Source organism: Geotrypetes seraphini, chromosome 4 (genome assembly GCF_902459505.1).
Source record: "Geotrypetes seraphini chromosome 4, aGeoSer1.1, whole genome shotgun sequence".
Taxonomy (NCBI): Eukaryota; Metazoa; Chordata; class Amphibia; order Gymnophiona; family Dermophiidae; genus Geotrypetes; species Geotrypetes seraphini.
In genome coordinates, this window is record NC_047087.1 from 224,218,171 (window position 1) to 225,095,306 (window position 877,136).

An 877,136-nucleotide genomic window follows, 5' to 3' on the forward strand; every position below is an offset into this window, starting at 1 on the left:
AGAAAAGAAATAGAAATTTATTTTTCTACCTTTGTTGTCTGGTTTCTGCTTTCCTCATCTTATCATTCAATTCCTTCCATCCACTGTCTGTCTTCTCTCTGCGTCTTCCATTTGCCCTTCACCCCCCCCCCCAATTGGTCTGGAACCCATCTTCTTCCCTCCACTACCCCCATAGTCTAGCATCTCTGTCTTCTTCCCTTCCAGCGTCTTCTCCCCACTCTCTGTTCCCCATTTCCCTTTAGCGCCTTCTCCCCACTCTCTGTTCCCCATTTCCCTTTAGAGTCTTCTCCCCATTCTGTCTTCCACATTTCCCTTCAGCGTCTGTTCCTCTCCACCCTCCTTCAGCATTTGTTCTATTCCTTTCCACCACCACCCTTCCCTCTTGCCACCCCTTCAGCTTCTGTTCCTTTCTACCACCCTTCAGCACTCCTCGCACGGTCCAACCATATCCTTCCCTCCCTCTTACCTACATGGTGCGTTACAATGTAATTTGTGCAAGCCACTTGGTCCCCATCCCATCCCCACAAACCATCTCACTTCTATGTTCCTAATTTCCCCATTTCTAATATCTCCTCTATATATCTAGCATTGCACCCACCCCCCGTGTCCATATACAATCCCCATGTATGTCCCCTTTATGTCTCTGTCCCTATACCCCCATGCACATAATTTCCCCTCTGTTTCTGTTACCTTCCTGTGTCCAGATTCCCCTCTTTTCCTTTTCCACACCAATGTGTCTCTTCTCTGCAAACCCATCTAGCCCCCCACACACACACACACACACACTGCTTCCAGCATCTGGCTCACCTGCTTGTCCTCCAGCTTCTTTCCTGCTACGGGTTTCTTTCTCTCCCTCTTCATCCCCTTGGCCAGCATCTCTTTCCCTTTCACTCCCTCCTTACTAGTTGGGAGAAGAATTAAAGTCGGCACCTAAGGTGAGGTGGAGGGAGGGAGATGGCAGGATGCGGGATGTAATGATTGGGTGGGGATGCTAGACACGCAATCCGTGATTGTTTCACTGTGGAGAAAAGACCATTCACCGCTCCACAGGGCGGTGAATGGCCTTGTCCCCATCCCCGCAATGACAACTATTTTTTCTCTCCCCGTTTCAGGCTCGGGGAGGGAATCAATAGGAACTCCACTAACTTGGAACATGAGGATGTTATTGGCCAGACTTTATGGTAGATATTCTGCAAACAGGATGGTTGGATAGGCTGGTGGACTTTACAGTCTATGAACCAGAAATATCAAAGAAGAGACAAGTTAGTTTAATTATGTATTCATGTATTTAATCATGTAATCATATATTCATGTAATCATTTAATCATGTATTCATGTATTTAGACATGTATACCCATTTTTAAAGGGTATAGCTAATGGACAGACTGGATGGACCGTTCAGGTCTTTATCTGCCGTCATTTACTATGTTACATTGGCCCTCTTTTACAATGGTGCGCTAAGCGTTTTAGCGCGTGCTAAATCAATGCATGCACCAACTGCTAACACGTCCATAGGACAACATGCACGCATTAGCATTTAGCGTGTGTTTAGCATGCGCTAAAAAGTTTAGCACACCTTTGTTAAAGAGAGGGATTGTCTTTTATTTAAATTTATCAGTCTTTTTTCCATGATGCCCTCCATATCTGCCTTAAGCATTTCCATATTCTATTACAGTATTAGTTAGATTGCCGTAGTCTTCATTGTTGGGTTAAAGCAAGAGGAAGAACTTTGTACGTTTTGTCAGATCCCCTGAATTCCATAACTGCATGCGTTTGAAGAGAATGCCTCTGACCCACCCACGCCCCTCCTATGGCCTGTTCCTTTGTAAATCTGTGTGGAAACATGCATTATTCTATAAATAGGCAAGTGCCATTTCTGCCCCATTTCAGCACCTTGCATTCGTTAGAACACTTTTTCACACCCAAAATTCAACACAGAAGTAGCATCTAACATTTGGCACCATATATAGAATTTCCCCCCAATGTTCTAGGCAAGACAAACTGGAAACAAAAAATGAAAATATACAAAAATCTGATCAAAGAAAAACGCACAAAGCACTATGCACAAAAAAATAGGTACTACAAAAATAAACAGTAAAGAATTGTACAAACTAGTAAAAACGTTAACAGATACAACACGAATCCTGAAAAAGGACAATGAGTGCAAGCCATCTGCCTAAATCCTAGCCAACTTTTTAAAAAATAAAATCACAGACTCTACCCACACCCACAACAAATACACTTCACTACCTCGAACCCCACGACCAAGACTTCAGAGCAGACATGATCTGGGACCACTTCAAGTTCCCAAACTGGCATCAGTTCCTAAATTTATTCAACAAATACACCAAATCAAACTGTCTACTTGACGCATGTCCCCCCCAAATCATGACAGTTGCCCCACCAGACTTCAAGAAGGAACTATTTACATGGCTAACAACTGCCCTTACAAACGGAACATTAAACAAGGACATGGGACACATACTGATCACTCCTATCCCCAAAGATCAGAAAACCTCTACAGCGCTGACATCCAATTACAGACCCATAGCAAGTATTCCCCTTTTCACAAAGATACAGGAAGGATTGGTCAATCTACAACTAGTAAACTACCTAGACAAATTTAACATCCTTAGTGAACACCAATCAGGATTCAAGAAAGAATACAACACAGAAACGGTCATAGCCTCCATACTAAACCACCTTTATAATCTTTTTAGCAAAGGTAAAAGCGCACTGATCCTACAACTAGACCTCAGCAATGCGTTCGACCTGATATACCATGAGATCATGCTACTGTGCCTTGATGCAATGGGAATTTCGGGAAAGGTAAAGAAATGGTTCCAAGAATTCCTAACAAACAGATCCTACTGAGTAACCAGCAATGGACATTACTCCAACCCATGGAAAAACCCATTGGACATGCCCCAAGGCTCCCCCCCCCCTATCGCCCACACTGTTCAACATCTACATCGCATCCTTAGGTCACCTACTACAAAAATAAACTTAATATACACAGACAACATATCTATTTTATTCCCTTTAACTGACATCACAAATGAAATTATAGACAACCTCTCAAACACAATGACAGAAATCGAAAAATGGACCACCACCTTCAAACTGAAACTAAACAAAGAGAAACAAAAGTCTTTTTGGCAAGCCCCAATGACAAAATTACGAGAACATCGTTAAAAATAAACAACCACGAATATCCAATATCCAATACCATAAAAATACTGGGTATCACTCTAGATACACACCTAACCATGGCTGACCATACAAACTTACTGGTGAAAAAATGTTTTTACACGCTGTGGAAGCTAAGAACCATTAAAAAATACTTCAACCCAACATCCTTCAGGTTGCTGGTGCAATCGCTAATCCTATCCATCCTTGACTACTGCAACATCATCTACCTGGGTATCCCACAAAAAACTGTAAAAAAATTGAGATTAGTACAAACACCGCTGTTAGCTTAATCTTCGGACTGAGAAAAAAAGACCACATTAGCCCCTACTATAAAAAACTGCACTGGCTACCAATAGAAGCACGAATACTATTCAAATTTGCATGTATCTGTTTCAAACAAGTCTGGGGACTAGCACCTTCCTACCTGCAAACTCACTTCATTCTGCACAACCCCACACGAACAACCAGAAACAAAAATATCTTTGCATACCCAAAGATCACAGGCTGCAGATACAAATCCTTCCTGGATAGAACCTTCATGTTCCAAGTGAATAGACAGCAAGTCTGGCTGAGAAACTGCATAAATGAACCCAAACTGACTTACAATGCATTCCAAAAATCAATTAAAACCTCCCTATTCGACAAATTCATTGACTAAAACAGGCCACCCACTCTCACTATGATATTCCCCTCTGTAAACGCTATTTCAATCTCTCAGGAAGCTCCAATTTTCATGTATTCTTTACCCATGGAACTCCAATTAGTATGTAACTTTCCTATTTTAGGCTTCTTGTTATTCGCTGACTATCCAGCCTTCTTTCAATGTGAACCGCCTAGAAGTCACTTGACTATGGCAGTATAGAAAAATAAAGTTATTATTATTATTATATAGTGATACAAAGGCACTATAATATTGTCTATTTTATTATCCATTCCTTTCCTAATAATTCCTAACATTCTGTTTGCTTTCTTAGTCACACTGCACGCTTAGCAGAGGATCACACCTATATCCTTTTCCTGAGTGGTGGCTCCTAATGTGGAACCTTCAATCTTGTAGCCATAGTTTAGGTTCCTCTTCCTTATGTGAACCTCTTTGCATTTGCTCACATTACATTTCTTCTTTCATTTGGATGTCTGGTTTTAAAAATCCTCTTGCAATTTCTAACAATCCTTCTGTGATTTAACAACTTCGTGTTGTCAGTAAATTTGATCACCTCCCACATTATTCCTGTTTTCAGGTCATTTATAAATATGTTAAAAAGCAGTGGTCCCAGCACATAGAGCCCTGAGGAATCCCACTATTTATCCTTCTTCATTGAGAATATTGATCATTTAACTTTATCCTCCAATTTTTAATGTACAATTCTTAAGACACAATAGAATACTGCCTCCTATCCTATGATTTATACATTTCTACAGGCATGGTTCTAAAAATCCAGATACACAATATCAATTGGCATGTCATTATTCACATATTTATTTACCCCATCAAAGAAATATATCAAATTAGTAAGGCGAGATTTCCCTTGGCTAAATCAATGTTGACTTTGCCCATTAAACCATAGTGATGTATATGTTCAATAATATTGTTCTGTATAATAGTCTATTATTTTGCTTGGCACCAATGCCAAGCTCACCAGTCTATAATTCCCCTGGTCACTTCTGGAACCATTATTAAAAACTGATGTTATATTTGGTCACCCTCCAATCATCAGGTACCATGCTTGATTTGTTTTTACATTTTAAAGATATTTCAAATTACTAATAATAGATCTGCAATTTCTTTTTTTTTTTTTAGATCTACAAAATTTTAGGATATATAGCTTTGGGTTCAAGTAATTTACTCTCTTTAGTTTGTCAGTTTGCCCCATTACACCTTCCTGTTTTACAGAGATTTGCTTCAATCCCAGTATTTCAATCCTTGGTAATTTGGTGGGCTAATGGCAACCTCAAGCCCACCCACACATAACCCATAAGTGTGTTAAAATATAGCTTGATAGCAGTCCTTCTCACTTCATTTATTTTGGTATTTTGACCATCCTATTGGAGACAGTCAGGGTCTGATTCTATAAACTTGCTGTTCAGTGTAGTTGTCAATCAACTGCTAGGCATCTTTTATAGAATCATGCCTAGCGGCACCTAACTCAACTTAGACACCAGTAGAAGTCATAATGTTAGGACTGGTATATGAGGCCAGGGTTTTCCAGGTTTAATTTACCAGTCCCTAACATAGACACCTACCCATGCCTAAGACATATTATGACTATTCTCTACCCCTAACCATACCTACTTTTTGGGTAGGCATGGGTAGGTACTGGTAAGTGCCTCCTCTCTCCTTTTCTTTTCAACCTCTATGCAGAAGTAATCATGAGGAAGCTGGTCTTAGATGATTCAAGTGTTGGGCTGAAAATAGGCACAAGAACCATTAGCAATCTGACATACGCAGATGATACTACCTTGCTGGCAGAGAGTGAGAAGGACCTCAAGAAGTTGATCCTGAAGCTGAAAGAAGAAAGCAAGAAGATGGGACTTTACCTGATCATCAAGAAGACCAAAATCATGACTACCAGCAACAAGAAAGTCTACATAAAGATCAACAATGACGAAATAGAAGTGATTGATGGATTCATTTTCCTTGGGTCCCTCATTGATCATAGTTGTGGTTCTACAGCAGAGATCAAACATCGATTAGCACTGGTGTGTGCAGCCATAGTGAGCAAGGACCAAATATGGAATTGCAAGGATGTCTCAGTCACCATCAAAGACTGATCACTGCCACTGTGTTCCCAATCACAACATATGGCTGCAAGACATGGACACTCACAAAAACAGAAGAAAAATTGATGCCTTCAAGCTGTGGTGCTAGAGAAGACTTCTATGAATTTCATGGACAGCTAGGATCACCAACAAAGACGTTCGTGATCATATAAACCCAGAGTTGTCCCTGGAAGGCAAGATTACCAGACAGAAACTGATCTATTTTGGACATGTGATGAGGGAGAATTCACTAGAAAAGGAGGTGCTACTTGCAGTGGTCAATGGGGCTCTGACGTGAATTCAGCATTTCACATTCTTTGCTTTTTCAAGGATAGTTCCCTTGCAATGTTATAATACAATATTCAGTATACCGATCAAATCTATTTTTTTCAAGTTTTTTTCAAGTTTTATTAGAATTTTATATACCGCCTATCAAGGTTATCTAAGCGGTTTTTACAATCAGATACTCAAGCATTTTCCCTGTCTGTCCCAGTGGGCTCACAATCTATCTAACGTACCTGGGGCTATGGAGGATTAAGTGACTTGCCTGGGGTCACAAGGAGCAGCGCGGGGTTTGAACCCACAACCCCAGGGTGCTGAGGCTATCTCTATAAAGTCATAAATTATATGTACTTCTACATATTTAAAGTTCATAGAGAACATAAACTCACACTATCTCTGTGTATGTCTAAAATGGCCGCAGGGTTTCTAATTCCTTTCTTATTACCCATTCGTTACTCAGTCATCCAATCACAGAGCTCACCCACAGACACTCCTCCTTTCAAATCAATGTCATCCATTCTAATTCAGCATTCAATCCAGCTGGTATAACTGTATTTAATGTAATTTAGTAACTTTATAAGGTCACCACACTCCCACCCGACCTCAATCTGATCTATTACTCACCATTTTAAGTCTGCTAGGGTATGCTGTTTTTCTAGCCAGTGTTCCACAACTGGGGCTTGCTCATTCTTAGTTGTTATACGTGATTTATGCTCATTTACAGACGGATCCTAATGGGTCTGCTAGTTCTACCCATGTAGATTTTATTACAGGGACATTGCAAAATGTAAATAACATTACTGCTATTACTTTTTTAGAAAAGATCTTACGCCCAGACCCCGGGCAGGCAGGAGAAAGTCGGGAGGCATAGTAACATAGTAACATAGTAGATGACGGCAGATAAAGACCCGAATGGTCCATCCAGTCTGCCCAACCTGATTCAATTTAAATTTTTATTTTTTTTTCTTCTTAGCTATTTCTGGGTGAGAATCCAAAGCTTTACCCGGTACTGTGCTTGGGTTCCAACTGCCGAAATCTCTGTTAAGACTTACTCCAGCCCATCTACACCCTCCCAGCCATTGAAGCCCTCCCCTGCCCATCCTCCGCCAAACGGCCATACACAGACGCAGACCGTACAAGTCTGCCCAGTAACTGGCCTAGTTCAATCTTTAATATTATTTTCTGATTCTAAATCTTCTGTGTTCATCCCACGTTTCTTTGAACTCAGTCACAGTTTTACTCTCCACCACCTCTCTCGGGAGCGCATTCCAGGCATCCACCACCCTCTCCGTAAAGTAGAATTTCCTAACATTGCCCCTGAATCTACCATCCCTCAACCTCAAATTATGTCCTCTGGTTTTACCATTTTCCTTTCTCTGGAAAAGATTTTGTTCTACGTTAATACCCTTTAAGTATTTGAACGTCTGAATCATATCTCCCCTATCTCTCCTTTCCTCTAGGGTATACATATTCAGGGCTTCCAGTCTCTCCTCATACGTCTTCTGGCGCAAGCCTCCTATCATTTTCGTCGCCCTCCTCTGGACCGCCTCAAGTCTTCTTACGTCTTTCGCCAGATACGGTCTCCAAAACTGAACACAATACTCCAAGTGGGGCCTCACCAATGACCTGTACAGGGGCATCAACACCTTCTTCCTTCTACTGACTACGCCTCTCTTTATACAGCCCAGAATCCTTCTGGCAGCAGCCACTGCCTTGTCACACTGTTTTTTCGCCTTTAGATCTTCGGACACTATCACCCCAAGGTCCCTCTCCCCGTCCGTGCATATCAGCTTCTCTCCTCCCAGCATATACGGTTCCTTCCTATTATTAATCCCCAAATGCATTACTCTGCATTTCTTTGCATTGAATTTTAGTTGCCAGGCATTAGACCATTCCTCTAACTTTTGCAGATCCTTTTTCATATTTTCCACTCCCTCTTCGGTGTCTACTCTGTTACAAATCTTGGTATCATCTGCAAAAAGGCACACTTTTCCTTCTAACCCTTCAGCAATGTCACTTACATACATATTGAACAGGATTGGCCCCAGCACCGAACCCTGAGGGACTCCACTAGTCACCTTTCCTTCCTTCGAGCGACTTCCATTAACCACCACCCTCTGGCGTCTGTCCGATAGCCAGTTTCTGACCCAGTTCACCACTTTGGGTCCTAACTTCAGCCCTTCAAGTTTGTTCAACAGCCTCCTATGAGGAACTGTATCAAAGGCTTTGCTGAAATCCAAGTAAATTACATCTAGCATATGTCCTCGATCCAGCTCTCTGGTCACCCAATCAAAAAATTCAATCAGGTTCGTTTGGCACGATTTACCTTTTGTAAAGCCATGTTGCCTCGGATCCTGTAACCCATTAGATTCAAGGAAATACACTATCCTTTCTTTCAGCAACACTTCCATTATTTTTCCAACAACTGAAGTGAGGCTCACCGGCCTGTAGTTTCCTGCTTCATCCCTGTGACCACTTTTATGAATAGGGACCACATCCGCTCTCCTCCAATCCCCAGGAATCACTCCCGTCTCCAGAGATTTGTTGAACAAGTCTTTAATAGGACTCGCCAGAACCTCTCTGAGCTCCCTTAGTATCCTGGGATGGATTCCGTCTGGTCCCATCGCTTTGTCCACCTTCAGTTTTTCAAGTTGCTCATAAACACCCTCCTCCGTGAACGGCGCAGAATCTACTCCATTTTCTCATGTAACTTTGCCAGACAATCTCGGTCCTTCTCCAGGATTTTCTTCTGTGAACACAGAACAGAAGTATTTGTTTAGCACATTTGCTTTCTCCTCATCATTCTCCACATATTTGTTCCCAGCATCTTTTAGCCTAGCAATTCCATTTTTTATCTTCCTCCTTTCACTAATATATCTGAAAAAATTTTTATCTCCCTTTTTTACATTTTTTAGCCATTTGTTCTTCCGCCTGTGCCTTCGCCAAACGTATCTCTCTCTTGGCTTCTTTCAGTTTCACCCTGTAGTCCTTTCTGCTCTCCTCTTCTTGGGTTTTTTTATATTTCATGAACGCCAACTCTTTCACCTTTATTTTCTCAGCCACTAGGTTGGAGAACCATATCGGCTTCCTTTTTCTCTTGTTTTTATTGATTTTCTTCACATAAAGGTCCGTAGCCATTTTTATCACTCCTTTCAGCTTAGACCACTGTCTTTCCACTTCTCTTATGTCCTCCCATCCTAACAGCTCTTTCTTCAGGTACTTTCCCATTGCATTAAAGTCCGTACGTTTGAAATCTAGGACTTTAAGTATCGTGCGGCCGCTCTCCACTTTAGCCGTTATATCCAACCAAACCGTTTGATGATCGCTACTACCCAGGTGAGCACCCACTCGAACATTAGAGATACTCTCTCCATTTGTGAGGACCAGATCCAATATCGCTTTTTCCCTTGTGGGTTCCGTCACCATTTGTCTGAGCAGAGCCTCTTGAAAGGCATCCACAATCTCCCTACTTCTTTCCGATTCCGCAGACGGAACATTCCAGTCCGCATCCGGCAGGTTGAAATCTCCCAACAGCAGAACCTCCTCTTTCCTTCCAAACTTTTGGATATCCACAATCAGATCCTTATCAATTTGCTGCGATTGAGTCGGAGGTCTGTAGACTACACCCACGTAGATAGAAGTTCCATCTTCTCTTTTCAGAGCAATCCATATCGCTTCTTCCTCTCCCCAGGTCCCTTGCATTTCGGTCGCTTGGATATTGATCTTTACATAGAGAGCTACTCCTCCACCTTTATGACCATCTCTGTCCTTCCTAAAAAGATTCTATCCCGGTATGTTTGCATCCCATCCATGTGATTCACTGAACCATGTCTCTGTGATAGCAACAATATCTAGATCTGCCTCTAATATCAGGGCTTGCAGATCATGAACTTTGTTGCTTAGACTGCGAGCATTTGTGGTCATCGCTTTCCAGCTATTTTTCAGCGATAATCTCCTTTTTCGTATGGATTTTTGTGTCGTTTCACTTTCCGTTGCAATACTAAGAAATGAGTTGCTGATATTGCTTATGTTGCAGCCTTTACTACTATCACATCTTTTCTTTTGCCGGGGGTGGTCTCTATAATTGTCCTTCGTACACACACCACCCCCACCTTCTAGTTTAAATGCCTAGAAAAATATTGTCTAAATTTCTCTGCAAGGTTTCTTTTTCCTGCTGTAGTAATATGTAGCCCATCAGTGCAATATAGCTTCTTGTCCTTCCATGTATTTCCCCATCCTCCTATGTACCTGAAGCCTTCTTGATGACACCAGGCTCTGAGCCATCTATTAAAGTCCTCTGTGTTTTTCACTCTTTGCTCTCCTTTTCCATATGCAGGCAGTATTTCAGAAAAAGCTAAAGTCTTTACAAAAGGTTTCACGCCCTCACCAAGCTCCCGAAAAGCTTTCTGTGCTGCAAGTGTGGAGTTGTTGGCCAGGTCATTTGTTCCCAGATGGATAACAACATCAGTGTTAAAATCCTTAGTTTCTTCCTTAATTATAGTCAGTATTTGCCTGGAACTCCTGGTAGCTGAGGATCCTGGAAGACATTTCACTATTTTGGTCTCCTCACCCTGTGTTCCAAGGTTAATGCCTACGATGATGGAATCCCCCAACAGTAATAGTTTTCTGTTTTTGGCTTTTTTATTTGTACTTAGGGTGCTCTTGTTCTCTTGAGTTTCCTTCATTGGTTCAAGTCCCACCTCCCTTCTGTTTTCCTGAGTATCGCAGTGCACTAGTGGAGCGAAGGAATTCTGTAAAGGTAATATTAGTGAAGGTGGATGTTTCTGTGTTATATGTCGCAGTCTTCCTGAGCCTACTGTGACCCATTTATTCCTGGGCTGTTTTATTCTTTGAGGTAGAGGTGGTAAGTTGGTATGATTTTGTGGAGTGATGGAAGCTGCTTTAATTGTATTCAATTCCTGTTTAAGTTTGCAGAGCTCCTCCTTAATACTGGCAAGTTGAAGACAGATGGGGCAAGCCTTAAGCCTCCAAATAGTATGTCTTGGAATTAAAGCACCACAGTGATTGCATAGAATAAAGGCAGGCGAAGAGGAGCTGAGAGAGGGGAGCAAGAAGGGAATCAGAGAAGCAGGGCAGGCAAGACTGAGGGGCAGCGGCGAGAGATAGCTCCGCCCATCCCTATGACATCAGCCAGGCACCGATCCGAAGCTCCCCCTTCAACCTGGACATGGGGGTGAAACAACGATCCAGAACGATGGCCACAGCGCTGAACTCCGAAAAGGGAATTACGAAGGGATGAGACTCATGGTATATGAGTCATAAGCACATAAGCATTGCCTCTGCCGAGTCAGACCATAGGTCCATCATGCCCAGCAGTCCGCTCCCACGGCTGCCCCCCAGGTCAATGACCTGTAGTGATCTATTACCGTATTTTCACGTAGATAACGCGCACCCGTGTAAAACGCGCACACGGGTATAGCGTGCGAAAAACACAAATTTATGTACAGAAATTTTTATATACCGCGCACACCCATATACCGCGCATGCTGCCCGACTCTCCCGTCGCCGCCCGACTCTCCTCTGGCCACCCCGACTCTCCTTTCGCCCGCCCCGACTCTCCTCTCCCCCTTGAAGTCCTGTCCCCACCCTGAAAGCCTGATGCCCCCCCGACATCTGATTCACCCCCCCCGCAGGACCGCTCGCACCCCCACCCCGAAGGACCGCTCGCATGCACCCGCACCCCCACCCCGAAGGACTGCTCGCACGCACTCGCACCCGCACACCCACCCTGAAGGACCGCTCACACCCCCACAGCCTCCCGACCCCCCCCCATTATGTAGAAGCTCCTACCGGTGTCCTGCTGCTTCCTCCTGACGGTCCCGACTCCCCGACATGATCGGGGCAAGAGGGAGCTCAAGCCCTCTTGCCCCAGCCTACCACAGCACCCCCGACATGATCGGGGCAAGAGGGAGCTCAAGCCCTCTTGCCCCCCCCGACTCCCCGACACGATCGAGGCAAAAGGGAGCCCAAGCCCTCTTGCCCCGCCGACTCCCCAACTCCCCGACAATATCGAGCCAGGAGGGAGCCCAAGACCTCCTGGCCCTGGCGACCCCCCCGCTAGTTGTTCGGGCCAGGAGGGAGCCCAAACCCTCCTGGCCACGGTGACCCCCTACCCCCACCCCGCACTATATTACGGGCAGGAGGGATCCCAGGCCCTCCTGCCCTCGACGCAAACCCCCCCTCCCCCCAACGACCGCCTCCCCAAGAACCTCCGACCGCCCCCCCAGCCGACCCACGACCCCCCTGGCCGACCCCCCACAACACCCCCACCACCCTTCCCCGTACCTTTGTGTAGTTGGCCGGACAGACGGGAGCCAAACCCGCCTGTCCGGCAGGCAGCCAATGACGGAATTAAGTTTAACGTGGACAAGTGTAAGGTGATGCATATTGGTAACAAAAGTCTTGTACACCAATACAGGATGTCTGGTGCAGAACTCGGAGAGACAACTCAAGAAAGAGACTTGGGAGTACTGGTCGACAAGTCGATGAAGCCATCCTCGCAATGTGCGGCAGCAGCGAAAAGGGCAAACAGAATGCATGGAATAATTAAGAAGGGGGATCACGAACAGATCGGAGAAAGTTATCATGCTGCTGTACCGGGCCATGGTACGCCCCAACCTGGAATACTGCGTCCAGCACTGGTCCCCGTACTTGAAGAAGGACACAGTACTATTCGAAAGGGTCCAGAGAAGAGTGACTAAAATGGTTAAGGGGCTGGAGGAGTTGTCATACAGTGAGAGATTAGAGAAACTGGGCCTCTTCTCCCTTGAAAAGAGGAGACTGAGAGGGGACATTCTGAAACGTTCAAGTTAGAGAGAACGAGAGGGCACTCTCTAAAGTTAAAAGGGGATAGATTCCGTACAAACTTAAGGAAGTTCTTTTTCACCCAGAGGGTGGTGGAAAACTAGAATGCTTTTCTGGAGGCTGTCGTAGGGGAAAACACCATCCAGGGATTCAAGACAAAGTTAGACAAGTTCCTGTTGAACTAGAACGTACGCAGGTAGGGCTGGTCTCGATTAGGGCGCTGGTCTTTGACCTGGGGGCCACCGTGGGAGCGGACTGCTGGGCACAATGGACCACTGGTCTGACCCAGCAGCGGCAGTTCTTATGTTCTTATGACTCACACCACTGGCAACCAGTACAACTAGTGTGTGTGCCATAAATCAGCGTATCATCAGCTTTTACCTCTTTTTTAATCTTTCGGATCAATTCACCTATATTTCTAGATCTCTTATAGGCAAAAATAGGAAGTTCTTTTAAAATCGGGTGCAATTGCACCATATGCCAATGTTGCTTAATGGATGTCACAAATTCCTTAGCCAGAGTAAAAAAAGGAAGCACACATACTGTACGATCTAATTCTTCAGTGTTCCTATATTGCAATAATAGCTACCGCTGAGCATACCTAGCTCTTAAATAGGCTTTTCTAACTGAACTCTTAGTATACCCCCGAGAGATGAATTTTTCTTCCAAAATTTTTGATTCTTTCTTAAAATCTTGAAGGGAGGTACAGATTCTCCTAAACCAGATGAATTGACTAATTGGAAGGTTGTATTTTAGATGATGAGGATGGAAACTATGGTAAGCCAACAGTGTGTTTCTCTCTATTGATTTATGGTATAGAGTCGTATTCGGTTTATTATGATTTTTCATAATCAGTAAATCCAGAAATTCAATAGATAAAAGATCGAATTTAATCTCAAATTTCAAATTATTGTTCTGTTCATTAATCCATTTAGAGAAATCCAATAATTCATCCATAGTTCCAATCCACAAATTAAAATCTCTCGTAAATAGTATATATTAAAAGCCATTTTATTTTAATTAGTTTGTGCATGCATCTTGGGAGCATGTCCACAGTTTGGCATGCAAATCCACACACCATATATTGAATCCAGGGGTAAATGTGCAATTTCCAACACATTGATAGGTTTAAAGCAAGAAAAAGCCAACAATCATTGAAATCTAAAGACCACTCTTGTCAAATCTAAAGACCACTCTTGTCAAATCTAAAGACCACTCTTGTCAAACTAAACTTAGAAGAAGCACCTACCAAAGGAAGACAGAGGAGAAAAGCCTGCAACACAGATTACACAGACACAGTAAAATATATAGCTTTATACAATGACTTTCTTTATGAGAAGGAAAAATATAATCAATGCTCAAGCCTCCAGCTTTGAAGAGAGAAAGCACAAAACAGCTCACACATGTGCAAATTTGCAGCTCTATTTCTTGATAAATGAGGGCTTACACGTTTGACTTATTTATAAGTAGGCTTTTGCCTTGGTGTTACTACATTGTAAAAAGAAAATCTGCATTCAGACTACTGGCAGCTGGGGCATGCAGTCAAATGCTGTAAATTAAACAAAATCAAGTTTGCATATTAAATGTTTCAGTTAGAAATAGGTTTTTTTAAACAGTAAGTAGCAGTTTATAAAACAATAAATAATGGCTCAACTTAATGGAGCAGCAACAGACACTTAGGCAGTCAGTAGTGTATAATTGTTAAAATTGTTCCTTTTAACAACAAACAGCAGTTAAACTGGAATAGGAAAGCAAACGAGGAGATTGTCCTTAATGGTAAATGTAGTGCTATAACAATTAGTTTTAGTGCTAGACTCATTTCAAATTGGTATAATTTATTGTGTATCAGTGAAAAGAGAACTGTTTCTCAAAGAAGACTGGATTGGTCGATGTACTGACAAAAAAAAATGTTTCTTTTTTAAGCAAATGCTTCAAACATTCTTACCGATCCAAACCAATTGGCATCTGTGACAATTACTCCAAATCATGGTATTTCCAGCTTATTTTGATACACTATGGGGGTCATTTTCAATATATAGAGATGTCCCAAAATGGCTTAAAGAAGCATTTCGATGTTTGGATTGCCAAAATGTCTAAATTGCCATTTTGAAATCTACTTTCTAGACTTTTTTTTTAGTGTGTTCTTTTCCAGTGCTTCTAAATCTCAAGAGGGCATGTTAGAGGAGTGTTTAGGGCAGGAATAGGATGGGCTTAGGACTTGGACTTTTTGCAGCGATAATTAACATTTCACAAAATGTCCAGGGCACTATTTAGACATATGGGTCCCGATTCTGCAAACTGCGCCTAACATTAGGCGTGCTTTAGACATCTGCCGCATGCAGGTCGTGCTCAGCATCACTTAGGCGTCCACTGCACGTCTCCAATAATACATTTTTTTCACTTGTAGACACCAGGTAGACGTCCCTACAATGTATTTAATTATATGTAAAAATATGTTTTTTACTGATTTTTTTCATTATTTCAGGATTGTAAGCTTTAACATAATAAAAATACAGTATACCATCTTTAGTGTTAAATATTTTTATTGGTGTTTATAACAAATCATAACAGTACCATGAGCATGAAAAACATTGCTCCAATCAGCTCATTCCTTTAAAGCAAACAAAACCCATAACTTCATTTGGCAAAGCTTAAAAACAGAATAAAACACATAACAGACCTGAATGTGGCTTCTAGTTTATTGAAAAGGGAAGTTGCAGCTGCACAATGCTGACCTCATTGTGAGATCATCAAGATGAACCTGCAAGGTACAATGCCACCATTAAAAGATGAGCTGAGAGTTGAATTCACAACCTCTGCAAGATCAGCACAGAGCTTTTACTCATTGAGCTACACCACCTTCCACTCCAGTGTCTCTGACCAATCAGCAAGCAAGGCTTTCATCTGTGTACGTGCTGAGCTCACTGCTCAGCATGGCTATTTCCCGCCGCGACGCCGGACTTGTAAGCTGCACGCCTGAAAAAGAAATCATCCTGGCCGGGGTCGGTGTCATGCTCCGGAGCTTCTACAGCCTTCCTATCTCCCTCTCCCTTCTACCTGCTTCCGGCCACACCCCCTGCTCCGCGGCTCTCTTTGGCAACTCAGCAGCAGCAATCGACACAAGCTTCTGATGTCGGGGCCTACCCTCTGCGAGTCCCGCTTGTTTCAACTTCCTTTTTCCACAAAGACGGGACTCGTAGAGGGAAGGCCTCGATGTCGGCAGCTTGTCTTGATCACCGCTGCTGACGAGTTGCTGAAGAGAGCAGCGGAGTAGGGGGGTGTTGCCAGGTGCAGGTAGAAGGGAGAGGGCCAAATGCAGGACTCGTGGGTGAGGGAGGAGAAGAGAGAGAGAAAGAGAGAGGGGAGGGAAACAAAAGGAAATATTTCATACTGGGCTGGGCCGGAGTGGAGGGAGGGTGGAAAGATTCTGGCTACCGGGTGCAGTAACAAAAGAAAAGGGGGGAAAGCTGAAAATGGAGATAGTGACACAAAGAAGAGAAAGAGTAAGCAGGACCTACTGAATAAGGATAGAGATACAGAGGGGACATGAAGAGGAGGTGAAATAGAGACATAGAAGTAATGCTGAAAAAGTGGGGGGGGGGGAGATAAAGACATTGAAAGGGCAAATGGTGAACATGGGGTAAAGACAAGGACAGAGACAAATGAAGATTCTGAAAAAGTGGTGAGATATAGGTGAGATGGACACAAAGAAGGGTGATGCTGGAAAATAGGTGGAATGGTAATTCTGACAAACACAGAAGGGAAATGCTGGATCAAGGAGAGATGGGGCTCAGGCTGGATGGAATGAGGAGAAATGCCTTGTTGGCCCAGAACTTCCTCTCCTACGTCAGAATTGACATCAGGGAGCGGAATGCTGGTCAGCGCGTCGCTTCTGCAGGGAAAGCTTGGGACAGCAGTGGCTTGGGGGCTATTCCTCGATGGCAGTGGCAGCAAACCGAGTGGCTTGGGGGAGGGCACGGAGAAAGAAAGAAAGGGGGCAGACAGGGAGACAGAAAGAAAAAGTTGGGGGAGAGAATGAGGTCTGGAGGAGAGGAAACATACAGGAGGCTGAAAGAAAGGAAGAAAGATTGGATGCACAGTCAGAAGAAGAAAGTGCAACCAGAGACTCATGAAATCACCAAACAGCAAAGGTAGGAAAAATGATTTTATTTTCAATTTAGTGATCAAAATGTGTCTGTTTTGAGAATTTATATCTGCTGTCTATATTTTGCACTATGGCTCCCTTTTACTAAACCGCAATATCGTTTTTTAGCGCAGGAAGCCTATGAGCATTGAGAGCAGCGCGAGGCATTCAGCGTAACTCCCTGTGCTAAAACCTACTATTGTGGTTTAGTAAAAAGGGAGGGGGTGTATTTGTCTATTTTTGTATTTTGTTACCGAGGTGACATTGCATAGAGTCATCTGCCGTGACCTCTTTGAAAAAACCCGGAATATGAATAATTAACATTTTCTCTGCCTTTCATTGTGCTTTGTGTTTTTTTTAAATTTTATTGTTGGTAGATCATTTTGACTTAGTCTTTATAAAGTAGCTCGCAAGCCCATAAAGTGTGGGCACCCCTGCTCTTACTCTGGGGCACCAGACCTCCCTCACGGCACACACACGGCAAATGGAAGAAAGAGGATAATTTTTGGTCGTAGGGAGGAAGGTACAGAATGTGATAGGGAAGAAAAAGATGAGAGTGAGAAATGTGGCAAGGGAACAATGGGACAGATTGAAAGGGATGCAAGAGGGAGGAATATTGGACAGTGGTGAAGGGAATGGAGGGAGAGATGTGGCATAGTGTTGGAGAGGGGTGATAGAAGGAGAAATGTTGGGCATGGGGCTGGTGGGCAGGCATGAAAGATGAGAAAGAGATAAATGCTGGACCATGGTAGGGGAAATCAATGGACAGCAACAGAAGAATTTAGAGAAGATGGGAAAGCGGAAAAAAGAAACTGGGACCAACTTTATGGAAAAATAAGTCTCCAGACAACGAAGGTAAAAAATGGAATTTATTGACTAAAATATGTTAGCTTTGGGAAATGTATATGGCAGATATCTTTGTTTTGTGTTCAAAAGAAAAGGAAATGCATTTCTGGTTTTATTTCTACAGTGTTGAAGTACTTGTTGACCCTTGCTGTGACTGGTGGGGATCCCCAAGCACCGCCAGCAGAGGACCTCCTCTAGAGATGGCCAGAACTCCCCTCCACCAAACGCAGCAGTCGCTGGCAGCATCCATGAGCCACTGAGGTGCCAGCATCTGTGACTCAGGGACGCTACTGCTGCCTGCTAAGCTTGGCAAAAGGGACCCCCGGCCAACTGCAAAGGAAGTCCTCAGCTGACAGTTTGTGGGTTCTCATCAGCTGAGTATTTATATTTTATATTTACATTAGAGGTTCTGGTAGAAACCCATTTACAAAGTATGTATTCTTCCCAATTAATATTTCCAAATTAATAAAGTCTCTTTGCTTATTTGTAAATGGGTCTCTACCAGAGCCTTTAATTCAGTAGCATAATTAAATAAAATAACTATTTCTGAAGTTTATAGGGAAGGATGGTGACGGAGGGGATTCCTCGCGGGGATGGGTGGGGACCAGTGTTCCCGCTAAGGTGCGTTGGCCTGCGCGCGCGCACAAAATATTACATCGCAGCGCAAAGTTTCTCTTCACAGCGCACACACGCGTCGCAAAGGTAAGGGGAGGTAAGGTAAGGGGACGCATTGGGGGGATTGCACTTCCCCACAATTGCCATGCTTCGGTTCCTCTTCTTCCTTCCTTCCTCCCCCCCCCCCCCCCCGCGGGACCCTGCGGCACCATCAACTCTTACTCCCTCTAATGTCGGCCCTGCAGCTCCAGACTTCCTCGCACCTTCTCCCCTCCCCCTTTGGATCGCTATTATTTTAAATGTTATAGCCGCGGAGCTGTATCCATCAGTGGAGATGTCTAACCTCGGCCTGCCCCGGAACTCTTACTGCAGCAGCCGCCCGTCTAGGCAGGAACAGGAAGTCACTGTTGCAGTAAGAGTTCCGGGGCAGGCCGAGGTTAGACATCTCCACTGATGGATACAGCTCCGCGGCTATAACATTTAAAATAATAGCGATCCAAAGGGGGAGGGGAGAAGGTGCGAGGAAGTCTGGAGCTGCAGGGCCGACATTAGAGGGAGTAAGAGTTGATGGTGCCGCAGGGTCCCGCGGGGGGGGGGGGAGGAAGGAAGGAAGAAGAGGAACCGAAGCATGGCAATTGTGGGGAAGTGCAGAGCTGCAGGGAAGAGTGTTGCGGTACCCAGCTGGAGGGAGAAGGAAGATGAGGGAGGGAATTAAAGGAGATGCCAGGGCTTGGAGCATAGGAGGAAGGTATGCCAGTCTAAGGGAAAAGGAAGGGGGAGATGTGAGAGCATGGAGGGGGAACGAAAGATGGAAGAAAAGGAAAGGAGAGAGATGCCAGAGAATCAGGGAAGGGGAGATACCAGACTATGAGGAGAGGTGTGGGAGAGGGAAGGCGAGGAGAGAGATGCCAGACCAATGGGGTGAAAGGAGAGATGGAAGGGGGAGGCATACAGTTTCTGGAAGGGGCATAGAAGGAGAGAAGATGCCATATAGGGGAAGAGAGACGGCAGACAGTGAATGGAAGGAAGAGAGTTACAAGAAGATGAGGAAAGGAGAAACCACAGAAGACAAAGGTAGAAAAAAATTTCTATTTATTTATTGCTTTAGGAGACATGTGTCACTGTTTCTGTGAAGCATTGTATGCAGAGTCCAGCTTCTTGCTGGTTCAATTTAACCTTTGTCTATGTATTTTTATTTTATCCCCCCTTTTACAAAACTGTGAAGCGTTTTTAGCACCAGCCTTGGTGGTAGCAGCTCTGATGCTCAGAATTTTATGAGCATCAGAGCTGTTACCTCCGTAGCTAAAATCCACACTACAGTTTTGTAAAAGAGGGAGGGGTTAGTTTGTGATTACATATTCCTTACTAGGCGAAGGTGTTTTCTGTGTTCTGTGTGTTCGAAAGACATGGTTTTCTGTTAGGATTGACGGTGTAGGATTGATCTGTGCTGGTCTGGCTTGTTTAGTTTTACAATGGGTGTATTGATGTACTGCTCACTGCAATATGTAAGATGCTGCCTTTTCCTAGGTACTCATGTGTGACGTGTGGTTTGTTACTAAAAATCATGTTTTTCTTACAGATGGGGGGGGGGTGCCAAAAAATGATGGGCCCCGGATGTTACATATGCTAGGTACGCCACTGTATGTAAAGATACCAGAAAGCTGGCGTAGCAAAAACTTCTAAGTTTTGAGTATTTAACCCTCCCACAATCTCACGGGCACTCGTTTCAAGTTTATTGAGATTTTGATTTAAACGCAATATCAAATATTTTCAATGCGTATAACAAAAATAAATTTGGGGAAATAAATAAAACCATTTGAACCAGTGTTCCCGCTAAGCTGCGCTGGCGTGCGCTGGCGCACAAAATATTACATCGCAGCGCACACGTTTCTCGTCACAGCGCACGATCGGAAGAGGCGTACGGCAGATGGCAGGGCGGCGAGAGGAGAATCGGGCGAGTTGGCTCATAACTTGCTGGCGCCCGATATTTTTGGCTCACGGTGAAAAAAGTTTGCTCACAACACCCGCCCGCTTAGAGGGAACACTGGTGGGGACGGAGGGGATTTCTCGCGGGGACGGGTGGGGACAGAGGGGATTCCTCGCGGGGACGGGTGGGGACGTAGGGATTCCTCACGGGGACGGGTGGGGACGGAGGGATTCCTCACGGGGACGGGTGGGGACGGGTGGGATTTTGGCGGGGACGGGTGGGATTTCTGTCCCCGCGCAACTCTCTAAGGTATTGATGTAATGTCCTCCTTCGTAAAGACAGACGCAAAGAAGGAGTTTAGTCTGTCTGCAATTTGTTTGTCTTCTTTGATGCACCCTTTTCTTCCCTGGTCGTCCAGTGGCCTCTTTTGCAGGTTTTCTCCCTTTTACGTATCTAAAAAAGGGCTTGAAGTTTTTGGCTTCTAGCGTTTTTTCTCCTCATAAACCTTTTTGGCATCCCTCACCGCCTTGTGACATTTCTTCTGATCGTCTTTGTGGCTGTTCCAGGCTTCGGTAGTTCTTTCACGCTTCCATTTTTTAAAGGAGTTCTTCTTTTCTCTAAAGGTTTTCCAATTTTTTAAAGGAGCTCTTCTTTTCTCTTACGGCATCCTTCACCTCTTTAGTAAGCCATGCTGGTTCTCCTTTGCTTTTATTTTTCCATCCTTTGGCTATCTGCAAAATGTAGAGATTTTGTGCATTTAGCATTTATATACAAGTTTTTGTATTTATATTTTAATTGTCAGTGACTCCTCGTGAGGAAAAGTGCAAAACTCGAGTCGGGGGGGGGGGGCAGTATACTCAACATGGCTTTCAGCTGTATTCACTTATGACCACCAGCACTTTCATGTATTCCAGTCTATGGCTACCGACAGAATAATCAACAATCCTTCCATTCAACATTCAAGATAAGTTTGTTTCAGTTATTCTTATCTTATTTGAATCTACTTTTGATATCTGTGTGGTAATAGGGTCACAATGGGACAGTAAAGGCAATGATGATCCCAACGGCAGCCATAGTTTAGTGACATCACTAAACAATTTGGTTGATGGGTCTGAGCACTTTACATTTATTTATTTAATTATCATTTTTATTAGAGGGTAACTGATGATAAACGTGTCATCATGTTTAGAAAGACGTACAAGCTATTGGGGCTGTAAAGCTGATCAACAAAAGTTGTTTAAGTACTTTAAAAGTAAGGTGTGAGCTTCCTGCTTTATCCAGAAGACTGGTGTAAGGAGGTATTTGTGGATGGTCTGCTTAAAAGGAGCAACCTCTGGGAAGTACTTTCTCACACACCTCAGTAGGCTCTTCTTTCATACTAATTGGGTTTTATGGAAGTTTGGGAGCCATTGGCTAAATTTTGTAAGGAGGAATAAATGAGTTTTATTTTATAGACATGTAAACATATACATCCAGGGAGGGGGGAGGAAATGGAATGGGAGCTTGATTTAGGGATTTCATGAATAGTTTTATTAAGGTTTTTATTTTACTTGTATATCAGGTGGGAGGGTGGGGATAATATAATTGTACGTTGAAGTCTGTAAGTTCCATTGTGCTTGTTTTTAATTATCCATATTTGTGAATCATTTGTTGCACAATTGTAGTTGAAAAACTTAATAAAGAATTAAAAAAAAAAACTGGAAGGATTCCCACGGGAATCTTGGTTTTCTGACACATGGCCACTGAATTGATCAGATAGAGCAACACGACAGGGAGGGCAACTACAGTTTCCAAAACCATCCAGGCAGGGCCGCCATCAGGGCAGTACTACCAGTCCTGCATTCAGGGGCCCGGAGCTGACAGGGGGCCCGGGCTCCCCCAGGGTCCTAAGCAGTGTTCCCTCTAAGGTGAGCACATGAGCGATCGCTCACTATTTTCAGTGGCGTTGCTCATACACTTTCCTCTGTCGCTCACTCGAGGGCGGGAAGAGGTGAGAGGAAGCGGCGGCGGCGGCGGCGGCCTGTATTTTAAAGTTAAAAGATGCAGCGGCGGCTCCTCTCAAGATCCCCGACTACATCGGACTTCCGACGCAGGTGGGGATTCGTGAGAGGAGCCGCTGCCACGTCTTCAGAGTCCTACCAAGGGGGGGGGGGGGCGGTCCGCCCCGGCTATGCACCCGCCCTAAGGCTGCAGTCAGAGAGGAAGTTCGGGCCAGCCAATCGCTGCCTGGCTAGGCGGAACTTCCTCTCCAAAGGCAGAATTGACATCGGGGGATTGCTGGTTGGCCCGGTGGGAAGCAGAGAGAGCTTGGGGCAGCCGCGGCGGCGGTGGCTTTGGGGCCTGTTTCCCCGATGGTTGCAGCGGTGGCTTTGGGGCTTATTTCCTCCGATGGTGGCAGCAGTGGCTTTGTGGAGGGTAGGGAGCAAGAAAGGGGGTAGGCAGGGAGACAGAAGGGAAACAGAAAAAAAGAAAGGGGGCATCAAGAGGAAAAAAAAGAAAGAAAGGGCAAGAAGAGAGGAAGAAAAAGTTAGGGGAGGGAATGAGGTCTGGAGAAGAGGAAGCATACAGGCTGAAAGAAGGGAAGAAAGATTGGATGCACAGTCAGAAGATGAAAGTGCAACCAAAGACTCATGAAATCACCAGACAAGGTAGGAAAAATGATTTTATTTTAAATTTAGTGATCAAAATGTGTCTGAATTTATATATGCTGTCTATATTTTGCACTATGGCCCCCTTTTACTAAATCGCAATAGTGTTTTTTAGCGCAGGGAGCCTATGAGCGTCGAGAGCAGCACTGGGCATTAGCGCAGTTCCCTGCGCTAAAAACTTCTATTATGGTTTAATAAAAAGGAAGGGGGGTATATTTTTCTATTTTTGTATGGTTGTTACTGAGGTGACAATGCATAGAGTCATCTGCCTTGACCTCTTTGAAAAAAACCCAGAATAGGAATGATAATTAACATTTTCTCAGCCTATAGTGTGCTTTATGTTTTTTAATTTTATTGTTGGTAGATCATTTTGACTTGGTCATTTTAAAGTAGCTCGCAAGCCCCAAAAGTTTCGGCACCCCTGAGCTAGAGCGTTGAAGCTGTGTATTTCTATTTTATCCTCCCTTTTACAAAACTGTGGAGCGTTTTTTAGCGCCAGCCTTTGTGGTAGCAGCTCTGATGCTAAAATCCACACTACAGTTTTGTAAAAGGATGAGGGGTTAGTTTGTGATGACATATTCCATACTAGGCGAAGGTGTTTTCTGTCTTCTGTGTGTTCGAAAGACATGGTTTTCTGTTAGGATTGATGGTGTAGGATTGATCTGTGCTGGTCTGGCTTGTTTAGTTTTACAATGGGTGTATTGATGTACTGCTCACTGCAATATGTAAGATGCTGCCTTTTCCTAGGTACTCATGTGTGACGTGTGGTTTGTTACTAAAAATCATGTTTTTCTTACAGACGGGGGTGGAGGGTGCTAAAAAATGATGGGCCCCGGGTGTTACATATGCTAGGTATGCCACTGTATGTAAAGACACCAGAAAGCTGGCGTAGCAAAAACTTTAAGAAAATTGTTATTCTTCTAAGCTTTGAGTACTTAACCCTCCCACAATCTCACGGGCACTCGTTTCAAGTTTCAAGTTTATTGAGATTTTGATTTAAACGCAATATCAAATATTTTCAATGCGTATAACAAAAATAAATTTGGGGAAATAAATAAAACCATTTGAACAATAAACATACAAACATATCCATAGATGATTAAAATTACATAAGGAGTACAAGGATAAACTACATTTGTATAAAAATGCGTCCTTCGCGTCTGCTCATAAATTTGTGGAGTATGTAACTTGTCGCTCATGTATATTTTTTTTTTTGCACACACCTCATCAATCCTTAGAGGAAACATTGGTCCTAGGCCACCATAGCACAAATTCCTGTATTATGATTCTGCTGTGCACAACAATAAACAATAAACACTGCTGTCATACTTTTTTTTGTCCCCTGCCTATTTCCAGATAGCACCCCCCTGGACAAAAGTGGGGGGGAAGGGGTGCGTGGGGGGGCCCAATAGGATTGCTCAGTAAGGAGCCCAGAAATTTCTGATGGCAGCCCTGCATCCAGGCAAAACTTTCTGTCCTTCATAATACTATTCTTCTTTCACAAAAGTAAAAGAAGAAAAATAATCCAAAATCTTCCAATGGCTTCCTTCTGCCAAAGGGCAGGCAACACAAAAATGGTAACCCAGAGAGGCTGAGGTTTTCATCCTAAACCTAAGAAATTTTTTCCCAAATCAAAACCCAACCCAGTAAAAGGAAATAAATAGCCTTCTTCAGTATTTCAGTGTTGATATTGGCCAAGAGCGTTGCAGTTTTGGCAACATAGTCAGCTGAGATCTTGCAAATCTGGTTCAAGCAATCAAATAGGGACCTCTCAATCTGGGAAAACAAAACCTATAGTTCTAAATGGGAGATCCGCTGGGAGTAGTTGATGGTAACTCAATTTCCTCTTTCGCCCTACCTTTGAAGGGAACCAGATGCAGCTCAGACATTTTGGCCTTATAAAACTGTCTCACTGACCCCCATCAGATGAAGAGCTCCCTCAATCTGAGGTATCACATTTAAAACCATTTATTTTCCTTTCCTTGTAATGCTAAATCCCATGAGCAGCTTTTCTCCTACCTCCTGTAGGCAGGGAGAAAAAATACATATGTCCACAATATGGTAAGGGTGAAGAACAAATGCTTAGGACTTAATAGAACATTAAATTGAAACCCCAATACCATTTATTCAATAGAGGGGCATTCCCTCCCTCAAAACAAAACAAACAAAAAAAAACCCACACTCTGACATAAGTATGTAAGGTATAAAAAAAGGTATCTTTCAAAATTAAGATCACTGCAATAGGTTGTGCATATAATATGCATGCATTATACACAAATTTCTCTGGTTTTAACAGCCTAAAACACAAATATGGCTTCTAAAGCTGCTGCTTCTGGTGTCCCCTGACAACTGATTAATAGCAACCTTTTCAACAGCTGAAAGCTTAACAACCCAAGTTAGAGAATTTAATCTTATTTTAATAAAGATGGGGAAAGAGTAAGAAACAGAGCTATTAATAAAACAAGCTGGAATCATCTCCTTAACACCATACCCATTTTCTTCTGACTTCTTAACTCCAGTGTGATTTTCACATTAAGCAAGATGGTGCGCAGTGACAGGCAAGATTTCCTAGGTAGTGTGTTAAATGTGCAATATGAGTAATTACTCTCACCCCTGGAATTGAGACCGCAGCTCTTTTAAATTGGGGGGGGGGGGGTTTCAAAGGATGAACAAAATTAGAAATTAGTAAATGATATGCAGACTCTAATCATAGGCTTGCCACAATATCTTTTAATTCTCTACAACAAAATAGATTTATGTAGCAATTTCAAAACTGGTACCTTTGTCACTAAACTAAAGATCAGATTTACGGTTTCCTACTTCCAATTCTAGTTTAAATTGAGTAATTAAAACATTTTATAAACAGAGTTCTTCATCATCTATCAAACTATAGAAGAGCTACAGGTAAGATAAGTGTTATAAGAACCTTGTCACAAAGGAGCTTATCTATAATTGGGCATCACAAGTTAGGTACACCAATGTTACGCAGTGATGGCCAATTCTATAAAGGCATCTACAAGCCAATATGATGTTATAGGGCAGTGTTTCCCAACTTCTTCAAACCAAGTACTCCGGCCTAGATCGAAAAATTTTCAACCGAGTACCTCCAACCTCTGAGCAGCAAAGATTTTGAAATGGACATTTTATTATTAAACAATAACTAAATAGGCAACATAATAACAAATACAGATCACTGCAACTGCCAAACAGACCAAGGCATACATATGTGGCATGATTAATGCGACCATACGTACTGTTTTGAATGGGACCGCCCCGTTTTTAGATTCCCCTGTCCCGTTGTCCCCATGCAGAGCTTCGGGACACCAAAATGTCCTGTTTTCAGAGAGAGCGTCCTGAAGCTGTGCATGGGGACAACGGGACAGGCAATCACGGAGCCTGGGCTCTCTCCCTGCTTTCCTGTCACCAACACAGCAACAGGGCCAGGCGAGGCAAGTGCAGCGACTGCACAACGGCCGGCCCAGAAGCCTTCTCCCCGACATCAATTCTGACATCGGAGAAGAAGTTCCGAGCCAGCCAGGCAGCAATTGGCTGGCCCAAAACTTCCTCTCCGACGTTAAAATTGATGTCAGGGGAAAGCTTCTGTACTCACCTCGCCTGGTTCTGTTGCTGCGTTTGCGGCAGAGGCAGGAAAGCAGGGAGAAATTGTCATCATTGGCGGTGGCATGGTGGGGGAGGTAGGGAGAGAGAAAGAAAAAGTTAGGGGAGTGTGGCAGCGGTGGCTTGGGGGGCAGGGAGGCAGCAGTGGCTTGGGGGCAGGGAGAGAGAAAGAAAGAAAGAAAGAAGGGGGCAGAGAGAGAGAAAGAAAGAAAGGATGTACAGTGAGAAGGAAATGTAACCAGAGACTCATGAAATCACCAGACAACAAAGGTAGGAAAAATGATTTTATTTTCAATTTAGTGATCAAAATGTGTCAGTTGTGTGAATTTATATCTAGTGTTTATATTTTGCACTATTCAGCTCCCCCTCCCAATTCGCAGTTTCCCCACTCGCGAATTTGGTTATACGCAATTTTTCCCCTTGTTTTTTAATGGCGAAACGCTGCCCCGGACATCTCCCAAACCTTATCTGTTAGTCTAGTGGTGGCACGGGGCAGAAGCAATCTTCCAATGCTCTTGCCCTGTGCAGAGCCATCATCAAAATGGCTGCCGTAAGTTCCCGTTGTAGTCTCGAGACTATAATGGGAACTCACGGCAGCCATTTTGATGATGGCTCTGCACGGGGTAGGAGCGTAGGAAGATCACTTCTGCCCCGCGTCACTGCTAGACCACCAGGTAAGGTTAGGGACTGAAGGAGGGAGGCAGGAAGGAAGCGGGGGTGGATCAGAGCCGGCCCCCCAAAATTATTTGTGATTTTTCCCTATTCGCGGGCCGGCTCTGCCCCTAACCCCCGTGAACATTGAGGGTCTGCTGTATTTGTCTATTTTTCTATAGTTGTTACTGAGGTGATATTGCATATTTTAAAGTCATCTGTCTTGACCTCTTTGAAAAAACCCCAAATATAAATGATAATTAACATTTTCTCTGCATACAGTGTGCTTTGTGGTTTTTTAAAAAAATTTTATGGTTACCATTATAAATTAATAAGATATTGTGTGTACATGAAAAATGAATGGAAGAAATTTGGAGCAGGACTAAAAATCAGTAATGTCCCATTTTCATAAAAAAAAATAAATGGTCATGTTAGACATGATCTTTTATATTTCAGTCTCAAATAAACTGATAGGCGGTGTGTCATTCAGTACAATCAGAGTGAAACTGAACAATGACACTTAGATGAGGCTTATTTATAAGAGCAGGAAAAAAGGAAGATCTCTGCATAGGTTGCCATTAGTGACCCATACAATTTCATCATTTCTCTGAGAAATAATTCACAAAACTAGGGAGATTGCCAATGTGAATCTGTGATGAATATATCAAATCACTTAGCTGAATCACAGCTCTTGATATAACTAAATAAAAATAAATATTTAAATATTTGTAAAGTGCTCAGACCATATAACCAATAATTTAGTGGTAAAACGAAACTGTGGCTATTATAGGGACTATCATCGCCTTTACAGTCCCTGACCCAACCATTAGAAATTATTAATGATAATAGGTTAAAAAAAAACACTTATCTGAAATGGCTGGATAGTTGGATACTCGATATCCACAGCTGTTGGGTCAGGGACTTCTACAGGCGATGATGGTCCCCATAATAGCCACAATTTGGTGTTACCACTAAATTATTGGTTATATGGTCTGAGCACTTTACAAATATTTATTTTTATTTAGTTATATCAAGAGCTGTGATTCAGTTAAGTGATCATTTCTCTGAGAAAATGAAACATGAAATCTCATTGGTCACTATGGGCAAGTTCTCTCACACACATCCTACCTGCCCTCAACCACTCTGCCCCTCTCTCTCTCTCTCTCTCTCTCTCTCTCAAACACACACACACATCCCACCTGCCCTCAGCCACTCCTCTCTCTCTCTCTCTCTCTCTCTCTCTCTCTCTCTCTCTCTCTCTCTCTCTCATACACATCTAATCTAAATCTTGGATTTATATACCGTGTCATCTCCTCAAAAGGAGCTCAACTCGGTTCACATAAAAATTGATAATTGAAGTGAAAGTAGTTAGATTAGAGAAAAAATAACTTATTAATGAAGACCCTCATCCGACATCTTAGAGAAAAGATAACTAATTTTCCTTTGAACTATTGAAATAACAGTGTTTTCATGTCCTCAGCCACTCTGCTCTTCTCTCTCTCAGAGATCGTGTTGATTTTGCTATCTTATGAGATTGGGAGTTACAAGATCAACAGGCTATTCTTGCACCTCAGCACATATCAGTTACTGCAAAATGTCTAAAGCCCTTTATGATGTTATCACAAACTTTATTTAAAAAGTTTTGATATCACCTCAGTAAGGCTAATAGACAATCCTGCCACTGCAAAACACTATGCACAAACTTGTGCAAATGAAAAGATTTGGAATCTTACCATATCATAACAGCACTAACTCCCAGGACTCAAACAGCAACAGCCTTATGTGTGGAAAAAATGCACTGTAAATGTCATGCCAGGTCCTAAAACACTAATGCAACTAGTAAGAAAACAGAACAAAGGGGCTGCTGTAAGATTACTACACAGAGACATTCCAATTAATAAATTCAGAATGAAATACTTTTTTCTGCTTTAGTTGTCTATTTTATTTTCCATTCGTTCACTTTGGTTGTAGTGTCTCTTTCGGTTTTTCTCTTTTCTTCTATCTTTGCAGGGTGTCCTGTCCATTTGACATATCTTCTTTCTCCATATCCACCTTCCATCTTCTATCTGCATCCCTATCTATCTAGCATCTACCCTCTGTATCCTTTGCTAGACCAAGACACTCTGATAATGCGTCTTTCTCTTTCCTCAGAGACTGGCCTGGCCTGGCCTAGCAAAGGACCTGAGGCTGCCTGAGGAAACCCTGAGCTAAAGCTATGGCAGCTATGCAGACAAAAACTGCTGCTGCTAGTTCGGGGGGGAGAGGGAAAGTAGGGGAAGCAAAATGATGGCAGCGGGCAGTGGCAACAGAAGGGTGGGAGATGTTGGCGCTATGTACCCCCTGGAGTTTGTATGCTGCATGTTAGGAACCACTGTTATAGAATACTATATGGCACTTTGGCACATAACTTAAAGTACCGTATTTGCCGGCGTATAAGATGACTTTTTAGTACCTTAAAATCCTCCCCAAAGTCGGGGGTCGTCTTATACGCCGGGTACAGTTTACATGCCCTTACTTGCGGGGCTGGATGTACTCAGTCGCGCGGCTCTTCTTCTCCCTACCTTCTCTGCTTGCAGCACAGAGCCGAACGGAAGTCTTCCCGACGTCAGCGCTGACGTCGGAGGGGAGGGAGGGCTTAAACAAAGCTTAAACAAAGCCCTCCCTCCCTCCGACGTCAGCGCTGACGTCGGGAAGACTTCCGTTCGGCTCTGCTGCAGGCATGGCAGGTAAGGAGAGAGAGAGTACCAAGAGAGAGGGGCGGCCGCCCCGCCCCGGTTGCAGCACAGCCGGCCAGGTCCCCTTACTTTTGTGGCACTTCCCCGACCGACCGATAACAGCCCGGGTCCGACAATCCTCCCTGCCCTGTAGCCGCGAATCTAAATTACCTTCTTACAGCAGCTGTAAGAAGGTAATTTAGATTCGCGGTTAAGGGCAGGGAAGTTTGTCGGACCCGGGCTGTTGTCGGTCGGTCGGGGAAGTGCCACAAAAGTAAGGGGACCTGGCTGGCTGTGCTGCACCCGGGGCGGTAGAGAAGGGGGGGGGGGAAGGACTCTGAAAGCACTTGAAGACAGAGGAGGGAGAAGAACGCTGAAAGCACATGGGGGAATACAAAGGGGTGGAGAAGGAAGAAGGGGTCGTCTTATACGGCGAGTATAACACAAAACTCTATTTTTTAACTAAAAGTTGGGGGGTCGTCTTATACGCCCAGTCGTCCTATACGCCGGCAAATACGGTAATGGTCTTTATTGTCTTGTCTCTGCTACCTTGTTTCTCTGAAAATAAGACAGTATCATATTAATTTTGGGCCCAAAAAAAGGCACTAGGTCTTATTTTCAGGGATGTCTTATTTTTTTCATGTACAATGATCATCTCTCCCTTCCTTTCCTCCACCCCAATTCTTCCTATTTCCTTTCTCTCCCCCACATGTGCAACATCTTTCCTCCTCGCTCAATCATCCCCTTGTGCATTTTCTTTCTATCCCTCCCTCCCATCCCCTCATGTAGACAGTGAGGAACAGACACATCAAGCTTAAGGCTGTGAGCAAAGTGAGTGGTGTTCTGAGGTTCTTGTAAATCTATAAGCTTTAGATAATATATGTATGTTTTCACTGGATATACATGAGAAAGTGATTGTGTACTTAGAAACATGATGGCAGATAAAGGCCAAATGGTCCATCCAGTCTGCCCATCCACAGTATCCACTGTCTCTTCCTCTTCCTAAGAGATCTCACATGCCTATTTCATGCTTTCTTGAATTCAGATACAGTCTTTGTCTCCACCACCTCTACTGGGAAACTATTCATATCTCTACCAGCCTTTCTGTTAAAAACTATGGGCTAGATTCACTAAAGATGGTGACTCAATCGCTGTTGGCCGATTCTCCAACAGCAATTGATTCACTATCAAGTTTGCATGCAAATGTTGCACAGATCGCTGACTTTAGTGAATATAGCCCTATTTCCTTAGATTACTCCTAAACCTAACACCACTTAAATTCATCCTATGATCTCTCATACCATAGCTTCCTTTCAAATGAAAAGAAACTCGCCTCATGTGCATTTATGGTATGTAGGTATTTAAATGTCTCTATCATATCTCCCGTCTCCCGCCTTTCCTCCAAAGTATACATATTGAGATCTTTAAGTCTGACCCCATATTTTCCTTTCCTGCTGGTCTCTTTTGATGTTGTGTCATTATATACGTCCATCCCCCAGGATGAAGCTTTATCTGTCATTCAAAATATCTTTGAAGCCCGCAGTCGTCCCCATTCAATTCCTTCAGATTTTCTTTGTTTCCTTACTAGGACAGCAATGAAAGAGAATTTTTTTCTATTTGACAATTGTTTTTTCAAACAAAAGAAGGGTGTGGCTATGGGGGCAACCTTTGCTCCCTCTGTAGCGAATTTGTTCATGGATGGTTTTGAAACCATATGGATCAAGCAGTCACCATTTGATGTCCACATTTTTAAATGGTATCGTTATATTGATGATGTCATTATGTTATGGACTGGATCAGAACAAAATCTTTTGCAGTTTAAAAGTTGGCTCAATGGATGTGATTCAAATATTCAATTCACAATGACTTATGCCATGGATAAAATTATTTTTCTGGACTTAATCATTACACAAGAATTCGATCATTTTGAGTTTGATGTCCATTTGAAACCTACAGATAGAAACACCTTGTTAGACTATAAGAGTTGCCACCCTATTGCTTTGAAAAAGAACTTGCCATTTTCTCAGTTTCTCAGATTGAGGAGAAACTGTTCTTCTTTAAGGAATTTTAAATCACAAGCAAAGAAATTGAAAATCAAATTAATTGAAAGAGGGTACCCGTTAATGGTTTTAAAACATGCCTACAAAAGAGCGAGATATTACAACAGAGAAGCTCTTTTAGAGAACAAAGTGACCAAGGTTCAACAGGAAGCAATACAGACCTGTGTTATGAGGTTTTCCACCAGAGCAAACATTCCTGCCACTATTCTCAAGAACAATTGGAGTATCATACAAACTCATCCGTTGTTCCAGCAAGATCAATTAAGAATAGCGTTTGCAAGAGACATAAATTTAATAGATATGTTATGTCCAGCGCTTTTAAATTCTACAACTGATAGCACTTCTAGTCTACTGCCTAAAGGTTTTTTTAGATGTGGCAAGTGTGCATTTTGTGAAATGGCGCTTCCGACCAAGTCTTTTATTAATCCAACGAATGGAAGGGAAGTGAAGATCAGGCATTTTTTGACATGTTCTTCGGATCACATCATCTATACAATCATTTGCCCTTGCAAACTATGGTATATAGGTATGTCAACTAGACCCTTTAAAAAGAGACTTTCAGAACACAAATCTAATTTAAAACACATGAAGACATCGGCTCCGTTGGTTGAACACTGTTTAGAAAAAAACCACAGGTTTAAAGATCTCAAATGTTTTTGCTTTGATACGATTGAACCAACATCAAGGGGAGGCAACAAACAAACAAAAGAGGCTCCATCAGGCAGAATGTAAATGGATTTTCATGCTAAACACTTTGAAACCTCACGGTTTAAATAGTACCATTGATTGGTACGCTTTCCTGTAAAAAACAAAATATCTTTAAATAACAAAAAATAAAAAATAAAAAATGGAAGTTACAATAGATATATGACGTCACAGCCAGTTTTGAATAAAGGACATGCGCACTAGTATGTGTTTGCTGACGCCATTTTTTCGAACCTGATAAACCGGGTATAGCTTTGAGCGGTGAGTACCGACAGTAAAGTTTAAGTAAGGTCAAAAAGTTTTGTAATGTATTATAAGACTGTTAAAATTGACAGATTACAATTGAGTTTTAATGTTGCAGCTCGACTATTCAGACCCCAGAAGAAGCCAGTGTGGCGAAACGGGTCCCGTCGGGCCGATAGTCTGAGCACAGCTGACAAGCGACTAGCCAAAAGATAAGTGTCGCTTTTTTGTTTGCATAGATAACTTGAGCAAACTATTAAGTTTTACATAAAGTTGAAAATAAATAAGTTTTATAAGCATTGAAAAACAATCAAAAAAAACACGGTTTGAAGCCCGATGAAAGAAAAAGTACCTACCTGTTGTGGAGATGAATTTCTAACACACAGGTCACTGAGGGCTTCATTCCATGACCTAAGTTTATCCCAGTCCAGTGTTTGCATTTGACTTTCTGTATTTAAGGGACTGGTTACCATTTTTTCCAGTAGTGACTCCAGACTTGTACACAATATTCTAAATGAGGTCTCACCAGAGTCTTATATAGGGGCATCAATGCCTCCCTTTTCCTAGTGGCTATACTTCTGCCTATGCACTCTAGCAACCTTCCAGTTTTTGCTGTTGACTTCAACCTGTTTGGCCACCTTAAGAACAGAAACATACAAAGTTTTTTTTTAAGAAAAAATGTAATAAATAATTTATTACATTAGCAAACAGAACATACAAGAACATAAAATAATGGCCGGTTTGCATGTATGTGTGCGCATACGAGAGAATGTATGCCAAAAACATGCTTAGGCACTTTTCTGTAGCTATGCACATATCTTACAAAGCACAGAATTTGCAGATAGGCTTATACCTGGATGGATTCTGAGCAGGATGCACATTTTACACACATAAACCTTTAGAACATAATACATTACACATGTATCACCAGCACTTGGCACTTAGGTGCATACACATGCCAACTCTGTGGCACCTACCTTTTTATATAGAATATGTGCCTATCATACTCCCTCTGGGAACTTGTATATACTGTGTTTCCCCGAAAATAAGACAGTGTCATATATTAATTTTGGGTCCAAAAACACACTAGGGCTTATTTTCGGGGATATCTTATTTTTTGCATGTACAACAATCATCTCTTCCTTCCTCTCCTCTACCCCAATTCTTCCTCTTCCCCCTCCCCCCCATGTGCTGCATAATTCCTCCCCTCTCACCCATCCCCTTGTGCAGCAAAACTCCCCTGACCCTCCCACCGTGAGATTGACATACCTCCACTCCAAGGCCTCCTAAAGCAGCAGGGGTGGGAGTTGCTGAATTGACAAGTCCGATTTTTTTCAGCAAATCAGGCAGCACTAGTGTCAGGGATAGAGTCTGGGTGTGTCAGGGACATTTGGGGGGGCTTCAGGGGTCGATATTAACTAGGACTTATTTTTGGGGTAGGCCTTATATTAGAAGCATGCTTTAAAAATCATGCTAGGGCTTATTTTTGAGATAGGTCTTATTTTCGGGGAAACAGGGTAGTCACACAGTTATAGAATTACCCCCTTAGTTCTCTGTGTACTAAGAAGTAGTACTGTATTAGATCATGGCAATGCCATTAACATGCATTATTTTACAACAGGTCCCATTTTATGTCGTTGAACCTAGTTACTAATAATATGGTTAAAATGGTCATTCACATTAGTAACTCTAGCTGTTGATGCATCTCATACTAACTCTCGGATTCTATAAAGGGGCATTACGTTTTCCACAATTTTACTTTTTATACTTGTTTCTACCATTTTGCCCGGCACTGAAGTAAAGCTTACCGGTCTGTAATTTCCCAGATCTCCCCTGGAGCCCTTTTTAAAAATCAGTGTAACATTGGCCATTCTCCAGTCTTCAGGTACTACAGATGATTTTAGCACCCACAATAATTAGTTAATGGACTCTAATGATTTATTAGAGTTAATCATCACTTAATTGGCACTAATTATGATTTGTGTGCAGATTTGCCTGCATGCTATTCTGTAATAGTGGAAGCCTAAATTGGATCATGCACGATTCAAGAGGGTGTGGCCAGGGGAAAGGCATGGCTGGGTCAATGGTGCTCACAAAAGAGGTGCGTAGTGTTATAGAATAGCGGGGATTTACGCCCAACTTGTGCAACAGGATTTATACTAGGTTGCAGATGGCATAAGTCCTAAAAACCAAAGTTAAACGTGGAATTCAGCTCTCAGTGCTATTCTATAAAGAGAGAACTTTATAGAGAAACGTTGAATGCCAATTTTTATTGATGACTAATTTTTGGCACCATTTATAGAATTTCTCCACTAAGTGTTATGATGAATGCATAAAATTCTTTTCTCGCACTTGTAGTTTTCTAAAAACTTGTAGTGCAAGTTGTGGTGCTTAGGCCCCTTTAAGAGCAAAGTTGTGGATCACAGTTTTCAGAATGATTATACATGAAGCCAAAAATGAGAGTTCTGCTCACTTCTAGGGCTTCTATGATAAATTGGACTTGCTGTTCTAAATGGCAGGTGCTGGGTGGCCTAACAGTCCCTGGAGATCACTAATTGACATCACATGTACTCTCATCATAGAGTAATTCCACACACCTTGGCACAGCTAATATTAACAGCAGTCAGGTCAAAGAAAAAAAGTGAGTCTGATGATATGTAAATTCATGGAACAGCTTGTCAGAGAACCGACGAGAGGGAATGCCACTCTGGACCTAATCCTTAATGGGCTAAGAGGACCTGCAAAGGAAGTGGAAGTAGTGGGACCGTTGGGAAACAGCGATCACAATATGATCAAGTTCAAGGTTGAAGTAGGAATATCGAAGGGGAAGAGAACCACAGCGACAACTTTGAACTTCAAGAAAGGAAACTACGAAGCGATGAGAGTAATGGTAAGAAAGAAACTTAGGAACAGCTCAAGGAAATCACAGACTGTAGAGCAAGCCTGGTCATTATTCAAGGACACGGTGAGCGAGGCGCAAAATCTGTATATCCTCAGATTTAGAAAAGGATGCAAAATGAACCGAACAAAAGACTCGGCATGGATAACTAAAGAAGTGAAGAAAGCGATAAGAGACAAGAAATATTCATTCCGGATATGGAAAAAGGACAAAACCGGGGAGAACTGGAAAGAGCACAGGAAGCATCAAAAAGAATGTCACCTCGTAGTAAGAAGAGCAAAAAGAGAATATGAAGAGAAGCTAGCCAGGGAAGTGTGAACTTTCAAACCATTCTTCAGATATGTTAAAGGGAAGCAGCCGGCAAGGGAGGAGGTGGGACCGCTGGATGATGGAGATAGGAAAGGAGTGGTGAAGGAAGAAAAAGAAGTGGCGGATAAACATGTTCTTTTCATCAGTATTTACAAAAGAGGATATATCCAACGTGCCGGAACCTGAAAAAATCTTCACAGGAGATCAAGCAGAAAAATTAACATCAATGGAGGTAAGCCTCGAGGACATACATAAGCAGATAGATAGATTAAAAAGTGACAAATCTCCGGGCCCGGAAAGAATCCACCCTAGGGTTTTGAAGGAACTAAAGGAGGAAATACTACAGCGGGTTTGTAACCTATCCCTGAAAACAGGCGTGATCCTGGAGGATTGGAGGATAACTAATGTTATGCCCATCTTTAAAAAAGGATCGAGAGGTGACCCGGGGAACTACAGACCGGTAAGTCTGACCTCGGTTCCGGGGAAGATGGCGGAAGCACTAATAAAAGACAGCATCGATGAACATCTAGATAGAAACAAACTGATGAAAACAAGACAGCACGGCTTCTGCAAGGGAAGATCATGCCTAACGAACTTATTGCACTTCGAAGGAATTAACAAACAAATGGACAAAGGGGACTCATAGACATTGTATACTTGGATTTCAAAAGGCCTTTGACAAGGTACCCCATGAACGCCTATTGCAGAAACTGAAGAACCATGGGGTGGAAGGAGACGATCATAGATAGATCAAGAATTGGTTGGCGGGTAGGAAGCAAAGGGTTGGAGTAAACGGCCACTACTCTGACTGGAGGAGGGTCACGAGTGGTGTTCCGCAGGGGTCGGTACTCAGACCGCTGCTGTTCAATATATTTATAAACGATCTAGAAACAGGGACGAAGCACGAAGTAATAAAATTCGCAGACGACACCAAACTATTTAGTGGAGTTGGGACTAAAGAGGACTGCGAGGAATTACAAAAGGACCTGAATAAGCTAGAAGAGTGGGCGATAAGATGACAGATGAAGTTTAATGTAGAGAAATGTAAAGTCTTGCATGTAGGGAACAGAAACCCGAAGTACAGCTATATGATGGGAGGGCTGGTAATGGGTGAAAGTGCCCAAGAAAAGGACTTGGGGATAATAGTGGACAACACAATTAAGCCGTCAGCATAATGCGCAACGGCCTCTAAGAGGGTGAATAGAATGTTGGGTATTATCAAAAAAGGCATTACAACAAGATCGAAAGAGGTCATCCTGCCATTGTATCGGACAATAATGCGCCCGCATCTGGAGTACTGCGTCCAATATTGGTCGCCATACCTTAAGAAGGATATGGCGATACTCGAGAGGGTTCAGAAAAGAGCAATGTGATTGATAAGAGGTATGGAAAACCTTTCATATGCTGAAAGATTAGAGAAACTAGGGCTCTTTTCCCTGGAAAAGCGGAGACTTAGAGGGAACATGATAGAGACTTACAAGATCATGAAGGGCATAGAGAAAGTGGAGAGGGACATATTCTTTAAACTTTCAAAAACTACAAGAACGAGAGGCCATACAGAAAAATTAAGAGGGGACAGATTCAGAACCAATGCTAGGAAGTTCTTCTTCACCCAAAGGATGGTGGATGCCTGGAATGCGCTTCCAGAGAATGTGATCAGTATCAGGGTACAGTACAGTATCAGGGTTTAAGAAGGGTTTGGATGAATTCCTGAAGAAAAAAGGGATAGAAGGGTATAGTTAGAGATCACTGGACCTGATGGGCCGCTGCGTGAGCGGACTGCTGGGCAGGATGGACCCCTGGTCTGACCCAGCAGAGGCACTGCTTATGTTCTTATGTTCAGTGACAATGAAATGTAGGAATAAATTTATCTTTTGGCCTCAGACCCACCACTCCACCACCTAATAAAATTTTTTTTTTAGCAGGGAGAATTACATGGATCTTCATTATTGGCCCATCAAATCATTTTTGATAACGTAACTTTTACTTCATCTAAATTTATTTATGATTTATAATATAGTCAATAATTTAGCTGATAATTTAATTGGTAATACTTTATAATACTTCTAAAAACTTAGCTCAATATATGTGGCCCGGGAGGGAATGACCCAACATGTTTCGCACTATTGTGCTTTATCCCTGCAAAAAAAGGAAAAACCAGTAAATAACCTCCATTAAACCTGTTTATCCCATTAACTTTTATTCATATGTATTTACCCTACAATCAAAATTTTAAACTGACTCACCGCAGCCGCTGTTGTGATCCGACTCATACATTTCTTAAAGAGCAAGACGGCTGCGGCGTCCTATCTTAATTCTTAAATACACTCCCTCTACTCAGCTGATAACCCCTGTCTCCCATTGGACAGACCTTTATCCTATCAATGACACCCATTCCACCTCCATATTCAAACCCCGTGGCTCCACAGTGTCCAGTCAATAAATCAGCCACTGGTCTCTTTCATTCAAAACTTTCTCCATATTTCCTCCCCTCCACCTTTATTGAATACTATCAATAATACACCACTGTATCTTCTCCACCTTATGTCCTTTATTGATCTAATGTTGGACCATCGGGGTTTGAAGGCATTTGTATATCAACCCAGGAACTTACAATGGACAGTTTGACATAGACATGCAATTTGGTTGCTAGTACTGGTAGATCAGTACAACTATTAATGCAGTTAGGTTGTAGTTACAAATACATAATTACAAGTACAAGTAGATCAACATTGGCTCTTTGTTTTGTCCCAGAAGTTGCATTAGACAGTTTAGAAATGGGCTTTTACAGTTACTTCAGGGTTGGCTCCTTGTCTTGGTACAGAAATGCTTTTAAAAGTTTTATGAACCTGAGACAGTGGTCACAAGATCGTAGTGTAAGAGGTAGTTGGTTCCAGCATTTTGCTAATTGATATTGGATGGATAAGGTAATTTGCCTCGTAGAGTTTATATTGTTGCATGCTGGGAATTTTAAGTTGAAAAGATTTCTGGTGGAATATCTGTTGGAGGCGCCCTGGAGTAGGATGGCCAACTCTGTTAGATAGGCAGGGTATATGGGTATATGGAATAGTTAGTGAATTTAAATATTTCTGAATGCCTGTTCTAAGGCTTTAAAGGGGAGGAGGAAAATTTTAAATTTAACACAAAACGTCGGACATAAACCAGGTTGCATGGGCAGACAATTGTGTAAACCACTTGACAATTGGTGGTTGCCTTAGATCTCAATACAGTATTCCTCCCCAGGACCTGCTAACGATCACCCTCAATGGTCATACTGTACTGTACTGAACAATATATCCTATTTTAAATAAGGCTCAATTTAATATTCTTAACATCTCAACCCAATATTTACAAGAATTTATACTAATGCATTGAGCTGGCGTTAGATCTAGCTGCGTAGCGCGGGTTTAGCATATAGCAATTCTGCGCTCACTAAAAATGCTATTGCCCTTAGATACACAAAGCAGTACCTTCTATCTATTCCTTCATTGAAAATTATAAATACAAGACGTGCTGAAATTTTTTCAATTACCACTCCCCAAACATGGAATTATTTGCCACTTTACCTTAGAGAAGAAACCATACTGGAGAGATTTAAAGGCTTCCTCCAAAGCTTTCTCTATATAGAGGCTTTTGAAAATTAACAAGAATAATTTGATTGATCAGTCCACCTCCTCTCAATCTTTGTCCTGCCATGAATAAATACAGTCATATTTTAGATTCCCTTCCCTAATGTTCTTCTCCATTTATGTGCTTTTCTAAAAAAATTATAGTTCTTCCTTTTATCCTCCCCTAACAAGTTTCACATGTGTACTGCCTGTGGTTTATATGTTTCAAGATGCCTATTTTTACATTGTAAATCGCTTAGAAATTTCTTATAAGCATTTTAATCAAATTGTAATGAAACTTATCTTTTTGAATGTTTATTGACTTCTTCAGTAAAAAAAGATTTCAAATAAATTGCTTGTTGGGGGCCAAACAGCAATATTCAGCAGTACTAAACCAGATAGTGTCACTGAATATTGCCTCTTAGTGGTCACCCCCTAATCAGTAAGGTTAGGGGCCGGCCAGGGGGAATTTAGACAAAGCAGCCACCTAACTGGTTAGTGATGATATTCAACACTCTAAGGCCCATATTCTACAAATCGTGCACTCAGCACTTGGTGCTCTACTCCCCCCCCCTCCCCCCGAGATCTGTCCTGAAAGCAAAGATGATACACAAGCATTTTCAACTAGTGTGGAATTTTATTAGGCCGCAGCCATAACAGCACTATTACATCACAACTGTCATCAACTGAGCAGAATAACCAATCAGGTATAACCACCACATGATCAGGTGCACAGCATATGCCTCTCCATCCTCTCCGAATGTGGGGTGCCGTAACAGCTTCCCCTGCTCGCTGGACCTTTCCCGTTCAAGGATGTGTCCTCTCATCAGCAGTACTTTGCTGTGAAGATCATGGCCTGGCCTCCCTGCCGTCCAAGCAAGGTGACATGCCCCATTTCATAAGCAATGTAAAGGTGTATGTCGTTGAATCATATGCTGTGCTTACCCTCTCCAGTCTGGCTGCGACAATAGTAGAGGGTGGGCGGGAGGGAGGCTGCGTCCGCCTCGTGTGATGCCGGATCGAGAGGGGCAACCTCCCCTCCGCTCACCCCTAATCTATCCTACCCCTCCCCCCCCTACACCTAGCCGATTGGCCCCAAGGCTTTGGCCGATTTGTCTTCGCTCCTCCCTATGTGGCTCGGAGCTTGTTTTTAAACGGTGCTTTAAGTTAGGCGCTGGTAGGCACCCTATTGGCGCCTAACTTAAGTAGCAAAGCCATTTTAAAATGATTTTAAAATCATTTAAAAACGAAAATGTAGGTGTCTAGAGGTCAAAGCAGGCATAGCTAATGCCGGAAACAACCTTAGACCAACTCTTGCATGTTTGTTTTACAGCGCTACATGCATTTGGTAGCAATTTAGAAATAATAAATAGTAGTAGTAGGCATCCTTAGGTGCTTCCATAGACGTAATTCACATCAAACATAGGCACCGGAAATGTATGCCTTGAAAACCCTGGCTTACATTTCTGGTGCCTATGTTTTATGTAACTGTGATTCTACAAATGGCGCTGATGCGTGATTGACACAAGATCAATGGCCGTTTTTTAGGCAGTCATCAATACTGGCACCATTTGTAGAATCCGGCCCTAAATGGCTAGGAACCACATAAAGTTAGGACAGAAAAAAGCCTGTCCTAACTTTATGTGGTGAATGTAACCAGGTACTAGGTCTGAATATCAGCCAGTGCTTGGTTATCTTCCAGGTAATGGGTCCAGCTGCACACACACACCCCTTCCCGATCCCCCTTCACAATCCCAAAATCCCACTCACCCCTAAAGATACAGCAAGTAGGACAGGGCCTCTCTGGGCCTACTTTAAAAAATCCCTAGTGTTTCAATGGTAAATGGGCAGGAGCTATCACTACTCATTTCTGCTATTTTCTTAGGCTGCTTCAAAATGGTTGCCACACCTCTGATGGGCAACCTCACAATATTTTAAAAACATTCTGCACCTTTGGAATGGAGTGAGTAGGAGAGGGATAGGTGCAAGGGGAATATTTTCACTCAATGGGGGAGGGGGATTGGGGCAGAGGGGGAGGATTCTTTTCATTTAACAAGTTCGGGAGGGGAATCAAGATGGGGCATTGAGATCTGGGCAACAAATTCTATGTATTTCTCAGCAGTCAAGGCTTTGTGGATTAGGCAAGAATATCCAGTGCCAGGTCTAATTTAGCTTGTGATAGAATTTTTTTTTTAAAAATGCTGCTGCTACCAGCTGAATATTGGCCCTTGTATGTTCTTGATTTCCATAAAAGCCTATTCCTAAAAAATTCACCTTTGAATTTTGGCCAGATATCAAGGATACGCAACAGTGATTCTGTCTACACAAATCATGAAGATAGTCAATGTAGAGACCATGCAAGTAGGCAAGCCAGGAGATATAAGATCTGGAGGGGGGGGGGTCTTTATGTCTGTGTTTATATAAATCCTTAATCAAATTCATACTGTGCTAGAGTTGCACACATGCTTTTTGCATGACACCTGGAGCCGTAAGAAAAATAAATACGGCCAAAGAGATTGTATTATGCATTAAAATTATTCTTTATTATTTGACAAATCTATCTGAAGAACTGTAGTAGTGATGGTTTCAGAGTTTGCAGCAGTCACAGGATGCTCATTTCAGCTGTCGTGTACATCTCAAGCATGGTCTATTAAAGGAGTGAATAAAAATCTCAGCAGTACGTGGAGTTCCTGCAGAGTTTGGCAGGATTTTAACAACATTTTGTCAGATTTCTTTCCTTGAATAGATCTGTAACTCACTGCTAACCACAGGGTATTGTACCCACAATACATAGCTTTTAGGATGAGTCATTACCTTCAGATCTGCAGCAAAATTCGTCAAGCTCCATAAACAGATCAGTGTGGAGGAAAACTTTAGCCTGCCCATTACAATTCTTAGAATACGATTATGTTTTATTAAGTTAGTTTCAGGGGTATTTTTTATTTTTTTTATTGTTCCCGTCAGCTTGATTCGCTCCAAAGTCATGAACTGAGAAATATTCGGCTTTTGGTAAAGAGCAACTGACAGAATTAGATATGCAGGTGATATTCAGCACGTAAAAATACTTTGGCCTGAAAATGTTAGGGATGTTCAGGAGAAGAAGCCTTTAACACACTCTATTCCAAAACCCTATTAACTCAAATATCACAACTTTTATTCACCCTAAGGATTCCTCAGGTATGAATACTTGTTCTCCAAACTGGCTTAAGTCTACAGAACTCACAGGGCCAGATATTTGAAGGCATTTATCTAGAAAGCAGCACTTGCTATCTGGAATATTGCTACCAATAAGGATTATCCATCAATTTTCTGCAGCACTGTCTAGGTTATGCCAATGAAAATCATTCCTGACCACCCTCGCACTATAGTACTAGGGCAAAGTGTGAACAGGCCCAAGAATTATCCAGATAGCAGCAACATTCAGTTTGCTATCCAGATAATGTATCTGGATCACTTAGGACACCAAAAAAGCTCTCTTATGTTTTCTGAACTGCAGATTGAATATTGACCCTATCTGGATAATCCTATTTTAACTACCACAGCCAGCATTTTTTTTTTTTTTTTTTTTTAATGCTAACTACAGTGGCTGAATAGTGACCAGACATTATTTTCGGTGGGAGCAGTTGTAACAAGTTTAAAACTTTTACCATTGTGAAAAATTAAGAAAGCTGCCTGCAACAAACCTGATCCTTGGGCTATATAATATTACCACCCAAAAAATATTAGCACACTTCCCAAAGTTTTAACACTTGTCAATTTTTCTACTAGACATTTCAATATTTAACTTTTAAAAATGTCTTTAACCTACCCTAAAAACTAGAATTCCTTTTACAAAATGCACAAATTCTCAACTTTCAACCAAATCTAATCTTAATTTTCTCTCTCATTTTCTGACACCCTTTTAGTCATATACATTTCACAGCTCCTCAGACAAGCAGCATATAGCTCTGCTGTTTAATTGGTTTCCACAGCTCTACAGTATATTAAAAAAAAGTTTGTACGTGCATTTTTCATTTGTAAATTAAAGGGATAGTAATGGAAACTGAAATCCTGATGCTGTCAATTTGTATGTAGCTGTATTTGAACAGTTATAGCTTGATCAATCTATGGCAAGCAGAGTTTTGCAGATAGATTTACTAAAGTGTTAGATGGTGTTTGCATAAAATGGGACCTATGATAAAATAGCAAGCATTTACCTGTATATATGTTGGTGCATGGTAATGTGATCATTCCTTTTAGAAAATCTAGACCTTGGTTTGTAAAAGATTCATTAAAGATATCTTTATGATATAGATATGGAACTCCATGAGGAGGGGATCATTTTGTAAGAGCCCACATAATGGAATAGAGACAGCTGAGGGGAGATATGATAGAGGTCTTTAAAATAATGAATGGCATGAATTAGGTAGATGTGACTTGTTGGTCTACTTTCCAAAAGTTTAAGGACAAGGTAGCAGGCAATGAGGTTGCTAGGCAGTACATTTAGAATAAATTGGAGAAAATACTTCTTCACTTACCACCCCCTTCCCCCGCCATGGTAGAAATTTCTACTGTAGTCCGGAGCACTAAATGCTCCAACACTGCTCCGATACTCATAGGAATTCTATCATGACTTAATAAAAGGGGGGAGGTCTAAGTCACAAAAATCTATATAAAGTGACCAGATAAGCACTGCAAACACATAGTATAGGCCCCCACACACTACCCCAGTGATCACCGACCCCCCCACCCCCATGAAAATCATAATCACAACTTTAAATATCTGCCTCCAGAACATCAACACCTGGCAGCCATAGGAAAGCCTAGTAGAGCTGTACAGAGGCAGCTTAAGTACCCATGGAGAGGAGAACCCAGGTCCATAAGCCACTGTAATCACTGCATTCATGGTGAAACATGAGCACTTCCCAAAGAAACCCAAAACCCTTTTGTACTGCCATATAAGTGGCTCCTGCAGCCATAAGGGCTATTGGGGTTGTAGACAGGTGGGTATAGTACGTTTTGGGAGTGTTTTGGGGGGTTCACCATGACCTTTAGGGGAGCTGTAGTGAGATGTTTATGGGGCACCTTTTTGTGAAGTTCACAGCAGTGCTCTGTAAGGTACCCCACTATTCAGGTGTTATGTCTGGGTGTCCAGTCCATCACTTTGCTGACCCCTCCCACGTCCAACAGGGCTTGTTCTAGGCGTTTTTGACTTGGACAAATATTTGGACGAAAATGTGGTATAAAAATGGACAATTTAGCAGTTTGGACAATCTGACAGCTGGACATATAATTAGACAATTTTCGTGGGAAAAAATTTTTGGACGTATATTTCAAAAATGTGTCTTAAGCTGTGTCTGACTGTGGGCGACTTGCGACTTAGGCGATAACAGATTTAGACGTTTCTTTCCATTATGCCCCTCCACATTTTTTCAGTTGTAACTCTCCAATTGTGGAATTCCTTGCCAATTTATTTGAGGGAAGGAAGAAATATTGATAGATTTAAGAGCCAGTTGAAATGCTTTCTTTTTAAAGATGCTTTTGACTGTTAGACATCGTAAAACCCTGTTGAAGATTCAACTACTTTTTTTTTTTACACCCCAAAAACACATCCTTTTGTAGTTTTCCTTGATTGTCTCATTTGTCTTCAATTATTGTATTTTCATCCCTACACTCCATATTGGTCCTGTTTGTCCTGTAAGTCATGTATTTGGTATATGAATTTTTGTCATAAACTGATTTTAGAATTGTACATTGCCTTGAATATATGATTAGACGATCAATCAAATTTTAAATAAACTTGAAACTGTTCATTTCTTTCCTGACCTTCTTTCTGTCTTATTTATGACTGTGCTTCCTTTCCATTCTTCATATTTTGTTAAAATTGTAAACAGCTTTGATTATTCCTATTGAAAAGCAGTATATCAAGACGTATTAAACATGAAACATTAAACATCAGAGATTCTGGATAAATAATGGTTTATTTTTACCATTAACAGCAATAAAGCATGAAGCAATTTCCTAGAAGTAGTTCCATTACAAATCCTATCAGTAATAGTTGTGTCTTAGATAAATAAAAACCAATTATTCTGTAATAAATTTAAGCAAATTACCAAATTTGTTCAACTCACACAGTATAAACAAATATTAATTATCTGTCCCATATTCTCTGGGAGTTTGCATACTCAGATTATACAACTTTTTGGTGGAAGCTCTGAACGCAGGAACATCACCGGTCCTTTAATGGTTGCTGGAATGTTTTTCCTTACCGGCTCCAGCTGAACTGATATTAATCAAACCAAAAAACCCAGAGAAATACCTCTACGAAATATCACACTCAATCCACAAAAGTAGAGATGAAAGAGATGCTTCAACTAGGACTTTATTGCATTAAAACAAACATCAGACTCAATGCAGCCTGTGTTTCGGCACCTTAGTGCCTTCTTCAGGAGTCTATAAATAAAAAATAAAAACATCTATATGAACATCAATAATTAATTGAAAAAATATAAAAAGTATTTAAAGAGCTGCACACTAGTATCAAAGGAGTCTACATTATCAATTTATATTTTTATTGTTATATACATACTAATGTCAATTGATTTATAAGTTAGTATTTAAGTGTAATATTGTTGATTGAAAACCATAGGATTGATATTGTGGTGTTTGGGCTGTTTTGTGTACCAAACAACAGAATATATCAATATAAAAACATAATGGCAGATAAAGGCCAAATGGCCAATCTAGTCTGCCCATCTGCAGTAACCATTATCTCTTCCTCTCTCTGAGAGATCCCATGTCCCTATCCCATGCCTTCTTGAATTCAGACACAGTCTCTGTCTCTACCACTTCTTCTAGGAGACTATTCTACACATCTAACACCCTTTCTGTAAAAAAAGTATTTGTTTAGATTACTCCTGGGCCTATCACCTCTTAACTTCATCCTATGCCCTCTCATTCAAGAGCTTCCTTTCAAATGAAAGAGGCTCAACTCATGTGCATTACACCAAGTAGGTATTTAAACATCTCTATCATATCTCCCCTCTCCTGCCTTTCCTCTAAAGTATGCCCCACCTTCAAAAAGAAATAAACAGGATGGAGTCAGCTCAAAGGAAGGCTACTAAAATGGTCTTTATCATAAGGCACATGGGGACATACTTTAAAGATCTCAATATGTATACTTTGGAGGAAAGGCGGAAGAGGGGAGATATGACTTTCTGTATTGCTGATGCTAAATGTGGAATGCTCTGGTGGACCAATTGCAACTGTGTGTAAACCGATTTCAATTTAAGAAGCAATTAAAAACTCAGTTGTTTGTTACTGCATTTTTTGTGATTCATTAGCTGGCATTTGGAGAAAATAATCTGGTTAATCGTTGTTTCCAGTTATATTCTTGTAACTTATTAGCTGACACTTGAAGAGAAGAAATTATTTAACTATAGAGTTTATGATCTGGTTTGTTCTTTATTTTATGTATGGTTTTACTAAACCATTTAGTTTTTTGTAAACGGTATATGAAAGTTTTAAATAAATAAAATATATGAATACCTATATGGCATAAATGTGCATGAGGCAAGTCTCTTTCAATTTAAAGGAATCTCCGGCATGAGAGGGCAATGGATGAAGTTAAGAGGTGATAGGCTCAGGAGTAATCTAATGAAATACTTTTATACAGAAAGGGTAATAGATGCATGGAATAGTCTTCTAGTAGAGATGGTGGAGACAAAGACTGTGTCTGAGTTCATGAAATCATTGGACAGGCACGTGAGATCTCTTAGGGAGAGGAGAAAATAGTGGATGCTGTGGATGGGCAGCCTGGATGGGCCATTTGGCCTTTATCTGCTAAATTGCAAACTGCTGTGTCAGGAGCCCATTGTTGTGCAAACATCAGCATCTGTATTGTTTGTTGCCGCTTGATTTTGAACCAAAGGGAAAGAGAATGGGACTTGTATACTGTCTTTTTGTGGTTACACATACAAAGTGGTTTATATATATATACAAATACTTATTTTGTACCAAAATGGTGGTCCAGGCCATATGCTCCCTCAGTTGGCAGCTCAAGAATCTTAGTAGCAGAAGCAATCCCCACTCACCACTGCTCCACAGGCTTCTAAGAATATAATGGTGCTTTGCAAATTATGTATGTATTTTTTCTTCTGTTGTCTGCTTAGGCAAATAGATGGAATATAAATTAATAAACTAAGGGCCCCTTTTATAAAGCCACATTAGTGATGCTGACATGGTAAATGCACCAAAGCCCATTCAATTCCTATGGGCTTCGGTACATTTACCGCAGCTGCATCACTACTGTGGCTTTCTAAATGGATCCCTAAACTAATCTGATGTTCTTTTTCACCACTCTTGCATCTGTTTTTTGCATAGACTGAGACATTTGAAGGCCTGTAAAGGGCAGGTTAAAATATTCTAGATGGCAGGTAAATAAAGATTTTTAAGAAACTTGGTAATTTATTTATTTTCACAAATTTACCGTATATACTCAAATATAAACCGATCCAAATATGAACCGAGGTATCCTGTTTCCCTCCAAAAAGAGAGGAAAAAGGTTGACTCGAATATAAACCGGAGGCTAGAAATTTGGATTATCATGGTGAGCCAATCTATAAACACTGCTCATCTTCCCTTCCCATCAACTATCTCCTATTCACTAAACATAATTCAGATATCATTGATGCATATATCCCAAAGCTAACATATTCACAAGGCCCCTACATAGTAAAACACAACTACAAGCAACCACAAATTTAAATAAATGTAGACAAAAATCAAACATAAACCTCAAGAAGCCATAAGTAGTTCAACACTCTGAAAAATAAAAAGAAAGCAGTGTAAATTTACAGTAAAACTGCATTTTCCGTTCATGAAATTAAAAATAAAATTATTTTTTTCTACCTTTCTTGTCTGGCTATTTTATTCCAGTTTATCCCAGTTTCTGCTTTCTTCTGTCTTTTCTTAATTTTCCTTCAGGGTCTTCAGTCTATCTGCCTTTTCTCTCCTTCACTTCCTCTCCTACATCCATCTCTGACTTTAACCTTTTCCTTTCAGTTTTCCTCCATTTATTTTTCTGCATCTCTATCTGATTCTATTTACAGCTTTCCATCTCCCTCATCCTATTATTCTCCAGTTTGTTTGTTTGTTGTTTGCTAACTCTTCCCTCTCTCCTTCTTCCAGCATCTTCTCTTTATCTTTCTTTCCCCCTTTATTTTTACTCTTCTAACCAGTATCTGTTGTCTTGCCTCCTCCATCCAGCATATCCTCTCCCCTCTTTCCTCCAACACCTCATCTCTCTCCCTCCACCTCCATCTAAGATCTCTCCCCCATCACCCTTTCCCTTTGCCACTTCCAACACAATCTACCTGGGGCTCTAGTTGTGGGAAATGGATTCACGGGTCCAGGGCATGCCCAAAATGTGAGGCAGGCCCCCCCTCGGCAGCGGCCATGGTGGTCGTCCATGTTGTCTGCTGGCCACCGGGAGGAGGTGGGAGTGAGGAGTCAGTGGCGCATCTGGATTGTGTTGAGCCCTGCCTTTAGTCCCAGTCCCGCTAAACTGACTGGCAATGAAGAAGCCAGATACTGCATGAGCCTTCCCTCTTGCCAAATCACTTTAGGCTTTGCCGGTCTCGATTCCACCCCACCCCACCCCTACCCCATCCCCTCTGGTTACTTCCTGATTCTGAGGTGTAGGGAAGGGATGAGAATTTTATCAATGGTAACAAAGAAACAGAGAGTAGAAAAGGGTGGAGTATGGTCAAGAGGAAGGATAAGTTACATCTTAGCCATATACATGCTGATATTCTAAAACACTTAAGTGGCCAGTAATATTTCCAGTATCACCTCTATGATGAGAACTCTCAGATCTACGTCTCCACACCAAATATCTCTACCAAAACCCATACCCGAGTCTCAGCCTGCCTGTCCAACATTGTCACTTGGATGCTCCACCGCCATCTAAGATTGAATATGGCTAAAATGGAGCTGCTCATCTTCTCATCTAAACCCACCTCCCGTTTCTCCCATTCTTTCTCTGTGGACAACAAGCTAATCTTCCCTGTTTTGTTAGCTCATAATCTTGGGGTCATCTTTGACTCCTCTCTCTCCTTCTCCACCCAGATACAACATATCACTAAAATGTGCTGCTGCTTCTTCCTCTGTAATATTACCAAAATTCAATCCTTACTCTCCGAGCACACTACCAAAATCCTCATCCATGCCATCATCACCTCGCGCTTAGATTACTGCAACTCACTACTCTCAGGTCTTCCGCTCAGCCATCTTTCTCCCCTTCAATCTGTCCAGAATTCGGCTGAGCAAGTACCGTCTTTTAAATGTCAAAATGTACAGCGCTGCATACACCTTTCAGTGCTATAGAAATGATAAGTAGTAGTAGTAATGCGCACATAACTGTTTGCCGCAAATTATCAATTTAAGTATATGTGAAGGATTGTGCAGTTATCTGCTGAGAGGATGACAGTTATTTGAAGATTTTTCCCTGATGCAGCAACCTAGTTGTTGCGAAACACTGGCAGCGTCTTCACAATTATTTTGAAAAATTTGATGAGGACTATTGAACTAATAATGGCTCAGAGGAGAGGTTTTTAAACCTATGACTGAAAAGAGGAACTATAAAGAGATACAAGTTTTTTCTGTGAGACTCCCATACACTTCTGAGGCTTTTCCTACCCTCTGTGGAGCATATTATTGGTGATGAATAATTAAGTAATAAGTGAACATTTAAAAATCAGGACAAATATCCATTAGACAGAATTATGGATAAAGGAGAGTAAGTTCGAGCATCAAGAAAACATTTCACAAAAAATTAATTTTCATCTTGAAGTAGATAAACAAGTCCACCAAGAGAAGAAAAATAGGCAACATGATTTGGAGAGAGGAGTGCAAGCAAAATTAAAGAAAAGAAATAACAACAAAAAAAATTATATCTAATTAAAGTTTGTTAAAGCACAATGTAACTACAGAACAGTATTATACTTTACTCTCCAGGAAGACGAAAAGAACTCTAAAACAGAGCTGATTCTTGCTTTCATAAAGAAATGTAACTGCAGTAGCTCTGTAGAAACATAAGGCTAAATTTTCAGCCAGACCAGTAACTATATTAATTTAAGCACCAGTACCAGCACTTGTCATGGTACATGGGCTTGTTGTGCCACTGGGGCTTGCGGGCATCCGAGAAGCCGAAAGCTATACTGTCGGTAGTTTCTTGTCTTGGGAGGTAGGGCCTCCCAAGACAGACAGGTTTCAGCGGAGATAAGAACATAAGAACATAAGAAGTTGCCTCCGCTGAGGCAGACCATAGGTCCATCCTGCCCAGCGGTCCGCTCCCGCGGCGGCCCATCAGGCCCATCGCCTGAGTAGTGGTCTATACCTATCTATACCCTTCAATCCCTTTTTCTTCTAGGAATCTATCCAAACTTTCTTTGAAACCATTTAATGTTTTCTTGTCTACAACAGCCTCTGGAAGCACGTTCCATGTATCCACCACCCTCTGAGTGAAAAAGAACTTCCTAGCGTTTGTTCTAAACCTGTCCCCTTTCAATTTCTCTGAGTGCCCCCTTGTACATGTGGTGGTCCTTAATTTGAAAAATCTGTCCCTGTCTACTTTTTCTATGCCCTTCAGGATCTTGAAGGTTTCTATCATGTCTCCTCTAAGTCTCCGCTTTTCCAGTGAGAAAAGTCCCAACCGCTTCAACCTGTCGGTATATGGGAGATTTTCCATTCCCTTTATCAGTTTAGTTGCTCTTCTCTGTACTCCCTCAAGTACTGCCATGTCCTTCTTGAGGTACGGCGACCAGTACTGGACACAGTACTCCAGATGCGGCCGCACCATTGCACGATACAGCGGCATGATGACTTCCTTCGTCCTGGTCGTAATACCCTTCTTAATGATACCCAACATTCTGTTAGCTTTCTTTGAGGCTGTAGCGCACTGCGCTGATGCCTTCAGTGTTGCGTCTACCATCACTCCCAGGTCTCTCTCCAGGTTACTGACCCCTAGCGGTGTTCCCCCCATTCTGTATGTGAACATCGGGTTCTTTTTCCCCACGTGCATGACCTTGCATTTCCCTACGTTGAAGCTCATTTGCCATTTTTCGGCCCACTTTTCCAGCTGCGTTAGATCCTTTTGGAGATTTTCGCAGTCTCCCCTGGTTTGAGCCCTGCTGTATAGTTTGGTGTCATCTGCAAATTTAATAACCTCACACTTGGTTCCCGCCTCTAGGTCGTTTATGTAGATATTGAACAGGAGCGGTCCCAGCACCGACCCCTGCGGAACTCCGCTCGTGACCCCTTTCCAGTCTGAGTAATGGCCCTTTACGCCAACCCTCTGTTCCCTGTTCGCCAGCCAGTTTTTGATCCATCGGTGGATCACCCCTTGTACCCCGTGGTTCCATATCTTCTTAAGCAGCCTTTCGTGTGGTACCTTGTCGAAGGCTTTTTGGAAGTCAAGGTAAATGATGTCTATAGATTCCCCTTTATCCACCTGGCTGTTTACCCCCTCGAAGAAGTGCAATAAGTTTGTGAGGCATGACCTACCCTTGCAGAAGCCATGCTGACTCGGTTTTAGCTGCTCATTGTTTTCGATGTGTTCACAGATGCTGTCCTTAATCAGTGCCTCCATCATCTTTCCTGGGACTGAGGTCAGGCTCACTGGCCTGTAGTTTCCTGGGTCTCCCCTTGAGCCCTTCTTGAAGATGGGCGTGACATTTGCTATTTTCCAGTCTTTCGGGATCTCTCCGGTTTTTAAGGATAGGCTGTATATTTGTCGAAGTGGCTCCGCTATTTCGTTTTTTAGTTCCTTGAGTACCCTTGGGTGAATGCCGTCCGGACCTGGAGATTTGTCGCTCTTTAGTCTGTCTATCTGCTTGAGTACATCTTCTTGGCTTACCTCTAAATTGACCAGTTTTACATCTTGGTCTCCTTTTACGCTCTCTTCAGGTTCTGGGATGTCAGACTAACGATGTACCACCCAGCTGTGCAGCAGATGATGGGCAGCGTTGGAGGCAGAGGATCATGTTTGATATGATAACAGCGACAACATTGAATTTGTACTGCACAGAAGGCCCAGCTATCTACTTCTCTATTCTGCCATGAAAGCTTGATGTTCATCAAGTCGCTAGGGCTCGAACACGAGACAATGGCACCTAACAACCAGCACTTAGGTTAACATGCATATTCAGCAGCACTGAATATACACATAGCAGTGTTTGTTCAGATTAGGCTTGCTATTTAGCAGGCCTAAACAAAACATAAAAATAATCCACATAATACCTGGATATCTCAGGTATCTAGTTGCCCTGTCCAAAACTAAGTTCATTCTTATATAGATAATATCAGGTTGTACATGCTAGCAGTATATGTTCTAAAACTACATGGATAGTAAAGTTATGTGCTTTCCAGCAGTCTGTGAACCTATAATTTAAATATCAAGCCACAAAGGTTTAGGGAGGAATTCATCAAGGTATTGTAAAAGTTCACCCTTTACCAGACCTTGAGTCCCCATGGGATTCAGCAACTTGCAGGATCCTGGTATCAAAGGTTACTGAATTCCAGGCCAACAGACCCGAGTCCTCTCTCCAGCCTAAATCACTCCCACCCCCACCCCATCATCTTAGGTCTCCTTTGGCTTCATATTCCCTTTCCTGGCTTCAAGGTTCCCCTGCTCCCACCCCTCACAATGGCTGCCTTTATAATCTATGATAGTCAGAGGGTCTGAGAATCATCTGAAGAGATCTTTGGGGGTCTGGGTAGATCCTCCTGGGTTTTCAGGCAGGAAATATAACCTCTAGCCATAGTCACAGACATTAGTGCATTAACTGTGGTTATTAAATAGTTCCCTAAGGCATAGGATTGGACAGAATGACTAGGCATTGCTCCTGTCTGAAGACCCCCAGAAGACCCCTTCAGGATCACCTGGACCCTTCTAAACCACCAATGATTGTACAAGTAGCCCTGGGGAGTGATAGCAGAGGGCTTAAGACTAGAGGGGCCTAAGACCGAGGGATTCTTGGGGCCAAAGGAAGGACCTAGTTCTGTCAGCCTGAGTTTTGGTTATTTTACCATGATTTTTGGTGGTGTTTCACAAATTGGTGGCGTGCCGTATCTTTTCTAAGATTGTGTCCTTCACAGCTCCTGAAGAAGAGTATTTACCTGAAACTGGACCAGTTGAGCTAAGTTATAACTTGGCGTCTTTGTTATGCCTTGTTTGGAAACCGAAAAAACTTCTTGAGAATAACGGACATGAATATACTGAGCAGCTACCGCAGATAAGTTCACTCAACTCGCTGGTTTTGATCTTTAAACTTGAAACGTTGATAGCACTGCAACCTTTTGCCTTAAATTAAAAAAATATTATTTTTGCACTAGCATTTTATATATTATTAAGATTATCATTAGCTGTGCATAAGTGAGGTCCATGATGGTGCACAGCGTGACTTGAGAAAGAGTCCCGCTCCATTATGTTAAGCCAGGAGCACTGGTTTCCAGCGCACCATAGCTTTGACTGTCGCACTGAGGCCTCACTATTATATATTATACATATTTATTGAATTATGTTATTCCCTTCAGTTGTGGGGTTGTGGGCATTTGGTTGTAGTGCTGTCCACCTTTCTTGGGTTATATTTAGGGATTGTGTTAGTAGTGATACCACCTTGAGTTAGGCATCTACTCCGAGGCACCTACCAGCAAGGAGGCATGGATAGGGGAGGATTCAGGGCATATTTGGGGTGTGGTTTGACTTAGGCGCACTCATTTAAGCCAAGAAAACACTGGCCCAAATGGGACTGTGCCTAAAGTTTCAATGTGTACTGGTGCTTAAGACCGCTTAAGCACCACAAGGTACGATTCTAGAAGACGACTGACAACTGCGTTCAATGACACCTAGGAGTTAGGCGCCGTTTATAGAATCAGGGCCTGACTGTCTATATAATAGGTGTTGGAACATGCTAACACAGTACATTATTTTAATAGCCACATGGTAATGGCAGTAGTGCTGCAAAAAAAGTAAAAATCAGCCATTTTACTCCCTTACTACACAGGAAAATCCTGCATAAGGGTGCCCTTAGGGCAAGTTCTACCGCAGATTAGAAAAGGACCCATATGTTAATCTTTTTTAAAATGTCTCAAAACTAACCCTTTATCAAATATGAAAACATACACCTCCCCCCCCCCTTTTTTTACAAAACCGCACTAGCATTTTTTAGCGCCGGCCATGGCGGTAACAGCTCCAACGCTCATATGAATTCTATGAGCATCAGAGCTGTTACTGCCATGACCAGCAATAAAAAACGTTAGCGCAATTTTGTAAAAGGGGGGGATAATTAGTCACATGAATAACCAGAAAGATCACCTTTTCCTGCAAGCTTTCTAAAATTCCAAGAAATCTGGTTTCATTGCCTTTATTTATACAACACTAAAGTACTCTACTTAAAGGCTAGAAATAAGGAAAAGTTTCCTCTTGGTTATGCATTTTTTCTTGTAAAATGTTCTTCTGCATGACTAAGGGGCTAAACCAGCCTTGCGAGGGAAATTAATAATGTCAGGTTATTTTTCCTCATTATATTCTCTAAGTTTTCTGCTCTCCTTCACAAGCCAGTATCAAATTTAATAATATTCCTATTTAAGTCCTATTCATTGATATATCTGCTTACAAATTTTCCACATGATTTAACCTGCATCTTATTAAATCCTAGTCTGTGATCTAACATAGTAATATTCTGTAGTAAATGATGGTCCATCCAGTCTGCCCAACAGTCACACACATTATCAATTCATGAGTAAACCAACAATGAATGTGATATAAAATACTTGATCATGGTCTTTCTTTGGCATTTCTGGGACATAGACCATAGAAGTTCATCCGGCATTGTGTTTAGTTTCCAACTACTGGAGTTGCTGTTGAAGCCTACTCCAGCCTATCTAAATCTGTCATGTAATTTGCAGGACACAATGTCTGCCCAGCATTGTCCTTACATTTCAGTTACTGGGAATGTCATTGAAGCCTTCTTCAAGTTATCCTAAACCAGTTTGCCTTATACAGGACACAATAGTTCATTATAAGAAATAACAAAATGTTGAAGTCTGAAAATTTCTTACCAAATGTCTTCTAGAGTAACATGTTGGACTAGGGTTACCAGACGTCCAGAAGACTGTCCAGGCTCCTGGATGGACTTTCCAAAACCCACCATTTGTCTGGGTTTTGGAAAGCCCCAATGAGATCCGACAGCATCTGGAGGGCTTCTGAGCATGCGCGGATGATGTCACACTCATCCATGCATTCTCCAGGTCCTCCAGACGTGGCTGGAGCTCGTCAGGGAAGAGAGGAGGCTGTGTGGGTTTGGAGCCGGGCCGGGGCAGAACTGGGCAGAGCTGACAGTGGAATTAGGCGGGCCTGGAGGCAGAATGGGGCAGTGTCATTTGTCTGGAGTTTTGTGGAAGAAAATATGATAACCCTATGTTGGACCATAGGAACAATCACAACCTGTACCTCTTCATTCACCCTTTTTGTTGAACTTTCAGGCTCCAAGGCTTCTCAGTGAACATCTTAGACAAAAATTTCGATAGCACTGAAAGATGTCCAGGAATGTATTTACACTGCCAGTAGGAATTGGGGAGAATCTTATTCATATCCTGTCTTCTGTAGCACACAGTACAAGTTCATGCAGGTTAATGGAACATCTTACTGTTTCCCCTCCCCCTAGCAGCTTAAAATTTGGACCTGGATTTTGGTTGAATATTCTGGTGCAGGGAGTTCAGAGATTTGTATCATCAGCAAAAGGATGGTGCTGAAAGCTACATTTGGAAAGAAGATCACCAAAGGAATGTATGTAGAAACAGAAAAGGACCCAGTGGAAGAAGCTCTAAAGCAAGCTCTAAAGCAACCTGCAGCCCCGTGAAATATTTTGTGCGGCCCCGGTCGAGGGTGATGCAGTGTTTTCCTCTGCTGCCCCCAGGTGTTTACCATCTTGCTGGCTCCCTCCTCTGTCTTGCTGCAGTGTTTACGCATTTGTGCGGCCCCAGAAACATTTTTTTCAGTCAATGCGGCCCAGGGAAGCCAAAAAGTTGGACACCCCTGCTCTAAAGAATGCTCTAATAGAATGATGACAGTGGGGAAAATCTCAAAATCACAGTGCATACAGAGTGTCAATGAGTAGCTAAACTTGTTTAATCGATTTATAACCTAAGACCTCTTAAGCCTTATCTCTTCCACATTAACCAAATTGTTTCCCATTTTTCTCTTATGCCTTATCTGCTTCCCGCCCACCGTATGTTGATTGACTTTACATGGTACCTATATTCGATGATTGTCCAGCTCTTCTTTATTGTAAACCGCCTCAAACTACTACGGCTTTGGCGGTATATAAGAATAAAATTATTATTATTAATGTAATCAATGGTGTCAAAGAAGGCTGATAAGTTAAAGAGGAGGATGATTTAATAAGGAGCTGATTTTTTTTTTTTTAAAGAAAAAGTCCAAAGAGTAGCATAAGAGGGCAGATAAACATTTTTCTCACCAAACACTTCTGATTCACTATTTTTGAAACTCATTTTCTATGATGGTTGTCTACAGTGCATCTAAATTCGAAGGAGGCATGTTGGCGGTGTGGTTTGGGCAGGACTATGGTGGGCTTGCGATTTGGACATTTTCTGTAATAATCAAACATTTTAGAAAACATCCAGGACACAATGTGGACATTTGGGGCTAAATCTGTTTTAATAACAAGTGCCAAAAAGGTGGCCAAAATGATCAAATGACCACTGAAGGGATGAAGGCATGACTCTCATACTCCTCCAGTGGTCACTTCCCCCCCACACACTTCCCCCACCATGTGAATGAAATAATACATACCTGACAGTTTCAGATGTTATGGTCAATCCTAGTACAGCAGCAAGCAGGTTCTTGGAGTAGCCTAGTGAGCAAAGTAGTCATCCATAGAGATGGGGACTAAGGCCCATATCCTACTCTAACTAATACACTTATAATAGAACATGAGCCTTCCAAAATCTACCCAAATCTCACTGTACCTATATATAGGTGACACCTGTAGGCATAAGGGCTAATGATGTAGCATACAGTTGTGTCCAGTAGGTTTTTGGGTGGGTTTTGGAGAGCATATTATACACTACAAGGGGGTTATGATAAGAAGTGTACCTGGGCCATTTTATGTGAAGTTCACTGCAGTACCCCCTAGAGTGCCCCACTGCTCTGCTGGGATGTTTGTATAGCCAGTCTACTACAAATGCTGGCCCCCTCCTACATCCCAGTGTTTCTTATCTGCAATATTGTTTATATGGGTATACCCAAAAAAACTGTAAGGAAACTTAGGATTGTCCAAAACACAGCGGTCTGCTTGATATTTGGATTAAAAAAGAGCGACCATGTTAGCCCCTACTACAAACTGCTTCACTGGCTACCAATGGAGGCAGAATAATTTTCAAGTTCTCTTGCATATGTTTCAAGCTGGTTTGGGGACTAGCTCCTACATACCTGCTACCTCACTTCATTCTATACAGCCCTACAAGACAAACCAGAAACAGCAACCTATTTGCATACCCAAGCATTACCGGCTGCAAATACAAAATCTTCCTGGATAGAACTTTTAAGTACCAAGCAAACAAACAACAACACTGGTTAGACAGCTACATAAATGGAGCAAGACTGACATATAATGCCTTTAGAAAAGCCATAAAAACTGCCTTATTCAATAAAATCATCACCTAAAAAAGTATCTACACCTAACACTACATATGTCCACTTCTGCTTTAAGTCTGAAATGTCTAACATTATATTTTGCTGCCTTTTTAAGATTCTGTTTGCTGTATTTCACTGCCTTTTGTAAGATTCTATATGTTGTATCTCTCTACCTTTTTGTAAGACTCTATATGCTCTTTGTAAGATTCTATATGCTGTATCCCAGACCTTTGTAAGATTCTATATGCTTTTTGTAAGTTTCTATATACTGTATCCCAGACTTCAACATATTGTAACTCACTCTCTTCAGTGTGAACCGCCTAGAAGTCTCACGACTATGGCGGTATAGAAGAATAAAGTTATTATTATTATTATTATCTGTTCCCTCTCTACGTGATATAGTCTACAACACTACTCATAAGTCTATATTCTCTGTGGTTGCACCAACATTATGGCATGCCCTGCCAATATCCCTCAGAAAGCAGGATACTTTGCAGAAATGTAAATCGGAACTCATAACATTTTAATGAAAATGTAGACAAGTGTTTTACTACATAGTTTACAAACTTAACTTCATTTATTTACCATAGTTTTCTTCATATTGGACCTCTGGGTTTTGATTGTTTTGATCCTTTTGATCTTTTGATTTTAACTTTTTGATCTTTTTCGTTCTTTTTATTATTTTTCACCTGTGTGATATATGTCATTATGTTTCTTCAGTGCGTTGCCATGGGCGGGGCTCTTGGATGTTTTGAGTTCCACGGATGTGATTGTGCCGTTGTAGTAGAGCGGGGCTTGTTGTATTTTCACTCCCAGCTCCAGGACCAGATGATTCACCATCTCTCCATTAATTCTCTCTCCTGAAGAAGATATCGAAACGGTGCCTTGCCGAGTGGAGACATGGTGGTGACATGAATTTGAATTTATGGAATTGAAGATTCAGCTAAGTGTATTAATTGACTGATTGATTTTCTAAGTGTTCCGTCATGATATTTTACTATCCATTTTCCATTAATTGATGAACAGAGACATAATGGTGATATGATATGAATTTTTGAACTCTTTAAACTGATGAATTTAGGAATTTTTGAATTTATTAATTTACAAACTCTTGAATTCTATTGACTGTTTTCTTCACTGATTTTTGAAGATTTTTTGTTAGTTTCTCAAACACACCTTCCCCTCCTTTTTATTCCCACGTTTGCACTTTATATTTATTTAATGTTATTAATCAAATGTTTTAAAACAAGGGTTACTATGATGTACAGGGCAGGGTTTATTTAGACCAGTGATTCCCAAACCTGTCCTGAGGGACCCCCAGCTAGTCAGGTTTTCAAGATATCCCTAATGAATATGCATGAGAGAGATTTGCATATAATGGAAGTGACAGGTATGCAAATCTCTCTCATGCATATTCATTAGGGATATCATGAAAACCTGACTGGCTGGGGGTCCCCCAGGACAGGTTTGGGAACCACTGATTTAGACCTTCGTGTCTGGTGCTAGTCACCTATGAATACCTGCCTGGGGCTTCTGGTCATTCGTAGGGATAATTAAGCCCGTACTGAAACCCCTTTATTCAATCATTGAAATATTAGTACAACTGTTATCCCTATGTTGGGTTCAAAAGGAGAGTTGTACCAATTTTTTTATAGTGTAGAGTTTTTGAAGTATTGGTATTTATAGTTTTTGGTTTTTTGAAGCCTATTCGGTATACAATAAGAATGTCATCTGTGTAAAGATAGGTACTAAGAGACCAAGGGCCGGATTTTGTATAGGACACCTGGTTTCAGAAGCCGCCTAAGCGGCTTTTGAGAATCGCACATAGGCATCCTACATAAAATTGCATCTGTCCTCACAGACAGATGCCTAAGCCTGCCTAACACCATGATTATCTAAACAGTGTCCATGTTACAGGTGCCGGTTAGAGAATCAGGTTGCTGTTGAGCTGATCCCTCCTGCCGATGATCTGGGGGGGGGATTCCAGCAGGAGTGACTGGGCGTCCTTTCTGCTGGTGGATGTGTTGGCGGGGTGGCGGCAGGAGGAATTGGACACTCCTTCTGCCGCAGACATTCAGAGGGAGGGGTGGCTTCAGGGGGGGTACAGGTTCCCTGCCATGGCTGCTAAACTGATTGCATGGGAGATTCCTTTGCTGCGATCAGTTCAGCGGCCACCTCTATTGGTGCCCTAGGGAGACGCCTAGGGCCATCCAAGCTCGCCTAAGGCCACTTCCAGGTGAAACTACACCCATGCCTAGCCTTGGGCAAACTTAGGTGGCCCTACGCGCCTCCCTAGGCTCACAAAGATGCCTACAATGTAGGCAGCCTGCCTTGGGGTGTTTTATTTTAAAAAATGTGCATCCTGATTGGCTGGTTAGATAGTGGTAGAATGCCTTCCACCGCCTATAATTGGGACGCCATTTATAGAATTTGACCCCCAAATCGCTATTTCAGTATTGCTACTGGACTAAGATGAAGGTTGAATAAAATTAGAGACAAAATTGATTCTTTAGGAATTCTACTACAAAGAGTATAGGAAGTGGATGGATTTTCTAATACAGTTTCCTTTCATCGCACATTTTCAAGCTTAGAGGAAAACTAGTTGAATATTCTTCCTTCTATGTTAATAGATTTGAGTCTGTCTAGTAAAAGTTTGTAGTTGACAAAATCAAAAGTGGCAAAGAGATCAAAGTGACACAGTTAATGCTATTAAGCCCTCATTGAGTTTACTGTAAATTTTGCATGAGAGATTTATAAGTTTCAGTACTATAACCATTTCTAAAACTAGATTGCCTCAAATGAAGTATTAAAACTGACTAAGTGAGAATGTAGTTGATAAAAGATTGTCTTTTCGATGGATTTAAATATACATGGGAGATTGGAGATAGGATAGTAGTTTGCCAGAATAGAAGTATAAGATCTGGGTTTCTTGAGAATAGAACAAATTATTACAAGCTTCATGGACTAAGCCAGCAGTTGAACTGTGCACAATAATACAATATACTAGTGGTAAGATCAGGTATTTTGATTCAAGATGGTAGGATTGGATCCAATAAACAGTAGTAAAACTCATACTAGAAAGTGACCTATGAAATTCATTGTAGGATGGTATATTGAAATTCAACATGAGCTGTAAGAAGGTGCTGTATGGAGGGAGCTGGTATCATCTGCAATTGCTGGTAAGGACAACAAAAAAACTTATTTTAGACTGAAAAAATTGAGCTAGAATGTCAGCAATTGGAAGAGAATTTGAGTCCAAAGTTTGGTATGGTTGAGTAAGTTATTAGAAAACAAAAAATAATGTTTGATTAATAATATCGATTTTGGTCTCTTATCCCATTTTTTTACCTGGTGATCTTTGCCTCTGTCTTTCATTAGGCAGGACAACCATTGCCAGCCTGAGAACAGTAAGGCTACTGCACATTGACCTGTAGGGGCTGCCAGAGAAGAATGTCATCATTTTCCCTACCTATCCCTAAGTATTCCACTTCCATGGACCCACACATGGATTCCACCACCACCACCACCACGACCAAAATAAATATGCTTTGGACAGCATGAGCCCTGATAAATTTATGACAACTAACGGTAGTTCCAGAATTATCTGAAGCTATAGAATCATAATTGATAGAAACTCGTGGACCTACCTGTTAAATCACATATACATAAAATCATGTTTTCATAATGACATTTCTCATTACAAACCCTCCTGAACATGATATAAGACCATAATATATTCAACTTTGACCTTTGTGTCTGATGACTTCACTTGGGGATGGGTTGTCATACATTTATAGCTTAGCATGTACATTTAGCACCGATACTTAGGTGCTAAATTAATTTATTCTGAGCTTGTTCTAATATCTGATGTTGCATCTATACAGCAGCTCTTTGACTGTGTAAGCACAATATGCATATTTTAGCTCCCAAAAAAACCTGTGTTAATGATACTTTTACTGTTTCTCACTCATTCTGAACGGCAATGCAGAACCCAGTTTTCTTTATAAGTCTTGATCTTCTCTAATTAGAGTTAGCTGTCTGAATGATTTCACTCTTGGGTTCAATGTATTTGGAAACTTTGACTTAACCCTTTGCTTCTAAGTTATTGCCCAGACTATTGCTGTCACTGTTACATAGCAACATACTAGATGAAAAGCAGATAAAGTTCAAAATGGCTCCTAGGAAAATCCTGAAAAATTTCATCTATACTGTTTCAGGAAGAGTGGGCAGATAGAGGAAATCTACATAGGATGCAATCTGCTGCTTGCTTGTGTTTTAATGGTGCACCTGACGGTGACAGTCTTAGTGAAGCAAGTGTTCCCAGTACATTTGGAAACTGCATAGTCAGCATATAAAATTAAAACATGAGATTTTACTGGGAGTAAATTAATCAAGAGAGCAACATGGCACCGGTATAGTATCATGATATTTAAAGTAGGGGTGGACAGAAGGAACTGTTTGCCAAAATAAAGCCTTTTATACTGCACAAGATATACTATACGTGTTCTTTCTTCTCTTCCCCTGGCTCACTTTCCTTGACCTGTCTGTCAAGTCATTCTTCACAGTCTGGTTGGTGGCATGTCAAAAGAAGCAAGAAAAATAAATCCTGGTGACTGATCAGAGCTTACAGCCTAAAGAGTACATCGTATCCTTAAAAGACGTCCAACTTTATTTTCTTGACAAAGAGGGCTCCTGCCCTCATTACAGCTCTCTGTCACACGGAGGGACTGCTATTTTGGCATGCTAGTCACATCCAGACCTCCATTCATCCAGGGACTGCAATCAGGTGCCTGATAACAATGCAAGTCACATCAGCTGAACTGCTGCCGCAGTGAACTGATTCATGCTGGTGCCTCGATGCAAATAACAAGGACACTGGGGCCAGAAGATGTAGGAGCCTGTCATGATTAGAGGGAGGCTGTTTCCAGGCTGGAATATGCTGGCTCTCACCTTTTCTTGCAGCTACGCAGTGTTGCCTTGCTCTCCGTCTTTCGCCTTTAGGCTGATTGACTTGCCCTGTAATGCAGAATGAAAATGCCTAAGGTTAGAGTTATGGAACAGATGACTGCATTTTGCAGGTTCGTTCCTCTATGTCTTAATACAAAGGATGCATGCAGTATATGCTGCCTTAACTAGCTGAAGACTTGCAAGAGAGAACGGGGGGAAAGGCTAAACTGTAAAAAGTATTAAACATAGCAAAATTAATGTGCAGTGAGGGTGAGAATAATATTGATGTATCCTTGAGTGCCCCATTTATGCTACAGAATTTTCCTTACAATTTCCTTAGCCTTAACCTTCTACTGATTTATTTTTTTTTATCTTTTCTACAAACTGTACTCGCTTGTAAAAATGAATTGCAGTTTGACAATTAGCTCCTTATTACAATATTCATTTTAGGGTCAATTTTGAAACCCAAGAGTTTGAAGGGAGGTTTCCCATGGAGCTTTCCTTTGAAAATTTGAAGATAATGGGAACCCTGGGTCTAAAAGTACTGATGGATTTTGTACTTAATTTTCAATAGGTACAAGCAGTCTGATTCTGGAAATGGTGTCTGCCACGGTATGTGCTTTTGAAATAGGCGCCTGCCCTGTGTCAATCACTGGTATGCACTGTGTCCAAAATCACGTCTATTTTATGTACAGATGCCTTAAATGTAGGCCAGCATTTTACAGGCTTACATTTAAGGCATCTGACTCATGCCTACGGAAGTACCTAGGTATGCCTATGGACACCTAAGGCCACTTCCTGCATAAGCCAGGCCTACACTGTAGGTATGTCTAGACGCCTCTGTACATGCACAAATGATGCCTAAATTGTATCTGTTTGCCACATCGATTTTTTTTTTTTAAGTGTGTCTCGATTGGTCTGTTAGATGGCAGTAGGATGCCTACTGTCACCTACAATTAGGACGTTGTTTTGAGAATCAGGCCCAAAGTACACAATGAAAGTATTTGTAGGAATTTCATAAATTAAATTCCAGTGCATACTTTGCCTGTCCCACTTCCTTTTCCAACAAAAATCTGTGCACTAGAGATGTATATTCTTTTTTTTTATTATTTTAAACAATTCTCAGTCATTGCATTCATTTATGGCAGCAAAAAGCACTGTTAAAGGGGTAAGCAGACAAACCAGAGGCACTTGGGAAGGCAAAAGAAAGCATAAACATGAGACATTTTATCAATCATGTAGAAAATTTGTGACAAGCTACCAAATAAGTATATCCCTGTCACTCTTCAACCAATTTGTATGACTGATTAGGAAAGTAAAAGAAAGTGCCATATTCCTTCTTGCAAAGAGAATCAAAGAAAAAGGTGCTGGGTAGAAAAAAATGTTTGCTAAGGTACAAAATTAACATTTTTAAAAACTACCGTAGGCTCTTAACAGCACAGACAGAGCCATGAGAGAGAGAGAGAGAGAGACTGAAGCAGCTTCAGTCTCACCAGAAAATAAAGGGCATGGCCAAGATGGTTGCATTAATTCTGGTGGCAATCTCTTTGTCTTGTGTTTATGCTAGAATTTCTTTTTTCTTGCTTCCTTTCCTTTTCTACCCAATGCCACACACAAAAATAAAAAGGGTTGTCAAGGCTGTGCCCTAACCTGCCAGAACTTCATCCCCCATTCAATAGAAGATAGACCAGTACACCACCAGAACTTCACAGTTTAAATCTGGAGATTTATGACTTGCCTTAAACTTGGATGAAGAAGCATCTGAATCTTTGGGGCTTAATACAACATTGTCTCTTCCAGTTGCAACCCTCCACCATGTTTGGCAGACTCACTGGTTGTAAGCATGGGAATACTTGCTGCAGAAGTTACTGCACAGTAAATTCCTGGCCAGGGTGTCATGCCCAGTGAAAGGCCTAGAATGTGTACATAAGCTCCTATATTGATTATCTTGGAGAATATATGGAAAGTTCTCAAAAATCCACAGAAGAAGTGGTTACTCTTGTGGCCTCATATTTGTTACTTGGGACCTGGCTTGGCTACTGTTGGAAACAGGATACTGGGCTTGATGGACCTTCTTCAGTCTGTCCCAATATGGCAATTCTTATGTTCTTACATTTAGTCCGATTTCCTTCATCCTCTTTCTTGGTCTGACCACTGGTATAATGACAAATTACGTCAACTCAAGCATGAACTTCACTACTTGGTGTGCCTTTGGTATAAACATCACTCTCCAGACCTGTGCGAGCATTGCAAGACTGCAAACTGACATCACAATTTACTACTTAAAGAAGCCAAAGACTCTTATTTTTCCAAACTGATGGATTCTTCTAACAATCTGGCTCACTGCCTTTCTTGCTTTGTTTTAATGACTACTAAACATCCTAGCAAACTCATAGATCTCTGCCCTTCACCATTGGCAGATAGGTTAGCTGAAGTCTATTCTCAGAAAATTCCTACTGTATGAGATGCTCTGCCTTTTATCCACTATTCTCAGCTCTCATCCTCAACAATCCATTACTAAACCCAATACAATCACTGACACTGAAAATCTTACAGGCTCTTACATCACATGAGACCAACTTTTTGCCTGCTTGATCAGCTACCAGTTTCTTGGTTAAAATCTTCTCCTCAAGGCCTCATCCTGTTTATTCTATCTATAATTCAAGATAGTCTATCTTCAGGAATAGTCCTCTCCAAGTGGAAAAAGGACTCATAACTCTGTTTCTCAAAAAAACCATCATTGGATGCCACTCTACCAATCATCCACCGGTTTCTAATCTCAATTTCATTTCTAAAATTCTGGAACATGTCCTTCAACAACTCAAGCCTTATTTCAAACATTCATTAATTCTGCACCCAAATCAAGCAGGATTCCATTCATCACACTTCATCACACAGTACTAAGACTGTCATTTCCACACTGGTAAGCGACTTACATATCACTCTTGATGCCACAAAATTTTTTCGTTTGTTTTGCTAGATTTGGCAGATGCCTTCAACTTGGTGGACCATCATTTAATCCTTGCCCGACTTGCAGAAATAGGAATTGCTGGCAAGGTTTGAGCCTCTTTCTCATCATTTCTATCCAGATGCTCATGCACAGTTTATTACCATCATGAACTTTCAAAAAGCCATGGTTTTGTCTGTGAGGTTCTACAAGGTTCACTTCTCTTTCTGCTACTTTTCAACATTTTCAGTCTCCTAGCAAATCTCAGCCAATATCATATTTTTCATCTATGCTGACAATATGTTATTAGTTTACTCTTGCTCTCCTTTTCATACAGCTCTAGCTCCCCTTCAGTCCTGTCTGTCTGCTCTGTCGAGATGGTAAACCAACCAATGCCTTGTGCTTAACCCTGCCAAAACAATAGCCTGCTGAATCACTGGACTCCTACCCACTCCTTCCATAATTCCATTTCTATTTGATCAACTAATTTCTGCCTTTCATTCTCTTGGTATCATCATAGACTCATAACTGTCTTTTCAGGAACATATCTCCGCCACCATCCACTCAGGTTTTTATTCCCTACGTCAGCTTCATTCAATGTGTTCCTTTCTCGACTTTAAGTCATTTCACACCCTTGTTCATGCTGTAATTATATCCAAACTCGCTGATTGCATCTCTATCTATGCAGGTATATCAACTGAAACGTCTATAGGCCCTCCAAAATACTTTATGTTTTCTTTGCCATGCGTATTGCTTTGATAAGTTAACTCCATTATTCTTATAGTTGCATTGGTTACCCGTATAGTTCCATCCCATCTTTAAGATTCTCTGTCAAACTCATAAAACATTGCACTCTGGCCATCTTCAGTGTCTCTCTAAAACTCCCCTTTTACTAAGCTCCAGTAGAGGTTTCTACCACAGCCTGGGGCACTAAATGCTCCGACACTGCTCTGATGCTCATAGAGTCTATGAGCTTCAGAGCATTTAGCACCATGGGCCGTGGTAGAAACCTCTACTGTGGTTTAGTAATAGGGGGATAAATCAATAATTCCTCATTCCTCTTCACATCATTTGCAGCCCATTGATGTGAACCATCTGGTCCTTCCAGCTCCTCGCCAAGCCCATTTTGAGACCATTAGAAAAGCTGCTTTTTTCTTCATAGCACCAAAACTATGGAATGACCTCCCTCCATACATCTGCCTTGAAACAAGCTTTCCAAACTTTAAGGTCTTATTAAAGACTCTACACTTTGAAAAAGCATTTAACCTCACTCTACCTTGATGTTTTTTGTCGTTTCCTGGATCTGGTACACTTGTTGGGGAACTCAGGAGATTAACAATTTGATAGTTAAAATATGGCTATTTTTATGTCGTTATTATGTTTTTATTAATTTTAGCTCTTGTTTCTTGAATGGATGAATATATTTTTTGGTATCTTTGTTTGGGGTTCCTTTCCTATATCTCATTTTTTTTTTTTGGTATTGTATATTTTTTTAGAATTGTACACGGAATACACTTCTGGAATTCTCAATCTTTATTTTATGGCCAAAAAATTTAGATATATCCAAAAGTAGCTAAGACCATTAAAAAAAAAAAAAAAATGAAAGCTTTTTTGGACATGAGACAGGAAACTAGAAATTTGGGAGCATCTTTTTTGTTGTTATCCATGTTTGGTTCGATGTGCAGGAATTAAATCTGTTTTCTTTGCCCCGGAACAACTGAAAGCTTTTTAGACTTAAAGAATATCTTGTGTGTAAATATTTGATTGCATTTTCATAGGCTATTTATATAATTGTGATGTGGATTTGTTTCATGTAAAGCCTTATGGTTCTAGTCTATAATTTACTTTGTTGGATTTCCTTATCTTTTTTCTACTCCCCTACTGGGTAGTGGTCTAATGAAGGGTAAATGATTGTTTCCTTTCATTTTTTTTTTCTCCTCTGTCTTCTTTAATAAGTGTATACTTGTGTTAATGTTACTAAAATTAAAAAACCAACCTAAAGTTAAAAAAAATTTTCTAAAAAATCTCAAAGGCTTTGTCTGTGTGCAATTAACCACACTCAACTCTGAGTTGTAATAATTACATTCTAATCAACAAATAGTGCATGAGTGCACCTGCCGTGCATTACAGGTGATACTTTAAGTATTCTAAACTTACTTCCCTTTTTATCAAGCCACACTGCTGAGCAGTGCAAGCTGAATGCCAAGTTGCCCATTCTAATCCTATGGATTCCGATGTTGGAATAGGCTTCCAGTATACTGTATATTGTCACCGTGTGTCACCAGGCCGAGCTGTGCCTAAGCGGGTATGGCCAAAAAAACCCAGAGCACACGGCACTGACCAAGCAGCTAATCAGTTCCCAATTGGAGTGGTGCATCAAGTAATAAAAACTTCTGGATTGATTCAAACTCAGCGTACTTTTTTCCTTCATGAACTCCAATTTTCAGGAAAAAAAAACAAAATAATATACATGGTTCAAAAAGGAAACTGGCTTTCAAAAATATAGTCCAAAATGGCCTCCCTTGGGCCTGTGTCCCTCTTGGTCCACTCAAACTTCTTACACCAAGGAATGCTTGCAACTCCAGTACTATATTCAACTGGTTCAAAATGCTTTCACACAGTTTCTATTCAAAATTGTCACTGGCAGCATCATACTGGATCTTGCCTCTGAGCTCGTCTGACCTTGAAAGAGATCTGGGAGTGATGGTAGACACATCATTGAAGGCGTCGGCGCAGTGCGCCACAGCCTCAAGGAAGGCAAACAGAATGTTGAGCATCATTAAGAAGGGTATCACGACCAGGACGAAGGAAGTCATCTTGCCACTGTATTGTGCAATGGTGTGCCCACACCTGGAGTACTGTGTCCAGTATTGGTCGCTGTACCTCAAGAAGGACATGGCGGTACTTGATAGAGTCCAGAGAAGAGCAACTAAGCTAATAAAGGGTATGGAGGACCTCTCATATACTGACAGACTGAAGAAGCTGGGGCTTTTCTCCCTGGAAAAGCGGAGACTTAGAGGAGACATGGTAGAAACCTTCAAGATCATGAAGGGCATAGAAAGAGTAGACAGGGACAGATTTTTCAAATTACGGGGAACCACAAGTACAAGGGGGCACTCAGAGAAATTGAAAGGGGAAAGGTTTAGAACAAACGCCAGGAAGTTCTTTTTCACTCAGAGGGTGGTGGATACATGGAACGCGCTACCAGAGGATGTGATAAGCAGAAGCACACTACAGGGCTTCAAAGATGGTCTGGACAGGTACCTGGAGGACAAAGGGATTGAGGGGTACAGATAGGAGTAGAGGTAGGTAATAGGGACAGGATTAGAGGATTAGAGGCAGTTACAAAATTAGTCAAGGACACTGTTCAGGCAATTAGGCCTGATGGGCCTCCGCGGGAGGGGACCGCTGGGCAGGATGGACCTCTGGTCTGCCTCAGCGGAGGCAACTTCTTATGTTCTTATGTTCAGAGCTCTTGGCAGAAGGGACCTCCTCCCGCAGTGACCTTTGGTTGTGGTCCTTCCCCAACAGGACCCACAATCTAGTCAAAAAGAAACCATAAAAGACAAAATATCCCAAAAAAAACACTGCCACTAAATACTCTTCATTCTCAGAAGTTTCACTCATAAAATCTTCTAACATTTCAGAATCAATAGGATTAGATCTGACCTGTGTGTTCTGTTGAGATATGCTTCTTTGAGTCCTAGGAACTGATCTTCCTTCAATACACCGTTTCCTCTCCAGCTCGGGTTGGTTCAGTGGCTGCCTCCTTTCTGAGCACTGCTGCTGGCCCTTATAAGCCTCAGGATAATGAGCTGCAGGTATTGCTTGTTCCTGGCTAAAGTGGAGACTAGAAGGTTCTTGGTGTTGCCTTGAACTGAGTCCCCAATGAATGTTGTGAGTTGCCTTGTAAACATTCCCTTTAGGAACACTATTCCCAACGCTACTAGTTCCACCTGCACATTGTTCCCCCTTTCTTAATTCAGGTGAAAACAAATAGGTATTTCCCTGCTCATGACTAAACCTTCCCTGCCTGGTTCTAGTTCTGGGTTGAGGTGGTGGTAGTGTTCTTCCACTTTGGGACAGTATTTTCCCTTGCCTAACCCTGGGCACAGGCGTTTTCTTACCACCCTTCTCAGTCATAGGGTCTACCATATGACAATATTAGACAATAAAAAGATCTGTGTAAGTTCAAACAGTTGTTAAAGTGTCTCTTGTTTTGAAAAATTAAGTATCAAGATTGATGTTTTATATGAATTTATTCAATTTGATGTTTTTTGACATGCCTGCTTTGTCATGTTATTTTAATTATGTATGTATGTTTTACTCTGCCATTAAAAGGTGGAATATAACTAATAAAAGGGAGGTTAATTATTTCAAGCACTTACCAATGTGTATCACATAAACACTTATAGAAAATGTTCCAGTTCTGTTATATTGGAGACCCTGAAAACAAAAGCAGGGCCAGATTCTCTAAATGGTGCTTAATGTTAGGTGCCTTTTAGTTGTCTAACTTAATTGGCAAAATCAGCTTAATATCTTCAAAAATTTTAAAAAGAAAAATAATTGGGTGATAAGTATCTACCCTATTCTATAAAAGGTAGGCACCTATCACATGGTGCTTAGCCATATGGCTTAGGGCCAGATTTTCTGCAGATGATCTGTGGATTGTGTGGGGACCTTTATTGGAGAATATGGACTCTGTAAATGATAGAATGCTGGGTTGTTGGTTTGAAACCTTGAAGAATTCTGTGGGTACAGTAACACCTGAGATATTAGACAGTACACGTTTATAGCGTGACAAAAAAACATGGTTTAGCATGAATGACAGAACAAAAGAGATACTGATACAAAAAATTCATACATGATAAAATTGAATAAAAAGGTTACGTTAAGTCATTTCATGGCCAAAGAGTTTACTGTGTTTTTTTATGCCAAGATTCAGAATATCCTGGCAGGTATTCCATTGCTCAACAGATGAATGAGTTTAAGGTAGATGATACATTGCCTTGGGAGGAATTTTTGGAAGCTGATCAAAAGCAGATTTCTACTGTTTTGTCATCATGTCGGCCTTTGATTTCCTCTGTGGACATTTATTTGTTCATCAGTGATTTTTAGAGAGCTAGGGACAAGAGTTGTGCCTGTGATTACGATGATTGTTAATTTAATGTTGAAAGAGGGGATATTGTCACAGTTGTTTATTTATTCAATTTTCTATACTGTTCTCCTCAGGGAGCTCATAATGGTTTACATGAATTTATTCTGGTACTCAAGCATTTTTCCCTCTATGTCCTGATGGACTCACACTATGTCTAATACACCTAAGGCAGGGGTAGGCAATTCCGGTTCTCGAGAGCCAGAGCCAGGTCAGGTTTTCAGGATATCCACAATGAATATATATGAGATGGATTTGCATGCACTGCCTCCTTGAGATGCAAATCTATTCCATGCATATTTATTGTGGATATCCTGAAAACCTGACCTGGCTCCGGCTCTCGAGGACCGGAATTGCCTACCCCTGACCTAGGGTAATGAGGGGGATTAAGTGACTTGCCCAGAGTCACAAGGAACAGCATGGATTTGAACCAACAACCTCTGGGTGTTGAGGCTGTAGCTTTAACCACTGCACCAACTGTGCAACCGGTGATTAAAAATCCAAAACTAGGGGTTGATCAAATTACAAATTTTAGGCCTGTTTCCGTTTTACCAACTCTGGCTAAGATTGTTGAAAAAATTGTATACCAGGGGTGCCCACACTTTTTGGGCTTGCGAGCTACTTTTAAAATGGCCAAGTCAAAATTATCTTCCAACAATAAAATTTTTAAAAACACAAAGCACACTGTACGCAGAGAAAATGTTAATTATCATTTATATTCCGGGGGGTTTTCAAAGAGGTCAAGGCAGATGACTTTATGCAATGTCACCTCAGTAACAACTATAGAAAAATAGACAAATATACCCCCTCCATTTTTACTAAACTGCGATAGTTTTTTTTTAGCGCATGGAGCTACGCTGAATGCCCCACGCTGCTCTCGACGTTCATAGGCTCCCTACGCTAAAAACCTCTATTGCGGTTTAGTAAAAGGAGGCCATAGTGCAAAATATAGACAGCAAATATAAATTCTTAAAACGGACACATTTTGATCACTAAGGGCCTGTTTTACAAATCAGCGCTAGCGGCTGCGGTGCGGCAACAGCCCTGAAGTCCTTTAAATCTCTTTGGGCTTCGGGGCCATTACCACGCTGCAGCCGCTAGCGCAGTTTTGTAAAACAGACCCTAAATTGAAAATAAAATCATTTCTCCTACCTTTGTTGTCTGGTGATTTCATAAGTCTCTAGTTGCACTTTCTTCTTCTGACTGTGCATCCAATATTTCTTCAATTCTTTCAGCCTCCTGTATGCTTCCTCTCCTCCAGACCTCATTTCCACCCCCAACTTTTTCTTCCTCTCTCCCTGCCCTTTCTTTCTTTCTCCCTGCCTCCTTCTATCTTTCTGTCTTTCTTTCTGTCTTCCTGCCCCCTTTCTATCTGTCTTTCTCTCTCCATGCACCCTTTCTTTCTTTCCGTCTCCCTGTCCCTCCTTTCTTTCTTTCTGTTTCCCTTCTTTGTCTCCCTGCCCCCATTTCTTTCTTTGTCTTTCTTTCTCCCTGCCCTCCCCCAAGCTACCACCGCAATACGGAAACAAGTCCCCAAACCACCACTGCCGAGTTCTGAACTCTCCCTGCTTCCCAACGCGGTAAACAGGACGCAGAAGCGCCGGGCCGACCAGCATTCCCCCCTCCCCCCCTCCAACATCAATTCCGATGTCAGAGAGGAAGTTCCGGGCCAGCCAGGCAGCAATTGGCTGGCCCGGAACTTCCTCTCTGACATCAGAATTGACGTCAGGAGGGGTGGGGAGGCTGGTCGGCCCGGTGCTTCTGCATCCTGTTTACCACGTCGGGAAGCAGATAGAACGTGAAGGCAACGCGAGTCTATCACGGAGCCCAGGATGGGCTTCATGTTCAATTCACATTGCCTTCACGAGCTACTGGTCGATCGCGATCAACCTTTTGGGCACCCCTGTTGTATACTATCAATTCAATGATCATTTGGAGCAATGTAATACATTAGATGAACATCAATATAGTTTCTGTATGGCACAAAGCACTAAGTCTTTATTGACAAGAACAGTGGCGTACCTAGGATATGTGGCACCCGGGGCCCATAATTTTTTGACACCCCCCACATGTAAAAAAATATTTTTTATAATAACCATGAAACTGAATAAATGGTCATAATAGAAACAGGCAGTGAAAATTTTCTTTTATTGAACCTCATATATGTAACCATTATTCCAAACATACCATAACATAACATAAATTATTTCTGAATTGTCATGACATCAGAAGTACATATGGAGTAGTTGCAGGTGATGCTTGGGACAGTTCTGATTGTGTTAGTTCGGTTTTATGTGTTTTTTGAATAGAAGGGTTTTTATTTCTTTTTGAAGGTTTTGCAGTCTGTGGTCGATGTCAATTGGTTGTAAAGTTGGGGGTCGAGTGTTAGGAGGTTGTCGAACAGTTTTTTTCTTTTGACGTTTTTGGTTGGAGGGTGTGTGAATGGTGCGTGAGTTCTCCTATGTCTGTTTGAAGTGGATTGAATTATTTAGCTGAAGAAATTAGTTACCCCCTCATCCCACACACATTAATTCTCTTCCATTTTTGTTCCCATTATAAAAAACATTGATAAGTTCTCAGAAAAAAAATACATTAAAATAAGAAGTGAAAACAAAGGCCCCTACAGATGAGAACATAACATAAGAATAGCCTAACTGGGTCAGACCAATGGTCCATCATGCCCAGTAACCCATTCTCATGGAAGCCAATCCAGGTCACTAGTACCTGGTCAAAATCCAAAGAGTAGCAACATTCCATGCTACCGATCCAGGGCAAGCAGATGTTTCCCCCATGTCTTAATAACAGACTATGGACTTTTCCTCCAGGAATTTGTCCAAACCTTTCTTAAAACCAGCTACGCTATCTGCTTTTACCATAACTTCTGGCCACTTCATTTTTAAGCTGAGATCTTTCCTTCCAAACAGAGACTTTGCTAGATGTCAAATACAGCACAAGGTAACTTCACACGGACTTAGCTGTTCAGGAAATGTGAATCTCCTCATACACCCACCATACAGTGCAAAAATGTGCAAAGGTCTGGTTTTTTCTTTCGATCACTACATAGACTAATGCCACACAAGCAGCGCTGTTACAAACATATTCTGTAGGTCAGTGCTAAGGTTAACAAAGTTTCCTTCCTTGGACCAGAAGGAGATACTGACAAACCACTGGAAGAGATCCCAAAACAACTACCCAGGAACAACACCCAAAGACCCACTCAGTGTGTGAACCAGTTGAGTGGAGTGGACTAACTGGGGGGTGGAAATGGGCCCGGAGTTTGCTCAGCAGAATTTCCCAGATCACCTCTTCCTCTCAGCACATTGACACGCTGCCGCCACCACCACTAGGAACACCTCACCGGGTAGGCCAGCAATGCTATAAACTTTATAAAACACATTATTATATTTTCTTATAAAGCACATATTTTAACTGAACTCTCTGACATCCTCAGCCTTTCCATTCACAAAAATAGAAGGAAGAAAAGTTCCCATTTCCTGCTGTCTTATGTCCCTGGCCTATACAATATTTTTCTTCTGCAGAGTGCAGACCCTTCAAAAATCTGACCAAATCCTCATTTCACTTGCATTATAAAGTACTGAGGATGCCATCTCTCCCCAATCCCAGGTCCTAAAGTCTAAGACAGTAGCGCAAACTAGTGCTGCCAGATTCAGGAAAAAAAATTTCGATTCGATTCAGCCTATTGAATTGGTTTATCGATTCGATTTTCCTGCCCAATTGGGTGTTTTTTTCAAACATCCTGGTGGGTTTATTTTATAGCTTTTTCACCCCCCTTTGGCTTCTCCTAACCACACTGGCGCTGTGGTGTAAATAAAATAAAGAAACAAAAGGACTTTTCCTCTCTCTGTTAAATCCTAGCTCACGTTTGCGGTCTAACACCAGCTCTGCCAGGATACACATTTCAAATCTGACATATTGTAATCACAAAACAGAAAATAAAATTAGTTTTTCTACCTTTTTGTTGTCTGGTTATTTTTCAAATCTTGTGGGTTCAAGGCTCTGGTTGTCTTCTGATAACTTCCTTGCCAGGGTCTCCTTCTTTCTTCTTTCTCCGTGCTAACCATCCATCTGCCATCTCTGTCCTCTCCTTCCGTTTCCCTCCCCTCCCCTGGATGTCTGGCATCTTTCCTTTTTTGTCTCCTTCCACAGATCCACCTTTTCTTAACTACCCTTTCATCCAGCAGCTCTCCCTCCTTCCCCACCACCCCAGGGTCCACCATCTCTCCCTTTCTTTTCCCAACTACCCTCCTAACCAGTATCTCTATCCCCCCCCTCCACACCATCCCTTGTGTCCAACTTCTCTCCCTTTCTGTTCCTTCCCTCCCTAAAACCCATGTCCATCATCTCTCTCTCTCTCTCTCCTCTATTTTCAGACCCATTATTTCTTCCCACCCAAAGTCCGGCATATGCACGTCTCTTTGAACCCCTCCCCCTTCCCTCCGTGTACTTTCTACACCAGGGCCCCCCCACCCCTGAAGGCCTGTCCCCCCCTTAAAGATCTGCATCCCACCCCTGAAGGCCTGTCCCCCCCTTGAAGGCCTGCCTGCCTGCTCCCCTTGAAGGCCTGCCCCCCCTGAAGGCCTGCCCCCCCCCTTGAAGGCCTGCACCCCCCTGAAGGCCTGCACCCCCCCTTGAAGGCCTGCCTGCCTGTTCCCCTTGAAGTCCTGCCCCCCCTGAAGGCCTGTCACCCCCCCCTTGAAGGCCTGCACCCACCCGAAGGCCTACACCCCCCTCGAAGGCCTGTCCCCCCTTGAAGGCCTGTCCCCCCTTGAAGGCCTGCCTGCCTGTTCCCCTTGAAGGCCTGCCCCCCCTGAAGGCCTGTCCTCCCCTTGAAGGCCTGCACCCCCCCGAAGGCCTACACCCCCCTCAAAGGCCTGCCCCCCCTTGAAGGCCTGCACCCCCCCGAAGGCCTTCACCCCCCCTGAAGGCCTACACCCCCCTCGAAGGCCTGTCCCCCCCTTGAAGGCCTGCCTGCCTGTCCCCCCCTTGAAGGCCTGTGCCCTCCCTGGAAGTCCCGTCCCCCCCTAAGGCCTGAGCCCCCCCTGACGGCCTGTCACCTCCCCCCGAAGGCCTGCCTGTCCCCCTTGAAGGCCTGTCCCCCCCAAAGGCCTACCCCCCGAAGGCTTGTCCCCCCCTTTGAAGGCTTGCCTGCCTGTTCTCCATGAAGGCCTGTCCCCCTGAAGGCCTGTCTCCCCCCCTCCACAAGATCTGCCTGCCCGCCCCACCCTGAAGGCCTGCTGCCCCCCCTCCCCCACTACCTCGAAGGAACGCTCGGCACCACCACCACCACCACGAAGCACTGCTCATTCCCCCGGCCTCCCCGCTTCATTTCCCTGGGGAAACAGCCTGCAGCAAGATCGCGCGATGCCAGCGATCTTTGCTTGCTTCGGCTGTTTCCTCCGCTGCGGTCCCGGAAACAGCCGAAGCAGGCAAAGATCGCTGGCATCGCGATCTTGCTGCAGGCTGTTTCCAAACACGACACCCGGCGCAGGGGGTGGAGAACCGGACCGGACCAGGAGCACCCCCTCAGGGCTTGGCACCCGGGGCGGACCGCCCCCCACGCGCCCCCCCCCCCCTTGGTACGCCACTGGACAAGAATGTAGATGAAATCAGACACAGCTTTGAAAAGGGAACAAGATATTTGATGTGTTCCTAGATATCTCTGCTGCTTTTGCTATCTTAAACCTTAACATCTTATTGAAAAGGCTCGCAGATTATGGATTGAGGGGGAACGTAATGTGTTGGTTTGAGTCATATTTGCAGGACAGAGAACAGGAGGTTTATGTACAGGGAAATTTCTCTCAGAGTAGAATAATGGTGTTAGCAGCTATTTTGTTTAATCTGTACTTGCTTCCCCTTTGCAAACAGATGAAACAGCATGGTTTATCATATAGGATATATGCAGATGATATCCAATTTTTTTCCAGTAGAGGATACTTTATCACAAGCAGAAGTCAGGTTAAACAAAATTTGAGAATACAGCAAAAATTGATTGATGTTAAATGTTGCTAAGACCAAAATCATGTTGATGGCTAGGGAGCAAGCCAATGATGTTGCTCAGACAATTAATGTGTTTGATACTCAGCTTAGTTTTCACTTACATGTACAGAATGTAATTTTAAAAACTTATTTCAAACAATGAATGATAAGCAATTTTCTAGGACATTTGTCTAGATACGAGTTCAAGAAAGTTGTCCAGACTGTAGTACTCGCAGGTTTGGATTATTGTAACATTGTCCCCCTCTTTTACTAAGGTGCGCTATGCTTTTTAGCGCATGTTAAAGATTAGCACATGCTAATCACATGCTAAACACTAATGCGTGCATGTTATCCTATGGACGCATTCACGGTTAGTGCACATATTGATTTAGCGTGCACTAAAGGTCCATTAGAGTGGAATAAGCTGCCTGTGTATGTAAGGCATTTGTCAAACTTGCAAGAGTTTAAATGAATGTTAAAAAAAAAAAAAAAACATCTCTTTTGTAACATGAAATATGGTGCTTAATAATGCTGGGTTTAAATGACAGCAGATTCTGTTTTGTGAAGGTTGGTATGTACAATAACTGTTTTTATTATGTTTGTGTTTTGTAATCCATCTTGGACAAATGTGGAGTAAAAATAATTGAAATTGAAAATTGAAATTAAGGTCTAAGTGGGTGTTTTATGGGCAGACCATGACTTAGGAGCCACTAAGTGCAATTCTACAGCAGATAAAAATGCTGTTGCTTAAAGTGGGAGAGTATGGTGCAGTGGTTAGAGCTACAGCCTCAGCACCCTTAACTTAAGAACATATGAACATAAGAATTGCCGCTGCTGGGTCAGACCAGTGGTCCATCATGCCCATCAGTCCGCTCACGCGGTGGCCCCCAGGTCAAAGACCAGTGCTCTAAATGAGTCCAGCCTCACCTACGTACGTTCCAGTTTAGCAGGAACTTGTCTAACTTTGTCTTGAATCCCCTATAACAGAGCGTTCCAGTTTTCCACCACTCTCTGGGTGAAGAATAACTTCCTTACGTTTATACAGAATCTATCCCCTTTTAACTTTAGAGAGTGCCCTCTCATTCTCCCTACCTTGGAGAGGGTGAACAATCTGTCTTTATCTGCTAAGTCTATTCCCTTCAGTATTTTGAATGTTTCGATCATGTCTCCTCTTTTCAAGGGAGAAGAGGCCCAGTTTCTCCAATCTTTCACTGTACGGCAACTCCTCCAGCCCCTTAACCTTTTTAGTCGCTCTTCTCGGGACTTCTTCATGTATGGCGACCAGTGCTGGACACAGTACTCCAGGTGAGGGCGCACCAAGGCCCGGTACAGCAGCATGATAATCTTCTCCGATCTGTTTGTGATCCCCTTCTTAACCATTCCTAGCATTCTGTTCACCCTTTTCACCACCGCGGCGCATTGCGTGGACGGCTTCATCGACTTGTCAATCAGAACTCCCAAGGCTTTTTCTCTCCAAGTGCCACCCCAGACATCCTGTATTCGTGCATGAGATTTTTGTTACCGACATGCATCACTTTACACTTATCCACGTTGAACCTCATTTGCCATGTCGATACCTATTTCTCAAGCTTGATTTTGTCACGTTGCAGATCTTGGAAATCCCCCTGTGTCTTCACTACTCTGAATAACTTCGTATCATCCACAAATTTAATCACCTCACTCATCGTATCAATGTCCAGATCGTTTATAAACATGTTGAAGAGCACGGGTTTAAGCACCGAGCCCTGCGGCACCCCACTGGTGACGCTCTTCCAGTCCGAGTATTGTCCATTTACCCCCACTCTCTGTTTCCTATGCTCCAGCCAGTTTTTAATCCACGTGAGTATTTCACCCTCAATTCCATGGCTTGCAATTTTTCAAAGTAGTCGTTCATGCTGTAGGCGATTGCTGTAGGCTCAAACCCATGCTGTTTTAGCTCAAACCCATGCTGCTCCTTGTGACCTTGGGCAAGTCATCTAATTCCCCCCTCCAATTGCCCCATGTACATTAGATAGATTGTGAAAACCCACCCTACCCCCCATGCCCCATGTACATAAGATAGATTGTGAACCCATTGGGACAGACAGAGAAAAAAGCTTGAATATTTGAATAAATTCATGTAAACTGTTCTGAGCTCCCATGGAATAATGGTATAGAAAAATGAATAACTAAATAAAGTTAGGCATGGTAAACTGCTCTAAACAGTATTTTATAAAGATCACTTTGCGTGAAGCACTTTTATAGAATACTAGTTTGGCACAGGTCTTTCTGGTGCTGATTTTTAGGTATCATTTACTGAATTTAGCCCAAATGACTTAGTTTATAGCTTGCCAAAAAATTTATTGAGGCTTTTGTCATTCATTTATTCTTCTCAGGGCTATAAATTCTATATAATGTTTTAGATGTTAACAAGCAAGCTTTTATAAAACGGTAACAAGTAAGTTTTTTCATACCTAAATGGGAACAAGCACAAGCTTTTTATTCATTCATTTAGCAATATTTTCTATTTTTAAACAGTTTTACCAATGCACATATATGCACATGTCCTTCTTAGAGCACTTACAAGACATCATTGCTACCACCAATTAGTATTTCCAAGATCTACTCCCTTTTGCTTACAATATCAAGTTGATTCACCACTTACCTGTTAAAATGGTACCTTGTGCAGTATGTATAGAGCGATCTTTTTATTGGGTGTGCCTAAACAGAAAGTGAGTGGTCACAAGAATCCATATATACCACATATAACTGGTATATAACCCCTCCCCCCCACCCCCCGCGGTACCTTTTAAAGTTTTTATTTTTTGCATCAGAGTTGTCATGAGCAGCAGGTATGAGTCGTTACTTGCTGCCGACAAAGAAATGAAAGTTTTAAAAGGTGCAAGGGCAGTTCGAGTAGAGTTGAGAAATCAGACCCCTGCAGGGAAGAAGAGGGAAAGATAGCAGGAACCTTCAGCTGGTGGGACTTGGGTAGTCCCGCTAGCCATATCAGAGAGGCACCATGACTGGTGGGCCTGAGCACACTTCCATTTTAAAAAATTACCATGTGAGCACTTACGCCAACCCATTACATAGGTGGTAAGAGCTCGAGCAGTATCCCTTCACTAATCAATTACCATGACACACCTCCTCAAAAAATTAGAAATATTTTTTAGGACATGGTTAACGTGTACATTTTGAAGTTATTGTAGGATATATGAATGTATCCCGCAGTATGCCATTTTTAGCTGTGTTATGCACGTGTTAACTTAGTACAAAAGCCCCAGAGTTTGTTGGCTATACCTCTGTGCCCTGGTGATCCATAGTCACTCCTACCCTTCGGATGCCACCTATGAAAATGACATCTCTAATGTTAATCTCACAATACTACAGTTAAGGGATCGTATTTCCATATAAGCTTGCCTTTTACGTTTCCTTGATAACTATCCCAACCCCCAATTTCATAAGAACATAAGAATTGCCACTGCTGGGTCAGACCAGTGGTCCATCATGCCCAGCAGTCCAATCACGCGGCAGGCCTCTGGTCAAAGACCAGCACCCTATCTGAGACTAGTCCTACCAGCATACATCCTTGTTCATTATGAACTTGTCCAACCTTGTCTTGAATCCCTGGAGTGTGTTTTCCCTTATAACAGACTCCGGGACAGCATTCCAGTTCTCCATCACTCTCTGGGTGAAGAAGAACTTCCTTACATTTGTACGGAATCTATCCCCTTTTAACTTCAGAGTGCCCTCTCATTCTCCCTACCTTGGAGAGGGTGAACAACCTGGCCTTATCTACTAAGTCTATTCCCTTCAGTACCTTGAATATTTCTATCATGTCCCCTCTCAATCTCCTCTGTTCTAGGGAGAAAAGGCCCAGTTTCTCTAATCTATCACTGTACAGCAACTCCTCCAGCCCCTTAACCACCTTAGTTGCTCTTCGCTGGACCCTTTTGAGTAGTACCGTGTCCTTCTTCATTTTTCATTCTGTTAGGTGCCTGTTAGTACCTATTGCAGCTTAGTAAAAGGACCAACTAGAAAAGCCCTTCTAAATAACCTCAAGAACATTTTATCTTCTCCGTTATTATCTCTGCATACTAGCAGATCAAAAGCATGAGATCATTTCTTTATGGATTTTTGCAATAGGCAAAATGTTAAAAAGATCCAGAAATCCAATTGTTTTGACGATTCTCTTATTTTGTATGAGAAAAAAAATTAAATATTCATTCTCTAAAAGGGCTCTCTTACAGGATTTTTTAAATAAATAATTTCCTACCAGTCCATTGAAGATCCTCCAGTTTTTTTTAATGCTCATGGGACTGTTGTCTCTATGCTGCAGCAAGAACTCTCTCTTTCCAATTACTAATTTCACCAATGTATAAGTAGGGTTTAATTTTAGAACAGTTGTTGATATTAATTAGGATTTGCAGGTTTGATGTGCATGTCACGGTTCCTATGGGCTTTCAAGGAAACAGAAGGAGATAACTAGAAGACCAGTTCTCACAGCTTCCTAGTTATTCATTATAGTGTTCGCAAATACAATGGTGATTATTTTAAATTTAAATTTAAATCTTTTTATTAAACAGTGGCAACAGCAGGAACAACAAAAGCGTAAGACAAGGTTTACAATAGAAACTAGCTACCGCGGAGGATTAGACTCTTATGTCCTCCACGGTCATGATCAAACACCAAACCATTCCTACCCCTCAGAAAGAACCCCGCCCACCCCCCTTCCCTTCCTCCCCCACCAACAGAAATACTACATTACACAGACGGGGGTTAGATTTCACACAGGTATGCCAGAATACAATTGGAGTCTATTCAGGATACGGCTACGACTCGCAGGGGACAAAATGTTCAAATATGGAGTCCAAGGGCTCCTTTTATCAAGCCGCACTAGCGGGGTTAGCGCACGTGACTTTTAATCATGTGCTAACCCCCGTGCTGGCCAAAAAACTACCACCTGCTCAAAGCAGGCATTAGTGGCTAGTGCGGCTGGTGGTTTAACGTGCGCTATTACGTGCATTAAACCGCTAGCGCGGCTTGATAAAAGAAGCCCCAGGTGTTGACAAAATCTCTGCTCCGGCGACGAGAAGAACAGGCCAAGCGGGCCTACCAGCCCATAAGCTCATGTAGCCGATTCCTCCATTGCCAAAAGGAGGGGGGTTCAGAAGATAGCCAACAACATAACATACATTTTTTCCCCAAAATGAAACATTTACTAAGAAATAGTTTTTCTGAAGATTTTAAAAGGCGCATTTGCAATTTGAATGTGGAAATAGCATCCATGTGTAATAGCAATTTTACAAAGGACTCAGCTTACACGTGGATCTCTATATGCTCTTAACAAAATTGGAAGTTTTATGTTGAATTCTGCTTGTTGTGCACCACCTTGGGTGAATCTCTTCATAGAGGCAGTTAATAAATCCTAATAAATAAATAAAATACAATAAAACCTTGTTGTGCGAGCATAATTCGTTCTGAAACCATGCTTGTAATCCAAAACACTCGTATATCAAAACGAATTTCCCCATAAGATATAATGTAAACTCAGACGATTCGTTCCACAACCCAAAAACTTTAATACAAAATACTGTATGTACTCGTATTGCAAGACCTTGCTCGTTTAGAACAGTCACTACACTCCTGCAGTGTCAGAGAGAGAAGAACCATCGGCTCAATTGTGATGATGTGACGCATGTATACTGTATGTACTTGTATTGCAAGACATTGCTTGTTTATCAAGTTAAAATTTAATAAAATGTTTTGCTTGTCTTGCAAAACGCTTGCATACCAAGTTACTTGTAATCCAAGGTTTTAGTGTAATATGCAAGGGAGCATGGGAGCATGGAGGCAAACATAGTTTAGGTATGGCCTAGAGATGAACCAAAATCTACTTGTGTGCTTCCAGTACTCATGTAGTTCATTATTGATCACAACATTACATACATCATAAAATACAAAACCAAATGGCATCCAAAACGTGTTACAAAGTAATCGATGGCATGCGGACATCAACAAAGACTGTAGGATTTAATAGTTCAATGTTGGAATTTACAGCTGTTCCCTGTCACATACAAGTTTTTAAAAAGTGTTCACTTTGGCCAGCCTTTTACTAGAGCGATTAAGGGAAATATCCTCCTTAATCCAATTATTTATCCCCCCCCCCTTCCAAACTGAAACTAAATAAAGATTGTAGCCTCCATAATTAATTAGGAGCATTCACTCACATATGTTTGCAAAATGGCTGACAATCGTATAAGTGCTGACACACATGTAAGTTACAAAATACGTACAGTACTTACATGTATAGATGTCTGCACTTAAAGGGTCAATATTCAAGGCAATTTAGCCTGGACAGAAATGGGTCCTGGCCAGTTAAAGCAACTGTTCAGGGCTGACCACTAAATTTTCAGCAGCACTTAACCGGTTATTGCTGCTGAAAATAACCGGTTATTATCAAGCTGAAAACCAGACATCTTAGGCATTCTGGTGGCAGAGTTGGCACTTGGCCAGTTAAGTGCCAATATTCAGCACTTCCCCCCCCCCCCCACCCCTTTTTACAAAACCGTGAAAACGTTTTTTAGCACTGGCTGGTGCGCTGAATGCTCTATGATGCTTCTGACACTCATAGAGTTTCTATGAGTGTCGGGAGCAGCGCAGAGCATTCAGTGTGCCGGTCTGCACTATAAACTACTTTCATGGTTTTATAAAAGGGAGGGGGGTTTAGTCAGCCAAGGTCACCACATAAAAGTCAGTCCTGTCTTTATGCAGAACTCTATAGCCAGTTAAGTACTGAATATCGCACTTATCTGGCTATGATGTTGCTGGCTCTAGAAACCTAGAAATTCAATTCTGGAGCCCAGACATGGCCCAGCATTGAATTTCCAGGCATAATACCAGTAGTGGTCAGCAAAACACTGAGGGCTCCTTTTACAAAGCCACGTTAGCGGCTTTATCGCACGCACCTTTTTAGCACGCACTAACCCCTGCACTAGCTGAAAAACTACTGCCTGCTCAAGAGGAGGCGGTAGCGGCTAGCACGGCCAACAAATTAGCGCACGCTATTACGCGTGTTAAACCGCTAATGTGGCTTTGTAAAAGGAGTCCTGAGTGTTGCTGGCTGGATAACAACCCCCAATGCATCTATGTTTTTTGTTTTGGGTTTGGGTTTTTTTAAATAAATCTTTATTGATTTTTACACCTTGACAGTGCAATACAATTACTTGAACATAAATATTTCATAAAACGCACTATTAAATACACAATTTATACATAAAACAATAATTTTCTCCCCCCCTCCTCCCAATTATTAATACTAGAAGACAATTACGTGTTTACAAAATTATAATTAAGTAATTTTAATAATCAAAATACATTTCCCTCCCCCCACCCTCCCCTGGATGTATAAGGAAAACCAACAACAAAAAAATAAATACATAAATACATAACAATTATTACGATGTAACAAATACAGTCAATGGGCTCCACATTCTATTAAATGTACTACTAAACCCCAAACACTCCGCATTCATTCTCTCAACCCCTATGCATATATGTTACCGCGTTTCATTTGTTGATTTTTTTACACATATACTGTTTGTAAAATGGATGCTCCAGCTGCCCCCCACCAACAAGCAGTTGTACATTCCTACAGGTATTTTATAAAAGGCTCTACATCTGCTAATCATTTTCTAGAATACCACTGGAATTGAGCATGACCTGACTTGGATGTATGAGTTTCAATCTGTACATTCTATTTAAAATGGGGCTCACGGGTGGTACATGACTTTCTTCACCAAAATAGTTTCTGGGTGTTTTTATTATCTCTCAACTTTTGTCACTGTGCATAAACAGAAACATTACTTTGTTCTGTCTGAACCTACTGTGGATGTACCATGCACAAAGATCTACAAAGCGTTGGACTTCATCTTCAAGCATCTCTGCACCTAATCATCTTCAAATCAAGACCAAAAACTAATATTTTTAATGTGCCCTTTTACTGTTTCACTTTTTCAACCATAAATTTTACCATTGTTCATAAACATATAATTATTGTAAGGCATCCTGGAATAGGACTCCATCTAAATGGAAATGCTTCTAATAATAAATCTGGATGACAGGATGCTTGTATTCAAAAGTAGAAAAGTCTTTAGGCAAAGTAAATTGCCTGGTTATTTACAGACTCAATGATATTCCCCTCTTCCTCCATCTATTTATTGTTTCAATCCCCTTATTTAGTCAGTGTTTTATTATATAGTATGAATGCCGGTATTGTATTTCTCAAGCTGTTGCAAGAATAAGAAATAATAAACATGTGATTGTATGATCTCTAATTATATTCTCACTAGTAAAAGTCGACATATTTAAATGTTTGCTGGGCACAATATATGTTTCAACGACTTGAACGGCTCTATATTTTAAATTTGCTTTCTCTTTTTGGACTTTCTCTGTATCTTCAAAGCCTGTGTAATTGGTTTAGCTAATCTTCTATATGTTCTTTATTAACTTGCTTTCCAAAGGAAAGAAGATCTGCAAGATCACCATGGAGATCATTTTATTAATAATAATAACTTTATTTTTGTATACCGCAATACCACAAGCAGTTCAGAGCGGTATACAGAGGAAGAGAATGTACATAGACAGCGATGTTACAGAAGAAAAAAACTTTCAAATTGCATTGGTAAGCCAAGAGTAGTTAAGTATATCCGGAAATGTTTCAGAGATATTACAAGGCAGGAAGGAGTCAGAGAAATTTATCAAAGAGATAAGTTTTAATTGATTTCCTGAAGGATTGGTAGGAGGGTGAATTGGAAATGAGGGTGGTTAGACATTTATTCTATTTGCCTGCTTGAAATGACAGTGATCTATCAAGGAATCTCTTGTAGGTACAGCCCTTCAGGGAGGGGAAGGCGAACAGATAGGCATTACGTGTGCAAGTGGTGTCTGGAAATTCAAAATGGTATGACAGGTAGATTGGGGATGAACCAGTTATGTTTTTGAAGCAGAGGCAGGCAAACTTGAAGATGACCCTTGCCTCCATCGGCAAACAGTGTAGTTTTCTATAATATGGGCTTACATGATCAGATTTTTTGAGACCATAGATGAGACGGACGGCAGTATTCTGAATGATTCCCAGTCGTTTGATGGTTTTAAAGGAACCCAATTATATGATATTGTAATAGTCTAAGGTGTTTAAGATTAATATGATTACTCGACATTTGCAGAGGTAAATAGTGAGTTTGCACACGTAAATGGCCCTACCTGCATAAGTAGCATGTTTGGAAAACTACAACTTACGTGTGTATGTCTACAGCATGCACAGTTTTCAGAGGGCGTGATCTGGGTGGACCTGAAAAGTTCAACATAAACATAAAAATCCATTTCTATACCCCAAAACCATTAAGTTCAATGCAGTTTACAAAAAAGAATGGACATACAATTAGATGAATTACGTTAATTGCCTAAAAATCTAACAAACAAATAAGTTTTCAATTGTTTCCTAAAATGTTGCACTGGCTACCTGTTGAAGCCAGGATCACCTTTAAATTTGGACTATTAAGTTATAAGGTATTATTCGATCTTATGGCAATTATCTGATTTCCCTTGCATCTCTGTTTCCCTCCACAACCAGCCATCTCTTTTCTCCTTACATTCCCTTTGTCGCCATATGTTTCTCGTGTGTTTATGTGAGATTTGTCCATCAATATATATATATATGGATGGATGGATGGATGTTCCAGCAAAACTCTTAAACGCATGGACAGATTTCAACCAAACTTGGCATACTTATCACTTACTATCTGGGAACAAACACTGTGGGGGTGGGAAAGGGGTAACATGTAAAAATTATCAAAATCAATAGATTTTAGTGTCTACCCCATAATTTTCATAGTTTTCGGACTCGCAGAGAATACTCAGCATAATTCTGAAACGCACAGACAGATTTTAACCAAACAGTATACATATCACTTACTATGTGAGGAAAACTACTGTGGAGGTGGGAAGGGGGTGACTTGTAAAAATTATCAAAAACAACAGATTTTACTGTCTACCCCATAGTGTTTTGGGGCTCGCTGAGATGAATAATCAACATAACACTGAAATGCATGGAGAGATTTCAGCCAAACAATACATATCACTTACTATCTGGAGAAAAATACTGTGGGGGTGGGAAGGGGGTGACATGTAAAATTATCAAAAATGACATTAGTGCCTAATCCATAAACGCATGGACACATTTCAACCAAACTTGGTATACATATAACTTACTATCTGGGAAAAAGTACTGTGGAGGTGAGAAAGGGTGACATAAAAATGATCAAAGATGACAGATTTTAGTGTCTACCCCATAGTTTTCGGGCTCACTGAGATGAATACATAAGAACATAAGAAGTTGCCTCCGCTGAGGCAGACCATAGGTCCATCCTGCCCAGAGGTTCGCTCCCGCGGCGGCCCATCAGGCCCATTGCCTGAGTAATGGTCTATACCTATCTATACCCCTCTATCCCTTTTTTTTCTAGGAATCTATCCAAACCTTCTTTGAAACCATTTAATGTTTTCTTGTCTACAACAGCCTCTGGAAGCGCGTTCCATGTATCCACCACCCTCTGAGTGAAAAAGAACTTCCTAGCGTTTGTTCTAAACCTGTCCCCTTTCAATTTCTTCGAGTGCCCCCTTGTACTTGTGGTGCCCCATAATTTGAAAACTCTGTCCCTGTCTACTTTTTCTATGCCTTTCAGGATCTTGAAGATTTCTATCATGTCTCCTCTAAGTCTCCGCTTTTCCAGGGAGAAAAGTCCCAACTGCTTCAATCTGTTGGTATAAGGGAGATTTTCCATTCCCTTTATCAGTTTAGTTGCTCTTCTTTGTACTCCCTCAAGTACCGCCATGTCTTTCTTGAGGTACGGCGACCAGTACTGGACACAGTACTCCAGATGTGGCCGCACCATTGCACGATACAGCGGCATGATGACTTCCTTCGTCCTGGTCGTAATACCCTTCTTAATGATACCCAACATTCTGTTTGCTTTCCTTGAGGCCGTGGCGTATTGCGCCGATGCCTTCAGTGTTGCGTTTACCATCACTCCCAGGTCTCTCTCCAGGTTACTGACCCCTAGTGGTGTTCCCCCCATTTTGTATGTGAACATCGGGTTTTTTTTCCCCATGTGCATGACCTTGCATTTCCCTATGTTGAAGCTCATTTGCCATTTTTCAGCCCACTTTTCCAGCTGCGTTAGATCCTTTTGGAGATCTTCGCAGTCTTCCCTGGTTTGAGCCCTGCTGTATAGTTTGGTGTCATCTGCAAATTTAATGACTTCACACTTGGTTCCCGCCTCTAGGTCGTTTATGTAGATATTGAACAGGAGCGGTCCCAGCATCGATCCCTGCGGAACTCCGCTCGTGACCCCTTTCCAGTCTGAGTAGTGGCCATTTACGCCAACCCTCTGTTTCCTGTTTGCCAGCCAGTTTTTGATCCATCGGTGGACTTCCCCTTGTACCCCGTGGTTCCATATCTTTTTAAGCAGTCTCTCGTGTGGTACCTTGTTGAAGGCTTTTTGGAAGTCAAGGTAAATGATGTCTATAGATTCCCCTTTATCCACCTGGCTGTTCACCCCCTCAAAGAAGTACAATAAGTTTGTGAGGCATGACCTACCCTTGCAGAAGCCATGTTGACTCGGTTTTAGCTGCTCATTTTTTTCGATGTGTTCACAGATGCTGTCTTTAATCAGTGCCTCCATCATCTTTCCCGGGACTGAGGTCAGGCTCACTGGCCTGTAGTTTCCTGGGTCTCCCCTTGCGCCCTTCTTGAAGATGGGTGTGACATTTGCTATTTTCCAATCCTCCGGGATCTCTCCGGTTTTTAAGGATAGGTTGCATATCTGTCGAAGTGGCTCCGCTATTTCGTCTTTTAGTTCCTTGAGTACCCTTGGGTGAATGCCGTCTGGACCTGGCGATTTGTCGCTCTTTAGTCTGTCGATCTGCTTGAGTACATCCTCTTGGCTTATCTCTAAATTGACCAGCTTATCATCTTGGGTTCCGGAATGTTGGTTGTATTCTCCATCGTGAAGACTGACGTGAAGAACTCATTTAACCTGTCAGCTATCTCTTTCTCTTCTTTTACTACTCCCTTTCTGTCTCCATCATCCAATGGTCCCACTTCTTCTCTCGCCGGTTGTTTCCCCTTGACGTATCTGAAGAACGACTTGAAGTTTGTTGCTTCCTCTGCCAGTCTCTCTTCGTATTCTCTTTTTGCTTTTCTAACCACTCGGTGACACTCCTTCTGGTGTTCTTTGTGCACTTTTTGGTTCTCCTCTGTTTGGTCTTTTTTCCATTTTCTGAACGATGCTTTCTTGTCGCTTATCGCCTTCTTCACTGCATTTGTTATCCACACTGGGTTTTTTGTTCTATTTTTTTTGCACCCTTTCCTGAACTTGGGGATGCATAGGTTTTGCGCTTCGTGCACAGTCCCCTTGAGTAAGGTCCAGGCTTTTTCTACGGATTCCGTCCTCCCTATGTTGCCATTTCCCTCATGGCAGCTTAATTTCCTTTTTTGAAGTTGAGTGCCGTCGTTGTGGTTCTTTTCCCCTTTGATGATCCAATTTCAAGCCTGCACTGGATCGTGTTGTGATCGCTGTTACTTAGCGGGGCTAATACCGCCACCTCCTTTGCTGGCCCCCCTAGTCCGTTGAAGATTAGGTCAAGAGTGGTATCGCCCCATGTTGGTTCCGTGACCAGTTGCTCCATGAAACAGTCCCTCGTGACCTCTATGAATTTGGTCTCCCTTGCGCAGTTTGAGTGCCCAATACTCCAGTCTATCCCAGGATAGTTGAAGTCCCCCATCACCACCACATTTCCGCTTCTGCATACCTGCCTCAGTTCAGCCTCCAGCTCCTGGTCGATTTCTTCCGGTTGTCCAGGTGGGCAGTAGTACAGACCCAATTTAATGTCTGCCCCTGTTCCTCCCTGTAGCTTAACCCATAGTGATTCCAGGCCATCTGCCCGTACTGTTGTTTCCGTCCTGGCTGATGGTATGGAGTCTTTTATGTACAGCGCTATTCCTCCACCCTTTTTATGTGTCCTGTCTCTCCTGTATAGTTTGTACCCTGGTATGGCCACATCCCATTGATTGTCCTCAGTCCACCACGTTTCTGTGATTCCAATTATGTCTAGGTCCTTTTTGCTGGCAGTGATTTCTAGTTCTCCCATTTTGGCCCTCAGGCTCCTAGCATTTGTGTATAGGCAGTTTAAGACCCAGTTTTTTGCCCTCTCTTTTTGTTTTCCTCATGTTTTGGTACTCCTGCAGTTCTCCTCATGGTTTGCCAGCCCCTGAGCTTCATCCTCCTCCTGCTGTGTGTGTGTGACGTCCTCAGCCTGTTTCCCCTGCGCCTCCTGCTCCCTTAATTCCCACTCAGTCCTGGGCTCTTTTTCACAATGGCTTTGCCCGTCTGGCTCCTGTTGTTCTGTGTTGGTGCCGCTTACCAGTTCCATTTGTGCCCTCGATCCCTGCAATGCGTCCTTAAGTCCTTTTTCAAAACATACACACTCAGTCCCGAGTCCTCCTTTACAATGTCCCAGTTCAGTATCCTTGTCAGGTACTGATGTCCGATGTGTCGAGGTCAGGTTGACTATCGGCTTTCCCCTTCTCCTCAGTTTAAAGCCAAGTCTATGACGTTCTGGACATTGCGTGCCAGCATCCTCGTCCCAGCTGTGCTAAGGTGCAGTCCATCTCTTCTGTAGAGCTTGTTCTTCCCCAAGAAAGTAGTCCAGTTCCTAACAAAGTGGAAACCCTCCTTCTCGCACCATCGCTCTGTCTCTTTGTGTCCGCTCTCGGTACTGGCAGGATCTCTGAGAAGGCTATCTTCCTTGCCCTTAGTCTCAGTTTCCTCCCCAGGATCCTGAACTGGTCAGTTAGTATAGTCCTGTTGAAGTTTCTCCTGCTGATGTCGTTGGTTCCGATGTGGTTCACTACTGCTGTCTCCTCCGTCTCGGCTCCCTCCAGGATCCTCTCGATATTGTTGATGATGTCCTTTGTTCTTGCCCCCGAGAGGCATGTTACCAGGCTGTCCTCTCTCCCTCCGGCTATGTGACTGTCTACTCCTCTCAGGATTGAGTCTCCAACCACGATAGCCGATCTCCCCTTCCTCAACTGTCTCTCTGGTCTCAGATCTGTGTCATATGTGCAGTCCATTTGTCCGTCCTCTGGGTTCTGCTGTGTCTCCGCCCCTGGTCTCAGGTCTGTGTCATCTGCGCAGTCCGCTAGTCCTTTCTCCTGGCTCTGATGGATCTCCTCCTCCTCTGCCTGCCCAGGTCCTCCGCAAGGTCCTAGTCCCATGGTGTCTGGTGGTTCCTGTCGTCCAACTGTCAGTTCTCTCCTGGTGTGTTGGTAGTCCTGTGCCTCCACCATCCTGCAGGCCTCCTCAATGAATTTCTCGAGCTCCCTAACTTGTTCCGCGATGTGGCTCTCTCTGGTGGTGTCTTCTGTTGCCCAGCATTGCTCCTCAATGGTGCAGAGTCCCTCCAGCTCCTGGACTCTAACCTGCAGTCTCCCGACCTCCTGTTTCAGGCTATCCAGTTCCTGGCATCGACCGCACATGTACGCCTGTCTCCCGGAGGGGAGGTAGTCATACATAAGGCACCCGATGCAGTATACTGGGTAGCTCTGCTGGGTTCCCACAGCCTCCATTGCTCCTTTCTCGTTCCTATGTCCCACGGTGTGTATGAGTGGTGCCCGGCACTCAGCTAGCTGAAGAAAAAGAGAAAGAAGAGAGAGATGAGTACAGAGAGAGTACCTTTAGCTGTTTAGATGTTAGATGTTGCTGCTGAGCTGACTGGGCTCCTTCTCAAGGCTCCTTCGCAAAGGCGCTCTTGCTAAGGCGGGGGGGTCGGTGATTGCTGTGGGGGGGGTCGGTGATTGCTGTGGGGGTCTGTTTTATGTGTTTGCAGTGCTTATCTGGTGACTTTAGGTGGGTTTTTGTGACTTAGACCATGTTTTACATGGTCTAAGTCACAACGTCCAAGTTCCGTCGATCCTGGTCTGTACGACTAAGTCTAAGCCAGCCCATGTCCCGCCCAACTCCTGCCCTTGACACTCCTCCTGAAATGCCCCATTTAGCTTTGGTCGTTCAGCGGCACTATGAAGGCCTAGGTCGTTTAGAAATAAGTCCAAAACCCGTTTTTATTATCGGCACTTGAACGTATGTGGACATTGTTCATCCAAGTAACATAACATACATAGTAACATAGTAGATGACGGCAGATAAAGACCCGAATAGTCCATCCAGTCTGCCCAACCTGATTCAATTTAAATTTTTTTAATTTTTTCTTCTTAGCTATTTCTGGGCAAGAATCCACCCTGTACTGTGCTTGTGCCAACTAAGGCTGGTTTTTGGACGTTTTTCTCTTTCGATTATGATCCCCGATTAAAGTTCATTGCAGGCTTTTAAATTTTGCCTCTTAGGTTCCAGGCTTGGCTGTGTTCTGCCCTGGACTTGTGTATGTGGCTTTTCTCCTTTCTTAAAAGTAAACTGCCACTATTCTGAATTGCAAGGCATTCCTGTGCTTTGCTAATTACTAACTCTCATCATTAACTATGCACTGAGCTCAATTATCTATCCAAACACTCATGATTCAGTTCTCTCCTGAGCCTTTAATGGTAGCTGCTGGCTCGGGAAAAAAGGAGTGAACTTCCATGGATATTTTGTCCCTCCCGTTTGACAAAACCCCTCTAAAGATCATTGGATCAAGAGCAGGTTTTGAGATCATAAGTAGTAGCACTACAACAGTATCTGGAAACTGGACAGGCAAGAGTTAACAGTTCCCTTCCCCACTATGCAGCATGGGTTAGCCTTACTCATTATAATACAGCACTCAATCTCCTACAAACACTCTTATTAAGTTTTTGGCTCCCATTGCATTTCCTCACTTATTTGAGAATTAACATAAGCACACTCATCCTCATGCATACAAACATCAAGTTCTGATTCAGCTATATTTTCCTCAGAAGCAGAGACCATGTCTACCTCTGGGCCATTTAGCATTTGGTTTAAACCTGCCTGTCTGTATTTGGAAAGTCCCTCTGCCAGACTTCTGGGTTCAGCTTTTCTCCTTTCAGTAGCTAAAGATTTCAAAGACATTAAGCGTGTGCCTTCCTTTTTCTGAGGTGTGCTGTGCAGGGAGCACTGCTTGGGAATGGAGCCACTCCTCCCTAGCTTCAGGTGTGCCTGTTTTACAGCTCCCGGAGCAGCTAAGGCTCTCATTGGCTGTCTCTCAGGCAGCTATTAGAACCTGTCCTTTTGTGTTTGTAGGTGCTGTTTTCTCAACCCCACCCCTTCTCTATGCTCTGCCTAGAGCAGGCAATGCGAGACCAAGAGATGGATTCTAGCTAACAGGGTTCATACCTAAGGGCAAATAAGATTTCTGCTCAGGAACATTTTTTACTCCTATAGCCTTTTTCTTACTCTTAGTGACACCACTGCTGGGTTTCTTCTCAGTGACAGGGCATGGCTAAGACTGAAACTGGGTCTTTTTGTCAATTTCTGGTTTCTCCCCGTCACATTATATATCACACATGTAAAGCAAAATTTTAAAACCCATTTATTTTTAAAGGCATATAGTTTGTGCTAAATGAATGCTGTGTGAACGAGAGGATTGCAGCAATCACTGCATTTAGGCTTTTTCCTCCCTCCTCCTTCCTGAATGTATGGTAGTTTATTTCCTGTTTTAAATGGACTTCCTTTCTGAAGCTTTCATAGAATTTTTGGTTTTGTAAATTACTGAGACTTGGCTAGTCCAAAATCACATGACTTATCAAGGGGCTCATTTTCAAAACAGATACACAAAGTATCTATGGTATCTAAGTACTTTGAAAATAAGCCCCTAGTTTAATAAATAAGCATAAACATGCAATTGCATGCACCAATGGAGGAAGCATTCCCATAGATGAACTGAAGTAGATGATTAACTCACATGTATAATTTTGAATTTCCAAATTAATACATATAAGTTTTCATTAAAAAAGTATCCACATTCCACAAATATATTTAAGTACAGTACATACTTTATTATGTACTATACTTGAAGTTACAGGGAAATACTTTTAAAACCAATAAGAGGAAATTTTTTTTCACTCAGAGAATAGTTAAGCTCTGGAACGCATTGCTAGAGGTTGTGGTAAGAGAAGATAGCGTAGCTGGTTTTAAGAAGGTTTGGACAAGTTTCTGGAGGAAAAGTCCATAGTCTGTTATTGAGAAAGACATGGGGGAAGCCACTGCTCGCCCTGGATCGGTAGCATGGAATATTGCTGCTCCTTGGGTTTTGGCTTAGGTACAAGTGACCTGGACTGGCCACCGTAAGAATGGGCTACTGAGCTTGATGGACCATTGGTCTGACCCAGTAAGGCTATTCTTCTGTTCTTATGTTTATGATGCTTGTAACTTTTCTTTTTTTGTATTACACAATTATCACAGATTATTCTGATATAACTTATATGGGAGGAAAATATGTCATATACAGTTCATTGATATTTTCATGTTCACTTACATATTTTCTCATAAACTCAGTATAATTATATGTAATTATATGCAGTTATTCCCATGTCAACTTTTAAATTGAAGTAAATTCTGCAATAAAATGTACCCCCAGACTTTATGCAGACACAAATTGTTTAAAGGTTGCCTCACCAAATGTTTAGGACCTATCAGAACTTTGATAGATGCATCATACTTCTACTATTAATTATTTCTAGAGCGCTACCAGACATGCACAGCACTGTACAAAGTCACAAAGGAGGCAGTCCCTGCTCGAATGAGCTTACAATCTAAACCAGTGGTCCCCAACCCTGTCCTGGAGGACCACTAGCCAGTCGGGTTTTCAGAATAGCCCTAATGATATGCATGGGGCAGATCTGCATTCCTATCATCTTCATTATATGTAAATCTCTTTCATGCATATTCATTAGGGCTATCCTGAAAACCTGACTGACAGGTGGTCCTCCAGGACAGGGTTGGGAACCACTGATCTAAACAATCAAGACAGATAAACAGGATGCCAGGACAGGGGGTTACAGTTAGTGGGGGATGGTTAAACTGCTGGCTAGGGTGGTGAACATAGGACAGAGGGGATTAGGGTTATGAGTTGAAGGCCATCTCAAAAAGGTGGGTTTTCAGCCTACTTTTAAACAAGGGAAGGGGCGTGGCGGATGGACTCAGTTTATTCCAGGCATACAGGGAAATGAGATGAAAGGTGCGAAGTCTGGAACTGGCAGTGAGGGAGAAGGGTACAGATAAAAGCAGCTTATCTAAGGAACAAAGTTCTTGGGAGGTGTATAAGGAGAGATAAAATAGATACTGAGGGCTTTAGAATCACATACAATACATGTACACAAGAAAGAAAGTAGGTTCCTTTAATTCAGGTTAGAACTTCTTGTTGAGTTCAAGAAATGCTCTCTTTCACAGTACATTTATTTATAGTTTTTATTGGACAGACATGGTGTTTATAGTTGTTGTCCGCAGAACATTAGCAGAATCTGACATTTCCAAGAGAAAGAACAGTTGCTGCTTGTGAATTAGCACAAATTCAGTACAGTGAGGATAAAAACAAAGAAACCAAGCAGTAGTTAGCTGCTCCATGATGCATGAAATTGAAGATTGACTGATACTGTTGATCCCGACTTGGTGCTGAGTGGCGTGTGGCATTTAAAATCAGGTTCATCTAGAACAGATGAGTGCAGTGCTAGCCCTTAAAGCTAAAGTTCTAAAGATCACAGAAGAGCTTCAGCAGACTATCATTAAAAAAAAGGAAAAATCCAGAACAGGAAAGTCCAAATTAACATCAGGCAAGAGATAGCATTACTACATTATGCTCTCTGCATCTTGGAATGCAGGAGATATAACTTTATTCCATTTTTTTTAGAAGCTTGCTTCTTTCTTATATGAAGGGAATCTAATCCAGATGGGACAATGATCATTTTGGCCCCTTTTTATCAAGCCTCATTAGGATTTTTTATCGCCAGCCGCTGTGGTAAAAACTCCAATGCTCATAGGAATTCTATGAGCATCGGAGCTTTTACCACAGCGGTTGATGATTTTAAAAAACACCCCAAGGCAGCTTGATAAAAGGGGTCTTTATTTTTTTATTTATAAAGGGACAGATTTTGAACTGATATGGGAACTAGTTTAACTTAAACCTGGCCACTGGTGTTTAACTTAAATAGGATATTCAGCATCTCTGGGGTTAGTTCTATAAAGTGGACATTAACATTTACATATATGACTATGGGCTCCTTTTACGAAGGTGCACTAGCGTTTTTAGTGAACGCACACAATTAGCGCACACTAGCAGAAAAACTACTGCCTGCTTATAAGGAAGCGGTAGCGGCTAGTGCGCGTGCTACAACCGCTAGCGCACCTTTTTAAAAGGAGCCCTATATCTGTGCGCATTAAGCACTATTGTGTAAATAAGTATATATCATAGTAACATAGTAGATGACGGCAGATAAAGACCCGAATGGTCCATCCAGTCTGCCCAACCTAATTCAATCTCAAAATTTGTTGGGGGGGGGGGTTCTTCTTCTTAGCTATTTCTGGGCAAGAATCCAAAGCTCTGCCCAGTACTGTTTTTAGGTTCCAACTACTGAACTCTCCATCAAAGCTCACTCCAGTCCATCTCTACACCATCCCAGCCATTGAAGCCCTCCACAGCCCATCTTCCACCAAACGGCCTATACAGACACAGACTGTGCAAGTCTGCCCAGTACTGGCCTTAGTTCTTCAATATTTACTATTATTTTCTGATTCTAGATCCTCTGTGTTCATCTCACTTTTTTTTAAACTCCGTCACTGTTTTCATCTCCACCACCTCTCTCGTGAGCACATTCCAGGCATCCACCACCCTCTCCGTAAAGAAGAATTTCCGTACATTGCTCTTGAGTCTACTACCCCTCAACCTCAAATTATGTCCTCTGGTTTTACCATTTTCCTTTCTCTGGAAAAGATTTTGTTCTATGTTAATACCTTTCAAGTACCTGAATGTCTGAAACATATCTCCCCTGTCCCTCCTTTACTCTAAGGTATACATATTCAGGTCTTCCAGTCTCTCCTCATACGTCTTTTGGCGCAAACCTCCTATCATTTTTGTCACCCTCCTCTAGATTGCTTCAAGTCTTTTTGTGTCCTTCGCCAGATACGGTCTCCAAAATTGAACACAATACTCCAAGTAGGGCCTCACCAATGACCTGCACAGGGGCATCAACACATTCATTCTTCTACTGGTTACACCTCTCTTTATACAGCTCAGCATCCTTCTGGCAGCAGTCACCGCCTTGTCACACTGTTTTTTTCGCCTTTAGATCTTTGGACACTATCACCCCCAAGGTCCCTCTCTCTATCTGTGCATATCAGCCACTCACCTCCCATCATATATGACTCCTTCCGATTATTATGCATTACTCTGCATTTCTTTGCATTGAATTTTAGTTGCCAGATATTAGACCATTCCTCTAACTTTTATAGATCATTTTTCATGTTTTCCACTCCCTCCTTGGTGTCTACTCTGTTACAAATCTTGGTATCATCAGCAAAAGGGCAAACCTTTCCTTTTAACCCTTCAGCAACGTCACTCACAAACATTTTGAACAGGATCGGCCCCAGCACCGAACCCTGAGAGACTCCACTACTCACTTTTCCTTCCTCCGAGTGACTTCCATTAACCACCACCCTCTGGCGGCTGTCCATCAACCAGTTTCTAATCCAGTGGGAGACTCAAGAGCAATGTAAAGAAATTCTTCTTTACGGAGAGGGTGGTGGATGCCTGGAATGTGCTCCCGAGAGAGGTGGTGGAGATGAAAACAGTGACGGAGTTCAAAAAAGCGTGGGATGAACACAGAGGATCTAGAATCAGAAAATAATCTAATATAATAAAATGCTAGGCCGCGCATGCGCACTAAAAAAAACGTGTTCCCTGATCCGTCCCGTTTTTTTTTACTGCGCATGCGCGGGTTTACGTCACCAAACTCGGCAACTTGGACAACAATGGCGCTTATGCTCAAGCCGCCGCCACGAATCCTCTCTCGAACCGCACCAGGATCGAGAGAGGAGCTGCGGCGGGGGCTTGAGCATAAGCGCCATTGTTGTCCCCCTACCTAGCTGTGAGGCTGCGGCGGCCTTCCTCACGGTTTCACGGTGCTTGGTCCACCAAACAATTCCTGCCGTTGACCAAATTTGCCCCACCGTTCCTTCCCTTCCTCCATCAGGTACAGTTCAGCTCCGCCTATGTTAAAAGCAGCTGCTTTGAAATTGGAGCCCTGCCGCCACCGTAACATGTTCCCTCTGCCGCGGTCCCATATGTCAGAGAAGGGGCGGGACCAAGGCAGAGAGGAAAGTGCTACGGCAGTGGCAGGGCTCCGATTTCGACGCGGCTGCTTTTAACATTGGTGGAACTGCACTGCACCTGATGGAGGGAGGGAAGGAAAGGTGGTTGTGCGCTGTTGAGCCCCTCTGCACGGACCCAAACCAAAAAAGGAGCCAGGACTCTTCTCAACCCGGCGCCGCCAGACCCGACAAAACGGCCCTACACTCACAGACCCGCGAGCAGGGTTGCCATGGAAACCTAACCGGAATTACATGCAGTCGCGCAAGGGTCAGTGAGAGGGGATCAGGAGCTAAAGAGAGATTGAAAAAAACAAACAAACAACAGTGCACAAGTAGAGAGAGACACACAGACAGTCACAGAAGGACAGGGGGCTAAAGACACAGATTGAAAAAATAACAAAACACAGAGGACAAGGAGAGAGAGTGACACAGACACTCACAGAAGGACAGGGGGCTAAAGAGACAGATTGAAAAAATAACAAAACACAGAGGACAAGGAGAGAGAGACACAGGAAAAAAAATGACAAACAGACATACAGCAGCCAAGGAGACAGACATACTTACATACAGCGTCCAAGTAGACAGACAGAGAGACAGCAAAAAAATACAAACAGCCAAGGAGACAAACAGAAAAAAATAAAAATTACAATGCCCAAGGATAAATTCAGGAAAAAAAACCTTCCAGACATACAGTGGCCAAGGAGTTAGACTGAAAAAAAGGCATACAGACATACAACAGCCAATGAGACAGACAGACTGACAGCGACCAAGTAGACAATCAGCAAAAAAACACAAACAAACACACAAAGCAAAAAATTAGAAACATACAGCGGCCAAGGAGACAGGCATGCAACAAATAGGAAAAATAAAAAAACTTTTAATAAATCAACCATACATGAAAAAGGAATAAAAAAAAAAAAAAAGGGAAAAGACACCTACAGGGAAACACAGGATCAAGAGCATACAGAGAAAACAGAAGTTTGCAGGAATCAGGAACATATAGAGAAAGGAGAGCAGAGACCCCTGCAAGAAGAGAAAAATAGCAAAGAGACTGGGGATGAGAAAGAGAGCAGAGATGCTTGCAGGGAGAAAAAGCTAAGCAGTAATGTTACAGCTTGACAGTGCAGACTGAGGAAGAAAGCAGAGACAGCGCTACACAGGGAAATGGAGGGAGGAAAGAGACAGAAAGAAAAATACAGACAGACATAAATTCTAGCACCCGTTAATGTAACGGGCTTAACGACTAGTAGTTAATATTGAAGAACTAAGGCCAGTACTGGGCAGACTTGCACAATCTGTGTCTGTATAGGCCGTTTGGTGGAGGGTGGGCTGGGGAGGGCTTCAATGGCTGGGATGGTGTAGAGATGGACTGGAGTGAGCTTTGATGGAGAGTTCAGTAGTTGGAACCTAAGAACAGTACCGGGCAGAGCTTTGGATTCTTGCCCAGAAATAGCTAAGAAGAAGAACCCCCCCTTCAACAAATTTTTAGATTGAATCAGGTTGGGCAGACTGGATGGATCATTCGGGTCTTTATCTGCCGTCTTCTACTATGTTTCAATGTTACTATGTAAATTTTTCTGTATGAATTTTTACTATCAATGTTCACATCTGAGAAGTCCTTAAAAAGAGCACTTAAGTTGATATAGTAGGATATACTTGTGTTTGTGGCTAAACTCACCAGGGTACTCTGGATATTTTGTATATACCTTATTACTTATAAGCAAGGGGGCGAGCAGAAGCCAGCCTTGGACTCATCAGAGTAGCTTTGTGTAGCAGTGAGCTATGTTAAAAAAGGGAAAAAAGTGTTTGGATTTTGTCAGCATGCACTGTGTGAAATCAGCTGGAAGTTTAAATTCTCAGCAGAGAATGCCACCGCCATCTTACGCCAAGCAACAGGACAATGAGTTTGGGTAAGCGTGTATAGTAAGTGGATATAGTATGAGATGTAATATGGAGATATTCTCCTGTCAGCATTTGAAATGTTCTCACATGTATGGGCAGTTGGAAATGTGAATACTGAGCTGAATATAATTTGCTTGTTTCATGTATTGAGCGATAACACCTCAACCCTGAAGAAAGAATTGAAACATGCATGTCAGCAGATACTTACCATACCATACAGATTAATACCATACTGGAGGCATCAATTCCATTGACCTAAGAGGTAGTTATATGTGGAACATTATTGCATATTAAGCCCCCCATGGACCGCTATAAATGCCGGCTTTTCCTAATTATGACCAGGATAGCCATGCAAATGATTACTCGCAATTGGAAGAATTGGGATCACCTTAGTTTTCCTTTCTGGTGGGTGAGCTTATGCTTAACTTATAAGTATGAGAAAATGAATGCTGACTTGCTGGGGCATAATAAGATATTCAAATTGGTTCGGGGTCCATTGAAGTCTTTTGTAGATTTGTTATAGTTGCCCTTTATCTTTATCTTAATTTTCTGTTGTTTTGTACCCACACATCCGGGGGAGGGGAGCGGGAGGGTGTATATCTTTTGTTTTGGTATTATTCCTAATGGTAATGATGGATGGGGAAGGGAATTTTTATCTTTTGTATAGATTCTGATTGTTTATAAGTGCTTATTTGATTATTATTATTATTTGTATGTAAATTGTATTGCACTTTTTGTTGGCATTAAATACTAAATAAAAGTTAAAAAAAAAAAAAAAAAGAAACATGCATGTCGGCAGAGGTGGTGAATTTTTCTTTAATACCAGATAAGAAGTTTTCCTCAACACCAGATAAGTTTTGGGGGATTATTTTTTTAAAAAAATAACATGTATAAAAAAAGGGGTTAGAAAATATTATTACAAATATGAAAATTGGATTGATTGGTGCTGTTGGGAGTTACTGACTCTGATAGCTTTCTGGTGATCCATTACAACTTGCTATCTGTATATTATTTGAAATTTTAAATGCATATGCCCATATATGTGCTGAAGGAGAACCACCAAATATATTCCCATTTGAGACTGTAACACTACTGTCCAGGGTGTGTGAATGACATCTACCCTACCAGCCTCTCTTCAAACATTTTATTGTGTGTATCCTGAAGGAGCTAGGCATTTCCAAATGTATTCTCTTCTATCTACTGACAAATGTTTTCTCCTTCGAGCATATGGCATTTCCTCCCATCCACTTTCTCCTGTGTATCATGAGCTTGGCTAGAGAGGCAAAGAGTAGCAGAAAAACAGCCAGAATAATGAGGAGGGTTGCCCTAGGGGTGTCCAACCTGCGGCCCAAGGGCCGCATGCAGCCCCGTGAAGTATTTTGTGCGGCCCCGGTCGAGGGCGATGCAGTGTTTTCTTCTGCTGCCCCCAGGTGTTTACCGTCTTGCCGGCTCCCTCCTCTGTCTTGCTGCAGTGTTTGCACATTTGTGCGGCCCCAGAAACATTTTTATCGGCCAATGCGGCCCAGGGAAGCCAAAAGGTTGGACATCCCTGCGAGGTTTCCAGGGGCCACCATTGGCTCCCAAGACTTGCCTTAAAGAACACTGTTCTAGTCATTTATGTACCAATGACTATTTTATAGCTAAGAAGAAAAGCTAAGAGGGAATGTTACATACTTTGTGAGTAATCATTCACATGGGTGGAGTGAAGAATTATGTGAATTTGTGTATGTTTGTCATCTTGTTGTGCATATATTCACCATCTTGATGCCCAATATAAGTGAATGAGCTAAAATTCTTAGGCCCCCTTTTATCCAGCCACATTGGGGGGGGGGGGGGTTATCGCTGGCCACTGTGGTAAAAGCTCTGATGCTCTTAGAAATTCTATGAGCATTGGATCTTTTACCGCAGTGGCCAGCGATTTAAAAAATCCCTAATGTAGCTTGATAAAAGGGGTCCTTAGTCCCTTAAACTAGTATGCTATAAAGAAAATTAGGTGCTTACTTTTTTTTATAGAACAGGTTCCAAATAAGCACATTTATGGTTCATAAGTCTAGTCACTCACTTATAGAATTACCTTCTTTGGCCCAAATTGTATAAATGGCACCTTAACTTAGGCGTCGGGAGATGCCCTACCAGCACCTAAGTTAAGAGGGAAATAACCATTTAAAAGTTCTTTTAAAAGACATTTTCAGGTGCCTACCAGTGCCTTAAAAAACAGCACTGGAATCGCACCTAAGGAGGTGCTTACTGGTGCCTAATGCCACTGAAGGGTGGCTAACACTAGAACTGGTGTTATGTGCTGGTTACCAGATGTCCGAATTCCCCCAGACAGGTCCTCCTTTTCAAGGACATGTCCAGGGATCAGGACGGCTTTTCAAAACCCAGCACTTTGTTTGAATTTTGAAAAGCTTCCTCGAAATTGCGTCAGGCAGGAGGGCATCTGTGCATGCGAGCATGCCACGTGATGACAGCACACGCGCATGCATGTGATGTCATCGTTTTGCAACCGCGCATGTGCGGATGCCTTCCTGTCCAAGGAGAGCAGGCAGCGGGGGTGGGGCTGGGGTGGCGCTAGGGTGGGATTGGGGGCAGGACTGGGGCATATTGGGATGGTGATGGGTAGAACTGGGCGGGCCTGAGGGGCATGTCTAGGGGGGTCTGGATTTTACTAAAGTAAAATCTGGTAACCCTACGCCTTCCTAGGTGTGATTCACGTTAAAGGTAACATAGAAACATAGAAATAGATGGCAGATAAGGGCCACGGCCCATCTAGTCTGCCAACCCCAATGGCCCTCCCCTACCTGTCACTGTGAATAGATCCCACATGTCTATCCCATTTGGCACTAGAAATGCAGGTCTTGAAAACCCTGGCCTACATTTGTAGCTCCTACCTTTGCCGGAGGCCCGATTCTCTAAACGACGCCATTTAGAGAATCTGGGCATTTGTGCATCATAGCTGTATGTAGGTAGAAATTTTTCATTTTGTTTTGCTATATTTTGACTTTGATTTCCATTTAGTGTAAATCATGTTTTATTGATGCACAATCAGCAAATACACAATACAAAACAAGAGCACAACAAGGTCGAGATCACCAAAAGTACAAAACAATTTTTCAAATAAGCCCCCGTCCCAACCCTCACCCACTCCCAAGTGCAAACACACCCCCACCCCAGAAACTCCCCCCTAACCCATACACATACCCCCAATTGATTTCCATTTAATTTTATGTTTTAATTGGGGTTTTCGTTTTGTGTTGTTATATTATAGTCTGTGCTACTTGTTTTTAGTATGCAATAAAATGAAACCGTGCACTAAGGCCCCTATTCTATAAACGGTGCCTAAAAGTTAGGCGCTGCGTAATGTGGCATTGTGATTCTATAAAAGTTAAGCGCACTTTATAAAATCATGCTTAGTGGTGCCTAAAGTGGGCTTAACACTAATCAAAGGCAGAGATCTGCCACCAAATATGCACAAATCATAGAGCAGTTCAGTTCCAATAGAATTAATCTGATTTATTAATAACAAACACCCGACGTGGCCACGTTTCGTCCACAGGTTGCGTCAGGGGTAACAACTGCAGGGAATATGTTAGCACAAACTCAGCTAGTTCGCACTTCCAAACCGCACAGCAAATCCAATTACCTTCGTTCTCACTGGCAGCTCATCCATACTATTGCGATCAGGCACAGTAAATTTAATGAGCACCAAAAGTTTTAGTTTGGACCAGTGGCATAGCGAGGGTGAGTGGCGCCCCTCCCCCACCCTCTTCTCCGCCCCCACTCCTGCCATGCACACGACCCCCCCTTCCCTTCCCCGTACCTCTTTTATTGTCCAGGCACGAGCAACCTCACGAACCTGCTGCCCATGTCGTGTCGGCTATCCCTTTGATGCCACTTCCTAGACGCGAGGCCCAGAAGTGATGTCAGAGTGAGAGGCAACACTGAGTTTGTAACGCTGCTCGCACAGGGAAAATTTAAGAAGTATGAGGGAAGGGGCGCCGGCGCACGGCAGGGGGGTTTGAATGGAGCAGGGGAGTGGAAAGGAGGACAGGTGCCGGCGCCCCTACAAAGTCCGTGCCTGGGGCAGACCACCACCCCCCCTTACTATGCCACTGGTATGGACTAATGATATGCATTCTGATGTGATGTGCTCTCAGTCTCTGAGTCAGACAGTTGCATCTCTCTTTTATCTTCATATTGTCTTAAATCACTCTTTATGTTCTGCTGTGCGCACACACCCCACAGTTCTTCTGGATTTAGTCCTGCATGTGATGTGTTGTAATGTCACTAATGTCAGCCTTTATTCCGCTTGACTTTACTAGTGTTTCTGTGCTTGATGAGTGTAAGATTAATGAGGCATTCCTTCTTAATCAAGAAGCTATCGAAGATTGTGTTTTTAGATCCAATGAGTTTCACAGATTAATTAATCCCGTTTGATCTTTGTGTTTAAGTAAGAAAGATTTGTGGTTATTTTCTCATATATTTTGTCCTAGTAACAATTTAAAAGGGATCTAAAGCATAATAGTTACCAGCTTTCTATTGCTTGAAGCAAAAAGATAGCTAATCTGTAAATCAGACTGTTCAAACTCTAAGATGATTTTGATTTTGCAATTATTCTAAACTAACTGTATCAGGTCTTGCAGGAGACAAAGGGGCTTCAGTATATTATCTTTGTTTACCTAGAAATAGAAGGCAAAGAGAAATCTTGGGAGGATTAGAAAAGATAATATAAACATCTGTGTAAGTAATATTAATTATGGGTGTTCTGTCAAAAAAGGGGAATGGAGGAGTAGCCTAATGGTTAGTGCAGCAGACCTTGATCCTAGGAAACCAGGTTCAGTTCCCACTGCACATCCTTGTGATCCCGAGTAAGTCACAATACTCCATTGCCCCAGATTTAAAAAAAACAGATTGTGAGCCCACTAGGGACAGAGAAAGTACCTGCATACAATGAAGGAGGAAGCTCAAATCTCTAAGATCAGTAAAAAGTCCCTCTTCACCAAGAGGCAATTGAGACTCATCAGACCATACTTTCATCAGCATCACTTTGCTCTGATTGTACAGTCGATGATCCTACCACAGCTGGACTACTGTAACTCTGCCTACATGGGAATCAACACCGCACTGATCCATAAAATATAACTCAAACAAAACACAGCTGTAAGACTAATTTTCAACCTGAAAAAATATGACTCGATATCACCCTTCATCAAGCAACTACACTGGTTATCCATTCCATCGTGAATATAATTTAAAACTTCATGCATCATATACCAAATAATACACGGAAACTCAGCAGCTCCACTCATCCAGCTCTTCTCAAAGGCATGGTCTACCTCCCCACAGAACCCTTAACAGGATAGTACTAAACCTTCCTTCAACAAAGAATCTCCAATGCAAGCAAATTTTTCACTCCATGCTTTTCTTCCTAGGGGTGAAAACCTGGAATGACCTCACTGAAATGACCAGAACGGAACCCACATTCCGGAAAATACTGAAAACCTACCTCTTTGACACTTGAACATCTCAGATCTTCCCTGGGCCCCCCATGTCTCCTCCCCTTCTCTCCCTGCCTCTCTCTACTTTCTCTCACTTCTCTTTGTAAGTCACCTTGAGCCTGCTTAGGTATGTGCGAACCAGAAATAGATTAGATTAGAGAGGCATTTTCAATAGGACATTTTGGAAAAAACATCCAGAAATCCAGTAGAGAAAATGTCCATTTTCAAAATAGTCAGATATCTATCTTTTATTTTTGAAAATGACCTATGTAGACATTTTGGTCCTTAGTACATCTATCTTTTTGGGCCATTTTCAAAAATAAAAATGTTTACATGAAAAACGTACAAAAGCAAGTTTTGTAAAAGTACCCAACTTCCTTGTTTGATCATGGCAAGGGAATCCCCAACAGCTGAGCCAGTTTTGGCAATTTCTGCCTGCTCAGCTGATGGGGATTTTTCCTGCCAGGATCAACTGAACTGGCAGGGAGATTCCTCCCTCCCTCCCTCACAGGCACCAAAACCCCTCCAGTATACCTCCAAACCAACCAAATAAAAAAAGAGCCACCGATCCATACACTACTCCCCCAAATCTTCCCAACATCCCTGATTCCCCTGATATCCCTGAACCCCCTGAAATTCCTCCATATCCCCCAATATTCCTGGAACCCCATAACATCCCCCAACACCCCCGTATCTTTGGATGACAAATTGTTAGGAGGAAAGCCTACTCCCTCCTGACTATATGGCCACATGCTCAGAATGATGGGCCTTTCCCTCCCAATGAAACTTGTGATGCAGTGGTAGGGGCCTAAGGCCCTGATTGACTCAAAATTTACATGTACACTTACAACTTATAAGCTTGGATATTTATACCTGCTCTAGGACAGGTGTAATTGTCCATGCCTGCAATCAGTGGTGTACCAAGGGGGGGCACGGTCCGCCCCGGGTGCAGCCTTAGGGGGGTGCACAGCTGGCCAGGTCCGGAAAATTCAGCGGTGAATGGTGTTGAACAGCGTCCTTCTTCCCCCTCTGTTTTACCCATTTCCCTTAAGCGTCTTTTCCTCTCCACTCCACCTTTCCTCCCTTTCTCCCTCCCTGCCCCTTACCTTCGTGGCGCTTCCCCCGCCCGCCCGCCCGACCAACCGACCGACCGACAACAGGCCCGGTCCGACAAACCTCCCTGCCCTGTGGCCGCGAGACTAAATTACCTTCTTACAGCAGCTGAAGCAAAGGTCACCCCAGGCCTGTTGTCGGGCGGGCAGGGGGGGAAGCGTCACGAAGGTAAGGGATAGGGAGGGAGAAAGGGAGGAAAGATGAAGTGGAGAGGAAAAGACGCTTAAGGGAAATGGGTAAAACAGAGGGGGAAGAAGGACGCTGAAAGCACATGGGGAAGACAGAGGGGTGGAGAAGGACGCTGAAAGGACATATGGAAGATGGGGAGAAGGACGCTGAAAGCACATGGGGAAGACAGAGGGGGAGAAGGACGTTGACAGGACATGGGGAAGACGGGGGGAGAAAGACGCTGAAAGGACATGGGGAAGACAGAGGGGGAGAAGGACGCTGAAAGGAAATGGGGAAGAGAGAGTGGGGAGAAGATGCTGAAGGGAAATGGGGAAGAGAGAGTGGGGAGAAAACGCTGGCAGGAAAGAAGACAGAGATGCCAGACTATGGGGAGAGCGGAGGGAAGAAGATGGGTGCCAGACCAATTTGGAAGGGGGGAGAAAGGGAGAGGCACAGTAACACAGCAAATGGAAGATGCAGAGAGGAGACAGTGGAAGGAAGGAATTGAATGAGAACATGAGGAAAGCAGAAACCAGGCAACAATGGTAGAAAAAAAATTATATTTCTTTTTTTTGCTTCAGGATAAAGTAGTATATTAGTTGTGTTGATAAAAATTTATAAACAAAGCCCTGCCAGCTGAACATCTCTTTCTCCAGTTCAGCAGCCAGAACTTTGATTTATAAGGAAGGAATAAGCTAAATATTGCAGTACTGAGGCTTGTATGGATGCTGCGGGGACGGTGACGGGGCGGTGAATGGGATGGCGGTGACAGGGCAGTGAAGGGGACGGTGCAGTGATGGGAACAGATTTTTTTCCTGTCTCATTCTCTAGTGCTCACGTCAACAGCTTCCCTCTGACTCAGCTTCCTGTTTCCGCTTTTGACTGAGCACCGCGTTGCTGATCTGAAGTTCTGTTGATGCCAGGGGTAGAAGGAGGCCCGTTGCCGATCTTAAGTGTCATCGGGAGGGGGGGGTGTTTCAGATCTTGTTACCAAAATCGGAAAGGTGAGGAAGGGAGAAAGATGGGCCTGTGGTGGATGGAGAGATTGAGAGAAGGGGGCAGATGATGGAAGTGGGGAGAAAGGGGAGAGAGAAGAGGGCAGATGATGGAAGTAGGGAGAAGGGGCAGATGATGGAAGTGGGGAGAGAGAAGAGGGCAGATGATGGGGGAAAAGGATTAAGTTAGGGAAATACTGGAGGGGGTGAGGGAAAGAGGTGGTGAGCTGCAGGTAGACTGTAAAAAAGGAAATTGATGAAAGGGTAGTAAGAACGTATTCTAGATAGATGCAGAAAATAAATTGAAAAGGAAAATGAGGGAAGAAAGGGATTGCAGAAGAGAGGTGTGAGAGAGGGAAGGAGAGGAGAGAGATGCCAGACCAATGGGGGTGAAAGGAAAGATGGAAGGGGGAGGCATACAGTTTATGGAAGGGGCATAGAAGGAGAGAGGGAGAATGTGGTGCAGTGGTTAAAGCTACAGCCTCAGCAATCTGAGGTTGTGGGTTCAAACCCATGCTGCTCCTTGTGACCCTGGGCAAGTCACCATTGCCCATGGTACATTAGATAGATTGTAGCCCACCAGGACAGACAGGGAAAATGCTTGAGTACCTAAATTAATTCATGTAAACTGTTCTAAACTCCCCTGGGAGAATGGTATAGAAAATTGACTAAATAAATAGAGGTAGTGGAGACAAAAATTGTGAATTCAAGAAAGCATGGGATCTCTTAGGGAGAGGAGGAGATAGAGGGTGCTGCATATGGGTGAACTGAATGGACCATTTGGCCTTTATCTGCCTTTCAGAGGTCAGTTCGTGTACTGAGCATGTGCAAACTTTTGCACATGCTCACAGCTTCCCAGCAGCTCCAAAGAACCCCATAACAGACAGGAGCCCAAAAGCCCCTCCCCCCAAAGGAGGTAAGAATTAATTTTAACCCCTGGTTATATGCTGGGTAATTGTGAGCACTCTACTGTCTTACAAACTTCGATATCTTTGGTAAAGCCCGCAGTGGTAACCTTAGAATCTTTATGGGATTTAATTGCTGGCTTTGCGGAGTCCACTACTCCTAAATTTCAATACTTGGAAAGTAAAATTATAAAACAAACAAAACAATTGAATGATTTGAGAGAAGAATTGACTGACTCAAAAGCATCTATACAGAAAATTGAAAAGGAAATCTCCATATCTAAACAACTTCAAGAGACTCTGGTCAATGATAATACCAACTTGAGAAGGAAAGTTGAAATGCTTGAGAATAATTCTCGTAGTAATAATTTAAGGTTAATTAATTTTCCTAAACTTGAGATGGTAAATCCTAGAGAAATGCTTAGGAGATATTTAGTGGAAATATTAGAAGTATCAGAGGAAATGTTACCACCATTCTCACATGTCTATTATTTGCCGATGAAAGCTTTTGTAGAACAACAAAAAGAACTGGACAAACGAACTTTAAATGTTTCAGAAATATTAGAGACATCTGATAAGGACTTAGCATTGCCAGCAACTCTGATTATAACTGTGGCGCTCCCGTTAGATAAACCATGGCTATTAAGACTTTACTTTAAAAATAGACAGAAAGTTTTTCTTGGTTGTAAAGTACAGATGTTTCCTGATCTTACAAGGGAAACACAGAAGTATCGTCGGGAATTTCTTCTTTTGAAACCTGGGGTTACATCTCTGGGGGCTACCTTTTATTTGAGACACCCATGTAAATGAATAGTGTGTTACCGCTCTGTTAAGTATGTGTTCTTCGAACCATCTCAATTGACAACTTTTGTAACAATGTCTCGTCTGGATCGATAGTGATATTTGAGTATCTTAAACCCTATATATAAATATGAGATCTCAATTTCAGTGCTATAGTTTTTTAGCATCTTGCTATAAATTTTTATTTTTCTTGCTTTATATTATTCGCTATTTCTAAATCTTGGATCTAAGGAGGACTTGAGCAAAATAGTTAAATAATATTTTTCTTATTGGACGTAAATTTGTTTCTTGTTCTTATGTTATTATGACTAATGCTTTCTGTACAAGTGTTAAACTTGAATTTAAATTGAAAATTAATAAAGATATATAAACATATTGACAAAATTTATTTGGCTAGGGAAGAAAGCAAGAATTGCTTTAGTATCTCTACAAAATCCAATTGCGGAGGGTGGGATAAATTTTCCCAATTTTTATAGGTATCATCAAGCCTATATAATGCGTCTAGGTATGTATTGGATCCTCTCTGAGCTCTTAGAACATTACGCAGACTGGCTATATCTTGAGTGGAAAATCATGTCCCTGATGAGACTGTCTCATATATTAAGTATTAAAATACCTAGGTACGCTAAGGATAATGTGATTTTATTGGACACATGGAAAACAATTAAATTTATTGATAAGTTAACATATGTTCCCATAATAAAGTCTACTTTGCAGTCTTTATGGTTAAACTCCAAGATTCAAATAGGCGGTGCTGGGATCACTTGGAAGAATTGGATGCAGGCAGGTATTCAGACATTAGATGATGTTATGTCTAATGGAAATCTGCTTGATTTTTCACAACTGCAGCAGTCATTTGGACTTTTAAAATCTCAGCAATATAGGTGGTTGCAGTTGAAGCAGGCTATTCAGAGTGGGTTCCCTGAATGGAAAAATTTTAAAACATATTTTAGCCTGCAAATCCTTTGCTACCAAACTGATTTAGTAGGTCATCAGGCTGCTCAGTGGTACAAATTGATTTCTGGATTTTTGAATAAAAAGCCAAAAAATAGTCTTAGAGACATCTGGAGCATCGAGATAAAACAGTATATTTCTGTGTCTCGTTGGCCACAAATTTGGACTTGGAGATTGAAATGTACAGCGTCAGCATCTATGAGACAACATGGTTATTTTTGTTACATAGGATTTTCTGGACCCCAGTTCGATTAAATAAAATAGATAGTTCTAAGTCTAATAGATGCTAGCATTGTCATACTGGTATAGGGACTTTGGATCATCTGTTGTATTTTTGTCCGTTTATATTAATATATTGGAAGTCAATTTGGGAACAAATAAATTTAGTACTAGATTCAAATGTTCCAATGTCATATGAGGTATAATTTGTGGAACAATTTTACATGTGAAACCCACTCTAGATAAATATAAGAGTCGTCTATTTATGATCCTAACAGGTATAGCCATTCAATTGATTACAAGTAATTGGAAAAACCATGATAGAATTAATTATACATTTTGGTGGGTGAATGTTTGTACCATATACATATACGAACGAATTAGCGCAGAATGTAGGGGTTTTAGTGAGGTATTTAATAAAATTTGGAGCCCATTGACTAAATTTGTAAAAACATAATAATGTATTTTCATATCTCTTCTTTTCTTTGGTTTATTTATCTTTACACATCCAAGGAGGTGGGGGCTTGGAGGGAGGAGGATAAATATTGATAGTGATATTTGGATAACTTTATTCTTTATTTGTATTGTATATTAGGATATATTATGATATTATTATATGCAGGAAAATGAAATTATTGAATGATATTTATGTTTCCTGTATAGATAATAGTGGAATATGTGGAATATCTTTTGTTCTTTCATTTGTATGACACTGTTTTTGATTAAAAATCAATAAAGAATTAAAAAAGAACATAAGAATTGCCGCTGCTGGGTCAGACCAGTGGTCCATCGTGCCCAGCAATCCGCTCACTCAGCGGCCCCCAGGTCATAAACCAGTGCTCTAAATGAGTCCAGCCTCACCTGCGTAGGTTCCAGTTTAGCAGGAACTTGTCCAACTTTGTCTTGAATCCCTGGAGGGCATTTTCCCCTATAACAGCCTCCGGAAGAGCGTTCCAGTTTTCCACCACTCTCTGGGTGAAGAATAACTTCCTTACGTTTATACAGAATCTATCCCCTTTTAACTTTAGAGAGTGCCCTCTCATTCTCCTTATCTTGGAGAGGGTGAACAATCTGTCTTTATCTACTAAGTCTATTCCCTTCAGTATTTTGAATGTTTCGATCATGTCCCCTCTCAGTCTCCTCTTTTCAATGGAGAAGAGGCCCAGTTTCTCTAATCTCTCACTGTACGGCAACTCCTCCAGCCCCTTAACCATTTTAGTCGCTCTTCTCTGGACCCTTTCGAGTAGTACCTTGTCCTTCTTCATGTACGGCGCCCAGAACTGGACGCAGTACTCCAGGTGAGGGCGTACCATGGCCCTGTACAGTGGCATGATAACCTTCTCCAATCTGTTCGTGATCCCCTTCTTTATCATTCCTAGAATTCTGTTCACCCTTTTCTCCGCCGCCGCACATTACACAGACAGCTTCATCGACTTGTCGTTCAGAACTCTCAAGTCTCTTTCCTGGAAGGTATCTCCAAGTACCGTACCGGACATCCTGTATTCATGCATGAGATTTTTGTTACCGACATGCATAACTTTACACTTATCCACGTTGAACCTCATTTGCCACGTTGATGCCCATTTCAAGAGCATGATTATGTCACGTTGCAAATCTTCACAATCCCCCTGTATCTTCACTACTCTGAATAACTTTGTATCATCTGCAAATTTAATCACCTCACTCATCGTGCCAATGTCCAGATTATTTATAAAGATGTTGAAGAGCCCGGGTCCAAGCACCGAGCCCTGCGGCACCCCACTGGTGATGCTCTTCCAGTCAGAATATTGTCCATTTACCCCCATTCTCTGTTTCCTAGGCTCCAGCCAGTTTTTAATCCACGTGAGTATTTCACCCTTGATTCCATGTCATGCAATTGTCCAAAGTAATCGTTCATGGGGAACCTTGTCGAACACTTTCTGAAAATCCAGATATACAATGTCGACCAGGTCGCCCTTGTCTGTCTGCCTGTTTACTTTCTCGAAGAAGTGCAGCAAGTTTGTCAGACAAGATCTGCCTTTGCTGAAACTGCTGGCTGGTCCTCATCAGACCATGTCCATCAAGGTGATCAATGATGCAGTCCTTTATCAGCGTCTCTACCATCTTTCCCGGTACCAAGGTCAGACTCACAGGTCTGTAGTTTCCCAAATCTCCCCTTGAACCTTTTTTGAAGATCGGCGTAACATTTGCCACCTTCCAGTCACTGGTAATTTTTGTGCATCTTCAAAAAATACACCCCTTCAAAAAATACACATATACCTACTGTATATGCAAGTCAATTAACCTCCATTGCCCAGGGACAAAATAAATACATGTACATATGTAAACTGCTTTGATTGTAATCACAGAGAGGTGTTATATCAAGTCCCAATCCCTTTTCCCTTATAAAATGGGCCCAAAATAGGTGCTTTCTCACCCTCTTAAACTAAGGAATGTGTTACAAGATTACCCCCTCTGAATGTATTTCATTAGGCTTTCCACCTACCTATTGCCTTTCTTAATGTTTTATTATATGTGCACTGCAGCTGCTCTTTTCATGTTGTTTCCTGTGGAGCCAGTGAGTGAATATTTCAGAGCATATTTAAATAAGATTGAGTAGCGATTCACGTATTATTCATGTGTATTCAAGTGATTCGGGCTTCTTTCTCATACTTTGGACACCATAAGCATGCTCCAATGCACCTCTTTCACTGACTTCCAGGTGTTGGTATCGTCAGCAGAATGTCTTTGCATATCCAGAAAAGCATAATGAATATCCTGCAATTTGTAATGAACTGGATTATTTAGTGTGCTCCAGAGAGTAGGGACAAGTCTTAAAAGTAGCATACAAGGGATTTGTGTGCAGTTGCTAGGATGCGGAGGGCTTCTTGTCTGCTTTTAGTAAATCTGGGGATGATTATTCTTATTCCCCAAAAGCAGTGAACACATTTGAACAAATGTATCAAAGCACTCAAGTGGTCGACAGAGGCACTGACCTCATTAAAGGTTTCTTTGCAAAACTGATGGCACTTGTACATATAATTTTGGATGTGTAAGTCACTATATTCCCAAAACTATGCAAATACTGTAGAATCAGGGTGGGCCAAGGGCAGGCCAAAATGTTACATAGAGAGGGGTGAAATTGAGCTGATTTTCATGCAGCTTAGCCTCAATAAAAAAGCTCACCAATAAATAATGCAATGCCAGGAGACATTTAGGGGCATTTTCAAAACACAAAAACATCCAAAAAATTGCTACATGGATGTTTTTCTCTGTAAAAACATTTAGGTATTTGAGTTTTAAAAAATTTAAAAATATTATCCCCCCCCCCCTTTTACAAAGCCATAGTGTGGGCTATAGTGCTGGCCACAGCGGTAACGGCTCTGAAACTCATAGGAATTACCACCAAGGCCAGTGCTAAAAACTGCGCTATGGTTTTATAAGAGTTTAGGTATTTGAGTTTAATTATTATTTGATTAGTTAGTTTTAAATTATGTATATGATTTTGTAAACCACCTAGAATTATAGATAGTGTGGATTATAAATCCTCCTGCAGCCTTAAATGAAAGGGTGCCCCGTAGAGGTTATACAATAAGACCATTGCTAGAGGTAATTGGTGTCATTTTTTTATCCTGATGCGGTCCTGGGCAGGAACAGAGAGGGACCAACCTGGGCCCACTAGGATTACCAATAGTGACCCCCAAGTAAGTCTGTGCTGAGGAGAAGGACATGTTCCAAGGTGGTGTTTATGGGCAAGGGCAAGGGGTTTGGGAATTCAGCAGGTGCAGATTGGGGGAAGGGATCCGAGTATAGGACTTTGACATTTGGGAGACTGGATCGGAGGGAGAGATGTTAGTGGGTATGCCACTGCAGCAGGTTTATTTAAATTATTTCTTTTTCACTGGGACTGACCCATGTTACATTCAATGGCAGATATTGTGGGAGCACTCATACTAACTGCCATTTAATGTAATGTGGTACCTGTTCACTAACTCTGTGTCCCATGTGGCAAATGCAGGACAGATGCTGAAGAAGTCCCATGCATTTACTACACTGTCTTTGCACTTACATAGTAACATAGTAGATGACAGCAGATAAAGACCCATATGGTCCATCCAGTCTGCCCAACCTGATTCAATTTAAATTTTTTAATTTTTTCTTCTTAACTATTTCTGGGCAAGAATCCAAAGCTCTACCTGGTACTGTGCTTGGGTTCCTACTGCCGAAATCTCTTTTAAAACCTACTCCAGCCCATCTACACCCTCCCAGCCATTGAAGCTCTCCCCAGCCCATCCTCCACCAAATGGCCATATACAGACACAAGGGCCTCTTCAATTAAACTGCGCTAGCAGTTTTTAGCACGGTGAGCTGCACCAAATGGCCCGTGCTGCTCTCGATGCTCATAGAGTTCCTATGAGCGTCGGGAGCAGCGCGGGCCATTCAGCGCGGCTCTCTGCACTAAAAACTGCTCGCGCAGTTTAATAGAAGGGGTAAGTTTTGCTATTAACATACAGTAAATTCAAAATCCATCATGCTTTAGTAAAATAGCCCCTAAATTAGGAGAACTGAGACAAATTAAGGGCTCCTTTTACAAAGGTGAGCTAGCGGTTTTAGCGCACGCTTAGCGTGCGCTAAAATGCCAAACGCACTAGCCACTACCACCGCCTTTTAAGCAGGCGGTAATTTTTCAGCTAGCGCGTGCTATAGTGCGCGCTAATCTTGTTGCGTGCGCTAAAAACACTAGCGCACCTTTGTAAAAGGAGCCTTAAATGTATCACCACCACCATAACCCTAACCTCAAAAACTGTTCAAATTGAATCACTACTGGCTTCTCTATCCCCTTCAAGAGGATCATCACAGCTAGGAAAACAAATACCAAGAATTCAGCACGCCTCCTTTGTGCTGTCAATTTCCTTTTTTTTTATTTCCTGTTGTTATTATTTCTCAAATTGTTACCTGATCCTGGTGTAATCATGAATTATTCATTCGTTGAATTATTAAATATTGCATTTTTAACCCAAAATAAAGAGAAGCGTGATGCCCTCAGTGGCCAATTAGTAAGAAGACCACGACCCCTTTCTCCTCTCCTTCGGCAGCATGCTATATTAAAAATAATGGGTGATTATTCAACATGTAGTTTTTGCTAGAAGAAGCCTCTAGGCATCAAAGTAAACTGTATGTGGGCAACATTACCAGGAGGCTGCTATATTTTCTTGATCTGCTTCCTCAGTTTCCTGGCCAGCTGTTGCTAGAACGTGTAGGGAAATAAGCCTGGCTTATGTCGAAAAACAAGGCTTACAGTGACACATATAAACTATCAGCCTTTTCCTGTATCTTCCATTTCACTATTGCACCCTCTTAATATATACTCACTGATAAATATTTTACCACTGTTAGAAAATCAATGTACACTTCAAATCAACCAACCTAATATACCAGAAATGGCTAATCAAGTTTCTAGGAGATTGTTAAATGAGATCAGAAAATCACTCAAGTATTCTACATATTTAAGGCACTCCCTACAGTAAAGAAATGTAGGAAGGTCTTTTGTACCTAAGGTGTGACAACTTGTGTAATTTTTCAGCTGCACAAAAGAAATGCATTTGATTTGTATAATTATCACAAGGTTTTTTGGGCAACGGGAAAGTTTGTGTGCCATGAGTTTCTCTAAATACCTGGACATCATCTACAGGAGAGTTAAAATAGGGGGTGATGGTAAGCTGATCAGTCTGGAGAAGAGGAGAGTGAATTGAGAGGAGTGAGGAACACAGGAGAATGAGGAGAGAGGAGGGGAGGAAGGAGAGGGAGCATTGGATTTGTAGGAGGTAAAAGAGAGAGAACTATATAGAGGTTAGGTGGGGGTGTATGCAGTTAGTAGAAAAGAAATACACTTACTATGTACTCCTGCCTCCCACTCAATCTGAAATTATTATTTGGGGGAACAGACCACATGACTTCTTTTCATTCCCAGTTAGTAAGTGCTCAAGCTATAGAACACATTTGGAAATGTTGCATACTGCATTGATATAGCTATCCAATCTTGTCTAATAAGTCTATCCTCCCCCCTCCCCCCAAAGAATTCTAAGGTTTATAGTATCACACATTCAGGAAAGACTGAGGCTAAAATTAACTAGTCCAAATCCATTGATGAATATGAATTTCTCTGTCTTACCCAACAGCCAACATCAAAGGCATCTTGGTACCTCTCCATTAATTAAATGGCATGGGAGTTAATTAAATTGTACTGCGGAAGGTATTCTTGCAAGCCAAAGAAATCATTATCATGTGAACCTAGAAAAATACATCCCCAAGGAGCATAATATGGCATTGATTGTTTCTCTATTTCTTTTAAATCAAATATGTGACAATATACAGTGCATATTAATATTTTCAGAGTTACAATGAAGATCAATTTTGGATATAAAAGGGAATCCTGCTTTAATTCCATCATTTAACACTTTGAATTGGATTATTTTTCAAATTTCCTGAGCAGAAAAATAGCTTAAATGTTGGCTATAAACAAAGACCTCATGGCTCATCTAGTTCAACCATTTTTACTTCCTATTGGAATAATAGATCCTAGTGACCAGTTTTACTCTCGTCTTTGCATTTACAGGGGTCTTTCTGTGCATACTGTATGCTTTCTTGAATTTGGATACAGGTTTTTGCCTCTGTTGCTTTTATCCTTCTCTCTCTCATCTCTTTGACCACCCTGCCTGAGATTCTGTCTCCATTTCCTTCTTCTGAGATCCCCCACCCTCTCTATGAGGTCCTTTCACTAAGCTGTGGTGAGCACTAACACATGCTTACTGTTTATTGCAACTTAAAAACAGTTACTGGGGGGTGCGGTAAGGCATCCCTTGGTAAATTTGTTAATTTTTGTTTTCTGGGAAGGGGGCTTTTGGTACGGTTGCCAGATTTTCCTTTCGGAAAATCCAGACATCCCTAGCCCCCAGGCCCGCCCTAGCCCCACCCCCATGCTTCCTGCTCTTGTCGGGCAGGAAGGAAGTCCGTGCATGCGCGGCCATCACATGTGCATGATGTCATCGCGGGATGGCCGTGCATGCGCAGACTTCCTCCCTATTTGACACAGCTTTTCAAAACCTGGACAAAGTGCCGGGTTTTGAAAAGCCATCCGGGGAAATCCGGACGACTAGTAACCCTAGCTTATGGGGTGGAGAGTGGTTATAACAGTGCAAATCAGTATGTGGGGCAGTGCCACATGCTAACTGATTAGTACTGGGTTAGCATGTGAGCCTTTACAGCAGGGCTGTCCAACCCACGGCCCATGGGCCGCATGCTGCCCCGTGAGGTATTTTGTGTGGCCCCGCTTGAGGACGATGCGGTATTTTCCTCTGCCACCCCCAGGTGTTTACCGTCTTGCCGGCTCCCTCCTCCGTCTTGCTGCAGCGTTCGCTCAAAGCCACGGGCAGCGGCTCCTATGTGCCTCCTGCGGCTGACCAGGAAGCCAGTGTTCTCCCTAGCGCCCAGCTGTCTTCCTCGAATGACGCGCTTCCCCCTCAGCATCTTCCGGATTCCCCCTAGTCAGTGTCTCACCTTTAAAATGCTTCCCCCTCAGCATCTTCCCTTCGGTCACGCTGTACCTACTCCACCACCCACACGCTGCATCCCTGCTGCCCATGCCTGCAACTCATGCATCACCTGCCTGCAGTACCACCGCAGCCTGATTCTGGACGAGCGGGGGCTGCATGGCTTCACTAACACTACCAGCAGAGCAAGGCGGCGGCGCTCAAGTGCTAGCTCTGCGCAAAGATCCCCAAGGAGGCTACGGTGATGTGCAAGCAGTGCAATTTCTACTGCGAGCCCTGCCGCCTGCCTCGTGGTCCCCTGGCTAAGCACCATCTGGTGCTCCCTGCTCAGAGCCAGGTGAATCGCAGGCTGAACCCCCACAAGATCACTATCTGCACTGACTACGAGCTGGAGAACCACAGCATGTACTGTGTGCAGTGCAAGATGCCTGTCTGCTACCAGTGCCTGGAGTTGGGCAAACATTCCAGGGGTCATGTGGAAGCTGCACAAGGTGAGTGCACGTAATTAGTGCCAGAGGAGAGGGAGGGGTGCGGCAGCAACCAACACAATCCATGCACTGGTACGCCACACGGGTGGGCAACCTTGAGGAATGGCAGGATGGGCAAGCTGCAAGCATAGAGAGGCTAAATAAATAGCTTAGCCCGCGCTGAAAGGATGATTGGGCCACCCTGTGTTCAGTCGGTTGATTTTGTGGGTACGGTGGGGGCAGAGAGCAGTGCTGCATGCTGAAAGCTTCCCTGAATACTGATCAGCTTGCGAGGTTGTGTGCTCTCACTGCTGTTCCTTTCTCAGAGTGCATTGCCAAAATCCAGGCTTCCTTTTCTGCAGTGCAAAGGATTTTATGCAGAAAGGGGATTAGAGTTGTTGTGGATGTGGTTACTGAGGGGAAAGGCAATACCTATAATGTAAACAAGCTTAAACTAATCTGACCTTTCAGGAGGGGCCTAGTTACTAAAGATTTTATCCCGTTTGGTGCCTATAGGAATGGAAAAAATATGAGTGCTTAGTAAATAGGGCTCTCATTTTAGATTTTTATTTTACTGACCTTTTCCTTCCAAATCTTTGCTGAAAGCCAGTTATATTCAGGTGCACTGTTAGTCTCTGTGCAAGTGGACTTAGCAATTAAGTCTGTATGCATTTTAGCTGGATATAAATCTAAATTACGCAAAATTGATGTTTGAAAGGTTTAAATTTAGGGAACTCAGTTTGCTAATTGAACTATCAATAGGATTAGTTTTACTTTAATACAATTTTACAGTGTTCCCCTTCAGCATTCTCCGGATTCCCCCCTAGTCTCACTGTCTTACCTTTAAAGCTAATTATAGCAGCCTGCAGAGCGAACCTAGCAGGCTGCCGTTGGCCTCCGTTCCCTTTGCTGCTGTCCCGCCCCTGAGTTTTGGCCAGGTACCAGTGATCTCGATTGGCCATCATGAGAATGGGCTACTGGACTTGATGAACCATTGGTCTGACCCAGTAAGGCTATTCTTATGTTCTTAACATGCTGCAGAGGCCAACAGCAGTCTACTAGGTTCACTCTGCAGGCTGCCATAATTAGAGTTAAAGATTGGTCCTCGATAAGCGAAGAAATGATGGACCTGGAGAAGGGAGGCAGGCAGGCAGGGGAAGAGATGGGATGGGGGCAGTTGGGAAGAGAAAGGGAGAGAAGTTGTATTTAGGGATGGGAGGGAGGGAGAAATGTTAGGCCTGTAAATGGAAGGCAGAAAGATGCAGCAACTCTCTTTTTTTTTCTCCATTTCATTGTTCATCATCAAGGGGGGAAGAGAAGAAGAAAAACAGAAAAGAGAGGGAGCAAAATGTTGGACCATGGAGATAGAGGACGAGAGATGGAACCATGTGAGGGCAAGAGGGAAGAGAGCTGGGATAAGATGATGCTAGGGGATGGAAAGAAAGGGACAGGGAATTATAGCCTGACCAGTGGAGAGAGGGACAGGGAGTTATAGCCTAACCAGTGGAGAGAGGGAGGGGGATTCTGAAAGTGGTGAGCCATATGGATGAGGTCAAAAGGGAGATGACAAGATGAGTGAGAGAGTAGTGAGTACAGTGGTAGAAATGTGGTAATGGGGAGTAGATAGAAGGGAATAGGAGGCTGGGAAAGGAGTGAGATGGGAAATGGGAGAGCTAGGGATTGAGAGAAGATGGAGAATTGAGAGGTAGCTGAACATTTAAAAAGAAGAAGGGTGAGAAGGCATGATATGAGTGGACAGAGGCAGAAAAGAAAAAGTTAAGAAAGCTGAAAGGGAAAAATCAATACGTTGGAGATATGCATAAGAAGGAAATGGAATGACAGAAGAGGAGAAAAAAATGGACAGCAGACACTGGAAAGAGAATTAGTTGAAGATAGACAAAAAGCAGAAAGAGAAACTGGTACCAAAATGATGGAAAAACAAAACATCTAGACAACAAGGTAGAAAAAATTGTTTTATTTTGAATTTAATAACTGGAATATGTTAGCTTTTTGGATATGTGCATCACAATTATTTTTGTATTCAGTGGTGTAGTCATATACAGCTGATTTGGGGGAGGGACTGGAGCCCAAAATTAGTGGATATGCACCAAAGTTTCTCCCTGCCTGAGTGCAATCTATAAATTCTTGAGCTAGTGGGGATTCCCAAGCCCTGCCAACTGAAGACATCTTCCTCCAATCTGGCAACTCAAAATCTCCAAGCTTTGCAGCCAATGGCAATATCCCCAAGATGCCACTGCTTTCATGCATGCATGAAAGCCAAGGGGGGGAGGGGGAAGGGAGGAGGGAAGGCAGCAGCTCTGAAATATTGCTGTCAGCTGCAGAACTTGGGAAGTTGGAGGGGGAGGAGGTGGCTGTCAGTTGGTGAGGCTTGGGGATCCCTACTAGCTACAGCAGGGGAGATATTCATTTTGAGGGAGCCTAAGCTCAAAGTGGGAGGCCCAAAAAAGCAGTAATATTTACCCTGATTAAATGATCCTCCACGTGCGCTGCTGACAGCTGATTCAGCATCCCCGCTCTGATGAGGCTCACCTCTGAAGAGGCTCACCGTAGCTGTAATAGAAGTGAATGGGAGAACCAGGAGCACGCATCCATGCATCCCTGCTCATCAGAATGGGGATGCGGAAGCCTGTGGTTGCTCCCACTGTCAGCGGTACACGTGGAGGGATCACTCAGTCAGGGTAAGTATTACTGCTTTTTTGGGTTCCTCTCCACAGTGTTCCTTTAACGAAGGTTTATTATTAGATACGTACATCTTCTATATTTGTGATTGCAAATTGGGGACCTGCTGAACCTTTTTTTTGCTCATCAGCTAGTGTTAGTGTTTGTGTGGCCCCAGAAAAAAATTTTTTGACCAATGTGGCCCAGGGAAGACAAAAGGTTGGACACCCCTGCTTTACAGGGAAATACTATAAAAGGCACTTAAAGATAAATACCACAAAGGCACCTAAGTTAGGTGCCTGACTTATACCCCCCCCCCTTTTTTTTTTTTTTTTTTTTTTACAAAACCATAGTGTGGTTTTTGGCACCAGCCAAAGCGGTAACAGTTCCGATGCTCTTAAAATTCCTATGAGCATTGGAGATGTTACCACTGTGGCCGGCACTATAAACCACGCTACTGTTTTGTAAAAGGAGAGGGGAATTAGTATATTGGCTTCAATTATGAGAGCAGCTGCCTCTGTATCCAGAGGTTGTGAGATCAAATCCCAGTGCCGCTCCTTGTGACCATGGGCAAGTCCCTCAATCCTCCAGGGTCCACCACTTTGAACATAAGCTTTGAAATACCAAAGCCACAAAAAGGCAGTATACAAGTCCCCATTCCTTTAATAAGCTCATAATCCTTAAAAAAAAAAAAAAAATATTTAATTGAGTGATAGGTACCTATCTTCTTAGTCACAATTCTACATAAGATAGCCACCAAACAGTGCCTAACTCCAAGGTAGGCGTGTTTAGGGGCAGAGAAAGAATTAGGTGCCTACGTTGTATATGCCTAATAGGTGACTAACTCCTCCTTTTACAAAACTGTAGCACAATATTTTAGTGCCGATCATGGCAGTAATAGCTTTGACGCTCATAGGAATTCTATGAGCATCAGAGCTGTTACTGCCTTAGCTAGCACTAAAAAACGCACTACGGTTTTGTAAAAAGGGAGGAGGGATAGTTAGGCATGATTCTATCAATGGGTGCCTAAGTGTAATTGCCATGGAATAGGTGCCTAACTATAAGCGTCTTATCTTTTTAGGCACCCAATGGCAGAATCTGTCCCTTTATGCCTACAAAATGAGTGGTGGTAAGGGCTCACGCGGTAATATTGTTAATGGCCGCACACTAATTGCGCAATTAGCACATGGCCATTAATTCCAGAAATAGGAAAACTGGCCAATTACTGGCCATGGCACAAACGGCCTTGGTGCATGGGAAAGACCCACACTAAGGGCGTGCTAAAATCATTTTGCCACAGGTTTAGTAAAAGGGCCTCAGTCTGTCAGTTGCCTTTCCTTATTCATTATATGCAGTTTCTCTTCCCAGCACCAATCGCTAAGATCCATTTCGCCTAAAAAGAGAGCCAAATAGATACATTGGGCATATAAATGCTCCAAAATGACATTTTATAATGTTATTAAACTGCTACAGAATTGCCACAGAAGTTGCAAACTCTTACAACAAATTCTTGAAACATCTGCCACATTAAACTAGACACTGCTGACAATAGTCTTTAAACCAGTCAGTGTATCGGTAATATTTATTTGGCAAATGATTAATGGAGGCCACATTGTGGCCCATTTTACTAAGCCACAGTTGAAGTTTCTACCACAGTCCAGGGTGCTAAATTCTGTGAGCGCAGAGCAGCGTCAGAGCATTTAGCGCTCCAGGCCGCGGTAGAAAACTTTACTGCGGCTTAGTAAAAGGAGGGGGGTTATGATTGATTGATTTTAATATTTTTATACCACATAATCTAAAAATCTTAGTCGTTTTCAAGTTATACATAGATAATTAAAATCAGTAATACATTTGCCAAAAGCACAAGACAATCCACAATCCTCAAAAAACCCATCAATAACTCATAAAGCAGAAAACAAAAAATCACTTCTAAGTCTTCAAACACCTCCACCAGTATCTGACTAACATTAGCCATAGGCCTACTGGAAAAGTATAGTATGAGGCTTTTTTTAAACACCTACCGTATTTTTCGCTCCATAAGATGCACCTAACCATAAAACGCACCCTAGATTTACAGGAGGAAAAACCAAGAAAAAAATATTCTGAACCAAATTGTGCCTCTGAACCCAGCCCCCTAGAAAAATAAGCAAATACACTGCAGCAGACAGATTTTGATCACTAAATAGAAATCCTACCTTTGTTGTCTGGTGATTTCTGCTTGCACTAGATAGTTCTTTCTTTCTTTCTTTCCTTCCTTACTTCCTCAGGCCCAACAATTGTCTCTTTCTATTCCCTCCCTCCTTCCTTTCTATGTCCTGAGTTCTTGCCCCCTCCCCCTCACTGCCTTCCAGCCTTTGTGCTTCCTCCCTCCCATACTGAAGCCTGTCTGCCTTCCTCCTTCCCTCCCTTTCTGCTGCACCGAAGTCTGCCTCCCTCCCGCACCGAAGCCTGTCTGGCTTCCTCCCTCCCTCCCTCCCTGCCGCACCGAAGTCTGCCTCCCACCCACATCGAAGGCTGCCTGACTTCCTCCATACCACTCCAATTCCTCCTCCCTGGTCCGCCGCTTGCCCACTGCTGCCGCAAATCCACGAAGCCTGCCTTCCTCCCTGCCACACCAATTCCTCCTCCCTGGTCTGCCGCTTGCCCACTGCTGCCGCAATTCTACAAAGGTAAAGGCCGGCAGCGTGCAATCGGGCCCATAAGCCTTCCCCCGATATCAATTCTGACATCGGAGATAAGGTCCAGGCCAGATATCAGAATCGATGTCGGGCTAAGGCTTGTTTTTCTAGAAGCAAGTCCTATGAGCCAAATCTAATTACTTTCTTTGACTGGATAACCAGAGAACTGGATCAAGGGAGACTGCTAGACGTGGTATACTTAGATTTTAGCAAAGCATTTGACACAGTTCTGTAAATAAACTGAATGTCATACATTTAGGTCTTCAAGTCTCTTCTCATAAGTGTTGTGCCTCAAATGAGTGGTGTACGTGGAGGGCTTTCAGGGGATTCAGTGAATCCACAGCTCTACAGCCCAGCTTTTTTGTTTTGTTTACTTTTTGCTTGATGCAGTTTGATTTGTTGAGTAGGCAGCCTGCTCAACCAGTCAAACAGCATCAAACAAAAAGTAACCCCCCCCCCCAAAAAAAAAAAAAAAAAAAGCAAGCAGGGCTCTTGGGCTGGGGATTCTCTGAACCCCCTGAAGGCCCTGACAGTACTGATCTGAATTTAATAAGTTGAGCATCTGCCTGTTGCCTGCTCAACCAATCAAATTCAGAGCAGTGCTCTCAAGGCCTTCTTCAGAACTGCTTCAAGTCTTTTTATATCCTTACCATGATACATGTTCCAAAACTAAACACAATTCTCCAAAGACTTTAAAGACTCCAAATGCTTTAAAGACTTGCACAGGAGCATTTACACTTCCTTCCTTCTGCAGGTTATACCTCTTTCTATGCAGCCTAGCTTCTTTCTATCTACAGCCACTGCCTTATAACATTGTTTCACCACTTTGACCCCAAGGTCCCTCTCTCAGTCTGTGCATATCAGTTTCTTGCCTCTTATCACATACAGCTCCGTTGGATTTCTATTACTCTCCAAGTGCATCACTCTGCACTTCTTCACATTAAATTTTAATTGCCAAGCATTAGACCATTCTTCAAATTTTTGTAGATTGCTATCAGGTTGTTCAATCCCTTCAGGGTGTCCATTCTTTTGCAAGTCTTTATATCATCCACACAAAGACATATTTTCCTTCTAAACCATTGACGATATTGCTCACAAATATATTTCCTCAGATGAATTCCATTTATCTCCACCCTCTGCCAGTTTCTAATCCATTTTGTCACTTTGGATCCTAACATCAGTTCGCTGAGTTTATTCATGAGTCTCCTCTGAGGAAGCATGTCAAAAGCTTTTTGAAAACCAAGCAGATTACGGTACATCCAATGTATGATAATTTGATAATGGGACATCTACGTCAGTATTACCAAAAGATGACTATATTTTATGCAATCAACAAAGCTGCCAATGTTGTTCACAGTATTTATTCAAATTGCATAAGTAAAAATAAAAATAAATGTATGTATAATACGTAAGTAAAAGTGCAGTGAAGAACACTTAAAAAAATTACTTAAGTGAAAGTAAAAAAGTTATTATCTAATATATAACACTTTTCGAGTTAACAAGTAAAAGTATCACAACTACAATGAATGTAGAGCAACGTTATTGCTCTACAATTCAATCCATTTTGCTTTTACTAAAACTACATTTTGAAAACGACTGTCACTCATGTAAGTCTGCTTGTGGGTCTTTATTAAAACAGCACAGATTTAAAAAGTGTTCAACAACTACTGGATTAGCCATGCAAATGGTTACTTAAAAATTGGAAAAATTGGAATAGACTTAGGGCTCCTTTTATAAAGCTGCGGCAGGCGGTTAACGCACGGAATACCTTGCGTTCAACTGCCTGCCGCGCTAGTCACTAACGCCTCCATTGACAATGCGTTAGTTTTTTGGTGTGCCGCGGGGGTTACCGTGTGATGAAATGTCTGACGCGCTAACCCCCGTAGCGCACCTTGATAAAAGGAGCCCTTAATTTCTCCTTTTGATGGAATTCGTTATGTCTATGCTATAAATATAAAAAAAATGAATGCAGAAATTTTGGATAATAATAAGACATTTAAATTAACGTGGGGTCCATTGACAAATTTTGTTAACAATGATTAGCTGGATTTCCCTATTCGATTTGCACATCCAGGGAAGGGGGGTATTATATTTTGTTGTATTAATTGACCAAATGAAAGAGTTGGGTTCTTGAATAGGGTGGGAGGGAGGGAATGTTTGGTAGTATTTCTTTGAACGATTGTAAGTGCTGTCTTGAACTCAATTGTATATATATAACTCAATGCACTTTTTTTGTATGGAAAATTAATAAAGATTTATTAAAAAAAGAAAAAGTGCTCAACAACTGCACTGGCAGAAAACATGGATTGTTTAGTCTGATTAAGAAGTTCCTTCAAATCAAGCCAGGCTGCAGTATTACTGTCATCTTTTGACTGGGTCTGCAGGTATTTATCAAGAGAATCTCTGAAAACTTGACTTCCGTATATCAAAGAATACTTTATCATCGTCATTGTCATTATCATCTACATTAGAAGCAGTGTGGCCTAATTCTTCCCTTGTATCTTCATATTTGTAATCACCCTGATGCTGGCCAATTACAAAGGAAGGGTTTCACAAAGTTGGAATCATTGTCTGTTGTTCTAACAACTTTTCATCTGATGGCAAACTCTGAATATCTTCAAGAACGGATGCAAAAATGTCAAATGTGTGGGAACTCTTCAGTCTTGAGGCCAGAGAAGCAGACTTCCTTTCTAAAGACTATCAATCTAGTGGACAGTCGTCCTAATGTATAATTTTCCATCAGATGGCCAGCAGTGTGTTGCAGCAGAGACTTATCTTTTACCAAGAATTGCAATCAGTTTAAGCTCTATCTTACTTCATAGTAACCCAACTCATCACTGGTCAGTTTGGCTGGAGAACAGTAACCATTCAACAAACACAGGCAACTCCTCTGTTCTCAGACTTTATTCTCAGAACAGCAAAAATTTTAAATGGCACGATCCAATGTTTGAGTGTTGAGGTTGCAAGAGAAAAATCCTGTTCAAGGTTTTGCTGTTTCATTTGCTTCCACTTTTTTTACTTTTAACTTCAACCATCAGATGTAACTAGGTAAACATATTACTTCAGCAATAGTAAAAGATGTTATCCTGTACAGTGGTACCTTGGTTTGCGAGAATAATTCGTTCCAGAAGCATGCTCGTAATCCAAAGCGCTCATATATCAAAGCAACTTTCCCCATAGGAGATAATGGAAACTCAGTTGATTCGTTCTACATTGTTCCTCACTCTTGCTTTAATGGCGCGTCCTGGGTACGTCCAATTTCACCCCCCAGCTTAGAATTATACTCAGTTCCAGTAAAACAAAACAGGGAGCATCCCTGTCGGGATTTTTGAATATGATTGTTACTTTGTTGAACTAGGACAGGACAATAAAGCGGCATGGGAACGGCGCAGATCACCTCATTTACTTACTTTACTAGACATTCTCTCACGCACCGTTTCAGTCCTGCATTCCCTCTCCTTCAGAGCAGGATCCATTCGCCGCCAGTGGCTGGGGAACAAGCCAGCACAAGTCAGCCTTCTTCCCGGCTCGAAGGTACAGTAGGTTGGTCCGGCGCCCCCTTCCTGGATCCCTGAGCTGATTGAGTGTCACTTTCAATCCTCGTCGGCTTGGGATTGGCTGCTGGCTTTTTTTGGGTTGGCCCCGTGCGGGGCTTGGTTGAACGGGATTGGCTGTTGCTCGCTGCTGGCTTCTCTTGGGTTGGGTGCGCGCGGAGCTTGGTTTAACAGTATGGTGGAGGAGCAGAACAGGCCTCACTTCAGCTCTGAGCATATCGCCGAGATCGTGGGGCGGCAGGGTTGGATAATCAACTTAAGCTGAAGGTAAATTTTGCTCGTTTTGCAAGACAGCGCTCAGTTTGCGAGTTACAAATTGCTGGAGTGTTTTGCTTGTCTTGCAAAACACTCGCAAACTGAGGTACCAGTGTACTTCTTTAGAAGTAAAAGTAGCAAAACCTTTACTTAAGTATAATGACTAGTTATATTTACAGACCCTCTTCCCCCCCCCCCTTTTTATCGAGTAGCACAAGCTAAATGCCAAGAGGTCTATAGGATTAGAATGAGTGGCTCAGCATAAAAAAGGGGAGGGGGTTACAACACCAAAAGCTGCCTATGTGCCTTTATATAATAAGGTAAACAGAATTAATCCAGTAGCAAAACAAATCTTATACACAAATTTAATTCTGTTCCAACACTGTATGTGTATAGTTTCAGTCTAAGTTAAATACTAAACAAGACTTTCCTCAGCAGCTATCTATGCCCTAATCTGATCCTATCTTATGCTCTGAAATTCAACCTAAAATGCTAAGCTGTTCTAATTGAGATATGGATTGGTCCTGAGGACTCAGCTGCAGCTGCTGCCCTCTTCCAAGGTGGCTACCACTTCTCCCATACAGAATGCCCTACAGGTTGAGGAAGAGATGTTGGACTTCTCTCTCCTTCTTGCAGATTGCAACCTCTTCTCCCACCTCAATCACATAGCCTTTCCTTATTCAAAGTGCACTCTGTCTGCCTCTACCTCTCCAAATAGCGGTCATTTATTGCCGTTCCCCCCCCCCCCCCAACAATTCGCCTTCCTCCTTTCACAACAAATTTGACTCCTGACTTTCCAGTTTCCTCAATTCATTTTCTCCTTTCCTCCTTCATGGGGATTTTAATATTAATGTTGACGATCCCTCTGACACTTATGCCTCTAAGTTTCTTGCCTTAACCTCCTCATTCGACCTCCAGCTGTGCTCCACTACCCCCACTCAACGGTATGGTCGCTGTCTTCATCTTGTCTTCTTCTCCAACTGCTCTCTCTCTCTAACTTCTCTACCTCCCTGCTCCCCATCCCCGATCATCATCTGATCATGGCCAACAAAAAAAAACAATTTTTTCTTTGTGCTGTGGGTTTTTTTTAACCTGTTCCTGGGGTTATTTGGGGTACTGATTCAGAAAATTACATTGGATAGACTGCATCAGCTCTAGCTTCTTAGATATGGTTAATTTATTAATAGTAGAGCCAAAAATGAACATTGGGCAAAAAAAGATTGGCCTCCGAGGAAGTATATGGTGGCTGGAGGACAAAAATTAATCAATGAATCTTTGGTAGCACATGCAGCTAGCTGTGTCTAGAGCTAGCATATTTTCGTGTGTGGGTCCTTGGGAGTGGAATAAGCTTCTGGGATATTTATGACAGCAAACATGTTTGAATAGTTTTAAGAAAATGTTGAAGAAACACCTCTTCTGCAAGATGAAATATGGGACTTGATTTATAGTTTTTTGATGCGAGGCACTGGTAGCCTCTTTGTAATTTTAGGAGGCTTTACATTATCACTGTTATGTTTTATTCATGTTCGATTTGTTGTACTGGATGTGATTCTGATTGTGTATGTATTCTATTGTGACCCACCTTGGGAAAGGCGGAGTATAAATAAATAAATACAAATAAAGTCACCACTACATATAAAACTAGGCGTGATGAAACAATTTGTAAAGGCTTTGAATAAAGACGGTTCATGCATTGAATACATGGAGAGGCATAATCAAAACATACATCTAAGTCCGATTTGGGCATAAGTCGCTAGACACCCAAAGTTGGCAGTGGGAAAATGCCCATTTTCAAAAAGTACATCCAGAATATTTTATCTTTCAAAAATCATCTATCTTAACATCCAAGCTATTGTTCATCCAAGTCCCAAACACCCAGAACAAGACTATTTGGACATGGGAAGGGCCAATCTTATAATGGACTGGCCACCCAGACAGGCAACAGAGCAGTGGGGCACCTTACCTTTTGGCTGTAGGTGGTACCTACATGGCAGTAGAGTAATATTTGTTTGGTTGGGTTTTTGTATTTTTTTGGGGGGGGGGTTTGATGGGCACACATGTTCTATCATAAATGTAGTGGTTAGAGTAGCTTATGGGCCTGGGTCCCCCTTTCTATGCTACACTAACCCACCCACCCCCAGGCTATTTAAGATACCTGTATGCAGCTCTACTAGGCTTTCCTATACCAGGTGCTGATGTACAGGTATGTACTTTTTTATTCTGAACTTGAGGGAGTGTGAGGGGGTCAGTGAACACTGGGGGAGTGAGTAGGGGTCTTTGTCTCTACAGTGGTTATCTGGTCACTTTGGATACATTTTTTTGGCACTTATTACTGTTTTTACTTCGTCTAACTCACAATGTTCAAGTTTCATCCAGGATGTCTAGTAAAACATTTGATTATCCCTGCAGGACGACTAAGTCTAGATCAGCCCCTACCCTGCCTACATGAAACATAGAAACATATAGAAACATAGAAACATAGAAGATGACGGCAGAAAAGGGCTACAGCCCATCAAGTCTGCCCACTCTGCTTACCCACCCCCTGTCTATGCCCTAATGACCCAATTTCCTTATCTTGACCCTCGTAGGGATCCCACATGGGTATCCCATTTATTCTTAAAGTCTGGCATGCTGTCTGCCTCGATCACCTGCACTGGAAGTTGTTCCAATGATCAACCACTCTCTCTGTGAAGAAGTACTTTCTGGTGTCGCCATGAAATTTTCCGCCCCTGAGTTTGAGCGGGTACCCTCTTGTGGCCGAGGGTCCCTTGAGAAAGAAAATATCATCTTCCACTTCGACACGTCCCGTGAGGTACTTAAATGTTTCGATCATGTCTCCCCTCTCCCTATGTTCCTCGAGAGTGTAGAGCTGCAATTTGTTCAGTCTCTCTTCGTACGAGAGACCCTTGAGCCCCGAGATCATCCTGGTGGCCGTCCGCTGAACCGATTCAATTCTGCGCACATCTTTACTGTAATGTGGCCTCCAGAATTGCACACAGTACTCCAGATGAGGTCTCACCATGGCCCTGTACAACGGCATTATGACTTCAGGCTTTAGGCTGACGAAACTTCTATTAATACAACCCAATATCTGCCTTGCCTTAGATGAAGCCTTCTCCACTTGATTGGCAGTTTTCAAGTCTGCACTGATGATTACTCCTAAATCTCGCTCTGCTGCGGTCCTAGTTAAAGTTTCTCCGTTCAAGAAGTACGTCCTGCATGGATTTCCGCTTCCGAGGTGCATGACCTTACATTTCTTAGCATTGAAGCCTAGCTGCCAGGTTGAGGACCAACTTTCCAATGTAAGCAGGTCCTGTACCATATAATTCTGTAAACTGCATTCACTTACTATATTACATAGTTTGGCGTCATCGGTGAATAGTGTTATTTTACCTTGAAGCCCTTGAGTCAGATCCCCTATGAATATGTTGAAAAGGAGTGGACCCAGGACCGAGCCCTGCGGCACTCCACTGGTCACCTCCAATGTTTTAGAGAGGGTACCATTAACCACCACCCTCTGAAGTCTGCCACTCAGCCAATCATTGACCCATGCAATTAGTGTCTCTCCTAACCCCATCGATTCCATCTTGCTTAGCAGCCTGCGGTGTGGGACACTGTCAAAAGCTTTACTGAAGTCCAGGTACACGACATCCAAAGACTCTCCCAAGTCCAACTTTCTTGTTACCCAGTCAAAGAAGCTGATGAGATTGGATTGGCAGGACCTACTCTTGGTGAATCCATGCTGACTGGGATCCCGAAGATTCCCTTCATTCAAGATCGTGTCCAATTTGCTTTTAATTAGTGTTTCCATGAGTTTGCACACTATTGATGTGAGACTCACCGGTCTATAATTCGCAGCCTCTGCCCTGCAACCCTTTTTATGCAGAGGAACGACATTAGCTAATTTCCAGTCCAGGGGAACTTTCCCCTTACTTAGGGAGAGAGTGAATAGCTCAGCCAATGGTTTCACCAGGACATCACTCAATTCTCTGAGCACTCTTGGGTGCAAACTTTTAATTCCATATGCATCTTGCAGAACCCTTCGATCTAGTAATCAAAACCTGCTCACTATTCCTCCAATAAGAGAACTCTTTTACAACACAACACGCAAATCCATCTTCTCTGTCACAGCTCCCACACTGTGGAATGCTCTTCCCACTGATCTTCGTCTAGAAAACTCTTTAGATAAATTCAAATCCAAACTTAAAATGTTCCTCTTTAAAGACGCCTTTACCTTGTAAATACTATTTCCTTTGAAATGTGATTATCCTTTACAGAAATCTTTAAGATAACCAAAACGATTTTCTTTAGAAGCGACCTCCCCAGCCTAATTGTATCTTCCTCTCCCATTTCCCTCTTTTATTTTTATTTTCATTTTCATCTCGATGTATTTATTACTTTTTCCTTCCCATCCTTTCCTAATGTATCATGTATGTTCATGCGTAAATGTTTCCCCTTTTTTTTAGCTTAGACAAGTTTTTATTCTTTTTTTTAACTTTTACTACATATTATTGTAAACCGTTTAGATACCTGTATGATAAATGGCATATCAAAATAAAAAAAATGCCCCAAGGGCTTTTGAGTACAAGTTGTCTTCATACCTCTTGCAGTTTTATGATACTATTATTTAAAAGAAAAAATTCACATGCATAATTTTATTATTTCCTAAAAATAAACATTTAGGGCTCCTTTTACAAAGGTACGCTAGCGTTTTTAACGCACGCACTGGATTAGCGTGTGCTATAGCGCATGCTAGCCAAAAATCTACCGCCTGATTTTAAGGCCAAATGGGATAGACTCGTGGGATCTATTCACAGAGAAAGGTAGGGGAGGGTCATTGGGGTGGGCAGACTAGATGGGCCGTGGCCCTTATCTGCCGTCTATTTCTATGTTTCTATGTTTTAGTGGCTAACGCACTTGGCAATTTAGTGCACGCTATTCCGTGCGTTAAGGCCCTAGCGCACCTTTGTAAAAGGAACCCTTAGATATTTTTCCAAGAAGACAAGAGATTTATCTGAGATGTCAACAAATATAATTTTTATAGCCACATCGGTTCCCTGCCACCTGTAGGTATTGCTGCTTTTTTGTATCAGAACCATGTTCAACAGCAGAAAGATAGTGGAAGTTCTAATTAAAACTCCATTCAAGTAAACGTGCTGTTTTCATGTCTGAAAGAATTGGGAAGTTCATCAATTTCATTATCAAGCTGATAAAATCAGAGGAGCTAAAAAGAAACCTTTTAAATATGTAAAGAAGAAAGATATATTTAAATTCTCATGGACCTTGCACACTAAGGCACAGCTCCTGGAGGAAGGCAAACACGGAGGACCATCTGTTATTTTTGTCTGTGGTGTAGCGACTTCCCCTCGAGACTCTTTGACAGGAGCCAAACATTGGCAACTGCTACATTGAGAACTGTCAGCTAGCAGCCCAGGCTCCATTTCTCTTCTTACTCATTCTGCATGCTAAGTGGCTGTTGCAGACCCAGAAGTGGCTCTATACATATTAAAATAAGCTATGCTTTTTCCTATCCTAGCGTTTAAATTACAGTGAAATGAAGAGAAGCATCCAGGAATACATGAAAAGGAAAGAAAGAGAGTCAGTGAGGAAAAATATAGTGATAGGGGAGGAGAAAGCTGGAAGAATTTTTACTGGAACAGAGTGAAATCAGAGATTCAGCTCCAAACAACATTTGTCAGGTACTTTATTTGGGACGGGTATTTTTCCAATGTTTATCTTAACTTGCTTCGAAAAATGTAATTCAGGGATAGCTCTAGAGCTAATGGTATACTCAGCTTTTCTACTCTGAGGTGTGCTGAAGTAACAGTTTACACCAGTGGTCTTCGCTAATTTTTAAGCGAGGGCCATTTTGGGTCTAAAAGGGCTGAAGGAGAACCAACAAATATCTTCCAATAATGCTTCAGGACATTCATTCCTACCAGAACACCTGACCTCACACATGCAGAACACAGATAAACCTTATGCAAATACAGGATCATAGAAACATGATGGCAGATAAAGGCCAAATGGCCCATCCACAGCATCCACTGTCTCCTAAAACTAAAAGTCCTAATATACACAAACAAAATCCTAGGATGTCAGACTTTGCATGCAGTATACCAGAGAAATAGAAACAAATGTAATTCTTCCTGAACAGTGCAAAATGTAGACAAAACAGATGTAAATTCTCAAAATTGACATATTTCAATCACTAAATTGAAAATAAAATCATTTTTCCTACCTTTGTTGTCTAGTGATTTTATTTTTCTAATCATCTTTTACCCAGACTCTGGTTGTACTTCCTGCCTTTGCTTTTAACTCTGTTTCCAAAGCTTTCTTATACATATGGCCTTTTTCTCTTCTTCTCTTTCTACCCTATATCCATCTTTTCTTAAATTTTTCTGCAAATCTATCTACTTTTCCATGTCTTCCCTTTCCATCTATCCATGTGTACCATCTCTTCCCTCTCTGCCCTTCCTCTCCCCTCCATCCATATTTACCTTACCTCCCTCTTCTCCATTTCCATCTTTTCTTAAACAGCATTTCTTTCATCTCTCTTCCCTTCACCCCCCCTCCATCCCTGTGCACCATCTCATCCCTCTCTCTCCCCTTCCTCTCCATTGCCCCTCTGGTGGTCTAATATCTTTTTTCTCTCCCTCCCATCGTATGGCATCTCTCTATCCTCCTTCCCTTCCCTCCTACCCCTTTATAGTCTGACATCACTCTGTCCTTCCTTCCCTCTCCCCCTTACTCTAGTCTGGAATCTCATTCTCCTTCTTCCCTTCCCTGGTCTGGCATCTCTCTCTCCTTCCCTTTCCCCTCCATCTTCTTTTTCCTCCTTCCTGTGGTCTGGCATCTCTCTCCTCTCTTTCTCTTCCCTCTTCCTCCCTACCATGGTCTGGCATCTCTCTGTCCTTTCCTCCCCCCTACTTTAGTCTGGACTCTCTCTTTCCTCCTTTCCTTCCCCCTCCAATAGTCTGACTTCTCTCTCTTTCCCTTTCCCACTTCCTATGGTCTGGTATCTCTCTCCTCTCCTTCTCGTCCCTCCTCTTCCTCCTTACCATGGTCTGACATCTTTGTCCTCCCAATCCCTTCCCTCCTCCCCCTCCCTATCATTGTCTGGCATGAAATGGGATGAGTTATCATAGCTGTTTCATCATGAGATGTTTCAGCACAGCTGTGATGAAACGGCTGCGATGAATCATCCCATTCTAGACAGAGACCCCTCAGCCATGCAATGAACCGGTAGCAGCTTCTACCCTCAGGGCCTAGGCTCTCTGTCAGCCATTGCCACAGAGAGCTGAAGGGCACAGCAGCTCCGGTGGCAGCCACTCCAGGGCTGATGCTTGGAGATCTAATTTTAGGGGTGTGGGGGTATCACCCCCCAAATGCTCAATCGGATTCATTGCGGTCAGTTCATCACACTGAAATGGCCGCAATGAACTGGCTGTGAAGAAACAGCCAAAATTAATCATCCTAGACCCAGTCTGGCATCCCCCCTTACCTTTCCCTTCCCTCACCCAGAGGTCTGGCATCTCTCTTTCTTTCCTCCCCATCCCTGCAGTCCAGCATCTCTCTAATAACCCTCCTCCCACAATCCCTCCCTGCAGGATCTGGTACTTGCTCACCCTTATCCTCCCCAGCAGCTACTCTTTCACTCTTCGGGCCACCAACTGTGTGAGTGAAGTAAACATGCTACCTTAGGCAGCCTGGAAGCTTTTCCTCTGCTACTGCTTCCCACCTATGTAGGACTAGGACTAGGCATGTGATGAAACTACTAAGTAGTAGATTTAAAACAAATGAGACAAAATATTTCTTCACACAACGTGTAATTAAACTCTGGAATTCATTGCCGGAAAATGTGGTGAAATCAGTTAGCTTAGCAGGGTTTTAAAAGGTTTGGATAATTTTCTAAAAGAGAAGTCCATAGGTCATTATTGAGATGGCTTAGGGAAATCCACTGCTTATTCCTAGGATAAGCATAATGGGTTGGCCATTGTTGGAAACAGGATACTGGGCTTTGGTCTGTCCAAGTATGGCAATTCTTATGTTCTTATCAGAGGGAAAGCTTCTGGACCACCAAAGACAGACTGTTTAGTTCACTCATGCTGCTGGTGGCCTGAAGAGTGGCTACCCAGAAGAAGTGTGAAGAAAGGTCCCCCAGAAGGTCTCCATGGGCCATCATTGGTTCATGGGCCTTGCATTGAAGACCACTTATTTACACTGTTCACTTCCAACTCTTTTTCTATTGTTTCTTTAACTTGAAAACTAATAGAGATGTGCTTTGCCTCCCAAAATTTGATTTCTTGGGTATAGCTTTTTTCAATTTGGTTCACATACTAATTTTTTATGTCCTCATAAATATATAAGCTAACCAAAACTGAAACTGACACCATTAAAAGCTTATCTGGTTGTGTGAATGTAGATCAGTGAGGGCTGCTATGGATTGTCAAAGCTAGCAGTCTATATTCAAGCCAGAATATAGCAATTTAAATAATGAATGATCATAATTTACTTCCAAGCAAAATAGCTTCCACAAACATGAAACACAGCTAATAAAAACTGAAAGTAAAAGCCACAGTGGCTATAAAATGGCTGACTTTGCGCCACATATGTTGTGACAACTGATGTCATAATGCAACAGAGCAGCTCTATGTTCCCCTTGCAAAACCAAAATTGAACAAAGGTAGAAATAATCCCCCTCCCCCCCTCACACACACACCTTCACTAAACCACGATTGCGGTTATTAGCACAGGGAACTGCGCTGAATGCTCCGCACTGCTCCCAACGCTCAAAGGAACTCTATGAGCATTGGGAGAAGTGCGGAGCATTCAGCGCGCTACCCTGCACTAATAACCGCTATCGCGGTTTAGTTAAAGGGGGGTAAATTAGCAAAACTGGCAATGAACAAGAATGAAATGAACAAGATAAGCAAAAAAGAACAGATGACAAAAGAGGTATATAAAATGAGGAAAAAGGTGGGAAGACAGGCCCAGAAGTCAAGAAAAAAAATTTAAGAAAAGAGTTATATTTTACTCTTAATTTACTTTTCTTTCTAGATTAAATTTAAAAAGTTATATAAACAAGTCTTTGTTTTGTTTATACATTTATTTAACTAACCCCCTCTTCTATTAAACTGCGCTAGCAGTTTTTAGCACAGAGAGCCATGCTGAATGGCCCGCGCTGCTCCCGACACTCATAGAAATTCTATGAGCGTCAGGAACAGCACGGGCCATTCAGCGTGGCTCCCCGTGCTAGAAAACTGCTAGCACAGTTTAATAGAAGAGGCCCTAAGTATCTGTATGCAAATGCTAGAAACCTAAAAAATAAAGTAGGAGCATTAGAGTATATAGCACTGAATAATGAGATAAATATAATATGTATCTTGGAGACCTGGTGGAAGGAGGACAATCAATGGGACACTGTTATCTGGGTACAAATTATATCGCAAGGATAGAGTGGATCAAATTGGAGGGGGGGTGTTTGCGCCATATGTTAAAGAGGGAATTGAATCAAATAAAATAAACATTCTGCATGGCATAGATAGCAGTGTAGAATCCTTATGGATAGAAATTCCATATGTGAAGGGATGGAATATAAAGGTTGGGTTATACTACCATCCCCCGGGACAAAATGAGCAGACAGATGAAGAAATGTTTTCAGAGATTAGAAAAGCTGGAGAAATGGGCAATACTATAATAATGGGTGATTTCAATTACCAAAGAAAAAGCAAAAATTATGCTTGACACAGTAATGATCACTCCACTGACCACTATGTAGTACAATATAGGGTGAGAGAGAAATGCAGTATTTTGCATTAGGCTAAACATAGCGCATAAATATGTGGAGAAAAAGCCTTAGTTAATGCTTCAGGGGCTCAAAAAAACTCCACAGCAGTGTTTACTGCAATTCTTTAAATATGTGGAGAAAAAAGCCTCAGTTAATGCTTCATGGGCTCAAAAAAAACTCCACAGCAGTGTTTACTACAGTTTCATTACAATGTCCATATAGTGTTTCATTCGCAGGATCAGTCAGCATCAAAATCAGAAAGCTAACGCTACAGTGTACTAACACCAAGCACTGTTGAAACAAAGCAGGAAAAACTTATCTGTAATTTCATTCAGGCACAATGCTGCTGCTTGCTTCTTCCACACACCAATACCCCAACAGGGAGTCCCCGTTTCGCCGGTCAGGGCTGCGTCAGGAGATAACAACACTCCAGCTGCAACGCTCACACACGCTGCAGCAAGCTTGAGCTAATCCACACCCGGTTTCAGTGGTCAGTGGAGTGATCATTACTGTGTCAAGCATAATTTTTGCTTTTTCTTTGATAATTGAATTATGCTCTATTGATTTCAATTACCCCAACATTGACTGGTTAAACGTTACATCGGGGAGTATTAGGCAAGTAAAATTCCTAGATGTCATAAATAACTGCTTCTTGAAGCAACTGAGCTGGGAACCAACAAGAGGGGGTGCTATTTTAGATTTGGTCCTTAGTGGAATGCAAGACATAGTACGGGAGTTAACTGTGTTGGATCCTCTGGGAAACAGTGATCAAAACGTGATCGAATTTGAGCTGATACCAGGAGTAATGTCGCAAAAGAATTTTACTGTAGAGGCGTTTAATTTTCGAAAGGGCGACTATGATAAAATAAGGAAAATGGTTAAAAAGAAGCTAAAATGATCAGTTGCAAAGGTTAGGACTGTAAACCAGGCGTGGATGTTATTTAAAAATGCTGTTGGGGAAGCCTAGACCAGATGTATTCCATGTATCAGCAAAGGTGGAAACAAGAGCCAGCGTGGTTAAAAGGTGAAGTGAAAGAGGCTATCAGAGCCAAAAAAAATCCTTTAAAGAATGGAAAAAGGATCCAAATGAAGAAAATAAGAAGAAATACTGGCAAGTTAGATGCAAAGCATTGATAAAGACAGCTAAGAAAGAATATGAAGAGAAACTTGCAAAAGAGGCAAAAATGCATAGCAATTTTTATAGGTACATCAGAAGCAGAAAACCTGTGAGGGAATCTGTGAGACCGTTGGATGACCGAGGAGCGAAAGGGGTGCTCAGGGAGGATAAGGCCATAGCGGAAAGACTGAATGAATTCTTTGCTTAGGTCTTTACAGAAAAAGTTGTAAGAGTTCTCCCTGAACCAGAAATGGTTTTCAAGGGTGATGATGCAGAGGAACTGTAAGAAATCTCGGTGAATCTGGGAGATGTACTGCGCCAAATCGACAAGTTAAAAAGTGATAAATCGCAAGGACCTGATGGTATACATCTCATGGTACTAAAAGAACTCAAACATGAAATTACTGACCAGCTGTTAGTGATCTGTAACTTGTCACTAAAATCGTCTGTAGTACCTGAAGATTGAAGGGTGGCCAATGTTATGCCAATTTTTAAAAAGGGCTCCAGGGGAGATCTGGGAAATTACAGACCAGTAAGCCTCACTTTAGTGCCGGGCAGAATGGTAGAAACAATTATGAAAAATAAAATTGTGGAACACGTAGCATGAGACACAGTCAGCATGGGTTCAGCCGAGGGAGATCTTGCCTCACAAATTTGCTTGACTTCTTTGAAGGTGTGAATAAACATGTGGATAAAGGCAAGCCGGTTGATATAGTGTATTTAGATTTTTAGAAAGCTTTTGATAAAGTTCCTCATGAGAGGCTCCTGAAAAAATTAGAGAGTCATGGGATAGATGGCAGAGTTCAGTTGTGGATTAGAAATTGGTTATCGGATAGAAAACAGAGGGTAGGGTTAAATGGTCATTTTTCTCAATGGAGGCGAGTAAACAGTAGAATGCCGCAGGGGTCTGTACGGAAACCGGTCCTATTTAACTTATGTATAAATGATCTGGAAATTGGAACGACAAGTGATGTGATTAAATTTGTAGATGACACTAAACTATTCAAAGTTGTTAAAATGCATGTGGATTGTAAAAAATTGCAGGCAGACCTTAGGAAATTGGAAGACTGGACATCCAAGTGGCAGATGAAATTTAATGTGGACAAATGCAAAGTGATGCACATTGAGACGAATAACCCAAATCACAGTTACCAGATGCTAGGGTCCACTTTGGAGGTTAGCTCCCAAAAATCGGATCTGGGTGTCATTGTAGACAATACAATGAACCCTTCCACCCAATGTGCGGCAGTGGCCAAAAAAGCAAACAAGATGCTAGGAATTATTTTAAAAAGGGATGGTTAACAAGACTAAGAATGTTACAGTGACTCTGTATCACTCCATGGTGCGACCTCACCTGGAGTGCTGCGCTCAGTTCTGTTCCTTATCTCAAGAAAAATATAGCGACACTAGAAAAGGTTCAAAGAAGAGCAACCAAGATGATAAAGAGATGGAACTCCTCTCTTATGAGGAAAGACTAAAAAGGTTAGGGCTCTTCAGCTTGGAAAAGAGACAGCCGAGGGGAAATATGATTGAAGTCTACAAAATCCTGAGTGGAGTAGAATGGGCACAAGTGGATCGATTTTTCGCTCCATCAAAAATTATAAAGACTAGGGGACACTCGATGAAGTTACACTGAATTACTTTTAAAACCAATAGGAGGACATTTTTTTTTCACTCAGAGAATAGTTAATCTCTGGAACGCGTTGAGAAAGGATGTGGTAAGAGTGGATAGCGTAGCTGGTTTTAAGAAAGGTTTGGACAAGTTCCTAGAGGAAAAGTCCATAGTATGTTATTGAGAAAGACAAGGAGGAAGCCACTGCTTGCCCTGTATTGGTAGCATGGAATATTGCTACACCTTGGGTTTTGACCAGGTACTAGTGACCTGGATTGGCCACTGTGAGAACGAGCTACTGGGCTTCATGGACCATTGGTCTGACCCAGTAAGGCTATTCTTATGTTCTTATTGCCTTTGCAGTGGTACTTAATGATGAGTTATATTCAGGTATACTCTTGTAATAAGCACTGGCAAATACATATATTTGGCTAGCATTCTAAAATAGAACTCTTTCACATGACTGCCAGTTTACCAAGTTCCAGAAGGGAGACTTTTGGCCATGCCTCATTTTAAAATTAATCACAAAACAGTGTGGTGTGTACAGTCCCTATTCTACCCATTAGAATCAGCACTAAAGATCCCATAATGTATCAAAATAAGGTTATCCGGAATCCATGACTATCCAAAAATATCCCTCCTGGAACTGAGTAACTTAGCAGCTCTGCTTTCCACTTTGAAGATGTTAGAGAAAGCGGCATTAAAAAAAGTAGCTAACCCTGAAATTATACAGAAAATATGAACTGACAATCTAATAAGCTTTGTATGTAGGCTAAGCACATATGCCTTGAAAGAAATGGAGTAAATGTTGAAAACATTAAGAAATTATCTCTGACAAGGTCAAAATATATATCAAGGACACAGATGTTTGCAAGAATCCAGTAGGATATCCTATAAATCTTCAGACACACGCCCTTCCCCCCTGTTAGAGGAAAGGAATGCAGTTTGAGATGTAAAAGCATTCATCTGAAAAGAGCAGGTGGGTTGTCACAAAACAGCTGTGAAAGAGGAAAAATATATGCTTGAAAGCTGAAGCAAAGAACAAGGGGGGATGTGACAAACATCTCTACCTCAGAAAGAAAACCACAAGGATATAAACTCCTTATTAATCCTCTGCTTCTTGTTGTGCCCCAAATGATAGAATGTCAGTCACTCATTTGTAACAAAATAAACTTTGCAGGTTCCCAAAACTAGTATACAGTAGATGACTAAAATTGTTGGCACTGCAGAAGAATTAAGAAGAAAGCATTTGCGGTCAGTGATGTCAGTACTCAGCACACCTGTGAGACCTGGCACCAAGCATTGCAATGGAGGAAGGAGGGAGGGCAACAGTGTCAGAAAATTAGTTCACATTGGCTTGAATCATGAGAGATGAAGAAAGGAGCTAGATTGGGTGTTAGAACTCAGGGAAAGAAGAGGCCTGTGATAGAGAGATTCAGGAAGCCAGGATTAGATGTGAGGCAAGTAGGCATGAATTTCTTTTCTTTTTTCCCATAAAATTTAATTGAAAATTTTAAAACATTAGTACAAGAAAAGCTAAACATGGTCCATAACATAATTATTAAATAAGCACATATTGAAAAAAATAAAATAACAAAAATGGAAGCACAGTACATACATATACAATATCTGGAAAAATAATAATAGTTTCAAGTTTCAAGTTTATTGGTTTTTAATATCCCGATCATAAAACAAATATCTGACCGGTTAACAATAAAATTTGAAATAGGAAAGGAAGAATAGTTTAATGGTGTATTAGAAAGATTAGTAAGAAAAATAAAAAAAAAAGAAAAAACATATAAAACATACGGACAAACCTGACAATGAGGATGAGTGGGGAGGAAGGGAAAAGTTACATAATCTTAGAAGAAATGGGATAGAGGGAAGGGATATAACACGAGGGGTAAGGGTGCGTGGTATGAGAGATATGCGCTGAAGAGAAGGTTAGTTTTGAGAAAGAGATCAACAAGTGAACCAAGAAAAGATTAGGATTTGGCAAAGGCATCATGAAATAGATAAGTTTTAAGATTAGTCTTAAATTTTGGTAATTGGATTTCATCCCGAAGAAATTGAGGGAGAGAATTCCATAATGTGGGGGCAGTTATAGCAAAGTTAGTATTTCTAGTGTAGTAGGATTCTTTTAAAGAAGGAATGAAAAGCAGTTTTTGATCAGTTGATCTTAAGGAACGGGAAGAACTTTGGGGGATTAATAGTTTATCTAGAAATAAGGGCAGGTGAGAATGTTTAATTTTAAAAGTAAGCAGTATGATTTTATAAATTATCCGATGGGTGACTGGGAGCCAATGAGCCTCTTTAAGAAGAGGAGTGACGTGTTCGAACTTACCAATTCTGTAAATAAGTTTGATTGCGGTATTTTGAATGAGTTGTAACCGTCAAAGTTCTTTTTGGGGGAGTCCATTTAAAAGAGAGTTACAGTAGTCTAAGTGGGAGATGACTAAGGAATGAATTAAGGTATTAATCGAGTCAGTAGTTAAAATAGATCTGAGGGAACGAATGATACGTAATTTGAAGAAACAAGTTTTTACAACAGAACTTATGTGGTCATGAAATGTGAGTTCGCTGTCTATAGTGACGCCTAATGTAATGTAATGTAATGTATTGTAATAATTTTATTTTAGTATCCATGCGTATAGGTGTGGATTTGATGTAAATTGTTCCTGGTAATATTTCAGATTTTTTAATGGGGAGAAGGAGACCGCAGGATTTGTCGACGTTGAGTGAGAGTTTGTTGGAGAAGAGCCAATCACTTAAGATATCCAGTTTAGTGTTTAGATCAGTAATATCTAAAGGGTTTCAAGTGTTAATCGGGTAGAGCAGCTGTATATCGTCAGCGTAGGCGAAAATAGAGAATCCTAAAGATTGAGCAAGAGAGAGAAGAGGGGATAGAAAGATATTGAATAATAGCGGAGATAAGATGGAGCCCTGAGGAACTCCAAAATAAACTTCTAAGTATCCATAAAGGGCTCAATACATTGAGGAAGAAAACATTGTAATATTAACAATCATGAGAATTAGAGTCACAGTAAGATAGAAGAGACCAGGTTTTTTGATAGGGACTCTAGAGGTCCCTATCCTGTCTGCCAAAGCAAGTTAACAAAGGGACATTCATACAACATATGTATCAATGAGCCTGGAAGTTGCTTACAATTCCAACATATATTAGATGGTACCAATCCCATTACCGAGAGTAGGCATGAATTTCTTCCAAAAGATAGTAAATGAATCGTAAAATAATTTTTAAAAAACCCAAGAAAATGATAGATGAGAAGGCCAAAGAGAAGCTCAAGAAGAGATACACAGTTACAATGTGGAGCAAGTTTAAGGGGGAGGAAGCTATAAAACTACATTAGGTAGCATTACCATATTTTGAGAGACAAAACCCCAGATACATGGCCCCGGCCTCTTTCACCTCCAATCCTGTCCTGTTCTACCCTAGCCCCACCCCCCACAAAGCCTCCTCTCTTCTTCCCTGATGAGCTCCGGCCACGTCTGGAGGGCCTGAGCATGCGCAGATGGGTGTGACATCATTTGCGCATGGTCAGAGACCCTCCAGATGCGACCGGAGCTTACCAGGGCTTTCCAAAACCCAGACAAACTGCTGGTTTTGAAAAGTCCATCCAGGCACCTGGACAGTCCTCTATAAAGAGGACATGTCTGGGTTTTCCCAGACATCTAATAACCCTAACATTAGGGCCTAAAGTCACATTTGCCCCTTGTCTTACAATGATATTTAGGTCACCACAGGTTACATAATAACGAGATGCAAAATATTCAAATGCATATAAAGTAGTTCATTACTATGTAAAAAATAGAATGCAATATGTGGCATAGAAACATGACTCCTAGTGATAGCAGTGCAAGACTACTTCTAGAGACACCATTTTGGAGATGGCAGCTACAGGGCAGGAGAAACTATGAATTGCTCCTGCCTGAAGACCACTGGACCACCAGGGAAAATGTGATAGGGCCCACAGGGATGGGGAGTGAGAGATATGATCAGGAGAGGGGAAGCAGCACCAATCCTTTTAGCTATGGACTGGGAGTTTTGGGCCAGGGCTTTGAGGACTGATAATCTTGGAACAGACCACTGCAACTTGTTCATTACAGGTCTCCTACTACAATCTGTTCAAAATTATTCACGACTTAAGTGAGTCTCACAACACTGATAGAAGATAGCCGGATGTTAAGGTCCACCTTGGGGGTTAGGGCCCAAGAAAAGGATCTGGATGTTGTTGTAGACAATGCAATGAAACCTTCTGCCCCAGAACTCCATTTATTAGGTATAATACTCTTATCTGTATCCTTCTCCTCCATTACCAACTTCAAACTCTGTTCTTTCCAAATTGCTATACTGTATACCTGGAAAAGACTTCCTAATTTGGTACATCATGCTCCATCTTTGGCCCTATTCAAATCCAAACTGGGTTGCTTTTAACACTTAACCCCTTATTTACCTGTTTAATACCCATTATAAATATAACCCCCTAATCTAGGTTCTTTAATGCAAGGTCCAGAGGCTGACGGTAGCCCCCATGTTTTCTGCTTTTTCCCTACTCTTCTACCATTCTGCCAGGCTCAAGACAGAAAGAGGACAGTGTGAGTGGGGGGGAGGGGGAGCCACATGCATGAAGGAAAAGGCATTTCTCAATAGACAAAAGAGAATTAATTTGAAAATGTTCACAACCTTGATGATATCTCCCAATTCATTTTGAAGGTAGGCCAGTGGAGATAGATGTAATTGACAATCTAGGGCTATACCAAATATCCGTATTCAATTCATATTCCTCCAAATAGTAATTTAAATTTGAATTCAAATATTCAGGGTTCTATGATGCTAAATCCTACTGAAATAAACACAATCTCTGATTTCACATTGTGTCTTTTATTATTTGTTATGTTAGAGCTCAATGACTATTATTCGTATTTGGTCGAATAATATTTTTCATTATTCATATTCAGCCAAATAGTAAAATACGCTTTTGCTACAGCTCTCATAAGCCAAGTTGACACACAGGGGTCAGCGGACCCCGCATGGCAAGATATTTAGCTGCTCTCCTTCAGCTTAGTACAATCCAAAGTGGCCTCAACTTAAAATTTAATGAATTCCACTGCCCTAAAAGGGCTGCCTCTTTAATTAATTTCAGGAAATTGATTAAAACGGTACTGTTTGAGCGATATTATTCATGCAACGAGGAGAGGCGAGTTGCTGTACTGTTGAAAAGGATTGTTGTACTTGATTCTAAGTACTGTACTCATTTGATAGTGGCCTGTTTTTAGAAAGTTTAGTGTTTTTGTAGGTTTTAAATTATGAGTGTATTTTGTAACTCGCTCAGAATTGCAGGATGTGGCGATTAAGAAATGTTTAAAATAAATAAATAATCCCTTATTTGTCCTGTTTGACTGCCTTGAATAGATGGTCAGCTTTGTCATAGAAACATAGAAGATGACGGCAGAAAAGGGCTAGAGCCCATCAAGTCTGCCCACTCTGCTTACCCACCCCCTGTCTATGCCCTAATTTCTTTATCTTGACCCTCATAGGGATCCCACATAGGTATCCCATTTATTCTTAACGTCTGGCACGCTGTCTGCCTCGATCACCTGCACTGGAAGCTTGTTCCAATGATCAACCACTCTCTCTGTGAAGAAATACTTTTTGGTGTCGCCATGAAATTTTCCGCCCCTGAATTTGAGCGGGTGCCCTCTTGTGGCCGAGGGTCCCTTGAGAAAGAAAATATCATCTTCCACTTCAACACGTCCCGTTATGTACTTAAATGTTTTGATCATGTCTCCCCTCTCCCTACGTTCCTCGAGAGTGTAGAGCTGCAATTTGTTCAGTCTCTCTTCATACGAGAGACCCTTGAGCCCCGAGATCATCCTGGTGGCCGTCCGCTGAACCAATTCAATTCTGCGTACATCTTTACTGTAATGTGGCCTCCAGAATTGCACACAGTACTCCAGATGAGGTCTCACCATGGCCCTGTACAACGGCATTATGACTTCAGGCTTTCGGCTGACGAAGCAGGAACTGTCGCTTACATGTTAGTGTACAGCACCACATACATTTATTTATGCTTTTTATTTATCTATAATAATAAAACGCTAAGCGCGCATGCGCAATCTCACCGCGTGCTTCCCTGATCCCTGTTCTGTTGCGCTGTGCCGGCATGAGAACGTATGCGCGCTTACTACGTCACACATGGCAACTCGACGTTTAAGATCAGGAAAAGCGAATGGCCTGACACGCTGGAAGAACAGCATTAGCCCCCGAAGCTCCTCACCAGTCCAAACCCTCTCCAACCTCTGCTTCCTCACCGACACCGAAAAGCTGCAGTTGGGGCAGTCGGGGCCTCCCCCTGTGCCACTGTGCCCAACCCGCCTAGGCCCCGCTCCCTCTCGCGGCGCTGGCGGCGGCTGCCGGGAGGAGGGCTCCGAGCCGCTGAAGACTGTCCCCAAAACACCAGTGGAGAGTCAGGCGCTGCCCCTGCACAGGGCTGGCGACCTGAACATGTTCCGGATGGCGGCTGGAACCTTCACCGATGCCGAAGAAGCTGCAGCTGGGGCAGTCGGGGCCTCCCCCACCGCGTCCAACACGCCCAGGGCCCGCTCCCTCTTGTGCTCCAAGCACTCACTCCAGGTAGCTTAGAGCAGTGGTTCCCAACCCTGTCCTGGAGGAACACCAGGCCAACGGGTTTTCAGGCTAGCCCTAATGAATATGCATGAAGCAAATTTGCATGCCTATCACTTCCATCATATGCAAATCTCTCTCATGCATATTCATTAGGGCTAGCCTGAAAACCCGATTGGCCTGGTGTTCCTCCAGGACAGGGTTGGGAATCACTGGCTTAGAGGAATGGCTGGAGGGTGTCGTCCAGTGCTGCAGGTGAAAGGGGACTGCTTTTGTTGGAGAGGTATGCTGGGGGGCAGACAGCTTTGTTTGGGGGGGAAGACAGAAGGGGGACATGGAAAAACAGTCAGGGAGAGGGAAAGAGGATTGCTTTGGAGGGAGGGGTGTGCTGGGGGCAGACAGCTTTGCTCGGGGGGAAGACAGAAGGGGGTCACGGATAAACAGTCAGGGAGACAGAACGGGGCCACGGAAAAACAGACAGCGTCCAAGGATAGAGAAACAAATAAAAATAGACAGACAGACAGCGGCTAAGGGGAGAGAGAGAAAGAAAGAAAGACAGACACACATCTATTCTTAAAGACTAGTTTACCATATTTATATGCCACTTTTATCAAAGTGACACACGAAGTATATATAACAAAATAACAGTTACTTCAAAAAATAGTTCCATCCAATAACCCCCAAACACATACCCTTACATCCACTGTATTCACTCCAACCTACAATGCAACTGAGCCATGCAATCAGTCACCAGGAAAGGTGCATCTATTTCTGCACTGCAGAAATAAGTAATAGTAGTCTTTTGGAAATTTAGAATGTACTATAGAGTAATACTGAATAATTTTAAAATTCAAAAAATATAGTATGTGTGCCAGTGCTATATTTTTTTAAACCCTGTTGTAAAGACTAGACTAGTGTTTATTCATTTTTCTGTGGCCACAACCCCATTCACACACCCATAGAATACATGATCCCTAAACAGTATAGATCAGTGATATTTTATGAATGGCCTACACGGATCACAGTGGCATGCGGTCAGAGCCTTCAGTGAATACCCTACCTTTCAGCTAAAGTTTTTTTGTTTTGTTTACTTTTTGCTTGATGCAATTTGATTGGTTCAACAGGCTGCCAATTAAACTGCAACAGCAAAAAGTAAGCAAAAATAAAGCACAGCTGTCTGGGAATTCACCCAGTTCCCTGATGGCACTATTCTGATTGGTTGAAGAGGCAGCCTCTCCTGCTACCTGATCAACCAATCAAGTTCCATCAAGCAAAAATGGCCCACCCTCAGGGGATTCAGGGGGAAGTTATGAATCTTCTCAATGCTTTGATGGCAGTGAGAACAGACCTCAAGTGATCCCAGTCCAGCCCCACTTCTGACTGGGGCAGAACAGGATGCTACCTCTCCTCGGAGATGTGGAAAAAAGATACTGCCAGCAAGAGTTTGTTTAGCTTTGTGATTATTCTTGAAATCACTTTTTACCTGTGTGTAACAGAACATGCAGCTACTTCACCTGAGGGCAGCTATGTGGCTTTTGCTGCTTTCCCACATTGTACAAGGTAAGCATTAATATTCCAATATTACAAGTCATTACATAAAGAGTTGTAGCTTGTACAAAAAATGCATTCAAAAATAGGCAATGGTTTAAAATACATATTTAGTCCTTTTCCTGGGACAAGAAACACCAGTTGTTTTCCTGGCATTTGCTGCACAGTGTTAATTGCATCCATTCCAGACTGCATTCTCATAAAGCATGAGTATTAATTTCTGTATGCTAAAACTAGAGATATTTTCATATGAAATTGTGTGTTTTAAAGATCAGTCTACTAGTTCACTGCCTCTGATTTTGTTTTTCTTGCAAAATAACAGATCCCCCCTCTTTTGACGCTCCTCTGGTCAAACTGATCAGAAGTAAAGTGGGGAACAATGTGGCTGTGTGTACATATAGGCGATTCTCCTGGTACTGTAATAATCATGCATGCTGTTGAGAATAAGTATAAACTGGGACAGAACCTATTTATTAACAACACCCTATTCTCCTACTTTATGGTCTCCTTCCCCACCCCCACCCCCTCAAGTTCATTGTTGACTGGAAAATTCATTAATCTTGGTTGGCATATGTATATATCTATTCAACAAGCCTAAACATTATTTAAAGTAGTTACTGGTTGCCAGTTAGGGTATGATAAATCCACATGAATTAATAAGGAAATTTCCAATTAAAGCCTAAGAGGGCACTTGTAGAGAAGCATGCAGTAGTCTTTATTAATTTTTAAGCTGGAGCCACTTTGGATCCAACTGAGCTGAAGGAGAGCCACCAACTATCTTCCCATGTGAGGCTGTGACACTGCTGACCAGTGTAGGTCAATGACATCTACCCCACCAGCCTGTCTTCAGACTTTTTCTTGTGTGTATTCTGAAGAAGTTAGGCATTTCCATGTACATTTTCTTCATCTACTGAGAAATAACTTCTCTTTCAAGCATGTGCTTTTTCCTCCCATTCACTTTCCTCTTTGAGTCATGAGCTTGGATAGAGAGGCAAGGGGCTTCTTTTACAAAGGTGCGCTTAGCGCACGCTAAAATGCCGCACGCGATAGCTGCCTCCTTGTAAGCAGGTGGTAATTTTTCGGCTGGCGCACGCTAATCTTGTGCATGCGCTAAAAACGCTAGCGCACCTTTGTAAAAGGAGCCAAAGAGTAGCATAGAAACAGCCAGAATGATGGGGGCGTGCCACCCCAGAGGGCTTCAGGGGCCATCATTGGCCCCCTGGCCTTGCATTGAAGAACATTGGCCTAGAGGCTGTTCCTCTTTATGACTTACATCCTATCTTTACCTGTACATAAATATGTCTTTGTTTGTTTCTTTGATGTGCAAATGCTCTGTTATTCGGTTACCTTGAATACTTTGCCTATGTTTGCAAATGTGTTTGCAGCAAAGTCAGACTCTTATGATATGCAGGCCCGTAGGTTTTCTTGAGATTCTCACACATAGACTGTGCGGCAAAGGCAGAGAATTTTACAGTAGGTGTCTTTTATAATCCTGTGGCAGTTTGGTAGCACTGTTTCCTACATGTCATTTCACATTGCTGTGTGTGAACAAAAGATAATTTGGTTGAACATTAAACTAAACTAAACTAAACCTTAAGTTTATATACCGCATCATCTCCACGGAAGTAGAGCTCGTTTACAAGAACTTAAAAATGAGAAAGGGTAGGAAAAGGTTTACATAAGTTTATAAGTTGAGTGGAAAAGTAAGGGAAAAAAGAAATTACATGTTAGAGAAGAGCCAGGTTTTTTCTATGTTTCTATGTTTTATTTTTTTTTATTAGAATTTCTAAATTTGTTGCAGATACTAGTAACAATAAAAAGGAATATATCTTATAAAGAAAAGAAATACAAACCCAAATTACCACATAATTTCCTACAAGCCCACATCCAGGAGAACATAGGAGGTTTGATATACACACCAAAGAAATAAATGAATACATAAATCAAAACAGAGCAGGCAAAATTTTCTATCTAACCCTTTCAAACATTAATGTTTCAAAATGATCTGCTTCCTTTAACTTCAGAAAAGGCAGTGACTTTGCATTACAATTCTGGCCAAATATTAGGGCCTGATCTGGTGCAGATGTGCCTGCAAAACAAATACAAAAAATATAACTGGCTTCAAGAAGTAACCACTGTCATCAAAAGGAGCAAATTTATTATAGGTTCCATAATTTTTTAAAAAGTACATTCTTTAGCTTAAAATAAGCGAAGGAGGAGCCACCGGTTACAGAATCCATCCCCCCCCCCCCAACGACATTGGGGCAAGAGGGAGTCCAAGCCCTCTTGCACCGTGGCACCCCCGACCTCCCCGAAGACATCGGGGTAAGAGGGAGTCCAAGCCCTCTTGCCTCGCAATCCCCCCCCCCCCCGCCAAGTCCGATGGGGCCAGGAGGGAGCCCAAGCCCTCCTGCCCTGTGGCCCACGTTAGATAGATTGTGAGCCCACCGGGACAGATAAGGAAAATGCTTGAGTACCTGATTGTAAAACTGCTTAGATAACCTTGATAGGCAGTATATAAAATCCTAATAAAACTTAAACTTATCCCCATGGCCTAAGGCTCCTGAGCCTATTCTGGTTGGCCCAGGCACCTCAGGCCCCACCTGTGGGCGTGGTTTAAGCCGCCTGGTCCAATCCTGCCCCATTCCGGAGCCGGCTGGCCTCCCGGATGGGCGGGCTTGGCACCCGTCCGTCCAGCCAACATTGACAAGGTATGGAGGGTGGGATTGGGGGAAGGAGGGTCGAGGGGTCTGCGGGGGGGTCACGGGTTCGGCCGGGGGGCCAATCGGGGGTTCGGACGGGGGGGGGGGCAATTCGAGGGCAGGAGGGCCTGGGATCCCTCCTGCCTTTATTTTAGTGGGGGGGGGGGGGTAGGGGGTCCACCTGGGCAGGAGGGGTTGGACTCCCTCCTGGCCCCATCGGACTCAGGGGAATTAGAGATCGCAGGGCAGGAGGGCTTGGTCTCCCTCCTGCCCCGAACATAATCGGGGGGACCGCCGGGCAAGAGGGCTTGGGCTCCCTCCTGCCCCGATAGTGTGTGTGTGTGTGGGGGGGGTGATGTATCGCAGCAGGAGAGATTGGCCATCTCCCCTGCCCCGATGCGATCACTCCTCTACCCAAACAGCCACAACCTGCGGCAGGAGAGATTGGGCATCTCTCCTGCCACGAGTCGCGGCAGTTCAGGTAGAGGGGTGATCGCATCGCGGTATGGGAGATGAGGCATCTCTCCTGCCACGATGGTTGCGGTGGGAGGGGCCTAGGTTGCCGGGCCACTGAACTGATCGCGCCAGCCACGATCAGCTCAGTGGCCCCTTTTCGGAACTTATACCTGTTTTGACTTGGTCTAAGTCAAAACGTATAAGTGCCGACTAGGCAACCTGCCTAAAGTTTTGGTTATACCTGCTGCACGCCTAGGTCTAGGTCGGCCCACCTCCCCTCCTCTAAAATTGCCTCTTTTCTCTCTGTGCATTTAGAGGCAGGGGAAAGGCCTAAGCTGGTTTTAGATACTTCTAAAACCAGCTTTGATTATGGGTACTTGGATGATCAGGCTTTTTGATCATCCAAGTAGCCATTTAAGCCATTTAAGCACTTTTTAGATGTTGTTTTCTTTTGATTATGAGCCCCTGAGGCTAATAATGTAGTACTTACAGTATTTTGATATTGTCCTGGGACTCTTGGAGAAAGAGTAGCTCATGGCACAGAATCCCAGCGCTTTTCCGACCAAGAAAGGAGCAATGAGCAGGTCAAAGCACTGGTGATTTCAGCTATATGGTGACTGAATCTCCATTCACGCCACACCTGGAATAGTTTGCTAGACAGTGCTTCTCTCCAGTTTCAGAGAGAATCTTCAGTTCTACACCACATAATGAGAGGGCATAGGATGAAGTTAAGAAGCGATAGGCTCAGGAGCAGTGGCGTACCTAGGGTATGTGGCACCCGGGGCCCATAATTTTTTGACACCCCCCCCCCTTATGTAAAAAATATTTTTTGTAATAACCATGAAATTGAATAAATGGTCATAATAGAAACAGGCAGTGAAAATTTTCTTTTATTGAACCATTATTCCAAACATACCATAACATAACATAAATTATGTCTGAATTGTCATGACATCAGAAGTACATATGGAGTAGTTGCAGGTGATGCTTGGGACAGTTCTGATTGTGTTAGTTCGGTTTTATGTGTTTTTGAATAGAAGGGTTTTTATTTCTTTTTTGAAGGTTTTGTAGTTTGTGGTCGAGGTCAATAGATTGTAGAGTTGGGGGTCGAGTGTTGCAGCTCGAATGGCTAGGAAGTTGTCGAACTGTTTTTTTCTTTTGACGTTTTTGGATGGAGGGTGTGTGAATGGTGCGTGAGTTCTATGTCTGGTTGAGGTGGATTATTAATGCCAAAAACACATTCCTCCGAGACACCCGATTAGCCCTGTTTGAATTGGATTGTCCTTTTCTCTTTTTATCAAAAGTATTTTGAGGTCCCCAGTCCCCCCGATCTCCAAACTGTCGGACCGCTTCTAAGGCTTCCAAAATAGTCCTGTCTATTTGATTGATCAACAAAGTTATCATTACCTGTTTGTATGCCGGTGCAGCATACTTGATAATTTTATTTCTCATGGACACTGTAAAAGGTAATGACATATATGTGTCAGCATGACCTATTACTAAGGCTACCTTCATAGCCTCCTCCTTAATTCTCATTTGAGCATCTTTTAATGTATACCAAATTTTATCATTTGAGGGCCAATCAGATTCAAGTGGATATCGCCTCATGACACCCCTACTAATTATCTCTAGTAAAGACCATTGGGCATATTTTGCAGGATAAGGATCCTCCCGCAACGCATTTTGCACTGCTACTTCTTGACTAATTTGAACAAATTTAGGGGCATCTGTGGCATCCAACATAATCCCTGCTGCGCCCAGCTCATGCACCCGAACTACCCATTGTATCAGTGGTTCCTCAGGCCGCTGTGTAAAGCGTGCCATCGTATCCATGACTTTCTGTGGAGTAACATCCTCCATAACATTATTTCTAGTCAGATTTTCTCCTGTCTGCAGATTTCCCTATAATCTTTGTCTCCTCACAGGCTTTGCTTCTAAACTTTCTACCTGTTCTCCTTCAACACATATATCCTCCTCACTGTTATTAGAATTTGAATCCCAAATATCCCCATCCCGTTTGTTTGGATTCCAATCATCCGGCAGATAATAAATTAAGATTTTAACTTTTCTGTAACTCACTTTCCGCCTCCGTTTCTTGTATTTATATCGTGCACATCGCACAGCTGCCTTTTCTGTTACATTTTGATAGGTGTCCACCTTATCCATTAACAACTTATTCTGACATTGTAGCATTTTAATGGCATGCTGTTGATTACACCTTTTCTTTTCCAGCTCTCCTAATTTCAATTGTAATTCATGTTTAGCTTCATGCAAATTCCTCCAGTCTGACAAAATCATCCTTCCTTGTCTAGAAATTCCTTCTTGCTCTTCTCCTTTTGAGATTTTCACCTTTTGTAAGGAGGCACATAATTCATGTGGATCCCCATTTCCAAAAGTACAGGATTCACACAATCCTGCTTCTACAGACCACTCAGTGGCCATTAATTTACCTATACTGTCATTCCAATCGGGAATGGAGGGATTGGGAGCCTGCTCCTCAACCCCTTGTTTTTTAGGTAGCTTTTCTGACCACATTGATCACCCCACTTCTGGTACCAATATGTTCCGCCACTTATTTCTGTCAAATGGGATGATCAGTGACACTCAGAAAAGCACACAGACAATATAAAAGCATAAACAATAACCCTTTAATATATATATTTATATGAATATAAGAATAAAATAGCATCACCGTAATCCCAGGCAACGACCAGCAATGACCAGCCTTCACAATTGGGAATCCCTGCAATTGATAGGTGGATGGACACGGGAGACTGTCCCTTTAGACGTCTTGGATTCTAATGTTAGGGGCAGAATTCCGTCCTTATATAGGACGAAAACTGCTGAGTTCATAGTAAAAACAATTGGTCCTGCAGTAATCAGCGTCTTTTATTACGATTCAGGCACACCCGGTCCTGGTCTTTTGTTCTTTGTTTTGGCAACAGCCAGGTCAAGGAGGTCAAGATAGCAGATACTTGTTGTGGAAACCAGCTTCCCATCTGGTTTTACTGTCCTTTTGATGTTGTTTTGTCAACACCCAGGTCAAGGAGGTCAAGATAGCAGATACTTGTTGCGGAAACCAGCTTCCCATCTGGTTTTACTGTCCTTTTGATGTTGTTTTGTCAACACCCAGGTCAAGGAGGTCAAGATAGCAGATACTTGTTGCGGAAACCAGCTTCCTATATGGTTTTACTGTCCTTTTGATGTTGTTTGGGCAACCCCCAGTTCAAGGAGGTCAGGATATCAGATAAGCAGACTTGTGGATACATGTCAGTAGTATGCTGAGTTTCAGTTACCCCCCTGGCCATAGGCATAACACAGGGCAAGCAGATGTTTCCCCCATGTCTTAATAACAGACTATGGACTTTTCCTCCAGGAATTTGTCCAAATCTTTCTTAAAACCAGCTAAGCTATCTGCTTTTACCATAACTTCTGGCCACTTCATTTTTAAGCTGAGATCTTTCCTTCCAAACAGAGACTTTGCTAGATGTCAAATACAGCACAAGGTAACTTCACACGGACTTAGCTGTTCAGGAAATGTGAATCTCCTCATACACCCACCATATAGTGCAAAAATGTGCAAAGGTCTGGTTTTTTCTTTCGATCACTACATAGACTAATGCCACACAAGCAGCGCTGTTACAAACATATTCTGTAGGTCAGTGCTAAGGTTAACAAAGTTTCCTTCCTTGGATCAGAAGGAGATACTGACAAACCACTGGAAGAGATCCGAAAACAACTACCCAGGAACAACACCCAAAGACCCACTCAGTGTGTGAACCAGTTGAGTGGAGTGGACTAACTGGGGGGTGGAAATGGGCCCGGAGTTTGCTCAGCAGAATTTTCCAGATCACCTCTTCCTCTCAACACATTGACACGCTGCCACCACCACCACCACTAGGAACACCTCACCGGGTAGGCCAGCAATGTTATAAACTTTATAAAACACATTATTATATTTTCTTATAAAGCACATATTTTAACTGAACTCTCTGACATCCTCAGCCTTGCCATTCACAAAAATAGAAGGAAGAAAAGTTCCCATTTCCTGCTGTCTCATGTCCCCGGCCTATACAATATTTTTCTTCTGCAGAGTGCAGATCCTTCAAAAATCTGACCAAATCCTCATTTCACTTGCATTATAAAGTACTGAGGATGCCATCTCTCCCCAATCCCAGGTCCTAAAGTCTAAGACAGTAGCGCAAACTAGTGCTGCCAGATTCAGGAAAAAAAATTTTGATTCGATTCAGCCTATTGAATTGATTTATCGATTCGATTTTCCTGCCCAATTGGGTGTTTTTTTCAAACATCCTGGTAGGTTTATTTTATAGCTTTTTCACCCCCCCCGCCCCCCCTTTGGCTTCTCCTAACCACACTGGCGCTGTGGTGTAAATAAAATAAAGAAACAAAAGGACTTTTCCTCTCTCTGTTAAATCCTAGCTCACGTTTGTGGTCTAACACCAGCTCTGGCAGGATACACATTTCAAATCTGACATATTGTAATCACAAAACAGAAAATAAAATTAGTTTTTCTACCTTTTTGTTGTCTGGTTATTTTTCAAATCTTGTTGGTCCAAGGCTCTGGTTGTCTTCTGATAACTTGCTTGCCAGGGTCTCCTTCTTTCTTCTTTCTCCGTGCTAACCATCCATCTGCCATCTCTGCCATATGCACGTCTCTTTGAACCCCTCCTCCTTCCCTCCATGTACTTCTACACCAGGGCCCCCCCCCTTCCCTGAAGGCTTGTCCCCCCCTTAAAGGTCTGCATCCCACCCCTGAAGGCCTGTCCCCCCCTTGAAGGCCTGCATGCCTGCTCCCCTTGAAGGCCTGCCCCCCTGAAGGCCTGGCCCCCCCCTTGAAGGCCTGCACCCCCCTGAAGGCCTGCACCCCCCCCAAAGGCCTACACCCCCCTCGAAGGCCTGCCCCCCTTGAAGGCCTGCACCCCCCCAAAGGCCTGCACCCCCACCGAAGACCTACACCCCCCTCGAAGGCCTGCCTGCCTGCCCCCCCCTTGAAGGCCTGTCCCCCCCCCAAAGGCCTGCACATACACCCCCGACGGTCTGTCACCCCCCCTGAAGGCCTGCCTGTCCCTCTTGAAGGCCTGTCCCCCTGAAGGCCTGTCTCCCCCCCTCCACAAGGTCTACCTGCCCGCCCCACCCTGAAGGCCTGCTACCCCCTCCCCCCAATACCTCGAAGGACCGCTCGGCCCCACCACCACCACCATGAAGCACTGCTCATTCCCCCGGCCTCCCCGCTTCATTTCCCTGGGGAAACAGCCTACAGCAAGATCGCGCGATGCCAGCGATCTTTGCTTGCTTCGGCTGTTCCTCCGCTGCGGTCCCGCCCCTCCTCTGATGTCAGAGGAGGGGCGGGACCGTGACGGAGGAAACAGCCGAAGCAGGCAAAGATCGCTGGCATCGCAATCTTGCTGCAGGCTGTTTCCAGACGCGACACCCAGCGCAGGGGGGTGAGGAACCGGACTGGACCAGGAGCACCCCCTCAGGGCTTGGCACCCGGGGCAGACTGCCCCCCATGCCCCCCCCCCTTGGTACGCCACTGCTCAGGAGTAATCTAAGAGAATACTTTTTTACAGAAAGGGCAGTAGATGCGTGGAACAGTTTCCCGGAAGAGGTGGTGGAGGCAGAGACTTTGTCTGATTTCAAGAAAGCCTGGGATAGACACATGGGATCTCTTAGAGAGAGGAAGAGATAATGGTTACTGCAGATGGACAGACTGGATGGGCCATTTAGCCTTTATCTGCGATCATGTTTCTATGTGTATAACTCTGAAGGACAGATTTTGGAAAGGTGGTAGCAACACAGAAGTCAAAAGGAGAAGTAGCAAATGTTATGTAACTCTCTGAAAGAGACCAAGATGTGACATCATTCAGCCCAAATAGTGAGCACTTTAACCTTGGTTAAGGATAGGGTTATCATATGGCTCTAGAAAAAGGAGGAAGGATTAAGACATCCGGGTTTTACTTTCATTGAAAGCAATGAAGATAGAATTGTTATTAGAATTATTATTATGGAGATGTTAACTGTTTAGTATTTTAGAAAAAAATTTTTTTAAAACTTTTGCTTTTATTCTTTTCTATCCAATTTTTAAATGGAGTTCCTTTCTTAATGAATGTGTATTATATATTGTACACCGCTTGGATCCTTTTTTAGGCTGTTATGCGGTATAGAAAGTTTTTAATAAACATAGAGACATCTGGGTTTTACGTCTATTGATAGCAATGGAAGTAAAACCCGGATGACTCAATCCATCCTCCTTTTTCTGGAGCCATATGGTAACCCTAGTTACTCAGTCCTCAAGAGCCTCAATCCAGTTGGGTTTTCAGGATTTCTCCAATGAGTATGCATGAGATTATTTGCCTCCATTGTAGGCAATTAGATCTCATGCATATTTTTTTGTGGAAATCCAGAAAGCCTGACATAGTGTGTGACACGAACAGGATCCGTTTCTTGGTCCCGAAACTGCCCTGCAAAACACTCTGTCATCTGGAGGCAATTCCCCTTAGAAAGAAAGATAGGTAGCCAGTATTCTAAAGAGATTTTGCCTGATTTATTATGAGTGTGCATTCATTTATATATCTGTTACATGGGTCAGTGGTAACCATCACAGGAAAAGGGGGATGGATAAGAGAGGGGAGGGGGTGCGTGAGCAGGATATGTACATGGCAGGGGGTTTGAGCATGTATTGTCTTAAAGACGAAACTTCATTAACATGATTAAATGACCTCTTCCCAAACCATCGAGTGAGTAAACACAAACATTCTGCATCTGATTACCTCCAGCACAGGCAGGAACAAAAGACATCCTTTTAGACAGAGACAGAAAACTTATCCATTAAAATGTGTCCTTTCAGTGTGGACTGTGGTTGTTCAACCCTGGTTTAGCTCATATACTGAATCCAGTACCATAAATGTAGGGTCACCAGATGCCCAGGGAAACCTGGACATGTCCTCTTTGTAGAGGACTGTCCGGATGCCTGGATTAATTTCCAAAACCTGGCAGTTTGTCTGGGTTTTGGAAGGCCCCGAGTTCAGGGCCTCGTCTGGAGAGCCACCAAGCATGCATGGATGCAACGCAATGATTCAGATGCAGCCCAGACTCGGGGGAAGAAGAGACGAGATTTGTGTAGGGGCAGGGCTAGGGTGAAATGGGGAGGAACTGGAGGTGGAATGGTCAAGATGCCATATGTCCTCTTTTTTTGCATGACCTACACATCAATGTCACTGCATGCCACTGCCAGCTAATGACCCCCAAATGTGGGTTTCACAACTCCATGTGGGGACGTGACCTATAGGTTTGGGAAATCTGGACTAGGGTGTCAGTTTGGATGGATAGACTGTTTCATAGGAAAAAGAAAGAGTAAGATTGTTTGAATGGAAATGTTTCTCATCTCCTTTATCTTAGCAGTATTAGCTGGATGTCCTTCATTATCATAAGGGGAAATTTAACTTCTAGACTTCTACCAGTGTAGGCATGAATCTTAGTCAGCACATGAACAGTTGTTGATCCAAGGAAATCATTTACTCAAACATAAAAGCAAAGTTAGTTGGGAGAACCTGGCATGATTCACAATAATTTTCAGAAACAGTTTCTTTTAATCCAATATCCACATTCAGAAAGAGAGAGGGAGTGGCATTTTGAGTCTGACTCTTTATTTTTCAGTCCCTATTGCTAATCTGGAGCAGCTGCTTGTATTTATTTTGTCCCTGTGGGAACAAATTTATGTTGTTTTTATGACTGAAGAATGATTGTTTCTTTACTTTAAATAAAAAAAATTGTAGTTTTTTTTCTTATATTCTTTGTTATTTTTAGAATGTAAACTGCTATGCTCTGTTTCTATACAGTTAATAGTGGTATAGTAAGTTCAAAATAAATAAGCATTCTAGGCAGTGCAGAAAGTTACTATGGACAGAAGTGTGAGGAGTTGACTAAAGCCAGGCTGCCTGCCCTTCTGTATGACTCCTTCACCGTGGGCAAGTAAGGTACACTCCCCCCTCCATATTCACGGGTTTGGCACTTGCGACTTTCATTATTTGTGGTTTTTAAACATCCCCACACACATACACTGGATCTCACTACTACTTACTTAGGGCTGACTCTGATCCACCCCACCTCCCTCCTGGACTCCTCCACAACTTACATTTTAAAGCGGTGAAGTGGGGCAGGAGCTATCTTCCTACATTCCTGCATCGTGTAGAGCCGCAAATATAAATGGCTGCTGTGAGTTCCTGCGAGACTAGCAGGAACTCATGGCAGCCATTTATGTTTGCGGCTCTGCATGGGGCAGGAGCATAGGAAGATCTCTCACCCCCACTTTACCCCTAGACCACCAGGCTTTAAAATGTAAGTTGTGGAGGGGTCCATGGCGCAGGAGTGGGTCAGAGTCAGCCCTAAAGTTATTCATGATTTTTTTTTTTTTTTTTTTGTATTTGTAGGCTGGCTTTGCTCATAACCCCCACAAATATGGAGGGAGGAGTGTAGATGTTTTGAAAAAGTCTTTTATTAATAAATCTCAGCATCCATACTTTTGGCAAACTACTAGTTCAATATTCCAACCCAGCAGCACTCTGTTTTGGTGGCAGCCACAGAAAACAAACATTCTCTTCAGCAAGTTTCACTAACTGGCAGCATAAATTCTCATAGTTCACATATTGACAACAAAAGGATTTTAGGCTTGGGAACCCTTAGTACTCCTGAGATTCTCACTCCTTTTCCTTCTTCCACTCTGTTAAACTCTAGTCTTCCCAGCTTCTGAAGCTCAGCTGCTACAGCTGCCTTAATTAGCTGCTTCTGTCCAGGGAAGCTCAAGATAAAAACACACTGAAGCTTTTAACTTCTAGGCTGTTTGCCTTGTCTCTGGTGGTCTTCTCCCACTCCAATTCCTCAGAGCAGTATCTTGTCTAATTAGATTTTACACCAAGCAGAGCATGTACAAGATTTAACTTCCAGACTGTGGAGCAGATGCAGCAAGCCTCATGGTTCAGCCACAGTTCTACCACAAAAAAATACCACAGCATTCTATAATCATGAACATGCAAATTACTGATGCACTAAAATCAAAGCAATAATGTGCAGTTCTTTGATGATAATCACCTTTCTTGTCAGTGCATGAATAGTAATTGCTCAGGAAAGATGACATTTTTTAAAAAAAACCTGCAGATAAGCATGACACAGCATTTCTCTTATGCTATCCCAACACCTGGACAACTATGGCATCTATTGGCACCCCACCCCTTCCCAAGCAATCCCTGGTGTCTAGGGCACTCCTCAACTGTTCCCCCTCCATCCCCTGACTGAAAAAAATTCCTGATGTCTACTGGTACCCTTCCCTCCCACCCCCATCCAACTTGTCATCAAAAAAGTCTCCCACCTGACCCTCTCTCACTCAGACGCCCCTCCACACACACACACAAATACATACTCCAGACCCTGTACTTCAATGAGGCAGGAGTAATGACCACTTGTTCCTGCCTCTGGCATTGTTATTCTCAAAATGGCTGCACCTCATTCTGGAATGCACCAGGAGGGTCAGGATGCCAAATAAGAATCCCACTAATTTCATAAATAGAGGAGCTAGGCCACTCTGACACATGTCCCAGACCTGGGAAGAGGGGTGTGGCCCAAGACTCTACATGAGCGCAACTGGAGAATATAATAGGAAGTTTGAGACAGAGTGTTCCATGGAAACAGAGCCAATGGGAATCTCGTGGAATCCGTGGGGTTCCCCCCTAAATCTGAAGAAAAACAATGAGGATGGAAGTACCTTTAGCAGAGTTCCCATGGGCATGTATCTGCCTCTGGGACAGCTCCAAGATATCTAAACACCACCTCCTCCTTCCTGCTTCATAATCCAGGCAGCTGCCAAAGGTATCAATGTACTTTTATAAAATTGATTGTCTTTTTGACCTCCAATCCAGGTAACCAGTTAAAAATTACCTCCAGAATGACTAATCAACACAGGTATTAATGCATCATAAGTAGTTGTTCCTACCAGTGTTACACAATGCAATAATTATCATGGCTAATCATGGGCACATTAGTGTGTAAACACCAATTTGTACAGGTCCGGAAATATATATGAAAGAAGGGATGCTGAAAAGTTCTCAGCCCAACCAACCAACTTCCTAAATTCTGAGTGTTATTTTTCCACTGTAGTTGAAAAGAGTGTAATCGTATTTCATTAAGTGCCAATTTGCAGAAACAAAATTCTATGTTTTGACATTGTTTCAGATCATTGATTGAACCATATCCACATCATTCTCTGCTTGGTTGAGCTGAGAACTTTTCAACACCCCCTCATGGGTGCACAGAGAGGGCCTTTCAAACTTCTCAAAAAAGGCACCTTGTTTATATCTCATTTTATAAAGGCAACTTAGCCTCCTATGTGCTTTACAAAACAGCCCCTACAATAATGCCCAATAGCACACAAATACTCTTGAACAACTTTTCATCTGCTGAAGGGCAGGAGCAGATATGCATGTGACCTCTAGACACACATGTGTACAATGTAAATGTGTACAGTGTAATTCCTTCCCTGCACTATCCACACCATGCCCCAGGGAATGGCTATGAAAAGGAAGCATGTTCCTGTTGGAACATGTACTTATGAACACTTATAATGCAAAGTAATTTTATTGTTTTTAAAACCGTTTCAACATGTTAAACCTGCTTTACAAGTATAAAATTCTTTACAAAATTGTCCCCTGAAAGCACCTACGCAAGCATTTTGCAATTTCACAGTCGATTGGAAAATTGCCCCATTACAACTAAATTTTATTCAAGAATTTTACTTGCTCCCAATATATTTTGATTCATAGGAGTATGATGAGCAGCTGCCTTCTAATACATGCTTGCTAAAGATCTTTAGTCTGGCCTTATTAGACATATTTCAATCAATTTTCTGGAGACCTGCTGATAGGACTGACAGGTCAGACAAAGCATGTGGATTTTCACAGACTGAAAAGGCAGGAGATTCCAGAAAAACATAGAGCTATGAGTTAGAGAATGATAGGAGAACTCATTTTCCCGTCCCATCCCCACGTGTTCTTTTCCTGTCGCTGCCCCATTCCTGCAAGCTCCATCCTTGTCTGCACCAGCCTCAAACATTTTAAAATCATAAGTGTTTGAGGCATGTGCGGTTAAGGCAGAGCTTACAGGAATAGGGCAGAGACAGGGACAGTGACAAAACTCACGGGGACAGGACAGGGAAATTGAGTTCCTGCGGGAATGGGGACAAATTTGTCCCCATGTCATTCTCTACTATGAGTTTTCGGACGATGTGGATCTTTCTCAATGTCAATTCCTGACACAACAAGGGGTGAGAGAAACTAAGCAGAGTAAAGCACTATAGACAATCACATGTAAGCTGTATCATTTTCTCCCATCTCTTCATAATGGCAGGCCTTCTCCTTCCTGGTGCACCTTGTGATGCACTTAGAGAGGTCTAAGACCCTAATTGGCCCAGGCACCTAAGGCCCCTCCTGGGTCTATCATAGCCTTAGTCCCCTTACCTATACACCCTGTAATGCACCAGAAAGGTGAATTCCCACCATTCCTCTTGCTGGTCTTCTGTTCCACTCAAGCCTTGGGGGGGGGGGGGGGGTGAGAGAGAGTGCGAGTCATGGTCGTTCGAGCAGGGGGAATTATTCAGGCAGGGGGGGTGTCATTCAGGCAGAAGGCAGTGGGTGTCCCTCTTGCCTGTTTTCTATTCCAGTCAAGGGGTGGGGGGTCATTCAGGCAGGAGGCAGTGGGCATCCTTCCTGCCAATTTTGGGTGTGCAAAGAGGTATTGGGGGTGTTCGCAGGCAAGAAGGAGTGAGCATCCCTCCTGCTGATTGGCGGGGCTCTTTGCACCAGCTGAGCTAATCGCAGGGGAATCCCCAATCAGCTGAGCTGGCAGGACTTCCCAAAGCTGCCAGCTCCGGGGCTTCCCTTGCCGGCTGAGCTGTTTGGAGCTTCCACTGCAATCAGTATTACAATAGTTAAAAACACTTGAAGAATGATTTGGATCCTCACCAAAGTTCAGACCTTCTATACTCTTAAGGTATGGAGATGCATCATCATAGTCTAACTTGGAGAGTTAGTTAACCAAGTTAGACTATGATGATGTATCTCCATACCTAAATATACTAAATCAGTATTAAACCCTAGGGAGTTTCAGCAGCAGAGTAAAGAGCAGCTGTGAACATGAAAGCCAAACTAGGATAGATGGAATGAAAGAGGAGTTAGACCAATCTACTAGTAGTGTTGTCAAAAGAATCTCAGACTTCAAACTGTAGCATGGGCTAACTCCGCTTTCATTCCATTTATCCTTCCTTAATTTTATTTTTTACTGATAGAACTTTTGCTCCTGAAGTCAAGGTGTGCATTAGCATGCTGGGAAAATCCAGTACTGCATTGCTGTGGTGTTGACATATGCACTGTCAAAGCTCCAGGGCATAAAGGTCTCGCATTTACAGATTCCATTTTCCAAGGCAGTTAAATGTGGGAACTATAGTGACCTACATTTGTGCCTTGGCATCTGTAAATGTAGACTTTTCTATGCCCTATAGCTTCATTTTAACTGTTTTGAAAATAAGAGATTTTCCCTTTTCACTACTTTGCATATATATATTCATAAAGCATTTTTATACGTGAGGCTTGTATGGATGATGCTGCGGTGACGGGGCTGGAGCTCACAGGGACGGGGATAGAGCTCATGGGGATGGGGCAGTGGGACAAATTTTTTCCCCGCGTCATTCTCTGCGCTATAGCATTTATCAAACTCTTGTTAGATCATTCCTCACGATACCCACACCTCGGCTGTTGCAGATTTTTGCATCATCCACAAAGAGGCAAAACTTTTCAGTCGTTCAGCAATATTATTTACAAAAATATTGAAAAGAGTTAGACAAAGTGATCCCTGTAACACACCACTGATATTTCCCCCATCTTCAAAGTGAACTCAGTTTATCACTTCCTTTTGTCATCTCCCAATCAACTAGTTTCTTACTCAGCCACTTAAGGGCACATACCAAGGCAGTCAGTTTATTTATGTTCCGACCAACTCTCTGCTTACCTGGTCAAAAAAGTGATCATATTTCCTCCAGTAAAGCCATGCTACCTTGGATCCTGTAATCCCTTGGATTTATCTTTAATTTACTCACCACCCAGGTCAGGCTGTAGCTACCAGTCTCTTATTTATTTTTTATTTTAAAATGTTTAGTCTGCATACACCTATGTGGAGTGCAATAAAAACACAAATAATCAGTGGCATAATAAGGGTAGGAGGCCCCCCCGCACCCCAGGGCCGCCATCAGAAATTTCTGGGCCCCTTACTGAGCAATCCTATTGGGTCCCCCACGCACCCCTTCCTCCCTGACCCCCCCCTTCTTCCATGGGCCGAATACACACATACTTTTCTCTGTCACCACACTCTTTGACCAAAAGATTTGTAAGCCTGCAACCACATCAAGGTAGACTCTTTCAGCAAGGCCCTAACCTAACCTAAACTAAACTAATCTATACCTATCTATTCTAAACTAACATATGTCTAGCGCGCATAAACCCCTGCTCTACGTGGGAAAAATAACACCAGCTCAATGCTAGCGTTCGCATCTAGCGCGCGTGGCATATCCTAAAGCCACTATCGTAACTTAGTAAAAGGAGCCCTATTTTTATTAGTTAATTATTATTATTATTTTCCAATGCTCAATATGACTTCCTTTTTTAAGGTTTGACACTTGTGCCAGAATATTTTACTAAATTTAAAAAGTATTTGCCCTCTTTCAAATGGTATAGAAGTTAAAAAAAGGGACAGGCGTTAATGAAGTCATTAGGTTCAATCTAGCCATTTATTTCTGCATGAATTTAAACAACTAAAAAAAAAAAGATAAATATAGCTCATCCAGTCATACAAGAAATGGCTCTACAGCAGGGGTGCCCACACTTTTTGGGCTTGCGAGCTACTTTTAAAATGACCAAGTCAAAATGATCTACCAACAATAAAATTAAAAAAAAACCACAAAGCACACTGTATGCAGAGAAAATGTTAATTATCATTTATATTCCGCGGGTTTTCAAAGAGGTCAAGTCAGACGATTCTATGCAATGTCACCTCAGGAACAACTATACAAAAATAGACAAATATACCCCCTCCCTTTTTACTAAATCGCAATAGCGGTTTTTAGAGCAGGGAGATGAACTGAATGCCCTGTGCTGCTCTCGATGCTCATAGGCTCCCTGCGCTAAAAACCGCTATTGCAGATATAAATTCTCTAAACAGACACATTTTGATCACTAAACTGAAAATAAAATCATTTTTCCTACCTTTTTGTCTGGTGATTTCATGAGTCTCTGTTTGCACTTCCTTCTTCTGACTATAAATCCAATATTTTTTCTTTCTGCCCCTCCCCTTTTCTTTCTGTCTCTCTTTTTTTCTCTCTCCCCCTGCCCCCCAAGCCATCACGCCAATTTCTCCACTTCCCCGATTCTTTCCCTACCCCCTAAGCCACCATGCCGATTTATCCCTGCTTCCACGAGCCAGGTCAGGAATGTACAAGCGCCGGACTCACAAGACTTCACTTCTGATGTCAATTCTAACGACGGAGAGGAAGTTCCAGGCCAGCCAGGCAGCGATTGGCTGGCCCAGAACTTCCTCTCTGACGTCAGAATTGATGTCGGAAGTAAAGTCTTGTGAGTCCAGCACTTCTACGCGCCTTGCCTGGCTCAGGGAGGCAGGAAGAAAAAGATTGCCAAGGCAACGCGATCGACTCACATTGCCTTTGCGATCTAATGGTCGATCGCGCTCGACCATTTGGGCACCCTTGCTGTTATGGTATCCTGTCCTGACCTGAGGAAAGGGGTTTAGTCCCCAAAAAATTGCCTTATTTCCATTTCCTATTTATAAACTTTAATCAATAGATACAATACTACTTGATTCTACGTAAAGCAACAAAACAATTTTTTCTACCTTTTGTCGTGATTGCTTTAATCATCTTGTCTTCACTCTTCTTTCTAACCAGCATCTGTCCGCTCTATCTTCCATACAGCATCAACCCCTTCCATCCACTGTCCGCCCTCTCCCCATTCCATATGGCATCTTCCCTCTTTTTATGCTCCTTCAATAAACTGTCTATCCTGTGCCCCTTCTCTTCTCCTTTGTACATGATTGATTTCAGCTCTGCCACCTCTCCATTTTTCTCTCTCTGTCACCACCCCGTCCCCTATGCTCTGGCATCTCTCTCTTCTCCTTTCTTTCCTTCGCACCCCACAGTCTGGTATCTTCCCTTCCCTGATTCTCTAGCATCTCACTCCTTTCCTTTTATTCCATCTCTCCCTCCCCCTCCATGCTCTGACATCTCCTCCTTCCTTTCCCCTTGGTCTGACATACTTTCCTCCTTCCCTCCATGCCCTGGCATCTCTTCCTCCCTCCCTTCCCTCCAATCCCTGGCATCTCATTTCATTCCCTCCCTCATCTTCTTTCTCCCTCCAGTTGGAGCAAGTCTCTCCCCCTCTGCTCCCTTTCCTCCTTCTGTCACCCATGACCTGGCATCATGAACTTCTTCAGGCAGCAGCATTCACAATTCGCTGCTGTTGCCAGCTTCGGGCCTTCTTCTCTGTCGGGTCCTGCCTTCATGGAAACAGAAGAAGGCAGGATCCGGCAGAGAGGAAGGCCTGGAGCTGGCAACAGCAGTGAATTGTAAATGCTGATGCTAGCCAAAGAAGTTCATGATGCCAGGTCGAACACCCGGGGCAGACTGCTACTCTCCCCCCCCCACGACCCTCCTATCTCTCCCTCCCTCCCATCACGAGACTCTAAACAGCACTGCTCTACTCTAAGCAGGCTGCTTCAGGGCTTTCTCCTGCCGTGATTCCCTCTGGCACATCACTGATGAGGGAAGGAGGGAGAGATAGAAGGGTCGGATCGGGTTGGGGGTCACCCAGGATGATGATGAGGCTGCTGCTGCTGCCAGAGAAACCAGCAAGGGTGAGGCCCCAAAGCACAGCACTGGCAGGCCCCCCTGACTATTTTGGGTCCTAGGCCTGTGCCTACTGGGCCTATCCTTTAATCTGGCCCTGCTTCCCCCCCCCCCATATGCCCTGACATTTCTCTCTTCCACTCCATGGTATGGTATCTCCTTTCCCTCCCTCCCATGGTCTTTGCATCTCTTTCCTCCTTTTCCTGATCTTCCTTCTCCCTCCTTCCCTCTCTCTCCCCAAATGGGTATAGCAGTATTTCTCTTCCCCCTCCCCCCACTGGGTACAGCAGTATCATCAGCATTTCTCTTTCTCCCCCCAATTGGGTACAGCAGAAGCAGCATTTCTCTTCCCCCTCCCCCCTAATTGGGTGCAGCAGCATTACTCCTCCCATTCCCCCCATCCCTGTCTCACACACCCGGCAGATTCACTACAGACAAAGGCAAGTTGCAAGTTTCCCTTGGTCGCTGACCTATCTCCCAAAGGGCAGCGACAGAGGGAAGTTTACAACTTGCTGCTCTTACTTACTTCGGGCCTTTCTCGTTGCCGGGTCCTGCCTTCACGGAAACAGAAAGTAGGCAGGACCCGGCAGCGAGAAAGGCCCAAAGTAAGCAAGAGCAAGTAAGCTTCCCTCCGTGGCTGGCCTATCTCCCGCATGCTCTGGGGCTCTAATGGTCGGTGCCGGCTTCTCTTCTCTACCCCCATCCCACATTCTCTAACTCCCATTCCAATGCAATCTGGTCCATATACCCCTGATTTTGCACACATACTAGACCTTAGTAGTTCATTGAAATTAATGAACCCTTCTGTTAATTATCTGCTATCCAGTCTACATTTTGGCAATTTTCGTTGCCTCAGATCGCCTCTGAAAACATCATTTCACAACCTGTGCCATAAAACAGAAACCAAAATACAACAATAACAACAAGCCAAGCCACTATCCCCTTGCTAGATATAAAGGGCTCCTTTTATCAAGCCGCGCTAGCGGGGTTAACGCACGTGACTTTTCATCACGCGCTGGCTAAGAACTACCGCTTGATCAAGGAGGCGGTAGTGGTTAGCACGGCCGGCGGTTTAAAGCGCGCTATTACGCTCATTAAACCACTAGCGCGGCTTGATAAAAGGAGCCTAAGCCTATGAGAACAAAAGTAGGATAAGGAATGAGAACATGTTAGAGGAAGTCAAGTAGGTCCAGCTAATCCCTGAACCACTGAGACCCAATGCACCATTGCATTACGTCTCTGTCATTACATTCATCACAGTCTCAAATGGCAGTGCTAAAAGAATAAAAGCTTTACTGATAATGCTTCTCCTGAAGAAGATTACATTTGCTTACTGATAAATCTTTTACAGCTGCTCACGTATCGTGTAATTTCTAAAGCAAAAATATACTATGCTGTGTATTATTGACAACATCTTCACATACTGTACCCACAATGTCATTCAGGATAATTATTTCACAACAGATTTTCAGGGCCCCTGATCCCTGCTGGTATTTGCTGTTGCATATATTACAGCAGAAACATTAAATCAACTTCCCCATTAGAACCCTATGGCTTATACTTTAGGGGGATAGAGCGAAAGAGAGAGAGAGGGAGAAACTGGTGTATGACATGAAGAAAAGGAGAGCAAGGGACTGGAAAAATTAGTATTTGTATTCTTGCAGCATGAATACATTTTCTCTTCTCTGTTTTCTAAAGTGCAGCAGACCAGAATGTTACCCTGGAGCATCTTGGGCTCTTTTTTTTTTTTTTAAAGAAATGAACATAAGCATTCATCTTTTGACTGCATTAAATTAAATATTAATATTAACTGATCACATAATGCGAAGTTAAGAAAACAATTAACATTTAAACTGGAGTCTCTATGATTGTTCCATGAAATGAATTATCGCCTCAGTCTTTACCAATAAACTGTGAGAATGAAAATAGCATAAAGCCAAAGATTACAAAAAAAAAAAAGCACCTAATAAAAACAAAAGAAATTCACTCTAAAACTTGCATTTAAGCACACTTATCAATGGAGGTCGCTTCTCTAATAACACAGTCTGTTATATATCCCAAGTACATTTATAGCACACATTCATTTGTGTAACAACATTAACTGTGCACGAAGACCAGAAATAACATGGGTCAAATGTACAATGACTTTAACTAATAGATTCCATTAATCTGGGTCGCGAACAGAGTATAGAGTCATTTCATCTGACCTTTAGAGGACAATTTTCAAAGCCAGTTAACTATGTAAATTACTCTCTTCTGCTCGGCTAAAAGAATGTACAGGCTTCTATTGCACACATACAGTTAGCTGGGTTAAAAAGAGGCATGCCTAAGGGACCACTGAAGTTGGGATAGTAATATAGCACACAAGTGTTCAATTTTCAAATGGATGGGTGCTATTTTGGCACAACTCGGTTGCCTGAATAGATAACACTGTCTACCATGCTTCAATCCCTCATGCCACGTCTGCCACACAATGTTTGCTGTTCCATGTCTTCTAGGCTGTATTTCATCACGCATGCATGCCTTACCGATTTTGCCAAGTCATGTCATATTATGCTACCCATGCTTTGTAATACTATTTCTTACCATCGTATTATGGTTTTTACCATGCTTTGTTAACTATGTTTTGCCATCCCTGTCAGATAATGTTTGACCTGCTATCTCCTACCATCCTACACCTGAGAGTGTGGTGCAGGGGTTGGAGCAGCAGTCTTGGCACCCTGAGGTTGTGGGTTCTGACACACGCTGCTCCTTGTGACCCTGAGCAGGTCACTCGGTCTCCTAATGCCCCAGGTATATTAGATTATGAGCCCACTAGGACAGACAGGGAAAAATGCTTGAATACTTGAATACATTCATGTAAACCGTTCTAAGCTCCCCTGGGAGAACGGTACGGAAAATTGAATAAATAAACAAGGACAAAGCACATGGACACGTCTAACATAGGGACCCTATTGCCAAACTGTAGTTTTTAAAAAAAAATGGCGGATCATTCCCGCAAGCTAAGGCCATTTTTACCACCAGGGTAAAATGGCTGATTATTTCTATTTTCTATATTAATGGCTATGTGCTCATTTTCCCATTAGCACATAGCCATTAGCGTTAAATCCCCTACTGCCACCTATTTTGTAGATGGTAAGGGCTCACATGCTATCCACTGCTAATTGATTAGCATGCAGCAATGTAGTTGTGCTAACAGATTAGCACAGAACATGTCCCAGACCCACCACAGAGTACTAAAAAATACATCTCCTTTGTAGTGTGTGGGTAGCATGCACTGAACCCCAAAGTACCATGGGATGCCTGAGCATGCCCCATGAAAAGGCATTTTTAATTGCAATAAGCACACATTAGTGCTTACTGCACCATAGTTAAAGGATCCCATGGCATTTTGCAGCCACTAAAGTTAAACAGAAACATAGAAAAATGAAGGCAGATAAAGACCATATGGCCTATCTAGTCTGCCAATCCATCCAATCTACTATCCCTTCCTCTCCCTTAGAGTTCCAATGCAGTTCTTGAATTTAGATACATTTTTCATTTCTACCAGCTCCACTGGGAGGCCTTTCCACACATTTACCACCCTTTCCATGAAAAAGTATTTTCTGAGGTTACTTCTGAGTCTGTCTCCTTTTTCTTTCATCCAGTGCCCCCTCATGTGCATTTATACCATAAAGGTATTTAAACATCTCTATCATATCTCCCCTCTCTTCCAAAGTATCGAGATCTTTAAGTCTGTCTCATATGCTTTATGACAAAAGACCTCTGACCATGTTAGTAGCCTTCCTTTGGACCGACTTCATCCTGTTCATATCTTTTTGAAAGTGTTGTCTCCAGAACTATATATAGTATTCTAAATGAAGTCTCACCAGAGTCTTATAAAAGGGCATCATTACCTCCTTTCTCCTGCTAGCCATTCCTCTCCCTATTTACTTAAGTGTCACCTTTTCTAACTGTTTGGCCACCCTCTAAATTTCCTGCACAGCAAAAGGAGCTTGTTTTTTCCTCTTCCACATCTTTGCCTGTCCTACACTGAAATGCCACCCAGTCAACTCACCTATGTCACTTAATTTCACCAGATGCTACTTAGTACATATGTTTTATTGTTATGTCTATATTGTAATTTATGTAAACTGTCATCTATATTGTAATTTATGTAAAATGTCATCTCTGCTCTGTCTGGATTATTATGGATGTACTTTGTAACCCGTTCTGGGCTCTTTTGGGAGGACGGGCTAAAAATCTAATAAATAAATAAATAAATAAGTGCGTACTTATAAGTACATATTTACAAGTGCGTACTTATAAGTACGTATTTACAAGTGCGTATTTACAAGTGCATACTTATAAATACGTATTTACAAGTGCGTACTTACAAGTACGTATTTACAAGTGCGTACTAAACCACGATAGCGGTTTTTAGTGGAAGGAGTTGTGCTGAATGCCCACGCTGCTCTCGACGCTCATAGGCTCCCTGCGCTAAAAACTGCTATTGCAGTTTAGTAAAAGGGGCCCATAGTGCAAAATATAGACAGCATATATAAATTCTCAAAACGGACACATTTTGATCACTAAATTGAAAATAAAATTATTTTTCCTACCTTTGGTAATTTCATCAGTCTCTGGTTGCACTTTATTCTTCTGACTGTGCAACCAATATTTCTTCCCTTCTTTCAGCCTCCTGTATGCTTCCTCTCCTCCAGACCTCATTCCCTCCCCCATCTTTTTCTTTCTTTCATCCTGCCCCCTTCTTTCTTTCTCTCTCCATGCCCCCTTTCTTTCTGTATGTCTGTCTTTCTCTCTCTCTCTCTATGTGCCCCATTTTTTTTTTCTTTCTTTCACCCTGTCCCCTTTCTTTCTTTCTGGATCCCTGTCCCCTTCCCCCTTTCTTTCCTTCTGGCTCCCTGTCTCCCCCCCTTTCTTTCTTTCTCCCTGCCCTCCCTATGCCACCGCCGCCACCACCACCATGCTGCCACCACCGCCAGGGAAAGGCTTCCACTAGCCATCGGAAACAGGCCGGCGCCGAAATCGCCCTGCTTCATTTCCTGCGGACCGACCAACTTTGGCTGTCCAACATCAATTCTAACTTCGGAGAGGATGTTCCGGGCCAGCCAGGCAGCGATTGGCTGGCTCAGAACGTCTTCTCCGACGTCAGAATTGACATCGGACGGCTATAGTTGGTCGGCCCGTGGGAAAAGAAGCAGGGCGAATTTAGAGGGAGGGAGAGAGAACTGGCGCCGGCTTCTTTCAGATGATTGCAATGGCATCCTTTCCCCGATGGCAGGCCAGTTGTGCACCCCCTTGGGCCCGTGCACCTGGGGCAGACCTTCCCCCTCGCCCCCTTCTAGGTACGCCAGTGCTATAGATTTTTCTGTCTTGAACATTTTTGGAGTGGGGGATGAGTTGTTCTTCCACTGCATTGATTCCATTTTGGTCTCAGGATCTCTGTGATAGATCCAAGTCTCATCTCCAATCACCAAACAATGAAAAAATTACCCAGTCTTCATGGAGCATCTCCAAGCTCTCCTGCCAGCACTGGAGCCTCATGGCCTTCTAAAATGCAGTCAGCATTCTTGGAAACCATCTTACACTAACCTTGGATATGCCCAACTTTTCATGAATATTTTCCAAACTGTATCTGCTGAGATGCCCATTTCTTCAGGTATTCAGGAAACCTTAATTCATCTGCCTAACAAATTTAAATCCCCGACTTTCATGCACATTTATGTGAAAGTTGCTTCCACAGGCCATCCAGTGTGAGGGTCATCTTCAATGGACTCTCTACCCTACTTAAACTGCTTGCTCCAAAATATTTCTATGTAGGATGATGGGACAGACTCACCATAAACTGCAATCATGTGTTCATAGATCTCCTTTGGCTTTTTCCCTTCTTTTGTGAGAAATTTTATCAGTGAACAATGCTCCAAATCCATCAGTTTCTTACTTGATTTGCACAAGGACTCTCCTGACATCCTGTCTGTTGGAATGTTAGACTTACACTGAGTCGCAATTGTGCATGAGTCACAACATGCACAGACTTGTTTCAACATGCTTGCTACTTTCTTTCATACTCCAGTAGAAAAATTATTGAACACTCCTTGTATGTCTGGAATGAGACTTTTTTTGGTAGGATTTGCTTATTTCCAAAATATTTGCTAGAGGACAAATTGAATTGCTGCTATTAAGTTAACTTTAGAGTTTGTATATTTATTAAGCAGTGGCATACCAAGGGTGGGGCAGTGGGGGTGGTCCACCTCAGATTCAGTTCAAAACGGATGTTCCGGTTCTTTCCCAACACTGCAGCCTGCAATCTTCTGGCCACCAGCAGCATCAGGGAGTTAAACACACTGCCTCCAGAGGTCCAGAAGTTTTCCTTCTGCAGTATCTTGCCTCTTCAGGGACAGGAAGTTGAAACAGAGAAAAAGCTTCCAGGGCCACTGAAGGCAGCTTGTTTTAAGCTAACGCAGCTGGCAGTCTGAAGATTGCAAGTGGTAGCCTGCAGGGAGGAGACATAGAGAGAAGTACCCAACCCATGGGGGAGTAGGGGAGGGGGAGCGAGAAATGCCACACCTGATTGGGAGGATAGAAGGGTAAGGGAGAAAGCCACCAAGTTGGGGGAGAGGGAGGGAGAAGGAAAACCAGGGAAGGGAAGAAAAGAAAAGTGAAGGGAGACAAGATAAGATGAGAGATGCCAGACCAAGGAGGAGGGAGGGGATGCCAGACCAAGGAGGAGGGAGGGGATGAAGGGAAAGGGAAGGATATAAGAGAGATGCCAGAGCATGGAGATGGAAGAAGAGGGGGAGAGATGTAATTGAAGATGACAGAGACACCAGACCCTGGGGGATAAGAGAAAAGAGATGCCAAACCAGTCCTTGTGACAAAATGATGAATTTTGAAACGTCTGCATTTATTCACTGATGTAGTTTTTCAAGAGCCTTATAACACCTGGCATCTCATCACTCTCTTTGAGAAATAATTTGAGACCATATAATAGAAACATGTTGAAAATAGCAGTGAATTAAAAATAAATCATGCTTCATTTGTCGAATCAAGTTGACAGTTTTTTTTATAATGAATGTCATTACCTCCAAAATTAATAATACACTGAAGATTAGATGAACTCTAAGGGGTATATCTACTAAAGAGTGTTAAGTCCTAAAGTAAGCATACGTGAAAAGCTTACTGCAAAGCATTTTTTGATAAGTAGCCTTTTTGTGTGCACTATTAACATTTTTTAGGAGGGGCTATGTCAGGGGCAGAGAATGGGCAAAGTTGCACTACTCAGCTAGCCTGTAGACATATGTGTGTACTAAGGGAAAAAGGAATGGGATTTGTTTATATCAAAAAAGTTCATATATTATATACAGGTACTTTATTTTGTACCCGAGACGATGGAGGATTAAGTGACTTGCCCAGAATCACAATGAGCTGCAGTGACCAATAGGCTCTCCTCCACTCCATTGGTTAGCACATCCGCAACATGAGAGCCCATATCGCCTTCTAAATAGGAGGTGGTAAGTGCTCTAGTGTCAATTTTTTTTTTTAAGTTACACAGATCAATGCAAACAGCACATGCCCAGAATACATGGGAGTGTCTACACCAGGATGGTCTCGGGGCTAAAGGGTCTCCCGTACGAAGAAAGACTGAGCAAATTGCAGCTCTACCTCTCGAAGAGCGTATGGAGAGGGGAGACATGATTGAGACATTTAAATACATCACAGGACGGGTCGAGGTGGAAGATGATGTCTTTCTTCTCAAGGGACCCTCGACCACAAGAGGACATCCGCTCAAACTCAGGGGAGGGAAGTTTCGTGGAGACGCCAGGAAGTACTTCTTCACGGTGTGACAGAGCCGGTACCTGTGGTTACCGGAGGTCCGGTCTCTGCTCACTTTAGCGCAACTCCGGCGTGCTTCCTGTGAAGGAAGGAAGTCCTGCTGGCTCACATTCACATTCCAGGCATGTAATCAAAAAGGCAAAAAAAAGTCAATTTTACTGTTCATACAATATCCACTTTATTCAGTGATATGTTAGTGGGAGTTACTCCCCACTTAGTCCAACCTTTAAACAACCAAAAATCAATCTCTTCAAAGTAAATGGAGAAGGAGAAAAGAAAGAACAAAAAATATAGAGTTGGTCCCACAGGATTGGGTTCCAACTCCTACCTTCAGTCAGGCAATCCAGGTAAGTAAAAAAAAACACGAAACAGAACTAAAGTGCTGCTGCCTTTACCTTTAGCTAGGTAAAGAAACCTATTAGCACTCTCACTAGTTCTGGGCACAAGCCCTGCAGTTATTATGGCTTGGCTCCAACCAACTCAGAAGTTGTTGGTGGGGGAGGGGAGTAAATGAATCCACTACTTAATTTTCTGATTCTCAGAATGCCACTAACGGCCCCACTAACCCAACCTGGATGGTCAGTGAATTCTCCCCCTTGTTTACTTCCCTCACTCACATTTCCGTGAGTCCCAATCAAGGCCAGTTTAACTTAACTGTAATTTTTGATAATAAACTCAATTATCATGATCACATTAGTAGTATTGTTAAAACCACCTTCTATAGATTGCGGAAAATTCGATCCATTTCTAAATTCCTCTGTCCTAGAGCACTTAATATTCTTATTCACTCTCTGGTGATGTCTAAAATCGATTACTGCAATTCATTATTTACAGGAATTACGTTACAAGAAATTAAACGTTTACAAATTATTCAAAATGCTTCTATTAAATTAATAACAAAATCTAAAAAATTCGATCATGTGACACCACTCCTTAAAAAGGCTCATTGGCTTCCAGTCATACACAGAATTACACACAAATTATGTACTATTATCTTTAAAACATTAGAAAATAAGACTCCAGCATTTTTATTCAGACTACTTATTCCATATTCTGTTAAAAGAACTTTAAGATCTAGTGAACGGAATCTTTTATCAATTCCTACGTTAAAAGTAATCGGCACAAGAAGACAATTTATCTTCTCATGTACAGCTCCCCAGATCTGGAATGCGCTTCCTATGTTTTTACGGGAGGAGAAAGTGTTTGGGAAATTTAAAAGCGAATTAAAAACCTTCTTGTTTAAAGACGCATTTGCAAATTAATTAAATTTTATTATACAGTGTTACTCTAGTTAATTATTTTTCACTCATTTTTTTTAATTTCCTTATGTGTTTTCCCTGTATGTTCTTTCTTTACTATAAAAAATGTATTTCTCCCCCTCTTTCCCTTTGTTTTTGTTATAATTGATAAATTGTATGTAATGTTTTCGTTTTCTTATGTGTATATTTTATTGTACATCGCTTAGAAATCTGATTAAGCGATTCAACAAGCAACCTAATAAACTTGAAACTGCAAACAAAGATTTAAAAAAAAAAACGTTTTTTTTTTTCCTTATTAAAGCAGCACAGGTCCCATTCAACTTCCAATAGACAGCACATTTTCTTAGCAAGAAACTATCACACAGAGTATGCTAACGAATCCCAAACTTCCCAGCCCTGCCACTTAGCTTTACTCCATTAGAATATCTTCAGGCAGGCTAGGAGTTTCCACACAGTCCATGGGTTCTGGAAGTGCTAGCTGGTTGGCAAAAGGGTCAGCGTCTGCTTCCTGCATTTCGATGTCCTCACACCCAGGAGCACAATCAGGGGAGACCCTTTCCTGATCTGGCCCAGGACAAACTGAACTCCTTCTCCTCAGGGCAGCCTCAAAAGTATTCCAACGACCACGCCCTGCTTTCTGAGGGGGAGGAGTTGCTTGCAAAGTTTGCCTAGCTTGTCTCGGCTTCCTCGTTATTTGTTTCAGCTGGGAGTATACAGAGGGAGGGCGGTTCCTCTGGGGCTCTTCTGAGCTGTTCTGCTCCCCCTCCTCTACTCCCTGCAGATCAGACAGATCTGAGTTAAAGGGGAATACATATTTTTCCCTGTGACTGGTCACAATCCTATCCCCGTGGTTAGCTCGCTGAATGGCTGGACAGGGTTTAGTCACAGGCATATCTGGTATGAGCGGAGCTACAGGGGTAGGATTGTGACAACGGAGAGAGTGATTGAGCATTGGAACAAGCTTCCAGTGCAGGTGGTCGAGGCACACAGCATCCCAGACTTCAAGAACAAATGGGATACCTATGTGGGATCCCTACGAGGGTCATGCCAAGGGATAGGGTCACTAGGGTATGGACTTGAATGAGCAGGTCAGTAGAGTGACAGTATAATTACAATTATACTTTAGGGGGTCAGTAGACTTAAGAGGGTGGGTAAATGGTGTGGGCAGACTTGATGGGCTGTAGCCCTTATCTGCCGTCATCGTTCTATGTTTCTATGTTTCTATCCCTAAAATGAATTCTGTGGGAGGCAAACGAGGAATATCTGAAAAACAAGAACACACAAAACATACAAGTCCAAAATGCTTTAGATTGCTAGTGCACTGACTTTTGAACAGCTTGCACAGCAAAACCACAAGTTGCTGAAAAGGTTACTACCCCCCAATCCAAAATGAATGTGTACCAAAAGAATTTGGATTAAAACCTGCAAGAGATAACCCCCATTTGAAAATTGCCCCAATTTAGTAAGTGGGGAAGCATCCCCATGACATAACCAAAATAAAACCTCCATATGGACGCAAGCATAAGAATGCTTGTGACCAATGCACTGGACAAGTACATTGTCCCAGGTAGAGAGTAAGCCCACTGTGACAGATAGGGAAAAATGCATGAGTACCTGAATGTAAACTACTTATGCTATATGTGGTATATAACCCCCTTTTCTACTTAATCTGGTCTTAAATGCTAAATTTTCAAAACAACACCCCCTTCATAGGCCGCACCTTCAAAAAGATATTAAAAGGATGGAGTCGGTCCAGAGGAAGGCTACTAAAATGGTATGTGGTCATCATAAGGCGTGTGGGGACAGACTTAAAGATCTCAATCTGTATACTTTGGAGGAAAGGTGGGAGAGGGGAGATATGATAGAAATGTTTAAATACCTACATAATGTAAAGGCGCATGAATCAAGTCTCGTTCATTTGAAAGGAAACTCTGCAATGAGAGAGCATAGGATGAAGTTAAGAGGTGATAGGCTCTGGAATAATCTAAGGAAATACTTTTTTTTACCCAAAGGGTGGTAGATGCATAGAACAGTATCCCGGAAGAGGTAGTGGAGACAGAGACTGTCTGAATTCAAGAGGGCCTGGGATAGGCACGTGGGATCTCTCGGAGATCTGTAGATGGGCTGACTAGATGGGCCATTTGGCCTTTATCTGCCATCATGTTTCTACGTTTCTATAACAGACCCTTAGGACCTTCAGATAACTGCCACTCCCACAAGCTCATGCACTCAAAGCTGCAAATGCGGCAAATGAAAAAGCAACTTAAACAAACAATTTCAAATGAAGAGGTACAAACCTGAGGTAACACATTGATTAGCTTAAATAATATGTCATGCAAAATTGGCTGCCATGAAGGGCATGAACTTTTTTGCTTATCAAGGGGCTCATTTTCAAAAGAAAAAAACATTAAAAAATACCATAAAGTGTCATTTGGACATTTTGTTTGCTAAAACATCTAAATTGCCATTTTCAAAACACTTTTTTAGACAGCTTTCTATGCTGCTTATCTGCAGTGTGTCTAAATCTAAAGAGGGTGTGTTTTGGGTGGAATTACGGCGGACTTATGATTTAGATCTTTTTCTGCAATAAAGGAACATTTCAGAAAACCTACAGGGCAAAACTTGGACATTTGAGGCTAGACCTGTTTTAAGAATGAATAAGTACCAAAAAGGTAGCCAAACTGACCAGATGACCACTGGAGGCATGAAGGTATGATCCCCCCCAAACACATACACACACACACACACACACACACACCTTACTCCCCCAATGGTCAATGACACCCTCCTACCCCACCAAAGATGTGAATGAAAATTACATACCTTGTTGTATGACAGGTTAACATGTTATGACCAGACCTCTTAGAGTAGCAAGCAGATCTCTGGATTAGCCTAATGTTCAATACAGTAGACTGCATAGAAGGAGACCCAGGCCCATATCCCACTCTGACAAGTACAGTTGTGGTAGAAAATGTGAGCTCTCCAAAACCTACCCAAAATCTACTGTAACTGACAAATGTATCTGTCGTTTGTTTACTAATTTGTTTGTGTGTACATTGTAACCCATATAGATTAGTGTGATATGCTAAGAAATGAAAACCAAACAAGAGAAATGATTCAGGATGAATGGGCAGCATTGGCAACCAAAAAGCTAATTCAATATCCACCTTAGCCATCAAAATACCCTGTCCAGAATGTTGAAGTAGATCAGTGGCTGAACCATACAAAGCATATTGTACCAAAGAGCCAGATCAATAAAATAATTCATACTTTTCCTAATGGATACGTTATAAATCAATCCACGTTTTCCCAGCTCCTTGTTCAGACTGATACCTAGTGGAGAAATAACTGACTTATGTAAAGGAGGGTAGACAAAAGGGCCAGCTATTCTTTCTAAATCTATTTCCTTTAGGAATTTGCTGCTACAATATTTCTCAATCCACTGACTGATAATGTGTTCATTGCTTTATGATCCAAAACAGGACCTTTAAATGGAATTTGAAAACCAAATTCAAAATCTTCTAATAACAGTAATGCAGCTTCTTGATTTGGAAAGCCAAGACACCAAAACTGTACAAGCACTGATATTATGAGGGGCTGCTGAAACATTTTCAGCCCAACCAAGAAGAGAATGATATGGAGCCATGAAACTTACAAGTTATTCCACACTTTTCTTGACACTTTGGACCTCTTCTATTAAACTGCGCTAGCAGTTTCTAGCGCAGGGAGCTGCGCTGAATGGCCCACGCTGCTCCCGATGCTCATAGAGTTCCTATGAGCGTTGGGAGCAGCGCGGGCCATTCAGCATGGCTCTCTGCACTAAAAACTGCTAGCACAGTTTAATAGAAGAGGGGGGGATTGTTTCTTTTCATTTCATTGAAGTGAAGTGTCACGAAAAGAGTGGAATAATTTGTAAGTTCCATGGCTCCACATCATTCTTTTGGTTGTGCTGAGAACTTTTCAGGGGCCCCTCGTAGTTGAGGAAGAGGTTTTGAACAAGGCCCAGCACAGATACCACCAGAACTTCCTGACTTCTTTCCACACACCAAATTCACTTCCCAGACTGCACACTACAATTAATTTAAAGAAAAATGAAGGGGCATACCAACTACCCTCATCAAACTGACACATCTCAGAGTCCTCTACACTGCAGCAGAAAACCAGGCAACAAAAGTAATAAATCACTTTAAGACCAGGGAGCCTCTAAAGGGAGGAGGGAAGGAGAAAGAAAGAAAGACTACTCCAAATAAAAAAAACTAAAAAAAACGTCAGCACAACTGAAATGTCAATCTTTTCCTAGATACTTGATCTTCCCAAGTTGACTGAAAATTCACCTCACAGCTTCCTGCACTCCTCTCAACCACCTCCCCCTCCCACCTCTCAAACTTTTCACTGAATGCCACCATACTCTATGGGGGATGAGCCTTTCTCCCAATTTAGAGTGAAGAGTTATTTCTTTTGTTCACTGTACTTCATCTGCGAACGTGTAATTGCATGGTTCTGTTTTTGTACATGCTATATAGGTCACCTGGGTGGTGGAAATGAATTTCATAGAGGTACATTTGTTATGTCAAATGTTGTGCAATAATAGTCAAAGCGGGACAGTGGTAAATGAGCATATGCTAATGGGGTTTTTGCCCCTTTTAAAATGACCTAGTCATATTATTCTTTGCACCTGCCCTGCCCCACCCATGCCCCTCCCTACTCTGTCCCTCTGCTTCAGCCTCCCCAGTCAAATGAGTCACCCAAAGCCTAAGTCCAGAAGCACAACCTGAATTTAGCTGAACACTGCTGATATTTAGCACTGTCCAGCTAAAGTTAAGCAGACGAGTCTGTCTGTGTATGCTTGTTGTCCTAAAATTGACTACATGTGTTTCTCCAATTATATTCAGCAGTATACCGTATATTTAATTAACTTCAGTGCTTACTCAATGTTTTGGCATATGTATTAAGAGCATGTTTTTCCATTAAAAAGCATGCCCAAGCCTAAATTATTAGATTTTATAGAGAGCCTACTAGTGAAGATCACATGAGACCTGAATGATTAAGGACATTATGCCTAAGTGTAGTGTTTCCTGGGTCATGCATGGTCGATGATTCATCCCTGGGGTAAAGGGGTCTGGGAGAGAGGTGAATGTGGGGAAAGAACGAGAAGATGGGATGAGATGATCTGTTTATTCTTCTTCTTCCAATACTTGATCCTGTTGGGGGGGGGGGGGGGAGGTTCTTGTTGTGTTGGTGTTTTGTTGAAAATTAATAGATATAAATTTGATAAAAGTATGCCCAAACTAAAATTAGATTACATTAGACATCCCTTCCTTAATCAAGAAGGATTATCTTTTAGGTTCTGAAATTCAGTTTAAAATGCTTCTGTTGCTAAATATTTTGAACTCATTTTTTAAACAGAGATGCACAGAAGTGCTCAAAATAGGATGTGTTACACCCTTGATTGAAACCCTTGCCATTTTAACCTTCTTTTTCCAGTCCTGCTGTCTGATTCACAGCAGGAGCAGAAGAGAAAATGAATTCTGCCAGATGGGAAACAAATTCATTTGAAGTTGCTGATTTTGTTCTTTCCTGAGTGCATATGGAGGCTGTGTTGAGAGCACTGGCTACAGCCACTCATATCAGTTGGCCCAGTGGGACTAATTACTACATTTACAGTAAAACATGCAAGAAAATGTATTTCACTATTTCCATACAGTCAAGTGTACTGAAGGATAATCTACTACTTTACACAGATTAATACTCCAGTGAGTAAATTAATCTCCTGAATTTCACTCACTATTTCTGACTTATACATTTTAATTGGCTGTAAATTGCCACATGAGTTTATGTGAATGCATACTGATGAAATGTCTTTGAGAATTCATAAAAGCTTCTACCTGAAGCTGCTGAACAAGATCTAGAAGATATACTGAAACTAACTTACATACACATACGAAAATAAATCTGTCTCGCTCAGAATTCAATGCCATTTATTCTCCAAAAGTGACCCCCTAGCTCTGCAATATGGTATAGAGTAGACCCAAGCAACTGTGACTTTCCTTACCCTGATCAGAATTTTCCACCCTTGCAAGTATTATTTTTGTGCCACAGAATTGAGGTATGGTTCTGCTATATTATGATTCAATAGTACAGTCGTCAGATAGGCTTTCCCAAGCTCAATCTTAATACATAGGAACCTCTTCTGATTCCATATCATAATGTATAGTACAGCCCTTTGTTACAGAACATCATTATGGGGGTAATTATATTAGGGCCTCTTTTACTAAAGATACCATGCTTAAAAGTGCCTCCTAAATAGGAGGTGGTATTTGTTCCTGTGTAAAATTTTAGTATATGGGCTGCAAAAGTTTAAAAAAGCCCTAAAAAATGCTACATTAAATCCAGGGTTAGCGCACAGGAAAGTCCCACGTTACAAACATTAAGCCTAGATTTTACTGCGCTGTAGTAAAAGGACCCTTTAAGAAGGTTCCTACGTTTATGCACTAGATACACACCTAAACCCCTAAAATGTCAGCACCCCTCCCCTTCATGCTCCTTCCCTGTCCCCCCTCCCCCACTGCCACACGCTTGCCCTCTCCCGTAACTCTGTAACGTTCCTGGCACAAACAACAACCCCCCAACCTGCTTTCGCGCCTGTGTGGGCTCTCCCTCTGATGTCATCTCCTAGGAACGGGTTCAGGAAGTGATGTCAGAAGAAGAGCTGATGCAGGTACAACAACAGGTTGGGGGTTGCTGCTCTTGTCAGGAACGTTCCAGAGGTACGGGGGAGGGAAGCAGTGCGCATGAACAGAAGTGGGGGGGGGGGAGGAGTAGAGGGCAGAGAGGAGGACAGGTGCTGCGCCCCTATGATGATGGCACCCGGGTGGACTGTCCCCTGCACCCCTTTACTACGCCATTGCCCTGAATTCTGTATAGGTCACCAAAATTTGGGGACATGCAAACTAATTCATTACTGAGCCATTAACAATCAAAAATTGGTATTAATTGGTACTCATTTGGGTTTATGTGCAGAACGACTCTACTCCTAAATTTTATAGGGGGCCCTTTTGCTAAGGTGCACTAATGGATTTAGCATGTGCTTATACATTATTGTGCGTTAAGTGCCATATCATCCACAGGTAAAGCATTTAATGCATGCTAATTATTAGCATGCACTAAATCTGTTAGCGCACCTTAGTAGAAGAACCCCGTGGTGTGCAACTCAAAAGGGGTGTGGTCATGAGAGAAATATGGGCAGGTCATAGGTGTTCTCAGAAATTACAGTAGGTGCAATGTTACATTTACAGTAGGTTTCAGCAGGCGTAAGTGCAATCTCCAAAGTTAGGCATGAGATCCATTCTAAACTAGTATTTGATAAAGAGCACTCCATACAGAGTGTCATCTGCAGAATACTAGTTTATTAGGATCTTCCTACTGCCTAAATTTGGGTGCCATTTATAGAATTTTCCCCAATGTGTATAATTTCACATGTGCCAAAAACACACAAAGGGCCCATTGCCCACCAGAGTACAGTAATAGGTCCACTTTAACTGCCTCAGCTGATATTTATATGTATCTCAGCATTGTCATCTCTACTGATTCCTAGGTGACAGTCCCTTGCCCGATAAAAATTATAGACTAGAATCTGCTCACTCTCTCTTTTGAAGACCTGGATTAAATCTACCCATTGATCTATCCCTTCTCTCCAGCACTCTGCTTCAGGTAATAGATAAGGATCAGACTGGCAGCCCCTGATCAAATGTACCCTAAAGTGGCATAACTTACCAACTGCAGTTCTATATCTCTTCTTGCTGGCACCCTTCTGGGGAAGGAGGACTCTTTTTGTTGGACTCCCTTTGGGGGAGGAAGATAAGATTCCTCACTAAACTCGGTTTTATGCTTCCCTCCAGAAGCTAAAGCTTCAATTCTATTGGACTGCTTCCTCAGAAAAGACCATCCCTGTTCAGATTTGATTGGTACATTTCTGGATCAGGGGCCCAGAATGTTTCTGCAACTACATGGGATGGAATATTTTGGCAGCTGCTACATGTCAGTCAGCATTTTCAGTTGGTCTAACCAACATCAGCAAAGGCCTATGGGATATTATATCATTCTGACTCTGGAATGTTGGTGCAGATAGACCCTAAATGCTCCTGCACAGAATTCACATACATTAAGCATCCAGCCAGACTGGATTGTTTATCAAGAAGATAGGCTACTTCAATGGGACAAAGAGGCCAGAGACTAATCCCATCTACCATGACTGCAAGTATCACATCTTCCTTATCAATTAAACTAACCATTGTTTCAAACAGTTTACAAATTATAAACAGAAAGATACTGGGAAATACAATAGTTTATATATTTATAATAAGATTCCAACTTATAAAAGCCTCCTCTCTGCAACACCCCCACTCTCTCTCTCTTGAACCTGAAGCTTGGAACATCACACCATACCCCCCCCCCCCTTCTCTCTACCTCTCTCTCTCTCTCTCTCTCTTTCTTTGTCATTACAGCACCTATTCATAAGGTGACCATACGTCCCGTTTTCAATGGGACAGTCCCGTTTTCAGACCAACTGTCCCGTTGTCCTGACCCAGCGCTTCAGGACACTGAAATGTCCCGTTTTCAGGGACAGCGTCCCGAAGCTGTGCGCAGGGACACCGGGACAGGCGATCACTTTTCCTCCCTGCTGGGCCGATTCAAACCCGGTCCACCACTGCTGCTTCTTGCCTTCTTCCCAACGTCAATTCTGACGTCAGAGAGGAAGTTCCAGGCCAGCCAGGCAGGCAGGCAGTGGTGGGCGGGAGTGGGTGGGGTGTTTGAAGAATCAGGCACTGGAGGAAGGGAAGGAGGTAGGCAGGCAGGCTGGCTGGGGGGGAGGGGGAGGGACAAAGGCTGGAAAGCAAGACATAGGAAGGAGGCACTGGGGGCACTAAGGACACAGGACGGAGGCACTGGGGGCACTAAGGACACAGGATGGAGGCACTGGGGGGCACTAAGGACATGGGAAGGGGTACTAAGGATATAGGAAGGAGTCATTGAGGGCACTAAGGACATAGGAAGGAAGGAGGGAGGGAATAGAAAGGGACAATTGTTGGGCCTGAGTGCAGAAAGAAAGAAATGAAAGAAAGGATACATGGTCAGAAGGAAACGCAACCAGAGACTCATGAAATCACCAGACAGCAAAGGTAGGAAAATGATTATATTTTCAATTTAGTGATCAAAATGTGTCAGTTTTGAGACTTTATATCTACGGTATATATTTTGCACTATATTTGTCTATTTTTCTATAGTTACTGAGGTGACATTGCATATTTTAAAGTCATCTGCCTTGACATCTTTGAAAACCCCCCAAATATAAATGATAATTAACATTTTCTCTGCGTATAGTGTGCTTTCTAGTTTTTTATAAATGATATGGTTACCATTATGAATTAATAAGATATTATGTGTACATGAAAAATGAATGGAAGAAATTGGGGGCAGGATTGGGGGCAGGGCTAGGGTGGGATTGGGGCAGGGCTAGGGTGGGATTGGGGGTGGGACTGACAATTAATAGATGTCCCCTGTTGATGAAAAAAATAAATGGTCACGTTAACTTTTCAGGAAACTGTCTTTTCTCTCTCATTCACAAGAGCACAGAAGAAGTCTCTGTATTTGTAAAGCTTATTTCTATTTCTGTATGTTTGTAACCCAGTAAAGCTTATGTATCTTTCTAAAGATTGCTTTTCTGTAATGTTAAGCCTATTTCTACATTATATTCTTTAAGCAATCACTTCTGGCTGTCATTGTCCATAATTTTACTTCCTACTGAATCTTCAATGAGGGTATTGAACCCGGGGTCTGGTGGATTGTAAGGCCGCTACAATATATCATTGTGGCTTATTTGCTTCAACATTACCCCTCCAAAACCTTACATTTGGGAGGCTAAACCTTACACTATACATCGTCAGAAAACAGATTATAAAACTGATTATGTACTGTGCAATTAGAAGAGGCCAGCTTATGGATATAAGAACATAAGCAATGCCTCCGCTGGGTCAGACCTGAGGTCCATCATGCCCAGCAGTCCGGACATACAGCAGCCCAACAGGTCCAGGACCTGTGCAGTAATCCTCTATCTATACCCCTCTATCCCCTTTTCCAGCAGGAAATTGTCCAATCCTTTCTTGAACCCCAGTACCGTACTCTGCCCTATTACGCCCTCTGGAAGCGCATTCCAGGTGTCCACCACACGTTGGGTAAAGATGTTTTCTGAGATATGCTGAGTATCTCTTTTTTTTTTTTCCCCCTATGCTTTCTAACTCAGCATACAATTATTGCTCTGTGCTAGGCTGACTGAATATTTTCTGCTGGAAATTTCCCTAAGTCACAAGTTTGAGTGAATTAAACCCTAAATGCCAGCACCGAACATATGTTTTCCCTACTGCACCTGTATATAACTCACCTCAAACTATTAAGAAAGGCATGATCTAGATCAGTGGTTCCCAACCTTGTCCTGGAGGACCACCAGCCAGTCAGGTTAGCTCTAATGAACTTCCAAGAGAGAGATTTGCATATAATGGAGGTGACAGGCATGCAAATCTGCTCCCTGCATATTCATTAGAGATATCCGGAAAACCTGCCTGGCTGGTGGTCCTCCAGGACAGGATTGGGAACCACTGATCTAGATCTGCTTCTGCACTGAGAGGTGCGTCCATTGACAGACAGGGTCCCCTATACTTCCAGCACTGCTAGCCAATATGCCAGTTCATTTCTAGAGCACACTTTGTTTATGTAGTATTGTCCGGTTCCACTAAATAGTGTGAAGGTGGAATACCTCTTTGTCCTCGCAAGTCATAATATTTCATCTGTATGTTTTAAAATAAGGTCTGAAATATGTACCCTTCCATATGTCAAAATAATGGGACTCTCACCTGAATAATACATGGCAAATTCCAACACTCATCACAGGGACGGTCTCTGTTCTGATAGTAAAGGCAAACTGTGTTGAAAAATAAATTTCAATGCAATTTATTGCAGATGCCCTTCAAGCTTCTACCAGTACAATCATTTATCAAGCCAATGAAAATATGTCACTGGATAAGGAGCTCTGAGCCTTATCCTAAATTGCATTTTATATATGCATTAATGAATAGAGCAATAAATCAGGTAGGATTGTTCCTCAAGCACTCCTCTTGATCCGTCACTAAGAACCTCTTTTCATTTTGCACCAATAAGTTGGCAAACATATATATATATATATCTGAACATGAGTATATATATTTTAAGTCTTATCTAATGATGGTTCCATCCACAGTAATCATTAGGTGCCTCAGGTAAATATTCAGTCTTGTATCTTTTCTGTTCCCCCCTCAAATCCATTTTAAGGGCCCTTGAACACCCACCCCACCACACCACTTTGGACATTTTCAAAGAGTAAGAATTGTGTATGGTTATTTGTTTGGGTAGTTGGCTTTAGTGAGAGGTGGTGATTGAAACTTGCGGTGTTATTTCTTTTTTCAGGGCTTTCTTGAAAAGTATGGTCTTTATTTCTTTTCTAAAAGTCTTGTAGTCGAGGGATGCCGTCAGTAGATTGGCGATTTGGTTGTCTGGTTGTCTAGTTCTTTTTTTTTTAGTTCAATAAATTTTTATTGAGTATTTTGGAAAAGTACAAGGAGCAATTCAAATACATATAACATTTTGTATATATATGGTCTATAAATATGCAATTAACTATAAAGGACCATGGTATTAAGAAAAGCTCAGAGTAAAGAAGTTATTTGTGAAGATTGTATGAGAAAAGAAAATGAGATAGAATAGAATAAAAATTAAAAGAGAAAGGAAATAAAGAGAAAAAGTGAAGAAAAGGTAGGGGAAAGTTGTCTAGTTCTAATCAAATTTTAAACATATTTCTACTAATTTTATACACATAACACATTTACATCTAGAATGTCAATTTTCCTTTGAACTTCGAAGCAGCTTGCAGCTTTTTCACAGAATATATTTTCTCTCAGCCTTTCAAGCAGTTTTCCTGTGCTTTTGTTTTGTTTTTATTTTCAGCCAGTGTGTCAAGACACACTGCTATATCACCAAGAGCTGAGATGTTGTGAAAAGTTTATATAGACAACAAGCCCATGGCTCATAAGATTCGCCGCTGCTGGGTCAGATCAGTGGTCCATCGTGCCCAGCAGTCCGCTCACACGGCGGCCCTTAGGTCAAAGACCAGTGCCCTATTTGAGTCTAGCCTTACTTGCATATGTTCTGTTCCAGTAGGAACTTATCCAACCTTGTCTTGAATCTCTGAAGAGTGTTTTCCCCTATAACAGCCTACGGAAGAGCAGTCCAGATTTCTACCACTCTCTGGGTGAAGAAGAACTTTCTTACGTTTGTACGGAATCTTTTTCCTTCTAACTTTAGCGAGTGCCCTCTCGTTCTCTTCACCTTGGAGAGGGTGAACAATCTCTCTTTCTCTACTAAGTCAATTCCCTTCAATATCTTGAATGTTTCAATCATGTCCCCTCTCAGTTTCTCTAGCCTCTCGTTGTTCAGCAACTCCCCCAGTCCCTTAACCATTTTTGTCACTCTCCTCTGGACCCTTTCGAGTAGTACTATGTCCTTTTTTATGTACGTCCATGTTCTAGAGACTGAGTGAAAGATAGACAGGGACAAAAGACTATAGAAGGAGGTCCAAATCGTAACAGGCCATTGCATATGTGTACCTGCCAGAATGGATTTGGCAGAAGCTGAGATAAAGGCTCTAATGCAGTATAGTGTGCTGAGGATATATTTTTAGGTTTATCATATTTTAGCCCAGAAAACCCTGGACACAACCCCACCCTGTTCTTCCACAGCAACACCCAGTTCTGCCTCCAGACCCGCCCCATTCTTCCCCCCCAACCCAGCCTCATTATACCCCCAGCCCTGTCCCCACAAAGCATCCTCTCTTCTCCAACGAGCTCTGGCCATGTCTGGAGAGCCTGGAGCATGCGCAAATGTGTGTGATGTCATCCGTGCATGCTCAGAAGCCTTCCAGATACGGCCAGACAAACTGCTGGGTTTTGGAAAGTCTATCCGGGAGCCCAGAGAGTCCTCTAAAAAGAGGACATATCTGGGTTTTCCCAGACATCTGGTAATCCTATGTCTTTTTGGTTTGATAGTTGACTAAAGTGACCATACATCCCGTTTTGAACAGGACCGTCCCGTTTTTAATTACCTTGTCCTGTTGTCAGAGCCCAGGATTTCTCCCTGCTTCTCCAACACAGCAACACCAAAGCGCGTGCAGCGACTGAACTGCACAAGCACCAGGTCCACAAGCCTTCCCCCCCCCCACTCCCGACATCAATTCTGACATCAGAGAAGAAATTCCGGGCCACCAGCCTCTGCATCCTGTCCCCTCTCCTTGCCCTGCCCTTTGCCGCTGGAATCCGTGGTGATCCAGAGGTGTAGCAGGCAGGAGCGAGCTTTCCACACTCCTGCCCCATTGCTAACCCGGTCGGTCGCTACCGGGAGTTTCAGCTTCAGCCGCTACGTGGAACCGAGTAGGAGCATGCTATGGTGCTGCTGCTCGGTGCTAAGCAGCTTTCTGAATGGCTCCTGTAAATTAATTCTAATACTACAGACTTCCCATTAACAGTGTTGTTTAAAGTACTAGGTCAAAGTATTTAAGTAAAAGTAAATGTAAATGCATATTTTGATACTTAAGTAAAAATAAAACGTATGATAAGAAACAAAAAATTTTACTGAAGTAAAAGTAAAAAAATAAGTGCCTACAATAATGCTCTTTGAGTAAGAAGTAAAAGTACCACAACTACAATGTCTGTTCATCAAGAATTGTTACCAGCTTCAGCTTCAACTTCATCTCCACTTTAAAGTGACCCAACTCACCTAACCAGTTCAAATACAGGCACCCTGTTTCCCTAAAAATAAGACCTATCCCGAAAATAAGCCCTAGCATGATTTTTAAAGATGTTCCTAATATAAGCCCTAGTTAAGATCGACCCCCGAAGCCCCCCACCCTCTGTGAATGTCCCTGACTCCATCCCTGCCATTAGTAGTGCCCAATTTGCTGAAAAAAATCAGACTCATCAATTCAGCGATCCCCACCCCGAGACCTGACATACCTCTACTCTGAGTCTTCCAAAAACAGCTGCCATCACTGTTGTTTTTGGAGACCTTGGAGTGGAGGTATGTCAGTCTCACAGTGGGAGGGTCCGTGGGATTCTGCTGCACAAGGGGATGGGAGGGAGGGTTAGAAAGATGCTGCATAAGGGGGATAGGTGACAGGGGAGGAAAGGAAAGAGGAAGAATTGGGGTGGAGGAGAGAAAGGGAGAGATGATTGTTGTACATGAAAAAAAATAAGACATCCCCTTAAAATAAGCTCTAATCCGTTTTTTGGAACCAAAATTAATATAAGACATAGTCTTATTTTCAGGGAAACACGGTAGCTCCACTGTTTCTATAGGCTATATTTAGTGAACAACAAAATTCATTGAACAAGAGCATATTTCCGCTCATATTATTTTAGCCTCAAAGATCAAGCCCGATTTTAGAGGCTCTTTAACTTCTTTTTTCTTCTTCTTCCTTCTTTTTTTGTTCTATTATTATTCTCCTAAACCTACCCTGTTGTACTTATCCTTATTTGTTCTTTCTTTACTATAACATTTGTAGTTCCTTCCCTCCTCCTTTTGTATCAGTCCTGTTATTTATGTTTGTTCACATTTTGTCCATGTATATTATTGTTCCCCAGATTTTAGATTTATAAGACACTTTAAAATGATGACAGTGCGTGTATATGAAATTTTAAATAAAACTTGAAACTTGAAGATGAAACGAGGTTTGCGATTGCAAAATTCTGTTCCCTGTTTTGCTGTTTCAATTGGTTTACTGAGGAATTGTCATTTACATCTCCCTTCCACTTTTACTTTTCACTGTAAGCAGCAAATGTAATTAGGTAAAAGTAGTAAATATTGGCAAAATTATTACTTCAGTCAAAGTAAAACAAATGTTATCCTGTACTTCTTTACAAATAAAAGTATCAAAACGTTTACTTAAGTACAGTAATTAGTACATTTACAGTAATAAGTACATTTACTTAGGGCTCCTTTTACTAAGCTGCGGTAGCGTTTTTAGCGCGTGCTGCAGATTAGCGCGCGCTAAGCCCCGCGCTACGTGGAAAAACTAACACCAGCTCAATGGAGGCATTAGCATCTAGTGCACACGGCATTGTAGCGCACACTAAGCGCGCACTAAAACCGCTAGCGCAGCTTAGTAAAATGAGCCTTTAGTTATTATACCACACTACCCTTTAATAGTAATTATCAACCCCAAAAGACATCCCCAGCAATCTGTACTGCATTGGAACCTTTATCTAGGCTTCTACCAGAGGTCCAAATCATAGCAGTGGCCTGTTACGATTTGGATCTCTGCTCAATATTTGGACCTATATACAAATTATTTATTTATATACCACTTATATCCTAAGTGGTTTACATTCAGGTACTTTATCATATTTCCCTATCTGTCCTGATGGGCTCAAACTCTACCTAGTGTACTTGGGGCAATGAGGGGATTAAGTGACCTTCCCAGAGTCACAAGGAGCAGCGAGGGATTTGAACCCACAACCTCAGGGTGCTAAGGTTGTAGCTCTAACCTCTGTGCCACATACTCCCTACTTTCCTGTATCATCTTCCTCCCTGACTCCATTTTTGAACCCAATGGTTCTCAACCCAGTCCTTAGGTAACACTCAAGCCTGTCAAGTTTTCAAATATCCACTGCAGTCATTCCCATCTCAGTTCTTGGGACGCATCTAGTCCCATCGTGTTTTCAGAATATCCACAAAGAATATGTAGGAATAGATTTGCATGTCCTGCCTCAAATTGCATGTAAATCTAACTGATGAATATTCATTGTGGATATATTGAAAACCTGAAGGGAATAGATGTGCCCCAAGGACTGGACTGGGAATGGCTGATCCACTGCATCCATAGTAGATAATAACATGGGAACAAAATTTGTCCCACTAGAAATAAATACTCAAGGATTAGGGCCCGAATATATCCCTTATTCACTCAAAAACAAGCCCCACACGGACAAACGATACACACACCCAGCAACACTACAAGGCCTTACTTACAACCCACAACATTCACACTCCCCAAAGAGAAAGGGAAAAAGGAAAAAGAAAAGAAGTGGAGAAAAAGGCCTCAGTTCAGCTTCATCTGGCCAAAAAAACTCCACTCCTACAAAAGCTTTTATGTGTAAATGCTGAAAAATAGTCCAAGAAAACAAGGCAACTAAAGTAGCCTGCCAGGTGGTATCAAACAGCACGTCTAATACAGATGAAAGTCAGTGGGTGAATGTAACAAAAGGCAGTATAGTCCAGCTCATAACATCCATAGCAAAAGCAAGAAAAAATAACTTAGCTGCTAATGGCCTCCAAATCCAGGCCAGGCAGTCCTTACACCCAACGGGGAACCCTCCGTTTCGCATCAAATCGCTGCGTCAGGGGTGTTCATATCATTGCTTCACATCCAGATATTCCAGACCCACCATACTCCTCAAACATCCTCACCACTTCATCGATCAAAAACAGTTTTGATCGATGAAGTGGTGAGGATGTTTGAGGAGTATGGTTATTTTTTCTTGCTTTTGCTATGGATGTTATGACCTGGACTATACAGCCTTTTGTTACATTCACCCACTGACTTTCATCTGTATTAGACGTGCTGTTTGATACCACCTGGCAGGCTACTTTAGTTGCCTTGTTTTCTTGGACTATTTTTCAGCATTTACACATAAACAGCTTTTGTAGGAGTGGAGTTTTTTTGGCCAGATGAAGCTGAACTGAGGCCTTTTTCTCCACTTCTTTTCTTTTTCCTTTTTCCCTTTCTCTTTGGGGAGTGTGAATGTTGTGGGTTGTAAGTAAGGCCTTGTAGTGTTGCTGGGTGTGTGTATCGTTTGTCCGTGTGGGGCTTGTTTTTGAGTGAATAAGGAACAAAATTTGTCCCCATCCCTGCAAACTCTGGCTGATCCCATCCTCACAGGCCTTGAATAGATATGATTTTATAATGAAATCATTTTATTAAAGTATACAAAGGAACAATATTCTGTAGCATTGTCATTCTATAAATCACAAATATAAAACAAGGATCAACAAAACCCCCATTTCCCCTCCCCACTCACAAATATCCCCTCCTCTATCAAGACAACCGGACAAGCCAAATTGCTACAAAATGTTGCATAGAAAAATCATACTAACAAAATACCTCAGTCACACACACAGAACACAAATTCCAAATCCATAGTAGCTGACCAAAAATGATAAACAAAAATTAAACCAAAATCCCAAAAAGCCACCCCTTGCATGTAGTACAAGACCAAAGAAATAGAAATAGCCATTTCCTCCTATATCGTGCAAAATATAAAGATCACACATGGTAGGGATAGTTTTAAGGGAATGCAACTAGGGCAACTGCTCCCTGGCCAGAGAGCCCTAAACCTGTTGGAAGTTGAAAAAGGCATGGCATGTAGTGGACTTTGTGGTCCCCTGCTACAGTATATCTAACACCAGCTCTGGCAGGATACACATTTCAAATCTGATATATTCTAATCACAAAATAGAAAATAAAAGGGTTTTTTTAACCTTTTATTGTCTGGTTATTTTATTTTTCAAATCATGTTGGTCTCAGGCTTCCTTCTAACTTCTTTTAACTCCTGCCCATTTGACATTTCTTCTTTTTTCAAGCTCACAATGTATCTTCCATCTCTATATATGTACTTTCCCCCATATTCAGCATCTCCCTTCTCTGTGTCTCCTATACTTCCCTTTCTAGTATTTCCTCTTTCTAGTATTCCCCCTGTGTTCATTTCCCTGCCTTTATCTTCACCATCACCATCCTATGTCCCTGTCACTATCCCTGCCCCCTGTATCCAGCATCATTTCTCTGTGTCTGTATGCCCCCCAAGTCCAACATCTCCCTTCTGTGTTCCTATTTTCCCCTATGTATTCATATACAATGTAGAGGAACTATGGTTGACTCTGAAATCTACCCTGCAAGGAGCAACCAACATATACATCAAAACCGAGAGGAAATGACGCAGAAAAAAATAGACTACAATGGTTTTCCACGGAGATCTCAGAACTAGTAAGACAAAAGAAAAAAGCTTTTGAGAACTACAAACTATCACAACGACCGGAAGCTAAAGAAACCTATCTGGCCAAATCCAGAAAAGTCAAAACTACAGTCAGAGAAGCCAAACTCCGAATGGAAGAAAACATAGCTAAGCGGGTAAAGAAAGGAGAGAAATCCTTTTTTAAAATATGTTAGCGACAGGAAGAAGAACACAAGCGGTATTGGGCGCCTAAAAAAATCTGACGGCAACTTTATAGACTCGGATCCAGACAAAGCAGAATTACTCAACAACTACTTCTGTTTCAGCCCAGGAAGTTTGAGTCAGATGGAAGCTTTGGCTTGAGCACCGCAGTTGCTGATCTGAAGTACTGTTGATGCCGGGGGAGAAGGAGGCCCGTTGCCGAACTTGAGTGTCATCGTGGGGGGATGGGGCTTGCCTATCTTGTTGCCAAAATCAGAAAGAAAGGTGAGGAAGGGAGAGATATGGGTCTGTTGTGGATGGAGAGATTGAGAGAAGGGAAAGATGATGCAAGGGGGAAAGAGAGAGAAGGGGCAGATGATGGAAGTGGGGGGAATGAGAGAGAAGGGGCAGATGATAGAAGTAGGGAGAAGGGGAGCGAGAAGAGGGCGTATGATGGAAGTGGGGAGAAGGGGCAGATGATGGAAGTGGGGTGAGAGAAGAGGGCAGATGATGGAAGTGGGGAGAAGGGAGAGCAAATGCTGAATGGAAGTGAAGAAAGAGAACACATACTGGATGGAAGGAAGGATAAAGAAAAAGACATATGCTGGATCGGAGAAGAAGATAGAGTTAGTGACATAGTGGAGAGGTGAAGGAAAGGGGTGGCATGCTGTGGGTAGACACAGTGAAAAGAGGGAAACTGAGGACTGCATAGTAAGAAAGAATTTAATTTAGATGGAGGCAGAAAATAAAGAAGGAAGACCAGAGAAGGAAAGGGAAGAGAGAGAGGAGAGAGAGATGCCAGAGAACGGGGAAGGAGACAGAGATATCACATCTGAGCGGAGGAAATGAGAAGAGAGAGTTGCTAAAAACCACAGGGGAGAGGGAAAGAGAGATGAAAGGAGAAAGATGCCAGGCCATGAGGGAACAGAGGAAAGATGATGGATGCCAGATCCCCCGTCTAGAGGAGAGATGGCAGGGGGGGAAACAGACAGTTTCTGGAAGGGGCAGACAGTAGATGGAATGGGCAGATGCTTGATTGAAGAGACAGGGCAGATGCTGGAAGGAAAAGAGTGAAAAGAAGATAAAAGCAGAAACCAGAGAAAACAAAAGGTAGAAAAAATAATTTTATTTCTATTCTGTCATTAGAATATATCAGATTTGAAATATATATCCTGCTAGACACATAACTGGGGACTGCAAAGCCCAGGCAGTGCTTCTTTAGCTTCCAGCTGGCTTAGGGCTCTCTCAGACCAGGGGGGCACTCCCATAACACTATTCCTGTCATGTGCGACTGCAGTATTCTGTTAGCATGATATTTCTGTGTAGCATTCTGTAATAATTTGGCTTGTTCAATTTTCTTGATAGTAGAAGGGATATATGTGAAGGGGAGGGGAGACAGGGGTTTTGTTGGTCTTTGCTCTGTATATTTATATTTATAAAATGACAATTATACAGAATATTGTTACTTTTTATACTTTAATAAAATATGTTCAATATAAAATCATAACTGAGGCTTGTGCAGATGGGATCAGATGGTTTGCGGGGACCAAACTTGCGGAGACGGGGTGGAAATGTGTCCACAAAATAATTATTTTATTTTTACTGGTCCACAGTTGTAAAAAGGTTGAAAAACACTGCTCTAGAGCAGAGTCGGCAGCTGCGCTGAGGTGCAGGAAGTTCCCCCAATGACTCATCTGCCGGCTTTGCTCCAGAAGAAGTAAATTACGTTGGAGGGGGTGGACCTGGCAGAAGCAGTCATCGTGGAATCTTGCCGCAACTCCCTGCATCTGCCAGTTCAACCCCCTCCGACGTAACTTACTTCTTCCGGAGCAAAGCCTGCAGATGAGTCATCGCGGGACCTTCCAGCACACGGCTGCTGACTCTGCTCCAGAGCTAGTACGTCGGAGTGGGGTGGACTGGCAGCCGGCAGCTACAATCATCGCGGGAAAGGAGCAGGACTGCTGGAATGAAAGAGTGGTGCAGGGTGGTATGGAAGAGTGGTGCTGATGAAATTGATGTACAGGGAAAGGGGAGAGAGACATAAGGGGGAAGGATACTGGATGGAATTGGATTGGACGGAAAGAAAGGGGGCAGATGCTGATTGAAAAGGGGTGGATGGAGAGAGAAAGGGCAGACATTGGATGGTAGTGTGGCGGTTAGAGGGGGAGGCTATGCTGGATGGAAGTGCGGATGGAAGAGATAAGGGAGAAAATGCAGGAAGAAAATGGGAGGAGAGAAAGAGGGGAGCAGACGATGGAAGTATACAGAGAGAGGAGAAGGTACTAGATGGAAGGGGTAAAGAAAGAGGTCACATGATGGAAGGAGGGGATAAATAAAACGAGGGCACGTATTCCATCTTTTCTCAATAAACTCATCATTCCTCTTTGCCCTTCTCGGACACTTAGATCAGTAGATCAAAATCTATTGACCATCCCTTCCATCAAAGAATTCTACTACACTAGGAAAACTAACTTCTCTGTAGTTGCTCCAACTTTATGGAACGCTACGCCACCTTAACTCCGTCTCGAAAACTTCCTCGACCTATTTAAAAGTAAGCTAAAAACGTTCTTATTTCAAGATGCATATCACAGCCCTTAAATGCTTCCTCTCCGACAGCTAGTAAAACTTATCATCAACCGCTTTCAAGAAGCAACCCCCACTCCTGATGTTGTATCCCCCTCTTCCCTGTTCTTTTACTTTGTTTTTAATGATGTATTTATTGACTCCCCCTTCCCCTCTTTACCCTCAAGTCTAACTATGTATTTGTAAATTGTCCTTAATGTTCACTCTTCCCCCTCTTATAATTATTATATATATATATATATTTTTTTTTTTTTAACCTTAAAATTTTTTAGCATTGTAAACCGGCTAGATGCACGTCGATGGTCAGTATATTAAAACTAATAAAATTTTAAACTTGAACACATGATGGGGGAAAAGGATTGAGTTAGGGAAATACTGGAGGGGGTGAAGGAAAGAGGTGGCGAGCTGTAGGTAGACAGTAAAAAAGGAAATTGATGAGAGGGTAGTAAGAACATAATCTAGATGGATGCAGAAAATAAATTGAAAAGGAAAATGAGGAAACAAAGGGATTGCAAAAGAGAGGTATGGGAGAGAGAAGGAGAGGAGAGAGATGCCAGACTAATGGGGGTGAAAGGAGAGATGGAAGGGGGAGGCATACAGTTTCTAGAAGGGGCATAGAAGGAGAGAAGATGCCATATAGGGGCAGAGAGACGGCAGACAGTGGACAGAAGGAAGAGAGTAAAAAGAAGATGAGGAAAGTAGAAACCAGAGAAGACAAAGGTAGAACAAAAATTTTCTATTTATTTATTGCTTTAGGAGACATGTATCACTGTTTCTGTGGGGTTGCATTGTATGCAGAGTCCAGCTTCTGGCTGGTTCAATTTAACTTTTGTCTATGTATTTCTATTTTATCCCCCCTTTTACAAAACTGTGGAGCGTTTTATAGCGCCAGCCGTGGTGGTAGCAGCTCTGATGCTCAGAATTCTATGAGCGTCAGAGCTGTTACCACTGTGGCTAAAATCCACACAACAGTTTTGTAAAAGGAGGAGGGGTTAGTTTGTGATGACATATTCCATACTAGGCTAAGGTGTTTTCTGTGTGTTCGAAAGACATGGTTTTCTGTTAGGATTGACGGTGTAGGATTGATCTATATTAGTCTGGCTTGTTTAGTTTTACAATGGGTGTATTGATGTTGTACTGCTCACTGCAGTATGAAAGATGCTGTCTTTTCCTAGGTACTCATGTGTGACGTGTGGATTGTTACTAAAAATCATGTTTTTCGTACAGATGGGGGGGTCAAAAAATGATGGGCCCCAGGTGTCACATATGCTAGGTATGCCACTGCTCCCATGTCTGGCATTGCCCGTCTGTGTCCATTTACCACCCCCATGCAGCATTACCCTTTGTGACTCTGTCCCTATGCTCCCATCCATGCCCACTATCTCCCCTTTTTTCATATATCTCCCTGTGTCCAGCTTTTCCCCTCTTACTCCCATACCCCAATGTGTCTCTCACCTCTTTTTCCTCCCTCCCTTTGCTGTGTTCAGCATTTCCTTCATCCTCTTTGTTCACCATCTCTCTTTCCCTTCCCTTCTCTGTCCTCCCTTCAGGTCCAACATCTTTCTCCCTTTCTGTTCCAATCACACATCCCACATGGGTCCAGTACCTCTCTCCATTCCCTCCAACTCTGGGCTCCCCCCTAGAGGTCCAGCCTCTTCATCCCTTTCCTCCAGCCCCACCCACCTCTCTCCATTCCTTCTAGCTCGTCACCTCCCCTTGCAACACCAGCCCCTATCTCCCTTTCCCCCAGTCCCCAGACCAAGTCTAGCTCCTCTCTCTCCCTTCCCTTTGAGCTCAGGAGCCAACCAGCCAGCCCACACTCCCGTGGATCATAGCATTAGCAGAAGCAGAATTCCCCCTGTGAGTCCAACAACACCCTCCCCCACGTGGATTGGCATCTTTTTGCCTTCCTTCCCAACTCCCCTCACACCTATTTTACCTTCAGGAGCCTCAGCCATGGCATAGAGAAGAATCTTCAGAGGCCTGCACTGAGGCCTTTATTCTGCTGAGTCCCTCCTGGAAGTAAAGAAGAGGGAAGCATTTCTGAGGAGGGAAATATCAATGGGTGTTTCCTTGGCTCAAGAAGGTAGCTGTGTCATGATGACAGAGGGGAGAAGGATTTTGAGAGTTAGTTCTGTGCTCTTTGTCGGTGTGAATAGATCACAGATGACCGAAATGTGATAGGTTTTCAACTAGATGTGGGAAGATGGCAAAGAGGATGGAGCTTAGTGTTGAGGGAAAGCGGTGAGAGATTTGATGGAGTTGAATTCAATGAGATTTTGTAGTAGTTCCTGAGAAAGAGGGAAAGGAATCCACTCTTCAATGCTCTTTTTCCTTGTGTGGAGGCACCAGGGTGTCAGATTTATCATAATATACATATATAGTGGGAAAGGCAGAGCTGTCTAGGTGTCTAGGGGGAGATGGGGCTATCTGTCAGGTGACACTCCCCCCCCCCAATCCAGGGAACACCCCTTTCCTATTCCTTCAGCTATTCTATTTTGCCACATGATCCCATGCTCTTCCACACTATGGTTGCATTCCGATAATCCTCGTAAGTCACATGCATTCAGTTCATGTCCATCACACCACAGATCATGCTACAGCGCCAGCCAGAACCTTTTTACACCAGACTTCTCTCTTCAGCTTCCTCCAGAACTCCCAGTCATCACCCACCAGTGGCCTCAGTAGTACCATCCCAACTATTAAATTTAAATAAAATGCCTGAGAAAATACTAAGTCGACAGAAAGAAAAGACAACTCAGCAATGGATGGAAGTCTAAGAATAACAACAAAACAAACTGTGGAGAAGTTCTTGATGCAGACGTTTATTCAATCAATAAGTTGCATTAAAAATCCACACGAGCACAAATTGTTTAGCTTTTCTCCACGTTCCTTTTGGAGCCTGGTTCATTTCTACAATATATTTTATTATTCACATATATGCCTCTAATCATTGAGCGGCTACTGTCCTGGACCCCTGAGGAAGGCGTCTTTAGTTGAAACACGGACCGTGTTGGGTCCTCTCCAGTTTGCGTGCATGTGGATTTTTAATGCAACTTATTGACTGAATAAACGCCTGCATCAAGAACATCTTCTCCACAGTTTCTTTTGTTGTTGCTGAGAAAGTACTATTACAGACAATATGATATCTTCATATATAATACTGTCTGCTGAGTTGCAAAACCTTAAAACACATGGATTATTTATGAGTAGCAATTGAACCCGCTTGAAATTACATCAATATTTGTGCAGTTTTCCAGCTCTTCAATGTATGCTTTACATACACAAACTTTAAACTGCAGTGCAAGAAATAAGTACTTCCTTGAGATCTTTACAGACATAAATCTTTGATGTTTTATCAACCTTGCACAGAGCACCTGCTCTGCTTATTTGATGTATGCCAGAGAGGGTATAACTCACTCAGCAAGATCTTTCAAATTAAATTAAAATAGACAGTTGTGAGGAAAAGTGGAGCCAGGGACTGATTTTAAAATATGTACAAACTTGGGAGGGGGGGGGGGAAACCAATGAAACCCAACTGAGGCAATTCAAGAAATGGTGTGCTGTAGGTACACGTGCCTTTTGCGCGCAAGGACATACCTACATTGGCAGTTATGCATGCTATTGCACTGCACACTATTCTATAAGGAGGTGCATAAGTCCTTAGTGCATATCTGCAATAGAGGTGTGGCCATGGGCATGTCCAACATCAACATTTAGGCCCATCCACATATACATTTAGGCCACTGAAAAGTTCTCAGCCCAACCAAGAAGAGAATGATGTGGAGTCATGAAACTCACAAGTTGTTTCACACTTTTCATTTCAATGAGGCAAATGCATCTAGCAAATGGGCACAAGTATAGGGAAACTAAGCCATTGTGACATCACTAATGAGGTTGGCTCTTAGATAGTGGTGGAATGAAGCATTATGACATCACAATACAAGGGGATGCTGAATAGTTCTCAGCCCAACCAAGACGAGAATGATGTGGAGTCATGAAACTCACAAGTTGTTTCACACTTTTCATTTCAATGAGGCAAATGCATCTAGCAAATGGGCACAAGTATAGGGAAACTAAGCCATTGTGATATCACCAATGAGGTTGCTATTAGGTATTGGTGGAATGAGGCATTATGACATCACAACACGAGGGGATGATGAAAAGTTCTCAGCCTAACCAAGAAGAAAATGATATGGAGCCACGAAACTTACAAGTTATTCCAAACTTTTCTTGACACTTTTTGTTTCAATGATATGAAATGAGAAAAGTGTCAAGAAAATTATGGAATAACTTGTAAGTTTCATGACTTGACATCACTCTCTTCTTGGTTGAGCTAAGAACTTTTCAGCGGCCCCTCGTACCTGCCATTGACTTGGTGTAAATGGGTGTGCTATCATTTTGGATGCCATGATGCAGGTTTGAGCTAGTATTTTATAGTGGAATCAGTGCACTTTGATTCATAAGAACATAAGAATTGCCACTGCTGGGTCAGACCAGTGGTCCATCGTGCCCAGCAGTCCGCTCATGCAGAGGCCCCTAGGTCAAAGACCAGTGCTCTAAATGAGTCCAGCCTCCCCTGTGTACGTTCCAGTTTAGCATGCTCCCTGTGCTGCATTGAGACGCCCAAAAGGAGGTGCCTTGGTAAAGAATTAACTCCACTATGCTTCTATCCATTCAACTGTCATGAATACAGTAGCTGTGATTTTTCAGTCCTTGGTACATCTGTTTGTAATGATATAAAAGCTTCTTTCAGATTGTTCTGATCTCACCCTGGAGATCATCAGGCAGTTTAAACCCTAGTACTCCAGGCATATAATATCACAAGAATGGACTCAGTTCAAAAGCAAATCTTTACTGTAGAATTCAAAACAAGGAGAGAAAAAAACTTACAGTTCAGTTGCTTGAAAAGAATTGTAGCTCTTGCTCTTAGTCCAGCCTCAACAAAGCGTTCTCTTGGGATTAGGAGCTGGGAGAATAAATTCATCAGTTGCTAGAGGTGATGTAGTTTACAATAATGTAGTTAAATACACAGGCTGCTACAATACTATAGGGTGAAGACTTGATAGGACACACTGGTCTCAGCAGGCATGCATTTATCTTGCTTGGGCAGGGACCAGAAGAGCAAGCAACCAATAGGAACAGTTCCACAATCCACTGGCTCTGAAGGAGCCTTTTGCAAAGAGAATTACAATTGCACAATTTTGTAGTCCAAGAGCACAATCTCAAATCTTAAAGGCACGGGCAATGAATGCTGTGGTAAAGCTGCTCCCTGTGACCCTGAGCAAGTCATCCAATCCTCCATTTCCCCAGGTCCAAAATAAGTTCCCTACCAATCTGTAAAGCATCACATTTGTTTGTCACTCCCTCTGTAGCCCCCTATCCTCTCTACCTTTTCTCCCTTTGTATTTCTCTGCAAGAGCAGCATATCACCATATTTTGTCCAGTGTGTCTTTCATAATTAGATTGTAAGCTCTTTTGAGCAGGGACCATCTCTTATGTATCTAAGGTACAGCACAGTGTGCATCTGGTAGCACTATAGAAATAATAAATAGTAGTAGTAGTACATAAGCATAAGCACATAAGCATGGCCTCTGCCGAGTCAGACCATAGGTCCATCATGCCCAGCAGTCCGCTCCCGCGGCGGCCCCCCAGGTCAATGACCTGTAGTGATCTATTACTCAAGAGCATTTTGTCTTGTATCGTAACCCTCTAATTGTACCCCTGGATTCCCTTACCCTTCAGTAGTAGTAATATATGTAAACCGCTTTAAGTGTGGTTGTATAACTACAAAAAGGCAGTATACAAGTCCTAATCCCTTTCTATACTAAACTACAAGCAGCCTGCTTCCATGAATATGGGATCAGTATACAGATCGCTCAGTGAAAAAGAAAGGTGAAGGCAATACTGAGATGGAAAAAGAGGTAGAATTCAAGTGATTCACAGATATAAGAAATAGATAAAGTCCATTGTTAGATCTGTTTTCAACTTCTGTTTCAGAAATACTTTAGTGTGCCTTACCAGTACATTACCATACTGGGACAGACCAAAGGTCCATAAAGACCAGAATTCTGTTTTCAGCAGTGGCCAATCCAGGTTACAAGTACCTGGTGATCCCAAAAATAGGTGGTGCTCGAACGTCTGGGCTTAAGGTGGTATCCGGCCCAAGAGAGACAACCATGGTCTTGCTCAATCAGGGCGCCCTCAGCGGGCTGACATCAGACGCCAGCGTCGTAGCTCCCTGTATCCTTCGCCATAGCTCCTCAATGTTGCCGAGAGTCAGCACCGTGGAGCGTTGTGAGGCACCGGCAGCGCTCCTGCCTCTCCTCTTCGGCATCGGAGAACAAATCGGGCCACAAAATGCCTCAAAAAGGAAAAAAAGGAGAGAACAGCTTCAGCTAATCGGGTGCATACTTCTCAGCACGTCTTAGACATTCAAGTACCTCACGGGTCGCATCGAAGTGGAAGAGGATATCTTCTTTTTCAAGGGTCCCGCGGCAACAAGGGGACATCAGTGGAAAATTAGGGGCGGGAAACTGCACGGTGACACTAGGAAGTTCTTCTTCACCGAAAGGGTGGTTGATCGCTGGAATAGTCTTCCACTTCAGGTTATTGAGGCCAGAAGCGTGCCAGATTTTAAGGCCAAATGGGACAAACATGTGGGATCTATCCGCAAAGATAGATAGGGAGGGTCAATGGAGTGGGCAGACTTGATGGGCCGTGGCCCTTATCTGCCGTCTATTTCTATGTTTCTATGTTAGCCGCGGCCATCTTGGATCCCCATTCCATACCCTTTTATCATTTTGGTTGCCCTTCTTTGTAATTCTGCCAAATCTTTTTTCAAATGTGGTGACCAAAATTGCACAATGGAGCCATACAAAGTCATCATAATATTCTGTTTTATTCTCCATTCCTTTCCTAATAATTCCTTAACATTTTATTTGCTTTCTTAGCTACCAATGCAAACTGAATAGAGGATTGTGGCATATCATCAATGATGACACCCAAATTCCTTTCCTGGTTGGTGACGCCTATTGTGAAACCTTGCATTGTATTGCTATTGTATGGGTGGTTCTTCCTAATGTGCATCACTTTGCACTTTGTTCACATTACATTTTATTTGCTATTTGTATGCCCAATCTCCCAGTCTTGTAAAGTCCTCTTGCAGTTTCTCACAGTTTCTTATTGAACCCAGCAAATTTAATTGCCTCATTCATTATTCATGTTTCCAGGTAATTTTTTTTAAATGTTTAAAAAGCAGTGGTCCCAGCACTGACCCTCCCTGTTTACCCATCTCTATTGAGAATATTGACCATTTAACCCCACTGTCTGTTCTCTCCACTCACTTTAGCCTTCCCTCATAAGATTATTCTATTCTATATTATATTATATACCTTCCTGTGGTACAACCAAAGCAGTTTACCTATTACATAGAGATGCTTACTCTGTCCCTAGTGGGCTCACAATCTCAAGTGTTTGTACTTGGGGCAACAAAAGGTTGAGTGACTCACCCAGGGTTACAAGGAGCCACAGTGGGAACTGAATTCAATCCCCTTGCTTCTCAGCCCACTGTATTAACCACTTAGCTATGCTTCCATTCTAGCTATGTTTTCATTCATACCATATTTTGATCATTTTGGTACTGTTCTCAGTACATGAATCTATTTACTCATTCAAAACATACAAAAACAAGGTGGATACTCCATAAGTTACATGATGATTCCTTTTTTATATAAAGAAACAAAAAAAGAGAAAATATTTTTTCACTCAACAAATTGTCAAGTTTTGGAACTTGTTGCCAGAGAATAGAGCAAAAGCAATTATTAAGGGGTAATTCCCTACAGGTCACCCAAAGTTAGGTGCTAGGATGCTGTGCAAGTTCTGTAATCAACAAGTATGCACATATTTGCCATTATAGAATACTAGCATCAGATACCTAAATTTAGGTGTGAGCACTTATGCTAGCTCAATGGCTAGCGTAAATGCTCACACACGTAAGTGCTAGGAATGCCCCTGACCTACCCATGCCCCTCTCAGGTCCCCCTCTCCGTTCTGTGAAATGGATTTTGCATGTTCAATTTCTAGAATCCAGATCAAGAGCAGTGACATGTATAAGGAAATACTTTTTTTGCAGAAAGGGTGGTAGATGCGTGGAATTATCTCACGGTAGAGGTGGTAGAGACAAAGACTGTGTCTGAATTCAAGAAAGTGTGGGATAGGCAAGTGGGATCTCTTAAGAAGAGGAGATAGTGGATGCTGTGGATGGGCCTTTATCTGTCATCATGTTTCTAATTAATGTCCATTAAAACCAATTATAGCCAATAATTGGTTAATGCCAATTAGCAGCTAACTATTAAATTAAGTGTAACATGCACCCAGCTTTGTGCACTAACCCCCAGATTCTTTATACTGTAACTAAAGTTATGTGTGCAAATCTGTGCATATTCTGATTTGCACACACAACTTAGTTAACAAGCCAATCTGTGCCAATTGCCAATTAACAAGCAATTATTGCCACTAATTAGAAGTTTGCTGCACAATTTTCTAAGCATATTCTATAAAATGGTGTATGTTAATTCTATTACATGGATTTCAAAAGGAGGTGCAGCCAGAGAGGGGCATAGGCAGATCAGGGGCATTCTTAAAATGTTATAGAATACACCTGATCCATGCACAATTTAAACACAGGTATTTATGCCAGATTTTCACTAGCATAAATGGTTGCATCTAAATTATAGTCATGCAGACAGACACTATGCATATTCTATAAACCATACCTAGCTCTGGATGCAGTTTATAGCATAGCGCTTTTTGGCACTGATTTTTTAGGTGACAAATAGATTTTCCTCCTAAGCGTAAAATTGTGAACGCAAGCATATGAAATTTGGGAGTTAGCATATCTGAGTTAAAGAAAAGTTTAGACAAGTTTCTGAAGGAAAATTCCATAAACGGCTATTAAGTTAGACAGGGGAAAAGCCACAAGTTATCCCTAGAGTCAGTAGCATGAAATCCTGCTATTCTTTTGGATTCTGCCAGGTACTTCTGACCTGGATTGGGCACTGTTCCAGGCAGGATACTGGACTAGGTGAATCATTGATTTGACTCACTATGGCATATTCTTAAATTCTTAAATCTTAGACAACAAATTACAATTAATATGCCATCTGTTAGGTCAACCTGAAGACTTAATCAAAGACTGTTGATGCTATGGAGACAATGTTCAAGCCAGGGGCAGGAGTCATACTCATCATTTAAATATGATACTCAGTAGCTCATGATTGCAGACATCCGAAAGCAGCCCTGATTCATAGTGCCTGACTAAGAATTACCACTGCAACAGAGTTGCCAACAGGATGTAGATTTGCCTGAAAAGAGTGATCCAATCCTGGGTTTACCCCATTGCATGCAGGGACTTGTATTTATGATTTCCCTATTGCATTCCTTAAGAAAATCAAGATTACAATTTCCTGCATGCAATGGTGTAAACCTGGAACTGGATTAACCTTATTGGACAAAACTGGATCCAGTTGGCAACCCTACAATGACCACCCAACATATGTTGAGAGATGCAAGGTATAAAACAGGCCAGTGATTCCCAAACCTGGTCCTGGAAGAGCCCCAGCCAATCAGGTTTTCAGGATATCCACAATGAATATTCATGAAAGATTTGCATGCATATCTCTCTCATGAATATTCATTATAGATATCCTGTAGACCTGACTGGCTGGGGTGACTCCAGGACCAGGTTTGGAACCACTGAAATAGGTTTTAAAAATCTGAAAAATTGCAAATAAAGGATCAAGATGTCAAATTTCAGCTCAGATTCTAAATATGCCGGAAGTAAAAGTTCCAGGAGGATATTGCCAGATCAAAAATATGTTATTTGTCTGTATTGTTTCTTATATTTGAATATCCAGTTTTAAAGTGAAAATTGACTACTTTTATATTTGTTTGTTTTATATTTCTCTATATATTTTTTGAGAATGTCAACTATTAAGGACTGGATTAATGCGCTCCCCCCCTCCCCAACCCCATAAATACAGAATGAGAGACAACCCCTAATAAATAAGGCCATAGGTATGAAAAAAACCACTACATTAGCAATATGTGAGCAAATGGGTTTGAATATTCATAGAACAACATTTCATTTAAACTCAAAACCCCTGAAAACAGCAACATATGGTCTGCTTTATTTTCCATAAAGTGAATAGTGGTTGTACCATTAGTTTGTTCAGACCTAATGTTCATTACAAATGTTTTACTGCAGAGATTCCACTGCCACTTCAGTATCAGCAATGCTGTGATCCCCATAGGGGCAGCATACTTCATAAGTGAAGTATTTTTGACAGCACTCTTAGAAATGGTTGCAGAAACCTATTAATCTGTAGAATATCTATATCTATATATATATATCTGTATACACACAGTTTATATATATATATATATATATACTGTAGATAGATAGATATTTTCCATTAAAGTGTGTCTAAAGAGCATGCATTTAACTTTTGAATGTTCAGTTTGTGACCAGTAGTATTTTTCAGGGGTTTTCTAGGGAGGGAGAGGGTTCTAACTGAATAACTACAGTTAACTCCATCCTATGTGCATTTACAGCCCCCTGGTGGTGAAAGATTTTGTATGCATAGATTTTCATTATTACTCATTTCTTGTGTTCTTTTCTGTTTCTCAGTCATCCATGACATTATTGTAGCCTGTACAAATGTGAGCACTGCTAAAGCATTAACCCCTACCGCATAAGGACTTTACTAGCAGTAAATGGCCTGCTGCACAGCAGTTATCAGAAGTACAGCCTATTCCATTGTGCAATACAATTCATCTTCATAACAGATTTCTTTTTGAATATATTTATATCACTTTGCTAGAAGAAATCTGATCACTAAATGTTCCAAAACTTTCTCTTTGCTAAGACGTACACCTTACAAAAAACAATGTTTCTCAATCTTTTCAAGCCCAAGGCTCGTCTACCTTAACAAAAATGTTGTGTGATATATCAGTCTTCAGGCACGCCACAAAGCATGCACAAAAACTGAGCATGCATCAGATGACAACACTGAATGGTTCAGGAAGCTTCCTCTGATTTCTAAGCTGTGTTAGAAGGGGTTCTGGGTGCCTTCGATGAGATCATCAGCTGGTAGGGTATTTAATATTTTAAATTAAATTGGGGTAGGGGTCAGGCTGCAGAGAGGATATATAACCCACCCAAAATATGAGGTCTGGCTACAACACTAGTGGTGACTAAAGGAAGAGCTAGGGGAGCACTGAGGCCCTGATTATTCAAATGGCACCTAACTTCTAGGTGCTGAGAGAAATTGTAAATCATCTGCTAGGTGCTGCTTAAAGAATCACGCAGACTGTTGGATCTGTTTGCTTTGTATTTGGTTTTCTTTCTATTGTTTTTTGGATGTTGGTATTTTGTTGGTTGGATTTTTGTTTGAAAATAAAAATTGATTCAATATAAAGACAGAACACCTCACCTTGAGATATGAACAGACCAACAAAAAAGACAAGGGAGGTATCTTTTCAACCAATGATTAGTCTTTATTCAAAATAGTGGTCCCAACAAGGATTCCAGTGTCGGCGTGTAGAAGACACCTTCCTCAGAGGACACTATTGAAAACATACAACAGATACAGTAAACATTCAAAAACATGGAATAAATCAAATGAGAAAACATGACACATGTACAACAAATGTCTATCAAATAAAACATCAGCATTCAAAACATAAAAACCTAAACCAAAACAATATATCATATTCATATGCTATAATAAACAGATGTCATGAAGCAGTAGCGTACAGAGCAAGTGTAGTTAAAAAGACAAAAGTAAAACCAATGGCAATAGGAATAAAACGACGTGCTTATAGAATCACACCTAGTGGTGCCTAAGCGGTCTTAGGTGCCAGTAGGTATTGAAACCTTAGACACATTCCATTTATGCCAAGATTTTCTTGGCCTATATGAGGGTTCTTAAGTCAAACTATGCCCAAACCCCACCCAGAATCCACCCCTAATCACGCCTACTTTCTGGTAGGTGCCTCGGAGTAGACGCTCAAAATGGTAGACAACTATCTAGTTAGGCTCCTACCAGCTAATTATTTTGTAAAATTTTTTAATGATGCTTTTTGATTAACAGCGCCAATTAAGCCAATTTGAAGAGAGTGTGGTGTAGTGGTTGTGGGTTCAAAATCTGCGCTGCTCCTTGTGACCCTGGTCAAGTCACTTAAACTTTCACTGCCCCGGGTACGTTAGATTGTGAGCCCACCAGGACAGATAGGGAAAATTACATTAGAGATTTCTATTCTGCCATTACCTTACGGTTCAAGGTGGATTACCAAGTAAGATCACAGGTCATTTCCAAAGAATAGATCAGGTAGTATCAGTGAGTTAGGGAGAAGATGGGAAGAAGGAAGGTACTCGTGGTATTAAGCCTTTTTCAGGGATTTCTTGAAGAGTATAGTTTTTATTTCCTTTCTGAACATCTTGTAGTCTGGAGTTGTTATCAGTAGATTGGAGATTTAGTTATCTAATTTTGTTGCTTGAGTGGCTAGGAGGCCATCATATAGTTTTTTCCATTTAACGTCTTTGATGGGGGAGGATATGGATGGGGTGTGTGTTTTTCTATGTCTGTTGAGGTAATTTGGATGAGGCGGTTGTTCAGACAGGAGGTTAGGCCTTATTTGTCCAGGTAAACACTGAGGGAGGCAGTATATAGGTTGAAGAGAGTAGGGGAAAGTGGGGATCCTTGTGGTACGCCGCAGGGGTTGGACCAAGGTTCAGATTTTTTTTTTGTCCGATTTTACTCTGTATGTTCTGGATTTTAAGAAACCAAACCATGTGTATACTTTATCTGAGATACCTATTGTGTCCAAAATTTGCAGTAGGATGCTATGGTCTACCAGGTCAAATGCAGCAGTCAGGTCCAGTTGTATGAGCAGCATTTTTTTTTCCAGTGCTGAGGTGTTGTCTTGCTGTGTCGATAAGGGAGCCTAGTAATGTCTCTGTGCTGAAGTTGTTCTGAAGCCAGATTGCGTGGGGTGGAGTATGTTATGGTCTTCTAGATAGTTGGTGAGGAGTTTGGCTACTAATCATTCTGTTAGTTTGACATATAGAGGTATTGAGGCAATGGGTCTATAGTTGGATGGTTGGTCTGTTGGTCCTTTTGGGTCATTTTGGATTGTGGTGATGATTTCACTGAGGTCAGTTGGGAAAATGCCGTCTATGAGCATGGTTTGTATCCATTGTAGGAATAGAGTACGGAACTTTGTGATGGAGGATGTTAGGAGATATGGTGGGCAATGGTTGAGGTCACAGGATGCGTGGCTGTACTTATTGTAGAGTTTGTTGAATTCGGCCCAATGTATCTTGGGGAATTAGGACCAAGTTCTGTCTGCAGCAGATGATTCTTTTTCTGTGGGAATTATTGTGACTTCAATTAGGTGGGATGGAGTACAATTGAGGGTAGCTCTGGCATTTGAAATTTTATTCTTGAAGTGTTTTGCTAGGAGGGTGCTTGATGCTTGATTTGTAACCTATTCTGAGTTCCTCTGGGAGTACGGGCTAAAAAAATTGAATGAATAAACAAATAAGTTAGGCACCTAGCTTCAGGAGCTGTTTATAGAATCTAGCACTAGAAATCTCACCAATGTCTCTTCCCATGGCAAAGCTATTGCTAGGCCTGGGTGGTCAGGGGTCCATCCACTTGCCTTGTATCTATGTCAGGGCCAGTGTTGGTCGAGGGCAAACTGGACCCCCCTGTGATCCTAAATTTTCCTCCCTCCTCTCCCTTGCCAAGCAGTCTGGCATTTCACCCTTTCTCACAATCATCATCTCCCCACCCTTGATCTACCTTAACATCTGTCTTCATTATAGGAGTCGCCAGCAGCAGCAGTGATTCACTCTTGATGCTACCCTATGAACCCTGGAGCCTTCCATCTGATGTATACTCCCCCCACCACACACACATACACAAAACTTCCTATTTCTGAATGGGTGGAATGCATCCGAAGGAAGACTGCTGGCAACCCCTATAATGAAGACTCATTATGATAGACCAAGGAGTAGGGGTTATGAGAGACAGGAAGACGTCGGACTTTGGGGGGGAGAGACTGGAGGGAGAAAGAAAAAAATACAGGACTAAGGCCAGGGGAGGGGCGAATGGAGGGAGGGATTAATGCAGGGGGCTAGAGCAGAGGGGAGAGAAAGATGGTGACAATAGGAGGAAGAGATGAGAGGAGAGATGCCAGACAACAGGAGCAGAAAAGGAAGAAAAAAGGAGAAATGTTGGAGCTGGAGCAAGGGCAGAAAGAAGTGAGGGAGAGATGATAGGCATAGGGAGGAAAGGAAGAGAGAGAGAGGCATGTTAGCCCACAGGGGCAAATAGAGAGATATGTTAGACCATGGGGAGAGGAAGGATGGAAGGACAGCAGGAAAAAGAGAGGAAGACAGGTCGGATCATGTGCATTAGGGGAAAGAAGAGCTGCTGTACCATGGGGGGAGGTGAGCAGGAGGGAAGAGAGATAGGGTTGCAGGAATGTGCTGGAAGGGGGGGGGGTAGAGAGGACTGGGAAATATCGGGCCATGCGAGTAGAATAGGGTGAGATGAAGGAAGATGTTGAGTGACCAGGGTAGAGGGAAGAAGATGCACGGGAGGGATAGCAAGAAGATGAGTGAGAAGATAGTGAGTACAGAGGGTAGAAATTTGGTAATAGGGAGTAGATGAAGAGAATCAGAGGCTGAAGAAGGAGTAAGATAAGAAATGGAAGATCTAAGGGGGAAGAGAAGGGAATGGAGAGTTCATAGGTAGACAAAAAAAAATAAAAAGAAGAAGGATGAGAAAGAGGTTGAAAACTAAGTGAACAGAAATCAAAAAAGGGAGACAAGAGAAAAAGGAAAAGAGTCATAGACATGTAGCGAGGGATTAAACCAAGACAGGAAGAGAAATGAGAGACAAAAAATACAAACTGACAGCAGCATGTGGACAGAGAATTAGCAGAACACAGACAGGAAAGCAGTAAAAAGAGAAACTGGGACCAACATGACAGAAAAATAAAATGTCCAGACAACACAGTTAGAAAAAAAAGTTATGTATTTTTAATTTATTTACTGATATGGGAAATGTGTATGGTAGATGTCTATGTATTGGGTTCCATACAAAAAGAAATGCATTTCTGTTTCTATTTTTCCTATGTTGCACTACATACCAAGTTTAACTTCATGGGGTTCCCCATTCAATTTATGTCTAAATATTTTTATTTCTAATTTGTGATCCCTTTTTCTGTAGTTAATGAGAGTTTATCAGTATCTGCTTTCTCTCTGTCCCTTCCATCCACTGTCCACTCTCTCTCCCTTCCATATGTCATATTTCCTCTTTCTATGTCCCTTCCATACACTGCCTATCTTGTGCCCCTTCTCTCCTTTAAACAGTACATCAGTGGTCTCCAACGTTTTGACACCAAGGACCACTTTTATAGAAGCAATTTTTTCCAGGGACCAATGGGTTATAATATCATAATAGAAATTATACAACTTACCATAATGCAGAATCAGTGGGAGCCCTGAGCTTGTTTTCCTGCAACCAAACGATCCCATCTGGGGATGATGAAAGAGTCACACACGTGCAGAAGAACCTCAAGAACCCATCCACCTGCGCACCTTTCCATCTCTCCCTCCCATCCCCCACGTGCAGCAGAACCCCGATGACTCTGCCAATCCATCCCCCTGCGCACCTTTCCATCTCTCCCTCCCATCTCCCATGTGCAGCAGAACCCCGATGACCCTCCGATTGCAAGGTCCCGCCAACCACCAACCTCCGTTCTGAAAACCAGCAGCAGCGGCAACACTGAACAGGCAGCTTTGCTGCCTTCCCCACCAGGGCCTTCCCTCTGCTGCCGCATCACTAATGATGTCATCAGTGATGTGGCGGCAGAGGGAAGGCCCCGGGGAAGTCAGTGAAGCAGCCTGTTTAGTGCTGCTTTTAAGAACAGTAGGCGGGGTTCAGCTGAGGGATAGAGAATCTCTCTCGGCCTGACTGCCAGATGGCTGCGGCCCGCTAATGGGCCATGGACCGGGGGTTGGGGACCCCTGCAGTACATGATTCATTTCAGCTACACCCCCCTTCTCCATTTTCTCTTTGTCACCTCCCCTCCCCCATGCTCTCATCTCTTTCTCTTCTTCTTTTCTTCCATCCTTCCCACCCCACCCCATTGTCTGGCATCTCTTGTGTCTTTCCCTTCCCTCCCCCATGCCCTGGCTTCTCTTTCCTCTTCTTCCCTTCCATCTCTCCCTCACTTTCCATGCTCTGGTATCTCTTCTCCTTCCTTTCCCTCCCTCCTTTCCCCATAATCTGGAATCTCTCTCCTCTCCCTTCCCTGGTCTCTCATGCTTATCCTACCCTTCCCCCCCACCAATAAGTGCAGCATTTCTCTACACACACACACCCCAAACGGATGGGTACCTTTTTTGTTCTCTCTCTCTCTCTCTGTACATCTAAAGCAGCAACCTTCAGAACTCACTACTCCTGCCGGCATTGGGCCTTTCTCTCTACTGGTTCCACCTTCTTCTTGTTTCCGCAAAGGCAGGACCCAGTAGAGAAGGCCTGACAATGGCAGGAGCAGCGATTGGTGAAGACTGCTGCTGCCTCAAGGGGGTTAAAGATTTCTGGACCCAACACAGGCCCTGGGAGCACCCCCGAGGTCTGCACCTAAGGTGGACTGCTCTCTCCCCCCACCCCCCTTAGTACACAGGATAATTTGTTTTGGCAAGCTGTCGGCTGCCCCAGGACATGAATAAATGTCAGAGAGAGCAAAGAACCTGCACAGCCAACAGCATACCAGAGTTTTATTCAAAATGGCTGCCAAGACTTAATGCACCAGCCTTATGACAATTTTATGAAACTCGCAAGGCTGCCCCATGAAGTCTCAGCAGCCATTTTGAATAAAACATTACAGTACCAGCAGCTACAGCAAGAGCAAGGGGCAGGAAAGAGTGGGGCTCTTTTCTGTCCCTGAAGAGGCCACAAGACCACAAGGACCATAAGGTAGGTCTCCGGAGGGCCAACAGAGGTCTCGGGGGTGGCCGGCATGTTTTCTCCATCATGATAAGGATACTGAGATATTGGTCCCCATTCCCACAGTGTTGCCGCAGGGTGAGTCACCACTACCATGATATTCCTAAGCTTCTGCATGGTTCCCTTACCATTACTGCGGTAACAGTTACAGTATCATTCTATAACATGGACCTATCACAATGGAGAGATGTTCTAGTGACTTTTGACCACAGTCAACATAGAAGAGTAGTCTAGTGATTAGAGCAGTGGGATGAGAGCTAGGAATGCCAGGATTCAAATCACAGTTCTCCTACTGATGCTCATTCTTGCCTTGAGCATGTCATTTCACCCTCTTTGGCCTCTGGGTGCTGTCAATAATCAGGGAAGGATACAGTCTTCATTTCACTCAGATTCCACCAAAGCATCCTCCAAGACAGACTGTTCACCCTTTCCAAGGTAGGGAGAACGAGAGGGCACTCTCTAAAGTTGAAAGGGGATAGATTCCGTTCAAATATAAAGAAATTCTTCTTTACCCAGAGAGTGGTGGAAAACTGGAACGCTCTTCCGGAATCTGTTATAGGGGAAAACACCCTCCAGGGTTTCAAGACAAAGTTGGACAAGTTCCTGCAAAACTGAAATGTACACAGGTGAGGTTGGACTCATTTAGAGCACTGGTCTTTGACCTGAGGGCCTCCGCGTGAGCGGACTGCTGGGCATGATGAACCACTGGTCTGACCCAGCAGCGGCAATTCTTATGTCTTATGATACAAATGTAAGGTCTATTTACTAACTGCCTTATGCAATAACATGAACTATTCACAATACCACAGGAAAAGATCTTACCCAAACATGCATTAAATATTAATGAGCTCCAAATACACGCAAAGCAGCTCATTGCTATAAAATGTAAACCACAGCTTGCATTTAATTTCACAAGCTGCATTACTTATTGAAAGTTAACACCACTGTAAATGTTTTAATTATTATTGTACAACGCTTAGTATCTTAGGATAAGCGTTTAATCAAATATATGAATAAACTTGAAACTTAAAAAGGTAGTGTTAACTTTCCCCAGGAACATCAGCTCATTATCAGATTAGTCAGTGCTCCCAAAAATGCTTTCAAAAGGGCCAGCAATGTAAAAACAATAGCGCTTCCACCCCAATCCATAAAAAAATAATTGAACCCCTTCTGGACTTACCCCTTATCCCCCAATCCTTAAGCAATCTGTAAATGTCATACTACATGTCCTCCCATACTCTGATATTCAATGCAATTTTAAATTTAGCCATTTCCAAACCTGGACCCACCCTGGTACCCCTATGTCACCTACAAGGCTATCTATGTTGGTTAGTGAAGGGCAGGACTAGTGAATCTATCTTTACAAATGATGGTTACAAATCCCTTGCAATAGTCTTGTGGTATGACCACTAGGGGGTCAGGCTACAAAATAAGAGATCATTTTGTGGTGCTGAGGGAGTGTGAGGTTGTGGGTGTGTGGGTTGGTCCATGGTAGAGGAACAGAGGCTGGAAGAGAAATCTTGGGGGAGACTGACATTTACAAATGGATCAAGGATCAGGCATGGTATTTATAAATTTGGTCATACCCCTTTAAAAGATAACATGATATTACCAACTGTAACAATGCAAAACAAAACAAAAAAATCATCATAAGATTCATTAACCCATAGTATCTCAGTAGCATTGGTTTAAATAACTCCCGTAATAAGTTTTCTTGCAGTAAAAAGAACAAAATCGCTCTATTTTACTGTGGGTTAGAAAATAAGGCCTTAGATTATAAATTCTATGGTGCAGGGAAATACATACTATACTTTATTGTAACTCAACCTAGATTTGGAAAAGTGAATAATTAAGTCTAAAATTCAAATGCAGCCATGATTGATGGGTGAATTGTGCTTAATGTTTAATGTTCATTGATTTGATTAACCACTATTCATACCAAACAGCAAAGCGGTGTACAAGTCAAATTACAATGTGCAAATTACAATATAAGAAGTTACATTTTCTTTTGGATACAGTGAGGATATGGAATACATGCCATACAGTGATTGTCATTCAATTACAAAGCAAAGTCAAGAACACTATTTATAGTCGAACGTTTAAATACTTCTATGGCATAAATGCACAGGAGGCGAGTCTCTTTTATCCAAAGGAAGCTCAGGAATGAGGGGGCATAGGATTAGGGTTACCAGACATCCGGAGCCTCCACCACATACATCTCGTGCTCTGGATGCACAGAGGCTGGAACACCTCACTAGATGTACAGAAAGTCGGTTTCAATTATCCACACTTGGACATGCTCGCGATTAGGACATCCAAGTGCCGATTTAGGTTGCTTTTTCGATGACTATGTTTTTTGATTATGAGCCTGCAAGTGTCGGTGACATATTTTTCACTGGACTAAGAATACTTCTTCAAAAATTTCTTCATTAGGTCAATGAAGAAACAATGCATTTCCACTCATATAAACAGCTCAGAGAAAGGGCTTTAGTGGATAGACAGAGGTGATGAGACAGTAACATTTTACATTTCAAAGACCCTATACCTAATAATTGGTATGAAAGCTAATGGCTCTATTGAGTCCTTTTGTGCCAGTCTCAAACTGTTTGATCATTCTCAGTTTCCCATTCCTCTCTGATCCTGAAGTTTCCTTTAATCACCTTTATTTTGTAAGGTTGTTAAGGAAGTAAGCTTCCTTTGAGAAAATGTTCACCTATCGATCTGCCATTCTGTTAGTTTCTGTAATAGCTTGTTATTTTTTAAGAAGATTGACACATTCTCAGTTTTTGGCTTATTTATCCAATGTAGCATCACTGTTCACTTTTTTTTTTTTTTGCATTGGAGCATATATACTCGATTCATTAATGTTGAATGCTTCTTCCCCCATGTGTGTATCTGCAGGGTGCTCCGATATGTGCTGGCATAACTTGCATTGTGGTGTCTTTTGAGCAGAGCTGGATTCAGGAATAAGCAAATTAGATATAACCAAACTTCTGCCCTCCATTAACTATATGCCTGGCACCCAAATGTTTAGGGGCATCCTATCAAATGTGCTCAGGACTCAAGAAGCTAAGATTTTTTTCAGCATTCTACATATTTCTTAATCAGGGGCATAGCAATGGGTTAACCTGTTCACTTTCATAAGAACATAATAGCCTTACTGGGTCAGACCAATGGTCTATCAAGCCCAGTAGCCCATTCTCACAGTGGCCAATCCAGGTCCCTAGTGCCTGGCTAAAACCCAAGGAGTAGCAACATCCCATGCTACTGATCCAGAGCAAGCTGTGGCTTCCCCCATGTCTTTCTCAATAACAGAATATGGACTTTCCCTCCAGGAAATTTTTCAAACCTTTCTTAAAACCAGTTACGCTATCCACTCTTACCACAATCTCTGGCAATGCATTTCAGAGCTTAACTATTCTCAGAGTGAAAAAATATTTCCTCCTATTGGTTTTAAAAGTATTTCCCTGTAACTTCATCAAGTGTCCCCCTAGTCTTTGTAATCTTGGTCGCTCTTCTTTGAACCTTTTCTAGCACCACTATATCTTTCTTGAGATAAGGAGACCAGAATTGAATGCAATACTTCAGATGAGGTCGCACCATGGAGCGATACAGGGACATTATAACATTCTTGTCTTGTTAACCTAGCATCCTGTTTGCTTTTTGGACGCCACCACACATTAGGTGGAAGGTTTCATCATATTGTTTATGATGACACTCAGATCCTTTTCTTGGGCACTAACCCCCAAGGTGGACCCTAGCATCTGGTAACTGTGATTCAGGTTATTTTTCCCAATGTGCATCACTTTGCATTTGTCCACATTACATTTCATCTGCAGCAATATTGTGCTTCTTCCCTGCAGTCTGTACATAAAGCTGGTCATTTTTGGTGTTGATAGGTGGCTCAAAATTTTCACATTTTTAAACAAAATGAAATTGACAGTACGTGGAGAGAACTTGTGAAGAAATTGCTTGGCCCATGTTATATGAGCAATATGATTGTTCTCGGTTAGCTGATCTGCCCACCTCCACTTAAGACTTGTAAATGATTCAAAACACAATTAACTGAGAAATGTTGGTGCTCAGCTAATTTGATGAATGGACTTGAGCCTTTTAGATGCATCTTCTTGACTCAGTACAAATTTTTCAATTGTGATGTTTTCTTCAATGCAAATGTATTAGGAACTACAGCTTCCTTGTCTTGCAATTTCTTCAAAACATATTCTATACTTACCCTTTTCCACCTCTTCTCTAGAAACTCTTTCACCAGTCTATGAGAACCAAAATCTTTTATTCTATTATGCATTTTTAATAAAGATCATATCTTCCTGACTGAAAATCATGGTAACTCTTTATGTTTAAAGCAAAATGGCATCTGCACAAATCATAATTATTATAGCTGAGTGGTAATGACATCATTTAGGTGAGGTGGCCAGCATGAATGTAGACTTATAGTGAATTTCCTCAGGATGACATATCCTAAATTTTGTTCAAATTGGTCAAGTTTTGACAGACTTATACAGAAAATAAGCTTTATATGATTTTATTTTTATATGTTACTACAAGCAGTACACATTCCATGGTTTTCCTTTTCTTGGAGATGGCCAACTGGAATCTAAGGCCACTCCCAGTGCATCCCAGAATGCACTGGGAAGGAGGCCTAAGACTCAGTAAGCTCAGATGCCTAAAGCCCTTCCTATGGGAGGGACCTTAGGCATTTGGGCCAATGAGGGCCTTAGGCCCCTCCCTTGTGCATCCCAGGATGCACCTGCTAGGGGAAGGCCCCCTATTCAGAAGAAGTAGCCTGCCGACCATAGGGAGTGGGCATCCTTCCGGCCAGTCTTCCAGAAAAATGTACGGGGGAGGGTCCAGGGGGGTGGAAGCAGGAGGGATTGGGCATCCCGCCTGCTGGGGATGGTAACAGGGGGAGTGGTGGTACCGGGAGTGAGCACCTCTCCTGCTGGACAACTTGCGGTGGGGTTCGGATATGTTCCCTACTATGGCTGCTCAGTCGATCATGACAGGGGAATTTTCCCCTCCCCCATCAGCTGAGCACCATGGACTCCCCAAAGCTGGCAGCCTAGAATGATTGACAAGCAATCTGACTTGAGCGCTGGTTATAAAATAATGGCTTTGAGGAGTCCCTACTGCTCAGCTGATGGGGGGGGGGGGTAGGATTCCCCTGCTGCGATCGGATGCTGCACTCTAACAGCAAAGATATCTTGACTGAATAGGCACGATTTTGTAACCAGCACTCTCAAACGATTGACGAGCAATCAGCGGCCGCTTTTAAGGCGGCCACTGACTTGTCCACCATTTACAGAATCCAGCCCCTAGTGCCTCCTTTTAAGAAGATACTAAGTGATCCCATGTAAACACTATATACGAGGGGCCACTAAAAGTTGGGGCAGTCTCCATCGAGGGCTATACACTGAGTCCAGTGATTTCCCACTTTTTTCATTCCATATTTTTCAGACAGCACAAAAAAAGTGTAAAATCATTGGTCTCGGTGTATAGCCCTCAATGGAGAAGGCCCCAACTTTGTTGGTTGGGCTGAGAACTTTTCAGCAGCCCCTCATAGGTAGTTGACACAGCATGTTAACTGCCAAACACCTTCCATACCCACCCTCCACCCATGCCATAACCCCTTAACATCTATTTTAACACATCATAAACCAGCCATTAAGTGAGTAGAGTGGAGGTGCATTTAAAAAAAAAAAGTCTAAGTCCAACTTGGAGAAATAGAAATGGCCATTTTCGAATGGCAAACTGTTGGATGTCCAAATATAATTATTTTTTTGAAAATCATCTACTTAAGACCTCTTGCCCACTGAGACGTCTAACTTTATATCCCATTTTTGATCAGAAAAAAGAAACATCCATGTTGAAAACGTCCAAATGCAGCCCATTTGAACATGGGAGGGGCCCCCCAAAACCTACTATACCCACCTGTATATCCACCCCAATAGCACTTATTGCTGCAGGTGGCACCTATATGGGAGTATAGTAGGGTTTGTTTGGGCTCACGTTCTACTATAAATGTGGAGGGGCATAATCAAAAAAACCGTCTAAGTCCCTTTTTGGCCTAAGGCCTTAAACGTTGAAAGCAGAAGCAAGGGAAGTGTCCATAACTAAAACAAAAGTCCTTGTTTTGATTATGGCCTGCCTCTACCTTCAGCTGTTTAAATGCCCAGCCAATCACTATGTCTACAAGTACACCCAAACGACGTCTACACTTATACCCCATAATGAACCAAAAAAACGCATAAGCCCAAAACGTCCAACACAAGGGCTTTTAGGAGGAGGAGCCAGTCCTTCGCCTAAAAGCTGGATTCTGTAACCGGTGTCTGTCAAAAACACCGGTTACAGAATCCCCCCCAACCCCCCCCCCCCACACACACACACATCGGGGGAGGAGGGAACCCAAGCCCCGGGCACCCCCCCCCCCGACATCGGGGCAAGAGAGAGCCCGAGCCCTCTTGCCCCGGCAATCGTGCCCCCCCCCCCCCGCCGAGTACAATCAGGCCAGGAGGGAGCCCAAACCCTCCTGGCCCCGGTGACCCCCCCCTCCGACTCGACCTGGCCAGGAGGGAACTCAGGCCCTCCTGCCTTTGACACAACCCCCCTCCCAATGACCACCCCCCCTGAACCCGCAATTGGCCCCCCTGCCGACCCCACCCCCCTTCCCTGAAATCGTTGGCTGGACAGACGGGTGCCAAGCCTGCCCGACCATCCGGCAGGCCAGCCGGCTCCAGAATGGGGTCAGATTGGCCCAGGCGGTTGAAACCCTGCCCACAGGTGGGGCCTGAGGCGCCTGGGCCAATCAGAATAGGCCTGGAAGCCTTAGGCTCCTCCTGTAGGCAGGGCCTTAGGAACATTGGCCCAATCCATGAGGCCCGATTTGTTCTCCGATACCTCAGGCCCCACCTGTGAGCGGGGTTTCAGCCTCCTGTGCCAATCCGGCCCCATTCTGGAGCTGGCTGGCCTGCCGGGTGTGCTTGGCACCCGTCTGTCTGGCCAATGATTTCAGGTATAGGGAAAGGGGGTGGGGGTGTCGGCCTATCGGGGGTTCGGTCGTTGGGGGTTGTGTCGAGGGCAGGAGGGCCTGGGATCCCTCCTGCCCGTATTGTAGTGGGGAGTCACCGGGGCCAGGAGGGCTTGGGCTCCCTCCTGGCCAGGTCGAGTCGGAGAGCCGCCAGGGCCAGGAGAGCTTGCCCCGATATTGTGTGGGGGGGGGGGGGGGGGGGGGGGGGGGTGAAGCATTGCGGCAGGAGAGATGCCTCATCTCCCCTACCTCGATGCCATCACTTCGCTACCCGAACTGCTGCGACCCGCGGCAGGACAGATAGGGCATCTCTCCTGTCGCAGGTCACGGCAGTTCAGGTAGTGAAGTGATGGTATCGCGATAGGGGAGATAAGGCATCTCTCCTGCCGCGATGCTTGCAGTGGAGGGGTAGGTAGGTTGCTGGGGCCGCTGAGCTGATTGCAGCAGTCACGATCAGCTCAGCGGCCCCTTTTTCGCCACTTAGACCTGGTTTGACTTCGTCTAAGTCAAAAAAGTATAAGTGCCGACTAGGCAACCTGCCTACGGTTTTGGTTATACCTGTTGTACGCCTAGGTGTAGGTCGGCCCACCTCCCGCCCTTTCCCCTCCTCTAAACACGCCTCTTTTCTCTCTTTGAGTTTAGAGGCAGCTTTGGTTATGGGTACTTGGACGATCTGGCTTTTTGATCATCCAAGTAGCCATTTAGGACACTTTTTAGACCTTTTTTTTTATTATGAACCCCATAGTGGTTAAGAGTGGTTTATGGGCCTAGAGCCTCCTCTCTATATAGTTCATTAGCCCACCCACCAGGCTACTTAAGACACTTGTTTACAGCTCTACCAGGCTTCCCCATATCAGATGCTGGTATACCAGAGACAGGTATGTACCTTTTTGTGTGGTGGAAGGGGTCAGCGAGCACTGGGGGAGTGTGGGGGTGTCTTACCTTGATGACTGCAGTGGTCATCTGGTCACCTTTGTGGCATTTAGATGCTTCTAAAACAGGTCTAGTTCCAAAAGTGTAAGTTCCGTCCAGGATGTATTGCAAAACATTTGATTATTGCTGCAAGACATCCAAGTCTAACCCACCCGTAGACACGCTCAAACCTTGCCCATAACACGCCTCTACCACCCATATCGTACTCTGGATGCACAAGAACTGGGACACCTCACTAGATGTCCAGAAAGCTACTTTTGATTACCAGCACTTGGACGTCCTGGCGATTAGGATGTCCAAGTGAAGATTTAGGATGTTTTTTGGACGTCTATGTTTTTTTTATTATGGGCCCGATAGTTTAGTAAAAGGACCTCTTAGGTTCCTAAATTTAGGAACTCAGCTTCTTTTGAATATTGGCTTCTTATATTTTAATGAATCTTTGTAGTTAAATGTGAGAAGAGAGCAGTGCTATGGTGAACTAAGTAGTGGATCTTGAAAACTCATTTACCCAAAATGACAGCTTACAAAGAATGACAGCCATCTTAGATAAGAAATGCTATCTTACAAGTAATCATACTGTATGAGTGGATAAATCCTTGGCTGTATGAACAGGAATTTGTAAGCAGACAAAATGGGCCACTTGGTCCTTTTCTGCTGTTGTCAACAAATGTTATAATGTTCCATAATTTACCAACACTTCCATTTTCTGCAAGTCTTTCTGCCAATAGTAAATTAGCTTGCTTACTGAGGACTTGCAATTGAGTATGATAATTCTGTGCAATAAAACAGATCCAGCCTCTGTACAATCACAGATATAACTAGAAACCCTTTGCCAAGGATTTCATTGACAAGTAGTCATATGTAGTATGTCATAATGAAATTTTCTTCACAGGAGTCTGTCAACAGTTATCCACAATCAATTTATCCAGGTAAGATGACTTCTAAGGAGTGCAATAAAGCTGCTAATAATTTCCCTAATAATTTTTATTTCTAATAATTATTAAATAACTGTGAACTGTAACTGAACACACAGTAATTGTATTTCCAGCCAATCTTAATTGAGATTTCGCCAAAACGAGGAGAACTCAGTCCTGAAATCTAGGCACAGGTCTCTCATATCGTAGAATTGCATCATCATTGAAAATTTCACTTGGAGTGATGATACTTGAACGTGTGAAAGATACTAGATCCTTTGGTTCCAGGCAATGGTGGTCATCATCCTCATGCATCAACTAGCCGGGATGATCGGAAAATTGTAATTACTGCATAGTTATCTTCTCGTATCAATGGCACCTGACTGCGTTCTTGCTTAGCATCCCAACTGCAGAACCTGAGCAGATGGACAATTCGCCTCAGATTTTTTTGAAGGTGGGCTGAGTCAAGAACTGGTCGAGTTGAAGGTGAGAGGGTAGTGATCAATGGAGATCACCCTGAGGAAAGGGATGTTACCAGTGGTGTGCCTCAAGGTTCTGTTCTTGGGCCTGTTCTTTTTAACATTTTTATAAAGACTAGTATTTTAGCCAGTTACATTTCTGTCTTTCTCTCCCTCCCGCTGTCTTTCTTTCTGTCTCTCTCCCTGCCCGTGTCTTTCTTCTTTTCTTTCTCCCTTCCTCCCACTGTCTGTCTTCATTTCTCTCCCCCCACTTTCCTGTGCAGCAGCCACAGAAGCATTCCCTTCCCCTCCATTTCCCTGTGAAGCAGCATTTCTCCCACCCTACTTCCCTGTGCAGCAGCCACAGCAGCATTCCCTCCCCCTCACCACTTCCCTGTGCATCAGCAGCGTTTCCCCTATCCCCCCTTTCCCTTCCCGCGGTCTGGCCGGCTCCCTTAGTCCCTTACCACTCCCCTTCCCACGATCCCGACAAACCTGCCGATTCCAGCAATGTCTGCAGCACTCTACACACACTGCTTCGGGGCCTTCTATTGCCCTGATTTACTCTGGCACGTCCCTGATGACATCATCAGAGATGCGGCAGAGCAAATCAGGGCAGTAGAAGGCCCCGAAGCAGCATGTGTAGAGTGCTGCAAACGCTGCTGGAATCGGCAGGTTTGGAGTCGGGACCACGGGAAGGGAAGGGGGGGGGGCAGCAAAGGACTAAGTGAGCTGGTCAGACGTTGGGAAGGGATGGGAGGGTCAGACCGAGAAGAAATTACTTACGGAGTGAGTGGGGAGCCGGCAAAGCAGCTGGAGTCTTTTTTGTCGGCGAGCCACCACCGCAAAAAACTTTATTAAAGGAGCCAGCGAGACCGTGAATGTGGGGCCGTTGTAAGCTCGCATACACACTCTTGCCAGCCACGGACATACGGATCAGGGAACACGCCGGTAAGAGTGCGCATGCGCGGCTAGGGTTTTATTACATTAGATATTGCTGAAGGGTTGTCGGGTAAGATTTGCCTCTATGTGGATGATACCAAAATCTGCAATAGACACGTCAGATGGTGTGAACAACATGAAGAAAGACCTAATGAAGCTTGAAGAATAGTCTGAAATTTGGCAGCTAAAATTTAATGCTAAGAAATGCAAGGTCATGCATTTGGGCTGCAAAAATCCAAGGGAATGGTATCCGGAATCCAATTGGGTTTTCAGGATTTCCCCAATGAATATGCATGAGATCTATTTGCATGCACTGCTTTCAATGCATATTCATTGGGGAAATCCAGAAAACCTGATTGGATTCTGGCCCTTGAGGACCGAAGTTGCCCATGTCTGGTTTAGGGGGTGAAGAACTTATATGCACAACAGAAGAGCGGGATTTGGGTGTGATTGTATGTGATGATCTTAAGGTGGCCAAACAGGTTGAAAAGCTGACGGCGAAAGCTAGAAGGGTGCTAGGTTGCATAGGGAGAGGTATGGCCAGTAGGAAAAAGGAGGTATTGATGCCCCTGTATAAGACTTTGATGAGACCTCATTTAGAATACTGTGCACAATTCTGGAGGCCGCACCTTCAAAAAGATATAGAAACATAGAAATAGACGGCAGATAAGGGCCACGGCCCATCTAGTCTACCCACCCTAAAGTCCCTCCCCTACCTTTGCCCTGTGAATAGATCCCATGTGCCGATCCCATTTGGCCTTAAAATCAGGCACACTGCTGGCCTCAATCACCTGTAGTGGAAGACTATTCCAGCGATCAACCACTCTTTCAATGAAGAAGAATTTCCTGGTGTCACCTCTTAGTTTCCCGCCCCTGATTTTCCACGGATGCCCTCTTGTTGTCGTGGGACCCTTGAAAAAGAAGATATCTTCCTCTGCCCCGATGTGGCCCGTAAGATACTTGAACGTCTCGATCATGTCTCCCCTCTCTCTGCGCTCCTCGAGCGAGTATAGCTGTAATTTGTCAAGCCGTTCTTCGTATGGAAGATCCTTGAGTCCCGAGACCATCCGGGTGGCCATTCTCTGCACCGACTCCAGTCTCAGCACATCCTTGCGATAATGCGGCCTCCAGAATTGCACACAGTATTCCAGGTGGGGCCTCACCATGGATCTATACAATGGCATAATGACTTCCGCCTTACGACTGACGAAACCCCTTCGTATGCAGCCCATGATTTGTCTTGCCTTGGACGAAGCCTGCTCCACTTGATTGGCAGACTTCAGGTCCTCACTGATAATTACCCCCAAGTCTCGTTCTGCTACCGTTTTTGCTAGGATCTCGCCATTAAGGGTATAAGACTTGCATGGATTTTGGCTGCCCAGGTGCATAACTTTGCATTTTTTGGCATTGAAGTTGAGTTGCCATGTCCTAGACCATCGCTCCAGTAGGAGTAGGTCGTGCATCATGTTGTCGGGCATTGAATCTTCGTCCGTTGTGCATTTGCCCACTACATTACTTAGTTTGACGTCATCGGCGAATAATGTTATTTTACCTCGAAGCCCTTCTGCCAAGTCCCTTATAAAGATGTTGAATAGGATTGGGCCCAAGACTGAGCCCTGTGGCACTCCACTGATCACCTCCGTCATTTCGGAGGGGGTGCCGTTCACCACCACCCTTTGAAGCCTACCTGCCAGCCAGTTCCCAACCCATTGCGTCAATGTGTCACCTAATCCTATAGAACTCATCTTGCTCAGCAATCTGCTGTGTGGTACGCTATCGAATGCTTTGCTAAAGTCCAGGTACACGATGTCCAGGGACTCCCCAATATCCAGCTTCCCCGTCACCCAATCAAAGAAGCTGATCAGGTTGGATTGGCATGATCTCCCCTTAGTAAATCCATGTTGTCGGGGATCCCGTAGATTCTCCTCATCCAGGATCTTATCCAATTGGTGCTTGATTAGAGTTTCCATTAGTTTGCTCACTATCGATGTTAGACTCACTGGTCTGTAGTTTGCTGTCTCCATCTTTAAGCCTTTTTTGTGGAGTGGAATGATGTTAGCCGTCCTCCAGTCCAACGGGACGCTGCCTGTACTAAGGGAGAGGTTGAAGAGCGCGGACAGTGGATCCGCCAAGACATCACTCAGCTCCCTAAGCACCCTGGGGTGCAGGTTGTCCGGCCCCATTGCTTTGTTAACCTTGAGCTTTGACAGCTCACCGTAGACACTGCTGAGCGTAAACTCAAAGTTACTAAACGGGTCAACTGAGCCAACCCTTGTCTGTAGCTGAGGGCCGAGCCCTGGCACTTCTCGGGTGAAGACTGAGCAGAAGTATTCATTTAACAGTTGGGCTTTTTCCGAATCCTTTTCCACATAGTCTCCGTCTGGATTCCTAAGACGTACAATCCCGCCTGAGTTTTTTCTTCAATCACTGATATACCTGAAGAAGGATTTATCTCCCTTCTGGATGTTCTTTGCCAGAGACTCCTCCATGTGGAATTTAGCCTCCCTGACTGCTGTTTTGACGGCTTTTGATTTGGTCAGGTAGTCTGCTCTAGAGTCCTGCTTCCCCAATTGTTTATAAGAGATGAATGCTTTTTTCTTCTCCTTGATGAGGTCTGAGATCTCCGCAGTAAACCACTGTGGCTTATTGTTCCTTCGCTGTTTACTTACTGATTTAACATAGCGGTTTGTTGCTTCTTGTATGGTTGTTTTCAAAGTCGACCACATTTCTTCCACGTTATCGGTTCCTGCTTGGCTTTGTAGCGCCTGGTGAACAAAGTCTCCCATTTCTTTGAAATTTGTGTCCTTGAATTTGAGGACCTTGGTCAGTGTGGTAGATTTAGTGAAACCTTTCCTGAGATTGAACCATACCAAGTTGTGGTCACTGGAGGCCAATGTGTCGCCCACCAAGACCTCTGTGACACTTTCTCCATTGGTAAGTATCAGGTCCAGTATTGCCTGATCCCTTGTTGGTTCCAACACCAGTTGCCTGAGTCTTGCTCCCTTCATAGAGTTTAATAGTCTCCTGCTGCTGCCGGAAGCAGAGGTAAGTATATCCCAATCCATATCAGGCATGTTGAAGTCACCTAGCAATACTGTGTCCCCACGCAAGGTGATATTTTCTATATTTCCGATTATTTCCATATCCAGGCCATCCTGTTGTCTTGGGGGTCTGTAAATTACACCAAGATAAAAGCATTTGTCCTTCCCTCTGGCCAAATTAACCCAAAGGGATTCCCCAGTATACTGGACATCTGAGATTCTCGTGACCTTAATGTCATCTTTAGTATATAATGCTACACCTCCTCCCATTCTGCCCTCCCTGTCCCGGTGAAGCAAGTTGTAACCTGGTATGACCATGTCCCACCCGTGGGAGTCTGTGAGCCAGGTCTCGGATATCGCCACCACATCCAGGTCGGCATTCCTTATTTCTGTTTCCAATTCCAGGATCTTGTTTCCTAAACTGTGTGCGTTGACGTACATAGCCCTCCATGTTGTATTTTTATTACGTCTCAATGGGGATATTCCTGCTTGAGCTACTTGAACACCTTTAGCATTATTTGCGTTGTGCTTTCCTTAGACCCAGAACCATAATGTGTACTCCCCATATACCCAGAACTACAGTGTGTACTCCCCCCAGACCCTGAATTGCAATGTGACCCATAAATATGATGTGACCCTACTTCCGACTCGACAGTGTGTGCATTCACCCCTGACCCAGACCTAGAATTTCGGTGACTACTTACCTCAGCCTCAAAAAAGTATTGGCAGTTTAGTTCGCCAGGTATGTTGTTTGTGCCTGTACCCTCCCCCGACTTACCTAGTTTAAAGCCCTGTGGAGTACACGGGCTAGACGGTGTCCAAGGACATTCTTCCCTCTTCTGGTCAGGTGTAGCCCGTCGTGTCCCTGTAGCCCTTGCAATGCTTCTCCATGGTGCAGAAACCCGAAGTTCATCTCCTTGCACCATCCTCGCAGCCAGTCGTTCGCCCTCTGTATTCGATCCTCTCTGGCTCTGCCCTTGCCCCTTACTGGGATAATCGAGAAGACTACCTGCGCATCCATCCTCCTCAGCTTCTCCCCCAGGGCCCTGAAGTCTTCAGGTATGCTGTCCGGGCTGCTCCTTGCAGTGTCGTTGGTTCCGACGTGGATTAGAATCATGGGGAAGTGGTCTCGGGGCTTGATGAGTCTGTCAAGGCAAGCAGTGACATCACGGATCCTGGCCCCTGGCAAACAGCAGACCTCTCTTGATTGTAGGTCTGGTCTGCAGATTGGTCCCTCGGTGCCCCTCAGCAGCGAATCTCCGATGACCACCACTCTGCGCTTCTTAGGGGTGGGCCGTACTGTTGATTACAGAGCTGGAACCGTCTGCTGAACAACTTCTTGTACCTCTTTTTCCGGACTTTCCTGTAGCAGCTGATATCTGTTCCTCAGGGCGATTTGAGGTGTCGATGTAGAGCTGTCCTGTATGAGAGAAAAAAAGACAGAGTTAGGTCCTCTGCGTTTTCTTGTGGAGGAAGTCACCAGCTGCCAGGAGTCAGCGTCTCCAACCACTTCCTGAATTCCAGCAGTTTGTCTCAAGGTGGCCGTTTTGGATGCTTTGGGTGTTCCCAGGGTGGACATGTCAGGTTCCTGTTCAGCGATCTGAGACAGCTCCTGGATGACTCCATCGATGAAGATCTCGTCGTCTCGGATGCTCCTTAAGTGCTGAACCTCCTGTCTCAGGCTCTTCAGCTCCATCAAAAGGCTTTCCTCTGGTTGATCCAATTCTTCTGTCTGCGTTGAGACTGTAGACATCTTTGAGGGGATGGCCTCGGTCTCTCCGTCCTGGTTCCCCTTCCATCTGTACTCGGACCATAGCCATCCCCTGGGTGCTCTCGGTGACTGAACTGCCTGTTTTGATTGAAGTCTTGCTGCTTCTAGTCCTACCTGCCATTACAAATGTTTATTGTTATTATTATTATTTCTTTATTTTTAATATTTTTTTTTTTAAGATATTTGTTAGGGTGGGGGCTGTTAGGTGTTAGTCAGTAAGTGTTGAGGGAGGGATAGAGGTAGTTTGTTAGTTCTTGGTCTGAGGGATGGAGTAGTTAGTTAACTGTTAGTTAATTGTCAGTTAAGGATGTCTGTCTGTTAGTGTGCTGGAGAGGTCTGCCTGTTAAAGTGGTTTGGGAATAGAGTGATTGGTAAGGTCTGCCTGTTTAGTGAGAAAAATTTAGTAGCTTGTTGGTGTGATAGAAAGTTGTAAGATTGAGAGTTAAAGACTTGGTAGAACGCTAAAGAAAGACTGAAGACAATTTATTAGTTAGCTAGTCTTATAAGTTGGGAGTCCGGCTATAGTTGATAGCCCTTTCTTGATGCCCTTCTTGAGGCTCTTCGCAAAGGCGCTCTCGCTAAGGCGAGCGCCTTTGTCGCTCGCCTTCGCCGCGCGCCGTTGGCCCCCCCCTGGTTAAGGGGGAGTCCGGGCGCTGACGCTGGTGGTGACGTGGAGCGGGTGGGCGGAGCTAACTCTCGCCGCTACCCGCTCGTCGCTCCTACCGTCCTCTGCCTCCTCCTGCTAATCTTTGCCCCACCTCTCCTGCTGCTTTCAGTCTCCCCTCAGCAGCCGCTAGCTCTGCCTGCCTCCTCCACGCGGTCGCCGATTTTCTTCACCGGCGGCTCCCTTCCTGGTTAAGGGGGAGTCCGGGCACTGACGCTGGTGGTGACGTGGAGCGGGTGGGCGGAGCTAACTCTCGCCGCTATCCGCTCTTCGCTCCTACCGTCCTCTGCCTCCTCCTGCTAATCTTTGCCCCGCTCTCCTGCTGCTTTCAGTCTCCCCTCAGCAGCCGCTAGCTCTGCCTGCCTCCTCCACGCGGTCGCCGATATAAAAAGGATTGAGTCGGTCCAGAGGAAGACTACTAAAATGGTATGTTGTCTTCATCATAAGGCGTATGGGGACAGACAAGATCTCAATCTGTATACTTTGGAAGAAAGACAGGAGATATGAGAGAGACGTTAAAATACCTATGTAATGTAAATGCGCATGAGTCACGTCTCTTTCATTTGAAAGAAAACTCTGCAATGAAAGGGCATAGGATGAAGAGTAATCTAAGAAAATACTTTTTTTATAGAAAGGGTGTAGATGCATGGAACAGTCTCCCAGAAGAGGTGGTGGAGACAAAGACTGTGTCTGAATTCAAAAGGGCCTGGGATAGGCACATGAGATCTTTCAGAGAGAGAAAGAGATAATGGTTACTGCAGATGGGCAGACTAAATGGACCATTTGGTACAGTCTTTTGTGCTCAGTCAGTTTGATTACTGCAATATTGTTTATCTAGGAATTTCTCAAAGAAATATGTGACTGTGGATGGTCCAGAATGTGGCTGTCATATGATCATGCTTCTTCAGCCCAAAGATTAATCTAACGCCATTTTACCGGAAATTGCACTGGATACCAGTGGAGGCACGTGTGAAGTTTAAATTTGGTTGATTTTGTTTTAAAGTTCTGTTTTGACTTTCTCCCAAATACTTGATTGACCTTTTTACTTTTGCAAACAAGAAACATAGGAGAAATTCCCACTTGAAACTTTGTCTTCCTACCAGTTAAAGATTGCAAATTTAAAAAACATCATAATTATCTTTGTCATATCAGACAGCATTATGGGGCAAAGATTTGGAAAATATAATCATGTCTTCGAGTTCTTATGTGAAATTTAGAAGAAATTTAAAGACATATTTGTTTCTTAAATATTTGGGTAATTAATTTCCATGTTTATGGACAATATACTTTAATAATCTATTCTGTGAGTCTTATTTTTAAGTTACATAATTTTCAATTTATTCAATTGTATACACTATTATAAACTTTTGTTAACCGCAAAGAACTTCACGGTCCTGTGGTATATAAGCTGATTGTTATTTTATCATGTTTCTATGTTTCTAACACGAAGCCCCAACATGCAGCCCTTATACCAGATATCACATGAAGAGTCAGCTTCTCTGCATCTACCTGCTAGTTTGTGTGTGTGGGGGAGAGAACACAACTAATTGTGTAAACAAATCTAGCAGAATGAAAAGAAATCATTTTAGAACACACCATAGTGTCAAAAAAAAAAAACAAACACAACTTGCTTGAAACCTCTATAATCTTTGCAATCCATGTTGTGTCTCTTAATGTAAATATCGTAGGAATCAAGGCAAGAAAACACAGAAAGTATATTTCAATTTTTATGTATTTTATTAGAAGCACTTGCAAAGATAGAAAAGAACCTTGATAGCTGATATCATTCCAGGATAATTTAATCCTTCTGTAAGAGAAAGAGAGAGAGAAAAAAAAAGAAATTAAGCTTCTAGTTTAGACTTTAGATTAAAACAGTATGAACATTTTCCCAAAGTAAACAACAGAACTGGAATATACACAAATGTATATTAAAAACGTGCTTAAGCAAGAAATTAAAAAGTTACTTAAAAAAATAAACCAAAAATAAAGTATTGTAATAAGCACAACTGTTATGTTATACTTTCTACTACAATACAGCAAATAAACTACTGTTTAGGAGATGAGATGCACACCTGCATTTCATTCTCTAATTCACACATTATAATTAAAAAAAAAAAAAAGATCTATGTTCCAAGAATCTGTAATAATTACTATCCCCATATAGAGCAACAAAACATCCTATGCAACAAATAAGCTGTAGTAAATCTATGCACTTTTCTATTGATTCTCCCTACCTCATCAAAATCAAGCTCCTTCCCAAACCATATGCCAGTTCTGGAGTTCTTTGTCACTAACTTTGAATGACCTTGTCTGCCACAGTTCTCACCCACCCACCCCAGAAGCCAGTAGTAAGAACATAGAAATAGCCTTACTGGGTCAGATCTGCCATTTGGATGCCCAGTCATTTCTTAAGGTCTGCCTCCAAGTTTTCACAACCTGCATGCGTTTTAACAAACTTTGAACAATTTAGTGTTATCTGCAAATTTAATCGCCTCACTCGTCATTCCAATTTCCAGATCATTTATAAATAAATACAGATCCCTGCGGCGCTCTACTATTTACCATACTCCATTGAAAAAAAATTGCCATTTAACCCTATCCTCTGTTTTCTATCGGATAACCAATACCTAATTCACAATTGAACTTTGCCTCCTATCCCATGACTCTTTAATTTTCTCAGATGCCTCTCATGAGGAACTTTGTCAAAAGCTTTTTGAAAATCTAAATACACAACATCAACCTGCTTACCTTTATCCACATAAAACATTTCACCTATGCAGACGATATATGATCATGCTACCTGAAATGATTGTATCAGCCAACACCCTCACCACTGTCAAAAAATGTGTCCACATCATAGAAAACTGGATCTCAATCCACTGCCTCAAACTAAATAAGAATAAAATCAAATTCCTTTGGCTAGGACCCTCAATTGACCCAAACTACACTCCAAGGAGTACAGTAGATGACACAGACTTTCAATTGAACTACAATCTCGAATCTTAGGAGCAGTAATTGATATCACCTATCCATGAAGCGCCATGTACAATCAATAATTATAATTAAACAATCTTTCCTTGTGACGAGAAAGCTAAGATCCATCAGAAAATACTTTGAAACAGAGGCCTTCGAATTTTATTGCAATCCCAAATCTTTTCTCAACTAGACTACTGTAATGTAACACTAGTTCTCTGCTCTAAAGGAGAAATTAGGTTTTTACCTGCTAAATTTCTTTCTTTTAGACCTTCTAAACCGGTACAGCGTCAGCTTACTGATGGGTAATATCTCATCATGACCAGCAAGTGGAGAGTGAGACAAAACTTTGGAATAGTACATAATAGGTGACTCCCTCAACAAGTCAGAAGGCGTTCAAGAGGAAAGTGGCAGCCATTTCAATTTTTGCCACCTCCTGATCCACCAAGGACCAGTTATCAGACTCACAGTAAAGGACACGCTCGGCCCACCGAAACACGGCCTGAGCCACCAACCCCCCCACAGATAGCCACCTGGACCCCCAAAGCAGACATCAAAATTCTGTTTAAGAAGGGTCTCCAACTTATGCTCCTCAGAGTCCTGTATGGCACAATTGGCCTCTACGGGCACAATATGCCACTAAGCAATAGCTGTGACCACCGTGTCCACCACTGGTGACTTCAATATAGCCCTATCCCCCTCTGGGATGGCATACAAATGAGCCATGGAGTACGCAAACCGAAAAGGTGTCTCCGGCGTATTCCACTGCGCCAGGACAATATCCTGATGCATTGGAATGGAGCAGGATGCAGTGCGGATCCCCCTAAGAGGGTCCCCCACACGCGGGTCTTCTGTGGCGCCTCTTCTAAACGCAACACTGAGGAGACCTGCTGAATCGGATTCGGGAGCTCATCCCGCTGAAAAAGGCACACCATGGTCGCCTCCTTGCTGGTAGATGGAGCCGCAAAAGCCCCACTACCAGCAGCCGTCCTCCCAAGAGGATCCTGGAGGTCTCCCCAAGGGTCCAGATCCTCATCCATGTTAAACCGCTCCTCAGAAACCAAGTCTTCATCCCAAGCCACACGTGGGCACTTGGATGAGGGAGGAGGAGGGGGTGCTAAAGGCGTTAAGGGGGTCAGCACTATAACATCCGAATATACAGAATATAGTCGTCAAAATCAGTAGTTTTACAAAATCAAGTTCAGATTTTCAAAGCTACCCTCAAGCGCAAAACAATTGCTTCTTATTCAGAGTATACACTGCAGTTCCTCATCAGTGTTTGCATCTAGCTAAATGACCTTTCTATATGTAACATTTCTGTAAATCCATGAAGTATTAGTTTAAAAATAAAACCCAGATGAAGAGCTCAAGCTTCCTCTTTCGAATTAGAACAATGTACTTTTATAAATTAAATACTATTCACAACAGGCAGTGAATAAACAGGTTTACACACGCATGCAAAAATGTTTTCTAGAGCATGCAGGAGTTGCATAATTCATGTATACATCACTACAGCAACACATCCATGCTTAAAACTCAGTACCTGCTAGACATCTTATTTCTGATGAAGAAATCCAAGAAAGAGTGAAAAGAAAAGCAAAAGAAATGCATTATTCCTAGCAAAGCTTTTCAATCACCTATGTGTGGAGCTTCAACCACAGCCAAGAATAATTTAGGCAACCCTGTTTCACTTATAAAAAATACTCTTGTACTATTTAAATTTAGTACTATTCTAACTACTCTAGGATACAAGAAAAAAAAAAAATACAAGAATCAAATAACAGAGGGTTAGATAAGTGCAGGACTGCGCAACTATTGAAAGAACTCCCACAAGCAATGGATAATGTTGAATTTAAATATGAAATTCCCCCCCCAAAAAAAAAATATTATGAAAATGTATCACAGCTTTAAAAAAAGCAACAGCTAACATTTGTTCTAGATTATAATAAAAACTATAATCTTCAAAAAAAAACCTCATCCCATAATTAGGAGAGATTTATTTTAAATAATAATAATCCAAAAGCCATTGAGGCCCCCAATACACAAAAGGTTTCCTTGCAAGTAAGATTAGTTTTAATCAGTCTTACTTGCAGGGAAACTCTCCTGCCCATGCAAAAGGGTTTTCTCTGTGGCTGCTACCTCGTCAGTAGCAGCCACTGAGAATCCTAAACTAATGTATTACAAGGAGCTCATTAATATGCTAATGAGCACTCCATGTAATGCACAGCAGGAAAATACGTTATTTCCAATGCAAACTTTACAGACAGGATCTAAGCTTTTGTAGTCTTACTGTCCTGTCAGTGCCTGATTGGCTCAGGCACTGATAGGAAAGTAAGGCTATGACAGCCCACCCTGAGGGTAAAGGCCCAGACAACCATTTAAAAAAAAAAAAAATCCATCCATCCCCTGTCTCATACTCCCAAGCCCCCCCCCCAATACTTCTTCAAGAACAGCAGGAGGGGATGCCCATTCCCTCCTGCCTCGGCTGCCGCTACCGGGACCCCCCTCATGCCTTAGGTACCTAAACCAATCAAGGTCTTAGGCCTCTTCCAGTGCATCCCAAGATGCATGAGGAAGGGGAAGGCCTGCCATTTTGAAGAAGAGATGACCTGTCGGAAGGAGGGAGTGGGCATCCCTCCTGCTAGTCTTCATTAGAAAGGGAAAGGAATTGTATACCCCCTACAATCTATCTAATGTACCTGGAGCAGTGGAGGATTAAGTGACTTGCCCAGGGTCACAAGGAACAGCATGGGGTTTGAACCCACAACCTCAAGGTGCTGAGGCTATAGCTCTAACCTCTACGCCACACTCTCCCAGAAGTACCGGGAGGGTGGGGGGAGGTCAAGGGACATGGTGGTATATGGACAGCGGCAGCAAGGACTGGACATTTCTCCTGCCAAACTTTTCCCTTGGTGTTGGGGGGCTATGGATGGCTGGAGATGGGAATTGGTGAAAGGAGGGAGACATAGGGGAGTCATGCTAACATAGGAGGGGAGTGACAGCCAAGGAAGGAGGGAATAGACATTCCTCCTATTGATCCTACTGGGGGTGGGGTCAGGTCAGTCAGGCATGACTTTTTTTTTTAAATGGGCACATATATTGTAACACACACACAACCTCTGTACCCATTTAAAAAGAAAAACAAACAAAGGAGCTGCTCTTCCTGCCCTGAACAGCTGAGCAAGGGAAGCCTCAAAGCCGCCAGCGGCCTTGGGGAGTCCTGCGGCTCAGTTGATCGGGGCAGGGAGAGCAGCTTGACAGGAGGGAGGAACTGTGCCTAGTGATTACTCCTCTGAGCAAGCGCCAGTTTTACCAGTGATTTTCTGCACAAACAGCATGCATATAATTTGCATTGTATTATGCTGAGCATTGCTAGTAAAAGAAAAATCGTTCCCATTACAGTATATTTTACCATGGTGTCAGAGATTTGCGCATCTAGGCCCGAGTGAATAAAGTAAGTAAATAAATATTAGCCAGTTATCTACTGAGATATGTGCAGCTGGGATTTCAGCTGAAACTTTTACCAGCTAGATTTGTTGAAAAGGACCAGGTTACCTGCTTAATGCACTGAAAATAAGAGCAAAAGTGATGAATGTTATAAAATCACTCCAGAAACCCCTCCTCCCGAGCTACCATCCCCTTGAGTAGCTGAATTGTCATTTGCTTTGTGTATGTAGTTTAAATAGTTAGGAAGATATTCAAAAGCAGAAATTAAAAACTGACAACTCCTCAAGTAGGCTCCTTAAACCTTTCAAAAAAATTCTGGTGCTTTAACAACTGCTACCTGGGGGAATCAGATTAAAAATAAAAATAAGGAGGAGATCACATCTATCTATCTTTATAAGGGAGCCAACATGGATCAGCCATGACCAGCAATCATAGGGAACATTAAGGTAAGAGTGCTGGGATCATGAACAGAGAAGCTATCGCAATAGAGAAAATGCATGGGTGTGGGAACTAGCAGATACACTACAGGCAGCATGAAAACATTGATACAGAAAGAGGAGGGTAAACAGTGAAATGCCATAGGATCTGTAGTGGGACCAGTGCTATTTAATAATAAAAATGATCTAGAAATTGGGATGATGAGCGAGGTGATTAAAAATTGCAGATGACACTAAACTGTTCGAAGTTGTTAAAATGCAGGCAGACTATGAAAAATTGCAGGCAGACCTTAAGAAATTGGAAGACTGAAGAGAAACCTCAACAGGAGAAACAGAATGGCAGTCTCACTGAAGAGAAACCTCTACAGGAGAAAATAATTTTCCAGTCACAGCCAGAATTCAGGAGCTAGTTGAATAGTGACCTTTTCCTCCTGGGAGATAGAGAATACTGGAGATACAGGAGGAGTGCCAGCCAATAGGACCACCTGTTAATCAGTTTCTCTATCTCCGCCTGCTGGTAGATGTGTGCTATCCCATTGGTCTCTGGATTCATCTGCTGCTGTTGCTAGGGAATGGCAGATGAAATTTAATGTGGACAAATGACACTGGGATAAATAACCCAAATCATAGTTACCAGATTGTAGGATTCCACCTTAAGGGTCAGAGTAAACTAAACTAAAACTTAACCTTATATACCGGGTCTTCAACCAGAGGAAGCTAAACGCGGTTAACAATAAGTTAAAAAAATAAGCTAAAATACAAGAAAATTAATTTTCAAAAAGTTTAGCAAATAGAAAAATCTTTTAAAACTTTTCTATTTGCTAAACATTTTGAAAATTAATTTTCTTGTATTTTAGCTATTTTTTTTAACTTATTGTTAACCGCATCGAGCTTCCTCTGGTTGAAGACCCGGTATATAAAGTTAAGTTTTAGTTTAGTTTAGTCAGAACCAAAGAAAAAGATCTTGGTGTCAAAAAAGGAAACAAGATGCTAGGAATTATTAGAAAGTCTAAGAATGTTATAATGCTTCTGTTTCACTCCATGATGCGATCTCACCTTGAGTATTGCTTTCAATTCGGGTCACTGTATCTCAAAAAAGATAGCAAAATTAGAAAAGGTTCAAAGAGAGAACAAGATGATAAAGGGGATAGAACTCTTCTCATATGAAGAAAGATTAAAGAGGTTAGGGCTCTTTAGGTTGGAAAAGAGATGGCTAAGGTGGTATAGATTAAACAGATACAACTGAATCAATATTATACTCCATCAAAAATTACAAAGACTAGGGGACATGCAAAGTTACAGGGAAATAGTTTTAAAAACAATAGGAGGAAATGTTTTTTCACTTAAGAGAATAGTTAAGCTTTGCCAGAGGATGTGGTAACAGTGGTTTTTAAAAAAGGTTTGCATATGTTCCTTGGGGAAATGTCCATAGTCTACTATTGCGATAGACATGGGGAAGGCCACTGCTTGCCCTGGGATCAGCAGCATGGAATGTTGTCACTATATGGGTTTTTGTCAGGTACTTATGACCTGGATTGGCTACTGTGGAATCGGACCAATGGTCCATCCAGTATAGCTATTCTTATTGGGGGGGGGGGGGGGGGGTTACCGTAGCGTCAGAGCTTTGTCCATCTGGTCCTGAGTGAATAAAGTAACTGAATAAATGTTAGCCAGTTATCTACTGAGAAATGTGCAACTGGGATTTCAGCTGAAACTTTTACCAGCTAGATTTGTCATGTATGCTCCTGTATACCTATACAACAGAATCACTTAGGAGTGGTACAAAGTATATAGTTTTAAAGACTTTTAAATACCGATTTATAAAAAGGTTTAATTAACATTTGTCCTTTTTTGGGGGTGGGGAGACAGACACTGATATAGAAGTTATGAAATTATGCTATGAATTCTGTTCATCATCAAGCACTCTTGTGATTGCCTGAACCCAACTCCTGGTTTATGAAACCTCCTTTTATTATTCTTATATACTGCCCGCAAGCCCAAAAGCTACTTAAGCAGTGTACATTCAGATACTGTAGGTATTCTTCTGTCTATAAATTAATTATTCAGTCTACAAATTAATTACATAAATTAATGTAAACCGTTCTGAGCTCCCTTGGGAGAACGGTATAGAAAATTGAATAAATAAATAAATTATTCAGCTTTACAAAAAAAACAGAACCTACTTAGTTTCCTTTTTTAAACATTGTTTTACAAAAACAAGATATAGCATAATGAAACTGAAAATCATGAAGTAAAAGCAGAAAAACTGAAAGGATGCCAACCCAATCCAGCCAGCAGATTTAAAAAAAAAAAAAAAAGAGAGAGAGAGATAAGCTTCTCATAGGCCTCCCTCCTACTGTAAATACAGTAAGCCTGACTTCAGTTCAGGGCAAGATGATGGAGGCACTGTTAAAGGACAGCATCTGTGAACACATAGAATAAAATGGACAACTAAAAGCGAGCCAGCATGACTTCTGCAAGGGAAGATCGTGCCAACGCCTTTGACAAGGTACCCCATGAGCGGCTTCTTAGGAAACTGTGGAACCACGGGGTGGAAGGGGACATACACAGATGGATAAAACACTGGTTGGTAGGCAGAAAGCAAAGGGTTGGAGTGAAGGGCCACTACTCGGACTGGCGGAGGGTCAAGAGTGGTGTTCCGCAGAGGTCAGTGCTCGGACCGCTGCTGTTCAATGTATTTATAGACGATCTAGAAGCGGGGATGAAGAGTGAAGTCATAAAATTTGCAGATGACACCAAACTCTGCAGCAGGGTTAGAACCGCGGAAGATTGTGAGGACCTACAAAGGGACCTAAACAAATTGGAAGAGTGGGCGATTAAATGGCAAATGCGCTTTAACATAAAGAAATACAAGGTCATTCATTTAGGGAAAAAGAACCCGATGTTCAGCTACAAAATGGGGGGGATCAGCGCTAGGGCATAGTAACCTTGAAAAAGACTTGGGTGTGCTGGTGGATACAACAATGAAATCAACGGCACAACGTGCAGCAGCCTCCAAGAAAGCAAACAGAATGTTGGGTATTATCAAGAAGGGCATTACAACCAGGACGAAGGAAGTCATCATGCCATTGTATCGTGCGATGGTGCGCCCGCATCTTATGTTCTTATGTCCAGTATTGGTCGCCATACCTCAATAAGGACATGGCGATACTTGAAAGGGTTCAGAGAAGAGCGACAAAAATGATAAAGGGTATGGAAGACCTCTCGTACGCTGACAGGTTAGAAAGGCTGGGGCTCTTCTCCCTGGAAAAGTGGAGACTCAGAGGAGACCATGATAGAGACTTTCAAGATCATGAAAGGCATAGAGAAGGTAGAAAGGGACAGATTCTTCAGTCTATTTGGAACCACAAATACAAGGGGGCACTCAGAGAAACTGAAAGGGGACAAGTTTAGAACCAATGCTAGGAAGTTCTTTTTCACTCAGAGGGTGGTGAACACCTGGAATGCGCTTCCGAAGGTTGTGATAAGACAGAGTATGGGGATTCAAAGAAGGATTGGATAAATTCCTGAAGGATAAGGGGATTGAGGGATACAGATAGAAGTAGAGATAGGTTATAGAAAGAATACAGATAGAAGATAAGAGGGCTTAGAAAAGGATCACCTTACAGGTCATGGGCCTGATGGGCCGCCGCGGGTGCGGACTGCTGGGCGCGATGGACCTCTGGTCTGACCCAGCGGAGGCAACTTCTTATGTTCTTAAAGCTATATAAAACTTCACATTTCTTCCAATAGGCCAAGGATGTACAACCTCCATAATCCAAAGAATAAAACAAATTTGAAAGCAAAGTTCTCCATCAATGTAATAAATAGGCTTTGATCCAAGAACAGACAACAAGCTTCTTTCTTGTAAATCTACACTTTGGGCTCCTTTAACGAAGGTGCGTTAGGGCCTTAACGCACAGAATAGTGCACGCTAAATTGCCGCACGCACTAGCCGCTACCGCCTCCTTTTGAGCAGGCGGTAGATTTTTGGCTAGCATGCGCTAATCCAGTGCGTGTGTTAAAACGCTTAGGGCACCTTTGTAAAAGGAGCCCTTTATTCCAGGACCAGTGGGTTATTTCTGTCTACCTGCCAGGACTTTGTAGGAAGCCTCAAACTCCTCCTCATCACTGTCCCTGTAAACTCAGTCAGTCTTAAAACAGCCAGAAATATCTGTGAGAGAGGGGAACAGGGAAAATCCCCGACAAGTAAGTCAATTCTGCTTGTATCAACAAATGCAAAACAGCAATAATGAAAAACGAGAGAGGCCCGAATTGGAACATGCAGATAGGCCTCTGTTAGATCGAGAGAAGTCAGAAATTCTCCAGGTTGGACCGTAAGAATTGCAGGCTACAGGATTTTCATACGAAAAGGCGGAACTCGGAGTGCTCCATTAACCCTTTTGAGATCCAAAATGGGCCAAAAAGATGCCTCCATAGGAGGCACTGGGACTACCGCTTTGAGGTCCAGCAACCTGAGCAATGTCTGCCGAAAAGCACTCCCTCTTCCAAGTTGCCTGACATGGAGAGGAAACGATCTGGAAAAGGTTGTGAAAACTTCAAAACATAACGTTCCCAAATCACCTCCAGGGCCCACTGATCTATTGTGATCTCGGCCCATCCCCAGTAAAACTCCCACAACTGGGCCCTGATTGGGACCAGGGGAAGAACCCACAACGAGTCATTGGGCCAGACTGGTGGAGGAGTCATGACACCACCACCCCCCCAGCGTCTCCCCCCTCCCAAAAGGATTGAATGCGTTGGAAGAAACGTCCTCTGGAAGGAAAAGAGATTGCACCTCAGCCAAGTCACTCAAACAACCCCGGGCAGAACCACCTCGCAAAGCCTGGTGAGGTCTGTCCTCCAGTAACAGAGGCATCTTATAGTCACTCAAGGCCTGAACCAGCTTATCTAACTCCTCCCCAAAGAGAAAGGGGCCCTAAAAGGGAAACTTACTGAGCTTAGCCTTAGATGCTGCAACCGCCGACCAATCCCAAAGCCTCAGGATACAGCGGGTCACTACACTGAGAGCCACGGACTTAACTAAGGCAGAAACAGATCTTGTATGACATTAGAGAGAAAAGAAGCTCCCAGCTCAATCTTATCCACTTCCTTATCCACCAAGGACCAGTCAGCTGACTTGCAGTCAAGAACTCTCTCAGACCACTGGAAACAAGCCCGGGCTACCAGACCACCACAAATACCCACCTGGACAGCCAGGGCAGCCACATCAAAACTTTATTAAAGTAGAGCCTCCATTTTACTGTCCCAAGGGTCTCTCAGGGTCAAGCCGCCTTCCAACGGCACTGTATATCTGCGTGCAATAACCGAGACCACCACATCCACCACAGGAGACTTAAAGGTATCTCTATCCCCATCAGGAATGGGGTAGAGTCTGGCCATGGATTGCGCCAAGCGAAAAGGTACATCCGGAACTTTCCACCGAGCATGCACTACATCCTGAATATCCAGATGCATAGGGAAAGAGCAGGTTGCTGATTGGATCCCTCTAAGAGAGTCCATAATTCTAGGGGGATCCTTAATTTCTCTTCAAATTGTAAAACCGAAGATACCTGAAGAATGAGCTCCTGCAACTCTTCTCGATGAAAAATGTGTACAACTAAAGTGCCCTCACAATCAGGCTCCTCTGGAAAGTCTCCATCCAAAACATCATGGCCCCAGATATGGAAGGACCTCCCGAAGATTCAAGTCATCTGGAGAAAATGGATCAGCCAGGAAAGAATCCTCATCCCAAGACACCTGTGGCCACTTGGACGATGGCTGAGGGGCAGAATAGAGGCAGCCGTAGCAGGAGAATGAACGGGTCGGAAGTGGAAGGGAAAAAAACCCCAGACGACACCGAGACACTTGGAACCGAAGCAGGACCCCCAGCCACCTGTAAATAAGCCTTGCAAATGGCTTAACACAAAATTAGGGCAAAAACCTCTCCGGTGGCAATCCAGACAACATAGCAGGAGCAGAAGACACATTTAAGACCTGTTCCTGTCGTTTCAAGACAGGAGGAAGGTCGCCTGAGGCCATGGGCAAAATGGATACACTTCCCGCCAATACTGAGGGAAGGACTGTCGACAAATTTTCAACTGAAAAATATATGCTGCACCGAATCCAACCTCGACCCCGCCGCTATAGATAACCTGTCAGCCACCCCAGCTGCAGCGGTCAGGGAATTTCCAACCTCTCTGGCAGTATGTAACACCGAATCTGCCAGACCGCCGGCAAATGAGGAAACCCTGGTTTGGGCAGCAGTAGAAGCCCGGGCATCACCACCAGCTCCCGACAAGCGGTGCATGCATGAAGTGGAGCCCGACACACTGACACCTGAAGCCAGGTTCTCCTCAATGCGGCCGAAACATTTTGTGTACCCACCAGCAGCATCCATCGCTCACCAGCCACATAAAAAGCACTTGTGCTGCTTTCGCAAAGCACTCATAATGAATGTGCCAAAACCCATATACAACAATGCCGTACAAAAACGGCGGCCTCAGGACCACTGTATGCTCCTTTAATTTCTTGTCTATTTTTAACTTCTCACAGCTCACCAGCTATATCAAGAGAGCAGACCCCACAGGCATTCTAAACTGTTGTCTGGCCAGGCGTACAGTTGAGGCTCCTCTAAATTCAGAAAACCTGGGGAGGTGGATGTAATGGGGGACTCCATCATTCCAAGTGAGGCAACCCTGAGGCCAGTAGGACCTTGGAAAAGGTCCCCCAAGCTCTGTTCGGATAGCAAAAGGGACAAGAAAGATTCACTTAATCAGATCTAATAGGCCCAAACAAACCTCAGCAGACTACAGAAGCTTACCAGCCCTGGCTGTGGAGTCGGTAGATAAATCCTTCAACTCAGACTCCTTAAGTTTCTGGTACCCACGACTCCAGGTACCCAAATTGTCTCCGACTCCTCGACTCCAACTCCACAGCTCTGGCCACTAGGAGGGAAGGGGTGAGGAGGAATTCATCTCAGAAGTCCAGGAGCATTAGACTGCAGCTTTGCACAGCCCAATGCTCCTGGACCACAGGAATAACACTGCTTGTAAGGAGGCTCGCAAGCAGGGGCAAACCTTTACCACACCTTGATGAATCCCCCCTTTAATGTTTTAGCTCCATGATATAGGGCCCAAGAGACCTTTAGTAATTTTCATTAAGGCAGCCAGGTTTCTACCTGAAAATGTTTGGGATCTTGACACTTATGATTTTGAAGTAACTTGGAAAGTTGCTTAACATCCTTCTAAGAGTAAACTTTCAGAGCCAGACCTAAGCAGCCATAATCACTGCCCAGTTAGAAGACCAGAGTCATCCTTACACCGTGACCATAGAACCATGACTTTCAAGAAATAACCTGAGCTAGAAAATGTACACAATTTTTTTTAGAAGGCAATCAAAATTATGAATTTTGAATTTTACTAAGGGGCAGACTTCTCCATTCTGGAATTATTATTATTAAAGATTTTTAGGTACCAGCATTGAAAAATCAACAGTGTCTGCCTCCTGGCTCTGCCCCAACTCCAACTCCACCCCCAGAATGCCCTTCCCTGCCCAGACAAAGCCATGGAGCTATTCACCAATATTCATCAGATTGAATTCAAGCTACTTTGCCTAGTTTTCAAATACTACCATCTTCTACTTCCCGATTATCTACATAAAACACAAATTAAATATCAACCCAGAACTCTAAGATCCTCATTTCATGACCAATGTGAAATCCCAGGTCCTAGAATAAAACTTCAAGCAACAAGGAAAAAAGCCCCTGCCTTTGGAATTCCATACTTCATGACTTCTTTGAGGGAATATCTTACTTCTTCTGGAAACTATTGAAATCTATTTTTTCATCTTCACTATGGATCCATCCAAAGTTCATTAACCAACGTCTCTAGCTAAATACTGTAACTGGTGCTAGCCTTTCTTGGATGATAAATTGGAGGCGTTTGTTCTGTCTATTGGGCCGGAATGAAGCTCAGAACTATAAATTGTCTAGAGTTTACTTTAGTTTAATTTTTAATCTCTCTCGTTTTCCTGTTATTGATATTTATAACTTTATATTGTAAGTTTAACTATTCTATTTTTCCTTATAATACTCATTTTTTTGGATCTTGAAGAGGCTTTTTTTTGGCCTTTAATGTTCTTTACTTTCCATAGGGTATTAAAGAGGCTTTTTTTGGCTTTTAATGTTCTTTACTTTCCATAGGGTACTTTCTTTTCCTCCTTATTATATATCTCCGTAATTATTAGCGATATCTTCTCTTATAAGCCCGTTCGAGACAGAGAGTAGCTCAATGCCTATAATTTAGTATTGTAAACCGCTTAATACATAGATTCAAGCAGTATATCAAATGCAATAAATTCAATCCAGATGACCAGCTAAGCACAATTTAACTGGGTAAAAGCCCAGAAATGGGCTGGGTGCCTAATGGTATCCTGCAAAAATTAGTGCAATCAGTTACAGGCTACTATATTTCTCTTTTCTTAGACATAATCCTAGGTTATTTAATCTTAAATCCCATTCCCTGTTTAAAGGCAATACTTTTGAATATGTATATTAAAGTATATATTCTATGTTTATGCACTTCGTGACGATTGATTGTCTCTACATGTACTCCTTTTGCTTGGGAAACTTTCCAGATATAATTTGTTTTAAAAGCAAAAGGAAAGAAAAAAAAGCCCAAGATTTTTAAAAGAGGCCCAGAAGGATTACTTTAAAAACTACATGCTAAAATGAATCTGTAGGTATAAACACATGCTTTGAAATTAAGGTACAGCTAACAAACTGTGTTTAGCAACACACTATTACTATGCTAGGCAGTATTTCTAAAATATTACCTTCTACAATCCAGATGGCAAGTGGGGAATGGAAAAAAAAAAGAAAGCATTATTTAATTTTAAAAAATTTACACTTTTCTAAATCCCTGTCTTGTGTCCCATCTACAAGTCTCAAGTCATGGACTGGTCAGAGCAAAAAGTCAAGAACAGTGAGATTCTTGGGAAGCTTTCACTTTAGTACCTTACATTAATGTTATTCAAATATCATGTCAACAAGGGTTAGAAGAGAATGGTACTACTTTTTACTAGAGATATTAAACAGCATTCTGCTCAATAAACATCAATGTTCAGGTATAAAAATGCCTGATTTATAAAAGAGTGAAGAAATAAAAGAATCAAGCCTTAAAAAAAAGGAGAAAGACAAATAATACCGATATCTAGACTGATCGCAGAAAACTGTCAAGGCCTGAGAGACATCTAGGAACCTTCTCTCATTTCCACTGAAAGAGGAGGGGGGGAGGGTGTTTGTATCCTCCCGGTCCATACAGCTCTCATCAAGTCTGAGCCATGTAAGTGTCCTGAACTATTGTGCTGGCCTTGCAAGACCAATACCAGCACAGAAGTCCAGATACCTCTGTAACTCAAACTCACACACAGCTGCTCAATGTCTGAATTGAAAGATTTTTTTAAAAAGCCATTCCAGGGATGCATATAGATAGCTACAAAAAAGGAAGGAGAGCGCAACATAATTCTGGACATCCAGGCTCTCAAGCCCTGCATGGATAAAGACACACACACAAAAGTTAAAAGCAGTATGTGCCAAGATCAATATACAGCACTAAGCATCAGCACTGCTAAACCTGAGGATAAAGGCCAATCAGGGTCTCTTACCTTCTTAAAACACAAAGTAGAACACAAGTCTCTGGATGTCCAGGAAAACCAATTTATTCAAATTGTTGTTTAAAAGTCAAAATAAAAGTAACCTCAGAATATATTAGGTACAAAAAATGTGTCGCTGAAGGTATGTGAGGCTCAGGCCTCACTTTTGTAAGCACATACCATCAGTGACACATTTTTGTACCTAATATATTCAGAGGTTGCTTTAATTTGACTTTTAAACAACGATTTGAATAAATTGGTTTTCCTGGCCACCCAGAGACTTGTGTTCTACTTTGTGCTTTTCGTACCTCGATTTCGTCAGTAGAACACCGGGGTTTTCCTCTCTGCTTGTGTTCTCTCTTACCTTCTTGCCAGCACCAACATTGGCCTTTGCTGTCCCCCTAACTTTCTTCATCCTGTTCTTACGTTCTTTACGTTGTTTCCTGGAAGTCTTCTTTTTTTCATATAGACCATGCTAAAAATAAATTGAAAATAAACTTATTATAAACTGGCTTTTGACACTGATCAATGAAAATTCTAAAATAACTGGCAGAGAGCTGATCTGTAATGTTACCTAGCAGTAAGGGGCATGCGAATTTCAAATTTTTCAAATAAATCTAAAATGCCAAATCTCCAAATTCAGGGCACAGAGCAATTTCAAATCGAGGCGTCTCGAGTGGAGAACGAAGGCGAAGCCTCTCTGGAGAAGTGGTAATCCAAAGAATATGGAGACTTGGAGGAGGCAATGGAAGCAGCTGATTCCTCAGGGTCTGAAAGCGGTGACCTTGATCGAGGAATTGGAGGCCTCGAAGAGCTGGAAGGTCTGAAATGAAGCTGGGACAAGGAAGGCTGCTCTTTGGAAGAGGACCTGCACCTCGATGGATGTCTCGATGAGGGCCTCGATCGACGACGAGAGTGGTATCTGGAAGCAGGTCTTGAGTAGGATCAAGGAGACTTTGCCCTATGTATGGAAACAGGCAATGCTGCTGGCGAATGAATAGGGCTAGAAGCTGTACATCGAAACTCAGTGGTTTGGATTGAGTGGTTTGCCTATGGAAACTCAGTGGTTTGCCTTTGGGAAAGGCTTTAGGTGCCTGGGCCAATCAGGGCCTTAGGCCCCTGCCCGGTGCATCCCAGGATGCACCGGGAAGAAGGCCCGCCATTCTGTGCAGGAGGGCCTGCCGGTCAAAGGGAGTAAGCATCTCTCCAGCTGGCCTAAGAGAAATAGGTAGGGGAGGTATCTGGGTGGGCTTGGGGTTGTTGGGGCATCCCTCCTGCCAGCCAAGTTTGCAGGGGTGGGGATGGGTTCCCTGCTGCAGCCGCTAAACTGATCGCAGCAGGGAGACTCCCTTACCGTGATCAGCTCAGAGGCCACTTCTATTTGAAATGTAGACCAGCATTTTGCTGGCCTACATTTCAGATTCCTAGTGCTGTGTAAGGCCACTTTCTGGGCAAACCCACACCCACACCTAGTCTTGAGCAAGCTTAAGCAGCCCTACGCGTCTCCCTTGGATTCGCGAAAAACACCTACAGTGTAGGCGACCTGCTTAGGGGTGTATTTAAAAAAAAAAAAAAAAAAAAAGCGTCCTGGTCAGCTGGTTAGACAGCAGTAGGATGCCTACCACTGCCTACAATCGGAATGTCGTTTATAGAATTTGGCCCAAATTATTACACATGTATACAGTAAGACTAGAAACTTAAATGAAATGCATTCTGGTTTTTGCCTGAATTAACTACATTTTGTAAACCTACAACCTCAAACAGGCTGCTGAGAATCTTTCCCTCCATGTACAATAGCTTATACCCACCCTGGCCAGTCTATGTTTTGGTTCGTTTTTCTTTGCAAAGTCCAAAGAATCATAAATCATGCCGAAACCGGTTGTCTTGCCACCACCAAAATGAGTTCTGAAGCCAAACACAAAAATGACATCTGGAGTTGTCTTGTACATCTTTGCCAGCTTGTCCCGGATTTCGGTCTTGGGGACGGTGGCCTTTCCAGGATGAAGAACATCAATGACCTGCAAATACAAGCACTTTCAATCATATCAAAGGCAGTTAACTTCAAATAAAAAAGCACTACAACATTACTTAGTGTCACAAACCTTGACAATTTTTCTTAGGATCCAGGAGTCAGCCAGAGTTAGAGTTCAGCCCTAATGTCCCTACCAAAATTAAGATGAAGAAAGCACGTCCTCCAAGATCTGTTATAGCTCTTTTTATGCTTTAAAGGTGTGGTTTAGAAAGGCTATTATCCCATCTTGCATCTACAGGGAAAATAATTCAGGCCTTAAGTTGCTACAACTAAGTCACAGGTTGTAGTAAGAGCAGTTAACGTAGCTGATTTTAAGAAACGTTTGAACAATTTCCTGGAGGAAAAATTCCTAGTCTGTTATTTAACAAAAAAAACCCTAACATCTGCAATATATCCTTAAAAGTTACTCTCTGTCTGTATTTTGTTTTGTGGTTGCAATAAAGGTCTGGGTTGGTTTATTGTGCATGGTGATACGCTTGTTTAAAGGTCCATTCCGGATACCCTCTTTGTGGAAACTGCTGGAACAACTTCTTGGCTTGCTTCTTAAATTCCTTAGTAATGGAACAAATCTACAAATTCGTAGAAATTGGTTTATTGATAATGCCTGTTTTAATCTTGTGGGATGATGACTACTGTAATGAAGGCAGGTGTTATGGTCAGTAGTTTTTTGCTATAACATAGCGATCAACTTGGAGCCTTCCTTCATCACCTGACGTAAAGGTAAATTTAAGGTAGCTAGCTGTCCAGAGAATTCAACCACTCTTTGAACTTCTACTACAGTATATTGGAAAAATACTAACTGTAACACCATTAAATAAGACTGTGATTACTTATTCTGATCAAGCTAAGGCAAACCTTTCCTTCTAACCCTTCAGCAATATCACTCACACACATATTGAAGAGAATCGACCCACACTGAACCTTAAGGCATTTCACTACTCACCTTTCCTTCCTCCAAGCAATTTCTATTAACCATCACCCTCTGACATCTGTCCATCAACCAGTTTATAATCCAGTTCACCACTTTGGGTCCTAACTTCAGCTGGTCAAGTTTGTTCAAGAGCCTCCTCCTATGAGGAACCATGTCAAAGACTTTGCTGAAATATAACTACATTATATCTAGTGCACTTCCTTGATCAAATTAGATATTGTTAACAAGTATTGGAGAATTTTAGCTATGCACGAACAATTCAAGGAGGGACCTTGTGTGGTATACACACATCCTAAGAACTTAATCAATTATCTTACGAGCCATAACAAGGTCAGGTATGGTGAACCAGGTACTAATACAAGTGAACATCAACCCTGTGGAACTTGTTCCATGTGTACAAATTCCTTGCATTTAACATGGAGCCATCCTCACACTCAACATATATACACCATAAGAAATTTTACAACATGCTTATCTCAATGGGTTATATATGTGATCATATTCCCATGTAAGCTATGTGAGTAGAACCATACGCCAGATCAAAATTAGACTACAAGAACACAAAAGTCAAATCCAGCCAGTGTCACAACTCCGCTAGTCATCCATTGCCGGGAACATAAACATGGATTCTTTGACTTCCAATGGTTTGTCATAGAACAGGATACCTATCTTATTTAGAGGAGATAAAACAGCGCAGATTCAAGTTTATGAACAATTCTGGATATTTGAGTTGAATTATTTATCCAGGAAGACTTAATGAACTTATCAAATGGAATACTATAATTTAACTATATCCTTTTTATAACAGCGGACTTGGGTCTTTGTATGGAATGGGCTTTCCCTCCATCTCTGTATGCGGTTTTGTTTTTTCTTTTTATTTTGTCCTTTGGGCTCCTGGCCCCTTCTATTATTCTCATGTGCTTATTATTTTGTCAACTGTATGCTTTTTTGAATATGGCTCCTTTGTTAAATCTGAGACTTTTCTCTTTTTCATTAGTTGTTTATTTAACAGCTGTCGCTTTAAATTTTGACGTCACCTGATCTTCTTAATTGGTTGTGGCTCTGCCGCTTGGCTCAGCTCTCCTCCCCCAGCCGAGAATCTAGCGTGCTAGTAAGCAGCAGTGCGGAGAAGTCTTTTGAATTTTGGCGGATTCTCTTGGATTACACTTTGCTCGGTTCCTGAGGAAGGGGCTTTTGTCCCTGAAACCAAGCCTGGTCAAACCCTGGAGAAAAGAGGAGAGTTTTATAAGTAGTTTTGCACTCCCGACAATTCATCAGCAGTCCTCTTATTGAATGGGACAATATATAATATAACAAGCTAAGTACTACTTTTTGCGATTCTCTTTTTTGCTTTACTTGCTTCATTCTACTCTAAGTATGTGGCAGGAACACCTCTTTGATTTTTGTTATTATGTGATTTACACAGACAGAATTGCAGTTAATAAGTTGTTTACTTGATTTTCACACATAGGGTATTCCCATGATGGTGTGTGGTTTAATTGTGAGCTTTGCTCACCTTGGAAAAGCCTAGGACAGCTGGGGTTCATTTTGAACTTTCGGCTTCACAAAGCTTGCAACCTCACACTGAGGATACACTTCAGTTTTATATTATTTTGATGTTAATTTTTATGTCTTTGCGGTACTCCTCCCATGTACTTTTTGGCAAGTCCTAGTCTGTTATTGAAACAGACATGGGGGAAGTTACTGCTTGCCCAGGATCGGTAGCATGGAATGTTGATACTATTTGGGTTGTTGCCAGGTACTAGAGACCTGTTTTGGCCACCATGAAGAGGGGCTATTGGGCTAGATCAGTGGTTCCCAAACTTGTCCTGGGGGACCCCCAGCCAGTCAGGTTTTCAAGATATCCCTAATGAATATGCATGAGAGAGATTTGCATATAATGGAAGTGACAGGTATGCAAATCTCTCTCATGCATATTCATTAGGGATATCTTGAAAACCTGACTGGCTGGGGGTCCCCCAGGACAGGTTTGGGAACCACTGGGCTAGATGGATCATTGGTCTGACCCAGTAAGGCTATTATTATGTTCTTCTACCAACCTCCCTTCATGAAGCTGCCCAACCATCCAACCAGCCACCTCCCTCCTATCTAGCCTTCTATTTCCAAAGCAGAAACAGATCTGTCAGTCAACCTTCCTATTTATCTTTCTGACTACTGCTGATCCCAGAGCAGCTGTTACTAATCATATTGCTCTTAGTGGATATAACCACACAAACAGGCGAAAGATAAAGTAGATGTCTCAATCAACCAAAATGGGTCTTTACTGATAGACAAATGTTCAAAGAGTTCCAGTGAATATAAGCCATGTGTTACCTGACATGCAAGTCTGGTAGTTATTTATTTATTCACATGTCACATATGCTTGTAGGCTCCTAAGGCAGGCCATATTGGCCGAAACACATGCGTGTCAAGCCATCACACAGATTTCCACGATTGCAGAATAAAGTTGCACACCACCATTACTGAATTTCTCCACTGTGGTTTGTTTGTTTCTGTTCGGACTGTAGAGTTTTTTTTCATGGTTTTTCTGACGTCATCTAAGAGGCAGGTCAGACATTGAGGACACATAAACTCCAGGCACCACAAACACCAAGTGAAAGGGATTTGTCAATCCCTACAGTCAGGTAGAGGAGAAATAACCTAGAGATTACAGAAATGGGTTAAGAATGAGGGAAGTCAGGGGTTTAAATCCCAATGGTACTCCTTGTGACCTTGAACAAGTTACTTCATCATATACTTCCCCAGACACAACTTTAACTGTAAGCCCTTTTGGGTGGTAAAATAGCCACAGTATCTGAGCTGTAACTCGCCTTGAGCTCAAGACACTGGAAAAGCTTTAGAACCTTAAATCCCCCCAAAATCCCAATAGTACTGGAAAACTACATACCTACAGATCTCACATATATTAATTCATATTTGGTAAAGATAAAATGTTAATTACAAAATTAATATTTAAGTATAAGAGTGGACACTTGGTGCCAGATTCTTACCATCTGCTTGCGCTGCAGAAGTCTATTTGTCATGAACTTGCGAGTTCTGATGGTCACAGTGTCGTTCTATTAAAATAAGCACCAGAGAATGATTTAAAATCACACACAAAACAAAGACAGCTGACACCAACAAATGATTTGCAGGGCAATGATGCTGAAACATCCTGCCCCCAACCACTGCATTTTCCCCAGGTCCTTGCTGCCAATTCCCCTTTATTTTGGAACAAACATACCAAAGACTATTGCTCAAGCTTCTTCCAGCAGCCACAATTTGCTGGCCATCAATAACAGGCATCATAGATCTTAAACCAGTGGCTCTCAATTCTGGAACACACCTAACCAGTCAAGTTTTCAGGAAACCCACAGTGAACATGCATGAGCTCTATTTGCAAGCAATGCCTTCATTATATGCAAATCGAGCACATGCACTGTGAGTTTCCTGAAAATGTGGCTGGCTAGGTGTGTCCTGAGGACCAGGTTGAGAACCCCCACTCTAAACATATGCTCCCTAAGCTATTTTCTGAGTCACAATTTTATTTTAGAATAGTACATTTTTAATTGATTTAGGTTCTGCATCACTAGTTTCAAGTTTCTTTAAAATTTGATTGAATCGCTATTATCAAAATTCTAAGAATAAAAGGGGAATATACATATACGGTAATTATGAAGAACAGACATAATAAAATATACACCTAAAACAAAAAAACCAGACTGACAAACTGAACTGAATGGGTAGAGGGGTAAATTACATTTGAATAGGACAGTAAACATAAATGGTAAAAACAACTTGGAGGGGGAAATCCAAATTTAAAGGATTAGAAGTTATACAGATGAGGATTCTCTATAAGATTGGACGGACTAAGAGATCCTGCTTAGTAATGGACATTATTAATCAAAAGCGTCTTTAAACAGGAAACATTTCAAATTGCTTTAAATCGATCTAGAGATTTTTCTAAAAGCTGTTCCCTCCCCCCAATATAGAGTAGGAAACAAGTTGTAAATGAGATCCTACATACTCTGTTCAACCTCACCCTCAAAGCATTAAATTAGAGAAGCGATACCTCCCCATCCCCCTTTCAGGCAATCTGTAATGCTAAGATTCTCAACTAGATCTTCATGACTTTGTGGGGGCACTAGCACCGCTCTGCTCTCCCATAGCATATTCATACCCTTCCTTCCCCGCCCCATGACTCTTTAAATCTTCACCAGCGCGAGCAACTACTCTGACCTGCTGCTCGCACCTGCCTAGTTTCCTCTGAAATCACTTCCGGGTTGCAGGGCGGGAACGTAATGTCAGAGCAATAGCCTATGCCAATGTAACCAGCAGGCCAAAGAAGCTGTTCATGCTGGCGAAGATTTAAAGAGGTACAGGTGTGGGAAGGGAGGGCTCAAGTGTGTTGGGGGGGGCAGAGAGGAGTGTGCGGTGGGGGGGGGGCATCGCTCCAGGTGCCTCCTACCCTCGCTATGCCACTGATTCAAGACATACTAGACCAGTCAGGTTTCCATCATACCCACAATGAATACATTTGAGATAAATCAGTATGCACTACCTGCTTTTTTCTCTCATGTTTCAGTGAGCATCCTGAAAACTTGACTGGATGGTTGCGTCCGAAGGAGAACACCTGCCCTAACAAAGAAGGCTTAGGAAAGGGTTTGAGTGCCACTGATTTAAAATGCTGCAATGTACCTTATTCAACTGCACATACAATTTTACTTCAGACTCCCTGAATCACTGTGTCGAGCTCCAACCCTGGCTATATTCAAATCCAGGCTCAAGACTCACTTCTTCAAGGTTGCTTTCAACTCCTAAACCACCCCCCCCCTCTCGCTATTAGGTGTTCATGCCTGATGAACTCCCTAACCCTCCTACTTGTCATGTTAAGTAGATTGTAAGCTCTTAAGAGCAGGGAATGTGTCTTGAATGATCTGCAGTACTGTGTACATCTAGCAGTGCTATAGAAGTGATAAGTAGTAGTAATAGGGCTCCTTTTACGAAGTCGCATTAGCTGCGGTATTACGCGCGTTAAACCACTACCGCGCCTTCGTAAAAGGAGCCCATAGTCTAGCCACCTACTTTTATCTCAATGCCTTTCTTACCTAATCCCAAGTCCACATCCTCTCTGCTCCCAATTAGCTGTACAGTACAGGCCAAAATTGTGGCAACACTGAGTTTTTCGAGATCACGGAATTTTATTCAACTGTTGCTTCAGTTACTTATTTAATCCTGCAATGTATATTTATAAACATTCCTGGTAATACCAGTGTGTTTTCTTTTTATATGTATTGCTTAGATTTTGAGAGCACACGGTACGAAGTTTATGTGTTTCATTTTGATGCTCTAATGTTGTCATAGCTTGTGGGTGTTGTCTAAACATTATTTCACCATATAACTCATTTATTCTCTTTTTCCATTACTCATACATTATATGCTTTATGTATGATTAACCCCCCCTTTTAAAAAACCGTAGCACGGTTTTTAGTGCCAGTCATGGCAGTAACAGATCTGACGCTCATAGAATTCCTATGAGTGTTAGAGCTATTACTGCCACAGCCAGCGCTAAAAACCGTAATACTGTTTTGTTTTTGTTTTTTTAAAAAGGGGGGAGGGGCAAGTCTTGTGGCATTCAGCATTTGTGTCTACATATGTCTCTACATTTTCATTATTTCTTCTTATCCCTTATTTCTATTGATGGCATTTTACATTTCACTGCATGCTTTTGGATCATAAGACTTGAGGTATCTAATCTTTTTACTCATCATTATTTACTCGCTTTCTCCCATCATGGCACTGTACATTTACATATTCACGATTTAGAGTCTCACTTAACATCTTTCCACTTCCAATTTTTGATATTTTTAGAAAATCAGAATTCTTTAAAATATTTCGTGATTATCTATTTCATACCACCGCGTTTGTATAAAATTTCATCCCTAGTCTCATATTTCATTGGCCACGTACATAGAATTTTCACATTAAATATTTATTACCTTTTAAATTTCATTACTCGCATTCCACAAGTTTCACTTAATTTTTTTTATTTTATTTATGCATTTATACATACACATATTTCCTTAAGACCCTTGAAGGCATTCAAAGCCGAAACACAGATCGTGTTGGGTCTGCACCACAACCCATTTATGTATGTCATATGGATTGTTATTACTTGCACCATTTGGAATACTTGTGAAGAATAATTATAATAAATTTTGACATCAAATGTCTCGTATCAACAGTTTTGCTTTTGGTTTTCCCATGGTTTCCAGAGGAACTTGTTGGTATTGTTCTTGTTTGCTAACTTTTGTGTTAAGTGACTTGCCCAGAATTACAAGGAGCAACAGTGGTGCTGAGACAGTTGCTCTAACCACTAGGCCACACCTCCTGGAGAAGGTGTGGCTCACTGGTACAGCTGCTGCCTCTGCACCCAGAGGTTGTGAGCTCAAATCCCAGTGCTGATCCTTGTGATCCTGGGCAAGTCACTTAATCCTCCAGTGCCCACTGCACTAAATGTCAGCTCTGAAAAGCCAATCCAAAGCCACAAAAAGGCAATAGACAAGTCCCCATTCTCTTTCCCTCCATTCCATAAATGGCTAAGGTTAAATTGACAAAAAAGGAAAAATTTGATCACTTCCTGGAAAAATGAACTCCTGCAGCAGTGGAGATTTGACAGCTGTTAAGGGAGAGAAATTCAGAAGATAAGAATTGCCATCTCCGGATAAGACCCTGGGTCCATCAAGTCCATTGATCCGCACACGTGGAGGCCCCACCAGGCATACCCTGGCATAGTTTTAGTCCCCATATCACTGTATGCTTCTCAAGGGAGATGTGCATCTAATTTACCCTTACCCGTATCACTCTATGCCACTCTTAAGGAGATGCGTTTCTAGTTTACCCTTAAATCCTAGAACAGTGGATTCTGCAATTACTTCCTCTGGGAGAGCATTCCAGGTGTCCACCACTCGCTGCGTGAAACAGAACTTCCTGATATTAGTCCTGGACCTGTCCCCCCTTAGCTTCAGTCTATGTCCTCTTGTCCGTGTCACATTGGGCATTGTAAATAACTGCTTTCCCTGCTCCATTTTGTCGAATCCTTTCAGTATTTTGAAAGAACAGCTTATGAATTTGGAGAGGGGGAGGCATTTTGTAATGTATTTTGCAAACCACTTTGAATGCCTTTTGGAACGGTAAGGAGTTATTAAAAAAAAAAGTTTTATTAAGAAAATTGTGAAAAAATTATCATTGGAACATTAGAGAAATATTTTGTCAAATCATCAGTATGAGAAGTCCTTCAAACTTGCTCAAGCATACAGTAAGTACCAAAAACAACAACAACAACAAAAAAAACTTACTGTATATACTCAAATATAAGCCGGAATTGAAAATAGGGGTCCTGGTTTATATTCGGGCCAGCGCCCACCCTCCCCCTCTCTCAGACTTATTGCAGGTCTCCGCCAGCCTGCCAGGCTCTGAATCGTCCCCCCTCCCTGCCCATCATACCGCCTCTGCCGGTGGAATCCCTGGTGGTCCAGAGGTGTAGCGGGCAGGAACAAGCTTTCCATGCTCCTGCCCCGCTGTTAACCCAGTCTGTCGCTGGTTCTGGCTTCAGCCATTGAGCAGTACCGAGCAGGAGCACGCATTGGCACTGCTACATGGCTTTAAGCGACTTCCTGAATGGCTCCCACAAATTCTTGCAAGAATTCACGGGAGCCTTTCAGGAAGCCACTCAGCGCTGAGCAACAGCCCCAAAGCACGCTCCTGCTCGGTACTGCTCAGCAGCTGGTTGAAGCTGGAACTCGTGGCAGTGATCAACCGGGTTGGCAGTGAGACAGGAGCATAGAAAGCTCGCTCCTGCCCACTACACCTCTGGATCACTGGGGATTCCAGTGGCAGATGAGGTACAATGGAAAGGGCAGGGAGGGGGGACAGGGTGGAGAGCCTGGGAAGGAGGAAAGGGGCTTTGTGCAGAGCCCTAGAGGAGGAAGGAGGCGCTGCATGCAGAGCCTTATAGGGCAGAGCACTTGAATATTAAGCCTCCCAACTTATATTTAAGTCAACCATTTTTCCTCCTTTTTTGGAGGAAAAAATGGGGTTTCAACATATTCGGATCGACTTATATTCAAGTATATACAGTATCTTGTTTTAATTCCAATAAAAGGGGCAGAAATTATACTTGTCCTGTTGGTTTGCTTCCCTATGATTTTATATTAAATAAATAAATATGTTTCAGCAATGTTCCCATCAAATTATATCATTTTACTATTCAGCAAACGTAATTTGCTCTATTACACGTTTAAGCAGCCCAGTCTACAAGTCCTTACAATCTCTCATGATTTAACGTACCATAAACAAGAAACATTAAAAGCAGCTTGAGAGTGGTCAGAACTTGTCTAATATGCATAAAATATATTTGAGAAAAGAAACTGCTCCGAATGCATACTGCCTGGGAGCGCTAAACTAACGCTGTTCAGTAATGCCTGGTTACGACAGCTTATAAAGACCAGATCCGTACGAGTTAACGAGTCTCAAAGACCAGCAGATCCGATCCGTGGGAAGGCCGGCTGTTCTGGGGCAAAAATCTTGGAACGTGATCCAAAAAGCGGACCAGCTCACATATACAAGCAGGACACCATGGGCCGGAAGAACCACTTAAAAAGCACGCCGGCAACGCAAGACCAGGACTCGGCACTAAACTAGGCCGCAAAACGCCGAGATCAGGGAACATTTCACACGGTGCTTGACAATATTTTTCCACTCCATCCGCGACCGCAAATAAACATCTACACACGGAATTCTAGGACGAGGAAGCCCAGCTCCGTGTACTAAACAGCTGCCCATCACACAGAAACAGTGGATGTAAGCAGATTGCAATAAAGTTAATAACTACAGCGCTCACCATCTTGACTGCAACCTCCTCACTCCGGATGTAAAAAAGAAAGAGACGGAGCAAAACAGCCAATCATATTACAGCTCTCAGGTTCCAAGGGGCGGGCACAAACTTGTGCTCTGACGTCACAAATCCAACTTTTTTTTTAACATTCTTTATTCATTTTTAAAACTACAATTATGCACAATAAATGATACATTTACATAGAATATTAATAATACAGCACAATAAACTTATTAGAAATAATGACAAGAATTATTTTCCCCCACCCATTTATCCAATTGAACGATAAATAATAAAAATGCCTGTAAACAACCCAACCATACCTCCTAATCAGTGCCAAAACATACCCCCTTTTCCCCTCCCTGGATGTGTTTGTTTTCCTCATTTAGATAAATAAGTCAATCCTTACACTATTTAGTTAATGGTTCCCAAACTTTCATAATTTTTTTGTAACATCCCTTCTGAATGGCCATGAACCTTTCCATTTTAAAGACATAACATAGGGATTCCCACCAGAATGAATAATTTAATCTGTCCCAATTTTTCAAGATAAGCTGCATGGCAACCCCCGTCATTATAAAAAAAAGTTTGTTATTTTTCACCGATAATTGACTTTTTGCCCTCATAGATGTACCAAATAAAATGGTATCATATGATAGTGCCACTGGATTTTCTAATAAATTATTAACTTGATCCCAAATAGATCTCCAGAATTTCAGTATCAAAGGACAATAGTATAATAAATAATACAATGTCCCAACTTCAAGATGACAGTGCCAGCATCTATTAGACTTGGTACTATCTACTTTATGTAAACGAACTGGGGTCCAAAAAACTTTATGCAACAAAAAAAACAACATGTTTGTCTCATAGATGCAGACACCATACATTTCAGCCTCCAATTCCAAATATGTGGCCATTGAGATGCAGTAATTTGATGTTTTATCTCAATGCTTTAAATGTCACGCAGACCAGTTTTTGGTTTCTTATTCAAAAGTCCAGATATTAATTTATACCACTAAGCGGCCTGTTGTTCCAGGAAGTCCACCTGAAAACTAAAGACCGGCAAGCTACTGTATATTGATCTTTCAAATTTTTCCATTCAGGAAACCCTACCTGAATGGCCTGCTTCAACTGCAACCATCTATCATTTTATGATTTAGTAAGGCCAAATTTGTGTTGCAATCGTGAAAAGTCAAGCAGCTTACCATCTGACATTACATCATCTAAAGTGCAAATATCTGCCTTCATCCAATGTTTCCAGGTGACCTTAAATCCGCCAATTTGAACCTTGGAGTTTAGCCAAAGGGACTGACAGGTGGATTAATGGATCGGAATAGGTGTTAAGTTATTTATATATTTTAAAATTTGCCATGTATCTAATAAAATTCTATTGTCCTTGTATAATCTAGGCATCTTGATACTCAAAACATGACTTAATCTCAGTGGCGACAGGATCAAACTTTTAAGGCTGCTGCTGCTGCTGCTCTGGCACGACTGCCTGAGCTGCTGAAACTAAGGGCTCCTTTTATCAAGGTGTGCTATGGGGGTTAGCGCGTCGGACATTTCATCACGTGCTAACCCCCGCAGCAAGCCTAAAAACTAACACCTCGTCAATGGAGGCGTTAGCGACTAGCGCGGCAGGCGGTTGAACGCTCGGTAATCCGCACGTTAACCGCCTACTGCACCTTGATAAAAGGAGCCCTAAGATACAGGTCCCTTTAAAGTTTAAGACAAAAATAATAGCAGGTTCTTAACATGGACTGCATTTATCAGGCGGCTCATCCTCTCCACTGGAATAGTTTCTACTGTGGGAGAAGGAACGAGGCATGTCATTCTCTCGCGTCCTTTCCTGGGCGCTGATCGGAGACAGTAGGGAGAAGAAGCAAGGCATAGGGCATGGCTACAGTCGTCCACGCGCACTTTTTCAGATATCTCTCCTACCGAACTCTGATGGCTGGATTTTTTCATATTTTGGAGGTCATTTCCACTTTACAATGGTGATCAATTATTTCGTTCCAAATTCAAAATTGCAGTTAAAATCTGGCTTGTCTGCCTTTTGACTGAGTCTCCGATTTAGAACATAAGAATTGCCACTGCTGAGTCAGACCAGTGGTCTATCATGCCCAGCAGTCCGCTCACGCGGCCCTCTGGTCTAAGACCAGCATCCTAACTGAGACTAGCCCTACCAGCGCACATTCTTGTTCAACAGAAACTTGTCTAACTTTGTCTTGAATCCTTGGAGGGTGTTTTCCCCTATAACAGCCTCTGGAAGGGCGTTCCAGCTTTCTACCACTCTCTGGGTGAAGAAGAACTTCCTTACATTTGTACGGAATCTATCCCCTTTCAACTTTAGAGAGTGCCCTCTTGTTCTCCCTACCTTGGAGAGGGTGAACAACCTTTATCTACTAAGTCTATCCCCTTCAGTATATAAACTGTTATAATAATAATAACAGTTTATATACCGCAATACCGTTAAGTTCTATGCGGTTTACAATAGATTAAGCGAGGTACAAATTGATTGAATTTAAGAAGGGAGAAGAGGAGAATTAATAGGACCGGAAATGCGTTGTTGAGGATAAAGAGATTAACAGGACAGAGGAAACACTATGGAGGAGAAAGAAGATGAGTGGGTCAGTTGTCTATATACTTTAGGAACAGTTGAGTTTTTAGACGTTTTCTGAATTCCTAATAAGTAGTGGGCGAAAGCAGTTGATCTAGGTCTTTACCCCACAATGCTGCTTGATGCTTTATTTATTTTAAAAATGTATGAATCGCTTAAATCTAAGCGATGTACAAAACATTTACATCCACAATTTCAAGGACAAACAAACATTATAAAATGCAATAAACAAATAAGTCTTCCCCACAAATTTCCTCAGCAGAGAATTCTTTAAATCTAAAATAAATAATCACAGTTAAAGAAAGATGTCCACAATTGTGTTTTTTAACATTTTCTTAAAAGTCACACGATCTTTGCATAATCTCATTATACCTAGAATTGAATTCCAAAGATTCTTACCAGCAAGTGAGAAAATTGATATTCTAGATTTAACATAACCAATCCTATTTTCTTTTAAATTGATGAGCAACATCCCTCCAGCAGATATTCAATTGGCCTTTGCAGATTCAACTTATTTTACTACTTTTGTCCCTCTCCTCCCTCCTTTCTATTTCTCTCATTCCTCTTCATTCTGGGATGTTCTCTGGAAATTGAAAGCGAAATGCAAAAAATAAAAAATAAAATTCTAAGGTTGTAGGTTCAAACCCAGCACCACTGTGACCATGGGCAAGTCTCCTAACACTCCATTGTCCCAGGTAAATTAGATTATGAGCCCACCAGGACAGGTAAGTAGAAACACTTGAGTACCTGAATATAAACCACTTAGCCTAAAAGCAATATATATATATATATATATATATATATATATATATATATATATATATATATATATATAATAAACCCACAAGTCTCTGGATTCATCTGCTTTGATTAAAGGCAAGACATAATGTTTTCTTTTCTCAACAGTATAAAATTGTTAGCTAAATCTAAAGAAAAAAATCCCAGATCTTCTATTTTAATTTTAAAGTTGATTCCGGCTCCATTTTAACTTTAGTGGTTAGGTAATGCCTCTAACCATTGAATTGGCTGCTGGGGTTTGGTTTGGATTTGTTTTTGTGTGGGGGTCCTGGACTTGAACTATCTGGGCACAAGAATCCTTGAATCAGGAACCCCTGGTGTCCTGGGTCTTTAAATGAGAATCCTATATCTAGCTGGAGGGTATAAGTAACTGCTGACATGCAAGGCCAGCGTATATTCAAATAGTAAACAACATAAAACAAAAATAACTCTTTATACTTCAGCTTCCACTTATATTGGTATCTCAATGAAGGGACAGCATTTACACACTTTTCTTACACAGTTGTAATTCTGCATTGTAACAGTCTAATAACAAATGATTGCTATACAGTGGTGTAGTGAGGCTGAGAGACACCCAGGGTGGTGGTGCCCCTCCCCCATCATCTTCTCTGCCCCCCATCCACATGTTCCTGCCCATGTGCTGTGTAACATTCCTGGTGTGAATAGCAACCCCCAAACTGCTGTCGCATCAGCGTTGGCTTTTCTGATGTCACTTCCTAAGTGCGGGTCCAGGAAGTGACATCAGGGTAAGAGCCGTTGCCTGCTCACCAGCAGGTTGGGGATTGCTGCTTGTGCTAGGAACATTATAGAGATATGGGAGAAGGGAAACAATGCACATGCATGGCAGTGGGGAGGGATGGGAAAGGAGCCGGGGGGGGGGGGGGAGAGGAGAAAGGAGGACAGGTGCGCCTCACCAAGATGACACCTGGGTCAAACTGCCCCCCTTACTATGCCACTGGGGCTATAATATCCCAACAGCATCAAGAAAAAAGTATAATCAGGGCTGTACGCTGGGATCACAGAGTTTCCCTGAAGACCCTGACATCACTATTTTGCCAACTGGCTACCCTAGAAGTAGACTGGATGGACCATTTGGGTCATTATCTGCCGTCATCTACTATGTTACTATGTTAGAAGTAATTTCTCTTAAAAGATTAAAATCCAAATAAAAAAATTAGGAAAAAATACAAATGAAAAGAGTATTTTTATAATTTTATTTTATATACCAACTGTAGGTCAAAAATAGTCAAGTACTGTACTTGTATTATTACAGAATAAAATTAATTTACAATACTGCAAGCGCCCAGCAGATGTCGCTGTAGAATTCGCTGCTCTCTCGTCTACTACAGTGAGGGGAAGGCTTGGCAGGGCTGGACGGATTCCTCTCCTCGGCGGCTGTGGGCGTGGCGAGAACGGAGAAGAGGTAGAGCCTGGAGGTGATTACTGAGCCGGTCTTGTTAGAGCAGATCTTACGTGGGGATTTTGGGAGCGGCGTGTACCCTCATCTTTCGCCATGGTGAAGGAGCAGTTTCGGGAGACGGATGTGGCGCGCAAGATGTAAGTCATCAGTGAGGGCTGTTCTGCTGCGGCGTATCCCTCGTGGTGGGTGCGAAAGGGTGGAGAGAGGCGTTACCTAACGGTGGGGCAGTGTTTTCCCTATATGGAGGGGAGGAAAGAGGTTCCCCTCTCTCCTCTTCCCAAGCGAGATAACCTGACAATGAGAGTTTGATATTTATTAACTAAGGCTTTAGGTGGTGAAGATATAAAATCTAAAGTAACCTGGTAGTGAGAAAAATTATAGCGTGTAGGACCATTCAAGGACAGTTACCAGATTTTAGAATTGGTCTGTGTTGCTGCGGTCTTTTCTTGTTAATAAAAAATGTGCATACTATCTTCTCTTATTGAGAGGGTATACAGTCTCTTATCCTGCCAAATCCTCACATATCGGAGTTCTAAGTGATTTATAACAGCAGAAGCTCAAATACATACAAGGATTGAGCTAGACCAGTTTTATCATTGGCCATTATTACATGCATTAATATATACATAAAAAAACTGGATTAATCCTATATCAGCTTGACTATTTCAAGTTTCTGCCAGTTAAAAGATGTAATTCTTAGATAGACAGCATTTACACACTTTTCTTACACAGTTGTAATTCTGCATTGCAACAGTCTAATAACAAATGATTGCTGTTTAAAACTGAGCAAGTCCTTTTTAATGCAAACCTACAGCCTTTTTTGACCTTTTCTTGTCTTTAGAAGTCACATCTGTTTTGGGATAAAGTCGGCAGAACAGATGAGGCAGCAGGCTCACATCCAGGTGGTCAGTAAAAATTTATATAACCAGGACAACAGCCACTCTCCACTTCTCCATGGTGTGCTGGATCATCGCATGGTAAGGAACGCAGTTGGCCTTCCTATTGCTCACAAAAGCTCAGGTCTTCCAATTAATGTGTATGATTATGAAGTTAGGTGTCTACTGCAAAAACTAAACAAATTAAGTTGGTTATTTTTGTAGAATACTTGTTTTATCCCACCATTTCAAACAGGATTTATATCCATTTCCTTTGTATCAAGTGTCTTTATTAACGAAATCTTTAATGTATTTTTGCTGGATTTGTCCTCTTGCATAGAAGGAATTTTACCTTCCTGAGAAAGTTACTTGTCTGTTTAAAAAGCCACTTTTCTATCATTATGTTACACACAGGAGGAATATAATACTGGAAATGAGTATGTAGTAGACTTGCTGAACCCAACTGTAATAATAATAATAATAATAATAATAAAAGCAGTGCGTTTTGGAGGGCTCATACCTTCCATCACAAATATGGTGGTTGGGATGGAATGTAGGCCTGGGTCTTCCTCTGTAGTCCACTGCACTGGCCACCGGGGTACTCCAGGGACCTGCTTGCGGCTCCACTGGGACTGCCCATGACATCTGGGGCTGGCATGCAGACAGGGATATGCTGTTTCATTTGCATCTTTGGGAGGGGATGGGTGGTGTTGGTGGGTTATGCTTACATCCTTCCAGTGGTCATCTGGTCGAATTTGGACACCTTTTTGGTACTTAGAAATGATGATTAGTAGTACTTATTTTTTGTTGGAATGGGTCTAACCCTGGATGCCTGGATGTGTTCTAAAATGTTCAATTATGGCAGAAGCCCACCCCTTTGGGATTCGGATGAGCTGTAGATGAGCAACATGGATGTTCGTCTAGGGAGTAGGTTTTGAGGGTGGTGAATTGGAAGAGTTTGGGAAGAAAAATGTCCATCTGCTCTTGTGGACCACTTTTTAGATGTTTTTATTTTTTGAAAATGAGCCCCATAGCGGAATTAGAAAAGGTTCAAAGAAGAGCAACCAAAACGATTAAAGGGATGAAATTCCTGTCGTATGAGGAAAGGCTTCAACTTGGGAAAAAAGATGGCTGAGGAGGATATGACTGAGATCTACAAAACCCTGACTGGTGTAGAATGGGATAAAAGTGAACGAGTTTTTACTCTCTCAAAGAACAAAGACTAGAGAACATTCAATGATGATATGCACATTATTCGTGAAGTTAGGTGCATATATCTTCTGTCCTGCTAATCAGGGTGATAAAATTAAAATCTTTGCAATGGTCAGCGGTAGTTCTGCCTGGTTCAGGGAAATATTTTTCAATTCGATTTGGCCTAATGGATCCTTCTTCCTCCCTCCCCCCTAAATTTGCTTTTCTTGTCCAATAGGGTTTGTTTGGGGGTTTTTTTTTTTCCAAATATCCTGGTGGATTTATTTTGCAGCCTTTCCACACACCCCTACTCCCCTTTTCCTTCTCTAACTCCACACCAGCGCTGTGGTGTAAACAGAATAAACAAAAATGTCTTCCTCTTTCTTTTAGGTTCTAGCTTACACTCGCTATTTAACACCAGTTCTGGCAGGATATGCATTTCAAATCTGACACATTGTAATCACAAAATAGAAAATAAATTTTTTTTTTTTTTTCTACCTTCCACTGCTATGCCCAACATTTGTTCCGTTACATCACTTCCGGATTCCATACGCTAGGTGTTCAATCCTAACCCGCAATCTGTGAGTTGCAGAAATCCAACACTTCTGGGCACATGCTCCTTCCCCTTAGACTGAGAGCTAGAAACATATCCAGTTTAAATTTCTGCAAACAATCTGGGCAGAAGTCTTTGCAGTTGCTCTTCTTCTTTATTTTTGCTTAACGTTTGTTTTCTTCAGTGGCTTCAGTGCCTTGAGACTCCCTTCCGGTGGTCCCCTGTTGGAGAAAAGGACTTAGTCCCGCATAACCAGACTGCTGCTTGACAGAGAAACTCTGGTTGATCTGTGGAACCAGCTTTCTGTGTTCCACCCTTCTTAGACTCGGGGTCCTTTACCTTGGGAGTTTATTTGCCTGCTGACCTTGTCACGGGTTTTAAACACAGACTGTATGTGTCTGGAGCGAACCCCCCTCCCCCCGGGTTTCAAGGCGCAGGCTGCTTTTCCCACCCCCAATCGCATGGCACAGTCACAGTCTGTGTTTGGCCAACTGGCAGTCCGAAGATCTTCAAGCTGACCATTTGGAGCCGTTTCTGAGGTAAAAATTCCTTTTCTCCATTCAGTTGCTGTTTAAAACTGTCGACAGGCTTGGCACTGCAGAACTGTGAGTAATCCCCCATTATTTCCTATGGTAACTTTGGGGGTGGATTGCTCAACATTTTTAAATCGTTTTTCACAGTTTCTGAGGGTAGGGTTCAAGTCCCCTTCCTCCCGAGACTCCAAATCGCTATTTTTTAATTTTTGTTTATTTTTGCCTTTTATGGCGTGAATTTGTGGTGGTGGTGGTGGCCATCTTGGATTTTTTTAAATGGATTTTTTTTTTTTTTTCAAACCTTTAATTTCTGCCTCATTTGGGATGGACTCCCCAGCCGCTAATCTGTCAAATTTGTGCGTTGTTTGTGCTCCGCTGGTGATGGATGGTGTGGATTATTTGATGGGCGTTCTTTATAATCTCTTGAGTTCTTAGTAAGGTCTCTACTTCTGCAGTGTTTGTTCGCTGGAATTTCTGGATCAATCATTGGGCTTGGGGACACTGCCTGAAGGGCCACTTTAAGCTGAATTCCTTTCAAGGGCCAGCTTCCTTTTGTTAAGGTCTGGATGACCTCATGACCAGTGTTGCCAAGTACTGCCCTAAGTCTCTCCCAGTGGACAAGTCTCGCCAGTAAATTTCATTCCTCTTGCAGGTTTGGGTTGTGTTTGGGGTTTTTTTTCTTTCAGAAATAGAATTAATGAACCCCCTCTCCCAAACAAGTGTAAAGCCTCCAGAGTTCCCATCAAGGGCTTGGTAAGAATCTGCTGATGTAGGTGTTGGAGGCATTTAGGTTGTAATTCCAACTGTCTTCCTTCGGTCACTTCTGTGGCTGAAGCAGTGAGGACCAACTGTGTCGTCAAACTCTCTAGATGCCTAGACAAGGATAACATTAATTTTTTAGGTAAAAAGGATAGAAAAGCCACTGGAGGATAGGTGCTAACTCTCCCCTTTCCTCTTTACTGGCTTAGCAGTAAGTAAACAGGTAATGTAACAAAAGAAAGGCACATCTAATTCAGCGGGAGATTAGTACTTTCTGGCTCTTTATGCTGTCCTCTTGATTTCTCCTCTTGTCAATGGTGGTTATTTTATTTTTTTTTTTTTTTTAAGCAAACAAAATAAAGCACCCCTTGAAAAACAAGTTTCTAACCAGCTTGAGTTATATGCCAGAGAAACATCTGACGATTGTAGCTGAATTCAGCCAGCTCTGGGTCTGATTGTGCTCCTACATCTGCTTTATAATAAGCAAGTAGTTTGAGTTGGAATATAAAGGAGTGATTTGTGATGATGCTTTTGTGTTTATCTTGGTCTATGTTCAGTTTGAGTAGATTAATATTTTGTTCCAAAGTTGCGGTAGGCGCCCATTACTGAAGTACCGTTATCAGGTAATATAACCTTTTATCTGGTGATGTTGGGCCTATAAAGAGCACCTTTTAGAACTCTTTTGTACTGTGTACTCTGCCTCCATTACATAAAACAGAGCTTCCCAAACTGTGGGTTGACAAAACGTGCTTTATGGGGCCATGATCTAGGTGGACTCTCCATAGATGCACTATTTTTCTGCACCTCCAGGGGAGTCGCAGGTCGCCACAGGTACAAAAAGATGGGAAGCACTGACATAAAAGGAAAAAGAAATAGCTCTTTCCCCCAGTAGACTCAACTCTCCCCAGCCCTCTTCATCCCACAGACTGCCATCCTAATCTAACCTGGTAATAATAAACTCACTTATCAATAACATATCAGAAATGTAATTAGAACATAAGAACTGCCCTCTCCAGATCAGACCTTAGATCCATCAAGTCCGGCGATCCGCTCACGCGGAGGCCCAGTCAGGTGTAACCTGGCGAAAACTTAGTCACCCGTATCCTTCTATGCATCTTTCGAGGAGATGTGCATCTAACTTGCCCTTAAACCCTAGAACGGTGGGTTCCACAGCAACCTCCACCGGGAGAGCGTTCCATGTGTCCACTACTCGCTGTGTGAAGCAGAACTTCCTGGCATTTGTCCTGTGCTTGTCCCCTCTCAGCTTCAGGCCATGACCTCTTGTCCTGGTCACATTTGACATCGTAAATAACTTTTTTCCCTGTTCTATCTTGTCGATTCCTTTTATTATTTTAAAAGTCTCAATCGGATCCCCTCGCAGTCTCCTCTTCTCAAGGGAGAATAGTCCCAGTTTTTTAAGTCGTTCTTTGTAGTTCAAGTTCTCCATACCTTTAACTAGCTTCGTTGCTCGCCTCTTCTTGCTTTAAGCCACAATGATTCCCTGTCAAAAATTGTGGGATATAATAAGTTGTGTTGTATTGTATAAAGGCTTTCTTCTCCTGGACTAGGTAGGAGAAGTAGTTATATGAACACCATTGAGATTCAAAAACATTTTTAAACTGGCTGCCAGTATAATGTATGTGTATATTCAGGTAGAGTTTTGTGTTGTGTGAAACAACTTTATTTTTGTCTTCCAAAGGGAACAAGTGAAAAAGATCGTCCATGTGAGACTTGTGGAAAGAATCTTGCTGACTGCTTAGGACACTACGGATATATTGATTTAGAACTTCCTTGTTTCCACATTGGATACTTTAAAGCTGTGATAGGAATCTTACAGGTAAAATGATTTTGGGTTAATGCAGATAATCTGGGTTACAATATTTCAGTCCACCTAAGTAGCTAAAAATATGCCACTGTGCTCTTATGTTTTTTGATTCTCTGCTTTTTTGCTTCAGTTCCCATTGAAATGCTTATTTTTAATTTAATTTAATTTTTTTTTGTTCAGCAGCTTTGAAAAGTGTCAGATTGATAATGAGGGCAATTGAAGTGTTGCTTGTTTTACAAGTTACCACAGAAGTAGTGATCATTCTCATTATCTGGGGGAAATCTGTCTTATCATTATCTTTAATTACCCCACCTGAGCACTGTGTATTGATGCATCTTCTTGTCCAGTTTGTCTGTCTTGTCTAGGTTGTAAGCTCTTTTGAACAGAGACTGTCTCTTCTGTGTTTTGATGTACAGCTCTGCGAATGTCTAGTAGCGCTATAGAAATCATAGTAATATGCCTCAGAACTTTGGTCTGGTTACCTTTTATTGATGAAAGGGGGTGGAGTCTATGCATCAGTCCAGACTTAATCTTCAGAGAGATCTAGTTTGTGATCATGTAATTTAGAAGCTGGGTTGCAATCTCTTAAAATTTATTTCCTTAGATTGTCAAATATACATTTGGCTATGCTTGGCAGGCTGCAAACCAGTCAGGTTTTCAGACTATCCCTATTGAATATGATAAGTTATTTCCATGTACTGCCTCTGTTGTATGCAGATATATTGCATGAATATTTATTAGGCATAGTAATTCTGGTGAGCCAGTCTACAAAGACTAGAAGACATCATTGCCATAAGTTTTAACAGTTTTGTTTTTATATTCTTTATTCATTTTATATTTACATCAAGTGTACAGAAAGTAATAACAAATTAACTTAATACATCACTTGAAATACCACAAATTTTCCTAAAATAAAATTTATCACCCCATCCACCATTTTATCATTTAATACACACAATATAATAAAATAATTTATTCCCTTCATAACCAATAATAAAAAGTCAACCCCCCTCCCCATTCTTTCATTTATGTAGAATCAGGGAAAAATAACTATTTTTTACAATAATTTATCAATGGCCCCAACACATCCTTAAACTTATTAAAATATCCTTTTTTTTTTTTTTTTTTTTTTTTTTTCTTTATATATAATCTTTATTCATTTTCTTTTGTTACAACAAGTGTTTCATATAAACTTATTAAATACTTAAATACATACACTTGATATACATACTTATCATCATCAAGTTTAAGTTTTTTTAGAAAATTAATGTTATACAATTTTATAATATTATGCAGTAAATCTAAATTTATATAATTTCTTTTGAATGTAGAATTCCCCCTCCCTCCCTCCCAATCAATCAATAATATTTAAAAACAACTTTATTGTAAATTCATTCAACATTGATATAGTGTGTAAAAATCAAAAATAAAATCCCATTTCATTCCCTTCTAATCAATTTTAACTTGGGAAAATTTAATCATTCATTACAAAATTCTGTTAATGGTCTCCATATCTTTTGAAATTTATTAATATATCCTTTTTGTGTTGCTATGGTAAGCTCCATTTTATATATATGACAAACAGAATTCCACCAGAAAGTGTAATTTAATTTGTCATGATTTTTCCAATTCAATGTGATTTGTTGTACTGCTATTCCAGTTAAAATAAATAAAAGTTTGTTATTATTTGATGTTATTTGACTTTTTGTTCTCATTGTTGTTCCAAATAATATAGTATCATATGTCAAGGCTACTGGGTTTTCTAACATCCTATTAATTTGAGGCCAAATTGATTTCCAGAATGTTAAGATGAATAGAAGATGGTCTAATGTCCCAATTTCAACATGACAGTGCCAGCATCTATTAGATTTAGAGCTATCAATTCTATGTAAACGTGTAGGGGTCCATAAAGCTCTATGTAAAAGAAAAAACCAAGTTTGTCTCATAGATGCTGACACCGTACATTTTAACCTCCAAGACCAAAGTCGTGGCCATTGAGATGCACTAATTTGGTGCTTTATCTCAATGCTCCAAATGTCTCTAAGACCATTTTTTGGTTTTTTATTTATATATCCGGATATTAATTTATACCACTGTGCAGCTTCATGTCCTATTGAATTTATCTGGAAACACAAGAATTCCAAGCTGTGATAATTAGTAAGATTTTTCCATTCAGGGAACCCTTCCTGAATGGATTGCTTCAATTGCAACCATCTAAAATATTGTGTTTTATTAAGATCAAATTTATGTTGCAATTGTGAAAACTCCAGCATTTTACCATTTTTTATTATGTCGTCTAGAATACGAATACCTGCTATTATCCAGTTTTTCCAGATTATTTTGAAACCGCCTATTTTGATCTTGGGGTTTAACCAAATTGTTTGAGTTGTTGATTTATTAATTGGAATAGGAGTTAGATTACTTATATATCTTAAAGTTTTCCATGTATCCATGAATATTTTATGTTCTTTGTATAGCCTTGGCATTTTGACACTAACTACATGACTAAGACGTAATGGAAACATAAGTCTCCATTCTAGCCAAAACCAATCTGGGATATTTACAGTGGGTTCTGGGAGGATCCAATACATACCTTGACGTAAAATATAGGCTTGATGATACCTATAAAAGTTGGGAAAATTTACCCCTCCCTCCGCAATTGGTCTTTGCAATGACACTAATGCAATTCTGGGGTTTTTCCCAAGCCAAATAAATTTTGTTAATATCTTATTTAATTTTTTATAAAAAGAATTTTGGAAGAAAACTGGTATCATTCCCATTTGGTAACAAACTACAGGCAATATCATCATTTTAACAGTTTGTATTCTTCCCCACCATGATAAGTGTAAGGGGTTCCATTGCTCACACATCTCTGTCACTTTTTGTAATAAATTTTTTTCATTAATTTTCATTGTATCTTCCAAATTTTTTGTAATCCAAATTCCAAGGTATTTAATAGCATCTTCCTTCCAAACAAAAGAAAATGAATTAAATAAACTTTTTGTACAATGTATATTTAATGGAAGTATTTCTGATTTATTCCAGTTTATTTTATATCCTGAAAATTTTCTGAATTTTTCTATTAGTTCAAGTAGATATGGAATGGTAGTTTCTGGATTCTTCAAATATAATAGTAAATCATCAGCATAAGCTGATATTTTATATTCTTTATCTGAATGATTTATACCTTGTATCTCCTTTACTTGTTGGATTGCTAATATTAGGGGTTCTAAAACTATATCAAACAGTAAAGGAGACAAAGGACAACCTTGTCTAACTCCCCTTTGTAGATTAAATTTTTCTGAAAACATATTATTAATGTATAATCTAGCAGAAGGGGAGCTATATAATGTTTGTATCATTTGTGTGAATCCAGGACCTATACCAAACCATTCCATTGCTTGATACATAAATGTCCATTCTATTCTATCAAAAGCCTTTTCTGCATCTAAAGAAGCAGCGAAAGTAGGCTCGTTCATTTTCTTTGTTAAGTATAATATATGGAATGCTAGTCTAGTGTTATGAGATGAATGTCTTTGAGCAACAAATCCTGTTTGAGACATACTTATAATATGTGGGAGAGCTTTAGCCAATCTTAACGCAAGGATTTTTGCTAATAATTTTCCATCTACATTTATTAAAGAAATTGGTCTATAGTTCGACACCAAAGTGGGATCTTTATTTGGCTTTGGCAAAACTATTGTTAATGATTCAGCCATAGTGCCATTTGTACAACCTTTATTAAGTTGATATTGAAAAAGATTTAATAAATAGGGTAATAAAAAGTTTTGAAATGTTTTATAAAATTCAACTGTATAACCATCCCCACCTGGAGCGGATCCAACTCTAAGGGATTTCAAAGCTGTTTCTAATTCTTTTAGTGATATTGGTTCTTCCATACTTCGTTTTATATGTTCAGGAACTTTTGGACCCTTTAATAATTTCAAGAATTCTAAACCTTCTTTTTCTTTATTTAAATAAGTCTCGGAAGAATAAAGAGTTTTATAGAATTTTAGAAATTGTTTTAAGATTGGTTCAATTTGTGTAAGTGTTTCACCATTTTCATCTTTTATAGCAATTATTTTTGTTTTCTTTTTTTTCACTTTTAGATAATTTGCCAATATTCTTCCCGACTTATTTGAGTTTCCATAATACAATGCCTGCTGTGCAAATAAATCTTTCCTTATCATTTTTGATGATATTTCATTGTATTTACCTTTGAGTTTTAATAGTTCTTGTTGTATAGAATATTCCCATTTTTCTATTAGTTTTAATTCTAAATTTTTAATTTCTTTTTCTAAATTAGCATATTGTTTTCTATTTTGTTTGTTAAGATAAGCCGAATAAGAAATGATTTGTCCCCTTATTGATGCTTTAAATGCATCCCATAATGTTTCTCTAGAGATCTCATCTTTATCATTCATTCGAAAAAAATCTTTCATTTTTATTTGAAAATTTTCACGAAATATTGGATCAGCAAGCAATGTATTATCAAACTTCCATATTGGTCTATTTGTATTTTGATCTGTGATCTTAATTTCAATCCATACCCCACCATGATCAGATAAAATAATTGGATCAATGGCAGCTTTTGTTACTTGATGTGCTAGGTGTTTTGATATAAAAATATAATCTATTCTTGAAAAGGAATTGTGAACATGAGAACAGAATGAAAATTCCCGTCCATTAAAATGAAGTATTCGCCAAATATCTATTAAATCACAAGTTTGTATTAAATTATCTAATCCCATTGATTTCATATATCTACTTGGGTTTTTGTCCAATAGAGGATCCATAACAGCATTAAAATCCCCAGCTACTATTAGATTTGAAGTAGCCAGTGGCAATATCAATTGTTGAAGAGTTTTAAAAAATTCATTTTGGTTCGAATTAGGGGCGTATATATTAATCAACGTCATGGTAGTATTTCCCATATTCATTTCCACAATTATCCATCTTCCATTAATATCTGTTGCCTTTAATTTGAATGTAGCAGTACATTTTTTATTTACCAGAATAGCAACACCTGCTTTTTTCTTTGTAGCTGGTGAGAAAAAACAATGTTTGACCCAACCTCCTTGTAGTTTACTAGATTCAATATTTGAGAGGTGGGTCTCTTGTATAAAGCATAAATCCGCGTTTTGTCTTTTTAAAAATAATAGAGCTTTTTTCCTTTTTATCATATGATTTAGACCATTAACATTTAAGGATATTATTTTAAGATCCATTTATGCATTTTTGATATATTTTCCTTAAAATTATATGAATTAGTTTTCTTAATTTTTTTTTCCCAATTTTTAAATATTTTAGAATATACCCTTTTCCTTTTTTTTTCCCATTCTTCATTATATTTCCCCCTTCCCTTCCCTCCCTTCCCTCCCTTCCCCCCCCATTTTAATATGACCACTTGGATACGCATTTTGAGGTTAGGTGTATATAACTCCTACAAGCTATTAAAATATTTAACTATATTTACTACAATTATTATTTATTTTATTTTTTTATTTTTATTTATTTATTTATTTTTTTTTTTAATTATATTTTCCCTTTAGAGGTGTTTTAATTTATTATAAATTCCCAATGTATAATTTATTTTTTGAGTTTATTATTATATTTTGGTTTGTATTATATAATAAAGTAATTGTTTTTTAACAGTAATTTCTAAGTGGTGTCTAGAAATGTTTTCATTTTTAAATATTAAGTTTAAATTATTTTCTTTTCCCTTTCTTTAAGGAAATTATTACTTATGACAACATTGTATACCACAAATTCAGTTAGATATGAATTAATTTAAAATAATGAATATTATAATTCAAATATTATAACTTATATTTTTAAGTCTTAGGTATATGTTTGAAGGCAGTCACAAAGGATGAACAGATTTCTCCACAGTCCAACCTTCAGGAGATTATCTTTTCCTTTCAAAATAGTTATTAGTATTATTCGATAATAAGTTCTTGTTTATGAGGTCATTGGCTGTTCATATTGATCGAGGAAATCTTGAAGTTTTGTAGGATCTAGAAAATTTTGAGTCTTGTTAGCAATGGTAATTTTCATTACTGCTGGATAAAGAAGGCCATATCTAGCCCCTAGAGCTCGCAGTTGGGGTCTCATGTCCAGGAATTGTTTTCTTCGTAGTGCAGTCTCTTTTGCAAAGTCAGGAACTATGTGGATTCTTGCATCCTGACATTTGAGGTTTTTGTTTTCCTTTGCTAGTTGGCAGATTTCTACTGCTTGTTGGTGTCTCAATAGTTTGAATATTAAAGTTCTTGGTCTTGATTGAAGGTTTTTATTCTGTGTTGGTATTCTGTGTGCTCTTTCTATTTCTAATGCAGTTTTGAATTTTAAAGGTAGTATTTTAGGTAGAAATTGTTCCAGGAATGTTATAGGGTCATTTTTTTCTACCCCTTCCGGAATTCCGATGATCCTTAAATTATTTCTTCTTTCTCGATTTCTGCTGTCTTCCAAGTCTCTTTTAATTTCTTCAACTTCTTTCCATATTATTTTAGATTTTCTCATGTCTGTATTCAGTTGTTCTGTATTGTTTTCTATGTCATTTATTTTATTTTCAACTATATCCACTCTTTTGGTGAGAATTGCAGCATCTTCAATTGCTTTTTTTAATTTTTTATTGCTGTCTAATACTATTTCTTTAATTTGTCTCAACTCTTCTATGACGTCAGGGGTTTCATCTGATGGTAACGGAACTTTTGAGGGTGTGTTATTTGGCTCTGGTTTTGATCTTTTATTGCTGCTACCAATACCGGAACCACTTGCTTCTGAATCATTTTTGTTTTGTTGTTTTTTAGATGTCATCTTTTGTTATTCTTTTCTTCTCTTTATCTCAGCTTATATTTACTGTCTCTTTGTATCAGTTTCAATATTTTGCCGCTTTTCTCTTTTCTTTTGAGTCTTCAATTTATGTTTTTACAATTTTGCTATATCAATTTTATAAAGAAAATAATGGTGATATTCTATCAGGATTTGTTTCTATTTTTTTTAAAATAGACAAAAAATTTTTCCTTTTTCTTTTTCAGCCTTTTTCTTTTCTTAGTTTTTTGTCTCAATCTTGTATTTAGATCAGACTCAAGACTTTTATTTCAGTGTTCTTAGAGCAACTGTCAGTTATTTGTCTCTAGTTCTATTGCTGTGAGTAAAAAAAAAAAAAAATGTCAGTAGTCCTTCTCTCTATTTCTCTTCTTTCATGCCTTATCTCAGCCTCTATGAAGGCAATAACACTCAAATTAACAGCGTTTTTTCCCCTTAGGTTTTTTTTTTTTTGGCTGGTCAATCTTTTATATGTTTATTTTACTAATTCTGTTAGTCACTTTACATCAGCGCTGAATGATTGATAATCCTTTTTTTTCTCCTTTTATAAGCCCAATCGCAGCCCTTACCAAGGAGAGCAATACTTTGTCTAGTATTCTTGAAGTATATGTCTTTATCAGTTTTCAGCGCCTCTCAATTATCTCGATATTACTTTTCTTCATGTTAAAAAAAAAAACAAAAACCGTTACTCCTTTATTCTATAATCTTTCTCACAGCCAAAGCTTTTATATCGGATTCTGTTTCAATTTCAGCAGAGGAGGTTTACATTTATATTATATTTATATTAATCATTCACAGTGAAGTAAAGTCATATATTCTTTCGAAATTGGCAGCAAGGAAATGGCTCCATAAAAAAAAACCGTTGCCAACTATGTTCTACAGCAAACTTCGCTTTATCACCGGCAGGAGAATGCCATTTCAAAATAGCTTATCTCCACTGCATAACAGGCACTACGGTATTCTTCTAATATATCATTTACAAAGAAGAAAATTTTTATCTTTGTTGTTAGACAGCTCACCAACAGTTTTAAACTCCGTCAAGCTCCCGTTTTTTTTTACACCTCCCTTCTTTGGATATTAGAAACGGCACTTTTACTTTTACTTTCGATCGTCTCTCAAACTTTCTCCGTCTTAGCCAAGGAGGTAGACCTTAATCATCACACCATCTAGATTATAGTAAATTACTTTTTTTTTTTTTTGTAGTAATCTCTGCAAAATAAGCTTGTTTATACGGAGCTTCTCCTTCACCCGACCGTCATCATTCGCGTCCAAGCCACGCCCCCCTAAAATATCCTTTTTGAACAGCTACCGCTCTTTCCATTTTATACATGTGACACACTGAACACCACCAAAAACTATAATTCAATCTTTTCCAATCTTTCCAATTATACGTTATTTGTTGAATGGCAACTCCTGTCAGAATCAGTAAAAGTTTGTTGTTTTTTTTAAAAAACATATTTATTTAGTGTAAAACTACACAACGTTTACAATGCAGTTTCAACAATATATGTTCCCTACCCTCTATCCCCTCTTCCCCAAGTTTTACTACTACTTGTGGCCCAAACAGGCCACTGGTGGAGACAAGATGCTGGCAGGCTCAATGAACATTGGTTTGATTTAGCCTGTATAGTCTATTCTTGACCTCTCACTTTAACCCAGACCAAAAAGTCCACCCAGAGCTTGTAAAGGGGTAACTGACTTTTCTGTTAGCAACTTTGGAAATAACACCCTTCTGTGTCAGGCATAGGGAGAGTGTGGTACAGTGGTTAGAGCTACAGCCTCGGCACCCTTGGGTTGTAGGTTCAAACTCGCGCTACTTTCTGTGACCCTGGGCAAGTCACTTAATCCTGCCATTATCCCAGGTACATTAGATAAATTGTGAGGCCGCCGAGACAGACAGGGAAAACTGCTTGAGTACCTGAATAAATTCATTTAAAACCGTTCTCAGCTCTCCTGGGAGAACGGAATAGAAAATTGAATAAATAAATCCCTATCATAGTGCTTTGCAATATCAGTAGTAAAAGGGGACAGGACCAAAAAGTTACTGCTCAAATATTTTCCAATAAAAAATGATGGCAAAATTTTTTAAAAGTATATATTATGTTGTCATTAAAGCAATCTCTATTGGTTGGTACTTCAAAATGTTGTCCAAGTAATGAGAGCTTTACCTTTCAGTGCTGAAGACGACTGCCGCTGATTCTGTATATTGATCTGGTGTCACTGTCCTGCTTACAGGGGTGCATGCACCCCCCCCAACCACTATCCAAAATGCACGCACCCTCTCCAGAGCTGCTATCCACAATACATGCTTCCCCTCCCTCTAAGTCACTGACCTCCATATACCATTGGGTTGTACCGCCGTTCGCACCCCCCAGCCACTATTCACAATGCATGTACCCTCCCCAGAGCTGCTATCCATAATACATGCTCCCCCTCCTCTCCCAAGCCACTGACCTCCATATACCCGTGGGTTGTACTGCCATTCGCAAATCCCCCCAGCCACTATCCACAATGTATGTACCCTCCCCAGAGCTGCTATCCACAATACATGCTCCCCCCCCCAATTCACTGACCTCCATATACCCATGGGTTGGACCGCTGCCGATCTGCTGTATGTTGAATTGGGTGGGGCTTTGAGCATGCGCAGACACTCAAGGCCCCGCCTGGTTCAACATACAGCAGATTGGCGGCAGTACAACCCATGGGTGTATGGAGGTCAGCGGCTCGGGGGGGGGGGGTCCATGGAAGTCTGTGGATCTGTGGGGGGTCAGTGACTCAGGGTGGATGGAGGGGGCATGTATTGTGGATAGCAGCTCTCGGGAGGGTGCGTATGTTGTGGTTAACAGTTTGGTGAGGGGGGGGGATGCTCCTGTATACAGAATAATGACGCTGAGCTCAGTAGGAAGCGGGAAGAGGACAGCCGTACTACGTGGCCAGGTGGTGGTCAGGTGGTGGCTCAAATATAAACAGACCCCCATTTTAGGGCCATTTTTTTGGCCCAAAAATCTTTGTTTATATATGAGTATATACGGTAAATGAGGGTCATGTTACTCTAGTTCAGTGTGTCTCAAACCTTTTTAGCTCTGGCACACTAAACGGAGCAAATGTTTTTCACGCAAAACATCATTGAAATTATAAAATTGCAAACCCCCCCCCCAAAAAAAAAAAAAAAATTAAATTTGAGAGTTGGCTTAAAGAATGTTACAATTACCCATACATAGTTATTTAACAATTGTGAAACTAAAGTAGATAGAATATAATTGCTAATCAATGCGATGGATGTACTTATTTTTGAGTGGAAATTAACTTAAAACGTAACTCAGTAGTCAACAAGCAAACATGCATTTCATTATCCCACCATCTGCACTCATTCTCTTTATTCAATTTAATTCCTGTCAGAGTTGAAAGTCCAAGTTTGCAAAGATGAGAAGATCCAAACAGTAACACAACCTTGATTGCTTTGTTGCTCAAGTAGGATAACTACTGCACAAAAAATAAAATTATTTGCTGTTAGTTTTTATGGACCAATTGCGTCAAAGAATGATGCTTGTCTGGGGGGTTGTATCCTTATGCACACAGACGCTCATAACATTGACAGACTCTTGCATACACGACATTCATTTCATTATATTACATTACATTAGGGATTTCTATTCCGCCATTACCTTGCGGTTCAAGGCGGATTACAAAAGAGTTAAAGAGGGTGTTTTACAAAAAGATTTCTGGTCCTTTTTGGGGAAAAAAAAGAGTAGAGCACGTTGATTTGGGGGTTCAGGGGGTTAGAGGGATGAAAGAAGGAAGCTTGAGAGGTTAGGACTTTTTCAGAGATTCATGTCATCTATTCTCATGAATACTTATGAAGGGAATTTTTTTTTAAATTGAAGAAAAATTCTGGAATCTCTTGTGGCACACCCAGAATCTCTTTGAGGCACACCACTGTGCCTTGTACACAGTTTGAGAGATTAGGAGTATGCATATAAAGCACTGTATAAGAACATAAGAAACGCCTTCACCGGATCAGACCCTAGGTCCATCTAGTCCGGCGACCTGCACATGCGGAAGCCAAGCCAGGTGCTCCCTGATGGAGACCTTGATTACTCGTATCCCTCAATGTGATTTGCAGGAAGGTAGGCATCCACCTTGCGCTTGAATCCCGAAATGGTAGTCTCCATCACAACCTCCTCCGGGAGAGCATTCCAAGCGTCCACCACTCGCTGTGCGAAACAGAACTTCCTGACATTCGTCCTTGACCTGCAGACCCTCAGTTTGAGTCCATGACCTCTTGTTCGTGTCACATTTGACAATGTGAATAACGGTGCCTCTTGCTCTATTTTGTCAAATCCTCTTAGTATTTTAAAAGTCTCTATCATATCCCCTCGTAGTCTCCTCATAAGAACATAAAGAGGAGAGAGAATATGAAAGTGTTTCAAATAAAAAACATGCATTTTAATGTAGAAAGGAATTTCTTGAACAAGAGGTCATAAGGTTGTTTTTATGAGGTTCAAAGGTGAAACATTCATGAATAGGGTGGTAGATGCATTCCATGACCTTCCAGAGGGAGGTAATAGAGGTGAAAGCCGTAGTAGAATCCAAGAATGTATGGGATAGTTGGAGAGAAGGTAAAGATGAAGATGAAGTGGAATGTATGGCATTGCACAGACTGAATTGGCCTTATTTGTCATTTATCTGCAGTCATATTTTTACATTTCTCTTATGTAACACCATATATGCTCAAGAAAGAGTTTGTTTGTTATCTCCAGTACCGTATTTTCACGCAAATAACACGCACCCGTATAAAACGCGCACACGTGTATAGCGCGCAGAAACCACGATGATAAGCACAAAAACTTTGGTATAACGCGCTCACGATTATACCGCGCATGCTGCCCGACTCTCCGTTCACCCCCCTGACTTCCGTGCACTGCCCCGCCTCTCCGTGCGCTGTCCCGACTCTCCGTTCACCCCCCCCTGACTTCCGTGCACTGCCCCGACTTTCCGTGCGCTGTCCCGACTCTCCGTTCACCCCCCCTGACTTCCGTGCACTGTCCCCCCTTGAAGGTCTGTCCCCATCCTGAAAGCCTGATGCCCCCCCCCGACGTCCGATACATCCCTCCCCCCGAAGGACCGCCGATTCCCCAACAATATCGGGCCAGGAGGGAGCCCAAATCCTCCTGGCCACGGCGACCCCCTAACCCCACCCCGCACTACATTACGGGCAGGAGGGATCCCAGGCCCTCCTGCCCTCGACGCAAACCCCCCTCCCCCCAACGACCGCCCCCCCAGCCGACCCGCGACCACCCTGGCGACCCCCGCGACCCCCCCACCCCCCTTCCCCGTACCTTTGGTAGTTGGGCCAGAAGGGAGCCCAAACCCTCCTGGCCACGGCGACCCCCTAACCCCACCCCGCACTACATTACGGGCAGGAGGGATCCCAGGCCCTCCTGCCCTCGACGCAAACCCCCCTCCCCCCCAACGACCGCCCCCCCCAAGAACCTCCGACCGTCCCCCCAGCCGACCCGCGACCCCCCTGGCGACCCCCACGACCCCCCCACCCCCCTTCCCCGTACCTTTGGTAGTTGGCCGGACAGACGGGAGCCAAACCCGCCTGTCCGGCAGGCAGCCAACGAAGGAATGAGGCCGGATTGGCCCATCCATCCTAAAGCTCCGCCTACTGGTGGGGCCTAAGGCGCGTGGGCCAATCAGAATAGGCCCTGGAGCCTTAGGTCCCACCTGGGGGCGCGGCCTGAGGCACATGGTCGGGTTGGGCCCATGTGCCTCAGGCCGCGCCCCCAGGTGGGACCTAAGGCTCCAGGGCCTATTCTGATTGGCCCACGCGCCTTAGGCCCCACCAGTAGGCGGAGCTTTAGGATGGATGGGCCAATCCGGCCTCATTCCTTCGTTGGCTGCCTGCCGGACAGGCGGGTTTGGCTCCCGTCTGTCCGGCCAACTACCAAAGTTACGGGGAAGGGGGGTGGGGGGGTCGTGGGGGTCGCCAGGGGGATCGCGGGTCGGCTGGGGGGCGGTCGGAGGTTCTTGGGGGGGGACGGTCGTTGGGGGGGAGGGGGGTTTGCGTCGAGGGCAGGAGGGCCTGGGATCCCTCCTGCCCGTAATGTAGTGCGGGGTGGGGTTAGGGGGTCGCCGTGGCCAGGAGGGTTTGGGCTCCCTTCTGGCCCGATATTGTCGGGAAGTCGGCGGTCGTTCGGGGTGGGGGTGCGAGTGGTCCTGCCGGGGGGGGGGGATGTATCGGACGTCGGGGAGTCGGCCGGGCAAGAGGGCTTGGGCTCCCTCTTGCTCCGATCGTGGATGCGGGTGCGGGTGGGAGCGCGTGCGAGTGGTCGTTCGGGGTGGGGGTGCGAGTGGTCCTGCTGGGAGGGTGAATCGGGCGGGGTGGGAACTATGTTTTAAAACTTTTGTATACCGCGCTCACGCATATAACGCGCGAGGGGTATGCGCGGTAGGTAAAAACGCGTATAACGCGCGCGTTATATGCGTGAAAATACGGTAGTTGGCTTTTCCTTTTTGTGCTGAATGAAGAACTTCTTTATCACTTTAAACAAATAAATGTGTTTTGTGTGTGTTTTTTTGTATTTAAAGATGATATGTAAAACATGCTCACGCATCATGCTGTCTCCTGAGGAAAGGAAGCAGTTTCTGGATTACTTGAAGCGACCTGGACTGACCTACCTACAGAAACGAGGCCTGAAAAAGAAAATTGCTGACAAATGCAAGAAAAAAAACAGCTGCCATCACTGTGGTGCTTTTAATGGTGAGAGTGTATAAAGTGCACTACCTAGAGCAGAGAGTTTTAGACCAGTCCAGAAATTATTAGCACCAACGTCTAACAAGCTTTCTTACAACTTGTCCAGGCAGTCAAGGATCTGTAAACCTGTTCACCATTTTGATATCTTTCATCTCCTCTCAAAAGGACATTAAGGACACTTTATTTCAAATCTTCCTTAGTGTTTTTGCTAGACCAGTCCAAACAAGTGAGTTATCCCTCTTCCCACCAACAAATGCAGGTAAAGCTTTTATTGAGATTACCAGTATAACAGCTGGTGCACTCTGGAATTTGACAGTATTGCTGGAGGTAGAGAAAAGGGTAGGGTTGTTTTGGTTGGTACAGTAGATTCACGACCTAGCTAACAGAAATAAAAAGGGGTGGAGGAAATTTGTGTTTTGGGCTGACTATTTGCTTGTCTGTTGGGAAAATAAAGTTAAAAAGATCAGGACATTTCTACAGACCTATATTCCATTATGGGCCCTGTGTTCCAGTTAACAACATTTATTGAATGTCCCTTTGGTACAGAATATATCCTTGGTACATTTCAGAAATCAATGTTCAGTGTGGTAGGGCCCACATTGTGGTAACCCTTCCCCCTATCACTATGGTGGACTCCTTTCCTTTGTATTTTAAAGTTTTATTAAAGAAATATTTGTTGCGACTTGCTTTTAATACATGAAACCGTCTATCATTAGAGCAGGTGGACATCTGTTGATCATTAGGCCCTGTGGAACACAACAAGCTTGATGAATCTTTGCTTCTTTCCAATTATATTGTATTTCTATGTCTCCCTTTGGATATTAATGTAATGTACACCACTTTGACAGCTTGGCTTTAGACAGTTAATCAAATAAATGCAACCTTGAACCTTGAAAGTGAAACCTTACTCTTGAGCCAGAGTACAAGGGCCAGAAGCCTAGGGCCGGCACAGTTAAATTCATTTCTGGTGCCCTTCTGGCATGCTAAAGTTGACACCACACCAGAGGTATAAATTACTGGCCGGCACTATTAAATTACTGCTGAAGAGAGGAGGAAGCTAGACTATAAGAGAAAATTGAGGCAGCGAAGGATGGGGGGGGGAGGGGAGGCGCTGATTATAACCATAGGCTTGCCCTCTTGATTTCCAGCTCCACCTCCCTACTGGTCTGGTCCAGCAGTACAATGTACGCAGGGTTGGAGGAGCATGAGTACCTCTCCTGCCTCCAGTAATATTCTGCACAGCCGCATATATATAAAATGAATGGAAAAAATTGTTATAATTAGTATATATATTATGGGGCGGGGTCTGGGGGCGGAGATTGGGCAGAGTCTGGCCCGCGACTTTGCCTATGTTTTGGATTTCGGCCCCTTAGTGTGATTGAGTTTGACACCCCTGCTCTAAGAAATCAGTGATGCCATGATAGGGGCTGAGCCCCCTTTTCCCCCCAATAGGGAGCAGGCTGTCGGTCTGGGCTCAGATTTGCGCAGACCATTGGGTCCTAGAAGATGTTTGGGACTGTTACAAAATCGTGTTCTGTGCTCCCTTCCAGACTGCTTTGTAGATTCTCTGGCTGGCTGACTGGAGAGAGCCCTCAGAGTCCAAGCTACAGTGCGATCTTCGTGCCGTAGAGCTGGTAGCAGACAAAGAATCGGACTTGGGCAGATACTCCATATCCTTCATCATACCAAAGAAAGACTCAGACAACTGGAGGCCAATTCTGGACCTCAAGTTGGTCAGTAACCCTGAAAGAGAGTTTTTGGTTGGTCATAACAGCAATGGTACCGGGAGATTTTCTCGTCTCCTCTTGATCTGATGGAGGCTTATCTCTACATTCTCATTTTCCCGGCTCACAGGAGGTACTTGCAGTTTCATGTACTAGAGCAGCATTTTCAGTTCTCGGTGCTCCCCTTTGGCCATATTTGGACTACTGGCTCATCAGAGCTCTGTCCAAAGAGGAAGGTGAACTAGTGGTTTCGAGAGTGGTGCAACTCTTCCAGGACTTGGGATTGATTTTCAACTTCAAGAAGAGTCAGCTGGAGCAGACCAGCACCTGAAGTACCTGGGAGACTTGTTTGATACAACCTTGGGCCAGGTTTTTCTTCCAGAGCTGTGCAGACTGAAGCTTCAGAAGCAGATTTAGGCTTGATGGTGCCTGATTTGACCCCACAGACCATGGTATGCGAACCTAGTTCACCTCCAGATAGATGAAGGCCTAAGACTGCCGATTTAAGTGGATCTTCTCACTTGGGAACTGATCCCTATCAAGAATCTGGAACACGTTGGGCTTATGATATTGCTCTTGAGTTGGGGGTCCTGACAAGCAAGTTTTATTTTGATGTGGTTGTCACTACTTTGCTCAGAGCTAAGAAGCCATCATCGGTGGCAGCCTATACTAAGGCCCAGAAGTCCTTTCAGCGATGGTGTGCTATGGAAGGTGTAGAGCTTCAATTTCAGAAGTCTTAGACTTTTTGCAGGAGGGACTTCAGAAGGATCTGTCAGTTGGACCATTAAAAGTGCAGATTGCAGACCGTTCCTGTTTCCAAGCGTGGGGGGAACAGAGGCTTCCTGGCCTTTCACCCAGATGTCACCTGGTTCATTAAAGGGGCTCTTCGGTTGCACCCTCCAGTGTGTCCCCCTTTCCTTTCCTGGAATCTTAATATAATATTGTAGGGTCTCAGTGGCCCTCCATATGAGCCCTTAAGGGAGGCTTCTCTTCCGGATCTTATGGTCAAGACAGTGTTCTTGGTGGTGATTATACCAGTAAGATGAGTTCCTGAGTTGCAAGCTCTTTTCTGCAGGAGCCATTCCTCAAAATTATGGAAGCAGGGCTCTCCTTATGCACAGTCCCATCCTTACCAAATGTTCTGCCACTAATTTCTGACAGGTGGGATGATCAGTAACACTCAGAAAAGCACCCAGACAATATAAAGCATAAACAATAACACTTTATTATACATATATATAAATATAAATTATCCTCACCTTGACCCCAGACCATCCTCACTATTGGGAACCCCTGCAATAGATAGATGGATAGACCAAAGGACTGTCCCGTGAGACGTGGCCAAACGTCATGGATTCTGCTGTCAGGGTCAGAATCCCGGTCTTATATAGGATGCACACTGCGGAGTTCATAGTAAAAGCATAAACAGCTGGTCCTGCTGTTACAATTAGTCCTGCTCTTTTGTTCTGTGTTTTGACAACACCCAGGTCAGGATGTCAGACGGAGGTGTTTGCAGTAATTGTTTTCCCATGAGACTGGTTTCACTGTCCCTTTGAAGATCAAGGAGGTTAGGATCTCAAATAAGCAAGGAGGTGTTGCAGTTTATTGTCTCTTTGATGCTATCCATTTGTCACTCAAATAAAGGAAGTCAGGATAGGTGTTGCACTGTCTCTTTGATGCTATCAAGAAGGTGTTACAGAGGCCATTTGTCTTTACTTATCCTTTTGGTGTGGTCAAGGAAGTCAGATCAAAGAGGTCAGGATCTCAAATAAGCAAGGTTATATTGTAGAGACCATCTGGTATTACTTTTCTTTGGGGGTAAGGAGTTCAGGTCAGCAGACTTGAGAATACATAAACAAAATTATCAGTAATATGCTGGGGCATAACTGGCATAACACCAAATATTGTCTTAGCTTTCCATGTTAATCAGGAAGTCGGTTTACCCACTTTCTACCCTATGGGGTCAAAGAAAAAAAGACAAGGCATTGCATTTGCTGGATGTCAAGCAAGCTCTCCTCTGGTACCCTGAAGTTACTAATAAGTTTCACATATTGGATCAATTTTTGTTCTGGCCTGTCATGCCAAGAAAGGTAGGCTGGCATCTAAAGCTTTGATTTTCCAGATGGATTAAGATGGCCATTTCCTCTACATATATTGGCAGCAGTAAGAACATAAGAATTGCTGCTGCTGGGTCAGACCAGTGGTCCATCATGCCCAGCAGTCCGCTCACACGGCGGCCCTCTGGTCAAAGACCAGCGCCTTAACTGAGACTAGCCCTACCTGAGTACATTCTGGTTCAGCAGGAACTTGTCTAACTTTGTCTTGAATCCCTGGAGGGTGTTTTCCCCTATGACAGACTCCGGAAGAACGTTCCAGTTTTCTACCACTCTCTGGGTGAAGAAGAACTTCCTTACGTTTGTACGGAATCTATCCCCTTTCAATTTTAGAGAGTGCCCTCTCATTCTCCCTACCTTGGAGAGGGTGAACAACCTGTCCTTATCTACTAAGTCTATTCCTTTCAGTACCTTGAATGTTTCGATCATGTCCCCTCTCAATTTCCTCTGTTCGAAGGAGAAAAAGCCCAGTTTCTCTAATCTTTCACTGTACTGCAACTCCAGCCCCTTAACCATCTTAGTCGCTCTTCTCTGGACCCTTTCGAGTAGTACCGTGTCCTTCTTCATGTACGGCGACCAGGGCTGGATGCAGTACTCCAGGTGAGGGTGCACCATGGCCAGTATAGCGACCTGATAACCTTCTCCAATCTGTTCGTGATCCCCTTCTTTATCATTCCTAGCATTCTGTTCACCCTTTTTGCCGCCGCCACACATTGCATGGACGGCTTCATCGACTTGTCGATCAGAACTCCCAAGTTTCTTTCTTGGGAGGTCTCTCCAAGTACCACCCCGGACATCCTGTATTCATGCATGAGATTTTTGTTACCTACATGCATCACTTTACACTTATCCACGTTGAACCTCATCTGCCATGTTGATGCCCATTCCTCGAGCCTGATTATGTCACGTTGCAGATCTATGCAATCCCCCTGTGTCTTCACAAATTTAATCACCTCACTCGTCGTAGCAATGTCCAGATCGTTTATAAAGATGTTGAAGAGCATGGGTCCAAGCACCAAGCCCTGCGGCACCCCACTGGTGATGCTCTTCCAGTCAGAGTATTGTCCATTTACCCCCCACTCTCTGTTTTCTATGCTCCAGCCAGTTTTTAATTCCTGTGAGTATTTCACCCTTGATTCCATGGCTCACAATTTTCCGAAGTAGTCGTTCATGCGGAACCTTGTCAAATGCCTTCTGAAAATCTAGATATACAATGTCGACCGGGTCGCCCTTATCTATCTGTCTGTTTACTCCCTCAAAGAAGTGCAGCAAGTTCGTCAAACACGATCTGCCTTTGCTAAAACCATGCTGACTGGTCCTCATCAGCCCATGTCCGTCAAGGTGATCAACTCTACCATCTTTACTTGTACCGAGGTCAGACTCGCTGGTCTGTAGTTTCCCGGATCTTCCCTTGAACCTTTTTTGAAGATCGGCGTAACATTTGCCACCTTCCAGTCTTCTGGAATCTTTCCCGATTTGATCGACAGATTGGCTATTAGTTGAAGCAGTTCAGCTATGGTACCTTTCAGTTCTTTGATGACCCTAGTATGGATGCCATCCGGTCCCGGGGATTTATCGCTCTTAAGCCTATCAATCTGCCTACACACCTCCTCTAGACTGACCATCAATCCCGTAAGCAGCTGCCAGTCGCATTGAAAGCTCACTCCACCAGAGAACTCTGTGTGGACACTAGGGCTGTCTCACCCAAGGATATCTGTAGAGTGGCTACATGGTCTACCCTCCGTACCTTTACTAGGGTCTTTAGAAGGATGCCTAGAAAGATGCCGTTTTGGGGTCCTCTGTTCTGAAAGCAGGCTCAGTGGGCCTGCCCTAGACTATGGGGACTGCTTTGGTATGTCCCTACATTTCAGGACCGCTAGATGCATTGTACCAGAAAAAGTTTAAGGTCTTACCGTATATTTGGATTTAGCCGGCCTTCTGCAGCAGAATTAGTCTGGAGCTGGAAAAATCTGTCTTTCAAGTAGGCTGAGAGAATAAAAAAGAAACACTTGAGAGCATATAGTCTGCTTCAGGTCTCTGCTGGATAGTGGGACATGTGAGTATCTACAAGCTCTATATAAGATTAGTGCTGGTTGAACATGTTTTTGTATCTGTTTTATAGCAGCTGCTTGAATTTTAGAGTTTGCTATTAATGTTTGTTACAGAGCAGAACAGAATTGTACTGTTGAGAATTCTTCCCTGTTTTCCCTCAACTGGTTTTGTCTTTTCATTACAGTGCTACTTGATTGCGTTTGTATGAACTGAGGAGGCAGGAGCAGTTCCCTGGGAAGGAGGTGGAGTTAAAAAAATGATTGACAGTTTTCAGCAAGCAATTTACAGGTTCAGATTGAAGTAAATGGCTGCTTACTTTTCCTCACTGGGGGTCCTTCGTGAAGGAAAAGAGAAAAAAATAAAAATAAAACCTACAAGATTACATTGTATATTCCAAAGCAAATAACTTTTTATTCTAATAATAAGTATTATAGCAGCATTTTGTCAAATCAGAAATAAATCATTTTGGACATATACAATGGAGAGAAAAAAACCTCATACGAACAGTGCCAGCATTTTTCTGTAAGTATGGCGCAGTGTCTCTAAAGAAACTCTGCCACTGCATGGAGTTTTATACAGAAGATGTCTGTGTCTTAGACCCTCCCCCTGGCTTGCAATATGTATTGCCCTATTGGATAAGACCAACTGCCTATCTAACCCTCTCCTAGTCCACGCCTCCATTCAACCCTGGGGGGCCCTGGACAGGCATAGCTTCTAGAACTTTCTTCAAGTTTCCATTCTTCACACGGGTACATCAATATCAGTGCCTCAGCATATTAGCCTATGATATTAACTTATAGGTATAGTCTGGATATTGTGTTTAAAGCAAAAGTTCTTATTCATGTGTATAAGACGCCTCAGCCCCACCACTCCACCGCAGAAAAGAATTTTTATCATGCGGGAAGCATAGTGTGGTGCTTCATCATTGGCTGTCTACACTTGTTTATTATTGATATTATCTATCGTGTACTATTAGCTTGTATATCTAATAATGTTCAATCGCAATGCTTCACTTATAGTAATATTAATGATATTAGTGATGTTAGTACTTAATGGTTAAAGTAGTACTTATCTCAGCCAAACCAAGGGAGCCAGACCCGACATGTTTCGCACGGCAATCGTGCTTTTTCAAGGGTCTCCCTGAAACATATAAAAAGCATGCTATAATCGTTTACAGAAGCAGGGCTGAAATGTATAGTTAAAAACAGCCCCCTCTCCTTCAGTTGTTATGCTATTCCAAATAACTTACCGAGGTCGCCGCCGTCATCCGACTCCAAAAATTTAGTAAGCCAAAAGATGGCGGCGGCGTCCTCAGTCCTCAATTTAAATAGTTGTTGCATACGTTGTAAACTCCTCCCCCTGCCGCCCATTGGACAGACTCCGAGAACCATTCATACCAGGGGTTCCCTGGGGAGGAGTTTACAACGTATGCAACAACTATTTAAATTGAGGACTGAGGACGCCGCCGCCATCTTTTGGCTTACTAAATTTTTGGAGTCGGATGACGGCGGCGACCTCGGTAAGTTATTTGGAATAGCATAACAACTGAAGGAGAGGGGGCTGTTTTTAACTATACATTTCAGCCCTGCTTCTGTAAACGATTATAGCATGCTTTTTATATGTTTCAGGGAGACCCTTGAAAAAGCACGATTGCCGTGCGAAACATGTCGGGTCTGGCTCCCTTGGTTTGGCTGAGATAAGTACTACTTTAACCATTAAGTACTAACATCACTAATATCATTAATATTACTATAAGTGAAGCATTGCGATTGAACATTATTAGATATACAAGCTAATAGTACACGATAGATAATATCAATAATAAACAAGTGTAGACAGCCAATGATGAAGCACCACACTATGCTTCCCGCATGATAAAAATTCTTTTCTGCGGTGGAGTGGTGGGGCTGAGGCGTCTTATACACATGAATAAGAACTTTTGCTTTAAACACAATATCCAGACTATACCTATAAGTTAATATCATTGGTTATTTTAGAGGCTGGATTACTATATATAAATATTAGTGGCCATTATAACAGGTGCTTGAAGTCAGCATATTAGCCTGGCATCACTTTATCAGTTCTTAAGTTCCCGGATGATGGAGTGTCTGGCTGACTGGCATTTTCTTTCAGCTCTTTTAAATAGCTCATTGTCTTTCCAGCACTGGTTGGTGTCCTTGAGAAACTTCACAGCAAGAAATCCACACACTCACATGCCACACATTAGCATTTCAGCATCTGAACTGAAACCAGTTTGCACAAGCCTGTGACTTCAGCAACTTCAGCAAAATGCAGGAATAGATCTCGCAACCTGTAAAAGTCTCCCATAGGCTCCTGTCATCTATCTCAAGATGCAAAACCATATGGTTCAGGCCCACTAGACACATCATGTACAAGAAAGAAGATTATTGAGGTAAAAACCTAATCTTTCTTTAGCAGGTAAAACTACATTTCACTTTATATGCTACTTTCCCAGTGAACAGTCCTAAAAGTGAGGCTGTATCCAGTATTTACATGTGTGATGGGAATAAGTATGTAAAATCTCCTCCCAGAACTTACATTCAACAATCTAGTTGACCAAATAGTCTGCATTTGGAAGGGTAGGTGCTATTTTTAAAGTTAATGCTTTGCGCTGTTTTACCCCCCAAATTTAAACCTTTTCTGTGGTTCTTGCATTTTACAGGTTTTTATTCTATGCTTTTCACTAATAGTTTAAATTAGAGAATTTGATTTTGTTTATTTTTAAGAGTTTCCTTTCTTTTCTGTTCAGGTTCTGTGAAGAAGTGTGGGTTATTAAAGATAATCCATGAGAAGTATAAAACTAATAAGAAAGTGATGGATCCTGTAGTATCCTATTTCCTTCAGTCTTTTGAAACAGCCATCGAGCATAACAAAGAAGTGGAATCTTTGCTGGGGAAAGCGCAGGTGAGTTAGAGTAAGTCTATTGTGGATATCCACTTCCCAGGGAAACTTAATTGCCAGAGTAAGTTGTAATTGGGTTCATAATTCATGCCCCTTAAGACAAATGTTTTTTCTTTAGCATCCCTCTAGACCGGCACAGAAATGGATGGGTTTATGCTTCTCTTCCAGCAGGTAGAGACTAAGATACTAACGTTTGACCACAGTGCAAGAGGGCTGTGCAGTCCCTCTTACACTCTTCAAGCTGCTTTGCCTCATATCCTGGAGTTTCTACAGGATGGCCTGGAATGAGGCCTTGCCGGGTCCTCCCTGCAGGCGCAGATTGCCGCTTTGTCTTCCTTTTGTGATCTCTTGTGGGATAAGCATTTTGCCTCTTCTCCGGAAGTTATTTTGTTCTTGAGAGCTGCAAAATTGCTGCAGCCTCCAGTTCAGCCATCGGTTCCTGCCTGGGATCTCAATCTAGTTCTCTGTGCTCATTCATCTTCTGAGCCTCTTGGCGCCTGTACGTTGAAGGAGCTTACTCTTAAAGCGGTTTGATAGCCATTATTTCCACGAGACGTGTTTTAGGAATTGCAGGCCTTTTTGTGTAGTCCTTTCTTTCTTTCTTTTTTTTTTTTTTTTTAATTCTTTATTCATTTTTACATATTACAACAAGTGTATCAGATGAAATCATTTGAAATTGTATATATATACACTTGATTAACTTTCATGTAACATTTCAGTCAATACCTATGTTCTATAATATCTTAAATATTATATACTACATTTAATATCTAAAGAATTAATATTAGGATAGAAAACCCTCCCTCCCTCTACAGAAATACAAGTTAATGACTGAAAAATTGGTGTTTAATCAGATCTCAGAATTCATCGAATCTACTAACGTTTAACACCCTCATCAAACAGGTTTCTGGAAAAATCATTTGACAGAGTACTCGCTCTTGGGGATGACAACAACCTTATTATACCACTTCGATCACCACAATTCCGTAGTTCTCATTTCCCACAATCTTTCCTCAGATTTTGACACTATTGATCATTCCTTCCTTCTACATAGACTTGCATCAATCGGGATTTCTGATCAAGTATTCAAATGATTTCAGCCTTATTTCTCTAATCATCTGTCTAAAGTTACATTTAATAATTCATCGTCGGACCACTTTACTTGCAAACGTGGGGTACCACAAGGTTCTATACTTTCACCACTACTATTTAATATCTTTTTTTTATCCCTGCTCATGACTCTTTTGTCAGTCCATTGGATTCTCCACTTTTGCTTAAGTTGACGACATGCAGCTATTGCATCCTTTAAATCCAGAAAACTTTTAAAGAAATTGATGATATCAATCAAAAACTTGACCAAATTAGGTTATGGCTGAATGAAACATGTTGGCACTAAACACTACTAAAACCAAAATAATGATTTTTCCTTTGGATAGAAGGGATTGTCATTATGCGCCCCAATATCACTGAATAATATCCCACTGGATTGCATAACATCTGTAAAAATCTTAGGGGTCATTTTTGACAAAAAACTTTAATTCCATGAACACATCAGTAACGTGGTTAAATCCTGTTTCTTCAAACTCCGCATGAACCTTTCAATCTCTAAATTTCTAGAACCCAAGTCATTAAATATTCTGGTCCACTCTTTAATCATTTCGAAATTAAACTACTGTAACAGTTTACTTACTGGAATTACACAGAAAGAAATCAGGTGCCTACAAATAATTCAAAACGTCGCCATCAAGCTCATTACGAATTCTAATAAATTCGACCATGAAACTCCTCTGTTACAAAAAGTACATTTTCTTCCAATAAAATATAGGATTTCTTTTAACATTTCTTTATTAACTTTCAAAACATTACAAAACCCCCAATTTATTGAAAAATATCAATGCTCTACTGCAGCACCTTTTAGGGCCCTGTTTTACTAAGTTTCCTTTTTAGTTACACATGGATTGGGGAAAAACAAGCTTTAGTAAATTGAGCCTTAAGGCATCATTGCCGAATACTAACAAAAGTATTCTGCCAGCAGTCCTCCTCCCCACTTAGCCTATTTATAATTTTAGTTTCTCTCCCTATTGTCACCCAGTTTCTCTCGTCTCCTCCTCCCCCCCCCCCTTATAGCTAGCTGCATCCACACCAGTGCTCAGTCATTGCTTCAACAAACCATATTCCCTGCCCCACCGGTATTCTATGACAACTTCCAGAAATTTTTCTCTCAGCACTATATAACTTTTAGCAAGTTTGAGCCGTGTAATGCAGGAGCTTTCAAGACTCAAAACCCTAAAATGAATTTATTTATTTGGTTAGTTTTTAGCCTGTCATCCTAGGAGAGCCCAGAACAGGTTACAGATCAAACATGCATAGTATAACTAAGGGGCTAGGAAGTACAGATTCTATACATAACATACATCAGCAGGGTCAAACAAAACTTAGTACAATTAGGTAGCTAGGCATTACAACCTGGTGCTTTATTAATCTACACACGTGGAGGGGCATAATCGAAAGGGATGTCTAAGTCCGTTTACATCCATTCGCAAGTCGTCCAAAGTTAAAAAGAGCCTAAGACACATTTTTGAAAGATACGTCCAACTTTTTTTTTACTTTCAAAAATCGTCTAATTATACGTCCTGCCGATCTGATCATCCGAGCCACTAAATCGTCTATCTTTATACCACATTTCCGTCCAAGTCCAAAACACCTAGGACAAGCCCTGTTGGACATGGGAGGGGTCTGCAAAGTGATGGACTGCACACCCAGACATGCCACCTAAATAGTGGGGTACTTTACAGGGCACTGCTGTGAACTTCACAAAAAGGGTGCCATGGCTTCTCCTCCCTATAGCCCCCCAAACCACCTCCAGAATCCCCTAAACACACTTATCTACCACCCTAATAGCCCTTATGGCTGCAGGAGCCACTTATATGCCAGTAAAAACGGGTTTTGGGGGTGTATAGGGCAGTGCACATGTTTCAGTATCAATGCAGTGATTACAGGAGCTTATGGGCATGGGTCCTCCTCTCAATGGGTCCCTAATCCACCTCCAAGATGATTTAAGCCGCCTCTGTGCTGGACGACTAGGCTTTCCTATGCCAGGCGGCCAGGTGATGATGGTCTGGAGGCTGAATTTTAAAGTTATGATTACAATTTTTATGGGGGTGGGTGGGTTGGTGATCACTGGGGTAGTGTGTGGGGAGTCTGTTTTATGTGTTTGCAGTGCTTATCTGCTGACTTTAGGTGGTTTTTTGTGGGTTTTTGTGACTTAGACCATGTTTTACATGGTCTAAGTCACAACGTCCAAGTTCCGTCTGTGCTCTGTTGTAAAACTTTCGGTTATAAATGCTGTACGACTAAGTCTAAGCCGGCCCACATCCTGCCCAACTCCCGCCCCGAGACTCCTCCCGAAACGCCCCGTTTAGCTTTGGCCATTGAGCGGCACTATGAAGGCCTAGGTCATTTAGAAATACGTCCAAAACCCGGTTTTATCATCGGTACTTGGACGTTTTTGAGAAATGTTCGTCCAAGTACCGACTTAGGCCGGTTTTTGGACGTTTTTCTCTTGATTATGAGCCCCATAATATACAACAGTCAGGATGAAGATATATTCTTTTTTTTTTTTTTTTTCACTTATGGAAAAGTCTACGCATGTGATATACAACAGAGGGTTTCATTTTTTGGCAAGTTAATGTGAAAAAGTAGGTTTTGTCTGCTTTCCTGAACCACTTTGATGTCTTTGTAGACCTTGTCTCAGTGGTATATCGAATGTTAACAAAGATAAAGTTCAATAGTCCTTCCAAAGATCTGATGAATGTTGGAATTTGACTCAAGAGTTTCTGCTGGAAGTGGGAGTAGACTCGCCTGCAGCACTCTCCAAATGGAGAGACCATCTGGGAGGTATATACAGCTGTCTCTCCCCCTGTGACCATAATGGTTGTCTTGGAAAATAGGGTGGAAGCTTTTCCAGTAAAAAGAAAGGGACCATATTGTGTAAGACTTCAAAGGCCAGGCCCAGGCTCTTAAAGATGCAACACTTGGTAATGGGCAACCAGTGTGCGGATATTAATGCTGGGGTCATGGATGAAAAAGTTCTTCAGTAGACAAATTGCTGCATTTTGCATGCTTTGGAGATGTAGAATTTTTGCAGACATTCTAACATATAGGGGTCATTTTACTGAGGCACGCTAGCCGATTTAGCACGTGCTAATTATTAGTGCGCGCTAAATGCTAACGCGTCCATTATATTCTATGGATGCGTTAGCATTTAGTGCATGCTAAATTGGCTAGCGCGCCTTAGTAAAAGGACCCCTATATGTTAGAATGTTGCAATAGTTCATACTTGATGAGACAAATATATGAGTATAGAGAAGTTGAGTAACGTCCGATTCAGAAGTGCAACCAAATTTTTTGTAGCTGGCACAGGTAGTAGAATGAGGTTGATATAACCTGGGAGATATGATTTGTTATTGATAGGTTGGAGTCAAGTATTATTCCCAGACTTTGAACTTGGTCTTTGGCTGTCAGGGTGGCAGATTCACAGGGAAGGGGGCGTAAGGTGCAGTTTTCTCTGTTTCCAGAGGAGTTTGGTTTTGGCTGGATTCAACTATAGTTATCCAGTTTTTAATTCCCAGAAGACAGTTTTGCAGTTTGGTGATTTGGGTACTACAGTTTGGGCCTAGTCGGAGATATAGTTGAAAGTCATCGGCAAAGGAGTGTATTCAAATTTTAGTATTTTAGGGCAATTTGATTTGATGTAAAGGTGACAGCAAGGTGACATAGTTGTTCCTAGCAGTACACTTTGGGATTTTTGGTCCAAGAAAGAAGAGAACCAGCGCAGCACTATATTGGAAATCCCAATAATTGGAAGCCTAGATAGGAGAAGGGGATGGTCAAGGGTGTCAAAGGCAATGCTTAAATCTAAAAGGACCAGTAGCATGTCTCTGCCTTTGTCCAGTAGACTCTTGGCAGTCATTGATGATATCAATTAGGACTGTTTTGGTGCTGTATAATTTCCAAAATCCTGACTGGTAGGTAGAGAGAGAGCTTCTTGATTTGTCAATAAAATTCTGCAGTTGCATTAAGACTGCCTTTTTCTAGGATCATGGATATGAATGGTAAGTTGGAAACGGGCCTGTAGTTACTCAGTACGTTGGGATCCAAGGTGGCTATTCTTAAAATGGGCCAAACAACTGCAAATTTCTGGCTTTTGGGTACTGCACCAGGTTTAAGGAGATATTGATAAGACCATAGGATTGATTATAGGAAGGCCTTTTTTATCAACATTAAGAGGCTGTATGGGCAAGGATAAAGAGCTAAGGCAGAAGGTGGTGGTGAGTCCATTATCTTTGTGAGGATCTTGTGAGAAGAAGTTTTTAAATGTGTTAGGGTTTCAATAATAGGAGTTTGGTGGTGGTTGGGATTTTTTTTTTTTTCTTTCAAAATTTGAGTTAAGGTTGGAGCTATTGTGTTTTATTTTCTTCTTAAAAAAAAAAAAAAAAAGAGAGGGCTTATTGGACTAAATCAGTTTGTAGATTATGGCTAGTTACTTGAGAAGCCGTAAATACATTTTTTTCATCAATGCAAAAATGCCCCTTTATCTATTAGGGGCTTTCAGTAATAATTGGGAATAGTAAGACTTTTTGGCTTCCTGGGTGGCCAGTTTATACTCTTGCAACAATTCTTTTCTGAGGGACTTGTCTGCATCTTTGGTTTTACATAATCTCTTTTCCATTTTTCCCAGTTCTCTCTCTCTTTTTTTTTTTTTTTTTTTTTCTAATGATGTCAGTGAATCATGGAGATGAGAATTTATGGGGTTTGGATTTAATTACTTTGACATCTGCTAAGCTCTTGTAGAGGGTTTTTATTCTTCAGTGCCAAGGTAAGGTAGTGTTTTCAAAGGATTTAAAGGGTGACACATCTCACATGTAAGTTTGGTGATTCTGTCTGAGAATGTCTCCAGGTCAACTGAATCAGGGTTAAATAGTTTCTTGGTTTGGAATTTATCCTTGTTAAAAGGTTGTTTTGGTATTGATGAGAGTGGAGGAAATTAGGTGATAGTCGGATCAGGGTACAGGTGTGTTGGTAAAGTTGATCGTTTATGGTCAAATGCTGGTTCTGGTGTAAAGATCAGGTCTAGTATGTGACCCAGAGGAGTGTGTGAGAGGTAATCCATCCTGAGCTCTTTGAGGAGGACGGGATAGAAAATAAATTTGAAAGAATGAATAACTTTCTGGAGAAAACTTAGGTCTGACACTATAGTTATGAAATCTGTTGGGGCCCTGGTAACGTCGGAATAATCAGCAAAATTAAAATCTCCTAGGATTACAATCTTTTTGTAAAATACTACTAACTTGGAAATAATGGTAAGTAGTTCCTCTAAGGTACTCATAGGAGACTGAAGGGCTCTATAAATCAGGATGAAGATATATTCTTTTTTTTTTTCACTTATGGAAAAGATAAGGCATTACAAAGACTGCATTGGGGTGAGGTCAGATTTTACAATGGCAACCACCCCTCCCCCTATATGTGAGCAACAAGCGCTTGATAACCAGGGGGACACAGTGTTCCTATTGTGACCCTGTTATCTTTTAACTACATTTCCACAATTGGAAGGATATCCCAGTTGTTTTAGTGAGGGCATCAGATAGAATGAGATCTATATTGTTAACTGACCTCTAGTGTTTACTAAGGTGATGTTCGGGGGATTTGACACGGGGAGGAGAGGGAGAGATTGAAATTAGATTGTAGAGGCTATTTTTTTTAGAGCCTTCTGCAATGATGGTTTCTTAGGTCGCCATACCTATCCTGTTATTGCACAGTGTGGCTCAAATTCACTTAGACTTGTGTGTGCAAAGAAAAAAAAAACTCCTATTAAGTAATGGCAAGACAAACCTACACCAGCTAAAAAAAAAGCAGCACAAATTCCAGGTACCAAGGGAAGTTTTTATAACCTACTATTCCAGGAAAAAGCCTTGAACTGAAATTACATCCCACTTACATCAAAGTAGGAATCTCTTAGTTTGGTAGGGAAGGGGGTAGGGTGGCAGTTTCTCCTCTAAAGTCAGGACAAGGGAATATATGCAAGAAGTTTTCATAGCTGAATGTTTTTCATTGGTAGGAAAATTTGAATCCTTTGGCGGTATTAAACCTGTTGAGAAGGGTTCCTGCAGAAGACGTTCCTCTGCTGTTGATGAACCCAGAAGCAGGGAAGCCTTCGGACCTGATCCTGACTCGATTATTAGTACCTCCACTTTGCATCCGTCCATCTGTCATCAGTGACCTCAAGTCTGGCACAAATGAGGATGATCTTACTATGAAGCTGACTGAGATCATCTTTCTCAATGATGTAATCAAAAAGGTTAGTTGTATTCCAGAAAAATTCAAATGCTGTACAACATCTGCAGCCACTTGAACCTTTTTTATTATTATTTATATTTATGTTTAAAATAAATATATATTTTAAACATGCTCTAGTTACTTGCATGGAAAAAAATAGGATCTTAGTTTACTTAAATGCCCTACAGAGTTAGGCAAACCTTTTTACCTTTTTTGGTCACAATATCTGTGCAGTTGAATTTCATGGCTATATAGAAGTATACCCAAATATCAAGGACTTTGTTTTATTGATGAAGTAGGGTCCCAGAAGATCATGTTTCTATTGTGTTTTAGCAGCATTAATTATCTTTACATAATTTTGACAAGTATGCAGTATGTTTAGTGTTTAGAGATTTTGAGGTTTCATGGTTATATAACCTAGTTCAGATTTGCTTGAAACAATTTTGGTTGGAATGTATATAGCAACAGCAGCATTTCATTTACTTTTATGCCAATTTTAAAAAAAGTTTTTATATAGTGCCTGCTAGTATATGACCCCATTTTGACATTTAAAGTCACATGGCTCCCTTTATGTTCCTCCTCCTCTTCCTCCTCATCCAAAACATGAAGAAAGCAGCAACAGCAATGATGACAATAGTAGCAGCAGTGAGTGCAAGACACTTGTCTCAGCATAAATTCGGACCCCAGTACTCTGCATTGACTTCAGCCCAAAAAAATGCCCACCCAGGAGGAGGGGGCAAGGCCTGTGAATATTCTTATTTAGAGGCCCTGGTGCTCCTCCACTGTGACATATCTGAAAATACAATTGTACACAGTTTATATAACAAAAATATTCCACTGAAAAACTAAAACCCACAATATTTTAAAACTCAAATGTGATTATATGAACTCCATATATGAAAAAGTAGCTTGTTATTCAAATGCAACCTATAACAGCATTTTCTGGACCTAGTATTATCATGAGTCAGTCTTAAAGCTCTGAGAAGAAAAATGTTTTTATCAATTTAATCATTTACTTGCTTTTAGAAATTAATTATATAGAGACTGGTATATTCCCTTGAATGGTTTTGAAGATAACTTGGTTCTTCACCTCTCATTCTTAAATGCCATCTGGAAAAAGGGAATGGAAAATGTATTTACAGTACGTTGGTGTGATATACAAGCCTCCTTCACAGAAGTGAACAGAGATTTAATAGTAGACCATTCAGAATATACTTATAAAAGGGAAAGTATTACTAATAGGTGATTTTAACATGCTAGATGTTGATTGGAGTATCTTTAGTGTGGGGCATTTTAGAAGTAGGGAGATCCTGGATTCTCTATAACAGTGGTTCTCTACCTTGTCCTGGGGACCCCCAGCCAGTCAGGTTTTCAAGATATCCCTAATGAATATGCATGAGAGAGATTTGCATAACTCTCACTTCCATTATATGCAAATCTCTCTCATGCATATTCATTAGGGATATCTTGAAAACCCGACTGGCTGGGGGGTCCCCAGGACAGGGTTGAGAACCACTGCTCTACAAGAACTACTGTTCCAGCAGTTGGAAATGGAACCCATGCAGGAATGGGCATCCCTCCTGTCATATTTAAAAAGTGCGGGAGTGGCAGGGGGGCGTCTGGCGGCAAGAGGGAATGGGCATCCCTTCTGCTATTTTTTTTGGTTGGGGGGGCTTTTTTATTGGGCAGATATTTTGCATGTGTAATACTTGCAAATAAAACCTTGGCAGATCTGTGAGCAGTCGGGTTTTAGGATTGTAAAACCCAATGCAAAATAGCCAAGCAATATAAGTGAATCAGTCGCTTGGCTATTTTGCATGAGGTTTTACTAATTTGCATGGCTGGATCAGAAAATGGGCAATCGAGGGGAAAAACACGCGGTGAAAACAGGTTTAGCAACGACCACTGACTTTAGTGAATCAGGGCCTGTGTAATTTTGCTTTGCATTGGTACAAAATTACGGTATATCCCAATACTAGAGCCTCTAATCCCGCTCCTATGTACCAAATTTCAGCGAAATTAATTTTAGTTGTTTGACTTCCATGTATAAGACCAGAAAACCAAACGGACAGTCCTTTGCTCCAGAAAAATGCATTAAAATTGGATCACTATAAATCATTTCAAAATGTGTCAAACTTACAGCACAGCATTTTGATGTGCGCTGAACGGTTGAGTACCTTTTTTTTTTTTTTTTCCCCTGACATGGCAAGAGAATTGACTGACTTGTTGAAGTCATTTGGTATGTTTGGATTTGTGTCTTTAGCATAGGATAACAGGTGCCAAGACACAGATGATCATGGAAGACTGGGACTTCCTGCAGCTGCAGTGTGCACTATATATAAATAGTGAGCTCTCTGGAATCCCTCTCAATATGGCTCCTAAGAAATGGACAAGAGGCTTTGTCCAGCGGTTGAAAGGAAAACAAGGTATGTGAATGAGAATGAATGTGTTTAAAAAGCAGCTCAATTTGCTTTAGAATTGATATGATTAATGATACTCTAGACCACAGTTCTTCAACCACCGGTCCGCAGACCGGTGCTGGTCCGCAGAAAATTCCTGCCGGTCTCCGCAGGGCCGGCGAGATGGACGCTGTTAAATTTCCTGCCCTGGTGGTGTTCGGGGAAATCTTCTGTTCCTCCCAGCCTCGGGCGATCAAGACAGGCTGCTGACATCGGGCATTCCCTCTGAGTCTCGCCTATGCGGAAACAGGAAGTTGAAACAAAATAGGCGGGACTCAGAGAGGGAAGGTCCCGACGTTGGCAGCCTGTCTTGATCGCTGCCCCTGCCGAGTCGCCGAAGAGGGCCGCGGGGAAGCTGCAAATAGAAGGGAGATGGTCAGCATGCGTGGTGGGGGCAGCGTTTGGATTGGGGCCATCAGCAGCGTCTGTGCTGAGAGTCTGCCCACGTGCAGGATGCGGCGGATAGGGGCCTCCAGCTCGTCTTGGGCGGCAGGGCCTGTGGTGCAAAGCTGTTTTTGCCGGCTTGGGGGAGGGGGGGTCGCGAATGTGCAGGGAGCCTTCAACAGTGGCTGTCTCTTCTTCTAGCTGCTCTGTACTTACCAGGGCAGTGATTCACTTTGGCAACTTCCCCTTTCCTCGGGGGGGAGAGGGGGGGCAACGGACCCAAGGCTGCCTAAGGAAATCACTGCTGCAGGCAAGTACTGAGAGCTGCTGGAAGGAGAGGAAGCCACTGTTGGAGGCTGGGAAGCTGATGGATAAAGGGAGAGCTGCTACTGCACCTGGAGGGAGGTAGAAAGAGAGATGCTGCTGGGAGGGGAAGAGGGAAAGGGATGGGAAGAGAGCTACTGTTGGATAGGGGGAGGAGAGAAGGGAGAAGGAAAAAAGGAAGGAAACAGCTGGCAGGGAGATTAGAGGAGGGAAAGGGGAGAGACAGGAATGAGAAAGTTGAAAGAGAGATTGATGCTGGAAAGGGGGTCAGCAGAGAAATGAGAGAGGGATAAAGATGCTAGATCTGGTGTAGGAGAGATAAAAATGAAGAAAGCAGTGAAGCTGGAATGAATGATGTAAAAAGGAGAGAGGAGGCACAGGCTGGATGGAAAGGGGAGAGGGGCATAGAAAGAAGTTAGATACATATGGGAGGGGGAGAGGCCAGACAGTGGATGGAATGGGCAGATGCTGGAAGGAAGAGTGGAAAGAAGATGAAAGCAGAGACCACAAAAGGTAGAAAAAAATAATTTTATTTCTATTTTGTCATTACAATATATCAGATCTGAAATATATATCCTGCTAGAGACATAACTGGGGACTGCAAAGCCTAACACTATTCCTATCATGTGTGACTGCAGTATTCTGTTAGCATGATATTTCTGTGTAGCATTCTGTAATAATTTGGCTTGTTCAGTTTTCTTGATAGTAGAAGGGATATATGTGAAGGGGAGGGGAGACAGGGGTTTTGTTGGTCCTTGCTCTGAATATTTATATTTATAAAATGACAATTGTACAGAATATTGTTTCTTTTTATACTTTAGTAAAATACGTTCAATATAAAATCATAACTGAGGCTTGTGCAGATGAGATCAGATGGTTTGTGGGGACCGAGCTTGCGGAGACGGGCAAAAATGTGTTTTTTTATTTCGGTCTTAGTATTTTGCCGGTCCACAAAATAATTATTTTATTTCTGCCGGTCCACGGGTGTAAAAAGGTTGAAGAACACTGCTCTAGACTAAGCTTGTCCAAATTTCTTCCTTGAAGGCTGTACACAGGCCAGATTTTCAGGATATCCCTAATGAATATGCATGAGATAGGATTGGATACAGTGGAGGTGACAGGCATGTAGATCTCTCTCATGCATATTCATTAACAAACCCCACCAGGACTTATCAAAATATCTAAGTAGCTTCACTTAATAATTAAATTAAAATTCATACAAAAAAGCTAAACATATAACCTTGAACCAATTCTTACATTTTTTGATTTAATCTTTTCAACTATTTCAAATAAATACTCTCCATAAATATCATCACATCACATATTCTATAATCATCACATACATAGAGCCCTCCCCAGTTCATTCAGCCCAATAAATAGTCACTTGTAAACTTTCACTCAATGTTCACCCATATAACTAGTATAGCAGCAAATTTAGGTTGTGCTTGATATTCAATGATTCTTCATTTCATCAGCTGTTAAATCACTTCAAATTCCACATGTCACATTGTTCTCCACTTGTCCCCCGACATGGGAAGATTTCACAATATCCACACTAATATAATCATTGACTGCATAGTCAAAAGCTTGATTAGTGTGGATATTGTGAAATCTTCCCATGTCGGGGGACAAGTGGAGAACAATGTGACATGTGGAATTTGAAGTGATTTAACAGCTGATGAAATGAAGAATCATTGAAAAGATTAAATCAAAAAATGTAAGAATTGGTTCAAGGTTATATGTGTTTGCATTAAAATTCATACAGAAAAGCTTATTCATTAGGGATACCCTGTTAATCTGACTTGTTTACAGTCATTGAGGTTGAACTTGGAAGTATGCTCTAGACCTTCAAGGTCATCGGGCCTAAAAAGGCAAATAAATTGCAGAGTTATTGCTGTATGGCTGTGTTGTACTCTAAAACAAATATACAGTTTCGTTCTCCAAGGGCTAAGCTGTGCTAGCGGTTTTAGCGCGCGCTACATTGCCACATACGCTAGATGCTAACGCCTCCATCGAGCTGGCGTTAGTTTTTCCGCGTAGCGCAGGGGTTAGCACGTGCCAATCTGCAGTGCGCACTAAAAATGATACCGCAGCTTAGTAAAAGCCGCCCCAAGTGAAGGTTCTATTCTTAAAAATCAAAGATATTAGAATCCTTTAATTCAAAAAATTGTGGGCTGGAAATTTTTTTTGATACATTTACACATTATGAAAATGTGGTATTCTGAACATTTTTAGAGAAGAAAAATAATATATTTTATATCTTTGAGTAATTTGGGCCTTGGCATGTGCCCACAAAGCTCTTGTTCCCTAGTTTGCTTAATGCATCAGGGAGTTGGCAAAGTGGTGAACATTGAGAAATTTTATTAAATTACCTTCTGCGCATTTTTATTTTCCCTTTTAAAAGATTGAATTACTGCATTAAATATCACATAAAATGGGTATGAAGCCAGATGAATGTACTTTAGTGTAATGGTAACTTACAACACTAACAAGAAGTAGGTCAGCAGGTTCTGACAGCTTTTGGGGCAACCTGCCCTGGGGTATATGATGTCCTATGTTAACCTTCAAGTATTGACCTACTGGTTACACCCCTCTCACTCTCCTATAGGGATGGCTCAAGACAATGTTTTATCAGAGGCAAGGGATAAGATGCCCCCCCTTCCTCCCTTAGAAAAAAGAATGCAGCTTATACTCCCAGGCTATATAATAAATGAAAACTATGCAATCAGTAATTATATGCCAAGTAAACTTGTAGCAGTTAAATTATGTAGCCTAGGACTCGAATATAAAAAATAATAATAATATAATATAAAAATAAATAAATAATACTGATACTTGGATCTGTACACTAGACTGGCATGGTAATGATTATAAACTAATATTTTGCATCCACAGACCTCCCCCCCCCATTGCCTAACAGTGGTGCAGAGAACTTGCCATACAAAATTTAACCCCTCCTACCTTCCCCCCCCCCAAAAAAAAAAAAATCAGTGTTTTTATCTTAGCAACAGCATAAGCTGTCCTAAGTACAAGATCTCATCTTCCTTCCCGTCCTCTTGCCAGAGCTGCCGTTTCTATCATCTGTCATGATTACTTCCACCGTCCTACCTTCACCCCTCACTAAGATGATGTTAAGTGCCTGTCTATGTTCAAGGCCTGCTGCATTCTGCCCTCTCAAACACCCTGTACTAAAAGGCTCTGTGCCACCGTGACTGCAGTTTGCTGCTGTTCTACTGTGCCATGCCACCCCTCAGGATTGTACCATTTGATAATCTAGTCTGCCTATAGTGGTTGCCTTGGGCTTTTGGGTACTTTATGTGCAAAAGAGAAGCAGAGCTATACACACTGTCGTATGCTGAGGTGGGAGCTACGGCTTAATTTTTTTTTCCAAATATGATTTGCTCAAACCAGGCAACATTCTTATTAACTTGGTGTATTATTTTGGATCATAAGCTAAGAGAGTAAAGAAACCTATAGTATAATAAGCAGTGAAATGGTTCAGACTGCTGCTTAATTGGAATCTTAAAATGTGCTAAGGGCTCTGCTTTTGAATAACCGTCAAACATTATAAAGTGTCCTCTGCTTTAACAGCTTTGAGACATCAATATAATCGGTTCTCATGTGCTAAATCAAGGCACTGGTCTTTGACCTAAGGGCCGCCGTGTGAGCGGACTGCTGGGCATGATGACCACTGGTCTGACCCAGCAGCGGCAATTCGTATGTTCTTGTGTGTTGTGCATCTTAAAGTATTAGAAATTGTTTATGCAAAAGAGATTGAATTTGTTTCTGTATGAGGAAAAGCACCAGCATTCATTGAAAAGCTACACTGCAAAATAGTTAAGTAAAAAGAATACTTCAAAAGTTAAGGAAGGACTAGGTTCTTATTCTGTTTTTCAGGTAAATTTATTTACAGGCTAGGCATTCATTACAGCACTTGTCTTTGAGATCTTATGCAAGGAGACTGTGCATCAAGATAAGTATTGATTGATTGAAATCCTGAATTATTTATACTGGATCAGTGTGGAGCCAGCTGTGTGGGTACTTTGAGCACCCTCAATATTGAGCAAACTCTTTGAAAGCATCCAGGGAAGGGTAATTTTCATTAGATTTAGCACCCCCCAATCATTTTGAAAAGTTGCCTCTTATGGTGTGAGCTCATTGTGATCTGTAAGTGTGGTTCGGATGTCATCATTTCTCTATTGCTAATCAGTGTAGTGAATCTTTCTGTAATATCTGAAGACGGGTCTGCAGTGATCTTCTTGCAGAGAGATGGATAGTAATTCTTGAAACTGGTAGTGAAGGTTTTTGTATTTGCCAAGTATCAGATGGGAGTTAAAATAGAGATGGTCTTGCCTTTCACTGGTATAGAGTCCAGGCGAAAAGTCTCTAAAAGGCTGGGAATGAATCCTTATAATTCTTTGTTAGCCTGAGGTCACAAGTTGTGTAGCTTTTAAAATTATTTTGTCTTGCAGTTAACCTTGATCATTAATTGGAGGAGCTAGACCAGCTTCTCGCAGCTTAATTCAACTGATCCAGTTCTAGACAACAATTTTATATTTAATTTTGAATCGAGCATAATTGATCAGTAAATTCAGCACATCAGTCTACAAAAAGTGGTCTCCCCTTGATTGAGCAAATACAGTGCCTGTGTACAGTGAACACACAAATTGATAGTCCTCTTAGTATCAAGGAGATGTGAAGACAGCGATGTTACTCTTTGGTCTGTATTTTCTGTATCAAGGTTTCAGTGTAACTCTTATTGATGTTTAAAGGTCGGTTTCGAGGAAATCTTTCTGGAAAGAGAGTGGACTTCTCTGGAAGAACAGTCATATCACCTGATCCTAATTTACGTATTGATGAAGTGGCTGTACCTGTCCATGTTGCCAAAATATTAACTTTTCCTGAAAAAGTAAGCTTTTAGTAGAATTCATCTTCTTTTGCCCTTGTTTTTCCACATATTTTTCTGCCAGTTTGATGTTCAGAGAAAAAGACAGTCATACTGCTTGTTGTGACTGGGTGTCTGCACCTAAAATGTTGGTGTCGGGTCAAAAGCGCGCCGGGACAAAGGCGCCCCCAGACAATTAAGCGCAGCGCGGAGGCGCACGCCGCTCAAAATTAATGTTTTTAGGGCTCCGATGGGGGTGTGTGGGGGGGAACCCCCCCCACTTTACTTAATAGACATCGCGCCGCGTTGTGGGGGGTTATAACCCCCCACATTTTACTGAAAACTTCACTTTTTCCCTGTTTTTAGGGAAAAAGTTAAGTTTACAGTAAAATGTGGAGGGTTACAACCCCCCAAACCCCCCATTATGCCGGCGCGATGTCTATTAAGTAAAGTGGGGGGGTTCCCCAACAAAAACCCCCGTCGGAGCCCCTAAAAACAGTAATTTTGAGCGGCGCACGCCTCCGCGCTGCGCTCAATTGTCTGGGCGTGCCTTTGTCTTTCGCGCCGTTGTCTATGAACCAAAATGTTTTGCAAGATTTTCTAGGCCGATTATCACCATATTCTAAGTTCTTATAGTTGCTTGAATAAAGTAGTCTGTGTTTGTATTTAATCTATGAATACCTTTTTTTTAAAAAAATAAGGTCAATAAGCAGTAGCTTAAAAGACTCATGTTCTGTGAAAGCTCAAATTTGCTGAGCTGCTACAGCAGTTTTTGTGGTACACCTGCTTAGCTTTGCATATACAGGTCTCCCCTCCATATTTGTGAGTTTGGCATTTGTGACTTTAGTTATTCGCCAATGTTCTGTCAATAATTAAATGATTTTACAGCCATAATTACAGTATTTTAAAAAACTGAATTTTGTAAAAAGTAGAGTTCGTTAAAGAAATGCGCAGTATGTGCTGCCTTTGAGAATGCCGCGCTCTGTCTCCAAATAAAGCAGCCTCACTCGCATGACTTTATCTCACAATATTAGCAACTTTGTTCATGTTGAATTATGTGCAGTATGAAGACACCGATGATCCACTTCCACTGCCTGAATAAGTCATCAGTATGTGTTATGTTCAACATTAGGATCCCGCAACAAAAGAAACCCAACAGTGTCTGCAGTATAAAAACAGCAAGCAAAAAACAAAAAAGAAACTGCAGACTGATATGTATAAGGTGCAGGCAATGTTTATTTTACCCAATATTAAATGCAGTAACCAATACCACCTTTTTACAAACCAAAAGACCCAACACGGTCCTTGTTTCGGAAAACACGCCTTCTTCAGGGGTCCATGGTAAATAAGGTAAACAACAAACCGCAACCACTGCACATACAGGCGGTAGTTTTTTTTTATCCATTTTAAATTGTGGTTTGTTGTTTACCTTATTTACCATGGACCCCTGAAGAAGGTGTGTTTTCCGAAACACGGACCATGTTGGGTCTTTTGGTTTGTACAAAGGTGGTATTGGTTACCGCATTTAATATTGGGTAAAATAAACATTGCCTGCACCTTATACATATCAGTCTGCAGTTTCTTTTTTGTTTTTTATTTTTTTTTTTCAACATTAGGATCCCCCTAATTTTAATTCTTAATAAAGTTATTTGTGAATTTATGGTATTTGCGAGGGAGCTGTGCTCCTAACCCCCATGAATATGGAGGGAGACCTGTATTTCATTTCTGAATGTTTGTCAAAGTGTTTAAATTTGAGAGCATATTTCCTTTGAAGAAAAAAACTGAAAGGTAGGTGGGAGTTGAAAATGTAAAGAGCTTGGAGTGACAGATGAACAAAGAAGGAATGAAGAGGAAATGGAGGTAAAAAAAATGGAATTTGGTGTTGATAGAGCTGTCACTATATATATATATATATATATATATATATATATATATATATATATATATATATATATATATATATATACATACATACATATACATATATACATACTGTGGATTGTAGCTTTGTTTAACTGCATCTTAAGTTTCAGTGCTGCACAAGTTATAGTTGCTTCTCGCATAGAAATGCATTGTGCCTTTTTTGTTGGGGGGAGAAGAGTTATTTCTCTGGGACATTCAGTCTGAACTGGCCCATTTCACCATTTTGCATGCATTAAATTTTCAGAGAGTTGTTGTCTCTCCTGAGAGGCAGACTTTCTTGACATCTTATGTTTTATTCTTTCTAACTTCTGTTGGTTTGGAAGAAATATGTGGTAAAAAGCAGATTTGCAAACAACAAGTCCCTGTGGCTTTTAGAGTAAAAAAATGGATTGGGATAGCCTGCTAGACTTTGAACAGAACGATTAAGAAACTCATTCCATTGGCAATGTGTATTTTCCTTTGTCTTTGAGAGAACTTTCTGTCTCAGAGTACCTTTTGAAAGTTATCAAACCAAATATTTTTTTCCTTTGGGTTATTTTTTTAGATAAATATAATTAAATTCAAGTGTGCTGCCTTACCTATAGAGGCCATCAGTTATACTTATATCGGCATACAGAATAATTGTATAACAGCATTCCTAGGATAATTGGGCAGGAAGCTGTCTATTTTAAAGAGACACATAGGTACCTATGTATTTTATAAAGTACTAGAACAAAGCCTGATAAAATTGCACCTAGATTAAATGTGCAGACAATAGCAGATGTAAATAATAGCACATTTTATAAGTAAACATGTAAATCATAGACATATATGCTCCTCCCCTGAACATGCCTGCTGTGCATGTACTTGCTGGCTTGCACTATGCATACTACTAGATGTGACCTAATCCTATAAGAGGTTTTTTTTGTGTATGGATTAATATTTCTCAAGCAGTAAAGGTGGTGGGGTGGGTTTTTTGTTTTGTTTTTTTTAATGAAATTGCCTCCAGTTTGTGTGTATTACATGTTTCTGCATTCAAGAGGGCCTGGAATAGGCATGTGGGATAATGGTTACTGTGGATGGTCAGACTAGATGGGCCATTTGGCCTTTATCTACCATCATGTTTCTATGTTTCTGCAAAAAAGCCCTGTTGGCATATAGGTGAATTAATTTACATAGAAGCTGGAAATAATTATTTGATAAAATCAAATCTTGGAGGATATTACAACTAACTTGCCATACAGATAAGTGTAATAAACAATGGCCAATCAAGGACTTCCTTAGGCTCCTCCATAAGGAAGTCCCTGATTGGCTCAGGCCCCTCCCAAGGGAGGAGCCCGAGGCACCTGAGCCAATCAGGGCCTTAGGCCCCTCCCCATGCATCACATGATGCACCAGGGCAGGGCCTAAGGCCCATATTGCATGGAGGAGCAGGAGGGGCTAAGCTTCTAACTTAAAGGTACGGGGGGGGAGGTGGAGAGGAGGGGAGATGACGGTGGCGGAGAGGAGGGAGTGACCTGACTGCGGGGGGCCCGATGGCAGGAGGGAGTTGCCATCCCTCCTGCCATAAGTTTGGTGGGTGGGAGGTTCATGGGAAGTTTTGCGGGGGGAGGGAGGAGTGGGCCGATGGCAGGAGGGAGTGGGCATTCCTCCTGCCATTTTTGGGGGGTTGGGGAGGGATGGGGTGCAAACTTGATAGTGAATCAATCGCTGTTTAAAAATTAGCCAGCAGCGATTGAGCCGCTATCTTTAGTGAATCTGGGCCTTAAATATACTGCTTTTTTTGTGTGGTTTACAACATCAGAGCGGTTTATATGTGGCAATGAAGTGTTAAGTGACTTGCCCTGGGACACAAGGAGCTGAGTGAGAATCATACTCACAATCTCAGGGTGCAAAATAGGGCTTTGGCTCTTTAAGGGCTGGATTCACTAACCTGACTTCTGTGCCCGATCCGTGGCCTATCCCTGCAGGCTTGACCAATTCACAAAACCAAAAAATTAAAATGAGGGCAATCGGAGGAATGCCCCCTCCAACCGCATGGATCGCTAGTTTGCGATCCCGACGCATGTGCAGACCATCTCTGTGCCTTGTCGATGGTCTGCGTATGCTCTCTCTGCACAAGAAGACTGCAGGGAGGGAGGCTGGCAGGGAGGGTGCAATCGGCCAGAACGCGGCCTCCTAAATGTGTCAGCCCAGGAGTTTGAAATCCAGCCGCTTGCAGATAACTCTCCGAGCTGGAGAAAAAAACAGGGCTCCCAAAGAAAAGCGAAAAAGAGCACAGCCCTGGAGAGACTGCCTCACTGTTTTTTAACCCGCCTGACTCTCCTGCTCTCTGCCGCCTTCCCTGCAGTGCTAGCCTGCGGGTTTAAATGGGGCTGCACTGCGACGTGTTCTGGAACACACCATAGTGCAGCCCCGCTTTAAATCTGCGGGCTCGCACTGCAGGGAAGGTGGCAGAGATCCAGAGGTGAGGCAGCCGAGAGCAGGGCAAGATGGGGCAGAGAGTTGAGGGCGGGGCAGAGAGATAAATATTTTGTCAGGGCAGCAGAGAGCAGGGCGTGCAGAGAGCAGGGATGCAATGGAGCTGGAGCCGGAGAGTTGGAAAGGACATTTGCGACCTGGTCCCCAGCAGTCGCTTTTTGTGTTGATCGGCCAGCCAAGTCGGTTTGCAAGATTTCTTTAGTGAATTGCATCTCTGCCTACTTTGTATGCCGTTCCCCTCATTTGCATGCGCGGATCGGAATCAGATCGGCAGGAATCGGATCGGGTCGCAAACCGATCAGTACACGATTGGTTTGCTTAGTGAATCTAGTCCTAAGTGTTCATTAAATTGTAAGTTTAGGTGTGTTTTTCCAGCTATTAAGATTTCTTTTGAGAATACAAAAAGAAGTTTCACTGTTTATGCCACAGGTACTATTTTGGGGTACTCCTTTGTTTCAGTGGAATCAAATGTATCTTTTTGCCTTTTCTGGACTGATGACTAAGTAATACAAAGACTAGAGAATGCAAGATATGGCAAACAAAGAGATGTTTTTCTGTTATCCAATAGACACCTGTTTTTTAAATTTTGCTGTGAATGTTTTATCGGTGTTTTTATTGGTTAAAACCTAAAATCAGAAGTTCAAACTATGTTTAGGCTTGTCACCCCCAGCCTATTTAAAAATAAGATAAACCATTTAAACACTTCACTGTCAGATTATTCCAGGTAAGCTGATTAAAATACGAGTAGCACGGTCATCTGTCGGTAATTTTTTAAATATTGCTTGTAACACATTTATCTTGGTTGAGATGAAGTTCATCAATAAGGGCAAAATTTTGTTTTCAACCAAGATGGTATTCATGCTGTAAATATACTAACAAATTAATTTCTACACTGTAACCTAATTGACTAGAATCTTACAAGCTCTGGGTATCCTGAATAACCTTGAATCAGTAGAGCCCTACCTTAGTCCTTTTAGGAATAAAATTACAGAGAAAGTTGGATATAAGCCTAAAATCCAGATGGTAAAGAGAGAATTATATCATAGAATATATCTCCTTTCAGGTGGGTAGGGACTTGACACATGGCTGTTTTATTAATATTTAAAGCATCTATACAAGTAAATCCTGAACTTCTAGAAACCAGGAGAAGTGATAGCTAACATGTCCATCTAATTTGTGTGGTCACAAACGTAGTCCCTGTCTTAAAAAGAAAAGGTAAAACATAACGCTTGAGTCTAATAAAGCAATTTAGGTGTTAGCCTGAAAAAAAAACAAACTAAGAGATAAAAATGGCCCACAACAGCAGAATTTTAAGAAAAATGTTTTAACTATTTTAAAGATTTATCTTGTGTGATTACAAGCTGCTCTTAAGGAATTTAAAAATTCAAGTGAGCTTGTTTATGGTTATTTATAAATCTCCATAATCCTCGGGGTGAAGTGAATTTGTGGGGTTTGGGTTTTTGTAATTTTCAAAATGTTGAGCTTTTCTGTACTTTGTATAGATACCCTGTTTGGTGTTTTTGCTTAGCTCAATAAAATATATTTGAACATAAATCTCCATAATATGTTTTGCATTAATTTCTGTTCACTTACGTGTGTGAATATTGTACCAAATATGGTTCAGTTCTCTTAAATCTTGGCTAAACTATGGCAGTTTTTATTAAGTGGTAATTGCCAAAATCTTGCTGCAGCAGTCTTTGCCGGTGTAGTATTCAAATTTGTTTCACTTACAGGAGAATATAATAGTTCTTTGTGATCTAACCTTTTATGCAAGATTTTAAAACTAGTAGTCTTTCCCAGCAGAATTTTAAGTGAAATAAGAACAAGCTCACAGGTAGTCCTTTCACATTAGACACTGAACAGAGATCATGAAATATATAGTAAGCTGAAAAATCAGTTGAAAAATGCTCCAGCTGGTGAGTGTACACTTAAAAAAAACAACACTAAACTAATTAAAAATTAAATATACTCCTGAAATTAAGGATGTTTTGCATGAAGTGTTATCAAAAACTTAAGTTTTTATGTTTGTTTTTTCCCTGAACCCACTATTATTACAGCACTGCTTCCTGAACCTATTCTGGAGACCTCCACTGGTTTTGATAATGGATATACCGTATTTTCACTCATATACCGCGCACCCGTGTAAAACGCGCACATGGGTATAGCGCGCGGGAAACTGTAATTTATGTAAATACATTTTTAGATACCGCGCACACCCCTATACCGCGCATGCCGCCCCGACTCTCCCGTCGCTGCCCGACTCTCCTTTCGCCCACCACGACTCTCCTCTGGCCAGCCCGACTCTCCTTTAGCCCGCCCCGACTCTCCTCTGGCCGCCCCGATTCTCCTTTAGCCCGCTCCGACTCTCCTCTCCCCCTTGAAGTCCTGTCCCCACCCTGAAAGCCTGATGCCCCCCCCCCCCGACGTCCGATTCACCCCCCAGCAGGACCGCTCACACCCCCACCCCGAAGGACCGCTCGCACCCGCACCCCACCCCGAAGGACCGCTCGCACCCCCACAGCCTCCCCCCCCATCATGTAGAAGCTGCCTACCGTCGTCCTGCTGCTTCCTCTGCCGGTGGTCCTGCCCCTTCTCTTAGCCTTGCGTCTACGCTGCTTCCTCTTCCGGCGGTCCCGCCCTTTCTCTGACAGAGAAAGGGCAGGACCGCTGGAAGAGGTAGCAGCGAAGACGCAGGGCTAAGGGGCAGGACCGCCGGCAGAGGAAGCAGCAGGACGACGGTAGGCAGCTTCTACATGATGGGGGGGGAGACTGTGGGGGTGCGAGCGGTCCTTCGGGATGGGGGTGCGGGTGCATGTTCGAGCACGAGCGGTCCTTCGGGGTGAGGGTGCGAGCGGTCCTGCGGGGTGAATCGGACGTCGGGAGGGGGGAATTTGTAAAAAAAAAAAGGGGATAACGCGCTCACGAATATAACGCGCATGGTTATACTCGGTTTGTAAAAATCGTGTATAACGCACGCGTTATATGCGTGAAAATACGGTACACAAGATTGAAGTATGCCAGCCTCTTGTGCAGGCAAATTTATCTTCAGGCGTATTTGCCTCTTGTGCAGGCAAATTTATGTGCAGGTGTATTTATTGTAAATTGTCTTTGGGTGGTGGGGGAGGTTGAACTGGCTGACTGTTCATCCCCAGCATAGGAACCAACTTCAATTTGAGTGCTAAATTGAGAAGAAGTTACCCTTCCTTGAACTTGGTGAAGGAGTTTGCTTAATATTGAGTATGCTCAGCGCCCACTGTACAAGCAAAGCTAGTATCCATGCTCCCCAGGACAAATTGTGAAAGCCAGTCCTGACTCAGTCTTGTCAGGCAAATGATAACTTGTTGAACCTTGCCAGAAGACACATTGCATAATATCTTGAGTCACTAGTGACCATAGTGGCTACACAGCCTGAGATAAGTATCGGGGAGGACAGAACATAAGAACTGCCACTGCTGGGTCAGACTAGTGGTCCATCGTGCCCAGCAGTCTGCTCACGCGGTAGCCCCCAGGTCAAAGACCAGTGCCCAGTTTTCCTCTGCTGAGAACTCATGACAAACATGTCAGCAGAAAAGAAATGTGACTTTATTACTAAGTACTCTGTTTTAATGGGAGAAGAGCATCTTTTGGTGTATACAGTACTCATGTCTGAGCACTTATCTGATGGTCATGCTGATTCTAACTTGCACAATAGAACTCAAACTATAAGAGATAAACATTTTTCTGCTAGGTGGATTCATTCACAAGGATGCAGAGCTGCAGACAGACCAATAAAGGAAGAAAGAGCAAACATGGCTGGGGAGATAACTGCCAGCAAAGCACACCATAGCGGAAGCTTTAAAAAAAATTCTGGAGAAATCTTTTAACAGGGGAGGCAATTCAAATAGTTTTCTAAAAGCAGTTTATTTTTAAATGATTATCACTGGTCTTTTATAAGAAGAAATAGATCTGTGTGTTAATACAGCATAATAAGACACCAGAACATCTTATTTGATTTTATATTTTCCCTTCTCAGGGAAACTTAGCTTATTATCATGTGTATCGTTTCTATGTAGAAGTTAGCAGCTGGGCCTAAAAACAGTGCCCAGCTAGAAAACAGCAAACTGGTTTCATGCTTTTTGAATATGTTATTATGGTCTTTTCTGTACTTTAGGTGAACAAAGCGAACATAATGTTTATGAGGAAACTTGTTTGTAATGGTCCTGATGTTCATCCTGGAGCCAATTTTATTCAGCAAAGACACACCCAGATGAAAAGGTAATATACCGTGTTGCTTTGACGAGACAGTGTTCATTCTGTGTGCTGTGCTTTGCTGGCAGTTATCCTCGGCCATATTTGTTCTTTTCTCTTTACCCCTTTGTAGGTTTTATTTTTTTGAAGATGAGCAATTTATTGTAGTTGGACACATTTTCCAAGTAAAATCTTAGCTTTCTAGCCATATAAATGCACTTTTCCCAAAGTGAAAGTTGAACCTGTTTCTTCAGCAGTTGTTCTATGCTGCAGTAAGCTTTGATAAATCACGGACCTTTTTTTTTTTTTGTCTGTGTGTGTGTGTGTGGGGGGGGGGGGTAAATAAGATTTTCAGAATGAAAATCCTGTATAGCAATCTCAGACCTCCATGTGTTCCAGTTTTTGTACACAACAAAGGAGTCGTGAGGATGAGATGTCAATAATTCAGCCACAGGTGTAAAGTTCAAAGTTCACTTTATTGATAGTAGCACTGTGAGGACTTGAAGACTTGACACTGGCAGTGTTTCGGCATCTATGCCTTTGTCAAGAGTCTCAATGGCTGGTAGTTCTATCATAAATAGAGCATTCAATGCAGGTCATATTTAGAAGGAACAGGAAAATATCTGGTGTCCAAAGCGAAGAAGCTAAGGGTCACGAGTTTTTGTACACCATTTTGAAAAAAATTGCAAGAATTTGAGCAACTCTCTCAAGAAGATGAAGGTGAATTCTATTGGCTGATAGTTCAAGGCAAAACATAATGGATGCATATTTTACATTTTCATGTGATGCTTTTAAGATATCAAAACCTTTTATGGCTGTGCGTATGTGTCTTTTGGAAAGGCATACAATAAAGGCTCATTTATGTGCCTTATAAAGAAGGATGTCTCATTGGAAATAGCATCAAAAAAGCTGTGGATTTTCTAATGAACCAACATGTAGCGTTTCAGAGGCTGTTGTCTAGTGCTAGCTTTTAAGACTTGAGAGGCTTGGCTCAGATTCAAAGACCATAAGCAATAACTATTTAGGCAGCATCTCTTTCCTTCAGGTAGTGAGTTGTACTACTATACATACACAGCATTGTACATCAAAACACAGATGAGAGTGTCTCTGCTGATTTTTTTTTTTTAAGAATTCCAGAGGTGATCTGAGAAATTATAGACTAGAAAGTTTGATGTCGGTACTGGGCAAAATGGTAGATTATTATAAAGACAAAAGCATGGATTAATGAAACAGAGCCAACGTGGATTTAGTCAAGGGAAATCTTGCCTCACCAATCTACTACATTTCTTTGTAGTTTGTCTGTCTTGACTACATTGTAATCTCTTTGAGCAGGGACTGTCTCTTCTGTGTTTTGATGTACAGCGCTGTGTATGGCTAGTAGTACTTTAGAAATGATTAGTAGTAGTGGTGAAGGGATGGATGAAGTTGTGCCTTGTGATATTGTATATCTGGATTTTCTAAAGATATTTGACAGTGCCTCATGAAAGACTTCTGAGGAAATTAGAAAGTCATGGAATAGGAGGTAACGTCTTATTAAGGATTAAGAACTGGTTGAAAGATAGAATATAGAATGTAGGGTTAAATAATCAGTATTCTCAGTGGAGAAGGGTAAAGGGTGAGGCTCTCCAGTAGAGAATGACGGGGGGGGGAAAATTTTGTCCCTGTCCCTACGAGCTTGGTCCCCACAAATAGTCTGATCCCATCCACACAAGCCTTCAATAGTTAAGATTTTATATTTAACTTATTTATTAAAGTATAAAAAGAAACAATATTCTGTAAAATTGTCATTTTATAAACATAAATAATACAGAGCAAGGATCAACAAAACCCATATCTTCCCTCTCCTTCACAAATATCCCCTCCACTATCAAGAAAACTGAATAAGCCAAATTACTACAGAATGCTACACAGAAAATTCATGCTAAGAGAATACCACAGTCACACATGACAGGAATAATGTTAGGGGAGTACAACTAGGGCAACTGGTCAGAGAGAGCCCTAAGCCAACTGGAAGCTAATGAAGCATAGCCTGTGCTTTGGGGTCCCCAGTTATATCTAACACCAACTCTAGCAGGATACATATTTCAAATCTGATATATTCTAATCACAAAATTTATTTTTTTCTATCTTTTGTTGTCTCATCATTTTATTCTTCCAATTATGTTGGTCTCAGGCGCTGGTCTCTGTTTTCTTTTGTCTTCTCTTAACTCACTTGCCAGGGGCTCCTGACCATATGACATTTCTTCTTTCTCCATGCTCACCATCCATCTTCTATCTCCATGTATGTATTGTTCCCCATGTTCAGCATCTCCTTTCTCTGTCTCTTATATGTCCCTTTCTAGTATTGCCCCTGTGCCCATCTCCCTGCTTTCATCATCCTACCATTCTATGATCCCCTCTCCCTGTGTACAGTATCACTCTTCTATATCCCTATGTCCCCCATCCAGTATCTTCCTTCTGCGGTCTTATTCTCCCCCATGTCTAGCCATCTTCTCTCTGTGTCCATATACCACTGCCATGCAGCATTCCCCTTTTTGTCCCTATTTATGCTCGCATCCATGCCCACCATCTCACTCCCTCTTTTTGTATGTCTCTCTGTGTCCAACTTCTTCCCTCTTACTCCCTTACACCAATATTACACCAATACTACCCTTACACCAATACTCTCTCACTCTCTTTCCTCTCTCTCTCTGCTATGTTCAATATTTTACTCACTCTTCCTTCATCCCCTTGGTTCAGCTTTTCTCTTTCCCTTCCCTTCTCTCTCTTTCTCCCTGCAGGTCCTGCACCTTTCTCCCTTCCCTCTAGCCTCTTTCCCAAGGGTCCAACACTTCTCTCCCCTTCCTTCGGTGCCTAGGTGTGGGTCTGGCATCTCTCCCTTCCCTCCAGCTCTACTCCACCCACCACATGGGCACAGTACTCCATTCCCTTCCCTTCAGCTCCAGCCAGTCCAGCAGCCTAACTAACTTCTTCCCCCCAGCCCTGAAGGGAGCATAGGGACAGGGTCACAGAGGGGCAATGCTGGACAAGGTGGACAGGGATACACAGAAAAGATGAATACTTGGCACAAAGAAAGAAGAAATGTCAAAAGGACAGGAGCCCTTGAAAGAGAGTGGAAAAAAACCCCTGAGAAAATCAGAAGAGAAACACTTAAGACTAAAGCAAAGCTCAGACAACAAAAGTAGGAAAAATAATTTACTAATTGATTATTTATTAATATGTCAACTTTGGGAAATGTGCATCCTATCTTATCCTTCCCTCCCTTACCCCCCTTCTCTTACCCAGTCCTCACTAGTGCTGCCCGATTCAAGAAAAAAGATTTTGATTCAGCCTATTGAATCGATTTTTCGATTTTCCTGCCCAATTGTGGGTGTTTTTTTTGTTTGTTTGTTTGTTTTGTGGTTTTTTTTTTTTTTTTCCAAACATCCTGGTGGGTTTATTTTATAGCCTCTTTGTTCTCTCCTACACGCACTGGCACTGTGGTGTAAATAAAATAAAAACCACAGGAACTCATGGCAGCCATTTTTGATGACTGCTCTGCACGAGGCAGGAGCTTAGGAAGATCGCTCCTGCCTTACGTCACTGCTAGACCACCAAGTAAGGTCTGGGGAAGTCCAGGACGCAGTGATCCAGCGTTTTTAAACTAGGGGCAAAAAAATTGCGAATAACTGAATTTGCGGGTACTAAACCTGCGGATTTTGGAGGGAGAAGTGTATGTCTTATTATGATTGTACTGTTGTAAGCTGCTTGGGTATAAGCAGGTAAAATCTTTTAAATAAATATTAACCCAGCATATTGCTCTACAGTGGCCAGTTCTGGTCATCAATATCTTGATTGGTTGTGACAGAAAATTCTTAATGACACTTTGATCGGGTACATTCTATATATGATTTTGATTGTTCCCTATTAGATCTGGTCAATGTTCAAACTTGTTTTAATACTCATTGAGGTTGAGAATTTGCACAGCTCATTGTATTGTTATTTCTGTACTATGCTAACATTTCTGAATTGAAATAACGGATTGGACTTAAAAAATAAACCAAACCAAAAAACCCAAACATTCTCAATGAATTTGGTTTTTAAAACAGAAAATATCATGTATGCCTTTAGGATGGTGAAGCATTCATCAGTACATTGAAGTCGGGGTAAAATCCATATTGTTAAAGCGAGAAAGAATAAGCTTTGAATGTTTTTCTATGCTCTTGTTTTTTGTATGTATCTCCTATCAACTGAACTTTTGTGCACTTGATACAATCTGCTACCCTTATACAGGTTTTTGAAATATGGAAACCGTGAGAAGATTGCTCAGGAGCTTAAATATGGAGATGTAGTGGAAAGGCATCTTATAGACGGAGATATAGTGTTGTTCAATCGACAGCCATCTCTGCACAAACTCAGTATCATGGCTCACATAGTAAGTCCTATTTAGCATATTTCCTGAAACTAGTGCTACTGTTCTACTTTCAGAAGAACTTGTGATTTCTCTTCTCTCGTCACTTGTCATTGTGCCCTGCCTTCATGGAACTGTAGAAACTATTTGGCCTGTAACATTTTGGGGTGGCTGTCCTGAAAAACCACAGGTATGCATAGCTCTATAAAAGAATGTAAAATCTGTTTCATGAAGGGGAATAAAAAAAAAGTTTCTAGGGCTCTACTCTATATGGGCTCCTTTTGCTAAGGTGCGTTAGGGCATTAACGCGTGGAGTAATGAGCGCTACAATGCTGCAGGCACTAGACGCTAACGCCAGCATTGAGCTGGCGTTAGTTCTTGGCGCATAGTGCAGGATTAGCGCGCATGGCAATGCAGCTTGCGCTAAAAACACTAGCGCACCTTAGTAAAAGGAGCTTTATGTATTCTTCAGAAAAGGGGATAGTTTAAGGAAACAGCAGAGTAGGTTACAGCCTGTAAATAAATCACTTTTTCCTGTGTGCTGTAACATGTCTCTCTCTTGCAGGCCAGAGTGAAGCCCCATCGGACCTTCAGGTTTAATGAATGTGTCTGTACACCGTACAATGCAGACTTTGATGGAGATGAAATGAACCTTCATCTTCCTCAGACAGAGGAAGCCAAAGCAGAAGCACTTGTATTAATGGGGGTAAGTTGTTTATCCCAGGACAAGCAGGCATGATATTCTCACACATGGGTGACGTCATCTACGGAGCCCCAGCGCGGACAGCTTTTCAAGCAAACTTGCTAGAAGTTTCAAGTTTGCACACTGCACCACGCATGTGCTAGCCTTCTAGCCCCTAGAGGGCGCGTCTCCACCTCGTGGTCCTCAGTTCGTTTTCATCCGCGGAGCCAGAAGCCCTGTGGATTATCTGTGCTGATATTGCCTTCTGTCGCCGCGGCTGTGTTGCATTTTTGACGCGGTCGCTGCGTTTTTTGGTTTATTTCTTTGCTTTCTTTCTTTCTTTCTTCGAAAAAAAAAAAAAAAAAATTTTTGTTTTCCGCGCTCCGGGGGCTCCCGGTAGCCGTGGCCGAGGAACCTCGCTTGTTCCCGGCCTTGTTTTGGGCCCATGTCCCGGCCCGTAACGGGATTTAAGAAGTGTGGTAGGTGTGATCGACTTTTGTCCATCACAGATCCTCACAGGTGCTGCCTGAGGTGTTTGGGGCCCCATCACCCGACAGCATCGTGCCCTAAGTGTGCCACCTTCCAGAAACGGGCTCTTAACCGTCGAAAGGCCCGTATGGCTGATCTCTTTGCTGTTGATACCCCGGCGGGGAAGGCCTCGAGCTCGGCCTCGGCTTCGGCCCCGGCCTCGACCTCGGCCTCGACCTCGGACCCCTCGGTTCCCTCGAAGCTGGTCGCTTCGCAGAAGCAAGCCTCGGGTAAGTCTCCACTTCCTTCCTCAGCTACATCTGTCAGGAAGCCATCCTCGGGCTCTTCGTCGGCGGGACCGTCGGCCTCGACCCAGGCCAAGGGATCGAAGGGGGGCACCCCGAGGGAATACTCGAGACCGAGGTCGCCCTCTGCGGAGCGCCCCCAGGTATTGCCCCAGGGCCTTACTATCCCGGTATTCCAGGAGTTGCTTCGCGCTTTAATCTCCTCGGAGCTCTCCGGGGCCATTGAGACTTTGCAGCAGGCTTCGGCCTCGACTTCGGTCTCGGTGGCCCCGCAGTTGGCGACCTCGGCCTCGGGCACCGGCCTTTCAGCGGCCGAAGCTCCCTCGGCCTCGCCCTCGATGCTTCCCTCGGCTCCGACCTCGATGACACAGCCTGAGGTCAGTGTGCGACCTCGAGACAAGCAGCGCCGGGTACGCCGGATTTCCTCATCCTCCTCCCCGAGGTCTTCACGGGGGTCTTCACCCTCGAGCAAGCCCCGGCCGAAGCACCGCCTCAAAAAAGCCAAGCGGGCTCGAGCCTCGCCCCGAAGGAGTCGTCGCTCGACCCCGCCCGAGACCGAGGCACTGTGTGTCGAGGATCTTCGCCTCGACAACCCCAATCTGGTACGCACCCCGACACGGGAGGGTTCCCGTGCCTCCTCACCGAGGCGGAAGGGACGGACCTCCAGGCCCCGTACCCCGGGGGGTTCCCCGAGGGGGTCTCTTCGGCGGGCTGTCTCCCCGACCCCTTCGAGGTCACGGGATCGTGCTTCTTGGGGTTCGGGGTCTGGGGGGCAGTTTGGCTATTCTCGCCAGGCCTCTCCCTTTGACTCCGCTGAGAAGTCTCGGTCGCCCTCCCCACCGGCTCGGACTTCTTCTTTTTCGAAATTCGTCCACGACATGGCGAAGGCTTTAGGGGTGGACCTGGCGGCGGGGTCCATCTATACTAAGGAATTTTTGGAAGAGCAGGATTCCCCTGCCCCTCAGCGGGAATCCCCCCGCCTCCCGCTTAACAAGGTCCTCCTTCAAACCTTGCTGCGGAACCTTGAGGCCCCTCTTACAGTGGCGGTAGTGCCCACCAAGATGGAATCCAAGTATCGGACACTTCCCCCTAAGGGGTTTGAAAAAGGACAACTTTCCCATCAGTCACTCTTGGTTGAGTCGGCTCTTAAGCGCTCGCAGCCCTCGAGAGTCTCGGCTGCTGTCCCCCCGGGGAGAGAGGGACGGACCCTGGATAAATTTGGCCGTCGCCTGTACGCGAATTCCCAGATGGCCACAAGGGTCCTCAACTATGCTTTCGCCTACTCTTCCTATCTTAAGTCCATGGTCAAGGATCTGCCGGATTTTCAGGGGCTGATCCCGGAGTCACATAGGGAGAAATTCGCCTCTTTTGCGTCCAACCTATCCCAGCTCAGATTTTATCTGTTCCATGCGGTGTATGACGCCTTTGAGCTCGCCTCGAGGGTCTCGGCGTGTGCGGTTGCCATGCGCCGGCTGGCCTGGCTGCGGACCCTCGAGATGGACCCCAACCTACAGGAGCGATTAGCCAATCTACCCTGTGTCGGGTCCGAGTTGTTCGACGACTCCCTGGATGCGGCTACCAAGAAGCTGTCAGAACAGGAGCGCTCTTTGGCATCTCTCGTTCGCCCGAAGCCTAAGCAGTTGCCTCAGAGGCCATTCAAACAACCTCCTAGGCGGTATCCTCAAAAAACGACGCCGGCCTTTTCGAGACCTCCGCCTCGACGTCCACCCCAGGGGAGAGGGGGGCCCCCCAAGCCCGCTGCGCAGGGGACATCTAAGCCGGCACCGTCCTTTTGACGGGATGAGCGGCAGGGGGCTGGCCCCCGCCGCGTCGGCATCCAACCCCCTCCCCATCGGGGGTCGGCTCTCGGCTTTTGCCAGGGTGTGGTCAGGGATAACGTCGGACGCATGGGTGCTCCGGACCATCTCAGAGGGCTATTCATTAAACTTCTCAAGACAGCCTACCGACATGCCCCCCGGGGCGTGCCCGCCCAATCGGAGCCAGTTGGCCCTTCTCCGAGAGGAAGCCAGGGCCCTGTTGAGACTCCGGGCGGTCGAAGTGGTGCCTCTCGACCAGCAGGGCCAGGGATTTTATTCCCGTTACTTTTTGGTCCCGAAGAAGACCGGGGACTTACGTCCCATTTTGGACCTCCGGAAGCTCAACAAGTTCCTGGTCAGGGAGAAGTTCCGTATGTTATCGCTTCCGATTCTATATCCTCTGTTGGACGAGGGGGACTGGATGTGCTCCCTCGATTTGAAGGAAGCCTACACCCATGTTCCGGTGCATCCCGACTTTCGGAAGTTTTTAAGATTTCAGGTCGGAGACTTGCACCTACAATACCGTGTACTACCCTTCGGTCTGGCTTCGTCCCCTCGGGTATTCACGAAATGCATGGTGGTGATCGCGGCTGCTCTGCGTTCCCGGGGGTTGCAGGTCTTTCCCTATCTGGACGATTGGCTGATCAAGGCCCCGACAAGGGAAGGAGTTATTTCAGCGACCCAACAGACTATCACGCTTCTTCAGGGTCTCGGGTTCGAGGTGAACTTTCCCAAGTCTCACTTGCAGCCGACTCAATCCCTCCAGTTTATAGGGGCCGTGCTGGACACGGTTCTCCTCCGTGCCTTCCTTCCTTCTCCGCGACTGGAGGCCCTGCTTCGCCTGGGCCGGCGGGTTTCGCAACTGCAGGTAGTGTCGGCTCAACGCCTGATGGTGCTTTTGGGGCACATGGCGTCGACGGTCCAAGTGACTCCATTTGCTCGGTTGCACCTGAGGATTCCTCAGTGGACCTTGGCCTCGCAATGGCGTCAGGACCGCGACCCGCTGTCTCGGCGTTTGACTATGACTCCGTCTTTCAGACGCTCGCTCCGTTGGTGGACCAACTCTACCAATCTGTCCGGAGGTTTGCTCTTTCGCGTCCCTCCGCATTGCAAGGTCCTGACCACGGACTCTTCGGAGTATGCGTGGGGAGCTCATCTAGACGGTTTACGAACGCAAGGCCTATGGTCGGCCGCGGATCGTCGGTGTCACATCAACGTGTTGGAGCTTCGTGCCATTTATCTGGCCGCTCGGACCTTCGGTCACCTCCTGCACGATCGAGTGGTTCTCGTTCGGACAGACAACCAGGTGGCAATGTATTACGTCAACAAGCAAGGGGGGACGGGCTCTTGGCCTCTGTGCCAGGAAGCCCTGCGGCTTTGGACATGGGCCGTCTCTCAGAACGTTTTCTTGCGGGCGGTTTACATTCAAGGGGAGCTGAATTGTCTAGCAGACAAACTCAGTCGTCTCCTCCAGCCGCACGAGTGGTCGCTGAACTCCCGAGTCCTACGCGAAGTCTTCGACCGCTGGGGGACTCCTCAGGTGGATCTGTTTGCTTCGCCCGAGACTTGCAAACTACCCCTCTACTGTTCTCGGATGTACTCCCGGGACCGTCTCGAGGCCGATGCTTTTCTTCTCGACTGGGAGGGGAGGTTCCTTTATGCGTTCCCTCCTTTCCCTCTGATTTTGAGAACGTTGGTTCATCTGAAATCGACCAAAGCCACTATGATTCTCATTGCGCCTCGTTGGCCAAGACAACACTGGTTCTCCCTGCTTCTTCAACTCAGTGTCAGGGAGCCTCTGCTTCTGCCTGTCTTTCCCTCTCTGCTGTCTCAGAGTCGGGGTTCGCTGTTACATCCCAATCTTCAGTCGTTACATCTGACCGCTTGGTTCCTTTCCCCTTGACTTCGATTCCAGTTTCTCACTCAGTGCGGGAAATCTTAGAGGCCTCTCGCAAAGTCTCGACTAGGCTTTGCTATTCCCAGAAGTGGACCAGATTTTCTTCCTGGTGCTCCACCAACCACCTTGACCCGGGTTCTGTTCCAGTGTCTTCGGTGCTGGAATATCTGTTGCATCTGTCGAATTCTGGTCTGAAGACGACTTCCATTCGAGTGCATCTTAGTGCCATTGCTGCTTTCCATCAACATCTCGAGGGTCGTTCCCTCTCTCTGCATCCTCTGGTTTCTCGTTTCATGAGGGGTCTTGTGAATGTTCATCCTCCTCTCAAGCCTCCTCCTGTAGTATGGGATCTTAATGTGGTCTTGGCTCAACTGATGAAACCTCCTTTTGAGCCGATCGATAAAGCTCTCCTTAAGTTTCTTACTTGGAAAGTAGTCTTTTTGATTGCGCTCACGTCCGCTCGTCGGATTAGCGAGCTACAGGCTTTGGTTGCGGATCCTCCTTTCACTGTGTTTCATCATGACAAGGTGGTTCTTCGCACCCATCCCAAATTTTTGCCTAAGGTTGTGTCTGATTTCCACCTCAATCAGTCCATTGTTCTTCCGGTATTTTTTCCGAAGCCCCATTCTCATCCTGGTGAATCGGCGCTTCACACGCTTGACTGTAAGAGGGCGTTGGCTTTTTATCTCCAACGTACTAAGTCTCATCGGAAGGTTCCTCAATTGTTTTTGTCCTTTGATCCTAATCGGGTAGGACATCCGGTTTCCAAGCGTACCTTATCCAACTGGTTAGCTGCTTGTATCTCTTTTTGCTACGCTCAGGCTGGTCTCCCGCTCTCGGGTCGAGTCACGGGGCACAAGGTCAGGGCGATGGCAGCTTCGGTTGCTTTCCTCCGTTCTACCCCAATGGAGGATATATGTAAAGCTGCCACCTGGTCTTCGGTTCATACGTTCACCTCCCATTACTGTTTGGACTCATTGTCCAGGAGTGACGGCCGGTTTGGCCAGTCGGTGTTACGTAATCTGTTTTCCTAATTTGCCATCCTCCCTCCTACCCTCTTTCTGGTTGGCTTGGAGGTCACCCATGTGTGAGAATATCATGCCTGCTTGTCCTGGGATAAAGCACAGTTACTTACCGTAACAGGTGTTATCCAGGGACAGCAGGCATATATTCTCACAACCCGCCCACCTCCCCGGGGATGGCTTTCCTTTTCTAGTTATGGAACTGAGGACCACGAGGTGGAGACGCGCCCTCTAGGGGCTAGAAGGCTAGCACATGCGTGGTGCAGTGTGCAAACTTGAAACTTCTAGCAAGTTTGCTTGAAAAGCTGTCCGCGCTGGGGCTCCGTAGATGACGTCACCCATGTGTGAGAATATATGCCTGCTGTCCCTGGATAACACCTGTTACGGTAAGTAACTGTGCTATATCTGACATCCTGAGTACTGGGAAAACTTTTTCAGTGATTTCTAAATAATGGCATGGGAAGAGAGGTAGGAATTGTGGTGGTGATCCAAAAGTTCCTAGTTCAGCAATAGCATGTAGTAAATATGTATACATGCTAAGAAATTGTGGCCTGTTCTGTTTGAAATTTGTAAGTGTCCAAAAATATGTAGGTCATGGTGTAGAATGTAATGAAATTTCCAAGCTTTTTAGGAATTAAGTCTTTTTCTGCTCTTGTATGAGAATTTCCACATGGGCCTAGTTGATGTTTTCCAAGAAGCTCTCCAGTGCTTTGCTTCTGCAATTGCATTTTTTCCTTCATAGGTGGACATGTTTAATTTGGTCATTTTATGGTTAATGCTGTTAACAAAATTGTAAGTTTAATGTTACTCTACTTGCTGTGCGCTACTTTGAGTGAATCTATTCATAAAGGTGGTTAATAAATCCCATTAATTCTTAATTTCCTAATTATAAATGTTCAGCATATTAAAAATATTTTATCATCTATGTCGAATTGCATCCCTCCCTGTCTGGGAAATAATTTGTATTTATCCCAGGACAAGCAGGCATGATATTCTCACATGTGGGTGACGTCATCTACGGAGCCCCAGCGCGGACAGCTTTTCAAGCAAACTTGATTGAAGTTTCAAGTTTGCTACACTGCACCACGCATGTGCATGCCTTCTTGCCCACTAGAGGGCGCATCCTCACCTCGTGGTCCTCAGTTCAGTCTTTTCCGCAGAGCCAGAAGCCCTGTGGAAATTGTGCTCTTCTTGTTTAGCCTTCTGACACCGCGGCTGAGTGTTTCCCTCTCGGTCGCTGTGCTTACTTTGTTTTTTTTTATTTGATTGTGTATCGGTTTTCGTCGGAAAAAAAAAACAAAAAACTTTTATTTTTCTTCCGTTCGGCTCCGGGGGCTCCCGGGAGCCGCGGCCGCGGGACCTCGTTCGTTCCCGGCCGGGTTTCGTGTCCATGTCCCGTCCCTTGACGGGGTTTAAAAAGTGCACCCGGTGCGATCGTCTCCTTTCGATACACCGATCCTCACCGGTGGTGCTTACTTTGTCTGGGTCCTGAGCACCTGACCGACTCCTGTACTCGGTGCTCTACTTTTCAAACCAGCGCCCTCCGCCGCCGTCGCGCTCGTATGGCAGAGCTCTTTGCGGTGGACGCCGGGGCGGGGAAGGCCTCGACGTCGGCCTCGGCTTCGGCCCCGGCCTTGACCTCGGCCTCGTCTCCCTCGACCTCGCCCCGACAGCCCACGTCGTCGAAGCCGGTCTCCTCGACCCCGAAGTCGACGAAGGGTAAGTCCTCGCTTCCTTCTTCTCTTCCAGCCTCGAAGAAGCCATCCTCAGGCTCATCGACGGGGGTGGGTGGGTCGTCCTCGGCCCCGCCCCGAGCGTCGAAGTCGGGTGCCCCGCGGGAATACTCGAGACCGAGGTCGCCCTCGAGGGAGCACCCACCGACCCCGGATCTACCTGCCATGATGGCGGTGCCGGCCTTTCAGGACTTACTCCGTGCGCTCATTACCTCGGAGCTGTCCGGTGCCCTCGCGCACCTCCAGCCGCCTTTGGCGGCCCCGGCGTCGGCGGCCTCGGTCTCAGTACCCTCGACTTCGGCGGCTTCGGCCTCGGCCCCGGCCTTGCCCTCGACCTCGGCTGACCAGCCTGAGCGGAGCGTGCGGCCTCGGGACAAGGTGCGGAGGGTTCGGAGGATCTCCTCCTCGTCGAGATCCTCCCGGGGCTCCTCGCCCTCGGGTCGGCCTCGGGCGAAGCGTTGGTTGAGGAAGCCCAAACGTCAACGGGTTTCTCCTCGACGACGCGGTCGCTCCTCGCCGACCGGGGCCGAGACCCTTCGGGTCTCCGAGCTTCGCCTCGATAATCCGAGGCTTCTCCGTTCCTCCGAGGTTGAGTACTCGAGGGACTCTTCGCCGAGACGGAGGGGGCGTGCCTCGGTCCCCCACACCCCGGGGACCTCCCGAAGGGGTTCCTCGGGGCATGGCCGGTCCCCGACCCCGTCGAGGTCGCTTGGTGCAGCCTCTTGGGGTTCGGGTTCGGGCACGGGGAAGGAACCTCGTTATTCTCGGGAGGCTTCCCCTTCCTTCTTGGCGACGAGGGCTTCTCATTCTCCCTCGCCGCCTTCGAAGCCCTCCTCCTTTTCACGATTTGTGCTGGATATGGGGAGGGCTTTGGACCTTGACCTGGCGTCAGGGTCGCAATACGAAGGAATTTTTGGAGGAGCAGGATTTGCCCTCTCCTCCCAGAGAGACTCCCCTGCTGCCTCTTAACAAGGTTCTACACCAGACCTTCCTGAGGAACTTGGACTCCCCTCTTACAGTCACAGCAGTTCCATCTAAGATGGAGTCTAAGTACCGGACAGTCCCTTGTAAGGGCTTCGATAAAGCGCAGTTGTCTCACCAGTCGTTGCTGGTGGAGTCGGCGTTGAAGAAGTCCCAGCCTTCTCGGGTCTCGGCTGCGGTTCCCCCCGGGTGGGAGGGGCGGACCCTGGACAAGTTTGGTCGTCGCCTCTATTCCAACTCCATGATGGCTGCCAGGGTCCTTAATTACGCATTCACCTTCTCATCCTATTTAAGGCAGATGGTGAAGGCGTTGCCCAGGTATTATGGGGTCATGCCGGATTCCCATAAGGAGGATTTTGGAGCCTTTATGGCCAATTTATCTCAGCTGCGTCTCTACCTCTTTCACGCAGTTTACGATGCCTTTGAGTTGGCCTCTCGCGTATCCGCCTTTGCGGTGGCAATGCGCCGTCTCGCATGGCTTCGTACTTTGGATATGGACCCGAACTTGCAAGAACGTCTGGCCAATCTCCCCTGTGTTGGCTCCGAGTTGTTCGATGAGTCCTTGGAGGCGGCGACCAAACGCTTGTCCGAACATGAGCGCTCTATTGCCTCACTGGTCCGTCCTAAACCCCGGGCTCCGCCGCAGAAGCCGTTTAGACCTCCTCCGTGGCGGTACCCGCAGAAGTCGACGCCGGCCTTTTTGAGGCCTCCGCCCCGGTGTCCCCCGCAGCAGGGCAGAGCGTCCCAACCAAAGCCTCAGGCGCAAGAAGCGTCTAAACCCGCTCCGTCTTTTTGACGTGATGCGCGGTTGGGGGCGGGCCCCCTACGCACTGTCGAAGGACCCCCTTCCTATCGGGGGCCGATTGCAGGCCTTTCTTCCAGCCTGGGCCGAGATCACGTCGGACGCTTGGGTGCTCCGGATCATCTCCGAAGGTTACTCGCTAAACTTCTTAGCCAGTCCGCCGGAACGTCCGCCGGGGGCTTCTCTTGGCTGTCGAGACCAGCTTCCTCTTCTCCTGTCGGAAGCCAAGTCCTTGTTGAGCCTTCGGGCGGTGGAGTCTGTTCCCCCGAACCAAAGGGGACGGGAGTTTTACTCCCGGTACTTCTTGGTCCCGAAGAAGACAGGGGACTTACGCCCAATTCTGGACCTGCGAGGGCTCAACAAGTTTCTTGTCCGGGAGAAGTTCCGTATGTTGTCCCTCCCAGTCCTGTACCCTCTGTTAGACTCGGGGGACTGGATGTGCTCCCTGGACCTGAAGGAAGCATATACTCATGTTCCGGTGCATCCCGCCTTCCGCAAGTTCTTACGGTTCCAGGTGGGGGAGTTGCACCTCCAGTATCGCGTCCTTCCCTTCGGGCTGGCCTCGTCTCCTCGGGTCTTCACGAAGTGTATGGTAATGGTCGCGGCTGCCCTGAGATCTCAGGGGCTGCAGGTCTTCCCCTACCTGAACGATTGGCTGATCAAGGCTTCATCCCGGGAGGGGGTTATCTCAGCGACCCGACAGACTATCATTTTTCTTCAACGTCTGGGGTTCGAGGTAAATTTTCCCAAATCGCAGCTGTGCCCGGCTCAATCCCTTCAGTTTATCGGGGCCGTGCTGGACACGGTTCGCCTTCGGGCGTTCCTTCCCTCGTCGAGACTGGAGGCTCTGCTTCGCCTGGCCCGTCAGATTTTGCTGCAGCGCTCCGTATCTGCCCACAGGCTGATGATTCTACTCGGCCACATGGTTTCGACAGTTCATGTCACGCCGTTTGCCCGATTGCATCTGAGACTCCCTCAGTGGACCTTGGCCTCCCAGTGGCGTCAGGATCGAGACCCGCTCTCCCTTCCTGTAACGGTGACTCCTTCCTTGAGACGATCACTCAGTTGGTGGACCGACTCTTCCAATCTTTCCGGGGGTTTGCTCTTTCTCGTCCCTCCACATCGCAAGGTCCTGACCACGGACTCTTCGGAGTACGCGTGGGGAGCTCACCTCGACGGTCTGCGGACTCGAGCGCTATGGTCGGCGGAGGACCGTCTTTGTCACATCAATGTGTTGGAGCTTCGTGCCATTTTTCTGGCAGCTCGAGCGTTCGGTCATCTGCGCAATCAGGTGGTCCTGGTACGGACGGACAACCAAGTGGCAATGTATTATGTAAACAAGCAAGGGGGGACGGGCTCTTGGTCCCTATGCAGGGAAGCTTTGCGCCTTTGGGAATGGGCGACCTCCCAGAACATCTTCCTGCGGGCGGTTTACATTCAGGGAGAAAAGAATTGTCTGGCCGACAAGCTCAGTCGTCTTCTCCAGCCGCACGAGTGGTCGCTAAACTCCCGAGTCCTGCGCGAGGTCTTCCGCCGCTGGGGGACTCCTCAGGTGGATCTGTTTGCCTCCCCGGAGACTCGCAAACTGCCCCTCTATTGTTCACGGATTTACTCCCAGGACCGTCTCGAGGCAGACGCCTTCCTTCTCGACTGGGGAGGGAGATTCCTTTATGCGTTTCCTCCTTTTCCTCTGATCTTGAGGACATTGGTTCACCTCAAGTCATCCAGAGCCACTATGATTCTCGTTGGCCTCGTCAGCACTGGTTCTCCCTGCTCCTTCAACTCAGTGCCAGGGAGCCTCTACTTTTGCCTGTGTTTCCCTCTCTGCTGTCTCAGAGTCGGGGTTCGCTGTTGCATCCCAATCTTCAGTCATTACATCTGACGGCTTGGTTCCTTTCCCCCTGACTTCGGCGGTCAGGGAGGTGTTAGAAGCCTCGCGCAAGGCCTCGACTCGGCTTTGTTATTCCCAGAAGTGGACCAGATTTTCATCCTGGTGTACCTCGTACCATCTGGATCCGAGTTTGGTTCCGGTGTCCTCGGTTCTGGAATATTTGGTGCATTTGTCCAAGTCTGGGCTGAAGACTACTTCCATCCGGGTACATCTCAGTGCTATTGCTGCTTTCCATCGGCATCTAGAGGGACGTTCTCTCTCTCTTCATCCTCTGGTGGTTCGTTTCATGAGGGGTTTAGTTAACGTTAATCCTCCTCTGAAACCTCCTCCTGTGGTTTGGGATCTTAATGTGGTCTTGGCTCATCTGATGAAACCTCCTTTTGAGCCGATTGATAAGTCTCTTCTTAAGTTTCTCACTTGGAAGGTGGTCTTTTTACTTGCGCTCACGTCGGCTCGTCGGATTAGTGAGCTACAGGCTTTGGTTGCGGACCCGCCCTTTACTGTGCTCCATCATGACAAGGTGGTTCTTCGCACCCATCCTAAATTTCTACCTAAGGTTGTGTCTGATTTTCACCTCAATCAGTCTATTGTTCTTCCGGTGTTTTTCCCAAAGCCCCACTCTCATCCTGGAGAGGCGGCGCTTCACACGCTTGACTGTAAGAGGGCGTTGGCTTTCTATCTCCAACGTACCAAGTCTCATCGGAAGGTTCCTCAATTGTTTTTTGTCCTTTGATCCTAATCGGTTGGGACATCCTGTTTCCAAGCGCACCTTGTCCAACTGGTTGGCTGCTTGTATTTCTTTTTGCTATGCTCAGGCTGGACTCACGCTCCATGGTCGAGTCACGGGGCATAAGGTCAGGGCTATGGCAGCTTCTGTTGCTTTCCTCCAGTCTACTCCTGTGGAGGACATATGTAAAGCTGCCACTTGGTCTTCGGTTCATACGTTCACCTCCCACTACTGTCTGGACACTTTGTCCAGAAGCGACGGCCGGTTTGGCCAGTCGGTGTTACGTAACCTGTTTTCCTAAATTGCCATCCTCCCAATTGCCCTTTTTTGGTTGGCTTGGAGGTCACCCACATGTGAGAATATCATGCCTGCTTGTCCTGGGATAAAGCACAGTTACTTACCGTAACAGGTGTTATCCAGGGACAGCAGGCATATATTCTCACAACCCGCTCTCCTCCCCGGGGATGGCTTCTTTGCTGGTTATGGAACTGAGGACCACGAGGTGAGGATGCGCCCTCTAGTGGGCAAGAAGGCATGCACATGCGTGGTGCAGTGTAGCAAACTTGAAACTTCAATCAAGTTTGCTTGAAAAGCTGTCCGCGCTGGGGCTCCGTAGATGACGTCACCCACATGTGAGAATATATGCCTGCTGTCCCTGGATAACACCTGTTACGGTAAGTAACTGTGCTTTTTCTCTCATTAGTATCTCTGCTAAAGAATCCAAACTATCTACCATGTAAGAGAAGTCTGTTCAAAGTGCGCATAAAGGATGGCTTAATCAATGTATTCTGCATTTGCTTCAGGATGAGCCACAAAGCTGATGACCAAAATCTTCCCAAGGAATAACTCGGTCCTATAAGGAGAGGCTTTACTTTCTGAATGTGATCACAGTTTTGAGAAGCTGGCTTTGAAGCAGTTGATGGTCCAAGTGAAAACATCATGGTTATGCCTCTCTGAAGAAGCCCTTAGCTTCCTTGATGCTGCACTTTAAGGCATGGTCTCAGAGTAGGGCCAAATCTCAGTATTTTGTCCAAGTCTTAGCAAGGCTCCAAAGACTTGGCACCTAGAACCAAGGTTAGCAAGTGTCAAATGGGCATACCTTGAAGTTAATTCAGCTATTATTGAAGTGTCTCCACACTGGTCTATCTCAGCCATCCTAATGCCTTCAAGTTATTTTTTTAATAAAATACTCCACCTTGACCCCACTTGCTTTTTAGGAACCTAAATTTGCTCTAATGGTTAGATTCAGTTATAGCTGCTGTGGTCCAAGTTTGTTTCCTGGCTAGAAATGCTTCCCTTGAGTAGTAAAAGCAATAGGCTGAGATCCAAGAAAGCCATGTTTAAAAACCTAATGCTGCCATTGACATGCCTTGTGACCTTTGGCTAGTCACTGTATCTCTCATTGCCTAAGATACCAACTGTACCTACTACTAGGAGAAACCCAAAATGACTAGATCGCAAAACTCTTAAACTGCGTCTCAGAAATTAAAAAACTGGATGTCCATCAACAAATTACAGCTAAATGCCTCCAAAACAGAACTCCTTTGGATCTGCAAAGAACACTGCAACCACACCCATTCCTCACTACACTGGGACATATCTACCATAACTGAAAAGGACTAAGCATGCCGCCTAGGCATACTCCTTGACTACAACCTATCGCTTTCCAACTATATCTCTCAGGTGGTATCTTCCTCATTTTACTACCTGTGACAGCTCTGAAAAATAAGGAACTACTTTTCTGAGTCTGACATCATGCAACTACTCTATACCTTAGTCTTCTCCTGCATGGACTATGGCAATGCACTATTTAATGGTCTCTCAGCGAAGAACATACAACGTCTGCAGAAAAATAATGCAATTGGACTTCTAAAAAGCCTCCCATGTCCACGACCCTGTCTTGCAGGCCCTGTCATCAACTCACTGGCTACCCATAGCCAAACATCAAAGGCCTGATGCTAGCATTCAAATCCTTGCACAACATGGTGCCATGCTACATGACAACCAAGTTCCCTCCATACGTGCCAAACAGGCCCCTTTGCTCCAGGATGAAATGCGCTTCAAAAGGCTTCTTGGTCGTGCCCTTCAGCTGCATACTTCAAAATGACGTTCCTACTCCCACTTCATTCCAAGCCACTGGAATCAGCTGCCCCCACAGCTCAGATCCTTTGAAGGTTTCCTCAACTTTAGGAAAGCAATAAAACCATACCTCTTCACCTAACTCCCTGCTTACAGCCGATGGATTACAAAGAAATGTAGAAGGCGACAGAGGGTAGTGATCAATGGAAATCACTCTGAGGAAAGGGATGTTACCAGTGGTGTGCCTCAAGGTTCTGTTCTTGGGCCTGTTCTTTTTAACATTTTTATAAATGATATTGCTGAAGGGTTGTCGGGTAAGATTTGCCTCTTTGCGGATAATACCAAAATCTCCAATAAAGTAGACACGCTAGATAGTGTGAATTACATGAAGAAAGACCTGGCGAAGCTTGAAGAATGGTCTGAAATTTGGCAGCTAAAATTTAATGCTAAGAAATGCAAGGTCTTGCATTTGGGCTGCAAAAACCTGAGGGAACGGTACAGTTTAGGGGTTGAAAAACTTATGCGCATGACGGAAGAGCAGGACTTGGGAGTGATTGTATATGATGATCTTAAGGTGGCCAAACTGGTTGAAAAGGTGATGGCGAAAGCAAAAAGGATGCTAGTGTGCATAGGGAGAGGTATGTCCAGTAGGAAAAAGGAGGTATTGATGCTTCTGTATAAGACTCTGGTGAGATCTCATTTAGAATATTGTGTACAATTCTGGAGGCCGCACCTTCAAAAAGATATAAAAAGGATGGAGTCAGTCCAGAGGAAGGTTACTAAAATGGTGTGTGGTCTTCGTGATAAGGTGTATGGGGACAGACTTAAAGATCTCAATCTGTATACTTTGGAGGAAAGGCAGGAGAGGGGAGACATGATAGTTGTTTAAATACCTATATAATATAAATGTGCATGAGTCAAGTCTTTTTCATTTGAAAGGAAACACTGCAATGAGAGGGCATAGGATGAAGTTAAGAGGTGATAGGCTCCAGAGTAATCTGAGGAAATACTTTTTTTACAGAAAGGGTGGTAGATGCGTGGAACAGTCTCCCGGAAGAGGTGTTGGAAACAGTGTCTGAATTCAAGAGGACCTGGGATAGGCACATGGGATCTCTCGGAGAGAGAAAGAGATAATGGTTACTGTGGATGGGCAGACTAGATGGGCCATTTGGTCTTTATCTGCCATCATGTTTCTATGGTTCTATATTGGTACTAGATTCTCAGTATGTGTCACGTTAGGATATAAACTTGTATTGATAAATCTTGCACTGTAACTATAGCAAATTGTAACCTGTTCACTGTATATTATATATGTTAACCTGTTCTGAGCTCTTTGGGGAGAACGGGTTAGAAAACTAACCTAAATTGAGGATCAGGTAGCCGCTTTGCAGATGTCCATAATAGATGCAAAGTGGAAATGAGCTACAGCCTAGCCTGGGAATACATGAAGGAGAGAGTCTGCTAGCCAAGTGAAGTTTGTTCTCTTGGAAACTGGGACTTCTAGTCTTTTAACATCAAAAGCCACAAAGAGCTGGGAGGGATTATGAAAAAAAATAAGAAGATTATGGGAAGGCATAAAAGACTTCAAAGTTTGATATGCTGAGGAGAGACTGAAGATGCAACATCTCAGCTCCGCAGAAAATCTAGAACGGTTGGTTCTGCATGACAGTTGGGTGGAGAGGCACCTGCGTGCTTATGATATGGGCACTGTTGATATCGCCAAAATATGAGAATATTATGCCTGCTTGACCCAGGGATAATTTGGCTTTCCCTAAATTTACCTGATCCAATTTTATGGGTTTTGTCTCCAAAACTATCTTTTGGCAGCAAATTACAGAGCTTAATTGTGCATTGAGTGAAAAAAAAAAAAATAATCAGTTTGTTGCAAATTAGAGAATGACACGGTGGCAAAATTCATCACCGTTCCCGTCCCCGCGGATAACCGCGGGAAATAATCCCATGCCATTTTCTAGTGTCTATTTCAACCTCAGTCTTTCTACACCAGCATTCTTCACAGCAAAGCTTAAGGGTCAGTGGTTGTGGCTTTTCGTACTCCGATTCTTCTCTCTCTCCTTAAAGAATGACATGAAGATGGCTTCCCGCGGTTATCCGCGGGGATGGAAACGGTGATGAATTTGGTCACTGTGTCATTCTCTTTTGCAAATGTACTACTGAAATTCATTATGTATCCCCTAGTTTTTATTTATTTTTTTTTTTTTTAAGAATTTAAAAATCTGTATTTATCCATGTCTCTCCATTTTTATTTGGAGATCTACTGTATCTCATCTTCCCTCATCTGTTTTTTCTCCAAGCTGAACTCTAATCTCTTTAACCTGTTTCAAATGGGGAGGATTTCAACCTCCTTTTTATCATTTTTGCTTGCTCCTCTGTCTTTTCTAGTTCCACCATCTTACCTTGAGATGTGGAGACTAGACCTGCATACTAGAGAATGACGCAGGGACAAGTTTGTTTAAACTGTATAAACTGAAGAATTGTGTTAAAAAAGCAATAAGCAACACATTTTCACACCAGTCTTTTTGTGATCTCTAACAAGAAAAATGAATGGTTATAAAATGTTTTCTTTTTAATATTGTAGACCAAAGCAAACTTGGTAACACCAAGAAATGGGGAGCCTTTGATTGCTGCTATCCAGGATTTCCTTACAGGTATGTGCAAATTTCCTGATTCATCATTGACAGCTGAAGGTCCCTTTTGCTAAGTTGCATGAAATATCTAGCTCAAGTTTTGCCATGGTTGGTTTTTAAATGACTCTTTTAGTGGATTGCTGGGATTCCCAAGGAGACATGTTCCTAAGCGGAGAAGAATATGTTTAGATAGCTGCTGACTTGTCTACAGAGCCCTTTGGTTTGAATTAATTTGCTTTAAATATTTTCTCTGAACTTAGTTTTGTCGTATGCTTACTGAAGTGCTTTCTGCTACACCAGTGGTCTCAAACTCAAACCCTTTGCAGGGCCACATTTTGGATTTGTAGGTACTTGGAGGGCCTCAGAAAAAATAGTTAATGTTGTATTAAAGAAATGACAATTTTGCATGAGGTAAAACTCTTTATAGTTTATAAATCTTTCCTTTTGGCTAAGTCTTAATAATATTGTAATTTATAGCTAAAGAGACATACGATCAAGAAACTGTTTTATTTTACTTTTGTGATTATGATAAACATACCAAGAGCCTCAAAATAGTACCTGGTGGGCTGCATGTGGTCCCTGGGCCGTGAGTTTGAGACCACTGTGGTACACCAAGCATGATGTTTATAGAGGGATGTGAATGGCTGGCTTGGTCTTTGTCTATTTGTTTGTAGGTGGGGTGAACAACCAAAAATCTAGCCTGATCCTGTCAGAACTTGAGAAAAATAAATTAAGTGTAAAAATAAATCCTTTTCCTTTACCATGGAAACATCCCACTGCATTCAGTGAGAAAAATTCATCATACATTTTGCAAGTGTTTATATCCAGCATCTACCTGCTTTGAGTTGAAGTCACTTTTTGCTAATGTGAACTTTGGTTTGGCTTTTTTTCGAGAGAGACCAATTTCAGCATATTTTTTTTTAGTAGTTGGTTGATTTTTTTTTTTTTTTAATTTTCTGGTTTTCTTTTTGTAGGTGCTTATCTCCTCACACTTAAGGACACCTTTTTTGACAGAGCCAAGGCCTGTCAAATAATTGCCTCAATCTTGGTTGGCAAAGATGAGAAGATTAAAGTCCGTCTTCCACCCCCTGCAATACTGAAGGTGCATCATTTGTCTCTAGTACCATCATTTGAGACATTAAGAATAGATAATTGCTTTGTTGGGTAGAAATCCTTCTGGCTCCAAAGATGAATCATTTGAACCCTGGCAAGTTCTGCAGTTCTGATGCAGCTTCACTAATATATTGTCAGTGGAAAAAGACTGCTTTGAGAATGACCAGTTAAACAGCAAACTTTAAGCTTCTTTTGCTCTTTCAAGTTCACTATAAAATGAAATAAGGCTTAGTATTTCTGAAGATTCAGTTTTTTTTATGTTCTGCTCATCAAGGATATTTTGAAAATGGGTGCTCCATTCTGGTTTTGTAAGTGATGATGATGTTCATTGGTAGTAGAGAATGACACGGGGACAAATTTTTCCCCATCGCCATGGGAACTAATTTTACTGTCCCATCCCCGCGAGTTCTTTTCCTGTCCCTGCCCCATTCCTGCAAGTTCCATCCTCATCTGCACAAGCCTCAAACACTTTAAAATCATAAGTGTTCGAGGCTTGTGTGGTTAAGGCAGAGCTTATAGGAATGAGGCAGCGACAGTGACAAAGCTCACGGGAAGGGATGGGGAAATTGAGTTCCTGTGTCATTCTCTAATTAATAGCTCATTATGAGTTAAATCTACTGAAAGTGTGCGACCTTAATCCAGATGTGTATATTAATGTACAATAGATATTTAATTGTCCCCAAAGGATTTATTTGTTTTCACTTGAGGTAAGGGAGGATGAAGCGACTCAGATCTGATCTCTGACTTCCCTGGTTCTCAAAATGAAACATTACTAAGGATGATGGAATTTTTAAGTTTCAGCTAAAGAAATTTCATATAGCAAAATTCATGAATAAGCAAAGTGCCCTTCAGAATTTTGAACTAAACTATACAGGAAGAATGACATCAGGTACAACTTGAAAGCATGCTGTTATTGTATATAAATATTTATTCATAACACTTGATATACTGCCCTTTTAATACAGACTAATCAAAGCAGTTTACAAAAATGACTCTGGCTCAAGCAATGTCATAGTACTTAAAAATTGTATACTATAAAACCATAACGTATAAATAACATTTGAAACATTCAACAAGTACATTCCTGAAACATTCACATCACTATCTGTCCATGCACCATCTCAACTGCATAAGTCATTGAGAATGCTCTTGTGGAAAAAGGCTTTGAGGTCTTAAAGTTGTGCCCTAGGCCAGAGATATTTAAGAGAATTCCCCCCCCAAAAAAAATTCTCCTATTCTTTAGTGTTCCTCTAGACCGGCACAGACGGATGGGTTTATGTTCCTCTGCCAGCAGGTGAAACTCAAGAACATACTGAATTCTAACAGTACATGTGAGCTGTGCAGTAGAGAATGACATGGGGACAAATTTTTCCCCGTCCCCGCAGGAACTCATTTTCCCGTCCCATCCCCGCGAGTTCTTATCCTGCCCTGTTCTTGCAAGCTCTGTCCTCCTCTGCATAAACCTCAAACACTTTAAAATCATAAGTGTTCAAGGCTTGTGCGGTTAAGGCAGAGCTTACGGGAATGGGACAGGGACAGCAACAAAACTTGTGGGGACGGGAAATTGAGTTCCTACGGAGACAAATTTCTCCCCGTGTCATTCTCTACTGTGCAGTCACTTCTTGAATCAGTCTGTTCTCAGTTTCCAGCAGGTGGAGTGGTAAGCCTGTGCAGCCTTGTTCTATTTTTCTAGGCCTTTCCTTTGGAACTTTTGGAGAGGATAGGCAGGGGCTTTTTCTGATCTTTTGGCTTTGGTTGTCTGGACTGAGTTGGGCCTGTGGGGATCCTGTTCAACCTCGGGTGGCTGAGTCCCTCGCTCCATTCCCTTGCCTCACCAATTTTTATTTAGAGGTGCCTCAGCTGTACGCCTTGCCAGGGGGCAAAGACTACAGCTTGGAGAACCAATGAGGTCTACTCCTTTAAATCTTAAGTTTTTTAATTGGGAAAAAAATCCCCCTGAGGAAGAGCCATTAAGTTTTTATTTGTTCCGGTCTGAAGGGAAGATGTCATTAATTCATTTTTCTCCCTTCCAGCTTACCAGTGGTTGTATTGAGCCTGCCTCGGGGTTCACAATGAGCACTTCTTGGCTGAAGAAATACTCAATGTTCTTCCGCTGAGGTTTGAGCCTGTTCTTGACCGGGAGTCTGCTGACTGGTCCTTGGTGGATCAGGAGGCGGCTAAAATTGAACTCAGCACTTCTCATCTTTCTGATGCCGTGTATGATTTATTACGGGCATCTGACAAATCCATTGCCCTCGGAGGGGCCACGCATCGTAACCTGTGGCTTCGGGGTTGGCTTCTAAGTCTAAGCTCAGTAAATTTCCCTTTCAGGGTCTCTTCATTTTTGGGGAGGAGTTGGATAAGCTGGTTCAGGCCTTGAGTGACTCTAAGGTGCCTTGGCTTCCGGAGGACTGTCTTCACCAGGCTTTTCGGGGAGGTGCCAGCCATGGGCGTTCATGATTTTCATTGGTATCGTCCTGGCCGGAGCTTGGCTTCTTTCCCTTCTTGAGGCCGCTTCTTTTAGCATATGCAGTCCTTTTGGGGAGCTCTCCAGGGGGTCGTGACTCCACTGGTAGCTCCAACTCCACACGTTCAGCCCCATGACTTAGTTCGGGGCCTTCCCCTGGTTCTGGTAGGTGGCAGTTTGCGGGATTGACCGAGATCAAGACTGATCAGTGGGTCCTAGAGGTGAATCTGGACAGCTATGCTCTTGAGTTTTACTGGCCCTTACTAGACCATTTCCTCTCTTCTTGTCAGGCATCTTGGAAGAAGCGGACGTTTCATCAGATGCTGCAAAGGTTGTTGGACCTCAAAGTGGTGATCCTAGTGCCTCAGGAGATTCACATCGGCAGGTACTCCATTTATTTTGTGGTGCCCAAGAAAGAGGGTTCTTTTTGGCCCATTTGGGATCTGAAATGTTTCAACCGGGCACTCTGGGTTCCATCTATTCACATGGAAACCCTGAGGTCTGTGTTGTGATTTTCACTGAAACCAGTCTGGGGAGTCTTCCTTCTCGAGGCCTGGGTGCTGAAATTACAGTCGCAGATTTGTTCCCTATTGGTTTATCATTGCCCTCAGGTGCAGGACTTTCTGAAGGTCTTCGGGTCAATGGCAGCCTCCCTGGATGTGGTCAGGTGGGCTCGGGCTTGCATGTGTCCCCTTCAGTATGCTCTTCTTCGGCAATGGTCTCTGCAATGTCATGATCTGGACTCTCTGGTCCCTCTTCAGGGGTTGGTTTGTCACATCCTGAGCTGGTGGCTATAGTCTTCCAATCTGGTGCAGGGAGTGAGCCTGGATCAGCTCCAGTGGACAGTGCTTCTCACGAACTCTAATCTCCTCGGGTGGGGAGCACAGTGTCTCAGGCACACAGCTCAGGGCAGCTGGTCGCCGGTGGAGTCTTGCTGGGCGATCAGTGTTCTGAAGACCAGGGCCATTCAGTTGGTGTTAGTAGCTTTCCAGTCGTTGCTGGGTTCTCGCGAACAATGCCACAGTGGTGGCTTATGTCAATTGTCAGGGGGAACCAAGAGTCATCTGGTAGCGCAGGGGATGACTCTTCTCATGGGAGTGGGCAGAGGTTTACCTTCTAAATCTCTCTGCTTCCCACATAGTGGGAGTGGAGAATTTCTAGGCGGACTTCCTCAGTCAGCAAGTGCTGGATCCTGGTGAGTGGTGTCTAGGGCTGGAAGCCTTCAAATTGATTGTCCAGTTGTGGGGTCAGCCAATTATGGACATCATAGTGACAAGTGTCAACACCAAAGTGCTGAGGTTCTTCAGTCGGCGCAGAGATTACCAGTCCTTGTCATCTTTCCGTGGTCTATTGTGTGGATGACGATTTGGCCTTTTCTCCAGATGTGATTCGTTGTATGAGAGCGGCAAAATTGCTTCTGCCTCCAGTTCTTCCTTCGGTTCCGACCTGGGATCTCAATCTGGTTCTTTCAGTGCTCATTTGTCCTCCTTTTGAACCTCTTGGCTCCTGCACATTTAAGGACATTACTCTTAAGGCTGTGTTCCTGGTAACCATTACTTCCGCAAGACGCGTTTCTGAACTGCAGGCCTTTTCGTGTAGGCCTCCCTTCTAGGGAGCGGGTCATGCTGTGGCCGGTTCCCTCTTTTCTTCCCAAGGTCATTTTTCCCTTTCATGTCAACCAGTCCGTTGCCCTTCTGGTCTTGGGTAGTTGGGAGGACTCTTTGAAGCAGAGGAAGTCGTGCAAATTAGATGTCCGTAGCGTCCTTCGTGCTTACATTCAATGGACCCAGGAGTTCGTAAGTTGGATCGTCTACTTCTCGCTGGCCCTCGAAAGGCGGACGGTGCTTCTAAAGCTACAATTGTGCGCTGGATCAAGAAGAACGTCGCTTCGGCGTACCTTCTTCAGAAGAAACCTGTTCCGGATTTTCTCAAAGCTCATTCCACTCGGGGTCAGGCAGCCTCTTGGGCTGAGAGTTCTCTTCTCTTGTACCTCCGGTGGATATCTGTAAAGCTGTGGTTTGGTCTTCTCTCCAATCCCTTTTTTTCCACTATTGTGTGGACATGCAGGTGCATTGGGACATGATGTTTGGTTAGCGTGTTCTTATGGTGGCCCTTCAGGGGTCCCCACCATAATGGGTATTGCTTTGGTACATCCCATCTGTTCTGTGCCGGTCTGGAGGGAGAAATTAGGTTCTTACCCTGCTAATTTTCTTTCTTTTAGTTTCGCCAGATCAGCATAGACCCCACCCTGTCGTTTTATTCGGTGTTTTTGTTGAAGACCTTTATTAAAGGTTGCAAGAGCTGGTTGCTTGGTGTCAAAATAAATTAACTGGATCAGCAGAAAGTTTGGAAATATTGTGCTCCTGGGTCAAGAACTAATGGACTCAGAAACAAATTAAGTAATAACAGAAACAAGATGGCGCCTTGAGGGACTCCACTGGCAACCCTTGTGGTTTACAATCTTTAAAATTGTAATTGTGGTGAATGGTCTTTGACCAAAAAGACGGTTCACTGTCATTTCTTTCAGTGTTTCCGCTGTGCCATAGAATAATGCTTTATTGTCTTAGCGGCCTCATGTAAACTCAGATGTGATTTTACTGTGTGGTTGTGGAGGGCTCCTGATGCAGACCTATTGGCTGAACCCAGACCATATTGGACTCCCTTTGTTGGAGCTTGTTGCCATTCTGCTTGCTTCTGCGTTGGATTGACAGGGGTCCTTACTACCTAAGCTTGATGCTACAATACTTTGTGTTGGATTTACAAATAAAATTGTATTTTAACATTCCTGTCTTCTGTTTGGTCACCCATACCCCCCTCCCCCCCCCTTTATGTGCCTGTTTATGGGTGTGTGCCAGTTGTCTTGGCTTTTTGACTTTAAAATAATTCATCAGGTAATATTTCAGGTTGACAGTACTATTACCAATCCCATGATGAGAAATCAAATCTCTGCTTAGACGTGATAATGCACTTGCTGATCATAATTTTGTCCTCTCGTTTTCCAGCCTGTGACCTTGTGGACAGGAAAACAAGTTTTTAGTCTTATTCTGAAACCCAGTGATGACTGTCCTGTGATGGCCAACCTCCGTACCAAGGGCAAACAATACTGTGGCAAAGGAGAGGACCTGTGTCACAATGATTCTTGTGAGTGACTCTGGGCTTACTTACTTTCACCACTCATTTTATAGTGTCCCATGTTTTTGTGTAAATCAGTTCTTTGGCAATGCCGCAAAGGTTCAAGTGACTGCTATAATTACCTATAGAAAGAGCTTTCCTCCAATGCTATCTAAGTAGAAAAGCAGTGCTGTTATTTTTAGAACTGGACAAAGGGATGCATTTTAAATTCCTACTCAGAAGAAATGCTGCATAACAAATCTGCCATGCACTAGTATGGACTTCTTGATGGCATCGTTATTTGAAAACAAGTGTTAACTGTTGCCAGTCTATTGCATATTAATTGCTTTTCATCAGTTAACTACCAGTACTTTTCCTAATCTTTGTTCATAGGAGTTAAGCTTATTCTGCTGGATAGTTAGGTCTGTCAGGAATAATGTGTTTAAATTTTGTGCGTTATCAATATTTATGCATTTAAAAAAGGAGAAATTTGAAGGTTGTAGTTTTTTTGTTTTGAACAGCTAGCCATGTTTGTTTTTTTTGCATTAGCTCTGTCGGATGTGAAGGTAACCAAAACTTACTGATTGTGTATTATCTAGAGTTTTTTTTTCCTCTCCTGACTTTACTGGTTTTGTGGTTGCAGATGTTACAATCCAGAACAGTGAACTGGTTTGTGGAAGCATGGATAAAGGTACTCTGGGGTCAGGATCCAAAAATAATATCTTCTACATTTTGCTGAGAGACTGGGGACAAATAGATGCGGCTGATGCTATGTCCCGACTGGCCAGGCTTGCTCCGGTTTATCTCTGTAAGGATCTACAGCATGATTTCTCTATAAGAGGAAAAAAATTTTGGCCTGGATTCTCTAAACGGTGCCGGTAGGCACATAAGCTCAGTAATAAACGATGTTTAAATAATGTTTTTAACTGAGTTTCAAAGCACCTAAAAAATTGATGCCAAAATTGCGCCTCTATAGGCACTTTAGGCCGCCCAATGCCACTGTGGGCATGGCTAATACTGGAAGTGGCGTTAGGGTGGCCTAAAACGCCTATTGAGGTGTGATTCACATCAAAAATAGGCACCAGAAATGTAGGCCTGTAAAACCCTGGCCTACATTTCTGGTGCTTGCCTTTGCCAGAGGCGCAATTCTGTAACTGGCTCTGTCACATGATCAGTGACTGCTTGTAAAACGATTACCGATAATGGTCGGTTAGAGAATCTGGCCCTTTGTGTGCTTTTTGCTTACTCCCAGTGGATAAGGAGAAATTAGATTCTTGCCTGCTAATTTACTTTCTTTTAGCTTCTCCAGACCAGTATAGGATCTTACAAGTAGGTATATATCTCATCATGACCAGCAGGTGGAGACTGAGACAAAACTTTGGAACTGTACATATGTGACCCCCACTCCATATAATTACCTCAGTCTGCTGAATAGCCAAACAGAAGTAAGAACTATATACAGAAAAACAAACAAGACTCCGAACAGGAGTATCAACAAATAAAACTAGACATGCTGTTGGAAAATGCAAAGGAACAAATGCAAATAGCAAAGGTCCCCACAGCTCGCCAGCTATGCCAGCCAAGCCACAGCTGCTGTTCTTAATCTCCCCGGCCCTAGAAAAATACTAGAAACTGATCGAAAAATGAAAATCTGCACGCAATAAGGGTGGGGTCCAGGTCCTCATGCAGTAGTTAAAACTCCCTCAGACAACAAGTCCATAAGCAGGCGCCTGGATGAGGGAGGAGTAGGGGGAAATGAAAGTAATTAAGGGGTCAAAACATCATGGGGCATGGAACAAACCCCCGAGACCCCCTGGACACAAGTAGGATCCCCGGCCGCCAGAAAATATGCTTGACACAAAGCAAAAAGAAAATGGGGGAAAAAACCCTGGCAGCCCCATGGGACTCCCTGCCCCAGCAGGGGATCCTGCTGTAACCTGTCCCTGTTATTTGAATGTTAGAACGGCCGCAGAATGGAATGGTGTAAGCCAACAGTTGCAGCACTAGCCCTGTCCTGAAGAAGAAGGCGAAACGCGTTGGTGGGGAATAGTGCGGCCTCACAGTTGATATATATAAGATAAGTGCATTATCCATTAGTGAATTTTTGAAAATGGAATGCTTTAATAATAAGATGAAGTTTTTATAAGCAAAAAAGATGAAGAAAACAGGGAGAAGGCATCTGAGACAAAATACAAGATTGGAGGGGATAACTGAGGAAAAACGGCAAAAGATGTGCCAAAAATAGCCCCTCCAGGGCCTGTAGCAGCTGAGAAGACTGAACTGTCCCAGCCGCTAAAGCAGGCAAAAGCTGGCATCAGCTGAGAGAAAAAAAACAGCTGACAGGAAATCCCTAGCCGCACTGGCGGTGGCTGAGGAAATCCCTCCGTGGGCGGCAGGAAAAGACCGGGCTTCCCTGCAAAGCTCTGCCGGCTCACGAGGCACTAGCAGCAGGGGGGCCCTGGACACCGGCAACTGCTGCCGATGAGACCCGTCCACTGCACTGGCCCGAACAGCTGTTTTCAGGCCGGCTGCGAGTGCCTCGTGTCTGGACCAAATTGTGCACCTGTTTCCCTGAGAAATGCTTAATTGCTTCATACGCGACCTAGCTGAAAGAAAAGTGCCGGTTAGTTGAAAAATACAGTAATTTACAGCATATTTAAAGGGAAAGCAACCCTTCAGACTGGCACTGCCTCAAGATTTTTTTTTTCCACACAACAGACTCCACTGGCTCTCTAAACAATATGCCTTACTACCAGGGGGTAAGGCTTACTGTTGAGGCACCTCTAGAAAAAAGTTGGGGAGATGGTGGGGAGAGACCCCGCTCGAGACCCATCGGGTTTGACACCCCCGAGGTCGGACGGATCCCCTAACAGGGTCCACCCAAGCTCAATCCATCAATAAAAAAGGACAAAATCCCTAAACAAATTCCAACAGCCCTACCAAGGGAGATGGGTACAGCTCACCACACCAGCTGGATACTGAGAGAAGACTGAGGTAATTAGGGAGGGGTCACATGATACGTACAGTTCCAAAGTTTTGTTTCAGTCTCCACCTGCTGGTCATGATGAGATATATACCCGCTTGTAAGATCCTATACCGATCTGGAGAGTGCTAAAGAATAACAGAACATACACACAACATAACATAACAAGAATTCAAACTCGGAAACCAAAAACACAATTATAAAACTATAGAACAAATTTGCATAAATTAACAATATATTTAAAAGAAATACTTCAAACCATGTCAATTCTAAAATCTTTGGGCCAGCTTAAATACTTGTGTTAAAAAAAAAAAGTTTTGATTCCTTAGGAAAAATGACTTTCTTGAGAATTGACCATAATGTAAATATTTATTTCACTTTTATCTCTTTCTGTTGGTTTTCATCACCTTTCCACATTTTCTTTCTGTTGGTCATGCTCTACAATGGTGTCCCTTTAGAAAACACAACACTTTGAAGGATTGTTTTTTGTTTTTTTTTTTTGTAAATAATTTTTATTCTTTTTTAAATTCTTACATCAAGTGAAATACATGTATTACATTCAATTATGAAGAAACACTTGAAATTATCAATAAATGTTCTTACATTGTAAATTAAAGAAACCCTTTATCAAAATTTTATATCATATTATTATTACAATATTTTTCCCTTCCCTACCCCCTCTATATGTTCTATACATGTGTTATGATATCTGATCAGTAGAATAATTTGTCAATGGTCCCCATATTTTATTAAATTTTTTAATATAACCTTGTTGTAATGCTATTACTTTTTCCATTTTATATATATGACAAATTGAATTCCACCAGAAAGTGTAATTTAATTTAGTGTAATCTTTCCAATTCTGAGTAATTTGCTGAATGGCGACCCCTGTTAGAATTAATAAAAGTTTATTATTGTTAGCTGATATCGGACTCTGTGTTCTCATTGTTGTTCCAAATAATATTGTATCATATGATAGTCCAACATGATTTTCTAATAATTTATTAATTTGGGGCCAAATTAATTTCCAAAAGGAATTAATACAGGGACAAAAGAATAATAAATGATCTAATGTCCCCACTTCTATCTTACAATGCCAGCATCTATTAGATCTACTATTATCTAATTTCTGTAATCTTGTAGGGGTCCATAAAACTCTATGTAATAAAAACATCCATGTTTGACTCATAGATGCTGACCTTGTAGTATGTATTCTCCAGGACCAAAATTTTTGCCATTGAGATGCAGAAATTGTCTGTCCTATCTCAATACTCCAAATGTCCCTAAGTCCTGTTCTCTTTTTTTTGTTTGAAAATTCATATATAATCTTATACCATTTTGCAGCTTGGTGTCCTAGAAAATCTGCTTGAAAACAAAGGATTGGCAAACTATATTGATTATTAAGATTCTTCCATTCAGGGAACCCTTCCTGAATAGCCTGCTTCAATTGCATCCATTTAAAATATTGTGTTTTTTCTAATCCAAATTTTTGTTGCAATTGTGAAAAACTAAGCAGTGATCCATTTATTATTACATCTTTTAAAGTACGTATACCTGCTATTATCCATTGTTTCCATACTATTTTAAATCCACCAATTTTGATCCTGGAGTTTACCCAAATAGATTGAGTTAAAGATTTAGCCAATGGATTTGTTGATAAATTGCTTATAAATCTTAATGTTTTCCATGTATCTATTAGAATTCTATGATCTTTATAACTCCTGGGCATTGTTATACTAATGAAATGTTCTGGATGTAAAGGGAACATGAGGCGCCATTCTAAATATAACCAATCAGGTACATTTTCCATGAGATCTGGGAGGATCCAATACATACCCTGTCTTAAAATATAGGCTTGATGGTACCTATAGAAATTTGGAAAATTTACCCCTCCCTCCTTAATTGTTTTTTGTAATGATGCTAAAGCGATTCTGGGTCTTTTCCCAAACCAAACAAATTTTGTTAGTATACTGTTTAACTTTTTATAAAATGACCCCTGAAAAAATATTGGGATCATACTCATTTGATAACAAACCACAGGTAAAATCATCATTTTAATTGTTTGAACTCTTCCCCACCAAGAAAGATGTAAAGGATTCCATTGCTCGCACATTTCTGTTATTTTCTTTAATAAAAGTTTTTCATTCTCTTTTACTGTGTCATCAATTGTATTTTTTATAAGAATACCTAAATATTTTAGTCCTTCCTCTTTCCATTTAAATGAATATGAATCAAATAATCCTTTGGTACAATGGATATTAATTGGAAGAACTTCAGATTTTTCCCAATTGATTTTATATCCAGAAAACTTTCCAAACTTTTCTATTAAGTTAAGTAGATCTGGAATGGTGTCTTCTGGTTCTCTTAAATATAATAAAATATCATCTGCATACGCAGATAATTTAAATTCCCAATTAGAAAATGTGATTCCCTTTATTCCCTTAGTTTGATTTATTGCAATTAATAAGGGTTCCAGAACGATATCAAAAAGTAAGGGAGATAAAGGACAACCTTGTCTAACTCCCCTTAGCAAGTTAAATTTATCAGATAAGTTATTGTTTATATTTAATCTTGCTCCAGGGGAGCTATATAATGTTTGAATCATTTTAATAAAACCAGGTCCTACACCAAACCATTCTAGAGCTTGATACATAAACTTCCATTCTACTCTATCAAATGCTTTTTCTGCATCTAATGATATTAGAAAAGCTGGATCATTCAAATTTTTTGCTAAATTTAAAGAATGAAATGCTAATCTAGTGTTATGTGAAGAGTGTCTTTTAGCAACAAATCCTGTTTGATGTACATCAATGATAAAAGGAAGAGCTTTTGCTAGTCTTATAGCTAGCACTTTAGCAATTAATTTAGCATCTACATTCATCAAAGATATAGGCCTATAGTTTGTTATCAATGTCGGATCCCTGTTTGGTTTTGGCAAGACAATTATAACAGAATCAGCCATAGTTCCTGATATATTTCCATTATTCATTTGATATTGGTATAAATTTAATAGATAAGGTAATAAAGTATTTTGAAATGTTTTATAATATTCAACAGTATATCCATCTCCACCTGGAGCGGATCCAACTCTAAGAGCCTTCAATGCTGATTCTATTTCTTTTAAAGATATATGTTCTTCTAAGCTTCTTTTTATATGATCCGGAACATTTGGTCCAATAAATGACTTTAAAAACTCTAAACCATCTTGTTCTTTATTTTCATAAGTATTAGAAGTATATAAATCCTTATAAAAATCAAGAAATTGTTTTATAATTTCTTCAATGTTGGTGTGTGTATTGCCCTGCTTATCTTTAATTGCAATTATTTTAGTTTTTCTTTTTTTTGCTTTAATAAAATTTGCTAACAATCTTCCAGCCTTATTTGAATTTCCATAATACTGTACTTGTCTATAGAACATATCTTTTCTTACAAATTGAGAAGAAATCTCATTATATTTAACTTTTGTTTTTAATAATTTCTGTAATGTATCATGTTCCCATTTTATAATTAATTTATGTTCTAGTAATTTAATTTCTTGCTCCAATTCTATAAATTGTTTTTTAAGTTGTTTTTTCTTATATGCGGAATATGATATAATATTTCCTCTCATTGTTGCTTTATAAGCATCCCATAAAATTTCAATATTTATGTTGTCTGAATTATTAATTTGAAAAAATTCATCCATTTTTACTTTAATATCTTCTATAAAGTTCATGTCTGCAAGCAAAGCATTATCAAATCTCCAAATTGGTTTAGAAAAAACTGATATATCATCCTGCAGATCAACCCACACACCAGCATGATCTGAAATAATTATAGGATCAATAATTGCTTTTATCACTCTTTGTGCAATATTATTAGAAACAAATATATAATCAATTCTTGAAAAGGATTTATGGACCTGAGAACAAAAAGAATATTCCTGATCATTAAAATGAAGGATACGCCATATATCAACTAAATCACAAGATTGTATCAAATTGTCTAATCCTAATGATTTCATAATTTTACTTGGTTTTTTATCCAAAATAGGATCCATTACAGCATTGAAATCTCCAGCTACTATTAAATTAGAAGCAGCCAGTGGTAGTAATATCTGTTGAATATTTTTGAAAAACTCCATTTGATTTGAATTAGGAGCATATAAATTAAATAAATCCAGGGTTGTATTTCTCAGATTCATTTTAATATGTACCCATCTTCCTAGTGGATCAAATTTTATTAATTTGAAATCTGCTATGAATTTCTTATTTATGAGAATAGCTACTCCCGCTTTTTTACCAATAGCAGGTGCAAAAAAACATTTGGACACCCAACCCCCTATTAGTTTATTAGATTCAAGTCCTGTCAGATGGGTCTCTTGTATGAAATATATGTCAGCGTTTTGCTTATGAAGAAAATTCAGTATTCTCTTTCTTTTGATTGGATGGTTAAGACCATTGACATTAAGAGAATAAATTTTAAGAGCCATCTAAATTAATAAGTAATGTTTGAATTAGAACTCTATAATAAAAGTTTAGATCAGACATCCACACATGTTTAATATTTATTCCTTTTCTTATTATCAATTCCTTACTTATATCTAATTCCATTCCCCTTTTCCCATCGCCCCTCCCATCCCTCCCCAATTAACAAAAGTTGTGTACACTTGGCCTCACGCATATCAAGATCAGCAATAACACACTCCAAGAAGACCTTAAAACTTTCAATATTCAATTTAAGTCATCTGAATATTAAAATTATATTAAAATGTAAGTAATAATTCATATATTTTAGTAATCATGAATTAACTAAATAAATTTCATATATATTTCTTAATATATCAAAATTTTTATATTCAATATTATTAAATCTTTAATATCTTTTTATTATTATATATATATTTCTTTTTTTTTTTTTTTCCTCTGTTAAATATAAATTGTTTATTGTAAAAACAAATAAATATATATTGTTTATCTTTACTTGCAGCTTTGTCTCTGGTTTTACAGCCTTTTTAATGTGTTTCTTTGCATCCAGTAGTGCAAGCCGATGGTTAGAGTCCAAGCAAAGATCTTTGATTTATGCCTCAATTGAATCTGCGACCAAAATAAGGATTGTTAAGACAGATCTATGAATGCAACATTCCATATGACAACTTGCCTAAAGAGTTTAAAAAAAAAAAAAAAATGAATTCAGAATTTAATTACAGCTTACCTAACTAATAGATTTTTATTTACCATCATTATCAATAGCTTGAGATGGTTTACAAAATACAAACAGAACCAGAAACAGCTAGCCAATATCAAAACCACCATAAGAATAGAATTCCTATGAGCGTCGGAGCAGTTACTGCCACTGCGTGCGCTAAAATCCACACTATGCGTTAGTAAAGGAGGGGGAGAGTGTTTGCTTTTAATAGCTGCTGTTCATTAAACAGCCAAATTTGTATTTCTTTTCAACTGAATTCAAACATTCCTAAAATTTTACTCCAGTCTAATTTCTACATGTAGTGAATTCCACAGACCAGGAGCCAGTGAAGTTAATCGATTTCTTTTGAGAAAACAATCTTCTCTGGTACACATTACATTTCCTAGATACTCATACTGGAAGGATAGCATTCTCTGATATAGAAAAACAGGTTGCTTACTTGAGAATATTTGAAATTGATTTCATTGGGTTTTATTCTAGCTAATCGTGGATTCTCAATTGGAATTGGAGATGTAACCCCGGGCCAGGGGCTACTGAAGGCCAAGCATGACCTTCTGGAAGCCGGTTACAGGAAATGTGATGAGTATATAGAAGCTCTGAACACTGGCAAATTGCAGCAACAGCCTGGCTGCACTGCTGAGGAGACATTGGAGGTAAATGTTCTCTTGTGATAGCCTGTCAATTTTAAGAGTGTTTTGCCAAGCAATATTGCCTATTGGGGAGGTTCGGTCCATCCATATGCATAGGTTGTGTGTGTTTGCACAACTTTATGAATAATGCAGTACAGGAGGAAGCGTGGAATAGTCAAATGTAGCCTGTAGTCTCCAGAAACTTTCCACTCTCCTCCACTTACCCATCCAAATCCCATACAACACTCATATGCATTCTTCCCATGTCATTCCATCCATTGACATGTACCTACATTCTATATAGAAACAACCACTCACAGGCATCATATCTATCTGTTCCATCCTTTGAATTCTAACCTGTCAGTTATTCTGAAACCATCAGTTACAGAATAGACCCCATATTCTTCCCCCACTCATTTAGCTACCACTAGTATTTGTGAGCTATATGTTAATATGTGTTCCCCCCTTAGTATTCTCCTTTCTTTGAGTCTGTGCATGGAGGAAGGGAAACACCACCATTGTGTCATACTGTAAGTGTGCACTTATTTCATTTTTTTGTGTGTATTATAATTTTCATTAAAGATGTGTTTTGTTTTTTTTAGAAGAAAAACAGATCTACATCAAGAATGATAAACACATAAGTCATCTAATGAGAGTTACAGCTCTCAAAAAACTTTTTCCAAGTCTCAACCTTTATTTCCCCTATACCCCGAAGTCTGCAAAAATGCCAGAGCACTTTGTCCTCACTCAACAAAAGCCCACCCCATTCCTCATTGACATCCCCCTCAACTAATGAAGTGTGCACTTGTTTCTCTTATCACCGACCCCTATCTGTTCTACTTTTTTATTAAATTAAAGGACTTTTTCAGCATTGATGAATTTAATATTAGTAGATAATAAAGAATGGAGAGAGCTTTGGAACATTAACTTGAAGAGTGAATGTTTGACCACTTGGTATTGCTCTTAACTTTTGTTCCTCACTGAAACATTTTATTGTTTATAGCTTCTGTTAAAATGTGGTTCCATTTTGTATATAAAAAAGATGGAGTGACCTCTTCTGGCACTTTCGTGTTCAAAAAGTTTCATTAAGATGGATTTGAACTTTAAAAAGCCATATTTATGTCATAGATAACCTTTACTTCTATAATTCAGTGTGCTAAAATAACATAAGTTGGCTTTGAATCATGACAAATTCTGAATATTTTGCTATTTACTTTTATGGTGGAGTTGAAATATTTTTTTAATATTCTTATCGACTGTTGCTCTAATACAGGTTTTGTGGGTCATTTAATAGAAACTGCCATTTTTCTCACCCCCACCTTTTTTTTTTTTTTTTTTTTTTCTTTTCTTGTCTGTTGTTTTGCCTCTGTAGTCAAGTCTGAGTTGTGCACCAGTAGATCAAATTATTTTTTCCAGGGTAAAGGGTGCCTCAGGTTAGCTGGGACCATTTTGAAATTCAGTGCCCACAGGGCACAGACCTCTGAAGATCTTCAATCTTCCAGCTTAGGGTAAGGAAAGCTGCAGGAGAAAGCCAGAGTTAGGGACAAGATTAATTTGATATGATTCAGAATTTTATATGGGTGTAATACTCCAAAGAAGTGGAGTTCTGCTTGGGGAAGGGAGGCTTTATTATAGGGCAACACACTTGGAATATTCTCCATTTCAGATTGCCATCCAGGGATGGGGAAAAAAAGTTTGCCTATGCTTTCAGGGCAAATTAACTATTTCTCAAGACCTGTATTTAACTTTAATTTTTATGGCCTGGATTGTGAGATTTATTTATTTAAAATTTTTTTATACCATTTAAAACTAAATGATTTACATTGTGATTCTTGTTAAAACCATTTTAATATTAATGAACTACTTTACATTTGATGCAGCAAAGTAATAGCCCCAAATCCAGGTGATTTTGGTAATACTCAAATAAGCTTTAACATGATATCAGTAATGCTTTTTTTGATGCATATTGCTTCATCAAATTATATGTTTAACATGCTTAACAAAAAGAACATGTAAATGTAGTAGCTCTGTGGTATCTTTATTATAAAACCTTATACTCTTGTGTTGCATGTAGGCCTTAATCTTAAAGGAGCTGTCTGTGATCAGAGACCATGCAGGCAGTGCCTGTCTCAGAGAACTAGACAAGAGCAACAGTCCTCTTATTATGGCACTTTGTGGCTCCAAAGGTAAGTAGTGGTTCAGTTGAGGGTGATGTTAAAACAGTTCAGAATCTAATCATACAAAATAACCAGGCCTTACAATTATTACAAAAAGTCAGTACGGACTAATGAACAGGCCCTTTTTCTAGGCACTGTTAATCTAACATCAGCGGTTATTTCCAGAAAAAAAATTAACTCTGGGGGATGCAAAGATAGGACTGGAAAGTATCCTAAAAATTTATTTATTTGCAGGAATTTGTGTGGTTTATAGATCAAAATTATTGTTCAGGACATAATTTTTAGTCAGTCTTGTCTAGGTTTGTAAAGATTACCATAAAAAGAGAGAATTACACAACAGTGTTTTCCAGTAAAAATTTGACTTAAGACACAAAAGGAAAAATAGACATTTTTATAATTGCTAAACTCTTTGTTTTGCAAAATTGAGTACATTAGCCCAGATAAAAAGCCATGTCTTGATACCTATGTTAAAGTTTTGATAAGTTTTTTTCTGTACAGATGTCCAAGGGAAATGCATTCCAAAATATGGGGGCTTAGTTTAGATTAGTGAGAGGATAGAAACATAGAAATAGACGGCAGATAAGGGCCACGGCCCATCTAGTCTGCCCACCCTAATGACCCTCCCCTACCTTTCTCTGTGAATAGATCCCACATGTCTATCCCATTTGGCCTTAAAATCAGGCACGCTGCTGGCCTCAATCACCTGTAGTGGAAGACTGTTCCAGCAATCAACCACTCTTTCAGTGAAAAAGAATTTCCTGGTGTCACCTCGCAGTTTCCCGCCCCTGATTTTCTACGGATGCCCTCTTATTGTTGTGGGACCCTTGAAAAAGAAGATATCTTCCTCCGCCTCGATGCGGCCCGTAAGATACTTGAACGTCTCGATCATGTCTCCCCTCTCTCTGCGCTCCTCGAGCGAGTATAGCTGTAATTTGTCAAGCCGTTCTTCATATGGAAGATCCTTGAGTCCCGAGACCATCCGGGTGGCCATTCTCTGCACTGACTCCAGTCTCAGCACATCCTTGCGATAATGTGGCCTCCAAAATTGCACACAGTATTCCAGGTGGGGCCTCACCATGGATGGTTAAGAGGTTTCTCTAAGATATGAGGGGAAAAAGAGAGGGTATAAGGGATGAGATCAAAACGCAAGTATGCTGGAGTCTCTGTGTAACGAGCAGAATTTAATGAAACTCTGTATCAGAAGCCAATGGATTTTTTAAATAGTAAAGACAACTAATGCTATACAATGCCAAAAGGTATGATCATCTGGATGGCTATATTTTGAATACGCTGTGGATGCTTAATTCAATATTGTTGCTGTTTGCCATGAACTTGTGTTTGAGTCTAGTGACTTAGTGAACATCATCAAGTTTTCATGGCAGAATACAGAAGTAGATTGCCTTTTCATCTGATCCAAATGACATGCCTGCATTTTAACATTGCATTGACTCTGATCTAAATGACTAGCCCTTATTTTGGCACTCATTACTACTTCCTGGGAAACCTCATGGCTGAAATATTGTGTGTTGGATTGGCTACATACGTCAGGGCTCAAGGAGCATACCAGCTTTCGCTCCTTGGCATATCGTCTTTATGAACTTTTAACATCAGATCCTATTGTCTGACTGGAATTTACTTTATTTCATTTATTTTATTTTTATTTATTGTTTCCTCAGGTACTTTAGCTAGATTGTGAGCCTTCGGGACAGCTAGGGAAATCCAAAGTACCATTTTTATTTATTTTTATTATAATGTATCTTTAATCTATCTTCATTGTAAACCGCTTTGAACCTCACAGTATAGCGGTATATTAGAAATCAAATCAAAATTCTGCGCAGTATAAATTCAGTGTTATCACTGTTGTCGCATCAGACATGATCCTCCATCTCCAACACTGCCCATCTGCTGCTGCCTAGATGGGTGGTACATCATTAGTCCGATATCTCCGCTGAAACCTTGGGAGACTGCTGGTAGTGAAACTACCAACGGCATAGCTTTCAACTTCTCAGATGCGTGCAAGCCATAGTGGCATGACAAATCCATGTACCATGACTGGAGTCTTAATGGGGTATTTGGAATTATTAATGAGGCTGAATACAAAGGGGTTCCATTAAGGTCAGTATTTTGTGTTAGACCACGTAAAAAAAAAAATTGGGAGCCAGTAATAATGAATTGAGAAGAGTAATACAAGTAGTTGATTTGTTGTGTATATGCCAGAATCCTGATGGACAAACATATTGTAGTTTGAAAAGAGCAGAGCTGAGGTTGGCGTAGATTTATATAATAGTTGAGTCAAGAAATGATTAGAGAAGAGTCAAGCAGGCAGATTCATCAAGGTAACTACTGAAGGGATATAGTTTTCCAGTTTTGTTTCCAGAAACTGAGTTGCAAGGAAAGGGGAAAAACACACTTCTGCTGGGACACCTGTAGAATACTCCTGAGGTATTTGTACTGCAGATTACCAGTCTGTTTAGAAATTTGGACAGGTGGTTCTTTTCAGTGAACACTGAAAAGGAGGCATGGTCTTGTAAACATCAATTTTCAGATTGAAAAGGGAGGCCATTACTTTAGCATTAGTAAAGATAAGCCTTAGCGTTTTGGATTGATTCATAGTAATCTCTCTCCAGTGTACACCCTTGAGTTTACTGTAGACATTCAGTGATATATTGCACAATTAGTGGCTATTTGGCAAATAAAGTACAACTGAATAGAATATCCTTGCTGATTGATGTGAAAATATATGAGAAGGCAGAGCTTTTCATGATCCTGATTATTCGCCTCTGTAAGAATTATCCTAAGTAATTATATACCTATCATATAGTATCAGATATTCAATATTAATGACACTTTTAAGATCCTTATCAGTGCAATCTGTCCCTGTTAAAGTAAATATAGTAATGAGTAGGTCAGGGACTGCCCTATAACAATACCCATATGAGGTTGTTGTTGTATAGTGATCCACAGTTTTCCACAACTCCTAAAGAGATTATGTAGTAAGGAGAGCATGCAGTTTTCTACTCTCCCTCTGCAATTTTCTTATAAAAACAAGATTTGTGCATTAAATCTGTGGATTTCTTTTAAAGGAACAGGAAGGGATTAGGGAGTTTATGCCTCTGACTTTTTTTCTAACCACCATTTTAGGGAGAAAAAAAACACGCTACATCTTGGTGACTTTTGAATTGGGAGTCATTAGTTTTATAAGGGAGTGGGAGTGACAGAAGGTCAACCATTACTGTCCAACAGCAGATTTGAGCCTTCTAATTACTTATCTGAGTTATGATTAAAACTATATCTGAAGCTTATCACAGTTCATAGTTTATCATTGTGGGCTCAATTATTACAGCTGATAGTGATGGACATGCATAATTTTTAGTTTAAGTCTAGGCAGCTACTTTGAGAGAGATTCATTCAGGAAAAGATGTGAAGTACAGAGTGAAGTAATGGCATTTGATTCTGTACTTTATGGCTCACTGAATGAACCTCTAACTAATCCACAGTCTTACACAATCCTTTAGAGGTAGATCTCCCAGGGAAGCAAGAAGGTATTTCAGGTAGATGGCAGCACAGCTTCAAAAATGACAGGCAGAGAATATTTGAGACCCAGGCTCTAATTGCATCTTCTATCAGTGTGAGACACTGAGCTGGTACAGGATGCTGAGGATGGGGGCCTTATAGGGCGTAGAAGGAATAGTTGAGAGAAGGGAGCTGAACCCTCAGATACTATTTCAAGAAGAACCTTTGAGGCAGTAACAAAATCTTTCCTTTATCTTGGAGGTGATTTTGACAAATTCCTCAAGCTGGTCTTGGATGCAGATCTATCTTTCTGTGACAGGCAAAATAATCCTTGGTGTTAAATTCAGACAGTATTTTTCTAGGCATTTAAACTAGGGAGTGGGGGTGACAATAGGAAACAGGGGTGTTCAGGAAGTTGCCCCCAACGAAAGCAATAGGGTGACAGTGGAGGGCTGATAAATTTAATATAAAAAAGCATCTAAGCAATTCATTAGCAATAAATGGAAAGCAGTGAGCACAAATGCTCACAATTTAAGTAAATGGTCCAGAATTTGCAAACCCTGATGTTTGAGGCATATTGGATATTATTGTTATCAGAGAGACATAATTTAATGATTCCCATACATGAGATGCAATCATACTCTGCTATAATCTTTTAAGGAGGGTTAGAGCAGGCTGAAGAGGTAGAGTGGCACTTTATATGAAAAACAGTATTAAAGTTACTGAAATGTAGGGAACCTGGGGAAATGGATTGGAGGCTTCTTAACTTAGGGCCTCCCTGTTGGAGACTTCTTCACTCAAGGCCTCTCTATTTTCTTCTGCCAGAGCGCTTTTAGCTTTCTGCCTGAGCCTCTCCCCATTCCTCCTCCTCTTCCCCCCCCCCCGCCAGAAAAGTTTTGAAAGTAGCTGTGCTTCATTGAGGAAGCATTCCTAAGGAAACTTTGCCTTGTATCACCCGCAACCTCACACCAAATTTAAAATACAAAATTGAACCCCCAAAGTAGTCTCTCCTTGTCCAAGAAGTACATAGGGATATATCTGAGCAGAAACTAAGTATATGCAAAGTATAAGAGCCATGTCATCCTTTTAGAAGCATTTTTTTGCACTAGTGCAGTTGTGCCTATTACATAGTAACATAGTAGATGACGGCAGATAAAGACCCGAATGGTCCATCCAGTCTGCCCAACCTGATTCAATTTAAAATTTTTTTTTTATTTTTTTTTTTCTTCTTAGCTATTTCTGGGCGAGAATCCAAAGCTTTACCCAGTACTGTGCTTGGGTTCCAACTGCCGAAATCTCTGTTAAGACTTACTCCAGCCCATCTACACCCTCCCAGCCATTGAAGCCCTCCCCTGCCCATCCTCCTCCAAACGGCCATACACAGACACAGACCGTACAAGTCTGCCCAGTAACTGGCCTAGTTCAATCTTTAATATTATTTTCTGATTCTAAATCTTCTGTGTTCATCCCACGCTTCTTTGAACTCAGTCACAGTTTTACTCTCCACCACCTCTCTCGGGAGCGCATTCCAGGCATCCACCACCCTCTCCGTAAAGTAGAATTTCCTAACATTGCCCCTGAATCTACCACCCCTCAACCTCAAATTATGTCCTCTGGTTTTACCATTTTCCTTTCTCTGGAAAAGATTTTGTTCTACGTTAATACCCTTTAAGTATTTGAACGTCTGAATCATATCTCCCCTGTCTCTCCTTTCCTCTAGGGTATACATATTCAGGGCTTCCAGTCTCTCCTCATATGTCTTCTGGTGCAAGCCTCCTATCATTTTCGTCGCCCTCCTCTGGACCGCCTCAAGTCTTCTTACGTCTTTCACCAGATACGGTCTCCAAAACTGAACACAATACTCCAAGTGGGGCCTCACCAATGACCTGTACAGGGGCATCAACACCTTCTTTCTTCTACTGACTTCACCTCTCTTTATACAGCCCAGAATCCTTCTGGCAGCAGCCACTGCCTTGTCACACTGTTTTTTCGCCTTTAGATCTTCGGACACTATCACCCCAAGGTCCCTCTCCCCGTCCGTGCATATCAGCTTCTCTCCTCCCAGCATATACGGTTCCTTCCTATTATTAATCCCCAAATGCATTACTCTGCATTTCTTTGCATTGAATTTTAGTTGCCAGGCATTAGACCATTCCTCTAACTTTTGCAGATCCTTTTTCATATTTTCCACTCCCTCTTCGGTGTCTACTCTGTTACAAATCTTGGTATCATCTGCAAAAAGGCACACTTTTCCTTCTAACCCTTCAGCAATGTCACTTACATACATATTGAACAGGATTGGCCCCAGCACCGAACCCTGAGGGACTCCACTAGTCACCTTTCCTTCCTTCGAGCGACTTCCATTAACCACCACTCTCTGGCGTCTGTCCGACAGCCAGTTTCTGACCCAGTTCACCACTTTGGGTCCTAACTTCAGCCCTTCAAGTTTGTTCAACAGCCTCCTATGAGGAACTGTATCAAAGGCTTTGCTGAAATCCAAATAAATTACATCTAGCATATGTCCTCGATCCAGCTCTCTGGTCACCCAATCAAAAAATTCAATCAGGTTCGTTTGGCACGATTTACCTTTTGTAAAGCCATGTTGCCTCGGATCCTGTAACCCATTAGATTCAAGGAAATACACTATCCTTTCTTTCAGCAACACTTCCATTATTTTTCCAACAACTGAAGTGAGGCTCACCGGCCTGTAGTTTCCTGCTTCATCCCTGTGACCACTTTTATGAATAGGGACCACATCCGCTCTCCTCCAATCCCCAGGAATCACTCCCGTCTCCAGAGATTTGTTGAACAAGTCTTTAATAGGACTCGCCAGAACCTCTCTGAGTTCCCTTAGTATCCTGGGATGGATCCCGTCTGGTCCCATCGCTTTGTCCACCTTCAGTTTTTCAAGTTGCTCATAAACACCCTCCTCCGTGAACGGCGCAGAATCTACTCCATTTTCTCGTGTAACTTTGCCGGACAATCTCGGTCCTTCTCCAGGATTTTCTTCTGTGAACACAGAACAGAAGTATTTGTTTAGCACATTTTCTTTCTCCTCATCACTCTCCACATATTTGTTCCCAGCATCTTTTAGCCTAGCAATTCCATTTTTTATCTTCCTCCTTTCACTAATATATCTGAAAAAATTTTTATCTCCCTTTTTTACATTTTTAGCCATTTGTTCTTCCGCCTGTGCCTTCGCCAAGCGTATCTCTCTCTTGGCTTCTTTCAGTTTCACCCTGTAGTCTTTTCTGCTCTCCTCTTCTTGGGTTTTTTTATATTTCATGAACGCCAACTCTTTCGCCTTTATTTTCTCAGCCACTAGGTTGGAGAACCATATCGGCTTCCTTTTTCTTTTGTTTTTATTGATTTTCTTCACATAAAGGTCCGTAGCCATTTTTATCACTCCTTTCAGCTTAGACCACTGTCTTTCCACTTCTCTTATGTCCTCCCATCCTAACAGCTCTTTCTTCAGGTACTTTCCCATTGCATTAAAGTCCGTACGTTTGAAATCTAGGACTTTAAGTATCGTGCGGCCGCTCTCCACTTTAGCTGTTATATCAAACCAAACCGTTTGATGATCGCTACTACCCAGGTGAGCACCCACTCGAACATTAGAGATACTCTCTCCATTTGTGAGGACCAGATCCAATATCGCTTTTTCCCTTGTGGGTTCCGTCACCATTTGTCTGAGCAGAGCCTCTTGAAAGGCATCCACAATCTCCCTACTTCTTTCCGATTCCGCAGACGGAACATTCCAGTCCGCATCCGGCAGGTTGAAATCTCCCAACAGCAGAACCTCCTCTTTCCTTCCAAACTTTTGGATATCCACAATCAGATCCTTATCAATTTGCTGCGATTGAGTCGGAGGTCTGTAGACTACACCCACGTAGATAGAAGTTCCATCTTCTCTTTTCAGAGCAATCCATATCGCTTCTTCCTCTCCCCAGGTCCCTTGCATTTCGGTCGCTTGGATATTGATCTTTACATAGAGAGCTACTCCTCCACCTTTATGACCATCTCTGTCCTTCCTAAAAAGATTATATCCCGGTATGTTTGCATCCCATCCATGTGATTCACTGAACCATGTCTCTGTGATAGCAACAATATCTAGATCTGCCTCTAATATCAGGGCTTGCAGATCATGAACTTTGTTGCTTAGACTGCGAGCATTTGTGGTCATCGCTTTCCAGCTATTTTTCAGCAATAATCTCCTTTTTCGTATGGATTTTTGTGTCGTTTCACTTTCCGTTGCAATACTAAGAAATGAGTTGCTGATATTGCTTATGTTGCAGCCTTTACTACTATCACATCTTTTCTTTTGCCGGGGGTGGTCTCTATAATTGTCCTTCGTACATACACCACCCCCACCTTCTATTGACACTTAAACCATCCGTTCAATTTTACGTGATATTCAGTGCAACTGGATAGACCAGTGATTCCCAACCCTGTCCTGGAGGAACACCAGGCCAATCGGGTTTTCAGGCTAGCCCTAATGAATATGCATGAGAGAGATTTACATATGATGGAAGTGATAGGCATGCAAATTTGCTTCATGCATATTCATTAGGGCTAGCCTGAAAACCCAATTGGCCTGGTGTTCCTCCAGGACAGGGTTGGGAACCACTGGGATAGACGGTTAAAGTTATTGTTTCTGGTTTTAGTGATTCTACTTAATGGCCCATTTTCAATTCTTTTAACTTGGCTTTTATGATTTCAAAGTCAAATCAAAATGTATACATATCTTCTTTTGTGTTTTAAAGCAATTTCCAGTGATATCTTTAAACTGAATTGCTCCTCAGCTTGTTATAGCAATTTATTTGTTGTTTTTTGACTTGTAAGAAAATATATTTTGAATAAATGCTATGCATTGATATTGCTGTCATTTGAAGAATATGCCCTAAAATGTGTGTGTCGGGCAGTACAGGTGACACTGATTGCTTTAAACTACTTTTCAAATAAGATGGTATATCAAGCCTTTATAATAAACATAAATAACAGTATTATGTGATTAAGTGTTTTCTGATTGTATTTCTGTTTGTCCCTTAATTTCTCTTAAAGATTTACTGTTTTCTTCTTAGGTTCCTTCATTAATATCTCCCAGATGATTGCCTGTGTTGGACAGCAAGCTATTAGTGGCTCTCGAGTTCCTGATGGCTTTGAGAATAGATCTTTGCCCCACTTTGAGAAGCATTCAAAGGTGAATATATATATAAAAACATCACTTATCAGTTGTGACTAAACGATCTTGCAGCTAGACCTTTCTTCAATTCCTTTAAGTCTCAAAATCCTATAGAAATTCCTTTCTAAGAAGTTGATTGCTTTATTGAAATTTAATGAAAAACCACAAGGAGATAATAATAACCCTAAGAGTCCAAGGAGAACCAATACACAAAAAGTAGGGATCAGGCAATGGTTTTCCAGTTTAGAGTCCAGAGTATATTTTATTTTATGATAAAGCATGAAACCAAAAACTCGACATGGAGCTGTGTTTTGGCAGGGAAACCACCTACTTCAGGAGTCATGGTGTCTATAAACATTTAAAACATAAAATATCAAATGTATATGAATGTATATGCACATTTGTAATATAAATAGTCATAAAGGAAAAATAAAATAAATGACATCTGTATATGAATATGTGAAAAGATAATGATAAAAAAAAATCCCTTAAGGAGAACAGAAGTAGGTAAATGAAACCATTACACATTAATGCCAATTCTAAGTGTAATTTATATGTAGTCTTAACACCTTTTCTATTCAAATAAAAAAAAAAAGACCACAGATGTTACAGTATTTAAGAGATCAAATCAATAAAACAAATACCTGGGTATTTGGGGCCAAATTCTATAAACGGCGTCGCAATTGTAGGCGGCCAACTGCTGCCTAACCAGCCAATCGGGACGCACGTTTTCTAAATTTAAATTATTATATCTAATCTAAACACTAAACACCGATATAACAAAAATATAAGATTGTTAAATAAAAGAGTGACAAGATGGTGGTGTAGTGAGGATACAATGAAGTTCTGTCCTGCTTGCCTGCATATTTTCTGCTCAATGATATTGAGGAAAACTTAATTTTATGCCGAAGAGAAGAGGTAGAGTAGCTGCTTCAGCCCGACAGTCAGAGCCTACCTTAATGTGGCAGGAGGTGATCATGAGCTTCGTTTCATCTTCGGCACGGGGTGTTCCGGCTGCACCGAATGTGAAGGAGATTTTGGCCTTTGGGAGAGAGATTTCACTCAACCCTGCAGGATCAGTACCCCCTGTGCAGCCATGAGACTGGGGGATGACTGGAGCAACATAAGGTGCAGAAGAAATGCTGCCTCCAGAACTCTTGAGCTTGCCAAGCCCTTAGGAACTCGCGATCGAGTTATCTTCATTAGACAGGGCTATAGGTAGTTTAACAGAGAGAGGAGAAACTCCATCTCTTCCACCTCTTGTTAAACCCGCTGAGACAGCATTGGACTCTCTCTATAAGGTATGTGCAGGAACTCTTCCATCTGGTCTATATGCAATCACAAAAAATAATGAAGTGTGAGGAAAGTTTAAAAAGCCCAGGAAGAGAAATTTCAAGACTTGGATTAGCGGGTTCAAGGTTTTCAATCTCATCTGCACAGAGTTACGATTCAGTTTGGTTTTAGTTTTTAATCCATGAGCTTTTATATCTGGCTCTTTAGGGACCACTGAGGAAGACAGCATCGTTGAAACACGGACCATTTTGGGTCCAAAATATATTTTATGTGGATTTTTAAATTGTACTTTTTTTTAACGTCAGAGTTTATTTATTGAAAAAGTTTTACAACCAAGGAAGTAACAACCAATGTGAGATATGAAACATCAGATAATAATACAGATTGAATAGAACACTTGCATATGCCAGTACTCACAAAATATGTACACAAATAAATAATGAAAATCTCACATATGACCAATAAGCATCTAGTCATAAAACCCAGGAAGAGCATGGATCAACACATCAACTGAAGAGACGAGGAGGAAAGAAAAGAGAGAGAGGAGCAAGAAAATTCTAAAATAAAGGTCTTTGTAAATAAATCACAGGCTAAGTCGCAGGCCAGACCCCGCCTAATCTCTGCCCCAGTCCCTACCCCCATAATAGTATTAATTGTAACACCATTTTTTCCATTCATTTTTCACATATACACACAATATAATCTTATTAACAATACACAATGGTTAACCATAAAATTAAACTACACAAAGCACACTGTATGCTTCTCAACATTCATTCCTACCAGAACACAGATAACCCCTATGCAAATATGGGACCAAAAACTAAAAGTACTAATATATGCAAACGAAACCCTAAGATTCAAGACTCTGCATACGGTACAACCCCAGAGAAAAAGAAACATGGATTTCTTCCTGAACAGTGCAAAATATAGACAGCAGATGTAAATTCTCAAAACTGACACAATTCAATCACTAAATTGAAAATAAAATAATTCCCCCTACCTTTGTTGCATGGTGATTTTGGTTTTCAAACCTTCTTTTCCCAGTCTCTGACTGCACTTTCTTCTGTCTGTGCTCTTAACTGTGTATCCAGGGCCACCTTATCCATTTGCTGTTTTTTCTCCCCCTCACTTTCTGCCATCCATCTTTAGCATTAACTTTTAACATTCAACTTTCTTCCATTTTTCTGCTTTCTTCTCAAAATATATGTACTTTTCCATGTCTTGTCTTCCCATCTATCCATGTGTACCATCTCCTCCCTCTTTCTTCTCTCCTATTCCCATCTATCCATAAGAAGCATTTATTATCTCTTCCCTGCTGCATCCATTGCTGTGCACCATCGCCTCCCTCTTGTCTCCCCTTTCCCTCCATCCCTGTGCACCATCTCATCCCTCTCTCATGGTCAGACAACTCTTATCTTCCCCTCATATGGTCTGGCATCTTTCTCCTCTCCTTCCCATAACCTGGAATCTCTCTCCTCTCCTATGGTCTGGCATCTCTCTCTTCTTCCCTCCCTTTTTCTGAGGTCTAACATCTCTCGCTTTCTCCCCTTTTTGCGGTCTGGCATCTCTCCACCCTGCGGTCTGACATCTTTCTTCCCCATGCATCTCTCTACCTCACTCCTCTCCCACCACCATGTCCAAAAATTCTCTCTCCCTCCCTTTCTGTACCCAACAATTCTCCTTTTTCTTCATTTCCTCATGTGCACCATCTCTTTCTCTCTGATACCCAATTCTCCCTTTCTATTCCCTCCCTCACCTCAGTATCTTTCCCTCACTCTCTCCTTCCCTTCATTCTATGGCTCTCTGTTTCCCTTCATTCTAAGGCCCAAGTTTGTGCTCCCTCTTTCTTGAGTCCCAACATGCCCCTCTCCCTCCTTCCATTCTGTGCTTCAACTAGGTGCCTCCCTCCAGGGGGTGTCTTACATTTTCATTGCTGCCCCTGGGTGTTTTATCTTTTGGCCGGCTCCATCCTCCTCACTCCACAGTGTGCACAAAACCACAGGTGGCGGCTCCTACACGCATCCTGCACCTGAACCGGAAGTCGCCTCCCTGACATCACAAAGAGGTGCGAGATGCGCAAGGAGCCATTGCCCGCAGCTTTGTGCACACTGAAGAAGGGTGAGCTAAAATTCCTTAAAGGAAGTTTTTAATTTTAGGGTTTTTGTGTATATCCTTTCACTCTTTTGCCTGTGCAAGCAGGAAATGGGATCTGTTGATTGGCTTCATCTTATGTCCCATTTTACCCTTATGTATTGTGTTAACAGTGATGGGATAGTTCATTATTTTATTTTTCTTTCTTTGGAGACAAATGAAGGCTAACAAATAAGTGAAAGTTCTTCTGCCACAGTTATCTCAAAAACAGTAGTACTCCTGACGTAGGCATCTTTTACTGAAACGTGGCCAGGTCAAGTCCTACCAATGTTTGATGTATGTATTCCAGCATGTTATGCAATGACTATTATTTGAAAGATTTTATCTTTTGGATTATGTTTACATATTAAAACTTGTTTTGGGGTTTTGTAACCCTTGTTTTACCTTACTTTTTTTTTTTTTTAAATAGGTCTTGTGAAGCATTTTCCTTCTCTTTTTTTGTGCTCATAGCAAATAAATGTAACCTTTTTTTATTGGACTGAGTTAAATTAGCTTTTGGGAGTTATCAGGAAACTTAACATTCTCTTCCTTATATATCCAAACAGAATGGTCAGCATAAAATCATCATTGCCAGAAAAAAGTGAATCATTGAAAGCTTTCATGCAGTCCAGTTGGCAGAAGTGTATTGTTAAGCATGCCACTTGAAGATGGCTGCATTTATGTTTCCTGAGATATTACAGTGTGTTCTTGAATCCTATTTGAATGTACGAGACTGTAAAAATCTCCCTAGTTGTGAATATTGCCTTATTTTAGCGTGAACACATTTTCCATAGGAATGTTTCCAGACTTGGTATATGCTGTCACTTCAATGAGAAGCTGCACTGTAACTTAAGTAATAGCATGGCTGTAGGGCAGTGAGGTTAGAAAGCAGTAGAGGCTCTGAATGATACAGAGAGACTGTAGTTAGTTTGAAAGATGTCACAGGAAAGTAGTTTGTTAAGCTATTGAAAGGTTTTCAGGTGGTATTTTATTGGGAGCATGAAGGTCATTGTTCAAGAAAAGCGGGACTGTACCTCCCAAATATTAACGATCCACTAAGCAAATCGATCGTGTACCGATTGGTTTGTGACCCGATTTCCCTCCAAACCGATTCACTAACCTGTGTACCGATCCGATTCTGATCCGTGCATGCAAATGAGGGAAAGGACATGCAAAGTAGGCAGGGATGCGATTCACTAAACTAAAATCTTGAACATTGACTGGGATGGCCGATCGTCAAGAAGTGACTGCTGGGGACCAGTTGCTCATGGCTTTTCTGACTTCATTCTCTTGCTCTTGCCCTGACTCTCCTCCCGCTGCCCTGCTCTCTGCTCTTGCTGCCCCCAACTCGCCCTGCTCTCTGCTCCTCTTGTCGCCCCTGACTTGCCCTGCCCTTCCCAGCATTGCAAGCCCGCGGGTTTAAAGTGGGTTAAAACCATGGGCTCGCAAAGAAGTTGAGAGGTTTAAAAAAAAGAGGCTGCCGCCACCGGGGATTGAGTCGGGGGGGGGGAGCCCCCCCAAAAATAAACAAAAGAAACATAGCAAACTAACGCATGCGCAGACCAACTACAGGGAAAGCAGATGGTCTACGCATGTGTCTGGATCATACACTAGAGATCCATGTCAGCGCATGGGGGCGTTCAGGGCAATCGGAGATTAGAATATTTGTGCTTGAAGAATCCATTGTACTTGCCTGGATCGGACATGGATTGGTCACAATTGGGCAGGTTAGTGAATCTAGCCCTGTGTTCCTTGTCTTTATCTCGAGCCAACTAATAAATTGTTTACTTTAAAACTGTCAAACTCTATGTAGAAAAGGTGCTGGAACCTTGCACACCTACTCGAAATGAAGTTCCTCTGTTTCCAGAATGGGTGAGGTCAGGGGGGTAGGTGATTTTTTTACCAGTTCTACAATAAATGTACATAGTAATGATCTTTCCTGTTTTTCCTTCGTAGCTTCCAGCTGCAAAAGGGTTTGTTGCAAATAGCTTTTATTCTGGTCTGACACCTACGGAGTTCTTCTTTCACACAATGGCTGGTCGTGAAGGTCTGGTTGACACTGCTGTGAAGACAGCAGAGACAGGCTATATGCAGGTAATGCTGCTTCGGTAGATAGTTTGCCTGTTGGCCAGAGTTACTCATTGCATGTGATGTCATGTGTAATAAAAAACTGATTGACATCATTATTGCAGATGAAATATTTTTAGTATTAAGTCATGAGAGAGAACAAGGACAAATATGTTGTATTATTGCCAACACTTTTAAGTAGCTTGTTTTTTCCCCCCAGAGGTCTTAGTTTTTGAAAGAGACCCCCCCCCCCCCAGCTTTACTCAAAATATACAAAGATGGCAAATCACAGTATGGTTTCTCATTGGCTTTTTTTTGTATTATATAGCATGACTGCTCTTAAATAGTTATGTTATACTGGTTTCTTTCTATTTGAATTTAGAAAGCATGGCCTTATTTTTTAAAATTTGCATGCTAGAACTAACTAATGAGGGCTAGTCCATATGAGGGCTAGTATAATGCATAGATATTGAGAAATCTCAGCACCGAACAATCCAAATCATATTTACAGGTGAAATGGATTTCAGAAGGTAATCATTCCACTTGAAATCAGTGAAGATACCAATAAATTGCCTGGTCCAAAACAGTTAAAAGTTTTGCTTCTCTAATAAATTCAGTGCCAGTTAATGTGTACTTGCAACTACACCATTATATAAATGTAGGTAAACTTATCTTAAAGTTGTCCTCCATTGTTACACCTTGGTAACCAGCTGCTGACATGAAACGTTTCACTTTTAGAATTTCCTGCATCAAGGTAGTTGGTCACCTTATTAAACATTTTTTCCTAGTTCTCTTGTGGTTGATTGCATGCCATGAATTTTACCAGTGGCTTAAGTTTTGTGACTTAACATCTTCCACCTGTTATTCAAATTCATATGTTAATTTACAGTTGATCCTAAAATTAAATAGCAAATCATTTTACTCCCTTGTTTCTAAGCTTAATTGCTTGTCCTGTGCAACTTTTTCTATTTCAACAATCAGATGGAATTCATATGAATTCTAAAAGAAAAAGGTCACTTTTTGATAATTCAACAATTGGTGTGCCTTTCTCCTTAAACAGTCACTATTAACAGTATATGTAAATTGGGGTACTGATGTGTGCTGCTCTTCAGCAAGTCACATGCAAGTGTTGTATTACATTGATGTGATTGAAAGAGGATTATGGTATGAGCTGCAAGAGGAAATTTTGAGAGTGGTCAAAAGGTGAATAAGGTTTTTGGTTATGAATGTTTGAGGTGTAAAAATAAATAGCACAAAGTTCTCAGTAGTAAGTAGTGCTGCCCGATTCACGATTCATATCGATTCACCTATTCGAATCAGGTGAATCGATTCAATTAAAAAAAAAATCGGCCTCCCGATTCAATGGCTGACCCTTCCCTCGTGCCTTCCTAAAACAGGAGTTGCAGCGCTGCCTCTTGCTGGCCATCTGCTGCTTCTCCTGCTTGAGGGGGGAGGGTCTGTCAGAAAGGCCTCCCCCAGCTTGCCCGCTCTTGCCTCCCCCAGCTTGCCCGCTCTTGCCTCCCCCAGCTTCCCCGCTTTTACCTCCTATAGGCTAATAGGACAGCTTGCAGGCTCGCTGGTGTTATAGCGATCCCTGTAGCTGCTCATGGTCCTCAGCGGCACGTTCTTTCTGTCGCAATCCTGCCCCTGCTCTGACATCAGGGGCAGGATTGCGGCAGAGACCACGGGGCTGAGGACCATGGGCAGCTGCAGGGATCACTATAACACAGGGCGGAGCGTTATAGCGGGAGAGCATCCTCTCTGCTGGGCCCGAGCCCTGGAAAGCTACCCCCACTGAAAGAAGACCCGGGAGGCAGGTTCAGGCCCAGAGGATGAGTATCGCCGACTCTCTGGCCAGGAGCCGGAGGCTGCAGGAGCCGGCACTGGAGAGCGCCGCGGACATGCAGGTGAAGGCTGGGAGCTCCTCCGGGAACCCGCTGCTGCCACGGACGGAGGAGGAGGAGCTGCAGCGCAGGTGGGGAGCAGTCAGCCCCGAAGACGTGCTGAGACTGCAGAGAGTCACCACCGGTCAGTATTGGGCTCTATAGCCGTGCCGCTGCCTTATTACGGGAGCCTGGGCCTTAGGATGGGGTTAGGTTCAAACAATTTTATTGATGCAAACACAGCAAATACAACACCAGTGCACCCCAAAGGTGCACAGTACAAATATGGGGTTAACTAGCTGCCTTGGGCCTTATAGGTGCGTTATTGCCTTACTGTCTCCACAGTCTCCTGGAAGAGGTGGTGGAGACAGAGACTGTGTCTGAATTCAAAAGGGCCTGGGATAGGCGCGTTGGATCTCTCGAAGAGAGAAAGAGATGATGGTTACTGCGGATGGGCAGACTGGATGGGCCATTTTGCCTTTATCTGCCATCATGTTTCTGTGTTTCTAAGATTTCTGAGGAAATTAAAAAAAAAGTTATGGGATAGGAGGTAATGTTCTATTTTGGATTAAGATCTGTTTAAAAGATACATAGCAAACAGAGAGTAGGGTTAAATGGTCAGTTAGGGCACTGGTCTTTGACCGGAGAACCGCCGCGTGAGCGGACTGCTGGGCATGATGGACCACTGGTCTGACCCAGCAGCGGCAATTCTTATCTTATCTTACCAGTGAGCCTGCAGACTGCCCTATTAGCGTTAAGGATGTAAGAGCGGGGAAGGTGCAGACTGCGGGGGGAGCAGGCGTTCGTTTATGGTGGGGGGGGAGCAGCAGGCCTTGCAACGGGAGCAGGCCTTCGCAGCGGGGAGGAGGAGAAAATGTGCCTTCGCGGCAGGGGAAGTAGGCCTTCGTGGAGGGAGCAGGCCTTCATGCGGGGAGGAAGAAAGAAAGTGCCTTCGTGGGGGGGAGCAGGTCTTCGTGGTGGGGAGCAGGCCTTCAGGGCAGGGAGGCAGGCTTGTGCAGAGGGAGAAGGAGGAAGAGAGGGGAGGGGAGATGCCAGACCTGGGGTGAAGTGAAAGGGAAGAGAGACCAAACTAAAAGAGAGGGAGGCAAGCAGAGGAGAGGTGCTGGACTAATGGGAGAGAGGGAGAGAGAAATGCAAGACCACAAGGGGAAGGATACAAGAGGGACAGATACTGCTCCAAAGTAGGTGGGCAGGGTGCAGGATGGCAGGAGTGATAGTAGGAGAAAGCCTGTAACTGGGAAAGGGGTTAGAAGAGGTAAGGAAGAGAGAAAGAAACTGGATATGGGGAGAGAGAAGATGCTGGGCATGGAGGGAGCATAGGAACAGGGACAGTACTTGAGAGGAGAATAGGGACAGGGACACAGAAGAGAGATGCTGGATGAAAGGGTAGTTGAGAAAAGGAGAGATGGTGGATGGGGGTCCATCGCTGCAGCTGCGGGGGGATGGAAATGAAAAAAAGGAAAGATGCCAGACCTCTGGGGGAGGAAAGAGAAACAGAAGGGGAGGACAGAGATGGAAGATGGATGGTTAGCACGGAAAAAGAAGAAAGAAGGAGTGCCTGATCAGAAGACAACCATTTGAAAAATGACCAGACAACAAAGGTAGGAAAAATAATTTTATTTTCTGTTTTGTGATTACAATATGACAGATTTGAAATGCTAGGATTTAATAGAGAGAGGAAAAGTATTTTTTGTTAGTTTATTTTGTTTACACCACAGTGCCAGCGTGGTTAGGATAAGGCAAAGGGGGTGAAGAGGCTATAAAATAAACCCACCAGGATGTTTAAAAAAAACCACCCAATTGGGCAGGAAAATCAAATCGAAAAATCGATTCAATAGGCTGAATTTAATCAAATTTTTTTTTTCCTGAATCGGGCAGCACTAGTAGTAAGCATTCCAATAGAAACATAAGAGCCAGTTAATAATTTGAGAAGTCTGTTTTAAAGATCAAAAATGTGTACATTAGTAAATCAGTTACATTTGTTTACATTTTATAAGCTTGGTCTACCTAATCAAATTAAAAACTTTTTTATTTCCTGCTTCCCTTTCACAGAGGCGGCTGGTCAAATCCCTTGAGGACCTTTGCTCACAGTATGATTTAACAGTACGAAGCTCAACTGGTGACATCATCCAGTTCATTTATGGGGGAGATGGCTTGGATCCAGCAGCGATGGAGGGGAAGGATGAACCTTTGGAATTCAAGAGAGTTCTGGATAATATCAGAGTAAGAGTTAAAAGCATAACATCTTATATCTTTGGAAGATGATCTTACTTCTTCCCATGGCTTTCCATGCAGTTTTTGTTAGTGACTTCAGAACATAAGAATTGCCATATTGGATCAGTGTAAAAGTCCATCTAGTCCAGTGTCGTGCTTATAACAGCGGCCAAACCAGATCACAAGAACCTGGCAGAATCCACAAAAGTAGCAAGATGCCAAAGACTACCTTAATTGTTTATGAACTTTGCTTAAACCTTTTTTTTTTTTTTTTTTCAATCCAGCTGTGCTAACTGCTTTTACCACATCCTCTGGCAATAAGTTCATGCTTAATTATGTGTTGAGGAAAAAATATTTCCTCACAATTGTTTTGTCTTACTATAATAATAATAACTTTATTCTTATATACCGCCAACAATCTTGCGACTTCTAGGCGGTTTACAATAAAGAGAAACTGTGCAGGCAGCGACTTACAGAGTATAGCAGTGTACATCTGATAGTAACAGCATTAGTAATAGTAACAACAGTTTATATACTGCAGGACCGTGAAGTTCCATGCGGTTTGCAATGAATTAGAAAAATTCCATAAATTGATTGGAGCATTCATAGTTAGTGATTAGGGGTTGACAGTTTACAAGATCAGATTTGGGGGGATTATGAAGGGGGCTATTGTCCTGATTCGTTACCTAGGTATTTCGAGAACAGGTATGTTTTTAGGTGTTTCCTAAATTCTCCATAGTTGTTTGTGTGTGTAATTAGTTTATCTAAGTCTTTGCCCCATAAGGCTGCTTGATACGATGGAAGTTGTTGATGGTATCTCTTATATTTGCATCCTCTAGCTGGTGGGGAGACGAATTTCAGGTGTGCTCTTCTCTCATGTCTGCTGGTTGGGAATGAGAAGAGGTCTATTATGTATTTAGGGGCTAGACCAGATAATACCTTGAAGCAGAGACATCCCAGCTTGAACTTCGTACGTGCCTCCATTGGCAGCCAGTGCAGGAGTCGGTAGGAAGGTAACTTCATAGTGTATCTTCCAGTCCTTTTGTACTTTCTGAAAGAGTAAATAAATTGGTTCATATTTACACATCACTCCATCAGGGATTTTGTACTCCTCTACCATATTCCTCCCCTCCTCCCACCAAGCCATCTCTACTCCAAGCTGGAAAGCCCTAACCTCTTAAGCCTTTCCTCATATGACTCATTCCATAAGAACCCTTACTGGGTCAGACCAACGGTTTATGAAGCCCAGTAGCCTGTTCTTGTGGTGGCCAATCCAGGTCCCTGGTACCTGGCCAAAACCCAAGGAGTAACAATATTCCATGCTACCGATCCAGGGTAAGCAGTGGCTTCCCCCATATTTTTCTCAATAAGACTATGGACTTTTCCTCCAGGAAATTGTCCAAACCTTTCTTAAAACCAGTTACGCTATCCACTCTTACCACAACCTCTTGCAATGCGTTCCAGAGCTTAACTATTCTCTGAGTGAAAAAATATTTCCTCCAATTGATTTTAAAAATATTTCCCTATAACTTCATCGAGTGTCCCCCTACTCTTTTTGTAATTTTTGACGGAGTGAAAAAATCGATCCATTTATACCCGTTCTACTCCACTCAGGATTTTGTAGACTTCAATCATATCTCCCCTCAGCCATCTCTTTTTCCAAGCTGAAGAGCCCTAACCTTTTTTTAGTCTTTCTTCATACGAGAGGAGTTCCATCCCCTTTATCATCTTGGTTGCTCTTCTTTGAACCTTTTACAGTGCTGCTATATCTTTCTTGAAATAAGGAGACCAGAACTGAACGCAATACTCTAGGTGAGGTCACACCATGGAACGATACAGGGGCATTATAACATTCTTAGTCTTGTTAATCATCCTTTTTTAAATAATTCCTAGCATCCTGTTTGCGTTTTTGGCTGCTGCCGCACATTGAATAGAAGGTTTCATCGTATTGTCTGCGATGACACCCAGACTCTGCTAACCCTCAAGGTGGACCCTAGCATCCAGTAACTGTGATTCAGGTTATTCTTCCCAATGTGCATCACTTTGCATTTGTCCACATTAAATTTCATCTGCCACTTGGACACCCAGTCTTCCAATTTCCTAAGGTCTGCCTGCAATTTTTCACAATCCGCATGCATTTTAACAACTTTAAATTTGCAGATGGCACTAAACTGTTCAATCACCTCACTTGTTCCAATTTCAAGATCATTTATAAATAAGTTAAATAGTACTGGTCTTGATAAAGATCCCTTTGACACTCCACTGTTTACTTTCCTCCATTGAGAAAAATGACCATTTATCCTACCGTTTTCTATCCGATAACCAATTCCTAATCCACAACTGAACTTTGCCACCTATCCCATGACTCTTTAATTTTCTCAGGAGGCTCTCATGAGGAACATTATCAAAACTATCCACCCGATGCAGCCCCTTTGACAATTGCCCCCTCCCTCCCCCATTATCCTCCTCACATCAGCAGCCGAGGAAATCATCATTTGATTACCGACCACCTGAACAAATTTCTAAACCAAGGCCAGTTACTGAAAGAAATGGGAAAGATAGCACTCACCCCGTTACCTAAATCATCAAAATACAGATCTCTCCACTCCCTTAAAACTACAGGCCCATTGCTGCATCCCCAATTCTTACCAAGCTCCTTGAAACCCACATAAGCACACAGCTCATAGCGTACATCGAACAACATTATTGCCTCCACCAGACTCAATTCGGATTCAGACAACAGCATAGCACAGAACTCCTCGTCTTAACATTGTTAACCAAAATTAAACAGATGCTAAGTGCAGGCCAGCAGGCTATACGTCTCCAATTCGACATATCCGCAGCCTTCAACTGTTGAACACCACCTTTCTCCCAATCAAAACTTTCAGAGATAGGGGTAACGGATACGGTTCTACATGAGTTAACTGACTTCCTCGTGAACAAAGAATTACACTGTCACAAAAAATGGGATCTACTCCAACAGCTGAAGACCTGTGGAGTTCCACAGGGCTCCCCACTCTCATTCTTTTTAACCTGTTCATGAGTTCACTTGGAGATATCCAATTTGAAGATGAGAGCATAATGTCATATGCGGATGATATCTTGCTCCTCATACCGGCGGTTGAAAACCAAGCCAACAACATAGAAAAAAATCCAGACCTGGGCAATAACCCAAAAACTGAAGCTAAATTCCTCCAAAACCAAAGTTCTTTACTTCCACAGCGCCCAACGAATGGCACCAACAAGCATCACTCTCCAATCAGGCAGCAACCTCACTGTAGGCCAGGGGTGTTAAAGTCCATCCTCGAGGGCCGCAATCCAGTTGGGTTTTCAGGATTTCCCCAATGAATATGCATGAGATCTATTTGCATGCACTGCTTTCATTCTATGCTAATAGATCTCGTGCATATTCATTGAGGAAATCCTGAAAACCCGACTGGATTGCAGCCCTTGAGGGGAGACTTTGACACCCCTGCTGTAGACAAACCCTCCAAAATCCTAGGCTGCATCCTGGACTCCACATTAACTATGGAACCTCAAATATTCCATCTCCGAAAGAAATCCCTATTCACCATGAAACAGTTAAAAACTCATTAGGCCATACTTCCATCAGCATCACTTCACCCTCATCGTCCAGATGATGATACTGTCTCAACTGGACTATTGTAACTCCGCCCTTACCTTAGGAATCAACACCACACTAATCCACAAAATTGCAGGTTATTCAAAACACTGCAATAAGACTACATTTTTGGTCTGAAAAATTTTGACTCAATCTCAGCCCACCTTAAGCAACTTCACTGGCTACCCATCTCATCCCGAATAAAATTCAAACATCATGTAATTCAGCCGGCCCTTCTTATCAAACTCTTCTCTGATGTATGGTCCCCATCTCACAGAATTCTTAACAGGATTCAGCTAAACCTTCCCTCGACAAAAGATCTCAAATACAGAAGAATTTTCCAAACCATTTTCTCCTTCCTGGGAGTCAAATCTGGAATAACCTCGCAGAGACAGTTAGAACAGAACCCAACCATGGCCTATTCCAGAGGAAACTGAAAACTCTATTGTTTGATAACTAAATAACATGATCTCCACAGGAAGGAAAATTGAAAACTCTACTCTCTTTAACTAATATCTACATGATCCCCACATGTACCTTTTTTTGCTTAGTACAATTACATTACATTAGTGATTTCTATTCCGCCATTACCTTGCAGTTCAAGGCAGGTCCTTCCCCTCCTTTTCTTTCCTCTCTCCCCTTTCCCTCCCTATATGACCCTCGACTCCCTTTCCCACTCACTATAGGTTGCCTTGAGCCTGTTTTAGGTTTGCACGACGCACAAATTTTAGATTAAAATCTAGATAACATTACATCAACTGGCTCACCTTTTGTCCACATATTTATTCACATCTTCAAAGAAGTCAAGCAAGTTGGTAAGACAAGATCTCCCTCGGCTGAACCCATGCTGACTCTGTCTCATTAAATCATGTTTGTCTACATGTTCAACAATTTTATTTTTTATAATTGTTTCCACCATTTTGCCCGGCACTGATGGGAGGCTTACTGGTCTGTAATTTCCCGGATCTCCCCTGGAGCCCTTTTTAAAAATTGACGTAACATTAGCCACTCTCCAATCTTGAAGTACTACAGATGATTTTAGCAACAGGTTACAGATCACTAACAGCAGGACAGCAATTTCTTCTAGTACCCTGGGATGTATACCATCCGTTCCAAGCGATTTATCACTTTTAAACTTGTCTATTTGGCATAGTACATCTTCCAGATTTATCGAGATTTCTTTCGGTTCCTCCGCATCATCACCCTTGAAAACCATTTCCAGTTCAGGTAGATCTCTTACATCTTCTTCTGTAAAGACAGAAACAAAAAATTAATTCAATCTCTCCACTATGGCCTTATCCTCCCTGAGCGCTCCTTTTGCTCCTTGATCATCCAACAGTCCCACAGATTCCCTCACAGGTTTTCTGCTTCTGATGTACCTAAAAAAAATTGTTATGAGTTTTTTGCCTCTCTTGTAAGTTTCTCTTCATATTCTTTTGTCAGTGCTTTGCATCTCACTTGTCAGTGCTTATGTTTCTTCTTATTTTCTTCATTCGGCTGAGAGGAAATATGATGTGATATGATTGAAGTCTACAAAATCCTGAGTGGAGTAGAATGGGTACAAATAGATCGATTTTTCACTCCGTCAAAAAATACAAAGACTAGGGGACACTCGATGAAGTTACAGGGAAGTGCTCTTAAAACCAATAGGAGGAAATTTTTTTTTTTCGGTCGTAGAATAGTTAAGCTCTGGAACGAGTTTCCAGAGGATGTGGTAACAGTGGATAGCTTAGCTGGTTTAAGAAAGGCCTGGACAAGTTCCTGGAGGAAAAGTCCATAGTCTATTTTTGAGAAAGACATGGGGGAAGCTACTGCTTGCCCTGTATTGGTAGCATGGAATATTGCTATACCTTGGGTTTTGGCCAGGTACTAGTGACCTGGATTGGCCACTGTGAGAATGGACTACTGGGCTTGATGGACCATTGGTCTGACCCAGTAAGGCTATTCATATGATTTTTCACTTAAACCTTTTAACCACGCTGGCTCTCGTTTCCTCTCCTTTTCACCTTTGCTGTTACGTGGAATACTTCTCGTCTGGGCTTCCACAATGGTATTTTTAAATAACATTCATGCCTGATTTACAATCCTAACCTTTGCAACTGATCCTTTTATCTTCTTTTTAACCATTTTCCTAATTTTATCATAGTTGCCCTTTCGAAAATTAAACATCTTTACACTAGATTTCTTATGCAACATCTCTCCCGGTATCAGCTCAAATTTGATCATGTTATAAGAACATAACATAAGAACATAAAGCAGTGCCTCTGCTGGGTCAGACCAGAGGTCCATCATGCCCAGCAGTCCGCTCACGCAGCAGCTCATCAGGTCCAGGACCTGTTAGTAATCCTCTATCTATACCCTTCTATCCCCTTTTCCTTCAGAAAATTATCTGATCCTTTCTTGAACCCCAATACTGGACTCTGGCCTATCACACCCTCTGGAAGCGCATACCAGGTGTCCAGCACCCTTTGGGTGAAGAAAAACTTCCTAGCATTGGTTCTTAATCTGTCCCCTTTTGATTTTTCCGAATGCCCTCTTGTTCTTGTAGTTTTCGAAAGTGTGAAGAATCTGTCCCTCTCCACTTTCTCTATGCCCTTCATGATCTTATAGGTCTCTATCATGTCCCCTCTAAGTCTCCGCTTTTCCAGGGAAAAGAGCCCCAGTTTCTCTAATCTTTCAGCATATGAAAGGTTTTCCATACCTTTTATCAGTCGGTCGCTCTTCTCTGAACCCTCTCGAGTATTTCCATGTCACGGCCTGCTCTGAGGGGAGGGGGGGAAGTCCACTGTCTTTTCCGCCTCCAGTGACGTAGTAAGCGCGCATGCGCACTCTTGCCGGCACATCCCGACAGACCAGATCTCGGGGAACACGCAGTGAGAGTGCGCATGCACACGTTAGCATTTTATTATTATAAATTGAATAGCAGTGGTCCGAGTACCGACCCCTGCGGAACACCACTCGTGACCCTCCTCCAGTCAGAGTAGTGGCCTTCACTCCCCACCCTTTGCCTCCTACCTGCCAACCAATTTCCGATCATCTATTGTAAGTCTCCTTCCACCCCATGGGTTCTTCAGTTCTCCGCAGTAGGCATTCATGGGTACTCCTTGTCAAAGCTTTTTGGAAATCCAAGTAAACGATATCTATGGGGTCCCCTTTATCCATCTTGTTTGTCAATTCCTTCGAATAAGTGCATAAGTTTGTTTGGCAAAATCTTCCTTGCAGAAGCCATGTTGGCTTGTTTTCATCAGTTTGTTCCTTTCTAGATGCTCATCGATGCTGTCTTATCAGCGCTTCCGCCATCTTCCCTGGAACCGAGGTCAAACTTACCGGCTGTAGTTCCCCGGGTCGCCTCTCGATCTTTTTTTTTTAAGATGGGCGTAGCATTAGCTATCTTCCAATCCTCCGGGATCACACCTGTTTTCAGGGATAGGTTGCAAACCTGCTGTAGTAGTTCTGCTATTTCCTCCTTTAGTTCTTTCAATACCCAAGGGTGGATTCCGTCCAGTCCCGGAGATTTGTCAGTTTTTAATCTATCTATCTGCTTGCGTACGTCTTCAAGGCTTACTTCCATGGATGTTAATTTTTTTGCTTGATCTCCCTTGAAGATTTTTTCAGGTTCCGGCACGTTGGATGTGTCCTCTTTTGTAAATACTGATGAAAAGAACATGTTTAGTCTATCCGCCACTTCTTTTTCCTCCTTCACCACTCCTTTCCTATCTCCATCATCCAGCGGTCCCACCTCCTCCCTTGCCGGCTGCTTCCCTTTAACATATCTGAAGAATGGATTGAAATTTTGTGCTTCCCTGGCTAGCCTCTCTTCATATTCTCTTTTTGCTCTTCTAACCACAAGATGACATTCTTTTTGATGCTTCCTGTGCTCTTTCCAGTTCTCCCGGTTTTGTCCTTTTTTCCTTTTCTGGAATGAATTTTTTTTTTTTTTTTTTTTTAATTTATATTCTTTTATATTTTCATCAAGCTTAACAATCTTGACAAAGGATCAGAATATTCACAAATAAGAAATAAAAATTTAACATATACATACACAGATGTGTATGTTAGAAATACAATCAGTTATTTAGTCCACAAATAATGGATTCAAGAAAAGGAAAAAAATACATTCCAATATAATAAGAAAATTATTCTAATTTAGAGTAATGGCAATGGTTATCCACCCTACAGCCGATAGGTCATTCATCAATGGACTAAACCAGCCCTTCTTTTGGTCCTAAAAAATCTATTAACTGTTTAGGCTCAAAAAAAAAGAAAATTTTTATTTTGATAGGAAATAAAACATTTTGCTGGAAACTCTAACAAAAAAGTAGCTCCAAGGGCTAGGGTTCTAAGCTGCAATGCCAAGAACTCCTTTCTATGCCTCTGGGTTTTTTGTGCTAAGTCTGGAAAAATTCTAACATTTGAGCCCAAAAATTTTTCATTTAAATGACGGAAATATAAACATAAAACATATTCCCTATCACTTTCCAAGGCTAAAAGTCAGCAAAAGGGTGGTTCTTTCTGTAACCACCCTCAAGAGAACTCTCCAAAAATACAGACAAATCAACATTGTCCTTAGATGTTTCCTTAGGGGTCGACTCCCCTTGAGGTCTCTTTATATCTAGGTAATAAGCTCTAACAATTGGAGGTATATTTTCCAAAGGGATGGCTAGGACGTCTCGAAAATATTTTCTCGCCATCCTCCACTGGGGATATGGACTGGGCATTTGGGAAAATTCAAAGTCTTAAATTATTTTTCCTAAGTGATCTTTCCTTTACCAATTCCAACTGGACAGTCTTTACTTTTTTTCAAATATTTCTTCCTGTTTCTCCAATTTTTTCACTTAATTTAGATAGTTGCAGACCTTGCTGTTTCTACCTTGGAATAGATAGTTCCATAATCATTTTTAATAGTTGAAATACTCAATTTTAGTTTGGTGTCCATTATAGAATATAGCCTGCCACAGCGCTTCTATATCAATCTTTCCTGTATCTTTTCAACTCCCCAAAACCGATGTTGTTCCCACTAGAAGTCCTCTCGCCTCTTACTTCACTGGTAGTGGGGGTTAGTTTAACTTCCAAGCCAACACCTTCCTGCTGAGTTTCCAGCATTGGCATCCCTCCTCTGCTGGAGTCCAGATTCCCCTCGTCAGGCTGCTGGGCTACAACAGCTCCCTGCACCACCAAACTTCCTGGCTGGGCAGGAGTTGACCTTTACTCCAGACTCAGAATCGTCCGAGCTCCAGCGCCAATGTCTCCCGACAACTCCGGGCTAACCTCCGAGATAGAGTGTGTCTCCACAGCTGAATGGGCAAAAGTATCCTAAATCGTCTGCTGACTTATCATCTGTGGGGCACCAGACGCCGGAGGGTTAGGGTGAACTGTCCCCTTTCTTTTCCCCATTACGGGTCAAAATCTGCTGCGATAAGTGAAAAAAAAAAAAGGGTCAGCAACTCGCTGCCTCCCATTCAAGTGTCCGTCCTCGATGCCATCTTGAATCCCGGCCTCCAGAATGAATTTTTCTTATCTCCTATCGCTTTCTTCACTTCTTTAGTTATCCACGCCGGGTCTTTTGTTCGGCTCTTTTTGCATCCTTTTCTAAATCTGGGGATAAACAGATTTTGCGCCTCGTTTACCAGGCTTGCTCTACAGTCTGCGATTTCTTTTTTTTTTTTATTATTTATTTATGAATTTTCAATATAACAATCAAGTATAAACTTGTACAGAAAAGCAAAATTGAAGAAGCAAAAAATACAACATAATACAAATCAAGAAATAATTATATCTTAAATCTCACTCAAGTCCTCTATTTAGGATCCAAGATTCAAAATAAACGGAATTTAAGTAGTCAATTAAAGAAGTAAAACAGTTATAGTTAATACTGTGCTAACAGTCGTCTATCTTTCTTATCTATCCTAAGCTGGCTCTTTCTCCAATCTTGACAGTGATAGGAATGTTGTCAGTTGAGATGGTTCAAAGAAAACAAATTTATGCAATTTATAATGGACTATACATTTACAAGGATAACGAAGAAAAAAAGTAGCTCCCAGGGCTATTACTGCTGGTCTCATCAGAAGAAATTCTTTTCTCCGCTTCTGTGTGTCTCTGGCCAAATCAGGAAACATTTGAACTTTTAGTCCCAAAAATTCTTTATATTTATTTTTGAAGTATAATTTCAATAGCCATATCTTGTCCATTGTAAGAGCTACTGTAAGAAGCAATGTTGCCGGCGTAGCTACTTCCCTATCTGAGGATTCCAATAAAGCTGTAACATCCAAAGGCTCTTGATTAACTTCTTTAACATCCTTAACAGGAAGGTAGTACACCTGAGTTAGAGGTGGTATAGAAGATTCAGAATTCCCAATATTTCCGTCAGGTAACGAGTATTCATTTCTCTAGGAGGTCACTGCTATAATCTTAGGAAAATTAATTAATCTAAGATTATTACTTCTTGTGGAATTTTTCAGGTGACTCTAATTTCCTTCTTAAATTGGTATTATCTTATTTAATTAAAGCCTCCTGTATAACTTTTTTGGGAATTAATATCTGTTGTTGAATTTCCAATCTGTAATTTTACTATTTTCAGTGGTTATTTCCCGTATTTCAAGATATCTTTATCATACAACTTTAAACCGTTCCTCCACTTGATTTAATTGGGATGCTATAGTTTAGGAATAGTAACTACCAGGTCCCACAGAGCATCCAATGTAACCTCCTGGGGTTTGTTATCTGAGGAAATTGAAAATGTAAATTCTTATGCTCACCCACTGGCAAGCTCTTCCATATATCTGTCCAGACTGGGCTGTTCCTTCCCCGTAGAATGTCCTGTCCTCGGGTTCCTTATTCAGGTTTCCCAGTGATATCTGGTAAACCGATTCTCTGTCCCCCGGACTGGTCTCTACTGCCTCTAGAGTAGGAAACACTCCGATTCCCGGAAGTTCCCCCTCCTTCGGGGAACTAGCAGTTCCGTGGATGCGGGGAGGTGCTCGGTTGTCAGGGCTAAAGGTGGTTTCCAGCCCCAAGGAGGACTGCTGCTCGCCGTTCTCCTGCAGCGTCTCCAGCGGGGGTAGCCCTGATCCTGCCGACGTTCCCTGCATGCGCCTGATGATTTCATCAATGTTGCCGAACACGGAGGTCTCTGAGCGCCGCGAGGCCCCAGCGGCGCTTTTCCCTCTCCGCTTAGGCATATCGAAGGTAGGAAATCAATATTTGTTCGAAAAATAGTATCTAATTGAGAAAACTCTCAGGAGCTGGCGCACAGCGTCCCTATACCGTCGCCATCTTGGATCGATGATTGCTTTTCTGTACAAGTTTATACTTGATTGTTATATTGAAAATTCATAAATAAATATAAAAAAAAAAAAAAAAAAAGGAAGTGGACAGTCTGCGATTTCTTTGATCTGTTCCTAAGTTTCTTCCTTACCATTACTCTCATCGCTTCGTAGATTCTTTCTTGAAGTTAAAAGTTGTCGCTGTGGTTCTCTTTCCCTTCGTTATTCCTACTTCAACTTTGAACTTGATCATATTGTGATCGTTGTTTCCAACAGTCCCACTACTTCCACTTCCTTTGCAGGTCCTCTTAGCCCATTAAGGATTAGATTCAAAGCTGGCATTCCCTCTCGCTGGTTCTCTGACAAGCTGCTCCATGAAGCAGTCCCTATATAGCCTCCAGGAATCCGGTCTTCCTAGCGCATTGTGAGATTCCAAGACTCAGTCTATCCTGGGATAGTTGAAGTCTCCCATACTAATCATGGTTAGTTGGCTTCACAAAGCAGAGACTATTTTTAGTGCATCTGTGAAGCCACTGAAAGACAAGTAATATAACAATTATTAGTAAGGTAATTGTTTCAGGTGATTTATTTGGTAAGGGAAGAGAAGGCCTGTAATTATTCCTAACTCTTTTATTTTCTCTCTTTATCTTATGTAGGCTGTTTATCCTTGTCGGGGTGAGCCTGCTTTAAGTAAAAATGAATTGATACTCACTGGTGAAGCTATTATGAAGAAGAGTGAATTCCTCTGCTGCCAGGATAGTTACCTGCAGGTACACAGGGTTTCATTCATTCATTTTTATTGTGAAAATATTTATTAGTTTACAACAAGGATAAATTGTTTGAGCGATAAGAACAAAACTACTCATATAAAAAGAAAGGAAGACCATTTATACATACAATATATGTAAAATTATCAATTAAATCAAGTCCATGAGATTTTGAGGAGAAATTATCAACAGGGAAACACAGGAAATTCTGATATTAACTTGGATAATAAAACAAATAATGCAGCGTATTATATGAGACTGTCCATATCTAGGAGCTGGATGAGGCCTGCCTATTCTAATGAGCAATGAGAGTTGAGAATATTAAAAAAACCAAAACAAACAAACAAACATATTTTACAAACTTCAACTTAATTATGCATTTAGAAGGATATTTAAGGAAAACAGTCTCTCATTCTCTCCCCCCCCCATCCACTCCCAATTGAAGGACACCTGGTTTAAGGAGGAGAAAACTTTTCATTCTCTGTTTCTTTACACAGGATTTTAGATCTTTACTCTGCTTTCTAAATTTTAGGTAAAAGCAAATTACAATTTAGATATGCAAGCTATATCCCTGCCCAAGTAGACTTAAATCTAAGTTGTACCTGAAGCAATTACATGATCAGAAAGAAAAGACCATTTCTTAGCTCATTGCTGTAATCACCAGTCGGCTACATTGCTAATGTGTGCTTCCTTCTTTCCATTATTATTTGGCCCAGGGAACAAACAGCCTGGCCTCCTAGAATATTTTTAAACCATTTTACTTTAGTAAAAGAAATTATAGAATTATGTAACTACTGCTGAAGGGATTTAGGTGCCCTGAGCCTTCTTTACTCCCCCCCCTCTACCACAGGTCCAGCATTCCCTACCTCTTGTAGTTCTACATCTCGCCATTATCTTCTCACCCTTCCCTATGGGCTCAGCATCGCTACTCTCTCTCTCTTTTCTCCACAGTCTTGTAGCAATCTGAAATATATATGGTCTTCCAATTTTAATCAGTATAACTTCACGTAATATTCTTTCACATGCTCAGTTCTCCCCAACCGAAAGAGTGTGCGTATTACCGAATTTTGTGCAAAAGAACAAGACTATAATAGTCAAGACACGATAATACCATTGACTGTAAAATAATCTTGAATGTGACATCAAGCAAAAAAGGGTCTACCGTATTTTCACGCAAATAACGCGCACCTGTATAAAACGCGCACACGGGTATAGCGCGCAGAAATCACGCTGATATGTACAAAAACTTTGGTATACCGCGCTCACGGGTATACCGCGCATGCTGCCCGACGCTCCTTTCGCCCGCCCTGACTTTCCGTGCGCTGTCCCGACTCTCCGTTCACCCCCCCTGACTTCCGTGCACTGTCCCCCCTTGAAGGTCTGTCCCCATCCTGAAAGCCTGATGCCCCCCCCCCCGACGTCCGATACATCCCTCCCCCCGAAGGACCGCCGATTCCCCAACAATATCGGGCCACGAGGGAGCCCAAATCCTCCTGGCCACGGCGACCCCCTAACCCCACCCCGCACTACATTACGGGCAGGAGGGATCCCAGGCCCTCCTGCCCTCGACGCAAACCCCCCTCCCCCCAACGACCGCCCCCCCCAGCCGACCCGCGACCACCCTGGCGACCCCCACGACCCCCCCAACCCCCTTCCCCGTACCTTTGGTAGTTGGGCCAGAAGGGAGCCCAAACCCTCCTGGCCACGGCGACCCCCTAACCCCACCCCGCACTACATTACGGGCAGGAGGGATCCCAGGCCCTCCTGCCCTCGACGCAAACCCCCCTCCCCCCCAACGACCGCCCCCCCCCAAGAACCTCCGACCGCCCCCCCCAGCCGACCCGCGACCCCCCTGGCGACCCCCACGACCCCCCCACCCCCCTTCCCCGTACCTTTGGTAGTTGGCCGGACAGACGGGAGCCAAACCCGCCTGTCCGGCAGGCAGCCAACGAAGGAATGAGGCCGGATTGGCCCATCCATCCTAAAGCTCCGCCTACTGGTGGGGCCTAAGGCGCGTGGGCCAATCAGAATAGGCCCTGGAGCCTTAGGTCCCACCTGGGGGCGCGGCCTGAGGCACATGGTCGGGTTGGGCCCATGTGCCTCAGGCCGCGCCCCCAGGTGGGACCTAAGGCTCCAGGGCCTATTCTGATTGGCCCACGCGCCTTAGGCCCCACCAGTAGGCGGAGCTTTAGGATGGATGGGCCAATCCGGCCTCATTCCTTCGTTGGCTGCCTGCCGGACAGGCGGGTTTGGCTCCCGTCTGTCCGGCCAACTACCAAAGGTACGGGGAAGGGGGGTGGGGGGGTCGTGGGGGTCGCCAGGGGGATCGCGGGTCGGCTGGGGGGCGGTCGGAGGTTCTTGGGGGGGGACGGTCGTTGGGGGGGAGGGGGGTTTGCGTCGAGGGCAGGAGGGCCTGGGATCCCTCCTGCCCGTAATGTAGTGCGGGGTGGGGTTAGGGGGTCGCCGTGGCCAGGAGGGTTTGGGCTCCCTTCTGGCCCGATATTGTCGGGAAGTCAGCGGTCCTTCGGGGTGGGGGTGCGAGTGGTCCTGCCGGGGGGGGGGGGATGTATCGGACGTCGGGGAGTCGGCCGGGCAAGAGGGCTTGGGCTCCCTCTTGCTCCGATCGTGGATGCGGGTGCGGGTGGGAGCGCGTGCGAGCGGTCGTTCGGGGTGGGGGTGCGAGTGGTTCTGCCGGGGGGGGGGGGATGTATCGGACGTCGGGGAGGCGGCCGGGCAAGAGGGCTTGGGCTCCCTCTTGCTCCGATCGTGGATGCGGGTGCGGGTGGGAGCGCGTGCGAGCGGTCGTTCGGGGTGGGGGTGCGAGTGGTCCTGCCGGGGGGGGGGGGGGATGTATCGGACGTCGGGGAGTCGGCCGGGCAAGAGGGCTTGGGCTCCCTCTTGCTCCGATCGTGGATGCGGGTGCGGGTGGGAGCGCGTGCGAGTGGTCGTTCGGGGTGGGGGTGCGAGTGGTCCTGCTGGGGGGGTGAATCGGGCGTCGGGCGGGGTGGGAACTATGTTTTAAAACTTTTGTATACCGCGCTCACGCATATAACGCGCGAGGGGTATGCGCGGTAGGTAAAAACGCGTATAACGCGCGCGTTATATGCGTGAAAATACGGTAAGCCTATCTAAAAGGCGCAACCTGAAAAGAACTTTTGTATTAATTCCTGAATATGGCTTTTAAATGTCAATTCCAAGTCCATCCATACACCCAAATTCTTGACCTCCTCAGAAAACCTTATAGAGGTGTCCAATAACCGAATATAATCTGGGATGTTTGTTTTCTGCAAGCAAATTGCTCAGAAGAGTTTTTGCTTTGGGGTTTTATTATTTATTTTCTTATTTATTATTATGGTTAATAAGGTGTGTGTGTGGGGTGTGAAAGACTGGAAGAGAAAAGAGAGAGAGACTGTCCTCATAGACTGGAGTTACTGTTAATTTTCAGTATCACTTTGACAATGGCTTCTGATTGACCATAAATGTCTGTGCCAGAACATGGCAGCTGGGACTACTGTCCATCTAAGCATCAGACCTTAGCACATCTGTTGAACCTCAGATTATTTAATTCAACAGGTCACAAAAGCTAACATAGATCCTGTTATTTTGACAGATCATACGGGAATTTGGATTGAATATCAGTTCACTAAAGAAGATTCGTAGAGACCTGTTTGGAGGTTCAATAATACACTGCTTGTAGACTCAAACTTTCTTGAGGAAATTCAAATAAAAGTGAAGGAGTTTTTTCAATTCAGTGCCTCAGATGAGATCTCTTTGGAAACTTTTAAAGCAACCTTAAGAGGGCAGATTAAATCCTATTTGGCGCATGTTATCAAATTACTTTGAATGGAGTTTTCTATTCTGGAAAAAAAACTATTTTGGATTTAGAATCAAAATTGGCTTCAAAATGAAATCAAGAAGTTTTAACTGCCCTAATGAAGGCTAAATACAAATATAATGAGATTTGCTCACAATTGGCTAGGAAAGATTTGTTTCATCATCAAGCGGTGTATTATGGAAATTTAAATAAAGTGGGAAGAGTGTTGGCTAATTATCTTAAAGCTAAAAATAGAAGAGAAAAGATTGTGGCCATTAAGGATGAAAAGGGCAAGATTTACACCCATATAGCTGATGTTTTAAATCAATTTTTGGATTGTTATAGTCAAATATATTTTATTGAGCAATCAAGAAAACAACAGAGTGACACAACAAGATCAAAAACCAGCTCAAAAGAGTTTGAAATATCCCCCCAAAGAACCTCCCTCCCCCACACCCAACCCAATACACCCCCCTCCCCCTCCCAGTCCCACCCCTGGGTCCTCCTTCCAATTACCAAAAAGAAACAAAGAGCAAGCTATACACAAAATAAAACAAAAAGATATGCACTACAAAAAGCATCAATTAAGTATCCTGCTACGAGCCAGAGGGGTCAAAGTAGTCCAGAAGGGTTCCCAAGTAGTCTGGAAAAGGCGGCCCTGGCGAGAGGACAAATCAGTCACATCCTGTCGCTCCCACATCAAGAGAGCAATCATGCGGCTCCTCCAAAGGGAATAGTCTGGAGCTTCAGCTTCAAGCCATTTCAGCAAGATGCATTTCAAAGCAATCAGGATAGACCACTTGAGAAAAGCTGCAACGCCTTTGGAGCGTGGAAAGTAGTGAGGAATAGTCCCAAACAAAAGCAAAGGTGAGCTGCGGATGGAAACATGCCAAAGATTCTCAACAAAAGCAAAGATAGCAGTCCAAAAATGCTGTACCTGAGGACAAGTCCAAAACATGTGTCCCAAACTGGCTTCCGGAGCCTGACAGCGAAGGCAGGCTGCGTTTAAACGAAAGTGAGCCAAATAAGCCCTTTTAGGAGAGATATATAAATGAAAAATCAATTTAAAATGTTGTTCCCAAAAGGTGGTATATTTACGAAATGCTGGTAGACGTCGGACAGCCTGAAGAAGTATGTCCGAAGGCAAGTCTACAGCAAGATCACAAGACCAAGCATCTCGCAGCCGAGAATGGTTTTTTTGGATTGTTATAAAGCCTTATACTCTTCTGAGCTGTATTCAAATAAAGAGAATGATAGAAGAGATTTATTGTATTGAATTCAATTCTTGGGCCCAAAATTCCAGAGCAAGTAAAAGAAAATCTTGAGGTGCCTATATCTTTTACAGAGCTTCTGTCAGCATTGAAGTCTCTCAGAGCTGGGTCCGCTCCGGGTAGTGATGGATTTACAGTGGAGTTTTACAAATTGTTTCAAAGTATACTGCTACCTCATCTTTTTCAATTATATCAATCACAATTGGCGAGAGGTCACATATTAGGTACTATGGCAGAAGCTCTTACTATTGTTTTGCCAAAGCCAAACAGAGATTCCATGTTGGTTTCAAACTATAGGCCCATTTCTTTAATTAATGTGGAAAAATTTTGGCTAAATTATTGGCTCAGGTTAGCTAAGGCTCTCCCTTATGTTAATGGTATACACCAAATGGGTTTTGTTGCTCTTAGATATTCTGCAAATAATACTAGATTGGCACTTCATATGCTTAATTTAGCAAAAACAATTGATGAGCCGGTCTTCTCTGTTTCCTTGGATGCAGAGAAAGCCTTTGATCGAGTAGAATGGACTTTTATGTACCAAGCAATGGATTGGTTTGGGATAGGTTCTGGATGTATTCAAATGATTCAAACCTTGTATAGTTCCCTCTCAGCCAGATTATCTAATATAATAAAACGGTAAGCCACGCATGCGCACTTCCTAAGCGTACGTCCGTTTTCCGTGAGCTGTAGCTAGGAAGTGCGCATGCGTGACTCACCCCCTGCCCTCTCCGTCGCCTCCCGGCTCCAGAGGCGTGACAGTTTTCAAAGAGGCGCGGGATTGTTTCAACGCGGAACCACTAGCCGCTAAAGCTCCTGGCGCTGACTCCCGACGGTGGAGGAGAGGCAAGGTAGAAGAAGATTTCCGCTGCCCGGCACCCGAGTCCTTTGCCGCCCCCCCCCCTTCCCGCGGCCCTGACTGGCGATTTAAGCAGCTTGTCCAGCAGTCTTCACACGCTGCTTCGGGCCCTTCTACTGCCCTGATTTGCTCCGGACGTGCCAGAGTAAATCAGGCCAGTAGAAGGACCCGAAGCAGCGTGTGAAGACTGCTGGACACGCTGCTTGAATCGCCATTTGTAGTCGGACCCGCGGGAAGGGAAGGGAGGGGGCGGCGGCAAAGGACTCGGGCCTGCGTTTGTAGTCGCGACTGTGGGAAGGGAAAGGGGGTAGAGGAAACAATAATGCTGCTGCACAGGGAACTGGTGTGGGGGGAGGGAAATGGAAGGGGGAGGGAATTCTGCTTTGGACAGACAGACAGAGGGAGGAAGGGAGACAGAAAGGCACAGGGAACAGACACAGGTGCAGGGAGATATACAGAAAGACAAACAGACAAAGGGGGCCAGGGACAGAGACAGACAGAAAGAAAGACAGCGGGAGTCGTGTCAGGAGGGGTGCGGGATGCCGCAGAGGGAACTTTTCCAATGGGTGCAACTGGGCGGCTGTCGGGAGCCTCTGATCAGGGGCAGAGCAAGGTAAGTGTATCATAGGGATAAGAAGGAGGAGGAGGGGAGAAAAAGGAAGGGACGCCTACTGCTGGACAGGGGGAGAAGGAAAGAGGTGCTGATGGACAGGGGGGGTGAAGAAAAAGGAACGGAGGCCTAATGTTGGACAGGGGGAGAAGGAAGGTGCTGCTGGACAGGGGGGAGGTAAAACAAAGGGAGAAGGGCTGCTGCTGCATAAGGAGAGCTGTGAAGGGGTGGTGGTGGACACAGGGGAGGTAAAAGGAAGGGAGAATGGACAGGGGGAGCAGGCAAGGGGTGGTGATGGACAGCCAAGGAAAAAGAAAGACAGAAAGAAAGAAAGCGGCTAAGGAGAAAGAGAGAAACAGAAATAAAGAGAGACACACACACATATATTCTAGCACCCGTTAATGTAACGGGCTATAAGACTAGTATATTAATAATATATTCTCGAAACATTTTTGTTTAAAAAGGGGATGTCCCTTATCTCCCTTGCTTTTTGATATTGTTTTGGAACCCTTGTTGTTGGCTATTCAGCAGGCAAAGAAGATACAGGGAATTCCATATGCAGGTCGAGATTATAAGGTTTCGGCTTATGCAGATGATATATTGCTTCATTTGAAAAATCCTGAATCAACCATCCCTCATTTACTGGAATTGATTGATCGTTTTGGTAAATTTTCTGAATATAAGATAAATTGGAGTAAATCAGAGGTTCTTCCTTTGAATGTATATTGTGTAAAAGGAATACTTGATCCATTCCCATTCCTTTGGAAGGAAGAGGGAATAAAATACTTAGGTATAATGATTCAAAGGACATTGGAAGATACTATTGCAGTAAATGAAAAATCATTATTACTGAAGGTCAAAGAAATGTGTGAGCATTGGAATCCATTACATCTTTCTTGGTGGGGGAGAGTCCAAACCATCAAAATGATGATCTCGCCTGTAGTTTATTACCAAATGAGTATGTTACCATTCTATTTTAAATTATCGTTTTATAAAAAACTAAATGGGATTCTTTCAAAATTTCTTTGGCTTGGTAGTATCTTTGCAAAAATTTCAATCGATGGGAGGGGTAAACTTTCCAAATTTTTACAGATATCATCAAGCTTTTATTTTGTATCAGGGTATGTATTGGATCCTTCCTGAACTCATGGAGAATCTTCGGATCGGTTGATTCTTGAAAGTCATCTTATGGCTCCCACTTCATCTTAGTTATATACTGAATATCAAACTTCCTAGAATATACAAGGACATTATTTTTCATTCAACTTGGACTACGTTAAAATTTATAGATGCTTTAACTCCTGTTCCAATACAGCAAACAAAGTGTCAATCCCTATGGTTGAACTCCAAGATACAAATCAGCAAGTCTAAAATCTTCTGGAAACAATGGTTGCAGGCAGGCATTCATACTCTAAATGAATGGTATCTTTATTATAGCTACAACAATCATTTGATATTTCGAAAACTCAAGGTTATAAATGGTTGAAGTTGAAACAGGCCATTCAGAAAGGGTTCCCTGAGTGGCGCAATCTTAAAAATCAATATAGTTTGCCTGGTCTATGTTTCCAGACAGATTTTCAAGGGCATCAGGCCGCCAAGTGGTATAAATTAATATCTGATTATTTGGCGACACATCTAAAAATAAGTTTGAAAGACATTTGGAGTATAGAAACAAAACAGAATATTTCAGCTACACAATGGCCACAAATTTGGATGTGGAGAATAAGATGTACAGCATCAGCGTCTATGGTTCTTTTTGTTGTATAGAATATTTTGGATTCCTGTTCGTTTACAAAAATTGGACAACTCAAAATCTAATAGATGCTGGCACTGTCAACTTGAAGTAGGGATACTGGATTATCTTTTATTTTATTGCCCGTTGATACTCAATTTCTGGAAGTCATTTTGGGGTAAAATCAATTTGGTATTAGGTGTCTCTTTTCCTTTGTTGTATGATGTGGTTTTATTTGGCCAAGCAGCACAATAGTTCAAGTTAAATTTTCTGTGAGAGTATAGCCCAAACTTCAGATTGGAAGAGTGTATATTCTCTTACCCCTCCTAACTCTCTTCACTGTAAATAGTACAACGTTTATAGATCCTCAGAAGTACCACCTAGCACTCATACAAATTCATTGTGTCAGGCTTTATGTACTACTTCCTCACCAGATCTTCCATAGTTTGCTATTAAATTTATAAATACTTTTTTCCACCTTAGTGTATAAATAGTTTACATACTTAGCTTAAAACTTGTGGTCATGCTTTCAGGGATTTATACCACCAACATGTTTCACCCGAAGGGGTTTTATCAAGGCACCATATCCCTAATAGAATCAAAACAAACATTTTAATACTCGCATATTTAAACTATGTTACTATCTTAGACTTAGTTACCGTATTTGCCGGCGTATAAGACGACTGGGCGTATAAGATGACCCCCCAACTTTTACAGTTAAAATATAGAGTTTGTTATATACTCGCCGTATAAGACTACCCCTTCTTCCGATTCGCGACCCCCCCCCCCCCCAAGCCGGCAAAAACAGCTTTGCACCGCAGGCCCAGCCGCCCAAGACGAGTCGGAGGCCCCTACCCGCCGCATCCTGCACGTGAGCAGACTCAGCACAAACGCTGCTGATGGCCCCAATCGACACGCTGACCTCCCCGCGCACGCTGACCATCTTCTCTCTGCCTGCACTTTCCCCGCGGCCCTCTTCGGCGACTCAGCAGGGGCAGCGATCAAGACAGGCTGCAAACGTCGGGACCTTCCCTCTCTGAGTCCCGCCTATTTTGTTTCAACTTCCTGTTTCCGCATAGGCGAGACTCACAGAGGGAATGACCGCCTGTCTTGATCGCCCGAGGCTGGGAGGAACAGAAGATTTCTGCAAACACCATTGGGGCAGAAAATTTAATGGGTCCATCTCGCCGGTCCTGTGCGGACCGGCAGGAATTTTCTGCGGACCGGCGGTTGAAGAACTGTGATGTAAACAGTACCCGGCGTATAAGACGACCCCCGACTTTGGGGAGGATTTTAAGGTACTGAAAAGTCGTCTTATACGCCGGCAAATACGGTAACTACCATATCCCAACACCGTGGGAACACTTTTTATAGATGGTTTTTTAATAAAAATACATAAAGACATTCAAACCTTTCAGCTTATCTTTCTAAAGTTTAACGCCGCTGTAACCGACCACTGAATAGTTAATTCAAAATGGTTGTGGCTTGTTCCTGTCTCACTTAAATACACTCACCCAGTCTGGACTGCTGATGGTGACATCATCATAGGGGCGGCACCAACATTTAGAACAGGGAAGGGACAATTAACTGGAAAAATTTAGTTACAAAATGCTATGTTATGCCCTCCATAAAAGCTTACCCCAGGATATTAAAGATCCGAGTTATTGTAACCTGAGGCCCACCCGGCTGAAACCATACATTCAAGTTCCAAATTTAACCCAGAAGGGATCACCGTATTAAGCCGGTAGATCCATCTTTGTTGTATAAAGTTAAGTTTTTCTTCCCAGTTACTACCCTCCCTCCCTTCTTGTAAATGCTCTATTATTCACAATTGTAACTGTTCTATTGTATGTTGGTATTGAACCCAGTGTTGGACTAAAGGAGCTTGAAGAGCCCCTGTGTTGATACGAGATTTATGTTCATTTAATTGTATCTGAATGGGTCTTTTAGTATGGCCAACGTACACCAATGAACAAGGGCAAATGATCACATATATAACCCTACAGGGCTTTAAACTAGGTAAGTCGGGGGAGGGTACATACTTATATCCCAGAGCAGTAAGAAACCACCCTGAGGAGGCAAGTCGCACTCACACTACCAAGTCTAAGGTAAGTACCAATGATACCCATGATAAGTCAGGGAGAAATATCACTGAATTTTTAGGAGCCACACTAACTAATAAAGTAAACTCTTCACAGATATGGAGGGCTATGTATATTAATGCACACAGCTTGGGTAATAAGATTCTAGAATTAGAGACTGAGATAACAAACGCCGATCTTGATGTGATAGCGATATCCGAAACCTGGTTCACGGAATCGCATGGGTGGGATATGGTTATACCAGGGTACAACCTACTTCGTTGCGACCGAGTGGGTAAATTGGGAGGAGGAGTAGCGCTATACACTAAGGAAAGCATCAAAACCACCAGAATCACAGATGTTAGATACACCGGGGAATCCCTCTGGGTGAATCTGGCCAGAGGGAATGAAAAATGCCTATACCTTGGTGTGATATATAGACCTCCCAGGCAACAGGAAGATAAAGACATGGAATTAATCGAGGACATAGAGAATATCACACTGCGCGGGGACTCAGTAATGCTATGATACTTCAACATGCCAGATGCAGATTGGAACACACTCTCCGCGACTACGGGTAGCAGCAAAAGAATATTAAACTCCATAAAAGATGCACGCCTCAAGCAATTGGTATTGGAGCCCACCAGGGACCAGGCGTTACTAGACCTAGTCCTCACCAATGGAGATAGTGTCACGGAAGTCTCAGTAGGAGACACACTGGCTTCCAGCGACCATAATATGGTATGGCTCAACCTCAAGAAAGGATTCCCAAAAACAAACACAGCAACAAGAGTTCTCAAATTTAGAGGCGCAGACTTCAACCGCATGGCAGATTTCGTCCATCAGGAACTACATAAACAAGCACAAACTGACAATGTGGAGGATATGTGGTCGTCTCTGAAGTCCATACTACATGAAGCAACAGACCGATACATAAAGACAGTAAGTAAACGCAGGAGAAACAAAAGACCCCAATGGTTCAGTAAAGAAATTTCAGACCTAGTTAAACAGAAAAAAGACGCATTTATCGCCTACAAACATTTAGGCAGAGGGGGGGCAAAAGAGGACTATCTAGACAGATCCAAAGCTGTCAAAACAGCAGTCAGAGAGGCCAAACTCCGAATGGAGGAAGAGCTAGCACGGAAAATCAAGAAAGGGGATAAATCTTTCTTCAGCTATATCAGGGACAGGAAAAGAAACAAAGATGGGATAGTACGCTTGAAGCAATCGGACGGTAACTTTGCTGAATCAGACTCTGAGAAGGCAGAATTACTAAACCAATACTTCTGCTCAGTGTTCACCCGCGAAGCGCCGGGAGCTGGTCCACAGCTTCAGACGGGAGATAACCGGAAAGACCCGTTTCATGATTTCGAATTTACGCCCAGTAGTGTCTACAACGAACTATCAAGACTCAAAGTAAACAAAGCCATGGGACCGGATAACCTACACCCCAGAATGCTCAGGGAGTTAAGGGAAGTCCTGGCAGAACCATTATCTGTTCTTTTCAATCTTTCCCTAAGCATAGGAAGGGTCCCCTTGGACTGGAAAACCGCCAACGTAATCCCACTCCACAAAAAGGGCTGCAGGACAGAGACAGCAAACTACAGACCAGTGAGTCTCACGTCTATAGTGTGTAAACTCATGGAAACACTGATCAAACAGCATATTGACACAATCCTGGATGAAGAAAATCTCCGTGATCCACACCAACACGGGTTCACCCGGGGTAGATCCTGCCAATCTACTCTGATTAGCTTTTTTGACTGGGTTACTAGACAACTGGACGCCGGAGAGTCACTGGACGTGGTATATTTAGACTTCAGTAAAGCATTTGATAGCGTCCCTCATCGAAGATTACTGAACAAACTGAAATCGATAGGATTAGGAGACATTCTAACTACATGGGTTGGGGATTGGCTGAGCGGCAGACTTCAGAAGGTGGTGGTAAACGGTACCCCATCCGAAGCGTCGGACGTGATCAGTGGAGTGCCGCAGGGATCGGTCCTGGGCCCGATTCTATTCAACTTATTCATAAGAGATATGACGCAAGGACTTAGAGGAAGGGTATCACTGTTCGCCGACGACGCCAAACTTTGCAACATAGTAGGCAGATGCTTATTACCTGATAATATGACACACGACCTACTGCTACTGGAACAATGGTCAAACACTTGGCAGCTAGGCTTCAATGCTAAAAAATGCAAGATAATGCACCTGGGCAAGAGAAACCCGTGTAGAACTTATGTACTAAATGGTGAGACCTTGGTTAGGACCACGGAGGAACGCGATCTAGGAGTGATCATTAGCGAGGACATGAAAGTTGCCATTCAAGTGGAGAAGGCTTCCTCCAGGGCAAGACAAATGATGGGGTGTATCCGCAGAAGTTTCATCAGCAGGAGACCTGAAGTTATGATGCCGTTGTACAGAGCCATGGTGAGGCCTCACTTAGAGTACTGTGTTCAGTTTTGGAGACCACACTACCGAAAGGACATGCTGAGGATCGAGTCGGTTCAGAGAATGGCCACCAGGATGGTAATGGGGCTCAAGGATCTCACGTATGAAGAAAGACTAAAGAAATTGCGGCTGTACTCACTTGAGGAAAGAAGAGAACGGGGAGATATGATTGAAACGTATAAGTACATCATGGGATGCATCGAGTCAGAAGATGATATCTTCGGGCTAGTGGGACCCTCGACCACCAGAGGGCATCCGCTGAAAATCAGGGGAGGGAAGTTTCATGGCGACTCCAGGAAGTACTTCTTCACCGAAAGAGTGGTGGATCACTGGAACAGACTCCCACTCCAGGTGATAAAGGCCAGCAGCGTGACGGATTTTAAGAAAAAATGGGATACTCACGTGGGATCTTTAAGGGAGTAAATTCAGGGGGGGGATACCTGGAATGGGCAGACTTGGTGGGCTATAGCCCTTTTCTGCCGCTTTTTTTCTATGTTTCTACAATTAGTCATATCACGGGCTTTAATTATCTGTTTCGTTTGGGAGTCCCTCTATAGTCATGTCACATCACTGACAATGCTGATATTTTAAATGCTCTCAATTTGCATCCCCCTCCATCTCTGTTGGTCCAGGACCTGTCCTGTAGACCTCTCTTTGGTGAAAGCAAAACGGGGCTCACTGAACCTCCTCAACGACTGTAAAATGTGCCAATGATCTTTAATAAGAGAAATAACCAATTTAGTGGCATCTGAATATGGTAAAACACATATCAGTCTTTCATCATCCAGCATAGGATGACTGGAGGAAGACTTCTCTTCTAACAACAGTTCACGTTGTACATATCTGACCCGTATGTATGCTCTTCGAATAGCTTTATCAGGATATCCCCTTGTTCGAAAGCATTCCTGCATTTCACCTGCCACTGTCTTAAACTCCTTAATTGTAGAACATACTCTTTAATATTCTGGGGTAAGCTTTTATGGAGGGCATAACATGGCATTTTTTAATTAAGTTTTTCCAGTTAATTGTCCCTTCCCTGCCCCACAACCCCCCCCACCCCCATACTTCCGACGATCCCCACCCTCTCTCCTCCTTACTTAAGATGGCTGGCCAGAGGGATGCTCTGATTGGCTCAGGTTGTTTAAGGCCCCTCCTATGCAAGGGGCCTTAAGCGTCTGGGCCCATAAGAGGCTTAGATCTCTCCCCGGATGCACCAGGATGGAGCCTTAGGCTCTGATTGTCCCAGGCACCTAAGGCCATGCCCATAAGAGGGGCCTTAAATGACCTGGGTCAATAAGAGCCTTAGGCCCCTCCCCGGATGCATCAGGAAGGAACCTAGGGCTCTGATTGGCCCAGACACCTAATGTCCTTCCCACAGGAGGGGCCTTAAACAACCTGGGCCAATCAGAGCCTTAGACCCCTCCTGGTGCATCCCAGGATGGGGCAGGGAAGCCCGCCATTTTGAAGAATGAGGTTGAACTTGAGACTTGCTTCTCTCATTGCATCTAGGTCTCCCTCATTGTAATTCTCCACATGAGTGGTCCAAAGAATATAATAACAATGAGCAATAACAATTTCTTCTGAATTTGAAATTTTTAATACCTCCTTAAAATACTTGCCTATCAAAAACTGTATATTAAGTAATCTAGCCTGAGGAAAATATAAAAACCTCAAGTTCTTAGAACAAAATGAATTTTCCAGTATTTCCATCCCTTAACAAATGGAAAGATTGTCTTTAGTGCATCAACTCCTGAGGCTTGTAATGTAGCAATCTGAGGTTCCATAACCTGGAGTCTCTTTGTGAAGGAAACATGTTTAGAATCTACTTCCTCAAGCTTCTGCTCTACCTCCTGAGTAAAGTACCAACACTGTTTTATTTGGGATTTTACCATGGATTCAGCATGTGTAACCACTAACCATATGTCCTGCAGAGTAATATTATGATTTTCAACAACTGAAAACTAGGCAAGAGTACAACAAAAACTGAGCCCACTGCTAGATTCTCCTTAGTAACCATTGATTCAGAGACAGTTTCAGAAGCTGAGGGAAGAAAGAAGGTAATAGGCGTAGGTGGAGGTGTTCTCTCTGGTGAGCTAATTGTAGCTCTTTTTGAATAGAAAGGAGAGAGAGGCTGCATAGTAGAATTTTGTAAAGTTATCACATGTTTATCTATCAGTCCCTTAATAAGGGTACTTATTCCAGGACAAGCAGGCAGCATATTCTCACATGTGGGTGACGTCATCCACGGAGCTCCGCTACGGATAGCTTTAAAAGTGCATCGCCACTTTAAGAACTTGAGAAAGTTTGCGAATTGTCCGCACCGCGCATGCGCCTTCCAGCTCAACGTAGGCTCGCAGTACCTCAGTTCTTAGTTTTCCGCAGAGCTAAGAAGTTGTGTTTTTTGAACGGTGTTCAAATTTTTTGTATTTTGCCTTCCCGTTCATGCGTTATTTTTAAGTTTACTTAATATTCTCTTTTTTTTTAAAAAAAAAAGCAGGAAACCTTTTTTTTTTCCTCCTCTCTTTTTGTCTTGCAGGCTTCGCCCGATGAAGGGCCTTTTTCTTTTTCCTCAGCCATTCAATTTGATTTGGTTGAGGCGCTCTTTCCGTTGATGTCCCGGCCGTTTTAAAAAGTGCTGCAGGTGCCAAAGACAAATTTCCATCACTGACCTCCCACAGTTGGTGCTTGCAGTGCCTTGGCCCGGAACACCGTGTAGAATCTTGTGCTCAGTGTTCTACCCTGCATAAGCGTTCCATCAAGAGCCGGAAACTTTAACAAGAAAAATTGTTTGGCATTAGCATGAACACAGAAGATGTTGCAATTTGCAACATTCGACGGCGAAGACATTGCTCTGGCTGGTAAGCCAGCTTCCCATCAAGTGTCGCAGGTCACTCTTGCATCGAGTCCCTTGATGTTGACCAAGCAATGACCTCTCTTGCACCTTGTCTCTCCTACATTGAAGTATGCATTCTCTTCGAGGTGATCCTCTCCAAGGCAAGATGTGGCGCCGATGGTACCGGTAGAAAGACCAAAGGTACTGATTCTTTCATTCTGTGAAAAGCTCAATGCACTTTTCCAAGTGAGTGATATGTTTAAACTCTTTACTCCTTACTCCTATACCCCTTGCAACCCAACCTAAAACTGCTGGGAATAATGATAGACAAGGGATGCACCATGCAACTTCAAATCAGCAAAACGGTCCAGAAGGCATTTGCAACCATGTACAACATAAGAAAAATCCGAAAATACCCATGGTCCAAACGCTAATCCTGGGACTCCTGGACTACTGTAACATCCTATACCTGTCATGCCCCGCCTACACTTTAAAACAATTACAAACAGTGCAAAACACAGCTCTCAGACTGATATACTCGCTGAAAAAAATACAATCACATTACTACTGCTTTCCAAGACTCACACTGGCTCCCAATACAAGCACGCATACAATACAAATTTTACTGCACCCTTTTCAGAGCCCTAAATGGAACTGTTCCTAGCTACCTAAACAATCACCTAATCAGAAATAACACATAAGAACATAAGAATTGCCACTGCTGGGTCAGACTAGTGGTCCATCCTGCCTGGCAGTCTGCTCATGCAGCGGCCCCCAGGTCAAAGACCAGTGCTTTAAATGAGTCCAGCCTCACCTGCGTACGTCCCAGTTTAGCAGGAACTTGTCCAACTTAGTCTTGAAACCCTGGAGGGTGTTTTCCCCTACAACAGACTCCGGAAGAGCGTTCCAGCTCTCCACCACTCTCTGGGTGAAGAAGAACTATTAGTGCTCAATATAAAGTACCCAGCTATGAGTTTTTTTTATCAAGGTGTGCCAACCGATTTAGCACATGCTAAATGCAAAGACATCCATTATATTTCTTTGGGCATCTTAGCATTTAGCGCGCCTTAATAAAAGGACCCCTATTTTAACAAACTGGTTAGATCTTTTAACAAAAATATTGAAAAATATTCCTTTACAAAGTAACATAGTAGTACAATTTAGAGAATAACACGGTGACTGTTATTCGTCCCCGCAGTTAAGTATCTTGCACGCGTTGCTTCATTTCTCACTCCTCCCGGTCAGCAGCCCTCGCAATTGCACAGTCCAGCAGCCCCCTCCCTCCCGATCACCACGGCCCAGGCATCTCTTCCCCTTGTCGAGGCATCTCCCTCCCTTCCCCTCACCTTTGCTGGCGATTTTCAGTTTTCTCTTTCTGAGCAGCCCGAGCCTTTTCACAAGTCATGAGCATGGCTGCCTGAAACTTCTCCTCTGACATGAGCCGCCTAGGCGGAAACAGGAAGCTGCGTCAGAGGAGAAGTTCAGCAGCCAGAACTCTGATTTATAAAATGATAATTGTACAGAATATTGTTTCTTTTTATTCTTTAATAAAATAAGTTCAGTATAAAACTATTCGAGGCTTGTGCGGATGGGATCAGATGGTTTGCAGGTTTGCGTTGTTCAACGGAATAGCTCAAAAAAAAATCAAACGTCTACAGATCATCCAAAATACGTCCATTAAGCTCATTTTTAAAGCTAAGAAGTTCGATCACGTTACACCCCTTCTTAAGGAAGCCCACTGGCTTCCAGTTGCACATCGGATAATATATAAAATATGTTTATTTACATTTAAATCTCTTCTTTCTAAAACCCCAGCTTTTATCTACAAGTTACTAATCCCCTACACCTCCAAAAGAACTTTAAGATCCGCTGAACAGCATTTGCTAACTATCCCCTCCCTTAAAATTATAAATACTCGACGACAGTTGATCTTTTCAGTTACAGCTCCCCAAACCTGGAATTCCCTCCCTTGCCATTTAAGGGAAGAAACTAATATAGAAAAATTTAAAAGTAAACTGAAGACTTTTCTCTTTAAAGATGCCTTCATAAACTAATCATAAGAGGCTTTTCCTCACCAACCTTTTAGTCTTTGAACTAATATTATTTTTCTTTTTAAAATTTTATTGAAATAATCTTAATTTTTTTTTCTCCCCTTTCCTTACGTGCCCACCTTACTTGTTTCTTCAACTTCTACACAAATTGTAACTTTTTCCCTCTTTTCCTATGTTTCTAGTCTTGTTAAATTTATCAATAGTTTTGTTAGTCTTATTTACTATATTATCCCCCTTATATTGTAATTTTATCAGCATGTACATCGCTTAGAATTTAGATTAAGCGATTAATCAAATTATTATTAAACTTGAAACTTGATGGTGCAGAGATAGGGACTGAGCTTACGGGGACGGGGCAGAAACGGGGACCGAGCTCGTGGGGACGGGGCAGAGATGGGGGACTGAGCTCGCAGGGACAAATTTTTTTCCCTGTGTCATCAAGAACAAGGAGAACACAGGCTCTCGTCACCCATCCCCCAGTTAAAAGGCATACAAAGCAAAAAAAACTATATGACGGAATTACTAGCCACCAAAGCAGCAAAAATAGACCCACCACCTCTCCAAGCTATGGACCAAGACGACCAACTGCAACATTCTGGAAAGAACTAAAACTATGCTTTTCAAAAATTTGTCAAATGACCTAACTAAAAACCTTATAAACCCTTCCCAGATCCCTTTTGCTCATACTTATCAATTCTTGAAAGCTCATTCTATCTATCAACTTTGTAAGCTCCCTTGGAATTCCCAGACCAATTCTTTTTGTAAACTGCTTAGAACTAAAAGGTATTGGCGGGATAGAAAACAGTAATGTAATGTAATCTTAATGTGGCTCTTGCTAGACTAATGAAGCCTCCTTTTGAACCAATGTCTATAGCTCATCAAAATACCTCACTTGGAAAGTGGTTTTTCTCATCTCTCTTACATCTGCTCTAAGAGTAAGTGAACTCAAGCACTGGTGGCGGATCACCACATTCACAGTGTTTCATCATGACAAAGTGGTGCTTCGTACTCATCCAAAGTTCCTTCCAAAGGTAGTCACTGAATTCCATCTCAATCAATCCATTGTGCTTCCAGTATTTTTTTCCTAAGCCTCATTCTCATCCTGGAGAAATGGTTCTTCATAAACGAGCTTTGGCCTACTGCTTACAGTGTATGCAGCTACATAGGACATCTCCTCAACTCTGTCTCCTTTGATTCCAATAAGTTGGGACGTCCTGTATCCAAGAGAACTATTTCTGGATGGTTGGCGGCTTATATCACGTGTTATGCTCAGGCTGGGCTGCAACTGGGGAGTCGTGTCACAGCCCACAAAGTCTGAGCTATGGCAGCTTCAGTTGCTTTTTTATGTTCCGCTCCTATTGCTGATATCTGTAAAGCTGCTACTTGGTCCTACTGTCTGGAATCTTATTCCAGATGGGATGGTCACTTCGGTCAAGCAGTTTTGCAAAATTAATTTTCTTAATAGCCACACTCCCTCCATCCCATTGTAGTAAGCTAGGAGTCCCACATGTGAGAATATGCTGCCTACTTGTCCTGGGATATAGCACAGTTACTTACCATAACAGGTGTTATCCAGGGACAGCAGGCAGATATTCTCACAAACCCACCCTCCTCCCTGGTTGGCTTCTTAGCTTGCTTACAGAACTGATGTACCGGGAGCCTAAATCGGGTGAGAAGGCACTCGTGCATGTGCAGTGTGGGCAGTTCACGAACTTTCTCAAGTTCTTAAAGTGGCGATGCATTTTTAAAGCTGCCCGTTCTGAGGCTCCATGGATGATGTCACCCATAAGTGAGAATATCTACCTGCTGTCCCTGGATAACCTGTTACGGTAAGTAACTGTGCTTTACTGTACCTGCATCTTTTGGCTGAGCCTTCCATTTCCTCCCCCTAGTAGGCATAGAGGTGAAGATGAGAAATTATAAGTTGGGTTCTTAGTGCTCCAAGGGGCTCCCAGATGTCTCTTACATCATGCCCTGTGACCCTGCACCTGTGGTTACGCAATGGGGGTTGCTACTTTTTGTGAGGATCCAGGTTGCTCAACTCTGATGTTACACTGGGTCACTGCCTCTCTTCAGGAACACCGCAATCCACCCCAAAAAGTCAGGGAGGGGCCTCAGGAGGGCATGCTTTCACTTCCCCTTCTCCAGCAGCTCCTGGATAACATCAAGACTCCCCAGAAATAACACTTTCAATGAAGATTATGCCATATGTTTCAATTCATGTTGGAAATATGCTGCATATATGGGGATTTTTTTTTTTAGATATATAGAGAGAGTAGGGTGTACATTGATTCAAAATTTTTAATCTCATGATTAATCGCATAAAGCACCCCATGTACAGTGCAATATAGAGATAGCAAAGGTAAATTCTCAAAATTGACATATTTCAATTACTAAACTAAAATAATTTCTTACCTTTTTGTCTAGTGATTTTCTTTCTAATCTTCTCATTCCCTGTCTCTGATGCTGCTTTCCTGTGCACACAGTACACTTCTGTGCTGTCAAATCTGTTTCCAGGGCCTCCTGTCTATTCACTATTTCTTTTTTCTCCTCCATTTCCTGCTCTATATCAATCTTTCACATTCAAATTTCTTCCATTTTTATTTCTTAATCTCAAATGTATTTAGTTTTCATCTCTTCCCGTCCCTTCTATGGGGCACCATCTCCTCCCTTCTCTCTTCTCTTCCCTTATCCTCCCTTCTATGGGCACCGTCTTCCTTTTTTTGTTTTTCCATCCTCTATCCTTCTCAAAAATCCCCCCAACCTCTCTCTTTCTTCAAGCACCTTTTCCTGGACTTCTGAACCTTCAACACCCCCCCCCCTCCCCCCGGTTCACATTCTCTCACTCTCAGCCTTCTAATCTTGCCTTTAACGCTGAAGTGCTGAAGGAATGTTGCTTTTCTCATCCACCTAAAGCATCTCTCTCGGTAGTGTCCATTTTATATCTCTCACAACTCCACTCCAGGCTAGCGCTGCCCCATTCGCTGATTCAAATTGATTCACCGTCCAAGAAAATCAGACTCACCAAGTCAGTGACCAACACCCCCTCACCCTGATGAGACCTGACATGCCTTCAAGGCCTCCTAAAGCAGAGGTGGACTCTCAGCATTGGCATTGTTCTGAACGGGCAGCTTGCAGCCTGCTCTGCCGGGGCCTTCCCTCTGCTGTGTCACTGATGACGTGGCAGAGGGAAGCCCTAGAGGGGCAGGCCACAAGTAGCCTTTTCAGAGCAATGCCACTGTTGACTGTCCACCATTGCCACCTCCACTGCTGCTGCTTTAGGAGGCCTCAGAGGTATGTCATGTTTCACAGTGGGAGAGTCGGTAGAGTGCTGCTACACAGGGGAATGGGAGGGAAGGATGGAAAACTACACGGGGATGGGAGGGATGGAAAGCTGCTACACAGGAGAATTGGTGAAAGGGAAGGAAAGCTGCTCTCAGGAGATGGAAAGGGAGGATAGGTGCTGCACATAGGGGGAGAGAGGGAAAATTGGGGTGGGGGAGAAGAGGGAGAAATCCTGCATTTTGTGGTGGGGAGGGAGACATGCATGAAGAAGAGAGAGGGAGAAATGTTGGACATAGGGTAGAGGGCAGGGAGAAATGGTGCATGGGGTGGAGAGAGAGAGAAATGTTACACATGATAATGGAGGGGAGAAAGGGAAATATGCTGCATGGAGGGGAATAGAGAGGTTTGACCCAGGCACAAGACAGACAGAGAGAGAAAGAGAGATGGTAGACAGTGGGAAAGAAACAAATGTTGGATATGGCAGTAGAAGACAAAAAAAAAATATATATTTTCTATTTTGTGATTATAATGTGTCGGATTTGGTGTTAGAGGTGTCAGAACTGTGTTAGACAACTAGGACCTAACAGAGAGAGGAGAAGTGTTTTTTGTTTGTTTACACCACAGTGCCAGTGTGGGGTTGTAGAGGGAAAAGGACATTAAAAAAAAATTGCTTGATTAGGCAAGAAAATCGAATCAAATTTTTTTCCCCAAAATCGGGCAGCACTATTCCAGGCTCCACTCCTAGTCAGGTATCCCCCTGATGCAGCATCATTCTCCCTCTTGTCCACAATCCTTGTCTTGCAATATGTTATCTCCCGATCCACTTCTCCCTCAGATGATCCTCTATCTTCCTGATTCATTCTTGATCGTGTCAGCGATTGAAGCAGAGCACCGCTGTCTGGCTCCAGAGGCTTTCTCTCCAGTGCATCCAGCCTCTTCTGACTTTTCCTTTAGGTGGAACCTGCCAGAGAGGGCCATTGGAGCTGGCTGGCAGTGTTCTGCTTCCATCGCTGATACCACCAAGAAGGTACAGGAAGGCCGCCTGGGGGAGGAGGAAGAGAATCAGGAGGATGTGCTGATTCACTCAATGATCAGGTTAGTTTCAGATGGCTACTACACTGCTTGGGAGGGGTCTTGGGCTGACTTACCCCAGCAGACAGGTTGGGGTATCTGCTTGGCTGCTGCATGTGTGACTGCTCTCCTTAAGCATCTCCCATCTTCCCCTAGCTACCTCTGGAAAAAGGTGCTTGTACATTTTGCCAGCATAAAAATAGCCCTGAAGGAGAGGCTTAAATTTTTTTAATGCATGTGCATCCTTAATATATAGAGAAAATAGTGTATATTTTTGCAAAAATATTTTAAGTTTATATTTAATCTTGTTGAAGTTTTGTATTATTATTTGGTTATGGTCATTTAATAGATGATGATCTCATATGTTATAGAGTTGGTGGGTTAGTTTTACATATTGACATGGTTTCATGTAATTGATGTCTCATTTTGTTTGTGTTTTGTTTATGAAGGCACTTACTGGAACAGGTTACAAAAAGTATTATGAGGTAACTGCAGCATGGTTGTGAACTGTGTGTACGCATTAATGTACTTCCAATGTAATTTGAACTAACCAGAATGCTTGAACTGGATCTTTAAGAATTTCTCATGGTTCTTCTGGAAGCCTCGGATCACTGCTGTTATGGTTCAATATTAAGGGATGTTCAGCCTACTCATAGTCCAGCCTACTAATAGTCTTGTAAGCCCCATTAGATGAAAATTATGGTGATAACTTATGCATTTACTGTTTCCTCAAAAGTCCCTGTACAAACATTCAACTCTTTGGGTCTTATTAAGGTAAAATAATGCACATAGTTTTTTGGGAAATCTAAAACTATGCACATTGTAACATCCATTCTTTTACATCCCTTCTGGATTCCATACGCTAGGTGTTCAATCCCAACTTGCAGACTGGGAGTTGCAGAAATTCACAATTTTCTGAGCACAGGCTCCACCCCATTAGCCTGAGAGTTAGTAAACATAACCGGTTACAGTTTCTACAAGCAGTCTGTGCAGAAGTCTTTTGCAGTGGCTCTGCTTCTATTTTTTATTTTTTTCACTTAAAGTTTGTTTCTCATTGGCTTCAGTGCCTTGAGGCCTCTCTCCAGTGGTCCCCTGTCGGACAAAAGGATCCAGTCCTGCAGTACCAGACTGCAGTTTCACAGAGAAACTCTGGATCTGTGGAGCTAGACTGCTGTATGTGCCATCCTTCTTGGAGTACCTGGGGTCCCTTCCCGTGGGAGTCTGCTGGCCAGTGACCTTGTCACAGGTTTTGAGCATAGGCTTTGTGCATCTGGAGGGAAACCCACTTGAGTTTCAAAGCGCAGGCTCTCTTTCCCACCCCCGACCACAAAGCAGAGGATCTGTGAGGGCAGATGTTGTAGTCTGCGTCTGGCAAGCTGGCAGTCCGAAAATCTTCATTTCTGTGCATTTGGTGCTGTTTCTGAGACAGAAAGTCCTTTTTCTCCACTCAGCTGCTTTAAAAACACTGACAGGCAAAGGCACTACAGAACTGTAAGTACTTCCATTATGTTCTATAGGAACTTCAGGGGTGTCTTGTGAGAAGCTTTAATTTGTGTTTTTCAGTTTCTGAGGGTAGGATTCACGTCTCCCACCTCACCAGACCCCAAATCGCTAATTTTTATTTTGGGGTTTTTGTTATTTTTGCCGTTTTTGGCGCAAATTCGCTGGCATTGTAATGAAACAGATGGATTCCTGGATGCAAAAATTTAAACTCAAACTAAACTCTGGCAAAACAAAGTTTTTCATGGTGACTGCTAGTAATATGTCTTCTGAACCTTCTATTAGTATAAATTCAACTCAGTATATAATTCATCCAACGATTACAATTTTGGGAGTTATTTTAGACCAGCATCTTACAATGCATGCTTAGATAGATGCTGTAGTGCGTAAATGCCACTTCACATTATGGAAATTGCGAACAATTAGATCTTATTTTGAATTTACTGCTTTTAGATTACTGGTTCAATGGTTACTACTGAGTCTTCTCGATTATTGTAATATTATCTATTTGACAGTCACCAAGAAAGAATTAGCAAGACTTACAATAATACAGAATACAGTGGTCAGAATGATTTATGGCCTGAAGAAATTTGATCATGTTGCATCCTTTTATCGCGAATTGCATTGGCTGCCAATGGAGGCCCGGGTATAGACTGTTTCTGTTACAAAGCTGTTTATGGTGCAGCACCTTCTTACTTAGTCAATAGATTTTCTTTAGCATCATACAGACATAGTAGAAGAATTCATCCTTTGTTTAATTTTCCATCTGTCCAGGGTTGCAGGAGTAAGAAATTTCTGAATCATACTTTGGCATCTCAGGCACCTCTTCATGACAACGAATTCCGAATATTGTTGCTTACTACCCATTCCTATGGCCATTTTAGAAAACAATTGAAGATCTATCTTTTTTCTAAATATTTGACTGTTTAATGAAGCATCTTATTTCATGTAACATGTTTACTTTTATAACTTTTTGTAAACCGCATTGAACTTCTGGTTACGCAGTCAATAAGCACAATGTTATGTTATGTTATGTTATGGCAGTGGCCATCTTGGATTTTTATCAGTGTTATTTTCAAAGTTTTATTTCTGCCTCAAAACCCCTCGATTTGCCTAAAAATCGTTTGGGATGGACTCCCCAGCCCCATATCTGCTGAATATGTGCAGTGATTGTGCCGGATTGGTGCCAGAGCAGTGACCGTGTACAGCGTGCCATAGCACGCAGGGGGAGGGGTGGGAACTTCTGGTTTAGCCTCCTACATAGTCAAGGGCTAGGGAGCTGACCTGGACTTTGGAAAAGAATATTGTCCAGTGTTGGCACAAAACATCGGCATTCCAAGTCTGGGAACTCTTATGGTTGAGTGTGTGTGTCTCAGCAGTTCCCTGCCATGAATATGGGGGTGCAACTTTTTGCTGGAATTTATTCTGCTTCTATGAAAAGCCTTTTCTCCGGACCATGCTCTTTCATTGCGCACATTGGAGCTGTCTCAGCCTATTACGCCGGTGGCGAAACTTCCTGTTCGGGATCCCTCTTGTCCTGCTTGATTGCATCAGCTGCTATTCAGATGTTATACCCATGCTGTGTCCTGACACTACTTCTATTTTGGATCCGGCTGATTCCATTGCTAGGACTTGTCGCCTCAATCACCCCGAGAGTCTGGATTTGGGGGATGACCCTCCAGTTTGCAGACTTTCTCTCTCTTATTGCTGATGTTCTAAAAGAGCTCAAGCTAGATCCTCCTCCTTCCACTTCTCAGGCTTCGGTCATGGACCACTCTAAGATGCTGTCTTCCTTTTTTCCATCTCATCCTCAGCTTCTTGGGCTGTTTCAAGCACAGTGGGACTCTCCAGAAAGCTCTCTGCGGTCTTCTAAAACTATGTCGAAGCTTTATCCACTGGCACCTGATTTTCAGCAGGTTTTTGAATAACCTAAAGTGGATTCCGCTGTGGTGTAGGTTATCAGGCACAGAGCCCTTCCTAGTGAGGGGGGTGTAATGCTTAAAGATTCTCAGGGTCGCAGAATGGATATTATGTTGAAAAATATCTTTGAAGTGGTGTCTCTGGGTATCAAAGTGGCAGCAGTGGCTGCTTCCTTTACGGCTCGAGCCTTTCATTCCAGATTGCGCGATGCGTCCTCTGCGGACGTTACTCCCTGTCCTCCGCTGATACTGGATGGTGTGGATTGTCGCAGACACCCTTTATGATCTCGTCCGAGTTCTTAGCAAAGTTTTGGCTTATGCATTGTCTACACGCTGGACTCTTTGGATTTGTCATTGGGCAGGGGACACCTCCTCCAAGGCCACTCTGAGCAGACTTCCTTTCAAGGGTCAGCTTCTCTTTGGTAAAGGCCTGGACGACCTTATGTCCAGTGTGACTGAACGCCGTCCTACATCTCTCCCAGTGAGCAGGTCTCACCGACAGGCAGGGATCATAATTTTCGTTCCTCCCACAGGTTTCGTCAGGGCGCCAAATGATCTTCCTCTTGAGATATTCCCAGGGCTCCTGCCCTTGTTACAGGTAGATTGGAATATGGGAGGTAAGCATCTGTGAAATCCAAGGATGCCAGAAACTCTCTTGGAAAGACAGCTGTAATGACTGTTTCCATATGGAAATGAGAAATCTGCAAGAAGCGGTTGACTGATTTGAGATTCAGAATGGGCTGCCAAGATTCCAAGCCTGCCTTTGGCACGATGAAGTATAAGGAATATCTGCCTAAGCCCGATTCTTACTCTGGAATGGGTTCTATTGCTGCAATGTCTAAGAGACTTTGCATGGTAGCATGGACTCGGGACTCCTTCTCTGTCACATAGACAAGGGTGACCAAGTCGACATCGTATATCTGGATTTTCAGAAGGCGTTTGACAAGTTTCCGCATGAACGACTACTTTGAAAAAATGCAAGCCTTGGAATCGAGGGTGAAATACTCATGTGGATTAAAAACTGGCTGATGGATAGGAAACAGAGAGTGGAGGTAAATGGACAATACTCGGATTGGAAAAGCATCACGAGTGGAGTGCTGCAGAGTTCAGTGCTTGGACCTGTGCTCTTCAGCATATTTATAAACAACCTGGAAATTGGTACGACGAGCGAGGTGATTAAATTTGCAGATGATACAAAGTAATTCAGAGTAGTGAAGACGCAAGGGGATTGTGAAGATCTGCAACGTGACATAACCATGCTCGAGAAATGGGCAGCGACATGGCAAATGATGTTCAATGTGGATAAGTGTAAGGTAATGCATGTCGGTATCAAAAATCCCATACACAAATACAAGATGTTTGGGGCAGTACTTAGAGAGACCCCCCAAGAAAGAGACTTGGGAGTACTGGTCAACAAGTCGATGAAGCCGTCCGTGCAATGCGCGGCAGCGGCGAAAAGGGCAAACAGAATGCTAGGAGTGATTAACCCTTTCAGGACCATAAGGATCGTAGGCCAATTTTTGTGGTTTTGACGACATTTTTATGGTAAAAAGGGCTTGCAGATGCCAAAAAATTGATTTTTTTTTGTGAAATATCATTATTTTTTTTTTAAAAAATCAAACTTCTGGCTTATGGACAGTGTGGCAAGTGAATCTTCTCGTCAATCTGGCAACGACGCTAATGAATGAATGTCGGAACCAGTTTGTTTACATAAAGGCAGTATCATATGGAATCCGTACATATCAAATTTAGAACTGTAGACTATCCCAATCAAAATTTATAGGATTTTAAAGTTATGGGACAAATATGTCCCTTGGTCCTGAAAGGGTTAAAAAGGGGATCACGAACAGATCGGAGAAGGTTATCATGCCGCTGTACCAGGCTATGGTACGCCCTCACCTGGAATACTGTATCCAGCACTGGTTGCCGTACATGAAGAAGGACACTACTACTCGAAAGGGTCAAGAGAATTGCGACTAAAATTGTTAAGGGGCTAGAGGAGTTGCCGTACAGTGAGAGATTAGAGAAAGTGGGATCTTCTCCCTTGAAAAGAGGAGAGTGAGAGGGGACATGATTGAAACATTCAAGATAATGAAAGGAATAGACTTAGTAGATAAAGACAGGTTGTTCACCCTCTCCAAGGTAGAGAGAACGAGAGGGCACTCTCTAAAGTTAAAAGGAATTTCTTCTTCACCCAGAGAGTGGTAGAAAACTGGAACGCTCTTCCGGAGACTGTTATAGGGGAAAATACCCTCCAGGGAATTCAAGACAAGTTAGACAAGTTCCTGCTGAACCAGAATGTACGCAGGTAAGGCTAGTCTCAGTTAGGGCATTGGTCTTTGATCTAAGGGCCGCCACATGAGCAGATTGCTGGGCATGATAGGCCACTGGTCTGACCCTGCAGCGGCAATTCTTATGTTCTTTCTGTTAGTCCCTGGAGGATTCCATGCGATACGCCATCTCTGAATACACTCAGTTGTTTAGTGTAGCCTGCTTCTTTTGCCTCGGTTACTTTCCTTACAGGCTTGAAGATTTTCCAGCCAGTTGCCAGATCCTGTGGGGAGTTTCTGTGAGTATGCACATTACCGAAGGCCTTTCTTGGGGTGCTCATTGCACACTACAGGTTAGTTCTATATTGTTCCTCAATGTTTTTCTGAGTTGCTTATCACTTGTTAATATTTTGCAGAGTAAACTAGTTCATGAATTACTTATGTTGATGGGGATTGTCCTCCATACCCCCTTGTTATGGATTTGTCCAGGTATGTTGCTTGGTTTTGGGACTGAACTGGATATGTTTACTAACAGGCTAAGGGGGTGGAGCATGTGCTCAGAAAAGTTGTGGATTTCTGCAACTCCTGGACTACGGGTAGGGATTAAAAACCTAGCGTTTGGAATCCTCCAGGGACTAACAGATGATTATCGAAGATATAAACCTAATCTTCCATCATGCCCATGATCAATTAAGACCCTAGAGCAGCTTATTATACATGTATATTCAATCATAAAACAAATTATATAACATGCATACAATAAAAATACTCTGCCACTTTGCAGCAATCTCCCACCTTACTTGCCCATATCTCTCCAGAGCCCACCACCCCTCTCTTCAGAACAGCCCTTCATACCAACCTTCATGCCAAAAGTTGAATAATTCTCGTCTCAACCTTAGAAGGTGAGTGTAGAATTTGTATTGTGGTCATGCTATCTGGCATAGCTGAGAAGTACATTTTTATTAGACTAGATGTGATCAATCATTCTAAAAAGAAGGGACAGATTCTTGAGGGATTTCTTTTCAAAGGTACAAAGAACTTTACTGCATCCCAAGGAAACAACCATTCCCCACAAACAAGCCTAGACAGTGAAACATTGTTCAACTTCTTCCATGAAAAAATACAAAAAATCCGCTCCAACCTTGACTCAGCTGGAAGCCCTTTACAAATCACCCCTACCATTACACCACCAAACACCAACTCAAAAGCAAACACCCTCTGTCACTTTAAAACAATATTTTACATGGACCTGAACAAAACAGTTGACTCACTATGCCCATCAGGCTCAACCTTAGACCCCTGCCCAGTTAACCTACTGCTATCTGCTAAAGAAGCCTTCTTAAACTCAATTCTCCTCCTAATCAATAAGTCACTAACATCCGGAGAAGTACCTACATCCTGGAAAACCGCTGTAGTCTGTCCTACTCTAAATATACCAAACGCAGACCCAGATCAACCAAACAACTTAAGACCAGTCTCAAACCTCCCATTTATATCGAAGATCCTAGAAAAAGTAGTCCTACAACAACTACAAGATTTTGCAGAAAGCCAAAAAGCTCTATCAATCTACCAATCGGAATTCAGGAAATCCCATAGTACCGAAACAGTCCTATTAGACATTATTGACGATAGTTGGAAATTCCTCGATCAGGGAGAAGATGCTCTGCTGGTTCTCCTTGACCTCGGCGCTGCCTTTGATACCATGGACCACACTCTTCTCATCTCCAGACTTACCAACATTGGCATCAGTGGCATGGCTTTACACTGGTTTTCTTCATTCCTAAACAACAGATCTCGGAGTGTATTGCTAGAATCACACCTACTAAGTCCTAAACTACTCAAATATGGTGTGCCCCAAGGCGCTTTACTATCAACATTGTTATTCAACCTATACCTCAGACCAACGCTTGATATTGCTTCAAAGTACAACATCAAGATTTACTCATTCACAGATTACTCTCACTCTACCTCCCCCTAGGCATGAACTGGGACACTCAAATAAAAAAACTACAAGACTGCCTTTCCAAAATCAAAGACTGGATGACAATGAACAAACTCCAATTTAATGCATCCAAAACCAAACTACTCTGGATTCACAAGAAAATCTGCTCACACCCTCGCCCAGTCTTCTGGGATAATACCACTCTTAAAGCTAAGGATCAAACAGCCTTGGAATCACCCTAGATGCTGACCTATCACTAATGAGCCATGTCTCACAGATAGTAGCAATCTCCTTCTACTACCTGCGCCAGCTACGGAAAATTTGTCCATACTTCTCAGAAGAAAATTTCACTCAACTGCTCTACGCCTATGTCTTATCACGCATGGACTACTGCAACACTCTACTAGTTGGACTATCTGCAATGAACCTACAAAGATTGCAATGTGTACAAAATGCAGCAATTTGCCTTTTGAAGAACCTGTCTATTCATGACTCAGTCACCCCAGCTCTGGCTGCTGTACATTGGCTACCCGTTCAGAAACGTTGCATATTTAAAGCTCTTACACTAGCTTTCAAATTCTTCAATAGAATGGTCCCATCCTACATGGCAAAAAAACTAACAATTTACATCCCCAACCGATCCCTGCGATCACAAGCTGAGAGAAGATTGTCCACACCACCGGCATGAACCCTCCTACTAGAAAGTGTCCGCAAACACTCCTAATCGCATTTCCTTCCCAAATTATGGAACGCAATCCCACCAACCATTAGATCACTGACAAGCTTACTAAACTTCAGGAAAGCAGTAAAAACCCACCTTTTTACTTGACTCTTGCAACACACCTCTAACATCTATTTCTACCTCAGAAAAATTATTCTGCGACATTGAATGTGCCCTCCACTTGACTTACAGGCAGAACTAAGTCTCGAGGTGCACACGGTGCAAAACTAAGCAAGATCTTATCTCCCTACTACATGTACCCAAACCATAAATGCCAAAATCTGTATTGTAAATCTAGCTGGTTTACATATAGGGCCTATCGGTTGCCATGCTACTGTTCTTAGCCTCCAAATCTTGTATTCCCCTCTCCATACAGTTCATAAGAATTATCCCTCTGCTGCTGTTCTTCCCTTTAATCTGCTGTTCTGAATTTGTATCCTTGTTGCCCATCGTTTGCCATGTTACTGTACCCAGTACCCAAAACATGTACATAGGAATCTCTACTACTGCTCTTCATCCTTTTGATTAGTTGTTCTGTCTATCTGCTGGTGTAATCGTGTTGCTAAACCTTCTACTGTGTATGTAAACTTGTAGCCCGTTCTGGGAGGACGGGCTAGAAATTAAACTAAATAAATAAAGGTACAACTTATAGCTCACAAAAACCAGTGTCTTAATATCATACAAAATTCATAAATTTTTAGCACCCCATTGGTTCTGAATCTTTTGGTATCTAGCATAATACTGCAATACTGAAATCCTTGTGTACCTTTCATCTTTCACTTTCTGCTCAAGACTTTTCACTAAACTCTGCACGTGAAAGATCTTGTGATCTTAAAATAAGAAACTATCATTGCCAAACTTTGGATTTTAAAAAATCAGATTTCCTCCGTTGATTTTCCATTCTTCAGTGTGATACTGAAGCTCTTAAATAGTACCCTTCCATTCCAGCTTCACCTTCTCCTGTATTTAGCAAGATGTTTGAATTTTTCCATTGTGTAATGTACAGCATAAAAAATATAATTGTACCAGAAATTAAATGACCCTCAAGGATCAATCCTTCAATATGTTTGTGAGTGACATTATTCAATTTTCTATATCATTCTCCCAAGGTTGCTCAGAACGGTTTACATGAATTTATTCAGGTACTCTAGCATTTTCCCTGTCTGTCCAGGTGGGCTCATTATCTAATGTACCTGGGACAATGGAGGGATTGACTTGCCCAGGGTCACAAGGAGCAGCGTGGGTTTGAACCCACAACTCAGGATGCTGAGACTGTAGCTTTAACCACTGTGCCACACTCTCCCCAACCACTCCCCACTCTTTTTTTTATAATTTATATTCCGCATATCCTACAATTCTATGTGGATTACAAATTATTCAGGTACTCAAGCATTATTCCTTAACTGTCCCAGCAGGCTTCTACTCTGTCTAATGTACCTGGGGCAATGGGGATTAAGTGATATGGCCCAGGATCACAAGGAGCAGTGCGGGATTCAAACTCACAACCGTGGGGTGCCGAGGCTGTAGCTCTAACCACCGCGCCACACTTTCCCCCAACTAGAACCAGTAGAAGGTGTTGATGCCCCTGTACAGGTCATTGGTGAGGCACCACTTGGTGTATTGTGTTCAATTTTGGAGACCATATTTGGCAAAGGACATAAGAAGACTTGAAGCGGTCCAGAGAAAGGTGACGAAAATGGAAGGAGGTTTGCGCCAAAAGATGTATGAGGAGAGGCTGGAAGCCCTGAATAGGTATACCCTAGAGCAGTGTCTTGCAAACTTTCCAGGTGGCGGCACACTAAATACAGTGCCTCGGCTGGAAGGACCCAGAAATGTGTGGTCGTTGACGTGATGACATTACGCGCATGCGTGGAGGCCCATTTGGCTGTGACCCTCTGGTGAAGGGATCCAGGAGGTGTGTGGAGAAGAAGAGTCATCTGCGCCGGCTGAGTTCCTCCAGGACTTGCCTCTCGCCGTGGGAAGCATGTCTTGTAGGCAGGCAGCCGGCATGGATGACTCTCTTCCTCACCAGTGTGTCGCGGCACACCTGAAATCTCAGGAGGCACACTGGTGTGCTGCGGCACACAGTTTGCGATATACTGCCCTAGAGGAAAGGAGGGACAGAAGAGATATGATTCAGATGTTCAAATACTTGAAAGGTTTTAATGTAGAACAAAATCTTTTCCAGAGAAAGGAAAATGGTAAAACCATAAGGCATAATCTGAGATTGAGGGTTGATAAACTCAAGAGTAATGTTAGGAAATTCTTATTTACGGAGAGGGTGATTGATGCCTGGAATGCGCTCCCAAGGGAGGTGGAGAGGAAAACAGTGACAGAGTTCAAAAAAGCATGGCATGAACACAGAGGATCTCTAATCAGAAAATAATGGTGTATATTGAAAAACTAAATTCAGTACTGGGCAGACTTGCATGGTCTGTGTCCCATATATGGCCATTCAGTTGAGGATGGGCTGGAGTAGGCTAGCTCATTTTTCCCATTGTAATTCTAGATTTAAATATATAGAACTTCATCAGAGACCACTAGGAATTAATATCCCTTTTCCTGCCCCGTAGTCAAGTGACATTTTTAATTTAAGATGCTGAGCTATTTTCATTCACTGTCTATGAGAGAGGATTATTCAGTGGATGGATCAGATGGATCCAATCTTAAATTCTTGATCACAGGTTAGCTACTGGCCCATTTTAAATAAACTTGGAAAAATATTGATATTTAATGACATATATTTACAGTACTCCCCCGATATTTGTGGGGGTTCTGTTCCAGGAACCCCCGCGAATCTCGAAAAACCGAGAATACGGTTTTTCATGGGGGAGCCTGGAGAGGGCAGCAGGAGAGCAGCCGAAGTGCTGCGAGTGCAGGAAATCACTCGCGTTATGCTCCAACCGCCTCTTCCTGCACTAAGTCGGGCCTTATCCAATCAGAAGCTGCGTGTCAAAGCAAATTTAATTATAAAGATTTTTGTTAAATATTTCTGAAATGGATTCTACGATGTTAACATTAGATATTTTTAGGCCTTAGGCCTTAATAAAGGTAACTTGCATGACATGAGCATCTGAGAATATTAACAAAAAACAAACAATTTCCAATTTTTACATTCCTTGCCAAATTCATTTGTTTCAGATTCTGTAAATTTCCAATTTAATTCCTTGATGGCTTTATGGAATTTTATTGGCATGTTGGAGAATTCATTGTATTTTTGTGGTTGTAGTTTGGCAAAGATGTAATGCATGGCTTGAATCTAATTTACAAATCATAATCACACACTCTTTATTTTAATATCAAGAGACCAACATATTGTGTGACTAGGTCTATATTGATGCAACTGAGAAGGTAGTTGACGGGGTCAGAAAAGATGAGAGAAGAGAGCTGCAGAGTTATGAACTTGTTCTGTGGTACAACCAAAACAGTTTATATTTATTATATAAGAACATAAGAACATAAGCAGTGCCTCTGCTGGGTCAGACCAGAGGTCCATCGTGCCCAGCAGTCCGCTCTCGCGGCGGCCCAACAGGTCCAGTACCTGTGCAGTAATCCTCTATCTATACCCCTCTATCCCCTTTTCCAGTAGGTAATTGTCTAATCCTTTCTTAAACCCCATTACTGTACTCTGCCCTATCACGTCCTCTGGAAGCGCATTCCAGGTGTCCACCACACGTTGGGTAAAGAAGAACTTCCTAGCATTCGTTTTGAATCTGTCCCCTTCTATCTTTTCCGAGTGCCCTCTTGTTCTTTTATTTTTTGAAAGTTTGAAGAATCTGTCTCTCTCTACTTTCTCTATGCCCTTTATGATCTTGTAAGTTTCTATCAAATCCCCTCTAAGTCTCCTCTTCTCCAGAGAGAAGAGACCCAATTTCTCCAATCTCTCAGCGTATGAAAGGTTTTCCATACCTTTTATCAGACGTGTCGCTCTCCTCTGGACCCTCTCGAGTAACGCCATATCCTTCTTAAGGTATGGTGACCAAAATTGGACGCAGTATTCCAGATGCGGGCGCACCATCGCCCGATACAACGGCAGAATAACTTCTTTCGTTCTGGTCGCAATACCCTTCTTGATTATACCAAGCATTCTATTCGCTTTCTTAGCGGCCGCTGCACACTGTGCCATCGGCTTCATTGTTGTGTCCACCATTACCCCCAAGTCCCTTTCCTGTATACTCTCCTTCAATAATATCCCTCCCATCGTATAGTTGTACCTCAAGTTTCTGCTTCCCATATGTAATACTTTACATTTCTCAACGTTGAACTTCATCTGCCACCTCGTCGCCCATTCCCCTAGCTTGTTCAAGTCCCTTTGCAATTCTTCGCAGTCTTCTATAGTCCGAGCACCACTAAAAAGTTTGGTGTCGTCTGCAAATTTTATTATCTCACACTTTGTCCCTGTTTCTAGATCATTTATGAATATATTAAATAGCAGTGGCCCGAGCACCGAGCCCTGCGGTACACCACTCGTGACCCTCCTCCAGTCAGAGTAGTGGCCTTTCACTCCTACCCTTTGCTTTCTACCTTCCAACCAGTTTCTGATCCATCTATGTACATCTCCTTCCACCCCATGGTTCTTCAGCTTCTGGAGTAGACGTTCATGGGGCACCTTGTCAAAGGCTTTTTGGAAATCTAGATATATGATGTCTATGGGGTCTCCTCTGTCCATTTGTTTGTTAACTCCCTCGAAGAAGTGCAGTAAGTTCGTTAGGCACGATCTACCCTTGCAGAAACCATGTTGACTGGTTATCAGTAGTTCGTTCCTTTCGAAATGTTCATCGATGTTTTCTTTTATCAGAGCTTCTGCCATTTTTCCCGGAACCGAGGTCAGACTCACTGGTCTGTAATTTCCAGGGTCTCCTCTTGATCCCTTTTTAAAGATGGGCGTAACGTTGGCTATCTTCCAATCCTCCGGGATCACGCCTGTTTTTAGGGACAGGTTGCAAATTTGCTGTAGTAGTTCCGCTATCTCCTCCTTTAATTCTTTCAGAACCCTTGGATGTATTCCGTCCGGACCCGGGGATTTGTCAGGTTTTAGTTTTCCTATCTGCCTGCGTACGTCTTCAAGGCTCACTTCTATGGATGTTAATTTTTCTGTTTGACTTCCATGAAAGAATTGCTCAGGTTCCGGTATGTTTGAAGTGTCCTCATTTGTAAATACAGACGAAAAAAACATGTTTAGCCTTTCTGCCACTTCTTTCTCCTCTTTCACAGCTCCCTTCCTGTCTTCGTCATCCAGCGGTCCTACCTCCTCCCTAGCCGGCTCCTTCCCTTTAACATATTTAAAGAATGGTTTGAAGTTTCGTGCTTCCTTAGCTAGCCTCTCTTCGTACTCTGTTTTGGCTTTTCGAACCACACGGTGACATTCTTTTTGATTTTTCCTGTGCTCTTTCCAATTCTCCTCAGTTTTGTCCTTTTTCCACTTCCTGAATGAATTTTTCTTATTGCCTATTGCTTCCTTCACTATTTTGGTTATCCATGCCGGGTCTTTTGTTCGACTCTTTGTGCACCCCTTTCTGAACCTGGGGATATATGTATTTTGCGCCTCGCTCACCATGCCCTTGAAAAAAGACCAGGCATGTTGTACCGTTTGCCATTTTTTGGACGTGTTCCTAAGTTTCTTTCTTACCATTTCCCTCATTGCCTCGTAGTTTCCTTTCCTGAAGTTTAAAGTTGTCGCTATGGTTCTCTTCCCTTTCGGTATTCCTACTTCAACCTTGAACTTGATCATATTATGATCGCTGTTTCCCAACGGTCCCACTACTTCCACTTCCTTTGCAGGTCCCCTTAGCCCATTTAGGATTAGATCCAGAGTGGCATTTCCTCTCGTCGGTTCTCTAACAAGCTGCTCCATGAAGCAATCTTGTACAGCCTCCAGAAAGTCTGCCTCCCTAGCGCATCTTGAGCTTCCAAGACTCCAGTCTATCCCAGGGTAGTTGAAGTCTCCCATAATAACTGTGTTCCCGCTTTTGCTTTCTCGCTTCATCTCGGCTTCCATTTCTTCATCGATATCTCCGGTTTGTCCAGGTGGACGATAGTATAGGCCTATCTTTATTTCAGGCCCTTTCTTTCCTGGTATATTAACCCATAGCGATTCTAGCTTGTTGGCCGTCTCTGCTGTGTCCATTTTTGTCGATCGTATGCTTTCTTTTATGTATAGGGCTACTCCACCTCCTTTCTGTCCTGATCTGTCCTGGCAATAGAGTTTGTACCCCGACAGTGCTGTATCCCATTTGTTTTCCTCATTCCACCATGTTTCAGAAATTCCAATGATGTCTATGTCTTCTGCATTGGCCATGGCTTCTAGTTCCCCCATTTTGTTTCTCAGGCTCCTTGCATTGGTATATATGCAATTTAGATCCTGGTGTTTTGTTGTCTTCATTTCCATTCCCTGCGCTTCAGTCTTTATTTTCTTCTCTTTTGCTACAATCTTTTTAACCTCCTCTTCTGGGTTAGTCGACTCTTGCAATTTGTCCCTTGCTTCTTCCCGGCCTTTTTTCCCCTCAGTATCTTCACAGGATACCTTCTTCCGAATCGTCGACGCTTGGTCGACTGTCGGCTTTCCCCTTCTTGTTAGTTTAAAGCCTGTTCTATTCTATATGCAGGTACTTCTCTGTCCCTAGTGAACTAACAATCTAAGTTTTGTACCTGAGGAAATGGAGGGTTAAGGGACTTGCCTGGGATAATAAAGAGCCACAGCAGGAACCAAACACAGTTTCCCAGATTCTTAACTCACTTCACTAACCATTAGATTGTTATTTCTGCAGATGAAGGTTACTAAAATGGTCTGTGGTCTACGTTATAAGGCGTACGAGGGCAGACTTAAAAGATCTCAATATGTATACTTTGGAGGAAAGGTGGAAGAGAGGAGATTTGATAGATATGTTTACGTACCTGTGTGGCATAAATACACATGAGGCAAGTCTCTTTCAATTAAAAAGAAACGCCAGAGTGAGAGGGCATGGGATGAAGTTAAGAGGGATAGGCTCAGAAGTAATCTAAGGAATTACTTTTTTATAGAATAATAATAACAACAACTTTATTTTTGTATACCGCAATACCAGAAGCAGTTCAAAGCGGTTTATAGAGGAAGAAACTGTACATAGACAGCGAAGTTACAGAGAGTATTGTCAATTACATTGGTAGAGAGTTGAGAATGGTTGGGTAAGACCGGAAATAGGTCAGATATGCAGTAAGTATATCAGCGGTACAATAAGGCAGGGGGGAGTCAGAGAAATTTATCAAAGAGATTTCCTGAAGGCTTGGTAAGAGGGTGTATTTGAAATGAGGGTGGCTAGACATTTATTCCATTTGCCAGCTTGGAATGACAGTGTTCTATCGAGGAATCTCTTGTAGATACAGCCCTTTAGGGAGGGGAAGGCAAACAGATAGATAGGTATTTCGTGTGTGGGAGGTGCCTGGAAATACAAAATGGTGCGACAGGTAGATCGGGGATGAACCAGTTATGGTTTTGAAGCAAAGGCAGGCAAACTTGAAGATGACCCTTGCCTCCATTGGTAACTAGTGAAGTTTTCTGTAAAATGGGCTTACATGATCCGACTTTTTTAGACCATAAATGAGACAGACAGCAGTATTCTGTATGATTCTTGGACGTTTTATGGTTTTCTTTAAGGATCCCAACTATATGATGTTACAGTAATCTAAGGTGCTTAGAATGAGTGACTGAACCAGTAATCGAAAGGTGAGGAAGTCAAAATAGCGTTTGATGGTATGCAGTTTCCAGAGAGTGCAAAAGCATTTTTTATTTTGGGCATTGGTATGATCTTCAAACGTCAGGCATCAATCTAGGGTGGTTGATATGTGTAATAGTCTCCCTGTACAGGCAGTAGAGACAGAATGTGTCTGAATTCAAGAAAGCATGGGACATAGGATTTCCTAGGGAAAGGAGGAGATAGTGGATGTTGCAGATGGACAGACTAGATGGGCCTTTATCTGCCATCATCTTTCTATATTCCTATGGTGGAAGGGAGTGTATAGGAGGAGGGGAAAATTATAATAAAAAGGAGAGGGATGCTAACTTGTTTCAACCTTCAAATGTGTATTGAGTCTATTGTCATACTTCTAAATGACAGAGAGAGATTTCATTTTATAGATTAACCAGTTTATTAAAGCAAGAGCTTTTGATGACTAGAATCCACTTTTCTATCTGAAAGCTTGTGCCTCTATAAATTGATTAGTCTGTAAGGTACTACTTGCCTCTTTCATTTTTGTAATACCAGACTAACATGGCTACTCCTTTTAAAGTTTCTAGTGTACTTAATTCTGCTCGCCTAGAAGGAATAGTTATCATTATGTTGTGTATTAATTATAATGTGTCTTCTGTGAGATTGCTAATCTACTACTACTATTATTATTAATCATCTTCATAGCACTATAAGATGTACACACACTGCCTTGCATATTATTTGCAGGTACTTTCTCTATCCCTAATGGGCTCACAATCAAGGGGAGGTGGAGTTTTATACCTGGGGCAAAGGAAGGTTAAGTGACTTGCCCAAGGTCATGAGGAGCTGCAGTGGGAATTAAACCTAGTCAACCCAATCAATGGTTATATGTTATCATTGGACTAATGTTATTTCAAATTTGATAATGATCAGCATGCCGTTTCACTTTTTTTTATTTTAGGAGATAAAAAAATTTGTTAAGGATGTTTCTGAAAAGATCAAGAAAACCCGAGACAAATATGGCATTAATGACAATGGTACAACAGAGGTAATACATCATAAGACTTTCACAAACATCTTGTGGCAGGAAATATTTTGAAAATGTAAACTTCACAGCTTTTCTTTTTTAACCATTTTCAACCTTCCTTGCTTTCCTAGCCTCGTGTATTATACCAGTTGGATAGAATTACTCCAAGGCAGGTGGAGAAATTTCTGGAGACCTGTAGGGACAAATACATGAGGTATGTGTACTGTTTTTTTGGCTAGAAGGCTAAACAATACGCAGATACAGTAAGTGATATTTGGTCCCATTTCTTTATTTAAATTCATTCTCTGGTTTTGGATTCATTGAAAAAACAGGAGGCAGTCTATTTCAAAATCAAATATTTTAGCATGCTTTTCATTGGTCATGAAAACCAAAGGGAGGGGGTGCTCAATGAAGTGATTAAGGCTTTATTGTAGATGTCAATATGTCTTGCGTTGGACTTGCTTTCCCCAAGGATGAATTATTGGTTCTTTGTGTACAGGACTGTCAGTGTTGACAGTCATAAACTGGGTGGCTGAGTAGATTGCTTGATAGTTGGCCTTTATGGTAGGAAGAAGATACCTATTGTGGTCTGTGTGGGCATCAATGACATTTAGGCTATGAGGGAGAAAACTGAACTGAACATGGCCAAGACTGATCTTTTGTCTTCTCTTTTTGTGGACAAGTGCCTTCCATTTCTCAAGTTAATGCCTCATGATATGAAGGGAACAGATATTCCTTTGTGGAATCATTGCATTTACAATAATTTTTTCTACCAAAAAGTTCTTCTGTTTTTTTTTTTTTTTTTTCATCTTTATTCCTTTTTATTTCTTTCAACAAGTGTACAATATTATTACAAGTAATTCACATCACTCACTTGACATTCTTAAGCAATATTACACATGTTTTAATTCCCTCCACCCACCTCCCATCCCCTCCCCTATCAACAAAATATTTTATCCAAACATATACATATTTAGACTCTCCCTCCCCCCCATTTTTACAAATTATCCCCTAAGGAAAAAGAATAACCCTTAATCATTACAATATTCAATTAATGGCCTCCACACCTCCTTAAACCTTTTAAAATATCCCCTCTGTACGGCAAGAAATCTTTCCATCTTATATAAATGACAAACTGAGTTCCACCAAAAACTACAATTCAATCTAGAACAGTCTTTCCAATTAGTCGTTATTTGTTGAATTCCCACTCCAGTAAGAATCATCAATAATTTGTTGTTTGCTGCAGATATTTGACTTTTGGCCCTCATACACATTCCAAAAATCACTGTGTCGTAGGATAATGCTACATGATTTTCCATCAATATATTAACTTGATCCCATATTGATATCCAAAATGCCTGAATACATGGACAATAAAATAAAAGATGGTCTAAAGTTCCAATTTCAATTTTACAATGCCAGCATCTATTAGACTTAGAACAATCTAATTTTTGTAATCTAGTAGGGGTCCAGAATGCTCTATGCAACAAAAAGAACCATGTTTGCCTAATAGATGCCGACATCGTACCTTTAATTCTCCAAGACCAAATACGTGGCCATTGAGATGCATTAATTTGATGCTTAATCTCAATGCTCCAAATATCTCTTAATCCATTTTTTGGTTTCTTATTCAAATAATTAGATATCATTTTATACCACTTTGCGGCCTGGTGTCCCAGAAAATCTGCCTGGAAACATAAGAATTCTAAGCTGTAATGATCATTTAAAGATTTCCATTCAGGGAACCCCACCTGAATAGCCTGCTTCAATTGCAACCACTTATAACTTTGTTTTTTATTCAGACCATATTTATGTTGCAATTGTGAAAAATCAAGCAGCTTACCATTATCAATTACTTCCGTTAAGGATCTTATACCTGCTTTAATCCAATCCTTCCAGACAATCTTAAACCCGCCTATTTGTATCTTGGAGTTTACCCAAATAGTCTGCTGTTTCGATTTTAAAATAGAATCACTAGTTAATTTATCTACAAATCTTAATGTTTTCCAAGTATCCATTAATACTCTATTGTCTTTACGTATTCTAGGCACTTTTATACCAAGCAGAAGATCAAGCCTAAGTGGAAAAATAAGTGATCTCTCCACCCTTAACCACTCTGGTAATTGTTCCAAAAGCTCTGGGAGGACCCAATACATACCTTGGCGCATGATATAGGCCTGATGATACCTATAAAAATTGGGAAAATTTACCCCACCCTCCTCAATTGGTCTTTGCAAAGACACTAGAGCCACTCTTGCAATTTTACCCAGCCAAATAAATTTAACCAGAATACTATTTAATTTTTTATAAAAAGACCCCTGAAAAAACACTGGTATCATTCCCAATTGATAGCAAACTACAGGCAAAATCATCATTTTAACAGTTTGAACTCTTCCCCACCATGACAAATGTAAAGGATTCCATTGCTCACATAACTCTGTTACTTTTTGTAATAAAAATTTTTCGTTTATTCTCATTGTCTCTTCAAGTGTTTTATTCAACCAAATACCTAAGTATTTTATACCATCCTCTTTCCAAATAAAAGGGAAAGAATCAAGTATACCTTTTGTACAATGCACATTTAAAGGTAAAATTTCTGATTTATTCCAATTTATTTTGTATCCTGAGAATTTTCCAAATGTATCTATTATCTCCAGTAGACATGGAATTGTTGTTTCCGGATTCCTCAAATGAAGCAATATATCATCTGCATAAGCGGATACTTTATATTCCACTCCAGCACATGGAATACCCTCTATGTCCTTTGCCTGTTGAATAGCTAACAACAAGGGTTCAAGAACTATATCAAAGAGCAAAGGAGATAATGGACAACCCTGTCTAACTCCCCTCTGCAATTTAAAAGCATCTGAAAAATTATTATTTATGTATAAACGAGCAGTTGGGGAGCTATACAGTGCTTGAATCATTTGTATAAATCCGGATCCAATACCAAACCATTCCATAGCTTGATACATGAAATTCCATTCTACACGATCAAAAGCCTTCTCAGCATCTAGTGATACTGAAAAAGCCGGATCATTAATTTGTCTTGTTAAATAATACATCTGAAATGCCAGTCTAGTATTATTTGAAGAGTGTCTTTGAGCAACAAATCCAGTTTGATTTATTCCTATTATATGCGGAAGAGCTTTAGCCAATCTTAATGCTAAAATCTTAGCTAATATTTTACCATCTACATTTATTAAAGATATAGGCCTGTAATTTGACACCAATGTTGGATCTTTATTTGGCTTTGGCAAAACAATAGTTAAAGATTCTGCCATAGTGCCTGATATACAACCTTTATTCAGTTGGTCCTGATATAGTTTTAATAAATATGGTAAAAGGGAAATTTGAAATTCTTTATAAAACTCCACTGTAAATCCATCTCCACCTGGAGCGGTCCCAACTCTAAGGGATTTCAATGCCATTTGTAACTCTTTTAATGATATAGGTTTATCTAAACTTCCTTTTATATGATCAGGAACCTTAGGTCCTTTAACTAAACTCAAAAAATCCAACCCATCTTTCTCTTTATCTAAATAAGACTCAGAAGAATACAGTGACTTATAATATTTTAAAAATTGTTTTAATATATTTCCAATTTGAGAATGAGAATGTCCTAATTCATCCTTAATTATGCTTATTTTCTCCTTTCTTTTCTTTGCTTTTAAATAATTTGCCAATAATCTTCCAGCCTTATTTGCACTACCATAATACATCGTTTGCTGAGCAAAAATATCTTTCCTTACTAATCCAGAGGAAATTTCATTATATTCACATTTTTTTTTTAACAATAATTGAAATGTCTCTTGTTCCCATTTATTAACCAATTTTAATTCCAAATTTTTAATTTCTTTTTCCAAATTTGCAAATTGCTTTCTTATCTGTTTCTTTTTATACGCAGAATATGATATAATTTGTCCTCTCATAGTTGCTTTGAAAGCATCCCATAATATTCCAATCGACATTTCCTCTAGGTCATTAAGTCTGAAATATTCATTCATTTTTATCTGAAATTCAGTGCAAAATTTAGAATCAGCAAGCAAAGTATTATCAAACCTCCATACAGGTTTGGAATTATCTTGATCTAATAAGTTAACTTCTATCCACACACCACCATGATCAGATATTACTATTGGTTCTATGTCAGCTTTTACAACTTGCTGTACAATCTGATCTGAAACAAATATATAATCAATTCTTGAAAACGATTGATGAACATGTGAACAAAATGTAAATTCCCGATCATTAAAATGAAGAATACGCCATATATCTTTCAAATTACATGCTTGTATCAAATTTTCTAATCCCATTGATTTCATAATTCTACTAGGCTTTTTATCCATTATTGGATCTATAACAGCATTGAAATCCCCAGCCACCACTAAATTAGTAGTAGCCAGTGGTAAAACTAATTGTTGTAGAGATTTAAAGAATTCACTTTGATTCGAATTAGGTGCATATATATTTAGTAACGCCATTGTATTACTGCCCATGCTCATGTCAACAAGTACCCACCTTCCTTGAGGATCTGCCTTTACCATATTAAATGTTGCTGAACATTTTTTATTAATCAATATTGCTACTCCTGCCTTCTTTTTTACCGCTGGTGCAAATAAACATTGTTTTATCCACTTATCTGTCAGCTTCATAGACTCTGTTCCAGACAAATGTGTCTCTTGCAAGAAACATATATCTATATTTTGTTGTTTAATATATTCCAATACCTTTTTCCTTTTTATAGGGTGATTAAGGCCATTTACATTCAAAGAAAAAATTTTAAAACCCATTTTACAAATAAAATATAAAATACATATATAATCCACTCAAACATAAAATATACATTTTTTCTTTTTCCTTAAACCAATATATGAGTCTCCCTCCCTCCCCTCTTTCCCCATCCCCCCTATTCCCATCCCCCACCCTCCCCTCCCCTAACACAAATGCAAACTTCGAAACGCACATATTACTGAGCAAAAATAAACTCCCCACAGGCAATAACATACTCATTTTTCTTTCTCTAATCTTTCAAACAACCAACACTAAATTATCCTGCAGTCAATCCATTCTTCAATACCCTAAATACCTATATTTACTATAATTCTTTATTATATACTTCCCCTCTCATTCAAATTTCCAAACATTCTTCCATCCTATACCTCTAATATATTTATAAAAGTATATACCCAATATTTCGGAAACCATTTCTTACAATATATACCCCCCCAAGATTAATATTATTATTTTATTTTATTTTATTTTTTTTTTAACCTAAGTTTCTCACAACTTCAATGGAACATACATCACTCCATCCTATAATATTCATTTTTTTTTTTTTTTTTTTTTTTAACCTTACATCAAAAGAAGGATCAAACATTTCAACCAAGCAGACCTCATATTTTTTAAAACTCTCATTAATTTTCATTGCATCTTCAATCTATTACAGTCTATTCTCCATTCTGCACAACTATAACACTTGTACATCTTCATCCTGCTGTTTCAGTCTCTTATTCCATCTTCTTGCAGATTGCTATTTCATCTTTCTCCAATAAAGTATTTTTGCAACATCATCCTTATATCTCAGTCAATTTCAGATGCAAATTGTAAATCTAAATAATGCTCAAGTCATTTCCATCAGTCCATCTTCACATCTTCTTCTCTTTACATCAATAGTCTTTTGTATTTTTCATCTTATTATATTCTAAGTTCCCACATTTCTCCAATGCAGCATTTATGTGTCCTCATATTATCTCAGTCACGCTCAAATGCAAATTATAAATTCACATTAAGAAACCATCCAAATCTTATAATTGTTCCTCATATTTTCTTCACTTCCTATATGCTCCATCCCTCTTCTTACCTTGTCAAAATCTTCTTTTCTTCTTTTCTTATTGTCTCTTTAAAATTTTTCATTTCTTTTCTTTAAATCTTGTTTGAAATGTTGATCCCCCTTAAACCTAACTGCAACAATTTTCTAGAAAATATTTTCTCCTTTTCTATTTTTTTTCCACTTTTTCCTTCTTTATAAAATATCTTTCAATTTTCACTCAAAAATATAAACCAAAAATAATCTAAGTATATTATTTATTACATTTTCTAAATAATTTCATGAAACCATAGGCAAATTATATTGATCTAGAAATTCCTGTAATTTGCCTGCTTCTTCAAAATTATAAGTTTTATTCTCATAAGTTACCCTCATAATAGCAGGGTATATCAATCCATATCTTGCTCCCATTGCTCTCAGTTTAGGTCTTAAATCCAAAAGCTGTTTTCTTTTGTAGGCTGTAGCTTTTGCAAAGTCAGGTACTATAAAGATCTTAGAATCCTGGCATTTAAGATCCTTGTTTGTTTTAGCCAGCTTTATAATCTCTACCACCTGCTGATGTCTTAGCAGCTTAAAGATTATTGGACGGGGACCCTTCTGACTATTTGATCTTTTCATCGGTATCCGATGTGCTCTTTCTATCTCCAAAGGAAAAGAACTTTTAAATGGCAAGATCTTTGGGATAAAATTAGTCACAAATTGAATAGGATCATTCTGCTCAATCCCCTCAGGTATCCCAATCAGACGCAAATTATTCCTTCTTTCACGATTTGATAAGTCTTCAAAATCCTTTTTCAACGCCTCTATTTCTCTGTGATCTTTTTTACACACCAGCATCTCTGCCTCAGATTTCTCAGCATGCTTTTCTAACTGCTCAATTTTGAAGTCAACTGCCTGCATTCTATTTGTCAGACTCTCTATTTCCTTCTTCACATCTTTTATATTTTTAGCGTTATCACTTACTATTTCTTTAATTTTCTGAAGTTCATTCATCAAATCACTGTTATCAATTTCTTCCTGAGGCAAAGGGACCGCTGTCGGGGATACCGAATCAATTTTTGTTCTTTTTTTACTTCCTGCTCCTGAATTCACCGGATTACTTTTACTAGTTTTACCTGAAGCCATTTCTTACTTCAATTCTCTCTTTTCCTTCACTTTTCTTTAATTTTAACTGCCAAAATCTTAATAAAATTTGCCTGTCACAACAGAGCTAATCCTCTACCCAGCCATCTTCGTGCGCTGCAAAGTTCTAGAATCCAAAAGTTCTTCTGTTTAATATTTCATCTTGGTAGTGATTTGACCTTTGAAAAAGTATATGAGGCATAATTATTTCTTTTTTTTAACAGAATATAGTCAAACCTCGGTTTGCGAATGTTTTGCAAGATGAGCAAAACACTCGAGGAAATCGTGCCTAGTAAACTGAATGTTGACTCGATTTGTGAGCCCCGACAACTGGCATCGCCCACCCTCCCAAACCCTTACTGCGATCTGGTACCGGCACACAGCACCAACCCACAGGATGTGCCGGTGCTGGAAGATCCTGCCTCTTGCCGCTGATCTGTGCTGGGCCCTGAGCATCTGCGAATGCTCAAGGCCTTCTGGCTCCCACTCTCCCCGAGAATCTCGTAGAGAGTGGGAGCAAGAAGGCCTTGAGCATGCGCAGATGCTCAAAGCCCAGCACAGATCAGCAGCAAGAAGCAGGATCTTCTGGCACCAACATGTCCTGTAGGTTGGTACTGCGTGCCGGTGCCAGATTGCAGTAAGGGTTTGGGTGGGCAGGCGATGCTGGTTCTCCAGGGGGGGGGGGAGTGGGGGGGGGAATGCTGGTTCTCAGGAGTGGGGTGGAAGTGCTCCAGTGGCCTCGGGGGTGGGGTGGCTTTTTGGGATGTGGTGGGGTGGGGTTGAAACGAGCAGCGCCAGTGGCCTCGTGGGGCGCCGGGGAGGGGTGAAGGGGGAGTCTGTGGAACCAATCAAGTGAGTTTCCCTTACTGTCTATGGGGAAACTCGCTTTGATATACAAGCACTTTGGTTTACGAGCATGCTTCTTGAACAAATTATGCTTGCAAACTAAGGTTCCACTGTAGTTTGTTTACTTGGCACCTTCTCCATTATGTGGACTATAGATAGTTTGGTTCTTTTGTTGCTTATTGGTTTTTATGAAATATGTGAAGGCGTTCAACAAGGTTCTGTATGAACGACTACTTCGGAAAATTGCAAGCCATGGAATTGAGGGTGAAATACTCACGTGAATTAAAAACTGGCTGCAGCATAGGAAACAGAGAGTGGGGGTAAATGGACAATACTCTGACTAGAAGAGCATCACCAGTGGGATGCCGCAGGGTTTGGTGCTTGGACCCGTGCTCTTCAACATCTTTATAAACAATCTGGACATTGGTACGACGAGTGAGGTGATTAAATTTGTGAAGACACAGGGGGATTGCGTAGATCTGCAACGTGACATAATCAGGCTCGAGGAATGGACATCAACATGGCAGATGAGATTCAACGTGGATAAGTGTAAAGTGATACATGTCGGTAACAAAAATCTCATGCATGAATACAGGATGTCCGGGGCGGTACTTGGAGAAACCTCCCAGGAAAAAGACTTGGGAGTTCTGATCGACAAGTCGATGAAGCTGTCCACGCAATGTGTGGTGGCGGCGGTGGCAAAAAGGGCAAACAGAATGTTGGGAATGATAAAGAAGGGGATCATGAACAGATCAGAGACGGTTATCATGCCGCTGTACCGGGCCATGGTGCGCCCTCACCTGGAGTACTGCGCCCAGCACTGGTTGCTGTACATGAAGAAGGATATGGCACTACTCAAAAGGGTCCAGAGAAGAGCAACTAAGATGGTTGGAGGAGCTGCCGTACAGCAAAAGATTAGAGAAACTGGGCCTCTTCTCCCTCGAACAGAGGAGATTGAGAGGGGACATGATAGAAACATTCAAGGTACTGAAGGGGATAGACTTAGTAGATAAGGACAGGTTGTTCACCCTCTCTAGGGTAGGGAGGATGAGAAGGCACTCTCTAAAATTGAAAGGGGATAGATTCCATACGAACGTAAGGAAGTTATTCTTCACCCAGAGAGTGGTAGGAAACTGGAACGCTCTTCCGGAGTCTGTCATAGGGGAAAACGCCCTCCAGTGATTCAAGACAAAGTTAGAGAAGTTCCTGCTGAACAAGAACGGGCACTGGTAGGGCTAGTCTCAGTTAGGGTGCTGGTCTTTGACCAGAGGGCTGCTGTGTGAGCGGACTGCTGGGCATGATGGACCACTGGTCTGACCCAGCAGTGGCAATTCTTATGTTCTTATGTAATGCTATCTTTTCTTGGCTTGGTATATTTTTAGAGCTGCAGATAATAAAATGAATGTCTCTACTGTTTTCCATATACTGAACAGTAAAAGCTAAACAAAATAGCAAAGCATTTCTACTTTAGGAAGAAGGTGAAAGCTTGGCTCTTTACCCCGGTCTCTAATGGAATAAGTAATTAACTTGTCAAATATGTGTACAAGATGTGACACAGCTGCAAACTGTAGCAGGACATGTTTATCCACTCCTACCTTTGCTGAGGAGATGATCAAGCATCTGTCTGACCTTACATGCAACTTAAAAAAAAAACCAAAAAAAACTGGTCCCCTTATTTTCTAACTCCTGTTACTCTAGCTAAGTCTAATTTTTACTTATACCCCATGCTATCTATCAAATTCTTTATTATGTGTTTTGTTTTGTAATTTAGCTTACTGTGCCATACCTTACATTGTTTGAATATTTTTTATGGTATAATTGTTTCTTGCTGTACACCATCTTGAGTGAATTCTTTCAAAAAAACAGCAAATAAATCCTAATAAATAAATTGCTCTGTTGGTTTTGTCAGTTAAATGAGATGTTTCTTGCAATTGCATAGGGTTAATACCAGCAAGTGCATTAGACTTCTTGGAAAGGGCATCTGGTTTGATATTTGGTTATTTGTCCTTAGAGCACAAATGGAGCCTGGGTCTGCAGTAGGAGCTCTGTGTGCTCAGAGCATTGGCGAGCCTGGTACACAAATGACTCTGAAGACGTTCCACTTTGCGGGTGTTGCCTCTATGAACATCACTCTGGGTGTTCCTCGAATCAAAGAAATAATCAATGCTTCAAAAGCAATAAGGTACCTTTAAGTACAAAGTTACATTTTAGATGTTATATTATGTGGTTACCATATTAGTCCAAAACATACCATACCATATGTAATCCAAAACATAAGTTTGGAATAAATCACACACAAACTAATTCAACACAGAAATAACTACTTTAAAAAACATGTGAAAAAGTTTTAATAAAAAGGAATTGTGCTCAGTAAACTAACCAGGTGAGCCCAACTGTGCCATGAAGAATGTTCAATTTAGCAATTAGCTCAATCCATATCCAAAATATTGTTCATTTCATCCATAAATCCACAAATCATGAAAAAAACAACAACCTAGGTTTCGCAAACAAGCTTATCAAAAGCTATTCAAAATCATATAAACAAAAAAAAACCAAAAACCTGAAAAAGAAAAAAAATTGAGAAAAATCAAAAGTGGCTTCATAAAAGGTGATGCTTTTTATTGAGTTTATCATAAGATTTTTGACTGTTTAGAGGTGACACTCCCTTCATTTCTGGATTAAAAAATTGAACAATTGATTTTAATTTTCAGAACTGAGCTAGGGAGTGTCAGCTCCTGAAAACTTGTTGAGAAATATATGAAGTTAGCTTAGTTAACCGGCTGTCAACTTTGATCTTTGTGTTTTTTTTCTTTAAATGTACTTATGTAAGGCAGTCTTATAAGTTGGTGGCTTTACAGAAAATTCTACCTAGATTTATTAAGGGAGGGGGGAAGAAACCTAAGTTGATCTTATTTGGTAATTTTGGGGGGAGGGATTCCAGACTTTGACTTTACAATTTGGCCTGTCTACTGTGACACATAAGGGACTGAGTTCCAACTATTTTATGGACATTAACTTTGAAATAGCCTGTTTTCAGCCGTGACATTTTGGTTATCTCCTATATGCCCATCTGGGAAGACAGTATACTTTTGCGTGCCTTTTGTTGGGCATGGAAGGAATTGCTGAGAATGTGGTCTGGTGACCCTCAAAATACAATATTTTTGACTTGGATGGGTAATGTGGAATTTTCCCTGGGTACAGAAACTAGAGCCTTTCTTAGTGGAAAGATAAAGGTATTCATTTGGTGGTACAAACTAATACCTTTTTGTCTCATTTTCCATATCCTTAATTTTATGTATAACATTTATAATGTGGTTTTAGTTTGCTTCATATTATTAATGTCTCTTTTTTTATATCTATGGTGTTTTTATGATTTTACATTATTATATTTTTGTATACCCGACAGGCCTTATGGCTGAAACACATACATGTCGGATCTTAACAGTGAATAAACAGATTGAGTATCAAATGCCACCTCTTTTGTCTTCTTTTGTTCTACCTTGAGGAGGTAGAATCTTCTGTATTCATGTATCTGTATAAAAAAGCACAATGTAAGCAGTCTCGCTTCTCTTTTGAGTAAAGTGGAGTAATTTCTCTTTTGGTGGAGTTCAGCAAAGGACATGCCAACATGAATAGAGCTGAATAGACTTATTGAAAACAGTAACTTTCAATGCAACAGTTGGAAACAAAGATATGTACTGGCATTTTGACCTGTGGCATTGCATGAGCAATGAAAGTGAGCACACTAGATAGGCCCAAGGTTCTTAATTGTCATCACTGTGTTTCTCTTCTTTGTGATATAAGCTTGGTTTTTATTATTTTGTATTGTAATGCAGTATAATTCTTATTTCCTATTAGCATTTATCAGACTACAGTACAGTAGAACCTTGATTTGTGAGCATAATTTTTTCCAGAAGTATGCTCGTAAACCAAAGTGCTCGTATATCAAAGCGAGTTTCCCCATAGAAAGTAAGGGAAACTCGCATGATTCGTTCCATATCCCCAAAAGACCCCCCCCCCCCGAGGCCACTAGCATGCTTCCACTCCCAGGAACTGGCATTGCCTCCCCCCCCAAGAACCAGCATCACCTGCCCGCCCAAACCCTTACTGCAATCGGGCACCGTCACGCAGCACCAACCCACAGGACGTGCTGGTGCCAAAAGAGCCTGCCGTCTGCAGCTGATCTCTGCTGAGCCTTGAGCATCTGCGCATGCTCAAGGCCTGGCTCCCACTCTCTCCGAGATTTTAATGAGATTCTCGGTTTCTCTGATCGCAGTAAGGGTTTGAGCGGATGGAAGGAGGGGGGGATCAGTGCTTGGTTTGCGAGGCAAGATTTGCGAGAATGTTTTGCTCGTCTTGTAAAACACTCACAAACTGTGTTATTTGCAAACCGAGGTTTGACTGTATATAGTTTTATTTTAGCCAGAATGGTTTGTCAGGCCAATATAACAGTATTAATTTTTCTATTTTACCTGTTTGGGATAGCACACCTATCATCACTGCTCATCTGGATAAGGATGATGACGCTGACTACGCCCGCCTTGTTAAAGGAAGAATTGAGAAGACCTTATTAGGAGAGGTAAGAAAAAAGCTAGACAATGGACATTGAGGTTTTTTAAATTGTGATCTCCCTTCAGCCACTGGCTCTGAGTAACTATGCACTATTTCTTGTCTCAATCTCCTCAACTGTAATTTAATAGCTCATTTCTTCTCTCTGCCCCCTGAGAAGAAAAGAATGTGGAGGCACTGACGTGTTTCAAAAATCCATTAAGGTGGCAACAGTGTATTTTTTTCTTATTTTCACGCATTGTATATAGAATTTTAACATTAATTCCATTAATGTCAGTCTAAGTAGAAAGTAATCCATATTTAAGCCTGAAATCTAATTTAAATGGGAAATGTAGCTACATTAACGTAGACAAACCTCAGTACAGGAATAAAAGAGCTTCTGTATAAAAACCAATAGCAGTAATTTAGTAGAAGCATAATAAGATTGACAAAGTTTATAGGATGGTTTCCTACACCAAGAAATGTTAAGTTTTACTATGGCGATCTGTATCCTCCTGCCTTTGGCATCTGCTTAACTTCGGTATGATGTATCAATGTAAAACTTATGATAAAATATTGGTTACTGTTTATCTATATGGAAGGTTTTTTTTAAAAAAAGATGATTAATTGTAGTGTGTATTTATAGGTATTTGAGAGTATTTAGAGTCTCCTTTGATCTCAGCTCCTGATGAAGCCTAGATGGTGAAACACAGTCTTGTGTTGAGCTAGATAATTACAAGTGAACTGAAACATTCATTTTACCGTCAGTGGATTTTGGAATCAAACAGCCCCAGCATTCAATGACATTTTAAAGCAAACAAGATAATTGAGTTTAAGGAGATACAAATAAATTGTGGTTTGAAACACAGTGAGAATTGAACATTTTATAGGACATTTATCTTAGTCATTATAATTAGGGACTCTAATTCTTTAGAAAAGTATTTATAAATAATGTTAAATAATGTTTAGAAGATATTTCAATTATTTATAGATATGATGCAAGGATTTGTTAAATAAATGAAAATATTTTCTACACAGCTTTTTTGAGTGAGATATAGTAATGAATATGCATGAGGCAGATTTACATATAATAGAGGTGACAGGCATGCAAATCCGCCTCATGTATATTCATTAGGGACATCTTGAAACCCCAACTGGCTGGCCCAGAACAGGTTTAAGAACAACTGGTATAGTGAATTGGGGGGGGAGGGCGCAAAGGGGGGGATAGTCAAACCAGGCACTGGTATGTAAGGTAAGAATATAAGAATAGCCATAGTGGGTCAGACCAGTGGTCTATCTAGTCCAATATCCTGTTTCCAACGGTGGCCAATTCAGGTCACAAGCACTTGGCAGAAACACAATAGTGACAACATACCCACACAACACCTTCCACCCTGCTGTTGATCTGCTAAAAATGAGGCAGAATAGGGCAGCAGTATCTCAAGCCATATTCTCTATCACTAGTACCTAGCTCAGGATTTCAACTACACAGCACTAGGTTACAATTCAAAATCTGAGCTGGGTCCCAAGACAAAGAAACACATCACCCGAATTGCTGCTGTTCTCCTCCTAGTATCTTTTTGATATGAATGGGGATGGGATATAAGATGAGAGAATTGATAGGGTAAAGAAGAGAAGGGGGTGAAAATCTTCATGTAGAAGAATGAGAGAATTTGTAGCTGTCTCTGGGAAAAGGTAACTAAAGTTTCTGATCCTAAATGTTCAGACTGGGCAATTTTTTTCATATATTTGGTCTATAAGCAGTCTGTAAACATTACATGTTTGAACGTCTAACTATTCTGTTTTTTTTTTCACATAAGAGTTTGGACCGATGTATTACAAGTTGTTTGCTGTAACAGATTTCATTAAAACCTCATGTTTTGTTTCTGGAGATTTTAGTTGCCTTTCTCTCCTGATCCCCATTTCTAGGATCTCTTCCCCCATTGTTAAAATCCCTTCTCTCGCCCTCCCAAAACTATGAAAAGATCAAATCAGGTTACCCAGATATAAAAACATGGAGAATGGCTTTTAATAAAGTACAATAAAGAATACATTAATGTGCAGAAATGCCACAGCATTATTATAGAATTCTCTCATTTTTGACCATGGAATATCCTCTAGATCTTGATCTACTGCAGCAGGGTGCTGGGAGCTGTGTTATTCCTTCTTTACTGTTGAGCAGTTTGCCTCTATATTTAAATGTTCTTTAAATTATACTGAAAATGTGTAGTAGTAGTAGTAAGAAAACTGAATATGTGTGTAATGTCTTCAAACTGAGCTGCAACCCGATACTAACATACAAATTAAAACTCCTCTGGGCTCTTTTTTTATTGCAGATTTCAGAGTATATTGAAGAAGTGTGCCTTCCTGATGATTGCTTCATCCTAGTTAAACTTTCTATGGAACGTATTAGGCTACTTAGACTTGAAGTGAGTTGTTTCATGACCTGGGCATCCAAATGCAGTCCACCTCTCCACCTGAAGATTTTACTACTCTTTAAAAACCCAGTGCCAGTACTTTCTCTGGTTTCTACTTGTAGCTGCAACTCATCTGGTTTGATTTAATTACATTTTGGAACTATGCATGCTCAGAGCTAAATAGCGCACACAGTTCAGGAGTGGAGAAGTAGCCTTGTGCTGTGTAGTGGGTTGAAAACCTGGGCAGCTTCTTGTGTCTCTGGGCAAGTCTCTTAACCCTCCATTGCCCCAGGATTGTGAGCCCACTAGGGACAAAGAAAGCACCTACATATAATGTATGTAAACTACTTTGGTTGTACCATAGAAAGATAGTATATAAAATCTAGTAACCCTTTAATTCTGGCTTGTCACATATGGGAGGAGGAAGGGCTGAAGGACATCACAGCAAAAAGCTGTTGCTTTTTTGCTGCATTCTGTTTGCCCTCTGGAGTTTTGGTTCAGTTTTGCCTTTTTTACTGCTCTTAAAACTCTTCCAGCAAAAAGCATGAGAGGCTTCAGTCACTTAAGCAGTGTTTGTGCAGGTAAGCTTCAATTCAGGACAGGCATCTTCAGCAACTGCCCCCTGAGCCTGCTGTGTACAAAAGAAAAAAATAAGTAGCCCACTAATGAAGAGAAAAGAGGAACCACAAGGGAATGGAGACCCTACAAATAAACACAGAATCAAATTAAAAAAAAAGTAGGGTCAAAACAATGGCCTGGCTAATTCAGACCAGGTTTATTAGAGATAACAAAAAAGTTGACTCAACACGGTGTTATGTTTTAAGTATCTCAATATGTGAAATACAACAGCTAATCAAGCATTGCCACTAAAAGCAATCCTACTCAGTGTATTGTAACTCCATAGAAATGTCCTCTTCTCTCAGAACTGCCTCCAGCTAGTCCAAAATGTGGCTGCAAAGTAGACTCCTGAGGCAGATGGTTTTCACTACCGAAACACATCTTGTGTCGAGTCAACTTTTTGTTATCTTCAGTAAACCTGGTTTGAATTAATAAGGTCATTGTTTTGACCCCACTTTTTCATTGACTCTTTGGGGGGGGGAGAAAGACATCCCTGTTTCATGATATTTGCATAATTTTGTGTTAGTCCAGGATCTGCTGATAATTTACTATCCTTTTATCTATGGGAAGGGGAGATGGGATATACTGTAGTCATTTGTCTTAGTTATTTTATTTTGCTGTTGAATGACCCTACATTAGTGTGGTCCATGGTAGTATGCAAAAAAATCAACCTTGTCATATCTTGTCTCCACAAGGCTTATTTTAAGTAGCATAGTTGTGGAAAATTAATAATTTTTGCTACAATAAATAAATCTATCTTTTGAAAGGATATTTCAAATACTAACATTTTATCCATACAAGAAACAAAGGTGACCCAACAATGGCTCATGAGCAAAATCATCCTATGTAGTTTTCAAGAAATGTAAACTTTTGTGACTTGCTAAATGGCTTATCTTCAACAGGTTAATGCAGAAACAGTACGGTATTCCATTTGTATGTCGAAACTGCGAGTGAAGCCTGGTGATATTGCTGTCCATGGAGAGGCTGTTATCTGTGTGACTCCCCGTGAGAATAGCAAAAGTTCCATGTATTATGTTCTACAGTTTCTGAAAGAGGAGCTACCCAAGGTAAGAAAAGTGGGATATTTATCAGGAAGGCTTGTTCTCGAACCATAAATGGGAACAGAAAAGGAATGCTCTGTTAGCCTGGCATTATAGTAAAAGCTGAACCTAGAACAGGGTCTCTCAACTGCAGGATTGGAAGTCTGTTATACACACACTTAGGGCTCCTTTTACTAAGGTGCGTTAGGGCCTTAACATGCAGAATAGTGTGCATTAAATTGCTCTGCGTGCTAGACCTTAACGCCAGCATTGAGCTGGTATTATTCTAGAAGCGTACTGCGTGGTAATTTCGTTCGTGCGCTAAAAACATTAGCGCACCATAGTAAAAGGAGCCCTTAGTCCAAGAAACTAGTTAAATTTTACATGTTTTTAACCTTGATATAGATTGGGGTTTTTTAATCCAGTCGGTTTTCAGGATACCTATAATGAATATACATGAAAGAGATGTGCATGCCCTACCTCCATTGTATACAAATTTTTTTTTCTGCATATTCATTATGGATGTCCTAAAAACTTAACTGGCAAGGTGTGCCCTGAGGATAGGGTTGAGAAACCCTGATGAAGATGCTTAAAAACAAAAAAAAAGATTAAGCTGCATTCAATAGGAAATAAATATCTATCATGAGGAACATTTGCTGATTCTTTTTTGTTCGTTAACTGGATTAATTGTAAGTATTTGACAGCAGACTCTTTATCAGTATGCAATTCTTAATTATAAAATGTACGTGTGCCTGTGAATTCTGAGTAAAAATATTCATTAAATAATGAGTGTCCATTACATGAAAGTATAAGTAGAAAAGGCAATGGCAAAAGCCAGAAAATGCTTGGGAAGAGGAATAGCCAGCCGGAAGAAAAAAGTGATAGTGTCCCTGTATATTGTGCAACCTCATTTGGACTACTGTGTGCAGTTCTAGAGACAGCAGTTTCAAAAAGATAGCAGTAGGTCCAGAGGATGGCTATAAAAGATCAGTGACCTTTGTTAAGAGTAGTTTGGAAATAGCCCTTTTTAGTTGAAAGAAAGCTTTAGAACAAGGAGTCATAGGAGAAGAGTGAAATCTGAGGAAATATTTTTTTACAGAAAGAGTGGTCCTTGCCTCAACAACCTCCATTGGATATGAATTCAGGAAAGCATAAAACAAGCACAGATGATCTCTAAGGGACAGAAAGGGATTGTGGAATTGAAGAGCTAGTGTGGATGGGCCAAATGGATATACTTATCTTTTGGGATTTCTTTTTTTTTAATTTAGGATTTTCAAATAAATGTTTACAAAAAGAAACATATACAAGATATGGAACACAAAGTCATAGCATTTTACAATTTTGCAATCTTAGTTCTAGACTAAATAGGAAATTCCAACAAGCCCTCATTAAATAAAGAAGAGTGCAATTTGTATATGAAAATAATAAGGAAACAAATCTAAGGAAAGATAAATTTCTTCCCTTAAATCTACTGGCGTCTTATTATTATTATTTTATACTCCTCATTTAGAAAACAGCTGCCCCAACTGAAAACTCAAAATTATCATTTTTTTTTTTATCAAGAAGTTGTGATAACTGAACAGGGTCCCCAAAAATGTAATCTTTGCTTTGAAAAGTAACTAAACATTTGCAAGGAAACTTAAAAAAGTATATCATTTGTACCATTGATAATTATTAAGTGACTAGTCTTTAAGCCCGTTACATTAACAGGTGCTAGAATATATGTTTGTCTGTCTTTCTTTATTTCTGTCTCTCTCTGCCGCTGTCTTTCTTTCTGTCTCTCTCCCTGCCCCTGTCTCTTTTTTCTTTCCTTTCTGTCTCCCTCCCTCCCACTATCTGTCTTTCTTTCTCTTCCCATTTCTTTCCAACGTCTGCTCCCCTGTCCCTCAGACTTCCATTCAGCAGCTGTCCCTCCTCTCCTCCACACTTCCATTCAGTGTCTGTCTCCCTCTCTTACCCCTTTTATCTACTGTTCACCCTCTTGTTTTTCCCCTTCCATTCACTGCCCTCTCTTCTCTTTCCATCCAGTGTCCGCCTTCTCTCTCTCTCTGTTCCATATGGCATCTCCTCCTTCCTTTCCCCCTTCCTTTTCACTTGGTGTGGCATACCTTCCTCCTTCCCTGCATGCCCTGCCATGTCTTCTTCCCTCTAAGCCATTCTCTCCCCCTCTGCTCCCTTTCCTCCTTGAACTTCATCGGGCAGCAGCAGCCAAATTCATTGCTGTTGCCAGGCTTCAGGTCTTCCTCTCTGGCCGGTCCTGTCTTCATGAAAACAGAAAGTAGGCAGGACCCGCCAGAGAGTAAGGCCTGAAGTTGGCAACAGCAGCGAATTTTAAATGCTGCTGCTGCCCGAAGAAGCCAGGCCTTAACAACAAAGCTCCCTCCAGCGTTGGCAGCCGCGAGAGCGAGGTAGGGATACCACTGGATTACCATGTTTAAAAAAAACAAAAAACAACTTACCAACGATGGCGGCAGTGCTGGGGGGGGGGGCGGTTTGAAAAGCCATCGGCCGTGAAGTATGCCACCTGCATACTTCATGGCCGACGGCTTTTCAGGACTTTAAAAACTTACAACGATGGCGGCAGTGCTGGGTAGGGTTTGAAAAGGTGCCGCGGCTCCTCTGTCGATCCCCGCCTGACATGTCTCACAACAGCAGTTTAAGTCCGAGGTAGGGTGAGAGGAGCCGGCACGGCCTTTGGTAGGCCGGCCCACATCGCATCATCGAAGCAGGCCGGCCTACCAAAGGCCCCGAGGCTGCCTCATGACACCGCGCTAAAATACTGCCTAGGGGCAGCTGTGTACTGAAGTTAAAAGCACACAGACCTGCCGCTGCTTTTCTGGGGGTGCGGAGAAGTCGGTGGTGGCAGGCAGGAGTGCCGGTATAGCGCCGGCAACAGGAAGTTGCACGTCAGCTGACGTCGGCACCTTTTGCTGCAGTGGAGTCTGAATCCTTCGCGGACCGGCAAGATTTTTTTGCGGACCGGCGGTTGAAGAACTGTGGTCTAGGTTGTCTGCTCATTTGTGGACCCTTCCCTGCTTATTACTTTGATTTCTATCTTGTGATTAGAATATATCAGATTTAAAATATGTATCCTGCTAGAGCTGATGTTAGACATAACTGGGGAGTGCAAAGCCCAGGCAGTGCGTCTTTAGCTTCCAGCTGGCTTAGGGCTCTCTCTGACCAGGAGGCAGTTGCCCTAGTTGCACTCCCCTAACACCATTCCCGCCATGTGTGACTGTGGTATTCTGTTAGCATGATATTTGTGTAGCATTCTGTAATAATTTGGCTTATTCAGTTTTCTTGATAGTAGAAGGGATATATGTGAAGGGGAGGGGAGACGGGGGTTTTATTGATCCTTGCCCTGTATTATTTATATTTATAAAATGACAATTGTATAGAATATTGTTTCTCTTTATACTTTAATAAAATATGTTCAATATAAAATCATAACTATTTGAGGCTTGTGCGGATGGGATCAGATGGTTAACGGGACCGAGCTCGCAGGGACAGGGCGGCAATGGGGTTTTTAAAAATTTCAGTCTTATTAGTTTGCCGGTCCACGAAATAATTATTTTATTTCCGCCGGTCCATAGGTGTAAAAAGGTTGAAGAACACTGACCTAGACAACAGCTGCAGACACCCAGACAACAGCGCTCCTCTCCATCTTTTGGGATTTCTTTTTTTTCCCTATAATGTTTTGTTTATGTAATTATGTGCACAGGACCTTTAGAATAATTTTGAGTTTTGACTATGCACTATTTCTTATTACCCACAAAGATTGTGGTTCAGGGTATCCCAGAGGTATCTCGGGCTGTTATCCATATTGATGAGCAGAGTGGAAAAGAGAAGTACAAGTTGCTAGTGGAAGGAGATAACCTACGAGCTGTCATGGCAACCCACGGAGTGAAAGGTTCAAGGACAACTTCCAACAATACCTATGAGGTACTGCCCCATTTTTCAAGAAGTGCTGTATGTAATACTTATTTTTTTTTAAATTAGATTTTCCCTCTTTTAGAAATATTTGTCAGAAGATGCATTTGGGATCTAAAGCGGAATAGAAAATTTTAAAATAAATAAATGTTTGCTTATTTAGAAACTTCTACATGGATTCAGCCCTTTTTGTGTAATTTTTCATAAAGCTTCTCTTATATTGAGGCTACCTTAACTATAATCTGCACTGAGCCCTTTGGGATAGAAGTAGAATAATAGACCTGAATAGAATGTTTATTTAAATAGTTCCTGCAAGTAAACTAAAATCTAAAGACCTTCCTTTTTCATCTTATTAGTAGTGTAGTACCTTGCTGCATTATAAATTCAGCCTTCCCCTTGTTTATCATATCTTTTGTATTTGAAGGCAATACCTTCTTCAGATCAGAAATAAGTAAATGATGGCAAATATCAGAATATATAAGTGAAATGCAAAAATATTCCAGTGATAGCCTTACAGTGAAGGGGTATGGTATGAGTGAGAAACAGGTGGATGGGTGATCAGAGGATGACAAAGCAGTAAAGTTTAAAATTTTCCATCATTTGCCATCCTATTTTGCCAGAAAATAGAGAATTGCTGGCTATTTAGGAGCTACAGACACAGGGCAGAAGGGAAGCCCTGGAATAGGATGGTTCTTTTAAAGAGGAAGATAGCAAAAGGTCAATCTCCATAGGATCCCAGAGGAAGACATTGTAATTGAAACAGGAACCGTGTCATGTCCCTGTTCGACACTTGTGGTCTACAACAAATGTGGATTTTACATGATGGTAAAATAAAGCAACTGCATTGAGGTATATTGATTCTGCAGTTCTTCTTGTTCTTTGGTTGCTTCATTATCAACTGTAGAAGAGTCGGATTTTCTTTTGCTTAATGACTTGGACAAACATGTCTGTCCAAATCTTGATATCTTTTCATGCTAGTCAGGTATTATTAATACAATGCCATAGTATCGTTACAAATGCATTTGAGAGTTATACAAACACCATAAATGTCAGTGCTGGCTGCACTCAAACAGGTGGATTGGTTATTCCACTTTGTTTTACATAATATGTTTTGTTAACATTATTTATTATACTTGTTACAGAGTAGAATAGAATGACTTGTCGGGAAAGTTCCCCATACCCCTCCTTCTTATTTTTCCTATTGTTGTAGTTATTGACTGCTTTGATACAAATTGAAGAGGGCAGTACAGCCCACTGAGGAAGGAGGGGGAGCTGAAGAAAAAGTATATGATTCCTTCTGCAACAGCTTGCAGTTGTGGGGACTTAACTCACTTGTAAGGACTCATATGCCATGTTAACAGGAAGAAGATTATTGAGGTAAGGACCAATGTTCCCTCTAAGGATTGATGAGGTGTGTGCAAAAAAAAATATGCATGAGCGACAAGTTACATACTCCACAAATTTATGAGCAGACGCGGAGGACGCATTTTTAAACAAATATAGTTTATCCTTGTACTCCTTATGTATTTTTAATCATCTATGGATATGTTTGTATGTTTATTGTTCAAATGGTTTTATTTATTTCCCCAAATTTATTTTTGTTACACGCATTGAAAATATTTGATATTGCGTTTAAATCAAAATCTCAATAAACTTGAAACTTCAAACGAGTGCCCGTGAGATTGTGGGAGGGTTAAATACTCACAGTGGCGTACCTAGCATATGTAACACCCGGGGCCCATCATTTTTGGCACCCCCCCCATCTGTACGAAAAACATGATTTTTAGTAACAAGCTACACGTCACACATGAGTACCTAGGAAAAGGCAGCATCTTGCATATTGCAATGAGCAGTACATCAATACACCCACTGTAAAACTAAACAAGCCAGACCAGCACAGATCAATCCTAACAGAAAACCATGTCTTTCGAACACACAGAACACAGAAAACACCTTCGCCTAGTATGGAATATGTCATCACAAACTAACCCCTCCCCCTTTTACAAAATTGTAGTGTGAGCATCAGAGCTGCTACCACCATGGCTGGCGCTAAAAAACACTCCACAGTTTTGTAAAAGGGGGGATAAAATAGAAATACACAGTTTCAACGCTCTAGCTCAGGGGTGCCCAAACTTTTTGGGTTTGCGAGCTACTTTAAAATGACCAAGTCAAAATGATCTACCAACAATAAAATTAAAAAACACAAAGCACACTATACGCTGAGAAAATGTTAATTATCATTCCTATTCTGGGTTTTTTTCAAAAAGGTCAAGGCAGATGACTCAATGCATTGTCACCTCAGTAACAATCATACAAAAATAGACAAATATACCCCCCTTCCTTTTATTAAACCACAATAGCAGTTTTTATCGCAGGGAACTGCGCTAAATGCCCAGCGCTGCTCTCGACGCTCATAGGCTCCCTGCGCTAAAAAACACTATTGCGGTTTAGTAAAAGGGGCCATAGTGCAAAATATAGACAGCATATATAAATTCAGACACATTTTGATCATTAGATTTAAAATAAAATCATTTTTCCTACCTTGTCTGGTGATTTCATGAGTCTCTGGTTGCACTTTCATCTTCTGACTGTGCATCCAATCTTTCTTCCCTTCTTTCAGCCTGTATGCTTCCTCTCCTCCTGACCTCATTCCCTCCCCCAACTTTTCTTCCTCTCTCCCTGCCCTTTCTTTCTTTTTTCTCTCTTGATGCCCCCTTTATTTTTTTCCGTTTCCCTTCTGTCTACCTGCCTGCCCCCTTTCTTGCTCCCTACCCTCCACAAAGCCACTGCTGCCACCATCGGGGTAAACAGGCCCCAAAGCCACCGCCACGGCTGCCCCAAGCTCTCTCTGCTTCCCACCGGGCCGACCAGCAATCCCCCAACGTCAATTCTGCCGTCGGAGAGGAAGTTCTGCCCAGCCAGGCAGCAATTGGCTGGCCCGAACTTCCTCTCCGACTGCAGCCTTAGGATGGGTTCACAACCGGGGCGGACCGCCCCCCCTCCTTGGTAAGACACTGAAGACATGGCAGCGGCTCCTCTCACAATTCCCACCTGCGTCGGAAGTCCGATGCAGTCAGGGATCTTGAGAGGAGCCGCCGCTGCATCTTTCAGCTTTAAAATACCCCTAAGACCGCCGCCGCTTCCTCTCACCTCCGCCCGCCCTCGAGTGAGCGACAGGAGAAAGCGTATGAGCGACGCCACTGAAAATAGTGAGCGATCGCTCATGCCCTCACCTTAGAGGGAACACTGGTAAGGACCTAATTTTCCCTTCTTAACAATTAATTACTTTTTATGAGTGGACTAACATGTCTACCAAAGCACTTTTTTTTTGCATTGAAATGGGTTGGTTTTCTTTTTCATAGCTGGTGCATAGCTATAAAACGTGGAGTTTTACACTGAGTGAGGGGTGGTAGGAATGAGATGACTTGTTTTCAAGATTCTTTTTCATAGAGCTTTGTGAAGTAAGACATGAGTCTATGCTACCCATTAAGTGGGTAACTTTATAACGAGGTGCCTAGTTTAAGGCTGCTAAAATGGGGTTGCTTTCAGCCTAATATATACAGAAAAAGAGGGTGTAAATAAGCATGTCTACATTTTGCAAATACATACCAGTCATTCCAATTATTGCTTTGCACTGCCCACAATCTGTCCAAAATCTACCCATGTGCATATTCACAGTGAAAATACACACCTTGCTAACGTTCACCTTCTATACTAGTCATTATTTTATAAAAGACAATTTACGTGCTTTCTTGGTTCCTAAAACTAAAGGCTCCTTTTACTCTCTAAAAGGCCATTCTGGTGCAGCAATTTTATGAGGAAGCACTTAGGGCTCCTTTTACTAAGCTGCGCTAGCGATTTTAGCACGCGCTAGACGCTAACACCTCCATAGAGCTGGCGTTAGTTTTTCCGTGTAGCGTGGGGGTTAGCGCGCACTAAAAATGCTACCGCAGCTTAATAAAAGGAGCCCTAAGTGCTTCCTCATAAAATTGCTGCACCAGTATGGCCTTTTAGAGAGTACCATTAATACTTGAAATTTTGAAAAACATGTTGGTGTACTGCAGCTTGGAAGAGGAGCACCAGAGGAGGTAAATGTTTATAAATAAAATAATATTGGATGGTTGATCAGAGGGTGACAAAACAGTGTAATTTTATGGTGGGTGTCAAATATTTCATCATTTTAACTTCAAAGATCTTATGTTCCTAGATTGTTTTTTAAATGTCCTTTTAGTATTCTTACCATGAAAGGTATTGGTGCAGTGCTTTGGTCCTTTATAATGCTGTTCTACAGAGTGTCACTGTGATTAGCAATGTCGTGTTTTATTATATTTTTCTGGAGGAAGCAAATTTTGTTGAAACATCCTGACAAGGCCCATGTTTTAGCTAATTGCAAAGTTGTACCTAAATGTGCAACAGTGATATTTTCAGTTGATTGATGCATCTCACCTATGGTAACTGACAGAGTTATGATTCCTAGGAGTGATCGAGAATTTTTATTGTGATCGCATACAGACTGTGAATCTAAGCAAATTGTGTATGGAATCATTTGCTTGTGTGGTAAATGGTACCTCAGGCAAACATGACGGAAGATTAAATTAAGGGTGGCCCAAAACCTTAGCAACTTAAGATTGGGTAAGGAAGATACCCCATTGGTTGCACATTGACAAACTAGTTGAGCAAATGCGGTTTGTAGTTTTGCTTTAAATTTCTTTGTTAAATGGCGGCAATGTTTCAGAGATACTACTTAGAAGGGAACAGTGACTGATTTATGAGTGGAATACTGTTGAACCATATGGACTAAACAAAGAAGTGGAATGGAATTAATTTTAATTGAAAATCTGGAAGTTGAATGGGGATATAAGGGGTGAGTAGAGGAAGTGAGGTCATGCTGTTTGATTTTTCTGGTGGACGATATGCTTCCTGTTTGTCAGCTGGCTTTGGTTTGTGCCGAACAATGGGTCCCTGCTCGAGTTAAGTTAATTTTACTGGTAGGTGAAAAGTTTGTTACTGCTTATGGAGGTAAGTGTGAATGGTAGTGCATGGATGTGAATTATTTGTATTACAGGTGAGGTTGTATGGTTGGTGAACTTTGCAAGTACAGCTCCTGAAGACGCCGAGAGGCAAAACACAGGGCTCCTTTTACAAAGATGCGCTATGGGTTTTACCGCACGCACCGGATTAGCACGCACTAGCCAAAAACCTACCGCCTGCTCAAAAGGAGGCGGTAGCGGCTAGCGTGCGCTATTCCGCGCGTTAAGGCCCTAGCACGCCTTTGTAAAAGGAGCACACAGTCTTGTGTTAGGCTGAACGCTTTACTAATTGGAGAATGGGAAAATTGTGAAGACAGAGGGGATAGCCAGATGCGAATGAAGATTATAAATTGATGATTAACTGTCATTGAACTGCAGTGCAACTTCCGGATTGAATCTCCTCTGATCTGATATTTATGGATTAATGAATTAAGATCCAGTTTTGAATGTAAGTGAACACATTGACTGTAGTGTGTGTGTGAATGGTTAGATGTGTGTATGTAAGTTATTGGGATTTGGTTCATGAACTAAAAGATTTTAAATATTTATATATAAATTTTTTGCAACCTGTGAAAAGTATGTATTATGAAGTCTTAAAGATAAAATATGTGGTAGACAGTATTAAAATAGTTGATTAAGATAATACTTGTTTGTATTAATTATTTAATAGCTTGAATTATTTGACCTTTTACATCAAGGAATCTACTAAATAAAAATAAAGAATATGAAGTATAAATTTCCAATTTCTAATGTTGGTTTTTGATTTAAAAATTTTTTTTTGTTTATATTCACCTTCCTTTACCAATCCATTTGGAAGAATAAACATGTAATGATTAGTTTCAACAAGGTACTTGCAATCACATAATTGCTCTTTTCTGATCTGTTCTTTTAAGCTTCAGTTATTCTATGTCATGACCTTTCATTTTATGCATAGTTACCACAATGCTTTTGTAGAAGACTTTATAGAAAGTCAATTCTGTCTCTTTCTTTCTTTATTTTTTTTTTTAAACAATTGGCATATTTCTCAGTTTCAGCTGCTGTTTTATTTCTCATTAGGTGGAGAAAACACTGGGTATCGAAGCTGCTCGGTCAACCATTATCAATGAAATTCAGTACACAATGGTGAACCATGGGATGAGTATTGACCGCAGGCATGTTATGCTACTGGCAGATCTAATGACTTATAAGGTAACTGCCATGTCTTGTTTGATTCAAAGTATTTATTATCTTTAGAACTGACTACCCTTCCAGGGTGAATTCTTCCAGCAATTTATCCTAAGAAGATTGTCTGCGTAGTGAGTGTTCTTGCTTAGATTTTTCAGGTACCAGGAAATGGCTTAAAGAAAATTTTGTATAATAAAAAAAAATGAAAATCACAGCTTGGATTTGATCTTGATAGTGTAATGGTTAGAGCAATTAGCTGAGAACAAGGGAAGCTAGGTTCAAATCCCACTGACACTGCTTGTGATCTTGGGCAAGTCACTTAATCCTCCATTGCCTTAGGTATAGACTTCGATTGTAAATCATCTGGGGACAGAAAAATGCTTTTTTTTACCTGAATGTAACTTGCTTTGAACTACTACTAAAAAAAAAAAGCCTTAAGCTAAATCCAAAATCCTTAAAGATTTCACTGCTTTTAGATCAGCTGAAAAAGGCTGTGGTATTTTGACAAATCGCGACCTTAGAATTACATGGTTCTAACTGTACCTAAAGTTGGCTCGCAGTTAGAACCTTGTAATCCCATGCATAGACTAATTTCTTTACATAGAACCATATAATTTCTTATGAAATGAAGGAACAGTTAAGTTGCAATAAATCCTTGTGAATGTTGTAACATCTACATGTCAGATAGAACCCGGAAGTCATCAGAGTTAAAAATACTGAAAATTGTCACTTAGAACCCTGTAATTCTAAGGTGGCGAAATGTTGAAAATCTTTCTAACTAAATTGTTAATGTGTTTGGATATGTAAATTAAGAAGGAATAGTTTTTATTGTACTTTGTACGGATTTTCCCTTTATAATAACCCAGAGGTAAATAAGCCAAGCCATGGATTTAATATGGGCATTAGAGGCTGACTGAAACTGCTCTTTCAGTTGTGGCCAAAATTGAAACATAATGGCAGGTAAAGCCAAATGGCCCATCTAGTCTGCCCATCCACTATCTCCTCCCCTCCCTAAGAGATCCCATGTGCCTGTCCCATGCTTTCTTGAATTCAGTCTGTCTCCACCACCTCAACCGGGAGACTATTCAATGCATCTACTATCCTTTCAGTAAAAAACTGCCAGTGAAACTGTCTGAAAATATTACAGCCTAAGGTGCTCTGATATTAATGTTGTTGACTACCAAACTGTATATGTTTTGATAAGTGACTTTACATTGATTGGATTGTTGTAATTCCAACTATTTTTTCAAGTCTTGGAGAAAGATAAGGACTTTGTGCAGAAAGACTTTTAAGCCTTCTGTTACTGAACTGGATACTGTGTTAGAGCATATACAACTGTTCTTTTTTTTTTTTTTTGTCTTCAAAACATGGAGTTCTAAATTAAATAGCCTACATTTCTTCCTGGATCCAGGGTGAAGTTCTGGGTATTACTAGGTTTGGCTTGGCGAAGATGAAAGAGAGTGTGTTGATGCTGGCTTCATTTGAAAAAACTGCTGATCATCTGTTTGATGCCGCATATTTCGGACAGAAGGATTCTGTCTGTGGTAGGTGATAATAATAATAATAAGTTTATATACCGCAGGACCGTGAAGTTCTATGCAGTTTACAATGATTAAAAAAATGTTACAGATGAGTAGTACTAACAGAGTTAAAGTTTAGCGATCAGTTGTGGGGAAAGATTGTACGTGATGTATTCGTTAGCTTGTCAAAACATGATTTTTAATATGGTAGAAGGTTATTGAATGAAAATTCAAATGTCAGTCAGTCATAAAAACATGCATTTTGTGAAGCAGTTTGTGAATGGTATTCAGAAGGCATTGTATATATTTCTCTGAACTACTTTTCCAATGATGCTTGGATCCAAAATCAGTGCAACATCTGGAATTTACCCCATCCAAAAAGGAAAGAATCGTAGATAACGCTGGAAATAAATGCAAAAAATCATCTAGGCCTTGATGCTCTAAAATCACCATTAAAATCCTGTGCCGATAAATTATCTGATTTGAAAACAAATGATGCTCAAAGAACTTCACATGCAAATGAGGTTCACTGAGGTCTACGGTAATCCCATCCGATCAGTCATAGGAGAAGGCGACTGACGTGCAGAATAGTCCATGGAAAGAAGCATAAATGTGCGCATATAAGAATTGCCACTGCTGGGTCATACCAGTGGTCCATCATGCCCAGCAGTCCGCTCCCGCGGCGGCCCTTAGGTCAAAGACCAGTGCCCTAACTGAGTCTAGCCTTACCTGCGTACTTTCAGGCTCAGCAGGAACTTGGATAATTTTGTCTTGAATCCCTGGAGGGTGTTTTCCCCTATAACAGCTTCCAGAAGAGTGTTTCAGTTTTCCACCACTCTCTGGGTGAAGAACTACTTCCTTAAGTTTGTACTGAATCTATCCCCTTTCAACTTTAGAGAGTGCACTCTCGTTCTCCCTATCTTGGAGAGGGTGAACAACCTGTCTTTATCTACTAAGTCTATTCCCTTCATTATCTTGAATGTTTCAATCATGTCCCCTCTGTCTCCTCTTTTCAAGGGAGAAGAGGCCCATTTTCTCTAATCTCTCACTGTACGGCAACTCCTCCAGCCCCTTAACCATTGTAGTCGCTCTTCTCTGGACCCTTTCGAGTAGTATCGTGCTCTTCTTTAAGTACGGCGACCAGTGCTAGATGAGTATTTCAGGTGGGGGCGTACCATGGTCTGGTACAGCGGCATGATAATCTTCTCTGATCTGTTTGTGATCCCCTTCCTAATCATTCCTAGCATTCTGTTCGCCCTTTTTGCCACTGCCGCACATTGCATGGATGGCTTCATCGACTTGTCGACCAGTACTCCCAAGAAAAGCTACATCATAGGCATGCATGAGCTTCAATGTTAGGCATGCCTTATTGTAGCAGAACATTGGCACACATCATAAGAAGGGAAGAGCAGAGAACTAACAATAAACCATGGAAATGTGAAAATGCTTTTTTCTACACTGTTTTGACATAATATATGCAATCCGCAGCCCCAGACCTACCTGTATACGCTTTTAACGAATGTGCATGAGACATGCGCACGAGATGTGGTTTTAATAAACGTGCATATTATATGGGTCCCCCAACCCCGTAAAATAATTTATTTGAACTTCCATAAGCAATCGGTGGCCCTGATCTGCCTGTCATTTTTGAAGGGCGGGCCTTGAAGTTGGAGGGACCGTGCTTCCCGCTAGCTCCCAACATACAAAAGGTACCGGGGGGAGGGGTCTAGAGAGTGGGAGTCGGGTTTTGTGGAGCATCTGGTCGCAGGAGGGAGTGGGCATCTCTACTGCCAGTTTTCTCTCATGGGGGGTGGGATTTTCCGGGGGCTGTCATTGATGGTGGGGAACTTTTTTTCCTTCTTTTTTTTTAATGGGACACACATTTTGCGTTTGTCTAGACCTTTCATGTTTTTCCGATCGCTAAAACTCCTGTCTTTTTCGCATAACCAAGCGATGTTAGTGCATCAATCCCTTGGCTACTTTGCATGGGATTTTAGCTAATTTGCATGACCAGATGTAAAACGAGTGATCGAAGGAAAAACATGTGGTGAGCCGTTTTGTGAATTGGGTCGGTAAAAGAAATCGTCGATAAAACTATGTTCACCTTTCAGCGCTATATAAATGATAAATAGTTGCAGTAGGGCCGATATCAACATGGGCTAACATTTAAGATGTGCTATTTTACTGCTAACCTAGTTATTATAAACTAGGTGTTTCCTACAATAAGAAGCCAACTCTTGAATAAGTTGCAGAAGCCAACATCTACTTTACAGTTCTGTAGATCTTAGAGGGAGGGGAGGGTAAAAGAAGGTAGTGTTTCTGTGCAGCACAACTCCTTGTTTTTGAATTCAGGTCATGAGAAACCAGACCTTGATTTTATCTTTGGTTGCTGGACAATTGGCAGTTTTTGAGTTGTATTGTATGCACCAGAGCAGATATGAAGGTATTCTGGCATTTGTTGCCAGAACTCACTGTTCTTTGCTTTGTTTCAACATGTATTATTTATTTGTATGTTCTGAAAGCTTAATAAACAGAGTTAATAAAAAATAGATCTTGTTGCAAAAAATGGGATGTGTGCTGAAATAGCACAAGCTAGTGATAAAAAGCACATCTTAACAATAGTTCACATTGACAATATACCTCTAGGTCAGTGGTCTCAAACTCGCGGCCCGGGGGCCACATGCGCCAGGTACTATTTTGAGGCCCTCGGTATGTTTATCATAATCACAAAAGTAAAATAAATCAGTTTCTTGATCATATGTCTTTTTAGCTATAAATGACAATATTATTATTAAGACTTAGCCAAAAGGAAAGATTTATCAACTATAAAGAGTTTTACCTCATGTAAAATTGTCATTTATTTAATAAGACATTAACTACCTTTTTCTGAGGCCCTCTAAGGACCTACAAATCCAAAATATGACCCTGCAAAGGGTTTGAGTTTGAGACCACTGCTCTAGATCATGCTATTAACACATGCAAAGCTGCAATTGTTGCTCTTTATGTACATTGACTGACTGTTTCTGGTATGCAACTCACCAATTATTTTTTTCTTTGCGGTGCTACACGTTTTATGATGACTCCATGTTAGCACACATGGATTTAAACATCTGTTTTCCAATCTGGATGCCCTTTACAAAAATTAGGTTGTATTTATGTTCAATAAAACTCCAGACCACTGCAAAAATTGGCCAATTAGTTGTTATTCAGGACAGTTTTCTGCACACACATTGAAATAGTCATACCATAATCAAGTTTGTTCTAATACTGTAAATAAAATTTGTATATAGTTTATTCCCTTTTTATCTTCCTCTCTCTTCTCCAAATCTTTTCTAGCTAGTTGGCTACATCCAAGGTGAACTAATCAAGTTTATTCTTGTCTCTTCTAGGTGTCTCTGAATGTATCATAATGGGAATCCCAATGAATATTGGAACAGGGCTTTTTAAGTTGCTGCACAAAGCAGACAAAGAACCCAATCCTCCTAGAAGGCCACTGATCTTTGACAACAATGAATTCCATATTCCTATTATCACATGACACCTGGAAAAAAAACCTGCTGTTCATGCTGCTGAGCTATAACTTGGAAAGAGACATGAAAAATTGGCTGCATGATGAACTCTTACCCACCATGACCTGTATCTATTGGTTATCGAAGAGTGTGTCAGGGAATCATCATTTAAGCTACATGTGGATAGTCTTAATACATTTAAATCTAGCTACTCCTGTCAGTAAGCTGAATTATATTCATAGCAGACTGCCAGTTATTTGATCAGTAGAATCTCCCTTTCCTGCCCATATTTGCATGTTCATAAATGCTTATTTCATTGCCATATAGCAACAAGGGATATAAAGTGTGTGTGTATATGAGAGAGAGAGAGAGACCTTGGTTTACGAGCATAATTTGTTCCATTTTTGCTCGTCTTACTTGCAAACCGAGGTTTGACTGTATATATATAAAAATCTATAATAATAAAATGCTAAGCGTGCATGCGCACTCTTACCGCGTGCTTCCCTGATCCATCAGACTGTGGCAGTAGGAGTGCGCATGCACGCTAGAAAAACCTCCCTGCTCTTCACCTCTCCACCTCGTGCGGCTGCAGAAACGGCCCCAGACTCGCGGCTTCAGGCTCACTTAATCCCTTGCCGACCCCCCCCTTCCCTTCCCGCGATCCGACCGGCTCACTTACTCCCTTCCCCGCCCCCCCTTCCCTTCCTGCGGTCCCGACTCCAAACCTGCCGACTCCAGCAGCCTGCAGCACTGTATACACACACTGCTTCGGGGCCTTCTACTGCCCTGATTTACTCTGGCACGTCCCTGATGACATCATCAGAGACGCGGTGGAGCAAATCAGGGCAGTAGAAGGACCTGAAGCAGCGTGTGTACAGTGCTGCAGACGCTGCTGGAGTCGCAGGTTTGGAGTCGGGACCACAGGAAGGGAAGGGGGTGGTGGAAAGGGACTAAGGGAGCCGGCCATACCGCAGGAAAGGAAAGGGGGGTAGGGGAAATGCTGCTGCTGCACAGGGAAGTAGTGTGGGGGGAAGGAAATGGAGGGGGAGGGAATGCTGGTAAATAATAGGAGACACAGAAAAAAAAAAAACCCCACATACAGCAGCCAAAGAGACAAACACCAAAACAAACACAGAGAGACCAAAAGTAAGAAATACAGACAGCAGCCAAAGAGATAGACAGAAGGTGAAAGTCAAAAAAACCACACAGAAGAACAGGGGTCTAAAGAGACAGATTTAAAGAAAATAAAAAAACCAAAAAAAACTTTGGACAAGAAGAGAGAGACAAACAGAAAAAAAGACACACATAGAAGGACAGGAGGCTACAGAGACAGATTAAAAGAGACAAACACCAAAACAAAGACAGACATACAGCAGCCAAGGAGACAGACCGCAAAAAAAGACAGACAGACATACAGCGGTCAAGGAGAGAGAAAGAGAGAAACAGAAAGAAAGATAGACAGACACACAAATCTATTCTAGCACCCGTTAATATAACGGGCTTAAAGACTAGTATATATATATATATACTGATTCAAATGAACTTTGACTAGTTTCACACGTATTTCACATATATTACATGCTTTAAGTGCTATTAAGTGATATGACACATTCTTTCTTTCTTTTAAAGCAGTATTTAACAGATATCCCACTGTAATCTGAGATCTACTTATGCAAGTTTTCTTAACCAGCTGCTTATTTTGTTTAAAGTATGCTGCATAACTAACAATTAGTGATCATATTCAGTGCTGTCCGAGTGATCCTAAAATACAAATAGGGTTATCTGAAATGTTTCATAGTTGGTAGTCTAAACTTTACTTGTAAATTAAGCTGTATGAGTTGTCAGCCAGCAGGTATAACTCTCTGATGGAAACACGGAATATATTTGAGTGTAGTTTTCAGTACAGGTTTACCCCACTTGAAAACAGCAGCAGCAGATGGTGATTAGAGTACTTGTTTGTAAATTCTAGTTTTGTTAATAATGTACAACTATTGATTTATAAGAGAATTAGCAGGATCTGTCTTGACTTTGGAGGAGTTGGGGTGAAAGTTTGGCTATGTGTTTTGTGTTTTCTAAATTGAAGGGCATCTGGCTAGCATGAGAGACACTATTACAGTCCTGTCTGCGGTGTGCTTTAAATGAGTCAAAAAAAAAAAATGAGATCCGATAATGTTTTAATACATTCATAGGTTATAAAATGGATTTAATTTAAAATAAACACAGGATATATTTTTCAAAATAGTAACTTGCTAGGAAAATAGTGTCCTTGAAAGTTGTTTTTTTATGTGACTTTAATAAAATTGAAAACGTAATAAAGCTGTATAAAGTAAAACACAATTTTGTAGTTTAAATTTCATATTGAAATTGGAAAATGAGTTAATGAGCAACTATTTCATGAAACTATGACTCCATCAACAAAAATGGTATTACATGATGGGAAATTTGTTAGAGTAGATAAAATTTCTGGTCTATTCACTACTTTACCTTCTCTCATTTTTTCAGTCATTCATTCATTCTCATTATTATACAGCTTTGAATTGCTTTTCAGCATTTTAAAATGTTTATAGGTCCTGAATAAGATATCATGGTTTAAAAGGATGCTTACTGAAATAAGAAAAATGCTTGAAAAAGAACCAATAACAAACAATTAGTTGGAAAAAAAACAAGAAAATATGGTTAGATGTAAAAGGGTATTTTCCCCTTTGAAGTTCACTTTCAAATAAAACTAACCAACTGTGCACAAAACTTTGTTCATCATAAAGAATAGATGTTTTAATCATTTAGATGCTTAAATCAATTAAATGGACCTTGAAAAGCTTCAGTTTTTTTTCTTTGATTATACAACGTAAAACATAGAGATGTTTGGGGGTTTTCACTTTCTCTTTATATTTATTTTACAAGTAATTAACACTTGTTTTGTTTATTACTTGTAATTCTCATTTTTCTGTGATCAAAACTATTGAAAAGAAAAATAACCCTCAGATCCCACTATAGTAGGAAGAAGAGCATAAAACAAAGAGAATAATATGACAAATGCAAAGAATACACATTATGGCAAACCTATTTCAATATATGTCACCGCTATCCAGCAATGGTGTAGAAATAACCGGTTTCAATATCTCTACTAGCGAGAAAAGCCTCAACCGTTTTAGGCCATAAAAAAGTCTATTTTACAAATATTTAACCAAACAGAGGGGTATCTAAGGGAAAAAGAAGCATCCTTTCTACATGTCATCTCACTTTATAGAAAAAGATTTCCGATTTTTCTTGAGTGGTTTTTGCCAAGTCCAGATAAATCTGAATTCTATGTTCATAAATAAACAGAATATTACATACGTCAAGACACATTTCAGATCAATATAGAAGCTTTCCTAGAAATGAGGGGATCAGAGGATTCCAAAAAAGCTATTAAAATGGAATCTAAAAGCACCTTCACCTCCATCTCTTGACCTTGACCAGAACAAACTCCTGAGAAAAGATAGTAGATCTTGGCAACTGGAGGAAGCAAATCCAATGATATCTCAGTTGTCAGCTAAAAGGAGGCAGTAGTGGCACTAAAAATGCTAGCGCACCTTAGTAAAAGGAGCCTTAAGTCTGAAGAAATGCCCCACCATCAGAGGCAGAGCTGAAAGAGAGGACTCCCTGCTGAGGCCTTGCAATTTCTACCAGGTCGGAAGATGTTACACCCAACATTAAAGATGGAGCTGTACTCAAGTATCATAGAGCTGAGGTTCTCTTAAGGATGAAGCTGTTGCTCCTGCAAGATCCTTCAAGAGAGAGCTGTGCTCAACACACTGGGCTGAAGCTGCACTTCCCATAAACCAGATAAATATGAAGCTATGTTCCATAGATACAAATGAAGCTGCACTTTGCTTACAGATGAGACTTTGTACAGATATAAAAGTGTGCACCATAGGCTAAGAGATGCAGAGCACAAGATGAAACTGAGGTCCACAAACAGTAATGAAAGTGAGTACAATGTATAAAGTACAAAGGTGACTCTGGACTCCACCTATAGGAAGAAGCTGTGCTCTCATCACAGAACTGACACTGTGCTCTACATGTAGAGATGAAGCTGAGTACCATATACACAGATGCAGTGGCATTCTTTCTACAGCGATGGAGTTGTGTTCTACATTCAGAGATATAGCTGCCTTCCACAGTAATAGATGGAGAGCTGCTCCTTCTGAGACAGAGGAGTGCTCCACAATCAGAGATGGGAAGTACTAGATATCCTGAAAAAAATAAATAGCACTCTATACCCAGAGATTTACTCCCATAGCAGTTGAGCTATGACCTTCATCCAAAGATTTGCGCTTGACATCCAGAGGCAGTATTAAGCTCGACAAACCAAAGGAGGATTGTGTACTATACCCCAAGAAGAAGCACATAACATCCAGAGATGGGGATACACCCTACATCCAGTGAAGGAGTTCTGTTCTATATCCAAAAACTCAGACATGCCTTGCATTCAGAGTAGAGTTGCATGGGGACAGAAATCCCACCTGTCCCCGTGAGGAATCCCCTCCGTCCCCCCTAAAAGTTACCTGACCCCGTAAAAAGCAGCAATTACTTCAGAAAGTTTTGATTTTTTTTTTTTTAGCCTTAGTTTATTTAAACCAACAATAAAATACAATCTTTTTTTAAATATCCCCCTTTTATGATACGGTGTTATTTGGCATGATGATGAGGAAAAAGAGTCAAATATCATCAGAGAACAACAAGCTTTTATTAGTTATGACAGGGGTTGCCATCCAATACATAACCAACAATTAGAAAAATCATAGAAACCTTAGTTATACATTTTGGTGGAATACATTATGCCATATATTTAAAATGGAACGAGCAATAGCAGTACAAAGAGGGACATATACTAAATTTATAAAAATATGGGGGCCATTGGCAAAATATTGTAGTGAATAGTCAGCACTTCTTCTTTTCTTTCTTTTTTAGCACACTAAAGGGGGGAGGGAGTTGGAAATAATGTTACATATTATGTTATACTATGATATATAATATGTGTATATTTTTATTGAAAATGTGATGAAGGGTGGGTGGTAGGGGGTTTATTGATTTTACTAGATGTTTATATGGCAGATATCACAGTGCTATTCTGGAATAATTTGTTGTAATATACTCTTATGGCCACCATTTGCCCTAACTTTGCTGCTGAAGTTCTATGCATGCATTTTTATGCATAAAAGTATTTGTAAAACCAGTCTGAATAATAATAAAAAATGACTGATGAATCATGGTACCATTATTACTCCCACTATTTAGCACTTACTGTTGGTTACCTAGCACTGTGTAACAAGTCCTGGGGTTCTGATTAGAGAATGACACGACCCTTTCCCTGGGGCAATCTATCTCCATCTCGTTCTCTTGAGTTCTGTCTCTGTAGCCTCCAATACTTATGATTTTAAAGTCTGGAAGCTAGTATCATTCCCTAGACAGAAGAGGTCATTCTCTGATAGTGGCACATGGGTGCAGCAACCTCCACGTGCACTGATCTAGCTGTATGTGAAGGTTGCCATCCGCATGCGCCAGTACATCAAGTGACCTCTGACGGTACTGGACCATGCACGTGTCAGTGTGAGCCTAGCCTGAGCAGACATGCAACAGCGCCTGCGCTGAATTTATGAAGGAAACAGGAGGACTCTGGGTACGTAGTTGATCACTATGAGAGTTTTCTTATTTCGTATGTGAACGCCGCAGAAACTCCTTTCATCCCCTGCAGAGCCTGTTCTCTGGCGTCCCGCCCTCCTCTGACGCAACTTTTTTTTTTCTTCAATTCTCCCGGCGTTTTTTTCTGCCCTCCTCAACGTAATTTCCTGTTTCCGGCAAGGCGGGACACATCCGATGGAGGGCTGTTATGTCAGAGAGGGACGGTCACCGAAGAAGGAAAGCTGCGGGATTGGTGGTGGGCGATCTCAGGTAGCAGTTTGACGGTAGGAAGGAAGGGAGCTTTTAGGGAGATGTGTTGCATCGTGGACCGGGGAGGAGAGGGGGAGACAAGTTCGACCGGGGAGAGATGGCAGATCACGGGGAGGGGAGACCGGTTCCCTGATCTCCGAATGCGTGTGAGGGGGGGGGGGGGGGGGGGGGGGGGGGGGGGGGGCTTGGCGTGTGAGAGTATGAGGGTAGCCGAATGCTTGTGTGTGTGTATGTAACTGATAAGGAAAATTCCTTTGTGCGGATGTTTGCATGCATATTCACGTTATCCTAGCTGTCTGCCCCTAATGTATCTATCTGTGCCACTTAAAACTATAGGACGTTATCTTAACTGCCTATAGTTTTAAGTGTGACAAAAACCAGTGCTGAAAATCAAAAAGGAGCAAAACTTAACATATCTGGCAGTTAAGATATGTTATGTTTTGCTCCTTTTTGATTCTCAGCACTGGTTTTGGCCCACAGTGTGCAAGAACTAGTTTATTGAAAATATTAATACAATATATTGTTTTTCCAGATAATCAAAGTTTTCCTTGGAGCCACTATATGTGCTTTTAATAAATGAATACACTGTCTATCATTTAATATAACAGCCTTGACGGCTGAGATTTAAAAAATAAATCCTATTTCCTGGTGATCATTATTCTGCTGCCTGTTGATTATTGTCTAGACTAGAGATCCAGGAGATAGAGGAAGCAGAAGTGTGGGGAAGGAGGATTATAGAGTTCCAACTTGGGATGGGAAGACAGAAGTCATAAGAATCCATACATCATTGTCATCCAGGATCATTGCATGAAAGTCTTATCTTCTGGAAGTATGGAATTGGAGGGGGGAGATAAGTATTGGATGAGGGTGGGAGGACTTGGAGGGATGATAATGTGTGTTCGTGGGTGAAAGAAAATGGAAATTAGTAAAGTTAAATTGCATTTTGTCTCTTATTTTAAATAAAATACAAATTATAATAAAATTTAAAAAATTCTGACCCACCTTTGCATTACCTCAGTGTTTCTTACTCAAAAGAAATGTAGGCAACACATTGGGCTCCTTTTTATAAAGGTGCGTTAGGGCCTTGACGTGCGGAGTAGCACGCGCTAGCTGCTACCGCCTCCTTTTAAGCAGGCGGTAGTTTTTCAGCTAGCACACGCTAAAAATGCTAGCGCACCTTCGTAAAAGGAGCCCATTGAGAATAAAGTTTTGCATTTTGTTTTGGTAACATTTTTTCTAAAGATTGTATGCTGAGCAACTGAACATATTTATTCTGTATAGTTTTTGTGAAAGATAAGTGATAGAGTAGAAAGTAGTTATTTTCTAACATTACTAAGCTGTATATGGTCCACATATGTCACTAGCTCTGGGTAATGTCACCTGAAACAAAAAAAAGTTTTTTTTTTAGTTCAATTTGTTTTATTGAAAGTTTTTTTTTTTTTAATGCAAATACAACAAAAAGGATATCAAACAAATTTTGCATGTTATAAAGTTGTACAATAACATGTAACAAGAATAGAATAATAAGAAAGTTATTTAATATAAGGCCTGAAATAAATTATTCAATAAAGAATCATTAATATACAGTATATTGGTGTGGTCCTTTTGTAAAAATGTATCAATAGGAGACCAAATACATTACCCCCCTCCAAATCCGCGATTTCAGTACCGCGGATTTGGTTATTTACAATTTTTTTTTTTTTTTTTTTAGAAACGCTGCATCTCGGACCTTCCCCTGGTGGTCTAGCAGAGACACGGGGCAGGATCGATCATCCTGTGCTCCTGCCCCATGCAGAGCCATCATTGAAATGGCTGCTGCGAGTTCCTGCAATGGGAACTTGCAGCAGCCATTTTAATGACGGCTCTGCTCGGGGCAGGAGCATAGGATGATCGATCTTGCCCCGCGTCGCTGCTAGACCACCAGGGAAGGTTTGGGATGCGGGGGTAGGTCAGAGCCGGCCCTGAAAGTTATCCGCGATATTTCAATATTCGCGGTCCGGCTCTGCCCCTAACCCCTGCGAATATTGAGGGTCTGCTGTAGATTGTTTAGAACAGGGTTGTTCAACGTCAGTCCTCGAACACAATCCAGTTGGGTTTTCAGGATTTCCCTAATGAATTTAATGAGATCTATTTGCTTGTAGTGCTTCCATTGTATCTCATATCTCATAAATATTCATTTGAGAAATCATGAAAATCCACCCTAGTGAGGGTCTAGGTTGGACACCCTTGGTTTAGAAGATAAAAAATAGTATTTTTTAGTAGCACGTTGTTCATATCATTTGTATAGGCAAACAGAATTTCACCAAAAGAAGTAAGAATTGAGCTGATTTAAAATATGTTGAATCCCAGTTACAATCAAAGTATTTATCAATTTAGGATTTTAGAATTTGCAAAACAGGAGTGTAGAGAACGAAGGATTCTGATATTAAAAGTTATCTCAGTTGTATAGTTGGTAATTTCTTTTATGGTCTTTTCAAATTTCAACCACTGTTAAGATAAGAAAGCAAGCATCGCAAATATAGTGGAGTCGGGAAAGTGGATAAAGCCCTGAAGAAATGGTTGTTTACCGTGAAACGTTGGCCAGTATTCTGTATCACTGATACCGACATAATTTAAAAGGCTGCTAATAATCTTAGTCCTGGAAGTTTTTTTGGCCAGTGATGTGGGTAGAGGTGGTTTGAAGTTTGGCTGTGCTGTAATAATACCTGAGGCCTTTTTCTTCCGTTGTGTTAGTGCTTTCTAGTTAGTAAGTGGAGTATTTCTATTTATTTATGTATATTTACTGATCCACATCCACGATTGTAAATAGATTACTTTCAAAATTTCAATCCAGAAAGGACAGATTTTAATGCAGTCAAAAATCATTCCTGTCTTTTACTAAGGTGTTTTAGCGTGTGCTAAATGCTAACGCATCCATAGACTATAATGGACATGTTAGCGTTTAGTGTGCGCTAAAATGGTTAGCGCGCCTTAGTAAAAAGACCCCCATATGTTGTAGCATACCTGAAAAGGAGTTACCAACATCTGTCATTTGGTAATAATTTGGTTTTCCACATTCTGTGGGGAGTCCTAGTAGCATTTTCCACATGAGAAATTATAGAGATTGAGATACTCCAGCTGATAACAATGGACTATTTACTTTGGTCCAAAAAAGGGACCAATTTGTGTCAATGAACGTCTAATAGTTAGTTCCATTTAGACTGGAAATCATTTGAAAAGGAATAGTGGTTATCTTGCAAGATTTTATATAGAATTAAATACAGCTTTGCCTAATGACAGTTAAATCATACCATTTTCTAATATTAGTAGCAGTATTTGATATATTAGTAGAGAAAGATAAGCAACAATAAATGACAGTTGACCATTGTAAATTACAGTTTTTAATAAAGGATAATCTTTAACAAAATTTTGGAAATGCCTGTATTTTTCCGTTATAATAAATTTGATTTATTGTCCAAATTTCGCTTTGCTGCCATTTTTTTCCAATAAAGAAAATTTGTTCTTATATTTGAGTTTTGGTTATTCCAACGGGGCATATGAACCTCGGAGTATAAAGAAATATCTGCTATTTTGTCAAGCTGATGTAGGGGCTGATGTTGCTTGACAAACCATATTCCTTAAGGTGTTTGGGTATGTGCATAGTGCCCGGTGTTCTCAGAGGAACAGGGGCACAAATTTGTATTTCTAATTCTAACCAAGTAGGAACATTTGTCTGTAACCAATGAGCACCATATTTGGCTAAAAATACTCAATGGTAAAATCTTACAGGAAGATTAATTCCATCATTAACACCCCCCTCCCCCCTTTACAAAACTGTGTAAGGTTTTTTTTAGTGCAGGCTGGCACTCTGAATGCTCTGTGCTGCTCCTGATACTCATTGAGTTCTTATGAGTGTCAGGAGCAGCGTAGAGCATTCAGCGCATCGGCCTGTGCTAAAAAAAACACTTTTGTGGTTTTTGTAAAAATGTGTGTGTGGGGTAAGTTTATATGCTTTCAGTTTCAAAATAGAAGCCATTGGTAGAATGATCTTTTGCATAAAATGCAAATTGATTTGAGGAGCTAAAGCCATTTTGATGGAGGAAATTCTTTCCTATATGTGGTGGACTGTTTGGAGATTAAGACGCTAATTCTTTAATTCTGAATACGCTTGAATCTAGAATTTGTGAGGAATCTTTTTATATTCTTAAATATTTAAGTGCTTTGGAAGTCCATGTAAAACTAAACAGATTTAGATCAGAAGGAGATATTAGGTCATTCAATGGCATAATTTCAGATTTCTCCCAATTAACTTTATATCCTAATAGTTGAGAATGATTAGAGCCTAGTTGTATGAATGCATTTTGAAGGATTGTGTATGGAAAGTAGTATATCATCGGCCTAAGAGCTGTTAATTTGATTTGGTTTGTATACCTTGAATTTGTGGACATTGACGAATTGAGGACAACAGAGGCTCAAAGGCTAAACTAAACAGTAAAGAGGGCATCTATGACTGATGCTCCTTTTTAGAGTAATGTCTTTAGTAAGTGTGTGTGTGAATAAATTCTTGATATTGATTGCCATTATAAAGTTTGTATCCATTTACAGTAGAATCCCAGTTAACCGTTATTCAAATAACCAGCACTCTCAACACACTGACAAAAAAATTGCAGACAAAAAAAAAATTCTCTCCTGCGCCCCTCAGACAACCTCAAAAGTCATGCGCTTCTGACCCAACAACCCTCTCCCTCCCTCCCAGTTCCCAAAGCATCAGCGGCAGCCACAAATCTCCCTCCCTCCCTCCAGCTTCCAAAGCAGCAGAGCCGGTCCTGACTAGTGCTGTCCGATTCACGATTCGAATTGGTTCACCGATTCACTTCAGGTGAATCGATTCGAATCGATTCAAATTTAAAAAAATCGGTTCCTGATTCGGCTGACCCTTGCCCCCTAAAGCAGGAGCGGCAGCGCTGCTCTTGCTGGCCGGCCACTGCCGCAACTGCTTTAGAGGGCGAGGGGGAGGGTCAGTCGGCAAGTGCTGCTATCCGGCTTCCCCCTAGCGTCCATTTCCCTACCCTGGCTTCGGCTTCCCCCGGCCTCCCCGCACCGCTTACCTTCGAGGAGCAGCCTGCAGATAAGATTGTGATGCTAGTGATCTTTCCACTGCTTCTGAGCTGTTTCCTCTGCGATCCTGCCTCTGATGTCAGAGGAGAGGCGGGACCACGGCAGAGGAAGCAGCTCAGAAGCAGTGAAAAGATCACTAGCATCGTGATCTTATCTGCAGGCTGTTCCTCGAAGGTAAGCAGTGCGGGGAGGTCAGGGGGGAAGCCGGAGGCCAGGGGGAACATGCAGGCCTTCCCGGGGGGGGGGGAGCAGTTCCTCTGGGTGGACAGGCAGGGGGGGACAGGCAGGCAGGCAGTCCTTCGGGGAGGATGCAGGCCTTCAAAGTGGGGGGGAGGACAGGCCTTCAGGGGGAACAGACCTTCAAGGGGGGGGGGGGGGACAGGCAGGCAGACCTTCGGGGGGATGCAGGCCTTCAAGCGGGGGACAGGCCTTTAAGGGGGGGACAGGCAGGCAGGCCGGTCTTCGGGGGGATGCAGGCCTCTCAAGAGGGGGGGGACAGGCAGGCCTTCAGGGGGACAGGCCTTTAAAGGGGGACAGGCAGGCCTTCAGGGGTGGGATGCAGACTTTTAAGGGGGGACAGGCCTTTAAGGGGGGACGATAAGCCTTCAAGAAGGAAGCAGGCCTTCAGGGATGGTGGGACAGGCAGGCCTTTAGGGGTGGGGTGCCGTCCTTCAGGGGGAGGTTCAAGCTTTCAAGGGGGGGGACAGACCTTCAGGGGAAGGGGGCCCTGGGGTAGAAGTACACGGAGGGAGGGAGAGAAGGGGGGTTCAAAGTGACGTGCACATGCTGGACTTTGGGGGGGAAGAAATAATGGGTCTGAAAATAGAGGAGAGGGAGAGAGATGATGGACAATAGGATTTAGGGGAGAGAAGGTGGACACAAGGGATGGTGTGAAGGGGTGGGGACGAGATACTGGATAGGAGGGTAGTTGGGAAAAGAAAGGGAGAGATGGTGGATGAAAGGGTAGTTAAGAAAAGGTGGATCTGTGGAGGGAGACAAAAAAAGGAAAGATGCCAGACCTCTAGGGGAGGGAAGGGAAACAGAAGGGGAGGACAGAGATAGAAAATTGATGGTTAGCACGGAAAAAAATGAAGAAAAGAAGGAGACCCTGGCAAGCAAGTTATCAGAAGACAACCAGAGCCTGGGACCAAGATTTGAATATTGACCAGACAACAAAAGGTAGAAAAAATAATTTTATTTTCTGTTTTGTGATTACAATATGTCAGATTTGAAAAGTGTATCCTGCCAGAGCTGGTGTTAGACCACAAACGTGAGCTAGGATTTAACAGAGAGAGGAAAAGTCTTTTTTGTTTGTTTTGTTTATGCCACAGTGCCAGTGTGGTTAGAAGAAGGCAAAGGGGGTGAAGAGGCTATAAAATAAACCAACCAGGATGTTTGGGAAAAAAAACCAACCAAACCACCCAATTGGGCAGGAAAATCGAATCGAAAAACCAATTCAATAGGCTGAATCGAATCAAAATTTTTTTTTTCCTGAATTGGGCAGCACTAGTTCTGACAACCCCTCTTCCCTTCCTCCCTTACCCAAAGCAGTAGCAGCAGTTGTTGAGCAGAGAATGCGCAGTAGACAGGCTGCTTCTTGCAGGGCCTTTCCTCTGCCGCATCATTTTCGACCTCGTGACCAGTGTTGCCAAGCGCCACCCTAAGTCTCTTCCTGTGAACAAGTCTCGCTGGACGTTGGGAGGGGATCGTAGTAATTTTCCTTTCACCTGCAGGTTTCTTCAGGGATCTGCGGGATCTTCCTTCCAGAGATATTCCCAGGGCTACCGCCCTCATTACAACAGTTCCAATTCCAGGCGTCCTCAGGTTCCTGGTTCCTGAGCAGCTACTGCTCCTAAAAAGGCTCAATGATGCCAGAGGTCAGGCGGGGCTACCTCATATCAGAGGATTTTAATGCCCCTGATGGTTGTTGGTTGGTTTTGGGTTTTTTTTTTTCTGTGCTGGGGCACTTTGGGGAGATCATACACACTATCTAGCTTTTTCATTCTTTGTGTATCTCTTATTTGTGTATTCCATCTGACTTAATTTCTTGGATTCTTTGGCAGCCTCACAATGGAGGGTGGGATTGGAGGAGACGGGACACTTGGATTCTAGGGGTTTGGGCCTGTCCTTTTGTCTGTCTGAAAACAGGTTGGTACTTGGGGATGGGTTTTTCTAGGTTAATGAAAACTTCTATTAGGCACTATTTGAACCTTGCTGCTGCATACTTTAAGTTATCACTTGTGTATGTTCTGCATTTGCATAAAAGGTACTGGGAGTGTTTAAAAGGGTATGGGGTATGATTTAAAGGGTACGGGGGTATGGGGGAATGATTTAAGGTACTGGGGAGCTATATGGGGGGCATGGGGGTATGATCTAAGGTACTGGGGGGGTACATGGGGGGTATGAGACCTGCTGGCCTGCCTGTCACTAGGCTATTAGGCCTGCCAGCCTGCCACTAGGCTTGTCTGCCCTGTCCTGGCTTACCACTAGACCACCAGAGGAGGAACAGGGTACAGAGCCTGGCAGGGAGGGGGGACAGGGTGCAGAGCCTTGCAGGGAGAATTTGGTTCAGAATGGGGTTTTTTTCTTGTTTTCCTCCTCTAAATCTAGGGTGCATCTTATGGAGCGAAAAATATGATAATTCTGATAATTATTTCTGCGATTATGGTTAGATAGAAGTTTTAATGAGTTCTGTTAGAGCAAACAATATGTAATGCAACAGTCCAAACCCCATCCTTTTATGTTTTATTTTTATTTTACTTATAATTTTAATGCACCCTGTTGTCTATTTTTTCTGTAAACTGCTTAGAATCCTAACGGAGTTTAGCGGTATATAAGAAATAAATTACATTACATTACATTTTAAAATAAAATAGTTACAAAAGTTCAAACAAGTGGCTTTCGCAGTCTGCTTATGGACCCATGACATGAAAAATTGGCCATTGTCAACATTTTGGATTTTCTACTTAGGTCATCTATTCTAATGATCTTTAACTGCAAGCTGAATTGGTTACTGCCTTTCTGTTCTGGGATTTCATAAAACTCTTGTATTTTCTGCTGCAGGGCATGGAATTTGTGGCAAGTATGGCATTACTATGCAATAACTGTTAGTAAATGATTCTTTTTGTTTCATTTGATGCAAAGGGTATAATATAAAATAGGGAAAATCCCTGTATAGTTGTTAAAGGCTTGTGACTGAACTAGAAGCACAAAGGAGCAGGAGTAAAATGCCAGCCTCCCCCCCCCTCCAATTTTTAAACTTTAAAATGTGTACTTTGCACCACATGTAAGGCATTGAAAACAGGTCTGAATATGCATGCAAAGTAGCTGTACACACTAAAGAAAGTACCTGCACATAATAAAAGTAAACCTCTTTGATTCTACCACTAAAAGGCAACACCCATTCTTTCCCAACTTATTTCTTAGTCTAGTCATTGCAGTATTTGTTGTTGGCTTGGGTCTCTGTACCATGGCACCTTTTAGAACTGTGTGTCATGGTCCCTAAATCTAGTGTTGCAGTTCCATGATGATATAAATCCCTTCACCAAAAGACAATGGATGTAATATTCAGAACGTCTTCAATTCCTGCCCATCTTCCCTCTCCTTTAAACCCCTCCCCCCAAAAAAAAAAAAACAACAAATTTTGATACAGTAAAATTACTTTTGGCTCATTCCTTATTCCTTTACATCTTGCTAGGCCAGTCCAATGTATGTGTCCTTCTATCAGTGGATGTCACTGTAATAGTTCATTATTTTTATTCCCATTACCTTTTATAAAGGCTGATGTAGCCTGGGATTTCTCATTATTTTTCTATCTCCAGCAGATGGTGTAGATTGGTCAGATCTAGTATATGTCAGGGTTTGTTGAGGCTTCGACCATTTGTGAATAGAGTGTAGCCTCTTGCCTGGTGGGTACAAGTTCTGGAATTTCTAGATTTCTTAGAGAGATCTGGAACAGGGTCCTCTGCTTCTTGAAGGTGCAAGTAACAGTTATCTCATGTTTCAGATGGAGGTTTAAAGGGACCTCCCCTCTGGTGTTTTCTTCCTCAGTGAGGCCTTAACTTGTTCTTGAATGTCCAGGGGCCATTTGTTGGAGACCATGGTGCTAGAAGTCCTCCACTGCGGCACTCTAAACAGTTAACTGAAATACTCTGTTAATCCTGTAAAAGCATTAATTTTAATCTTGTCCACGACATAGTAAATGCATTTATGAAATTTTCTGCTGTTGAAAATCTAGAATAAAGTGAGTTTTTAAAATATATCCTTGAGAACCACTTTGAAGGGCTTGGTGGTGTCTTTCGCAATTCTGGGGCCACTCATCTTCTAGCTTGGTTCTGTTGCCCATAGTGGGTAACGTGACCTTTAGTCCAGGACAGGACAATGTTGTTTTTAAACAATGGGCGAGAAAGTGGCTCTGCACTTTGGGGCATTTCCTTCTGGCGGATGGTGGTCTTTCTCCTTTTCCGGCTTTCCAGGCGTCCTGGTCCTTGAGTTTTACGGATCATTTTGCTTATTGATAACTTGCCCATTATGTAGCTTCTTTGTCTAAAGAGTCCTTGACTCAGTCCTTTCTTATCACTTTACAGGACTTCTTTTTTGATTCTCAGTGGGACTGGCTCTCAGTTTCGCTGGTGACTCTGCAGCTGCGGTGGGAATATTCCCAGCTCCTATCTTTATGAGCTCGAGATTTGGGCTGCCAACCTCGGGTGGCGTCCTTGGCTTCTCTGGTGCGGCAAATCCCCAGAGTGGTGCAGAGCACTGAGCTCCAGGAATGTCAATTTCGAGCCCTTCATAGGGGTTATATCTTCCAGAACAGGCTTTTCATTTTGGGTATGCCTCTACCTCTACTTGTCTGAAATGTTGCCGGGTTGATAATTCCTTGGCACATGGTCTTTGGTCGTGCGCCGCTATTGCTATTTTCTGGCTGGAGGTACATGGCTATTTGCAGACCTTGGTGAGCTATACCCTCCCTTCGCAGGTTGAAGGGATAATTTTTTTGGCTCAGGGACATCTGGGAGGACTCTGTGGGCGATAATCTACTTCTCTGCAAGGGCTATATTGTGGGAAAGAAGTGCATACTTAATAATTGGCTTCAGGACTCCCCACCCACCATCTGGTATTGGCGCAATAAATTTCATCTTTTAATGGTATGGGAGTCTTTCAGCTCGGTTTTCTCGTCATTGGAGTAAGCTCTTCTTGTCCGTTTGGGCTTTTTATTTGGATACATTATCTCCTTTAATTAAAAACCAAGATTACGGAAGCCAGTGATACCTCTCTTGCCAGTGGGTTGAGGGGGGGGGGCTGGGAGGTGCTGTGGGGGGACAGCAGCAGGGAGGAACTGGGGGGAGGAGTGTTCATCAGGGAGAGGTATAACTGAGTCCGGGTTATAAGAACCCAAGCCTGGACTCTACTCATATTTTTAGTTTTATTTGTTCACCGTTAAAATTGCTGTTTGCTACTTTGCTTGCATCTTGCCATTTGAATAAACAGTTGGTTTAAAAAATATATATACATATATATCCTTGAGGTGTTATAGAATCAATATTAGTATTTCAAATGCAACAGGGGTCAGGTTGTGGTAATGTTTGGGCATCCAGATGATATTGTCAGTTATCTGGAGGACCTTTTAAAACTCCAGACAAAGATGTGTGTGTGGGGGGGGGAGAGGGGGGTGCGTCCCCAATCTTCAGGATCCTGCTTCGCTGCAGTTTCCAAGAAGCAGTTATGACGCAAGGCTGTGGCTGAGCTTCCACGCATTGGCGGGAGGTTGTTGGCCTATTGGGGAGTGTGGGCGGAGATCGCTGGGTGCTGAACATTATACAGGAGGGGGTATAGGCTCAAGTTCTTTCGTCCCCTCCCAAACCATTTTTTTGGACTCTCCAGCTGGGAAGCTGGAAAAAGTGGCCAAAGTCTGAGCAACAGTCCAAAGATTGCTGGATCTGGAAGCCATAGAGCCTACACCAGAGGATGACGCAGGCTGCTCCAGAAGATACTCAGTATACTTCAGTGCCCAAGAGAGGCCCAGAAGACTAGAGAGGCCGATTTCTAGACCTCAAAGCAGTGAATGTGGCCCTCAAGATACCCTGTTTCTGAATGGAGACGGTGAGGTTGATGATTGCGTTGGTGATTCAGGGGGAATTTCTCCCCTCCTTGGATTTAATGGAGGCCTATCTGCACATTCCCATTTTTCCAGAGCACAGGAAGTTTTGCAATTCCATATGTTGGAGCAATACTTCCAATTCACAGCCTTGCCACAGTGCAATGGGCCTTCACCAAGGTAATGGTGGTTGTTCTAGCACACCTGCACAAAGTTGACATAGAAGTGCATCTGTATCTGGACAATTGCCTAATAAGAGCCCAATCTGTATCTGAAGGCAGACTAGCAATTCACAGAGTGATTCAGCTGCTGCAGAAGCTATGCTGTGTGGTCAACTTTTGGAAAAGCTACCTGGAGATCTTTGAGTATATGGGAGTCCAGTTTGACATATGGGAAAACTAAAGTGTTTCTCCCGGAATCCTGCAGAGAGAAACTTCAGCATCAGATACAGGCTTTTCGAAGCGAGTCTGACATTATTTGCAAGTGCTGGGATCAGTGGTGGCGACCATGGATGTAGTCCCCTGGGCAAAGACGCACTTGTGTCCACTCCAGGATGCACTCTTCTCCAAATTGTGCCCAGAGAGGGATGCACTTCACCAGTAGCTGCCTTGGACAACGGAAGCTCATAGCTGTCTAGCCTGGTGGCTGGAACCCCAGTCTCTCACCAGTGGAGTTCCTCTTCATATCTCTTAGAAACATAGAAGATGACGGCAGATAAGGGCCATAGCCCATCAGGTCTGCCCACTCTACTGACCCACCCCCAAGTCTACTATCCTAGGGATCCCAATCCTGGTGACAGGTTCCCTTGGCTTAACCCTCTAAGGGATCCCACATGGTCATCCCATTTGCTCTTAAATTCTTGCACGCTGTTTGCCTCGATCACCTGCACCGGGAGCTCGTTCCAAGGATCAACCACTCTCTTGGTGAAGAAATATTTCCTGGTGTCGCCATGAAATTTCCCGCCCCTGAGTTTGAGCGGATGCCCTCTTGTGGCTGAGGGTCCTTTGAGAAAGAGAATCTCTTCTTCCATCTCGATACAGCCGGTAATATACTTAAACGTCTCGATCATGTCTCCTCTCTCCCTACGTTCCTTGAGTGAGTACAGCCGCAAATTTTTCAGCCTTTCCTCGCACGATAGATTCTTGAGCCCCGAGACCATCCTGGTGGCCATCCGTTGCATCGACTCTACTCTCAGCACATCTTTTCGGTAGTGTGGCCTCCAGAATTGCACACAATATTCCAAATGAGGTCTCACCATAGTTCTGTATAATGGCATTATGACTTCAGGCTTCCGGCTGACGAAACTCCTGCGGATGCAACCTAACAACTGTCTTGCCTTAGATGAAGCCTTCTCCACATGATCAGCAGTTTTCATGTCTGCGCTTATGATCACTCCCAAGTCTCGTTCTGTTGAAGTTCTAGCTAAGGTCTCGCCATTCCAGGTGTAAGTTCTGCACAGATTTCTGCTGCCGAGGTGCATGATCTTGCATTTCTTAGCGTTGAAGCCCAGCTGCCAGGTCAAGGACCAAAGCTTCAACAAATGTAGGTCCTGTGTCATACTATCGGGTGAATTGCCGTCTCTCACTATATTGCATAGTTTGGCGTCGTCAGCGAATAACGTTATCTTACCTTGAAGCCCCTGAGTTAGGTCCCCTATGAATATGTTGAAAAGGAGCGGGCCCAAGACTGAGCCCTGCGGTACTCCACTGGTCACCTCCGATGTTTTAGAGAGGGTACCGTTAACTACCACCCTCTGAAGTCTGCCACTCAGCCAGTCATTGACCCATGTAGTTAGTGTTTCTCCCAGCCCCATTGATTTCATCTTGCTCAACAGCCTGCGATGCGGGACACTATCGAAAGCTTTGCTGAAATCTAGGTATACGACACCCACGGATTCTCCCAGGTCTAGCTGTTTTGTTACCCAGTCAAAGAAGCTGATGAGATTGGATTGACAGGACCTACCCTTGGTGAATCCGTGTTGACTGGGATCCCGTAGATTCTACTCATCCAAGATTGCGTCTAATTTACGTTTGATTAGTGTTTCCATGAGTTTGCATACTATTGATGTGAGACTCACCGGTCTGTAGTTTGCAGCCTCTGCCCTGCAACCCTTTTTGTGCAGTGGAACGACGTTAGCTGTTTTCCAGTCTATGGGGACTCTCCCCGAACTTAGGGAGAGATTGAAGAGTCCTGATAGCGGTTCTGCCAGGACATCACGCAGCTCACTGAGCACCCTGGGTTGTAGATTGTCCAGTCCCATGGCTTTGTTCACCTTCATTGCTGATTCTGACAACGTACACCAGCCTATATGACTGGGGGCGCACATTACGAGGGATGTCCAGTTCAGGGATGCTGTTCCCCTTCCCAGAGGAAGTAGTCGGTCAACTTCTTGGAACTTCGATCCATCTGCCTGGTGCTTCAGGTGTTTGGGAGTGTGCTGCCGAACAAAGCGGTACAAGTTTTCTCAGACAGTGCAACAGTGATAACCATGTCAATCACCAGGGAGGAACCAAGAGTGCTGTTCTGTGCTTGGAAGCTCAGATGCTGTTTTGATGGGCGAAGGCCTATCTTTTGATACTCTCAGCAGCGCATATGGCAGGAGTGGACAATGTGCAAGTGGATTTCCTTAGCCAGAAGACCCTGAATCTTGGGAAGTGGTCACTCTCAGGAAGCCTTCACCTGCATTGTGAATCAGTGGGGACGCCTGACATTTGATTGGAAGACATTGGCAGCCAACAAGCAGGCGGTTCCGGTTCTTCAGTCAAAGATATGAGCAAGGAATCTAAGGCCTGGTACAACCCTGGCCAAAGGCAGATGGTCTCTATGCCTTCCCTCCTTGGCTCATGATAGATCAACTTCTATACAGGATTATGGCACACAAGTCCTGGTGATTCTAGTAGCACTTGACTGGCTGAGGTGACCGTGGTACGTAGACCGGGTCTGTCTGCAAAATGATCAAGGTCTCAAACTTCTCTGTCATCCCTGGCTGCTCACACAGGGTCCAGTTGCCCTGCAGGATTCAGAAGACTTTGGTCTTACAACATGGCTCATGAGCAGGCGGCACTAGTGCATCAAGACTATTTGGATGGAGTGGTCTCCACCTTTCTAAGATGTAGGAAGAAGGCGACTAAAGCAGCATATGTGAAAGCCTGGAAGTGCTTCCAAACTTGGTGCGCTCAGAAGAGTGAGGACCTGAGCTTGGCACTGATCTCTGTGGTGCGTGCCTTCCTACAGTTGGCTCCCTGAAAGTTCAGATTGCGCGGCTCTCCTAGTTTAATAAGAATACCATAGCTGAGCATCCAGATGTGGCCAGGTTTTTAAAGGGCATATTGTACCTCCGTCCTCCAGTGCGACAGCCTTTTGCTGCATGGAGTCTTAATCTGGTCCTCCAGATGCTAGCAAGAACATCTGAAGCAAGCTTCTCCAATGGACCTCACCATCAAGATGGTGTTTTTTGGTGGTGATTATCTCTGCCCAACGATTGTCATTCATAGATCCATTCCTCAGAATTTTGGAGTCAGGTGGGGTCTTATGCACAGTGCCATCTTTCTTACTGAAAGTGATTTCCAGCTTCTGCATCAACCAAGAAGTACGCTTACTTGCCTTCTCTCCTTCGGGATCAAGAAAGAATGATCAGGTGTTCAAATTGTTTGATGTGCGCGGACTTACTGTGGTATCTTGAGGTTATGAACAAATTTCAGTTGTTGGATCATCTGTTCATATTGGCAGGGGCTGCTTGTAAAGGTCAAAAAGCCTCAAAAATGACCACTTCCAGATGGATTTGTGTGGCCATTTCTTCACTCTTTATTGGAAGTGGAAAATGTCTGTTAAGATGCACTCCACTAGAAGCGTAGTTTCTTCATTGGCTGAATCTTCGGCAGGTCCCAGACGAAATCTGTAGAGCTGTTATTTGGTCTTCTCTTCATACTATCTTGAAGTTTTACCAGAGTGGGCGTGACAACCAAATAGAACTCCACATTTGGATCTTCGTTTCGGACTGCAGGCTCATCTGTCCCACCCTAAACTTGGGGGACAGCTTTGATAAGTCTTACAGGTTCAGGAATGGATTGTCTGTTGCACTAGAACGAAAGATTAGGTTCTTTCTTCAGTAATCTTCTTTCTAGTAGACAGATACTCCATTCCTGAAGCCCACTCTGTCAGATGTTCATTTGCCTGATATACTTCCTCAAAGGTGTCAGGGAATCCGAACATCTTGTTTCTTTCTTTTTTACAGTCTTTACAAGGATAGAGGACATGACTGCTGCATTGAAGAAGCTAAGGGTTACGGTATTTTTAAAATCTCCCACTCTCTTAGTGCAGGTTGTGCTCAAGTTGGTGACTTGTTCGTTTTTCACCTTATGTTTTGCAAATGGTTACGTTTATCTGTTATATGTTTAATAATATGAGCAGAACAGACATGAAGTCAAGAGCTAATGTTGTTCCACCTTGTTTTATGTTAAATGTTTATATCATGTGGTTTTATGCATGTTACTTACATAGCAGAACAGAGTTATAACCAGGGCTGTGGAGTCTGAGTCAGAAGCAACTTCTGAGTTACTGGAGTCAGTCGGTAAAAATGTGCTGACCTCAACTTCTAATAGAGTTAAAATGTATGTCATGCAAATATTATAATGCTTACATTTCTTATTTCACAGATAATTTGATTAACCCATTTTTTACAGGATATGTTTTACTTTTAGAATAAATTTTGATCTAAAGCTTTTAGATTACAAAATGCAATATATTTTATGATATTTATATTAGTGAAAGTGGCACCTAAAGAATGACACAAGGACAGTTTGTCCTCATTGCCACTAACTCTTGTCTTATCCCATCCACACAAGCCTCAAATAGTTATGATTTTATATTGGAATCATTTTATTAAAGTATAAAAAGAAACAATATTCTGTACAACTGTCATTTTATAAATTACAAATGCAGAACAAAGATCCTCTGCCCTTCCCTCCTCAAACATCCCCTCCACTATAGAGACATCTAAACAAGGCAAAATACTACAAGATGCTGCATAGAAAAATTATGCTAACAGAATACCTCGGTCACACACATAGAACACAAATGCCAAATCTTTAATAGCTGACCAAAAACAATAAACGTAAATTGAACCAAAATCCCAAGAAGCCGTGGAGGGGCATAATAAAAAAAAACGTCTAAGTCCCTTTTTGGCCTAAGGCCTTAAACGTTGAAAGCAGAAGCAGGGAAACTGTCCATAACAAAAACAAACGTCCTTGTTTTGATAATAGCCTGCCTCTACATTCAGCTGTTTAAACACCCAGACCACCACTACGTCTACACTTGTACCCCAAAATGAACCAAAAAAACGCCTAAGCCCCAAACGTTCAACATAAGGGCTTTTAGGCGAAGGAGGAGCCAGTCCTTCGCCTAAAAGCTGGAGTCTGTAACCAGTGTCTGTCAAAAACAACACCGGTTACAGAATCCACCCCAACCCCCCCCCCATGACATCGGGGCAGAAGGGAACCCAAGCCAGCGAATCATGGGCCAGGTAATGTCCTGTTATGGATTAAGAACTGGTTGAAAGAAACAGAGTAGGTATAAATTACATTACATTACACTGATGTCTTCTATCCCGCCAATGGTCAATATTCTAACGGAGAAGGGTAAATATGGGTCTGTGCTGGGACCATTGCTTTTTTACATATTCATGAACGATTTAGAGAGAGGAATAACTACTGAGATAATTAAATTTGCTCATGACAAAGTTGTTTAAAGTTGTAAAGTTGCAAGAATATTGTGAAAAATTGCAAGAAGATCTTGGGAGACGGCATCAAAATGGTGAAAATTTGCATAAATGCATAAAGCCATATTTTTTGGATGATCATATCTTTAGCTTCACTTGACTGTAAAAGCTCATATTACAAATCTTGGAAGTACTTCATGGTACATGTCTGCTGTAAAGTTGTACCCTCAGCTGACTTACTACCAGCAGCAGTATGGAGCCAAACTGCCAAAAATTTTCATTTGTGAATTTTTTTGCCTACTTTGCTGACCTGTAGAAATGGAAGCATGTTCGCAAAAGATTTCAAACTTGGCACAGAAACTTGCCCCAAGGTGTTGTACCAAACTACAAAATTTCAGACTCCTAGGTAGTTTCCTTCTGTCGCAGTGCTTAAGCAAAGTTAGTGTTTAGGTCACACGAGGCATGGGAGTGGATCGATTACTTTTGTTCAACCACCCCCTAGCTCCTGACCAAATTGAGATAGATCCAAAAAATTTTTGCAGAGCTTCATTTGAGACCCTAGACAACACCCCTATAAAATTTGTTTGGATTTCAAGGGGGGTCAAGCTTGGGCTCCTGGTCCACTTGGCATGGAATGACCCAAACGATGTTTTATGTGAGCAAGTGCAAAGCGATGCATGTTGGAAAGTGGATCCTGAATTATAGCTACATGATGCAAGGTTCCACATTAGGAGTTACCGCCCAGAAAAGGATCTAGGTGTCATCGTTGATATGTTGAAATCCTCAGCTCAATGTGCGGTGGCTAACAAAGGAAATAGAATGTTAGGAATTATCAGGAAAGGAATGGAAAACAAAGATGAAAATGTGATAATGCCCTTGTATCGCTCAATGGTATGGCCATACTTCAAATACTGTATGCAATTCTGGTCTCCATATTCCAAAAAAGATATAGCAGAATTAGAAAATGTATAGGGAAGGGTGACGAAAATCATAAAAGGGATGGGACGATTTCTCTATGAGGAAAGGCTAAAGTGGCTAGGGCTCTTCAGCTTGGAGAAGAGATGACTCGAGTGATATGATAAAAGGTCTATAAAATACTGAGGGCTCCTTTTACTAAGGTGCGCTAGCGTTTTTAGCGCACGCAGGAAATTACCACGCAGCTAGAACTAATGCCAGCTCAATGCTGGCGTTAAGGTCTAGCACACGGGGCAATGTAGCGCGCGCTATTCTGCGCGTTAAAACTCTAATGCGGCTTAGTTAAAGAAGCCCTGAGTGAAGTGGAAAGGATAGATGTGAATCGCATGTTTACTCTTTTGAAAAATACTAGGACTAGGGGGCATGTGATGAAGCTATTAAATAGTAGATTTAAAACAGACTGGAGAAAATATTTCTTAACACAAAGTGTAATTAAACTGCAATTTGTTGCTAGAGAATGTGGTGAAATCCAGTTAGCTTATTGGGTTCAAAAAAGATTTGGGGAGTGACTTAATCCCCTATTGCCCCAGGACAGTTGGGGGGAAAATGCTTGAATACTTGAATATAAACCACTTAATTTATAAGTTGTATATAAATATTATAAATACTAAATAAATAAATAGAGAAGTCCATGGGTCATTATTGAGATGGCTTGTGGAAATCCAGTTCTTATTCCTAGAATAAGCAACATAAAATCTGTTATCCCAGGACAAGCAGGCAGCATATTCTTGACTGATGGGTGACGGCACCGACGGAGCCCCGGTACGGACAATTTTAGAGTGATTGCACTCTAAGAACTTGGAAAGTTCTAGTAGGCCGCACCGCGCACGCGCGAGTGCCTTCCCGCCTGACAGAGGCGCGCGGTCCCCAGTTTCTTAGTTTCCGCGGAGCTAAGAAGACGCACGTTTCAACGGCTGTTGAAAACTTTTTTCTCATTCGCCTTCCCGCTCGCGTAAACCTTTTAGGAAATTGTATTTCCCTTTTTTCTTTTTTCCTATTTTATTATTAAAAAAAAAAAAAAAGGAATTTTCTTTTTTTCTTCTTTTTTCGGGTTTGCCCCGGCGGGGCCTGCTGCCACCATCGAGGCCTCGGCCTTCGAATTGGCAGAAGCCGTTTTTACGTTCATGCCCCCCAACCCGGGTTTAAGAAGTGCCAGCGGTGCGCGAGGCCCATTTCTCTCACCGACCCGCACAACTGGTGCTTACAGTGCCTGGGTCCGGACCATCGGGCGTCCACTTGCACCCGCTGTGCCACTCTAAAAAAGAGAACATTAAAAAACCGACAGATCCAGCAGCGGTTATTGTTTGGTACCGATATGTCGGATTCGGCGGCACCGGCCCCGACATCGGCCCCCATGCAGTCGGCACCTACCTCGTCGACACCGCGCCGGCGTCGCATCCTCCAAGTAAGCCGGCTAAGAAGCCTTCCCCGCTGGAGCGTCCTCCGGTCTCAGTAGCAGCGAGCCCAGTCCTGCCGACCTCGAGGCGCCCACGGAAGCGCTCCGCACCGATTGAGGTGAGCCCCTCGACCTCGGGTTCCTCTTCGGAGTGTAGAGCGGCACCAAAGGTACCACAGAAGAAAAAAGCAGTACCGGTGCCTTCGTGGACGAGCGAATTGCTGCCGCCTGCAGGTGCAGCTCAAGGAGCAATTACAGCAGCTCCTTCCTGCTCTTTTGAAACCGAGCCTTCCAGTCCCGGTCCGGTCTGAGCCACCGGTACTGGCAGTGGAGCAACCTCTTTTATGTGCATCCACTCTGTCGGTACCGGTATATTCGGCTTCGTCGGTATCCATGCCGATCTTAGCGCCGGAACCGAGGTCCTTCCACCAGGCTGTACAAACTTCGGCACCGGCACAACCCATAACATCTCCCGGTACCGTTTCCCAGAGGTCGGGTAAGTCGACACACAAAACTCGACACCTGGAACCCTCCACACCGGAGTCCCGAGACCGCAGCTTTCAAGTACGGGATCCTGATCTGTGGGGTGATTCCGAAGAGCCTCTTCTCTCTGAGGGGGAGTGTTCATTGGCGGACGAGGATCCTTCTGTTTTAGATCTGTCCTCTAAGCCTGATGCAACCTCTTTCACCTCTTTTCTCAAAGAAATGTGTGACACTCTCTCTATTCCCTTGGAGGCTGAATCCAAAAAATCCAAGGCATTTTTCGATGCACTGGATTTTGAACAGCCTCCAAGGGAATTTCTAAAATTGCCTCTCCATGATATATTAAGAGAGACTTTTTACAAAAATCTGGAGACGCCTTTGACCATCCCAGGAGCCCTTCGCAAACTGGACTCTTTATATAAGGTCATACCCATTCCGGGCTTTGACAAACCACAACCCCCTCATGAGTCTCTCTTGGTGGAATCCACTTTAAAAAAATCCACAGGAGCTAGTGTGTACGCCTCGGTCCCTCCTAGCAGAGAAGGTAAGGCCATGGATAAGTTTGGCAAGAGGTTATATCAGAATGCGATGCTAGCTAATAGATCAGGGAATTATGCTTTCCATTTTTCATTCTATCTTAAGCATCTCATTCAGAATTTGTCAGCTTTTGAAAAGTAACTCCCTGACCGCAAAAGATCTGCCTTCCGCCAAACTTCTTCATCACTCTTACAACTTCGTAAGTTCATGGTTAGGTCGATCTATGACACCTTTGAGCTGACCTCTCGAGCCACGGCTATGTCGGTAGCCATGCGTCGACTGGCATGGCTCAGAGTATCAGAACTTGATGTCAATCATCAAGATCGACTGGCTAATGCACCTTGCCTGGGGGATGAGCTGTTTGGAGAATCCATGGACTCCACTACCCAAAAGCTCTCAGCTCATGAGACTAGGTGGGATACTCTCCTCAAAACAAAAAAGAAGAACCCCACCTACCAGGCCTTTTCGGCAGCAATCGGCCTACCAACGCCGATTTGTGGCTCGTCCCTTGCCACCGGCCCCCCAACAGCCCCGGCGTCAGCGGCAACAGCAGAGGCAAAACCCTAGACCAGCACAACAGCACACAACACAACAACCTCTTCCACAAAAGTCCTCACAACCCTTTTGACTTGGTTCTCCAGGACATAGCCAGTATTCTACCATCTGCCCATCTTCCGCAACCCATAGGAGGACGCCTTGCTCATTACATAAGCCGTTGGGAAAATATCACCTCGGATCAGTGGGTCCTCAACATCATCCGCCACGGCTACTCTCTCAACTTTCAGACTCTGCCTACCCAAAGTCTGCCAAAAGAGTCTGCTTTGAACACTCATCAGTCTTTCCTCCTTCTTCAAGAGGTTCAATCCCTCCTCCTTCTGAACGCCATAGAAGAAGTTCCTCTAGATCAAAAGGGACAGGGATTCTACTCTCGTTATTTCCTAATCCCCAAAAAACAGGAGATCTCAGACCCATTCTGGATCTTCGCGATCTCAACAAATGCTTGGTCAAAGAGAAATTCAGAATGCTTTCTCTGGCCACTCTTTACCCTCTTCTCAATCAAGGCGACTGGCTATGCTCCCTCGATCTCAAAGAGGCATACACTCACATACCGGTCAATCTGGCCTCCAGACAGTACCTCCGCTTCATGATCCATCACTGTCATTACCAATACAAGGTGCTGCCCTTCGGTCTTGCCTCCTTTCCAAGAGTGTTCATCAAATGTCTGATTGTGGTGGCTGCCTTTCTACGCTCTCACCACCTTCAAGTCTTTCCTTACCTGGACGATTGGTTAATCAAGGCCAATTCATCTCAGACAGTACTTCTAGCCACCAACCAAACCATCCTGTTTCTACAACTTCTGGGGTTCGAGATCAATCTACCCAAATCTCATCTCATCCCCACTCAGAGACTTCAATTCATTGGAGCGGTACTGGACACAGTCCTCATGAGAGCGTTCCTGCCGTCCAACCGTCTTCAAATTCTTCAGTCTCTATGTCAACAGGTACTTCCACAACGTTCCATCTCTGCCAAGCAAATGATGATACTCTTGGGTCACATGGCCTCCACAGTTCATGTCACACCTTTCGCACATCTTCACCTGCGCACTCCTCAATGGACCCTAGCTACCTAGTGGTCCCAAGCGACGGATCCCTGCTCACGACATATATCTGTGACATCGTCTCTTCGTGAGTCTCTGCAATGGTGGTTGATATCCTCAAATCTCTCCAGAGGTCTTCTGTTCCATCTACCTCCTCATCAACTTATCATCACCACCGACGCCTCCCCTTACGCCTGGGGAGCTCATTTGAACGAATTCCAAACTCAAGGTCTTTGGACAGTCCAGGAAATGAAACATCACATCAATTTCCTGGAACTCAGAGCGATGTTTTATGCCCTCAAGGCCTTCCAACATCTTCTCTTTCCTCAAGTCCTCCTGCTGTGCACAGACAATCAAGTTGCAATGTACTACATCAACAAGCAGGGTGGGACAGGCTCTCGCCTCTTGTGCCAGGAAGCCCAGAAGATTTGGGCTTGGGCCACAGATCACCAACTCTTCCTGAAGGCGATCTACATTCAGGGAGAACAGAATTCCTTGGCGGACAAACTCAGCAGAATTCTCCAGCCTCACGAGTGGACTCTCGATCCTTTAACTCTACAGTCCATCTTCGCTCAGTGGGGCACTCCTCAGATAGACCTTTTTGCAGCTCCTCACAATCACCAGCTGCCCCTCTTCTGCTCCAGACTCTACTCTCCTCACCGTCTGGCAGCGGATGCGTTTCTCCTGGATTGGTCCAATCTGTTCCTGTATGCTTTCCCTCCGCTACCTCTCATGTTGCGAACCTTGTTCAAGCTCAAGAGGGAACAGGCCACCATGATTCTCATCGCTCCACGATGGCCCAGGCAACATTGGTTCTCCCTTCTACTTCAGCTCAGTTCCAGGGAGCCTATTCTTCTTCCATTGTTTCCTTCTCTGCTTACACAGCATCGGGAGACCCTTCTGCATCCCAACCTCCAGTCTCTGTACCTGACAGCTTGGTATCTCTCGGGCTGACTTCGAATGATACTCTGTTGTCTCAGCCCGTTCTTTTTATTCTGGATGCCTCCAGGAAGCCTGCAACTCTGCAATGTTACAATCAGAAGTGGACAAGATTTTCTTCCCGGTGTCTTCTTCATCATCATAATCCTACATCCCTTGCAGTGGAGACTTTGTTGGATTACCTTCTTTCTTTGTCTGACTCTGGGCTCAAGTCTACTTCCATCAGAGTCCACCTCAGTGCTATTGCTGCTTTTCATGAGCCAGTTCATGGGAAACTCCTTTCAGCTCATCCCTTGGTTTCCAGATTCATGCGGGGTCTTTTCAATGTGAAACCACCTCTTAAAGCACCCCCTGTAGTCTGGGATCTCAATGTGGTTCTTTCCGCCTTAATGAAGCCTCTGTTTGAACCTTTGGCTACGACTCCTTTCAAGTTTCTCACTTGGAAAGTGGTCTTCCTTATTGCTCTAACTTCTGCCAGGAGGGTCAGTGAGCTACATGCACTAGTTGCGGATCCACCTTTTACTGTCTTTTATCATGACAAGGTGGTTCTGCATACACATCCAAAGTTTCTCCCTAAGGTTGTCTCGGATTTCCATCTCAACCAATCCATTGTTCTGCCTGTCTTCTTTCCGAAACCTCACTCTCATTCTGGAGAACAGGCTCTGCATACTTTGGACTGTAAGCGGGCTCTAGCTTACTATTTAGAGCGTACTAAGCCCCACAGATCAACTCCCCAATTCTTTCTGTCCTTTGATCCGAATAAATTGGGACGTCCTGTTTCTAAACGTACGTTGTCTAATTGGCTTGCAGCGTGCATTTCATTCTGTTATGCTCAGACCGGACTGACACTGGAAGGTTCTGTCACGGCCCATAGAGTTCGAGCTATGGCAGCATCTGTGGCTTTCCTCCGTTCCACTCCTATTGAGGAAATCTGCAAAGCTGCTACTTGGTCCTCAGTTCATACTTTTACATCTCACTATTGTCTGGATGCATTCTCCAGACGGGATGGACACTTCGGCCAATCTGTTTTGCAAAATTTGTTTTTCTAATGGCCAACCTTCCCTCCATCCCTCTTTTTGTTAGCTTGGAGGTCACCCATCAGTCAAGAATATGCTGCCTGCTTGTCCTGGGATAAAGCACAGTTACTTACCGTAACAGGTGTTATCCAGGGACAGCAGGCAGATATTCTTGCGTCCCACCCACCTCCCCGGGTTGGCTTCTTAGCTGGCTTATCTTAACTGGGGACCGCGCGCCTCTGTCGGGCGGGAAGGCACTTGCGCGTGCGCGGTGCGGCCTACTAGAACTTTCCAAGTTCTTAGAGTGCAATCACTCTAAAATTGTCCGTACCGGGGCTCCGTCGGTGCCGTCACCCATCAGTCAAGAATATCTGCCTGCTGTCCCTGGATAACACCTGTTACGGTAAGTAACTGTGCTTTTTACTACTTGGAATCTAGCTAGGAATATGGGGTCCTTGGTTGGCCACTCTTGTAACCAGGATACTGGGCTTGATTGACCTTCGGTCTGTGCCAGTATGACAAATTTTATGTTCTGTAAAAAAAAAAAAAAGTATTTCCTTAGATTACTCCTGAGTCTTATCACCTTTTAATCCCATTCTATGCCCTGTCACTCTGGAGTTTCCTTTCAATAGAAAGAGATTAGCCTCGTGTATTTATGTCACATAGGTATTTAAATATCTCTGTCATATAAACTTCCCTCTCCCACCTGTCCTCCAAAGTATACGTATTCAAATAGTTAAGTCTGTCCCCTTATGCCTTATAATGGAAACATTGCTGAAATAAATGATAGTGAAATTCCTAGAATCAAATGGGTTACAGGATCCGAGGCAATATGGTTTTACTAAAGGTAAATCATTGAATGAATTTTTTGATTGGGTGACCAGAGAATTGGATCAAGGGCATATGCTACAGTAATTTACTTAGATTTCAGCGAATCCTTTGACAAGGTTCCCATAGAAGGCTCTTGAACAAACTTGACGGGCTGAAGTTTGGACCCAAAGTGGTGAACTGGATTAGAAACTGGTTGACGGACAGATGTCAGAGGGTGGTGGCTAATGGAATTTGCTCAGAGGAGGGAAAGGTGAGTAGTAGAGTTCCTCAGGGATCGGTGCCGCGTGGTGTCAGTTGGAGCAGGCAGCAGCTAAGAGGTAGCAGGAAGGAGGGAGGAGATCGGAGAGGTTAGCGGCGGCAAGGGCGGGCAGCGGCGAGAGTAAGCTCCGCCCACCTTCACCGAGTCACCAGCAGAGTCAGCAACCGGACTCCCCCCTTAAGAGAAGGGAGCCGCAGCGCGAAGGCCACAAAAGCCGCATGGTGGCAGTTGGAGCAGGCAGCGGCAGCAGCTAGGAGGTAGCCGGGAGGAGGAAGGAGGAAGCAGAGGGAGGAGATCAGAGAGGTTAGCGGCGGCGAGGGCGGGCAGCGGCGAGAGTAAGCTCCGTCCACCCGCACTGCGTCACCAGCAGAGTCAGCAACCGGACTCCCCCTTAAGAGAAGGGAGCCGCGGCATGAAGGCCACATAAGCCGCGTGGTGGCAGTTGGAGCAGGCAGCAGCAGCAGCTAAGAGGTAGCAGGAAGGAGGGAGGAGATCGGAGAGGTTAGCGGCGGCAAGGGCGGGCAGCGGCGAGAGTAAGCTCCGCCCACCTTCACCGCGTCACCAGCAGAGTCAGCAACCGGACTCCCCCTTAAGAGAAGGGAGCCGCGGCATGAAGGCCACATAAGCCGCGTGGTGGCAGTTGGAGCAGGCAGCGGCAGCAGCTAAGAGGTAGCCAGGAGGAGGAAGGAGGAAGCAGAGGGAGAAGATCGGAGAGGTTAGCGGCGGCGAGAGTAAGCTCTGCCCACCCACACCGCGTCACTAGCAGAGTCAGCGACCGGACTCCCCCTTAAGAGGGGGGGAGCCAACGGCGCACAGCCAGAGCGCCTTTGCGAAAGGCCTTAAGGAAGGGCTCCGGATTACCGCCAAGGTAAGGACTTGACACACAACAAGGTGGAGTACAACCACCAAGCACATACAACTAGATATTTAACTTTAAGACTATCTTTTAAACTTTCTATCTAACTTTCAAACCAGGCAAACCCTTCTAGCTAGCCAACAAGCAGACAGACCTCTCTAACTAAAAACAGCCTGACCTTACCAGTCACTCTACCCTTCAAACTTACAAACTATTTAACAGGCAGCCTTTTCTAGCCAACTAACAAGCAGGCAGACTTAACTTAACTAACAATTAACTAACAAACAGACAGACTTAACTAACAATTAACTAACTACTTCTATCCTTCAAACTTCCTGACAGGCAGACTTTCATACTAGCCAACAGGCAGACTTTTCTAGCTGACTAACGAACAGGCAGACATAACTAACAAATATTTAAACTAACAAAAAAAAAACCAAACTTTGAAAATGGCAGGAAGAACCAGAAGCAACAAGACTACAATCAAGACCGGCAGCCCAGTCACCAAAGAGATTCAGGGGATGGCCACGGTCCACGTACAGACGGAGGGAGGGCCAGGACGGACTCTGTACAGACCGAGACCATCCCCAAGCAGATGTCTACAGTCTCCACACAGACAGAAGAGATGGATCAGCTAGACGGAGACATCTTGCAGGAGCTGAGGAGCTTGAGAGAGGACGTAAAGCGCTTGAGAAGCATCCGGAAGACGAGGCCTTCATCGATGGGGTCATCCAGGAGCTGTCCCAGATCACCGACCAGGAGCCAGACAAGACCATCCTCAGGACGCCCAATCTGTCTAACCCTGCATCCTTGAAACCAACGATTGGGGTACAAGAAGAGGCTGGAAACGCTGACTCCTGGCAGCTGGTAACTTCCTCCACAGTCTCTTTCTCTCATACACAGGACAGTTTTACATTGACCCCACTAATCACCTTGAGGAACAGTTTCCAGCTGTTAGAGGAAGGACCTACCAATGAGGTGCAGGATGTTGTCCAATAGACGGTTCCGGTTCCAGTGACAACAGATCAGCTCCCCCCAAAGAGGCGCAGAGTGGTAATCATTGGGGATTCCCTGCTGAGAGGCACCAAGGGACCAATTTGCAGACCAGATATGCAGTCGAGAGAGGTTTGCCAGGAGCCAGGATCCGAGATGTGACCGCCTGCCTAGACAGACTAATCAAGCCCCATGACCACTTCCCTATGCTTCTCATCCACGTCGGAACAAACGACACTGCCAGGAAGAGCATACCTGAAGACTGCCGGAGAGCATACCACTGCCGGAGAGCATACCTGAAGACTTTGGAGCCCTGGGTGAGAAGCTGAGGAGGACGGAAGCGCAGGTGGTCTTCTCCTCGATCCTCCCAGTGAGGAGCAAGGGAAGAGCCAGGGAGGATCGTATCCAGAGGACAAACGACTGGCTGCGCGGATGGTGCAAGGAGATGAACTTCGGATTCCTGAACCATGGAGAGGTGCTGCAAGGACTACACGGACCAGACGGGCTCCACCTGACCAGAAGGGGTAAGAACATCTTTGGACACTGACTAGCTCACCTACTTCGTAGGGCTTTAAACTAGGAAGTTGAGGGCGGGTACACACTCACATACTGGCATAAGTAACCAACCAGGCGAGGTAAGTTGCCAATCCATTTCTGAGTCCGAGGTAAGTACACACTACATTTCTGAGACTGAGGTAAGTAAACACATTGCAAACAGTACTATAGGAGTCCAGTTAGCCCAAGCAGGGATATCTCCACAGAGACATAGCAAACACAAGGTATGGAGGGCAATGTACGTTAATGCCCACAGTTTGGGCAATAAGATTCTGGAATTAGAGACGGAAATGAGGAACGCTGACCTAGATATGGTGGCAATATCCAAGACCTGGTTCACGGACTCCCAAGGGTGGGATATGGCTATACCGGGATATAACTTACTTTTTCGAGACAGAGAGGGCAAAATGGGAGGAGGGGTAGCACTATACACTAAAGAGGACATTAAAAGTTACCAAAATTGCAGATGTCAAGTACACCGGGGAATCCTCTGGGTGAACTTGGCTAGGGGGAAGGACAAATGCCTGTATCTTGGCATAGTATACAGACCTCCAAGACAACAGGTAACATGGATATAGAATTAGTCGAAGACATAGAGAATATCACTTTGCGTGGAGACACAGTGTTGTTAGGAGATTTCAATATGGCTGATGTGGATGGGAACAAACTTTATAGGGCAATGGTCAGACCACACTTAGAATACTGCGTCCAACATTGGTCTCCCTACCTAAAGAAGGATATAAAACTGCTGGAGAGGGTGCAGAGACGAGCAACAAAACTGGTGAAGGGTATGGAGAAACTGGAATACGAGGATAGACTTATAACACTAGGATTGTTCTCCCTAGAGAAAAGGAGACTGCGTGGGGATATGATCGAGACCTTCAAAATACTGAAAGGAATCGACAAAATAGAGCAGAGAAGATTATTTACATTGTCCAATTTGACACGGACTAGAGGACATGTAATGAAGCTAAGGGGGGACAGGTTCAGGACTAATGTCAGGAAGTTCTGCTTCGCTCAGAGAGTGGTTGACACCTGGAATGCCCTCCCAGATGAGATTATTGCGGAATCGACCGTCCTAGGCTTCAAGAGCAAACTAGATGCATATCTCCTTAAGAGAGGCATATAAAGATATGATGGACTATAAATTACGCCAGGGTACACCTGGCAGGGCCTCCGCGTGCGCGGATCGCCGGACTTGATGGACCAAAGGTCTGATCCGGAGATGGCAGTTCTTATGTTCTTATGTTCCACTACGACCAGCAGCAGCAGAAAGCTATTAACCTCTATTAAGGGAGCAAGACTCAGACAAATGGTATTAGAGCCCACTAGGGATCAGGCGATATTAGATCTGATACTCAGCAACGGAGAAAGTGTCACAGATCTCGGTAGGCGATTCGTTGGCCTCCAGTGACCACAACATGATATGGTTCAACCTCAGGAAAGGTTTCACTAAATCAAACACATCAACCAAGGTCCTCAACTTCAAGGGCACTAACTTCAAAAGCATGGGAGACTTCGTCCATCAGGCGCTGCAAAACCAAGCTGAAACAGATAATGTAGAGGTAATGTGGTCAACTCTTAAATCAACCATACACGAAGCAACCAACCGCTATATAAAATCAGTAAGTAAACGGAGAAGAAACAATAATCCACAGTGGTTCTCTGCGGAGATCTCGGACCTCATAAAAAAGAAGAAAAGAGCATTCATCTCCTACAAACAATCAGGGAAGCAAGAATCTAAGGAGGATTATCTGGCCAAGTCAAAAGAAGTCAAAACAGAAGTCAGAGAGGCCAACCTCCGAATGGAGGAGAATCTAGTGAAGAACATCAAGAAGGGTGATAAATCCTTCTTCAGGTTTATTAGTGACAGAAAAAGAAACACAGATGGGATAGTATGCCTTAGGAAACCCGACGGGAACTATGTAGAATCGGACTCCGATAAAGCCAAACTTCTAAATGAATACTTCTGCTCAGTCTTCACTTGCGAGGCGCTGGAATGTGGCCCTCAGCTGCAGACAAGGGAGTGCTCGGAAGACCCGTTTCAAAATTTCGAGTTTGCACCCAGCGGTGTCTACTATGAGCTATCAAGACTTAAGGTGAACAAAGCTATGGGACCAGACAAACTATATCCCAGGGTGCTCAAGGAGTTGAGTGACGTCCTGGCGGAACCGTTATCTGCACTCTTCAATCTTTCCCTAAGTACAGGAAAAGTCCCGTTGGACTGGAAAACGGCTAACGTAATTCCACTCCACAAAAAGGAATGCAGGACGGAGGCTGCGAATTACAGACTCACATCGATAGTAAGTAAACTTATGGAAACACTAATCAAACACCAATTAGATACGATCCTGAACGAGGAGAATTTACGAGACCCCCATCAACATGGATTTACAAAAGGAAGGTCCTGCCAATCCAATCTGATCAGCTTCTTTGGGTACCAAGAAAGCTGGATATAGGGGAGTCCCTGGACATTGTATACTTGGATTTTAGCAAAGCGTTTGATAGCATCCCACACCGCAGGTTATTGTGCAAGATGAGCTCGATGGGATTAGGTGAAACATTAACTGCATGGGTTAAGGACTGGCTTAGAGATAGACTTCAGAGGGTAATGGTAAACGATACCCTCTCCGATACGACGGAGGTGATCAGCGGAGTGCCGCAGGTCTCGGTCTTAAGCTCGATCCTATTTAACATCTTCGTAAGAGACTTGACTAAGGGGCTTCAAGGTAAAATTACATTATTCACCGATGACGCCAAACTATGCAACATAGTAGACAAAAGCACAGTGCCTGACAAAAGCTCAATGCCCGACAGTATGACGCAAGACCTACTCCTACTGGAGCATTGGTCAAAGACTTGGCAACTAAGTTTCAATGCCAAAAAATGCAAGGTCATGAACCTAGGCAACAAAAATCCATGCAGGACTTACTCCCTAAATAGTGAGATCCTAGCAAAAACTGTAGCAGAACGAGACTTGGGAGTGATCATTAGCAAAGACATGAAGACTGCCAATCAAGTGGAGAAATCTTCATCCAAGGCTAGACAAATCATGGGTTGTATCCGTAGAAGTTTCGTCAGCCGTAAGCCCAAGGTCATAATGTCATTGTACAGATCCATGGTGAGACCCCATCTGGAATACTGTGTACAATTCTGGAGACCACATTACCAAAAGGATGTGCAGAGAATTGAGTCGGTTCAGCAAATGGCCACCAGGATGGTCTTGGGACTCAAGGATCTCCCATATGAGGAACGGCTGGGTAAGTTGCAGCTTTACTCGAGGAACGCAGAGAAAGGGGAGACATGATCGAGACGTTCAAATATATCACGGGCCGTATTGAGGTAGAAGAAGATATCTTCTTTCTTAAAGGACCCAAGGCAACAAAAGGGCATCCACTGAAAATCAGGGGTGGGAAATTTCATGGTGACACCAGAAAATATTTCTTCACCGAAAGGGTGGTTGACCGCTGGAATAATCTCCCACTACAGGTAATCGAGGCCAGCAGCGTGCCAGATTTTAAGAAAAGATGGGATTGGCATGAGGGATCTCTTCATGGAGAAAGTTAGGGGGTTGATTACTAGTGTGGGCAGACTAGATGGGCCTTGGCCCTTTTCTGCCGTCATTTTCTATGTTCTATGTTTCTAATACGTTTGTAAGCGACATTGCCGAAGGGTTAGAAGAAAAAGTTTGCCTTTTTGCGGATGATACCAAGATTTGTAACAGAGTAGACACTGAGGAGGGAGTGGAAAATAATTCATGAAAAGTTGGGCATGTCCAAGGTTAGTGATTGATTCCAAGAATGTTGGCACCATGTCAGAAGGCCACAAGGCTCCAGTGCTGTTAGGAGAACTTGGAGATGCTCTGTGAAGACCAAGTGAACTTTTTTCATTGTTTGGTGACTGGAGATGAGACTTGGGTCTCGGAGATCCTGAGTCCAAAATGGAGTGAATGCAGTGGAAGCATCTGAAAAATAGTTCAAGACACAAAAATCTGCAGGCAAAGACATGGCAGCTGTCTTCTGGGATGATGATGTACTTTTGCTTCTGGTGTTCATGCCGCATAAGACAACCATAATCAGGGAGAGTTACACCAACACAATGATCACTTTGCGGGAATCAAGGAGAAAAGATGAAGAAAACTCACAGCAGGCGTGCTGCTTCTTCATGACAATGTGCCGGTGCACATGTCATGACAATCACAGGCTGCCATACAAGAATGTGGGTTTCAGCAGCTGAACCATCCACTCTACAGTCCTAACCTGGCTCCCTCGGATTATTTCCTGTTCCATATTTTGAAGAAATCTCTCCTTGGACAGCAGTTTTCAAGTGATGAAGACGTCAAGGAAGCTGTGACGTCCTGGTCTGAAGGTCAAACAGACCTTTCAAAGGGGTTAAAGCCATTGCAGGAAAAGTGGATGAATTGTATAGAGCTATCAGGGGACAATATTGAAAAATAAAACACTTTTTTTCTTTCTTACTGAGGTAGATATTGAACACCCCTCACAGCGCTCTTAATACATTATGTCGTAGTGGTGTACAGTAATAATCATGGTGTTTATTTTAAAAGCTCTATTCTTGATTGTAAAATATTGACATTTGCACATCTCTTGAATACATGTTGAAAACCCAGTTTTTAAAAACTTGTATTTACCAACCTATTTTGAAATGAAGGTCATGTATAAAAGAGAGTGAGAGATTGTGTAGAAAAGTACTTTTTTCCAGTTATATGGAATTGCTGATTAAGGGCTGGATTTATGAAAATATGCCACTATGCTAGCTCAGGAAAACATGCGTGCATGCGAGTTATTTACCTTAGGTCCCATGTTATTCAATGGGAACTATTTACTAATTATGGAGGTCCTTTTAGTAAGGTGCGCTAACCGATTTAACACGCACTAAATGCTAAGGTACCCATTATATTCTATGGGCACCTTAGTATTTAGCGTGCCTTAGTAAAAGGACCCCTATGCTTTTTAACAGCACACTTAAATAAATCTAGTTCTAAATTTCTTACCTTGTTATGCTGTATTTTTTTTCTTGGAACAACAGCATTTCCATACTAAAAATTTTATCTTAAATGTATGGTGGTGACAAAGTTTGTAACAATATACCATTTTCTTTCTTTTTAATAGTTTTTATTGAAGAATTTTTCATATAAAAAGGGAAGGTATAACATCCATTAAGAGTGTGTTTTTTAGAAACATGATAATGTACAAACTGTTTTATTGTTAAATAAAGATAGTTAACAGTCAAACTCAATATTCATGAGCAGCAGTGTAATATACAGTATTATAACATTTTATATAGGAGAATATAATATTTTCAGATATTCATCTGTTTTCCATTCACTTACATGTTTACACGATGAACATAAATATTTATGGACAATATATTTTCTATAAAGTAAAATAGTGTTCCACCATAAGTAGATTGATAAGGGTGAATTATCCGTCCAATTTTAGATAATTTCATGGCCACTGAGATTAAGGCCCTAAATCAACATGTGCACTAACCGCTAACACATCCATAGGATAACATGCATGCGTTAGCGTTTAGCGCGTGATTAGCGTGCGCTAAAAAGCATAGTGCACCTTAGTAAAAGAGAGGTATATAACCCATCCGTAAGGAACTATACTGGTCTACAAGCTAACAGAAAGAAAATTAGCAGGTAAGGACCTAATTTCTCCTTCTACTCTTTTAGTTTTACATTCTATTTTATATCTCAGTCTAATTATTAGTGAATTTATGGAAGTGATGTATTAATAGCTTGTTTGTTCTTTTAGGTTTATATTCTATTACATACTCTGATCTTAATTACTTGTGAACCGAGTCAAGCTCCTTTGAGAGATGACCCAGTATATAAACCGAAGACTACATTAGATTAGATTATTCTTATGATATGAATATTCCTCGGTAGTTACTCAGCACCTTATGGACAGCTTTGCATATAAGCACTGGTACCATTTTTGCTAGAAATAAAGCACTGGTTGCCTTTGTTTACCTTGGTCCAGATGAACCTTGCATTAATTTCTTTCAGCTCTTTACTACTACTACAGCAGAGCAGCTGCAAGAAAGGCAGTGGTGTACAAAAAGGTGAAAGGGATCTAAGGAGAGGATCTGGGAAATGTGCGTGAGGGGAAGGGTGCACCTCCTGCTTAAACCTGCCACTGTTCAGACTTCAGATCCTCTGATCTCGCATGTCAGTCATTCTAATTTGTGACATATGCTTACGGTGCACACTGCAAAGTAAAGTTGTGTGTGTGCCACTGTTGAGAGTAATCTCATTACTCAGGTTAGCAGAGAATCTGGCTATGTCTTGCAAGTTCAGCCTGCAATTCATCTGCTCAGCAATGGAAACTTGGGTTGAGATCATACCTGCCTACTTGCTCTGTTTTATCATCTTAACAATCATACAGACTGCAACCATGTATAATATAACTTGTATCGAACTGGATATTCTGATTTTGTCTCTAGGGATACCACCTGGGTTTGTTTGTTTTCTATAATGAAAAATATGTGACCACAACCATATTGTACTTAGTTTAAGCATATCTGGGCTGCCCTGTAAATCTTGCACACCCTTTGAAGAATCAGTATACTCCAATGAGGATAGTTGTTCAACAGAAATCATCAGTGCTGAAAATCCATAAAAACAGGGGATATTTATGGCTACAATCTTGTGTACTGATTACATTGAGGAAAAGGAAAGCAACTAAGAGACTCCTGGTTGGTAACCTGGCAGATAATCAGCGCTGAAAACCATTTATAGCCTAGAATTATGTGTTGCAGAAATATGTTGTATAAAATTTTTAAATTGTACAAATTAAGACCATTTAAAACATGATTGAGACAATCTATTTCCTTTCATTTTAGGTTCTATGTATAGTGTGCTATCCACAATGCCTTCAGATTCTGAAAGCAGTAGTTCTCTTAGTAGTATTGGTGAGTATGGCATTTGTCCTTTCAAAGATAAATAAATATATTTTCAAGTCTTAGGCTCTTTAAAAAAGAATTACATTTCTTCAACCTATGGTGATGTATAATTTTAAGATATAACCAACATGATCACAATTTGAGTTCTATTTTTGAACTTCTATAAGAGGTTATTGTGTTCACTAGTGATATTGATAATATCCTTGTTCTTATTTTAGAATTTTCCAGCCCTAGTTTTGTCTTAGTCATCTGGGTATCTGAAATTTGAGGCCTAGTTCCCCACAGAAGAGAAAACTGGCAGGATTTGTACTGGTGAGAGAGTATTCAAATAATTGGCATGATTCAAGCCAGGGGAGATACAGTTCACAGAGCTTTTGCTGACAGAACCCATGCTGTAAGAGAGTTACAGCTGACAGGTCCTGCCTGGTCCTGGGAGAGCCAGTGTCACAGTGACTACTAATAGCATGTTCTTGAAGACTCAAAGTGGTTGCTGTTGGGAGGAAGGGATGGGCAATAACTCGTAGCTCCTAAAGAAAATAGTTGGACAACATGAAAATTATGTAAATATTTTTCTATCTCTGTACAAGACTGTTAAATATAATGGTATTCCATGTTTAATTTTGTTGTGTATTTGTAGTTTAATAGAAGCTGTATGAATAAAATAAAATTTCTTTAGCGTCCATCCAGACCGGCACATAACACATGAGTTTACATTCTTCTGCCAGCAGGTGGAGACTGAGACACATTGACTTTTGGCAGTAGTTACAAGTGGGCTGTGCAGTCCTATCTACAATCAACCTGTTTCAGTCTCTAGCGGGTGGAGGTGGAAAGCCTGTGCTGTCTTTACTTTCATTAGTTAGGGCCTGTTGCATCTGATTAGTGACCTTTTTATTGTCCCTTTTTGCTGTCCAGACAGAGCTTGTGGGACCCTGTCCAACCTCGGGGATGCCACACTCGAAGGATCAAGTCCCTCCCCCACCTCCCCAAATTTTATTTCTTTAGAGGAGCCTCAGCTGTATTCCTGGCCACCCTTCAGGGACAGACTACAGCTTTGAGAGCCTATGGGGTCTGCTCTCTTATCCTTTACAGCTGTTTGTTGTGGGAATGATTGGGAAAAAAAAAAGGCCTGAGGCATCCAGTCTAAAGGAAGCTTTGACTTGGCTTTAATTACTTTCTTTTTCTTTAACCAGCGGTTTTGTGCATTGGTCTGTGCGTACGCTATGAGTACCTTTAAAAAGCAGAAGTGTTTTTTATGTGCACGCCAAGCGGTGGCTGCGGCTAGCATGTGCATGAAGTGCTCCTGCCTCTTCAAGGAGGAATCCGCATTGGCTTCGGGTGCTGGCGTGCACCGCTCGTCGGCTCTGGGCAATGGAGAAGGCCATGTATTCCCTACGGCCCACACCAGGGTTTCCTCAGCCTCCTACGGTCAGGGAAATAAGGTTGCCGTTACTACCTGTGGTGCTGGGGATGCCCTTACCGCTACAGCAGCTGCCTACGATTCTGGTTTAGCAGCTGGGTCTAGTTTTAAGTTTCAAGTTTTATTAAGGTTTTGATTTGAACACAATATCAAATAATTCAATGTGTTTAACAATAGTAATTTGGGGGGGACAAATAACCATTTAAACAATAAAAACATACAATCTTATCTATAGTTATTTGAAGATACATAAGGAATACAAGGATAAATTACATTTGTTTTAAACCTCGCTGCCACTACTGGCCTTGGGAAACAGTTTTTCGGCAGGCTTTTCTCCGGTTTTGGATGGAAGGTCCGGCATTTTGCCTGTGACCTCCGGTGACCTTCCTTCTATTTTAGAGCGTTCTGTTGTGCAGCCGGGGGTGGGGGGTTTAGCCTGACTTTTGTTTTAGCTTATTTGCTGGCTTCTGGAGGTCCTGCTTCTTTCCCGGAGGTGTCTCTGGGTCTCCTGGGAGGTTTCTACCTTCTTCTAATGTGGCATGTGCCCCCATCCAGTCTCCCCAGCCACTATTGTCCAAGCGACTGCAGGTGTCTTGGGACAAGGATTTTTTTCTGGTTGACCCGGTTTCACCGGATGAGGACTTGGGGTGGACCCCCAAGATCCTCTAGGGGGGGACGAATTATGCGGACAGGGTTTTTTGGGGGATGCCAGTTAGCGAGGATGCGTCGATCATGCATATTTTTCATCAGGAACAGCTGCAGGAGCTTATTCTCCAGATGTCTTCGGTTTTACATTTTGTGGAGAAAGCCAAGGACCCCCCTTCAGTTGTGGACCCTCTGTTCAGGGAATCCGGTCAGCATCCCACACTTTTCCTATGCATCGGGATATTTGGGATGTGATGCATGCACAGTGGAATACTCTGGATGTGCCTTTTAATTTGGCGCGGCCTATGGCCAGGCTTTATCCCATTCCTGATGGGGCTAGGGATACATTCAAGTCTCCTGTGGTTGATGCAGTGGTCTCTTCTATCGTACGTAAGCATACCGTGCCAGTTGAGGGCGGTTTGGCACTGAGAGATCCTCAGGACCATAAGATGGAGTCTCTCCTTAAGCAGAGTTTTGACATGGCTGCCTTAACTGTGCAGGCGGTGATTTGTGGTGTTCTGGTGGTCTGAGCGTGTCCTTGACCGGGAGTCTGCTGACTGGTCCTTAGTAGATCAGGAAGTGGCAAAGATTGAGCTTAGTGCTTTTATCTCTCTGATGCCATGTATGATCTGTTGCAGGCATCAGCCAAGTCCATAGTCCTCGGAGTAGCTACTCATCGTACCCTGTGGCTTTGGGGTTGGTCGGCAGATGCAGCTTCTAAGACTAAGCTCAGTAAATTTCCTTTTCAGGGCTCCTTCCTCTTTGGGAAGAATTTGGATAAGCTTGGTCAGGCCTTGAGTGATTCTAAGGTGCCTCGGCTTCTGGAGGACTGACCTCACCAGGCATTGCAGGGTGGCACCACTCATGGACGTTTGTGTGATTTTCGTAGGTACCGCCCTGGCCCGTGGCTCAGCTCCTTTCCATTCCAGAGGGCGCTTCTTTCAGCATATGCAGTCCTTTTGGGGAGCTCGCTGGCGGGGGGGGTGGGGATGTTGGGACTCTGCAAGTGGCTCTTCCTCTGCTTGTCCAGCCCAATGACTTGCTGAGGTCCTTCCCCCAGAGTTGGTGGGCGCCCTGTTGCAGTAATTTTATCAGAAGGTGGGCTGAGATCATAACGTTTCAGTGGGTGCTAGAGATGATTTGGGACTGATATGCTCTCGAGTTTTACTGGCCCTTGCCAGATCATTTCCTCTCTTCTCCTTGCCAGGCAATTTGGAAGAAGCGGACATTTTGTCAGACACTGCAAAATTTGCTGGACCACAGAGCAGTAGTTCCTGTGCCTCCTCAGAAGGTAGGCACTGGCAGGTATTCAATTTATTTTTTGGTGCCCAAGAACCTCCTTCTTGGGCACCACGAAATAAATTGAATATCTGCCGGTGCGAACCTCTTCATGGTTCTTTTCTACCCATATTCGATCTGAAGGGTGTCAACCGAGCACTCTAAGTTCTAATAATAATAATAATAATAACTTTATTTTTCTATACCGCCATAGTCAGGCGACTTCTAGGCGGTTTACATTGTAAGAAGGCTGGACATTCAGCGAATAACAAGTACAGTACAATACTAATACAATACAATAAATCCACATATAATACAGTAGAGTGAGTCCAAATTCAATACCATACAATAAGTTTAAATACAGTACCGAATAAAGAGTCTAGATGCAGTACAATAGTCTAAATGGTAAACTTACATATTAATTGGAGATCTAAGGGAAATGAGTGTCTGAAAGATTTAGAACATCCGTGAGAGGGGTCTTAGTGGGGAGGGGACCGTTTTAGCCAATGAATTTAGCGAATAGGGTGGTTTTGATCGATTTGCAGAAAGTATTATAAGTCATGTTTGGTTCATTTATGTGGTTTTTCAGCCAGGTTTGCTGTCTGTTCGCTTGGAACTGAAAGGTTCTGTCCAAGAAGGATTTGTATCTGCAGCCTGTAATCTTTGGGTATGCAAAGATGTTTTTGTTTCTGGTCGTTCTTGTGGGGTTGTGTAGGGTGAAGTGAGTTTGTAGGTATGAAGGTGCTAGTCCCCAGGCTTGTTTGAAACAGGTGCAAGCGAATTTGAATAGAATTCGCGCTTCTATTGGAAGCCAGTGCAGCTTTTTATAGTAGGGGCTGATGTGATCGTTTTTTCTTAGTCCGAAAATTAGGCGAACGGCGGTGTTTTGTATTAATCTCAGTTTTGTTATTGTTTTTTGTGGGATGCCTAGGTAGATGATGTTGCAGTAGTCAAGAAGGGATAGGATCAGTGCCTGTATCAGTAACCTGAATGAAGAAGGGTCAAAGTATTTTTTTATGGTTCTTAGTTTCCATAGCATGTAAAAGCATTTTTTCACTAGTGAGTTTGTGTGGTCGGTCATAGTTAGGTGAGTGTCAAGAGTGATGCCCAGTATTTTTATGTTTTTGGAGATTGGGTATTCGTGATTATTTATTTTTATCGATGTTCTCGTAATTTTGTCATTGGGACTAGCCAGAAAGACTTTTGTTTTTTCTGCGTTTAGTTTTAGTTTGAAATTAGTGGTCCATTTATCGATTTCGGTCATTGTGTTTGAGAGATTATCTACAATTTCTTTTGTGATGTCGTTTAAGGGTATGAGGATGGATATATCGTCCGCATAAATGTAGTATATTAAATTTAGTTTTTGTAGTAGGTGACCTAAGGATGCGATATAGATATTGAAAAGTGTGGGGGATAGGGGGGAACCTTGAGGTACGCCTGAAGGGTTTTTCCATGGTTTAGAGTAGTTTCCATTGCTGATTACTCGGTAGGATCTATTTGTTAGGAACTCTTGGAACCATTTCTTTGCCTTTCCCGAGATTCCCATTGCTTCAAGGCACAGTAGCATGATTTCGTGGTCTACCAGGTCGAACGCGCTGCTGAGATCTAATTGTAGGATCAGTGCGCTTTTGCCCTTGCTAAAGAGATCATAAAGGTGGTTCAGCAAGGAGGCTAAGACAGTTTCTGTGTTGTATCCTTTTCTGAATCCTGATTGGTGATCGTTGAGGAGGTTAAATTTGTCCAGGTAATTGACTAGTTGAAGGTTGACCAATCCTTCCTGTATCTTTGTGAAGAGGGGAATGCTTGCTATGGGTCTGAAATTGGGTGTCAGTGCTGGGGAGGCTTTCTGATCTTTGGGGATTGGAGTGATTAGTATATGTCCCATTTGTTTGTTTAGTGTTCCGTTTGCAAGGGCGGATGTTAGCCATGCAAAAAGTTCCTTTTTAAATTCTAGGGGGGCAGTTGTCATGATTTTAGGGGGACATGTATCAAGTAGGCAGTTAGATTTGGTGTACTTGTTAAATAAATTTAGGAATTGCTGCCAGTTTGGGTATTCGATGTGGTCCCATAACATGTCTACTCTGGTGTCTTGGTTGTGGGGATCCAGGAATTGAAGAACATTTGATGTGGATGTGGGTAGAGTTGCTCTTAATTCGGTGATTTTGTTTTGAAAGAAATTGGCTAGGATTTGTGCTGATGGAGTTTGCTCAGTGTCCTTTTTCAGTATTTGTGTTGTATCGGTTATAGTTTTTACTAGTTTGAATAATTCTTTGCTGTTTATTTTTGACGTACCGATTTTATTTGCATAATGCTTAGTGCGTTTATCTTTGATCAGATTTTTGTATATTTTCATTTTTTGTTTCCAGTTTGTCTTGTCTGAGTCATTGTTTGTTTTTTGCCAGATTCTCTCCAATTTTCTTAGTTCCTGTTTGGTGGTTAGAAGTTCACAGTCAAACCATTCGTTTGGTGGTCTATTTTTCTTTTTGTATGTTTTATATGGTGCTATTAGGTCTAAGAGTTTTTTGCTGTAGATTTCCCATGTTGCGGGGAAGTCTTGAATTTCGTTGTTTATGGGTTGTAACTCGTAGTGGGTCCAGAATTCGGTTGGGTTAATAATGCCACGGGTGGTTACTGTGTTCAAATTTGCGTTTTTGTGTTTTTGTTGTGTATTCTGTTTTAGCCAATGTAGATTGAACTTGCCAATGAAATGGTCTGAACAGATACATTTTTCCCAGGGTCCTGAGTGATATTGTATTTTGGGGGTTAGTATTTCTTTGTGGGAGAAGGTGATTAGGTCTAGTTTGTGTCCTTTTTCGTGGGTTATTTCTGTGTCTGGGTTTGGAAAGTCCAGTGACATAAGGAGGTTGGCGATTTCAGTTATTTCTGGTTTTGTCTTTTGTTCTAGGTGAGTGTTTATGTCTCCCAGAAGCAGGTTGTATGAGCCTTTTAGGTTAGATAAGGTAAGGAATTCAGCGAATTCCTCTTTTGCGCTTGACCATTTTTTGGGTGGGATGTAGAATAGAGTTGTGGTTAATGATTCTTCTAACTGTGCGTTAGTGATTATGCAAGTAAGTATTTCGAGATTATCTGAAGATTTGGAGTCGGTCATGGTGTAATTGTAGTGATCTTTTAGGATGATCGCTAGTCCTCCTCCTTTTTTCCAGTTTCTTGAAAGTGGGATAATTTTATATCCCTGAGGTAGAAATTCTCTCATGATAGTGTCGGTGTCAGAGATCATCCATGTTTCTGTCAGAAACAGGAGATCGGGTTTTGTTTGTAGTATCCAATCATTTATTATGTGGGCTTTGTTTCTCACGGAACGGGTGTTTAGGTAATATCCCTTAATGTTTTCGTAACTGTTAGCTGTAGGGATTTCCGAATATGTTATCTTTTTTATGTTTCTGTTGCAGAGCTTGTTCTTGTGTGGTTTGCGGTGTTTGCGGGTGGTGTTTAGTACTGTGGTTTGATGAAGGTCTTGTTTTGGCTGGTTTTGTAGGAGTTGGAGAGGGTTGGAGGACTTAGTTAGTTCGATTGGTCTGAGCCAAGAGATGGGGTAGGTGTGCATAGGTTGGGGGAGGTTGTCTCCATTGCCCCAGCATTTAGAGCTTAATAGGCATAGGTATAGAATCCCTAAGAGTAGTTGTTGTTTGTTGCAGATTGCCATGTTGTGTGGTAAGGTGAGTGGTTCGGGTTGTGGTAAGTGAGGACTATTGCCTGGCTGGGTGTGGGTGTGGCTGGGTCAGCAGACACTAGCGAGGTAGTGGTAGGGTGAAACTGGTTTTGTAGACGAGTAAGTTGGGTGAGGGGACTGAGTTGAATTGTGAGAGCAGGTTGGGTATGGGAGGAACTTACGGTGAGAGGTAGCGAGAACTTAACTATGAATAGAAGGATAATCATACAGTAGGGTCTGTGGGGAAGACAGTTGTGGCTGGTTGTGCCTGTAGTACCGGTCATACAGTAACATATAGTAATTATTCATGCATTAATTGGACAGGTCATGCACTAACAGGTTGTACATACGGTTGCAGGCTGTTCATGCAATAGTTGGTTATACGTGCGGTTAAATAATATTATGTTTATTAAGCAAGCAGTTGTGCATATGATTACATATTGTTGTGCCTATTGAACATGCAGTATCAGTCTGTGCATGTTGACTGCTCGTACTGGTCCAGTAATAAATATGCAGTATACAATTGTACATGCAGTGTAAGCATGCAGATTCTAATTTTAAGGTGTACTTATCCTTGTTCTGGAGTGGTGCTTTTCGCTCAGGCGCTTCGCAAAGGTGCGTGCTAAGGTGCACGCGCCTTAGCCGGCGCGCCGAACGGCTGCGCGCCGTTCTCGCAGGCAAGAAAAGGTATTCACCGAGGGGGGGCGGAGCTGGCTCACACGCCCGGATTGGAGGGGGGCGGTTTCACTGGAGGCTCCGTGGAGGAGCCGGCCCCGAGGTGAAAATGTGCTGCCGATTGCAGCTGAGGGTGTCCGACGAGGGTCTTTTCGCAAGGAAACCCTAAAGTCCGTAATTCTCACTGTTTAACCTGGGGAGTTTCTGACTTCTCTCAACCTGACAGAGGCCTACCTACATATTCCTATTCAAGCCCCCCATCAGCGCTTCTTTGCTTTGCAATTTTAGTGCAGCACCATCAGTTTTGTGTGCTTCCTTTTGGTTTGGCCATGGCCCTGCGGACTTTCACCAGAATTATGGTACTGGTGGTGGTGGTCTTGCTCAAGGATGGCATTCTGGTTCATCTCTATCTGAACAATTGGTTGATTCGAGCAAAGTCTTTTCAGGAGAGCTCCCGGGTCATGACTAGGGTTGTGGAGTTTCAACAGTCACTAAGCTGGTTGGTCAACCTGTCCAAAAGCTGGTTGACTCCATCTCAGCGCTTGGAGTATCTTGGAGTTCTTTTTGACACTGGCTTTGGGAGAGTTTTTCTTCCTGAGGCCTGGGTGTTGAAATTGCAGTCGCAGATTCGCTTCCTGATGGATTGTCATTGTCCTCGAGCACAGGATTTTCTGCAGGTCTTGGGATCGATGGCGGCCTCCCTGGAAATTGTCAAGTAGGCTCAGGCTCACATGTGCCCTCTTCAGTATGCTGTTTTTCGGCAGTGGTCACTGTAGACTCATGATCTGGACTCTCGTGTCCCTCTTTGGGGGTTAGTTTGTTGCAGCTTGTGCTGGTGGCTACAGTCTTCCAATCTGGTTCAGGGAGTGAATCTAGAACAGCCCCAGTGGACAGTGCTTCTTACGGATGCCAGTCTCCTCTGTTGGGGAGTCAATGTCTTGGTCACTTGGCTCAGGGAGCTGGTCGCCAGTGGAGGCATCCTCGTCAATCAATATTCTGCAGACCAGAGCCATTTGGTTGGAGTTAGTGGCCTTCCAGTCATTGCTGGAGGGCAAGTTGATTGGGGTTCTCTCGGACAATGCCACAGTGGTGGCTTACGTTGGTGGTCAAGGGGGAACCAAGAGTTGTCTGGTAGCGCAAGAGGCAACTCTTCTCATGGAATGGACAGAGGCTCATTTTCTGGACATCTCGGCTTCCCACAAATGGCAGGAGTTGACAATGTCCAGGCGTACCTCCTCATTTGTTGTGTGTTGGATCCCAGTGAGTGGTGTTTCAGGCTGGAAGCCTCTGAGTTGATCAGTCAGGGGTCCAGCCAGTCTTGGATCTCATGGCCACAAATGTGAATGCCAAAGCGCCGACAGTCAATGCAGGGATGTCCAGGCCGAGAAGCTGGATGCTCTGGTGCAGGCTTGGCCAACGGACGGCCTGCTGTATGTCTTTCCTCCATGGTTACTGGCGGACAGAGTTCTTTTTCGGATTGCCCGGCACGTAGGCCATGTGATCCTGGTGGCCCTGGAGTGACCCAGGCGCCCATGGTACGCAGATCTGGTTCATCTTCTAGTGACAGATCCTCTTCCTCTGCATCTCTTGCTCAACCTTGTGACTCAGGGTCCCATTCATATGTTCAATCCAGGTCCCTTTTGTTTTGCAGCTTGTCTCTTGAAAGGGAATGCCTAAGTAGGGGAGGATATTCTGTTAGGTGATCTCCACCTTCTTGGGTTCTCGGAGTCTTTCCATCTCTCGGGCTTATGTGCGCATTTGGGAGCGGAGCCTTGCCCTTAGGGTTCAGATTGCGGCCTTGTCTTTTTTTCACGATCTGTTGCAGGGTCATCATTCAGCCTCTTCTCTGGATGTGATGCGATTCTTTAGAGTGGCTAAATTGCTCTGGTCTCCAGTTAGTCCTTTAATTCCTTCCTGGGATCTCAATCTGGTTCTTTCCATGCTCGTTTGTCCTCCTTTTAAGCTGCTCAGTAGAGAATGACACGGTGACAAATTTTCCCCGTTCCCACGGGAACTCATTTTCCCATCCCGTCAAGTTCTTTTCCTACCCATGCCCCATTCCTGCAAGTTCTGCCTCATCTGCACAAGCCTCATACACTTTAAAATCATAGTAACATAGTAGATGACGGCAGATAAAGACCCGAATGGTCCATCCAGTCTGCCCAACTTGATTCAATTAAATTTTCTGGGCAAGAATCCAAAGCTTGTTCGAAGCTTGTGCAGTTAAGGCAGAGCTTACAGGAATGGGGCGTCACTGTTGCGGCAGAGGGAAGGCCCCGGCAGGGAAGGCCGAGAAGCAGCTGTTGCCAGTGAAAACCTCTTTAGATACTATTTGAAGCGCCCTCGGGCCATGCCCCCTTTTCAGATACACGCTATAAAAGTTGGGTGCTGAGCCTTATAGAATAGTATGCAGCCAGATGCATTCACAAATCCTAACTGGAGCCAGTTAATTGCAACAGTTAGTTGTTAGTGCACGGTTGTTGCTAGATAAGGGCTCATTATTTAATGGAGTTGAGTGTGCAACTTGGATCTGCATGGTAAACTGTTTTGACCTTTTCCTTAGTGATATATCAAGACTGGTAATAAACTTGAAGTGTGATTTAATGTAATAAGATTATACCATTCCCATTCCTGAGAGAATCTAAGTGAAAAGTCTAAATCATGTCATCCATGTAAAATCGGCATATAGTAATTATATTCATATTAATAGTCAGAAATAAAGTGAAACAACTCAGCATACAGTATCATAATTGGATAAAGTAAATGTCTACACACAAAGGAATGCAACAAGGGTCCAAGTGCATTGACGTTTAGAGTCCTTTGTTTGATGTCGCCTCTGGGGCAAGATCAGGCGGAGTCAGAAATGCAGTGTTTTGTGGGAGAGCAGTAACAGCGGGCTTTCAACAGGAAGATACCATTAGGTAACCTGGTAATGATAAACAAAGAGAGTTAGTGCCCGATAAATTAATGCCTACTACTGCTAACAGACAGAATCATTAACAATTCTTCATAATCCATTTATCGTGGATGTGAATAATCTTACTTTGTACCTGGGAAAAGTACATGGTGCTGTTTGTTGATGAGGATTTTTATTTAAGAAATTTGACACAATGTGATTAGTTGTTTAAATGGATTTATGATAAGTTGCACTTTCATGTTTAGACTTACTTCCTTTGTTATCTGTATAATTAGTTGGGATTTGATTTAATCCACTGTATTTTAAATGTTTTAAATATTTATGATTTTATAAGGGTTTTTTTTTTTTTTTTGCACATGTTTGTGTTCTAGCTGATACATGATGCTTAAACCCTGAAGCAGTCTGTCTGCAAAATCTATTGGGTTCATGTGTTTTGAAATATAATGCAATTTTTTAAACATACAAACAGCTGTTTTTTTTGTCGTTTGTTGTTGCTTTTATTTCTGTTCTTGTCTTTGTTCACACTTTCCTTTTACTAGCCTTTTCTATGGTACATATTTTTGTTTACTCGTCATTTTTACAGGCCATATAATATCCCTTTTTAAAATGTATATTTTACATTTTGACACTTTTAATTTTAGCAATATGTCTTATCTAGGTACAACAAGTAAAGCATCTTCGCCTCCGCCAGTAATTGTAGACTCAAGGCAAATGAGCGAAAAGTTGGAAACAATTTTATTTCAGCTCCGGCAAGTAACTCGTGAGAGAGATGAGTTGCGCAAACGACTTGCACTTTCCTCTCCTGGATCAACATTTGATGACTGCAGGTAAAGCCATAAATGAGTGATCTGCTACTCCCTCCTCCCTCCAGGTTCTGTAATGGGTTTGAGAACGTCTGGCTCAGTGAGGTTCTTTTTCTCCTGAATGTTTCCTTGTGCAATCTCACTCTATTCCTGGACTAGTGGGTAATTTCCCCATACTCATGAGGTTCTTTTTCTCCTGAATGCTTCCTTCTTGTGCAATCCCACTTTATTCGTGGACTAGTTGGTTATTTTCCCATACTCGCCAGAGCTTGTAAGAAGCCTCATTACACAGTCTTGACCCCTCCACTCTTACCCCAGGACAGCCCCCAAGGAATTCAGTTTCTTTCTTACAGTCCAGACTGTAGGAGCTTGTCTTCTCTGCTTGTGTTTATTTTCTTTAAATTCAGTCTTTTTCTTTGCAAATTTTGCCTTTATGCTGCAGAGGTTCCCTGCGAGGACAGCTCTGACTGCGAGAGATCACAGACTTTGAGGAAAGTCTGTTTCCAAGGGGTTGGCTGCTTGGCAGTGCACCCTCTGGGCAGCCTGCACTTTTGGATCGGGGCTTAGGAACCGTTCCCTTAGGAGCAGGCTCACCCCAGGTTTGTCCACTAGTGGGTCTGAGCACAGGCTATAATGCTTCGAAAGCGCACCTTTTTATGATTGTTCTCCAGCGCGCCATCAGTATCCCCTGAGGAAGGCGCTGTTTGAAATGCCAAAACTTGGATCCTTGTTGGGACCATTAGCTTAAATAAAGATAGTTCTTTTGGCTGACAGGACACCTCCTTTGCCTTTCTCTGTACTGTTTGTGTTTTGAGGCGAAGACCTTCTTCTTTCTTTTGCAACAATATATATAAGACAGCAGTAGTAGAACTACAGGGGAAGTATCAGGGGCTTTTTTTCTAGCTACAAGTCGAGGCTAATTACTGCTTTGATTGTCTGAGGAAACATACATTTATTGCACCTTGTACTACAGCACATGTGGTCCCTTCAACATCATTCCATCCAGATGCAGCTTCTCTAGACTGTGGAAGTGAGGAATAGCTTGTGCTGGTGGCTCCAAGTAGATCCACATCAAGAGGCATCCCGCTCCGAATCCCCTCATGAGTGATCCTGGCAACCGATGCCAGCCTATCGGGCCCATTGCGGCGGGCATCTGGTATAGGGCTGATGTCTCTCCATCATAGAAAATATCCATAAATTGTCTGGAACTGCAAGCCATTCGGCTAGCCTTAAGGTCGTTGGAAGGCAAGGCAGTTAGTGTTCTTGGACAATGTCACTGTGGTAGCATAAGTGAATAAGTAAGGAGATACCAAGAGTGCTACGATATGTCTGGAGGCTCAGATGTTGTTCAGGTGGATGGAAGCTCACCTTCATGCGCTCTCTGCAGCCCATGTAGCTGGAGTGAAAAAAATGCAGGCCAACTTTCTCAGCAAGTACATGTTAGACCCGGGAGAATGATCACTGTCTCGAAGAGCATTTGATCTCATTGTGCAACGCTCATACATACTCACAATGGATATCCTGTAAACCAAACTGGATAGGAGGCAGTTCAGGAATTGCTTGAGAAATATTACCTAGCAAAATACAAATCATTTCCTCACTCAAGATGATGTGGCTTGGGTTGATTTACCATTCATTGTATGGGTAAGATTCTGAAGTTTTCAATATTACTGAAACAACTCAATGCACTTTTCTTGGTATGCTTGCTTGCTTGTTTATTTGTTGGTTCAAAGATACTCACTGTAAGTCAAATGTAGTCAAGATTAACTTGAATAGTTTTAGGCTGTTTGAAACTAGGTTCAAATTTCAGGTTTTTTCAGTCAGATTTATCTGTCTTGTCCTACCATAAAGTTAGTCAAAGTAAGATTACAACACATCTGTAGCTGCATGCACCTACACATCTACTCACCATGCCAAACAATAATAATGTAAGATTTCTGTGATCCAGTTTATCTTGGATTGCATGGAATAGCTACTACCTGGCACATATCAGGAACTAATCAAAGGATCCTTTAAAATTTTTGTGAGCCTTGATTTTTATCCATGGTAAAGAGACTGAATCACAAATACAATGCAAATTAGTCAGTACATTATTATCTTCTTTTCCTTTCATATGAATATTAGTGAGAATAATTAGATCACAGTTGAATGCATTTTTTTTCAGTTTAATATTTTTGTCCTATTCTCTTGACAGGCCCAGTCCAAAACAAAACCATGATTATGAAAGGTTGAAAATCCAGTGCATAAAGGCTATGTCCGACCTTCAGTCTCTACAGAACCAGCATACTAAGACACTGAAAAGATGTGAAGAGGCAGCCAAAGAAGCAGATTTTTATCAGTAAGTAAAGAATCTTCCAGCCGTATTTGACTGCTGAAAACCTAGTTAATTGACATCAGTTGGGAGGGTCACATGATGCATTCTGCCTAGTAAGATGTGCTTCACTTGGTCTCTGCAGACACCTGGCTAATATCAATTAATTCCCCCTGCATGTCAGTCTGAAAGTTCATGACTCTTGCAAATACTGGTGCATTAGGGTGGGAGAAATCCTGCAGTAATTTTTCTAAGACCAGGGAGAAAGAGAATACCTGATTAAACTCCTAAAACAAATCGAGATAACATGAAGGTGAGCTCCTTAAAGATGACGGACAATACGTAGAAATTTGAATGAATGGGCGAAAGAAGTATCTCACATGGTTACCACAGCTTTGGAAGACTGAACAAGCTGTAATCGGTAGTGGAAGGAATTGATGAAAAACTTGATACTCGGTCACAATGATTGGTGGAAGCAGAGTTTCAGACTGGGAAGATGAAGCGTGACAATTATGCTGAAATAAAGCTTCTCCAAAAACAAGTGAATACCCTCACGGATTGGCTGGAGGAACAAAAAATTGACTTAAGATTAAATCGTTTGAGTAGTGAGCCTACCGAACTCGATTCAGGATTCTGAACTGTATCATTTTTTTCACACATGGCCGGAATTGCTAGGCCTGGAAGCTGGACCCACAAAGATTACCTGTGAGTGGGCACACTACACTAACCAAAAGCATGAATTTAGATAACTGGATTATTGAAGAAAAAATGCTCTATGTGTAAGAGCTAGTGTTTTTTAAATTGGATTCTATAAAGCACTGGCAACAAATGAAATTGCAAGTAAAGTGAGGTAACTATCAAACCAATAATTTTATAGTAGTAATTTGAATTGTTTGCAGTCTCTTCAAGTTATTCTTTGAAAGACCCATATAGATATCATGTTACAATAGTCTAATTTAGAGATCAATATAATGCATGATCCAGATTATGCAAATTTTGTTCATGAAAGTATCCTCTCACCGCCCGTAAAGTTCTTAATGGATGGAAACATTACATTATATTACATTACATTAGGGATTTCTCTTCCGCCATTACTCGCGGTTCAAGGCGGATTACAAAAAGATTTATAGAAGGTGGATTACAGAAGATGTCTGGTCATTTTCATGGAGAATAAAAAGTAGAGTAGGTTGTTTCTGGGGGTTGGGGAATTAGTGGAGGGAAGGAAGAGGACTTGTGGTGTTAGGTCTTTTTCCAGGGATTTCTTGAGCAGTGTGTATGTGGTGTTAGGTCTTTTTCATGAATTTCTTAAACAGTATAGTCTTTATTTTTTTTCTGAATGTTTTGTAGTCTGTCACTAATGCCGAAACTTGTTTTTCAAAATTTAGTTGATAGTCGACAATAACGGCAAGATAACTTGAAAGTCTGTACTGATGGGATCTTTCCAAGGATATTTACATATTCCTTTGGTTATAGATAGTGGCCTGTTACCTAACAAGAAGCACACTTCTCAACATTAAGAACTAATTTATGATCTGTAAAACATTTTGCTATAGTATAAGGCCTTCATCAGTTGTTTTTAAATCAAGCCAAATTGGATCAATTTTTGCCACAATAAGTATATTGTCAGCATAACAATATACTTCAAATTCAAATCCTAAACCGTACCTTCTTCAGGAGTCTATATATAACAAACAAAACACATAAAAATAAATAAGACATTACACAAATTACAATCCAAACAAAAACAATACACTAAATACATTAAAATCTAAAAACCAAATTAAGTATTTATATTACATATACTACACGTTAATACATGAATAATTAAAATGTGTGCCAAATAATATAAATACCATATGATTAAAATATATTAAAAAGTGATACCATAACCATTTCATAGTTGTAAACAAAATTATCTCAGGACAAATTGGCAGCATATTCTCACAGATGGGTGATGTCATCCAAGGATCCCTGGTACGGACAGTGCAAAAGTGTACTGTCACTTTAACTTGAAAGTGATGGATGAGGTATTACCGGTGAGGGAGTCAATGACAGTTCTGGGAGTAAAACTGGTTCCAGGACTTACAATGGGTTGTCAAGTGGTAAAGACAGTGCAAGTATGTTTTGCACAGATAACATTTATTGTATCGTTTAAAACCAATACGGCTGACTGAGCCTGCCAGAGATTCTCCTCCGGTCAGGCACCCCTGCAGCCACCACCCGGCACTTGCCGATTCGGAGAGGAGGTCCTCTCTCCCTACTTAAGACCAGTGTGAGCCGCGGAAAAAGAGGGCTGACTGAGCCTGCCAGCGATTCTCCTCCGGTCAGGCACCCCTGCAGCCACCAACCGGCACTTGCCGATTCGGAGAGGAGGTCCTCTCTCCCTACTTAAGACCAGTGTGAGCCGCGGCCCGCGGACGCGTGCCTAAGGCCGCATGTCTGAAGGGGCGTGGCCAAAGGGGCAGGTCCTGCCCCTTTGAAGCCCCTTCGAAGCCACGAGGAGTGAGGAGCATTTAAGGGAATTATCATGGGAAAACGGAAAGCTAAGATCATATCTTCTTCTCTGAACGTGATTTACCGATGGATCGTCATCTTTCCGCTTTAACTGGGATTCCTACAGAAGGTAGGCTTGAAATTCGATCCCAATCTGCTTCTATCTCTTCTGGCGAACCCACGCCTCCACCTCAGCCTCTTACAGCATTAAGCGAGAAGGCAGACTCTGTTTCCATATTAGGGTCAGAGCCAGCCTCTCCATTACTTTTAGAACTAGATTCTAAAAATGTATCTGAGGGGGAACAATCTTTTACGGTATCTCCTGTTTCAATGCCTATTGGTCCTATTTCTAGGTCTGAGATAGGCAATAAACAAATTACGTTGCAAGATGTCTGGACTATTGTAAATAGAATTGAGAACTCATTACAGGGCACTGTAGTTCAACTTTGTCAGTTTTCCTCAGAAATAACAAAGAAGGTGGCTGACCATGATTCTCAATTGGCAACTATGGGCAAGATATTGGATAAAATAGAAACATTTGTTGTTGCAATACAATCATGTGCTGTATCTCATGTTAAGGATAATACTATATTACATCTTCAGTTGGAAAAAATGGAAAATAGTATGAGATCTAGAAACCTTAGGTTTTTGAATTTTCCCATTTCCCATTTTCTCTCTCCATTGGAACTACTAAAAATGTATTTTAAAGATATACTTTCCTATACAGGTTTAGAAAAGTTTACTCCAGATAATCTTTATTATTTGCCTACTGGCATTAAAAAGATATCAGAAGAAGGGGGGGAAGATCAACTAGTATCTCCTGATAGTTTAAATATTTCCCAATTTCTTGAATCATCAAAAGATTATACTGTATAGCCAAGAGAGCAACATTATTAGTCACCTTTATGACTGAAATAGAGAAACAAGATATACTTAAATTGTATTTTCTGAACAAAAATGCCCTGTTCTGTGGTCAACAGATAAATATCTTTCCAGATGTCTCTAGACAGACACAGTACAGGAGGAAGCAATTCCTGCAACTCAAGGCGAGAACCTTGGGTGTGGGCGCATCATTTTTTCTTAAGTTCCCCTGTAAATGTTTAGTGACCTTTCAGAATACTAGATATATATTTTTAGACCCAGTTCATTTAGAGAATTTTCTTTTAGATAAACCTAAATTGGATATATTACCTGTTACTAATGCAGAAGCTGAGAAGGAATGAATATAGAGATTTATTGCCTGGTGTTAAATTTATTGAATATTGATGTTTAGTTTCTTATATTACTTTCTGGAAATAAAATTGCGACAGGATTAGTCAACCCTTAATAATGTGGGCTTGCCAATGTTTGTATCTTAATTTGAACTATTTTCTTTATATTTTGTATTTTTTGCTTGAGTTTGTTATGATGTAACAATAAAAATTTATAAATAAAAAAAAAAAAAACCCAATACAGTGGTACCTCGGTTTACAAGAGCACCGGTTTGTGAGTGTTTTGCAAGACGAGCAAAACATTCGCTAAATCGGCGCCTCGGAAACCGAGCGTGCCTCGATTTATGAGCGGCGCCCCCCCCGATTCGGCACCCCCCCCTGCTGCGATCTGAAGTCCCCCAGACCCACCCGAACAGGCTTCTTACTTCCATCTCAGCATGTCCTGTGCGTTGGTGCCAGTGCCCGAAGATCGGCCTCCTCTTCTTTGCTGGGCCTTGAGCATCTGCGCATGCTCAAGGCCTTCGAGTTCATGCTCTCTATGAGAATCTCGGAGAGAGTGTGAACTCGCAGGCCTTGAGCATGCGCAGATGCTCAAGGCCCAGCAAAGAAGAGGAGGCTGATCGGGCACCAACGCACAGGACATACCAAGGCCGAGATGGAAGTAAGAAGCCTGTTCGGGTGGGTCTGGGGGACTTCAGATCGTGGCGGGGGGTTGTTGGATTGCGGCGGGGGGGTGCCGAATCGTGGGGGAGAGGGTGCTGGATCATGCGGGGGGGACCTTCGGGGGGAGTAGTCGGTTCTTGGGGGGGGGGAGATAGAGCAGCACCGCTGGCCTCACGGGATGGGTGTGGTAGAAATGAATCAAGCGAGTTTCCCTTAGTTCCTATGGGGAAACTTGCTTTGATATACGAGTATTTTGGTTTACGAGCATGCTTCTGGAACGAAATATGCTCATAAACCAAGGTACCACTGTACTGTCACTATCCGACTTTCATGCTGTTGTACAAGCAATGATTATGTCATTGCTGGACTACTGCAATGTCCTGTACCTAGGAATAACTAAGGCCAGGTGCAGGGCACTGCAGGTGGTTTAGAATGCTGCAGCTAGATTAATAACTGGAACATCAAGATATGAGCATTTTCTTCCTATTTCCGACAGCTGCATTGGTTGTCAGTTGTATTTAGAATTCAATACAAAGCAATTATGTTATGTCATCAATTTTTATATGGTACGATTCCTGAACTTTTTAAGAATTTGATGTCTGAGTTTCAACCACTAAGATCATTGCGCTCCAAAAGTTCAGCATTGCTGAAAACGAAGGCTAATCCTAAATATGTGAAAACGAATGCCATGACTTTCACATGTGCTGGAGTTAAGTTGTAGAATAGCCTTGTTGGTCAAATTTGAAAATGTAGAAACAGGAATTCATTTAGGAAAATGTTAACTCAACTATTTGTAGACGCATTTCTTTAAGCAATTGACTTCAAGTAAAGATTGAATCTGTCTGGTTTTTGTTCCTATCTTCTGATTTTTTAATAATATTTTATGTATGTAACTTTTTGTAAACTGTTTTGGATAAAAACGTTATAGAAATTTTAAAAATAAATAAATAACTTCTTTAGAAGTCTTGAGACCACCTGTACCATGCATACGCGAGTGCCTTCCTGCCCAACGTCATCTCGTGGGACCATTAGTTCTTAGATTTCCACAGAGCTAAGAAGACATATCGTTGGAGTCTCTCCAATTGCGCTATTGTTTCTCTCTCTTGTGCCTTCCCGGCCCATTTTCTTCATTTCTTTTATTTTTCTTTTGTAGTATTTATTTTTTCAGGAGTGTGTGTCAATTTTTTCTTCTTGTTTTTTGGGTCTTTCATCCTTCTTCAGCCATGTTTCCGGCCATAGGCATCAACTCTTTTTGTCGCGAAATCAATTGACCCTTGGAGGAAAAATTGATTCCTTTGATCTCACATCGGCATCTTTTCCTTACATATCAAAGCTTTCTAGTGGCTTCAAGAGATGCCCTTGGTGCAACAGGACCAAATTACTGATCTACACAGTTGGTGTCTTCAGTGTCTTGGTTCTGAGCACTGAGTACACTCTTGTACTTGTTGTTAAAACTTAAAAATGCTTTTTGAAGGTAGGAGGAACTTTATTGGATTCCAAAAGACATCAACAATGTCCACCACATCCGGAAAAAGCCACATTGAATCCGACACCACAATTGCCGCACCGTTTGGCATTTGCTTCCTCGGTACCAACACTGCCACCATCTAGTAAACAGTCTAAAGGTGTAAGAAGGATTCTCATCTCTCACCTCATCACACGACGCTGGCATCTCTAGCATCGAGTAAGTCAGTGCATGCCAAATGGCGTCATCATCAGTCTCTCCTCTGAGGCGTGCCTCTACATCAATGTCGATGTCACCAACACCTCAACACCCTGTACCCACCAACACCCTCTGTAATGCAACTTACCAATCAGGACCAATTTTGCGAGCTACTTTATACAGAGTTAGCAACTACAGTATACTTCAAAGCCAATCGAAGCCAATTGCTGCACCGGCTCTTTTGGTACCAGCCCATCTCAAGCACGGCTGTATGAGGCCTCATTGTACTAACATAAGAATAGCCTTACTGGGTCAGACCAATGGTTCATCAAGCCCAGTGGCCAATCCAGGTCACTAATACCTGGCCAAAACCTAAAGAGTAGCAACATTCCATGCTACCAATCCAGGTCAGGCAGTGGCTTCCCCCATGTCTACTACATCTAAGGCTCCTTGTTGATGCAAATCCAGATCCAATCATCAGAGCGCTTCCTCCTCATTGACATTAGCTGCATCAAACATGGTTCCCTCTCCTCCTGCAGGACAGTGTATGGGAATCCATCACAATTCAAATCTTTTCAGCGTTCCTGACACAGAACAAAGGCATTCTCCTCCATCCCAGTCTGTTTGTTAGCACTCATTTCATGATATCTCTCTCCCAGAAAATAGATGCTTTCCAGCTCTCTACATCAATGTCAGCTATCATTGAAGCTTCTAGAAAACCTTCCATATAGCGCAGCTACCGTTTCAAGTGGACTCATTTCATAGTCTGCTGTAATCTCCATTCATTAGATCCAATCACTTGTCCTCTCCCATCAATTCTAGACTATCTTTTAACACCTTTCAAACACTAGTCTGAAAACTATTTCAGTCAGAGCTCATCTCTGTGCTGTTAAAGCTTTTCATATACTCTGGATAACAAGCCACTATCAGTACATTTTTTAGTCTTCAGATCCATGAAAGGCCTTTTTCGTACCAAACCACCAATCAAACCTCCTCCAGTTGCTTGGGATCTTGATGGTATATTTTCCACTTTTGATGAAGCCACTGTCAATATCATCTCTCAAACCTTTAACTTGGAAAGTAGCATTTCTAGCCTGTATCACATCTGCACATCGAATCAGTGAGCTTCAAGCAGTAGTGTCCAATCCACTTTCTACAACATTCTACCATGACAGGGTGGTTCTTCACACTCATCCTAAATTCCTCTCCAGTGTGGTCTAGGAATTTCATCTGAATCAATCAATGGTTCTTCCTGTTTTCTTTCAAAAACACATTCTCCACACATTAGACTATAAACGTGCTCTGGCTTACTATTTACATTGCACCAAACCTCATAGAACTTCCACTCAGCTATTCCTGTCATTCAATCCTAACAAACTTGGAGCTCCTTTCGCTAAGAACCATCTCAACTTGGCTAGCAGACTGAATCTTCTTTTGCTATGCTTGGACTAGGTTGATGCTTGAAGAACGTGTCACTGCACATAAAGTTAGAGCAATGGCAACTTCAGTGTAACTCATTTACATTCCACTCCCATTGAGAACATCTGTAAAGCAGCCACTTGGTCTTCAATTCATACCTTCACATCCCACTACTGTTTGGAGAATCATTTCAGACGGGATAGTCAGATTGGCCAATCAGTTCTCCAAAATTTAAGCAGTTCTACAAAATTTATTCTCCATTAAGATGCCAACTTCCCGCCATCCCTTCTACTTACACCAAGCTAATCGTCGTTTCCCTGTTTATAGTCCAGACCTATTGGGTATCAACTAGACAGACATAAGCTAATAAATTCAAGCTTCTACTATTTTTTGTGTTTTTGGTATCAACACACAAAAAACTCTTTAGTACAGTAGTGTAATACCTAGATTATGGACTTAGTTACCAGCAGGTATTAGATGTAAAAGGGTTTATTTAAATTTCAGAAAAATTTTGAAATCTTGCTATTCAGTAAATTACCTTTTATGGCTATTGAGCTTAATCTAGGATAACTTTGTCTCATGATTTAGATCCCAGTTGTTTTTTGGTTATGTTATGCAAATTAGAGAATTGCTAATTTTCTTGGAGCTTATCAGCTCTCTTTGTAAATCATCTAGAGTTACAGGTTATGACGGTCTATAATATCCTTTATTAGCATCTAACTGATTTCTATTACCTGCTTCAAATGTATCTACAGTTTTTATTGTGGTTTGTTTTGCTTGTAATGCAAACAACATTTTTAAATTCTTTGCCTTCTATGTCAGTGCTTTGCATCCAAAGTGCCATTCCATTTTTTTTCTCATCTTTAATTTACAATAGATATTTTTTCATTTTTTTGAAGGATGTTTTTTTATCTTATGTACAGTAGGAGGTGAGGAGTGACCTAGTGGTAAAGCTGCTGCCTAAGTACCCTGAGGTTGTGGGATCAAATCCTAGCGCTGTTGCTTGTGACCCTAGACAAGTCGATTAATCCTCCATTGCCCCAGATACAAAATAAGTACCTGTATACTTTGAATGTGTAACCACTAAAAGGCAGTATACAAGTCCCATTCCCCCATTTAACCCCCCTCCTTCCCATCCATGATTGATTGATGTATGGTGTTGTGCAGTGCTTACAGTTACAGCTACTTATTGTGCAGATGGGCATGACCATGTGTCATGGATAGGTGTTAACTTATGAAGTTGATGGCCAGCATTGTACTTCACTGTAGATATAGGAAGCATCCTTCCAGGGTGTATTAATTTCTGTTTCATACAGTCTTACAAGGTAGTTAAGTACACTTAGTACACAAAGTACAGCCAAATATTTTAAAAAGACAAAGCAAAAAGGAGGAAAGAAAATGGAGACCGAGTCCACACCTAAAACTGAAACCACAAACCTTTTGTTGGTTGAGATATAAATAGGAGACTGCTACCATCCCATGACAAGTATGAGAGCCAAGCATGATTCATTCTCTTTTTTGGAACAATAAAACTTAGCTATATCAGATTTCCATTCTAGTTTTTAATCTGCAATTTTATACCTTTTTATTAAGTGTCAACAGCTTTAAAATTGTACTTCTGCCTCATGAACTTATTTCCAGAAGTGAAAGATCTTTCTAGTGCATTTTTTTATTTATATATATCTCTCTATCTTTTTAAGTAATGCATTTGACAATTGGGCTGAATAGCACGAACAGTACATATTAATAGCTATTTATATGTAATTTACACTTTGTTTTAAAACAACAAATGCATCTTTCTTCTTAACCCTAACCATTTATTCCTTCATTTTCTTCTATATAAGCAAAGTTCAAATCCAAAATATTCCGTTTTTCTCTTTTGATAATAGAGAATACCCAAAACTAAGAAAGGAAAATAAATATGTATTTTAATTTTGGTGCAAAGGATATATGAGTCCTGATGTCGGGTTGATTACAGAAGGAAGAAATGTACATTCTTCAGCTCCGCCTCCTTCTCGATTGCTGTAGAGCTCCCTTCAGTTTTTTTCTGCGGTGGCACAATGCATAATTGAATTCTTCCCAGGTGCAGGCTTCATTTTTTCCGTTGCATCTGGACCTTACTGCCTTAATTACAGAGCATTGGGAAGTCCCAGAGGGCTCCTTAAGAGGAGCAAAGACAATATTGCTATCCCATGGCTCTTGAATTTCAGCATTTATTTGCCCAGCCTAAGGTGGACTCACTGGTAGCTCAGGTTACCAAACGGACTTCCCTCTTTAGTAAGGTGGGGTGTAAGTCTTGAAGGATATGCAGAACCACAGAGTGGATGTAGTCTTCAAACCTCAGTTTTAAGGTGGCCTTAGCGTTCTCTTTTGTGGCACATGCCTGTCATACCAGAGTCCATTGACGATGAGGTTTGCATGCAACTTGTCATGGCACACCTACTACTTTTTCTTCTGATCCTATCCCCACCCGCCTACTGATCACCATTTCTCCTACTGTCATTCCCACTATTTGCCATATCCTCAGCCTACCACTCTACTGTGACTGTACCCAACGCCTTCAAACATACTGTAGTTAAACCACTCATCAAAAAAACCCCATCACTTAACCCTACCAGCCCCTCCAATTATCATCCTGTTTTCCTCCTCCCCTTCTTATCCAAGCTACTTAAGAATATAAGAATTGCCTTACTCAATCAGACCAAAGGTCCATCAAGCCCAGTAGCCTGTTCTCATGCTGGCCAATCCAGGTCACTAGTACTAGGCCAAAACTCAAAGAGTAGCAACATTCCATGCTACCAATCCAGAGCAAGCAGTGGCTTACCCTATTTCTTTCTCAATAACAGATTATGGACTTTTCCTCCAGGAAATTGTTCAAACCCTTCTTAAAACCAGCTACACTATCCACTCACTCTTACCACAACCTCTGGCAACGCGTTCCAGAGCTAGACTATTCTCTGAGTGAAAAAATATTTTCTCTGAGTGAAAAAATATTTCCTCCTATTGGTTTTAAAAGTATTTCCCTGTAATTTCATCGAGTGTCCCCTAGTCTTTTTAAAATTTGACGGAATGAAAAATCGATCCATTTATATCTGTTCTACTCTACTCAGGATTTTGTAGACTTCAATCATATCTCCCCTTAGCCGTCTCTTTTCCAAGCTGAAGAACCCTAACCTTTTTAGTCTTTCCTCATATGAAAGGAGTTCTATCCCTTTATCATTTTGGTCGTTCTTCTTTGAACCTTTTCTAGTGTCGCTATATCTTTCTTGAGATAAGGAGACCAGAACTGAGCACAGTACTTCAGGTGAGGTCACACCGTGGAGCGATACAGAGTCATTGTAACATTCTTACTCTTATTAACCATCCCTTTTTAAAATAATTCCTGGCATCTTGTTTGCTTTTTTGGCCATTGCCACACATTGGGTGGAATGGTTCATTGTATTGTCTACGATAACACCCAGATCCGTTTTTTGGGTGCTAACCCCTAAAGTGGACCCTAGCATCTGGTAACTGTGATTTGGGTTATTCGTCACAATGTGCATCATTTTGCATTTGTCCACATTAAATTTCATCTGCCACTTGAACGTGGTGTTCACCGCCATTGTCTTGACTTTTATTCTCGAGCTATTCTTGACCTGATTTAATCAGGCTTTTGTCCTTTCTATTCTATGGAAACTGCCCTTGATAAAGTCTCCAATGACTGGCCAAATCGAAAGGCCTCTACTCTATTCTCATCCTCCTTAATCATTCTGCGGATTTTGACACTGTAGATCACCTCCTACTCCTCGATATTGCTGTTCTTGCTTGGATTCCAGGACTCTGTTATCTCATGGTTTTCTTCCTCTCTTTCCAGTCTCACTTTTAACGTGTGCCTTGGATGGGTGATGGACATAATGTGAGATGGATACCAACTCGAATTCAGCTACCCCTTGGCGGATCATTTTGTGGATTTGTCGACCAGACAACCAGAGAAAGTGGTTAGAGTCCAAGCAGTGCTGGACAGGCTGCTACCCATTTGAGCTATAGCACCCATTCTGCCCACAGAATTGAGCTTGGGCAGGTACTCTATATATTTATAGTGCCCAAAAATTCTCAGAAGAATGGAGACAGATCCTGGATCTGAAATCAGTCAATGCGACCTTAAAGGTGCCGCGCTTCCGCAGGGAGACCGTTTGGTCAGTCATCGTGGTGGTCGCACCAGGGGAGTTTCTGACATCCTTGGATTTAATGGAAGCTTATCTTCATATTCTGATTTTTACAGCTCACAGGAGATTCCATGTGCTGGGGAAACAGTTCTAGTTCTCTGCCCTTCCATTTGGGCTGGCAACACCCCACACATCTTCACCAAGGTAATGGTTGTGGCGGTTACAGTTCAGCTCTGAAAGAGGGGAATTCAAGTGTATCCCTACTTGAGCAATTGACTGAGGGCCCCATCCAAAATGGAAGGAGAGAATGCTGTGAATCACATGGTGCAGCTGTTGTAGGACCTGGGTTGGATTATCAATTTTTGCAAGAGTCATTTAGAGCCGGTTCAACAATTGGAATACTTGGAGATATACTTTGACATGGCAAAGGGCTGAGATTTTCTTCCCAAACCATGCAAACAGAAGCTTTTGAAACAGATCTCAGATTTCTTGAAGATACCAGTGCCTATGGCTTGGCACTATCTCCAGATCCTAGGGTCCATGACAGCGACCATAGAAGTAGTCCCTTGGGCGAGGGCTCTTATGCATCCCTTCCAGCATGCTCTGTTGTTCTCTTGTCTCTTCAGATGGCATCACTATAGAAACCACTGGCATGGACAATAGAAGCTTGGTGAAGCTTGTGTTGGTGGCTGAGACCAGAGTCACTGGCAAGAGGAATGCCACTCTGCATCTCCTCTTGGGTGATTTTGATGACCGATGCCAGCCTCTATAGCTGGGAAGGACATTGCCTTGGGCATCCGGTCCAAGGATGATGTACTCCATTACAGAGGAAGTGGTCCATAAACCGACTGGAATTATGGACCATTTGGCTCACCTTGCAAACTCTGGAGAAACACTTGGAAGGTGTTATTAAACAATACCAGTAGTGATCCACTGAGCCTGGAGGTCAAGCTTGCATTCAGTTGGACAGAGATCCATTTGCAAGTGATATCAGTGGTGCATGTAGTGGGAGTAGACAGTATGCAAGTTGACTATCTCAGCAGGAAGACCTTAGATCTGGGGGAGTGGACACTGTCCCTGAGGGCATTCAGCTGCATAGTGTGATGCTGGGAGATTCCGATGATCAACCTCATGGTGTCAGTGAACAAGAAGAAAGTGGCTCAAATTTTTCAGTCGAAGAACTGAACCAAGAAGGGAAAGCTTAGACACTCTGGTCCAACAGTGACCAGTGCAAGATCTGCTGTACATGTTTCCCTTGTGGCCCATGATAGAACGAGTCAACAGTCTGATAGCCAACCGTCCTGTACAGGTGATCCTAGTGGTGCTAGATTGGCCGCATCAGCCGTGATACGGGGACTTGGTGCGCCTGCAAAGAGTCAAAGGTCTCAGGATACCAGTGCAAATGGATTTCTTGTCTCAGGTTCCAGTTCTATTAGAGAATCCGGAACACTTTGGTCTTATGGCATGGCTCTCGAGATAATCTTCTTTCAGAAAGAAGAGCATAACAGTCCTGACACCTCGCCCTATCAGTCTGGAGATTGCCTGCCTACTGTTTGGACAAATGTGTGTCCAGAGCTGGAACTTTTCTCCTGTCAGGTGTATGCGCAAAAAAAAAAAAAAGCGGTAAGCAAGACTCTTATGAGCTTCATAATAATAATAATAATAATAATTTTATTTCTTATATACCGCCAAAGCCATAGTAGTTCGAGGCGGTTTACAACGAAGAAGGGCTGGACAATCAGCGAAAATGGTACAATGTTACAATCGGAGAAAATAGGTGGCAGAGAAAAAAAAAGAAAATGGTACAAACAGAGAGAAAAAATGCAATAATCAGCGAACAGTGGTGCAATCGGCGAAGGATGGTACAGTCAGCAAAGATGGGTACAATTATGGCAATGAAAAAATGGTACAGGGAAGAAGGTCAAGACAAACTGCATAAAGGACATGGTGAGATAGAAGGGGCCAGGGTGGGCATAGGGGTCTTAGGGTATGAATCGGGTGAAAAGATTAGTTTTTAGTAGTTTCCTGAAGTTTAAGTAGGATGAAGTGTGTGAGATGATGTGGGCCATCCAGTTATTGTGCTGACCTGCTTGGAAGGCAAGAGTTCTATTTAGATATCTTTTGTAACGGCAGGTCCTTAGGGTAGGATAGCTAAACAGGTGGGTTCTACGTGTAAGTTTGGATGGGCGGTCTAGGATAAAATGGGGTACTAAGTAAAGGGGGGCCGAGCCAAGGATGGATTTGTAGCAGAAACAGGTGAACTTGAATAGCACTCTTGCTTCCAGGGGTAGCCAGTGAAGTTTGTGGTAATAGGGAGTTATGTGTTCCCATTTTTTTAGTCCGAAGATCAGTCGGATTGCCGTGTTTTGAATGATTCGCAATCTTTGTGTGGTTTTTTCATAAGTACAATGCTGGTTACATTTTACCATGTATACTTGTCACAAGTATTTCTTAAGTAATTTTATCATTCAGTGAAGTAAAGGAATTTGATTAATTAGTATGTTCTGCAGAACAGTGGTATTGTAACAGTGCATATGCAGGCAGTCCCCGGGTTAAGAACAAGTTATGGTTTTTAAAGCTGTTCTTAAGTCAGATTTGTATGTAACTCAGAAACTGTAGATTTTAAGATCCCATGCAATGTACTTCTTATAGGCCAATATTTTAATGAATATTTTATAATTGCCATCAAACAGTATTACCCAGATTGATACATGTGGATCAATCCAGTTTTATAACAGGTAGGCAGACCCATGATAATACAGGGTGCCCACAAAAACAATCCTTGATTTTAAATGGTTACAAAATCAAAACTTATTGGAATATGTTTATAAATAGGATGACAGCAAATACAAGTCCCAAAAAGCACGGTTAGCAAGATCTTACACAATTGCTTTCACTTTCACCCTTATAAGCTGCAATTGGTGCAGAAGTTACAACCTTCAAACAAAGGCTGCAACATAAGCAATATCAGCAACTCATTTCTTAGTATTGCAACGGAAAGTGAAGCGACACAAAAATCCATACGAAAAAGGAGATTATCGCTGAAAAATAGCTGGAAAGCGATGACCACAAATGCTCGCAGTCTAAGCAACAAAGTTCATGATCTGCAAGCCCTGATGTTAGAGGCAGATCTAGATATTGTTGCTATCACAGAGACATGGTTCAGTGAATCACATGGATGGGATGCAAACATACCGGGATATAATCTTTTTAGGAAGGACAGAGATGGTCATAAAGGTGGAGGAGTAGCTCTCTATGTAAAGATCAATATCCAAGCGACCGAAATGCAAGGGACCTGGGGAGAGGAAGAAGCGATATGGATTGCTCTGAAAAGAGAAGATGGAACTTCTATCTATGTGGGTGTAGTCTACAGACCTCCGACTCAATCGCAGCAAATTGATAAGGATCTGATTGTGGGCATCCAAAAGTTCAGAAGGAAAGAGGAGGTTCTGCTGTTGGGAGATTTCAACCTGCCGGATGCGGACTGGAATGTTCCGTCTGCGGAATCGGAAAGAAGTAGGGAAATTGTGGATGCCTTTCAAGAGGCTCTGTTCAGACAAATGGTGACGGAACCCACAAGGGAAAAAGTGATATTGGATCTGGTCCTCACAAATGGAGAGAGTATCTCTAATGTTCGAGTGGGTGCTCACCTGGGAAGTAGCGATCATCAAACGGTTTGGTTTGATATAACGGCTAAAGTGGAGAGCGGCCGCATGATACTTAAAGTCCTAGATTTCAAACGTACGGACTTTAATGCAATGGGAAAGTACCTGAAGAAAGAGCTGTTAGGATGGGAGGACATAAGAGAAGTGGAAAGACAGTGGTCTAAGCTGAAAGGAGCGATGAAAATTGCTACGGACCTTTATGTGAAGAAAATCAATAAAAACAAGAGAAAAAGGAAGCCGATATGGTTCTCCAACCTAGTGACTGAGAAAATAAAGGCGAAAGAGTTAGCGTTCATGAAATATAAAAAAAACCAAGAAGAGGAGAGCAGAAAGGACTACAGGGTGAAACTGAAAGAAGCCAAGAGAGAGATACGTTTGGCGAAGGCACAGGCGGAAGAACAAATGGCTAAAAATGTAAAAAAGGGAGATAAAAATTTTTTCAGATATATTAGTGAAAGGAGGAAGATAAAAAATGGAATTGCTAGGCTAAAAGATGCTGGGAACCAATATGTGGAGAGTGATGAGGAGAAAGCAAATGTGCTAAACAAATACTTCTGTTCTGTGTTCACAGAAGAAAATCCTGGAGAAGGACCGAGATTGTCTGGCAAAGTTACACGAGAAAATGGAGTAGATTCTGCGCCGTTCACGGAGGAGGGTGTTTATGAGCAACTTGAAAAACTGAAGGTGGACAAAGCGATGGGACCAGACGGGATCCATCCCAGGATACTAAGGGAGCTCAGAGAAGTTCTGGCGAGTCCTATTAAAGACTTGTTCAACAAATCTCTGGAGACGGGAGTGATTCCTGGGGATTGGAGGAGAGCGGATGTGGTCCCTATTCATAAAAGTGGTCACAGGGATGAAGCAGGAAACTACAGGCCGGTGAGCCTCACTTCAGTTGTTGGAAAAATAATGGAAGTGTTGCTGAAAGAAAGGATAGTGTACTTCCTTGAATCTAATGGGTTACAGGATCCGAGGCAACATGGCTTTACAAAAGGTAAATCGTGCCAAACGAACCTGATTGAATTTTTTGATTGGGTGACCAGCAGTGTTCCCGCTAAGCTGCGCTGGGGTGCGCTCACGCACAAAATATTACCTCGCAGCGCACAAGTTTCTCGTCACAGCGCACACAGTGTAGAGCACAGTTCTTCAACCGCCGGTCCGCAAACAAAATCTTGCCGGTCCGCGAAGGATTCGGTCCCCGCCGCAACGAAAGGCCGGCGTCAGCTGACTTGCAACTTCCTGTTGCAGTCGCTGTGCCGGGACTCCTGCCTTCGCCGGGACTCCTGCCTTCCACCGCGTTTGCCTCCTGCCTTGTCTCCGCACCTCCAGACCAGCAGCGGCAGCTGTGTATGCTTTTAACTTCGGCACAGAGCTGCCCCTAATCAATAGTTTAGCGCGGTTTCATAAGGCAGCCTCGGGGCCTTTGCTAGGCCGGCCCACATCGCATCATCGAAGCGGGCCGGCTATCAAAGGCCCCGAGGCTGCCTCATGAAACCGCGCTAAACTATTGATTAGGGGCAGCTCTGTGCCGAAGTTAAAAGCATACACAGCTGCCGCTGCTGGTCTGAACTCTTGGGCCGCTGAAGGAGGGCAAAAAGCAGCTGTCCTGGAGGTTTCCCTTCCTCTCGCCTTTACAGGTTCCTTTTTTCCACCTTTTTTTTTTTCCTTCAAACGGCAACGGGCCCCAGCATCGACATCAATCAAGTAAGTTCCACTGTCAATCAAGCGGTTCTGCTCGGCCAAAGCTTCCCCTGTGACATGAGCCACCCTCAGGGGAAAGAAAGTGACCCACAAAGGTGAGGGGAAGGGGGGCAGATGATGGAAGTTGGGGGGGGGGAGAGAGAGAGAGAGAGAGAGAAGGGGCAGATGATGGAATGGAGGAGATGAGAGAGAGAGAGAAGGGGACAGATGATGGAAGTGAGAAGAAGGGAGAGAGAGCAGAAGGCAGATGGATGTCAGTTGAGAAGGGAGAGCAGATGCTGAATGGAAGTGGGGAAAGAACACATACTGGATGGAAGGAGGAGATAAATAAAGGGGGAAGAAAATAGTAAGATAATGGAGGGGTGAGGGAAAGGGGTGACAAGCTGTGTGTAGACACAGTGAAAAGAGGGAAACGGGACTAAATAGTAAGAAAGAATTTAATTTAGATGGAGGCAGAAAATAGAGAAGGAAGACCAGAGAAGAAAAGGGAAGAGAGAGCAGAGAATGATCAGATCTGAGTGGAGGAAATGAGAAGAGAGATATGCTAAAAACCACAGGGGGGAGGGAAGGATAGAGATGCCAGACCATGCGGGGAACAGAAGGAAGATGATGGATGCTAGACCAAATTGGGGGGTGGGGGGGGGGCAGGAGGAGAGATGGCAGGGAAAGACAGACAGTGAATGGAAGGGGCAGATGCTGGACTGAAGAGACAGAGAAGGTTATCATGCTGCTGTACCGGGCCATGGTACGCCCTCACCTGGAGTACTGCGTCCAGCACTGGTACTTTAAGAAGGACACGGTACTACTCGAAAGGATCCAGAGAAGAGCAACTAAAATGGTTAAGGGGCTGGAGGAGTTGCCGTACAGCGAAAGATTAGAGAAACTGGGCCTCTTCTCCCTTGAGCAGAGGAGATTGAGAGGGGACATGATAGAAACATTCAAGGTACTGAAGGGAATAGACTTAGTAGCTAAGGCAGGGAGAACGAGAGGGCACTCTCTAAAGTTGAAAGGGGATAGATTCCATACAAACGTAAGGAAGTTCTGTGGTAGAAAGCAACATATTTATTTGGCTCATAACTTGCTGGCGCCCGATATTTTTAGCTCATAGTGAAAAAAGTTTGCTCACAACACCCGCCCGCTTAGAGGGAACACTGGTGACCAGAGAGCTGGATCGAGGACATATGCTAGATGTAATTTACTTGGATTTCAGCAATGAACAAACTTGAATGGCTGAAGTTAGGACCCAAAGTGGTGAACTGGGTCAGAAACTGGCTGTCGGACAGACGCCAGAGGGTGGTGGTTAATGGAAGTCGCTCGAAGGAAGGAAAGGTGACTAGTGGAGTCCCTCAGGGTTCGGTGCTGGGGCCAATCCTGTTCAATATGTTTGTGAGAGACATTGCTGAAGGGTTAGAAGGAAAAGTGTGCCTTTTTGCAGATGATACCAAGATTTGTAACAGAGTAGACACCGAAGAGGGAGTGGAAAATATGAAAAAGGATCTGCAAAAGTTAGAGGAATGGTCTAATGCCTGGCAACTAAAATTCAATGCAAAGAAATGCAGAGTAATGCATTTGGGGATTAATAATAGGAAGGAACCGTATATGCTGGGAGGAGAGAAGCTGATATGCACGGACGGGAAGAGGGACCTTGGGGTGATAGTGTCTGAAGATCTAAAGGCAAAAAAACAGTGTGACAAGGCAGTGGTTGCTGCCAGAAGGATGCTGGGCTGTATAAAGAGAGGCATAGTCAGTAGAAGGAAGAAGGTGTTGACGCCCCTGTACAGGTCATTGGTGAGGCCCCACTTGGAGTATTGTGTTCAGTTTTGGAGACCGTATCTGGCGAAAGACGTAAGAAGACTTGAGGCGGTCCAGAGGAGGGTGACGAAAATGATAGGAGGCTTGCGCCAGAAGACGTATGAGGAGAGACTGGAAGCCCTGAATATGTATACCCTAGAGGAAAGGAGAGACAGGGGAGATATGATTCAGATGTTCAAATACTTGAAGGGTATTAACGTAGAACAAAATCTTTTCCAGAGAAAGGAAAATGGTGAAACCAGAGGACATAATTTGAGGTTGAGGGGTGGTAGATTCAGGGGCAATGTTAGGAAATTCAACTTTACGGAGAGGGTAGTGGATGCCTGGAATGCGCTCCCGAGAGAAGTGGTGGAGAGTAAAACTGTGACTGAGTTCAAAGAAGCGTGGGATGAACACAGAAGATTTAGAATCAGAAAATAATATTAAATATTGAACTAGGCCAGTTACTGGGCAGACTTGCACGGTCTGTGTCTGTGTATGGCCGTTTGGTGGAGGATGGGCAGGGGAGGGCTTCAATGGCTGGGAGGGTGTATATGGGTTGGAGTAAGTCTTAACAGAGATTTTGACAATTGGAACCCAAGCACAGTACCGGGTAAAACTTTGGATTCTTGCCCAGAAATAGCTAAGAAGAAAAAATTAAAAAAAAAAAAAAAATTAAATTGAATCAGGTTGGGCAGACTGGATGGACCATTCGGGTCTTTATCTGCCGTCATCTACTATGTTACTATGTAATACAGAAATCATTCGCTGTCATGAGAAACCTAAGGCAAGTTTGAAAATTCTTCGACAGAAAACAATTCCAGCTCATGGTCCAGTCCCTAGTCCTAGGTCTTCTAGACTACTGCAGCATCCTCTATCTCCCCTGCCCCGCAACCATGATAAAACAACTACAAACAGTACAAAACACAGCTCTGAGACTTATCTATTCACTGAGGAAATACGACCACATCACCGTGGCATACCTCGACTCACACTGGCTCCCAATACAAGCAAGAATACTATTTAAATTCTACTGTCTACTATTTAAAACCATAAATGGAGACAGCCCAGCCTACTTGAACAACTGCCTAATCCAAACTACCACAACCAGACATAGGAGTACCCACACACCATTCACGCACCCTCCAATCAGAGACATCAAACGAAACAAAATGTACACAGGCAGCAAAACTAGACTACCAACTCTCCAATTTACAGACTACAAAACTTTCAGAAAAGAAATAAAAACCCTGCTATTCAAGAAATCCTTGAAGACAAACTAACTCTGCAGGAAGCATCTCAGTCCCCTGAAAGAACCCACTCTACTTTGTAACACCTCTGGGAATGTCCAGATAATCTCTTATGTAATCCACCTTGAACCACAAGATCATGGCAGAATAGAAATCACTAATGTTATATTATTTATGAGGTGAGTCACACTCCAGAAACAGCTTTATTATTTATTATGGATGCAGAAAAAGCCTTCAATAGGGTCTTTTGGCACTTTCTTTTTGCAGTATTAGAAAAGGTGTGCATTTACCTCAATGATTTATAGGTTGGATTTGTTCTTTGTATAATAAACCACTATCCAGTCTACATATTAATGGGGCTATATGTGTGAATTTTGAATTGTTTAGGGGTACCAGACAGGACTGTGCCTTGTCCCCTTTGTTTGCTTTGTCCATTGAGTCTTTAGCATAAATGATGAGGTCTAATACAACAATACATAGTGTATCTTGTGGGGGTCTTGAGCATAAAATAATGCTATTTGCACATGTTCTATTGATGTTATCTAATCCTGATGATACCCTCCAGCAACCGTTATCCCTTTCCAGTGCTATGGAAAGGTTTGTGGTTTTAAGGTTAATGTGTCTACTGTATGTAGGAGATCCTAAATTTGATAGCAACCCTAGAGAGATTAAATTGTTACAACACAAATATCCCTTTACATGGGTACACATCAGATATTTAGGGATTAATCTACCCAGCAGTTTGAACAATTATACACATGTAATTTCCCTAAGTGCCTTCAGGAGCTTTTTAACATTTGGAACATTGGGGATCTCTAGACCATACCTGGTTCGGACGAGTTGCAGGAGTAAAGATGATACTGCTGCCTAAACTCCTCTATTTGTTTATGGCTCTACCAGTATACAGTATACACCAAAGGTTTTCTTTAAGGAGTTGAATAAAAAGGTATTTCATTACATCTGGTAAAAGAAACTGTATAGAGTGTCCAGACAGGTACTATGGCATTTGAAGAATCAAGGGGGAATGGGAGTATCCAATTTTGAATTAAATTATAGGGCTGCACAATTACAAATTTTAGTGGCATGGATGAATAGAATAGCTAAACCTTGGCTGCAGCTAGAGCAAACTTTCTGCCTGCGGTACCATTATGGGCTATTTCTTGGTTTCCTAGGCAGCAGTTACTTAATGTTTTTTTCAACAGCTTACCCCTATTATGCATTGTCCTTGGAAATCCTGGTTAAACATACGTATGAAAATGTTCCCAGAAACGGTATTTTGGCCTCACTTTAATATTATGTACTCTGGGATTGCAAGCAGAAAACTCATGGAATGTTTATCTTCAGTGAGCAAAGGCCTCCCTGTGTATTTTGGGTCAGCTATGGACGGACCAGTGCATAATACCTTGGGATACCTTACGAGAGGAGTTTGGTTTATCAAATAGGGACTCCTTTTATTATACACAAATTTTAGATTTATTATATAAGAGCGCCAGAGATGAACTTTCCCTCTCATATATATTTGGAACAAGCTATGCTAAAAAAAACTCTGAGAGGTTCAGTTAGTGCATTATATCAAGCACTGGTGGCACACTGCAACCCTTTAATTAAATACACGACAAAATGGGAGCGAGATTTGGGTGAGACAATGGATTTGGATATATGGAAATGCAGTTTTAAGGCCCTGCTGAAGCCAGCAGTTTGAATGACAGTGGGCATAAGATACTATATAGGTGGTACTATACATCTAAACAACTGAGTCTGATTTTATAAGAATGCTAGCTCAGTGTTGCAGAGACTGTAATATAGAAGGGGATTTTTACCATGTTTGGTGGACCTGCCCTAAAATACAAAGGTTTTGGAGTCATTTTTTGCAAATTTAGACTTTAATGACAGGGGAAGTCTACCCACAAGACTCTAAATATTGCACACAATTTGTTTACAGCTGGTAAAAAGCTTATTGCTTCAGATTGGAAGAAGCAACAAGTACCCACAGTGACACAAGTGTTGAAGAAATGCGACTTTATTTGTCTTGTGATGCAATTAACAGCTTTAAAAAATGAGCGTTTACATCTTTTTTCGTAAAGGGCATCTATGTACAGTGGAGAGAATCATCATGATCAATGTAACAACAAAATAAAAAATGATTCAGTATTGTACTGGGAAAGTTCAGTTGAAATTATGGTAAATCATATGCGGATCTATAGTAAACCCAAGAAGGAAATTTGGATAGGGTGGGGATTTGGAATTCATGGTTTAATATGGGAAGTCTGGTTTGGAATCAAAATAGATACCGTCTGTCATTGTTAAAAAATATATGTTGATCTATATATGGTTGTAATTGATAAATAAAATGTAAAAAAAAAAATGTCTATACCTGACAACTTCTTCTGTTGTGTTGCAGTACATTGCACAGTCATTTGCTGGGTGACCAGTCACAGCTGAAGGAGGATATGGACAACCTGAAAAGAAAAAACACCCAGTTGGTACGTGAACACAATCATTTACAGCAGTCCTGTGAAGAGCTAAAGAGGCTTCATGAAGAAGATCAGAAGGAGGTTGCGGACATGCGAAATCAGCAGCAACAGGTAGCTTACACTAATACACTCACACACACACTCACACTCACACTCTGTTTTAAAGTGTGCCGTAATTCATGGATAACGAATAACATAAAATTTTGTTTCAAACTGCAAAAAAGTGCTAAAGAAATACACACAATGTTAAAATTAGTTTATGGTGATGCTGCAGTGACCATGATGACGGTTTACAAAAACATAAGAGAATGTTGAAAGAGTAAGTAAAATGATTTAATCAAACAGGCAATTGACTATTACTGAAATTTCTGAGGATCTGAATATCTCTTATGGTTCCATTCAAAACATTTTAATAGCATATTAGAAAATGAGGTGAGTGAGTGCAACCTGAGAAATGGGCAAACTGTTTCATTCTACATCATGACAACACTCTGTGTCATACATTGCTTCTGGTACGGCAATTTTTGTCAAACAAAAACATTACAGTGTGTCCTCATCCACCTTATTCACAGGCTTTTTCCTCCTCATTTTTTTATTTTATTGGTTTCTCTGCTTATTTATTTGTTTAAAAATTTATATACTGCATAAAAACTATGCGGTTTTCAAAATTATATTCAGACATATTTAAGAAATGCTAAACATGTTTCACAAGACAAACACAAAAGGACCATTAACTAATGGTATCATTATTGAAATCTTCTTTTAAATTCATCCTACTAGATGGAAACACAAAATCCCATAAATTCATTTACATGACAGTAAGGCATGAATAGAGAATAGCATTAGCACAGGAAGGCATTGACAAATAATTGTGTTTTCCACATTTTCTTAAAGTTCAGTCTCCCATCACAGAATCGCAGAATACCAGGCAGCACATTCCAGAGCTTAGCGCCAGCTACAGACAACATTGTTGCCCCAATCTTAACATGAAAGACTAACATCTTACCCTCCAAACTCAGTTTCATACTATTTTCAGATCTCAAACATTTTCTGGGTTGATAGATTAAAAAACAAACAAACAAAAAAACCTTTAGTACCATTGGAGAAACTTGATATAAAATTTGCTGTATGATTGAAAGAATCTTAAACTGTACTCTCTGCTGCATAGGTAACCAATATTTGTGATACATGTATGTACCTGTTTTGTTTTTGATGACAAGTAGAAGTGTGTTTAGTTATTACAGTCATTCTTAGACATCTTGACTGATATTTCACTACTCTTACACATAGAGCTGGACTACCCAGGCCCACCCAATCTCAGCTCAGACTGCCAATCGTATTCCTACCTGCAGTCTGTCTAGTCCTACACAGCCACACTTAGCTACCCCCAGCCTCAGCCACCAGTTCACAGAACCAGTGTTTTGTTTTTACTGGGGAGTTTGCGGAGGGGTTGGGCTGTGCCTGCTCAGTCGTCTCATCACTCTTTTTTTCTGCCTCTGAGTACGGCTAGGTTTTGCAGGCATTTCCCGCGGCAGCTTCAAGGATCCTTGGTAAATTGTCTCCCTGCAGCTGCAGTCAGCTGCATTATGCAGTAGGCAGCAGAGCTCAGGCTTCAAGCAGCAGCAACACTCCACTCCCCTACCATGGCCCAATGGGCTTTGTAGGAGGGCCAAGCCATGAGCACTACAGCAATCAGCCAGAGAGCAAGACAAGCTCAAGGAAGCAGGTAAATAAATATAATTTATTTATTGTGGCCCACCATGACCCATCCAATATTGTTGACTCATTTGACCCTTTGGGTCAGAGCTGGTTTATTTTTTGCCAGTAAAAACAATTTACAATCTGAGAGTGGAATCCCCATTTCAGTTCTACAATCCGAGGGGGAGAAAATATACAAAATTGTTTACTTCGACTGTTGCTTACCAGGCTGCTAAGCTTTGGAAAGATTTACCCCCTCAAATTACATCTATAATAAGTTGTTTTGATAGAATTTAAAAACTCATTTATTTCATGAATATGTGCGGAAAACTGTTAGTTATGATGTCACTGTTTATAATCACTTTTATCTTGATATTGTAATTCTGGATGATTGTTCAAACTACAATATACCCCCGCGAATCGCAGACTCAGTCTTTTGCGGTATTTTCTGACCGCCTCTTCCAGGAACTAAAATCAGGCTACACCAATCAGGAGCTGCTTTGACGCACCAGATAGCATGTCAAAGCAGCTCCTGATTGGTGTAGACTGACTTTAGTTCCCGGAAGAGGCGGTCAGAAAATACTAAGAATGATCCCTCACCTGATTTTCAGCACCCGCCGCCGCTGCCTTCTCCTGCCTCCTATACACTCCTAAACCGCATTTGCAGTTTATCAAAATTTGCGGGTGCTCCCGTGAATTTCGGGGGAGTACTGTATTTAATGTGTTAACCACAGTGAACCACTTTTCGAGATATTTGCGGTATATAAATATTCAATATAATGTACTGAAAATACTTCCTCTGCTCAAATCTATACTCTTTCCTCCAGCTCAGCAAAATTGACTAGTTTCCTTCATACGCCAATTACTGGTGTACTGACACCTCTTGATTCCCAATATTTATATAAGTAGGATCCAGCTTCCCTGGCAAAAATTCCTCAGCGAGATCATCTTGTGATTATGTTCTTAAGACTTTTTGTATGACAAAAGCCTTTTGATGTTAGTGGTGCGGTAGGTGATATATTTAGGACAAAATTACATGGTCTTTATGGATATGATACAAAATAGCATGCAAAGGAGAGTTGCAATTAATGGAGGACTTAAATCTACTAGATATACATATTGGAAAATGATTTGGTTTACTAATTTTGATATACTGCTCTTCCTGGGTGCCTAACAAATTAAGGGGTCTTTTTACTTAGGCGTGCTAGCCGTTTTAGCGCATGCTAACCGTTAAAGCGTCAATTCTATGGAAACGTTAGCGTTTAGCGCGTGCTAAAACAGCTAGCGCGCCTTAGTAAAAGAGGGGGTAAATATAGGCCGTTTACAAATTAAAAACAAATTAGAAATTTGGAGGAATAGAATGCCATCTAATTTAAAAGGCAGTAAAGGAAAGAAGAAAGAGATGAGCCAAAATGAGCTATTCCATAGCCACTTGCAGAACCTTAGCAGCTATTGTAGACCTGCTCAAATAAGTATGAGGGAGTGCTGAAAAGTTCTCGACCCATCCAACCAACTTCCTAAATTCTGAACATTATTTTGCCTCTGTAGATGAAAAGAGCGTTATTTCATTAAGTGCCAATTTGTAGAAATGAAATTCTGTATCTTGACATTTTTTCATATCATTGGTTAAACGCAACCTACATCATTCTCTCCTTGGTTGGGCTGAGAACTTTTCAGCAACCCTTGTACTGTAAGTCTTCAATGTAGCTCTAAATTTAGAAAATGAGGGTTCTCTGTGCAGGGTTAAAAGCATAGAAGTCCAGAATAATGGTGCTGCTCAGAAAAAAGCATGATAGCTTGTCCTGTGCAAGTGGACTGAATGAATTTTGGGGAAGGAGGTGGGGGGGGGGGGAGGGTTACATGAGTGAGTAAAATAGCCTTTGCTGAGAATGAGATAAAGATATGACGGTCAACATCTGATTCTAATTTAGCTAGTGATAGTTGGCGCTTTAAAAAAAGAAATCTAACTGCCGCCAGCTTAATATCAACTCCTGAGTTTTTGCGAGAGATTATAGCAATTAAAAATCATAATTCAAAGACCTCATTTATGTTAGGATTTTTGTTCCATATAGCACTAGTGGTGTGCTGGATCCAGAAATTTTACTAATTCAGAATTTTTGTAGAGCAGGCAGTTAGTTAATCCTGGAACAGAGCATCAGAAATGTAACTAAGGTTGTCTTAGTTTTCTGAGAACAGATATATTTGTTTCATTTATTTTTTTTATCTTATTTTTCTTATTATAAGGCAGCATGTATTTATTTATTTATACTACTTATTATGCACTCAATCCTTGGCAGGGTACTAGTAACATACTTGTACATAATAAAACCATACTATTTTTTAAAAAAATCCTGATACCCAACAATCGAAACCAACCTAAAGCATCTCTACTCTCACGCCACAAGAACCACCTCATCTCTACGAACCAATCTATTTATTCTATAATTCCTCTGGAAATGGCCAGATAGATCCTTTATGTAATCCGCCTTGAACCGCAAGGTAACGGCAAAATAAAAATCACTAATGTAATGTAAAATTTCAAGACAAACTTACTAATGCAGTATATTTAAGTAAAAATGTTTTAAAATCTATTTTGAGCTATTCTTGGGTATATAAGGAGAGGAATAGGCAGTAAAAAAAAAGGAAGTAGTGATGCCCCTTTATAAGACTCTGGTGAGACTTCATAAAGAATATTGAGTCGGTCCAGCACTAAAATGGTTGGTGGTTTTTGTCATGAAGTGTATGGGGACAGACTACAGGAACTCAATATGTATACTTTGGAGGAAAGGCAGGAGAAAAGGAGATATGATAGAGATGTTTAAATACTTGTATAATAATAATAATAATTCTATTCTTATATACCGCTAAAGCCATGATAGTTCAAGGTGGTTTACAACAAGATGTACTGGACAATCAGCGAAGTGGTCACAATATAAAGTCATCGAATACAAGCCATGATATGGCATAAGTGCACATGAGGTGTCTCTCTTTCAATTGAAAGGAAGCTATGGGATGAAGTGAAAGGGGACAGACTCAGAAGTTACCTCCAGAAAATACTTTCATGAAACTGGTGGTGAATGCGTGGAACGAGCTCCTGGGGGAGGTGGTGGAGACAAAAACTGTATCTGAATTCAGGAACACTTGGTATATAAGGGAAAAGAAGGGATGGTAGATGGAATAGATAGGTAGACTAGATAGGCTATAATTTTTCTCTGTTTCTGTGTTTGCCCTGCCTTTACCGATGGGCTTATGTATGTAATTTATATGGCTATGTTCTAAAAAGGGAAATTGGAGCATGGTAATAGAATCTAGAGAAAAATATATGTTGGTATAATAGCAAAAGATTATTTTTACCTGTTTGTTTTCCAGGTCTTGAAGCAGAATGGCTCAGCTGAAGCTCTTAAACTCTATGACACAGCAATGGACAAGCTGGAGGGCATCAAGAAGGATTATGATGCATTAAGCAAGCGGTACAATGAAAAGATTGCCATTCACAAAAGTGACCTTAGTCGGCTCGAACAGGTTGAGGAGGAGAACAGATGCCTTCAAAAGCAGATGGATACATTGATGAAACAAAGGGATACAGCAATGCATTTTCAACAGCAATACTCATCTTCTCTAAAGAGGTGCAGGTCCCTTATTAATTGACAGTGATTAATTCTAGTTTATGAAACAATACCTCAGTTCTAGCTGATAGATTCATGGAATAGTCTCCTGGTAGAGGTGGTGGAGACAGATGGTGTCTGAATTCAAGAAAGCATTGGGACAGGCACATGGGATCTCTTAGGGAGAAGAGGAGATGGTGGATGCTGCGGATGGACGGGCCATTTGACCTTTATCTGTTATGTTTCTGTGGATTTCAAGCTCTTCAGCCTTGTGTTAACAACATACCTCTTTTCTTTCTTCTCCCTTCTTGGTAATCTGTAGTCAGGTCTAAATTGATTTGTTAGGGATACACATTAATTAGCACATATGCAGTTCATTAGTATACCTTAAATTTAATGCATTCAAATGTGTTAGGCTGTGAATTGATGTGTGTAGAACTGATTCATGTGGACATTTTTAAATTAAAACAAATATTCTAAAAAAAAAAAAAAAAAAAAGCCTGAAAATGGGAAAAGGTCCCCAAAATCTGAAAATCCACAGAAAATTGATTGTGGTGTGCATATTCTCTAGTGGTTTGTCAGCTGAGGTTTCAAAGCATGGCCCATGAGGCAGGCATGAATACACACATAATTAAAAAGTATAAAAGTAAGAAAATTGGTTTCTTTGTCCAGATTAAACTGCTTGTTACATCCTGGAGCCGCATTAGTCTTCTAGCTTCTAAAATTTTTCTTATCTTTCTGTTGTATTAATCTAATATGATCCTTGTATTGGGGAAATGTACTTTGTCATCAGGTTAAAATGAGCAGGTTAAAGTTCAATAAAGGGTACGTAGCTCACAAAAGCAAAGCAAGAATTGTTTAGAACTATGCAAAAGTCAGTCCATATGCCTTGGAGCTTGCAATCTGTTCAATATACAGACTAACTGCTGAATCTAGTCACGCTTGTATTTGTTTTTGTAATTGTCTACTACAAGATTTTATTTTAAGTTATGCATATTTATTTTAATTATCTATGTATTATTAACTGCTTTCAATTAAGGCTAAAGTGGGTTACAAGCCAAGAAAGAGGGATTGTATTAAAGCAGTGAAGTGGTCAATGAGAATAGCTAAATCCAATGGGAAAGAGAAACTTAAAATTGATTAAATCTGTATTGAATGAGAATTAAAGAACTGATAAAAAAATAGCCAACAGAGAGACTGAGTGTAGGATATGATGGGAGGGAATCTAAGGAGTATAATTAAGTGCTACAAAAGTTGGATTGTGTCCTTTTACCTCTTTCACAGCAATTGATTCAATTTTATAGCAAAAGGTAAACCAGCAAAAATTACTACTTCCCTTGTCACTAAAGCTGAGATATGCTTTGCTCCATGTGGGCCAGATCTTCACCTCTAAAGCTCAATTCTGTTTTCACCCAATTCTCCTTTCACAGTAATTAATTAATTTCATTTTCTATCCCATTTTCCCCAAAGAGCTCAGAATGGGGTTACAAGTTAAACGATAATAAATATAAATGCTCCACTTACTAATTTGAGAGCACTATCTCAACGGAAGAAAAGCCTCAGGTATTATCTTGGTAAAGAATAAATGCTCAGACCTCCTGTACCCACATCATTGGCAAAAAAAACTTCTGAGGAGCGTGTGCTATTATCTGAGTCCTGCACTAAAATTGATTAGTGATAACTAGCTGCTTTTGTGCTGAGAGTGAGCAAGCGAGCATCGCAACGTGTGGTGAAAGTGAAAATCGATAAAGCCCTGAAGAAATGGTTGTGTACCATGAAATGTTGGCAAAGTATTGTATCACTTATACCTTCACAGCACAAAAGCAGCTAGTTATCTCAGTCCTGCACTAAAATTAATTAGTGGTAATAGCACATTCTTTTCAGAAGTTTTTTGACAATGATGTGGGTGGAGGACGTCTGAGAATTTATGCTCTACCGAGATAATACCTGAGGCTTTTCTTCCGTTGAGATAGTGCTCTCAAATTAGCAAGTGGAGTATTTATAGTTATTATTATTTATTTACCCACTTCCACCATTTTAACTAGATTAGTATTACAGGTTAAACATACATAATATACAATTAAGCTATGATTTGCACTGGATTTGCCATAATTACAGTACAAGTTTATGATACAAGTTTTTATCCTAACTTAATACATTCTAGGGATCTAATACTAATATAAAGTTTACAGGTTACAATTTGCCATAGTTATCCTTACTGTACAAGTTTTCCAATACAAATTTTATCCAAACTTTACAAATAGAGTTTATAGGTTAAATTTGCCATAGTTACAGTGCAAGATTTTTCAATACTAGTTTTCCTAATGTGACACATACTGGGATCCGGTACCAATATATGACATCGGTCATGAGCAGGAGAGTTGGGTGAAGAGATGTTTTTATTGCTTTCCTAAAGTTGAGGAGTCTTTCAAGGGATCTGATCTGCAGGGGCAGTTGATTCCAGTTGCTCGGTATGAAGTGGGAGTAGGAACGTCATTTGGCGGTTTGCAGTTGAAGGTCATGACCATTGGGCGTTTTGAGGCATATTTCATCCTGGGAGTGGAGGGACCTGTTCAGCACGTACAGAGGAAGCTTAGCCATCACATTAACCCAGTGCCATAAGAATTTTCTTAGGAAAATTATAACTTCCTGAATGTTATGTTTTACTTTTATAATCGCTTTATCCCCACAGAGTGAGATAATAAGAAAAGCTGATCAATATTCCTGAGCCGGGATAATACATTAAAAGAGAAAATTATAAAAAGAGCACCTGCAAACCTTATAAAAAGAACACTTGCAATAAAAGATATTTACAAACCAATATGTCTTTAAATATTTATAACATATAGCTATATATTTATAAAAGATAAGAATTATAGGATTTTATTTCACCTGGAAGAGAGTTCTAGGTATTTGCTGATTGGTAAAAGAAGAAATGTTCATAAAAATATTTTAACTCAATCCATTCACTGAAGGAAAACTCAACAGTTGGACGGCCTGTATGTTGATGAGAAGAACCAGAACTTAATTGCTGGGAGGAGGGCAAATTCTCAGAGACTATCTTTCTAAAATTTTGAAGACCAAGCAACAACTCTTTAACAGAATACGAGTTCGAACACAGCCAATGGAGTTGTACTAACAAGGGGGAGACATGATCAAATTTGTGTTCATACAGCAGTTTTTTGTGTTAACTGAATCTTGTTTCATTTTATTGAAATGCCTGAATAAGGACAATTGCAAAAGCATCAGTAACTGTACTAACACAACAAAATAATTCATAGAGAAACATGATCGAATTGAAGACAATTGTTTAAGTTTGAAATACGTTGTCATAAGTTATTAATCCAGGGTTCCATACTTAATGTAGAATTAGACAGACAGTACTCCCAGAACTCTGAGAATTTCTCTGCCTTGAAAAGAACCCCATTACTATTTGGGATATAATTAGAAATTTCTTAAGTTAAGTTTTATAAGATGAGAAAAAACAAACAAACAGCTTTTCATTTTTTTTAATGTGATGCAATACTAAATTAAGAGCTCTCAAAATGAACTAACACAGAAATGTCATTTTATATACGAATACATAGGCCTCCTTTTACGAAACAGCAATAGCAGCTTCTAGCGCCTAGAGCTGCGCTGAATGGCCTGTGCTACTCCCAACGCTCATTGAGTTCCTATGAGTGTCGGGAGCAGCACAGACCATTCAGTGCTGCTCCCCATGCTAGAAACTGCTATTGCAGTTTCGTAAAAGTGGGGGATAGTTTCTCCTACTCCCATATTTATAGATCCTAATAAAATCAAATATGTTGAACAAGAAATCATATACATATCATGTATATGTATGTACTGTGTGTATATTTTTGGCCCTTTGACTTTCTTTATTGTTTTATTTTTATCTTATCCTTCGGTCTGTAAAAAAAAATAAAATATATATATATATATATATATATATATATATATTTTTTTTTTTTTTTATAGACCGAAGGATAGGATAAAAATAAAACACTAAATTTATATATATATTATATTATATTATATTTTCCTTTTTATCTTTTGTTCCTCATTCGGGCCACTCAGCCCTCTTTTTCCTACCTTGGCGGTTCTCATTCTCGTTTTCATCTTTTGAGTTTTTGACCTCACTGCTGAGTTTTTACCATCCATGTCTATATCTTCAAGCAGTTTCAAAAAGTGCTGTCTGTGCCAGCGCTCTATTTCAATCATCAACCCACACAATTGTGCTTACAGTGTTTGGGGCCTGAGCTTCGCGTAGATACTTGTACTAGTTCTATGCACAGAAATGCTCATTGAAGGTATCCAGCAGGAGAAGTTGTTCAGCTTGACCATGGACTCCTGTGATAAATCCAAGTCATCAGTACTGGTGGTACCAACATCAACATTGGAAGCTGTTCCTCCATTGGGCAAGCCCGCTAAGAAGCCATCTTCTTCCCAGCAAGCATCACACGCCTCTACAGTATCGAGTCTCTCGATGCAGGCCAACGTCGACACCAATCTCCGTCAGTGCAGGCTGTGCCTCCTACAGGGCGTGCATCCTCATCAAGGTCTCCTACCCCTCGACACCCTGCAGCACCAAAAGGACAGGCTATTGAGACAAGACTACCAGTGCAAATCTTCAAGGAACAACTCCATTTAAGTTGCACTCGACACCGGTGCTTACATCAACTCTCTCGGTACCGGCCCAGCCTGAATATAGCACTCCAAGACCACATGATATCGATTACAGGTCTACATCGTATCGACACTCTACATGGAAACATAGACGTTTTGCATCAGAGTATCAATGTTCTGCATCGCAGCATTGACGTACATCCACGTCCCATAATTCCAGATCCCAAAAGATCATCGTGTTGCTCATCATCATTGTATCGGTACCAATGCCATCAAAGAAACTCTTCACCATGCAGTTTATGAGATCATCCAGACCCTTATCAAATAACAACTGTCCCTTAAAAGGGAGTCTGCTCAGAGTAGTTATAGAAATGGAATCTTCAGCCCATTGTCTAATCCAAAGCATTCTATGAGCAGAGATTGAATATGTTGATGCTTTACCCATGACACAAATAATGTCTTAGAGAGTGTCCGCTACATAATCCACACAAGATGAAAGGAGCTGAGGGAGTGGTTCATCGCCTTTAACGCTCCAAAGTACGCAGCCTGGACAGATAGGCACATGTGACAAAGGATGCCACTGAGTTAACTTTCACTCCTAAAGCCACCAGTCTCTTGAGAACTAATGCTACTTGGCAGTCCTGCATATCCTTGAGCACCACACCTCAATCACTCAGAAGGAAGGTGTTCTTAGTAACTTGGGCAACCAAGGAATCCACTTTAGGCTGTCTAAAAACCTGCTGGCACACTGCTCCGAGACCAAAATATTAACTTCCGGATGCCAGGGAAATACAGAGGACTGAACCCTCCCTCCACATGTGAGTGAGGAGGAAGTAGAAAGGGTTGGCTGGGAGTCTAAATTTAGCTCAAGCAAAGACTCCAAAATAAGATCCGGCAGAGCAGTGAGCTTAAAAGAGCAAAGAACTGTGGAGTCATCCCCAGTGGGAACACAGCTCTTCTGAAAGGCCTTCCACATTAAATTGATGAATTTTGAAGAGAAAGCTGTGCTAGGGAGCGAGAAGTCACCCTGAGAGTACTCTAATTTGCGTTTCTTGGGTTGCGGGGCATCCACGTCCTTTTATACGGGATTGTCACTGTTTCCAGGCCTTGAAAAAAAGAAAAGGCCGCTCCAGTGGGCCATCCGCCTTTTCTTCTAGCCGAGAATGCATAGGAGAAGCTAAACCTGCTGTTCCCACCTCTCTGTGCTGCACGGCACTTGGCACAAAGACGCTCCCGAGGTGCAGAATTTGCACAATCCTAGCATGGATTTGGGGTAAAAGAGCTCAACTAATTTTGAGGCAAAAGAAGATTTGAAACTGCAGAAAACTTTTGAAAAAAAGATCGCTAAAAATCCAAGAAGGCTGCCATCAAGATCTTGGCGCCTAAAATCGTATAAAAAACCCCTATGAAATAAGTCAAAAACTAGCAAATTTAGGATTTTTTAAGGAGGGGAAATACAGAGGAATATGCAGAAACTCTTTAAAAAAAACTATTTCAGACCACCTCCCTCCCTCCAATTCACCTCACAGATTATAATAACCTTACTCACTGTGACCTGTGCTGACAATGTGCTGCAGCCTGCCTTAGCTCTTTACAAAAGCTGGAAAGGAGAAGAAATCACTGCCTCATAATGAAAGTCTTCTGAAATGCTGATCGTTGGGCTGCCAGTCAGACACAGCATCCGACTGGACCCTCACCCCCACAAACCGACAGATGTGCTAACAGAAGGGGAAGGCGACAAATGCAGCCAGTACCTTGTGAGACACCACTGAGCCTCTTATGGATGCATTACAGCCTGCACTTAACCCCTTGCTAAGCAGTAGGTGAGGGAAGGTAAGTGGGGATGGCCCCAAACTCCAAAAATACTTGTGCAGGCTCACTAACAGGTACCACAAGGGATTGGCCTGTCAGCTGCATACCTCAGTCTGCTTCTTCTCCATGCCAGCAGAGCTAACATGAAACTGGTAAGCTCAAACACCGAAACTGTAGAAAATAACTGCTCTTGTGCGTCCCGCTTGTCCAGAATGACACACCTATTGCACTGGAAAAAGAGATTATGTTCTTACCTTGATAATTTATTTTCCAGTAGATAGGTGTGTCATTCTGGACCCTGCCCTATCCTTCCTGTGTCTACCTCCTGTCTCATTCTGATTGTTCTTCTCTAAGTATGTATCTTTGATACCAGTCTACCCTTTGGACCCTGAAGAATATTGTATAATATATTTCTAGAGTCTACAGGGGTACTATCTGAGTTCCTTAGATGCTTTTCTTGGCATTCGGTGGCTGTTTTCATTGTTCAAGTGTTATTTTGTTAGAGCAGAACTGTTTGTTTGGGAAGTTTCCCATTTCCTTACCTCATCTAGTCTCGGAAGAGCTCTGTTTGTGGCAGTAGAGCTCCTAGTGAAGTAAGAAGATCACAGAATAAAATCTGGAGTGGATTATTTCTGGAAAGGTCACGGCGAGGGGGAAATTACCTGCTTGTCCAGAATGACATACCTTATCTACTGTGTACATTCATTCTGCACTGATTACCCAAGTTGTAGAAATTGCTCTCATCACTAAATAACACCTCTCCCACTTTCCCTTTGTCCACTTGCTGTATTGCACAGCTCATGCCATTCTTTACTTTCTTTGCTGCATTGTCAGTAGTGGGTTTTTCCTAGCTTTACACCCTCTCAAACCAAATTCCAGGTACCTATGCCTCACTGTGCTTGTATTAACCATGGCTGAGCATTTGTCTTACCACTCTATCAGAAACTGAGGGGACGTCAGCTTCCTATTGCCAAGAGATGTGTGTGTCAACACTCGATCTTGTCTGTAACTCGTCTTTCTTGGTCAACCTGAACGCTGTCTATCCTGTGTTCCTCCTGTCTACCTTCTTCTGAAGCACCCTGATCAACACAATATCACCCATAGAAATGGAAAGCCAGAGTTAAACTGATAAAATTAACTAATCAGACAATTATTTTTAGGAGGATTAAGTAGTAAAAATAACAGTCAAAAGGACCACGAGTGGATGAAAATTTTGTTGTGGGTTTTTTTCATGAAAGGCAGTATATCATGGTCAAAGACCAAACTAAAAGTAGACCAACTTCAATCTACCACAATTCTAGAACTAAAACATGGGATTTATTTTAGAAGTGAACAGCCAGCATTGTGGATTAGTAGCAGAAGTGTGCTTATGTTGAAGGATTGGTGTGTTTCCTTCTCTTCCCTGAATCAGTGAGGATTCAAGATGCTGTGTGATAAGCTGAACTAACATATGTACTATTATGCTTTAACTATCACAAGTAGTGCTTGGCTTAGCACTGATGCACTTTAGTATATTGGCCCCCAGTTCATTGAAAATAAGAATTTTGTTAAATAAAAGACCGTTTTCTCAATATATTGGATATATTTTTAATAACTGTGGAGCAAATGGATTAAAAACAGAAAATCTAAAATAATGCATCTTTTTGTGTTTCATCTTAGATATGAATCAATACAGCAGGAGCTAAACAAAGCAACTTCCCAGAATAAAGAACTTCAAAAAGAGATGGACCGTCTGCAGGCAGAGGTGACCCGGTTCAAAACCCTACAGTTGAAGGCAACTAAGGACTCTGAGAAGTACAAAGAGGAGAGGGACTCTGTGTTCAATGAGTATCGGCTCATAATGAGTGAGAGGGATCAAGTTATTAAAGAAGTGGATAAACTTCAAACTGAGCTGGAGTTGGCACAGGGGAAACTGAAAAACACATCATCTGATAGTCGAGTGGCCAGTGAAGAGGTGGAAGCATTAAGACAGGTAGTTTTTGCAGGGGAGGTGGAGAATTTGTTTTATTCTGAGTTTCATTTAATTTATACTATTTTCATTTAGTTTAGTACCTTTGAATAATAATTAATAGTGCTTTGAAATAAGTTTGCCATTTGTGCTTGAACAGGTAACCATTCCTGTGCTGGCCTTTGAATGTCTTGGCCTGACTTTGGAGATCCAGCATCAGGAGTGTAAGAATAGTTGAGCTCTGTGTTTCTTCACTCTGTTGATATTGTTAACTAGTGGGGCTACTGTCTATATTGGAGTAAAACTCCTTTCCAGTGAAAAAGGTGAGACATTCTAGACCAGGGGTCTCAAAGTCCCTACTTGAGGGCTGCAATCCAGTCAGGTTTTCAGGATTTCCCCAATGAATATGCATGAGATCTTTGTGCATGCACTGCTTTCAATGCATATTCATTGGGGAAATCCTGAAAACCCGACTGGATTGCGGCCCTCAAGGAGGGACTTTGAGATCCCTGTTCTAGACAGATGGGTAATATCCCTATAATCGTATGCATCTGCAAAAGGAATCCATTCTGGATTTTTCCTCTTGCCTCTGCTGTACTTTACTGGGCTCCTTAGCTCCACCTACAGTTCTTTCCTTCTGCATGCGTGCCTGCAAGAGTGTTTATTCTGCTCTCCCCATTTTATTATTTTATTTGGTATATTTTTTTCATCCCTTTTTCGGGGATTCAGGTACTTGGAGTGTTTTTCAGCTCTGCCTGCTTTGAGAGCACACAGACTTGTACCTGTTAGCCAGCCTGCATAGTTTTTTCTGGAACTCAGGGCCAGCGCTGAAGTGGTCTCACCTACTGTTAAGCAGGGGTTGAGTGCAGGCTGTTGGGCACCCTTAGGAGACTCAGTAATGTCATCTTCGCCATTCCTGGTGTGCATCCGTTGGTCCGGTAGGGGTGGAGGTGCAGTCAGGCTTTGGGTCTGATTGGCAGATCAGATTTTCAGAAGCATTCCCAGCATTAAGGAAGTGAATTTCTCATCCAGCTACTGTGAGAGAGTTGAGGCAGGCTATAGCACAGATCTTCAGAAAGGTCACAGTGAGTGCAGGCTTTCAGCCTGTGAGGTGAATCGGGGGAGGTTGGAAAAGTGGGGTTTTAATTGTTTCTGAATGTTCCTGTGTTTTCCCTCCTGAAAAATCCTAAAATCATCATATTTTTGTGATTGGGAAGTGTAAAAACTATTGCAAATATGGTGTGAATTTCTAGACAGTGGCCAGCTTGTATTTTTAGCGTTTTTTTTTCTAAAGCTTCCTGCTTCTCCAAAACTGAAAATTTTACCTAGAAACTTGTTGGGATGGAGTCCTTGGGCTCTCCTCATGTGGATTCTTGCCAGGTTTTGCAAATTTAGCACTTTTAGAGCATCCTTGCACCACGTACTACTTGGCGCAGCTGGAGGTGACTAAATGCTCAGCTTGCCTAGTGGGGTGGCTTTCTTTGCTTTTGAGATTCGGCACGGCTATTAGTTCTGTCCGCCTAGCTGAGCATTTGCACCGGGGCGGGGCCTAAGGCCTCAGATGCGTTGCTGGAGTCATAGGAGGAGGAAGGACTAAGTACCCCTCCTGCTCCCTTACAGGTATTGGAAGGGGGGTGAGGAACGGGGAGGGGGCGTCCGTTGGCAAGAGGGAATCGGCATCCCTCCTGCTGTTGTTTTTTTTTTTTTTTTTTTTTTGGGGGGTGGAAGTCGGAAGTGGCCTGATGGCAGGAGGGAGGAGTGGGAATACCTCCTTCCATTATTTTCAAGCGGCAGGCATTGGCAGGGGAGCATTTGAGGGGGGGATTGAGGGGGAAGGGTCACTTGGTCATGAGAGTTGGTATTTTGTGTGTGTAATTTACGTAAAATATCAGTGCCATTAAAAAAACAAACAAACAGGCAGACAGGTCAGTAACACAGTTACCGACAAGTCTGCAGCAGTTGGGTTTGACAATAGTAAAACCCAGTGCAAAATAGCCAAGCAATTGTTAGTGAATTAATCGCTTGGCTTTTTTGCATAGGGTTTTATCATTTGCATGGGTGGATCGGATTGATAGTTTAGTGAATTAGGTTGGGGTCAGGGAATGATGGCAAAACCAGTAAAACTGGTTTTACGATCGTCGGTACAGGATTGGAAAGTTTGGCGAATCTAGCTCTATGTATGCCAAAGTATTTCACAGCGTACACAAGCAATTGTCACCACTTCCTAGCCATGTTTCCTCCATTGATTTTCTCTCTGTTTATCTTTATAAACTCGATGTTCCCACCCCACATGCTGCTACATATATTTATATTCCTGCATGTATTGTAGAACAGGTTCCAGATCAGCAGATCCTTTTCTAAGAACTGTGTACAAACTGACCTTACTTTCTGTCTAAAATGGAGCTGATGTAGTTAATCAAATATGTTGCTGGTTATACTTTTTTTTGTTGTTGTTGATATAGCTTAGTATATTTATGGTTAGTTTTTTTATTATCTTTTCATTGACCTAATTAATTAGTTGTAACTGAAAAGCTCATCATAAACGTAGTTGAAGAAAAAATTTATAACTACAACATGTTTTGATGGCCTTTCTTTCTGCACAAGAATAATAGATAATATTGTAACCTGTTAAATGTATATTATGTATGTTAACCTGTAACCCCATCCTGAGCTCTTTGGGGTGGATTAGATAGAAAACGAAATAAATAAATAAAGGCAGGCTTATGAAGCAGTTGGGAATTAATTCATTATACCATATCCCAGATGGCTCTCTACTGCAGTGGTTCCCAACCCTGTCCTGGAGGAACACCAGGCCAATTGGGTTTTCAGGCTAGCCCTAATGAATATGCATGAAGCAAATTTGCATGCCTATCACTTCCATCATATGCAAATCTCTCTCATGCATATTCATTAGGGCTAGCCTGAAAACCCGATTGGCCTGGTGTTCCTCCAGGACAGGGTTGGGAATCACTGCTCTACTGTACAGGTAATTGAAACTTCATTGTGGTGTTGCAGCTTTTAGTTACATTTCTATCCATGCATGCTGATTTCCACATCTTGTTTGCATTTTCTGATAGATTCTTACATGTTAAATTGCAGGAAGGGTCCATTTTCTGTACTTAATATGTTACAAATAATGGTTCTTATTTTTAGGAGCTAAACTCAGCTCTAGTGGAACGTGATCGAGCAATCTGTGAGAGTAATGAGTTACTGGAAAAGTATTGCCATGAAGTAAAGGACAAGGCTGAGGCCCAGAAGGAGCTTGATCAAGCTTGCAAAGATATAGAGACTGTAAAGGAAGAAAGAGATGTTGCCAGGAAAGAGAGAACAGAAGCTATGATCCAGAGAGACCATCTATTAAGGGAATATTACCAAGCTCGCCAGGTAATCTTTCAGATGTAGCTGCATAGGAATAAACAAAAACTATCATCAAAGCATAACATGAGAATAATCTGGATTATCAAAACAGTACAGGTTTTATTATTCGATTGCTAACTGTTATCTTCCATTAGCAGGCTTGGACAAAATGACAAAGATAGTACTCTTGATATTTTGGAAACAAGTAGAAGTTTTGACCTTTTCAGGGTAGCATGGAGACTAGGGCCACCCTCTACTATCATGGTCTCTAATCATTATAAAGTATTCAGTTGAAATGGAGAGAGGGAGTCCAAAGCACAAGAAAATAAGCCAAGTGAAAAAGCGCAGTAGGCTTCCAAGGGTTGGTATCTTAAGTTTATTAAAGGACCCAACACAGGCTGTATTTCAGCAAAGCGCCTGTATCAGGGGTCATCAGTGTAAGTCTTTGAAGGAACAAAGGAATTACATTGATAACCCCTGATGCAGGCGCTTTGCTGAAACATGGCTCCTTTAATAAACTTTAGATGTCAACCCATTCTTGGAGGCCCACTGTGCTTTTTTCACTTGGCCAAGATAAAGCATTTGTTATGAGGTTTTATTTTAAGAGAGAGGATTTATTTTTGTGGACAATGAGTGCAAGTTTTTCCTGAAGTAGCTACAACTATACAATTGCAATATAAATCTTTCTTCACGTGAAAAAGGTTTGCTTTCCCTTAGTGATATATTATTTTTGAAATATGCTTGTGAGTGGTTTATTAAGAAATAAATATATTCCACATATTCATATTTATCTGCACAGTTTGAAAATTTTTAGCTGATTGATTTAATTTTCTTTTATATAGTCAAAAGGAGGTAGTAGTGTAAAGATAATTATATCTAAGTTTAGTATTGTAGGTGGTATATTGGGAGAGTTCCTAAGTTTTCCTTGTGTGGTTTTCTCTCTCTTTCATCTCCACACTTGATGTGGACTAGTATACAACTAATTTTATTGTTTCAATTTCTTTTTGTGAGAGTTTTGTTATTTGCAGTATATACCTGAATTTTCTCTTTGAATATAAAGTTCAAAAATTTATTATATTTAAAAAGGGTGAGAGAAAAACAGTAGTAGTGTGTATACTTAACTCTACTGTATTCTGGTATATTAAACACCTTTATACAGGATCTTGCTGTCCTAGTCTACTGACTAAATTACCTCTACCTCTTAATCAGTTTGCAAAGTTGTTAGAATTTATTTATGCAGTTTACTGTTTATGTACCAGCATACTGATTGGCACCTGGCAAACAAACAGCATGTTTCAGTAATTATTTTCTGGCAACATTTTGATGGTGTGCATAATTTGATTTTTTTGGTGGGTAAGTAGAGCCAGCTGTGAATCAGTAAAAAGCTTTACAATGCTCTTTCAGTTTATATAGGATCTGCTTATTTTTGGTATTCCCATATTTCATGTTCTTTCCTTCTCTAACCCTCCTATGCCAACTTGGGCAATATGGAGCTTGGAGACTTGAATCTCTATTACCTTTTCCTTCATTTCTGGGTCAGGGAATAGCCATAGCTTGAAAACAGTGCAAATAAGCTCTTCTTAGTTCTTTCTATTTGCTATATTTAAATAACTTAAAACATTTCTAGTCCCTTCCATTTGGAAGTAAAATATTCACAAATATCTTGAAACATTTTTAGAAATCATTATAAATATTTTTTGTAATAACTATAAATGTTTACTGTTATACTTGTTTTGTATTTTTAATAGTATTTTGTGACACATTATTGGGGGGGGGGTTTGTTGATGTATTTTTATATAAAAAATGATAGGAAAAATTTTCAGAGTATGAAGGTGGAAGAAGTGTAATACCAAACAACTATGCAAGAGAGGGAAGAAGAGTTTTAATAATTATAACATGTACAGGGCTTTGTGTCCATTTGCCATCATATAGGACCTTTCAACTGCCCTTTTTTTATCTATGGAAGCATGAAATGGAGAGAAAATATATTTTTTCTAGCAATTGGGTCTTTTCATTTATCAATTTTTTTTAATTCTTCGTGTTTTAGCAAGATTTTTCAGCATCTTTAGTTGTATTTGCCCTTTTTGAAACAGGGACTTGGCTTTGTAAGTCTTTGTTGTCTCGGTGAGGCTTAGTTGAAAAAGCCTCCTTTGGCTTTTTGACTTAGTTTTGCCTTTTGATTTTGTCATGTCTCTTTCACAGCTTCAAATATAATCTGCAGTGCGCTTGTAAGATGTTCAAAGCCTAATATGCATATGCATTGGGTGCCTAGAATATGATGCTCCTTGTTGTGCTATCTGCCATCGCATACAGTTTAAGATCTTATTGCTGACCTACAAGTGTGTTCATTGCAGCTTTGGGTGGAACTTGTGAGAGGCCTACAACATTGTTTCCCAGACAAAAGTCTACATCACTGTGACATCATTAACAGTAAACTTGTATCTCCTTTCTTTTTTCAAATAAAGGTAGTTTTACAATGCAGACATTTTTGAACATAAAAAAATCTTTGGAATCATGCTAAAAGTCTGTAATTTCACCCTATTTAAACAATCTCTTTCCCCTAGCATATAAATGTAGATAGTAACAATAAATAAAGATGTAAAATTTCAAGCAGTTGCTAAGAAGAGTAAAAAAGAAAAAAAAAATTGGGGGGTTTACCTTTATTTTTTGCCTCACGCTGTATATTTATCATTTTGAGCAGCGAAGGATTAAATGTCTAAAGTTGTACAATGCACTAAGTTAGTCTAATAAAAAAGGTACTATATATTATCTAAAGTCATTCAGACATATTTACCTTTTTAAATTGTTCTCATAGATACAAGATTCTGCAACACTGGACATGGAAAGAGCTAACAAAGAAATTGAGATGCTTCGAAAGCAGTATGAGGCAATGTCTCAGGAACTGAAAGAAGCTGTCCAGGAGGCTGAAGTTGCCAAATGTAGAAGAGACTGGGCATTCCAAGAACGAGACAAGATAGTTTCAGAAAGAGAAAGCATACGGTAAAGTGGATTGACGTATAGATAATTTTATAAGTAATTTGTAGCTCTTTTGTCATACTTCTATAGCAGAGGCAAGTGAACACTTAGTTCTGTTAAGCAGCACAGTCGGTGTAAAACATGAAAGAATTAAAAAAAAATTGCAAAAAAGTCATTTACTCACTGATATGGAAATAATGTGCAAAATGTTCTCTCTGCTGAAGTTGATCGGTTTTTATATCCATGTTCAGATAATATATCTCATATGATCTGCTGACAGTAGTTTTAGACTCTATAAGCATGAAATTGATATAGCCTTGGTCAATCTTTGTTAAACTTTGTACTTGGAAATATATAATCTTTTGGTTTTATTCCGAATTGTCTCTTTGGTCATTTGCTTTTAAAAAGCAACTTTCATCTATGTTGTGTGGGACTATTTTTATGATAAAAATTATGCATTGCATCCATTATTTCTTAATAATGTAGCTTTTAACACATGATTTTTTTGCGCAGTGTATGTTAAGATAGTGAGCTGCAGACAATACAAATATATGCAAAGAAGCTCATTATTATCTTTTTAAAAAAAAACATCTTGTGGCAATGTGGGAGAATGATATAGAATTGAAATTTTGCAAGCTGCATTATTCATTGAACATAAAGAAATGGTATTGATTTCTACCTTTGGATCATTAGACTCTTAATAAGCCAAAGCTGGAGATGGTGTGAAAGGGCTAGCCAGAGTTTAAAAAAAAAAAGTAACCACTTTCCATCATTTAATCCATTATTACTAGAATGCCTCTACCTGGTTCCACCTCATTTAGAAAAAGGAGGGTCTCTGGCCCCAGTCTGTACCTACATGTCTCCAAAGCGAGCCAGTTTGAATGTGGCAGCAGTCAAGGCAGGAGTGACTGAGGATTGCTCTTGCCTTCCTCTCTAACCACCAATGATTTTGGAAGGATGTATTGGTTTTAAGAAGTGCTAGATTTAGGAAGACCCTTGAATTATTTTGTAATGGATCAGGGAGTACCAGGTAGTGGTATTCTTTAATAATAAATTTAGAGATGAAGAGGACTACATGTTGGCATAGTGGTTTAATCTTTCAACTGCTGTTTTTGCACAGATGCATCTAGGAATTCATGATATTCATGACTATACCAATAAGGCATGGTAAAAATAGTGAACCAACACCTTTTTTTTACTGTCGGTTTGTAAATATTGTGAGTCATATCCTCCCCTCCCCTGCTTCTTTGACTTACAACCTGGTGATATTGCATTCTGCCATTCTGGAACCTCCTCTTTCACGACAACACGCAGCTCTTTTTGACATTCTTCTTGGACTGGCCATCAAGGCTGTGTTGCTTCATTGGAAACAGCAGAATCAGGTATCAACGTCCCGTTGGTGGAACATGGTTCTTTCTGCTTATAAATATGAGTTTCGTATGGCTGAATGCAGGGGTTCTCAATCAGCTTTTCATCGTATTTGGTCTCCCTTGTTGCATTATTGTAGTGTGATTCCTGTTTGACTGATTGTACAGTGCTTCTCTCATCTCATTTACTTCTGCCAAACGACTGTGTTGATTCCTATCTTGGGATATTTGTAAATTGCTCTTGTTTATCTCTGGCAGTTTCTGCCTTTTTTGCTGTTGATGCTGCTGCCTTTGTCATTCCTGGTTGCTTTGTTCTGCTGGTTTTTGTTTTGTTTTGCTTTTATCCAATAAACATGATTGACTTAAAAAAAAAAAAAAATATTACAAATTACCAACAATAGGTCTGCAAGTTTACTTTTAAATTATGTCAACACTTTGGGATGTATACCATCCGGTCCGAGCAATTTGCTACTGTTCAGTTTGTCAAATTGACCCATTACATATTCTAGAGTTACAGAGATTTGTTTGAGTTTCTCTGATTCATCAGAATTGAATACCATTTCTTGCACTGGTAACTCCTCCACATCTTCCTTGGTGAAGACCAAAGCAAAGAATTCATTTAATCTCTCTGCTATGGGCTTGTCTTCCCTGAGAGAGCCCCTTTATTCCTCGGTTGTATGGTGGTCTACTTGATTCTCTTCCCTGCTTCTTGCTTTTAATATACCTAAAAAAGTTTTTACTGTGTGTCTTTGCTTCCAGCGCAATTTTCAAGGTCTGTCTTTGCCTTCCTTACTAGCACCTTGCATTTGTCCTGCCATTCCTTCTTCCACATTCTGATGGATTCTCTTTTAGCTCTAATAGCATCCTTCACCTCACTCATTAACCTCACCAGCTGCTGCTTGGTCTTCCTTCCTCCTTTTTAATACATAGAACATATCTAGTCTGGGCTTTCAGGTATTTTTGAATAACATCCACATCCTTTGCAGCTGCTCCTTTAAGTTTCTTTTTTACCATTCTCCTCATGTGATCATCGTCTTCTTTTTTTAAAGTTAAATGTTGTATTGGGTTTCCTGTGTGACTTTATTCCAGGGATTATATAAAATCTGATCATGTTATGATCACTGTTATCAAACGGCCCCAGCACCATTACCTCCTTCACTAGTGCATGCACTCCAAGAACTGGGTCTAGAATTGCTTTTCCTCTTGTCGGTTCCTGAACTTGCACTCAACTGAGAACTAGGTCTAGAATTGCCTTGCCTCTTGTCGGTTCCTGAATTAGCTGCACCATTAAGCAGTCCTTGATTTCATCAAGGAATTTTATCTCCTTTACATGCGCGCTGTCTGTGTGGCCATCTGAAGCTGTAATACGGGCTGGAATGTAGTATTTTTTTTCCACATATTTGGTTGGTGGGAGATTGGTGACCACTGGGGGAGTAAGAAGAAGGGGTTATGCCCTTAATATCTCTAGTGCCCATCTGGTGAGTTTGGGCACCTTTTTAACATGTACTGTTTTTAAAAACAGATCTAGCCCCAAACATCTAAAAGGTGCCCTAGTCATTTTGTAAAAAGTTTGTCCCTGCTGAATGTCCAGGTCCTAAGCCTGCCCAAAACACACCTAATACCACCTTAAGATTTAGATGCAATGGAAACAAAACGACCTGAAAACCATCTAGAAAGTCAGTTTCAAAAATGGCCACTTGGATGTTTTGACTATTAAGATGTCCAAGTGCCAGTTTATGCTGTCTTTTGGCTGTCTCTCTTTTTTGAAAATGAGCCCCATAGTGTTTGCATTGGAAAGAAAATGTATATTCCATAGTAACATAAGAATTGCCGCTTCTGGATCAGACCAGTGGTCCATCATGCCCAGCAGTCCGCTCACTTGGCGGCCCTTAGGTCAAAGACCTAACTGAGACTAGCCTTACCTGTGTACATTCTGGTTCAGCAGGAACTTGTCTAACTTTGTCTTGAATCCCTAGAGGGTGTTTTCCCCTATGCCAGCCTCCAGAAGAGCGTTCCAGTTTTCTACCACTCTCTGGGTGAAGAAAACCTTCCTTACATTTGAACGGAATCTATCCCCTTTTAACTTTACAGAGTGCCCTCTCGTTCTCTCTACCTTGGAGAGGGTGAACAAACTGTCTTTATCTACTAAGTCTATTCCCTTCATTATCTTGAATGTTTCGATCATGTCCCCTCTCAGTCTCCTCTTTTCAAGGGAGAAGAGGCCCAGTTTCTCTAGTCTCTCACTGTAAGGCAACTCCTCCAGCCCCTTAACCATTTTAGTCACTCTTCTCTGGACCCTTTCGAGTAGTACTGTGTCCTTCATGTACGGCGACCAGTGAGGGCGTACCATGACCCAGGTGAGGGCGTACCATGGACGGGTACAGTGGCATGATAACCTTCTCCAATCTGTTCATGATCCCCTTCATAATCATTCCTAGCATTCTGTTTGCCCTTTCCGCCGCCGCCGCACATTGCGCAGACAGCTTCATCGACTTGTCGACCAGTACTCCCAAGTCTCTTTCCTGGGGGGTCTCTCCAACTACTGCACCGGACATCTTGTATTTGTGTATAAGATTTTTGTTACCGACATGCATCACTTCACACTTATCCATGTTAAACCTCATTTACAATGTCACGGCCCATTTCTCAAGCATGTTTGTCACGTTGCAGGTCTTCGCAATCCTCCTGCATCTTCACTACTCTGAATAACTTTGTATCATCTGCAAATTTAATCACCTCACTCATCATACCAATTTCCAGGTTGTTTATAAATATGTTGAAGAGCACGGGTCCAAGTACCGAACCCTGTGGTACTCCACTCGTGACACTTTTCCAGTCCGAGTATTGTCCATTTACCCCCACTCTCTGTTTCCTATTCACCAACCCGTTTTTAATCCACGTGAGTATTTCACCCTCGATTCCATGGCTCACAATTTTTTGAAGCAGTCATTCATGTGGAACTTTGTCGAACGCCTTCTGAAAATCCAGATATACAATGTCGACCAGGTCATCCTTGTCTATCTGCCTGTTTACTCCCATGAAGAAGTGCAGCAAGTTCATCAAGCAAGATCTTCCTTTACTGAAGCCGTCTGGCTGGTCCTCATCAGATTGTATACGTCAAGGTAATCAATGATGCGGTCCTTTATCAGCACCTCTACCATCTTTCCCGGTACCGAGGTCAGACTCACCAGTGTGTAGTTTCCCGAATCTCCCCTCGAACCTTTCTTGAAGATCGGTGTAACATTTGCCACTTTCCAGTCTTCTGGAATCCTTCCTGATTTGATTGACAGATTGGTTATTAGTTGAAGCAGTTCAACTATAGCCACTTTCAGTTCCTTGATTACCCTCGGATGGATGCCATCCAGTCCTGGGGATTTATCATTTTTAAGCATATCAATCTGCCTGCATACCTCTTCTAGACTGACCGTTAACCCTGTCAGTTTCCCATCTTCGTTTCCTGCATATAGCCTGTCGGCTTCTGATATGTTGTGTATATCCTCTTTGGTAAATACAGACACAAAAAATGTGTTCAGTTTGTCGGCGATGGCTTTGTCCTCCTTTAGTGCTCCCTTTATTTCATGATCATCCAACGGCCCTACCGCTTCCTTCGCGGGTTGTTTCCCCTTAATATATCGAAAGAACGGCTTGGAAGTTTTTTGCCTCCTTGGCTATTTTTTCCTCGTAGTCTCTTTTGGCCCCTCTTACCACCTTATGGCACCTGCTTTGATTTTGTTTGTGTTTTTTCCAGTTTTCGTCCGTTTTTGACCTTTTCCATTCCTTAAATGAAGTTGTCTTGTCTCTGATCACTTCCTTCACTGCTACAGTGAGCCATGCCAGTTCCTTGTTCTTTTTCCTCTTGGATCCCTTGTTGATATGTGGTATATATATATATATATATATATATATATATATATATATTTTGCTCCTCGGTGACTGTGTCCTTAAAAAGGAACCATGCTTGCTCTAACGTTTTTACAGTGCTTATCCTCTTCTTAATCTTCTTCCCCACCATGAGTCTCATCCCTTTGTAATTCTTTGGAAGTTCAGTGCTGTGGCCGTCCTTCTAGATCGTTGTTTTGCCTCTGTGTCCAGGTTGAAGCAGATCATATTGTGATCACTGCTTCCTAGCGTCCCTTCGACTTCTACACCTTGTGCCGTTCCTCGTATACCATTTAGAATTAAGTCCAGAATTGCGGTGCAATAGGTGTCATTCTGGACAAGTGAGTTATCTCCCCATGGCCGCAAGCTATTTGCAGAAGGAATCCACTCCAGATTGTTTCTGTGATCCTCCTACTTCACCTACAGTTTTTCTCTTCTGCATGTGAGCTGGAAATAGTGTTTCTGTTCTTCTCTCCCCTTTTTCTTATTTGGATCTTCAGTGTTAAGGGCTGGCACAACCAAGCCCACCCTTGATTTGTGGGACTGCTTTTGTACATCATGCTTGTCTAGAATGACACACCTATTGCACTGGAAAAAGAGATTATGACCTTACCTTGATAATATCTTTTCCAGTAGATAGATGTGTCATTCTGGACTCCTGCCCTATCCTTACTGTGCCTGTCTACTGTCTCATTCTGTTTATTTATCTCCAAGTTGTATCTTGGATGCCAGTCTGCTCTTCAGGCCAGAAGTTACATCGGAAGGAGGGTCTCAACAAGAAGGTTCTGATCGGAGCAGCCCTGCATGCAGGAAGCTTCTAAGAGGCTGTTGGCCCACCATGGGAGGCACAACCCACCCAGGAGCGTTGCAGGTTTGTTTAGAGTTTGGTTTGGTTTTGTTGCCCGCGATTGGGAGCGAGGATGGGGGGTTGTTGGGATCTGCAATAGGGAGAGGGTGCTGCTTCTGCGTCCGCGAAGGGGGAAGAGAGTTGGGAGGGAGTTGCTTGGGCTGCTGGACCGGCTGAAGCTGAAGGGAAGGGAGACAGTTGCTGGATCTGAAGGAAAGGGGGAGTTGCTGGATCTGGTCTGGGGATTGGGGGGGAAGGGAAACAGGTGCTGGGACCATGTGGTGGTTGGAGTGGATCTAGAGGGAAGGGAGAGGTGCCAGACCCACACCTGGGCACTGAAGGCAGGAGATGGAGGTGTTGGAACCATGGAAAGGGAGCTAGAGGGAAGGGAGAGGGGCAAAGGACCTGCAGGGAGGAAGATAGAAGGAAAGGGAAAGAGAGAAGCTGAACCAAGTGGTTGAAGGAATAGTGAGTGAAATATTGAACCTAGCGGAGGGAGGAGAGAGTTTGAGAGGCACATTGGTGTAAAGGAGTAAGAGAGGGGAGAAGCTGGACACAGGGAGATATACAAAAATATGGGAGATGGTGGGCATGGATGAGAGCATAGGAACAGGGACAAAAAAAGGAATGCTGCATCTGCATGGGGGTGGTATATATAGAGGGATAATGCTAGACATGGGAGCATATATGGCTAGACATGGGGGAGAATAAGAATACAGAATGAGGATGCTGGACAGGTGGGGGGCATAGGGATATAGAGGAATGATACTTGTACACAGGAGGAGGGGATCATAGAATGGTGAGATGATAAAGGTAGGGAGATGGGCACAGGGGAAATACTAGAAAGGAGACATAGAGAAGGGAGATGCTAAACATGGGGAGTAATACATACACAGAGATAGAAGATGGATGGTGAATATAGAGAAAGAAGAAATGTCAAATGGTCAGGAGACCCTGGTAAATGATTGAAGAGAAGACAAAAGAAAACAGAGACTAGCAGCTGAGACCAACATGATTTGAAGAATAAATAACAAGACAACAAAAGGTAGAAAAAAGTAATATTTTCTATTTTGTGATTAGAATATATCAGATTTGAAATATGTATTCTGCCAAAGATGGAGTTAGACATAACTGGGGACTGCAAAGCCCAGGCCTCTCTCTGACCAGGGGGCAGTTGCCCTAGTTGCACTCCCCTAACGCTATTCCTGTCATGTGTGACTGCAGTATTCTGTTAGCATGATTTTTCTGTGTAGCAGTCTGTAAGGCTTATTCAGTTTTCTCGATAGTGGAGGGTATATTTGTGAAGGGTAGAGGAGACGGGGGTTTTGTTGATCTTGCTGTATACTATTTGTGTTTATAAAATGACAATTTTATAGAACAGTGTTCTTCAACTGCTGGTCCATAGACTGGTACCGGTCCGCCAAAATTTTCTGCCGGTCCACAGGGCCGGCACCTCCGTCAGGCCCAAGACAGTGTTCTGCAGCCGCCGGTCCATGGTGCGATCAATGTGGCATCTTCGGGCTGGCTCCCTGAGTGCTGCAGTGCGCAAAGCTATGGGAAAAGGTTCCTACGCGCTAGTGCTGCCCGATTCACGATTCGAATCGATTTACCGATTCGAATCAGGTGAATTGATTCGAATCTATTTAATTTCCCAAAAAATCGGCCTCCCGATTCAATGATTGACCCTTCCCCCGTGCCTGCCAAAAGCAGGAGCTGCTGCGCTGCCTCTTGCTGGCCATCCGCTGCCGCTCCTGCTTGAGAGGGAAGAGTCAATCAGAAATGCCTCCCCCAGCTTCCCTGCTCTTACCTTCTTAAGGTTAACACGGCAGCTTGCAGGCTCGTTGGCGTTATAGCAATCCCTGCAGCTGCCCATCATCCTCAGCGGCACGTTCTCTCTGCTACATCCTGTCCCTGCTCTGACGTCGGGGACAGGATCGCGGCAGAGAGAACATGCCTCTGAAGACGACAGGCAGCTGAAGGGATCGCTACAGCACTAGCGATCCTGCAGGCTTACGTGTTAGCCTAAAAGTAAGAGCGGAGAAGCTGGGGGAGGATACAGGCTTGCAGGGGGAGCAGGCGTTCGTGGCAGGGAGCAGGCCGAAGAGTGCCTTCATGGCAGGAGGGCAGGCCATTGCGGGGGGGGGGAAGGTGTTCACGGGGGGAGCAGGAGAAGAGTGCCTTCACAGCAGGGGGCAGGCCTTTGCGGGGGTACAGGTCTTCGCGGGGGGAGCAGGAGAAAAGAGTGCCTTCATGGCAGGGAGGCAGGCTTGTGCAGAGGGAAGAGGAGGAAGGAGTAAGAGAGGGGAGGAAAGATGCCACACCTGGGGTGAAGGGAAGAGAGAGACCAAACAAAAAAGAGGGGGAGGAAAGCAAAGGAGAGAGGGAGAAGAAATGCAAGACCACAAGGGGAAGGGTACAAGAGGGACAGATACTGCTCCAAAGTAGGTGGGCAGAGTGCAGGATGGCAGGAGAGATAGTAGGAGAAAGCCTGTCCCTGGGAAAGGGGATATAAGAGGTAAGGAAGAGAGAAAGAACAAGCTGGATATTGGAAGAGATAAGATGCTGGACTTGGAGGGAGCATAGGAACGGGGACACAAGGGGGGGACAGTACTGGAGAGGAGAATAGGGACAGGGACACAGAAGAAAGATGCTGGATGAAAGGGTAGTTGAGAAAAGGAGAGATGGTGGATCTGGGGATGGTGGGGTCCATCGCTGCAGCTGCGGGGGAATGGAGATGAAAAAAAAGAAAGATGCCAGACCTCTGGGGGAGGAAAGGGAAACAGAAGGGGAAGATGCCAGACCTCTGGGGGAGGAAAGGGAAACAGAAGGGGAGCACAGAGATGGAAGATGGATGGTTAGCACGGAGAAAGAAGAAAGAAAGAGAGCCTGATCAGAAGACAACCAGACCAACATGATTTGAAAAATAACCAGACAAGAAAAGGTAGGAAAAATAATTTTATTTTCTGTTTTGTGATTACAATATGTCAGATTTGAAATGTGTATTCTTCCAGAGCTGGTGTTGGACCGCGAACGTGAGCTAGGATTTAACAGCGAGAGGAAAAGCATTTTTTGTTTGTTTACACCACAGGACCAGTGTGGGTAGGAGAGGGCAAAGGGGGTGAAGAGGCTATAAAATAAACCCACCAGGATGTTTGGAAAAAACCACCCTATTGGGCAGGAAAATCGAATCGAATCAAAAAAATCGATTCAATAGGCTGAATCGAATCAAAATTTTTTTTCCTGAATCGGACAGCACTACTACGCCTGAATCGGAAGCCTTCTCTCTGACGTCACAATGTCAGAGGGAAGGCTTCCAGATGAGGCGTGGGACGCGCGCAAGGAGCCGCTGCCCACAGCTTTGTGCAATGCAGCACTCAGGGAGCCGTCCCGAAGACGCTGCGTTGATCGCACCGTGGACCGGCCCAAAGATAACACTGGGGGGCAGGCCAGAAGTCAAGGCACAGCATGGAGGGAGAGAGACGACAACAGTAGGGGGGAATGCTTTTATTTTTTTATTTAGTGATTGATTTACATCTGCTGTCTGTTCAGGAAGAAATGCATTTGTTTCTTTTCTTCTGGGGTTGTACTGCTTGCAGAATCTTGCATCTTAGGGTTTGTTTGTAAATATTAGTACTTTTAGTTTTAGGTCCTGCATTTGCATGAAGTTATCTGTTTTCTGGTAGGAATGAATGTTGAAAAGCATACAGTGTGCTTTGTGTATTTTAATTTTGTGGTTAACCATTATGTGTTGTTAATACGATTATATTTTGTGTGTGTGTGTATGTGAATATGAAAAATGAATGGAAAAAATGGTGTTACAATTAGTATTATTATGGGGCGGAGATGGGCACTGGTATAGAATATTGTTTCATTTTATACTTTAATAAAATAAGTTTAGTATAAAATCTTAAGTATTCAAGGCTTGTGCAGATGGGACCAGATAGCTTGCGGGGATGGGGGACTGAGCTGGTGGGAATGGGGACAAATGTTTTCCCTGCACCATTCTCTAGTACTAACTACAGGTGGCAGTAGAGCTCCCAGTGAAGTAGGAGGGTTACGGAAAACAACCTGGAGTGAATTCCTTTTGCATATGGCATGTGGCCATGGGGAGATAACTCACTAGTCCAGAATGACACACCTATGTACTGGAAAAGATATTATCAAGGTAAGGACATAATTTCTTTAAATGTTACAAGCATAAGACCAGTAATGTGTATTTAAAATAGAGGGGTCCACTGGTAGTACTGGATCATTCCATATCAAGTGGTCCAGAACTCCCCACTCAACCATTTCAGAAACTGATGAAATATTTTTCAGAAGAGGATAGCCAGAGTTTTGGGACATGATCTCAACTAGATCCAGAGTTAGGGGCCCTTTTATTTGGGACACTTTTATATATCCGCAGAAGATATTGAGTAGGGACCCTCCTTGAAATTGGACCAGTTGACATGGAATTACCCTATTGCAGTATAAGATTAAATGGTTCATTTTCATTAATCCCAAAACATTATGGTGTTTTGGAAGTGTAGTTTGTTTTTAAAGGTACGATAACATTTGAAACCACCTCTTTTATTAGAGCTGTTTTATAATGTAGGATACCAGAAATCTTATTTTCCTATCCATGTCACAGCAGATCTGAAAATCTCTTACTTTTCTAGAACCCTATGTGATAACCTGAGAAGAGAGAGAGACAGAGCAGTGAGCGACTTGGCAGAGGCTCTTCGCAACCTAGATGACATGAGAAAGCAAAAGAATGATGCTGTGCGTGAACTAAAGGAGCAGAAGTATGTAAAGGCTCTCACTGGGTTTCTTTACTAGAATTTTATCACATCATTGTATTTGTATCCATTTTTGCTCATACCTATTACAAGCTGAAATTACTGTGCCAAAATGTTTATGAATACTATAAAATGTTAATATTTTAACACAATTTGTGGTCAAAACATGATTAGATCTTATCTAAACCCTAGTCAGAGAGAAGAATAACCCTGTTGAACAGATAAGTTGAACAAAAATGATATGTTTTGATTTATTCCACAAACAGTCAACAGCAAGTATACTTTTGTGAAAAAGAGTTTGAACCTTTCATTCAGTAGCTGATAGTACCTCCTTGGGCAGCAGTAACTTCAGCTGTACATTTCCTATAACTGTTGATAATTCGCTTACCTCACTCTTGAAGAATTTTTGATCTTTTTTCCCATACAGAACTGCTCTGTGATATTTGAGGACATCTTGCATTCGGCATACTTCAGGTCTTTCCACATTTCAATACAGTTTAAGTCAGGGCTTTGACTTGGCTAAAGTCAAACCACAGAATCACTGCAGCCATGCTGTAGTAGATTTACTTGAATGTTTAGTGCCATCTTGCTTTATTTTTGACTCTGTTTCAGCTCAGTGGTTCTCTGATCTAAAGCAGAATTCTCGGTTCCATCGATGTTCAGATTCTGATTAAGCCAAGCAATTTTGTTCCCTGGTACCTTAATTTGGGAAGAAGTGTTTGATTTTCACCAAATGAAATATTTGTATAACAGGCAGAAAAGTTCACGTTTTAACTGATATACCCAAAGAACATTATTCCAGAAGTAGTGTGAGTCATCCATATGCTCTTAGATAGGTAGGCAGCAGTCTTTTTAGAGAGCACTGTTTGCTTTTCTTAATCTAATCTAATTTCTTAGTCTTTTATACTGAATCATCTCCTAAAAACAGGAGCTCGATTCAGTTTACATAATAGATCACAAAGAAAGATCCATTAACATTCATTTGAGCTATTGCCTAAAAAGCGAGGAAACAGTGGTTTTTAAGGCTTTGCAAAAGATCTTAAGTGATAAACACAATCTAATTTGAGGTGAGAATCCATTCCATATCGCAGTTAGTAAGTATGGAAAAGAGTGTGAAACTTTACTAATGGATTTGATTCCTCTTAAAGATGGAAAAGAGAGCTTATACATATGAGTTGTTCTCATGCCCAAAGATCTCATGATGTTTAGAGATAAAAACATCAAAGGAACAAATAGTCCAAATTTTTTAATGTTTGATGTATGAGCCTTCATATCAGCTGCAACATTTCAGGTCTTTAAGTATTTATCTGGAGTTCTCCAATTTTGTGGATTATTTTCTGCTTTTTTAATTTTAAGATTATCTGATGGTAGACTGATGGAGCCCCAAATGGTCTTTTAACCCTATCAAGAGAGATGGGCATTAACAGCTCTTTTGTAGGTACTATGAAATTTGTTTAGACATGATCAAAGTTGAAAGAGTTCTTTAAAAATCTTTATTAAAGTAGGTTAAAATACTGCTGCTGTTAACATCCCTTCCGGATTCCATAACTATGGAATAGTCCTTGTCTTCTAACATCGATCCTTTTACTTGTTGATCCATTTGTTTATCTTGAATACGTACAAAACATAAGCATTTATATGACAAATAAAGGATTTTCTTTTTTAAATAATGAGACGACATATACAAACAGCATGCTGCTTAATGGTAGCAATTTGTCCCATACTTAAAAATTAAAATATAATGTATGTTCCAGTGCAATAGAGATGGTATGCTGAACCATAGGGGTGTCCATGCCTGTTCATGTCAGCCTTACATTACTGAATGCTGGTTGTCAGCTTGTGAGATGGCCTAACCAGAGTGTCAGCAAAGGATTCTGGGGATATTATATTAATCTGACTCTGGATATGTTAGTGCAGATAGATTGAATAAGCCTCCCTGCACAGAATCCACACATCTTGAGTATCTAGTAGAGAATGACACGGGGACAAATTGTTCCCTGTTTCCACAAAAACTCAATTTTCCCATCCCGTCCCTGCGAGTTTTTTCACTTTCCCTGTCCCCTTCCCATTCCTATAAGCTCTGCCTTAACCGCACAAGCCTTGAACACTTATGATTTTAAAGTGTTTGAGGAGGACAGAGCTTGCAGGAATGGAGCAGGGACAGGGAAAGAACTCATGGGGCTGGGATGGGAAAATGAGTTCCCGCAGAGATGGAAAAATTTGAAAGGAAACTCTTCAATGAGAGGGCATAGGATGAAGTTAAGAGATGATAGGCTCCAGAGTAATCTAAGGAAATACTTTTTTACAGAAAGGGTGGTAAATGCATGGAATAGTCTTCCCAAAAGAAGTGGTGGAGACAGAGACTGTCTGAATTCAAGAGAGCTGTGGAATCTCAGAGAGAGAAAGAGATAATGGTTACTGTGGATGGGCAGACTAGATGAGCCATTTGGCCTTTATCTGCCATCATGTTTCTATGTGCATTCTCTAGTATCTAGCCAGCCTGGATTTCTCAAGAAGATATATTAGCTACAATTCTTGAATGGAACAAAAGATGTCAGACAGACTGATTACTTCTACCATCTGCAAAAGTGTCACACCTTCCTTATCAATTGAGGGCCATTGTCTCAAACAAGTACTAAATTAGGACACAGAAAGATGTCCTGGAAAATATGTACTCAAACTTATAAATGCAGACAAGCCCTACCCCTCTCTCTTGCTCTAGACCAGTGGTCTCAAACTCAAACCCTTTGCAGGGCCATATTTTGGATTTGTTAGGTACTTGGAGGGCCTCAGAAAAAAAATAGTTAATGTCTTAATAAAGAAACGACAATTTTGCATGAGGTAAAACTCTTTATAGTTTATAAATCTTTCCTTTTAATTTAATGTGGACAAATGCAAAGTGATGCACATTGGGAAGAATAACCTGAATCACAGTTACCGGATGCTAGGGTCCACCTTGGGGATTAGCGCCCAAGAAAAGGATCTGGGTATCATCATAGACAATACAATGAAACCTTCCACCCACTTTTTCGGTGGCGGCCACAAAAGCAAACAGGATGCTAGGAATTATTTAAAAAGGGATGGTTAACAAGACTAAGAATATTATAATGCCCCTGTATTGCTCCATGGTGCGACCTCATCTGGAGTATTGCGTTCAATTCTGGTCTCCTTATCTCAAGAAAGATATAGTGGTGCTAGAAAAGGTTCAAAGAAGAGTGACCAAGATGGTAAAGGGGATGGAACTCCTCTCGTATGAGGAAAGACTAAAACGGTTAGGGCTCTTCAGCTTGGAAAAGAGATGGCTGAGAGGAGATATGATTGAAGTCTACAAAATCCTGAGTGGAGTAGAACGGGTATAGCGGATCAATTTTTCACTCCATCAGGAATTACAAAGACTAGGGGACACTCGATGAAGTTACAGGGAAATACTTAAAAAATATATATATATATTAGTCAAAAACAAGTAATAATACAATACCAGTTTTAACATCTTTGAATAATGAGAAAAATGTGGCAAAACAGGGAAATACTTTTAAAACCAATAGGAGGAAATTTTTTTTTCACTCAGAGAATAGATAAGCTCTGGAATGCGTTGCCAGAGGATGTGGTAAGAGCGGATAGTGTAAATGGTTATAAGAAGGGTTTGGACAGGTTCCTGCAGGAAAAGTCCATAGTCTGTTATTGAGAAAGACATGGGGGAAGCCACTGCTTGCCCTGTATCGGTAGCATGGAATATTGCTATGCCTTGGGTTTTAGCCAGGTACTAGTGACCTGGATTGGCCACCGTGAGAGCGGGCTCCTGGGCTTGATGGACCATTGATCTGACCCAGTAAAGCTATTCTTATGTTCTTTTGGCTAAGTCTTAATACTAATATTGTAATTTATAGCTAAATAAACATATGATCAAGAAACTGTTTTATTTTACTTTTGTGATTATGATAAACATACCGAGGGCCTCAAAATAATACCTGGCGGGCTGCGAATTTGAGACCATGGCTCTAGACTCTCTCTGCCTCTTCTGTTCTTCCCCCACCTTACAACCAGAGACACACACACATTCATTCAGGTAAACCACATGCTCTCTCTACTCTGGGAAAGCCACATGTTTTTGTATAAACACACAGAAGCTGTTCTATAACAAAATATATTTCTGTACATTAGTAACAAGCATATGTATGGTGTTTTAGTCTAGATTAGTATTTTAGGTTACATTTCAGATCATAAGATAAGATCAAATTAGGGCACAGATGGCAATTGAGGAAAGTATTATTGAGTGTCTAACTTTAGTTTAAAATACATTTAGAAAAGAAACAGCTAGGAAAAAAGTAGCCCTACAGAACATATTTTTTGCAAAGGTGTTTTAGTTTGGCAGGTAGAAATTGCTCTTCTTTAGCACTCTCCAGACCAGTAGAGGTTAACTTTACGAATGGGTATATATCTAATCATGACCAGCAGGTGGAGACTGAAAACAAAACTTTGGGACAGTATATCCTAGCCCCTCCTCTCTATTTCCCTCAGTCTTCTTTCAGTCTCCAGCAGGTGTTGAGTGATCTGTACCCATCTCCCTTGGTAGGGCTGTTGGAATTTGTTTAGGGGGTTTATTGTCCCTGTTTTTAGCCGGACGGAGCTTGGGCGGACTCTGTTTGGGGGTTCGTCCGACCTCGGGGGTGTTAAACCCGGCGGGTCACGAGCGGGGTCCCTCCCCCCACTTCCTCCACCTCCCCACATTTTTTTAGAGGAGCCTCAGCAGTAAGCCTTGCCCCCTAAGTCAAGCAAGGCATATTGCTTCGAGAGCCTGTGGAGTCTGTTCTGTAAAAAAAAAAAAAAAAAAAAAAAATCCTGAGGTAGTGCTGGTCTGAAGGGTTGTTTCCCTTTAAGAAAACTGTATTTTACTGTATTTTTTCATGTAACCAGCACTTTTTTTATAGCTAGGTCGCGTATGGAGCAATTGTGCCCTTCTCCGGGGGAGTAGGACACAATTTTAGTCCAGCCGCGAGGCACTCGCGGCCGGCCTGAACTCGGCGGTTTGGGTCGGTGAGGTGGTGGAGCTCCGTCGGCAGCGGCTGCAGGCGCCCAGAGCTCCCCGCCGATGGTGCCTCGCGAGTCGGCTTGGAGCAGTGGGGAAGCCCAGTCTTCCACAACCGCCCACGGAGGGATTCCCCGAAGGATTCCCTCTCAGCTGATTTTTTGACAGCTGATGCCGGCTTGCCTGCTTTAGCGGCTGAGACTATTCAGGTTTCTCAGCCGCTTCAGGCTATGGAGGGAGCTTTTTTGGCGGGAAAACCGCCATCTTCTCTGTCTGGCCCCTCCATTTTGTCTTCCACCTCAGGTGACCTTCCCCCTGTTTTGACTATGCAGGGGCAAGGTTCTGCTGGGTCCCCTGCTGTGGCAGGGAGTCCCTTGGGACCCTCGGGGGGTTTTTCTCCTGAATTTTTCTTTTCTTTATGCAGAGCCTATTTTCAGGCGGCTGGGGGTCCCGGTTGCGCCCAGGGGGTTTCGGGGGGGTGGGTTTTCCTCCGCGCTCCCTGTGGCTTTGCCTCTTTCGTCTGGCGTGACGTCCCCTCCGCCGCCTCCCTTGTCCAAGCGTCCGCGGGTGTCGTGGGACGAGAATTTGTGGTCGGAGGAACGGGTCGGTCTGGAGGAGGACCTGGACCCTTCTGAGGAGTTCCAGGACTCTCTGGAGGGGACGGAAGCTGGCGGCGGGTTGTCGGATTTCCCGTTCTCCAGTGACGAGGCGTCCGTGGTGCGCCTTTTTCAGAAAGATGAGCTGCCTGACCTTATTCAGCAGGTTTCTTCGGTTTTGCGTTTTGAGGACGCGCCGCCGGAGACTCCGCGTGTGGGGGACCCCCTGTTACGGGGGATCCGTTCCGTTTCCCGCTCTTTTCCTATGCATCAGGATATTCGGGATATTATTCTGGAGCAGTGGAAAACGCCGGAGACGCCGTTTCGGCTGGCGCGCAGCATGGCTCGCCTGTATCCCATTCCGGAAGGGGATCGGGCTACGTTAGCTTCGCCAGTCGTGGATGCGGTGGTCTCGGCAATTTCCAAGCGGCATACCGTGCCTGTTGAGGGCGGTTCTGCCTTGCGGGACTCTGAGGAGCGCAAATTGGAGAGCATCCTTAAGCAAAATTTTCAGGTCTCTGCCTTTGGGGTCCAGGCGGCTATTTGTGGGGGACTGGTCGCTCGCGCCGTGTTTCGGTGGGCGGAGCGGGTCTTGGATCGAGAGTCTGACGACTGGTCTCTGGTGGATCAGGAGGTAGCGAAGATTGAGATGGCGGCCTCATTCCTCTCAGATGCTCTATATGACTTGGTGCGGATCTCGGCTAAGTCTATGGCTTTTGGCGTGGCCGCAAGGCGTGTGTTGTGGCTGCGCGCTTGGGCGGCGGATGCTGCGTCCAAAGCTAAGCTTACTAAATTTCCCTTTCGGGGGTCGTTTTTGTTTGGAGAGGACTTGGATAAGTTGATTCAGACTTTGTCGTCCGTCCGGCGTCTCGGGGGGGTGCGGCCCGGGGGCGTTTGCGGGATTTTCGCAAGTATCGCCCTGGGCGTGGGGCTGCTTCTTTCCAGTCTCCGGGATTTTCCCGGGGTCGGTTCTTCCAGCGCATGCAGCCCTTTCGGGGGGCCCGTCGGGGGGCAGGGAATCCCTCCGCCGGTTCCCCCGCTTCCCGTCCTGCACAATGACGCCTTGCCGGCGCCCCCTTTGGTTCCGGTGGGGGCCCGGCTGCGCGAATTTTTCCCCAAATGGGCCGAGATCACGTCCGATCAGTGGGTCCTGGAGGTGGTGCGGGACGGTTATGCCCTGGAGTTCGCCCGCTCTCTGCCGGATTTTTTCCTCGCTTCTCCGTGTCAGACTCCGGGGAAGACGCAGGCTTTTCGCCAGACCCTTCAGCGCTTGCTAGATCTCAGGGCAGTTGTTCCGGTGCCCCCTCCGGAGTGGGGCACGGGCAGGTACTCCATTTACTTTGTGGTGCCCAAGAAGGAGGGGACCTTTCGGCCCATCCTCGATTTGAAAGGGGTCAACAGGGCTCTCAAGATTCCCTCTTTCCGTATGGAAACTCTGCGGTCGGTCATTCTGGCGGTTCAGCCGGGGGAGTTTCTCACTTCTCTCGTTCTGACGGAGGCCTACTTGCATGTTCCCATTCGGGCCTCTCATCAGCGTTTCCTGCGCTTTGCGATCTTGGGTCGGCACTTTCAGTTCTGTGCGCTTCCCTTTGGGCTGGCCACGGCTCCTCGGACGTTCACCAAGGTGATGGTGGTCGTCGCGGCAGCCTTGCGGTCGGAGGGCATCCTGGTACACCCCTACCTGGACGACTGGTTAATTCGGGCAAAGTCGTTGCAGGAAAGCTCCCGGGTTACTGCTCGGGTGGTGGAGTTTCTCCGGTCGCTGGGCTGGGTGGTCAACCTTTCCAAGAGTCGGTTGGTCCCGGCTCAGCGTCTGGAGTACCTAGGGGTGCTGTTCGACACCTCCTTGGGGAGGGTCTTCCTCCCAGAGGGCCGGGTGAGCAAATTGCAATCTCAGATTCGCCTGCTTTTGGCGTCCCGGTGTCCTCGGGCGCGAGATTTCCTCCAGGTCTTGGGGTCGATGGCGGCGTCCCTGGACGTGGTGAGGTGGGCGCGGGCCCACATGCGTCCTCTCCAGTATGCTCTGCTCCGGAGGTGGTCTCCCCAGAGGCACGGGATGGATGTTCCGGTCCCCCTGCGAGGCTTGGCGCGCTGCAGTCTGCGTTGGTGGCTCCAGACCCCTCACCTAGTTCAGGGGGTGGGTCTGGATCTCCCGCAGTGGACGGTGCTCCTGACGGATGCGAGTCTCCTGGGTTGGGGGGCTCAGTGTTTGGGTCACTCAGCTCAGGGCACCTGGTCCGCGGAGGAGGCCGCCTGGTCGATCAACGTGTTGGAGACCAGAGCGGTCCGTCTGGCGCTGTTGGTTTTCCACTCCCTGTTGCTGGGCAAGTCGGTCAGAGTGCTGTCGGACAATGCCACGGCGGTGGCTTAGGTCAATCGTCAGGGGGGCACCAAGAGCACTCAGGTGGCGCAGGAGGCGGCTCTGCTCATGGTTTGGGCGGAATCCCATCTGCTGGACCTCTCGGCCTCTCATATAGCCGGAGTAGAAAATGTTCAGGCAGACTTCCTCAGTCGTCACTTTCTAGATCCAGGAGAGTGGTGTCTCGGCGCCGAGGCGTTTCAGTTGATAGTGCAGGCTTGGGGGCAGCCCCTGATGGACCTGATGGCCACGGGTGGCAACGCCAAAGTGCCCCGCTTCTTCAGTCGTCGCAGGGACGGTCTGGCCGAGGGTCTGGATGCTCTGGTCCAGCAGTGGCCAACGGAGGGGCTGTTGTATGTGTTCCCTCCTTGGCCGCTGGTGGGCAGAGTGCTTCTTCGCATTGTTCACCATCCGGGTTTGGTGGTGCTGGTGGCGCCGGATTGGCCTCGCCGTCCGTGGTATGCGGATCTGGTGAGGCACCTGGTAGCGGATCCTCTTCCTCTGCCTCTCTCGGACGACCTTCTGATGCAGGGTCCCATTCCCATGTTCGACCCGTCTCCCTTCTGTCTTACGGCGTGGCTCTTGAAAGGGGTCGCCTTAGCAAGAAGGGATATTCAGACAAGGTGATCTCTACACTGTTGGGGTCCCGGAGGCTTTCTACCTCTCGGGCTTATGTGCGGGTTTGGCGTCTCTTTGAGGAATGGTGTCGGGCGCGGGGAGTGACCTCTTTTCGCGCTTATCTGCCTAACATTCTGGAGTTCTTGCAGGATGGCCTGGATAGAGGCCTGGCTTGGTCTTCTCTCCGGGTTCATATTGCGGCCCTGTCGGCCTTTCGAGGGTTGGTGTCAGGTCAGCGTTTATCGGCTCTTCCTGATGTGATTCGGTTTTTGCGGGCGGCCAAGTTGCTTAGGCCTCCCCTACGGCCCTCGGTTCCCTCTTGGGATCTTAATCTGGTTCTCTCTGTTTTGGTGCGTCCGCCTTTCGAGCCCTTGGACGACTGTTCTTTGAAGGACCTTACTTTGAAGGCGGTCTTTTTGGTGGCCTTTACTTCTGCTAGGCGTGTTTCTGAGCTGCAGGCTTTCTCTTGTAGGGCTCCCTTCTTGGAGTTTTCTAGGGAGCGGGTCGTCTTGCGGCCTGTTCCTTCCTTTCTGCCGAAGGTTGTTTCTCCTTTTCATGTCAATCAATCGGTGGTTCTCCCGGTCTTGGGTGGTCGGGAGGGCTCTTCTGAGCAACGGCAGCTGCGCAAGTTGGATGTCGGTCGGGTCCTTCGCTCTTATGTGCAGCGGACCCAGGAATTCCGGAAGTCCGATCATCTCTTTGTCCTCCTGGCGGGTCCTCGTCGGGGAGCGGGCGCTTCTAAGGCTACTATTGCGCGCTGGATCAAGGAGACGATTGCTTCCGCTTATCTTCTGAAACAGCAGCCTGTTCCGGAGTTTCTCAAGGCTCATTCCACTCGGGGTCAGGCGGCTTCTTGGGCTGAGTCGTCGCTCGTGCCTCCAGTGGATATTTGTAAGGCTGCGGTTTGGTCCTCCTTGCATTCCTTTGTTCGTCATTATCGGGTTGATGTGCAGGCGCGTCGGGACGCGGTGTTCGGTGAGCGTGTACTGGTATCGGCCCTTCGGGGGTCCCGCCCGTGAGAGGGACTGCTTTGGTACGTCCCATTCGTAAAGTTAACCTCTACTGGTCTGGAGAGTGCTAAAGAAGGAGAAATTAGGTTCTTACCTGCTAATTTACTTTCTTTTAGCTTCTCCAGACCAGTAGAGGTCCCCACCCTGTCTGTTGTTGTTGTTGTTGGGGCTGTTGCGCGGGCAGTTTTTGGTTTTTGCTGCGGGTTCTAGTATTTTTCTAGGGCCGGGGAGAATTGAAGAACAGCGGCTGTGGCTCGGCTGGCTTAGCTGGCGAGCTGTGGGGACATTCTTCCTTCGGGAATTTCTCCTCTGCATTTTCCAACAGCATTTTGGGTATGTTATTTGTTACTCCTTTTGGAGTATTGTTTTTTCTCTCTGTTGTTTTCCAGTTCTTGGTTCTGCTTGGCTATTCGGCAGACTGAGGGAAATAGAGAGGAGGGGCTAGGATATACTGTCCCAAAGTTTTGTTTTCAGTCTCCACCTGCTGGTCATGATTAGATATATACCCATTCGTAAAGTTAACCTCTACTGGTCTGGAGAAGCTAAAAGAAAGTAAATTAGCAGGTAAGAACCTAATTTCTCCTTTTTTTTTAGTTGCCTTCAGTTAAACTATAGTGTCTGACTAGAGGGTGACTCATCCAGGAGGTGTGACTGACCTCATTTTTCACTTTATAAGCACAGCTAACAAATAGGTAACCCAGACCTAAACTTCTCCTTGTCCTGAAGAGGTGCTGAGTGAGGATCTGCTAAGGGGAAGAAACTTGGGAAAAGGTAAAACTTGAGCTTCAGTGGGTTATTTGCATTGTCCTTCTCTTTTACTTTTTTAGTTCAGTACTCTGCTTTTACAGCAAAGTCAGTTTAATCAATAGTGTAATTATCCAATGTGCCTGCTTTCTGTTTCATCCTTACTAGTTGACTCCACAGCTAAGGTTTTTTGTCAGACTACTGGATTATGAAGAGCCTGTATATATAATTAAAAGAGAAGAATGATTGAGCTCCTTAAATGTTCAGGCTGTTATAGTCGTAAGAACATAAGAATTGCTACTGCTGTGCTTAACTTGTATTTTTCTTCCATTCATTGTTCCTCACAGAGGCTTGTTAATGTTTTAACTACATTACTGTTCCTTCAGTGATTGTTTTAAAATACATCTGAACGATCAGACACTTGGTGTCGGGGTGTTCCCCATACTCCTCCTTCTCCTGCATTCTTCTGTAGGGCTGTTGCCAGCTTTGGTACAAACTGTAGGGAGAAGCAGAGACTGGGGAGAAGGAGGAGGAGCTGAAAAACTGTGATTGACATCTTCTGCAGAATGCTCGTGAGCAGGCATGGACAACAGTACAGTTCAGCATAACATCCCTATCTACTGGAAAAGATATTATCAAGGTAAAAACCTAATCTATTTTTGTGATGTACATTACTGAATTACTGAAATTCCTGAATCTCTTTGCTCTTAGAGAGAAGATAGAGAACCAGTTGGAAAAAGAAGCAAGATTTCGACAATTGATGGCTCACAGTTCGCATGATTCAGCAATAGATACAGATTCTCTTGAATGGGAAACTGAAGTAGTGGAGTTTGAAAAAGACAGAGTAAGGAATTTTATGGCGTTGATGACGGCTTAAAAGTCAGTATAAGGAAACATTTGTTTCATAGAAAGTGTGGCAGACATACAGTGGTGGAATTCAAAAATGCCTGAGATAAGCACAGAGGAAAATTAAATGGCAAGAGGATGCAATCCAACTGTAGAACATTTTCATCCAAAGCAAAAGTAAAATTTTTACTTGGAATTCATAAAAGCATGGATGGAGGGCAGCAAATAACTAAACAAATGCAAGGGGAAGGGGGTAAGCTACATGGAGCAGCAGTTATAATACTGGCCACTTTATTAAGCAGACTTGGATGGACCATTCTGGTATTTATCTGCCATAGTTTACTATGTTAATGTATTTTTGTTGTGCATGCTTGTTAAGTTGCCTAGGCTTAAAGAACACATCAGTCTATTGACTAACTAAAACCAAAATCACATAGCTATGTATGGTAAGCCAGAGTTGTTAAGTACATGTATGGTAATTTCTTTCACTTAATTTTTATGGAAAATTTGATTGTGATGCAGAAGGGGAGAGAGACAGGTTTGACTTGTAATTCAAAAGTCACTTTCATATCTTTTTAAGGGTTACAACTCAATTTGTCCAACTACTGCTTGTTTAATTTCAAGAGTCAACAAGATATCAGTTATAATCATAGCACTATCCTTTCCTCAAAGAGGTAGGGTAGTAAATTGCCAGCACCCTTTCCTCCCAGTATTGTACAAATTCAGCAAGAAGACAAAACAGTAAACACCCTCAGCTTATGGCTCAAGCTATATTTTTTTCCCAGGCCTCGATGCACAAAATCCTTCTGTGGCAGTAAAACTCATTAAAGTAGTCTTACTGTCATGGAAATCTCCCCTCCCAATGCACAAAAGAATTCTCCATGGACTTCTGGCGGAAGCATGGAGCTATAAGCAGCAATCACTTGCAGCTCTGCTACACCTGAAACGGATCTGCACATTTTCGGCAAAATTATCCCTCGCTCCCTCACAATATACATCTATTGTGTACTTAACTAAACTGGGTTACCGGACAGAAGATCTGCGGGGTTTATGGCCACTAAACATAGAAGCATAGAAACATGACGGCAGATAAAGGCCAAATGGCCCATCCAGTCTGCCCATCCACAGTAACCATTATCTCTTTTTCTCTCTCTGAGAGATCACATGTGCCATGAGAAAGGAGTAGGGAAAGCCTGGGCCAGTGGAATCTAAGATGGTGGACCAGGTGGGTTTGCCTTTTGCGATGTCTCCCAGCTCTGTATGGGTGGCTGAAGTGACAGCAGAGATCCAAGCAGCATGGAGGACTGTGCTGCAGGGACGTTCCCCGATTTTCCTCTTTCTCAGGGAGTTTCTTCTCCTTCTTTTTCTTGTTCACTATGTGTGTGAGTTGGGCACTGTCTGCCCCAGATATGCAGCATTCTTGGTTTGTTTGTAAGGATGGTGTGATTGGTGCAGGGCGTATTGGTTGGGAAGGCAGAATAAGCTAGAAAATATGGATGGCGGTATGAATTATTCATTGGGTTCTCCTGGGGTTTTTGTTTTTTTTTCTCTTTGGGATGTTAGTGGGGGGTATGTGTGGGAGTTTGGATTGATGGAATGTCTAATGAGGGGGCTTGGGTCTTTTGTTATCTCTGTAGAGGGTCTATTAGTTTCCTGGAAGTGGCGCTATTTATGGTTCAGGGTTTCTCAGGGGGGATGGAAGGGGGGTGTTGCAGGTCCTTTTGATGGTAGGGGGAGGGTAGAGGGTTTGGGGTTGGGTTTCATCATGGGTATAGGGATAGGTAACCTGAAAGGTGTGACTGGGTCTGAGGTGGTGGTAGCTGGGACGCCCTCTGGCTATAACAGTGGTGTATTTTTCTTTTTCTGTTCTCATAGGAGAGTTCCACCTTAGATAGTACTGGACTTTAAATTAACTTCCTGGAATGTGGGAGGTATACACTCTCCAATTAAATGCTCTAAAATCCTACAGTTGAACCGCATTCAGACCACCATAGCTTTTCTGCAGGAAACCAGATTAACGTCAGAGTAACACGCCAAATTACATGCATGATGGGTGTGCTGCCATTTTGAGGCTCCTGCTATTCATAAAAAGGGGTGCAGCTGGAGATCAACTGGGTGGGACCCCAATGGCTGATATGTTATAGCTTTTGTTACTCTTAATGCTAAGCCTTTGCTCCTTTGTAATGTTTATGCGCCCAATAATCCTGGTGCCCGCTTTTTTAAGTAAGTCCACAATCAACTTGGCTTTTGGGGAGGTGCCCATGATAGTGGGTGGGGATTTCAATGAGGTATTGGATCCCCAGCTGGACCGCTCCTCTAGGGTGGGAAGAGAGACATCTAAGACCATTATGGGCCCTGCTCTGCTTTCCACTCACTCAAACCTGATGGATGTGTGACGAGTGCTGCATCCATTGGAATGAGACCATTCACACCGCTTTGACCTCCTTTTGATCTCTCGAGATTTCCTTGCTATTTATATAGAGACGCCTGCTTTCAGGAATATCTACTTCAGAAATGGAAGGATTATTAACAGAATAATCAAGTGCATCGCAATGATCCTATCCTCTATTGGGATGCAGGAAAGGTGGTGTTAAGGGGAGATGTCTTGGCTTGCGTGGCTCACTAAAAGCGTGCGAGGCGCCATGCAGTCTTACAGTTGGAACATAGGGTGACTAGTTTGCAGCAACAGTTTGGAGCTTCGAGAGCATTGCACCTTAAGGGGCAGTTGCTGGCGGCGCAAATAGAGAAATGAGCTTTTACATCAAGGGGCTCTTAAAGTCTCGGCTTATTATAAATTTCAATTATACCAGTTTGCCAGTAAAAGCTGCCACCTTCTGGCCCGGCTGGCCACTCCTAGGACGGAGCAGATGGGTATTACTACGTTAAGGGATTCTCGCGGGGTCTTACATTATAAACCTAAGGTTAGATGGAAAAGTGTGCCTTTTTGCAGATGATACCAAGATTTGTAACAGAGTAGACACCGAAGAGGGAGTGGAAAATATGAAAAAGGATCTGCAAAAGTTAGAGGAATGGTCTAATGCCTGGCAACTAAAATTCAATGCAAAGAAATGCAGAGTAATGCATTTGGGGATTAATAATAGGAAGGAACCGTATATGCTGGGAGGAGAGAAGCTGATATACACGGACGGGGAGAGGGACCTTGGGGTGATAGTGTCCGAAGATCTAAAGGCGAAAAAACAGTGTGACAAGACAGTGGCTGCAACCAGAAGGATGCTGGGCTGTATAAAGAGAGGCGTGATCAGTAGAAGGAAGAAGGTGTTGATGCCCCTGTACAGGTGAGGCCCCACTTGGAGTATTGTGTTCAGTTTTGGAGACCGTATCTGGCGAAAGACGTAAGAAGACTTGAGGCGGTCCAGAGGAGGGCGACGAAAATGATAGGAGGCTTGCGCCAGAAGACGTATGAGGAGAGATTGGAAGCCCTGAATATGTATACCCTAGAGGAAAGGAGAGACAGGGGAGATATGATTCAGACGTTCAAATACTTGAAGGGCATTAACGTAGAACAAAATATTTTCCAGAGAAAGCAAAATGGTAAAACCAGAGGACATAATTTGAGGTTGAGGGGTGGTAGATTCAGGGGCAATGTTAGGAAATTCTACTTTACGGAGAGGGTAGTGGATGCCTGGAATGCGCTTCCGAGAGAGGTGGTGGAGAGTAAAACTGTGACTGAGTTCAAAGAAGCGTGGGATGAACACAGAAGATTTAGAATCAGAAAATAATATTAAATATTGAACTAGGCCAGTTATTGGGCAGACTTGCACGGTCTGTGTCTGTGTATGGCCGTTTGGTGGAGGATGGGCAGGGGAGGGCTTCAATGCCTGGGAGGGTGTAGATGGGCTGGAGTAAGTCTTAACAGAGATTTTGGCAGTTGGAACCCAAGCACAGTACCGGGTAAAGCTTTGGATTCTTGCCCAGAAATAGCTAAGAAGAAAAATTTAAAAAAATAAAATAAAAAATTTAAATTGAATCAGGTTGGGCAGACTGGATGGACCATTCGGGTCTTTATCTGCCATCATCTACTATGTTACTATGTTACTATGTGAAATCATGGGTCAGTTTCTGGGGTCCTTGTATGCTGCTCCAGGCTTGGATGGTGCTTATTGTCTGCAGTTTGGACTTGCCAAGATTGAATGATCAGGAATGTAGTTCCTTGGAGCTGCCTATCGCTTCAGATGAGGTCGAATGGGGTATTCGGTTTGACCCTTTGTGGAAGGTATCTGGCCCCGATGGACTGTGTGCTGAGTTTTACAAACTGCTTGTGGAGGAGATTGCCCCTTTGCTCACGGAGATATTTAACCTAGGGGTGGCAAAGGGCTTCCTGCCTCGACATCTTAATATGGCACAGATTATTGGGCTGCTGAAGCCCTATAAGGATCAGACATTGCCCAAGTCCTATAGACCGATATCCTTGCTTAATTTTGAAACTAAGCTTCTGGCAAAGTATTGGCTAACCGTTTGGTGAGAGTTTTGCCTTTCTTGATATCAGAGCAACAGGTGGGCTTTGTGAGGGCCCGCCCAGTATTCCAAAACATTTGCAGGATTCTGTTGGCTTTGGAGAAAGCGAAGATGGACGGGATCCCCTCCTTGCTCATTAGTTTTGAAGTTGAAAAGGCTTTTGATCAGGTACAGTGGGGTTACCTGTTTGTGGAGCCATTCTTCTACAGTGCAGTCCAAATACTGTACAGTGACCTGGGCGCTCGGATATGGGTCAATGGGACGTTTCAGGGTTGTCCCTTATCGCCATTGTTATTTGTACTCTCATTAGATCCCTTGATTAGGGAAATTCAGGCAAATGTGGAGATAGTGGGTTACCTCTGGGGGATAGTCACTTTAAGATAGCTGCATTCACGGATGACTTACTGTTTTTTCTCTCCAACTGCATCGGTCACTACTGACTTTATTGGAGAATCTACGAGAGTATGATGACTTCTCGGGGTTTGCCTCGAACTTCGGGAAGTCAGAGGCCTTGGCTTCTTCGCCTTTTGGAATGGGCGGAGGGTTCTTTCCATTATCTGGGTATTCAGTTAACTATGGATGTGTTGAGATTGTATTGTCTCAAGATTGATAAGTTGGCTGATACGCTCTCCCAATTGGTGTGGTGGAAGGGTTTTACCCTTGTCTTTGATGGGTAGAATACATCTTTTCCATATGATCTTGTTCCCCAAGTGGCTTTATGTTCTTCCGGTATACTTATTGAAGAAAGGCATTCGAGCCCTCAACTCCTTTCTGTCTGGGTTCTTTTGGGGAAGGAGGAAGCCTAAGCTTAGGTGGGCTAACATGGTGGGATACTGGGCTCAGGGAGGCTTGGGTATACCGGATCTCAGGCTCTATAATCAAGCTTGTATTTTACGCCATATTCACGACTGGGTGTTGGACACTGATCTCTTTACTGATGTGACCTTTGAGAAAGACTATTTTTATCCTTTACACTTGCTGTACCTTTTGCATGCATGGCTTAAAGATGTCTCTCAGCCCACCTGGGGTAATGTGTTGTTCTGTCCTCTTTGGGCAGTGTGGAAACATGTTCTTTCCTATTGAGGGCAGGATCCACATCTTAGTGTATTCATGCCATTGGTGGGTAATGCTACTTTTCCACTGGGGCTCATGTCTTCTATATTCAGCTGGTGACGGGGCAGGGATATTTTCCAATTATGTCATATTTTGCAAGCACGGGGTACATTGCTTTCCTATGGGGATTTGCTTACTAGAGGGATTCCAGCTTTGAGGGCGCACTTTGTTTATCAACAAATTCGGCACTATGTGGGTCCCTCCCGGTGGGTTCTCTGTCCTGGGACTTTGGGGTCCGCTTTGAGGAATTTCTGGAGGCATTCGCGTAGACCAGAATATCTGTTTCCTATTTTCAGTTACAACCTCCTGGGAATTTCTCTGGGGTAATTCAGAATTGGCAGAGGGGTCTCAATTGGAAATTAACCCTACTTGTACTGCTGAGGGCACTTAAGGGTGTACCGAGGGTGGTGGGAAGTGCAGAATTACAAGAGTGTCATTATCATACTATGTTGAGGGCTTATGTCTCCCAGAGCCAAGCTTATCATATGGGGTGTATAGAAACACTGCTTTGTATAAAATGTCCTGCAGCTGCGAACTCCTGTGTGCATGGTCTGTGGGCATGTTCAGTAATCCAGGGTTTCTGGCAGGAGGTGGTTGCCTTTTTGGGTACAACTTTGAACACTGCCGTCTCTCAGTGCCTATTTTGTCATTTTACTTTGTTAAATTTGTATCCAGCTCAAGAAAAATTATTTTTGAGCAAGTGCTATGTTGCAGGGAAGAAATGTATTATGAATCATTGACTGTCTGACTAGCCTTCCTCGGTATAGTATTTGAGGAATAAACTGCATACCCTGATGCGGTGGGAGGTGTGAGCTACGGCTGGTTCCTGGAATAGGCGTAAAACTTTCCTTCAAGTATGGACTCCTTATCTGAATGTCCTGACTCAGAGAGGCTGCAGTCAGATTCTGAATAATCTTTGGTTGATTTGTGTTTTCTGGAATATAAACGGGTTACTGTATTTCGGTGGGAAGGGAGGGAGTAAGGGGGGAGTGGGGCTGAAGGGCAGAGTGGTCCTGTAAGGGTGGCGGTTTGGGGATGGGATAGGAATGGGTTATTGTTACAGAATTTTATTGTCTTGGTGTGGTTGTGTACTTTTCTTTGATTGCAATGAAAAGATTATTAAATAAAATAAAGGATTCTCCATGGCTGCTAATAATCCTTGTAGCAGCCACTGAGATTTCTATACTAATTCATTACAAGGAGCTCATTAATATTATATTGAGAACTCTGTTTTACCGCGCAGATTTATATGGCAGGGTTTGAGCTGTCGTAGCCTTACTTTCCTGTTAGTTCCTGAGCGCTGATTGGCTCAAGCACTGTCCGGAAAATAAGGCAAGAGCTTAGACCCATCACTGGAAAAAATGCCCACAATTTCCCCCCTCCTGCCCAAGATCCCTGAGTTTTCAACACCAGTCCCCCTCCCACCGATCTCCCCCAAACTCTCTCACTAGTCCCTCCTCCCACTGAGCCCAAAATATTGAGAGTCTGATGGTCTAGTGTGCTGGCCGTATGGGCTGGGACACCCTCCAAGATGCCGGGACACCCCTTGATACCCCTCCTTTCTCTTGAAGATTGGCAGGAGGGATACCCACTCCCTCATGCTGGCTGGCCCACCTCTTCAAAATGGCGGGCCTTTCCCTTCCCAGTACATCCTGGGATGCACTAGGAAGGGCCTAAGGTCTTGATTGGTTGAGGTACCTAAGGCACCTCCCCAAGCCAATCAGGGCCTGATAGGGGCCTTAGACTCCTGAGCCAATTAGGGCCTTAGGCCCCGTCCAGTGCATCCCAGAATGCACTGGGAAGGTGTAGGCCCGCCATTTTGAAAGGCAGGCCTGCCAGCAGGAGAGAGTGGCCTTTCCTCCTGCTAGTCTTCGAGAAGGTGGGGATGTCAGGGAGGTGCTGGCATGGGGTTGGTGGTGGTAGCATCCCTCCTGCCACCTTGTATTGAAGGTACTGAGGTGGGGAGTTGGGGTGGTGCTGATGTAGGGGGGAGGGATTGATTGTGGCAGGAGGGAGTGGGCATCCCTCCTGTTTTGTATTGAAAGTACGGAGGCAGTCGTCAAGTGGGAGAATTTTTTTTTTTTTTAATAGGCGCGGTACTTGTGTATCTGTTGTGCATGCACAACACCTGCTTCCATTATCAAAAACAAAACAGTTTATTTGTGAAGCCCTGATTCAAAGCCTGCAACCTCCGCTGTCACCTCTGCTATCTCTCAGTTGATCGCGACTGAAAGAGAGAAGGAGAAGGAACAGCTGTGCCTAGCGATTGCTTTTCTGAGTAGGCATCAGGCACAGTTCCTCCCCTCTTTTACTGGTGCTGCTCTACACAAATAGCAGTTTTTCAATTAGTAGAAGAGCTCATATAGAACACTTTCCCAGGACCTCAGCGATACCACTCATAGCCCAGAGCTTTAAGTATCCAATCGTCACTGGTCCATTAATATTCCTACACACATTTTAGATTTAATAATCGCTTGGCTGTTAGGATCCTTTTACCAACACTAGCTATTTCCAAATTTTAACATTTACAGCATATCATGTTTGCAATAAACAAGCACTTAGCTTTTATTCAACTTGAATCACTCGGTCAAGGGTTAGTTAATTGAACATGTTTTGCAAATCGTTGCTTCAAGGACACCTCTAAAAAGATATATAGCTTATTATAATTTCCTCCCCACATATCTTTCTTATCAATGCTATAGCATAAATTATTCATTTTTATTTACCGACTACCCTGAGCGTTAACACCCTTCTCACCAGCTTCTCCCCGGACCAAGGTGGTGTCAGAGTTACAGAGTAAGGCTTAAATCACTAACTACACTCCTCCCCTTTTACTACCCCAACCAATCAGAGCCTCCCAACATCAGAAAAGGCTGGCCCATTCAATCTCAAGATTCAACCCCAACGGAGCAACTGTGTTCAACATATAAATCCACTTTTGTTCCCTCCAGTTCAAAAATTATTCTAAATTACCACCCTCACCCCCCCCCCTATCTGCAATACAATCAATGACTCGCCACTTAAGTTGTTCAGCAGTATGGCCCATATCTATCCAGTGTTGTACTATTGGTGCCTGTATCACATTATTCTGTATTTTTAAATTTATGTTCTGTAAGTCGTACCTTTATTTGGCGCTTTGTGTGGCAAATATAAACCAGATTACAAGGGCATATGATCAGATAAACAACAGTCTTACTTTCACATGTAGTGTTGCATCTTGATTTTATCACCCAACCAGTACCTATGTTTATCCACTTTTCTCCCTCTATTGTATGTATACACCATTGACAAGTGTCCATATTTTTGATGAATACCCCCTTGTCTGATCTAACCATACCAAATTTTTGATGGTGAAACTTATCACCTATTGTGTTACCCCTTTGAAAAGCTACAGCAGGAGGCTCTTTAAAGCAGCTATATAGTTGCAATATTTACCAATGTTGTTTAATACTTCTTAATGTGCATGAGTAAAGTCTCTTTTATTTGAAAGGAAACTCTTCAATGAGAGGGCATAGGATGAAGCTAAGAGGTGATAGGCTCCAGAATAATCTGAGGAAATACTTTTTTACAGAAAGGGTGGTAGATGTGTGGAACAATCTCCCGGAAGAGGTGGTGGAAACAGAGACTGTGTCTGAATTCAAGAGGGCCTGGGATAGGCACGTTGGATCTCTCAGAGAGAGAAAGAGATAATGGTTGCTGCGGATGGGCAGACTGGATGGACCATTCAGCCTTTATCTGCCGTCATGTTTCTATGTAATAAAAACTGAGCTAGTCTAGAATAGGGCAATACACAGACCAATGAAGGTCCTAATGTTTCTTTTCACTTGAAGTACCAGATCTCTTCTTGCAAAACGCGCCCGTGCATACACTCATTTTTATGAACGCTTAGGATATCCCCGTTCTAAAAATCATATAATTTACATACTATTGTGCTGAGAATCACCAGTAAAAGAAAAATTGTTCCCACCACAGTATTTTTTACCATGGTATTGGAGCTTAGTGCATCCTGCCCCCAGTTTTTCTATCAGTTTTTGAAAGGAAAGTGTCCATGATGACTGCCACCTGTTTTTTGTGTCAGAAGAATTTAGCTTGAAAAGTATGAACATAGATTTGAAAAGATCATCTACACATCTTCCCCCAAAACCTAAATACAATTCCAGGGACAATAGTTCTCAATGTAACAAAGAATTTTGCATAGTAGAACAATGCATGATCAATTTAGCCTCACTGCGGATGTACAGTTTTCAGTCAGATGATGTGGAGGTAAATGCCCTTTATCCATATAGGATTGTGAATAGTGTTTGGACTTAATTTCCATATAGCCTGCTGGGTTTGCAAGACTTGGTTCCAATCAAATGGTATATATGAGAAAGCTCTGTTTGAATCATACATAATGAACTCTTTATTCTGTTAGGATGTCATGGATTTGAAAGCACTTGGGTTTGATGTGGGAGAAGGTGTGAGTGAACCATATCTTCCTGGAGACACTGGAATATTTGTTACAAAAGTGGACAAAGGAAGTATTGCAGATGGTCGATTGAGGTACTGTGGCAATCACATCATTAACTGCAGATTATATATTTGTATTTATTTTAAAACTGAGATATACATATTGAAAGTTTTTATTTTACAAACAGCTGATGAGCTGTTGTATATGAGTAGCAGCTTATAACCACACTTATTTATAAGAGTACATCCACATAAGGCATGATCTCTAAATTAAGTACTTCTTTATCATCCCTCCAGACCAGCACAGAAACGGATGGGTTTACGCTCCTCTGCCAGCAGGTGGACACTGAGACACTGACTTTTGGCATCAGTACAAGTGGGCTGTGCAGTCCCTCTTACAATCAGTCTTTTCTCAGTCTCCAGCAGATGGAGTAGTCTGTTTGTGAAGTCTGTGCTGATGTTTGTTAATGCCTGTTGATCTTTCTTGTCCCTTTGTCTGTCCGGACTGAGCTTGGGGGACCCTCTTGGGGGTGTCACACTTGGAAGGGCTGAGTTTCTCCCCCCATTTCCCCTACCTTCCCAGGTTTTTCTGAATCTAGAGGAACCTCAACTGTACGCCTTGCCACTGATACCAGCACTGACTAGTTTAGAGTGCCTGTGGGTTCTGCTTTTTCTTAATACAGCTAGTTGGCTGTGAGAAGAAATAAAAAGAGAAAATAAGACACAAGAAATAAAGGAGCTTTGTATTGGGGAAAAAAATTAAAAAGAGGCCTGAGGCCACCATTTTTACACAGTGTTGTTGTGCATGGGTTTTTGATGCTTCCATTATGAATGCTTCAAAACAGAAAAGAGAGGCATAGCCAGTTGAAGGAAGAAGGTGTTGATGCCCCTGTACAGGTTATTGGTGAGGCCCCACTTGGAGTATTGTGTTTTGGAGACACTATCTGGCGAAGGATGTAAGAAGACTTGAAGCGGTCCAGAGGAGGGCAACGAAAATGATAGGAGGTTTGCGCCAGAAGACGTATGAGGAGAGACTGGAAGCACTGAATATCTGTCTGTATATGGCCGTTTGGGGGAGTATGGGCTGGAGATGGCTTCAATGGCTGGGAGGGTGTAGATGGGCTGCAGTAGGCTTTGATGGAGATTTCGGCAGTTGGAACCCAAGCACAATACCAGATAGAGCTTTGGATTCTTGCCCAGAAATAGCTAAGAAGAAAAAATTTAAAAAATTTAAATTGAATCAGGTTGGGCAGACTGGATGGACCATTCGGGTCTTTATCTGCCATCATCTACTATGTTACTCTCCTCTCATACCTTTGACAAGAAATGGATTGGTTGTAATTAGGGTTACCACTGGGTATGGCTGGGGTTGTGGGCAGGTGTGGATGGAGGCGGGATTATGTGTCCTATTTTTTGTTTTCACAGATATGGTATTAGGATTTTTTATATACCGCCTATCAAGGTTATCTAAGCGGTTTTAACAATCAGGTACTCAAGGATTTTCCCTATCTGTCCCGGTGGGCTCACAATCTATCTAATGTACCTGGGGCTATGGAGGACTGAGTAACTTGCCCAGGGTCACAAGGAGCAGCGCGGGGTTTGAACCCACAACCCCAGGGTGCAGAGGCTGTAGATCCAACCCCTGTGCCACACACTCCTCCATGGTAATTCTAGTTGTAATCCAAATTTAGAACACTTCAACAGATCTCATTTTTTTAATAAATATATGTTCTTTAGCACTCTCCAGACCAGTAGAGGTTAACTTTACGAATGGGTATATATCTAATCATGACCAGCAGGTGGAGACTGAAAACAAAACTTTGGGACAGTATATCCTAGCCCCTCCTCTCTATTTCCCTCAGTCTTCTTTCAGTCTCCAGCAGGTGTTGAGTGATCTGTACCCATCTCCCTTGGTAGGGCTGTTGGAATTTGTTTAGGGGGTTTATTGTCCCTGTTTTTAGCCGGACGGAGCTTGGGCGGACTCTGTTTGGGGGTTCGTCCGACCTCGGGGGTGTCAAACCCGGCGGGTCACGAGCGGGGTCCCTCCCCCCACTTCCTCCACCTCCCCACATTTTTTTAGAGGAGCCTCAGCAGTAAGCCTTGCCCCCTAAATCAAGCAAGGCATATTGCTTCGAGAGCCTGTGGAGTCTGTTCTGTAAAAAAAAAAAAAAAATCCTGAGGTAGTGCTGGTCTGGAGGGTTGTATCCCTTTAAGAAAACTGTATTTTACTGTATTTTTTCAACTAACCGGCACTTTTTTGCAGATAGGTCGCGTATGGAGCAATGAGCACTTCTAAAGGGAAAAAGTGCTCATTGTGCTCCAGACGCGAGGCACTCGCGGCCGGCCTGTGCAAGCGGTGTTCAGGCCGGTGCGGTGGAGGAGCTCCGTCGGCAGCGGCTGCAGGCGCCCAGAGCTCCCCGCCGATGGTGCCTCGCGAGTCGGCAGGGAACGGTGGGGAAGCCCGGTCTTCTCCGTCCGCCCACGGAGGGATTCCCCAAACCGCCGACGGTCGGGTTTTAGAGGATTCCCTCTCAGCTGATTTTTTGACAGCTGATGCCGGCTTGCCTGCTTTAGCGGCTGAGACTATTCAGGGTTCTCAGCCGCTTCAGGCTATGGAGGGAGCTTTTTTGGCGGGAAAACCGCCATCTTCTCTGTCTGGCCCCTCCATTTTGTCTTCCACCTCAGGTGACCTTCCCCCTGTTTTGACTATGCAGGGGCAAGGTTCTGCTGGGTCCCCTGCTGTGGCAGGGAGTCCCTTGGGACCCTCGGGGGGTTTTTCTCCTGAATTTTTCTTTTCTTTATGCAGAGCCTATTTTCAGGCGGCTGGGGGTCCCGGTTGCGCCCAGGGGGTTTCGGGGGGTGGGTTTTCCTCCGCGCTCCCTGCGGCTTTGCCTCTTTCGTCTGGCGTGACGTCCCCTCCGCCGCCTCCCTTGTCCAAGCGTCCGCGGGTGTCGTGGGACGAGAATTTGTGGTCGGAGGAACGGGTCGGTCTGGAGGAGGACCTGGACCCTTCTGAGGAGTTCCAGGACTCTCTGGAGGGGACGGAAGCTGGCGGCGGGTTGTCGGATTTCCCGTTCTCCAGTGACGAGGCGTCCGTGGTGCGCCTTTTTCAGAAAGATGAGCTGCCTGACCTTATTCAACAGGTTTCTTCGGTTTTGCGTTTTGAGGACGCCCCGCCGGAGACTCCGCGTGTGGGGGACCCCCTGTTACGGGAGATCCGTTCCGTTTCCCGCTCTTTTCCTATGCATCAGGATATTCGGGATATTATTCTGGAGCAGTGGAAAACGCCGGAGACGCCGTTTCGGCTGGCACGCAGCATGGCTCGCCTGTATCCCATTCCTGAAGGGGATCGGGCTACGTTAGCTTCGCCAGTCGTGGATGCGGTGGTCTCGGCAATTTCCAAGCGGCATACCGTGCCTGTTGAGGGCGGTTCTGCCTTGCGGGACCCTGAGGAGCGCAAATTGGAGAGCATCCTTAAGCAAAATTTTCAGGTCTCTGCCTTTGGGGTCCAGGCGGCTATTTGTGGGGGACTGGTCGCTCGCGCCGTGTTTCGGTGGGCGGAGCGGGTCTTGGATCGAGAGTCTGACGACTGGTCTCTGGTGGATCAGGAGGTTGCGAAGATTGAGATGGCGGCCTCATTCCTCTCAGATGCTCTATATGACTTGGTGCGGATCTCGGCTAAGTCTATGGCTTTTGGCGTGGCCGCAAGGCGTGTGTTGTGGCTGCGCGCTTGGGCGGCGGATGCTGCGTCCAAAGCTAAGCTTACTAAATTTCCCTTTCGGGGGTCGTTTTTGTTTGGAGAGGACTTGGATAAGTTGATTCAGACTCTGTCGGACTCGAAAGTTCCCCGTCTGCCGGAGGACCGTGCCCGCCCGGCGTCTCGGGGGGGTGCGGCCCGGGGGCGTTTGCGGGATTTTCGCAAGTATCGCCCTGGGCGTGGGGCTGCTTCTTTCCAGTCTCCGGGATTTTCCCGGGGTCGGTTCTTCCAGCGCATGCAGCCCTTTCGGGGGGCCCGTCGGGGGGCAGGGAATCCCTCCGCCGGTTCCCCCGCTTCCCGTCCTGCACAATGACGCCTTGCCGGCGCCCCCTTTGGTTCCGGTGGGGGCCCGGCTGCGCGAATTTTTCCCCAAATGGGCCGAGATCACGTCCGATCAGTGGGTCCTGGAGGTGGTGCGGGACGGTTATGCCCTGGAGTTCGCCCGCTCTCTGCCGGATTTTTTCCTCGCTTCTCCGTGTCAGACTCCGGGGAAGACGCAGGCTTTTCGCCAGACCCTTCAGCGCTTGCTAGATCTCAGGGCAGTTGTTCCGGTGCCCCCTCCGGAGTGGGGCACTGGCAGGTACTCCATTTACTTTGTGGTGCCCAAGAAGGAGGGGACCTTTCGGCCCATCCTCGATTTAAAAGGGGTCAACAGGGCTCTCAAGATTCCCTCTTTCCGTATGGAAACTCTGCGGTCGGTCATTCTGGCGGTTCAGCCGGGGGAGTTTCTCACTTCTCTCGATCTGACGGAGGCCTACTTGCATGTTCCCATTCGGGCCTCTCATCAGCGTTTCCTGCGCTTTGCGATCTTGGGTCGGCACTTTCAGTTCTGTGCGCTTCCCTTTGGGCTGGCCACGGCTCCTCGGACGTTCACCAAGGTGATGGTGGTCGTCGCGGCAGCCTTGCGGTCGGAGGGCATCCTGGTACACCCCTACCTGGACGACTGGTTAATTCGGGCAAAGTCGTTGCAGGAAAGCTCCCGGGTTACTGCTCGGGTGGTGGAGTTTCTCCGGTCGCTGGGTTGGGTGGTCAACCTTTCCAAGAGTCGGTTGGTCCCGGCTCAGCGTCTGGAGTACCTAGGGGTGCTGTTCGACACCTCCTTGGGGAAGGTCTTCCTCCCAGAGGGCCGGGTGAGCAAATTGCAATCTCAGATTCGCCTGGTTTTGGCGTCCCGGTGTCCTCGGGCGCGAGATTTCCTCCAGGTCTTGGGGTCGATGGCGGCGTCCCTGGACGTGGTGAGGTGGGCGCGGGCCCACATGCGTCCTCTCCAGTATGCTCTGCTCCGGAGGTGGTCTCCCCAGAGGCACGGGATGGATGTTCCGGTTCCCCTGCGAGGCTTGGCGCGCTGCAGTCTGCGTTGGTGGCTCCAGACCCCTCACCTAGTTCAGGGGGTGGGTCTGGATCTCCCGCAGTGGACGGTGCTCCTGACGGATGCGAGTCTCCTGGGTTGGGGGGCTCAGTGTTTGGGTCACTCAGCTCAGGGCACCTGGTCCGCGGAGGAGGCCGCCTGGTCGATCAACGTGTTGGAGACCAGAGCGGTCCGTCTGGCGCTGTTGGCTTTCCACTCCCTGTTGCTGGGCAAGTCGGTCAGAGTGCTGTCGGACAATGCCACGGCGGTGGCTTATGTCAATCGTCAGGGGGGCACCAAGAGCACTCAGGTGGCGCAGGAGGCGGCTCTGCTCATGGTTTGGGCGGAATCCCATCTGCTGGACCTCTCGGCCTCTCATATAGCCGGAGTAGACAATGTTCAGGCAGACTTCCTCAGTCGTCACTTCCTAGATCCAGGAGAGTGGTGTCTCGGCGCCGAGGCGTTTCAGTTGATAGTGCAGGCTTGGGGGCAGCCCCTGATGGACCTGATGGCCACGGGTGGCAACGCCAAAGTGCCTTGCTTCTTCAGTCGTCGCAGGGACGGTCTGGCCGAGGGTCTGGATGCTCTGGTCCAGCAGTGGCCAACGGAGGGGCTGTTGTATGTGTTCCCTCCTTGGCCGCTGGTGGGCAGAGTGCTTCTTCGCATTGTTCACCATCCGGGTTTGGTGGTGCTGGTGGCGCCGGATTGGCCTCGCCGTCCGTGGTATGCGGATCTGGTGAGGCACCTGGTAGCGGATCCTCTTCCTCTGCCTCTCTCGGACGACCTTCTGATGCAGGGTCCCATTCCCATGTTCGACCCGTCTCCCTTCTGTCTTACGGCGTGGCTCTTGAAAGGGGTCGCCTTAGCAAGAAGGGATATTCAGACAAGGTGATCTCTACACTGTTGGGGTCCCGGAGGCTTTCTACCTCTCGGGCTTATGTGCGGGTTTGGCGTCTCTTTGAGGAATGGTGTCGGGCGCGGGGAGTGACCTCTTTTCGCGCTTCTCTGCCTAACATTCTGGAGTTCTTGCAGGATGGCCTGGATAGAGGCCTGGCTTGGTCTTCTCTCTGGGTTCATCTTGCGGCCCTGTCGGCTTTTCGAGGGTTGGTGTCAGGTCAGCGTTTATCGGCTCTTCCTGATGTGATTCGGTTTTTGCGGGCGGCCAAGTTGCTTAGGCCTCCCCTACGGCCCTCGGTTCCCTCTTGGGATCTTAATCTGGTTCTCTCTGTTTTGGTGCGTCCGCCTTTCGAGCCCTTGGACGACTGTTCTTTGAAGGACCTTACTTTGAAGGCGGTCTTTTTGGTGGCCATTACTTCTGCTAGGCGTGTTTCTGAGCTGCAGGCTTTCTCTTGTAGGGCTCCCTTCTTGGAGTTTTCTAGGGAGCGGGTCGTCTTGCGGCCTGTTCCTTCCTTTCTGCCGAAGGTTGTTTCTCCTTTTCATGTCAATCAATCGGTGGTTCTCCCGGTCTTGGGTGGTCGGGAGGGCTCTTCTGAGCAACGGCAGCTGCGCAAGTTGGATGTCGGTCGGGTCCTTCGCTCTTATGTGCAGCGGACCCAGGAATTCCGGAAGTCCGATCATCTCTTTGTCCTCCTGGCGGGTCCTCGTCGGGGAGCTGGCGCTTCTAAGGCTACTATTGCGCGCTGGATCAAGGAGACGATTGCTTCCGCTTATCTTCTGAAACAGCAGCCTGTTCCGGAGTTTCTCAAGGCTCATTCCACTCGGGGTCAGGCGGCTTCTTGGGCTGAGTCGTCGCTCGTGCCTCCAGTGGATGTTTGTAAGGCTGCGGTTTGGTCCTCCTTGCATTCCTTTGTTCGTCATTATCGGGTTGATGTGCAGGCGCGTCGGGACGCGGTGTTCGGTGAGCGTGTACTGGTATCGGCCCTTCGGGGGTCCCGCCCGTGAGAGGGACTGCTTTGGTACGTCCCATTCGTAAAGTTAACCTCTACTGGTCTGGAGAGTGCTAAAGAAGGAGAAATTAGGTTCTTACCTGCTAATTTACTTTCTTTTAGCTTCTCCAGACCAGTAGAGGTCCCCACCCTGTCTGTTGTTGTTGTTGTTGGGGCTGTTGCGCGGGCAGTTTTTGGTTTTTGCTGCGGGTTCTAGTATTTTTCTAGGGCCGGGGAGAATTGAAGAACAGCGGCTGTGGCTCGGCTGGCTTAGCTGGCGAGCTGTGGGGACATTCTTCCTTCGGGAATTTCTCCTCTGCATTTTCCAACAGCATTTTGGGTATGTTATTTGTTACTCCTTTCGGAGTATTGTTTTTTCTCTCTGTTGTTTTCCAGTTCTTGGTTCTGCTTGGCTATTCGGCAGACTGAGGGAAATAGAGAGGAGGGGCTAGGATATACTGTCCCAAAGTTTTGTTTTCAGTCTCCACCTGCTGGTCATGATTAGATATATACCCATTCGTAAAGTTAACCTCTACTGGTCTGGAGAAGCTAAAAGAAAGTAAATTAGCAGGTAAGAACCTAATTTCTCCTTTTGTGGTGAGTGTAGGCAATGTATGATATGAGAAGAGCCTTGTTTATTTTCCTTTGTAGGAAGAAGAATGCTTTAAGATGAATACTGATTCATTCCTATGAAGAATTAAGGCAATAAAAGGCTTTTATCCATCATAGAATGTTTAACTTTAAGAAATTTATTTATAGCCAGTATTAAATAAATTTAAAGCTTATAGGGAATCAAATTGTACAATTTCCTCTCTTCCTAAATATATAATCAAGTCTTACCATGTATAACCCGGATTTCACAAACTCTTTCTAACTTTCCTTAGAGTGAATGATTGGTTACTGAAGATAAATGATGTGGATCTCACTAATAAGGACAAAAAGCAGGTTATTAAAGCAGTACTGAATGGAAGTGGCATTATTAACATGGTGGTCAGAAGGAGAAAGTCTCTAGGAGGGAAATTGATAACACCTCTGCACATTAGTCTTGCTGGGAATAAAGGTAATACATTCTTGAATGTCTGAAATTAATACACAGAAATACCAAATGCCAACTCAGAACCATTGCTGAAATTTCATGTTTGAATTTTATATTTATAGATTCTCTTCAAAGCATTTACAAACATATTAATTTTAATAGAAATCTAATAACACAGGTCAACACATCATTTTCATCAGAGTTAATGTTGGTTGGGTTTTGTAGTATTTTTCATGCTGATTTCAAATCTGTGTTTAGTTTTCACTAGCACGTCACATTTTTGTGATGAGGCTCATTATATACAATTATAAACGTTAATTGGGCGATATATCATATGTTTATAGGATAAACGTATAAGGAGGGTTGACAACAGTTGTCTTATTTTTTATGCTTCAGACATTATTTACTGTGATTAATATCAGTCTTTATCATGCCAAGACATTATACTAATCATCCAGATCAGGTGTCTCAAAGTCCCTCCTTGAGGGCCGCAATCCATTCGGGTTTTCAGGATTTCCACAATGAATATGCATGAGATAAGAACATAAGCAGTGCCTCTGCTGGGTCAGATCAGAGGTCCATTACGCCCAGCAGTCTGCTCACGCGGCGGCCCATCAGGTCCAGGACCTGCATAGTAATCCTCTATCTGCACTGTTCAATCCCCTTTTCCTTCAGGAAATCATCCAATCCCTTCTTGAAACCCTGTAGCGTACTCTGTCGTATCACACCCTCTGGAAGCGCATTTCAGGTATCCTCCACCCTTTGGTTGAAGAAGAACTTCCTAGCATTGGTTCTGAATCTGTCCCTTCTTAATTTTTCCAAATGCCCTCTCGTTCTTGTAGTTTTCGAAAGTTTGAAAAATATGTCCCTCTCTACTTTCTCCATGCCCTTCATGATCTTGTAAGTCTCTATCATATCCCCTCTAAGCCTCCGCTTCTCCAGGGAAAAGAGGCCCAGCTTCTCTAATCTTTCGGCATATGCACTGCTTTGGGGAAATCCTGAAAACCCGACTGGATTGCGGCCCTCAAGGAGGGACTTTGAGATCCCTGATCCAGATAGTTTCTATTACGTCTGTGGTTCATTCACGATGAAAGCACAATGTCGCCCAATTACCATAGAACTGAAGAAGGTATACAAATTGTACTTTGGCTGTCTACTGGGTGACCAGGATAAGTCTTGGGCTCCACATATCATCTGTACCAGTTGTTCTAACGGACTTCGTGACTGGATCAATCGACAAAAGGCAGTGATGTCATTTGCAATCCCAATGATATGAAGGGAACCGCGAGACCATATTAAAGATTGCTACTTTTGCCTTGTGAATACAAGTGGATTCTCAGCTAAAACTAAGCACAAAATTATATATCCTACTCTGGATTCTGCTATTAGGCCTGTTTCTCATGATGACTCACTGCCTGTCCCTGTACCTCTGAGGAATGTGAAGATGATACAGCAGCTGGTCACAATCCAGAATTATTTGATCCTGATTAAGTGAATGATGAAGATTCAGAGCTAGAGACCTTTACACAAGCTGAGCTAAATGATCTTATTCGTGATCTAAATCTTTCAAAAGAAAAAGCAGAATTTCTTGCTTCAAGGCTTAAACAAAAACACTTGCTTGCAAAAGATGCCAGCATAACTCTTTACAGAAAAAGGAATCATAACTTAACAACATTTTCACTGTAAATGGCTCATTGTGCTTTTGTCATGACATCAACGGGCTCTTCAACAGTTTGTCCAGATGAATGGCATCTCTTCATTGATTCTTCACAGAGAAGCTTGAAGGCAGTGTTACTGCACAACAGAAATTCCAAACCAAGTATACCAATTGCCCATTCTGCTCATCTAAAGGAGTCTTATGAGAATATGAAGAATTTACTAGAAGCAATCAGTTATAAAACACAAGAGTGGAACATCTGTGGTAATCTGAAGGTCATTGGCATGCTAATGGGAATGCAAGAAGGATTCACTAAATAATGTTGTTTCCTGTATTTGTGGGATAGCAGATCTACAGCTGAACATTATATCAAGCGTGTCTAGCAACTGAGGGATACCTATAACCCAGGGACAAGCAGTGTGAAATTTGTGCCATTGGTGGATCCTCATAAAATATTTCTTCCACCTCTTCATATCAAGCTGGGGTTGATGAAGAACCTGGTAAAGGCCATGGGTAATGCAAACTTGCCAGGTTTTCAATATCTTGTTAAGAAATTTCCCAAAAGCAGCACTGCAAAACTGAAGGAAGGGATATTTATAGGCCCACAGATCAAGTCCGTTATGCAGGATGAAGATTTTAAGCAACTGCTCTCAGCAGCTGAGCTTGAACTTGGGAGGCATTCAAGTGTTTAATGGAAAACTTTCTGGGCAACCATAAGTCTCATTCATACAAGGAAGGAGTTCAGAATCTTCTTGACTCATATCAGAAACTTGGCTGTTGCATGTCATTAAAAATACACTTTTTGCATTCACAGCTTGACTTTTTTCTGGAAAATCTTGGTATTGAGAGCGACGAGCAAGGAGAGTGTTTTCACCAGGACATTGAGTTAATGGAGTGTTGCTACTAAGGTTTCTGGAATGAGAGTATGATGGCTGACTACTGTTGGATGTTGTGCCATGACAATCCAGACACAATTCACAAAAAGAAATCATACTCTAAGCATTTTTGAAGAAATATTGGTTGCTAAGTGACACAGTCCAGTATAATTATGCTATGCTGTGTGCTTATTTGATGTTGGACCGAAGATACTACAACATTTCTTTAAATTGATGCTACAATTCTTAAAACCCTGTATGCTAAAATGCTGTAAACATTAGTCATAACTTTAAAAGTTTACGTGACTGAAAAAAAAAACTAATAACAGATCTGAAATCAGCATGAAAAACTGATTTAGAAAAATATGCTGTGTTGTCAGATGATTCTTAAAAAAAATTTTTTTGTTGTTGCCTTGTGTAATAGGTGTGTTTACCTTTACATATTGTAAATGTAAAAAAAAAGTTCATCTATATTTTTAATTGGGTTACTGGTTGTGCAAAGTATCTAGCAGAATCATACTATCCTTCCCTCATTTATTGAATTTACCTGTAAACCGTTTCGAGCTCTGTCTTTATGGAGATGATGCAGTATACAAACTTAAGGTTTAATTTAGTTTAGTTTAGAATGAATTTTCAGAGCCTTCTAGTAAAGACTGAGAATGTTTCCAGCATGCGGGAGACTTCTAAACTACATGAGCATATTAAACAGGTTCTGATTGCTTTGCTGTGCTACACCATTATAGTGGTGGACCAGCGTTAAGACTTCACAAGTGATTTTTAAAATGCTAAAAATGTGCTCCTTGAGTTGAAATGTATGCTAAATTTTTTATTTTCCTGTTAGGGTCTTGTGACTTCAAAACAAAGTCTTTTTTTTTTGGTGGGGGGGAATGTTCCATTGGTAAAAATGGCACTTAAAGTAATAACTTACACCAGAACCATTTTGTTTTAGGGACTTGACTTATACAGTTGCTTGGCAGAAGATTGTAGACTTCTGCATCATTTGTTTGATATTAAGAAAAAGGTGAAAGCATTCTTCTCTAAGCAAGCTTAAATATAGTTTTAATATAATTTTAGATTACCGTTAAAGTTGTTTTATTGTGTCTGTCCTTTATGTACATTTAACTGTAATCCAGTAAGGGCATTGGACTGCTGGACTAGAAGTATATTTAAACAAATAATTTTTCTGCACTGCTGCAGTTTTGCAGGTGCTTTTCTGTTGGGTTTTTTCTAATGACAGTACATTATACAGTTTTGTATAGACTCTTTAGCTGCATCAATGGTTTTAGGCTATTCATTTAGCATGTTGGTCTCAGGCGCTGATCTCTGTTTTCTTTTGTCTTCTCTTAACTAACTTGCTAGGGTCTCCTGACCATTTGACATTTCTTCTTTTTCCATGCTCACCATCCATCTTCTATCTAAGTATATGTATTACTCCCCAAATTCAAGTTTATTTATGGCTTGATATACCGATCATCACATGTATCTGGATGGTTTACAATATTAAAATTTGGAAAAATCTAATAAAGGTAGACAAAAGGTAGAAAAAAATAATTTTATTTTCTATTTTGTGATTAGAATATATCAGATTTGAAATATGTGTCCTGCTAGAGCTGGAGTTAGACATAACTGGGGACCACAAAGCCCAGGCTGTGCTTCTTTAGCTTCCAGCTATCTTAGGGCTCTCTCTGACCAGGGGGCAGTTGCCCTAATTGCACTCCCCTAACACTATTCCTGTCATGTGTGACTGTGGTATTCTGTTAGCATGATTTTTCTGTGTAGTATTCTATAATAATTTGGCTTATTCAGTTTTCTCGATATTGGAGGGGATATTTGGGGAGGGGAGACAGGTTTTTGTTGATCCTTGCTCTGTATTATTTGTGTTTATAAAATGACAATTTATACAGAATACTGTTTCTTTTTATACTTTAATAAGTTCAATATAAAATCATAACTATCTGAGGCTTGTGCGAATAGGATAAGATGGTTTTCAGGGACTGGGACTGAGCTTGCAGGGACAGGGACAGATTTTTCCCCTTGTCATTCTCTAGTTCTGAGCATATCCTGTCTGGTTTGGCACCTCTAGTGTTATTGTCATGCTGATGCAGGGGAGGAAAGGGAGAGATCAAGGCAATTTGCTGCTGTATTTGGCTGGCTTGTAGGGAGCGAGATAGGTTTTAATTTATATTGAAAACTCAATCAAAAAAAGGATGAAAGAAACTCACTACATATCAAAAAAGCAAACAACAAATTCAGAATAAAAGTGGGAATAACTGTCCAACTAAGCAAAAAGTGTCTTATACTTCTATAAGTATAATTCTTTATTTATATATATAAAAAGTGGGAGAAAAAGACCTTAGCAGGTCCAGTGCAGAACTTTCATAATTGTGCACAGTGCTGCATGCAATGAGAATCATTATTTATAATCATTGGCCCAAAAATTCCCATGAAAATATTTGTTAATCAAAATGGGGCTCATTTTCAAAGCATTTAAACCAGGGGTGCCCAACACGTCGATCGCGATCGACCGGTAGCTCAGGAAGGCAACGTGAGTCGATCGCAGAGCCCATCCCGGGCTCCGTGATAGACTCGTGTTGCCGTCCCGATCTACCGGGCCTATCAGCCTTCCTCTCACCGATGTCAAAGACGCCGATGCCGGGCATTAGGCTGTTTTTTTTGTCATTTCGGGGGGGGGGGGGGGGGAGCGTGGCAGCAGCAGCCTGAAAAAAAAATCATCCTGGCCGGGGTCGGTGTCATGCTCCGGAGCTTCTACAGCCTTCCTATCTCCCTCTCCCTTCTACCTGCTTCCGGCCACACCACCTGCTCCGCGGCTCTCTTCGGCAACTCAGCAGCAGCGATCGACACAAGCTTCTGACGTCGGGGCCTACCCTCTGCGAGTCCCGCTTGTTTCAACTTCCTTTTTCCACAAAGGCGGGACTCGTAGAGGGAAGGCCTCGATGTCGGCAGCTTGTCTTGATCACCGCTGCTGACGAGTTGCTGAAGAGAGCCGCGAGCAGGGGGGTGTTGCCAGGTTCAGGTAGAAGGGAGAGGGCCAGATGCAGGAATCGTGGGTGAGTGAGGAGAAGAGAGAGAGAAAGAGAGAGGGGAGGGAAACAAAAGGAAATATTTCATACTGCGCTGGGAGGGAGGGTGGAAAGATTCTGGCTACAGGGTGCAGTAACAAAGGAAAAGGGGGGAAAGCTGAAAATGGAGATAGTGACACAAAGGGTAAGCAGGACCTACTGAATAAGGATAGAGATACAGAGGGGACATGAAGAGGAGGTGAAATAGAGACATAGAAGTAATGCTGAAAAAGTGGGAGGGGAGATAAAGACATTGAAAGGGCAAATGGTGAACATGGGGTAAAGACAAGGACAGAGACAAATGAAGATTCTGAAAAAGTGGTGAGATAGGGATATAGGTGAGATGGACACAAAGAAGGGTGATGCTGGAAAATAGGTGGAATGGTAATTCTGACAGACACATGCTGGATCAAGGAGAGATGGGGCTCAGGGTGGATGGAATGAGGAGAAATGCCTTGTTTTCCCGGAACTTCCTCTCCTACGTCAGAATTGACGTCAGGGAGCGGAATGCTGGTCAGCGCGACATTTCTGCAGGGAAAGCTTGGGACGGCGGTGGCTTGGGGGCTGTTCCCCGATGGCGGTGGCAGAAAACCGAGTGGCTTGGGGGAGGGCACGGAGAAAGAAAGAAAGGGGGCAGACAGGGAGATAGAAAGAAGGGGGAACAGGGAGACAGAAAGAAAAAGTTGGGGGAGAGAATGAGGTCTGGAGGAGAGGAAACATACAGGAGGCTGAAAGAAAGGAAGAAAGATTGGATGCACAGTCAGAAGAAGAAAGTGCAACCAGAGACTCATGAAATCACCAAACAGCAAAGGTAGGAAAAATGATTTTATTTTCAATTTAGAGATCAAAATGTGTCTGTTTTTAGAATTTATATCTGCTGTCTATATTTTGCACTATAGCTCGCTTTTACTAAATCGCAATAGCGTTTTTTAGCGCAGGGAGCCTATGAGCATTGAGAGCAGTGCGAGGCATTCAGCGTAACTCCCTGTGCTAAAACCTACTATTGTGGTTTAGTAAAAAGGGAGGGGGTGTATTTGTCTATTTTTGTATTTTGTTACTGAGGTGACATTGCATAGAGTCATCTGCCGTGACCTCTTTGAAAAAACCTGGAATATGAATAATTAACATTTTCTCTGCCTTTCAGTGTGCTTTGTGGGTTTTTCTTAATTTTATTGTTGGTAGATCATTTTGACTTAGTCATTATAAAAGTAGCTCGCAAGCCCATAAAGTGTGGGCACCCCTGATTTAGACACATAAAATACCATAGTAACCTATGGTACTTTGTGTTTCTAAATTCTTTGAAAATCAGCCCCAAGTATCTTGATTTAGTTGAAAAAATACCTTCATACTACTAAAATGTCCATTTCATACATTCCCCAAAAACGGTAATACTAAATCAAAATGACAGCACTTATCTGGAAAATGAGTCCCTGCGTGGATCTCCGTTTCACTGAATGGCTTCTTCAGGAGAAATTGCTCTCCATTAATTTCGTGCCAGCAAACTCACTGGCATTGTTTGGTGGGCAACCTACCTGACAGCGTAGCCACAGCGATGGTTCCTGAGAGTGCCGGTGAGTTTGCTCTAACAGAATTTATTCAAACCTCAATTTTTTTTGTTTCTGGTGACTTTAGTCGTGTTTTCCTGCAGGTGGTCACACATGTTAAACCTGAAATTTGTCATTAGTGTATCCTATTTTTAAACCAAAACTTTAATAAGTAAATATATTTTATACCATCTGATTTTTATATTTATCTGTGGGAGAGCAAGAGGAATGTTTGATTTGGTTTATTATGTCTTTATTAATAAGTCTGAAATACTGTGTCTTTATTATCACCTCCACCCCACCCCCAATGTTCACAGATAGTGGAATCAGTCTTGAGAGTGGTGTGTTAGTTTCTACCATAGTGCCTGGAAGTCCAGCTTCTAGAGAAGGGACACTAACTGTGGGTGACAGAATTATTGCTGTAAGTATGTTCAGAATCTTGCAAAACTATGTACTGTAGTTATAATCTTTATTTATTTATTTAGATTTTTATCCCGTCCTCCCAGTACCTCAGAACGGCCTACATGCAAACATTCACAATACAAAGACTATACAGTAGTTTAAGTACAAGGACTATACGGCAATTTAAGTACAGGTTAAGATTGAACTATACAGCAATTTAAGGAGGGGATCAGAAAGGAGAAGGAAGGGGGAGTTTAGGGGGGGTGAGAGGTAGATTGCAGTTGTAATTTTAGTTGAAGTGGAGGGTCTTCACCGCTTTCCGGAAGGTCATCAATGAGTTCTGTAATCTGATTTGTGGGGGGAGTTGGTTCCAGAGTTGGGGGATGAAGTGGCTGTAGGAGCATTTTTGGGCGGTTTCTGACAGGAGGAACCTTCCTGGGGGGGATGCATAGGCGTTTCTCCATGTCTGAGCGGAGGGGGCGGGTGGGGGTGTACAGGGTTAGCTTGGATTCTATGTAGGCAGGGGTGGTGGCGTAAATACTTTTATGTGCTATTACCATGCAGTAAAAATGTCATGCTTCACTAATACAATTTCTCCAAAAGAACTGCTTTCATTTTGTGCTTGCGTGATTGATAAATTAAGTATCACTGCTTAAGTTATTACACAATTAATTTGAGTCCTATGATGGTGTGCTGGCAGAGGTTGGTTAACCTATGCCTTGTCGTGTAAAGCAGTGGCTCCCAACCCTGTCCTGGAGGACCACCAGCCAGTCAGGTTTTCAGGATAGCCCTAATGAATATACATGGAGCAGATTTGCATGTCTGTCACCCCCATTATATGCAAATCTTTCTAAAGGGCATGATTAGGCAGAATTCAATCGAAGGCAGTCCTCTGAGAAGCCCTTCCTAATTATCCCCTTTAGAGGCTTGTCTTAGTTAAAATGCAGAAACTTTTCAGTAAGAGCATATCATATAACCAGCAATTCTCTTTAAAATGTTTCCAGATACTAATCATCTCCGATATTCAATTAAATTGCAACTCCTCACTTTATTCTCACCTATCTTAAATCTTCTTGGTTATAGCCTTGCTATCTTGAATTAAAGCTCCGATTTGTTTTTCATTGTGCGCCTGTTTAATTTTGTTCATCTGATATACACTTCATTGCAAAAATAACAAGATTGTTTACAATAGCCAAAATTATACAAACAGCCTTCAATATCTTTTTTTTAAATCTTTATTGAGTTTCTAAAGCTAACAAAAATGCAATACAATATCTATACAAATAATAGTAATTATATATGCACTTATAATCAATCAGAATCCATACAACATAAAAAAAAACACCCAAACAACATTTTCATAAGGGAATAGAACCATACAAAATAAATACCCCCCTCCTGCCCTCCCTCCCCCCCCCTGGGTGTGTGTGTATTATACCAACAGAAACAGCCTTCAATATCTTATAAAATCCAGAAAGTAAAGCTATTATTTTGTATGTCTGTACAGCACTGCATATATTCATATTTTGTGGACTATATTGTTTTTTTACAGAAACTTTGAGGATGCAGTTAATCAGTGGCATAGCCAGATGGCCAATTTTGGGTGGGTCAGAGTCCAAAGTGGGTGGGTCAGAGTCCAAAGTGGGTGGGCACAGAATTTGTCCTGCAAACCCAAAATATTCAGTACTTGACTGAGCTGACAGGAATCCCTAAGCCCTGCAAGCTGAAGACCTTTCAAACAGCCAGCACTCATCCAAGCAGTAGCCACTGGCAGCCTCCCCCGATTGTTGCTACTGCTGGCAGGTTGCGCATACTCAGTATTTGCGCAGGCGTAAAAACTGAACATGTGTGGTAGGGCTGGTTCAACATCAACTTGAGGAGAGTGCAGCTGCTGCTGTTTGGAAGAGTGCTCATGTAGTAAATCTAGGCTGAAGATAAAATAAATGATTGCAAATAATTTGCCACTTGATATTTCTGGCTACTTGGCTTGATGGCTTTCCATACAAATGAACTTACCCAATGCTTGATTGGCAGATTTATTAAACAAGCTCTGAATTTAATATACATCTGTTATCGGGGATAAATGTACTTGCTAATATGTTTCATGCAATTTGTTTTAATATTTATGGCCTCATCTCAATTACATACATTAGCAACTATCTGAGAATCGTCCAAAACGCTACAGTCCGTCTCATTTATGACCTCAAGAAATCAGACCATGTAAGCCCATATTACAAAAAACTACACTGGCTGCCTGTGGAAGCAAGGGTCATTTTTAAGTTTGTTTGCCTTGCTTCAAAACCATGACAGGTTCATCCCCAACCTATCTGTTTCACCAATTCGAATTCCCAGGCACAACTAATACACGCAGTACCTACTTGTTCGCTTTTCCATCCCTAAAGGGCTGCACCTACAAGAGATATCTCGATAGAACATTATCTTTCCAAGCAGGCAAATGGAACAAATGTTTAACCCACTTCACTTTCGTACCAAACGTTTAGGAAGTCAATAAAAACTTATCTCTTTGACAAATTTCTCTGACCCCACTTCAACCTGATGTACTTCCAAAACACTTCTAGATAAACCTTACTAAACTTAACATGCCAATGTAATTTCAAAAGTTCCCTGCAATGTCGCTGTCTGTATACAGTCTCTTCCCTTGTAAACTGCTTAGAACTGTTTGTGGTATGGCAGTATATAAAAATAGTTATTATTATTATTATTTTGGGCCTGATCTCAGCAACACTGTGTACGCAGAAGGTATGATCTATATGCCAGAGAGACTCATTAGGTTTACATAATTTTTTTTAACATTTCTAAACACTGTAACTTATATAAGAGAGTGACTTATAGTCTGGAAAATATGTTATTTGCCTCCTATTAAAGCTGCTGTAGTCATATACATTTCAAATGTCTGAAAATTGCTCCAGCCAAGTTTATAAAAGTATAATTCTTGAGAAATAAAAATGTTAATATTGGGTAATCTCTATGCCATTTACAGAATTCTGGAAATACACTTATCAACTTTTGGGATAAATAGATGTCATGGTGAAATGTGTCTGAAAGGAAGAGGTACAGCATTTTTGCCCTAGATCTGAGGTCAAATGAAGATTAGGCCAAAGAGTCTTATCCAAGCCCTGAGGGAAAGGGATGGCATCTTCAGTCACAGTCAAGGTTCTGTAGGGGTCTGAGAGGTAGAAGTAATTCTGCAGAAAGGAGAAAAAGACTACTGTAAAGGGAGGAGGAGAGGAGAGTAAAAGGACTGAGGGGGAAAGGAGAGAGAGTAAAATAGATGCAGAGAGAACTACAGTTGTCAGAAAAAAAGAGGTTAAGAATGGAGAATGAATGAAGAGTGAGAATTTGGAGGGGCTTAACTCACTAGGCAAGAAATGGAACTACCATGTACCCAGATCCTCTAAAGAATAAAATAAAATGCATTATTGCAGACAGGATTATCTGGAGCCTGCATTTTGATCTCTGAAAATAAGTTCTGGGGGAATTTTGATTCTTTGGTAATGTTTTGTTATAAGAACTACATCACTGTTCGCCCAATAACTACTGAAAGAAAATAGTGTGACATTTATTCTCTGTTATCCCTTCTCATGATATTGGCTATCAGTGGTTGTGAGCAGGGAGTTTACAATCCATTGCCAATTCACTTTATTGAATTAGATGATTAAACATATATGTCATAAAATATATCCCTACAAGATCTGGAATAATTATATACTAAGTGACCATTAACAGCATACACATTTAAGATACTTATAAAGCAAGCATTCATCTTTTGATTAATATCTCATTTGGCTTAAAGGATCTATTATTCTGCTTACCAGAAGGTAATGGTAAGACCCAGTTAATGAAAGGCAAAGGCTATTAGTCACATTTCTCATGTCACTGTCAAGAGGACTTCGGCTTTTAGAAAATGGAATTTAGAAAGAAACAAGTGGGGAAACATACAGAGTATAATTCATAGAATTCTTTCCAACCTTTCTCAGTGCATAGAGTATGTACATCTTTACCTCTGTGCTTCTAACCTGGAGGGGAGAAGGAAGGGGGGGAGCAATTGGGGTGATACCCAAACACGCCTTTGGTTTGGAAAGAATAGACAGCAAAACAAAGGGAATCATCAACAGCCAAAGAAAGTAGTCTGCCACAAGATGATGTTGTAAGTACAGTGGTACCTCGGTTTACAGTGCACCGGTTTGCGAGTGTTTTGCAAGACGAGCAAAACATTAGCAAAATTGGTGCCTTGCAAACCGAGCTTGCCTCGATGTACGAGCACCCTCCCGCTCGCATCGCCCCCTCCGCCGCGATCCGACATCCTCCCCGTACCCATCACCCACCCAAACACATCACTTACCCCCCATCGGGCACCGGCACCAACGCACAAGACATGCCGCTGCCCGAAGATCTGTCATCCTTTTTGCTGGGCCTTGAGCATCTGCGCATGCTCAAGGCCTTAGTTCCTGCTCTCTCCGAGATTCTTGGAGATCTTGAGAATCTCGGAGAGAGCAGCAGCTAAGGCCTTGAGCATGCGCAGATGCTCAAGGCCCGCAAAAAGGATGACAGATCTTCCAGCACCGGCACCAGCATGTCCTGTGCGTTGGTGCCGGGTGCCAGATGGGGGGTAAGTGATGTGTTCGGGTGGGTGATGGGTGCGGGGAGGATGTCGGATCGTGGCGGGGGAGCAATACGAGCTGGGAGGGGATGGCAGATCATGCAGGGAGGGGCCTTCGTGAGCCGGGGGGGGAGCAATGCCAGTTCTCGGGGGGGGGGGGGGGGGTAGAGCAGTGCCACTGGCCTCGGGGGGGGGGGAACGAATCAAGCGAGTTTCCCTTACTTTCTATGGGGAAACTCACTTTGATATACGAGTAATTTGGTTTACGAGCATGCTTCTGGAACGAATTATGCTCGTAAACCAAGGTACCACTGTACATTTTAATGAAGGAGTTAACATGGCCCATGTTTCAGCATGTTACCTGTGTTGAGATCTGCTTGAAAATTGTATAAATTATTATCCCAGGACAAGCAGGCAGCATATTCTCACATGTGGGTGATGTCATCCATGGAGCCTCGATGTGGACAGCTGCAAAAGCACTGTTGCACTTTAAGAACTTAAGAAAGTTCACGACTGACCGCACCATGCATGTGCACATCTCCTCAGTTTTCAATTTTCTGCAGAGCTACAAAGTCGTGTGTGAAACGTTCTCTGTTTTATTTTTGCCTTCCCACTCGCAAAATTTCAGATTTTTTCTTAATTTGTTTTTCTTTTCTACTTAATCGTTAAAAAAATAAAAATAAAAGGTTATTTTTAGCCGTTTATGATGGCAGGGCCTTTGCCTCCACCTCAGCCCTCGGGTTTCGATTTGGCTAAGGCGGTCTTCCCTCCCATGTCCCGCCCATTAACTGGCTTTGAAAAGTGTGGCAGGTGCCAGCGCACTATTTCCTTAACTGATCCCCACAAGTGGTGTATCCAGTGCCTGGGCCTAGACCACCGCATAGAGCCTTGTTTATGATGCTTGGCGCTTCAGAAGCATTCCATTAAAAGTCGCCTTATCCAACAAAAACTACTTTTCAGTACCATGGATGCATCACAGTTACCTTCGACTCCGTCCAAGCCCTCGACATCAAAGGCATCACCATCTTCTGAGGTGCCTCCCTCCATGTTGGTGTCGCAGACTATAGCTCCATCAGGTAAGCCAACTAAGAAGTCTCAGGCCACTAAGGTACAGAGTCTAGTCGTACCTGCTCGCTTCAACTTCGAAGGGTGCATCTTCATCCACGTCATCCTTTCGGTGCAGGCCTTTAAATTGGAGTTTGGGATTATGTTCCAAATGATCACTGAATAGGCTTCAAAGAAACCAAAAAAATATTACCAATACAATGAAAAACTCAAGTAGAATAATTGGTAAAAATAAAACCCTTTGATTCCCAACGAAGGATGACACCTGCAGTTTAAATTTAAAATTTAAAACATCCAGATAAGGGGATTTCAGTACGGGCTCAATTATCCCTTCGAATCACCAAAAGCCCTGACCAAAGGTCTAAATAAACCCTGCCCCATACATCATCTTTTCCCTTATTTCAAAACACTTTCCTGGTGCAGATGAATAAATATATAAATATAAAGTGCAGGTGTACATTCAAAGAAGGAAGAAAAAGGAGATATAAGATGTGCTTGAAATCCCCAGAAAAATCAGTAACGAATAAAAATCAATCAGTCATAAAACGGTGAAAGTCACAGTTGGATATCAAACCACTAAGATACAATTCAACTTAGCTGGATTCTCTCAAGTTCATGTCGCCACTATGTCTCCACTCGACAAGGCCCTGTTTCAAAATCTTCGTCAGGAGTGGGGAATACTGGAGGGATGAGAGAACTAGTCTATTAGTTAAGAGCAAGTATACAATCCTGCTCCGCTGACAACAACATAATCACACTGGAACTGGAGGCGAGAAAACAATGGTGTCAGAGGAATTCAAAGATGCTCTGGAGCCCTGCCAACAGCAGCATACTCAAAAAGGTAATAATGAATGTCTGACGTAAAAACTCACAGCTGAAAGATATAAAACATATATACGGGGCTGGAACTTGAGAGGATCCAGCTAAGTTGAATTGTATTTTAGCGGTTTGATATCTAACTGTGACTTTCACCATTTATGATTGATTGATTTTTATTCGTCACTGATTTTTCTGGGGATTTCAAGCACATCTTATATCTCCTTTTTCTTCCTTTTTTGAATGTACACCTTTATCTTATATTTATTCATCTGCACCAGAAAAGTGTTCTGAAATAAGGGAAAAGATGATGTACGGGGCAGGGTTTATTTAGACCTGTGGTCTGGTACTAGTCACCCATGAATACCTGCCCGGGACTTTTGGTGATTCGAAGGGATAATTGAGCCCGTACTGAAATCCCCTTATCTGGATGCTTTAAATCTTAAATTTAAATTTAAACTGCAGGTGTAATCCTTCATTGGGAGTCAAAGGGTTTTTTTTTTTTTTTTAACCAAATGATCACTCCCATGTCAGTTCCTCCAGTACCAGCCCAGCATGAGCGTTGCTTCATGCGAGATGCAGGTACTACCACTGCCTCATCAGTATCATCTTCTCGGAACCGATCATCGTCATCGAGCCATGCTTCTAGACACCATTCCTCAAGACACCAGTCTCCTTCCCCGAAGGTTTGCTCCTCAAGGCACCGATCTCCTTCCCCGAAGGATTGCTCCTCAAGGCACCGATCTCCTTCCCCGAAGGATTGCACCTCAAGGCACCGATCTCTTTCCCTGAAGGATCGCTCCTCAAGGCACCAATCTCCTTCCCCGAAGCATCGCTCCTCAAGGCACTGATCTCCTTCCCCGAAGCATCGCTCCTCAAGGCACCGATCTCCTTACCCGAAGCATCGCTCCTCAAGGCACCGATCTCCTTTAGGCTGTTTGTTTCTTGCTTGAGTTGTATTTTATTGAATTCATTGTTACTCTCGGAGGCCTGTTCATGTTTTAACTACATTACTGTTTACTCATTGTTTTAATTTCATCTGAGCAGATCAGAGACTTGTTTTTAGGGAATTCCCCATATCCTTCCTTTTCCTGTCTTCTGTAGGGCTGTTGCCAGCTTTGGTATGAACTGAAGGAGCAGCAGAGACTTTAAGAAGGAGGAGGAATTGAAAAGCTGTGATTGACCCCTTCTACAACATGCTTGTGAACACAGATGGATAACCCCTATAGTTCAGCATACCATCCCTATCTACTGGAAAAGATATTATCAAAGTAAGAACCTAATCTCTTTTTACAATGATTTTGGTACCAGTGCTTGAATAAATAAATGGAATGTTTCCGTCCAAATTGTTATATGATCCACATTATATCTATAGGAGTTCATCTTCATAGTGATGTGCATCATATCACAGAGCTACAAACAATAGCATGTAAGCTGGTTTCGTTTGAAAGTGTTATCCGACATACAGAATAATGAAAAGTTACTGTTACTGTTTTTATATTGCTGCCAATAATTTTCATAAAATTTCATTTTTCTCCTTTCAGATTAATGGGATTGCACTAGATAACAAATCACTGACAGAATGTGAAGCTTTATTAAAAAACTGTAGGGATTCACTTAGTATCTCATTGATGAAGGTAAGTGGGAGAAGCATGCTGACTTCCCTTATTCTGTTTTGCAGTACAGTAAAATATCAGTTAACCGGTACTCTGTTAACCGACACTCCAACCCAACTGGCAAAAAAAATCACCGGTGGGAAAAAAAAGTCCCCCAAAATGGCAGTGGTTCTGAGCCGCGAACCCCCGTCCCTTAAGCCTTAAAGTAGTAGAAATGATGGCAGTCCTGAGTTGAAAACCCCACCTCCCTCCCGACCCGAAGCAACCAGGAAAGAGAAGCTAAAAACCACATGAGGGAAGGAGAGATAGAAGGGAAGAAGACAGAGATGCCAGACCATGAGGGGAGCGGAGGGAAGAAGATGGGTGCCAAACCAATGGGGGGTGGGGAGGGAGAGGTGGAAGGGAGAGGCAGATAGTGGTTGGAAGGAAGAGAATGACGAGAAGATGAGGAAAGCAGAAACCAGACAGCAAAGGTAGAAAAAAAATTTATATTTCTTTTCTTTTTTTTGCTTTAGGATAAAGTGATATTGTTTTAGGATAAAGTAGTATTGTAGTTGTGTTCAGTATAAAACTATTCGAGACCTGTGTGGATGGAATCAGATGGTTTGCAGGGACGAGGACAAATTTTTTTCCCCATGTCATACTCTACTGCACAGCCCTGCAACTTTTACATGGGCCTAGCCCTTGCCCTGAAAACATTATCTTAAAATTTAGTAGTGCCATTCTCTGAGCCAGCGTGTTGGGAGGACTGATATCTGGGGGAGGGGGTGATAAAGTGATGCTGGGCCCACAGGGGGGGCAGAGAAAGGAAGGGATACTGGTATTAGAGGGGAAAGGGCAAGTTCAGTTGTAAGCAGCTCCTACCATTTAGAGGTCTTGAGTATTTTGCCCAGCTCACTCAATGGTAGCTAAGCTCCTGCCTAAGAGGGCATATGAGACCTCAGCAGAGTATGAATGGGAAACCTTCCTCGCTTCCCTACTGCTTCTGCTTCTCCAGATGAACAGCAGCAGCAAAACATTCTGAAGCAGTCTCAGAGCTACAGTCTCCATGCATGTGCTGTCAACTCTGCTGATCCCCTGCCTCAGAACAGGAAATTGACATCTGAAGGGGTGAGGATCTGGCAGTGCCAATGGTATGCTAATAGAGACTGCATTTCCAAGACTGCTTTAGGTTATTTAGGCAATGTTGCTGCTGATCTTGAGAAGCAGCAATGTGTGTGAAAAGGGAGGGAACAAAGTTATGAGGATAGATCAGGAGGGAAGAGAGTTGGATTTAGTGGATCATGATCTACTGTTAAACTGCTTGGACTCAATTGGGATCAGTGGTAAGGTACAAAATTGGTTCAGAAGGTTCTTAGAACAAAGAACATATAAAGTGTTTTCTGATGAGAAATATTCTCCCTCTTGGAGGAACTCATGCGGAGTACTGCAGGGCTCTCCTTTATCCCCAACGTTGTTTAATGTCTATTTAGTGTCCCTGGCGCATTTACTCCAAAGTCTAGAAGTAATGTTTTATATTTATGCAGATGACATCTCTATATTGCTACCTTGTAAGAACATCTCAAATGAATTGATTACTCAAATTTCTATAATCTTAGAAAAGGTAGAATTATGGATGCTACAGGTTAGTTTTGAAGCTTAATCCTGAAAAAACAAGGTGTTTTTTTTTTGGCAAGCCCTAATGAGAAAATTCAAGAAAAAAGTATCTAACTGAAGGGCTAAAATTTCGAGATAGCGTCTAATTTGAAAATTCTGGGGGTTACTTTGGATCGCACATTAACTTTTAGGAAACATACAGATTTATTAATTTAAAAAAGTTATGTGCTTTTATGGAAATTAAGAACCATTAAAAAGTTTTTTGACAGCAAATCTTTTCGGTTACTGGTTCAATCTGTTGTATTATCAACTTTAGACTATTGTAATATAATTTATTTGGAGTTACCTAAAAAGATTATATTAAGACTTCGGTTGGTGCAAAATGCTGCAGTTCGCCTGATTTTTAATGTTAGTCCTTTTTATACCAAGTTGCATTGGTTGCCTTTTGGGGCCAGAGTGCTTTTTAAGTTCAGATGCATTTGTTATAAGGTGCTTTTTGGATTATCTCCCTCATATTTGTCCCCCTATCTGAAACTTTCTTATTCAACAAAAGGAACTAGAAATTCTGGAAAGTTCATCTTCCCTACTCCAAAGGCCTGTTGTTTTAAGACCCTTTTTAGACAGGACTTTGGAGTATCAAGCTGGGAAGATGAACTCCTGTCTAAGTCCAATGATTGTTCAATCTAATTCTTACTTCACATTTAGGAAATCATTAAAGACCAATTTATTTGGCAAATAAGAATATTAATTTTGATATATTTAAATGAGGTCTTTTGTTTCTATTCTTATTGTCATAGTGTGTTTTAATTTTTTAATAATTTCTAACATTGTACTTGAATGTTTTTAACAATTGTATTACTTTTATATTGTACATAGATAGTGTGTTCTATGAAACTGTACCATGTACTGAAATGTCTCAGTATTCTCCTGTTGTGAACCACCCAGAACTACTGATCGGGCGGTATACAAGAAAATAAATTATTATTATTATTATGGAAGGATAAAGTAGAAAGAGAAAAAAGTGAGATCCTAGATGGAAGGAGAAGGATTGAGAGAGACAAGCAAGCACAGTATCTTACATAGGCTTATGAAGTCTGCCTCCCTAGTTAAGTGCATTGTAAGGCACTGAAATTGCACTGCATTGCGGTGACAAACACAGCTGACACAGATGAGCAATAGACTATGCCAGAAAGCTGTAAGCATATTACCTCTAGATTTTTATCCCAGGCTGTCAAACATCACCCCTATGTGATGACTGTAATCTGATGTCTTGTCATCGTACTCCCCCTTTTACTTTTACAGCTAAGCAAATTTACCTTATAGTTGATTGAAAAAAACTTTATTGGGTTCCAGCCAGTACACATTTGATCTGAATGGAATAGCTGTTCCATTATTCAGTTCACAAACTTTAATTACCACATAGAAGTCAGTAATGCATGAAATATTGGGGTCAGTCTTGTCAATTGGCATTCTTATGAAATTAATAAAAGACTATTATTTTTGGAAAATCTGTTTGCATTCCATCTTAACTTGTTTTTAGTTGGTAGCAATAAATATAAAGCAAAGTAATCATAGTTTTGAAATTGAATTTTTAAAGGAAACTAACAGATTACATACATCAGTAAGCATAACCCATGACCATTAATTCGTATATTGAAGACTGGGGCTTTGCTGAATGAAAAATGGATGCTGTCATAATCTCTAACATGGTGTATGTGTTCTCCCCTTGCCTTCGTAGGTATTTCTTCCAAGTTCCTCTTGGAGTGGTCAGAACATATTTGAAAATCTGAAAGATTCAGAAAAGATGTCAAACTGCAGGGTCCATTCAGCTGAAATACAAACTCAAAATAAGAAGAATTTGAAGCACAACAGCTCAACACAGACAGATATATTTTGTCCAGACATTCTGGATCTAAAAAAAGAACAGAGAGAACAGGAAAATAGTTCTCTCTATGACCACAGACCCTTTTCTAGCAGCTCTTTGCATGCAGTTACTCATAGGACGTTACAGCACAGGTATCACAGTAACTCAGAGCACAGCCTCACTTCTTTCAGTCCAACTATTTATGACGATCCAGGGTATGGAATGGTAGACCTGGCAAGTAGGAAAATGCCATTTGAAACATCTACATCTGATTGCATAATGGTGACAGAAGCACTGGACAAAGAGCATGTGGCTAAACACAGTGGTGGAACGTGGCCTAAAGTCATGACCAGTGTGTCAATGCCAGAAACTGAGAAATTCAGTGTCTATAAAAAATCAAAACAAAGGAGTTCAATCTTTGACCCAGACACTTTCAAAAGGCCCCAGACACCTCCCAAATTGGATTATCTCTCTTCTAATCAGTTAGGTCATTTGCCTCAGTCCCCCAAAGCTGATAGGGCTTCTACACCTCCAACTCCTCCAAAACGAAGTGACTCTTTTAAATTTAAGCATAAACAGCAAGCTAGCTCTGCATCAGACTGTACTGTAACAACTGGGTCACCTCCTACCAGCCCAACTGCAATTCAGCCCCCAAATTCCAGGGCACTCAAACAGGATCCCACTCATAAAGGACGCAGCAGGAATGCAGTACATTATTATCAGGAAGAAGGGATGAACTGTACTTTGCTATCGTCCAGGAAATCTTGTGAAGAGGACATTGATTTTCAGAGAGTTGAAGAGCCAGAGGTGAAAAGACCAAGACCCAAATCTGCTCCTGCTATGAGGCACAAACTAACCCCTGTGACTATTCCTAATCCACCACTTCAGGTAGAACTTCAGTGTGTACTGTCTTTTAATATTGAAGTCGCAGTAGTGTAAAAGGAAGAAAGTAAAATTATTGGAAATAGTTGTTAATAGCTGAAGTTTATAATACCTCTAGGAACCAATATGTATACATATACTATATCTAATCTAATCTGCCATTTGTGAGTCGCACATACCTATACAGGCTGAAGGCAACAGATCAAAGAGGAAGTGGAAAGTAGTAGGGGAAGGGGGCATGGAGAAGCAAGAGGAGGGACTTAGAAGTAGGGGGTGCTATACAGAAACTAAGACAGTTAATTGTCAAAGAGGCGAGTCTTCAGGTTTTTTCTGAATGTGGTGTAGTTTGTCTCTTTCCTGGTAGGTCATTCCAGGTTTTTATACCCAGATAAGTTAGCATAGAGCAGGGGTGTCCAATGTCGGTCCTCGAGGGCCGCAGTCCAGTCGGGTTTTCAAGATTTCCCCAATGAATTTTCATGAGATCTATTTGCATGCACTGCTTTCATTGTATGCTAATAGCTCTCATGCATATTCATTGGGGAAATCCTGAAAACCCGACTGGATTGCAGCCCTCGAGGACCGACATTGGACACCCCTGGCATAGAGTTAGCAAATTCACTTGTAGTGGAGGGATTTTGTGGATGGCAGGTTTAGTTGGATTCTGTTAAGGATTCTTTTTGATGTCGACCAAACAGTAGAGAATAGTTGGAAGAGAGGGGCTGCTGAGTTTCCGTTAGGAATCTGGTATAGAATATATGATGGTATAGGATACATGATGATTTGAAAATTATTCGGGATGATATTGGGAGCCAATGTAGTTGCCTGATGAAGGTTGTGATTGAATCATATTTCTTTAATTTGTAGATTAATCTAACGGCTGTGTTCTGGATGAGTTGCAGTTTGTGGATAAGAGTAGTATTGATGCCAAGGTAGGCGGAGTTGCAATAGTCCAGTTGAGGTAGGACCATCATCTGAACAATCAAAGCAAAATGGTGTGGGTGGAAGTATGATCTTGTGAGTCGCAGTTGACGCATAGTGTATATGGTCTTTTTTTAATCAGTAGTGTGCACAAAATAGTTTGATTAATGTAGATTCTAATGCAATGTGACTAGTGGTCCTGAACCATATAGTTTTGCATCTGAACCCGCAAATTGCTATTAAAAAAATTTCTATACCATTTTTGATCAAAACGGTATACAAAACTGTTACATACATAAGATTTTAAAACAAATTAAAACACCTTCTAAATACAAATCAAGACAGATACATAAAAAATGCGAAAGAACCACCGGATTCCCCATCCAACTAAAGACCGATCGCAAGCATTCCCTTATTCACCAAAATAGCAGAAGGGTTGGTAAAGGCGGAACTTGCAGCATATCTTGAAAAATTCAGCATACTAAGTGACAGTCAATCAGGTTTCCGCGCAGATCACAGCACCGAAACCATCATAGCCTCCCTTCTTGACCACCTCCACACGCTCTTCAGCCAGGGCACAAGTGCCCTGATAATACAACTGGACCTCAGTAGTGCCTTTGACCTGGTAGATCACACCATTCTCCTAGAATGCCTGGCACACATCGGCATCTCTGATCAGGTCCTCAACTGGTTCCAGGGATTCCTAAGAAATAGATCCTACAAGGTTTGCAAAAACAATGCCTTCTCATACAGCTGGGACAACACCTGTGGGGTTCCTCAGGGCTCCCCCCTGTCACCCACCCTGTTTAATATCTACCTAGCCTCCCTAGGTAACCTCCTACACAACCTCAACCTCAAATTCTTTATATATGCAGATGATATCACAATTGCCATCCCTCTAACCAATTTCTCAAAAGAACTACTTAACCACATCACAAATATTCTTAACCAGATCGAACTTTGGATGCTCTCGTTCAGACTGAAACTCAATCCCGACAAAACAAAATTCTTCCTAGCCACCCCCAATGACAAAATCAAAAACAACTCTATTCAATTGAAAGGAATTACTTTCCCTATTGAACCCACCCTAAAAATTCTGGGAGTCACTCTGGACAAAAATTTATCCTTAGAAAACCACACTGAACACATGGTCAAGAAAAGCTTCTCCGTACTATGGAAACTACGCACAATAAAAAAATACTTTGACGACTCCGCTTTCCGCCTACTGGTTCAATCTTCCAGCACTCTTGACTACTGCAACATCATTTACCTAAACGCCACGAAGAAAACCACCAGGAGATTAAAATTAATCCAAAACACCGCCGTGCGTCTCATCTTCGGCCTAAAGAAATGGGAACATGTCACCCCCTTCTACCACCAACTACACTGGCTGCCATTCAATTCAAGAGTCCTTTTCAAGTTTGCATGCTTCTGCTACAAATCGGTTAATGGTGCTACTCCAAGCTACATCAACCCCCACTTTAACCTCTATCACATAAACAAGAAATCCCGTAGAACTCAACTATTCGCCTTCCCCTCACTAAAACGCTGCCACTACAAAAGATTCATAGACAAAACCTTCGCCTACCAAGCAGCCAAGCTCAACACATGGCTGGCCCAAATGATCCTCAAGGCTCCCTCCTACTTCGACTTCAGAAAATCTCTCAAAACTTACCTTTTCAGCAAACAAGACCTCTAACGGACCCACCCGCTCACATTTTCCTCTCCCCCCCCTGCATTCACCCCCCCTTTTTCAGCTCCTCTCTTCCACGTCTTCAACAACCTCCCCCATCCTCGGTCAATTTCAGTTTTTACTTGTTACTGAACTGCTTTATTTTATTTGTTTGTAAATCTGCTGGATAACGTAGATCCTTTTGAATTGATGTAAACCGCCTAGAACTCGCTGGGTATGGCGGTATATAAAAAATAAAATTATTATTATTAAATTATTATTATGTAGAAGAATTTGATTCTTTCTAGCCATCAGCAGATACAGAAAATCATCTTTTCAACTCTACCAGGGAGCTGCTCTTCAGTTTTATTATATTTGGGTATTTTTCTAAGTGTTTAATTAGAGTCTCAGTACCAAGAGGTTCCCACTTGTTAGGACCTCTGCCTGGGGGAAGACATAGGCTCGTGTTCCTGAAGTGTGTGTGCTGCTAGCAGGATCAGTCCTCGGAGACACCTAGCTAGCCAGCCTACTTTTCTATTTTTTGAAGCTCAGGGTCTGTCCCCTGCGTAGCTGTTCACATCCCTGATTTATTCAGGAGTTTGAGCGGAGGCTGTTTGACTCCTTCTCGGCTCGGCCTGGATTAATAGCGGGCTAGCTGTGTGGAACTCTCTCCCTTTGTAATGAGGTTTTCCGGGAGTTGAGGCTCAGTCCGACCTTGATCCGACAGGCAGCCTGAAGACCAGGTTCGACCAGCAAATCTGTGAAACAGATTTATTTTCCATTTGTTCCACCTGAATTCCTATGCTGAAGCAGGCAAGCACCACATGGCACAGTGAGTAAGGCTATTATAGCCTATAGAGAAAATCAGTGGGGTCTTCAGAAGTCAAACTTGAAGGTTTCTACACCCAGAACCTAGGTTCCCCTTATCTAAAACCACTTTCCCTGCAATTTCTGTCCTTTAGGGAAGTCTCCACGGGCCGCTTTTGGTGCAAGTCTGCTGGTGGCAGCCATCTTGGATTTTAAACAATTTTTTTTTCTAAAGCCTCCATCTGCCTCAGATCCCCTTGATTTTGCTTAAAATAGACAGGGATGAACCCCTCAGGCCTTCCTACCCTTAGATAATGGCAGATTTGTGCTGGATGGCTGGCCAAGGAGCGTCTATGTCCTGCATGTAGCAGAGCATGTGTAGGAGGGGTAGGAGCCTTGGGTTTAACCTCCTTTGAGTCCTCCAGGGCTAGCAATCTGTAGGAGGCGCATTCCCAGGAGAAGAGACCCTTTCCAGAGCCCTCTGAAGGTGCACTGTTCAAGGGTAGCTGTGGGAGGTGGGGTGGGGGGCAGGCAGGGGGTCCATGCCAGGGTCTTCGAGACCCCCAGTACAAGGCTTCACCCCAGATTTTGTGAGCCTCATGTGGAATGCCTGAACTGCTGTTGGCAGCACACCATAGGCAGTGGAGTAGGGGAGCTACAGTCATAGACCCTCTATTCTCCCTTACCTCTTACTCCATTCCTAACTCTCCCCTCATCAAACAGCTACGAGGTAACACAAATATTCAGAAATTCCTTATACTGTAAGTTGCCTCAGGTATAGTGCAACTCAGAAATGCTAGATTAGATTAGCTGGCCAGACGAGGACACAGACTTGGACCAGCAGGCTCAGTCTGACAAAGACTGGGAGGATGGAAAGTCCTATTCCATGCCACTGTTATCCCAGGATGAAATTTCTCTGGCAGAGATGGTTCTTTGTTTGAGAGTGGCGGTCAAGAAGCGGCAGTCGCCCTGAACCAGGGGGAAGACCCCACGATGTGCTGGCTGTTCTGTCCCCATGTTATATGAGCATTTGCTCAGTTCCTTATATAAAAACTAGTTAAGTGTTTGTAATAGATGTATAAGTAAAGTGCTCTGTGGACTTAAATTCCCAGGTCCCCTCCCCACCTGAAGAACCTGAATACCTGAGGAGCTTCATTCTTTGAGGGCTTCTTTCCCATAAAAAAAAGGAGCCCAACTCTGGTTTTTCCGGTGGTGTTTGCATTTTGATTTCCAGAGGAGAATGAACAGTAGTTGTGCTGGGAATGGTGGCAGAAGTGGTTAAGCGAGGTAAGTGCCACATGCCATCAGGAATGGCTTACACCACGGAGACGGCGCCCTCCCGAGAGTGGGCTGCGGCAGTGAGTGAGCTCCGCCCATCTTCTTTGGCGGGAGCGGTGAGGAATTGCGAGCAGGCACGCAGCACTTCTCTCCAGAGTTTGTCCGGTTGCTACACAATGCTTTTTGCTGCAACATACAAACCTGGAAGGGGAAGGGGAGGGCTCAGGTGATGGAATGGCCCAAGTATCTTTGTCCCAATCTCAGGATTGGGGGAGGGCCAGCAATACCTCCTTTTTATCTGGCTAGTAGGAAAAAGGAGGTATTGATGCCTTTGTATAAGACTCTGGTGAGACCTCATTTAGAATATTGTATACAATTCTGGAGGCCGCACCTTCAAAAAGATATAAAAAAGATGGAGTCAGTCCAGAGGAAGGCTACTAAAATGGTGTGTGGTCTTTGTGATAAGGCATATGGGCCAGACTTAAAGATCTCAATCTGTATACTTTGGAGGAAAGTCAGGAGAGGAGAGATATGATAAGAGTCTTTAAATACCTACATAATATAAATGTGCATGAGTCGAGTCTCTTTCATTTGAAAGGAAACTCTGCAATGAGAGGGCATAGGATGAAGTTAAGAGGTGATAGCCTCTGAAGTAATCTGAGGAAATACTTTTTTACGGAAAGGGTGGTAGATGCATGGAACAGTCTCCTGGAAGAGGTGGTGGAAACAGAGACTGTGTCTGCCTAACCCAAAAATCAAAACTATCCTTCCCCTCACTAAAAGTCATTTCCCATCCAGGAAAGCTGGGGACTTCCCTCCCCTTCAGATTCACCGAGCTCTGGAACAACCTTACCTCCCCTCTTCGGAAACTGAGCTCTCTCCAACTTTTCCGTAAACATCTGAAAACCTGGCTTTTCTCAAAAATGTAACACTCCCTCATCCTCTGTTATCCTAGTCCTCTATCCTTTCCTTGGAGTTCCTTTCTCATCCCAATTCCTGTAAACCGTGCTGAGCTCCATGACTATGGAGATGGTGCAATATACAAACCTAAGGTTTAGTTTAGTGTCTGAATTCAAGAGGGCCTGGGATAGGCAAGTGGGATCTCTCGGAGAGAAAAAAAGATAATGGTTGCTGTGGATGGGCAGACTAGATGGGTCATTTGGTCTTTATCTGCCATCATGTTTCTATGTTTCCATTATTTCCTATGGGAACTTCGGGGTGGCTTAAAACGTGATTTAAAATCTGTTTTTCACAGTTTCTGTGAGAAGGGTTTAGGTCCCCCACCTCCCAAGACCCCAAATTGCTATTTTTTTATTTTTGGAAATTTGTTTTTTGCTATTTTTGGCGCAAATTCATGACGATGGCCATCTTGGATTTTAAAATCGATCTTTTTTCTAACTTCTTTTCTGCCTCAAAAAACCCTCGATTTGATAAAAAATCATTTGGGATGGACTCCCCAGTAGAGGTCTGCACAGGAACGGTGATCGGGGTCCCACAGGAACCCCCCTAACCCACGGGACTCCCACGGGGATCCCCCTCTGGCCCATGGGACTCCCATGGGGACCCCCCTCTAGCCAACGGGACTCCCACGGGGATGGAAGGCTTTGGAAGCAGGGTTCATCCATATAATATAATAGACACGTCAGCCTTAGTAAAAGAGGGGTTTATAAGTTAATTACCTGAACAGAAATCAAAAAAAGGGTTCCACCAAAGAGATTCCACAAGGAAAACAGCAGCGCAAACACAAAAGAAACTGGAATTGATGATCCTGTCAGAAGTAATTGCTGATTTTTATGGGGACGGGCGGGGATGAAGGTAATTCCTTGCGGGGATGGTTGGGATCGGAGAGGATCCTGACGTAGTTGGGTGGGGATGGAGAGGATCCTGGTGGGGACGGGTGGGGTGGGTGGGATTTCTGTCCCCGCGCAACTCTCTTCTCCCCAGCCTCTAATATATTGAATTTGTGCAGTGATGCACCAGATTGGCGCCAAATCAGTGTCCATGTACTATGTACCATAGCAGGAAGAGGGGGCAGGAACTTTGAATTTGGCCTCCTACAAGGTCTCACATGCTGGAGAACCGACCTGGGTCCGTGTCTTCAGGAAAGAATTTCGTCTAGTGATCCTTCTGGCTTCTGGCACAAAACGTTGGCGTTCTGAGTCTAGGGACTCATGTGGAGTGCATGTGTCTCAACAGCTCCCTGTCATTGATGCGGGCTGTGACTTTTCACCAGAATATATTCGGCTTCTCTGGAAGGATTTTTCTATGGACTCAGCTTGTTCGGTGCAGCAGGTGGACATGGTGGTGCAGTCTATGCCTGTTACACCTGTGTGCAGCTTCCTGTTCAGGAGCCCTTGTGTCCGGCTATGGTGGACCTTGATTGCATTAGTTTCCAATCAGATGTGATGCCTCTGCGATCTGATACTGTTTCTGTTTTAGATCAGACTGATACCATTGCCAGGATTAGTCACCTCGGTCGCCCTGCAAGTCTGAATCTGGGGGATGATCCTACGGTTCACTGGCTCTTTCTGTTTCTTTTCTCATTGCTGATGTTCTCAAAAAGCTTAAGCTGGATCCTCTTCCTTCCACTTCAGTGCTCGATCCAAGGAGCTGTCTGATTTTTTTTCTGGCTCATCCACAGCTTCTTGGGTTGCTTCAAGCACAGTTGGACTCTCCAGAAGGCTTTTTACGATCTTCTAAAGCTATGCTGAAGTTTTATCCACTGGCGCCTGAATTTCTGCAGGTTTTAGAACAGCCTAAGTGGATAATGCTGTGTCGTAGGTCATCAGGTGTACAGCCCTCCCTAGTGAGGGGGGTGTAATGTTTAGGGATTCTCAGGATCATAGAATGGACATTATGTTGTAAAAGATTTTTGATCTGGCAACTTTGGGGCTGAAGGTGGTGGCTGTCACTTCCTTTACATGTGCCTGTCATTCCAGATTACGCGGTGCGCCCTCTGCGGACCTTTCTTCTTATCTGCCGCTGAACATGGATGGGATGGATTATGTAGCAGACGCCCTTTATGATCTCATTAAAGTTCTTGGCAAAGTCTCAACTTATTCTGTGTTTATGCATCAAACTCTTTGGATCCGTAATTGGGCAGGAGACGCCTCCTCTAAGGCTACTCTGAGTAAACTTTCCTTCAAGGGCCAGCTTCTATTTGGTAAAGGCCTGGATGACCTTATAACCATTGTGGCTGAACACCATCCTAAGTCTTTCCCTGTGTCTAGATCTCGGCCTGTGGGTGGTTATCGTAGTAATTTTTGTTCCTCCCATAGGTTTCGTCAGGGCTCTTCAGGGTCTTCCTCTTAGAGAAATTCCCAGAGCTATAACCCTAGATACAACAATTCCAATTACAGGTGGCCTCAGGCCTCTAACTCCTGAGTAGTGGCTGCTCTTAAGAAGACCCAGTGACACCAGAAGTCAGTTGGAGCTGCCTCAGATTGGGGGTTGCCTGTCTCAGTTTTATCAGGAGTGGACTTGGGTGTCATCAAATCAGTGGGTGCTGGACATCAATCGGGAGGGGCCTGCCTCCAGAGCTCTTTCTGGATTCCCAGGTGGGTCAGCCGGAAAAAGAGGTCCAGGTCCACACTACCATGCAACATCTGCTGGACATCGCAGTGATAGAACCCATTCCAGAGCAAGAATTGGGCTTAGGCAGATACTTCTTTTACTTCATCGTGCCAAAAAAAGACTCGGAAGACTGGAAGCTCGTTCTGGACTTAAAATCGGTCATCAGCTTCTTGAGGGTTCCCCATTCCAGATGGAGACTGTGCGCACGGTCATAGCAGTTGTCTCTCCAGGAGAGTTTCTGGCGTCCTTGGATCTCACAGACGCTTACCTCCATATTTCAATCTACCTGGAGCATTGCAGGTTTCTGCATTTCCATGTTCTGCAACAATATTTCCAGTTCACCACTCTACCCTTCGGCCTTGCTGTGGTGCCTTGCACATTCACCAAGGTGATGGTAGTTGTGCTTTCCTATGCCGGCAGGGGATCCAGGTTCATCCTTACCTGTATGACTGGTTGATTCGAGCTCCATCTCGTTTGGTGTGTGAGAGTGCAGTGGAAATGGTGGTATCTCAGTTGCAGGCATTGGGGTGGACTGTCAACTTCAAGAAGGGCAATTTGACACCCTCTCAGACTTTAAAATATCTGGGGCTTCTCTTCGATACCAAGAACGGTTGGGTTTTTCTTCCCAAGGTACGCAGACAGAAACTTCAACTGAAGATCAGAGCTCTTCCAGACTGCCTGTCTTCCACAGCCTGGCTATATCTTCAGGTTCTAGGGTCCATGGTGTCCTCTTTGGAGATGATTCTCTGGGCCCAAGTTCACATGCGCCCAATGCAGGAATCCCTTCTCTTTCGGTGGTCTCCGTAGCATCATTCCCTTCAGGTGCCACACCCTGGACGGAGCCAGCTTGCAGCAGCCTGAGCTGTTGGCTTCAGGGGGAGGCTTTCCGGCAGGGCAGGCTTCTTCGGATATCAGAATGAATGACTCTCATGATGGATGCCAGCCTGTTGGGTTGGGGGGCTTACTGTGGGGAACAGTCCATTCAGGGACAGTGGACTCACTGTCAGAAACATTGGTCAATCAATCATCTGGAGCTTCAAGTGATTCGACTGGTGCTACTTGTTCTCCAGCCCCTTCTGGAAGGAAAAATGGTTTGGGTCTTCTCAGAAAATGCCACGGCGGTAGCATTCATCAAGGGGACACGAGAAGCACTCACGGGCCAAAAAGCTTGCATGCTGTTCTGGTGAGTGGAGCTCACCTTCTGTTGCTCTCAGTGGCTCACGTGGCCGGTGTCGACAACGTTCAGGCAGATTTCCTAAGCAGACATATTCTGGACCCTGGAGAATGGTCCCTCTCGCAGAAAGCTTTCAGTCTGATTGTTCAGCACTGGGGTCGATGGTTTCAGCAGAAAACTCAAAGGCCAGATATTTTTTCAGTCAACAGAAGCAATGCGGAAGTATAGGCTTGGATGGCCTTGGTGCAGCCCTGGCCGGTTCATGAACACCTGTATATGTTCCCTCCATGGCATCTGGGTAGTTGAGTCATCCTCCAGATAGCAAAGCATCCCAGTGTGGTGATACTGGTAGTTCTGGATTGGCCTTGCCACCCGTGGTATGTGGATCTTGTATGTCTTCAGCAAGATGAAAAGCTCTGGCTTCCTATTCATCGTTACCTTTTCAGTCAAGGTCTGGTGCCCATGGAGAACTCACAGCACTTAATGAATTGCGGTGACTTGGAGGTAGTTATCGTGACTCTTTTGCACTCAAAGAAACCCTCTACAATGGCTTCTTATGCTAAGGCCTGGAAGGCTTTTCAACAGTAGTGTGCTAGAGATTAGGTGGAGGCTGAGAAGGCTTCCATTTCGGTGGTTCTGGTTTTCCTGCAGGAGGGTTTAGACAAAGGTCTGGCAGTGACCTCCCTGAAGTTTCAGGTTGCAGGCCTTTTGTGTTTTTGAGTGCACATAGGGGCTAGCTAGTTCGCTTACTGCTCATCCAGATGTGACCAGGTTCATGAGGGGGGCGCTTCGTCTACATCTTCATTTTCCTTCATGGAATCTTAACATCATTTTGCAGAGCATTGCTGAGGCTCCTTTCGAACTCCTGAAAGATGCTTCTCTTCTGGACCTTACGATCAAAACTGGTTTTCTGGTTGCCATTGTCTCAGCGCGGTGTATTTTGGAATTTCAGGCACTTTCGTGCAGGGAACCCTTTCTCTGTATTTCGGGCGTGGGTTTTTTTCCCCTCCTTACTGTACCTTCCTTCTTGCCAAAAGTGGTCTTGGCTTTTCATGTCAACCAGGAGGTTAGGTTGCCTTTACCCAACAGATTCGGAATGCAAAGATTAGATCTTATGCATATTGGATGTCAGGAGGATCTTGCTTCATTATTTGGAAAGTACTTGTTCTGGTTATCTGATCACCTTTTTGTTCCCACTGCTGTGCCTCACTGTGGTAGGCCGGCGTCCAAGCCTCGATCGCTCGATGGATTAAAGTGGCCATTTCCATGACTTACATTGCCCGTAGCAAGCAGCCACTGATATCGCTTAAAGCGCATTCAATAAGAAGTGTGGCTGTATCATGGGTGGAATCTCATGCAATTCATCCTGATGAAATTTGTAGGGTGGCTACTTGGTCCTTGCTTCATACTGAGTAGACGTGGCAGCATGTTCGGATGCCGTTTTCGGGACCTCGGTTTTGAGGGCAGGCTCTTCTGTCCCTCCCTAGTTACCGTGGTTTTGATATGTCACCTAGCATATGAAATCAGGAAGGGGCGTAACAGAATGGAAGATTAGGTTTATACCTTTGATAATCTTCTTTCTGTTAGTCCCTGGAGGATTCCATACGACCTGCTCCCTCTGTGTACATTCAGTGGTTGATATAGCCTGCTCCTTTCTGCCTCGGTTACTCTCCTTACAGGCTTGAAGATTTTCTAGCCAGCTGACACATTCTGTGGGGAGTTTTCTGTATTCTCGCTACCAAAGGCCTTTCTTGGGGTATACGTTGTACACAGCAGTTTAGTTCTACATTGTTCCTCAATGTTTTTCTGAGCTGCCTTTGTGCTTGTTTATTACTTGTTGATATTTTGCAGAGCAAACTAGTTCATATATTTCTGATGTTTATGGGATTCTCCCCCCCAAACCCCCTTGTCCTGGATTTGCAAGTATGTGCTTGGCTGGGATGAAACTAAGGTAATTTACTGATTCTCTCACTAGGGGGAGTGCAGCATGTGCTCAGACAAGTGAATTCTGCAATACCCAGACTGTGGGTTAGGATTGAACACCTAGAGCCTCTTCTATCAAACTGCGATAGCTGCTTTTAGCACGGGGAGCCGCGCTGAATGGCCCATGCTGTTCTCGATGCTCACTGAGTTCCTATGAGCGTCGGGAGCAGAGCGGGCCATTCAACGCGGCTCCCTGCACTAAAAACTGCTATTGCAGTTTGATAGAAGAGGCCCCTAGTGTATGGAATCCTTTAGGGACTAACAAAAAGAAGATTAAGGTATAAACCCAATCTTCTAATATTTACTATCTCACACTGCCTTGAAATGTTTTATGGGGTATATATCAATGAAAGAGTTTTTGAAACCTCATATTGTGTTGTATGTTTTTAGGTACAGAAGTACAATCCATCCAGTGATGACCCCCCTTCTCCAGAAATTCAAGGTTGGGTACGATACTCACCGAAACGTTCACCAAGGCATAGTGATGGCTTTACAACTTCCTTGTATGGCAGGGGGTTGTCAGCAAGTTAGTAAAGGTTTTTTTATCTTCCTTACAAATTGGAGAAGTGTCAGTTTAAAGAGGGCTTCTTGCCTGTCTTATTTTGGTTGGGGGGTGGGGTTCAGCTGGTGGTGGTTATACATTTTGTATATTTAGTATGTGTAAATATATTGCATGCATAGTCATTGAAGATATCCTGAAAGCCTAGCTGGTCTATAGCCCTCCAGTTTGATGCACCTATGGTAAAAGGTTGACTTAGTGGTGATGCTTTGTTAGAAATAAACATACTTGTCTCTCTGGGCAGCGCCCCCTCTCCTCAGCCTTAACTTCTGCAAGTGAGTTTCATTTGCTCTGCTGTAGATTTTTTATTTTGGGGGTTTAATTTATATTCTTTTTAATTGGGCTTAATTTATTTTATATTATTTATATATATATATATATATATAAAAAAATACATATTATATTTAATTGGGATTTAATTTATATTATTGTTATTATTATATTATATTATATTATTTAATTTATATTACTGTTATATTATGTTGTTAATTTATCAATATTTTTTGAGGCTTCCCTGTGCTAAGAGATTCCCAGTAGTCCTGGGACAGCTCTGCCTGAGGACCAGACGTTGAGGTCTGTAGCTAGGAGGGTCACACTTTTTTTTTTAAAAAAGAGCACCTGTCTGGCCACCCTGCATTAACACTTGGGAGCTAGGGGGCTTAGTCAGGCACTTGAGTGCATGCTGCTTTGACCCTGCAACTGGCCAGGAGGCTTGGCTGAAGTCTGCTGTGTCCACTTGCACAAAGAATGGTTTAGGAGCCTAAGGGGTCAAGGGTTTCAAGTTTTTGGAACCTGAATAAAAGGCAACCTGAAGAGATAAGCCACTAGAGCAACCCTTGTTTGTCTGAGGCAGAAATCCTTTCTGCATTTGCAGCTGCAGTTTGAAGCTGATGTAGGCACAGCACATGCAAGGCTTACACCCTTAATGGCGAGATCCTAACAAGAACTGAAGCAGAACGAGACTTAGGGGTGATCATCAGTAAGAACATGAAGACTGCCAATCAAGTGGAGCAAGCTTCATCCAAGGCAAGGCAAATCATAGGTTGCATAAGCAGGAGTTTCGTCAGCCGTAAGCCTGAAGTCATTATGCCATTGTATAGATCCATGGTGAGGCCCCACCTGGAATACTGTGTGCAATTCTGGAGGCCGTATTACCATAAGGATGTGCTGAGACTGGAGTCGGTCCAGAGAATGGCCACCCGGATGGTCTCGGGACTCAAGGATCTCCCGTACGAGGAACGGCTGGATAAGTTGCAGCTGTACTCACTCGAGGAACGCAGAGAGAGGGGTGACATAAGAACATAAGAAGTTGCCCCCGCTGAGTCAGACCAGAGGTCCATCTTGCTCAGCGGTCCGCTCTCGCGGCGGCCCATCAGGCCTAGTGCCTTGAACATTGATCCCTGATTAATTTTATAATTTTACCTCTAATCACATGATCGAGACATTCAAGTATCTCAAGGGCCGCATCGAGGTGGAAGAAGATATCTTCTTTTTCAAGGGTCCCGCGGCAACAAGGGGGCATCCGTGGAAAATCAGGGGCGGGAAACTGCACGGGTCACCAGGAAATTCTTTTTCACTGAAAGGGTGGTTGATTGCTGGAATAGTCTTCCACTTCAGGTTATTGAGGCCAGCAGCGTGCCTGATTTTAAGGCCAAATGGGATAGACACGTGGGATCTATTCACAGAGAAAGGTAGGGGAGGATCATTGGGGTGGGCAGACTAGATGGGTCGTGGCCCTTATCTGCCGTCTATTTCTATGTTTCTATGGCAGATCTGTGAGTACGGCTCATTATTGTTATGGGATAGGTCTTTGGGAAAAATGGGGTAGGGGCAGGTGAATTCATCAAAAGTAAGGAATACAGATGGAGGAGCCTAAGGCCCTGATTGGCTCAGATGCCTAAGGCCCCTCCCCATGTATCACATGATGCACCAGGGAGGATAAGCCCCACCATTCTGGAGCTGCGAGCCCAAGAGCAGGACAGACTGAGCTTCTGTTCTGCTCCAACGTCTCTGAGAAGGTGGCGGGGGACCGCCGGTGGTAGGAGGGAGTGGGCATCCCTCCTGCCTTTTTTGGGGTGAGAAGGGGGAGGGTAGAGGATGTTTGGGGAGGCACCTGCTGTGTGAGTGGGCCTTTGGTAGCAGGAGGGAGTGGGCATCCTTCCTGCCATATTGCTGCCACGGGGAGTTGTATTGGCAAGAGGGAGTAGGCACCCCTTCTGCAATTTTCGCTGCAATGGGAGGTGCCCTAACAGCAGTAACAGGAGGCTGCTTCCTCTGCCACTGCTGTTAGGGCTCTGCACATGTGTCAATCACTCACTGAGCGATTAATCGGTCATGTTTGCATGCAAATGATTTACACCTCTGTGCAAATCGTTTGCATGCAAACTTGATAGTGCATTGATCGCTGCTGGAGAATTGGCCAACAGCAATCCAGTCGGTATCTTTAGTGCATCTAGCTCTACGTGGACTTCTCCAAGCTGTCAAAGAGCTGTAGTGGGATTTGAAGCAGGCACTAGGGATTCTCAGTTCACTGCTCTAACCATTTGGTGGTTACTCCAAAGTTTTTAAAAAATCTGTGTTAATGCAGCACACTAAATCACTGTCTAAGCTCAAAAGGAAAGAAGTAAATTGGGGGTCATGAAAGAACAGAAATCAACAGCAAATAGTACCGCTTTCTAAGGTCATTAGTGGTCCTATTAGATAAATGGGATCAGTGGTAAAATCATGCACATTACTTGTACTAGTGAGCAATAATGTGATAGCACACATTAGTAAATCTGGGGTTCTTTTACTAAACTGTGGTAAAAATTGGCCTTAGGGCACTTTTGCATAGTTTTTGCCATGCACAAAGGCCCGTTTTATGCAACCTTAAAATGACTTTTTTCTGTTTTCTCCATTAATGGACATGTGCTAATGTTGCCATTAGTGTATGATTAGTGTATGACCATTTAAAAAAATTACCACAATAGCACTACCACTTATTTTGTAAGTGGTAAGGGCTCCTCAGTTATCTGGTTAACTCAGGTTAATGTAGATGCGCTAAATGGTTAGTGCAGGAATGGCCACTTTTTGCCCTAACACGCATGGTTAATGCACTCGCATTCAAAAACTACCACGAGATACTGTAGTTAATTCCATGATGGTCCACTTTTTGCTTTCTTTGGCACACAGCGCCTAATGCAGGTTAGTAAAAGAACCTCTCTGGTTGTCATTGAGACTCGGTGGGTGCTAAAATGTAAATCATATTTAGGTCTTTTGATTTTTATTGTTTATTGAATTTTTGATTACATTGCCCAAAGCAAAAATAAAATGAATAAATACCAGAGGATTCTTGCAAGTTAATTGTACCAATGGTTCTGGATGCTCGCCTTGAATATGCTCATAAGAGGAGCTACTCCGTAACTGGCCTCACTGCTTGGAATATGTTACTGATAGGGTTACAGCCACAAAAAAGCTTGGCTCAATTTAAATATCTTTTGAAGCAACATCTGTTTATACAGGACTGATATTGGTCTATTAAGATCTGAATTCCTCTAATGTTGATCTGTATATTTGTTTTGCAGTATTGTTTTATTATGTATGTTTATATGTATTCTGTCTTGGAACAAGGCGGGTTACAAATTTTAATAAATGAAATAAGTATATGGGAAACAAGGTAAAATGAGAAAATCAAGCACTTTTACATAGTTTTAGACAATATAGAATTGGCTTTTGTAAATATCCAAACCAGAGAGTCAAAATGAAGAGCATATTAAATATTCCAAGAAAAAGACATGTTTAAAAATGTAGAAAAATACAAATGGAAAAGCTTTAAAATGTACGAAAATGGTTCATTACTTTAGAGAGTTCTGTCTGAATTGACCCCCTTTTTACAAAACCGTGCAAGAGGTTTTTAGTGCCGTCTGGCACGCTGAATGCTCTGCACTTCTCTGATGGTCATAGTGTTCCTATGAGCATCGGAGTAGCGCAGAGCATTTAGCATGCTGGCTAGTGCTAAAAACCTCTTGTGCGGTTTTGTAAAAAGGGGGATTATTTATTTGGATATATATCCCGTCCTCCCAGATGGCTTGTGTTGCAGGATAATAAATAAACCCATCCTAGGAAATGGACAATCAATATCAATGTTGATTTTGGCAAGCTTTTCAAGAGTGAATCCTAAGTGGTGACAAATGTATTGTGTGTTTATAAAAAAAAGAAGTTTTCTTTACCCTTTTCTCTCTCTCTTTTTAAAAATAAACTTTTTACTTGTTCACCTTTTTTCCACTGTATCAGGTACTGTTCCAAGAAACTTAGCACCTTGTTCTGCAGTTACTGCTGTCATGAGAAATCCAGTGTACACTGCCTGGAGCCATAGAGTTCACACAAACAACTGTCCATCTGTTGCCAACCAAATTTGCCATCAGCATTTGCACTCCAGGTACTGCTCTTCTATGGTTTCTGTTCATGCCTTTAAAGTCATTAAGGGTAGAAGTTATCAATGTGGGCCTCTGTAGACCCAGTTTATTTTACCACAGGGTCTCATTGCATAAAATGGAACCCTGTTCTACAATAACCCAACTTAACAGTGGCCCACATTGATAACTTCTCTCCTAAAGCAGTTCTTGTGTACCATAAACTTCATCTTACGGTTAAAGAAATTAAATCTGAATTGGTTATTTATACTTCCTAAAATGTAAAACAATCTTGTTCCTATTTTAATATATTAAAAAATAGAACATTTCTCCATAAATTGTTTCTTATTGAAAAGGAGTAGGAAAAGTTTATGGTAAATTTAGGGGAAAAAAAGTCGATGATTTATGTTTAAAAAAAAGTTTTGATGGCTATTATTACTGTACTATTAAAATTTGCCTACGCGGATTATACAGAATACTCATAGTATTAGTCTACCATAACAAGTTTTTGTTTAATTTAGTTCACAGCATCAAGGTCGGCTAAGCTTGGACCTAAGCCACAAACACATAAATGATTATTCTGAAAACTCGCGGGCAAGAGCATCACATGGCTCAAACTCACTACCATCCAGTGCTCGGCTTGGTAATTTTTGCATCTTTTTGTATTGTTAGTTTGGTTACATTTCTTCTGCATTGTATGTTCTCTTTGACCTTTGATCTTTTTACTTATTTCTGTATATTGTAATATAGAGGTTATTTTTGCATAAAGTGAAAAATTAATATTAATAAATAGGATTTTTACTCTGTTTTCCAAATGAAAAAATGTCTTTTGAGCTCCCTCTGTATGTATATGTGTGTCCTTCCCTAATAATACTTTTTCATTGCGTTCTTCATGCCAAATTTTCATGATATGTCAGCAGACACAGGAAAACACTATCAAGTGCTGGGGAGCGGTGTTTAGGATCCTTGAATATGTGTAGACCAGGGATCTCAAAGTCCCTCCTCGAGGGCCGCAATCCAGTCGGGTTTTCAGGATTTCCCCAATGAATATGCAGTGAAAGCAGTGCATGCACATAGATCTCATGCATATTCATTGGAAAAATCCTGAAAACCCGACTGGATTCCGGCCCTCAAGGAGGGACTTTGAGACTCCTGGTGTAGACCATGAACACTGCACAGGTATCGAGCAAAATAATGTGTGTTTGGGTTTTTAGTTTGTTTGTTTTTAGTTCTGATTGGAATCACTTGTATTTTTTCTTGTTTACTGGTAAATGTCAAACCTCTTAGCATACTTGATTTGCATTTTTAATTGTGTGACGTTCCACAATTCTAAGAACCTCAAGCAATGGATTAAATTATAGCCCCAATTAGCAGTGTTCCCTCTAAACTGAGTGGCCTCGCATCTTTTTTGAAGACCCCGCCCAGCAATTTAGGACTGCCATGCACCAATAGCAACACTTTCCCACCGCAACCCTTGCCGCTGCTGCTCTGAATGAGCTGCAGCAGTGGCAAAGCAGCTTGCCTTACTCTCCTGCGGGGCTACACTTGAAGCCTCAGTCTAATCAGCAGCTGGCTGTGCCCCAGAGCCAGATGTTGGAGGAGCGTGACCAGCAGCTGTGCAGACTGAGGCTGAGAGTGCACACCCAGGAGAATGAGATAGGCTGTTTTGCCACTACTGTTGCTCGTTTAGAGAAGCAGTGGTTGGGGTGGCCATGGGAGGGAGGAGGGGAAGGCACAATAAGCAGTAGCTGGGGTAAAGAAGAGATAGGAGGCAGATGTGATGAAAGGGGGAGAAGGTGAGAGAGAAGACTACATTGGGTGGAAAGGGAGAGAGGGGCAGATGCTTTATAGAAGAGGGGAGAGAAAGAGGGCAGATGATGTGGGAAAGAGAGGGATGGGATTTTCAGGTTTAGACTTTATGCATTCTTCTATGGTTGGAGAGCAGCAAACAATCCCATTGGGAGAAAGAAACACCTAGAGGCCCAGGACAGCGGTCTTGTGTACCGTAAGGGCGCAGATGCTTCACAGCCTAAGAAAAGACGCTTACTCCATACTAAAGGGGCAGGAGAGTTGCCCAATTGGGCCTTTACCCTGGAGTTCATTAATCTCCTTTGGCAGGCCTAAGTACAAAGCAGAGTTCCACTGGTCAGATCTGTTGAGGGCTTTGGCCAAGTCCATGGCCCTCGGAAGTAGCATCATGGTGGATGGATATTGCTTTGGTACATCCCATCCGTTCTATGCCGTCCTGGAGGGATGCTAAAGAAGGAGAAATTAAGTTCTTACCTGCTAATTTTCTTTTAGTTCCTCCAAACTGGCACAGACCTCGTCCTGTCATATATTTCGGAGTTTTTCATGAAGAGTCCTTTTTTTTCTGTAGTGTTACTTTTTGTTTTGGGGAGTATAATAAGGACAGTGACATTTGGTTCGGCTGGTTTAGCTGGCGAACTGTGGGGACATTTTTGAAGGGTTTCTTGTTCTAATCGGTATCCAGCGGTGTTCATCCGTCCCATTTGGGCATTTCCTTTGTCTTCTCCATGTGAGAGTGGAGTTAGAATGTTTTCAGACTAATTAGTTTCTGCTTGGCTATTCATTAGACCGATTGTAAATGGGACTGCCAGCCCACTTGTACTACTGCCAAAAGTCAATATGTCTCAGTTTCCACCTGCTGGCAGAGGATTGTAAACCCATCCGTTCTGTGCTGGTCTGCAGGGACTAAAAGAAAGAAAATTAGCAGGTATGAACCTAATTTCTCCTTGCTTTTTTACCTTCGTTAGACAAAAATGTGTTTTCTCAAATTTTATCTGGCTGCTGTGCATTTCATTTAAATATTTCTAATGTCTCTTATTAATACACAGGTTCTTCAAGCAACTTACAGTACAGAACTGAGCGCATTAAAATTCCTTTAACACCTAGATATCCAAGGTCCATCATGGCATCTGACAGGGGTAAAATCCTTGTTTTTCTTACATGAGGGTTTTGTTTTTATATTCCAGGCAAGGGTATCTTTCATAATATAGATAAACTAATTTTGATTGTACTGCCGATAAGTTACAGTATATAACTGTTTAGTATAAAACAAATTCTCCAGAGAAAAGCAGGGGCAATGTAGGCACTCTCATTGCTGAAGTCCTAGACTGATCCTGTGTGTCGGTGCTCTCCCATAGCTACTGTAAGCTTTTGGCTTACTGGGCCTGTGCAGGGTCTCACGCAATCTGAGGTTCCTCACCTACTCCTTCTATAACCTTACTGGGTCAGACTAATGGTCCTTCTAGCCCAGTAGCCGATCCAGGGTAAGCAGTGGCTTAAGCAGTGGCTTCCCACATGTCTGTTTCAATAATAGACTGGACTTTTCCTCCAGGAAATTGTCTAAACCTTACTTAAAACCATATTCCTCATACGAAAGGGGGAAAATTTTATCATTTTTGTCGCCCTTCTCTGTACCTTTTCTAATTCTGCCATATCTTTTTTGAGATATGGCGACCAAAACTGCACATAGTATTTGAGGTGCAGCCATACTATAGGGCGATACAAGGGTATTATAACATTTTCATCTATGTTATCTGTTCCTTTCCTGATAATTCCTAAAATTTTATTTGCTTTCTTAGCAGTCGCTGCACATTGAGCTGAGGGTTTCAAGGTATCCTCAACAATGACTCCTAGATCCTTTTCCTGGGCAGTAACTCCTAACACAGAACCCAGCATCACATAGCTATAGTTCGGGTTTCTCTTTCCCATATGCATCACTTTGCACTTGCTCACATTAAACGCCCTCTGCCATTTGATGCCCAATCTTCCAGTCTCACAAGGTTCTCTTGCAACTTTTACAATCCTCTTGCAATTTAACAACTTTAAAAAAGCTTTGTGTCATCAGCAAATTTAATTATCTCACTAGGTATTCCCATCTCTAGATCATTGATAAATATGTTAAAAAGCAGCAATCCCAGCACAAACCCCTGGGACTGTTTACCCTTCTCTATTTAGAATATTTAACCTTCTCTATTGAGAATATTGACCTTTTAAACCCAGTCTCTATTTTCTGTCTTTCAACCAGTTCTCAGTCCATAAAAGGACATTACCTCCTATCCCATGACTTTCTAATTTCCTCAGAAATGCTTTTTGAAAATCCAAATACACAATATCAACCAGTTTACCTTTATCCACATGTTAATTTACCCTTCTAAGAAATGCAGTAGATTGGTGGGGCAAGATTTCCCTTTACTAAAACCATGTTGGCTTTCTCTCATTAATCCATGCTTATGTATATGTTCTATCATTTTGTTCTTTATAATAGTCTCTACCATTTTGCTTGACAACGACATCGGACTCACTGGCCTTTAATTTCCCGGATCACCTCTGGAACCTTTTTTAAAAATCAGCGTTACGTTGGCCACCCTCCAGTCTTCCAGTACTATGCTTGTTTTTAAAGAAAAATTACAAATTACTAACAATAGCTCTTCAAGTTCATTTTTCAATTCTATCAGCACTCTGGGATGTATACCATCCGGTCCAGGTGATTTGCTACTGTTTAATTTGTCAAATTGACCCATTACATCATCCAGTGTTACAGAAATTTGTATGAGTTTCTCTGATTCATCAGGATTGTATACAATTTCTGGCACCAGTATCTCTCCCACATAGTCTTCAGTGAAGACCGAGGCAAAGAATTCATTTAATCTCTCCGCTATGTCCTTGTTTTCCCTGAGAGCCCCTTTTATCCCTCAGTCGTTTAGTAATTCAAACGATTCTCTTCCCTGCTTCTTGATTTTAATATACCTAAAAAAATTTTTACTGTGTGTTTTTTGCTTCCATGCTTCTCAACCTGATTGCTCCTCAGTGGCCCAGACAAATTTGGTTCCCACTTCTTCTGGACCTTCTCGAAGCTCTGCTCTTCCATCTGGGAACCCAAACCTCCCTTCTCACACAACAGAATTGGTAGATTCTTCATCCAAGTCTGACGAACCTCCACTTAACTGCATTGAAATTGAAAGGAGAATCCTGGATGAAGTTCATGACCAACCCCTTCGAGCCACTAGGCAAGACCTCTATACATTTCTCGCATGGAAAATGGTTGTTTTTATTTTTAACAGCCATTGCATCAGCATGCAGAGTCGTTGAACTCCAGGCACTGGTAACTTACCATCTTTATATTCAATTCTTTAAAAAGGCTCCCTTTCCCCTCCTCTTTGGCACGGTCGGAGTTCTGCGGTGTGAAGCGCCGAAGGAGAGGTTTCCCGAGGGTGGGGTTTTGCGGGCGGTTGCTCGGTGCGCCGCGATCGCGGCCATCTTGGATCGAAAAAAAATAAATAATTGACAAAGTCTGGGACTGCCGGTGAGCTGCTTAGTGATAGGGATAAAAGTTTTGAAACGCCTGATGCCTGTCATACTAAGGAAATAAGCTGTTTTAAAGTAACTGTCCTCTGCTGGAGATAAAGCAAGGTCTGTAGTAAAATCTACTGGGCAACGGTTTTTTTTTTCCTTGCTGCTAACTTCGAAAAAAAAAAATTTGTGAAGGATAAATATAAATATCAATAAAATATCAATCTCTGCTGTTGTACTTGAAAAGATTAGATATAGGAGATTGTAGGTTTTTCTCAGCGTTTGGGCCGTGAGAAAAGGACAAATAAAAGGATTAATGTAACCTGAAAAAAAGTGACATTGAAGCAATTGAGAGATGCTGAAATAAATACATTGGATGGAATATTGCTCTCCTCGGTAGAGGCTGCGATTGGGCTTATAAGAGGAGAGCTAGAAAAGAAGGCTACAAATTTTTCAGTGCTGAAGCTAGATGTCACAACATTGATGGGATTGTTGGCTTCTCTTAATTGACAACTCTCTCGTGAATCATAGGAAAATAATGAGCATAAGAGATGGGGGGATTCCTGTGCTGAAGACTCTTGTTACAGTTCTGAGGAAAGAGGCTAAATTGGAATGCTCTTAACATGATAAACTTAATATACCCAGGTATGAAAGCTTTTTAAAGTAAAAATAATATACCACCTGAAAAGAAATGAATTTTAATTGAAATGTTCTAAGATATAGGTAATGTAATATATTCATTCTTATGCATTTAAAGACATACAAATATAGAAAATAATCTCTCAATACATAAGAATGAAAAACTTTTTACTTATTCTTATAATTAATAATAAAATAAGAGAAAATATATAGAAATATAGAAAAAATGGTAGTACTTTAGATAATTATTAATAGCTTGTCGGAGTTATCTAAATCTAACCTCAACCTGCGTATCCAAGTTTTCGTAATTAATGAGGGGGGGAAGGGAGGGATAAGAGGGATGGGAGGGAATAAAGGGGAAATATATAAGGTAATCATGGGGGTAAAGGAAAAAAGAGAAATGAAATACTTAAAACATTGGGAAAATATACATAATTTAATACCTGAAAATTTAAAAATAAATGGATATTAAAATTATGTCTTTAAATGTTAACGGTCTAAATCATATGATAAAAAGGAAAAAAGCATTATCATTTTTAAAAAGGCAAGATGCAGATATATGTCTTATACAAGAGACCCACCTCTCACATATAGAATCTAAAAAGCTAGAAGGAGGCTGGGTCAAACAATGTTTTTTCTCACCAGCTATAGGGAAAAAAGCAGGTGTTGCTATTTTAATTAATAAAAAATGCTCTGCTTCATTTAAACTAAAAGCTTCAGATATTCATGGAAGATGGATAATGGTGGAAATGAATATGGGAAATACTACCATGACGTTAATCAATATATACGCCCCTAATTCGAACCAAAATGAATTCTTTAAAACTCTTCAACAACTGATCATACCACTGGCTACTTCAAATCTTATAGTAGCAGGGGACTTCAATGCTGTAATGGATCCTTTATTAGATAAAAACCCAAGTAGAGTTATGAAATCTATGGGACTAGATAATTTGATTCAATCTTGTGATTTAATAGATATATGGAGAATACTTCATTTTGATGGTCGGGAATTTTCTTTCTGTTCTCATGTTCATAATTCCTTTTCAAGAATAGATTATATCTTTACTTCAAATCATCTTGCACATCAAGTGACACAAGCTGCCATTGATCCAATTATTCTATCTGACCATGGTGGAGTGTGGATCAAAATTAAAACTACAGATCAAAATAATAACAGACCAATTTGGAAAATGGATAATACACTGTTGGTTGACCAAAACTTTTGTGAAAATCTTCTAACAAAAATGAAAGAATTTTTTCAAATAAATGATAATGATGATATTAACAGAGAAATTTTATGGGATGCTTTTAAGGCATCAATTAGAGGACAAATAATTTCTTATTCGGCTTTTCTTAAAAAACAAATTAAAAAACAATTTTTATTCTTAGAAAAAGAGATAAAAAATTTAGAATCAAAACTTATAGAAAAATGGGAATATTCTATTCAACAAGAATTATTATAATTAAAAGGTAAATATAATGAGATCTCATCTAAAATGATTAGGAAAGATTTATTTTCTCAACAAACATTGTATTATGGTAATTCAAACAAATCAGGAAGAATACTGGCAAACTATCTTAAAGCGAAAAAAAGAAAAACAAAATTAATAGCAATAAAAGATGAAAATGGAAATACATATACACAAATTGAACCTATTTTAAAACAATTCTTGAAATTTTATAAATCTCTTTATTCTTCCGAAAATTATCCAAATAAAGAAAAAGATGGTTTTGAATTTTTAAAAATGTTAGAGGGTCCAAAAATTCCTGAACATATAAAACGAAGTTTGGAAGAACCAATATCACTAAAAGAATTAGGAACAGCTTTGAAGTCCCTTAGAGTTGGATCCGCTCCAGGTGGTGATGGATATACAGTGGAATTTTATAAAACATTTCAAAATTTTTTATTACCCTATTTATTAAATCTCTATCAATATCAGCTCAATAAAGGTTGTATTAAAGGCACTATAGCAGAATCTTTGACTATTGTTTTGCCAAAGTCCAATAAAGATCCCACTTTGGTCTCAAACTATAGACCAATATCTTTAATAAATGTAGATGGGAAATTATTAGCAAAAATACTTGCGCTAAGATTAGCTAAAGCTCTCCCCCATATAATAGGTATGCATCAAACAGGATTCGTTGCTCAAAGACATTCATCTCACAATACCAGATTAACATTCCATATGTTATATTTAACAAAGAAAATGAATGAACCTACTTTTGCAATTTCATTAGACGCAGAAAAGGCCTTTGATAGAGTAGAATGGCCTTTTATGTATCAAGCAATGGAATGGTTTGGTATAGGTCCTGGATTTATACAAATGATACAAACAATGTATAGCTCCCCTTCTGCTAGACTATATATTAATAATACGTTTTCAGAAAAATTTAATCTACAGAGAGGAGTTAGACAAGGATGTCCCTTATCCCCTTTGCTGTTTGATATTGTTTTAGAACCCTTAATATTAGCCATCCAACAAGCTAAGGAGATACAGGGTATACCTCATTCAGATAAAGAATATAAGATATCTGCTTATGCAGATGATTTATTACTATATCTGAAAAATCCAGAATCCACCATTCCACATCTACTTGAATTGATTGAGAAATTTGGAAATTTTTCAGGATATAAAATTAATTGGAATAAATCAGAGATTCTTCCACTAAATATACATTGTACAAAAGGTTTATTTGATACATTCCCTTTTGTTTGGAAGGAAGAATATATTAAATATCTTGGAATTTTGATAACAAAAACAGTAGATGAAACAATGAAAATTAATGAAAAATGCTTATTACAAAAAATAATAGAAATGTGCGAGCAATGGAATCCTTTGCATTTATCTTGGTGGGGAAGAGTACAAACTGTAAAAATGATGATTCTACCTGTAGTATGTTACCAAATGGGGATGATACCAGTTTATTTGTAACACTTGCTGTAACACAAAAAAAAATGAATAAAGATTTAAAACAGAAAAAATTATCCTGTCCACATTATTGGGACTGATTCATCAACAGAAGGAAGTCACATAATTAAATTAGGAAAAAACAAATTAATCCTCATATAATCAGGCTAAATTTATATTGTGCTACATCACTTATCCTCAACTTCACCAATTTTTTCATTGGAATTTATACTTAATTCTTTCCTAACTATTGTTTAAGCCCGTTAAATGGGTGCTAGATGACTGCCTCTCCTACTTTTGAACCTGGGCAGAGGCAGAGCTGGGGCGGGAGGGAGTGACGATGGGAGAGCAATTTCAAAGGCTCGGCAGCTCCTTGACCAATCCGCGCTTACAATGGCCCCACACTCGCGGTCTGGCTGGCTCCCCCACCAAAGCCCTTCGCAGCGGCAGCCCCTCCCGCATCCGTCCCCGCGTCCCAAGCCTCTCCGAAGGCCGGCTCCCACGAAAATGGTACCCCTCTGTCTAAAGCCGCGGCGGCAGCCTCCCTCAAGACACATTTCAAATCTAACATATTGTAATCACAAAACAGAAAATAAAATTATTTTTCTTACCTTTTGTTGTCTGGTCATTATTCATACCATGTAGGGGTCCCAGGCTATGGTTGGCTTTTGATAACTCGCTTGCCAGGGCCCCTTCTTTCTTCTTCCCTCCCTCCATCCCGGCAGCTGAAGACAGGCACCTCCCCCCAGTGGTCTGAGACAGGAGGGAGCAGTTAGGAGAGGGTCTGAGGGCAAAGAGGGGCTCAACAGCGCACAACCACCTTTCCTTCCCTCCCTCCATCAGGTGCAGTGAATCCACCAATGTTAAAAGGAGCCGCGTCGAAATCGGAGCCCTGCCACTGCCGTAGCACGTTCCCCTCTGCCTTGGTCCCGCCCCTTCTCTGACATATGGGACCGCGGCAGAGGGAACGTGTTACGGTGGCGGCAGGGCTCCAATTTCAAAGCAGCTCCTTTTAACATAGGCGGAGCTGAACTGTACCTGATGGAGGAAGGGAAGGAATGGTGGGGCAAATTTCGGCAACGGCAGGAATTGTTTGGAGGTCCAAATTTTTGTACCCTGTGTGCCACATTTGGCCCATGGACCAGAGTTTCACATGTCTGCTTCATGTGTAGCCGCCAGAGCTCAGCCGCACCGTGAAACTTTGTTTCTTTAGGCAGCCCCGGTTGTTTACTTGGATTCAATGTCAGCATTAGGGTTCGCCGGCCGCCAGGTGAGGAAGGCCGCCGCCGCAGCCTCGCGGCTAGGTAGGGGGACAACAATGGCGCTTATGCTCAAGCCCCCGCCGTAGCTCCTCTCTCGCTTGAACTGCAGTTGGGGGGGGGGGGGTTTGTTTTAAGTTGAAAGCCGGCGCTGCAGTTCCTCTCTCGATCCTGGTGCAGTTCGAGAGAGGAGCCGGTACCATTCACAGTGAGAGGCGAGGGTGAGGAAGGCCGCCGCAGCTGTGTAATTTTTTTTAATTTTTATTTGAAAGCCGCCGCGAGCAGGTGGTGACGTAAAACCTGCGCATGCACAATCGTGTTTTCGCGATGGATCAGGGAACACGTTTTTTTAGTGCGCATGCGCGGCCTATCATTTTATTATATTAGATTGTGTGCAATTGTGCATGCATCCAAAGTTCCTATAAAAAGTGGTGCCAGATTTCCACCTTAATCAAAACATAATCCTACAATTGTTCACACTGTTCATTTTGTATTTTGTAAAATTTATTAAAGTTTTTGAACTAACAAAAAAACCCATAAGAACATAAAAATTGCCACTGCTGGGTCAGACCAGTGGTCCATCGTGCCCAACAGTCATATGAACATAAGAATTGCCGCTGCTAGGTCAGACCAGTGGTCCATCGTGCCCAGCAGTCCGCTCATGCGGCAGCCCTCTGGTCAAAGACCAGCGCTCTAACTGAGACCTGCCCTACCTGCGTACGTTCTGGTTCAGCAGGAACTTGTCTAACTTTGTCTTGAATCCCTGGAGGGTGTTTTCCCCTCTGACAGACTCTGGAAGAGCGTTTCAGTTTTCTACCACTCTCTGGGTGAAGAAGAACTTCCTTATGTTCGTACAGAATCAATCCCCTTTCAATTTTAGAGAGTGCCCTCTCGTTCTCCCTACCTTGGAGAGAGTGAACAACTTGTCCTTATCTACTAAGTCTGTTCCCTTCAGTACCTTGAATATTTCAATCATGTCCTCTCTCAATCTCCTCTGTTCAAGAGAGAAGAGGCCCAGTTTCTCTAATCTTTCGCTGTACAGCAACTCCTCCAGCCCCTTAACCATCTTAGTTGCTCTTCTCTGGACCCTTTCGAGTAGTACCGTGTCCTTCATGTACAGCGACCAGTGCTGGACGCAGAACTCCAGGTGAGGGCACACCATGGCCAATTACAACAGCATGATAACCTTCTCCGATCTGTTCGTGATCCCCTTCTTTATCATTCCTAGCATTCTGTTCACCCTTTTCGCCGCCACCATACATTGCATGGACAGCTTCATCAATCAGAACTCCCAAATCTCTTTCCTGGGAGTGTCTCCAAGTACCGCCCCAGACATCCTGTATTCATGCATGAGATTTTATTTACCGACATGCATCACTTTACACTTATCCACGTTGAACCTCATCTGCCATATTGATGCCCATTCCTCGAGCCTGATTATGTTATGTTGCAAATCTTCGCAATCCCCCTGTGTCTTCACTACTCTGAATAACTTTGTATCGTCTGCAAATTTAATCACCTCACTCGTCTTACCAATGTCCAGATCGTTTACAAAGATGTTGAAGAGCATGGGTCCAAGCACCGAGCCCTGTGGCACCCCACTGGTGATGGTCTTCCAGTCTGAGTATTGTCCATTTACCCCCACTCTCTGTTTCCTATGCCCAATCCAGTTTTTAATCTACGTGATTATTTCACCCTCAATTCCATAGCTCGCAATTTTCCAAAGTAGTCGTTCATGCAGAACTTTGTCAAACGCCTTCTGAAAATCTAGATATACAATGTCGACTGGGTCGCCCTTGTCTATCTGTCTGTTTACTCCCTCGAAGAAGTGTAGCAGGTTTGTCAAACAAGATCTTCCTTTGCTGAAACCGTGCTGGCTGGTCCTTATCAGACCGTGTCCGTCAAGGTGATCAATGATGCCATCCTTTATCAGCGCCTCTACCATTTTTCCTGGTACTGAGGTCAGACTCATCGGTCTGTAGTTTCCCGGGTCTCCCCTCGAACCTTTTTTTGAAGATCGGCGTAACATTCACCACCTTCCAGTCCTTCGGAATCTTTCCTGATTTGATCGACAGATTGGCTATTAGTTGAAGCAGTTCAGCTATAGTCCCTTTCAGTTCCTTGATGACCCTCGGATGGATACCATCCGGTCCCGGGAATTTATCACTCTTAAGCCAATCAATCTGTCTGCATACCTCTTCTAGACTGACTGTCAACCCTGTCAGTTTCCCGTTTTCGCTTCCAGCATATAACCCGATGGGTTCCAGTATGCTGTGTATATTCTCTTTGGTAAATACAGACGCAAAAAATGTGTTCAGTCTGTCGGCAATTGCTTTGTCCTCCTTTAGCGCTCCCTTTATTCCTTGGTCATCCAACGGTCCCACCACTTCCTTTGCGGGTCCTTTCCCCTTAATATATTGAAAGGACGGCTTGAAGTTTTTCACCTCCTTGGCTATTTTTTCCTCGTAGTCTCTTTTGGCCCCTTTTACCGCATTATGGCATCTGCGTTGATGTTGTTTGTGCTTATTCCAGGTCAAAGACCAGTGCTCTAAATAAGTCCAGCCTCACCTGCGTACGTTCCATTTTAGCAGGAACTTGTCCAACTTTATCTTGAAACCCTGGAGGGTGTTTTCACTTATTACAGACTCCAGAAGAGTGTTCCAGTTTTCTACCACTCTGGGTGAAGAAAACTTCCTTACGTTTGTACGGAATCGATCCCCTTTCAACTTTAGAGAGTGCCCTCTTGTTCTCCCTACTAGAGAATGACACGGTGACAAAATTCATCACCGTTCCCGTCCCCGCGGATAACCGCGGGAAATAATCCCATGTCATTTTCTAGTGTCTATTTCAGCCTCAGTTCTTCTACACCAGCATTCTTCAAAGCAAAGCTTGAGGGTCAGTGGTTGTGGCTGATTCTTCCCTCTCTCCTTAAAGAATGACATGAAGATTGTTTACCGCGGTTATCCGCGGGGACGGGAAAGGTGATGAATTTTGTCACCGTGTCATTCTCTACTCCCTACCTTGGAGAGGGTGAACAATCTGTCTTTATCTGCTAAGTCTATATTCCCTTCAGTATTTTGAATGTTTCAATCATGTCCCCTCTCAATCTTCTCTTTTCAAGGGAGAAGAGGCCCAGTTTCTCCAATCTCTAACTGTAACCATTTTAGTCGCTCTTCTCTGGACCCTTTCGAGTAGTACCGTGTCATTCTTTATGTATGGTGACCATTGCTGGACACAGTATTCTAGGTGAGGGCGCACCATGGCCCAGTACTGCGGCATGATAACCTTCTCCGATCTGTTCGTGATCCCCTTCTTAATCAGTCCTAGCATTCTGTTCGCCCTTTTCGCCGCCGCCATGCATTGTGCAGTGACTTCATCGACTTGTCGATCAGAACTCCCAAGTCTCCTACCATCCTTCTTTCGTTCTCTGCATGCCTCTCAAGCGAAAAAGCACCACCATACTTTAGATTGCAGAAGAGTGTTCCTTTTTTATCTCCAAGGCACTGCAGCCACCCACCATTCCAATTAGCTTTTCGTCACTTTCAACCCGACCAATCCAGGAATCAGTTTGCCTGCAACTCCCCTGCTTGTCTCCAGAGAAAGTGAAGCTACTTACTGTAATGGGGGTTCCCCATAGATAGCAGTGGAATGCAAGCACACTTACTCGCCCTCCATCCTCCACAAAAAATTTCCATTTATATCCCTTCATCAGCTAGAGACAAAACTGGCAAGGGAAGGGGAGGATCCTCAGATGGCGGGAGACCCTGCACATGCCCAGTAAGCCAAAAGCTTACTGTAGCTAGGGGAGAACACTGACACACAGGATCAGTCTAGGACCTCACCAATAAGTGTGGCTGAATTCTCCTGTTGTCCACGGGGAACCCCTGTTAGAAGTAAGCAACTTCGATTTAAATTACACAGTTAACTTTTATATCTTCTTGTGTATTTCACTTTTTCTAGATAGAAAGCATTCTCTCAAAAGGCAAACTGTCATCCTTTCCTTTAAGGTGATGACGTAAGGGATTTAAAAGCAACCATTTATCTAATTTATTTGTGCAGGATTGTTTATTCTGTGCAGCTTTTCTAGTTTCACAGTTAACTAATGGCTTGTTGTGGTAGACCTGTGAAATTTAAAAGTACAAGTAGATATAGGTAGTGGCTAGGGTGGGGGGGTGTTTCTCATAACTGCACTCCCTCCTCCCCGGTACCTATTAAATCCTTTTTTTTACTTCAGTGGCACCTCCCTGTTGCTTGTGCCAGCTTGATCCCACAAACAGGAAGTTATGTTAGAGGGAGGATTTGTGACCATCATGAGTAGTGGATAGGAGTCTCTGCTCACTGCCAGTGAAGAATAAGATTTTAAGAATTACCCGGGTTAGGGGAGGGTTTGCAATTAAAAGAGGAGAAATACCTGTAGTCTTCAGCTGGTGGGGTTTGGGGTTTGCCCGCCAACCGCATTGTTTGCTGTGTTGCTGCTGGTTGGCACTCCTGCTAAGATGATGCCTGGTGTGCTCTTGCCCCCCCCCCACACACACATACACACTTACTGCACTACTGGATTTAGTAAAGTTCTTATGTGAGGTTTATAGTCTTTACCTTCAGCTGACAGTTTTATTACATTTAAGCATATTTTATATAATCTTTAATTTTATTCCATTTATTCCTTGTTCCAAGGCGGAATACACATAAACATACATAATAAAACAGATGCTACATAATAAGTATATGATCAGTGAGAAAGCTTTTTAAAAGCTTTTTTTTTTTTTTTTTTTTGTAAATAATTTTTATTCTTTTTTAAATTCTTACATCAAGTGAAATACATGTATTACATTCAATTATGAAGAAACACTTGAAATTATCAATAAATGTTCTTACATTGTAAATTAAAGAAACCCTTTATCAAAATTTTATATCATATTATTATTACAATATTTTTCCCTTCCCTACCCCCTCTATATGTTCTATACATGTGTTATGATATCTGATCAGTAGAATAATTTGTCAATGGTCCCCATATTTTATTAAATTTTTTAATATAACCTTGTTGTAATGCCATTACTTTTTCCATTTTATATATATGACAAATTGAATTCCACCAGAAAGTGTAATTTAATTTAGTGTAATCTTTCCAATTCTGAGTAATTTGCTGAATGGCGACCCCTGTTAGAATTAATAAAAGTTTATTATTGTTAGCTGATATCGGACTCTGTGTTCTCATTGTTGTTCCAAATAATATTGTATCATATGATAGTCCAACATGATTTTCTAATAATTTATTAATTTGGGGCCAAATTAATTTCCAAAAGGAATTAATACAGGGACAAAAGAATAATAAATGATCTAATGTCCCCACTTCTATCTTACAATGCCAGCATCTATTAGATCTACTACTATCTAATTTCTGTAATCTTGTAGGGGTCCATAAAACTCTATGTAATAAAAACATCCATGTTTGACTCATAGATGCTGACCTTGTAGTATGTATTCTCCAGGACCAAAATTTTTGCCATTGAGATGCAGAAATTGTCTGTCCTATCTCAATACTCCAAATGTCCCTAAGTCCTGTTCTCTTTTTTTTGTTTGAAAATTCATATATAATCTTATACCATTTTGCAGCTTGGTGTCCTAGAAAATCTGCTTGAAAACAAAGGATTGGCAAACTATATTGATTATTAAGATTCTTCCATTCAGGGAACCCTTCCTGAATAGCCTGCTTCAATTGCATCCATTTAAAATATTGTGTTTTTTCTAATCCAAATTTTTGTTGCAATTGTGAAAAACTAAGCAGTGATCCATTTATTATTACATCTTTTAAAGTACGTATACCTGCTATTATCCATTGTTTCCATACTATTTTAAATCCACCAATTTTGATCCTGGAGTTTACCCAAATAGATTGATTTAAAGATTTAGCCAATGGATTTGTTGATAAATTGCTTATAAATCTTAATGTTTTCCATGTATCTATTAGAATTCTATGATCTTTATAACTCCTGGGCATTGTTATACTAATGAAATGTTCTGGATGTAAAGGGAACATGAGGCGCCATTCTAAATATAACCAATCAGGTACATTTTCCATGAGATCTGGGAGGATCCAATACATACCCTGTCTTAAAATATAGGCTTGATGGTACCTATAGAAATTTGGAAAATTTACCCCTCCCTCCTTAATTGTTTTTTGTAATGATGCTAAAGCGATTCTGGGTCTTTTCCCAAACCAAACAAATTTTGTTAGTATACTGTTTAACTTTTTATAAAATGACCCCTGAAAAAATATTGGGATCATACTCATTTGATAACAAACCACAGGTAAAATCATCATTTTAATTGTTTGAACTCTTCCCCACCAAGAAAGATGTAAAGGATTCCATTGCTCGCACATTTCTGTTATTTTCTTTAATAAAAGTTTTTCATTCTCTTTTACTGTGTCATCAATTGTATTTTTTATAAGAATACCTAAATATTTTAGTCCTTCCTCTTTCCATTTAAATGAATATGAATCAAATAATCCTTTGGTACAATGGATATTAATTGGAAGAACTTCAGATTTTTCCCAATTGATTTTATATCCAGAAAACTTTCCAAACTTTTCTATTAAGTTAAATAGATCTGGAATGGTGTCTTCTGGTTCTCTTAAATATAATAAAATATCATCTGCATACGCAGATAATTTAAATTCCCAATTAGAAAATGTGATTCCCTTTATTCCCTTAGTTTGATTTATTGCAATTAATAAGGGTTCCAGAACGATATCAAAAAGTAAGGGAGATAAAGGACAACCTTGTCTAACTCCCCTTAGCAAGTTAAATTTATCAGATAAGTTATTGTTTATATTTAATCTTGCTCCAGGGGAGCTATATAATGTTTGAATCATTTTAATAAAACCAGGTCCTACACCAAACCATTCTAGAGCTTGATACATAAACTTCCATTCTACTCTATCAAATGCTTTTTCTGCATCTAATGATATTAGAAAAGCTGGATCATTCAAATTTTTTGCTAAATTTAAAGAATGAAATGCTAATCTAGTGTTATGTGAAGAGTGTCTTTTAGCAACAAATCCTGTTTGATGTACATCAATGATAAAAGGAAGAGCTTTTGCTAGCCTTATAGCTAGCACTTTAGCAATTAATTTAGCATCTACATTCATCAAAGATATAGGCCTATAGTTTGTTATCAATGTCGGATCCCTGTTTGGTTTTGGCAAGACAATTATAACAGAATCAGCCATAGTTCCTGATATATTTCCATTATTCATTTGATATTGGTATAAATTTAATAGATAAGGTAATAAAGTATTTTGAAATGTTTTATAATATTCAACAGTATATCCATCTCCACCTGGAGCGGATCCAACTCTAAGAGCCTTCAATGCTGATTCTATTTCTTTTAAAGATATATGTTCTTCTAAGCTTCTTTTTATATGATCCGGAACATTTGGTCCAATAAATGAATTTAAAAACTCTAAACCATCTTGTTCTTTATTTTCATAAGTATTAGAAGTATATAAATCCTTATAAAAATCAAGAAATTGTTTTATAATTTCTTCAATGTTGGTGTGTGTATTGCCCCGCTTATCTTTAATTGCAATTATTTTAGTTTTTCTTTTTTTTGCTTTAATAAAATTTGCTAACAATCTTCCAGCCTTATTTGAATTTCCATAATACTGTACTTGTCTATAGAACATATCTTTTCTTACAAATTGAGAAGAAATCTCATTATATTTAACTTTTGTTTTTAATAATTTCTGTAATGTATCATGTTCCCATTTTATAATTAATTTATGTTCTAGTAATTTAATTTCTTGCTCCAATTCTATAAATTGTTTTTTAAGTTGTTTTTTCTTATATGCGGAATATGATATAATATTTCCTCTCATTGTTGCTTTATAAGCATCCCATAAAATTTCAATATTTATGTTGTCTGAATTATTAATTTGAAAAAATTCATCCAAATTTTACTTTAATATCTTCTATAAAGTTCATGTCTGCAAGCAAAGCATTATCAAATCTCCAAATTGGTTTAGAAAAAACTGATATATCATCCTGCAGATCAACCCACACACCAGCATGATCTGAAATAATTATAGGATCAATAATTGCTTTTATTACTCTTTGTGCAATATTATTAGAAACAAATATATAATCAATTCTTGAAAAGGATTTATGGACCTGAGAACAAAAAGAATATTCCTGATCATTAAAATGAAGGATACGCCATATATCAACTAAATCACAAGATTGTATCAAATTGTCTAATCCTAATGATTTCATAATTTTACTTGGTTTTTTATCCAAAATAGGATCCATTACAGCATTGAAATCTCCAGCTACTATTAAATTAGAAGCAGCCAGTGGTAGTAATATCTGTTGAATATTTTTGAAAAACTCCATTTGATTTGAATTAGGAGCATATAAATTAAATAAATCCAGGGTTGTATTTCTCAGATTCATTTTAATATGTACCCATCTTCCTAGTGGATCAAATTTTATTAATTTGAAATCTGCTATGAATTTCTTATTTATGAGAATAGCTACTCCCGCTTTTTTACCAATAGCAGGTGCAAAAAAACATTTGGACACCCAACCCCCTATTAGTTTATTAGATTCAAGTCCTGTCAGATGGGTCTCTTGTATGAAATATATGTCAGCGTTTTGCTTATGAAGAAAATTCAGTATTCTCTTTCTTTTGATTGGATGGTTAAGACCATTGACATTAAGAGAATAAATTTTAAGAGCCATCTAAATTAATAAGTAATGTTTGAATTAGAACTCTATAATAAAAGTTTAGATCAGACATCCACACATGTTTAATATTTATTCCTTTTCTTATTATCAATTCCTTACTTATATCTAATTCCATTCCCCTTTTCCCATCCCCCTCCCATCCCTCCCCAATTAACAAAAGTTGTGTACACTTGGCCTCACGCATATCAAGATCAGCAATAACACACTCCAAGAAGACCTTAAAACTTTCAATATTCAATTTAAGTCATCTGAATATTAAAATTATATTAAAATGTAAGTAATAATTCATATATTTTAGTAATCATGAATTAACTAAATAAATTTCATATATATTTCTTAATATATCAAAATTTTTATATTCAATATTATTAAATCTTTAATATCTTTTTATTATTATATATATATTTCTTTTTTTTTTTTTCCCCCTGTTAAATATAAATTGTTTATTGTAAAAACAAATAAATATATATTGTTTATCTTTACTTGCAGCTTTGTCTCTGGTTTTACAGCCTTTTTAATGTGTTTCTTTGCATCCAGTAGTGCAAGCCGATGGCTAGAGTCCAAGCAAAGATCTTTGATTTATGCCTCAATTGAATCTGCGACCAAAATTAGCTGCTTGGTTTTGGCAGAAACTGAAAGCACTAATGAAATCACAGACAGATATTGTTTATCTTTACTTATATTCTAAAACTTTAAAACGTTTCCCCCTTTTTTTTTTTTTTTTCCCTGTTTTTTTTTTTTTTTCATTTTACTTTATCATCGTGATATTATTAATATGGGAGTATAATGTTATGTGAAAAGTGATTCCACGAGCAAAGATTCCTCCCCCCTACGAGAGATCACCACGAAACCACACACCAGCTATTATGTATTTTTCTCTTTTTGTCTATCTCTCTTCCTCTCTCTTCTCTTTTTCCTTTTCTTTTCTTTACTGTCCTTATCTTCTTTCTTCTTTTTTTCCCTTGAAGGAGAACAGTTTAAATAGGTCTTTACAAGTTTCCCTTTTCTTGTAGTTCAAGTTCTAATATCCTTTTCCTTCTTTTTCTTCTTGTATTTTATGGAGTAAGTTCATATTATGTTCCGGTGTATGTAGAAAAAATCCATTTCCTGTTTCCTTTTCGCACAGACTTTCGGGATTCTGAGTTTTTAAGTTTTAAAACTTTTGAGAGAGAGTAGAGGGAAAACAAATCCAACAAACCTTTTCTTATTTGCGGTGTGTAATTCCGCAGCAACCCCCCCCAGAAGAGAGAAATCCCACACGAAGAACCACTCCCCTCATTCATTTTTTTTTTTTTTTCCCACATATTTCATCATTCTATTTTATCAGAAATCAATTTGCAGAATAGTCTTTTAAATATAATTAAATATTTTTTATATTAAATCGTTCAATTTCCTGTCTATTTTCTTTCTTTTCATATCATATATTATAACATCTATTTTGTTAACTCTCTATTATATAAATTGTATTTAAGCCTTTTAATAAATTTCATTTGCATTTTAGAATGTTTATTACATTCTAGTTCTACTGTAAGAGAGACGTTAGAAAAGAATACATTTGAAGCTAATCTAAGCATTCTAAATCGTTGTATTTTAAAACACAGAAATCTTTTCCTTTAAAATAAAATAAAATCATTAATTTTTTTTTTTTTTTTTGCTATATAATCAATATATAATCAATATATGTTAATATAATTCAATTTTCATCATTTCTAATCAATATATTTAAAGACATATTAATCAAATTAGGATGACATAGGCACTTCTTGAGTTTGAATAAATCTTTCTAGTTTCTCTGCATCATCAAATGTTAAAGTTTTGTTTCCGATGGTAACCTTCATGTTTGCAGGATACATTAAACCAAATTTTGCTCCCAATTCTCTTAGCTTTGGTCTCAATTCCAACAGCTTTTTTCTTTTTATTGCTGTGTTTTTAGCGAAGTCAGGAACAAAATGGATGTAAACATCTTGATATTTAAGTCCTTTATTTTGTTTTGCTAGCTGAAGTATTTCTAAGACCTGTTGGTGGCGCAATAGTTTGAATATAAATGGCCTTGGCAGATGTTGATTTTCTCCTTTTTTCATAGGCACTCTATGTGCCCTTTCTACCTCTATGGGATAGTTTGTTTTTATCGGAAGTAGTTTGGGAAGCAGATTTTCAATAAAGGCTACCGGATTTCCCTTCTCTGCTCCTTCTGGTAATCCAATCAAACGGACATTACTTCTTCTTTCTCGGTTCGAATAATCTTCAATTTCTTTAGTAAGTAGATCTATTTTTTTCCTATCTGCTCGACTGCAGCATGCTTCTTCTTCTACAATCATCATTCTTTCTTCTAGGTTATTAGATTTTAATTCCAGGAGATCCATTTTTTTGTTTAATGTGGAAACTTCCTCCGATATATTCGTTACTTTTTTAGTTAAAATTGATAACATTTCTTTTATTTCTTTCAGTTCTTTTATTACTTCTACATCTGCCATCTTTAAGCCTGACTCCTGTTCCGGTTTTGCTCTCTTACTGCTTCCAGACATCGCAAAGTCATTCTTGTTTTGTTTTCCTGTTGCCATCCTTTTATCTTATCTTCTTTATTTAGTCTAAGCACTTTTTTTTTTATCCAATTTTAAATCTTTTTGACTTTTTCCGGACTTTCAAGGTCTTTTCTCTGGAGCTCACTTATTAGCCGACCTTCCTCATGCGCGTCCAAGCCACGCCCCCTTTTTAAAAGCTTTTAATTTATGATCTCACTAAGATGACAGATTTTTCCACCTGCATGAGACAACCTCCTGGAGTGCCATTTTTTTGACCGTGTAAGATTTTAATCATGCCAGTTTTCATTTTCTTTCCTTTTCAAGGTAAGAACCTAATTTTCTTTCTGTTAGAAGACATAGGAGTCTGTACGGCCCACCCTGTCAGTCTGCTCTCTTAACCTTGGACAAATCTATAGTCTAAAACTGGAGTTATTCTCGTCAGTCGGATGAAAATTTACAGATAGATTGCAAATAAAGTAATGAATTTGTTGGAGCCCCTATGTGTTAGGGCTTTTTTTTTTATCATTTTAATATATCCTATATACCAGTGTTTTTCAACCTTTTTTGGGCAAAGGCACACTTGTTTCATGAAAAAAATCACGAGGCACACCACCATTAGAAAATGTTAAAAAATTTAACTCTTTGCCTATATTGACTATATATAAAGTAATTCTCTTGAATAGGAATCAAATAAACACAAAGAAAGTATTTTATAATTACTTTATTATGAAATATTAAGTAAACAGAATAGTGAAAAATTATAAAATACTTTATTCAGTGCGAAACCTGGGCCTGTTTGGCTGAACACAAAGCTGATATTCTGGCTGGAATCGAAGAAACACACACACGTAGCTCTTCGTCAACAGCTCTCAGTCTCTCTCTGTATTTGGTTTTTATAGCATACAAAAATAGACAAATATACCCTCCATCCTTTTTATTAAACCACAATAGCAGTTTTTAGCGCAGGGAGCTGCGCTGAATGCCCAGCGCTGCTCTTGACGCTCATAGCAAGGGCAGAGCCAGAGAGGATCGAATACAGAGGGTGAACGACTGGCTAAGAGGATGGTGCAAGGAGATGAACTTAGGGTTATCCCAGGACAAGCAGGCAGCATATTCCCACACATGGGTGACGTCACCGACGGAGCCCCGCAGCGGACAGCCTCGAAAGCATCTTGCTTGAAGATCTCGAGCTTTCGATTGCTGCATCGCGCATGCGCGCGTGCCTTCCCGCCCAAACTAGGGGGCGCATCTCCTGAGAGGATCCTCAGTTCAACGTTTTCCGCGGAGCCGAGAAGACTTGTCGACTTGGTTCCCGTAGCGTTGTGCCTTCTCTTCACCGCGGCTGAGTACTTTTTATTGTTTTCGGTCGCTGTGTTACTATACTAATTCTATTTTATTTCTTTTTATAAAAAAAAATAAAAAAAACATCTTTTTGTTTTTCTTTAGCGTCGGGTTGGAAGATTGAGGCCTAGGCCTCTCTTCTCCGTTCTCGACACGGACTTTGTCCTATCTATGTCCCGGCCTGTTACCGGGTTTAAAAGGTGTTATCAGTGCGGTAGGACTATTTCCATCACTGATCCACATAGTCGGTGTATGATCTGTCTCGGGTCGACTCATCGCCCTGAAGATTGTCTTCGCTGCCTCACTCTTCAACCTCGTGCTTTTAAACGCCGCTGCGACAGGTTTTTGGAGCTTTTTCCTCGTATGGAGCCTGAAAAAGCTGTGGCCTCGGTCGAGGCATCTGTAAAATCCTCGACTCCGGGTCCAACCTCGAGTACTAAAGCCTCGACCTCGCCTCCTCGACAGGCCTCGGCCTCGAAGACCTCCGGGTCCTCGGCCTCGAAGGCCTCGACGATGTCCTCGAAGCCTGGATTGGGGGGTAAGTCTCCTGCTTCCTTTTCAGGTACCATCCCTAAGAAGTCGACAGAGTCTACCTCCATTCAACCTGGGGCCCCAGGTTTGACTCCGTCTTCCAGACCTTCAAAACGTGCTTCCAAGTCCAGGGAATACTCTCGATCGAGGTCGCCCTCCTTGGAACGCACGAGACCTCCTGTGACTCCGAGTCCTTTGGTCTCCGTCCCCATGTTTGAGGATATGCTTAAGTCAATTTTGACTACGCAAATTTCCTCAATAGTGGCTCAGTTGGTACCGGCCTCGACTCTGTCTGCGCAACTCCAGCCTGAGCAACAATCTGCACCTTCTCGACGATCTCCTCGTCGCAGGTCTCGATCCAGGGTTTCCTCGTCGGACTCCTCATCTGAACATGGGGCTAAACAATCATTACCTCGATCCAGGCACAGGTCTCGATCTTCGAAGCTTACCTCTACAAAGAGCTCGAAGCATTCTGATCTTACTTCCAAAGTTTTACCTCGCTCTCATACTACCATTGCCTCTTCAATTTCATCGAGGCATTCGAGGTCGAAGACGCCACCTTCGAGGCATTTGTCTCGAGAAAAATCTCCTCTTACTAAGCCTCGTACTCCGCGTACCTCTCCGACTCGGAGCCTTAAGCGGAAACATTCAGCCACTCCTCCTCTGACAGGCAGTGGAGCATCTTCCATCACTTTACATCTTGAATCTGAGCCTGTATCTCAGTATTCACGCGAGGCTTCTCCATCTTTTTCAGTGGCACATCGTTCTCGTTCTGTCTCTCCTGAGGAAGCCTCGACCTCGAAGTCTTCTTCCTTCGCTAAATTTGTCTTCGACATGGGGCAGGCTCTTAATATTGATTTACGTTCCGATTCAAAATACACGCCTGAATATCTGGCGGATATGGAACTTTCTCATCCTCCTAAGGAGACTTTACGTCTACCCATGACACCGGTGCTGAAGCAGACTTTTCTACGTAACATGGAGACTCCTTATTCTGTGACAGCTATTCCATCGAAGCTGGAGTCTCGGTATCGTACTGTTCCATGTAAAGGGTTTGAGAAATCTCAACTTTCTCATCAATCTCTAGTTGTGGAATCCTCCCTGAAGAAGGTTCACCCATCTAAGGTGTCTGCAACAGTTCCACCAGGACGCGAAGGGCGAACTATGGACAAGTTTGGGCGCAGACTTTATCAAAATTCTATGATGACAAATAGAATTTTGAATTACAACTATGTCTTTACTTCATATTTTAACCATTTTTTGAAGCAGTTGTCATCGTTTTGCCCAGACTGGCCCAAAGAACGCCTTTCTGAATATAAACATATTATTCAATCTCTATCTCAGTTACGTCTATTCATGTTGCAGGCATCTTACGATGCTTTTGAGCTATCCTCCAGAGTCTCGGCATTTGCAGTGGCTATGAGACGTCTTGCATGGCTCAGGATTGTAGATATGGATCCCAATTTACAGGATCGTTTAGCAAACCTGCCGTGTCAAGGTTCTGAGCTCTTTGATGACTCTATTGAAGCAGCTACTAAAAGGCTTTCTGAGCATGAGCGCTCCTTCGCCTCTCTGCTTCGTCCGAAACCAAAACCTTCTGTGACTAGAGCTTACAGACCTCCAGCTCGTCGTTACCCCATGAAGTCCACACCGGCTTTTTCTAGGCCTCCACCTAGGCGGCCACAACAACAACGTCCTCAAAAGCCCCAGACACCTGCTCCAACCAAAACAGCTCCGTCTTTTTGACGGTCCAGTGATGAGCATTCCAACCTCTTTACATCCAAATTCCTCCCTACCCATCGGAGGTCGCCTTTCCCTTTTTTCATCTGTTTGGGAAACCATTACATCGGACCTTTGGGTCCTTACAATCATCCGCGAGGGATACTCTCTGCGCCTGCTTCAGGTGCCTCCAGATCACCCTCCAAGAGAGTGTCTTTCCAGTTCCTCGCAACTTCCCCTTCTTCTTCGGGAGGCTCGGGCTCTTCTTCACCTTCGAGCAGTGGAGGAAATTCCTCCTCTCGAACACAACCAGGGGTTTTATTCCAGATACTTCCTGGTTCCAAAGAAGACGGGGGATTTGCGACCCATTCTGGATCTCCGAGCTCTCAACAAATTTCTAGTCAAAGAGAAATTTTGCATGCTCTCTCTCCCGATTCTGTACTCCCTCATGGATCAAGGGGATTGGATGTGCTCACTGGATCTCAAAGAGGCTTATACTCACATTCCTATTCATCCAAATTTTCGCAAATATCTCAGGTTCAAGGTGGGGAACCTTCACCTTCAATACAGGGTTCTTCCATTTGGCTTAGCAACCTCTCCTCGGGTCTTCACCAAGTGTCTGGTTGTGGTAGCCGCGGCCCTTCGAGCCCGGGGATTGCAAGTTTTTCCTTACCTCGACGATTGGCTTATAAAAGCTCCTTCTCTTACAGGGGTTACGCAAGCGACCCTTCAGACTATTTCTTTTCTTCAAAGTCTGGGGTTCCATATCAACTTCCCAAAATCTCAGTTAGTTCCAACTCGATCGATCCAATTTATTGGAGCGGTGTTGGATTCTGTTCGCATGAGAGCTTTCCTTCCTCTCAACCGACAGAATACTCTCTTAAACCTTTGTCATCATGTAACTTCCCTATCAACTATCAGGGCGCGTCAAATGATGGTCCTTCTCGGTCACATGGCATCTACAGTACATGTGACTCCTTTTGCAAGACTACACCTTCGCATCCCTCAGTGGACTCTGGCATCCCAATGGCAACAAGCTCTAGATCCACCTTCTCGCCATATAACGGTGACACCTTCTTTAAAGAAGTCTCTCCGCTGGTGGATGCTCTCTTCAAATCTTTCCAGAGGTTTGCTGTTTCACCATCTTCCTCATCAGAAAGTTCTCACAACAGATTCGTCCGAGTACGCATGGGGAGCCCACGTAGATGGTCTCCATACGCAAGGGTTATGGACGGCCACAGATCGTCGATGTCACATCAATCTGTTGGAACTCAAAGCGATATTTCTTGCTCTCAAAGCTTTCCTTCACATCCTTCACGACCAAGTAGTCCTTGTTCGGACGGACAATCAAGTAGCAATGTATTATGTCAACAAACAGGGCGGGACGGGTTCCCATCCTCTGTGTCAGGAAGCTCTGAAGTTGTGGCATTGGGCGATTTCACACAACATCTTTCTTCGAGCTGTTTATATTCAGGGTATTCAGAATTGCCTTGCAGACAAATTGAGTCGTCTGCTTCAACCTCACGAATGGACGATCAACTCCCCCACACTTCGTCAAGTATTCAATCGATGGGGGACTCCTCGGGTGGATCTTTTTGCGTCACCCAACAACTTCAAACTTCCTCTGTTTTGTTCCCGCATCTTCTCCCCTCTTCGTCTCGAGGCGGATGCTTTTCTACTAGACTGGAGGAATCAGTTCCTTTACGCCTTTCCTCCTTTTCCTCTGATTCTCAAAACTCTTGTCAAGTTGAAGTCGGATCATGCCACAATGATTCTCATAGCACCTCGGTGGCCCGGACAACATTGGTTCTCTCTTCTTCTGCAACTCAGCATCAAGGAACCTCTTCTTCTGCCAGTTTTTCCTTCTCTGCTCACTCAGAGTCAGGGATCCTTACTTCATCCAAACCTGCAGTCTCTTCATTTGACAGCATGGTTCCTTTCTACCTGATGGATTCTGCTGAATTTTCTCAGTCTGTTCAGGATGTATTTCTGGCTTCCAGAAAACCGTCCACTCGTCAATGTTATAGTCAAAAGTGGACCAGATTCTCTTCTTGGTGTTCCACTCATAATCTTCAGCCAACTTCTTCTTCTTTGGCTTCCGTTTTGGATTATTTACTTCATCTATCCCAGTCAGGTCTTCAATCCACATCTATTAGAGTTCATCTTAGTGCAATTGCTGCTTTCCATCAGCCTTTAGAGGGGAAATCACTTTCGGCACACCCTCTAGTTTCTCGTTTTATGAAGGGTCTTTTTAATCTCCATCCACCTGTCAAACCACCTCCTGTGGTATGGGATCTTAATGTGGTCTTGGCTCAATTGATGAAGCCTCCTTTTGAACCTATTGACTTGGCTCATTTTCGATATCTTACTTGGAAAACTGTTTTCTTGATTGCTCTCACTTCAGCTCGTCGTGTTAGTGAGTTACAAGCTTTGGTTTCGGATCCACCTTTTACTGTTTTTCACCATGACAAGGTGGTGCTCCGTACGCATCCCAAATTCTTACCTAAGGTAGTGTCTGATTTTCATATCAATCAATCTATTGTTCTACCGGTATTTTTTCCTAAGCCACATTCTCACCCTGGTGAGGCGGCTTTGCATACTTTGGATTGTAAACGTACGTTGGCTTTCTATCTTCAACGTACTCAACCTCACAGAAATTCTCCTCAACTTTTTATTTCTTTTGATCCAAATAGATTGGGTCATCCCGTCTCGAAGCGTACTATCTCCAACTGGATGGCTGCGTGTATTTCTTTCTGTTATGCTCAGGCAGGTCTTCCTCTACAGAGTCGAGTAACGGGCCATAAAGTCAGGGCTATGGCGGCTTCTGTTGCTTTCCTCAGATCAACTCCTATTGAGGAAATTTGTAAAGCTGCCACTTGGTCCTCGGTTCACACTTTTACTTCTCATTATTGTCTGGATACTTTATCCAGGAGGGATGGCCATTTTGGCCAATCTGTTTTACAGAATCTTTTTTCTTAAATTGCCAACTTCCCTCCTCCCTTTTGATTTAGCTTGGAGGTCACCCATGTGTGGGAATATGCTGCCTGCTTGTCCTGGGATAAAGCACAGTTACTTACCGTAACAGGTGTTATCCAGGGACAGCAGGCAGATATTCCCACAACCCTCCCACCTCCCCTGGTTGGCTTCTTAGCTTGGTATCTGAACTGAGGATCCTCTCAGGAGATGCGCCCCCTAGTTTGGGCGGGAAGGCACGCGCGCATGCGCAATGCAGCAATCGAAAGCTCGAGATCTTCAAGCAAGATGCTTTCGAGGCTGTCCGCTGCGGGGCTCAGTCGGTGACGTCACCCATGTGTGGGAATATCTGCCTGCTGTCCCTGGATAACACCTGTTACGGTAAGTAACTGTGCTTTTCTGCACCATGGAGAAGCATTGCAAGGACTACAGGGACACGACGGGCTACACCTAACCAGAAGAGGGAAGAATGTCCTTGGACACCGCCTAGCCCGCCTACTCCACAGGGCTTTAAACTAGGTAAGTCGGGGGCACAAACAACATACCAGGCGAACTAAAATGCCAATACATTTTTGAGGCTGAGGAAGGTAGTCACCGAAATTCTGGGTCAGGGGTGAGTGCACACACTTTTGAGTCGGGAGTAGGGTCACATTGTAATTCCGGGTCTAGGGGGAGTACACACTGTAGTTCTGGGTATATGGGGAGTACACATTGTGGTTCTGAGCCTCAGGAAAGCACAAATAACACAAACGATGTTAAAGGTGTTCAAATAGCTCAAGCAGGAATATCCCCACTGAGACGTAACAAAAATATAACATGGAGGGCTATGTATGTCAACGCACACAGTTTAGGAAACAAGATCCTGGAATTGGAAACAGAAATAAGGAATGCCGACCTGGATGTGGTGGCGATATCCGAAACCTGGCTCACAGACTCCCACGGGTGGGACATGGTCATACCGGGTTACAACTTGCTTCGCCGGGACAGAGAGGGTAGGATGGGAGGGGGTGTAGCATTATATACTAAAGATGACATTAAGGTCATGAGAATCTCAGATGTACAGTATACTGGGGAATCCCTTTGGGTTAATTTGGCCAGAGGGAAGGACAAATGCTTGTATCTTGGCGTAATTTACAGACCCCCAAGACAACAGGATGACCTGGATATGGAAATAATCGAAGATATAGAAAATATCACCTTGCGTGGGGACACAGTATTGCTAGGTGACTTCAACATGCCTGATGTGGATTGGGTTACACTTACCTCTGCTTCCGGCAGCAGCAGGAGGCTATTAAACTCTATGAAAGGAGCAAGCCTCAGGCAACTGGTGTTGGAACCGACAAGGGATCAGGCAATACTGGACCTGATACTTACCAATGGAGAAAGTGTCACAGAGGTCTCGGTGGGCGACACATTGGCCTCCAGTGACCACAACATGGTATGGTTCAATATCAGGAAAGGTTTCACTAAATCTACTACACTAACCAAAGTTCTCAAATTCAAGGACACAAATTTCAAAGAAATGGGAGACTTCGTTCACCAGGCGCTACAAAGCCAAGAAGAAACCGATAACGTGGAAGACATGTGGTCGACTTTGAAAGCAACCATACAAGAAGCAACAAACCGCTATGTAAAATCAGTAAGTAAACGGAGAAGGAACAATAAGCCACAGTGGTTTACTGCGGAGATCTCAGACCTGATCAAGGAGAAGAAAAAAGCATTTATCTCTTACAAACAATCAGGGAAGCAGGACTCTAGAGCAGACTACCTGACCAAATCAAAAGCCGTCAAAACAGCAGTCAGGGAGGCTAAATTCCTCATGGAGGCGTCTCTAGCAAAGAACATCCAGAAGGGAGATAAATCCTTCTTCAGGTATATCAGTGATAGAAGAAAAAACTCAGGCGGGATTGTACGTCTTAGGAAACCAGACGGAGACTATGTGGAAAAGGATTCGGAAAAAGCCCAACTATTAAATGAATACTTCTGCTCAGTCTTCACCCGAGAAGCGCCAGGGCTCGGCCCTCAGCTACAGACAAGGGTTGGCTCAGTTGACCCGTTTAGTAACTTTGAGTTTACGCCCAGCAGTGTCTACGGTGAGCTGTCAAAGCTCAAGGTTAACAAAGCAATGGGGCCGGACAACCTGCACCCCAGGGTGCTTAGGGAGCTGAGTGATGTCTTGGCGGAGCCACTGTCCGCGCTCTTCAACCTCTCCCTTAGTACAGGCAGCGTCCCGTTGGCTAATGTCATTCCACTCCACAAGAAAGGCTCAAAGATGGAGACAGCAAACTACAGACCAGTGAGTCTAACATCGATAGTGAGCAAACTAATGGAAACTCTAATCAAACACCAATTAGATAAGATCCTGGATGAGGAGAATCTACGGGATCCCCTACAACATGGATTTACTAAGGGGAGATCCTGCCAATCCAACCTGATCAGCTTCTTTGACTGGGTGACAGGGAAGCTGGATATTGGGGAGTCCCTGGACATCGTGTACCTGGACTTTAGCAAAGCATTCGATAGCGTACCACACCGCAGGTTACTGAGCATGATGAGTTCTATAGGATTAGGTAACACATTGACGAAATGGGTTGGGAGCTGGCTTGGCGGTAGGCTCCAAAGGGTGGTGGTGAACGGCACCCCCTCCGAAATGACAGAGGTGATTAGTGGAGTACCACAGGGCTCAGTCTTGGGCCCAATCCTATGCAACATCTTTATAAGAGACTTGGCAGAAGGGCTTCGAGGTAAAATAACATTATTCGCCGATGACGCCAAACTGAGTAATGTAGTGGGCAAATGCACAACAGATGAAGATTCAATGCCCGACAACATGATGCACGACCTACTCCTACTGGAGCGATGGTCTAGGACATGGCAACTCAACTTCAATGCCAAAAAATGCAAAGTTATGCACCTGGGCAGCCAGAATCCATGCAAGTCTTATACCCTTAATGGCGAGATCCTAGCAAAAACGGTAGCGGAACGAGACTTGGGGGTAATCGTCAGTGAGGACATGAAGTCTGCCAATCAAGTGGAGCAGGCTTCGTCCAAGGCAAGACAAATCATGGGCTGCATACGAAGGGGTTTCGTCAGTCGTAAGGCGGAAGTCATTATGCCATTGTATAGATCCATGGTGAGGCCCCACCTGGAATACTGTGTGCAATTCTGGAGGCCGCATTATCGCAAGGATGTGCTGAGACTGGAGTCGGTACAAAGAATGGCCACCCGGATGGTCTCGGGACTCAAGGATCTACCATACGAAAAACGGCTTGACAAATTACAGCTATACTCGCTCGAGGAGCGCAGAGAGAGGGGAGACATGATCGAGACGTTCAAGTATCTTAAGGGCCGCATCGAGGCGGAGGAAGATATCTTCTTTTTCAAGGGTCCCACGACAACAAGAGGGCATCCGTTGAAAATCAGGGGCGGGAAACTACCAGGAAATTCTTTTTCACTGAAAGAGTGGTTGATCGCTGGAATAGTCTTCCACTACAGGTGATTGAGGCCAGCAGCGTGCCTGATTTTAAGGCCAAATGGGATCGGCACATGGGATCTATTCACAGGGCAAAGGTAGGGGAGGGACATTAAGGTGGGCAGACTAGATGGGCCGTGGGCCCTTATCTGCCGTCTATTTCTATGTTTCTATAGGCTCCCTGCGCTAAAAACCACTATTGCGGTTTAGTAAAAGGTGACCATATTGTAAAATATAGACAGCAGATATAAATTCAGAACTGTGCATAGTAAGTGAAGGGAAGTTTTCATCTCTGGGAATTTACCCAGTTAACTATTAAGTTATTTGGGCAAATTCCTTTGAAAACTGTGGTAATACTGCCTCCACTTTGCTAAATTTAAAATAAAATAATTTTTCCTACCTTGTCTGGTGATTTCTGGTTGCACTTTCTTCTTCTGACTGTGCATCCAATCTTTCTTCCCTTCTATCAGCCTGTATGCTTTCTCTCCTCCACACCTCATTCCCTCCCCCAACTTTTTCTTCCTCTCTCCCTGACCTTTCTTTCTTTTTTTCTGTTTCTCTTCTTTCCTTCTGTTTCCCTGCCTGCCCCCTTTCTTTCTTTCTCCCTGCCGTTCCCCAAGCCACTGCCTCTGCTGCTGCCATCGGGGAACAGGACCCACCAATGGATAACAGGCCCCAAAGCCGACGCCAACGCATGCTCTCCCTGACGTCAATTCTACAATCGGAGAGGAAGTTCCGCCCAGCCAGGCAGCGATTGGCTGGCCTGAACTTCCTCTCCGACTGCAGAATTGACGTCGGGGAGAAGAAGACTTATCGGCTCGATAGATTAGATCGCCAAGACAAAGTGAGTCCTGGGTGATCGACTCACTTTGCCTTGGCGAGCTACTGGCGCCCCTGCCTTGGGCCCCCTGTCAGCTCCGGGCCCCTGAATGCAGGACCGGTAGTACTGCCCTGATGGCGGCCCTGCGGCACACCAGGCAACATATCGCGGCACACTAGTGTGCCGCGGAACAGCGGTTGAAAAACACTGCTATATACAAAGATGTTTAAAAAAAATACAGAAATATAATACTCTCTTAGTCATAATACAAACTAAGAAATGAAATTTGAACATCCATAATAATCATCTAAATACAGTCCACAACCTGAGGAGAAGAGACAAGATGAAAATAGAACCCCTCGGGAAAGGGGGAATATACAAAAGGAAGTTAAAAAAAATATTAGGAATAGAGCAGCTAGATCTTATCCTATCCAAAATAAAAATACCGCATGATTAACCTGTATCATTCGGACTGTGTGGAGATTCCTTTACCTTCAAGGAAAAAACCTAATTGGGCAGGTTCAAAGAAAATATATTTACTCCCCTGATAGGAGACAAAGCATTTACAAGGAAATCTCAACTGAAAACTTGCCCCCAAAGCAATCACCTTTGATCTATAAGACAGAAATTCTTTCCTTCTGGATTGCGTCCACCTCGAAACATCAGGAAATATATATACCCTTTCCCCCAAATAGGTAATCTGCTTTAAATTAAAATATAATTTCAGCAACATCTCTTTATCTTGAAGAAATACCAACGAGACCAATAAAGTTGCTCTTCCCTGGGTTTCTATATCAGAAGACTGCAGAATAGCGGAAACATCTAATTGAGCGTTTTCATCTACTAAAGCTTTTTCTTTCTGCACTTGTTTTAAGTAATAAATTCTTTGTATCGGGGGAAGACTTGCTTCTGGTACATTTAAACATTCAACATAAAGTTCTTAAACAGTTCTTGAGGTGGCATAAACTTGGCAACCGGAAAATTAAGACTCCTCAAATTCAAATTTTTCTGCTGGTTTTCCAGGTTTTCAATCTTCCTCAAAATCATCATTTTATCTGTTGTTTGTTTGGTAATTAAATTCTTAGTCTCTGTTGTCACTTTATCTAAATTTTTTAAGTCCACTTGGTGTTGCTGGGTAATAGTCTCTAAGGAGCTTATCCTGGAAGTAGAATTCTGAGTTATAGTAATAAAGTTGGAACATACCAAGTGAAGATTCTCAAACGCAGACCAAATAGAATCCAGGGTAACAGCCTGTAGTTTCACCAACAGTCCAAGGAGGGAGATTCCAGCTGACTTTGGTACGGCTCCTTCTCCAGCGATAGAATTCTGGGCTCCTGCAACCTCCCCACCGCTGGCTACCAACGGCTCCTCTCCCCCTGAACGCTGCTTCTCCAAGATTGAAGTCAGCGTGTCTGTTGTATGTTTCACTTCCGGGTTCACTTCGGGTAGAGAGCAAGCCTCCCCCCACGCACCGGGGGAGCCCTCTTGCCAGATCTGCTGCAGCAAAGTTTCTCCGGGTATGGGAGGGGTGTGCGGTCCTCGTGGGCTCAGTGAGAGACATCTCGCTGTCCAAGCTGTGGAGTTCCCGCTCCATGGCAACGGAAACGCCCGATGTGGAAGGAGGGACTGTAAACGCTGTTATTACAGTCTGCCTCGGCGTCGAGAAGCCCAAGGTAGGTAGAGGGATACCCCTCGGTTTTCCTCTTCTTTTAGGCATGAAAAATGCCGTTTCAAAGATGAAGTTAAAGAAAATTTTGTCCTAAAGAGAGAAGTGCTCCTCTCAGCGTCCTGCTCAAGACGCCATCTTGTCTTCTCATACCTTGTTAGGGCTAATTGCACAAAGCAGATTGGTTTGTTTGTACACCCATGTTGTAAGTTCATGTTAATTATTGTTCTTTTTCATGAGTTATAGAGCAGAACAGAAATGTATGGTATTCATGGGGAAGTTCTCCATGCCCCTCCTTCTGATTTCACATAGTGGATTTTGACTGCTTTGATACAAACTGACGAGGGCACTATACTCCACTAGTGAAGGAGGAGGAGCTGAAAGATGTGATTGGCATCCTTCTGCAAGCAGCTCACAACCAGGGGATATTCACCTAGAGCAGTGTTTCTCAACCTTTTCAAGCCAAGTAACCCCTAAGCCTAACAAATACCAACCGAGAACCCCCACTCAAACTCTGCACCTGACCCACCCAAACTCTGCCACTGACTCCACCCCCATAATAATAGTACTAATTGTAATGCAATTTCTTCCATCTATTTTTCATATGCACACAATTTAATCTTATTAATACATAATGGTAACTACAAAATTAAAAAAAAAAAAACAACAACGTGGGTCCAGTACTGGGACACATGCAAATGTAGGAATCGTTACTGCTGTCCACCAATCTTATTTGCAAGCGGGTTTTTAGATCCTGGTCTAAATGTTAGTGAGTTGAATTGTATTACTTTGTTTAAAATGTTTATACAGTGGTACCTTGGATTACGAGCATAATCCGTACCAGGAGCATGCTCGTAATCTAAAATGCTCGTTTATCAAAGCGAGTTTCCCCATAGGAAATAATGGAAACTCGCTTTGATATGTTTCCACCCCCCAAGGCCAGCGGCGCTGCTCTATCCCTCCCCCCCATGAGAACCGGCATTGCTCCCACCGAAGGCCCCCTGCGATCCGGCACCCCCCCACCCGCGATCCGGCACCCCCTCCACCTCGGTTCAGCACACACACCCTGCTGTGATTCAACACCCACCCATCGCGATTGGGCACCCCCCCGGCCGAGATTCAGCACCCCCCCCCCCCGCCACTTCTTACTGTCATCTGGACCTGGGCACTGGCACCGGCATGTCTTGTGCGTTGGTTTCGGTGCCCAAAGATCGGCCTCCTTTTCTTGCTGGGCCTTGAGAATCTGTGCATGCTCAAGGCCTGCAAGTTCACGTTCTCTCTGAGGTTTTTGGGCAGGAAGGAGAGCGCTATGTATTCGGTGGTTTTTATTGCTGGCGGCGGGCACGGTGCCCTTGGCTGGCAGGGGCAGCAGTCACGATCGCATCATCCTCGTCTTGCCCTCCTTGCTCTTCACCTTTTTCGTCCTCTCCTCCGGGACCCAGCTCCCTGGTTCTCCTCTCGGCTCCCACACCATTCTTTATTTTTGCAGTCTGCAATTGTTGCCAAAAAAAAAAAAAAAAATCCAAAGTAACAGTATTGCTCAAATAGCAGCACTTCAAAGCCAGCTTCCTCTGGAAATCGTTCTTTTGCAAAAGATGTTGCTGAAAGGGGGCAAAAGAAAATGAAACCCCGTTTACGTAATAATCCTTCAAGCCACCAGCAACTGGATGAAGCCAAAACAGAGGAGCGGAAAGTTTCTGCTCTTAAAGGCTAGCGTCTCTGGCCATGCTCCTGCACCTCAGCCTCACAGATGGAAGAAACTCATCATAACTTTTTCTGAAGCAATCAGGCCAGGCACAGCAAAACAATTGCGTTGAGAGAAGAAAAAGGGGGCAATTAAGACAGCAGGAGGTCCAGCTTAGTAGAGTAAATAGTAAGCAATAAAAAAAGAAACTTTTTCTCTTGTTTAATGAAGGGCTCTGGCTGCAGCTGGAGATAGAAACTGAGCCGTACGTCACTCTTGCGAGCCCAGTTTCTGTTGCATGCGGGCTTTGGAAATTGACGGCAGCTGAGTGGGGAATCCTAAGCTCTAAAACAAAGTTTGCAACTGATTTCTGCCTCTTATCTGTGTGCGCCCAGCTGGTTCTTTGCCTGCTTTTTTGTTACTTTTTTTTATCTTACGGTTTGTTGGAAGAGGGTGGGGAGGGTCAATTCTGCTTTTTCTGTTAAGGTCTCGGGAAAGACGCTGCAGCTAGTTTGGGAGTCAGCCGGAGGAAAGGGCAGGACTGCCAAAGGAACTAAAATAAGATAATGGGAGGGGGGATTGCATATTCGCTCCATAAGACGCACCCTTATTTCCACCCACTTTTTGGGGGGGGAAAAGTGTGTCTTATGGAGCGAAAAATACAGTAAGTTGAAAAGAAAATGAAGATGTTTTTTTCTCCCTGAGTGAAAAGGTGTGGTGGCCATGTTAGTCTACTCTTCAAGGTATTATGTAGAAATAAAATAATTACATGAAGGAAAAAAAATACCTTTTTTATTGGACTATCTTAATGTAGTTTATGATTAGCTTTTGAAGATAACCACTTCTTTGTCATATCAGGGATCATGGTGGTGCCTTCATAACTCCATATAGAGTCATGTGAAAAAATTAGTACATCCCTTAAGAAATGTTCACATATTGATGTCAAATCTTTTTTTTATTTATCTATGGAAAAGAAAGTGATGTAATTGCAGGTAAACAGTAAAAATTTTCCTTGATTTACTCATGAAACAAAAGATAACCCAAAAAAATGTGTATTCTAACTGAGGAATAAATGAGGACACCCTAAACCCTAACAGCTAGTGTTACCCCCTTTGGCTGAAATAACTGCAGTGAGACACTTCTTGTAGCCATCTACCAATCTCTTACATCGGTCTGAGGAAAGTTTGGCCCACTCCTCAATGCAGAATTATTTCAGCTGTGAGATGCTTGAATGGTTTCTTGCATGTACAGCCCGTTTCAAATCACCCCACACCATCTCAATGGGATTAAGATCAGGGCTTTGATTCGGCCACTCCAGGACTCTCCATTTCTTAGTTTTCAGTCAGTCCTTGGTGGATTTACTGGTATGTTTTGGCTCATTGTCGTGTTGCAGGGTCCAGTTCCGCTTCAGCTTAATTTTCTTACAGATGGTTTCACATGTTCCTCAAGCACCCTCTGATACACGGTAGAATTCATGGTGGATTCTATGATGGTGAGCTAGACAGGTCCTGCTGCAGCAAAGCATCCCCAAACTATGACACTTCCACTTCCATGCACAGTTGGTATGAGGTTCTTTTCTTGGAATGCTGCATTTGGTGTATGCCAAACATGTCCTCTTTTCTGGTGTCCAAATAATTCAATTTTAGATTCATCTGTCCATAGAACACAATATAGAAGTCCTGGTGTTTGTCTACGTTCTCTGTGGCAAACTTCAGTCTGGCGTTGATGTTGGTCTTGGAGAGCAAAGGTTTCTTCCTTGCACATCTCCCATGCAAGTTAAATTTGTGCAGTTTCTTTCTGAGTGTAGAAGCATGCACTTTCACATCAACAGTGGCAAGAGCCTGCTGTAGATCCCATGATAACATTTTAGGGTTTTGGGAGATCTCTTTTAGCATCTTGTGGTCTGCTCTGGGGGTCAATTTGCTTGAACAGCCAGACTTGGGCTTGTTGGCAGTTGTTTGGAAAGTCCACTTGTACACTATTTTCCGGACCGTGGAATCACTAAGGTCAGATTATTTTGAGATCTTTTTAAATCCCTTACCAGACTTATAAGCTGCTACAATCTTTTTTCTGAAAGGCCTTGGACAGTTCTTTTGATCTCACCATAGTGTTCACTCTCTCTAGCAGTCATGAGCACACCAAACTAAATGTCTGAGGTTTAAGTAGGGAAAACCTCCTTCAAAATGCTGAGTAACAATGTTCTAATCATGTGCATCTGATATAATACACCTGTGTGTGATTTGAGCCATTTTAAGTGGGAGGATATGTGGGGAGTGTCCTAATTTATTCCTCAGTTAGAATACACATTTTTGTGGATATATTTTGTTTCATGAGTAAATAATGGAAAATTTTTGTTGTTTATCTGCAATTACATCACTTTCTTTTCCAGAGATTAAAAAAGAATAAATTTGATATCGGTATGTGAACATTTCTTAAGAAAGAACTGAATATTTCATGGAGTGTCCTAATTTTTTCACATGACTGTACTGTATAGTGTCAGAATAATCTCTATACAATAAAGCCATAATTTATTTTTTATTTATTGTTAGGTTCCTTATCTCACTCTGAATGTAGCAGTCCTAGCTTAACAACGCCACCACAGTCACCACTTAACTTGGAAACATCATCCTTTGCCAGCAACCAGTCACAGAATTCCATCTGTACATTGCCCAGAATTTCTGTTAGCCCTGTTCCAATTGGAGAGCATAGGAAAGACAGGTGAGATATTTAATATATTTTACAACTTGTTCACACCATATATACAGTGGATCTGTTTCTTTATCTGAGCTATTGCAAACTATTAGGTGTGTTAACAGTTGAGCTAATATTTATATATCCCTCAATTTCATATCCTACACAGTACAGTTTCACTAACATAAGAACACATATTTGTTCAGGAATACTGTGTTTGCTGGGACCCAGAGTTCTGATCAGTGTATTTTGTTATTTAAAAAACTATACTAATCTGTTGACTTGAATCCTGTAACTTTACAGTGTGTTTATGTATGTATATGTGAATGTATATAAAAATATGTATATACTAAGTGCTGAAGATTTAGCATGTTAATGTGATTAACATGCCAAATCTTTAACGCAGATCAAAAAAATTCATCTTGATTAGAACACAATTAACTGATCTGCTGCTCCCATGCTGGATCCACCATTTCTCAGGCTCTGAAAAGAGGCTGCAGAGTCAAGTGTCAGTGTTTGCGTGCAGCAGCTGTCTCTACCTGACCCGGAAACAAGAAGTTACATCAAGCTTTGAAGTAACTTCCTGTTTCTGGGTCAGACAGAGCCAGCGGCAACACAGCTGCACTCAGTGGCGTAGCAAGGGAAAGTGGCACCCTGCATCATAGCACCATACATTCCCCCAACTCCTCCGATGCTTGAGTGTCCCACCCACTCTTCCTGCCACCTGAATGCTCCCCGTGTACCTCTTGAAATATTCACTGGCATGAGCAGCATCTTCCACCTGCTGCTTGCGCCAGCCTCGGCTCTCTTCTGACACCACTTCTTGGTCCTGCACCCAGGAAATGAAGTTTGAAAGGAGCCGATGCCTGTGCAAGCAGTAAGTGGAAAATGCTGCTTGCGAATGTTTAAGGAGGTATGCGAGGAGGGTGGGCAGAGAGGAGGAGGGATGCTGGTGCACAGGGTGGTCTGCCCCCCTGCTCCCCCTTACTACTCCACTGGACGTGCTGATGCTGACACCATGGGTCCAGTGCAGGAGCAGCAGATCAGACTTGTAGCTTATCTGCCTATTCTCCTTTCTTCCTCTCCCGCCATTTCTCATCTCTCTTGCCTCCTGCCATGGTGGACCAGAGGAACAACAGCAGATACAGGCAGGTAAAAGGCTGGGGCGGGCAGCATGTGACCAAGTGTCAGGGCTCGGCTGGTGGGATAAAGCCTACAAGGTGGCAGGGCCATGGGAGACTAGATAACTAGCTACCAAGGATTGGGAATGGGGTTTCGGGGGCCTTGAGCCATGGGGGGAGGGGAAGGGAAGGGCACACAGCTGAAGTTTTACCTAGGGCAGTGATCTTTAATGCAAAATCCGTGGGTCAGTGGTGGCCCGCAGGGACCTCTTTGGCGGCTCCTGCCATCATTCTAGGTTTTTTTTTGGGGGGAAGGGTTATATCTGTGCTTTTGCTCTCTGAAGGTCCAGGGATTTCTCCTACCTCTCCCCAACCCATCCTATTAATTTGTGCCTCTTCATCGAAGATTAAGGCAGGCTAGTATTATTCAGGCCGGGGGGCCTTCTTTCACCTTAGACAACAGCAACATCCTGTTGCTTCACAGGCAGGACTGGTGAAAGGAAGGCTTTAGGATTGATTGTTGTCAGCCTGCATTAATCTCTGACAAAGACCACATGTTTACAGCACCTGAGGTACAGACTCATGAGAAGGGAATGGAGAAGAGGTGCAAGAATGAAATTCTGGCTTGGATGCTTGCTCGAAGAAGGGAATTATAGGGGGGGAGAAGTGTTTGCTCTGAGGAGGGGGGATAGTGGAGAGAGAGAGAGAGAAGGATGCTTGGGGAGAGGGGAGAAAGAGGGATGCTTGTGGGGGATAGGGGAGAGAGAGGGATGCTTGTGGGGGTTTGTGGAGAGAGGGATGCTTGATCAGGGGAGGGAGATATACAGGAAAGAGGGATGCTTGATCAGAGGAGGGGGGATACAGAGGAAAGAGGTATGCTTGATCAGGGGAGGGGGATATAGAGGAAAGAGGGATGTTTGATCAGAGAAAAGGGAGGGAGAGAGGGATCAGGGGAGGGGGATATAGGGGAGAGATGTTGAACAGGGGAGGGGATATAAGGGAGAGAAAGGGATGCTTGCTCTGGGGAGAGAGATGCTCTGTGGAGGAGATAGTGGAGAGAGATAAATATGCTTGGGGAAGGAGGGATAGGGGAGAGAGCGTAGGATGCTTGATCAGGTGAGAGGGATGGGGAGAAGAGGGACGCTTAACCAGAGGAGAGAGATGTAGAGGAGAGAGATGCCTCCTCTGGGGAGGGCAGATAGTGGAGAGAAGAGAGCTGCTTGGGGAAGGGAAGAGAGGAATGTTTGCTTAGAGAAGGGGGATATAAGGGAAAGACATGCTTGATCTGGGGAGGGGGGGAATGTAAGAGAGAGAGAGGGGGAGGTAAAAGGAAGGGAGAAGGGCTGCTGCTGAACAGGGGGAGCAGGCAAGGGGGGGTGGTAGACAGCTGAGGAAATAGAAAGAAAGAAAGAAAGACAGACAGAAAGCGGCCAAGCACAGAGAGAGAAAGAAAGAAAGACAGACACACACATCTATTCTAGCACCCGTTATGTAACGGGCTTAAACACTAGTATGTTTGTATGAAATGAACACACAAGTATGTTACCCTCTGACTGAAGCGATATCAAAAGTGGGGCATGTAACTTATATCACAAAATAGAGGGATATCAACTGCTTAATCCTGAAGAATTTCAAACTTAGGTATGGATTACACTTCTCCCTCGTTATTCGCGGGGGATACGGGCAGAGCCGGACCGCGAATGGCGAAAAACTGCGATTATCCGGCTCTGACCCACCCCTGTGAGTTCCCGTAGTCTCTCGAGACTACGACGGGAACTCCCTACAGCCATTTCCTCATGGCGATCTGCACGGGGCAGGAGCGTAGGAAGATCGCTCCTGCCCCGAAAGCCCGCTAGACCACCAGGTAAGGCCGGGAAGGCGGCAGGGAGGTAAAAATATGTTGTTGTTTTTTAATTTTCCCCCTCCCCAGAAAAAAATTGTGATTATGTGAAATCGTGAGTGCAGAAACCGCGAATGGGGAGGGGGAAGTGTAATTCTTTAAAAAGTGAAATACATTTAGCAGTACAAATATAATTAACCCCAGAAATCACATATCCTTCCAGTTTTTATAAGGCTGTAGAACATGAAAAACATCAAACTTGTGAGAGAAAATTCTATAGCCCTGTTCTACTGACCCTATAAGAACATAAGATTAGCCTTACTGGGTCCATCAAGCCCAGTAGCCCATTCTCACAGTGGCCAATCCAGGTTACTAGTACGTGGCCAAAACCCAAGGAATATCAATATTCCATGCTACCGATACAGGATAAGCGGTGGCCTCCCCCTTGTCTTTCTCAATAACAGACTATGGACTTTTCCTCCAGAAACTCGTCCAAACCTTTCTTAAAACCAGCTACGCTATCTGCTCTTACCACAACCTCTTGCAATGTGTTCCAGAGCTTAACTCTTTTCTGAGTGAAAAAATATTTCCTCCTATTGGTTTAAAAGTATTTCCCTGTAACTTCATCATGTGTCCCCTAGTCTTTGTAATTTTTGACGGAGTGAAAAATCAATCCACTTGTATCCGTTCTACTCCACTCAGGATTTTGTAGACTTCAATCATATCTCCACTCAGCCGTTCTTTTCTAAGCTGAAGAGCCCTAACCATTCTAGTCTTTCTTCATACGAGAGGAGTTGCATCCTCTTTACCATCTTGTTCACTCTTCTTTGAACCTTTTCTAGCACCACTATATCTTTCTTGAGATAAGGAGACCAGAATTGAACGCAGTACTCCAGGTGAGGTCGTACTATGGAGCGATACAGGGGCATTATAATATTCTTAGTCTTGTTAACCATACCAACCATCGTATTGTCTACGATGATACCCAGATCCTTTTCTTGGGCATTAATCCCCAAGGTGGACCCTAGCATCCGGTAACTGTGATTCAGGTTATTCTTCCAAATGTGCATCACTTTGCATTTGTCCACATTAAATTTCATCTGCCATTTAGACGCCCAGTTTTCCAATTTCCTAAGGTCTGCCTGCAATTTTTCACAATCCGCATGCGTTTTAACAACTTCGAACAGTTTAGTATCATCTGCAAATTTAATCATCTTGCTTGTCGTTCCAATTTCCAGATCATTTATAAATAAGTTAAATAGCACCGGTCCCAGTACAGACCCCTGTGGCACTCCACTGTTTCCTCTCCTCCATTGAGAAAAATGACCATTTAACCATACCCTCTGTTTTCTATCCAATAACCAATTCCTTTTTTTAAAAAAAAAAAATTCTTTATTCATTTTATCTTTTACATCAAGTGCACAGAAAATATAAACCATGAAACTAAAACATCACTTGAGATTCCACAAAGTTTCCTTAAAATAAGAAATATCCCCAGCCCTCCCACCCTTTCAATATCAGATAATATATATAACATGATATAATAAATACTATCCACCCCCTTCCCCCACCCCATACAAACATTTATGTTAAACAGGGAAAAATGATAATTATTCATTACAATAATTGATTAATGGCCCCCACACATCCTTAAATTTATTAAAGTATCCTTTTTGAACTGCTAACGCTCTTTCCATTTTATACAAGTGGCACACTGAATTCCACCAAAAACAGTAATTCAGTCCTTTCCAATCTTTCCAATTATACATTATTTGTTGGATGGCAACTCCTGTCAGAATCATTAAAAGTTTGTTATTATTAGAAGATATTTGGCACTTAGCTCTCATAGGCATGCCAAATAAAACTGTGTCATAAGGCAATGCCACTTGATTTTCTAATAAACAATTTATTTGATCCCAAATTGACTGCCAAAAAGCCATAATAAATGGACAGTGAAACAATAAATAATCTAAAGTTCCAGCATCGAGATGACAATGCCAACTTCTATTAGACTTAGAGCAATCCAATTTTTGTAAACCAACATTGGTCCAGAGTGCTCTATGCAACAGGAAAAACCATGTTTGCCTCATAGAAGTAGACGTTGTACATCTCATCCTCCAAGACCAAATACGTGGCCATTGAGAAGCATTAATTTGATGCTTAATCTCAATGCTCCAAATATCTCTAAGTCCGGTTTTAGGTTTCTTATTTATATATTCAGATAATAATTTGTATTACTTTGCGGCCTGGTGTCCCAGGAAGTCTGCCTGAAAGCATAAGAATTCTAAACTAAATCGATTATTAAGAGATTTCCATTCAGGGAACCCTGCCTGAATAGCTTGCTTTAGTTGCAACCATTTATAACTTTGTTTTTTATCAACGCCAAATTTATGCTGCAACTATGAAAAATCAAGCAGTTTACCATTAGGTATAACATCATCTAAAGTACGTATACCTGCTTTAATCCAATCCTTTCAGACAATCTTGAATCCGCCTATTGGAATCTTGGAGTTTAGCCATATAGTTTGATTTGTAGATTTTTGAATTGGAATAGGTGTTAAATTATTAACATATCATTTAGTTTTCCATGTGTCTATTAATATTCTGTTTTCTTTATGTAATCTAGGCATTTTGATGCTAAGAACATGATCAAGCCTAATGGGAAACAGCTGCTATTCCAACAACAACCAGTCTGGAAGCTGTTCCATGAGCTCTGGGAGGACCCAATACATACCCTGGCACATAATATAGGCTTGATGATACCTTTAGAAATTGGGAAAATTTACCCCACCCTCCACAATTGGTTTTTGTAAAGTCACTAAGGCAATTCTTGCATTTTTACCCAACCAAAAAAATTTCGTAAGAATACTATTTAATTTTTTATAAAAAAAGACCCCTGAAAAAAAACTGGAATCATACTGATTTGGTAACAAACAGGCAATATCATCATCTTAATAGTTTGGACTCTCCCCCATCAAGACAGATGTAAAGGATTCCATTGCTCATACAATTCTGTTACCTTTTTTAATAAAGATTTTTCATTCTCCTTCATTGTATCATCCAGTGTATTTTTTATCCAAATACCTAAATATTTGATGCCTTCCTCTTTCCAGATAAAGGGAAATGAATCAAATAGACATTTTACACAATGTACATTTAGAGGAAGAACTGATTTATTCCAATTTATTTTATATTCTGAAAATTTCCCAAATTTTTGTATCAATTCAAGCAAGCATGGAATGATTGTTTCAGGATTCCTCAAATAAAGTAATATATCATCTTCATAAGCAGAAACTTTATATTCTTTACCTGAACGTGGAATACCCTGTATCTCCTTCACTTGTTGAATAGCTAATAATAAGGATTCTAATACTATATCAAAAAGTAAAGGAGATAAGGACATCCTTGTCTAACCCCCCTTTGCAGCTTAAACTTCTCTGAAAAATTATTATTAATATATAATCTAGCAACAGGGGAGCTATACAACGTTTGAATCATTTGTATGAATCCTGGACCTATACCAAACCACTCCATAGCCTGATACATAAAGGTCCATTCTACCCTATCAAAGGCCTTCTCTGCATCCAAGGATACAGAGAAGGCCGGATCTCTCATAGCTTTCGTTAAATACAACATATTAAAAGCCAATCTGGTATTATTTGAAGAATGTCTCTGAGCAACAAAACCCGTTTGATGCATACCGATAATATAAGGGAGAGCCTTAGCCAAATGTAAAGCCAAAATTTTAGCCAATAATTTCCCATCTACATTAATTAAAGAAATAGGCCTGTAATTTGAAACCAATGTAGTATCTTTATTTGGCTTCGGTAAAACAATAGTTAATGATTCTGCCATAGAGTTGGGACTGATATAAATTTAATAAATGAGGTAATAGGGTAATTTGAAATGATTTATAAAACTCTACAGTAAAACCATCACCACCAGGAGCAGTCCCAACTCTAAGAGATTTCAATGCTGTTTGTATTTCTTTTAGTGATATAGGCTCTTCTAGACTTCCTTTTATATGATCAGGAATTTTCTGTCCCTCAATCAATTGCAAAAATTCTAAACCATCCTTGTCTCTATCTAAATAAGGCTCAGAAGAATAAAGAGCTTTATAAAAATTAAAAAATTGTTTTAAAATAGGTCCAATTTGAGAATATGTATCTCCTTTTTCATCCTTAATTACCGTTATTTTTGTTTTCCTTTTTTTACTTTAAGATAATTTGCTAATAATTTTCCCGCCTTATTTGAGCTTCCGTAATACAGAGCTTTTTGAGAAAAAATATCATTCCTCACCAATTTAGAAGAAATCTCATTGTATTTACCTTTAATTTTCAAAAGAGCTTGTAATGTTGTGTTCCCATTTTTCAATCAATTTTGACTCTAAGACCTTAACTTCTTGTTCCAAATTAGAAAATTGCTTTTTTATTTGTTTCTTAACATAAGCCGAAAATTAAATAATTTGCCCTCTCATGGTTGCCTTAAAAGCATCCCATAAAGTTTCCATAGAGATTTCCTCTGTATTATTAATTTGAAAGTATTCATTAATTTTCAACTGAAACTCTTCACAGAATTTTGGATCCGCAAGCAATGTATTATCAAATCTCCATATTGGTCTACTATTATCTTGATCAATAAAATTAAACTCAGCCCACACTCCATCATGATCAGACATAATAATTGGATCTATGATGGCTTGTGTTACCTGATGTATTAAATGATCCAAAATAAAAATATAATCTATTCTTGAAAAAGATTTATGAACATGGGAACAAAAAGAAAATTCTCGTTCATTAAAATGAAGCATTCGCCATATCTTTCAAATTACAGGATTGTACAAAATTATCTAAACCTAACAATTTTATAATTTTACTAGATTTTTTTATCATTAAAGAATCCATAAGAGCATTAAAATCTCCCGCCACTATTAAATTAGAAGCAGCCAGTGGTAATATTAACTTTTGCAGAGACTTAAAAAATATCTGATTCGAATTAGGGGCATATACATTGAAAAGTGCCATAGTAGAATTACCCATGCTCATGTTTACATGCAACCATCTTCCTTAAGGATCTGAAGCAACCACATTAAACACTGCATTACATTTCTTGTTAATTAAAATAGCTACTCCAGCCTTTTTCCCTATTGCAGGGGCAAAGAAGCAATGCTTCACCCAATTACTAATCCACAACTGAACTTTGCCACCTATCCCATGACACTTTAATTTTTTCAGGAGCCTCTCGTCAGGAACTGTATCAAAAGATTTCTGAAAATCTAGATACACTATATCAACCGGATCACCTTTATCCACATGTTTATTCACACCTTCAAAGAAGTCAAGCAAATTGGTGAGACAAGATCTCCCTCGGCTGAACCCATGCTGACACCGTTTCATTAAATCATGTTAGTCAAAACTTTTATAGCCTTTATCTCTTTATATAGCTTTATATATGCCTTTTTATAACCTTTATCTCTTTATATAGCTTTATATATGAAGCTAAGGGCAACTGCCATGTGCAGAGCCCATAGATAAGGCAAGGAATGGGGAGGGCTTGGAGGGAAAATAGGGAGGTGAGTCACATGTGGTTGGGCGAGAGCAAATTTGAATGTTGCAGCGGGCAGGCTCCACTAATTGGAGCCTTTCCTCCACAGTCAGGTGGTTTCAGGGCAGGGGATCCTTAATAAGGGTGCCTTCGGAATTAGGACTTCTTGCTGCACTTCAGAGACAGTGGTTTTTCTACCCTCCCAACCCAATTTGTTAATGTTATTGCATGCATTATTTCTGTTGCTTGGGGAATACCCGAGCGAACCTTCAAAGGAGGTCCTTTGAACAAAGCCCTAACCATCCCTGTGGAGATGGTTGGGCCTAAGTTTTAAATTTAGTCCTGGAGGTTCTGGACTATTGTTGCTCTTGCTGCTTGTGGTGGAGCAACTCTTGCTTGATTTTCAGACTCCTTGTTGCACTTGGCAAGTAGTCTTCTGGTTGTATTAAATGTTACTTCAATTGCTTGGGTTACTGATATTTTACTTCACCAATAAATGAAGCTGCATACTAACAAGGTTTGTCTGTCTATGCTTAAACTGAACTGCTGCTTATACATATGTTTGTTGCTTTAAACCAGGGATCTCAAAGTCCCTCCTCGAGGGCCGCAATCCAGTCGGGTTTTCAGGATTTCCCCAATGAATATGCAGTGAAAGCAGTGCATGCACATAGATCTCATGCATATTCATTGGGGAAATCCTGAAAACCCGACTCGATTGTGGCCCTCGAGGAGGGACTTTGAGATTCCTGCTTTAAACTGAGGGGTGAGTGTCTTGCATTTCCTGTTAACATACAATCACCGAGGTGTTATAAATTAAATTGTACAGTTACAAAATTTATTAGTGATATTAATTGATGACCAGAGTGGAATTTTTATGTTTTGGGTCCCTTAAGCCAGTGGTTCCCAACCCTGTCCTGGAGGAACACCAGGCCAATTGGGTTTTCAGGCTAGCCCTAATGAATATGCATGAAGCAAATTTGCATGCCTATCACTTCCATCATATGCAAATCTCTCTCATGCATATTCATTAGGGCTAGCCTGAAAACCCGATTGGCCTGGTGTTCCTCCAGGACAGGGTTGGGAATCACTGCCCTAAGCTGTAGCATTTAAGAGACCCCCTTCAATTAAGAAGGATGTAAATTTTAGGTTTAATATTAAGTTGTCCATACTAGTGAAGCATGAAGTCCCATGTAATGTGAGACCCTAAGCTGTAGCTTTTCTAGCTTATGTGTAAAACCAGCCAAGATTTTCATAATGCAAACCAAAACATTTTAGGCAGACAAGTGTTTTGATCTTAACATGTGCTCCTTAGTCTAGGGTTAGATGTCTGGATTTATCCATGCAGTTTCCTGGACTAGGAGGGAGTTTGTCTGAGTTTTGGACTTACTCTCTCCAGTCCAGCCTCCACCCCAGAGTCAGGTCTGGCTCTCTTGAATCTCTCCTGTCCCTGGTACCTTCTCCGGTGCTGCAGTTTAAAACCTTCTGGCAGTTTGCAGCTTTAGCAACAAAATCCTTCTGATGTTGCCCTGCCCCGAAAGCCTTCACTCTGCAGCACTTCCTGTTCCTGCTTAGGTGGGACGCTGCAGAGTAAAGATTTCCGAGGCAGGTCAACGGCAGAAGGCTCATGTTGCTAACGCTGCCGGCTGCTCAAAGCTTTTAAATTGCAGCACCAGAGAAAGTACTAGGGACAGGGGAGATTCACGAGAGCCAGACCTGATTCCGGGATGGCCCTTGTGGGGGGATGGAGAGAGAGGCTGTGCTGGGAAAGTGAGACAGTTTAGGGGAAGACAAGTGGGAGGCAGGGGTGGGGCAGGCACAAGGATGGGATGGGGCATGGGCGGGTCAAGCATCTTCTTTATTGACCTTAAAAAATATGGTAACCCTACCTTAGTCACCCCCAAAACAGGTGGCACTGAAGAAAATGCCAAAAAGGATCACAATGGAGTTTCTAAAACATAAGTGGAGTATATGTAGAATTGCATGGAATGCTTCAAACTTGGCCTATTGTAGTATTTCTTTGCTTTCTTTTGAGCTGTACCATTTTGCAATTCATCTTAATCATGACCAATACCAAGGGGTGCAGATCTTTCTTCCATTGCTGTATTCACTTGGTTCAGAATTATAATTCAGGTGTTAGTGTAGAACAGCTTGTAAACATTCCTTTTTTTTCTTATATTGATGTGGAAACCAAGAGTGTATTGATAATTGAATTGTAGCCCACCTGTTTTGGCCAGACATGCTCAAATCGGAGGCACTGCCAGTGGAAATCTATACATGGTCTGGAGCTGGTATACAGGAATGTGAAGACCTTGCTTAGTCCCCACTCCCCAGCTCCTCCTGCAGTCTTTCTGTAACTTTGGAAACTGTTCAGTGAATAGGATTACTGCTGAGCCTACAAGTGCATTCAGGCCAGTTCTAGGCTTCTCAATGATTTTTCTTGTCTAATGCTGCCTAGCTATTAAACCATTCTCACATCTTGGCCAGCTAAATCATGTACTATTTTAACATGTTACCGTGTGTGTATTTTTATTATTTCTTACACTTTATTTATTCTGCCAAGAAATGAAGTAAATGGGTGAATTTTAAGAAGTTTAGATAAAAAGGTGAGGGGGGGAACAACCTGTTAAGGAGCCGTTATGTGTAGTGGGGGAGAAGAAGAAGGGAAGGAAGGAGGAAGAGAATATGGGAATGGAGGAGGAAGGAAAAGAGAAGAGCCAAGAAGGAGGATGGGTAGATAGAAGGGTGAAGGGCCAAAGAAAGGGTGAAGGGCCAAAGAAGTAGTAGAGGAGCCCAAAAAGAGCTATTAGTTTTTAGAATGGAGCAGAGGAGAGGCTAATGGAGTTGGTGGGGGGAGAGGCCTAAGAGAGAAAGACCAATACCAAGAGAGGCATAGAAAGATGGAGAGGTAAATTAGGTAGGAGAGAGGGACCATGGAAGACTAGAGACCTTTACTGGGGAAAAAAAGATTTTAGTGGGAATTGGATGACAAAGAAGTAGCAAAAGGCCATGAGGGTATAGGAGAAAGAGGTCTTTAGAATGGGCTGTGGGGAAATGAAGGGACTGAAGTTTTAGCCTGGGCCTTCGCTATCCATAGTACACCACCCATGTTAACAGTGGATCCTACTGAAATATAAATCTTGGTTAGAGTGAAAGGAGAAGAACCTATATTTTGCTGAAAAATTATAGAAGTTTTTGAGGTTGAACAACCTGATAGCTCATGCAGCGGACTTAGATTCATTCCCCAAGTAGGAAGCAATGTTGCTGAGGACTGGAACATGTCTTGGTCTCACTTAACAGTGACTGACACCTACAGGCAGTGTTTAGAATGTCAATGTGCCATATGAGGGACTATGGTCTTCTGACCCTTGGCTAAAGACAGTCGTTGCAGTGGCTAAATTGGGAGCAAGGGAGGGATTAGGAAAATGATGATATAGCATATTAAGGGTAAACCAAATTAACGTATGCAAAAATAGTTTGTTCAACTAATCATACAACATGCAATCAAATTTGAACAAACTGATAGCAGCTAATTTTAGTATCAAGACCCCAAACACCCAAGACACTACTTAATTTATTTCATGTCCTTGCTGGGGTGACGTGTTCATCATCGGTCTTGTTTACATTTTTTAATGCAGGCTCTACCCTAATGCATCTGTGTGGTGCTTAATGTTATTTAATGAAGAGCACTTAACTTATAGCCCGACGGCTACCCAGCCGTTTCACTGGAATGTTTCCTCAAGGGCTGTTGCTCTTCTTTCCTGTATTAATCTGCATTAAAACATAAACTGCATAACTATTAAATAATGAGTGGCAATCCCAACCTTGATTGTTCCATTTGTGCTGTGATAACTATACTAACATATAATAAATTGACTTACTTTAAAAATTCATAATGTATCATTTCTACAAAACACCAATTATTATGTATGCTAAACATTGATTACTCTAGATTCAAATTCATATAATTTTATAATTTAATTAACTAATTTTATTCCAATAAATACCTTATATCATTAATTGCCAGTTTTCATTGTTGTATGTCTATAATAAATGATAAAACTTGTGTTTAATTCACTATGATAAATAATACATATGTTTTATTCACCCTTTATGTCAATGATTTCACATCTTAATTATTTCATGATTTCAACAGTACTAAAATTGAAAGTTGTTTCTAATCACTATAAATGAGCTCCCTATATTTAAATGAAATTAATCTTCACAAACACTTTACTTTAAAAATATTGATTAGCTAAACTCGCACTCTTATTAATGAAACCTTGCTCATTGATTATCATTATACCTAATTAATTAATCCATGACATTTACTCACTAATACCAATAAATTACCTCCATAATTAATAATTTCATATGATTCTAAAAACTATTAGACTCAACTGTCTTACTGATGCTTGTTGGTAATATTTATATGCAACAAGAAAAATACTAAATTGAGCTAGCTTATTGTTGATTAATGAAGAATACTTGTTCATTTGCCATTTTTTACATTAATCAAAATGTCCTATATTGTTAAAACGGCCTTAAATTGATTACAAAGTTTACCAGGGACCTGATTGCCTCATTATTTAATGGATACATTTGTTATTTCATTGATTAAGGTTAAAATACTACCGGGGCATAGCCTTTCTTGCTCGTCTTTTGCTATAACTCGTAATGTTGCCTAATAGCTCATATTGTTACAGCTACTAATGGTTAAAATGCTACTTCCATATGTAAAGACACACTGCCTATTAAGATATTCTATTGTTAATAGTAGTGCTTGCTGTTATTAATCTTACTGCGGTTCATCCTTTACCGCTCTTACTGCAGTATAGGGCCGTAAATTACAAAGTGGCGGCACTCCTTTCATAGAATGCCGTAGATGAAAATCTAATAGAGAATTGCTTAAAAAACAAAAGGGAATACTTCCATGCATTTAACTGATAATTGCCAGATGGCAACGCTCTTTTCATAGAATGCCGCAGATGAAATTGTCTAAAGAACGGTAGAAATGTTAACCCATGATTTAACTGATAATCACTCATAAACTACTGACCATTGTCCTTGACCGATGCTTGAAGCTCTACAGGGCTCCGTTTCGGAAGAATCCACCTCCTTCATCTGGAGCTAAAGCATAGACCTCGCAAAATCAGAGGACTGCGTTGAAGCTAGTCGAATCTCTGGGAAAATGGCGCTGCTGGTTCTTGATCTGCTGTGAACCATTTGGGTGCTCCCACGCTGGAGCACCATTTTCCAGGGATGTTACATTCTTGAATAACCCTGCTGGGTTATAACTTCTTCAGCTCAATATTACAGGCTTGTCTTGACTTTGAGTTGTGTCAACTGAGGACCCATCACAATATTTGAATCATTTTTAATTAAGTACACTATTTTGGTTTCAGTTGTGCTCTCCCAATACACTCGCAGGTTATAGGAGGAATTCAGTAGTACACATAAATTTTAGGGCATGAGCATCTCACAATGTACATGGAGCAATCCATCTGGCGTGCCGCAGGGGTCACCACTATCCCCATTGCTTTTCAATGTGTACATGTCTCCATTAGGTGCGCAATTGTCCCAACTGGGGATAAAATTATTTAGCTACACAGATGACTTTACGATCATTATCCCATTCACTACCTCTCTCTCGGAAGCTACCCCTAAAGCAACAGAAGTACTAAATTTGTTGGAGGAATGGATGATTGAATTCAGACTAAAGCTTAATCCAGAAAAAAACAAAATTTTTTGTAGGTTCGCCACACCCGCTTGACACTAAAAAACATCAATGTGCATCAATAATCTTAGCTATTCTATTCAATCTACTATGAAGGTATTGCATGAAAGACCATGAAAGACCAGGTCAATTCCTTAGTTAGAAAGAGTTTTCACACCCTCTGGAAGCTTCGGTCCATTAGAGCATACTTTGATGTTTCATCATTTGGAATTCTGGTACAATCCCTTATACTGAGCCAACTTGATTACTGTAACATCGCCTATTTGGCAATTCACCAGAAAAATATGCGGCGATTGCAACTGGTACAAAATGCGGCGGTCGGGCTACTTTGTGGGTTGAAGAAGTTCGATCATGTAATACCTTCCTACTGACTTCTACACTGGCTGCTGATGGAGGCGCGTGTGAAGTTCAAGTTTGGATGTTTTTGCTTTAAGATACTATATGGTTTGTCCCCTAAATATATAACTGACCTTTTCTCTTTCACAACAAACAAACATAAGAGAAGCTCACATCTGAATTTTGTTTCCCCACCGGTTAGAGGATGTAAATTTAAAAGTCATCATCAACATCTTTTCTCACATCAAGCAGCATTATGGGGTAAAGATCTGTAACAACTGCTTATGCATACTACTTATGGGGAATTTAGGAAACACCTAAAAACATATCTGTTCTTGAAGTATTTAGGTAACTGACCTATACAATCTTAGTCCACAACTACTGATCCCCAGAACTGTTAATCACTAACCTATAACTTTGTTAAATCTACTCAATCTGTAACATCTTTTAACCATTGTAAACTGCATAGAACTTCACAGTCCTGCGGTATATAAACTGTTGTTGTTATTATTATTATTACATGTATATGGCATAACTGGTATTGCAGTCATGGAAATTCTTCAAAACATACCACTTGCCATCTGATGGATTTTGAAATTTCTTGATTTGCATGGTATTTTCACAGCATTTACAATGACCACATTTATAGTGCCCTATAATTGTAGATGTTTGTTTTACCGTAATTGTATTAGTAGGGCTTAAAATATCTTTGAGATTGCATCCACGACTGTAGGCCATTCTTAATTTGTTGTCCCTAAATAAAGGTGGGATTGTATAATTTGCCAATTGTTTATGATGATCCTTCGAGAGTTGGGCTAGCATTGGAATATTGCATAACCGTCGTTTGTAGTTGTAGATCTTTGGTGCTTTTCCTATTGTTAGTGTATTGTAATAAGTTCTCTATAAGGTTAAGTTTTGCTCTGTAATATGCTTTCTTTAATAATTTCTTGTTGTACCCCCGTTGTACTAGTTCTTCCATAAGTTTATATGAATTTCTTTTGAAGTCCTTGTTGGGTTTGCAAATTTTCTAAATCGCAAAAATTGTGAAAAAGGTAAGTTATCTCAGAGATGTTTCAGATGGCAACTGGTATTGTGTAGAAAATAATTCCGGTCAGTTTCTTTTTTATAAACTGTAGTTGAAAAGCCCTCCAAAGTTTGGGTCACTTTTGAGTAGAGAGTTGAAAAGTAAACTGGATGTTTTAATGCAGATTAATACAGGAAAGAAGAGCAACAGCCCCTGAGGAAACATGCCAGTGAAACGGCTTGGTAGCCATCAGGCTATAAGTTAAGTGTTCTTCCTTAAATTACATTAAGCACCACGCAGATGCATTAGGGTAGAGCCTGCATTAAAAAATATAAACAAGACCGATGATGAACACGTCACCCCAGCAAGGACATGAAATAAATTAAGACCCTCCTGTTCAACTGAAATTCTAACTGCAAACTACCCCTTGACCCCCTTATATTCCCCCTCCTTTTTGCACTCTCCTGTACTTAGTTGCTGTATAGTCTTTGAACTGTCCAAAATGTACTTAAGTTGCTGTATATTTAGTCTTGTACTGTCCAAAATGTTTTTCCATTGTGAATGTTGGTTTGTAACCCATTCTGAGCTACTGGGATAGAAATCTAAATAAATAAGTAGTGTCTCGGGTGTTTGAGGTCTTGATACTAAAATTAGCTGCTATCAGTTTGTTCAGATTTGATTGCATAACATACTAAGAGTCACTTTTGTTTGAGCTGAAAGTGTAAAGAAGTTGTAAGAAACTATAGATCCAAAGAAGTGTTTCATGAAAGATACAATATTTATATTGTACATTGAATTATAAAGCATATTCTTAATAGGAGACTAAGGGCTCCTTTTACTAAGCTGCGATAGCGTTTTTAGCGCGTGCAGAATGTTAGCTCACGCTAAACCCGCGCTACGCGGCTAGAACTAATGCCAGCTCAATGCTGGCATTAGGGTCTAGCGCGTGGGGCAATTCAGCGTGCGCTAAAACCGATATCGCAGCTTAGTAAAAGGAGCCGTAAGTCAGAAACTGGATTTAACATTATTTACTCAATTTCACGTTTTTGTTCCAGTTGAGTGGTATGTGGAATGTCTTTTATTCCTAAGTCTTTACTTCATATCTTCTGCATCTTTCAGATCTCTATTCCGTAATAATTCTTTTCTGAGAAACCCTGTGGCTCCTAGGCCTAGGTTCTCTTCACTAAGGAGATTGAGGTCGGCCTGATGTAAGATTGTCCTTTTCCAGCAGTATTGCGCTCCTTGTGCTGTCATACAATACATGCTTTGATATTTTCCTCAATAAGTAGAGTTTGCATGATAATTATATAATGCTAATATGGCTTGGCTTTGTAGCCCCTTAATTTATGTCCATCTCCACATAAATTTAGACACCAGTGTCATATATAGTATTTTGCTTTGGTTGATTTGCATTTTTGAAATCTTTTATTTTCCCAGCAGTTCAGGCACTACAATACCAACATACTTGATACTCAGATTTTAATTTGTGAATTGCATTTTCAATAGTTCATTATGTACAAGGAACCATACAGAGTTACAGGCTTCTCTCTTATGGGCTTGCTAGTTGTGATTTACAATTCATATCGGTTATAACCCTTTTTATTTTGCTGAATCATTTGAGTTATCTAGTTTTTACAATAAAAACTAGTTATCTAGTTTTTATAATATTTATATATTGTTACATTCTGTCTGCATGGTTTTTAAGTAATGTGACTTATGGCATTCATTTGCAGTAATGGTACAAGCACTTCTTTTCTTACAGATTTACCCGGTAACAAAATTTTATTATTTTGTTTAAGTAGATGCATGCAACCAGTGTTTTAACACCTTTAACCGTGACTTAAAAGAATATCTGATTTATCTTTTTTCCCCAATAATTATTTTTACAGGCCATACATAGAAGAGCCTCGTCAAGTGAAAGTACAGAAGGGTGGTGAGCCTCTGGGCATTTCCATTGTTAGCGGAGAAAGCGGTGGCATATTTGTATCCAAAGTAACTGGAGGAAGCATTGCACATCAAGCTGGTCTTGAGTATGGTGATCAGTTACTAGAGGTGAAGTGATTAATAATTTATTTTACTTTCTTAATATCTCCACAAACAAAAAATGAGTGATACTGGCTCAGTTTTGATAATTTTCATATTGATGAACAAATAAATGGGAAATATTTATCAGACTCAGGGTAAAGTAAACAGAACCTTCTTGTACAATTCCACTTTATTTCAGGACTAGTGAGTTACTTTCCTATACCCGCCAGAACTTATAGGAAGCCTCAGACTTCAGAGACTTAAACTCTACCCCTCTTAACTCAGCACTTGACCCCTCAGGAACCAGATACTTTCTTTCCTACAAGCCAGACTGTAGGAGCTTGTCTTTGTAGTTTTCCCAGGCTAATTTGGAAGTTAGCCCTGGGTCCCTCCACCCCTAAAATTGCCATGTATTGGTAGTTATCCCAGGCTAATTTGTTTTCAAAATCGCTCCTGCTGCGGCCATCTTGTTTCACTTGCCACATTGGCCTTGGGACGAAGAGGACAGAACTGCAGAGGGAAATGGCAACAAAGCTGACAACCAGGGGGTCCCCAAACAAGATCAGCTCGGATGGTCAGGATGCAGTGAGTAATATTTCATCTAAAGTATTTACTAATCAGAAGTTGTCAGTACTGTCATTTATTCCTATGAAGAAATATGATCCTTTTCAACTCCAGATTCTTTTGGAGAACTTTTTTAGGTCTCTCCAGCTTAAGATGTATTTTTCTGAAGTCACTTCCAAATATGACCGGTCTGTTGTTAGAGCACTGAGTTTTTGGGTCCCCCCGGAGAATATGGATCCCCTTTTGGCAGATTTTAAATCTCTAGTGTATGGTGAATTGGAGAAGTTGGAGGGCAGTCAACAGAGATATGGCATGAATCTGACAGCCTCAGAGCACAAAATTTTTAATACCTTTCACAAAGATGATGCTATTGTAATCCACAAGGTGGATAAGGGGGGCAGCATTGTTATATTGGACAAACAAGAAGCCTTTGGCTGATTTTGTGTTAGCGTTGTGGAAGGCTTATCTTCAGGTGACCAGAGGTCCTGCTTCCTTTTGGGGGTCTCAGGGGTTTCGGGAGAGGGGGGTCTTCGCTTTTTACGTCCACCCCCACTTGGCCCCCCTCAGCGCTGGCTCCGACCCAGTTCCCCCAGCTTCAATCAAGCAGCTGAGGGTCTCATGGGACGAGAATTTTTTGTTTGGGGAAGCGTTTTCGCTGGATGAGGACTTGGACACCTTGGGGGTCCCCCCGATCCTCTCGGGGGGGACGGACGGGACGGATGCCTCTGGCTGGTTTTTTACAAAGCTGCCAGCTGGTGAGGATGCATCTGTGGTGTGTATTTTTCAGCAGGAAGAGCTCCAGGAGCTTATTCAGATTTCATTGGTTTTGTGTTTCAAAGAGGACACAAAGGAGCCCCCGCATGTAGGGGACCCCCCACTCTTTTCCTATGCATAAGGATATTCAAGATATTGTGCTTACACATTAGAAGGCGCCGGAGACACCTTTTCGTTTTGCACGCTCTATGGCCCATGGATATCTTGAAGTTGCCTGTGATGTATGCAGTGGTCTTGGCCATTGCACGTCGGTATAAAGTGCCAGTCGAGGGCGGTTCGGCATTGCGGGACTCTGAGGAGCGTAGGATAGAGTCTCTTCTTAAGCAGAGTTTTGATGTGGCTGCCCTGGCAGTCCAGACAGAGATGTGTGGCAGTCTGGTGGCTCGGGCTTGTTTTCAGTGATCCAAGTGTGTTCTTGACTGGAAGTCTAAAGACTGGTCCTTGGTGGATCAGGAGGTAGGTAAGATTGAGGTGGGCGCTTCTTATCTCTCGGATGCCATGTTGCGGGCTTCGGCCAAGTCCATGGCTCTCAGTGTGGCCGCTCGTCATTCCCTGTGGCTCCGGAGTTGGTTGGTGGACCCCTCGTCTAAGGCTAAGCTTACAAAATTTCCCTTTTGGGGGTCTTTCTTGTTTAATGAGGATCTGGATAAGTTGGTTCAGACCTTGACTGACTCTAAGATGCCCCGTTTTCCTGAGAACTGGGCTCGCCCGCCTGCGCAGGGGGGTGTTGCTTGGGGATATTTTCGCCATTACAGGGCGGTTTCTTTTCCTTCCACCAGGTCTCCCCAGAGCCGTTTCCTTCAGTGCATGCAGTCCTTTCGAGGGGGCGTGATTCCTTCGGCAGTCCCTCCGTTGCCCGCCCAGCCCAATGACTCCTTGCGGACTATTCCCCTGGTGCCAGTGGGCACCCAGTTGCAGAAGTTTTACCAGGGGTGGGCCAAGATCACAGTGGATCAGTAGGTCCTGGTGATGATTCGAGACGGGTATGCTCTGGAGTTTTCCTGACCCTTGGCAGATTGTTTCCTTGCTTCTCCTTGTGAGGTAGCTTGGAAGAATCAGGCATTTCATCAGACATTGCAAAGGTTGCTCAACCTCAAAGCAGTGGTTCCTTTGCGCTCCTTGGGAGTGTCGCACCGGCAGGTATTCCATTTACTTTGTGGTGCCCAAGAAAGAGGGGTCTTCTTGGCCAATCTTGGATCTGAAGAGAGTCAATAGGGTGTTCTGGTTTCCGTCTTTTTGTATGGAGACCCTGAGATCTGTCATTCTGGCGGTTCAGCTGGTGGAATTCCTGACTTCTCTCGATCTAATGGATGCCTACCTGCATGTTCCAATTTGAGCCTCCTATCGGCAGTTCCTTCGCTTTGCGATCTTGAGACATCTCTATCAGTTTTGTGTGCTTCCTTTTACTTTGGCCATGGATCCACGGACATTCACCAAGATTATGGTAGTCTGCTTTGTTCAAGCACAAATTAAGCCCTGTGCTTTCAATTTATGTATGAAATGGCTATCAACTAGGTCAGTTGGGTCCTGGATGATATTTTTATTTTTTAAAGAACAGTAACACCTATGAGATTATCTTGTCAGGTTGCACTGTTTTTAAATTTAAGCATTCATATGGTCAGTTTATGAACAATGACTACTTAAATGGAAGAATTTGCTCAAAATATTTTCATTACTGTTCTTACTTCATCTGTTGAATTTTGAACGAAAGAGGTTTCCCTTCTCTTTTTACAAATGCTGATATGTAGCCTTTTAAGAGCTGGAATTTTGTGTAACAAAAAATATATGTTGACTGTAGCTAAGAAAAGTGTTGCAAAGGTGTTGATAATGGAATATAATGCCTGATTAAACTCAGATATGCAAATCAGATAGGTGATTTGACTACTGGATTTTGCCATCCACGTGAAAATACAGTAATGGTGGAAAAACAAATAGGACTTGAATTGGTAACATGAAGATATTTTTTAATCTGTTTCTGTAGTTCAATGGAATAAATCTAAGAAATGCCACAGAACAACAAGCCCGCTTGATCATTGGACAGCAGTGTGACACAATTACTATTCTGGCTCAGTATAATCCTCATATGTGTCAACCAAGCAGCCATTCACGGTCAAGGTAAGTTTCAAGTTTATTAGAAGTTTGTTGTACACGCAAAATCAAATATTTCTATGCGTATTATAATTTAAAATTGGGAGACAAAATAAAACAATTTGTACAATTAAACATACAATGTATGTACATAAGTAATTAGCGATACAAAAGGGAAGAGGGGTGAACTACAATCTTTAAGGAAAGTAAAAATACATTTAAGGGAAAAATCAACATCAGGAGGATAATGAAGAATTTTTTTTTTAAGAAAATATGGCTAAGCCTAAAAAGAGGATAGGAGAGGTTGTGACCTATAAATAAGGTCTAGTTAAAATTAGGTATTTGAGCCTGGGATTAATATTAGATAAATTATCCTATCTATGACTCAAATGCGTCTTTGTACAGGTAGCATTTTAATGTGCTTTTAAATTTTTCTAATGAGGTTTCTCCACGTAAATAGATTGGTAAATTGTTCGAAAGCTGGAGTGCTATGACTGAAAAAATTGTAGATCTTCTGGTCCCTATTATTTTTAGAGAAGGGATAGTCAGCAAATGCTGTTCCATTGATCTAAGTGTCCTGGCTGGAGAGTGTGGTATCAAGAAATGATCTAGAAATATTGGTGCATTGGTTTGTTGGATTTTGAAGGTAAGCTAAGACTTGTAGTACAGTCAAGGGCAGTTTTATTGTTATAGTACTTTAACTTTAGTTTTAATACAATGCTTGGTGTAATATTTCAGAAATATAGCAGTAGTTATAGCAATTAAAAATATCATGGCACTATCTTTTTTTTACTTTTTTAACATAGGTGCTATGCAATTCTCTTAAAACTTTGAGAACAGCCATCTTTGAAAAGAAAGTCACAGATTACTTCATACCCACTGTAGGGTGGTTCATAGTGTTTATGATCTCAAGAATGACTTGGCACATTATTTATGAAGCAGTTGGATAATACTTCCTTGGGGGGGGTCCGGTGGCCTAATTTCTTTCTGAGGGGGGTTCCAGCAAGAGGGATGCCCAATCCCTCCTGCCTATGATCTTTGTGTGAGGGGGGAGATCCAACAGGAGGGATTGGGCATCCCTCCTGTCGGGGGATGTCTTGGGGGGTGGCGGCAGGCAGAATTGGGCTCTCCTGCCACGGACATTTGGGAGTGGGGGGTGTCTTTGTGGGTTCTGTAGTTTTCACGGGGGGAGGGGGGATGTGTTCCCTTCCGCTAAACTGATTGTAGCAGGGAAATTCTCTTGCCGCGATCAGCTCAGTAACAACCCGATCTGGCACTTATACCTGTTTTAACTTCGACTAAGTCATAAGATATAAGTTCCATCCAGGCAGCCTTGTAAAATTTACGATTATCACTACAGGATGACTAAGTCTAGGTCAGTCCACATCCTGCCCACCTCCCACTCCTCCAAAACTGCCCCTTTGAACTCTGGGCACACACGGGATTCAGATGCCTAAAAAGTCTCTGGATATGTCCAAAAACCTGTTTTGATTATCAGCATTTGGACGACCTGTCTTTAAGTTTGTCCAAGTACTGACTTAAAGAGTATCAATGCATTGTGCAGTATTTCAAATACACATTCAAAGTGGTGCATTCACCTGTCAGATATTAAAATTGTTTTAAAAATATAAAAAAAAACAAAAAGCCTCCATATCTGACCTGAAAGTATCCCTGAAATTCTAACAGCACTTGTGAGAAAAACTGATGTTCTCAGGGATAGTAATGAGGGGGAGGGGTTTAAGCCTCTGAAGTTTGAGGCTTCCTACAAAGTCCTGGCAGGTAGAGGGAAATAACCCACTGGTCCTGGAATAAAGTGTGGATTTACAAGAAAGAAGATTAGCAAAGGTAAGAACTTAATCTTTTGTTCATACTTCTGGGTAAAGTGTGTATTTTAGATTAAAAAATGTATTCTATAGTGTTAGATAAGAGAGGGTCTGCCTTTGCACTCACGGTGGAGAAATGCATTTTATGCATAATTCCTTGGAGGTCAAGGACGCTTGCCTTACTGTTAAGAGGCACAAGCTCCTTTGGTTGATTTGGGAAGTATAGATGCAGTCCTTGCCAATGTGGGTGGAAAGTCTGATTCTGAATAGGTTGGAAATGTGAAGTTGCATATTTCTAGACATGCTATTCTACTAATTGATATCCTTTGGGAGGCATCTAGTTTGGGTGGGGTTGGTGGATGAATGGAAGATGAGGGGGGAGGGAAGATTCATAAAAGTCTATGGGGTCAAAGCAGTAGGAATGGAGATGTATCGGAAGGGGGGAAGGGTTGTTTTTTTTATTGTCTTGTGTGTGGAAAACTTGAACAGATTTTCCAGTTTACTAATGACATTTGATTGCTTTAGACTTATTCACTCAAAGAGAATTTTCAAAAATAAGACTCATAGGGTATGTTCAAGATCATGTTAAAAAACTACTTAGTATATAGATCCCAAAATGCTCTTAGTAAATAGACCCCAAAATGTGCTAAAGAAATTTAGTTGATTTAACAGTATAGGGTATGGGACAGTTAAATTAAAAAAAATGAAAAAGTTAAACTTGAAATAGGCCATTAGGTTATATCATGCTTTTTCTCAGTTCATTCTGTTCATAATTAGCAACTTAAATTTAAATTTATTTTTGTATTAGTTCTCACCTTGAAGCAGTTAGCAATCCAGCAACCCCTCAGGGCAGTGGGGCAGCAACGCCTGATACTCATTCCATTATTGACACTTTAAGTGAACAAGATGAAGGGACAATGACCCCACCATCAAAACAGACTACACCAACAACCAGTCCTCGGAACTCAATGAGGTAAATAGTTAACATTGATTGATACAGTTAATCTATCTTGCTAGAGTAAAACAAACCTACAGCATTTAGTTATTATCTCATTTATAATTTTGTCCCATTTTTGTTAGGTTTATGATATGTCACATTCATACCTCACATTTGATCAAAGACTAAAATTGGCTTATTAATATGTCTTTATCTCACTTTGTTTTTGCATTCCATAGAGCTTAATGTAAACTGCCTTGGCTCTAAGATTTCTTGACTGCATATCTTGAGCTCTCTAAGTACCTAGTCTGAGTTCTCTTTTAGGGATACTATCTGCAGCTGAATGTGTGAACATGAACTGTACATTTAGGCTCATCAAAGGTCATGACAAAACTTGCATAGTACATTGAATGATTGCTATAATATTTAGATATTACAGGCTCTACACTGACTATTATTCTATTCTTACTTTGCAGTATTCTCATAACAGATTCTAGGTGGATAACAACAGTTTTTAAAAATATTGTATCCATACAAAATTATTCATTTAACAATCATTAAAAAAAAGTTTTTAACAATTTTCTAAAGATATAATAAGAAGAAACTTTACACAGCAAGAGGTAGAGGATGTTATAGGGAGCCTTTGGGTCAGCACTTCATTGGGTTTGGATGATTTTACCAATGGTTTTTGTAAGAGCTTTCAGGGCTTGCTGGCCCCCTATTGACCAGGCTGTTTAACAGCTCCAGCTCTTCCAGATACTTAGTGAGGAATGGATGTTGCATTAATCCTTAAAACTGGCAAGTCTCCTACAGGCTATGGGTCTTATCATCCCATTTCACTTTTAAATATGGATTTTAAAATTTTCATCAAAATCTTAGCACAGCGTTTGCAGTGCCTGTTCCCGCGATTGATTCAGGCGGACCAAGTAGGGTTCATATGCCAACGCCAGTCCTTTGATAACATCAACGCGGTGCTACATCTCATTTGGCAGGCACGGACACAAAGGACACCCACTTTGGTTCTGTCGTCAGATGCCGAAAAGGCATTCGACAAGAGTTAGCTGCAGATTTCTGTTTAGTGTGCTCACTAAATTTGGTTTTCAGGGCAGCTTTCTCCACACGAACTACCAGAAACAAAAACATCTTCGCCTATCCTAATATTACTGGCTGCAAATACAAATCCTACCTTGACAGAACCTTCATGTTCCAAGCTAACCGACAACAATCCTGGCTGGGAAGCTACATAAATAAAACCAGACAAACCTACCATGCATTCCGAAAATCTATCAAAACCGCTCTGTTTGACAAATTCATCACCTAAACAGACCATTCCGCGCTCTCTACGCTTTTTCCCCCTTCAAACCCCTAAGCAATTCTTCAGGCAATTCCTATCCCCCCCTTTACTTTCCTTCCCCTACAACCCTTTTCTCCTGTAACTTTCCCCTCATGCATTTGTAATTCGCTGAATGTCCAGCCTTCTCTTAATGTGAACCGCCTAGAAGTCGACTGACTATGATGGTATAGAAAAATAAAGTTGTTATTATTACTATTGGATTCATTTATTCTATTTGGCCCTGCTCTCTCACTTTAATGTAAATGGTGGCCTTCACAGAAGACATTGAACTAGAACGAGGTACTAGACAGGGATGTGCTATGTCCCCCTTCCTTTTTGCGCTCTCTGTTGAGCCATTAGCCCTGCTGATTTGACAGCATGCAGGGATCTCTGGTATTCAGTTGAGAGACCATCATTACAAGATCTTACTCTTTGCAGATGATATTTTGTTATTCTTACAGAATCCAGAGACCTCCTTACTTGCGCTGATGGATATTCTGAGCGAGATGGAGAGGTATCTGGTTTTCAGATCAATATGGAGAAATCCGAAATTTTGAATATTAATTTGGAAGATCGGCGGGTGCGGACGTTGTGCTCTCAATTTCCTTTCCAATGGGCTGCCAGTTCGATTAAATATTTAGGAGTTAATCTGTCTGCTGATCAGACTCAGTTCTCAGGCCAATTTCCTCTGCGTATTACACCAAGAGCTCCTTTTACTAAGCTGCGATAGCATTTTTAGCACGCGCAGAATTTCAGCGTGCGTTAAACCCGCAATACACAGCTAGAACTAATGCCAGCTCAATGCTGGCGTTAGTGTCTAGCGCGAGCGGCAATTCTTTGCGCGCTATGCGTGTGTTAAAACCGCTATCGCAGCTTAATAAAAGGAGCCCTAAGTGTTTCTGGATTTGTATAGGTGGATAGGGTTAACGCTGAATTGCCTTGGTTGCGTTGGTGCGATCAAAATGATACTTTTACCCAAATTATTATATCTTTTCATGGCTTTGCCCATTTTGATTCCTCGTGTGTTTTTTAGTTCCCTAACATATAGGGTATTTGCCTATATTTGGCAATACTAACTCAATGCTGCCTATTAAATGCTATGATTTCAGGATTTTCTCCTCAGGAACATAGGGTTTCTATTTACTGTTTCCCATTTGGTATTAGCCAGATGTTGGTGTACCCCAAATCTATCTAAACAGCAGTGTCTGATACGTAGATTGGATTATGTTCAAATGATGTGTAAACTGATGGCAACTAGATGGCAGGCGATGCTTTCCTATTTTAAGGTTTGGAATGTTTGAGATATAGAGATCTAGTTATAAGGGTTAAGCACCGGAGCTTGCCCCGTGAGCCTTCCTGTGCTCTTGCCATTGGCTACACTGTATTATTGGGAGATATTGCTTGGAAAGAGAGGGAGGATGGGGATAGAGGGGTTTAGTTTGGAAAAGTGCTGATTTATAGGATGTAGTTTGTACATTGGCTGCTGACTGTTTGGAGATTTTGTCATTGCATTTTTTCTATCTTCAATAAAGTGTTTAAAATGGAAAAAAAATATCATAACTTGAATATTACAACAAGGCATAAAAAAGTTTTCAAATTTTTACAAAACCCTAAGTAATTGATATCCATCCAAATGTAAACAGGTAGATTATTCCAAATTGTAATGGCAACCTTCTACATGTTCTCTTAAGTTCTCCCAGAACCTCATCAAACCAAAGAGTGAGCTTTTTCCTCCCAATATTCATCTCTTTAATTGGCACAATCTTATCTAAAGCAGTTCCAACCGAGTTATTCCTATCAACTATCATAGTAGTAACACTAATATTTCCTTTCTTCTCTTCCTTTCTTCTCTATCAATTTTCCCATTACCCAACATTTTATCTTCAGACTGATTTTTATTTTTCAACAATTTAGGAGCTTTTAGAAAGAAGTCTAATGGCTTTCGGCTTTGGAGCGGAACTAAATGGCTGGGTAGTGGAGTTGCTCTGTGAAGACAAGCTATTTGACAGAGATCATAGCCAGAAAAAATTCAAATTTCACTCTGAAAAGTGAGGTAGAGGTGGATAATGGCTTCGGGAAAGCAAAACAAAAATTTGGCGGCGGGGAGCAGCTCAGGAAGCGGGAAGCAATCGAAACTTGATACGGCTTCACCGATGTCAGTTCCGTTGCCGCCGGAGGATGTAGAAAATAAAGACATAATGAAGGAAATACAGGCGGTAAAGGAAATAGTATTGGAATGCGCTAAAAATATAAAAGAAGTGAAAGAAGAGGTGGTATGTTTATCAAATAAACTGCAAGCAATGGAATTGAAAGTGGATCAAATTGAGAAAAGAGTGGAAAAGTGTGAGGAGGAAAGTATAAAGCACATGGAACACAGTAAGGAAATTGAAGCACTTAAAAGGGAGCTGGAAGATTTGTCCAATAGGGAACGAAGGAGCAATTTAAGGGTGCTTGGGGTCCCGGAGGGAATTGAAAAGTCGGATCCGATTGGATTTTTGATTAATTTTTTGCCCAAGGTGCTCCCGATGCAAAACAAGTTTCCATTGGAAATAGAACGTGCACACAGGGTCCCAACGAGATTATCAAACAGCCAAAAAGGACCACGTCCACTGATCTTTAAGCTACTTAGATATCAACAGGTAGCTGAAATAATTAAATTAGCTAAAGATAATAAAAACTTAAAGTGTCAGGATTCAAAGATTTACATAGTGCCTGACTTTGCCAGAGCAACGGCACAAAAGAGAAAGCAGCTATTAGACCTGAGACCACAGCTGAGAAGTCTGGGAGCTAGATATGGGCTCATATACCCGGCAACTATGCGGGTCACTTATAAAAATAAAACTTTGAATTTTGATACTGCAGATAAACTTAAGGAGTTTTTGGAGCAGTGTGAATCACCAATGGCTACTTAATAGAGACTTGGATGGAAGTATTTGTGTTCTTGGTTGAAATGTTTATTTTTGTTTGGAAATTTCTATGTTAAAGGAAGAAAAAAGAAAAAAAAAAAGAGTTAATAGGATTCTGAAGGCATGGCTGCAGTTGGATTTCAAATACATTCCACATTCTATCTTGTCATGAGGCAAATGGAATGTAGCCTGCAAGAGTATAAGAGATGCAATATTACAGACCTTTTAAAGGACAGAGGTTAATAAGATGGATTGTACTGACTTGCTGTTTGGACAGACAGACTGAGAAACGATAGAGGATTGTGCAAAACAGATTGAAGGAAATAAGTTCTAAATAGTATTGAGAAGATATAAACTACAAGCAAGAGGACATTAAATAGAATGGATCTGCAAGCAAGATGAGAGTTAGACTGTGACTTTGTAAGCCTTACAATTTTCATTTGCATAAAAGGGAAATCAGCTGTGATATATGGAATAAGACATTGTAATGGAAATTCTCTAAATGCAGCAGAGGATTTTTTGAAGATGGTTCTGGTATATAGTTGGCCTGACCTTAAAATAAAAATGACAGAGCTACGATGGTCAAAAAAAAAAAAAAAAAAAAAAAGGAACAGGGTTTGTATATGTAGAATGTGAAGGATCTATGATTGGCACCACAAGTTTGAAATTGTGGTCATTGTAAATCTTTATGCAAAACAATTGGAAAGGAGATTTAAGGTGGATCAAAAGATGAGACTGAGAATGTATAAACAGTAGTGTGAGAGGATAGAATTTGATATGGATCTGCAAGCAAGAGGAGATTTGAAATGAGACTTTATGAGACATATAGCATCTTATTACAAGAAAAGGAAATTTGTTGTTATGTATGGACTATAGTTTTAAAATTGCAAATCTATTAATGCAACAAGAGTCATAATATTGTTGTTTGGGATAAAAATTGGTCTGAACTTAATATAAATAATGGTGGATATACGAGGAGATTAAAAAAAAAAAAAAAAAAATTAATTAGAAGTTTTGGTAAAAGCAAAGGATGTAGGAAAGTTTGGATGTTATAATATAAAGCATATGATATAAGAGAATGTTGTGAATGGAGTGGAAATTAAAAGGGTAGCAAATATGCTAGTGTGGAAATGGGTATGGAATGTTAGGAGGGTTATGTTAAAGGGATAAAAATTGTTGTTTTGGGGAATTTATTGACTTTTTGAATAGGAAAAGTTAGGAAAAAAAGATTTCCATTATATATTTAATAATATTTAAAAGTGATATTTAACTCGAGGGATTGTGATGTAATCTGACATGAAAGATGGATGTGGTTTGGATGAATGTAATTTTAAAATTTGGTGTGATTATTTATGTATTTCAATAATATCTTAATGGAAATGAGTGAGTAGAGAAGGGAGGGTTCATGAGAGATGGGGGAAAGGAAAGGAAAAAAAAAAAAGAGGTAATCCTTGATAAAGAAGTCTTGTGTGATAAAATGATATTCATTTTAATATGATAATGATCTGGCTAATGGTTTTAAAATTATAAATATAGCTTGTGAGGAGTTTATCTATTGCCTAGTCAAGGTGTGCGTTTCAAAGTTGGCAAGTAATTTAAGGGAGGGATGGGAGGGGGAGGGGATTAAGAATATGGGAAGGGGTATAGGGGAGGGGATGGGTTCTAATAATAATTTTAAAAAGGGGAAAAGAGGTTATAATATTGATGTGAAGAATATTATTGATTATTGTTTTGATTTGATATAATGACTTTAAAAATTTTTTCAATAAATGTTAATGGTCTCAACCACCCGATAAAAAGGAAAAAAGTATTGCTATATTTAAAAAAACAAAATGCGGATGTCTATTTCATACAGGAGACTCACCTTAATGGAGATGAATCAAAAAAGCTAATTGGTAATTGGGTGAGAGATTGCTTTTTTGCACCGGCGGTGGGGAAAAAAGCTGGGGTAGCAATTTTAATAAATAAAAAATGTTCAGCAGGATTTAATATGGTGAAAGCAGATAAATTAGGAAGATGGGTGCATGTGAACATGAGTATGGGCAATAATACTGTGGCGCTATTTAATGTGTACGTACCTAATTCGAATCAAATTGAATATTTTAAAACTCTACAACCAATAATTTTACCACTGGCTGCTAATAATTTGATAGTAGCAGGAGATTTTAATGCTGTTGTGGACCCTTTATTGGATAAAAAACCTAGTAAAATTTTAAAATCTTTAGGGTTGGATAATTTTATAAATTCTTGCAATTTAAAAGATATATGGAGAATTCTTCATTTTAATGATCGAGATTTTTCGTTTTATTCACATGTTCATAAATCTTTTTCTAGAATTGATTATATTCTTGTTTCTGATGGGCTAATACAAGATGTTACACAAGCCTCTATAGAACCAATAATTTTATCAGATCATGGAGGAGTGTGGATTTCTTTAAATTTTAATGACCCGGATAATGGTAGGCCTGTATGGAGATTTAATAATGCATTGCTTGCATATCCAAAATTTTGTGAAGAATTTCAATTAAAAATGGATGAATATTTTCAAAATAATATTACAGAGGAAATATCTACAGAAATAATATGGGATGCTTTTAAAGCAACGATGAGAGGGCAAATTATATCATTTTCAGCTTATTCTAAAAAACAATTAAATAAGCAATTTACGGAACTGGAACACGAAATAAAAGATTTAGAATTAAAATTGATTAATAAGTGGGAGAATTCTACGTTGCAAACTTTATTAAAAGCAAAATATAAATATAATGAGATTTCTTCTAATTTGGCTAAAAAAAATATTGTGTGTCAGCAAGCTTTGTATTATGGTAGTTCAAATAAGGCGGGAAGATTATTGGCTAATTATCTTAAAGTGAAAAAAAGAAAGATGAAATTGAATGCAATAAAAGATGAAAAAGGTGAAACTCATTTTCAGATTGGTCCTATTTTAAAACAGTTTTTAAATTATTATAAAAACCTGTATTCTTCTGAGTCTTATTTAAATAAAGAAAAAGATGGTATAGTGTTTTTAAATAATATTGAAGGTCCGAAGATTCCTGATCATATAAAAAGAAGTTTGGAAAATCCAATATCTTTACAAGAATTACAAACAGCATTGAAATCTCTTAGAGTAGGGACCGCATTTATTAAATTTATATCAGAATCAACTAAAGAAAGGTTGTATATCAGGCACTATGGCAGAATCATTAACTATTGTTTTGCCGAAGCCAAATAAAGATCCCATGTTGGTTTCAAATTACAGGCCTATTTCATTGATAAATGTAGATGGTAAATTATTAGCCAAACTTTTGGCTACACGTTTGGCAAAAGCTCTTCCTCACATAGTTGGTATGCATCAAACAGGGTTTGTTGCTCAGAGACACTCTTCTAATAACACCAGATTGGCATTGCAAATGTTATATTTAACAAAAGAAATTGGAGATCCGGCTTTTTCTGTGTCTCTAGATGCAGAGAAAGCTTTTGATCGTGTGGAATGGACATTTATGTATCAGGCCATGGAGTGGTTTGGTATTGGTTCGGGATTTATACAAATGATTAAAACTCTGTATAGCTCTCCTGTTGCTAGATTATATATCAATAATAATTTTTCTGATTGTTTTAAATTGCAAAGGGGAGTTAGACAGGGATGTCCTTTGTCTCCTTTACTTTTTGATATAGTGCTTGAACCCTTATTATTAGCTTTCAACAAGAGGAGGAGATACAGGGTATACCGCATAAAGATAAAGAATATAAAGTTTCTGCATATGCGGATGATATATTACTTCATTTGAGGAATCCGGAAACAACCATTCCAAATTTATTGGTTTTGATTGAAAGATTTGGAAAGTTTTCAGGATATAAAATAAATTGGACTAAATCAGAAGTTCTTCCTTTAAATGTGCATTGCACAAAAGGATTATTTGACTCATTACCTTTTATTTGGAAAGAAGAAGGAATAAAATACTTAGGTATATGGATAAAAAACACGCTTGATGAGACAATTATAATGAATGAAAAAAGTTTATTGCAAAAAGTAACAGAGTTATGTGAGCAATAGAATCCTTTACATTTATCTTGGTGGGGAAGAGTTCAAACTGTCAAAATGATGATATTGCCTGTGGTTTGTTATCAAATGGGAATGATACCAGTTTTTTTTCAGGGGTCTTTTTACAAAAAGTTAAATAATATTCTTAGTAAATTTATTTGGCTGGGTAAAGCTGTAAGAATTGCTCTAGTGACTTTACAAAAACCAATTGAGGAGGGAGGGGTAAATTTTCCAAATTTTTATAGGTTTCATCAATCCTATATATTGCGCCAAGGTATGTATTGGGTCCTCCCAGAACTCATGGAGAAGCTTCCAGATTGGTTATGGTTGGAGTGGCAGCTCATGTCTCCTATCAGGCTTCGTCATCTGCTTAGCATTAAAATGCCTAGAATAAGGAAAACCAATAGGATATTAATGGACACATGGACAACATTAAAGTATGTAAACAACTTAACTCCTATTACTATTCAAAAATCTACTTGTCAAAATATATGGCTGAACTCCAAGATACAAATAGGCGGTTTTATGATTGTCTGGAAGGATTGGATTGAAGCAGGAATACGTACTTTAGATGATGTTATTAATGATGGTAAGCTGCTGGAGTTTTCACAATTGCAACATAAATTTGGACTTAATAAAAAACAAAGTTATAAGTGGTTGCAATTGAAGCAGGCTATTCAGGCAGGGTTCCCTGAATGGAAGTCTTTAAATACTCATTTTACTCTAGAATTCTTATGCTTCCAGGCAGATTTTATGGGTCACCAGGCCGCACAGTGGTATAAAACATTATCTGGATATTTAAATAAAAAACCAAGGACTGTACTTAGAGATATTTGGAGCATTGAGATTAAGCATCAAATTAATGCATCTCAATGGCCACGTATTTGGTCTTGGAGGATAAGATGTACAATGTCTGCGTCTATGAGGCAAACATGGTTTTTCCTGTTGCATAGAGCACTCTGGACCCCTGTTCGCTTACAAAAATTGGATTGCTCTAAGTCTAATAGATGTTGGCATTGTCATCTTGAGGCTGGAACTCTAGATCATTTATTATTTTATTGTCCTTTTATTAATAATTTTTGGAAATTAATCTGGGGTCAAATAAATTGTATGTTAGAGAATCCTGTGGCCCTATCATATGACACAGTTTTGTTTGGAATGTCTATGAGGGCCAAAAGTCAAATTTCATCGAATAATAACAAACTGTTAATGATTTTAACAGGAGTTGCCATCCAACATATAACACATAACTGGAAAGACTATAGAGGATTGAATTATTGTTTCTGGTGGAGTTCGGTTTGTCAGGTGTATGAAATGGAAAAAACATTGGCAATCAAGAGAGGTTATTATAAGAAATTTAAAGAGGTGTGGAGACCATTAATTGAGTATTATAATAAATAAATAATTATATTTATCCCCATTAAATATATGTAGGGGGGAGGAGGGATGGGTGGGTTTTATGACATTATGAGGGGTAATATATGGAAAGGGAGGGAGGGGAGATAGTTTATGGTATAAAATGAATGTAGAGTTTCAAGTGAAGAATGTATAGTATGACTTGAATTATTGTACACTTGTTTGCATAATGTAAAAACGAATAAAGATATTTAAAAAAAAAAAAAAAGAAAGAAGTCTAATGAATAATGGTCTGTCCATACGACTTGCTCTCAATAGACATGGTCTACCAATGGATTCCCATCTTCATTAGACATATATCCCACAAAATCTAAAGAATAAAGGGTAACAGAAATAGGTTATGCTACAAAAAAGACTTGCTCCTAAATCTCTACTTTGCACCCAGAATCTTGAATACCAATTTTACACTTCCAGGACAATTATCAACTGATTTCAAATGGGAGGTTATCAGTCTGTGGAACCTCCTATCAATAATTAAGGGATTCACTGGATACAAAATACCGCAATCAAACTCATTTACCAATCAGGTAAATTCGAACACGTCACCCCGCTCCTTAAGGAGGCTCATTGGCTCCCGGTTACACACCGCATAACTTATAAAATTTTACTGCTCTCTTTTAAAATCAAACTTTCACATCTGCCCCTATTTTTGGACAAATTACTAATACCCCAAAGTTCTCCACGTACCTTACGATCTACCGACCAAAAACTCCTTTTCATTCCCTCCTTAAAAGAATCTTACTATACAAGGAAAACAAATTTTGCTATAACAGCCCCTACATTATGGAATTCTCTCCCCCAATTTCTTCGGGATGAAATTCATTTACCTAAATTTAAAACTAATCTTAAAACTTTTCTATTCAAGGATGCCTTTAATAAATCTTAATCTTTTATATCCGCTCACTTACTCTCCTTTTCTCAAAAGATCTCTTTCATTGCAGCGCATATCATCTAAACCTTGCACCCTTGTCCTTCATGTACTATCCCTTCCCTCTATCTCATTTCCTCTAATATTATGTAACTTTTTCCCTCCTTCCAAATTTTCCTCACAGTCATGTTTGTCAGTATATGTCTAATATGTTTTCGTTACTCCTTCCAACACACCAATAACTTGTTCTTACTTTCTTATTTGAAATTCTATTTTTTAAATTGTTAACCGGTCAGATATTTGTTTTATGATCGGGATATCAAAAATCAATAAACTTGAAACTTGAAACTTGAGTATGTCCACAGTACACGTTCGCCCTAAAGCGCACTGCAGGATCTACCCACAAACATCGTTTGTTATCAACCCGTGTTTAGAAATATTTATTTAAATACCAAAAGTGCTGAGTGCAAAGATAAAATAAAGATATAAAAAATCAAATGCAAAATCGCAAAAATCACTTACATTCACTTATCCCAATGAGACACAGTTTCCTCCTTTAAAGTCACAAATTAATTTAGATGGAAACTTACCTGATAATATGCACAGATGTTCAATAATTCCTCTGAAGGGGTGCCTCGGGTGATTCCCCTAAAGAGTCTCCTGTTTTGTATCCTTCAAGGGCAAACATATCCCACTGCATATCAAATATTTAAACTCCCTTCTCTTTGATACTTGAACACTAAAAGAATCCCACACTATCACCTCCCTACGTTTAATCTCGACTCTCCTCCCATTCCCCTCTTCTCTCTTTAAGTTGCCTTGAGCCTGCATAGGTATGGGTGACTCACAAATAGAAGATTAGATTAGATTAGAGATTAGATAATTTGCATTCTAGAGGGTATAATGCAGAATGCACTGGCTTTCTCTCCAAAATGTAGAGGTTCTGTTGTTGATATTAAAATTAACCACTCCACATAAGAATATCCTATGGTATAAGAACACTGGAGTTTTTGTTAAATTAAAAAAACTGATCTTTCAGTAACAGGATAGGAAACTAATTTGTACTGCTGTAATATACTGTGTTATAGTTATAGTATAAAATGCATTTGTCAGGTATGTAAACGATCACATTTCTCATATCCTAAGGGTACCTGTTGAAGCAAATATAAGGACATCTGAGCCTAGGATGGTTATCATCAGAAAATCCCAAGTAGAACTTGGAATTCAGATATGTGGTGGAAATTTGCAAGGCATATATGTGGCAGATACAGATGATGATAGCCCCGCAAAAGGAGCTGATGGAGTTGTGGTTGGAGATATGATACTTGAGGTAAGACATTTCATAGACAAAACAGAGATGATTTAACTCACTGAATTCCTTCCATTTTATAAGACCTTGGATAGACCTTTATCAGGAAGTGAACTGCCTTTATCAGGTCTTTTATCAGGGCAGATCACTTCCTATAACAGGAGAAAGAAAAATAGTTAGATCGAGAGAGTATCTTCAAACATTAGAGATGCCCTTTGCTTGTAAATTTGCTGTCATGACTTCCAACCTAGACTTTATAGTCTTAAGAGTTGTCTCCCTGGATTGCAGATGCTTTGGATTCCTGCCAAGAATGTATTCTTATTAAAATGCTTGTGCATTCCTCAGTACAGTCTGTACCACATTTATGCTTGCCTGTGCCCATTTGTGTAGACTGCAGAGTATATAACTGGGTACAGCCCACTGTTTCCTATCCATCATACATGAAACTGCACAGTGAAGGCAAATAGTAAATGGTCATGTGGGCATTGGAGTCTGGATGCATGGTTATTCATCTCTTTATCCATGGGTGTCTCCTTCCATTTCTGTCATATTTCTTCTATAGTTGTGAAACAAATTGTAATGTAGTACTCCGATGACTGAAGAAGCCCTCCCTCCCCCCCCAAGTAGTACAATTTAGGGCTCCTTTTATCAAGCTGCAGTAGGCGGTTAACGCGTGGAATACCACGTGTTCAACCGCCTGCCACGCTAGTCGCTAACGCCTCCATTGATGAGGCGTTAGTTTTTTGGTATGCCGTGGGAGTTAGCGCGTGATGAAATGTCCGACGTGCTAACCCCCGTAGCGCACCTTGATAAAAGGAGCCCTTAGTGTAAAAAAGCTTCTTCAACTTCATGACATTCAAAATATGGCAAGTCTGGATTTGTTATGAAACAGAGCTTCTATTTATTTAGCCTTTGTAGGTGAATACAAATTGCTATATGAAATTATATTTATAATATTTGCTAATGTGTTCTCTCAAATAGAAGGGAATCATTTGGTTTTGTAAAAAAAATAATAATAATAATTAGTGATACATAAGTTCAAATTGGATTTACAGTATATTGCTGTTTTCAGGCATTATTGAGCGGGAACCTTTGGAAGTGGTTCTACCTTAGAAATTATGAAGATTATTCTGAATCCTGAGATTCAGTTACACCTATGTTCTATGAACCTCTTTTATATTTTATACTTTCACAGTTTCTTGCACTGCTAGAAAATCTGATTGAGGATTTTTTCATTCTTTGTCTTTTTAGTCCAGTTCCTTCCTGGTGGGACTTCAATGCAGTGACCATGGCTGAATGGCTGTCGTATGTCCATTCTTCTAAGTTGCGACCAGATTGGAAATTCTCATTCTCTTGTGTAGTTTACCAAGCATTATTAACCTTTGTACTCTCTTGCTGTACTTAATCTACCACAGAATTTTCCTGCTTCTTAATTATATTCTTCCAATTCTTGGTGGTTCTTTTTCCTGTAGTTGTTTAGTCATGTGGAATATGCATAGGCCATGTGTCTACTGACTTTGAATACCTAAAGTAGAGTTTTTCTTTTAAAATGTCACTTAAGCAGGTATGTAAAACATTAGCTTTCAACCCAGTTCTCAGGATGCACACAGCCATGTCAGATTTCTGGATTTCTACAATGAATATACAAATCTGTTCTGAATATTCTTTGTGGGTATCCTAAAAATCTGACCAGCTGGATATGTCTCAAGGTTGAAGCAGACCACCATCATGAACTGTTAGTACCCTTTCCAAACATGAGAATACTCGCTCAGTTCTTTTGATGATGAGCTGCTTTGCAGCCTCCATTGATTCACTCCTAATTCCACAAGGCAGGGCTTATGAAGCAGAAACAGATTGTAAGAGGTTTGCATGCTGGAAATGAAATCAGAAAAGGAACTGTTGTTAACAATATTTTTACTTAGCGTACTATGCAAAGTACTTAACTTAAAGAACAGAACTGCAGCACATAAACTTTCCATTTTCACTATGTTTTATAGTATGGGTCGGTTGACATGCGGAATAAAACAGCAGAGGAGGCCTATCTTGAAATGTTAAAACCTGGTGACAATATTAGAATAAAGGCTCAGTACAAAATAGAAGAATTCAACAGGATTAAAGATTTGCCAGGAGATGGATTCTATATCAGGTACAATATCCAGCATTGGTGAAATGAAATGTTTGTGTGTGTGAGTAGCAATAGTGGTTGTTTCCTTAATCAGTATAGCTAGTTATGACTTCACTAAGATGGGAACTCTCATCTTAGTTATGCCTTTCCCCATCTAGCTGGAAAGTGTCAGACCTTGAAGCTGTCTGTTCATGCTTGAATTTTGTGATTGAAAAATTCAAATGTCATAAGAACATAAGATTTGCCATACTGGAACAGACCCAAGTTCACAAGTATCTGGCAAGATCCCAAAGAGTAAAACAGATTTTATGCTGGTTATCTTAGGAATAAGCATTGAATTTCCCCAAGTCCATCTTAATAATGGCTTATGGACTTAGTACTGGTATGTTGTATTGGTCACATTTTAAAAGACCAGTACTACATATTAGCCCACAGTGGTACTTGTCTGCATTAATCCATAGAGAAGTCCTTGGAATACTATGACATTAGCAGAACCTAAACTCTGTCTGCTTGAAACATTGGTCCAAGTGGAATAAAAATTTATAAGCTATAACCATAAATCATTGTGTATACAGTGTTATTGCTTCATGAAAAGTTTATCTGTGTTTTTTTTTCCCAGAGCACTTTATGATCGACAGGCAGAGGTGGAGCAGGATTTAAGCTTTAAAAAGGATGATATTTTGTATGTCGATGACACTTTACCACAAGGGAATTTTGGGGGCTGGATGGCCTGGCAGCTAGATGAGAATGCCCAAAAGCTTGTACGGGGACAGATACCCAGCAAATACATGTTAGTGAAAACATTTCTGCTTTTATTTTATTTCATATCTGCTGGCCATATGAATTAATTATTTATATCTATCTATCTATCTATCTCTATCTATCTATTGGAGATGTGCGCTCCCTGCTGGTTGAATGTGTTGGTAAAGTTACAACCGACATTTTTGCCAATGCAGGCATTGCCAATTATACCATTGATGTTAAAAAAAAAATGAATCTAAGGTAAGGACTCTCATGGAGTCCTTTGCCAGAATTAGGGTCAGCATTGTGACCCTGTCTAAGGACTATAGTTATGATGACTCACTTGAGTTGCAGTGGGGAAAAGGAAAAGAACTATATAGCTGGAAATGAAGGCTTTTAGTATTGAAGCCCAGTGAGCTACATGCTCAAAAGAAGCAAAAGGAGATTGCTGCACTGATGGAACATGCTTGTGTGCCTGGCTTACTGTTTCTAGATAAGCTAAGCTACCTAATTATGATTACCTTTTAGAGATTAAGTAGTGATGTCAGTGCTGGAAAAAAATATACCTTTGATCTTGGTTCATTTGCAGATTGTTTGCGTCTTACAAACTCCTATTACTAACCTACAAGCAGTTGCGTAGTAAGGGGTGTGTGGACTGCACCGAGTCTGTGGGGGCGCTGGTTCCTCTCTGTCATGCCCCGCCATGCTCACACTATCCTCCTCCCCCCCATCCCGTATCTCTGTATTATCTTTGCTAGCATGAGCAACTTCTGCCTGTTGCTCGCGCCATCCTGGTTCCCCTCTGAATCACTTCCAAGTCAGGGGACCAGGAAGTGACATCAGAGGGAAATCCAGTGCTGACACGAGGAGCATACTGCCAAAGCCACTTGCACTGGTGAAGATTTAGAGGTATGTGGGGGTGGGGAGGGAGAGCACAAGCATGTAATGGAGGGTGGGAAGGAGCAGCGATGCCCTCCCCCTGGCAACTCCAACCCTTACTACGCACTGCTTACAAGTGTGTCATGCTGTGGCCCCTCAGTATCTCTCCTCTCTTATCTCTCCTTATACGCCTCATTGAGAACTCTATTCCTCAGATAAGCTGCTTTTATCTGTACTCAATTGCTAATTCCAGATTTTGTTCCTTTCATCTAACTGCCCCGAATACCTGGAATAAACTATCTGAGTTCATCTGACATGCCTCTTCCCGTACCTCGTTTACAAAGCCCACATTTTTGATATAGCCTTCAAACGTGCGGCGGTTAAGCCGCTTCTCAAAAACCCTCACTGGACCCCACTTGCCTGTCCAACTATCGCCCTGTCTTTTTCCTCCTTCCGTTCCTATCCAAACTACTTGAGCATGCTGTCATCTGTCGCTGCCTTGCCTTACTTTCATCTCTACCGACTTTTGACCCTCTACAGTCGGGCTTTTGCCCCCTACGCTCCACAGAGACCGCCCTCACCAAAGTCTGCAATGACATGTTCCTGGCCAGGTCTAAGTGCCTTTACTCAAGCTTGATCCCTCTTGACCTGTCTTCTATCTTTGATACTGTTAATCATTGCTTACTCCTTGATATGCTGTTTTCGCTTTGATTCCATGAATATGTCCTCTCCTGGTTTGCCTCCTACCTCACCCATCACACGGGGGGATCTCGGGTTGGCAGGGGGGCTGATCATGGGGATTGGGGGGGGTTGCGCTGAGGGCAGGAGGGCCTGGGATCCCTCCTGCCTGTATTTTAGTGGGGGGTGGGGGTTAGAGGGTGTCACTGGGCCAGGAGGGCTTGGGCTCCCTCCTGGCCGGATCGTGTGGGGGGGAGGGGGGTTGGAGATCACCGGGCCAGGAGGGCTTGGGCTCCCTCCTGGCCCCATCAGAATCGAGGGGGCGGTTGTGGATCACGGGGCAAGAGGGCTTGGGCTCCCTCTTGCCCCAATGTCGGCGGGGGGGGGTGGTCGCAGTTCAACGGGTCAAGAAGGCTTGGGCTCTCTCTTGCCCCGATGTCGGGGGGGGGGGGGTGGTGTCGCGGTTCGACAGGGCAGGAGGGCTTGACCTCCCTCCTGCCCGGATCGTTGTAGGGGGGGATTCTGTAACCGGTGTTGTTTTTGACAGACACCGGTTACAGAATCCAGCTTTTAGGCGAAGGACTGGCTCCTCCTTCGCCTAAAAGCTCTTGTTTTGGACGTTTGGGGCTTAGGCTTTTTTTTAGGTTGATTATATGGTGTAAATTTAGACATAGTGGTGGTCTGGGCGTTTAAACAGCTGAACGTAGAGGCAAGCCCTTATTTTTTTTTAAAAAAACCTCCTTTTGGACGTTTTTTTTGATAATGGACATTTTCCCTGCTTCTACTTTCAACGTTTAAGGCCTTAGGCCAAAAGGGGACTTAGACTTTTTTTATTATGCCCCTCCACGGATCTAAAGTGCCTGCGGTTATTTCTGTTGGAATCAGTCTTGGTTAATAACCTGCATGCAGGCTATCATCGGTCCAAATGTCTCTCGCTCTGACTCTATTAACAAGAGCTTCTTCATGAAATAAACCTATTGCAGTTACTATAAAAATAAAGGGAAAAGACATGATATGTGTTAAACTTGCCATAAATCTTTATAATTTTTGTGATTATTTTAGTTTTTAATTCAAGACCTCCTTGTTCTTGCTATCTATAAAGGCTCTTGGAGACCCCCTGATGGTAACTTATTTCCTTTTAGTTTATTCTTAAGATTAAACTAAATCTTAAGATTAAACTAATTTTAAGATTAAACTAAAAGGAAATAAGTTACTGTCGGGGGGGTCCCCAAGAGCCTTTATAGATAGCAAGAACAAGGAGGTCTTGAATTAAAAACTAAAATAATCACAAAAATTATAAAGATTTATGGCAAGTTTAACACATATCATGTCTTTTCCCTTTATTTTTATAATAACTGCAATATGTTTATTTCCTGAAGAAGCTCTTGTTAATAGAGTCAGAGCGAGAGACATTTGGACCGATGATAGCCTGCATGCAGGTTATTAACCAAGACTGATTCCAACGGAAATAACCGCAGGCACTTTAGATCCATAGTCTCTATTTCTATCTTTAAAATTGTTTACATAGACTTTCTTGATCTAGCATTAGCCTCTATTTTTAGGAGTTATTAGTGTGTTGCACTGTTCTTATTTTACATAGAAACAGACACATATATTTGGTTGAGTGAAGGCTATTTGCTTAAAATATATTCAAAAGATCAATTCTTTTTTTTAAGCCTTTGGTCTTGTCCCAAAGTGAATCATTTTTGGGGGTGTTTTGGTTTTTAAGATCAAAATTTTTATTATAACTTTTACAATACAAAATGAAATCAAATACATAGCAATGTGCAATATAAACTTCCATAGGGTACAACATAATGATCAGTCGACACAATTCTTTGTCCCTATGAGTGACATATCAAAATATCAGGATAAGCGTACTGAAGGAAAAGAGAAAGAAAAGGGGAAAAATGAGTGAATCATTTTTGATGCTTGGTTATTCGTTATCTGGAAGAATTATAGGACAGAGGTTTCTACCTTCTCCAGTAGGTTGGCTTTTGGATAAGTTTGAACCTTTTGTGAGTGCAAGGGAGAAGTGCTTGGCCCTTGACCAGGAAAGCAGGATTAATTTGGAAGAAAACTGTTCTCAATGTTTGGATTAGCAAAGATCTACCCTCTCTTTGGAGTTGGAAAATTGTTTCCCTGCTCTGATGCTGTTGGGACAACAGAATAGATGATCCTTCTTGAGGAGGAAAAAAATCTTTCTTATCCACATATGAGGTTTATCTTCATTATCACAAAGGGCACCTAGTTTGGCCCTTAACTTACTCTAGTATTTTAAGCCTGGGAAAAGTATTGGGTTTCTCCATACTGGGATGACTGCCTGAAGTGCTCCACTCCACCCCCCCCCCCCTTTTTTTCTGAGGTTCAACAGATTCTGATGAGCAGGAGAGATGCGAGTCCTGCTTCCCTTTTGTGCACAGTACTTTTTATGCACAGTACTTTTTATTCCCTTTTTACTTAATGAGGCGTTATCTCTCTCTCTCTCTCCCTCCCTCTCTCAAAGGAAGAGCCATTTATATTTAACATGCTCCCTTCGTAATACAGAGGTTATATCATGGAAGTCTCTTCTTTTTATTTATTTATTTTTTTTTTTTGTAGTGTCAATGCAGAAAGATCTTGAAATAAGGCAATTTCAGTGTCAGCTTTTCTCTCTGATGTAAAAATTTGCTCCTTAAGTGGATAGGAGCTAAAGCAGACTATAATATCATGGGGGCCAATTTTGCTGTTGCTGCCCAAGTGCTCGATGAGCATGTTGTAATTTAATATCATCTGCAGAGAGGTCCTTAGCTGATGGATGAGTCTGCAAAACAGAGAGATGTATATCTCTTGTATAATTTTCTCACTATTTTCCTCTCCTTCTCCCCAAATCATATATTGTTTCTTCTTGGTTGATTTTCCAGATCATCTTTCTCCTGCAGAGCTGCTGTTTGGGCAGTGAACGCACATGAATTTGTTCCAAATGCTCCTCCAGCTGCTGTTCCGCCTCTTCCATTCATAGTCCTATATAATCAAGACCTCCCATCAAGTCATGTATCAGTGCTCTTAATTCTTCCATGTTTATCGCAGTATTCTTTTGCAATTCTAATTTTAAGTCCTGCATTATATTATGTTGATCTTTCTTAGTAATTGGCATATGCTCCACCACGAAATCTGTGTGCACATACTCCATAGAAAAGCTTAAGTCAGGTCCTGCTTTTGACCAGTGGAGACAACACTCCACTTCATGGACCACCATTTTCCTTATGTGCAGCTGCCTGGAAATATTGTTTTATCTCTCCTGGTCATTTTCGCGCCATCCTCTGAATTGTTCTAACTGAACCTTCTTAAGTAGTAGGATTGATTTTGTTGAATTTTGCTGAAAATTTCCCCCGATTTGGTTGCTCAAGTCTCCTTTTAGTGTGGGAGCTGATTGGAGCTTCAGGCTCGAGCTGCCATCGCTCCAATGACATCACCAGAAGTCTTGCTGCTTTTAGATTTAAATGAACTGCTGTTAAATGACATCATTTGTGTCTTGTCTATCTTTGATGTGGCAACAAAAGTCTTTGTCTGCTGATCAAACTCCTACCATCTGCAGCGTCCTTCCGTCACATGCCCAGCTGCTCAAGCTTCTTACTGTTGCTGCAAAAGATTCATCCATTATTACTGGCATCATGGAACATTTCCAACATTTAAAAGACACTTACTTTTCTGTTCATCCACTAGAGTTTAGGTTCTCTTCTACACCCATGTCTGAAGGACAATCCAATTACCTTCCCATGTGATGTAAAAAATAGGCAATTGAATCTTTGGGAAGGTTGCACAAAACCCAGTTCAAAATGGAAGACTTTATTTGTGATTTATAAAGAGTTGTACAGAATATTGTCCTTTTTTATACTTTATAAAAAGATTTAAATATAAGCTCATGTATTCGAGGCTTGTGCAAATGAGGACAGAGTTCACAGAGCTGGAGCCTGCGGGGATGGGACAAGGACAAACTTTATCCCATATGTCGTTGTCTAGACCATGGGCCTCAACTTAGAGAAGCATTGAATGGAGTTTCTTCAGGTTCCTAGTCAGTGGGAGGGACCATTCCAGTTCTGGAGGATGCAAAACTCGTGTTTGGCAGGAGCAGTGGCCATTTTGTCACCGACATGCAAGTGTGGAAAGTGAGAATGCCAACCCCAGTGCCATGAAGCAGTGCTCTGTTAGCTCTGTCATGGGAGAGAGCCGCATGTCTGGATGTCTACAAGGGAGTTCAAATTGGTCTCTCTGGTCTTAGAATATTGTCTACAGAAAGGAGGCATTTGAGAAACAAGGGCTACCCAGCGTTGTTTGTTGCCACTTTCCTCAAGGCCAATAGGCAGTCTATTTATGTCTGCGTTTGGAAAATAGTTTAATGTTGGTGTGAGGTCTGTACCCTTGGAGTGCTCAGTTACTCTTGATTCTGGCCTTCTTGCAGAGGCTGACTCTGAATTCCCTTAGAGTCCAGGTAACAAGCCCTTTCTTGTTTCATGGATGTGGTTCAAACTAATGTGGGCCTGTTTTTTGTGACAGCTGAAGCACATCTGGCTTTTGTTCTTGTAGTTCTACCACAGTGGAACTGTAATCTAGTCCTTAATGCCATGGGGGCACCTTTTTGAGTCCTTGGGCTTCCTTTTGGGATCTTAATAAGAAAGTGAACTTCCTGTTCACAATATGTTAAGCCAGGAGGATCTCTGAACTTTGGGCTTTGCCTTGAAGGGACCCATGCTATCTCCTCCTTTTTCCAAAGGTGGTTTTCCTGTTTCCCTAAAACAAGCAGATAACTTTCTTGCCTTTTCTTAGACTCTTAGAAGAAGACTCATAACTTGGATGTCCACAGAATAGTATTGTAGTATTTGGAAGTGACTAACCCTTTTTATAAGTTGGATAGACTTGTTTTAATTCAGGGTCCAAAGAATGATGAGATGGCCTCCAAGTCCTCAGTAGCATGCTAGATCAAGTTGAATATTGAAATGGCTTATATAGACAGAAGATGGTGCTGAGGACATGCTTCACGGGTGCAGGTGATATCTTTATCAGAGGCTTGCGAGGTAATTTCAGAAGATTTCTGCAGGGAAGCAATGTGATCATCTTTCTTTGTAAGATTTGATGTTCAGGCCAGAGGTGGTGATGCCTTTGATAGAGTGGTGATACAGGAGACCTTTATCTTCCCCACCCCTCAGTAAGATACAACTGTTGTACATCTCATTGGTATGGACTGATCTAGCAAGATGAATAGGAAGAAGAAATTCACTCATACCTATTAATTTCCTTTCCTTGAATTTTGCTAGACCAGTCTAAGAGCTGCTGTGGAAGACTGCAGTTTCTGGGGCACTTTCTGCATTCTTGTTGATTGAAGAAAATGTACTGGCTCCTTTAAGTAGCTGACTGTTCTGTAGGGCAGTTCTGTGTTCAGGTTCTTCAGTGGTTTCCAAGGGTTCTTGATTGTAATTACTTTATATGCTTTGCCAATAGCATATTGAAGAACTCCAGCCTGCACCAGCCTTTATAGCAGTGATGTCACTAGAATAGCTCTGTTGGTTGGGAAGGAACACAAGGAACTATATTTAGTGGCGTTCAAGGAAAAGAAATTAACAATGAATATATTTCTCCACGTGTCTTTGATTTGTCTATGTGTGTGTGTGTGTGTGTCTTGAATATCTTGACAAAATTTTAAACTTGTTGAGCAAGGCTATCTTATATATGTCTCTGTACAGTTATGTATATGCTTCTTAGTGCTGTTCAAATGCAATAATAAAATAAGTCATCTTTTTTATTATTATTACTGATTGTGAAATTCTTGCTTAAGATAAATACCTGTAACTCCCTAGTAGTAGATTGGTGGAATAAAATAAAGCACATTTAGAGCTAGAAATATTGTTTTTTTTCTGTCTGAACTTTAATATAGGATGGACCAGGAGTTCTATCGGAGACACAGTATATCTGAGATAAAAGATGAAAATAGCTCCAATAAGACACTGTCCGCAGCAGCTCGAAGATCCTTCTTTCGAAGGAAACACAAGCACAAACGTGGCGGCTCTAAAGATGGCAAAGATTTGTTGTCTCTTGACACCATCAGCACAGACTCCATTCCTTTTTTGGATGGTGAGCTTGTGCTTGCTTAATTTCAGTTCTTTATGCTGATATCAATGAATGATGCAGAAAAGTAGCACTGAGTTGTTTCCTGTTTTGTATTTAGTTATGAAACTAATTAATGACAAGAAAATAAAGATTCTTATGAAAATAGTGTAAAGGGGTCCAGGCACTGGTCGCCACTGTGGACATTATACCAGCCTAGTGTGCAGCCCAGAATACAAATGCACATTTATATTACAGAATGTGAGATCTGTATGCTCTGAAAAATTACAATCAAGAGCAATACATTTCTCAAATTATTTTTTGATAAATAAACTTCATTTTAATATAATATCATTTACCTACTAATACTGTAAGTTGATCAATATTTGTACAGTGGAACCTTGGTTTACAAGCATAATTCGTTCCAGAAGCATGCTCGTAAATCAAGTTACTCGTATATCAAAGCGAGTTTCCCCATAAGAATGAATGGAAACTCGCTTTGATTCGAGAGAACGAGAGCCAGAAAGCCTTGAGGCGGGAGCTTGCTTTCACTCTCACAACCAGCAGAAGGGGTAAGGAGCGTGTTTGAGAGGAAGGGCGAGCGGATGCCGCTTTCAGCACGGGGGTGCGAAGCGGTTCTCGCGGGGGGGGGCGTCTGTGGGGGGGGGGGTTTGCGATGCCGGTTCGGGGGGTGCGATGCCGGTTAGAGCGGGGGGGGGGGAGTTGCTCGCATATCAGAACATGCTCAGTTTGCGAGACAAAAGTTTGCTGAGTGTTTTGCTCTTCTTGCAAAACACTCGCAAACCGAGGTTCCACTGTACTTGAAAAAAATCACTGCAGGCTCCTGTCTTAATAGAATTTAGTTTCTGCAAGCAACAAATTTGATGAAAATGCTGTATCTTCAACGTACCCATTGAAGCCTGGAAATTCTTTGGACTTGCCCAAATAATATCCAAGCCAGAATATATATAATTTAAATAATGAAAGACCATATTTTACCATAAAGCACAGTAACCTCTGCACACAAAGACTTTAGCCAATGAAACAAACTAAAAGCTACAGTGCTTTTCCAATATCTGACTTTGTGCCACATTTAGAGTGACAGATGATGTCATATTCCCACGGAGGCTAATTGCTAAGACGCTTACAGGCTTTATATTCCTGCTAAGCCTTTGTATCAAAAGCATTTATTGGTCACACTCTATTTACCTTATAAATTACTATGCAAGATCATAACTATTACTTACAATTAAATTACATTAAAAAAGAATGCAAAGAATAGACCCCCTACCTCTCCCCCAGACTATCTTACAATCCCTCTTGGTCCTAATGGTATTCTCAGAGTAGGAATGATCCTAGTCACTGTTTCCCCTATAAGTTCTACTCTCAGAACGGCTGGCATGACCTCTCGCAGCACTCTCGCAAGATTTCCACTAGAGGTCACAGTGTCAACTATTTTGAGAGCATGGTGAAGGCAGGAGCAACTGCTGCCCTGACTACTCCTTGAGACCGCCAGAATTTATAAGATAGGGCTGAAAGGGATACCTGCAAGTGGGCAAGGTATAGAGGCAACTCCTATTTGGAGGAAGGAAAGAGCCAAGCAGGATAACGTACAAGTTTTCAGCTTTCACTGAAAACACACAGTCAGTTTCAACCGAAACCATGGCCATAGCCTTTGGTTGAAACCAAAATCAGGCAAAAATGGATTTTGGGCCAGTTTTGGCACCATAACTGAAATCCAGTATGCCTCTACCTCCCTTATTCTTTCCTCAAATTTTTGAGAACTCAGCTGTCCAAAAATGCATTAACAACTTCCTGAAACATAATGCCTCTTTGTATTAAAAAAAAAATCTGAGTTATCACCTTTTTTACTAGACAAAATGGCTGTTCTGCTGTCATTGTACTAGAAAAAGGAAGACAATAGAGCCTATAATACTCAGACCTCAAGATAAGGATTTGATAGTCATCAAGCTTGAGGTTTCTCATAATGAAGATAACTAGTCTGACTACTACAGACAGAACTTGAGAAGAATTTCTAAAATGGACAGAGAGAAGTCCACTGCTATTCCATTGGAGCCTTCTTTGCTTCTTAGAAGCACCTTCTTAGCAGAGGACCAGATATACCCCAGTTTTATCCAAAAGATATATAAAAAGGGCATAAGGATCCAAAAGAAAAAGACCTAGGATATTCCAGTATGTGAATGATTCCACAAGCCACAGTGGTCCTCCTTATTCACGATATGTTAAAATATTTGTAATCTAGAATGTGACAACCTCCTCTGTTATTTGAAACTGGATTTTAAAAACAAGATTTTAGCAAGCTCCAGGTTTGCATTAGCTTAACTCCCTCACTTGTATTGGTAGAGGTGGCTCTCAGTAATGCAAAGTGCACTAGAAGCTAATACATGTATCCCTAGGTAAAGAGGAGAAACTCTTGCTAAAAGGATTTTTTTTGGTCAGTGATATGTTCCAGAACCACAGCCTATAAGTTTTTCATGGTACAGTATTTTCATCGATTAGTACATAAATTTAGGCTGATAGGATAACCTCCCAGGATAGAAGCAGCTTCTTGCAATATCTAGCTAAAATTGAAGAATGCCAGAAAAGTATGGTATATACTCGAATATAAACTGATCCAAATATAAACTGAGGTAATCTTTTTCTCCCCAAAAAAGGGAAGAGGGGAGGTTGACTCAAATATAATCCGAGGTTGCAGCAGGAACTCATGGAATCCATTTTCTTTAGCAGCTCTGCATGGGGCAGGATCATAGGATGATTGCTCTGTCCTTGGTCCACCGTTGGACCACCAGGGTGTGCAAAGTAGGCCTTTGTAGGGTCCAGGAGGTGAGTGGGAGATAGGGTGGTGCAAAGCATGCTGGGACAGGAGACGTGACGGGTTGCTCCTGTCCTGTATCGCCACTGAACCACCAGGGCTCAAGGCAGGCCCAGGGGAGGCCTGTAATGGGTCTGGGAGGGGGTGGGGGAGGTGCACAGCTGGATGTCTCAAATAATAGCCAAAACCCCCATTTTTGGGCCTTTTTTTGAACCAAAAATCTCAGTTTATATTCAAGTATATACGATAATATGCTCAGCATTTGGTATTTGTCTACAAAATCTCCATGGCTATTGAAACAAAAAGGTTTGCAGTTGTGTTTGCATTAGGAAGAACTTTTTTGGAGAAGCTTGGTGGTTTCTCTTATTAAGGATCACAGCTCATCCATACAGATGTTCTTAGTAATGAGCAGAGATAACTAGCTCAATCAAGGAGACCTTCTTATCCATACAGGAAGCGGTTCTTTTTCAAAAGAGAGGATTAACACTAATACCCTGAGCTGAGATAAGAAAGGGTGCTGATAAGTCTTTGGCTTTTCCTATTACATCTACTTTTAGACTAATACTTTCATTATATCAAAGTTTGTTTCATATGTTTCTGACCTAAATTTCATAATTGTGGCTTGATTCAGATTTTGCAGATCTGAAGTGAAAATGTCGCAAAACAAAGTGTCGAGTGATGACCAAATATCTTTTCCTTAAAAGGAACTTGATATGTCAATTACATTAGGGGATAAGTGCCCTTCCTACTCCAGTAGAGAGTTGCGTGGGGACAGAAATCAAACTCGTCCCCGCTACGAGTCAAACCCATCCCCATCTGTCCCCGCTAGGAGTCAAACCCATTCCAGCCCATCCCCTCTGGAATAAAATCCGTCCCCGCCCATCCCTATAAACTTCAGATAAGCAAAGACACTTTATTAGTTTGGAAATATTAATTGGGAAGAATACATACTTTGTAAACAGGTTTCTACCTCAGTCTCTAGTGTAAATATAAAATATAAATACTCAGCTGATAAGGATACCAAAGCTGTCAGCTGAGGACTTCCTCTGCAGTTGGCCGGGGGTCCCTTTTACCAAGCTTGGCAGGCAGCAGTAGAGTCCCTGAGTCACAGATGCTGGCACCTCAGTGGCTCATGGATGCTGCCAGCTACTGCTGCACTTGGTGGAGGGAGGTTCTGGCCGTTCCTAGAGGAGGTCCTCTGCTGGCGGTGCTTGGGGATCCCTACCAGCCGCAGCAAGGGTCAGCAAGTACTTCAACACTGTAGAAATAAAACCAGAAATACATTTCCTTTTCTTTTGAACACAATACAAAGACATCTGCTATATACTTTTCCCAAAGTTAATATATTTTAGTCAATAAATTCTGTTTTTTACCTTTGTTGTCTACTCTGGAGACTTATTTTTCCATCAAATTGGCCCCAGTTTATTTTCTGCTTTCCAGTCTTCTGTAAATTCTTCTGTTGCTGTCCATTGGTTCCTCCTACCATGGTCCCCCGACCATGTGCAGCATCTTTCGCCCCTGTCCACCAGCCCCATGCCCAACATTTCTCCTTCTATCACCCCTCTCCAACACCATGCCACATCTCTCCCTCCATTCCCTTCACCACTATGTCCAATATTCCTCCCTCATGCATCCCTTTCAATCTGTCCCACTGTTCCCTTTCCATCACAACATTTCTCCCTCTCATCTTTCTCTTTCCTCTCATCAAAACGGGATCCCACGGGGTTGGAGGCAGCTTGAGCCAAGAGGCTCGTCTTCTTTTCCTGCTTGCAGCTTGCCACACGACCCAGAAGTCTTCCCCTGACGTCAAAGCTGACATCGGAGGGAAGGCTTCGCGTCAGCCATGTGCAGCTAAACAACTCTCAACAGGGCATGAAGTAGACAGCTCTAAACAATCCAACTACTTGCTGGAAAACAGTCACCTATATAAGAAAATCTGCCTTTGATACAAATATGTTCTGGGGAAGGCTGATACTTGTGCTTCTCTGTAGGATGGCACTCCCTTGGCTGTTGCAACGCTACAGAGTGGTGCTATATAGAAACATTATGGCAGATAAAGGCCAAATGGTCCATTTAGTCTGCCCATCCACAGTAATCATGGTGACCCTGTTAACAATCCGACTGTCCATCTATTTGAAAACATCATTTGAGCTAATCTCCATGAAGAGAGTTACATGCATGTACAGTGGGTAAGAGAATTATTAGCTGTGTCTCCTACCAGATTTCAAAGTCCATCTACATAGTTCATCCCACATTTCTCCATTTGTGATACTATTGATTTAATTTCAAATGTATATTTACCTTTTTATCTCTGTTTTTCTTTACAAGAATAAATTTACAAATTTAATTTAAAGAAAGATTATTACAGTTCCCACAAACACATTAAAGCAGGGATCTCAAAGTCCCTCCTTGAGGGCCACAATCCAGTCGGATTTTTAGGATTTCCCCAATGAATATGTATTGAAAGCAGTGCATGCACATAGATCTCATGCATATTCATTGGGGAAATCCTGAAAACCCAACTGGATTGCAGCCCTCAAGGAGGGACTTTGAGACCCCTGCATTAAAGGATCAAAATATATGCCCCCTTAAGACAATTCCTAGCATCTTGAAATATGCCAAAAAACCCTATTTGTTTCCAAGTGCCTGGTTACAGTACACCCTGTCTGTTCAAAGAATTATAGCCTGCTGCGGAGAAAGGGCAGAGCAAAACGGGATACCTGGGGTAAGGAATAGAGCTTCCATCTTGTCTAAGTTCAATAAAAAATAATAATTAGAAAAAGGATAATAATAACAAAGCAGTTGTGCTAGTGAGGACCAGATGCATTCCCTTCATTCTCGCCCACACATACATACACACAAGGACTCCGATTACCATCTTGCAGCACGTGAGTGGGTTGCACGGGGAACTGGCACACAGTCCAGCCGGTGCTTGGTGCGTGCACTACTTCGCTGTCCACCAACCAAGTCACTGTCTCGAAGCTGTCGCCCATCGCCAGGGTATCGGCTTCGTTCTGGTGCACAGCCACTTGCTCGAACCAGTGTAGCCTGCCCACGTGGTCGAAATTCTCATGGGTGGCAAGAGACCAGCTGCCTGAAGGTACTCGGGCAAGCTGCGCATCCCCAGCCCGGTGTTGATCACCACGTCATGCTGCAATCCACGCACCATCCAGATATTGGCATGGTTTCCGGACTCCTTGAGCCCTGATTGGGCCCTGCATGGTTCATGTGACTGAAGCGAAGCCTTCCCTCGGGGGAAGACTTCCGGGTCATGTGGCATGCTGCAGGCAGGAAAAGAAGACGAGCCTCTCGGCTCCAGCTGCCTCCAACCCCGCGAGATCTCCGAGACTATGAGGGAGGTCCCTACGGGATCCACACAACCCAAATGAGGAACCTGCAGGTCCCGCAGGATTCCTGTCGTTCCCGTACAGCTCTCTACTCCACAGTCAAGAACTAGGTTGCTGCATATAGAACATGACATTTGAGCACGGAAGACAAAGAACTTTCTGTGATACCGAGTGGACAATTCCTACAATAGTAGATGCTATTCATTCCATGATCCTAGACAATTAAAGAATATCCACTAAGATGGTAGCAGAGATCCTGGAGACAGCCCAAGAATGAGTAGGCTATATTATTCTTGAGAAAGTTGTTAGCCAAATGGGTTTTCAAATGTCTCAGTGCTGGTCAGAAGTGTGGTTGACTGATTGCCTCACAATCCATTTTGGACCAATTTCAGTGGGATCCTGTGGTATTTTTGAACCATCTGGTAACTAAGGATGAAACATGAAAAAAAAAAAATATATATATATATATATATACATACACACAGTATGAGCCAGAGACAAAAGAACAAGCCAAAGAATGGGGAGATAGTAGTTCAAAAAAAACCCTTATTATATCAAAACGGTAACCTTTTCACCAACTGAGCCACTTAGCTTTGCCTAACATTTATATTATAGAGGAATATGTTCAACATTCAAACCCACAATAAAAAATAAAATTGGGAGAAAAGGGCCTCAGGCTTCATGGGCCAAAAATACTCCCAATAGTTCTTCTTATAGGGCTTGTAGTAAACGTTCTAATCACATCAAAAAAACTTGAAAAGTAGCAAAAACAGTTCTCAGTAGCAAAATTGTCCTTCTCAAGAAACACAGCAGCAAAAAATGCAAAACGTCACTTAGCTCTTGATAATGTTAAACATAGAAACATAGAAGATGATGGCAGAAAAGGGCTACAGCCCATCAAGTCTGCCCACTTTGCTTACCCACCCCCTATCTATGTCCTAATGACACAATTTCCTTATCTTGACCCTCCTAGGAATCCCACATGGGTATCCCATTTATTCTTAAAGTCTGGCACGCTGTTTGCCTCGATCACCTGCACTGGAAGCTTGTTCCAATGATCAACCACTCTCTCTGTGAAGAAATACTTTCTGGTGTCGCCATGAAATTTTCCGCCCCTGAGTTTGAGCGGGTGCCCTCTTGTGGCCGAGAGTCCCTTGAGAAAGAAAATATCATCTTCCACTTCAACACGTCCCATGAGATACTTAAATGTTTCGATCATGTCTACCCTCTCCCTACGTTCCTCGAGAGTGTAGAGCTGCAATTTGTTCAGTCTCTCTTCGTACGAGAGACCCTTGAGCCCCAAGATCATCCTAGTGGCCGTCCGCTGAACCAATTCAATTCTGCGCACATCTTTACTGTAATGTGGCCTCCAGAATTGCACACAGTACTCCAGATGAGGTCTCACCATGGCCCTGTACAACGGCATTATGACTTCAGGCTTTTGGCTGACGAAACTTCTATTGATACAACCCAATATCTGCCTTGCCTTAGATGAAGCCTTCTCCACTTGATTGGCAGTTTTCATGTCTGCACTGATGATTACTCCTAAATCTCGTTCTGCTGAAGTCCTAGTTAAAGTTTCTCCGTTCAAGAAGTACGTCCTGCATGGATTTCCGCTTCCGAGGTGCATGACCTTACATTTCTTAGCATTGAAGCCTAGCTGCCAGGTTGAGGACCAACTTTCCAATGTAAGCAGGTCCTGCGCCATATAATTCTGTAAACTGCATTCACTTACTATATTACATAGTTTGGCGTCATCGGCGAATAGTTTTATTTTACCTTGAAGCCCTTGAGTCAGATCCCCTATGAATATGTTGAAAAGGAGTGGACCCAGGACCGAGCCCTGCGGCACTCCACTGGTCACCTCCGATGTTTTAGAGAGGGTACCATTAACCACCACCCTCTGAAGTCTGCCACTCAGCCAATCATTGACCCATGCAGTTAGTGTCTCTCCTAACCCCATCGATTCCATCTTGTTTAGCAGCCTGCGGTGTGGAACACTGTCAGAAGCTTTACTGAAGTCCAGGTACACGACGTCCAAAGACTCTCCCAAGTCCAACTTTCTTGTTACCCAGTCAAAGAAGCTGATGAGATTGGATTGGCAGGACCTACCCTTGGTGAATCCATGCTGACTGGGATCCCGAAGATTCCCTTCATTCAAGATCGTGTCCAATGTGCTTTTAATTAGTGTTTCCATGAGTTTGCACACTATTGATGTGAGACTCACCGGTCTATAATTCTCAGCCTCTGCCCTGCAACCCTTTTTATGCAGAGGAACGACATTAGCTAATTTCCAGTCCAGGGGAACTTTCCCCTTACTTAGGGAGAGATTGAATAGCTCAGCCAACGGTTTCGCCAGGACATCGCTCAATTCTCTGTGCTCCGTTCTTCAATCAGCGGTTCAATCCCACAGCATTCCTTTCAGCCGCGTTCTCTGGCTTCAGGCCAGGTGTGAAGATCCAACAGGGTCATCCCCGTTTCGCCAAACAGTCTGCTTCAGGAATCTTCCACAAAAGATAACAAAAACCAGCATAAACAACGAAAAAAAAGTTTTTATTAGTTTCATCATCCATCTGCTTGGGAGACAGAGGAAATATTGAACATTCTATTTTGCATAAGTTACTCATTCCATATGATCCCCTAGAACTCTAAGATCCACTACTCAGCATCTTAACATACCTTCTTTAAAAATCATGAGCACTTGTTGGGCCTCTTCATTTGCTATTACTGCTCCCACAATTTGGAATTCTTTACCATCTCATATAAAGGCAGAACAAAACCTAGATAAATTTAAGGGAAGTTTAAATTGCTTACGAAAGCAGATCTAGCCCTGTAATTGCTTTGGACGATTAGTAATCTGATCTCTCCGTAACTCCTTCCTGTTTTGGCCTTCTATGTCTGCTTTTCTTTTAAGACTGTAGTTCTCCCCACTTTCCTCTCATTTTTATGTATGTCAAGTTTGTCCTGTTTTTTAACTAGTCTCATAAATGTTTCCCCCTTTTTATTGTAAAAAAAAACAAAAGCAACTTAGAATTTATGATTAGTGTTTTATCAAAATTTTAATAAACTTGGAGATTGAGCACTCAATATTTACCTAGAGAAGTAAAGGACATTCTAGTGGTTGCACGGAAGGAATCTGAGGAGTAATGCCCTTTGATGCTAAACATTTTCTAGTTGGTGTATCCTCAGGCTTGGATACTTATAAATGCAACCCATACTTTTGCATTACTTGTTTTACCTTGCATTATCAGACTTCATTGAAGGTGCACTTGAATACTGTAGTAGCCTACCACTCACCAATGCAAGGAGCTCCAGTATCCATATATATATCAGCTAATATCATAATTAATAAAAGGGTTATGATATACAAAGCTGCCCAGTATCTAAGCCTCCAGTCTCATGGGATCTCAGTACTGTTATTTCTCATCTTGAGAATCTTTTTCCTACCTTTTGAGCTTTTGAAGTCCTTAGATCTCAGATTTCTCACTTGCCGAGGTCTTCCTAATAACAATAACTTCAACTTCAGCAAAAGAGTAGGAGAACTTCAAGTACAGTTACTGATCCTCCATATATCCATTTATTTAGAGTAGGGTGGTTATTTGAATATTTCTACTACCGTATTTGCCGGCGTATAAGACGACTTTTCAGTACCTTAAAATCCTCCCCAAAGTCGGGGGTCGTCTTATACGCCGGGTACTGTTTACATGCCCTTACTTTACATGCCCTAACATCTCCTTCCTTACCTCCTTACGGTGCTTACGGTACTAGTAAACCTGCCGGGACATCAGCGGGGCCATGGCAGGACATCAGTGTGACAAGGGTGCCAGCTCCTTCATCCTGCGCAGCGGGAAGCAGCGGCGCTCTGGCCCCACCCCTTTTCTCTTTACTACGTCTCTCGCACATACGGCCGTGTGTGGAGTCTAGCCCTTAAGGAAGTTGCGGGGGCGAACAGGAGGCTTTTGAAGGCTTTTAAAGGGAAACTGTCATGCCAGCAAACTTGCTAGGGACTTGCCCGGCACTTGCTCTCTCCCTCTATGTGTTATCTTCCTTCTATCATTGACAGTTTCAGTTTGGTTAACAGTTTAGAAAACAAATAGCATGGCAGCTCCCATGGGTTTATTGTTCTATTCAGCTTTAATGAATTAATTAAAATTGTTGAAATAAATTCTGATGTTCTTTTAAGTTTTATTTGTTGTGCAGAAAGTGTGCGGAAGAAGGGGTAGTCTTATATGGCGAGTATATAACAAACTCTATATTTTAACTGTAAAAGTTGGGGGGTCGTCTTATACGCCCAGTCATCTTATACGCCGGCAAATACGGTTACTGTGGTTTTAGGCCTTTTACCAAATCAAACTTCTTACTTCTTTTTTTGCCAGGCCCTATACTCATAAAGGAGAGAGAGTGCTTTGTCTTTGATCCAAACTCAGTAACAGAGAGAGCACTCTTAAGATAGTTATTAGATTGCATATTCCACTGTTAAGCAGAAATTTTTTTTTTCACACTATGGAAGCTTCGCACATTTAAATCTTATTTTGAATTTTCGTTTTTAGATTGATTGTGCAGTCCTTGGTTCTAAGTACTTTAGACAATTGTAACATCATTTAGCTAGGTTCTTATCAAAAAAACCATTAGGAGGATGTGAATCATCCAAAATACAGCTATGTGTCTAATTTTCAATCTAAAAAAATCATAACATGTAACACCATACTATCAAAAGTTGTGTTGGCTTCCGGTAGAGGCAAGAATAATTTTTAAATTAGCCTGTATTTGTTATAAAACATTATATGATCTTATACCAAGTTACCTTTTAGATCATTTTGAACTAGTAGAAAACAGACATTCTTCACAAAACATAACGTTATTTTTTTCCCCCTCAATAAAAAGTTATGTATACAAAAGATATCTTAATAGAACCCTATCTTCCAGGCAGGACTTTGGAGCAAAAGTTTTAGTAGTTTGATCTTAAATTCTTCTTCTTACCAGGCATTTTGAAGATCGTTAAAAACTTATCTGTTTGATAAATAAGTATAATATAGATAAGTTAATTTCATAATGTTATATTTTATATATAATGTACAGTACTCCCACAAAATCACTGAGATCTGGAATAACCCCACCTCCCCTCTCCGAACCTCAAGCTCCCTCCAACTCTTCCGCAAACACCTAAAAACCTGGCTATTCTCAAAACTGTAACACTTCCCCCCTCTTAGGCCTCTCACCTTCCCCCTTTACACCTAACTCTTTAATCTCTCCACTGTAGTTCCTCTCTCATCTTTCTTCCTGTAAACCGTGCCGAGCTCCGCATTCGTGGAGATGGTGCGGTATATAAACCCAAAGTTTAGTTTAGTTTAGTTCTTGGAGTGACCACAAATTGTGAAAAAACCATGATTATTGGATGCAGAAGAAGAGCAGGGATCAGAGGCGGGAGAAGGCTGCAGGGGAAGCGGTGGCTACTGCGAGTACCGATGCAGACGGTGGCGCTTGCGGCTCCGGGCCGGGATCGCTGCTTGGATCGCAGGTCAGGCAGAGCGGATCAGTGATGTCACAGGGCCAGAAGATGCAGGGTCATGGAAGAGGCAGATGGAGGATATTTTTCAAATTGTAATTGTAGAGGGAAAAACCGCGAACGAATGGAGCCCTGTCACTTACCGTATCACCTATAAAATCATCCTACTCACCTTCAAAATAAAACTCTCTCACCAGCCTTCATTTCTTGATAAGCTTCTCATTCCCCAATGTTCTCCACGTACTCTAAGGTCAACTGATCAAAAGCTTCTGTTCATTCCCTCCATAAAAGACTTTTATTACACCCGGAAAATAAACTTCGCAGTAGCTGCCCCAACGTTATGGAATTCTCTGCCACAGCAACTCCGCAATGAACAACATCTAGACAAATTCAAGATAAGCCTAAAGACTTTTTTATTTCGTGACGCATTCGGCTGTGTTTAGACTTACCCTCTGTTTTCCTTTTCTTAAAAAAAAAAATTTTTACTATTTCCTTTTCTCTTTTAAGCAACCAACCGCTTTAATAAAGCGACCCTACCCTATCCGTTTTATCCCATTACCACTTTCTCCTTTTCTTCTCAAATATGTAACTTTTCCCTTCCCTTTTACCCTCACTTTCAAGTTTGTCTAGTTAATATTATCAATGTTCACTCTATTTATTTTTAAATGCCTATTATTTTATCTTTCTTACCTTTTTAAAATTTTATTGTTAACCGGCCAGATATTTGTTGATGGTCGGTATATTAAAAGCTAATATGAATGGACAAAAGAATATAAGATGGTCTAATGTCCCAATTTCAGCATGACAGTGCCAGCATCTATTAGATTTAGAGCTATCAATTCTATGTAAACGTGTAGGGGTCCAAAATGTTCTGTGAAGAAGAAAAAACCAAGTTTGTCTCATAGATGCTGACACCGTACATTTTGTCCATTCATATTAACATTCTGGAAATCAATTTGGCCCCAAATTAATAGGATGCTAGAAAATCCAGTAGCCTTGACATATGATACTATATTATTTGGAACAACAATGAGAAAAAGAAGTCAAATATCATCAAATAATAACAAACTTTTATTTATTCTAACTGGAATAGCAATACAACAAATCACATTCAATTGGAAACAACATGATAGATTGAATTATATGTTTTGGTGGAATTCTGTATGCCATATATACAAAATGGAACTCGCTATTGCAACACATAAAGGATATATGAATAAATTTCAAAAAATATGGGGACCATTAAAAGATTTTTGTAAAGAATAATAAATTTCCCCATGAATAAAAATCTGAAGACCGTTAACAGATTTCTCTAATGATTAACTTTTCCCAAGATAAGATATTTGAATAGAAGGGAAGGGGGTGGACTTTTAATTCTGATTATTACTTACTAATTTAATATTTGAATGAATTTACAGTAAAGTTGAATTTATGTATTATTGATTGGGAGGGAGGGAGGGAAAGGGGATTGTTATATCCAATAAGAATTATATAAAATTAAATTTCTTGCATAATATTATAACTTTATATAACATTAATTTTCTAATGAAATGTTAAATTTGATGTTAATATATGAGATGATCAAGTGTATATGTTCAAGTTTCTAATGAGTTTATTGAAACACTTGTTGTGACATAAGAAAATGAATAAAGATTTATAAATGAAAAAAAATAAAAGCTAATAAACTTGAAACTCTGAACCGCAACTTCGCAGGGATATACTGTACCTCTTATTGTAAACCACACTGAACCATGAGGTGTTGTGGTATATAAATACATTTATTATTATTATTTTTGGTCCAAAAATCTCATCTTATATTCGAGTACATACAGTATATCCCACACATCCCAAAATCTGCGGGTTTCTTAGGCACTGTTATAAAATTACCTCCATGTGTCAAGATAGCACGTGCAAATAGCAAGTATAACTTGAAACATCTTATTTCCAGTTGTATGTTGATATTCAGCAGTGCTGCCTAAATTAAGTTAAACATTTTAAATTGTTTGATGATGCCACAACTAAATCTTCATATATATTTTTTCTAGTATTTATATACCATTTATAACCTAAGTGGTTTACATTCAGGTACTCAAGCATCTTTCCCTATCTGTCCTAGTGGACTTACACTCTATCTAATGTACCTGGGGCAAAGAAGGACCATCCTGAGCCAGAAATGCACCTAGTGTGACATGCCCCCTGGAGCTCCTGTTCCACCCACTGAGTCGCAACCAAGCAGGGAAGAACCATCCTGAGCCAGAAATGCACTGTTGTGACATGCCCTCTGGAGCTCTTGTCCCGCCCACTGAGTTGCAACCAAGCAGGGAAGACAATAAATAGGACTCAATTTTGGAATACCAGTTTCTTTTGAGGCATGTAAGGCCACACTACCTGCACATAGCTTGCTCAGCCCTGGTTCAAAGCTTGAGCACCAGTTTGTTCTGCTGCTGCCTTTATTCTTTTTCCCTTATTTAATCCATCTTGTATGGTATTTATTTGTCATAACTTCCTTATCTCTAAACCTCAGATTTGTTTTTGTTTGTGTCTGCTTTAACTGTTCCAAATTCCCCAGCACTATGGCCCAGCCATGAGTCTGAAAAGTATATGTTGCTTTTGATTAAGAATAATTCAGGTTATTCAGTGGGTGCTTAATTTGGGAAAAAAAAATAGTTTTGAGCTGAATAGAAATTGACTGTATATTTCCCAATGTGCACTTCCCTGCATTTGGACAATATATCCTCTAATATTTCCTTATATCAATTACACAGAAATTTCTCTTATTTTATATTTACAGGTCAGGGGCTGATCTTTGGCCAAGGGTCACACAAACACATTTGTTTCAAAATGTGCAGTCATGACCCCTGAGTTTTCACAGCATCTCTAACCTCATTTGGCCTGAGGAGCAGAAACTGTGGCCAGAAATCAAATCCAGATTCCTGTGCTTGACAGCATATAGTTTTGCCACTGAGCCAGTTCCACAAATCAATTTTTCATATATCCCTAAATGTATTTTTCTTTATCACTAGATTCTGTGAGTTTGGTTTATCAGAGAGTACAGAAAGTCAACTGTACCTCCCCAAGACCTGTGCTTATTCTAGGACCATTACTTGATGCTGTGAAGGATATGCTAATCAAGGAATCTTCAGGAAAGTTTTGCAGATGTCCTCTTGGTATGTGTGCTTGTTTCCATTTTTTCACTTACAGTTTGAATAATGTAGCTAAGAAACTTTGTGCTGTTTAAGGTATCTGCATCAAGCAGTATGATGGAGAATGCTTACCAGTACATCAAACTCCATCTCTGGCAGTATTCAAATCTAGACTAAAAGCCCACTTTTTCAAGGCTGCTTTTAACTCCTAATAGACAAATGTTTACCTGTCCCCACGGGAATTCATTTTCCCGTCCTGTCCCAGCGAGTTCTTTTTCTTTCCCCTGTCCCATACCTGCAAGCTCTGTCCTCATCTGCACAAGTCTCAAACACTTTAAAATCATAAGTGTTCGAGGCTTGTGTGGTTAAGGCAGAGCTTAGAGGAATGGGGCAGGGACAGAGACAATGACAAAACTCACAGAGACGAGACGGGGAATTTGAGTTCCTGCGGGGACAGGGGAAAATTTGTCCCCGTGTCATTCTCTAACTCCTAACTCCCACTCACTTGTAAAGTACCCATGTCTGTTTTGTCATTCCCTCTAAGAAATTCCCTAACCCCTATTTCCAGTGCAATAGGTGAGACATTCTAGACAATAGAGTTATTTTCCCATACTTGCATACTCTGCAGAAGGAATCCACTCCAGATTTTTCACTCTGCCTCTGTAGTACTTCACTGATCGGTTTAGCACCCTCTACAGTTTCTCTCCTTCTGCAAGCATGTCTGCAGCTATATGTGTTCTGCTCTCCCCATTTTATTGTTTTAAATTCGATGTAATGTCCCCTTTTCAGGTAATTTTACGTTTGAAGCAATTTTGAAGCTCTACCTGCTTGAGAATTCACAGTCTTTGGTCTGTAGCTGACAGAAATCTTAACTTCTGCTGCACCTAAGGCTACGCAACCTTTTTGACTGTTTAAAACGGAGCATAACCTCCACCGTTCTGTCTCTGTCCTCTCTTCCCCCCATTGGAGGTCGTCTCCATCATTTTTATCACCGATGGGAGATAATTACATCTGACCTCTGGGTGCTGTCATTCATCAGGGAAGGATACTCTCTTCATTTTACTCAGGTTCCACCAGAGTTTCCTCCAAGAGAGTATCCTTCTAGTCCCATCCCTGACCGCCCTTCTTCTTCAGGAAGCACAAGCTCTGCTTCGTCTCCATGCCATCGAACCAGTTCCTTTGGAACAGCAGAATAGGAGGTTTTACTCCCGTTACTTCCTTGTTCCAAAGAAGACGGGTGATCTGCGACCCATACTTTATTTCAGGGCTCTCAAAAAATTTCTAGTCAAAGATAAATTTCACATGTTGTCCCTGGCTTCCCTTTATCAGAACGACTGGTTATGCTCTCTAGATCTCAAGGAGGCTTATACTCATATTCCCATTCATCCGGCCTCCCGTCAATATCTCAGATTTCGGGTGGGGAATCTGCATTATCAATACAGAGTGCTACCCTTTGGCCTGGCTTCATCTCCCAGAGTGTTCACCAAGTGCTTGATAGTGGTAGCAGCAGCTCTAAGGAACCATGGTCTTCAGGTGTTCCCCTACCTAGACGACTGGCTCATCAAGGATTCCACAACTCAGGGGGTTATTGTAGCGACCCAACGGACTACGTGGTTCCTACAAAGTTTGGGATTCGAAACCAACTTTCCCAAATCCCAACTTCAGCCCTCTCAGAATCTACAATTCATCGGAGCTGTTCTGGATACTATCCAACTCAGAGCATTCCTTCCGCAACAACGTCTGGAAGCTCTCCTTCAACTCTGTCATGCAGTGTCTTCCCGCTCTTCAATCTCAGCGAGACACATGATGGTACTACTAGGTCACATGGCCTCCATAGTACACGTGACTCCTTTTGCCAGACTTCACCTCGGAATTCCTCAGTGGACCCTGGCATCTCAGTGGATGCAGGCTTGCGAACCACTTTCTCAACACATTGCAGTCACTCCTTCCTTGAGACAGTCTCTCCACTGGTGGATGCTCTCTTCCAATCTTTCCAGAGGCTTACTGTTTCAAATGCCTCCCCCATCAGAAGGTCCTCATAACAGATTTCTCGACCTATGCTTGGGGCGCTCATCTCGATGGTCTCCGTACTCAAGGACACTGGACCAGTGCGGATCATCAGTGTCAAATCAATCTGTTGGAACTCAGCACGATCTTCAACGCTCTCAAAGCTTTTCAACATCTTCACGACCAGGTAGTCCTCGTTCGGACGGACAACCAAGTTGCCATGTAATAATAATAATAATAACAGCTTATATACCCCAATACCGTGAAGTTCTATGTGGTTTACAAAGATTAAGCAAAGGTACAAATTGATTGACTTTAAGAGGGGAGGAAGAAAGAGGGTTATTAGGACAGGAAATCCATTTTTGAGGAGAGAGTGATCAATAGAACAAGTTAATCGCTATAGAGGGGAGAGAGAAGAGAGGATCAGTTGTCTAGATACTTTAGGAACTGGTGTGTTTTCAGACGTTTCCTAAATTCCTCATAAGTACTATGTCAACAAACAGGGAGGGACGGGATCTTCCTCCCTTTGTAAAGAAGCTGTCTAGGTTTGGGACTGGGCAATCCACAACACCTTCCTAAAAGCTGTCTACATCCAAGGGGCGAAAAATTGCTTAGTGGACAACTTGAGTTGTCTTCTGCAACCTCACAAATGGACATTCCATTCCTCACCCCTACATCATATTTTTTCACAGTGGGGAACGCCTCAGATAGATCTCTTTGCAGTTCCCTACAACCACAAACTGCCTCAGTTCTGCTCCAGGATATATTCTCCTCATCGCCTCGAGGCAAATGCTTTCCTACTGGAATGGACGAATCTCTTCCTGTATGCATTCCCTCCATTCCCTCTTATTCTCAAGACTCTTGTCAAGTTAAAGAATGCTCATGCCACCATGATTCTGATTGCTCCTCGGTGGCCGAGACAACCTTGGTACTCCCTTCTATTTCAACTCGGCAGCAGGGAGCCATATCTTCTACCAGTTTTTCTGTCTCTGCTTACACAGAGTCAGGGATCTCTGCTTCATCCCAACTTGCAGTCTATACACCTGACAGCTTGGTACCTCTCAACATAACTCCTCTTCTGTTTTCTCAACCTGTAAGAGACATTTTAGAGGCTTCTAGGAAGCCTACCACTAGACAATGCTACCACCAAAAATGGACTAGATTTTCTACATGGTGCATCCTCCTTATCTTTGCACTTATCCCTGGATGACACCTGTTACGGTACGTAATTGTGCTTTATGGTCTCTGAGCAGTTGACTCCGGAAGGTACTTTGAAGAGTTCTAGAGCTATGTCCCGCTTGTATCCACTGGCACAGGAGTGCCAGCAGCTTTTGCGGCGGCACAAGTGACTAAGTGCACCTCTCTTCCCAGTGACGGGGGAGTGGGGTTAAAAGATATGCAGGACCTCTGTGTGGATGCGGTCCTCAGGAAACCTTTTGAAACAACCAATTTATGCATCAAAGCTGCTGTGGTGGTGTATTTTGTTGCACGTGTCTGTCTCGGCTGCACATGCTAGAGACTGATGCAGTGGAGCCTCCTCAACTGCTGATGGCTGGGACAGATTATATAATGGATGCCTTTTATGGCCTTTTGAAAGTGCAGGCAAGAGGGTCAGCGTACTCCATTTCGGCCAGCTGAATGCTCTGGGTCAGGCAGTGGGCTGGTGATTCAACTTCCAAGGCGACTTTAGCGAGGCTGTCTTTTAAGGGGCAGTTATTGTTTGGCAAAGGCCTGTATGTCTTCATGGATCCGGTATTGGACTGTCACCCACAGACCCTGCCTGATAGTAGACCCAGACACTCCAGGGGTTTCTGAGTGTTCTAGTTTTTGGGGCTCCATACAGTATTCACATTCCACATTGCAGAGATTTTCCCATAGCTTCCAAAGTCGGCATGCAGGCTACAGGTGTTCCCAACCTTCCGTCACCCATCCTGCACACCCTGCCAGAAAGACACAATGATGCTAGGACGCTGAATGCCCCTCTGTAGATAGGGGGCCTGCCTGGATGCGCATTAAAGCAGACCAGTGGGTCTTGGACATTATTCGATCAGGATACAAGCTGGAATTTACCCAGCCTCTGTCAGATTGGTTCTTGGATTTTCCATCCAAATGACTGGACAAGGCGCTCAGAGTCCAGGCTACTGTTCAGCGCTTTCTGGATATTCAAGCTAGATAGCCGGTGTCACACAACCTCTCAGGTTTTGGCAGATACTCTGTATACTTTATCATGCCAAAGAAAGGCTCAGAAGATTGGAGGCCTATTCTGGATCTTCAGCACATGAATGTGGCTCTCAGAATTCCCCACTTCCAAATGGAGACCATGCGGTCAGGCCTTGCAGCAGTGGCTCTGGGGAAATTTCTGGCCTCCCTGGATCTTATAGAGGCATACTTACACATTCCCATATTTCTGGCCCACTGCAAGTTTCTGCCTCTGTTTTAGCCTCCAGGGTGGCTACTTTTATATTCTTCATTCGTTTCCTTCCATTTAAGCCTAGATTTGTACCATTTCCTTTCCGCTTTCCTTAGATCTCTTTTTTTTTTAGTTCTTAAGTCATCGATAAACCAGGGGGAGGACTATTTGCGGGAATAGTATTTGATCTCTTTGACTGGAGCTAGCTCTTCTTATAGGGTTGTTATCTCAGTGTGCCACTCCACAACAGCCTTGTCAACAGATTCAGAATTGAGTTTTAATGTTCCCATTAGGTTAGAAAGGCCTGTGGAGAGATCTTCTAAGTTGATAGTGTCATTATTGCATATCTTCTTATATTGGGTTTGCTTCCTGATTGACGGTTGATTCATTGTGGTAGGTGTGGTTGATGTGATCAAATGGTGATCGGACCAGGGTTCTGGTTTGCTGGTGTAGCCAGGGGTCCCTGTGGTGAGCAGAGTATCTTTTTGAATAAAGGTTAGATCTAGGATGTGGCCCACAGAATAAGTTGGTGAGGGGACCATTTGCTGGAAGCCTCGGTCCGATAGTGAAATGATTTAGTCTGCCGAGGATCTGATCTCATTTGGATAGTTTGCAAAGTTAAAATCTCCAAATATGATGATTCAGTTGTGATGACCAGTTTGCTGAGGACAGATAGCAGGTCATATAAGATGGCCATTGGAGAGTGCGGTGCTTTGTATATTAAGGTGAAGGTTAGGTCTCTGTTATGACCCACCAAGAAGGTTAGGCACACTAGTGGAGTGTTCGTCAACCTTTTTACACCCATGGACCAGCAGAAAAATAAAAAAATTATTTTGTGGACCACCCCAGACCCCGCCCCCATAATAGTACTAATTGTAACACTATTTTTTCTATTCATTTTTCATAGATACTCACAATATAATCTTATTAACAACACATAATGGTTAACAACAAAATTAAACTACACAAAGCACACTGACAGCAGATGTAAATTCTCAAAATTGACATAATTCAATCACTAATTTCAAAAATAAAATCATTCGCCCCTACCTTTGTTGTCTTTCTTCCTCCATGCTATACCTTACCTTCTGGCCTACTCCCGCCTGGCCATTTTATGCTGCCCCCCGGCGTTATCTTCAGGCTGGCTCCCTCTTCCTCACTGACGCAGTACACAAAGCCACGGGCAGCGGCTCCTTGCATGTCCCGCGCCTCATCTGGAAGCCTTCCCTCTGACGTTGCGATGTCTGAGAGAAGGCTTCCGGTTCAGGTGCAGGACACGCATAGAAGCCGCTGCCTGTGGCTTTGTGCACTGAGTCAGTGAGGAAGAGGGAGCCAGCTCGAGGATAACACCGCATCGATTGCACCGTGGACCGGTGGTTGAAGAACATTGTTGTGGGCCTGATGCACATGCCGGCCCTGTGGACCAGCAGGAAATTTCTGTGGATCGGCACCGGTCCATGGACCGGTGGTTGAAGAACACTGCTCTAGTGCATCTAGTGTGATAGTGTCAATCAGTCTTGGGTTGAAGCTGGACTTAATGATGGCAGCTACACCGCCACCTCTAGTGTCGATACGTGAGCAAGCTATTACTATACCTGGGTATTTCACACCCTAATGTAAATCCCAAGGCAAGTCACAATACTCATAATAGTTAACCATAACAACATAAAACCCAACCAATAACCTAGATACCACAACAATGACGAGAACACCCCTTGAAAATCACTGACCCCCATCATCATCACCAAATACCTCCTGAAGGTGAGCAATGGTGATAGCTGGCATAAGGTAGCTGGCATAAGCCTAAGGTAGCTTACTCTACAATATAGCAACACTAATTGTATTTTTTTTAAACTTTGCAAATGTAGATATGAATAATTTATCAGCTAGGAAGAGTAACAGAATTATAAGGGGAGAGAATAAAGTAGGTAAGTAGAATTGAAACAGTCCAGAGAGTCATTTATTCACACTTTTCTGTGCAGCGAGCTCAAAATTGTTATAATTCAATCTAAAACAGATATTAAAAATATATGAAAATTCATCAGAGTAAAATGCTATAAGGTGCAAGCATTCTTCAGTTAGGGAAAAGCACATATACTTCTCTAATACTATTATAGGACCAGGGACTAGGAGAGCACAGTTCTGAGGTAGGCCATATTGCAGGTTTTAATCCAAAAACACATCATAAAGAGCCATGTTTTTACAAGTTTTCTGTGAACATTCAGGCAAAATGTTAGTCTGATTGTAAAGGGCAGAGAGTTCTACAGACAAGAAATTGATCCTGAAAATATGCATATTGGTGCTTATGAGGTTTGGAGAATTGTGAGAGACAGGGTGACAAAAAATGTTTGGCTGGAGAAAATAATTACCTACATTTTAGGGCCAGTAACATGCTTCTTAGTACTCTCCAGAATACAGGTGATAGATAGGGACAGATAAAGACCAATTGTGCGTCACTAGACAGTTTCAGTTCCCTTACTATTTGAAAAGATCACAGCTGAAAGCTATTTAAATACAGTGCAAACAGTTGTTTTGTACTGTCTTAAATAATTTTCCCTTAGCTTTTAGTGAATCTGGGCTACTCATTGCAATGATAACAGAAAATGTAAGTAAAACAAATATGCAATCCTGATTCCTTGTTATAGTCAAAGCAGAGGGGTGTTTGGACTAAATGGTTTAAATTGAATCTAAATTAAAAATTTAAGATTCTCTTAAGGTTTTATTTTGCACTTGTGAAACAAAGATTACTTTTCTTTTTATTCTATAATACAGAAGTGATGAAAGCTTCCCAACAAGCCATAGAACGAGGAGTAAAAGACTGTCTGTTTATAGACTATAAACGCAGGAGTGGACATTTTGATGTGACAACAGTGGCTTCAATAAAGGAAATAACAGATAAGGTACCTTACTATTTTGTTGTTTGTTTTAAAGTATTCAAGCAATTCTAGCCTGTTACCATGAAACACCACAGAAAACTAAATTGAGCACCCTATATCTGAATGGCATTGTGTGCTTACAGGCTGGGAAGAAGAAGCGTCTAGCAGCATTGTGTAGATCAGGGGTGCCCACACTTTTTTGACTTGCGAGCTACTTTTAAAATGACCAAGTCAAAATGAATTACCAAAATAAAATTTAAAAAAATACAAAGCACACTGTACCCAGAGAAATTGTTAATTATAATTTATATTCGGGGTTTTATTCAAAGAGGTCAAGACAGAGGACTTTAAAATATGCAATATCACCTTTAAAATATGCAATATACAAAAATAGACAAATATACCCCCTCCCCTTTTATTAAACTGTCATAGCGGTTTTTAGCACAGGGAGCTGCGCTGAATTCCCCGCGCTGCTCCCGACGCTCATAGGCTCCCTGCGCTAAAAACCGCTATTGCGGTTTAGTTAAAGGGGGCCATAGTGCAAAATATGGACAACAGATATAATTTCTCAAAACGGACACATTTCTTCAATATCACCATAACCATATTAGCATAGTGATCATGTACCCAATTGGAGAAACTACCTCAAGTTGAAGATATTATCAGGCAAAACGTTTGCAGTGGACATCTATATTACTTTGCAAAAGTCTTCGTACCCGTGTACATTTTTCACACTATCAGAAAAATACAATTCAGAATGCATTAAAGTAGAAGTTTCTTTTCTGCACAGGTACTTAGTTTCAGCATGAAAGAGCAATAATAATAATATTCAATAAGTAATTAAGATTAAGAAGTATTTACCTTTTTCTGTATTGCTTGGTAGACTGGTTTAGTCCTTACGAATGGGTTATATGCCTCACTGCTACTGGCAGGTGGAGACGGAGCACAAACTTGTATATCAGGTTAGAATCTGGTGGACACTGAGCACAAACTTGTATATCAGGATAGAATCTGCCTAGCAACTCAGTCTGTCTCAGTCTCCATAGCAGGTAGGAAGACTAATTCGGCTCCCCTCTTAGTACTGTTGGAATTTTGTTTTGGACTACTGGGTTCCCTTGGGATAGAGCTTGGATGGGTCCTGTTTAGGGATCCGTCTGACCTCGGGGGTATTAAACTTGGCGAGTCTCGTGCTGGGTCCCTTCCCCCACCTTCCTCCACCTCCCCATATTTTTGTAGAAGTGCCTCAGCCGGCGTCCTGGCCCCCTGGTTGGTTGGCCCTCCAGCTTTGGGAGCCGTAGAGTTTGTTCTATAAAAGAAAAAAAAAAGACAAAATCCTGAGGTGTGCCGGTCTAAAGGGCTCATTACCCTTTAAAACTGCCTTTTTACTGTATTTTCTCATCTAACCAGCACTTTTCTTTCAGCTAGAGCAGTTTTTAGCACAATGAGCACTTTTAAAGGAAAAAAATGCTCATTGTGCTCCAGACGCGAGGTACTCGTAGCCGGCCTGTACAAGTGTTGTGCAGGCCGGAGCGGTGGGATAGCCTCGTCGGCAGCTGATGCCAGCAGCCAGGCACCCCGCTGCATATACCTTGAGAAGGATTCCCTTACTGCCGGAGCGGCTGGGCATTCCTTTTCATGTTGGTCGGTTCCTTGGCCTCAGCATCAGAAAAGTCCCAGGGTGACGTCATCTACGGAGCCCCAGCGCGGACAGCTTTTTAAGCAAACTTGCTAGAAGTTTCAAGTTTGCACACTGCACCACGCATGTGCTAGCCTTCTCGCCACTAGAGGGCGCATCCCCACCTCGTGGTCCTCAGTTCCATATCCAGCAAAGAAGCCATCCCCGGGGAGGTGGGCGGGTTGTGAGAATATATGCCTGCTGTCCCTGGATAACACCTGTTACGGTAAGTAACTGTGCTTTATCCCAGGACAAGCAGGCATGATATTCTCACACATGGGTGACCTCCAAGCCAACCAGAAAGAGGGTAGGTGGGAGGATGGCAATTTAGGAAAACAGGTTACGTAACACCGACTGGCCAAACCGGCCGTCACTCCTGGACAAGGAGTCCAGACAGTAATGGGAGGTGAACGTATGAACCGAAGACCAGGTGGCAGCTTTACATATGTCCTCCATAGGAGTAGAACGGAGGAAAGCAACCGAAGCTGCCATCGCCCGGACCTTGTGCCCCGTAACTCGACCCGAGAGCGGGAGACCAGCCTGAGCGTAGCAAAAAGAGATACAAGCAGCTAACCAGTTGGATAAGGTACGCTTGGAAACCGGATGTCCTACCCGATTAGGATCAAAGGACAAAAACAATTGAGGAACCTTCCGATGAGACTTAGTACGTTGGAGATAAAAAGCCAACGCCCTCTTACAGTCAAGCGTGTGAAGCGCCGTTTCACCAGGATGAGAATGGGGCTTCGGAAAAAATACCGGAAGAACAATGGACTGATTGAGGTGGAAATCAGACACAACCTTAGGCAAAAATTTGGGATGGGTGCGAAGAACCACCTTGTCAGACACGACAAGCCGCAAGAGCTCCAATTTTGGCGGGAACCTCCTCCTTCATTTCTATTACCTCAGGTGACCTTTCCACCTATTCTGGAAATACAGGGGCAAGGTATGGCTGGGTCCCCTGCTGGGGCAGGAAGTCCCTTGGGGCCTCCGGGGGGTTTTCCCCCTGAATTTATATTAGCACTTTGTAAAGCTTATGTGCTGGCGGCTGGAGGTTCTGTGTCAAGTTTCAAGTTCAATAATAATTTGTTATCCCGCCTTTTCAAATTACAAAGTGGCTAATAATAATAAAAAAACAAAAAACAGGGAAATACAGGCATATTAAAAAATTAATTATATCAATAAAGAGAAGTACAAAAGATGCACAAGATAAACATACACGAGAGGAAAGAAGGAAGGAACTACAATAATCAAAGAAAAACAATAAAGGAAAAAAACAAAAGGTACGAGGTATATTTACTAAATTGTTAAGAATGCCAAGGAAATGCCTAAGAAGTAATGGTAAAATATAATATAGCTGTCCTTAAAAAGACAATTAGACTGCAATCAAATTGCAAAAGCATCTTTAAAAAGTATTGATTTTAGAGTTGACTTGAATTTATCTAATGTGCAGATCTCCCGTAAATGTAAAAGGGCTGAATTCCAAAGTGTGAGAGCGGTAACAGAATATATTATTACGCATGGTATTGATGATTTTAATTGAGGGAACAGTTAACAGATTTTGGTTTGACAACCGGAGAGTCCACACAGACGTGGTTTTGCCCCCCTCTACTCCTCTCTCATCCAAACGCCCGAGGGTCTCTTGGGATGAGGATTTTTGCCCAGAGGAGCAAGATGTTATTGATGAGGACCTGGACCCTTGGGGAAATTTCCAGGATCCTCTTGGGGAATCGGATTCCGCCAGCGAGGGGTTCAAGCACCCCCTAGCTGGCTAAGATGCATCTGTGGTGCGCATTTTTCAGCAGGAAGAGCTTCATGAGTTAATTCTTCAGGTCTCCTTGGTTTTGCACTTTAAGGACACCATATTGGAGCCCCCGTGTACGGTGGTCCCCTTGCTTAAGGGGATCCGCTCTGCTTCCCACTCTTTTCCTATGCATCAGGATATTCGGGATATTATGCTCGCACAATGGCAGGTGCCCGAAGCTCCCTTTTGTTTTGCGCGCTCAATGGCCCGCCTGTATCCCATTCCTGATGGCGATAGGAACACTCTGAAGTCGCCTGTAGTGGTCTCGGCCATCTCTAAGAGGCATACCGTGCCTGTTGAGAGCAGTGTGGCCTTGAAGGACCTGGAGGAGCGTAAGTTGGAGTCCCTCCTTAAACAGAGTTTTGATGTGAAAGCTCTGGTGGTCCAGGCGGTGATGTGTGGCAGGCTGGTGGCTCTGTTCCATCTTGGGATCTCAATCTGGTTCTATCTATTCTAGTGCGCCCACCTTTTGAACTGTTGAGCGACTGTTCTTTGAAGGACCTTACTCTTAAAGCAGTCTTCTTGGTGGCCATTACTTCAGCTAGACATGTTTCTGAGCTGCAGGCTTTTTCTTGTAGAGCTCCCTTCTCAGAGTTTTCTAGAGAGCGAGTTGTCTTGAGGCCTGTTCCTTCCTTTCTGCCAAAGGTAATTTCTCCTTTTCATGTCAATCAGGCGGTGGTCCTCCCGGTGTTTGGGTAGCCAGGAGGGCTCTTCCGAGCAGAGACAGTTGCGCAAGTTGGATGTCAGTCAGGTCCTTCGCTCTTATGTGCAGAGGACCCAGGAGATAGTGCCGCCAGTGGATATTTGCAAGGCCGCAGTTTGGTCTTTTCTGCATTCCTTTGTAAGATACTACCATGTGGATGTTCAAGCATGTCGAGACGCGGTATTCGGTGAACCCCTTAATGGGTACTGCTTTGGTACATCCCATTCGTAAGGACTATACCAGTCTACCAAGCGATACAGAAGGAGAAATTAGGTTCTTACCTGCTAATTTTCTTTCTGTTAGTTTGTAGACCAGTATAGTCTCCCACCCTGTCTGTCTTTGTGCAATGATTGCGGGCTTTTCTTTTGCGTGCAGATTTTGGGGTTTTTCTGCAGGTTCTAGAATTTTTCTAGGGCTGGGGAGAAGTAAGAACAGCGGCTATGGCTTAGCTGGTGAGCTGTGGGGATGTTTTCTATACCAGGATTAAGTTCTACACATGTTCCAACAGTAGTTTATAAGTATTTGTTGTTTTTTCCACTCCTGTTCGGAGTGTGTTATACTGTTTTCAGTTGAAGTCTTTTCTAGTTTTGCTTGGCTATTCGGCAGACTGAGTTGCTAGGCAGATTCTAGCCTGATATACAAGTTTGTGTTCAGTCTCCACCTGCTGGTAGCAGTGAGGCATATAACCCATTCGTAAGGACTATATCAGTCTACAAGCTAACACAAAGAAAATTAGCAGGTAAGAACCTAATTTCTCCTTATTCCTTACATTAAAAAAAATTTTAAGTGAATGGTTAAGAAGATCCTAAGATCCAGACCTTTTTTCCCATGGTCATTTTGTCATCTCTGTTCATTCAGCATGCTTCATCCGTGAAAGTCTTTTGAATTTCATTTAATGAATTTCCATTTAAGTTGTAGCTGAATGTAATCATATTCTGCATGTATGGTTTGAGCAATTTTTGCATTCATTGATATCTGAATGATTTTGCTTCTATTAGTCAATTGCTTTTATGTTTCCTGTCTTCTTCAGTTTCCTTCAATAAGTTATGGAGTGTTTATTGTTTCCAAACTGTTTTCCTTTTAGGATTGTCACTGTCTCCTTGACATTGCGCCTCATGCCATTGAACGACTTCACAGTATTCATATCTACCCCATTATCATTTTCATTCGCTACAAAAGCGCTAAACAAATCAAGTAAGTGAATGTCATGTGATTTATACATTGAACTTGGGCTCTTTATGGTTAAGTCGCCTACTGCAGAATGTTTAGGAATTTCTGTTGTAATGTATAAAACAAAAGGTATCAATGTTATACATTCAAGACCACCATTAAATTTCATTATGAGCTACCTTATGTAACTAACTACTTTCTTAAAGACCTGTGCCGTCAAAAAGTTTTAGATCTGATTCATAAATGTTCACATGAGAAAAATTAACAATATTGCATTGTTGATTAACTTTGTAACATTCCTTGAATACGTTCAGTGCTTGAATAGGGGGTCTTGTATGCGTATTGTAGGTTATGCAGAACAGACCATGTGAAAAAAATGATTGGCATGCTCTCTAAATAGCTACCACCACTCAACATTTCAGATGTATGCAGTGTGTATTAAAGGTATGTATCTCCAGAATTGCTGACGGGCTATCTTCAGTCCTCTGGACTTCCTCACCTACCGGAGGATGTCGTGTCTTCTCTCAATAGTCCATTTAGAGCGGCAGAATTAGAATTTGCTATCAAGGCTCTCCGCTCCGGTAAGGCCCCGGGTCCGGATGGATTTTCGGGAGAATTTTATCGTATTCTCTCTTCCCATCTCTGTGGTCACTTGCTGGCTTGCTTCAACACTGCTATTGCTCAAGGATCATTTCTGCACTATGCTAATGAGGCCCTTATTTCATTACTATTGAAACCTGGTAAGGAGGCTGATGCGCCAGATTCCTATCGTCCTATCTCCTTGATCAACGTAGATCTTAAGCTCCTCTCTCGCATGTTGGCCAACCGTCTCGCGCTGTATCTTCCTAAGGTCATCCATGAGGATCAGGTAGGGTTTGGCCGGGGACGTCAGTCAGTTTGTAAGGTCCTCTTTACACTAGCCCATTGTCAATCTCATCACATTCCAGCTTTGTTTGTCAGTCAGTTTGTAAGGTCCTCTTTACACTAGCCCATTGTCAATCTCATCACATTCCAGCTTTGTTTGTCAGTCTGGACGCTTCTAAAGCCTTTGATAGTGTCCATTGGTCCTTCTTGTTTTGTACCCTTGAGCATGTTGGTTTGGGTGGCTTTTATCTTAATGCCATGCATTCCCTCTACTCTAATCCGAGGGCTTCTCTTCTGGTTAATGGGACTCGCACGGATTCCTTTCCTATCCTTCGAGGTACTCGGCAGGGCTGCCCCCTTTCATCCTTAATTTTTCTTCTTTCTTTAGAACCTCTGCTTTGCACTCTTCGGTGGTTTGATGAGGTGCAGGGCCTTCGTGTTGATGGAGTGGAGTTAAAGACCTTACCGTTTGCGACTGACATGTTTTTGATACTTACTAGGCCCGAAGATTCTTTGCCGACAGCATTAGACCTCATTTCTGAATTTGGCTTTTATTCTGGTCTTTCTCTTAATCTGGATAAGTCCTTTACCTTGCCTTCTCTCCCCAAGCTATGCACCACATGGAGGGGTGTCGTTCCCCTTCGCTGGGCCGACTCTACTCTGAAATATTTGGGGTACTTATTCCATTGGACTTATCTAGTCTATATCATTTGAATGTGGAACCGTTGTTCTTGGCCCTTCAGAATAAACTACAGCTTTGGGGACCCTCCCATTTTCGCTTTTGGGTCGGGTGCATCTTTATAACATGCTCATTGTTCTGTGTTGGTTATATGTCTTTCAGGTCCTTCCTCTTTATTTGACTTCTCAGGATGAAGGCAGACTGGAATGCTTGGTTCAGAGGTTTCTTTGGGCTGGGAAGCGACCTCGCCTGCCTTATAAATGGGCAGCGGCTCCATGGTACAAGGGTGGACTGGGTTTGTTGAACCTTCATTATCTGATATTGGATGTGGCATGCGCCATATTAATTACTTTTTCAGGGGTACCTCTGCCTTTACCAACATCTCTTTGGAGTTTTTATGTTTCTGGACTACTCACTTTAGTGCATATCTTCTCTCTATCCCTTCTTCTTTACCGGAGCCTCTCTCTATTAGGGTGCTACACCTTCACTTGCGGAGGGTTTGGCACTGGGTCTGCAAATATCACTCTATTTCTGCTTCTATAACTCCTTTTCTGCCTATCCAGTTTTTTTTCAAATTCTTTATTCATTTTTCCATCTTACATCAAGAACACAATATTACATCATTTAAACCTTGTAAACATCACTTGTATTTCTTCTAACATCATTTTAAAAACATAAATTTATACCCTCCCCACCCACCCTTCCCACAAATATTTTAATCAAAAATATCATATAAATATTATATTCTTATCTATTGATCAAACCTTTAATATAGCTTTACACCCTCCCCCCTCCCCCTATGTATAAGTGTACTTTCAGAGGAAAATGGTGTCTAATCATTGCAATAACTTGTCAGTGGCCCACAAATCTTTTTAAAATTATTGTAATTCACTTTTTGTATGGCAATTGTTCTTTCCATTTTGTAAATGTGGCACAACGAATTCCACCAGAAGGTATAGTTAAGTCTACTGTAATTTTTCCAATTACTGGTGATATGTTGTATGTCGACTCCTGTCATGATCAATAAAAGTTTATTGTTGCTTGATGAAATTTGACTCTTTGTTCTCATTGACATACCAAACATAATTGTATCATATGATAATGCTACATGGTTTTCTAGTAAACAATTAATTTGAGACCAAATTGATTGCCAAAAGGCCATGATAATAGCTCCTTTCCCCCTGGGTGGATGGGCTGAGTTTTGCTCAGTGGGAAACAAGGGGCATTCATTATGTGTTTCATTTGGTTGATGATGATGGAAAAATTAAGCCTTTTGCACAGCTGCGGGAAGAATTTGATCTCCCGCCCACTGATTATTTTGCTTATATGCAAATTCATTCTTTACCTTCTGGTTCTTTGAAGGCTTCTTGCCAAGAGATGCTGTCTACGGCTTTTACCATTGGTTCCCAACTTCCTATTCCACTTAAATTCCATCATCACCATTTGAAGGATGAGTCCCCCTTGTTTGATCATTCTAAATTGCGGGATGCCTGGGCTCGTGACCTTGCTGTAGCGTTACCTGATGATGTATTTTTGCAGGCTGTCTGTAGATTGCCTGCCTTTCACAAATATACCACCTTTTGGGAACAACATTATAAGTTGGTCTTCCGTTTGTACATTTCTCCTAAGAGGGCTCACCTTTCTGGGTTTTGTGAGACAACTGCCTGTCTTAGATGTCAAGCCTCTGAAGCGGGCTTGGGATATATGTTCTGGACTTGCCCCACTATTCAATATTATTGGAATGAGAAGGGGGCGTGGCTTAACGCGAACACAAATGGACGTGTGATCGCGACGCTCCTCTTCTACTAGGCAACGGTTATAAAAATAAATTATCCCTTTATTGCTGATTTCGGCTAAAAACAAATGTAGTTAAAGCTGAACTTGTGCCAGATTGATTTTGATCTCCTCCGCTGAAACTGAGACAGGGCCTGAGAGAGGAGAGACAAAAAAGTAAGATCGCCGTTTTTTTTTTTCTCAGCGCTGGAACGGCGAGACATCGGGGGCAGATAACTGACAGAATTTGAAGACTGGTGCCGCCGAGGCTATAACGGAAACCTGAGGAAGGAGAGTCAAAAAAAAAAAAAGGGGGATTTGTTTCTCTTTCGTCGGTTTTTATCTCTGGGCAAGTTGCTGACGGTGTGACTGACAGAGATTTACAGACTTCTCTGTGCTGGAGCAGCGCGGCATCAAGACAAGTTGCTAACGGTGTGAGTCACAGAGGTATACAGGATAGGAAGATCACTGTGGAGAAAAACTTGTGCCGCCGAGACTGAGACAAATACCCTAAGGAAAAAGAGCTAAAAAAGATCTGATATTTCCTCACCGTTTTTTCTTCAGAGCTGGTGTAGCAAGATATCAAAGACAAACTACTGAATATTGTGACTGACAGAAGTCTTTGTGTCTCCTAAAGACTGTAGAGAAAATAAAATCCACGAAAAAGAAGAGCAAGAGCATGGCAAGTACCCGACAAAATAAAAATGAACTTAGTATGTCAGCAAAAAGGCAAAAGCAGGATCAAATTACACCAAGTAAGGTCCCACTTCCTGCTGAAGAAACAGATATGCTAAGTAAAGCAGAAGTTATGGAGGAACTGAAACAAATTAAACAAATGCTTAAAGAAACTGTGAGTAATATGGCCGAAATGAAGGAAGAAATACTAAACATCCATAGACAGATGGAAATAAATAATAAAAGAACAACTGACTTAGAAACTAAAATGGAGGCTTTGGAATGTGAAGGAAATAGATGTAAAAATGACAGTTTGGAACTAATTCAATTAAAAAATCAGCTGGAAGATTATGAAAACCGAGGAAGAAGAAAGAATATAAAACTTTTTGGAATGCAGGAAAATTTGGAAGGGAAAAATGCCATACAATTTTTAGAAAATTTAATTCCCAAAATACTACAATTGGATTTCAAACAACCATTAGAAATAGAAAGAGCGCACAGGATCCCAGTAAAAAATATGGAAAATCAAGGCAGACCAAGACCATTAATATTTAAAATGCTAAGATACCAGCAAGCAATAGAAATTTTAAACGCAGCCAAGAAAGACAAAAATTTAAATTACAAAGGATCCAAAATATGGTTTTTGCCGGATTTTGCTAAAAACACAGCAAATAAAAGAAAGAGATTCTTAGACTTGAGACCTCAACTAAAAGAAAAGGGATATAAATATGGATTATATTACCCAGCAAAAATGAGGGTATCTTCCGGAGATAAATCTTTGTATTTTTTGAAGATCCAGAAAAGCTAAAAACCTTTCTTTCAAAATCAGAACCTATGTCATTTTAACATAATGGAAGTTGAAATGATCATAAAATAAGAAGACTGGTTTTGATGACATTGTGGAAAAAAAAATTTTTTAATATAAAACTGTGAGACTTTTGGAATACTGAAGAAAGAAGAATATGAAATAAAGAACTGGAAATAAAATGAACTAAAGAAAAAGACAATAATAAATATAAAAGAAGAAATAGACAAGAAAGACAGACTGGAATCTTAAGAGACTAAACTTAGAAGAGTAAAATATGGATGCTGGAGTAAAGAGTGCTCAGAAAGAAGAAGAATGCACCAGATAAAAATAAAAATTGGGTAAAAGAAGAATGCAAAAAGGAAAAAAAAAAAAAAAAGTATATTAAAAACTTTTAAAGAAATATATGAAAATATGTATATTTGTTTTTAGATATTAAAAGGATGATAAGAATTGATGTAATAGAATGTACAAGATATAGGAAAAATAACATTACTATATTAAATATATGTTTATGATAGAATTTTATGATATAACTAAAATATTGGGGAAATATATATTAAAGATTGATGAATAGATAAAGATACATTAATGAAATGTTAGGAGTAAAATATGATTAAAGATATCAAAGGTTAATATAGATAGATAGATAGATAGAAAATATAATTATTTCAAAAATAGTAAAAAAGAAATGATAAAGGGGATATTAATTAAATATTTGTTGCCTAGAGGGGAGGGGGATGTTCGGGTTGCTGTTCCAATGTGTGTCCTTAAGCAGTCATTATATTGGGTGGGAAAGGGAGGGAAAAAGATGGGATATACTAGAATGATTAAGGAAAAGGTTAATAAGGGATTGAATAATTTAGGGGTAAAAATGTGTGTCATTGAGAAAATTTTTTGGATTTTAAATATGAAGAAAGAAAAGAAAAAGATTATGATGATAAGTTTTAAAATATATAATGTCTTTTAAGATATATTCTATTAATGTCAATGGCCTGAATCATGTAATCAAAAGGAAAAAGGTATTAGCATTTTTAAAAAAGCAAAACGCGGATGTTTACTGTCTGCAGGAGACCCATCTTAATATAAAGGAATCACAGAAATTAACGGGTGGGTGGGTAAAGGAATGTTTTTTTGCTCCAGCAGAGGGTAAAAAAGCAGGGGTAGCAATTCTTATAAATAAAAAATGTATGGCCAAGTTTAAGGTAATAAATTCAGATCCACATGGAAGATGGATACATATTGATATAAGTATGGGAAATAATGCCCTGACGTTGTTTAATATATATGCCCCTAATTCGAATCAATCAGAATTTTTTAAAAAATTACAGAGTATGTTGTTACCACTGGCTGCTTCTAATTTAGTGGTGGCTGGAGATTTTAATGCTGTAATGGATCCATTATTGGATAAAAAACCAGGTAAAAGCATAAAATCTTTAGGTTTAGATAATTTGGCTCAATCATGTGATTTGAAAGATATATGGCGTATCCTTCATTTTAATGATCAGGAATTTTCATTTTGTTCACAGGTTCATAAATCATTTTCAAGAATAGATTTTATTTTTGTTTCAACAAATAAGGTGCAACAAGTGATTAAAGCTTCCATAGATCCTATTATTATTTCGGATCATGCGGGAGTATGGATAGAATTACAATTGGATCAATTGGAAAAGGGTAGACCTCTTTGGAGATTTGATAATGCATTGCTTGTGGATGACAAATTTTTGGAAAATTTTAAAACACAAATTAATGATTTCTTTCAAATGAATTTAGTGGAGGATACATCTATTGAGAATGTATGGGATGCATTTAAAGCAACTATGAGGGGTAATATTATATCATATTCAGCTTTTATTAGGAAACAGACTAAAATGCAATATATAGAATTAGAAAAAGAAATTAAAATATTAGAAGCTAAATTGGTAAGTAAATGGGAAAATGAGGTATTGCAAGCTCTTTTGAAAGCAAAAGGAAAATTTAATGAATTAACTTCAAAAATGATAAGAAGAGATTTGTTTTTCAAACAAGCAATGTTTATGGAAATTCTAATAAGGCGAGAAGATTATTGGCAAATTATCTTAAAGCAAAAAAAAGAAGAACTAATATAAATGGGATAAAAGATGATAATGGTATAATAACAAATCAAACAAATATAATTTTAAAACAATTTCTAAAATTTTATAAAGACCTGTATTCTTCCGAGCCTTATTTGGAGAGACAAAAAGATGGTAAAAATTTTTTAGATTCTATTACTGGACCTAAGATTCCTGATCATATAAAACGGAGTTTAGATGGACCTATATCAATAAAAGAATTAGAAACAGCATTGAGATCTCTTAGAGTTGGATCCGCTCCAGGTGGTGATGGATATACAGTAGAATTTTATAAAACATTTCAAAATAGCCTTTCCCCATTTTTACTAAATTTATATCAGACACAACTTATAAAAGGTGATATTAAAGGTACTATGGCTGAATCAATAATAATTGTTTTGCCTAAGCCAAAAAAAGATCCTGCTTTGGTTTCAAACTACAGGCCTATATCTTTAATAAATGTGGATAATAAACTTTTGGCGAAAATTTTGGCTTTGAGATTAGCTAAAGCTCTCCCATATATTATAGACATGCATCAGACGGGTTTCGTTGCTAAAAGACATTCCTCTAATAACTCTAGATTATTGTTTCATATGTTAAATTTATCAAAAAAAATGGATGAACCGGTTTTTACAGTTTCCTTGGATGCAGAAAAAGTGTTTGATAGGGTAGAGTGGAATTTTATGTATCAGGCTTTAGAATGGTTTGGTATAGGTTCTGGATTTATACAAATGGTAAAAACTTTGTATAGCTTCCCGATTGCAAGATTAAATATTAATAATATGATATCTGATGGTTTTCAATTGCAGAGGGGAGTTAGGCAGGGTTGTCCTTTATCTCCTTTGTTATTTGATGTTGTATTAGAACCCTTATTGTTAGCAATACAACAAGCAAGGGGGATACAGGGTATACCATATTCTGATATGGAATATAAAATTTCAGCTTATGCGGATGATATTTTGCTTTATTTGAGGAATCCAGAGTCTACCTTATCTTCTCTATTGGAATTAATTAATATGTTTGGCAAATTTTCAGGTTATAAAATTAATTGGAATAAATCTGAAATTATACCTTTAAATGTTCATTGTGTAAAAGGACTATTTGACGCTTTTCCATTCATATGGAAAGAAGAAGGATTTAAATATCTTGGCATTCAAGTTAAAAATACAATTGAAGATACCGTAAAAGAGAATGAAAAATTTGTATTAAAAAAAGTTACGGAGTTATGCGAGCAATGGAACCCATTACATATTTCTTGGTGGGGGAGAGTTCAAACTATCAAAATGATGATGTTGCCTGTAGTTTGCTACCAAATGAGTATGATACCTATTTATTTTCAGGGGTCCTTTTATAAAAAGCTTAATAGCATTTTAACAAAATTTCTTTGGCTTGGTAAAACACCTAGAATAGCTTTAGTAACTTTGCAAAAATCAATTAAGGAGGGAGGGGTAAATTTTCCAAATTTTTATAGGTACCATCAAGCCTATATTCTACGTCAGGGTATGTATTGGATCCTCCCAGAACTTATAGATAATGCACCAGATTGGTTGTATTTAGAATGGCGCCTTATGTTTCCCCTAAATTTAGTTCACCTTCCAAGTATTAATATACCTAGAAGATACAGAGAAAATAAAATATTAATGGATACTTGGAAAACATTGAGGTTTATTAGTAAATTAACACCTATCCCAATAAACAAATCAACTAATCAGTCTCTATGGATAAACTCCAAGATCAAAATTGGCGGAGTTCAAATCCTTTGGAAGAACTGGATTATTGCAGGCATTAGATCTCTAGATGATGTTATTTCAGAAGGTAAACTGCTGGAATTTTCACAATTGCAATATAGATTTGGTCTTAGTAAAACACAAAGTTTTAAATGGTTGCAATTGAAGCAGGCCATTCAGGTTGGGTTCCCTGAATGGAAAACATTAAATAATCAATATAGTTTAAAGTTCTTATGTTTTCAAGCAGACTTCCTAGAACATCAAGCCGCATTGTGGTATAAATTAATATCTGGATATTTGAATAAAAAACCAAAAAATGGTCTAAGAGATATTTGGAGCATTGAGATTAAGCATCAAATTAATGCATCTCAATGGCCACTAATTTGGTCTTGGAGAATGAGATGTACAGTGTCAGCATCTATGAGACAAACTTGGTTCTTTTTATTACATAGAGCTTTTTGGACCCCTACAAGATTACAAAAATTAGATAGTTCTAAGTCCAATAAATGCTGGCATTGTAATCTCGAACCAGGGACGTTAGATCATTGTCCCTACATTAAAAGTTTTTGGAATGCAATTTGGCCACAAATTAATAAATTGATGGAAAATCATATAGCAATATCATATGATACAGTGTTATTTGGAATGATGATGAGAAAAAAAAGTCAAATTTCAACAGAAAATAACAAGCTTTTATTAATCATGACAGGGGTTGCCATTCAGCATATAACCAACAATTGGAAGAATTATAATAACCTAAATTATACATTTTGGTGGAATACAATATGTCATATATTCAAAATGGAAAGAGCAATAGCAATACAAAGAGGGACATATACTAAATTTATAAAAATATGGGGGCCATTGACAAAATATTGCAATGAATAAATAGTAAGATTTCTTTTCTTCTTTTCAATATCTTCTTGGTGACACACATGAAGGGGAGGGTAGTGAAAATAATTTTTATATAATATGATATAACATGATATACAGTATGTAATGTATGATTGAAAAGTACTAGAAGGGTGGGGGGAGGGAGAGGGGATAAAAATATATTTAAAATATGATGTATTAGATATAAAAGTGATATTGTGTATTCATCAATTGTATTTTAATAATTTGTACACTTTATGTAAAATTTGAAAACGAATAAAAATTATAAATGGAAAAAAAAAAAATATTATTGGAATGACATTTTTCTTTTTGTAGAGCACATTTGTAACATTACAATTCAATGTTCCCCTTTGGTCTTATTTGGAGTTATTCCTCATTATTACCCTCGTCAAAGGGGGACTGCTGTTTTCCTCAAGTGGACTGTCCTTATTGCCTTGAAATGTATCTTGCTGAAATGGCTTGAGGGTGAAGCGCCGGATTACTTCATCTGGCGATGTCAGATGATTACCTTCCTGATGTGGGAACGAAGGGATGTGACGGACTTTTCCTCTCTCCCAGGGCGCATCTCTAAACACACCTGGGAACCCTTTTGGACTACTATGACTCCCTTGGCTCACAGCCATTTGCTTAACTGTTGATTCCATGTTTTTCTGTATCCCCATGTTACAGTTGGTATGCCTGTTTCATTTTGCATTATATCTTTGCTTATGTTGTACTTAGAAGGAGGACCTGGGGGGGAGGTTTGGGGGATTTGTTTGGGGAGACGGGGGGGTTACTCAAAAGGGGGGGAGGGGTTTTGTATCATAAACTTTGAGCTTGTATGTATTTCATCTTGTTTGTCTGCTAAGTTTTCTTGATGAGCTCAATAAAATATATTTGACCATAAAATAGACAAAGGAGAGAGCAGAGAGGGGGAGGAGGGCCATAATCAAACGTCCATCAGTAAGGAAAACAGATTGACAGACAAGACATACAAAATAAAGTAATAGAAGGTTTTGAGCTAGAAAAGCAGAAAGAAGATAGAATATGCCAAGACACCTCTTAATTTGAAGCTTAAAAGATGGAAAGAGAAGGGTGGACGTCTGCTCTGATCTACTGGAAGCATCTGAAGCCAATGAAGATATTTTTTTTCCAATCTGGTGACAGAGGATGAAATGTGAGCATATCTTTATGATCTGGAAATGAAGAATCCATCCATGGTATGGTGTCACACCTCTTCTCCAAGGCCTTAGAAGTTCAAGAGCCAGCAATCAGTTCAGAAAATCATAGCAACTGTTTTTTGGGATTACAAGAGTATCAATCTCCTTGATTTTCTGGAGCATGGCCATACCATGACCAGCGTTGGTACATTGAAATACTCAAGAAGCTTAGAGAAGTCATTAGGAGGAAGAGACCAAACAAGAATCTGGAAACGATCCACATTCACCATGACAGTGCATGACCACACACATCTTTGGCAACAAATCAGGCAATCGGCAAATTGGGTTCGTCAGTGGTCCCTTATGCACCATACAGCCCAGATCTGGCACCCTCCAACTTCCACTTGTTCGGTCCAATGAAGGACAGTCTTCGGGTAAAACAATTTGATAATACAGACGCTGTGGCTGTGAAGAAGTGGGTACGACAGTGCAAACCTGAATTTTTTCAAAAAGAATTTGAGAGTTGAGCTCAATGATGGCGCAAATGCATCGCTTGTGATGGAGACTATGTTGAGTAGTACCTTTGTATAGAGAGTTACTCTACCAACATGTGCAATTTGAACGATCTGTGTCAGTTAATAAAAAAAGTTATGCCCATTTTTGCATTGCTTTTAGTACAACCCTCATATTAAGTGCAGTGCCCACATAGCTAATCAGGCAAGTAGGACAACTTAAACAGTCCCTTTATGCCCAGTTAGCTATGTGGGTATAGTATTTAATATTGAAAATACCCATATAACTTCTGGGTGTCCCCATTGTCCCAAATATTCAGTGCTGCTGCCCAGATATGGCTCATCTAAATTAGCCGGTGGGGTTCTGTGTTTATAAAAACACTGACTACCAGTGTTTCAATGTTGACCCTGTTCATGAAACATGATCTTAATAGGTAAGTCCACTAGATGTCACCACTAGTCCAAAATTGTATTCTTTGTTTTATCAGGTACTGGTACTTCATTTGAAAATGTATTCCTTTTCAGTTTCTAAAAAAAAACTATAATAATTTTGACAAGCTATTTTTCTGTTAACAGAGAGCAAAAAGACCCAATCTTTCTGAAGGACAAGGTTACTCAAAAACATTCCAAAGAACAATATGAAAGTGCTCAAAAGATAGAACAAGAATACAGCAAATATTTCACAGGTTGGTAATTGGTATAAAGTTTCACACTAAGTGATGATTATTTCAGATATCTCCTGTTTCTGACCATTAGGCTATATCTGAGTCACTGTGGTTAGGTGGAGCGAGTTGTAGATTTTTTTTTTTTTTTTGTGATGCATTTTTTGGACTTTTGTGATCTTAAGGAAAGATGCCCACAAATCTACTACAACTATTACTTATTTCTATAGCACTTCTAGATATAACACAGCACTGTACATCAAAACATAGACGAGACAGTCCTGGCTCAAAAGAGGTTACAGTCTAGTCAAGTCAGACAAACAGGACAAGAAGGTTCATCTATACACAGTGCTCAGGTGGGGGAATTACAGAGGGAATGATAAGACAGAAATTGATGCTTAGCAGGTGGATTGGAGTTTGGAATTGAAAGCAGCTTCAAAGAAGTGGGCTTTGAATCTGGATTTGAATACTGCCAGGGATGGAGCCTGACGTACTGAGTCAGGCAGTTTGTTTCAGGTGTACTGTGCAGCAAGGTAGAAGGGATGGAATCTGGAGTTGGCCATAAAGAGAAGGGTACAGATAAGAGAGACTTACCTGATGAGTGGAGTGCTCGGGGGGAGTGTGGGTAAAGATGAGAGAGGAGCTGTGGAGCGAATACACTTTTGTAGGTCAGTAAGAGGAGTCTGAACTGTATGAGAAAACAGATAGGGAGCCAATGAAGTGACTTGAGAGGGGTAATGTGAGGCATACAGCAGATTTCTGAACAGATTGAAGAGAGATGGTTTAACGGAAGGCCAGTGAGAATCAAGTTGTAATAGTTTAGGTGAGGGGTGATTAGGGTATGGATGAGGGTTTTCGCAGTGTGCTCAGAAAAGAAGGGTCGATTGTAGCAGTATTGTAGAGAAAGAAATAAGAAGTTTTGGCAGTCTGTTAGGATGAAGAGAAGGAGAGAGATGAGTCAAAGATACCCCAAGGCAGCAAGCTGACAAGACAGGGAGGATGAGGGGGTGTTCACAAAATAGAGAACAGGGGAAGAGGAGAGACAGATTTAGATGTAAAGATAAGGAGCTCAAGCGTGAAGGAGATACAGTCCACCAACCAAGTTGAAATGGTTCACTTTCTAACAGCAACCCCAAGTCTGTTAGGATCAAAAGCCACAAATAGGTGGGAGGATTTCCTATGTGGTTTGGTACAGTCCAGGTGGTATGCTTGTAGTCCAAGGTATGGAGCACTGCTTCTCCAGAATGTATGTGCAGTTTTGGAAAGAAAATCATTAGGACTATAGATTTTTTTTTTTTTAATTTCTTTATTCTTTTTCAAACTTACATCAAGTGCTCAAAAAGAACAACATGAAATACTATCGTATAACACTTGAACATCATACATTATATTCTTAATATGTAAATTAAATTAGGACTATAGATTGATTTAGGTTGAATTCCAAGACTACCTTAGGACAGAATTTTGGATGTGTCTTAAGGATTGCTCTGTCATGATAGAATCTTGTGTAACGTGGATCTGAAACAAGGGTGTGAAGTTCGCTAACTTGTTGTTCAGATGTGAGAGCTACCAGGAAAATAACCTTCCACGTAAGAAGTTTTAAAGAGCAAGATTGAAGTGGTTTGAAAGGAGTCTTCAGAAAGAACTACATTTAGATCCCAAACAACTGGAGGTGGCTTGATAGAAGGTTTCATATAAAACAACCTTTCATGAAACATTTGATTAAGGAATGCACAGATAAAGGTTTTCTGTTTAACTGCGCATGGAAAGCACGGATAGCACTTAACCGTATATACTCAAATATAAACCAAGATATCCTTTTCCCTCCAAAAAGAGGTAAAAAAAGTTAACTTGAATATAAACCAAGGTTAGACATTTAGGTTATCATGGTTAGAAATTTGGGTTATCATGGTGAGCTAATTTATAAAGACTGTTCACCCTCCCCATCAGCTATCTCGTGAGTCATTAAACATAATACAAATATATGTGATGCATATATCCCAAAGCTAACATATTCACAACAAGGCCCCTATATAGGAAAACACAACTACAAACAACCACAAACTAATAAATTTAAACAAAAAACTAACTTAAACCTCAAGAAGCCATATGCAGTTCAACACCAGTAAAAGAGAAACAGCACTCTACACTTTGAAATATAAAAAGAAAGCAGTGCAAATTTACAGTAAAACTACATTTTCTGTTCATGAAATAAAAAATAAACCACCTACCTTTGTTGTCTGGCCATTTTATTCATGTTTATCCCAGTTTCTGCCTTTTTAAAATTTTCTTTCCAGGGTTTGAAGTCTTTCTGCCTCTTCTCTCATTCCTGTCTTCAATTCCTCTCCTATATCCATCTCTGACGTTAACCTTTTCCTTTCAGTTTTCCTCCATTTATTTTTCTGCATCTCTATCTGCTTCTATTTCTCCAGTTTTTTGGGGGTTTTTGCTAACTCTTCCCTCTCTCTCCCCTGCCAGCATCTTTTCTTTCTCTCTCATTCCTCCTTTATTTTCACTCTTCTAACCAGTATCTACTGTCTTGCCCCCTCCAGCCAGCATATCCTCTCCTCTTTCTTCCAACACCTCATCTATATTTCTCTCCCCCACCTACATCCAAGATCTCGCCCCATCACCTTTTACCCTTTGCTTCTTCCAACATGGGTCAAGGGCAGGCCCGACATGCAAGACAGGCAGCTGATTCCTCCCAGTGGCAGTCCTCCATGCTGTTTGCCAGACGCTGGGGGGAGTGAGGAGTTAGCGGCACATCCGGATTGTGAGAAGCCCTGCCTTAAGTCCTGTCTGGTCCTACTAAACCAGCTGGCAATAATGAAGCCAGATACCATGGGGGCCTTCCCTCTTGCTAAATTGCTATAGACTCTGCCGGTCTCAATCCCACCCCTCAAAATTAGGAACTAACTTCAGAGGGGGGTGGGCGTTTGAAATTTGAAAACATTAATCCAAACTTATCCAAATAGAACAATACTTATTCCTTTGCACTGCCCTCCTAAAACCATTGTAGTTCTACTCCTTTTTTCCACCTTGTTTCTGTTTATAAATCGTCTTTTATTCATTTGGTCATTTTTTAACTTTAATTGTTTAGCATCCCCAATTTCTTTGTACTTCGCTTAGAAATTTTTATAAGCATTTTTATCAAATTTTAAATAAACTTGAAATGTGTCCACTTAAGTAGAAGCTTCCTAGAAGCTTGGATAATTTCTGATTCTGTAGATGAGAGCTGGAAATGGAACAGAAACTACACTGTTAGAGCTAGAGAGTAGGGGTTCGGATGAAGGAGGGATCTCCTGCTCTGTGTTAACAGATTTGTAAAGGGTTGCAATTTCCATAGTTTCTTGGATGACAGATCTAGTAATAGCAGAAACCAAACCTGGTTGGGGCCAGGATGGCGCTGTGAGGATCATTGTGCCTTGATCTTGGCTGTTTGAGTAGAGTCCTTCTTTTGAGGGATGGGAGGAAAGGTGTAAAGGAAATTGTTCCGCTAGTGAAGCAGGAAGAAGGCATCATGAGCCATGTGATTGGGGGCAAAGAGTGTGGAACAAAACTGTAGAAGCTTGCTGTTCAGGGGATAAGCAAACAGATTAATTTCCAGGGTTCCCCACTGAGAAAAGATCAGGTGTAAGACCGACATGCTGAAGTCCACTTATGAGGCTGAAGAAGTCTTCTCAGTTTGTCTGCAAGAACATTTTGTTTGCTCACTAGATAAACTGCACAGAAAAATATTTCCCAAGCTGTTCCCCAAGACCAAATCTGAATTGCTTCTTTGCAAAGAGAATAAGAGCCTGTTCTACCTTGCTTGTTCAGATAGTGCATGGTGTCTTGGTTGTCCATACGTATGAGTACTACCTGATGAAGTAGATGGTATTGGAATATCTTGAGGGTATTCACTATGTTACACAACTCGAAGAGATTGATATGGAAGTTCTTCTGTAGACTCAACACTCCCTGGGTATGGAGACCACCATCCAGGTGAGCTCCCCAGCCCAGCATAGAGGTATCTGTGGTTAGAAGTTTCTGGTACTGAGGGGCTGAAATGGAAGATCTTGAGTGAGATTGTTTGAAACCATGCACCGAAGCAGAAAGTGACAAAATTCTGGAGTCACTTGAATGTGAGTAGACAGGGATCTTGTGACTTGAGACCACTGTGAGGATAGATAAAGTCCACTGAGGAATTCTGAAGTGAAAGCATGCGAACGGGGTCACATGAGCTGTAGAAACCATGTGAGGTAACATCTACCATACGGGAGTGCACCTCAATTTGGAGACTGGCACAGGTGAATGAGATTTTCCACTCTCTGCTTGATAGAAAAATCAACCCTGGATAGTATCCAGGTGAGCTCCTATGAATTCCAAGGTTTCAGTCCATTGTAAATGAGACTTTGGATAGTTCATGGCAAAACCGAGAAGCTCAAGGAGATAACAGTTGAGTTGATTACATTCTGATCTGCATGCAGATGATGACATTTTGATCAATAGGAGAATATCATTTAGATAGAAGACATGAAACCCTTATTTGCAAAGGGTTGCTGCTACTACTACCAGGCACTTTGTGAATACAGAAGGAGCAGAGGCCAGACCGAGCAGTAAGACATTATATTGGAAGTGCTGAGCTCCTATATGAAAGCAGCAATACTTCCTGTGAGCAGAGAGAATGGAGATGAGTGTGTCTCTTTGAGATCTAGAGAGCAGAGCTAATCTCTCCTTTGTAGCAAGAGTAAAAGGGCTCCTAGGGAGACTATTTGGAACCTCTTCAAGTACTTGTTTAGACCCTGGATGTCAAAAATTGGTTGAATACCTCTGATCTTCTTTGGTATTAGAAAATAATTTAAATAGAACCCTCAACCTCTCTCCTGAAATGGAATGGGCTCTATTGTATTTTGTTGTAGGGTTGACAGCTCTTAGAAACAAACATGATGCAGTGTTCTCCCCAGAAATTTTTTCCAGCCGGGTGGCACGAAAAAATAGCCGGGCGGGACGGGGAAATATGTTAGTGCAAATTTGATGCTAAGCAAATTAACCCTCCCTGCTTACAGTGAAGGAGTAGGAGTGGGGAAGAGGGTTGGCCCACGACCTGGAACGCTATGAAAGTTACCCCTCCCTGCTCACGGTGAAGGAGTAGGGTAGTGGTGTCCAACCTTTTGGCTTCCCTGGGCCACATTGGACAAAAAAATTTTCTGGGACCGCACAAACACCAACACTAACACTAGCTGATGAGCAAAAAAAAGGCTGAGCAGGTCCCAAATTTGCAATCACTAATATAGAAGATGTACGTATCTAATAATAAACCTTCATTAAAGGGACACTGTGGAGAAGAACCCAAAAAAGCAGTAATTCTTACCCTGACTGAGTGATCCTCCACGTACACCGCTGACAGTGGGAGCAGCCACAGGCTTCCGCATCCCCACTCTGATGAGCAGGGATGCGCGTTCCTGGTTCTCCCATTCACTTCTATTACAGCTATGGTGAGCCTCTTCAGAGGTGAGCCTCATCAGAGCGGGGATGCTGAATCAGCTGTCAACAGCGCACGTGGAGGATCGTTTAATCAGGGTAAATATTACTGCTTTTTTGGGCCTCCTCCCTGCCCCCCCTTGGTTTTCATGTATGCATGAAAGCAGGGGCAGCTTGAGGATATTGCCTTTGGCTGCAAAGCTTGGAGATTTTGAGTTGCCAGACTGGAGGAAGATGTCTTCAGTTGGCAGGGCTTGGGAATCTCCACTAGCTCAAGTATTTATAAATTGCACTCAGGCAGGGAGAAACTTTGGTGCCCCTCCACTAATTTTGGGTTCCAGTCCCTCTTCCAAATCAGCTGTATATGACTACGCCACTGAATACAAAAATAATTGTGATGCACATATCCCAAAGATAACATATTCCAGTTAATAAATTCATAATAAAACAATTTTTTCTACCTTATTGTCTGGATGTTTTGTTTTTCCATCATCTTGGTCCCAGTTTCTCTTTCTACTTTTTGTCGATCTTCTACCAATTCTCTTTCCAATGTTTGCTGTCCAGTTTTTCACCTCTCAATACTGTTCCATTCTTTCCTTATGCCTGTCTCCAATATATTGATTTTTCCCTTTCAGCCTTCTTAACTTTTTCTCTTTTTTTGCCTCTGTCCACTCAAATCTTGCCTTCTTTCTCACCCTTCTTCTTTATAAATGTTCGGCTACCTCTCAATTCTCCATCTTCTCTCAGTCCCTAGCTCTCCCATTTCCCATCTCACTCCTTTCCCAGCCTCCTATTTCCTTCTATCTACTCCCCATTACCACATTTCTACCACTGTACTCACTCCTCTCTCACTCATCTTGTCATCTCCCTTTTGACCTCATCCACATGGCTCACCACTTTCAGAATCCCCCTCCCTCTCTCCACTGGTCAGGTTGTAACTCCCTGTCCCTTTCTTTCCATCTCCTGCCTAGCATCTTCTTATCCCAGCTCTCTTCCCTCCTGCCCTCCCATGGGTCCATCTCTCTTCCTCTATCTCCATGGTCCAACATTTTGCTCCCTCTCTTTTCTGTTTTCTTATTCCCTCCCCCTTTGATGCTGAACAATGAAATGGAGGGGGAAAAAAGAGAGATGCTGCATCTCTGCCTTCCATCCACATAACTAACATTTCTCCCTCCTTCCCATCCCAAGATCCAACTTCTCTCCCTTTCTCTTCCCAACTGACCCCATCCCATCTCTCCCCCTGCCTGTCTGCCTCCCTTCCCCAGGTCCACCATTTCTTCCTTTTTCTTCCCAACAATTCTCCCTTCAAATATCTCTTTCCCTCTTCCTCCACACCAATGCTATAAATTCTGTGCAGGATATCAGGATTATGCAGGTAAGATGAACTAGACCATTTCTAGAATGCTTTTGAAAAGTTATCAAATGTATCTACAATTGATCTGGATCTCTAGAGCAGTGTTCCTCAACCTTTTGACACCTATGGACCGGCGGAAATAAAATAATTATTTGGGCACCGGCACCAGTCCACAGACCGGCAGTTGAAGAACACTTGGATAAGTCATGCCCATCTCCACTCAATCTCTGCCCCAAACCCTGCCTCCATAATAGTACTAATTGTAACACCATTTGTTCCATTCATTTTTCATATAAACACACAATATAATTGTATTAACAGCACATAATGCTTAACCACAAAATTAAAATACACAAAGCACACCGTATGCTTTTTAACATTCATTCCTACCATAAAACAGATAACCCCATGCAAATGCAGGACCAAAAATTAAAAGTACTAATATTTACAAGCCCTAAGATGCAAGGCTCTGCAAGCAGTACAACCTCAGAGGAAAAGAAACAAATGCATTTCTTCCTGAACAGACAAATCAATCACTAAATTAAAAAAATAAAAGCATTTCCTCTAGCGTTGTTGTCTCTCTCCCTCCATGTGCCTTGCCTTCTGGCTTGCCCCCTGGTGTTATCTATGGGCCGGTCTACTTTGCGATAAATGCAGCATTTTCGGGCCGGCTCCCTGAGTGCTGCATTGCACAAAGCTGTGGGCAGCAGCTCCTCGCATGCGTTGCAATGTCAGAGAGAAGGCTTCCGGTTCAAGCGCAGACCGCGTGGAGAAGCCTTTTCCCATGGCTTTGTGCACTGCAGCACTCAGGAAGCTGGCCCAAAGACGCCGCATTGATCGCACCATGGACTGGCGGCTGAAGAACGCTGTCTAGGGCCCGATGAACGTGCCGGCCCTGTGAATCAGCAGAAAATTTCTGCGGACTAGCACTGGTCCATGGACTGGCGGTTGAAGAACACTGCTCTAGAGCACCTGGTTTTGGGCATTTCAACCAGCTGTGTGCAGTGAACTTTTATCCCTCTACATGAGGAACTATTCTCTGGGAATAATTTTTAGTCTTCTTCCTTTTGGATAGAGTGATTGTCATTCAAACAGTCATAGCTGCCAGTGCAGAAATTAGAAATAAATTTAAAGAAATGGGTCAAGTTATTTTGGTCTGTTCCCATTTTGTACTGTATATGAAGGTTTCAATCCCTTATACAAAGTTCTGAGTTTATTCAAGACTATACATATGAAATACCCCAAAATACTCACCAATTAATAATTCAGAAACTCCAGTCAGAGTCTCAGGACTCCTACAGCCACTTTGGTTCTTGGGACACATTTTTTTTGCAAGCCGCACACCAATCCTCTTCCCTGTCTCTACTCCAGGGGTGTCCAACCCGTGGCCCAACAAGGAGTTTTGTGCGGCCCAGCTTCTCTCTCCCTCCGGCGGTAGGTTTCTGGCCGGCTCCCTTCTGCAGTCGGCTGCGGGTGGCGTCGGCTCCTCGTGCGCGATTCATGGCTGATTCGGTAGCCTTCTCTCTGACGTCATGACGTCAGAGGGAACGCTTCTGACACAGCCACAGATCGCGCGCGAGGAGCCGACGCCACCCACAGTCGACTGCAGAAGGGAGCCGGCCAGAAAACTACCCGCCGGAGGGAGAGAGAAGCTGGGCCGCACAAAACTTCTTGTCGGGCCGCAGGTTAGACACCCCTGGAATAAGGACAGGGAAGAGGATTGGAGCGTGGCTTTGATGCTGGTGGTGTGGTTGCAAGATGACAGCCAGGTGCTCACCTAAATTAGCTGGGCACAGCGCCCGGCTAAAACACGCTAGGGAGAACACTGTGATGACAGATAAAAGCCAAATGGCCCATCCAGTCTTCCCATCTGCAGCATCCACTGTCTGCTCCTCTCCCTAAGACATCCCACGTGCATGGCCCATGCTTTCTTGAATTCAGACACAGTCTTTGTCTCTCTCATCTCTACTGGGAAGCTATTCCACGCAACTACCACCTTTCTGTAAAAACATATTTCCATAGATTACTCCTGAGTTTATCACCTCTTAACTTCATCTATGCCCTCTCATTCCAGAGCTTCCTTTCAAATGAAAGAGACTCACCTCTTGCGCATTTATGCCACGTAGGTATTTAAACATCTCTATCAGATCTCCCCTCTCCTGCCTTTCCTCCAAAGTATACATATTGAGATCTTTAAGTCTGTCCCCATACACCTTATGTTGACCACTGATCATTTTAGTAGCCTTCCTCTGGACTGACTCCATCCTGTTTATATCTTTTTAAAAGATGCAGTCTCCAGAATTATACATAATATTCTAAATGGGGTCTCACCAGAGTTATACAGGGGCATCAATGCCTCTTTTTTTCCTACTGGCCATACCTCTCCCTATTCACCCTAGCATCCTCCTATCTTTTGCCATTGCCTTTTCAACCTGTTAGGCAACCTTAAGATCATCACATACTATCACAACCAAGTCCTGTTCATCTTTCGTACATGAAAGTTCTTCAACCCCTAAACTGTACCATTACCTTAGCTTTTTGCAGCCTAAATGCACAATTTTGCATTTTTTAGCATTAGATCTTAGTTGCCAAATTTCAGACATTCGGCAAGCTTCACTAGGTCCTTCCTCATGTTATTCACATCATCAGAGGTGTCTAGTGCAGATTTTGGTATCATCCGCAAGGAGGCAAATCTTACCTGACAATAGTCCTTCAATAGTATCACTTATAGAAATTTTAAAAAGAACAGGCCCAACCTTGAAGCACATCACTGGTAACATCCATTTCCTTAGATTGATCTCCATTGACCACTACCTTCTGTCACCTACTCAACCGGTTCCTGACACAGTCTGTCACTTTGGGACCCATACCGAAGGTACTCAGTATTTGTTAGACACCTGTGTGGAACGCTGTGAAAGGCTTTGCTAAAATCTAAATCCGCCTCGCCTAGCGTACTCCCTCCATTCAATTCTCTGGTCACCCAGTCAGAAATTTCTCAGATTTGTCTGACAAGACCTACCATAAAAGTCAGATTTACCGGCGTGTAGTTCTTTACTCTTCCTTGCTTCCACTTTTACATAACATAACATAACATTATACTTATAGACCGCATTGCCAAAAAGTTCTACGGGTTACCAAAATGTTCTATGCGGTTTACAAAAAATTATAAACATTAAACATAATCTTATATTTGAATGAGTCAGCTAGTCAGGTATTTGGAGAAAAGAGGTTTTTATCTGTTTTCTAAAATGTCTGTAAGAAACAGCTGTAAGCAACAATGATCAAAATTCTTTTTCATAAGAAGCTGCCTGAGATGCTAAAGAGTGATTTAGGAATTTCTTGCTTTTACAACCTTGTACAGAAGGGAAATTAAACAGAGCATGAGTTTTCCTACTGCATTTGTTTGTAGCTTTGGGAAAACTGTTAGCCAGATAAGTAGGGGCTGCATCATATAAAACCTTGAAACGAAAACAGCCCAGCTTGAACAATACCTGAGCTTCCATAGGTAACCAATGCAATTCGCAATAAAATAACGTAACATGATCGTATTTATAGATCGACTCTAGAGAAGCATTGAAAAGGGTTAGAAAAATCTTTGTAGAATCTTCTGGAGGGAGTTGAAAGGAGACTTTTTGTATGTGGTCAGAGTGTCTGGTGACCCAACGTAGGGCATAGCCCTGGAAATGACCTGAAGTACCCACTGGTCTGTGGTACAGTGGAAATGACCTGAAGTACCCACTGGTTAAAAAAAAAAATGAGCAACTTTCCTCTGAAGGGAAGGTTGGGTGGTAGAAGTAAAGGGATGTTGGCAATGCTTTCTAGGTATGAGTCAAAAGGAAGGTTGTTGCTTCTACTGAGACTGAACCTGTGTCGAGTTTTTTTTGTTGCTTTGCACAATGGTGTTGATTAGTGGGCCTAGAAGATGATGCGCTGGGTTGTATCAATGCTTACTATCATAATAATAATAGATAAGGGGTGCCTAATAGATTGATCGCGATCGACTGGCCGATCGCTAAGGCAACATGAGTCGATTGCGGAGCCCTGCCTTCTTTTTCACGGTTTTCCTTCTCTTTTTACCCCTCCTGACCGATGTAATCTGACCAGCCAAACTCTCGATCAGTCCGCCTCTTTGGAGAACGCCGGTCAATGAGAATGCTGGTAGGGCAGGGTTAGAAGGTTGTCGGGAGATTCTGGAGCTTTTCGCGCCATACTACCCAAGGCAGAAAAGGTGCGCAGGTGCTTGGGTGACTGGGCTATGGAGCGCTTTCAGCTCTGGGCCGTTTGTTGCCCGCAGAAACTGCCACTTCACCTGTTGCGGTAAGGTCAGGAAGAGTTACTTCAGGACATAGTGCGAGTCCCTTTCATAGAGACAAATTGGATATCAGAGGGCTGGATTAGAACCTGCATACCAGCCCTGTTTCATGCTGTTATGCAAGGTAAACAATATATATCCACTGACAGGAGGGATCCCTCTTCCCCCCCCTCCCCTGAAGATCACTGGCAGGAAGGAAGCCCAGTCCCTCCTGCTGGAACCCTCCCTGAAGACATACCCCTCCCCCTTCCCAAGCCCACCAGGACCCCACCAGTACCTATTTTTTGTCGGTTGGCCAGAGGGATGCTTACTTCTGGCTGGCAGGGCTGCCTTCACAGAATGGCATGCTTTCCCCTTCCCTTTCCACCTTCACAGAATGGCAGGCTTTCCCCTTCCCTGGGATGCACCGGGGAAGGGCCTAACGTCCTGGTTGGCCCATGCGCCTAAGGCACCTCCCATAGAAGGAGCCCTAAGTGCCTGGGCCAACCAGAATGTTAGGGCTCACTCCCAATGCATTCTGGGATGCACTGGGCGTGGTCTAAGATTCTGATTGGTCAGATCCCTTAGGCCACAGCTTAGACAGTAACTTCAGTAAATGGGAAATAAGGCCAAATTGGGGCAGATTTATACAATCTGTGCCCTGATTATAGCTAGACAGATTTACAGGGGTTGGAGTGGGCTTTGACTACAACTTCAGTTGTTGTGTAGTGTGTCCAGTGCTGAGGAGACTTCTTACTGCCTGTCCCCTGAAAATGGCAAGATCAAGAACATACAGTATATGTTGTTTTGCATCATATGCTATGACTTTATCTTAAGTAGACTTGCTTGATTGTACAGGTCTTTATCTGCCATCATCTACTATGGCAGATAATCATGGAGATTATCTTTAGTAACAGAAGGAACATCTACTTGTACACACAATTGTATACTTAGCATGTAAAGTTGCATTCGCAAATTGTGGAATACTGTCAGATATTCAGGTAACTTACCTTGATAATTAGTTCCTAATTGGTGTTAATGACCAATTGGCCATAGTTAGTATTAATTGGCACTACACTTCTCCCTCTGGATTCGCGGGGGATGGGGCAGAGCCGGACCGCGAATGGCGAAAAACCACGAATATCCGGCTCTGACCCATCCCTGCCTACCTTCCGCCTTCCTGGCCTTACCTGGTGGTCTAGCGGGCTTTCGGGGCAGGAGCAATCTTCCTACACTCCTGCCCCATGCAGAACACCATTAGGAAATGGCTGCTGTGAGTTCCCCTAGTCTCTCGAGACTACAACGGAAACTCCCTACAGTTATTTCCTAATGGCGATCTGCACAGGGCAGGAGCGTGGTAAGATCGCTCCTGCCCCGAAAGCCCGCTAGACCACCAGGTAAGGCCAGGATGCCGGGGGGAAGACTTAATGGTGGGGTGTTTTTTCTTTTTTCCTCCTCCCCAAAAAATCACGGATATGTGAAATCGCGATTGCCGAAATGCGAATGGGGAGGGGGAAGTGTAGTCAGTTATGCATAACTTCTTAGGATTCTGCAAATTATATAGCATAAGATTACAAGGGAGCATAGAATTGGGAAGGCATAGGTGGGTCAAAGGCATGCCTAGCACACATGCTAGTTATAGAATACTAACAGTTATGTTCCTAATTATCCACAGTTAGGTGGTTGTGCTTAAAGTTAGGCACATAATGGTGGACTTATGCTAGTATTCTATAATGGTAGTTACATATGCAACTGCTGTGTTAGAATTCATGCTTAGTGCACTTCATCCAGGGCCTATCTTCAGGCTACCTTTGGAGAAATTACTTCATATATAGTTATAGGTTTGTTTATGTTTTATTGGTGTCAGGTCAAAAGCGCGCCGGGACAAAGGCGCGCGCAGACAATTGAGCGCAGCGCGGAGGCGCACGCCGCAGAAAATTGCTGTTTTTACGGCTCCGACGGGGGGGCGTGGGGGAACCCCCCCACTTTACTTAATAGAGATCGCGCCGCGTTCTGGGGGCGTTGTGGGGGGTGGGGGGGTTGTAACCCCCCACATTTTACTGAAAACTTCACTTTTTCCCTGTTTTTAGGGAAAAAGTTCAGTTTACAGTAAAATGTGGAGGGTTACAACCCCCCAAACCCCCCACAACGCCGGCGCGATCTCTATTAAGTAAACTGGGGGGGCTCCCAACAAAACCCCCTGTCGGAGCCCCTAAAAACTGTAATTTTCTTCGGCGCGCGCCTCCGTCTTGCGCTCAGTTGTCGGCGCGCGCCTTTGTCTTTCGCCGAGTTGTCTATGAACCGTTTTATTAGCATTTTTTATACCGCATCAGCATTTTACAGACCTAAGCGGTTTACATTATAATACAAATAATATATGAAAGGAACTCTATTAGAGATAGGAAAGCACTAGATAGAGAAAAAATAAATTAATTAAAAAATAGTCAGTGTGCTGATATGTGAAACTGCTACTTAACATCACCTTCTTTTTTTTAACTTTTTTTTACCTTTGCATTTGTAGGTGTTATCCAGGGAGGAGCCCTTTTAAGTATTTGCACTCAAATTATGACAACTGTCGACCAAGAGCAAAACAAAGTCCTTTGGATTCCAGCTGGCCCTCTATAGCTCTTTGTGGGGAGGTAGTCAAAATTGTCACAGAGCCATCCATCAAGTTGTGTATATGTGTGTGTCACACCTATATATGTATATCTATCTAAAAGAAGATCATGAAGGGGTGTAATACACTGAAAAAAGTATATCCCTTTCTATCCATAAAGCATATGGGAAGGGGTTGATCACAGAAGTTGCTCATCTTAATTTTTACTTGTTTACATAAGGTAGGATGTGGTACCATATAAATGTGTTTTATAAAAACAAATGAATGAAGCAATGCTGCAGTCATATGTTTAGAATCATAAGTTTACAAAAAACTCTGCAATTTTTTCCATGTGTTGGTTGTCCATGTTTACTTGAATGTTTCTTAATTTTTTTTATATATATATATTTTCTCCTTTTCTTTATTTTAATTTCTACAATGGAGGCAATCCTTCGGGAAGAAAGATTTTGAAGATGCTGTCTATGAATGGCTGATATTCTGGGAAAACCAAAAATAGAGTGAACAAGAAAAATACAATAGATACAGAAATATCTTCTATTACTCTAGATATAATGAAATCATGTCTCCAAAGATTTTTTGAAAAGGATCTCAGTGCAGTAGGAGCTTCTCTAAACTTGGAATTTCCAATCCAACAATCGTTTACAAACATTTATTTCCTGAGAGTTGAACAATAATGTTTTGAAAAAAATCTCAGATAAGTTGACATTAAGGGATAACACTGTCTTTGACATTTCAGTTTAGGGCTCCTTTTACAAAGGTGCGTTAGGGCCTTAACGCGCAGAATAGCGCGTGATAAAATGCCCCGCGGGCTAGGTGCTACCACCTCTTGAGCAGGCGGTAGTTTTTCGGGTAGCGCATGCTATAGCTAATCCAGTGCGTGCGCTAAAAATGCTAGTGCACCTTTGTAAAAGGTACTGATGATTTTGTAGTGTTTTTTTAGGACCCATCATATTGATTGATTGATTGAAGATTCCAAGTTTACTGAAGCTCCTATTGCACTGAGGTACTTTTCAAAGCTGCTTTTTTTTTTTTTTTTTAATTTGAGACATGATTTTATTATTACTGGAATAATAGGAAAAGATATTTGTGTAGCTATCTATTGGTATTCTGGGGAGTCGTGCTCCCTTGAACATCCCACTGCCTGTAGGGAAGAGCCTTTTTCATATGATTCCAGGGTGTAATCACTGAGGACTGGACAAGTGCAAATTTCTGGGGCAGAGCAGAGCCAAGGCTCTTAGGGTCTGGATGACTGGATGCAGGTCATGACTTATGAGTAAGCTAAGTCAGATTGCATTCGAATGTACTCCTAGCTTTGTATATCTAGGCTGACAAAGGTGAGTTTCTGTGTACTATTTTGCCTGAAATTAAAAATAAAAATTTAGGGCGGAATTCATCAACGGGTACTACTGCATTAGCATGCACTAAATGCTAAAGACGCATATTTTATTCCTTTGGGCTTCTTTAGCATTTAGCATACATTAATTGTTAGCACATGTTAACACGGTAGTGCCTTTTGATAAATTCCGCCCTTAGTCATCCATGGTATAAAGGGGCCCTTGTACAAAGATACAGTAGAATATTGCCTTAGCGTGCCTTTATGCGGTCTTTCCTATGTGCTAAGGCCATTTTTATCGTGGCTGTAAGACGATTGATTTTCTGTCTTTTGTACGTATTAATGGCTATATGCTAATTAGCACATGGCCTTTTTCTTTTGGGGGGGTAATTGCTGTGTGAGCACTCTCCGCCTCTTATTTTGTAGGCTCATGTGGTTTGCATAACACTAAACAGCACACAGTAATATAAATGCACTTACTGACATTCCCCCTGAAAAAATAGAAATAGTTTTAGCACATGGTTAGCGCATGCACATACAGTTGGAAGTTACAGCAGGATACCTGAGCACATCCTGTGGTTCTCCATTTTTAACTGCAAATTATTGCTTGATTCAGCCTAGTAAAAGAATCCCAAATTTTGGTTATTTTTCTTTTGAACTGCACCTTCTATTTTTACAATTATTTTAGTGTGTTTTTTAACAAAAAAGTCCATTTTTGATCTGTGCGATTCAGGTGGCTAGTGTTTACTCCTGCTTGGCTCTTGTCTGCCTTGCCATCCGAAAGGTTCAGAGCTCATGCTTCTCCAGATTTTGCCAAACCTTAGTTATCACTTAACCAATCTATGGAATTTGTGATTGGTACATGTGGGTGTGGATCAGCAATCTTTTGTATGCACTTCAGACCACTGATCCCTAACGTGCTCTAACAACACTTTTTTTCTGCATGGATCTTACATCTAATCTATTTGAAATAATGTGTTTGTTTTGAGTAATGTGCTTGTTGGGTCTTAGTTGAAATATTACAAAGGAGCATACAATTAGAGCGAGGCCTAACATGCATGTTTTGTTGCTTTTAGATACCTGTAATATATTTTCAAATCTTATATTGGAGAGTAGTTTTGCAGGGTATGTCTTACATTTTTGTATGTATTTTTATGTGTAGCAGTCACATAGATTTGTGTAATTTAATTTGAGAATATTCACGGTTTAGACATCATTGAAAAGCCTTTAAGGAGAAGCCTAAAGGCACTGTGGTGGTATTTTATTGGGTACAATAGTATTTTGTGCCAATCTCTGTTCTGTTCATTCCTTTGCAGCTGCAATTTTTTTTCCTTTTGCACTTTGGTAAGACTGCATGCTCCTCAACAGAGAACTGCATTTAATGTTTCATTCAGGAGCTCTCATCCCTTCTGCGAAGACACTTGCTGTTTCATGGCAGTTATATTAACTAACTGTTTTATTCTGAACCAAATATGAAAAGGTTTTTGGTGACTATTCAAAAATATATTACTTTATATTCTTGCTACCTTTGTATGTGCATCACTTGTTTACCTCTTTCCATAAAATACTAGGACTAGGGGGCTACGAAAAAGCTATTAAGTAGTAGATTTAAAATAAACCAGAGAAAATATTTCTTCACACAACGTATAATTAAACTCATTGTTGGAGAATGTGGTGAAATCAGTTAGCTTAGCGGGGTTTAAAAAAGGTTTGAATAATTTCCCTAAAAGAGAAGTCCATAGGCCATTATTGAGATGGCTTGGGGAAATCCACTACTTATTCCTAGGATAAGCATCATAAAATCTGTTTTACTATTTGGTATCTAGCTAGGTACTTGGGACCTGGGTTGGCCACTTTTGGAAACAGGATACTGGACTTGATGGACCTTTGATCTGTCCCAGTATGGCACTTCTTATGTTCTTATGTAAATTCATTCAGTGCCTGTCTCAATGACCAAGCTAAATTTGTTCAAACCATGGCAACATATAGAAAAAATGTATAAGGAATTTCTAAACAATGAGATTATTCTACGTATAAGCTTCAATTGCAAAAATTTACAGATTCTTTTGTATCTCTAAATGGACCTTCTGAGGTAATGTAGAACTGATTGAGCAGATTCCTGCTAACAGAGGAGCAGTATGGTGATTTTGCCTGCTCTTTCTTTTCAATTCAATTAATCAGAAATATTTTTTGTGTCTTCTTTGAAACAGCGTGTTCTGCAGAAGTAGTGACTGCTTCTTGAACATTATATCATATTTATGGGTATACTACTTGTTTTTTTGAGCATCACTTAAATAAAACCATAATAAATCCTTGTTAGTAAGTCACTTGGCCGAAGGCATGGAAAGCATTTTTTTCATCCATGGGATTTCATATCTATTTTTGTTTGATTTTCTACATGACATCTAATTCTTATCAGGAGTCCTCAAATCCAGGCCTCAAGGTCCAACAGCCAGCCTGGTTTTCAGGATTTCTACAGTAAATATGTACGAGATCTATTTGCATTCACATCTTCCATTGCATGTAAATAGATCTCATTGTGCAAATCCTGAAAACCAGGCTGGGTAGACATCAAAGACTGGATTTGAAGACCTCTGCTTTAAACGATCAGGTTATATTCCCTGTTTTCTGATTTTGTTTTATTTTACACACGAATTTCTAATTGTCTCCATTCCACACACATCCTTGCTGTTCAACATGAAAGAGCTTAGCAAAGTTAAAATACAATTAAGAAGGAGGGAGAAAACACATTCCCCCCTGTTTTACTAAGGTGCGCTAACCAAATTAGCACACGCTGAATGCTAACGCATCCATAGATTAACATGCACGCATTAGCATTTAGCGTGTGCTAATCGGTTAGCGCACCTTAGTAAAACAGGGCCATAGTCACTGACAAGTAGTGTCATTGAATATTTGCAGCTACACAAAAAACCAAGACCCTGTAGCCATTCCAAGTTGCTTTTAGTTTATTAAAACTCATGGCCAGCACTGGAAAGCACACTTTTATCTGTGGCAATGTTGTAAGCCAAGGATGTTATGGTGAAGTTTTACTGTTATAATATACGACTGTTCCTAACATTTCATTTCCTAGCAAGAAGTAATGTAAAAACTACTTAACTTTGTATTTTTATTTGCTTTTTTTCCAATTGAAAAGGGATTCATATTGCACAGATTTTAAATATAAACTGATCATCCTTGTGTTACAGTTTAAAAGAAATTGTTGTTTTTAGTTCACAATACTAAAAATGAAGTCTATGTATTGATGAAATATTAGTCCAAATACTTTCTATGTTGTTAGCAGTTTTTTATTATGAAATAGAAATCCGCATTGAAGCAGAGGTGAAAGCTGGACTCTTAGGGTACGGTATGAAACAGACAGGTACTGTGTTCTGACTGGGATTTTCTGTATTAGAAAATACATAACTTTGTATCAAATTTTTTAAAAATTGTTAACTATGATAAAATAAAAGCCAGTTTCTGCAATGCTGATTTGTTGAACTCTTTTATTATGTTCTGAAATGACCTTTGTGATCTAAACCTGACTTTCTGAAGTGTATCCTAGAAAAGGGTGCAGGAGGAGACATATGTCTGAGCACTCTGTGTATTTCTGAACAAATAAGACTGAGCTGATCCTGTTGTAATGTTATCTACTAATACTGCCTTGTGTGGCTTAGTCCATGATGTGTTAGGAAGGGTAAATATGTAGCCTCTTACTTCCTAAGAAAGAAGGCTATAGGTATAAACATTTCAAATTGGTTGGGGGTGGTAAACACAATACAAATTACTCATTACTGGACACAGTGAAGGAGCTTGCTCAATATTTGAAGGTACTTGGCCCCTGCTGGCACCCACAAAGCTAGATCTATGACCAAAACTGCAAAACCTAAGAGTTCCTGTCTTGGGGGGGAAAAGGTGCCTACAAACTTTGGCATCCACATCCCTGGTTAAAGAAAGTGATTATGGTACTAAAACTGTAGTGGTCAACCTAGAAGACATTCAAGAAACAAAAAAAATCCTGAGACCATTCCTAGGAGAAATAGAAGAGGAACATTTTGTCATTTTGGAGATAGAGAGGATAAACGGAACTGTTGCAGCACCTCTTTGTTGTTCTGACATATTACTGCAAATCAGTTTTACTTACTTTTCAAATTTTAAAGTATGCATTTCCTAGTGTCAGGTGCTGCAGACCCATATAACATGAGGAAAATAAATATTCTCTCTCTTACATTTTATTGGAGGATACATAGAACTTCAGTAATATTAGTTAACTAGTCTTTAAGCCCGTTATCTTAACGGGTGCTAGAATAGATGTCTGTCTTTCTTTTTCTTTCCTTGGCTGCTTTCTGTCTGTCTGTTTTTCTTTCTGTCTCTTTCTGTCCTTGGCCACTGTCTGTCTTTCTGTCTCTCTCTCTCTCTCCTCAGCTGTCCACCACCACCCCTTGTCTGCTCCCCCTGTCCCAGCAGTAGCACTTGAAAGGGGATAGATTCCATATGAACATAAGGAAGTTTTTCTTCACCCAGAGAGTGGTAGAAAACTGGAACGCTCTTCCGGAGTCTGTCTTGAATCCCTGGAGGGTGTTTTCCCCTATGACAAAGTTAGACAAGTTCCTGCTGAACAAGAACATACGCAGGTAGGGCTAGACTCATTTAGGGTGCTGGTCTATGACCAGAAGACTGCCACGTGAGTGGACTGCTGGGCACGATAGACCACTGGTCTCACCCAGCAGCGGCAATTCTTATGTTTTTATGTTTCTGTCTCTCCTTGGCTGCTGTCTGTCTGTCTTTGTTTCATTCTTTGTGTGTCTCTCTCTCTCTCTCTCTCCTTGGCCTCTGTGTCTGTCTTTCTTTCTGTCTCTCTCCTTGGCCGCTGTCTCATTTTTTCTTTCTTGCTCTCTCTCCTTGGCCACTGTTGTCTGTCTTTCTTTCTGTCTCCTTGGCCACTGTTGTCTGTCTTTCTTTCTGTCTCCTTGGCCACTGTTGTCTGTCTTTCTTTCTGTCTCCTTGGCCACTGTTGTCTGTCTTTCTTTCTGTCTCCTTGGCTACTGTTGTCTGTCTTTCTTTCTGTCTCTCTCCTTGGCCGCTGTCTGTCTTTCTTTCTGTCTCTCTCCTTGGCCGCTGTCTGTCTTTCTTTCTGTCTTTCTCCTTGGCCGCTGTCTGTCTCTCTTTGCACCATGCCTGCCTGTCTTTCTTTCTGTGTGTCTGTCATTAGTTTTCCCTCCTAAGTAGGCTGAAGAACTTCTTTGCCAGCTAGCCAATAAGCTGCAGTGTCAGAAATATCTGGCCAGGAGCACTTACGACACTTCTGATATTGCATCCAGACTCTCTGTAATGGTTGTAGGGATGCGCATACTCTCATGGCTGTGTGTTTCTGACTTGGAACCAGCAGTTCAGGAGACGCTAGTAGACATATCCTGCTATGGAGATAATCTTTTGGGGGACAAAGTAGAAGAGGTTTATTAAGAAGCATATGGATACCATCCATTCCCTGTCTCAGCAGCCTGCATCTAGGATGTTTTTGGGTAGGCAAAGAAGGTGGTCCTATAACTCCCAAAGGCATAGGTATTTGCCTCCTTCCCACTCTGCTCAGCATTCCCAGCCTTAGCATTCCTGGCCCTGTCAGTAGTAGTCCTTGCCAGCTCACCAGTTAAACATGGAGTGAGCTTTGACTGGCTCTAGGAGAGCATAGCTGCAGTCCAAGTAACCATCCAAAATGGCCTACTGTGGAGGGGAGGGGCTGAATGTTTTCCATCAAAGGTAGTCCCTTGAAACCTCCGACTAGAGGGTTCTTCAAATACTCCATCTCAGTTATACCCCAAATTGTTATTGAAGACCTTCAAATTACCCACCGAGAGCATTATACCTCTGCTCTCAATATAAGCAAATACTGGTTAAAGAAATCTCTGCCCTTTTACAGTCCAGTGTGGTTGAACCTGTGCCATCAGGGGGGAAAAAGGAAAGGGATTTTACTCAATGTACTTTCTTGTGACCAAGAAAATAGAGGGATTTTCTCCCATCCTAGACCTAAGCTCCCTGAACAAAGAAAAGTTCAGAATGTTTTCCTTGGACACCCTCCTTCCCATGATTCAGGAGAAAGAATGACTGTTCTCTGGACTTTAAGGATGTCTATACCTCATATTTCGATACTTCCCGGTCACAGGAAGTATCTCAAATTTTGAATAGGGATATGCCAATACCAGTACTGCATTCTGCCTTTTGACCTCATGTCGACTCCCAGGGTATTGACTAAATGTCTAGTGGTGGTAGAAGCATTTCTAAGCAGATTGGGAGTGTATGTGTTTCCCCAAAATACTAAGTTTATGTCCTATTAGAAACCCACCGAGACACTACAAGGTACACTCACTGCACTCATACACAGCAAAAAAAGAGGAGAAAAGGCCTCAATTCAGCTTCATATGGCAAAAAACTCCACGTAAAGACCACAAAAAAGTGAGGTCTGAATTATATCAGTCAAATCAGCAGTGAGAAACACAATAGTAGCCCTCATATGAACCACCTAAAAAACTTCAGCACGACAAATTTTAAAACATCCAAAAGTGTGAGCACAGCATACAGCACATATTATAGTCTCAAACTCAGTCAATGGCAAACAGAATAAACAAAACCACTTAGCTGCAGACGGTATTCAAGCTGTCTTCCATGCACCCTGACGGTGCTAGCCTGCTCGACTCCGCAGCCACTCCTGCCCGACGGGGAAATCTCCGTTTCGCTGAGCTGTGTCAGGGAAACTATTTCAGCCTACTCCACCAGCAACCGTTGAGGCTTTCCAAGTGCTCAAAATGCACACATCAAAATTTGTAGAAGCTCAGGTGTATGTGTTTCCCTATCTGGATAATTGGCTGGTCAAGAGCATAACTCAGGAAGGGGCTTCAGAATTCATGCATAGAACTATTCAGGTGCTGGAGCTACTAGGGTCTGTGATTAAACTACCCCAAATTCCACCTACTTCCTGTTCAGCAACTGGAGTGAGTCTAATTTGAAGGATTTGAGATATCTGTGTTTTGTGTCTTGGGAATAGGGGTGAGGGCAATATGACTCATTTGAGGTGGTAGTTGGCCATGCTGTAGTAGGTTATTTAGGAGTTTGATCAGCCAGGATATGTTGTGATCTGGGGCGTCTGCTAATAAACGAGTAGGGCATTTGTTAAGGATGTTGCTGCGAGTGGATAGGGATGTTTGGGGGGGGGGGGGTTGTTTTTTATTTTAGCTGGGAGGCTGTGTCAGATGATGATAGAAGCTTGAAAGTGTTCTAAATTTGTTCAGCCATACAGGGATCTTTTGTCCTTGGGTGTAGTATGTATTCTAGTGTTATAACATAGAAACATAGAATATGACGGCAGAAAAGGGCTATAGCCCATCAAGTCTGCCCACTCTAATGACCCACCCCCCTGACTTTACTCCCTTAGAGATCCCACGTGAATGTCCCATTTTCTCTTAAAATCTGACACGCTGCTGGCCTTAATCACCTGTAGAGGTAGACTGTTCCAATGATCGACCACCCTTTCTGTGAAGATGTATTTCCTGGAATCACCTCAAAATTTCCCTCCCCTGATTTTCAGCGGATGCCCTCTGGTGGTCGAATGACCTATAGGACAGAAGATATCATCTTCCACCTCGATACGGCCCGTGACATATTTGAACGTCTCAATCATGTCCCCCCTCTCTCTTCGTTCCTCTAGTGAGTACAGCTGCAATTTATTTAGCCTTTCTTCATACGTGAGATCCCTGAGCCCCGAGACCATCCTGGTGGCCATTCGCTGAACCGACTCAATTCGCCGCACATCTTTCCGGTAGTGTGGCCTCCAGAATTGAACACAATACTCCAAATGAGGTCTCACCATGGATCTGTACAGTGGCATTATCACTTCAGGTCTCCTGCTGACAAAACCCCTACAGATACAACCCATCATTTGCTTTGCCTTGGAAGAAGCCTTTTCCACTTGATTGGCAGCCTTCATGTCATCACTAATGATCACCCCTAAATCACGTTCCGCCGTGGTCCTAGCCAAGGTCTCACCATTTAGTGTGTAAGTTCTGCATGGATTTCCCTTACCCAGGTGCATTACTTTACACTTTTTAGCATTAAAGCATAGCTGCCAAGTCGATGACCACTGTTCCAGTAGTAGTAGGTCCTGCAAAATGCTTTTGCCTACTATGTTGCATAGTTTGGCGTCGTCAGCAAACAAAGATACTTTTCCTCTAAGCCCTTGGGTCATATCACCTATGAATAAGTTGAATAGAATCGGGCCCAAGACCGAGCCCTGTGGTACTCCACTGGTCACGTCTGATGTTTTGGAGGGGTACCATTAACCACTACCTTTTGAAGTCTACCGTGTAGCCAGTCCCTAACCCATGCAGTTAGTGTGTCCCCTAATCCCAGCGATTTCAGCTTGTTCAATAATCTGCGGTGTGGGACGCTATCAAAAGCTTTGCTGAAGTCCAAATATATCACGTCCAGAGACTCCCCGGCATCCAGTTGTCTAGTTACCCAGTCAAAGAAGCCAATCAGATTAGATTGGCAGGACCTGCCCTTGGTAAATCCGTGTTGGTGGGGATCACGTAGGTTTTCTTCGTCCAGGATTGTGTCAAGTTTCTGCTTGATCAGTGTTTCCATAAGCTTGCTCACTATGGATGTGAGACTCACTGGTCTGTAATTTGCCGTCTCTGTCCTGCAGCCTTTTTTGTGAAGTGGAATAACGTTGGCTGTTTTCCAGTCCAAGGGAACTCTTCCGTTACGTAGGGAAAGATTGAAGAGTACGGCTAACGGTTCTGCCAGGACTTGGCTCAACTCTCTGAGGACCCTGGGGTGTATGTTGTCTGGTCCCATGGCTTTGTTTACTTGGAGTCTTGAAAGTTCGCAGTAGACGCTGCTGGGCGTAAACTCGAAATCTTGAAACGGGTCTTTCTGGTTGTCTCTTGTCCATAACTGCGGACTGGCACCCGGCGCTTCACAGGTGAAGACTGAGCAGAAGTATTCGTTTAGTAGTTCTGCCTTGGCAGAATCCGATTCTGCATAGTTTCCGTCCGATTTCCTAAGGCGTTCTATCCCATCTTTGTTTCTTTTCCTGTCACTAATATACCTGAAGAAGGATTTATCCCGTTTCTTAATGTTCCGTGCTAGATCTTCTTCTGTTCGGAGTTTGGCCTCTCTGACTGCCTTTTTGACTGCTCTAGATCTGACCAGATAGTCTTCTTTCGCCCGCTTTCCAAAATGTTTGTAGGCAATAAATGCTTCTTTTTTCTCTTTGATGAGGTTTGAAATTTCTGAGCTGAACCACTGGGGTCTTTTGCTTCTCCTGCGCTTGCTAACTGTTTATATGTAGCGGTTTGTAGCTTCGTGTAAGGTGACTTTCAGAGTTGACCACATAGTCTCCACATTGTCAGTTTCTGCTTGGTTATACAGCTCCCGATGGACATAATCTCCCATGAGGTCGAAGTCTGTGCCTCTAAAGTTGAGGACCCTCGTCGCTGTGTTTGATCTAGAGAATCCTTTCTTGAGGTTGAGCCATACCATGTTATGGTCGCTGGAGGCCAGCTTATCTCCTACTGAAACCTCCGAAACGCTGTCTCCATTGGTGAGTACCAGGTCCAGTATTGCGTGGTCCCTGGTGGGCTCCAATACCATTTGTTTGAGTCGTGCACCCTTTATGGAGGTTAATATTCTTTTGCTGCCACAGGTAGTCGCAGAGAGTGTGTTCCAATCAGCATCGGGCATGTTGAAGTCACCTAGCAGAACTGTGTCCCCACGCAAAGTGATGTTCTCTATATCTTCGATCAGTTCTATATCTTTGTCTTCCTGTTGTCTTGGAGGTCTATATACCACACCAATGTATAGGCATTTTTCATTTCCTCTGGCCAGGTTCACCTAGAGGGATTCCCCGGTGTATCTAACATCTGTGATTCTGGTAGTTTTGATGTTTTCCTTAGTATATAGTGCGACCCCTCCTCCTAACTTGCCCTCTCTTGTCACGACAATGTAGGTTATAGCCTGGTATAACCATATCCCACCCATGCGAGTTTGTGAACCAGGTCTCGGATATCGCTACCACGTCTAGGTCAGCGTTCATTATCTCAGTCTCCAATTCCAGAATTTTGTTGCCCAAGCTGTGTGCATTGACATACATTGCCCTCCATACCTGAGAAGAGTCTCAGTTTGTATATTTTTGATCTTGTTTAAGAAATCAACTAGTATTTGGGCATTTGACTGGGAATTAATGTCAGATAGACCTAATTTTGGAGGTGCAGTCATGTTGCGCATTAGGTTGAAATAGCTTTTCGATATAAAAAAATTTTGTAAAAAATTTTGTGAGTGTATGGGTGGGTGTTTGGCTTCAGCAGTATTGAATTTGTATTTATTGACTGCTACCCTCCAGGCTGTTTTATGTTCTGGTAGGTTGCTTTTTTTGCCATTGCCTCAAGTCTTCTGCAAGATTATTTTTCAGATATTAGGTTTTCGGTAAACCAAGGCGAAGGTTTGGTAGTTCTTGTATTGCAGTGACATAGTGGGGCTATTTCATCCAGTGTTTGTTCAATTGTGTTTCATTTAGTAAGCATTGTAATAGGATTGTTTGAAGATATGTTTAATAATTCAGAGGCTTTATTCTAGAATTGGTTTGTGTTTATCCTACCTCTTAGTGTTTTTTTTATTGGTATCCTTAGTGGATGCACTTCCCATGTACCGGGAGACTATTCCATGCATCTACCGCCCTTTCTGTAAAAAAATATATTTCCTTAGATTACTCCTGAGTATATCACCTCTTAACTTCATTAAGACGATTGAGATGATTGTGGAATGGGGATAGAGGCAGTCTATCACTTCCACTAGGAACAGGTAACCACATGGAGCACCAAGCAGCAAGTGCAGAATTTAAAGTGTGCAGTAAACTTAAAATTATAGAAAAGCGAACTCAAAAATATATACTACATATACATGCCTTCCTCTTTGTTTTTCTTTATTGTGTGCCTTTTCATTTTTGTACTGTGTGCACTATAAAAAATAGCAAGCACTAACCCTTTTAGTGCACACTAAAGTGCAATGATATGAAAAGCAAACAAAATGAGTGAAGAGAACTGGAATAGAATGAGTTTTTTATGCCTGCAAATCCATATGCTAGGGAATTCTTTATACAATGCTTTAAAATTATGAGGGGGTTCTGAAAAGTTGAAATCTTAAACAATGCCCCAAATCTGCTAAATGTGAGCAAGTAAACTATATTACAGATATCTCAAAAGTAGTATGCTCAATGAAAATATATGACATCATACCATCAAGTTTACTTAATGGTGTTTTTCACAGCTTGAGGAAGCCTCTATGCAGTTCAATTGGCACAGATCTTGAAGAAGTCTAACTGGCGAAACGGGTTCCCATCGGCTTATTAATTGCCAAGTGGGGAGAGCAGAGCTACCAACAATGTCTTTGAGATAAGTGATTTTTTTGAAGTATATTTAGTTATACTGAAGTTGTAGCTTGCTTTGGAAAAGCACATATAGGCATGCTACAGTAGCCAAGGCTAGTGCTGCCCGATTCACGATTCAAATTGATTCACCGATTCATTTCGGGTAAATTGGTTTGAATCGATTCAAAAACAAAAAATATTGGCCTCCTGATTCGGCAACTGACCCTACCCCCTCTTCCCCTAAAGCAGGATCGGCAGCACTGCCTCTTGCTGGCCAGCCACTGCTGCTCCTGCTTTAGAGGGTGAGTGGGGAGTGTCAGTCAGGAAGTGCTTGTGTCTGGCTTCCCCCTGGCCTCCCGGCATCAATTTACTTAATTTCAGCAGCCTGCATAAGATCACTAGTGCTGACGTCAGAGGAGGGGCGGGACTGCAGCAGAGAGAAGGTAGCTCGGAAAACCTATGGCAGCTTGCAAAGATCGCTAGCACTAGCAATCTTATGCAGGCTGCTGAAATTAGGTAAATTGATGCCGGGAGGCCAGGGGGAACACGCAGGCCTTCCGGGGGGTGCAATCCTTTGGGGGGGGGGTTGTACAGGCCTTCAGGGGGGTGCAAGCCTTCAGGGGGGACAAACCTTCAGGGGGAAGGGGCCCTGGTGTAGAAGTACTGGAGGGAGGGAGGGAAGGGGGGTTCAAAGAGACATACATATGCCGGACTTTGGGGGAAGAAATAATGGGTACTAAAATAGAGGAGAGGGAGAGAGTGATGGACAATGGGATTAGGGAGGGAAGGAACAGAAAGGGAGAGAAGTTGGACACAAGGGATGGTATGGAGGGGGATAGAGATACTGGAGGGGTAGTTGGGAAAAGAAAGGGGGGAGATCGTGGACCCTAGGGTGGTGGGAAGAAGGGAGAGATGCTGGATGAAAGGTGTAGTTAAGAAAAGGTGGATCTGTGGATGGAGACGAAAAAAACGGAAAGATGCTAGAGCTCCGGGGAGGAAGGAAAACAGAAGGGAGGACAGAGATAGAAGATTGATGGTTAGCACAGAGAAAAACAGAGACCCCTGGCAAGCAAGTTATCAGAAAGAAAACCAGAGCCTGGGACCAAACAAGATTTGAAATATTGACCAGACAAAAGGTAGAAAAATGATTTTACTTTTCTGTTTTGTGATTACAATATGTCAGATTTGAAACGTGTATCTGCCAGAGCTGGTGTTAGACCGCAAATGTGTAGCTAGGATTTAACAGAGAAAAAAGTATTTTTTTGTTTGAAGGCAAAGGGGGTGTAAGAGGCCTATAAAATAAACCCACCAGGATGTTTAAAAAAAACACCCAATTGGGCAGGAAAATCGAAATTTGAAAAAATCGATTCAATAGTTCTGAATCGAATCTAAGTATTTTTTTCCTGATCGGGCGAGCACTAGCCAAGGTATTTTGAAAGTGATTCCTTACTAGGTTGAATTTAATTTTTTGTCAGGATCGCTGTTTCTGCTTAATACTCCCCCACAGTGCTTTTCATTATATTTGAATACCACTGTGATAAAAAATTTGTGTTTTTTTTTCAGTCAAAGGACGACATAAAGATTATGGGCTCCTTTTAGGAAGGTGCACTAGCGTTTTTAGCACACGAACAAGATTAGTGCACGCTAGCCGAAAAACTACTGCTTGCTTAAAACGAGATGGTAGCAGCTAGCACGTGTGGCATTGTAGCGCATTCTAAAACCGCTAGCGCACCTTTGTAAAAGGAGCCCTAAACATTTTATATGAAAAATTAAGATTTTTTTTACATCAAAACAGAAAATTAAAAATTATATGATAAAAAAGGATTTTAGGATCGATGAAAGATATAATTCCTATTGGTCAGTAGACATCTAATTAGTCTATGGTTTGGATTTCTGAGATCATTTAATCTTCTAGAAAAACACCATTAAGTAAACTTTGATAGTATGATGTCATGCATTTTCATTGTTAAATTGTACTCCACACCTCAGATCTTCTATAACTTGAAATATCCTTAAATATTCACTGCACTATGTATATCCAATTGGAGCATACATCTATCTTCTCAAGCTTCTGAAATTTCCACCCAGAACCTCAGAAAGCTGGCAGAAGAAATAAAAGAGATTGTTTATTTAAGATTTGATATACCACTCATGCATTTTACTGACCTAAGCGGTTTACAAAGTATCAAATTAAATGAAATTAGGTACTTTAGAATAACTACTCTATCTGTCCCGAAGGCTCACAATCTAGCTATGCCTTGAAAAAGCTCCGGCGAAACATGTCGAAACGGCCGCTGAGAAAGCGCGGGGAGACCTGGCCCGGGCTGCGGACGGGTAAGGAGCTGGGGCAGTGAGCCTTCCCTGCGGCTGAAATGGAGCCTGGCTACCCTCTGTGACAGACCACAGGACTCCGAGTCCATTTCCGCTCACCTCCCTTCCCGCAGACCCGACTACCTTGGCGATGACATCATCAGAGACGCGGCAGAGCAAATCAGGGAAGTAGAAGGGCCCGAAGCAGTGTGTGGTGCACACGCTGCTTGAATCGCCAAGGGATCAGGGAACACGCGAGGCAAGTGCGCATGCGCGGCTAGCATTTTATTATTTAAGATGAGGAAAGCTATCTAACTTAATATAAATTAATGAAAATTTTGTATGAAAATTAAGAAAAGCACTTTATAAGAAGAACCAGTGAAGAATTAAGCTTAAGGCTATGAACTGTGTGAGCCTGGAGTAGTTTCTCTGAGGTTCTCGATGGAAATTTCAGAAGCTCAAGATGATAGATGTATGTTCTAATTGAATATACATAGTGCGGTGCATTTTCATTGAGCATAGTACTTTTGAGGGTTCTGAAAAGTTAGCCCAACCAGCTTCCTAAATTCTGAGCGTTATTTTGCCACTGTAGCTGAGAGTTTATTTTGCAAAGTGCTAGTCTGCAGAATCGTAATGCTATGTTTTGACATTGTTTCTGGTCATTGATTGAACCATGTCAATGAAAAGTGTGGAATTACCAAGTGTGGAACTCCAAGCGGTCATGAAATTCCTATTCCTGCAGAAGGAAACGCCAATGGAAATCCTTGAATGTATGATGCAAATATTGAGTGACAAATGCCAACTTTCATCATGGAGATTTTGAGACCGAAGATGCAGCAAGGTCTGGGAGGCCTCAAATAGTGTCAACTCCTGAAATTGTTGACCATGACTGTGTCCTGATTTTGGCAGATGGCAAAAAATCAGCAAAAACAATTGCTGAGACTCTACAGATATCCAGAGAACGTGTTGGGCTTATAATCCATGAGCTGCTGGGTATGCAGAAGCTGTCAGCCAAGTGGGTGCCCAAATATTTGAATGTTGATGAGAAATGACATTTAGTGGACATTTCACTCCACTGGCAATGTAGCAGGTGCTGAAAATTCATTATACTTCTGCAAAACCCAGTTCAGGGAAATGAATTGATCACCTAAGGTATGAACTCCTGAGTAGATGTAACAGAAACTGGTTTCATACTAAGGAAGGGAAAAGAGCTAAAACAGTTGAGTAAATAATTCTATTCTTATTTATTTATATTCTGCATTATTTTTTATAATAGATTCTAGGCAGATACAACAATTAAAAAAATATTTTGTCCAAACAAAATTATTCATTTAACAATCATTAAAAATACAAAGTTTTAACAATTTTCTATAGACATAATAAGAAACTTTTCTTAGTGCAGTTGGAAGATCTTTCCAGAGCTTTGTTCCCTAAAAACAAAAGATTTGTTCATCAAAGATTTCAAACAACCATATGAACTTATAGAATAGCCAAGCCTCAATAACTGTTTATACCAGGAGATAGCTCTATTTATTGGGAAAGTTATATATTTCATTAAACCTTTTAGTCCCATTCCCTGCAACAATTTATAAATATGTATAACCATTTAAAATGTACTCTCTTCTCAATCTTTAACCAATGTAATTGATTCAGAAGAGGAGTAACCTGCTCTATATTTTTTTGCTCTACAAATGCACAGCTGTATTTTGAAGCAATTGCAGCCTGTTTTTTAAAATTCAGTGTAACACCACAATATAAAGAATTACAGTAATCCAACTGAGGAAGTACGATATCTCTTACCACCATTTGAAAACTCTCTAAAGATAAAACAGAACGTAACTGGCGCAAAATGAAAAAAGACTCTTTGCCAGTCCATTTATTTGATTCTCAAATGTCAAACCACAATCCAAAATAATTTCCAAAACCCTAGATTTTCTTGTCGTAAGAACTTCTCCAGTACTCAGTACTACTTTCTGACCAAATAATGCCCTATCGTAATGAGAACTTTGATTTTAGAGGCTCTAGAATTTCACTTTTCAAAAACTATTTGATTTTATTCCTTTAGATAATAATTTCCTATTGGCAGCTATTGTTTTTACTACAAAATGATACATTTTATCCTAAGCACAAGATGGGATTGGTATATTTCCCTTGTGATCAATAAATCTCTCTATTTTCCAGGTAAAATTTTCAGCGAGACAGAGCTGTTAAATGAGTGCTTTGAGTGCTTGAAATTCTCACTAAAACATATTATTTATATTCCATTAACCAATTTTCTGCAGCTTAGCTTCTAAAACTGAGAGACATACCTCTCAAATGCTTTGAAAGTTATTGATATTCCTAGTAAAGTAGTAAAATCTGCTTATTTTTAGCCATTTTCAGGTAATCGTTGTAATATTTTAGGTTTGGGGGGTTCTTTTAAACATCATCTGTGAATCATATTTGATTCTGTAATACCATATAAACATGGTTAGTTATGGCGTTTCATTCATATTAGCCTGGTAACTACTGCAAAAGGAAAGTGAGGTCTCAACAACCAAATGATGATGTGGTAAAAGTTTATTATGTAATCTCAAAATCTACACATTGAGAGGACTCAACAGGGCAACATTTTTGGCAACTAAGCCTGTGCCAGGAGTCTTACAACATTCAGAATAGGCCAAATTACAATGCTATTAAACTGGAAAATGGAGTATCACCTGGAAATTACCAATTTAGTAAAAATAGAAAGCAACTGCTGCAAGCAACCCTGCATCTTTGGCTAACAGCAACAAATGTCTGCACCATATATTTTGTCTTCTCCCAAACCATCACACTTCTTTCTCTTAATGTTTTCTTCCACCTCTTGCTCTTTTATCCTGTTTTCCTCCGAGTTCTTACTTCTTTTGCAGGGTGTGATATGTTTAATAATAATAATAACGTTATTTTTCTATACTGCCTTAGTCAGACGACTTCTAGACGGTTCACATCGAAAGAAGGCTGGACATTCAGCGAATTACAAATGCATGAGGGGAATGTTACAGAAGAGAAGGGTTGAAGGGGAGTGAATGTAAGAGGGGTTGTAAGGGGAGGGGAAGTGAGAGGGGTTGGAATTGCCTGAGAGATTGCTTCGGGTTTGTAGGGGGAAAATGCATAAAGCAAAGGTCGGTCTGTTTAGGTGATGGATTTGTCAAACAGAGTGATTTTGATTGATTTTCGGAATGCGTTGTAGGTCTGTCTGGTTTTATTTATGTAGTTTCCCAGCCAGGATTGTTGTCTGTTAGCTTGGAACATGAAGGTTCTGTCAAGGAAGGATTTGGATTTGCAGCCAGTGATTTTAGGATAGGCGAAGATGTTTTTGTTTCTGGTTGTTCGTGTGGGGTTGTGTAGAGTGAAGTGTGTTGGCAGGTAGGAAGGGGCTAGGCCCCAGATTTGTTTGAAGCAGATGCACACAAATTTGAACTGTATTCGCGCTTTCCTTGATAGCCAGTGCAGTTTTTTGTAGTATGGGCTAATGTGGTCTTTTTTTCTCGGTCCGAAGATTAAGCGAACTGCAGTGTTTTGCACTAATCTCAGTTTCTTTATTGTTTTTTGTAGGATACCCAGGTAGACGATGTTGCAGTAGTCCAGGGTGGATAGGATCAGTGATTGCACCAGTAACCTGAAGGATGTTGTGTCAAAGTATTTTTTAATAGTCCTTAGCTTCCATAATGTATAAAAGCTTCACTGTTAAGTTTGTGTAGTTAGCCATGGTCAAGTGCGTGTCTAATGTGTGTTTGGAAGTAGGGTCCATAATACCTCCTTCTCTGCTCTATTCCTCTGTTCTAAACTCTTCTCCTTACTTCATCTTGCCCTGACCTGCTTTGTTCCCCCTCACATTTTTTCCCCCATTAGGTTCCCATGGGCAGAGGCTCCTACGTGCGTCCTGCACCTGAACAGAAGCCTTCTCTCTGACGTTGCAACGTCAGAGGGGAGGCTTCCAGATGAGGTGTGAGGAGCCACTGCCCATGGCTTTGTGCACTGCAGCACTGAGGAAGAGGGAGCCGGCCCAAAGATACCCTACACTGCAGGAAAAATTATATAACCCAGGGATTCAATAGATCTCTTGTGAAATTCATGTTTTTCCAGCTTGGCATATGATTTCTGCTTGCATAGGCACTCTCAATTCCTGACATACTTGATGATTGTTGATCTTATGGGTCTTCAGAGAAGTTAAAAATGTAATCTGGGCACATTGATCTATATGTAACCCTGAGATTCTAGGCAGCAGCCCTCCCTGACATCTCACTAATGAACGGCACCAGGGACCCCCCCATGCCAGCGAAAATTAGCAGGAGGGATGTCCATTCCCTCCTGCCATGTCGACCACCTCCCCATGAGAATAAATTGGCAGGAGGGATGCCCACTCCCTCCTGCCAACAGAGGCCCCCTCACTTCCCAGGTACCTCCGAACCATCATGTACCCTCCCCCTTCCCTCCAAAAAAGGCATGAGGGATGCCCCTCCTGCCACTGGATGCTCCCCCGAAACCCCACATACCTTTGTCAGAAATTGAGAGCAGGAAGGAAGCTCAGTCCCGCCTGCCCTGAGGTCTGCCAATCCAAAATGGTGGGCCTTCCTCTTCCTGGTGCATCATGTGATACATAGTGAGGGGTCTGGCTCAGATACCTAAGACCCAGGATACAGGTGGAGGAGCCTATGGCTTGATTGGCTCAGATGCCTAAGGCCCCTCGCTTGGGAGGAGCTTTAGGTGTCTGAGCCAATCAGGGCCTTAGGCCCCTCCATATGCATCATATGATGCACCGGGGAGGGGAAGGCCTGCCATTTTGGACTGGCAGGCCTTGGAACAGGAGGGACTGAGCTTCCCTCCTGCTATCGACTTCTGACATAAGGAGGGTTTTAGGGGAGCATCTTGAGGCAGGAGAGAATGAACATCCCTCCTGCCTTTCTTGGGAGGGGAAGGAAGAGGGTAGGGGATGATTCAGGAGAACCTTGTGCAGGGGTCCTCTGTTGGCAGAAGGGAGTGGGCATCCCTCCTGCTAATTTTCACTGGCATAGGGGGTTGATCCCTGGTGCCAGTTTGTCGGCGGAGATATCGGGAAGGGGCTTTTTTTCTTTAATGAGACTTATTGTGCATGTGTAACACATGCACAACATCTCTGTCTATTTTTTTTAAAAAAAAGGTTTCCTGCCTCAAACAGTTGAGTGCAGGATGCTGCCGGCTCTGTACATGTGTGAGTTGGTCTCACAGTGATTCATCGGCGGGATCAGATGGGGATTACAATGAACCTTCACTCAAATTACTTGCATGCAAACTTTTTTGTGCATCAATAGCTCTTTTGGAATCGGCCAAAAATCAGATTGAGTCTTACTGACCCTGTTTAGTACATCTAACTCTTGAGTGTGCACAGGGGATGGATAACTCCATTTGCAAATCATGCACTGAGGGATGAATACTCAAACACTTGGGTAAAATGTTATGCATTTTAATAGGTTATCTAATGAATGGGAATAAAGCTGTGGTATCAAATGAATGTGGGGATGTGAGCTGAGCAGAGCTGAGTCAGAATAACAGAAGTAGATATCTACTCCCCACAAGTTCACAACACAAGATTTACACAAATGTGGGGGATTGATGATGGATTTATGAATCATTAATAGCTATTGGACATTTCAAAAAGTGGACGCTCTTGAATTTTGATTTGGTGTGGTTCTGGTAACAGAGAACCCTCCTTACATACACAAAAGTTTGTTATTATAAAATTTTTCTAGTTCATGTCAGGTGTGAGTGCTCTATTTATTAATGGAAGGGAGAGGTTGTTTTCTCATTAAGCTTACCATTTGCATGAAGGGAATCCATGGAAGTTTAGCAAAATAATTCATGAATTTCTAATTAGAGGAAGAAGTTGATAGCATAAGGTTTATGTAAGATGAGAGGGGCCAAACCCTGTAGCCCAAATATTGTGAGATAACAAATATGAAAAGCATGGAATATTAGGGATGTATGTTCATTACCATTCATCCAGTTTATTTGAGCACCTAAAAAAAAAGTATGTACAAAATTGATTTTACAGACCTAGAACTACAAATCTATGCCATACAATCAAGGGACTTGGGAGTTCTAATCCGAGAAGATATGAAAGCTGCTAATCGGGTGGAAAAAGCTTCAGCAAAGGCCAGACAAATGCTAGGTTGCATCAGAAGGAGCTTTATCAGCCGGAAGTTATACTACCGTTATACAGATCCATGGTGAGACCTCACCTGGAGTACTGTGTCCAATTTTGGAGGACACATTATCAAAAGGATGTGAAGAGAATGGAGTCAATACAGAGAATTGCCACTAGGATGGTCTCAGGATTTAAAGACATCCCATATGAAGAACGCCTGATCAGACTGTGCTTATATTCTCTCGAGGAGCACAGAGAAAGAGGGGACATGATAGAAGCATTCAAATACATCATGGGTCACATCAAAGTGGAGGAGGAAATCTTTTTTCTAAAGAGTCCCACGGCGACGAGGGCATCCACTAAAACTTAAGGGAGGAAGATTTAACGGTGACACCAGGAAATACTTCTTCACCGAACGGGTGATTGATCGATGGAATGATCTTCCACGCCAGGTGGTCGAGGCCAGTAGCGTGCATGACTTAAAGAGTCGATGGGACAAACAGGTGGGAGTACTACAGAGTTATGCTCAAACGACAGATACTCCAGGGAAGAAGGGTTCTTGAGTAGGCAGACTAGTTGGGAGGGAGGATTCTTGTGTGGGCAGACTTGTTGGGCCGTCGGCCCTTTTCTGCCGTCATACTCTATGTTTCTGTGTAATCAATTTGTTTACTTAAATGTGCGTGGATTTAAAAAAACATAAGAAATAAAAAATTCAACTGGAAATCAAGAAATATTTTGTGGCTTTGAAAACAAGCTGTAAATGTTTGGGCCGTGCACATCCTCACAAAATAGCATTGTTTTCAATACTCTACACATACTCAGTGTGGTTCCTGAATCTGTCAGAATTAGGTGTATAAGATTTGTAATTTTATCTAATTAGGATATGTTTTTTTTTTCTGTGTGCATTTAAAGTTGAAAAACAAGTGACCCCTACTGAATTACTGCACTGTACCATTACAGTTGCCTAGACAACTCTGCTAAAATGTTCACTCTTTGAATTACTCGTTATAAGCATGAAAGACTTTCCTCTAGATATTGTTAAAGTTGAATGGAGTGCAAAATGAAGTACCAAATAAATTTCCCAGCAGTTTCTTAATGTTATTTCAGTCAGAAGAAATTATTTCTCTTCACTCTATGCTTCAATTGTACAGTATGCTCTCTCTAGTTCAATGCTTTTGTTGACCCAGTTAATGCACATGGAAAAAAAATGTTCTGCTTTGTCTGTGATGCTGTAAAATTTTGTTTGAAGGAAGAGGCTTTTAGATTTATGTAAATTTGTCATGATGGACAGTTCCTAGGCTACTATGAGATCCATTATCTCATTAATGGATTCCCTGGGGGTTACAATTTATCTTTAAAGAACACAAGAGAATATAGCTCATATTTAAAGCTTCCACAAATTAAGTTCTAGAATGAGAGCACCAGAATTATGCCTGGTGCATTGGGCCACAAAACTGTTGGTCTTTGTAATGGAATTCCTGCACTGAGAACATTTTATAGAGCTGTATTATTAAATATATAACATATCACTAGTTAAAGCATAATGTATGAATAAAGCAATATTTTAAAAAACTGAATTATATCTTTAAAAAAAATCCTAGCAAATATCAAATAAATCATCCTTTCTCAAAGGGCTTGGAGATGCATAACCCTATACTATATAAAATGCCCTAACACAAAGGAAGCAGGATGGAGAAGTATGGTAGGTGCTTTGGTGAATGGTGACCCATGAAGACCAGCACAAGAAAAAGAGTTATACAAATGTGACACTAAAACTTCATTATAAAACCCAAGATTGCCATGTTTCACCTATAGAATGTTCCTCATATACACTCTCAAAATAGGATGTTCCTCAACTCTTGGCAAATGCTTTTAATGTTTAAAAGTATTTGCCAAGGTTTGAGGAGCATCCTATTTTGAGACTGTATATGAGGATCATTCTGTTATGAGATTACATACTGCTTGGCTTCCTGAAGTAGCATGTTTCATCTATAGGCTGCATCAGGTCTCTATGTGCTTATATTGATAACAAATGAAGTTTAAACTAGAGAGTTGCATGAGGACAGAAATCCTGCCTGTCCCCATAAGGAATCTCCTCTGTTCCCCCATAAAAGTTACCTGTTCCCGTAAAAAGCAGCAATTACTTCTGACAGTTTTGATTTTTTTTTTTAAGTCTTAGTTTATTTAAACCAACAATAAAATACAATATAAACAAATAACAGTGAACAGAAATAGATACATACATCATTGGAATGAATTAGAATAGACATTAGGTCACCATTTTTTGTTCAAAGAAAAGAGTTTGTTTACTCTACAGATATGAGCTTTATACAGTGGAACCTTGGTTTACGAGCATAGTTCGTTCCAGAAGTATGCTCGTAAACTAAATTACTCGTATATCAAAGCGAGTTTCCCCATAGAAAGTAAGAGAAACGTGCTGCTCCACCCCACCCCACCACATCCTCAAAAGACCCCCCACCCCTGAGGCCACTGGTGCGCTTCCACATCCCCCCCCATAAACCGGCATCACCCCCCCCCACTCGCTAACGCCTGCCCACCCAAACACTCGCAAACCACGTTACTCACAAACCGAGGTTTGACAGAATTGCCAAAAAATCTTTTATGGGGAAGTTTCTATGGGGAAACTCGCTTTGATATACGAGTAATTTAGTTTACGAGCATACTTCTGGAACAAACTATGCTCGTAAACCAAGGTTCCACTGTATAAAGCTCATATCTGTAGAGTAAACAAATCTGGTTCCACCATCTGGCATAGGTAACTTGTGAGAGGTCCTTCTAAGATCCACAAATGATTTTTAATGCAGCAATGAGTAAAGAATCAAACAATACAGCATCAAAATCATTTAAAACAGGACAATGGTTGCATAAGAAAAATGTGCCAAAATTGTGCCAAAATTGAACTGGAACAAAACAAACTTGGCTAGTACTTCATTTTGTGCTAAACATAATTGGTGGCATAACCATGAGAGGGGGCTGGGCCTCCCATTTTGAGCTTAGTAACATATATGAGGGACGTTCAAAAAGTATCAAACCTTAAATTTTTTTGCGAAAACAAATAAAGCTAGGGAGGTGTGGTTTGGTGCACATATGTAGGCGACCGTAATGCATATGCTTGAATATTTTCCTGCCTACAGAAGCTGTCAGTTGCCGGCAGACCACTGATGAGTGAGGAAGTGTAAGTGAGCGCCGTCAGATTTTCATTTTTGAAAAAGTTGAACAATGCTACTGCATTAAATTTTGTGTAAAGCTTGGTGATTCCCAAGTGGAATTGGTCCAAAAGATTCAACAGGCCTTCAGGGACGAAGCAATGGGCACCACACACATAAAGGAGTGGTACAACCGCTTTGGAGATGGCTGCACATCAGTGGAGAGTGAATCATGTTCTGGTAGGCCCTCAACATCCAGAAATGAAATCGTCATTGACTAAGTGAGGACCTTGGGGATGCAGGATCGTCGAATCACGATCAGAGAACTTGCAGACAAGGCAAACATCAGCGTTGGATCCTTTCATTCCATTTTGACTGAGGATTTGGGCTTCAGGAGAATTTCATCAAAGTTTGTGCCAAAGCTGCTAATGATTGAGCAGAAGTAACTCTGTTTAGAGATTGCACAGGACATGCTGGAGATTGTGAACAGTGATCCTAACTTCCTCAGCACAGTGATCACTGGTGATGAGTCCTGGGTGTATGGGTACAACCCAGGTACCAAGTTGATTTAATTACAATGGAAACATTCAACATCTCTGAGGCCCAAAAAAGCAAGGCAGGTCCGCAACAATGTCAAAGTCATGCTAACCGTCTTCTTTGACTCCAGTGGCGTGGTTCATCACGAGTACGCACCACATGGTACAACCATTATCAACGGGTACTACCAAGAGGTTCTGCTTCACCTTTGTAATGCTGTAAGACGCAAACAGCTGGACCTGTGGGCAGCGGGGCAATTGGCAGCTCTATCATGATAACGCACCTGCCCATTCTTCACATTTGATATGGAATTTCCTGGCCAAACACAACACACCTGTGATTCCTCAGGCTCCCTACTCTTCCGACATGGCTCCGTGTGACTTCTGGCTTTTCCCCAAGCTGAAAATGCCCCTGAAAGGGACCAGATTTCAGTCAAGAGAAGACATCATGCAGAATGCGACGGACCAGTTGTGAACAATCTCATAAGAGGCATTCCGACAGTGGCAGAACCATTGGAAGAAATGTGTGGCAGCCCAAGGGGACTACTTTGAAGGAGATTAGTATAAGATTGTTGTATCTGAATACGAGTATTTTTTTTATAAATAAAGGTCTGATACTTTTTGAATGGCCCTTGTACATAGTAAATGATGGTAGATAAAGACCCAAGTGATCCATCCAGTCTGCCCAACCATATATGCTCCATAAATTAATTACTTAGTTTAAATGGTCCCTTTTCTTAGATATTTCTGGGCCAGAAACCCAGAGCCCTGCCCAGTAGTGTGCTTAGGTTCCATCTACTGGAGTCTCCATCAAAGCTCACTCCAGCCCATTTTAACCATCCCAGCTATTGAAACCCTCCCCAGCCCCTCCTCAACTGAATGTTCATATATGGGACACAGGCCATGCAAGCCTGCCCAGTGCTGGCCTTAGTTCCTTCAATGTATACCCATTATTTTCTGATTAGAGATCCTCTGTGTTCATCCCATGCTTGTTTGAACTCTGTCACCATTTTCTTCTTCCTCACCTTCCTTGGGAGCACATTCCACACATCAATCACTCTCTCCGCAAAGAAGAATTTCCTAACATTACTCTTGAATCTACCTCCCCTCAACCTCAAATTATGCCCTCTGGTTTTACCATTTGCCTTTCTCTGAAATAGATTTTGTTCTACGTTAATACCTTTCATGTATTTGAACATCTGAATCATATCTCCAATGTCCCTCCTTTCCTCAACCCTTGCTGTAGCTGGTGGAACATTTTGTTGTTCCATCATATTGATCCCAGTTTCTGCTTTTGTTTATCTTCTACTAATTCTCTTACTAGGCCTCGGGAACCCTGGTTCCATCCCCGTGGGAGTCCCGTGAGCCTTGGTGGGGGGGGGGATCCCAGTGGGGGACCCACGGGATTCCCACAATCCCTGATCCTGTGTAAACCTCTAGTTTAAACATAAAAGGGGGTAAACATATCATTTTTTTATACATTTAAAAATCATTTTCAGCTGTAGAAGTTGGTTTGCAATTTTTGTGTAATACCAATATATAAGAAATTATAATATTTCAAGTGCAAAAGGTTACTTGATTGGATTACCAGAGCAAAATGTTCTAATTTCTCTTCTACTTGGCTTATCTCTGCTCTACTATAAATGACTTCCTCTGGTAATTTCTTGCAGGGCTAATAACTTCTTTAGATTTTTCTTTTCTATAATGGAGTTATTTAACCTGCTTTGAAGACAAATGTAACTTGGGCTGGTACCTTCTGTTCTTATATTCCAGTTACAAAGTTCTTCCAGAATACCCTCTAATACATAGGAAGCTTCTATTTCTAGCAAGTTCCTATCAATGGAATAACATCTCTCTGAACTTTAAACTGGACTCCCATCATTTTACTGGACTACAATTTGGTCTAGATTCATATTCTCTCTGGACTCAAACTAATTTCCTACTGTCTTTCCAAACTTAGATATGGCTCTTGGAGTTTTTCAGTGTTCTCAGATTTTTCATAATAGAAATTTTCTTGATGGTTCAACTTGGTTATACAATGTCTGCTGATATAACACAGTAAATGATGGCAGAAAGAGACCATTTCGGCCTAGCCAGTCTTCCCAACAAAGTGATCAGAGCCTCGCTCAACACTCTAAGTAGGCCCAAGTCACCACCATGTCAGCCATGATGGGGATGATATGTGGTATACTGCTGACAGTATTCAGCTTACCAGTCAAGATGCCTTTCTCTCCCTCCAAAACTGCATAATCAATCCGCTTGCAGTATGTGACAATAAAATTATCAACACACTGGAGTTATTGAACATTCACTCTTGCTTACGTGCAGGACACAGACTGTATAAGTCTATCCGGCATTGTACTCCATTTCCCCATGCTGGATTTAGCCACTTTTCTTTGTCCTCGCCATATGTGGGAAACAGACCATATAAGTCTGTCTGGCATCGGGATCAGTTCCCACTGTTCTTGCCCAAGGTAACACCCCAATAGCCATCTTGCGTTTCCATTTTCATGCTAGTTAAGCATACTGTGTTTCTATCCTAAGCATTTTGGAATTAGTTCATAGTTATTGGACTCTAACACCTTTCTCAGAAGGGTGCTCCAACTACCCACCACCCTCTCTATGAAAAAGTATTTCCTGACATTACTCCTGAGTCTACCTCCCTGCAACCTCCATTCATGTCCTGTAGTTCTACCACTTCTATGTCTCTGAAAGAGGCTTGTTTGAATATCAGTACCTTTCAAGTACTTAAAGGTCTGTGTCTTATCACCTCTCTTTTCTTTTTTTCTAGGATATACATTTCCACCCATCTCTTCTCATCATCTTATAGCACAAATCCTGTACCATCTTCATTGCCTTCCTCTGAACTTCCTCAATTCTTTTTACATCCTTGTAGAGACACAGCATTCCAAGTGGGGTCTTACCAGTGACTTGGACAGGGGCATCGGCACCACCTTTCCTCTGCTGGTTATGCCTCTCTCTATGAATCCTAGTATTCTTCATGCAACAGCCACTGCCATGTCACATTGTTTTGCTGCCTTGAGATCTTCAGACACCATCATCCAGTGTCTCTGTCTTGATCCATGCAAGTCAGTCTCTCATCCCCTAGCCCAGGGGTAGGCAATTCCGGTCCTCGAGAGCCAGAGCCAGGTCAGGTTTTCAGGAAATCCACAATGAATATGTATGAGATGGATTTGCATGCACTGCCTCCTTGAGATGCAAATCTATCTCATGCATATTTATTGTGGACATCCTGAAAACCTGATTTGACTCCGGCTCTCGAGGACCGAAATTGCCTACCCCTGCCCTAGCACATACTGCTCTCTTGGATTTCTGCATCCCAAGTGTATCACTTTGCGTTAAATCTTAACTGTCAAACATTAGACTATTATTTTTTTTTGTAGATCCATTCTCATATTGCCCCTACCCATTGAGGAGTCCACTCTGTTGCTAATGTGGCCCTGTTGTCCTTAGTGGTGCCAAATATCAGGAATCTTTTCTCAGGTTACTCTAAATTGACATTTCTCTTCCTTTCCTAATTCTGATGATAAAGCTCTTTTTTTCTCTTTCACTAAACCACAATAGCAGTTATTAGCGCAGGGAGCCGTGCTGAATGCTCCGTGCTGAGCATTCAGTGTGGCTCCCTGCGCTAATAACCACTATCGCGGTTTAGTAAAAATGGGGGTGGGTGGGGGGGTTTCTGCAAGTATAATGGACTTTTCTTGATTTTCTACAGGTATAACAGTTATTACCAACAAAAAGAAACTGAAATTAGTGCATGAGAAGAGTAGCGTGGCTTGAAATTTAGAGCCTAGAGAAGAATATGGATGATTACATAGTGCCTGGGAAGTTCCCAGCTTAATTTATATGCATGTGTGGTATAAAGTTCAGTTACACACTGAGCAATTTGGAATGCTACCCGTGTAAACGGCTTATAGATAATAAAGGCAGACAATTTTAAATATTGCTTTAGTTTATTGTTCTTTGGAGACCTTCACCAAGATTTCAATTTAGAACCAGAGGAAATTGCTCTTTGCATTGAGTCACCATCTATCATCTACTACTATAACTGTTCCCATCACTAAAGAATGTTCTAGCTGTATAAGGAAAGTACTCTAATAGCAGCTACCTATGGATTTATGTAGATTGCCTCTTCTCATTTGGTACTAAATCTGAATACAGATGTTTGGATTTGAGCATTGTACACTGAAAAAAGTATTAAACCACAGCAGAGAGAGCCAGAAAATCTATTCATGTTCCATCAAATTGAAATTAATTACTAATTTTATTAAACTTTTCAAAAATTAAAGTACTTTGATTCCAAAACACTTATTGAAATTAGTATAATGCCAAAATTTAACATAAAATGCTATGCTAACCAAAGATCCCTGTCTTTACAAAGTACAGTCTTTACCCCACAGTAATATCTGCAGAGGCTGTAGTACTACAGATAAATTTCTTGTTTCCACAGTACACAAGAAAGGGAAGAGAACTAAACTGCAATTAGTTTTATGTTCTAAGTTGTCCAACACCATTTGATCCTTCTCTGCTCACAACCTTTCAGCACTGGGCAGAGCTTGCTGTCTCCTGAGAGGACTATAGGAACCTCTGTATAGATGTTCTCTCCCTTCCTCCTAAGTCTCACAGAAATTTAAGGGTGACCAACCGGGAATCTTTTGATGGTCACAGAACATTATCAATACTTTTGGGGACTTTTCCTGACATCCTACAGGCTATGAAGACCCCAAAGCCAAGAGGTCTCACTCTCTTTGTCCACCAAACTCTTGACTGAAACAGTCTGTCAAAATAGAACTAGTATACAAAATATGCAAATAAGTTCCCAGATGCAAATTTTGCTGGATATTCACCCTGAGCTATTCAGATATCATGGCAGTCCTAATGAAACAGGTTTTCTGGAAAATCCCCCAGTCAGTTCAGTAGACCACAAATCTTGCACAGTCCACGTATACTTAGCAGCAGGTTAACACAGGCCCCACCTACTTCCACCCCCAAAATGCACCCATCCACTTCATTCCCCCCCCCCAAGCACCAGGGCAGAGAGAGAAAAATCACCACCTCTTTTGATCTACTAAAGATTTACAGCCCCATGATCTCCTCCCTCCATCCTATGCACTCCTAGAGGTTAGGCACCTATCTCCATGTTACCTTCAGGACCTCCCATTTCTCCTGTCTCCATAGCAAAGTCCCCCTCTTTCTCCATGGATTCCCAGTACATTTCATCCTCCCCATCATTTGGGTCCCTGCTATCCAGTTCTTTTTCTTCCTGTGGATCCCCTCCCTTCAAACAAAAAGGTTGACCCTTGATGTTCCACAGAAATAGAAGTCCAACAACAACAAAAAAAAATGCTGTGGAGAGGATGATGTTCAAGATGCAGGCTTTATTAAAAATACAATCCAATAATCCACATGAAGAAATATCTACAATTATATGGATTAATGGATTGTTGGGTTTTATTTTAATCTTTGTTGATTTTCATATATCAACAGTGCAATATAGAAGTATATAAACATATAATAAATCAAGAAAAGCACATTCATCTTACAGACATATATGAGTATATAAACCCATCCACCCATCCAATAACTAGTCAACAAAAACATAAATACATAGATTCTTTCAATAACATTTCCCTATTTAAAGTAGTAATGTAATCCCACTCTCATCCCACCCACCTGGATATATGTATTCAAAGGGCTAAAATTAAGATAAATGTATCCCTCCCCCCCACCCTCACCCTTCCCTGGATGTGTATGGAAATAAACAAAAATTAAAGACAAAAGACAACTATAATGAAGAATTAAGATGTCAATAGTCCCCAAACCAATTTAAATAAATTGCTATGCCCCAACATATCAGCATTCATTTTCTCATATCAAGTTTCAAGTTAGCTTATTTTTGATATACCGTCTTGATCAGGATAATTGCACACAAGCGTACTTATAGCTATTCTAGGGTTGTAAAATGAAATGACAAAAATAATGATGCAAAATATTTTAATAAAATCCAAAATCTTATTTTTTATTGGTTATCAATATTAGATCATAAGAATAATCAATTAAGTATCAATTGATTATCATTTGCATCATGAGAATTCCTACAGAAGCCAAAAGCTGGCCTTGTTCATAATAAATTCCAATGTTTTACCAGTTTTACCAGTTTTACCAGTTACACATCCATATATATCCTAAATTACGACATTCCTTTGTTACAATCCATCTGCAATCTAATTGGTCCCAAGGGCTTAGAGGAAAAATATCACTGTTTGCCGACGACGCCAAACTATGCAACATAGTAGGCAAAAGCAGTGTGCCTGACTTTATGACGCAGGACCTACGGCAGTTGGAACAGTGGTCATCAACTTGGCAGCTAAACTTCAATGCTAAAAAATGTAAAGTAATGCACCTAGGCAAAAAAAATCCACACAGAACTTACACACTAAATGGTGAAACCTTGTCCAGGACCACAATAGAACGTGATTTAGGAGTGATCATTAGCGATGATATGAAGGCGGCCAATCAGGTGGAGAAGGCTTCGTCCAGGGCAAGACAAATGATGGGCTGCATCCGTAGGGGTTTTGTCAGCAGAAAACCTGAAGTCATAATGCCACTGTACAGATCCATGGTGAGACCTCATCTCGAGTATTGTGTTCAATTCTGGAGACCACACTACCGGAAAGATGTGTTGAGAATTGAATCGGTTCAGCGAATGGCTACCAGGATGGTCTTGGGGCTCAGGGATCTCACATATGAAGAAAGACTAAAAAAACTGCGGATGTACTCACTGGAGGAGCGAAGAGAGAGGGGGGACATGATTGAGACCTTTAAGTATATCACGGGGCGTATAGAGATGAAAGATGATATCTTCAGTCTTACAGGCCCCTCGATTACCAGAGGACACTCGCTGAAAATCAGGGGAGGGAAATTTCAAGGTGATGCTAGAAAGTACTTCTTCACCGAAAGGGTGGTCGATCATTGGAACGAGCTGCCTCAGCAGGTGATTGAAGCCAACAGCGTGTCAGATTTTAAGAGAAAATGGGATATTCACATGGGATCTATAGGGGAGTAAAAGTCAGGAGTGGGTCAATGGCATGGGCAGACTCGATGGGCTATAGCCCTTTTCTGCCGTCAATTTCTATGTTTCTATGTTTCTATTATTTGCTCCCATATAAGGCTAGCTTCATATAGGCGTGTCACAAATAACATTCTTATACCTAAAAAGTTACATTCTCACATTAAGCTTACATATTTTATAAAAAGAAGAAGAAATACATAAACAGATATTCTAATATACTCACAAAACACCTTTCCTGTAAAAATCAGTGTGTCCTTTCTATACTGAGATCTCTGTTTCACTAAGACTGAACAAAGAAAAAAATGGACGGAGCAGTTACCCCTCCCATCAAGATTCTAAAAAGTAGAAAAAAGTTGTTTAAGGTCAGAGGTCAAACACCATCTGTAGCCTTATCAGGATCTCTTCAGGATTTCAGATATATGAAAATCAAAATAAAATATATTCCTAATCTATACTTATTGTTAACTTATATTTGTTAACTTATTACCTATAGCTACCTAAGTAATATTTCTATTGTGTAACTTTTACTAACTTACTAACACTTAATTTTGGATCAATTCATACCATGATACACATATGGTTTAGATTTGTCTTTCCCACAGCAAACTCAAGTCATGGCAAACTTAGGGCCCCCTGGTATGTGGATACCAGGTCAAAAGCCAACTCCTGTCTGCCTACATTTCCCTGAGGATTGGCCTAGTTCAGGCTGGTCACTCTTTAGGACAAAGAAGCCCTATAAACTTATAAGCTTTGCCATCTGGAGTACATTTGGTATGGTAGTCATCAATCACAAAATGTCTCAGCCTGCCTTCCTGTATCAGTCAAGCACATGAGACATGTGTCAAATCAATATGTTAACTTAGAATTCCTGTCTTAAACTTTTGTATTTCTGATTATTTTATTCCAGCTTATCCAATTTTCATTTATTCATTTATAGCTATTAATCCACATTCTCACTTGCTCTTGGATTAGGCCCTATCTATCAACAGGTTTTTCTAACTAGTAAATCCTGGTGCAATGTGAGAAAGTGTAATAGCTGAATTTTTTTTATTTCATGTTTGCTCACTTTGATCACCCGTACCTGTCCAGGTAAACCAAGCTGGCCCTCCTCAGGACTACTTAAGGCATAGGACAAGGTCCTTAGTCTATCAAAACAAATGTCAAAACAGTGTACAATATACCTTGAACATAAATTCGCCCACCAAAAAGGAAAATTGAGGCGATCATAATTTTTCCAATTACGAGTTACCATCTACATGGTTAGCACCGGTCATTGACTTCCAAAAGTTCAGTATCAAAGGACAATAGAACAACAGATGATCCAATGTTCCAATGTCCAGATGACAGTGCCAGCATCTATTAGATTTAGAACTAACTTTTGTAACCTATTTTGTAACTTATTTGGATTGTATTTTTAATAAAGCCTTTATCTTGAACATCATCTTCTCCACAGCGTTTTTTGTTTTTGTCCCCTCCCTTCAAGACACTTTCCTGGCTACATACTTGGATCTCTGATGATTCCTGTTGGGCCCCTTTCTAAGAGGAGATGGCTCCACCCACGATATAAGAGATCTCCTTTGGGGGTTCTTGGTTAAAGGGTGAATAGAAATGAGGGTCCTCGGGGAACAGTCTACGTTAGATTTCTTTTTGACCCCAGTCCTCACTTTCCTCATCACATAATACAAAGATCAATATTCAGTCCCTAGCTAACTGGTTATTGATAGTTTGTCTGGTTACTTTTAACTAGGTATTGCAAAAGATAATTGGTGAGATTATAGATGTTTGGAGGTATCCAGTTTACATTAACTTTAGAAGAGGTTTTTTTCAACCAGATTTAACTAATTAAAGTTAACTGGATAAAGATGCACCATGTGGGGCAGGACATCACCATTTTGCAGCTCATAGTCTAAACCAGTGTATCTCAAACTTTCTTTTTAGCTCTGGCACACTAAATGGAGCAAATGTTTTTCGCAGCTCACTAAACAGAGCAAATGTTTTTCACAGTACATTGTAATTGAAATGATAAAATTGCAAAACCAACAAAAAATTAAATTTGAGAGTTATTTATTTAAAATTCTTCAAGTTTTAGTATTTATGGGTAATTGGAACAATGGTGAAACTAAAATAGAATTGCTAATCAATGCAATGGATGTGTTTGGGGTTTTTTTTGTAAATAAACTCAAAATACGACTTGATAGTTGACAAGCAAACATGCATTTCATCATCCACCATCTGCAGTCATTCTCTTTTTTAAAATTTAATTTCTGTCAGAGCTGAAAATCCAAGGGGTCCTTTAACTAAGGCACGCTAGCCATTTTAGTCATTTTCATGCATATGCAACCATATACCTGTTTAAATGGTCTCTTGTAAAATCACAATCAGTGTAAAACTACATGCCAGGACATAAATTGGGCAGAGCATAGGTGGAGTTTACAATTAAGTGCGTAGATTACAAAATACACTAATCTACCCTTGTAAATCATTAAACTTGGTGAGGATATTTACGCCAACCTCAGAGAATGTATGAATGTCTCCACCTACAGGGTGGTTGTGATTTCTACTGCTTACACCATTATTTTATAAATACATATAGGTACCTAAATGCCTTAAACCAGGAGCCCTATTATAAAATTACACTTTTAAATGATATCAAGTTTCAAGTTTTAAGTTTATTTGGTGATTTGATTAAACGCCTATCAAGATACTAAGCGTTGTACAGTGAACATTGCCAAGTGCTAACAGCACATACTAATTCCCAAATTAGGAAGATATGGAGGCACCTAATGTTAGCTGCCACATAATCAAGTAAGAGTGTGTAGTGCAATGGTTAGAGCTACAGCCTCAGCACCCTGAGGTTGTGGGTTCAAATCCTATGCTGCTCCCTGTGACCCTGGATAAATCACTTAATCCCTCATTGCCCCAGGTACATTAGATAGAGTGTAAGCCCACCAGGACAGATAGGGAAAATGCTTGAGTACCCTAATGTAAACTACTTAGGCTTTTAAGTGGTATATAAATACTAAACATAAAGAAATTTATGCTTTTATCTGACTACATGCTAGCTACATTTAGGTGCTTGACCCGACCCCATGCCCCCTTTTGAATTTAGGCACAAAGGTTATAGAATGGCATGTCGAAAGATGCCCATGCAAAATATAATTACTGCCAATTAACAGCAATAATAGGTTGTTAACATCAATTTATTTCTAGTTAATGGCTTGTTAGCTAATTTGTGTGCAGATCTGGGGGTGTATGCTTTGGTGATTTTGCACCTCCAATTCTATGATGGTTTTAACCTAAGGAAGATTGTGTCGTTTTGAAAGTGGGCACTGGGCACTCTTTCAGAGTATGACTGCACAGGGAAAGAACTTGTGGGCAATTGATCTCTTACCAACTTGAGAACTGTCTGTGGACTGCTGCTGTATGAGAATTAAAGAAGATATATATAAGCTTCCATGTTTTCCTCTGTGGCATGCAATCTGTGATTTTAAGCATGGAATGGAAGGTGTAATCCTCGGCCTTCCTGAGGACATGTTATATGAAAGTGTTCAAGAAAACACCATACAAATCAGGCTTCAATCTGTCCTAGTCCATGCTTGAGCTCCAAGAAAAAACAGCAGCATATTTGTAATAGGATGCAGAGAGCTTTTAGCTTGATGTCTGATAAGAAATTTTTCAAAATTCATTGTAATGTCTTTTTCTTTCTTTTCCAAAATCAGGCCCAGAGAGAAAAATCTTGTATTGTAGTCCCACGAGTTTGATTCCATTTCAGAGATGTAATTTAATTACAAAGTGAAAATATTTTCAGTTTCTTATTGCAATGTTCACCTATTGCTGAAGGGATAATGGCTAGATTAATGGAAATATATCAGTTATTTAATTAAACAGAGGGAAGCCATAACAGCTGGACACCCATTTGTACAATTCTAAAGTTTCTGTTTCCGAGCATTGCTCAAAATTTGCAGTTTATTATTATATTTTTAAAAGTATATTTAATTATTGTGAAAGATACCAGGTTGACAATACTGGAAACTAAAGCCTTCTATTTATCCACCAGATGGTAAAGCACTAATGGCAGCAGTGAAAGATTCCCCACATGGCCCTGCCAAAGTGCCTCAATCAGGTTCTGTATCATTGACCTTTCTTCTGGGATTGCTATCATGTGGCCCAAATGTGTCTAGCTTTTAAAGTGATCTGATTCTTGTTCACTGGGATCTTGGCTACGACCAACTTTATAGGTCACCCACTAGACTTTAAATTGTAATGACTTTGGCAACAGCTAACCTGAACTGAATTTGAACTATTGATCTAGCTGTGAATTGCTTGGTAACCCCATTCCATCCTGTTTAGCTATCCAGGCAGGGATTAAAGGGGGGTTTATTAATATTTGATTATCTGCTATATGTGAGTAACATTTAAGTGTAGCACAATAAATGCTCAGAATATAGATTAACATAGAAGGAAAAAAAAAGAAAAAAGCTTGTGCATTTAATAAAAATCACAGCATAAAACTGCAGTTCATCTATGTGCAAAAACACAATTAAAAAAAAGTAATACCTGGAAAAATATCAATTTTTCCAAGTTGAATTTGAAAAGTCTGAAAGACCAATTCTCTTTCTTTTATCAGAGCCTCCAGTTTCTCTTGCTTGCTTGCCTGTCTCCCTCTGGCTTTATAGAGGGCACGTCCAGACGGCTTAAAAGCTTACCTCTTTCAGCCTTTCCTTTCCATCTCTCTCACACCGTTTTCTCTTTTACATACTCTGTCCTACCCTTCTACTTTTTTCTTATGCCCCTATCCATCTTCACCTCTTTTGTTTCTCTTCTATTTTCCTTCCCATTGTATTTCATTCTTTTCTCCTCTACCCAGATCATCTTACAGTGGCCAAAGCCGGTCAACAAAATGAAGAGCAAAAGGAAACAAAGCAGGGCTGGATTAAGATTTTGGTGTCCTTAGGCAAGATCAGATGATAGATCGAAGAGAGAAGGGGGTTATGGGTGGGATGTTGAGATTCCAAAGATTGCAGTTCTAGAAGAGCAATTCCATATTATCCATTTGAATTATGGAATGCTGTTTGGAATTGTTCTTTAAACAACAACCACAAAAAAATTGCCAGTAGCAATATAGTATGTTTCTTGTGTTTCTGTGGAGAATAAAGCTCGGAAAGATTGATTTGTATCATCTTGCAGGTGCATATTGTGGTCTGGTTTGTCTGAGATACTGGAATGAATGTGGCTGGCCAACACTGTAGGTTAATAATAATAATAATTTTATTCTTATATACCGCCATACCGAAAAAGTTCTAGGCGGTTCACAACAAGGTGAGCTAATACATGGGATACAGATAAAATACAAATTAGAATAATGGACTTAAAAACAGATAAAGACAGAAAGCATTTACAATATAATGCAGAAAATACCAGCATGGCAGGGAAAGAAGTAATACATAGAACAAATAAAATACATCAAGTTGAATATAAGGAACTTGATTGAAAAAATGAAGCAGAATACATTAAGATACTAGCCTATCAAAGAGTTGAGTCTTTAACAATTTTCTAAAATCAAGATAGGAAGAGACCTCTAACATAATTTTTCCAAGCCATACATTCAATTTAGCAGCTTGAAATGAGAGGGTTCTCTCGAGGAACTTCTTATAATGATAGGATTTTTATGGAGGGATATGAAAACAAGTGCACTCTACGGTGTGATCTTTTTGGCATGACTCAAAGAAAAATGAGACACAAGATAACCTGGTAACAAACCCAAAACTGATTTATAACAAATACAAGAAAATTTGGACAGAATTCTCGACTCTATCGGCAACCAATGGAGTTTCAAATAAGCACTATTGAGCAGCTTTCCAATAGTAAAGTCCTTAAACACAAGCAAGGTCCATTTAAAAACTAAAAGTGCCTTTGCATAGTGTACAGTATCGCCTAAAGAAACAGATGTATCGAAAAATAATGTTATGTTATTTTGTTCAATAACTTTCTTTACATATATATATTAATATTCCCTCGACAAAAAATCTTAAGTACATAAGAATCTTCCAGTCCATGTTCACTTTCCTTGGAGTTAAAATCAGGAATGATCTCACAGAGACTATAAGAACGGAAACCAACCACACCCTATTTCGAAAGAAACTGAAAACTTCACTCTTCGATAACTTATCTTCTAAGATCATCATAAGCATTTGACCTTTACTTATTTCACCTAAGTTTTACGTTTTCTGTCCACCTTCCGCTCCTTCCCTTCCTTTCCTCAAGTCACCTAGAGCCTGATTAGGTGTGCGCAACACACATATATTAGATTAGATTAGAATATTCCCTTTTTTTTAAATAATTCTTTATTCATTTTTATAACTTACATCAAGTGCATCAAAAGATATCAACCATTTTAACTTAAATATATCACTTGAAATTCTACAATTCTTCATATTAAATGGAATTATCCCTTTCCCTCCCATCCTTTCAATATCGTATAACACTTATACCATATAATAAAATCCCCCTTCCCCCACCCCATTCTTACATTTGTACAAATCAGGGAAAATAATACTTATTCATTGCAATAATTTGTTAATGGCCCCCACACATCTTGAAAGTTATTAAAATTTCCTTCCCTTTTTATGTTCTGTAAACCAGTGTTTTTCAACCGCTGTTCCGCGGCACACTAGTGTGCCGCGAGATGTTGCCTGGTGTGCCGCAGGGCCGCCGGGCCCGGAGCTGACAGGGGGCCCGAGGCAGGGGCGCCAGTAGCTCGCCAAGGCAAAGTGAGTCGATCACCCAGGACTCACTTTGTCTTGGCGATCTAATCTATCGAGCCGATAAGTCTTCTTCTCCCCGACGTCAATTCTGTAGTCGGAGAGGAAGTTCGGGCCAGCCAATCGCTGCCTGGCTGGGCGGAACTTCCTCTCCAATTGCAGAATTGACGTCAGGGAGAGCATGCGTCGGCGTCGGCTTTGGGGCCTGTTATCCATTGGTGGGTCCTGTTCCCCGATGGCAGCAGCAGTGGCAGTGGCTTGGGGAACGGCAGGGAGAAAGAAAGAAAGGGGGCAGGCAGGGAAACAGAAGGAAAGAAGAGAAACAGAAAAAAAGAAAGAAAGGTCAGGGAGAGAGGAAGAAAAAGTTGGGGGAGGGAATGAGGTGTGGAGGAGAGAAAGCATACAGGCTGATAGAAGGGAAGAAAGATTGGATGCACAGTCAGAAGAAGAAAGTGCAACCAGAAATCACCAGACAAGGTAGGAAAAATGATTTTATTTTAAATTTAGCAAAGTGGAGGCAGTATTACCACAGTTTTCAAAGGAATTTGCCCAAATAACTTAATAGTTAACTGGGTAAATTCCCAGAGATGAAAACTTCCCTTCACTTACTATGCACAGTTCTGAATTTATATCTGCTGTCTATATTTTACAATATGGTCACCTTTTACTAAACCGCAATAGTGGTTTTTAGCGCAGGGAGCCTAGGAGCGTCAAGAGCAGCGCTGGGCATTCAGCGCAGCTCCCTGCGCTAAAAACTGCTATTGTGGTTTAATAAAAAGGATGGAGGGTATATTTGTCTATTTTTGTATGCTATAAAAACCAAATACAGAGAGAGACTGAGAGCTGTTGACAAAGAGCTACGTGTGTGTCTTTCTTCGATTCCAGCCAGAATATCAGCTTTGTGTTCAGCCAAACAGGCCCAGGTTTCGCACTGAATAAAGTATTTTATAATTTTTATTTCGTAATAAAGTAATTATAAAATACTTTCTTTGTGTTTATTTGATTCCTATTCAAGAGAATTACTTTATATATAGTCAATATAGGCAGAGAGTTAAATTTTTTAACATTTTCTAATGGTGGTGTGCCTCGTGATTTTTTTCATGAAACAAGTGTGCCTTTGCCCAAAAAAGGTTGAAAAACACTGCTGTAAACTATAGGAAGCTGTAGTACTACCAGTGGCCACAAGATGTCAGGGTCTTCTATTGCAATTGTAGAGTCAAGTTGCCACTTTAAAGATTTTGTCAGGGCTTATGATTGTAACACTAGAATGGGCCAGAACAAAGGCAGGAATTCCCATAAAGTGCGGCAGAAAGAGAGAGTGAAGCTAAGCTAGTTTGCATTGCTACGGAGATCAGGCTTGCCAGTGGCAGCAGTGTCTAACATGTAACTCTCCCCCCCATCCTTCTTACTCTCCCTCACCTTCAAGTCTGTCTAGTTAATGTCCTTGGTGTGCACTTTTATTATTTTTTAAATATTTATCTTTTTTTAAATTTTTATTGTAAACCGGACAGATACTTGTTGATGGTCGGTATATTAAAAGTCAATAAACTTGAAACTTGAAACTAGTGAGGGACTTGTCTACCTTGTTAATAATGGCTTATGGACTTTTCTTCCTGAAATTTCTCCACACCTTTTTTTAAACCCAGCTGCACTAACTGCTTTCACCCCATACTTTAGCAAGTAATTCCAGAGCTTAATTATTGAGTGAAATGTGTTTCTTCTATGGTTTTTTTTTTCCAAGTAGCTTTTAATGCACTATTTAATAACTTCATAACAAGTCCCCATTCCTCGTCTGTACTTTTTTTTTTTTAAATAAGTAAACAGTTGATTCTCACTTCTGATTTTGTAGATCTCTATTATATCTCTCATCAGCCATCTCATCTGCAAGCTGAATAAACCTAACTTATTCAGCCTTTGTACATAAAGGAATCATTACATGCTTTTTATCATTTTGCACCATGACAAAATGTATAGCCTTCATAGCAAGAGGGATATGTTAGAAATGAAGGATCTTGAAACCGCCCATCGGTTAGCTTAACCCAACCGGGCTACAATCCTCATTAATCCAACTTAAATATCTATCATATCTTTTTCTTAATTTTCATATTTTTATCTTTTAAATGTGACATACAAAAGTGTCAAACTTAACTTGCAGCACCACCTCTTCCGAAGTGAGCTCCATTTCAGAACTTTCCTCAGGGAATGAGGTGTGAATTCTTACTATTGCTGCAAAAGAAAGCCATGTTAAAACCTTAACCACTTCATCTGAACACATTTATCATTTTGGTCATCATTCTCTGTACCTATTCTAATTTCCAGCAATAAAAAAGAGGCACCCCTCTTGCAATCATATTAAAAATAAAATAAACAATAAATGTAGAGAAAACCAATGAGAAGACAACCAACTAATCATATTGCAATTGATGAAAAATGACAAAAAAAATAACCAGTCAAAGGAATAAAAACATCTACTTTAATAATATTAAACCAAAATTAAAACCATATTCTGCTTTATTTGTACCAGGGTTGTATTTTTTTAACAGATCTCAATAAGTCTCTATAATATTTCTTAACAAGATCTTCCAACTCCTTAACAGATATGAAACTTTCTAAAACAATAGGGTAATAGCTCCTTCAAGATCTATGGAAGCATACAGCACTATTATGTAAACTGCTCGTCCAGATCAAGATACGGCTACCAGAATTGTATACAATACTCACAATGTGGTCACACTGTGGAGGAATACAGAGGAATTAAGTAAATTCCCTTTATTCTGCAGTCTTTCCTGAATAATTCCTCCACTACAGACTGAGCAAGAATTTCAATGTATTGCACATGATAAAACCTAAATCTCCTAATGTGGAACCTTGTATCATGCAGCTATAGTTGGAATTGGTTGTCCCTAAGTGTACTTTGCACTTGTCCACATTAAACTTTATCCACCATAGTGATGCTCACTCTTCCAGTCTGACAAGGTCCACCTGCAGTTTCTCATAATCCACTTGTAATTAAACAATTTGGAATAATTTTGCATCATTTATAAATTTGATGATATTGCGCTTTGTTCCCATTTCAAAGTCATTAATAATTGTTAAAAAGCACTAGTCTTACTGCAAATTCCTTTGCAATCCACTAGTCATGTTCCTCCACTGAAAACATTGACCGTTGAGCTCCTCTCTATTTTCTTTTAACCAGTTCCAAATCCACAATAGCACATTGACTCATATTCCAGACTTAACTTTTTTCAGGAGTTTCTCATGAGTTTCTCAAATATCCTCTGAAAATCCATACACATATCAACCAGTTCAGTTTTATTCATATGTTTATTCATACCTTCTAAAAATTTTGCATATTAATGAGGTTTCCCTTGGATAAATCCAAGGTCGGGCTTTGAACAAGCTGGTTGCCCTTGTTCACTTATAATAGCTTCTATATGTTTGCCTGGTACTGACATCAGGCTCAGCACCCCTTGAACCTTTCTGAAAATTGATGTTATGTTGACCAACTTCTAGTACTCAGATATCAAAGATAATTTTGAGGCTAAGTTACAAATTTTTCATAGTAGGTCTGCAATTTCCTTTGGCCCTCTTTTACTAAGTTGCAGTAGAGGTTTTTACTGCAGCCAAGGGCACTAAGGGCCATATTCTATATAGGACACCCAGTCTCAGAAGCTAACGGGCGTCCTATACAGAATCGCGCCTAAGCCCGCCTAAAATGAACCCAACTCTCTAACCAACGTGCGTGTTACACACACCGTTAGAGAATCGGTTTCCGGCTGAGCTTATCGCTGAAAGGGATCTCCCTGCTGCGATAAGTTTAGTAGCAACCCGTCCCCACCTCCCATGAAGACTACCAACAGGAGGGATGACCAATCCCTCCTGCTGGGATCCCCACTGAACGAACGAACGAATGAACACATTACGCTAAGTTACACATGTAAGTATGTTTATAAGTCTATAAGTTACACATATGTCTATAATTCTATAAGTTACACGTGTAACTTACACGTGCAAGTTACACTTGTAAACTAAACTAAACTAAACCTTAAGTTTATATACCACATCTTCTCCACAGATGTAGAGCTCGGCACAGTTTACAAGAACTTAAATATAGGAAGAGAAGAATAAGGAGTTAGGGTTGCGTACAGGGGGGAAGAGAGCATTACATTTTTGTGAAAAGCCAAGTTTTCAGGTGCTTACGGAATAATTGGAGGGAGCTCAGGTTCCGTAGTGGTACAGTAAGATTGTTCCAAAGCCCTGTGATTTTGAAGAGGAGGGATTTTCCCAGTTTACCTGCACAGAGAATACCATGTAGAGAGGGGAAGGATAGTTTATGTTTTTGGGTGGGTCTGGTGGAGTCAGGACTCGAGGAGTTATAAGATAGTGTAATTTAGCAACATGTCTATAATTCTATGTTACACATGCAAGTTACACGTGCAAGTTACATGTGTAATTTACACAAGTCTACGTTACACATGTCTATAAGTTACACATGTATGTCTATAAGTCTAAGTTACACATATGTCTATAATTTTATAAATTACACATACAAGCTACATGTGTAACTTACATGTGTAGCTTACACATGCAAGTTACACATGTAAATTGCATGTGTAACTTACGTGTGCTTACACGTGCAAGTTACATGTGTAACAGACATACTTACATGTGTAACTTATAGACATACTTACATGAGTAACGTAGACTTATATGTAAGTTATACGTGGTATATGTAGGTCGGACAAAGCACTCTATTCAGATACAGCTCAATGAGCATAAATCCTGGATAGTTACGGGTAATCTCCAGGCATCGCTAGTTCAACATTGGACCCAGAAAAACATGTGATAGAACAAATAAAATGGAGAGTAATAGAACATTATGATGGAGGGAGGGAGGTAACTGGGAAGAAAAACTGAATTTCACTGAGCAGAGATGGATTTATTATCTAAATACAGTTTTACCAAATGGATTAAATCTGGACCACGGAAAAAGGGCGCACGCAGGTGGGAGTGCGCATACGCGCTTAGGGCTTTATTATATTAGATAGCTGGCCTGGGGTAGGAAAGACCTGACAGTTTTAAAAAGACTTAATTTTCTAGTATCCAGCAAAGGCAATGCTGTAAATGTGTAGGTATTTCCATAGAATGCCAATGCATGAAGCTGATTGGCTGGAACAGGTCAAGAAGCTGGCTGAGTAGTGGCAGTTGAGAGAGCAACTGAAGGTCTTATGGAAGGAGGAACTGTTTATGTCTGCTCTGTGTGTGAGAGTTTGTTGTGAGGGAAAAATAGCAAAGTTTGTCTGAGAAAATTAATAAACAGAAGAGTATTTGATATAAGATTGATTGTGGGGGGAAAAAAGTGTACACTTCCCCCTCCGTATTCGCGGTTTCCATATGTACGGATTCACTTATTCGCGATTTTAAACTTAAAATTCCTTTTTATTTTTTTGGGCTATTTTAAGCCCTGTAAGCACCCCTTATGCCTTACCTGGTGGTCTAGCGGGTTTTCAGGAGCGATTTTCCCATGCTCCTGCCCCGTGCAGATCGCTCACAGGAAATGGCTCGAGAGACTACAGGAGCTCAAGGCAGCCATTTCCTGTGAGCGATCTTCATGGGCAGGAGCATGGGAAGATCGCTTCTGCTTGAAAACCCGCTAGACCACCAGGTAAGGCTTAAGGGGGGGGGGGGAGACTTTCATGGCTTAAAATAGCCAGGTGAAGCGGGGGTTAGGGGCAGAACCGGCCCAAATATTATTCACGGTTTTTTAATATTCGCGGGCCGGCTCTACCCCCTAACCACCGCGAATACAGAGGGGAAAGTGTATTTCAGGAATTCTAAGTGAAAACAGTTCTTCAGAAGAACTAAAGATTTTGTTTGGAGAGGCTGGTATGATTGTGAGCTGAATGTACTATGTTTGAATCGTATGACAACTGAAAGAAATTACAGAAGGCTGAAGAGGAATCCTGCTCTCTAATAGATAGAACATAAGAACATAAGAATTGCCGCTGCTGGGTCAGACCAGTAGGCCATCGTGCCCAGCAGTCCGCTCACGTGGCGGCCCTCTGGTCAAAGACCAGCACCCTAACTGAGACTAGCTCTACCTGCGTATGTTCCGGTTCAGCAGGAACTTGTCTAACTGTCTTGAATCCCTGGAGGGTGTGTTCCCCTATTACAGACTCCGGAAGAGCATTCCAGTTTTCTACCACTCTCTGGGTGAAGAAGAACTTCCTTACGTTTGTATAGAATCTATCCCCTTTTAATTTTAGAGAGTGCCCTCTCGTTCGCCCTACCATGGAGAGGGTGAACCACCTGTCCTTATCTACTAAGTCTATTCCCTTCATTACCTTGAATGTTTCGATCATGTCCCCTCTCAATCTCCTCTGTTCGAGAGAGAAGAGGCCCAGTTTCTCTAATCTTTTGCTGTACGGCAACTCCTCCAGCCCCTTAACCATCTTAGTCGCTCTTCTCTGGACCCTTTCGAGTAGTAGCGTGTCCTTCTTCATGTACAGCGACACCGACGCCAGAACTCCACCCCCTCTTCCTCAGCATACCAGCTCCCCTCGGACAGTAGAGCCATCGGAGGTCGGTGAGCTCCTGTCCAGTGAGGCTTTGGTCACCGGACAGGGGAGAATGGATGTGGATTCCTGTGTTGTGAGTCCGGTAACGGCTGAGGCTCAGAGCAGCAAGAGGGAATGCAGCTTCCAGGAGAACAGCATGCAGGAGGAAAGGTCAGCTATAGCTAATTTTCCTATTCAAAAAGAACAATTTGTTGAAATAGAGAAACCCAGAGAAATAACTCTTGAGGCGATATGGGATCTAGTGGCAGATTTGGCAAAATCTATAAAACCCCAAATTTCCCAAATTGAATCAAAGCTACCGTATTTTCACACATATAACGCGCGCGTTATACGCGTTTTTACCTACCGTGCATACCCCTCGCGCGTTATACGCGTGAGCGCGGTATACAAAAATTTTTTTACATAGTTCCCACCCCGCCCGACGCCCGATTCACCCCCCCCAGCAGGACCGCTCGCACCCCCACCCCGAACGACCGCTCGCACGCGCTCCCACCCGCACCCGCATTCACGATCGGAGCAAGAGGGAGCCCAAGCCCTCTTGCCCGGCCGACTCCCCAACTCCCCGACAATATCGGGCCAGGAGGGAGCCCAAACCCTCCTGGCCACGGCGACCCCCTACCCCCACCCCGCACTACATTACGGGCAGGAGGGATCCCAGGCCCTCCTGCCCTCGACGCAAACCCCCCTCCCTCCAACGACCGCTCCCCCCCAAGAACCTCCGACCGCCCCCCCAGCCGACCCGCGACCCCCCTGGCCGACCCCCACGACACCCCCACCCCCCTTCCCCGTACCTTTGGTAGTTGGCCGGACAGACGGGAGCCAAACCCGCCTGTCCGGCAGGCAGCCAACAACGGAATGAGGCCGGATTGGCCCATCCGTCCCAAAGCTCCGCCTACTGGTGGGGCCTAAGGCGCATGGGCCAATCAGAATAGGCCCTGGAGCCTTAGGTCCCACCTGGGGGCGCGGCCTGAGGCACATGGTCGGGATGGGCCCATGTGCCACAGGCCACGCCCCCAGGTGGGCCCTAAGGCTCCAGGGCCTATTCTGATTGGCCCACGCGCCTTAGGCCCCACCAGTAGGCGGAGCTTTGGGACGGATGGGCCAATCCGGCCTCATTCCGTCGTTGGCTGCCTGCCGGACAGGCGGGTTTGGCTCCCGTCTGTCCGGCCAACTACCAAAGGTACGGGGAAGGGGGGTGGGGGTGTCGTGGGGGTCGGCCAGGGGGGTCGCGGGTCGGCTGGAGGGGCGGTCGGAGGTTCTTGGGGGGGGGGCGGTCGTTGGAGGGAGGGGGGTTTGCGTCGAGGGCAGGAGGGCCTGGGATCCCTCCTGCCCGTAATGTAGTGCGGGGTGGGGGTAGGGGTCACCGTGGCCAGGAGGGTTTGGGCTCCCTTCTGGCCCGATATTGTCGGGGAGTCGGCGGTCCTTCGGGGTGGGGGTGCGAGTGGTCCTGCCGGGGGGGGGGATGTATCGGACGTCGGGGGGGGGCATCAGGCTTTCAGGATGGGGACAGACCTTCAAGGGGGACAGGCAGACCTTCAAGGGGGGACAGGACTTTCAAGGAGAGTCGGGGTGGCCAGAGGAGAGTCGGGGCGGGCGAAAGGACAGTCGGGCTGCATGCGCGGTATACCCGTGAGCGCGGTATACAAAAGTTTTTGTACATAAAATCGTGGTTTCTGCGCGCTATACCCGTGTGCGCGTTTTACACGGGTGCGCGTTATCTGCGTGAAAATACGGTAAATATCCATGAAACAAATATTAAAGGTTTACAAACAGTTATTCAGGACCTTAAAGATTCAAATGTTGCCACCAAACAACTTAATGAAACGTTAATGAAAGACAATATAAATATGAGAAGAAAATTGGAAGCTTTAGATAATCTTTCTCGTAATAATAATCTCAGGCTGATTAATTTTCCTAAAGTGCCAACAATATCCCCGAGAGAGATGATAAAAAGATATATGGTCGAAATTTTGGATATATCAGAAGAACTGCTTCCACCTTTAACTCAGGCTTATTATCTGCCTATTCGGAAAATTGAAGGACAACATCAACAATATCAAGAACCACAACTATCTACAGAGGTCCAACAGAATTTAAATGTTTCACAGATATTAGAACAGTCGGACAAGGAAAATGCGACACCTGCAACTTTACTTCTCACTGTTGCCTTAGCACCGGATAAAAACTAGTTGCTGAGACTTTACTTCAAAAATAAGTCAAAAGAATTTTTGGGATTTAAAATACAAATATTTCCGGATCTGGCTCGAGATACCCAGAGGCGTCATCGTGAATTTCTGATTTTGAAGCCGGAAGTTATCGCTCTTGGAGCCTCTTTCTTCTTAAGACACCCATGTAAATGTGTGATATTATATCAAAAGCAAAAGTATGTTTTCTTTGAGCCTATACAACTGACAACCTTTCTGTCAGCTGCACACTTGAAAGCTGGGATTAATACAACATGAGTGTTCATCATTTGATTAGGTCACTTTTTTCAGCTAACTGTGTTCCTGTTTTTCTTCTTATTGATATATTACTAAGACTTTTGTAAGGCTCACCGTTTTACATCTTGGATCCATAATATGAGGACTTGAGGAGGAGATTAAGATTATTTTTCTTTTGATTACAATTATTGATCTGCTTTGATTACGGCGACCAGTGCTGGACGCAGTACTCCAGGTGAGGGCGCACCATGGTCTGGTACTGTGGCATGATAACCTTCTCTGATCTGTTTGTGATCCCCTTATTTGTCATTCCTAGCATTCTGTTCACCCTTTTCGCCACGGCCGCACATTGCACGGACGGCTTCATTGACTTGTCGATCAGAACTCCCAAGTCTCTTTCCTGGGAGGTCTCTCCAAGTACCGCCCTGGACATCCTGTATTTGTGCATGAGATTTTTGTTACCGACATGCATCACTTTACACTTATCCACGTTGAACCTCATCTGCCATGTTGATGCCAATTCCTCGAGCCTGATTATGTCACGTTGCAAATCTTTGCAAACCCCCTGTGTTTTCACTACTCTGAATAACTTCATATCGTCCGCAAATTTAATCACCTCACTTGTCGTACCTATGTCCAGATCGTTTATAAAGATGTTGAAGAGCACAGGTCCAAGCACCGAGCCCTGCGGCACCCCACTGGTGATGCTCTTCCAATCCGAGTATTGTCCATTTACCCCCACTCTCTGTTTCCTATGCTCCAGCCAGTTTTTAATCCACGTGAGTATTTCACCGTCGATTCCATGGCTCGCAATTTTCCGAAGTAGTCGTTCATACGGAACCTTGTCAAACGACTACTTTGGAAAATTGCGAGCTATGGAAGCGATGGTGAAATACTCACATGGATTAAAAACTGGCTGGTGCATAGGAAACAGAGAGTGGGGGTAAATGGACAATACTCTGTCTGGAAGAGCGTCACCAGTAGAGAAGGGAAATAAAACACAGCACAGACAGGTCTACAGTTAAAGAATAAAATATTTTTATTTTCTTTTTGTATTTACAAGATTTTTAGAGAATTAAAAATGGTTAATGCCTAATCTGTAGATCGCTGGGAATGCCCAGTTTCTATCTTTTGTGAACCGCATCGATCCGAGAGGTTTTGCGGTCTAGAAATGTTATCTAATGTAAGTGCCTTTTATAGAACTGTGCTAAGTGTCATTGTAGTTGGCACTGATTTTTTGGGTGACATATAGAATATGGCCCTTTATGTGTCCCTGCAAGTATTCCTTTAAGCAAGGGAAAAGTGAGCTGCCAGTGCTACCATATGATTTCTAATGCGGCATTGAGGTTTCATAGTAGTCTTTCTCCTGTTCACAGTAAAGAAAATCTTATCGCATACCTTTCTGCTTTGAAAGCCAGCTAATTTAATACTACTTTAGGAAAGCCTTTTGTTCTAATTTATCACACTGTGTCCATTCCTCTGTGATTTGATAAATGATGCAAGGCTTTCTAGTTAGTATTAAAATTTGCTCTGGAAATCTATGGGATGAAAGAAACTTGGCGCTATCCCAAAGCCATGCATATATTTAATAGATTGGTTCTGTAGGCTGGAATCCTAAATGAAGTAGTGAGGGTACAGCACTGTTCCATGAAATGAACTATACTAGCATGTATGAGTATCAGTCTTACTATGAAGGATATGTTTACTATGGGAGGACTGTCCCTTCAGTAGTCCTAAAGTAGGTTATTTTTGGACATCAGGCATCATTATATACAGTACATACAAACCAGAAAAAAAGCATAGAAAGCAAATCTTACTGTGAACAGCAACATTAAATCAAGACCAGAGTAAATGAAAATCCAAAGTATGGAGAAACCACCATGAGGAACCAATCAATTCTCCCTGTCAAGGGTAAAGACCAAGGCAAAGGACTTCACATCCTGGAGATGAATGGGTGGCTGTGCAGATGGTGTCATCAAGAGCGTTTCAGTTTCCTGGACCATAGGATGATTTTCCAAGGGCTGCTGAACAGAAGCAATGTCCATCTATCAAAGAAGGGAAGAAGTGTCTTCAGCAGCATAACTGGCTAATCTACTGAAGAGGACTTTAAACTATAATCATTGGGGATGGGTGATCAAAATTCCCAAATAGATATAAGCCCTTGGGTAAGTGAAATATTAAATATCTTAACAAAAAAATGGGCAACTCTGGAAAGCAGTGGATACTAACACTCATAGTATAGGAAATAGGGTTCTGGATCTAGAGGCTGTGATGGAAGAGGCTGATTGGATATAATGGCAGGTACAGAGATGTGGTTCACAGAGAACCATGTCTGGGATATAGATATACTGGGTTATAATCTGTTCAAGAAAGACAAGGTCGAAAGAAAGGGAGGGGGAATGGCACTGGCATTATATGCTCAATAATATTAAGCAACAGAACTGCAGGACTTAAGGAGTAAGGAAAATGTATTTACACTGGTGTGATATACAAGCTTCCTTAACAGAAGAATAGGACAGAGATTCAAAATATATTTCTGAAAGGAGAAGTACTACTAATAAGTGATTTTTATTTTTTTTTAATTCTTTATTGGTTTTTAATCAAAACAGTGTCATACAAATGAAAGAACAAAAGATATTCCACATATTACACTATTATCTATACAGGTAACATAAATATAATTCAATAATTTCATTAATAAGTTAGATATTGTCACAATCCTACCCCTAAAACTCGGCTTGTGCCAGGCATGACTTTGGCTAAACCTGGTACAGCCATGCAAAGAGCTAATCTTAGGAATAGGATTGTGACCAGGAACAGGGAAAACACTGCATTCCCCTTTAACTCAGAACCAGCTGATCTCCAGGGAGTAGAGGATTGTGAGGAGAACAGCCTAGAACAGCCTCTGAGGCATTCTCCTCCCTCTGTTACCTCCCAGCTGAAGGAGATAATTAGGAAGCCAGGGAAAGCTAGGCAAACAGTGCAGTCGGCTCCTCCTCCTCTGAGAACTGGGCGTGTGCGCCTCAACCGATTAGAAGCTGCTCTCAGGGGGAGAGAGGCAGTTCACCCTGGGCTTGCCCAGGAAGGAGACTCATCAGGTTGTTCTCCTGAGTCTCAGGACGTTGAAATGTTGGAGACAGACTCTGACCTTGTGGCCAACCAGCCAGCACTACTGGAACCAATGAACTGGCTGGAAACTACCGGACTGCCTAAAGATATCCTGATGGAGGAGAGTTAAGTGGCAGGGCTGGGTGGTTTAGAAATCCTAGCATTCTCTGCATGAGGGTTTCAGCGCAGGAAATGTGTTTTTTTTTTTTTCTGAGAAATGAATGTGATGGGTGCTATCCTGCTTGCTTAATGCAGGGGGGAAAAAAAAACAAAAACATTTTTTTTTTTTAAACTTAAAGTTTCTGGTATATTTAAGGTTGTATTACCTTTGGCTGATATAGTGTGAGTGAGGGGAGTAATGAATAGGGAGAATCCACTGATCAATCTGGTTGGGTTTGTGGGGCCATTTGTGGCATTCTGTATTTCAGAAAGAGAATTGTGGATTCAGTTACTTCCCCTCCCCCACCAACTCTTGTTGAGCTGGTTGGGGGCCAAGCTGGACTAACTCTGAGGCTTGGACACAGCACTATAGGAAGTGCTGGTAGCAGTGTTAGATAACTGCCAGACTAGGAAGACAACAGCATTTGGGAAAGTTATCTCTGATTATGAAGGCACTAGTATTGGAGATTGTTGTATGTTGCTTCCTTGTAATTACCTGTTAAGGTGAGAGCTGAGACTCAGTATTTTGTCAGCTCTGGGTTTCTTTTTGTTATTTTTATTTTTCTGTTACTGGGAGGCAGGACTGACTAGAAGTCCACGGCTCCGTATAACACCACAATAAAGTGGAAATGAAATGAACTTTGACCGAACTCTTTTTGAAACTGACTTTCATAACTGAATATTGAATGATTGCCAGCAGGACTTCCTTCATTCAGGGGAAGCACGTCGGCGCTCGGCTGTGGTGAGCGTAGACCGGTGCCGGCCAGAAGTACAGGTACCGGCCCCGTCACAATATTGATTGAGGGATGACATACATTCAAGGGTACTGAAGGAAGTTCTGGCAACTCTACTGACTGACTTTTTGAATGTTTCTCTAGATTTAGGAGTGCTCTGCCTAGACAATTAATAAATAAACCGAGTGCCCTTGTTATGGATCCTAAAGTAACTGACTGGGTTAAGAACTGGTTGCATGGAAGGCAACAGAGGGTAATGGTAAATTGAACTCACTTTCAGGACAAGGGTGTTACCAGGGGTGTGCCTCAAGGTTTGGCTCTTGGGCCGATTCTTTTTTAAATTTTTATGAGCAATATAGAGGAAGAGCTGTCTGGTAAGGACTGTCTCTTTGCAGATGAAACCAAAATCTGCTGTAGAGTAAACACTCCTGGTAGTGTGGATAGCATGAGGAGTGACCTAGCAAAGCTTGAGAATGGTCCAGTATTTGACAGCTAAGATTAAATATTTTTTAAAAAATGCATGGCCATGCATTTGGGGCTCCTTTTACGAAGGCGCATTAGCGGGTTTAACGCGCGTAACTTTTCATCACGTGCTAACCCCTGCGCTAGCCGAAAAACTACCGCTTGCTCAAGAGGAGGTGGTAGCGGCTAGTGTGGCCGGCGGTTTAGCGCGCGCTATTACATGCGTTAAACTGCTAATGCGCCTTCGTAAAAGGAGCCCTTGGTCTGGAAAAATTGAAGGGAGTGGTACAGGTTGGTTTTGGGGGGGATGAAGTACTTCTGTGCATGACAGAGGAGTGAGACTTGGGAGTGATTGTATGTGATGATCTTATGGTGGCCACGCAGGTAGAAAAGTCAACAGTGAAAGAAGAATGGCCAGAAGGGAAAAAAAAAGGTAATGATGCCTCTGTATACTCATAAGTCTCTGGTGAGACTCATTTAGAGCATTGCGTACAATTTTGGAGACTGCACCTTTAAAGAGATGCAGTCGGTCTAGAGGGCAGATACTAAAATGGTCAGTAATCTACATCATAATATGTATGGGGATAGATATAAGGGTCTCTATATGTATACTTTGGAAGAAAGACACCACGGCATATATGCACTAAAGATAAGTTTCATGTAGTTAAAAGGAAGCTCTGAAATAAGTGGGCATAGGATGAAGGGGACAGACTCAGAAGTAACCTGAGGAAATGCTTCTTCACAGAAAGGGTGGTGAATTGGTAGAACAGCCTCCCTGTGGAGGGGCGGAGACAAAAATGTATCCGAAGTCAAGCAAGCTTGGGACAAGCTCAGAGAATCTCTAAGGGAAAGGAAGGGATAGCAGTTGGAATGGATGGGCAGACTGGATAGGATAGTTTGTTAGTTAGGTGCCATCGACTCGTGTTTGAACCCTAGCGACTTAATGAATTACAGACCTAAAAAGAAATCAGTTTTGTGCTAGGCTGGTAAGGTCCTCCAGCATCATCCCCATGGTTGTTTTCAACGTGTCCAGCCATCTGATTGCAGGTCGCCTTCTTTGCCTGGTTCCTTCGATCTTCCCAAACATGATGTCTTTCTCCAATGATCTTTCTCTTCTGACAGTATGACAGTATAACACTCACAACTTCATCATTTGGGCTTTGAGTGAACTGGCCAGTTTGATCTCTTCCAGAATTGATTTGTTAGTCCAGGCATTTGATCGTCCAGACTGCCACCACGTCTATCTTTATACCACATTCTCGACCAAAAATTTGTCCAAGTCTGAAATGTTCAGAAAAAGACCATTTGGATGTGGGAGGGGCCAGCATTGTGATGGACTGGCCACCCAGACATGGCAACAGAGCAGTAGGGCACCTTAGAGGGCACTGCTGTGAACTTCACAAAAAGGGTGCCACATAAACATCTCACCAGAACTCCCAAATTGGTTATGGTGAGCCCCACAAAACCCACTATGCCCACCTGTCTACAACCCCAATAGTCCTTATGGCAACAGGTGGCACCTACTGTATATGGCAATAGAGTAGGATTTGGGTTTTTTTTTTTGTTGGGCTCACATTTTCCACCATGAATGTAGATGTTAGAGTGGCTTATGGGTCCTCCTCTATGGTTCACTAGCCCAACCCCCAGACTACTTAAGCCACCTCTGTGCAGCTTTACTAGGCTTTCCTATGCCAGGTGTTGATGTTCCAGAGGTAGGTATGTATGTTTTTATTCTGAACTTTGTAGGGGTGCGACAGGGTCAGTGAACTCGGTGGGGGGGGGGGATCTTTACTTTGTCCCTGCAGTGGTTATCTGGTCACTTTGGATACATCATCTAACTCACAATGTATAAGTTCCATCTAGGCAGTCTCATCAAACATTTGATTATCCCTGCAGGACGACTAAGTCTAGGTCAGTCCACATCCCACCCTAACCCCTTCTCCAAAAATGCTTTTTTCAGCTCTGGGATCAAAGTGAGATTCAGAAGCCTAAAAAGTCCCTGGATAAGTCTAAAAAGCCGTTTCGATTATTGACACTAGGACGGGTTTTCAGACATATTTACGTTTTGATTATGAACCCTTAAGCCAAGGCAATAAGCATACCATCAATTTAACTGAATGCTTTATTAAGATTTCTTCAATCAAAAGATAAAGTATGCACTAAGATTTGCTTATAATAAACTAAATTCAGTAGGATAATACCCAACCAAAAGTAACAACCACAAAGCAATAGTTATAAACACATATACATAGAAGAAAATAAATCCCTAATGCATGCCTAAATTGAAGGCTAGTGAAAAAAGACGAATGAGCCTTTTCTCCGATTCCACTACTGCAGTGACATTAAGAGAGTGCTGCTTGAAGTGGTTAAAGAATAATATTTTTGCTATTACACTCAGGGATATGCAAATCATCTAGTAATTAGAAACTGTCCAGGCTCTAATGAAGAACTTGTGATCCATGGGTTATAAACCTGCAGTTTCAAAGGTGATGGTTGCATTTAATCACAGAAACCCAGCTGTGCATCCATGCTCTGTTTATTCCAATTGATAAGAGTGCCACTGATCCTTCCCAGTTCAGATTTACCTGGTATTAAGCTCAGTCAATCGGCCTTTACTCTGACAGACTGGTACTCACACACTGATTATTTTACTGACTGGACCTCAACAACTGAGATTTTTCTCACTTACACAATCACCTCTCACTCTGGTCTCGGTGAGCTCAGGTATTTTCCTATTCCTCTTACTATGGGAGTAGAAACATCTCTCTCATAGGCACAAGGCCTCCACTTCCTTCCAGTATTACGGGGCACATATTCACAAAACTCCGCCACCGGTAGTCGCAGCAGGAAACTGCATAAGATTGGCCAGCAGAATTGTCTGTCTTCTGTAGTAAGGTCTGGGGGAAGGCTGAGGGGGTCAGGGAGAGATGGCAGAAGGAGGTGAAAGAAAGAGAGGGAGAGATGGATGTGGAGGGGGCAAAACGGGGAGAGGGAGAGATGGATCTGGTGGAGAGGGCAAAATGGGGAAAAGAAAAGAGATTTATGGTAGGGGGCAGAAGAGTGAGGGAAAGATGGTTGACATGGAAAGCAGAGGAGGGAGAGGAGAGATGGACATGAAAAGGCGGAGGGGATATGGACTGGTGGGCGGATGGGGAGAGGGAGGAGAGATGTCAGACTTGGGAAGAGGGCGTGGAAGGGCAGAAAGGAGAGATGTTGCACTTGCAGGAGGAAGAGAGGAAGGAAATGAAGGTAGAGTAAGCCATAAGGAGGGGAGATGCTAGAAATTGTGGATCCAGTGGGAGAGTTGTCAAGGAGATGAGTGAGCAGAATAATGAGTATACGAAGGTAGAAATGTGGTAATGGGAAGCAGATAAAAAGGAATAAGAGGATGAGAAATGTGAAAGCTAAGGTATGAGAGAAGGAGATAGAAATTTGGTTAGATAAAAAGTGAAAAGGAATAAACCAATGTTCCCTCTACGCTGCATGGCCCTGCACCTTTTGGTAGCAGGCTGCGCAGCCAGCACACCAGGACCTCTGGCCATTCTCTGCTACTGCCTGTGGTTTTGTGAAGAAAGAAGTACAGCTGGTAGAAAGGAGGAGAAGGCTTTTTATCTAATATTTTATTACAAACTATATTTGTTTCCCCTCCTAATGTTTTTACCTTAAATAGATTGAATTTAACACTGATTGTAATCCCTTAATAATTTTCCCTTTTATTTTGATATCGTATGTATTAGTCACTTAATTTAATTGATTTAAACTTTGTATACGAATGTTTGTATTTGTCATTTTAATTTGCTTAGATTTATGTCTGTGTGATTTGTTATCCATATTTGGCTATTTTAGCAATTGTACATCGCCTAGAACTTGGAATAGGCGATTAATCAAATGATATAATAAACTTGGAAACTTGGACAGAAACTTGGGACCCAGGCTGGAAGGAAGGGTGCGTGAACTTGGGACACAGAGGGGAGAGAGGGAGCATGAACACAGAAGGGAGGGGGCATGAACATGGGATAAAAGAAGGAAGAGAGGGAGGGAAAGAGATGCTGAGGTGGGGGAGGGAATAGAAAGGGAGAATTGTTGAGAATCGGTGTAAATGAGAGGGAAAGAGATGGTGTATAAAGGGAAAGGAAGAAAGGAGAATTGTAGGACATAGGGAGGGAAAAAATTGTTGGACATAGTGGTGGGAGAGAAGTGAGGTAGAGAGAGATGAGAGGGAGACATGTTGGATGTGGTGGTGGAGAGGGAACAGTGGGACAGATGGAAAGGGATGCAAGAAGGAGGAATGTTAGACATGGCGGTGGAGGGAATGGAGGAAGAAATGTTGCATGGTGCTGGAGAAGGGTGATAGAAGAAGAAAGATAGGGCATGGGGCTGGTTGGCAGGGCGAAAGATGCTGCACACAATCCGAGGAATAGGAGAGGGAGAAGTGTTGGATGTGACAGTAGAAGGAGTTGGAGAGATTCATTCTGGATCCCTCTATCTCTTTCCCCACTCCCTTTGCAGCAAGTGAGGGAATGAGAGAAAGAGAGATGGTGGACAGTGAGAGAGAGGGAGACATTGCATGTGGAGTAGAGGAGAGAGGAAGAAATGCTGTACAGGGTTAGGGAGGGGGAAAAGGGTATGCTTTTTGTAGTTTAATTTTGTGGTTACCATTATGTGTTGTTAATAAGATTATATTGTGTGTATATATGGAAGAAATGTCATTTACATTTAGTATGTGTTATTTTATGTATGTTATCTTGGAAACCGCTGAGACTCCAGGTGGTATATAAATTTTTTAAATAAATTAGGGGGGCAGGGTATAGGGTGGAACTTGGGCAGGATGTGGGGTGGAACTTGGACATTCTGGGACAGGGTCTAGGCCCCCCCCCCCCCCAAACAAAAAAAGGGTTTTGCTGCCTATGGATTGACACACAATTGGCAGTCACTTTTAAAGTGGCTGCTGACATGGGCACTAGTATTGTGTTATATATAAACTCAATAAAATTTATTGAACTTAAAAAAAAAAAAAAAGAAACCAGGAGCAAATATTTATCTAGCAGACATAAAATAAACACTTTCCAAATGCTATTTCTTTTATTTTTCCTTCCTTTTTTATTTTAACTCTCTTCTTGTTTATTTTTTTTTTCTTTTTCTTTCTTTGTCTCTCTTCCTCTCCTTTCTCATAGATCCTCCCGTTCTCTGAAATTTGCAGCACCCAAGAATTCATCTAATTTACTTGAGAACAGCGGTTGCCAAAGCTCTGGAAATGTATTTCTGAAAGTGTTCAGCAAATCTTTGGTGCATCCTGGTGGATATATTACAAGTACATTCTCTTGTGCTCTCCTCATTTTTACCCACTTACCCTTTCATCTTTTTCCTTTTTCACCTCATCCTCTTTCTTCACCTGCCTTGTGTATTTTCCTTCTTCCTTGACACCCTCCATCATGTTTTTCTCCTTTGCCTCTGCCTTTTTTTTCTGCTGCAGCTATAATAAAATTGATTCAGAACAGAGCCTGAGTCTGGCTCCAGGGCTGAGCTGGGCATGAGTCCAGCCTGACTTGCCCACCTCTAAATAATATCACATTTCAAACCTTTCTGTTCACAGATAAGTACAACACTCTATACACACAAAAGACTTAATTCTAAAATGTAGGGACCAACATTTAGGTGACAAAAATGCAGAAATTACCAGAATACCAGCTTATGCACTTTTAAGTTTAAATTACTGTATATCTATATCTATACTGTATATACATGTGTGTGTATCTCTCTATATATCTGCCTATGGCCTGGTTGCCCTGATTAGGCCCATTCTTACTATCCCAAGCTAAGCCGGATCGTACCTGGATGGGAGACCACCTGGGCATACCAGGTGCTGTAGGCCAGGGCTGCCCATGTCCGGTCTTCGAGATCTACTGGCAGGCCAGGTTTTCTGGAGATCCGCAATGAATATGCATGAGAGAGATTTGCCTGCACTGCCTTCTTGGTATGCAAATCTCTCTCATGCATATTCATTGCGGATCTCCAGAAAACCTGGCCTGCCGGTACATCTCGAGGACCGGACTTGGGCAGCCCTGCTGTAAGCTGAGGGGCCCACGTTGGGCAGCAGCAACATAGTAGAGCCACACCCTGAACAGGAGAAGGCAATGGCAAACCACTCCTGTACTCTGCCTTGAAACATCACAGAGTGGATCCCTCTCTATGTGTTTTGCCATGACTCCGTGGCATAATTCGTCCATGTGCACCCCACCCAATATTTTACCAAAATACTATTCTATAAAGTGGGCACATAGTTTGAAGATAGGCTTATATATATGAGTAGAGTCTGGGGGAATGTAGGTGGGGCACACAATTATGCATATAAATTATAGAAAATTAGATACAAACATTTACCAACTCTATGGCTGGTGTAAGTGACTGGGCCTCAATTATTATATGTGTGTATTTGCACTACTATACTAGTATTCTATAAAGGAAAGCAGGTTTTTATTTTCCCGTAGGATAGGCTTGCTACTTCTTCACAGAACTGCCCTTAAATGGTGAAACTCAGTAAGCAAGGCACGAGGCACAGCAGCTGTAGAGTCAAAAGATAAGTTTATTATATCCAGCGTCTAATGTTTAAACTAAAAGACCCGACAGAGCTGTGTTTTGGCACAACAATGCCTGCGTCAGGGGTCAGATGTTTCTCAGAATCGACTGGAACACTATGGGTCTCATTTTGAAAGCACTTAGACACACAAGGTACAATAGGTTTCTATGATACTTTGTGTGTCTGTGAGGGGCGTCCAACCTCAGCCCTCGTCAGGTTGGCTTTTCAGGATTTCCTAAATGAATATGCATGAGATCTATTTGCATACAATGGAAGCAGTGCATGCAAATATATCTTGTGTAAATTTATTGAGGAAATCCTGAAAATCTGACTGGATTGCGGCCATTGAGGGCTGATGGACAACCCTGGTCTAAGTATTTTGAAAATGAGCCTCCTTATCTTCCAATAAATACAGTGTGTGCGTGTGCGTGTAAAATATAAATAAAAGAAGGTACAAAACTCCTTGAAAACACTGGTATATTAGCATTCAAACACCAAGCACTGGATATAATGAGCTTACCTTTGGCTCTACCACTGTGCCTTGGTTTTTTGTAGTTCCTGTGGTTTCTCACGTGAGGCTGTTTCATCTTTACTTCCCACCATGGATAAAGCAAGTCACCTATTCACACGGACATCTATTAGCCCTGACTGAAATGCCACAGAGCAGTGAGCTACTCGTACTGCCTAAGTAGCACAGATAAAAATAGATGTGCTGTTAAATCTTAATTCAGACCCACATTCTATCGTGTTTCTCTTGAAAATCTAGGAGAGAAATGCATGATGAAACCGGAACAAATGAAACTGTCACCATATAAAATCTGCTCAATAAGAATGATTCTTGTTCCCTGACACAGAGCAGCCAGCACCGTCTACATTGCCACAGCGTTCCATGCCAGACTAAAAGACAGGCAGAACCTGGTGCCTATGATAAGTCAGAATACACAGGAAAACTGTTGGCAGATTTCCTTATTGAGACTTCTCAGGCAATGTCATTTGTTTTACTGTCTGGAAACACAATGGAGCAGGAGCAAACTGCAGACTCCAAAACTTTAAAAAAATAAAAAATTAAAGAAAATCAGTGAACACATTTTGGCAGAAAACCACAAACGCTTCCCAAGAAGCGACAATCCTCCCTTATGTATTCCTCCCTACCCCACCCCCATCCTCCCTTTTATTTTATTTTCATCTCAATGCAATTTTAACTCCCTGGTGTTCTTTCCTACATCTCATGTGAAGTTTGTTTGCGATAGACCCCCCTTTCTTTATTATATTATACAAACCCTTTGATCTTATATTTATTTATTTTATTTATTTATATACAGTATAATCTCGTTATAACGGACTCGCTTATAACGGAATATCGTCTATAGCGGACCAGGTCCGCTGGTCCCGGCTGTGCGCCTTTACGAACATGCAGAAAAGCACCGCATATAGCGGACTCGCATATAACGGACAAACAATTTGGTCCCCAGAGCCTCTTTTAGCTGTAGTTTTGTTCGGCTTTAACGGATATGCAGGCTCTGCCTACAAGGCGCGTGGCGTGCCAGTGATACAGTATCAAAATGCATACATCACTAAAACATATGAAAGAAATGCAGCCCAGAAGAAAATGACAGATTATTTGTCTTTCCAGTAATCTATGACATAATGCTTTAGAACATCTTTTAGTGTTCTGGTTTTGCAATCATTTCGTGCCATACCAATGTTTTGCTGAGTTTTGTTATTGATGTTGCTGATATGCTTGTGCAGTGACTGTTGTTCATTGACTGTACGTTGTTTCAAGTTGACATAAATAAAGTTTTTTAAAAATGCAACTCTGAATATAACGGACTGTTTTGCCAGGTCCCTTGAAGTCCGTTATAACGAGATTATACTGTATTTAGATTTCTATCCCGTTCTCCCGGGAGCTCAGAACGAGTTACAATTGATATTCACAATAAAATTACAGGTCAAAATTTACAGGCAGTCATAGAGAGACAGGTGGGAAGAAGTAGGAGGGGGAGAGGGGAGCAAGAGGAGCACGGGAGGGAGGGGGAGTGTAGAGAGAGAGAGGGAGCGGGAGTTAAGGAAGGGGAGCAAGGAGGAGGCAGTCCGTTGGGTTGTTCAATTGAAGAGATGAGTCTTCAGCGTTTTCCGGAAGGCCATCAGCGAGTCTTGTGATCTTATCTGGTCAGGCAATTGGTTCCAAAGATGGGGGACGAAGTGGCTGTATGTGCGCCTGTGTGCTGTTTCCATTTGGAGGGATTTTGTTATATTTTATGTTATAAAACTTATTGTAAACCATTTAGTCAATATTTGATAGATGGTATATAAAAAAATTAATAAACTTAGAAACTTTTATGAAGATGTGAAATAATTGTCCAAAGTGTAGAGATGAAGACAGAGATAGGATAGTGGAAGACTGTTACTGTCATCATTGCTGAATTTGGAGACATATAAAGATAAGGCAAAAAAATCTCCTGGGTAGAAAAACCACACGCAACAGAATAAAATAAATAAATGAAAATATAAAGGCAGCCCCTCCATCTCCTACGGTCCTTAACAATATCATTCTGCACAGACCTGAAGGCAGCACAGTTAATGCAATAATGGTTAAATCTTGAAAGTGGAAAACTGTAGTTTTCTGGGAAAGGAATAATCAGAAAAGCACAAAGTATTATGACATTATACAAGATACAGCTACTGATGTTGACAAGTGCCTTTGCCTGTTCCAGTGGTGCAATATGGTGACAGCGCGTGGAATAAGTTATCAGTGATCTGGGAGATTTCAGTGATTATCAAATCATTTGAATGTAAAGCAACAAAATAGTGGAGAAAGCCAGGAATGAATATGTGACAGTTTATTCTGTTTGCAGGAACAGAGAAGGCTTGAGAAAAATCTTAGAGGTCCTTTTATGGACTCAGCTGCTTACTGCATCTAAAAATGCCGTACTATGAACCACACTCAAGCATCTCATGGTAATTTTGGAATTGGTGCATGCTACCCACGAGCTAAAAAGCAAAATTTATTTTTTAGTGCCGGGGCTGGTCTGGGGGCAGATAGTCAGCATGTCAAGCGCAAGTTGGATGCACACCTTCTTGCAAATCACATTGAGGGATACGGAAATTAAGGTCTCCAACAGGGAGCACCAAGCTTGGCCTCCGCGTGTGCGGGTCGCCGGACTAAATGGACCTAGGGTCTGATCCGGTGAAGGCGTTTCTTATGTTCTTAGGCTCTGTGCTAATTTCATATACATTGCTGCACTTTAACCAATTAGCACATGGCTAGCGCATGAGCCTTGCCCCCTATAAAATGATTTTATTTATTTATTTATTTATTTATGTATTCAGTTTTATATCCCATCCTACCCAGGAGCTCAGAATGGGTTACAGCAATACATACAGTGTTTGGAGGTACAGGAATAAGGGTACACCCACAATATACTGAAAGGAGGTAAGGGGACGGAGGAGCATTCATAGTAAATTGGAGCAATGACGGAAAGTAAGACAAGCAAGCAACACGGGTAAAAAAGACAACAGAAACTGTAATTGTGCAAACTGGTGCTGCTTGCTCAAAGCTTCCCTCTGATGCAGCTTCCTGTTTCCGCCTGGGCGCATAGTGGGGTGGGGCGGGGCAGGGGGCCCAGTGTATTTGTGTGCCTAGGGGCCTTCGACGAATTAATCCTGCCCTGGTTGGTGGGGAGGTGCGGAGAGCAGGAGAGGCACTGATGAGGAGGAGAGGCGCTGGTGCCGGCTGACTCATCTACATGATGTGCCTCTTGCGGCACACCCGGAATCTCACTGCGGCACACAGATTGCGATACACTGCTCTAAACACCATGCCACACTCTCCTCCAGAGAGGTTAGGGGGCTCATAATTGAAACAGAAATGCGTCTAAAAACCGGCCTAAATCGGCACTTGGATGATCAGTAACACAAGTCGTCCAAGTGCCGGTAATCGAACCGGGTTTTAGACGTATCTAAAAATGACTAAGGCCTTCACAATGCTGCTAAACGACCAGAGCTAAAAGGGACGTTTCTGGAGGAGTGTCGAGGGCGGGACATGTACTGCTTGTATAACCGAAAGTTTAACAACACTGCCTAGACTGAACTTGGATGTTGTGACTTGGGCCATCTAAAACCAGGTCTAAGTCCAGAAGGTATCCAAAGTGACCAGGTAAGCACTGCAGACACAAAGTACAGACCCCAGACCCCCAGTGAACACTGACCACCCCTCCCCATAAAAATCATAATAATAACTTTACATATCTGCCTCCAGGACATCAGCACCTGGCAGCCTGGCATAGGAAAGCCTAGTAGAGCTGCACAGAGGTGGCTTAAGTGGTCTTGGGGGTGGGTTAATGAACCATGCAGAGGAGGACCCAGGTCCATAAGCCACTGTAATCACTGCATTCATGGTGAAACATGTGCACCCTCCAAACCCCCCCAAACCCTTTTGTTCTGCCATATAAGTGGCTCCTGCAGCCATAAGGGCTACTGGGGTGGTAGATAGGTGGGTCTAGTAGGTTCTGGGGGTGTTTTTTTTGGGTGGGATTCACCATGACCTATAAGGGAGCTGTAGTGAGATGTTTATGTGGCACTCTTTTTGTGAAGTTCACAGCAATGCCCTGTAAGGTACCCCACTACTCTGGTGCCTTGTCTGATTGTCCGGTCCAACACTTTTCTGGCCCCTCCCATGTCCAAAAGGTCTTTTTCTAGGCTTTTGTGACTTGGACAAATTTTTGGACGAAAATGGGGTATAAAGATGGATGACTTAGTGGTCTGGACGATCAGATAGCTGGATGTACAGTTGGAGGATTTAAAAAAAAAAAAAAAAAAAATGTTCGACGTATTTATTGAAAATGGACCTTAGGCCCAAAATGGACTTAGATGTTTCTTTTGATTATGCCCCTCTAAGGATCTGTCCAGGTTTATTACATGGGGTAGATGTTCAAAGAGCCATATATGTTTAGCATCAGCCACTAGGGAGGTAATTCTATAACTGGGTGCCCACATTTAAGGGCCACTTGTGAATACCTGCATGCTTGTTGTATTTACACATATATGTGGCACCAAAACAGTAAAGTGCTTATTCTGTAAGAGCACACATAAGTGACATAGGGAAAATTCTATAAATGACATTCAAAATTTGTTGCTGATAAAAATTGGTGCTGAACAGTATTCTGTAATGGGTGTTCTGGGATCAGCGCCCAACAAGGATCCTGGTTTTGGCGTGCTGGAGACACCTTCCACAGGGGACGCTATAGGAACCATTTAAAACATAAGAAACATGGCATTATAAAATCATGTGGCATGTAAACCATAGTAACAAAACACATAGAAAATGTGCATTTAAAATAAACAGACTGATATCGTAAAAAACATATGATAAAATGAACAAACCTAAATTATAACCCAAAAAAAACCAAAAAGGGAGACCCAATGATCCACAGTAAAAACAATCCAAAGATAAAAACAACAGACTGTGGATGTAGATGTCCTGAAAGATGATTTTATTCACGCTTCACAATAAAAATACAAATAAAAGTCTCTGAATTAGTAATACATGTAAGATTGTGCGTGTTTTGGTGAGACCTCCTTCCTCAGGGGTCCGGATGATGTAAGGTACAAAAATAAAAATATAAGCAACATAATGTACGTGTCTTTGAGCATAAAACCTGAAAATGGCTTGAAACATGCAGAGTGGTGCGTAAAATCGCAGCGAAAAACGCGTCAGGACAATCAGACGTGCATTACTAATTCAGACTTTTATTTGTATTTTTATTGTGAAGAGCAAATAAAATCATCTTTCAGGACATCCACATTCACAGTCTTAGTTTTAAACCTAAATTATGACAAGTATGATACGACTTACAGTAGTTGCAGAATACTCTTTGTTTATTCTGTGGCTCAGCTGGAATGCTCGTGGCTACGGTACTATTTATTGAATCAACAAAAAAAGATGTACTACGTTATCTTTCAAGATAATCTGCTGCTGTTTAACCAATTAAGCAGACACTTGTCTGATCTTAGTGCAGACGTTGCCTTGCCTGTTTATAACATTCCAAATGACAAATGTTTTTGTATATACAGTGGTAGTATAGAAACCATTGGTTGGAGGACATCCTACCATAAATCAAAGTATATGAAAGCGCATCAAACATATTCCTAAAAGTGTGTGGTCAGCTCATGCACTGACACATTGTTAGAAATGTGTTTTATGACTGATTCACAGGACCAGACATTTCTGTCTCTGCTTAGAAAATATACAATTCCATAGGCCATATTTAAAAAGTATGTGACAAAATCCAGCAAGGTTGAAATAAATTGGTAGAAACACCCACGACTCTTCGGTTGAGTCATCCTTAACTGCTTCAATTCAAGTAACTGAAAATATGATAGAAGCATTAGAAAACTGCAAAGTGTCATGGAAAAATAAACCCGCTTGAGAAATTTCTTAAATAGCTGAATTGTTATTCATTGTGAATGCGCAGTGATTTAGAATTGTAAACCACACAGAACTGCAAGGTAGTCGTGGTATACAAATGAATTGTTATGTTATGTTATAAATATAGAAGACAAGGATATTGAATAAAATGTGACATTTTTGTAGAACCAAATGTAGTGGCCAACGTACTAATCATGTTACTGATAGATACAAAATAAGAGAGTTGCATCCTTGCTTATACCAGGGGTGTCAAAGTCCCTCCTCGAGGGTCACAATCCAGTCGGATTTTCAGGATTTCCCCAATGAATATGTATGAGATCTATATGCATGCTAATAGATCTCATGCATATTCATTGGGGAAATCCTGAAAACCCGACTGGATTGTGGCCCTCGAGGAGGGACTTTGATGCACTCCTGGCTTACACCCTATGCTGTCTATTTAAAAGTTTTATCGTGCATTGTGCTGATGTGTGAGGGGTTCAGGGATCCTTCCTCACTAGCACTGCACACGTACTTTTGGGCAGCAGGGGGAGTTAGCCAAAAAGTAAGTGGACTCCAGGTCCCAGAAGGCACTGAGCCTCTGCAGCTCAATGCTGAGGTACATTGGGAGAATGATGTAGTCTAGCTGAAGCAGAGGGGCAGAACTCAGCTAGAAAGAATAACATGGCTTAGCGGGGAGTTAATCAGGGAATTCCCAGAGGGAAAGGTCCCAAAGAAGAAACCTCCACAGAGAAACTTTTCCCAGTTGTGGGCTAGAAGCAAGCCCGGGAAGGGAAAGTGTTTGAGAGTGCCAAGGTGATGGCTGACAAGAGAGACTAACAGGAGGAGAAGACTGTTATATAAATTGAGGACTTGGATGTTAACGGTGTTGGCAAAGGTAAGTCAAAACCCCTTATATATGAATAATATGTGAAGTATAGCAAGGTCTGACCACAAATACAGTTAGGGAGCCTTTATATTACAATCTTTGAGCCTGTGAGGAAATAGGTTCAGGTCATGTCAAAGAATAACAGTTTTTTGTTGCACATTTTCAAGTGCTTGTATTTGGGGTGAATGTGCATAGATTTCTAGGAAAACCCGAACTGGACTCTATCATACATTGTAATTTAGCATCCTATGCCATAGTTTGTATTGTTATTTGAATATCTTTACTGTTGTAATTGTCTGTTGCTTATGATTAACTTATTTTTGCTATATACTGCCTTGAGCAAATTCCTTCAAAAAGATAGTAAATATATCCTAATTAAAAAAAAACCCTGACAACCAAAATCTACATGTATGTGTCTCTGATTGCTGTAGGAATACCTGTTTCTATTAAAGTACTACTACTATTATTAATTATTTATATAGCGCTACCAGATGCACACAGCACTGTACAGTCATAAAGAGTAAGAAAACAATCCCTGCTCAAAAGAGTTTACAATATAAACAGGCAAGACAGACAGAAATAGGATGTCATGGTGTTATGCCTATGGCCAGGGGGGTAACTGAAATCTCACATTCTGACCTCCTTGACCTAAGTGTTGCCCAAACAACATCAGAGGGACTGGCCAGGGGAGTAACTGAAACTCAGCATACTACTGACATGTATCCACAAGTCTGCTTATCTGACATTCTGACCTCCTTGACCTAAGTGTTGCCCAAACAACATCAGAGGGACTGGCCAGGGGAGTAACTGAAACTCAGCATACTACTGACATGTATCCACAAGTCTGCTTATCTGACATTCTGACCTCCTTGACCTAAGTGTTGCCCAAAAAACATCAGAGGGACTGGCCAGGGGAGTAACTGAAACTCAGCATACTACTGACATGTATCCACAAGTCTGCTTATCTGACATTCTGACCTCCTTAACCTGAGTGTTGCCCAAACAACATCAAAGGGACAGTGAAAACCGGTTTCTGCAACAAGTATCTGCTATCTTGACCTCTTTGACCTGGGGGATGCCCAAACAACATCAAAAGTCCAGGACCGGGTGTGCCTGACTCGTAATAAAGGATGCTGGTTACTGCAGGACCAGCTGTTGTTTTTATGAACTCAGCAGCTTTCACCCTATATATAAAAGACGGGACTCTGCCCCTAACAGAAGAATCCATTTTCGTTGCAACCAAGGGACAACCCGTGTCTACCCTCCTATCAATTGCAAGGATTCCCGATTGCGAAGGATGGTGTTGCCCAGGAGCACGGTGATGTTATTCTATTTTTATATTCATCTATATATATAAGTATAATAAAGTGTTATTGTTTATGCTTTATATTGTCTGTGTGCTTTTCTGAGTGTCGCTGATCATCCCATTTGACAGAAATAAGTGGCGGAACATATTGGTACCAGAAGTGGGGTTGATCAATGTGGTCAAAAAAGCACCAGATGAAACATGGGGTTGAGGGGCAGGCTTCCAACCTCTCCATTCCGGGTTGGGATGACAGTATTTATAAATTAGTAGCCACTGAGTGGTCTGTCGAAGCAGGATTATGTGAATCCTGGACTTTTGGAAGTGGGGATCCACATGAATTATGTGCCTCCTTACAAAAGGTGAAAATTACAAAAGGAAAAGAGCGAGAGGGAATTTCTAGACGAGGATGGATGATTTTAGCAGCATGGAGGAAGTTGCATGAAGCTAAACATGAGTTGCAATCAAAGTTAGGGGAGCTGGAAAAGAAAATGTGTGAGCAACAGAATGCCATCACAATGCTACAATGTCAAAATAAATTGTTAATGGATAAGGTGGACACCTATCAAAATGTAGCCGAAAAGGCAGCTGTGTGATGTGCACAATATAAATACAAAAAACGGAGGGGGAAAGTGAGTGCCAAAAAGGTTAGGACTTTGCTTTCCCATCCTCCGGATGATTGGGATCCAGACAAATGGGATGGGGATATTTGGGATTCCAATTCTAATACCAGTGAGGAGGATATATGTATTGAAGGAAAGCAGGCAGAAAGTTTAGAAGCAAAGCCAGTGAGGAGACGAAGATTACAGGGAAATCTGCAGACAGGAGAAAATTTGACTAGAAATGATGTTATGGAGGACTTTACTCAGCAAGAAGTCATGGATATTATGGCACACTTTACACAGCGGCCCGGAGAGCCACTAATACAATGGGTAATTCGGGTGCAGGAGCTGGGCGCAGCAGGGATTATGTTAGATGCCACCGACGCCCCTAAATTTGTTCGAATTAGTCAAGAAGCAGCAGTACAAGATGCGTTACAGGAGGATCCCGATCTGACAAATTATAACCAATGGTCTTTATTAGAGGTAATTGGTAAGGGGGTCACTAGGCGATATCCCCTTGAATCTGACTGGCCTTCAAATGATAAAGTTTGGTATACATTGAAAGATGCACAAATGAGAATTAAGGAAGAGGCTATGAAGGTAGCTTTAGTAATAGGTCACGCTGACACATATGTCATTACCCTTTACAGTATCCATGAGAAATAAAATTATCAGGTATGCTGCACCGGCATACAAACAAGTAATTATGACTCTGTTGATCAATCAAACAGACAGGACTATTTTGGAAGTCTTGGAAGCCGTCCGACAGTTAGGAGATCTGGGAGACTGGGGACCTCAAACTACTTTTGATAAAAAGAGGGAAGGGCAATCCAATTCAAACAGGGCTAATCGAGTATCCCGAAGGGATATGTTTTTTGGCATTAATAAAAGATGGGATAAAGAGGGAAGAAATAGATGGGAAAGATACCGGGACTTTATGGAAAATGTACAAAAGTAGAGGATTGGAAAAGAAATCTAGGTCTCAAGCCCAAGTAAACAAGAGTGAGGATATGCCGGTGCCAACTGCTCCTCCTGAGGAAACTGCTTCCACTCTTTATCCTGATTTAAAAGGGTGGAAGTGGTGGGAGGATCAATGATGTGAATGCCAAGCCTCAGTGTTTGCCTGGACCAAATTAGAACAGCGTCCGCATGTCGAGGTGAATATCTATTGGAAATCTGGGGAGCAAAAGGTACAAGCTCTAGTGGACACTGGGGCGGAGGCATCTATTATATATGGGAACCCTAAAAAATTTTGGGGCCCTAGAATACAAATATCAGGATTGGGGGGAAAATTATACAAGCAGTACAGACAAAACTGAGATTAAAAATTGGACAATTACCAATTCGGGAGTATACTGTACTGATCACTGAGATTCCTGAATATATAATAGGGATAGATATCCTGAAAGGGCTAACCTTACAGCTTTCTGATGGAATTTATAGTTTTGGCAAATCGCCAGCCATTCTTATGAGATCAGTATTGGTGGGAAAATTACCTGTTCCAATAATAGTACCGATCTCCACAAAAATTGTAAACATGAAACAATATCGCATTCCGGGAGGGCACGAAGAAATTACTAATACGATACAGGATTTGGTGAAAGCGGGAGTAATAAAAACGGTTACCTCCGCCTTCAATAATCCTGTATGGCCCGTCCATAAGGCAGATGGAAGTTGGAGAATGACAGTAGATTACCGAGAATTGAATAAACACATGCCACCTTTAAGTGCCGCTATTCCAGATGTGATAACACTGGTTGAACAAATTCAATCACGAACTGGTACTTGGTATGCAGTTATTGATTTAGCCAATGCATTCTTCTCTATTCCTATAGTGGAGCAATGTCAGGAACAATTTGCATTTACTTGGCAAGGGAGACAATATACATTTACCAGACTACCACAAGGATACTTACATAGTCCCACTTTCTGTCACAAAATTATAGCAGAACATTTAGATAACTGTACCTTGCTTGAAGGAGTAGAAATATCACACTATATTGATGACATCTTGATCCAGGGTAATACAGAAAAGGAAGTTGCAGATGCTTTGGCATTGGTAGTAGAAACAATGAGACAGGCAGGGTGGGAAATAAATCCAAAGAAAGTGCAGGGACCAGCACAAACAGTGGTATTTTTAGGAATTAAATGGTCAAAAGGGTGTCGAGAAGTGATAGAGAAAGTTAAACAGAAGATTGTAAACTTCCCTTCTCCCCAAAGTAAGAAACAAACCCAGGCCTTTATTGGCCTTTTTGGATTCTGGAGGCAACATATTCCACACTTGGGGCAAATCCTATCTCCTCTGTACAAAATCACAAAGAAAAAATATGATTTTGTCTGGACTGAACACGAGGAGCAGGCTTTCCAGAGAGCAAAGGAAGCTATTCAGCAAGCCATGAATTTGTGGCCATTAAAGGAGGGTCCAGTAGAATTGCAAGTGACTGTGCAGGAGCGATATGCTAATTGGAGCCTATGGCAAAAGCAAGCTGGACGACGAGTGCCTTTGGGATTCTGGAATAGGACTCTCCCGGAAACTGGGACCCGATATACACCCTTTGAAAAACAGCTACTAGCTTCCTACTGGGCTTTGGTAGCAACAGAACAGTTGACCATAGGACACGAAGTAATGCTACGACCAGAAATACCCATTATGACATGGATCATGAGTGACCCAAAAACTCATCGTATTGGACATGCCCAGGAACAGAGTATCATAAAATGGAAATGGTACATCCAACAGAGGGCTAAGTCAGGCCTCCATGGAGTAACGATGCTGCATGAAAAAGTATTTAATGTGCCCACAGAAGATACCCCAATGCAAGTGGACGACATATGTGAAAGTCCCATTCGGTGGGGAAAGACATATCAAGAACTAACTGAGACACAACAAAAGCATACCTGGTTTACAGATGGTTCCTCCAAATAACAGGGTCAACTGAGACATTGGAAGGGCGTGTCCTTTAATCCAGTCACAAAGCAACTGCTAACAACTACCGGAAAAGGAGAGAGCTCACAATATGCTGAACTATATGCAGTGTGGCAGGCCATACGGCTAGAACAAGGACAACAATGCCATATCTTTACTGATTCATGGGCAGTAGCGAATGGAATGACAACTTGGATGATGAAATGGAAAAAGGACAATTGGACAATTCATAATAAAGAAGTCTGGGGAGCCAGACTTTGGCAAGATATTCTGGAATGGGCCAATACTACCGTAATAACAGTGTACCATGTAGATGCACATGTTGTGAAAGATACGCTTGACACTGTTTTCAACTCTGTTGCAGATAGCGCATCCAAACTCACTGAAACAGAGTTGGCAGAAGAACAAAACTCTTCCACCCCGCACGTTGTGGTCATGGAAACAGATGTTGCTTCCGAAATGGCCATGGCAACATGGGCACATCAAAAGTCCGGACACCTTGGAGAGAAGGGAACTATTAGGTGGGCACATGACAGAGGAATACATTGTACTGTAGATATGGTAAAGACAGTAATCAGTAATTGTCATTTATGTAAACTAGCTCTCACATCAGCGCAGCAGATGCCCCCAATTTTTGGGAAAATAGCCAGAGGCAGGTTACCAGGTCAGATTTGGCAAATAGATTATATAGGCCCTCTACCATTGTCTAAAGGATGTCAATATGTGTGTACCATGGTAGATACCTATTCAGGGTTGTTAGTGGCTTATCCTTGCCGGAAAGCCAAATAAAGAAAACACCATTAGAGCATTAGGATTAATTACATTATATTACGGACACCCTCTAGAAATACAGTCAGACGGGGGACTCATTTTACAGGTAATATGATTAGGGATTGGATCAATGATAACAATGTTCAATGGAGACTACATGTAGCCTATCATCCACAGGCCTCAGGACTTATAGAAAGGATGAATGGATTATTAAAAACCCAATTAAAGAGATTAGGATATCAGTCATTGCGTAGGTGGAGAGAACATTTAACTGAAGCCTTACAAATTTTGAACAATAGACCTATAGCTTCACATACTACACCCCTGAATAGGATGCTGTATTCCACTCTTGAAGCAAGTGACAAAATTTGTACCCTCCAGTTTTGGACTGTTAGACCTGGAGTACAGCTTCCTATAAGGGCCACTGATGGATCTGCTGGACTAGATGTATATTGCCCTAATGAATGCAAATTGGATCCACAAATAGTGAAACCTATTCAAACGGGTTTGGGGGTGATTATTCCAAAAGGATATTATGGACAGATTTGTCCACAATCAAGTTTGGCTCTTAAAGGTGTAACTATAATGGGGAGTGTCATTGATTCAGACTATCGGGGCGAAATTGGAATATTATTATTAAACCTTGGAAAAGAAGCTACCATTCTCCAAAAGGGGGATCGTGTTGCACAATTGATAACTATTGCAATTAAAATGGAGGCTCCACAGTTAATTGATAAACCCCTGCACCATTATGGCCGAAGTGAACAAGGCTTTGGGGCAGCTAATGTAATTAAAGCTGTTATGAGAATCTGGTGGAAGAAACCACTCCAACCAATAGTAGGAGCCACCGTAATAGCTGCAGGGAAAGATAGTATTTTACAAATACTAGTGGATGGTTATGAACATCCAATCTTCGCTCCTCGAGACCAATGTTTTAGGAGAGAATAAAGATTCTTTTTCTTTCCACAGGACCTAACATGGAAGTGTATCACCATTCTATCTTTGGTATGGTATGGACAAACTGCAATAATGCCAGTGAAGAGTGACCGTCCAACCACTGTCGTCATGGTCCAGTGGAAAAATGCAACTTCAATGAGAAAACAAGATAATTTCACATGCAGGCGAAAACTCTCTGTGTAATATTTGGAATTTTACATTTTCTCCTTCCCTGTCATTCGATATGACACAGATACCGGGTTCACATAAATATTATAAAACACCTTTTATGGGTGATAAATGCCTCTGTAATTAGCATTACCATTCAAAATCACACTGGGATCCAATGTACTAACTATACTTTCCCCCAAAATATAGTTTAGTAAACAAGTGGCTCGAGATATCATACAAACACAAAAGTTTACTAGCATTACATTTTGGAATTTATCCTTACCCATTAACAGGGCACAGGGGATAATGTGTATGAATGCAACAAAAATTAGAAAACCGCACTGACATGGTAATTATTATGGCATTTATCTATACCAAATCCTACTTCATTAAATGCCTCATTAGTAAAGAAATATTAGAGAATGCAAAAATACCAGTTTAGAACATAAAGAAATGAGATATGAATGGAAAATTAATTTTCCTATTTTACCCAAATGTAGGACCCGAAGATGGCTGGATCAACTATTAGGGGGGGCGGGAATTACATTAGGTATTGTAAATACTATTGATTCTGAAATACTGGCTGGCAAACAAGCATCTTTGGCTCCGGAGTAGCGGATGTATTTAGGTGGGAAGGTAAATGGATGCCAAATACTGTACATAATCATGAACTAACCCTACGATATGATCAGTTAATGTTACATGTTGTTAATGATACTATAATACAGCAATATACTTTAGATAGTAATGTTTCTTCTGCCTTACAGTGAGATTCGTGTTTTGTCTTTTATACAACAAAGAATTCACTTTATCCAGCAATTACAATTACGAAATACCTCATTGATTTTTAGTATTATTTAATAAAACCACGCCCTTAGATAGAACATGGTGGAATTTTGATATAAAACAATGTTCTGATTTCTCCTGTGAAGGGTTGCTTACATTATTTGATGTAAGGAACTCTACCATAATGTGTCCTTTTACTGTGATGCCTTTGGTATTAGGACCCCAATTATGGTTTCCTACTTACTATGGCAACAAATAGATGAACAAAACAAAACATACGTGTAATAAAAAAGTGTAAACAAATTCAACATGGACAAGTTTGTCCATCTCCTTATGCGATCTATGAACCATTTCTTTACTACATACCTACAATCTGTGCCAATGGACCATTCAACCTCAAGGGTTACACCTTTATACAAGAAATATTACATAAATATGTCTGTGTTGCTAGCAGTACTGTCGAACTTGTGATTCCTGCAATTCAAGCTTACTTTTCAGTATGTTTACAGAATGTTAGTGTGTTACAGTGGGCAAATAATGCAACTTATCATTTTTATGAACCCTGGATATCAAATATAAATGTTAATCTTTCTTTTGCCGATGTACTTACTCCAATTATTTTATTACCCTCTGTAAAGAAAGCCATGCAAAATATAGCAATCCTAAATAAAGCAAATCAGCAACGTAACCTTACCTTGCTGCAGCATAAAATAGATACTGAATTTTTAAATACTAACTTGCATTCAGTGGCAGATCATATTGAAGCTACTACTGCACACCATTGGTGGGATGCTTTTACCGGATAGAGTGCTACAGCACGAAAGGTGTTTCTTCATCCCTTAATCTATATTTGTTTAGTTATCCTTATGTTAACATTTCTTAATTGTGGATTTACCTATTGTGTATACAAACGAACACTCTCTCCCTCTATTCGGATGACTTCTTATTCGGAGGTGCAGACTTGAGGATCCAGGGGTGGACTGTTATGCCTATGGCCAGGGGGGTAACTGAAATCTCACATTCTGACCTCCTTGACCTAAGTGTTGCCCAAACAACATCAGAGGGACTGGCCAGGGGAGTAACTGAAACTCAGCATACTACTGACATGTATCCACAAGTCTGCTTATCTGACATTCTGACCTCCTTGACCTAAGTGTTGCCCAAAAAACATCAGAGGGACTGGCCAGGGGAGTAACTGAAACTCAGCATACTACTGACATGTATCCACAAGTCTGCTTATCTGACATTCTGACCTCCTTAACCTGAGTGTTGCCCAAACAACATCAAAGGGACAGTGAAACCGGTTTCTGCAACAAGTATCTGCTATCTTGACCTCTTTGACCTGGGGGATGCCCAAACAACATCAAAAGTCCAGGACCGGGTGTGCCTGACTCGTAATAAAGGATGCTGGTTACTGCAGGACCAGCTGTTGTTTTTATGAACTCAGCAGCTTTCACCCTATATATAAAAGACGGGACTCTGCCCCTAACAGAAGAATCCATTTTCGTTGCAACCAAGGGACAACCCGTGTCTACCCTCCTATCAATTGCAAGGATTCCCGATTGCGAAGGATGGTGTTGCCCAGGAGCACGGTGATGTTATTCTATTTTTATATTCATCTATATATATAAGTATAATAAAGTGTTATTGTTTATGCTTTATATTGTCTGTGTGCTTTTCTGAGTGTCGCTGATCATCCCATTTGACAGAAATAAGTGGCGGAACATATTGGTACCAGAAGTGGGGTTGATCAATGTGGTCAAAAAAGCACCAGATGAAACATGGGGTTGAGGGGCAGGCTTCCAACCTCTCCATTCCGGGTTGGGATGACAGTATTTATAAATTAGTAGCCACTGAGTGGTCTGTCGAAGCAGGATTATGTGAATCCTGGACTTTTGGAAGTGGGGATCCACATGAATTATGTGCCTCCTTACAAAAGGTGAAAATTACAAAAGGAAAAGAGCGAGAGGGAATTTCTAGACGAGGATGGATGATTTTAGCAGCATGGAGGAAGTTGCATGAAGCTAAACATGAGTTGCAATCAAAGTTAGGGGAGCTGGAAAAGAAAATGTGTGAGCAACAGAATGCCATCACAATGCTACAATGTCAAAATAAATTGTTAATGGATAAGGTGGACACCTATCAAAATGTAGCCGAAAAGGCAGCTGTGTGATGTGCACAATATAAATACAAAAAACGGAGGGGGAAAGTGAGTGCCAAAAAGGTTAGGACTTTGCTTTCCCATCCTCCGGATGATTGGGATCCAGACAAATGGGATGGGGATATTTGGGATTCCAATTCTAATACCAGTGAGGAGGATATATGTATTGAAGGAAAGCAGGCAGAAAGTTTAGAAGCAAAGCCAGTGAGGAGACGAAGATTACAGGGAAATCTGCAGACAGGAGAAAATTTGACTAGAAATGATGTTATGGAGGACTTTACTCAGCAAGAAGTCATGGATATTATGGCACACTTTACACAGCGGCCCGGAGAGCCACTAATACAATGGGTAATTCGGGTGCAGGAGCTGGGCGCAGCAGGGATTATGTTAGATGCCACCGACGCCCCTAAATTTGTTCGAATTAGTCAAGAAGCAGCAGTACAAGATGCGTTACAGGAGGATCCCGATCTGACAAATTATAACCAATGGTCTTTATTAGAGGTAATTGGTAAGGGGGTCACTAGGCGATATCCCCTTGAATCTGACTGGCCTTCAAATGATAAAGGTTGGGTATACATTGAAAGATGCACAAATGAGAATTATAGGAAGAGGCTATGAAGGTACTTAGGTAATAGGTCACGCTGACACATATGTCATTACCCTTTAACAGTATCCATGAGAAATAAAATTATCAGGTATGCTGCACCGGCATACAAAACAAGTAATTAATGACTCTGTTGATCAATCAAACAGACATGACTATTATGGAAGTCTTGGAAGCCGTCCGACAGTAGGAGATCTGGGAGACTGGGGGACCTCAAACTACTTTTGATAAAAAGAGGGAAGGGCAATCCAATTCAAGAACAGGGCAAATCGAGTATCCCGAAGGGATATTTTTTTGGCATAATAAAAGATGGGGATAAAGAGGGAAGAAATAGAATGGGAAAGATACCGGACTTTATGGAAAATGTTACAAAAGTAGAGGATTGGAAAAGAAATACTAGGTCTCAAGCCCAAGTAAACAAGAGTGAGGATATGCCGGTGCCACTGCTGCTCTCCTGAGGAAACTGCTTCCACTCTTATCCTGATTTAAAAGGGTGGAAGTGGTTGGGAGGATCAATGATGTGGAATGCCAAGCCTCAGTGTTTGCCTGGACCAAATTAGAACAGCGTCCGCATGTCGAGGTGAATATCTATATGGAAATCTGGGGAGCAAAAGGTACAAGCTCTAGTGGACACTGGGGCGGAGGCATCTATTATATATGGGGAACCCTAAAAAATTTTGGGGCCCTAGAATACAAATATCAGGATTGGGGGGAAAATTATACAAGCAGTACAGACAAAACTGAGATTAAAAATTGGACAATTACCAATTCGGGAGTATACTGTACTGATCACTGAGATTCCTGAATATATAATAGGGATAGATATCCTGAAAGGGCTAACCTTACAGCTTTCTGATGGAATTTATAGTTTTGGCAAATCGCCAGCCATTCTTATGAGATCAGTATTGGTGGGAAAATTACCTGTTCCAATAATAGTACCGATCTCCACAAAAATTGTAAACATGAAACAATATCGCATTCCGGGAGGGCACGAAGAAATTACTAATACGATACAGGATTTGGTGAAAGCGGGAGTAATAAAAACGGTTACCTCCGCCTTCAATAATCCTGTATGGCCCGTCCATAAGGCAGATGGAAGTTGGAGAATGACAGTAGATTACCGAGAATTGAATAAACACATGCCACCTTTAAGTGCCGCTATTCCAGATGTGATAACACTGGTTGAACAAATTCAATCACGAACTGGTAACTTGGTATGCAGTTATTGATTTAGAGCCAATGCATTCTTCTCTATTCCTATAGTGGGAGCAATGTCAGGAACAATTTGCATTTACTTGGCAAGGGAGACAATATACATTTACCAGACTACCACAAGGATACTTACATAGTCCCACTTTCTGTCACAAAATTATAGCAGAACATTTAGATAACTGTACCTTGCTTGAAGGAGTAGAAATATCACACTATATTGATGACATTCTTGATCCAGGGTAATACAGAAAAGGAAAGTTGCAGATGCTTTGGCATTGGTAGTAGAAACAATGAGAACAGGCAGGGTGGGAAATAAATCCAAAGAAAGTGCAGGGGGACCAGCACAAAACAGTGGTATTTTTAGGAATTAAATGGTCACAAAGGGTGTCGAGAAGTGATAGAGAAAGTTAAACAGAAAGAATTGTAAACTTCCCTTCTCCCCAAAGTAAGAAACAAACCCAGGCCTTAATTGGCCTTTTTGGATTCTGGAGGCAACATATTCCACACTTGGGGCAAATCCTATCTCCTCTGTACAAAATCACAAAGAAAAAATATGATTTTGTCTGGACTGAACACGAGGAGCAGGCTTTCCAGAGAGCAAAGGAAGCTATTCAGCAAGCCATGAATTTGTGGCCATTAAAGGAGGGTCCAGTAGAATTGCAAGTGACTGTGCAGGAGCGATATGCTAATTGGAGCCTATGGCAAAAGCAAGCTGGACGACGAGTGCCTTTGGGATTCTGGAATAGGACTCTCCCGGAAACTGGGACCCGATATACACCCTTTGAAAAACAGCTACTAGCTTCCTACTGGGCTTTGGTAGCAACAGAACAGTTGACCATAGGACACGAAGTAATGCTACGACCAGAAATACCCATTATGACATGGATCATGAGTGACCCAAAAACTCATCGTATTGGACATGCCCAGGAACAGAGTATCATAAAATGGAAATGGTACATCCAACAGAGGGCTAAGTCAGGCCTCCATGGAGTAACGATGCTGCATGAAAAAGTATTTAATGTGCCCACAGAAGATACCCCAATGCAAGTGGACGACATATGTGAAAGTCCCATTCGGTGGGGAAAGACATATCAAGAACTAACTGAGACACAACAAAAGCATACCTGGTTTACAGATGGTTCCTCCAAATAACAGGGTCAACTGAGACATTGGAAGGGCGTGTCCTTTAATCCAGTCACAAAGCAACTGCTAACAACTACCGGAAAAGGAGAGAGCTCACAATATGCTGAACTATATGCAGTGTGGCAGGCCATACGGCTAGAACAAGGACAAACAATGCCATATCTTACTGATTCATGGGCAGTAGCGAATGGAATGACAACTTGGATGATGAAATGGAAAAAGGGACAATTGGACAATTCATAATAAAGAAGTCTGGGGAGCCAGACTTTGGCAAGATATTCTGGAATGGGCCAATACTACCGTAATAACAGTGTACCATGTAGATGCACATGTTGTGAAAGATACGCTTGACACTGTTTTCAACTCTGTTTGCAGATAGCGCATCCAAACTCACTGAAACAGAGTTGGCAGAAGAACAAAAACTCTTCCACCCCGCACGTTGTGGTCATGGAAACAGATGTTGCTTCCGAAATGGCCATGGCAACATGGGCACATCAAAAGTCCGGACACCTTGGAGAGAAGGGAACTATTAGGTGGGCACATGACAGAGGGAATACATTGTACTGTAGATATGGTAAAGACAGTAATCAGTAATTGTCATTTATGTAAACTAGCTCTCACATCAGCGCAGCAGATGCCCCCAATTTTTTGGGAAAATAGCCAGAGCAGGTTACCAGGTCAGATTTGGCAAATAGATTATATAGGCCCCTCTACCATTGTCTAAAGTGATGTCAATATGTGTGTACCATGGTAGATACCTATTCAGGGTTGTTAGTGGCTATATCCTTGCCGGAAAGCCAAATAAAGAAAACACCATTAGAGCATTAGGATTAATTACATTATATTACGGACACCCTCTAGAAATACAGTCAGACGGGGACTCATTTTACAGGTAATATGATTAGGGATTGGATCAATGATAACAATGTTCAATGGAGACTACATGTAGCCTATCATCCACAGGCCTCAGGACTTATAGAAAGGAATGAATGGATTATTAAAAACCCAATTAAAGAGATTAGGATATCAGTCATATGCGTAGGTGGAGAGGAACATTTAACTGAAGCCTTACAAATTTTGAACAATAGACCTATAGCTTCACATACTACACCCCTGAATAGGATGCTGTATTCCACTCTTGAAGCAAGTGACAAAATTTGTACCCTCCAGTTTTGGACTGTTAGACCTGGAGTACAGCTTCCTATAAGGGCCACTGATGGATCTGCTGGACTAGATGTATATTGCCCTAATGAATGCAAATTGGATCCACAAATAGTGAAACCTATTCAAACGGGTTTGGGGGTGATTATTCCAAAAGGATATTATGGACAGATTTGTCCACAATCAAGTTTGGCTCTTAAAGGTGTAACTATAATGGGGAGTGTCATTGATTCAGACTATCGGGGCGAAATTGGAATATTATTATTAAACCTTGGAAAAGAAGCTACCATTCTCCAAAAGGGGGATCGTGTTGCACAATTGATAACTATTGCAATTAAAATGAGGCTCCACAGTTAATTGATAAAACCCCTGCACCATTATGGCCGAAGTGAACAAGGCTTTGGGGCAGCTAATGTAATTAAAGCTGTTATGAGAATCTGGTGGAAGAAACCACTCCAACCAATAGTAGGAGCCACCGTAATAGCTGCAGGGAAAGATAGTATTTTACAAATACTAGTGGATGGTTATGAACATCCAATCTTCGCTCCTCGAGACCAATGTTTTAGGAGAGAATAAAGATTCTTTTTCTTTCCACAGGACCTAACATGGAAGTGTATCACCATTCTATCTTTGGTATGGTATGGACAAACTGCAATAATGCCAGTGAAGAGTGACCGTCCAACCACTGTCGTCATGGTCCAGTGGAAAAATGCAACTTCAATGAGAAAACAAGATAATTTCACATGCAGCGAAAACTCTCTGTGTAATATTTGGAATTTTACATTTTCTCCTTCCCCTGTCATTCGATATGACACAGATACCGGGTTCACTAAATATTATAAAACTCCTTTTTGGGTGATAAATGCCTCTGTAATTAGCATTACCATTCAAAATCACACTGGGATCCAATGTACTAACTATACTTTCCCCCAAAATATAGTTAGTAAACAAGTGGCTCGAGATATCATACAAACACAAAAGTTTACTAGCATTACATTTTGGAATTTATCCTTACCCATTAACAGGGCACAGGGGATAATGTGTATGAATGCAACAAAAATTGAAAACCGCACTGACATGGTAATTATTATGGCATTTATCTATACCAATCCTACTTCATTAAATGCCTCATTAGTAAGAAATATTAGAGAATGCAAAAATACCAGTTTAGAACATAAAGAAATGAGATATGAATGGAAAATTAATTTTCCTATTTTACCCAAATGTAGGACCCGAAGATGGCTGGATCAACTATTAGGGGGGGCGGGAATTACATTAGGTATTGTAAATACTATTGATTCTGAAATACTGGCTGGCAAACAAGCATCTTTTGGCTCCGGAGTAGCGGATGTATTTAGGTGGGAAGGTAAATGGATGCCAAATACTGTACATAATCATGAACTAACCCTACGATATGATCAGTTAATGTTACATGTTGTTAATGATACTATAATACAGCAATATACTTTAGATAGTAATGTTTCTTCTGCCTTACAGTGAGATTCGTGTTTTGTCTTTTATACAACAAAGAATTCACTTTATCCAGCAATTACAATTACGAAATACCTCATTGATTTTTGTATTATTTAATAAAACCACGCCCTTAGATAGAACATGGTGGAATTTTGATATAAAACAATGTTCTGATTTCTCCTGTGAAGGGTTGCTTACATTATTTGATGTAAGGAACTCTACCATAATGTGTCCTTTTACTGTGATGCCTTTGGTATTAGGACCCCAATTATGGTTTCCTACTTACTATGGGCAACAAATAGATGAACAAAACAAAACATACGTGTTAAAAAATTGTAAACAAATTCAACATGGACAAGTTTGTCCATCTCCTTATGCGATCTATGAACCATGTTCTTTACTACATACCTACAATCTGTGCCAATGGACCATTCAACCTCAAGGTTACACCTTTATACAAGAAATATTACATAAATATGTCTGTGTTGCTAGCAGTACTGTCGAACTTGTGATTCCTGCAATTCAAGCTTACTTTTCAGTATGTTTACAGAATGTTAGTGTGTTACAGTGGGCAAATAATGCAACTTATCATTTTTATGAACCCTGGATATCAAATATAAATGTTAATCTTTCTTTTGCCGATGTACTTACTCCAATTATTTTATTACCCTCTGTAAAGAAAGCCATGCAAAATATAGCAATCCTAAATAAAGCAAATCAGCAACGTAACCTTACCTTGCTGCAGCATAAAATAGATACTGAATTTTAAATACTAACTTGCATTCAGTGGCAGATCATATTGAAGCTACTACTGCACACCATTGGTGGGATGCTTTTACCGGATAGAGTGCTACAGCACGAAAGGTGTTCTTCATCCCTTAATCTATATTTGTTTAGTTATCCTTATGTTAACATTTCTTAATTGTGGATTTACCTATTGTGTATACAAACGAACACTCTCTCCCTCTATTCGGATGACTTCTTATTCGGAGGGTGCAGACTTGAGGATCCAGGGGTGGACTGTTATGCCTATGGCCAGGGGGGTAACTGAAATCTCACATTCTGACCTCCTTGACCTAAGTGTTGCCCAAACAACATCAGAGGGACTGGCCAGGGGAGTAACTGAAACTCAGCATACTACTGACATGTATCCACAAGTCTGCTTATCTGACATTCTGACCTCCTTGACCTAAGTGTTGCCCAAAAAACATCAGAGGGACTGGCCAGGGGAGTAACTGAAACTCAGCATACTACTGACATGTATCCACAAGTCTGCTTATCTGACATTCTGACCCTCCTTAACCTGAGTGTTGCCCAAACAACATCAAAGGGACAGTGAAACCGGTTTCTGCAACAAGTATCTGCTATCTTGACCTCTTTGACCTGGGGGATGCCCAAACAACATCAAAAGACCAGGACCGGGTGTGCCTGACTCGTAATAAAGGACGCTGATTACTGCAGGACCAGCTGTTGTTTTTATGAACTCAGCAGCTTTCACCCTATATATAAAAGACGGGACTCTGCCCCTAACAGAAGAATCCATTTTCGTTGCAACCAAGGGACAGCCCGTGTCTACCCTCCTATCAATTGCAAGGATTCCCGATTGCGAAGGATGGTTTTGCCCAGGAGCACGGTGATGTTATTCTATTTTTATATTCATCTATATATATAAGTAGAATAAAGTGTTATTGTTTATGCTTTATATTGTCTGTGTGCTTTTCTGAGTGTCACTGATCATCCCATTTGACAGAAATAAGTGGCGGAACACATGGATACAGTTAAGGGGAACGGTTAATCAGCGGGCTGGGTTGGAGGGCAGAGGAGTAGGGTTAAGGATTGAAAGCTATATCAAAAAGGTGGGGTTTCAGTCTGTTTTTAAACAAGGGAAGGGGCTTGATGGACAAACTCAGGTAATTTATTCCAGGCATAGGGGGCAGCTAGATGAAAGGAACAAAGTCTGGAATTGGCAGTGGAGGAGAAGGGTACAGTTAAGAGTGACTTAACTGAGGAACAGAGTTCTCTGGGAGGTGTATGAGGAGAGATATTGAGGTGCAGCAGAATGAACACACTTGTAGGTCAACAATAAAATCTTGAACTGTATGTGATGGCAGATAGGGAGCCAGTGAAGTGACTTAAGGAGAGGGGTGATATGAGCGAAGCGAAGTTGGTAGAAGATGAGTCACAAAGCAGATTTTTGCACAGATTACAAGCGGGAGAGGCGACACTGCGGGATACCAGTTAGGAGTAGATTGCAGTAATCTAAGCGCGAGATTACGAGAGCTTGGACAAGGGTCCGGGTAGTGTGCTCAGAGAGGAAGGGGCGAATTTTGGTGATATTGAAGAGATAGAAGCGACAGGTCTTAGCAGCTTGTTGGATATGCAAGGCTAAAGGGTGCATAGACACCATTTCATTCAAAATCCATTTTGGGAAGTGGCTGCTCCCCTTGCACCCCACCTGGCTATAACTCCGCACTTAGATATTTTATTATGATTTTGCAATAGATCAAAATAAACTGAATCTGAACCTCTCTTTTCTTTGAAATGTATCAAAAAGGGCTTTGATTTGATTTGTATTGTTGATATCAATTCAGCCTTGTGTCAACACAGGCTGGAGTTAATTTCATTGGAACCTTTTGTGATCTTTATACAGTAATTGACTACGATGGCACTATCTAGTCACATGTTAGACTATTTGGTATTGTTGTTGAATACGTGTTGTAATATTGAAGTCTGAATAAAGATGTGCCCAAGTTGGCCATGTAATAGTGTTGGACCTGATATTTAGCTAGCAGTGATCAGTGTTTTTCTGACTATTGCAGGTGCTAAACCAAGAAATTCAATGTTGGGTCATGCCCAGGCATTGACATTGGATTTCTGGGTGTGTGCAAAAGGCTGGTAAAGTACAATAAAGATATGACTGATTTTTAGGGTGCCATCAGTTTAAGCTGGGTGGCTGATAACATTGGGCGAGTTCAAAGCCAGGACAAGAAAAGGAATCAGATAAGATTGGATGGCAGTGGAGGTTCATGATCGGAGCAGAAATGGAGGGGGATCCTGATTGGTGGGAGGTAAAAAGTCAGGATTGGTGGTAAAAAAGGGGGGGGAAGAGAGACAGGTCGAAGTAAGGACATTTTTGTTAGGCAAAGGCATTGGTTAGTGGGAGGTGGGAAGATGAGGGAGGTCAGGGATAGGGATTAACATTCTCCTCCCCCCTGCCCTCACTTTGAGTTTTATTTTGGATTGGTGAGGGTATGATTCGGGGGTCTAAGTTCAGGAGGGTTTAGGGATCGGAGAGGGCAGTTGCAGTGTGGTGGGAGTTGGCCTAGGCAAGAGCATTTTCTATCAAAAGTGAGTAGTTAGAAACAGTGGCATAGAAAGGGAGGGCGGTCTGCCCCAGGCACCATCTTGGTGGGGGCGCTAGCCTCTGTCCTCCTCTCTGTCCCCCTGCTGCGGTATATGTGCACCCTCCCCTACCCTCGTACCTCTTTAATTTTCCTGGCATGAGCAGCATCACAAACTTGCTGGCCACTCCGGTGTCAGTTCTCTCTGATGTCACTTCCAGGTCCCACGCCTAAGAAGTGGCGTCAGAGGGAAGAGCCAACATGATGGAGGCAGCAAGTTTGTGATGCTGCTTGTGCTGGGGAAATTAAAGAGGTACGAGGGAAAGGAAGGGGGAGTGCTTACGGCACGGTGGGACAGGAAAGAGTGGGGGAAGGGGGCAGAGAAGAGGGCAGGGGAGAAGCGCCACCGTCCCAGACGCCACTCACCCTCGCTACGATACTGGTTAGAAATATGTGCTTATGGGTGGCACCACCACAAATTAAGGTATGGCCTGACTCACCATATGTCACCAGAAGTCATAAGAGGATGTATTATGTTGATAGTGGAGCTAGTTTCTTCATCGAATAGCTGCAGTGAGTTGATCCACCGAACTGAGGAAAGTTTCTGGTTGTTGTGTATTTCCAATTTGTTTCATCTAATGAAATTTGGTATTAAAGTTAAATGGTGATACATAAAGCTGCGGCCAATATTATGCCAATCATAATAGTTGGGGGAGAATTCTTTGGTAAGGATGTGGTATGGGGAATGCATGTAAGAGAATGGCTGAGGTACGAGTCCCAGTGTTATGCTGTCCAGTTTTTGCATTGGACTTGGCTGGTTAAGTCCTGAATATCAGCACTTAACCAGCCACGTGCCGACTCCATCCCAAGAATGCCCCCAAAATAGCTGGTTTTGAATTTTGTGCTAACCGGTTATTTTCTACTACAAATGCAACCAAGTCAAGTTTCAAGTTTATTTAAACGTTTGATTTGATCGCAATATCATAATCCAATGCGATTTGCAAATAAAATCAGGGTAAAAGTAAAAAAAACAATTAAGAATAAAACCACACAAATTAATAAAGGTAAGACACTACAGGACACAAGAGGAGGATAGGTTTAAATACAATTCATAAACAAATAAAATGAACTTAAATGTTAAGACGATAGGAAGGGAAAGAGTAACCCATATAATTTTCGTTACCCATTTCAGGGTTTCATTACTCAACATTCTTCAGAGCTCATAAAAATCTCATTGCCCCGAGATTCATGCATCGACCTTGTCACCAACCCTTTCCTTAACAAAATATAGTCACATCTTCTCATATCATTAATTCTTTCCCCTTCTTATATTTAGCAATAAAATTGCACGTATCTCTTTAATAGTTCAATTGGCAGGGGAACTTGTATCCAACATGCTACATTTTTCATCAAAAAGTCTTTATCAAGGATAGGCCCCTTTCCTCACCAAGAATATTGCGTGAAATGAAACCCTGATGTGGATTTGATTGCATTTGTAGGAATCTTGGGCTATAGCAGTGATTGCCTCTGTGAAACGATTATTAGAGAATGACAGGGGAACAAATTTGTCCCCGTCCGGAACTTAATCTCCCTGTCCCGTCCCCTTGAGTTTTGTTGCTGTCCCTGCCCCATTCCTATAAGCAACGCCTTAACTGCCCAAGCCTCAAGCACTTATGATTTTAAAGCGTTTGAGGCTGGTGCAGATGAGGACAGAGCTTACGCATTGGTAGAATGAGGCATTATGACATCACAATCTGAGCTCTAGAACGTTGCCACTTATGATTTTAAAGTGTTTGAGGCTTGTGCAGATGAGGACAGAGCTTAGGCATTGGTGGAATGAGGCATTATGACATCACAATCTGAGCTCTAGAATGTTGCTACTTAGGATTTTAAAGTGTTTGAGGCTTGTGCAGATGAGGACAGAGCTTAGGCATTGGTGGAATGAGGCATTATGACATCACAATCTGAGCTCTAGAATGTTGCTACTTAGGATTTTAAAGTGTTTGAGGCTTGTGCAGATGAGGACAGAGCTTACGCATTGGTAGAATGAGGCATTATGACATCACAATCTGAGCTCTAGAACGTTGCCACTTATGATTTTAAAGTGTTTGAGGCTTGTGCAGATGAGGACAGAGCTTGTAGGGATGGGGCAGGGACAGGAAAAGAACTCACGGGAATGGGATGGGAAAATGAGTTCCCGCAGGGACGGAGAAAAATTTGTCCCTGTGCCATTCTCTACCGGTTATTTTCAGCACTGCTGTTCCCCAGATTCTATATATCACACTTAAAGTTGGGCACGGAAATTTGGTCACAGATCCAAAATGCGCACGCAACTGAATTGATTTAACGAGTCATTAACTAGCATTCATTGGGCACTAACAACCAATGATTGCATTCATTGGCTTTGACTGGAAGTTGTACACACATCTTGCGGCGTGCTAGTCTAAAGATCCACACCCAGCTTTTATAGCACATAACTATACAGGGGGTGTGGCTAGGTGCGTGTCTGAGGCATTCCCAAAAGTTGTGCATGGAATTATAGAATTTGGGCGCCTGCATTTACACCTGGTTTCGGTGGGTATAAGACATGCCTAAAGATTTGTTGTGGAATCAGCACTAGAGAAGAATGTATAGAGTACTCAGCTCTTACAATGGGGCCTTTGAAATGGGGCAGTGGGTACTTTTAACTAAAGGTACTGTCATCATACAAAGACAGCTGGGCAGACAACCCCCTTCTCTCCCCCCGCCCCCCCCTCCTACAAAATACACACTGACACCACATACATACAAAAACAAAGAAAACCAATCTGTGTCTCATGGAAATATAGCTATTTTTTGCAAAGCCCTGTTCATGTGTTTATTATAGCAGAACTCCACACTTATGAGTTGCTTTCCATGCATAAGCTTCAAAGCAGCTCATTAAAGTGGAATTTGCAAAAATTTGCATGTGTAGCAGGCTGTGCAAAAGTTTACTACCCCAAAGCTTGTTAGATTAGAATAACAATTTGGGGGTGCATTTTTGCCTATTTGGTACTTTCCTCCCAAAGCCCACTTTTGCATGGTCACAGCTTGTTTATGTAAGGCACATGTGTCAAACACAAGGCCCACGAGCTGAATCTGGCCCGCCTGGCTGTTTTATGCTGCCCGCAGTTCAGGGCCAGCATAGGGCTTCAAGATGTCGCCTTGGTTTCTGTTTTTGGCCGTGCCCCATCGGACATATCCCACTGCCGGCCAGTAATTTACATTGTCTGGTGTGACTGGCAGCGCACCAGACATGAATTTAACTGCCAGCCCCAGCGACGCACCCCAGTGCCAGCCCTGCAGTAATTTAACAGTGCCAGTCAGTAATTTACACCTCCGTGTGGTTAACTCGCACGTGCCGGCAGCGAACTAAAAATGAATTTAAGTGTGCTGGCCCCAGCCAGGAGGAGACGCTGGGGCCGGCACAGTTAAATTCATTCTGGTGGCGCTGCGGCATGCGCGAGTTGACAACCACACAGCGGTGTAAATTACTGCTGAAGAGAGAAGGAAGGCCAGACCACACGAGGAAAATTGAGGCAGCGAGGGGGGGGGTGGGGAGGTGCAGCGCTGATTATAACTGTAGGCTTGCCCTCTTGATTTCCACCTCCAACTCCACCTCCCTTCCTGACTTCCTCCTCTAGCTCCACCTCCCTACTGGTCTGGCCCAGCGGTTCAAAGTGTGCAGGGGTGGGGGAGCATGAGTACCTCTCCTGCCTCCAGTAATATTCTGCACAGCCACAGTGGTGAGAGAGGAAGTTTCAAGTTTATTAGGTTTTTATATACCGCCTATCAAGGTTATCTAAGCGGTTTTACAATCAGGTACTCAAGCATTTTCCCTACCTGTCCCGGTGGGCTCACAATCTATCTAACGTACCTAACAAAGGTAAGGGGAATTATTTTATTTATTTTAGTGTTTGAATTGTGTCAATTTATATTGTTTGTGTGTATATATGAAAAATGAATGGAAAAAATTGTGTTATAATTAGTGCTCTTAAAACCTGGGATCTGTTTAAAAAAAACAAAACAGGAAAGAAAAAAAAAAAAAGCAGCTGTAAATATTTTTTTTCTTTTGTGATCTGCTTGTTCATTGCTCTAATAATTAGCTCTTAAAACCTGTCTTTTAACTAAAAGGCTGTTAAAATAAAGACACTCTTTTTCCTGGCCACATCATTTCCGGGGGTTCAACTAAATCTGTTTCCGCTAACATCATCAGAAAATGCATTTCCATCTAATCAAAAAAGCGCATTTCCGGCGCTTCATTTACCTTGTTTCCACTGACGAGGTCAGAAAAGCGCAATTCTGGCATTTCATTTACCCTGTTTCCGCCTACGTCATCAGAATGTGCACTTCCGGCAGGGCAGGCACTCCCATTTCCGCTGATGTCATCAGAAAGCGTATTTCCGGGGTCAAACACACCCCCATTTCCGGTGATGTCATCAGAAAGTGCATTCTGTTGATGTGGCATGGGGGCGGGGCATGGGTGGGGCCACCACCATTCATTCCTATGGGAGGGGAGGGGCATGGGCAGAGAGTGGGCAGGGGCTGGGCAGGAGAGGTTTGGTATGGGTAGGGCCAAGGCAAAAGTGGGTGGTGTGTGGGCGGGGCACGGTCAGGGTTTGGGTAAAAGTGGGCAGAGAGTGAGCGGGATTTGGGCAGAGAGTGGGCATGGTGGGGGCGGAGAGTGGGTGTGGTTTAACCCAGAAGTGAACGCTGATTGGTCAATCCTTATCTTTGACAGCTGTCAATCATTTTGACATAAGGTGTACCCATTATACTACTGCACCCCTGATGTAAGGCACTACATCAGTGCTGTGGAAAAGGCTGTCATACACCCAGCCTTTTTTTTTGCTTTGTTTTTCTTATTTTTATTTTGTTTTGGTATATGCAAGTAATTTATATTAATAATATGAAAAACACCAAAAACAAAACAAAAAAACCCCCGAACTTTTGTTTTCTCAACTCATTTCATAAAGGCAAAGAAACAAACTAGGCCTGTCTCAAAATAAATGCACATTCCTACTGTGGAAAAATAACACCCTTAGGTAATTTAGGGTTTAGGCAGATAATAAATAATTAAAGTAACTAAATAAATAATTGATAACTGTTCTATTTGTAGAGTTGTCTATAAAGCAAATAGATACATAACAAACGCATGGTCTCCTTTTCTCAAGAAAGATATAGGGCTCCTTTTACGAAGGTGCACTAGCGGTTTTAGCGCGCACTTCGTGCACGCTACAATGCCGCGCACACTAGATGCTAACGTCTCCATAGAGCTGGCTTTAGTTTTTTCCGTGTAGCGCGGGGTTAGCGCACACGGCATTGTAGCGTGCACTAAAAACACTAGCGCACCTTCGTAAAAGGAGCCCATAGTGGCACTGGAAAAGGTTCAAAGAAGAGTGACCAAGATGATAAACCCCCTCCTTGACTAACGCACAGCGTGGGTTTTAGCGCCGGCAGCGGCGGTAACTGCTCCAACACTCATAGAATGTCAGAGCAGTTACTGCTGCTGCCGGCGCTAAAACCCGTGCTACACATTATTAAAGGAGGGGAATGGGGATGGAACTCCTCTCGTATGAGGAAAGACTAAAAAAGTTAGGGCTCTTCAGCTTGGCAAAGAGACGGCTAAGGGGAGATATGATTGAAGTCTACAAAATCCTGAGTGGAGTAGAACAGGTGCAAGGGGACACTCGATGAAATTACATGGAAATACTTTTAAAACCAATAGGAGGGCATATTTGTCACTCAGAGAATAGTTAAGCGCTGGAACGCATTGCCAGAGGTTGTGGTAAGAGCGGTTAGCGTAGCTGGTTTTAAGAAAGGTTTGGACAATTTCCTAGAGGAAAAGTCCATAGTCTGTTATTGAGATAGATATGGGGAAAGCCTCTGCTTGCCCTGGATCAGTAGCATGGAATGTTGCTACTCCATGAGGTTCCGGAATCTTTTGTTACTCTTTGGGATTCCGGAATCTTGCTATTCTTTGGATCCTGTATGGAATGTTGCTACTCCTTGGGTTTTGCCCAGGTACTAGTGACCTGGATTGGGCACCGTGAAAATAGGCTACTGGGCTTGATGGACCATTGGTCTGACCCAGTAAAGCTATTCTTATGTACTCTGTAGCTGCACCAAAGCACACGATGTATGAAAAAGTAGCTACTGATTTCTAAGCAGGTTAGAACTATATTTAGGGTGCATGTGGGACTTTTTATAGAACATGACCTTGTAGCAAATATGGGGGCTTGTCAACAGCTAAAAGTAATGTATCTTAAGTGCAAAGACCCTGCAGTAACTGTTTGAGGGCATATTCAGGATTCCCTTGCAGTTTCCACAGGGACATTTTCCCTACAGGCTTTCCTTTCAGGTTCCATGAGCAAGTTAATTGCACAGTTGCAAAGTGCACTCCCTACCTATAGCCTGCCCAATCCCTGCCTCATCCTGTCCTAAGAATTTAACACTGACTGTTTTAAGGCATACTAGGCATTAACACCAGTGATTACTGTGTGCTAAAACCTGTGCTGTTTATTTTCGTAGAGGAGTGGAGTGGAGGAGTGGCCTCATGGTTAGCTCTGCTGTCTCAGCACCCTGAGGTTATGGGTTTGATCCCAGCGCTGCTCCAAGTGACCCTGGGCAAGTCACCTAACCCTCCATTGCCGCAGGTACCATAGCTAGATTGTGAGCCTTCCAGGACAGATAGGGAAAAATACCTGGAGCAGCTGATTTTAAACTTGCTGTACACCTCTTTGGGTGAATCACTTCTTAAATGTAGTTTAAAAAAATAAATAAAATAAACATACATACCCTACAGACTTCCACATAATTCTCTAAATCAGGGGTGTCAAATGTTGGTCCTCAAGGGCCGCAATCCATTCGGGTTCACAGGATTTCCCCAATGAATATGCATGAGATCTATTTGCATGCACTGCTTTCATTGTATGCTAATAGATCTCATTCATATTCATTGGGGAAATCCTGAAAACCCGACTGGATTGCGGCCCTCGAGGAGAGACTGACACCCCTGCTCTAGATGATGAGAAAAACTGAAAATTGATTGTGATCTCAAAGACCGTTAAGTTTAGGGGTCTGCCTACTAAGGTGTGGTAAGCAGTTAGCAAGGGGTTTAGCCATACTTAGGCTCCTGCTTGTTAAAACTACCATTTAGTATGGATAAGGGTGGGAACAAGGTGGGTTATAGGCAGAGATAAAGCTAGTTATCCTTTACCCTCCCCATCCCAGTCTAGGGCTCAATGTTCAAAACAATGCACTTCTCATTAAGCCCAAAAGCTGGCTTGTGGAACGATGCTGTACATTGTCAGGGCTGCTGATAGTGTAGGATCAATTAATGCCACTTCAAAATGCAGCATTAAGTAAAGCCATGCTACATGCTGCAGCCCAAATAAAAAAGAATCCCTGACCTCCTGATAGCATTTACTATGGGTTCAAGAGCTGAACCCCCCCCCACACACACACAAGAGTCCAGTCTCCAAGCAATTGCAGTTTTTGTAAAGCTGTCAAGACTTGGTTGTTTCAGGCAGCATTTGGTTGAAGAGACTTTAGTTGTATTTGTGGGTCGGGGTTGTTTGGTATTAGAGAATCCCAAAAAACCGCAAAAACTGAGGGCTCCTTTCACTAAGATGCGCTAGCGTTTTTAGCGCACGCAGGAAATTACCGCACGCTACACCAATGCTGGCGTTAAGGTCTAGCGTGCACGGCAAGGTAGCGCGTGCTATTCTGCGCGTTAAAGCCCTAACTCAGCTTAGTAAAAGGAGCCCTGAGAGTATCAAAATAATTCTCACAGAATTCTCATCCAATAAAACTCACTTCAAATCAAGAGAATTCACATGAAACACTAACCCCCCTCTTCTACAAAACTGCGCTAGCAGTTTCTAGCGTGGGGAGACGTGCTGAATGGCCCGCACTGACCCCGATGCTTATAGAGTTCCTATGAGCGTCGGGAGCAACGCGGGCCATTCAGCGTGGCTCTCTGCGCTAGAAACTGCTAGCGCAGTTTCATAGAAGAAGGGGTCAATAATCATAATTGTGCTCAGTGAAAAACACCATATGATGCTGCTGGCGAGCCAGAGTTAATGGTGTTACCTCTTGTATCATAGCACAGCACCCTCCCTGCCTCCTCAATCTAATAGCTCTAAGCAAATGATCAGAAAAAGTATCCAATAAATGTCACTTTTCTTAGATGTTCTTCATTGGCTTCATGGAGAGGTTGTGAAGAACCACGATAACAGCTAGCACTCAAACTCAAATGTTCCCAATCCTAGACATGTTGAAAAAATCAAAAAACCCCCAAACAACTCAAAAAATCAAAAACAGACAATCCATAAAATCAAAGTTCACAAATATAGTCCTCATCAAATTTGTAAAACTCCATAACATAAGTTTCCTCAACGCCCTCGACACAGATCGTGCTTCATTTTGTCTTCTTCAAGAGGAAGAAAATAATGCTGGGAATGAAAAACATGTTCTCCTGAGCACATTATTATTTCAAAAAACGTACTATTCAAAAAATGTCTCTTGGCTACCTTAGCAGATTGGAGAACAAAATCCACACAATAACATCAGCAGCGATACAGAGGCCGCCGGGCAGGACTGCATTCTCAAAAAGAGTAACAGGGCTTAAATAACGTGAATAATCATGTCATCCAATCAGCAAAAGCAGCCCGCCTGGGGTCAAACTAAGAGTCCCAAAGGAGAAAGCACTGAACATAAAAGTCTTGGCACAACTACCAAGGTTCGAGCCATTCAATCTCCTTATTGTAATGCACTGTATAAGAGTATCTGCCAAAAGGATATCCGTCGCCAAAAACTGATACAAAATACTGCCATAAAAATTATGGAGGAAGGGAGAAGGACGTTTTGGGACTTGAGAGAGAGAGACACAAACAGGACAAATGATGGAAGGAAGGAAAGAGGGGCATGAACTTAGCACACAGAATGAAGGGAAAGAGGGAGGGGAGCATGAGCCATAAGATGGAAGAATGGAGGGAGTGAGGGAAAGAGATGCTGAGATGAAGGAGAGAATAGAAAGGGAGAATTGGGTGTCTGAGAGAGGGAAAGAGATGGTGCACATGGGGAGATGAAGAAAGAGGAGAACTGTTGGGCAGAGAGAGGAGGGAGGGAGAGAGAATTATTGTACATGGTGGTGGGAGAGGAGTGAGGTAGAGATGCATGGGTGAGGAGAGAAGGGGGAGAACATACTGGGCCAAAGAAGCCTCCTGGACTTTTTTTTTTTAAAATGCAGAGGGGGATGGTATTAAAAGAAGTGCTAGATTGGGCATGGGGGAGAGCTTATGGGGCCAGAAACAGAGGACAGAGATAGATGGTGGGCAATGGTCTAAAGGAAGAGAAGTTGGACCTAGGAAGGGAGAAATGAGGGCCCTAGGGAAGGGAGCCGGCAGGCAGGCAGGGGGAGAGATGGGATGGCAGTTGGGAAGAGAAAGGGAGAGAAGTTGGATCTGGGGATGGAATGGAGAGAGGGAGAGAGGGAGAAATGTTAGGCCTGTGGATGGAAGGCAGAGAGATGCAGCATCTCTCTTTTTTCCCCCTCCATTTCAGCATCAAGGGGGGAGGGAAGTAGAAAAACAGAAGAAAGAGGGAGCAAAATGTTGGATCATGGGAATAGAGGAGCAGAGATGGTCCCATAGGAGAGCAGGAGGAAACAGAGCTGGGATAAAAAGATGCTAGGAGATGGAAAGAAAGGGACAGGGAGCTATAGCCTGACCAAAGGAGAGAGGGAGGGGGATTCTAAAAGTGGTGAGCCATATAGATGAGGTCAAAAGGGAGATGACAAGATGAATGAGAGAGCAGTGAGTACAGTGGTAGAAATGTGGTAATGGGGAGTAGATAGCAGGAAATAGTAGGATGGGAAATGGGAGAGCTAAGGACTGAGAAAAGATGGAGAATTGAGAGGTAGCTGAACATTTAAAAAGAAGAAGGGTGAGAAAGAAGGCATGATTTGAGTGGACAGAGGCAAAAAAGAAAAGAAAAAGTTAAGAAAGCTGAAAGGTAAAAATCAATACGATGGAGACAGACATAAGAAAGAAATGGAACAAGAGAAGAGGAGAAAAAATGGACAGCAGACACTGGAAAGAGAATTAGTTGAAGATAGACAAAAAGCAGAAAGAGAAACTAGGACCAAGATGATGGAAAAACAAAACATCCAGACAAGGTAGAAAAAATTGTTTTATTTTGAATTTATTAACTGGAATATGTTAGCTTTGGAATATGTGCATCACAATTATTTTTGTATTCAGTGGCGTAGTCATATACAGCTGATTTGGGGTTGGGACTGGAGCCCAAAATTAGTGGATGGGCACCAAAGTTTCTCCCTGCCTGAGTGCAATCTATAAATTCTTGAGCTAGTGGGGATTCCCAAGCTCTGCCAACTGAAGACATCTTTCTCCAGTCTGGCAACTCAAAATCTCCAAGCTTTGCAGCCAATGGCAATATCCTCAAGCTGCCACTGCTTTCATGCATGCATGAATGCCAAGGGGGGGGGGGGGAACAGGGAGGAGGGAAGGCAGCAGCTCTGCAATATTACTGCCAGCTGCAGAACTTGGGAAGTTGGAGGGGGAGGAGGTGGCCATCAGTTGGTGAGGCTTGGGAATCCCTACTAGCTACAGCAGGGAAGATGTTGATTTTGAGGGAGCCTAAGCTCAAAGTGGGAGGCCCAAAAAAGCAGTAATATTTACCTTGACTGAATGATCCTTCACGTGCGCTGCTGACAGCTGATTCAGCATCCCCGCTCTGAAGAGGCTCACCGTAGCTGTAATAGATGTGAATGGGAGAACCAGGAGCACGCATCCCTGCTCATAAGAATGGGGATGCGGAAGCCTGTGGCTGCTCCCACTTTCAGCGGTGCCTATGGAGGATCACTTAGGGTAAGTTTTACTGCTTTTTTGGGTTCCTCTCCACAGTGTCCATTTAATGAAGGGTTATTATTAGATATGTACATCTTCTATATTAGTGATTGCAAATTTGGGACCTGCTCAACTTTTTTTTTGTTCATCAAATAGTGTTAGTGCGACCGCAGAAATTTTTTTTTTGTCCAGTGTGGCCCAGGGAAGCCAAGAGGTTGGACACCCCTGGTTTACATCATCAAGAGACTGTACATCATAGTGAAATACAAGAGAAATATCATCTTCCTTACTTTCCTGAGAATTTTGCAAAAAGAGATGTAAGGTTTGAACAGAGAGGATATCCAAGGCAAATTTTAAAATTAGCATATTTAAGAGTGAAATATTCCAACAGAGATTTAATATTGCAAGATAAAATGAGAGAAACAGTTGATCGAATAATTTATGTTCAGAAATATACCCAATTATCCACCCAAATTAATCAAGTACTCTTACAACACAGGCAGGTTCTCCAGTTACTGGATATTTTTTTTTATGAACACCGAATGTTTACATATCAAAGAACTGTCAACATAGGGGCATCATTAAAATCGATGATTCAACCATTTAGAGAGAAACAGGAAGAAGGTTATCATGGTACATGTGGACACTGTCAATGGTGCTCATTATCCATGATAGGAAGCAAATGGATGCATCCCAGAACAAAGGAAGAGATACATGCCAGAACGATTACAAATTGTAACACTATGTATGTGGTTTATATAATATGTTGGGTGTACGATTTGCTCTATTAAAACACGCCTTACAAAACATAAGAGGAGAGTGTGGTGCATTGGTTAAATCTACAGCATCAGTACCCTGAGGTTGTAGGCTCAAACCCACGCTGCTCCTTGTGACCCTGGACAAGTCACTTAATCCCCCCATTGCCCCAGGTACATTAGATAGATTGTGAGCCCACCGGGACAGACAGGGAAATATGCTTGAGTACCTGAATAAATTCATGTAAACCGTTCAGAGCTCCCTTGGGAGAATGGTATAGAAAATTGAATAAATATATAAATCAAGAGTGCCCATTGTAATAGTAATGACCTCATGCTACGGAGGCTGCTAGGAAGCTCGGAAAAGACCACGGTGATAATCAGGCGGTAAAATACTGGCACACTAAACCATCTAGAACCGGTTTAGCGACCATTGTCAAAGGCACGGTAAGTTTTGAGAATCCGGCCCTTGGAGCATAAGCTCTGCAGCCCTCTCCTCCTCCTATAGGTGGCTTCCGCTTTGCTGTAAGAAGTGCCTGAGTAGAGGTAGAAGGAGGACCACAGAGATGGCATCCACGTGCATGCTCCAAATCCCTGTTGCCCATATTGCAACTGAAATCCAGCAGCATGAGACGATTGCTTTGCTGCATTGCCCGCTCATTGAGTAGTTGCTCGCCACTTACAGGCAGGGGTCTCACCAAGTGCTTTGTCATCTTCCAGTGAGTGCAGGCCCATAAAGAGGCAGCATTACATGTGCCTGCATGGGCCAATTCGGCATAAGACTGTGGCGGAGGGGGTCTATCGATCCCCGAGCTCCCCTCCTGGCATCAGATCTTTTAATGTGCTTTTGCATAGCAGAATGCCGGAGACCTCTATTCATTCCTCCATCTGTATGGCTGCAGATCAAAGAGTGGAGACGTCAAGTTTCAAGTTGAATTAACTCTTGATATACCGCTCATCATAAAATCTAAGCGGTGTACAGTAAAATCAAATAATTAAAAGGACAATTAAAAGGATCAATGTGATGATGTGCCTATTTCAGTTTCTTTATTACACAAGTGGTGGTGGAATATATTACCTACCCGTACATATGATAATATTCTATAAAATTGGAATGAGGAGTTGGGAATTCAGATTTCTCTTCTTGATTTTACTCAATCTATTAATAGACTACCAAAGATTATAAAAGGGTATGTTTGGAGAGAATGTACTTATAGAATTTTGCATAGGGCTTATTTTTCCCAAATTCAAGCTTTTCATGCGAATTTAATAGATACCCCAATTTGTATTAAATGTAATAAAGATCCTGGCACATTATCTCATGCTTTTTGGTTGTGTCCTTTGATCAACTCATTTTGGTCTGCCATCCTATTATTTTTGGGTTCTTTATGGGGTAATTCGATAGTGGGTTGTCCTAGGGGAATAATTTTTGGTAAAGGATCAGCTTGTGGGGTTTTTGGCCAACTAAAATGTCTTTTATTTCAGAAAGCCTGTATGATTGGGCATAAATGTATTATGCAATTTTGATTGCAGAAAGAATCTCCAAGTTTTTGGCATTGGAGAAATCAATTACATCGCTTATTTTTATTTGAGAGTTGGGAGGTTTGAGGTTCACCTAAAAAATCCTCATCTTTTTATGGAGGTTTGGGATCCTTATATTCAGAATCTTTCACCAAAAATATGAAGTTTGGTTATCGATGATTTATTAAGAAAATTAGGTTTACTAATTATATTCCAGTTATTTATTTTAATTCTTAATTTTTGTCAACTTTCATCCAGGGTGAGGGATTTCATTTAGGGGAAGATAATGGGTAGGGGATGGAATTAAGGGGGGTGTAGATAATATTGAATTAATTCATATGGAAATTAAATTTGAAAGAATGATTTAAATTTGTATGAAATTTATTGTAATTCTTATTGTATTGAATGTATTTTTGTATTATCCTATTGTACTGATTATTTGATTCTTTCAATAAAAAATTGTTATACATAAAAGGACAATTACAGGGAACGTAATAATCAACCAACCAACATGAAACAGAGGGAATGAGGGAAAAGAAATACAATTGTGCACGGTGCAATGCTGTTTGGTACAAAAGTATGAAGTGGCTGCTGTAAAACAGAAGCATTTGTCATATTTTTTAAAAGTATGAGCTTATGTCATATGTCCTTATGTCATATTTATAAAATGGAGAGACTTGTTGCAATACAACAGGGTTGTTTCAGGAAATTTCAAGATATTTGGGAGCCAATAAAAAAAATATTGTAATGATTAGAAAAATCTTGTTTCCCTTAAATTTACAAGTTCAATTATGGGGTGGGAGGGAGGGTATTTTTATTGTTACATGTTGTATAAGTATTGATTATATGATAGATAAGGGTGGGGAGGGAGGCAGATAAGAGAATATTATATGTATCATTGTTGATTATTAAGTGATATATTTATGGTTATTTGTATGGATATGTTATCACACTTATTATAAGTTTAAAAATGAATAAAGATTAAAAAAAAAAGTATGGGGTTTATTGGATTCTTTTTTTTTATTTTGTTAAATTAATTAATTAAAATATTTATTACCTATACTAGCCAGCCATTCTAGGCAGGGTATAAAGTAACATATGCAACTGAACAAGCCGATTAGTGCTAATAATTGGGATCTTAATGAGCAATTATTTGCACTAGTTTCAATTAAAAGTTACATGCGAGCCAAAAAAGGGGACACAAATGGAAGCCATGGCTGAATTGGGGGCTTTTCTTGGATTCTTATGGTCAGACTGATGTATTAATTTATAGCATAAAACAGACATGGGCAACTTCAGTCCTCGAGGGCTGGAATCCAATCAGGTTTCAATGACAGGTTTTCAATGCATGCACTGTTTTCAGTGTATATTCATTGGGGAAATCCTGAAAACCCAATTGGATTCTGGCCCTCAAGGACCGGAGTTGTATAAATGTATACCGTAAAACACAAGGGCAACTCCGGTCCTCGAGGGCCGGAATCCAATCAGGTTTTCAGGATTTCCCTAATGAATATGCATGAGATCTATTTGCATGCAGTGCTTTCAATGCATATTCACTGGGGAAATCCTGAAAACCCGATTGGATTCTGGTCCTCAAGGGCCAGAATCCAATCAGGTTTTCAGGATTTCCCCAATGAATATGCATGAGATCTTTTTGCATGCACTGCTTTCAATGCATATTCATTGGGGAAATCCTGGAAACCCAATTGGATTCTGGCCCTCGAGGACCAGAGTTGCCCATGTCTGTTTTATGCTATAAATTAATACATCAGGGTTCCAGGGCAAACCTGCTTGTTGACACTGTGCGGCAGCTGCCCCTAAGAATTAAAGTACAATGTTGGGAAGCGGGTGGTAGGGCGGGCACCAACCTGCGACCACTAGTTTTTGGGGAGGCCATGGCCCCAGTGGCCTCCCCCATTTTGATTTAATATTTCATTATTGGTAGGGACTTAAACATCACCTCTTCATCTTCACATCTTAATCATTACACTTATACTATTCTCACTTTTCAGTATACCGGTAATTAATTTCTCTTTTATATAAACTAGTTTTTTAGTCCGTTACATTAATGGGTGCTAGAATAGATATGAAGACTTAAGCATTTCTTTCTTTCTTTCTGTATGTCTGTCTTTCTTTCTCTCTCCCTACCCCATTTCTTTCTTTCTGTCTCTCTCCATGCCCCCTGTCTTTCTGTCTGTCTTTCTTACTTTCTGTCTCTCTCCCCCTGGCTGTCTTTCTTTGTCTCTCTCCCTGCCTGCCTGTTTTTCTTTCGCTATCCCTGGCCCCCTATCTGTCTGTCTGTCTGTCTTTCTTTCTGTCTCTCTCCCTGCCCACTATCTGTCTATCTTTTTTTCTTTCTTACTGTCCCTCCCCTTGTCCAGCAGCATCCCTTCCCTGCTCCCCACTGTCCAGCAGTAGCCCTTCTCCCTTCCTTTTACCTCTGCCCTGTCCAGCAGCACCCCTTCCCTGCTCCCCCTGTCCAATAGTAGCCCTTCTCCCTTACTTTTACCTCCCCCCTGTTCAGCAGCACCCCTTCCCTACTCCCCCTGTCCAGCAGTAGCCCTCAATCACACCCCTCCCCCCAAACCAATGCAAGATTGCTCCCTGCCCCCCTCCCCAGCACACACCCCTTCACCAAAACCAATGCAAGATCGCTCAGTAATCCCCCTGCACACTCCCTTCCCCAAACCAAAGCAAAATCGCTCCCTGCCCCAAGTACACAGGTTTTGTCTTAGAGAAGTCTCCCGTGTTTTTGGAAGCAGCTCTGGCAGGGCCCACCACAGGCTTCTTCTAGCGATAGGGAAACCACTGCATGCAAACCGCCGTAGACTCCTTTTTCAGCTGAGGAAACTGCTGCACACAAACCGCAACCGCCACATGCTTCTTATTTTTAAAAATGCAACCACCACAGGCTTCTTAAGTCGCCGCACGCAAACTGCCAGCCGCAGGCTCCTTTTTTCACAAACTGCAACTGCCACATGCTCCTTCTACTGCGCATGCGCGACACGGCACCACGGAGGCACGGAACACGGAGTTTGAAGTGTGCATGCGTGCTACGGATTTTATTATATATAAATATAGCACATTGCGTATTTCCATGCTTTTCTTCAGTATAATTCTAAGGACAGGTGATTCAGTGACTGACATACATGTTTCACCAGTTGCTGTATCAAGGTCTCACCCCTTTAAAAAATGCAAGAAAAGCTTTCAGTCTCATGCCAATAACATCTTGAAAATTGAGAATAGTATACGTTTGATGATTAAGTGAGGCCAATGAAGATAAAAAGAAATTAAAAAATCCCTACCGATAATGAAATATTGAATTGGCATGGGTGACGTCACTGAGGCTCCTGAAAAATTTATAAATGTTGATTTGACCTAAACTAAATTTTTTTTAAAAAAGTTGATATGAAAATTTGCTTTTTAAGTTAATTTAAGCAGTATTGATTGCCTTGTTAAGCTGTTTGGATATATATACTGCTTTGAGAAATATAGATATTGCCTACTGGAGTATATTTCTGGTTCTATAAAGAGTGTCATCCTGAAGCCCACTTTATAAAATAGCATTCTCTGCCAAATTTTATTAGTGCTGGATTTTTTTGTGCCATTTACATATAGGATGGGCCACTGAAAAGTTCTCGGTCCAACCAACAAAGTTGGGGCAGTCTCCATCAAGGGCTATACAATTAATCCTGTGGTTTTCCACTCCATCAGAAAAATATGGAAAAAAAAAGTGGAAAACCACTGGGCTAAGTGTACTGTAAATCCCCGCGACTTCGCGATTCACAAATCATGGATTCAGTAATTTGTGGTATTTTCCAACCACCTCTTCCTGGTACTAAAGACAGGCTACACCAATCAGGAGCTGCTTTGACACACTATCTGGCATGTCAAAGCAGCTCCTGATTGGTGTAGTCTGACTTTAGTACCAGGAAGAGGCGGTCGGAAACTACTTAGAATGATTTTCAACACCCACCAGCACCCCAGCTGCCCTCTCCTGCCTTCGATCAGATCCTAAACCGCATTTGCAGTTTTTCAAAATTCACGGGTGTTCCTGGAACGGAACCCCCACAAATTTTGGGGGAGTACTGTATAACCCTCGATGGAGACTGCCCCAACTTTGTTGGTTGGGCTGAGAACTTTTCAGCAGTCCCTCGTAGAATCTGGCCCATTGTCTCTTGGGGTCTACAAGGGTTTGCAAGATAGATTGGTTATGATTTATTGTTTCTTTATCTGATTTGACATGCTTGAATTTTTAACAGCTGATTATACTTAACCCCTCTTTTACGAAACTGCAATAGCAGTTTCTAGCGCAGGGAGCCAAGCTGAATGGCCCGCGCTGCTCTCGATGCTCTCCCAACGCTTATAGGAACTCAATGAATGTCGGGAGCAGCACAGGCCATTCAGCGGGCTCCCCGCACTAGAAACAGCTATCGCAGTTTCATAAAAGGAGGCCTTAATAAACTCTACTTTAGCTCAGGTTGATGTGTACGGTTCCTTCCCCACTTTGTTTCTGTTGCATATTTGTCGTGGGGGTTGCTTGCCTTATTTTTTTGGATTCCGTTGTCTCTTGAAACATTCAGCCTATTACAACCATTTTCAGTTAAGGTTTATATATTTAAAACTAGAAACTGGATTAACATTGTCCCATTAAACTTATGGCTTCAGCCACAAACTGAAAAGAATTTTTAAAAAGCACTTACACAAATTGCTCAGCAGTTCTTATCTTGGCTCTGATTATATTTCAGGGGGTGAATGTGTGGAGTACAACTGTTTAGTCCTGTCAAACGGCAAGAGAAACTGCTGTGTTCTGACTAAAAATGCTGATGTTTAAGTGTTACCCTTAGATTTGCTTTCTCTCCGCCTTTGCCCCTCCAGCCAGCATGCTAGGGCAGCCCTAGTGATATTTTTTTTTGTTTAATTAGCATTTGATATACTGGTAGATTGGAGAAGTTCAGGGTGGTGTATAATATTTTCTGTCAGGTATTCTACGTACATATTTTCCTGTCCTGGAGAGCTCACAATCTAACTTTGGTATCTTGGCAATGGTGTTTGGATGGCTTGTCCTGGGTCACAAGCAGCAATGCTGGGATCAAACTCACAACCTCAGAGTGCTGAGGCAGTCGCATAACTACCAGGCCACTCCTCCACTCTGTTGATCTTGTGGGCTGCAGGAATGTTGGCTACGGGTCAATCCCATAGCACCAATCTGGTTTGCAGGGCTTGTAGCAATGCTTATCATTCTTGTGTTGGTGACTAAGTATGCCACTAACCCTGTCACCAGTGGTGTACCAAGGGTAAAGCAGTAAGGGTGGAGGCAGTAAGTGGGTGCATTGAGCATGGAGCCACAGTCTACATGTGCTGTTGGCTCTGTCAGTCCTCTGCCCCCTCTGACATCAACTTCCTTTTCTGAGGCAAAATCCCTTATACTGTATGATATACAGGCCCTGCCCAAGCATCACAGGATGCACCATGTGGAACTGGACTCCTCCATTTTGAAGATGACAATGTCGGAGTCAGTAGTGAATGGGCATCACTCCTACCTCTTTTGAGGTAAGGGGATTTAGGGGTCTTGGAGGAGGCTTGGGGATACCATTTAGACACCAGGGATTTTTTGGGAGAGACTGGGTACCACTAAATACCAAGGATTTTTTTGAGGGACTTAGGGGAGGGAGAGAGAGGTTGTGAGAGTAGGGGGGGTCCCCTAGACAAGGGGTAGGCAATTCCAGTCATCGAGAGCCGGGTCAGGTTTTCAGGATATCCACAATAAATATGCATGAGATAGGTTTGCATCTCAAGGAGGCAGTGCATGCAAGTTCATCTCATACATATTCATTGTGGATATCCTGACAACCTGACCTGGCTCTCGAGGACAGGAATTGCCTACCCCTGCCCTAGACAACCAGAACTTTCTTTAATGTTGAGGGAAAAAGGAGCAGTCGGGTATGTGGATGCTGCTAGACACCAGTGATATGTTTGCGAGGAAGGGGGCAGGAACAGGTTTTGGGTTGGCAGAACAAGTTTGGTGTGTTGTTTTTGGGGTTTTTTTTTTGTTGTTGTTTTTACTGAACTGTCCACTTTCCAGTCAGTACCTGAACCAATCAGTACTCAGGCATTGAAAGGCAAGTTAGCACAGAGTTCTGAGCAGCAAATTACTGCTGCCATTTTAATGTGGCATTAATTTGCATAGACATTACTCTGAGCATGCCATGGCAATTTTCCTGCTCTAGGTTCGTGGTTGACTTACTCTGCCATGAACCTCTGATCATTTGCCCCTCAGTAGTGAAACTAGATGGTGTTAGTTTCCATAAGAATTGTGTGCAGCTGTCTGCTTTTCTGGTGCAATTTCCTAATTCTGGGGTTTTCAGAACATCCACAACAAATCTGTTTCACCAGGCATTACTTTTATCTTTTTTTAAATTACTTTCAGAAAACAGCAAATAGATCGTTATAAACACACTGGCATATTAATGCAAGTCTAGTATATTAACGCAGACTGGTATACTGGAGGGAGAATGTTTGGACCACTAGGCGTTGCAGGGACAGAATCTTTCCTTGTGGTTTTTTCCTTAGGCAAAATATGTTTTCAGAATCAATCGCTCTAGCTAAAGAAATCTCTTCCTGTATCATTTGGTTTTCAGACTCCTCTTTATTTTTCATTCGTTCATTCAACTACTGTACTCTCAGGTTCGCAGAAATGTTGCTATTGTAAGAGGGGGGGGAAAAAAGCCAAGTACGATGCAAAGAATGCTCAAAGTAAATCTTGCTTTTTTAAAATTTTTTTATTTTTTATTGTGAGGCTATGTGAGCATCGGAGTTGTCAGTGCTGTCAGATAGAACAATTCCAGTCCCGTAAGACATAAATGCTGTACTGAAACTAAAGGGTCCTTTTATCAAGCTGCGGTAGGGGGTTTAACGCGCGTAATACCGTGCGTTAAACCGCCTGCATTGAGCAGGCGTTAGTTTTTTTAGCCGGCAGCGGGGGTTAGCACGTGATGAAATGTCTGACGCACTAACCCCGCTAGCGCGGCTTGATAAAAGGACCCCTAAGGGCTCCTTTTATCAAGCCGCGCTAGTGATTTAATGCGCGTAATAGCGCACGCTAAACCACCGGCCGCACTTGCCGCTACCGCCTCCTCTTGAGCAGGCGGTAGTTTTAGGCCAGCGCGGGGGTTAACGCGTAGTGAAAAGTCACACGCGTTAACCCCGCTAGCGCGGCTTGATAAAAGGAGCCCTAAATAATGCAGTGAAAGTAATTTTTGCCTTCCTGCATGGACTTGTGACCTTTCCAGAGAGGTATAAGTCGGCCAAAAGTATCCTTTGACTCCCATTTAAGCAGGGGGAGCAAGCTCGCTTCCCCTCGGATACTTGCATCAGAAAAGCTTTTTACTCAGCAGCTCTTAGAAGAGCACAGCTTGCATGCTTTCTTTTTTTAATCTCTGCTCTGAGTGATGTTTTCCAGACTTTCTTTGCATGCACACAGTAACAGTGTTGTTGCCCTTTTAAACACAAGAGCCTAGCCGAACACTGCCTTTTTCAAACGTGTATACAAGAGAGGAAGAGAAAGAAGCTGGCCGGCGAATTCTCAGAGCCAAATAAACGAGGCTCAGTTTGACGTGAGGCACCAGAAATGAAGCGAAGAGCTCGGTGAAGGGTGGGCGGCCGGAAGCTTTTGCCAGCGTCACTTTGGGAAGAAGACACGCAGATCTGCGCCAGAATTAGAGGAGACAGCAGAGGGAGCACACTTGAACTGGAAAGCTCTGTGTCCCCTCCCCCCCATCATTATTTTCTTGATGAAGTCATTTCTATTATTTTTAATATTTGCGTTTGTTTCGTCTTCTCTTCCTTCTACCTCCATTTAAAAAAATATCGATGAAGGCATTTTTTTTTTCTGCTCACTAAAGAAATTGTGTCCATGGAAAACATAGGGCTCCTTTTATCAAGCTACACTAGCGGGGTTAATGCGCATGACGTTTCATGACGCGTTAACCCCCGCGCTGGCCTAAAAACTACTGCCTGCTCAAGGGAGGTGGTAGCAGCTAACACGGCTGGTGGTTTAGTGTGCGGTATTACACGCGTTAAACCGCTAGTGCGGCTTGATAAAAGGAGCCCATAGATTATTTATAGGATTAATTTTATAGTAATATTGCCTTTAGCCTCAATGCTAATTAGAGGGCCAGGTGGGGGTGCAGATTTTGCTACAGTACTAGCCTATAAAAAAATTATTTTATGTATAACTTACATTTATAGGACCACATTACATAACTAGAGACTTACATAGAAAATGACGGCAGAAAAGGGCCAAAGCCCATCAAGTCTGCCCACTTTAATGACCCACCCCCATGACTTTACCCCCCCTAGAGATCCCACATGTAAATCCCATTTACTCTTAAAATCTGACACGCTGCTGGCCTCAATCACCTGCAGTGGAAGTTTATTCCAACGATCAACCACCTTTTTGGTGAAGAAATACTTCCTGGTGTCGCCATGAAATTTCCCGCCCCTGATTTCTAGCGGATGCCCTCTTGTGGCCGAGGGTCCTTTAAGAAAGAAGATATTATCTTCCACATGGATACGGCCCCTGATATATTTAAATGCCTCAATCATGTCTCCTCTCTCTCTTCGTTCCTCAAGTGAGTACAGCTGCAATTTATTTAGCCTTTCTTCATACGGGAGATCCTTGAGCCCCGAGACCATCCTGGTGGCCATTTGTTGAACCGACTCAATTTTCAGCACATCTTTCTGGTAATGTGGTCTCCAGAATTGTACACAATATCCCAGATGAGGTCTCACCATGGATCTGTACAATGGCATTATGACTTCGGGCTTCCTGCTGACAAAACCTCTAAGGATACAACCCATCATTTGTCTTGCCTTGGATGAAGCCTTTTCCACTTGATAGGCAGACTTGGTTCAAAGTATCTAGGGTAGGGGTATACAAACTTAAACCTGTGTGTGTTGGGAAGGGGGGGGGGCAGAAACTAGCCTTCTGATGTCAAAAGTTTGACCCACTACCCAGCGTATTTTGTACTCCCTTATATGGCTCATGAACACCTTCAACCACTTGATCTGCCTCTGCCACCTTATTTCTCTTTGGTGAGCCAAAGTGAACCTCGATGACCATTTTTAATGATGCATGAGGATCACACCAGCACATTGTAAAAGCCACAAATTCAGACTCGGACTGGTGACATTGGCTGCTGTGTGGAGGAAGATAGCCATGGTGGTGGCAGCAGAAAGGGAAATCAGAGTGGTTCACATATTATATACAAGTATTTTTTGTACTTGAGGAAATAACCTTTCTGGGTCAGACCAATGGTCCATCTAGCCCAGTATCCTGTCTTCACGGAGGCCAATCCAAGTCACAAGTACCTGGCAAACCCTCAAATAGTAGCAGCATTCCGGGGCAAACAGTGGTTTTGCCCATGTTTGTCTCAACAGCACTTTATGGACTTTTCCTCCAGCAACTTGTCCAAACCTTTTTTTTTTTTTTTAACCAGCTACATTAACTGCTCTTACCACATCCTCCAGCAACGCGTTCCAGAGTTTAACTATTCTCTGGGTGAAAAAAAAAAATAAATTTCCTCCTATTGGTTTTAAAAGTATTACTCTGCAACTTCGAGTGTCCCCTTGTCTTTGTAATAGAGGGTTAAGCAATTTGCCCAGAGTCACCGGGAACTGCGGTGGGACTTGAACCCAGTTCTCAGGCAGAAGCAGATCAAGTGGTTGGTGGGTTTGTGGAGTTGGTTGGGGATGGGGGTGTAAAGAAGGCTCTTCTACTGATCAGGTAATGGGAGGAGCAGTGAGAGAAAAAACATACGAGTGTTATGAAGATATTAAACTACTCTGAGCAACTTAATTCAGACAACTTACTAAACACACAACCCCCCGCCCCTCCCCCAAGGAATAAAATATCAGATGATATACCCATGCATATAAAGGGATAATTCAGCATATGGAATGGCTCATGAAATTTATTCTACCCCTCTACATGCATGTGTGTGTGTGTACATACCCTTGTGTCTATGGTGCCTATGGGCTCCTTTTACGAAGCCGCATTAGCGGCTTTTTCGCACGCACCTTTTTAGTGTGCGCTAACCCCTGCCCTAGCCGAAAAACTACTGCCTGCTCAAGCGGAGGCGGTAGCGGCCAGCGTGGCTGGCACATTAGCGTTCGCTATTACACACATTAAACAGCTAACACGGCTTCGTAAAAGGAGCCCTATGTCTTCCCCTTTTTCAAAACCTTAGTGCGGTTTTTAGCACCAGCTACAGCACTAACAGCTCCGACACTCATGGGGAGGGGGGGCGTCTGTGTGTATTTTGTGCCTGTATTTTTTTCTGTTTGCGTTTATATCTCTGTGTTGTAAGTGAATGTTTCTCTATTTTGGGGGGTTTGTTTGTTTATGGCATGTATGTGAATGTTTGGGCTGGTTTAGGGGTGGAAAGTGGAGGTAGTTCTGTGGGCAGTTTTTTTGGGGGGGGTTGTGGCAGTTGGAGAGGGTAGTTTTGGGGATTGGGGTAAATAATAGGGTGATGGGGTAATTGTGGAGGGATGGGGCAGTGGGTAGCTTGGGGGCTCTGGGCAGACAGTAGAATCGGTGTTGCGGCGAGGGCGAGAGGCGCCCGGGGTGGTGGTGGCGCCCCTCCCCCGCCCTCTTCTCTGCCCCCACCTCCCCACGCTCCTTCCCTGCCCCCTCCTGCCGCCTTCATGCATGCCACTTCCCTTCCCCCGTACCTCCGTAACATGCCTGGTGCGTGCAGCAACCCCCCCCTACCTGCTGTCCTGCCAGCGTCAGCTCTTCCCCTGATGTCACGTCCTAGGCACGGGTCCAGGAAATGACATCAGTTGAAGAGCCAAACAGCGGGTTGCGGTTGCTGCTCACACCTGGGGAAGGAAAAGAGCACACGCATGGAGTAGTGGGGGGTGCCAGTGCCCCCATCAAGATGGCATCCAGGGTGGACCACCTCCCCCCTGCCCCCATTACTACATCACTGAGTAGAGTTGCAGAACAGTTTCAGGAGTAGCTCAGAGGGATGGGGCTGTTTCTTGCGGTGGCCAGGCAGTTTAGGGAGCTGGGACAGCTTGTGCTTCTGCTGTCAGAGGTCGTTTGGGGATTGTCGCATTCGGAGAGGTTAGTGTGCGGCAGCTGATAGAGTGGCAGTACATCTGACTTCAGCAAATCACTGAAGACCCGTCTCTTTAACAAATTCTAATTCCCAATTCTTGCCCAATCCCCCTCATCTATCCTCATCCCAATCCCCAATTCTCTTGATTTTAGATTAACTCATCCTTCTTCCCATTTGTAATGGTATTCCACCCAAATTGTTTTCCCCTGCACCCTAATCTCTAACTAGATACTTCCTTTTGATTCAAACCATCTTGGTTCTCTTCCATTTGCAATTTGTATCCCAGAAAGTACTTTTTCTATTCCCCTTACATCTCATACACTCATTGTATGTATCTTGTTATAAACATCTCTTACTTCTAGTTGTAAACATCTCTTACTCTCACTGTATGTATCTTGTTGTAAACATCTCTTACTTCTAGTTGTAAAGATCTCTTACTCTCATTGTATGTATCTTGTTGTAAACATCTCTTACTCTCACTGTATGTATCTTGTTGTAAACATCTCTTACTTCTAGTTGTAAACATCTCTTACTCTCACTGTATGTATCTTGTAAACATCTCTTACTTCTAGTTGTAAACATATTTTACTCTCATTGTATGTATCTTGTTGTAAACATCTCTTACTTCTAGTTGTAAACATCTCTTACTCTCACTGTATGTATCTTGTTGTAAACCGCTTTGAACTTATGGTATAGCGGTATATAAGAAATAAAATTATTATTATTTCTTAGAGGGGGCAGTTTCGGGATTGGAGCAGATTGAGAGTTGGGGCAATATGGGGGATGTGGGAAAGTTGTGGGAAGAGTTTGCAGAAGAGGCAATTTGAAAGGTGGAATTCCCTCAGTGTCCCGCAAACTTTACAAAGCCGTGGCACACTAAACGTGGTGGCCGCGGCTCGAGGCATCCGGAAGGGCACGGGCATCGACGCGATGACATCACATGCATGCGTGATGTCATGTCGACATCCACGTGCGCATGAAGGCCCTCCAGACGGGGCCCCCGAACTGCCAGTGGGGGGTGCTGGCGGGAAGAGGCACTGGCGCCGGCTGACTGACTACCCGATATGCCTCTTGCCGCGAGAG

General features: G+C 42.1%; 3 protein-coding genes and 2 long non-coding RNA genes across 12 annotated transcripts; 2 read left to right on the plus strand and 3 right to left on the minus strand.

Moving 5' to 3' along the window:
* Positions 1-61,080: 61,080 nt before the first annotated feature.
* Positions 61,081-87,123, minus strand: LOC117359970. The gene is made up of 3 exons (XR_004539333.1): positions 87,069-87,123; positions 80,431-80,486; positions 61,081-63,756 (listed from the first exon to the last, which is right to left on the minus strand). It is a non-coding gene; the product is annotated as an uncharacterized LOC117359970 (long non-coding RNA).
* A 146,108-nt stretch (positions 87,124-233,231) lies between these two features.
* Positions 233,232-259,983, minus strand: RPS24 (ribosomal protein S24). Of its 2 annotated transcripts, XM_033943488.1 has the most exons (6): positions 259,894-259,983; positions 254,003-254,068; positions 249,837-250,046; positions 248,393-248,503; positions 236,034-236,051; positions 233,232-233,324 (listed from the first exon to the last, which is right to left on the minus strand). In XM_033943488.1, exons 1-5 carry the CDS (start codon positions 259,894-259,896, stop codon positions 236,046-236,048), a joined length of 396 nt encoding a protein of 131 aa, XP_033799379.1. In that variant the 5' UTR covers positions 259,897-259,983; the 3' UTR covers positions 233,232-233,324; positions 236,034-236,045. The 2 variants fall into 2 exon arrangements, with proteins under 2 accessions (XP_033799379.1, XP_033799378.1); XM_033943487.1 differs by lacking the exon at positions 236,034-236,051.
* Positions 250,056-253,647, minus strand: LOC117359979. The gene is made up of 3 exons (XR_004539335.1): positions 253,326-253,647; positions 252,029-252,214; positions 250,056-251,130 (listed from the first exon to the last, which is right to left on the minus strand). It is a non-coding gene; the product is annotated as an uncharacterized LOC117359979 (long non-coding RNA).
* A 4,705-nt stretch (positions 259,984-264,688) lies between the features above and the next one.
* POLR3A (RNA polymerase III subunit A) lies at positions 264,689-457,372 on the plus strand. 2 transcript variants are annotated; one of them, XM_033942449.1, is made up of 31 exons: positions 264,689-264,865; positions 265,570-265,705; positions 270,339-270,476; positions 283,887-284,058; positions 292,713-292,867; positions 299,982-300,221; positions 302,463-302,625; positions 308,139-308,275; positions 316,785-316,888; positions 321,134-321,275; positions 321,817-321,957; positions 338,252-338,321; positions 339,275-339,402; positions 344,883-345,021; positions 345,635-345,799; positions 353,642-353,814; positions 355,865-355,976; positions 364,562-364,680; positions 370,045-370,182; positions 374,112-374,282; positions 385,814-385,927; positions 424,981-425,067; positions 425,178-425,260; positions 434,856-435,026; positions 437,330-437,423; positions 439,729-439,821; positions 441,330-441,494; positions 445,245-445,409; positions 451,484-451,615; positions 453,003-453,135; positions 456,501-457,372. In XM_033942449.1, the coding sequence occupies exons 1-31, from the start codon at positions 264,822-264,824 to the stop codon at positions 456,647-456,649; spliced, it is 4,173 nt and encodes a 1,390-aa protein (XP_033798340.1). In that variant the 5' UTR covers positions 264,689-264,821; the 3' UTR covers positions 456,650-457,372. The 2 variants fall into 2 exon arrangements, with proteins under 2 accessions (XP_033798340.1, XP_033798341.1); XM_033942450.1 differs by lacking the exon at positions 434,856-435,026.
* Positions 457,373-462,239: 4,867 nt separating this feature from the next.
* Positions 462,240-767,389, plus strand: DLG5 (discs large MAGUK scaffold protein 5). 6 transcript variants are annotated; one of them, XM_033940911.1, is made up of 35 exons: positions 462,447-462,568; positions 496,775-496,843; positions 497,053-497,146; positions 508,095-508,263; positions 510,434-510,577; positions 532,953-533,136; positions 534,536-534,751; positions 538,093-538,349; positions 546,426-546,738; positions 549,868-550,098; positions 552,887-553,071; positions 563,799-563,924; positions 574,983-575,115; positions 585,121-585,248; positions 593,031-593,206; positions 600,656-600,759; positions 608,787-608,879; positions 612,193-613,206; positions 624,996-625,131; positions 629,437-629,581; positions 630,077-630,198; positions 632,411-632,500; positions 667,709-667,877; positions 685,339-685,501; positions 688,794-688,927; positions 691,532-691,696; positions 703,372-703,555; positions 705,532-705,680; positions 706,279-706,449; positions 713,869-714,065; positions 728,748-728,891; positions 736,057-736,184; positions 741,424-741,533; positions 753,247-753,356; positions 766,962-767,389. In XM_033940911.1, exons 4-35 carry the CDS (start codon positions 508,148-508,150, stop codon positions 767,063-767,065), a joined length of 5,841 nt encoding a protein of 1,946 aa, XP_033796802.1. In that variant the 5' UTR covers positions 462,447-462,568; positions 496,775-496,843; positions 497,053-497,146; positions 508,095-508,147; the 3' UTR covers positions 767,066-767,389. The 6 variants fall into 6 exon arrangements, with proteins under 6 accessions (XP_033796801.1, XP_033796802.1, XP_033796799.1 ...); XM_033940912.1 differs by having other exon boundaries at positions 462,485-462,554; XM_033940910.1 differs by lacking the exons at positions 462,447-462,568; positions 497,053-497,146 and adding an exon at positions 462,240-462,282.
* The last annotated feature ends 109,747 nt before the right edge of the window (positions 767,390-877,136 follow it).

Coding starts and splice junctions, on each gene's coding strand:
- RPS24 (XM_033943487.1), bottom strand. Junction 250,047..254,002: donor TTCTGCAGCGCAAGCAGATG/GTAAGAATCTGG, acceptor TTGTATTTGCAG/GTCATTGATGTTCTTCATCC. Junction 248,504..249,836: donor CAAAACATAGACTGGCCAGG/GTGGGTATAAGC, acceptor ATTTATTTTTAG/CATGGTCTATATGAAAAAAA.
- POLR3A (XM_033942449.1), top strand. CDS start 264,822: ATGGTGAAGGAGCAGTTTCGGGAGACGGATGTGGCGCGCAAGAT. Junction 265,706..270,338: donor GTGTGCTGGATCATCGCATG/GTAAGGAACGCA, acceptor TGTCTTCCAAAG/GGAACAAGTGAAAAAGATCG. Junction 364,681..370,044: donor ACTTTGAGAAGCATTCAAAG/GTGAATATATAT, acceptor TTTCCTTCGTAG/CTTCCAGCTGCAAAAGGGTT.
- DLG5 (XM_033940910.1), top strand. CDS start 496,780: ATGTATAGTGTGCTATCCACAATGCCTTCAGATTCTGAAAGCAGTAGT. Junction 496,844..508,094: donor TAGTTCTCTTAGTAGTATTG/GTGAGTATGGCA, acceptor TGTCTTATCTAG/GTACAACAAGTAAAGCATCT. Junction 706,450..713,868: donor CAGATACCCAGCAAATACAT/GTTAGTGAAAAC, acceptor ACTTTAATATAG/GATGGACCAGGAGTTCTATC.